Below are 1,153,433 nucleotides of genomic sequence, written 5' to 3'. Positions count from 1 at the left end.
ATCATTTTTTAAAATCTCATAAACACAAGTAGAACAGCTTTCACATCTTTTTATCACTAAATGTCCTTTTTCCTTCTGCTTATCTAGAGTCTTACACAAAAATGCATAAACAAATACTTGAAAGTTCCCAATGGAAACACATTAAATGGTTTTACACTGAGAACTTTAACGATCTGGAATTTATACCCATATTTTCACGTCCAAAAGTTCAGTTGTTCTGAACAAATTCCAACAATCGTAAGCTCTGGAATGAAAGCAGTCGAAACTGAAACCTTGGATTTCTGTTGTCTGTACTGTATTCAATATGGACTCCCTTAGGCTTAAAAAAATCTTCCCACTCCACTGCGTGATGACCCCATGCTTTATATCTGATGCTGGTCAGAGGGGACATGCCCTGTTTGTCCACGGGCATGACCCTTACATCTCAAAGATAGGCCCAGTGATTTCCAGACCTTCTCTATGAGGTTGTCACAGACATTCCTTTTTCCCTTCTAGATCTGTTATATTTTAATTTTTATTAAGGCTAAATATAGATGCTAGTGAATCTTAAAATTAACAAAATAATGACTGGTATGGTAATAATAAGCAATAACCAAACCAATAAACTTACTAGTTTATTCTCACTCACAGGTGTTTAGAACATGACATTGTTGTTTGCATTTCATGTTTGAGTTTTAAGTGTTATATTTCATACCAGAAGCCAAGATGAATGAATGAATGCTTTTTTGATGGAACCCACTCTGCATTCTCCCTTCCGATCCTGAAATCCCTTCTATAGAACTTCTAAGAGGTGGCCTCCTCTTCAAGTGGGCTTGAATTCTTCCAGCGACAGAGAATTGACTACCTCATTATTTGCCACAGTTTAGTGAGTTAGTATTTACCTTCTTGTACCCCCTACCTAGGGCTAAAAAATATGCATAATATTTTTCCCACATAAGAGCCTGCATGACTAGTACCAAAAGGAATAGCAGTATTTACACCTAATGTTGAAAAAAATTCAACAGACTTGTTTAAAGTTATTTTGTGGTAATATCAGAACAACAGAAAATGAGGCCATTAATCCACAAAGATCACCAAAAGTCCACAAAGGTCCATGAAGGTCCACAAAGATCCACAAAAGCTTTATTTGTCTCAGAATGTGGCTTCTCTGGTTTGTTTTGCTCTCTGATGGATACAGATGCAGCTTCTAATGTTTTCTCTGTGTCTCGGGCTTTCCCTTTTCGCGTCTCTCTTTAGTTTTCCTGAGACATTCTCTTTCTCCAGTCCATTTTCTTCCTTTTTCTTCTGCCCCTCAATCTTGAACTTTTTAGGAAAACTAAAATGTAAAATAAAATTTTAATTTTAATGTATTGTACTTAGTGACTAAAGTTTACATAGTCTGATCTTAATGTATGAGTGATTTTCTTCTTTAAGTTAAAAAGTTAAATTTTTAAAGGGTGAAAAATAAAATCATAGATTTATATTTGTATTTGCTTATAATTGCATGAAGCAACTCTACAAATATACCTAAAAAACTAATTTGGAAAGCCAACTATAGTGGGTAGGATGGAAAACTAAGCAGATGTGGGGAGAGAAGTAGGTGTGAGAGTTTCCACTAAACGCTTTATAATATTTAATTATCAAACTATATAAATGTGTTATGTGTTCAAAAAATTAAATAAAAATGTCAAACTAAGTAACCACACTGAATTTTTCCTCTTGTCATGTGGAACACCCAAAATAAAATAATTCCCTACTTCTTGCATAAATTCTGATTTTATGTAACATGGCTTTTTTAGAATTAGAGTTGAAACAGAGAGGAATCTATTATTTCCCTCGTATCAAAATTTTCCAGTCATGTTATTTTTGCTAGAATATTTCCATAGGTAAAATATATTACAGCTAGATAAATATTTCCTCAATGGAAACAATATTTTCAAAATTGCCTAGAAAGTAATCAGTCACTGCCTATTAAACTATAGTTAAATCAAGTATGATGATTAATTTTATGTGTCAATTTGTCTGGGCCACAGTGCTCAGACAGTTGGTCAAACATTATTCTGGATATTTCTATAAGGGTGTTTTTGAATGAGATTTACTTTGAGTAAAGCAGATTGCCCTCTGTAATGAGGGTGGGCATCCAATCAGTTGAAGGCCTGAATAGGACAAAGACTAGCCTCCCCCCAAGCAAGAGAGAATTCTGCCAGCCGACTGCCTTTGGACATGAACTGCAACTCTTTACTGAGTCTCTGGCCTGCCAGCCTCTCCCATCAGATTTTGGACTTGCCAACCCTCACAATCCCATGAGCCAATCCCAAATCTCTCTCTCTCTCTACTGTTGACTGTTTCTCTGGGGAAACCTGACTAACACTTCATGCAACTGAATGTATTTATTCAACAAACTATGATTTGTGTGCCAGGTACTGTGCTAGTGCTGGCACAGAAAGATGACTAAGAGAGAACCCCTGCCATCAGGGAGCCCATGAGTCAAGTGAGGCAACAGGTAAGAAGTTGGTAGAGGGACTTCCCTGGCGGTCCAGTAGTTAAAAGTCCGCACTTCCACTGCAGGGGGCACGGGTTCACTCCCTGGTTGGGGAACTAAGATCCCACATGCCACGTGGCCAAAAAAAAAAAAAAGAAGTTGGTAGAATGAAGTGTTGCAGTTGCTACCCCCTGGTTAGTATTAGGGACCCCAAGAAGGAGCAGTCAACCTGAGGGGTGGGATCAAAGGAGTTGCCTAGAGAAAAGGATAGCTGAATTGATCTTCTTTTGCACCTTTTTGGTGCAAGGTGTTAGCAGCAATGGTCTGCAAGGCCCAGAACCCCTGCCTGCTGACCTGGATTTACCTGACCTGCTTTATGTCTGTGGCCTAACAGTCACACAGGAGCACTGTAACGAAGAAAAGAGATGCACCTGCCAAGCTTTGAGTTTATCAGATAGGAGCGCTCCTATAAATACCAAGTAGAAGTAGAATGAATAAATCACACTCCTTCCCTGTTATTCTGGGTTTTTTTCAAAGTCAGTGCAAGCTTTTTGATAACTACCATGCCCTTATATTTATGGAAATCCAGCTCATGGTATATCGATGCAATATTTATAAAGTTCATTTATCAGATATATACATTTAGAAATGGTCAATAAACAATTTATTAATTTTTAAACAGAGACAAATGGCATACTTATTCATTATTCATTCACTTATTTACTTTATTAAAGTTATAAAATGAAAAAAACTACTTTTCCTTTGCCATAATACTCATAAATCTACATGCCATAGAGGATGCAAAATATAAACATGGTATGTACTTTCATAGATTATTAGTTGAGACATCTTATATCTTTATAAGAAAATCACAAGAATGTACACAGCTTTCTACCACTCATGAAAAAGACAATTTTGCCTAAAAATCTGTTTTCAGTATCCAAAAGTAAAATATTTCCACAAATCAAGATCTGATTTCTGAAGGCTGCAATTTGAAGCAGAGTAAGAAAATGGAAATATCTAAAATGAATTGAGGCTAAAATCATTAAAATGGAGGGTTTTTAGACAATAACAACAAAAATAAGATTTGGAAAACAGAAAACATAAGCTGTTTGATAGCAGGGTTTGATGCTGAATTTATAGGATGTAACTCTGCCTAGCACATAAAGTTAATGAGAATAAAATACTTCCTAAGCCGCCCTCTGAGAGTCATAGGTGAAACAGGACTGAGGGAAAGCATAGCAACCCCAGCCAAGCCTTCCAGGAAGTATGGAATAAATCACAGATGAAATAAAATACCTGTTTTCCAGCTGTCTGTTTCCTGGGTCCAGCAAGAGAGACAACTCTATATACCCCCAAAAGGCCCAGCCAGCATCAGGATGAGCAGTGCCCGGGCTCTTTCAAGCTGGAGCGCCTTCATGAGGCCTCGGCCCTCTCCATCCAGCTAGAACAGGAAATGCACTGGGCATATGTTTTGCCGATACATACAACTTGGTGAGGTGTTCGAACTCTGAAAAAGAAGCAGGCAGGCACTGGATAAGCTATCGCCGACTACAGGTAGGCACATTTTGTCATTATCACGGTGATTTTTATTTCTCCTGCTAGTAAGAAGCGTGCAGTTGGGGTGTGTGTGTGTGTGTGTGTGTGTGTGTGTGTTTAATGGTTTAACTTCACTAAAACTAAGTATTTTCCACAAATCTCCAGAATGAAATCACTCATTAAAATACTAAAAACAGCGATATAAGAACATTCTATAAACTTTCAGTCAGCCCAAAAAGGATAATAACACTGAATATATATACCAAGTTCAGATTTACAACTTTTTGACAATGTAGATACTTTGAGGAAATCTTATCTGTTGTCATTTTACAGAGTTTATTGTTGGTTTAACTTTATTTATTTTTTATTATTATTATTTTTTTTTGCGGTACGCAGGCCTCTCACTGTTGTGGCCTCTCCCGTTGTGGAGCACAGGCTCCGGACGCGCAGGCCCAGCGGCCATGGCTCACGGGCCCAGCTGCTCCGCGGCATGCGGGATCCTCCCAGACCGGGGCACGAACCCGCGTCCCCTGCACTGGCAGGCGAACTCCCAACCACTGCGCCACCAGGGAAGTCCTATTGTTGGTTTAACTTTAAAACAGTAATATCTAATATTAGAAGCACATGTGAAACATCTGCCTTAGACCAGGTATGTGCTAGGTCATATCCTCTCCGGACTGCATGTTTCGTGAAGCCAGGGGCTGGGCTAAGTTTGCAGATCCAGCCTCGCAGGGTGCTTAGAGAACCAGTCACTCCACTAGGAGGTCAGTCTTTAAGTAGGTGTTTTCATGTCCGTTTTGTAGATAAACGTTTAACTTCAAAGCAGTTAACTATAACTAGTCACACAGCTAGTCAGTAACTAGTGACACATGTGATGATCTTTATTCAAAATGCCAGGACTTCCCTGGCGGCGCAGTGGTTAATAATCCGCCTGCCAATGCAGGGGACACGGGTTCGAGCCCTGGTCCGGGAAGATCCCACATGCCTCAGAGCAACTGAGCCCAAGAGCCACAACTACTGAGCCCACATGATGCAACTACTGAAGCCCGCGCCTAGAGCCCGTGCTCCACAACAAGAGAAGCCACCGCAATGAGAAGCCCACGCACTGCAATAAAGAGTAGCCCCCCCTCGCCGCAACAAGAGAAAGCCCGTGCTTAGCAACGAAGACCCAACACAGCCAAAGAAAAAGCCAAACCCCGAGTGAGATCACAATCCTCACATCCTCACATGGATAGTCCTCACTATAATGCGATACTTGCCTTGGTGAGAATATCAGATCTTCACCTCGGGTAACGGTCACGGTTTGGGGGCCTGTTGCACGTTCTGTGAATATCCTTAGAAGGATAGATGCTGATGGCCCCAACAGCATTCTTGCTGCCCTGGAACCAGCGTGGTTTCAGTGTATTTACCTTCATGACCCAGTGAGGCCCTGTTAGTATCATGTTCACGCCCAGAAATGAGCAAGATCCCTGCTGGGGATATTTCTGACCACTTCCAAACTTCTAAGTTTATTAGAGAGGAAATTAGCAGGCAGTAAGGAAAAGGACCTAGAAAAAAATACAGATGGGAAAGGGCCAGCTCACACATGGCAGCCAAATATCTAAGACTATCGTCTGCCAGAAGATTTACATGAATCAGCAGAGCTTTCCTGATGTTGATTAGAGTGGTGAAAACTGGACCTCAGAGGAAAGATTAAGTGGATTATTGTATCCAGGGAAGAAATGGTGGGGAAATGGCATAATAATAGTCTTCAGGTGCACAAGGAGATACGTCTCCATTTCCACTGACCACAGGAAAAATAGAACATAAAAAAGAGAAATAAATTTACGCTGAAGCAGGAGGCATTAAGATTGCCAATAAGAAAACCTAATTTCATCAGTACCCCAGTGACTCTCAAACTGTTTGGGCTTGTCCTTCCTTGTTTTTGTATGTTTTTATAACAGTTTTGAAAATCACCCAAGGGGAAAAAAGACTGGGTGACATATGTACACACACATTAAAATTAATGGGAATTGAAATTAATTTTGTTGCTAGTGACCCAGCCAGAGTTTTACTGCCACAATCTGGCCGATGGGGCAGGCAAGCTTGGTGGGGAGGGTCATTTGAGATAAGGATGTCCCAACACGTTCTTGTGCCTAGGCTAAAACGTTCACACTGGGGCTTTAGAGACAGAAATTTCCAGACTTCCCACTGATTGAGAGTGACTGGAGGTAGCAAGGTGTTCAGGAAAGAGCCCAGACCAGGGCTGGGCAGACCTGTCTTCAGATCCTTACTCTTCCTCTTTGCTGTAAGACCTCGAGCAAGTTATATAGCTTCTCTGAGCCTCAGTCTTTCCAACTGTAAACTGGGAAGATAACACCAGCCTTGTTGAGATACAAGAATTGCATGAGACCCAGCGCAGAAAAAGCCAGGTATGCAGAGGACATTCAAATATTAGCTACCTTCCTTGCCTCTCCCCAACCTCTGTTAAATTACCCCTGGGGTGACCATGCTAAGGGGACTGCCTGAGCAGACAGTGGTGTCCTCATGACCCTAGGATCTTCATTTGTCTCTTGAAAATAGGAATACAATACCTGGCTTCTGCTTTACCAAACAAGGAAAGTAAAAAATAAATAAATAAGTCTTTCTTACAAAAGACAGTGGTTTAATGTAAAATATACATGGTTAGAGGGATGGTAATAAAAACTACTTTTCCGTTGAGGTTGGGTTCCCACTGGTACCAGAGGCTACTCACCATCCCCACCCCAAGGAGGAGGAAGACAACGCAGATCTTAAGCTTCCCACCTGGGTTATTGGAGGTGTTTGGCAAAAAGTGAATCTAGAATTTGACATCAACCTACCTCTGGTCACACTTGTGAGGTTGCCCAATTTCAGCCTCACAGCCAACTCTGCACACATGTGGATATGCATTTGCAAACAAAGATGGGAGATTAATCATGGATGTAGGCACTTTCATCATACAGCTTCCATAGATAAATCTTAGCAATGATTGAGTTGCATAAGCATTTCCCTTAACAGATCTCTACCAATGATTCTTTTGCATCTACCACTACCCATCATGGCTATACCCAAAATCAGTTTGCTGGTCCCTCAGACCAGCATCCCAGAGCTCTTGTGAGGATAAGTAATCTAGTTGCTCACTAAATATTTGTCAAATATGGATATACCAATTTCTTAAACAGGCAAGGCTTCACATACTTTCTGAGCATGAGGACCCCTTCTAAATGTCAGCAATTTGCAAGGACCACCTGCAGGTGGTCCAGCAGAGTAGTTACACTTTTACTCTCTGTTGATTAAGATTAAATAGGACAAAACGATATAATAAATTTACATAATCGCAAAAGCATCCACCCTCAAGGGACCAAGCCTTTAACGACAGCACGCTGGGTCCACTGGGGATGGTAATGCTGCCTTCCTCACTGTGTAATGGTAGTAATGCAAGCCTTCTTGATTAATGGACATGGCGAGCATTTTTTTAAATTAAATATGATAAATTATCAGTAGATTCGCAGTGATGTTAACCTGACATGAACTCAGAATCTCAATTTGATTTCAATTTGGCTCATATTTTCAGTGTTTCTAGGCAGCCTAATTTGGTTTAGATGTTGATTTTTAATTTGGTTCTGTAGAGCACTGTGGGATGAACATGTTTCCCAAAAGGAAACAAATAATGTTAATTCCAAGGGACTTCACACTTCATAGCAAAGAATTCTCTAAAATATGAGACAGTAAAGGAAGCTGAAAACTGTTCCTTTTTCCTTGTCACTCTTTTCTGGACTCACAAAGCCCTGGGTGGTCTGGTCCCTATCAGTCTTTACTTTGCCATTTCCCAGTGTGCCCTGCCTTGCTGTCTTCACTCTAGCCACACTGTTCTTCTCATCCCCTCACGTGTACAGTGTGTCCCTCCTACCCCAGGGCCTTTGTACATGCTCTTCACTTTATCTGGAATGCCTTTCCTTCTCCCATTTCACCCTGCTAACTCCCACTCATCCTTAAGAACTCAACCCAAAAGCATTTGTTCTCCAGGAAGATTTCTCTGAAATCCCTGGTGTGAAAGAAAGTGTATGTGTGTGTGTGTGTGCGCGCGCATGCATGTGCACACTTCAGCAAAGTTTGTGGATGGAAAGGGTAGGGAAAGAATATAGTTTCTCCTAGTACCTGTATCTCTCATCTTCTTTACACTTTTCAGTTTCTACTTTACGTTTGTTTTATAGTTGTTCTATTTTTACGTCTCTGCCACTAAACTCTAAGACCAACAAAGATGGAAACCATGTCTGTATTTGTTCACTGTTGTTTCCCTAACACCTGGACTGCTGCCCAGAACATAGGAGAACCTCAGTAACGTGAGGTACCTCATTTGTTGAATAAATGAATATATATATAATTATTCTCTACATTAAAAAAATCATAATTGATAAAGGGAAAGGGAGAAAGTGACACGGAGATACCCTGGTTTCGCTAAAGGCATATAGATTAAAAAGCAGGAAAATGACTCAGGCATTTTCCAGCTACGTGATCTGAGCCAATTATTTAATCTCTCTGAGCCTCAGTTTCCTCAAACATAAAATTGTAACAATAATGTCTACTTCAAAATATTGCTGTAAATATTAAATAAGATACCTATGACACAAAAACGGATTGGTTCCCATTCCTTTTATGATCTTCTCATATTTGGCTTTGCAAAGACCAAGGGTTAAATTCCACAGTACAGTATACTCAGGGGGACCAGTTCAGCTGGTCGGTGTTTAGAGACCCCCAAACACATTCTACTTCTGCTTACAGCTGAGTGGGCAGATTTTCAATAGAGCAGGACACAGAGGAGGTTTCTAAAGCCAAAACGTGCTTCAGGAGTTAGAGACCCATTTTGGACTCCTGTTTCCATTTAAGGACACTTTGGAACCAGGAGCCCTTTGTATAGATTAACTATTGTGGATTTCAACAACATGTCTTCATTTACCCCTGGTTTCCCTCTTTCCACATTAGTGTGTCATTCGGGGAAAAGCTTCAAAATAGCTTTGGAAACAACTTTAAAATAGCATCCAGCCAGTCCATTTATTTTAAGTACACAAACAGGCAAAACCAATCTAGGCTGTCGGAAGTGAGGGCAGTGGTGACCTTTCGGGGGAGGGGCCGTGGCTAAAAGGGAGCATGAAGGGGACTGGGAAGGTTCTGCGTGTTGATCTGAGTACTGGTTACCCAGGTGTGTTTACCTTGCGAAAACGCATTGAACTGCACTCATAAGATGTACACACTTTTCTGTCTGTACGTTGTATTTTGTTCGGGCTCTGGGGAAACTGTGCTGAGACTTGAAATTGCCCTATTCCTCTCCTGTGATGGCTGTAATTAAAATACCAGGGTCTGGAAGTCAGTTTGTGCTTTTCTCTCTCCCTCTTTCTCTCGTTTCTCCTTCCTTTCTGACCCCACCCCTACAGAAGCACGCACACACACACACACACACACACACACAGAGTCTTGCAGCCACTCACTGTAATGACTTGTCTGAATACTGTATCCACAACTGATCTCACTTGTTTCCAGCTCTCGTTTGCCAAAACTCATACTATGGAAGATTTTCCTGCCCTTAGCAAAAGGAATTTATTGCAAAAACTAAGTGACTCTGTATGTCAGACATTTAGCGTCTCTTGTCACCCTACCTAGCTCAAACATACACACACACACACACTCACACACACTCCATTCACACACAGCAGCCAAATGGACAGCTCCAAATGTCGTCACTCCATTATGGACCAAAAGTCTGTGTCCCCCCAAATTCATATGTCCCCCAATGTGATGATATTTGGAGGTGGGGCTCTTGGGAAGTAATTAGATTTAGATGGACTCCTGAGGGTAGGGTTCCCATGATGGGATCAGTGTCCTTATAAGAAGAGCAAAAGAGACCAGAGCTCTCTGTCCACAATGTGAGGACCCAGTAAGAAAGCGGGCGTCTACACGCCAGGCAGAGGGTCATCACCAGAACCCAGCCATGTCTCCATCCTGATCTCGGACTTCCAGCCTTCAGAACTGTGAGAAATAAATTTCTATTCCTCTAGAATCACCCTTGGTACCAAAAGACACCTCCCTTTCTAAAATCTTCAATGGTGTTCCAATTTTCTTAGACTAAAATTCAAATCCCTTGTCATTCCGCACAGGCTCTGTGAGACCTCCCTCATCTTCCTGTCCTGGCACAGATACCCCACTCGTCTCCTTTCTATTCCTCACTGGCCTCTGGGTCTTGGCCCTTGTAGTTTCCTCTGCCTGGACCTCAGAACTCCATACAGATGGCCACGTCCCATCCTTCCAGGGACAACACCAAGGGTACTTCTGCTAGGCCTTCCTTAGCCACCCCTGATGGCCAAGTTCATCATCCAGTTAATTTTTTTTTTTTTTTTGCGGTACGTGGGCCTCTCACTGCTGTGGCCTCTCCCATTGCGGAGCACAGGCTCTGGACGCACAGGCTCAGTGGCCATGGCTCACGGGCCCAGCCGCTCCACGGCATGTGGGGTCTTCCCGGACTGGGGCATGAACCCGTGTCCCCTGCATCGGCAGGCGGACTCTCAACCACTGCGCCACCAGGGAAGCCCCCAGTTAATTTTTTAACAGTGCTCACCGCTATCTGATGTTTTTCTTTTCTTCTCTTTTCAGCTTTATTGAGGTATAATTAACAAGTAGAAATTGTATGTATTTTAGGTGTACAATGTGATGTTTTGATACAGCTGAAATTTTCTTAGTCATTGATTTGTCATATGCCACCTCCTGTTAGAATGTGGGGAGTCTGTGAAGTTGGGGATTTGCTTGTCTTATCGCCTCTCCCTACCATCTCCCTGCTGGCCTAGCAGTGTGCCTGGCACATACCAGGTACACAGCTCAGATTTATGGAATGAGGGAATGACCGAATAAATATCACACTGTGTTTTATTCTTGCCCCTGCTTTTTCTCCATAATCAAGTCCCCACCCTGTACCCGGTTCATTATCTGACACCTCCACGCCTGGGTCTCTGCTCTCAAGATCTACCTCATATCCTGTTCTCTCAAGCCTGGTCCTCGCCTCACTCCTGCCAGGCCCACCCAGGTGGCCCTCCCATCTGCTGCCAGTCCCCCAGGGGGCTGACTCCTGCCCTCCCCTCGCTTCCTGTGTTTCACCCCGCCCACCCCAGCCCTGCCCCTTGCCAACGCCCACCACCTGCCTGTGCTTCCACATGCCACGTGCCTCTGGAGTCCAGCACGGCCGGCCCCGCCCACAAGCCCGCACGCTCCCTGCGACCTGGCACTGGTGGGTGCGGCCAGCAGTTTGGCCGCCGGCGTCCTGATCCTGCAACTCAAAGGACTTGGAGCTCCAAGTCGGGCCAGTTCCATCTGCTGAATGTCACTCCGCCAGCTTCCTGTCCTCCCACAGCCACCCCCTTTGTTGAAACCCCAACATTCCTCCAGGACTATGGCGATAACCTCCTACCGGCCTGACTTTTTCCGTATCAACTCTTTCTCAACTGCTCATTGGATTACTATCACAGTTAGAAAAGCCAGCCATGAAAACACGTATTGAGCATATGTTTTCTGTAGTGTATACTGTCAGACACTAGAAAGGGTACAAAGATGGTACAAGGGATGACTTCTCACCACCGTGAGCCTCACAGCGGTCTAGCGGGGGTGAGGAATCAAGTGTACAAGGAGCTGGTTTGCAAGGGAAATGTGGTGAGTGCCATGAAGAGGGAAGATACCTGCGAACATGATAAAATACAAAGATGAGTAAACCAGAGACCGGGGAGGGGTCTCGTAGACCAGAGAGGATGAACTTAGACTGTGAGCCCAGCGTGATGAGCCCCGGGTCCTCCAGCCGCTCCCCAGTGGCTCTGAGACCCAAGCAGATTTCCTGGCCCAAAGTCGATGCTCAGTTAATCCATGTGGAATGCATAAATGACTCTAGTACAACCCTTCTTATTTTATATAAGAGGAAACTGAGGCCTCCAAGAGTTAAATGAGTTGTTAAAAAGTCATAAAACTGATTAGTGTTTGACCAAAGCCCAAATCTGCCCCCAGCCAGGGCTCTTTCATCTGCATGGCTAACCTCGGCCTTTTCTTCTCTGAGCTAATGGGGCCAATTTATTTTATCTTTCCTTTCAGTGTCATTTTTGTTGTTGTTGTTGGGGGTAGGAGTTTATTAATTTATTTATGTATTTTTTGCTGTGTTGGGTCTTCGTTTCTGTGCGAGGACTTTCTCTAGTTGTTGCAAGCGGGGGCCACTCTTCATCGCGGTGCACAGACCTCTCACTGTCGCGGCCTCTCTTGTTGCGGAGGACAGGCTCCAGACGCGCAGGCTCAGTAGTTGTGGCTCACGGGCGTAGCTGCTCCGCGGCATGTGGGATCCTCCCAGACCAGGGCTCGAACCCGTGTCTCCTGCATTAGCAGGCAGATTCTCAACCACTGTGCCACCAGGGAAGCCCTGGTATTTATTTTTATTGTGGTAAAATATACATAAAATATACCATTTTAACCATTTTTAAATATATAATTCAGAGTTATTTAAATACATTGACAGTGTTGTACAACCATCACCGCCATCTATCTCCAGAGCTTTTTCATTTTCCCGAACAGAAACTCTGTGCCCATTAAACAGTAACTCCCCATTCCCTCCTCCCCTCTTCCCTGGCTACCACCAGTCTACCTTCTTGTCTCTATCAGTCTAACTACTCTAGGGACCTCATACAATATTTGTCCCTCATGTATGGCTTATTTGACTTAGCATAATGTCCTTAAAGTTCAACCATGTTGTTGCATGTGTCAGAATTTCCTACCTTTTTAAACCTTGAATAATATTCCATTGTATGTATGGACCCCATTTTGTCTCTTCATCTGTGGATGGACACTTGGGTTGCTTCCATTTTTTGGCTATTGTGAATAGTGCTGCTATGAATATTGAAGTACAAGTATCTGTTTGAGTCCGTGCTTTCAATTCATTTGGGTGTACACCCAGAAGTGGAACTGCTGGGCATATGGTAATTCCATGCTTAACTTCTTGAGGAACCTCCACACTTCCTTCCATAGCAGCTGCACCATTTTATATTCCCACCAAGGTTCAAGGGTTCTACTCTCTCCACATCTTCACCAACACTTGTCATACTCCATTTTGCTTTGGATTTTTGTTTGTTTGTTTTTGTTTTTAATAATTATCATCCTAATGGGTGTGAAGTGGTATCTCATTACAAGGTTTTGGTTGCCTCTGTGTGTGTATATGTATGCATGTGTGTGTGTGTTTCTTGCTAAAGAGAGAGAGTAGCTTCCTCTCTTGGGGCTACAAAAGACCTCTGTCATTAGATCCAGAGCCCTGTGCTCTCGGTAAGGCCAGGACAACAGTCCCCAGAGAAAGGACATAACCCTTGATCTGAGCCCAGAGGCTGTGAGCAAGTTCACGAGAGTTTATAGAAGCATGTTAGGCTGAGAAGCTGGCATCTTTCCATATCTTTTCAAACTCACTTCTTAAAGGTTCTCCGTCTTGGAGAGAGAGGGAGTGGGGTGCAGGGGAGAGGAGACAGAGGATCAGGGTCGTACATCAGAGCCCAGTATGGCCAAGCAGGGGACACACAGGCCCACAAGGGTCTTTATTAGGACAAGGGATTGGCGTCGTCTCGCTGAGTTGCCAAAGCTAATTATAGGACAGTCAGGGTCCAGCTCAAACTCAAAGATAGAATCAAATGCCAGCAGGGGAGAAATCAAGAATCCAGTAGGGTTACTGGGGAGGTCAAAACCTCAGAGATTAGGATCTGGATTAAAGTAGAGGCAAAAATAACAGGAAACAAGGTCAAAAAACCAGAAGGTCCAATTTGAGCTTCTAAATTGGGATCCGTTACACAGGAAATTAGAGACAGAAAGAACTGAGGAGGCAGTAGGGTTCAAGGTCACTGACTCAGACCTGTTAAGTGCAGAGAAGCAGATTTCCAACATGGCTTTGAGGTCACCCAACATCCCTGGCTGTGCCCGGTGGCATGTCTTCTTCCACCCAACTGATGGCCATTCCCGCAGGCTCACCTGCTGTCACTGGAGGGCGATAATACCCTCGAGGTCTTTCCAAGGAGCTGTTAAGCACAACGTAACACGTATTTCCATTTCTTCAGTGGAGTGAGCAGAGCAAACAGAAAAGAGTTCTGCCCCTCCCCAAATGGGTCTGCCCCACCGCCAAACACCCAGGAGAAAAATGTTAAAACTAGTTATGGGGGGTGATGGATCCTACAGAAAAGGCACTAGAGAATTTGGAGACTTGGGTGGTATGTGGGATTCTAAGATGGCCCCCAAGGTGACGTACATGTATAGTCCCCTCCCCTTGAGCAGGGGTGGGACCAGGGAGCATGATGGGTTATCACCCTAGTGCAAAGGGGGGTTATCCTGGGAGGGCCTGACCTAATCATAGGAGTCTTTAAAAGAAGATGAAGCAGGGCTTCCCTGGTGGTGCAGTGTTTGAGAGTCCGCCTGCCGATGCAGGGGACACGGGTTCGTGCCCCGGTCCGGGAAGATCCCACATGCCGCGGAGCGGCTGGGCCCGTGAGCCATGGCCGCTGAGCCTGCACGTCCAGAGCCTGTGCTCCGCAATGGGAGAGGCCACAACAGTGAGAGGCCCGCGTACCGCAAAAAAAAAAAAAAAAAGAGGAAGCATCAGAGAGATCTTCTCACAGTGGCCTGGAAGAAGATGAGCACCATGCTGTGACCTGCCTCAGGGGGCCACATGGCCAGGCACTACAGGCAGCCTCTGGGCGCTGAGAGCCAGCAAGAAAACAGGAACCTCAGTCTTAAACTGCAAGGGAGTGAATGCTGCCAACAACTTGGATGTGCTTGGAAGATGACCCAAGGCTCAGATGAGATCACAGCCCTGGCCGACACCCTGCTTTCAGCCTGCGAGACCCTGAGCAGAGGACCCAGCTAACCCATGCCCGGACTTCTAATCCAGAGAAACCGTGGTCAGAATTTGTGGAACTCTCTTATGCAGCAATAAAAAGTGAATGCACCTCGCCTACTGGATGGAGGACATAAGCGGTAGGTATAAGCTGAACCTTGAATGTCTTTGATTTGCTCCCCGTCATGTAGAACAGTTGATCAAGAGTCAATTCATAGACGCACAGATGCATGTGAGACCATAGGGAGCATTATCTCCAGCCCTCAGAGAGGCTTAAGTGCCTTGCTCAAGGCCACGCTGCTAATTAGTGGCAAATACAGTGGTCAAACTTCAATGTGCCCTTACCTGGAAGTAGTTCTGCTGTAAAATGGGTCAAGAATGCAGAGTATTAGAAACTGCAAGAGTCTTCAACACCATCTTGTTGAAGCCCCTGCATTTTATTTTATTTTATTTTATTTTTTAAATACTGTTCTGTAATGTGATTATTTATTTATTTATTTATTTATTTATTTATTTATGGCTGTGTTGGGTCTTCGTTTCAGTGCGAGGGCTTTCTCTAGTTGCGGCAAGTGGGGGCCACTCTTCATCGCGGTGCACGGGCCTCTCACTATCGCGGCCTCTCTTGTTGCGGAGCACAGGCTTCAGACGCGCAGGCTCAGTAGTTGTGGCTCACGGGCCTAGTTGCTCCGTGGCATGTGGGATCTTCCCAGACCAGGGCTCAAACCCCTGTCCCCTGCATTAGCAGGCAGATTCTCAACCACTGTGCCACCAGGGAAGCCCACCCCTGCATTTTAGACAGGAGGAAACTGAGGTACGGAGAGATTAGGGGATTTGCAACATTCTTTCCAATTCCTGAAGCCGTGACAAAGCACAGGTTCAGCCACCTAACAAATAATGGCATGCATGCAACTGCCCCTCCAAACAGAAATCAGCAGTGTGTGCCAAAAATTGATCCTCAAATTAGTAAACAGCTAATAAGATGCATAAGAGATACTTGAGTTCCCGTGACAGCCAACCAAGTTGCTCCCAGCTCACACTGGACATGTTAAATGGTCACTAAAATGCCCAGGGCTTTATCCTTTCCAGGAAGCCTGGGCTGCACTGAAGGAGAAAGTGGGGAGGGCCGGCAGTGGAGGCGGGGATGGGCTCGTTAGGCTTTTTTTCTTAGAAGCTTAGAAACAAAAGAAAATATCGCTGCTTCGCCAGTCAAGGACCTTTTGTGGAGGTTGATGTACGTCAGTCAGATTTGGGTGTGTGTGTCTGTGTGTGTGTAACCGAACAGCCTGTCACAGCCTCATTTTCCGCGATGCAAGTCTCCCCTAACTGATAACACTCTAAATAACAGGTGAGTGACTCCTGGCAGGAAGGAGATTGTCTGACCTCATTGTTTGCCTTTCCCCCCCCTCTTTGTTCTTCACAAATAAAGGTTTTTTAATAAACTGAAAGGTCCTCCGCTCTTGCCTGATGATAAAATGAAAGGAACCAGTGAGGTATGGTACAACGTGGCAGCAAAAAAGGAGAAGCTCATCAGAAAATAACAAAGGTGCAAGTTAAAGATAAGGCAGCTGTCAGAGATTAATCCTGCCCGCCTGATTGTTTTCTTTAATACCAAAGCCTGCAATAGCAAGCGATAAGTTTGCTGAGTAATTTGGTTTTTGGTGAGGAAATAAAATTCAGGTAGGCCCCATAATTGATTTCCCTTTCTTTAGTTTTCTAAACATTAAACAACAACAACAACAACAAAAAGCCTGACTTGGCTACACTTTCTTTCTTCCAGCTCCACTGCCCATGCCATCCTCTTGACCGAGTCTACCTTCTTCATCCCAGAAGCCTCCAAAAAGAGGGTAGGACTGAGCAAGAAAAGTTCCCCACTCCCAGCGACATGAGGTGCAATTTACATGGAATCCTTACATTCATGTCCGTCGGGGAATGAACTGTGCCACCCCTTCCATAAAAGATGTTGGAGTCCTTACCATCGGTACCCCAGAATGTAACCTTATTTAAAAGGAGCATCTTTGCAGAGGTACTCAAGGTAAAATGAGGTCATTAGGATGCACCCTAATCCAATCTGACTGATATCCTTATAAAAAGGGAACTTTAGACACAGACACAGGCCCACAGGGAGAATGCCACGTGAAGATGAAGGCAGAGATTGGTGTGCTGCATCTACAAGCCAGGAAACGCCAAAGATGGCCAGCAAACTGCAGCAGCTAGGAACGAGGCGGGGAGCAGATTTCCCCTCCATTTCCAGAAAGAACCAACCCTGCCCACACCTTGATCTCAGACTTCTGGCCTCCAGAACTGCGAGAGAGTAAGTTTCTGTGGTTTAAGCCACCCAGTTGGTGGTACTTTGTTAGGACAGCTCTAGCAAACCAACACAGCAGCTATACCTCCAATACACCCAGGCAGCAAGGAGCCCTCACGTCTAACCTGAACATCATCCATCCAATTCTGACCATTGCCTTCACATCCCTAGCACCCACTCACCCAGAGGTTTCCTCAAAGCTTTAGGCACAACTGTAAAGAAGCCAGTCAACAGGCTTCCCTGGTGGCGCAGTGGTTGAGAGTCCGCCTGCCGATGCAGGGGACACGGGTTCGTGCCCCTGTCCGGGAAGATCCCACATGCCGTGGAGCGGCTGGGCCCGTGAGCCATGGCTGCTGAGCCTGCGCATCCGGAGCCTGTGCTCCGCAACGGGAGAGGCCGCAACAGTGAGAGGCCCGCGTACCGCAAAAAAAAAAAAAAAAAAAAAAAAGGCAGTCAAGGGAGAGAAAAACCTGAAGGCACATGCCTACCCCCTCCTCGTGCGTGTGAGAGGATCAGAGCCCCTTCCCTCCTAGGACTCCAGGGCATTTGGGGCAAGGGTGCTTAGACCAGGGCCCTTGCCACGTGCGCACACACGCGCTGCCTCTCCCACTCTGTTGTCTCTGGTGGGTGAAAACGCAGAGCAGCAACCTAGCATCCCAGAGAGTAAGTGGGAGGGGGTGCTGCTCGGAAGCCCTGAACGTCAGGCGGGAGGCTGTATCTCCAGCTCCTCGCCGCCTGGATTTACAAAATCCATTTCCGCTTTTTTAGATCGGTGATCTTCGAACTTGAACGTGCACAGGAGTGAAACACCTGGGAATCGTGGTGAAATGCCGGCTCTGGCTCGGGAAGCGTGCGGTGGGGCTGTAGGCGCTGCTTTTCTAAGGAGCAGCCGGGTGATGCCCATGCTGCTGGCGCGAGCACCACGCCTGAGGTGCAGGGTTTGGACCCTCAGGAGGTGGAGGCGTGGGAAGGGGTCTCGGCAGAGGGGGTCCCTATGGTGGCCCAGAGGCAACGCTTTAAGTGGCCACAAAACTCCGCAGATCCCCATGTCTCTGGGCTGGGAAAACCTTCAGGAGAGTCGGAGGGGAAAACACAAAGGAAACGTCTGAGGGGGTGAAGCTGCGATGGGTGGGCTCCCAAAGGAGAAAGCGTGACGCGTGCACACGCTCCCGGAGGCACACTCAGAGGCGGCACGGCCGCAGCAGAGTCTTCTTTATTGTGATAAAATGAACAGCCCCCAGGTTGCTCATCCAGCAGCTAATTTCTCATCTTATCTATTATGTGAATGAGATGGGAAAACAGTTTCCTGTTTCTCGCAGATACCACTGACATGGAAGATTCGGAACGAATTCCCTGGAAAAGCATGCAGTCCCGTCCTTCCGTCCTTCCGCAGGTGCACCGGCTTCAGGGGGAGGAGTGATGCGGCCGTGGCTGCCCTCAGTTGCAGAAGCAGTGAAGCGGCGTCTTTGCGGACGTACCCGTGTTACTATCACCTTGGAAAATAGCTGAGGGGCCGGCAGTTCTTTTTGGGTGGTCATATTTCATGGCAGACATTCCTTGAGGCCCAAATGATTGGCCTGGGAGTGGTTTTGAGGCCCAGGCCTTCCGTGACCCGTCCCAGGCCGGCTGTGTGATGCGGTGAAGGATCCCCTTCCAGAAGCAGGCCCAGCTCGCAGCCACCACCACCTCCTCCAACCTGCCTTCCCAGCCCCGCAGGAGCCCCAGCAGCCCACATGTCCTCCTCCCGAGGCCCCTCAATCACAGACCTTCCCCCTGAGAAGGATGACAGCCCTGTTCTAGTATAGCAAAGAGGGTCTTGGGGAATCACAGATTTTCACGTGCATTTGGCGCAGTTCTCTCTCACTAGCAACAAAGAAACTGAAGCCCAGAGTGGTAGACAGATTTTGCCAAGGTCACCCAGCAGGGAAATAGCTGAGCCTTTTGGGTCCATGCTGTGGGCAAGGTCTGGCAGAAGGGTAATCTTAGAAAGCAGTGTTAGTGAGGTAAGAGGGTTGTCTAAAGACAACGAGGTACCCAGAAAAACCCTCCCGACTCAGGCTGTTCCAGGTTTTGACCCGGAAACATAACACACCTGAGAACAAGTTCTGATGTGGAGAGACAGAGCCAGCAGCCGGCACGGGAGGGTCCCAACCTGGGGCGTTTTTTTTTTTTTTTTTTTGCGGTACGCGGGCCTCTCACTGCTGCGGCCCCTCCCATTGCGGAGCACAGGCTCCGGACGCGCAGGCTCAGCGGCCATGGCTCACGGGCCCAGCTGCTCCGCGGCATGTGGGATCTTCCCGGACCGGGGCACGAACCCGCGTCCCCTGCATCGGCAGGCGGACTCCCAACCACTGCGCCACCAGGGAAGCCCTGGGGTGTTTTTTAAAATGCTGATGACTGGGCCACGGCTCTAACTTGAATCCGAATCTCTCAGGCCTCACAGTCCCTGTGAGCTTGTTAGAAATGCCGACTCTCAGGCCCCACCCAGTCCAACGGCATCAGAATCTGGATGATTCCCTTGCATGTAAAGGTTTGAGAAGCGTGCTTGGGCTACACATTGGAACCACCTCCAAAGGGCAAGGCCTGCTGTGAGTGGTCTTTTTTTTTTAGAGAGGTGAGGACCATGGAGAGGACAGCAGGGCACAAAATGTAAGCTCAAAGGCCTCGAAGACATGTTCCTCTGTATTTCAGTCCTGCAAAGGCTCAGGCATCTTCAGGAAAAGGAAATGTGGGTGAGGAAGTGGAGCCCAGCGAGGTGGTCCAGCTCAGCTCAACTTCATGACCTGGAACCAATCACAGCTGACTCCAGTGATCTAGAGAGAAAGGCTGGTGATTCTGTGTTCACTTCGAAAAAGGGCAAGAGCAGTGAGAGGACTCTGAAGTCTCAGCGCAGCACAACTGGGTAAGTAATGGAGGGGAAGGAGGTAGGCAGGATGGAATAGCTGCTGGAATCAAAACTAGCTCAGCTGCAGCTCTATGGCCTTGGGCGAATTGTTTAACCTCTAAGCCTCAGTTTGATCATCTGTAAAATGGAGAAAATAACAACTCATTCATGGAGCCATTGTGACCTGTCAGGAGCTAAATAAATAAAGCTGTTGACAGTTTTGGGTTACCCATGTGCAAAAACAGTAGCTGTAATTAGTGGTAATTTAATTTCAACTCCATGGTCATTTTAAGGAGGATTATAAGTTAGTCAAAGACAGATGAAATGTGAACAATAATCTTCTCTTTACCGAGTGAAAAGCTAATGTTGTGGTTATAAATAACTCCCCTGGCTATAGAAGACTGTCATCTCTGTCTCCTCCAGGCAAGCCTAGTTTAATTCACCGCCGTGTTTTCCTACAAATGTAAAAAGAAGAACAATGACGAAGAATATACAGGAAAACATGGGGAGGCATGAAAATCAAAAAGGCATTAACTGAGAGGGAAAAGGGAGCAAAGAACTAGGTTAAAATTATGCAGAAGACCCTCTAGATAAATACCAGAGTGAAAAGACAGCTAATTGAAGAATGAGGGAGTTTTCTTAACCAGTGCTAGCTGAGTAAAAATATAATTAGCTTTGATTCATGAAGATTGCTACAATATGACTCATTTACCAAAACAGTTACTAGCAGAATTACATTTGTTACTGTGAGAAGACCACGTGGGAGCGAGGACTGTAGTAAATACCAAGTAATGTTTCTACTTTCGCAGTGGCACCTTGAAAAAGAGTTCTGTTTCCTCATCAGCAGTTTTCTGTGACCCTGCTGTTCTCAGAAGCGCCTTTGGCTATTATCAGGAACACAGAGACCGTTTGGAGAGACGGGAGGTGCTAATGTCACTGCTCCCAACCAGGGCCTTGGGAATGTCTCAACTTTCCCCGCCTGGGCACAGCACAGTCTGGGTCTCAAACTTCTTTTCTCCAAGTGAGGTCAAAGCTCCTCGGCAGCCATGCCCTTCCTTGGCTTTCACGCCTTTGGTGCTGATGTCTCTCTCCTTAGAGATTCCACACAAACCTAGAAATTGGAAGACCTTCCTTATGGTTTATTGGTTGTCTGATTGCTCTAAGAAGGGAAAGCCAGTGTTTTTCCATTCAGGTGTTTTGGCTTTAACTCTGCTGTAGGAGGCTGTGTGCTCATCCCTGTAGCAGAGAGCCGTTTAAAGATTCAAACCTTCAAGGATCTGTGTGCACAATTCAGGGAAGATGATGGCTAGGTCAGTGCACTAGCACAGGTGGGAAAGCGCTGGGTAGAGGTAATCTCAAGGGTCAAAGGGACCTTAGGGAAGTTCTGGCCCAACCTCTTTAAGGATGGACATGGATGCAGGGAGTATGTGTGTAAGTGACATGAAGAGCCATGTGTTTTATGAAAGCAGAATGAATGGCACAGGAAGAAATAAGAAGATGCATTTCTCACATAGAGAATGAGCTCTGCAGGGAGTAATGTCCAGAAAAAGGCAGTGGCAAACAGTTCTGCAAGTACAAGAGTAATGAAAATAAATACAGCTTACAAGCCTAATGAAGAACATTTCAGAGCAGGTTGAGACCCTAACTGATAAAAATGAGGATCATTATCTTCCCTGGCTCTCCTGTTCAGTGTAGGACAAGAATCGTGCAAATAGAAGGAGATGACCAGGGCTGTAATGGTAGAATTATAACCCCACACCAGACCAGGGCCTCTTAAGAAGAAGAGCCATTTTCATTCCAGACCCCAATCCACTTGAAGGCCTGAAGACCGTCAGTGTAAATGATGCTTAGCTGTCCTCATTGTAGAGTACTTAATATTTTAAGAGCCACCCACATCTCTTTCCTCCAAAAATACATAAGTGCATCAGTATTTCCCTAAAGCCTAGAAGCTAAAGATGATTCCAGAGAACATTCTCAGGCTGAGACCGACCACACTCTTTATTAAGTGCCTACTATGTTCTAGGTATCGGGCTAAATACATGCATTAGTTTATTAATCTCATCCACAGGCCTAGGAGGTAGGTATTATCAATACCCCCCACTTTTAAAATGGAAGTAGAGTTGATTTACAATGTTGTGTTAGTTTCTGGTGTACAGCAAAATGATTCAGATATATATGTGTGTATATATATGTATTCTTTTCCATTATGGTTTATTACAGGATGTTGAATATAGTTCCCTGTGCTCTGCAGTAGGACCTTGTTGTTTATCTACTTTACATATAGAAGTTTCTATCTGTTAATCCCAAACTCCGAATTTATCCCTCCCACACCCTCTTTCCCCTTTGGTAACCATGTTTGTTTGCTATGTCTGTGAGTCTGTGTCTATTTCGTAAATAAGTTCATTTGTGTCATATTTTAGATTCCACATATAAGTGATATCACGTGATATTTGTCTTTCTCTTTCTGACTTCACTTAGTATAATAATCTCTAGTTGCATCCGTGTTGCTGCAAATGGCATTATTTCACTCTTTTTATGGCTAAGTAGTATTCCATTGTATATATATACACCACATCTTCTTTATCCATTTATCTGTCAGTGGGCATTTAGGTTGCTTCCATGACATGACTGTTGTAAATAGTGCTGCTATGAACGTTGGGGTGCATGTAGCTTTTCTAATTAGAGTTTTCTCAGGATATATGCCCAGGAGTAGGATTGCTGGGTCATATGGTAGCTCTATTTTTAGTTTTCTGAGGACCCTCCATACTGTTCTCCATAGTGGCTGTATCAATTTACATTCCCACCAACAGTACATGAGGGTTCCCTTTTCTCCACACCCTCTCCAGCATTTGTTATTTGTAGACTTTTAGCTGATGGCCATTCTGACCAATGTGAAGGGATACCTCATTGTAGTTTTGATTTGCATTTCTCTAATACTTAGCGATGTTGAGCATCTTTTCACGTGCCTATTGGCCATCTGTATTTCTCCTTTGGAGAAATGTCTATTTAGGTCTTCTGCTTATTTTTTGATTGGGTTGTTATTGAGTTGTATGAGCTGTTTGTATATGTTGGAAATTAAGCCCCTGTTGGTTGTGTCATTTGCAAACATTTTCTCCCAGTCCATAGGTTGTCTTTTTGTTTTGTTTACGGTTTCCTTTGCTGTGCAAAAGCTTATGAGTTTTCCCATTTGTTTATTTTTGCTTTTATTTCTATTGCCTTGGGAGACTGACCTAAGAAAACATTGGTATAATGTATGTCAGAGAATGCTTTGCCAGCATTCTCTTCTAGGAGTTTTATGGTGTCATGTCTTATATTTAAGTCTTTAAGCCATTTGAGTATCAATACCCCCATTTTAAAGAAAAGGATAACTGAATCTCAGAGAGGTTGAGTAATCTGCCCGCAGTCGAACAATAAGTGACAAGTCAGAGACTAAAACAGAAAACCAGGTTTGACAGGTTATTTTTAGGGTCAGCCTCTATGAGGAGGTGACAGAGATGAAACAGGCAGCTGTGTCAGAGCAGACAGGAAGGGATGAATCATTCTATGCAGAGAAAGGACCAGTACAAGGGCCCAGAGGCAGAAAAGAGCTTAGGAGGTGTAAGGACCTTTCAGGTATCTATTGCTGAATGACAACCTGCCCCCAAACCGTGGCTTGAGACAACTCGACTCATTCATTGGCTCATGGTTGTGCAACCTGGAGAGGACTCCTAGGGACGTTTCATTACTACTCCGTGTGCTGCCAGCTGTGGAAACACAACTGTAGCTAGAGAGTCCCTTCCAAGGCAGCTCACTCATGTGGCGGGAAAACTGGTGCCGGCTGTCCTCTGGGAGCTCAGCCAGGGCCTTGATTCTCCTTCACACAGCCTCTCCACATGGCTGCTTGGGCTTCCTTCAGCATGGCGGTTGAAGCCCCAGAGGGAAGACACGGAAGGCAGCCGCCCTTTTAAAGGCAAAACTCAGAAATGGCATAGCGTTACTTCCACCATTTCCTATTGATCTACGCAGTCACAAGCCCAGCCTGAATTTAGTGGGAGGAATAACAGAGAGTGAACAAAAAGCCAGTGTGATGGGCTTATAATTAACTAGAGATGGAGGAGCTAGGAAGGGAAGGGTCCTGGAACAAGGTGATGAGAAGGAGCATTTACAACACTTTACTGGCCCTGTGAAAGAGTCTGGATTTCACTCTGTATATAATAAGAAACGCTTCTTTTTTGAACCCTTGCTCTTACCTCAACTTTAGTAGAAGACTAAGAAAAGTAAACACTCCAGGGATTTCATTTTAAGTCCACAGGTCAAATCTGCATGCACATAAGATGCTTTAATTCAGATATTTAATGAATATGAGAAATTAGTACACTGTCATCCTTCGATATAAGCTTCCCCCAGATGCTATCTGAGTGACCCACATAACACACCAGGTTTCTAAGACATAGGAGTAATGCCAACATACCTCACCAGGTACCATCCCGGGTAGGGCCACACCACCTTCACCTGGGGAAACAACCACAGCACCTGGAGAAACAACCACAGCTTGTTTTCTTTTCTACCCACCACCTCTAAACATGTTATACTCCTGAAAACTGAAATCCAACAACGCTTCAATCTGTCTGTGTATAAATACCCCTTTGAGGTCAGGAAGCTTGGCTGTGCCCGTACCTCTGAGCCACCAGCTCCAACACGACTCCCCAGCGTTTCACTGTCTTCTGGGTTACAGAACTGGGTCCCTCTGTGCCAGTTAGAGTCCTTAGACAACGGAGAATGGAGGAATAGCTGTCCTTTGTCGATAGGGCCCTGAACTTCTCTGTATATCAACGGGTGTAAATGTTACACCACCATGGAGATTGGAACGATGCTGATAAGCACATATTAAATACTTTCTCTTCTGAGGCACTGAGGGTACCAAAGTAAGTGAGACACACTCCAAGTTCTTGAGATGCTAAGTATAGTGAGAGGAATTACCCATAAATAGATCTTTTCAATACCACGTAGTACTTCTAGTGATAGAGGCATTCAAAGGATGCAGTGAGATCACAGAAGTGGGGAACCTAGCTCAACTTTTGGTGGCAGTGCAACAGGAGAAACTTCCTGGAGGAGGTGATTGGGGGCCTGAACTGAGAAGGAGGAGGAGGGGTGAAGTAAGGTGTTTCAGTAGAGAGAACACTGGGAAAGAGGCTCCCTGGTGTGAGGCGTCAGGTATGTGTGTGTTTTGAGGCGGCAGGTGCGTGACAAGGCAACATTTCTGGAATAGAACTTTAATGCAGATTGTGGCCAGGGATGAGAAGGCAGATCACAGAGGGCTATGTACACTATATTAAGGAACTTATCATTTATTCTGTAACTATCAATGATTTTTTTTGTTTGTTTGTTTGTTTGTTTTTTGGCGGTACGCGGGCCTCTCACTGCTGTGGCCTCTCCTGTGTGGAGCACAGGCTCCGGATGCGCAGGCTCAGTGGCCATGGCTCACGGGCCCAGCCGCTCCGCGGCATGTGGGATCCTCCTGGACCGGGGCACAAACCCACGTCCCCTGCATCGGCAGGCGGACCCTCAACCACTGCGCCACCAGGGAAGCCCTATCAATGATTTTTAAAGAGGATAATGACTTTATCAGATTTATATTTTGAATAAACTGTTGTGGTAGAAATATAAACAAAGACAGTATTGAGACAATATTGAAGGCAGGGAAGCCGGTAGCAAGTACCAACCCAATTTAAGGGAAATAATGACAGATCTATGGTAATGGCAGTGGGAATGGAAAAGATGCTACAGATCTGAGAAACATTTACGAGGTTGAATTATCAGGATTTAGCAATAGATTTGATGTAAGAAGAGGAGAAACTTGGGAGACTCCTGGACTTGGGAAAATGAACAAAGAACGAGAACAATGCACAGAAAAGATGATGAGTCTAGACCAATGTTGAATTTGAGGTGTCTAGTGGCTTTTCAAATTAGAGATGGCCAGCGTTCATTTGAATATGTGAGTTCAAGGTTGAAAGTAGACGTTAAAGCTTGAAAAATATTTGTATTCTTATCACACAGGAGGCAAACAATATACATGTTTGAGATTCTGTAGATTCTGAAGATTACTGAACATAGAATAGAATCCTAGCACTCCTCACTTTTTAAGGCCGGGCAAGAGGAGAAATAGTCATAGAAGAAGCATAAGAACCTGCACAATCTGGTTAAACCAGACCTGATTCTCCTCTCTTCCTACCACTGGCACCACCGTACCCAACAAAAGACCTGACAGGTACACATGTGGACACCCAAGCCTGCGTGCCCAGGCTCTGCCTACATCCCTCTGCAAATAGCCATTCCTTCCTTGGCCACCCCTTCGGCCTAGAGACGCACACACAGTGGGTTCATCCATCTTTGGGAGAAAGGATTTGGGGAAGAGGCCCATGCAAGCCATGGAGGCAGATTCATGGCAATCTGTACGAGGAATTCTGGGGTCGGTCCTGCAGACTTACAGCACGTGGGATGAGTACACAGGAAAGTAAGGTGTAGGCTCTGGATGGACGTGTCCCCTTAGCTCCACATACCCCTTGCCCTGTAGGGAGGAGCCCAGGGGGCAGAGGCCAGAATGGTGCTCTTTAAAGCACAGGTGCAGAGCAGGGCCCCGCTTGCCCAGGTCTATGGGTAGAACAGTCCGACAGCCTCCGTTTTCTTGATGAAACACGAAAAAGCTAAGGTTATTTGCTGAGACAGGTTGGGTGGAGATCCACCTAAAGGGATCGATGCTACCTTGATTGTTTGGTTCTTTTAACTCTTGGGAAACATAGTATCTAAGCAGTTTGCCATGAGAATTTGTTTCTTGAAGCAGAGCCATGCACCAGGCAATCAGATAGTGACGGGAATCCCTAAGATGCTACAACTTACAGGCGTTCACTTGGTAGATTGTGTTCCTCCTCCCTGTCAACCTCGATCAGCCCATAAAGTTTGCTTTGTGACAAAAGCATAAACTAGAAGGGGAAAAAAAGGTGCATCACCCATCCTACTTCAGAGCCAGAGGGCTATTAAACCTGATTTTGGCTCAGGAGTCATCAGCAGTGTTGAAAGCAGGTCACCTTCAGAACGATCTGTTCACCACAAACACTACTGGGCTTTATTGTGGGTGGGTCTTCTCTCCTGCCTTAAAGGCAAGTCTGAGTTCAGGTGACATCAATGGCCAACAGGGACAGGGCCAACCAAAGGTGGGATGTCCAGAGAGTAGTTTTTAAAATTTTTAAAGTAATATGAACTTTCTTTCAAAGAAAGGAAGAAGATAGCATGAATTAAATAGCAGAGCAATGACTAAACACCAGTTATATACTTTTAAAAATATTTTTATACATTTGTAAAATGTTCATAATGTTACTTTAAAGGAACTTGAAGTTCTCTCCCTGTATATTATACCCAAACATTGACCAAATGGTGGTTTTTTAAATACTAGGATTTTAAAGACCCTTTGTACCATTAATTTCCTATAATGGCTGCTGAAATCTTATTATCTGTATTTTATTGCTAGGAAAACTAAAATATAGAGCAGTTAAGTGACTACCCAGTGAAAAAGGGGCAGAATTGGAGTTAGTACCAATAATTCCTCCAACCTATGAAATCATGCTTCCTGCTAACCTAGAGGTGCCTGTTTGCACGCTAATCTACTTTTTCGACTCCTGGCTGGTGAAGTCCTATATGCTGACCTGTTAGGACTCTATAGTTGGTCAACACCTAGCTACGTTTTAGGTTCTGTTAAATAATTTCATTACAAAAGTAAGGGGCATCCAACTTGAAACTTTGTCTTTGAGGACAAAGTAACTTAAGACCTGTTGTCCAATGTGCCACATGCCAACAAAAGGAAGTCCTGGTTTAGAAGAGGGGTTTGGAAAGGAAAATGTTCAAGGATTTCAATTAAATTCACGTACAGTGTATTCATAACTTATGGCCTTATATTAAAAATCTCTGTTGGCTGAACATCCCTCCCCCACTTTAATGTATCTTTCCCATAGCAATTATAACTGACCACCTTACATTTAGGTCTATGTATGCCCATTTTATTTTCCCTACTAAATTCTACGGCAGTGATTATGTGTCGTAGGTCATGTGTCCTCCACAGTGCATCACAATGCCTTGCTCGTGGTAGCTGCTCATAAGATGTTGCTAAATGGAAAAAAAAAAAACTTTGGATTACATCACTAGCCTAAGATTCATGTCCGGCAGAACCAGGCGTACCCATTAGCTAAATCCTAGGACAGAGCCCTGGGTGGGATGAATTGCAGGTCGAAACTAAGGAACAATTCTCATGCTCTAAAATCACAAACCAAATAAAGGATTGTGCCTGAGAGAAAAGCTGCTGTTGGAGTTAACAAAGAAAAGAAAATAGATACAAACTCTTCAATTAGTTTCTGTTCCGACAGCAAGGATCCATATATTTCTCATCAAGCCCAAAAGACTACCTAGATAAGAAATACAAATCTGAAGTGAAAGATGTTTATTTCAGTGCCCTGGGGAACTCCTTGATGGTGAACTTGCACTCAGGGAAAATCTGTTTATTGTGAAGTAAATAGAAAGTCCCAAATAATTATGAAGCATCCTGCACAGGGGAAGAAAGGAAGTCAATAACAGTATTGCAATGTGTGTTGTATCTAAACTAAACTACAAAAGTAGCTTTTTACCATTGCATGCAAATGACGTCTGGAAACTAGCCTAGTTCACATAATTGCACAGCTGTGGGCAGTCTGGCTTCCAAAATTCAGGATGCATCTTGATAACATGTGTCAGACCCATAAAAGGGTTAATTTTGAAAACAGCCACTTTCCTATACAGATGGAGACAGAGTGCCATCATCAATGTTTAATCAATCAATAGGCATTTATTCCTATGATATAAAGTTTACATTATCGTCCATCTGGAACAAGTGGAGGAATAAGGAAGGGAATCTGTCAAAAGCAAAATTACTTCTTGTTAGCTTTGCCCCTGTAATTTCAGTTCAGCTTAGTACATGTTAATCTTTTTTATGACTTAAATAAAGCAATGAAACTGATTATACTTTAACCCTCTTGTGAATTTCTCAAACACTTTAGTCTAAACCCAACAATTTAGGCCAGGCTGGGGATGAGCTGCCAGATCTCTGTCTCAAAACATGATCAGATAATTGGCCAGTTCCTTTGTAGTTTCCATTTATTTCCCAATTCTGTTAAAGCCTGTAGCTCCAGGTTTCTCAGCCCCTTTCTTTCTGTGCAACTCTGATCGCTGTTGTAATTTACAAGTCCAGGAAGCAGTATTGTAGAATATATGAGTATGGACTTTAGGTTCAAATAGACTGACATTTGAATTCCAGTTCCATGGAATTGCCTGTATGAGTCTCTAAGCAATATGTTAACCCCTTTAAGACTCAGTTTCTTTATCTGTAAAATGGTTACACTAATGCTTGTCTCGTAAAATTGTTGTGAAAATTAAATGAAATAGCATGTATGAAATGCCTGGTACAGGCAGACCACTTAATTCATGACTGTGTTGTTTCCCTGCCCTCAAATGGAATCACTTGTTTTCTCTGCATTTAGAATACTGTTTTGTTAGTGTTGTTTGTTTGTTTCACTTACTAGACTGTGGCTCATTAATTCACATGGTCAAAGCACAGTGTAGAAGCAGCAAATTTGTGTCTTTCATTTCTGAAAAGGCTGATTAGTAAAAGGGGGGAAGAGATCAACCATGCAAATGTGCTTAGTTGATCACCAGAGAGTAAGATTATTTATTATTAATTTGATATATTATTTATATATTATTTATTGTTATATAAGTGTGATGATAATTACCATTACTGGGATGGGAGGGGGAAGGGTGGTCAGTGCATGTCCGTACACGTCTAACAGGATAAATAATACAGAGGAAGGCATATTGCCCAAATGCATGTACTATAGAACATGTATGCTATTCTACCTCATATCTTATCACCTGAATTTTCTTAGTAAAGAAGGAAATGGATGGGAATTAAATTCCCACTGTGCCACTAGGATTTCCTCATTCATGCCTAGGGTATTAAAGACTCCCAAAGGAAGGGTCTCCAGGCCTCCTATACTTTCAGTGACAATCATCTATTATGTACAGAAAACCTCCAGGTAGAAAATAGAGACCTGCCACCATTGTGTTTAAGTTCCCAGATCAACATTGGCATTTTAAGGTAATACAAAGACAGAGTTCTCATTGTGGCAGTTTCTATTTAGTTCAGGGTGATGTGGGCAGCCTTTAGAATGAAGCATAAAGTCAGTAGGTACTAATGAATAATGAATAAAGTTTTACTCACAAACCAGGCCATCAAATGGAAAGTCTAACTTGATTTCACAATCCAAACCATTGTTCACCCACTTGTTCTGCGTCTTGCTCTCTGTCTGTGCTACTTTTCTGTTCACAAGCTGCTAAACTACTAAGCAAACCTATCACACATAACAAGTTCAACCTGCTTCTTTATTCTAACCTAGTCTTGGCATCACAATGAAAAATTCTTCTATAGTAAGAATCTAGAGCACAGATCCTGAATATTTGGTAATTCTTGTATCTTGAGGGTCCCACAGAATTGTCTGTTGGGTATGCTCACAACATGAAATCACACCTGTCAAGGTGGAACGGCAGTGGTTTTATTTCTGATAGGCCTTCCTGAGAGGTGCAAAGACTGGAGAGAGTGTAGCCAATAACCAGGAAAGAATGCATTTTCTCCTGTTTATTTAAATCAACCTAAGTCAAATTCTAAGTTCCAGCCCTCTGATGAATAGAAACGTCCAATTCAGTCATTATGGGAGCTCCCCACCCTCGAGCCACACAGAGGTCTGTGGATCTTAAGTAGGAGTAAACCTCAGAAAGGCCCTACTGGTTATGAGACATTGGGGGACACAGAATACCACTGGAGACTCCATGGTCCTAGCCCTTTGGGATATGGCAGCTCACTTGCTTCTCCTCCACTTGTGGGGCTCATAAAATCTTTGATGACCTGGAAGCCCCCTCCTCCTGCCGTGTGCGTCAGCAGACAGCCTTCTGATCGTGTCCCTCCCTTGGGCAGCTGCTACTGGGGCCCATGCTCCCCGTGAAAGTCACCAACATCCAACCTCCACCCAGTCCAGGGTGAACCATCTCTCGCCTCCCCTGCCAGTGCTCTCAGAAGCACTCCCACATCACCCCTCCTTCTCTGGGGATACCTAATTTCACCTGAGATGAGGCCTTTACAGAAATCAGGAAGAGCTTCTACCGCTGAGGCAAGGGAAGGACAAACTTCAGGTTTCTGTTCAGAATGGGAAGGGTGGAAGTGACTTGGAAAAGGGAGTAAAACTGAAACCTCAGAAAATCATCCTGTCCTGTTGGTCTCATAAACAAGCAGCAGATAAGAATCACCCTTAACTCCTTGGCCTGGGAACTGGGTAGGACCGGATGTTCCTGATAGAAAAGTAGTAGGAGCCACAATTAGATGCACCAGCTCCAGGGACACTGGCTAAGCGTGAGAACTGAGAAATAATCACGGGTATTTCAGGGCAGTGCCCCTGTGTGCCCTCCCACCCATCCCTCAAGTGATTCTGGGCAGAGGTTTTCATGAGCTGGAAGTAGGAGTGAATTAAACGGAATAGGGAAGATGGAATGAAAGGGTCCTAATACCAAAAGTGTGGCAGGAATCTGCAAACACAAGACCCTCCTACCTCTGAGCCTAAAATCCAACTGGTTATTTGGAAAGTGGTCACCCCATCAGTGGCCAAAGGAATGACCAGATCCATGCCAGCAGGGGCGCTGAGGAGGAGAGAAGTTGGGCTCAGAACTGTGTCACTGCCCAGAGCCAGCTGGAAGGGGCCCTGAGAACCAGACAGGACAGAAGAAATCATGTTTCCCCTGGGGCTACCTACAGCCCTGCAGTTGACACACTGAGGGCAAATGGCAAGGGGTGACTGCAGGGCAGTGGAACAAGAGAACAGGTGAGGTAATCACCCCCAACACTTGGAAACTCTGCCAGGGAACTGGGGCCTCCATATCCAGGGACCCCACTGCTGGAGATTCTGGAAAAGTCCACATCTACTGCCTTGGCCACCATAGACAGAGACCTCTCTGACTGTGCCCTGTCAGTCTGGCGTTGCCAAGAAAACTACGGTTACACTTTCAAACACAAAAAACTCTTAATACTGTAAGAAAACAGTTAATCTTAAATGAGAAGGTATCTCGATCTAGTGCCTGTGTGATTTGCTGAGATCGAACTTAAGCAAATATTTATGGTTACAGGAGGCTATGATGAACAAATTCATTAATTCAATTACAGCACAGGGTAGCCCCTCAATAAATGTTTGTTGTCGCTGCTGCTGATGATAATTAAAATCCTGTTTATAGATGGGTTATGATGTATAATCATTTCATAACTATCTAAGTCCTTATGCCTTGATGAGAACTATCGTTATGTGTAAATATTGAGTAAGGCTGAGCCTCGTGCATGCCATTGAAATTCAAGTTTATAATCTCCCACTAACCAACAGTAATGAACTAAACTGGGACCTCTCAGTCCAAACAAACAACTGTTTGCATTGATGGTGGAAGTGTAGATGTGATCCTAAGTCAATACATCTTGTAGTCATTTTCCTACATTCTACAGACAGTCTGAGCTTTTTGCATGAGACTTCTGATATTTTGTCATCGTTCAGTGACTTTTAGGATTTCTAGTGGGGAAAGTCCTCTCCCCGATTCAGCCTCACAAAGTACCAGGAGGAGATTGGGAGGCCAAGAGCTCCTGGAAGGTTCCATGGGCCTGTGGTACTCCTAATGCCACCCATTGGAATTTCCCTAGAAGTAAAGAGGAGTAGTAGCTTTTTCTTTAGGAGACCCTCTTGTCCCTAGAATGAGCCAAAAAATTATTTTTCTAAATGTCAGCTAAAACTGGTAAGAACTGAAGTGCTGAGCTGAGTTTGGTTCCAATCCAAATGCCTTACTAATGTTCAGTAGTAAGTCAAAGGCTGAATGGAAATACAAATGAGACTCCTTGCAACACTTTGCCACACCCAGCACCCACCCGCCCCCCTACACACACACATAAACTATTTCATAATTTACCAGATGAAAATGATTTATAGGACACTCTTTGTAAGGGAATTAGAGTAAGTCAGGCAACAACTTTAAAAATCAGTAAACCCAAACCCAAACTCACATTTTGCTACAAGTCACTCTTCATCACCATCGACCCAAACAAATCAGCTAAGGTGCTTTTGCACAGACAGGACTGCCAGAAAGGAGTAGCATTTCCTCTGCATAGAGCTTGGGCAGGGGGTGAGGAGGAAATGGTCTCTTTTGTAGGCATGAGTGAGATTACTATGAAGGAGATTGTAAATATTAATGTGCTTTTCTCTTCTGCATTTCTGTGTACATACTTTCATTTGGAAGTATCTATTGAAGGGTGGGGGTAGAGTAGAAAACATTAAGATTATTCAGACAGAAACTCAAAGAGAAAGTGTACTTACCTTTCAGCATTCAAAATTGAGAACCACAATAGAGTGAAAAACAGACTTTGTAGAGAAGGGAGAGAGAAAGCACATTTTCCAAATTGTTTTAGTATATCAGGAACCAAGCCCAAGGGCTCAGATCTCAAATTTCTTCTCAGAGTGTAGATAAGATTCCCCTTCTGCTTATGACCATTAGGCCACTATACTTGTTACCCTAAAGTAGAAAGGAGGTATGCCATAGAGGAAAGCATACAGATGGGAGATTCTGCGCTTTTAAGAAAAATTTGGAGGTTGGATTTTCTAGGTGGGAATCACGGGAATTGTTGAGAGACCCCAGGAAAGCAAGTTCCAACATCAAGATTCTCATGGCCCACCCCTTATCCTTAGGATGGGGTAAATCTTTTGAAATATCCAGATAAAGTGTGGGAGACAAACTCTGAGCTAGTGGCCTGTTCCCAGGGTGTAGCAGGGAGTGGCTGCAAGCGATCCCCCAGCCCAGAGGCCTGGGACAGCATCCTCAGTGGAAAGGGCAGGATAGGGCTTCCCCCTTACCGGTGGTGTATATGGGGATTCTAGATGAACTCTGTGCCTTGTGTGAGGATGCAGAGGGGACCAGCACAGGCTCTCCTAAAGAAAAGGAGCAAATGGCCCAAACCAGTGGTAGGTACTAGCACATCAGCCCCTCAAATGCTGGATGCAACCAGCCATGCCTCAGTGGTCATCAAGCCAGAAGCAGGAAAGCCCAGCCACTCCATCTTGGAAGACAGTAGGGCTACAGATGACCTCACCTCCAGGGGTCACATGCCATCTGGAGGAGGAGCAGTGTCAGGGCCGGGAAATCTGAGAGACCCGAAGAGGCAGAGACCAACGTAAACATCAAACAGTTCACGGAATTCTACTGAAAGGAGGAGTCCCCTGCCCTCCCTGCCCGCACCACCCAGCAGACAGGGCCTGTGACAAGATAAGGACAATAAAGAAGTCATTTTCCCCTTGGGCAGAGGAGTGCAGCATGAGCTACACAATTTGTGACTTGGGTCCAGTAGCTTCAAGAAAAGTCAGAATCAGCTACATGTATAAATGGACGTTTCTGAGCTTTGGGAAGAGTTGACATTACTGGTTTCAAGAGCATAGCATTCCATTCTTCAACAATGTCATGTTGTCTTGTGCTATTGGTTTTACACGGTATTATATGTTAGTGTGTAATCTACACATTTTTACCTTTAAAAATGTTTCAAGTTGATGAGCACACGTGGCAGCGCATTTTGTCTCCTTCTTCCTGCCATGTCTAGCTCATCCAGACATGCACCCCCTCTGGGGCAGGTCAGAAGAGCTCTCCCCGCCCACCCAGGAAGAAACAGGAACGGAATCACTGGCCATCAGGTAAGGCAGGGGCAGGGAGAAGAGAAGGGACTCGGGCCAGTGGGCGGGGGGATGAAGGGAGGGAGCGTCCGCAGGGGAAGAGAGGACTTTTCTCCCAGGGTCCGAGAGGGAGGCAGCCGTGCAGGTGGCTTCAGGAAGAAAGAGCGAAGGCACCTGTGTGTGGCTTGGGAGGCAGATGGAGCCACCTGAATAGTCGAGAAGCCACTTCCTATTCTCTGGCCAAGGGGAATTATGGAGTGTTTGTGCCAGAGATAAGGAGCTGTAGTGCACATACTACTGGAAACTGTGTGTGTGTGTGTGTGTGTGTGTGTGTGTGTGTGAGAGAGAGAGAGAGAACAGTAAGACTGGCTAGTAAGGTATTTCCTGGGAAAGGGCATACCGTCCCTCCTCCCCAGGTGAAAGGCAAGGTCACAAGTTTACACAATACAAAGCATCGCTCCAAATACATTTTAAAATGTTAATCTTTGGGTTTCCCTGGTGGCACAGTGGTTGAGAGTCCGCCTGCCGATGCAGGGGACACGGGTTCGTGCCCCGGTCCGGGAAGATCCCACATGCCGCGGAGCGGCTGGGCCCGTGAGCCATGGCCGCTGAGCCTGCGCGTCCGGAGCCTGTGCTCCACAACGGGAGAGGCCACAACAGTGAGAGGCCCGCGTAACAAAAACAAACAAAAATGTTAATCTTTTATTATAATTTGGAGCAATTCCCATAGCTAACTAGTATTTAACTCCAAGTTTCTTTTCTAATCAGGAAACGAAGTATATCACACAAAGATATTGCTGGTCAGAAACAGAAGTAATAACAGTTCTCAAAGTTACTTTAAACCAGACCCATTTGTGTGTATGGACGTGTGCGTTACAACCACCATACTCTCCCCAAATGAAAATACATTCGAAAATGGGGGAAGATGGAGTGGCGTGGAGTGAAGAAGAACACGGCAACATTTCCAATTCCTGGAACAACAGTCAGCGACTTGCCAGTGAGACACTGGGCTGCACGCAGGAGCCTGAATGTTCGGGTCTGGACACCCGACTCCAGTGTTTGATTTTACTACCTCAGCCCGTGCAAGTTCTCCACTCTCGTTCCTCTTGCTTCTGAATCTCCCCGTGAACATGTATTATTAGGAGACCAGCAAGCAGCCAGATGCAGCAAGGAGTGATCGTTGCAGAGACTTATTGTGGGCTTCACTGGGGTTCTCAGAACGTATGGGATGCTCACGGTTGTGAGTGGGCATCTGATTTAACTGCCATAAACGAAGGTGGATCTTCACACAGACCTCCTCCCCCCGCTCCAGAAAAACACCCCCTCTCTGGGACATCAGGTGGGGTAGGAGGGCTAACCATCTAAAATTGTCAGCTACGTAAAGTCATTTCAGCATAAACTCAGGTCAGCCTGAAAACCTTGACCATTTAAATTTGTTCTCCAGAGGGGGAGAGAGAGAGAGAGAGAAACAATATTCTTCCCTTTAATCTGGTGAGAATAAACAGGGAGGATGGGTGTGAGGGACCTTGCATTTTGTGCTGTGCCTTTGAAAAGAGAACAAAACACAACGTCCAGAGATAAATCGTCATTTTCTGAAGCTACAGTTTTCTTACAAATTCTTAAGGAAATGTTGCCCCCTTCTGGAGAAAAGTACAATAAGCCATCACCACAGCCTTGCCACCTGGCCTATTTACAAAGTCATCTATGTGGGTTAGTCAAGAAGGGTTTCACTTCGGGGCTTCCTTTCTTTCCTGTCCCTAGGCCTGCACAACATTGATATACTAAAAAAAGTCACTATAAAAGTACTAATATGCATAATAGAACAGAAAGCCCATTTTACCAATTAAGCAGAATCTTCAAAGAAGGAATAATCAATCACACTGACAAAGTCTACCAGATTTTTTCAATGTCATTCACAGACTCCTTAACTCCTATAGGACTTGAAGAGAGGTGGATAGATTCTCAATGTTTTTTAGTTAGTTTTTATTATTTATTTTATTCTTATTTTATTTATTTAGGTTTTCTATTTAGTTTTTTTTTTTTATTAATACTCTTTCAAAAACGTGCTCAAATTAGGAGTTTGGGACTAAAATATACACACTACCATATATAAAACATAACCAACAAGGGCCTACTGTATAGCACAGAGAACTATACTCAATATCTTGTAATAACCTATAATGGAAGAGAATGTTAAAAGAGAATATATATATAACTGAATCACTTTGCTATACACCTGAAACTAATATGACATTGTAAATCAACTATACTTCAATTAAAAAAAAAGATGGAAAAAAATTGGTTAGTTTGCCTAGCTAAATAATTTTGAATTTGATTTTTTCAATAGATTTTAGTATTTTAAAGTCATATGTTTTCAGCATAAAAAATGAAATGCTGCTACTGATATCCTGATGGGTTATAAGATGTTTACGTCCCTTTCCCTTATAGTGCACCCCGCCCATTAATCACGGCTCACCCGCAAGTGTTGTCAATTAACAAGGCAATTGCATGGACATGTTTATTTGAACACCTCTGTGTTTGTCCCTCTGAAGAAAAAGAAAAATCAGAGAAGGAACCGGCACACTGACCAGGACACGCCACCACTCGGAAAGCAGGAAGTCATCTTTCTACCGTTGCAGTCTCTAACGTGTGAAGAAGTCTGCAAGCCTAGAAATCTTATTTCTCAGCTGAGTGCCCACAACAGAGGACCCACACTCTTGCTCGTCTCAGCCCTATAACTGCAGGCTTCTACAGTAAGCCCCATATCCCGCTTTGTGCAGAACCTGCCAGAGGGGTTAGGGAAACAGGATGCCATTTCTCTGAGAAACTCTGAGTTACTCATTTCTGTGAGGACGCGATTGAAGGTGATTGACAACCCTGCCCACCTGCGTAAACGATGCCCCTATTTATACCAGAGGAAACAGCTGTGGGGAGGCCCATTCTCACTCCCTGAGCGTGTTTCAAACGCTGCTGGTGGAGCGTCCTCTGGTCTTTTCTTCCCTAACGCTCGGGGCAGGTGGCCAGGAGCCCTGTCACCTCACCCAAAAGCGGCAATCCTGTGCTACGACGTCGCCTGTTTCTTCTACGCTCATCCTCTGGCTGGAGGCAGCAGCAAGTTCCTCCTTGTGAACGAGGTAAGTGCAAGGGAAGGAGAAAAGGCGAATTTCTTCCGCCCACAGACAGGCGTTTTTTTGTCGCCCACCAGACCCTGGCTGAGATAACTAGAGCAAATATCACCTGCGAGGCCAGTGGTCAGATTGTGTATCACGACAGGTCCCCTGGGATGGTAAGATGTGCACAGAGAGAGGGACGCAGCCGCCGCCTGCCTCCATGAAGATCTCAAATTACTAGCTGCGCTGCTGACTTTAAAAGCACTACCTCAAAGGCTGACTTGCAGCCTTTCAGTGGCTGCAGCATCTCACGGGGGCCTTGAGTGACTGCACGGAAAAGCACAAAGAGAATGAAAGGGGGAAATGGGGAAAAAGTGTTGTTAGAAATTTTCTTGTTTTGAATTGGGAAATTCCTGGTGCAGAAATGTCTTTGGTGCTGGTGATAATCTGGGCCTGCTAGTGCTAAATTGATTCACCGTCCTGCAGACACCTGCGGGCTGAGTATCAAGGAAAAAAATGCATTAATCATGGCAGGGCCTGTATGTGAAGGCACATAAAGACCATGCTCCCAGCAGCAGTGAGCTTGGGGACCTCGCCCCAGACCACACGCGCCGAAGTCGCTGTCTTAAGTCTCACTACTGAGTGTGTGTGGGTGTGTGTCGCGGGGGAGGGTGGTTGTATCTGACTTTCTCTGAAACATACATTTAGAAATAAATGTACTGGGCCTCCCTGGTGGCGCAGTGGTTGAGAGTCCGCCTGCCGATGCAGGGGATACGGGTTCGTGCCCCGGTCTGGGAGGATCCCATATGCCGCGGAGCGGCTGGGCCCGTGAGCCATGGCCGCTGAGCCTGCGCATCCGGAGCCTGTGCTCCGCAACGGGAGAGGCCACAACAGTGAGAGGCCCGCGTACCGCAAAAAAAAAAAAAAAAAAAAAAAGAAATAAATGTACTTACACTTAGCTTTATGTTTTTAAAAAACAAGGGGGCTGGAAGCTTTATGTTTTAAAAAACGAGGGGGCTGGAATCTTTGGACCAGAGTCGTTACAGATGAAACAAACACGCGGACATAGACACATGCACGCACAAAAGCTTTCAGGGAGAAACAGAAAATAATGTTTAGCAATTACGGTCCACAGCTGCTGCGGTTCCAATACCCGTGTGCTACACAGGTGCAGCCATTATAACAATGAATAGCGTGCATTAAAGGTGCCATCCATAGGGGTAATAATACTAGGGTTGAAAAGGTATTTTCATTTGCAGTCTGATGTTAGGCATTTCACAGCCAGCCTGATGGCTCAACTGCTACACGGGAGGCCCGAGCCTGAGATTAATCTAGGACTCTTATGTGAGCATCTGACAGTAGGAATCTGGCAATGGTTACCTGGGGAGATCACCAGATCTCTCCCGATTCTTCAAAAAGGCTGCTGATTGGGGAAACTGAGGCACCCCGCAGCATCAGCCAGTGTGAGATCCATCCCTGTCTACCACCTACTAGTCTCTGGATGCTAGAAATATTGCTGGGGGAAAAAATACAGAGGGAGCGTCCCAGTGGGTGGAAGAGGAGTGGTTCCCGCAGGGGAAGAAGCCGGGGCGGCGTCTCCTCCTCAGGCCTTGTCTCTGGCTGCTGCCTCCACATCCCAGGGCCTGGCTTCCAAGGCTTCGTGCTGAGCCAAACAGGACCAGCCTGCTTTGCTCACTTCTCCCTTTAAAAGCCCAGCAGCAAATGGGCACTGTACCCCATCGCGGTCACTTGCCAAAGCTTCTCAAATCACTAAACTGTTCAGCCTCGGTGCAAAAAATGAGTCTTCAGGCAACCATGACATTCCTGCAGATTGAGAGTTGGAAGCAGTGGAGGAAGGGAGAGGCTGGGGAGGGGACGGGAGTGAGCTTTAGAGTCGGAAGACAAAAGACCAGATCTCAGCGCCGCCCCATGCTAGCTCCGTGACCTTGAGCAAACTGTAAACCCCTGAACCTCTGCAAAATGGGGAAAATCAGTACCTGCCGCAGAGGGTTGTAATGAGGTTCCAGTGAGGCCAAGAATATGAAAACCCTTAACACCAAGCCTGGAGCACAGTAGGTGCTAAATAAATGGAAGAGATTATTTGAGTAGCTTCCATTTTTCCATATTTATTTTCCTGAGTGGGTCTGTGAATAACAGTGATTTTAGGCAAGAAATGGAAATCTGCATCAAGAAAGGAGAAAAAAAAAAATACCGGTATACATATTGCTCAGTACCATAGTCAACTTCAGATCAAACATGCCTGGCTGACTTAAAAAAAAAAAAATTTAAAACTCAGACAAATAATTGTTTTCATCTTATCTACTTTTAACAGGGGGCGAAAGCAAACAATAAAACGAATAGTGCATGTTGTGGGGTGAATTTTAAAAGCTCAGGCTCTGTTAGATCCAGGTGGGTGTAGGCCTGGCTGCTGTGAACTGGGGCTGGCTTTCCCAGGGACCAGGTGAAGAGGTGCCCGCAGCCTGGAAGCTCCCCGGCCGGGCATGGGGAGGCCCAGGGACATGGGGGCACACAGCCCCCCGCCAGGACGAGCACGGTTCTAGGGAATAGGATAGGCCCCGGTTCACCAAGGAACGTGGGAACACGGCCCTGTTTAGAGGCCTTAAAAGTGAGGAGAAGATTAAAATTAATTTGAAACTTCCCAGGAAGCCGGCATCCTGAAAACACAACTTGAGGGCTTCCCTGGTGGCACAGTGGTTGAGAGTCCGCCTGCCGATGCAGGGGACACGGGTTCGTGCCCCGGTCCGGGAAGATCCCACATGCCGCGGAGCGGCTGGGCCCGTGAGCCATGGCCGCTGAGCCTGCGCGTCTGGAGCCTGTGCTCCGCAACGGGAGAGGCCACAACACTGAGAGGCCTGAGTACAGCAAAAAAAAAAAAAACAACAAAAAACCCACAACTTGACTGCCGTGCTGGTTGGCGCACTCTGGATCTGGAAGAGCTCACACAGCAGAGCTCTAGACAGTTCGCTGAAGCTGGCTGGGGAGCAGCAGCAACAAAGCTACAGTGGTGATGGTGGAGAAGGAAGTCTTAGTCCAGCTCTCAGGGACCACAGTTCCCTGGTGCACATTCGCAGCGTGTTCATTTATTCATTCAACAAAAGGTGAGGACCAAATAGTACGAACTGACACTATCCTAAATCCATAGTAAGACATCAGGCCCCATATTGAACAATCTGCCAGTCTGAAAGCAGAGACAGGAATAGCAACACACAATTATTGGACTGTATGTGAAAGTATTTGGCAGAGGAAGAAAGGGGTGCTGGGAGAACACTTAAGAGGGATGCCTAATTCAGACGGGTTCAGGAGAGGCTTTTAAGAGGAGCTGCTACCTGGATGAAAACTAGACAGGGAAAGAGGGAGGTGTAGATGCAGGATGCACAGAGGCCTGAGGGTGAGAGTACAAGCCATTCTGCAAACTCATAACTGAAAGTTGGATGGTGAAGGGGGAGGGAGAGAAGAGGCTGTGATGGCAGGAGCTGGTGCAGCCCTCTGCGCTGTGTGGACTAAGGAAGCCTGGGGGTGCGGGGCAGATCTATGAATCAAAGTTATTATAGATGAAATACACACACACTCAGTGGTAGCCAGACTTCAGGATAGCTGCCAATGGTTGCCACCTCCCAGGATTCATACTCTGGGTTAATCCCTTCACACACTGCCAGAATGGGTCTGTGTGATCAATGAAATATGCCAGAAGTAATGGTTTGTCACTTCTGAGATGAGGTTATAAAAGACATTGCAGCTTTGCTTTCTCACATCACTCCCCCTGGGGGAAGCCAGCTGCCATGCCTTAAAGCAGTCCTGTGAAGATACCCACATGCAAACAATCTGAGGCCTTGTGAGTGAGCTTGGAAGCAAATGCTTCGGTCCCCGTCAATCAAATGATTGTAGCCCTGGTTGATGTCTTGACTGCAACCTTACGAAAAACCATGAGCCAGAACCCCCAGCAAACTGTGTGTTTCTGAGAGATAGCACTGAGAGATAGCAAATGCTTGTTGTTTGAAACAGCTAAATTTGGGGCTAATTTATTACATGGCAACTGATGGCTATTGTATCTGATAACATGGAAAAAATATATACATTACTATGAAAGAGCAAGTTATAAAGAAAATACATGTTTAATATGATGCTACTTTTTATACACTACAGGCTGGTATGTTGTATTTATAATGATGTTTCTTTTTTAAATTTTTTTTGAAGTATAGTTGATTTATAATGTTTCTGGTATACAGCAAAGTGATTCAGTTCTACATATATATTCTTTTTCAGATTCTTTTTCATTATAGTTTAAGATATTGAATATAGTTCCCTGTGCAATACAGTAGGACCTTGTTTATCTATTTTATATATAGTAGGCTGTATCTGCTAATCCCAAACTCCCAGTTCATCCCTCCCCACCTCCTTTCCCCCATTGGTAACCATAAATTTGTTTTCTATGTCTATGAGTCTGTTCCTGTTTTGTAAATAAGTTCATTTGTATCATTTTTTTAGATTCCCCATGTAAGTGATATCATATGATATTTGTCTTTGTCTGACTTAGTTTCTTTTATTAATCGTTACATCAAATGAACCACAAAAGTAATTTTTAAGTCTAAAGCTCCATGACAGTGTCAGCTAAGGCTCATAAACAGCGTAAAAAGCAGATCACCAGAGGCATTTTAAAATCACAGGCTAACTCTTTGGAGTGCAGTTGTGCCACAGAGGAGCCCTGCCGCCTCCTTTCACAGCACCTCAGCTGCAGGTGGATGGTGGGCCCTATAGTGGGGAACAGGAGGGAAGCCACCTTCTCAGCAAGGGGGATGTTAACCAGAAGAGCAGAGGCTGGCCAGATGATTTCTAAGGCAGTTTTTGGGAGTTGAGGGGCAGGACAGACACCAGGGGCAGGAAAGCCTCCAGGTTTTCCAAAGAAGGTGAGAAGGGGCCAAGTTGGCAAAGGAGGAAAATGTACCAGCTGAAGGATTCCCGAGGGTGGGAGAAAGGCAGCTCTCACCAGCTGGCTTCAGCAAGACCAACCAGAAGTCCCAGCAAGTGGAAGAACATTTCCTCATGTAAAATATAGTGGGGACACACCTCAAGGGCGGGTCTGGAGGTGGTCCAGCATGCCAGCCTCTTGGATGTCACTCAGAAGCTATGTCAGACTGCTTGCCTTCTCTACTACGTTGGGCTTGACAGTTATCAGTGAATTAATTTAAATGACATTAATTTTCCTCTAATATTAACACCTTTTCTCCAAAACACTTTTTTTTACATCTTTATTGGAGTATAATTGCTTTACAATGGTGTGTTAGTTTCTGCTTTATAACAAAGTGAATCAGTTATACATATACAACACTTTTGTCATATATTGAAGAGTTACAAAAGTAGTTTTAAGGTCATACCAGTTTTTGTTTTTGTTTTTTGGATGGGGGTGGAAACAAGAGGTTCTTAAAGTGTATCAGCTACAGATGTTTGAGAAACTCCTCCCAGCAATGCCTCTGAATGAAGATGTATTGGTCTTGGGGCATCAGGGTAACAGATTATCATCAAGTTCCCAGTCCACGGAGAGTGGCACCACCTGTTCTCGGTGGAGATGAGGCTGCCCCAGTGTGGGACACTGCCGTCCCATGACCTGCCCAAGCAAAGACGTAGAGAAGTGAGGCCCCATCCTGGTCTCTTCATTGAAAAAACCCACTCACCAGTGGACACCCAAAGTCTTTGGGCATTTGAGTGTGGTTATCAGTGATGATGTCCACAAGAGAGGAAAAGTAAAGAAGGTATTAGTTACACAAGTATTGAAGAAATCATGGGAACACACACCTGGAGAAGATTTTAACTTTCTTTCTAGTTACTCTCCTTAGAACAAAGCCACATTTATCAAATTAACGTTGAACCAGCCCTCGACTTCAGTAGGCATTTGCCCTAAAGAACAGGCACCCAATTCAGTGTGTTTAGATTCAGAAACACATGCCTAATCCTTTCCCACTAAATAGAATCCTACTTTTTAGATGTAAACATGATGCTTATTTTTACACGTGGTAGAGCTATTACTGCTTTCAGACCATGCTATACTGCCGTCTCCAGGGTACTGGGAAAGCCCTTGATCCCCGTAGTCTGAAGTATTGATATTTACCACCAAATTACTGTCCTCCTTGTTAAATGAAGGAGTTCCTTTTAGGTTTTTTGCTACATGGAAGAGCTTCTTTTGGTCTGATACCCTCCATAAAAGCACAAATATGGTAAAACAAACCACATAAAACTTCAGTGACTAAGCAACTACTGTCAACACAAGATAAATCACTAAGAGAAAGGCGATGCTTAGCAATGATGGTTTATTTTCATTATGAATTTAATAACCACTTAAATGAAAATTTGTTTTTCCTCATTATATATATATATATATATACAATTGTTATCTTTCTCCAAGATATACACCATCACTCACATATTTAACTTTTATCATGTCACTCAAAATTGACAGGAGATCAAGAGAAACTTGTGTTCCTTTTTCTTCCATGTGTGGATAGACTTCCAAATGTTTTTACTTTTCAGAAATGCCTAAAAGATACTGATATATCTTGGAGTGATTCTGTTAAATAATTTAGAGAGGGAGACATTTTGCCTCATTCCATAAACAGGTTAATGGTAGAAGCTGACGACTGTCAAATGGCCTTGCCGTCATTTAGTGGTGATCATGATTGTAGCAGGGAGACAGGTTTTTCACCAGACTTCTTGACTTTCAAACCTGGCTGACACTGAACATTTAGCATGCTGGTGGTACCTCCCAGTGTCTCTCTCTTGCCTATGCCTTTATTTTCTTTGTATAACTATGCAGTTCTCTCTACTGTTGGCAGGGGTGTTTGAGATAAGCCACAAAACCTGCAGACTGTTAATTCGATGTTACATTGGAGCTACTAGAATTCCTTTAAAAAAACAAAACAAAACCCTGCCAGTAGCATACTTCAAAATAGATTTAACTCAGATGGTAGTGAAAAATGTCAGAGTCTGAAGGACATGGCTGGAATGAACAAAGTCTTTGCTTCTCGAATGCTGGCTGTTTCTGGGAGGAGGTGTGCAAACTGACCTCGGGGCTGTTGTAAAGTGAGCCTTCTGACGCTGTCTGGTTGCAGACGCTTCCTGAGACTTCTTGCTTGTGCTGTAGTCTTTGCCAAAGACCTGGTTAACCAAGTTCTCAGGGCATCTAGGACTTACTGCCTCCTTGTTATAAGGACCATTGTAGGTTATTAAATTTTTGGTGTAAACAGTTTATCAAAATCCTTTCTATAAAGCAGATTTAGTAACAGGCTGACCTTTCTCACCCAGCGGAGCTCACTCGGAAGGTGTCACTTCTTGGTCATTGGGAAGAGCTCTGTGGGAAGCTGCTTAGCCACTTTGCATTGGTTTGTCTTATGCCTTGATATGATAAGCTTGTGTTTTTTTTTCATTTAAAGATATTAAGACTTAATTCACTAACATTTATTCTAAGGGGTTGGGATACTTACACTTCCATATTTTTTTTAGATATCCTGTGTTTTAGTAGCTTAAAGTTTAATGCCTAAGCTTCTCCTGAATATGGCAAATAAAACTGTATATTTATGAATAAGCATAAAAACTTTTGATGACAAAATAAATCACTGGTATATTGGAAAGAGCACGGGCTTTAGAGTCAGATAGATCTAAGTCTAAACCCCAGACCTCCCATCTATTACCTAACCTCTCTGGGCCTCAGTTTGCGCATCTGTAAAATGAGGATGCATGCCTTCTCTACACCTCCCAGGTTATCACTGTGAGGCTCCTTATAATGAATGAAATTTGACTGCAGTTGAGTTCTTGAGACCAGAGACTGTCTTGGTTTTCCTAGTGCAGGCCAGGCCTACCTAGAGTAAGAGTTCAAAATGTTTGCCGACTTTTATTAATTGATGTTGAGCCACTAGGAGTTGTGAGTTCATTTTCTCTCACTTAAGTGATGGTGACAGATTTTCCTGCCAAGTGGACTTAGAACAAACTGGACTCCAGGCTCCCACCAGTAAAAGAGAAGAAAAATATTTCCAGAGAGGATCCTCAGGTTGCTCCAGAAGCAATTCCAAATTCCTAGTGACAGCATGAAATAGTAGGTTTGTTTGTTACATAAACCTTTGCCAGCTGGGAATTTAACACCCAGAAATGCATATTCAGAATGGCTACGTGTCTCTGGACAAAAGTTCCACTCAGCTGCTAAGGGTTTTGGCACCACAACCAGGAGTGAGTACGGAGTTACAGGGCCTTTTGCCCTGACAGCATTTGAGGACCTGAGATCTCAGTTCTGCTGTTTGCTCCTCAGCCACCGTGAGGCCACGGGAAGGTCATGTAATCTCCTTGTCGCTTAGCTTTCCCGTGAGGGGCATCTCTGGATCAATGGCGTAAGGATTATCGCGCTCATTTTCAAAATGAGGAAAGCCAGGTTATTGTGAAGTGATTTACCACACCCAGAATCCCTTCCTGAAATGGGAAATAGGGCTTTGGGGCCTTGGGGATAAGGCAGCCATTTTTTAAATTTAATTTTCAAATAAGTAATACATTCACATTATACAAAATCTATATCTCACACACACACACACACACACACACACAGACACACACACACACACAATATAAACAGACACTTTACCAAAGAGGATATAAGAATGGCAAATAAGCAAACACATCATAGGCCATTGGGGAAATTCAAATTAAAACCATGATAAACTTCTACAACCTATTAAAATGGCTAAAATTTAAAATATAATACCAAGTGCTGTTGAGGATGTGAAGCAACTGGAACTCTCAGACGTTGGAGGGAATGGAAAAAGGTATAGTCACTTTGGAAGACAGTTTGGCAGTTTCTAATAAAGATACACATACACTTGCCATGCAACCCAGCCATCCAACTTCTGAGTGTTTACAGAACTGAAAATATGTTCATACCAAAACATGTACATAAATGTTTATAGCAGCTCTATCACAACTGCCAAAAAATGAAAACAATCCAAATGTTCTTCAACAGATAAGTGGGTAAGCAAACTATGGACCATCCACCCATGAAATACTACTCAGTAATAGAAAGGGGACAAAGTATTGATACAACAACTTAAATGGCTCTCTAAGGCATCAATCAAAAGATGACATACAGTATACCATTTATAAGACGTCATTGTAAGGGGGGACGGATAACAGAGGAGTGGTTGCCAGGTATTGAGGGCAGGAGAGTATGACTACAAAGGGAGTTTTGGGGGATGGTGAAACTATTCTGCATCCCGATTGCGGTAATGGCAACATAATGGTCACACATGAAAATTCATAGAATCCTATACCCAAAAAGAATCAACTTTGCTGTCTAATTTTTAAATAAAAATTTTAAATACAAAAAAGATAGAATGAAAAATACATTTATCATCCTTAACCTCTGCCTAACTCCACATACTTGACCAGAGGAAACTACTATGACTAGTTTATCTTTCAAAAGAGTTTCTTTATACAACCAGCAAATTTATTTTTCTTCCTCTTTTAACACAAAGGTACCCTATAAATACATCCTGTTCTGAACCTTGCATTTTTCACTGGACGATTTATCTCAAAGATTTTCCATATCAGTGCATAGAGAACATTCTCATTCATTTTTTAAAACTTAAATATTTTATTATATGTATGGACCACAATCCCTTAATGATAGACATCTGGTTTGTTTCTCATCTTTTACGCTACAAACATTCATGCAATGAATAATTTTGTATACATACAATTTCATTTATGTGCAAACTTATCTATAAGTCCCCAAAATGCAGTTGCTGGGGCAAAAGGATAGATGCTTCTGTAAGTCGCTAAATTGTCCTCCACAGAAGTTTACAATCAGAGCAGCCTTTTTTTTTTTTTTTTTTTTTTTTTTTCCCGGTACGCGGGCCTCTCACTGTTGTGGCCTCTCCCGTTGCGGAGCACAGGCTCCGGATGCGCAGGCTCCGGATGCGCAGGCTCAGCGGCCATGGCTCACGGGCCCAGCCGCTCCGCGGCATATGGGATCCTCCCGGACCGGGGCACGAACCCGTATCCCCTGCATTGGCAGGCGGACTCTCAACCACTGCGCCACCAGGGAGGCCCAGAGCAGCCATTTTTGAGAGCTAAGAACAAAGAGAGAAAATGGAAAACCATCGAATAAACTGCATTACCTTTGGCAAAGTACTTACTACAGAAACTAAATATTGGGTAACCTTTTGTTCAAATTTTTAGTGTCGACTATGTTCTTAGCAGAGTGCTTACTGTCGATGCGATGCAATCTACAATGTAAGAAACAGTCTTGTCCCTCAAACAATTATAATGTAGGGGCAACAAGCACACATAGAAACCCATTAATAATAGATGCAATCTCTAGTGGCAGAATGAGTGACAAAGACAATGAGTGGTGGACAGTTTCAATATAGGGCCGCATTAGTGAAGGAAGGCATCCTAAAAAGGACGGGACTTGACAAGGATGGAAGGTAGGGAAGAAAGAGGGGGAAACATGTCATAACTCAGAACAGCCTAAGCCAATGCAGGAACATGTCTCCATCACTTACCTCCTCCAGGAAGTTCTCCCTGACTTCCGGGTCTCCCTACTTTGCTCCTGTAGCAAAGTCTTTCAGCCTATCATATTTTAAATGATCTGTCTTCATATCTAGAAGCTTCTCAAAGTCAGGAGCCAAGTCTTTTTCACCATTGCATCCTTCGGGGAATATTTCAGGTGATAAATACATATGTAAGTAATACCTAGCAGTGTAACGCCTGGCATGCAGTAGGGAATCGGTCAGTGTTTGTCTCACTGTGGTGTTGGATTTGGCAAGGGTGGAGGAATTTGAGAGCCTTTGTCACTGGTTTCTAGAATCATTATGTCACTGGTTTCTAGAGCCATTATGTCGCTATTCTTTCACTATGTCATTTAGTTATAACTAAAGTCTGGAATTGGAGATCTCCAAATACTGCATCAAAATTTTATAATTTCAATCAATTGGCAAAGCTTCACATCATTGCTCACCATTCTTGCAACATACTTTTCCCCTGCCCCGTGAACGCAAAAATTTCAAGTGCCTCCGTAGGCCGCTGGACAAATGAAATGCCCTGTGGTATGAAAATTTGTTAATGATGGCAACCATCCCTATCTTTCCAAATGCAAGGAAGAGCCTTTGCCTTTTTGTTCTTCTCATTCCTGTGAAATCCTAGACCGTTATTGCTGACTTTTTTTACAGGGCGCGCAGATTAAGAATTCGTAAAACCACAGCATTCTAGAAGTACATGGAGCCTGGGAGCTTCTGATTTAGCCTTTATTCTTAATACTGCGTCTGCCTTAAAGAGGTTCATTTAGAGCTGCTTAACACGGTGCAAAGCATATCTTTTCACTTCGTTACAATCCTACAAATGCTTTGGCGGCTTCATCACCTGGTTTTCTGGGTTTGGTGGTGATGGTGGTAGTGGTATGAGCTTAGGCAGTGTTGGCACTGGCAGCTGAGAACCCGTGGTTCACAGTCCTATGCTTTATTTGCCAAGTGTAGACACAACCCAAAAGCTAGAAGACCCAAAGGAAGGGGGAGCTTGTCCCCCCCACCGGCATTGTGTGCTTTGCAGAGAGGAAATGAGTGCCCACGAGGCCAGCTTCTTTCCCTCACTCTATCTCCTCAATGCAGTTTTTCCAATAATTTAATAACATTCACAGGGATATTAGATTAATTGGATTTTAATTCCAAATGACTGTGAAAGCAGAGAAATGAGTCACCAGCTCATACTAATGAGAAGATCTATTAAAGGGCTCTTCTCTGATAGATACAACAGGGTTATAAATATTTCATATCCAATTAATTGAATTTTGCCCCCTATATATGACATTGCCCTGAAACATCAATCAAACAGGACCAGAGAAAGAACAGAGGGACGGAAGAAACACGAAGAACTTTGGAATAGCAACTACCTCAACGGGCCCCTCCCTCCCAGCCGGTGAAGCGCAAACCCGTTCATCTGTACCATTTTTCTAGGTTCCCCCGCCCCAGAGAACCCCTGCCATTCTCCCAGGGCCTGCAGAGAGGAGCTGGAAGCATTTACCCCAACTGCAGCTGCTTCCATGCAGCAGGGAAATTAATGTTAATTAATCAGACAGCAGTTTTATATAGGGCTGTGTGCAGAAAGTTATTCGAGTCCTGCTGCAAATAGATTTATAGGTGTAATTGCCATGTTGAATGACCCTCTGTAAATAGGCTCATTAAACTGGCCATCAGTCAAAAAGTCTAATTGAAGCCATGCAGTAGCCTGCCATCGGGAGCACGTGGCTCCGGATAAACAGAGCTGGCCCACGGCAACCCCACTCTGGACCGTGTAGATAGGGCTGCTGGCCGTCCTTCAGGTGGCCCCCGCTTCTCCTGCCTTCTCCACTTTATTATCTCAGCAGGAAGGCAGAAGCATGCTTCCTGCCCAGCTTTACCCTCTTCCCCTCTGTTGGTCCCGGGAGAGCCCATGGGAGTCTGCTATGGAAAGCACAGGGTGGAGAGCGTGTGCATGGCAGGCAAGTAGAAGTCTCTGAGAGGCACGAACCAGCACCACCTTGTGCTCCCTTATCCCACCCGTGTGGTCACATTCGGGCAAGGACAACTGGCCAGGTGTGCACAGGCCCCATCGCTGGGCGACCCCCAGCCATTTACGAGCTCCTTGTTGAATTCCTATTCTCCCTTTTTTTCTTCCCATACTCCCACGTAAAAAGGATAAATATAAATTACTTTTCTCCTCAATATGGCAAAACAATTGGGAGTCTGAAAGCTTTGGGAGGGTGAACTGTGTACATTTAAATCCTCTTTGATGTTTATCACAGCATTTACTATAAGAGTAAAAAATTAGAAACAACCTAAATGTCCATCAACAGGAGTCTGAGTATTTCAGTCATGATCTTTTTAGACAATGAAACACTAAGCAACTATTAAATATGACTTTTAGGGAGATCCATATTTATTAATCCAGAAAGCTGTCTAGTATGTATGTTTGTATGGGAAAAACAGATTACAGAATAGATAGGGTGATCCCACATAGTATATCTTTTTTTTAAATTTTTTAATTTTATTTTTTTATACAGCAGGTTCTTATTAGTCATCAATTTTATACACATCAGTGTATACATGTCAATCCCAATCACCCAGTTCAACACACCACCATCCCCACCCCCACCCCCAATGGCTTTCCCCCCTTGGTGTCCATACGTTTGTTCTCTACATCTGTGTCTCAACTTCTACCCTGCAAACTGGTTCATCTGTACCATTTTTCTAGGTTCCACATACATGCATTAATATATGATATCTGTTTTTCTCTTTCTGACTTCACTCTATATGACAGTCTTTAGATCCATCCACGTCTCAGCAAATGACTCAATTTTGGCTGAGTAATATTTTTTATGGCTGAGTAATATTCCATTGTATATATGTGCCACATCTTCTTTATCCATTCATCCATTGATGGGCATTTAGGTTGCTTCCATGACCTGGCTATTGTAAATAGTGCTGCAATGAACATTGGGGTGCATGTGCTTTTTGAATTATGGTTTTCTCTGGGTATATGCCCAGTAGTGCGATTGCTGGATCATATGGTAATTCTATTTTTAGTTTTTTAAGGAACCTCCATACTGTTCTCCATAGTGGCTGTATCAATTTACATTCGCACCAACAGTGCAAGAGGGTTCCCTTTTCTCCACACCCTCTCCAGCATTTATTGTTTGTAGATTTTCTGATGATGCCCATTCTATCTGGTGTGAGGTGTACCTTATTGTAATTTTGATTTGCATTTCTCTAATAATAGTGATGTTGAGCAGCTTTTCATGTGCTTCTTGGCCATCTGTATGTCTTCTTTGGAGAAATGTCTATTTAGGTCTTCTACCCATTTTTGGACTGGGTTGTTTGTTTTTTTAATATTGAGCTGCATGACCTGTTTATATATTTTGGAGATGAATCCTTTGTCTGTTGATTCATTTGCAAATATTTTCTCCCATTCTGCGGGTTGTCTTTTCGTCTTATTTGTGGTTTCCTTTGCTGTGCAAAAGCTTTGAAGTTTCATTAGGTCCTATTTGTTTATTTTTGTTTTTATTTCCATTACTCTAGGAGGTGGATCAAAAAAGCTCTTGCTGTGATTTATGTCAAAGAGTGTTCTTCCTATGTTTTCCTCTAAGAGTTTTGTAGTGTCCGGTCTTACATTTAGGTCTCTAATCCATTGAGTTTATTTTTGTGTATGGTGTTAGGGAGTGTTCTAATTTCATTCTTTTACATGTAGCTGTCCAGTTTTCCCAGCACCACTTATTGAAGAGACTGTCTTTTCTCCGTTGTATATCCTTGCCTCCTTTGTCATAGATTAGTTGACCATAGGTACGTGGGTTTATCTCTGGGCTTTCTATCTTGTTCCATTGATCCTTGTTTCTGTTTTTGATTACTGTAGTTTTGTAGTATAGTCTGAAGTCAGGGAGTCTGATTCCTCCAGCTGTTTTTTTCCCTCAAGACTGCTTTGGCTATTCGGGGTCTTTTATGTCTCCATACAAATTTTAAGATTTTTTGTTCTATTTCTGTAAAAACTGCCATTGGTAATTTGATAGGGATTGAATTGAATCTGTAGATTGCTTTGGGTAGTATAGTCATTTTCACAATATTGCTTCTTCCAGTCCAAGAACATGGTATATCTCTTCATCTGTTGGTATCATCTTTAATTTCTTTCATCAATGTCTTATAGTTTTCTGCATACAGGTCTTTTGTCTCCCTAGGTAGGTTTATTCCTAGGTATTTTATTCTTTTTGTTACAGTGGTAAATGGGAGTGTTTCCTTAATTTCTCTTTCAGATTTATCATCATTAGTGTATAGGAATGCAAGAGATTTCTGTGCATTAATTTTGTATCCTGCAACTTTACCAAATTCATTGATTAGCTCTAGTAGTTTTCTGGTGGTATCTTTAAGATTCTCTATGTATAGTATCATGTCATCTGCAAACAGTGACAGTTTTACTTCTTCTTTTCCAATTTGTATTCCTTTTATTTCTTTTTCTTCTTTGATTGCCGTGGCTAGGACTTCCAAAACTATGTTGAATAATAGTGGTGAGAGTGGACATCCTTGTCTTGTTCCTGATCATAGAGGAAATGCTTTCAGTTTTTCACCATTGAGAGTGATGTTTGCTGTGGGTTTGTCATATATGGCCTTTATTATGTTGAGGTAGTTTCCCTCAATGCCCACTTTCTGGAGAGTTTTTATCATAAATGGGTGTTGAATATTGTCAGAAGCTTTTTCTGCATCTATTGAGATGATCATATGGATTTTATTCTTCAGTTTGTTAATACGGTGTACCACATTGACTGTTTTGTGTATATTGAAGAATCCTTGCATCCCTGGGATAAATCCCACTTGATCATGGTGTATGATCCTTTTAATTTGTTGTTGGATTCTGTTTGTTAATATTTTGTTGAGGATTTTTGCCTCTATATTCATCAGTGATATTGTTCTGTAATTTTCTTTTTTTGTGGTATCTTTGTCTGGTTTTGGTATCAGGGTGATGGTGGCCTCAAAGAATGTGTGTGTGAGTATTCCTTCCTCTGCAATTTTTTGGAAGAGTTTGAGAAGGATGGGTGTTAGCTTTTCTCTAAATGTTTGATAGAATTTACCTGTGAAGCCATCTGGTCCTGGACTTTTGTTGGAAGATTTTTAATCACAGTTTCAATTTCATTACTTGTGATTGGTCTGTTCATGTTTTCTATTTCTTCCTGGTTCAGTCTTGGAAGGTTATACCTTTCTAAGAATTTGTCCATTTCTTCCAGGTTGTCCATTTTATTGGCATAGTGTTGCTTGTAGTAGTCTCTTAGGATGCTTTGTATTTCTGCGGTGTCTGCTGCAGCTTCTTTTTCATTTCTAATTTTACTGATTTGAGTCCTCTTTTTCTTGATGAGTCTGGCTAATGGTTTATCAATTTTGTTTATCTTCTCAAAGAACCAGCTTTTAGTTTTATTGATCTTTGGTATTGTTTTCTTTGTTTCTATTTCATTTATTTCTGCTCTGATCTTTATGATTTCTTCTGCTAACTTTGGGTTTTGTTTGTTCTTCTTTCTCTAGTTCCTTTAGATGTAAGGTTAGATTGTTTGAGATTTTTCTTGTTTCTTGAGGTAGGCTTGTATAGCTATAAACTTCCTTCTTAGAACTGCTTTTGCTGCATCCCATAGGTTTTGGATCATCGTGTTTTTATTGTCATTTGTCTCTAGGTATTTTTTGATTTCCTCTTTGATTTCTTCAGTGATCTCTTGGTTATTTAGTAACGTATTGTTTAGCCTCCATGTGTTTGTGTTTTTTACGTTTTTTTCCCTGTAATTCATTTCTAATCTCATAACATGTGGTCAGAAAAGATGCTTGATATGATGCCAATTTTCTTAAATTTACTGTGGCTTGATTTGTGACCCAAGATGTGATCTCTCCTGGAGAATGTTCCATGAGCACTTGAGAAGAAAATGTAATCTGCTGTTTTTGGATGGAATGTCCTATAAATATCAATTAAATCTATCTGGTCTATTGTGTCATTTAAAGCTTCTGTTTCCTTATTTATTTTCATTTTGGATGATCTGTCCATTGGCGTAAGTGAGGTGTTAGAGTCCCCTACTATGATTGTGTTACTGTTGATTTCCTCTTGTATAGGTGTTAGCAGTTGCCTTATGTATTGAGGTGCTCCTATGTTGGGTGCATATATATTTATAATTGTTATATCTTCTTGGATTGATCCCTTGATCATTATGTAGTGTCCTTCCTTGTCTGTTGTAGCATTCTTTATTTTAATGTCTGTTTTATCTGATATCAGTATTGCTACTCCAGCTTTCTTTTTTTTTTAATGTTTTAAAATTTTATTTATTTGTTTATTTGTTTATTTATTTATTTATTTATTTATGGCTGTGTTGGGTCTTCGTTTCTGTGCGTGGGCTTTCTCTAGTTGCGGCGAGCGGGGCCACTCTTCATCATGGTGCGCAGGCCTCTCACTGTCACGGCCTCTCTTGTGGTGGAGCACAAGCTCCAGACACGCAGGCTCAGTAGTTGTGGCTCACGGGCCTAGTTGCTCCGCAGCATGTGGGATCTTCCCAGACCAGGGCTCGAACCCGTGTCCCCTGCATTGGCAGGCAGATTCACAACCACTGCGCTACCAGGGAAGCCCTCCTGCTTTCTTTTGATTTCCATTTGCATGGAATATCTTTTTCCATCCCCTCACTTTGAGTCTGTATGTGTCCCTAGGTCTGAAGTGGGTCTCTTGTAGACAGCATATATATGGGTCTTGTTTTTGTATCCATTCAGCAAGCCTGTGTTTTTTGGTTGTAGCATTTAATCCTTTCACGTTTAAGGTAATTATTGATATGTATGGTCCTATGACCATTTTCTTAATTGTTTTGGGTTTGTTTTTGTAGGTCCTTTTCTTGTGTTTCCCACTTAGAGAAGTTTCTTTAGCATTTGTTGTAGAGCTGGTTTGGTGGTGCTGAATTCTCTTAGCTTTTGCTTGTCTGTAAAGCTTTTGATTTCTCCATTGAATCTGAATGAGATCCTTGCTGGTAGAGTAATCAGAGTAATCTTGGTTGTATGTTCTTCCCTTTCATCACTTTAAGTATAACATGCCACTCCCTTCTGGCTTGTAAAGTTTCTGCTGAGAAATCAGCTGTTAACCTTATGGGAGTTCCCTTGTATGTTATTTGTCATTTTTCCCTTGCTGCTTTCAATAATTTTTCTTTCTCTTTAATTTTTGCCAATTTGATTACTATGTGTCTCGGCATGTTTCTCCTCGGGTTTATCCTGTATGGGACTCTCTGCATTTCCTGGACTTGGGTGGCTATTTCCTTTCCCATGTGAGGGAAGTTTTCAACTATAATCTCTTCAAATATTTTCTCTGGTCCTTTCTCTCTCTCTTCTCCTTCTGGGACCCCTATAATGCGAATGTTGTTGTGTTTAATGTTGTCCCAGAGGTCTCTTAGGTCTCATTTCTTTTCATTCTTTTTTCTTTATTCTGTTTCGCCGCCGTGAATTCCACCATTCTGTCTTCCAGGTCACTCATCCATTCTTCTGCCTCAGTTGTTCTGCTATTGATTCCTTCTAGTGTAGTTTTCATTTCAGTTATTGTATTGTTCATCTCTGTTTGTTTGTTCTTTAATTCTTCTACATCTTTGTTAAACATTTCTTGCATCTTCTCGATCTTTGCCTCCATTCTATTTCCAAGGTCCTGGATCATCTTCACTATCATTATTCTGACTTCTTTTTCTGGAAGGTTGCCTATCTCCACTTCATTTAGTTGTTTCTCTGGGGTTTTATCTTGTTCCCTCATCTGGTACATAGCCCTCTGCCTTTTCATCTTGTCTATCTTTCTGTGGATGTGGTTTTTGTTCCACAGGCTGCAGGATTGTAGTTCTTGTTTCTGCTGTCTCCACATAGTATATCTTTATCTGTGGCTGAATATGTAGAAGAAATGTGATTTTTATTTTCCCTTGGAGCTCGTCTATTCTCTTTCATAATCTCCCATTTAGCAGTTAGGGGGATGAAAAAAAATCACTAAATCTCTAATCTTAGTTAAATTTAGCCCAATCTATAATGTAAACTGTCCTTTCAGCTAATACTCTTTTAGGAAAACTCTGTTTCTATATGTCTTCCTGTGATAGTTAATTTTATATGTCAGTGTGATGGGGCCACAGGGGCCCAGATATTTGGTCAACTGTTATTGTGGGTGTGTCTGTGAGGGTGTTTCTAGATGAGATTAACATCTTAATCAGTAGACTGAGCAAAGCAGGTTGCCCTCCCCAATGTGGGTGGGCTTCATCCAGTCTGATGAAGGCCTGACTAGAACAAAAGAAGGCTGAAAAAGGGAAAATTCACTCTCTTTCTGCTGTTTTCGAGCAGAGCATCAGTCTATTTCTGCCTTCAGACTAGAACTGTACCATTGTCTCTCCTGGGTCTTCAGTTTGCCAACTGTAGACCTTGGGACATCTCAGCCTCCATAATCATGTGAGCAAATTCCTTGGATGGATGGATGGATTAGTAGATGATATAGAGGTACCTCTTATTGGTTTTGCTTCTCTGGGCAATCCTTACTAACAAACTCCCTTGGCCCACTTTTGTTCCCCAGGTGGTACCTAGGTGTGTGATCTGAGGGCTGTATGTTATGGTACAGGGAAGAGCCAGGTCTTTGCAGGTCTTTTGAGAATGCGACACTATCCCCTTTTCCTGCCAGATCCTAAGCTAACTTCAGTGGCTGCTGGTCTTTCTCAGCTTTCCCAGAACCAGAGCTTCTTCCTGGCCGAATTGGGTTCACCTGAATTTCACAGGCCTCAGACCCCAGATCTCTGCCAAGGTCTCCATCCATTCTGCAGGCCTGAGGGCCCACCCTAGTCCCTGCAGCCGAGTCATTTGACCCTTCCTGGGAAAACTTGCAAAGCAGGCCCACTGGAGCTCCATCTAGTATCCACCCCACATGGAAACTCAGAGATCAGGAAACAAACCTCAAGCCTCCTTGGCCTGACTGTACCCACCTTTGCAATGGTGCAGTTGTATCCAGGCTGGGTCAGGACTTACTGAGAGGGGGCCTCTTCCCAGGGCACTAAATCAGGAGCCAGGACAAGGGTTTCCTTCTGCCTTCCATGTTACCCTCGCTTAGGAAACATATCTCTCCATCCCAGGGCCCCAATCCAGGGACATCAGAACAAAGTGGTCAGTCTTAATTGCCTCCTTTAATCTCCCTTAAGTTTCCTTCCCACCATCACCCAGGGCTGGAAAAAAGGAAGCCTTCCTTCTACTTTCCCTACATCATATCCTCCTTTTGCTTACAAGTTCAAGTGTTGTGATGAACGGGGTCCTCTTGGCTAGGCCCCTTGATATATTGGAGAGAAGGAATCAAATTACCTGGAAAACTCTCTCTCAGAACAATAACCTGTTTACTCTCCTGCTCTGTAATCTATTTTTTTATGTCAGAAGCTGGAAATTCCCTTGCTTTTTCCTTTGTGTACCTCCTTTTATTTTTTAATTGAGATATAATTGACACATAACATTATATTAGTTTTAGGTGTACAACATTATGATTCGATATATGTTGCAAAATGATCCCCACAGTAAGTTAACATCCATCATCACACGCAGTTAGACATTTTTTTCTTGCAACAAGAACTTTTAAAATCTACACTCTTAGTAGCTTTCAAATATGCAATACAGTACTTTTAACTATAGTCACCATGCTGTATATTACATCTCCATGACTTATTTTGTAACTGGAAGTTTGTACCTATTGACACCCTTTACCCATTTCCCCAAGCCCCCATACTCCACTTCTGGGCAACAACCAATCTGTTCTGTATATTTGGGCTCATGGTTTTTGTTTGTTTTTCTGTTTTTTTCTCTTTTAGATTCCATATATTTTTCTTTTTTAGGTTCCATATATAAGTGAGATCATATGGTATTTGTCTTTCTCTGTCTGATTTATTTCACTTAGCATAATACCCTCACGGTCCATCCATGTTGTTACAAATGACAGGATTACCTTCATTTTTGTGGCCGAATAACACCTCACTGTACATATACACCACGTTTTCTTTATCCATTCCTCTGTTGATGGACACTTAGATTATTTCCATGTTGTGGTTATTGTGAGTAATGCTGCTATGAACATGGGAATGCAATATAGTGATTTTGTTTCCTTCGAATAAATACCAGAAGTGGAATTGCTAGATCATATGCTAGTTCTATTTTTAATTTTTTTGAGGAAACTTCATATTGTTTTCCATAGTGGCTGCACCAATTTACATTCCCACCAAGCATGCACAGGGTTCCCTTTTCTCCACCTCTTAGCCAACACTTGTTATTTCTTATCTTTTTGTTAAGAGCCTTTCTAACAGGGGTGAAGTGATATCTCCTTGTTGTTTTGATTTGCATTTCCCTGATTATTAGTGATGTTGAGCACCTTTTCTTATACCTGTTGGCCATTTTTATGTCTTTGGAAAAATGTTCAGATCCTCTGCCCATTTTTTAACTGGATTTTTTTCTGTTGTATAATTTCTTTATATTTTGATATTAACCTCTTATCAGATATGATTTGTAAATTTTTTTCCCATTTCATAGGTTGCCTCTTCATTTTGTTGATAGTTCTCTTTGCTGTACAGAAGCTTTTTAGTTTGATGTAGTTCCACTTGTTTATTTTGCTTGTGTTACCTTTGCTTTTGGTGTCAAATTCAAAATATCATACAAGACAGTACAATGTCAAAGACCCTACAATGCCCCCCCCCATGTTTTCTTTTGGGAGTTTTATGGTTTCAGGTCTTACATTCAAGTCTTTAATCCATTTTGAGCTGATTTTTTTGTATGGTGTAAGATAGTGGTCCAGATTCAGGTGTACAACATAGTTATTCAACAGTTATGTATATTACAAGATGATCACCATAAGTCTAGTTACCACGTGTGGTAATTTCAAGTTATTATGATATCACTAGATATCATATTTCCTATTCTATATATTACTCTCCATGATTTATTTATTTTGTAACTGGAAGTTTGTGCCTCTTAGTCCTCTTCATCTATTTTGCCTATTCCCCCAATTCCCTCCTCTCCAGCAACCACCAATTTGTTCTGTGTATCTATGATTCTGTTTCTGGTTTGTTGTTTGTTTTGTTTTTTAGATTCCACATATAAGTGAAATCATACAGTATTTGTCTTTCTCTGTCTGACTTATTTCACTTAGCACAATACACTCTAGGTCCTTCCATGTTGTTGCAAATCACAAGATTTCATTCTTTTTTATGACTAATATTGTATTGTGTGTGTGTGTATATATATATATCCATTTGTCTGTATGTATACTTTGTTTCCAAGTCATGGCTATTGTAAATAATACTGCAATGAACATAGGAGTGCATATGATTTTCAGATTAGTATTTTCATTTTTTCAGGTAAATACCCAGAAGTGAAATTGCTGTATCATATGGTAGTTCTATTTTTAACTTTTTTGAGGAATCTTCATATTCTTTTCCATAATGGCTGCACCAGTTTACATTCTCACCAACAGTGAATGAGGGTTCCTTTTCTCCACATCCTTTCCAACACTTGTTATTTTTTGTCTTTCTTATAATAGCCATTTTGACAGATGTGAGGTGATATCTCATTATGGTTTTGATTTGCATTTGCCTGATGATTAATGATCAACATTTTTTATGTGTTGGCCATCTGTATGTGTTCCTTGGGAAAATGTCTATTGAAGTCCTCAGCCATTTTTTTTTTTTTTTTTTTTTTTTTTTTTGTGGTACGCGGGCCTCTCACCGTTGTGGCCTCTCCCATTGCGGAGCACAGGCTCCGGACGCGCAAGGCTCAGCGGCCATGGCTCACGGACCCAGCCACTCCGCGGCATGTGGGATCTTCCCAGACCGGGACACGAACCCGCGTCCCCTGCATCGGCAGGCGGACTCTCAACCACTGCGCCACCAGGGAAGCCCCTCAGCCATTTTTTTAATCAAATTGTTTGGTTTTTTTTTTTTTTTTTTTTTTTTTTTTTTACTATTAAGTTGTTTGAATTCTTTATATATTCTGGATATTAACTCCTTATCAGATATATATTTGCAAATGTCTTCTCCCATTCAGTAGGTTGCCTTTTTGTTTTGTTGTTGGTTTCTTTCACAAAAGCTTTTTACTTTGATGTAGTCCCACACATTTATCTTTGCTTTGTTGACCTTGTCTGAGGAGACATATCCAAAAGATACCACTGAGACTGATGTGAAAGAGCTGAGTGCCTATGCTTTCTTCTAGGATTTTTATGGTTTCATGCCTTACCTTCAAGTCTTTAATCCATTTTGTGTTTATTTTTGTATATAGTATAAGTTAATGGTCCAGATTCATTCTTTTGCATGTAGCTGTCCAGTTTCCCCAACACCATTTATTGCTGAGACTATCTTTTCTCCATTGTATATTCTTACCTCCTTTGTCATAGATTAATTGAACATACATGCATGAGTTTATTTCTGTGTGCTCTATTCAGTTCCATTGATCTATGTCTGTTTTTGTGCCAGTACTGTACTGTTTAGATTACTATATCTTTGTGTTATAGTTTGAAGTCAAGGAGCATGACATCTCCAGTATTGTTCTTTCTCGGGATTGTTTTGGCTATTCAGGATCTTTTGTGGTGCCATACAAATTTTAAGATTATTTGTTCCAGTTCTGTGAAAAATGCTGTTGGTATTTTGATAAGAATTGCATTGAATTTATATATTGCTTTGGGTAGTATGGATTTTAACAATATTAATTCTTCCAATCCCTGAACATGGTATATCTTTCCAACAGTTATGTCATCTTTATTTTCTCTCATCAATGTCTTATTGTTTTCAGGGTACATGTCTATCACCTCCTTGGTAAATTTATTCCTAGGTATTTTCTTCTTTTTAATGCAATTGTAAGTACAATTGTTTTCTTAATTTTTCTTCTGGTAGTTTGTTATTAGTATATAGAAATGTACCAGATTTCTGTTTATTAATTTTGTACCTTGCAACTCTACTGAATTCATTTATTCTAATAGTGTTTTGGTGGAGTCATTAGGGTTTCCTATATATAGCATCATATCATCTGCAAATAGTGACAGTTTTATTTCTTCCTTTCCAATTTGGATGCCTTTTACTTTTCTTGTGTAATTGCTATGGCTAGGACTTGCAATACTCTGTTTAATAAAAGCAGCAAAAGTGGGCACACTTATTTTGTTCCTGATCTTAGAGGAAAAGCTTTCAGCTTTTCACTATTGAGTATGATGTTAGCTGTGGATTTGTCATATATGGCCTTTATTATGTTGAGATACGTTCCCTCTAAACCCACTTTGTTAAGAGATTTTATAATAAATGGGTGTTCATTTTTTTCAGATGATTTTTCTGCATATACTGAGATGATCATATTTTATTTTGTTAATGTGGTGTATCACATTGATTGATTTACAGATGTTGAACCATCATTACATCCTTGGAATCCCGATCATGGTATTTGATTCTTTTAATGTATTGTTGAATTCACTTTGCTAATACTTGGTTGAGGATTTTTCATCTATGTTCATCAAGAATATTTTCTTTTTTGTAGTGTCTTTGTCTGCTTTTTGTATCAAGGTACTGTTGTTTTCATAGAATGAATTTGAATGTGTTCCCTCCTCTTCAATTTTTTGAATAGTTTGGGAGTTTTTTAAGAATAGTTTGAGGTAATTACTCTTCTTTAAATATTTGGTAGAATTCACCTGTGGAGCTGTCTTGTCCTGGACTTATGTTTTAGGGAATTATTTTGATTACTGATTCAATTTCATTATTAGTAATTGGTTTATTCTGATTTTCTGTTTCTTTCTGATTCAGTTTTAGAAGATTGTATGTTTCTAAAAATTTATTCATTTCTTCTAGGTTTTCCAATTCGTTGGCATATAATTGTTCACAGCAGTATCTTATCCTTAGTATTCCTGTGGTATTGGTTGTAACTTTCTATCTTTTGTTTCTGATTTTATTTATTTGGGTCCTTTCTCTTCTTTTCTTGATGAGTCTGGCTAAAGTTTTGTCAATTTTGTTTATCTTTTCAAAGATGAGCTGTTAGTTTCATTGATCTTTTCTATTTTTTTTTAGTCTCTATTTCATTTATTTCCATTCTGATCTTTATTATTTCCTTCCTTCTACCACATTTGGGTTTCATTTGTTCTTCTTTTTCTAGTTCCTTACATGTAAGGTTAGAGTGTTTTATTTGAGATTTTTCTTGCTTCTTGAGGTAGAACTATGTGGCAATAAACTCCCCTCTTAGAATTGCTCTTGCTGCATACCATAGATTTTGGAAGGTTGTGTTTCCATTTTCATTTGTCTCAAGGTATTTTTTGATTTCCTCTTTGATTTATTTACTGACCCATTGATTGCTTAGTAGCATGTGGTGTGGTCTCCACATGTTTTTGTTTTTTTCCAGTTTTCTTCTTGTAGTTGACTTCTGGTGTCATACCATTGTGATTGGAAAAGATGCTTGATATGATATCAGTATTCTTAAATTTACTGAGATTTGTTTGTAGCCTAACATGCAATCTATTCTGAAGAATGTTCCATGTTTACTTTGTAGGGGAGAGAACATTTTTCTCTACCCTTCGAGTTGTTTTGGCTGGTCTAATAGACAAATTGACATAAAGACATATTAACAGGAGAAAAACAAAAAAAATTTAATTTCACACATGTGGAGGCCCCATAGATATGGGACCAAAGAAGTGACTGAAGCAAGATGTTTATATACCTTTTTAGACAAAGAATCAATTATTTGTGAAGTTTTGACAAAACAGAGGGGTTATTGCTTGGAATAGCAAATTAATGAAAAAGTAACAAAGTTTGTTTTTACAGCTTTCTTGGTCTCAAATTCCCTATCTCTGGGGTAAAGGATACCCTCTATCCTCCTGGCATAGGGAGAAAACCTTCCCATGGGAGTTTGTTTCCTGTTTTCAGGGGAATAAAAGGAGGGTCAGTGTTATTTTCGTACTGGCTGTTTCTCAAGTAACTTTTGTTCAAAATAATCAATATGCTACCTTGGCATATTTGGGGCAGCCCAGCCTTGAACCCTATCAGCTCCCTCCTCTGATACTTCCCTGGAAGTTTCACATGTTAAAAACTGAGGTGGTAGATTGCTCTATTATTTCATTGAATTAATCTCTTAGTCTTAAAAATAGGTCAGTTCAGTTAAACAGGTTTGTCTCATTTTTGGATGTAGCCATAAAGGTGGGCTCCCAAAGTTAGGCCTGTATTGTGCAAGTAAATCAAGTATTTAATAAGGCATTTCTGTGGAAACAAAAGAAAAACAATGGTTAATGATCATAGCAAATTATAAACCAGTTTCTGAGTTCTGAATGGTGGATGGTAGAGATTTCTAGATATCAAACTCAAAGCATTCCTCAGAGTAAGGACAGAAAGTGAGGATTTGATAGATTTTCCTGGTTTGCAGTTTGAATGCCTCTCAGGTGGTCTTCTGAATAGCCCACACAGCAACAGGCATGAAGATTGTCTATACATGAGTTGTGGTGTCAATTTTTCTGAAGTTTCTTTCAAGTTGTCCAACTTTAGTTTGCCTGGCTTTAGAAAAAGGGCAGTTTTAGCTCTTCATGATTTCAAGACAAGAGTGGGAGAAAAATTGGAAATATTAGTTTGGAGTGTTGTAGCCAAATTTTGAGGAAACTAGAAGAATTCAGGTTATAGTCCAGTTTACAGGTAGAAAACAAAACCACAAAGATAACTAACAGAACTATCAATAGAATCCAATATCCATAAAGGTGTATTACTGAAACATAATTTCTCTCTCTGCAATCACCCCCATGTCTATCAATGATAACCATAGTCAAACTAATTTGTTTGCAAATTAAGTCTAGTTTTATTAAACTTGGCTTGATTATTGACATAAGTGCAACAAGAATAGCAATTGACCATACAGAATATTTTAATTTGCTTTGGCTGGGACTTTTCATGGGAATTGCAGATTGAATTTTAGCCTCTTAAGACCAAAATATCAAGCCAAATACTTGCTATCAGACTTTCCCTGCAATATCTATAGATGTTATATATATTTATATTTATAGATATGAATGAGTTCCTCTCTTCTCAAGGTCCCCCAAATATTCTGAGGTTCTTGTACCTACCAAGAAGTTACCTTCCTTACTCACATGACAAGGCTGTTGAAACCCTATAAGCAAGACACCAGGCTGTTTTTCCAAGGGGCTTTATTGGCTTCATAAAGTCAATCTCAGTTCTTTGACATTTCAGTCAAAGCCTTGGTAACATGACCAATGTTTCCCATTGTGTCCTATTACAAGGAGAACAGGTTCTTATTGAACTCATAGCAAACAACTGTATTGCCATGAAAATAAAAATATTTACTGAGAGTTAATGAATTCTGGAGGGATCAGGCAGAGAGAAAAAGTAAATGCTTCATCTTTATTTACAAAGTTACATTTTATTCAATTGCTATAAGCTATAGATAGCTTAAGAGAAAAAGTTTCCTTAAGTCTGAAAAATCAAAACATTAAAAAGTTCAGCAATATTTCAAATTTAAGAGTCACAAAAAAATGTAATCATCTTTCTTAGTTCATTGAGTCCCAGGTAATTAATACTTGTTAATCTTGATCTTTCGTTACAAGTTTTATGAAGCCATCAGTTTCTCCATTAGAGTTCTGTAAATTCTTACTTAGTTCAGTGGTATGATCTTGTCAGTGTCCTCCACGAATCTCTCTGAAGAGATTTTACCTTTGTAAAATCATTAGAGTAAAACAATAACTGTAAATGACAAAAGACTTCAAAATGGCCATAGTTAAAAATCTAATGAGAGTTGCAGTTGACAAAGAAATTTGCTTATTTCTGTGACACACTTCAAGATAATAACTGTAATTACAAGTGATAACATATCAGGACATATCCGATTTCTAGGAATTTCTAGAAATTTCACAATTTCTGGAATACTTATATTAATAACATAATCCTTACAAATGTAATCTAAAAAAAGTTTGGCACTACTTATTTGGCAATGCTTCCCACATGATTTAACATATCAAATGTGCCTAATCAGTGCAACATCTCTCTTTTTATAAGGAGAGAGAACAAATCATTTGAAATGTTCCAAAGACCCTCTGAAAAAAAAAAATCCCAAAGTTAGTTTGAGGTCAAAAAGACTTCATTTGCAATTGGATTTGGGGGTGGGGAGGGTAGTTTGTCAAAAACATCAAAAGATTTTTTAAATTTGTTCAAATAGGATCATAAGGCACTGTGAAACACTGACTAGCAAAATAGTTATCTAGTTAACGAAAGTGACAATTACAGACTTCACAAGGGTGGGCAAAGAGCAGTGGCAGCTCTGGTGTCATCTATGGGGAGATGCTGTGTGTAGCAACCAATCCCTGAGAACAGGGCTCAGCAGAAACCAGGGCCCCAAAGGGCAACTCTCATCTCAGCAGCAGCTCCAGCCTCTGGGAGTTGATGCAGAAGGGGGCTCTCCAGGCTGCTCAGCTGGGATCAGTGTTGGTGACGATCATGGGAGACCTCTGTAGCACAGGCTGCAAACGTCCACATTGGTGGGGCTTGCTGGGTTCTCCTGCTCTCCTCCCTGTGTGGTGAGCTTCCTCCAAGGGCATCCCTCCTGGTGCTGATCTGCTCTTGATTGGGGTATGGGATGACACAGGCAAAATATTTTCTGTACTTTTCTATGCTGCCATCCTTGGTTTCTGAGCTCCATGGGGATTTTGCTGGTTCTTTGTAGTCCCAAGATTTCCCTGAACTGTTTACTTCAGTATGTAGTTGCTTATGTACTGTTTTTGTTTTTTGTGTATGTTAGGCGTGGAGACAAGTATTGGGAACCTCTTAGCCTTCTATCTTGTGGATGTCACTCTCATTCCCCTCCCCCTTAAAAAAAAAATCTTTTGTGAATCTACTCTAGGTTTTGTTTTGTGGTTGCCATGAGGCTTACACAGAACGTCTCACAAATAATACAGTCTAGGGACTTCCCTGGTGGCGCAGTGGTTAAGAATCCGCCTGCCAATGCAGAGGACACGGGTTCGAGCCCTGTTCCAGGAAGATCCCACATGCCACAGAGCAACTAAGCCCATGCACCACAACTACTGAGCCTGCGCTCTAGAGCCTGTGAGCCACAACTACTGAGCCCACGTGCCTAGAGCCCGAGCTCTGCAACAAGAGAAGCCACCGCAGTAAGAAGCTCGCACACCGCAACGAAGAGTAGCCCCCACTCACTGCAGCTAGAGAAAGCCTATGTGCAGCAAAGAAGACCCAGTGCAGCCAAAAATAAATAAATAAATTTATTTTAAAAAAATACAGTCTATTTTAAGCTGATAGCAACCTAACTTTTGCCTACAAAACTTTACCTTTGGGCTTCCCTGGTGGCGCAGTGGTTGAGAGTCCGCCTGCCGATGCAGGGGACACGGGTTCATGCCCTGGTCCGGGAAGATCCCACATGCCGTGGAGCGGCTGGGCCCGTGAGCCATGGCCGCTGAGCCTGCGCGTCCGGAGCCTGTGCTCCACAACGGGAGAGGCCACAACAGTGAGAGGCCCGTGTCACTTCACCTTTTTACTCCTCTTCTTTTATCCTTTTGATGTTATTATTTACTGCTCTTTATACTGTCTATTCATTAACAAATTTAGTAGTTATAATTATTTTTAATACTCTTCTCCTTTAATCTTTATACTACGGGTAAGTGGTTAACACACCATCCTGTTACAGAATTAGAGTTTTCTAAGTCTGACTATATATTTACCTTTACTGGTGTGCTGTCTACTTTCATCTTTTCTTGACACTAATTAGCATCTTTTCATTTCAGCTTGAAGAACTCCTTTCAACATTTCCTGCAGGGCAGGTCTAGTGGTGACAAACTCACTCAGCTTTTCTTTGTCTGAGAGAGATTCTGTTTCCCCTTCATATCTTGAGGGTAACTTAGCCAGACAGAGTATTCTTGGCTGGAAATATTTTTTTCCTTCAACACTTTGAATATGTCATTTCACTCTTTGCTGGCCTAGAGGGTTTCTGCTGAAAAGTCTGCTGTTAGCCTAATGGGGCTCCTTTGTAGGTTATAACCTTTTTTTCCCTGACTGCTTTTAGGATTCTCTCTTTATCTTTGATTTTTGACAGTTTCACTATAATGTGTCTTGGAGAAAGTCTTTTTGCATTGAGATGCTGGGATGAGCTGTTAGCTTTGTGAACTTGGATATCTAAGTCTTTGCCCACGTTTGGGAAGTTCTGAGCTTTTATTTCTTTAAATAAAGTTTCTGCTTCTTTCTCCTGCTCTTGTCCTTTTGGAAACCCTATTATTCTAATATTTGTTATTCTGATGGAATTTATTAGATCATGTAAGCTTTCTTTACTCTTTTTCATTCTTTTCTTCTTTGTTCTGCTCTAACCGGGTTATTTCAAAATTCCTGTTCTCCAGTTCACTTATTCTGTCTTCCATTTTCTCCGCTCTACTGCAGATTTTCTCTATTGTATTTTTCATGTAATTCATTGAATTCCTCAGCTTCAGAACCTCTATTTTTTTATGATTCCCATCTCTTTGGTACGTATCTCATTTTGTTCATGTATATTTTTCCTGGTTTCATTGCACTATCTTTCTGAGTTTTCTTGTAGTTCATTGAGTTTCTTACAAACTATCATGTTGAATTCTTTATCAGTTAGATTAGAAAATTCCATGCCTCTGAGCTCAGTTATTGGTTAATTATTTTTATCTTTTGGTGATAACATGTTTTATTAATTTTTCTTTGAATTATTTTTAATTGTTTTAAATTTTCATACCAATTTTAAAGGTTACTTTCCATTTACAATTATTTCAAAATATTGGCTATATTCCCTGTGTTGTACAATACAGCCTTGAGCCTGTCTTACACCCCTATCTTACATATTACTCCCCCCCACCCCTATATTGCCCCTCCCCCTCCACTGGTAACCACTAGTTCTCTATATCTGTGTCTGCTTCTTTCTTATTATATTCACTAGTTTGTTGTATTTTTTAGATTCCACATGTGATATCATACAGTATTTATCTTTCTCTGTCTGACTTAGTTCACTTAGCATAATGACCTCCAAGTCCATCCATGTTGCTGCAAATGGCAAAGTTTTGTTCTTTTTATGGCTGAGTAGTATTCCATTGTATATATATACACATTGGTGTGGTGTATAGTTTTATAGTAGCCTCATATGATCCTTTATATTTCTGTGATATCTGTTGTCATATCTCCTTTTTCATTTATAATTTTGTTTATTTGGATCCTCACTTCTTTTTCTTTGGGAAGTCTAGCTAAAAGTGTGTCAAATTTTTGTTAGATTTCAAAGAGCCAACTCTTGGTTTGGTTAATCTTTTTTGTTTGTTTTTCTATTCTCTATATCATTTATTTCTGCTCTAATATTTATTATTTCCTTCTAACTTTGGGCTGCGTTTGTTCCTTTTCTCTTTCTAAGGCATAGAATTAAGTTGTTTATTTGGGATCTTTTTTCTTAATATAGGCATTTATTTTTATAAACTTCCCTCTTAGAAATGCATTTGCTGCATCCAAAACGTTTTGGTATATTGTGTTTCCATTTTTGTTTGTCTCGATATACTATTTTACTTCCCCTTTAATTTCTTTGACCTATTTGTTGTTCAAGAGAGTGTTGATTAATTTCTATGTATTCATGAATCCTCCAGTTTTGCTCAGTTATTGATTTCTAGTTTCATACCATTGAAGTCAGAGAAGAGAGTGGGTATGATTTCAGTCTTCTTGAATTTGCTAAGATTTATTTTGTGCCATAACATATGGTCTATCTAGAAAATGTTCCATGTGTACCTGAGAAGAATATGTATTCTTCTGTTGTCTGATAGAATGTTCTGTATTGTCTGTTAGGTCCATTTGGTCTATATCGTTGTTCAAATGCACTTTTTTCATACTGATTTTCTGTCCGGATGATCTGTACATTGTTGAGAGTGGGATATTAAAGTCCCCAACTATTGTATTACTGTTTATTTCTCCTTTTAGCTCTGTTAGTTTTTATGTGCTTTATGTGTTTAGGTGCTCTGAAATTGGGTACATAAATATTTACAGTGACTATATCTTCTTGATGTATTGACCCCTTTATCATTATATAATGATGTTCTTTGTCTTTTCTCACTGTTTTTGGTTTAAAGTCTATTTTGTCTTATAACTACACCTGCCTTTTTTTTTTCTTGCTATTTGCTTGAAATATCTTTTTCCATCCCTTTACTCTCAGTCTATGTGTGTCTTTAAGGCTAAAGTGAGTCTCTTATAGACAACACATTGTTAGATTTTGTTTTTTTAATCCATTTAGCTACTCTGTGTCTTTTGATTGGAGAATTTTGTCCATTTACATTTAAAGTAACTATTGATAGGTAAGGACTGTAGATCCATTGTTCCTTTTTTCTTGTCCTGCTGCTTTTTGTGTGTGTGTGTGTATTGATATCTTTTGGTATCAGTATGTTTTGACTTTTTTGTGTAGTTACTACAAGTTTTCCCTTATGGTTATCATGAGGCCACATTAGTGGTCTCTTCTTTCAGACTTTTCAGGTTTGCTTTGGCAGAGAGTTCTTAAAATTATAACACCCTATTTTAAATTGATAACAACTTCATTAACATTCCTATGCTTTACACTTTTCCTCACACTTTATGTTATTGATGTTATAATTTGCATATTTTTATATTTTGTAAATAATACCGATTATTGTGTTTATGGTAATTTTTACTGTGTTTATTTTTTAACTTTTAAAAGAGTTGTAAGTGAATTACACACCACCATTACTGTATTACAGAATCCAACTTTGACTATATATTTACTATAACTAGTGACTTTTACACTATGTACTTATGTTTTTGTGATGTTAATTATTATGCTTTTACTTCCACTCTAAGAACTCCCTTTAGCATTTCTTGTAAGGCACGTCTAGTGGTGATGAACTTCCTCGTTTTTGTTTGTTCAGGAGAGCCTTTATCTCTCCATTTCTGAAGGACAGCTTTGCTGGTATAGAATTCTTGGTTGACAAGGTTTTTTTCTTTCAATGTTTTGATATATCATCCCATTCTCTCTGGGCCTGAAATGTTTCTGTTAAGAAATCCTCTAATAGTTGTACGGTAGTTCCCTTGTATGTAACTTCTCTTTTTTCTCTTCTTTCAAAATTCTTTGTCTTTGACTTTTGACAGTTTATTTATAATGTGTCTCAATATAGCCCTATTCTTGTTCAACCTATGTGGGGCCCTTTGGGCCTCTTGGATCTAGATTTCTATTTCTCTTCTCATGTTTGTGAAGTTTTCAGCCATTACTGCTTTAAATATCCTTTCTGTCCCTACCTCTATCTCTTCTCCTTCTGGAATTTCCATAATGCAAATATCATTCCTTTTCATTCTGTCCCATAAGCCTGCAGGCTTTCTCCACTCTTTTTCTTTCTGTTTACTTTTTGCTCCTCTGACTGAATAATTTCAAGTGCTATATATTGCTGATTCTTTCTTCTACATGGTCAAGTCGCTTTTGAAGCTCTCTATTGAATTCTTAAGTCCCATTATTGTACTTTTCAACTCCAGGATTTCTGTGTGTCTGTTCTTATAGTTTCTGTTTCTTTGTTGAACTTCTTGTTTTGTTCATGCATTGTTTTCCTAATTTCTTTCAGTTGTCTCTGTGTTATTTTACACTAAATTTCTTTAAGAGGATTATTAATTCTTTTTCTGACAGTTCATAGATCTGCACATATTTAGAGTCAGTTATTAGACATTTATGAGTTACATTGGTGGTGTCATATTTACCTGATTTTCATGATCTTTTATTCCTTACATGGTATATGCATGTTTGAGTAAGTGGTCTCTTCTTTTGGGCTTTGCAGGTTTGCTTTGGCAGAGATAGTTCTTCAACAGTCAGCTCAGTTTGGGTTTCTGGATGTGTCTGCTGCTAATGTTCTTGGGCACATGGGGCTTGCTATTAGGGTCTATTTTAGTGAGGCAACTGTTCAAGCTCTGAGATCAGGGGTGGGAGGTGCCACTTGCTGTCAACAACTGTATAGAACTGCTGGCTTGGTTCCCTGCCAAAGTGAGGCTGTAGGATGGACTTTGCAGTTGCCTGAATTCTCTCATCAGGCTTACTGGATGGCCAGAACTGGATACTATACTCAGCAGTATGTGGGGCTATGAATTAGCTTCCCTGTCCTGGTAGGGCAAGAGGATGGGCTCCAGAGCTTTCACAACTTATTGTTTGGGGGCCCAAATCATGCAAGAGCATACATTGAATATCCTGGTCAGGTGAGGTCATTGGTTTTACTCTGCAGACAGGGAAAACCACAAGCTGTGCTGTCTGCTGAGTCCACTGTAAGCACAGATGTTGAATGGGCTTCAGCTACCCATGTGCTCTGGGCAAGGTTCCCTGGTCAGGTAAGCTGAAGTTTGTATTCAGCAATATATGGAGCTATGAATCACTTTCCCTGTCTGGGTGCAGCAAGAGAAGCAGCTCCAAAGCCACTAAGGCGCTTGGTCTGTGATCTTGACTCAAACTGATCCATGCCCCAAGTTTCTTGTCTGAACAGGGCCACTGGCTTGCCTCTGGGGGCAATCACCACTGCTCACCTGTTTCTCAGCTCAAGCATTGCTGGGTTATACAGCGCTTCCAGGTATTTTCATGGAGCCCTTCCTGTCAGATGGAGCTGGGAACCATACTCCACAATAGGTGGGGCTGTGAATTAACTCCCCTGCCTTGGTGTAGCAGGTGACAACTCCATGCCCGGTACTGGCTTTGCTTTGAGGGTGATCAGCTCTGCCTGCCTTCCTCTCAGCTTAAGCATTGCTGGGTTATGCATCTTCCAGGTCTTCTGCAGCCCTTCATGTCAGATGGGGCTGAGTCAAGTTTTGTAGCGGATGAGGTTTGGACTTAGCTCTCCTGCCTGGGAAGGATTGGAGGGCCCACTTCAGGCAATTGCCAAATTTTTCCAAATACTCTTTCTGGTCAAGAGGGGCCAGGAGCCATGCTTATTCCACAGTGGGTTTGGCTATGACAGCAATTCTGCCTGGACAGGGGCAGACCAGGCTCTAAGCCCGGCAAAACTCCTCATTTGAAGACCTGAATCAGGCAGTCCTGAAACCCGCTGAGTTCCCTGGTCAGATTATGCCCCTGATTTGGTTCTGCAGATGAGCAAATCCACTGGTTGGGACTACCACTGGGCTCTTCAGGTAGGAACTTTGTCTGCCAAGATCTGAATGCTGTTTGGTGGAAAACCCCTCCCAGTAGTTGAGCCCAGCAGATTCCCTTACAATCTCTATAGGGCAAAGCTGGACTAGGGGCTCCCACAGAGCAACCCACAATGCTATATGTCACCCTGGTCTGTCTTTTCCCAGTGGAGGAACCATAGGCTCAGGGAAGACTTCTCAGCATGGTGCTGCAATGGCCTGGAAGAGGGGCAATATGTTCAGCTTGTAGCCATTCCTCTTGCCCTTCTAATGAAGTCTGTTCTGGTCTCTGTTGCAGAGGTTGCTTCAAACTCACACTGATATTCTAGAATTCTCAGTGGTATCTTGTCTGTGAATAGTTGTTAGTTATTGCTGTTGTGATAGGGAACAAGGTCAGAAATGACCTACGTCAACACCTTGGTGATGTCGCTCCTGGCACTGTCTACTTCTGTGTCCACATTAGGTTTATACATTCTTGCATTATTGTGTTGTACTTCTGACACAATGTGATGGTGGAGTTCTGTGGTTATAAATTAATCCTGGTTGGTTTTCTTCTAGTTGCATTCAAATTATTTATTATTTCTGAAACCAAAATTATATTACATATATTTATAGATACCATTGCTTATTAAACTGACTAATCTGGCTTTTTATGTTAAATTTTAACATCATTCTGATAAATGAACAGAATGTAAAGGTACAGCTCAATTATCACAAAGTGAACATCTGTGTAACCACCATGTAGATCAAGAAATAGAGTGTTGCCTACTCTAGAAGGACCCCTAGTGCCCCCTCCATCTTTCTCAAAAATAATTACCATGACTTCTAATAATATACTTTGGGTTTTTCTATTTTTTGAACTTTTTATAAAATGGGATTATATAATATGTATTTTGTGTCTAGCTATTTTTTAATTAAAAATTTTTATTGAAATATAGTTGATTTACAACGTTGTGCTGATTTCAGGTGTACAGCAAAGTGGTTCAGTTATACATACATATATGTGGAATCTTAGTTCCCTGACCAGGGATCGAACCCGCATGCCCTGTATTGGAAGCAGAGAATCTTAACCACTGGACCGCTGGGAAAGTCCCTGTGTCTAGCTATTTTCATTTTCTTTTGCTTTTCTGTTTATTATCACAGAAATACTTTTGTATATAGATCTTGTATTACCTGACTTTGCTAACCATCTTTATTGATCCTAAAATTTATCTGTATGTATTTTCTAAAGGTTTTCTGTTTATAAAGTTATAGCATCTGCATTTAATAAAAGATTTACTTCTTCTTTTCAACGCTTACATCTTTCATTTCTTTATATTGCCTTATTGCATAGACTAAGAACTCCTGTACACATTTTCCTATCTCCAATTTCAAGAGGAAAGCCTTCAACATTTCACTACTAAATATGACAATTGCTATAGGCTTTTATATGTTTGTTAGTTCCTTTCTATTTCTAATTTCTCAAGACTTTTGAGAGGGTTGAGCACTGGAATGATATACTGTTTTAATTTTTTCTGGTTTTAATGAGAATTAATTAATTCCATGGCAACCCATGGAATGGGAGAAAATATTTGCAAGTCATATATCTGATAAGGAGTTTTTATGCTATTGAGTTGTATGAGTCCTTTATATATTTGGATATTAACCCCTTCTCCAATTTCTTTCATTAATGTCTTAGAGTTTTCAGTGTACAGGTCTTTCACCTCCTTGGTTAAATTTATTCCTAGTATTTTATTTTCTGATACAATTGTAAATGGGACTGTTCTCTTAAACAGTCCCATTTACAACTGATAGCTCATTATTAGTGTATAGAAACACCACTTTTTTATACATTGATTTTGAATCCTTCAACGTTATTGAATTTATTAGTTCTAAGAGCTTTTTTGGTGGAGTCTTTAGGGTTTTCTATATATAATATTATGTTATCTGCAAATAGTGATAGTTTCACCTCTGCCTTTATGATTTGGATGATTTTATTTATTTTCCTTACTTAACTGCTCTGGCTAGAACTTCCAATACTAAGTTTAATAAAAGTGGTGAGAGTGGGCATCTTTGTCTTGTTCCAGATGTTAGAGGAAAGCTTTCAGCTTTTCACCATTGAGTATGATGTTAGCTGTGGGCTTGTCATATATGGCCTTTATGACATGGAGGTACGTTCCCTCTATACGCTGTTTGTTGGGAGTTTATCATAAATGGATATTAAATTTTGTCAAATTTATTTTTGCACTTACTGAGATGATCACGACTTTTATCCTTCATTTTGTTAACATGTTTCACATTGACCAATTTGCAGATGTTAAACCTTCCTTGCAGCCCTGGGATAAATCCCATCTGATCATGATGTCTGATTCTTTAATGAACAATATTATTGAATTAAGTTTGCTAATATTTTGTTAAGGATTTTTGCATCCATGTTCATCAGGGATATTGGCCTGTAATTTTCTTGTGGTGTCCCCTTCTGGTTTTGGTAGCAGGATAATGATGGTCTTGTAAAATGCATTTGGAAGTGTTCCCTCCTCTTTTTCTGGAAGAGTTTGAGAAGGGCTGGTATTAATTCTTCTTCTTCTTCTTAAATTAATTCTTCTTAAAGAATTTAATTCTTCTTAAATTCTTCTAAATGTTGGTAGAATTCACCAGTGAAGCCTTCTGGACCTGGACTTCTGTTTGTTGGGAGGTTTTTCATTATGGATTTGAACTCCTTACTACTAATCAGTCTGTTCAGATTTTGTTTCTCCCTGACTGAGTCTTGGCTGGTTGTATGTTTCTAGCAATTTATCCATTTCTTCTAGATTGTCCAGTTTGTTGGTGTATAATTTTCATAGCAGTCTCTTATGATCCTTTGTATTTGTGTGGCATTGCCAAGGCTTTTCAAAATCATGAGCAGATAATGGAATGTTTCCAATTGTTTTTTATGCATCTGTTAAAATAATCACTATTGTTTTTCTCCTTCATTCTGTAAGAATGTTAATCACACTGCTTATTTATTGAATACTGGACCAAGCCAGCATTCCCAAATATAACAATATGAGCAAGACTTATTACCTTTTTATATACTGTTCAATGTACTTGGTTAGTATTTTGTTTAGGATTTTTTGAGTGGATTCAACTATAGTTTTTCCTATAATGTTTATCATGTTTTGGTATCAAGATTATTTAAGCATTGGGAATTATCTTTTTTTTTTCCTTTCCTAATCTCTGAAAGAGTTCTTAAAGTTTACTATTAACTCTTTTTTTAAAGTTTGGCAGAATTCACCAGTGGGACTTCTGAGCCTACCTAAAGTCTTCTTTATGGGAAGCTTGTTAATTACAGACACAATTTATTTAATAGTTATAACATTGTTCTGATATTTCTATTTCTTCTTGGGTTCATTTTAGTCAGTCACCACTAATATGTTGAGGAGTGTATCAATTTTATCTAACTTACCTAACTTTAATAGATAAGTTTGAAGCTGTTCATAATATACATAAAATCTTGCAGCAGTGTTGCTTCCTTTTTGATTCCTGATATTGGTTGTGTTTTCTGCCTGTGTTCTTTTAATTAGCTCCTACTAGAGTCTATGAATTATATTAGTCCTTTCCAAGAACCAACTTTCAGCTTTATTTATTTATTTATTTATTTATTTATGGCTCTGTTGGGTCTTCATTTCTGTGCAAGGGCTTTCTCTAGTTGTGGCAAGCGGGGGCCACTCCTCATCGCAGTGCGTGGGCCTCTCACTATCGCGGCCTCTCTTGTTGCGGAGCACAGGCTCCAGACGCGCAGGCTCAGTAGTTGTGGCTCACAGGCCCAGTTGCTCCGTGGCATGTGGGATCTTCCCAGACCAGGGCTCGAACCCCTGTCCCCTGCATTGGCAGGCAGATTCTCAACCACTGTGCCACCAGGGAAGCCCTGATCTTTTTTTGATTGTTTTCTATTTCATTAATTTTTTTTCTCTTATTATTTCCTTCTTTCTACTTTTGGGGGGAGTTTATTCAAGCTTTTCTTATTCTAACTTCTTGAAATTAATGCTTAGCTCATTTATTTTCAGATCTTGTTCTTTACAAATACACACATTTAAAGCTATCAACTTTTTTTTTTTTTTTTGGCGGTACGCGGGCCTCTCACCATTGCGGCCTCTCCCATTGCAGAGCACAGGCTCCGGACGCGCAGGCCCAGCGGCCATGGCTTATGGGCCCAGCTGCTCTGTGGCATGTGGGATCCTCCCAGACCGGGGCACGAACCCGTGTCCCCTGCATTGGCAGGTGGACTCTCAACCACTGTGCCACCAGGGAAGCCCTAAAGCTATCAACTTTAAGCATGGCTTTCACTGCAACCCACCCATCTGTTTTATCAGCAGTAGTACCTTTGTAGCTTTGTATGCATAAGCCTGTATTTTATCACTTACTTAAAAAATATTGGATCTACTTTTATTTACATCACATCATAATTCTCTAAACTCTTTTCTTTTAAGCTATATGCATATAGTAATTTAATAAAATGGAGTGGGGGGCTTTCAACTTCCCATTGTCTAGAGGACAGAGGAGAAATATGTGCACACCTGCCTGTGCTTTTCATTCGATCCCACCTTCAATCTGCACTCTCCTACCCAAATTTCACCAGCTCTTGGAGTTCTTTCTCAGCAAGATTTTCTGATCTCTCCTTTCTCCGAACTCTTATAGTATTTGATATCCATCTTACTCATTGTGACACTTGCTAATAAGTGTCTTACAGTGTTACTTGTTTCAAGTGTGTATGTATTGTAAATTAGCCTGTTGTGATAGGTAGAGATTCTAGATCTTTAAATGTATTCTGTGTCTCCCTTACCACATTGCATCGTGCTAGGCATGGGACTCACAGTCCTAATAACACCAGATACAGGAAGAGCAGGTGTAACTGATGAGGGTGTAGCCAGTGCCCATCCACATGCTCTCAGCACGCACCTTTCCTGGGAGTGCAGCAGCTGCTTGTTGCAATCCCCCTGCAACTCTGCTGGGGACCGTCTTTCCCTGCTGAGCGTGCTTGGCCTGCTTGCAGGACCTGCCATGCCACTAAGGAGTTGTCCCAGTGACAAATGAGAGTTGGTCCATGAATACTTCAGTTTCCTGTTCTTGGGTGGGACAACTCTGGGGTGTGCTCTCCACTGTCTCCCGGGGTCCCCAGCAGTCTGAGCCCCAGTTGCCCACAGTGGTAATCTACGAATTAGTGCACCCTGTATTAGCTTCTGTCTCTATCCTGTCTCACTTCCCCATTCCAAATCCTTCCTGGTATCACTTCCCAAACAAACGACTGCTACTCAACATGAAATCTTCATCTCAGGGAAGGTCTGCTTCTGGGAAGACACACTGCAAGACCATCTGTGGCCTTTCTGCCTTTCTAAAGGGATCATTCTCAGAGATGAAAAAGGCTTCAAAAACAAATTCTAACTACAGTTTATTCAAGCTAATACCACAGGAGGAGTTTTTGACACAGTTCGTGAAAAGAGCTTACACAGTTTGGTGACACCAGACCTAAGCCCAAGAGGGCAGCCCAGGGTTCCAATGCCGACCCTATCACTCACTGCATGTGTGACCACAGGAAAGTTACTCAGTTTTTTCAGGTCTCAGGTTCCTAACGTAAAAATGGATAGTAACAACTGGTTCCACTAACCTCACATTCTTGGTTTGGGAAACAAAGGAGAGAATGTATGGGAATGGGTTTTATGAACTGCCAATTACAAATAAAACATGGGGTGAAATGGAATATTATTTCTTTTCACGAGGGACTGAAACTACTCCAATAATGTTTAGGAAACTAATCACAAGAAAGAAAGAGAGGGAAGGAGGGAGGGAGAGAGGAAAAAACAAACTTGTCCCGAAGATATGTTGGTTTCTAATATCAATATTTTTCCCTATGACAGTGAGGCATAAACTTGATATGTGAATTTTTTTTTGAATTTTTATTTTTTGGCCATGCAGCATGTGGGATCTTAGTTCCCCAGCCAGGGATCAAACCTGCATCCCCTGCAGTGGAAGCGTGGAGTCTTAACCACTGGACTGCCAGGGAAGTCCCAATTTGTGAATTTTATCCAAGTGCCTTGTCTTGTTGAGAAACAAATGATCTGGGAAGGGAGACCTAGAAAGAAAGATCCACTTACTGCATTGCTCATCCTAGTAATCTTGGGCCAAAAGAGGAAGATGCCCATGACTTACTCACCTGGGTGAACAGACCTGTTGGACACACAGGGGAGCTTTAAATATTTGCTAAAATATTTACCTGTTTCTTTCTAAATTAAGAAACTTGCCTAACTGCCCCCACTATAATATGGGAATATCAAGGATGAAAGATCATACATAAAATGCTTTTATTTTCCTTTTGAAATTGACCACCTAGAACGTATTACTCAGGCAACAAAATACTCCAAAGTTATAGGTCAAAAAATAAGTTAGGGGCTTCCCTGGTAGCGCAGTGGTTGAGAGTCCACCTGCCGATGCAGGGGACACAGGTTCGTGCCCTCGTCCAGGAAGATCCCACATGCCACGGAGCGGCTGGGCCCGTGAGCCATGGCTGCTGAGCCTGCGTGTCCGGAGCCTGTGCTCCGCAACGGGAGAGGCCGCAGCGGTGAGAGGCCCGCGTATCGGGGGGGAAAAAAAAAAGTTAGCTCAGCCCAGCACTCCCACCAGCTGGGGAGCTTTACTCCTAGAAATAGAGAGACCCACAAGAGTGTCAAGAAAAATATCAAATCGTAGGTTGTTAGAAACCAAAGCAACCTTGCTGGTCACCTTTTACAGATACCTTTTACAGATGAGGAAGTTGACATCCAAAGAGCTTATATAGCCCCATATCACAGTGACTTGATTGACTCTACTATACCAGCTTAATAGTTGGAAATCTACCAGCTTAATCATTCACATTTTGGCTTAACTCGCGTTTAACCTCCACAATTCTGACTAGTACTCTACATAAGAGAAAAAATACTCGGAGTTGGTCCACTCTCTCCATGGCCACACAGCGAGTAAGAAGCAGAAACATGGCTTAAAGCTATTTTGCCTCCAACATCTGTGCTTCTTTGAGTCCACATACCCTCCTGTTTTTGTTTGTTTTCAGATAAGGAGAGGACAGGGCAGTATTTGACCCTACCGGAACAGTCATTAAAATCTGACCTTTATGACAGTCATAAAGTCATAAATGACTGTCATTCACGGTTTAAAAGGAACATCAGAGGTTAAAGTGGCAATTGCTACATATTAAGAGAGTGAGTGAATGAATGGATGAAGGACTGAAGGAAGATCTGAAGAACAAATGAATGGACGCTTGGATTTGTAAAGCAATATGAGTTGCCGGCAATTACCATAAATGTCCACAAGATGTCACTACTTCACACCACTTCAGAAAAGCCATCCATATTCAAGTCAAGAATGTTTTTGATCTTTGGACAGAGAGAGAGGTGATTTATCTCATAATTGAAAGCAGCTCTGTCATTTCTAATGTCTTTTGACTGCTTTCTTGTTTTCTCTTACATCTACCTCGAGAGAGACTGCAAAAATGTAGACTTTAACTAAGGCCTGAGACTTACCCTGCTTATGCTGGGAAACATTAACTAAGAAGTCACCCACACAAGGGGTTCCCAGGCTGCTCCAGGGCCGGAGACCTTGCACGCAGCCCTTCGTCTGCTCAGTTGCAAAGCTCCTGTCGGCACTTTCTTTTAATTCTACCATGCTCAGTGCTTCAGACTCACGGAAACAGTGATTCAGCAGCATCCAAAAGACAGCACTTTGGGGTTTTACATTGTGCTTTTTTCTTGAAATATTACACTTTTCCCTTACCAGGAGTGAAGTTCCAATGACTGTAGTGAGTTTATGTGTGTCATATATGTGTTTAATACATATGCACACACCACACTCATAATTCAGGTCTGGGATGTCTTGTGCTCGTTGGAGTTTTTTCCCCAAGTATAATTAGAATCCAGTTTGCAAATCATTGTTTCAAATTTTTACAAGTTTTTAAAAGACCACAGTTATGTTAACCACACTCACAATTTCCACTTCAGCTATACTGAGCATTGACAAACCTGAAGTTTAATTTAAATACTTTATTCATATGAGATCTATTGATACAAAATGTGCTTGTGGATTTTTTAAAGGTCCCAGCACCTTTTTTTTTTCCCAGCAACTTTTGAAGTTATGTACTTTAATAGTGTTCTCTACTGATCTTTTTTTTTTCTTTGTTTTTTTCTTTTTGGCCACCCTGAGAAGGCAGTGAACTCATTCTGTTAGAACGCTTTCTGCTTGGTAGCTTTCAGAAGAGGGTTCCACGTTATAAACAAAAGCACTGCTTTGCCTTAAATGCTCATATTTCCTTCACATACACATCCGACTTACTGAGAGGCTCAATGGAGTCACTTAGCAGGCAGTGGGTTGCCGGGCTCAGAGACGCAGGCTTCAGCCTCCATGGGTTGTGGGGATAAGTCAAAGTAATTTCTTACTAATAATAATTTAAAGAGCTAAAGTTAGCAATTAATTTACCTTTTAAAAAATTGACTAAGTTATGAGCCCATGTTCAAGCCCACCCCCAGTATGGCCTCCCTGATTTTCATTCCTCGACGGGCTCCCTGGAGCAGAAGAGGAAGGGATGGAGGATTTTATGACTCAAGGACATGCTCACACTGTAAAGTTAAATAAAAAATAGAATTCCAAACTCCATAGGAAGTCTTAGGCTTTTGTACAAATAAGTACCTATAAGGAGAATATGAAAAACATTTTTAACTACAAAAAAACTAGAAATATAATAACATGTCAACAGGTACTGGGATTATAGATGCTTTATTCTTGAATTTTAAAAGTTTCTGGAAGGAATATTTTTAACAAAGCAACAACCAGTGTCCAACCATTAGGGGGGTGTTTTTCAAAACGATGACACATTCATCTACAGAATACTACGCAGCCATTAAAAACAACTTTTAGGAAGTTTCTGCAATAACATGGAGAAATGTTCATGATATTTCTGAAAAGCTGGATCTGGGGGACAGAATTTCTCTGAAAGGCTGTATACAAAGAAGATAACAGTGGCTGCCTCTAGGGGAGAAACAGGAGCGCTGAGGACAGACCTAGGAAGGAGAATTATTTTTCTCTGCATATTTTTTCACAATGATCAGATTGGCACAAAACGACGGTCTGGTAATACCAAGTCTGCTGTGACTGTGGACCAAGAACTGTTATACCCTGCAGGGCTATGGGAAAATTCCTAGAACTGGTTGGAGAACAATAACACATAGACAGGCTATAATCCATTTCCTAGGATTCCTGCAATTCCATTTCCCTGTATCTACCTTATCAGCCATGTGTGCACAGAGGAATACAAAAGGGCGTTCACTCCAGCTTGGTTTATTACCATGGAAACACTGAGAACGGCCTGAAGGTCTGGATGAGCTCAACTGTGTCCTTCCTAAATTCTTATATAAAGTTCTAACTCCAGTACCTCAGAATGTGACTGACTGTATTTGGAGACAGGGACTTGAAAGAGGTAATTAAGTTAAAATGTAGTTATTGTGGGTAGGCTCTAATCCAATATGATTGTCGTCCTTGTAAGAGGAGATTAGAACACAGATACGCACCAGAGAAGCCCATATGAAGATCGAGGGAGAAGACGGCCATCTGCCGGGGAGGGAGAGAGGCTTCAGAAGACACCAACCCTGCCAACACCTTGATCTCGAACTTCTGGCCTCCAGACTGTGAGACAATAACTTTCTGTTGTTTAAGCCACCTAGCCTGTGGGACTTTGCGATGGCAGCCCAAGCAGCTGAAGACAAAGTCCATTAGCAGGGGATGGATAAATGAAGCCTTGGTTATGCAGACAACAGAACCTTCCAATTACTCAAAGTTGTAAAAGATGAAGATCTCAGCAATGTGGAGTCCAGTGAGTGGACACCCCCCAGGGACTTGGTTCCAGCAACACTGATCTTACCGCACCTGAACCCCAGTGGTCGGAAGAGCTTCGTCCAGCACCCCATGCAAGGGGAAACTTGGATGTGCAAGGACGAGGGACCCTGGAGCCTTTGGTCATGATTAGGGCCATTTGTAGGGCTGGTCTCTAAACACAGGGGCCAGGGCTGCAACTCCAACCCACCTCCGCAAGCTGCCCCCTCACCCCAGGGAAACAATCCTGCCAGAGGGAGTCAAATCTATTCCTTCCCTCATTTGTTCAACTAACAGTTGGCTCCAGTCCCCATGTGAGTCAGTGCCTTGATAAGTATGAAGGTATAAAGATAAACACAACTCGTAGTTGTCAGGCAGCTGGCAGTCTGGTTGGGGAGAGACAGAAATCACATCACTTGGGACACAAGGTGGTGGTGGGCATCTCTGAGCAGAATCCAGAGGCCAGTGGAGGAAGCACAGTGAAAGCAGCATCTTATACGCTCTATTTTCTCTGCTAGAAAGTCGTGTCTCTCTTGCTTTGGGAAGTGCCCGCTCAGAAAAGGCAGGTCTTCGGGCAGTGACAATAAAAGGTACAAAGGCACAGAGTCACCAACGCCCCAGGCTGCCAGGACGGGGCTCTAAGTGGGGCAGCTGCATCGCGGGGCAGAAACCAGGCTGGTTCGGGTCAGAAGGGAAGGGGTGGGTTTTCTGCTGTTGACAGGAGGAGGCGACAGAGGCCTTTATGAAGAGGACACAGGCCTGATGGGCCATCCAGGAAGGTTCTCTGGCAGCAGCTTGGAGAAGGACGGGAGGGAGAAAGGGGCTGGTGACCAGGCAAGAAACTTGTCCCAGCTTCTGAGGCTTTTCTGTGCCAGTGAACACAGAGAGTTGCACCCCGGGACTGCAGCTGGAAATGCTGAAACGTTGTTTTGCCTGCGAAACACAAGACAATGGACAGAAAGAAGGCCCGGAATGAATGGACAATTGTTGCTGGCAACTGCTTAGACCGTGTATATTTGTATGTCAAAAGTGCTTATTCTGGATGAATTTGTTTTGAGAACAAAAGAGGCCATTTGGTCCTCAGGGCTATGTGGATCCAGAAAGGCAGAGAAAAAGGCGCCGTACAGTCCAGAAAAGTGCTCCCCACCTGCCTTCACTGGCTGGATCACCCGTTCTGGAAAAACCACGAGGCGGCCTAGCAGCTGACATTATGCCACGACATGTGGGGGCCAACTGGTACCCAGGGCATGCAGATGTCCAGGTCCAAGGAAGCACACCCAGGGCTCACCTGTACTACCTCAGGCCTTTCAGGTCGTGCTCGTCTGAAGGATCCTCGTAGGAAACTTTAAAGGGCTCCTCTTAGCCTCATTTGTCCCATGAAGTTCAGGCCGCTGGGTGTCTGCCAGAAGCATACGTACCTGTGGGACGTACAGACTGCTGGAACAAGAGAATTAGCTTCTACCCTCAACTCTGCTACAGAAGAGCAGTGTGGTGCCTTGGCAAGTCATGAAACTCCCTGGGAGTTACCTCAGATGTAATAATCATAATACTAAGCCAGTAGCTCCCAACCCAGAAGTGAGATAAGAGTACTGCTTCCTGGCCATAACTAACTAAACCAAAATATCTGGGGAGTGGGACCCTGGACTCTGTAACCAAGTATCTGTCTAGTCCCTGCGTATCCCCCAAGTCTCTCGCTTTCTAAGACACTTGAATGTCTAAGTACAGGGATGAGAGGAAGCATAGCACCCTCCACCCTATGGCCAATATTTTGGTCAGTCATTTGGGGGATTCTCATAGGAGGCTTCGATCGCTCCTGGGCTTATCTCGCTCCAATCTCTAGTGGCGACTGCATTTCCTCTCTTAGTCTTTCGTCTTCTCTCCCCCCAATGCCAGCCCAAACTGGAGCCAAGGTCCACCCCCCCTTATTTAAGATGGAAGGTATCCCTAGCTATGGTAATAAGAGGAAACTTCCAGAACAGCCCAGCAATTCTACCCATTCCTATTCTTAAAAGTCACCCTGACCTCTGGGGATTCCCTTCTCAGGTCCCCAAATTCTGCAGCCTCATTCTTCTCCCAAGTAGGTACGGCAAATTCCCCCAAAGTTCTGTTCATTTTTTCAGCAAAGCAGTTTGCTCCCACAAAATACATCAGGTCCCAAAAGTCTAAGCCAACCTGTGCATATTTCAAATCGGGCTGAGCATCAAGTTAAACAAAAGGTCTTGTAGCAGCACAAGCACTGACTGAAGCTTCAACATGCCTTCTCTTGACCAGAGTCACATGATTTGGCGTGGTTACACCCCACCAGTTTGCTCCTTCCCTCCAACCCACAGAAGGTAAGAGCAGAGGAAGGTTTCCATTACCTTCCATGGATAGGATTTCTGCTCCTCCCCTTAGATGGCAGTCGGCGTTTTGTCCACAGCAAATCTATCCCTCCTGCCCCTACCCCCTGCCTATTTAACAAGCTCTCCAAGGGACAGGGTCAGCCCACCTGCATTTGGAAACCACTGGACCAGGTGACTTATAGCATTACTTTCAGCTTTAAAATGCTTTGTTAAAGGGCTTCTGCACCAAGAGGCAAGATGGACTTCAGAGTTAGCCGGACCAGGATCCAAGCCACAGCTCTAACAAGCTGGGTGACCTTGGGCAACTTACTTAGTCTCTGAGCCCAGGCTTCCATATTTGCAGAAAGAGGATATTAATACCAAGTTCCCAGGCTGTATTAAGTAATGTATGTGAAAGGAATTGCCAGTAACTGCTAGTTTCCTTCCTCTCAGCATATGGGAGGTAGCCTTACATAAATTTATCTATGTTTTTGCTCTTTTATTTATTTATTTTTATTTTTTTATTTTTCGGTACGCGGGCCTCTCACTGTTGTGGCCTCTCCCGTTGCGGAGCACAGGCTCCGGACGCGCAGGCTCAGCGGCCATGGCCCACGGGCCCAGCCGCTCCGCGGCATATGGGATCCTCCCGGACCGGGGCACGAACCCGTATCCCCTGCATTGGCAGGCGGACTCTCAACCACTGCGCCACCAGGGAGGCCCTTTTTTGCTCTTTTAAATTGAACTATACTTGATTTATAATGTGTTAATTTCTGCTGTACAGCAAAGTGATTCATATATATATGTATATATGCACACATATACATTCTTTTTTAATATTCTTTTCCATTATGGTTTATCATGGGATACTGAATATAGTCCTCTGTGACATACAGTAGGCCCTTGTTGTTTATCCATTCTATATATAAAAGTTTACATCTGCTCACCCCAACCTCCCACTCCATCCCTCCCCCAACCCCCTCCCCTTGGCAACCACAAGTCTGTTCTCTATGTCTGTGAGTCTGTTTCTGTTTCATAGATAGGTTCATTTGTGTCATATTTTAGATTCCACATATAAGTGATGTCATATGGTATTTGTCTCTTTCTGACTTCACTTAGTATGGTAATCTCTAGTTGCATCCATGTTACTGCAAATGGCATTATTTTTTTCTTTTTTATGGCTGAGTAGTATTCCACTGTATATATGTACCACATCTTCCTTATCCATTCATCTGTCAATGGACATTTAGGTTGTTTCCATGTCTTGGCTATTGTGCATAGTGCTGCTATGAATATAGGATGCATGTATCTTTTTGAATTAGAGTTTTGTCTGGATATATGCCCATAAGTAGGATTGCTGGATCATATAGTAATTCTATTTTTAGTTTTCTTAGGAACCTCCATACTGTTTTCCATAGTGACTCTACTAACTTACATTCCCACCAACAGTATAGGAGGGTTCCCTTTTCTCCACATCCTCTCCAGCATTTGCTATTTGTAGAGTTCTTAATCACGGCCATTCTGACCGGTGTGAGGTGGTACCTCATTGTAGTTTTGATTTGCATTTCTCTAATAATTAGAGATGTTGAGCATCTTTTCAGATGCCTACTAGCCATTTGTATTTCTTCTTTGGATAAATGTCTATTTAGGTCTTCTGCCCATTTTTTGATTGGGTCATTTGTTTTTTTGTTGTTGTTGAGTTGTATGAGCTGTTTGTATATTTTGGAAATTAAGCCCTTGTCAGTTACATCATCTGCAAATATTTTCTCCCATTCTATAGGTTGTCTTTTCATTTTGTTTATGGTTTTCTTTGCTATGAAAAAGCTTGTAAGCTTGATTAGGTCCCAGTTGTTTATTTTTGTTTCTATTGCCTTTGGAGACTGACCTACGAAAACATTGGTATGATTTATGTCAGAGAATATTTTGCCTATGATCTCTTCTAGGAGTTTTATGGAATCACGTCTTATGTTTAAGTCTTTAAGCCATTTTGTGTTTATTTTTGTGTCTGGTGAAACGGTGTGTTCTAACTTCACTGATTTACATGTGGCTGTCCAACTTTTCCAGCATTGCTTGCTGAAGAGACTTTTTCCCATCGTATAGGATTACCTCATTTGTCAAAGAGTAACTGACCATAAGGTTATGGGTTTATTTCTGGACTCTCTATTCTGTTCCATTGATCCATATATCTGTTTTTGTGCCAATACCGTACTGTTTTGATTACTGTAACTTTGTAGTATTGTCTAAAGTCTGGGAGGGTTATGCCTCCTGCTTTATTCTTTCTCTTCAGGATTGCTTTGGTAATTGTGTGTCTTTTATGGTTCCACATAAATTTTAGGATTATTTGTTCTAGTTCTGTGAAAAATGTCATGGGTGATTTGATAGGGATTGCATTAAATCTGTAGATTGCTTTGGGTAGTATGGCCATTTTAACAATACTAATTCTTCCAATCCAAGAGCATGGGATTTCTTTCCATTTCTTTGAATCATCTTCAGTTTCCTTTATTGTTTTACAGTTTTCAGCATATAAGTCACCTCCTTTGTCAGGTTTATTTCTAAGTATTTTATTTTTGGGGGTGCGATTTTAAAAGGTATTGGGTTTTTTTTTTACATTTCCTTTCTGATATTTTATTGCTAGTGTAAAGAAATGCAACCGATTTCTGTATGTTAATCTTGTATCCTGCTTCCTTGCTGAATTTGTTTCAGTTCTAGTAGTTTTTGTGTGGACTCTTTAGGGTTTTCTATATATAGTATCATGTCATCTGCATATAATGACAATTTTACCTCTTCCCTTCCAATTTGGATACCTTTTCTTTCTTTTTCTGATTGCTGTGGCTAGGACTTCCAATACTATGTTGAATAGGTTAGAGTGGGCATCTTTGTTCCAGATTTTAGCGGGAAGACTTTCAGCTTTTCACCATGAGTATTATATTGGCTGTGGGTTTGTCATAAATAGCTCATGTTATGTTGAGATATGTTCCCTCTATACCCAGTTTGGTAAGAGTTTCTATCATGAGTGGATGCTGAATTTTGTCAAATGCTTTTTCTGCAACTATTGAGATGATCATGTGGTTTTTGTCTTTTCTTTTGTCTATGGTGTATCACGTTGATTGATTTGCATATGTTGAACCATCCTTGTGAACATGGGATGAATTCCACTTGGTTGTGACATATGACCTTTTTTATGTGTTATTGGATTCAGTTTGCTAATATTTTGTTGAGAATTTTTGCATCTATATTCATCAAAGATATTGGCCTGTAATTTTCGTTTCTGGTGGTGTCTTTGTCTGGTTGTGGTATTAGGTTGATGGTGGTTTCATAGAATGTCTTTGGGAGTGTTCCCTCCTCTTCAGTTTTTTGGAAGAGTTTGAGAAGGATCAGTATAAGTTCTTCTTTGTGTGTTTGGTATAATTCTTCTGTGAAGCCATCTGGTCCTGGACTTTGGTCTGTAGAGAGTTTTTGAATTACAGATTCTATTTCACTCCTAGTGATTGGTCTGTTCAAATTATCTATTTCTTCTTGATTCAATTTTGGTGAACTCTATGTTTCTAGAAACTTGTCCATTTCTTCTAGGTTGTTGAATATGTTGGCATATAATTGTTCATAGTATTCCCTTATGATTTTTTGTATTTTTGCAGTATGAGTTGTTATGTCTCCTTTTTCATTTCTTATTTTGTTTATTTGGGTTCTCTCCATTTCTTGGTGAGCCTGACTAGAGGTTTGTCATTCTTGTTTACCCTTTCAAAGAACTAGCTCTTGGTTTTATTGATTTCTCTCTATTGCTTTTTTAATCTCTGTTTTATTTACTTCCTCTCTAATCTTTATTATTTCCTTCCTTCTGCTGACTTTAGGTTTTGTTTGTTCTTCTTTTTCTAATTCTCTTAGGTGGTAAGTTAGGTTGTTTATTTGAGATTTTTGTTTTTTGAGGAAGGCCTGTATTGCTATGAACTTCCCTCTAAGAACCGCTTTTGCTGCATCCCATAGATTTTGTATGGTTGTGTTTTCATCGTCATTTGTCTCAAGGTATTTTTAAATTTCCTCTTTGATTTCATTGTTGACCATTGGTTTTTAGTAGCATGTTGTTTAGTCTCCATGTAATCGTTTTTTTCTCCTTTCATTTTCTGTGGTTGATTTCTAGTTTCATGCTGTTGTGGTCTGAAAAGATGCTTGAGATTTCTGTACTCTTAAATTTGTTGAGGCTTGTTTTGTGCCCTAGTATGTGCTCAATCCTAGAGAATGTTCTATGTGCATTTGAAAAGAATGTGTATTCTGGTTTGGGGTTTTTTTCTTTTTTGGATGTAGTGTCCTGAAAATATCAAGTCTAACTGTTCTATTGTATCACTTAGGATCTCTGTTGCTTTACTGAATTTCTGTCTAGAAGATCTGTCCATTGATGTGAGTGGGGTGTTAAAGTCTCCTACTATTATGGTATTCCTATCAATTTCTCCCTTTATGTCTGTTAGTATTTGTTTTATATATTTGGGTGCTTCTATATTAGGTGTATATGTGTTGTATATATATGAGAGTAAAATTCTTGTATTGATCCTTTTATCATTATGTACAGTAAGTCCCCTACATACAAATGAGTTCCATTCCAACAGCATGTTCATAAGTCCAATTTGTTCATAAGTCCAACGAAGTTAGCCTAGGTAACCAACTAACACAGTTGGGTATATGGTACTGTACTGTAAGAGGTGTATAATACCTCTCACACAAATAATACATAAAAAACACAAAAAATAAAGAGAACATTTTTAATATTACAGTACAGTACCTTGAAAAGTACAGTAGTACCAGCTACATCACCACTGCTTTTACACTTGCTTCTGGACATCCTGGGGTTGAAATAAAGATACTGTACTACTGTACTCTATACAGTACTGTACAATAAAGTACACAAAGGCACAACCACTTGTAGAGGATGCACACATGTGACAGTGTACACCAGACACGTGAACTAACTTATGTGATTGGACATGTGAACGCATGTTCGCATCTTTGAAATTTCATAACTTGGAGGTTTGTATGTAGGGGACTTACTATAGTGTCCTTCTTTATCTTTCTTTATAACCTTTGTTTTATTTTATTTTTTATTTTTTATTTTTTTGCGGTACGCGAGCCCCTCACTGCCATGGCCTCTCCCGTTGCGGAGCACAGACTCTGGACGCACAGGCTCAGCGGCCATGGCTCACGGGTCCAGCCACTCCGTGGCATGTGGGATCTTCCCAGACCGGGGCATGAACCCGTGTCCCCTGCATTGGCAGGCGGACTCTCAACCACTGCGCCACCAGGCAAGCCCTATAACCTTTGTTTTAAAGTCTATTTTGTCTGATATGAGTATTGTGGCCCCCGCTTTCTTGTCATTTCTGTTTGCGTGAAATGTGTTTTTCCATCCCCTCACTTTCAATCTACGTGTGTCATTTACCCTAAAGTGAGACTTCTATAGGCAGCATATTTTAGGCTCTTTTTTTTTTAATCTAATCTGCCACACTGTGTCTTTAGATTGGAACATTTAGTCTATTGACATTTAAGGTAATTATTGATAGATATGTATTTATTGCCATTTTAAACCTTATTTTCCCATTGATGTTATATTTCTTCTGTGTCCCTTTCTGTTCTTCCTTTTGTGGTTCGATAATTTCCTTTTGTATTATACTTATGTTCTCTTCTTTTTGTTTTTTTGTGAATCTATTGTATGTTTTTGACTTGTGTTTACCCTGTTTTTCAAGTATTATTAACTGCTTCCTATATCTAGTTGCCTTAGACCAGTAGTCATATAGGCTCAAACACCTTCTAGGAAATGAAAAAAAACCTACATTTTCTCATTTTCTTACTCTCCTCCCCCACATTTTATGATTCTGATGTCCTCTTTTACATCTTCACGTTCATCCTTTGCCTGTTCACTGTGGTTATCTTCACTTTCACAGAAAGTTTTTTATTTTTTTTTTGATTTGTCTGCTGGCTTATTTAGGTGATTTGCTTCCCAATTGTGATTTTCTCTTTCCTATAGATTCTTACTACTTTTCTATTTAGAGAATAGAAATATTTCTTTTAGGATAGGTTTAGTCTGGCTGTATTCTTTTTTTTTTTTTTTTTTTTTTTTTTTTTTGCGGTATGTGGGCCTCACGCTGTTGTGGCCTCTCCCGTTGCGGAGCACAGGCTCTGGACGCGCAGGCTCAACGGCCATGGCTCACGGGCCCAGCCGCTCCACAGCATGTGGGATCTTCCCGGACCAGGGCACGAACCCGTGTCCCCTGCATCAGCAGGCGGACTCTCAACCACTGTGCCACCAGGGAAGCCCTGGCTGTATTCTTTTAGTTTTTGCTTGTCTGAGAAATTCTTTCTCTCCTTCTATTCTAAATGATAGTCTTGCTGGGTAGAGTATCCTAGGTTGCAGATTTTTCCCTTTCAGGACTTTGAATATGTCTTGCCACTCCATTTCTGGCTTGCAGTGTTTCTGTAGAAAAATCAGCTGATAGCCTTATGGGGGTTCCCTTGTAATTAACCCTTTGTTTTTCTCTTGCTGCCTTTAGAATCCTCTCTTTAACTTTTGTCATTTTTATTATAATATGCCTTGGTGTAGGTCTGTTTTGGGTTTATCTTGTTTGGGACCCTCTGTGCTTCCTGTACCTGGATATGTTTCCTTGTCTAGGTTTGGGAAGTTTTCAGCTATAATTTCTTCAAATACATTTTCATTCCCCTTTCCTCCGTCTTCCCCTTCTGGAATCCCTATTACGCATAGATTGGCACATTCTATACTATCCCATAGGTCTCATATTGCTTTCACTTAAAAAAATTTTTAATTTTATATTGGAGTATCATTGATTAACAATGGTGTGTTAGTTTCAGATGTACAGCAAAGTGATTCAGTTATACATATACAAGTATCTATTCTTTTTCAAATTCTTTTCTCATATAGGTTATTACAGAATATTGAATAGAGTTCCCTGTGCTATATGGTAGGTCCTTGTTGGTTATCTATTTTAAATATAACAGTGTGTCTGTGTCAATCCCAAACTCCCAATCTATCCCTCCACTTCCCCTCCCCCTCCCCCCAGTAATAATAAGTTTGTTCTCTAAATCTGTGAGTCTGTTTCTGTCTTGTAAAGAAGTTCATTTGTATCATTTTCTTTCATTTGGCTTTCTGTCTGCTGTCCTGATTGGGTACTTTCCATCATTCTATCTTCCAGGTCACTTATTCGTTCTGCTGCATTATTCATTCTGCTATTCATTGCCTTTAGCTCAGCTTTTGTCTCAGCAAATGAGTTTCCTAATTTTTCTTGGTTCTTCTTTATAGTCTATAGTTCCTTTTTACAGTACTCTGCATTTCTGTCAATAGCCTTTCTTAATTGCTTCAGTATCTTCATTATCTCCTTTATGAAACCAGTGTCTATTAGACTGAAGAGGTCTGTTGCATTGTTCTTTCAAGGGAATTTTCTTGGTCTTTTAACTGGAAGTGGTTCCTCTGCTTCTTCATTTTACTTATATTTCTCTTATTTTGGGGGTTTAGGAGAAACAATTATCTACTGTGGTCTTAGAGGGTTATATATATGTGGGCGTGTCCCTGTGTAGCTTTAATATTTTTGGTGTGAAGGCTGTTTTTAGTGTGGATGTCTGTCGTCCCTTTCCTTGGTGTGTGCTGACCATTAATGCCCTTGATAGAGACTGTGCAGATCAGGTGATTGGTGCTCTGTCCTGGGGTTTTTGGTGGCAGCAGCAGCTCACATGTACCCCCAGAGCACACGATGGAAATGGTGGCAGTCCAAGACCTCTCCTGGAGTCGAGTCCAGCAGCAGTGGCTTGCAACCACTCCTGTAGCCCAGGGGTGGGGGTGGGATGGTGGCTTGCAATTGTTCCTGAAGCTTGTAGCCTTATGTAAGTTTCGGGAGTTAGACAAAGCTCAGGTGGGCTGGGCCTTCTCTCAGCAAATGCCCTTCCTCTTGGGCCTCATCACATCATTCACTGAGCCTGGAACCTTCATTAAAGATCCTTCCAGGAGGGGACTAGCCACCCCACTATCTCTATGGGCAACTGTGAAAGCACAGCCTGCTCCTGTGGGTGGCCACTGCATTAACTGGTACTGATTTGATGCAAAGGCAGCATCCAATTTCAGGATAAGGGCAGGCTTAACTTCACCCGGACTAGAGGCCGGTGAGTGGTGATGTTGCTGTGCTGGGTAACCTTCAGGCACTGTGAGATGAGGTAGCTCCAAACTTACAGGGAAACAAGGATACAGTGACCAATCACTCTGTCATTCTGCATGCTGGGATTCCCCCAGGTATTCCTGCATCACATGCTCTGGATCTTGTCTTTCTGGTCACATTGTGAGCTCTTCAAGGGCAGAGAATGGGTCTTCAGCATCTTTACCTGCAGTGCCTAACAGAATGCCAGACCCATTCCAGACCCAACAAAATTTGATAAATAAGAAAATGCATTAATTAATGGATGGGCAGATCAGGGGGGTTTCAGACTATGTAAACTGCCTGCCTGAGTGGCTATTTCACATAATGTGCTTTCAGAATTCCCTGAAAACACATGCCTTTATTTCAAAAACGAATTCTGAAAAGCAGAAAAGATGTTTGCAGCACAAAACTGACTCCATCAAAACTGTCAAACCCAACAATGCATTAAACATGCTTTCAATTCCTCATTCATTCAATGAACACTTACTGAATCTTCATTACATGCCAAGCACTATGCCAAGTGCTGGAGACAAGAAGAGATAAGATGTGGTCTCTCACGAGGCTGGGTATTGATCACTTCTTTTTAAACTTCCTGTTGTGGTTGTGATGTGCAGCCAGGGTGGAGAAGGGCTGGCCAGAAGGACCCCTCTGCTCACAGCCCTCAGCCTGCACAGTACAGAGGGCACACCCACCCCATTCTGGGACCACCCACCAACTCCTCTTTTGTCCTCCTGATTTCTGCCTTTTTCTCTCTTAGCCTGCCAAAATCTCAGATTAAAGCGCTTACTGATTTTTTGCAACTACTGAATAATGTTCCTCTTCTTTATGGTAACCTTAAAACTAAAATAGAAATGTTTTTAATTGAATGAAATATTCTTTAAAGTCTATAGTGCTTTACAATTTTCAAAAGTTTCATATACATGATTTCATATAATCCTATAATAACCCCTTTTTTCTCCTACCCCTGTGTTGCCCCTCCCTTCCCTCTCTCTACTGGTAACCACTAGTTCTCTATATCTGTGAGTTTACTATTTTTCTGTTTTACTCACTAGTTTGTTGTATTTTTTAGGTTCCACATATAAATGATATCATACAGTATTTGTCTTTCTCTGTCTTATTTCACTGAGTATACATAATGCCCTCTAAGTCACTCCATGTTGCTGCAAATGGAAAAATTTCATTCTTTTTTATGGCTGAGTAGTATTCCAGTATGTGTGTGTGTGTACATACATGTGTGTGTGTGTGTGTGTATCTTCTTTACCCCTTCATCTGTTGATGGACATTTAGGTTGTTTCCATACATTAGCAATTGTAAATAATGCTGCTGTGAACACTGAGGTGCTTGTTTCTTTTTGAATTAGTGTTTGGGGTTTTTTTGGATATATATCCAGGAGTGGAACTGTTGGGTCATATGATAGTTCTACTTTTAGTTTTTTGAGAAACTGCTATACTGTTTTCCACAGTAACTGCACCAAATCTCACTCCTACCAACAGTGTACAAGGGCCCCCTTTTCTTCACCTTTTTTTTTTTTTTTCTGGTACGCGGGTCTCTCACTGTTGTGGCCTCTCCCGTTGCAGAGCACAGGCTCCGGATGCACAGGCTCAGGGGCCATGGCTCACGGGCCCAGCCGCTCTGCGGCATGTGGGATCTTCCCGGACCAGGGCACGAACCCGTGTCCCCTGCATCGGCAGGCGGACTCTCAGCCACTGCGCCACCAGGGAAGCCCTCTTCACCTTGCCAACATTTGTTACTTGTGTTCCTTTTTTTAAAATTAATTTTTATTGGAGTATAGTCGCTTTACAATGTTGTTAGTTTCTGCTGTGCAGCAAAGTGAATCAGTTATATGTATCCATACATCCACTCTTTTTTAGATTTCCTTCCCATTTAGGTCACCACAGAGCACTGAGTAGAGTTCCCTATGCTATACAGTAGGTTCTCATTAGTTATCTCTTTTATATATAGTAGTGTATATATGTCAATCCCAATCTCCTAACTCATCCAACCCTCTCCTTCCCCCTTGATAACTGTAAGTTTTTTCTCTCCATCTGTGACTCTATTTCTGCTTTACAAATAAGTTCATCTGTACCATTTTTCTAGATTCCACATATTTGTTTTTCTCTTTCTGACTCACTTCACTCTCTATGACAATCTCTAGGTCCATCCACGTCTCTGCAAACGGCATTATTTTGTTCCTTTTTGTGGCTGAGTAATATTCCATTGTACATATGTACATCTTCTTTATCTATTCCTCTGTCAATGGACATTTAGGTTGCTTCCATGTCCTGACTATTGTAAACAGTGCTGCAGTGAACATCAGGGTGCCTGCATCCTTTAGAATTCTGGTTTTCTCCAGATATACACCTAGGAGTGGAATTGCTGGGTCATATGATAGCTCTAGTTTTAGTTTTTTAAGAACTTCCATACCGTTCTCCATAATAGCTGTACCAATTTACATTCCCACCAACAGTGTAGGAGGGTTCCCTTTTCTCCATACCCTCTCCAGCATTTACTGTTTGTAGACTTTTTGATGATGGCCAATCTGACCAGTATGAGGTGATACCACATTGTAGTTTTAATTTGCATTTCTCTAATAATTAGTGATGTTGAGGAGCTTTTCATGTGTTTGTTGGCCATCTGTATGTCTTCTTTGGAGAAATGTCTATTTAGGTCTTCTGCCCATTTTTTGATTGGGTTGTTTGTTTTTTTTTTGATATTGAGCTGCATGAGCTGTTTGTATATTTTGGAAATTACTCCCTTGTCAGTTGCTTCGTTTACAAATATTTTCTCCCATTCTGAGGGTTGTCTTTTTGTTTTGTTTATGGTTTCCTTTGTTGTGCAAAAGCTTTTAATTAGGTCCTGTTTATTTTTTTTTATTTTCATTACTGTAGGCAGTGGATTGAAAAAGATCTTGCTGTGATTTATGTCAAAGAGTGTTCTTCCTATATTTTCCTCTAAGTGTTTTACAGTATCCAGCCTTACATTTAGGTCTTTAATCCATTTTGAGTTTATTTTCGTGTATGGTGGTAGGGAGTGTTCTAATTTCATTCTTTTACATGTAGTTGTCCAGTTTTCCCAGCACCACTTATTGAAGAGACGATCCTTTCTCCATTGTATATTCTCGCCGACTTTGTCATAGATTAGGTGACCATAGGTGCATGGGTTTATCTCTGGGCTTTCTATCCTTTTTGATGATAGCCATTCTGACTGGTGTGAGGTGAGATCTCATTGTGGTTTTGACTCACATTTCCATGATGATTAGCGATGTTGAGCTAAAATAGAATATTTTAAATCTGGCCTTTTCAAAAACAAACCCTAAAACGTATTTCTTTTAAACTGCAAGCTCATCAACCCAAAACATATTTATTAAATGCATATTATGTTTAGGACAACTAGGAACTCTAAGGCAATAGGAACAGTCCCAATCTTCTGTTTAAACTTTTGTCCTAAATTGACATTTTTTCTATGGTTAAATGTTCTCAGGGGAAAAAAGGTACTAATTGCTCTTGGAGGTGTTGTCCTTTTAGTACTGAATAAGGCCTCATAATATGAAAAGGGTGTCCCAGGACCTAGCACTGTCTGAAATAGAGAATCTATAAGCCCAGATTCCACAGGCTTGACTTCCACTCCATAACGAGTAATTGATTCTGAGTGGTCTCTCAAGGGACCAGTGGTCCTTGTTTGCCCAGGACTGAGAGGTTGGCAGAGTCTCTGCAAAGCAGGACTGCTGGTCTCCCTAATGATCACCTCTCCTCTCGCCACCAAAGTTCTTCTCTCAGAAATGAAGATACTAAGTACAGAGAACCCCAGACATGAATCATATTGCAAGTTCAAAGATTTCATTGTAAGATGGATTATTCCACACACTCCATGCCAATGGTGATGTATACCATTTTTGCTGGTGTGCAAGATGGGTATTTTTCTTGGTCTTGCACCTCAAAATATTCCTGTTGGAGACAGACCCTGACAGATTTTAGGCACCTACATTCTCTTCCCTCTATCCACTATCTAATATTCCTCCTGGGACAGCAAAATAGGGTTGCCACAAGGTTCCCTGGTTAAACTGAGGTAAGCCTCCTATGCTGGCACAAAAGTGCTACTTCTTAACTTCCATTGTCTCACATAAGGACTAGAGCTCAGGTTCTGAGCAGCATCAGGACCACACAAACTATTTAAGGGACAAGCATATCACTTCACATTTCATTGTCCAAAGAGATGCACCAGCAGGATACCTCATAGAAATATCCACGGCCAGTGGCTTTCTTGGGACTGTCTTGGATTCAAATCTCAGCTCAAGCACTATGTCTGTGACTCTGGGGCAGTTAGCAGCCATCTTCCTGATTCTGTTTCCTCATCTGTAAAAGGAGGTTAATCCTACCTGCACTGTTAGGAACGAAGATCAGAAATCAAACCGAAAACATCCAAGCGCCTGACAGACATGTAGTACAAATTGAATGTGTGATGCTCAAATTTTAAGCAAGTAAAACCTGTACACATTTGTTAAAACACATATGCACAAAATACACACACATGCTTCAGAACAGCAAGTCTGACACAAACAAAAAGCAATTCTTTTTAGAAATATTTCCTTTATGTAGAAATGCAGTATTGATTTAGTAAGAAACTCATTTTTTAACCCTCTGATTTGAACAAATTCTCTCCTCCCAAGGTATTTGATTGACAATACAACATTGTAGCATATATTTTATTATTATCATTATTATTTTCCACAACATTTAATACCATGTTTCCTTCTCCCACATAGAATATCACCCAATAGAAGTTTCCCAAAGGAGCCACAGCACGTTCATTACAAAGATAGAAAGGAAAACCATTTTTCAATCTCTGCTTTCTAATAGGATGATTCAATTAAAACAATGTCAGATTTAATCAGCTATGAAACTGAAAAAAATGGAAACCAGCCCGAGTGAACATCATGGGCTGTGATCCTGAACACCTCTGAGAAGTGAGGGGAAAAGAGAGAAATATCTGCCTTTTCTCTCCAAACTTCAATATAACTTTAAATTACTTTAAAAAATATTTATAAAAAGACATCCCTCTGCCTTAATGGTGTGAAATCTGGGTGTTTTCTCAGGGCCATGCCTGGGCAAGCAGAAGGCACATATGCAATGGAAAACAGTAGCCCCTCTGAGACTTCTGGTATGTGGGCAGGAGACTTTCTGATTTCCAATCTTGGCTCATTTCAGAAGAAAGAAGGGTTACATCCCTGGGGGGGTGGGGGGGAAACGCAGCCACCTTCAGGGCACGTGCCTGACTTCCAGTCCATTCAAGTGTCCATTCACAGTTAGTCCTCCAGGCTCATTGAATTTTCAGTATTCTGCAAACCTCCCTCCACACGGTCCCTCCCGGCAGTCTTCTGAGTGTAGTTAATGTGTTTGAGAACAGTAATGTCACAAGTGAAAGGACTGGGGGCTTCCCAAGGAACAACCGTCTTGCATATGTTCTGGAAGACAAGTCATCTCAGCTTTACCTTCTAACTTCTGGAGTAGACGCCCGGGTTCCCAACATCCAGATTTCAGTGGTTGGAGATCATGCCAGAAAAGTGAAGACCCAGCTAGCCCAGAATGGACTGTCTCTGCAGTTCTAGCACATTCTCCACACACCTCCATACTACTCAAATGTCCTAGAAAGTATTAAATCAACTGGACATGGCTGATTCAATGGTACAAAAAAAGCTTTATAAAAATACTCCCTGCACTTAAAAAATCAAAACAAAATAGATGCATGTAAACATCACCTCTAAGTCACTGGAGAACTCTGGAGTCTTTTTATCTCCTCTGTCCAGTGATTTGCAGTCTTATGTGTTCAGCTTTTGTTTGTTTCTTTTTTTGGAGGTATCAATCTATTTTTTTCTTATTAACAGAGTTCAGAGTCTGAGGCCGCCTTTGGTTATGAGCTTGTGGTTTGATTGGCAGGAATAGTATGATCAGGAGACTGATAATGTGTAAGTAAAAGTACATGGACCTAGGAATAAACACACAAATTATATTTCAAACAAGAGTGTATGTGGGAAATGTCACATGAAGCAATTACATCACCTTTTGGCACTGGCGGACCTGACTTCCCTCAGGCTTGCCTTGATCCACTCCACAGATAACTTCCTTTGGTTGGGTGAGTGGGCCAGGGATGGACCAAAACCACAAAGCTGGGCAGAGCAAACCAACCAGCCCATCTGCAGACAGGCGTATGGCAATGTCCCACTGATGTAATAAGCAGATCGAGAGAATTAACCCTGACAGCTAGAAACCCACCATGTTAAAAGTCTAAGGATGCATGGAATGAAATTGAAGCCCTACCCTATGCTCCCCAAACACAAATGCAACTGACACTTTAGCCAATGTGCTCCACTAAGTGTCAGGGGTTCTTGTATATATTATGAGCCTGAGGAATCCAGATTTCAAAAGCCTACTCCATAACTCGATTTTCATCCAAACTAAAACAAGTTTTGTTTTTGAGGTTTGTGGACTTATTGCATAAGTGTGGTACTGGACACAGGGTAGATGCTCAATAAATACTGTACACACCAATGAATGCAAGTAATTAGAAACAGCTTTTATAAAATTGTTCTATATCCATTTGGGAAAACTGAACTTACACTTTCTCCAATGCTTTTTCAAGAGCAAAGGAAAATAATGTTAAGGGGCAAGGGACTCACAATTGATTTACATATAATTCCCCAGCTTTTGTGATCACAATGTCAGGTCTATAGAATAGTTAAAAGCTCCAGCAGAAGCAATCATATCTTCATTTCTTCTTTCAATAAGCATTTATTGCCTAGGATGTACAAAGCACTGAACTGGGATCTACAAAAAGGCAAAGACCCCACCCCTCCTTTTGGGAATGGAAAAGAAGAGACGTATAGACACATGGTAGTAATTAGCAGAGGGGTGAATAGCCACAGGTAAGTGACCATCTGATTTACTATTTAAACCAGGACAGTAATGAGAGTGAATAACAGCTCTACAGATAAACACACTGGCTCAGCAAGTGTAAGCTGGGATTCTCACAGGCACACCCCAGGCAGAGGGAACTCCAGCTTTCAAAGTCTGCTCTCGTAAAATGTACTTTATTCTTGCGTTTTGCCTTAATCTTTTACATGTGGCCAAATCTACACTGGAGCAATTTTGTTAGATTAAAGTCAAATATTCTGGCAGTCAAGGGAAAAAAAACTTCAACTTCCCAGGGAGGTTTAGTAACCTATTCTGACATTCCATACTTCTCTCAAATTTTAAGCAATACTTCCATCTTTTTGTTATGGAAAAACTCAGCTAACATTTATAGAGCATGCTAGGACTAAACTAGGTACTCCAGATATACAGATGAATAAAGCATAGTTCTACTCTCAAGGAGTTTGCTATCTACAAAAATTCCTACACAAATTCTAACATTCTTATACATTGAATTTAATAAAGTGCTATCTAGTTAAAGACAACAACGTATGAGATTTTGCTTTTGAAAATGATTTCATAGAAAGGTTCTGCTCTGGCTAAATGTTTGTGTCCTCCCCCAAATTCATACATCGAAGCCCTGACTTCCAATCTGATGGTAGTTGGAGAAGTAGACTTTGGGTGGTAATTTGGTTTAGATGAAGCAATGATGGTGGGCCCCCCCATGACAGCATTAGTACCCTTATTAGAAAATAAAGGCAAATCAGAGCGTGAGCCATCTTTCTCTGTGTCCCTCTCACTGTCCCTCACCCCATCTCCTTTGCTGTCCTTGTCTCCCTCAGTCTCTCTCTCTGCTATGTGAGGACACAGTGAGAAGGTAGCCTTCTGCAAGCCAGAAAGAGAGCTTTCATTGGAAACCAAATCTGCTGGCATCTTGATCTTGGACTTCCCAGCCTCCAAGATTGTGAGACATAAATGTCTGCTGTTTAAGTCACCCAGTCTATACTATTTAGGCATAGCAGCTTGAGCTAAGACAACTTCGTTCTTTTTTAAAAATTTTTATTGGATTATAGTTGATTTATAATGTTGTGTTAGTTTCAGGTGTACAGCAAAGGGATTCAGTTTTATATATATATATATATGTATATATATATATATTTCATTTTTATTATTTTCTCATATAGGTTATCACAGAATATTGAGTAGAGTTCCCTGTGCTATACAGGAGGTCCTTGTTGGTTATCAATTGATATCTTATAATATAGTAGCGTTTGTATGTTAACCCCAAGCTCCTGATTTATCCCCCCAACCTACATTTCCCCTTTGGTAAACATAAGTTTGTTTCTGATACCTTTCTGTTTTGTAAATAAGTTCATTTGTATCATTTTTTAAAATGAGATTCTAGATTTGGGTGATATATGATATTTGTCTTTCTCTGTCTGACTTCACTTAGTATGACAATCTCTAGGTCCATCCATGTTGCTGCAAATAGCATTATTTCATTCTTTTTTTTATGGCTGAGTAGTATTCACTGCATATATGTACTACATCTTCTTTATCCATTCCTCTGTAAATGGACATTTTACGTTGCTTCCATGTCTTGGCTATTGTAAATAGTGCTGCAATGAACATTGGGGTGCATGTTCCTTTTCAAATTATGGTTTTCTCTGGATATATGCCCAGGAGTGGGATTGCTATTTTTCTCCAGATATATGCCCAGGAGTGGGATTGCTATTTTTCTCCAGATATATGCCCAGGAGTGGGATTGCTATTTTTAGTTTTTTAAGGAAGCTCCAGACTGTTCTCCATAGTGGTTGTACCAATTTACATTCCTACCAACAGTGTAGGAGGGTTCCTTTTTCTCCACACCCTCTCCAGCATTTACTGTTTACAGACTTTTTGATGGACATTCTGACTGGTGTGAGGTGATACCACATTGTAGTTTTGATTTGAAGTTCTCTAAGTGATGTTGAGCATCTTTTCATATACTTTTTGGTCATCTGTATTGCTTCTTTGGAGAAATGTCTATTTAAGTCTTCTGCCCATTTTTTGATTGGGTTGTTCGTTTTATGTTTTTTGGGGTTTTTTTTTGACATAGAGCTGCATGAGCTGTTTGCATATCCTGGAGATTAATCCCTTGTCAGCTGCTTCGTTTGCAAATATTATCTTCTATTCTATGGGTTGTCTTTTTGTTTTATGGTTCCTTTTGCTGTACAGAAGCTTTTAAATTTAATTAGGTCTCATTTGTTTGTTTTTATTTTTATTAGGTGGGTCCAAAAAGATATTGCTGCAATTTATGTCAGAGTGTTGTGCCTATGTTTTCTTCTAAGAGTTTTATAGGTCTTTGATGCATTTTGAGTTTCTCTTTGCATATGGTATTAGAGAATGTTCTGATTTCATTCTTTTACATGTAGCTGTCCCCTTTTCCCAGCACCACTTACTGAAAAGACTGTCTTTTCTCCATTGTATATTCTTGCTTCCTTTGTCGTAGATTAATTGACCATAGGTCCGTGGGTTTATTTCTGGGCTTTCTATCCTGTTCCATTGATCTATATGTCTGTTTTTGTGCCAGTACCATACTGTTTTGATTACTGTATCTTTGTAAGTATAGTCTGAAGTCAGGGAATCTGATTTCTCCTGCTCCGTTTTTCTTTCTCAGGATTGCTTTGGCTATTTGGGGTCTTTTGTGTCTCCATACGAATTTTAAGATTTTTGTTCTAGCTCTGTGAAAAATGTCATTGGTAATTTGGTAGGGATTGCATTGAATCTGTAGATTGCCTTGGGTAGTATAGTCATTTTGACAATATTCTTCCAATTCCAAGAACATGGTATATATCTTTCCATCTGTTTGTGTCATCTTTGAGTTCTTTCATCAGTGTCTTATAGTTTTCTGAGTACAGGTCTTTTTTCTCCTTAGGTAGATTTATTCCTATGTGTTTTGTTCTTTTTGATGTGATGATAAATGGGATTGTCTCAATTTCTTTTTCTGATCTTTCGTTGTTAGTGTATAGGAATGCAAGAGATTTCTGTGTATTAATTTTGTATCCTGCAACTTTACTGAATTCATTGATGAGCTCTAGTAGTTTTCTGGTAGCATCTTTATGACTTTCTATGTATAATATCATGCTATCTGCAAACAGTGACAGTTTTACTTCTTCTTTTCCAATTTGGGCTCCTTTTATTCTTTTCTCTGATTGACATGACTAGGACTTCCAAAACTATGTTGAATAAAGGTGGCAACAATGGACATCCTAGCCTTGTTGCTGCTCTTAGTGGGAATGCTTTCAGCTTTTAACCATTGAGAATGGTGTTAGCTGTAGGTTTGTCATATATGGCCTTTATTATGTTGAGGTAAGTTCCCTCTATTCCCACTTTCTGGAGAGTTTATATCATAAATGGGTGTTGAATTTTGTCCAAAGCTTTTTCTGCATCTATTGAGATGATAATATGGTTTTTATTCTTCAGTTTGTTAATGTGGTATATCACACTGATTGATTTGTGGATATTGAAAAATCCTTCCATCCCTGGGATAAATCCCACTTGATCATGGTGTATGATCCTTTGAATGTGTTGTTGGATTCAGTTTGCTAGTATTTTGTTGAGGATCAGTGATATTTGCCTGTAATTTTTTGTGTGTGTGATGACTTTGTCTGGTTTTGTTATCAGAATGATGGTGACCTCATAGCATTCTATGAGGTCACCATCATTCTGATAGCTTGGGAGTGTTCTTTCCTCTGCAATTTTTTGGAAGGGTTTCAGAAGCACATGTGTTTAACTCTTCTCTAAATGTTTGATAGCATTTACCTGTGAAGCCATCTGGTCCTGGAATTTTGTTTGTTGGAAGTTTTTAATTGCTGTTTTAGTTACTGTACTTGTGATTAGTCTGTTCATATTTTCTATTTCTTCCTGGTTCAGTCTTGGAAGGTTGTACCTTTGTAAGAATTTGTCCATTTCTTCTAGGTTGTCCATTTTATTGGCATAGAGTTATCTGTAGTAGTCTCTTATGATCTTTTGTATTTCTGTGCTGTCAGTTGTAACTTCTCCTTTTTCATTTCTAACTTTATTGATTTGAGTCCTCTCCCTTTTTTTCTTGATGAGTCTGGATTAAGGTTTATCAATTTTGTTTATCTTCTTAAAGAACCAGCTTTTAGTTTCACTGATCTTTGCTAATGTTTTCATCTCTATTTCATTTATTTCTGCTCTGATCTTTATGATTTCTTTCCTTCTGCTAACTTTGGGTTTTCTTTGTTCTTCTTTCTCTAGTTGCTTTAGGTGTAAGGTTAGGTTGTTTGAGATTTTTCTTGTTTCCTGAGGTAAGGCTGTATTGCTATAAACTTCCCTCCTATAACTGCTTTTGCTGTGTCCCATAGGTTTTGGGTCGTTGTGTTTTCATTGTCATTTGTCTCTAGGTATTTTTTGATTTCCTCTTTGATTTCTTCAGTGATCCATTGGTTGTTTAGTAATATATTGTTTAGCCTCCACATGTCTGGTTTTTACAGTTTTTTTTCCTGTAATTGATTTCTAATTTCAAGTGTTGTGGTTGGAAAAGATGCTTGATATGATTTCAATTTTATTAAAATTACCAAGGCATGATTTGTGGCCCAAGATGTGATCCTGGAGAATGTTCCATGTGCACTTCAGAAGAAAGTGTATTCAGCTGCTTTTGGATGTTATGGTCTATAAATATCAATTAAGTCCATCTGGTCTAATGTGTCATTTAAGGCCTGTGTTTCCTTATTGATTTTCTCTCTGGATGATCTGTCCATTGATGAAGTGGAGTGTTAAAGTCCCCCCCCCATTATTGTGTTACTGTCGATTTCTCCTTTTATGGCTGTTAACATTTGCCTTATATATTGAGGTGCTCCTATGTTGGGTACATACATATTTATAATTGTCATATCTTCTTCTTGGATTGATCCCTTGATCATTTTGTAGTGTCCTTCTTTGTCTCTTGTAATAGTCTTTATTTTAAAGTTTATTTTGTCTGACATGAGTATTGCTACTCCAGCTTTCTTTTGTTTTGCATTTGCGTGGAATACCTTTTTCCATCCCCTCACTTTCAGTCTGTATGTGTCCCTAGACCTGAAGTGGGTCTCTTGTAGACAGCATATATACCGATCTTTTTTTGTATCCATTCAGCCAGTCTGTCTTTTGGTGGGAGCATTTAATCCATTTACATTTAAGGTAATTATCAATATTAATGTTCTTATGGCCATTTTGTTAATTGTTTTAGATTTGTTTTTGAAGGTCTTTTTTTCTCCCCTTCCTCTTTTGTTCTCTTGTGATTTGATGTCTATCTTTATTGTTGTGTTTGGATTGCTTTTTCTTTTTTTCTGTGTGTATCTGTTGTAGATTTTTTTTTTTTTTTTTGCTGTACACGGGCCTCTCACTGCTGTGGCCTCTCCCGCTGCGGAGCACAGGCTCTGGATGCACAGGCTCAGTGGCCATGGCTCACGGGCCCAGCCGCTCCGCAGCACGTGGGATCCTCCCGGACCGGGGCACGAACCTGCGTCTCCTGCATCGGCAGGCGGACTCCCAACCACTGCACCACCAGGGAAGCCCTCTGTTGTAGATTTTTGGTTTATGGTTCCCATGAGGTTTTGATATAGCAGTCTATATATGTACAAGATTGTTTTAAGTTGCTGGTCACTTAATTTCCAATGCATTTCCAATATCCTGCATTTGTGCTCTCCTCTTCTCACAAGTGCTGGTTTTGATATCATATTTGTGTGCAGATGATTTCCTACCTTTACTTTGTGTTTGCCTTTACTGATGAGCTTTCCCATTCTTAATTTTCTTGATTCTAGTTGTGGCCTTTTCTTTTCTGCCTAGAGAAGTTCCTGTAGGATTTGTTATAAAGCTGGTTTGGTGGTGCTGAATTCTCTTAGCTTTTGCTTGTCTGTAAAACTTTTTCTCTGTTGAATCTGAATGAGAGCCTTGTTGGGTAGGGTATTCTTGGGTGTAGGTTTTTCCCTTTCATCACTTTACATAATATCATGCCACTCCCTTCTAGCCTGCAGTTTCTGCTGAAGAAAATCAGCTGATAACCCTATGGGGATTCCCCTGTATGTTATTTGTTACTTGTCCCTTGGTGCTTTTAATATTTTTTGTCTTCAATTTTTGTCAGTTTGATTAATATGTGTCTCAGTGTGTTCCTCCTTGGGTTTATCTTGTATGGGACTCTCTGCATTTCCTGGACTTGATTGTTTCCTCTCTCATGTTAGGGGAGTTTTCAGCTATAATCTCTCCAAATATTTTCTCAGGCCCTTTATCTTTCTCTCCTCCTTCTGGGACCCCTATGATGTGAATGTTGGTGCATTTAATGTTGTCCCAGAGGTCTCTGAGACTGTCCTCATTTCTTTTCATTCCTTATTCTGTTCCATGGCAGTGATTTCTACCATTCTGTATTTCAGCTCACTTATTCATTCTTCTGCTTCAGTTATTCTGCTATCGATCCCTTCTACTTTATTTTTCATTCCAGTTATTGTATTGTTCATTTCTGTTTGTTTGTTCTTTAAATCTTCTAGCTCTTTGTTAAACATCTCTTGTAACTTCTTCATCTGTGCCTCCATTCTTTTTCTGAGATCTTGATCATCTCTACTTTTTCAGGTAGGTTGCCTATGTCCGCTTCATTTAGTTGTTCTTGTCGGTTTTTATTTTGTTCCTTCATCTGGAACATATTTCTCTGCTGTCCCATTTTGTCTAACTTTCTGTGTTTGTGATCTTCTTTCTGCTGGTTGGAGGATCATAGCTCCTCTTGCTTCTGGTGTCTGCCCTCTGGTGGGTATGGCTGGTCTTGAGGTTTGTGCAGGCTTCCTGGTGGGAGGGACTGGTGCCTGCCCACTTGTAGATGGAGCTGGGCCTTATCCCTCTGGTGGTCAGGGCCATGTCAAGGGGTGTGTTTAGAGGTGGCTGTGAACCCAGTATGTCTTTATGCACTCTGTCTGCTGATGGGTGGGGCTATGTTCCTACCCTACTGGTTGTTTGGCCTGAGGCGTCCAAGCACTGGAGCCTGTAGGCTGGTGGGAAGGGCCATGTCTTGATGCCAAAATGGCAACCTCTGTGAGAGTTCACGCTGATCAATATCCTCTGGGGCCTCTGCTACCAGTGTCCTTGCCCCCCCCACCCCCAATGAGCCACAGCTGACCCCTGCCTCCCCAGGAGACCCTCCAAGACTCATAGGTAGGTCCAGCCCTAGCTCCTATGGAGGTACTGCTTTGTGCTGGGTCCCAGGGTACATGAAAACTTGTGCACACCCTCCAAGAGTGCAGTCTCTGTTTCCCCCAGTCCTGTGGAGCTCCTGTACTCCAGCCCCATGGGCCTTCAAAGCCAAATGCTCTGGGGGTTCCTCCTCCTGATGCCAGCCCCTCATGCTGGGGAGCCTGATGTGGGGCTCAGGACTCTCATTCCTGTGGGAGAACCTCTGTGATATAATTATTTTCCAGTTTGTGGGTCACCCACCTGACGGGTATAGGATTTATGTCGCAAAAGCACCCCTCCTACTGTCTTGTGGCTTCTTCTTTGTCTTTGAATATAAAATATCTCTTTTGGTAGATTCCAGTCTTTTTTGTTGATGGTTGGTCAGCAGTTAGTTGTGATTTGGTGTTTTCACAAGAGGAGGTAAGCTCAAGTCCTGCTACTCCATCCTCTTTTCAGAATCACATTTAGATGTTCACTTGGGGCTCATTTACAACTTAAAGGAAAAAAATTAGACTAAGAAATTTAAAGCTGGGAGTTGTAGTCACTGTACATTGAAATGTGACTAGGCAGAAAAAAGAAGCCCATCTGACATTTAAATGTCAGTCAGGGAAGGGTATCCTGAGAAATGGATTTGTATACAACTGCCATGCATTGCCAGTTATTTAAATTAGCCCCTAGTGAGGAACAGATCTGGAATGCATCTAGACCCACCTCGACTAAAAAGATGATTCAATTTTAATTTACTTTGCCAGATTCAGTGATTCTCTTAAGAGTTTCTGAAAAATATTGTTTTTAAAAGATTCTGAAAACTTTTGTTGAGAGGCAATCTATAATAGCCCTTGGCAACATGTGGCTGTTAAAATTCAAATTAGATAAATTGAAAACTCTGTTCTAGCCACATTTCAAAAGCTCAACAGCCACAGGCACTGGTGGCTGACGTATTGGATGGTATTTTGGTCATTGTAGAAACTTCTATTGGACAGAGCTGATCTAGATAGGGAAGTTAAATTATATACATAAGCAACTATGAAAACAAGATAACATATTAGGTTGAATTGCTTGTAATTGACAGAAGTGACAGAAATGTCAATTTCATGCTAAACAAAGGTGTTTTCTAAAAAAAAAAATAGATTGTTTTTAAAAAGAAATGGAAATCTACATGAGTGATCTGGATTGATAATGATTGAATTCTTCCCTAGAACTCCTGCCTAAATATAGAAATTAGCATGCTTAGTTGGTTAAATGCATGTGATCACAAACAAATCACCACTTTGTGCTAATACCCTAGCAGTAACATTCTTCCAAAATAGCTTCTCCTAGAGAAATTTTTAGTAACTGCACTACTGCTCTTGCTGTTAAAAAAAAAAAAAAAAAAATTTGCATCTGAAACTCAGGCCTTGCTGTGTGAGTTTTAACTGCTCACCCTCTCTGAGCCTCCACTTCCATATATGATAAACAGGGACACTGATACCTACCCTTGTCTCTTCTCAGCTCACTACTCTCTACCTTGGATTGATTCTATATTCTGCCCATACTCATGTTTCTCGGGGCTTCCTCCTATCACAACAGGGCTTATCTATGCTGCTCCCTGGGTCTGGAACACAACCCACAGTGTTCCATCCACCACTCTCAGCACCCTCAGACTCCAGGACTCAAACGCTGCTTCCTCCCAAGAGCAGATTCCTGTTACATGCTCTCATAAATCTTTGTACCATTCACTCAGAGTATGATCTTAGTGGGTATTTATAAATTTGTCAATTATTTCCTGTCACTTCCACCAAGCTATCTCCTCCATGGAAGTAAGAATGATTTCTATCTTTTGCTCACCATCCCATCCCCCAGCTTCTAGAAAAGTGCTCAGCACACTGTAGGTATTAAATGGTACTGAGTTAAATACAGGCATTTCTGCTACAACATGATACATATATTCCCGAAAAAAATCTTGCATCTGGCAACATGATATGCTTAAAACACCAGGCCTAGGGTGGTTTTTCTGTCTCTCTCTAGTTCCTGTTTATTAGTCCTCATAGGCACTTAGATTTTCCAAACACTGGGGGAAACCCTCAGCCCCATCCATCTTACTCAGGAATGCAAGTCAATGTGTTTCAATGCCTGTTATAAAAAAACAAATACCTCTCTTTTAAAAATCTGATTTAACGGAACATTTTTTATTTCACTGTTCCATTTCTTTTATAAAAGTCATCTCCTCACTAGCAGCTCTCTCCCCTAGAGTAAGGGAGTGTGGAGCAGGTTGGGCACCTCCAAAGAAAAGGGAGAGAAGGGCCCAGGGTTACAAGTTAACCTCTGAAGACGGAAGCAGACAACTCAAAACCTATGAGACTTTGTAACCAGAGCGCTAACACAGACAATGAGCACCCAAGCCAGAAACTTGGACAGCCCAGGCAGATAGCTCAATGGGGCTAAGGCTGCTTCAGGGGGCAATAGAAGTTCCAGATAATGAAGGGCAAATGCTGGCTAGAGGGCACTGAGACAAGAGAAAGGACAATAGAGCTGTGAGCAAGTGGGGCTGCCCGGAGGGAGGGTGCAGAGAGGAGGTAAACCAAGATGGTGCAGCTTGGGCAGGGCGGGCACTCATGGCTGTAGCAGCGGAACTGAGGGCTTTGTTTGGCTGAAGATTTCATTGTTTTTCCACTCTTCTGGCATCCCTTGTCTAGAAAAATTTGTGTATAAAGCAGCTCAACTTCCATATTATATGGACATAAGTCCTGTGACCTAACCAGCATTATAGAAACAGACTTCTTTGAGGAGCATGGTGTACTTCCCTCTACCTTCTTTCCCTATAACCTAAAAAAAAAATCATCCTAGACATTGACACCTGTACCAAGTAGTAAAATTTCTTTGATCATTCCTGACCAGCGAGTCCAATCCCTGATGTACAATAAGGCACGTTTGCATGTTTATTTCTAAGCCACTTTTCTGACTGTAGCTATGGTCCAAACTCAATCTGCAAAAGTCTCTGCAAATCAGTAAATAACACAAGTTGGTATTTATCGAGTATAGACTACATGCCAGACACTGGGCTGAGCCCCTTGCACGTTTGCCTCATTCAATCCTAACACCTAAAGGTGCTTGGAGGTGAATTCTATTCTTACCTTCATTTTACAGTTGAGAAAACACTGGTAAAAGAGGTTAATAACTTGCCAGAGGTCATGCAACCATCTCTCCAAGAGTAGAGAAACACGACTAATTCAACAAAAGAGGGAAACAATAAAAGCACAAAGAGGTCTGCAGTTCGTCTGGAGGGCTGGTGTTTGAATATAAGGGCCTGACACCCTTTCCCTAAGACACCCTTTCCCTAAGGGCCTCTTGTCTGTAGGGTGAACCCAGCCCCAGCTGCGGCCTGCTTCTGTCCCTCTCTGAGTGCCCCACGGCCTCCAGCATAGCCTAACCCCAGGAAAAAGAGGCAAGGGCAGTGACCTCACCCTCTGAGTTTGTAATCTGGATACATCCCTTCAGAATTCACTGCCATAAGCATCCCTTACTTACATTAGTCATGGCTGAGGGGCTACCTGTCAACTCTGCTCTCTGTATTACTATTTGTCTGTTGGCATCTCCAGGACAGACACTTCCTCCTAAAGCTTTCTCTAGACATTTTCCCCTCAAAACCATACATAGAGATCGTCAGTACTGATGGATTCAGTTTGCCAACTCCTAAGTCAAACACAGAGAGAACAGACAAGTTTACTATAGAGCAATCGAGAACAGTGGAAACTTACTTGTATAAACTGATGGTGGGTTCAACGGCCAACATGATGAAGGGGGCGACTGTGTAAGAGACGGCCAGCTGAGTGACAGCCCAGGTGACTATGTCATAAACAACCTTGAGGGCTTTTGAAGAAAGGAAGTAATGTCTGTAGTTGTTCCTCACCTGCTCACCAAGGAAGTCATGGTGGATGGGGGGATGCAAAAAAATGGAAACTTTTACTCCATGCATGCAGGTAATACCCCTCAGGAACATAGGAGATAAAAACTACCAACAATCTGAGTTCTATTTTCAACTAAAAATACCACTATGGTTTTTCTTATTATTAAAAAAATATAAGTTCATTCACTGTAGAAAAATGTTTAAAGAACAACTAAGCAGAATCAGATTTTTTTTTCTTTAATATCTCCCAGAGAAAAGCACTGTTGAAAAACTTGGCACATACCTTCCAAGTCCTTTTATATTCATATATATCCATATTTATGTTTCCAGTGGCGTCAATATATGTTTAGCCTGTTTTTTCATTTAGTAACATAGCATGAATGTTTTTCCATGTCATTAAGTATTAATCTGATACAATTTTAATTATGGGAAAGTTAGTCTCCTATCCCCTGCTATTGTAAACAATTCTGTGATGTATACTCTTGTAGAAAAGTCTCTGCACTGTTTCCTAATTATTTCCTTTGAATAACAGTAATAATATAATAGTATAATAACATGAGCTACGATTTATTGAGTGCTTACTGTGTGCCAAGCCTGTGTAAATTCTTTATGGGTATCATTTCTTTTTTTTTTTTTTAGACCATACTTCATTCAGATTTCTTTTGCTTTTTTATTTATTTATTTATTTATTTATTTATGGCTGTGTTGGGTCTTCGTTTCTGTGCGAGGGCTTTCTCTAGTTGCGGCAAGTGGGGGCCACTCCTCATCGCGGTGCGCGGGCCTCTCATTATCGCGGCCTCTCTTGTTGCGGAGCACAGGCTCCAGACGCGCAGGCTCAGTAATTGTGGCTCACGGGGCTAGCTGCTCCGCGGCATGTGGGATCTTCCCAGACCAGGGCTCGAACCCATGTCCCCTGCATTGGCAGGCAGATTCTCAACCACTGCACCACCAGGGAAGCCCTATGGGTATCATTTCTGTTGACTCTCTCCATAGGCCTATCATGTAAGCATCAGTATGCCTATTTTCCAGACAAGGAAACCACATTCTTTGAGATGGAAAGTGCTGGGTCAAAGGATACTCATTTGTAGGTCTTTTGACACAGATTTGGCTCCAGAAAGACACCTAATTTCCAGAGGCCAGAACCAAAGACAGAGCTGAAACAATGGCTGGCTTATAGGTAGGTCAACCTCAAAGCAGGAAAGGCTTCCTAGGGCTGCCTGAGAAGCTGAGGGCACCTCCTCGGCTCTGAGCTCCTCAGGACAGAGGCTAGAGGTCCATCTGTGGGCAGTATTGAAAAGCATGTAAGAGATTTTACTAGGTAACTTCCTGGGCCTGAGACACTTCATGACTGTTTGAGTTCATTCTCCTTTTGAAAAAAAAAAATGGAAATACTGTTCTATCAACCCTCTCCCCTCCATCCCTTACCTAACTTATTTCTGAAAAACATTTCCAGGTCACCCAAGAGGCTTCACATAAATTAATCCTTTTATACCCATTGAAATCAACTAAAGACAGCTTAAGAAATGATACTCTGAAAGTATTAACAAAATTCTGGCCTTTGTTCAAGTTTGTCCTCCCATCTGTTTTTTAGTTTTGTGATCCAAGTTAGTATATGTACAGGAGAAAAGAAAATGTCTTCTGTTTCCAATGCACAGATATGTAAAATATGTACTTTAAAGTGTGCTAATCAGAATAATCAATTATCCGTCTTGTTCACACATGTATCCTCACAAACCTTCTTCTAACTAAAATAAAAATTCCATGGGCGAGGAACTTTTGTTCACTGCAATAGCCCAGCACCTACTAGCATATAGTAGGGCTCCTGAAATATTAATAGAACAGATAAATTCAAGAATGAGTGAATAGCTAAAAGAAATGGAAAAGAATTCCCACTCTACCTGTCTCTCCATTTAACAAATATGAAGAAGTTATCCATTTCTATTCCCAGCACTAGACCGGGAGCAGGGGCCATATCTGTTCTGCTCTCCATTTTTTCTCCAGTACCCATCACAGTACTTGGCACATACTAGGCACTCAATAAATATATTTTTAAAATAAAAAAAAAGAATGAGTGAATAGCTGTGCTGGGGATCCTAAATCCACATCTAAAAATACAGCTCAACAAATCTCATTAAAAGCTCTTGGCACCTGAATAAGGAATGCCACAATCATTATCAAGTATTGAAATGAAATAAAATTCAAAGCGCTCTGTATTTGACAGAATACAGTGAATCGTAATTACTTATATACATGTTGCATCTCATTCTTTGAGGGCAGGCATATTTTTTAATTCTGTTATTATTCTTGTTCTACAGCCAGCAAATGGCAGGAACAGTCTAGGACAAACTGAAGGCTACCCCCAAAACCTAGAGAACCAAATTTATCAAATTCACAAAGGACTTTACACAAACTAATTTAATCGGATCCAACATGAGGGCTGAGAGCAATCTTTAAGAGAACAGTTCCTATGGCTGCAATTTTACCGGTTGCTCAGAAACCAAATTATTTTTATGTGTAGGATAATGAAAAGAGAAAATTAAGTAGAGTATAAGCAAAATGAAGTTTTACAGAGCCTAAATTAATAATCATTGTCATCTGTAATTAGTAGACTGTATGTTTACAGCCTTTAATGATTAAAAATGTTTTCATCTCTTTTTTTTTTTTGCGGTACGCGGGCCTCTCACCACTGTGGCCTCTCCCATTGCAGAGCACAGGCTCCAGAAGTGCAGGCTCAGCGGCCATGGCTCACGGGCCCAGCCGCTCCGCGGCATGTGGGATCTTCCCAGACCAGGGCACGAACCCGTGTCCCCTGCATCGGCAGGCGGACTCTCAACCACTGTGCCACCAGGGAAGCCCCAGAAATGTTTTCATCTCTTAAGGCACTAAACATTGTTCCTAAAAGTCCTTTTGTTTTGCAAACACCCCCTGCAAGTAATATGAAAATAAAATGCTTAACCATTTTATGACCATAAGTTCCAATATATTTAAGTATTTCTCTAATGGGAAGACTTTTGCTGATTTTTCAAAACATCACTCCTACCATCACCCCCAACAGCACTTCTGCTGGGACCTAAAAGACAACAAACACACAGGCATCCAATTACTAAGGAAAAGACCCCACAGCCAAAGGGAGCTTACCGTTCTGGCTGCTAGCGTGACAAGGATTCCAGTTAAGAAGGTAAAGTAGTATCCAGGGTAGACACCATGCCACAAGGCAGACAGGATGAAGGTTAGCACTGTAGGGTGCCAGGGAACCCGCTCATAGCACACTCTGTGAAGACAGGAAGGTACAACGGGCCACAGGTCAAACATACCAGAAACTTCCGCCTACACCTGCATCATTTTGGAACCAATCATGCAGAAATCATTTGATCCAATATTGATGGCGTGCCTGCCTCACCCTATTCAGGCACTTGCAGCGCAACCCAAGCAGCTCTGAGCTCTAGTTTTCTTATACACTCCCAGACGGGCCATTCACACAGTCCAGTCTCTTTGTCAGATGCATGAATGTTTAACCTCCATAGGACTAAATGATCTGGACCCCATCACACAATAGCTAATAAAAGTCAGAGTGGTCACTTTTTCCCAACGAGAGCTCCTGCCTTATAGAAGCTTATTCCACCAATGGCCTAATCTACCAGGGATGCTTATGGATAAATAAGTGCCATTGACACTAAAACTTTTAGAATCAGGGTAAGGGTCTTTAGAAGTGAGATCCTTATTTCATCTAAATTAATTTACTTTTCCACACTGGCCCCAATGTCATCTAACCCATCAACACTGCAGCCTTCTCATCTCTCTTAGCCATGACTCCAGCACAAAATCAACGTGTCAGTTATATGGCGTCTTCAGTCCTCAGTGTCTATTGGATTCCAATCCATGAATTTGCCTTAAAGAGTGAGGACATTGTAAGAATCTAGAAACTGTCAGCAAATACCCTGGAGATCTTTGGCTTCTTGGTTGTTTATTAAAACAACGTGACGGGACTTCCTGCCAAATTCAGTCTACGGATTGCCAGGGGCACCATAGGAGCAAGTACATGGCTTCCTGAGTGAGAGGGCCCAGATGAAAAGTAAAACAGAAATCCAAACAGTTAACAGCAATCCAGCCTGGATGGGCTGTCAAAAGTAACCAAGTTAAACCCAAACTAAGGACTATGGCTCTCTCTTCACAGGAAGAAAGGGAATGCATTTGAGGAAAGAAACACAGGATGGGACTCCATTTGTAATGTTTCTTTTTGAAATGAGAGGTAGTTTGCATGGGTATTTGTTTCTTACCCTCTGTATCTTTTTGTATGAATGAAATACTCCATTTTCTAAAACGATTTTTAAATAGTATTTTTTCATTTTTTATGTGCCCACATGTATGTTCAGTCACATAAAAAATGTTTATGTAGAACAAACTCCTAGTGGAGACTGTAGGACTCTCCATACATTGGGATTATTCAATATACAGAAAGAGGTTTAGGCTAAAATGACTTGCAAAATGAATAGCAATAACATTAAGGGCAAATTTTCAAAAACTGCACATTCAGAGTAGTTGCATGAGTTTACTTTGTTGGAATTATTATACATTGTCTCTTCTTTTACCCCGATGTTTTAACTGATGAAAAATGCTACTTATCAAAAACAGCAGAGTCAACAGCTTAATATTTCTATACTCTCCCTGCACTCATGCGATAGGAATATTCACGAGCTCAAGTCTGCCACTTCAAGGATAGCATATCATTAGTTCCACAATAACGAATGTTTCTAATTTTGGAATGTATAGAAAAACAAAAGGACAGAGAAACAACAAAAATACAAAGTTGAAAAGCATAAGCATTTGGGGCACCATAAAGCTTTCGATACAGGGGATAAAATAAACACAACAATCTTCAGTGATCTGATGCTGACATTGACCCTCCATGACATCTGAGCAATAGGCTCTCCTCTAGATAAGAGGCAGCACATCATAGAGCTTAAGGGCCTGGCTCTGGAGAGACACTCATATCTATTATCTATGAGATATGGGCTCATAGCTATTGCTCATTAGCTGTGTGACTTTGGGCAAGTTACATAACCCCTCTGCGCCTCACTTTCCTCATCTGTAAAATGGGGATAATAATTACCAACACCTCATGGGATCATTATGAGGATTAAATGAGTACCTGGTACCCAGTAATGGCAGCATGAAGTATCTGGTACAGTAAAATTAATATGCTACATTGTGACCTTCTCAAATTACTGTATTTCTTATATTTCATTTACACAGCATAGATGTTAATACCAAACACAAGTGTCAGATGAGGTTACCACTGGCAGACTATCGCTGTTCATCTAATAACACCCATCTAAACATAACCCAGTGCCATGAGTAATGAGGTCGTTTTTGGTTTCCTTACCGCTTTAGCCAAGTAGCTGTCTGAATATTCCAGTTTTCTAAGTACATTTTGAAACTTGTGGCAGTCTAGAAAGGAGAAAATAACACCTATCATTAGCTTTAAAAATACCCCAAGAAATGGAAAGTCCTCCCCAGAATTTCCCTGGCGGCAGATTAGATGTGCTATTTCAACCGTGAGTCCTGACTCAGGAGCAGATCCGCTGTTCCATCGCACACAGTCAAATTTTCGGGGGTTTATAAGATTTACTTTGCAACTAAAACTTGGCTCACAAAGTCTCAATTTTTCTCAATCTATTTTCAAATTATAGGATGACTAAAGGAATGTTTTGTAGGTTTTCCTTCCATTCTGGTGAAACACAAAATTTAAGTCATCTGAATTTTAAAACTAAATACTCTAAAATGGGATTTGCCACCGGAAAAGTTTCATCATGTGAATTTAGCGCCTTTATGGAGACAGCTTGAATTTAATTGTCATCTTTTCATTCTGTGGCCATCTGTAAACCAGGTCAGTCTGGTGAAGTTATTCTACAAATAGCACAGGTTCAAATGCTTCCAATTGTATCTAGAATAGTAAGGAGATTTTATACAGGAAGGAGTCACAATACAGAAAAGAAAACAAACATCACCTAACTGGCAATGATGCAGGTAAATCAACCATTGAGAGAGAGAAATTCCAAAATAAGTCATCAACTGGGTTTTCTCATTCAAAAGAAAAAAGAAGAAAAAAAGACTTAATAAAGGCTGGTGGTAGAAGGCATGAAGCAAACATTTAAGAACCAGAATTCCTAACGAAGTTGAAAAGTGTAAATGTCACTGTTTTCTGTTTCAACCGTAAGAAAATCTTAGGCCACACACTGGCCTAATGTAATATGTTTGAAAGGAAGGAAGGGAGAGAGATATCAGACCAATGATGGATGGACAGGTAGAGTTTTGTACTATGAGTTTTTAATGTCAAAACCCTACAGAGTTTTATTTATCCATTTAGACACCTTCTATGGCTAATAAAATGCTATACACACAGCTTCAAGGTGGTGCCTTAAATAAGTCAGACTTCCTTGGTGTGCTTTAGCTCCTTGCTCTATATCAACTTTATTGGAAATACAAATTTTCTCCTTCTGGTTTTCTTTTATAATAAATACATAACTCAGCCCTTTACCCAGAACACAGGTCCCCTGATGGCCTAGTTTCCACCAAATGTGGGTGGCAGGTGGTCAGTCTCCACATCCCAGGTTTCCTGACCTATATGGACATCCCCTTTCTGCCCAAACTCTCCAGTGGCACTCTGCCTGCCCTGTGGCAGGTGGAAAATGAACCACCAGCAACCATGAGTCACCTGGTTGGAGAACCAACACTTTGGGATGTTGAGAATCATGCCCTTCCTCCCAACCAGCTGCCAGGAGGAAAAGGGCCCAAGACTTGGCATTCCTTTCAGCTCTGAGGGATGACAATGCCAAGGAAACCAAGAAGGATGGGGCCCCAGAGAGACCACCTCTAGAGATGGAAACATATCCAGAACTGTGGTCCAAAAACAAAGCCAGTGAAAAAGAAAAACCACACTAATTCTAGTGGCCTAAAAGCTGTGCACCAATTACAATTCTTAAAAGCGAATGCATTATAAGTGTTTCCAAAGGAACCACCGAGAACACTGGCAATATTGAAATCTAAATACAGCTGCTAGTCTGTACCCTTGACTGAGGAAAGGAGAATGTGAACAAGAGAAAATGCTATCTGTACTTTCTAGTTGATAGAACAGGAATGTAAGCAACAAAAAGATTTTCCTGGCTCTTTTTCAGATTTTTCGTGTGTTGTTATTACTTGAACCATTAATACTGCCAAGAAAGTAGGCACCTTAAAAGAAAAAAAAAAAAGGAAAAAAGTTCCAAGATACGAAATGTCCCCGAGCCTGCTGGAGCCAGCATTTCCTGATAGCAGCTTTTCCTTGCACACTGATGATAAACTTCTATGGATACCACACTCACAGCAAACCATCTGCTTTATTCACAATGGCAGCTTGATTCAAAAGCATGATAAACTCACCTCAATTTTCCAGATGTTTAGGTTAGAAAGCAGATCCCAACAGAAATTTCCATTCTTATCCACTCCGCTGAACCCAAAGCCAGCTGCGTTATTCACTGCATCAGCTATGGTTTTTAAAACAACACATTAGGATGTGGAATAAAAGATACTAAGTGTCTGTCTAGCTTTAAGATGAAGAGAGAGAGTTTCCTTGGAAAAGAAACCAAAATAAATTTAAAGGACCTGGTACCATTATGAATCAGTTTTGGCCCTTGGGTGACCTCAACTTTTATTCATTTTTATTCATTCACTAGCATTTAGTGAGCACCTGCTCAGTAAGAAGGAAGGTGCTAGATGCTCACAGAATGCAAAATGAAAAAAAGAGAAATGAAGAAGCAAAACAAAGAAACAGGAAGATTTAGTGACCAACTGGACATAAGGTGAGAAAGGGAAAAAGGTGAAAATACATATAAGCTCAGAGACCAGAAGATATAGGGGACTCCGTCCAAGAGCTGTCATTAAAGATGGCGGGACACAGGCTGATATCATTATATCAGGAGGAGAACCAGCTCTGAAATAGAAATTGGAGCTCGTTCTGGACATGTTAAGCATGACATGCCAGTAGGATATCAGTTGGGGCAGCCAAGATACAGTTAGAAAAATTTAGAACCTAAGAAAAGGAACGGTTCTAGAGATGTGAATTTGGGACCAGCTGCCATAGAGGCCACATGTGGACACAATGACCAAAGCCACCCTACCCACAAAGTCAGTCCAAAGGCTCCTGTGTCCATCGTTATGTCACTTCACTGAACTCTATGAAAATGTCCCCCTGCTGTATTTCAGTTCTACTCAATTCCTTAATGAAATTTTTTACACTCAAAAAGAGATCTGATGAAATCAACACAGTTGTATGATAATAGCCAAGAGGCTTATTTTTTCTCTTCACTTATCTTCTTTCAAGTTCAGTCTGTTAGAATATTTTCCTAAGAAAAATAAACTAATGAAATTTTAAAGTCTGAGATCCGGGGGAGAGCTCAGAGAAACCTTTCCTTCGCTAGTTCTGTTCATTCCATTTCTACGGGAGTTCAGGTCCAACCCAAGCTGGACTTCTGAAGAAAAATCACCCACTCTAAGTATGCCTCCTTTCTTTTTGGCATCGTTGATGATTTAATATCACTTATCTATGCTTAGCTTCACTGTAAAATGATCTAGTTTCTTTTAGAAGAAAGGAGGAAAAGTACCGAGTCCTAATATGTCTTTCTCCCAAGCCGACCGGAGGGAAACTCAGTGGAAAAGAAAAAGAACAAAGGCAGAGTGTACCAGTTAAGAAACCAAGAGTTTTAACATGTGTGGGCACAAACTGTGAATGACAGAAACAAACTAAACCAGCAGAGGACAAGCCCTTGAGGGTTGTGTTGACAACTAAAAACAGGGCTGGGCTGACCATGCTGGGACCAGCACAGCAACCCGGGAATTCCCTCTCCCATCTCCAGCCTCAGATCTAAAAAAAAAAAAAGAAGAAGAATGACTTTGTTTTTTTTTGGTCCTTACTATTTTCCCAGGATTCTGTAAAGCATTCCACAGACATTTCTCATTTAATCACACCACTGTGAGCAAGATGGTGGTTCAGGGTGGGAATGACAGCTCTCCTGGGTTCCCTTCTCTACTTGGAAACAGGGTCAATTCACAGCCTTGGGAGAGTTGTCTAACTTCTAGAAACCTCTTCCCCTGAGCAGAAAATGGATGTAATAACAGTACCCATTTTAAAGGGATGTTGAAAGGATTAAACCAAATTGAATATATGTAGAGTGCGTAACACAAGGCCTGGCCCAAGTCAGCACTCAAGAATAGTTAGCTGCCACCATTATTATCATTAGTATCACCACCCCCATCTTGCTAGTAAGAAGACTTAAGCTTAGTAATGTTACCACCTGAGTGGTCTTAATGTTAAACAGTGTCAGAATCTGAACACTAGAACTCTGGTTCCACACCCTGAGTGGCTAGGAGTCAACTGAAAGATAAATGTAAGAACCAGAAGTGGTGACTCTCCGAACTGCTGCATTTAGAGGAGGTCAGAATTCCCTGCTCCCCTGAGCACATTCTGCTACCCTGTATCCAAGACTGGTTTTTGCTTTAGAGCAGTTAAGGTTCTAATTTCACCAGTCTAAAACTGGCTTCGCTTGCATTGTACACAGCTCTAACATATGACTGAAGATAAATTCATTTGGACACCCATATTTTGGAATCTGTGATCTTTAGAACACAGCCTGGGCTAAAATTGAGTCTCACTAATTAGTACTAATTAGTAGAAGAAAAACAACCAACCAGCCTCGTATGCTAAGTCCAAAGAAAATAGCTGTACTCTTTCAACAGAAACAGTAACTAGAATGAGGCTTACACAGTGCAACTCAGCTGAGATTCATCGAGAGGCCAGCTTTAAGGATTAAATTTATAATCATGTATTATTAGTACATCAGTTATATGTAAATGGTGTCTGAAGGAGCTGGATAAAACAGTTGTTCAGTTAAGCAGTTTAAACATTCCCTGTTACACTGTTCGTTGCTTCTTTACTCATAAATAATACAAAGCTTAATTTCAGACCAGCCCATGCAATCTAAACTACAACAAACTTCCAATTGAGGCCATACAAAGTAATGAAGTGTTTCTACTGAAGCCACAAGAAACAATAAAGAAAGGGCAGTGGGAGAGAATAGACAAAGAGGTAAGTCCACAGAGAAAGCTGTCCATGGAAAGGGTCACTCCTCTATTCCAAATATCTGGGGTCACCCCGCAACGAGCAGACTGACAGCAGACACCCCTGTGCCCTGTAAGCCCCTCCCCACCCAGGTCCCTGCCAGCACAACCCACCTCGTGTTAGACTTTCCCTACGAGACTACGGCATGGCCTTTCCTTCCTCCTTAAATCAGGAGCTGCTTTAGTCCAGAAGCCAGCCCATAAGCCCTGGGATACAGAATATGGGAGCGGGAAGGGGGAGGGGAGAGGAGAAAAGAAAAGGAGGAAAAGTGAAGAAGTAGAAGTTAGGAAAGGAGTGAGATTCTATTACACACACACACACACACACACACACACACACACACACACACACACACACACACACACACACACACACACACACACACACACACACACACACACACACACACACACACACACACACACACTCTGAAGGTTGGAGCAAAGCGAAAACTCTACTTCACATAGAAAAACATGCCCAGTATTCCAGCCATAGTAGGCCTAATGCCTACCTACGAAGCAAATTATTTTTCAATAATAAAGCATCTGCAGAAAAAGGAATCAGACACAAGGAGACTCTGGAAGCCCTCCCCAAGGACCAGTCCGTATACATCATCCCCTCTGTAATTCTACTACTGGGGCAGCTCTTGACGTGTATTGCCTGGTTGGTGTACGCGTCTGTGTCCTCACAGACTGTAACGGTCTTGAGGGCTGAGATAGCTTACTCACCTTTGAGTTCCTCATAGCACACAGACTGGTACTCCACAAAAAAACTCCTTGAATTAAACTGAATGGGACCAGAAACAAAATTTCCCCCGCGGCAAATTTTGGAAAAGCTCTGAAGTCTCTCTCTGGTCAAGCGTAACATAAATACTGCACTAGACTGAACTTGTCTCTGAACATTGTGACCTTTAAAAATAATTTGGGGGCTTCCCTGGTGGCGCAGTGGTTGAGAATCTGCCTGCCAATGCAGGGCACACGGGTTCAAGCCCTGGTCTGGGAAGATCCGACATGCTGCGGAGCAACTGGGCCTGTGAGCCACAACTACTGAGCCTGTGCGTCTGGAGCTTGTGCTCTGCAACAAGAGAGGCTGCGATAGTGAGAAGCCCGCGCACCGCGATGAAGAGTGGCCCCCACTCGCTGCAACTAGAGAAAGCCCTCGCACAGAAACGAAGACCCAACACAGCAAAAATAAATAAATAAATAAATTAATTAAAAAAAATAATTTGGACCAGGAGCAGGGAAGAAAGAGGAATGGGGGGTTATTGCTTTGTTTAATGGACAGAGTTTCTGTTTCAGGAAAAGTTCTGGAGATGGATGATGGTGACAATGGTTGCACAACACTGTGAATGAACTTAATGCCATTAAATCGTACACTAAAGATGGTTAAAATGGCAACTTTTACATTATGTATATTTTACCTTAATAAAAATAATAAATAAAAAAAAACAGTAGCTATGAACTTGATTTGGGGGCTATAAACTTGGAGCATGAAATGAGAGAAGAGAACTCAGTTAAGTGCTGTGCCCTTAGGAAATATAGACTAAGCACTAGGAAGTGAGTTTAATAATCTATTTGGCTTCATAAACCAAGTCACTGTTCCCTGACATCAAGCCCCAGGTCACTGGCAGCTAAGGTGTTAAACTTCCGAAAGGGTTCCAAATGTGAAATAGATAAGGTTACCATGCCTTATCAAAATACTTTACCATTCTTGGTAAGTAAACAGAAGCTTTATTGCTCACTTTAGCAAAGGTTTCAACTTTTCCGGTCTAAAATTATTTAAAAGGAAAGAGATGAAAGCTTAATATTGACTAAAGTTATCTCACAGGAAAAAAAAAGTGTGATAATACCAAATTAAGTCGAACTTTCCACCTTTAAAAAAAAAAAAAGTCACTTGAAATCAGTTTCTTTCTAAGGCATAAAGCTTAACCAACAATTTCTTAAAGAAGTGTAACCTAAATGAGCACATGTGTTGATAAAATTAAGTCAGTGTATATCCTGTATTACAGACAAGCCAGAAAAATTACCAGAAAGCCAGATCATTCTGGAATATTCCCCTAACTTTCCAAGTTTGATTGGTAGAAGAAGCAGCTTCCAGGTTTTGACGTCTGTTAATAACAACAGCCAGGCTTTCTTTCCTCCTTATCACAGATAATTGAGTTTCTGGGCGGCGGGAAAGAAGAGGTTTACTCTGGAAGGTAGAAAGTGACCCTGGCTCAATTGCCCTCCATCACGCAATGGACTTTTTTTAGATTAGCTGATCCAAATGCTGCTCTGGCCAAGCCATCCAAGGAGTATCATTTTTCCCTCTTTCATTTAGCACCCTCCAACAAACTCACCTAACGTCCAGGCAAAGTAATACTTGGGCTTCGAGGCTTGCATGACAACATATAAGTAGCAGAGTCGGGTCAGAAAGTTTGCTTTATGAACAAACCAGTCGTCAACCAGGCAGGTGACAGGGAAGGTCTTCGTAAGCGTCAAAAACAAAAGGAGAGACACCAAGGTCATGCACAATTTGTGTATCACGGCTCTCTGAAAATGGGGGGGAAAATGAGGTAACTATTCAGAAGACACTGGTATGAGGAAAACAATTTCAGCAAAGGCACATTGAGAATAAAGCCATTTCAAAGCTGCTTTGGCAATATTCTCTAGAAGGAGTGGCAAAAGGCATTCTTCCTCAGGGCGTGTATTGAATGATGGGCATTATGTGCTATATTTAGATGCAGAATACACCCCTGACACCTGAGGTGGATGGATCTAAAACAAAAGAAAACTTTTACCAGCACATTGTACCAACAAAGGGCAGGTGGTTTTATTACCCAAAACATAAGAGAAATCAGTAACATGACAGGGTGGCAATCTTCCATCAGAAAGAAAGAACCATTGGCCTTGCGGTCCTGCCGCCAGCAGAGCCAAGGAAATGGGTTTGAATCGCCAGCAAGGAGCACAGAGGCTTAGTTGGGAAGGATTATGTGCACATGATTACATGTCTGAGCCAGGACGTGGGCAGGTAGTAGAAAGCTTTAGAAAACCTTTCTGGATGGTTTACATGTAGTCTGCTCTGGGGTTAAGCTATACAGAGGTTTTAAATTCCTCTGGATGGAATCGTTTTGCCCGGTTCCCCTGACATTCCAAACACCAACAGATTTATAGTTCCCAACTTTATAAAAACAGACTTCTTTTACTTGTAACATAGGGATAGCAGTAGCACCTCCCCCAGAGGGTGGCTTGGGGTTTCAGCACGTGAATTTTACAAGGGACTGAAAGCAGTGCTGGGCTCCCCGTTAAGTGCGTACCATGCTTAACTATGATGACACCACTGAGGGGCCAGCAGCTTGTGTGCGCCAGCCCCTCCCATCCATGTGTCCTTAGCCAAAATGCAACCTTACTGCTTCATGTTCTCTGTGCACAAAAAAATGCGAGAGTATCCTTGGAGAGTGATGTGAAGACTCTCTAATAATGTTATTTTCCAAATACAAGTATGTGAAATGCAGCACTCCTGTGACAGATACTCCCCAGAAACACCTGTGGTTACTTTGATGTCTCCCAGCCACGGTGACCTCACTCCTAGATGATGTCGATAAAGCCGCTGGGGCTGAGACATTTAAGTAATCATGAAGTGCAGAGGACCCAAGTGTGTCAAAACTCTCCAAAAATGCATGCTTTATTAATCAATCACTTAAATTTTCAAATACTTAATGTTGCCTGATGGTAGCACTTTAAAAATATTTAAATTATCCTGAATTTCTCCCTTTCCAATGTTCCCCATCCCTTCAATTAATTACAAATTTCCCTTAAATATAGGATATTTGATCTGGATAAATTCAGCATATTTGTAAAGTTCAATGAATTAAGCGCATGTTGACTAATTTGAGGTTAATACACTTCAGCTTAAAATTTAAATATTGTATTAAAAAACCACCTAAACTCTCTCAAAGTCAATATGACCAAACTACAGGCATGCCAGTGTAAAACTGGTTTCCCTTGCCATAAAAGCAGGATCTGCAGGGCTTCCCTGGTGGCGCAGTGGTTGAGAGTCCGCCTGCCGATGCAGGGGACACGGGTTCGTGCCCCGGTCCGGGAGGATCCCACATGGCGCAGAGCGGCTGGGCCCATGAGCCATGGCCGCTAAGCCTGCACGTCCGGACCCTTTGCTCCGCAACGGGAGAGGCCACAGCAGTGAGAAGCCAACGTACCTCAACAAAAAAAAAAAAAAAAAAAAAGCAGAATCTGCAATAAAAAGCACATTTATTCTGGTCCCACTCTTTCCTCCTCCACCATTTATGACATAGTATCTTTTGGCTGTCTATGAATTTCTATTCATAAAGAGAAAACACTCATAAATTTGAATGTGTTAACAAGCACAGTCATAGGCACATTGTAGGCATTAATATTGGCTGGTTGGCAAATGGGTTAATTGCTTCAATATTCCCAGCCAATGAGCTTCTCTGTGAAATAAACATCTGTTGCTCCAACACAGAGAACTACTGCAAATAAATACCAATACTGATATCTTAAACAAACAGGGGGAAAAGTTACCAGCCAAGATTTCTGGTAAACTGTTTGGCTTTTTAATTAGAACAATTAAAAGTGACAGTCAGCCCTGGCAGCAAAGCTCTATTTTCTGGACCTCTGGGTAAATACCTGGCACTAAAAACTTACAGTGGGAGAAGGTTCTGGCAGGCTGTGGAAGCCTTTTTCCTTCCAGTTCACTTCCAGCAACTTCATGTGTGTACGTCTCCCCTCAATGAAGGCTATATACTCCTTGAAATTGTTACAAGGGCCCGCTATGACACTCATGAAGTTGAGAAGGTAGCTTACGTATTCCAAAAAGGAGGGTTTTGCTCTGCGAAAATAAAGTAAAAAGTTGAAGAGTCTTCAGTCTTTGATTTTTTGTTCATATTTGCAAATATGTCGATCGTAAACACAGGTGTTGTCTCTGTGGGTTGTTAAACGCAGCATGATCTTTCCTTGTTCTGGTTCTTTAAAAATCCGTCTAAGGAGAAACCTAGTTGAAAGGAAGTTATTGAGGTGGGCGGCGCAGAGAAGGCACAGCACTCCGTGGCGCCCTCTGCTGGCCACCCACAGCTATAAACGCGGAGGGCCAGGAGTGGGCCAAAGGCAACCCTGAGGCTGGGAAATGTTCTTTCTCAACAACCTTGGCTGTCTGTCTACCAGAGAAAATGAAGGTACTAAACATAAGGCAGGGTGGGTACCCGACCTAACGTGAGTTGGTTGAGATGCTTTGAAATGGGAAAACTCCCTCCCAACTGCCAAAATAAATACAAAACAAATGATGGGTAGAACCGGTTTCCACTTGAGGCCACACAAACTACCGCTGTAACAGCCTCTTGTCTGCTTTGGCATCCAGGCACAAGGTCCTGGACAACAGACCAGGGTAGTGGCAGGAAAAAATTTTCTAGAGACCAGTTCTGTCTAGTGTTTTAAGGGCCTTTTAAAGGGCATGGTCTTCAAGTAGGACAGAATTGTGGGGAAAGGCTTCCTCAAATGCCATTGCTAACCAGTCACTGGAATTATGCCCTATAGCATTTACACCCCCATGATGCTTAGCAAAGAACTTGGTTCATTAGACTCTTCCAATGATACTTTCTACGTTGCTTCCAAGTCCCAACTTCTTAATGAAGGAATGAAGCTGGACCCTCTCTTACATATCCCAGTTATTTCCCGCTACTTTCTGGTAGGAACCCTTCACCATGGCTGCACCACTCTCCCCCATGTGCTACCCCATAAGCCATTTCTGCTCCTCTGCCAGTGTTATTCTCCTACTTTAGACGGCCTCCCTTCGTCTCCGATACCCATCCCCTTTCTACTACACATCAACACTGGCCGAAGTCCACCTTCAGCCTTCAGCTTCCTCCTTCATCCTATTCGCCAGCCCATATTTATCTCTCCAACCCCACTTCCTATCTTTTTTCATGCCAAAATAATCATACTGATAGGCACTGATAATTAACTGTTTCTTGACAACCCTCAGACACATGCCCAATAAAAATAATTTTGGAATAAAGAGAACAACCCCACTGAAGGAGAATCCTGTAAAACTAACAAAATACAGAGCCATTTACCCTTTGATCTAGCGCTCTCAGTTCTGGGAATCTATCCCACAGCTATACCCAAACCCATTTAAAATGACCTATGGACAAGGTTATCATGGCTTACCATTTATAAGAGCCAAAGACTGGTAGACAACCCAAGTGTCCATCAATAGCAGATTCATTCAATAAACAACATTAAGGAAGATCTCTGGATACTGATACCCAAAGGGCTCAAGAATATATTGTCAAACTTACTTTACAGCAAGCCGATGTTGCTCAGTGGAAAGATCTTCAGCCTTCCGACCTAATCCTATGAAAAGAAATATTGAGAAATAAGATGTTTTAAGTGAAGTAGATAACTAAATCCTTAAAGAGGCTTATAAAAACTCATTTGAAAGAAGTGATTCGTTTTTGTTTCATCAATCATAAACAGTCCCCGTTCTCCGTTTTTTTCAATGGATCAAAGGACTGCCTATAAGGACACGTGTGAGGAAGAAAGTCTCTATAGGTTCTTATGAAGAGGGGAGAATTCAGGGGTTACCCCGATTTAATTCACACAGTATGAACATGGATCCCAGAGAACCCTTCACACCTCATACACTCCTTACCACACTGTATACGTTTTCATTGCTCCATGAGAGACATAAGCCTGCCTTTGCAGCCTGCACCTGCCTAACTTTCTTCCTGATTATGCTGGGTGCAGATACCTGATATAAGCTGGGAATGCAATGGAATGGATGGGGAAAGGAATAGGGGACTTTCCTCTTCCAAAGAAACAGGAAACGTAACCCTGAATGCATGGAAAACACAAAAGAATTATCAAGAGGTTTTTCTTCTTTTAAAACTCATCCATGCCAGAAAAACTCCCAACCAAATCACATTTGTGCTTCCTATAAAATCTGTATGTTAACTAATAGTCAAGGAAACCGAACTGTCATCTTAAGAGCAGAAGAAGTTGACTTTAAAACTGTATATTCAGCTAAGACTGATTAGGGTTACCGACCGTCAAGGCAACTCAAAAACATGCCTAAGAGAAGACAGACTGTTTCTGGAACTTACTTGTCCCTCCCACACACAAGGAAAAAAAAAAAAGGAAAAGGCAAATAAACATTTTGCTGCATGTAAGGGATGTTCCAAAAAACAGGGTAAACTGAGAATGCTTTGAAAAGTAAATTTAGGCAAAAAGCCTGTGTATTAAAAGCAAATCAAAACCAAGAAGCAGTGTTAATAAAAAAAAATCACACTTTTTTCTAAGATCTCATCAAATAGTATAGCTCTGGCAATCCCAGGAATTAAATTGATTTTAGCTATTGACTTACAGTGCTAATGTGAGTCTATAACGACTACCAAATGGTTTTCAGGTACAAAAATATTGACCAACTCACCCCATTTTGCCCAGGACTTTGCCAATGTGGGCACTAAAAATCTCATATCCTGGGAAACCTCTGGGTTCTGGGCAAACCAGGACATTTGCTCACCCTAGAAAGACTCCAACCTCAGAATAAAATTACTCAGTTCTCTACAGAATGACTAAATCGCCAAGTATGAACTAGGAATAAACAGGGTCAAAATGAAATTAAATCAGCTCCCCAGCTGTAAGGAAAAACAGGAAGACTCACTAGCAGAGACTAAATCTTCCCAACCCGTCAACACGTAAAGAAGTTTCAACAGTCGGAAAGCATTTGCCAGAGCCGTACAAATCCGCAGAGGATACCTTTACTAATTGCACCTGGCATCTCTTAAGCCCATATTGAAACCTTCCACATGGATGGAAGGGCCATCCTCCTTTCCTGGAACCCAGTATTAACAGTGGAAATAATCACACTTTCTGGCCATTACCAGGAAGGGCCTGAGCAAAGAAAATGTTCAGTTTTATATAAAGAAAAGATTCTTTTTCTTCCCAGCTTTTTATAGGGTTGGGCTAATCTCATTAGATAATTTTACAAGCCCCCGCACCCCCAAAAATGGTTAACTAGCCAATGCTGTTTAACATTTTATTACCTCATGAGCTTCTCAGAGATTAAACCAAAGAAAAAGGATTCCATTTCTTCTGAATGGATTTGGAAATGGAGGGCAGAGAGCACCATACATTAACTTAAATTTAAAACACTGTAAAACTAAACAGAAAACCCACCATTCTCAGTACAAACATTTTAGCCAAGACTACGGATTCAGCAGGGAAATGGTAAATAATAGCTGGGAAAGTAAAAAGCTATGATTAAAGTGGGCTGCAAATTTTTTTGCAAGATCTGCCAGCCCTTGTCTAACCTTTGGACTGTGTATACAGTAGAAAAGAAGAGCTCTGAAGGTCAGGCTCACTCTTAGAACCAAAAGGAGGGCTGTTTTTCTCACCGTCATGAACTTGGAATGCCAAGGTTGTGATCTTCTGAGTGACAATCATCAAAGGCCTAAAAGGAAGATAGAAAACAATCAAGATTGGCAGGACTGCCACTGGAGAAAACATTTATTCCATTTCTGGGCATGGTAGTGTTTCTTGAAGATTATGAAATAAAATACAAAAACACAGAATTCAAACAATTTTTTTCCCCTTCCAAATCACTTTAAATAAGTAGATAGGCAACAGTGAACAAGAAGATCACCGTAGAAACTCCCTCTTGTGTTCTTACTCAAAGCTAAGTTCTAGGACCAACACTGCCAGCATCGCCTGGAGCTTATGAGAAACATAGACTCTCACACTCCATTCCCAACCCAGAAAATAAGAACCTGCATATTCACAAGATCTCCATGGAATTCAAATGCACATTTAAGTGTAAGCAGCACTGGTTTTGGAGATAACCTAATCCAGAGCCCTGGTTCCACCTGGATGGATATATATTTTGGCTTCTTCATGCTAATATGCTTTAAAATGCTTTGTTCTATTTAAAAGCAATTCTTTCATGCACACATAGTAAAAGATACATTTGTAAAATATAGCTGCCTGTAAATAAACCATTTAGTGACCAAAAAGAGCACCAATCTTATTGTGAAAAAAGCCATCAAATACAAGCCTAAGAAGTGACACCATGTCAACAAGCATGTCAAGATAATTCAGTGTATACCTATATCCCCATATATATGTATACATATAGCTGATTCACTGTTATACAGCAGAAACTGACACAACATTGTAAAGCAATTATACTGCAATAAAGATGTTAAAAAAATCACACACAAAAAGATAATTCAATGGAAGCAATAGTCTTTTCAACAAATAGTGATGGGACAACTAGATATCCACATAAAAAGCATACAAAAAGTAACTAAAAATGGTTCAAAGACCTAAATGTAAGAGCTAAACTATAAAACTCTTAGAAGAAAACATAGGCATAGATCTTCATGACCTTAGATTTGGCGATGACTTCTTAGATGTAACACCAAAATCACAAGTAACAAAAGGAAAAGATAGATTAAATGGATATCATTAAAGCTTAAAATTTTGTGCTTCAAAGGACACACACAATCAAGAAAGTGAAATTCACAGAATGCATGAAAATATGTGCAAATCAGCTGAGGAACTCGTACTAGACTAAAGAACACTTCCAACTCAATAATAAAAAGACAAAAGTAACAATTTAAAAATGGCCAAAGGATCTGAATGGACATTTGTATTAAAAAAAGATATACAAATGGTGAATAAGCACATGAAAAGATGCTCAGTAGTAATCAACCATCAGAGAAATGCAAATCAGAACCACAATGAGATAGACTTCACAAGCACTAGGATGACCAGAATCAAAAAGACAGATTGTTTTGGCCACAAGGTGGAGAATTGGAACCCTCACACATTACTGGTGGGAATATTAAATGGTGCAGCTACCTGAGAAACAGTCTGGCAGTTCCTCAAAACGTTAAACATAGAATTACCACATGACCAAGCAATTCCACTCCTAGGTATATACCCATGAGAAATAAAAACATGTCTACACAAAAACTTGTACATACATGTTCAGAGCAACATTATTCATAACAGCCCCAAAAGAAATAACCCAAATGTCCATCAGCTGATGAATGGATAAATAAAAGGTGATATGTCCCTCTAATAGAATATTATTCAGCAATAAAAACAATAAAGTACTGATACATGCTACAACATGGATAGACCTTGAAAACACTATGCTAAGAGAAAAAAGCCAGACATAAATGGCCACATATTGTATGATTCCATTTATATGAAATATCTAGACTGGGCAAATCCACAGAGAAATGGATTGCTGGTTGCCTAAGTCTCGGGGAATTGGGAGGAAATGAGGAGCGATAGCTAATGCATACAGGTTTCTTTGGGTTGGGTGGGTGATGAAAATGTTGTAAAATTAACTGTGGTAAAATGGTTACACTCTGTAAATTCACTCTGCATATGTGTTAAAACCTGCTGAATTGTATACTTTAAGTGGGTGAATTGCATTGTATGTGAATTATATCTCAATAAAGCTGCAATTAAAATGACACCTGAAAACTGAACAGCTACACGTAAAAGAATGGAACGAGAACATTCTTTAACACCATACACAAAAATAAACTCAAAATGGATTAAAGATCTAAATGTAAGGCCAGACACTATAAAACTCTTGGAAACATAGGCAGGACACTCTCTGACGTAAATTGCAGCAAGATCTTTTTTGATCCACCTCTGAGAGTAATGAAAATAAAAATAAACAAATGGGACCTAATTAAACTTAAAAGCTTTTACACTGTGAAGGAAACCATTAATAAAACAAACAGAAAACCCACAGAATGGGAGAAAATATTTGCAAGTGAAGCAGCTGACAAGGGATTAATCTCCCAAATATACAAATAGCACATGCAGTTCAATATCAAAAAAACAACCCAATCAAAAAATGGGCAGAAGATCTAAATACACATTTCTCCAAAGAAGACATACAGATGGCCAAGAGGCACATGAAAAGATGCTCAACATCACTAATTATTAGAGAAATGCAAATCAAAACTACAATGAGGTATCACCTCCTACCGGTTAGACTGGCCATCATCAAAAAACTCTACAAACAATAAATGCTGGCAAGGGTATGGAGAAAAGGGAACCCTCTTACACTGTTGGTGGGAATGTAAATTGGTACAGCCACTATGGAGAACAGTATGGAGGTTCCTTAAAAAACTAAAAATAGAATTACCATATGATCCAGCAATCCCACTCCTGGGGATATATCCAGAGAAAACCATAATTCGAAATGATACATCCACCTCAATGTTCATTGCAGCACTATTTACAATAACCAGAACATGGAAGCAACCTAAATGTCCATCAATGGAGGAATGGATAAAGAAGATGTAGTGTGTACATATATATATACACACACAACACACACACACACACACACACACAATGGAATATTACCCAGCCATAAAAAAGAATGAAAAATGCCGTTTGCAGCAACGTGGTTGGACCTAGAGATTATCATACTGAGTGAAGTAAGTCAGACAAAGACAGACAAATATCATATCGCTTATATGTGGAATCTAAAAAATGGTACAAAGGAACCTATTTACAAAACAGAATAGAGTCACAGATGTAGAAAACAAACTTGTGGTTACGAGGGGAGAAAAGGGAGGGAGGGATAAATTGAGAGGTTGGGTTTGATATATACACACGACTATATGTAGAACACATAACTAATAAGAACCTACTGAATAGCACAGGGAACTCTATTCAATACTCTGTAATGACCTATATGGGAATAAAATCTAAAAACGAGTGGATATATGTGTATGTATAACCAACTCCCTTTGCTGTACAGCAGAAACGAACACAACATTGTAAATCAACTATACTCCAATAAAAAATTAATTTAAAAAAAGACATCTGTTTTTCCAATCACCTAGCCTAGCTTAGTATCTTTAATAGCTCTATCCTTGCCCAGTGAGACGAGATAAAATCCCACTGCCCAACTACCCTACTTTCCTTCAAACCTTCTAAGTTTAGCCTGGTATCTGATCTCCATTCTCATAGCTTCTTATTGAATTTGCTATCTCTGACCCGTATGGACTGATGACTCATTTACATAGAAAGCTGAGGTTTGGTCAACGTCCTATGACAGCATCCCTGGGATGAACCTAGGATGCCGCACAGCCTCTGTGCCGTGAGCTCAGGCCACGCCCAGGTGTGGCAGGATGGGATCAGACGCAAACCATCTTTAGGCCAAGGCTGATGTGTCCACTGCACTCGGCCATCTCTTTGTGAGTCCATTTTCTTTAATTCCTCTCATTCTCATTTCCATTTTCCATCTCTTTAAAATAATAAGCATGTAATATTTTAAACTGTCAATATAAACTAATAAGATAAACTATTTTAAAGAAAGTGTCAACAAATGCCCTTTGAAATCTTAACACCTACACCCAACTTTATATCTTATTTGTAAAAGTCCAGTGGCCAACGTTTGAAACAAGATTCCTAATGTTGTGTAAGGCAAAGAGAAGGAGAAGTGATTTGTCTGACTGCGGAAGGAGGGGTGACTTGCGCTCCAGGACTGGGAAGAAGTGGGGGGTAGCAGACAAGGGAGCCCCCAAAGTGGTCATTCTAGGGCAGCAAGACATGCTCACAGCTGACACTAATTTTGACCACTCTCTTGTATAGTGGAAAAAAATAACTGCTTCCAGAACACCGAGGTTTGGGTCCTAGAAATAAGGATTACATCAAAACTTTCTATAAGAGCAATTTCGTCTTACAAATATATAACTTCACAGCTCATCTTCTTGATATTCAACCTCTGACCCAGAATGTATAACAGATGCCGAGAGCTGTTCTTCGTGAAAGGGACTTACACTAAGCATCCCATTCAATGTAGTTGCCAAATATGACTGTTTTTGTTTTCAAAGCCTCTTTGTGCTTTTTTTTCCTGTAAGATTGTAAGCCTGAGGAATCAGTAATAGGACTTAAACTCCCAGCCTTCTTTACACAAAGCCCAGCACAAATTTTTTGTGTTTTGAGACACACATTCTGGTGACCATGCAATTTGCAAACCAAGTTCCTACATTTGATTTAATTCACAACTTCATTTTAAAAGGGTCTAAAACATTGGTATATCCATAAAGGAAATGTGTCATGGAATTAGCCTGACCTTCAGCCTCTAGAGAAATGTAACATTTGTCTTCCTCTTTCTGGGGTTAGATTGAATGTATTCCATAATTAGGCACATGTTCAGCAAAGCATTTAGAGTCTATTCACAGAAGTGGTGGGCATGAGAAAGCACCTCTCAGATTGGCTGCTGGGGGTGCGTAACTGACTGGCTGCAGCCTCTGATTCCACCACCTTGCTGGTGCTCAGCCCACACCTCCCTGAGGCTGCGTCCAGCCAATGACTGAGCACAGCAGGGTAGCCACGCCCTCCAGACCAGGCGTGGTGCTCCTCAGTCAGGGAATTCCATCTCGAGGACTCATCCTTGAACTCGCTGAAACAGGCTCAGAACTGCACTGCAGTCCAAGACCTCCCTTCTTTCCTTCCCTCTCCCATCTCAGGGGTGAGACGTGCATTTTAATCTGATGGCTCTCCCAGCCTCATCCAGTTGCCTCCCTGTTTTCCCTCACAGGTATTTCACCCAACAAATCTCATACATCTGTTCCCACCTTGGCGTCTGCTTCTCAGAGAACCCAGACTAATGCAAGACACACTACTGAATATCTAGATCAATGTAAATAAATAATAATTAGTCCATGTTCAATCTGTACCTTTGGGCCTATGTAAGAACCACATTGTTATCATTCTTTAAGGGAAAAAACTCTCCCTTTTGGGGGGAAAAAATAAGAAGCTATGGATCAAATTTTGTTACCCATCATCTAGACTATACTTTTAATAATATATTGTTTCTGTTTTAAACATCTGAAGAAGTTTCTAGCAACTTAAATAAGAAGCGACTCACACATGTGACCATGGGCTTATAAAACACAACATACTGACAACTTGCAGAAAAGGAAATGGAGTTAGACTCCTCCTACATTCTTACTTTTCTGTGGGTGTAAGGAAGAGCGTCATACGCTCCTGCACAGAGGAAGTCCATTCTGAACGCTTTTCACTGAATAATTTATTTAAACCGATGGGTAGATCAGATGCCAAACTCAGACTGCACAGCTTACTGAGATTTCAGAGTCAAATCCATAGAGTTACCGACTTAGGATAAAACTCAAATACCCGGACTTCCCTGGTGGCACGGTGGTTAAGAATCCACCTGCCAATGCAGGGGACACGGGTTCAAGCCCTGATCCGGGAAGATCCCACATGCCGCGGAGCAACTAAGCCCGTGCGCCACAATTACTGAGCCTGCACTCTAGAGCCCATGAGCCACAACCACTGAGCCCGTGTACCACAACAACTGAAGCCCACGTGCCTAAAGCCTGTGCTCTGCAACAAGAGAAGCCACCACAATGAGAAGCCCGCGCACCACAACGAAGAGTAGCCCCCGCTCGCCGCAACTAGAGAAAGCCTGCACACAGCAACAAAGACCCAACGCGGCCAAAATAAATAAATAAATAAATATATTTTTAAAAACACTCAAATACCATCGATGTTGCATTTCAATCAAAATATAATATAATCTAAGACGTGTTTGTTGGTCTGTGATCGGAATTCATGCTTTTTCCGGCAAAAATACAAAACCCAGGAGATAGAAGCACATACTACAAGCACATGAAGGACACAGAAAGGCTCCTTGATGCAGCCAAAGGACTTCCTCAGGACAATGAGGCCTTAGAAGCTTAGCTGTACTCAGATTATCCACCCCCTGAGAAGTAGCCCCTGTCCTTGGATTTTTACACACTCACCAGTCAGAGGCTCTGCCCTTGAATCTATGGGAACCATCTGACCAATCGGAAACCAAGGTTTGAATCTAGCAGGGTTGAGATGGGGCCACTTCTCTTTTGTCCTGTGAATTTTTTTCATGATTAAAAAAAAAAAAAAAAAGGCTGAAGAAAATTTTTTCTTCCTGAACCTAAAATTATTAGTCTAATTTGGATAAAGAAATATAGGGGGAAATAAAGTATGGGGAAAACAGGCAGATGGAGATATGTTTAGAGTAAAAAGAAAGAACTATGCCACTCTGCTCTCCCCACCACATACACACACACACACACACACACACACACACACACACACACACAAAATCAATGCCTTCTGATACAGATTTCAGGCAATTTACCAGTAGTGGTACCCATTCATCCATTTCCATTTCCCATATCAACTCCCAACAAAAAATAACCTGTTTTTAAAACACTAAGCAAAACTCTGTTCTGAGCAGTATTCCAGTATTACCTACCTATTTCACCTTAATCTTTGAACCTTAAGTGGTTAAGTTCTCTGTCCTGGTAAAGCTAGGATGGAACAATGAGATGATGCAGTCATCAGTTAGAGGTGTCAAAAGAGCCAACCAATCACAGCTGGCTGGACAGCATCAAGCCAAATCTGACATTCACGGATTTTCCCTAACAGGTAATTTTAGGCGCAAAAAGTTATACTTTATATTTTCATCAATTCTTTGTTTATAATACAAATCCACTTAACAATGCATACATACTAGGAAAGCAAGGAGTCAGGCCAGCAAGAAGTCTGACAGGATGGGAGAATCCAAGTACAACAAACTGCCAATCAACTGCAATCTAGGACAGGGCTGGATCTTGCACAACAACTAGGGGCACCAAGATACAATGCAAACTGCAGCCCGTGGCCCAGACCCAAGAGCTGAGGGACAGACAGGAGGCTGTTGCTTTTGCCCCTCCAGTATCCCTCTGCTCCCTGGATTACTGAAGAGGGGGGTGATGATATTATACCTTCAGTACAATGCTCCCAAACTCCTATCAACGATGCCAGCCTGGGGGAAGAAAACAAGGGACTCCTGGAGTCACAGCAAAGAAAGTACATGGTTCCACCAGGCTTCCTAGGGCTGCAGATGAAGGCAATGGAAACTCCTCTGGACTCACTTCAGAGTTCACTGGTATCTGTTCAGACCCATCTAATCTCTATACTTTGGCACTCAACAACGACAAAATCACCAGCTCTCCATTTTAACAGGAATCCATCAGATATACTTGGTATAACTTATACTCATGTCCTCAGAATTAAATTCCAAGTGATGGTGCTAATTACTGAAAAGCTGGCAGCAGACTGAAGGAGAAACATGAAATACGCTAATCTGGACATCTCTTTGCAAATCTCTTCTTTTGTTCATATTATAGAACCCAGTTATTTGCACATACTGGGCTGGTTAGGTAGGGTGATCAGGATATCATAAACCAACAGAGGAAAACATCTTGCCTGGAACAATAGGGCAATGATCTCCACTACTCCAAGGGATGTGAGCAAGTGATACTTCTAGAATGCCCAACAGGATAACCAGGAACACAAACGACTATTGTTCCACTGGTGTAGGCTGCAGTTCACCATGATATGCATGCATAGTATGCTTTCAAATATATTTAAATAACATTTAGAATTTATTATTATAATCATATAAAATAATAAAACAATGATTAAAATCACCAATAAAGACCACCCCCCAACCCCAGACAGAATCACTGTCTTAGCATTTATTATTTCCTTCCACTTTTTTCTACACATGTCCACATTCATAAAAATGAATCTTAATACATGTATTTGTTTTGTGGTTTTGATTTTCCATTATATTGTAAGCATTTTCCAGTGTCATTAAATATTCTTTGAAGACGTCATTTTTAATGGATGTATATTAGTACCATAATTTAATCATTCACCTCTTTTGGATGAATTAGGAGCTTCCAATTTTGCACTATTATCAACAACAGTTGAACACGTTTATGAATACATTTGATTTCCTTAAGGTAATTCAGTTCCTAGGAATTTATCCTATTATAGGATATAAACTTTAAAAAAATTCTTGCTTAAAATTTATGGCTAACTTGCCTTCCAGAACGGTTGTCCCAGTTTATACTCCCACTAGCAGCGTATGAGTTCTCACTTCATAATGTTTTCAAAAACACATGGGTAACTCAAATTGCCAACATGATGGGAGAGCAATTATCTGCCTGAATCTGGCCTCGCCTGCAAAAGGAATTAAGGTTCCTTCTTGCTGCTTCCCTCAGAAGAAAACTCGATTTGCACCCTTCTGTGAGCAAAAAGGAATCAGTTCACTATCACCAACTTAAAAGGAATCAAGTATCAGCTTTATTAAAAGCAGTTGTTGAGCTTCCCCGGGGAGAACAGTAAATGTTCCAGTATTGTTAATAACCCATATTCACAGAGAAAACACGGAGGACACTGGCTTCTACATGTATTGATACAAACTACATTAGCAGCACTAATAAAAGTGTATCTTGGGCTTCCCTGGTGGTGCAGTGGTTGAGAGTCCACCTGCCGATGCAGGGGACATGGGTTCGTGCCCCAGTCCGGGAAGATCCCACATGCCGCGGAGCGGCTGGGCCCGTGAGCCATGGCCGCTGAGCCTGCGCGTCCGGAGCCTGTGCTCCGCAACGGGAGAGGCCATAACAGTGAGAGGCCCGCGTACCACACACACAAAAAAAGTGTATCTTGTGTGTCATCCTCACCATTTAACATGTCTTGATTACTTTCAGAATGGTAACAAAATTGCGAGGCCCAGAATCATCTGAAGTACAAGTTTATGTGCTCCCCCCAAATTAAAAACATATATATGTCGTTGGACACAACACTAACATAATCCAATCCTGTTCAATTCCTGTCTGTGCTCTTACTCTAAATAAGTATGTTAAGCACATAGGTTCACATGCATGCTCAAAAGAGAATAGCTATCACATCAGGCTGCTTTAAAACGCCAAGTTCAACTTCAAATCACTGCTTGATTCCTCAACAAAATCCTAAATAAGATTTTTAGGCTGAAAGAAATAGTAGTGTTAAACAAATTCCATTCTGAGGGAGAACTGGTGGTTGCTTGCATGTCTTAATGAGACTAGACACTGGAAAAGAATCTCCCTTATTGACCATTTGTGATTTAAAACATCTTGTCAATTTCAGTACGTACCCCCTCCATTTATGTTTCTGACATTATCCAAGAAGATGGATTTATATCAGTGAGGCATTGTGCATTTATGGTGACAAGAAAAAAAAATAATTCTGCTGCTTAATAATGCCCTATAATTTTTTTTAAAAAGACATTCCCTCCAAGAACTGGATAAAGTATGGTCAGTCCACAATCAGGGATCTAAATCACATTCTACTTACAGGAGCAGACACATTTTTGTTGTATCCTTTCCCAAACAAAAGTGTCCTTTCTCATTCAAACAGTCTACACTTCTGTGTGTAAAGTCAGAGGTTTCTTAATACAAGAAGATCCAAAAAATGCCAGAGAACAAACATCACCTAAGGAAATTTATCATGACTATGCACATGCCACTGAAAGTGGAATGGACAGGAACTGATTTCCAACCTCCCCTGCTGTCAAACCCCAAATCCACCCCATTTCACAAGCACATGACTGTTTTCCCTTTATTTGCTCTTTCTTTTTTCCTTTCGGTAACTTTCCACAATCCTGATTATATTAGAAATGACATAACAATCATTCACGAGTTTACAGTTTTTTTTGTTTTTTTTGGGGGGGGTACGCGGGCCTCTCACTGTTGTGGCCTCTCCCGTTGCAGAGCACAGGCTCCGGACGCGCAGGCTCAGCGGCCATGGCTCACGGGCCCAGCCCCTCTGCGGCATGTGGGACCTTCCCGGACCGGGGCATGAACCCGTGTCTCCTGCACCGGCAGGCAGACTCTCAACCACCACGCCACCAGGGAAGCCCCACAAGTTTACAGTTTTATGGACAAAACCACTGGAGGAGGAGATGTGACGAGAGCAGAGTGAAACGTGGAGAGTGGAGGCATGACCAGGACCAGGGAACAGCTGTCAGCTCATCAAAGGGTATGGAATCACGTAAAAATGGGTATTCATTTCCTAGAGCTGCCATAACAGATGACCACAAATTGGGGGGCTTAAAACCAGGAACGTAATGTCTCACAGTTCCGGAGATCAGAAAGTCCCAATCAAGGTGTTGGCAGAGTTGTTTTTTTCTGGAAGCTCTGAAGGAGAATCTGTTCCATGCTTCTTCCTAGCTTCTGTGGCTGATGGCAATCCCTGGAGTTCCTTGGCTTGTAGCTGTATCACTCTTATCTCCACCTCCACCTTCACGTGGCCATCTTCCCTCTCTGTGTCTCTGTGTCTGTCTCTCTCATGGCCTTCTTAGAAGGACACCAGTCATAATGAATTTAGGGCCCACCCGAATCTAGTATGCCCTCACTTTAGCTAGTTACATCTGCAAAGGTCCTATTTCCATATAAGGACATATTCTGAGGCTCCAGGTGGACACGAATTTGGAGGAACATGCGTCAAGCCAGTACACAATGACATGCTCACATCTGGCCTTCCTATACAAACCTGAAATAGGTAACTACATTCATTCCACAGTCTTTGGTCACCTCTGTCTCCTATAATTGTGCCTTCCATATATAGGTTCTCAGTCAGGTCTGTTGAATGATGAATGAATGAACCTTTCAATGCAGGACCAAAGCTCTTCCTTGGAGTATGGATCTGATCAATGGTGGCTACTCTCTTATATAAACCCCATCCACTATCTCCAGAGTTGTTTCCTCTAACAAGGATTGAGAAGGTAAAAGGAAGTAGAGATGCTTGCAGAGCAATTTGAGTGCAGCATTTTTACTTTGTATAATCCTCCCTGAGATCCTTTCGGCTTTCTCAGCCACATTACATTTAATTCAACCACTATTACTGTTAATATACTAAACTTGCTTTGGTGGCTTTCCAAAGGACCCTATCTAGATTTAGAGAAACCACTCTCTCTCCTTTCACATCCATATATAATCAGCTTATTTATAATAAGTACAAACTGGAATAAACAAATTTGGGGATAAACACATGACACTACCTAAGCGTACACATCAATGGATGAGGGCAGAAGTGCCCATGCTCACCACCTACAAACACTCCGTGCACTGGGGTCTCTGTGAGTATGGTTCACGGGTAATGGGCAGCACCAGCCAGTGAAAGCAGATGAGAGGCCTCCTGCTACACAGGTCCAACTGCAGGGACTCACGAGATGGAAGGAAGCGGGCGGGGGAGGGAGGAGGCGGCCAGCAGGGAAAGCTCTGTGAAGCAGTAATCTTTGAGCTGGGTTATAAAAAGTGAAGTGAGAGATTTCCACGCGGTTAAGGATGGAAAAGGGGCTTCTAATCAGGGGAACGAGGAAGGCAGAGGCGCAGAGACATGAACTAACCAAGCGCACACACAGACCCTAAGCTTTTCTGCGTCGCTGCCACCTGCAGTGCACACAGGGAGGCGATGCAGCAGAGGAAGCAGGTCCAAATCACCATTGGCTTGGATGCTCCAGAGAGCATAGAGTGGAGGAGAGGTGCAGGACAGAAGGAAAGACGGCCAGTTAGGACAGGTGCAGCCATGTGATCAGGGTGGTGGCAGCGGGCATGAGTGGCAGTGGACGGATTTGAGGGACTGCCAGGCTGCTGACATGAGAATGTGGGTGGCAGGGAAAGGAAGGTGGCTTTCTGGGACCTCCACAAGCACCTCACATCTCTGTGCTCCTGCAGAGCTATTCCCTTTGCCAGGAATACCCCTCCTCCTGCTAAAAGGCACGGTGTCTCTGACACCTGGCACTGTGCATAGCATATTGCAGACTAAAAAACTGTTGTAGAAATGAATGAATGAATATACACCTGTGTCCTAAAAAGAAAGATGATATAGATGAGAAACAAGTAATAATCTACTTTAGGCTAAAGTCAGAGTTTTTTGTTCAATATCCCAACCAAATATGGCTGGAGGGGCTGTTTAATTGAGGCTCCTGGAAGCATTAAAAAAAAAAAAGGACTGACAAATACTAGAGTATTTAACTCATTCCTTTAGTGAACATCTATGAAGAGCCAGGAACTCTTCTAAGTATGGCGGATGGGGTGGGGGGGCCCAGTCCTGAAGTTGAACCAAAAAAAATAAAGTTTCTTGATTAAACACTAGGGGAAGTTATGACCACCATTTAAGACTACTTTTGAGACTTCCCTAGTGGTCCAGTGGTTAAGATTCCACCTTCCAATGCAGGGGACACGGGTTCGATCCCTGTTTGGGGAACTAAGATCCCACCTGCTGCAGGGCAATTAAGCTGGCACGCAAATATTGACCCCACACACCACAACCAGAGAGCCCACAAGCTGCCACTACAGAGGCTGCGCGCTCTGGAGCCCACACGCCACAACTAGAGAGAAGCCCACGCACTGCAGAGGAGGATGCGTGCCACAACTGAGACCCAATGCAGCCATAAATAAATAAATAAATAAATAAATAGTTTTAAAAAGGGGGCCTTCAAGATAGCGGAGGAGTAAAACATGGAGATCACCTTCCTCCCCACAAATACATCAAAACTACATCTACATGTGGAACAACTCCTACAGAACACCTACTGAATGCTGGCAGAAGACCTCAGACCTCCCAAAAGGCAAGAAACACCCCACGTACCTGGGTAGGGCAAAAGAAAAAAGAAAAAACAGAGACAAAGAATAGGGACAGGACCTGCACCTTGGGGAGGGAGCTGTGAAGGAGGAAAGGTTTCCACACACTAGGAAGCCCCTTCGCGGGCGGAGACTGCGGGTGGCAGAGGGGGGAAGCTTCGGAGCCGCGGAGGAGAGCGCAGCAACAGGGGTGCGGAGGGCAAAGCGGAGAGATTCCCACACAGAGGATCGGTGCCAACCAGCGCTCACCAGCCCAAGGGGCTTGTCTGCTTACCCACCGGGGTGGGCGGGGCCTGGGAGCTGAGGCTCGGGCTTCAGAGGTCAGATCCCAGGGAGAGGACTGGGGTTGGCTGCGTGAACACAGCCTGAAGGGGGCTAGTGCACCACAGCTAGCTGGGAGGGAGTCCGGGAAAAACTCTGGATCTGCCTAAGAGGCAGGAGACCATTGTTTCAGGGTGCACGAGGAGAGGGGATTCAGAGCACCACCTAAACGAGCTCCAGAGACGGGCACGAGCCGTGGCTATCAGCGCGGACCCCAGAGACAGGCATGAGACGCTAAGGCTGCTGCTGCCGCCACCAAGAAGCCTGTGTGCGAGCACAGGTCACTATCCACACATCCCCTCCCGTGAGCCTGTGCCGCCCACCACTGCCAGGGTCCCGTGATCCAGGGACAACTTCCACGGGACAGCACACGGCGCGCCTCAGGATGGTGCAACATCCCACTGACCTCTGCCGCCGCAGGCTCGCCCCGCATTCCGTACCCCTCCCCCCCTCCCCGAGTGAGCCAGAGCCCCCGAATCAGCTGCTCCTTTAACCCCGTCCTGTCTGAGCAAAGAACAGACGCCCTCAGGTGACCTACACACAGAGGCGGGTCCAAATCCAAAGCTGAACCCCGCGAGCTGTGCGAACAAAGAAGAGAAAGGGAAATCTCTCCATGCAGCCTCAGGAGCAGCGGATTAAATCTCCACAATCAACTTGATGAACCCTGCATCTGTGGAATACATGAATAGACAATGAATCATCTCAAAATTGAGGTGGGGGACTTTGGGAGCAACTGTAGACTTGGGGTTTGCTTTCTGCATCTAATTTGTTTCTGGTTTTATGTTTATCTTAGTTTAGTATTTAGAGCTTATTATCATTGGTAGATTTGTTTATTGATTTGGTTGCTCTCTTCCTTTTTAAATTTTTTTATATATATTTTTTTTCTTTTTTCTCTTTTTGTGAGTGTGTATGTGTATGCCTCTCTGTGTGATTTTGTCTGTATAGCTTTGCTTTTGCCATTTCTCCTATGGTTCTGACTGTCCGTTTTGGGGTTTTTTTTTTAGTATAGTTTTTAGCATTTGTTATCATTGGTGGATTTGTTTTTTGGTTTGGCTGCTCTCTTCTTTCTTTCTCTTTCCTTTTTTTTAATTACTTTTTTATTTGATTTTGATTTTATATTTTTATTTTTTTGCGGTGTGTGGGCCTCTCACTGTTGTGGCCTCTCCCGTTGCGGAGCACAGGCTCCGGACGCGCAGGCCCAGCAGCCATGGCTCATGGGCCCAGCCGCTCCGCGGCATGTGGGATCTTCCCAGAACGGGGCACGAACCCATATCCCCTGCATCGGCAGGCAGATTCTCAACCACTGCGCCAGCAGGGAAGCCCTATTACTATTTTATTTTTAATAATTCTTTTCTATTTTAACAACTTTATTTTATTCTTTCTTTCTCTTTATTTTTCTTTTCCTTCCTTCTTTCTTTCTTTTCCTTCCTTCTTTCTTTCCCTCCCTCCCTCCCTTCCTTCCTTCCTTCCTCTTTTCTCCCTTTTCTTCTGAGCCATGTGGCTGACAGGGTCTTGGTGTTCTGGCCAGGTGTCAGGCCTGAGCCTCTGAAGTGGGAGAGCTGAGTTTAGGACATTGGTCCACCAGAGACCTCCCGGCCCCAAGTAATATCAAACAGCGAAAGATCTCCCAGAGATCTCCATCTCACGCTAAGACCCAGCTCCACTCAACGACCACCAAGTCACAATGCTGGACACCCTATGCCACACAACTAGCAAGACAGAAACACAAACCCACCCATTAGCAGAGAGGTTGCCTAAAATCATAATAAGTTCATAGACACCCCAAAAAACACCACCAGACATGGTCCTGCCCACCATAAAGACAAGATCCACCTCATCCACCAGAACACAGGCACCAGTCCCCTCCACCAGGAAGACTACACAACCCACTTAACCAACCTTTGGTGTCTGCCTGGGAGCAGACACCAAAAACAACAGGACCTACGAACCTGCCACCTGCTAAACAGAGACCCCAAACAGAGTAAGTTAAGCAAAATGAGAAGATAGAGAAATACACAGCAGGTGAAGGAGCAACGTAAAAACCCACCAGACCAAACAAATGGAAAGGAAATAGGCAGTCTACCTGAAAAAGAATTCAGAGTAATGATAGTAAAGATGATCAAAAATCTTGGAAATAGAATGGACAAAATACAAGAAACGTTTAACAAGGACCTAGAAGAACTAAAGAGCAAACAAACCATGATGAACAACAAAATAAATGAAATTTAAAATTCTCTAGAAGGAATCAATAGCAGAATAACTGAGGCAGAAGAAGGGAAAAGTGACTTGGAATATAAAATAGTGGAATTAACTACTGCAGAGCAGAATAAAGAAAAAAGAAAAAAAAGAATGAAAAGAATTGAGGACAGTCTTAGAGACCTCTGGGACAGCATTACATGTACCAACATTTGAATTAAAGGGGTCCTAGAAGAAGAAGAGGAAAAGAAAGGGACTGAGAAAATATTTGAAGAGATTATAGTAGAAAACTTCCCTAATATGGGAAAGGAAATAGTCAATCAAGTCCAGGAAGCACAGAAAGTCCCATACAGGAAAAATCCAAGGAGAAACACACCAAGACACATATTAATCAAACAATCAAAAATTAAATACAAAGAAAAAATATTAAAAGCAGCAAGGGAAAAACAACAATTAACATACAAGGGACTCCCGATAAGGTCAACAGCTGGTCATTCAGCAGAAACTCTGCAAGCCAGAAGGGAGTGACAAGACATACTTAAAGTGATGAAAGGAAAAAACCTACAACCAAGATTGCTCTACCCAGCAAGGATGTCATTCAGATTCGATGGACAAATTAAAACCTTTACAGACAACAAAAGTTAAGAGAATTCAGCACCACCAAACCAGCTCTACAACAAATGCTAAAGGAACTTCTCTAAGTGGGAAACACAAGAGAAGAAAAGGACCTACAAAAACAAGCTCAAAATAATTTAAAAAATGGTAATAGGAACATACATATCGATAACTACCTTAAAGGTAAATGGATTAAATGCTCCAACCAAAAGACATAGACTGGCTGAATGGATACAAAAACAAGACCCATACATATGCTGTCTACAAGAGACCCACTTTAGACCTAGAGACACATACAGACTGAAAGTGAGGGGATGGAAAAAGATATTCCAGCAAATGGAAATCAAAAGAAATCTGGAGCAGCAATTCTCATATCAGACAAAATAGACTTTAAAATAAAGACTATTACAAGAGACAAAGAAGGACATTACATACTAATCAAGGGATCAATCCAAGACACAATTGTAAATATTTATGCACCCAGCAAAGGAGCACCTCAATGCATAAGGCAAATGCTAACAGCCATAAAAGGGGAAATCAACAGTAACACAATCACAGTAGGGGACTTTTAACACCCCACTTTCACCAATGGACATATCATCCAAAATGAAAATAAATAAGGAAACACAAGCTTTAAATGATACATTAAACAAGATGGACTTAATTGATATTTATAGGACATTCCATCCAAAAACAGCAGAATACACTTTCTTCTTAAGTGCTCATGGAACATTCTCCAGGATAGATCATATCTTCGGTCACAAATCAAGCCTTGGTAAATTTAAGAAAACTGAAATCGTATCAAATATCTTTTCCGACCACAATGCTATGAGATTGGATATCAATTACAGGAAAAAGTCTGTACAAAATACAAACACGTGGAGGCTAAACAATACACTACTAAATAACCAAGAGCTCACTGAAGAAATCAAAGGGGAAATCAAAAAATACCTAGAAACAAATGACAATGAAAACATGACGACCCAAAACCTATGGGATGCAGCAAAAGCAGTTCTAAGAGTGAAGTTTATAGCAATACAATCCTACCTCAAGAAACAAGAAAAACCTCAAATAAACAACCTAACCTTACACCTAAAGGAATTAGAGAAATAAGAACAAAAAACCCCCATAGTTAGCAGAAGGAAAGAAATCATAAAGATCAGATCACAAATAAATGAAAAAGAAATGAAGGAAATGATAGCAAAGATCAATAAAACTAAAAGCTGGTTCTGTGAGAAGATAAACAAAATTGATTAACCATTAGCCAAACTCATCAAGAACAAAGGGAGAATACTCAAATCAATAGATTAAAAATGAAAAAGGAGAAGTAACAACTGACACTGCAGAAATACAAAGAACCATGAGAGATTACTACAAGCAACTCTATGCCAATAAAATGGACAACCTCAAAGAAAAAGACAAATTCTTAGAAAATCACAACCTTCCGGGACTGAACCAGTAAGAAATAGAAAATATAAACAGACCAATCACAAACATTAAAATGAAACTGTGATTAAAAATCTTCCAACAGGGGCTTCCCTGGTGGCACAGTGGTTGAGAGTCCGCCTGCCGATACAGGGGACACGGGTTGGTGCCCCGGTCCGGGAAGATCCCACATGCTGTGGGGCGGCTAGGCCCGTGAGCCATGGCCGCTGAGCCTGCACATCCAGAGCCTGTACTCTGCAACGGGAGAGGCCACAACAGTGAGAGGCCCACATACCGCAAAAAAAAAAAAAAAAGAAGAAGAAAAATCTTCCCACAAACGAAAGCCCAGGACCACATGGCTTCACAGGCGAATTCTAACAAACATTTAGAGAAGAGCTAACACCTATCCTTCTCAAACTCTTCCAAAATATAGCAGAGGGAGGAGCACTCCCAAACTCATTCTACGAGGGCATCATCACCCTGATACCAAAACCAGACAAAGATGTCACAAAAAAAGAAAACTACGGGCCAATATCACTGATGAACATAGATGCAAAAATCCTCAACAAAATACCAGCAAACAGAATCCAACAGCGCATTAAAAGGATCATACACCATGAGCAATTGGGGTTTATCCCAGGAATGCAAGGATTCTTCAATATACAGAAATCAATCAATGTGATAAACCATATTAACAAATTGAAGGAGAAAAACCATATGATCAACTCAATAGATGCAGGAAAAGCTTTCGACAAAATTCCATACCCATTTATGATAAAACCCCTCCAGAAAGTAGGCATAGAGGGAACTTACCTCAACATAATAAAGGCCATATATGAGAAACCCCCAGCCAACATCGTTCTCAATGGTGAAAAACTGAAACCGTTTCCTCTAAGATCAGGAACAAGACAAGGTTGCCAATTTTCACCGCTACTATTCAACATAGTTTTGGAAGTTCTAGCCACAGCAATCAGAGAAGAAAAAGAAATAAAAGGAACCCAGGGGCTTCCCTGGTGGCGCAGTGGTTGAGAATCTGCCTGCTAATGCAGGGGACACGGGTTCGAGCCCTGGTCTGGGAGGATCCCACATGCCACGGAGCAACTAGGCCCGTGAGCCACAGCTACTGAGCCTGCGCGTCTGGAGCCTGTGCTCCGCGACAAGAGAGGCCGTGATAGTGAAAGGCCCACGCACCGCGATGAAGAGTGGCCCCCGCTTGCCACAACTAGAGAAAGCCCTCGCACAGAAATGAAGACCCAACACAGCAAAAATAAATAAATAAATTACTAAACTCCTACCCCCAACATCTTAAAAAAAAAAAAAAAGGAACCCAAATCAGAAAAGAAGAAGTAAAGCTGTCACTGTTTGCAGATGGCATGATACTATACATAGAGAATCCTAAAGGTGCTACCAGAAAACTACTAGAGCTAATCAATGAATTTGGTAAAGTAGCAGGATACAAAATTGATGCACAGAAGTCTCTTGCATTCCTATACACTAATGATGAAAAGTCTGAAAGAGAAATTAAGGAAACACTCCCATTTACCACTGCAACAAAAAGAATAAAATATCTAGGAATAAACCTACCTAGGGAGACAAAAGACCTGTATGCAGAAAATTATAAGACACTGATGAAAGAAATTAAAGATGATATAAGGAGATGGAGAGATATACCATGTTCTTGGATTGGAAGAATCAACATTGTGAAAATGACTATACTACCCAAAGCAATCTACAGATTAATTGCAATCCCTATCAAACTACCAGTGACATTTTTCACAGAACTAGAACAAAAAATTTCACAATTTGTATGGAAACACAAAAGACCCCGAATAGCCAAAGCAATCTTGAGAATGAAAAATGGAGCTGGAGGAATCAGACTCCGTGACTTCAGACTACAGTACAAAGCTACAGTAATCAAGACAGTATGGTACTGGCACAAAAACAGAAATACAGATCAATGGAACAGGATAGAAAACCCAGAGATAAACCCACGCACATATGGTCACCTTATCTTTGATAAAGGAGGTAAGAATATACAATGGAGAAAAGACAGCCTCTTCAATAAGTGGTGCTGGGAAAACTGGACAGCTACGTGTAAAAGAATGAAATTAGAATACTCCCTAACAGCATACACAAAAATAAACTCAAAATGGATTAAAGACCTAAACGTAAGGCCAGACACTATGAAACTCTTAGAGGAAAGCACAAGCAGAACACTCCATGACATAAATCACAGCAAGATCCTTTTTGACCCACCTCCTAGAGAAATGGAAATAAAAACAAAAATAAACAAATGCGACCTAATGAAACTTAAAAGCTTTTGCACAGCAAAGGAAACCATAAACAAGATGAAAAGACAGCCCTCAGAATGGGAGAAAATCTTTACAAATGAAGCAGCTGACAAAGGATTAATCTCCAAAATATACAAGCAGCTCATGCAGCTCAATATCAAAAAAACAAACAGCCCAATCAAAAAATGGGCAGAAGACCTAAATAGACATTTCTCCAAAGATATACAGATTGCCAACGATCACATGAAAGGATGCTCAACATCACTAATCATTAGAGAAATGCAAATCAAAACTACAATGAGGTGTCACTCCACACCAGTCAGAATGGTCATCATATAAAAATCTACAAACAATAAATGCCAGAGAGGGTGTGGAAAAAAGGGAACCCTCTTGCACTGTTGGTGGGAATGTAATTTGATACAGCCACTATGGAGAACAGTATATAGGCTCCTCAAAAAATTAAAAATAGAACTACCATACAACACAGCAATCCCACTACTGGGCATATACCCTGAGAAAACCATAATTCAAAAAGTGTCATGTACCACAATGTTCACTGCAGTGCTATTTACAATAGTCAGGACATGGAAGCAACCTAAGTGTCCATCGACAGATGAATGGATAAAGAAGATGTGGCACATATATACAATGGAATATCACTCAGCCATAAAAAGAAACGAAATTGAGTTATTTGCAGTGAGGTGGATGGACCTAGAGACTGTCATACAGAGTGAAGTAAGTCAGAAAGAGAAAATCAAATACCATATGCTAAGATATATATATATGGAATCTAAAAAAAAAGGTTCTGAAGAACCTAGGGGCAGGACAGGAATAAATACGCAGACTTAGAGAATGGACTTGAGGACATGGGGAATGGGAAAGGTAAGCTGGAATGAAGTGAGAGAGTGGCATGGACATATATACACTACCACATGTAAAATAGATAGCTAGTGGGAAGCAGCTGCATAGCACAGGGAGATCAGCTCGGTGCTTTGTGTCCACTTAGAGGGGTGGGAGAGGGAGGGTTGGAGCGAGATGCAAGAGGGAGGAGATATGGGGATATATGTATATGTATAGCTGATTCACTTTGTTATACAGCAGAAACTAACACACCATTGTAAAGCAATTATACTCCAATAAAGATGTTAAAAAATATATTAAAAAAAAACAAGGGATTACAATTAATCCTCTAAAGGACACATGTATGTTATTGTTAAAAATAAAATAAAATTACTTTTAATGCTATAACTTCATGACTATATTGTTATCTTTGTTGCTGCCATATTTTCCATATTTTGTTAGCAGTAAACACTGTTAAAAAGTAAAGAAGTTTGTGAACATGTTTCAGAGAAATTGAAAAATTATGCTCTACAATCTGAGAGGAAAGGAATAAAGAAAGGAGGCAATTCAAAGAGAAAAAGGTAAAATCGAAAGGGCCGAGGGTAAGAGGAACCGATGTCCAAAAAGCTAGTCTGAGACCAAACTACGGTCATGGAAATCCCAATGCAACAGTTTTTGTGTCCCAAACAACACTTTGCCTTCCGAAGCCTCTTCACAGTGGGACAGTTTAGTTGCACAACTTGCAAGGTTCACACCAATGGGCAGTAATTTGTAGCTCTTTATTTCATTGACTGTTCTCTACCAACTCATCCAATGAAAGGCAATTCAACCTGAGAGGAGAACCCGGCTCTCCCTGACTCCAGGCTGCCTGTGGAGACCAGGACCAAACTCCTAAGGAAGTAACATGGATAATATACAATGTGTCATGAGGAGTAGCTCTGCTTTAGTACCCATTACTCAAGATTCATAAAAAGTTGCTCCTAAATGAATACCAACAGAGCAATAGAATTTTCACTGATCTACCACCGCCTTCACCCAGTGACCAGTCAGGAGAGGGGTGGTCCCCAGGTTAAGGCTATGGTAACAGACAAAATTTTTAGAAGAAGTATGGAGACCCCTGCTGTGCCAGGCATTGCCCTTCTCATCGCTAGAAGTCTGGGGGATCTGGGGAGGAGGCCAGGGCAGCCAGGGGCCACTCAACGGGCTCAGGGTAGCAGCTATTCATCAGCTAGTATGGAACAATTTTGTATTATTAACCAGTAGGAGATAAACACCAACTCTGTGTTAAGGGCCTTAGAATAGGGGTTGGCAGACTTTTCCTGTAAAGAGCAAGATTGTAAATATTTTGGCTTTTGTGGGTCATATAATTTCTGTCATAACTACTCAACTCTACCACTGTAGTGCAAAAGCAGCCAGAGACAACACATAAATGAGTAAGTGCCTGGGTATGTTCCAGTGTAACTACAAAAACAGGTGGCCGGACAGATATAGCCCATGGGCCATAGCAGAGCTCACCGTCCCACAGAGCAATCAAATCTTCAACCGCAACCTCATTAGCACAGTCTTACCAACTGATTTAATGAGCTGCCAATGACTCTTACGTGCATACTTGATCTTTACAGACCCCAAGGGACCGAGTCAAGGGACTCAGCAGTCAAGGGGCTGCTGGACTGAGTCAGCAGTCCAACTGTCCCCACACAAATTAAGATACTCACCCAGAAAAATCTGTAGTGAGAATGCCATAGTGGAAGATGTATATTCGGCTGATGTGGCATATCGTAAGGTAGCCCATTGCTACAAAAAAGGAGTATCTGGAACCAAAAACACAGAGGATCAGATTGTTGCGCACCCACTCAATCAACTTTCTCTTCTTTCTCTCCCTCACCCTCCACATGCAATTAGTCACAAAGTCCTACGTGGTCCATCTCCATCCCAGCCCAGCCCCTCTCCTCACTTTCACACCCACTGCTCTGAGCCCTTCATCTTTTCTCACCTGGACCACTGCAGTAGTTCTCAACTATGGCAGTGTAATGGAATCACCTGGGGAGCACCGGGCCCCACCCCCAGATACCCTGATTTCATTGGGATGGGGTGCACCTAGCAGGTATAATTCCAACGTGCAGCCAGAGCTGGGAACCGCTGGCCTGTAAGGTCCTTCACTCAGATTCTCCTCTTCACAAACCATCCTGTTTACACAACGATCTTCCTAAAATACAAACCATCATCATACGGCCAACCACTCCCTTCCCAAAACAATTTGTTCTCTTGGCTTTCATTCTCCCTGTTTCCTTCCCAGCTCTCTGGTCAATTCTTCCAAGGCTCTTGCTCAGCTCGTCTTCCTCAATCTACTCCTTAGGTGTTAGCATTCCCAGTGCTCTGCCTAGGACCCTCCCTACTGATGCCTGAGGCTTCAATTACCACCTACTCATGTTCACTCCCTGGCCTCCTTCAGAGACTGGTCCTGACCATCCTATAGTATAAACCCCAATGCGCGCGCGCACACACACACACACACACACACACACACACACGCCATTCAGAACATTCATCAACTTGTACATATAAAGATAGGTGATCATCTGATGAACTACAGTCTCCCTTACAAGCCTGAAAGCTCCATGAAAGCAAGGATGGCCATGTGTGTTTCATTCTCCACTGTGTGCTGAGTGAACCTACTGTGTGTTGAGTGAACAAACAATAAATGAATGTTACTGGTCTTAAAAGTCTCCAGTGGATCCCACTATCTAATCACTTTAAAACTCCTGAACACAGCATCCAAGGTGATTCGCATGCTAAGCTCTACCTTTCCTTCTGGACTCATCTCCAGCCATGTTCCATGTCCACCCTGTGTTAAACCACAGGGGACTGCTCCCTTTCCACAACTACATCCTGCATTTTCAGGCCAGGAATCTTTCTCCTTCCTCTGCCTGCAACTCCTTGCTCCCTCCCCTATGGTCTATCTGGAAACTAACTATCAGATAAGGCTCAGCTCCAATGTCACCTGGCATAGTCTTGCTCTACCCATCCCACCCCCACTCCCAACACAATTCGCTGCTCCACTGCCTGTATTTCTCTAGTGCTACATGCTAACATATATAATTATAATGTTAAAATCATATGTATGGATCTGTTTCCCCATCTCTGAGCTTTCATTTTTCTCCATCTCAGGAAAAAAATCTGTATCTTATAGAGTTGTCCTAGAAAGAATATATTAGCAATAATGATAGGAAATATTAAATGTAATAGTATATTAAGTGATATACTAAATAAGAGTCTATAGATCAAAATAATGAAATATAATATATTTACAAGTGCTCAGCCTAGCACCTGGCACCAAGCAAGTGCTCCAAAATTGGTAACTGCATCACCAAGTTCCCACATGAGGCCTTCCATCCCAGGAGATATTATATTCTGTTCCAGTTGGTTCATATGAGGTAAGTGACTACCTGTGAGCTCTGCCCAACAGAGTGGCTTGGGAAGGAAACAGAAATGGTACCCCAAGAACTCTCTAGATAAATCCTGAATAACAACAATCAGTCCTGAAATGGGTTAGTTCCACATAGCTGCAAATATTAACTGTCCCCTCCTATTCCCAGCTATGCATAGGACAGGGCTCATAACTTGGTGAAAGGAAGAGGAAAACAATTCACAAAGAACCCAGAAATCCTGGTCTTGAAGAGACCTTAAGCTCAAACCACCACAAACCCTACATTTCATAGGCAGGAAACCTGACATGCAAAGAAGCTGCCTGGTTTTTCCAAACCCACACTGCTGGAAAGAGCCAGGTTTCCTGACTCCAGCTTCGTGTTCTTTCCCAGCGGCAATAGGAAACAACTTCCATCCATGGGGAAATGTGAACCACTCCCTATTTCTGCAGTATTGGCAACCACACAAGCAAAGAAAGAGGGGAAGAACTTGTTCTGGCATTTTTTCTTTTCGGTCTTATGACATGGCTCTCTGCTACCACAACATGATTTTGGGGAAACTGTCAGAGCCTGTCTGTAAAGTCTCTGCCAAAGCTGGAAGATTCCACTCCTGGCCGGAGACTAACACAGAGGACCTGGAAATGCAGCCTGACCCTCTGCAAAACAGACTGCACCTCACCAACATCACACAAGTGTGGGGAAAGCTGACAAATTACAACTGGTAAGGTAGCTGGAAATGTGCTCTAGAGATGCAACAACACTTTTATAAATCATTTAATTGCTTCCAACATCAAGTGCAGGAAAAGCCAGGCATCTTTACCTCCCAGTGAAAAAAGCATTTTGTCATAATATGAAGCATTTCCAAAACCCATTCGTACCAAATTATAGAAATACGGATTTCCTATTTCCCTTCTGAAGGAATGACTCTATCCCCTTCAAGGAGGGCACTTAGAAGAGAGATGATTAGAATTCAAATTTCCAGAGCTCCTTTAAATACAAAGTTGAATGACTATCCAAGTTAAAAGCAGGCAAAAATATTGTCCCTTACAAATCAGAAATTTATTGGAAGTAATTACAAGATTATACACTCAAAAATTAAATTACAGTGCTTTTAAGAAGGAAAACGATTGTGCTAATAGCCTTATTAATCAAAGAACTTTCTGAGGCTGAAATAAGGCATCTGCTTTTTAAGAGAAGCCATCAGAAAGGAAGCCATAGAAGGGTGAAGCTCTTTTCAAGTATATTCAGTCATTCCATAAATATTTATTGAGACTTTATTTGTGCCAGGTATTGTTCTAGGCTCTGAGGCTATAACAGTGAACAGGAGAGAAAAGTCTTTGTTCCCACAGAGCTTCCATTCCAGTGTTACTGAGGCTGAATTAATTCTGAGGTTTCAGAAAGACCATGGGAAACAGAGACAGTGCAAAACAGCTCTTCCAGGTATCTCCCTGGATTGTTCAAGCGTGTAGCCTTCAAGGGAGAATTAAATTACTTCTGCACTTTGAAGTCAAAATAGCATAGTAAGAATATTTCTTCCTTTTTTTTTTAACACTTATTGGACATATGTAAAGTATACAAAATTTTGACCTATTTCATACTCAGAAAACCTCAGCCAAGTTCAAGATAACAGACATATCCACCACCCCCCAGGTTGCTTCATGCCTCTTGTGGTTCCTTTCACATCTCCCTGAGCCATCTCACCCCTGGTTACCTCTGATCTGATTTCTGTCACTACAGATTAGCTTGCATTTTTGAGAACAGAATTTGTGGGTCCTTCTTCATTCAGCATGTGGATTTTGAGATTCATCCATGGCACTGTGTGTAGCAATCATTCATTCTTTTCTATTGCTGAGTAGTATTCCATAGTCCGACCATCTGGGTTGCTTCCAGGTTGGTGCTATCACACATGAGGCTGCCTAATTCTGACAAACTCTCTTTCACCTGAGTCCCAATTCACATCACACTTTTTTTTCTGTAAAGCTTTCTCTGAAGACTCCCAGCATTTAAGGTTTCCCATCCCTCCTTTCTGATATCCCAGAGCACTTAGGATACGCCACATGTGGCAGATCGGGAGGGCATCCCTTCATCCTAGAAATATATTCCAAAGATCATGAAAAGCCTCACCTTGCATTGCTCATTCCCAGGGTCTTACCTGTGAATATTGGATGCGCCTGCAGTGACCATGATTCCATAGCACATTAACACCAGCACAAAAAGATGCACAGAGTACCTGTAGGCCATCATGGGGAGGAAAGAGAAACACTGAATTTATTTCATATGAACATACCTCTTGGCCACCCATACTGCACCTCCACCTCCACTCCCACAAAAAAGCAAGTGATCAGTTACCCCATGTTTATGTAGGAGGAAATAAATCAAGTACTTTCGTTCTATGTAATTAAGATACTGTAGGACACTAGGAAGACACGACATAGTCTGCCAACTGCAGTGAAGAGAGTTCTTTCTTTCAACTGTAAAGTATCAAGACCACAACTGAGCTGCCCCAGATACCAAAATACTCATCATCCTTTCTCAAATTTTCATTGAAGGAGGAAGAGCCATAACCTACTACCCTGAACAAAGTCACAAATTCCCTTAAGTTGTACTTCTAGAAATGTTCATTCCTAAAACTTCTTCCCCAAGAAGTACCCCTCCCAGGGGATTTGCCCAGCTTTCCTAGTAGAGAAAGTCTTAGACCACAGGCTTTCTCTGTTAAAGAATGACACATGCCCTAACACCAGCACGAAAACTATTGTTCTACTGTAAATGCAGGATTAACACCAGTCTCTCTAGCAGTGATGCAAGAAAAACACCAATATCTACAACAGTTAGGAAAGGTCCCTCGTTGGGAAAATTAAACCTTAGAACATTCCATTTACATAACCCAGGGTGAGATCAGCAGAAGTCTAATTTTAAGAAAAATTCACTGAATTGATTTCTAATAGAGTCCGTTTATTCCTTCCAGTTTCTTACAGTAAATGGAGATTTCTCAACATCCCCAACATTTTACGATACGAGTAAACATCTTTTTTTTTTTCCCCTTAGTGCCTGGGAAATGCCAAGAATATCGCTACAAAACCACATGATAAATATTAGAATTCAGGAGGCTCATACTCACCAGCCAAAACAAAAGATGACAAAATAGATGCCAAAAATGGTGGCAAATGCATGCCGGACATCAGGACTGGTTTTACCAGGACTCAAGTAGCTGCGGAACCAGAAAGCAGCAAACAAAGCAAAGAGCTGGCATGCCACAAAATTCACCTGTATGGGAAAAAGAAGAGAGAATCGAGACTTTTACTGTTAGGCCTGTGTGTGACTTTTCCCTACTTCTTTCAGATTCTACGTCAAGGTGCATCTCAGACTTGGATGTTTTCCTCAGTAGAGCATTCGTTTGGAGGAGGTGCGAGAGATTGAAAAGATAACCATACCCTCATCTGGTATAAGAAGTGACAAACCCAAAACTTTCTTCTCCAATCTCTGAGACTAGCCAAAGCTGCTTTCCCACCAACAAACCGGAGACTTTCTGTTGGAAGGGGCCTTATCAGACTGTGAGATCACTTTGCTGGGTGTCTTCCCCTCACGCCCCACCCAGCATTATGTTCTTCTCGAGATGCAGATGAATCAAATCCATGAGGCTTGCCTCATTGGTACCTCAGAAAACAAATGCTTCTCCAAAACAATCATCAGCTGTTTTCTGAGTCTAATTTTTCTCATTTTAAATGAACACGAAATAAGCAAGAACATTGCTCAAATCCAAGGTGCACCACTAAAGACCCACAAAGTAAGAACCAGCCCTGCATTGAACTTTCAACACCAAAACTATCCAGTTATGCAAAACAGTCACCACATCTCCTTAGAAAAATCTCAGTGATCTCTCTCAAAAATATTTTACCTAAAAGGAACTATAAAATAATTCCCCAATACCCTTAGAAAAGATCAGCTGATTTAACACAAAACCAAAATACATTAAGTGGTTTAACCATTAATTAACATTGGAAAAGCAGTTTAAGCTTTTCAGAGTATTCAGAATGAAAACTTCGGTATCAATTTGCTTTTAGAACGGATGGAGGATATGAGTATCTGAATAAATCCTCAACTTCAGGCTCGACAGTTTTTCATGCTACAAAAAACTGTGGCTGTTAGTGAAATTCATCAGGGTTATGCTCCAAGGTAGGGCTGGAAGTAGCCAACGTCAGCTCCACCCAAGCTCATTTGTTTTCCCAATAACAAGAATACTTTAAACTCCTTATAATTCATGGAAAATAACACTTTCAGAGAATTTCTTGTTTTTAAAATTGACTGTGCTGAGTTTCCCCTGTATTTGGAGATCACCCTTCACCAGTCTTTCCAAAAACTTATTCCTACTACTGTTCATGCTCAATTTCTACCTTAAAAGACAGGAGGTGAACTGGGATCCTATCCTGCACGATGTGGCCATATCTCTTTTTTTTTTTTTTTTTTTTGCTGTACGCGGGCCTCTCACTGTTGTGGCCTCTCCCATTGCGGAGCACAGGCTCCAGATGTGCAGGCTTAGCAGCCATGGCTCACGGGCCCAGCAGCTCTGCGGCATGTGGGATCCTCCCGGACCGGGGCGCGAACGTGTGTCCCCTGCATCGGCAGGCGGACTCCCAACCACTGCGCCACCAGGGAAGCCTGGCCATATCTCTTTATAGCCTAAATGCACAACCAACAACACACACACACACACACACATACACGTATACACAAATAGAAAAATAACTGTCTTAGCAAGGTTCAGAATGTAAAGGAATTGGCAACTAGAAAGTCAAAGTTATGATTATTTGTAGACGATCAGTCACACATTCTTTCATTCTCTCAGCCTGCAGACCAGCCCACAGTGAGAGCAGAACATAATTACTCAGAAGAGCAAGCAAGGGGAAATTTGCTCCATTCTTTTTGGCTGTCCAGTAATTACTGAGCATCCTTGTGCATGAAGAATGGTTCAGGGGCTAGAGCAGCAGTTCTCAAAAGTATGGTCCCCAGACCAGCAGGAGTAGCACATCACCTGGAAACTTGTTAGAAGTGCACACTCTCCGGCCCCACCCAGATCTACTATATGAGACATTCCCAGAGTGGGCCCAGCGATCTGTGTTTTATCAGGCCCCCCAAGTGATTGTGATGCACACTCAAGTTTGAGAGACAATAGGACAGAGGAGAAAAAAGGCATGATCCCTGCCTTCAGGAGTTTATAATCTAACTGGCAAGAGAACACAAATAACCTACAAGTAATTGTAAAGTAACACTAACATTGTGTGCCTTTAGATCTAAAGTAAATGACAAGAAGTTCATGGTTAAGGAGGGATGAGATTCAGGCAGACAATCAGGAAAACGGTTGAAACAGGTGAAAATTGAGGGATGTTACGAACATTAAAAAATTAAAAAATAATGCCTGGGTCCTATCCTCAACCATTCTGATTTATCTGGCCTGTCGTCAGGCCTTTTCAAAGTGTTCAGGTGATTCTAATCATGCAGGCAGGATGGCGACCTCCTAGATTAGAAGTATAAAGAGAGAGACCTACAGAGGCACCCATTAGGAGCTGCGCTTTCCCAGAATGAAAAACACAAATACAGGACAGGGAGGTTGGACCGTGCAAGCTTGAGGCAAGGATGAAGTGGAAGAGATTTAAGAGTGATCAAAGCCTAACTGCCACCACTCAGCCAACCCAGGGCTCCTCAGGGCTCCTGAGCTGGGCTGGTCGTCTTCAAGACCCCTTCAGACCTATCTCCAAGGAAGAGAGGGCCTCACTGTGGGAAAACTACATCTAATCTTGTCACCCCAGCAACTGAAAAGGAGAAAGAGAAGACTCACTTGGCCATTGAAGCAAACTGCCATTATTTAGTCACCATAATGTCATATGTAACCAACTGAATGCCCTAGTCCTGACACTGAAAAGCCAACTGGTCAGGCTTACGTAATTCATGGATTAATTCCACAAACATTTAGTGGTTGACTCTATATGTTAGATACTGGGGACAGTGAGCAAGACATTGTCACTACCCTCAAGTCAAGAAGAGGAGCTTTACATGCTCTGGGTTTCAATTTCCTTTTATGAACTGGTCTCTAATGCCTCTTCCAGCTCTAATGGTCTCTGATTCCATACATGTCTAACCAGAATCTTTTCCCTTAACTGTTCACGGTAAATGCGCAAATGCAACACTTCAATATGGATTAAAAGCTTTCCCCTATATACAAACACAACCCACTCCCCCCGCCTCTTCCCAGGAGTAAGTCACAGATGGCTAGGTGAGGGTTCAGGGCAAACTGTTTCAAGGTAAAAGTAGAAATACACAATAGCAACACTTAGTTCTAGCAGGAAGGTTCTAGCAGAATTGCTTTTCAATTACCAGAGGTACATCTTAAAAGGTACGGGCTGAACCACAAGTAGACACCACTTCACACCATTAGGATGGTAATTATTTTAAAGACAAAATAATGAGCATTGGCAAGGATGTGGAGAAATTAGAACCCTTGTGCACTGCTGGTGGGAATGCAAAATGGTGCAGCTGCCATGGAAAACAGTGGTTCTTCAAAAAATTAAAAATATAATTACATACAATCCAGCAATTCCACTCATGAGTATATACCCAAAAGAACTGAAAGCAGGGTCTTGAAGAGAGATTTGCCCACCATGTTTACAGCAGTATTAACCACAATAGCCAAAATGTGGAAACAACCCAAATGTCTATAAACAGTTGAAGGGATAAACAAAATGTAGTATATATACATACAGTGGAATATTATTCAGCCTTAAAATGGGGAAAATTATGGGCTTCCCTGGTGGCGCAGTGGTTAAGAATCCGCCTGCCAATGCAGGGGACACAGGTTCGAGCCCTGGAAGATCCCACATGCTGCGGAGCAAGTAAGCCCGTGAGCCACAACTACTGAGCCTGCGCGTCTGGAGCCTGTGCTCCGCAACAAGAGAGGCCGCGAGAGTGAGAGGCCCGCGCACCGCGATGAAGAGTGGCCCCCGCTTGCCGCAACTAGAGAAAGCCCTTGCACAGAAATGAAGACCCAACACAGCCAAAAATAAAAATAAATGTCAAGGCATTATTTACAAGACAAAATAAAGCAAAATCTACCTACATATAGGATAATAGAGGGATAGTAATTAATGGTAAACCCATTCAGTATAATAGTATTAAAATGGGCATTACAAAGCCCCTATAATGAAATGAAAAACATTTGCTGTAACTAATAAAAAGCAGAATATAAAACTGTATGGGGGCTTCCCTGGTGGCGCAGTGGTTAAGAGTCTGCCTGCCGATGCAGGGGACACAGGTTCGTGCCCCGGTCCGGGAAGATCCCACATGCCGCGGAGCGGCTGGGCCCGTGAGCCATGGCCGCTGAGCCTGCGCGTCCGGAGCCTGTGCTCCGCGACGGGAGAGGCCACAACGGTGAGAGGCCCGCGTAAAGCAAAAAAAAAAACCAAAAAAACGTGTATGGACATGTACAGCCATGTTTTAAAAAAAAAACAATAATGGCATATGGAAAAAGGCAAAGATAACATGTAAAATTGAATATGGTGGTTTTATCAAGATGACAGGAATCCAGGCAAATTCTTTGTAAATTTTTTTTCAACTCATAATGTAATTTCCATAACGAATTTCTCATACACACACACACACACACACACACACCCCCCACACACACACAATCAGGGCACTCTAAGAAACACACAACAATTCTTATTTAATTCTACTCTATCCTCAGGGTTGCATTTATTAGCACCTACTATACATAAAGTTTAGGGAGGAGTTATGCATAAATAGAAGTCAACTTGCAAAAAGTTTCACCTTAAAGAAAAACGCCCTTTTTACAGGCAGCAAAATGTCAGGAGTAACCGTGATGTGCATGGCCAGAGAAGATGAAAATAGGCACCTTTACACTTAATAATCTCTTCACATTTAAAAGGAAAGTGTTAATTCTCGATATCACTCTACACAGTAGTCAAAGGTAAGAGCCAAGTTTTTACTTTTAGTATTAGAAACTACATGAATAAATGTATTTATAAACATATTTGTTCTAGTAATGCTATATTGGATGCACTATTTGATTTTAAAAAATCGCTTTTAAAACCTTCTCCATTTCTTAAATTTTACTATTTTGAAACAAACATGCCAAGCGGCAAGTTAATTTCAAGTTCCATTCTACTATTTAAACTCATATATGAATATTACATTCTGTCAATAGCACAGACCACTGTATTTTCATATAAAACATGTAAATTGTATTTGCATATTTCAATTGTGTATTTGTAAATTTTTACGGGACAATTTTGTTACTAACTAGACCTCTAAAATTACAAAATTATTTTGTTTTTGCCTTAGTAAAAAAAATTAAAATTAAAAAAAAGGAAGGTGTGCCAAGTTTTAATTTTTCTACTGATGCCCTCCCTCTAGAGCAGGAAAGAAAGCTGCACTTTCATTCGTGATCTCCAACAATACGCCCTCCACAATTAAACAATTATGTGGGCCCTTCTGCAGAAGGAAGCAGTAGCGCACAGCTGTTTTGACCCAACATAACTTGGATTCAGCAGGAGCTCAATTTTCACTGCTCTCGCAAGGTTTCAAAGTCACGTACCCAAGGGTCTGACTTCTTATTTCACCAAAGCCCAATCACACTGAGCTGCAATTTTCCAGTGTAAGTTTTCAATCTTTCTGCTCTCATGTGCTGCTAGAAAGGCATTTCTTGGGGATTTCTGTTCCGTGGCCTTCATATGCTTCCCAAAAAAACCAAACTTTGCCAGGAGCACAAAACATTGCCTTCTTCCTAATGAAGAGATGCAAGCAGGCTATTTTTTTTTTTTTAATTTATTTATGGCTGTGTCGGGTCTTCGTTGCTGCGCGCGGGCTTTCTCTAGTTGCGGCGAGCGGGGGCCACGCTTCATTGCGGTGCGCAGGCCTCTCACTATCGCGGCCTCTCTTGTTGCCGAGCACAGGCTGCAGACGCGCAGGCTCAGTAGTTGTGGCTCACAGGCCCAGTTGCTCCGCGGCCTGTGGGATCCTCCCAGACCAGGGCTCGAACCCGTGTCCCCTGCATTGGCAGGCAGATTCTCAACCACTGCGCCACCAGGGAAGCCCCCAAGCAGGCTATTTTTAACAAACAGCAAAGATTAACAGTCCAAAATGATTTCCCTGCTACAGTGATTTACCAGAGGTTCACCAATGAGACCGAGGCAACTGTCCAGGCCTGGAATGCTCTTCTCAGCAACGCTGCCTTATATGTTCCCAGACAAAACCAATCTAATTAAGCAATTCCTTATTTAAAGGCGGGCTGTCTCTCCTCCACAAACAGTGCTTTTTGTGCACCGCCTCCTACAAATGCGTGTGGCCCAGGAAAGTCTGAAAAATGCTATTCCCTTCTGTACCACAGAACAGAAAGCGGCTGTCCCATAGTCTTTAGCTACTTTGCACTTTCAAAGACATCCTTGTTATAGTTTAAATCTAAACTCCTCGGAATGTCAGCAAGAAATGCTTTTAAATCTGTAATAAGCCAGTGTTTTCCAAGCTTGTAGATGAACAAATATGATTTAAGACTGATAATCAATGTGTGTAATGTATAACCACACAGACTTCTAGTTGATATTCTGTCTCATCATAACAATAAACTCTTTTTTTTTTGAGTGCTTACCAAGTGTCGGGCACAGTGATAAACTTTACATACATGATGTAATTTCAGCTTCACAACTTTATGAAGTCGCTTACTCCCACTTTACACAGTAGGAGAAGGAAAAACAAAGGCTGAACTCACAAAGCTAGTGAGTGACACAGCCAGGGTTTAAAACCTGGCCTGAGTCCTCACTCACTACATTGTACTGCTTCCCCTCAACTTCAAACATTCTCCCCAGAAATACTTCACTCAGGGAGAATTTAGTAGCTGCCTGGATTAATTTCCTCAGGCTGCCATATCAAGGTACCACCGACGGGGGGCCTTAAACAACAGAACTTTATTATCTCACAATCCTGGAGGCTCTGAATTCAACATGTCGGCAGGGTTGTTTTCTTCTGAGGCCTCTCTCCTTGCTTTGTAGACAGCTGTCTTCTCCCTCCCAGAGGGTCTTCCCTCTGTCCGTGTCTGTGACCAAATTTCCTCTTTTTTATAAGGACATCCGTCATTGGATTAGGACCTACCCAAATGACCTCATTTAACTTAGTTACCTCTTTAAAGACACTATCTCCAAATACTGTCATGTTCTGAGATACTGGGGGTTAGGACTTCAATATTTGGATTTTGCAGGAACACAGTTCAACCTCTAACACTTCCCAATAAAAATCCTCTACTCAAAGACATGGAATGAAACAGACCTCATTTTCCTTGCTCCTGCAGGTGGGAAGTTAGCAAGACCCAAACCAAACGGTGAGGGATGCTGTGTCTCGGCATAAGCTGGAGCCCCCTCCTCGCCTGGAGATACCTCTGTACAGGGAAGACTTGATAGAATTCAGGACTATTTGAGGAATCCTGAAAAACCTTGTCCACAAGCATGCTGTCATCCACGTCCTCTGGAGATATCATTTCGCCATTAGAATTAATTCCATTGTTAGCCAGTTAAAATAATAATAATAATAATAATAGCTAGTATTTAGGGTGCTTACTATATCCCAGCACTGCTCTAAGTCCTTCTGCCTGTAAGTCACAGAGAGGTTAAGAAGTTTTCCCAAAAATCACACACCTGGTAAGTGGCAACACTGGAATTTAAGCTTGGGGATACTGGGTCCAGAGTCCATCTGCTCAGCCACCCCAGAATGATTCAATTAGTTCAATCTTCTCATGTAATTCCAACATCTCATTTTCCGGGTAAGGAAAGTGGAGCCCGGAGATGCCCACTCACTCAGCCTGGGTCACACAGTCACTGAGAATCAGACTGGGACAAGAACTAAAGAGGCCAGCACAACTTGCCGAAATTCCCCACCAGCCTTGGGTGCGGGATGGAAATAAAACAGGGTGCAGGGGGTCAGACAGGCCCATCTAGAAATAAGTTCTGAGTAAGGATCCTTGGACCGCCAAAGAGGGGAGGGGAAACAGGCTGCTGTAGAAAACACCACTGAACAAGCACGTGCAACGTCTGCAGATGACTTTATAACCTTTTCTTTTTTTATTGAGATACAACTGACATATAACATTATATTAGTTTCAGGTGTACAACATAATGATTTGATATTTGCATGTATTGTAAATGATCAATACAGTAATTCTAGTTAACAGCCATGACCACACACAGTTACAACTTTTTTTTCTTGTGATGAGAAATTTTAAGATCTATCTCATAGTTACTGTACAACACAGGGAACAATATTCAATATCCTGTAACGACCTATAATGGAACAGTAATCTAAAAAATATATATATATGGTAGCAACTTTCAAATATACATTTCATTTTCTTATAAAATTAATAATTGCTCATTTGAACAACTAAACAAATACAGAGATGTGCAGGGTAAAAGCTCAGTTTCCCCATTGCCAACCTTCCACACACACTCTCCACCATTCTTCTTAGCAAACTACAGTATGTTTTTAGATACTTTTTTCTATTTGCAAAACTATACCCATAAACACGGTTTCTCCTTTGAATATAATCACGGGATAAAAATTACCTGCAACTCAATTTTTCACTAACAAAATATCATAGATATCTTCCCAAGTCTGCTCACATTGAGCTAGTTTATACTTTAAACAGTACAAAGCTGCATGATATTCCAAAATACGTGTTGGGGGAAGAGGGGAGCACTCCCCACTTCGTAGACGTCCATAAGGACAGAATAACTTCCACTCCATTCCCTAGGAGGGAAAATACAAAAGGAGAATTTCCACCTTCTGTCCATCCTGACCCCTTGCTTCCTCCTCCCCAGGGAAGGAAGAATGACTTAGTCAACTGGTGAATCGCAGAGGAGACACTGGGCACGCCTGGTTCAGCCCCCTGGGACTTCTGTCATTGGAGGCCAGTCTGCATTTAAACAAGGACATTCTCTGCTCTGTGCTCCCTGCCCTGATGCCCTTCTCCCATCAGTACCAGTAGCTGGGGGCATAAGTCTTTCTCATTCAAGGGTAAAGAAACAGGAAACTTTGGGTCCATCAGCTTTATGACTACTAAAGATAATATTTTGATCTCCCTCTGGCTGTCTCTTGGGCCTTATTTCCTAACTGGTTCCACATCTAGGAGAGGAAGAAAAGGGTTTTGCTGATTAGTTTCCCCAAACGCCAATATTATGTATGTGATATAATTTATGCAAGCATCCTCCAACTGCCAAGTGGTTTCCAGTTTGGGACCATTACAAATAGCACCATTAAAAGAAAAAAATCCTTGTACATACATCCTTATGTACTGGTGATTTTACGTCTCTAAGATAAATTCCTAGGAGTTCGATCAAACAGAATATTTATTTAAAATTTCAATAAATATGACCAGGTTACTTTCTCTAAAACTTAAGCAGTTTTGTAATAACGCGGGCCCTCCCGCCAGCTACATGGGAGTATGTGTCCTTTCCCGATACCCTTGCCTGCAGCAGATGCTGTGAATCTGTTTAATCTTTCCGATCAGGTAGAGAACTGGTAGTATATTAATTTCAATTTGCATTTTCCTGACTACTGGTTGAGCATCTTTTCATTATTGGCCTTTGGCCAATGAATTTATTAGCCACTGGATTAACATTTTCATTATAGTAAAAAGGGAGTGATGCAGATCAATTAAGCACTCAGATTTAATCAATAGTCCAGGGTCCCTCAGTATCTGTGGGGATTGGTTCTAAGACCCTAGCAGATACCAAAATCTGTGGACTGTTGGCCCTCCTTATCCTCAGGTTCTATCCACGGGGTCAACCAACTTCAGATCCACAGGCAAAGGAGGGCACACTGTAATGAGAGCTAGCAGAGTATAGAGGTAAGAGTACAGGCTCTGGAGCCAGACTACCGAGGATTGAATCCCACCCTAACTTACCTCCTAGCTGTACAACTTTAGCTAGTTATCTAACCTGTACTCCAATTCTTCTGTAAAATGAGGATAATAATATAGCTACCCTCATAGAATTAAATGAGTTAATACATGTAAAGTGATGAGCACGGTGCCTGTCCAGCATGAAATGCTCAAAGTGTGCTAAATATTATCTTTTTTTCCCCATCAAGCTGTTTACCCAAGACAGTAACAAGAAGAAAAGCTCAAATGTACTCATTACAGTTGATCAATTTCTCTGCACATCCTTTAGTAAAAAGCATATAAATGATGAACGTCCCCCCATCACTTATGGCCTACCAAATGCATAAGAAGCTCCTATATAGTCAGCAGCTGTCCTAAATGTAAAAATGCAATTAGTCCATCTTCTCTCCCAAGTGAGCTTCAACTGAATACTTTGAAGAGGCCACATTCATTACTCTAACATTTTTTAAAAATCTCCTTATTATTTAAAAGTTCTTAGACATTACCGATCTGAAATAGTAGAATTAATCAATAAACATAAGCCCAACCGGAATGGAGCATGAATCAATTACACTATGATACTATAGTGTCATCTTATAAAAAAAGTAACTAGATACACACACACACACGCACACGCACACACACACACTGTATTTGGTTATTTCATGTCCCTAGGGAGGCAGTACGTACAAATATCATCAGTGTTTCCCCAGTGGGTAAAATGGAGGGTTAAATAAGGTTTATTTAACGAAAGAGAGGAAAACAGACTCCCAAGTCACCTCTTTCCCCAACAACCTATCACTGCCTCGTAAACAAAAAACCTGACCTGAACAATTTCTTTCCTGGTGGACTTAAGTAAAAACTTCACCACTCCAGGGCTTCCCTGGTGGCACAGTGGTTGAGCGTCCGCCTGCTGATGCAGGGGACACGGGTTCGTGCCCCGCTCCGGGAAGATCCCACATGCCGCGGAGCGGCTGGGCCCGTCAGCCATGGCTGCTGAGCCTGCGCGTCTGGAGCCTGTGCTCCGCAACGGGAGAGGCCACAGCAGTGAGAGGCCCACGTACAGAAAAAAAAAAAAAAAAAAAAAAACCTTTACCACTCCAAAGAAAGTGCCTTCCACAGATGGATCTGCTTTCCCATCACCCATAATACTACTTACTATTTAAGATGTTACTGTGAGTGAGATCTCTGGGGACAAGGGAAAATGCAGAACCAGGATTATATTTTCTTATGCAACACCCTAGGGTGTGACCAATTATCTCAGACTGTTATGAAATTCTCAAAAGTCTCAACACAGAATTAATTTTAATTCAGTTTTAAGTTGAAAATAAAACATACCATCTTTTAGCTTTTATAAAACAGAGCTCTTGTGGAGCCAGACGGGATGCAACACAAACGCCACAATTCCAAGAGTACACAGACCCAAGGCCTAGTGGCCATTGTACAACCAGGGAACATCAAAATAGGAATATCTGTGATTCTGCCTGTCCCTAAGTACTAAGCTATTTCCAGTTTCTATTATGTAATCACCTTCTCTAAAATATGTTTATAATAAAAGGGAAACTCCAATTTGGACCACGAGTCAAAGGAACTGTGCATCCCTTTTTAAAACAAACAAACGAACAAACAAAAAACCACCTTAGCCTACTCAACAGGAAACAAGACAACCGTTTTCAAAGGCAGGAAACAAATGACCAACTACAGGTTAAAAAAAAAAATTTCAAGTAGTAGGCAAACGTTTCTTTGGTGCTTATTAATTCTCCCACCTATAGAGTCATAGGGAGGGACTGGGGGAAGGATTTGTACTTTTAAAATTTAATTACAAAGAACCCCTAAAATCAGACTCTATTTCTTCCCCTCCCGTTCAGGCCCTAAATCACGACATCTCCCTAACACTCCAAAACAACTGCTCTGAGCAAGTCGCCAACCATCTCCTTGTTTGCCAGAGTCAGTGAACCTTACCCAGTCTTTGCCTGCCATGAGCTCTCAGCAACATCTGACACAGTGCATTATCCTCTGCTCTTTCTTCTTGACTCCCTGACATTCCCTTGGTTGTCTTTACCTTCTGATCACTCCTTACCCCTCTCCTTTGGGAGCTGCTCCGCTGCCGCCCACCCCTGCTAAGATGGTGCCCTCTGGGGGCCATCCCAGGCCAGCTTCGCTTCCCATGCCGAGTGATTGCCAATATATGCCAAAGGATCTCTCTTACACCTGTGCCTCCAATTACCAGCCGATGACTTCCAGATCTTTTTCTGCAACCCAGATGTCTCTCCTAAATTCCCAGGCATACACCCCCGTGCCTACTGGAATCCTCACTTGGATAAACCACAGATGCCTAAATTTCATGAGGTCCATAACAGCTCATCATCTTCCACCTCACCTAGTCCTTTTTGCCAGGCCTCTTATCTAAGCGTGGGCCCTTCAACCATCCAATTATTCAGGCCAGAAACCAGAGAACCGTACCTCTCTCTTAAATCCCACAAATGGAATCAATCTCCTCACTATATTAATTCTACCTCCTAAGTCTCTCAAATCCCTTTGCTTCCCTCGCTACATCTACCTTAATTCAGGCCATCATTCATTTCACCTGGACAACTTCAACAGCCATTTAACTAATCTCCCAGCCTCTGACCATGCCCACCCTTCCCTCCCCTCCCCCTCCATCCTCCTAATTGCAGCTTAGAAGTCACCTCCTACAGGAAGTCTTCCCTTCTGCTGCTCCCCAGCACCCAAGCTTCTGCGGTCACAGCACTTCTCGCACTGTGTTGTAATGATCTCATTGCCTGGGCAGTAGCTTCAAGAAGGCAGAGGTCAGGTCTATCCTTTTGATCAGTGTATCCATAGAGCCTGCTATATATTGGGTTCTCAATATTGGAATGAATGAATGAATGAATGAATGAAAGGCTCAGGAGCAAGGGAGGTTAGTCAGCACATTAGGGGGATAAGAAAAGGTAGGTAAAGGAAAGGCAGAGCAGAGAATAAGTAATAAAGGGCTCTGAAGGCCATGCTTACTCTTTATTCTGTAAGGAATACAGTTCCAGGCCTCTACTGGGCATTCAGAAAACATGTGCTAAAAAGCTGATGTGCAAAGATGGACTGTTTTGGAGCCACGGGTGACTTCATCAGAAGTGTTCTTCTTTGAGATACAGGTGTCACTTTTTAAAATGATCAATGTTATTTCATGTGCATACATTTAGAGGAAATTAATACAAACCAAACCCAACGATCTCTTTCCAATTTAATTCTTCCTCCCAACTTCAACAGTAAACATTACAGTTAACCCCATCAATCCAACCCCAGCAGCACTGCTAACAGCAGGGGATCCTTATACATTCTTGAACAGAAGGAAAACAAAAGATAATAAATATGCTGTGGTACCAACTGCTATGAGAAACTGATTCCTAGGAATGCCTCAATTTTCCAACACTCTACCTACAAATCGGAGGATCTGCTGCCTTGCTTTCTCAACTTTTGCTCTTAAAACCAAACAGAACGTGAAATCAGCTTTCTTGCCTTTCCAAATCTGTAGTTAGCAAATACCATTTTCTTGTTCCAAGAAAAGTAAATTCTCAGAACTACAGTGAAAAGTCCTGCAAACACATAAATGTAAAATATGTGTGTGTATGTATACACACATATACATATATATGTATATAACACCTTGGTGTAGATCTACAGATCATCAATCGTATATTTAATAAACATTTCAGTATGATAGGATGCACTAAAACATATGGGAAAAAAGGCCAAAAGTGTAGAAATGTATGAACATGCTTTAGCTTCCTGGATGGACTCTATGAAGAAAAGGCCAGTTCTCCTCCATGTCACACAAAACTGGAATTTTGTGGTCTCTGAGTAATAGAAACTGGTATTTTCTAGACCTCTATTCCCATACAAGAAAAAAACTTCTGAAAGTTAATCCAGGATTTAAATCTTAAAATTCCATAAAATAATCATAGAGATTCAAACCGGTTTTTAAAAGACACCACAATTGAATGGAAACATTTCATCAGAAATGATTGACTCATTTTGGAAAATACCTGAAATAAAGTCAGAATACATTTGGCTGTTCATAAGTAGGAGGACACAAAAGAGATTAAAAATTTTGTTTGACTTAGAAGAGACAGAACAGAAATCGGACAAATCTTTAAATCTGAGTATTACATGAAGAACTAGGCGGTGCCAGTAAACATTTAGGAATACTGGGTTTAAAGTACAGAGAAAGGAGAAAGTCAAAAATGTTGGGGAAGGGAAATAAACAAGAAGGGAAAAGACAAAAAGGATATGGCTTAACTGTTGCTTCTTACAAGACTGTTCTAAAACTCAGATGAGGTCCTAGAATTGGCAGAATAGTGTAAACAATTAAAACTCTAGATAAAGTCTATTTTTCGAATAGAATGTGAGGGTCTCATGGACAGAAACCTAGTGGCTTATTACTCTTTGGATCCCTGGCACCTAGCATAGTACCTGGCACATGATAAGCATTTAATCTCTGTAGAATAAATGAATGAATGAGAAAAGGCATAAAAAAGAAAGCTAAAGAAAACCTAGGAAAGAAAGGAGAAATACTAAGACAGCTACAACAGGTATCACTCAGTGGTGCCCACAACTGGTGGCTCCAAAGAATGACTCTAACTAGTTCCTCTCCCTTCTTGGCTTTACAGTAGATCACAGCTATGTGAGTAAAGGCAAAATGATACCCAGGCTTTGCTGACTGGAAGACTGCTGACTTCTTTTCTCTCTAGAGTTGAAAAGCAAAGGTCAATCTACCCTGATGTTCTCACACTCCACCCACCCCTTCTCAATGCCCAAGGGACCAACCAGTCTAACACATCACAGTATGCACCAGGCCGGGGGCGGGGGGGCGGGGAGCAGCTCTCTCTCCATCCTGTGGACCAAGCTCCACAGGCTACCTGTCCCAGTAACCTGGGGCCAGCCACTTACTGGGGCCTCTGCAGACTCAAATGAAAAACGGGACTAATAATAACCATCAGGACTTCTGCAGAGATTTGCATGTTTTACAAAAAACAAAGGGTTTGAAGGAACCTTGGAAATGATAGCACAGTAACTCAACAAATCTGCGATGGCACTAATTGCAATGCTTGTGGTGCCCTCCAGATCCATCGCGGTCCAAGAAAGACGTGTGTGTGTGTGTGTGTGTGTGTGTGTGTGTGTGTGTACACATATACACAATGTACGTGGATGTCAGTGGGCCACCTCTTCCAGGTGGTAAGGACTTGTTCTTAGATAAAAACTGAGCCTCATAATACAGTTCATGCTGTTTAGTATGCTCAAAAGAGGAAAATTACAACATCTGAGGGAGAAATGGGGAAAAAAAAGTATCACGTGTCCAGGTGCCCAGGCCACCAATCTATAGAAGGGTGTGTCGCACGGCCACACCAGTCACCTCCAGGCGGCCCCTCCTGGTGTCACGCACAGCACCAGGTGCCCTGCTGTGTACAACACTGGGAGGTCAAGTGTACTTGAAAACAGTTCCACTCATGGGATCCACGTTGAATAAAAATAATACCAAGTAGCCAATTATGGAGAGGAATTTTCAAAGCAAAAATTTAGTTACTATTTTTAAATTCCTTCAATTTCTATTTTCATGTCTGACATGATGGGGACACACCAGAAGAGGGGCAGTGACATCCACGAGAGGCAAATTAATCAACCCTGGATATATCATTTACTAAGACAGTCAAGAAAGAGAGTTCACAGCAGAGCCGCTGCTTGGTAAGTTCAGAATGCGGAATGAAGATGTCTGCGGGCAAGGAGGGGAAAGAGAGAAGTAACCAAAAACCATTCCCTCCCCTAAAATCTGGTCCCCTTTAAAAGCCCACAAAAATATGTTTTTTAACTAATAAAAATAATATAGCCAGAAAGGCCCTAGGAGAGAAATTATCTGTAGCACTGACACTGCTTTCTCTTAAATGGAGAATTTTAAGCTTAGGTTCTTAAGAGAAATTTGTATTTTTCTCTTCAAGAGAAATTCAAGAAAAAAATATTACATATTGAAAAAGATATATATAATTGCAGCACATATCAAGTAGCCCAAGAGCATCACAAATGTTGTTGGCAAAGAGCTATTTGGAGCTTGATTACGAAGGCGTGCGCGTTTTTGGTTTTGTTTGTTTTAGGATTAATACAGTGCAGCGTTGTGGTTAAAAGCTAATTTTTTTTAAAGCTGAAGCTTTGGGCTTCCCTGGTGGCGCAGTGGTTGAGAGTCCGCCTGCCGAGGCAGGGGACACGGGTTCGTACCCTGGTCCGGGAAGATCCCACATGCCGCGGAGCGGCTGGGCCCGTGAGCCGTGGCCACTGAGCCTGCGCGTCCAGAGCCTGTGCTCCGCAACGGGAGAGGCCACAACAGTGAGAGGCCCGCGTACCGCAAAAAAAAAAAAAAAGAAAAGTAAAGCTGAAGCTTTAAGCAGTCCCAAAGTAAGATGCAGAAGGGATACTGGCATTTACCATCAGTTTTTACTCCATTTCAAAGATGATAAAGATGTCTAGCCTCATAATTATTAACCATAAAAATGGATAGAATTGGACAGTTTACAAAGCTATCTCATACATAGTAGAAACCCTGAAATTTTTTTTAACAGTCTAGTCTACCACCAAGAATTACCTGCCCATAGTCACTATCCGGATGAAAACACTAATAAAGACCCTAATTGTTGGTGTTTCGGCAATTAAAAATGGGCTGGTGCTTAGTCACCTTTCGCCCGTGAGTTGGCCTTTGATCTTCAGGAAGTTACGTTCTCTCCTGCCCCATGAACTTATGCAGCAAACAGAGGGGTTCAGACCTGCCTTGGGGACGTTATAATAACAAGTATGCCTATAAAAAAACCCACCAAGGTATGTCGATATGGACAATACAGTGAAGCACGACACTGGATCTCTTATGAAACTTGGCAAATGTTTCTGACGCATCATCCTAAAACGTCTGCTTTCTCTAAAACTTTATTTTCTCACTTTTGTTTTTTCCCCCAAAGCTCAGCCTGTCTGCCGCCACCTCTACCACCTTGCTTCCCTCCTTCCCTTTACTCTGATGCCAGCTTCTCTAAGTTCCTGGTAGCAGGATGAATGCCGATGGGGCAGATTAACTGGCATCAGGTGTCACAAGACTCACATCCCACAGTTGTCTAAAAGGTTCTACAGATGCAGGTGAGCATTAAAGCTACTCCCTGTCAGTGTGGAGGGAAAAGACCTTTGGGTTTTATATGCAACCCATTCATCCTCTAAAGTATGTAATTTATTTTTTTTCGGTAGTGTAAACATAAAAAAAATAAATTACTCACCTCAGAAGCCTACTAAGCCAAGATGCAACTTCCTGTCTCCTACTGTGGTTTTTCTATTTGTCTTACATTTAAATCTGACCATTCCACAGTATAAGGCAGAAGTTACTGCCTCCTGCTACTGGCTTCTAATGATGTAAATTCTATGGGGAAAGAGGCAGAGGAAGAGGGGCACCTGCACATGATGACCAGGAAAGTCCCTACAATGTGTACGTACTGTACACACAGCCATGACTTGTTTATTCAATGAATGGACTCCTAACACCATCCCACATGACACCATTTTTCTTTAGAGCAAAAGCTGAGCTTGCCACGGCTACCTACTTCTATGAAGATTCCACTGTTGCAATACTTAGCAAGTAGCTAATGCTACAGAAAGAGGACAGTGTTAGAGAAGGATCATAGGACTCTGGGAAATATTTAGTTGTTGTTCTAAATGCGATGGCCCTTCCAAGGACACCTGGAATCAGAGTAAGGATCTCCATTCCCTGATCTTGGACCAGACACAGACTGGCTCTGAGATAGGCTCATCGTGGGCTGCAGTCAATGACTATTATATACTGAACATCAGACAACTCATCTAACCCCCGAGGTCCTAAGCGTTCCAAGTGGAAAAATCAGGAGGTCATACTAATGATCCATAAGATCCTTTCTAACTCAAAAAATTCTTATAAATGTTTTCAATGCTTTGGCTGGGATGAAGTGACTTAGCCTAGGGAAGCAGGCTGGCTGCCATCTGTCAGGCAATGATGAACTGATCCACTTCATGTAAAGTCACTGGTGTCTACACCGACAGCATGGGAAATAAATCCATTATACTGAAACCAATAGAATGGTTAGAGCACAGTCATCCCACCGAACGGCCATCTCAGAAAACCAAACCTACAGTGGGTGCCTCGTTGGTATCAGGGACTTGATAAGAGTTGGATTTTCAAAAAGAAAAAGCCAGTAGCTTCTCTCAAAGAATCAGAGAGAGGCAAGCATTGAATCTCTCCCTCCCTTCGGCGGCCACTGCAATTGCCTTATGCCAGCCTGTTGCACCCATCACATCCTATCTAGTCCCCTAAGTATCTGTGTACATGCCATCTCCACTACTAGGCTGTTTCTTCCTTGAAGAGTGGATCCTTACCCGGATGATCTTTGCACTGCCCAGAAAGTAGACACTTCTCGGCTCTTTTTGACAAACCTCTGATGTAGTTTAATACCCTCCAACCTGTTTTAATTTCCCCCTCATTCCTTTTTCCAACCACTTCCAATCCCCCTTGCTCTTACTACTGGCCATTTTCATATGTTCCCGATTCTCCTGCCCATCTTTCCCCACGCTGGCCCTGCCATTTTCCATCCTTTGCCCACCCCTGCCATCTCCCCAGGGCCTCCCAGTGTGGATTCTCAGGCCTCATGGGCAACTCACTAACCCCTTTCTTGTTCCAATAACCACCAGTGGCCCTGGATTGCCTGCACCCCACATTCTGCCCCTCAAAGAATCAGCTGCTCTGATATTTTGCTCACTAAACTCAAGAGTCATCTGCGGGCTTCCCTGGTGGCGCAGTGGTTGAGAGTCCGCCTGCCGATGCAGGGGACACGGGTTCGTGCCCCGGTCCGGGAGGATCCCACATGCTGCGGAGCGGCTGGGCCCGTGAGCCATGGCCGCTGAGCCTGCGCGTCCGGAGCCTGTGCTCCACAACGGGAGAGGCCACAACAGTGAGAGGCCCGCGTACCACAAAAAAAAAAAAAAAAGAGTCATCTGCATTTGGTGAATCTGCCCACAAAATTCCACTTTGAGTTATACCCTAACATTATTTAAATTTCCGGCCTTTAAATATGACACCAACTCTCCCTTCTACCACACAACAAATACCAATTATATTTTAATACCAATTATTTGTTAATTTTCATTTTTTAACTTCAAAACATACAGTATCCATGGACAAGTGAATTTAATGAAAACTTCTATTTAATAAATGGCATCTCTTATGCAAACTTGTAAAATGTTTTCCAATTGGAGGTATAGAATTTTAAGTTCATTAGAACTTAAAATCTAAGAATGGAAGAAAGTGGAATGACCAGAAACCAGTTTGATGTCGCCCAAACTGAGTTTAAGGAGACTATAATTAAAATAGAAATAGTAGCAAATGATTACCTTGAACTGATCAGTTTTAGGCAGTGCTAACAGCAGGCTAAAAATAGAAACCAGATAATTTAATCGTGTCTACTTCACAGCTGCCAGAGGACTTGCCCGTTGAGGGCATTTTCCATCCTGGTGGCTGCAACAGAGAGGGATGAATTAGGAATGACCTCTGGCCACTGCTGTAGTGATTCCCCTCCCTAAGCACCCACCCACCCCACTAAGACAAGAGTGAACAGAGCCACTCAAAAGGGTAGGACCATCTCAGGTGGAGGAGGAAGCACAACATCCCGGACCTGTGTCACTTCTTTCTTCTTTTTAAAATTTCTTTTCTTTCTCCTCCTCATTATCAGTTTCCCTCTGTCCTCTTCCTGTTCCCACTTCATTCTGTTTTCAACTGCTGGCCTTTCCTCTCCATTATATTTTCTTCTCTCTTAAACTCTAAAGTAGATGAAAAGTAGTCACTTAAATTTATTCAACTAAAAAACTAATCCCAGAGAGCCCGTCTGAGTTCAGGCATTGTGCTACATGGTACCATATGTACAAAAACGACAGGCACTTTGGTGCCCACCTTCTAGAGGAAGGGGTAAAGCAAGTGCAACAGACCACAAAGCACAGGCATCATCGGTCCTCACATACAGGAGACAGGAAGCCCAAGGGCGTCCAGAGGAGAGAGCACACGTCTGCATGGGGACCAGGTGATACAGGAGGGACCATCTGAAGTGGAGACTGTGCTTCCAACACAGAACACGATTCAAGGGCACAGGTGTATATATTTATGATCTATTACCTCAGATCCCTGAGAGGCTATTTTACACCTATAGAGTTTAAGAAAGGGATAACAGCATACACGCTTTCTCATAGGTGACCTGGCGGCCTGAGTTTTGGAGTCTGGGGGACTTAGGTTTTGAGTCCCTGCTCTCCTACATAGATCTGGATGACCCTGGACAAATGACTCAAATTCCTCAGTTATAAAGTGGGAGTGAATATTGGCCTACTTCTAGAGTTGTCGGGGGAATCTGAGTAATGCTCGGTTACTAAAACTTTTACAAGCTGTTAACCTTTCCTCCTGGGCCCATACATAATCAAAGACTTCTCATCTCTAGAACTTTGGGAAGAAACCATCCTCCATGGTCTCCTCCCCCACACTCAGTCTGCACGAGGAACGGTAGGATGGACACTAGGGAGAACCTCTTCCCTCTAGAGGAGGGGAGTGATGCATTGAGGGTCCATCCTCTCCTGAGACGCCTGGTGAAAGGCTGCCCAGTCTCCCCTTCTCCTCCCTTCAGGGGGCAAGCCTCCAAGGCAGCACCGTGCAGCTCTCCACCCGCCACTGGGATAAATCAACTCAATTCAGGTTGCAGGAGCTCTCCATTTGAGCTTTCTCACTAGCAAAGGTGTTATCTAGAACGCTAGCTGACACCTGTGCACATTTCTCAATCGATTCACAACCCATAGGAAGGGATGAAAATGGAACTCTCAAACCCCAATGTTTATTATGAAAAATGATGGGGAATTTTTCACTGATGAAGAAAAATTTGGTAATCAGAATGGAACAAAATTGGTATTACATTTATAAAAAGAACAAGTTGACATACAGAGCTCTCCAGACACTGAAAATCCCCCCACCTTATCTCCCACTCCTCTTCAGAGAGCTGAGCTATAGCTACAGCCAAAGAGAACTCCCCGTCGTCTTCTCCCCTCTGTTACTCTCTCACTCAAGGTGACTGGCAGGCCACCTTGTCCTCCAGGCTGGAATGTAACTAAAATAAACTGTAATCTAATCCATGGTACTATGATCTAGATAATGTGTTTACAGAAAGGGGAGGTCTGCAAGGATTTCATTAAAAAACAAATAAAAAAAGACAAAAGAGTTGACTACGTGAGCACCCACTAGGTAAACAGGTACAACAACCAGCTGACTCAGGTACAGCCATACTAGGTCCATCTGGCCAGCCTGGCTCAATCACCCGTGACCATGATGCCCACACCCAGCTGACTCCATTTATTTCTGATCCGGCTTTGAATTTGCAGAGAAAGTCTCCTATATGGGAGATAAATAGAATGACTACCCAACATCAGTATTTCCATCCGGCTTACCAGTTGTATTAGTCGCAGTGAATGGATAAGATGGCATTCTGTTTGGTTGGAGTCTATCACTGAGTCCCATCAAGTGTAAGTTCACCAACAAAAATCAAGATGCTAGACTACTTAGCAAAGCTAACAACAGGACCTGGACAGTTGTTACTACTGTTGACAAGGCCCTGCGCCAAAGGCTTGCCACTCAGCTCCAAAATCTTTGACATCGCTTCTCCTTAAATTGAACAGTATCTTAGGAATCCATAGCCAATAATTCACAGCAAGACAGAAGGGAAGAGGCAGGGACCTAGCATCAGGGTTACCCAGGAGGGGAGCATGCTGGGGACCATCTAGGGGTTGGTGTTAACAGGGAAGTCCAGCCTGGCTGCCAAAGCCAGCTCTGTTGATCACAGCATCCCTGGTCACTGTGCAGATGGGGTAGGTGGTGGCACAGGGGGAGGATGGGACTCTGTCTACAGTGATGCCATTCATAACAGGTAGGCAGAGAATAGTTGGGACAATGCAGGTAGACTAGACTAGACTGGAAGCCCACACCAGCAGACAGGCACACAAGGGATGAGCAGTTACCCTGGAGAGCAGGACTCTAGTCACTAAGCCAAGGCTGAGGGTTGGGCCTCAATCACTGGTTGGATAACTAGCCCCTGTGTGACTATAAGATTCACCAAAGTTTGTGGTGAGCAATTCGTCTATACTTACCCAAACCATCCTCCACCAAATGAACTGCTTAGAACAACCCAGCCACGTCTCTCCCAGGCTTAAAGCCCTTCAGATACAGCCCAGCGTCTGACATCGTCTGACCCCTAACTCCCTACCTAACTCCATTCTCTTGGAAACCATCTCCTCATTCCCATCCTCCAACCCCATCTCTGGACACACACATGCACACAGAGCTAGGTATCTGCCTCTACATTACCTCTGTACTACCGTATGTATCTAATATTTTAATTGGCACACATAATTGCAATGTTTTTGTGTGTGTGTCTATATTCTAGCTATGTCTGAATTCTCTGTACGCAAGGAACAAGTTTTACTCATCTCTGTAAGCCTACCACCTAGGAGAGTGCCCACAATGGGATAAACAAAATTAATTTTATTCTCTATAGTCTTAGCACTTTCCATATTTTTTCATTCCATCCTCTTAAGAAAGCTGTGAGGCAGGTATGCTCATCTCCATTCAACAAATGAAAAGACTTAAAACTCAGGGAGGACAGATGGCCAGGAGGCACATGAAAAGATGCTCAACAAGGCTAATTATCAGAGAAATGCAAATCAAAACTACAGTGACGTATCACCACATGCCAGTCAGAATGGCCATCATCAAAAAATCTACAAACAAGGGGCTTCCCTGGTGGCGCAGTAGTTGAGAGTCTGCCTGCCGATGCAGGGGACATGGGTTCATGCCCCGGTCTGGGAAGATCCCACATGCTGCGGAGCGGCTGGGCCCGTGAGCCATGGCCGCTGAGCCTGCGCATCCGGAGCCTGTGCTCCGCAACGGGAGAGGCCACAACAGTGAGAGGCCCACATACAGCAAAAAAAAAAAAAAAATCTACAAACAATAAATGCTGGAGAGGGTGTGGAAAAAGAGAACCTTCAGGCACTGTTGGTGGGAATGTTGGTACAACCACTATGGAGAACAGTATGGAGGTTCCTTAAAAAAGTAAAAATAGTTTCAGTTGCATTTCTCAAATATATGCATTGGGCATATATCTGGAGAAAAACATGGTTAGAAAGGATACATGAAGCCCAATGTTCATTGCAGTGCTGTTTACAATAGCCAAGACATGGAAGCAACCTAAATGTCCAATGACAGATGAATGGATAAAGAAGATGTGGTACGGGGGAGACCTTCAAGATGGAGGAGGAGTAAAACATGGAGATCACCTTCCTTCCCACAAATACATCAGAAATACATCTACATGAAGAACACCTCCTACAGAACACCTACTGAACGCTGGCAGAAGACCTCAGACTTCCCCAAAAGCAAGAAACTCCCCACATACCTGGGTAGGGCAAAAGAAAAAAGACAAAACAGAGACAAAAGAATAGGGACGGGACCTGCACCAGTGGGAGGGAGCTGTGAAGGAGGAAAGGTTTCCACACACTAGGAAGCCCCTTCGCGCGTGGAGACGGGGGGTGGCGGAAGGGGGAAGCTTCGGAGCCGCGGAGGAGAGCGCAGCAACAAGGGTGCGGAGGTCAAAGCGGAGAGATTCCCGCACAGAGGATCGGTGCCGGCCGGCACTCACCAGCCTGAGAGGCTTGTCTGCTCACCCGTCGAGGTGGGCAGGGCTGGGAGCTGAGGCTCGGGCTTTGGTTGGAGCGCAGGGAGAGGACTGGGGTTGGCGGCGTGAACACAGCCTGAAGGGGTTAGTGCGCCACGGCTGGCCGGGAGGGAGTCTGGGAAAAGGTCTGGAGCTGCCAAAGAGGCAAGAGACCACTGTTTATGGTTGCACGAGGAGAGGGGATTCAGAGCACTGCCTAAATGAGCTCCAGAAACAGGCGCAAGCCGCGGCTCTCAGAGACGGGAATGAAACGCTAAGGCTGCCACTGCCACCACCAAGAAGCCTGTGTGCAAGCACAGGTCACTATCCACACCTCCCCTCCCGGAAGCCTGTGCAGCCCGCCACTGCCAGGGTCCCGTGACTCAGGGAAAACTTCACCGGGAGAACACATGGCACTCCCCAGGCTGGTGCAACGTCATGCTGGCCTCTGCTGCCGCAGACTCCCCCTGCATTCCGTATCCTCCCTCCCCCCGGCCTGAGTGAGCCAGAGCCCCTGAATCAGCTGCTCCTTTAACCCCGCCTGTCTGAGCGGAGAACAGATGCCCTCTGGCGACCTACATGCAGAGGCGGGTCCAAATCCAAAGCTGAACCCCGGGAGCTGTGCGAACAAAGAAGAGAAAGGGAAATCTCTCCCAGCAGCCTCAGGAGCAGCAGATTAAATCTCCACAGTCAACTTGATGTACCCTGCATCTGTGGAATACCTGAATAGACAACGAATCAACCCAAAATTGAGGCAGTGGACTTTGGGAGCAACTGTAGACTTGGGGTTTGCTGTATGCAACTGACTGGTTTCTGCTTTTATGTTTATCTTACTTTAGTATTTAGAGTTTATTATCATTGGTAGATTTGTTTATTGACTTGGTTGCTCTCTCTCTTTTTTTTTTAATATAGATATATATACTTTTTTCCTTTTTCTCTTTTTGTGAGTTGCTATGTGTATGCTTCTTTGGGTGATGTTGTCTGTATAGCTTTGCTTTTACCATTTGTCCTAGGGTTCTGCCTGTCCGTTTTTCTTTTTTCTTTTTTTTAGTATACTTTTTAGCACTTGTTATTACTGGTGGATTTGTTTTTGGGTTTGGTTGCTCACTTCTTTCATTCCTTCTATTTTTTAATTACTTTTTAATTTTCTTAATATTTAAAAAAAATTTTTACCTTAATAACTTTATTTCTTTTTATTTCCTTTCTTTTCTCTCTCTCTCTCTCTCTCTTTCTTTCTCCCTTTTCTTCTGAGCCATGTGGCTGACAGGTCTTGGTGCTCCAGCCAGGTGTCAGGCGTGTGCCACTTAAGTGGCAGAGCCGAGCTCAATACATTGGTCCACCAGAGACCTCCCGGCCCCATGTAATATCAAACGGCAAAAGCTCTCCCAGAGATCTCCATCTCAACGCTAAGACCCAGCTCTACTCAACAACCAGCAAGCTACAGTGCTGAACACCCAATGCCAAACAACTAGCAAGACAAGAACACAACCCCACCAATTAGCAGAGAGGCTGCCTAAAATCATAACAAGTTCACAGACACCCCAAAACACACCACCGGACGTGGTCATGCCCACCAGAAAGACAGGATTCAGGCTCATCCACCAGAACACAGGCACCAGTGCCTCCACCAGGAAGCCTACACAACCCACTGGACCAACCTTAGCCACTGGGGGCAGACACCAACAACAATGGGAACTATGAACCTGCAGCCTGTGAAAAGGAGACCCCAAATGCAGTAAGTTAAGCAAAATGAGAAGACAGAGAAACACACAGCACATGAAGGAGCAAGGCAAAAACCCATCAGGCCAAACAAATGAAGAGGAAATAGGCAGCCTACCTGAAAAGAATTTAGAGTAAAGATGATCCAAATTTAGAGTAAAGATGATCCAAAATCTTGGAAATAGAATGGAGAAAATACAAGACACGTTTAACAAGGACCTAGAAGAAATAGAGAGCAAACAAACAATGATGAACAGCACAATAAATGAAATTAAAAATTCTTTAGAAGGAATCAATAGCAAAATAACTGAGGCAGAAGAACGGATAAGTGACCTGGAAGATAAAATAGTGGAAATAACTACTGCAAAGCAGAATAAAGAAAAAAAGAATGAAAAGAATTGAAGACAGTCTCAGAGACCTCAGGGACAACATTAAACACACCAACATTCGAATTATAGGGGTCCCAGAAGAAGATGAGAAAAAGAAAGGGACTGAGAAAATATATGAAGAGATTATACTTGAAAACATCCCTAATATGGGAACGGACATAGTCAACCAAGTCCAGGAAGTGCAGAGAGTCCCATACAGAATAAATCCAAGGAGAAACACGCCAAGACACATATTAATCAAACTATCAAAAATTAAATACGAAGAAAAAATATTAAAAGCAGCAAGGGAAAAACAACAGATAACATACAAGGGAATCCCCATTAGGTTAACAGCTGATCACTGACCAGAAACTCTGCAAGCCAGAAGGGAGTGGCAAGACATATTTAAAGTGATGAAAGGGAAAAACCTATAACCAAGATTACTCTACCCAGCAAGGATCTCATTCAGATTCAATGGAGTAATTAAAACCTTTACAGACAAGCAAAAGCTAAGAGAATTCAGCACCACCAAACCAGCTTTACAACAATTGCTAAAGGAACTTCTCTAGGCAGGAAACACAAGAGAAGGAAAAGACCTACAATAACAAACCCAAAACAATTAAGAAAATGGTAATAGGAACATACATATCGATAACACCCTTAAATGTAAATGGATTAATGCTACAACCAAAAGACATAGACTGGATGAATGGATACAAAAACAAGACCCGTATATATGCTGTCTACGAGAGACCCACTTCAGACCTAGAGACACATACAGACTGAAAGTGAGGGGATGGAAAAAGATATTCCATTCAAATGGAAATCAAAAGAAAGCTGGAGTAGCAATTCTCATATCAGATAAAATAGACTTTAAAATAAAGACTATTACAAGAGACAAAGAAGGACACTACATAATGATCAAGAGATCAATCCAAGAAGAAGATATAACAATTGTAAATATTTATGCACCTAACACAGGAGCACCTCAAGACATAAGGCAAATACTAACAGCCATAAAAGGGGAAATCGACAGTAACACATTCATAGTAGGGGACTTCAACGCCCCACTTTCACCAATGGACAGATCATCCAAAATGAAAATAAATAAGGAAACACAAGCTTTAAATGATACATTAAACAAGATGGACTTAATTGATATTTATAGGACATTCCATCCAAAAACATCAGAACACACTTTTTTCTCAAGTGCTCCTGGAACATTTTCCAGGATAGATCATATCTTGGGTCACGAATCAAGCCTTGGTAAATTTAAGAAAATTGAAATTGTATCAAGTATCTTTTCCGACCACAATGCTATGAGACTAGATATCAATTACAGGAAAAAATCTGTAAAAAATAAAAACACATGGAGGCTAAACAGTACACTACTTAATAACCAAGAGCTCACTGAAGAAATCAAAGAGGAAACCAAAAAATACTTAGAAACAAATGACAATGAAAACACGACGAACCAAAACCTATGGGATGCAGCAAAAGCAGCTCTAGGAAGGAAGTTTATAGCAATACAATCCTACCTCAAGAAACAAGAAACAGGGCTTCCGTGGTGGCACAGTGGTTGAGAGTCCGCCTGCCAATGCAGGGGACGCAGGTTCGTGCCCCGGTCCGGGAAGATCCCACATGCCGTGGAGCGGCTGGGCCCGTGAGCCATGGCCACTGAGCCTGTGTGTCCGGAGCCTGTGCTCCGCAACGGGAGAGGCCACAACACTGAGAGGCCTGCGTACCGCAAAAAAAAAAAAGAAACAAGAAACATCTCAAACAACATACCCTTACACCTAAAGCAATTAGTGAAAGAAGAACAAAAAACCCCAGAGTTAGCAGAAGGAAAGAAATCATAAAGATCAGATCAGAAATAAATGAAAAAGAAATGAAGGAAACAATAGCAAAGATGAATAAAACTAAAAGCTGGTTCTTTCAGAATATAAACAAAATTGGTAAACCATTAGCCAGACTCATCAAGAAAAAAAGGGAGAAGACTCAAATCAATAGAATTAGAAATGAAAAAGGAGAAGTAACAACTGACACTGCAGAAATACAAAAGATCATGAGAGATTACTACAAGCAACTCTATGCCAATAAAATGGACAACCTGGAAGAAATGGACAAATTCTTAGAAATGCACAACCTGCCAAGACTGAATCAGGAAGAAATAGAAAATATGAATAGACCAATCACAAGCACTGAAATTGAAACTGTGATTAAAAATCTTCCAACAAACAAAAGCCCAGGACCACATGGCTTCACAGGCGAATTCTATCAAACATTTAGAGAAGAGCTAACACCTATCCTTCTCAAACTCTTCCAAAATATAGCAGAGGGAGGAGCACTCCCAAACTCATTCTACGAGGCCACCATCACCTTGATACCAAAACCAGGCAAGGATGTCACAAAGAAAGAAAACTATAGGCCAATATCACTGATGAACATAGATGCAAAAATCCTCAACAAAATCCTAGCAAACAGAATCCAACAGCACATTAAAAGCATCATACACCATGATCAAGTGGAGTTTATTCCAGGAATGCAAGAATTCTTCAATATATGCAAATCAATCAATGTGATACACCATATTAACAAATTGAAGAAGAAAAACCATATGATCATCTCAATAGATGCAGAGAAAGCTTTCAACAAAATTCAACACCCATTTATGATAAAAACCCTCCAGAAAGTAGGCATAGAGGGAACTTTCCTCAACACAATAAAGGCCATATATGACAAACCCACAGCCAACATCGTCCTCAATGGTGAAAAACTGAAACCATTTCCACTAAGATCAGGAACAAGACAAGGCTGCCCACTCTCACCACTCTTATTCAACTTAGTTTTGGAAGTTTTAGCCACAGCAATCAGAGGAGAAAAGGAAATAAAAGGAATCCAAATTGGAAAAGAAGAAGTAAAGCTATCACTGTTTGCAGATGACATGATGCTATATATATTGAATCCTAAAGATGCTACCAGAAAACTACTAGAGCTAATCAATGAATTTGGTAAAGTAGCAGGATACAAAAGTAATGCACAGAAATCTCTGGCATTCCTGTACACTAATGATGAAAAATCTGAAAGTGAAATCAAGAAAACACTCCCATTTACCATTGCAACAAAAAGAATAAAATATCTAGGAATAAACCTACCTAAGGAGACAAAAGACCTGTATGCAGAAAATTATAAGACACTGATGAAAGAAATTAAAGATGATACAAATAGATAGAGAGATATACCATGCTCCTGGATTGGAAGAATCAATATTGTGAAAATGACTCTACTACCCAAAGCAATCTACAGATTCAATGCAATCCCTATCAAACTACCACTGGCATTTTTCACAGAACTAGAACAAAAAATTTCAAAATTTGTTTGGAAAAACAAAAGACCTCGAATAGCCAAAGCAATCTTGAGAACGAAAAACGGAGCTGGAGGAATCAGGCTCTCAGACTTCAGACTATACTACAAAGCTACAGTAATCAAGACAGTGTGGTACTGGAACAAAAACAAAAAGATAGATCAATGGAACAGGATAGAAAGCCCAGAGATAAACCCATGCACACATGGTCACCTTATCTTTGATAAAGGAGGCAGGAATGTACAGTGGAGAAAGGACAGCCTCTTCAATAAGTGGTGCTGGGAAAACTGGACAGGTACATGTAAAAGTATGAGATTAGAACACTCCTTAACACCATACACAAAAATAAGCTCAAAATGGATTAAAGACCTAAATGTAAGGCCAGACACTATCAAACTCTTAGAGGAAAACATAGGCAGAACACTCTATGACATAAATCACAGCAAGATCCTTTTGGACCCACCTCCTAGAGCAATGGAAATAAAAACAAAGATAAACAAATGGGACCTAATGAAGCTCCAAAGCTTTTGCACAGCAAAGGAAACCATAAACAAGACCAAAAGACAACCCTCAGAATGGGAGAAAATATTTGCAAATGAAGCAACTGACAAAGGATTTATCTCCAAAATTTATAAGCAGCTCATGCAGCTCAATAGCAAAAAAACAAACAACCCAATCCAAAAATGGGCAGAAGACTTAAATAGGCATTTCTCCAAAGAAAATATACAGACTGCCAACAAACACATGAAAGAATGCTCAACATCATTAATCATTAGAGAAATTCAAATCAAAACTACAATGAGATATCATCTCACACCAGTCAGAATGGCCATCATCAAGAAATCTAGAAACAATAAATGCTGGAGAGGGTGTGGAGAAAAGGGAACACTCTTGCACTGTTGGTGGGAATATAAATTGATACAGCCACTATGGAGAACAGTATGGAGGTTCCTTAAAAAACTAAAAATAGAACTACCATATGACCCAGCAATCCCACTACTAGGCATATACCCTGAGAAAACCATAATTCAAAAAGAGACATGTACCAAAATGTTCATTGCAGCTCTATTCACAATAGCCCAGAGATGGAAACAACCTAAGTGTCCATCATCGGATGAATGGATAAAGAAGATGTGGCATATATATACAATTGAATATTAATCAGCCATAAAAAGAAACGAAACTGAGCTATTTGTAATGAGGTGGATAGACCTAGAGTCGGTCATACAGAGTGAAGTAAGTCAGAAAGAGAAAGACAAATACCGTATGCTAACACATATATATGGAATTTAAAAAAAAAAATGTTATGAAGAACCTAGGGGTAAAACAGGAATAAAGACACAGACCTACTGAGAATGGACTTGAGGATATGGGGAGGGGGAAGGGTAAGCTGTGACAAAGCGAAAGAGAGGCATGGACATATATACACTACCAAACGTAAGGCAGATAGATAGTGGGAAGCAGCCGCATAGCACAGGGAGATCAGCTCGGTGCTTTGTGACCGCCTGGAGGAGTGGGATAGGGAGGGTGGGAGGGAGGGAGACGCAAGAGGGAAGGGATGTGGGAACAGATGTATATGTATGACTGATTCACTTTGTTATAAAGCCGAAGCTAAAAAAAAAAAAAAAAATCATTAGCCAGACTCATCAAGAAAAAAAGGGATAAGACTCTTATCAATAGAATTAGAAATGAAAAAGGAGAAGTAACAATGGACACTGTAGAAATACAAAGGATCATGAGAGATTACTACGAGCAACTATATGCCAATACACTGTAGAAATACAAAGGATCATGAGAGATTACTACGAGCAACTATATGCCAATAAAATGGACAGCCTGGGGATTCCCTGATGGCACAGTGGTTGAGAGTGCGCCTGCCGATGCAGGGGACACGGGTTCGTGCCCCAGTCCGGGAGGATCCCATATGCCACGGAGCGGCTGGGCCCGTGAGCCATGGCCGCTGAGCCTGCGCGTCCAGAACCTGTGCTCTGCAACGGGAGAGGCCACAACAGTGAGAGGCCCATGTACCGAAAAAAAAAAAATGGACAGCCTGGAAGAAATGGAAAAATTCTGAGAAAAGCACAACCTTCCAGGAAGACGTAGAAAATATAAACAGACCAATAACAAGCCTGAAATTGAAACTGTGATTAAAAATCTTCCAACAAACAAAAGCCCAGGACCACATGGCTTCACAGGCAAATTCTATCAAACATTTAGAGAAGAGCTAACACCTATCCTTCTCAAACTCTTCCAAAATATAGCAGAGGGAGGAACACTCCCAAACTCATTCTATGAGGCCACCATCACCCTGATACCAAAACCAGACAAAAATGTCACAAAAAAGAAAACTAAAGGCCAATATCACTGATGAACATAGATGCAAAAATCCTCAACAAAATACTAGCAAACAGAATCCAACAGCACATTAAAGGATCATCACCATGATCAAGTGGGGTTTATCCCAGGAATGCAAGGATTCTTCAGTATACAGAAATCAATCAATGTGATAAACCATATTAACAAATTGAAGGAGAAAAACCATATGATCATCTCAATAGATGCAGGAAAAGCTTTCAACAAAATTCAACACCGATTTATGATAAAAACCCTCCAGAAAGTAGGCATAGAGGGAACTTACCTCAACATAATAAAGGTCATATATGAGAAACCCCCAGCCAACATCGTTCTCAATGGTGAAAAACTGAAAACATTTCCTCTTATATCAGGAACAAGACAAGGTTGCCCATTCTCACCACTACTATTCAACATAGTTTTGGAAGTTCTAGCCACAGCAATCAGAGAAGAAAAAGAAACAAAAGGAATCCAAATTGGAAAACAAGAAGTAAAGCTGTCACTGTTTGCAGATGACATGATACTATACATAGAGAATCCTAAAGATGCTACCAGAAAACTGCTAGAGCTAATCAATGAATCTGGTAAAGTAGCAGGATACAAAATTGATGCATAGAAATCTCTTGCACTCCTATACACTAATGATGAAAAATCTGAAAGAGAAATTAAGGAAACACTCCCCTTTACCATTGGAACAAGAAGAATAAAATACCTAGTAATAAACCTATCTAAGGAGACAAAGGACCTGTAAGCAGAAAACGGTAAGACACTGATGAAAGAAATTAAAGATGATACAAATAGATGGCGAGATATAGCATGTTCTTGGATTGGAAGAATCAACATTTGAAAATGACTATACTACCCAAAGCAATCTACAGATTCAATGCAATCCCTATCAAAGTACAAATGGCATTTTTCACAGAACTAGAACAAAAAATTTCACAATTTGTATGGAAACACAAAAGACCCCGAATAGCCAAAGCAATCTTGAGAAAGAAAAATGGAGCTGGAGGAATCAGGCTCTCAGACTTCAGACTACACTACAAAGCTTCAGTAATCAAGACAGCATGGTACTAGCACAAAAACAGAAATACAGGTCAATGGAACAGGATAGAAAACCCAGAGATAAACCCACACACATATAGTCACTTTATTTTTGATAAAGCAGGCAAGAATATACAGTGGAGAAAAGACAGCCTCTTCAATAAGTGATGCTGGGAAAACTGGACAGCTACATGTAAAAGAATGAAATTAGAACACTCCGTAACACCATACACAAAAATAAACTCAAAATGGATTAAAGACCTAAATGTAAGGTCAGACACTATAAGACTCTTAGAGGAAAACATAGGCAGAACAGTCTATGACATAAATCACAGCAAGATCCTTTTTGACCCACCTCCTAGAGCAATGGAAATAAAAACAAAAATAAACAAATGGGACCTAATGAAACTTCAAAGTTTTTACACAGCAGAAGAAACTATAAACAAGAGAAAAAGACAACCCTCAGAATGGGAGAAAATATTTGCAGCTGAAGCAACTGACAAAGGATTAATGTCCAAAATTTACAAGCAGCTCATGCAGCTCAATATCAAAAAACACAAACAACCCAATCCAAAAATGGGCAGAAAACCTAAACAGACATTTCTCCAAAGAAGATATACAGATTGCTAACAATCACATGAAAGGACGCTCAACATCACTAATCATTAGAGAAATGCAAATCAAAACTACAGTGAGGTATCACCTCACACTGGTCAGAATGGCCATCATCAAAAAATCTACAAACAATAAATGCTGGAGAGGGTGTGGAGAAAAGGAAACACTCTTGCACTGTTGGTGGGAATGTAAATTGATACAGCCACTATGGAGAATAGTGGAGGACCTTAAAAAACTAAAAATAGAATTACCATATGACCCAGCAATCCTACTACTGGCCATATACCCAGAGAAAACCATAATTGAAAAGAGTCATGTACCACAATGTTCATTGCAGCTCTATTTACAATAGCCAGGACATGGAAGCAACCTAAGTGTCCATCGATAGATGAACGGATAAAGAAGATGTGGCACATATATACAATGGAATATTATACATATATACGTATATACAATGGAATATTACTCAGCCATAAAAAGAAATGAAATTGAGTTATTTGTAGGGAGGTGGATAGGCCTAGAGACTGTCATACAGAGTGAAGTAAGTCAGAAAGAGAAAAATAAGTACCCTATGCTAACACATATATGTGGAATCTTAAAAAAAAACAAAAAGGTTCTGAAGAACCTAGGAGCAGGACAGGAATAAAGACACAGACGTAGAGAATGGGCTTGAGGACACGGGGAGGGGGAAGGGTAAGCTGGGACGAAGTGAGAAAGTGGCATGGACATATATACACTACCAAATGTAAAACAGATAGCTAGTGGGAAGCAGCCGCATAGCACAGGGAGATCAGCTCGGTGCTTTGTGACCACCTAGAGGGGTAGGATAGGGAGGGTAGGAGGTAGGTGCGAGAGGGAGGAGATACGGGGATATATGTATATGTATAGCTGATTCACTTTGTTATAAAGCAGAAACTAACACACCATTGTAAAGCAATTATACTCTAATAAAGGTGTTTAAAAAAAAGATGTGGTACATGTATACAGTGGAATATTACTCAGCCATTAAAAGAATGAAATAATGCCATTTGTAGCAATATGGATGGACCTGGAGATTGTCATACTAAGTGAAGTAAGTCAGACAGAGAAAGACAAATATCATATCACTTATATGCATTATCTAAAAAAAGATACAAATGAATTGAGTTATAAAACAGAAACAGACTTAGAGAAGGAACTTATGGTTACTGGGGGGAAGGGGGGATAGACTGGGAGTTTGGGATTGACATGTACACAATGCTATATTTAAAATAGGTAACCAACAAGGACCTACTATATAACACTGGAAACTCTGCTCAATATTCTGTAATAACCTAAATGGGAAAAGAATTTGAAAAAGAATAGATACATGTATAACTGAATCACTTTGCTGTATACCTGAAACTAACACAACATTGTTAATCAACTATACTCCAACATAAACTAAAACATTTTTTAAAAATGCAGGGAGGGTTAGCCAATTGCCCTCACAGGAAGTTAATACCAGCTCTGACTCCCTGCCTTTAACTACTATTGTACATCAATAAATGATTGGGAGGAAGGAAATGTGGGTAAGAGGGCTGGAGTTTGCCGGAAGCTTCCATACAGTGCTTATCTGTATCTGACTCATCTCACTTAGCATAATGCCCTCAAGGTTCATCGACATTGTCACAAATGGTAAGACTTCCTTTTTTTGGGGGGGTGGGGTGGGGAGGGCTGGATAATATTCTATTGTACATATACAAACCACACTTTCTTTATCCATTCATCTGTCTTTGGACACTTAGGTTGTTTCCATGTCTTGGCTATTGTGAATAATGCTGCAGTGAAAATGGGGATGCAGATATCTCTTTGAGATAGTGGTCTCATTTCTTCTGTAAGTATACCCAGAAGTGGGATTGCTCAATCATACAGTGATTCTATTTTTAGTTTTGTGAGGAACCTCCGCATTGTTTTTCATAGTGGCTGTACCAACAAGTGTTCCATCTTCAGTGATGCTTCTAGCACAGCTATTCCTACTGTCCTCATTCTCCAGGTCCAACCACTTACAAAGAGTTTGCAGAGTTTCAGCACCGTTCCTCAGCCTAGGGCAAGGGAATGAGAAACAGAAGGAGAGGCAATAGTGTGACCCTGTGTAGAATAGATAAGCACTTGCTCTTTGAAGCAAGTTTGCCGGGCAAGTTCTTCCCTGGCTGGCTGCCGGGCCTGGATCTGGAGGGTCAATGAGGCCAGACTGAAATGCCATCACTCTGAAGCAGAGCCCTGGCGGAACCTTTGAAGAAGTAGCACAGATCAGAATATTCCATCAAAGGTACACCTCGGACAATGTAAAGGCTTTTTAACTCTATCTGAGTCTGGGACTTAAGAAAACCACATGAGAAAGAGAACATCTACTTCTGAAAGTAAATCAACTAACCAGAAATTTAGAAGAAAAAACATAGAACCTTGAGTTATTCCCAATGACTAATTTCTAGTTAATTAAACAAGTTCTACACTCTGACATGTGGAAAGCAAAGCATAAGCCACTCAGTTTTAAGCAAAACCTGCAGCCTGTAAATATGGTTATAAAACTATTTACCAAGTTGGTTGGAAACATTTATTTCAAACCTAAACATCTTTGGGATAAAAACACCTTCCTATGTTTTTCCGCTAAAACATCTTGGACCGTCACAACTTGTTCATTCAGATACGAATATAACGTCCTTCTGAGACACGAGAGGATTCCCAAGCTTCCTGGAATGTTTAAACACCGATCAACAGCAACTCTGTGTGCAATGACCATGTAATACAGAGGTCTAGCCTTCTCACCATGGCCACATTTTATTAATTCTGAAGATATAAGCAAAATAGTAAGCATGCCATATAGGAAAGAGCATCAATTTCGGTGTCAGACGACCAGTTCTGTCACTAGCTAGCTAGGGTGTCCTTGGACAAGTGATCTAATCTTAATGAGCCTAGATCTTCTTGTCTTTAAAATGAGGAAGGGAAAAAAATAATTGTTAGGATAATTCTGAAAATTCCATAACAAAATATAGGGATCACATCTAGTACAAGCACCTAAATGGCTCTTCCACAGTTTATGGGGAGTGTTCTCCAGGGCAAATGTCTACTATGGTTCCATAGAGCTCACTTTCTTCTTCCCACTTCCCCTATAAAAATAGTTCCAAATTCTTATTTTACAAATTTAAAACAATTCACAACACCAGAAGAGGTTCAGCAATCTCTACCTTCGGCAAGAAGAGAAGGAAGAAAAGAGAGTCTCGTCACTAAGAGTTAGACTCCTGGATTAATGACTGTGAAAGAATAAGCAGAAAAAGAAGAATTTCCATAAGTCAGGTCAAGAAAGGAAGAAACTTAACAGCGCACTGGTTTTCTACCGAAGTTTAAAAGTGAAATGGGAACACTATACAGGCATACCTCGTCTGATTGCACTTCACTTTTCTGTGCTTTGCAGATAATGTTTTTTACGAATTGAAGGTCTGTGGCAACCTTGTGTAATCAGATGATGGTTAGCATTTTTTAGCAATAAGGTATTCTTTAATTAAGGTGGGCACATTGGTTTTTTTAGACATAATGCTATTGCACATTTAACAGACTATAGCGTAGTGTAAATATAACTTTTACATGCACCGGGAAACCAAAAAAATTGCTATATTGAGATATTCGCTTTATTGCAGTGGTCTGGAACTGAACCCCCAATGTATCTGAGGTCTGCCTGTGTGAGGCCTAAGAGGCAACCCTGTGAACCTGGAAGAGCAGCTAGAGAAAAGGACTCCAGGGTGCTCAGAAATGCCTTGGAGTCTTTGTGGGAACAAGACACGGCAGGCTAAGAACAGTAAACAACCAAACACATATCCACACCTACAAACGCCAGCTCAGCCTTAGAAATAGCAAGGTGCCTGATCACCATGGGAGACTTGACATCCCTAAGTGAGCAAAAATTCAGAACAAGCCCCCAGAGAAGTAAAGGCTCAGACAAACCTTCAGACTATATGCAAAGTATTTATGCTCCAGAGAGGCATGCTTCCTCTTAAATGACTCCTAGCATCCCAGACAGCTCCTGAAGTGTAGATTGAGTCTGGTTTTTTTCCTTCCAGTTTTATTGAGATATTATTGACATACAGCACTGAAGAAGTTTCAGGTGTACCACATAATGATATGACTTACATCATGAAACAACTATCACAATAAGTTTAGTGAATATCCATCATCTCTTATAGATACAAAATGAAAGAAACAAAGTTTTTCCTTGTGATGAGAAATCTTAGGATTTACTCACTTAACAGCTTTCATATATAACGTACAGCAGTGTTCATTCTATTTATCATGTGGTACACTGATACTTATTTGTCTTACAGCTAGAAGTTTGCACCCTTTGACCACCTTCATCCAGTTCCGCCTCTTTCCACCCCCTGCTTCTGGTAACAACAAATCTGATCTCTTTCTCTACGAGATCCTTTGTTTGCTTTTGAAGTGTAATTGACCTATCACACTATGTTAGCTCCATTTACACCATAATAATTCGATGTTTCTATACATTTCAAAATGATCACCACAATAGTCTAGTTACATCACCATACAATATTACATAGCTATTGACTATATTCCCCATTCTGTACATTTTATACCTGTAACTCATTTTTGGTTTTTTTTTTGGTTACTGTAACTTTTTTTTTAAACATCTTTATTGGAGTATAATTGCTTTACAATGGTGTGTTAGTTTCTGCTGTATAACAAATTGAATCAGCTATACATATACATATATCCCCATATCTCTTCCCTCTTGCATCTCCCTCTCACCCTCCCTATCCCACCCCTCTAAGTGGTCACAAAGCACCGAGCTGATCTCCCTGTGCTATGCGGCTGCTTCCCACTAGCTATCTATTTTACATTTGGTAGTGTATGTATGTCCATGCCACTCTCTCACTTCATCCCAGCTTACCCTTCCCACTCCCCATGTCCTCAAGTCCATTCTCTACGTCTGCATCTTTATTCCTGTCCTGCCCCTAGGTTCTTCAGAACTTTTTTTTTTTTTTTAGATTCCACATATATGTGTTAGAACTGGAAGTTTGTATTTCTTAATCTCCCTCACCTATTTCTTTCCTCCCTCCGCTACCCTCCCCTCTGGCAACCACTTGTTTGTTCTCTGTATCTATAACTCGTTCTGTTTTGTTATGTTTGTTCATTTGTTTTGTTTTTTAGATTCCACATATAAGTGAAATCATACGGTATTTATCTTTCTCTGTCTGACTTATTTCACTTAGCATAATACCCTCTAGGTACACCCATGTTGTCACAAATGGCAAGATTTCATTATTCTCATGGTTGAGTAATGTTCCATTGTGTATATATATCTTCTTTATCTATTCATCTATTGATAGACACTTAGGTCACTTCCATATCTTGCTATTGTAAATAATGTTGCAGTGAACATAAGGGTGCATATATCTTTTCTAATTAGTGTTTTTGCTTTCTTTGAGTAAATATCCAGGAGAGGAATTGCTGGATTATATAATTCTATTTTTAATTTTTTGAGGAATCTCCATAGTGTTTTCCATGATGACTGCACCAGTTTATATTCAGAAGGGCTCTCTTTTCTCTACATCCTTGTCAATACTTGTTATTTGTTGTCTTTCTGAAATAGCCATTCTGACAGGGGTGAGGTAGTATCTCGCTGTGGTTCTGATGTGCATTTCCCTGGTGATTAGTGATGTTGAACATCCTTTCGTGTACCTGTTGGCCATCTGTATGTCTTCTTTGGGAAAATGTCTATGCAGATTGTCTGCCCCCCCCATTTTTGGGACCCAAACAGGGACGTGAACATCTGCTTATTTTTTAATCAGGTTGTTTGGTTTTTTGACATTGACTTTTCTGAGTTCTTTGTATATTTTGGTTACTAACCCCTTATCAGATATACTGCATGTAAATATCATCCCCAATTCATTAGGTGACCTTTTTGTGTGGTTGATAGTCTTCTTCAATGTGAAAAAGCTTTTTAGTTTGATGTAGTCCCATATGTTCATTTTCATTTTTGTTTCCCTTGCCTGAGGAGACATATCCAAAACAATATTGCCTAAGACCGATGTCAAAGAGCTTACTGCTTATGTTTTCTTCTAGAAGTTTTATGGTTTCAGATCTTACATTTAAGTCTTTGATCCGTTTTGAATTTTTTTGTGTGCATGGTGAGAGAGTAGTCTAGTTTGATTCTTGTGCATGAAGCTGTCCAAAATTCCCAACACCATTTATTGAAGAGGCTGTCTTTTCCCCATTGTAAATTCTTACCTCCTTTGTCATAATTTCCCATTTAAATGTGGGCTCATTTCTGGTCTCTCTATTCTGTTCCATTAATCTGTGTGTCTGGTTTTGTGCCAATATCATACTGTTTTAATTACTGTAGCTTTGTAGTATAGTTTGAAATCAGGGAACATGATACCTCCAGTTTTGTTCTTCTTTCTCAAGATTGTTTTGGCTATTCAGGACCTTTTGTTTTTCCATACAAATTTTAGAATTATTTGTTCTAGTTCTATGAAAAATGTCATTGGTTTTTTGACAGAGATGGCATTAAATCTGTAGACTGCGTTGAGTAGTATGGTCATGTTAACAATATGAATTCTTCCAATCCATGAGCTTGTGTCATCTGCTTGTGTCATATTCAATTTCTTTCAGCAGTGTATTACAGTTTTTCAAGTACAGGTCTTTTTCCTCCTTAGTTAGATTTATTTCTAGGTATTTTATTCTTTTTGATGCAATTATAAATGGGATTAATTTTGTAATTTTTCTTTCTGATAGTTCATTGTTAGTATATAGAAATGCAACAGATTTCTGTATATTAATTGTATCCTGCAATTTTACTAAATTCATTAATGAGCTCTAGTAGTTTTTGGTGGTGTCTTTAGGATTTTCTATGTAGAGTATCATGTCATCTGTAGTGTCAGTTTTACTTCTTCCTTTTCAATTTGGATTCCTTTTATTTCTTTTTCTTATCTAATTGCTGTGGCTAAGACTTCTAATAGTAGTTGAATAAAAGTGGCAAGCATGGGCATCCTTGTCTTGATCTTAGAGGAAATGCTTTCAGCTTTTCACCATTGAGTATGATGTTAGCTGTGGGCTTGTCATATATGGACTTTATTATTTTGAGGTATGTTCCCTCTATACCCACTTTGTTGAGAGTTTTTATCATAAATGAATGTTGACTTTGTCAAAAGCTTTTTCTGCATCTATTAGGATGATCATATGATTTTTATTTTTTTTATTTTTTTGGCAGCACTGCACAGCATGCAGGGTCCCAGTTCCCCAACCAGGGATCAAACCATTGCCCACTGTAGTGGAAGCATGGAGTCCCAACCACTGGACCACCAAGGAGTCCCAATCATATGATTTTTATTCTTCAGTTAATGTGGTGTATCATACGATTGATTTGTGAATATTGAACTATATTGTACCCCTTGGATAAATCCAATTTGATCATGCCACTCCCTTCTTGCCTGTAACTTGTGTTTCCCTTGATGCTTTTAAGATTCTCTCTTTATCTTTAATTTTTTGCCATTTTAATTACAATGTGTCTTGATGTAGTCCTCTTTGGGCTGATCCTGTTTGGGACTCTGTGTGCTTCCTGGATCTGAATATATGTTTCCTTTCCCAGGTTAGGGAAGTTTTCAGTTATTATGTCTTCAAATGTGTTCTCTGCCCCTTTCTCTTTCTCTTCTCTTTCTGGGACCAGTATAATGTGAATGTTAGTACTCTTGATGCTGTCCCAGAAGTCTCTTAAACTGTCCTCATTTCTTTTCATTCTTTTTTTCTGTTCTCCTTCACTGATTTCCACTACTCTGTCTCCCTGCTCGCTGATGTAGGTTGATTCTTTAGACTCCCTCAGTCTTAGACTGAGACTTCTTAGGAAATTCTGACTCAGAAAGATCAGGGGTAGGGCCTAGGAATCCCCGTGTTTGAAGTGTTGCCCAAGTGATTCTGATGGTGACCACTGTAAACAAGGACAACTTGAGCCACCTCATGACACCTTATGTCCTTAGGATGCCTTAAGTCCTTATGATACTTTCAGCCCCATCCCACCCTTTTGATGGTTCCCATCTACTCGGCTCTTTCTGAAGAACAAATGCTGATAAATCTGTTTTCACATGTTCATCCAGGTATTCTTCAGTCAAATGAAAAACCAAAGCCAAAGCTATTCAGCAGGAGCACCCCATGCTTCTTCCTGTCTCCATCTTGAAGTGATTCAGGCCCACACCCACCCTTCTGGGTGCAGAGGGGACCTTGTCTCCGTGTCCTCAGCTGACCATGTGCTGGATCCTGTCCTTTCTCACATTTAACCCACTCTGCATCAAGTCTCTGTCAACTTCTTCTCCACAGGTTTTGTGATTTCTTCGCTTCTGTCTTCAGATATGGATAACTCCCTCTTTTTTTTTTTTTTTTTTTTTTTTTGCGGTACACGGGCCTCTCACTGTTGTGGCCTCTCCCAACAGTGAGAGGAGCACAGGCTCCGGACGCACAGGCTCAGCGGCCATGGCTCACAGGCCCAGCCGCTCCACGGCATGTGGGATCTTCCCGGACCGGGGCACGAACCCATGTCCCCTGCATCAGCAGGTGGACTCTCAACCACTGCGCCACCAGGGAAGCCCTCCCCTCTATCTTTAAAACCGAAAACAAACCTCCCCTTGGCCCTTCCTGCCATTGTCTCATCTCTCTTCTTCAAAGCCATCAGATTTCTCTTATGAATGGTCTACACATATGTCCATTTCTTCCCTAAACGCTGTATCATTTTCCCTCTTCACCACTTCTCTAAAACTGCCTTCTCCACTATCCCAAACAATATTTTTCTCAAAAAATTCAACGTTCCTCCTCCCTTGAGGGCCCTGCAACACCCCTCCCACCCTCACCCATTTCTGTGCTACTAAATTACCTTTCTAATGCTGCGTTCTCTCTGGGCTCCTCCACGGGCACTCAATGGGGAGTGTTCACCAGGACAAGTCTCTGCTGTGGTCTCATCTCATTTCCGCCCTCAGTGAGTTTGTTCCTTTTCCTGGTTTCATCCACCCCACCCCAACCCATGCCAATGACTTCCAAATCTCCATCTCCCCAGCTCTGATCTCTCATGTCTCACACTGCCTTCAGGGCATTTCTTTTTTGAAATCCTGCTCTCATCTTAATATGGCTCAAGCAGAAGTCATTAGTTCACCTCTTAGTCAACTTCTGTTTCCAGTTTCTCCATTTATGTCAAAAGGAGTTCCGTTCGCCAAGACACTCTTATAACCCCCTCTGCAACCCCATTGGCTTTATGACTGGGAGAGCCCCAAAATAACCACCAGACAACCTGATATTTTGCACAATTATTTCATTCCGTTGGGTCTTGAAGATCTTTCCTTTTAATGTTTTTAAATACCCAAATACTATGTTTGCTTAATAAAACACAGATGTAAAAAATTTTAAGTTTCTTTTATCCTCTGCAGCAATCGGGGTGACTGTTAAGAGGGTCAAGGTCACTGTGACCACTAGCTACACGGTGGTGACTATCATTCCAAAACCAGATAAATAGATGAAAGAGAGAGCATTTTTATTTTTTTAAATTTAAACAGGACACGGGATCATAATATACATACTGTTCTTCAACTTGCTCTTTTCACTCAATATGATGAATATCTTTCTATCTGACTTTATTTTCTCTAATACTTGTATATAATTCCACAGCTTGAGTATACCATAATTCAATCTAACTATTCCTCTACTGCTTAACATTTAGGGATCTTTCTATCTTTAAATGCCCATTGAGAAAGGTCAGTCCTTAAACCACTGACTTATTGTCAATTAATACTAAAACTAGGATCACTGTGGACTGGCAGCTAGATAAAGAAAGAACTCAGGGCAAGCAGGGGCGGACACCAGGAAGGAAGGGAGTAGACCCTGACAATAGGAGTCATCACCACACAGCTTCTGCTTGAATACTGCCTGGGATGGGGGACTCATGAACTCCAATGATGATCAATTCTTTTATCTACACAACTCTCATTAATAAGAAATTTTCTGACAATTGAAACTTACTTCGCTAAAGTTTCCATCCCTTGAGTTTAATTCTGCAGAGGACACAACATAATTATATTCTTCAAATATCTGAAAACTACTATTATATCCTATCTAAGGCTTTCTTTTTTTTTTTTTTTTTTTTTTTTTTTTTGCGGTACGCGGGCCTCTCACTGTTGTGGCCTCTCCCATTGCGGAGCACAGGCTCCGGACGCGCAGGCTCAGCGGCCATGGCTCATGGGGCTCAGCCGCTCCACGACATGTGGGATCCTCCCGTACCAGGGCACGAACCCGTGTCCCATGCATCGGCAGGCGGACTCTCCACCACTGCGCCACCAGGGAAGCCCTGTCACCCCTTTCTTTACTCACTGCCTTCTTCTGCCCCATCTTTTCTGCCTTGAAGTACGAAATTCCTTCATCCCATTGAATCCCCAAAGTCGAGTCTTTTCTTACTCTTCACCAGATGCTAACTGAAAACCCAACTTCCCCTCCAAACGCCACCTACACCCACCTCACTTAAGCTCAGTGCTATGCCATAAGCATTTTTCCCTATGAGCTTCAAAAATGTGATGAAGGTGGTGATGGAGAAATGATAGCAAACAACATCCACATAATTACTGAGCAGTTTATTAAAATCTTCCCTATGGATCACCTGCCTCATTTGAAATACACAGACACCCCTAATGTATATATATTAGCTCATTTTACAAATAAGGAATCAGGCTCTGAAAGGTTAAATAGCTTGTCCAAGGTCACACATCTACAAAGACTGGCTCTAAGCCTAGAACCCAGCTCTTCAAAGTCTATTCCAGCATTGTTCCTACTATGTTAGAGCAAGGTAAGTTCATAGGACAGAACTCAGAAGGAAACACAAACATTCATTACACAGCCTGGGTCTAAAATTTAGTCACTTTTTACAGCTTGCACTCCATAATTCCTTGAGAAGATTTTCACGTGAATTCTTGTGGCTTAAGCAATATACACTCAGAATGGTCCTGTTGAATGGACAATTGAGATGCAGAATAGCATTTCTATGGTCAAAATAATGAGGAAATATCTCATTAAGCAATGGTAAATGCCTGGAGAGTTTTGTCCGGGGGTGGTTCTGCTGTCTGATGTTACAGGGAGAGAAATATTTATCTTACTAAACAACTATTCATTCATGAAGATTACCTGATGAGGAGCCTGAGGATTCAGGATAAACCAAAAGTCCTTTATATCTTTACTGAAAGTGACTTAGATGCATGCAATGATTTTAATAAATCTGACTTTAAAGCAAAAGTGAATCTAAAGCACAAACACATACCAGTGTAATTGTGTGCTTTCTTTCCATTCTTCTGACTCGAAAATTCTCTAAAAGCACGCTGGTCCCAATGTTCACAGACATAGCACAACTAATAATCCTTGATTTAAAATAAAAAGCATCATGTTTTAAATAAAATTTATTTTTCAGAACAGTTTTAGATTTACAGAAAAATTGCAAAGATAATACAGAGAGTTCTCATATATCCTACAACCTATTTCCTTTATTATTAGCATCTTACATATAAAGGTTTCATCTGTCATAGTTAGTGGACCAATATCGATACACTAGTATTAACTAAAGCCCATACTTTATTCAGATTTCCTTGTTACCCAATGCCCTTTTTCTGCTCTAGGATCCCATCCAGGACACCACATTGCATTCACTTGTCATGTCTCCTGAGACTTCTCTTGGTTATGCCAATGGTTACACAACCTGGTGAATATACTAAAAAAACACTGAATTGTACACTTGAAATGGGTGAATTGTAAGGTACAGAATCCTAGATTAGAAAGAGGACATTAGTGGAAAAATTGGCGAAATTCAAAAAGTCTGGAATTTATTTAATGGTTTTCTATCAGTGTTGACGTTTTACTTTTGACAAGTGTACCTAACATTGAGGAAAACCGGGGGAGGCACATATAAAAACTGTTTGTACTATCAGTACAGTTTTTCTGTGAATTTTAAATTATTCCAAAATAAGTTTTGTTTTGTTTTTTAATTACCATAGAATGTGATCTATTATTATGAAGCAAAGGGCAAACCTTAGATGAGGTGCAAGTCGCTTCTTGAAATATTGGTGAGACCCTTAGTACTTTCACTCGAGCTAAAGAAGGATAATTACAAAATGACACAACAAAGGACTTCTCTGAGGCCATCAAGTTCAAGGCCTTCTTCAGGAAATGAGGCGCATCAGTGGCACACCCCATCTATGGTTACCTAACCGGCACTTTATGGTCCTCATTGACGGCTGCTCCACAGTCTGTGGCTCTTGCCATCTTTTGTCAACTCTTTTACTCAAGTTCATTTCCTTTTTTGTTTAGGAACCTTCAGTCCAGTTGTTCTTAGAACCATTTTTCCTGCTCGTTTCTAACTTCTCCATATCATCTAGAAACTTTGCAACAGAGAACCAAATCTCGACACATATAACTCTAATAAATATTTGAGGGTTGCCAAGCACACGAGATGGTTTTCCAGCTCTCCTAAAAACTTGTAAGTGTTCAATTTCTAAATCATTTTACAGCCCACTACCGTCTTTCTAATTCTCTCTGCAGTTTCCACTAGCTAAGATGCACAGGCATAATTCATTATTGGTTATGACAGTGAAATTGGGTCCCATCTGGTATCTTGATGAAATGATTACTTTTAGTTTATAGCCTCCTTTCTCGCCCTTCTTTCAAACTAAGATAACAAAACTGGCCATCAGATAAAGATATCTATGAAGGCTCTCAGTACCTCAGTAGAAAGATAAACACATGAGTCAACTTAAGTTTTGCAACTTAGGCTCACTATAAAACTGAGGTAAATGTTAACTCGATAAGGCTGAGATTACAAAATGGTCCTTTATTATACTCTTTTTGTAAACTCCACCCCCAGACCCTACACATTAAGAAAATGAAAAATCTTTTTGTTCTTCCCTCCACAATGTATAGAAAACAGCTCTCTGAGTAGAATTTCATATACAAATTGATTTGCTTCCCTTTTGTTCAGTAACCTGCAGGCAGGTTAACACTTACTGTCTGGAGATGAATGGCGATTCTCTTTTGGAATTGAGAAGGGAGGAAAGCCAGCTCAACATCTCTAGTAAACAAGAAACAGAGGCTCTTTTTCACACGGTCTTATTTCCAGAGGAAAGCACACAAATTCCTAAGGCGTTCTGACCTTACTCTAATGAGGAGGTGGAAGAAGAGAGATTCCAGAGCCCTGAAGGTCAATTCGCTTCAGCCAACACGCATGGAAATGCACACATTTCACTGGGAGAAACAAGAAAGGAAAATATATAGATACAATCCTTTTAGCTACATCCACTGAAAAGTAAAAAGAAAAAGAAAAGGCCTTGGAGGGGGGCCTTTACCCTCAAGAAGGGTTTCTTTACAATCTAAAACCAAGCCTTCCTTGCTACTGTTGAAGATCTTGGAATCACAGAATTTTAGAGCTGCATCATTTGCTTAATGATGCTTAAAGAGCATCACTTCCAGCAGACGGAGAGACCAAAAATTCCGCTGACACCGGGTCAGTGGGAGGCACAGCCATTTTCATTCCTGGGGCACAAGGGAAAGGGAATCTTCAATGTCCTCATGCCTAAGTCCAGAGTGTACGCTCTCCCTCCCAGGGAAATTGGAGGCAAAGCCCATCTTCTGCTCGCCCTGGGCTCAGTGCTCATCCCGCCGCCCCACCCGCCCCACTGTACGTGGTCCCCATGTTCTCCATGTTCCTGGGGACCATGCCAATGAGGGAGACCCCTCCCCAAACCCATCACCCACCCCCACCAGCGTCTTTCAGCGTCTGCTGAAGGACAAGGCCGTTCCTGTAAGCAGAGAAGCAGAACTCTCAGAAAAGGCAGAAAGGAAGTCAACGTCACAAGAACTCTGTAGATGCAGATATGAATCAATCCCTAAGAGACACTGTTACGTTTTTTTAAAAAGGCGAAGAGTGGAAGAGCCGTACACTCTCGTTTGTGTCAGAAAAGACAAAAAGATTCTGTGTACATGGCTGCCTCGCCTACCTCTGAAAGGATGCCACTGGCCGCCAGCGGGGAGCGGATCTGAGCAGCTGCAAACTGGGGTTGGGGCTGGGGGCGTGTGGGGGCGTACACCACAGGGACTGACCTGTCATTACATCCCCTTTTCTACCTTGTGGTTTGATACTAAGTACATAAGCTACCTAGTCAGAAAACTCATTTTTTTAAACTGTATTTATACAAAATAAAAACCAAAAAAATTAATCAAACACAAAACATTACAGATAAATAAATATTTAAAATAAATGGAATTAAATTTTTAAAAAGACAGAGCAAAAAATGATGCCAGGGATAAAAAAAAAAAAGTCTTTGGAGGAAAGAAGTCTCAACGCAGTGACACTCACAGTTAAACCACTTCATGAAATTTCACAAAATGACTTTTGAATTTAGCAACTTCCTCTAGGCCTTAGCAACCTTGTGTTGTATACCTCTGCTGACTGTTTCAAATGAGAAGTACGGAATGATGAATGAGACAAAAATGGGGGTGGGGGGGACACAACCACTCATTTTTTTTTTAATTTAATTTTTATTTTTTTTGCTTTATAACAAATTTAATCAGTTATACATATGTTTGAAATAAGAAGTTAGAACTCCCTGAACAAAACTTTTCCAATGTACCCTTGCTCCTTTTTCAAATGAGGCTTTCAAACCCGAGCTTTGTGTTGTTGTTTTGGTAAATAGGCTGGAGAATGGAATATCTGTAATAATACGATGGTTGCGAAATCCCCAGCACCATCCCCCCAGCCAGAAATCCTAACTCAACACTTAGAGCCCCTTTTATGCTGTGTGCACTTTCAAAATAATACTTCAAAAAAGATTAACCACTGATAACAAAGTTATAGGCAGAGCCCCACTATTAGAAGGAAGTTGGTAAATGATTAACCAAGTGCCTATTTTTTGCGTGCGGGGTGGGGGTGGGGGCGATCGCCCCCCCACCCCCACCCCCGTACTGAAAAATCGGTTAATGAGTTCATCTTGTGGCAGATGACCACGTTTCTAAGCCCTATGGGATAGTGGGCTTTTAATAAAGCACATTTTTAACCCGAATAAACTACTTCAAGTTACTTTTCCCGCTGATTAGTCTCTATCCTTCTGCTATCCTGGCAAAACTACTAGAAATTGTCATTAACAAGACTGCAGCAAGTTCTCTCTTTGTCTTGTTTACTGAAAGGGTTGACTTACTTAAAATAGAAAGCCTCTGAAAAGCATACAACCAAATACTGTTATTAAATTACACAGACTGAATTCTTTTTACAAGTTGCTGCTACAAAAAGATATTTCCAGATTGTATCTCCTTAGATATAATCTTTCCATGAAATTTTTCCTTATAAATGTAATTCAGAGGCTGTGCTTCAAAAACACTTGGGACTACTTGGGTATACAGCACTTTTTATATATATAAGTGACTTGACTTCAAACTGCAAAAGGAAAATTGTACACGTTGTTCACACACAACTTGAGACAACTGGTCCAAAAAAATGATATTAATATCTGCCTTTATAATGGTAAGTAATGCATCTATCTATCAACTCCACATAATGAAAATGGGAATGGAGAATTTTATATTTAAACAACCCAAGATTCACATTTAACTATCAGTAATTGGGCCATTAATTAACTCTCAAATCAGAAATTAGGCCTATTCAATCTGAAAGGTAGGGTCCAAATAATAAACAGGCCTAACCAGTTGGTAAAAAGAACTGGCTCCTAATTTTATCATCACTTAGTCATCCATTCCAATGCAAATTATGTGAATAAAATTCCACTTCAATGGAACCAAGTTTATCTAGTTCTTACTTCATACTAATAAGCATACCAAGATGACTAAGATTCAGCCTCACTCACTGCCCAAGAAGAAAGGTCGTCTTTTCTCAGCCTCAGTACCTTTGCTCAAACAGCTTCCTCTTCCTGGCATATTCTGCCTGTCCCACCTGGCCTCACCCCTGCACTTTCCCCTTCTCCTTCTAAAGCAGCAGCTCCCAGGAAGCTCCCCTCACCTTCCCCAGGACAGGCCCAGGAGTGCTGAGGCCCATGCGTACACATTTTCTGGAGCATTGAGCACATTGCTTTACAAGAGTTTACACGTAATAAAGTAATTTACCAAGTGCGTATTGGTTTGTCTCCTAGAAGGCAGAGATCCTAATTAATCTCTGTATCCCGCTTCTAGCCCAATATTTGGCATCCGGTACTCCATAAGCAACTGCAGAGAGAAGCCTCTCAGAATCAGGCAGGGCAGAAAGACGATAAATATCTGAGACATAAAGTAAGAGGCACCATGTGGGAAAAAAGAATGAACTATTGCCATTTGCAGCAACATGGATGGACCTAGCGTATATCCTACTAAGTGAAGTAAGTCAGACAAAGACAAATATTACATCATATCACTTATATATGGAACCTAAAAAATAATACCAATGCCTTTATATACAAAACAGAAAGAGACTCACAGACATAGAAAACAAATTCATGGTTACCAATGGGGAAAGGGATGGGGGAGGGATAAATTACAAGTATGGGATTAACAGATACAGACTACTATACATAAAGTAGGTAAGCAACAAGGAGGTACTGTATAGCACAGGGCATATAGGTACTGTATATTCAATATATTGTAATAACCTACAATGGAATACACTCTGAAAAATATACATATAACTGAATCACTTTGCTATACCGCTGAAACTAGCATTGTAAATCAACTATATATTTCAATTTTTTTAAAAAGACAGAAACACACACATAACCAATAGGCAGACAGGTAGATATGCATATACAAAGTCAATAAACATAATCCCCCACCACCAAAAAAAGAAGCACATACAGTATGGAGAGAGTGCTATGGAGAAACAAAGAAAATAAAATCGGATCCATGTGGCCCTGGGGGAGGGTGGGGGGATGATCTATAAGGGGAGAGGAGAGAGCAAGGCCAGGGTTACAGAGAGCAGACGGGAGGGGATGAAAAAGGAGATGAGGATGAGGACGCATGTCAGGGAGAGGGAAAAGTGTGAGCAGAGGCTGGAAGGCGTGAACAACGCAGTGGATCTGAGGCGCAGGGAAGAACGCATCCAGTGCGCTGACGGTACAGCGCCCAGGGAAGCAGTGGCTGGGATGCGGGGCAGTGACTACGAGCCAAGTCTGCAGAGGCAGTCCTGGGTTCGAGCCCTGCCCCTGCCCAGCTCCCAGGCTGCCCACCCTCTTTGTGTGCAGCTCCAGGAAAGACCACAGGGCTCAGGGTCAGTCGCTGGCCGCAGCCTTTACCAGGACTCTGGGCCCCCAGGGGACACCTCTACCTGCCCAGCACCCCGAGGCTCATCCCTGAGCCTCCTGCCCGGCATGCAGGCTTGCAGTCATGGGCTCCTGACTTCCTCCTCCGCCTCCGCGATTTATCTTCCCCCCACCCACCTCCCTCCCACTGCCGAGGTCCTCCTCAAAGCCCTCGGTGTCTTTCCGGGTTCTCTCCCTCCCTCTCTTAGCCTTGCGGGAGAACTGTCCTCCCCCAGGCGTTTGCTTTCCCATTTTACCACCACAAACGGCAAGGAGAGAGAAGAAAGGCACTGCTTTTCCAGATTCCCCCATTGCTGCTTTGGACCATTTTTCTTCCACCATCCTTCTGTCTTTTAAGAATATACTTGTGGACTAAAAGATATAAGTGCTGTATAAAATCAGCCAATTATGTGAAAGTAGCGTATCTGCCTTTACTGTGTTTGTCATTAATCTGAATGGAAAGACCTTTAAAATTGACTTCTTTAGAAAGCATCTGAATGCATTTTGTTTGGTACTGTATTTATTCAATAAAGTGTTTAAGTGGTGCCAAGTGTGAACTGGGCCCTAGGATGGTGTCCGTTGGAGGGAACAGGGGGTGGTGGGACTGAAAGAACAGAGCAGGCTGACCCCCCGCTCATCAGGCTCAGCTGCTGCCTCCTTTGATAAAGGGGCTAAGAGAGCTCTTCCAACGCCCTTTGAGAGGCACCGTCCTTCCAGCCAGGAAGTACCTCCCTCCAGACCCCACTCTGGGTCCTAACATTAAATGAGATGCGCCCTGGAGAGTGGCTGGCTGAGTGCCTGATAGCAGAGCCTGTCATATCCTCTCTGGTCCTTCTTCATTGTCAGGATCTACCAATCTACCTCCACATTCCTGGAGAGTTTCGGTACCACAGAGTCTTTCTCCCCACCTCACATCCCCAGTCGCCTGGGCAGCTTCAATGTTCAGGAGGGCGATCAGTCAACTCCCCCAGTTCCTTGACTTGCTAAACTGAATCGACTTTCACCCCCTTCTCCCATGGCCACACCTTGACTTTCATCCTTGCCCAGGGAAGCTTCACTAGGAATCTTCAGCTTAAATATCCTGGCCCCCGGCTCTCTCACTTCCCCCGCACCCGCCCCTCAAAGTCCCTCCAATCTCCAAATGTTCCCTTTTCACTGCCATCACCTCCAACTACTTGTCAGCATCTTTCAACACCCTTACTTCTTAACGTTCCAACAACCTTCCCTGCAAACGTCCAGCTATTTATTTCACTTTTGCTCCTACAAGGAGCTGCTGAAAGACAACAACCACATATTGGCACAAATCCTGAAATTTTTGATTTTCAGTGCGTTGATTACACTCAGCAACCCATTCAGTTGACCCCAGGCCGCTCCCTCTCTGCTCCCCCATTAGGACTACTCCAAACATCCACTCGTTGTCAAAAACCCCTGCTCCAGCCCTGCATCCTTCAGCCACGACCTCCTGCCCCACTTCACAAAATGAAAATCCTTTCACATCTTAAACCCTTCAATGCCTTCCCTTTGATGGTAGTAATGCCTCTAAACTTCAGGTAGCACAAGAATCACCTGGGCAGCCCTGTCACTCGGATATGTATTTGGATTCACTAGGTCTGAGTCAAATCCCAGAAGCATAGTTGGCAATAGATACTGATGATGGTCCATCCACCAAATGTGAGGAAAATTAGTCTAGAACAGGGGTCTCAAACTCCAGTCCCCAGGCCAAATCCAGTCCCTGCCTGTTTTGTGTGGCCTGCATGTTAACTATGTGTTTTTACATCTCTAAAGGGTTGGGGGAAAAAATCAAAAGAAGAAAATTTCACAACGTGTGCAAATTACATAAAATTCAAATTCAGTCCATAAATAAAGTTTCATGAGAACACAGCCAGGCCCAACGATTTGCATATTGTCTATGGCAGGTCTCACGGCACAATGGCACAGCTGAGTCGTCGCAACAAAGACTGTACTGCCTGCAAAGCCGAAAATATTTACTGTCTGGCCCTTTATAGAAACAGTTTGCTTTCCCCTGGTCTGCAGGACGAAGTACAAACACCTCACCAGAGCCTCCCAGCTTCCTCATGATGTGACCCCTGCCTCCCTCCCCAACCTAGAGTCCCAAAATCTTCACAAGGGCAGCCTCACCAGCCACTTCAGTGGACTCAGTTCCTTGAACAAAGTGCACAGTTTCACACCTCCCCATCTCTGTATGTGCTGTTCTTTCTACCCACTTTGCCTGACAAATACCGCTTCGGCCTTCAAGACCCAATTCGTGGTCCTCCCCACCTGTGAGATGTTCTCTGACAACCACACCTCACCCCCTCCACTGCGCTTAATTAATTTGTATCCCAATTATCTGTATACAGCAGTGGTTCTCAAACTTTTGGGCATCCCAGCACCACCTAGAGGGCTCATTAAATCCCCCGCTGGCTGGGTCTGCCCCCAGAGCAGCAGACAGGGTGCCAGGCAGAGAATAACATTTCTAACAAGTTTCAAGGCTGATGCTGCTGGTCCAGGCACCACACAGGAGCAACACTGGTTGGCTTCTGTGTCCCCACCCCACCCAACAATGAGTTTTTCGAGGATGGACCCTATTTTATTCATGTTTGAATGATAACAGCCTCACCCAGTCCCAGGAATTCCTGGAACACGGCAGAAACTCAGTATTTGCTGTTTGTAGTCTAACCACATGATGCTCCTCCCATAAGCCAATGATTTCACTATCAGACAGTGAAAGGGAAATTAAGTGGGGAGAGGAGACCTAGCCCTGTAGGAACTACTGAGGCCAAAAAAATTAATGAAGTGGCTCTCTGCAGGATGGACATTCTGTGACCTGCCATATGCATCCTGAGCCAGCGGGGTCAGCTGGAAAGCCCCAGGGTGGAGAGTAGATTGTTCAAGTCAGAAACCCAAGAGTACAGCCTGGAGGCAGCACCAACAGGGGGAATGTTCGGTAGAGGACCCTCCCCACCCCTCCCACAAAGATCCATCTCTCTCCACTTTAAAAACAAGATTCTGTATCAAAGTCTGATAATGCATATCATTAGCATTGGCATATATTGCTACTAATGGTAAGCATTTGTTGAGCACGCTACTACTTGCTTGGAATACCAGGATAGATAAAACCTAGACTTCAAGGAGACTTTAAATTAGTTTGGAACTCAGTATTATAAACCAGGCAGGATACCTAACAAAATAAGGTAACATTTTGTGTCAAGTGTCAAATATAAACCGTGTCAAAGGTAAACAGTAAATTCCACAAGAGTCCAAGGTGTCCTGTGGCTTTCCCTTCTCCGTTCCACTAAAGTACCACCTACAAACCTCTATTAGTACCTACATAGGTCTGTGAGGACATAGCACTTCTATAGGTCTTTTGTCTCCTCCATGGGCGTATAAACTCTTCAAGGATAGAAACCTTGATTTTTTTTTAATCCCTATATTTCTAAGACCTGACCAAGTCCCTGGCACTACTAGTGTTAAATAAATATTTAATAGATTTAATAATGACTGTGGAATGTGAGCTGAGCTTTTAACCAAGGGCAAGATTTAGATAAGAAGAGAAAATTGAGGGTTGGGCTTTCCAAGAACAGGCAAAAGAACCAACCAGGTGACTGAAAGCTCCAGGCAGGTACAGAAACTGTGGTCAGAGGCCCCGGTGGAATTATCGAAACCCACTGCTGATATCACCGTGAGTCGAGAGGGTCAGGCCTTCAGAGCTGGTCTTCACTGATCCTGCCTTTTAAACTGTAACACAAGCTTACATAAATAGGCCTAAACCTGGACTGCTTTAATCTCAAAAATCATTTCCTGGCACTCAGAGTTCCCCACCACCAAACTGCAAATTCCTTAAAGCCAGGAATTTCTCCTCTTGCACAGCTCCTAGGATATGACCGTGTACCACACAAATTAGGAATGTCAGTATTACCGTGTCTATCCTGGTAGCCGAGTCAATTTTGCAAACTTCGAAGGCTAGGATAGTTTAAAGACAGGTCATTCCATACCCCACGACCAAAACAGAGTGGAGAGGGCATGAGCAGATGATTTAAACAAAAAATTCAAACAAAATAGTCATCCTCAGTTCTTTGCCCGAGCTCCACATCTGCTCGAAAGAAACTCATTCTAGAAACGCAGTTTTCATCAAACTCATCTGTGAGGCACCTGTGAAGGCCCCTAAGTCATCCATTTCCTATACTCTGGATCTGAACTGCTGTGCTCTAGTCTCTAATTAAATAAGATGATTTTGCATTTAACATCTTTAGGAGGAGGCCAGGCTAGTAAAAGTCCCTGGAAGCTAAAACCATAGACTTTTCCTGAGTATAGTCACAATTGCACAAAGGCTCCCCCCATAAGCTACCAGAACAGATAAATGAAAAGAATCAGATGAAAAATAATTAAAGACAGCCACTATGGAGAACAGTATGGAGGTTCCTTAAAAAACTAAAAATAGAGCTACCAAATATATGATCCAGCAATCCCACTCCTGAGTATATATCCAGAGAAAACCATAATTTGAAAAGATACATGCAACCCCAATGTTCACTGCAGCACTATTTACAATAGCCAGGACATGGAAGCAACTTCAATGTCCATCGACAGATGAATGGATAAAGAAGAGGTGGTACATGTATACAATTGAATGTTACTCAGCCATAAAAAAAAAATGAAATGATGCCATCTGCAGCAACATGAATAGACCTAGAGATTGTCATACTGAGTGAAGTAAGTCAGACAAAGACAAATATCGTATGATATCGCTTATATATGGAATCTAAAAAAAATGGTACAAATGAACTTATTTACAAGACAGAGTCACAGATATAGAAAACAAACATGGTTACCAGGGGGAAAGGGTTGGGGGAGGGATAAATTGGGAGACTGGGACTGACATATACACACTACTATATATAAAATAGATAACTAATAAGGACCTACTGTATAGCACAGGGAACTCTACTCAATACTCTGTAATGACCTATATGGGAAAATAATCTAAGAAAGAGTAGATATATGTATATGTATAACTGATTCACTTTGCTGTACACCTGAAACTAACATAACATTTCAATCAACTGTACTCCAGTAAAAATATTTTAAAAAAGAGTTCTTCACTCACATAGTAGAATGTTCAACAGATATTTCAGGTTTTGCAAATAATAAACAACTTGACACAGGGAGACCCAGAAGCCAAAGACATTCTCACAAGTGCAATCAATACAGAAATTACAAATATACGTGTGAAATGTTAAGACATTAAGAAAAGGATTCACTATCTTTAAGTGGCATATGAAGAACCACTCGGGCAACTTGAGGTATATGTTTTATCATTGTTAGCAAATCGAAGGCCAATAAAAAGTCACTCTTTAATGGGCCAGGAGCAAACATGTATCAAGGACTGGGCTCTTATCCTAGGACTGTCCTCCAGATCTGGCTCCACTTTTCTCTTCCCAAGTTTGTGCCCCAGGGGGAGCCCCTGCAGACCACATCGCCCAGGTGGCCCAGGCCAGCCACGCACTGGGGGCCACTGCAAGAGATGGAAGGGCCAGGGGACGGGGAGCAGAAGGGCTGAGGTTCTCTCTCTACTTCCCCCCTGTATCCTGGCAAGAGGACTTTCTGCCCTTTCCCTTGACCAGGTCTTGGTACCTGAACATCCTCTATTGGTTCCCTTAATGCCACCCACACCTCTCTAAGTAGTTCATCAAAGTTTCTTCATTGCTATCCATTGAGTTGAATTGTTTCCTCTCAGGACCCTGTCTGATACAAGGACTGTAGGGCATTTAATATCTATATAAAATGTCTCAACTCCAAAAGGCAGGTCTTTGTGTCGTCTCCCATTTTACACGTGAAGACACTGAGGCTCCAGGAGGGTAGAATACCAGCCAGCAGTCATAAAGGAAGTTTCCTGGCAGAGCACAAATTACCCCCAAGTCAGTCTAACAACTAAAAAGCCCCTGAAAGTGCGAGGGAGAAAAACACATCAAGCTTCCAAACTCTCAAGCCACAGTTTAGCCTCAAACCACATTATTTATGGTTTGGGATTCTCCCTCGGCCTGAAATGAGCCAGCTGGGGCATTGCCCTTTAAGTGCTTCTTCCACAGAGAATCACTTAGATTTGACCCTGCTGGAGGGCAGTGGGGTTTCCTAAGATCTAAGAGATCACAGGTGCTCCTTCCTTGCCTATCGCCCACATTTTTCCTTCAGTTCATCCCAGAAATCCCTCCCTTCCAGGCTTAAACATCCCACAGGCTCTCTTGTTCTTTTTTATAAATTAAAACCAGAATTCCTTTGCCAGAAATCCAGGAGATGGAGGATGAGGGTGGATGCGGTTACAAAGCACTTAATAACATATCCTAGGCACCTCTCAGTCGTCAATCTCTGGGATTCCTTAACAATCTAACTCTTTCCATACAAAAAACCTCCCTGGATTCCTCTTCTCTCTAGCTGTGCTGAACTGCTGAAAATGGAAAATGCAATTAAAATAAATTGTGATGGAGAGTGGAGGGGTACGTACCAACAAAGTCCCCTGAAGGAAATTCAGCTCTGAGTTATATTTCATTTCAGGGCTAAAGAATTTGCTATTACTTCTGCCTTTGCAGGTCCCTGGCAGTCACTACACTCTCACTACAAGAACAGGCGTTAGCAGCTGATACCTCTCCCAATTTCCTGACCATCTGGATTTTACAATTGATGGCCAACAGTCAGATCAGGTGGAGTTCTGAATCAGATCCTCAGAGGGAGCCAGGTGGAAGGGTGGCTCAGTAAACAGCATCTGAATAAGGGAAACATCTAGGTCTCACTTCCTCGTTGCTGAGGGAATGTGAGTGGAAAGAGCCACAGGTATACTCTTGTTTGAAGGAAAAAAGAATTTTTTAAAAGATCACTAGTGGGCCCTCCCCCAGCATGCCTTACCGAATTCCATTTAAATAACATACAGCTGACCCTTGAACTACATAAGGGTTAATCTGTCTATAATTTACTGTCGGCCCCTTGTATCTGTGGTTCCTCGGAATCTGCGGATTCAAGCAACCTCGGATGATACAGTACTGTAGTATTTTCTATTGAAAAATACACACATATAAGTGGGCCCATGCAGTTCAAACCCGTGTTGTTCGCGGGTCAACTATATTTATTGACTCACTGCTAAATACAGGGCCTATCTAGCCTGCATGCAGCACCTAAAGAGACAAGAAAAGGGGTTAAGATAGCCTCAACCCTCGGGAAAATTTCTTACCTGGAATTACTGTTGTTTGCTGCCATTTTCAGTTTTAATGGTAGCAGACAGTTGCTGGACAGTCCAAATACCTGCAACAGTGCCTCTCTTCTCCCACTAACCTGTCCTACTAGGGAGCCTGGACCCCCGAGGGTAGACTGACTGGATAACCTAAGGCCCTCGGAAAACCACAGCATCCTGTGTCCCTCCTCCCTTGCCGATGTTGATCACAGGTGGTACAAAATAACTGTCACCCCGATTTCACAAGCCTCACTGCAGAAAACCCAGGTCTCTCATTCAAAAGCTACAGGCTTTTGCTTATAGATCACTCAGGTTCAGTTTCTAAGTAGTTTCATCTAACTTAAAAATAATAAAGACTTGACTACACTGATGAAAGAAACACTTGAGTCATTTATCAGAATGTTTTAGCCCTGGGTTACAGGAAACGAGGAAACCCAAAACTTCAAACAAAACAAAAAAGTTTATTCGAACCTTCTGTGCAAGGTATACCAATTTTTTTTCACACTACAGGAGAAAAACATCAATTGAAAACCAACAAACAAAACTCCACCTGTCTAGTTTGTAGCAGTGAAATCTGCTATGGGGGCGGGGACGGAGGTAGATAACATCCCCACCAACCCCCCCCCCACCCCCGCAGGCTTCACGGCCGCTCCGGCTCGGGGAGGGTTCCCGCGCTCTCGCCCCAGCCGCGGGCCGCCCGCCCGCCGTTACCTGGTCCAGAGGGATGCCCAGGAGCTCGCTGAGCGGGTGCAGACAGGTGGAGCCCGTGGTGCGGTAGGAGAGGCTGGGAGGAGGCTCTGCTGCCATCCTGCATCTTCGGGAGGCGGCAGCCCCGGCCCCAGGCCGCGCCACCCAGCTCGTCGTCCTCCCGCCCGAGTGCGCGCGGGTGGCTGTCCCGAGGGCCGCGCGGCCGCCTGGCTCGCGGGGACCGAGCGGCGAGCCGGAGGACGCGACCCAGCGCAAACTCTCGGCGCGCAAACTTGGCGTTGGCGCAGTGGCCGCGGGCGCGGCAAGAGGGCTGCGGCCGAGAGCGCTTGCTTCCCGCTCCCCTCCTCTCGCCGCTCATTGGCCCGGCCGCCCGGGACTGCCCGGGAGGAGGGAGGAAGGGAGGGAGGAAAAGTAGGGACTCGGAGCCCGGCCCTCGAGCGCCACCCGGCCCGCCCTGCCCGGGCCGACCCGAGAGGGAAAGCGACGACAAGGGCGCCGCCGCCTAGCCCGGCGCCTGGTGGCGCGCGGCCCCGGGGGCGGGAGGAGTCTCTGCTCTTCCTTCGCCCGAGCTCCCCATCCTCCCTCCCCGCCACAAGAAACGACCTCCATCCCGGTCACCCCGGCGGGCTCCTTGCGCTAGGGAGCCACCCTGACCCCACTCCGTTCTGGTTCCGTCTCAGCGTCGGCACCCCGGCCCTCCCGGTCCCCGCGCCGGCTAAGATTTCCTGCGCTTTCCTTGCAAGGCTTCCCCCTCACAGTCCTTGCGGCAAAGGGTTAATCTGCCAGGGGCTCGAAGCCCAAGGACACCCCAGGGCTCCCAGCCAGCACCCCAGCACCCAGCCTCCTTTCTCTGCTTACATGCCTGTGGGCAAGACATAGTTTCCTACACCCTGATCTGACATAGTCTGTGTCACACAGGCGCAGACACTAGGACTGCTAACTTCTGACCATTAATGTCCAGCCCTTTGGATTATGAATTTTTACCCCTGTAAGAAACGGCGCTACTGTTATGTGCATCCTGATCAGCTTTTGCCAGAACTGGTTCTAAAAAGAGGTACCTGGCCCCTTCGCTTCTGTGTCCTCAGACACCCAAGTGTATCACTGGCACTTGGAAAACTTTCAGTTGATTAATAGGTTCTGAGAATCATAAAAGTCTTGATCCTTTCCAAGAACTGTTGTATGCTCGCTGATGAAGAAGGCTTTCAGGAAAGCAGGAAATCAGATGGGCAGGAAAACACAAAAAACAAAGAAAACTGAGTTGGTGTCAATCTCTAGGCTTCACCAGGTAACCAAGCCCAAAGCTTTGCATCAGCAGTTTCCTGGGAGCTGGTAGTAGTCACAGAGCCACAGATTAGTTGGTGAAGAATCGGACCAAACAGGGGGCCAGTAACTTTCGGGCAGAACTAACATTGTCATCAACATGGCCTCCAGCTTCAAATGCAACTGCAGGCCTGTCAGACAGTCACAACAACTTCCCCTCCAAGGCTGGGCCTCACCCTGGCCTTCTAGAAGAGTTTCATCACCAAAAAGCTGCACAGAACTTTAAATGGCCAGTCCAGAGTTTCTCAACTCATGTCCCCACCACTCCCTGTCCCCATGGATATTTTATAGGAGGCCACCACCACCAGATGACAATCTGCTTTTCACACCACACACACATATACACACACTCACACACACACACACAGGCATATGCTTGAGGATCAATTAGGCTAGACAGGCTCATTAAATATCACACAGTTCTAGAAACTGACCAGAATTGAAGCAATGTTCCTCTTATCTTGAGCAAAATGACAGCTTACATGAGGTTTTTGAGGGCAGAAGGAGCTTGAAAGCATTGTTAAAAGAAAAAAAAAAAAATCAACACTTAAATGTGAACTGCCAGAAAAGAAAAGTAGGCCAGTTTGGGTAGTATTTACGAAGCAAATGCTCAGACCACTCATAATTTTCCACAAAGCTATGCTCTTCAGACTTCAAAAACCAGTCTTCACATTGGTGTAGGTTTAAAAACAGAAGATTAGTCCTACACGGATTTTCTTCCGCTCAACAAGACACAGATTATCATCTAGTCTAAGATATTCCCTTAAAAATGGAGGAACTACGCTTAGATCTTGAAAACAAAACATCGCAGAACTTAAATCTTAATAGTTCTGTTTTACTGATACTGTAGTACAATTAGTGTTCAAAGAACTATTAGGTGAGGCAGCATCAAGAGAATGGACCAGTTACACTATAGGTTAATTCAGCTGGCTTCTGGAGGATGGGATATGATTCTAAGATGTATAAGAGCTGTACCATGGGCTCATCACTCTCTTTTCCTTCCCCTTTATCTCTGTTTCCATCAGAGATCAATTCATAATAATAATTATTACATGTTAGATATACCTTTTAAAAAGCTCTCTCATTTACCAGTGACAATAACCCACGTGGTTGTTATTATAATCTCTATTTTATAGATGAGAAGCCTGGAGTTTGGGGAGTTTAAGTATCTTGGCTGTGTTTAGGAAGGTTGAATCAAACATGCCTGTCTGATTCCAGAACCTGGGCACTCAGTCATTATGCCACGTTGCCTCCTCTAAAACAAAACATTTCTCTCTTTATCAAGAGGCCCACTCATACACCCACAGGCCTGTCATTCCTGTGGACAAAGCACTGCATTTACTGTTCAAAAATGAGGTGGCTTGGGGTGATGCTACAGGCACTCCATCTCACCTGTTTTCTGTCTGCCGTAGAATGAGGCTTGATATCAAGGTCAAGTTTCTAATCTCCTTTCTGAAGCTATACTCAGAATGTGAAGTCATCCAGAAGATCCAGTGCTTATCCTGATGACTGGTCTAAAATTAAAGGCCAGACAAAAAGACCTGAAAAAGGATCTGGCATATTTCAGGGAGGCAGCATGATACTGTCGACTGATAAAAATTCAACACCAGTCTCATGCCAATCCAGACCCAGCCAAAGATGCTCAAACAACAAAATTGAATTAAAATCAGCCTCAAAGTTTACAAAGGTGTAACCCTTCAAGAAGATAAATTCTCATGATTCAATCAAAAATAATCACCAACAAAAACGAATTAAAACCATCTACAATGACACAACCCATGTAAAAATAAAATACCATGCTAATAATACCACATATTTGTGTAATGATATTGTGTATTCACAGAGCACACTCATTTATATCATCCCCTTTGATCCTCCCAACGATTCTATGAGGTTGAAAGGGCAGGTGTTATCACTTTTATTATTATGTCATCACCCTCTCCATTTTTATTCACAAGAATACAAAGTTTCTGGTAACTTGCAGCTAGCTTACCCAGCTGGTAAACAGCAAAAGTAGGATTCAAACGTGGCTATTCCATTGTTCTTTTTATTACACAGAGATCTTTTTATTATACTAGGAGTCCACCTTCAGGAAAACAGCAGAAACTGTTGCCTGCATAGAACATTTAACTCCACGCCTAACATTTGAGATCTGATCCGGAGAATGGTCTGAACTGACCCACGATGGGTATCACTCTTGCTTTTTAAGCAGTTTCTTTAAGCATCATCCACACAAAACCACAGGGAATTTAGATTTTGCAATCAGTGCCCTATTCCGTCACATTTTAGCTCAACCATTCTGCGTTTGTTTGGAGCATCTGTTACCTCCTACCTGCCTAATGTATTTCCTGAGTTGAGGTCACAGTTAAACATCGTTTTTATATTTGTTCATGTTCAGAAAATTAAGAAATTAATATAACTGAACACCTACCAGATTTAGCTCTTATTGCTCCATAATACAGCATTTTCCCCTGAGAATACTATCATTTAGTCATTCAGGATAAATCAACACAGGGCTTCCCTGGTGGCGCAGTGGTTGAGAGTCTGCCTGCCGATGCAGGGGACACAAGTTCGTGCCCCGGTCCGGGAGGATCCCACATGCCGCGGAGAGGCTGGGCCCGTGAGCCATGGCCGCTGGGCCTGCGCGTCTGGAGCCTGTGCTCCACAACGGGAGAGGTCACAGCAGTGAGAGGCCCGCGTACCGCAAAAAAAAAAAAAAAAAAAAAAGATAAATCAACACAAATCCTCTCAGCCTGCTAACCTCTGTACTTAGGTCAGGGAGATGCTGATATGTCTAAAGACAAAAGAATCCAAAATAATATGACAACCTCTGAAAGAAACCAGTTATGAGAAATACAAAGCAGAAATTAGTCACGGATAAGCAAATGCAGAAATAAATCCCGCTAACAAAACACCATTAACTAAAAATACACAGAACAATATTTATAAATACGATTTTGCACAACCTCTGAGTGGGCAGGATTGGAGGCTAAAATGTAGAAAAGAAACAGGTAATGAAAATCTAAAGAACCCAGCCTTTAGAGCAAAGCAAAACTGGACCCGAAAACCAGTACTGCTTTTTACTAGTTTTGTGACTTTGAGCAAATCAATTATCTTCTTCAAGTCTCCGCTTCCTCCTCTATAATGTGGAAATAAGAATTACGGTCTCTTGTGGCTGGTGTAAGGACTGAAGGAAAGATTATATATGAAATAACCTGTCATCAAGTAATTGTTCAAAAAATATTAATTAACTCTGCTCAGCGGAGCTTACCCTCTACAAGCTAACATTTTATTTTTAACTTTAGTCTTTGGGGAAGGAGAGGTTTCTAAAATGGATCGCGGGCTTCCCTGGTGGCGCAGTGGTTGAGAGTCCACCTGCCGATGCAGGGGACACGGGTTCGTGCCCCGGTCCGGAGGGTCCCACATGTCGTGGAGCGGTTAAGCCCGTGAGCCATGGCCGCTGAGCCTGCACGTCCAGAGCCTGTGCTCCGCAATGGGAGAGGCCACAACAGTGAGAGGCCCGCGTACCGCAAAAAAAAAAAAAAAACAAAACAAATAAAATGGATCGCACATGTTCCTGCATACTTAAATGGAGTTCGTGACCATTACTGAGTTTTTGCTGATGAGTCAAGAACCCATCCTGCAATAGAGTGAGGTCTTGGAGTCCATTGACTTGTCAAGAATTTGTCCGTACACTAAACTACGCCCAAAGAGGTCAGCTTTTTCAATTACTGTGTCTACTTTCTAGAGTTTTTCAATCTCCTCTCATATTTCGGTTGTTGCTGCCTTGACCGCTATTTTGGTTCTCCTATGAGTTAGGGAACTCTGTAAAATCCCTAGGCTTTGGCTGAATGCCTAAGGAGTTCTTGTAGAAGTCAAGTACAGTTGTCCTTCAGTATCCAGAGAGGGTTGGTTCCAGGACATGCGGCAGACATCAAAATCCGTGGAAGCACAAGTCTTACAGTAGACTCTCCTATCTGTGAGCTCCACATCCGCGGACTCAACCTACTGCTGATGGAAAACGTAGTGCTGTATGCAAACTATATGTACGGAGGGCCGACTGTACTTCGTTTTTAAGTAAGCTCTATGCTATCCATCTCGGATATTCAGAGGGTTTTTTTTTTTTCTTACTTCTTTTGGGTGTCCTGACATGCTTGGTGTCCTGATATGCTTTGGGTGTCCTGACATTCTCCATCCCGTGCCCCAGCCCCACTGTGGGTGTCCTTGCTGAGACTACTGCCATCTTAGGCTTCAGGGAGCTGCCCAGCCTTAATCCTTTAATCCTAGACCTCGTGTTCAGATCAGAGGCCACTTGGACGCTCCCTCAACTCATATTTTTACCTTACTCTTCACTCTTTGTTCTGCTGCCTGGTTCCTAGGCCCAATGATAGTGTCAAGCACAACAATGCTTTAGAATGAAGGGATGGATGGTTTCCTGGCAATCAGTGCAGCCAGTGGTACTCATGACTTCTCACTTAAATCCTCATGACCCGGCCTGTTGTTCAGAGCCTGTGTGGCTCTCCGTGTCAGCACATTAGGCTGGCCAGCCCTAAATGCTGAGTGTACACTGTAGTCTGTTATTTATAGGACTAAAGTAGGTATTTGTCCCTATTCCCTAAGCCTTTCCTATACTCCTATTGTGCCATTTCTGCAACTTTCATTTACTTTGAAACAATTTCCATCATTATTGGTTAGTTATTTCAGAGTATCTCAAAAACATACTAGCAGGCGCTCCTGTTGGCAGTCTCTAAGAAAGGAACATGAGGCTCCGTCGACCACAGGACTTTTTTGTGTGTTCATGGTGCATCCTTCAGAATTAACATTCCCCAGATTCACTTGGGGAAACAGGGCTGTTGCTTGTGAAGATTGAGTTGACATTCAGCAAATGTTTATTGAGGAACTGTTATTTATAAAGTACTATTCTAAACTACAAACAGACAAAAATACCTCCCCCAATGGAGCTTATACTCTAGCAGGGGAAGGCAACAAAAACATTAAATATATATATATATGTATATATGTATATGATATGTATATGCAGGGTACATATCTTGTAGTGTTTTATAGGGTGGCCAGAGTAGACCTCATTAAGATCACATTTAAACAAAGACTTGAAAGCAGCTAAGGAGTTAGCCAGGCAGATTTCTGGGCAAAGACTATTCCAGAAAGAGGAACTGTCTAGCACAAAGGCCCAAAGACAGGAGTAGGCCTGGCAGAGTGGAGAAACAACAGGCTGCCAGGAAGCCTGGCGCAGAGTGATTGAGGGGAGAGAGGGAGGAGATGGGCCAGAGAGGTGTGGAGAACCAGCCTATGGGGACCTTGGGGGCCATTACAACAACTTTGTCTGTTCCTCTGATCTCGATTGGGAGCCACTGCAAGGATTTGAGCAGAGAAGTGCCTATACTCTTTAAACAGCTCCCCTTTTCCCTCCCCCTAGCCCCTGGTAACCACCATTCTACTTTCTGTTTCTATGAATTTGACTACTTTAGATACCTCCTATAAGTGGAATCATACAATATTTTTCTTTTGGTTACCGGCTTATTTCTTGTCCTCAAGGTTGATCCATGTTGTAGCCTGTGACAGGATTTTCTTTCTTTTGAAGGCTGAACAATATTTCATTATATGTAAAGGCCACATTTTGTTTATCCATTCATCTGTTGATGGACACTTGGATTGTTTCCACCTCTTTGCTATGGTGATAGTGCTGCTATCAAAATGGGTGTGTAAATATCTCTTTGAGACGCTACTTTCAACCCTTTGGATATATATGCATAAGTGGGATTGCTGGATGATATGGTAGTTCTCTCTTGAATTTTTTGAGGAACCATCGTACTGTTTTCCATAGCCGTTGTGCCATTTTACAATCCCATCAACAGTGCACAAGGCTTCCAATTTCTCAACATTGTTACCAACGCTTGTTATTTTCTGTTTGTTTTTATTTAGTAGTAGCCATCTGAATGGGTGTGAGGTAATCTCATATCTCATTGCGGGTTTTTTTTTTTTTTTGGCGGTACGCGGGCCTCTCACTGCTGCGGCCTCTCCCGTTGCGGAGCACAGGCTCCGGACACGCAGGCTCAGCAGCCATGGCTCACGGGCCCAGCCGCTCCGCGGAATGTGGGATCTTCCCAGATTGGGGCACGAACCCGCGTCCCCTGCATCGGCAGGTGGACTCTCAACCACTGCGCCACCAGGGAAGCCCTCTCATTGCGGTTTTGATTTACATTTCACTGCTGGTTAGTGATGTTGAGCACATTTTCATATGCTTGTTAACCATTTTACATCATCTTTAGAGAAATGTCTGTTTAAGCCCGTTACCTATTTTTTGGTCATGTTATTTGATTTTTTGTTGAGAGGTAGGAGTTCTCTGTATATTCTGGCTATTAACCCTTTATGAGATATATGATTTTCAAATATTTTCCCCCATTCCGTATGTTGCCTTTTCACTCTGTTGATTGTATCCTTTGATGCACAAAAGTTTTTAAGTTTGATGTCCCATTTCTCCCTTTTTACTTTTGTTACTGGTGCTTTTTTGTCATATATAAAAAATCATTGCCACATCCAATGTCATAACGTTTTCCCCCTATGTTTTCTTCTAGTTTTCCAGTTTTAGGTCTTACATTTATGTCTTTAATCCATTTTGAGTTAATTTTTGGATATGGTGTAAGATAAGAGTCCAACTTCAGTTTTTTGCAGATGGATTTCCAGCTTCTCAACACAATCTTAGACTGTCCTTTTCCCATTGAGTAGTCTTGACACCCATGTTGAAGATCATTTGACCATATGTGTGAGGGTTTAACTGAATTCCCTCATTTTTTAATGTAAAACAATTAAACTGTCTCTTTCCTTCCAAGCTCTTTAAAATCCAGCCTATAAAAGGACTTATTATTTTCCTACATAATTTTCTCCCTGAAAGAGATTCTCCTGCCAGCTGTAAAAATTTTAGATTTTCCGGCAACTGTCACAGCTATGAATTCAGTCTCCCTGGGCTGCAGTTTCCATGTATGTGGATGAGAAATAAAACTGCCCCGCAACCATTGTAGATTTTTAAAACTATATTTATTGAGAGATACATTATATATGTAAATGTAATAATATATATACACACACATATATATAATTTAAATTAAAGTAACCAAATTAAAAATATATGCATGTTCCCACAACTCTTTTAAGAAATAGAACATCAGGAATACCATCAACAGTGCTCTCCAAACCAAGGCTTGTACCGCCCTCACCCCCCTACCTCAACTCAGGTACATAAGGACTTTCTGGGGGTACCTAAGCATCCACCAGTTTAAGTAAATTATTTCTAGATAAGCAAATTCCATATATACTCTTCCTAAACCCAGTTTGCCTGAGAACTCTTGAGTTCCCAATAGTCCTTCTCCCACTTGACCAAAGCAGCCATTGCAAATCTTACAGTGCACTAGGGTCCTGGGTGTGAACCCCTCTCATCTCCAAATGGGCCAGGTCTCCTGAGGATTAAGCAAGGTACCATAAACCCACAGGCCTTTCTGTGTTTCCCATTTTATGCATATTTCTGTCAATGGTAAAGCATGAATTTTATTTTTTATTTTTTTATTTATTTATTTTTTTTTTGTGGTATGCGGGCCTCTCACTGTTGTGGCCTCTCCCGTTGCGGAGCACAGGCTCCGGATGCGCAGGCTCAGCAGCCATGGCTCACGGGCCCAGCCGCTCCGCGGCATATGGGATCCTCCCAGACCGGGGCACGAACCCGTATCCCCTGCATCGGCAGGCGGACTCTCAACCACTGCGCCACCAGGGAGGCCCAAGCATGAATTTTAGAATCAAGTATTGTGGCTCCTGTCCAGATGTTCTGAAATCAGATCTATGGTAGTGATAAGGATGGGGGTGGCAATGATAATTTTCTACCTCTTTCTTCCCCAGTTTATTTTCAAAGAATGAGGAAGAGTCCTGGGAGAGAAAAACAAAGAAAGCATGGATAAGAAATATTCAACACTGAAAACTTGGGCTTTCTTTTTTCATATATTTAAAAGCATTTCTTTTCAGCTATTTTCAATACTCTTTCCTAGGGTGTGTCATTTGCTGGAAATAAAAACATCTTGATCAGCTGAAGAAGCAGAATGATTCTGCTTCTTTTCAGTGTTACTGGAATGTTTTCTGGGACTGCCAAAAATATCAGGATAACTTTGGGTAAAATCCAAAGATAAAATTTTTATGTAACTTCTTTCCATTTTGGTATGTGGTACTCAATGTACTAATTAAAACCCATTTTATCAATTATTTTATGAATTTTTTGTAATTACTGTGAATCATATTATTTCATCCTATGAAATGTTTATTATTTTATATCTCCTATTAATAAAAAAAGTATATGAAATAACTGCTAGTCCCACCAGTTATTACCAGTATAAACCATTCTCTTTATTAAAAGCATAGAAGAAGTAAGGTCATGATTCTTCTTATAAAAGGATTTATTTCCAAAGCCAACTATACTTCAGTGAAGTGTAAAATTGATAAATAAATAAATAAGCAAAAAATAGGATTTATTTCCAATAAATTTTACTTCTTGTGTTTAATGATTATTTATCAACATTTATAACATATTTAAGAATTTAAAGTGGGTACTAATAATAATTACAAAGGTAAGTTTTTTTAATCCTGGAGGCTTATGACTTCAGAAAATGAGATAAATGTTAAGATTACACGTATACACATATTTTGTTTTAGATAAGTATGATAGGATAATCAAGAGAAGAGTTTCAATCATAAAGATATATTAGGACAAAAGCTTGTGGAGGAAGTAGAATAGAAATATTATTCAAAGACAAAAAGGGAAGATTTACATATTTTAATGTTTTGTTTTACTGAAGATTAGTTGATTTACAATGTTGTGTTAGTTTCAGGTGTACAGCAATGTGATTCAGTTATACCTACATATATACCTATTTTTTTCAGATTCTTTTCCCTTATAGGTTATTACAAAATATTGAATAGTTCCCTGTGCTATACAGTAGGCCCTTGTTGGTTATCTATTTTATATATAATCATGTGTATATGTTAATCCCAAACTCCTAATTTATCCCTCCTCCACTTCCTCATATTCTTTCACAAGTTAAAAATCTTGTTTACGTATGTTTTAAATGGTTGTTGGTAATAGTATAAAATTATTATGGTTTTATATCTTATTGAATACTTTTAAAAGCAAGATATGACAGTTTTATTTTTAAATGTCAAATTTTACAACACACTGGAAATTACATTCTTTGCAACTCTTTCAACTTGTAATGAACATTTTTAGATGGTAATTTTTAAATGTAGGAACAAATACATAGTTTCTCAAAATTCTTTATGGGAATAAGTGAACAAAAGATTTGAACTAAAAAGCCCTATGTGTCCCTTCTCAATGAATTACCATCTCACAAAGGTGACAATTATTTGAATTTTATATTAAGTATGTACTTGCTTCTTTTTGTAACTTTGCCATGTATGTATATATCTCTAAGCATAATTGCTAGGTTTAGCTGGTTTTGATCTCTGTACAAGAATTCCCCATTCCTTGTGGGTTTTTTTTAACACTCAAAAGGCAATTCATCCATATAGGGATGTGGTTAAAATACCTTAATCATTTTCACTGCTGTGTGGTATTCCTTTATATAAACTATATCCCAATTTAACAATTATTTAACAATTAATTATCACAAGTTAACCATTAGCAGTGGTTAAGAATCCACCTGCCAATGCAGGGGACATGGGTTCAAGCCCTGGTCCAGGAAGATCCCACATGCCACGGAGCTACTAAGCCTGTGCACCACAACTACTGAGCCTGCACCCTAGGGCCCATGAGCCACAACTGCTGAAGCCCGCATGCCACAACTACTGAGCCCAGGTGCCTAGAGCCCGTGCTCCGCAACACAAGAAGCCACTGCAATGAGAAGCCCGCACGCCACAACTAGAGAAAGCCCGCATGCAGCAACGAAGACCCAAAGCAGCCAAAAATAAATAAATTAATAAATTAATTAACAATTATCTGGTTCATTTGATATCTGGAAACAATGGATTCCAGATTTTTGCTTTTAAAAACACTAACATAAAACCATAACAATGCTGATGTAAATATTCTCAACCCGTGGTAAACATAGATAAGAATGTAGTAAAGATTTAGGAGTGAATATTGCTGGATCATAAGGTAAATGCACATTCAACGTTTCAAGATGAAACCAAATTGTTTCCCAAAGTGGTTGTACCAAGCTGCCCTCCCCCTGCAGCATATGAAACTCCCAGTGTTCCACATCCTCACTCACACTTGGTATTTTTTTATCTTTATTGGAGTAAAATTGCTTTACAATGGTGTGTTAGTTTCTGCTGTATAACAAAGTGAATCAGCTATACATATACATACATCCCCATATCCCCCACCTTGTGCCTCCCTCCCACCCTCCCTATCCCACCCCCTAGCCCTCACAAAGCACCGAGCTGATCACCCTGTGCTATGCGGCTGCTTCCCACTAGCTATTTATTTTACATTTGGTGGTGTATATGTGTCCATGCCACTCTCTCACTTCATCTCAGCTTCCCCTTCCCCCACCGTGTCCTCAAGTCCGTTCTCTATGTCTGCATCTTTATTCCTGCCCTGCCACTAAGTTCATCAGTACCATTTTTTTGGATTCCATATGTATGTGTTAGCATATGGTATTTGTTTTTGTCCTTCTTACTTACTTCACTCTGTATGACAGACTCTAGATCCATCCACCTCATTACAAATAACTCAGTTTTTTTCCTTTTTATGGCTGAGTAATATTCCATTGTATATATGTGCCGCATCTTCGCTCAACATCACTAATCGTTAGAGAAATACAAATCAAAACCACAATGAGGTATCTATCACCTCACACCATTCAGAATGGCCATCATCAAAAAATCTACAAACAGGGCTTCCCTGGTGGCACAGTGGTTGGGGGTCTGCCTGCCGATGCAGGGGACACGGGTTCATGCCCCGGTCTGGGAAGATCCCACATGCCGCGGAGCGGCTGGGCCTGTGAGCCATGGCCGCTGAGCCTGCGCGTCTGAAGCCTGTGCTCCACAGCGGGAGGGGCCACAGCGGTGAGAGGCCTGCGTACCGCAAAAAAAAAAAAATTCATAGATCAAGTAAAGTTAGAATTGATCATCTCTATAGGAAAGAGAGTTAACATTTATTAAGCATTGACTATGTGTTGGGTATTGTGCGGGAGTTAACATACTGTTAATTCATGATAAGAGTTAATCCTGATAAGAGTCCTTCAGAGTTTGTAACATTATCCCTGTTTTGAAGACGAAGAAGTCAAGTAACTTGCAAAGATTCATACGAAGCTAATAAGTGGCAGAGAGAGATTGTCAGAGTCTGTATTCATTTGTTACTGCTGTAACAAATTACCACAAACCTTGTAGCTTCAAAGAACAGAAATTTTTTATCTTATAGTTCTGGAGGTCAGACATCCAAAATGGGTTTCACTGGGCTAAAATCAGGGTGTCAGCAGGGCCGCATTCCTTTCAGGAGACTCCAGAGGAAAATCTATTTTCTTGCCTTGTCCATCTTCTAAAGTCTGCCCACATTCACGGGCCCGTAGACCCCCTCCATCTTCAAGTCAGCAATGGGCTGGTCAAGTCTTTCTCACGTCACATCACTTTGATACTGACCGACTCTTCTTCCTCCAGCTTTCATCTTTGAGGACCCTTGTGATTATATTCAGCCCACCTGGGTAATATACCTACTTTCAGGTCAGCTGATTAGCAAACCTAGTTCCAACTGCAACCTTAATTCCACCACCACCACCCCCGACAACCCCACCAAGTAACCTAACATATTCGCAGGTCCAGGAATCAGTTCGTGGACGTCTTTGGGGGACCATGATTCTACCCACACAGACTCCAAAGCCCATCCTCTTTTCTTTATATCATACTCCCTTCTCACTGCCTCTCCAACAATCTTTCCAATTCTCAGTGAAGCTTATGGAAAACGTGAAAAGAAAAAAAAAAGAGAGAGAGAGAGAGAGAGAGAGAAGACATGATCCCTGCCGTTAAGGAGCTTCCAGTGAAGTTGAGGTGGCGAGAAGAACTCGTATAAAGTGTAACACCCAATTTGGGTTTGCAAGTGACACAGCCCATAATAGACATCACAGTTATACCTCAGCTTACACACTCTCTGGCTGTGGAAACCTAGTGCTAATGTTTAGTCCTCTCACTGCTGTGCTCGTGAAAACAATTTTCTAATTTCCTGCACGCAAAAGGGGAGGGTCCAGAACCGTTTGGGGCATTGGACAACACAGAGAAAGTGATGTCCCAGAAGCAGGGGAAGCAGTGGCATGTGCTGGGGTGAAGTCACAGAGGCAGGGAAGGCCCGGGCAGGGTGACGGAAGGACAGGTACTGTGGAGGTTGCAGGAGACGCAGCAAAAGGCTCTGGTCAGGGAAGAACCGTTTCTGAGCACAGATGCCTCCTGAGCAGGCCAGAGCCTGGACCCCTCCTCATGAAACTTTGGACAAGAAGCGCACCCTCAGAATGCTTCTGCTTCGTTCGTTGTGATGGTAGCAAGTCTAGAGAAGGGAGAGAGCCATGGGGACCGAAATAGTCAAATTCTCAATGAAGTCATGAGAACTGAAACAGAGGCTCGTTACTGTGGTCGCTGAGAGACAACAGAGGGCAGTCCATGGCAGAAGCGACTGCAGAGAAAAGGATCTGAAGAGAGAATGGACAACCAGGAGAGCCTCTCATGGAAGGCTCTTCCAGCCGTGGTTGCCAACTTCATCCCCAAGCCAGGTGTACTTTAAAAGCATCTTTATCACGGCCAGCGCTGTGCTGCCGCAAGCCCCAAAGCAGGCTCAGACCCCACCAGTACCAGAACCCTCTGAGGTACTTGTCAAAAATGCAGATTTGAGGGCTTCGGGGCAGACCTTCCAGAGCAGAATGGCTAGCGCTGGGGACCAGGAATCTTCATTTTAACCAAAATTCCCCAAGGAGATGAAATTGAAAGCCAGGGAGGCAGGTGGTCCAAATCCTTCCCTGTAAGAAAGATCACTGAAAATAGATGAACACTTCACCATCAGGTGAAGGTCAGTGAACTGGGCCAGTAGGAAGAAGATGTAAAGGAAAGAAGCTTTCTGTCTCCCAGTACTGTGGCCACTGCAGAAAGCAGCCTTGAGAAACATAAATGGGATCGCTAACATTTAGACTCCTTAGATACCTGTTTTCAGACACAAACTTTTGTGGTGCCAACTACTTGGTAATTTTAAAAATAGAAAAAGGACTGTATTTTGCTCTGAAATAGTATTACTTCAATCATTCTGCCTTTTCTATAACTATGGGGGAAATATGTATTAATTGCAGTTAGGGGAAGACTATCAACAGCATTTAAAGGGAGAGATACCCCCTCAAGATCATAGTCATCTATTCACCAGTGGCAGCTATGAACTATAGGCAAATTGTAAGAAAAGTAATAACATTGATGCTCACTGAATACAGTTAAAAAGGCTTTCAGGGCTTCCCTGGTGGTGCAGTGGTTGAGAATCTGCCTGACAATGCAGGGGACACGGGTTCGAGCCCTGGTTTGGGAAGATCCCACATGCCGTGGAGCAACTAGGCCCGTGAGCCACAACTACCGAGCCTGCACGTCTGGAGCCTGTACTCCGCAACAAGAGAGGCCACGATAGTGAGAGGCCCGCGCACCGCGATGAAGAGTGGCCCCCGCTTGCTGCAACTGGAGAAAGCCCTCGCACAGAAACGAAGACCCAACACAGCCAAAAATAAAAAAAATAAAAAATAAAGGCTTTCAGTTTAAAAAAGAAGAAGAATAGAAAGAAAATAACAATAAATATATTACTACGTATGCCATTTTTAATTTTAGTCCAGAGGGACTTCTGAATGTGGCTCAAGATTCAAAATACCTTTTAAAATCTGTTTTCTTCAGGCAAATATATTGTTGGTGAGGCAACAGAATTCTTAATAAAAATGGATTAAGGGAAAAAAAAATAAAAAAATAAAAAATAAAATCCTTTAAAGTTTCAGCACTTCTTTTTAGCACCATCTGCATAGAGGAAAAATGCTTTCACATTACTAGATTGTACCGCACTTATTTAGAGTATTTTGTCTCAAACAGGTGTGGCCTTGGCCACACCTAAGTCTTTTTTGTGTTCAAGCCAAGCGAGAATTCTGTGGCTGGAGACCAATTCTTTCCATTTTTGGAGCTTCATCAAGATTCGTTGAGCTACTTTTTCAAACCTAGGCTTCCTCCTACACAGATGGGCATTTAATAGAGACTACTTTACAGGCCCGTAAAGAAATTTCTATGTCTCTCTCTTCCTTTCACTTCTTTATATTTCATTTCATGGTCCATTGTCTTAGAAGGTCCCACCTGTTCTTCAAACTCTCAAGCCAAGGCTAGAGTCATCTATTCTCTACTGGCAATTTTTGTTTATGTGTTTTTTATGTTTATGTTTAAGCTTTATGTTTAAGCTTTAAACCAAAGTTCACAACCTTGGCTATACATCAGAATCACCTGGGGGGGGTGATAAATTACTGATGCCAGGGCTGTATTCCAAGCCAATTAAAGTGAGGTGATCCCCAGCAAGACAAAGGCAAGCTTACTCTAAAATTGATATGGAAAAGCAAAGGACTTAGAATAACTAAGACAATTTTGAAAAAGAGGAATAAAGTGGAAGGAATCACTCCACTTGATATTAAGGCTTATATAGCTACAGTGATCCAGGTAGTGTGGTAATTAAAAAAAAAAGATAATATGGTACTGATGGAAGGATAGATACACAGCTCAATGCAACAGAAAAAAACCTGTGAATAGACCCACATAAATATGCCCAACTTATTTTTGACAAAGATGGAAGAGTAATTCTAGTGAGAAAGAATAGCCTTTTCAAGAGATGGTGTTGGAACAACTGGACATGCAAAGGCAAAAAATGAATCTCAGACTAAACCTCATGTCTTATACAAAAAATTAACTTAAAATGGATCACAGACTTAAATATAAAATATAAAACTACAAACCTTTTAGAAAAAACATAAGAGAAAATCTTCAGGACCGAGGGTTAGGTAAAGAGATCTTAGACTTGAGGCCAAAAGCATGATCCACTAATAAAAGTATTGAAAAATTGGATCTCATTGAAATTAAATTTTTTTACTCTGTGAAAGAACCTTATAAGAGAATAAAAAGACAAGCTACAGAGTGAGGGAAGATATTTATGAACCATATATCCTACAAAAGAGTTGTTTCTAGAAAATATAAAGAACTCAAAACTCATGGTAAAAAGCCAACAATCCAATTTCTAAATGAGCAAAAGTCATGAAGGGACATTTCACCTGAGAGGATATACAGACGGTGAACAAGCACGTGAAAAGATGTTCAACATTGTTAGCAATTTGGGAACTGCAAATGAAAATCATGGAATATCACTACACACTTACTGGAATGGCTAATTAAAAAAAAAAGTGTCACCATCTAAAGCTGGCAAGGATGAGGAGAAACTGGACCACTCATATGTTGCTGGTGGGTATGTAAAATTGTACAGCAACTCTGGAAAATAGTTTGACAGCTTCTTATAAAACTAAGCATGTACTTACCATATGACCCAGGAATTCCAAAGTTGGTCATTTATTCCAGAGAAATGAAAACTTAGGTTCAACGAAAACCTCTACATGATTGTTTATAGCAGCTTTCTTCATAACAGCCCCAAACTGGAAACAACCCAAATATCCCTCAGTGGGTGAATAGTAAAACAGACTGTGAAACACCCATCCCATGGATACTACACAACAATAAAAGGCAGCCAACTGTTGATACATCAACAACTTAGATGGGTCTCAAGGGAATTATGCTGAGTGAAAAAAGCCAACTTCAAAACATCACATACTGTGTGATTCCATCCACATAACATTCTTGAAATACCAGATTATAGGGATGGAGAACAGATCAGTGGTTGCCAGGGGCTAGAGGTGGAAGAATAATATGAGGTAGCCTTGTGGTGACGGCACAGCTCTGTATGTCGATTGTGATGGTGGTTACACAATTCTACAGGTGCTAAAATTGCATAGAAACACACACACATGCACACACAGAAGCATACTAACACTGATGAAATATGAATAAGCTCTTGTAGACTGTACCAATGTTGTTTTTCTGGAGTTGATATTGTACTATACTTAATGCAAGATTATCACTGGGGGAAACTGGGTGAAGAGTACACAGAATCTCCCTGTACGTTTTTTCCAATTTCCTGTGAATTTATAACTATTTCTAAGTAAAACTTTTAAGCAAAAAAAAAAAGGTACATTAATAAAGTGTTGATGCTTGACCCCTATTCCAGACAAATTAGATGAAAATTTCCTGAGGTAAGACAGGACACTAATATTTTTTAAACTCTTTCCAGATTATTCTATGGTGCATTCAAGGTTGAACCACTGTTTTAAGCAAGCATGGATTTCCAAAAATATGTAAATTACAAAGATGATAACTTGTTTTATTAAAAGAATCTTTGCGGGCTTCCCTGGTGGCGCAGTGGTTGAGAGTCCGCCTGCCGATGCAGGGGACACTGGTTCGTGTCCCGGTCCGGGAGGATCCCACATGCCGTGGAGCGGCTGGGCCCGTGAGCCGTGGCCGCTGGGCCTGTGCGTCCGGAGCCTGTGCTCCGCAACGGGAGAGGCCACAACAGTGAGAGGCCCGCATACCGCAAAAAAAAAAAAAAAAAAAAAAAAAAAAAAAAAAAAAAAAAAAAAGAATCTTTGCTCTACAATGCTAAATTGATCACAAGCAGTCTTTCAAGAACTGAGCCCTCTAAATCACTTAAGAAATCTAATTTACACATTACCTTTTAGGAACACATATATCTAGTGTTCATGCTGAAACACATGAGCAGTCATAAGTAGCTATTGTTATAAAGAAAAAAAACAAAATTCAAAAGGATATATGCACCCCTATGTTCATAACAGCACTATTTACAATAGCCAAGACATGGAAGCAACCTAAATGTCCATCGACAGATGAATGAATAAAGAAGAAGTGGTATATACACAATGGAATATTACTCAGCCATGAAAAAGAATGAAAAATGTCATTTGCAGCAACATGGTTGGACCTAGAGATTAACATACTAAGTGAAGTAAGTCAGACAGAGAAAGACAAATATCATATGATATCACTTACACATGAAATCTAAAAAAATGATACAAATCAACTTATATACAAAATGGAAATAGACCCACAGACATAGAAAACAAACTTACAGTTACCAAAGGAGATAGTTGGGGTGGAGGGTAAATTAGGAGCTTGGGATTAATGTACACACTACTATATATAAAATAGATAACCAACAAGGACCTACTGTATATCACAGGGAGCTATACTCAATATCTTGTAATAACCTATAATGGAAAAGAATCTGAAAAAGAATATATATGTATATGAATCACTGTGCTGTACACCTGAAACTAACACAACATTGTAAATCAGCTTACTTCAATTTTTTAAAAAATCTATTGTATTCAGCTTTCTGAGAAAATGTATTTGACTAGATTATTAATTTCTCTTTATGTCTACTGCTTGAAACTACCTGTCTCTCCAAATCAGTGTCAGCAGAGGATCACCTGACAACATTTAAACATTTGCCTTTTGTTTCAAGAATCTCAGGGGAGGGCTTCCCTGGTGGCGCAGTGGTTGAGAGTCCGCCTACCGATTCAGGGGACACGGGTTCGTGCCCGGTCTGGGAAGATCTCACATGCCGCAGAGCGGCTGGGCCCGTGAGCCATGGCCGCTGAGCCTGTGCGTCTGGAGCCTGTGCTCCGCAACAGGAGAGGCCACAACAGTTAGAGGCCCGCATACCGCAAAAAAAAAAAAAAAAAAGAATCTCAAGGGAGATTGAGAAGTAGCCCCCTGGGGCTTCAACAGTGTTAATCACGAGGGCAGATATTCTAAGGATATGAGTTGTACTGGACCAGCACTAGACCCTGAGGGATAGAGCCTCCATGGATTTTTACTTTTTAGTGCATTCATGATATATGCAGGGCCCTCTAAATTATGGGCCAAGTATCCAGGCTCCTCTTACCCCAGACTAAGGTCAGTCTGGCACACATCCCATAAAATAAGTCTCATTTTATTGTTTGTATCTCAGTTGTGCATGTGACATGTTTGATAACCAACTTTATTTGCCATCCTGGGATCAAGGTAACTTTTGTTCTAAAAATTATGTCTGTCCACAAATGATGATATTTTGTCATTGAAAGATCTCCAAAGAATATGCCAGAGACTCAAAAGAGGAATCCAAAACAATTTGAACAGTGGCAGCATCCCTGGGATATCAGTGTAGATTCTCAAGGTAAACTGTTACCAAATAAAAATACTGATTTGTTTGTTACATGTCTTGTCATTTTTAAATCCTAGCTTGAAAACTCAGGGGTGCCTGGCTACTACCCTGCAAAAACTAGGTGAGGCTCAGAAAGCTCCTGTGTTCTCCATCTGCTTTTATGTGGGGATTCGGAAAGACACACACACTTTGCCACAGCTGCCATCTTCCCCCTCTTGCATTCTTTCCATTATTTTTCTGTAAACATTATTTCACATAATTATGGTCATAAATATATACATAAAAATTGTATATTCTAACCATCAACAAACAATGTGAGAAGATAATCTACAAAATGGGAAAAAATATTTGCAAATCATGTATCTAATAAGGGGTTAATATCCGAAACATATAAATAACTCATACAACTCAATAGCAAAAAACAAATAACCCAATTGAAAAATAGGCAAAGGGGCTTCCCTGGTGGCGCAGTGGTTGAGAGTCCGCCTGCCGATGCAGGGGACACGGGTTTGTGCCCCGGTCTGGGAGGATCCCACATGCCGCGGAGCGGCTGGGCCCGTGAGCCACGGCCGCTGAGCCTGCGCGTCCGGAGCCTGTGCTCCGCAACGGGAGAGGCCACAGCAGTGAGAGGACCTCGTACAGCAAAAAAAAAAACAAAAAACAAAAAAACACCTCTTTGGGCTATTTCCTTAGATAAATTCCAGTGGGTCAAAATATGTGATCCCTTCTGTGATTAATGTTACCTGTTGATAGGTTACCCTCCAGAATGACTGTCACTTCCAAGGGACACTGCCAAAAGCAATTCCCATATTCTCAACTTCCTGGAGTCTTAATTATTTAGTTTGAATTATATTTATTCTTCTGTGTACATCGCATCAAAGGCCAGAGAATTCTGCCTGCATGATTTAGAAGGGGGCCAGCCCAGTTTCTGCCAGCCCACTAGCTGAGCTATCCCTGCCCACAGCTTTACCGGCTGTGTGAGAACAAGACTCACTCAACTTTCCAGCAGTAGTAGTGTCATTCTCTAATAAGTGATCTGAATAGATACACTAAAATAGCTTTGGGGGCTTCCCTGGTGGCGCAGTGGTTGAGAGTCTGCCTGCCGATGCAGGGGACACGGGTTCGTGCCCCGGTCCGGGAGGATCCCACATGCCGCGGAGCGGCTGGGCCCTTGAGCCATGGCCGCTGAGCCTGCGCGTCCAGAGCCTGTGCTCTGCAACGGGAGAGGCCACAGCAGTGAGAGGCCCGTGTACCATTAAAAAAAAAAAAAAAAAAAGCTTTGGGGAACACTGGGTTAAATCAAGTTTTAAAAATTTCTTTTTTACCAGATGTTGCAACGCTTTTAATATGCTAAGTTATTGATATATTGTGAATCTCCAATAAAGGACTAAAATAATCACCACTTCCCAAAATTATTTGACCACAAACACTTTTTGTTTTCTTTTGTGTACATCTCTCCTGATTAATGTTCTGTGGAACTCACTTTAGGAAACACTACTCAATAGTTATATGACGGAAACAACACATGTGCATTTTTTTTCACTTAACAGCTTCTTCATTTTGCTCTGCTGAAGCAAACTGCAATTACCATTTATTGTGAAATTTGTGATATCTCTCTTTCCAGTCTTTTTTTCATCACTGTTCCATTTGTAGTACTAGCCTCTACATCTCTACTCTGCATCAGTAATGGGCCTTCATTTTAAATTAAAAATTTTCCCCACTTAGAGATCTACCTCTTAAGATTTTTGATATTTAATAGAGGATATAAGACTTACTCACAAATAACTATAAGATGGACAACTAGAAAAATGATTTAGAGATATAATTAAAATAATAATAACATTTAAATGTATTTACCACTTATGATTCAATAGGTACCAGCGTAACTTATCATCTCTGCATAAGATATTCAAATACATTACCATATTACATTGGTGCATGTAAAAAAATAGTTCAAACTGAGTCAATCCATTGACCAATTAGATAGATAGGTGAATACTAAATGACACACATGCATTACACATGCACTACATTACGATGTGATGCAATGGTTAAATTGGAATACAGTTCTACCAAAATAGTTGAGTTGTGTTTAATGGGAAAATATTTCACACTGCTTCAGTTTTTTAAGTTAAAATGAAAATTAATTAAAATGAAATAAAATGTAAAACACAGTTCCTCAGTTACTCTGGCCATATTTCTAGTACTCCCCAGCCACATGTGGCTAGTAGCTACCATACCACTGGTAGTGAAAGGGAAATGCAGAGTCATAGGGGAGCTTCTCAAAAGATAAGAGAGACTTGCACACATTGTACATGGAAGGGATGCTGCTGATGGAGAGGGAGAGTGGGTACCACACAAAGGTGATATGAGGATGTGGGATCTGGAGGGACCAGACTTGAAGAGAAGGAGGGACATCTTCCTCCAGCCCTAAAACTGCCACTATACCCTTCTACTCCATCTTCATGTACCCCATCCCCTTCTCTCTAAAAACAGTACATAAAGTAAGCTTAAAGCCTCCAAAGATGATTATAAAGGGAGGGGTTTTTAAAAGAACATAACCTATGGCATCAAACAGACCTGGGTTCAGATACTGCCTCTACCATTTACTAAGTGAGTTTTGTCAAGTTATTTAAACTTCTGAGATAGTTTTCTTTCTTTTCTAAAAAATTGAAGTATAGTTGATTTACAATATTGTGTTAGTTTCACATGTACAGCAAAGTGATTCAGTTATATATATATATATATTTTTCAGACTATATTCCATTATAGGTTATTACAAGATGTTGAATATTGTTTCCTGTGTTATACATAAATTCTTGTTGCTTATTGATTTTATGTATGATAGTTTGTATCTGTTAATCCCATACTCCTAATTTATCGCTTCCCCCAAACTTCCCCCTTTGATAACCATAAGTTTGTTTTCTATGTCTGTGAGTCTGTTTCTGCTTTGTATATAGATTCATTTGCATTATTTTTTAGATTCCACATATAAGTAATATCATATAATATTTGTCTTTTCTCTGTCTGACTTAGTATGATAATCTCTAGATCCATCCACGGTGATGCAAATGGCAATATTTCATTCTTTTTATGGCTCAGTAATATTCCACTGTATATAAGCCAATCATCTGTTGATGTGCATTTGGGTTATTTCTATGTCTTGGCTATTGTAAACAGTGCTGCTATGAACATAGGGGTGCATGTATCTTTTCAAATTAGAGTTTTCATCTTTTCCAGATATATGCCCAGGAGTGGGATTGCTAGATCATATGATAGCTCTATTTTTAGCTTTTTAAGAAACATCCGTACTCTTTTCCATAGCGCTGAGCCTATGATTAAAATAGGGAAACTCCTTATATTAAAGAATGGTGTGAGAATCAAATAAGGTAATGCACACAAAGAAATGCTTAGCACAGTCACCATCTCATTGGAAGCACTCAATCTTCCACATCAGGTGGTAAGAACACCCCTCACGCATTTCACAAATTTGCCTGAAACTGTATCTGATAGCTACGAGGAACCCCAAGGCTAGCATGTACTAAACTGTACTTGGCAGAGCTGTCAAATCAAAGAATACTAGTGAGAAATCTGAACATTTTCTAAAGCGTTTTCCCTTACCCACCATCTTTTTCCGTAAGGCCTTCTGCAGCTAAATCTCCTGCCCTCTCATCCAAAGCATACTATGAGACAGGAGGAAAAGCTAGTAGTAAAAGATGGTCAGGTATCCTAGTTGGGTATCATATACTTGGCCTTTCTTCCCTGTATCTTTGAAAATCTAAACTCGATGTGATATTTCACAAAATATTTGAGAGGTTCCCCCCAGTTTTGTGGGTAGGACACCTTTCCTAGACTCTTGGAAAAGACATTCTTTAGTCCTCCAATAGCCAAACCACCTCAGAAGGGGCCTAGCCAAAGCCTACTGGTAAGGGAAACTGCTCTGAGGGAAGCTGACTCAGACCCCTCCCCGCCTGGCACCTACCATGCACAATGACATCAACAGCGCATCAAGAAGCTTTGGCGATGCTAAAGAATAGACAAGTTCTTGCCCCCCCAAATTCCCCACTCCTCTTCCGGTCACTTTCCCTACCTCCACTAATGGGTTGGAAGTTCTCATCACTCTATACTGTCATTTTTGTGGTGTAATTTCCCCAGTGGTAAGTCAAAACGCTGATAGAAGAGTGGGTGTGCGGAATGATTTGATGACTTATAAAAATGATCAAGGCTTCATGAAGCCTGTGTGCAGGTGTTTTATTATGAGGTATTTCAAACAGACAATAAACAAGGAGAACAAAATAATAGACTCTTAGTCACCACCATCCAGATTGTTCTCATTTGCCCCATGTTTACTTCAGATGTTTTTGAGGGGATAAAATATCACAGACGTACTTGAAGTCCTCTTTATACCTCTTTTGGAAGTTGCAGTTATTATTATTCTTTAAACTTTATAAACACTAGGTTGGGAGCATGGTGGTAATAAATCTGAAAACAGCATTCAAAGGTAAAGTGAAATTTTTCTTCTGTTGCTATGGGCTTTAACCTTAGGGCATGTTTTCCTTCTCATTTATAGGGCCTTTTTCTTCTTCATTTTTTTCAAAGAATCTCAAACCCAGAATTAGGATTCATTGTGCTATTAGGTTGTAAACAAAAAACAGATCTAAATGTGCTTTGAAATTTTTACCTGCCTTCAATCTAAGTTATTAAAGTTTAAGATGCCCAAAGACATGCTGAAAATCTTGTGTAATTTCACAAGTTAAGATATTTGATTTTTTATTTTATTTCCCCATAGTGTAGCCATTTAGAATTGTGAATTTCTGCAAAAATAACTGATTGCTGCTCTTGCCCAATTGAATCTCTTCCTATTCAACATTTTGTTCATTTTCATCAAAATCTGAATGTTTACTTATCCACAAATTTCATAACTCAGGGTGAGAGCCCTGCAAATGTAATAAATATGTATTTTTAGTTACTAACTAAATTTTAGTTAGCATCTAAATTTTCACATTCTAGAAGACTAGACTATCTAGAATTTTAGAAGCTTTCTTGTTACTTTTCCAAGGACCCATTTGGAAAATCCAAACTTCCTCATCTTCCCCTTAAGTTCATTAATCAAATTATTTTTCAATAAAATTTTATGCCCGTTCTTCCAGAAGGAAATCTCCATACACATGCACTCCCTCTCTTTCGCCACCTAGAGGTCAAAGAGTAAAACAACTCATAATCCTTCCAAGATAGTTCCTTCCCAACTGTACAAAATTATCTTTTTTTCCTCCAACACAGAAATTTCTGTAATATTTTCTACCACTTTTAATTTGTTCATACATTCTACCTTATACAATAGTTATTTGTGAACAAGTCTTACGTCCCCTTACAGACACTGGATATCTTAAGGGGCAGGTCTATATGTTACCCATTTCTTTTCATATTCCATAACACCTAACTCAATGCTTTACAAGGAGAATAATGAATGAAAGAATGAATGGAAGGACTTCCGGGTAAGATGGCGGAAGAGTAAGACGCGGAGATCACCTTCCTCCTCACGGATACACCAGAAATACAGCTACACGTGGAACAACTCCTACAGAACACCTACTGAACGCTGGCAGAAGACCCCAGACCTCCCAAAAGGCAAGAAACTCCCCACATACCTGGGTAGGGCAAAGCGGAGAGATTCCCGCACAGAGGATCGGTGCCGAGCGGCACTCACCAGCCCGAGAGGCTTGTCTGCTCGCCCGCCGGGGCGGGCGGCGCTGGAAGCTGAGGCTCGGGCTTCGGTCAGAGCGCAGGGAGAGGACTGGGGCTGGCGGCGAGAACTCAGCCTGAAGGGGGCTAATGTGCCACAGCTAGCCGGGAGGGAGTCCGGGAAAACTCTGGAGCTGCCGAAGAGGCAAGAGACTTGTTCTTCCCTCTTGGTTTCCTGCTGCGCGAGGAGAGGGGATTAAGAGCGCTGCTTAAAGGGGCTCCACAGACGGGCGCGAGTCGCGACTGAAAGCGCGGAGCCCAGTGACGGGCGTGGGACGCTGGGGCTGCTGCTGCCGCCGCCAAGAAGCCCGTGTGCGAGCGCAGGTCACTGTCCACACCGCCCTTCCGGGAGCCTGAGCAGCCCGCCACTGCCGGGGTCCCGGGATCCAGGGGCGGCTTCCCTGGGAGAACGCACGGCGCGCCTCGGGCTGGTGCAACGTCACGCCGACCTCTGCCGCTGCAGGCTCGCCCCGCACTCCGTGCCCCTCCCTCCCGCCCGGCCTGAGTGAGCCAGAGTTCCCGAAGAGGCTGCTCCTTTAACCCTTTCCTGTCTGAGCGAAGAACAGACGCCCTCCGGCGACCTACACGCAGAGGCGGGGCCAAATCCAAAGCTGAGACCCGGGAGCTGTGAGAACAAAGAAGAGAAAGGGAAACCTCTCCCAGCAGCCTCAGAAGCAGCGGATTAAAGCTCCACAATCAACTTGATGTACCCTGCATCTGTGGAATACATGAATAGACAACAAATCATCCCAAATTGAGGAGCCAGGAGTCAGTACTGTGCCTCTGAGGTGGGAGAGCCAACTTCAGGACACTGGTCCACAAGAGACCTCCCAGCTCCACATAATATCAAACGGCGAAAATCTTCCAGAGATCTCCATCTCAACACCAGCACCCAGCTTCACTCAACGACCAGCAAGCTACAGTGCTGGACACCCTATGCCAAACAACTAGCAAGACAGGAACACAACGCCACCCATTAGCAGAGAGGTGGCCTAAAATCATAAAAAGTCTGCAGACACCCCAAAACACACCACCAGACGTGGACCTGCCCACCAGAAAGACAAGATCCAGCCTCATCCACCAGAACACAGGCACTAGTCCCCTCGACCAGGAAACCTACACAACCCACTAAACCAACCTTAGCCACTGGGGACAGACACCAAAAACAACAGGAACTACGAACCTGCAGCCGGCAAAAAGGAGACCCCAAACACAGTAACATAAGCAAAATGAGAAGACAGAAAAACACACAGCAGGAGAAGGAGCAAGATAAAAACCCACCAGACCTAACAAATGAAGAGGTAATAGGCAGTCTATCTGAAAAAGAATTCAGAATAATGATAGTAAAGATGATCCAAAATCTTGGAAATAGAATAGACAAAATGCAAGAAACAGTTAACAAGGACCTAGTAGAACTAAAGATGAATCAAGCATCGATTAAAAACACAATAAATGAAATGAAAAATACTCTAGATGGGATCAATAGCAGAATAACTGAGGCAGAAGAACGGATAAGTGAGGTGGAAGATAAAATAGTGGAAATAACTAATGCAGAGCAAAATAAAGAGAAAAGAATGAAAAGAACAGAGGACAATATCAGAGACCTCTGGGACAACATTAAACGCACCAACATTCGAATTATAGGGGTTCCAGAAGAAGAAGAGAAAAAGAAAGGGACTGAGAAAATATTTGAAGAGATTATAGTTGAAAACTTCCCTAATATGGGAAAGGAAATAGTTAATCAAGTCCAAGAAGCACAGAGAGTCCCATACAGAATAAATCCAAGGAGAAATACGCCAAGACACATATTAATCAAACTGTCAAAAATTAAACACAAAGAAATCATATTAAAAGCAGCAAGGCAAAAACAACAAATAACACACAAGGGAATCCCCATCAGGATAACAGCTGATCTCTCAGCAGAAACTCTACAAGCCAGAAGGGAGTGGCAGGACATAATTAAAGTGATGAAGGAGAGAAACCTGCAACCAAGATTACTCTACCCAGCAAGGATCTCATTCAGATTTGATGGAGAAATTAAAACGTTTACAGACAAGCAAAAGCTGAGAGAGTTCAGCACCACCAAACCAGCTTTACAACAAATGCTAAAGGAACTTCTCTAGGCAAGAAACACAACAGAAGGAAAAGACCTACAATAACGAACCCAAAACAATTAAGAAAATGGGAATAGGAACATACATATCGATAATTACCTTAAATGTAAATGGACTAAACGCTCCCACCAAAAGACACAGATTGGCTGAATGGATACAAAAACAAGACCCATATATATGCTGTCTACAAGAGACCCACTTCAGACCTAGAGACACATACAGACTGAAAGTAAGGGGATGGAAAAAGATATTCCATGCAAATGGAAACCAAAAGAAAGCTGGAGTAGCAATTCTCATATCAGACAAAATAGACTTTAAAATAAAGACTACTAGAAGAGACAAAGAAGGACACTACATAATGATCAAGGGATCGATCCAAGAAGAAGATATAACAATTGTAAATATTTATGCACCCAACATAGGAGCACCTCAATACATAAGGCAAACACTAACAGCCATAAAAGGAGAAATCGACAGTAACACAATCATAGTAGGGGACTTTAACACCCCACTTTCACCAATGGACAGATCATCCAAAATGAAAATAAATAAGGAAACACAAGCTTTAAATGATACATTAAACAAGATGGACTTAATTGATATTTATAGGACATTCCATCCAAAAACAACAGAATACACATTTTTCTCAAGTGCTCATGGAACATTCTCCAGGATAGATCATATCTTGGGTCACAAATCAAGCCTTGGTAAATTTAAGAAAATTGAAATTGTATCAAGTATCTTTTCCGACCACAATGCTATGAGACTAGATATCAATTACAGGAAAAGAGCTATAAAAAATACAAACACATGGAGGCTAAACAATACATTACTTAATAACGAAGTGATCACTGAAGAAATCAAAGAGGAAATAAAAAAATACCTAGAAACAAATGACAATGGAGACACGACGACCCAAAACCTATGGGATGCAGCAAAAGCAGTTCTAAGAGGGAAGTTTATAGCAATACAATCCCACCTTAAGAAACAGGAAATATCTCGACTAAACAACCTAACCTTGCACCTAAAGCAATTAGAGAAAGAAGAACAAAAACATCCCAAAGTTAGCAGAAGGAAAGAAATCATAAAAATCAGATCAGAAATAAATGAAAAAGAAATGAAGGAAACAATAGCAAAGATCAATAAAACTAAAAGCTGGTTCTTTGAGAAGATAAACAAAATTGATAAACCATTAGCCAGACTCATCAAGAAAAAAAGGGAGAAGACTCAAATCAATAGAATTAGAAATGAAAAAGGAGAAGTAACAACTGACACTGCAGAAATACAAAAGATCGTGAGAGATTACTATAAGCAACTCTATGCCAATAAAATGGACAACCTGGAAGAAATGGACAAATTCTTAGAAATGCACAACCTGCCAAGACTGAATCAGGAAGAAATAGAACATATGAACAGACCAATCACAAGCACTGAAATTGAAACTGTGATAAAAAATCTTCCAACAAACAAAAGCCCAGGACCAGATGGCTTCACAGGCGAATTCTATCAAGCATTTAGAGAAGAGCTAACGCCTATCCTTCTCAAACTCTTCCAAAATATAGCAGAGGGAGGAACACTCCCAAACTCATTCTACGAGGCCACCATCACCTTGATACCAAAACCAGACAAGGATGTCACAAAGAAAGAAAACTACAGGCCAATATCACTGATGAACATAGATGCAAAAATCCTCAACAAAATACTAGCAAACAGAATCCAACAGCACATTAAAAGGATCATACACCATGATCAAGTGGGGTTTATCCCAGGAATGCAAGGATTCTTCAATATACGCAAATCAATCAACGTGATACACCATATTAACAAATTGAAGGAGAAAAACCATATGATCATCTCAATAGATGCAGAGAAAGCTTTCGACAAAATTCAACACCCATTCATGATAAAAACCCTGCAGAAAGTAGGCATAGAAGGAACTTTCCTCAACATAATAAAGGCCATATATGACAAACCCACAGCCAGCATCGTCCTCAATGGTGAAAAACTGAAACCATTTCCACTAAGATCAGGAACAAGACAAGGTTGCCCACTCTCACCACTCTTATTCAACATAGTTTTGGAAGTTTTAGCCACAGCAATCAGAGAAGAAAAGCAAATAAAAGGAATCCAAATTGGAAAAGAAGAAGTAAAGCTGTCACTGTTTGCAGATGACATGATACTATACATAGAGAATCCTAAAGATGCTACCAGAAAACTACGAGAGCTAATCAATGAATTTGGTAAAGTTGCAGGATACAAAATTAATGCACAGAAATCTCTGGCATTCCTATATACTAATGATGAAAAATCTGAAAGTGAAATCAAGGAAACACTCCCATTTACCATTGCAACAAAAAGAATAAAATATCTAGGAATAAACCTACCTAAGGAGACAAAAGACCTGTATGCAGAAAATTATAAGACACTTATGAAAGAAATTAAAGATGATACAAATAGATGGAGAGATGTACCATGTTCTTGGATTGGAAGAATCAACATTGTGAAAATGACTCTACTACCCAAAGCAATCTACAGATTCAATGCAATCCCTATCAAAATACCACTGGCATTTTTCACAGAACTAGAACAAAAAATTTCACAATTTGTATGGAAACACAAAAGACCCCGAATAGCCAAAGCAATCTTGAGAACGAAAAATGGAGCTGGAGGAATCAGGCTCCCTGACTTCAGACTATACTACAAAGCTGCAGTAATCAAGACAGTATGGTACTGGCACAGAAACAGAAAGATAGATCAATGGAACAGGATAGAAAGCCCAGAGATAAACCCACGGACATATGGTCACCTTATCTTTGATAAAGGAGGCAGGAATGTACAGTGGAGAAAGGACAGTCTCTTCAATAAGTGGTGTTGGGAAAACTGGACAGGGACATGTAAAAGTATGAGATTCGATCACTCCCTAACACCATACACAAAAATAAGCTCAAAATGGATTAAAGACCTAAATGTAAGGCCAGACACTATCAAACTCTTAGAGGACAACATAGGCAGAACACTCTATGACATAAATCACAGCAAGATCCTTTTTGACCCACCTCCTAGAGAAATGGAAATAAAGACAAAAATAAACACATGGGACCTAATGAAACTTAAAAGCTTTTGCACAGCAAAGGAAACCATAAACAAGACCAAAAGACAACCCTCAGAATGGGAGAAAATATTTGCAAATGAAGCAACTGACAAAGGATTAATCTCCAAAATTTATAAGCAGCTCATGCAGCTCAATAACAAAAAAACAAACAACCCAATCCAAAAATGGGCAGAAGACCTAAATAGACATTTCTCCACAGAAGATATACAGACTGCCAACAAACACATGAAAGGATGCTCAACATCTTTACTAATTAGAGAAATGCAAATCAAAACTACAATGAGATATCATCTCACACCAGTCAGAATGGCCATCATCAAAAAATCTAGAAACAATAAATGCTGGAGAGGGTGTGGAAAAAAGGGAACACTCTTGCACTGCTGGTGGGAATGTGAATTGGTACAGCCACTATGGAGAACGGTATGGAGGTTCCTTAAAAAACTACAAATAGAACTACCATATGACCCTGCAATCCCACTACTGGGCATATACCCTGAGAAAACCATAATTCAAAAAGAGACATGTACCAAAATGTTCATAGCAGCCCTATTTACAATAGCCCGGAGATGGAAACAACCTAAGTGTCCATCATCGGATGAATGGGTAAAGAAGATGTGGCACATACATACAATGGAATATTACTCAGCCATAAAAAGAAATGAAATTGAACTATTTGTAATGAGGTGGATGGACCTAGAGTCTGTCATACAGAGTGAAGTAAGTCAGAAAGAGAAAGACAAATACTGTATGCTGACACATATATATGGAATTTAAGAAAAAAAAAAGGTCATGAAGAACATAGGGGTAAGACAGGAATAAAGACACAGACCTACTAGAGAATGGACTTGAGGATATGGGGAGGGGGAAGGGTAAGCTGTGACAAAGTGAAAGAGCGGCATGGACATATATACACTACCAAACGTAAGGTAGATAGCTAGTGGGAAGCAGCCGCATAGCACAGGGAGATCAGCTCGGTGCTTTGTGACCGCCTGGAGGGGTGGGATAGGGAGGGTGGGAGGGAGACGCAAAAGGGAGGGGATATGGGAACATATGTATACATATAACTGATTAAATTTGTGATAAAGCAAAAAATAAAAATAAAAATAAAAATTAAAAAAAAAAAAAAAAAAAAAAAAAGAAAATGGGAAAAAAAAAAAAAAAAAAAAAAAAAAAAAAAAAAAGAATGAATGAACAAATAAACAAACATATCAGTTTGGGGGCAGAATCTCATTCATCTCCATTCAGTCTTGGGTATATAAGAAAAGACGACAACCATAAGAAGACGCTCCCTGGCAGCATGATGTAGGGTAGATGGTGCTGAAATATGAAAAGAAAATGACCTTGGGAATTAGATTCTTGCCTTCTCCAATCCTAGCTCTGTCACCAGCCAATCAGGAAATTGTTGGTTAAATAACATTTTTCTCTTAGACTTGCTTTCCCTTTCTCTAAAGTAAAGAGAGTAATACCTATTTTGCAACGATGTATGAATATTAAGCAATACAGCATAAGAGAAAGTGCCTTGCTCTCATAATAAATAAACAATAAAGTATACATGATTGCTCCTGGAGAGGGCGCTTGCTCACAGAAAGATGCAAAATCTTTCTGGGCCCAGCTCTGCCACAGGCTGACCAGCTGTGCCACCTTGAGGAAGTCATTCACCCTCTTTGGGACTCCCTCTTCTCAGTGCAATTGAAAAGTTGTGTGCATAATCCTTGAGGTCTCTCCCAGCTCTGTGATTAGAAAATAAATGTTTAATGTATCAACTCATTATCACAGTTATGTCTGGGTTGAGGAACTCCATAATTCCTCTTTTTTTTTTTTTTTGCGGTACGCGGGCCTCTCACTGTTGTGACCTCTCCCATTGCGGAGCACAGGCTCCGGACACGCAGGCTCAGCGGCCATAGCTCACGGGCCCAGCCGCTCCGCGGCATGTGGGATCTTCCTGGACTGGGGCACGAACCCGTGTCCCCTGCATTGGCAGGCGGACTCTCAACCACTGCGCCAACCAGGGAAGCCCAATTTCTCTCTTTTTTTAAAACAACAACACAGTTGACAAATTTATAGTAAGCACTACTTCTAAATTTTGTTTCCCTCATGAGAAGAATAAGAATCCAACTTTAAAAACCTATGCATCTTTCAGAAAAGAATATTTAATTGCCTTTATATATGACACCATCCATTGAGCATATTTTTGCTTCAACATATTTTTGCTGAATGAAGGAATGAATAATACTTTAGTGGGTGTTTGCCAAAAGTTCCAAGAATGATAATTCATATTCTCTACTAGGCTTGATTCTTTATAAACAGCCAGCTTAGCTTTTTTTTCTCCCCAAATTGGCTTTGAGTCACTGATATGATTCACAACTTTAAAAATATAGGATGAACCTGAAATTGCCCTGGCAGGAAATGAGCTAAGGAACACAGTACAGGTGAAAGGGAGATGCCCTCCCCCCAGAAAAAAAGATCGTTCTTCTTTTCATTTTCTAGTTCCCAATATGAAATGAGGAAATGTCAACACGTAGCTTTATTCCCATCTGTCTGATCACATTGGTTGAAATGGTAAAATCAAAGGTGAAGTACGAAGCAATTAAATCTCTAGGATCCAACAGGCACATTTTTTTTCAGGTGTGGCTGGCCTTCCCACTGCACCCCAGATGAGTCACTTAACAGGAGCTAAGCAGAGGAAGATGAATTGACATTCTGTCAGAGAAAAGGTACATACCAGGTCAGGTCTTGACCCACAAAGAAATCGTTGATGTCACACAGAAAGATACAGATGGCAAGAGCTAAGAGATGACTACCAGAGAGAGGTGAGGATGCTCTAGCACAGCTAGCCCTGCTGACATCCTTTAAAAGGGAAGAGATGGCAGAGAGCAAGTAGCACAGGTGCCGTTGGGAAGGAGGTCTGACTGACAGAAAGAATCGATGCACTTGCTTGCTTTAGAAAGTTTGCCTTGTTTAAAGAAGGATCCTAAAAGGTAAGAGGATGGTTTCAGTTCCCTGTTTTCAATATCCTCTCTGCAACTCAAACTTCCAGTATTATCCAGAAGCTACTTTGCCTTCTCCTGTCCTGTCTTCCCATGGATAATGGCATATCGTCATGTTTGTCCAGAAGCTTATAAAAGCAATTATCTTAGGGAAATAAATGAGACACACTGGAAGAATAGAACACTGCTAAATAGGAGTAGGGTGGTTTCAGCCCTTAGGCAAGTGCCAGGAAGTTACCTAGGACCCACTCTATGATGTGGGCAAGAAAGGCTCCTTCCCTGGACTGCATGCCGACTCCTGCTCTTCTCGGCCCATGCCCTCCCTTCATGGCCAAAAGGACACACCAATCTGGAGCTCGTAACCTCTCTCTAGATGACACTACAGGCACCAAAGACCTTGGAATTCCCTTCCCAAATGACCCTGAGCCCTCTTTCATGTCCTGCACTGGTCTCTTCCCTGGGTCTGTCCCAAAGGCAGACAGAACAGCTAGAATACCCACTCCTAGCCCTGCGGGACAGCTGTTCGGGGAGATGGTAGAAGGTAGACAGAGCTTGTATGCAAGACTAGGGTGTCCACATGTGCCTCGTGTCACAAGGCCCTACAGTACAGGATGGAGCTAGTGATGAGAAGAGAAGAGGGGTGGCCGGGGGACGGCAGACATTCAACACTAAGTGGTCTAGGAATTCTAAATTTGACCTTGACTTACAATCATGAAAGCACATTAGTCAATATACTTGGATAGAACATATTTTGTTCAGCAAGTTGTTAGCTTGGTTTAAACCTATGACTTGTGGGCTTCCGTTTGTGCTCTTGCCTGGGCCCTGTGAATGTTGGGGGTTTCAATCAAAGGTTGGCTATTTATTGCTTTTATTATGACAAGTGATTTGCAGTTTGGTCAGTAGTGAGGGATTGTTTCTTTGATACATGTCAATTTTTCATTCTGTTAAAGGGACTGTTATGCTCTACATCCTAGAGCAATTTGTAACCTCATGTCAATAATTCATAACAACACCAGAAGAGGGGCTATAGTTTTTAATGTAAAAGCAAATGAAGTTGTAAGTTTGGATTATGGTTTCAAGAAGTAATTCTAGTGACAGTTGCCCTTTTTCTTTAAATTTCTAGACACTTTTTTTCCTAAGTGTCTTTATGAAAGGACTTTGTGAGGTCTGAGTATTTAGTAAATTAATGAATTTTCTGTATTTTAGTTTATTTTAGAGAGAGCACTATCAAAATATTTAAACATCTTTAATACCAAAAAATGTTTAGTAGATCTCAAAATTTGCACTTATTATTACTATAGTAACTATCTTGGGTGCCATGCTCACTTGCCTTGCTGTTCTACAAGTCATAAAAATACCAAATAGACACCAAAGTCTTGTTAAATGCATCCTGACAGAGTACAGAATTCTGTTTTATAGTCTGTCTCTAACACTGTTTAAGGGACTTGGTTGCCAAGGAACCTCATTATCACAGAATCTTGCTTGTGCTCTAGTCCTAACAGCAGTCTTGGGGAACAGCATCATTGTAAACTGCCAATTACCATGAATCCAGATGTTTTGAAAGTCTTTGTGAAAAGGGGATAGGATATTTTTTACTTTTCTTAAGCTTCATCACCATATTATTTAGGCTTTGTGTATTTAATTAATTATTTGAAATAGATATTAAATTCCATCATCTTATTGGTTTGGTCACACAATGTATAGTGGTAAAAGAATGTCCTGAAGAGGATATAAGTTCACTCACCACCCAGATGAAACCCAACGTTATAAGGCTAATTCCCTTTCCAGTAACAAACGTCCATAGCCCAATCCAAAGACTTCAGGAAAAGGGGACAGATTCTCCCTCATTTCTCCCCTTCCAAAGGAGCACACATACCCCAGGTAAATCCTTTTACAAACCCCAGGTATTGTTCAGGCTGCTCTTCCTTGCCCTCAGGTGCCATGTTGCTTTCAGTCTCTCGGCAGCATCTCTTGGCTGCTACTTGCCTTGCCTTGTCAGTATAACGCCAAACTGGCATTTACTTCCTGACTGCTGGAACACAGTCATGACTGTCACAGCTAGCATCACAGACATTCCCCTGCCAATGACATTCCTCACTCTGACCCCTGCCAGCCATCACTGACTCTACCACCACTGGCTCTATTGACCCATACTAGTTCCTTGGAGAAGCTGAGAAAAGAAGGGACATCTGGGCTATAGACTTTCTGTTGCCCAACGCAGATCCTTGACATTGCTCTTTCACTGGAGAGGTATGAGTCAAGCCAGCTACCTACCCTTTTATACAGAAAGGTCAGACAGTTCCATTCATTTTCTTTGATTAGCAGGCTGTGTAATATCCTCTCCTCCAGGATGGTCTTTTACCATCTTATAAGTCCCTTATCATAACACCTGTCTGTATCTCCTTGTATTTACTTATCCACAAGTGCTATGAGGGCAGGGATTGTATCTACCTTGCAAACTGTTATATCTCTAGCACCTGGTCCTACCACACCCTACAAATCTTCCCTAAACTGAACCAAACCTCAAAAACTTAGGGCAAAAACGGTACAGGCATCTATCAACACTATAGTGTGTGCCTCCAGAACTTCTTCCCCAGACATCACCTACCTTCCCAGTCCAACAACCACAAATTATGATCAAAGAGAAACCCCCTCAGTCTTCAGGCCCAGCCTCCCAGGGTATATGCAGGTTATGTTAGATGGCTGGGTTGAATTTTTGTCTTGAGGTTTCAAAACAACTACTCAAAATTAGGGGTGTGACTAGGAGACGAGGCAAAAGCATGTTTCTGTTTGGATCTGCAAGAGACAAAGCATAACATCCCTGCTGTGGAAACCATTCTCGTCATTGAAAGGGCTTCAGCCTTCAAACCATGGCCCCACCATGGCTACCCACCTGTCTTGGCTGGGTGGTGAAAATGGGATCAGGAGAAATGAATATACAGAAATGGAATAGAAGAACAAGACGTAGAAAAGGTATGCTTACATGTTCATTCTTAACCCTTAGTCCAATAAAGTCAAAATTAACTAAATTATAATTTCATTATCCTCTAACAGGAGATAATTCTGACCTCTCTTCTGGCATTTGGCATTTGTAAGTGACACTACTCAGAACAATTCTTATCTGAGTGTGGGATGTGACCATACCCATCAAGACAAGCCCAACCATATTACCACTCTGAGGAGATGTAAAGATTGTTCCTTGGTTTGGGACCACAGCTGCCATTTACAGAATCATAGGGACTGCATATAAATCAGCCTCTTTGACAAAGAACCTTTGTGGGTCAAGCTGTCCCCTCCTAACTACCTCGGGCATGGCTTTGGTGACAGTTCTTAGTAATCAAAAAGTAGCACTATTTAAAATTCTTCTTCAGAGGGTACTTAGCAGTTTTTCTTTTTCGTCTTTCAACTTAGTGTGCTATAGTTCACAAGATGGAAAATAATGATATTTTCTTACTGATAATTCATTTCAGAATAATTCAGTATCGTGATGATAGCAGGAGAGAATGGAGGAGAGTCTATTGATATAAGACCGACAGGTATTGACCCCCAATGTATCATTCAACAAGCACGAATATCTAACAGGGGTGGTGCTAAGTGGTAAGACTGTAGGAAGACACAGTCCTTGGTCTCAGGTAGCTAATAGTTTAATGTGGAGGAAAGACTCAGGTAAACCAGCAATTGCAGCAAGTTTATTCGGTGAATGTTATGGTAGAGTTATATTTGGGTCGGGAAGAATATTTGGAGTACAAAAAAAAAGGGCATCCAATCAGACCGGGGGAGGTGTTATCAGGAAATACTTCCAAGATTCATGTTTAAACTGAATCTTTTTTTTTTTTTAGGCCGTGCCACGCAGCATGCAGGACCTTAGTTTCCCGACCAGGGATCAAACCCGTGCCCCCTGCATTGGGAGCTCAGAGTTTTAACCACTGGACCACCAGGGAAGTCCCTAAACAGAATATTAAAGGCCAAGTATGACGTGGAGAAGATGAAGAGGGAGGAAGAGAGTAAGGGCATTCTGGGGAGAGGCCTTACTACATGCAAAATCATGGAGGTACAAAATCTTGGTGTGTCCTGGGAACTACAAACATGGCTAGAGAAAAAGGCAAGTTGCAGAATGTTGCATGATCTGGAGCCAGACCATGCAGAAGCTACTATGCTAAGCTCAGTTTAGAGGACCACAGATTGGCTTAGGCTGTTCACTGTACTGTAAATGCTGCAAAGGACAGAGAACATACCTTCCTTGTACATTTCTGTATCCTCCATGTCTAGTACATGGCAGCCTCTCAACAGATGTGTGTTGGATAATTATATTAATTTATTAGTTAAACCCTATCACTGGAAGGAGAATACTTTTTAAATCAATTACAGGAAGGACAACTTTTATTTATAGTAGCATACAGGTACTACAAAATGAAAAAAATGTAAAATACAAAAGATACTTTAAGTTAAAGATAAGCAATGTTTTGGTTTTTTGTTTTGAAAAGATAAACAAAATTGCCAAGAAGCTAGACTCACCAAGAAAAAGAGAGAATTCAAATAAATAAAATCAGAAATGAAAGAGGGGACATTACAACTGATACCACAAAAGTACAAAGGATGATAAGAGACTACCATGAATAACTACATGCCAACAAATTGGACAACCTAGAAGAAATGAATAAACTCCTAGAAATATACAACCTACCAAGACTGAATCATGAGGAAATAGAAAATCTGAACAGACAATTACTAGTAAGGAGATTGAATCAGTAATCAAAAATCTTCCCACCAAAAAAAAAGTCCAGAAGCAGATAGCTTCACTGGAGAATTCTACCTAATATTTAAAGAAAAATTAATACCAATCTTTCTCAAGAAATTGAACTTATTTTACAAGGCCAGTATTACTCTGTTATCAAAACCAGACAAGCACACCACAAGAAAAGAAAATTACAGGCCAATATTCCTAATGACCATAGATGTAAAAATTCTCAACAAAATCTTGGTAAGCCAAAATTAATAATACATTAAAAAGGATTATACACCATGATGAAGTGGGATTTATCCCAGGGATGCAAGGATGGTTTGACATCTACAAATCAATCAGTGTGATATAACACATTAACAAAATGAAGGATAAACATCATATGATCATCTCAACAGATGCAGAAAAAACATTTGACAAAATTCAACATGTGTTTATGGTAAAAACTTTCAACAAAATGGGTTCTTAAGTGAATAGACATTTTTCCAAAGCAGACATGTAGATGACCAACAGGTGCATGAAAAGATGCTCAAAATCACCAGTCATCAGAGCAATGCAAATCAAAACCACACTGAGATATCACCTTACACTTGTTAGAAGGCTGTAATCAAAAAGAAATAACAAGTGTTGCTAAGGATGTGGAGAAAAGGGAAATTTTGTGCACGGTTGGTGGGAATTAAATTGGTGCAGCCACCTGGGAAAGCAGTATGGAAGTTCCTCACAAAATTAAAAATAGAACTACCATATGATCCAGCAATCCCATTTATGGGTATTTAGCCAAAGAAAACAAAAACATTAACTTGAAAAGATTATGTATCCCCATGTTCACTGCAGCATTACAGTTGACCCTTGAGCTACCTGAGGGTTAGGGGCACTGACCCCTACTCAGTCAAAAATTTACATTATAACTTTATAGCTAACCCTTCACATCCAAGGTTCTGCAATGGCAGATTCAACCATCTGCTGATCATGCAGTACTATAGTACATATCTGTTGAAAAAAATCCAGTACAAGTGGATCTGTGCAGTTCAAACACATGTTGTTCAAGGGTCAACTGTATTTACAACAGCCAAGACATGGAAGCAATTTAAGTGTCCACTGATGGATGAATGGATGAAGAAAACATGGCATATATATACAATGGAGCATTATTCAGCCACAAAAAGAAGGAAATCTTGCCATCTGCAACAACATGGATGGACCTTGAGGGCATTATGCTAAGTGAAATAAGTCAGGCAGAGAAAAGTAAATACCATATGATCCTGCTTATATGTGGAATCAAAAAACCAAGCTCATAGATACAGAGAACAAATTGGGGAGGGGAGCAGAAGTGGGTGAAGGTGGCCAAAAGGTACAGACTTTCAGTTATAAAATACATGTCATGAGGATGTAATGTGTAACATGGTGCATGGTGACTGTAGTGAATAATACTGTATTGTATATTTGAAAGTTACTAAAAGAGGAGACTTTAAAGTTCTTATCACACACAAAAAAGATAACAAGAATCAGTAGCTACCACAATTATTATAAAGAGTTTTAAATTCCATCAAACAGATCTCTTAAGGATGCATGGAGTTCTGGTGAGTGGCATCCTTTTCTTGTCTCATTAGCAACACAGAAAATATCTTTGCTGTGTTGTCTCATTAGCAACACAGAAAATATCTTTGAAGTTTAAAGTGCTGTCCAAGTGTTCCTCAGAATTCTATTATTAATTTCACAGGGTATGTTCCATGCACTATCCCTTAATTCGTTGTTTATCTAAAAATTCAACTTTAAACTGGATGTCCAGAATTTCATCTGTCAAATCTATGTTATGGCCACATAAAAATACCGACTTAAGTGAAGTTAAACAAATATTTTTTATGCTGGTCTTCACAGAGCCACTAATAAATTCTGGTAAATAATGTTTCTCTGAGAGGGAACTGAATGTGCAGTTTTTCTCAACCTTATCTGAACAAAAATTCCTTTTTTAAATGAACATTCCCAAAAAACTACTCTGAAGGGCAATTACTCAATTATCTCTGTAGTTTCAGTGTCCTATTCACTACATATTTCTACAGTTTCTTATTGGATTCTGAGCAAATCATTTCTCCATTTAATATCAGTAAATCTTTCTTTCCAAGGGAAAGTGTGAAATCCTTAGCATGAAACACAGGGTCTTCTGCAATCTGTTATTTAGCTTTCCAGCTTCACTCCCAGGTTGTCCTCATACACAGTCCTACCCACGGGTCTCACTGAGCTCCCATCCACTCTCTGAACATTCCACACTCCTTCAGACCTCAGTAGTCTTTGCATGTGTTTCGTCTCCCGGAAGTGCCCTTCTCTAGGTCCCTACCTTCTCCATGAACCATTAATCCCTTAAATGAATAAAGATGTTGCTGACCCCCCACCGAGCAGTTAGTCATTCACTCTTCCTCTTCTCACAACACTGGGTGCATTTGTCTGTTAGGACTTACCTTCCTGTGCTATAATTATTCATTTACAGGTCTGCTCCCTTCCCCCAGTAGACAGGCAACTTTTCAAGGGCAATTGCTTTATGTTATTCATCTTTGAGTCCTCAGCTCAAAGCATGGGGTCTGACACATATATGCTCGATAAATGATTGGTGAATTAATGAATGAATGTAAATGTGATTTTTAAAGAGAAGATTCAGGGTGTGGACCCTTCCCCTTTTTCCTCAATCCTCTCTGTTCTACTTCTTCAGAAGACCTAGAATGTCTTCCAAGAAAATAACTATTTAACAAATAGGTACCATTTTATAGAAATTGACTCAGACGTCTAATACTTTCTCTGAAAAGAATGAAAGACAATGAAATTAGGTAAATGTCTTAAAACATAGTATTTATCTATGGATCCTTGCCTTCCCATGGGTTATGATTATATGATAAATTATTGAAAACATGTTTTTCTCTAGTTACATAGTAACATATTCAAAGAGGCTTACTGGCATTCAATTAACCCTTTATCTTCCATACATGAGGTATTATTATTTTCACTTTAAGAGGCATGAAAGTATAAGAAGCCACGCCCACATGAGAGTAAACCCTCTTTGGGCATTAGTCTAAAGTTCTTGACTGATTTAACCACCTTCAGCAACCAATTAGAGACCATAAATGTTGATAGATCTATCTGATTCAGGTACCTCTCTTAGAAGTATAGTGGAAAAAGAAGATGTGGTACATATATACAATGGAATATTACTCATCCATTAAAAAGAATGAAATAATGCCATTTGCAGCAACATGGATGGACCTAGAGATCGTCATACTGAGTGGAGTAAGTCAGACAGAGAAGGACAAATATTGTATGATATCACTTATATGTGGAATCTGAAAAATGGTCCAAATGAACTTATTTACAAAACAGAAATAGAGTTACAGATGTAGAAAACAATCTTATGGCTCCCAGGGAGGAAGTGGGGGAGGGACAAATGGGAGACTGGGATCAACACTACTATATATAAAATAGATAACTAATAAGGACCTACTGTATAGCACAGGGAACTCTTCTCGATACTCTGTAATGACCTATCTGGGAAAAGAATCTGAAAAAGAGGGGAGTTATGGGTATGTATAACTGATTCACTTTGCTGTATGGCAGAAAGTAACACAACATTGTAAATCAACTATACACCAGTGGAGATATTTTAAAAATAAAAAATAAATTTAAAAAAATATATGAAGAATGACTTCAAAACTCAGGACTTTATAAATTCAACAAAAAGATTAACTGAGACTAATGAACCCATTATATGGAATAAACTATATACAATTTACCAACTACAGACATATAGATAGAAGAAACAGGTGTATGTAACCTCTTCCCGATTGGAATTTGCTCTCACACCAAGTTCTAATATATGAAGATTTATTTTCCAATATATCTTCAACCACTAGGAGAATTTTACTTCAAGTATTAAAAAGTTGTGTATTAAAAGTTGGGATTCCCTCCATGAAGGAAACTGAAAGAGAGAGAATTAAAGGCAGAGAAAAGAAAAAGGAAGTAAATCGAGTAATACAAGCACCGTTATTGGTAAATAATATTTGCTAACTTGAGTTGGATCAAGATAAGGACATAGAGGTTTGAGTAATAAAGTGAAGAGAAAGATGTATTAAAAAAAAAAAAAAGCTGAGGGAAAGTAAATCCAGGCCTTAGAAACACACTATTAGGAATGAGAAGACTGTGATGGGTAAAAGAGTGTCTGATAGTGAATTGATTGACATGAAGCCACCAAAGACAGTAGGAAGCAGAGTGAGCAGAGTCGGGGAGGCTGCTCAGAAATATGGGCCTGACCGGGGGAAGCAAGCTAAGCAAGGGTGATATAGCTCTGCTCACTGGCAGCTTTCAGTGATGCTTTATCTCTGAGGCCTCATAGGGACCCTATAATAAAAGTTTATTTAGTTGAGAAATAAACTGTCTGGGATCATAAAATGAGAAAGACACCCTGGGATGGAGGCCCAGAAAGACACTGGACGGGCTCAGAGCCCCACTGAGCATCTGGCAGGCACAGGCTGCACAGCTGCTGGTGAGCAAACAATGATAAATGGAAAGCAACTCCACGGACCTCACAGTCTGTAATGGGCATGGACGAGATCATGAAAAGTGTCCTTCTTTAGTGTGTTGTCTTTATGGTTTTATTCTTAGTCATAGTGACAACTAAGCTTTCATATTCCAGATTGTTCAAGGAGCTTTATGTATAAGTCATTTAATCCTATTAACGGCCCCATGCAGTTGGTACGATTATTATTTTCATTTTATAAACAAGGAAACTGATACATAGAAAGATCACTTGGCAAGTAAGTGGTAGAGGGAGTAGCCATTGGAATCTAGTTGGTCTGACTACACACATGCACACACGTACCCCCAGGGTGAAGTTCGCATAGTAACTGTCCAGCCATCCTCCTTGGAAGGGTGCTAGGTATGACCAGGGTGGTAACTGTCAGGGCCACCTTGTAGGGGCTGTGCCACACAGACAAGGGTCTCATGGTCATGTCTGTGCTAAGCCATCACCCGGTATAGAAGTTACGCACTCTGGCCCAAAGAAGGAACATGACCCCAGCCAGGTCAACAGAGAGCCCACGCCCTGGCCACAGTATAGCCCAATAATCCAAGTGGTGGGCATAAGAATCCCATCTGGGGGCTTCCCTGGTGGCGTAGTGGTTGAGAGTCCACCTGCCAATGCAGGGGACGCAGGTTCGTGTCCCGGTCCGGGAAGATCCCACATGCCGCGGAGCGGCTGGGCCCGTGAGCCATGGCCGCTGAGCCTGTGCGTCCGGAGCCTGTGCTCCACAACGGGAGAGGCCACAACGGTGAGAGACCCGCGTACGGCAAAAAAAAAAAAAAAAAAAAATCCTATCTGAACAGTCTGAGTCCTTCCCTAGGATCTTTCCAACTGAAATTCAGAGATAAATAGACATCTCTGGCTGCAAATCTTTCAGGATGTGACTTTGACAGTTGCTGAAGGCCACTCTTCCTACTGGGCAGAGAATGTCCATCTCTATTAACAGAGAAGGAAGCTTAAGTGGAACAGATGAGAGAGAGAGAGAGAGACAGACAGAGAGAGAGAGCTAACAATGTTTAGGTTCCTGGTTCCAGTCCGTGGGACCCCAGAAAGACTCTAGGTCCTGTGATGGTCCTTTGAGCTACTTCCATGCTCTTCAGACAAACCACTCGTTTTGTTTAACCTAGTTTGGATTGGTTTTCTGTCACTTGCTGTTCAAAGTGTCCTGTCTGAAGACTCTTCTCTCATTTTGCATCTCCATCATCCCGTCCTGGTTTCTAATCAGCTGCTGAGGTGCTTCTGAATCCCACGTGGACCACATGCCGTGGCGGTCCACCTCCTGTGCAGATTCACGTCTGTCCACACCACACACTCTGCGATCTGATGCGTGGATTGCAGAGGAGATTTTGGTCATTTACACCTACAATTTTCAAAGTTTAGCTTTCGGGAACCTATGGATGATACTCATATTTCCATTTCTCTAGATATCCCCATTTTAATTGTTATTGCACAGATCTATAAAAAATGCGGAAATGCCCCCAAATTTGGGTACTTTTTCTTTCTGATGATGAAAAGCTTTAATCCTTGTCTTTAAGCAGAAAATGAGTAACTTACAGGTAAGGTGTAGGCTGGAAAATTTTTTTCTAGAAGTCTGTCCCACTCTGATGATAGTCTCTGGTTGTGACAGCTGGGGTTAAAAACTGGCCACCTCCTTCCTCTTTGGAGTTCTGTTATTTAACTATTTCATCCCTACCATATGAGCCACAGTATGACTAAATATTTTGCTTACAGTACAGCTGATTAATAGATAAGCAGCTCTTCTCTCCCTCAGTTTATATTTGAGTAGACCACACTGTCTCTACATATACACACAAAAATTGACGTACTTGAAAGTATAAATAAGTGAGTCGAAGATGACAACCAAGAAAAGTTGAGATTTAATTCACCTGTATTATTTCTTCCCATAGTTTTGAATTAAGAGCTAAATCTTGGATTCCAGCCATCTCATTTGGTTCTGAGTTTCTTAGATGGCTTTGTACATGATAAACCAATACAAGTCTTTTTTTAAAATTTTATTTTATTAAAGTATAGTTGATTTACAATGTTGTATTAATTTCAGGTGTACAACAAAGTGATTCAGTTATATATATATATTCTTTTTCATAGTCTTCTCTGTTATGGTTTATCACAGGATATTGACTACAATTCCCTGTGCTATATAGTAGGACTTTGTTGTTTATCCATTCTATATATAATAGTGTGCATCTGCTAATCCCAAACTCCCAGTCTATCCCTCCCCCTACAACCCCTCCCTCTTGGCAACCACAAGTCTGTTCTCTATGTCTGTGAGTCTGTTTCTGTTTTGTAGGTAAGTTCATTTTGTCATATTTTAGATTCCACATATAAGTGATATTATATGATATTTGTCTTTGTCTGGCTTACTTCACTTAGTGATAATCTCTACATCCATCCATGATGCTTTAAATGGCATTATTTTACTCATTTTTATGGCTGAGTAGTATTCCATTGTATATATGTACCACATCTTCTTTATCCATTCATCTGTCAATGAACATTTAGGTTGTTTCTATGTCTTGGCTATTGTGAATAGTGCTGCAATGAACATTGGGGTACATGTATCTTTTTGAATTAGAATTTTCTCTGAATGTATGCCAAGGAGTAGGATTGCATAGCGGTTTCACCAATTTACATTCCCACCAACAGTGTAGGGGGATTCCCTCTTCTCCACACCCTCTCCAGCATTTGTTATTTGTAGACTTTTAAATGGTGGCCATTCTGACCAGTGTGAAGGGGTACCTCATTGTAGATTTGATTTGCATTTCTCTAATAATTAGCAATGCTGAACATCTTTTCATGTGCCTATTGCCCATCTGTATGTCTTCTTTGGAGAAACGTCTGTTTAAGCCTCCTGCCCATTTTTCCATTGGGTTATTTGTTAGGAGAAGTCTTCTCCTAACACAGGCCATGTGTCCTTGAGGTCAACTTTCAGCATTCTCAACGTGAGCACAGGAAGCTCCTGGTCCATCCCTCTCCTGGTAGATCTGAGGGCAAGCCTGCCCACCAAAGCAATCTGAAAGCTGATTCCATTTTCTGGGTGATGCAGGGGAGAAACTCTTATAATAACTTAATTAAGCTGTCAATCAAGAAGTGTTTATCGAGAGCCACCTTCAGGACATTCAGGAAGGAAACTAATGTCCAAGGCAATAACAGAGGCCAGTGATAAGGGGGTCAGCTATCCCAAAGGCTCTAAGTAAAATCGCAAAGTGGGAGAAATTTATCTGCCCTCTTCCTTTCTTTATGATCTCTTTGCCCCTCTGTACCTATTCTTTTTCTAATATAACCAGTATTTTATGCTGTCCCACACACACCTAGACCTGCCATTCATTCATTCCTACGTGCATGCATTTATTTATTCAATAAATATATATTGAGCAGTATGTACTCGGCAATGTTCTGGGCAGTAGTGAAATAGCAGTGAATAAACACCATTCCTGAGATTCAGGGAGCTTATCCTAGTGGTGGTAAACAGTGAGAAAGAAATATACAGCAGATCAGATGTTAAGTGCAGTGGAGAAAAATTAATTAGGTTAAGAGAGACAGAGAGTAGGACTGTGTGTGCTGTTTCTTATTTTATTTTTCTTATTTTAATTTTAATGTTTAACTTCATTTTTGGTCAACTTTAATGTTTAACTTAATTTTTGGTCAAAGAAAAATTAATTAGGTTAAGAGAGACAGAGAGTAGGACTGTGTATGCTGTTTCTTATTTTATTTTTCTTATTTTAATTTTAATGTTTAACTTCAATTTTGGTCAAAGCAGGACCTACTGCAACTGTGCTATTTGGGCAGAGACACAACAGAAGTGAGGGGGTCAAGCCGTGGGGATATGGGACCCTGGGCTGGGAAACCACAAATGCAAAGACCCTGAGGCCAGTGATTGCTTAGAATGTTGTAGAAACTGTTGGGAATCGGTGTGGCTGGGGTCCCAGGAGTGCAGGAGTGAAAGGAGAGCAGCCAGAGCCCAAGGGCACGGATGGGGGGTGGGGTGTTCAGCTTCTGCCCCGTGTGAGATGGGAGCCAAGGAAGGGTTCTGAGCAGAAGAGTGTTCAGAAGCTGGTTTACACTTTAGCAGAATCACTTTGGCAGTTGTGTTGAGAAGAGATTGGTGGGTGTGACAAAGGCAGGGGCAGGCAGATTAACTGGAGGCTATTACATAATCCAGCAGAAGATTACGCCTTTGAGGCTGTTTTAAAAATCTTGAGAAGTCATCAGACTTTGGTTATATTTTGAAGGCAGAGCCAATGGGATTGGCTGATGGAGGAGAAAACCATGCATAAATTATTCTATTAAGATAATAATTACTGTGGTGGAGGTTTATAGCATATAGTGGAACCACAGGGGAATTTGTGCCTCGATCTGGCTAAAATCTATGTTCTCTAATGAAATATAAATGCTATTCAACACTGTGTCCTAAGTTTCTAGGAAAGGGCCAGGTATATAAAAGGTGCTCAATAAATGTATGTTGAATTGAATTCCATTGGGGAGGTTAGTAAAGGCCTCACAGAGGAGAGAGTTTTAGGCTGAGATTCTAAGGGTAAAAGGATTTTTACAGGTGACAAATGGCCCATAGGCTAAAGTTATCAGCCATCCTGACACCCCTTCCTCCTCCAAATAAAATGATCTTTCCTTACTTAGTACAAACTTGGGGAAGGGGAGGAGAATTTAAATCAAAGATTTCTAAGATCTAAGATCTTTACAGCAGGAAGTATTCGAGATAGGTGTTAAGAGAAATGGGAGAATATATTTTTGATTTCAGAGTTAGAAAGAAGTCCATAAACAAAACCCAAAAGCACAAACCAAAAAGGAAAAGACTGGTTAATCTCTTGGGTATGTTGAACAAAGTGGCATGACACAGAAGGGGAAAAGATAGTTAGAATATAACTGAAAAGAGATATATAAAGATATCTAATAAATCAATGAGAAAAAGACAACTATATCTAAAATGAACAAGGGATATAAACTGTCAGTACCCAAAAAGGAATTCCAAAGGACAAATAAATGTGGAAAAGGCTTGATTATTGCTAATCAGGTAGGTACAAATTTAAACAATAGGCAGATGAGAAGCCTATCAGTTTCATTTACTTTTTCTTAGAACACATCCTTGTGGAGCCCTTACATCACTGGTTCCAGTCTGCAAAGGTTGCTTTCTGGCAGCACATATACTGTCTTAGAGTTCTCTTCCCCATGGTTCTGGGAAACCCCTTTACTTCTGTTTAGATCTTATTTCCAGGGTCTCCTGCCTACCAACTTGCTGACTGACTTTGCCTTGACGAACACAGGTTCCGTCATTAGGTTTTGAGACTCAGTGAAAGAAAAAACTCTCTGTGTTTCTCTACTCAACACACTACTCTTCATTCTCCCCAGCACACTTCTGACACCAGATGTGTGGGTTCTTTCCCCACACCAAGCAGTTCTCTAATTTTGTCGACAGCTGAGTGTCCTACAAGTTAATTCAACTCTGCCACTGTCTACCTGGGGTTAGCGAAGACCCCATAGGTCAAGGGCTCAGTCTTACAAGACTCCCCCCTCCCACTTCAGATGCCAATCTCAAGTCCAGGTGGTTTCCCGTTCTTGTAACTGACCAGCTACAGATTGGAGGTTCCCATGACCCCCCTCCTTGGGTTCAACAATTTGCCGGAGCAGCTCACTTAGGAACACAGTTTACCTACCATATTACTGGTTTATTATAAAGGATACAACTCAGGAACACTATCAAAAAACTGTAAAAACAACACACAAATGGTAGAAAATATTTGCAAATCATATATCTAACAAGGAACATGTTATCTAGAACATATAAAGAACACTTACAACTCAACAATAAAAAGGCAAGTAAGCCAATTAAAATATTGGACAATGGATCTGAATAGACATTTCTCCAAGAAAGATATATAAATGGCCAATAAGCACATGAAAAGTTGTCTGACATCATTTGTCAAAAGGGAAATGCAAATCAAAACCACAATGAGGGACTTCCTTGGTGGTGCAGTGGTTAAGAATCCCCCTGCCAGTGCAGGGGACACAGGTTTGAGCCCTGGTCCAGGAAGACCCTACATGCTGTGGAGCAACTAAGCCCGTGCGCCACAACTACTGAAGCCCGCGCACCTAGAGACCATGCTCTGCTACAAGAGAAGCCACTTCAATGAGAAGCCCACGCACTGCAGTGAAGAGTAGCCCATGTTCACCATAACCAGAGAAAGCCTGTGCGCAGCAACGAAGACCCAACACAGCCAAAAATTAATTAATTAATTAATTAGAAAAAAACACACACACAATGAGATACCACTTTACAACCATTAATATGGCCAGAATCAAAAATTCAGATAGTGACACATATTGGTGAGAATATGTAGAAACTGGAATCCTTATACACTGCTGGTGGGAATGTAAAGTGGTGCAGCCACTTTGGAAAACAGTCTGGCAGTTCACCAAATGATTGAACACAGAGTTACCATATGCCCCAGCAATTCCACTCCTACCTATATACCCAAGAGTAATGAAAGCACATGTCCGCACAAAAACCTGTACACAAATGTTTATAGCAGCATTATTCATAATAGCCAAAAGGTGAAAACAACCCAAATGTTAATCAACTGATGAATGGGTAAACAAAATTGGTATAACCTTACAATGGAATATTATTTGGCCACTAAACACAATGAAGTATTGATACATGTTACAACATAGATGGCCCTTGAAAACGCTAAGTTAAAGAAGGCAGATACAAAATACCACATTTTTATGATTCCATTTCTATGAAATGTTCAGAATAGGCAAATCCATACAGACAGAAACTAGATTAGTGGTGGCCAAGGGCTGCAGAAAGGGGGAACGGGAACTGTATTAGTTTCCTAGGGCTGCCATAACAAAGTACCACAAACTGCGTAGCTTAAAACCACAGAAATTTATTCTCTCACAGTACGAGAGGCTAGAAGTCAGAAATCTTAAGCGTTAGCTGGGCCATACTCCCTCTGAAGGCTCTAGGGAAGAGCGCTTCCTTGCCTCTTTCTGGATGCTGATGGCTCCCAGCAACCCTCGGCATTCCTTGGCTTGTAGCTGCATCACTCTATCTCCGTCTCCCCCTTCACACAGCTTTCTTCTCTGTAGCTCTGTGTGCCCTTGCCTCTTCTGTAAGAACACTGGTCACTGAATTTAGGGCCCATGCTAATTCAGTATGATGTCATCTTACCTAATTACATACGCAAAACCTTATTTCCAAATATAGTCACATTCCAAGGTTCCAGGTAGACATGAAGTTTAAGGAGACACTATTCAACCCACTATAGGAAGTGACTGCTAACAGGTACACTGTTTCTTTTTGAGGTTATGAAAATGTCCTAAAATTGACTATGGTGATGACTGCACATATCTACAAATATACTAAAACCCATTTAACTATATACTTTAAATGAGAGAATTGTATGGTTGTGAATTATATCTCAAAAATAAAAACTATCTTTGTGGGCTTCCCTGGTGGCGCAGCGGTTGAGAGTCCGCCTGCTGATGCAGGGGACACGGGTTCGTGCCCCGGTCTGGGAGGATCCCACATGCCGCAGAGCGGCTGGGCCCGTGAGCCATGGCCGCTGAACCTGCGCGTCCGGAGCCTGTGCTCCGCAATGGGAGGGGCAAAAAGATATGAGGTGTAGGACAGAACAGTTACTGTGAGCTGGAAATTAAGTCCCTGAAGGTCAGAGAGTTTGTTTTGCTTACTGGCTGAGTCCCTAGTTTGGAATAGATGTTCAAAAATTACACATTGGATAAATGGCTGAATTAGTAAATAGGGGCATAAATCTAAATAAACATTTTCATTAAACAATAAATTCTAATTTTTATGATTAAAAGCAAAAAAATAAGATAAACCAAAAATAGTTGACAATAGCATGTAAGCTGGGAGAGTGTGATCAGAATTAGAGCAATGAAATGCCTTGGAATTTTTGAGGCACGGGCTAAAGATATTGATGGATTACAGACTTTGTAAATTAAATATGCATGAAAATATTTCAAAAGGAACCATTAAGAGAATAAAGAGGTTATAACTTCCTAGCTAATTGAGCAAAAACTTAAGAAAAAGAGAAAGGAAGCTCAATTAATCCAGTAGAATGTTGGAAAGAAGGAAAGTACAGATAACGTGGGACAATTAGAAAGCAAAAAAGCGAGAGGACAGAAAAAAATCCAAATACAGCACAAATAGATGTACGTAGACTAAACCTTCCCTTTAAAAGACAGGTTGTTAGATTAAAAATAAATCCAGCTAAATGCTGCTTAAAGATATATATCTAAAACATGGGAACATGGGGAAAAATATACATATATAATATATATTTTATGTATTATATATGTAATTATATAGAATATATAGTACATATATTTTATAATTTATAAATATATTATACATATTTTATATATTTTAGTATGTTACATATGTAACACATATAATGTGTATTATATATTTTATATTATGTATGTTATATAGTTTTTATATATTTTATATATCATAAATATTTTGTCATATAAAAAATGTATATACACACACACACACACACACACACACATGTCCTTAACCCAAATCCTAGAACAAAATGTGTTTCAAATTCACATTAATTTTAATTTATTTTAAGAAATTAATACAGGTATATGTTACATCTGCATAACGTCCCCAGTGGGGTTTGATGCAGTACTTCATAACCAAGCAGAGTAATATTTCTGAAAGAAACATTAATATTCACACTAAGTAGAATAAATAAAGACTAAACAGCCTCACATCAGCACAGATCAGGTTTTCCTGCCAAATGAATTATGAAAAAAAAAACACCTTTTTTTTCAGAGCTTTTTGGTCTTCAGAACTGCAGATAGGGAATTACAGACTTGAAGCAGGCAAATATTAGCCAAAAGAACTGGTATACCTGCAGTAATATCAAACCAAATAGGTTCTGAGGCAAACATCATTATTAGGGTTTACCAAATAATATTTCTAAAATCTTCAGTTCACCAGGAAGGTACAACAATTCTAAATTTATCTGTTCTTATTAAGGTAGCCTCCAAACACAAAGAAAAATTGATAGTACAATAAGGAAACTTTCGTGTACATGCAAAATAATTTCAATGTATTATATACTCTGTTCAGTATTTCAATGTGTCTTGTCATCCCAACTAGATTACAATAAATCAGTGATGAGTGGGTGTTTTCCTTCCAAGTGAAAGGCCCTTTACACTCATGACCTCCTTTGAGCTTCATGTCCCTATGAAGTAGGAATGGGTGTGCCCTTACTGCAACAAGGGAGATTAAGTAATTTGCCCAAAGCCTCCCTGCTAAGCATCAGAGTTTGGATTTAAATTTAGTTCTGTTTGACTCCAAAGATCCAAGACCTTTTCAGTGGATCCTGAAATAAGCATAAGACATCATCCCCTGAGTTAGTGAAATTAAAATGGCAGCCATTATATAGCAGAATTTAAATCGAGGTTGGTGATCTATACATAATATCTATCATTTTCCAGGAGGCATATTATCAAGTGTCCATGCACAGGAGACATGTTCTAAAGGCTGATACAGTCATCATCCTCCTTCTTCTCCCGGAATATTGCCATTTTCTCCCTGACCTTCAGACAGATTTGAAACGAGATGAACTCACAATCCCAAGACATTCTGAGATTTCTCAGCCTCTAACTCACATTATTCTTGTAACATAAAAATGCAGAGTTGTTTGGGTAACGAATGAGTTTATAGTTTAAAATGTAAAGCCTTTTAAAACCTGTTTATAATGGGTTTTCTACTTTCATTCACCAATTATCCTCCATGAAATAGAAAGAGAAAATAGTAACTAAAACCGGTGACGAGAACAGCAGTAGGCAGAAAAAGATACAGAGAAAAATAAAGTCTAGAAATAAAAACAACATATTTGTCCTTATGTTTCAAGAACACCAGAGACTACTCAAGACCGGGCGTGCTTCTCTTCACCGGGGATATCGGAGGAAGCTCAAGACAAACCACTGCTCGTCCTGTGTTACAAAGAACGCTGGAGCAAGATGGAGACATGCATACTCACAATCCACCACAAGAGGGCGCCCATCAAAAGGGAGTGAAAGGTCATCCTGCCCTAAATAAGCACCGGAAGAGTAAATCCCTGTCTGAAAAGCTTGAGAATATTTTTATCATCAGGCGGTGCTGCTAGAATTGGTAAAACAACGATCCAAATTAAGATTTTTTGCCTCCAATACTATTTTTGTGTTGTCAATCCCATTTCTGTAAAGAATTCTTAGAGATACTCTATAAAGAATAAAAACACATTTTCCTGTCTGTAGGGTAAAACAGAAACCAAATGAATTGCTCACATAAAACAATTCCAGTAAGCATCAGTGAAAAAAATAAGTGAATTTTATTTTAGGTAGGCTTTACTAAAAACTGGAGACTAAAGGGATTCAGCCTGCATTTCCCTTTTAGAAAGGAAGGAAGATGTGAATTTCAATTTCAATTTCTTATGAACTATTGAAGAGCGAAAAACTCGAGTTCAAATTCCAGTTTTATCTTCCAAAAGTGTTGTTAGCAGCTGTCTCAGCCTCCCTGTCTCCATATCGTTGGTACAGGGTTTGTCTTGGATAACGCTTTCCTTCTAATGGCTTCCACTAACAAATCCATCCTATAGATCTAATCGGTCAACCAGGAATCTGTTAGGCGACCAGGTGCCCAGGAGCCAAGAGGTGGTGTGTGTCCTAGAGGCCAGAAGAGTCTCTGGGATCAGGCATTTCTGTATTTGAACGCTGGCTCCACTTCTTGCTAGGTATATGTAACTTTGGGTTAGTCTTTCAATATGCCTCAGCCTCTTGTTTCCTTATCTGTAAAATGCGAATAATAATAGAGCATAGATAGGGATAGGGGATTAAGAGGTACAAACTACTATGTGTAAAATAAATAAGCTACAAGGATATATTGTACAACACAGAAATACAGCCAATAGTTTATAATAACTATAAATGAAGTATACCTTTAAAAATTGTGAATCACTGGGTTGTATACCTGAAACTTATATAATATTACACATCAACTATACCTCAATAAAATAAAAAAGAGGAACAATTGTAAGGACTCAATGAGATTAAATAATATAAAGCACATAGTAAAGTGCTTAGTCTAAGAATGTGCTCAATAAATGTCAGTTAAAATAATTCATTAATATTTATTGATCACCTATGCTGTGCCAGGTACCAATCTGGGTGCTCAAGATGCATCCATGAACAAAATTGCGAATGATCCCTGCCATTGGGAGTTTGCATTCTAGAGAGGAAAGGCAGATGGTAAACAACAGGCATAATGAATAAATAAAGTATGCTAGGAGGCAAGAAGGTAATCAGTGCCGTGAAAAAGAGAAGTAGAACAAAGTACAGAGACTGGAGAGGGCGGTACAGTTTTAAACAGGGAGCTGGGTAGGCCTCATTTAGAAGGTGGGGCTTGAGAAAAGAACTGGAGGTGTGGGAGACACCATGTAGCTATGGTGGGAGGAGGGGCATTTCAGGTGAAGGTAACAAGACAAAACATGGCATCTTCCCCCTTCAAACCTTCTGTCATCTTTTCCCTCTTTATCAATGTTAAATTCTTCCAAGATCATAACTTTGAAATCATTTTTTAAATTCCTTTTTTGATTCATTCTTTGTGTTCTAGCTTTTTTTTTCTTTTCTTTTTTTCTTTTTGGAGTCTTCAGATTTACTCTTTTCTGTCTCTGCTGTCATGATACGAACACAGATTAAGACCTGGCCCTAAGACCAAAAAAATGCCTGGTGCCCTTTTTTATAAGTTGCAAAGGTCTGTAAAACTTCATGACAACTGAAGATTTCTCATTTTTAGGGGCCCCTCTTTTGTCCCTGGGTATGTGCTCAATCTGCCTCTCAGATATCCAAAACGACCATCCCCCTGTGTGCATTCTTATCACCCACCTCACTTGTAGGTTAGTTCCATTGTTTTTATTTATTTCTTAGATTTGACTGAAGTATAGTTGATTTACAGTGCTGTATTAATTTCTTCTGTACAGCAAAGTGACTCAATTATACATATATACATTCTTTTTCATATTCTTTTCCATTATGGTTTGTCACAGGATGGATAAACAAGAAGGTCCTACTGTATAGCACAGGGAACTGTATTCAATATCCTGTGACAAACCATTGTTTCTTAACTGGTCTCCCCCTGCAGTTCCTCCCAGTATAATCTAGACCACACAAAGCTTTCTGATTGACCTTTCTAAGATGTTGCATTCATTTGTCATCTCTGTACTTAAGAACTTGTAAAGTCTAAATTGCAACACCTGGGACTTCCCTGGTGGTCCAATGGTTAAGACTCCGTGCTTCCAAGGCACGGGACCCAGGTTCGTCCTTGGTCAGGGAACTAGACCCTGCATGCCACAACTAAAAAAAAAAGATCCCGCATGCCGCAACTAAAGACCCAACATGTGGCAACAAAGATCCCGCGTGCCGCAACTAAGACCAAGCGCAACCAAATTAAAAAAAAATATATATATATATATATATATATATATATATATATATATATATATATATATATATAAACTGCAATGCTTGTCCTCGTAATTATGAATAACTTGAGGTTGGAATCCTAGTTTGAAATTTCTGTTGTAGTCCCAGAAATGCTTAGCCTGGTGGATGCTACATGGAAACACTCAACACTTGTTCAATCAATTTGAAAAGAAAATTGAAAGAAAAGAAAGAGCGAAACTCACATAGCTCCAAGTCTTCCAGCTCTGAGGACCATATTGACTTTTTTAAAGTCTGGTTTACTGAAGCATAATTTACGTACAGTAAGATTTACTCTGCATAGTGTACAATTCTCTGCGTTTTGACAAATGCATAAGGTTACTGTCATCCTCAAGATACAGAACAGTTAGGACACTCTACTAAAACACTCCCTGTGTCCCTTTGTAGTCAACCCTCTCTCTGCCCCTGGCAATCATTGATCTGTGTCCTGTTCCTATAGTATTTTTTCTTTTCTACATGTCATATAAATGAAATCATGCAGTATATGACCTTTTGAGCATGGCTTCTTTCACTAGCATAATGTATTTGAGATTCATCCATTTTGCTTCATATACCAGTAGTTTGTTCCTTTTTCTATTGTATGGGTGGACTACAGTTTGAAGAACATTTAAACTGTTTCCAGTTTGGGGCAATTATGAATAAAGTCACTGAAATCAGTCATGTATAGGTTTTTGTGTGAACATATGTTTTCATTTTTCTTGGATAAACATTTAGAAGTGGAATTGTTGGAGCATGTAGTATGCTTTTAAAGGAAATGCCAAACGGTTTTCCAAAGTGGCTGTAACCATTTTCCATCCCCACCAACAATACAGGACAGTTCCAGTTGCTCCAGATCCTTAACAGCACCTGGTATTATCCGCTTTTTCTTTATTATTTTACCCATTCTAATAGGTATATTTCATTGTGTTTTAATATGCATTAATGAAATTTTTGAGCATCTTTTCCCATGCTTACTTACCATCCATATATATTCCTTGGTGAAATGTCTATTCAAATCTTTTGCTATTTTTAATCGCTTTGTTTGTTTTATTATTAAGTTTTGAGACTTCTTTATAATACTGAATACAAGTCCATTAACAAATATGCTTTGCAGATATTTTCTCCTAGTCTCTGGTCTGTCTTTTTGAAAAATGTTCAGACAGTAGAGCTCACATGGGTGTACAATTCTATGTGTTTAACACATGCATGGATTCTTCTAACAATCACAAATAGGATATGGAACATTCCAGCACCCTAAAGAATTCACTCATGTCCCACTTTTGGTCAGACTCTCTCTCCACCCCAACCTCTGGCAACTTGTTCTCTGTTCCTATAGTTTTATCTTTTCCAGTCTCTCAAGGAAATGAAATCATATAGTATGTAATCTTTTGGGACTGGCTTCTTTCACATAGCATAATGCTGAGCAATGGTCTATGGTATGGATACACCACAGTTTATTTGCCCACTAAAGGACATTTAAGTTGTTTCCAGTTCTTGGCAATGAGGATTTCTGGAAAATCAGTGCATTATTCTCATGATGAATAAACACAAAATATTAGACATCGTCGAAGAAAACAGATTCAAGCAACACTGTTGGAAAAGTCAGTGAAGAAGGGATATCAGGAAAGTGGAAAGAAAGGCCACCGTGGGACCAGCTCAACTAGGATAATATACCCACGGGGAATAAGAGAAACTAAAATCAGTGTGAGAAGCAGTGTGGCTCAGAAAGGCAGCCCAGGGCAACACAACTCTGCCTTGCACTTGAATGCAGGAAATGCATTTGAATGCAGAACAACTACTGGTAACATTATGAAGCTATAACCATATTCAATATATTACCTACACTTTTATAATTTTTCATCCCTACTTCTTAGAAAATATTATAATAATTTAAAAGCCATTTGCACCAGAACAGCTAAAACCTAAATCAGAGAGAATGTTTAGAAGCCATATTGAGGAAGAAGCAAGGAAAACATTCAGCTGAGAGCCTGCAATGAGATGCTTACTTGTTCTCTGAGCTTCCTATATATCTTCCAGGGCAAAAAGAGAAAATTCTTTTAGTTGTTAATTGGAGGAAAATCAGTTTTTCAGGAGAGGAAAACATTTTCCTGTTACTAAATTCTCAGATAAATCTGTCACATAATTCCTTATACAGAAGACCCATAAGCAATATTTAATAGCATCATGAAAACAACAGTTTTGCCAGAGATGCAAAAATTTCTTCATAGGAAATTGCATTGTATTCCGTCTTCCACATAATCTATCAGAACATAGTAGGTAGGAAAATTTGATGTATTCACATCTAGTTTCTCAAATATAGTCAGTGGTACCCCCGGGTCAAAATCACGTGCTACTTGATACACATTCAAATTCCTAAGCTTTATCCCAGTCCAACTAAATCAAAATTTGGATAGACAAGGCCCAGGAATCTGGTACATTAAAGTTTGAAAACCACCGCTATAGAAAAATATGGCTGCTTTTCGGTCATGTAGGATGCAGAAACAGAAATGGGAGAATTAGGGGAAATGAATAATTAACATGTCCTTTAAACCATCTCTCTTGATATTAATGGCTTTCGCTGTGCTTTTGGCAGCCAATTAAGTGCTGCGTTCTTTGGTAAGTGCCTGGGGTGCAAACCTTCAATATTATTGACTGAACCTTGGTAATTTAAATACTTTGAAGCGTGTAAGTCTACAAAAGAAGCCATACTATTGCTCATCTCTTGAAAAAAAAAGTCTTGATAAGCACTTTAATTTTTAAAAAAAGAGGTTGATCATATTTTAATTTCTATTTGCCCAAACTATCTGCTGGAAGCATGTTAGCACACTGCGTGTTAGTGTCTGCACTGTCTCTCCACAAATGAGACAGAAACAAAGACCAGGAGGCCCTTAACTTGAAAACACCTTGCCTGAAGTGTTAGTTCATGTATGTGCCAGATAGTCATAAACTACAGTTCTTTGAAAATATTCTAGAGTTTAGATTGTGCTCCCACATTTAGTTGAGGTTACTGAAGTGTTACAGTCTATGTTTCATGAATCTCCTTATTCTTACTTCAGTAAACCACTAGAGGATTTCTCAATTTTCTCTTTAAAAGCAGGATAAACAGAAGAGGTGAACCAGTGAGAATTAAGTGGAAATTTCAAGTCAAGAAAACATACTGCATTTATTTTATAACCCCATTTATACTTAGATTTAGCGCATGCCCAGAAGACCTTGATATACATTTATTGGGAGAAGATGCCAGCCTGTATAACAATATCCACAGTCATTATCTGTGTCTGGCAGCAAATCACATTTGTTAAGCCCTTGTGGGCATGTGTGAATGCTTGGTGAGTTACAACACCTCTATAAGTGTTTACATTTTAGGGGTAAAAAACCCACCACGTTCAGATTGAAAGACATATTGGAATGCCTTGGATTTCTAAAACCCAAGTAAAAAACTAGGAAGATGACTCCCATTGAAAATAACACAATATTGAACTTTAAATCCATACAATTAAAAACATCATTTTGCCTATCAGAGTATACAAAGAAAACCAATTACCACAACCATTGTTTGCTTTGGAACGATTAGAAAAACAAAATATGTGAACATTATACTTGACTTATGATTAGATTTAACTTTCATTTCTATTTAACCCAATCCTTTTTGTCTCATGGGCTGAAAAATTCTGTTTCTCATTCAGTACAGACCAGCCTTTCTTCTCCCCACCCCCAACCTTCAACTCACAAGGAATGCATTTCCTAGAGGAATGTTATGGTCCGTGTTCTCATTTCTGCCCTGTGCACTGTATTATGTATACACACAAATATATACTTTGTGCTGTTTACCCTTACAGAACTTTGATTTGGCCAGTTACCCTAACACTTGATTCCTTTTCAATCATGTAGTTGATAATAGCTGGAAGTTCCCTTAGAGTTCCCCAATTTTTAAACATTAAATCTTTCAGAGTCATTCCAGGCCATTTCCTTTTCTAGTCCTTGACTCTTTCTTGAAATGACCCCTTTTAGTTCAGCCAAATATAAACAGAACTAAATTTTAGCTCTGCTCTTACAAGACCTGTGTTTAGACTATGATTTGCTCCAGGCCAATGCTTTTCAAAGGGGGAGATTTTGATCTCTAGGAATCCTTGAAGGTGAATGATGACAAAGATCGGGAAGGCAAGATTAAAATTATATATGTACATGTATTTGTTCATCATACTTATGTTAAAGGGAAAAAAAGATTTAGATGCAAGTAAAAGGCATCTAAGCATGAAGGGCCACTTATGTAATTCAAAAATGCAGAATTATCCTATAACTCATTAAATAACTTTTGAAATATTATTTCAAAATGGATTTTATTATATGGTTCTATTTATACGAAATGCCCAAAATAAGCAAATTCATAGAGACAGAAAGGAGATTGGCGGTTGCCTGGGGCTGGAGGGTGGAGACCGGGAGAAGTGGGGAGAGGCTGCTCAGGGTACAGGGCTTCTTTTGGGGATGATAAAAATGTTCTACAACGAGGTGGTGGTGATGGTTGCACAAGTCTGTGCATATACTAAAAACCACTGAATTGTACACTCTAAAAGGGTGAATTCTATGGCTATGTGCACTGTATCCCAATAAAGCTGTTATTTTAAAACTGGATTTACATGGTTCCCATCTGACAATAAGAAGATAATAAATAATCCAATAGAAAATGGGCAAAGGATATGCATTGGAAACTCTCAGAAGAGGAACCACGATTTGGCAAATAAGAGGTTTCCCCACAAGGGGTTGGGGAAAATGCAGAACAAAACGACAATGAGATATTTAAACCCCTTATACTGGAAAAAATTATAACCATTCCAAATGATAGCAGGATGTGAAAGTGAGATTCTCATACATAGCTGGTGGGAATGTAAATTGGTACAAGAGCTTTGGAGGGCAATTTGGCAACATCTCAAAGTTAAAAATAAGCATACCCTCCCACCTGGCAGTTTGGTTTCTCAGCACACTCTCACACAACAGGGTGAAGATATATGTACAGGGATATCCATTAGCATTGTTTGTAATTGGGAAAAATGGAAACAACTCAAAGACCTACCAATAAAGGGATGGGGAATTAAACTATAGTACATATATACAATGGAATACCATATAGCACTAAAATAAATAAATTAGATTCACTAGGGGAAATAATGCATTTACAAAACTTGCCACAGGGCTTCCCTGGTGGTGCAGTGGTTGAGAGTCCGCCTGCCGATGCAGGGGACACGGGTTTGTGCCCCGGTCCGGGAAGGTCCCACATGCCGCAGAGCGGCTGGGCCCGTGAGCCATGGCCGCTGAGCCTGCGCGTCCGGAGCCTGTGCTCCACAATGGGAGAGGCCACAACAGTGAGAGGCCCGTGTACCGCAAAAAAAAAAAAAAAACAAAAAACTTGCCACAGAATTTTTTAAAGAGAGATAAAATAGGAAAAATAAGATTAAGCTAAGGGTTTAATGCACAAAATGAGGTTTGGTTTACCTGTTAGTGCTGGATCACATTTGGCTCTAAAATTTTAGCAGCCAGCGTGAAAGGAAAATCTGATCAATTACAGAATCAGACTGTGATGGAAAAACACACAACTCTTCCTGACACTAAGATCAGAGGGAAATTTCCCCCAGGGTTTTCAGAAAGAGGCCACCATGTAAGGTGGGTAATTAACATCCTCAATGTCATTCACCCATCCATAGAATGACCCTTATTTCCACAAAGACACATCTCCGTGTTTCAGTGTCCAAGTGTCTGGCTTTTTCAGAAGATTCATTTTTGAGATCACGGGTTAGAAACCGAGGTGCCAAAGTACTTTCCTGGGCCAGCACCGTATTTAAGCTTTTTTCATTTGAATGCCTTCAGGTGGCACGTACACTCCTTAGAATAGCCCTGTCAAATAGAACTTCCTGCAATAATGAACATGTTCTGTATCTGCACTGTCCAGTGTGGTAGCTGACAACCCTATGCAGCTACTTACTGAGTATGTGAACTGTGGCTGGTTTGATTGAGGAACAGAATTTAAATTTTATTTAATTTTAAGTAACTTTAATGTAAATAGTCACATGTGGCTAGTGGGGACCCTATTGGGCAGTACAGCTCTAGAAAACCACGGGTCCCACCATTCTCTACTTGATTAAACCCCACCCTCAAAATCACACATTTAGGTTATCTGGCCCCTAGAGGTGTTTCTGTTTGTAACTTATGTTTTAAAGTACCATGTCTTTACTGCTATATTTAAAATAGATAACCAACAAGGATCTACTGTATAGCACAGTGAACTCTGTTCAATATTCTGTAATAACCTAAATGGGAAAAGAATTTGAAAGAAAAGAAAAGAAAAAAAAGGAAGGAAGGAAGAAAGAAAGGAAGAAAAGAAAGAAGGAAGGAAGGAAGGGAGGGAGGACTGTGTCTCGAGGAAGGACAGATTGTCATTTTATGATATATCCTCTTTTGTTCATTTATTCAATAAATACTCTTTCTACATGTATCAGGTCTCTTACAGACAGAGCACTTATCATCTCAAGGCAGCAGAGACCAATCAATCTATGACAGCCCTGCAAGGATGGGTGATGCATATGGTGGGGGAAAAGAAAGGTCCAGGGAGCGCACAGGATAGTGGCACTTAACACCCAACCTGAATTTGGTGGGACAGAGAGGTGCCCTGTAAGGGAGAACTAAGAATAAGTACAAATCAGCTGGAGTGAGGGGAAGTTCTCAGAAGAGGAAAGAGCACGACCTATTCTATGGCTTCAAAAAATTCACTAGAATTTAGAATGTGGGGACGGATGACAGTGAAAGATTGGCAAAGGGTGAGATCATGCAGGATGTTAGAACTGACTTTGGACTTTGTCCTGAAGGCAATAGGAAAACCACTGAAAAATTTTAAGCAGAGGAGTAGATTCCTACCTTCTCTACATTCAGAATAAACCCGCAAGAATTACCACATGATCCAAAAATTCTACTTCTGTAGATACCCAGAAGAAACGAAAGCAGGGGTTTGAACAGATATTTGTACACCCATGTTCATAGCACCATATTTAAAATAGCCAAAAGGTGGAAACAACCCAAGTCTCCATCAACAGATGAATGGATAAACAAAGTGTGGTCTATACATAAATGGAATACTATTCATCCTTAAAAAGGAAGGAAATTCTGACTCATGCTACTACATGGATGAATCTTGAAGACATTATGCTAAGTGAACAAGTCAGAGATAAAAAGACAAATATTATATGATTCCACTTATACGAAGTAACTAGAATAGTCAAATTCATAGAGACAGAAAGTAAAATGGTGGTTGCCAGGGCCTTGGGGGAGGAGGGAATGGGGAGTTATTGTTTAATGGGTACAGAGATTCAGTTTGGGAAGATGCAAACGTTCTAGAGATAGATGGTGGTGATGGTTGCACAGCAATGTGAATGGATTTAATGCCACTGACCTGTATACTTAAAAGTGGTTAAAATGGTAAATTGTATGTTATGTATATTTTATCACAATAAAGAATAAATGAATAAAATTAAATAAAATAAACCCTTCATTATTTCTTGCCAAAACTATGTAAAAGCCTCCTAACTGTTCTCCCTGTGACTATTCTTGATCCCTTATATATAGTCTATTTTCTATTCAACAGAGAGAGTGATGGATGAAACATGAGTCAGGTCACCTGACTCCCCTGCTGACTCCCAGCTTTCAGTGGCTGGACTGGCCTCAGTGATCTGGTCCCTCGTCACCTCCCTGGCCTCTTCTCCTCCAACCTCTGATGGCTGACTCTCCTCCAGCCTCACTGGTCTCTTTGAACTCACTAAGAAATCTTCCACTTTTGGGCTTTCTCATTCTGGAACATTCTTTCCTCTGATATTCACCTAGTTTGCTTCCTCACTTCCTTATGAAGGTAATATCACCCCTCAAACACCTTTCTTGACCACCCTATCTAAAAACATCCCTACCCTGCTTTCCTTGATAGAACTTACCCCCGCCCATCATTTTAGTATATATCCAACTGTTAACTTGTTTATTGTCAGTCTCTCTTGCAATGTAAGTTCCGTGAAGGCCAGGACTTAGTTTTCTGTGCTACTGAATCCCAGTCACTGGAAAAGTGCTGGTCATGGAGGAAACATTCAATAAATATCTGGTGAATAAAAGAATAATTATATTTGTGTTTTAGAAAGATTGTGGGGATAGACTGCAGTGTGGACTAGAATGGGAGATACCAGCTTGGGTGGCTGTTTCTTAATCACACAAGCAGTTAAGATGGCCCAGATAGTGGTAGGGGGTCACCGGGAGATTTGGGGAGACAGAGATATTTAGAAGAGTGAATCAAGAGGCAGGATGGAAGGTTCATTCAAAGAAGGAGAAGACACAGAAAGAGGAGCAGGTGTGAGGGAGGAGTGAGTTCCATTTTAAACTCAGTGAGTGGACTTTCTTCATAGAAATGTTCAATGGGCAGTTGTATTTCTTCAACATAGGGATCTGGGCTAGAAATGCAGATTTGGCAGTTCATAAACGTAATCTCAGTGGAAATTTTGATAACCATTGAGCGGCAGTTAGTTGGAGGTTATACTTTTTGAATAAGTACTTAAATGTACATATTCATTGGTGCCCATTAACTTCAGACTCATGTGTTCTCATAGTCAGCCGAGTTGGTCATATTTTTTAAACTGTAAGGAAGGAATGAAGGAAATGAAATTTCTATTTTTTTAAAAAAAGTGGAGTAACACTACTCTTTTTTTTTTTTAATGTAACAGGGTCAATTTTAATGGATTATATCCAAACCTCAAGCCATATATTCTGCAATCCACCTAATTAAATATACAGATTAATGTTTGGCCTTCACGGGAACATCATTATCCTTTATATTTAAAAGTGATCTCCTAATCCAACTCCACCATTTCACGTATGTGGAAATAATATCCCTTGGACGTTAATGACGCACCCACCTAAGGTCACACAGTTGGACGTAACAGAATCAGAACTAGAATCCAGAGCTCTTACTCTGTGTCTAAGTAGTTCATAATTGTGGGCACATTGTTTAGATTTCTGTTTTGGTTTATCTTTGGAAGGATTCCTTCAAAATTGTTCTTCATGACTGCATGAAGTTTACCAAGGCCAAAGCTACCTGGATATCCTTCAGTGACTCACTTGTCCCACCCAGGGAACCTGTTGTCAGACACTGAGTCTTCACTCTTTATTACCTTTCTGCAAAGTTGAATACATAGCAGAACTGCTTGAGAATAAAGATATGGGCTCCAAGGCACACTTGGATTTCACATAACTAAAAAGTACAAGCCATTTCTGCCTTTTAGATTTAAAGTCTGGACTTTGCTACCACTCCAAGGCTTTTCTTGAATGAGTTTCCTGCTTCATGGAGAAGCATTATTAGATGATATCCCTAGGAACCAAAATTTAGTGACCACTTGCAGCAATGAAATCTTACATTAACTGGCACAAAAACAGAAATATAAATCAATGGAACAGGATAGAAAGCCCAGAGATAAACCCACGCACATACGGTCACCTTATCTTTGATAAAGGAGGCAAGAATATACAGTGGAGAAAAGACAGCCTCTTCAATAAGTGGTGCTGGGACAACTGGACAGCTACATGTAAAAGAATGAAATTAGAACACTCCCTAACACCATACACAAAAATAAACTCAAAATGGATTAAAGACCTAAATGTAAGGCCAGGCACTATCAAGCTCTTAGGAGAAAACATAGGCAGAACACTCTATGACATAAATCACAGCAAGATCCTTTTTGACCCACCTCCTAGAGAAATGGAAACAAAAACAAAAATAAACAAATGGGACCTAATAAAAGTTGAAAGCTTTTGCACAGCAAAGGAAACCATAAACAAGACCAAAAGACAACCCTCAGAATCGGAGAAAATATTTGCAAATGAAGCAACTGACAAAGGATTAATCTCCAAAATTTACAAGCTGCTCATGCAGCTCAATATCAAAAAAACAAACAACCCAATCCAAAAATGGGCAGAAGACCTAAATAGACATTTCTCCAAAGAAGATATACAGATTGCCAACAAACGTATGAAAGAATGTTCAACATCATTAATCATTAGAGAAATGCAAATCAAAACTACAATGAGGGTTTCCCTGGTGGTGCAGTGGTTGAGAGTCCACCTGCCGATGCAGGGGACACGGGTTCGTGCTCCAGTCCGGGAAGATCCCACATGCCGTGGAGCAGCTCGCCCCGTGAGCCATGGCCGCTGAGCTGCGCGTCCGGAGCCTGTGCTCCGCAACAGGAGAGGCCACTACAGTGAGAGGCCCGCGTACCACAAAAAAAACAAAAAAAACCCAAAACTACAATGAGATATCATCTCACACCGGTCAGAATGGCCATCATCAAAAAATCTACAAACAATAAATGTTGGAGAGGGTGTGGGGAAAAAGGAACGCTCTTGCACTGTTGGTGGGAATGTAAATTGATACAGCCACTATGGAGAACAGTATGGAGGTTCCTTAAAAAACTACAAATAAAAAAACAAACAAACAAACAAACAAAAAAAAAAACGTGCAAAAAGAAAAGGAAAAAAAAAAAAAACTACAAATAGAACTACCATACGATCCAGCAATCCCACTACTGGGCGTATACCCTGAGAAAACCATAATTCAAAAAGAGTCATGTACCACAATGTTCATTGCAGCTCTATTTACAATAGGCAGGACATGGAAGCAATCTAAGTGTCCATCGACAGATGAACGGATAAAGAAGATGTGGCACATATATAGAATGGAATATTACTCAGCCATAAAAAGAAACAAAATTGAGTTATTTGTAGTGAGGTGGATGGACCTAGAGTCTGTCATACAGAGTGAAGTAAGTCAGAAAGAGAAGAACAAATACCATATGCTAACACATATATATGGAATCTAAGGGAAAAAAAAAACAGGTCAGAAGAACCTAGGGGTAAGATGTGAATAAAGACACAGACCTACTAGAGAATGGACTTGAGGATATGGGGAGGGGGAAGGGTAAGCTGGGACAAAGTGAGAGAGTGACATGGACATATATACACTACCAAACGTAATATAGATAGCCAGTGGGAAGCAGCCGCATAGCACAGGGAGATCAGCTCGGTGCTTTGTGACCACCTAGAGGGGTGGGATAGGGAGGGTGGGAGGGAGAGAGACACAAGAGGGAAGAGATATGGGGATATATGTATACGTATAACTGATTCACTCTGTTATAAAGCAGAAACTAACACACCACTGTAAAGCAATTGTACTCCAATAAAGATGTTTAAAAAAAAAAAAAAAAAAAGAAAATCTTACCTTAGAGGCAGAATTAAGAACTATCTCAACTGTGATGGCCACTCAGTCAGAGGTGGTAATTTTTCTGACCATAACTACTGTGGAAACTACTTGTGGCAGATTCTTTAAATGGCTACCCCAAAGCCTCTCCAACCTCTTCTCCTTGCCCCGTCCTACTATAAATTCCTCATTGAAGTGCAGATGGCCAAGTGAGCCAATTCAGACCCATGAGACATAAGCAGAAGTCTTCCCAGGCCGCTGCTGGAAAGTCAGCATGACCCTTTTCCCATTTCCCTTCCCTCCTTATGGACAGGATGGCTTGAGCTACAGCAGCTTTCTCGTATTTATGAAGGAAAAGGCCAAGGGAATCACACAATGGAGGCCCTGCCATTGTCTAACTGCTGAACCAAAACCCAGCAATGCCAGATTTCTCATGTGAGAAAAAGTATTCTCCTGTTGTTTAAGCCACTGTAGATGTATGTTCTGTTTCCCACATCTAAAGACAGTTGTATTAGATTATCCAGTCTAATTATGGAGGGGGTAAGGGGGTGAGAGGAATGGGAGAATTGGGTTGTTTTAGGTTAATTAAATTGTTTTATTATTTTAATTTTAAAGAATAAATAAATACAGGGCTTCCCTGGTGGCTCAGTGGTTGAGAGTCCGCCTGCCGATGCAGGGGACATGGGTTCGTGCCCTGGTCCGGGAAGATCCCACATGCCGCGGAGCGGCTGGGCCCGTGAGCCATGGCCGCTGAGCCTGCGCGTCCGGAGCCTGTGCTCCGCAACGGGAGAGGCCACAACAGTGAGAGGCCCGCGTACCGCAAAATAAATAAATAAATAAATAAATAAATAAAATAAAATAAAAAATAAATACAATTGTAGCCAAAACACTAATGAAATAACTCAAATGGAAAGCATTGGGGATGGGATGGGGACTATCAGAATATTTGTGGGCGGAACCTAGTGTGTATATATGGATACACACTATATATATATATATGGTCCCCAACACCTCCTCTCCCAATTGGGAATTATCTGTATATCATGTTTTCCTTACTAGGTGCAGTTTTATCTCTTTATACCACGATAATCAAGCATGAAAAAGAAATGACCTAGAAAGTTGGTATCCGAACACTACTTTCGTACACACATGATCTTTTCTAATTTGCTAAACTCTGAATATTGCCAACAAATTTCAGAAAATATCCTAGGAGCATGAAATTATATAAACCGTTACAGACACTCTTAGACCATTTGTGAAGCTCTATAGGGCTGCACCCCCATGACCACGTGCTGAGGAGATTAGGGAAAATCTGCTTTGCCCAGTCCGGGATTCAGGCTCCACTCTTGTCCTGACACGACCCTGTGACAGCCCACTCCCTCGTCTGTGCGGTATGCAGAGCCTCAGCTGACTAAGCAACTGCAAGCTCTGGACTCTGTTGCTATTAGTGCCTTGGCCGCATCACTGCAAACCATCTGCTGGCTTTCCCCGAATCCATCACTATGCAAAGATCATGGTTCAATCTATTCTACCACAGCGGGGCCAAAGCTCCCTGACTGACAATGCTCGTCAATTCAAAAATCAAGATATTGCCAACAGTGGGTTGTTTCTTAGATCCTTTGTGGGTTTCCCCCCAGTCCTACAAATAACAATGATAGTAGGCCTTTGAAATCCAGAGGCATTTTCTGACTTTGCAGGAAACAGCTGGGCAGATGTCTCAACAATATTTTGTCATCCTTGATTTGACCACCAGCCTGGGAAACACTGAAACGGCTGAAGTCGGCCTGTCCTGGATCTTTTAGAACACCCCTTAGTACCCTCAGAGCTGCTGCTTCTCCCAGTTGCCACCTGGTGACTCTCTGCCCCCCCAGAACCATCCCCTGGAAAGTCTATACACGTGTCCCCAGCCAATCACCTGCCACACTGGGGAGAGAGGCCCTTCATGAATAACTTAGCCTAGATTTAAGGTGTTATGTCATCTGGGCACTGGCTCCTTAATAAGCACCTCACATCCAAAGGAACGAATCTGGTGGTACTGTTTCGGGCACCAGTGACAGGCTTCTGGGAAACATTCTGCAGCAACACCGACCCCAAGCATGTCTAGATCCCGCCTGCCTGCCTTAGGAAGCCTCTGCATTCTCACTCTTGTGAGACACTTTGAGTACTCTAGCACTTAAGAATAACAAAATAGGGCCTCCCTGGTGGCGCAGTGGTTGAGAGTCCGCCTGCCGATGCAGGGGATACGGGTTCGTGCCCCGGTCTGGGAGGATCCCATATGCCGCGGAGCGGCTGGGCCCGTGAGCCATGGCTGCTGAGCCTGCGCGTCCGGAGCCTGTGCTCCGCAACGGGAGAGGCCACAACAGTGAGAGGCCCGCATACCACAAAAAAAAAAAAAAAAAGAATAACAAAATAAAAATAAATACAATCTGTACATGTTTTATGTGTCCTCTTCCTCTATCAGCTATTTCTTAAATCAAGTCATCTTTTTTCTAATGATAGGAGTTGGAAAACAGTGTCAATATTTCTGTAGTGGAAATCCTAGAAGCTCACCAAACCAGCCGACCTGTACGTACCACGCCGCCGTAACCACACACAGGAAAAATTTGTCAAAGCAAGCCAGAAAAGCAGCCCATTGGGTCACTTTCCTTCACATCAGTGGCACTTTCCAGTGGCCACTAAGGGCGTCTGGTTGGTCTCTGAGCATGAATGTTCCCTACTGTGACACAGTCTATATTTTTGTTTCATGAATTAATTTCTTTGTTTATTCTATTTAATACAAATGAAACATCACCTGATTGTTCTTTCATTAAATGCAGCATTAGACTTCCCCACTAACTCTGCAAATTATTTTTTTCAGTGGTATGTGGAAGCTGGCAGATTAAGCGATCTGTTATTTGTCCTGTTGTAGTGGCTTATGAAGAAAAAAGCATGACAATTATAAGAGCAATGTTTTGGGCACTTAAGGTTGATGTAATTAATTTCAAAAGTCCTTCTGATCACAATCTCCTCTCCTACCTTCTGCCAGACCTTTTGGGTCCTGTTAAAAGAGCCTCTAAAATCATGGGAAGAGTGTTCAAAGTAATTTAAGAAAACAAACTTTACACCTTGCAAAAATAGTTCACTGGGAATTATTGGTGTCAATTCCCAACCCCAGCAGACTGCCTGGTGTGAATTTCACCTGCCACTTGTCAGTATCCCAAGGCTTGATTCAGGACAGCCCGGGGAGTCAACAGGAGACTTGCAGTAATATAATTAGAAAGGGACCCTTTGTCCCACTAGTATTTTTCTATTTCTTCCTTGCCCTCTGTAGAATGGGCTCCAAGCCTAAAAATGTTACTTCTTGGAAGAAGCCTAACAAGCAACAGGCAAATGCATTCTTGTCTGTGATGCAAAGCAAGCCCAAGCTGCTCATTCTTACTGGGATAAAAACAAACCAACATGTAAACAAAATACATTACGAGGCGTATGAGGTCATGGGTGGAAGATTTCATCTTAGAGGCTGCTTCTGTCACGTGATTGGCAGGTGCTTGAACACATCAGTTCTGTTAACCAGTCCTGCTGTGTGCCCTGCTCTCCCCCTATTTCCCTGGGTAAGAGGCTCCTCCAGGTGTGAAACAAGCACGATGATAATCTCACACATTCGGTACATCAGTGGGGGTTGGCCTCACAGTCATGCTACTGTCTACATCTGTGTCACTTTCCCTGCCTGCACCCGCAAAACCCACATGGAAATCTGCAAGGGGAATTTATGTTTCTTTCTCTGTCTTGATCACAGCCTCTTTTCCTATTCCCACTGCTGACACTGTCTCTCTAGTTCTACTCACTTCCATCTGGCTGCCAATTCCTTCCCACAGAGCCAGATGGAATTACAACCCAACACTGCACAGTTTGAATGTGGATTCCCTATTTGTCCTATACATTGTTTCTGTACTTTGATAAAATGGGAATCTTTGAACATCATAAAATGATGATTATTTGGAGTGTTACAGGTTCAAAGGTCAAAAAGAAATACAGGAGAGAGAATCTTATCCTGTTTCTTTTTTAAACTGTATGCTTCCAGTCAATCTGATAGGATTACATAGTGAACTTGTACAAGAAGTAATTTTGCGTCTATTGCCTGCTAATCTGGAAAAAAATAGGGGGAATGATAGTGCTACGATGCAATGAATTAGCTCAGTCTTAACAATTTCCTGCTACAACTGCTTTGTTAGGTAAATGATATCCTTAAATGATTTAAGGATTAGAAAGCCCCAGTGCTGGAGGGACAAAACAGATCCGTCAAACAAGTCAACCCTGTCAGCCATTTTCCTTACCTTTGCATCTGAAGGGAATTGAATTAAGTATTAATCTCGTGACGACTTTTCTTAAAGCTAGGATCAAATCATTGCTCTTCAAAAAACTTTGAGAAGTAATACATTTAACAACATAATATTTAGAGGCAGGTTTACCTGGTAGTATTTATAGGCTGATCAATGAAGCTTTAGACTGATATAGGTTCAAATCCCAGCTCTTCTACTTACCAGCTGTATGAACTTGGACAGATTAGAAAACCTTGGTTTCCTCGTCTGAAAAAGAGGAATGAGAGCATTTTTGTGAGATTTGTGGCATATAAAAGAGACTTAGCATAAACAGTGGAGTTTCTGACTCGGGATCACACCCTGGCATTGTTGCTTACGAGTTATGTGACCTTGACCTTGCTATGTAAATACTATAGCATCATTATAGCTTAAGTGGTGCTATGATACATGTCTTAACAAGGCTACTGTAGAATTAAATGAGACTGTATTAAAGGGGTCAGCAAACTTTTTATAGAAGCGTAAGATAGTAAATATTTTAGGCTTTGCAGGCCATGTGGTCTTTGTCACAACTACTCAGCTCCATCCTGGTCACACAAAAGCAGCCACAGGTATTGCTGAAATGAATGGGTATGGCTGTGTTCCCATAAAATTTTACTCACAAGAACAGGTCATGAGCCAGATTTTGTCCATAGGCCATAATTTGCCAATTCCTGCTCTAGGAGATAATCAATACATGATAAAACTCTAGTAAGAAACACAATCTTTTTAATTCATGTAATTGATCATAGATGAGACAAAGACAAAGAACTGAAGATGCAATCTTTCCCTAGACATCTATATGTTTTTACATAATTACTCCATGTTAGATATCCATATGAATTCTATGAACAATAATAGTGCAATAAACAATAGAGATACATGCATTCCAATGTTCATTGCAGCACTATTTTTAAAATAAATTTATTTATGTATTTATTTATTTATTTATGGCTGCACTGGGTCTTCGTTGCTGCACACAGGCTTTCTCTAGTTGTGGAGAGTGGGGGCTACTCTTCATTGAGGTGTGCAGACTTCTCATTGCGGTGGCTTGTCTTTGTTTCAGAGCACGGGTTCTAGGCATGCTGGCTTCAGTAACTGTGGCACACGGGCTCAGTAGTTGTGACACACGGGCTTAGTTGCTCCGAGGCAAGTGGGATCTTCCCAGACCAGGGCTCAAATCCATGTCCCCTGCATTGGCAGGCAGACTCTTAACCACTGCGCCACCAGGGAAGTTCCTGCAGCACTATTTACAATAGCCGAGGCATGGAAGCAAACTAAATGTCCACTGACAGATGAATGGATAAAGAAGATGTGATATATATATATAACAATGGAATATTACTCAGCCATAAAAAAGAATGAAATAATGCCTTTTGCAGAAACATGGATGGACCTAGAGATTATCATACTAAGTGAAGTAAGTCAGACAGAGAAAGACAAATATCATATGGTATCACTTATATGTGGAATCTTAAAAAATGATACAAATGAACTTATTTACAAAACAAAAACAGACTCACAGATATAGAAAATAAACTTATGGTTACCAAAGGGGAAAGGTGGGGAGAGGGATAAATTAGGAGTTTGGGATTAATAGATACATACCACTATATATAAAGTAAACAATAAGGCTTCACTGTATATAGCATGGGGAACTATATTCAATATCTTGTAATAACCTATAATGGAAATAATCTGAAAAAGAATATATCTATACCTATACCTATATCTATATACCACTGAATCACTTTTCTGTATACCAGAAACTAGCACAACATTATAAATCACTAAACTTCAATTAAAAAATGATTTAAAAATATGTTAATAGGCTGAGGCCAAATAAAGGGAGGTCATGTGGGTCGTTATAATGTATTTTTAACCTTCATCCTGAGAGAAATGGAGACCTGCCATAGGGCTTTAAGCAGGACAGTGGCAGGATCAGATTTGTGTTCCAGAAGACACAATGGCTACAGCTTGGAGAACAGACCTGTTAGGAATCTATTGCATAGTCCAGGCATGACATAATGGTGGTGGAGACAGGACTGGTAGTAGGAAGGGTGGAGAAGAGTGAATGGATTGGAGAAATATTTAGAAGGTGCAATTGACATTAATGTTAGATTGGTTTCTGAGAATTGGAAGGCATGGGAAAGACTGGAGTGAAAAAAGGATAACAGTCTGGGAGAAGATAAGGAGTGGATAGATGGTCACATCATCTACTGAACTAGGGAAGAAGAACAGGTATGATTTAGGGACAAGATGCTTCCGTTTTGCACATGTGTTGGGTGAACCCAAGACATATCCAGCTGGAGAGAGCTCTTTCCATGCCTCCTCAGCGGCCCACCTCCTGCCATCCTCCTCTGACCTGCTTCCCTCCTCTTCCTTGTCCTCTTTCTCTCCTGAGTTTAAGGCCTCCCAACCTCAGGTCTTCACTTCCCATCAGAGGAAAAAAATAAAAATAAAAACATACTTATGAGAAGGATTAATAATGTAATTCTCCCTAGAGAAGATCTTTAACAATTTCATAACAGAGTCTGAAGCATCTGCTTCTATTTGATGGTATTCACTGGTCTCAAATGTCTCCACAATGATAATTAGTTATTATGGTTCATCTTATATCTGCTGATTAAAAGTGGTCTCCAGTGGGCTCTTTCTCAGAAGACAGCAAGAAAATCACTGAAAGATGAATTCTAACTTCTTTCCTTAGAACCACCCAGGATTCTACTGACCCTGGTAGATGTATCACACCATATTTCCATTAGATCGATGATTTTTACACAGTGTTTAGTTATGGAGCCCTTTTGTCTAAGGACAGGTTCACTAGAAATAGAAGCTGAGATGGAGATTCTTGCACAAGTGATTTGTGGAGGAAGTGCTCCTGGAGAAGAGGAGAGGGGAAAGCAGGACAGGGCGGGATGGAAACGCTGAACAAGGATGTGGTCTCAGCTGGAGCCCAGCTTCAGCCTGATCCCCAGGGAGCCAGGGAGCCAATCTACACTACAGACTCAATTACCTGCTAGGCAAGGGGTCAGCCTTTTGTATCCCATCAGTTGGTCTTTGGCTGAGGGCGGCTGAGTGGGGTTGTAAGCTCCAGGCAGCCCCATGCTGAGGGCAATTCTTTGGACAAGAGGGCAGTGGTGGGTCACAAGCAGCCAATGTTCACAGCAGCTGGGGGATGGGTGCACCAGGCCTGGGAAAGGTAAATCTAGACAGGGAACTAATGGCTTTCTTCAAACAAAATCTTACCTGGGCGTCTAATAGATGTAAAGGAACACACACACACACACACACACACACACACACACACACACACAAGATGTAAAGGAACACACACACACACACACACACACACACACACACTGGTGGTGCATGGCACCTTCACAGAAAAACTTTTGAATCCTCATCGCCCCCAGAAGGAGAGAAAGCTCCCCAGTTTCTATGAGAAATTTACAGGAGTAAATAGTAAATATTATGTTTAAATATTTAATGTTTAAAAATGTTAGAAAAGTAACCAAATTAGATAAGATCATCATCATCATCTCAAAAAGGTATAAAGAGTTTAAAGCACACTTTAAAAGCCCTATGAATGTAAGAAGAAAGAATAGAAAAAATAAATATACATTTAACAAGGAGATACAAAAAAAGAAAAAGAAAAAATAAAGAGTATGACTAGCTCAATTACTAGATCCAATCCACATTGGGTACTCGATAAAGATTTGCTGAATTGAATGGGATTGAATTGATTATCCCTCCAAAACATCATATACTGAATTTTTTTGTAGTTGTTTTTGTTTTTGCGATACGCGGGCCTCTCACTGTTGTGGCCTCTCCCGTTGCGGAGCACAGGCTCCAGACGCGCAGGCTCAGCGGCCATGGCTCACGGGCCCAGCCGCTCCGCGGCATGTGGGATCTTCCCGGACCGGGGCACGAACCCGTGTCCCCTGCATCGGCAGGCAGACTCTCAACCACTGAGCCACCAGGGAAGCCCATATACTGAATGTTTTAACTTTTCCAATTCATATGTTGAAGTCTTAACCTCCAGTACCTCAGAATGTGACCTTATTTGGAGACAGGCCTCTACAGAGATAATCAAGTTAAAATGAGGTCATTAGCGGGAACACTAATCCAGTATTACTGGTATCCTTATAAAGGGGAAATTTGGACATAGACACATAAAAGGAAGACAATATGAAGACACTGGAAGAAGATAGTTATCTACAAGCCAAGGAGAGAGGCCTGGAATAGCTCCTTCCCTCACAGCCCTCAGAAGGAACAGAGCCTGCCAACACCTTAATCTTGGACTCAGCCCCAAGAACTGTGAGATAATAAATTTCTGTTGTTTAAGCCACCCAGTCTGTGGTACTTTGTTAAGGCAGTCCCAGGAGACCAATATATATATATATATGCCAAGGAATATGTTTGGGGCAAACACTGAGGAAGCGGTTCCCAAGGCTTGCCTGTTTGATTATAAGGAAAATAAGAGTTGCTACCTTACTGTTTGATTTCAAAGTGAAATAAAGTCATCATAGAATAGTAAACGTTATAGTAAACAACAAAAGCCTAAGAACACTGGAATACCATGCAAGGGAAAAATAGGCAGAAACGGAACTGTACTTTGAAATGTCAGTGTTCCACATGACAAATCAGGAGGATCAAGATTTAATGAAGAAAGTGTGGGGTTGATTAGTATAATAAATTAGGTAAATTAACAGATATGTAGAATCACAGAAGTTAATACATTTTTTTTCTAGTGTAATGGGTCATAAAAAATATCAATTAAATAAGGCACAAAAAAAATTCTTCATTCAAACAACAGCAACAAAAAAGAGATTCTACATACCACATTCCCAAAGTAAAAAATAGTGCAACTTGAAATAATGAACAATAGCAGAATTCATTAAAATTTTAAACTAACGTCTTAACTAATAACCTACATCAGAGAAGAAATCTGCTATACAATTCCAATATAATTTAAACTACATATTTATATTGTGTAATACCCACATACGATCACGATATATAAAGTTTATATATGGCTGTCACAAAATTATGTAAATGCATCAGAATAAACATAGCTGTCTTTGGGTTGTGGGGCTCAGCCCTAAATTTCCTTATTTAATGAATTTTCTAAATGACCTGTTTTTTAAAAAGAAAGAAAATCATCAAGAAAAACTAGAAAAAGGAGACCTAATAAACTAAGCACAAATAAAGAAGGCAAAAGCTATAGAATCAATAACAGGAGGTTCTTGGACAATTTTTTTAAAGTGTTAATCATTGAAATAAAAGGAAAACCTGGATTAGTAACATTCTGTGCAAGACAAAAGCTATCACAATTCAAACCCAAACTTTTTATTTCACTAAAATGGAGGACTATTATTTTCAACTGTATGTTAAACTTGATAACCAAAACAAAATGGATGACTTTTCAAAAATATAAAATATAAAAGCTAACAGAACTCGCAGAAATACAAGTTCTCATTTTGATTGGTGTAGCGTCCTGAAGAATATCTCATCAGGCTTTCTGAGAACATCTTTAAAGTACCTGTTATTCTACCCTTGAGTGAAAAATTAACAACAGGTGATTTATTATAACAGACTTATTATAGTAGAGGGAAAAAACACAACAGAATTAAGCAGAAAAAAATAGGAAAAGCTGTTACAATATAATGAAAAGAAAGGAGGTGAAAAGGCACCTGGCCCTGGCCCTGCTAAATTGGCAGAGTTTTCAAATAACAAATAATTTTGTCACGTATTGTTTCAAAAACTGAGAAAAACAGTATGTTTCAGAACTGACTTTATAAGTTAAACATGGATTTGTGTCCCAAACCTGAAGCCAATATCAAAGAAGAAAATTGTAATTATCAGCATAGATGCAAAGGAAGAAAGGGGAAAGGGGAGAGAAAGAGGAGGGGAAAAGGTGGGAGGAAGTGAGGAAGCAGGAGGGAAAAAAATGAGATCGTTCCAAACATCTAAATACAAAGGATCGCTGATGACCAAGTTAGGTTTATTCTAGGAATGCAAGGTTAATATAACACATAAAACATGATCGACGGCTTCCCTGCTGGCGCAGTGGTTGAGGGTCCGCCTGCCGATGCAGGGGACACGGGTTCGTGCCCCGGTCCGGGAAGATCCCACATGCCGCGGAGCGGCTGGGCCCGTGAGCCATGGCCGCTGAGCCTGCGCGTCCGGAGCCTGTGCTCCGCAACGGGAGAGGCCACAACAGTGAGAGGCCTGAGTACCGCAAAAACAAAAAAAAACAAACAAAAAAACATGATCAAGACAATCATTATATTAACAGAAAAGAGTAAAGATCATATAATTATATGAATAGGTACAAAGAAAGTATTTGATTAAGTACAAACTATTTTCTTGATTAAAACTCTAGGAATTTTTCTGTCTTAATTTGATAAAGAGTGCATACTTGGGACTTCCCCAGCGGTCCAGTGGTTAAGACCCCGACTTCCAATGCAGGGGGCACGGGTTCAATCCCTGGTCAGGGAACTAAGATCCCCCACGCCTGCGAGGTGCGACCAAAAAAAAAAAAGAGTGCATACTTAAAACTGATAGTAGCTATCACACTTAGCACAGAACTTAGCATTAGAAATGTTCAGCTTCAAAATAGGAGTAAATCAGATTTCCCTTTGTCATTAGTCCTACTAAATATTGTACTAGAAAAGTCATCCATTGTTATTCTAAATAAAAGAGATGCAAATATAGACAAAGGAAAAAATAATATATGACTTTTTACAAAATATTATAAATGAGTTTCACGAAGAAGCAGGTTATAAGAATTATGCATCTTAATTGAATGGCCGTAAGTTAGTGACATACCTTAAAAAACAACCAGTGAAGTAGATGTATTAGATGTTTGTTCTAGAAATCAGAAAACAATGATAATTAAAGAGAACAGAAATCAGGAAAAGAGTCACTATTAATGAATATTATTGGGATAGCTAGATATTGGTATCAAGAATTATACCAATTACTACCTTATGTCATACAATGAAATAAATCTTACTTTAAAAACTAGAAGTTATTAAGAGTATTACAGCTTATGGATGGTGTGTCATCACTTATGGATGGTGTTGTCAATCAAAGATAAGATGTCAAAAGAGATCAACAAGTATATGAGAAAATACAGCAAAACAATGTGTACAAAAGTCACAGGCTTACCATTCATTATGGAAATCAAAATTTAATAACTCTAGGATCCACCTTTTAAATTAGCTAAAATTGATTTAGATCGTAAAAATCCAATACATTGGGACTGCATACAGATAGCTGTACTAACAGCTATCAAGTGGCATGTCTTTCCAGAAAGCAATTTGACAACATTTAAAAGCATTATTAAACTGTTTTGCATGTTGACAAAATAGTCATAGCTTGGAGATCTACTCTCATTCCCCTCAAAACTCCAAATTTCAGGAATAATAATTTATATAAGAATGCTCATGGCAGCAGTTTAATAGCAAGATATTACGAACAGCGCAAATGCTCAACTACGGGTAGATGCTTAAGGAGATGCCAGTAAATACTGTGTGGAGTGCTTGCTTTCTCTCTCATACCCTCCCTCAGCGAATGACAGCAACACCCACACACGAACCCCACAGAGAAGCCCAAGACTCCTTTCTTTACCGTATTCCAGCCCTTCCCCCATCTATTAGCTTCCTAACTGGTCTCAGCCTCCAATATCATACTCCTTCAGCTCATTTTCCGCAACGGTGCCAGAGTGCTAATTCTGAAACTCGAATCTACTTAAAAATCCTTTAGTGCCCATCCCTGTCTCCCCAACTGCCCATCAAAATAAAATCCAAACAGCATGGCATCCAAAGTTCTCCAAGCCCTGACTCTACCTTCCAGTTTATTTCTTCACCCTGCCCCCCCAGCCCCTACACACACACACACACACACCCTGTTCTCTAACCCTTTGGACCATTTTCAGTTCAACAAGTGCACCACGCTGTTGACAACCTACAATGCCTTTGCCTTTGCCTGGAATGCTCTCCCCTCCCCCTCTTGTCCTCCTGACACACACACACCTCATCTTTCGACCTTAACTCAAGCTTCACTTCCTTATAAGTCCTTCCTCATGTAGCAGGGGTGAAATGCATGCACTTCATCTCAGATATGCAAAAATGTACTCCTACATTTATTTTCTCTCACTTATATTATTCCTGCCCATGATAGGGGCAGTGCCAAAATGTAATTCGGTCTCTTTAGGTTGAAAACTGTTGCTTTCAGGAAGACAGGGAAGGTTCCAGCACCTCACGAGACAGTTTCTTCTCTTTCAAAGGAACTCATGCACCACCACCCCCAACAGTTCCCAAGATGACACCTGGATGAAGGGATGTTAAGTATCTTCACTAGTGTCTCAGTCTCTTCCCTGACCTTGCTGAGATATCACCTGCTTTGTCAGGTCTCTGAATGTACTGAACTGGTAGCTGCTGAGATACGGTTTGTTGACCTGGTTTTTGGACATTGTGATAATAACAGGTGCAGAAATCCACGACCTCTGGCATCATCCCCATCTTCTGAAGCCTCCTCCGTCTGAGCCCAGGAGCCTTTCCAGTCTCCTGGCTGAACAGCCCTGCTCTGACATGTGTGGAGCTTCTGGAATCCTCATGCCATGTGCAGGCTTTGGGCACCTGGTACCCTGCATCAGACTCATACATTTAGATCCACCCTCTGCCAATGCTATCCTATTGTTTTTGTGTCATACAGGATGTGATGATGTGATAAGCTGCCCTCAAATAATACCCAAAGAAACAAGGGATCTGCCCCAATATTCTTGGTTGCCACAAAACTACCTGGCTGCTTCTGCACCCTATCCCAACCCTGAAGAGTGAATCCAACAGTTATAACTCAAGCCTTGCCCTTCACCTCCTCTCTCCTGAGCACCTTCTCTTAGTGCTGGAATGGGTTTCTGATGTCTCTTCCTGACTTACAGGAGTTACTTACATCAATGCTTTTCAAACGTTGATGTGAACATAAATCACCTGGGGAATGCTATTGGAAAGCAGATTCTAATTCAATAGTTCTAGAATGGGGCCTGAGAGTCTGTATTTCTTACAAACTCCCAGGTGATGCCAGCCAAGCTGGTCAACCACCACTCTTTCAGGAGCCAGGCTGATCAATCCTCTTTCACTGGACTGTATTCGCTTCCCCCACTCCACTTCCCTGGGACAATAATAGCAGAGGTGGTGCATGGAAAGAAAATAGATGAGCAATGGGAAAATGTATCAGGGCGTGTTCCACAAATATCATCTCAATCACACCAACCACCACCACCTTTCCCTCTCCCACTGGAACCCTCCTGCATCTCTGAGTGTCCTTATATGCTGTACAAATTTCAGACACTGCTCCTGTATCTGATTCTACGTGTTTCTTCCTAACTATACTATACGTTTCTTGAAAGTATAGAACAGAATTCCCAAGCTGGTGGCAAAAGGCTGCATATGGCCACACAGACATTTTGTTTTACCGCCGCAGTGCTTTTAAAATATATGAATTGCTTGCCAAAGGCAAAGCACTGATTCTCAACCCCAAGTGCACATTAAAATCACCCAGAAAACTTTCAAAATACGTCAGTGCCTGAGTCCTACCCTCTGAGCGATTCTGCCTTAGTTTAGTACAAATACATCAGTGTTTGTTTTTCAATAAACATTTTTTTTTTTTTGGCCGCACCGTGGGGGCATGCGGGATCTTAGTTCCCTGACCAGGGATCAAACCCATGCCTCCTGCAGTGGAAGTGTGGAGTCTTAACCACTGGACCACCAGGGAAGTCCCTTTAATAAACTTTTTATTCTAGAACAGTGTGAGACTTAGAGAATTATTGGAGTCGTTTCCTACGCCCCACACTCAGTTTTACCTCTTATTAACAACATCTTATATTACCATGGGGCATTTGTTACAATTGATGAACCATATTGATACATTATTATCAACTAAAGTCAGACTTTATTCAGACTTCCTTGGCTTCTTTCCCTAATGATTCTCTTCTGTTCCAGGATCCCATCCAGGACGCCACATAGACGCCACATTACATTTAGTTGTTATGTCTCTTTAGGCGCCTCTTGGTCATCAGTTTCTCAGACTTACCTTGGTTTTGGAAACTTGACAGACCTGAAGAGCAGGGTCAGAGATTTGTAGAATGATCCTCACTTGAGATTTGTTTGATGTTTTCCTCGTGGTTAGACTACAGTAGGCATTGATATGTTTTTAGTTGATTAATTATTTATTTTTATCGAAGTATAGTTGATTTACAGTGTTGTGTTAGTTTTAGGTGTGCAGAAAAAGTGATTCAGTTATACATATACATATATATGTGTGTGTGTATATATATATATATATATATATACATTCTTTTTCAGACTCTTTTCAATTATAAGTTATTACAAGATATTGAATAGAGTTCCCTGTGCTATACAGTAGGTCCTTATTGTTTATCTATTTTATAAATAGTAGTGTGTGTCTGTTAATCCCAAACTTCTAATTTATCCCCCGCTCCCTTTCCCCCTTGGTAACCATAAGTTTGTTTTCTATGTCTGTGAGTCTTATTTCCGTTTTGTAAATAAGTTCATTTGTATCACTTTTTTAGATTCCACATGTAAGTGATATCATATTTGTCTTTCTTTGTCCGACTCACTTCACTTAGTATGATGACCTCTAGGTCCACCCATGTTGCCACAAATGGCCTTATTTCATTTTTTATGGCTGAGTAATATTCCATTGTATATATACACCACATCTTCTTTATCTATTCATCTGTTGATGGACATTTAGGTTGCTTCCGTGTCTTGGTTGTTGTAAACAGTGTTGCTATGAACACTGAGGTGCATGTATTGTTTTGAGTTAGAGTTTTCATCTTTTCCAGATATATAGACATTGGTATTTTTTAAAGGTCCCTCAGTTATTCTAAGTCCAGCTAGTGCTAAAAAAAAAAATCATTGATTTTAAGAATGTGAAGAGTTCACATGAAAGTTCAGATCTGGCTTCTCTTGACACGTGGGGAGATCTGACAACACTGAGTCTGCTATCCTTCAAGGAAAGCCGTTTGGCATTGAGAGGTGGTTACTGCACCCTCCAGGTCTCTGCAAATCACTTCATTATGGGCCTCCTCTCCTCAACCCCGGGGTGGACCTTCACTTCTTATTCTTTTATGCACAGCACCTAGCACGGTACCTGACACAAAGCACATACTCGATAAACGTTTATTAAGTAAATGAGTGACAATGAATTTATAAAGGAAAGAACATATAGTTACTGAAAATGGCAAAGCTGTGTGTTATATGATCAGATTAAAATATTGGGGCAAGATGGCCAATTGACTTACTCAACATTCATTCTAACCTACTTTCTATATTATAGAGCCTATAGTTTTTATTACGGTTACAACTACATTTCCTAGACTCCCTCGAAGCTGGGTTTCCTCAGGGGAGGGTTGTCCTGAGAAACTTAGTTTGGCCAACTTGGAAGGAGGAATGGAGCCACAGAAGGAGGAAACCATGCATAGGGAGAGGGGTTTTTCTGGCAAGCACAGCAGTGGAGACACTTGGTTATTCCAAGGCCAGCAGACCTGACTGGGGCCTGGAAGCAGCAGCCAACGGAGCAGGCCAGTCCTCAGCGTGGTTCCAGAAGTTGTCCCCCAAGCACAGCGTCCTCAATCTGCTCTTGCATTTTCCCAACAATTTCTCCATAAATTTACAGTCTGGATTCTGTCATCTTCATCTATTCATCTTAAGTGATAGAATAATTGGTCAGAAACTGCAAATTGCCTACCCTGTATCCATTCTCTTCTTCACTAACTTCTATATTTGGGAGGTGTAAATATGTCATGTTTTACAAACATGTGCTCCATTTCCATATCCCTTTGAAGAATGAATGGCCAAGGAAATGAAATGGAAGAGTTTGGACAGAGCTTCTGGGAAAGATCTACAGGCAGACCTCCGAGATATTGCAGGTTTGGTGCCAGACCACTGCAGTAAAACAAATAGCACGATAAAGCAAGTCACACGAATTTTTTGATTTCCCAGGGCATATAAAAGTTATGTTTACACTATACTGTAGCCTATTAAGTGTGCAATAGCATTATGTCTTTAAAAATGTATGTACCTTGGGCTTCCCTGGTGGCGCAGTGGTTGAGAGTCTGCCTGCCGATGCAGGGGACTTGGGTTCGTGCCCCGGTCCGGGAAGAGCCCACATGCTGCGGAGCGGCTGGGCCCGTGAGCCATGGCTGCTGAGCCTGCGTGTCCGGAGCCTGTGCTCCACAACGGGAGAGGCCACACCAGTGAGAGGCCCGCATACCGCAAAAAAAAAAAAAAAAAGTATGTACCTTAATTTTAATATACTTGATTGCTAAAAAATGCTAACCATCATCTGAACCTTCAGCAAGTTGTAATCTTTTCGCAATAGTCTCATTAGGTCACTGATCACAGATTACCATAACCAATATAATCGTAATGAACAAGTTTGAAATCTTGCAAGAATTACCAAAATGTGACACAGAGACACGAAGTGAGCAAACGCTGTTGGAAAAATGGCGATGATAGAATTGCCACAAACTTTCAATTTGGGGACAGCGGGGGGCGGGGGAGAAGCCAATATCCGTGAAGGACAATGAAGAGAATTGCAATAAAACGAGGTGTGCCTGTACTCGCTGGCAAGCACTCATTTGTCCTCAGACCATCCTCCAACCTGGATGAGATGTTTTTAGCACCACCTCTTGTGAAGATGGAAGCCATGTGTTAAGGATGGCAGAGAAGAAAGCCAGGAGGAGGCTGGAGGAGGCTGGATATTGATGCCACTGTAGTGCCATCACACCAGCCTTTGACTGCCTGCCTCTAGCCTTCTTGTTATGTGAGAGAGAAACAATAGTAGTAGTTTATAATAATAATAGTAGCTTATCGTGTTTAAGCTACTATTATTGGGGGCAGAGTGTGTGTGGGGGGTCTCAGTTCCTAAGCATTTAAAGCAGTTCCTTCATAATAAAAATATAATGTAACAAAATATCCAGCTGAAAATGAAACTTTATGAGTGTTTTTAGCTCTAGAGAAAGGGGAACTAGAAAATCAACTTGGCCTTTTCACCAGCCCAGTCTAATCCCCTTCGGGCCATCAGAAGGCTCTCCCTCCATCTTGAGAGCCAATTTAAGGTCTGGATGTTTATCTGGGGGGTCAAGGCTGAGAAGGTGAGGGTCAAGGCTATTACCTGGCAAGGGGATTCTAATCAGCCCTTTATCCAGAGGAAGCCCTGGGGAGAAATTGACGAAGGGAAGGCAGTCAGGGCTCTGGATTCATTTGTTTATACAGAGCTTCCTAAATATTCATTGTGTATCAACTGTATGCCAGACACGGTCTGGGAATTTAGTCCCAGCAATGAAAGAAAGATCAGGCTCTGCCCTCAGGGAGCGGGCACTCTGGTGGAGCGTCTGCCAGCAAGCCAAGCTGTGTTACAGAATCAGCTAAGTGGAGGTGTCTGTGCAGGTGAAAATGGAGAAGAGATCTGCCACCTGACCTCCGCCCAAGACAGCTCTGCAGCCTGGAATAGAGCCCCTAGCCCTTTTAGGGAGGGCTTCTCTCTCAGACCAGCTGTCACTCTCTAATCTGCTCTCCACACTGTGATCCCAGCTGGACACACAGCTCACCAGTTTCCCTGTTACTTTGTAAATTATGGATAGGAACTCTAGCCTTCATGCTCTGGGAATGGAAGAGAGTAAGCTGGGGTACAGTGAGCTTGGAGAAGGGGAAGTAGAGGTCTGGTTAGATAGTTATTAAATCTTGGTTTTTAGAAGCAGAATTCGAATAGAATATACACACTGATTATAACCACTTATTTTATAATGAATACAGAATGTGACCTGCAATGTGCAAGGCACTTGATCTTACTCAGACTTCACAGAAACCCAGAGAGGGATGCACTATTATCTTCATTTTACAAATGAGATCAATGCTCAGAGAAGTTAATTATCTTGATTGGGTGCAGTAAGAAATCAAAATCGATCCATCAGACTCTAAGGTCACGGTCTTCCCACTTCACTATTCTGGTTCCTCCATACCAGCCTACCACTAAAGACCTTGGGTCCTAGAGAATATTGCCAGTCTAAGTTTTGCCAAGCAAATCTTACAAATTCTAAACACAGCCACAGCAATCACCCCGTAAGAACTGATGCTGAAGTAGGCTGTCCAGCTTGGAGGGGGGCACAGGAGCCATATGAATCCAGGAATTTAGTGTTTCTCAGTAATCATCTTTCTCAAGAGTACATCCAACCAGAAGAAATATTTGACAGTACAATAAGTTGCTTTTTTTTTTTTTTGGTAATTTACATGACCTATTCTTGCTGTGGATAGGGGTTTAAGGCCAAAGACTGCTGCCCTAAAGAGAGAAAAATAGTTTCTCCTGCCATTTTCACCTTCTCAGTCTTTGATTAAGACTGTAGGGTCGGGCCTCCCTGGTGGCGCAGTGGTTGAGAGTCTGCCTGCCGATGCAGGGGACGCAGGTTCGTGCCCCGGTCCGGGAAGATCCCACATGCCGCGGAGCGGCTGGGCCCGTGAGCCATGGCCGCTGAGCCTGCGCGTCCGGAGCCTGTGCTCCGCAATGGGAGAGGCCACAGCAGTGTGAGGCCCGCGTACCACACACACAAAAAAAAAAGACTGTAGGGTCTTCAGCAATATACACCGGTTAACAGAAATGCACATACAAGGGGAAATTGGAGAAGAAAAGGAGTTGCCAGAAATTTTTTTCCAGACCACTGGATCCTCCTCAAACTAATTAGCTTGAGGTATGTAGGAAGAGAGATTGTATGTCTTATGGTCAGTAGGAGTGCAGGTTAGTCACCAACTGTTATGCTCTCCAGGCTGGGGAAACTTGCCCCCCCAGACAGAATCCGTGGCTCTCCGCCACTCACACTAGGAAGGTATCTCTAAATTTGTACTAACCACACGTCTGCCACCTCAGTATCAGGAATGACGTCTTTTCATCTATGTCTCTGTATCAAAACTCTGAAGTGTTGGTGGCAAAGGACAAAAAATTAATTCAAACTGGCATAAGCTAAGGGGAAGGTGTCTTAAAAAACGAAAAAGGAAATCTATAGGAACTTTTCTATAAAATTGAAGAGTTCAAGGCTAGTACCAGACTGATAAAGCCTGGATCCAGGGGCTCAAGTGCTATCTTCAGAATTCCATTTTTATCCATCTTAGATCTGCCTCCCACGGAGTGGGTTAGGTGCTGTGTGCTGGCTCCTGGCAACTCCAGGCTCGCTTCATTCTTACTGTTATGAATCCCAGGAGAAAGATATCTTCCCGGCGCTTCCCTCTTAAATTCTGGGTTCATTCTGATTGGAGGAATCGGGGTGACTCAGCCACTTCTGAACCAATCACTAGGTAGGGGAATGCAGTGCTGTGATTGGCCAGCCCTGAAGCACATGCTTCTTCTCTGAAGCTGGGGCTGGAGGCCGGAGTCTAAACCACGTGGACTGAGCAAGGATGGGTGGGAATAGTTCCCTAAAAGAAATCCATAGAGTTGTTACTTGACGAAAAGGTGGAATGGATAGTAACCAAAAGAACGCATATTCCTGCAGTATTCCCACTCCCTAACACAGTGCTTGGCACGTAGTAGGAGCTCAGAAGTCTTTATTCAATTTATTGTTGACGGAGAAGCTTCTGCCTAGTGTAGACCTGTGCTCGGAGCAGTGCCTTGACTCTGGTACCCTGTGGTGTTGGGAAGTGATGCCCACCTTGGCTTTCTTTACCCGCGGCTCCTCTCCTCTGAGTTCTGACTTGATCCACACTTGATCCTGGATAATTCCCTCTGCTTCACAGCATGCCTTCTATTTCCAATCATGACCAGTCTACCCTCTTGCCACCGAGGTTGAGCTCTTTAGAAGGCAAGGTCCAAGTTGCCTCCCTCTCTGGTCTTCAGAACTCAACTGGACCTGAGCTGTTCTGGGTGAGGCACTAACTGGGATGAGTGCACTGCTGCACAAGGATGAAGGACAGAAAGTAAAAGAATGCCAGGGGCTTCCCTGGTGGTGCAGTGGTTGAGAGTCCACCTGCTGATGCAGGGGACGTGGGTTCGTGCCCCGGTCCGGGAAGATCCCACATGCCGCGGAGCCTCCGCAACAGGAGAGGCCACAAGAGTGAGAGGCCCGCGCAAAAAAAAAAAAAAAAAAAAGAATGCCAGAACGGAAGTTCTGTTCTCGAGCTGCCCCATTGCATCCTCTTTCCAAGCAACCCAGGGCTTCTTTTCCACAGTTTATCTGGCTGATATCCTGAGAATAAGTCCAGGGGCCTTTCAAGATGCCAGCAGTTAGTGTCTAAGTAGTTATAACTGCACTGGTAAAGTTCCATCTCAGAGTATTTTACTAATTGGCCGGGAAATATTGTGCCCTTGAAACAGTCAATAGTTAAACCCTATATAGCATCTGTAAGAAGATACACTCATTTCCTGGCTGCTGTGATATTAGAGGCTACCTTCTACTCCCAAAAGAACTTGGAGTTGACTGAATCTTCTTGTATTATGAAACTCACATGCTAAGTTAGCATAACAGGATGCTAGCATCCTCTTTGTTTTCCTACAATAATTAATTTTTCTTAAATTTCTTCCTAATTGATGCACTCATTTTAAAAATTTACAATGTATATAACAATGACCTTTATCTTAAAAATTGTGCACCAGAAGGTAAAATATCCAATTTCCTATTTTCACCACCCATATTCTTTTAAATAAACCTGACATTTAAGACACTAACTGTAGATATGTATTCCAGTTCGGGCATCATAGATGAACCTGGAGTAACTAATAAACTTTTGATTTCTCATGCGTTCCAAATAAGAACTTGAAAAAAGAGAATCATCCAGGACAGGGGATTTTAACAGGTGCCTGAGGATTTGTCTTCAAGTATGTCTTTACAGTAAGAGGAAACTGAAAGTGAAATACAGCGTAGCTTACGATAAGGGACATATTCTATATCTGTACAGTGCACTTCTCCATAGAATGTTGTAATCCTTATCTCAGTGATCTTTGTGGCCACACGGGGAGTTGAGTAGGCAGTTAATGACTCCATTTTACAGATAAAGAAATTGAGGCACAGAATAATTGAGTTTCTCAAAGTTGCATACATTAGGGATAATGCTGGGAATAAAATCCACTCTTAATTATCAGTCTAGAATCTACTCATATTTTTAAAAGCCAAGACCCACCCAGCTTGGTTATTGACATTTATTCCACATGCTGCTGTTCTTTCTGTCTCCCTTGACATTCTTGTTTTCTTCTCAGATGTCAATTCTCTTCCTGGCACCAGAATCTTTTTATTTTCCTAATCCTTGGTTGTCTCTCAGTATGAATAGATTTGCTGTTTGTGTTCCTGAGGCTCATGAGTGCATTTATTTTACCAGCTGAGAGACATGAGCCAACATCCTTGTGACATACATTGAAATGCAGTTAAGCTGTTAAGTGGAGCACAAAATGTTGTAAAATCAAAACACAAAGGTTTATGGGTGCAGAGTGTACAGGTTTTATGCTATTCAGCCCTGATTTCCAGGAGGCATGTGGCTGCTCTTCCCTGATGTAGGGCTAAATTTGACAAATTGATTTTTTTCAACCAGGGTTAAATAACGATTAATTTCCCAGGAGCATAATTTTCCTTAGGGGTTGTAATAAAATGTCCTTGTCATGCCCTTTCATGGTTAGGTGACAGAAACGTTGAATCTTTGGTTTTGAAATATGCTTTGGGCAGCAAATGTTCAGAAAGCTTCCTAGGGCTTGCACTAAAAACCAAACTCTTCCTTTGTCACATCACTTGTTCTTAAACATATCGCAGATTCTAAGAGGGGAAGCGTTTATTTAGCATTAATCACCTTCTAGGTGTCAGGGTCTTCTAGACACTGTTTCCCTAATCAAAAATGTATTGTTGAAAACTAAGTACAGAGAATAAAGAATCAATATTTGACTAGGCTTTTGATAGGAGGATAGAAAATTTTGATGAACAGCAATGGGTTTCAGAGAAATATGGACCCAGAGCTTAACTCTCTGCTGCCTTGGGAAAGTCAATTGATTTCCTGTGCCTGTCTCCTCACCTCTGTACCGTTGCTAATGGTACCCAATTCCTAGCATCCAAGTGGAGCTGAAATGAGCATGTAAAGCATGCTTGTTGTACTCCATGAATAGCAACTATTTGAGGGTATGCTTAAAAATAAAAAAAGGCTGTTAATTGCACTTGTGTGTACGAGAATATTCAAGGCGATTTGTCACTGATGATTGGTGATAACTTGAACTCAGCATCCCGTTCTGTTCATTTTGTATATATTGTATAGATGAGGCACAAGGTAGCAAGTCACCACGTGTCCACTTATAATTTGAATGAGTGCAGACCGTCCGGTTCTCTGATCCGTGAGTGGTAAAGCTTTATGTTTCTATAAGAAATGAGAGAATTGATTTCCTGTCTTTACAAAGACGGGGGGAGACAAGAGTTCCTTCCATTCTCTCCAGCTCACAGAAAGGTAGTGGTCTATTCTCAAAGATTAGACAACTGAGCTGGTTACCTTTCTATAAGTAGAAAATCTTTGTAGATGTGATAGAATTGAATTTTATTTTTGCAAATGATCTAATGTGAAGCTCCGGAGTTAAGGCAAAAAAAAAAAAAAAGTCTCTTACTTACTAAAAACTGAACTAGAACTGGAACTTTCAATGCGTCTTGACACTGCTGTGGCCATAAGGTGGCTGAGCCAGGAGGGCATGGATGAAACCCAAACTCAGTTTCTCTTCCATCTCTAGTTCTGTCTGGTGTATTCTGCAAATGTGCAGGAAAACCCTTTGGCCCACCTGCACCTTTTTACAACCAGTGAGGCAGCTGGAATCACCAGCAGCTGCCACTAGCAAAGCTTTATTCAGGAGTTTCCAAGTCTTTGCTTCAGGCTCACGCTGCTACAGGTGTATAAAGCCCTGCAGATTCCCTGCGGATCAGATCGCTGGTGCTCATGGCATGGACGGAGCTCATTAGCACTTTTCTGTGTGAATGGGGCCACGACCACGGTGTTCTATTGGTGGAAGTCGTTACCGCAGTCAGACCCATAACCACCTATGAGCCACACACACACACCTGCCACCAGCTGGCCTGCCTGTGGACAAGCAGCAGCATCACACCCCCATCACAAGGTCAACACCACCAGTAGGAAGCAAAACAACAGGACTCCTTCACGTTGGGGCAAGTGGGTGGTCCTACCAGAGGACGATCCTCAAACCATCATTACTGGGAACAGCAATGCTAAGTGTGTTTTAGGACTAAGGTAGGAAGAGTGAGGATGTTGAATGATTCAGGAAGCAGGAATCAGAGAGATAAGCATGAGGTCATGTTGGTTAGCTATTATTATGGTACTTTAAAAAAAAAAAAAAAACACAGAATGTACTTGTGTGTACATGACAGCCAAAAAAGTCAACTAGTATCCATTAAGCCACAGCAACAAAGTTGATCACAATATTGAGTTGGATGAGGTTGGAAGTACATTAGAAGTATATAAATTCCGCCCATCTTTTAAGGCTTAACTTAAGTACCACGGCTTCTAAAAACCTACCAAGAGGAATCTCTCTCCTCTGACCTTCCATTCTATCTCTTGTCTACCAAAAGGTTTCATACTCTTTAAAGCTGTAAATACCTTTATTGAGAAAAAAAAATTCTTTACAAGCCAATAGGAAAACCAGATATAAGCAGAGGCTCTGAAAGAAGTGGGGATGTGCTAGACTGAGCGTCTCTCCACTGATAGCCTGAGGAACCCTGGGGTACCCTGGAACACTGTTTGAAAAATACTCGCCTATATCATTTACTTGGCAGTTAACTGGCATACACTGTCTTATGTTTCCACCTGATTCTTGTAGATTTGTCAACTAGATTACATATTTCTAAAGGGTGAAGATTCAAATGAAAACAACAAAACCAGCAAGAGCTAGGAGCCAGGAGGTGGAGGTTCTGGGCCTGGTGCTGTCACTCGGCAGGCCTTGCATATGAGCCCACTCAGTGTGCTGGGCCTGTAAGGGCCAAACTAGATAGTATATAAGAAGTGTGACCCTGATTCCCAGTTTCCCATGATAGTCCTGGTTTCCATGTGCTGTAGACCAATTAACTTAATTATTTTTAGGGCCGCTTTCACTCTCAGAAGTCTCCCAATTTGTGATGATAATCCTATGACTTCCCTCTATACAAGGCCTCTTTTTTTTTTTTTTTTTTTTTTTTTGCGGTACACGGGCCTCTCACCATTGTGGCCTCTCCCGTTGCGGAGCACAGGCTCCTGACGCGCACGCTCAGCGGCCATGGCTCACGGGCCCAGCCGCTCCGCGGCATGTGGGATCTTCCAGGACCAGGGCACGAACCCGTGTCCCCTGCATCGGCAGGCGGACTCTCAACCACTGCACCACCAGGGAAGCCCTAAGGCCTCTTTTTGATTCATGATGCTATGCTGGTGCTTCACCTACACATTCACACCCCATCCCCACGTCCACCAGCATAGGGCTTAGGACATAATAAGGACTCAATGTATATTAAATTAATTCAGAATAAGACATAGTTATTAACCTAAAGGGGCTTGAGACCTAACTGAGGTGATGACTTACATGTATGAAGTCTCTAGAAATCAATACAGACCAGTGTGCAGTGAAGGCTGGTAAATTGTGAGACAAATGAGAAGGCCCACAGCCAGATCCCTTGTTCTCAGTACTGCAGGTGGTCATTCCCATCCTAGCACGTAAGGTTTTGAACAGCAGAGCCAGGGAGAGAAGCCAGATGAGCAATGGCCAGGACCCAGATACGGGCAGACCGCCAAGTGGGAAACATGATTGGGACGACAGGGCTTACAAGGTAGTGAGTTTCAGGGAAGCAGAGTGTGGGCCTGCTTAGCTGTCTGGCTGGCTGGCAGAGCTCCATAGAGTGAGGCAATCGGCAGCAATCCAGGCGGGCAGTGGGGTCAGCGAGGTCCATGTGTGGATGGACCAACAGCAGTGGGCTTAACCGTGGTAGGGGAAAGCCAGGCATTGGGTCTGGACAACCCCATGCAACTGCCAGCCCTGGAGAAGGGGAGTCCTGAGGCAGGAACTGGGCATGGTGGTTTAGGCAGGAATTTTCTGAAAGTTGGGGGAAAGTGGATGCTAAAATTTGGGCTGATTTGGCTAGGGGGCATGCTGGGATCTCAATGGTCGGTGAGAACTGAAAGAATGAGTTGAAAGTTGGCAGAGACCAAGCAAGAGGGATTAATTTGGTTTGGAGCATGACCCTGAAGAGAGGAGCCAGCTGTCCAAACCACAAACTAGGGTCTAACTTGCGTTGGTACCAGTGCTCGGATCTGGCAGCAGGAGCCCAATCCCTGCCTCTCCTGATAGGCAGAACCAGGCAAAATGACTGGGGCAAATCCCATGAGTTATGATAGGTCGCTGGGCAGAGCACGACTTCCCCAGGGCGATGGTTACAGTGGGTGAGGCTGAAGGTAGAGGCTTTGAATTATGTTAAATCTTAGTAATGTTCACAGCAGCATTACTTACAATAGGCAAGATATGGAAGTAACCTAAGTGTCCATCAACAAGTGAATGGATAGAGAAGATGTGGTGTATATGTATATATACACAATGGAATACAACTCAGCCATTAAAAAGAATGAAATTTTTCCATTTGCAACAACATGGATGGACCGGAGGGTATTACACTAAGTGAAATAAGTCAGACAGAGAAAGAAAAATACTCTATATGATATCACTTACACGTGGAATCTAAAAAATAAAATGAATGAATATAACAAAACAGAAACAGACTCGCAGATATAGAGATCAAGCTAGTGGTTACCAGTGGGGAGAGGGAAGGGAAGAGGGGCACCATAGGGGTAGCAGGTTAAGAGATACAAAACTACTATGTATAAAATAAAAAAGCTGCAAGGGTATATTGTATAGCACAGGGAATAGAGCCAATATGTTATAATAACTTTAAATGGATTATAATCTATAACAATTTTGAATCATTATGTTGTACACCTGAAACTAATATAATATTGTAAATTAACTATACCTCAATTAAAAAGTAAAAAAAAAAATAACAAATTTCCACACACAAAAAATTTTAGACAGCAGATACAAAACTAGGTCATAAAACAAGAGCTTGATTGAGAACAGGTTTTGAGTTAAAGATCCCAATGGGAGATCAGGAAACTAGAGGAAAAGGTTGAAGAGTGGAGGGTCAGGGCACCCAGGACAGCTTCCAGGGCAATTTCATGACAAAATGTGAGCCCTGATGGTGGCCTTATATGTAGCAGTCCCAACATGGGCTGACGCAGATGCACGTGAGCCACTGAAAGAGGAGCTGACGATACACGGCAACCCCACCTTCAGGTAGAGGTCACGCAGGAGGAGGGTTCATGGTTCTGGGAGAGCCTGGCCAGCTGAGCACAAGACTCCACCTAGCGGCTGGAGGGAACAGGTGCAGCCCCCCAGGAGAGGAGGTAGGCGAGGCCCCAGGCAGGATGTGAGGGCCTCAGCAAAGCAGACTGGGAGTCATGCTGGGGCTTCAGGCCCGGAGTAGAAGTCAGGACCCAGGACAGCACAGGCACACACATTCAAGGTTAGATGTGTAGCTGGAGTGTGTTGGGCCCGCCCACGTCCACCAGATATTGGCCAGGGGCAGCAAGACGGCAGGGTGGTGGAATCTGGCCTCTGTCTCGACTCAGACAAATTGGGGTTTTAATCTTGATTCTACCATGAGCTGGCTGTGAGACTGTCAGCTAATTAACATCTCTGAATTGTGGTTGCCTCATCTTTTGGATGGGGATAACAACATGTACTTGGCACATGGTTGTTGTGAAGATTATGTGATGTAATGTGCATGGAGCCCCAAGCTTGGTGCCTGGCACCATTATAGATGCTCCGTAAACAGAACTATTACTATCATTAAGACTAAATCCAAACCACACCTTTTGGGAGGGAGGCAGATGGAGCTTTTAATACACTGCCAGGTTGGTCCAGATCACCAAAGGAAATGGATGATGCCCAGCGTGGAGGTTTAAAGCTGGATGGTGCTGAGATAGAGGGACCAGGAGTGGGCTTGGTCCTATGGAAAAAGCAAGGGCTAAGTTTCTTAAAACAGGAGCTCAGGTTCAGAGAAGAATCAGCTATTGGGTACTGACTTACTGGCCTCTGTTTCCAACTCAAGGAGCACTGAGTCTACAGGCAGGGTCCAAACAACCCTTGCAGAAAGAGGGAAGGGATGTGGGATTAGGCAACCAAACAGTTCATCACTCTGGGAGCCAGTGGGCCCTGTCATCCAAAAACTATCCCCTCTCCTTAATTCAGGACCAATGGTACCTAAAATTCCACAATTCTGTATTCATTTATTTGAATTAAATATTCTTCTCCCTAGGCATAATTGTGCAAAATGTAGGCATTGCAAGATGTGGAACACACCGAGTCACTCATAGTTCATGCATCCAGACCTCAATCTGCTGGGATGCCTGCAACTCCCCCAGAGGATTCATGTGGGCACTGACCTTCTCCAGACCTGGGGCAACCAGCTCCAGAGGAGGAGACGAAGCATCTTTAGGACTGTGAGAACTTGGGAAGAAACTGGGAAAAGATGGAAGTTCACACAGCATTTGTTCTCTTCTTCCTGCTCACACTGGGGTTTTATGAGATCTAGTTTCTAGATTCAGTTCTCAACATGAGGACTACAGGCATCTGGTCATGGGCAAGATGGTCTGGAAAGGTAAGGGGAGGAACATTGTCTCCACCATTTCCTTTTTCTGGGGCCCAAACCTCTGACGGGACCTTCTTCCTTTGGTCTCCAGACTTCCCCTGAGGACGCTAATACCTTTAAGCTTTGGGCATAATCTGGCTGAGGAGGCTTTCAATTTAGGCCCCAAAGCTACATAAGAAATGTATGAGTGTGGGAAAGGTGGGGGAGGGAGAGGGATAAATTAGGAGTTTGGGATTAACATATACACACTACTGTATATAAAGTAGATGATCAACAAGGACCTACTGTATAGCACAGGGAACTCCACTCAATATTCTGTAATAACCTAAATGGGAAAAGAATCTGAAAAAGAATAGGTATATGTATAACTGAATCACTTTGCTATACACCTAAAACTAACACAACATTGTGAATCAACTATACTCCAGTACAAAATAAAATAAACTAAAATAAAAATACGTGTATTGTTGGCTTGCAAAGGTAAGTTTTTGACCTGTGCTGAGCAACATACAATAACCCAAGCCACGCATGGCTCCTGAGCCCTTGAAATGTGGCTGGTCCAAACTGAGATGTGCTACAGGTATAAAATATGCACCAGGGCTTCCCTGGTGGCGCAGTGGTGGAGAGTCTGCCTGCCGATGCAGGGGACACGGGTTCGTGCCCCGGTCCAGGAAGATCCCACATGCCGCGGAGCGGCTAGGCCGGTGAGCCATGGCCGCTGAGCCTGCGCGTCCGGAGCCTGTGCTCCGCAATGGGAGAGGCCACGACAGTGAGAGGCCCGTGTACCGCAAGAAAAAAAAAATACGCACCAGACTTCAAAGGCTCATTACAAAAAGAAAAAAGAATGTAAAATGCCTCTTTAATAATTTTGTACATTGATTACATGTTGAAATCATATCAATAATACTCAGGATATGTTGGATTAAATAAAATGTTTTACTGAAATTGATTTTTTTAAGCTTTTTTAATGTGACTACTAATTTTTTTTAATTCCATATGTGGCTTGCATTATGTCCTATTGGACAGCACTGTTTTAGACAAATTGATGACTTAGTTTTGTCCAAAGAGTCCCAGCCTGTGAAGGTCCAGCCACCCCCACTGTGATTAATCAGCCTGGTGAGTACCTGACCTCTGGCTGATCACAGAGGGGCAGCTGATCTGGTGAGAGGGAGGGTGGTGGCTCCAGGCAAGCAAAGATAACTGAACGTTCCCTACAGCAAAGGAAACCATCAACAAAACAAAAAGACAACCTGAATGCGAGAATATATTTGCAAGTGATATAACCAATAAGGAGTTAATATCCAAATATATAAACAACTCATACAGCTCAATATCAAAAAAACAAACAACCCCACTTAAAAATGGGCAGAAGACCTGAATAGACAGTTTTCCAAAGAAGACATACAGATGGCCAAGACACATGGAAAGATGCTCAACATCATCAACCATCAGAGAAATGCAAATCAGAACCACAATGAGATATCCCCTCACACCAGTCAGAATGGCTATCATCAAAAAGATCACAAATAACAAATGTTGGCGAGGATGTGGAGAAAAGGGAACCCTTGTAGGCTGTTGGTGGGAGTGTAACTTAGTGCAGCTACTAAAACAGTATGGAGGTTCCTCAAAAATCTAAAAATAGAACTACCATATAATCTAGCAATTCCACTCCAGGGTGTATATCTGAAGAAAATGAAAACATTATTTCAAAAAAATATATTCATCCCAATGTTCATTGCAGCATTATTTACAATAGCCAAGATATGGAAGCAACCTAAGTATCCATCAACAGAGGAATGGATAAAGAAGATGTGGTACATAGAAAATGGAATATTACTCAGCCATAAAAAAGAATGAAATCTTGCCATTTGAGACAACATGGATGGACCTAGGGGGTATTATGCTAAGTGAAATAAATCGGACAGAGAAAGGCAAACACCAAATGATTTCACATATATGTGGAATGTAAAAAGCAAAACAGATGAAGGAACATACCAAACAGAAACAGACTCATAGATACAGAGAACAAACAGGTGGTTACCTGTGGGGAGAAGGAAGGGGGAGGGGCGAGTTAAGGGTAGGGGATTAAGAGGTACAAACTACTAGGTATAAAATAAATAAGCTACAAGGATATATTGTACAGCACAGGGAACATAGCCAATATTTTATAGTAACTATAAATGGAGTATAATCTTTAAAAATTGTGAATCACTATGTTGTACACCTGAACTTATATAATATTGTAAATCAACTATACCTTAAGGAAAAAGATTTTTAAAAATAACTGAACATTCCCTTTATCCCTACTGTTGGGATCCATTAAGGAAGTGCTGTCTTGCTTCTTGTCAGACACAGTGACACTTAGGCAGCGGGAGAATCTCTTTTTCCACCATCACCACCTTACTGTTCCTGCTTATGTGTTGAGAAACAGAAACTCTTAACTCTCTTATTTTTTCACCAGCTGGTGCCTTGGAGGACAGGATCTCCAGTAAAACATCTTGTGCTTTTCTCTCTCAGGGAGCTCACGACTCTGTGTTAACACCCATCTACATCAAAAAACCTGCTCTAGCGCCTCCTCTGAAGCTAGAAAATTAGACTTTTATTAAGACTGCTAAGGACACAGACCTCACCTCATTTCTTTATTCGTTCAACAAATATTTGTGAAATGTCTACTCCATGCCCAGCATTGAAGAGAAGAGCTAACAAAGCAGACCTCTGGCTCTGTCTACCAGCAACATTTGATGTGTCCATCTTGAAATTTCCTTCTTGAAAAACTCGCTTCTTGTTGCCCACAGACATCCCTTTTTCTTAGTTCTTCCTATTTCACTGTCCAGTCCATCTCCTTAACTAGTTCCTAACTGCCCAGATCTTTGAATCTTGGAGTTCCCTCAGTCTTCAGACCTCATCTTTTTTATCATCACAAACTCCCCAAATTATCGCTCTCTTCCAATGGTTGTGAATCCAATCTGTGCCCCAACAACACCTCGTCTTCTCCATGACCAAATGCCTGGTCCCAACCTCTCTCTTGGACTCATATATCCAGCTCCCCCTTCAACATTTCCACTCAGATGTGTAGTAGGATCTCAAATGTAAAACATCTAAAGCTAAATTCTGGTTTCTTCTCTAAAATCTGCTCCAACTTGGTATATTGAAAACCCATTCTTCCAGTTGTTTAGGTTAAAAAAAAAAATCCTGACATCGTCCTGACTCCTATTTCTCTCACATCCCATTTCTAATGTGTCAGCAAATCCTATCAGTTCTATTTCAAAATACATCCACTTTCTGACCATTCTCTCCATCCCAACATCTACTCCCTTGGGTCAAGCCACAGTCATCTCATATGGGGGATTATTACAATAGTTTCCTAATAGGTCTCTGTGCTATTATCCTTGCCTTCCTATATACTCTATTCTTAAGTCAAAAGCCAGAGTGGTCCTTGAAAAATGTAAGCAATAGCATATCATTCTCAGAACCCTCCAACACCTTCCATCTCTCTCTAAGTGAAATCCACAGTGTCTACTGCATCAACCAGGCCTACCATACTCTCCCCTGCACTCTCCAATCTGGCCACCCTGGTCCCTGGCCTCCTTGCTTTCCTAAAACATACCAGCCAAGCTGCTCACACTTCAGAGGCTTTATTTGTTTAATTAATTAATTAATTTCTTATTTATTTTTGGCTGCGTTGGGTCTTCATTGCTGCACACAGGCTTTCTCTAGTTGCAGCAAGCGGGGGCTACTCTTCGTTGCGGTGCGCGGGCTTCTCATTGTGGTGGCTTCTCTTGTTGAGGAGCACAGGCTCTAGGCACATGAGTTTTATTAGTTGTCAGTAGTTGTGGCGCATGGGCTTAGTTGCTCCACAGCATGTGGGATCTTCCCAGACCACGGCTCGAACCCGTGTCCCCTGCATTGGCAGGTGGATTCTTAACCACTGCACCATGAGGGAAGTCCCTATAGAGGCTTTAAATTTGCTGCTGCCTCTACCTAGAAAACTCTTCTCGTAGACATGTTCATGGCTTGCTTTCTTACTTCCTTCAAGTCTCTGCTCAGATGTCACCTTCTCCAGGAGGCCTTCCCTGACCACCTCTTATAAAGTAGCACTCTGTACCTTGCTATCCCCTTCTTCTGCTTGATTTTTCTTCCTGATGCTCATCACCATCTGCTGTATGTTCACTTAAGTGTTAATTGCCTGCCTCCTATTAGAATGTGAGCTCTCTGACAATAGGGTGTGCATCAATTTGTTCACTGCTGTCTCCCACCATCTGTTACAGCACCCAGCACGCTGTAAATGTTCATTCAATATTTGTTGAATACACGAAGGCAAAGAAGTGGTTTCCTTCATGAAGATAATCATTAAAAGAGGCAGACAATAAACAAGTAAAAGAATAAACACATATAATTACAAGTGGTGATGAGTGCAGTGAGGAAACTAACAGGTACGGTGATGGAGAAACCACTTTAAATAGGGTGGTTAAAAGGGATCTTCAAAAAGAATTGGGATTAGAAGAATGAGATAGGGCCAGCCCTGGAAATGGTGGTAGAGGACCATTCTGGAAGGAAAGAATAACACATTCAAAGACCTTGAAGCAGGAATGAGTTTGACGTCTTCAAAGTTTTGAAAGTGGTTGGGGTAAAAGGAAAAATGACAAGAGATGATGTTAAAGAGGGATCCAGAGGCCAAATCATAAAGGACCTAATAGACTACAGTAACGTTTAGATTTTTTTTTTAATTTTACTTTTTAATTGAAGTAGAGTTGATTGATTATATTAGTTTTGGTATGCGGCATACAGATTCAGTGTTTTTGCAGATCACACTCCATTATACATTATTACAAGATAATGACCATAATGCCCTATGATATACAAAATATCCTTGGTGCTTATCTATTCTAGACATAATAGTTTCTATCTCTTAATCCCATACCTCTAATTTGTCCCTTCTCCTTTCCCTCTTCCCTTTGGCAACCACTAGTTTGTTTTGTATAACAGTGAGTCTGTTTCTCCCTTGCACATACATTCACCAGCATTACCTTTTAGACTCCACATACAAGTAACATCACCCACTATTTCTCTTTGCCTGACCCATTTCACCAAGCATAGTATTCTTGAGTCCATCTACATTGCTGCAAATGGCAGAACTTCGTTCTTATTTATGGCTGAATAATATTCCATTATACATACATGTACCACATCTTCTTTATCCATTTGTCTGTTGATGGGCACTTGGGTTGCCTCCAAGTACTGTTTATTGTAAATAGTGTTGGTGTGAACATTGGGTGCATGTATCCCTTCAAATAAGTTCATTTTCTGAAGATATATATCCAGGTGTGGAATTGCTGGATCATATGGTAGTTCTACTTTTGATTCTGGAGGAACCTCCATACTGCTCTCCATAGGGGCTGCACCAATCTACATCCCCACCAGCAGTGTCCGAGGGCTCCCTGTTTTCCACACCCTTGCCAACATTTTTCTCTCTGTTCTTTTTATTTGCTTTTTTTAAAAAGTAATTTTATTTTATTTATCTTTTTTTTTTTCGGCTGCGTTGGGTCTTTATTGCTGTGTGTGGGCTCTCTCTTTAGCTGCAGTGAATGGGAGCCACTCCTCGCTGCGGTGCACGGGCCTCTCACCGTGGTGGCCTCTCTTGCTGCAGAGCACGGGCTCCAGGCACGTGGGCCTCAGCAGTTGCCACATGCAGGCTCAGTAGTTGTGGTTCTCGGGCTCTAGAGCGCAGGCTCAGCCGTTGTGGCACAGGGGCTTAGTTGCTCCGCGGCATGTGGGATCCTCCCCGACCAGGGCTCGAACCCGTGTCCCCTGCACTGGGGGACCACTTAACCACTGCACCACCAGGGAAGCCCCAATCTGTGCTCTTATGATTATAGCCATTTTGACAGTTGTGAGGTGATATCTCATTGTGGTTTTGATTTGCTTTTCTCTAACAATTAGTGACGTTGGGCATATTTTCATGTGCCTGTTAGTCATCTATATGTCTTCATTGGAAAAATGTCTATTCAGTCCTTTGATCAGTTTTTAATCGAGTTCTTTGATTTGTTGACTTGTATGTGTTCTTTGTATACATTGGATATTAATCTCTTATCAGATATATCATTTGAAACTATCTTCTGTCATTTAGTATGTAGCCTTTTCATTTTGTTGATAGGTTTCTTTGCTGTGCAAAACTTTAAAGTTTGATGTAGTCCCTTTTGTTTATTTTTTCCCCTCTCCTGAGGAGATATATGCGAGAAAATATTGCTAAGGTCCTGTGGTGCAGAGTGAGCTGGACCAGGGCTTTAGCTCAGACAGGGCAGGGAAGCACAGCGAGGCGATCAAGGGTAACCTGCAGAGTGGAAGTGAAACAGCAGCTCTTCTGAGAACTCAGCCCACTGGTTTCCTAAAGTTTAGATTTTATTCACCGTTTTGTCTAAGGCAACACCTGTCAGCAGCAAGTTGAGAGGAATATCTGAGATGGTGTCCAGAGATGGAATTTAGATTTCTGGCCCATTACCTGAAGCTTCTTAGTTAGGAATGGAGTGGCCTTCACAAGGAGAGTGCAGACTGATCCTCCTACAACAAAACTTCCAAGATGCCATTCCCTGTGCAGGAAGCAACAGCATCCTCTCTGTCTAAGATCCAGTCCCCAGCTGCTCCAGCTCTTCTGTTATTTGGTCCCTCTTTAATTAAGTAGCCAGTTTCATCTCCCACTACAACAATATATCATGTATGACGTTTCCAGTCCAGTTGGCCTAGTCCCTGTTATCTTCTCTATATTCTCACAGCTGCCGCTAGGCCTTTGCTTATGCTGTTTCCCTGGAAAGAAATACCCTGTGCCTCACCCGCATCTCCAAATCCCAGCTCTAGTTCTGAGACAACCAGGAGATCAGATGTATAGGCCTGGATCATGATTCCAAATTTACTTTATTAGTGTAGAAACCTGAATAATGTTCCCTTCTGCCTCGCCCCCCAAAAAAGAGATCACATCCTAATCTCTGGAACCTGTGAATGTTATTTCCTGTGGCTAAAACAGGACTTTGCAGATGTGTCTAAATTAAAGATCTTGACATGGGGAAATTATCCTCCACTGTCTGGGCAGGTCCTAAATGCAATCACAGGTATTTTTACAAGAGAGAAGCAGAGAGAGAAAACCTAGACTAAAAAAGGGGGAAGGCAATGTAACCATGGAGGCAGAGATTGGAGTGATGCGGCTACAAGCCACGGGATGCCAGCAGCCACCAGAAGACGGAAGAGGCAAGAAACGGAGCCTCCCCTAGAGCCTCTGGAGAGTACGTCCCTTTGACACCTGATTTCAGCCAAGTGATGCTGATTTCAGATCTCTGGGCCTCCAGAACTGTGAGAGAATAAATTTCTGTTGCTCTAAGCTACCAAGTTTGTGGTAATAGCTTACAATAGCCACAGGAAATGAATACAATTATGCTGCTCTCTACCTTGGCCTGTTGTCACTTTGGAAGGTCACATTGCTTCCCTGTCGGCTTTCCTGGTGAACTGCTAGGTAATTCCTGCTCTTTTGCCTTCCTTGATGCTATGCCCACTCGTACTCATAGCATCCTAATTTCACAGGTTTATGTAGGTATGTTCTCCCTCCTGCTTTCTTCGTCATAAAGCCACATGTTCTAGCCAGCCAGACTCCAGGCAAATACCTTTATGGTCTGGTGGCAGATCCAGGATGGATCGTGCTCAGCAGGCCTGGAGGCTAGTTCAGTAGTCCATAAGTGAGGTGATGGAGTATGGACGAGGAGGTGGTTTGAGCTAGTTAGGCTGTCTTGTTTTTTTTACTTTTGATAATGCTGGGTGCCTGGAATTGTGATGACTAGAGACAGAAAACAAAGGCTCCAGGCATTATTGTACCCAGGGACTTGTGACCTGAAGTGAAAGGGAAGAACTAACCAAATGTAATGGCTGAATGGCTCCAGGGGATGAAGAAAATAGAAACCCAAGGTTTTAAACCTCAATCACTGGGAAGATAAATAGTAGCACTATTGACAGAAATGGAAACATTAGGACACAATGAGAGTTGGGGAGAGAAAATTATGAATTTTTTATTTGAAATGTTGAGTTTTAGGTAAGTGCAACTGGCCACTTGAAAGGTCATCTCCTCCTGGGAAGTCTCCTCCTCAACTCTGGTGCTTCCAGAATCCTCTGGTTATACCTTTATTGTACCCTGATGACCTATATCATGATTACTGGTTTTTCTATCTTCCTAACAGTCTAGCAGTCTGTGAACTCCTTAGGGGAAGAATAGTGTCTTCTTCTCTCTCCAGCACCAAAGAGATGCTCAATAAATAAATTTTAAATGAATTAACGAATGAGGTGGAACTCAGACAAGAGGTTCTTGATGGAGCTGAAATCCTTGGAGTTTATAGCCCACTTTCATGGGTGAGAGTGGAAGCCATGAAAAATAGTACAGCTAGATCTGTCATCAGTTGGGTTCTACAATTACAGGAAGTAGTTCTAGCTAAGCAGTATTTAAACTTTAACCCAATATTCAGGTGTCAGGGAGCATAATAATCAAATAAGGAAGAAGACAGGAGTCTGAGACATTATCATCCATCCAGGGCTTTCTCGAAACTAGAAGTAATTTTTCACTAGCCAGGCAGTTCAAAGTTCACTCACCCTTATCCCAGTTGTCATGCAACCTTCTAATAAGCAGCCCTCAGAGGCATAAAGATATTCTTTATGTGACGTGTCTGACTTCTGGGAACTGGTAATTATATTTTATGCCATATCAAAGATCTAGTCAGGCAGGAAGCTCTACAGGCAATATATTTTTTTGCTGGATATTTCTGCCCCTAAAAAGCTGCCAAAGGTATGGAGTATTCTTTAAAATGCATTTTAAGCACTACTGTAAAATGCTTTTCCTTATATTCCCAGCCAGATCCTTTTTGTACCCCTGTAGGCATCAATACATGGGGTCAACTTCTTCTGAATGCCAGAAGAGATAGATAATAATCCCAGCTGTTTTAGATACTGCTGTTAACCTTCATAGCCTGGACCTATCATTGAATTTCCCTGGGCATTTTATGATATATTGATTAAACCTAATTAAGTCAAGAACTCGCTCTCTGTATCTGCCTTAGCAGCCTCTACACAGAGCTATTCGATTCAAACAACATTTACTAAGCTACTAATAAGTACAAAGCTCTGGGCTAGACACAAAGATAAATAAGACATAGTCCTTGTCGTCTGGCAGACCATGGTCTTGGAACAGTTAGGGTTTATATGCACATACTCTAACCCAGGAAAACTAAGGTAAATACTGTAAAAGCTATGTAAACAGGGATCAACCTTTTCACAAAGTTTACCTTCAGTTACTGGGTTGAAATGGTAAAGATCTGAATTACTTGTTAGAAATAGTAACAACTCTGCTTGCAGATTTGTATGCACTTGTTTTTGAAACAGAGTATAAGGAATACTGACTCACTTGGTATTATGTACCTCAGTCACTTTCTTCACAATTAACCCAGACACATTCTTCTGGTAACCACCTTTGCTGCTCCTCCATTTCTGGAGGACATGTTTAGACAGACACAAAAATATGTGGGATTGTCTCCTAGGAAAATGCAGGAACATTTTTAGGATGACCTTGGGGAGCTTTTGTTTCTTTAGCTGGAGAATCCCTTTTTCATGCTCTCATTACTTGATTTCCAGTTCCAATAGTTCCATGCCATATTACCTGGAAACTTCTGAGAACTAAGTTTCAACAACTGTGTGTGGACTCTCCTCTCCGTAGGACTCTCCCTGGTACCTTAGCAAAGACTATGTGATGCTGAGTTAACATCCTTCACAATTCTTTCCCACTCCTTTCTCCTGAGACAGGCTAATGTTCTGACATGTCTCCACCACTGCCAAGACTCCAAGACAGGCACTCAAGAATTGGATGAGTCCAAATCTTCAGGCAGACATAGCTGCACCCTAAATTTTGATAGAAAATTATGTTCATGGAAAATAATAGCTATTTCTCTAGAATATTATTTTACATAATATTCAAGGTAAGTGGTACTTGATTATGTGTGTGTGTGTGTCCAGACAGAGTAGATAAATAGATAGATGGCGTGTGTGTGTAAACTTGTAATTTCAAACTTCATGGTTATTTTCAGAAATTTGTACCTGCAATTAGAGCAGACTACAACTAGGCAGTAAGTGCTTTGATTGCATCCCACAGATTTCCAGACTTCAAACGTACATGTGGTTAATTTAGAAAGAAATTACCATGCTTTTCCTACACGTATTAGCTTGAGCAAGTCACTTAACCTAAATTTTAGTCACTTTTTTACAAAATGGGAACGATGATATCTGCCCTTCTGAACTTTCAAAGTGGTTATGAGGAGCAAATAGGATATTGGTAAAGCTACTTTATATAAAACAAAGGGCTCGTGATTATTATTATTCAAAAGTGTCTTCTAGACTCTTGGGTTCTTTGCTATCTGTAGACCACTAGGCAATCTAGCTATTGTGGGTATTGAAGTTGGACTTCTTTGTCTTTCCATTAAAATTATTTACAATCTTGGACCCCAAATATCTAAGACTAGAAGTTATTCTACTCAGAAAATTCTAGAACCTTACCTGTCATTTATTCAATACATGCATTATTAATGTTCCTCTGTGTCAGGAACAGAAATAGACCTTGGAGATGCTAAGACAAATAATTCAGAGTCCCTGCCTATAAAGGACTTAGAATATAACTGAAAGAAACAAATAAATGCAATAAAACTTTATAGGTACTATATAGAAGCATGTATTCTTCTCCCACACAGTAGGGAGAGGTTGAGTCTTGCCGTGGGCAGGGGTGTGTGACAAACCTTGCTTACTGCCTAGCTAACAGTCATCCTTCCCCCTTCCCCCAAACCACCACGCACTAGACAGACTTGAAGGTCAAATACTCCCTTTCTCACCCTCCCTAGCAACTAAGCGTGTATGTGACACAGATGCGTCAGTGAGATACAAGAGTAAATTTGCCGGTGGTTTCTGGGGAAATGTTGCTTTCTTAATAAAAGGGCTCACGGAAGATCGTGTTTTTCACAGACGGCCACAACAATGGCTTTCACCCATGTGCTCTTCTTACAATGTGATCCTAAATCTTCTCCCATTAAGAGATGGGGGTCAGTGTCCTCTTCCCTTGATCCTGGAGTGAGCTTTGTGATTGTCTTAGCCAACAGAGCGCAGAAGTGGCACTGTGACACCTGAGGCTAGATCATAAAATTGCCACCCATTTCCACCTTGCTCTGTTGAGAGATTTGCTTCTGGAAGCAAGGAAGCCCAAACTGTGCCAAGAGACCACAGGGAGAGACCATGTGTAGATGCTCTGGACAATACAGTGGAGGTCCCAGCCCACAGTCAGCACCAACTATGAGACCTGTGAGTGAGGACATCTCTCAATGACTGTAGCCCCCACCAGGAAATCATGCCCAGCTTTGAGGTCTTCCTAGCTGAGACCCAAGACATGGTGGAACAGAGGCAACCTCTCCCCACTGTGCTCTGTACAAGTTCCTATGCCACAGAATCTAAAAGCAAAATGAAATGGGTTTTTTTATGCTGCTTAGCTTTGGGGTGGTTTGCTTTACATCTGGATTGTGGATATAGCCAGCATGACCTTTTCTTTCTTCTTTCAGCCTTGATTCTAGGAGCTGAGCAGAGTGGGAGTGGCAGAAATCTTACAACCACATAGTGAAAGCATGATCTTGGCCTTGACATTGTTGAACTGCTGAACCAACACCCACAACTATCTATCTCCAGACCTCTTGGAATGGGAGAAAAATCAATACACTCTTGTTTGTTTATGCTGCTATAAGCCAGATTATCTGTTACTTATCGTTAGAAGCACCCCTGACTCACACAAGTGACCCCTACTGGTAAGATTCAGTGGATTTATGGGGGATAAAATTTGATTTTAAAATATCAATGACTGTCTAATCAGAATAAAAGTGGAGATAGCAATTGTTATCTAGTCTTCTGAGAAATTTGGCTGTGAAGAAAAGGAGAGAAATGAAGTGGTAGCTACGGGGATCCTATGGGCAAATTTTATAATCCATGAGGCAATATCTAGTAGAGCCAGAGAGATTAAAAACCGGAAAGTGAATAACCTCAGCAATTATTGGTACAGTTCAACCCTACTTTGGCCCTTGCTGTCTTTAACCAGTCTCAAAGACTCTTGGAAACGTTAAAAACAGGGCCAGTTTCCTGGGCGTGCATCCCATACAGTGGCAGAGGGCTTCATGCTTAGAAGGACTGCACATGTGATTTAATGCTCTACTGTCTCTGTCTTGAACTTCTTAATAATTTCTGGACACGGGGCGCCACATTTTCATTTTGCAGAGTCCTGCAAATAATGTAGACAGTCCTGCCTTAAAGTTTCCTGCTCCTACTACCCACTCATGTGCAGTGCTAAGAAACAACTTGGGCGTTTATTACCAATGGATTTTTGTCCTAAGGGCACTATGTTCCTCAGGTTTTAAATAACATGGCACAGGGTGTCATATAGACATGTCTTCAGATGGCCATCAAGAAAGTGGCCTTTTCCAGCTGGGAAATTTTCCAGCCCTGTGGAGTCCTGAGCCAAGTGATCACAAGCCCAGTGAGACTCTTGTAGCTCCTAATTAAGACCCTGCCATTCAAGCCCATGGATCTCCTGCCCAGCACTTGCATCACAATGTCAAATGCGCTAGCAGATCTGTGAATTAATTCCTCAAGAACTACACCCCGTAATATCCAGATAATTGGGCAGCTGAGTGGCCTACTGCTGACTAATACCTTCCATATGACCAGCTGAAATATTCCTCCCACAGTAATTATGAATTCTCTCGTCTATCCTTCCCATCCACCCTAGAACCACAATTGTGCCTACAGGATGAGCTCCAGGTCAATCTCTGGGACACGCTTCATGTCCCAGAGTCTTGGTACGTGAAGCTCTTGTATGAAGAGCTTGGTATGAAGTCTCTGAAAAAATGCAGCTACTTAAAGGGGATCCTGTGTAGAAGGAATGACCTTGGTTGCCATACTCTTTATATTTTATCTCTCTAGATTTTCAGAAGACTTCAGGATGTCTCTCAGAGGACATGGATAGCTAAAAATAGTTAAGCAAGTGATTTGATCCACTGTCACTGATGTGGATGAACAAAACACCATTCTCTCCTGCTTTTCTATGTGGAGATTCCCAGAACCTGGGACTTCACCCATTGCTCCCCATAGACACCCCCTAAGGTGGGGCAAAGGGGACAGCAGAATATTCTGTGAAGCTGTCATTTTCAAGCCATCAGGCATGTGCCATAACTATGGATCAGGAATTCCAGCTGCAGGGTTCATTCCCTACCTAGATAAAGGCACGGTGATCAAGTCTCCAGCCAGCTGGGCTGAGCTTTAGTCCTACCAAGAATGAAAACCAGGCATGGGGGTAGGAGGTCTGTCGGGTGGATGGGCCACATACGGTAAGGGTTTGATTAGAAAGAGGGCCTGCACCTCCACGAGGGTGTCTATGGCCCCATTTCCCAGAAATAAAGCAGCAGATTCTTACAAAGCTCCCTCATCCTCCCCATCAGCGGGCAAAGAGCCACTGACATACACCACCTGACCTGACTCTAACTGGCTCAGGGCCTGGGGGGAACCAGATGGTCATTTCTTGCAGATGGGGGTGAGTGTGGCTGTGAGTTGAGGGCAGTGAAAGCAGGAGCTTACCTCCTTTCCTCTCCCCTCTCCCTGTGCTAACGGAAAAGACTACGATGAATTTATCCCTCCTTTTTTATTAGCAGGGCTCAGCAACCTTTTTTTTTTTTTAATTTATTTTTGGCTGCGTTGGGTTTTCGTTGCTGCACGTGGGCCTTCTCTAGTTGCAGCGAATGGGGACTACTCTTCACTGCGCCATGCGGGCTTCTCATTGTGGTGGCTTCTCTTGTTGCGGAGCACGGGCTCTAGGCACGTGGGCTACAGTAGTTGTGGCACACGGGTTCAATAGTTGTGGCTTGCAGGCTCTATACCGCAGGCTCAGTAGTTGTGGTGCATGGGCTTAGCCGCTCCATGGCATGTGGGATCTTCCCGGACCAGGGATTGAACCCGTGTCCCCTGCATTGGCAGGCAGATTCTTAACCACTGTGCCACCAGGGAAGCCCTCAGCAATCATTTTTTAAAAATAAAATTTAATGCTTGTTTTTTAATAAATGGCTAAGTACTAGCAGAAAACCAAAAAGCAGAAAACGGAATTCTACTCACTTAGAGGAAAAGCTGGTAAAAATCCTGGGTGTTTGATAAATATCTTCAAGACCCATTTCTATGCCCACAATAGAGAACCCCATGGTCCAATGCCCACATATCATAGCAGCCTGAAATCATTTCAGCCCAAATATCTTAGAGAGGTATATGGTCCACAGGCATACTTTAAAAAAAATCCTCTTTTTCTTCTCCCACCCAAGGTCCCACACACAACAGCTCACCTCTTGATTCTCAAAACCCTTCAGAAAATATCCTCCTAGCCCTAGCTAATGTGCCTTTCCTGTCAGTTCTCATCACAAAAGCCCAAAGGACTTCATCTGGCAAGACAGACCCTTCCATAGAGAATGAGAGAGAGAAAGAAACATATCAGGCAGATTTAGAATTCTCCTTTGCAGGTGGAGAAAGGGGAAAGCCGAGCTCATACACACTGGTAATCATTTTCTTGTCATATATGTGCATTTTAAAAAATGAATGTTTTTCTACATCAATCAACATTCTTCTGTGTCATGATTCTGACTAGCTTCATTGTATTCCATTGTACAGATAAACTATAATTTCTTTAACCAAAGCACTATTTAATTGATTTCCAACTTTCACATAAGGTCTGTGATAAATTTCATTGTTATTTAAATCTTTGCACATAACCTCAATTATTGACTTAGGATAAATATCCACAGTAGGGATTCAGATGCATTTTTGGGGCCACGTGTGTGACATGCATTGACTTAAATAACATAAGAGTGTATTTAGGGCTTCCCTGGTGGCGCAGTGGTTGAAAATCTGCCTGCCAGTGCAGGGGACACGGGTTCGAGCCCTGGTCTGGGAAGATCCCACATGCCGTGGAGCAACTAGGCCCGTGAGCCACAACTACTGAGCCTGTGTGTCTGGAGCTTGTGCTCCGCAACAAGAGAGGCCGCAACAGTGAGAGGCCCGTGCACCGTGATGAAGAGTGGCCCCCGCTCGCCGCAACTAGAGAAAGCCCTCGCACAGAAACGAAGACCCAACACAGCCAAAATAAATAAATAAAAATTAGCATTCCCTTTAAAAAAAAAAAGAGTTTATTTATATCTGGGATAAAGTCAGAGCTGGGATGGTGATTCTATGCCATGATGTCAAAGATCCAGGTTCTTTCCACCTTGTGGCTCTGCCATCACTAGATATTGCTCTTGCCCATGTGAGCTAAAAGCACATCTGTATTCCAGACAGCAAGACACGGAAAAGGGGGAACAAGATACCACACTCCTGCCCTTTTAGGGCTCAACCCTGAGGTTATACACATCACTTCTGCTCTCATTAAGCATTGGCCAGATCTTATTCATGTACCCATTCCTAGCTGCAGGGGAAACTGGGAATATGATGTTTATTCTGTGTAGCCTGGCTGAAAATTCCACTACCATGGAAGAAGGGGTTAACAAGCATACATTTTTAAGGTTTTTTTTATATATACTACCTTATTGGTCTGCAAAGACTGGAGCAATTTATATTTCCCTCACTTGTGCCAACACAGGACATTTAAACTACCCTGCCAAATCAATAACTCAAGAAGATGATCATTGTGCTATTTTATTTTGCGTTTTCCTAATTTCTGGTGATGTTTGTACCATTTTTTTTTCTGTTGAAATACATCTTGGAGGCGGCTTCTGAGATTCGAACTGCAGAGTTAAGTGGGAAACCCAGAGTTCAAGATTATAGACTCTCAGTAGGGCATGCCAGCTTGCCCAGCATCTTCCAGGGCTGTTTTGTTACAGACAGTTCTAATTCTGGTTCTCAGGAGTGGTCCCTTTTCTTTTACGAAGTATGAATCTACTGTTGCCAAGTAGGTACCTTTGGGTTTTACTGTTTCAAAGACTTTCATGACATGGTGAGGCAACCCCCTTTGAGGCAACGGGGGGAATTCCTCAGAACTTGAAAGGACTGTTCCTTCTGGGAATTCCAGCTAAACTAAGTTCAGTGTTATCTTTGTTCATTTAGTGTTGCCAGTCATCCAGGACCCCCAATCTTAAATGAGATAGCCTGATTCAGGACCACAAAAACTCCTGCCAGGTCTGGGAGAGGTCCACTGTATCTGTCAGGAAAGGCTAGGTTATGCTGAGGTAACAAACACTTCCAAATTTCAGTGGCTTAAAACAGCAAAGTTTTTCCATGCTTACAGCATTATCTATCTTGGGTCTATCTTGGAGTAGGGGGCTTTACTCCAAGTCACTCTTATCATGGGACCAAGTCTACTAGAGCCTCACCATCTGGAACATAGCCAGGCACTAACACAGCAAATCATGCACTGGCTCGCAAAGGCTTTTTCTCATAAGTGGCATATGTTACTTCCACTCACATCATATTGGCCAAAGCAAGTCATATGGCTACACTTAATTTCAAGGGGGAGAGAAGTGAAATTCTACCATGATCCTTGAAGGAGGAGAACCAGAAATATTGGGGAATAGCACTAATGATGATCAGACTCTTATTTCCATGAAGTGGGGGCTGGCGAATTCAGGTTTTAGGAATCTTTGGAGTCATCTTGGTTGGTTTTGTAAGGGTTTTAGGTAAGTTTTCCATGGTCCTTATGAACCTGCAGGCTCCTTAAAGATAAAATCTTGTCTTACTTGCTTTGGATCCCTAGTACCTGGCACATCTCTTGGCACATGGCAATTACTCAGCAAATATTAATTGAATGGGGGATGAGAGAGAGGGAACAGCTTTCATATAGAAAGTACTGGAGGCTGGAGAGCATATGAACAGAATGCTAGGAGGGGTGGCTCCTTGCTTGGGGTACTTCAATTCACCACATAAAAGGAGCCAGAAATAACAAGTTTATATAATATAACCAGGTGGTGTGGGTGAGATGGTGGGTGGCTAGCTAGGAAGGAAGGATACTGACCCACTGTTCTCATCATCACACACCCACACCTGTACAACCTCGACTCATACACACACACACACACACACACACACACACACACACACACACTCCCAGTGTGTCTGAGTTCACACAGCTATCAGCTTAAGTTCCAATGATCCCATAATGCTACGTGGTATACACATAAACATGCACATACATACATCCAGCACTAGCTGATTATAAATGTCTTGTTCATTCTTTAAAAAAGATTGGTAATAATTACCGCCACATTGAAAAGAGCAAAAATAAAAAGCCTAAAAATTTTCCATGATTTAATTTTTTATAGGCAGGAGGACAGGATTCATTTATTCTTTATGTTTTATCTTGTTAATCTTTTAAACTAAACAAGCAATACATGTTGTGTCAGTAAAGATAATTTTGTTGCAAACCCCCAAATCAATTTAGGGTAACTTAAACCAAAGACAAAACAAATACAAGAAACTGGGTAACCCTAAAATCAAAGTAACTCCTAAATCCTCAAGAAAGATAGCACCAAGGAAGTTCTGGGTATCTCTTTTGACACGGCCAACAGAAAATTCGACTCTAAAAACCATCTATTCCTATATTATCAAGATTTAGATTCCAGGAAAGCATCTGACTGGCCAACTTCAGATGATGTATATCTGCTTTTCTGTTGGGTGGGATGGGAAGGTGGGAAACAGAATCACATGGACGGAAAGCAGGGCAGTTACTCAATAGAATGAACACTGATTAGGACAAAAGTAATAGATGTTTATGACATGTGCTTATATTTTTAAAATAAAAATAAATGTACGGGGCTTCCCTGGTGGCGCAGTGGTTGAGAATCTGCCTGCCAATGCAGGGGACATGGGTTCGAGCCCATGTCTGGGAGGATCCCACATGCCACGGAGCAACTAGGCCCGTGAGCCACAACTACTGAGCCTGTGCGTCTGGAACTTGTGCTCCGCAACAAGAGAGGCCGCGACAGTGAGAGGCCCGCGCACTGCGATGAAGAGTGGCCCCCGCTTGCCGCAACTAGAGAAAGCCCTCGCACAGAAACGAAGACCCAACACAGCCAAAAATAAATAAATAAATAAAATCTTAAAAATAAATAAATAAATGTACGAAAGAAAATTTAAATCACCTATATTCCCACCACAGTTTATATTCTGGTATATAGCCTTTCAGACATTTCTTTAATCATGTATATTTTTTTCCTTTCAGAAATTGAGTCATACTGTATATCCTGCAGTATAATTTGCCTTTTTTTCACTTAAAATACCTTGAGAAAACTCTATGTAAATAGCATCAAGATCGAAATATAGTTTTTAATTCAGAGTAAGGAGACTCAAATGAATTACAATTAAAGATAGTGACCAGGGCTTCCCTGGTGGCGCAGTGGTTGAGAGTCCGCCTGCCGACGCAGGGGATGCGGGTTCGTGCCCCGGTTTGGGAAGATCCCACGTGCCGCGGAGCGGCTAGGCCCGTGAGCCGTGGCCGCTGAGCCTGCGCGTCCGGAGCCTGTGCTCCTCAATGGGAGAGGCCACAACAGTGAGAGGCCCGCATACTGAAAAAAAAAAAAAAAAAAAAAAAAAAAAAAGATAGTGACCAGTAGAGTAATTAATCAATGTTAGAGCAAAAATTGAGTCACTGTTTCCAGACCTATAGTCCTAGCCATGAATAACTTCTACCAGTATATCTGAATTTCCATCTCTTTGTCTATATACCTGTCTACCTATATACATACCTATCCAGAGCTAGCTACCTACTTTACCAGTCATGATGGACTAAGTGATGCTTCAGTAACAAACAACCCTGAAATCTCAGTGGCTTAATGAATGTATTTCTTCATCCTACCCCATGTCCAATGCAGGTTGGGGAGACTCTGTTTATCTAGGCTCCTGGGAACCAGGGTAATAAAATCTCCATTCAACACAGCAGGGGCACAGAATATGGCAAAGCACACCCTGGTTCTCAAAGCCTCACCCAGAAGTGATACATCTTACTTCCAAGCATAATTCATTCACCAAAGCAAATCTCATGTTAATCTAACTCCAAAAAAGTCATCCTGGGGCTTCCCTGGTGGCGCAGTGGTTGGGAGTCCGCCTGCCGATGCAGGGGACGCGGGTTCATGCCCTGGTCCGGGAGGATCCCACATGCCACGGAGCGGCTGCGCCCGTGAGCCATGGCCGCTGAGCCTGCGCGTCCGGAGCCTGTGCTCCGCAGCGGGAGAGGCCACAACAGTAAGAGGCCCACATACCACACACACACACACACACACACACACACACACACAAAGTCATCCTGCTATGCAACCCTACCATGTCCCCAGAAGAACTAAAATATTTGTGAGTGGCAAGTGGCAAAGACGACACTTTGTTTTCTGGAGTTTATAAACAACTTAGTAGTAGAAATTGGGTTGGAATGGAGAATAAAATCTTTCCCGATTTGCAAATCCTTTAAGAGGATCAAATGATTTAACCATATTAGTCAGAGTTTGCATCATAATCATTTCCATTTCTATCTCAAACTATATTTTGTCCCTCCCCCTAATCCTCTGTTCATCTAATACCAAACGAACCAGAAAGTAAGGACATGGACAGCTGGCACTGGTAACTTGCACAGAAGACAATTTTGGGATATGCTAAAAAGCCCAGTGTTATTCATTCTAGGTGATCTAAAACAAATAGATATGATTATTTAAACTGCTTTAAAAATTATCCTGCGGAATTGAATATCAATATTAGAGCCCTATCATCAGTGATTCAGACCAGGAAACTATTATGAAAATGCTACCAATAATAATATGCAGCTCTGCAACCAGTTTATTTCAAGGGTTGCCTACTGAATATATTAACTGATTAAATTTAATTAAAATTAAAATCACTTTTAAAAAAAGTGATATATAGATTATGGGAGAACTACATCTTTAGCCATTGTATGGTGCAACTAAGGTATATCAACTTGTTACATTTATTGAGGGATCCCAAGGGACCATGGCCTTGGGGAAGAGAAAGATGGACAGGGTCATCATCAGAGGGCACCTGAGCCTAGGACGAGTTGGGTACCACTGGAACCAAAGGATACAGCCCTCTGACTTAGGTGGAAGCTGAGATGGAAGCAAAGGTAGCCAGTTGAGTCATAGTGGAAGCTACGGATTTGAGGCAGACAGGTTCCAGGGATGACCTCTGATGAGACTAGACACAAAGGCTCATTTATAACCAATCTTGTCAGCTCACTGGTAAATATGCATGGGAAAGAGCAGAAAAAGGAGAGACGATGGGACTCCAGGGACAACAGTTTGCAGTCCTTGGAAAGTGGGGCCGAGCCAGCTGTGGGCACAGCAGAGGACTCCCTGAGGCCCAGGGCAAGTCTTATTGGGATGTGGGCAGGAAAGGACTTCTGCACCTGGGGTAGCACGGGAGGATGTGTCCTAGAAAAAAGCCATAAAGACACTGAAGAACCAAAACTTATTGCAGAGGAAATCTCTTAGCTGCGGGCTAAGGGCTGGGCTTTCACTTCCTGGTCCTGCCTTCTGTTCACTGAGCAGCTAGGGAGGGTGAAACTGGCCTCTGTCAAATGCACACTCTCTTGCCAGACCTCGGCTACTCTGAGCAGAGAAGAGAGGGTCTCCCAGTCCTAAAAATGCAGGGGACAGCCTGAGGAAAGAGGTATAGATGGGGAGAAATTGGATTCAGAAAAATGCTTCCCATCCTGCTATTGTCCAATTAGTCACATCCCCCTTTTAGAGTCCAGAGGCTGTATGTTTGGTGATATACATGCAAGTTTTACTCAAGTCAATATGGATGCAAGTTTTAATCAAGTCAGCAAGTATTCTTTTCTATTCAATATAAGAAGCAAAATGGTTGAGCTCACTATTTTTTAATGTATCAAATACATTGGAATTAAAAAAAATTTTTTGTAATTACAAAAGTAATACATGCAAATGTAGAAATTTTTGGAAAAGCAGAAAACTATAAAGAAAAAAATGTAAAGTAACCATAAGTTCACTGCCTGGAGATGGCTACAGTTTAATGTTTAATATGTTAATATAATGTTTAATATATTTCCTTCTCATCTTTCTCTCTGCAATTTTTAATAATTTAGATTTGTAAAAACATTTTAAATTATGTTATATATAATATGAACCCCATGCTTATCAATTTTAAATAAAATATGAATGTTTTTCTATGTATTAGAAAACTCCAACACTAGCAGGCCTCTCACTGTTGCAGCCTCTCCCGTTGCGGAGCACAGGCTCCGGACGCGCAGGCTCAGCGGCCATGGCTCACGGGTCCAGCTGCTCCGCAGCACGTGGGATCTTCCCGGACCAGGGCACGAACCCGTGTCCCCTGCATCGGCAGGCGGACTCTCAACCACTGCGCCACCAGGGAAGCCCTCCAATACTATTTTAATTGCTTTACATAATCTTAGTGGTTCACCAGCACTTAATCATTTTCCTATTGTTAGTCATTAAGTTCATTTCCAATATTTCATTATTATAAATTATACTGAAATGCATTCATAAATATATTTCAGTATAATTTATATATATACTTATTAAACATAAATATATATTAAATATAAATATATTATATTATATATAAATATGTATATATGAGCATACAACATTGTCCACATTTTGAATTATTTCATTAAGATAAATTCTGAAAAGTGAAATCACTGAGTTAGAAGACAACCACTGAGGTAGTTTTGGAACACGACCCTGAAATTCTTTGACACTCTTCCTAGGGAGAGCTGGGGTCTATTATCCCCTCTCCTTGAGTCTCAGCAGGTTTGGGACAACTTCAATCAATAGAGTAAACAGAACTGATGCTGTGTGGTCTCTGAAATTTGATGGCTGGAGCATCCACACTTGGATCTCTGAGCCACCATATAAACAACCTTGACTACCTCACGGTTGCCATGCTGTGAAGAAGCCAACCCACGTGGAGGCCAAGTAAGGCACTCCAGGGGACATTCCTAGCCTGTGCATCACTCCAGTCCAGGCACCAAACTTGTGAAAGATCAAACCTTCTGAAGGGCAAAGGCCAGTCACTGAGTCACCCCCAGCCTTCAAATCTTACCAGCTGAAGCCCCACCTGTCTTAGCACAGACAAACCATCCCCACTGCTCAAATTCCTGATTCCCAGAATCTGTGAACTTAATAAAATGATGTTTTAAGCCAAGTTTCTGGTTAATTTTTCATGCAGCAATGGTAACTGGAACAAACATTTTCAGGGTTCTTGATATATCCTGTCAATTTGTTTTCCAGGCAGCTTATAGCAATTTGGATTCCCACCTAGAGTACATGAGAACTCCCATAGCACTGCACTTGATCCACACTGACATATTTCAGAATTCATCTCTTGTTTTATCTTTAAATTTTTACTATGGAAAATGAACATTCACAAAAATGAGGAAGTAATATGTGAATGAGGATGTACCCATCACCTAGCTCCAATAATTCCCACTCTTATTTCATCCATCTCTGCCCCTTTCTACTCACATCTCTTATTTCTACCAGCAGAGCAGTTATATATCTACATCACTCTTCTTAAATAAAAATATATTTGCTCCTGTTGGTCACTGAAGACCAGGATTTGCCAGAAATAGCTAGATTAAACAATAAACAGTGGAGTAAGAAAAGAAGATTGCTAAATACATATTAAATAGTTACAACAAGTTAGGCGCTATTTTAAATGGATCACACGTAATCACTCATTTAAGCCTCTTAGGAACTCTAAGAGGTAGGTAAAATTAATTACCATCATCCCATTTTACAGATGAGGAAATAGAGGCACAGGAAACTAAGTAACGTGTTCAAGTTTGCATAGCTAGCTAGTAAGTGGTAGAGACAGAAATGGAAGCTAAGCATTCTGGCTCCAAAGCCCATGCTGATAATCACTCCACTACCTCACTGCTCTTGAGGGAGCCTAATTTCTGTGGCCAGTTATAGCAAATTAGTTTGTATGACACACTGAACTGATTCTCTAATCCACCATTATCCCAGTTACTGGGGAGATATTTGAAGGTTGAAGATATATATATGGTGCCATTTGACCAGATGGCTCAAGTAGAAGTATTGCTGGTTTACGTGTGGAGCCTTGTAAAGAAAAAGCCAGTTTGTGACCACCTAGAGGGGTGGGATAGGGAAGGTGGGAGGGAGATGCAAGAGGGAGGAGATATGGGGATATAGGTATATGTATAGCTGATTCACTTTGTTATAAAGCAGAAACTAACACACCATTGTAAAGCAATTATACTCCAATAAAGATGTTAAAAAAAAAGAAAAAGAAAAAGCCAGGCTAGGAAAAAAGGCAACTGTGTTATAGCCTAGTAAAGTCAGGGTTTCTACTGCATATGGAATAGGTCTTTTTATACTGAAAAGGAAAAAAACACAACTTCTGGATTCATACAGTGGAATAAAGCTGCATCTTACCTAATTCCTAAGGAAATAATGGAAAAACGTAGAAGCAAGTCCTCCAGAAATCCACCAGCAGCAACCAAATGAGGAAAGGCGCACATTCCAATGCTATAAACCTGAAAAGGTGCTCCCGAAAGGACATAGATTTGGGAGTAAAGCAGGGCAGCATCTTGGTAGAGCTGCCAACCCCAATTCCTTGTGTCATAAGCTATAAAATCCTAAGCATTCTCATCAATACTCCAAATCTGCAAATCTGTGTGGTCCATTGGAATAACATGGATGGGAAAGCTCTAGGGCTACCCTCTTAACTGGAGAAGGGAACCCAAGCCTGTGGAAATGCAGGACACCAGGTGGGATGAACTCAGAAGCACAAAGCTCGGGTTTTCCAAGAGGGCGCCAGCCTCAGCGGAGCCCCCCTACCATGCCCAGAAGGTACAGAAAAACAGGAAACAACTGAGCCCGCCAATTTTCCAGCACCACGATGGAAACAAACTGGTCTCAGATAAGGTGGGAAGGCAGTCACAGAGTCACACACACTCCATCAGGGCAAACAGGGGATTTGACAGAGCTGCCCGAACTTGAGCAAAATGAAAAGACTCAGCCCTAGAAAGGAGGCACCGGCGCCTGTGGGGCTGGGGGTGGAGTAGGGGTGGAAGGAACCAAGTGGAACAAAAGACAAACGTGCCCCGCAGCCTGCACGAAAATGTGACTCAAGGACAAGAAAGACGACCTTACCAGAGTGTCCGGGCAAGGCAGAGCCACGGCGTGATCAGGGCCTTCCAGAGACTGCCAGAGAGAGGAGGGGTCGAGGAGAAGAGAACCAACCAGAGCGCGTCCACGTGAGACAGCCTCTGAAGGCCCAGCTGGAGAGGGTTGAGACCTTATTCCTTTGTGAGATTCAAGGCAGTGAGCCAGCTCCAGCCTTAGGACCAATACTGAACCCTTCAGAAAGAAGACAGCTATTTGAGTACCACAGTGTTTTAGGTACTAAGCTCCTTTCATGTATTAAATCATTGAATTCTTACAGCAACCCTATGAGATATACTGTTATCATCCCATTTTACAGATAAAGAGATTTTACCCAAGGGCGCACAGCTGGTGAGGTGGTCTGGATCCAGAATCTATTCTCTTATCCATTAAAATCCCCTGGCTCTCCTTTACTCAAAAAAAAAAAAAAAAAAAAAAAAGTTGAATCCTCCTGCAGAGCTGGAGAAGCCCATGTGGTTTAATGGGTAGACCCAAGAACAAACTGCAGGCTGCCTAATCTAGGAGAAGTTGAGAGTTTTTTTTATTTTTCCTCCCCACTCCTATCCCTGGAAAGTAGCTCAAGGAGGAAGGCATCAGCCATCCAGTTGGTTGCAATTTCTTTTGCTAACAAGCCTTATTTTCCAGGTAAATAACCAGGTGAAATTAATCTGATCTCTACTAAGTGTTAAGATCTTTCTCTTAGGTAAATGAAAATCCCTTCACCAACAGGTTTAGCCTCCCAGGCTGTGGACTACACTCATACATAAAACACCCACACAGGCACACACAGCTTGCAGCAGTGTTTTCACACAGACATAATTATGACTCACAAATAACCATGGCTGGAGCATAAAGCACTCAAGCAGAAGTTACATAAGCATGGATGACATCCATTTTCTACTAGAGCAGTACCAACATGAGGCATAGTGGGTTGGAGAGTCAATTAACAGAAGGCAGAAAGAGGCCATTTATTGTAATGAATTCTTGAAGGGGGGTATCTGTCTTGTAATCACTAGTCCACTGCGGGGAGTGTAGTATTTCACCAATTAACAATAAACTCAGCGATAAGCCCAAATGTTGCTTCCAGAGAGGCATTTGGTCTGCAAACCAGTGACTCTAGAAACTTTCTCTGACTCAGTATCTCATGTTCTAGAGTTGATTACCCTTAAATAATTCCCACATGTGAATGATGATGGATTCTTTTTTGGTATCTCCCAGAAAGTACATAAATTGTGGGTTTTTTTTTTTTTTTTTTTTTTTTTTTTTTGCGGTACGCGGGCCTCTCACTTCTGTGGCCTCTCCCGCTGCAAAGCACAGGCTCCGGACGCGCAGGCTCAGCGGCCATGGCTCACGGGCCCAGCTGCTCCGTGGCATGTGGGATCTTCCTGGACCGGGGCACGAACCCACGTCCCCTGCATCGGCAGGCGGACTCTCAACCACTGCGCCACCAGGGAAGCCCATAAATTGTGTTTTAACCACCTCTTGTCTACATGCTCAGGACTCCCAAATCTATTCCTCCTGTCTCAACCTCTCCCTGAAGTTTAAGCTCATTTTTTTCGACTACTTGCTAAACAATTTCACCTGGACATCCCACAGACCCAGCTGAACCCTTTATTGACATCCCTGGTCTACAGCTTTCAGCTGGACCCACCACTATCTAACAACTACCCACTCTGGAAGCCTGTGAGGCATCTTGGATAATGCCTCTCCTCCAACCCTCATTTTCAATCCCTGAGACTTGCCTCTTTTGGCTCCTAAGCATTTCTCAGCTTCATCCTCCCTTCTCCACACTGAGTTCCTGTCACGTCATCTCTCTCCTCGACCACCACTGTGATCATCTGTTACTGGTCTCCATTTCTCTGGTCCTGCCTCCCTCAAATCCATCCTTCCCACATTCTCAGAGTCAGCTGATTGCAAAGCTCACTCTCCTGGTTAAAACTTTTCATTTTCTGCCATTATCCATGGACACTATGGGAACAACTTAAGTGTCCATCCACGGATGAATGGATAAAGAAAATGTGTTACCAACGTACAGTGGAATATTACGCAGCCATGAAAAAGAAGGAAAATTTGCCATTTGCAATAAAATGGATGAACCTTGAGGGCATTAGGCTAAGTGAAATAAGTCAGAGAAAGACAGATGTATGATCTCTCTTATTTGTGGAATCTTAAAAAAAAAAAGCTCATAAATACAGAGAACAGATTGGTGGTTTCCAGAGGCAGGAGGTGGGTATGAGTGAAATGGGTGAAGGTGGTTAAAAGGTACAAACTTCCAGTTATAAAATAAATAAGTCCTGGGGATGTAATATACAGCATGGCAACCATAGCTAATAATACTGTGTTGCATATTTGAAAGCTGCTAAGAGAGATCTTAAAAGTTATCATCACAAGAAAATGTAACTGTGTGATAAGAGATATTAACTAGACTTATTGTGGTGATCATTTTGTCATATATGCAAATATCAAATCATTAAACTGTACACCTGAAACTAACATAATGTTATATGTCTATTGTATCTCAATTTTTAAAGACTGTTCACTTGCTGCCCATCATCCATTGGATAAAATTGCCATGGGCTCTCCATCATCCAGCCCCTGCCACCCTCTTCCATCTCCTCCCAATGTCCCCCTCCCCAAACTCCAACAATAATGAACTTTATGATGTTCTAATTACACATGATGCTATTTATTCCTTCATTTCTCTGCTCATGCCCCTTCCCTGAACCCAGCTCAGCCTGACCATCTCACATGCATACTCTAAGATTCATCTCCACTTTGCTTTCTCCAAAAACCTTACCTGGTCCTTCCAGGCTAGTTTCCCTCCCAATACCTTGTACATTTTTTTAGTTCATGCAGTGAAACCCTCAGAATTTTGCCTAATAGTAGCTTAGAGTAATAACTCCAGTGTACGCTACACAGCTACTCCATCACATCCCACATCGTATTATAAGTGCCTGTTCTTATTTCTGTTAGATACTGAGCTCCTTGAGGACTTGCAGGATACCTTTCATCTGGCTGTCCAGATCCACTCTACCCTTCTCCCTCCTACTCTGCTCAAGGAGACTAATGTATAGACACATCAATTGGCTTCCTGGTCCACTGGCTTCTAATTGGTTTGGAAGGGGCACAGCAGGGTGAGGAGAAGGTCGGGGTATTTATTCCTCAGCTCAGTCCTTGCTAGGTTGTCATTGGCTGACTGCTCCCTTGACTGAAAGCCACACTGGACAGGAAGCATCTCTACATAGTTTCCTGGCACTTCTTCTCCTTCACCTCCCATGTTCCAGTAGCTTTGCTCCCCATCTCCCCCAGTTTCAGGCCTAAGGATGGTAAAGCGTTCCCACTGTTATTAGCTTTAGAAGACTACCCTATCCCGTGTGGTTTCCCTACACTCTGTCTACATTCTCTTCAAGTTCACCAATTTTAAATACCATCTGTTTTTTCTACTGGGATGCTAACTGATACAAGGATAAAGATGGATTCTTTTTGGTCTCTGAAGCCTCATATCTAGCATAGTGGCATACAGTAGCTGCTCAGTAATGACTGGGTAAATAAATGTGTCATCCTGCTGCAGTTCATCAAGTCACACCCAACTAAGTCTGAGATAAGAGAAAACAGTGGTAATTAATGAACTAACTAAACTTTGGTTTAAGAGAAAATAGAAATGTTTTCAAAAGCCGAGGTAGGGGAGTAGTCTCAACAGAGGGACTTGTAATCAGTTAGGATTAGAGAAAGCAGGGATGGTCTTGATCTTCCTGGTAAATTTAGGAGAAAGGAAGTTCACCTCTGGAATTTGTAAAAGGTTGGGACAATTGATGAGAGGGATGAGATACGGAAGATATAGAAAAAAGAACTGACAATTAGCAGAGAAAGCACAGTTGACGCTAGTGTTTGTGCATATGTATAGTATGCCTGGATACAAGAAAAGAATTCAAATAAACACTATGTTGAGCATTCCCATGGGCCAGGCATTGGAGTAGGATCTGGAAACATGGTAATGAATGAGACATAATTTCTATCTTTGAGAAGTTTGCAGTAGAGAGAGGAAGACAAACACAAAAATAGATCATTTAAGGGCCACCGGGTAAGGACTATGGTCTGTGGAAAGCTCCCTCAGACACAGGAAGGTTTATCAACCCAGCGTGGAGCAGAGAATGGGAAAGAAGTCCAGAAAGACTCCCTGAGGAGGTGAGCTCTGAGAGGTGTCCTCAGAGAGGCAGCCAGGTGAAAAAGGGCCCCCAGGCTTGGAGTCAGTACGGTGAGCAGAGAAGGTCACAGGGGTAGAAGCCCAGGACTCGTACACCCAACCCCAGACCCAAGACCCAAACACTATGACCTGCTGGAAAACTACTGGTTTTTTGTAATTAGTTTTAATTACAAAAGATATCATCAAAACATGTCTACAAATAATGTAAAGAAACTAAAAGAGGTTTTCAGAGTAAAAACAGAAAGTCTGCTTTCTCTTCACTATCAATTCCCCTCTGTTCCTCAGTGACAAACCTCGCTAACAACTAGGCAGGTTTCCCAAATTTTCTTCTGGGTGTGGTAGAATAATATGTTGGTGCATTAATCAATGTGATTTTGTCTTTGATATTTGTTTTTGTTTCTGATTTCTTTTCATAATTCTTTTTTATCTGATGACCCTTTTAGTTATACTCCCTACACACCCTACACACACACACACACACACACACACACACACACACACACCATGAAAGCAGGACCATGAGGCAGGGGCATTGTAAGAATCAAGGCAACTCACGGCCAAAGCTTTAGATTCCAACGACCTGACATAAAAGTACTCTCAGTTCCCGAATCTTGATGTTATGTATCAAAATCAAAGCCCTAAGATATTTGGGGCTAAAAACTCATGGCATAAACAGTCATTTGCAAATAGAAAGGTTTCAGAGGCCAACTTCCCTGCCACCAGAGACTAGACAGGAAGTGGAGTGATGGAAGGGACAGGACATGACAGAGGGGTGGGGGCCTCAGGATGAGGGGCAGGACCTGAAGCAGCACATCAGTAGAAGAGGAGACTCCGCCTTCCTTCCCTGTGAGCCGTGGAGAGCCACCAGGGGGCCAAGGCAATGTCTGCAGAGGGTCCAGCAGCCGCTTGAACGAGCAGAACCAAGGAACCCTTCAGCTGTTCTTCTGGTTGCCCTCTGGCGAGGGCTTCCTATAAACAGCAGCCAGCTGGACAGCCATCAGTTGTTCAGCAGATATGATGCCTGTTTACGCCCCAGAACTTTGCCCTTTTCAAAGGCCCAGGCCATTTATAGGCCTCCAAGATGGAGGGTGGAGCCAGGATACATAAGAAGTGATGTGTGGTCAAGCAAGCTCCAGCATCCACTTTGGGTGGCCTAACGAGAAACAGCTGGCCTCCCTGCTGCCTGGAGAGAGGGGACCACAGCCCAACGTACGTCTGTACATAGATGCAGATTATTGTTTAACACTCACCTTACATTCATAATTTCATGCTTTTAACTTTCAACACCCAGAACAGTAAGGTCAAAGTAAATCCTCAATAAATATTTGTTGAATAAATGAACGATATATGGGTGATCTTTCCATGTAGAATGTATGGATTTCCATTATTCTTTCTATTGGCTGCTCAGTATTCTATCATATGATATAATCTATTTAACTATTTCCCTACTAACAGACATTTCAGCAAGCATATTCCTGTAGGCTAGATAACAGAGTGCAACTGTTGAACCAAAGTATATAGACATTTTGATAGATACTGCCAAATTGTCCTCCAAAAAGGATATGCCAATTTATGCTTGTAGCAAAGGCATATGATATGATAGCCAATGTTGACTGAGAGTTTATTGTACCCAAGGCACAAATATTCTGCATGGATTGATTTTCTGATTCCTTCAAATAGCCCTTTAAGATAGGTATTATCGGGCTTCCCTGGTGGTGCAGTGGTTGAGAGTCTGCCTGCCGATGCAGGGGACACGGGTTCGTGCCCCGATCCGGGAAGATCCCACATGCCGCGGAGCGGCTGGGCCCGTGAGCCATGGCCGCTGAGCCTGCGCGTCTGGAGCCTGTGCTCCGCAACGGGAGAGGCCACAGCAGTGGGAGGCCCGTGTACAGCAAAAAAAAAAAAAAAAAAGATAGGTATTATCTTCATTTTACATATTTAGAAACTGAAGCATAGACAAGTCAAATAATTTGACCAAAGTCATGGGTTAGTAAATTGGACTCCAGAGCATATGTCCTTATCCATGTGCCTCTCTAAGGGAGGGTATCTATTTCCCCATACCTTATTAATAACAGGGATTTATGCATTTTTGTCAATTTCATGAGATAACGTAGGTGAGCATACTATATGACCTCTGAAGTAGATGTAAAGGGTAAAACCTTAGAAAGTTGACTCCACATGGCTACCTCTCCAGTAGACCCAGTTTTTAATATTTTTGTGACTGAAAAAAAAGTCCTGCTGTTCTTGCTGACAGTGTAAGAGTATTGGTGAGGGATCTGATTCGGAGACAGCAGAATCACTCTACCTAGTCGCAAGAGAAATGGATTTATTATTGCTTTCTAAGCTTAAGGAATTTCCAAGAGGGACAGGACCAAGTTTGGCAGCCACATGGCCAGAACCTATGCCGCCAGGAGAAACACCCAACCACACCAGAAGGCTGTCTAACACCAGGAAGCCTCTCAGCTGCTGCTGGCACCACTGTTGTGCCACCACCCAGCTGCCCCGGAAGAATCAGAGTCTCCACCACAAGATCCTGTCTCCCCGTGGGCTGCCAGCTCATATCATTGGCTCCACCTTCTAAGTTTCTGGTGGAAGCTACTGGAGTCTGCAAAGTGGATTTTTAGCTTTCTAGCCTCTGAAGTACCATCCAGAAGGGACTGAAGTGAGTTCTACACAACCGACAGATTCCACTACAAGGAAACATATACTTTTTCTCCCTAAGGGTTCAATAAAGTTTTGTCCTCTGTGAATGAGAGGGGAAAATATTTATTTATTTATAAATAAATATGATTTATAAATAACTATGATTTATAAATATCTTTATTTTTCCTGATTTAGTACTCTTGCAAATTTGTCCTAAACTTGAGGGCAGCGTTATAAGTGAGAATTAGTGGCTCCAGCTATGAGAACAAAGTGAGAACTGGAAACCGGTGAAGATTTAACATTCCCAAACCAAGACAATCGATCACCTATTAATATAGATATAATGGGAGGAATTCCCTGGCGGTCCCGTGGTTAAGACTCTGTGCTTCCACTGCAGGGGGCCCGGGTTTGATCCCTGGTCGGGGAAATAGGATCCCACATGCCACACGGCGAGATAGATAGATAGATAGAGGTAGATAGAAAGGTAGACAGATAAATGATATAGATATAACAGTAATGGATATCTGTGGCATTGTCCCCCCAGCACTGACTTCTCTGCTTCTGAGAAGGGCTCTCCCCAGCACCACTCCTATCTACATGGCTACTATAGACCTTCCTTGTTCATCTATGCTCTTGATAATTCTTGCATGACTACATCTCCCAGCCAAATGTGACAAAGCTAAGGGTGAGCAACTGACCCAAACCAAAATAATGAGTGCCTTGGGCTTCCCTGGTGGCGCAGTGGTTGGGAGTCCGCCTGCCGATGCAGGGGACACGGTTCGTGCCCCGGTCCGGGAGGATCCCACCTTCCCCAGAGCGGCTGGGCCCGTGAGCCGTGGCCGCTGAGCCTGCGCGTCCAGAGCCTGTGCTCCGCAACGGGAGAGGCCACAGCAGTGAGAGGCCCGCATACCGCAAAAAAAAAAAAAAAAAAAAAAAGAGTGCCTTTACTGGTGGTTTTGAATTTGTGACTCGGTTGTGGAACCCATAAGATATGACCCTAAAGAGCTGTTGGTAGCCCTGTCTCTTACTAGTCTGCAGTGAAAGAAATAAAGCCAATCCAATTGAGCGAAGCCACGGCCATAGACAGGATTCCAGTAGCGTCTGAACTTCTGGTTCAAGTCGTCCCCAAGACGTACCTGCATTACAGCCCTCTTTGACTTACCATACCTGATCAAGTTTAAGACACCATCAGGGGCTTTCCAGGTGGCGCAGTGGTTGAGAGTCCGCCTGCCGATGCAGGGGACACGGGTTCGTGCCCCGGTCCGGGAAGATCCCACATGCCGCGGAGCGGCTGGGCCCGTGAGCCATGGCCGCTGAGCCTGCGCGTCTGGAGCCTGCGCTCCGCAACGGGGGAGGCCACAACAGTGAGAGGCCCGCGTAACGCAAAAAAAAAAAAAAAAAAAGACACCATCAGTTAAAAGATGCACTACGGGCTTCCCTGGTGGCGCAGTGGTTGGGAGTCTGCCTGCCGATGCAGGGGACATGGGTTTGTGCCCCGGTCCGGGAGGATCCCACATGCCGCGGAGCGGCTGGGCCCGTGAGCCATGGTCTCTGAGCCGGCGCGTCCAGAGCCTGTGCTCCGCAACGGGAGAGGCCACAACAGTGAGAGGCCCACGTACTGCAAAAAAAAAAAAAAAAAAAAGATGCACCACTACGTTATGTATGTATTTGACGTAAATACACTTGTAATGAAATAGTAACGTGGTATCAACTGTTAGACTCATTTCAGAGCTGTTTTTTAAAAGTGTAATGCAAATTTTAGAATCAATGAGCTAGAGTAGTTATTCAACTCTTCCTTGGCATCTAAGCAAATTCAAGTTGGCTTGCCATGACTTACAATCACAAGACTAATATATTATGGTCTTACATATGTGAATATGATGCAGAGAGAAGTTCTGACCTGGGAATAAGATAATGTGAAAAACACACAGCAGTAAGTATTTCTTAAGGGAAAAATTATGTCATGTAAGAATTATAAAGAGCATAAATTACCCTGAAAGTAAGCATGATTGCCAGTGTCCTCATTTGCTCCAGTATTACTTGGAAGCATCCAGTGACCCATCTTGAGGTGAAGCACTAAAGACTGTAACAATACTTTCAAGCAAGTCAGTTAAGCCGTTTTCCTATAATTATCAAACATAAACACAATTTCGGATATTGGTTAATATACATGAGCATCTTCTCAAGAGTGAAAGAGTCCCCAAATTCCATCCTCTTAATGTAATTAAATCATATGCTAACAACTAGTGAAGAAAGAATGATTCAAACTAAAGAAAGCTTTAAAACTCCACAAATCAGCAAACTTTTCTTTGGGAGCAAAACAGTTTAGAAACTCAGATTTACCTTTGCCAGCACGGGTAACGGGTCCTATCCGAAAGGCTACAGAGATTTGCCAACGGTTCAAGGTGGTAGTTTGAATTTATGGAACAAAACAAGGATTCATTCTTACAGGTTCAAGTGTCCTGTATCTCACTGTTATTTTAAATTTGGCTTGTGGTCTCCTGTCTGCTGTAGCGTGAGCGGCGAACTCACACAGCCTGCCAGATGGCAGAGGGAAGCCCATTACTTATGCATCGCACATCCTGATCAAAACTGAAAGAAATTATGCTCAGATTGAGGAGGGATGCTCGAGAGTAAGGCAATGATTAGAATATTCTGTATTTCTACAGAAGATTTCACATCATCATTGTCCATAAATAAACTCATTCTTATGATCTGCAGACCCAAATCTGGGATTACTTCCAAAGGAACTTCTCTCATGGTTTGGGTCAAAACGCACACGTTCCTGTGATATTCATTAGAGAATGCCACAGAGCCGATGCCCTTTCAAGGTTATCTCGAGAAGTCTGAGCATTAGACTATGAGATAATACATTAAATGTTGTGCCTTTCAGAGGAGGTCTGTTCTTTAATAGGTACTGGGGAGGAAGAAGAGGAATTCAGTTACAAAGGAAGCTTATTAGAAACTTCGAGAGAACAGGCTTGATGAAAATTAATGGGAAACGCAATGTATAAATACTGCTGATGAGAAAGGTTCTAAGAAGTACTCTGAAAGGAGCTGAGGGACCCAAAAGTGTATAGGATAATATTAACTGATTGCTTTAAGGAAAACCAATCACTGTACATACGTCCATGGAAGCCAATCCCAGCTCCACTTGGAATTGTTCTTTTGACAGGGAGCGAATGAATAACTACTTCTAGTCCTCGGTTGCCCCATCTATAAAATAAGAATAAAAATACCTGTCTTTCTCCACCCACTAGGATGCTGTGAAGAAAAATGACAGACATTTCAAAGGGGGGAAAGCTCTGTCTCAGTTGAAGAAAGGAAAAAAATCTTCCTATACTGAACTTTCTGAAAAAGCTAGACAAATCAACAGACATTCACTGAGCATCTATGATAACTCCAAATCAACTCTGAGGGAAGCTTAGAAGACCACAAACATGCAACTGCAGTAATAGAAGTAGAGAAAATAGCACAGTGGTCCAGGGTAAAGATGGCCCTCCAGTTGTGAAGGATGCAACACGTACATTTCCTGCTCTCATGGAGTTTCTGGTCTAGTGCCCAGGGGAGCCTTGGGGCTGCAGTGTCCAAGCCTGGATCTCCATTAGAATTGCGTGGGAAGCTTCCTAAAATCACAATCCCTGGGTGCCTCACCCAAGATCCGGTGAATTGGAGCATCTGAAATGAAGAGGGATGTGACAGGTAGAGAGGTGATTGGATGACATCCCTGGGCGTCTCACACAAACTCGCATCAGTGTGGTTCTGCCCTTATTTACATTCAGCAAGATTTTGGTTGAATAGAGAATTCAACATCAAAAATAAAATAAGCCTTTGGTTTTGCAAAATCATAGGTCTAATGGGTTTCCTCATAGACAGGAAATTATTTCAAGAAATTCTTTCATTCATTCATTCATCATTCGTTCACTCAACAGACACTTCGTGTATGCCTCTTGTGGCCCCAGGGTCTCAGCAGTGGAAAGGACAAAGTCCCAGCCCTTAGGAAGCTATCACCAACATACACTGAGCATCCAAACCCCCAGCTTTTGTTTTTTCAGGTTTGCTTCTTTAACTGAACCAGATGTTCTTCCCATAATTCCACACATTCCTTCTCACCCTACCCCCTTTCTGCCACCCTTTCTTCCCTCCAGAAATTCATTTCTATTTATTTGCAAACACAGATTTTAACATTTGCTCATCTGAAGTCTATTAGTCTCTGCATATTTCTGCCCTTGATTCTGAACCAGGCAGTGCAGTAAAACAAGTACGTCTGTATAACACGTGCTTGGTCCTTGCTTCATTTTCTTCTGTTTTATATTCAGGATGACAGGAACTATATCTTGGAGCAGGATGTTTACATGTACATACCTTGGGTAGATAGGATCTGATGGGCGATGTAGACATGATCAATCGACAGATATTTATGAGACATTCCTGAACATATAAAACAATATCCTCCTTCTCAAGAAGCGTATCAAGCTTCCTGTGATGGACAACTCAGTAAAGGTAACAGAGGCCTACTCTCTCCCTTCAGTAATGTGAGGAGAGGAGAGGAAGGATTTTCAAGGTGGCAGGCAAACTATCTCCTCTTGTAGTGCAAGGCCAAAATAATGCCTGCCTTGTATTGAACAGTTTCACATTAGGTACTGTGTGTGTGTGTGTGTGTGATGCAAAAACAGGACTAGTGGTACCTAGAGGGATAAACTTTTCACTCTTCCTGGTGCATATCTCACCAGCTTTGGGCAGGATGAAAATAAGGGCAATTCTTTTTTTTATGTGTGTGTGTGTGTGTGGTACACGGGCCTCTCACTGTTGTGGCCTCTCCCATTGCGGAGCACAGGCTCCAGACGCGCAGGCTCAGCGGCCATGGCTCACGGGCCCAGCCGCTCCGCGGCATGTGGGATCCTCCCGGACCCAGGCACGAACCCATGTCCCCTGCGTCGGCAGACGGACTCTCAACCACTGCACCACCAGGGAAGCCCAAGGGCAAGTCTTGATAAAACCAACAAAAGGGAAGATGGGAAGGTGACCCTCTGAGCATCCTTTCCTCCTTTGTTCCTTCTGCTCCCCTCAAGTGGGCTTTCTCATCACCATCGCCTCATCAGCACCGCTCCCATCTTTCTGTTCCCAGAACATTGCTACCCAAGGCCCCACTGTTTGTCCCACCTCCTTGCTAGGGTATGAGGGCACAGCATTCTACCGAGGCCCCTCCTTCATTTGTCAACAGAGTGAGTCCAACCGCTCCTTGGCAGGTCCTCCCTGCTCGAGAACGTCCCTCCTAAAGCTGGCTGGCCAAAGGGAGAGGAAGACCTTCCCAGATAGAGAAGGACTGCTGTCCACGTAAAGAGTCTACTGATCTCTCCAACAACCCTCCAAGCTCACATTATTGTGCTTTCTCCAGCACCAAATTTAGCCTCTCTGATCCAGATTCTTTGACATTGCTGGTAAACTTTAACGGATCAAGTAAATTATTCCAGGCTAATCAGCTCATGGGAAGAGAGCCATGGAGAATCTAAACACTCATCTGTTACCTGTCTCAGTGTCATCTGTGAATTATTACAACCTCTCAAGACAACGTCCCGACCTTTGTTCTCTTAACCCAAGGAAATGCCTCTAAGAGAAGGAATTTCAGGCTACGGTAAAAATGGCAGGAGATATATTAGCACTGGAGGGTCCTTCACCTCATACTATTACCTGTACGTCATCCTCCAACACAAAACTAGTTCAACAAAGAAAATTCAGTGACCTTATTGCAAGCCCTCTTCTGCAAGGAGAGGAAAAAATTAATATATACTTCAAGTATTAGCCATGTTTTATACATTTTCTGCCATAGCTTTATGCATTTTCTGCCATAGTTTAAGTTGAAAATGTTTTCATAGAACCATAATGTGTAAGTAGTTCTCTGTACATTTCCCCCAAAATAACTCAGTTAAAAAATATCCATTTTTGTAATAAAATGTTGGGAAAATAACCTTAGAGATTAAATATCAACTACGTGCTCTTAAACCAAGGACATGCCATTTACCTTTAAACCCTTAAACCATCACTGAGTAACTGAAAGATACAAATCATATTGTTTCTGGTTTTTTATAAGAGCTTTGTTTTGTTTTGAGCAACTTAACATATAAACAGAAAATATTACCCTGAAGAAAAGAATGTGATCACTTTTTTTGGCAAGTAAGATGTTAGCAAAGACATTTACCTTTGTAGAATTTATTAGAAAGAAACTTACCTGCTGTATTAGTGTCCTAGGGCTGCTGTAATGTGGGATCTTAAAACAAATGAAATTTATTGTCTCGCAGTTCTGGAGGCTAGAAGTCTGAAATCATAGTGTTGGCCAGACCATGCTCCCTCTGAAAACTGTAGGGGAATCCTTCCTTGTCTTTTCCAGCTCCTGGCAGTTTGCTGGCAATCTTTGGCATTCCTCAGCTTGTAGCTACACTCTCCAAACTCTGCCTTCATCATCACATGACATTTTCCTTGTGTCTGTGTCTTCACATAGCCATCTTCTTATGTGGGCACCAGTCTTGTTGGATTAAGGGGCCACCCTATTCCAGTATGACCTTGTTTAACTCAACTAATTATGTCACCAGTGACTCTATTTCCAAATAAGAACACATTCTACAGTACTGGGGGTTAGGACTTCAACATATCTTTTGAGGGGGACACAATTCAAGCCATCATATCTGGAATCTGTAATTTTATTTGAGAATGACTTGGAAAGCAGGTCTTGCCCTCTGGAGAACTTGGGTACTCGGTCTAAACCAGTGTTCCATTTTCAGAGCTATGTTATTGATATATATAGGCCACTGGGCTCCCATTTAGGGTGGTATGAATTGTAGAAGGATCATTGAATCAAGAGTAGGAATATCTGAGTTAGAAATTCAGCTCTGCCATCTAGCAGGTGTGTGACTTTGGGCTAGGCATTTGATATCTGTAACCCTTTGTGTTAGAGAGGGTAAAAATACCTAGGTTTTTCAGAAGGTTAGAAACACCTATATACCAATATTGCATAGGCAAAAGCACCTAGCCTTATGGATTATTGTGAATATTTTTAATTATTCAAAACAAGACTGTATTCATGTATTACTTGTAAAATTAAAATACCTTCATTAAAATGCCTAAGGCTTTATAATCTGTAAAGCACTCACAAATTAATATATTATTACCTTTAATAAATCATACCCAATGTCTTAAAAAATATTAATATTCCTCCCCAAATATCTACCATTCATCTTAGATTTCACTCGAGCAAGTAAATGGCATTTGAGGCAATTGTCCAAAGCACTCCCACAATTCCATATTCCATCTCTTTCTTTTTCTTCCTCTCACCTTTCACCTTTCCCATTTGTTCTTCTTCTGCTTTTCCTCTATTTTTTGTTTTAGGTCTTCTTCTCCACTCAGGGGCATTCCTAAGAGCACAAAGGATTAACAGAGGTTGCTGACCATTAACACAGAATAGGTCACATGTGTGGCCTGTCCACTCAGTGTCCTGTGTTATACTCACTTCCCACTCATCTGTGATTTCAGAGTCGCTGTGGGGAGTTCCATGCACCCCAATGCTGCTGCACCTCAGGTGTAAGCCCAGCATCTCCCTACAGTTCTGCTTGAAGTTCTCTCCAAAGCTAAGGCAGCCTACTCAACTGGTGCACCAGCAGCTCCAAATTACAGATAAATGAGGGACAAGAGATGCTGGGTGGATGCCTCAGTTTCCCTTCCTTTGGAGGGACAATTCTGAGACATTCTACCCAGAGGGTCCCCAGGTCATTAACAAACCCCCTTTATTGGCTTTTGCTCTTTCACTCTCACTGCTCCTTCACCCCTGCTTTCTGATATCATCTCCCAAATAAGCTACCAGCACCCCAATACTTATCTCAGGCTCTGGAGCTCAAACTAACACAGCACCTGATAGGCTTCAGCTCCATAAGCCTTTAGACAGGAATTATTCCATTTGAAGTAACAGAAACTCAACTCAGACTAGCTTAAGAAATGAGGGTCCTTATTAACACACATAACTGAAAAGCACAGGAGTCCAGTTTAAAGTACACCTAGACCGAGGGGCTCTAATTATATTACTAACACTTGGATTCTCTTCTTTTTTTACTTCCATTGTCCTCTGCATTGACTTCATTCTCAGGCAGCCTCTTTCTAAATCATGATCTCTAGATAATTTAGACTTATATCTTCCCAGTTTAGAATATAGTAGAAAGAAAGAGTTCCTTTTTTCCAACAGATATAGAAAAACAAAATCCTGAGTTGAGTTTCACTGGTTTGGTTTAATCCATATGCCCACCCATGACATTTGATTCTACCTCATCTTATCTTATTATTTTTGGTGCCACATGAGAACAGGACAAGTGAGTACCTAGAGGGATAAATCTTTCAGTTTTACTCATGGATCTCTCACCAGCTTTGGGTAGAAGGAAAGTAAGGTCAACTCTAGGCAAAATCAACTAAAGGGAAAGTGGCCCTCTGAGCTCCCAAGTAGGAAAACCTAAGGCTTAGAAAAGACTTACTGGCCAGGCCCAGGCCACATTCCAGTGGGGGTAAAAGTTTCCAGCTTCAAATAAATCACATGGTTCCTGGCAGTGAGAAGTAGGGACCAGCAAGCAAAAGTAGCTGATGCTTTGTGTATAACTATATGTCTCACAGCCCTACAAACCCACATACATCTATTTATCCAACAAACACTTAACAAGCATGTACTATGTGCTAAGCATCAAAAAGACAAAACTGACTAAAGAAAAAAATCTACTCTCAAGATGTTCACAGTCCAGTGGAAGAGAGAAAAATAGAAAGCAATAAAAAATCAAGAGAGTATCATTTTAATTCATATGCTATGGAAAAGGAGAGGAGACATCAAAGTCTGCCTGGGTTGTCTGGTCTAATTCACTATGATGTCTTACCTAAATAGGTCAGAGGTTGGAAAACTTTTTCTGGAAAGGGCCACATAGTAAATATTTTCAGCTGTGTGGTTTAAACTCTCTCCGTTGCAACTACTCAACTCTGCTCTTGTAGCCATAGACAATATGGAAACAAATGTGTTTGGCTATGCTCTGCTAAAACTTTATTAATGGAAACCATACTCTGGATTTCTTTTAAGTTTTCACATGTCATAGGATATATTCTTCTTTTAATTTTTTTCGATCATTCAAAAATGTAAAAAGTATGAAAATCACTCTTAGATTTCAGGCTGTACAAAAACAGAGTGGGCCAAATTTGGTCCAGAAGTTAGATTGCCCATCCCTGACCTAGATTATTGCCACAGTCCTGGCCACTCCAATACATTTCCCATCCTGCAGCCAGAAGAATCCTTCTAAGACCAAATGTTATCTTGTCACACATCTGTCTCAATGAATTTTCATTGCCTTCAGGATAAATTCCAAATATCTTGATCATTGTAAGTTTCTTCACAACTCCTTGCTGAACCGCTTTTATTTCCTCCAACAAACCATGCATCCCATATTCCCTGCTCTCATTCCATATTACCTAAATAATCCCTACTCTTTCTTCTACCTATTTTTTTTTCCTCCAAGAAACCTTCCTTAAACTCTTCCCCAAGCCTGGGTTAGGTGTCCTTAGTGTTTTGATAGCACTGTATATTGCCTCACTTCACAGCACTTATTATATATTATAATTATTATCATAGTATATAATTACAATGATAACATTATTATAATTCCCTGTTTGCTAGCCTGCATCTTCAAGCTGGATGAGGACACCCTTAAGTCTATCTCTTTCTCACTTATATCTGCCATTTCTAATTTAGGGTCTGGCACAAAGTAGATGCTCAACAAACATTTATTGGATAAATGAATAATATGAAGAGGGGTATCTTAGGAGGCTTTGCAGAGGAGATGTTCCACAAGCAGATTCTTAAAAGATGAGTAACAGTTTTTAATTTTGACAGGGAGTGGTAGGTATTTTTAAGCAGAGTGACAGTTATATCAGACATGAAAGTGGGAAAGACCATTTGCGATACTCCAGGCAGTGTCGTATGGCTGGAGTTCATGCTAATTGGAAAATGATGTGAAATGAGTCTAGAGAGAGAACCTGAGAACTTGTAGGCTAAGATAAGGAATTTAGTCTTAACTCTTCAGGTAATGAGGAGCCTTAGAAGGACAGCTGGTTGAATTTGCATTTTAGAATGCTCTTTTACATCTCATTGCCCATGTAGATAGTCTAGATACAATTAAAGTGCCTGGGATAAAGGAGACAAGATCATTCTGGCAGTAGAGTTGACTGGAGTTTGATGCCAACCTCCCATTAGGAAATAATATTGGAGTCTGCAGCGACAATGCATGTAAGAAATAAGGACCACATGAGTCAAGGAAATGATAGTGGAAATTTAGTGGAGGTGTGTATTTAAAAGAGGAAAAATTGCCAGATTGAATATACAGAATTAGAAGAAGTCACAGCCTATAGATATATGCTGTCCGATTCACTAGCCCACACGTGGCTATTTACATTTGAATTTAAATTAATTAAAATTATATAAAACTTTAATACTCAGTTCATTCGTCACACTAGCTACATTTCATGTGATTATCAGCCATGCGTGGCTAATGGCTACTGTACTGGACAGTGCAGAATTACAGAACATTTCCATCATTATAGAAAGTTCTCTTGGACAACACTACATAGACTTAGTTGAAGTTATAGCTAAAGTCAAGATCATCCCAGGAGTTCCTCAAAAAGCTAAATATAGAACTACCATATGACCCAGCAGTTCTACTGCTAGGTGGAATACAGGCATACCTCATTTTATTGTGCTTTGCTTTATTGTGTTTCACAGATATTGCATTTTTACAAATTGAAGTTTTGTGGCAACACTGCATCAAACAAGTCTATTGGCACAATTCTTCAAGCAGCATTTGCTCATTTTGTGACTCTGTGTCACATTTTGGTAATTCTTGCAGTATTTCAAGCCTTCCACCAACAAAAATATTATGCCTCACTAAAGGCTCAGATGATGGTTAGCATTTTGTACCAATGAAGCATTTTCAAATTAAGATATGTACGTAGTTGCTTTAGATATAATGCTATTGCACATTGAATAAACTACAGGATAGTGTAAAGATAACTTTTAAATGTGCTGGGAAAACAAAAAATGTGTGTGGCTTGCTTTATTGTGATATTCATGTTATTATGGTGGTCTGGAACCAAACCCACAATATCTCTGAGGTATACCTGTATATTCAAAATAATTGAAAGCAGGAACTTGAACAGATATTTGTATACTAATATTCATAGGGACATTATTCACAATAACCAAAAGGTGGAAGCAACCTAAGAGTCCACCAACAGGCGAATGGATAAACACAATAAGTGTATACATACAATAGAATATTATTCAGCCTTAAAAAAGGACATCCTGACATGCTACAACATGGATGAACCTCAAAGATACTAGGCTAAGTGAAATAATCCAGACACAAAAGGACAAATGTTATGTGATTCCACTTACATGAGCTACCTAGAGTACTCACAGTCATAAAGACAAAAAGTAGAATAGTGATTACCAAGGGCTGCGGGAAGAGGAGGTTGGGGAGTTATTGTTAATGGGTGCAGAGTATTTGTTGCGAATAATAAAAAAGTTTTGGGTATAAATAATGGCAATGGTTATACAACATGTATTTAATACCACTGAATTTTACACTCACAAATGGTTAAAATGATAAATATTATGTTATGTAGATTTTACCATAATAATAATATAAAAGATTATCCAGAGAGAATGACTAGAACAGGAAAAGGGGAAAGAGATTTTTAAGGAAATAAAGAAGAAAATGAAGCCATCAAGGAGATCCAGAAAGTCAGAGGGGTAGAATGGGAAACCAGAGGGAGTGCTGTCAAGGAAACCAAGGTGAGAAAGAAAACAGTGACTTTCTACCCACAGGCCCATTTGTGACATGCTGCCAACCATGTTCCCTGTTTAAAACCCACAAGAAAGAGGTACACCCAGACCACCAAGTCTGAAAAGGTAGGTTGTGAACCTCTGCTTACTCCTGTCCCAGATCTCATTCTAACCATTGTCTAAGTGAGTGAAGGATCTTGACTCCACTTTCCTTCTTTGGTTTTTCAAGTTCTCTCTGAGAAACTGCGAAAAAAACAGCTCATAACTTTCCTTTCCCTTAATGCTTGTTGGAGATGTTTGCCTGCGTGGCATCATTTCAATGACACTTCAATGTGGTAGGTTCAAAACAAACGTTTAAAAGGGAAGGAAAGGTAAATCTGAACGGGCGATGAAGCAACATCGTTCCTCAGTCTCTCCTTACTCCCACGTGAAAACAGAAAGGACGTCTAGATAGGAAAACCAAACACCACGGGCTACATTTACAACAAGACTTAGTGGCAGAGGTGCCTCCCCGAATCCCAGAATATAAATGAACGTGAACTAACCACCAGCTGCCATAAGAGTTGTGTGGTATCAGCCCCTGTACATGAGGAAGAAGGAAAGACTTGGGCGGTGTTGGGTGCCTGTTGGACCTAAGAACAGGAGGAGCCCCCAGAGAGCCAGTAGATCTTCACTGGGATGTGAGTGGGCTAATGGGGCCATGGCAGCTGAAACTGAGAGGGGTTTTGCTCCCCAGAGGTAGATGAGAGTAAGGGAGGGCAATAGGAAGGTCTAAAGGGACCACAGCAGTCTCATCCAACTCCCCTCAAAACTGACCCTCAGGGCTCCCTTTTCAGACAGGGAGGAAGACCAAGGAGGAACTGCTGGGGGTGGGAATCAAAATTGATCAGGACAACATGGAATCAACCTAAATGTCCATCAACAGATGAATGGATAAAGGAGATTTGGTGCATATATACAATGGAATACTACTCAGCCATGAAAAAGAATGAAATAATGCCATTTGCAGCAACATGGATGGATCTAGAGATTATCATCCTAAGTGAAGTAACTCAGACAGAGGAAGACAAATATCATATCATATCACTTGTATATGGAATCTAAAATCTAAAAATTATACAAATGAACTTATTTACAAGACAGAAACAGACTCACAGACATACAAAACAAACTTATGGTTACCAAAGTTACCAAATCCCAAACTCATAATTTACCCCCTTCCCCTTCCCCTTTGGTAACCATTCTACCCCTCTGGTTACCACAGGGGAAGGGGGACGCGGTAAATTATGATTTTGGGATTAACAGATACACACTACTCTATATAAAATAGATAACCAACAAGGACTTACTATATAGCACTGGGAACTACATTTAATATCTTGTAATAGCCTATAATGGAAGAGAATGTAAAAAAAGAATATAGGGCCTCCCTGGTGGCACAGTGGTTGAGAGTCCGCCTGCCAGTCCAGGGGACATGGGTTTGTGCCCCAGTCTGGGAGGATCCCACATGCCGCGGAGTGGCTGGGCCCATGAGCCATGGCCGCTGAGCCTGTGCGTCCGGAGCCTGTGCTCCTCAACGAGAGAGGCCACAACAGTGAGAGGCCCGTGTACCACATATATATATATATATATCTGAATCACTTTGCTGTACACCTGAAACTAACATAACATTGTAAATCAACTATATTTCAATATAAAATTTTTTAAAAAGAGACTTAAAAGACATATCAACATTTTTTAATGGGCAAGACTAAACTATATTTCCTGGAGGTGCATATTTGGGTGACAAACTTTTTTAAAAACAAGGAAGTAAAGACTAAAAGATATTAGGCTAATGGTACTTTTAGTAGGAGGGAAGGTGTTGTGATCAGAATTAGGGTGAATGAAAGGGACTTCAGGGGTGCAGGTCAAGTTCTACTTCTTGACCCGGGTCGGGGTTACAAGAGTGTTCACCTTATAATAATTCATTAATCCATGATTTGTTTTGTTTAGGTTTCTGTATCTGTATTTTTTGTTTCGATAAAAATCTGTTTCAAAACGGCAAGGAAACACACACATTTGAGATAATACCTTTTCCATCCAGTATATTTTGTCTGAATCACATTACCTGTTAACTGAGCAGAAAGAGCTTTAGTAGAAGAGGCAATTTGCAATCACAGTACAGTCTAAATAAAGAGTTACTAACAGTGGTAACATTAGTTGCCCTAAGATTCTATTAACAAGGGAGTTTCCCATGTCATCATTGCCTAGAACCCAATTTGTAGAGCAGAGACTGCTAGGTCATGGGTGCCTGTGTGGCACTGTTTCCCAAGTGTACCACCTGCATCACAATTATCCTGTTTATAATGCTTGTTCCTGGACTCCAACCAGAAATTCAGATTCAGTAGATGAGATGGGCGACAATGCTCTATGCTGTAAGTTCATCCTAGATTTATTTAAAAACACAAAAGCTCTATCTAAACAGTACCTTCCTGGTCTGGTCAAAGAACTGAGGACAAGAAACTCTACACTGGTGCCCAAACCACTATCTATAACAAAATTGGTCAGTTTTCTAGGATGAGCACCTAGAAATTTTGTTATTAGTGTTTGATGTGGTAATGGCTTAAGGACATACTCCTCTTTCTTCCTAACCAGGAAGATAAAACAGAGAATGTTATTTCTATGTGGGCAGCTAACTGAATGGCAATAGAAAAGACTTAGACTCAGACTAGTTTTGTCCAGACCCTAAAACTTAAAACTTTACACTCTCAATCCAATGTGACAACCAGATTTGGCTAAACTAAATTAGAGGCACAATTTAAACTTTGGATGTTCCAAAGATTTTCTGGGCTTGTGAACAGTTTCCTTAATCTCAGAAACCTATAATATTTCCATCTGAAGATTTAATATTGAATTCCCCAGAAAACTGTTTAATAGTATTTTTTTCTTGGGAGTTATTTATATAGATCTTATGGATGTTGGCAAAACTGTATCCAAAATGGACAATGAAGGCTTTTAGAGAAAATTATAATGTCAAATTTTATATCTATAGTATGTATAATGTATATATATATGTGTATATATGTGTATATGTATATGTGTGGGTGTGAATAAAAATTCAGAGCTTGTTATGGTACCCAGCAGGGTGAGAAGGTGTAGTAGGGGATTGGAAACAACCATCAAATTATTAGACAGAGGGGTGGCAACGCTAGCTGTAACAATGGGATATAATGGGCAGAAGTCCAAAGTCATACAGCTGACTGTGGCCCTCGATCTCTAGAGCATAAAGGAATTACCTGGAGGGACTTGTTAAATGAGATTCTTGGGTCCTGCCACAGGGCTTCTGATTGGTTGCGAATCTGCACTTTTATAAGCTCCTTGGGTGAGTCTGCACCGGGTGGTCAAGAAGTGATGCTTTGATGAATCTTCAACAAGCTGGCAATAAGTTTCATCGATGTCCAGTAAGGAATCATATCTTGGCAGCAATCCAAAACAAGTGAGTAGCAGCTAAGAGGTCTGAGGTGCAGGTAGGCAGGCTAACACACTGCATTTGTTTCTCAGGGCTGCCATAATAAATGACCACACACTGGGGAGCTGAAAACAACAGAAATTTATTCTATCACAGGTCTAGTGGACAGAAGCCTGAAAGGAAAGTGTTGGCAGGGTTCCGCTCCCTCCAGAGGCTCTAGGGGAGATTCTGTTGCTTGTTTCCTCCAGCTTCCGGTGGCTGTTGGCATTCCTTGTCTTCTTCTGCTCATCGTAACCTCCGCCTCTGTCTTCATGTCTCCACATGGCCATCTCCTCCTCTCTGTATGTCTCTCTTCTGGGTGTCTCTCTTTTTCTTTTTTTAATTCAGAGAGCAGCACAAGGCTTTGTGTTTCTTTCTTTCTTTTTTATAAATTTTATTTATTTATTTATTTATTTTTGGCTGCATTGGATCTTCGTTGCTGCGCACGGGCTTTCTCTAGTTGTGGCGAGCTGGGGCCACTCTTCATTGTGGTGCGTGGGCTCCTCATTGCGGTGGCTTCTCTTGTTGTGGAGCACGGGGTCTAGGAGCGCAGGGCTTCAGTAGTTGTGGCTCGCAGGCTCTAGAGCACAGGCTCAGTAGTTGTGGCGCACGGGCTTAGTTGCTCTGCAGCATGTGGGATCTTCCCGGACCAGGGCTTGAACCCATGTCCCCTGCATTGGCAGGCAGATTCTCAACCACTGTGCCACCAGGGAAGCCCCTAGGTGTCTCTTATGAGAACACTTGTCATTAGATTTAGGGTCCATCCGGATAATCCAGAATGATCTCATTTCAAGATTCTTAACTTAATTACACCTGCAAATATGCTTTGTCCAAATAAGGTCACAACCACAGGTTCTAGAGATTAGGACAAAGACATGTTTTGGAGGGACGGGCACCATTCAAACAACAACACAGGCCAATTCTGGGACAATTAGCTGCCTTGGGTCACTGTCAGAGCAAGGGAAAGGGTGGTGGTGATTGGGAAGAATAGTCTGGCTCTAGTGCTAGAGCACTGACCTTCGCGGGAAGGTCTTGGGGACTCAGACTTAGTAACCAACCAGAAGCTGCCTAGGAACAGATGAGCAGGTTAGAGTAGGATGAGCAGCAGAGCTGACTTTATTACCTTGAACTTCTGAGTCAGGATTCTATAATCCCTACTAACCAAGACATGACTGTGCTCCTACCCTGTGACAAAGCTAAGCTGCCACAGTGGACATCTGGGGCAGTATGAAGATTAGAGGCTGGGAGTCAGCTTGGACTACAAAGAGCTGCAAAGCACAATCACACAAACAAGTAGAATCATAAATAACCACCACTTATTGAGCACTTGCTGTATACCTGTTAAAGTACCATTATTATTGCCTCTTTTCATCATAATCTTGCAATACTGGTACTACAATACGGGTTCCCATTGAACATACAAGAACCCAGGATTTTAAAGATTAAAGTTATATAGCCAATAAGTGGCAGAGCTAGAATTTAAACCAGATCACTCTGGCTCCAAAGCCCATTTTCTTTCTTCTAAAACATGCTACCTCTCCACAAATTAATAGCCTGCCCCAAATTTTAGCATCTTAACTTCTAACACCTCCTCTTCTCTCTTTGAACCCTTCCCACCCCATCCCGTGGTTCACTAGGCATAAAATGTCAAAACATCTGTTTCTCTATCGAATACCCTACATTAAAAATTATAACTTGGCTAAGGTAGAATGGTAAATATTTCAAAGCTTTCTAAACCAGAACCACAGGTGTGAATCTAGATGGTGAACACTTGCTCCCTTGTGACTGTGTTATATCCATCTTACTGTGACCAGTGAAGAGGAGTCTGAGTTCAAGCAGAGATTCTGTGCACAGTCCCAGGTCCTAGGCTTGCCTCTAATCTTAAAATGCAGGTCTTATAATGACTGTGCATGTTGCACCATTCCCTCCTCCCACAATCCCCACAAGAGCCACCAAATGCATGCTGCCAGTGACGTTCTACAGCTGGTGATATCCAAGTAGTTACAGTACAAGTTTCCTCCATAGTGACCCACAGTGGAAAGTAACTTTGATGGAACAAGGTCAAGGAAGTTGCTAATACCTTATGCCTCTAGCCCAACCAGCAATTGATGCCCCTTGAATACCACCTAATCTGCCCTAAAGATAGTGTCAGTTTGATGACACATATCATTTATGTCAGTAAATGTTTGGCTACTGGGCCTTGGATCCTCAATTAGCTTGAGTGCAAGACCAAAATATTCCTGAGCCTGGTGCAAGGTGTAACAGTACTTTGAGTTCACCCTATTTCAGGTAACAGGACTGAAGTAGTAAGGACTCCTAGCCTGAAATGACATATCTTGTCAGGCCTTTCAGAAGACTGAGCATATGCGTTTTGAAAATTAATAATAATAATAATAATAATAAAAGTCTTACAAAAGGGCTTGAGGTATTGCAATGCTCATCACCCAGTGAGCACCAGATCAGCAGCTATTTTGTGCAGTTCTCAGTGACTGGAACTGTAAATGATGACCTGACCTAGGTACACCTTTTCCCACAACCTGCCGGGGTCCCTTGTCCTGCTCAGTCTCACAGGCGCAATCTTCAATTTTAAGACTCATGAACACTTGCACCAACACAGAAGTCAATTTGACAATAATTTAATATTTTTCTGGTGGCAATTTCTAGTTTACTTTAAAAAATTCTTTTAAAATATTTTGGAATAGGTTTGGGTCATCGTGTCAGAGAAGTTGGGAGGATACCGAAATTGTAAAGTGCTCGTGCCCAGCGTGCAGCGTTTGTTGGGAGGAAGACGTCATCGTGGGAAGCACGTACTTCTTCGGATTACTGTTTGGCGGATTAGAAACACGCAAATCAGTCCTATGTTAGTCCAGATTAACTGCCCTGGGTGCTTCTGGGCCAGTGGGTAGGGTTTTGGGGGTGTCTGCTGGACTCAAACCAGTACTTGTGGTAAGATTTCACTCGGCAAAACATTCGGAGTTAATTTTTACTTAAACCCCATCCAGGCTAATAATGAAGCTACCGGTAATGATCTGGAATGGTAACTAAATGGTGCCCGCAATCACGTCAGTCGAACCTTCTGCCCCCACGATTCTGTCGGCCCACATGCTTCTGTCCATCAGCCTCGGCCTCGGGATCAGCTCTCGCCGCGGCATTGGTCGGATTTCAGGAAGAGAGAAACCCACGATTTAAAGGGCTCGGTTTCCACCTGCCAGGCGTCGTTCGTAAGGTCCAACTTGCCTTTGGCACATACTTGGGAGAATCTCTCTCTGTTGTTCATCTATTACACTGACGGGTCAAGCGGAAGAGAGTTCCCGAAAGTGTCCCCTTTAGTCACCTTGACAATTTACAAAAGCGAAACTTGCGCTCTAGGTTAGATCCACACTGAGTCTGCGGGGCGCGGAGTCCCTGCCCAGGTCAGCAGTGCCCGCCCGGCTGGCGGGCGGGGACGGGGGCGGAGCCTGAACCAGGCGTGGTCTTCCGTGGGAGAGAAGGCGGACTTTACCCCCACCTCCTAAAACCCCTACTCCCTCCCAGCCAATCAAGGAAGCATATGCAAATAGAGCCCCTGTCGCCCCGGCAACCATGATGCACGGCATCCAATGGAAACCGGCAACTTGCGACCCTGCTCCGTGATTGGGACGGAAGGAAGGAGACAGAGACCCAATGGGCTGTGGGAACGGTCCTCGGCGGGTTGAGGGGCGGGGATATGCAAATATGGTTTGAAAAGCCGGCGGGAAATCTGAGTTTCGCGGGAGGACCTTGGCGCGTAAACCGTATCCCTTCATTCATTGTCAGCAGCAGCTTCCTGGAGCCATTTTTCAGCTGCCGGCCGCAGCACCCGTGCTGCCGCCGCCGCCTCGCAATCCATTGCATCGGCCGCCCCCGACGCCTCCATCCCCCCTCGGGGCCCGATATCCGTGCGCCCGGGACCCTCCTCTCTCCAGAGCCCCGATTATTTTTGGCCCCCGGGGCCCGGGCGGTGCGGAAAAATAAAAAGAAAAGGGAGAGAAGGGGCTCGGAAGCGCCGGGCGGGGAGGAGAGAAGGAAAGACTTGGAAACTCCGACTGCAAATAATAAAGAAATTGAAAACAGTACGTTAATATACCATAGCAATAAAAAGAGCAGGAGCGAGAGATGAGAAAGGGGATCCAGCCCGCCCTGGAGCAGTACCTGGTGACCGCCGGGGGTGGGGAGGGGGCGGCTGTCGTCGCCGCCGCCGCTGCAGCCTCCATGGACAAAAGGGCACAGCTAGCCAGCCCCGGCTTCCCCGCCGCCGCCACCGCCGCTGCTGCCGCCGCCCCGAGCGCGTACATCCAGATCCTCACCACGAACACTTCCACCACCTCCTGTTCCTCCTCCCTCCAAAGCGGCGCCGTCGCCGCCGGCCCCCTCCTCCCCAGTGCCCCCGGCGTGGAGCAGACCGCCGGCAGCCTCCTCTACACCACGCCGCACGGACCCTCCAGCAGAGCCGGGCTGCTGCAGCAGCCACCAGCGCTGGGACGCGGCGGCGGCGGCGGCGGCGGCGGCCCTCCGGTAATGCCCTCCCGTTCCCACCGTCCCCAGCCCGGGCGGGAGGTGGGCTCGCACCGCGCGGGGTGGTGGGCGCGCTGCGGGCCGCCCTGGGAGAGCGCGGGGCCGAGCGTCGTGGGCCTCGGCGGCTGCCCCTCCAACGAGAGTTTATTGTTAGACTTGTGTGTTCCCCCCGAACCCCCGAAGGGTCTGGGGGGCTCCGCCAGGCAAGCGGGGCAGCGGGGTTCGCCACGGCGCGAACCACATCAAACACTCCGAAACTTTTCGCGGCCCCCCCCTTCCTTTCCTGCACTTTTCCCTACCCCCACTCTCCCCTCCCCTCCAACTCGAAGCTTCCTCTTTCTCGGGCGTAGGAAGGGGTCACGCCCCGGATGGAGAAGGGGGTGGGGGAGGGAGTAGTGAACTGGGGAGTGGGAGACTCCAGGGGGGTGGAAACCGGGGGGCCCTGGGGGTGATGGCCGCCCGCCGGCCTCGGAGGCCCGTTGGCAGCCGGGGGTCCCTAAGGCGTGCTCGGAGTGCAGGGGCTCTGCCAGGCTGCGCTTGACACATTTTGGGATCTGTAACTCCAGGCAACAAAGGGGCTGGGGGAAGCCGAGGGGGGAGGTGGAGCTGGAAGCCGGCTGCAGGCCGAGGCGTGGGCCGTCTGGGGGTGAGGGGCTAGCGGGCGGGCACTCCGGCCTGGGTGCATCCCGTTGGTGGCAGCGGCGGCGCCCGCGTGGCCCGAGCGCCCGGGCCTGCCTCGCCGGGCCCCGGGCCTGCCCTTGACCCGCCTCTCCCCTTGCCCCTTCCTTCCCCGCCCTGTCCCCCTCTCCGCCCTCCGGCGACGGAGGGCGGGGGCAGCCGTGTTCCCGTCCCGCCGCCTGGGTCTGTCCCTCTCCCCGGGACCCGCCGGTGACGTTTCGCACACGTGCGCGGAGGACGCGCCTGTGACTGGGGAGGAGGCGGCGGCGGGAGGGGGCGCTGGAGGGGGAGAGGGGGCACCCACTTCCTCCTGCTCGCCGGCTCCCTGGCCTGGGACGGTCCCGGCGCCCTCGCACCCGCCCCCGGAGCGGCCACCCTCCCTCTCCTCTCCCCAACCCCCTCCACGGGCGCCCGCCCTCGCCCGGCGCCGCCGGTCCGTTCGGCCCTCCGGGCCCCCTCTCCAGCCGGCCCCCCCACCTCCCCCCGGAGCCAGGCTGGTTTCGGAAATGCCCTTACAGCAGCAGGTTAGTGACCGGGACGGCTCGGGGGCCGCCGCCGCCGCGGGGGCACCGGATTCTGTTGGGGGTTGGAGCCGTGAGGGTAGGCGGTTGAGCGGGGTTTTGGAGTGGGAACGGGGGGTTGGGTGCTCGAGGGAAATGAGTAAGCAAGAAAAATCTAACTAAGTAAATGCCCGGCCTCCGGTTCTAGGAACCTCCGGGCAGGAGTGTCCGCCCCAGGGGGTGGGTATGGTGTTTACGTGTGTGTTTTTCTAGGGGGCCGAGGGATGGGCGATCGAAAACCGGAGGGGGGGCTTCTCGCCAATGGCCGAGTTGAGCTCTGCTTTCTGTCTTCCTTCCCTTGTGCTGGAGGGGGAGGGGGCGGGTCAGAGGGTAGGGTGTCTGTAGGATTCCCAGGCCACCCGCCACCCCCTCCCTTTGTCCCTGTAATTTATAAAGCGCCTTTGAGAGATGATTTAGGTCAGTATGCGGCTTCTCTTTTTGTTGATACTAGAAAGAAGTGTGGCCCGGAGGTCTTCCTCCTTTCTCCTTTTCTCTCCTTCATTCCCTTCCTCCATGCCTCCTGTCTTCACCCTCGTGGTGAGGCTCGGCCCCCACGAGGCTAGAAACGAACCAAACCCAGTTAGATAAATGGTTGGCTGATAATATCAGTCGTTGACCTCACCTTGTCTCTGTTCCGAGTGCGCTGAATTTTTGAAGAATCAAGATTTTGCAGAGGTCTTTAAGAGGGTCGGCACCCAGGCAACACTTTGGGGGATGAGATGGGTTTTGGAATAATGAAAAATTTTAATTCATGACTCTCCCCAATTTCTATTCGAGTTGGATCTTAACTGCTTTGCAGCCCCAGAGATACTTGCTAGGGATGTGTGATACCGTCTCAGTCAAAGAAGCTCATGGTGTTTTAGTGACTAGGGTCTGCCAGCAGGGGGGAAAGAGTACAGTACCTGCTTACACATAACAGTATCCAGTGTGCCGGATTCTCAGACACGAGAATATGCCACGCTTTTATTAGCATTAAATACTATTACTGACTTGACCTAAACGTGCTTGGATATATTTTAAGCATATTTGCCCCCTACAGGGTTCTGTCACTATATCATAAACCTAATCTGAAACAACCAGCTATTGACATACTTCTGGGACTTGATTCAGATTTATGGGAGGGTAGTTTTGACAATGGGAAATTGTGAGACGACCAGTTTGCTTTTTTTTTTTTCCTTTTGAATTTTAGTCCACCTGGGCCAGGTCTCTGAAACTGTCTGGCCAAACTTCTATGTAATTCATTGTATTTAAGTATTTAAAGTACAAAAAATTACCCTCACCACCTTCCAAGCTACTTCAAAACTTTATGCTCCTTGCCATGAGATTATTATTCCAAAATCATGAGCACTGTATATAAAGTTTGGTTTCTTTTTTTTCATATCAAAATTATATTAGACTTCTACTGAAGTCTTGAACTTTTATTGATATTCTTTCCCTAAGCAGGAGGGACAGCATGGGGATAGCTAAGTGATTGGCTGAGCAAAGAGATCATTTAAACACTTGCCGTCTAAGAAGAGGTTGAGAACTCCTGTTCAAGTGGCCACAGTTACAGACCCACCTGGTTCTGATTCCATGTTCTGTCTCTAGAACAACCAGGAGCATATTCTTCACCTTTTTTTTAACGTGGAAAAAAATATATATATATATACATATGTATCTCAGTACTACCTTACTAGCTGTAATTGCCTCTGTCATTTACAAGTCGTTGGATCTTAGGCAAATAACTTAAACTCTCACAACACAGTTTCCTCTTCTGTAAAATAGGGACAATAACAGTACGAACTTGAAAGTTCTATTTAAGGGTTAAATATGATAATGCATGTAAAACACTTAGCACAGTGCCAGGTAAATAGTAGATGCCCAATAAAATGAATATTCAGAAATTTATATTTTTTTGGAACTTAGAGAAATAATGTAAGACCATGTGCACACTGCCCCTTTGTTGACATATATGAGTAAAATGGTTAAAAGTTTTTAAAAATGTTATGTAATTAACTATTTATACCGAGTTAACTTGAGTTTTTAAGTCCATAAATCATGGCTCTCCTAAGAATGGATAAAATAGGGACACGTCAGTACCACAGGCCTATGTTAGAGATGGTGGTGATGAACTGCCCCAGCATGAGCTTGTGCCTTGAGTTGTGACAAATTTAGATCAACTCATCCTCACTTTTTTGCCTCGCTCCTCCCTTGACTGCATGGACCGGCCATCTTTTGCGTGCAGCCCATGCTTATTGGCTTTTGTAGAACTGAACTCTTAATCATCACCATGTCAGAGACATGCACTAGATAAATTCAGTTCTAGATGGTGAGCTGTTGGACATGGAAGGAGTCTAGAGAAACCAGAGTCACAAGTGCTATATATTTTCTGGAACTGAAAGGGGCTTCATCATTTTCTGCCTCTGCTAAAAAGAAGCTGAAATGATTTCATTCCGCTTCTAGAAAGTTTGGGATCTATTAATGCAAGAGACAATGGCCTGTCACATCTGATTTAATTTAATCCAGTCATAGCATCCCACTGATTAGACTTTGGGAAGGCACCCACAATGCTTGAAATTTCCCTGTAAGAATGGAGAAACCATAGGTGCTACAGCTGAGTCTCTTTCTTTCCTGTATAAATATAAAAGAAGAAAAATGCTGGGTTCCTGTGGTTCTGTAGTCAATAATCTTGCTTCTGCTGAGATAGATGGTTGGTGCCAAGTTTAAGCTAGGAGAGAATTTTTAGTCACTTCATACCCCAAAATGGAAGTTTTAATATAATGCAGTGCCCAGACTCAGGCAGTACAAATAGCTCCACTATAATCAGTAGCCAGGGCACCACTCTAATCATCCTCTGAAACAAAGCACCCTTAAACGTGGCTCTGTGAGCTAAGGAACCCAAGCTTGTGAACAGGAAAGGATTTTTTTTGTTGTCGTTTTTCTGTAAATCGTCACCTTATGTAATACTTGGAAGAGTAGATTCTGAGATTAATGTTGTGCTGTGTAAAGCTAACATGAAAACAGAAAATAATACTCTAAGCTTAGACATGAATAGATAATAACACCTGGAGATTGAAAGGTTGTAGGGAAAAGTGGCTTTTATTCTCATTTCTCATAGGTATAATCCATAGTGGTCTTTTATTGCCATCCCCAAAGACACACCATCCATACCTTTAGCCTTTTTCCAAAGGACCTGGACCCACTTGGCAAGGCTTCAGATATTCATAGTTGATTTTTCTGGCTGGTTTTCTAATTTAACATGACTTAACATATATTCCATTTGTATGTCTAGTTTACATCCACTTTCCCAGGCTGACTGACTCCAATTCCTTTTTAATCACCTACTTTCTACTAACATTTTAAACTAGGAAGAGTGAAAAATCAGCCACCGCCTGTGCTCATTAAATCACATCCCTCCTAGATGCCCATGAAACCACCCCAAATAGTGCAAGGCAAAGAAGGTAGATTGCAATTCTTATCAGATGCTCTGTTTCATTTTGGTTTTTAAAGAGGAACTTCCCTGAATTCTTTGAGGTACTAAGCATGTGGTTTAATGCATATTTTTCATGCTTGTTAGCAGCTTAAAAGTGTTTCGGGGACTGTATTTACAATTGCTAAGAAGCGTATCTTCTACTAATCATTTTTCATGGGACTAAGAAGGGAAGCTAACTGGGAAAGCAGTAAGTATAGGAAACCACTAATGGTATCTCCTTCCTCCTACCCTGACCTTCTCTTTGGCTTCCAAGAGTGGCTTGGAAAATGTATCTTACACAAGGAAAAGTTATACAACAGAAGGGACAAAAAAGACAACAACTGGGACGGGGATAAGGAATCCTGGAGGGCAGGAGTAGGGTTAATATAGAGGGATAATACATAGAGCTTTGGGGCCAGTAAGAAGGAAATCGGTTTATTTTCTGTTGTCGCTTTTGCTTCAAACGCTCTCCTCCCAAAGCAATGCGTTTTTAGAACTCAAAGAATGTGTAAGTGACAAGGACGCATTCTCAGTCCGCCTCCAACCTTAACTGGGGGTCAGTCTTGTTGCTGTGGCGGCCACGATCGTCTACAATATAACTTTGGAGGGGAAGAGGTGAAGCCCACTGGTTGCCAGGTTGCAATCACAAAGCCTGGGCCCCTTGCTTTGCTGGAGAACCTGGGTGAAACAGACCCCTGCTTAGCGTTGTAAACTAAGGCCGGGGTTTCTGTCAGCGGAGGTTGATAGCAGTGAGAATGGACAGCTGATGGAATAGAGAGCAGATAAGAGGAAGTAAGAAAAATAAAAGTAATTGACTTTAGTCTGCTTTCTATTACTGTAGCCCAACCGTCTGGGGCTATTTCTAGTGTCCAGACCACATTCTTATAACTAATTCTTCTAATTAGCATAGGCAATAATTGATATTCCCAACGGTCTTTGAATCCTAACATGTGAGAGCTGTAAAGCAAGAGTCATCATCTGACCCAATCCCTTTCATTTTGCAGGGGAGGAAATTAAGACCCAGTGCAGTTGTTACTTACCCAAGGTCACAAGCTAACTAGTGGCAAAGCCAGAACTGAAACTGGAGACTGGAATTCTTAGAAGCAGCCCCATTTGCCAAGAGAAAGTTAACAACTAAGTCTCATGTGCCCTATATGGGAAAATTGGGATGTGTAGAATACATTTAAGATTGCCTTCAGGAATGGTTACATTTTAAAAATAGACACATACAGAAGTGTCCTTTGAACAGTTGGCTTTAGAGTAACACCTCATTCTCAAAGGTACAAAATAAGCCACGCTCCTTTAGATGTTCAATGAAAGGGAATTTTAAAAAATGGAAGGAATGACTGACTCTTACAGAAACATGATAGTAGCCTTTTTAAAGCTTTATTTGTTATTTGCAAATTTTTGTGGATATGACACTTCCGGTGCTCAAACGGTGAAACATACTTCACTGAGACTAGAACCTGAAAGGACTTTCGAAAGGATTTTTGCCGCTCTCTTCCGAAGGGCACAGTATAGCTCTGGTGTTGGAGGTTTGTCCTGGGCTGCCCACATCCTGGGTGACTGTTGTGGTTTTCAGAGGTCCTGGAGCCCTTGCCCAGTGACATTAGACCAGGTGCCCTTCCTTAGGAAGATTGCTGGTTTAACAAAGTTTAACTCTTTCAGGGGAAGAAGTCCTCATCCCCTAAAAACCGGAACTAATTTCCTTAAAACGTCTTCTTTTACTTGTGGAATTGAGAAAGCTTAAAAATAGAATCACTTCAAGCCCTGAAGCCTAAAAGTGAAACATAATCCAATGTCGCTGTAGTTCACCAACGCGTTAGGGGCGGGGATATATGGCTTGTCTATAAACCACAAACCAGAAAGGTGCCGTGTGTAGGTGCGGCCTTAGATCAGGGAGCAACTGCTGGTGAGACCTGTAGTTATCAGTGAAGCTGATCCCCCTGGAGGACTTTGTGGCAGATGGAGTCCATCTCCGGGAGCAGACGAACCGGACGCCCTTGGTCCTCCCAGACAGCTCGTGCCTGGCTCCCCAGGAGACCCTGCTGGCTCCTCCGGCACGCGCCTGACTGCCGAGAAGGGCTCCTCCAAGCTCTGGTCTTCAGGATCCTGAAAGTTGCAGCTCTGGACACTGGGGGTCACAGGAGGTCAGCTCAGAGCCTATAGATTTCACCCCTTCCTTGCCCTTTTTCCACGTCTGATGCTCTGAGGCTCCAGAAGTATATAACCAGCGCAGCAGCCCTGTGACCCCATCCCTTCTGAGCCTTTCTGGGCCTGGCAGCCCTTTGGAGAGGTGAAGGCTTATATGGACCTAACCCACACCCTCCACCTAAAAGGCAAACTGAAGGACAGCCAAGTATAAGAGTCAGACGATGGAGCCTGAAGCCAGAGTGTCTGGGTTCTTATTCTGTGTGACTTTGGGCAACTCTGCTTAACCTATGCGCCTTAATTTCCTCACCTGTAAAATGGGGAAATCATAGTAGCTACCTCATGGGGATCGGGACGGTTAAATGATTTCATATCTGTAAGGTGCCTAGGCCGGGGCCTGACCCACGGGAAGGATTCAGTAGATAACGTGGTGGAATTGCCCCTTTCTTCCATGGCTGTCTCTTGGGCCCACCCTTTGGTGGTTTAGTTTCTGAACCAGCCCTTGTGTTCATCCAGACCCAGGTTACACCTCTTAAAACGGCAGTGATGAGGAGGAGGGCTGAACCACAGGGTGGTTTTCTCCCAACATATTCTTTAGGATCTTTGTATCTCTTCATAAGCTGTGCATGGACTTGGGAGAAAGAGCAGAAAGATAAGCGTCTTATTATAATAGTCCTTTTGGTAGTGATCGTGTCATGATGAAAATCTTTATTTCTGTGATGATCTGTGTTAATAAAGCAGCACTCTTAACATGATTTCACTTCTGTACAGTCAACTAGGGCTTAAGACTGAATGGTGAGGATCAGGGTGTCTGAGGTGTGGGGGGCCCTGCAGGATTGGAGGCGCCAGCCACTCCGTGTGCAGAGGGGAGCTGCCTCCCTGGCCTCCCTGGCCCCTTCTCTTCTCCCTCTTGCAGTGCCTAGCTGTTCGGTGTATTATGCCTGTCCCTCCCCCTGAGCCCTCACCTCTCCCTCTGCCTGGCTTTTAGAAGGAGGCCAGAATCCCAGCCTTCACGGGCTGCTTCCGTGACTTATCCAATTAATTACAACCCTTTCCCTAGCGTTTGAGGTCCAGTGAAATCTCGCCCTTCCCGTTCTGCTTCCCATTCCTCCCCACTGGGATCCTGGCACACGGCACGGTGCTCACGGCACAGTGCTCACGGTGGCTGCTGCTTTCCCTCCGGGGCATTTATTTGCTTGTTCCTCTCGCTGCGGTCTTTCCCACCGGCCTATCAAGGACAACTCCCTGCACAGAGCCTTCCCTGATTCCCCAGGCCTTGGGTCCCTCCCTTCCCTCAAGTCACTGCTTCCTTCCCGTAGCACATCTTAGTCCACCTTATTTCCTCATCAGTGGTGCCCTTGACTTACTCTTCATCCAAACCCACAAGCTTCGGGAAACCAGTCTGTGGTTTTCTCATCGTGTCGTCCTTGCAATGCCTTCTCCGTTGTGGACGCTCAAATATTTGACAAGAGGCATTGTCATTAGGCACCCACAGTGTGCTTGGCACCCCAGTCTTCCTGTTGAGGATGCAAAAGAAGTATGAAGTGTGAGCCACCCACTCTTGAGTTTTATAGTCTGTTTGGGGAGACAGGCTTTAAACACAAGTTGAGTCGCAAGCAAGACTAAACAGGAGTCAAACAAGACTCATCTTGTCCTCAATTGTACAGTATCGACAGGATGTGCCAGCTGGACCATGGGAATGGGCAGGCCATGGCTCCCATGGTCACCGACCTTAGAGCGCGTTTGGGTGTATATTTGAATCATCTTGGCACTTTCGAGAAATACCCCCATCTAGACCTGAGTATGTTTTGAAAGTGCCCCAGGTCATTTTAACGTGCACTCAATTGGAACTGCTGGACTAGGTGGACGGGGAAGGTTTGGGAGGCTGTTCATGGCTGGGGGAACATCACGAGGCCAAGGTAGGAAGGCAGGAATTAGGCTAGCATAAGGAGACCAGTTGGACTGGTGTCAATATGGGGGAATAATGGGACCTAACACTGGATACATTGGTAAAGTTGGTCTGGAATAGAGATTGCCTTCCTACAAGGGCCGGGCAGGGAAATAACTGGGGGGTATGGAAAGGTGGGGATAAGTGGTATGGGGGTTGGGCTTGAACAAGGAAGAAATGCCCTGTCAGAAGGCAGCCGAGGAGGGACCCCGCCCCAGGTGATGGCTTCCAGAGAGGAAAGCAGGTCCCATTTGTTGCCAGGTCTTCAATTTTCTTAAAATGCCAGAAATCTACCATCTTTAAAATGCAGGCTCAATTAAAAAGGAAAATGTGCAAGCCAAACAAAATAGGTCTCTGGGCCAGATTTGGCTTCAGGGCTGCCACTCAGCAGTCTCTGGTCTGTGGGATAATAATAGCTAATGTTTATCAAGTGCCCATGCGCATGAAGGGCACTAAAGTAAGTGTTTTATGCGCATTAACACATTATCCACATAACCTATGAGGTGGGTATTATTACCATGCTTGTCCTGCACAGGAAGAAGCAGACAATGGGCGCTTCAGAGGCTGGTTCAGGGCTCCACTGATGAGAGAGGCAAGTGAAGGTGAACCCAAGGAGCCTGGCTCCAAAGTCTGCAGACCCGAGAAACCTGGGCCAGGTGCACTGGTACCCCCTGCCAACCCTTGTACCAGCCTCTGGACTTCCAGGTCATTGCCAAGGCAAACCATCCAAAGACGAGTGACCCAAAACCCAAAGGAGGTGAAACAAAAAGCACTCCCAAGGGGCTGAGAACTTAGGGGGTCCAAGCAAGCACTGTTGCCTGGCACCAACATCACTGGGAACCAAGGTGATAGGCTGGACACCGGGCCCTCAAGGGGTTTACTTTACCCTATAGCAGGAAGACTTTCCATTCTGTCGGGTCTGGGCCTGCCTGGAACAGGTTACCAACTGGACAGAAAGGCAGAAATTGCCCTGGGAAGAAAAGTAGGGCATACCATTTAGAGCATGGGTGCTACAGAGTTGATGAGTCTGGAAGCAGGACAGCAACAGTGATGGTGTGAAAGGCAAGATGGAAGTGAGAGGCAGGCTAAGGGAGAAAAGAAATACAAGACCTTGACTCCCAAGATGGTTAGCTCCTGGGGCTGAAAGAATGGACATGGCTGAGCTTTTCCTCCATCGGGGTTTGCATCCTGTGGAGGGAATGGCGAATTTGGAATGAGCTGGCTGTGAGGGATGCCGTGGGCCACCCAGCTTTCTAAGAGTCTGGGACCCAGCCCTGGGAATGTGGTTTTGGCACAGAGGTTAAAGTAGAGGGCTTGATGAACAGCAGCCAGCCAAGACTGGCCTCCTTAGCTTAAAACAACAAAGAACTAACGTGGTGCTACTGAAACCTTTCATCATTTTCACTTCTCCTTCTATAATATGAAAACGAGACAGATTCATCAGGTTGATTTGGGGGATCAATACTGTCAGGGCTCCCAGAGACGAGCCATCAGATGTTATTTATGACGTACTTTCCCAGGTCTGGGCCTGGCTCCTAGCTGCTCTGAGAAAGCAAAGAGCCAGCTGGAGAGTGCTGTGCATAAAGAAAGGTCACATAATTATGTCTCGAACTAAGATGGCTTTTTTGACCGTTATTTCCTGTGCTCTCTGATTTTGCAGATTAAAAAAATATATATCTCGGATATATTTTCTTAAGCCCTAGCATATTAAAGTTTAAAAATGAAAGAGCCATGTAAATTCTAAGTATCTTTACATTGATTTTTAAATATGTAACTTGTATTTAAGCCTATTTGCAGTAACCCTTCAATTGACCAATTTTGTTGCTCTGTTTGGTAGCAAAAGACTTGTGATGATCACACTAAGAATGTGGTAAAGTTTTCAACCTTTTCTGTTACTGTTTTCCTTGCTAGCATCTCAGACACTAATCCTGGGACTAGTCTTTAGGAGGGAGGTTTTCAGCTCTGGGGACCCATGGCACGGTCGTGGGGTACGGAAGGCGCCTAGGGCTTGACATCTGGCTCCAGAAACGTGCTCTGTCGCTTAGCAGCGTGTGACCTTTCACAAATTCTATGAGCTGTAGTTACCTAAAATAGTGCTCCTGTCCCCTTCAGTGGTTGGAAGGATTAAATGAGATAAGTTTATAGGAAGTGTACTGTGTGTTCCTAACTTAGTGTGTTCACCCCGCTGCCCCTCCTCCATGGTTAGTGAATTCTCAGCAGTTTTGCCCATCTGAGGGAAAACAAAGTGCAGGACACTTACTGAACACCCACTCTGAGCTGAATCGGTTCCCAGTATTCTGGGTGTTTCAGTGACTAAGATGTTCTTCTGGCCCTCAAGGAGTTCATCAGGAGATAGGGCAGATGAAGCAAGTTCTCCAGTGTCTCCAGTTCTCCAGATGTCTTCATCTCCAGATGAAGACAAGATAAAAGACAGTGAAGGCTGTAAGAGAATATCGATGAAGTTTCTTAGGCATCCAACCTGGGGCGTGGGTGGGAGGGGTGGGACAGAGAAGGCTTTGAAATTGGAGCAGGGCGTCAGCACCATTGATCTTTTGGCCAGATCCCTCTTTGTGGGGGGAGGCTGTCCTGTGCCCTGTTGGCTACTCACTAGTGAGTAGTGAGGACTCCTCAGCAGATGCCAGTAGCACCCTCCAGTTATGACAATCAGAATTGTCTCTGGACACAGAGACATGGGACACATCTGTCCAATGTCCCCCGAGTGCAAAATCGGCCCACGTGTCTTCCCCGCCCCCTTCCCTGCCCTGTTGATGAACCACTGAACTAGCCCTTTACTGGGCATGCCTAACCCCGGCATGGAACCCCAGCGCTGTGATTCACCGTCCCACTCTTGAGAGATGATACAGAGAAAACGTGCTCTGTGTAGCCAGCCGAAGCCCTGCCTGTTTTACGATCAGGCGTACTAGGAATGGGCCACTTGAAGCCTCTCCGTAACTTGGAGAAGAAAGGATCAAAGTCTGCAGTTCAGAGAAGGCCAAAGAAGTCTTGCATTTATCATTTACTCAAGTGGGTAATTAAGAGAGACCTCCTGCTTGGGACCAGCTTCTCCATAGATAGTTAGATGGTTTGGGAGGGTCACTTCCTTTCTAACCTGTTTCCTCACCTGTTAAATGAGGAGAGTCAAGGTTCTCATCTCATAGGTTGTTGTGAAAACTGAACGCCCTGATGCATGTAAAGTGCTGGCTCTAGCTCCAGCCACATACTAAACACTCCAAGGTGTTTGTTAGCATCATGTATATTATTACTGCTGTTGTTGTTGTTGCCATTGTTAGCAAGTTGAGCTTCCCTTTCAGGGCAATTCAGCTGTTAAAAGCCATTCCCTTTGTTGCTGGTGTTTCCACAGCCACTTCCCTTGCTCCTCTATCCCCACACTGGCCCCAGTTTCCAGCACGGGGCATTACTGATTCATTTGACTTACTTAGCAGTTATGTGTATAGGGCACCTAGTGTATGCCAGCCCCTGTCCTAAGTGCTGGGGATGCAGCAGGGTCGACACAGAAAAAATCGCCTGCCTCGTGTGGCTTGGATCGTGAGTGATGCAGATATGGCCGTGTAACAAACAACCCCCTCCCACTACCCCCCTTCCTGTCTTTGATGGATCCTCTTCTGTTTTTTTCACAATAGTGGTTCTTAAATGTGCAGTCCGGGACCAGCAACAGCACCTGGGAGCTTTTTAGAAATGCAAATTTGGGGTTCACACTCGAAACCTACTGAGTCAGAAATTCTGGGTGTGACCAGCAGCTTGGGGTTTGACAGGCCCCCCCGAGGTCTTTCCGATGCCCAAGTTTGAGAGGCACAGTTTGCGAAAAGATACCTCTCAACAAGAAAGGACTAGGGGAAACCAAGGCCTGGATTGGGCTGTCGTGTTACGCGACAAAGAGGGTGTTTCCCGTACGGTGCATTTCCAAAAACAGCAGCGCTTCAAAAGATCTTAGGTGTATCAAGACAGTTCAAAACTGTCAGTGCCCTTTGGTCTCTTCTGGGCCTGGCATCCCTTTTTGAAATGGGAGGACTCTGGGAGGATCCTGTGAGCCACAGCACAGAACTCAGTAACAGACATTCTTAGCCTTCTTTGGGCTTTTCAGCATCATCCCGTGAACAGGAAAACTGCTTCCCTCCCTTTTCTCCAGAGGCTTTTGATGTGTTTGTTTGACAATTATGTTCCTCCTTTTAATTCCTTCTCGTTTAATCGTCCTCTTAGCTAGCACCAGTAAAAATCCTTATATCTATAACCGAATTGCCAGACAGATGTACCAGGCTTCTCTGGAAATGAAATGGTTGCTCTCCTTACATGTCTGGTAATTTGGGTATTTAAAGATATCGTGAAGAGTAAATGAAATGAGAGACCCTGGGCCAGTGTCCAGCCTGGAGCTGGGCACAAAGTGTCCGGCCACTTGATAAATTCCCGCCCCTGTTCCCAACTCATTATGAAAACCAGTAAAGGCAATAAGTAGATACCACAGTTCTTTATGTGAAAAGCTTTCAACTACCCACAGTTTGAATGGGTATGAATAATCGTCATATAAATTATAACCAAAATCATGGAATCAGAAGTTCTGATCAGTTAAAACTTAAATATATATGTAATTAAATAAACTTAGAAACTTAAAAGAAATAGATGTTACCTGATTTTTTTTTTCATGAAGATGGATTTTTTTTTTAAAGCCCTAATCAGATTGACAGAAATTCTTTACTTCTGCACTTGCCCAAGATTCTGCTCATACATCTAAATTGATAGATTTTTTTTTAACTCTACAAAATATTTTATTGCTTGGATGTGCGAGATAAATTTAGGAGGCAGAAGAATAAATACTGGCTTTCAAATTTCTTTGCTAGTGATACACAGAATACAAAAGGAATAGTTTCACAAGTTACAATCAGTTCAGTTTGGGATACATTGTTTCAGTATGAGTCTGAAACATCAAGAAGAGTCCTAGATATAGAATTAAGTTGATTTTTTTCATACAAAAATATCTAGCACAATATATTGATTAATCAAGATAATGCCAATTTATGATAACACCAACTTCTCCTTATATGTGGGTCATTTCCTGAGCACTCTGAACTGTTCCACTGACGTACAGTACTTGCCCCCTCCCATGCCAGCATTACACTAGTTTTATTTTAAAAGTCTTATTATTGCATAAATAAGTCTCCACACCTTATCACTACCACATCTTCTTCCTCTTCAAAATTGTCTTGGCTGTTTGGGTTCTTTTTTTTTCTTTTTATATAGCAGGTTCTTATTAGTCATCAGTTTTATACACATCAGTGTATACGTGTCAATCCCAATCGCACAATTCATCACATCCCCACCCCCACCCCCCCGCGGCTTTCCCCCCTTTGGTGTCCATATATTCGTTCTCTACATCCGTGTCTCTATTTCTGCCCTGCAAACCAGTTCATCTGTACCATTTTTCTGGGTTCCACATATATGCGTTAATATACGATATTTGTTTTTCTCTTTCTGACTTACTTCACTCTGTATGACAGTCTCTAGATGCATCCACGTCGCAACAAATGACCCAATTTCATTCCTTTTTATGGCTGAGTAATGTTCCATTGTGTATATGTACCACATCTTCTTTATCCATTCATCTGTCGATGGGCATTTACATTGCTTCCATGACCTGGCTATTGTAAATAGTGCTGCAGTGAGTATTGGGGTGCATGTGTCTTTTTGAATTATGGTTTTCTCTGGGTATATGCCCAGTAGTGGGATTGCTGGATCATATGGTAATTCCATTTTTAGTTTTTTAAGGAACCTCCATACTATTCTCCATAGTGGCTGTATCAATTTACATTCCCACCAACAGTGCAAGAGGGTTCCCTTTTCTCCACACCCTGTCCACCATTTGTTGTTTGTAGATTTTCTGATGATGCCCATTCTAACTGGTGTGTGGTGTTACCTCACTGTAGTTTTGATTTGCATTTCTCTAATAGTGATGTTGAGCAGCTTTTCATGTGCTTCTTGGCCATCTGTATGTCTTCTTGGGAGAAATATCTATTTAGGTCTTCTGCCCATTTTTGGATTGGGTTTCTTGTTTTTTCAATATTGAGCTGCATGAGCTGTTTATATATTTTGGAGATTAATTCTTTCTCCATTGATTTGTTTGCAAATATTTTCTTCCATTCTGAGGGTTGTCTTTTCATCTTGTTTATGGTTTCATTTGCTGTACAAAAGCTTTGAAGTTTCATTAGGTCCCATTTGTTTATTTTTGTTTTTATTTCCATTACTCTAGGAGGTGGATCATAAAAGGTCTTGCTGTGATTTATGTCAAAGAGTGTTCTTCCTATGTTTTCCTCTAACAGTGTTATAGTGTCCGGTCTTACATTTAGGTCTCGAATCCATTTTGAGTTTATTTTTGTGTATGGTGTTAGGGAGTGTTCTAATTTCATTCTTTTACATGTAGTTGTCCAGTTTTCCCAGCGCCACTTATTGAAGAGACTGTCTTTTCTCCATTGTATATCCTTGCCTCCTTTGTCATAGATTAGTTGACCATAGGTGCGTGGGTTTATCTCTGTGCTTTCTATCTTGTTCCATTGATCTATGTTTCTGTTTTTGTGCCAGTACCGTATTGCCTTGATTACTGTAGCTTTGTAGTTTAGTCTGAAGTCAGAGAGTCTGATTCCTCCAGCTCCGTTTTTTTCCCTCAAGCCTGCTTTGGCTATTTGGAGTCTTTTGTGTCTCCATACAAATTTTAAGATTTTTTGTTCTAGTTCCGTAAAAAATGCCAATGGTAATTTGATAGGGATTGCATTGATTCTGTAGGTTACTTTGGGTAGTACAGTCATTTTCACAATATTGATTCTTCCAACCCAAGAACATGGTATATCTCTCCATCTGTTGGTATCATCTTTAATTTCTTTCATCAGTGTCTTATAGTTTTCTGCATACAGGTCTTTTGTCTCCCTAGGTAGGTTTATTCCTAGGTATTTTATTCTTTTTGTTGCAGTGGTAAATGGGAGTGTTTCCTTAATTTCTCTTTCAGCTTTTTCATCATTAGTGTATAGGAATGCAAGAGATTTCTGTGCACTAATTTTGTATCCTGCAACTTTACCAAATTCATTGATTAGCTGTAGTAGTTTTCCGGTGGCATCTTTAGAATTCTCTATGTATAGTATCATGTCATCTGCAAACAGTGACAGTTTTACTTCTTCTTTTCCAATTCATATTCCTTTTATTTCTTTTTCTTCTCTGAGTGCCGTGGCTAGGACTTCCAAAACTCTGTTGAATAATAGTGGTGAGAGTGGACATCCTTGTCTTGTTCCTGATCTTAGAGGAAATGCTTTCAGTTTTTCTCCATTCAGAATGATGTTTGCTGCAGGTTTGTCATATATGGCCTTTATTATGTTGAGGTAGGTTCCCCCTATGCTCACTTTCTGGAGAGTTTTTATCATAAATGGATGTTGAATTTTGTCAAAAGCTTTTTCTGCATCTATTGAGATGATCATATGGTTTTTATTCTTCAGTTTGTTAATATGGTGTATCACATTGATTGATTTGCGTATATTGAAGAATCCTTGCATCCCTAGGATAAATCCCACTTGATCATGGTGTATGATTCTTTTAATGTGTTGTTGGATTCTGTCTGCTAGTATTTTGTTGAGGATTTTTGCGTCTATATTCATCAGTGATATTGGTCTGTAATTTTCTTTTTTTGTAGTATCTTTGTCTGGTTTTGGTATCAGGGAGATGGTGGCCTCATAGAATGAGTTTGGGAGCATTCCTTCCTCTGCAATTTTTTGGAAGAGTTTGAAAAGGATGGATGTTAGCTCTTCTCTAAATGTTTGATAGAATTGACCTGTGAGGCCATCTGGTCCTGGACTTTTGTTTGTTGGAAGATTTTTAATCACAGTTTCAATTTCAATACTTGCGATTGGTCTGTTCATATTTTCTGTTTCTTCCTGGTTCAGTCCTGGAAGGTTATATCTTTCTAAGAATTTGTCCATTCCTTCCAGGTTGTCCATTTTATTGGCATAGAGTTGCTTATAGTAGTCTCTTATGATGCTTTGTATTTCTGCGGTGTCTGTTGTAACTTCTGTTTCATTTGTAATTGTATCGATTTGAGTCCTTTCCCTCTTTTACTTGATGAGTCTGGCTAATGGTTTATCAATTTTGTTTATCTTCTCAAAGAACCAGCTTTTAGTTTTATTGATCTTTGCTATTGTTTTCTTTGTTTCTATTTCATTTATTTTTGCTCTGATCTTTATTATTTCTTTCCTTCTGCTAACTTTGGGTTTTGTTTGTTCTTCTTTCTGTAGTTCCTTTAAGTGTAAGGTTAGATTGTTTATTTGAGATTTTTCTTGTTTCTTGAGGTAGGCTTGTATAGCTATAAACTTCCCTCTTAGAACTGCTTTTGCTGCATCCCATAGGTTTTGGAACGTCGTGTTTTCATTGTCATTTGTCTTTAGGTATTTTTTGATTTCCTCTTTGATTTCTTCAGTGATCTCTTGGTCATTTAGTAACGTATTGTTTAGCCTCCATGTGTTTGTGTTTTTTTCCCTGTAATTGATTTCTAATCTCATTGCGTTGTGGCCAGAAGAGATGCTTGATATGATTTCAATTTTCTTAAATTTACTGAGGCTTGATTTGTGACCCAAGATGTGATCTATCCTGGAGAATGTTCCATGCGCACTTGAGAAGAAAGTAATCTGCTGTTTTTGGATGGAATGTCCTAAAAATATCAATTAAATCTATTTGGTCTATTGTGTCATTTAAAGCTTGTGTTTCTTTATTAATTTTCTCTTTGGATGATCTGTCCATTGTTGTAAGTGAGGTGTTAAAGTCCCCCACTATTATTGTGTTATTGTCGATTTCCTCTTTTATAGCTGTTAGCAGTTGCCTTATGTATTGAGGTGCTCCTATGTTGGGTGCATATATATTTTTAATTGTTATATCTTCTTCCTGGATTGATCCCTTGATCATTATGTAGTGTCCTTCCTTGTCTCTTGTAACATTCTTTATTTTAAAGTCTATTTTATCTGATATGAGTATTGCTACTCCCGCTTTCTTTTGATTTCCATTTGCATGGAATATCTTTTTCCATCCCCTCATTTTCAGTCTGAATGTGTCCCTATGGTCTGAAGTGGGTCTCTTGTAGACAGCATATATATGGGTCTTGTTTTTGTATCCATTCAGCAAGCCTGTGTCTTTTGGTTGGAGCATTTAATCCATTCAAGTTTAAGGTAATTATCCATATGTATGTTCTTATGACCATTTTCTTAATTGTTTTGGGTTTGTTTTTGTAGGTCATTTTCCTCTTTTGTGTTTCCCACTTAGAGAAGTTCCTTTAGCATTTGTTGTAGAGCTGCTTTGGTTGTGCTGAATTCTCTTAGCTTTTGCTTGTCTGTAAAACTTTTGATTTCTCCATCGAATCTGAATGAGATCCTTGCTGGGTAGAGTAATCTTGGTTGTAGGTTCTTCCCTTTCATCACTTTAAGTATATCATGCCACTCCCTTCTGGTTTGTAGAGTTTCTGCTGAGAAATCAGCTGTTAACCTTACGGGAGTTCCCTTGTATGTTATTTATTGTTTTTCCCTTGTTGCTTTTAATAATTTTTCTTTGTCTTTAACTTTTGTCAGTTTGATTACTATGTGTCTTGGCATGTTTCTCCTTGGGTTTATCCTGCCTGGGACTCCCTGTACTTCCTGGACTTGGGTGGCTATTTCCTTTCCCATGTTAGGGAAGTTTTCAACTATCACCTCTTCAAATATTTTCTTGGGTCCTTTCTCTTTCTCTTCTCCTTCTGGGACCCCTATAATGCGAATGTTGTTGTGTTTAATGTTGTCCCAGAGGTCTCTTAGGCTGTCTTCATTTCTTTTCATTCTTTTTTTTTCTTTATTCTGTTCCACGGCAGTGAATTCCACCATTCTGTCTTCCAGGTGACTTACCTGTTCTTCTGCCTCAGTTTTTCTGCTACTGATTCCTTCTAGTGTATTTTTCGTTTCAGTTATTGTATTGTTCATATCTGTTTGTTTGTTCTTTAATTCTTCTAGGTCTTTGTTAAACATTTCTTGGATGTTCTTGATCTTTGCCTCCATTCTTTTTCCGAGGTCCTGGATCATCTTCACTATCATTCTGACTTCTTTTTCTGGAAGGTTGCCTATCTCCACTTCATTTAGTTGTTTTTCTGGGGTTTTATCTTGTTCCTTCATCTGGTACATAGCCCTCTGCCTTTTCATCTTGTCTACTAAATTGGTAGATTCTTAATTGAATCTATCAATTGAAGAGTCATCTTCAGTTTACAAATGGTCATGAATTACTATTATGTTGATTATGTTAAAAGGAGTGATTTTGGTGGATTGATAGTTCCTTTTTTTTTTTTTTTTTTTGCGGTACGCGGGCCTCTCACTGCTGTGGCCCCTCCCGTTGTGGAGCACAGGCTCCGGACACGCAGGCTCCGCGGCCATGGCTCACGGGCCCAGCCGCTCCACGGCATGCGGGATCCTCCCGGACCGGGGCACGAACCCGTGTCCCCTGGATAGTTCCTTTTGATAAAAGGCTGTGTCTTGAAAATGCATGTGGAAACTTATAAGGCTTTACCATGGCCCAGCTTTGTCCTGTTGTTCTCGTCTAAAAATGTCTCTCGGGCCAGCAGTGGGCATTGCGACCCCCTTTCCCTCCACCTTCAGCCAAAACAACTTCTGGCTACAGTGACGGTTTTCAGTTTGCCATTTGTGGTCGATTATATTATAGAAGTTGGGAAAGTAAGGCGAGCAGTACTCATTTCTTGCTTCCTGCCTTGCTCGAGAGTGAGGATCCGCTTTTCTAAGTCCTTGACTTTCAAAGTTCGCTGCTCTATATGGTACAGGTGGCCAAGGTGTGGCCCTTACATACCACCACCTCTGAAGGTCTAACATGACTCAGCGCCTGCCATCCTTTCCAAAACCAGGTCTGGGGACCAGGGTGTGGGCCTCCCCTCCGCCTTGCAGGGAGAGTAAAAGAAATTAGACTAGACTGGAGCCATGCCATATACATAGTTGAGTTCTATAAATATTTTTTAGATAGATTGTTACATTTGACAGTAACAAGTTGCCGAGTGTTGGGCTCTTTTGAGCCTTGCTTTCCCTTTGCTGTAATGTAAGAATAATGGTACAGTAGTCAGCTTATTGGCTGCCCGTTTCAGGTAAGGTAGGTCTCCGGCTCTTTTAGCACCTTGGAGAAGTGCTCTCAAAAGGACTAGATATAGACCCCAACTTTGCATGATTAGGGACTCAGATTTATTGCTCTGGGGACAATTTTGTGTAAATCGGAGTTCTGAAAGCTGATAAACTAGAATGCAAACTTATTAATTTACCATGAGAAACATAACTGCCAAGTGGACAGTTGCAGACATTGGTATTGCCTTGGGTTTTCGATCAGAAGGTTATTAGCTGACTCAGAATAAAGGGGTTGAATTATCCTTTTAGTGCCCTCCCACTGTGCTCGCTCCTGTCTGGAGCTCACCTGCAGGGTTGGGAGTCCTGCTGGCTGTTTAAGGAGCATAATGGACACTGTCATTTACTCAGGTGTCCAATGATGACTGTTATGAAACACTGACTTTGTTGCCCCTTCCTTTTTTGTTTTAAGAAAAATACTTGCTTTTAGTACAACTTTGTTATTTAATGCAATCAAAGATGGTATAAGTCAATGGAGTAAAATCTGAAATACACTCTTCACTCCCTCCTGCTTCACTTTCCAGAGGTAATCGCAACAGCTTGGTTTGTCCCTTTTATATCCATTTGAAAATATATATTTTATATAAAGGTGCGAATTGTGGCTTGCAGTTTGTACTTAGCAAGGTGTTAGACACATTTCCATTTTGGTATTCATTACACCTTGTATTGCCACCCGTTATATGGATGCCAGAATGTAGTTAACTCTTCCCATTTGATTGTTATTCCTAATTTTATAAACAGAGCTACATTGAATATCCTTGTACATATGTTTTTGTGCATGTGTGTATTTCTGAAGGCTAGATTTTTTTAAATTGAAGTATAGTTGATTTACAATATTATGTTAGTTTAAAGTGTACAGTACAGTGATTCAAAATTTTTATAGATTATACTCCATTTAAAGTTACTATGGCATCATGAGAAAATCTACAAACAACAAATGCTGGAGAGGGTGTGGAGAAAAGGGAACCCTCTTGCACTGTTGATGGGAATGTAAATTGGTACAGTCACTATGGAGAACAGTATGGAGGTTCCTTAGAAAACTAAAAATAGAATTACCACATGACCCAGCAGTCCCCCTACTGGACATATACCCAGAGAAAACCGTAATTCAAAAAGACACATGCACCCCAATGTTCACTGCAGCACTATTTACAATAGCCAGGTCATGGAAGCAACCTAAATGCCCATCGACGGACGAATGGATAAAGAAGATGTGGTACATGTATACAATGGACTATTACTCAGCCATAAAAAGGAACAAAATTGAGTCATTTGTAGAGACATGGATGGACCCAGAGACTGTCATACAGAGTGAAGTAAGTCAGAAAGAAAAAAACAAATATATATTACCGCATATATGTGGAATCTAGAAAAATGATACAGATGAACTGGTTTGCAAGGCAGAAATAGAGACACAGATGTAGAGAACAAACGTATGAACACCAAGGGGGGAAAGCCGGATGGGGATGAATTGGGAGATTGGGATTGACATATATACACCAATATGTGTAAAATTGATAACTAATAAGAACCTGCTGTATAAAAAAATAAAATAAAATTCAAATACAAAAAAAAGTTATTAAGTAGGCTAAATTTCTGTATGTATATTGAATTTCTATCACAGGGCACATAGAGTAAAATGCTGGACAGATAAAGCCAAATTATCCCCCCAAAAAGGCCGAACCTATTCATCTTCCTCTATTTTCTCATACTCTTACCAATACTGGATTACATTAGTCTTTTGCAGTTTTGCTCATGATGGTTTTGCTAGTGAAGCTAGATACTATCTCCTGATTTTTATTTGTGTTTCCTTAATTATACTACTGTTATCACCACCACTGCTGCTATTATTACTGCTGCTGGTTAATATTTATTGAATGTTTTATGTGACAGGATTGTTTTAAGCACTTGACATGAAATTTACCAATTTAAAGTTTAACATCCCTGTGAATTTGGTATGATTATTGTTGTCATTTTACAGACGATAAAGGAGAGATGAATTAGTGAATTTAAGCGTCTCTGCTCAGTTGGTATTTCTGTGAATTGCTTCTTTGAATCCTTTATCATTTTTGTTTTTAAGGCTGTTTATAGTTTTCTTACTGATTTATTGGGACTTTTCATGACTCATTGGAACTTTCCAGATATTGGACTTTCTCTGGTGTGTGTGTGTGCGCACACGTGTGTGGTAAATATTTCTTACCGGTTTGTTACTTTTCTTTAAATTTTATCTATGAGATGTATTTCTCTGTACAGAAGTTTTGCTCATTTTTTAACATATAAAACTACAGTCTTTAGTTGATGACTTTGGTGGCTTGTTTTGGGAAAGCCTTTCCTAATCCCCAAATTATAACAATATTCTTTATTTCCTTCTTCTGACCTTATAATTTTATTATTTTGATATTTAACCTCTTTGGAAGGGGTTATGTGTATGTGTTAAAGATCTGACTTTATATTTTTCCCAGATGGATAGCCAGTTATACTAGTGCCATTCATTGAATGGTTCAGCATTTACCCATGAATTTGAAATGCCACTTTTGGGGGTGTGTGTGTGTGTGTGTGTACATGTGCAGGCTCATGCATGGATCTGTGTTGATCTGTACCTGGACCTTCTACTGTGCTCTGTTGATATCTTTGTCTCTTTCTAAGGAAATAGCATCCTTCTTTAGATACAGTAGCTTTATGGTATGTTTTGCTACAAATAGGGAAAATCCCACCCCCTTTCATCTTATACTTGTTTTTTTTCATTAAAATTATAGTTTTCATTATTACATTTTTTTACACATGCTTGCAATTGTACAGATTGCGGTTCTGTCTCCCCCATTCACTGTCAATTTGAGGTCATAAGAAAGATAATACTTGCCTACCTTATTGAATAGTTTTGTACACTGGGAATGGCAGTGAGCATTTTACACTTGTTATTTCATCTGATAAAGCAACCCTCCCTCATCTGTAGAGGAAGAAAGTGAGGCTCAGTGGTTAAGCAATGTGTCCCTGGCTACACTTCCAGACGGTGGTAGAGCCAGGATTCCAGACCAAGGGATTTCGAACCTCTCTTTTAATTCTGATGCTCTCCCCCGCCCCCAGACACGTGGAGTCTCCTCATGGGATATTTACTGGCCTTTGGGGTGGGTTATTAGGTCTCTGCATGTCTGCAAGTTCTCTCCTAAGGACTCACCTATTGGGGCAGCAAGACTTGAAAGATCCAACTTGGCCAAGGGTGTCTGTTCCAATTTAGGGGGAGTCAGGGTGGAGCCACAGTGTAAAATACAAGTGAGAAGGGAGAGATCATTTAGCAGATGCTTCTTCTTAGGCTGGACACTTGTTTAACCTCTGAGAGCAGTGGGTCAGGGCGTGGTTTGTACAAAGGTGAGGAGGACACAGCCCTTGACATTAAAGTAAGGGGCATTCTAGTGGGAGAGGCCACAGACACAACCCTGGGAATTTCTACCTTTTCAAAGAAAAGGCAACACGTGTTGACTCCCTAGTGGAGAAACAAAGGTCTTCGGTGATCCTGAGAGGGGCTTTTAAACGGGGGCACTTTTCCTCTGTGTCTAATCCATCTACCTACCAGTCTAAGCCTTCTCTTCCCTCTGGTGGTTGCCTCTTGATTCAATTTCTCTCAGGTGCCTTCTGTGGATTCTTACGGGTGAACATCAGGAAAGTAATTTTCTTTGGAGAACTTTGCCTCCCAAACAGAAGTCCAGCTGAGCTCCCACCGGGAGCCTTGGGAAAGTAATCCCATTTAGTAGTAGTAGTATATTGATTTTGTGTGTAAAATGGACCCAGAGGCCTGTGACAATGAGTCCATTTGAAATTATAATTTAAAATATCTAACAGAATAGCTGGGCAGAACTACTAGCCCAGAATGTAAATGATTAGATGCTTAGTGAATTTCTCGTGTGCAATAATTAAATTGGCAATTGGTAGGTCAAGTTTTGTTTTCGTGTCCTAAATCCTTTAATTTACCTTTTCTTCAACAATCACTGGCGTAAGGATAGAGGCATAGCTATTAAATCTTTGAGACCTTTATAAAAATACATAGTTTTGCTTCCTTGTTTAATTAGCCCACTTTACCCAATCTTGTACAATAAAATAGAAGGCATTTCATCAAAGAATTCTTCTTTTTACTGTATGACTACACTCTTAATTTTTTTGAAAGCTTGCAAGGTTTCCTTCCAGATTGAAAGGTAAACGTATAATTATTTTTTTACGTATTTAGCACTCGCTGCCCGACCTTGTTTCTTAGGTCTGCAGTTATGGCTGGTACGTCCATTCCCCGCCTCCCCGTTGCTAGTGTCTCTGCGGTCACCACCTAGTGTCGCTCCGGGATTATGACCACAGGTGGGGCTCCTGGGGCAGCACTGGTGGTGACCACGCCGGTGCCGGTAATGCTGCCGTCCTGGCTTCGCCTCTGCTGACCCCGGCTTTCTCTCACTCTGAGGGCTGAAGCTTTAACTCTGCCGACTCTGTTAGCTGTCGTTCTCCACCTTTCCTTTAAAATATACTTTCAAGTCTTCCTTCCCTTCCTCCCCCCCCATACGACTCACTACCCTGGCCTCCTGGCTTTTTCCATTCTTGACAAATGATCTGTCCACTGTAACTGTAGCTCCGCTGTGCTGATATCTGTTGAAATTAGACCTAGAATCTAAATGTGGCTTCATGAAACGATAGGTGAGACATTTTTCTCTTTGAGTAGTCTGTGATCTACTGGCACCCCAAACCACGTACCTGCACCTTCTCCACTGTGATATTGGGGGGAAAATAGGGAAAGTGATTTAGAATTGAAAGTTCTGTATAAGGCACCGTGTTAGCTGTTTTCTGCATCTACAGTAAAGCCGAGGGCTGTTGGCTGCCATTGCTGTCTGCTTGCCCACCCCCGCAAGCATACCGAATGGACTTCAACCTAACTGCGTTTCCTATCTTGTAATAGGAATCAAGAACCTTCCCTTTGTTTGTTCCTACAGCTGCTTCTCGCCCTGATGAGACTTTGTAACCCAAAGCTTAAACGTTTCAGTGTGCTTTAGGGAATGAGCTACCCAAACACTTTGTATTTGGGCCTTTTTCTTTTAGAAGTTCAAAACAATAATTGGGTCCTGAAACTACTTCTGCAAAATAGGTGCGTGACAAATATGACTGTTTATGTTGGAGGCGGGCCCGACTACACGGTGATTTGTTACATGGAACGGGAGGCTGCTTAGGAAAGAAGGATTCGCTGGGGGCTGGGCAGCACAGGGGCTTGCCATGTGGTCAGACTTCTCAGGGGGACCTGGGGTCTGGCAGAGCTCACAGCCTGAAGGGGCTGCATCAGCTCTCGCGTCTAGGCTCATTTGTTCTCTGTCAAATGTGAGTGATCTTTATGGACCCTTCTGCTCAGATCTCCTGTGACTTTGTCCACTAAGCTACAGGGGTCCTTGGGGGGCCTCGGGGAGGTTTGGGAGCTCAGCGGAGCCACTCAGCTGCAACTATGCGTTGGGAGTTCCACTGGAGGTGACTGAGACCTTAGCAAGAAGGGAAAGCCACAGAGGGCGGGATCTTCCCACCACTCGCCACACCCCTTCCCAGCCAGACTTGATGTCTCTCACTTCTCTTTTAAAGTCTTAAGGGTTGGGGCTTCCCTGGTGGCGCAGTGGTTGAGAGTCCGCTTGCGATGCAGGGGACACGGGTCCGTGCCCCGGGCCTCGAGGATCCCACATGCCGCGGAGCGGCTGGGCCCGTGAGCCATGGCCGCTGAGCCTGCGTGTCCGGAGCCTGTGCTCCGCAACGGGACAACGTGAGAGGCCCGCGTACCGCAAAAAAAAAAAAAAAGTCCTAAGGGTTAATTATGATGTTTACTAATTACATTTGCATTCCTGATAGTGCTCTTTCACAGTGAGTTGGCTCCAGTTCATTTTCTAGTCTAAGTAGATCTCAGAATCAGGGTGTGCTTCTTCTGGCCTATGAGATGGGCAGAGTTCAAGTACAGCCGGCCTAGGGGAATATTACAGTCATTCAGAAATCGCTAAATATCGCTGCCCGCCCGTGGCCAGGACTTTGGGCCCTGCCCTCCAACAGCTCACTGAACTGCCTTTAAGTTCTTGCCGCGATTCTGAGAAATACTGAGAAATGTTATTTCCGGGTTACAGGTGAGGAAACGGACTGAAGGTCAGAGACATTTAGTGACTTGTTTTTCCCCTAAGGTGAGAGAGGTGGTTAAGGGGTTAGACTTTGCAATTACTTGGGTTTAAAATCTCACGAGCTGTGGGAACTCGGGCAAGTTATTTCACTGTTCTAGACCTCAGTTTACTCATCCATAACGTAGGACAATTAATGGCCTGCCTCTCCGGGTGGATGGAGAGACTGAATGAAAAGGCATGTCATAGTAAGTGACCAGAGCACAGAAAGTGACCAGAAGTTTAGCTCTTCCTAGATATGGTGAGCAAGTGGGAGAGATGGGACTGAAAACAGGTCTCCGGTCTAAACCTTGTGTTAGCACACAACTGCCTGTGCATAAAGAGAATTAGAGGCATCTTTAGATAGATAGACCTATTTCATTTAATTATACTGTAAGTATATTTAGAACAATTTTGATCAGCATGGATTTGGTGCAAGTTTTGTTATAGTTGTTTTTTGTTTTTGTTTCTCTCTCTCTCCCCTCCCCCCCGACCCCCCGTCTGTTATTCTAAGCTGCCCTCATGATATTTTAAAAAAATTGCTGGGAGCTCAGGACTAGAGAGAGCCAAGACACTAAATGTTCTCTTAGGCCAGTGGTTCTCAACTGGAGACAATTCTGCCCTCCTGGGAATGGACACTTGGCAATGTCTGGAGACATTTTGGGTTGTCACAACTGGGGATGGGGGCTGCTACTGGCATCTAGTGGGTAGAGGCCAGGGATGTTGTTAAGCATCGCACAACACACAGGAGGCAGCCCTCCCCGCAGCAAAGGATTATCAGGCCCCAAATGTCAGTAGTGCTGAGGTTTAGAGGCCATGCTCTCAGGTAATCCCATTCCTATTGCAGTCAAACTTTCTTCCCTTATTGCAGAGTCATATAAGTCTTTTCAAACAAGGCATACACATTTTCTAAGGTATATTGGTTTTCCATGTAAAAAATCTTCCAAGTCCTGAAAATCTAGGACCATTTCTCAAACTGTAAGGGGAGGAGGAGGTTGGAGAGGAAATTGTTCATATCTTTCTCAAGGTGTGTAAAGCTTTCAAATCCAATCAGAAATTTTCTCAACAACTTTCTTTTTTGTGTTCCCCCTTGCACCCCCAGGATCACATAACCTACGTTAATGCTTTAGTTTTTGTAAGCACTAGGTAAACAGTGGCAAGCTATACAAATAAAATGTGTTCTTACTACATTTTTTTTTTTTTTTTTTTGCTTACTACATTTTAATTGCTCTTTTTTATACAAATAATTTATGGCTTTTGGTTCCTACATGTTGATTTCAGGGCAATTTTAGTATTTATTTTTAAACTATTTTATTTCTCTTAAGTTAAACTACCCTAATTGTTAGAATGAGCCATCAGTTCTAAAATGCATCTTGTTTGTTAGAAGAGCAGCTTGTTCTAACTAGTTATGCTTTGAGCATGTGGTTTATTGAGGTTAAAACAGGAGCTTTAAATTTTAAGAAGAAATTTTACTTCTAAATTCTAATTTTGATAATTTCCCATTCTGGAATATTAAGGTAGGTAGGATTGCCATATAGAATATAAGATGCCACATTCAATTTGAATGCCAGATAAACAAGTACTTCTGGTATAAGTATGTGCCGTGCAGTATTTAGGATATACTTATAATAATAAAAAATTATTTTCTGTTTGTTTGAAATTGTAATTCAACTGAGTGTTCTGCATTTTTATTTCCTAAATCTGGCAGCTCTAATGATAGAACTCAGAGTATTGGAAAATACCAGGAAATACCACTCATGTCTGGCATCTCCCTGCATAACTTCATCTTGGATGTTGTACTTTACAAAACTGTTATTTAAGTCTCAGACAATCATTTGCCAAAAAGATGGAAATAATTTTCTGAAGGCAATTTGGAAAATTTGTTCTGCAATCACATTCATTGGTCTTTAAGGGTAGCTTGAATAAACTAGAAGAAATCTCTCACCTGATGTTCAGAAGTGCCATATATCGGACCTTAAAACTCAATTTCAGAGATGAAAGCTGGATGGGAGAGAATCCTTTCTATGGTTTGGCTTCCAGGGATTACCTAGGACTTAAATGAGATGATTATACAAAATCTGAACTCTTGCTGCTCTTCATAAGTGGTAGAATTAATTCCTTTTAGAGCTGAAGAGCCAATTACATCAAATGAAACAGGTGTATTGTAAAAGACTTAGATTGGCTTTGGAAAACAGCAAAAAAGCCCAACCAAAATTCTCATCTGAAAGACAGAATTGGCAAGGGTCTGCTGAAAGTGGGCATGCCCAAGGGAGTCTTCTTTAACGTTCTCTCCATTATCTACTGATACCCATATTTACCTCTTGGGAGGAAAGCAACTGTCATGGAAGCCAGCATCTTTACATCTTTGTGGCCTCGAAATGGGTCCATCGCAGGATCTTGCTGCCTTCAGCTGTTTTAAGGACGTTTTTGCCTCTGGAGGAAGAACCAGCTGTGTCAACTGTCGTCAACTAACTTCATGTTTCCTCTGGGCCCACATCACATCCCCGTGGCCCACCCTGTTTTTGGCCACCTCTGGTGCATGCAGTACTGCTTTTTGCTTTCTCCCAAGTAGCTTCTCTAGTGCCCCGGCCACATGCACTGCAGCTTACAAGTCAAGGGCGCTAACATCCCTGAGACAACCCTCCACCCCTTGGGAAAGGAAGGGGGCCAGGGGGTAAATGTCCCTGCCTCTGAGAACAGCTCTGGGGGCATTCTATTGACAGATGCTTCCTGGGAGACCCCAGCAGAATTAAGCCCCTGTCACCCATGGCCATCAGCTGGTTCACACACTCTTTTTTATTATTATTATTATTATTATTATTATTATTATTATTATTTTTTGCGGTACGCAGGCCTCTAGCTGTTGTGGCCTCTCCCGTTGCGGAGCACAGGCTCTGGACGTGCAGGCTCAGCGGCCATGGCTCACGGGCCCAGCCGCTGTGCGGCATGTGGGATCTTCCCAGACCGGGGCACGAACCCGTGTCCCCTGCATCGGCAGGCGGACCCTCAACCACTGTGCCACCAGGGAAGCCCTCACACACTCTTAAATCATACACCTGCCTCATGCCCCCTGCTGTCTACTGCTTCCTGGGATCACTTCCAAATAAACCACCTGCACCCAGGTCCTTGTCTCGGTTTTCGTTTTTGGAAATGTCTAACTGTAGACATCTGTTGTATTAGTTTGCTAGGGCTACCATAACAAAATACCACCGACTGGGGGGCTTTAACAACAGAAGTTTATTTTTCAGAGTTTGGAGCGTGGGAAGTCCAAGATCAAGTTTGGGTTCAATTAAGATCAGCAGGATTGGTTTCTTCTAAGGCCTCTCTCCTTGGCTTGCAGGTGGCTGCCCTTTTGCTGCCTCTTCTCATGGACACTGTGTGTGTGGATCCTGGTGTCTGTGTGCAAATCTCCTTTTTTTTTTGTGGTACGCGGGCCTCTCACTGTTGTGGCCTCTCCCGTTGCGGAGCACAGCCTCCGGACGTGCAGGCTCAGCGGCCATGGCTCACGGGCCCAGCCGCTCTGCGGCATGTGGGATCCTCCCGGACCGGGACATGAACCCATGTCCCCTGCATCGGCAGGCGGACTCTCAACCACTGCGCCACCAGGGAAGCCCAAATCTCCTCTTCTTATAGGGACACCAGTTGTTGGATTAGGGCTCACACTAATGGCCTCATTTTAATTTAACTTAGTCACCTCTGTAAAGACGCCGTCTCTAAATTCAGGCACATTCTGAGATACTGGGGACTAGGGCTTCAACATGTGTATTTTGAGGTGGACACAATTCAGCCAATAACACCTGTGAAGAAGAAAAACTCGATCAAGAATATAGGCTACCCCACCGTAATTATTTGGTCTCAAGTTTGTGGTTGTTTTCACAAACTTTTCTGTCTTGTCTACCCTAGGACCTTAGAGAGGTGGGTCTGTGAATTTGGAGTGGAAAAAACTACATTTAGTTGGCTATCTTGCTTTAAGTTTACCGAGCAGCCTGTATGTGTCCACTTCTGCCCCGTACATTCTGGAGAAGACATGCGAGGCAAGGCTGCTGCCTCAGCCTGAAGGAGCTTAAAGTCTAAAGAAGGGGGCTTCCCTGGTGGCGCAGTGGTTGAGAGTCCGCCTGCCGATGCAGGGGACACGGGTTCGTGCCCCAGTCCGGGAAGATCCCACATGCCGCAGAGCGGCTGAGCCCGTGAGCCATGGCCGCTGAGCCTGCGCATCCGGAGCCTGTGCTCCGCAACGGGAGAGGCCACAGCAGTGAGAGGCCCGCGTACCACAAAAAAAAAAAAAAAAAAAAAAGTCTAAAGAAGAAAAAGAGACCATTAGACACACATCAGCAGAGTACAGTTTGTTTGTTTGAGACAAGCTATATGATACAGACCATAAACTTAGAAGTTGAGGGGAGATATGCTGCTTCAGTGGGGTTGAGTTTCTTGTCCCTGAAGGAATGATCAGATTATGATAGGTAATGTTTGACTTAGGTGATTTTTGGAACTTCTGCCCTGAAATTCTCTGATCGAGAGATCAGTGTGGCCTGGAGCGTGTGAACATGTGATAGCTGAAAGGAAGAAGGGAGGTTACAGTAGAAATGAACAGAGCCTCTTCTGCTTCCGCCGGGGTCTTGAAAGAGACCAGAGGGTCTGTGTGAGAGAGTGGGAGGAAACGTTGACAGGTCACGGTGAGGTCAGGTGTGTTGAAGAAGAGGGAAATTTTTTAGATGTTTGAGCAAGGGCCCCACAGCACGAACGATGAGGTACTGGGCAGCGCTGTGTGGGAGGGAAGATGGGTCCAGGGAGGAGAGCAGCATTTTAGGGTAAGATATGTTAGGAAGTGAGAAAGGCCTGAGCCAAGCTTCCTCCTGCCTCAGAGCCTTTGCACTTGCCGTTCCCTCTGCCTGGAACGGCCTCGGCCCACATCTTCCCATGTGACCTTGGCTGCTGGGCACCACTGACACTTCAGAAAGGCCCCTGCCCTCATCCAGGCTAAAATGCCCCTCCCAGCCGCTCTTTATCCTCTTTTCGTGTTTTATTTTCTTCACACTAATCTCTGTCTGAAGTTAGGATCTTCACCCAGTACCTAGAATGTGGCCGGACAGTTACCAGGGCTCCATGAATACTTGCTAATGAAGGAAGAACTTCATTGGGCTCCGGGACCCTGGCCGTCGGGGTCGACTAGCTGTCCCACAGGCTTGGCTTTCGGTTCCTGTGCACCGAGTTGTGCGGTCTGTTGCAGTGTATTAAAAGCCAATATGTTAACAAGTATACGTTTATTTTCAATGGCTGGCAGTAGGTGGACTTGCTGAGATTTGGGAGGTGGGAAGGTCACTCAAAGTTTCCTTGGCTCCTTCCTAATTTTTTTTTTTTTAAGGTCACATTTACTCAGTTCAATTCAGACATTTACTGAGTGCCTGTCTCGTGCCGTGCACGATGCTTATTAGGTATCAGGAATCACGGAATGAATAAGACCTTAAGGACGTCACAAGCCAGGGTATGGTTCTTAACCTGGGCCCCCGAATAGAATTCTAGAGTTTCCTTCTTTCTTTTTACTACCCTGTAACTGAAAGTTAGCATTTCCTTTCATTACGAATGTAGGCGATAAACCACAGTAGTACCGGCAGTACCTTTGACTTCGTCACCTACAGAAATCACAGATATTTTCATATCACATTACACTCGTTGGCAGGTATCTTGAAATACTGTGTATGCTCATCACAACTTCAAAATTACAGTGATTTTTGGAACTGCAACTGGATATTTTTATTGAATGCATTAGTAAAACACATAGATTACTATATCATAAGTTTCTTTTTAATATTTTGTATAGCTGTATTTCAGTACAAGTGTTTCCTTTGTGATCCTATGTATTTTATTTTAGGTATATAAAAACATTGGTCTGAGAAGGGGTTCATAGGCTTCCCCAGAAGGCCAAGGGAGCTCATGGCACAAAAGAAGTCAAGAGCTTTAGTGGAATTATGTTTAAATAAATAAATAAATAAATAAATAAATAAATAAATAAATAAAAAGAGGTCCTATCGCTTTATCTTAAATTATGATAGTAATTCCTATCAAAAATGATCCCACTCCTTGCTCTGGGCTTACTGATTCTTTCTGAGTCTTCTTCCCTCCCCCAGGAGCTTGTATAATTTTGAAATGGACCTTTTTGTGAAAGATTCTTTTTCTCATAGTTTGATTGGAAGATGTACTCACCTTGACAGGACTGTAAGAGGATATTGCAAGCTTTGATGATTGAGCAGAAAAATCTTAGGACAGCTGGTCAAAACAAGCTTGTCCTGCCTTGTGGGAGGGACAGAGCTTTCCAAATGATCTTTTGGTTTAAGACCTTAATTAAAAACAGCCTAAATTCACTTGTGGCAAGAATTTATTAAAGGAAAATAACCATGAGTAAATCCCTGTTGTGGTCTAAAGAAAGGAGCGATCCAGTGGGGGTCAGGAGGCTTGAATTCTGGTGAACTCGGTGCAGGGTAGCCAAGAAACCACGGACTGGTCACTTAACAGTTTGTGATCCATATAATTAGGGGGTGGGATGGTCACTAAGATCTAAGAGTCTCTGAACCTGAAGACACTATGATTTGTGGTATATTTAGGTATAGTTTAACTGTGATATCAAGATGTCAGAAGAAGAAATTACAAGTAATACATCTCAGTTTTGCTTCTCATCGAAGAAGCCACTTAGATCTTAGACCCACTAAAAGCATCTCAATGTATCCGTGGATTTTTCAGTATTACCAAAAGTGTTCTGTGCTTGTTCTTTCTCCAGAAAGGACATAGAGAAATGCAGGTTTCTTCCAAAATGCCTTTATTAAATTTAACTGTTGTACCTGGCAGCTTCACTTCTTTGTCTCATTTAGGATCAGAAGCGGGCCAGGTAGCTGAATATCCTTTCCCTGCCCGGACACCCCATTCACTGCTGCAAACTTTATAATGCTTGTGGGCATCCTTGGAATGAGAGAGCACTGGGGACCAGCCACGGATAATACTGAGCAGAGCCAGTGACTTCTACTCTTCAAAATTAGCAAAGGCACACGCACATAATCAGAGCATGGCAGATGGAGAGGGGGTGGGGAATCTAGAGTGACCAGTTCCAGGCATAAGCAATGGAGGAGGGCCCTGGAATATGGCTCCAGAGCCAGAACAGTTGGCACCGGCCCCGAGGGCTCTGTACAGCACTGATGGGCCGCTGGGTGTGGCCATGGATGAGTGAGGTCCTGCTGGATTATTTCAGAATATTTCATGATGGTTTTTATGTGTTCTTCCCAGCAACAGCTCTTTGAAGTAGGTGGATCCATTTTACAGAGGAAGAACTTGAGACCTAGGTTGGTTGTAACTTGCCCAAAGTCATGTAAAAAATTAAGTCAACCCTGAATGTGTGGCGACTTGAATATTGCTTGGCCTTTTGATTTGATAGCGAGACCAGACCACTTTAGCATAATAAAAGCTGTAGAAGTTTACAAAGTCAACTTGTTAACTTAAATAAAAAGAGAGAGGGAACAATGAACGTTACTAAAATTCATTGAACTGCTGAATACCGTAATTAAAGGAATACCAGAGGTAAGAAGAATGGGCTTTTGTTATTATAGAACAATAATAATAATAGTAATAGCAATTGTTATTACAGCTCTTTCTTTGCTTGCTTTCTTGTTCCTCTCAACCTCCCGTGGGGAAAAAGAGAACTTTACCAAAACTAAGATTGTACACTAAAGAATTGTCTTCGTGGGCTTCCCTGGTGGCGCAGTGTTTGAGAGTCCGCCTGCCGATGCAGGGTACGCGGGTTCGTGCCCCGGTCCGGGAAGATCCCACATGCCACGGAGCGGCTGGGCCCGTGAGCCATGGCCGCTGAGCCTGCGCGTCCGGAGCCTGTGCTCCGCAACGGGAGAGGCCACAGCAGTGAGAGGCCCGCGTACCACAAAAAAAAAAAAAAAAAAAAAAAAAAAAAGAATTGTCTTTGTAAAAGAAGAATGTTTGGGTTTTCTCTTAGAACATTTACGGTAGAATGGAGATCCTAGATTTTCTTCCTCTCTCTGTACATTAGAAGCTTTCTCTCATTAGCAGCCCTTTCCCCCCCTCCTCCCTCAAACAAAAGTACCAGGCAGGAGTAGGAAAGCATGAAGGCAAAGGGAACACAGTGACTGTAATTCAATCCCTTGAATTCCAGTAAAGTTCTAATACAGACTTATATAAAAGTGTAACAAATAAGTCGAATTAGGGAGCAGGAAAATCTTTCATACCTTTTAAACCATCAAAAATCAACGTTCCCAAGTGGGATGTGCTACCGAGAAAACGAAGTCTCTTGGCTGGACCTAGCTGATATGGAAAGTAAACATCATTCATTGTGAACTACAGGTGACTGGTAATCTTGAACAGAATTTATCAGCTTTTGAAATGGCGTCAATTTAAAAGGAACAGTCTTTGTCTCTAGGGCAAGACTGTTCTTATTCTGGCTTTCTGATACCCTTGATCTATCAGAAGAGTATAAAAATTGGCTGATGCAAATCCAATTTGGAAATGGAACTAAGCGGCACTCTAATCTACAGAAACCATTGAAGAATTCTCGAAACGATTGTTCTGTAGTGTTCATATATTGCTTTACTTAGGTTGGGCAAAAGTTGGTAAAATGCATTTTAGAACTCTGTTTTTGTTTAGCTGGGGAGAGTGGAGAGCAATTGACTTGGAGAAGCATCTAGTATCCAGAAGGGAAAGAAAATCGACACTGAATTCTGAGTAGGCGTGAACAGAAAAAACTGAAGCCACTTAGTTTCACAGCTGTTGAAGGGCCTTTTAGAGATTCTTTACTCAGTCCTTTCACTTTACTGGTTAGGAAACTGAGTCAGAGAAATCCCTGGCCCAGGGTCAGAGAGAGCCAGTGGGAAAGCTGCCTTCCTCATTACCACCTTCCCGTACAAACTGTGTTCTCCAGCCGTGCTGGGTTATAAGATTTATTTAATGACATGTGTTGACTCTAAGACTGTGATGGTGAATACCTCAGATTTGACTGGGTAATGTGATCTTTTTTATTTGCTTTAAGTTAACTTTAGCCTGTAGCATGGTGTGTTGGAAAGGGCACTAAACTTGGATCTAGAAGACTTGGGTTCAAGTTTCAGCTCTGACCTTAGCTTTTTGCTTCAGCAATTCTGAGGGCCCTGTTTTCTTAATCCGTAAAATGGGAATAATAATACTCACCCAATCTACCCTCCACAGTTGTGAGGATTAATTAATGTGAAGGGCTTTGTAAAGTATAAAGTACTATATAGGCATAAGGGTATTAATCTCACGTTTTGGGTGTTAGGCTAAAAAGACATATTTTCAAATTTTGCTTACTCTAATTGCATAATCATACACATTCTTTCTCTATTTTTACTCTGAGTATCTTTTTCCTTTAGAATTTCTAGATGTGAAGAATGATAGCATCTCTCTCGCTCGATCTGGCCTTTGTCTTAAGGTATATACATTCAAAGCAGGGCCTCCAGTGCAATTTGTCAGTTCTTTGGCCTATTTGAAATTTTTGATTCTTTGTTCAGTATATGAACTGCATCTTACAAGGCCATAGGACACTTTAGCAAATGTTCAGGCTTATATAGTGAAAATCCTAGCATACTCTTCACTGGGGAAATGGAGAATTGAGTATGGTTTGTGATAAGAGCATCGCCTTAAACAACCCACCTAGGCAACACAGATTGGAAGGAGATTTGGTAATTACACTCTTTCGTTCGTCTATGAATATAGCCGGTCTGGGCAATTTGGGCACCAGAGTGAATTTTTAGGCATGAATTATCTGGTTAAGTTAGCCAGATAATTGCCAGCTGTCTCCTTTGCTCTCTGCTCTGTCGACCCCAGCCTGAATAATTGTCTTCTGTTTACTCAGGCAGGCAAGTTGCTGGTTTCCATTTTCAAACAAAAAGGAACTACATATTAGAATGGTATTTTAATTGAGCTATTTTTCCGGCTGATTCAAAGGTCCCTCACCCCTTGCCAAAGGAGTTGCCCAGATGAGAACCCACTAATCTAGTTGATTTGGGGGCTTCCCTGGTTGAGTCTGGGAAAGACTTAAATATAGTGAAAGAGATTTGGAAGTTGATGGTATGAGATTTTGTGAAATATTCAAAACTTATCTCAAATTCTGACCAAACATTTTTCTACTAATTTTCCTAACTAAATGAAAACTGCAGCTGTATAAATAATGATTCTTGTTTGAAAATATTTCTTCCCTTGTTTTTAGAACCATCAGGGGAATTATAAATAAGTAGCAGCAAAGAACGACTTTGTCAATGGGAAACAAAATGTAAAATCGCTCAAATTTTGAACTGAGTTCTAGAATGTAGACACCACCCTTCCACATGGGTTGACAAAGCAAGCTGCCCTTTCAAGAGGGAGGAAGAGGCTTACTCAGATGTTTCTTTTTGTTTGTGTGTATGTTCCTTCTTATTTGCCCATTTCTCTGTTGGATCTGATTTTAATCCTGCAGTTCTTTCCTCAGACTTTTAACTGATTACAAGTGCAGTGATGTGTCCCTCTGCAGCCATCTTTTTTTCCTCGCATTTTTCCTTAAAAAAAAAAAAAGGAAAGGGAAAAACTCACATTTCACTGACCTCACAAACCTCATCCTACTTAAGCATATGTAAAGAAAATACCCAAATTTATGATCAGTACTGATACTTTCCTTTCTGTGTGTCTGTGTTTTGTTTATAAACTCCAGTGGAGAAAGCAGTGACCCATCAGCCCAGGCACGGTGCTCTACCCGGTACTTCATCTCTTGCCATGAAATCTCCTTATCAAAACGTTATGCGCTGTCTGGACCCTTTGTCGTACTTTCTCGAAAACTCCCATCACTGTACGTCAAGGACATACTCACATTATTGAACTACGGGCTTCACGTATCTTGAACTCATCTTTTGTTCTGGAGAGTCATTTTTCTTATGTTCTTCATTCCACAACTTACCCAATGCATATTTTGTGACAGGGCTATTACTGCCAAAGAAATGGTAACAATTATTTAATTCAGTTATCCAGGAAAATTATAATAACCTAGGTTAATATTGTCACCATTATCTTACATTGAACCTTCTTTCAGAATTACTCAATGGAAACAAATGGTTGCTGTGAATTTTTATCTTAGCCCCAGCTTACTTCCTATTAAGACAGTTATAAAGAGAAATATATCCATCGGTCCAAAGAAGAGAGGAGAAAATTCAGCCTTCATGTCAGGGAGAGTGAATGATTCACCCATCCACACATGGAAGGCTCAGCCCCTTTTCTGTGTCTCGGGCTTTTTAGCTGGAAGTCAGTGATACCAGTACAAAAGCCCATTTTTCTTAGGATTTGGTCTGCTCTCTGGAACCCACTGGAGACACTGAAGTTTTCTTTCCATAATGATCTTAAATGTTGGTAGTTACCGTCTCTCTGAAAACTCATTAAGAATGAGTTCTTTTCCTTTAGAAGGGGAGGTCACATGCTGGAGCTCACAGTGGAACATCAGAAACGAGGATCACAGCCTCCTGCTTTAACTCTGGTTCCCAGATTTATTTGAGCCTACTTCTGCCAGGAGTAATTTCAACGGACATCTCACAGTGTACGGATGGTCAAGGAAAGGGAAAGTGGTCAGAGGTAGGGGTGGGGAGATCCTGCAATCCAGTGAGGACACACCAGGGAAGGACCTGCAGGGGTGAAGGTATCCTTTGGGAATCCTTGTTTTGTTTGTTTTAGTGTGGTAAAATATATATATAACATAACATTTCTCATTTTTAGGTGTATAATTCAGTGACATTAAGTACATTTATAATGTTGTACAACCATCACCACTATTTCCAAAATTTTTTTCACTGTCCCTAATAGAAATTCTGTACCCACCAAACAGTAACTCCCCATAGGCCCCTCCACCCGCCAGCCCCACATAACCACTGTTGTACTTACTGTCTCTGAACTTGCCTGCTCTAAGTGCCTCATATAAGTGGAATTGTAGAATATTTGTCCTTTCGTGTCTGCCTTATTTCACTTTGCATAATGTCTTTGAGGTTCATCCATGTTTTAACATATATCATAATTTTACTCCTTTTTACGGCTGTATAATATTCCTGTGTGTGTGTGTGTGTGTGTGTGTGTGTGTGTGTACCCCAGTTTGTTTATCTGTTCATCTGTTGCTGGACTCTTGGGTTGTTTCCACCTTTGGGCTATTGTGAATAATACTGTGTAGAAGCAACCGAGTTCCTGCTTTCGATTCCTTTGTGTGTATACCCAGAAGTAGGATTGCTGGATCATATGGTATTTCCATGTTTAACTTTTAGAGGAACCTCCAAACTGTTTTCCACAGTGGCCACACCATTTCACATTCCCACCAGCCTTGCACAAGGTGGGGAATCCTTGTTTTGACCCCTCTGAATGTCACGTAACTCGAATATGCTCACCAGGCCTCACTCCTCACTGGGTTTCCCATGAGGAACTGTTTTTGCTGCCTGGTGAGTTAGCTTTGGCTGGGGGAAAGAGCATTTTTGTTTTGTTATTACCTGGTTGGGTGTGGCAACAACCATGTCTTTATGCCTTGTAGGAAGGTTCCCTGAGCCTTGGCTCTGGATGCTCTGCTGCTCTGGGCTGTCTCCTGTAAAGGGAGCCAGTTTGGTGAGGGCTCACTGTGCCTCCAGAAACAGCCTGCCCTGGAGTCTTTTCATACGCCCACTAACCATCCTCCTAATAGCTGCCGGTTCATCTAAATGAAAAATTTATCTTGTGCTGCTTCCCAAAGGCAAGGCTCCTCACCTGCCAGATATTATTTTACCACTTATCTCGGTAACTTCTGTACTTTTTATTTCTTCAAGCAAAGGTGAGAATTATTTGAGTCCCCGTAACCTTCAACTTTTTACACCTTTTTATTATCATCAGGTAGTAACAGTAAATTAAGCAACCTTTAGAATGATTTGAAATGCTGTTACACCTTCAATTGTGTGTGTGTGTGTGTGTGTGTGTGTGTGTACTTATATCTGGACATGATTCTTTTCCTTGATCAATGCAGGTAAAGCCTTTAGTGAACATTTAGGTTTCTCAGATAATCACTTTTATGGAAATCTCAGATCTGTTTTTTTTATTTAATTTAACCTGTGAAACATTTGCGTGAAGTAGGTGGCTCTTGAGCACGATTCTTTTGGCAGATGAGGAAGGGAGCATGTCTGTCAACAAGGAAAGCTGGACCTGCCCCAAAATTCCCATGGGGGTGCAATGGGGGAGAGGCCGGGGTAGGCTGGGTACCAGTGCCTGCAATGGGGGGTGGGTAGGCACGAGTGGGGGCAGAGATGTCTGCTTTCATTTCTGTGACTCTTTTCTCTGTAGCTGTGTCCTTCTCGGGTCCTCATTCTTGTTCTCTTCATGGAATTATTATGTTGGATATGGACATAATTATCCCACCTCCCAACTCCTCATTTCCCCATACCCTCACACTTTACAAAATACACACTTTCTTAATCTGGAATCCCCAGTGTGGTGTTATTAATAACGTTGTTTTTTTTTTTTGAAAACTGTAGTGCTTCAGATGCTGGGTCGGCCTGTGTGAATTCCCATGGCTTTATTGCCTATGGAACTTATTTGACAGTTTAATTGTGTGTACTGATATTGCATGTCTTCCATAAGTTAAAAGTTGGTTATTTTATTTTATTTATTTTACTTTAATTTCCTATCAACTGTTTGATCATTGTTTAGCCTGTAAGCTCTTTCGATAAAAGTTCCATATTAGTGTCCCCATGGTGTCTGTACCACATACTTATGATTTGATATGGTGCTTTCAAAAAAGAGAGATTTTGAGGTGGGGGGGCTGCATCGTGCAGCACACGGGATCTTAGTTCCCCGATCAGGGATTGGACCCATGCCCCCTGCCTTGGGAGTGTGGAGTCCAAACCACTGGATGGCCAGGGAAGTCCCACAAAGAGATTTTTAATATTAGCTACTCACGATTCATCACAGGTTCAGCCTCTGTGAAATAAGCTTCGTCAGATCCTTGAGATGTCCCGTGCGTTTTGCAGTAGAGCTACGTAGTCGACACCTTGAATAGATTAAAGGTTTATCCATTTCTTAGTTCATCCTTTCACAAAACAAGAACACCTGGTATCTAGTATGATCCCTAGTGGACCCTCAAAAAATATTAGTTTCCACCTCCACCTTAACTCAACTTGTAGGTCTATTTCTCTTTATCCCATTGCATGTGAGTTCCTTACTGTAGCTGGTCCCAGAAGAAGAGGCAGGAAAGCAGTGTGAGTGCTGTCCTGGCACTTCTGCCCAACTTGTTTACATCCTCACCCAGAAGCAAGATCCCTGGAAATGAAATGTTATGTCAAAAGAAAAAACAAATCAAAAACAGAGAAGACACATTTTCTTTCTTAACCATTCAATTCAAGACTTTATATTAAGTCTTAGGCAATGTTGCGGAGTCAATCCAAAGGCCTTGGAAAGTCTCCCTGAGTCATGAATGGGTGTAGCTAAGGGCTGGGATATGGCATCAGGACCTCTGGGCTTTCATTCTGATGCTAAGTTCCCCCGAGGGCAGGCATCACAAGGGGACCCAGGCCCAGCACAGTTTGCCACATACTAGGTGCATGTTTTTGGAACTGAACTGCATGGGCCCTGCCACTCCTTGGGCCCTTGGACAGATCACAGCCTTCTGAGCCTCAGGCTCCTCCTCAGTCGGGGCGGGGAGTGGGGAGCGGGTCATAGTGAGTTGTTTCTTTTGTATGAGAATGAGTGTATTTTCTCCATTTTCTTAGACATAACAGTTTTTGGCAGATGTCATCTGCCATCGACCTCTCCATTTGTTTATGAAACAGTGGTACATCTTGCAATCGGGGGCTTCTTAGAGCCGAGGACTTTGTTTTCTCATCCACTCTTGGAGGGAAATTGGGTATTAGAAAGACGGGTTCAAGTGGCTCCTTTGCCACTCTCTAGCTGACATTGCTTCCTTATCTGTGACGTAGGAGTTCAAGGAAGATGAAATGATCATCTTGAGCAACGAAATCCAACTTTCAACAGAGGCTCAGTGCATGTTAACTCTAATTATTTCACCAAAAGGCTAGGAACTTACCCTTTAAAGCATGAGGACTGCCTACTTGACACATACAGGGGTTGGGTAACACCATGGGCCGCGCTTCAGGTTGGAAACTTTGCTGACCCCTGATGTAAAATATCTGTTTCTGAATTAGGAAATGAAAAGTGAGATTTGAAATCTACCCTCTGTCTTATTTTTGACAGGATAGGCAACATATACACTTAGAGGGAACCTAGAAAGTTAAAAGTAAGAGCAAATAAATCTCAATGCCAAAAAAGCAGCTTCATCAAATGTCACTGTTTTACTGCATCTTTATGAAGAAATGCAGCCACCTTGGACCCAGAAGATGTTAGTTTTTTTAAATGTCTTCCTTGGATAATATTGGGATGCAATGTAGTAAGTTAGATTAACGTAATGTATTAGCTGTGGCTTCTTGTCAGGGAAAATAGGTAGGTCCTCAGAGCACAGCGGAGAGAGGAACTGCCACGTTATCTTGTTGAATGTCGTTTGGAAGGGCAATAGGACCAGCCACTGCCTTGTGTTCTACAGCTTTTGACAGACTTAGGCAAAGGGCCCGGCCTCTCTTGTGAGTTTTTTTTTTTTTTCTTTTGCCCAAGGGACAAATGAGTTAAGCAGTACTGCATTGTGTGTGCGTGTGTGTGTGTGTGTGAGAGAGAGAGAGAGAGAGAGAGAGAGAGAGAGAGAGAGAACCGCACACTGGCAGAGCTGATAAGTCTTGGCCATTTTGCTTTACATCTGACAAGCCAAGCCACTGCCTTCTCTGCTTGGGCCTCTCAACAAGGCAGTTCCCCACTGCCCCAGACGGAGACCCACAGTGATCTTCCGGGATTCTTTTTCTTCTGAATGTCAGTGATTTGCACTGATCCAGACTCCAAGGGGAAGGACAGAATGAAATAGAGAATTTATTTTTATATTATGTCATCTCATGCAGAGACTGCTACATAATCAGGAGTCAGAGATCGAAAGGATTAGACTGTGAAGTCATTTTGCCCACGAGTTGGGTTACAACACATTCATTCATCGTAAGCAGTCACCAACAGAAGAAGCCACTGTCGTCCCCATAATTTATTCTTGCCAGTAAATTGGGTGTTCTAGTGACAGAGTAAGCTAGCGGCATTAAGCAACCTGGAGTTCCAGTCTCTGTTCATGAGTGCTGGGAAAGACCTCTGTGAGACCTCAGGTATCACCACTGCATTCAGATGAGTAAATGGAGGCCCAGAGAGGGACAGTGACGTGCCCAGGGTCACACAGTGAGTTAAGGCCCTATCAAGGACTAGAAAACAGGCGATTCTTGATACTCTGTCCTTGGGTCTTTCTTCTCCTCTTCCTGGTGACACAGTGGATAGGATTTTACTCAGATTTCATTCTTGGGGGGTTGATGTGAAAGGATTTTCACTTGTCTAAACTCATTCTCTTTTTCCAGGTAGATTACAGGTGGTAATTTTAGAAACTGAGCAAGGGATGCTGGAAAGCTAGTTTGTGGGGTGGGCTTTTTTTTCGTTGGTTTGGTTGTCATGAGTGCTCTCCATGCATAGCCTAGAAACATCTCCAGAGAAATGATAACCGGCTCTCCAGCAAGTTCTAGTGCGATGGCAGGTTCGTGCCTGCTGGCATATACCGTCCAGTAAGTTCCTGCTGCTGAGAGCCGGTACAGGAAAGGTCAGCTGACTTGCTTTCTTTCATTGAATCATGACAGAAAGTCATAGAACCATAACTCTGGTGTCTTGACATGTGCCCAGAATAAGTTAAATGTGTTTGTCTTTATTTAAAAAAAAATTTTATATAATATTTATATAAGGTTTACATTAACTTTATAAATTTTATGTAGCAGCAGTCTGAACATAGAGGATGATTTTAAAATATGATATTTTAGGGACTATGTAAAAACTGGCATCTCTCAGGGAGACATGGAGGTACTAAAAATTTGGTTACTTTGCCTCATTTGAATACTCTATGTAGTGTACTTTGTACAGCATCTAAAGGTGCTTCCTGGTTTTGCGTTAGAGAAAGGACAGGTTTGAGGGCTGGGGGGGAGGGTAGAGTGTAGTTCTTGTCTGATCTGGGGAATTTCATGTTCCTGAAGTCTATAATTAAGTGCTTCTGTTGGTTGTTTATTTATTAAAACAAAAGTGGGGAGAGTGCCATGGAGTGAAAAACATTCTATGGCAAACATCTGAGCGTGGCTTAAAAGTATGGGCTGCAAAGAAACTGTAAATTCATTGGCTTAATTGGAGGAGAGTATTTATAGAAATTGAATGATACAGTAAAACTAAAAGCCTGGCTTCTTTCGTCTTCAGAGACCTGTTGTAGTAAATGCTCTTCCGAAAAGCACTTTGCCTGCAAAGTGGACTTTGCCATCTAACATCTGGCCTTCTAGAGGTCAGTAATTTTGGCCTAGCCCTATCACTTGACTTGTATTTACTAAGTACTTTTTTTGAGGGAGGTGCAGGGGCGGGGCTTTGAAGGGTGCTGAAAACATGTAAAGAAAAAATATTCAGACACCAAAGTTTTCTCATGTTTTAAATAATACTACAATTTGATTTCAATCACTCTTATAAAGGAGCTTTTATAAGAAGGCTTACTTGAAAATCTTACTCTCAGGCCTGTTCCCACCCACCCTACCCTCCTATTTCCATTAGTTTCTTGTGAATTCTTCCATTGTTTGTGCAAACTCAAAAGATTAAATATTTTTATTTTCCTCCTTTTCTTAGAATAGAGGACAACTGTTATGTTATTCTGCACCTTGTTTTCACATTTAATGATATACTTCAACGAGCCTTCCGTGTCAGAACATACAGAGGCACGTCATGATTTTTAGAGCTAAATAATATTCCGTTGTATGGACGTGTCAGTTATTAAACCAGTCTCCTGTGAATAGTCTCATAGGTTCTGTCAATCTTCTGCTGTTACAAACAAAGTTGCACGGGTATCAACTTTATGCACGTGCAACTGTAACTGCAGAGGATAAGTTCCTACTTACTGGCGATGGTGTTGATTGCCCTTCCACCGGATTGTTTCATTTTGCTCTCTTACCAAGAACTTACGAGAGCTTCACCAACAGAGTAAGTTTCCACACTTGGGAATTTTTGCCAATCGGATATGCAAACGATATCTCAATATGGTTTATATTTGCATGCCTTTTTTAAAGAGTGTGAGGTCAGACATCTTATCTGTTGAAGGCCATTGGTATTTCTTTTTTTGCACACTGTATCTTCCTGTACTTGGCTTATTCTTCTACTGGGTTGTTGGTCTTTGTCTTATTGATTTACAGAGTACTTTATGTAATAGGGAGATTAATTAGCTCTGAGACCATGATATGATCTCCAAATATTTTTCTCAGTTTATCATTTTCTTTAGTCTTTGAGGTTTTGGTTTGCCACATACAGAAGTTAATTTTTATCAAGCATATTGTTTTCCATTCTTTCCTTTGTGGCTTCCAGATTTTGAGTCACAGAAAGCATCCTCCTCTGTCTACCTTCCACACACATGTACGAAATTGACCCATATTTTTTTGCAGAATTATGTAGATATTTTGTGTTTGTTTGTTTGTTTTACATTTCAATATTTGCTCCATTTGAGGTTTATCCTGCTCTTCTACAAAGTACAGAGTCAATTTTTTTTTCCAGGTATTACTCTATGGCCCTGACCGCTTAGTTAAAAAGCCCACCTTTACACCCACTTAAATGCCACATTATGAAATAAACATTTTGTAAATGAAAAATAGCCAATATTCCTTTCTGAAACAAGAAACCATGGGTCAACATTTTTTGGGGGGGAAAATGTTAAGGTCTTTCTCTTTTAACTTAAGACAGCTTTTTCATCTTCTCCTCCAAGGGTATCATTTGCTCACAAGTGAATGAATGAAGTTAACTGAACCCGTCTGTTCCTCTCTAAGGGAATGATAAAATTTTACCTCTTGGCATAAATCTCAAGATTTATCTTAAGACAATGTCTCGTTTCACTCAAAGTGAGTTTTCTCTTTATCACAAAGCCTGAAGGAAGACAGGAACATTTGTTACTCCAGGAGTACCATTTGTGAGCACTTGGAACAGGGGTCCTCAACGTGTGGTCCTCACACCAGCAGCATCAGCATCACCTGGGAACTTGTCAGAAATGCAAATTCCCACCCTCGACCTACAGAATCACAGACCTGTGCCGTGGGGCCCAACCATCTGTCTGCATTTAAAAAGCCCCCTGGATGATTCTGAGCATGGTCAACTTTGGGACCCATGGCTTTAGAAGTTATATTTAATCTCTTAATGGAAAATTGCAACCTTATGGCACTGCCTTTTAGGTGGACAGGTTTGGTCCTTATCTTCTTGCCATAGAAAAATGTAAAGACTGGTAGGAAATGACAACATCTGTTCTTTGACAGTGATATTCTTAGAGTAGAAAGCTTCTCTGGATTTTTTCCGGAAGTCATAGAGATATGTCACTAGTGCTTTGCACTAGTACATCTTACATCCAAAATTCAGACAAAGTGCTTCCCTTTGTCATATAATAAAAAACCAGCAAAACTGGTTTCCATAATACGCTAGGAAGTTTTGTAGCCCTGAAGACTTGTCTTACTGCTACAAAAGCATCATTGTTCCTTCTTGTCTCTTGCCCTTCTGCCTTTAAAAATAATTTGGGGGCTTCCCTGGTGGCACAGTAGTTGAGAGTCCGCCTGCCGATGCAGGGGACACGGGTTCGTGCCCCAGTCTGGGAGGATCCCACATGCCGTGGAGCGGCTGGGCCCGTGAGCCATGGCTGCTGAGCCTGCGTGTCTGGAGCCTGTGCTCCGCAACGGGAGAGGCCACAGCAGTGAGAGGTCCGCGTAACGCAAAAAAAAAAAAAATAATAATAATAATAATTTGGTGTCAGAACAGAATACATATTTCCCCCTGATGAGTGTTCACCACACCATAATTGTGCTTGTATTTGTCAAGGTAAGGCAGACATCCTATAAACGGCAGTAACTTCTGAGCCTAATTGCCAACCAGGGTTTACCGTAGAGCCATAGTTCTAAAACTTTGCTAGACGTTAGACTCAGTTGCGTGGCTTTAAAAAATCTTGCCACCCCTGCAGCAACATGGATGGACCTAGAGATGATCATATTAAGTGAAGTAAGTCAGACAGAGAAAGGCAGATATCATATGATATCACTTATATGTGGGATCTAAAAAATGATGCAAATGAGCTTATTTACAAAACAGAAATAGACTCAGACATAGAAAACAAACTTATAGTTACCAAAGGGGATGGCAGGGGTTGAGGGGGTGGGGCTAAATTAGGAGCTTGTGATTAACATACACACACTAATATATATAAAATAGATAAACAACAAGGACCTACTGTATAGCACAGGGAACTGTAATCAATATCTTATAATAACTCACCATGGAAAAGAATCTGAAAAGGAATATATATACACACAAATATATACACACACACACATATATGTATATCTGAATCACTTTGCTGTACACCTGAGACTAACACAGCATTGTAAATTAACTATACTTCAGTTTTTTAAAACAGGTTTAAATAAACAAATATTAAAATTAAAAAAAATCTTGCCACCCAGACCACACCCATATACCTAATCAGTATATCAGGGACGACCCAGGCATCAGAAATTTTTGAATGTTCCAGTTGATTCCAATGTATATCCAAGTTTGGGAACCAGGATTTGTGCATTTATTTTATAGTGATTTCGGTACCACAAGGACTGTAACGGTGACCAGATATCACATGCAAGAATATGATCCTGAAAATACCAAATACAATCTGAACAAGAAAGAGCAACTTGCTTGAAACTTAAATCACCTGCTTTTTCTTTGGGGTTTTTTTGGGTTTTTTTTTTTTGTTTTGGCTGCATTGGGTCTTTGTTGCTTCACCCGGTCTTTCTCTAGTTGTGGCGAGCAGGGGCTACTCTTCATTGCAGTGCACGGACTTCTCATTGTGGTGGCTTCTCTTGTTGTGGAGCACAGGCTCTAGGTGTGCAGGATTCAGTAGTTGTGGCTCGTAGGCTTCAGTAGTTGTGGCTCACAGGCTCTAGAGCACAGGCTCAAGTAGTTGTGCCTCATGTGCTTAGTTGCTCCGCTTCATGTGGGATCTTCCTGGACCAGGGCTCAAACCCATGTCCCCTGCATTGGCAGGCGGATTCTTAACCACTGCGCCACCAGGGAAGTCCAAATCACCTGCTTTTTGGATGACTTTCTCATCTTTCGAAGATTTCAGGTTGTAGCATGTGTTTCTCTCCAAATCCCCTGTATTTTGTTGTAAATAGTCTTGCTGATTTTGTTGGCAGTGACAAAGTGCCAGGTGGGTCACTTTGGACTTTCCCATTAGCTCTGATGTCTGAGAGACGTCCCTCAGCCTCTCTGTGTGTGTCTCTCTCTCTCTCTCTCTCTCTCTCTCACACACACACACACACACACACACACAAACTAAGTCACAATCAAGAGATTTTTGGTATTCTTAAATTTCTGCTTAGGTTCTAGGATGGTTTTTGAATTATATTTTCTTTACCTTATGTTCGTAACTAATCTGGTAAAAATTTCTGGTGAATTTAGCCCTTACCAGGTTCTGGTTAGAACACTCACACACAAGGGCTCTTGCTCAGAAATGTAAATGCAAGTGAAGAAAAGAGGTGAACTTTGTAAGTAGAGAGGTTTTCGAGATGCTCACAGGCCTTGAGGCTCTGGAAAGTACTCCAGGGATTTTTCCAGTCCTCTCTTCACTGTGTACAAACAAAGAAACGGAGGCTCTGCAACTTGGCGAGCGTTCTTGTTGTCCCTCCACAGTCTCACAGTTTAAAAAAATTCTTTTTAAGTTATATTTTGCAAACTGACAAAAAGAATGATATAGTAACATGGGGGAAACAACACTCACTGTAATGTATCGGTTCTTGTAGTTTCTTATTTTATTCACCTTTATAAACCGCTCCGAGAATATCATCATAAAGAGCATTCTCCTAAATTGGAATGTGATTCAAATAGCCCTGTCTCTTTTCCTCCCTACTTTTTATGAAGCAACTGCCTACGCCCACACGTCTTTTAGTGAGCAAATGCAATGTGTGCGTGCGAATAGAAAAAGATTTTGTGAAAATTAATGCCATCAGTCCAGGAATTGAAAAAAGTATCAAAGTAATTACAAGATTCATGAATCATACGTTTAATAACACTATCAGGGTTTTTTGGATTGGTTCGTTTTATTCTATAAGACTCTTTAACATCCTCAGATCGGTAAACTTTAACCGATGTGTAGAGATCAGGAAGTTTTATTTACCACACAGATAAGTTGTTTGTTATTACTTTTAATAATCAGGTACTTATTTTGCATTTGTAATGACCAATTGTAAAAAAGTTAACACAGGTGATAGGCCTCTGGATGAATTCCCAGGGTGAGACCTCAGGCGGTTCTTTGACGTTCCGCTTGGGGTCGCCCATCAAGAAAAGCAATGCATTTCAGGTTTGTGAACTCACTTTGCCACCGCGAGATTTCCAGGCTGAGAAGCAGCGGGAGGAGGGGCAGTGGGAGGACGTGATGCAGGTACAGCTTCAGAGATGAAGAGCGTGTTTGTGCTTCGTGCACCCACCTTGCCTACATCTGGAAGTAAGTTCAGTCGTTCCTCGATTTCCCGGGGGGATTGGGTCCAGGACCCACGCGGATACGAAAATCAGTGGACGCGGAATGAGACGGAGGGCTGGAGGGCGTACTGTATATAGGCTAGGGGAGAAATTGTTCTCCAAATTGTCAGGTTCAACTTGAGTAATTTTTGTAATCTCTCTTTAGTCCCCCAATTAACATAACGTCTATTGAGGTAACATCCAGTGCCTAGAATTGTTGTAAGGTATATAGGCTAGAGGGAGTGAAAAGATAAATGGGTTAGAAAAAACCTCACTTGTAAAAAAAAGGAGACAAGCTATATTGCCTCCTAAAGAAAGCCTGATTTGTTCCACCTGAGCTTAAGCCCTGTTCAGATAAATCGCTGCTTTGTAATTACCAAGCTGCTGAAGAGAGCTAGGTCCTTGCTAAACTTTATAGTTTGTTATTGATTTTCATCATTAATAAAGGTTAGCATTTATCGTCATCTCCTATACAACACACTAGCATTCTTTTTTTCAAAACTCATTTAGATGAAAAACATTTTTCTTTGCGTGTTCTTTGAATTCAGTATTATCAAGTTGGTACAGTTCTAGAGCTATTGTATCACCCCTATTCCATCCCACATTTTTCTTTTTTTAAAAATTAATTTAGGGCTTCCCTGGTGGCGCAGTGGTTGAGAGTCCGCCTGCCGATGCAGGGGACACGGGTTCGTGCCCCGGTCTGGGAAGATCCCACATGCCGCGGAGCGGCTAGGCCCGTGAGCCATGGCTACTGGGCCTGCGCGTCCAGAGCCTGTGCTCCGCAACGGGAGAGACCACAGCAGTGAGAAGCCCACGTAATGCAAAAAAAAATTAATTTATTTATTTGGCTGTGTCGGGTCTTAGTTGTGGCACGCGGGATCTTTGTTGCTGCACGCGGGCTACAGAGTGCTCGAGCTCAGTAGTTGTGGCACACGGGCTTAGTTGCCCCGGGGCGTGTGGGATCTTAGTTCTCTGACCAGGGATTGAACCTGTGTCCCCTGCACTGGAAGGTGAATTCTCAACCACTGGACCACCAGGGAAGTCCCCATCCCACATTTTTCATAGTATTTTTTCCTAGTATGTTTTCAAGATCTTTTTATGTGCATTTGGGAAATGAACATGATTTTATATGTATTTATTAGCGATCACTGCCGTAGGCCTTTCTTTTTATTTTTCTTCTGTACCTCAAAGGTAGTGGCTCATTATGAGGCAGAAAAAAGCTAAGACCTTGTTCTGAACCTTTATTGGGTAAGTGAGAGGCTTCTGAATCATGATCTCTATCAAAATGTTTGCCCACATTAGTATAACAGGGAGTTACAGTCCATTTCGTGTGTTAGAACCTGGGGAGTCAAAACTGCGCAAATGAGTGGAAGAATTTGACTCCTTTCAAAGAGTTGTATTTTTTTCTATTTTGATGGCTGTATTGTTTTGCCCTGTAGATCTAAAAAGAGAGGATCCATACTTTGTGTTCTCCAGATCGAGGGGTCTTTAAATCCTAGGTCAGACGGTACCTAATAGCAGGAATCGCTCTGCTGCTAAAGCTATATTTAGGGGTGAGTAGGGGTCCCATTAGCGGGACCCCTACTCACCCAGTGGGGCTCCTCTGGAACCCCCCTCCCAGACCATTTCTCCATTTCCTCAGCCTTAGAAAGCTCACTAGTGGTCCTATTTGGTGAGAAATTTCTGTTCTTTATTGTTTCTTTTAAGAATGTTGAATTCTCACCTGCTGTATAAAAAAATAAATAAAATTTGGGCTTCCCTGGTGGCGCAGTGGTTGAGAGTCCGCCTGCCGATGCAGGGGACACAGGTTCGTGCCCCGGTCCGGGAAGATCCCACATGCCGCGGAGCGGCTGGGCCCGTGAGCCATGGCCGATAGGCCTGTGCGTCCGGAGCCTGTGCTCCGCAACGGGAGAGGCCACAACAGTGAGAGGCCCGCGTACCACAAAAAAAAATAAATAAATAAATAAATAAATAAATAAAATTTAAAAATTAAATTAAAAAAAGAGAAGAGCATTGGCACAAGAAGAGAAAATAAAAGAATATTCTTCTTCAAAAGTAAAAGAAAAGAAAAAGGAGGAAGCCCCCAATTTCTAACATTATCATTTTTTTTAATTTGCCAAAAATGTTGGATACATGTATATCTATAATTGATTCACTTTGCTGTACACCTGAAACTAACACAACATTGTGAATCAACTATACTCCAATGAATAAATAAATAAATAAAATAATAAAATAGATAGCTAGTACAAAGCAGCCACATAGCACAGGGAGATCAGCTCGGTGCTTTGTGACCACCTAGAGGGGTGGGAGAGAGACGCAAGAGGGAGGAGATATGGGGATATATGTGTATGTATAGCTGATTCACTTTGTTATAAAGCAGAAACTAACACACCATTGTGTAAAGCAATTATACTCCAATAAAGATGTTAAAATAAATAAATAAATAAAGCTTCTGTGATAGGAAAAAAAAAATGAATTCTCATCTCAGAGCCAATACATGTCTTATCAGTATTACTTTATTCACTTTCCAAAGGAGATTTCTCAAAAATAGGTAGGCCTGTTGGTAAAACTGTCATTACAAAGGGGGTAAACTTGCCTTTTTTGTGTGTGGGTAGTGCATTTTAAATAATCCATTCCACAGAAACAAGAAGCTTCTGTGGAAGTTACTGGGGAAAAATAATTAGAATAATGGCGGCTCTTCCATCATCTGCCCCCCATCTGGGTGTTTTAGGGTGATTCTCCCATCTCAAAAGTTGTTTAATACCATGTCTACTTTGTTGGGGATCATATGAATGGGATCTATGTTCTATTTCCCACAGTTGTTTGCTCTTTAGTGATCTAGCCAGGAAGAGCACCAGTGGGAGGAATGAACTTTACAGGGATTACCTGAAGAGATTTATTAATCCCAGGATAACCTATAAAAACCAAGGCTCCCTTATACCATTAGATGAGGAGACCACAGTCTGCCCTTTTCTATCTGCAGCTTCCACGTTCGCAGATTCAACCAACCTCAGATTGAAAATATTCAGGGAAAAAAATTCCAGAAAGTTCCCAAAAGCAAAGCTGGAATTTGCCATGTGCACCAGCAACTACTTACATAGCATTAACATTGTATTTACAACTATTTACATAGCATATTAGATATTATAAGTAATCTGAGATTATTTGAAGTATACCAGAGGATGTGCATAGATTATATGCAAATACTACGCCATTTTATATAAGGGACTTGAGCATCCTCTGATTTGGGTACCCTAGTTGGGGGTGGGGGTGGTCCTGGAACCAATCCCCTGTGGATGCCAAGAGACAATGGTGTTCTGAAGTTCTCCTGTTGCAATATATTATGTTTAATATTGTGCTTCTGAATAGTCAGTGTATCTGAGAATTGATATCACTGTGTTTACATTGATTTTCTTTAAATACAAAGAAATTTTCATCTTAATGAATTAAGTGTGTTAGAGGACCCACCTTTCCTTAATTAAAATAATCTGTTTGAAAGTACATGGTAGGCATTGGATAAATGTTAGTTTCCTTTCTGGAAATTTCGGAGTTACCTAACTATAGGGAAGTGGAAAGGTGATATTGTAGAAATGGTCAGTAATCCTAAAACCTAAAGTCTCCCATCCCCCCTTCCTTCCTTCTTTCCTTCCGGCCTTCCTCCCTCTCATCGGTCCATTCTTTCATTACACTTTGTTCTTTGTCATTCTTCACGGAGGCTTCTGTGCACCCCATCTCCCAGAAGCCCAGCCATCTCTGAACTCCTCATGTTTGCTGGCCCCCACTCTTCTCACCTTTAACTTCTGCTTCCTCAGATTTGTCATTTGGCCAATCCCTGGTCCCTAGGCATTTTTGTTTACAACATGTTTCCTCTGTTAATACCCTATTTTCACCAGTTTTTGAGATGAGTCACAGCGCTAGTGTATTCTCACACACCTTCTAGCAGAAGTCTATAGAGTGTATCACCTCCTGAACCCTTCACCTTCCTCCTCATTGATGGGCTTCCTTTGAGGCCTTTTCTGTGTGTTTTCGACAGTGGTTATTTTTGCCTTTACATAGGAGATCATAGGGCAAATACTGTTCTGAGTTGGGTTTTTTTCTAACTAGGTAAAGCCAAAGGTGGACCTCACCGTAAAATAATGCAGCTACGTGATGTTCTATAATGTGGGTGTATAATATTGAGTGGTTTACTTAACCATTCCCCAATTAATGGACAACGGACATTTAGATTTTTGGGTTTTTTTAACTTCCCCCTGTTAAATATAATGCTGTAACAAAATGATTGTACTTGCCTCTCTGTGTACATGTTTTTAGTATTTCTCTAGGATAAATTGGTCCCCAGAAGTACAATTGTAGGATCAAAAGGATGTGTATGTTTAAAATGTTGATCATACTGCCAGATTACCCTCCAAATTGCTGGTCACGTACCTACTCTTCTCTCACTAGCTGACTCCTATTCATTGTTTTAATTTTTCAAAATCTATTATAAAATGTTTCAGATAAAAAGGGCAGAAAGAATAGCCCCATATATTGACATTAACAATGCAGTTGAATACTCTTTTGTTTCCCTCTCCAACAGTCTTTTTTTTATTCTTGGCTCTTTGCACTTACCCCTACTCATTCTTTAGTTCTACTTAAAATTATACCATGTACCTTATGATAATATACTTCCATTTCTTCCCTCCTGGCCTTTATGCTAGTGTTGTCATGTATTTTACTTATACATATACATGATACAATTTACTATTTTTGTTTAGACAGTCAATTGTCTTTTAAAGGGATCTAAATATAATATAATGGAGGGAAAACCTCCTATGTTTACCCATGTAGTTACCATTTCTGATACTCTTAATCGCTTTGTATAGATCCATATTTCCATCTGGCATAATTTCCTTCTGCTCAAGGGACTTTTAATATTTCTTTTAGTGCAAGCCTACTGGTGAAAATTTTTTTTGGCTTTTGTGTCTCTGAAAAAGTCTCTGTTTTGCCTTTGGATTTTGAAACATATTTTTGCTGGGTATGGAATTCTGGTTTGACAGTTTCTTTCAATGCTTTTGAAGATATTGCTCCACTATCTTCTGACTACATTGTTACAAATGAGAAACCTCCCTTCCATTTATTTCTGTTTGTAACATGTCTTTTTTTTTTTTACCCCTCTGGCTGCTTTTAAGAATTTCTCTCTTTGTCACTGATTTTGAGCAATTCGATTGTGGTGTGCCTTGGTATAGTTTTCTTTATATTTCTTGTGTTTGAGATTTATTGAGCTTGAATCTGTAGGTTTATGTCATTCATGTTTGTACATAACTTTTTGAACATATGGAATATAGTTACGTTAACTTTTATCTATCTAATTCTAATGTTTGTGTAAGTTCTAGGTCAGTTTCTGTTGATGGATTTTTTTTTTTTCTCCTGAATATGGGTGGGATTTTCATGCTTCCTTGGAACTCTGGTAATCTCTGGTTAGATGATAATCATTGTTGGGTGCTAGACATTTTTGTAGTTCTGTAAATATTCTTGAATTTTATTCTGAGATGCAGTTAAGTTTCTTAGAAACAGTTTGATCTTTCAGGTCTTGCTTTGTTGGGTGGGACCAGAGAAGTGTTTATTCAAGGGCTAATTTTGCCTCACCAATGAGACAACACCCTTCTGAGTATTCTACCCTATGCCTCACGAATTATGGGGATTTTTGTGTTTTTTTCAGTCTGAGAACAATCGTAGGAACAATGTGCCTGCAGTTTCAGGCCCTGTGGGACCTCTAGGCACTGTTTTCTATTCCTTTCAGGAGTTTGTTTTTCCTAGCCTTGGGTAGTTTCTTCACATGCATGCACAGATCAGGGGTCTACTGAATCCAAGGTGCCTTCTGCGGATTTCCAAGTTTCTGTCTCTGAATATTCTTTCCTTTTTGGTCCTCTGTCCAAATTTTAGCTATTTTGATCTCCCCAGACTCTCAGCAAAATCTTCTCAACTCAGGGAGCATATCAGCCTCTACCTGGGTTCCTCCTTACTGTACTGCAGCCTGGAAACTCCCAGACCTCAAATACAGGATTAGAGTTTGCCACTAAATGAAAGTTGAGTGAGCAGGAAAGCAGCACTTTTTGGCCATCAGATCAATTGTACAAGTATTGGATATTCCTGACGTGATATGACACTAGCAGATGTCAGCTTTCAGTTCTTTGTATTTCTTAAAGCAACATTTTACTACTTTAAGAGGGAGTTCTTCAATTGGTTCTTAGGGTCATAAGTCTTCCAAAACCACTCTTACTTCTTGAAGTCCATTGATCATGCTCCTGCACCAGGAGATAGTTTGTGAAACTATGTCCTCCAGAGCCAAGTGCCCTTTCCTTTGGAGCCTGAGTGATAAACACATGCGCTTTTTCTGAGATTTAAGGTACCAGCTGCTGTGCTGCAAGCCATTTTATCAACTACGTTCTGAAGTAAGCTTCTGTGAACTCAACCAGTTTAGATTCAGAACAGTTACCCTCATGTGTTAACAGTGACTCAGTGGGAGAGAGTTTACGGACAGAGTTTTTGGGTGCTAGTTATGAAGCAGTTGAATTAATACTCTCTAAAATTGATCTGTCAAACCCATAGTAAGAATTTCTTTATAGCCCTTTATTACACCTATAAACTATCTTTTTAGCGATGAATGGTTGAGGACATAAAAAGGAGTATCTTCGTGTGTTTAATTATCATTGTTTTCCATGGATGGTATTAGGTCCAACTATTCAAATGGATAGTTCAAATTTGCTTTTATTTTTAGTACTTGTCCTCACATATAGCACAAAGCATGAGAGAGATGTAATTTCGTTAACCCAAAAGATGATTGGCTTTCTCACTTCATAAAATTTTAGTGTTTGGTATGAGCAACATAGATGTTCTTTGATAAAACATAATGAAAATTTTTAAGAGGATAATGATTTATCCCATGAGTCCACAAACTGTAGCCTATGGGCCATATCTTGTCTACTGCCTGTTTTTAAATAAAGTTTTATTGGAATACAGCCAAACCCGTTCATGTGTGGGTTCTGGCTGCTTTCTTGTCACAATAGCAGAGTTGAGAGGCTACAGCAGAGCTGTGTCCCACAAGGTCTAAAATATTTACTACCTGGTCCTTTACAGAAAACGTTTGCCAACTTCCTGGTTTATTGCACTGCTGTTGAAGTGAGGTAAAATCTTAAGACCAAAACTAGGAATTGGAGAGGGAAGTAGAGATTAAATAGTACTCGAGTGGGAGATTCAAGTACACTATTGCAGGGAGACATCTGAGCAGCAGAATGAGAGCCTAAGCTTCCTAACTGCCCATCACTGAATATATTTTAAATACTTTTGCCAACCTCCAAATTGGAAATTCAGATGTCTGAAGAGAAGAATTCTTAAATTCCATTTTATGGACAATAACTACATATTTAAGGCTAGCAATCATTTAAATTACAGAAGAACACATTATGAACATATGAATAAATGTAAAACTGTCTTTTAAGTTAGCGATTTAATTGCACAATTTTCCCTGCCGTTTATTTTTCTGTAAAAGCATAGAAAATTCAGACTTCGAAGGGAATAATAAAGCTTAAGCATTGTGTGGGGGATAAAAACCTTTTGCCCACTCTGATTTAGAGACCTGTATGACTCACAGATAAAAAGGGTCATCATAGTGTTTCTTATTATTAAAAGTATTACTCATTTTTTCTTATTTCATCTGAGTAACGTTAGGTCTATGTAACTTATTAATCAGGCCTTTCTCTTAAGCTTCTTACCCATTTACTTTTAGTTTGGTATAGATAGATAGATAGATAGATAGATAGATAGATAGATAGAGAATCTGTAAAAGGTTTTCAGAGGTCTTGGCTTTTTAAGATCAACATGTAATTATTGGTGTAGAGACTTAGGTAGGAAAGATATTAGGGCTTAAGCATTTGGAAAAGAAACAATTGCCTCTATTATTTGAGTTCATTTACTGATATAAAGTGCCAGGCACAGTGCCTTATACTTAGAGACCCATCAATACCACTTGCTGATGAATGAGAATTAAATACATAGAGGGACACTTATGGTTCAGAAAGGCAGATTGTCACACGTATTTATCTTCTTTCTCTTGAAACCCTATGAAAACCATAGTAAACAATTTTTTTAGTCATTGAAAATAAGAGGGGGGCAACTAATGAGAACCTACTGTATAGCACAGAGAACTCTACTCAATGATCTGTGGTGACCTAAATGGGAAGGAAATCCAAAAAAGAGGGGATATATGTATATGTATAGCTGATTCACTTTGCTGTACAGTAGAAACTAACACAACATTGTAAAGCAACTATACTCCAATAAAAATTAATTTAAGAAATAAAAGAAAATGAGAGGGGGGCTTTTCGTGGCCAAGATAATCCAACAGATCTCTGGGACACAGAGAACTGGTAGAGGAGCGGTGATCATTAAGTAGAACAGAGGAAGCCATGACCAAAGAGGGTATCGGTCGGCTCTGGAGAGTCACAGAAGCTCGTGTGACAAAACCAGAGGTAAAAAGGGATTCTCATCAAGGTCTTCATGCAGAATTAACGTCCAGAAACCAGGAGAGTTTTCCCCAGACAAATAATTTTTTGAGAAATCTCAAAATAAATGGATTGGCTCCATTCTGGCACTTAAGGGCATCACCTCAACTTGAATCATACAGCTCCCAGTTGTCAATGTACTGTTTTATTCTCAAATATGTGTCTTAAAGACACAAAGCTTGGTAAGACATTTGAGAAAAGACTACACTATAAAGTGAGACCAAGATTTTTTTTGGGGGGGTTAGGTAATTATGACTATGGAGAAAACAAATGAAACAGGAAACAAAAGCAGACTTTAAAAGAAATAATTAGTGACGTTTGAGAGGCTATGCTATTCGTAAAACAAGAACAAGATGCTATAAAAATAGGTTGATCAGGGAGCAAAACACATGTTCTTGGAAACTAAAAATCTAGTTGCCCATTTTTTTTTAAGTCAAGTAAAAGCTAAATTTGATGTAAGCAAGTAAGTAAATTTGATGTCAGTAAGTAGAACAACAACAGAAAAAGACATGGAAATAGAAAATAAAAGCTTTAGAGGGTCAATCCAAGAGGAATAGGAATTCCAGAAAGATTAGACCAAGACAATGAGAGGGAATGGTTTACAACATAAATGTTTCTCACAGCTGAAGGCCAAGCACGTAGTTTCTAGAAGCCCATGATTTCCTCACGCAGTGAGTGAGAAAAAGATGCACACCTGAATAGGTGTTATGAAATTTTACAGTAAATGTTAAGACAGGCCTGGAAGCTTTCAGGGAGGTTAAAAATCGAATAGCTTCAAAGGAATGAGAATCTGTGGCTGCAGGTTTCTCGTCATCAACACTGGATATCAAAACCCCAGGAGCAGTGCCTTCAGAGTTCTGAGGGCAATAGATATTCAGCCTTAAATTCTTAGACTATCAAATGTGAGGGTGAAATACGCATTTCAGATATATAAGGGCTCAAATTTTCTCTTCCATACTACTGTTCGGATATGTTCCAGGAAAACAATGGATTAACCGTGGGATCAGGAAACTGACTCTCTTGCAAGCAACTGAACACAACTCTGGCCAATTGAAGCAGAAAAGATGTTTATTGAAAGGATATTGGATAACTCGATGAATTGTCGGGAAGATTAGAGAACTAGGCTTAGCAAACAGGCAGGAGCAAGGAAGTATCCCTAGCCAGAACCACAGCTAAGACGTCAAACAACAGCCATCACCTCCGGTCTGCTGTTTTGCAGGAGCAACTCCAGACTCCAAATCTAGGGTGGGTGTGACTGCCTGTCCCAGCCTAGGTAGCCCTAGCCCAGGTTCCAGGGAAGCTGGGAGAGAGGATTGGGAGTCTTCAATTTCTATGGTTGATTCAAGAGGGGGGAATTCTTCCCCCACCCCTCTTGAGTTCTTTTGGCTAGTTTGATGATTAAATTGACACAAGACAGATTAACAGAGGAGGAAAAAAACCAATTTAATTCATATGCACAGACGTCTCAGAGAAATGGGACCCCCCAAAGTGACCAAAGCAGACTGTTTATATATCATTTTTAGACGAAGAAACAATTATTTGTGAAGATTTAACAAAATAAAGGGGCTTGTACTTGGGGTAGCAGACTAATGAAGAAGTAACAGTTTGTTTATACGGCTCGCTTTGCCTTGAATTCCCTAATTCCGATGATAAGGATGCTTTTTATACCTTCACATGGGAGATTTATTTCCCACTTTCATGGGGGACGGGGAGTCAAAGTATTTTGTTTTTTTTAATATCATTTTTTTTTCCAGCTGTTTCTCAAGCTTAATTCAAAATAATCATTGTGGGGCTTCCCTGGTGGCACAGTGGTTGGGAGTCCGCCTGCCGATGCAGGGGACACGGGTTCGTGCCCCGGTCTGGGAAGATCCCACATGCCGCAGAGCGGCGGGGCCCGTGAGCCATGGCCGCTGGGCCTGCGCATCCGGAGCCTGTGCTCCGCAACGGGAGAGGCCACGGCAGTGAGAGGCCCGCGTACCGCAAAAAAAAAAAAAAAAAAATCATTGTGTTATTGAGGCATATTTTGGGGTTGCCTGCCCTAGGCCCAACAGTAAGAAGGTGGCTATGCCTCCCACCAAGACTGACAAAGTGGGGAATTTCCTAACCCACAGGAGGGAAGGGAAGGTTCAGAGGCTGGGCAGTCAAATAAAATGACAAATGTCCACCTCAGGCTTCAACACTGTATATGGTGAGGGAAAACTGCAGAATGACAGCCATGCAATGACCTGGAGAACCGTGTAGGGTCTAGACAGCAGGAGGTCCAAGAGCTTCAGGGAGAAAAAGTGGGGACTTGACAGAATATCTGATATGATGGAGAGTTGGAAAAAGTGGAAGATGTGGTGAAGGCAGATGGTGCCAACAAGCGGGAAAGACAATCGGCAACTCCAAAGAAAACAAACGAACTTTACAAAAAGGAAACGCATTCTCAGTATACTGTTTGACTCTGAGGGGACAATATTTATATAGTCAAAATGCACAGCACTGGCTTTTAATTTAAACAAAAATAATGATGTCACTATTGGGAGAAAGGATGGAAGAAAGGTGGCTGTCTTACCGTTGAAGGAAGTCTTCATAAGAACTAGAAACGTCTGTGTAAGCTTACTTTACCTAGAAATAAGGAGGTGACCCCCAGGAAAAATAGTAAAAGTTGTTCCCTTGGCGAGGGAGATCCCTGAACTTGTGGAGTTTTTAAAAAATCATGTGCATCTCTTTATTTTTAAATTGTTTTAAATTATTTTTGTAAGTGATATAAAAAGGAAGGCAGTCACCAGTTCATAAGTAAATGGCTTCTATTCCAAAGTTACACATCAGTTTGAGATTCCTTTTCCTTTAGAAACATTCATATGTATGTGGTTAGATTCCCAAACCAGTCCACAAATACAAGTTAGAGTGAAGTTAAAACGCCTAGATCTGTAGTTTAAAAATCAAAAGGAGAAAAAGGGTCAAGTTTGGGATCCATTCTAGTAATCCAGTGAGAAATGGTGGGGGAATCTGGCTGGGACAGTGGGGCAGGCGTGGAGAGGGACACCTCTGAGAAAGGAGAATATTCAGCCCACCAACTGCTGGTGGCTGGGATGTGGAATAGAAGGGGAAATCTCCACCAAGATAAAAAGCATACTAGCTTTTCCTGGTGCCAGGTACCTCCGTATGAGCTTCCGGCGTGCTCTTCAGTTCATCAGTTCTCTGAGGTATATTGGTTTCTGATTAAGCTCCCCACCTAACAGCTCATAGAGATGCTGCTCTTGATAGGTTCTGAACTTACCTATTGCTGGGGCGGGGGTGGGGGGGTGGGGGGTGGGGAACAACAGCAACTCCAGAGGAGACCTCAGAGCTCTTCATCTTAGGTAACCTTATATCAATGAAAGGTTGATGCGGGGAGTGTGGTTATTCGCCTGGCATGTAAGCGACCATGATTTGGCCCCTTCTTTATCCTCTGCATCAGAGCCCCCCCTCCCTGCCACCAGCACCTCCAAACCGGGGCCCTTCCAAGTCTCTGTGTTTCTGGTTGCGCTTGGACAGCCTGCTTAAGGCCCCCAACTCCCACTCCCTTTTTAAATGGTTAACCAGATTGAGTTAATATATAGTCACAGCCGGAAACTAAGTATTCTTTTCTTAAAATCCTCGTGCCCTAACCCACTGACCTAATGGCCAGAATCCAAGTGGGTTTCAACTGTGGTCTAGTCTCAAGCTGGAGGTCCCCTCCTTTGGGTTATTTCAGTATTGTTTTTAATCTGGTCCTCATTCTACTGATTTAATCTCCATTTCCCTCTATTTCCCTTCTTCCTCTGTTCAAAATACCCTGTCTCACCCTTGGCTTTGAGACAAAATGTATCGTATATCTAGTTCTTTCCCTTGCCCAGATCTATTAACTGGGGTAAAGGGAGTTTATTTTAGTGTTCACAGTTTGTTAACCTACAGCCAGCATGCCTTTTTCTTGATTTAATTTGTTCCTGTGACTCAGTTGAATGGCAGATAAGAACACCACTTCCCTTCCCACTGTGAAAATAGGATGCTCATTCTGGTAGCGTACCCCATTTATGTTTTGAACCCATACCTGTACACATTGGATGGGTATAAACCACCAGACCTCTTTTGTTGAACTCCAAATGGAGAAGATTTTTGTTTTTCTTGTTATGCAAGAAACCCACACTCACTTTAAAGTGACTTAGTAATATTAAAAGTTAAGAAGAAGAAATAAAATCACCATAATCCTACCACCCAAAGATTAATACTCTTAAACTGTTTGTTATATATCCTGACTTACTTCCTTTCTATGCATATCGTTTCCCCACAGAAATAAAATTTTACTATTCACACTTTAAAAAAAAAGACTTACATATATAGAAATACTTCATTATTAATTGCATAACATTCCATTATATAAATGTACAATAACTTACTGAATTTTTCTTCTGAGATTGGGCATTTATGTTGGACATAAGTAGAAAAGTATAAATATTCAAGAAACTGGCTGTGCTGTTTTTAATAGACAAACCCTAGAAGCAACATAAATGTTCTCAGAATGTATTCCAAAAAGTGGAAGTGTTAGTTTGAAAGATGTAAATTTAATATGTATGTAGACATATCACTTTGTAAAACCCAACCAAATATTATACAGCTATTAACATGAAATCATTACCTCATATTTAATTTTACTTCTCAGAGATAATCTCCATTAACATTTGATGTGGATCTTTCCAGAACTTTTTCCTCATGGATACATGGAAAATTTCATATTGAGATCTATATAGTTTTATAGTTTTTTTACCCCTATGAGATCATATTATACATAGCCTTCTGCAACCTTAATTTTTCCCCCTTTATATTTCTTGAAAATCTTTCCAAACATGTAGATTAATCTCCAGCACATGCTGGAGATTATATGTATATGTGTGTGTGTGTGTGTGTGTGTGTGTGTATATATATATATATATATATATATATATATATATTTAAAATATATATATATTTAAGTGTCCCCTTTACAGGTTGGTAATGTTGGAGCTTTGTGATTTACCTGCCAAGAGACTTCGGGAATTTATTCCTTGGTTCATTGAAAATAAATAAGTCAATTTGACTGAGTGCATGCCATATGCAAGGCTCTGGGAAAACTAAGTTACTTAAGACCTGAGACTGCACTCAGGTCCAGTGCAGAAACCTGGATTGTATATGTGTTATGATGGTGAAATCATGCCCCAGCAGCCCAGAAATTGCTATGGCAGCAAAGGAGGGACATCTCAATCAGTCCAGGGAAGTCGTGGTCACTGACAAATTATTTGAACAGACCTGGGTTCAATCCTGGTATCTGTGACTTATTAACCGAGACTTTAGGTAAATCCTTAACTTCTCTGCCTCAGTGCAAGATGGGTATAGGAACGCCTACCCCACAGTGCCGTCATGAATATTTATTGGGAAAGTGGTTATAGCAGAGGAGTGTTGAATGGCCATTAGTAGGTGTCTGGCTAAGTAAACAAATCATGGTATACTAATGAATACAATATTATGAAGCTCTAAAAAATAAGGTCATTCTATGTGTACGGATAGGGACCAAACTCCGAGACATGTTATTAATAGTGTGCGGTTTGCTACCATTGTGTAAAAAAAATTTTATAAGGTGTGGTGGTATAAAACTATATATATATATATATACTTGTATTTACCTAGACTATCTAAAAGGATATCTAAGTAACTTAGTACTGCTTGCCTTTGAGGAAAGAAACTGGGAATCAAGAGTGGGAGAAAGACACATTGTAAATCACCTATACTCCAATAAAACTTTTTAAAAGACTAAAAAGAGTGGGAGAAAGGTTTTTTTTTTTAATGGTTATGAAACACACAGTCTGGTTTTTTATTTTTATGTTATTTATTTATGGCTGCGCTGGGTCTTCGTTGCTGCTTACGGGCTTTCTCTAGTTGCAGAGATGGGGGGCTACTCTTCGCTGTGGTGCGCGAGCTTCTCATTGCGGTGGCTTCTCTAGTTGCAGAGCACGGGCTCTAGGTGTGTGGGCTTCAGCAGTTGTGGCACGGGGACTCAGTAGTTGTGGCTCGCGGGCTCTAGAGCACAGGCTCAGTAGTTGTGGCGCACGGGCTTAGTTGCTCTGCGGCATGTGGGATCTTCCCGGACCAGGGATCGAACCCGTGTCCCCAGCATTGGCAGGTGGATTCTTAACCATTGCGCCACCAGGGAAGTCCCTGGGAGAAAAGTTTGCAATCCATGTATATCCATTTGTGCTGTTTGAATTACCATGTGCACTTTATGTAAAGGAAAGTTTTTTTTTAATTATGAATAAAATAAAACTTAAGTTTATCATAAAGTAAGATGGTATCAATTTAATATAACTTTTCGGATATTTTTATATGGCAGTCTTTCACAATCATTTTATGGAGTGGTTATAAGCACGGACTTTGGAGTAGGCTTATTTACTGCTATGGGGATCTTGGAAAAGTTATTTAAGAGCTCTAAACCTCCATTTTCTCCTGTAAAATAGGAAATAATAATAACAACTATCTTATGGGGTTGCTGTAAAAATAAGATAACACAGTCAAGTGGAAAGCAATTAACCTGGCGTATGACCTATTGTAAGCACTCAAATGTTGAGTGCATTATGGTTAATACTAAAAGGCTATATCTAGGACTCTTGGTCGCAAGGGGTAGTAATCTAACAGTTTTCTCCTACCAAAAAAGGGAATTCTTCCCCTCACACAAATGAAAGTCTAGTAGATCTGTCTTTGGGACTGGTAAGATCTCGTACGTCCCTTGAAGGCACTGGGACTCAGTCTCTCTCTAGCTCTTAACTCTGCTTTCTTCTCTGTGGGCTCAGTTCCCAGGTAGCTCCAGGCTTACATCCTACCAGCCTGATAACTCCCAGTGAAAAGAACCCTGTACTTTCCAACAAAAATCCCATCATTGAGTGATTCATCCTGCTTTGGTCATGGGTAAACCACCCATAAACCAGTCACATTCGCCAGCTGACTGGACTGCACTGATTGGTGGGCCCAGATTAAGGTGCTCACCTCTGTAACCTAGATAGTAAGAGCCAGCCTAAGATGTTGAACAGTGTCAGGCCTTTTGTTTTCAAGCCTGGAGACAGAGAAACCACCTGAACTAAGAACTGTGGAGAAGTTCCCCAAATGAAAAATTAGGGGCAACAAATGCCAGGTAGACAGAAACCATGGATGTTCCCCTCGGCCCACTGCTTGGCTGCCTGACAGTTACTCCTATTATTTTCATACGTACATTTTCTGAAATGCGTAATAGTGCAACTGTTCCTTGCAGAGGCACGTTGTCATAGTTGGGGCTGAGGTCCTATAGTGAGCACATACTTCCTTTCTAGTAAAAGCCACCCTTGATAATAGCTCAGGCAGATGCCCTGTGGGTGATCTATATAGCATCACTCATGTTCGGCCTTTACTCCTGCTTAGGACCAAATGGCTGGGCCTCATGTTAAGCACCAGATATATTAGTTGCTTTACTGGTAGGGGCCATGTATTATGAAGATCTGTTTATAAACAGGACAGCTGTCCGTTCAGCAAGATGTTCACACTAAGAGCAAACAAAACTTGAGATGGGGCTTCCCTGGTGGCACGGCGGTTGAGAGTCCGCCTGCCGATGCAGGGGACATGGGTTCGTGCCCCGGTCCGGGAAGATCCCAGATGCTGCGGAGCGGCTAGGCCCGTGAGCCATGGCCGCTGAGCCTGTGCGTCCGGAGCCTGTGCTCCGCAACGGGAGAGGCCACAGCAGTGAGAGGCCCACGTACCGCAAAAAAAAAAACACAAAAAACTTGAGATGACCAAGAGGAGATTTTTTTTTTGATTTGATTTTTTTATTGTGTTTGATTTACAATATTATTTTTAGTTTTAAGTGTACATGGAACATTCTCTTGAAAGTGCTGACAGGAGAAAAAAAAAATCAACCCAGAATTCTGTATCCATTGAAAATATCCTTCGCAGATGAAGATGAAATGTTTTCAGAAAAAATAAAACTAAGATTATTTGTCACCAGCAGACATATACTAAAATAAATGCTGTAGGACATTCTTCAGGCGGAGGACGAATGACACCAGGGAATTACACATATCTTCAGGAGCCAACAAAGAACAGCAGAAAATTTGAATTCCAAGAGGAGATTTTTATCTGCGCTGGTGCTCTGTCCAGGGCAAGGAGGTGTAGGCAGGGACTACCTGCCCTGTTTAAATCCTCCCTTCTGGCTTCTTGTTTGTGTTAACAAGCATGTGTGCGCAAACTCACTAAGGTAAGCATCAAGGTAATGCTGCTCCATCATAGCCCTTCCCAAAAAGGAAGCCCAGTTACCGTGCCCATTGTCAGATCCAGGACCTACAAGTACTATGTGTTCCAGTTTAGTCCCCACTCACTCAGCAGTGGAGGAAAGGTAACAGGATAACCCAACAGAAACATCCATTTGGAAAAGAGGAAATCACACATGGTGGTCACCTCCCGGAGCATGTCATGTCCCCCCCCTAACAGGAATAGCAGGCACTTGGAGACTTGCTGGAGATGTGGCTTGCTTGTGGCTCCAAGATGGTCACCCCGATTTCTACCCTTTGGGAGGATTTTCTGGGGCTGCCTTTCTTTCACAGCTCATTTCTTTTTGGTGTGAGTTTTATAGGTTTAGGGATTGACTCACTTAAAGACTGAGGTCTCATAGGCCTTTGCTTCCTCTGGTGCCTTTCAAGTATAGTAGATTTTCTATCTAGTACTGAGATTTGTCAACTCTATGGTTTGGTGCTTGGTTACCAAAGTCACACAACCTGACTAGTCCTGGTCCTTGAAGTTAGAGCGCAGTTTCTTAGCAACAGATCTTGGAATTTCCCCAGCCTACAGCTCACTGCTAACACAGGCCTTAGCCTCAAAGCAATTTGAAACAGTAGCTGAGGATGGGGAGGCACAAACGGCCATGCCCCCAGGCTGCTGGCCAGTGGGTGGCTCTTTATTGAGGGTTCTGGGAGAGTGCGGCCTTCAGGGCCCAGGAGCTCAGGGGCCCAAGCCCTTTTCCCATTTTGCCTTCCTTCTGTGGACTTTAGCAGGGGCAGAGAATACAGCTGTATATCTTCTCGGATTGCTTTCTACTGAGAAAAAGCCTCCAAAGCAAAGCTGTTTTCTCCTTCTCTACTTTTAGGTGAGCCTCTACAAAGCTTGTCTCTATCAGTAGTAATGTCCTGCAGGCCACAGGAAAGAAGTGACCAACACACCTGGCCCCTTGTTAGCAAGGCATGCCAGCTCCCCATTTCACTGGAGCCCGTCTTGACTCAGCCATTTTTCCACAGGTTGTCACATCCTCCCCACACTTTCAGGAGCCCAACTCAAAGTGCTTTGACCTAAAAGGAGACTTTATTGGCTGATGTAACTGATGTAACTGAAAAGTCTGGGGACGGCCAACTGCATGACCTGACATGATGGCCTCAGACCCCTTTCTCTCTGTTTCTCCACTCTGCGTTCCCCTGGGGAGGCCTCATTTCTAGGTAGCTTCCGGCTACCAGCTTATCAACCTTACTAAGAAGGCACACCCCTTCCTACCAGTAGCTCCAGAAAAATTCCTGGGGTTGCCTTCGTTCACCCAGCTTTGGTCCTGTGCCAGAAGGACTGCAGTCACTGTGGGCGAGGAGGAGGATGGAGCATAAAGACCAGCCCGGCCTGGGTCACCTGTGTGCACCAGGGCACTCTTCGTCTGTGAGAGGGAAGGGATGCTCCCCAAAGAACAAGCAGGGAGTTTTGCCTGATGAAGCGGGAATGTTCACTGGGCCAACCAAAGCAACAGGCCCACACGAGGATTTGACAAAAGAGTGTTTGGGAGCAGACAATGAAATTAAGAAAGTTAATTTGCTAATTGTCATTCCTAGGCCTTTGGGGTGGTGATGCACTGCTCGGCAGAAAGGTAACGTGTGCCACAAATGCAAGCCACATAGTAAAAAGATACATATATTTTCCGCATATATATACGGAAAAAGGTGAAATGATAATTTTAATAGCATCTTATTTAGTAATATTTTTATAAAGCTGAAACAGCATCATTTTAACATGTAATCAACGTAAAAATTATTCATGCGCTCTTTCAGCCTTTTTCGTGCTACGTTTTGAAATCCAGTGTGTGTTTTACACAGACAGCACGTGTCAGATCGGATGAGCTGCCTGTGGCTCATGGCTTCTTAGTGAACAGAACGAGTTCGGCTGATAAGTTGTTACTTCAGTTTCTATGTCATGGGGAGTTATTTTGAAATTGTGAATCTCCTCATTAGAAGCATCTGCCCTGAAATGAGCCTAAATGCACACTGTCATGTGGGTGTCTAGTTGGTACCACCCCTGTCTGAACACCCTTCACACCCATGCAGTCAGTACTCAACAGTTACTTATTTAATAATTACCTGGCTTCTCTCCTGGACTCTACGCACTAGAAACCAAGGGACTCTTATCTGTCTTGCTTACCTCTGTTCCCTTTGCCCAGAGCCCAGTACATAAAAGACATGAAGTGCATATTTTTATATGAAAAATCAGATTAAAAACTTCAGTGAGAGCTTCTCGTTTGCCCAGTTTGATGACCAAATGGGGAAAGTAATCCTAGTTGAAACCCAGGATTGAGTGTTTGCGGTGTTTGTTATTCTGATGAATGAGCATTTGTAGTCTGTGACCAGTTGTGTTACTATTCAATCACCCTTTCATTCATTGAATATATATATATATAGAGAGAGAGAGAGAGAGACAGAGTGTGTGTGTGTGTGACTGAATACCTACAGAAACCCAGGCTCTGTACCAAGCCCTGGGTATACAAAGATAAATGGGAAGCAGTCCCTGCCTTAAAGGAAATGAGAAACAGATAAGTAAAATAACTCTTACATCCAGCAAGTGTTATGATACCAATAAACACAGAGTGTTTGGGGAGCACAAGGAAGGGGGTTCAACCCAGGTCAGAGATGGAGACAGAAGCAGAGGTTTGCTGGGGAAAAGTGAATTTAAGTCCCATGATGCCTGCGGTATTCTTAGTCTCCAGCCCCATGCCTGGCATGTATGTTGAATCAATGAGTAAATGAACAAAGTGGCTCCAGAGCCTAACCCTGAAGGATGGTTGGATTTGTCCCTCTGAGCCCAGGTGGCGAGAGCTCCGCCGCCAGAGCCGGAGCCCCGGCTGGAGGGAACCGAGACCCTGAGGGACATGGAGGGGGCCAGCGGGGGCTGGCGCGAGCCTGTGGCGTTTGGCTTCACTTGCGATTGTCCACATGACCAGTGACCAACGACTGTACTCTCTTATTCCAGGCAAAGCGCAGGCTGGAGCTAGGAGAAAGCGGTCAGCAGTACCTCTCAGATGGTTTAAAAACCCCCAAGGGCAAAGGAAGAGCTGCGCTCCGAAGTCCAGATAGTCCAAAAAGTAAGGATTCCATCATCTCTTCCTGTCTTGGGTGTGAGCTTCCCAACTTTCAGAGCTTGTGGCTGAAGGGATGCCAAGGTGTGGATAATTCTGGCATGTTTGGTTCTTTTTCATTTCTGCCTGTGCCTATCCAAAGAATAAATGTGATGTCTGCAGACACCCAGTGAGAGGTTTACAGAGTCACTCCGATACCTGAATACTGACTTCAGGGGAGGCCTCTTTTGATGTGTGCAGTTTCATTTTTCAACTCAGAATACAAGCTCTTTGGCACTGTCCCATAGTCAAATCTAACTTTAACTTTCCTTCATGGACCTTACTTCAGGGACCAGGGCTAGCTGGGTGAAGGTGATGTCTATGCCAGCCTAAATCTCTAGTTCAGCATATGGCAGCGTAAGAATTGATGGAGACCAGTGAATTGCAGCTAGTTTCTATTTCCATCAAACACAATCGTTGTTTCTTTTGGGAGAGAGAGAAAAGTAGGTTGGAAATAGCTACACAGTCCTTTACATCTTCGGCATTTAATGCAAAGGCTAAATTAATTCAGACTTTGTCCTCTCCTATCCTGTAGTGTATGAATTAGGCAATCCACAAATTGTGTGTCGTACTCAGTTAAACCCTTGAAGACCTGTGCACCTATAAGAGAATAAATGCAATATTAAATGAGGACAGTTCCAGAGGGATTCTGGAGGGAATCCTGGGTATACAAAGGGTATACAAATGGGGAGGGATCTCCCCATTCCAGAGGGATGGGGAGACTGCACTGAACGACTTTTCCAGGTATTCTTCATCTACATTATTTGAACAAGTTATATACACACAGAGACACTGGAGTCTGAAAGGGCAGTTAGGATGGGTCTATCTGGGCCCCATCATCAAATGCTGGAGAGATTCATAAGCCGGACCCCGTCAAATTAGGCTCCACATGTGCTGATCCCATGAGGCTACAGCACTTTTTCATTCATTCAACAGATATTTTTGAGCACCTACTATGTGTGAGATACTTCACTAGACCCAGGGAGTAGGGTAAGCCAAAGTAGAAACTACTGAGAAATTCGCAGTAAAACGCTTTAATCAAACAGGAGTTTTCACTGTCCCTTCCTTTTCTAATAAAGCGATTTCATAGCTTTCCATAACTCACCAAAAACATCAGCGACAACAGCTTTGCTTCCAACACTAATACCTGGGCTGCTGGGGGAATGGGGGCTTGCTTGACTGCAAAGAAACCCTTCATTTCTTTACCTTTCCCCCTATCCCCCCACCCGCTCGGCTTTTGTTTTTCTTTAAGCTCCAAAATCTCCCTCAGAAAAAACACGGTATGATACATCCCTTGGTCTGCTCACCAAGAAGTTCATTCAGCTACTGAGCCAATCACCTGATGGGGTCTTGGATTTGAACAAGGCAGCAGAGGTGCTGAAGGTGCAAAAGAGAAGGATTTATGACATCACCAATGTACTGGAAGGCATCCACCTCATTAAGAAGAAGTCTAAAAACAACGTGCAGTGGATGTGAGTATGAGTCACGGCGCCTGCATTCACTGGCTCTGGGGTCCTTGCAAACGGCAGAGGGGTTTCTCCCAGGCCCAACTTTCACGCCCATGCCCACACTTGATTCCTTCTCTCTCCTACTTCTCTCTCCTTCTCTCTTCCCTCCTCAACTCCTTAGCCAGAAGTTCAAAGTCTCTACAAAGAGACCTTCTGTTTAGATGCTGTCAGAGATAAAAGGGTTTATATTCAATTAGCCTCAAGCAAGGGGATCCTGGGATTACATGGAGCCCTGCATCTGTAAAGTAAAACGCTGTTCATCTGTCACCGTGATATTTATGTGTGTGCTCACATGTGTAATCTAATAGATGCTTACACAGGTCTGTGGCTTGTCTCTAATAGGAGTTTAGAAACTATCTGTGGCTGTGTATCAACACATCTGTGTGTACGCACAGTTGTCAGGTATCTTTATTGATGTTTCCCATTGCCGATTAACTCACTTTCTGTGTAAATTAAGTCAAGGTTCCTTCTGGAAAACCGGGATGGTAATACTTGTCATCTACACACCCACATGTATGATTAAATGTATGATAATGTCGTTTGTGAATTATGGACAGAGCATCTGAACACCCAGTATATCAGAAGGAACTATGAAAGCATTATTGGAAGGAATAAATCTGTTATGGGTTGGCTTTGAAAAAAATATCACTTCAAACGTGATAAAATGAACATGTACTTTTTTGGAATTTTATGACAATTCAGTGACCCATTTTAGCCTGTGGTTGAGACAAACCTGTTGGGAACTGGTTTTTGTTCCTTTTTTTTTTTTTGCGGTACGCGGGCCTCTCACTGTTGTGGCCTCTCCCGTTGCGGAGCACAGGCTCCGGACGCGCAGGCCCAGCGGCCATGGCTCACGGGCCCAGCCGCTCCGCGGCATGTGGGGTCCTCCCGGACTGGGGCACAAACTCGTGTCCCCTGCATCGGCAGGCGGACTCTCAACAACTGCGCCACCAGGGAAGCCCCCTGGTTTTTGTTCTTGCATCCAGCACATATACCTGTTTTCTTCACCTCCTTTTCCTTTTTAGTTGGTGGTATAAGACCCTCAGAAATTACCTAGGTCTTTCATGCTTTTTTTTTTTTTGGATGACGTTTGGTTGAATTTTGAACCATTCCATCTTTTTCTTCAAATTTTTCTATCTTGCTATGTCTTTCTATCCTTTTTCCCCTGTTTCTTTTCCCCCCGCTGGGAGGCATGTGGCAGGAAGGAGCCGCCTCCTTTTGCCCTTTGAATTTGATTCTTCTGAAGAAACAGGCTCCTCTGGAGGAAAGAAACCTGAAAATAGCAGTGTTTTTTCACTTAATTTCTATGGTGTGAAAAGTGAGGGACTTTATGTATGGAAAAATGAATTTTAATTCTAATTTTAACACTTGGCTAACAAACAGTGTGACCTCCTGCATCAAGAGGGGACATTTACCCAAAGGACCGTTTCTCCCAGCCCTCGCTTTCGCCCTCTCCCCTTTGGCCTGTCGAGCAGCCATGCAGAGTCTGTGTTTGGGTTTCCAGGGGCTGCAGTCTGTCTGAGGACGGGGGCATGCTGGCCCAGTGTCAAGGCCTGTCTAAAGAAGTGACCGAGCTCAGTCAGGAAGAGAAGAAATTAGATGAACTGATCCAAAGCTGCACCCTGGACCTCAAACTGTTAACCGAGGATTCAGAGAATCAAAGATATCCTTTGTGCCGCCTGCTTGGCGGGGGTTAGTGCCTTCTAGACTGTTTCCAGAGTTGATGATCTGACTTTTACGCACAAGGTAGAATTTTACTCGTTTCATACAAGTAAGCATGTGTGTGTGTGTGTGTGTGTGTGTGTGTGTGTGTGTTCAGTATTTATGGAATGGTAGTCATTAGACTGCATCCTATCGTATCTCTTTTGATAGCCAGGTGGGAACTGTTTTTTAAAGTATTGTATTCATGTGTGGTTGGGACACACGGATACACTCAGAGCGTAAGGCAACACTATTAATGAGATATGTAAGGTGTCAGTATTCATACTAATGATGACAATCGGCAGATTCATCTTGGGCTTCCCAGGTTTTAGGTGGGTGTTGGCTGTCACTGTTGGGGTTCTCACATTCTATATTCTTTTCATCAGATATTGGGGGCAACTGGAATTTGTTGAACCTGTAATTGAACTATAGTTGAAGGACTTGAAAGAGTACAGAAGAATCGTTCTGTAGTTTTTAAAGCACGTTATGCTGAATCACACCACCAAAAACTGATTTCAGAAACACCTCAAGGCCTAAGAAATCTCAACTTATCCATTCATCCATAAACGATAGTCCTTGGAAGTAAAAATATAAAAAGCCAACTCTTGTTCCTAACTGGCTGACAATCTGTTGACCACCTGAGGAAAACTTACTGTTCACCACCTCACTTCAGACCATAGAGGAGAGAGATTACTTCATCGTGTTGACGAGAAGATTTTGCAATTTTCTTAGTTATTAGTAGAAAACAAAACCAGTATTTTAAATAATCCCATCTCTGATTTTAGTTCCCCATTTATCTTCATTAGACAGAAAATAAAATGTGACCTGCCTGGTTTCTTCTAGTGTCTCATCTCTAGTAGGCTTTCCCTTGGAGTTATGGGGACATTTATTTTCCAATTTAAGCAGTTTTTTGAAACTCTGATTGTTCATTTCCTGTTGGCCAAAGGATTAACCTTGTCAGCTGATGATTAGTGAGCTGGAGGTGTCATGACTGGACACCGCCCCCTCCCCCCTCCCAGAGTGGCCAGAGTGGGCTTACACTGGAAGAAATAAGAGTAGCTGTAGTTGGGCTGCTTCATACATTGTTTACTCGGGAGCCCCTTCGGGGAGGAGATGTGGCTCTTACATGTGATTGGCACCTTATAGCCTTGTCACCTACATTAGCTTTCTCTGGTGCCTTTGTTGCAGGAAATGAAAGCTTCCTTGCAGGGGGCTGCTAACCCAAGCAGCAAATTCAGGAGGGAGCCACAATGGAAGCACTTTTAAGTTTGTGAGATTAGAGAATATGTTTGCACAATTTATTTCAATTTGCCATCCAGTTCCGAATTTGGTACAGCTTGTTCACAAATGTGTTGAAATTTTCCTTCCTGCAGCATGTTGGGTAATTGTAGATGAGGTTTTATTTTAATAAGTGGTTGTCAAATAGCTTGTTGACAGTGGGCTGTGGAGTAAGTACCTAGTTATCAGTTTCCCCACTGTTCTCAGTAAAAATTCGTAACTGTCAAGTCTTCTATAAAGACAGCAATTGGCTTCCTGGATGAAGCAGATGATGACCTAAAACCCAGAATCCTGCGTGAGCTGTCCTGTCAAGCTCAACACTGAAATAGCTGTTGTCTGAACTACTGAGACTTAAAGATGATAGTCTGTGATAGATGCCCCTAAATGTACATGCAGATTTTAGGTGAATGTGCTTTTTTCTGGACAGCAGGTTCATAGCTTCCTTCAATTTCTAATAAAAAGCTACTAATCTAAGGGACATCATTTCCTCTAGGCTTTCTAAGTCCTATTTCTGTATTTAACATGTTAGATCACAGACTCTATTCACTACATTATATTACCTCTGGAAATGCCTTTGTTGGGTTGCGATTTGCTGTTTTATCCTAGGCATTTTTTGTAAGTTAATATGAAAAGCAACTGGCTAAAGACATTGTATGTTAATTATGGTACTCCATGTCCCTTATAAAAGAAAGCTATGCGACCTATTCTCTTGTAGTACCAAGTCAAAGCCTGTCTCTCTAAGCAAGCTAGCATGAATACTTAATCATATAATAAGTACCATGTTCTTTTGTAATATCCTCTTAGGTTTAACTGTCAGGGCACTTTAAAGAATTGTTCAGTGCTCGGAAGTAACTACCAAGAGTACTGAAATATTATTTTACTCTCTTTTCCTAAATCATTTAGGTTGCAGATCATCTGGAAGCTGCTTTCCTCCTTGTGAACACTGAAATATTGTAGTTAATAATATCATACAAAGGGTAATTTTTCTAACAGAGAAGTAATGACACTCTTATCAGTAGGCAATATATAATCACAACCAGCCCAGGTACACTTAAGAAAACAAGCTCTCTGCCTGAGCAGTACTCGGAGTTCTTCCACTGATACATAGATTTCATTCATTCATCTGGGTGGCTGCTGACACTTTTTTTTTTTTTTTTTTGCGGTACACGGGCCTCTCACTGTTGTGGCCTCTCCCGTTGCGGAGCACAGGCTCCAGACGCGCAGGCTCAGCGGCCATGGCTCACGGGCCCCGCTGCTCCGCGGCATGTGGGATCTTCCCGGACCGGGGCACGAACCCGTGTCCCCTGCATCGGCAGGCGGACTCCCAAGCACTGCGCCACCAGGGAAGCCCTGCTGACACTTTAATAATCAAGTAGCAGACAGAAGTTACCGGTGTTTCAACAAAATTATGGTTAATAGGGCTTAATTTTCTCCTGTGAATTGGGATCTGCCATCATTCGAGTGACAGAGTACTTCATTGGAGTTCATGCAACACCTGTGCTCCAGAGGAACCTGGTTTGAAAATCCCTGACCAAATTGGGTTTCAGTTTTCTTTTGAGAGTTTATTTTAACTATTCTGTGTTTATGTTAATATTTTAAGTAGCCATGAACTTAAAATGGAAAGAAAAAAGCTAGACACTTCTTTTGTTGTTTAGAATAACAACCAGAAAAGAAGATTCATGGAAGATCCCATATATTTAAAGATCTAGAAGGAGAGACAGATATATTCTTCTAAGAAATAAAATACTTAAAAATTTTTCCATGCATCTGTTTTGTTACCTTCATAACGGTTACATCCGAGACAATTAGTTGGAAGATTTCCTTAACACTAATTACGTTAGCTTATGTTACATATCAAGATATTCGAAAAATTAGTGGCCTTAAAGACCAAACTGTTATAGTTGTGAAAGCCCCTCCAGAAACAAGACTTGAAGTGCCTGACCCAATAGAGGTAAGGAGATAATGTCTTTGTTCATCTGTAGAGATCTTTTTGGAATGCCTGGTGTTAAAGAATCATTGACTCCTGGTTAAAGTCTGTATTCTCCTAAAAGCTTGATAGTTCTTCCCCATCTGTTTTACTTAATCCTAACTTTAAAAACATTTCAACAGTTTGATATGTATTGAGTGTCCAAAAAGTCTAATTTTAACATAGCAAGGCATTCAACTCAAAGTGGTATATGGGGCCCTGTCCCTCTTGTATTTTCTCTTTTTCATAATTTGTTACATGGTAGTTCTGATCCATTTGAACCTGTGGGGAATTTTATGTTGATTACCCTGGATGTGGTCCCCACCATGAACAGAGATATAAATGTTTTAAAGTAGCTCCCTAACTTATCTTAGGACATTTTAAGAATTTATCATTTATAACACATTTACTTTTAAGAAATCAAATGGGACTTCGGGTTAATTGATAGACTAGAATATTGTAAGAAAATAAGGAGCATAGTTTTGTGATTGCTTTCAGATATACTTTGATAACATAGGCCTAGACTATATAAGATACAGAAATGTAGTAAAAGAATGCATAGAAAATAAAAAGAATGAAATTTGCAAGCTCCCATCTAGGGTAGAGTTCTCACCTTAAATGATAATAATAGCTCTATGACCTAGATAAAGAAGAATTTTAAATATTAGTGTGCTGCATTCTCTTATTAAACTCAGTTCCTAGCACTTAAGAGTACTATTCCTCCAGTGGCTATTAAAGTTCAACATAAAAAAACCCCTACTGTTAAGGAATAATAACATGGGAATACTGTATTTGGAACACTTAAAAGACCTTCTAAGAGTTTGCATAAAAGGAATATATATATATTTTTAAAATTCACCTCCTCTTGGCAAGGGTCAGCAAACTTTTTCTTTAAAGAGCCAGACAGTAAATGTTTTTGGCTGTGTGAGCCCTACAGTCTGTTGGGACTATTCAACTGCCCAGCTCTGCCATCATAGCATGAAAACAAACAAACATCAGCCAGAGGCTACACACAAACAATGGGAATGGGCGTGACTCTGCCAATAAAACTTTATTTACAAAGCCAGTTAGTGGACAGGATTGACCCTCGGGCTGCAGTTTGTGGACCCCTGCTCTAGAGGATGACAGTCATTGATTGAGGTGGACTACCAGTAGGGAAACAAAAGGAACAGTGAAAATTACCCTTACTTTCCATGTTTTGATGAAAATTACTATAGCTGTCATTTCCAAAAGAACTTTCAGTTTGAACTTCTCTCACTTCTTCTGTTCATAGAGCCTACAAATACATTTGGCAAGTACCCAAGGACCCATTGAGGTTTATCTGTGTCCAGAAGAGACTGAAACACACAGTCCAATGAAAACAAACAACCAAGACCACAATGGGAATATCTCTAAACCCACTTCCAAAGGTAAAAATTCCACTTTTTTCATTTGGAAACTATGTTAAAAATGAATGTGGCTAGAAGGATCCTGTATCAGAATCACAAGTCTAGGCAAGAAACAAAAATTTCTGTTATTAATGTTATTAAGGTAACATTTTTTTAAAAAGGCATTCTGAATAGTTTGCAGAAGAAAATAATGATCTTCTTCAGGGAAAATGGCTCCTCCACCCACTTAATGGAGCCCCTACAGGCTTTTGCCATCAGCAGAAACCATTTCTTTACAGTGTTTTGGAAAACCAGCGGAAGTGAGGAGTGAAGCTGTAAGCTGTCTGGGTGAATCACCAGCTACACTTGGCCGCACACCTCTGAGGGATACCGCAGAGATCATTAGAGAGGGAACTGAAAAAAGTTAGGAGAGAAAAGCCTTTTGCCAAAGAAGTTTTATCCTAATTTCCCCTGCAATGTGATGGGGAGAGAATAAGGGAGGGAAACCCCAGGAAAATAAATCTAATGCATCCTTCCACTGTCCACACAGCAAGGGAAGCTTTTTTTTTCAGATTGAGATATGCATTTAATTTTCTTCTACTACCTCCCAATATAGGAGCAAGAATAGGAATGATTTAAGTGATCAGGTCTGACTTAATATTGAGGGGGAGGAAAAAATGCTACCTCAAATGGTAAAACAAAAGACCACTTTTTTTTTCCACCCTAGAACTTCAAAGTGGATGCGTCTTTTTATTTGTATTTTTAGAAGTATCTTGAATAAGCTAGTTGTTCAAAAAAAGACTAAGTTAAAATCAGTGATCTCTACTAGGGAGCCAACTTTTCAGTCTGTAGGTTTTGTTTTCTTTTGTTTTTCTTTACAGAATAACTGATAGCAGGACATTTTTTAGCTTGTTAGCCTCTAATCTTTGAAGCTACGTGTATTCTTGTCTGCTAACCGTTGGTATTTTAAAAGATGAGTGAGTAGACAAGAACACAGAAAGGCTTACCAGAGTCACTGCTCACAGAGCCTGTTAGCGTGAGGTGATCTATACTGTAATGTCATCTATTTGTCCTTAGCAAAGAGTGCATGCTTTTATAACAGCAACACGTACATGCTTCCCCAAAATTAATTTGATTTTTGCCTAACTTATTTTTTCTTGTTTCCACCAACTTTTTCCTTTCAGACTTGGCTTCAACCAACTCAGGACATAACGATTGCTCGATTTCTATGGCAAACCTTTCTCCTTTGGCCTCCCCAGCCAACCTTTTACAGCAGACTGAGGACCAAATTCCTTCCAACCTAGAAGGACCATTTGTGAACTTACTGCCCCCCCTGCTCCAAGAAGACTATCTCCTAAGCCTTGGGGAGGAGGAAGGCATCAGCGATCTCTTTGATGCTTACGATTTGGAAAAGCTCCCACTGGTGGAAGACTTTATGTGTAGCTGATTATGCTTTGTGTGGACTTCCCTTATAAACCAATATTTTTTTATTATGAAGCCGAACATCTGTCATGCAGTGTTGTCCCTTCCTACCTTCTTCCTCCAAGATAGTATCATGAAGTAAACTACAAACTTCAGAACAAAGCTGACATTTTAATGAATTAAAAAAAAAAAACTGTCTAAACGCACAGTTGCAGGCTCCCTTGGGAAAGCCCTGCCTTGCCCCAGGCTCCAAAATCTCCTGGGTGAGTCAGCAAGTGAGAAAATGTGCAATCAGGTGTCTCTCACCCGTCCTTTTCCTCCCTCCTCCCTGGATTGGCTTGCTGTGCCTGACGGATGGGCTGTAGACTGGGGTCTGGCCACCTGGCCCACTCGAAAACAGCAATCTTCCTTAATAGCATTTCAAGCCGTGCCTTCTTCGCAGAATGCATGTCTTTGGGGTCTGCTAATTTGGAATGGAACTGCAGGAACTGTAAACTTGAAGTCATGCAAAAGTATGAAATGGATTTCTTCAGCTCTTCTTAGGAATATTTAAATTACTGTCATAATTCAGTTTAAGCTATGGACCGCATGTCCCACTAGGAGGTCAAGAGATCCTCCACAGCCTTTCAGATGAAGAAACTGTTTTGAAGTATTTGTCGCAGATACAGAAGAATAGTTGAGTTCTGCCCCTCTGAGCTGTTGTGGATTTTTCCTGTCTCCATAAACCACTTCCACTCCCCTGCCCCCAATGTATTTGTAAGTTTGAAGTTGATTTGTAGCAAATGCCTACTTTGGAGTTCTTTGTGGATTATTTTAGATTTTTTTTTAAGCTGCCATTTAAGCATTCCTGTGGCACCCATCACCATTTCAATTTAATTGTTTACTTTGAAGCAGTTTTTGCTAATTCAAATTATTTAAGCAGAGGTAGAGAACCTCTATTGATCAGAGCATCTGAACGTGTGTGATCTAAGGTTTAACAGCCTCTGCAAGAAGCTTTGCCCCATCTTGCTTCCTTTCCCAGGAGGGGGCGCTTGGAGCCAGGGGAGCTCGCTGACAGGGGCGGCCCATCTGGAAGGAGAACCAGGTCAGATGACATAGCAGCCCCAAGGAGCAGCAGGTGTGTATCCCTCCGTCCTTGGGCTTCCCGGGCCCCCGTGACCGGGGAAAGGGCTCTCTTATACTGCACTCAGGGAGACCACTTCTCAGGATGGGGTCAGATGGAGAGGCCTCTGGGGAGAAAGACATCCCCCGTTGTGAGTAGCGTTCTATCAGTGGCATTTACTTCCACTGGTGAGAACAGGGAGCTCCCATTCCCCTTCCACTATGAGTGAGCTGGACCAAGGGAAGTCAGGGATGTAGAAAAAGCAGGACAGGATGCCAGGGCATCTTCCCCTTAACTCTTCAGGAATGGTGTCCCAAGTTGGAGGCTTCGTGACAGCTGCAAATCCTACCAGTTCTGTCCAAGAATGGCTTTCCCATTGGCCAGGGGGAGATGGCCCTCTCCTGCTGGGAATGTGACAGAGTACCTCACATCCATTCCTTGGATGCTAAAGACTGTGGGAATGAGGGAGTCATCTAAAAAACAAACCTCAACACAAAGAACAGTTAAATTGAAATGCTATGTGCCCAGCACAGCGGCAGGCACATAGTAGGCACTCGATTCACGTGTTAATTGAATGGCAAATATATCCCTCTAGGAAAAACACAAAACAAAACCGTGAAAGCCCTAGCCGGGTTAGTCTAGGTAGATTTCCACAATATGCAAAGTGGTGGTCGGGTCAAAACAATGACACCAGCACTTTAAACTATTTGTGTAGGTATGCGTGGGTGTATGTTTGAGAAGAAAAACAAAGGTGCAGATCATCCTCCCTTTTCTTCGGCCTCCAGCCCCACCCCCGTTCCCCTCATACACACACTGGACTTGGTCCGAGATGAAGCATTGCGGGGGGGAAGGGGGAGCTTTGTGTCAAGTGCCTACTGGAAATGCACTGTGGGGTGTTTTCCTGTATGGGAAACCATTTATGCCAAGCTTTTCCCCATTTCCCATATTTATCTCATCTGGTTAGCTGCCTCTGCTTCCAGCTTTGTGTAAGTAATTCTCTTTGCCAGCTGCACAAAAGCTGATTTTTTCCCAAAGTCTAAAGACTGAGCTCACCTGACTAGGTGTTTGTGCGTTTGGTTGAATTTCTCGTTAAACCTTTTCGTAACGTGATGCCGTATTTATTGTTTTAAAAATGAAAGGAATCCTAATAAGTCTTACAAGTTCCTTCATGCATAATGTTTTCCCAGTTAATGGGCTTAACTGGTGTACATTAATTAGACGTCCATACTGTATTCTGTTTGCATTATTAGTCATTTTATTTTTTGCATAGTATCTGGCACACAAAGTGGGTTAGTACTACAGTATTTGTGTTACTTTAAGTACTGAGTATGCAGGTTTCCTGGTACCATTGAGTTGCTGCTATTAAAGCTCACACATGAAATGGCTAAAAGTTACAAGTGTGCGTATTATGACTGCGTGAGCCTTAGAAAGTAAACTGTATAAAGAGCAACACATGAGCTGTCAAACAGTGTTAGGTGTGTGTTTATATGTACAGATTTGTGCGTAGCAATCGTTTTATTTAAGTTGATACGCAGCCTACTCATATTTTCATTATCTAGCAATTTTGTACAAAAATAGAAATTAATTTGTAAACACTGCCAGAATATTTTCTAGCTGGTTTGTAATTTTTTAAGAGTGTTATTTTGTTTTTGTTTTTGTTGTTGTTGTGTTCTTGTGTTCATTTTTGTTGTAAGTGTAGATCTGTAAATACAATTGCAGTATTTAAAGCTTTAGCTTTCAGGAAAAAGAAAGTAAGAACTCAGCGTGTGCATGACAACTCGTGTGTACAAGAGGAGGGATTTGAAGGAAGATGCCTTGCAGAGTGAGTCGGGTGGCAATTGTCAGATTGTGGGAATTTCTTTTCCTATGGGGTACGTGATTTTGTCAAAAGGAAGTATTTCTCCCAAAATTGGGAGCAGGCAAACTACTAATCAGTTTAGCTTTGTGTTGTATGCTAGTTAAAAAAAGAAAATATGTAATATAATGTAAAAAAAAAAAAAAAAAAAAAAGCTTTTATGATGGATTTTGTAAATAGATTTGTTACAGGGTAACCTGTTCTCTAGCTGTGATCTTACCACTTCAAATGGGTGTAATTTGAATAAATTTTGTATGGTAAAGGATCAATAAAATGATTTTTTTTTAAGAGTTTAGACAGGTGGATGGATTTTCTTACTACTGTCTTATGCTCCTACATTAATTTTATTTTTAAAGACATGCTTAGCAAGTTAAGGGGAACGTTGTTTGAACAAAAACTCCAAGCTTCGTATGTCTTACCATTTAGTTGGGATTTGGGGAACATGAAGCAAAAATTGTTTGAGCACCTGTGGTATGCTTGCCGCTCTGGGAAGCAGAAGAACTTGCCATGTCTCTGATCACTTGGCAGAAACCACTACCAGGTATGGAGAAGGATTTTTACACTGAGAAAGTGACAAGGCAAGTTTTATTCCACATAAGGAGTATTCTATTTCTCAAGATTGGTAATTACCTTCCTCGTTCTAGATTCTGTATTTCTTATAATGCCACCTATGAACAACTTCGGATTTTTTTGACTGCCACGTCACTCCTAACTCAGAGCTCGTCGTGTAAAAACTTCAAAATGTGTATCATATACACACAGACACACAATCAATACACAGGAGTTAATGTACAAAAAAGAAACATTCCCTGCCGCACCCCCCCGCCCCCGTCTATTCACCCCAGAGGTAACCACTATTTTCATTTTTCCTGTGTGTATCCTTCTGGTCTAGGTGTTTTCTAGGCATATATAAACACATGTGTGTAAGCATACAATTTTTAACATAAATCGTACTTAATACATATATGTTGATGTTTAGCTTTTATTTTTTTCCACTAAATAGCACCTTGGACATCTTTCCATGTTTGTACTTAGAGATCATGTTCACTTCCTTCAAAGGCCGCATAGCATTCCAGTGATTAAAATTTTATTCAATCATTTATTTACCTAGCTAATTTCCTGTTTGAAGATATTTTTGAAATAGAAAATATGTTTTATTGAATGCTTATACTATGCCAGGTACTATTTTTTTTTAATATGGTAAAATACACATAGCATAAAATTTACCATTAGTGACATTTAATACATGCACCGTGCTGTGCAATGATCACCACTCTGGTTCCAGAACATTTTCATCATCCAAAAAGGAAACCGCACACCCATTATGCAGTCACCCTCCATCCTCTTCTCGTCCCAGCCCCTGACAACCACTAATCCGTTTTCTGTCCCTATGGATTTGCCTATTTTGGTTATTTCCTATAAATGGAATCATACAATATGTGACCTTTCGTGTCTGCTTTTTTTCACTTAGCATTATGTCCTTAAGGTTCATTCATGTGGAGGCACGTATCAGTACCTCCTTCCTTTTTATGCCTGAATAATATCCCATTGCATGGATATACCACATTTCCCTTGTCTGTCCATCAGCTGATAGACATTTGGGTTGTTTCCACTTTTTGGCTATTGGAATGCCAGGTACTATTTTAAGTGCTTCATACGAGTGCTCTGTGGTTTTTCACAGCACACATCACTAGCTGATCCTATATATGTTATCGCTCCTACAATGTGAGCTCAATGAGGAGAGGTACTTTGTATTACTCACTATTGTGTCCCCAGTTCCCAAAATAGTGCCTGGCACATAATAAGCACCTAATACATATCTAAATGAATTATTTGTATTTAGCAGATGAGTCTGAGGTTTAAGAATGTTAATTAAAAGGCAACACAGTGATATAATGAGCTCAAAGGCTTTCTCACCTCATTTTGTACCTTAGACTGGACTTTTTTTTTTTTTTTCGCATTTTTGCATTTTATTTTTAGTTCTGCCTGGAGTCCTGTTTTCCCAGAGTTGGGGCACCTGATTTCTGTCATCGAGCATAGCCGCTGTCAAATCCAGGGGTGTGCACCTTTGGGCAGCAGGTATTCTATAGTCAAGCCAGTGATGAAAGTTGAACAAAGTGATACAAAAATGGATCCCTTCTTCCAGGTAGACTACTGAAGGTGGGGGGTGGTGGGGGTGGTAGGAGCTAGCAAATAAAACAAGAATTGTCCACACACAGTTGAAAAATGTAGACAAGATGAATTTGAATCAATTGTGTAAAGCTGCATCTTTTCAAAAGGTGAATATATGACTAGGATGTGTAAACAGTTTATAATTCAGAACCTTACCTGAGTATTGTTTTAAAATGGGCTCACTCTACTCTGGAGAGAATTTAGGAATCAGTCTGTAAATTGAGATAGAAAATAAAACCATTATTAAAAAGTTAATTGTATTCACTCATTTAATGTCCATTAAGAGAAATATCAATAGTTATTCATTTATTCATTCGGTCACTCTTTGAATGAGCATAAAGTGATTACTATATGCCAGACACTGTTGTAGGTGCTGGAGTCCAAATGGAAAAAGACATAGATCCTATTAGCAAGAGGAAGCTTATAGTCTAGTGGGGAGAGGAACGAGTTTTAGCTAGGAGAAGTAAGTTCTGAGGGCCAGGTCTTAAGTGATTTTTCCTTCCAAAGCCATATTTGGAAGACTTGGAAGGATAGATGGTTAGAGGCAGAAATGGAAATGAAGATGTAGACTTTCTGCTGGAGAGCTTTACAAAGCAGGAAAGCTTCTGATCCAGGGTGATTAGAGACCTGTGCATCTGGATGCAGGAGGGCTTTTGCAGAAGACTGCCCAGGTAGGCACAACTCAAACGTGAATAAGCCAATGGATTCATTTTCTAGGATCTAGGGAGCTGGGGAGCCTCAATCCAATCTCGAGTACAACCCGGATACCATGAAGGAAAATGACGAGATTAAATGGTATGTCATGCCTTGGGATATGAAGGAGAATCCCTGCCCTGGCTACTTAGAATTAATCAGCTAGGAGTCAATCAGAAGTTAAGAGAAATACCATTGCGGTGCGCCGGCTTCTCATTGCGATGGTATTTCTGTTAACTTCTGATTGACTCCTAGCTGATTAATTCTAAGTAGCCAGGGCAGGAATTCTCATTCTTATCCCAAGGCATGACCTACCATTTAATCTCGTCATTTTCCTTCATGGTATCCGGGTTGTAGTAGGCCCTGCTCGCCACAACTAGAGAAAGCCTGCGCAGCAACGAAGACCCAACGCAGCCAAAAATTAATTAATTAATTTAAAAAAATAAATATTTTTTTAAAAAGAAATACCATTAATAGCAGGAAGTTGCTGTTATCCACAGAATGCAAAGAGCAAGGTTTTCATTGTGCCCTTAAATCTGGGACTTGAAGACTGAAAGACAAACAGGACAATTTCTTAAAATACTCTGGAATGTTTATAACACTAGAAATTGCTACGATGCTTTGTTGTGTGAAGAGTACTGTCAAAAAGTTCTGGAGTTCCTTATGCTGGGGGATCTGGGAAGTGCTGTGGCAAACAGAAGGGACAAAGTCCTATGTCATCATGTGCTTTAGAAACAACACTGGAAACTCCTGCATGTAGGGCTTCTGTTGGGCTGTTTTAGGACTTGAGTATATACCATATAATAGAAAAGACAGAGTTAGTACCTAGGGGAAAGGGAGGATGCATGTAGTTTCTCTTTCCTACATCAATTTCAGTGGCTGACTGCACCCAAGTCAGGAATACAGAAACATGGGCATTAGAACCATTTTTAAATTTAATTTAACCAGGGAATTCAGATAAACAAAGCAAAAACATTAATCAAGGCCTAGTTTTTTTCAACTCAGACAAAGCCATGTCAACTAGTAATGACCACAGAATCACAGAATTTGAGTTGGAAGGCAACTTCCAAATAAAGTATTTTATTTTTCTTACGCATAATTGAGCTAACAGATAATAGTTTGTTCAAACTAACAATGGCAACAATATGTTAGATAATCATAGCTTATGGATAAGTGAAATGAATGACAGAAATGTTATAAGGCATGGAAGAGAGGAACTGAGATACTGGAGATACCTATACTACATGTAAAGCAGAACAGTGCTATTTGAAAATGGACTTAGATCACTGCAAATTCTATGGCAACAACTAAAAATTTTTTATAAAGAAGTATAATTGATATGATGAGAGGAGAAACATAGAATCTTACAGAATACTCACTTAAAACCAGAGAAGAGAGAAAAAAAGTGGAAGACAAAAAGGGGGGGGCAACAAACAGACAACAGTAACAAATACGGTAGATATTGATCCAACTATTTTCAATATCACTTTAAATATCAGTGGTGTAAATACACCAGTTGAGGGACTTCCCTGGTGGCGCCATGGTTAAGAGTCTGCCTGCCAGTGCAGGGGACACAGGTTCGAGCCCTGGTCCGGGAAGATCCCACATGCTGCGGAGCAACTAAGCCCGTGCACCACAACTACTGAGCCTGCACTCTAGAGCCCACAAGCCACAACTACTGAGCCTGAGTGCCACAACTACTGAAGCCCACGCACCTAGAGCCCGTGCTCCACAACAAGAGAAGCCACAATGAGAAGCCTGTGCACTGCAAGGAAGAGTAGCCCCCGCTCGCCACAACTAGAGAAAGCCCGCATGCAGCAACAAAGACCCAATGTAGCCAAAAATAAATAACTAAATAAATAAAATTTATTTAAAAAAATAATACACCAGTTGAAAGCAGAAACTGTCAGAGTGAAATAAAAAACAGGAGCCAACTGTGTTATTTATAAGAAATTCACTTTAAATATAAAGACAGCTAGATTAAAAGTAAAGGAATGGAGAAAGATATACCATGCAAATACTAACCAAAACAAAATGGAGTCGCTATATTAATTTCAGACAGAGCAACACCATTTGCATTAGTGCCAAAAAAAGCAAACCCCTTTGGTTTGGTGATGACTTTGAGATACAACACCAAAAGCATGATCTGTGAAAACAATATTGATAACTTGGACACAGTTTGATATAATGGTACTGATGCCTTATTCTTAAAATTATGTAGTGACTTCACAGGTACTCATTTTATTATTAAGCATCAAAACTTACATTCATGCTGCACATAATTTTTTTTAATGAATTTATTTATTTATTGGCTGCATCGGGTCCTCATTGCTGCACATGGGCTTTCTCTAGTTGCGGTGAGTGGGGGCTACTCTTTATTGTGGTGCGTGGGCTTCTCAGAGCAGTGGCTTCTCTTGTTGCAGAGCACAGGCTCTAGGCACGTGAGCTTCAGTAGTTGTGGCACACGGGCTCAATAGTTGTGGCTCACAGGCTCCAGAGCGAAGGCTCAGTAGTTGTGGTGCACAAGCTTAGTTGCTCCGTGGCATGTGGGATCTTCCCGGACCAGGGCTTGAACCCGTGTCCCCTGCATTGGCTGGCGGACTCTTAACCACTGCGCCACCAGGGAAGTCCATGCACATATTTTTGTACGTAAAATTATTACACAATTGTTTTTTTAATTTTGAGGCTGGACCTCAAAATGTCAGAAGGATAAAGGTAAGGGATTGGCAACCGTGACAACCAACTGGTCTTTAGAGTACCAAATGTGATAGATCATTACCTGATATATAGCTGACACACCACAGATTGAGTTCATCTTTTTTTTTCTGTGCTGTGCACTGCAATAAAGCCTTCTGACAGATAGATAAAAATAGGGAATTGGGCAGAATTAAGAGAAAGGCAAAGCTTTAAAATTCATGATTTTTTTAAAAAGCCAAGGGCTTCCCTGGTGGCGCAGTGGTTGAGAGTCCGCCTGCCGATGCAGGGAACACGGATTCGTGCCCCAGTCCGGGAGGATCCCACATGCCACGGAGCGGCTGGGCCCGTGAGCCATGGCCGCTGAGCCTGCGCGTCCGGAGCCTGTGCTCCGCAATGGGAGAGGCCACAGCGGTGAGAGGCCCGCGTACCGCAAAAAAAAAAAAAAGAAAAAAAAAAAAACCAAAGAGTTAAATCAGAAACAGAATATTTAGAAGAGAAGCAAGGAGACAGAAAAAACTAGAGTTTTACCTCAGCAGGAGTATGGCGTGCTTTGCTTAGCCCTTCTTTGAAGTGCTGATGTGTGCAGAGTGCCGGGAACTGCCCTTGATAAAAACTGCTTTTCCTCCAGGCCACTTGTCCAGCTGAGTTCAGTTACCTTTTCAAAGGCCCCAGGCACAACTTGCTTGCGGATAGGTGCCAACAGGGTAGAGGCCGGTGAGAGCAGGCAGAGCTGAGCGGCAGGAAGCACCACTGATACCGTGTTGTATGCCCTGCCCCATTCATAGTAATTTCATGAAAATAGTAGGCAAAAAACCAGAGTAAGAAAGGCCTTCTGAGCCATTCTTGCTGATTTATTCTTTCTTGCCTTTCTCACCTCCAAATTCCACAGCTTATATCGTATAATCTTGGCTTTCTCTTACTTCTTTCCTCCCTCGGGCCCGCTGTTTGTCAGGCCATCACAACCAGTGTGAACCTGACTTCGATGCACCTGCCCAGCACTGACCTCCTACCCCTAAGCCCAAATCCCATCCTGCCACCTAGGGCTTGTATTTGGCATCTTAGACCTTACTATTCCAATTCTGGCTATCACAGCATGCATAAATGCAAGAGCAGAGACAATCAAACAATATTGTATTCATTATTTTCTGGAAATAACCATTCAACTCAGTTTACAATCTTCTTTGGGCCTCTCCTCTTTTTTTTTCCCATTTATTGTACTTTGGGGGAAATGCTACATAATCTATACATACTCTTTTCATCCTTTGTTTAGTTTAGTTTTGTTTTTTTTGCTTTCAAAACATTTTTATTTATTATCAACATTTGGCTTGATACATGAAGGTCTGGAAGAAACCAAAAGTTATTTTTGACTTTTTCATCTCAGTGGTTATGTTTCAAAAATCAGAAACCCTACTAAAATTGAGTAAAGCCTTAAAGCAGGTTAAGGTACAGGTGTGTGGATTTCTTCACTAAGGTCTCACGTTTCCTCCCAAGCAGTCAACCAATATTCATCATTAAGCCCCAATTCCCTAGCCATCTCTCACATGTTCAATGTGGCCTCTTACACACACGAGTCCAGTGCAACCAATCCACACGTAACACACACACCAAGTCTCCAAGTCAGCCACAATGCACAACACCCTCTCAACATTCATCTGGTTGCTAATCAAGGGCCATTCTTCTTGACACTGCCTACTATCTCTTTTTCCATTTCTCCCACAATACTCACTGCTCAAAACAACAAAAGAAACAATTCCTTTTCCCTAACCGCAGACAAAACAGCTTCTTTAACTCTATTCCACCCCAACCCTCGCCCCCGCTTATTCCTGCCTTTATTATTCAGAAAGCACAGGGCCTGGTACAATCTCACTCACCTCATGCTATACGTACCAGCACCCAGCTACTGATGGACCCAGGACAGAAGAGCATCAAAGCCCTGCACTGGCCGTATTCAGTCACCTCATCCACCAGAGGCAGCTGCAGAGCCCAGGCCATCCTGGCTCCTTCCATACCCCGGAGACACCGTTTCCTTTTTTTTTTTTTTTTTTTTTTGCGGTACGCGGGCCTCTCACTGTTGTGGCCTCTCCCGTTGCGGAGAACAGGCTCCGGACGCGCAGGCTCAGCGGCCATGGCTCACGGGCCCAGCTGCTCCGCGGCATGTGGGATCTTCCCGGACCGGGGCACGAACCCGCGTCCCCTGCATCGGCAGGCGGACTCTCAACCACTGCGCCACCAGGGAAGCCCCGAGACACCGTTTCTTGTACAAAGGCAAGTACTGTGATTCTACCCAATGGGGTCAAGATTAGAAAACTATAAACCAAGATCTCCCACGCAGTACCCACCAGGCAGCCACCCCCAAGGCCGACCCTCACTGCCTGCACCCTTGGCTCCTTGCTCTTGGCTGCCCTAACTTCAAAAAGCCGTCTCCCCAGTTCTCCGCAGCCGCGCGAGGTCCCTTTGGCTTACGTCTTCCCGACCGCCCGGAGGCCCTCCGGGCTCCCTGCATTTCCCACTCGCTGGGCTCCCCCGCTTGAGCTCGTGGTGGTCACTCGCTGCTTTCCAAACAGACCAGAGCAGTGACCCGCCGCCTACCCGGCGCTCCCAGGCCGCTTTCGCACCTTTCCCTGCCCCCTTCTGCTGGAAGCCCCTCCCTCCCAGGTCCGTTCTCCTGCTCCCCTCCAGGCCTCGCTTCCGGTTATCAGAAGATCATTTCCGGTCGCCCTTTCTCAACCCCGCGGCTCTTAAGTGAAATCCAGGTTTCCGCTGAGCTGACTCCCCGCCCTTTGCAGCGCCCCACGGTCTGGGAACAAGGATGGGGAAAGCCCAGCTCTGGCTTGAAACCCAGACTCGCCAGGCTCCTCCACTGCCCCAGCTGCTTAGCTTCAAAAAATTACAAAAGGTATTCTCTTCCTAGTGAAATCACCAGTTTTGTCTTCTTATATTTCTTTTGGCGATTATTTGACATAACTGAAATAGATAGTACTAACGCTATGTCATTTATGAAAGCTTTTGTTTTGGGGTTCCCTGGTGGCGCAGTGGTTGGGAGTCCGCCTGCCGATGCAGGGGACACGGGTTCGTGCCCCGGTCCGGGAAGATCCCACATGCCGCGGAGCGGCTGGGCCCGTGAGCCATGGCCGCTGAGCCTGCGCGTCCGGAGCCTGTGCTCCGCAACGGGAGAGGCCACAATAGGGAGAGGCCCGCGTACCGCAAAAAAAAAAAAAAAGGTTTTGTCTTAGGATGACTGTTGTCTTACCAGGGCAAGAAGGCGACATGACAATAGAAAAGGAAATGGAGACCACTCTGGCCTCTTCCCTCTTCGAAGTGGTCTGTACCACTGAGAGCTGCCATGCTCAGGACTGCTTGAGGGATACTGAATGAACATCACATAGAAAGCCTCAACTCTTGGTACTTCCCTGGCGGTCCAGTGGTTAAGACTTCAACTTCCAGTGCAGGGGGGTGAAGGTTCGATCCCTGGTTGGGGAGCTAAGGTCCCACATGCTTTGCAGCCAAAAAAAAAAAAAAAAAAAACCATAAAACAGAAGCAATATTGTAACAGATTCAATAAAGACTTAAAAAAAATGGTCCACCTCAAAAAATTTTAAAAAGAAAGAAAGCCTCAACTCTTAGCATTAAGGACATAATAAAGTTCCTGTTGCTTCAGTTATCAAAAATATAGTACTTTCAGTGTAACCTCCCAAACTTAATTATATAGTGGTGTAATTAAGGAGACTTTCCAGATGGTTCAGGAAAATTATAACACCAGCCATGGTTATTGAACAGATTCAGCTATAATTCCCTTCTCTTGGTTCTCGATCTCAGCAGCTCTCTTACTTTACCTCACTTTTTAGCTTTAGCACCACTAAACAAAGGGCTTCTTCTAGAAATCAACATATTTGTAGATCTGAGACAGTCTACATTTTAAAATGATTGGAGGAGAGTAGTTTAAGCTGGTTAAAAAAAAATGCCTGGAGGTGTTTTCACAACACATTTGCAGTGTTGAGCACTTGGCTTTCATTATGCTGTGAGTGGTAAGAGGTTGATGATAAGTGCTGAGTTTCTTTTGAAACTGTAAACAGGAAGGCCGGAATGGACGGGATGTGGGAATCAGATCCTACGATGACTTTTATAAAAGAGTGGTCTGTGCATATATATACATATACACATCCTATGGGTTCTGTTTTCTGGAGAACTCGACTAACGTAGCATCTGTGTAGTAGAAATCGTGTCTGTGCTTCCTCCAGTATCAAACCATAGAGTCACAGGTGGGTCCTGTGACTATTAGTACGTGACCCCTCATTTCCTAGACTCAGCTGGCTGAATGCAGTCTCTTCTCCAGGAATTGGAATTGGGGTTAAGAGGAATTCATGTCTGTTTCTTGAATGGAAGAGATGTAACCACTCAGAAGTGTTGTAGCCATCTTCTACATGAATTGAGTAGCAGAGGAAGCCATGGCAATTAAAGAAAAAGGAACTCCAAGCATTAAGAGAAACGAAGATAAGAGACAGAGAGCAGTGAGTTCCATATGCTTCCTGAAGCCAGCAGCACTCTGGCCCTGAAATTCTCCTTGTAATAAATTCTTCATTGCTTAATTGGGCTTCAGTTTGTTTGTACTACTTGCAACCAGAAGATCTTAACTAATATAATAACCTAGTATGTCAGACAGTTTGTCAGCCACTAGGGATATAGAGATTAAAAAAAAAAAAAAAAGGTATGGTTCTCATCCCACCACTGCACAACTCCCCACCAAAAAAAAAGTCCCTTCCTGCATGGAACCTCCAGTACCCAGGGGAGAGAGGTACACACGTAAGCAGATAAAGTCTACAGGGTATAGTAAGTGAGGAGATACTTTGTGTTACCAGATTTAGAAAACAAAAACAAAAGCAGGAATGCCTGGTGAAATTTGAATTTCAGATAAACAATGAACACATTTTAGTGTAAGTGTTTCCCAGATATTTTATCCGGCAACCTCAGAGATAGACTGTAGACAGATGTTAGAGAAGGGGGGCGCTTAACCCAAGCTAGGGTGTCTCAGAAATCTTATTTTATTTATTTATTTATCTACCTGGTTAGTTCTTTTCTGGAGAAAGAATGCTTGGGTTGAGTTTGGAAGGATATGTAGGAGTTCACCAGGGGAAGAAAGGCAGGAAGAGTATTTGAGTGAGAAAGAAAAACAAGAGGACTAAAGGCACAGAAGCATGACACAGCAGTGTACGAGAAGGGACTCAGGCATTTTGGCATCACCAAAGCTCACCAGTACAGGCAATGAGATTTAAAATGTCAGGACATGTTTAGGGATTCAGATGATACGCTAACACGATGATTTTCCATCCCGTGCATACACCTATTGGAATGTCAGGAAAGATATTTTAAAAACAGTAATTCATAATGACACTAGAAATGTAGAAGGGCTGTAGGCAGCAGATAAAAGAGTTGAGGAATTCCTGGAAAACAGAACATTTATAGCATCACATTAGCAAAGCAACAAAATGGAGAAGCTGTAGCCAAAACACAAAGAGAAGAAAGTCACTTCAGTGACATTTCAAGGGTGAGAATGGATTTGCCTAGGGAAACCCCAAGTTTGTTGTCCATAAGTAGAAAAAAAGAAAAGAGCCTGGGCACATCATAATGACAGTTACTGAAAGATCTGACTTGGGACAGCAGGATCTGTTGGATCTCCCTCCCCTCCCTATGTGCTAGCAAAGTTTGTTCCCAGAATAAAGGCCTGAGAATGTTTTTCTCGAAGCATGGCAAGGAAGGGTTAGGGTTAGAGTTAGAATTATCATGGCTATTTGGGTCAGAGAGCAAAGCAAGAAGGCACCAGAGGTAACTCTAGACTTTGGCCAAGACTATAGAGGGTGAAAGATTCCAAATTAAGGTCATGAGCAGGGCTCTCTAAAGAGAGAATTGTATTTCAAAAGATAGGTAGAAGGCACCAGGTAAGAGGAAGGTGTCTCCAAAACCACAAGTCACCCTCAGTCTCTCTCTCTCTCTTTGTATATAAACAAATACATACATACATGCATATATATTATGTATGTATTATCTTTCTAAACGACAAATACTCCTTCATAACAAAACTTTTTAAAGTATGCAAAGCCATGGTTTTGCAAAATATCAAAGGTGTCTGACTTTAATAGTATTGCATCTGTCTGGATACTCAGTTGATGGACCAATCATGCTTAAATGTGTAAAAAAAATCTGTAATTCATAAATGATTATGTATTTATCCCATAACATTTCTTTCTCTTGATCATTTTAGATTATAATCAATATTTTCACATAATTTGTGTTCTATTGACAGTTATTATCTGAGGGGTTAAAAATAAAATATAATTATATTTGAAATGTACAAAATTTCAATTATCTTAATCAAAATGTGTAAATTAAAGTAAATATGAAAATTAATTTTTATATAAGGTTTCAAATGTTATTTTTTCTTTTTTTTCTTCTTTTTAAATTATTTTTTAAATTTATTTTTGGCTGTGTTGGGTCCTCATTGCTGTGCGCGGGCTTTCTCCTAGTCGTGGTGAGCCGGGGGCTGCTCTTTGTTGTTCCACGCGGGCTTCTCATTGCGGTGGCTTCTCTTGCTGCGGAACACGGGCTCTAGGCGCACGGGCTGCAGTAGCTATGACACGTGGGCTCAGTAGTTGTGCCTAATGGGTTCTAGAGCACAGGCTCACTAGTTGTGGCGCACGGGGTTAGTTGCCCCGCGGCATGTGGGATCTTCCCAGACCAGGGCTCGAACCCTTGTCCCCTACATTGGCAGACAGATTCTTAACCACTGTGCCACCAGGGAAGCCCAAATGTTACTTTTTTCTAAAGTGTTTTAAATTATTAAAATTAAATGACAAACTACAAATTAAAGTTAATGAATATTGAATTTTTAAATCAAATTATTTTTAAAGCTGAAATTTAAATATAATTTTTTAGATTTATTTAATGTTATTAGTTTTAAAATAAAATACACTAAAAGCTAGTCACATATTTAGTTTTCATGGTCCATCTGGTTGCCAATAGAAAGAATCAGCATCATGCGACATGCCTATTATGTCTAAACATGCATGTATATGCAAATTTAAGAGTAATATGAATTATTTAATATTGGGAAATTTTATTCACCTGTCGTGTACAATTGTTTCAAATGTTGAGCTAATTTAAGAGAACATTCAGATTCACAAAGGCAAGCAAGAAAATGGATGCTGAGGCCTCTTAGAGAATAATCCTTCATTATGCAAGAATCTACTGCATTCATCTTGAGAGGAAGGATTTGTCACAATTACTAATTTGTATCTTCTCTTTCTTCAGTGTTTCTGCCTCTCAAATTCTCCCTGCTGAAACAATACCCATTTCTAAAATCGATAGGGCACAACTCAAAAACATTCAGGACATTTGGACAGGATTGCCCTTTTTTTGTTTCAAGGTCACGGACATGAGGAAAGGTGTTTCTCTGGGGCTTGAACAGTGTTAGCATGACAGCAGATGTTTAAGGATGCAGATGTTGCTGGGCCAGGACTGAGTGCCTAGCCTGAGTGGGAAAGGCACCTGTATTTTCTTTAATAATTTATTTTTGTGCAGAGTCTTTTATGCCGAAGTGTCAGAGTGTGAATGCTCCTTTTGCCACATGACCCAGCTCTCACCTGCCATCATCAAAAATAGTTTTCTGTGATCAAAACTTGAACCCACTGATAGGTAACCAGAGAGTCTTATTTGGGCGTGGAAATAAGATGTTTAACCTAGATCCACACAGCAAATATTAACAGGAAAGAAAAAAGTAAAACAAAGCAAGAACCACCAAACATCTGAGGAAAATCAGCACTTTGAAAGACAGGCACCAAAGGCAACAAATGAGGGAATTAACACTAGGTTACACTGTGTTCATTAGAAGAGAGACAGGCAACAGCCAGATCCTGATGGGCCGTGCTGGTCATGCTAGGGTGACTGGACTCTATGTAGCTGTCGGGGCCAGTGGAAGTTTCACCAGGGAAGGGCTTCTCATGCTTGTGTTGTAGACAGGTCACGGGCTGCCGTGTGAAAAACAGGTTAGGGGGAATAAGATTAGAGGCAGGAAACTAGTGAATAGTCCAGATAGGAGTTGATGGAGGCCTGAACTAAGGCAGTGGGAGTAAAAATAAAAGAAAATCGTCCGAAAGTACTTAATATATATAATCATTAGAATATAATGACTGACTGGATAAAGAGTAAGAATAAAATCAGTCAAGGATAATGTCCATTTTTCTGGTATTTTGACTGTCTGGATCATTATGTTACTAAGTGATTTGGAAAAAACAGGAGGAGAAACAGATTTGGTTAAAATTAAAATTAAAAAAATAATAGTCATAACAATAACAGCAAATAATAATAAAGATGGATGACATTTAATGAGTTTCTACTCTGTCTCTATGATTCCATTTTATTCTTTAAAATATCTACATCTATTATTAGAGTTAATGCTACAGACAGTCTGAAAGATGGACACTATTAATTAGTCCCCTTTGACTATGATGAGGAAACTGAGGGGTGGGAAGGTTAAGTAACTTGCCAAAACTCACAGACAATACCCTTAATAAACAGTGTTACTCTTATTGTAGCAACTAGTTTATTAGGGTTGTTTCTTTTAACGTCTGCTTTAATCTATTGCCACATAACCAAATACCAAAACCTATTGGCTCAAAACAACAATAAACATTTATTATCTCATACAGTTTCTGTGGATCAGGAAGTGGGGAGCAACTTTGTTAGGTGGATCTGGCTTCAGGGATCTCCTGAGGCTGCAGTAAAGATGTCAGCCAGGGCGGCAGTCATCTGAAGGCTGGACTGAGACCAGAGGATTCCCCTCAAGTTAGCTCACTCATGGTCAGTATGTTGGTGCTGGCTTTTAGCAGGTGGCCTCAGTCCTTCCCATGTGAACCTCTGCATAGGTTTGCTTGAGTGTCCTTATCACATGGCCACTGACCTCCCCAGGGTGAATGATCCAAGAAAGAAAAAGATGGAAGCTACATTGTTTTTTATGTCCAAGCCTTAGAAATCACACACGGTCATTTCCTTAATATCCCAGTGGTTATACAGATCAGCCGGATTCAGTGTGAGGGGGAAATATATAAAGTTGAGCCTCATGGGGGTCATCTTGGACACTGGCTGCCATATGTTCTTAACCTGGCCTTGTGGCATTATGTCATAGTACCTTTCAGCAATGCAATTCAGCTCTCAGCTCATCTGACTTAACCCACAGATAGATTTTTAGAGACAAGCATGCACTCCATACCCTTAAGGCAATCCTTTATTAATATTGAATCTGTCAACCAAGCTTTAGTCAATGTTGAGCATCAGGAAATTTGACACTGTAATCGCTGACAGATTCCTTGAGGCCAATGAACCTCTCTTGGTGGCTAACGGTATAGAAGGGCTAGCATAGCTCATCTCTGCCCACCTCCTCTCAGGCCACTCTCTTCCCATTCATACATTCCAGTTTCACTGGCCCTTTTCCCCACCTTGGAGCCTTTGAATTTGCAGCTCTCTCTGCCTAGAATTTTTTCCCTTGCTTCCTCACACTCTCCCTCTCCTCTGGCTTCTTATTCTAGGCTTCAGTTTACACGTCACTACCACAGAGAGAACTTTCTTGCTCATGTGGGATTCAGATGGAGAAATGGCCTCTCATAACTGGCGGCCCTGAACCATATTCTGCCATGAAGCAGGTGAAAAGAAATCTACTCTGCGTGAGGAAGGCAGCTCCATTAGCATCCACATGGGGAAGAAAAGGCACTATTTTTCTTATTATGAAGGATGATAAAGACAATTATTGCTACCATTTGTCAGTACTTAGAGAGCAGTTGTACCCTTGTCCTCATCTCCTTCAAGAATTCATAAAAAAAAGAGAATAAAAGGGACTTTATTGAAGATGTCAAGGGAAGAATGAGAAGAAAGCAATCTGCAAATAAATCTCTCTTAGATATCTCTGTTCCCAAGCAACTGATATATTTTATCCAATGTTGTGTTTTTACCAGCCAGCTCTTTCGGGGGTGGGAAGGACTTATTTGTAGAGTTGCCAACTGCTGTGGTGTAAATATTCCCACCATGGTTGATTTTACACTATGAACATGATGTCACTGAACACGCAGTTAGGAATAAATGCCAACAATCAGCCCTTGGGAGCCAATAGGAGCCAGCTCCAGCACCCTAATACCCCATCAGTACCAACCACATTGATGTTTTTCTTCTTCCTCACAGATTTACCCCGTCTCTCAGCTCCTAACCATCAAACATTGTGTATCCAAACCCTCTTCAACATTCAGAAAGACAAAGGGCCTTCCGTCAGTAGGATTCACCCTCCCTAGAAGGCAGTATATTTTGTTGGCAGAGCTTGACGCTTGGGATCTTAGTCATCAAAGTGTTTCTTACAAACTCATGTACTAGATCATAAGAGAAATTCAAGGGAATGTTATCTCCTCTCTCTCCTTATATGTAGGTCATCTCATTTACAATCCCCATGGCTGTCATTTGGGATATTATTATCTCAATTTTCCAATTACGATATTGAAGTTCAGGGAGTTTAGGCGACTTTCCCAAATTCACTGAGTTAAGAAGTGGAATAACCAGGATTTGAAGTTAGAGCTGTCTGTTCCCTTGTCTGGGCTCTTGATCTCTGCCTTACATTTTGTGCACCTGTGAACCACGCTGTGTTGTCAGGCCCTAGCTGGGAAGCACTGAGAGAGTTGTTTCTCAATCAGTCACACAGCCTTCCCAGGAAGTTGCTGGAGAATTACAGAATTAACACTACAACTCAAATAAAGCGTTTTAAATAAGGAAATTCAGAAAACTTTTCTTTTGTGTCAGTTTTGTGCAAAACACAGAGCCAGATGGGGCTGTGAATATAAACCAGGACTAAGGCCTTTTCAACATTTGTAGAAAAGCAATGATTGAGTTGTTTTAGGGCAGGTCTCACAGAGTGTTTCATCTTGGGAACAACTCAGAGGATAATTGTTAACTGGACAAAGTGTCAGTATATCAGGTGAGAGCCTTAGAAAATCAGTTCATGCTCCCTAAGCTCAGCTTTTGATGGACAGCATCCATTTACCCTTCTTTTTGGAGTGCTCATTTTATTCTTGCCTCCCCAGCCTTCAGTCCAGTTGCTGCAGGTGGCATTCATTCCATGTCCTACTTCCAGAGAGTTCATGTAGGATGAACTTTATGGCATGTGAATTTTTCTCAATAAAGCCGTAATTTAAAAAATAGAATTCATGTGACTTAGTCTGGCTAATTAGAATATTACATTCTCCTGGCTACCATGAATTTGTTCAGGGACAGTTACATAACCTAATCAAGCTAATAAAAAGAAATGAGACTTTTGCTGGGATTGTTGAAAGGCACACCTTTAAATTTTTTTTTTTTATTTGAATTGAATATGGGAAGATGTTTCTACAGGCAGCCATCTTGTTACCCCCATGGAGCCAGAGAATAAGCCCAACCTTTTTGAGACAAGAAATTGAAATGGCGATATCTTTTTTTTTTTTTTTTTGCGGTACGCGGGCCTCTCACTGTTGTGGCCTCTCCTGTTGCGGAGCACGGGCTCCGGATGCGCAGGCTCAGTGACCATGGCTCACGGGCCCAGCCGTTCCACGGCATGTGGGATCTTCCCGGACCGGGGCACGAACCCATGTCCCCTGCATCGGCAGGCGGACTCTCAACCACTGCGCCACCAGGGAAGCCCTGAAGCAATATCTTAATCAAGACTTCAATCACATAAGCCAATAACTTATCTTTCTTTATTTAAGCCAATCTAGATTATGCTTTCTATTATTTGCAATTAAAAAGAAGTTCTAAATGATGAAGAAATTTATACCAGAATTGGGGTGTAAAGGACACTAAACTGTAGAAACGTCTAGGTTAAGGTTAGTTTCAAGAAGAGTGAAGGATCCTCTCTCTTGGGCTGGAAAGTTGGTAACTCTTAACATTTCATATGAAGTAGGAAACAGCTCGTCGAATGACTGTCGTGTATTTTATCTTGGGACTCAGACTGTTCATTGACAAAGGATGGAACATTAGAGAACAAAGTAGAACAATGTCAGAATTTTAGAGTGTACTGGCTATTTCTTGTGGCCTATGTTCTTATGCTCCACAAAGGAGGGCTTAGGTTGAAAATGGTTCATCTGAAATCTAAGAGCCAGGATCAATGTTTTTAAAATACTCCTGACCCCACAGATTCTATCCAACCACCTCCCTTAATGTACTTCTTCTGCCTGAGAAAGTAGGCAATTACCATTTACAAAAAAAGTGGCTGGGGGGCTTCCCTGGTGGCGCAGTGGTTGAGAGTCCGCCTGCCGATGCAGGGGACATGGGTTCGTGCCCCGGTCCGGGAAGATCCCACGTGCCGCGGAGCAGCTGGGCCCGTGAGCCATGGCCGCTGAGCCTGCGCGTCCGGAGCCTGTGCTCCGCAACGGGAGAGGCCACAGCAGTGAGAGGCCCGCGTACCGCAAAAAAAAAAAAAAGTGGCTGGAATGTGGGCCTGGAGCAGAATAGCCTCACCTACCTACCCCAGAACATCGTTTTGAACTCTTCAAGACAGATTTGGAGAGGAAGACCCCTAAGCTAAGGCTTGTAGAAGAACAACAGAGCACTGGAATCTGCTGCTAAGGAACAGAAGTCCATAGATCCAGTTCTAGACTCAACTAGCTGTCTGGCTTCTTATTAGCCCAGAGAATTGCATGGAAGCAAAAGCTAACTAAACTCCAAGTCTGGCAAACAAAGACTAGTGACTATTTCACGTCTAAATCTCTTGCCACACTATTAGTTGCTAAAGAGATGTGACCTCAGGAAGGGAAATCCTCCCCAATATCCACCTCAAATGTGACCATGGAGGAAAAGGGACCATTTGGGCCTATTAAGAAACTCACTTCATTGCCAGGATTGGAGACCTTGCTGTTCCTGTCCAGTAGTGTATGATGTATATGGACTGGAGACCACTGTATGTTTTCTTTCCTACTATTCCCTTTTCCAAAGAAAGGTTGATGGAAGCTTGGTAACCAAGACAGAAGATGACTGACAGATCATGACTTCACTTTTATTTCTGATTCTCTTCTCCAGGTACTTTGGTCCTGGGTATAGAGTGTTGTGTTGGTTCTAGTTTATCAGACTAGAGTAATGTCTGTAAAAGATGAAGGGGGAGCAAGCTGGGTAGTGAAAGCCTTCAGTTGACAACACCGATCATACAAAATCTGGGTCGGTGCCATGGACAGCTCTGTCGCAAAAACTGCAGTTAGAGTAGTCTGCATTGGACTGAAATGGCTACATATGAATAAGCCTGTCATGCTTAATTATTGCCTGGGGGGGTTACTAAGAAAGAGCCTCGCCTTAGCTGAGAAGCTGGGGTGGGTCCTGAAGGTGCTGCTGAGGAAGCTGGTGGCTAATTGCACTCTTCCCTGCTGAGCAGCATGTACTTTCTTGAGAGCAGACCTGCTGGTTGCTCTTCCATGGCCGCCACAGGGTGATGACCAGTTGATTTGACTATCCTGGCAGTTTGGTTCTCTCATTACCGTTAATACTATTATATATTGGGTATGTTGGTGTGTGTGTGTCTGTGTGTGTGTGTGTGTGCTTGTGTTATTTTTATCATTTTAGTTGGGCTTTGCTAGATCATATGGAGTCACCCAGAGAACTTAGACATGTATTTCAATGGAGCAACTAGACAGGACTTTGAGTTGTCTTATTTTAAGGATGGAGTGGCTGTGTTTTGACTGCATATGATATTCCTGTATAGAAGTGTGGTCACGTTTTAAGGTATATGTATGGAAAGAAGGGTGTGTGGGAATGTTGAGCTGCTGAAAGGAGTGAACTGAGTAGTGAAAATCTGTTTTTCTACCCAGCACCCATTCATCATTCCAGTTTTCCTCTATGGGACCACCCTGTCCCACACCAGTCCAGGTGCTTTAGAGAGAACTTATTCCACCCTTGCCTCCAGGGGTGGGTGTGGCTCAACCAATGCACTGCATTCCCCCTGCCAGAGGGATTCTAAGGAGAGGCACAGGACCCAGTCAGAGCCAATGATATGCAATGAGACTTTTTTTTTTTTTGAGATTGTTGAGTGAAAAGTAATTTTTCTTTTCTTCTGGATTTGAATCTGGAAGTTGGCCTGGAAACTAATGATAGAGTCTGAGAATGAAAATGAGGTCAAGATGAATGACAGAGTCAAGATGTGGAGGGAGAAATTGGTCCTGGGTGAAATTATTTGAGGCTCTAAATCCATTTTTGCCTGAAGCATGAACCATCCTAAGATTTAAACATCCTGTTTTACTTAAGAAAATCTAGTTAGTGTGTATACACACACACATCACACCCACACATGTATTATGTATATACACATGTATATACACATGCTGTTCCATTTCTATTTTCTTCTATATCTACTGCTATATATTAAAAATGAGTTCACACTGACATCTCTAATTCAAATCCAGTACCACAGGGTTCTTCCTTATTTTCTCTGTTTTCCTATTTCTAATTCTCTTGTTAGTGAGAAACTTGGCTCTCACTGTCCTCAATATATTATTTGCTTGATGCTCTTATATGTCACCAATCTCCCACTGTGGCCACCATGCCTCTTCCCCTGTCATAGACACCCTCCTCACCCCACTTGGAATCTGACACCCTACCCCCAGCCTTGGCAGACACTACTCTTATGCTGCCAGGGCTCTGATACTTTGTGCCAGGCTGGTACTGGTGCTGTCCTATATGGATATCCTCTTCACCCAACTCCGACTCTGACATCCTAAGCTGGGTCCCCCCTGCTGGGTAGTATCCACAGTATGGATGTACCATTGTTTGTTTAACCATTTACCTATTGAAGGACACGTTAGTTATTTCCACTGTGGGGTATTACAAATAAAGCTACTGTGAACAGTTGTGGACATGTTTTTGCGTTAACATAGGTCTTCATTCCTCTGGAATAAATGCCCAAGAATGCAATCGTTGGGTCATTTGATAAGAGCATGTTTAGTTTTTTAAGAAACCACCAAACTCTTTTCCAGAGTGGCTCTTCCACTTTACATTCTCATAGTCTAATGGCTTTTTCACCAAATTGTTCAAGAAGGGCAGGGCAAGGGAGGAAGACAAGGGAAGGGAAGGAAAAGAGGAAAAGGAAGAGATAGTTGTAAACTACCACCTATATTTAAGTCTATGTCTGGTTTCTTTAATTTTTTTCTTTTGATCTAGATTTCTGTTTTCATACTATTAACATATCATTTTAATTTTAGTCTATGGAATATTCTTTTATAAGAACACTTTTCACCTGTTCTTTTTAGCATTATTCTTTAATATTTTGTCCATTAAAAAATTTTAAATCCAGGTTTATTGAGGTATAATATGCGTACAATAAAATTCACCATTTTTAGTGTATACAATTCTAAGAATTTTGACAAATGCACAAAATCATATAACAACCACCAGTATTAAGATATTGAACATTTTTAACACCTTAAAATGTTCCCTCATGCCCGTTTATAGTCAGCCTTTCCTTTACCCCCAGTTCCTGTCGGTTGATGATCTGTTTTCTGTTTTTATATTTTAACCTTTTCCAGAATGTCATACAAATAGAATCATGTAGTATGTAGCCATTTATGTCTTTTTTCATGCAGCATATTTGTGTGTATGTTGAGGAGTTCATTCATTTTTCTTGCTGAATAATATTCCATTAAATGTATGTACCAAAGTTCAACTGTTTACTACTTGAAAGACATTGGGTTGTTTTCAGGTTTTTCTGGTATTTAAAAAAATGTATTTTATACACATTTCCTGATTTCTACAAAAATTCTTTTATGATACTAATTTCTTTCCTTTATAATTTTATATTCCTTTTTATTTGCTTGCCATGTCTGTGTTCTTGTTTCTAATTACTATTTTTTCTCTTTATTGTGTTATATCTGTCATTTGTTATAGTAGTCTCTTTTTAAAAAATCAGCTATTGATTTTACTTGTTGTGTGTTTTTGTTTTAATACGATTTTAAAATTTTTATTTATTTATTTAATTTATTTTATTTTTGGCTGCATTGGGTCTTTGTTGTTGCACGTGGGCTTTCTCTAGTTGCGGCAGTCGGGGTCAACTCTTCGTTGCGGTGCATGGGCTTCTCATTGCGGTGGCTTTTCTTGTTAAGGAGCGTGGGCTCTAGGCACACGGGCTTCCGTAGTTATGGCTCGTGGGCTCTAGAGCACAGACTCAGTAGTTGTGGTGCATGGGCTTCATTGCTCCGCCTGCGGCATGTGGGAACTTCCCGGCCCCGGGCTAGAACCCTTGTCCCCTGAATTGGCAGGTGGATTCTCAACCACTGCACCATCAGGGAAGCCCCTGTCATGTGTTTTTAATTTCTAATTTACTTTAGTATGCTTTTAATATTTTTTCACCCCGTGCTTAAAAATCTTCGAAGATCTTAAATTTAATGTTTATTTAATTAACTATTAGTAATAAAATAATTTTAAAGCAGCTATTTTCTTTTTTTTAACTTTTTTTTTTGGCCACACTGCACAGCTTGCAGGATCTTAGTTCCCCAACCAGGGATTAAACCTGGACACCCCCCCGACCCCCTCTCCCTGTAGTGGAAGCGTGGAGTCCTAACCACTGGACTGCCAGGGAATTCCAAACATATATTTTCTTCTAAGAAGAGTTTACCTGCATTTCACAGTTTTTGAGAAGTACTTTATTATTTTTTTAAATAGATTTTTATTGCGTTCTTACTTTTCTCCTTGATAAGTCTATTGTTTAGGGAAATTAAATTTTTTCATGTAATTAGGGTTTTTTGGTTTTATATTTTGTTATTAATTTCTGTTCTTATCACAACTGATGGCCTGGAGAACATTATGTATGCACTATAAATAGAATTCCTGCACCTCATTTAATTTATTACAACCATCAATTAATTCTGTATTTGAAGATGTCAGGACCTTTTATACAATTCTTCATCCACTCAATCTCTCATATTGACAATGGAGAATTAAAATCTCCAGTATAATTTTGATTCTGTCAATTGCCTGTATTTCTAACAAATGCATATACACCAGGGCTTTGACACTTGGTTCACATTCTCTACCTAATTTCTGCCACTCTTCCAGGTAATTATACATTCTATTTCTTGGTGTCAGAGTTCTTTAATCTTTACTCCAACTCTTACTTCCTTTCAACAGCCCACTCTCCTGGCCACATCCTGGACCTTGTTACAGTTTGGGGCTCCTCTACCTTTGACTTCTCACTCTCAGACCACATCCTTCCCCTTGATTCCAGGCTCTCATGAAGCAACAAACTCATCTAACCATGCCTTGTAGTCTCTCAGCAATTTTCCTTCTTCCAGTTGGATTTATCCCATTTTGGATTCTCGTTCCTCTCAATCCAATTTGACCCTCATTTTCAGCCACTTCAACTTTGTTCTCACTGGTACCTTCAATTTCTTTCCCTTCCTGTCCTTCTATTATATCTGTCCTACAGATTCCCAACCCTGGGTCAATACATTTATCTGCCTTCTCTGTCAAGACATTCATTCAACTACTTTCAGGGGCTGCAGAATCAGTAAAGATTCTTTTTTTTTTTTTTTTTTTTTTTTGCGGTACGTGGGCCTCTCACTGTTGTGGCCTCTGTCGTTGCGGAGCACAGGCTCAGGATGCGCAGGCTCAGCGGCCATGGCTCACGGGCCCAGCCGCTCCGCGGCATGTGAGATCTTCCCGGACCGGGGCACGAACCCGTGTCCCCTGCATCGGCAGGCGGACTCTCAACCACTGCGCCACCAGGGAAGCCCAGTAAAGATTCTTGATTGACAATGAGAAATCAACTGGAGCTAGCTTCAAGGAAAGAAATTAACATGAATGAACATAATTAACAAATTAACATTTGTACCCACTCCAGGACTTCTCTCTTCATTTTCATCTCTGTTTCTCTCTGCCCAACAGTTCTTTCTTCTCTCATTCTCTCTCTTTGGAACAACTTTCTCTTCTCCACAGTTACATGGAATCTCCCTTATAAACAATTCTTCTGTTAGATGTCAAAACTGATATTGGACTCTCTTAGTCTCAATTTTGAATTCATAGGGAAAGACCTCTGATTGGACCAATTTTGGTCAGAGGTCAACTCTAGACTGATCAATTAGAGACAGAAGGGCATGGTCACGTTTTATAAAAATGGCAGCTGGGGACTGTTGTTACCATGTGCTCATCCATGAACTTATGGCCAGAATTAGGATATGGTGACGGAGCTCGCCCAAGTTATATGTACTCATAAAATCCAGTATGTATTGTGGTCAGAGGAATACTAGGTTCTAATTGAACTGGTCTTGGTCACTTTCCCATTACTAGAGGCTGAAGTAGTCCATGGCCACCTGAACCACATAGAATTAGAGTAGGTTCTTCTGGATAGAGAAAAACAATGACTATCTGATGTAGTTGCTAAATGATAGATAAGGAAGCTGAGAACTTCCTGGTGCATCTATTTATTGAAAGTTTAACATATGCAGGGCTAGGCTATGATCTGAGTAAGTTTTTACTCAGTATGTTTTCATTGCTTTATTTGAAGTTTAAAAAAAATCTTACCGGGCTTCCCTGGTGGCACAGTGGTTAAGAATCCTCTTGCCAATGCAGGGGACACCGGTTTGAGCCCTGGTCCGCGAAGATCCCACATGCCGTGGAGCAACTAAGCCCGTGTGCCACAACTACTGAGCCTGCGCTCTAGAGCCCGCGTGCTGCAACTACTGAAGCCCGCGCGCCTAGAGCCCGTGCTCCACAGCAAGAGAAGCCACCGCAATGAGAAGACTGCGCACCGCAACGAAGAGTAGCCCTCACTGGCCGCAAGTAGAGAAAGCCCACGCGCAGCAACAGAGACCCAAAGCAGCCATAAATAAATCTATTTAAAAAAACCTCTTAGAATGTTAAAAATATCCACATTCATTGCCAAATATCAATTTTTTTCAAAGTCAAATATAAATGACTTTAGATTATTTTGGATTAACCACACCATTGTTTCCCTCCATTAGCCAAGATAATCAGCAATCAACTAAATAAACTTATATGTATCATTTGTCTAATAATACATCACAATTTTGTCAAAACAAGTCAACTTCAGGGAATACAGTTTTGCTCTGAGCAAATTCATTTAGGATATGAATTCTGCCCATGTTTATGTATAACATAATTAAATATATGCTTTGAAAATAAATGCTGTAATTATTCAGTGATTGCCTTTTTTCTAAACATTTTTTTCTGCCTCCTTACAAATCATTTATTGAGAAATTAAAGAAGGTAAATATAAGAACACAATAAGGAAGACAAAGTCTTGTTTCCCTTATTTTTTTCCCGGCTTGCTTTTCCTTTTGATCTCTGCTATTACTCTCCAACTGAATGGACAACAACCCCAAGGGGGTCTTTGAGAAATTTAGAATAACCAAATAAACCAAATAATCCAAAACTGGACACTCCATCTTCTTCCTCCCCTCCTAGCTGTTGCAGTTTAAACCTGGTTTCTCTGTAGCTTCAGGGAGTATATTCTCATGAAATCAGCTACCGCAAGAGTTGTTCTGTTCTCTGGCAGAGAGTTTCTGACTAGTAAAGCCCTCTGTGGCCTTTACTATTCCCATCGCTCACTCTCAAAGAGATTTTCTCTCCGTGGAATTGCAAATCTCTGAATTTCCCCTACAGATTTATCACTTGTAAGAACGTATTTGGAAAGAAGCCAGTGAGAGGTATGACTGATAGAGAGCATTTAATGAATAGATTTTTAAAAACAAAAGCCATGAGTATCTATGGTTAAAAAGAAAAAAAAGAAAAAGAAAAAAAGGATTTTCTGTTTCCACATTTTCCTGGCAGTGACAACATTGTGATGCTTGCCAGTGAAATATATCTCCAGTATAATATTTTAGTTGACTCTTGGTCACTGCTAATGTCTTATTAGAAAGCTCTAGTTTTTAAAAAGTCACATTTCTTTAAATGTGTTTTTTAAAATAACATCAGCCAAATGTATTTGATTTTTTTAAACTAGGTGACCAGCCTTTATGTATTTTCCAAATATTTATATCTCAGTTACTATGATATAATGCTTAGAAAATAGTCACTGTCCTTTCTCAGGAATATGACTTCAGCAGTTTCCCCCTCTCTGTACAATACCGTGAATTTCCCTATCTCCAAGGGATTGTTCTCATTTAGCATATCATCATGCTCTTGTTTTTCCTATCTTAAACATTTTTTCCCTTCCTTTTGAACCCATTTTCTCCACTGCTACAGTCCTATATTTTCACTCCTCTTTGCAGTAAATCTTCAAAGTTGTCTTAAGTCCTATCTCCAGTTCTCTTCCCTTCCTCCCCCTTGAATCCACTTCATTCAACTTTTCCTCACTCCGCTCCACCAAAACTACCCTTCCAGGTTGCTCAATTCAGTGATTTATTCTCAGTCTTCATCTTACTTGACCTATCAGCATAATTTGACAGTTGATCATTCCTCTATGATATACTTTTATCATTTGGCTTCTGGGATACAACATTCTTAGTTTTCTTCCTACCTCACTAGTTGTTCCTTCTCAGTTTTCTTTGCTGATTCTTCTTCACCCTCATCTTAGTATTGGAGTGCCCCCAGGTCTCAGTCTTTGATCCTCTTCACTTTTTATATCAATTCTAATCTCATTTAGTATTTTGGCTTTATATATCATCTATATGCCAGTAACTCCCAAATTTATATCTTCAGCCTAAACTTCTCACCTAAACTTCAGAATCATAATTATAACTGCCAAGTTAACAGTCCAGTTGGAGGTCTCATAGATATCTCAAGTTTAATAGGTTTAAAACTGAGCTCCTGAAGTAATGCCACCCAACAGCAATGAGCTCATGTCCAGTTTCTAAATACCATTTCCCACTAAAAGGAACCACTACTCCTTGGAGAACTGGCTGATTCCAGGGAAAGGGCAGAGAAATGCAAGATGAGCATAGGGCATCTTGTGGAGCCAGAAAATAAGGAAGTGCAAAAAAGAAAAAAAAAATGCAGGAATTCCCTGGCAGTCCGGTGGTTAGGACTCCGCACTATCACTGCCAAGGGCCCAGGTTCAATCCCTGGCCAGGGAACTAAAATCCCACAAGCCGCACGGCGCAGCCAAAAAAAAAAAATAATAATAAAGCAGACATGTCAAAAGAACACAGACGCTAGGGCCTCCCTGGTGGCGCAGTGGTTGGGAGTCCGCCTGCCGATGCAGGGGATACGGGTTCGTGCCCCGGTCTGCGAGGATCCCATATGCCGCGGAGCGGCTGGGCCCGTGAGCCATGGCTGCTGAGCCTGCGCATCCGGAGCCTGTGCTCCGCAACGGGAGAGGCCACAGCAGTGAGAGGCCCGCATACCACAAAAAAAAAAAAAAAAAAAAAAAAAGAACACAGACGCTAACCTGAAGGCCAATGGTTTGGCCACGCTCATTTAATAATAAAAGTAGAAGGAGTAATGGAAATGGAAAATTACCATTTGTCAAATAGCACAGTAATAATTCTTGTCTACCAGAATCATTAAGGGATGCTAAAATGGTGGGCAAATACACTCTGGGAAACAGGATACTTATATACACTCAAAGTCTCTTCCCACAAGACACTTACTAATAATAATGGGAAAAATAGTAACTTTACATTGCAGAGGCCATGTTCAAAGTACATCACTGGTAAATGAGACCTATAAATGTCAGGTACCTCCCTGATATGATGGGCTGAGAGGGGCACAGCATCACTTCTGTAGTAGTATTGCCAAAAATTCGTAAGCTGAATTTAGTCATCAGCAAACATCAGACCAACTCAAATTGAGGGACATTTTACAAAATAACTGATCTGTATTCTTCAAAAGTGTGAAAGTCAGGAAAGACAAAGGAAGAATGAAGAACTGTCCTAGATTGGGTATCAAATCAATGTTAATAGTATCGTATCAATGTTAATTTCCTGGTGTTGATAATTATTCTTTGGTTATGTAAAATGTTATCATCTGGGGAAGCTGGGTGAAGGTTATACATGAATTAATTGTAATAATTTTGCAACTTAAAAAAATCTAAAGTTATTTCAAAAGAAAACAATAAAAGGCAAACAAATTAAGAATATACTGAAACCTGATTTCCCCCTTCTGCAATCTATTCCATCTCCATTGATAGCAATTTCATTCTTCTTATAGTCCAGGCCCAAAACTTGGAAGTCAGCATCCTTTATTTCTCTTTTTGTCTCTCATACCCTAAATCCAGTCTACAGGAAATTCTACGGGTTGTGTCCTCAAATATGTCCAGAATCTAACCACTTCTTATCACCTCCTCCTCTTGCCTCTTTAGTCCAGGATGCTGTCAGTACCTGCCTGGATTATTGCAACAGCTTTCTAACTGACATCCTCGATCCACCCCTCCTCTCAAAACCTTCTGAAGCCTCCCATTTCTTCCAGAGTAAAAGCCAAAGTTCTGACTATGGCCCATGAGGCCACACATAATCTGGTTTTGTTCACTCTGCGACATCTTTTCCTATTACTTACTCCATTCCAACCACTCTGATCTTCCTGCTGTCTCTCTCTCTTTTTTAAAAAATTATTTATTTATTTATTTTTCTTGTGGTGTAGTTGATTTACAATACTATGTAAGTTTCAGGTGTACAACATACAAGAATTTTGATTCACAATTTTTAAAGGTTATACTCCACTTATAGTTATAAAATATGGGCTATATTCCCCGTATTGTACAATATATCCTCCTAGCTTATTTATTTTATACAGAGTAGTTTGTTCCTCTTAATCCCCTGCCCTTGTCTCGCCCCTCCCCCACTTCCCTCTCCCCACTGGTAACCACTAGTTTGTTCTCTAATACCTGAGTCTGTTTCTTTTTTGTTATATTCACTAGTTTTATTTTTTAGAGTCCACGTATAAGTGATATCATCTAGAGTATTTGTCTTTCTCTGTCTGACTTATTTCACTAAGCATAATACTCTCCAGGTCCATCCATGTTGTTGCAAATGGCAAAATTTCATTCATTTTTATGGCTGAGTTGTATTCCATCATATATATATATCACATCTTTATCCATTCATCTGTTGATGGACCCTGCTATCTCTTGAACATGGCAGCTGTGCTCTTCCCTTAGAGGCTTTCCACTGGCTGGTCCCTTTTACTTGAATGCTCTTTCCCCACACATTCCTTTGCTAACCTTCTCATCTTTTTCAAGCTTTTGCCTAAAGGTCTTTTTCTCAATGAGCCTACCAATGTGGGCTTAAAAATTGCAAGTCCATCTTTAAAAATTGCAATCCTCACTCTTGGTTCTCCTTAATCTGCAGCAAAATTTTGGCCATGTTATCACCTCTGAACACAATATATAATTTTTATTTATATCATATTTATTATGTATTATCTGTCTCTACCTGCTGTCATATAAACTGTTAAGAGGGCTGAGATCTTGGTCTGTTTGTTTGTTTTTTTTTCCCCCGAGTGTTAAAACCGTCCTTGGTGCACTGTATGTACTCAATAAATATATTATTATATAACTCAGTAAGTTTGTTATTTGAGTCATATATTACTGAAGGACAGAGAAAACATCATACGTCTCTTTCCCAATCAGGGAGTTAGACAACTGTTATAAATTGTTTAAAAGTTAAGAGAATATGTAAACATAAGATGAGCCAGGACTCTTGGTTGCAAGTGAAAGAAATCCACGCAAATTAGCTTCAGGGGGGATTTACTTGTTCACAGAACTGAAGAGCTCAGGAGTAAATCTAGCTCCAGGCATGTGGATGTAGGGGGCTTACAGCTGTCCTCAGAAGTTATTGATTTCTCCCTACATCTCTCAGCTCTACTTTCCTCCGAAATAGCCTGGGTCTCAGGCAGGTGTTCTCCACGTGGTGGTCCTGGAAGCTCCAACCACAGATTCTCCCACTTGACTGAGAGCCCAGAATTCACTCTGGCCTGGCATGGGTTACCTGCCCTGAGGCAAGGGAATGTGGTGATCTCGTGGCTTTGGCCTGGGCAACAGAAACAGCCCCCAAACCACCCATAGTGAGAGTGGGAGAAGGAAAAGATACAATTAATTACAGAAATGAGCCAAACCAATTTGTGTAAATTGATAGAATAGTTGACATTAGAAGTATAGCACTCTGACCTCTAGTGGTTAGATTACATGGAGAAAATTCAGCATTAGCCCAAAGACAACAAACAGCAGGTTAATTTATTTCACATCATGTTTTATATAACCTTTTCTCAGTTTATTTAAGAATATCAATGTCCTTCCCTTTTATCCTCTACATTGAAGCATTCACCCGTTTGGGGCAAATTTTCTTTTGACTGTTCTTGTATCCTTTCTTTTTTCTCTATTTCTACAATCACCATCTTTCTTCTTGGTTTCATATTTAGACCACTGTGATAATCTCCTAACTTATTTCCTTATTTTTAATCCTTTATGAAAACAAACACCTGAAAAGCCTTGCTTAAAAACTGCTTTAGTTGTATGGTGTCCAGCTGGGGAATTTACTCTGACAATTTATCAGATCCAATCAAAATCCCTGGGTCTAGCATTAATTTTCATGTGCCCCCTCATCCTTTTGTAATTAAGAAATTCCAGTTAGCTTTCCACCACATGTGGTGGGAAGCTAACATAAATAATAATATATTTGCATAATACATGTTGACCTGCTGAACTTTAAAAATTGAGAACATATATCTCATTATCTCATATATAATAGATTAATCCATTTTAAATTTCATTCTACTAAACTTATCTAATATTCTACACAGAAAATTTCATATACACTTACTATCATTTTTCAAGAGTGAATTAAATGCATGATTTATTTATCATAAAAAGATACTGATTGGAACAAATTTATAAGTACACTAGCTAATTACTCAAATCATAAGCTAAATCTAAAATATGTGCTCCTAAAAACAAAAAAAAAAACCAAAAATAAGATATGTACTCCTAAATTTTTTTAATTAATTAATTTATTTTTTGTTTTTTATTTTTGTTTTGGGTCTTCATTGCTGTGTGCAGGCTTTCTCTAGTTGCGGCAAGCAGGGGCTGTTCTTTGTTGCGGTGCGCAGGCTTCTCATTGTGGTGGCTTCTCTTGTTGCAGAGCACAGGCTCTAGGGCACACGGGCTTCAGTAGTTGTGGCACAAAGGCTCAGTAGTTGTGGAGCACAGGTTTAGTTGCTCTGTGGCATGTGGGATCTTCCCAGACCAGGGCTCGAACCTGTGTCTCCTGCACTGGCAGGCAGATTCTTAACCACTGCGCCACCAGGGAAGTCCCTGTGCTCCTAAATTTTTATAACTTTATTCTTTCTTGGTTAGTGGCTGAGATGGTAAGAATTCTCTAACTTCATTATTGCCCACATTTTCTCTTCCATTTTCACTGTAAAGAATATTAAAAGATTGAGTTAATTACTCTGAAGGTTTATAGATTTTATTGCACATTTCCCTTATCATTCTTTTCTTTTTTCTCTCCAATGTTTTTCTTTATTTGAAATTTTGCATTTTTAATGAAAGTATACCGTTTCTTTCTTCTGAAGTATAGAGTAAAAAAAAAAAAAAGTCCCTGAAGTCAGACTGCTTAAGCTTCAGTTTTCTCCTCTGTAAAAAGGGGATAATGAGGATAATAATAGTACTCCTGGGCTTCCCTGGTGGCGCAGTGGTTGAGCGTCCGCCTGCCGATGCAGGGGACGCGGGTTCGTGCCCCGGTCCGCGAGGATCCCACATGCCGCGGAGCAGCTAGGCGCGTGAGCCATGGCCGCCGAGCGTGCGTGTCCGGAGCCTGTGCTCCACAATGGGAGAGACCACAACAGTGAGAGGCCCGCGTACCGCAAAAAAAAAAAAAAAAAAAAAAAAAAAAAAAAAAAAAAAAAAAATAGTACTCCTAATTTATAGGATTACTTATAGAGTCATTGTGATGAAAACATTTGATAATTCACATAGAGGGCTTAGGATGGTTACTGGCACACACATATACGTTCTCAAAAAATGTTAGGTTTTACTATTATTTTATAGATTCACTTGCATTTTTAGTATGTCTTTGTATACACGAATTGGTTTGTCTACCACAAACATTTATAAAGCATTTAATATTGTTGGCTGAAAAAACGATAACAATATGGAGCGTCTATTCTTATGAAGTTTACAATCTAATGTGAGAAACAAGGCATAAATATTTAAAATTTGTAAACAAAATGTGGTATATACATACCATGGAATATCATTTAGCCTTAAAAAGAAAGGATACTTGACATGCTACAACACGGATGAACCTCAAAGACATTATACTAAGTGAAATAAGCCAGTAACAAAAGGACAAATACCGTATGATTCCCCTTATATGAGGAACCTATAGTAGTCAGATTCATACAGACAGAAAGTAGAATGGTGGTCATCAGGGGCTGGGGAAAAGCGGGATTAGGGACTTACTGTTTAACAGGTTGAGAGTTTAAGTTTGGGGAGATGAAAATGTTCTGGAGATGGATGGCTGCACAAAAATGTGAATGTACTCAATGCTACTGAACTGTACACTTAAAAACGGTTAAAATGGTAAATTTTACATTATGTATATCTTAGCATAATAAAAAGATTTAAAATGTAAATATTCATATGAAAGAAAATACTACAGTGTAACAGATAAACCAGTAAATTATAAATTATCAAATGTCATTTTATTTATAAAATGCATCCATTTATTTTTTGAATAAATAATACATCTGCATGGTCCAAAAATAAAAGGTACAAAATGATATACAGGGAAAAGCAAATCTTCCTTTAGCCACTCAGTTCCTTTTCCCAGAGACATGCCTCCGTTACCAATTATTTATATATTCTGCCACAGATTTTATACATGTCTAAAACTGTAGTTATAACTATAGTCATACACTATGTTGCAAATTTCTTTTTCCACTTAAGAATAGATAGTGCATTAAATGCAACCTTTTTCTTTTTCAGGAGCTGTAGACACCATAAAGATATTTAATCAATTCCCTATTGAGAAGCCAGAGAGAGTTTTCAGTCTTTTGCTATTGCAAGCACTCTTTCAAAGAATAATCTGGCACATATGTCATTTTGTGTAACCGTGAGCATTTCCATAAGTTAAATTCCTAGAGGTAGTGTCACTGGCTTTTCAAATGATTCAGATTAAAAGTGCCTAAAGAGACAGATTTCACCAAAGAAGTACTGGTGTCAGTTGCTTTATCCCCAAACTTGGAAACGTCCTTGTATCCTCGTCTACACCTATCAGTCTCTAAGTCTTGCTGATTTTACCTCCTCAGTCTCTTCTGTCCTCCCTTTTCATTTTCCCATTGCTCATGGCCAACAACTTGATTTAGGCTTTTCACTATTTCTTCATGTGTGAAATGTTGTCCTCAAACCCATCCTCCTGAGAGTCTATTCTGCTCAGACATTTTCATGCTACCCAATACATCCAGGATTAGGTCTAATGTCTTTATTTTAGCAAACAAGGCTCACCTTAATCTGATCCCTGCACTTTCCTTTCCAGCCTTCTCTGCTATCATCCAACTTTACTCTTTTTTGCTTTTATAATGTACAATAGTTTATAGTTTCAGGCCCCCATGCATTGGCCCTCACTGTCTCCCCAGTGTGGAATACCTTTGTCCATTTCCCTCACTTCACCCCTGGGGGAAGTCCTGATCTCTCTGTTGTGCTCCACAGGCCTCTTGCGTTCATCTTCCATAGGGATTGCTATTCTCTACTGAAGCTGTATCCTTGCAGTAGCCTGAAAGAGTGGTAGGGAGTGTCTTTCTTCTTTTCTAGCTCCAGCATCCAGCAAGTGCATATCATATGGTATGCACTCAATAAAATTTGTTTGAACTTAACCAGATCTTGGGGAGAAGGGGTGCACTCATTCATTGATTCAACATGTTTATTGAGAGGCTATTAAGTGCAAGATTATGAGCTAGGCAGTGGGATGACCACCAAGAAGAAGGTGACCCAGGGCCTACTTTTGGTCTAGTGAAAGAGATGGGGCAACATAAACACACAATTCTAATTCAGCTGCGTGAAGACTGCTGTGGACCTTAGGTCACAGTTCAGATTTTTTTTTTTTGGATGAGCAAAGTGTGCCATTTTAGCTAGAGGGAAATGTACTAGGAAAGTCATTTACAAAGTAAGTCAATTGCCCCAAATCACTGTGAAACCCAGAGTCACGCAAAATTTCGACTTCCTGTTCATGGCTATAGTCTTCACTTTCTAGTGGAAATGCTTTTCTGGTAAACAAGGTCAGTGTCTGGGGTAAAGAATAATAAGGTGAGATAACTCATGTAAGGTAACCAGGTCAGAATCTGTATATACTCCATGAAAGTTGTCTTTCTCTGCTAAACTGCTGCTCCTAGACTGTCTGCTAAGCATTAAAACAAACAAACAAACAAACAAAAAACAACAAAAAACCTTGCTTGGTGTTAAATGATCTATATTAAGTTTAATCCAACTGTTATCTTTTTACTCTTCTCCATTTTCTTTAATACGACCCCTTTTCACAAAAGGTCGAGGAAGCTGGTAAAATGTAATGAAAAGAGCAGATTCTCTGGGAGTCTGGCAGAGTTGGGTTTAGCACAGAGGACAGTCACTACTACCAGAATCACTTTGGGCACGTAATTAAACTCCCAGTTTCCTCTTCTGTAAAATACGTATAATAATAAATAAGTGGGGAGATAATGTTTATGGAAAGCTCTGAACACCGTACCCGACACGTAGTAAGAGCTCAGGAGAAGTTAGCTATTAAACGATTCTAAGAACTCGAGGTCTTGAAGGTCTTATTTTCGTTCTGGCAACCAAAGGAATCGTTAAATGAAATCATTACTAAACCAAGTTGAACCTGAACGCGCATTTCCAGCGATCATGTAATTTGATCTCTCCGGGCCACCGTCTGCGAGCATGCGTAAAAACCCGTGGCGGGACGTAGGTGTCATGGCGAGCTCCATCTAAAGTCGCTGCAGTTTCCGGAGAGTGGCGTGTAGGTTCTCTTACTTTTGGCTGGTTTGTTATTTCCCGACTGCTGGATAAGGGTGGCGGGTGGATCAGTGTGGGGCAGAGTTTGGCCAGAGTTCCTTTTACGGCGGAGCCTTGTTTCCCCAGTTTTAGTCTTTCTCGGGAGGTTTGCTGGTTTGTTTTGCAGTTAAAAGAGAACTTACCAACTGGGCTGGGGGAATTGGGAGGCAGGTAGCGCTGCCAGAAGTGAGGACGGGTCTTTGGCCTTAGGTGCTGCAGGGCTGTAAGGAGTATTTAAGGGAACTTGTTGCTTATTGTCAAATCTAACTTCATTCGTTTTCCCACTTTCTGCGTTAGTGAGTTTGTGGGACGGGACAAGGCTTTCACAGTTACCTAGCTTTCAGAGAGCTGTATCTCAGAAATTTAAACAAGTTGGTCTGAAGATTAGGTGTCTTGATTTTTCACTTTTCCTTCTTGTTTACTGGTAAAACCTCTTTCTGAATCTCGGGACGACACGTGTCTTTCGTGTGTCAGGTGATGTGGATACTTACTTTATTGCCATATTTCTGTTTTGTAGTTCTCGGTATTACTTGAATCACGCAGACGTGTTGTAGTGCTGGATAGTGTTTATTAACTACGGCCAGACGCTGGATCTCAGTCATAGCAAATGTGGCAGATGTTAACACACCTGGCCTAATCAGAAAGAAATTGGGAGTAGTATGGAACATCATTAACCCTGAGGTATAAAGTAGCCTTTTATGGAGTTTAATCCCTTTTAGGTAGTTTTAAAGAGTCCTTACTGTTGTTTTGTGAAGTTGTTGCGAGCTTGCTTTTTCTAATCAGTTTTTATTTTCCAGACTCATCTCTCAAGAAGATTTGAGACTAATTATGAATAATCGAGGTACTCATTTATTTTAAGCCTTTTATGTTGGAGTGACGTGTTGCATATTATAACCTGCAGGAAGGTAGCCTAATTTTAATTTCTTAGTGATTTTGCCACCTTCATGATCTGGAAACGCCAAGATCTTCCTATCACTAAATCCAAGAAACGTTTTCATTCATTTTACTTAACTTTGCATTACCTGCATTAAGCAGCACTGACCATGTCCACCTCTTTCACATGCTCACTTCCTTTTCCTTTTGTGACCCACTGATTTTCTTCTCTAGTGGCTTCTTCATGATCTCCACTATAGGCTGGTTCTCTTCTGTATGGCAGGTAAATATGGAGTTCCTTAAGGCTTGGTCCTGTCTTCTTTCCAATTAGAAGAAATTCTGTTCTCTTTCTCTGGGTGAGCTAATGCACAACCTCATCAACATTGTTGTTCTCTGTCTTTTTTATTCTAGCCATCCTAGTGTGTGTGACGTGGTGTCTCATTGTGGTTTTGATTTGCATTTTCTTGACAGCTGATGATGTTGACATCTCATCATGTTATTGGTCGTTTGTATATCTTCTTTGGAGAAATGTCTGTTCAAATCCTTTGCTCATATTTTTCGTTGGGTTATTTTTCTGTTGTTGAGTTGTAAGTGTTCTATATGTATTCTGATACCAGGCCTTTATCAGACATTTGATTTGCAAACATTTTCTCCAATTGTATGAGCTCTCTTTACACTTTCTTGATGGTGTCCTTTGAAGCATGAAAGTCTTAAATATGAAAGTCTTAAATGTAAGTCCAGTCTGTTTTTTCTTTTGTTGCTTATTCTTTTGGTGGCATAACTAAGAAACCAGTGCTTAAACTAATGTCATGAACAGTTACACCTATCTTATCTTCTAAGAGTTTTATAGCATTAGTTCTTAAATTTAGGTCTGCAATCAATTGGAGTTAATTTCTGTATGTGATGTGAAGCAGGAATCCAACTTCATTCTTTGCATGTGGCTATCCAGTTGTCCCAGCACCATTTGTTGAAAACACTACTCTTTTCCTCATTGAATTTTCTTGGCACCCTTGTTGAAAATCAGCTGACCAGGTAATATATTTTTGACAAGCATTCTAGATGATTTTTGTTAAAGAATAACTCTAGGACAGTGATTCTCAAACTTTAGTGCACATCAAAATCACCTGGAGGGCTTGTTAAAGATTGCTGAGCTTTACTCAGAGTATCTGATTCAGTAGATTTTGAGTGGGACCCCAAACTTTTCATTTCTAACAAGTTTCCCCAGTGACCCTAATTGTGCTGGTGTGGGAACCACACTGTGAAAACTACTGGTGTAGGACTTTGGTTCACAACTGTGGCAACACACATGAGAATTACTGGAAAGTTGTAAAAAATATTGATGTCCAGGCTCCGTTCCAGCGATTGATTCAACTAGCGCAGGGCTCAGTTGTCGGTAATTTTCCATAGCTCCTCAGGTGACTATAATGAACACTCAAGACTGAGAACCTTTGCTGTAGGAGAACAGTGGTTCTCAATCAGAGGTGTATAGTGGAATCACCTGGGCAGGTTTTACCTTCCCAGCCTTAAATTCCACTCTGGAGAATGGGGCCTGGGTATTTGCTGTTCTAAAGGTCTCCTAATAAATCACCTCTGTAAGTAACCAGTACTCTATAGTATTCTCTCTTCATCATTTTCAATATCTCCTTTTTTCACTTACTGTTTTTATTTCCTTCATTAAACTTGATTTCCTCTACCTTTGAGAAAAAACTTTATACGATCCTGTTGTTCCATTTAACTACTATCTTGTTTTCCTTTTATTCTCAAAGTTTCATTATTAGTCACTTATTTAATAATTTCTGAAGGCTAACAATTCCATTTACCAGTTTGTTGGCAGTAAGAACTTGAGCTAATTAATAGTGATGAGTGAGTTTGTTCAGGTGCTTATTATATGCAGCCAGGTTTAGGAACCTCTGCATTATATATTTGTCTCTTTTGTCTCCCTAGAGTGAATTTCTGGAAATGGAATTGCCGGGCAAAAGGATATATGTTTTAAAGTTTGATATGTATTGCCAGATTGCCCTTCAGAAAGGGTATGTCAGTTTTACCATGCTTTCTGCTAACAGTTGGGTGTTTGTCAGTCTTTGTTATCTGTGGGGTAGATGGAAAATAACTCCTTGTTTAAACACATGCCCTTAGTGTGTTTGAGCATTCTTTCCTATGCGTAACGGCTATTTGCATTTCTTAAGTGTGTTGCCGGTTTTGCCTTTGCCCATTTTTTTCTGGAATGTTTTTCTTTCTTAGGGTTGCCTTAGACTCTTGCATTATTTGTGCTTTGCCAATGAGGCCGAGCCATGTGGGGAGAGCTTGGTGTTGAGAGAGGACCTAGGTTCTAATTTTAGCTCTATCAGTGGACAAATCTTTTAGCTCCTCTGGACTTCAGTTCTATAAAATAAGAGACTTAGCAGTGTTCCTTGCTTCCCTAACTCTGATACTATATGTCTACTGCAGTGGACCCCTCTCATCTCTCTTCTTCCATACTGTTTCCCTTCAGTGGATCCATAAGCAATTGTGTATGGGATGTAAATATTGTGTAATTAAAAAAAAATTAATATATGTCATTCAATTTATAATCCTTCAGTAGTTCTTTAGTAACATTGAAAGGCACTACCTGGTCTTAGCCTTTCTCACTTGACTTTGTTATTTCATAGAGTCATAGTTCATAGAAGAAACCGTAGGGGTTAGGTATTTATTTCACCTTCCCACCTACTGTAAGAATTTCCTCCTATGTTATAGAAAGACTAGCTAAATTCAGCTTAAGCAAGTGTTTATTTATCCATTCATTCAACAGATATTCTGCGCCTGCTGTGTGCTAGGCATTGTTACAGGTGTTGTGGATATAGTGGTGAGAAGGCGATGACACCCTTGTTCTTTTGGAGCTTACACTGTAGTGAGAAAGACAGATGCAGTTATATACCTACCTGGAGTCAGGTAGGTAAGTGTTATGAAGAAAAATGAAGCATAGAGCGGGCTAGAGGCCGGTGAGAATGTGTGGGATGCCTAATCAGTGTGTGCTTATCTTAGACAGGGTGATTAGGAAAAGGCCTCTCCAAGGTGTCATTTGCGTAGAGAAGTAGGCAGCAAGGCATACGAATATCTGGGGATGATATTCAAGGCAGAGGAAGAGCAAGTGTGAAGGCCCTGAGTCAGAAGCTAGCTTGGCGTGCTCAGAGGATGTCTGAAAGATTATTACAGCTGGGGCAGAGTGGGAGGTAGCAGAGGGGGCATATTTTGTTAGACTGGGTAGTGTACAGTAAAAAGTATTTATTGAGAAGCTGCAGTGTGCTAGACAGTTCTAGGCACCACCTGGGATAGAGCAGTGAACAAAGCACCAAGCCTTTACCTCCCCCTGACCCCCATCCCCCTGAGAGTATATATCCTAGTAGAAAGAGATAGTAACAAAATAATGAAGATATTTTTATGGAGGAAGAAATTCTCCTCTACCCTTCTAGGTTCTTCTGGCTGGTCTAAGAATTAAACTGACAGATTAGCAGGAGGCAAATCAGACGAAAGTGTAATAACATGTATACGTGGGAGAGACCCAGGCAAACAGTAACTCTCCCAAGTGGTTGAAACCCTTGCCTTAAACCCTTTTGTCTTCAGCTAAAGACAGAAGAGGATCTTGGGGGTAGTGGTTTGGGACCTCAGAGGGGAGGAAGGCAATTGCCATGCCATGGAAAAGCAAATGTTTGGTTACAGAGGAATTTTAACAAACAGACTTTGCTAGGTTCCTCCCCGTCTGCACACGTAGTTCATACTCTAGTTATCTGTGGTGATTACTCCCTTCCTGGAACAGGCGCTCTGTTTACGTTCTTTTAGGCATTTACGGGGAAGGTCAGAGTTTCTTCCCGAATCTTTTGGTCCTTGATTGTTTTCAGCTCAAAATAATCTGCGTGGCAAGCAGACATTTTGGGGTGGCAAGTTTGCTCCCCTGTAATATCTAAGCAGGTGGTGAAGTGCTGTGGTAAGGAAACAAGGGGGGAAGGCGGATAGGAGGTGTGTGTACGTGGTGAGGTGGGAGTTGCTCAGGAAGGCCTCACTGGTGACATTTGAACAAAGTCCCAAAGGGCTTGAAGGCATCCCAGGCAAGACGAAGACCTTGAGATGAGTGTGTGCCTGGTGGGTGTGAACTAGCTAGGATGCCCGTGTGGCCGAGTGGAGGGAGAGGGAAGAGCGGTGGGAAGTGGGGTCACAGAGGTAACAGGAAGCTGATTATGTCCTAGTAGAACTCTGTGGCAGCTTTTACTCTGGGGCTTTTTACTCTGAGATGGAATACCAAGGGAAGGTTTTGATCAGAAGCCTGAGAAGAATTTAGGTTTTAAAGGGATCCCTGGCTTACGTGCTGCAAGTGTCCTTCGGGAGTTAAGGGTAGAAGCAGGGTGACTATTACAGTAATCCAGGCAAGAGTTAATGTTGGTTTGGACCAAGAATGTAGCAGTGGGTATGGTCAGAAATAGATTCTGAATATAGTTGGAAGGTCAAGCCAGCAGGCTTTTGTTGGTGGATTGGATTTAGGGTGAAGGAAAGAGAGGAGTCAGGGATGGTTCCAGGACTTTTGGCCTGAGTGGGTGGAAGGTTGGGATTGCCTTTAAGTGAGATGGGGAAAGTTGTGGGAGGATCTGGTGTGATGTTGTTGGTTGCAGGTGGGGTAAGGTGGGGAGAGGATCAGGAGTTTTGTTTTTGACCTTTTAATTCTGAAGTAACTATTAGACATTCAAGCAGGGGTGTTGAATAGGCAGTTGGACATCTGAGCCTGAAGTTCAGGGGAGGACTGGGGCTGGTTATATAAGCATACAGTTGGTCTTGCAAGGCCTCGGGACTGGATGAGATCACCTAGGATGTGTCTGTAACTAGAGAAGAGAAGTCCTGTAACGGAGCTCTGGGGGCATTCCGAGGTTGAGAAGTTGGAGAGATGAGGAGGAACCAGCAAAGGAGACTTGGGGAGTGGTTGACATGGTAGGAGGAGAACTCAGAGTGTGCGATTCCAGAAGCCAGTGAAGAAGATCGCTTTAGGGGGGGATGCACGGAGTGGTTGACATGGTAGGAGGAGAACTCAGAGTGTGGGATTCCAGAAGCCCATGAAGAAGATCGCTTTAGGAGGGGATGCACGGACCGTAGTGTCAGATGCTGCAGACCGGGTCAGGCGAGATGGCTGAGAATTGACCGCCATGTACACTGTTGTGAGTCACTGAAATCAGGACAGCAGTTTTGGTGGAGTGGTCGGGGTGAAAGCCCGGTTTAGTAGAGAATGGGAGGGGGAAACTGGAGACAGTTCTTGCAAGGAGTTTTCTTTTAAAGGAGAGAAATGTGGTGGAGACAGTAGGTAGAGGAAGTGGGGTCCAGATAAGGTTTTTGTTTTTCAAATGGGAGAAATAACAGTATGTTTATACCCAGATAGTAATGATTCAGTAAAGAGACAATTAGTGATGATGCAAGAAGAGGAAGCATGGCTGGAATTCTGTGCTCGAGCAGGTCAGAGTAGAGGGATTGTTCTAAGGGGGGTGGGCAGTTCATTCACTGTAACAGATTGATATGTGGGCAAAAACCCATTTCCCGGTAAGAAAATGAAGTCATCTATGTGTACAGAATGTGGGAGGGGATCTGAGGGTCAGCTTTATTCAGGCCTTCTGTTTTCAGTACCGTCTGCAACCGCATGAAGAGGAGATCTGGGAGAAATTAATTTTCAGAAAACTCCTAAGAACAGCAAGTTTAAGTTTCTTCACCACAGCGCTTCCCAGTCTTTGCTCTACTAATGCATACTGGGAGCCTGTAAGACGCAGACTGTCCCAAATTTATTTGACCACAGAACTGTTTCTTCACTGATAGTCAATAAATAGAACGAATTTGGGAAAGACTAACCTAGTTCATTTCACCCTACCTATAGTTTGCTGAGTCGGCCAGGGCTCTCGTTTGCAAGAACAGAAGCCCCAACTCAAATGAATTTGAGCCCCAGAGGGAATTTATTAGCTCACGTGACTGGGCAGGGCAGGGCTGCATCTGGCTGCAGGCATTGGTTGGACTCAGTTGCTCAAATAATGTCAGTATTGCTCGTTATCTCTCCAGCTCTTAGAAGTCTTTCCTGCCTTGGTTAGGTTCTGCTTTGTGGCAGGCAAGATGACCCCCAGTATCCTCAAGTTGCCAGCCTCCTAACTTAGTCACTTCAGTGAAAGAGAAGCCAGCTCTCCTGTTAGCCCTGGCATAGAAGTTCTCGTGATGATTCTGATTGGCTCGGCTTGTCATGTCCAAACCTGAACCAGTCATTGTGGCCCAGAGGATGAATTACTCTGGCACATGGGTCTCATGTGCCATGGCTGCATCTGGGGAAGGAGGAGGCCTGTGACTGACAGTCCTACCCTGACCATGTGGTATGGGTGTTCACTATGATTTAAACAGTTCTTGATTGATTGCCATCTGGGTTATTTCTGATCTTTTGTTCTTCTGAGCAATGTAAAGCTAGCTGAGATTTGAACACAGATTTGTCTGATTTACACGGCCTAGTTTGTCATACATGTAAAGAGTGCATTACAGCCAAGGGCACAAAATGAGCCTGGCTGGAAATACTCTGTTAATGGAAAGATGGGAATCTGACAAATGAAGAGAAGGAAAATTCATCAGAAAGGCTTGAGACCAGAGGAGAGTGTAGGACCCTTAACACTGGTTTAGGCGACCCGGATGAAAAGTGGTCATTCTGGGTAATTAAGTAGGCCGTAGAGTCTCTCACAGCACGTGGGCTCAGGCTCATCTGCCGTGGAGTCTTTGAGCTGCTTTGGGTAAGTTAGCTTCTCTGTGTTTTAGATTACTCTTCATTTTTTTTTTTTATTTGGCTGTGCCATGCGGCTTATGGGATTTTAGTTCCCCGATCAGGGATGGAACCCAGGTCCTCGGCAGTGAGAGTGCGGAGTCCTAACCATTGGACAGCCAGGGAATTCCCTAGATTATTCTTTAAAGTGAGTATAACACCACCACCTACCTCCTGGAGTTGTTGTGAATGGTTAATGAGATGATGCTGTGAAGCCCTTGCTTCCTGTCTGGACACAGTATTAGTGGAGGTCTGCCAGTAAGTGTCTTCAAGTATCGGCAGACCTCATTTTCTTTTGCTTCGCTTTATTGTGCGTCACAGATGTTGCCTGTTTTTGTTTTTACACATTGCAGCTTTGTGGCAGCCTGGCATCCAGCATGTCTGTTGGTGCCATTTTTCCAACGGCATTTACTCTGTGTCTCTGTGCCACATTTTGGTAATTCTCGCAGTATTTCAAACTCTTTCATTATTGTTATATTTGTTATGGTGATCTGTAATCATTTATCTTTGTTACTGTTGTAATTGTTTTGGGGCGCCTTGAACTACGCCTGTATGAGATAGCGAACTTAATTGGTAAATGTGTGCTCCTACTTAAACCAACTGGCCCTTCCCCCATCTCTCCCCCTTTCCTCGTGCCTCCCTATTCCCTGAGACACACCAGTACTGAAATTAGGCCAGTTAATAACCTGGCAGTGGCCTCTAAGTGTCCAAGTGAAAGGAAGAATTGCATGTCGCTCAGTTTAAATAAACTAGAAGTGATTAAGCTTTAATGCGGAAGCCGAGATAGACTGAAAGCTAGGCTTCTTGTGCCCTTTAGCCAGATTGTGAATGTAAAGGAAGAGTTCTTGAAGGATATTAAAACAGATCCTCCAGTGAACACATGGATGATAAAAAAGCAAAACAGCCTTATTGCTGATATGGAGAAAGTTTGAGTGGTGTGGATAGAAGATCAAACCAGCCGCAATGTTCCCTTAAGCCAAAGCCTAATCCTGAGCAAGGCCCTAACTCTGTTCAATTCGGTGCAGGCTGATAGAGGTGAGGAAGCTACAGAAGAAAAGTTTGAAGCTAGCAGAGGTTGGTTCATGAGATTTAAGGAAAGAAGCCATCTCCATATGTAAAAGTGCAAGGTGAAGAAGCAAGTGCTGATGTAGAAGCTGCAGCAAGTTACCCAGAAGGACCAGAAGATCTAGCTAAGATAATTACAGTGGCTCAGTGCCTGGTTTCAAAACTTCAAAGGACAGACTGACTCTCTTGTCAGGGGCTAATATAGCTGATAATGATAAGTTGAAGCCAGTGCTCATTTACCGTTCCGGAAATCCTAGGGCCCTTAAGAATTATACTAAATCTTCCCTGCCTGTGCTCTGTAAATGGAACAACAAAGCCTGGATGACAGCACATCTGTTTATGACATGGTTTACTGAATATTTTAAGCCCACTATTGAGACCTACTGCCTAGAAAAAACATTCCTTTGAAAATATCACTGCTCATTGACAGTACACCTGGTCACCCAAGAGCTCTGATGGAGATATACAAGGAGATTAATGTTTTTCATGCTGCTAACACGGCATCCGTGCCGCAGCTCATGGGTCAAGTAGTAATTTTGACTTTCAAGTGTTATTATTAAAGAAATATATTGTATAAGGGTAAGCTGCTATAGATAGTGATTCCTCCAATGGATCCGGGCAAAGTAAATTGAAAACCTTTTGGAAAGGATTCACCATTCTAGGTGCCATTGAGGACATTTGTGATTCATAGGAGGAGGTCAAAATTTCAGCATTAACAGGAGTTTGGAACAAGTCGGTTCCAACTTTCTTGGATGACTTTGAGGGGTTCAAGGTTTCATGGAGGAGATAACTGCGGATGTGGTGGAATTAGCAAGAGAACTAGAATTAGAAGTGGAGTCTGAAAATGTGACTGAATTTCTGCAATCTCATGGTAAAACGTGGATGGATGAGGAGTTGCTTCTTATGGATGAGCAAGGAAAGTGATCTCTTGAGATGGAATCTACTCCTGGTGAAGATGCTGTGAAGATTGTTGAAATGACAACAAAGGATTTAGAATATGGCGTAAACTTAGTTAATAAAGCAGAGGCGGGCTTCCCTGGTGGCGCAGTGGTTGGGAGTCCGCCTGCCAATGCAGGGGACGCGAGTTCGTGCCCCGGTCCGGGAAGATCCCACATGCCGTGGAGCGGCTGGGCCCGTGAGCCATGGCCGCTGGGCCTGCGCGTCCGGAGCCTGTGCTCCGCAACGGGAGAGGCCACAGCGGTGAGAGGCCCGTGTACCGCAAAAAAAAAAAAAAAAAAAAAAAAGCAGAGGCAAGGTTTGAGAGAATTGACTTTAATTTCAAAAGAAGCTCTACCGTGGGTAAAATGCTGTCAAACAGCATTGCATGCTAATAGAGAAACTGTTCATGAAAGGAAGAGTCAATTGATGAGGCAAACGTCACTGTTCTCTTATTTTAAGAAATTCCCACAGCCACCCCCCTTCAGCAGCCACCACCCTGACCAGTCAGTAGCCATCAACATGGAGGCAAGACCCACCACCAGCAAAAAGATTATAATTCTCTGAAGGCTCAGATGGTGGTTAACTTTTTTTTAGCAACAAAGTATTTTAAAATTAAGGCATATACATAGTTTTTTAAGATATAATGCTATTTCACACTTAATAGACTACAGTATAGTGTAAACATAACTTTTATGTGCACTGGAAAATCAGAAAATTCATGTGACTCCCTTTATTATGACATTCGCTTTATTGTGGTGGTCTGGAGCTGAACCTGCAGTTATCTTTGAGTTATGCCTGCACGTTTCATTTTTCAGGTAGCTTTTTATCTTAAGTATTTTATTTTAACATAATTGTAGATTAACTTAGTTATAAAAATTATGTGGAGATGCTGTACACTGTACCCAAGTCTCCCCCAAAGGTAACATCTTGCAAAACTAATATGTATAGTATCACAACCTGGATATCGACATGATGTGGTCAGGATGCAGAACACTTCCCGTCACCACAAGGATCGCGCACACTGACCTTTATAGTCACATTCACGTTCCTCCCACTCTATCCTCTCCTTAATCACTGGCAACCAGTGTTTTGTCCTCCATTTCCATTATTTTGTTATTTCAATCTCAAGTATGTTATATAAATGTAATTATACAGTAGGTAACCTTTTGCAATTGGCTCTGTTCACTGACATAATTCTCTGGAGATTCATCCAGGTTGTTACATGTGTCAGTAGTTCATTCCTTTCTGTTGCTGAGTAGTATTCCATGGTATTGGATGTGTCTCAGTTTACTTAACCATTCAACCATTGAAGGGCATCTGGGTTGTTTTCAGGTTTTAGCTCTTACAAAGAAAGCTGCTGTAAATATTTATTTTAGGTTTTTGTGTGACTCTCTTAATATTTCTCCTGGATAAACACCTAGAAGTACAGTTGCTGGGTTGCATTGTAGTTGCATGATTAGTTTAAGAAAATGCCAAACTGTTTTCCAGAGCAGCTGTACCATTTTATATTCCCACGAGGACTGTATGAGTGATCCAGTTTCTCTACATCCTTGCCAGCATTTAGTGTTGTCACTGTTTTTTATTTTAGTGATAGCTATGTAGTGGTATCTCATTGTGGTTTTAGTTTATATTTCTCTGATGGCTAGTAATGTTGAATCTCTTTTCATGTGCTTATTTTTCCCTCTGGATCTTACGAATTTTTTCTAAAAGTTCATAGTTTTGTTTTACATTTTAGTCCAGGATCTGTTTGAATTAAGTTTTGTATAAGGTGTGAGACTTAGGTGGTTGTTCATTTATTTGTCTATAAATGTCCAGTTGCTCGAGCAGAAATTATTGAAAAGGCTATCTTTCCTTCACTGAATTGTGTTTTGCAGTTTTGTGTTTTTTTGGTGTTTGTGTGGAGTGGAATGGTTATTGCCTAAAAGCTTTCTGTCTTGTAAGGCTGCCACTTTTCTGGTTCTTTGGCAACAGAACAGGCTTTTGTTTTGTTGAGGGCTTTTATTGTCTGCACCTGTTGGCATTTCTGGGTTGCTGGCTTCTTCAGCTCCAAGTCTGGGATATAGGAGGCAAAACGAAACCCAAGGAGCTCACCATGGTGGTGTAACTTGGGTTGCAAGGTCCCTAGCCGGTCTGCCTTCTCTCCATCTTTCAAAGTGTTCTTATGTTTATTTTACATATATGTCTGGAGTTCTAGTTGTACTTAGTGGGAGGGATAGGGAAAATATGTTTATTTCATCTTCCTGGAAGCAGTGTCCACATTTTCTTTTCTTAATTATAAAAATTTTGAACATTCAGGACAGTAGAATTGGATAATAAACACCAACATGTCTATTTCCTAGATTTAAGAGTTGTAAATGTTTCCCCATGTCTTAATATATTTTTTATTGTTTTAAAATAAATTATAGATGTAATATTTACCTCCACATATTCAGTGTGCATCTCTAAAAAATAAGATTTTAATCGTAAAGACAATACTTTATATCTAATGATTTTTAGCAATATCCAAATACTATCTAATACCCAGTTCATATTCTAATTTCCCTAATTGTTCCCAAAATGTCTTACGGTTGTTTGGACAAAGTAAGACCTGATCAAGAGCATGAAGTGTGTTCATATTATCTTCTAAGTATCCTTTAATCTTGAACAGTTCCTTTCCTGCTTTTTTCTCCATGACCCTGATTTGTTGAAGAAATAGTTCCAGTTGAACCGTGGAATGTCCCACTGTCAATAAGATTTATCTGGTGTTTCTTTTACTGTATCTCCTGTATTTTCTGTAAACTTGAAGTTAAAATCTAAAGGCTTTATTAGATTCAAGTTTGGCGAGAATATTTCACGGGTGATGTTATGTTAAACAGATTTTCTGAGGGACTCATGTGCTTGAATCATTTATAACTTTTTTATGTGATAGAGAAGATGCCTTCTGCATCCTGTGATACATTCCTGGATGACATAGAAGATATTGTGTCACAAGAAGATTCAAAGCCCCAAGATAGGCATTTTGCGAGAAAGCACGTTGTTCCAAAGGTGCGAAGGCGAAATACCCAAAGATATTTGCAAGACGAAAACAGTCCACCAAGTGATAGGTAAGCTTTTCTTTTCTTTTGAAATTATATTCAGTATCATACCAGGGGAGAGGCTGGCACTACTGTATATGATATACATAATGTCTCTTTTAAAAAAAACCTTTGAAAATTTGAGAGGAAATGTGTAGTGTTTTTTTGTTTTGTTTTTAATTTGAATGGTTTTAAATTTAGCAAAGTCATTGACTAAAGAAGAAAAAGATGTCAAATTGCATGTTTCTTAAAGGCAGGGCCTAGGGCAGTATTTGGCACAAGGATAGCTACCCCCCTGCACCCTCCCCTGGCTGGATCTCTTTGCTGTTACAGTAGTTGGTGTGTGATTGTTACTCCCCCATTAAAAATTTTATTGGAATTTGTGATTCTTATGAAATAGTGGTGGTTTGGGCATTTGGTTTTTCTTAGCAAACTTACAAATACTTGTGGATCATCTAAAGGCATTGGGCACAAATTATTGTGCTGTTTACACTGTTATATTAGGTCTCTAGTGAAATTCGAATACAACGTAGCCAGAAAGGAATATGCAGTTATATAGTTTTAATATGCTTAGATTTGTTTACCTAGTAAATTGTTGAGAGTTTTAATACACTTGATTATTTTGTTTGGAACAGATTCATAAGATGTATGAATTTAAAATTTGCTTATATTTTAATGAATGAAGTTTAGTAAGTTTGTCCTAAACATGTCGTTAAGGTAATGTCTATTTAATTATTAATTATTAGGGCAATCCAAGTTGAAAGTCCTTTTATTTCCTTTGTAAAAATATTACATTTTTCAGAACTCTATTTTTATATATGGAATGCTTTGAATAGTGCTGTAGAGTGACAGATTTTCATTTTGATTCAGTTATTTATATCTGTAAGTTATAAAATAAAGACTGTAACTAGTATATAGTAGTCTTTAGATGTATTTAACTTTATTTGCCATTGCTGCTAGAACCATTTTCTGTGCTATTGTTATTTGTTTGTACCTTTCCAGGAGTTGAACTTAGTGTTAATATTTAGTAGTATTGAATTTAAAATACAACTCAGAGAAAAGATATTTTTTATATAGAGTCTTAACTTAGAATTCTGTGCTGTTATTTTATCTTGTATTTAGATTTTTGGTGTAACAGCAGATTATGTATTAAGTTGGTGCATTTAATCTATTGATTAAATGCTATTGCCTGTGAATGGACTGCAGTGAGTGAGTATTTTTGCATAATGGGCCCAGAAATTACCTAGTGCTTTTTATTTAAAAAATCCCTTAATGAGACTTTTTTTTTTAATTCATTAACAGCACTATTCCAGGCATACAGAAAATTTGGATACGAACTTGGGGTTGTTCTCATAATAATTCAGATGGAGAATATATGGCTGGACAACTAGCTGCTTATGGATATAAAATTACAGGTAATGAGATCTGTAATGTATTTTATTGATTAAAATTTTCAGAGCTAAGTTTTTAAGAGATATCTATTCTAACTTCAGCAACTAAAGGACATTTTAGCATAATTTGATGATTTTAAGGGAAAACAAAATGATACCTAATGTATGTTGTCTAGATAACTACAGGTGACCCTTGAACAACACAGCTTTCAGCTGTGTGGGTCCACTTACTGGGGACCTTTTTCAATACATACACTGTTATGTTTACAATCCGTGGTTGGTTGAATCCTAGGATGTGGAACCCTCGGATATGGAGGGCTGGCTACCGCACTTAAGGATATGCGGATTTTGGTCTCTGCCGCAGGTCCTGGAACCAATCCCCTGCACATACTTAGGGATGACTCTGTGTGTGTGTGTGTGTGTGTATAATATTAAAAAAAATTTTTATTTTGAAATAAGTTTGGACTTACAGGAAAGTAGTAAAATTGAGAGTTTGTATATGTCCTTTATCCAGGTTCCCCTCATCTTAATATCTAACATAATTGTAGTATAATTAATAAATTGGGAAATTAGCGTTAGCGCAATACTATTATCTAAACTACAGATCTTGTTTGAATTTTGTCAGGTTTCCTATTTACATCCTTTTTATGTTCCAGGATCCAATCTAGGATCTCACCTTATGTTTATTTGTAATGTCTCCTTAGTCTCCTCCAATCTGTGACAGTTGCTCAGTTTTTTCTCATCTTTTATGACTTTGACACTTCTGAAAGAAAATCGATTATTTTGTAGAATGTCCCTCACCTTGGGTTTGTCTGATAGAGTAAGGTAATTCTGATTACCTTAGATTGGAGTAAGGTAGTTACGCACGTTTGGCAAGAAGAGCACAGGAGTGATACTATATCCTTCTCAGTGCATCACATCGGGCAGGGGGCTTCGTGATGTTAGTACACTACCCTGTCTGTCAGATTTCTCCACCGTAAAGTTACTATTTTTCTCATTGTAACTAATAAATATCCTGTGTCTCCTCAACCTTTTGCCTAGTAATTTTAGTATTTGATAATTTTAGTATCTATCAGTGGATCTTGTCTGCAACAGTTATTACTGTGATATTTGCCTAGTGGTGATTTTCTATTTTCTTCTTTTCTTCCACATTTATTAATCAGAGTCTTCTGTGAGGAAGGGCTGTCCTTCCCTCCCCATTTTATTTGTTGATATCAGTATGAACTCATGGATATTTATTTTATTCTATAGGTTATAGTTCAGAGCTATATTAATTAATTAATTAATTAATTAATTAATTAATGATACGCAGGCCTCTCACTGTTGTGGCCTCTCCTGTTGTGGAGCACAGGCTCTGGACGCGCGGGCTCAGCGACCATGGCTCACAGGCCCAGCTGCTCTGCGGCATGTGGGATCTTCCCGGACCGGGGCACGAACCCGTGTCCCCTGCATCGGCAAGCGGACTCTTACCCACTGCGCCAGCAGGGAAGCCCTATTTATTTTCTTTCTTGTATTGTTCCAACTTTGGCCATAGGACCTTGTTTAGGCTGGCTCCTGTGTCCTTCAAACATGCCCCCATTCCTTTTTGAGCACTTCCTTATTTTCTGGCACCACAAGATATTCTAGTGTTGTATTTTCCCTTCTCCAGCCTCGGAAGCAACCACTTTTCCAAGGAATCCTGACCCCTTTCGTTAGGAGAATAGTGTTTAGAACCAGACCAGAGATCTGGGCACTAGTTGTGCTTATTGCTACTGTGAAGTATCAGTGCTTCGAGGTCCTCTCAGTGGACAGAGTTAGGAAATATATATGTATATGAACTGGCACATACACACATCTGTGTCTGTTTCTGTTGTATGTACATTAAATGGGAACATAATTTGAATGCTTTGTGAGAGGCAGTGAATGGCTCAGTGCTTTATATGTGTTATCATGCTTAGTCCTTGTGATAAAAGGACATATTAGCATCCATTCATATAGGTGAGAATGGAGAGGTTGTTTCTTACTTTAAATTACATGGGCGGTAAAGTCTGTTGCTCCAAAACTTTGCTCTTGACCACTAGTCTGTATCACATAGCACATTGCCTTTGCATGTGTAGTTGGCCCGTCCTAGCTTCAAGATGGATGTGAGGAGAAGGGCAGATTGGAAAGTTATTCCTTTCATAGCATTGTTTCCTTCAATAAGTAAATAATTGTATGTCATTAACTCTGTTTTTGATAACTCATTCTTTTTTTTAAAATTTATTTTTATTTATTTATTTTTGGTTGCATTGGGGTGTCGTTGCTGCGCGCAGGCTTTCTCTAGTTGAGGTGAGCGGGGGCTACTCTTCCTTGTGGTGTGCAGGCTTCTCATTTTAGTGGCTTCTTTTGTTGTGGAGCATGGGCTCTAGGTGTGCGGGCTTCAGTAGTTGTGGCACGCAGGCTCAGTAGTTGTGGCACGTGGGCTCAGTAGTTCTGGTTTGTGGGCTCTAGAGCACAGGCTCAGTAGTTGTGGCGCACGGGCTTAGTTGCTCCACCGCATGTGGGATCTTCCTGGACCAGGGCTCGAACCCGTGTCCCATGCATTGGCAGGCGGATTCTTAACCATTGTGCCACCAGGGAAGTCCTGATAACTCATGCTTTAGACAGCAAAATCAGTCTTATAAAGGTAAAAACACTCAATCTGCTTTTAGAATTACTTCTCTGTGTTCATTAGTAATTTTTGTATAATTTAGCCTGTACTTACCTTAATACATTCTGATGCTGCAGTTTGAAAATTAAGAAAATAGCCTTTAAGATAACTTCCTAAATATTAAAAAAATTCAGAGCTTGACTTATCCTAGGTGATATTTAATATCTAACACACGTTAATTCATTTTAACCTATTAGTCTTATAACAGTACTCTTCTATGTAAAATAAGTCTTGATGTGTTTATATAAGAATATTAAACTTTGTTATGCAAACCTAATTTTCATTTTTTATTTGGGAATAGTAAAAAGGGAAATTGGTTCCTTAATCACTTGAATGTGAAATTTATTTTTCTTGTTAATGTAGTTTATTTCTTTTATATGCCTGTATTACTTATATGTATTCATATTAATTTTACATACTGTTGATTTTACCCACTTCAGAAATTTATCAGTTTTAATTCTAGTCTGGCTTGCATGCAGTAGACTATAGGACCACTTTCTTACTTGTCTAGATGCCATAGGCCCAGAAAATATAAACATTAGCTTCCTTAAAATATTTAATAAGGAAATCTCTACAGGTCTTTCATTTAGGTTAGATATATGAATGATTTCTGGGTACATATGCCAGTGGTCTCTTTTGTTATTGTGGAATAATGGGAATTTATAAAAATTATTATTGCTTAATAGTTTATAATAATATTTCATTAATCACATGTAGACCAAAAATATTTTCATTTAACTCTGTAATTGATAAGAATGAGATATATAATAGATTATAGTATAATGTACACAGAGGTTACTGAAAACAGTATACAGAGAAATTCAGAAATCTCAGTTACCAATGGTAGATATTTTTACTATTTGGGGAAGAAAGAGAGATTAGGTATATACTTGAAATTGCTACTTCTAACTGTGTGAATCTAGGAGTATAATTACTCCATAGTAAGACCTCACAGAGGCTTACTCAGAGAAGTAAATGCTTGTTCGTTGCCTCTTTCAAATCCTTTTTATTTTGAGGAAAAGGGTGGTTTATAACTTATAAGATAATGCCTGCTTGCTTCTCATTTCAAAGAATGAAACCTGCTGAGGAAAAATGATGTCATTCTCTAAAACTCAGTTACCTGTTTGCATGATAGAATTAAATTAGTATTATGGAAAGCAGTTAAACTGTCCTTGTAGGTACAGTGGCTTTTTACAGAAGTATGATTTGAACACAAACATTTCATGAGTGTGTTCTTCAAGTGAGCAATTTTTATAGACTAACCCCCTCCCCCCCAAATAATGCTGCCTTGGTTATTGTTTTTGGATTATTTCTTTTGGAATGTTGGTAAATTATTTTCATTGTCCTCATTGGTGGCAGATCTTTATATCTTGAGAATATATTTAGTGTTTGAATGGTCACAGGTCGTTTGAGGCCAAATCTGATGAACAAGTATCGTGGTATGATACTTATATGTAGGGACTCTTCATTACTGTGACATAAAATAGGATACATGCTGATTTTTCTGATCTCTACGTTCTAGTTTTCTTTTTCTTCTTTAAATAGAGCATGGAAACATTAAGTTTTTTTTTTTTTTAATCTCGTCTTTTCATCTCAACGGGAATCTCCTCTTGTGATAGGAAGCACAAAACTGTGTTTCAACCATCAGCCGACTAAGTGGCACTAGTTTTGATTCTGTACTAAATTGTGTGTTATCCTTACAAATTAAGTAGTGTTAACTTTGTTCTTGTTGTTTAAATCCTAATTAACGTTTTCCTTATGTTTGAGAGTGAACTTGCATGGTTGCTTAGATTCTTCACCTTTTACAGAGATAAAGAGAAAATCTAGTTCGCTCTTGTGAATTCTAAAATACTTTGGCTCAGGGCTTCCCTGGTGGCGCAGCGGTTGAGAGTCCGCCTGCCGATGCAGGGGACACGGGTTCGTGCCCCGGTCCAGGAAGATCCCACATGCCGCAGAGCGGCTAGGCCCGTGAGCCATGGCCACTGAGCCTGCACGTCCGGAGCCTGTGCTCCGCAACGGGAGAGGCCACAACAGTGAGAGGCCCGCCTACCGCAAAAAAATAAATAAATAAATAAAATAAAATAAAATAAAATACTTTGGCTCCAGGTCCTGACTTTTTTAGCCTGGTGTTATGTCAAAGTGAATGCCCAGTCATAGTTAATAACTTGCATGATAATCAAATTATTTTGATAAAAGTTTTAAGCTCAATTTTCTCACTGGTAGATGCGGGAAAACTTCATCTTTTTTTATCGTCTTTCTCTGGGAACTTTCGATCGTTTTTCATCCTGTTCCACTTTTGGCCTGACCTTTTCAGGTCACTTAAACTTCTTGTTTGCATTTCTTGTAGCATGTAAGTGGTAGTACTTCAACTCACATTAGTTGCAGTAATTTTTGTGAGTAAATGCTCTGGAGTGCTCAGTTGTATTAAGATGACCAGTCTTTTCAAAATTGCTGGCATTCTGATACTGAACAACTTAAAAATATTTTTTAATTTTAATATTTTAGAATATTTTTTTCTAGGCCTTACTAATATTTTATACGGTCAATGTTTAATTGAACACATCCACATATTTGTCACTGTCTTTACTCTTCATTCCATCTTGCACCTCAGACCTTTATCTGGAATCTTTCTGCCTAAAGTACACCCTTCAAAATATTTTAGAATTTTTATGAGTGACAAATTTACAGAGACTAACAGATTTTCATAAACTTCACTTTTGCTTAATTGCTTAATGATTCATATTGCCCTTTGAGATTTTGTAAAACTTATTTTTGATAATTCATTTAGAAATATCCTGTGTTTAAACTTTATTTTTTAAGAAAATGGACAGATGAGTAATTACCATGAAAGCTTCACTTAAAAATCTATTTTTTTGCATTGTTGTCTCTCATTTTGAGGAAAAAACCTTTTTTTTCAGATGTTGACACTGGAACATGTAAAATAATGTTGGCTCTTTTTTTGGCTGTTAAAATTCTAGTTGGTTTGGATTAAAGACATGATGTATTTTTAGCTCTTGGACAGTAGATGGCAGTATTACATTACATGATCACTGCATCTATGCCATTAATATGAAAAGTGAATTGTGTTACAAATAGTCTTCTAATAAAATTATTAGAAGTCATTAAATTAGTTAACACTTTATTTTATTCTGATTTATTGCTCTTTAAACTTTTTAGTAGTACTTATACAAGAGTCATGCAAATTGACCTTTTCAGAGGCAGCATGACCCGGCTCAGATACCCGCCCACCACATGTATGCTGGAGACCGCGTGTGAAATGATTCGCTCATTGCTTGCTGCTTGACATCGTCGTTGCTCTGTTGCCCTGACTGTGCTTGTTCTAGAATGTGGTCATTGTCCTTTTGCCCAGAAGAGCATGCTAAAGTGGGAGTTTTTGAATCTGAGGACAAACATTTGATACCTTTATCATTACATTGCTTTCACACTTAACTAAAAACTAACCTTCACATAAGGTGCATCTTGAGTAATCTCCAAATCTGTGAACCTATATTAAGGTTAAAGAGGTTTCATATTAAAGGAGAATGGAGTAAATTACAGCACTTTAAAATTTCCCACTTATTCCCATTTTACCAGCATCAAACACATGTGTGATGGTTAATTCAAGATGATTTGAATGTCCAGGCATTTGCAGACTTTCTTTTTGGTTATTCCTTCATTGTAGCTTGGTGATTCTCAAATTTAACAGTTTCTAAGAATTCTTGTACTGTGTTATATACACAAATTCGTGTATGTCATATATAATGGGTGATTTAAGGGCTTTTTTTTTTTTTTTTTTTTTTTTTTGCGGTACGCGGGCCCTCTCACTTCTGTGGCCTCTCCCGTTGCGGAGCAGAGACTCTGGATGCGCAGGCTCAGCAGCCATGGCTCACGGGCCCAGCCGCTCCGCGGCACGTGGGATCTTCCCGGACTGGGGCACGAACCCGCGTCCCCTGCGTCGGCAGGCGGACTCTCAACCACTGTGCCACCAGGGAAGCCCTAAGGGCTTTTTGTGTATGCGTGTGTGTTGTGACTATACCTCTGATCACCTAATCTGATTATTAGCTGTAACTGCTTGTACAGCTGTATCTCCACTTGCACTGCCGCCATTCGGAGAGGGTGGTACCTCAGCTACTTCCTGTCTTGGGGTAATTTATCTTCTTTTTACATGTTCTCTCCCATGGTGTGTGAGTTCCTTCTGTCTTAATCATCTTTACCTTTGGCATCTCAGAGACACTGTTGCTTAGTGATTAAGAGCAGACTGTAGCCAGCTGTCAATATTGAGCCAGACTGTAAAGCCAGCTACTGCCATGTATTAGCTTTATGACTTTGGGCAAGTGACAATACCTCTGTGCTTCAGTATCCTTATTTATTTAATGAAGATGACTACAGCAGTCCTTTCTAAAGATTAAATTTTACTATGTACAAACGTGTTCCATGTGTGTCTGGTATTATCACCTTCATCATCCAACTCAGTACCTGTCACACAATAGGAATTCAGGTGTTTTTGTGTGTGTGCATTAGTGAACAAGTAAAAACAGTGTTTTGACTATAATGTATTGAAGTAGTTTTATTCTTTCTTTATAGCAGAATACAAATTATACTCTAAAGTTTAAATAAATGTGGTATGTGGTATGTGTGTGAGTCCCTTGAGTTTTTCAGTAGAATCCTATTTAGTGGCTGTCAAGTCCAGTCTTCATGGTCCTTACATGTCTCAGATAAGATCCTCGTACTATCACTTTACCTGACATGGACACTACAAATTATATTGAATCAGAAATCTAATTTAATCCATTCTTATTATATTGGAAGCAGTAATTGCTTTCAATTTAATGGGATTGAATTCAGTATTAGAAATTTTGATGTTCCTTCAAACGTAATAAAATTCGGTTATATATATATTTCCATGTATTTGTGTGTATGCCTGTGCATTTGCAGAGAAAGTGGTCTTGGAGCATTGCTTGTATTCAGATGAGTTATTTGCAGCGATTGGTAAGGGGGCATAGTACAGGGTGGCAATGAGAGTGGCACTTCCTCCTTCATTTTTCCCTTTCTGCCCAGGGAGAAAAGCAGAGAGAATTAAAACTAAGGGCTTTCAAAGTGGGATTTTCATCCATTCAGAAATAGGGGAGGGAAATCAAGAGTCTCTAGAGAAGATCCAGAATGTTGTTTACTCTTGAGGGGGGGCGCATCCAGCGCTCCCAGTGATGAAAAAAGAGCTGTGGGGTGAAAGGGAATCCTTTAAAAATGTATGCTTAGCATGTTTATATTCAGTCTTTCCCACTGAATCATTTTTAGAAATGGCTAGGTTTACCAATTTTTATGTCTTATACTGTGCTTTTTCTTGAATATGTTATGAACAAGAGGTGACGCTAATTAATGAACATTTCTGAGTTAATGTCTAATTATTGCATTTGATCGTGGAGTTCTGTTTCACAGAAGATGTAGTACTTCTGGCCCATCCCTCTGGCTTGCTCTTTGCTTTTACTCTTTCAGTGTTTTCAGTAAGCATTTTAGCTACCATCTTATCAGCTGTTGTCTTCTTTCTTTCTTTTTAATTGAGTGGCAGTGTGCAGTAATTTAGGATGGGTTCATTACATATTAACTGATTTTGAAGTCTGCTCCATGAAAAACTACTCGATGACTGCACTTTGAGTAAAATTCATAGTAACAAATGAATCAAAGATAAAAGATCATTGAGAATACTTTCTTTTTTCCATGTGAGAGATGAGTTACTAGCTAGCTTACAAAAATAAGGGAGCTGTGAGGGTGTTCTAGAATAACTATGTTATGGTCTCATAAAAACTATTCAGGAAATCAGTGAAAGAGGTAAAAGTAGAAGACATTGAAAATGCTATACAGGCATCTAAATAGGAGATCAAATTAAGGCAAAGAAGCTTTAGGGAGAATATTTGAAGCTCATCATTTCCATCTCATTTGTAGCAGCTTTTTATCTGTGTCTTAGGTAAGTTGCAAATTGCGTGCAAACCATAAACAAGGGCTGTTTTTTTCCTGAGGAAAAAAATGAGAGAAGGCTTTGCAGTTTTCAGTGAAGGCTTTTTCTTTTAGCATAGAGGTAGGAAGAATACTGTATTAGATGAAGAGTTTTTGTGTTCGTGAAATGTAAACAGCTGTGAGAGTGTAGTCAGCGTCTGTATGTTCTTCATGTAGTAATTTAAACATAAATATCTTTTCCTTGCAAGTATATACAGAAAACATGGTACAAATAAAATTTTGTAAAATCTTATTGAAGAATTAATGTTGAAATTTAAAAACTAGCAATTTCAAGATACTGATGACTCAGCCATTCTTAACTGAGGGATATTTGAGTCAGGCGTTAACATTTTCTGAGCCTCAGTTTTCTTTGAAATGAGATGGTGCTCTGCCAACCTCATGACATTGAAATGAAAACATATAAACATGAGGTAACATTTTAGTTTTTGAAAATATTTATGTTTTAAAATGAATAACTCATTTATTACACTTTAATGTTATTAAATTGTAAACTGATGTTTTTTTAATTTCTTGCTTTGCTCTCTGATCGCACTTAAAGATATTTTTGTACAATTTAGAAGCTCAATTCCTAAATGTACCAAAAGGTGGCACTGTTTACGTATATATAATATTTTGCTTTTTGATGAAAAAATGTGTTACATGTTTTATCTGCAAATGTATTAAATTGAGGTTATATTTTTTAATGTTTAATTTTCTGTTTTGTAAATGGATTTTTAATTCATGTAAGGTTTACTAGGACCAGGTTACATTTTTTTGGAAATGGTTTGGAAATTCAGATATTTAACAGTCATCGTGTAGACATAGACTCCTGTATAATCCAATATAATTAATGGTAAAACCATGTATTAATGTGACAGCTAATGTTTCATGGAAAACATAGTTGCTTTTGTATAGCAAAAACCATTAATTTTTTTAAGCCTCTAAAAACTATCCAGTGATTAAAACATAACAGCCATAAATAAATGATTTGTGTGGCTTTTAGGTCATACCACATAGGTTTATCCATTCTGGAATGTTACTTTATGGTAAAAGTACCTTTGAAAATTTAGGAAAATCTTTCATTGCTTGAATTTCCTACTGGCAGTAGTGAGATGAAAGGAGAATCTAGGTTCTATGAATAGCTTCTCTAGGTGAAGAATGCAAAAATTAGATAATATGAATTTGACTTGAGGTGAGGATTATTTATATAAAGGATGTGGTGCATACATTTCCCATACAGTTAGGTGAAAACCTCCCTGATGGTTTATTCATGGAGCATATTACATCCAACGTAGTTTATGACCCCAGAAGATAATACAATTAGTATATTTTTATGTCCAATAAAAGCTATCTGTAGTTGTTTTCTAATATAAACAGAATTTGTCAGTGATTTTTACTGGAGGTAGAACAGCACAAAATGCTTCTGTTACTAATATAAAATGCTTGACTCTTGTTTTGGGTGTAAGATTAAAAAAATCTGAGATAATTTCAGGTGTGCTTCCACTGTTTCCTTTATTTAAAAGTAGAAAATGTTTGAAGTCAACATAACTTGTACATTTCAGTTCTTGTTATTTTTTTCTGAAGTACCTCTTTTTAAGGTACTAATCCTTAGAAATAAAGAGTTAATGTCTTCCTCCATTAAAAACTCATCCTTATAACTCTGAAGTGAAGTGAAGACACAGTTGGCAGTTAGAGGGGTTCTTTTATGTTCATGAGAGTGTATGTGCTTATATTTAAATGTTCACTCTTATTGCTGCTTTTGTTGATGTTAGTAATAATAATACATATGTGATTTGTCTGAATTGTTTAAAAATGCATAATTAAAGGAGGATTTGATTATTCAGCACCTGTTTCAGTAGCTAAAGACTATCACTTAGACATTTTCTTCCAATATTTGACAATTGTTCTGTGAGCTATGAATAGTATGAAAAATTGAAGGAAAGCATTGTGACACTACAGTACTTCAGAGCCCATACTCTTAGGATATTCTTATTGTAGAGATTAATGGAGTGTTTTAATTATTTAGCAAGAAACAGATCTGTTTTTTAGCCTAGTCTTTTTCTAAATGTAAAATTCTAGGGATTTGGTAAATAACAAAGATTATTTTCCTAAATAACAAAGATTATTTTCCTAAATGACTTTGTGTTTAGGGATTTTTGTAAGGAAATTAGAAAGTGCAAAAATGCACTCAATAACTTTTTTAAAAAGCATGAAACTGAGAAAGACAGCTAAATGTCCCCAAAATGCTTTCAACAGGTCCGCACCCCCTGCTCCTCCCCTGGCTCCCCATAATGGCCAATGTGCTTCTCAGGGAAGGACCTGAAGTAGTAAAATGTGATATTATACAAGCAATATTTTTTTCCTAAAATACTTGTGATTAAAAAAAAATCCAATCAATCAGCATTATATATTCGTATAAAAAAAGATCTATCATGCAGATTGTCTGGCTCCTTTAGATGCCTTATAATAATATGCTAATTTATGCTGATGATCTTACCTTATGACCCTTCTGTGTGGCCTAGATATGTTAATATGTTATAGCTTTTAAATTTTAGTCATCTGTGTTGGTTGAATACGCTTGTTAGTCCACAGTACCACTCACCAGTCTATGTCAAGGACTGGAAAAGAACAAGAAAAATTTATCTTAGAATCAGTTGCTTTAAGCATGCATTAGTAATGGAGGAAATTACAAAATAGACCTAATTTATTTTTATTCTTTCTATCAAAAGTATACTTGGAGGGATTTTTTTTCCTTCTAATATTTAGCCCTTTATCTGAAAGTGTAATGTCCCTTTCGCCTTGAAATAGTTGTCCCCCATTTTTGGTTCTCATCTTGATCTAAAAGACACTGATGCTTGAAAAACGTGGGGTAATTTTTAAATTAGCATACTTGGCATAACTGAGTAAGTATTTCTCAAACCTCTCTGAGCCTGTGATTCCTTGTCTCTAAAATGGGTTACCGGGTTGTTGTGAAAATTAATAACTGGTTGATAAATGTTAGCTATTATTAAGTATTAATAAAGAAAAGTCACCATTATGTATGTTTTAAATTTGAGTCTCTGAAATGAACGGTAACTTAATGAAATTTAATTTAAATATGTGTTTTAATCTATTTACATGTCTTTCAGTTTTATGTATTTCTCTCTTGCACCTCTTTTTCTGATGGTGACTGTTAATTAGGAAATAAGGATGGGATATTGAAGTAATGGATAATAGATGGCTTCCAGGCCGGGGCGGGGGGAACCAGTGAGGCAGAATGGAGTGATTTCATAGAAGGAATAAGGGATTAGAAGTTGGAAGACTGGAGGTCTTGCTTTAAAGGTGACATGGATTGTTAGTGAACTTATCTCTTTTTTGGCTTCTTTTCTCCTTTTTTAAAAAAATGTATTTTATATTGGACTAGAGTTGATTTACAATGTTGTGTTAGTTTCAGATGTACAGCAAAGTGATTCCGTTATACATAAAGCTTTTTTTTTTGACTTTTTAATTCTTGCCTGTGAAATAACCCATTTGACTTTGCAGAAATATGGGGTTGGGTGGGCAGGTCATGTTTTTTCACCTTTCTCTCACTCTGAAAGAGGTACAGCACTAGATTAAGAAATATCAGGTGTGAAATCCTTCTCCAACATTTCTCATTCCATTCCTCCTTATCCCATCTCCCCAAGCACACCTCCAAAGCAGGCTTTTCCTTAACACACTATTACGACCAAGATTATCTTCATCTCTGCTTGTAGCACTCATTAGACTCTACTGGAATTATTTGTTTACATAACTTTCTCTCCTGTAAGACTGAACTTGAGTGCAGAGAGAGCCCTTTTTTCTTGTATTCTTAGTACCTATTACCATATTTGGCCTGTAATAAGCACTTGGTTCGTGTTCATTGAATGAATGTATATCAATGTTCAAGTCATTCATGAGAAACAGGTAAAATTTACTGAGTGATTCCATGGAGTACAGAGGTGGTTTCTCATTTGCGTTGCCTTTACTATTAGGTGTAAACCACCGCTGATTTCTTACCGCCTGAAAGAATTAAATTTAGCATTTTTCTAGGTCAAGTAGTCTTTTATAAATTTTTGAGACCCTTTTATGAGCCTGACCATAGTAAGTGGCCTTGTCGGTGCTTTACAAATGTTGTGATTCGTGGGCACCTTAAGTATAGATTTCCTGCTTAAAGTGACTGAACAGAATAGGCACATTGTTCTTTGTTAGTTTCCTCAATTGGTTCTTGTAATTTTCCTGTTTCTACTGGTGATACCTTAAGGCATCTGGCCTGTGTTGAGTATTTCTTCCTGACTCATCATTCCTTCGGCCACCTGCCAAAGAAATGCTTTTACTTTGGTCAAGAACATTTGGAGTGAGTTAGATTTCATTATGGGGTAGGTCATGGACCACCTGATAAGTCTAAGCGTGTCATACTAATTAGCATTGACTGGCTGCCACTAGAATGCTTAATTCTGGTGTTCTGCCTTTTAAACCTACAGGTGTTATGGAGGATGGAAAAATCCTTTATCTGAATATGAAACTAGGCACCAAATCTGAAGACTTTTCCCCCACTCCCAGTATGATTTTACTTTGTGTGAAGTTCCAGTAGACTGTATTATATTTACTTTTACATAATCTTTCAGGATTGTTAGAATTTTTTCCTTAGGTATATTTAAGTCACCGCTTTTTAAGATAATTTAGAAAAGAGGAATTGAGGGTTGGCAATTAAAAAGGAAGAAAAATGGCTCATAGATCATATGTAGAGGTTTTAACCTTTCATCCTGGAAGAGAGGGATACTTTGGGGCACTAGTGCTTATCATCTTGTATCTGAGAGCTGGGAGGCAGCTGAGATCTGTGCTGGAAGGTCCCTGGGACCCCCCAAAATAGGAATCCTTTGCAGTAAGAAAGGAATCTATTGGACTTACAAATGTTTGGACACATTCTTAGAATGCATTTTATCTGCTGCAAGCCAAAAGAAGTTTACTCACATTTGAATGAAACTGTAGAAGGGAAATGCTGAATTTTCTTGAAAGCAGGGGAGGTTAGAGAACCTTAAAAACGCAGTATCCATCCTTAAGAACTGAAAGAGTAAAATGTCACTTATTGTCTTTTCTTTTAGTGCAGTGTCTTTATTAGACTGTAGTAAATTTTACAGATATTGGTAGGGGCTTCCATGGGTTCTTTTTCTACCTTTGGTCTCCCTGTCCTATCTTCCAAGTAGATCTTAGATTCCCTCAGATATATTCTCCTGCTATGGAAATCTTTAGAAATATTAGCCCCTTAACTGGGGAGGGACTACTTTCCCTCGAAAGGGAAACGTACATAATTATTTCTCGAAAGGGAAACGTACATAAATGTCTAGAAAGAGTTGTGTTGAGCTTAAAGAATAAGTACTAAAGGTGGGAGAAAGAATAAGAAAAACTCAACGTTAAAGCAGCACCTATTGAGTTAGACTCTGTGCAAAGCTGACCAGCTTGCCTTGTGATCTTAGCCAAGCCATTTAATCCTTCAGTTTACTTATATCTCAAGTAAGTGAGTTGAACTCCAGTGCTCTCTGGTTCTTTATAAATTTGTTCATTCATTAGATACTCATCGTGTGCCTGTGGTGCTGTGTATTCATCAGTGAACAAGGCAGATAGGCGCCCATCCTTTAAGAAGACTTCTGTTTCCCCTGTCTCTGCTGACCTGTCTTTTTCCCGTTCTTCCCATATCTAGTAATTGGGTGGATAATAAGGAAATGAAGCAGTTTGAAATGATTAATTACAAATTTGGGGACCCTGTCTGCTTATTTATGTACAAAATGGATCAGTATTGTTTTGGGAAAAAAGAACAACTTGTAAAGACGATAGTTTATATACGTTAAAAAGGTTATTAAAATGAAGAAGTGAGTTATCTGTTAGTGGAATAATTGGGTGACTTAGGAGTGAGAGAAGTGAAAGAGAATGATCTTGTTTAAGTTTAGGTGTGCCAGGTATAAATGGAAAAGATTTATCCCTGACGTTGGAAGGTAATTTAAAAAAACGTATTTGAGCTTTTTGGGTGTAGTTATGCTGTTATATATGTTGAAGGTCAGATGTAATTTTTTTGGGCGGCGGGGGTGGGGGGAATCTCTTTGGTTTGAGTCAGCTCTAGTGTCTTGAGCTTTATGCCTTTAGTCTGGAGAACTGAAATTTATTATCTCACAGAAGGGGAAAATAATTTGAATAGAGTTAATTGAAATGAAAGGAGTAAATGTTTTTTAAGATTTAATCTTATATATTTCTGGCTGCATTGGGTCTTTGTTGCTGCACATGGGCTTTCTCTAGTTGTGGCGAGCAGGGGCTACTCTTCATTGTGGTGCGTGGGCTTCTCATTGCAGTGGCTTCTCTTGTTGCGGAGCACGGGCTCCAGGTGTGTGGGCTTCAGTAGTTGTGGCAGTCAGACTCAGTAGTTGTGGCTTGTGGGCTCTAGAGTGCAGGCTCAGTAGTTGTGGCCACAGGCTTAGTTGGTCCGCGTCATATGGGATCTTCCTGGACCAGGGCTCGAACCCATGTCCATTGCATTGGCAGGCGGATTCTTAACCACTGCACCACCAGGGAAGTCTCGAAAGGAGTGAATTTCTACTTAATTAAGAAATACACTGAGACATCCAAAATGAAGGAAACTCCCATATTTGGCTTCTGGATCTAAAATGATACTCTAGTCTGTGTAGGTTGGTTCAAGAGCATTTAACTCTGTTGGAGGCAGCCAGGTTAGCTTTGTGGAATTTAAAACTCTGACTTTTCCCTAGATACTGACGAAAGCAACTAAATTTATTGGTTATTAGGGAGCGAGAGTAAGTTCAATTTTCTCCGGACTTATGACAATTAGAGGTTGGTTCTAGCATATCTAATGCTTCAGTTTCAAGGCTACCTCTATTTGAGAGCTGTTTTGTGGAGATAACCTCGTAACACATACATTTTAATGAGTACATTACTTTTACCACCTGCTGAAGTCGACTTGGAGTGACTACTGACCTGAAGTGAATGCCTGTGTTCAATATTAATACGCCATGTCTGGATCCAGACAGCAATCTTTCATTTTGACATGCACATAGTCAAAGTAAATTAATGTTTAAAACCCGAGCACTTTAAGTTCAGTCAATGTGTGCATTCCATAATAATCCTTCAGAAGCAGTTTACATAGAAATGCTGCGTGCTTTCTTATACTTTATTTATCATACATACAGGTCCACATTATAGTATTCGTAACAAGATTTATCCATTGCTATTTTTGTGACTCACTTGTCTTGCAGTGGCTAAAGAAATTAATTATTTTAGGATTTAGTCTTTGCATGTTTTAAATAAAATTACACTGTTTTATATATTCATGCCTGGCAAGACAGTAGCCTAATTTCAGTTATCTTATTTTTAGATTTTTTTTTATTAACCTAGTTCCTTCCTTTATTTCTGCTCAAATCGCACATTTTTGAAAGTATAGTAATTTTTAATAAACTAGGCCTGGAAATAATGCATATTTATGACTTTACGTATCAAGGATATTGCTGGAGGATTTTTCTTTTCTTCCTTACGTGCCGTTTTCTAACCTTGCTTTTATTGGTTAACAAAACATTCATGGCAGATGTAGTAATGGGAAAATTATATTAACATTTAAGTATTAAATTAGCCTGTAGCCAGAGTCTCCTACTAATATGATGACATTTAGTGAGTTCAGGATTTTAAGGACCACACTGCACAACTCACTGTTGCACATTTCCTGTTTGCGTTTTTTGAAAAGTATGTTAGACCTGCCTTTTCAGATTGAAAATTTCCATTGTGGAATCCAATGTTGTTATTATTTTACCTTGCTTGTCAGTGCTTGTTATTTATGTATTAAGAATATGTGTATAGTGACCATAATGAGAATAGTATGTGATGGCGCCGTCTGCAAACAAGACAGTTTTCATAACACTTTTACAGCTTAATTTCAAAGAAAAATCTCAAGTTGTATTTATTAGCAAACATATTTCAGCTAGGGAGTTTTTCATCCTCCAAAAAGATGGCAGATGGAAGTGAACCTAATATGTGTTAAAAGAAAATACACTGCATTTATTTTAAATTTTATCTCTTACATCAGCATGATGTTTTTTATTTAGTCTTAGAGTTATAATAAATGCCATACTTTTGCTGTAAAAGTCAAAATTAGATTTCTGTGTCCGACAGAATTAATTTTCTGTTCAGAAATAAATAAAATATTTGGTTTAGGGCACAGACCATCAAATAACAACTGTTAGATTACACTTCATACAGTTTTAGTGTCCTGGATCTTGGATATTCCTACATCAGAAAACTATGTGCTTTACCCATGGTACAGTGGGTTTAGATTGGATTTGGAAGCATTGTACAGAGAACACCTATTGTTTCCCTTGAATGATGTATGCCCTACAGACGTGACCTTTGTGACCCACCGCTCTTGCAGCGGTCATGGATTTGCACTGATTTGAGCACAGTCTTTCACTGGGTCCTGTTTTCAGTTCTCACGTGTGATGACTGGCTGGCAGAATTAAACATCTGCCTTGTGGCTGCCGAAGGCAGTGTGACTGGCTGGTTCAAATTTACAACACTGGCTTGTTGAGTATTATGCTGTCACTACCTGAATTAACTAGCTGTGGATAAAGGGTCTGTACCATGTCAACATGCTCATTTTTTGTTCTGCTGCGTGGGGAATTTTTGTCCTGTAAGTTTTCTTAAGAGGTTATATGAGTTTGGATTAACTGGAAAGTCAGCATTTTAGCACCACCTCTCTCCCAGAGACTTTGTTAGTGATTTCTACAAAAGGAGACTGTGTAAGAGATTATATGATCAGGCCTATTATTCCTGATCTGATTTTAATTTGCTTACTTTTATCATTTTTCTACAAAAAAGAAAAAACAGCCATATTCTGCCTCTAGAAGGTTAAGGAGTTTAGCTAGAACGTATGCATGTGTAGGTTTTTATGGAGTCTTAGACATCTGTACAAACACACTATAGAGTAAGTGCATTTTGTTGAAGCAATAAGATCTCTCAGAAAGTAAGATGTATGGAGGCCCCAGAGGTCTTGGACTATTTTGTTTGAAGCTACCCCTATACCTCCATAGATAGATGACGAGACAGACATTTTCTTTGGTGAAAAGTAGTTCCCAGCCAACTCTGATATCCACTTCTTGCAGCTTTATGGACTTACTTCAGAGAGCTGGTTACTGAGAGCAAAATATGTGCATGATTACATATAATCAAGGTTAATTTTTATCAAGGGTCACCATGTTTTTGCTATGGTCTGACAGTCATGACCTACATTACAAGAGCCCTGTGGGTCTGTCTGGTGTTTTTTTGCTTGATGTCTGGGTAGTTTATTTCAGATGCTTGTCAGTTTCATTATATATTATCATTTGGGGCTTTTGCTGGATTTTCAGGTATACCGTAAAAACAGTGCTCTTTGCAATTAGATTGTCATGAGGGAGCTTCTGTTTTATGGTGTGTAAACACTCTCTAATCTTGAAGGATGAGTAATTTGGGGGACACTTTCCATTTGGTTTTTGTGTTACATTCACTTGGTACATTATTTTGAAATAGAATAGACTTTAGTTCTACAACCAAGATTCCAGATTTGGTTCAGTTAATTCATTCTTTAGCTCTTCTTGGGGAAAATATTTTGGAGTTTTCAATTCAAATGGATTTTCTTTGCTTATGAAAAATCCAGATGAGTAGTTTATTTCACAGCCAGCAACTAAGTGAGATTTATAAGTCAGAAATTTACAAATTTCTTCCCCTTTTGCCAGTACAAAGGGAATGATAGACACTGTTTTTAAAAAATGTGATTTTAGGACATTTTGGTAACTCAAAGACAAAACTTAATGGCTGTTAAAGCTGGGTATTTGGTTTTGTAGTTTGAAATCATATTTAATTTTGGCCATATCTATCTTAGTAGTTTAAAGGATAAACAGTTCAAACAGTAAGAAAAAAGCAGTTTGTGTTTTGTCAGTTTTCAACTTTAGATATCAGTAAATCATTGCTGTAGCCTTCTTTATCTTTTGTTTGCACAAAAAACCTGTTAGAATTATGTCTGGGGGGACCATCTGGTGTGGTTCCCAGTCTTGTCAGTGTGATAAGGGATAAGCTGTATAAACAGGGGCACCAAAAAAAAAAAAAAAAAGAAAAGAAAAAGAAATGAAAAAGAAAAAAGCAGGCTGCTTCTAGGAAGGGAAAAGTATGGCGTGTGTTTAATTTTATAATGTACCCCCAGAAAGTCATAGGATTTTGCTCATAGTCTATCAAGATTGAGGGTGTAATGTATTTATTTAGAAACCACTGGTCCATGTTATTTGAATGGTTTATCTTCACATTAATATTATACCTTCCTTTTTGATTACAGGGTTCCTATTTTGTAGGTCAGGCTTTTATAAGTTCTTTGAAAATATTTCAGTATAACTCTTGACATTGCAATGTTTTCCAGACTGTCTGTTCAGTTTTTGGATTTTTTTTTTCCTAGCTATTAATTTTTCTCTGAGTTGAATCCTCAGAAATCATCCTATTCCTTTTTCATTTGCAATGAGGTCATGGTGCTTCATAAGGAACAAGCCAGTCATTTCCATGGCAACACATTATATCAAAACATTGCAAACCTGTCTTGCCCCTTACTTTTAAACTCTCAAGTGTAGGAAGAAGGAGGTGTGTAAGCAGTGGCATTATTCTTATAGCATATTGGATTACAGGAGGGTTGGCAGAAGGAGAGGAAAGTCAATTAAAAAAAATTAATCTCAAAAGTACCTTAAATTCACTTAGTTATACATATGTGGGGTATGTGTGTGTGTGTTATGATTGACTTTATTTTGAATTAAACAGTTTTTTTACGATGGAAAAATGAAGATTCCAAATAACTGATTTGAAGACTGATCAAATTTAATGTTTATGAGAACAGTAAAAGAAGAAAAAGTAACTGAGTTATATTATCCATGTAAACATATTACACAGTCACTCCAGTCAAGAAAAGTCTACCTTTGCTTAAAGGCTCTAGCACATTCCCATCAGTCATTTTGGCTTAAGGCAGTATTATTTCAGCATGAGAGTGGTACCTTGAACTTCAAAGTGAGTTCTAGAATTTTGTCAGTTTTTTTTCCTGTGGGGAGGATCTAGTGAGATGATGTGATTACCTCTCGTTTATGGAATGGGAGGACAATGGGTGTTGCATCATTACTGAAAATTTCATACCCTTTAATATCAGGTATTCTGGAGCACAGGAACATTAATTTTTTTTTTTTTTTTTTTTTTTTTGCGGTACGCGGGCCTCTCACCGCTGTGGCCTCTCCCGTTGCGGAGCACAGGCTCCGGACGCGCAGGCTCAGCAGCCATGGCTCACGGGCCCGGCGGCTCTGCGGCATGTGGGATCCTCCCGGACCGGGGCACGAACCCGTGTCCCCTGCATCGGCAGGCGGACTCTCAACCACTGCGCCACCAGGGAAGCCCTGGAACATTAATTTTTAATAATTAAAAGAATTAAAAATAGTTTTTATTTCCTTGTCGTATGTTTTTGCAAGATTCCCAGGGTTAGTTGGTGTGACCTTTGAAGACGGTCAGTATTGTAAGGCTTAGTGCCTGCTGTTTGCCCGTGTCCCCTGTCTCAGGCCTGCGCCGTATCTTTGCCAGTCCTTACTGTAGAGTCTACCTGTTGTACTCCCGGAGCTTGCACACCTGACTCACCCCTGCTGTTGGATGGCAGGTGCTTGGGAGGCAGGAGCTTGCTTTCGGATGGGTGGATGTCGCGTGGAGCAAGTGTGCGGTAAACGTTTGCTGAGAGAGGAGGGATCAGAATGAGTGGAGTTAGTTGTTTGTGATGAACCATTTTTTTTCGGTGGCAAAGGTATATACTCCCATTTTTTTCCCGTGGCTGTGTAAAGTGAAATTGGAATATGTCCTACACACCCCTTGTGCCTTTCCAGGCCTGACACACAGCTATCACTAGAGAACTCCTCGGCCTGTCTCTTTTCCCCATTTACTTCCACTTCAGAGTAGTTAACCCTGGCAACTCTAAGCTGTCTGTTGTGGAAGAAGGAGCTGCTGGTGGGGAAGGTTTTCAAAGTCTACAGGCACTACCTGGTGGATTGCACTAAATTTTTTCATTACAAAATACTCGACAGAGAAAAAGACTAAAAGAATAAGATACAGAACAGCCACGTACTTCCAGCCCAGATTTAGAAATAAAACATTATGGGTACAGCTAAAGCTCCCTATGTATGGAGTGGGGGTTAGGTGGGAGTATATTTTTCATTCTCTCATTCCTGTTTACTCCAGAAAAGCTGCAGCCTTTAAAGGAAGTCTTCCCCTCCTCTGTGCTCTCAGAGTGCTACCCCAGGCCCATGAGCCCGCCAGTGTATTATGACCATCTGTTCAGATGTCTGTCACCTCTGCCAGGCTGGGCTTCCACCTTTGTGTTCCCAGCACCACACACAATGATGGGGATGGAATAGGTGCTCAGGAAGTGCTTGTTGCATGAATGAGTGGATGAATGAATAGGTGCAGTTCTTTTCTAACAAATGCCAATTTAATGTAGGACTCTGTTTTTGCAAAACTATTTCCTTGTCTAGCCCATAGTTATAGTGCCTTGCTGCTCTGATTTGAACAAATTGAATTAAACATAAAATCCTGTGGAACAGATGCATTTACAAGTCTCTGCTCACACAGCTGCTGGTCTATTTAATAAAAACATAGCTATTTTGATTGAGTATTCATAGTCTTTCTTTTTGTTAACTCTGTTAGTATCGTAGTGCAGGCAGAGACTGCAAACTTTCTGAGATGAGTGGAAGAATGAGCCAGCGCTCAGGGCTGGGAGAGACACTAGGAGATGCCTGAGGTGCATGTAAATAGGAGGTGCGCTCTCAACACGAAGAATAAATAAATACACGTATTTGTGCTCCCTGGGCCGTAACTCCTAAGTTTTTGACTGCAAACCTCTCAATTATTCTGATCTTTCCTCCTCGAAATCACCTATGTTTATAACATCCCTACTCTCAATTACAAAGAGGTCTTTGCTTTTTAAATTAAAAATTCAGGTATAGTTTATATCCAATAAAATGTACAGGTCTTAAGCGTTGAGTTAAAAAATGTTTCCCATTTTGTACATCCATGTTCCACCACCCAGAGAAGATGGAGAACATTTCCATCACCCCAGGAGATTTTGTTGTGCCTCTTTGCAATCAGTCCTCCCTTTTTCTTCCCCTCTGTAGCAGGCAGTTTCTGATACTATCTGCTTGTTCTTGGGAGACATACAAACAAAATCATATGGTATGTACCCTTTTGTGTCTGGCTTCTTTTACTCAAAATAATGTTTCTGAAATTCATATTGTTGCATATATAAATTCCACTTGCTTCTGACAACAAAATGTGTACACTAGAAACCAAATAAAAATTTATTTTTACCTTAAAGCTGAGAGATTGAGTAATGCTTTTTAACGAGTATTGTTAATAGAATTAATGACAGTAACTCACATTTATGGAGTGCCAGCCCTCATGCTAAGTGCTTTGCATGCATTATCTTATTCAGTTGCATTCTGTGGTTATGTGTTTGTTTAGTTCTCTGTGGCAGACCTATTTGGTGAAGGACTGTCTTGTGTTGTAAAATTCGAATTGTTTTCCACAGGACCAAGCACTGTTAATGGCAGGTATTGATGAGCTAAAATATGAACCAAGAGGAAAAGCATAAAAGGGCGATGGGAAAGGGGCATGGGGTAGGAAAGAAAGCAGTGCAGGAGCGCAGTGTAGATTCCCCTTTCATGACTGCAACGACATAGCCTTTGTATATATGAAAAGTGGTCACGTTAAGACTTTTCAAAGAACCTCATAATAATATGATGCCGTTCTTTCTGTTCAGAGTTTTATCAGTCCAGCTTTGAGTTTTCATGTGTAGGTTTTGTTTTGCTTGCACTTACATAATACCTGCTATGTGCCAGACACTGTCCTAACTGCTTTACATGTATTCTCACAAATGGGCAAAGTGTGAATTTTTTCTTTTTAATTCCTGCTTTGCACATGAGGCCGCTGAGGCACTGAGAGGTTAAAAGACTGGACCAAAGTCACATAAGTCCTAAGGGTGGAGCTAGGATTCTTTTTTTTTCTTTCTTTCTTTTTTTTTTTTATTAGTTTCTGCTTTATAACAAAGTGAATCAGTCATACATATACATCTGTTCCCACATCCCTTCCCTCCTGCGTCTGGAGCTAGGATTCTTACCCTGGGTTAGAGTATGGGTAAAAATTTGAAGAAAAATTCTATACACGATATTAAATTCTTCATTTATCACAAGTTTCATTAATCCTCATTTTTAATGCTGTTCCTCACAAAATGTAGGTATTAAAGTGACCCATGTAGTGTGACAGTCAGTAATGGCAGCTGCTGTAGCACCTTCAGATTTGAGCAGATTTACAGCCAGTACGAAGTGCCTGCAGCAGTCATTGAAGTACAATCTCCAGTTTGGGTTTTATTTTACTTACGTATGATTTATACTAAATATCATGAAATTGCAGGTTTTGCCTTTTGCAGTAAAGTACAAGTCAGTAAACAATCTTTAACACCCCAGTTTTGGTTTAGCAATTCATGGTAATATCTAAAATGTACTTAGCTTTTACTGTGTGCTAGGCATTATTCTGAACGCTTTACATATATATTAACTTCATGTTAATCATGGTTTTCAAAAAAGTAGTACTAAATCTTTTTGGGAAAATACAACAAAGCTGTCTTGCACACCCTGGGTTTGGAAAGCCAAGCACCACACCCCCAGTCCTTTTTAAAAAACTTGTGCATACAGATGTATAAATGTATTTTCAAAAATAGACATACTGCAAATTTATAATTGTTTCGGGGGAAGGAAGTACTTCATGTATCTAATCGATAAAATACTCTGTTTCTTTCACAAGACATTTTATATAGACCTTTTCATATATGTGAAGTAAATTTTAGCATGTTGCTTAACTGTTCAACATATCTATGAGATACAGTGCTATGTGCTGAGGGAAATGATTTTAAAAATGAAAAGATTTGGTCCTTGTCTTTATTTTTTCAGTTATCGCAGGTGGCAGATATGTATGATTCCAATATAAGGCGATGCCCCAGTTTTCCCAGTGACTAGATTAAATAAAGTGTTTTGACTAACTGGAATATATAAACTGTAAGAATGAAGATGAAATTGTCATCCTAATATTAAGTTATACATACATATTTAAAATTGCATTATATGAAGTAGTTTTTAAATGTTGCTTTTCTCCTCTGGCTTTTCATGAAGCAATTTTATTTAAACACTTCGAGGGCATCTTGAACATAAGGGTTTTTTTAACCCCTCCCTAAATCACTTTTTGAGTTGTCTGACAGTTTTCAAAACTTCACTTCCATTCGACTTGTTTGAAATCCAACATATTTTGAATCTATGATGAGGACCCTGGAAATTTTCTCCCTGGTGTCTGTTCTCTTAATTAAAGAACAGTTGGTTTTTTCTTTCCTCCTGGAGAAGCATATATGTTGATCTCTAAAGTGTAACCACTTATTATAATGCTTTGTAAAAATTTGTCTTTGAAAGACTTGTTTACAGTGAAATCTAATACTTGCCAGCGTCAGGTTATATCCCTAGGAGTTAAGTAAGGCTTAAATCCATTGCAGCTCTTTTGACCGATTCATGTGACTTCCCTAGGCTTCCAGGGATCCTGTTGCTCAGGGTAATGTCTTCTCCAAGTGATACTGTAACTCGGAATAAGGGGGTGGAGAGAATAAGAGCTTCTGGTAGAAAGAAATACTTGATAGGGACTTTATTAGAAGTATAAAACAGTTTTCTCTTTTCTGAGGGATAATTGTTTTGGGAAAAATAAACTGTGCCTTACATTTGGGCATTTTTTAGAAGATAGCTAACACCTGTTGGAGAGAGTAGATAGGTTGTATTTTAGCCCACTTTTTTCTTACTGAACTGTCACCATTGCATACTTGCTTTTCCTTGCCATGAATTTGGTTCTTTTTACCTGATATTTTATTTGTACGTTTTTCTGTTTCATATTACCTTGTTAGATTTTCCCAGCATTTTGTCAGATGAAGAACATTTATCACTGTTGATGTCTTCAGGACCATAAATATCTGTAACTCTTGTTTCGGGTGTTAGAGTAATGTTCTATTGCCTAAGATTCTACCAACTTGACCTCCAGTACATATTGATGTATTTCTGGAATGAATGTTCCTGTGATCCTTGCTTGCACATTACAGCTTTGATATTTGAAATCAGAACTGTGCAGTGTGCAAAGACAAAATGCACTCTTAAAATATTTGCATGATAATCTAAAGGACAAAAACATTTAGTAGGAGTGGTGGTAGAATGTTTCCAGGATCAACACTTGAATGCTGTGGGAGAAAAAAAAATTTTTTTAATGGATGGCAGGTGGCAGAATTGAAAAACAGGTTTTTATAATGGAAATGCTAAGAGTCTTAGCTATAGTGAATGGTATTGTTGCACTAGATATAGTAGATGTATTGCATTATCTTATCTAATCAGGCACTTTTGTTAGTCAAAGCTTCCCCTCCCCCCCCCCCCAATTAGTTTCAGCAGGCTTGCTGCAGAGAATGATTCCTCTCAACAATTTGAGCTACTTACAGAATTTTTGAGAGACTGAGGATATTATTTTATCTTTGTCAAGTTTTAACAGGTTTAATAAGCCTAAATTTATTTTATTAAAAATACTACTTTAAGCTAGGAAAGCAATTATAGGAAACAAGTCAGATGTATTCCAGATAAGAAGGGATATGACTTTGCCCCTCTAATGAACATCAGTAATGTTGGCTGCTTTCCTTTTTAAAATTTATTTATTTTTAATGTTCCTATTTATATTTCACATTTAAGATTTGTTTTCAATACCCTTACTCTTAGAAAGGGGCTCAGGAAATTTTATTACATTTTATATAGTTGGTTTCCAATATCATTCTTATTTTAAAATTTTGTATAATTTCTAAAGGCTTTTTGTAAATAGGGGTCTGTAGTGTCTATAAGTCGGGGAGGCTAGGAGGGGGAAGACCACACAGGAGCTGGGTTTAGTCACAGTGAGGAAGGCACTCTATAGTATGCTTAAAGGCAAAAGGACTCAATTATATTCTAAGAAAGTAGAACCTGTTGGTCTGTTCTGAGTAAAGAGAACACTGTCTGGGCAGGGTGGGGGTCAGTCGAAATAAAAGTGGGTAGTCGCCATTTGGGGATTTTAATCCAACAGGCAGGAGGCACTTTCTTTCTGCACATGCAGGCTGGAAATGCGTATAATCCTCCTCCGCCATCCTGGAGCATCAGCATCGTGTGGGGAGCGGGGGAGGGGGGTAAGCTGTGGTTTGGTGATAGCTGTGACCCCTTTTCGTCTGTGTGATGTTGAGTGTTCTCGGTACAGAACGGACTGGTAAGTCCTGCGCAAGTCAAGGTTTAAGCTGAGGTCCCTGGGTAGTTAAGTAGTTCCAAGAATGTATTTGTTCAGTAGAACTCTTGAATAATTTAATGTGTGCCAGCTTGCTAGTGCTAGGAATACAACGATGACTAAAACACAGCCCATTCCTTTGAATAGCTATCAGTCTAATGAGGCACATAACTATTTAGAACCATCAGAAGAGAATATTCACACATTCCCAATACCAAATCCACCTACCTGCATGAATTTGCTTCACCTCCCTACTCTGGTCCCTTCACTGCCCTTGATGAATGTCCATGAGCCCATCTGAGGCCAACTCTAATCACTGCGCACTCACCCCCTCTCACCTGCTTGAGGGCATTGCTCCTGCAGTTTTCTCCTTCCTCCATTGAATTATTTTCCCTTTTTACTGGATCATTCCTATCATCAAACATGCTATCTTAAAATAGTCTCCTTCCTTGACACCATATTTCTCTCCAACTATTCCATGTTCCTCTTCCTTCTTTGTAGGTGGCAAAAACTCCTTGTAAGCAGTTGTTTATACCTGCTGCTTCCCCTACTTTCCCCAACTTACTCCAGTCATGCCCCTTTACTACAAGTGCTTTTGTCCAGTTCATCAGTGACCTCTGTATGGCCAAATGCAACTGTCACGTCTCTGTCCTTGTAGTCTTTATCTGTTAGCATTTGACATAGCTGATCACCCTTTCCTTCTCGAAATACACTGGCTGGGCTTCCCGGACACCACTCCGTCTTGGTTACTGGTTCTCTTCCCATTTCACTGGCTGTTCCTTCAGTCAGTCATCTTTGTTGATTCATCCTCATTATTATGATATCTAAATGTTGGAGTGTCTCCAAGGTACTTTGTTTTACTTTCCCACCTATACTCATTTGGAATTTTATAGAGCGCCCCAGCTTTTAAGTACTCTCTATATGCTGACACTTCCCTAATATATATTTCTGAATCTAATCTTGCCTTTGAACCCTGGACTCTCTGCTTTATATCATTTGACCTTGGATTTTTAATAGACGTGTCTATTTAACATGTTTAAAACTCCTAATCTCCCCCACAAATCTGCTCCTCCACAGTCTTCCTATTTCAGTACAAGGAATCTACCTATGTCCTTTCAGTTACTTGGGCCCAAAATTTTGGAATCAAGCCTAACTACTCCTGTTTTCACCCCCCACATTGAATCTATCAGCAAATCCTGATGGCTCTACCTTGAAGACGTCCAGAGTCCTACCATTTTTATCACCCCCACCTAGACTACCATCTTGCTGTAAATCAGTGTCATTTTTTTTTTTACCTAGATTATAGTAGTTGCCTGATTCATCTCCTTGCCTTCACCTGCACAATCTGTTTTCCACACAGCAGTCAGAGGTTCTTTGAATACCATCTTATTTTACTCTTCGGCTCAAATTTCACAATGCTGTCCAATAAAACTTTCTGCAATAATGGAAATATTCTGTTGTACATTGTCTGATATGGTTAAAACATTGTCTAATACGGTAGCCATTGGCCAGATGTGGCTATTCAGCACTTGAAATCTAGTTAGTGCAACCAAAGAACTGAACTTTAAATTTTATTTAATTTTAATGAATTTAAATATAAATAACTACATGAGTAAAAGCCAAAGTTTTTATCATGACTTTTGAGGTGTTAGGTGAACTGAACCCTTTTTATTTCTCTGATTTCATCTCCTACTACCACTGTCATCCTAATTTTTTCTTTGAACATACCAAGTATGTGCTCACACTTGTTGTTCCCTCTGTGAGGAATGTTCTTCCTCCAGGTATCTACTTGTTCTGATCTTACATTTCAGGCTTTGTTCAAATAAATATTACCTTGTCAGAGAGTCTTTCCATGACTCCCCTATATAAAATAACATCCTTCCCTTCTCTCTACCTCTAATCTTCTATATTTCCTTTGAGTAATGATCACCACCCGTTAGACTTATTTGGTTGTGATCTGTGTCTTCCTCACTAGAATATAAGTTCTGTGAGAGCAGGGGCCCTCATGTCCCGATACAGTTGTCGCCCCAGAGCCTAGAACAGTTGTTGGCACTCAGCCAACTTCATTAACTTACTTAGTTAATGAATACGTAATTGGAGTCAAGGTGATAAACTCTTGTTGACTTATGAATGAAGGCTTCTTACAGATACAGAGGAATGAGTAATGACTTCAGCCTCAGGACTAGGACTACCTTCATAGAACAGTGAAATTTGAATTAGGCCTTAAGGAATGAATAGAAAATTGTCTTATTTTAGAAGAGATATTAAAATTTTGTGACTTAATCAATATTTTAGTTTTACCTTGTTTTCAACAATGCTGACATTTAGGCAACTCAGATGAGTACACAGGCTCTGTTGTGTGGTGGGCACTGTGCTGAGCCCTGCTGGTACAAAGAAGATTAATAAGATGTTCCTGCTTCCTGCAGGGAACTCACTGTATGTGCTATAGTGGTGTCCACTGATTAGAAATAGAGCAAAATAATGAAAAGTTCAAGTTCAGCTTTTTCTATTAGCATTTTAAATGGTATATTGATTATTGAATAATTAAGAGATTGACATATAAAAATATATTAAGAGAAGTGTCTATTTGATTCCGTCAGCACCTATAGTGATCATTCCTCCTAGTAGCTGATCTGCTCCAAGCTGTTGTTGATAGGGATTATTAATTTTTTTTTCCCCACCTCTCTCCTCTTTTTCTCATTATGGGATTGGGTTCTATAGAAAGCTCACCGGGACAGTAAAATTCATCAGTTGTCTGTGAACTTTCAAAAATTACAAATCTGAACTGTTAAGATTTTCATTGCAAAAGAGAAGTGCTAACTAGGTTTACAAGATAATCTTGGGTTGCTGCAGAATAGAGACTACGTGAATACTTGATGAATTTAATGCTTTTTAAAATCGAGTGTAAATAAACTGAGGCAGTCTTAGTACCCTTTTCCAAGCATGTTGTGGTTCATTTAGGTGTTCTGGGTGATGGATGAGTGTTTCAAAAATACTCTTTTCTCCAACCCAAAGAGTATATTCCTCAAAGTCACCTTCAGCATCCCTCCCTCACCCAAGAAAACTCATCTTTCCTCCTAGCTGCCTGTGTTACTCTTATTTCTTTGAGCCCACCTTTGAATTTAGGACTTGTAAAATTATAAACATTTATAAATGTTTGATCTCTGTGTCCATGGAACAGCTTTAAAAATCTTCTTTAATCTCTGAGATGAGGCAGTCAAGAGTCAGGCATCTTCCATTATGGAATCTCTTTGAAGTTTTCTTTCTATTTCAGTTTTTCCCTCTAGCACTCCTACCTTCGGTGGCTCAGTGGTGGATTTTTTTCACTAAAACATTTTTTTCCCCTTTTGCTTAGGTCTCTTTGGCAGTCTTTCAGAAGTTCAGAGGCAAAATTAGTAAAATTAGGCTTTGAACTTTGTTTATTGTTTTCAAACTCCACTTCTCTACGAAGATAGTCTCTTGAGATAGAAAGAGATCTCCTTTTAAAATATTTTTGTCTATTTTACATGCAATTGCTGCTTCTGTTGTAGGTATAATAGCCCTAAAAACAAGCTGTTGTTTTCCTTGTCTAGACTAGAAAGCTCAATTAATCAAGATGTCTTGAGTCTAGCTACTATCCATTTTTGTTTTATAGGATTATACACTTTTTTGAAATCTGAACTCTTACGACACGGGATTTTCTTTTGTGGTTTTATATGAATCAAAAACCTTGGTCCAGGGAACAATATGAAAACTCTCACTACAAAGAAGGTATCTTGTTATTTTTTCATTCAGGTAGCCCTACGTGAAATTTTTGGTGGTCTTTTTGTCTCACGAATATCTACTCTCCTGCACTGAGAAATTTGCTTTGCCTTTTGTTTTTGGATTCATATGTTTTGAATGTTCAGGGTAAATAGCATTAATCAGAGCTGTTAAATTACATGTATCATAATATCTTATATATATTTATGTTGGGGTTTTACTTCATTGATGGGTTTGCTTCTGCTTACTCCTTTATACTTAGTATTACACACACACATGCACACACACACACATTCTAGTTTCATATTGCTTCCTATTTGATTTTAGATGTAATTGCTACTCTTACTGAAAGCCAGTGAAATTGAAAGCCAGTCGAAACTCTCTTTGTAAGAGAGTTTTTGTTTCTTTAATTCTGTAATTAATAATTATTGTTTCTCAAGTTTCCTTTGGCAGGTATTCTCATGGAACATTCCAGGATCCTATAATACTCCTTGTTTGATTAGAAAATTATTCATTACTTGCCTCTCCATTCTTTAGGAAAATAGAGAGCCTCCCAGTTCACATCGGTGAGACTGAATTTCAGAAAAAGAATATACCACAAAAAATACTTATAAAATTATTTTATTAGGTGATTTTCTCTTATTTCAGTGAAATTTTAAGAATGAAGCCCAAATTTATGTTTTACAGTTTTTTTTGTTTGTTTTTGCGGTACGCGGGCCTCTCACTGTCGTGGCCTCTCCCGTTGCGGAGCACAGGGTCCGGACGCGCAGGCTCAGCGGCCACGGCTCACGGGCCCAGCCGCTCCGCGGCATGTGGGATCCTCCCGGACCAGGGCACGAACCCGCGTCCCCTGCACCGGCAGGTGGACTCTCAACCACTGCGCCACCAGGGAAGCCCTGTTTTAGAGTTTTACAGAGTTAGTCGTTGACTGTAGAATCGCATTGTGTTATTTTAGACGTTCTGAGGGGTGGTCTAGGAAAGCAGGTAAGAGTGTGTCATGGCAACAGGCTGCCTAAGTCCAAGAGCCACTTCATTATGTATTTAACGTGTCACCTTGAATAAGTTGTTTAACCTCTCTGTACCCAGTTTTCTCATCTTTAAATAGGGTGATAGTACCTATTCTATATGGTTGTTATGAATAATACATGAATTCAGATTAAAATACTTAGGACACTGAGAAGTGCATAAAAGTGTATTGAGAGGAAACAGTACTATAGTAATAGGCAGCTGCTGCTACTATTATTGTTGTTGTCTTTATTATTAGTCTTAATAGACCTGTGCCTGAATTCTTGCTTTGTCCTTGAAGAGTTATGTGACTCTCCCAGCTTACTTTACTTCACGTCTAAGTTTTCATCTCTAAAATGAAGATTATATTATGTTGTACCTAATAAAAGTCATCATGAGGCATAGAGATGCATATCTAAATCATCTACAGTGATCTACAGGCAGAGGAGGGCGCCATAACTTTATTACTGGTAGTTGTAGTATTAATATTTTTTTCTCTTGAAAACCCTGCTTGATATCTGTTTTCCTTTTTCCTGAATCTGTTGTAATGTTTCACTGCTAAATGGTTATCTAGAGAGTTTCCAGAAAGAGTAATGCTTTTGGGATTCAGGGGTTTAGACAGAATTGAAATAAATGTTGCTTAATTGCGGGCTGTGAGAGAAACATGGTGGGGATCATTATACTTTCACCAGGGAGTGTGAGGATGTGAGTGCTGGGCCAACATTTCCCCCCTCCTTTATCTCCCATCTACTGTTCCTCCTCTCTGTCCAGTAATATCTGTTGTGAGGTGGTTATGACCGCTGGAGTTACGGTGCAGACACTGTGGTGCCTGCAGTATGAATCACAGTCCTTTTATTTTAGTGCCGGCATGGGGGCCACATAAAACTATAAAGGCATTAAAGGATTAAATGAGTTTCAGAGGTACTGTTAGAAAAATGAAGTTGCATTTCCTTAAATTCTTATATTTGTAATGGTTACAGCTACAAAAAGCATTGGAATAATCTGGAACCTAGGGAAGGCTGTGGTGTGGGCTAGTTTTGTAGCAGAATTTGCTTTTGCTAATGTCACATACTGATTTTCTTTTCCCCAGAAGGCAAAATTGTTTCTAAACTGAAACCTCAGCTTACTGAGCTTAATATTGATTTTGAGGGCTGTACAGTGATGACTAAAAAATAGGTTACAGCCATTTTTGAAGAGAGATTACGTTTGAACTTCTACATTAAGGATGGCACGTGCTGTGTGTCTGACACATCTTGCTGAAGCAAGTCATTAATGACTTGACCTCCTGTCACAAGCATAGACACATGTTTTAAATTCATAAATGGTGGCCCACTGAGAAATGTCTGCTGTGTTCATTAAAATATACATATGAAACTAGAATCAAATTAAACATTTCAAACAGCTCATTTTATTAACTCTTAATAATTAATTAGTTTTTAGCACTGAGAATAAAGGTAATTAAAACAGATTTACCACATGCTATAAGATTTCTGCCTCAGGAAGATGAAAGGGGACATTTATTTTTCATACACTTAAACATTGGCATTTCTGCTTTTATTCTCTGGGGCTTTTGTATATAACAAAAGAACTTACTGACTTTTTTAAATGATAAAACTATAATTGTAAAATATCTTTAATGCTTTTAAGTCTACCTAAATCAATTGCAGTCTGTTGGAATGTTAAAATTCCACCTTTGACTTCTGCAGTTAATAAAAAGGTATTTTCTGCTACTGCGGGGTATTGTCACATCATTTTATTTACATTTTTCTTAATTTAATCTCTAGTATGATTTATATCTTTACATGGTTTAAAATACCTAAGACATAAAAAGATTCACAGGCAAAGGTATGTTCCTATCTGAATTCCTTATTTGCTCTGGTCGCATATCCTCTCCAGGTGAAAACATTGATTAGTTTCTGTGTATCCTTCCATAGTTTCAAAAACGCAAACAAATACATGTCTTTGTCACATTAAAAAAGGTAGAAATCCAGACATATAAGGTAATAGATAATAAATGTTAGATGATAACTTGGAAAGAACAAAGTCACAGTATTGTTATACTTGGAAATCAGTTCATTCAGTTGTGTGTATCACCCCGCTCCCCTGTTATTTCAGGTTGAGTGTACGTGTTTGCTTCGTCTTCAGAATAGAAAGTTCCTGGAGAGGACCTACCCTTTCTGGAACTGTTTCTGTTTTACCCATCCTATGCAAACTTACTCAGTCATGCAAACACTGTGTGCTTTATACAAATATTACCACCTGTATTTTTTATTTGTGTTTCTCAAAGGAGTTTTTGGTAAAATTTGCATAGTGATTCTGCTCATTCAGCTTTGTATATTGTTAAGAGTTCAAATGCTGTGGATATGAAAGACTATAGTGTGTATGTACCAAATGAAAAGGTACTGTGACAGGCAGTGTTCTCAGGATAACTCCGTCTCAGGTATTCAAATCTAATTTGAATATTGAATCTAGACCTATGATTATTAACCCAACTCCATTTACAGTTGATGGAAATTTGCATAAAATTGGTCTTCTAGATAGCTTAAGGTATAGTGAGCAAAATGTTAACTCCTTATTTATGTAGCATGTGCAGCTCTGACTGTCATGATGAAAAACTAATCTAAGCACATTTGGTTTACTGACAATCTTTTCTGGAAATTAGCTGTGGTATCATGTCACAATGTCAGAAACATGTCTGACGGTTTTTGTCTTTTCATGCTGGAAATGGTGGATAGCGTGTCTCAAATCCTAGAATCTGTGCTGTGTCAAATCCTCTCTGTGTGGATCTTGGTAGGCAGATCGTTCAGGAGAGGGGTACTGTGGCTTGATGTGCTTTATAATTTTGAAAGAAATTACACTAATTTTGTTCACTTTATATTGGCTCTTCCTTTATTTCTGGTGTTAACTGACAACTTCGCAAGCATTTGGTCTTTTTGTTGTTGTTGTGTAGAGAAGGTGATTCTTTTTATTAAATATTGAATGAGTGTATGCATGTGTAATGATTTGCTGGAGGCAGCGAGCTTTTATAAATCTTTTCAGAGGAAGTTCCTGGCTATTTACAAAGGTTGATTACTTCTTAGAACAGTGATTGCCTGAGATTTGCAAAGGCAGAGGAAAATCACACCTCTTATTTTACCTTTCTCCATCTGTTAAACCTACTGTAAATATATTGGTAAGGGTGTCAGGCCATGGAATAGGCCTCTGTATTTGAACAGTTTGATCCTATCAATTTCATTGAAGTCATTATCCTCTGTAGGACCTCAGGATGATATCACTTTCGAGGTAGTGCCTAAACAAACCTCAGTCCTTAAGTAATGCAATTTTATTAAAAATTTTCTCCTTTTATTATGAATAGTCTCTGTGCCTTTTAAAATAAGTTTTTAATAAGATGGTAATTGCATAATAGTCAAGATATTTACTTTTAATTATAAAGTTTTGGCTGCCTTGAACAAATCTAATGATGTCCAAAAAAGCCTGAATGGATGGGTATATAAATGTAAAATATTTTGTAGCATTATTTGTACATTATTTCTGGCTAGTGTGCACCCCTTAGTGTATTTAAAATACTAGATTTGTAAAAATTCACTTTATGTACAATATTAGATTAGGATGTGTGTTACGTAAAGTGAGGCATGCCTCTATGAAACCTGGTATGTTTTTTTGTTCCCAAATTCTGTGGTGGGTGTGCTGAATGATAAACAGTCATGCTCTTAGTCAGATTGATCCTGGATCCCTTGAGGGAACTGGCAGTTTCCCTTGGATGGCATTGCTAAATCTCCAGTTTTCTTCCTGACTTGCTCCTCCTGTGGCCCACACTTAGGTCAGATTTCTGAGAAAACCTGTGCTATTGATGAATGCTTTGTACATGATTATAGAAGGCTCAGTACCTCTGAGAAAGAGCAGAAACATGTAATTAAATGCAAATGGTGGCAACTTGTTTAATTTTGAGTTAATGTGGGTTAATCCAATGCCATTGATCACTTGGGGGTAGCACTACTTGGGGTCCATCTAATAAATATCATAATGATGGTTAGTTTTTCTTTTAGATAATAAATACTTGCTCTTCTCAAACATTAATTTGTTAAGTTTGAGCAAACATTTTTTTGGAGAGAGAATGGTAAATGGTGATTAAAGTTTTGGGTTTAATAAATGGAAGGAAAAGAAAAACCCTGAGAATTGATTTAAATTTGTCCTTGGAGAAGTGGGAGTGCTCAGAGCTTCTCTGGTAGTGAGCCGGTAGTTGATGGGGATGAAGATGATGACATAAGCAAAAATCTGGGAGCATCAAGCACAGGTAGACTAATAACACAGAGCTTATAAGTTTGCTTTGTGCTTATTGCACTGTAGAATCGTAATGGAGGAAAGGACTCTTGACAGCACTCAGCTGTCACATGTAATAATATAGCTAAGAAAACCGAGGCGCATAGAGAAATGGAGGACGTGTGCCAAGTTATGGAACTAGTTAGTGGCAGGTTGGAATCCAGGTCTTATTTGTTTAGCTCAGCACCAACTCTCCTTACTTGTTTATTGGTTATACAGAATTATTATTGGGCTACCAGATGGTTAGATGTGATCGAGAGAGGAGGTAGGAAGACCTAATGCAAAAGTTTATTTGGCAGTTCTGCTGCAGACCAGGGCTGCTGACAGTCAGTTAGTAACAGCAGCCAATGTAACACTGAGGGCTTGCCATATGAGAGGCACGGGGCAAAGAGCTTTACATATACTTGCATGTAATCCTCAAAAGAGATCTGTGAGGTAGATAGCATTGTTATACTATTTTGTAGATGCAGAACGTAAGTCTTAAAGAGATGAAGTAATTTGCTAAAGATAAGTATCTACTGAGGGTAGGAGCGCAGATTTTTTTTTTTGGCTGCATTGGGTCTTCTTCATTGCTGCACATGGGCTTTCTCTAGTTGAGGCAAGCGGGGGCTACTCGTCCTTGCGGTGCGTGGGCTTCTAACTGTGGTGACTTCTCTTGTTGCGGAGCACGGACTCTAGGCGCGTGGGCTTCAGTAGTTGCAGCACGTGGGCTCTAGAGCACAGGCTCTAGAACGCAGGCTCAGTAGTTGTGGCACACGGGCTTAGTTGCTCCACGGCATGTGGGATCTTCCCGGACCAGGGATCGAACCTGAGTCCCCTGCATTGGCAGGCGGATTCTTAACCACTGCACCGCCAGGGAAGTCCCAGGAGCGCAGATTTGAACTCCTCTCATATCCCATTCTGCTTCCCATTGTATGTCAGTCGTATAAGGGAAGACCTTTGCAAAAATCCAAAGCCCTTTCCATCTCTAACATCCAATGACCACTGAGTTTTAATTTCTTTTCTTTTCAATTATAATGTGAAAGTTAGCTTATTGGATCTCACTTTAGCTTCTAAGAGGCGAGACTCCTTCATGTGGTACAGAGTTCATTCAGGAAGGTCTGCCAACGCTTAGAAAGGGAGCAGTGAGGTTAGCTTGACATTATTTGGTCCTCAGGATTTCAGACTTCCCCTCACTGGTTAGTGATTTCTTTCGGAAGTGGTTTTAAACCATCTTTAAAATGGCTTATTTACAGTCTTTTGAGGATTGATGGCAAAGGGACATGTTACCCAATTTACTTTAGCTTTGAAAATTGGAATACTTACCTACCTTTTGTCTTTCTATATTTCCTTATTTCTCAGAGATTAGAGATGGATTCAGCAGCCTAATCTGTTTGTTCTGTCATTACCCTGGGATATCAGTCACCTGGGCTGGATTTGGAGCAGTGAGGCACTTGATGCTTCTTTCTCATCTTGACCTCAAATTCCTTTTAGCCATGTTTATTGTGTTCTTTTCTAACCTGAAGAAAATGGTCACACCCAGTTTCTCAAGGCAAGGAAGAAAAACTCAGTGACCATCTTTTCTCTGGGTCTCCTTTATTGCTTGGGACTATAGTCCTGTCATAGTGATGAAGTCTCAGCGGGGGATAGATTTAGGGAGTGGCATCCATTTGTTCCCACTGTGTTTGGAAACAGGGAGGGTACTGTGAGCAAAGGTTGTATTCTATGATTTTTTTCCCTCCTACTTTTCCCTTTTTCTCCTGATTATTTGCCTCTGGCAGACACTGGTAAGAATCACAGTGCAGACATCAAGGATTTGAAGGCAAATCTATGCCCTCTTCTGCAGATAATGATTCTTTGGAGAAATAGCTCCTGGCTTGTATTGGGCCTTGCTTGAGACTGAATACGTAATCATGAGGTATCACGTGACCATGTGGCCTGAGCTTCCTACCATGAATTGGGTTTTGCCTAACCCATTTGGCCAGAGATTGGGAATGAACCAAAGCAATCTGTTATCAAATGGAAGTGGGATATAACAGACCAAATTTGGGCAGGTATGGAAGGTATAAGTATGTTGTATGAGTAGGTGGCTCCGATGCCTTCAGTGCCAACTTTTGTTCGTTGCTGCTGCTTTTTCAGTCTATTCCTGTGGCCTCCTTATGATCAGTTGAGCAAAGAAGAAAAAAACTTCAACCTGGTTTACAGATGAGTCCGCATGATACGCTGGCTTTCACTCAAAAGTAGACACTGCAGGGCTTCCCTGGTGGCGCAGTGGTTGAGAGTCTGCCTGCCGATGCAGGGGACACGGGTTCGTGCCCCAGTCCGGGAAGATCCCACATGCCGTGGAGCGGCTGGGCCCGTGAGCCATGGCCGCTGAGCCTGCGCATCCGGAGCCTGTGCTCCGCAACGGGAGAGGCCACAACAGCGAGAGGCCCGCGTACCGCAAAAAAAAAAAAAAAAAAAGTAGACACTGCAGCACTAAAGCCCCACTCAAGACTAACCATGAATGACAGTGATGAAGGGAAGTCCCTACAGTGGGCAAACTTTGAGCAGTATATTTTGTTGCCTGCTCTGTTTGGAGTGGGAGATGACCAGAGATAAAGACCTACATTGATTAATGGGCAGTTGCTAATGTTTTGTCTAGAAGGAACAGAATCTGAAGATTGGTGACAAGGAAGCCTAGGGAAGAGGTGTGTGGATGGACCACTCTGAATATTCAGACTGTGAAGATTGTTAACCTTACGAATGCCCACTGAAGTGCATCTACTGCAAAGAAGACTCTTACTAATGAGGTGGACAAAGCGATGTATTCTGTGGATGTCAGTTAGCCTCTTTCTCTGGCCACCCTGGGTCTTGCTCAGTTGGCCTATGAAAAAGTGGCTGTTTTGGCAGGGCTGGAGCGTTCATGGTTCAACAGTTCGGACTTTCTCATAACAAGGCTGACCTGGCTAATGTGATTGCTGAGTGCCTAATCTGCCAACAGCAGATTTACCATTGAGTCTCTGACATGGCACCATTCTCCAAGGGAACCAGCCAGCCATCTGCTGGTGGTTGATTATACTGGACCTCCTGTATCATGGAGAGGACAAAGATTTATCTTCACTGGAATAGTCACATATTCTACATATGAATTTGCCTTTTCATCTATAATGGTTCTGCCAACACCACCATCTGGGTTCACAGAATACTTCATCCACTGTCATGGCATTCTGTGTTGCATTGCTTCTGATCAGAGCATTCATTCCACGGCAACATAGGTGTAGAATAGGCTCCTGTCCTTGGAATTAACTGGTTTTGCCACATACCCTATTACCTGAAAGTGGCTTACCTAATTGAAAGGTGGAATGGCTTACTGAATACTCCATTGCAGCACCAGTTGAGACAGTACTATGAAAGGATGGGGTTCTGCATTTCAGGATGCAATATATACTTTGAATTATATGGTTCTGTCTCTCTCATAGTTAGAATTCATGGCTCTGGGAATCAAGGATTGAAGTGAGAGTGGCATTTCTATTATATTTCTATTATACCTACCTGTTTTGGGAATACTGAGCTCTGCTATTTTGGAGATCTTAGTCTCCAAGGGGAGAATGTTTCCACTAGGGGAAACAGCAGTGACTCCACTGAATTGGAAGATGAAGTTACTACTTGGCCATTTTGGGGTCCTTGTGCCACTGAACCAACAGGCGGAGAAAAAAGAGGCTAACTTACTCGCCGGAGTGATCGATCTTGATTACCAAGGGGAAATTGGGTTACTGTTACATTATGGCATCAAGGAGACAAAATCTGGAATCCAGGGGATTTTGGGGGCGTTCCTCTTAGTATTTTTATTCACAGTAGTAAAGGTTAATGGAAAACTCTGTCAGCCAAAAAAGGGCAGAATGATTAATGACTCAGATCTTTTAAGAATGAAGGTTTGGGGACTTCCCTGTCGGTCCAGTGGTTAAGACTTGGTGCTTTCACTGCAGGGGGCGTGAGTTCGGTCCCTGGTCAGTGAACTTGATCCTGCATGCCATGTGTTGCAGCCAAAAATAAAAAAATAAAAAGAATGAATGTTTGAGTTACTCTGCCAGATAAAGAACCCAGAGCTGCTGAGATAGTTTAATCTCTAGAGCTTCAATTTTTTTTTTTTTTTGGTTTGGTTTTGGTTTTGGTTTTTCAGGTCTATGTTTAATTTCTTGAACATATGTAATATAGTTATAATAACTTTTTAATGTTTCTGTCTGCCAATTGTGATGTCTGTGTTAATTCTGGGTCAGTTTTGATTTGTGGATTTTTCTCCTCATTATGGGTTTATTTTTCTTAGTTTTTGCATGCCTGGTAATTTTTAATTAGATGCTAGACATTGTAAATTTTACCTTGTTGGATGTGGGTATTTTCGTATTCCTGTAAATATTCTTGAGCTTTGTTATGGGATCCAGTTAAGATACTTGGAAGCAGTTTGATCCTCTTGAGCATGACCAGAGCCATGCTTGGTCAAAGGCTGTGCTGAGGCAAGACCCTTCTGTGTACTCTACCCAGTGTCCCATGAATCATAAAGTTTTTCCATCTGGCTGGAGAGGACAGGCATTATTCCCAACCCTGAGTGAGCTTTGGGCACTGTTACCTCCATTCTTTTGAGATTGTTCTTTCCCTAAATTTGGCTTGTTTCCTCACATGTTTGCACCTATCAATACTCAGCTGCGTATTTGAAGAGCACCTTCTGCAGACCTCTGGAATTCTCTTGCTTTGTAGCTTTCTTCTTTCCAGTTCTCTGTACTGCAAATCATAGCAAACCTTGGTTTCCCCAGACCCTTAACTCTTTTTTTTTTTTTTTTTTTTTTTTTTTTTTTTTTGTGGTATGCGGGCCTCTCACTGTTGTGGCCTCTCCCGTTGCGGAGCACAGGCTCCGGATGCGCAGGCTCAGCAGCCATGGCTCACGGGCCCAGCCGCTCCGCGGCATATGGGATCCTCCCAGACCGGGGCACGAACCCGTATCCCCTGCATCGGCAGGCGGACTCTCAACCACTGCGCCACCAGGGAGGCCCAAGACCCTTAACTCTTAATTTGGATTCCTCTGGACTGTCTTGGTCAAATACAACTCAGACTGGAAACTCTGTGAGGGCAATAAGCTTGGGGCAATTGAGAACCCATCTCATTTGTATCCCCTCTCTCAGGGGTCTTTCATTGTCCTTCACAGTGTGATGTTCAGTATCTTAAAAACTATTGTTTTATATATTTTGCATGTTTTTGTGGTTGTTTCAGGTGGGAGCTTTTAGTATAGTGTTTGAGACCACATATTCATGTAACATTTAATAGGCTAAGATTAAACAGAACAAAACATAGTGATTATTTAGAAAGTAAAAGTAAACCTTTCTGCATACTGGGAGCCTGTTTTTTTTGCGATACACGGGCCTCTCACTGTTGTGGCCTCTCCCGTTGCGGAGCACAGGCTCCAGACGCGCAGGCTCAGCGGCCATGGCTCATGGGCCCAGCCGCTCCGCGGCATGTGGGATCCTCCCGGACCGGGGCACGAACCCGTGTCCCCTGCATCGGCAGGTGGACTCTCAACCACTGCGCCACCAGGGAAGCCCGGGAGCCTGTTTTTAGCCATTTATAACCACTTCTTAATCATGGCAAGATACATTGTTATTGAAGATTTGTGTGTGTCCAGAGTTTTTCTTTATAAATTGTAGAACATAGAGAAGAGAGAAAGCAGATAAGATTGACCTGATTTTCTCTGTAGGTTTGTGTTCGAAGGGAGGCTGAATGTATAGAATTTCACGGTGATAGAGAAGTAGAGTTTATCTGAGCACAAAGAATCATTTGTAAATAAATGCAGGATGAAAAAAGCAAAGCATCAAAAGAGCAGCTTTTAAAGCCCAGTATTCCTAAGGTCTTGTCTTCACGATATGTTTCTGTTTGTTACTTATTGATTTGAGATCTGTTTCATGTATGTTGAATTTATCAGGCTGCAGGAGTTGATCCACACATGCTGCAGAAAAGTTGAGTAAGAAATGGGAGAGCAAAAAGCTAACTTTCATGAAACTTTTCATAGAATCGATTTCAATTCAGGGTGAAAATGGCAAAACCCTGTGGCTCCCACTACGGTTTTGAAGGGTACTCTGGCTGTTGGTGTGATTTTTATGAAATGAGGTTTTTATTTCTTTGGCTTCTTTTTGCCTTACTCTATGCCAGGTGCTTTACATATATTATCTCATCTTTTTCTCTTGACAAATCCTGCAAGGTACTTGGTATTAATCTTGTTTTAAAGGTGGAGATTTTTGAGGCATATAAGGACTTAGGTAGTTTGTTTAAGGTCACTGCTAGTAAGTGAGCAGGGATTGTGCCTGGAACTTTGACTCATAGGCAAGTATTCTTTATACTTCATCACATGGGTTGTGTGTTCATAGTTGCTTTTTCTGAAGTTAATACATGAAGACTTTTTTCCTTAGGTAGAGAGCAAAAACTGAAGAACTGAAAGTAGTTCGTAGGTTATCTCAGTTTCTTCTGGTCACCAAATTAACATAAAAAGGGAAGTATAGACTGAGTAGCCTGTCTAACCCAGGTTTTGTGTTTTCCCTGTTCTGACTAATGTACTTTTTGTTGAAATGCCCACACTTCTTTTGTTGAAATGGCCATATTTATAAATAAAATAGTTACATAATTTTAAATACATATTTTAAACAGTTAATTATACATTCTTGTAAATGATCTGTGATAGATTTTTGTATCACATAACACTTGGAGTCATAATGTTGGTATTACAGAAGAAAGATTCAGAGAGTCCCTTTCCCAAATAAAATCATCTGATCCCGAAGCACAGTTAAATAACACTATAAAAACAGAGTTATTATGACAGGGGGTGGTGGCTACCCTTTTTTCTTGAGAAGGCAGTGGTTCTAAGAATAGAGCTGAATACATTCAATGCCAGCATGTATTCTTTTGTTTAAGCCTATTGCATTATGAAGAACGTTAAATAATGGTATACTGAAATAGCTCTTAATAGATAGCTCATAGTACTTGAAGTCTGAGTGTGTTCTGTTGTTCTTGAAATAAATTAACGTATGTGTAGTAGATATCACCATGTGGACAGACAGAAGGTTACTGAAGAACGGAGAAGTTTAGTGCTCGTCATATAAATGATATTATTGCTTCTGGTAATGTCTAAAGCCTGTGGCCAAAGTTGAAAAGTTCTTGAACTAATAAAAATAATTCTCATTGTTTGATTGTGAGAGTGATATTGGCAATTGTATACTTTTGTTTTCTTTGGTATATTCTGTGTACTTTAGGAAATTAAAAAATTTAAGAAATTGGAGATCTTCTTTTTTTAGTACTTTTTAGGTTTGTTCCTGGTTCCAAGTAGGTATCAGTTTATATAACTGCACTGTACTGTTTTACTCCATCTAAAAACAAACAAGTAAATAAAATCCATTGTGTTATATCCCTGACAAAAACACTATTTTGTTGCTGGCATATGGTTAGTCATTAGTTGTATTCAGTACCATACCTTCCTCATTTAATGGCACTATCTGTTAAAACTATGACTGATACCAGTAGAGAGAAAGCCAATTATTTTTTAGTTTGTGAACGTGGAGTAAATGAGAGTATGTCTGAAGTTGCCTGCAGTCAAGTACTTAACAAGTGGCTTAGTCAAACAATTGGAGCTAGTGCTACTTTGGGAAACCAGATCAGGAAAGAACATGATTTAGCGTCTTTACGTACTCTTAGCAAGGGGTCATGCGTTATAAAAAAATAAATAACACTTGATTAAGTTATTCAAAAAGATTTGCATGATATGCTTTTTTTTTAATGCTGTTAAACCACTGGTGTTTGTGGTTTGCAATTGCAGCTAGCGTGCTGAGGGTTGGAAAAGGTGTTCTCATAATGAGGCAAAAACCTTTATAAGAATGATTTTTCACAGACTAGGATTTAGGACAATTTTGTACAGTAAAATAACTCTTAAAATTGTTAGACATTTATAAGTTGTTCCTTTTCATGTCTATGACTCTGTTCTGAAATAAAGTTTTGCACTGCATGTGTGAGGCTATAGCATACATTACAGGCCTTGCTGGGGTTGGGGAGACACTTATTTGTTCCTCACGGCCCTGTGTGTGGGCGGGGGCGGTAAGTGTATGTGCTGTGACTCTTTTGCTCCCTCCACCTGGGCTCTTGGAACGGTTTTATTATTATTATTTTTTAATAGTTTTGACTTTGAAATTACTTACGGTTGTGTTTTTGTCTGGTGTCCTCTTTACCCACTCTTCCTGCCCAGGCTCATTAAAGGACCAATAAGCAATAATCAGGTTAGGGTTTTCCATCCCTCTCTCTCCCCCTCCTTTTCCCCCTTCTCCCTTCTGTGAGTAAATCTTATCCAGATGATGAAAACAAAAATTAAGAAAATATAAAAGGTAGGGAAATATGGCAACAAAATGCAACTTTGACTTAGAATCAGTCTTAAATAATTGTGTCAGAAGAGGTCTGTGGGGCTTCCCTGGTGGCGCAGTGGTTGAGGGTCCGCCTGCCGATGCAGGGGACACGGGTTTGTGCCCCGGTCCGGGAAGATCCCACATGCCGCAGAGCGGCTGGGCCCGTGAGCCATGGCCGCTGAGCCTGCGTGTCCGGAGCCTGTGCTCCGCGACGGGAGAGGCCACAACGGTGAGAGGCCCACGTACCGCAAAAAAAAAAAAAAAAAAAAAAAAAGAAGAGGTCTGTGGTAGCATGACTGAACATGTTTCATACTTTTTGGAATGGGCATAATTTTTTAGACTGAAAATGATTTTCCCTCAGATCTTTGAGGCATTCTTTCCTTTTAGAATTCAGTCTATTTTTTTTTAACATTTTTATTGGAGTATAATTGCTTTACAATGGTGTGTTAGTTTCTGCTTTATAACAAAGTGAATCAGCTATACATGTACATATATCCCCATATCTCCTCCCTCTTGTGTCTCCCTCCTTCCCACCCTCCCTATCCCACCCCTCTAGGTGGTCACAAAGCACTGAGCTGATCTCCCTGTGCTACGCGGCTGCTTCCCACTAGCTACCTATTTTACATTTGGTAGTGTATATATGTCCATGCCACTCTCACTTCGTCCCAGCTTACCCTTCCCCCTCCCTGTGTCCACAAGTCCATTCTCTACGTTTGCGTCTTTATTCCTGTCCTGCCCCTATGTTCTTCAGAACCTTTTTTTTTTTTTAGATTCCATATATATGTGTTAGCATACGGTATTTGTTTTTCTCTTTCTGACTAACTTCACTCTGTATGACAGACTCTAGGTCCATCCATTTCACTACACATAACTCAATTTCGTTTCTTTTTATGGCTGAGTAATATTCCATTGTATATATGTGCCACATCTTCTTTATCCATTCATCTGTCGATGGACACTGAGGTTGCTTCCATGTCCTGGCTATTGTAAATAGAGCTGCAGTGAACATTGTGATACATGACTTTTTTTGAATTATGGTTTTCTCAGGGTATATGCCCAGTAGTGGAATTGCTGGGTTGTATGATAGTTCTATTTTTAGTTTTTTAAGGAACCTCCATACTGTTCTCCATAGTGGCTGTATCAATTTGCATTCCCACCAACAGTGCAAGAAGGTTCCTTTTTCTCCACACCCTCTCCAGCATTTATTGTTTGATGATGGCCATTCTGACCCATGTGAGGTGATACCTCAGTGTAGCTTTGATTTGCATTTCTCTAATGGTTAGTGATGTTGAGCATCCTTTCATGTGTTTGTTGGCAATCTGTATATATTCTTTGGAGAAATGTCTATTTAGGTCTTCTGCCCATTTTTGGATTGGGTTGTTTCTTTTTTTGATATGGAGCTGCATGAGCTGCTTGTATATTTTGGAGATTAATCCTTTGTCAGTTGCTTCATTTGCAAATATTTTCTCCCATTCTGAGGGTTGTCTTTTTGTCTTGTTTATGGTTTCCTTTGCTGTGCAAAAGCTTTTAAGTTTCATTAGGTCTCATTTGTTTATTTTTGTTTTTACTTCATTTCTCTAAGAGGTGGGTCAAAAAGGATCTTGCTGTGATTTCTGTCATAGACTTGTCTGCTTATGTTTTCCTCTAAGAGTTTTATAGTGTCTGGCCTTATATTTAGGTCTTTAATCCATCTTGAGTTTATTTTTGTGTATGGTGTTAGGGCGTGTTCTAATTTCATTCTAGAATTCAGTCTAATAGTTAAGAAGTCTGATGACAATCTGGTTTTTTCTCTCTCTAGGTATCTTTTCTTTCTTTTATTTTATTATTTATTTTAATAATATTATAATTTACTTATTATAATATTTATAATATTGCGTTGGGTCTTTGTTGCTGCACACGGGCTTTCTCTAGTTGTGGTGAGCAGGGGCTACTCTTGGTTGCGGTGCGTGGGCTTCTCATTGCAGTGGCTTCTCTTGTTGTGGAGCATGGGCTCTAGGCGCATGGGCTCAGTAGTTGTGGCGCATGGGCTTAGTTGCTCTGTGGCGTGTGGGATCTTCCCAGACCAGGGCTGAAACCCGTGTCCCCTGCATTGGCAGGTGGATTCTTAACCACTGCGCCACCAGGGAAGTCCCTGTAGTTATCTTTTTTTTTTTTTTTTAGAAAACATTTAGGGCCTTATCTTTAGCCTCAGTGTGAAATAGTAGAAGGGTATTTCCAGGTGTGGGTGATTTTTTAGTTACCATACTTAGCACTCTATCAGACAGAAGGTTCCTGTCTTAGCTCTAAAAAGTTTTAAATTTTATTCTTTATTTCCATACCTTTATTTTCTTTGTCTTTTTCTGGCAATCCTATTATATATGTTAGTCTTTGTGGACTGAACTTCTTTGCCTTTTAACTTTTCTTTCTTATTTTCTGTTTGTCTTTTTGCTGTACTTTCTGGAATTTCCTTGACAATGATACACTAAAAAATACATGGTAACAGTTAATTTTAGTGCATATTTAAAAATCCCCCCAAAAATAAATAAAAATAAATATCCATATGTGCATTAATTATACCTAAAGAAATCTGTATTCAGCATTCCACCTTTTCATGCAGATTGTTAATATACTGTTGAATTTATATATACATATACAATGTTAGTTTTGTATGCTACCGATGACCACCTCTTTGTTTTATCAGCAGTAATTCTGGACTCATCTTTCATGTCTCTCTGGAATTTTCCCTCATTTCTTTGCTGTAGATTGCTTTCTTTTAACCACTTAACTGCCTTTGCTTTTGTTGCCTCCTTTCTAACCTGAGAAAGTATGTTAGTGCACATCTACCCACCCCAGAATAATTTTCTTCCAGTTGTGACCATTTCATCATCTTACTTTAGTGTAGACAAAGACTACAGGCAAACCATGCATTGTTCCTTGATAATATAGACTAGTAAATATAATGAGCAGTTGATTGTGCCTGCTACCTCTTTGGATGTAGGAGGAATTCTAATAGTCTGCATGAGAGCAAATTAGAGATTATTTTAAAGTGATAGTATCATTTTCAGGAGGCTAACTTCTTCTTAGTATATTTTGGATAGGTGAGGCTTTCTTTGTGGCCCAGGACCAAGACATTTGTTTTGTATTTCAGTTTTAAACTAACAGTGTATGTAACCAAGACTCTGGTGTTTACTATTACTGTCATGTTTTTGGATCAGAGCTAGAATATTAAAAAAAATGTTTTTGAATGGATAATTTATTCACATGGCACAAAATTCAAAAGGAACAAAAGGGTATAAAGTACTGTCTCCATCCGTTTCAACTAATAAGTCTTTCTGAAGAAATCCAGTGTTAAAATTTCTCTTTCTCTCTGTAAAGAAGGAGATGGAATTGTAAGGATAAATGTACATACATAATCACACATACACACATATAAACATACATATGTTTTTTGCCTCCTCCTTTTACCTGAAAGCTAGCATATAATACACATGGTTTTGCACCTTTTTCATTTAACAATATGATTTGGTGATCATTTTCTACCAGTTCATTACAAATTTCCTTATTTTTTAAAAAAATTTATTTATTTATTTATTTATTTTTGGCTGTGTTGGATCTTCGTTTCTGTGCGAGGGCTTTCTCTAGTTGTGCTGAGCTGGGGCCACTCTTCATCGCGGTGCGCGGGCCTCTCACTGTGACAGCCTTTCTTGTTGTGGAGCACAGGCTCCAGACACGCAGGCTCGGTAGTTGTGGCGTATGGGCCTAGTTGCTCTGCGGCATGTCGGATCTTCCCAGACCAGGGCTTGAACCCGTGTCCCCCTGCATTGGCAGGCAGATCCTCAACCACTGCGCCACCAGGGAAGCCTGAAATTTCCTTATTTTTTGAAGTAGTATTGTATTCTGTTTTAGAGACATAGGATAATTTTTTTAACCAGACCTTTCATTCTAGACATTCGGTAGATACTGCCAAATTGCTTCCTTTGCTAATCTGATGAATGAAAAGTGATATTTTAGTGTCGTTGCATTTCTCAGAAGAGCTATTTATATCTTCTTTTCTGTGACCTATCCATGTCCCTTTATCATTTTTCCATTGGGTGATGCTTATTAATTTGTAGGCCGTCTCTGTTTGGGAAAGTAATCCTTTGTGATATTATTTCCAGATTGTCCCCTCTTTGTTGTATTTGTTGTTTATGGTTGCTTTTGCCATGAAGAAAGTAATTATTTTTTATACAGTTGACGTTACCAGTTTTCTTTTATTCCAAGATGATGACCGTAATTCTCTCATCATTTCTGCTGTGAATTTTTTTTAAAGGCTCATGTCTTTTTTAAAAAAAAATTTATTTATTTATTTTTGTCTGCGTTGGGTCTTTGTTGCTGTACGCAAGCTTTCTTTAGTTGCGGCGAGTGGCGTCTACTCTTCGTCATAGTGCACAGGCTTCTAATTGCGGTGGCTTCTCTTGTTGCGGAGCATGGGCTCTAGGTGCGCGGGCTTCAGTAGTTGTGGCATGTGGGCTCAGTAGTTGTGGCTCGCGGGCTCTAGAGCACAGGCTCAGTAGTTGTGGCGCACGGGCTTAGTTGCTCCGTGGCATGTGAGATCTTCCTGGACCAGGGCTCGAACCCGTGTCCTATGCATTGACAGACGGATTCTTTTTTTTTTTTTTTTTTGCGGTGCGCGGGCCTCTCACTGTTGTGGCCTCTCCCGTTGCGGAGCACAGGCTCCGGACACGCAGGCTCAGCGGCCATGGCTCACGGGCCCACCTGCTCCGCGGCATGTGGGATCTTCCCGGACCGGGGCACGAACCCGCGTCCCCTGCATCATCAGGCGGACTCTCAACCACTGCGCCACCAGGCAAGCCCTCGACAGACGGATTCTTAACCATTGCGCCACCAGGGAAGTCCTCTGCTGTGACTTTAATGGTTTCATTTTCCTACATTTAAATCTTTGAGCTACATGAAGTATATTTTGATTTCTGTGTGACATGTGGATCCAACATTCCCCTGTCTCCCCAGATGACTAACCAGTTCTCCTGACACTATTAACTGAGTTGTTTATCTTTTCTCCTCTAATTTGAAATGCTACCTTTACCATACACTAAATTTGTAGATGCATTTGTATTTTATTTTCATATTTAAAAGTTATATTTGTTTATTGTGAAAGTTCAAACATACACACAAGTAGAAGGAATAGTTCATTGAACCCCCCATACCTATCAACAGATTCAATAATTAAGATTTACCTATCAACAGATTCAATAATTAAGATTTACCTTTCTTTCACTATTTCTGTTTCTGTTGAAGAATTTTAAAGCAATCCCAGATAATGTGTTATTTGACCCATATATAACTTCTGCATGCAGCTCCAAAAATATGCACATTTTAAAAGATAAGTTAAATATTTGACTTTTTATTCCAAATTCAAGAGAAAAAACATTTGGGGCTAACATTTGTTGTCTCTGTGCTTTTATTAGTAATCAGTTACTTCAGAGGGTGACATCATATTAGCCCTTGAGTTGTTTAGTATTGAGTCATCATGAAACTTTCCTCCTGCACTGTTTTTTTTTTTTTTTTTGGAGGGGCCTGGCTCTGTGTACCATGGGTATTGAAATGTTTTATTAGTGTAAAGGTGTCCAGATGATTTCACTAGTGGGCCACATAACGAGCAGTCTGTGTGTAGGCTACATGAATAATGAAATTGTAAGCAGTGGTTAAGTATAGCCAAATGTATGGGTGGGAGCCGGGGAGTGATACACAAGCAGTTAAGATACATCTTAAGCTATTTCTGACTTGTATAGAAGGCTAGTGCTAGAAATTGTTCTTGAGAGTAAGGGTGTCAGGGCATATGTCCTATTTGATTCTAGAATTGTATCACTAAAGTTAGTGCTCGGTTTCAGATGTGTCAGTTTCATGTGAGAAAATATACTTCCATGATGCCAGATGGGTACAAAATGTTTTACATAACTATATATTTCAGTTTAAGTTATATTTGTCGATTAGATTCCATGGCTAGTATGTTTCCTTTCACTTTAATCTTCTTAAAACTGAGCTAACCTAATAGGGCTTGTTCTTGATAATTCAGTTATATCCTCAGATTTATTTCCAAAGGCAGCTTCAGAAACTTAAAACATGGCTCACATTCTTGTACATCTATAAAACTCTTTTGAAAATGATAAACCATTTTCATCAAATAGCCCTGGTATTCACCAGGGTTCACCAAATACCTTACAGTGATATAAAATGAATATAGAATTTAGTTATTATTTGCACAATTCACATATCCAGTTTGACTAGGAATTCTTCCTTTTTTTTTTTTTTTGAAGAATTCTACAGTTCCTTGATTTTCTTCAGTTTTATTGTGTTTTATATGCCTTGTTATAATCTGTTACTATCTAGTGAGTCCCATAGATATTTGACTGGTTAGGTCTTCCAGAGCCCTACAATTCCCGAAAATGATCTGATAAGGCACTTTTTCATTTTTCTCATTGGTTTTTACTATCTAGTCATTTGATTGAATTAAAGTCTCCATAGTCTCCTTAAGCTTTTAAATATCCCCTTAATTTCTACGTGTATTCAGCCAACTTGGGAAGGTTATAGCACAATCCCATAATGAATAATTTAGTGGAAAGCTACTCACACCTCTTATTTGACTTGAATAAACTGGTTGAATCTTTTCTCCCTTGTGTAAAATATAAGCAAATTATCTATGGCAGGTGTACTCAGTTTTTCCACGTTAGACAGAATTTCTCAGTTTCCTTCTGGTAGGTGTTTATCTCTATTATTAATTCATATGTGCTGGCTAAATAGATAAGACAAAGTGTGGGTTGAAAATTTTATTTCCCACATATATAAAAACATAGTTTATATTTGAGGGAAAACAAAAAACAAAACCTCCTCAATCTATTTGAGGGAAATGGTAAAATCTGGAAAAGTATTATCTAGACACCATATATTTAACAAGATTGCTAAATTTTCTGTTTTTAATAAATATAACCTTTTAGAACTACTAAATTTAGAATTATTGAAAATAATTATTAGTCCAGATTCTTAAAGAATTTAAATATTTGTGCCATTTGTTAAGCTTCTACAGTGTGCTGGATCTATCCTAGTAGCAACTTTGTATATCATCTTTAACTTTGACAACAAATCCACAAAGTAAATATTATCTCATATCATAGATGAAGAAACCGAAGCTCTAGAGGTTAAGTATCCTTGCTGTTGTCACACTGCGATGTATGATGCAGTGTGTGTGATTCAGTGAAGATTTAAAGCTACATTTCTGAATACAGAGCTCTTTCTTTTCAACATCTGATGGTTTCTACTGAATTCATGAAGATGAGAAAACTAGCACAGTTAGATTTACTGTACCTATATTCCCTGCTTTTCTAACACCTATTTTAGATAGGTGTTAGGGGTGGGTTGAAGGACTTCAGATTTCAAAATAGATGAATATCTTTTCTTAACAGACTTAATTTTTTTGGACAGTTTTAAACTTAAAGAAAAATTGAGCATATGGTACAGAGTTCATATATAGGCCCCTGTTTTCCCATGGTTTCCACTATTATTAACATTTGTATTAGTATGGTATATTTATTACAATTGGGGAGCCAGTATTGATGCATTATTATTGACAAAGTCCATAGTTTATTCATATCTCCTTTGTTTTACCTGTTGTTTCATTCTGTTCCGGGATGCCACCTAGGTTATCATATTACATTTACTTGTCATGTCTTCTTAGGCTCCACTTGCTGTGACAGTTTCTCAGATTCTCTTTGTTATTGAAGACCTTTACAGTTTTAAGGACTCCTCGTCCTTAAATACATCCTACAATAGTAGGATGTCCCTCTACTGGAATTTGTCTGGTGTTTTTCTCATGATTAGACTGGGAGGATGGGTTTTGCAGAGGAAGACCACAGAAGTGCCATTTTCATCACATCATATAATCATATCATATCATATCAACATGATTTATGACCATTGATGTTGACATTGATCAGCTGCCTGAAGTAGTGTTTGTCAGGTTTCTCCACTGTAAAATTACTCCCCTGTACTCCACCCTTTCCGTACTGTGCTCTTTGGAAGGAAGTCACTTACGTGCAGCCTGTACTTGAGGGGTGGGAAGTTATGTTCCCCTTCCTTTACTTTATTAGTTAATTAATTTTTTAAAGAATTTTTTTTGGGGAGTACTTCCCTGGTGGCACAGTGGTTAAGAATCTGCCTGCCAATGCATGGGACACGGGTTCGAGCCCTGGTCCAGGAAGATCCCACATGCCGTGGAGCAACTAAGCCCGTGCGCCACAACTACTGAGCCTGTGCTCTAGAGCCCGTGAGCCACAACTACTGAGCCCGTGTGCCACAACTACTGAAGCCCATGTGCCTAGAGCCCATGCTCCTTAACGAGAAGCCACCGAAATGAGAAGCCTGCGCACCGCAGTGAAGAGTAGCCTCCGCTTGCCACAACTAGAGAAAGCCCCGCGCGCAGCAACGAAGACCCGACGCAGCCAAAAATAAATAAATAAATAAACAAACAAATAAATAAAATACACAACATTAAAAAAAAAGATTTTTTTTTGGATGTGGACCATTTTTAAAGTCTTTATTGAATTTGTTACAGTATTGCTTCTGTTTTTTTATGTTTTTTGGCTGCGAGGCATGTGGCCAGGGGATCAAACCCTCACCCCCTGCATTAGAAGGTGAAGTCTTAACCACTGGACTTCCAGGGAAGTCCCGTGTTCCCTTTCCTTTAGACTGTAATGCCTATATAATTCATTTGGAATTTTTCTGCCTGGGAGATTTGTCTCTTCTCATTTATTAATTTATTCAGTCATTTATATCACTGTGAATGCATGGATATCATTTTATACTTTAGGTTATAATCCAATACAACTTAATTTTGTTACTTAAGTTGTTCTAACTTTGGTCATTGGGAGATCTTTCAGTTGTTCCTTTGTCCCTTTGACACATCCCCATCAGTTTCTTTTTTAATTAAAAAAATTTTTATTTAGTACTTTCTGGCACCTCAGGGTGCTGCTCCAGGCTTATTTGTATATTTTCTGCCTCATTTCTGTGTTGACTTAAAGAACAATGCAAACATAAGAGTTGTGAGTGTAAGTTTTATTCAGGGTCTTGCTGAGGACTTTAGCCTGGGAGACAGCCATTCAGCTCTGAGGAAACTGCTCTGAAGAGGTTGGGGAGAAGCCAGTTTATATATGATTTTTGGCTAGGAAATATATGCAGTGAAGCATCTATCTTGGTAAGAGATTACTGCGGACCACAAAAAAGAGTATCTCAAGTTAATAATTTTAGTGTTTCTATGTATGGGAAGATGCAGGAATCTGGGGTCATTGAAATTCTTCCTGAGGTATACTTCTAATTATCTATGGGGCTAATTTATCCAAAACACAGAGTGCCTTTCCCTGATTTTTTCATCCTGAATTCCTCCAGGGTGCACTGTCAGTTGGCAGCTGCAGTGGGTTATCAACTCACCCTTGTAGAACTGGGTGGTGAGGAACATTCTTTGTTCACCCCCAGAAGCAGCCATTTCTCCAGGGAGCCCTGGTTCCTTTTACTAGAGAGAGGTATTAGAAACCAAGATTGGGGTGCTAGGTGTACTGGTTGCCAGTGCTTGTCATTTCTCGTAGACCATCTCAGATGGCAAATCAAGGAAATACATATGTGTATACTAACCCATGTATATACACATATGTATAAATATTTCCATATGGATCTATATTAGGTTAAACATGAGTTCTTACCTGTGTCTCCAGCTCTAGTTAGTATAACTCCTATTTTTAAAGTAATTTAAAAAAACATTTAACGAGTTTATGGCAGTTTTATCCTGTCCCACAACAGATACCCTTTTCTGTTGTTTAGCTTTGTTGTTTAGGTATATTTAGGTGGATTCAGTGTTCACTCCCAGTTGTTTCCTGTAAGGACTTCTCCATTCCTGTATCACTTTCATTCTTCCATGGATTATATAGCTTTTTTATACTCAAGTTGCCCCCCTGCCCCCAGTGTTTATTGATACTGTATTTCCTAAGTTCTTACTCACATGTTTGAAATTTTTTAAAAATAAAAATTGATTTCTATCATTGTGATATTCAAAAATTTTATCCATTGACCTTTCATCCTCATAGTACTTCTTTTATTTATTTATTTATTTTTTGGCTGTGTGGCATGTGGGATCTTAGTTCCCTGACCAGGGATCAAACCCATGCCCCCTGCACTGGAAGTGTGGAGTCTTAACCACTGGACCCTTGGGGAATTCCCTTATAGTACTTCTTTTTGATTTTGGATGGATAATGTGGGCAAAGGAGTGAGGGATAACACTGAGTTGATGATTGAAATATTTTGTTTTCAGTTTTATATGTTTACTCTGCTTCCAGATGACATTTTTTAAAAATTTATAAAGTTTGGCCCCTTTTCAGGTTAGAACACTCGTGGTAATTTTCTTTGCTAATTTTATTTCTACTATTTAATTCATTGAGATTTGAAAAAGATAGGTTCAATGAATCTGTGTTAATCTGCTATCTTTTCCCTTGACCAACACATTTTTTCTTGGAAGCCCTTTCCACTCTGCTTTACTACTTCCTCAAATTTACTATTTACATTTCAGTACTATTGCAATATCTAATTGTTATCTTAGCTGTTATCTAGTACAACTCTCAATTTTTCAAGAACTTAATTAGCTATCATTTTCATTAGAAACTGACACGTTGATTTTTTTTTTTTAATACTAATCTGAAACAGAAAGGAGACCACTTGCATTTGCCAGGCTTTTTTCAATAAAATGTTTGGTGCCTAAACATCTTTGGGGAGACTAATTATATCGTTTTTATATGGCTTTTTTGGTGAAGAAAAATGTATGTTAAAGGTGTTTTGTTGATTAGTGAGCAATGAAATATAAATCTGTATATTTCCAGGGCAAAGCATAACTTCTCTTCAGATAGTTGTAGACAAGTTTTGTTGTTGAAGAAAGTCCATTCGTTTTTTAGTAACAGAAAAAGAGTTTAACATTGTAGTGAATTATATACCCTTATTTTAGAAGAATGATAATTTTTGAAAAATCTTAAGATAATCAGTATATAAGCTAACTTTGTAAGCCAAGAAAGCAAACTAATAAGTTTATGCAGTGATCCATTTGGACCATGGACAGGGGAGTATGATATAATAATATAACAGCCTGCCAACTTACACTTATTTTGTAACACTTAGGTTATTCAGTGTGTTAAAGGTTTTAAAATGGGATCCTTTACAGTGTACTTTCCCAAACTCAGTGGGAAAGGAAAATTGCTATGTTGTGTTCAAATCTTGTTAAAATAAAATCTTATTGCTATAATTTACAGAAAGAGTAGTATACTGATTCAAAAATTTTTTTATGAAGTGCAAGATGCTTGCTGTATGTGTTTTACAAAGTAAATCAAGGTGGAGGTTAGTAATTAATAGGGAGGTTTTATTGATTTCTAAGCCAGGGTGCTTGACAAAAAGATAGTGCTATGTAATAGACCCTTATTTTATTTCTGATATATTTTGAAGTGCTTTTAAATACATTTGACAGCAGGAGTGTATAGGTGGTGATTAGGTTGCAGAGTCTGGAGCCAGATTGCTCAATTCAAATCCTTCTTTTATCATTTGACAATGTGTGACCTTGGCCAAGTTACTTAAGCCCAGGTTCCTCATCTGTAAAGTGGAGACAACCATGTACCTGTCTCGTGGAATTGTTGTAGGGATTGAATGAATTTATGCATATGAAACTCTGAGAGCCTAGCACAAGAATATGCTGAATAAGTGATAGTTATGATTTATATCTATTTATATCTCATTTTTTAAAAAGGCACATTGGTTTATTAATGTGCTTTCTTTGGGAGATTGGAGAACCGTTTCTATGCAGCTTATTATGGAATTCTTTTCTTGAAACTAGATCCTGTGCAATTGGGGAGAGTTTACCACCTAATTCAAGGGGCTTGTTTTCAAAGTTTATGAGAAGGCATTTGGTGGTTTGGGGTGAACGCTAGGATGAGGGGCTGGTCAGCTCTTGGTAGAGACCATTTTTTAGGAGTGGAGTAGTAGTATTTGGATCTGAGACCCATGGGGACAGCCTCTTCTCCCTATCAGTCAACTAAGAGGACAAACTCATAGTATTTTGTCTGTTTTTGTAAGACTTTTCCTCTCTCTTGAAGTTGCTTCTTTTTATCTTCTTACTCAGGAATAGGCTAGGCAGATAATAGGGTGTCTAGCTGCTGCTCTGTCCTGTTTACAAAATATGAAAGTCCTGCCTTTGATGTACTTGGATCCCTACTTCTTTTCACCTTAATGCTCTCTTAAGAACTCACCACCACCCTAAGCCCCCCAAACCATATGAAACTGGGCTATCATCTCAGATGAGAACCGAGGGCTACACTTAATTTAAAAACATCCATTTCCACATATGAAGGGGGTAGTGCGGGAAAAAAAAGGGGAGACATGAAATTTTTTTTTTAATTTTTAAATTTTTAGTTTTTATACAGCAGGTTCTTATTAGTTATCTATTTTATACATATTAGTGTATATATGTCAATCCCAATCTCCCAATTCATCCCACCACCACCCCTATCCGCCACTTCCCCCCTTGGTGTACATACGTTTGTTTGAGACCTGAAAATTTGAAAAGTATTTCAAATTACGAGATTACTTAGTACTAAAATTTTGTACATAAGCCTCTGTGTTTAAAATTTTGTATAGTACAGTATTTCTGCAGAGTTTATGGAAGCCAGTTTTTGTTTGTTTAATTGAGTTTATTATATTCACATCAACAACTGGTATTAGAGTAAGCTATATCATAGAAATAGTTTCTTTGTAATAATGATTTTATTAAATTATTTTTTAAAATAAATTTATTTATTTTTATTTTTGGCTGCATTGGGTCTTTGTTGCTGCGCGTGGGCTAAGCCATGAGCGGGGGCTACTCTTCGTTGCGGTGCCCAGGCTTCTCATTGGGTGGCTTCTCTTGTTGCAGAGCACGGGCTCTAGGTGCGTGGGCTTCAGTAGTTGTGGCAGTCAGACTCAGTAGTTGTGCCTCGCGGGCTCTAGAGTGCAGGCTCGGTAGTTGTGGCGCACGGGCTTAGTTGCTCCGCGGCATGTGGGATCTTCCTGGACCAGGGCTCGAACCTGTGTCCCCTGCATTGGCAGGCGGATTCTTAACCACTGTGCCACCAGGGAAGCCCAAAACAAAATTTTGTCTCTAACGTTTCTATGCTTCTTGGCATAGATCCTATGATTATGGTTTGTAAAATATTCCCACCTTCTTCTTCATCTGTTTTCCGAGTAGTAGCATGATTTCCTAGAATACTCAGCACACTTAATTCAAAAAGACAATATTTGTCTTTGCTATGGTTACAATGAGATAAAACACTGACGCATTCTGGTTAAAGATATTATGGACAGTTAATTCCTAGGAAAATTATTTTATTTCTGTTAAAGCATTTTGTAAGAATAAAACCATAGATATGACTGGTATCTGTCTTTGTAACTGTAATCTAGAAATAGTTCTATATTCTACTCCACTTCGGCAAACTTCTTTTAAATATGTTGTAAAACTTTTATTTACCTGGGTTCTCTTATCTATCAAATATAAAAATGGCTGTTAGAGAAAATTTATTGGTTAACTAAGTTAAAGTGTTGAGTCGATATGCATCCATTTTACCTTTTCTGCATTGGTTAGTTAAACAAGAATTCCAGTGATGTGTATGTTAGTCTAGAATGTTTCTCACAGTTCTCACCAGGGACATGTGTGAATTTCACTAAATTAATTGAAAAGTTTTGAATGTCTTTGTGACTTATGATAAATTCCTAAAATTGGGGCTTTCTAATGAGTCAAGTTATATGTAGGTAGTGTGTAAAAAGTCTATATATTGCTCTAAGGTACAGTTTAATAAGTGTTTAGACATATTTGGCTTAGATGTGCTCTGTATTTTAACTCTCTTAAGTGATTTGTAATACTTGATCTATCTTCCCCGTGAGGTTAAGTAGAAGTAAGGCATTTACAATCAATACATTGCTTCTGGGTAGAGCATAACATAAACAGATTTGGTTGTAGTGAAGATTATAAAATATCATTGTAGAAGAAAACATAGACTGTTAAGTGAAAAAAATTAAGCAAGATTTTATAAAATTGGAATTGGAAGACTCTACATCTGTTTGACAAATATCGACCTTTTTTTTGGCTTAGCCTTAACACCATAGCACTGTCTCCAAGACCTGCCTTTATTGTGTTCCCTGTTACCCAACCATTAAAGTCTGTTTTGAGATCTATGTTTTCTTTGCTGCAGTTACTTTGGGCAGAGTGGGGCTTGAGAATGTGGATTGAGTATACTTTTTTCCTGCTTCTTTTATTTTGTAAATATTTAACTTCTAACTTCACTGTTACTACTTTTTTTTCCCCTCCTAGACTCACTGAGTTGGAGTAGTCTTATTCAGAAGCCTCCTTCCTTTATTGTTTTTCCTGATCCTTGTGTTGTATGCTGAAACTAGCTTCATTGCTTTACAAATGTTGGTGTTAGGAGAGATCATTTTCCATCTGTCTCATTTTGCAAATAAGCTTCCTGCTAGAAAGTAAGCTGGGTGGAAACAGAGGCCTTGACTAAATCACTCTGTTTTCCCAGCAGCTGGTAGAGTGCTTAACACATAGTAGGCTCTTCAAAATACATGTTGAATGGAAGAAAGGAAATGAGATCCTGAGAGGCTAAGTGAATATATGCGGGGAATGTATAACACATACTATCAAATTAATATTCATTATAAAAGTACTCCAGAAGGCTTTAGAAAGGTTAGTTATTAGTAGTAGTATTCATGCAATAGTAAATCATTATTCATATTTTTAAAGAATTTATTATTAGATAACATAACGTATTTAGATATGGATGCTTTTCATTGTATGTAACAAAACACCTAGTCAACAGTGGCTTAAACTAATGAGGATTTATTTTTCTTACATGAGAAGACGTTTGGAGGTAGCGATCTTGCTTACATTGACTTAGCTGCTGAGCAGTGTCAGGGCTGTTCTGTAATTTTCTTGCCCTTTCCTTCATGGTTGCAAGATGGTTGCTCCTGCTCTAGGCATCACCTTTCTGTCTGAGGTGCCACGAAGGGGTATGGATTGACAGCAGCATCTCTCTTTTTACCAGGAAACCAAAAGCCTTTCTGGGACATCTCTATTCATTTTATCAGGAAACCAGAAGACCTCCTTGGAAACCTTGTAGCACAGCAGACTTCCCCTTAAGTGTCATGGCCAAAATTGATTCATATGGCCACCGTTAAGTGGAAGGAAGGCTGAGAAAGTGTGATTTAGCTTTTCCAGCCTCTGGTAGAGATGGGGGAAGGGAGAAAGAGTTTGGAAATAGGTATTGGGTTTGTTAACCAATAGTATCTGCAAAATATATCACTTTGGCTAGCCAAAATCAAAATATAGCCTTCTTCTTATGAATGCATTTTCCATGGAATACAGTTACCACGTTTCTGAGGTAGATGATACCTGTTCTCATCCATGATTGCATCTACCTCTTAGTCCAGAATGTCTGCTTGATGTGTACTTTTCTCCATCAGGTCTGGTTGTGGCTCGTCTTCTGGTGACCTAAAGCTAAAAGGGAAAATCTGTGTTCCTTGTACACCCAGAAAACTTCAGTGGGTAAAGGAACAAGATAACTTTAATAGATCCTCCCACTTAGAAAGAAGGGGGAGAATTAAAAACTCCAAGTAGTCACTGGTCCACAAAAACACCACACTGTGGAAGATGTTGAAGACTTCCTGTTCTGGCAGTGGATTAAACTCCTAAGTTAATCCATCTGCTGCCCCTGTTTTATGTTCCCTGGGAGGGTCTACCTCAGTCACAAAAGTCTTGTTTACTGTGGCTATACAAGAAGTCTTAAAATCGGATAGACTGATTCCTCCTACTTTCTTATTCCTTTGCAAAATTATTTTGGCTATTTTAGGGACTTTCCTTTTCCATATACATTTTGGAATAAGTTTGTCTGTGTCTACCAGAAACCTTGCTGGGATTTTGATAGGACTTGTGTTAAACTTACAGATCAATTCGGGGAGAATTGACATCTTTACTATGCTGTGTCTTTTAATCTGTGAATGTGGTAAGTCTCTCCAGGGATTCGGTCTACTTTAATTTATTTCAACAAAATTTTGTAATTTTCAGCATACGTATGTGGTACATATTTTTTTAGATTTACACCAAAGTATTTCATTTTCGTGGAGCACTGGTATAAGTGGTATTCCTTTTGTTGATTTTTTTCACTTGTTAGTTGCTAGTGTATACAAATGCAATTGATTTTTGTTTGTTGATTTTATATTCTGTGATCTTGCAGAACTCAATTATTAGTCCTCCGAGTTTCTTTTGTAAATTTCTTGGGATTTTCTACATAGGTAATTGTGTTATCTGCAAGAAGAGACAGCTTTCTTTACGATTTGTTTGTATTTTACTTCTTTTTTTTGCTTCATTGTGCTGTCTAGACCCTCTAATACTGTGTTGCATTTGAGAGGTGAGATGGGACATCCTTGCCTGGTTTTTGATCTTTCACCTTTAAGTGATATTAGCTATAGAAGTTTTGGTAGATATTCTGTATGTGATTGAGGAAAATACTTTCTGTTCCTAGTTTCCTGAGTGTTTTTATCATGAATGAGTGTTAGATGAATTATAGATACTTAAAAATACTATGAGGGGGACTAAATTACTCTTTTTTAGTTGGAAATATGTTAGTGCATGAATAGCAGAATGATAAAGTCTTTTACCTAATACATGTAGTGCTTAAGGCACCAAAGACATTTTTACCTGGCTCTGAATCAATTTCACTTATTTCTCCATATTTAAGGAAAGATTTATGAATAATTACATGTGAATTTTTCTTCTTTTTGGCTTTTATTTATTTAACATCTTAATTGGAGTATAATTGCTTTACAATGTTGTGTTAGTTTCTGCTGTATAAGAAAGTGATCAGCTATATGTATACGTATATCCCCATATTCCCGCCCTCTTGCGTCTCCCTCCCACCCTCCCTATCCCACCCCTCTAGGTGGTCACAAAGTGCCGAGCTGATCTCCCTGTGCTGTGCGGCTGCTTCCCACTAGCTGTCTATTTTACATTTGGTAGTGTATGTATGTCCATGCCACTCTCTCACTTTGTCCCAGCTTACCCTTCCCCCTCCCCCTCCCCATGTCCTCAAGTCCATTCTCCACGTCTGCGTCTTTATTCCTGTCCTACCCCTAGGCTCTTCAGAACGATTTTTTTTTTTAGATTCCATTTATGTGTGTTAGCATACGGCATTTGTTTTTCTCTTTCTGACTTACTTCATTCTGTATGACAGACTCTAGGTCCATCCATTTCACTACAAATAACTCAATTTCGTTTCTTTTTATGGCTGAATAATATTCCATTGTATATATGTGCCACATCTTCTTTATCCATTCATCTGTCAATGGACATTTAGTTTGCTTCCATGTCCTGACTATTGTAAATAGTGCTGCAATGAACATTTTGGTACTTTTTTTTTTTTTTTTTTTTTTTTGCGGTACACGGGCCTCTCACTGTTGTGGCCTCTCCCGTTGTGGGGCACAGGCTCTGGACGCGCAGGCCCAGCGGCCATGGCTCACGGGCCCAGCCGCTCCGCGGCATGTGGGATCTTCCCGGACCGGGGCACGAAGCCGTGTCCCCTGCATTGGCAGGTGGACTCTCAACCACTGCCCCACCAGAGAAGCCCCTACATGACTCTTCTTGAATTATGGTTTTCTCAGAGTATATGCCTAGTAGTGGGATTGTTGGGTCGTACAGTAGTTCTATTTTTAGGTTTTTAAGGAACCTCCATATTGTTCTCCATAGTGGCTGTATTAATTTACATTCCCACCAACAGTGCAAGAGGGTTCCCTTTTCTCCACACCCTCTCCAGCATTTGTTGTTTGTAGATTTTTGTTGATGGCCATTCTGACCAGTGTGAGGTGATACCTCATTATAGTTTTGATTTGCATTTCTCTAATGATTAGTGATGTTGAGCATCCTTTCATGTGTTTGTTGGCAATCTGTATATCTTCTTTGGAGAAATGTCTATGTAGATCTTCTGCCCATTTTTGGATTGGATTGTTTGTTTTTTTGATATGGAGCTACATGAGCTGCTTGTAGATTTTGGAGATTAATCCTTTGTCAGTTGCTTCATTTGCAAATATTTTCTCCTATTCTGAGAGTTATGTTTTCGTCTTGTTTATGGTCTCCTTTGCTGTGCAAAAGCTTTTAAGTTTCCTTAGGTCTCATTTGTTTATTTTTGTTTTTACTTCCATTTCTCTAGGAGGTGGGTCAGAAAGGACCTTGCTGTGATTTCTGTCATAGAGTTTTCTGCTTGTGTTTTCCTCTAAGAGTTTTATAGTGTCTGGCCTTACATTTAGGTCTCTAATCCATTTTGAGTTTATTTTTGTGTATGCTGTTAGGGAGTGTTATAATTTCATTCTTTCACATGTAGCTGTCCAGTTTTCCCAGCACCACTTACTGAAGAGGCTGTCTTTTCTCCATTGTATATTCTTGCCTCCTTTATCAAAGATAAGGTGACCATATGTGCATGGGTTTATCTCTGAGCTTTCTATCCTGTTCCATTGATCTGTATTTCTGTTTTTATGCCAGTACCATACTCTCTTGATTACAGTAGCTTTCTAGAATAGTCTGAAGTCAGGGAGCCTGATTCTTCCAGCTCTGTTTTCTCTTTCTCAAGATTACTTTGGCTGTGCCAGCACTTATGTGTTTCCATACAAATTGTGAAATTTTTTGTTCTAGTTCTGTGAAAAATGCCATTGGTAGTTTGATAGGGATTGCATTGAATCTGTAGATTGCTTTGTGTAGTATAGTCATTTTCACAATGTTGATTCTTCCAATCCAAGAACATGGTATATCTCTCCATCTGTGGGTATCATCTTTAATTTCTTTCATCAGTGCCTTATAGTTTTCTGCATACAGGTCTTTTGTCTCCTTAGGTAGGTTTATTCCTAGGTATTTTATTCTTTTTGTTGCAGTGGTAAATGGGAGTGTTTCCTTAATTTCTCTTTCAGATTTTTCATCATTAGTGTATAAGAATGCCAGAGATTTCTGTGCATTAATTTTGTATCCTGCTCCTTTACCCAATTCATTGATTAGCTCTGGTAGTTTTCTGGGAGCATCTTTAGGATTCTCTATGTATAGTATCAAGTCATCTGCAAACAGTGACAGCTTTACTTCTTCTTTTCTAATTTGGATTCCTTTTATGTCTTTTTCTTCTCTGATTGCCGTGGCTAGGACTTCTAAGACTATGTTGAATAATAGTGTTGAGAGTAGACATCCTTGTCTTGTTCCTCATCTTAGAGGAAATGCTTTCAGTTTTTCACCATTGAGAATGATGTTTGCTGTGGGTTTGTCATATATGGCCTTTATTATGTTGAGGTAGGTTCCCTCTATGCCCACTTTCTGGAGAGTTTTTATCATAAATGGGTGTTGAATTTTGTCAAAAGCTTTTTCTGCATCTATTGAGATGATCATATGGTTTTTATTCTTCAATTTGTCAATATGGTGTATCACATTGATTGATTTGCATATATTGAAGGATCCTTGCATCCCTGGGATAAATCCCACTTGATCATGGTATATGATCCTTTTAATGTGTTGTTGGATTCTATTTGCTAGTATTTTGTTGAGGATTTTTGCATCAATATTCATCAGTGATATTGGTCTGTAATTTTCTTTTTTTGTAGAATCTTTGTCTGATTTTGGTATCAGGGTGATGGTTGCCTCATAGAATGAGTTTGGGAGTGTTCCTTCCTCTGCAATTTTTTGGAAGAGTTTGAGAAGGATGGGTGTTAACTCTTCTCTAAATGTTTGATAGAATTCACCTGTGAGGCCATCTGGTCCTGGACTTCTGTTTGTCAGAAGATTTTTAATCACAGTCTCAATTTCATTACTTGTGATTGGTCTGTTCATATTTTCTATTGCTTCCTGGTTCAGTCTTAGAAGGTTATACCTTTCTAAGAATTTGTCCATTTCTTCCAGGTTGTCCATTTTTTTGGCATAGAGTTGCTTGTAGTAGTCTCTTAGGATGCTTTGTATTTCTACGGTGTCTATTGTAACTTCTCCTTTTTCATTTCTAATTTTATTGACTTGAGTCCTCTCCCTCTTTTTCTTGATGAGTCTGGCTATTGCTTTATCAGTTTTGTTTATCTTCTCAAAGAGCCAGCTTTTAGTTTTATTGATTTTGGTATTGTTTTCTTTGTTTCTATTTCATTTATTTCTGCTCTGATCTGTATGATTTCTTTCCTTCTGCTAACTTTGGGTTTTGTTTGTTCTTCTTTCTCTAGTTCCTTTAGGTGTAAGGTTAGATTGTTTATTTGAGATTTTTCTTGTTTCTTGAGGTAGGCTTGTATAGCTATAAACTTCCCTCTTAGAACTGCTTTTGCTGCATCCCATAGGTTTTGGATCATCATGTTTTCATTGTCATTTGTCTCTAGGTATTTTTTTATTTCCTCTTTGATTTCTTCAGTGATCTCTTGGTTATTTAGTAACATATTGTTTAGCCCCCATGTGTTTGTATTTTTTACGTTTTTTTCCCCTGTAATTGATTTCTAATCTCATAGTATTTTGGTCAGAAAAGATGCTTGATATGTTGTCAGTTTTTTTAAATTTACTGTGGCTTGATTTGTGACCCAAGATGTGATCTACCCTGGAGAATGTTCCTTGCGCACTTGAGAAGAAAGTGTAATCTGCTGTTTTTGGATGGAATGTACTATAAATATCAATTAAATCTATCTGGTCTGTTGTGTCATTTAAAGCTTTGTATCCTTATTTATTTTCATTCTCGATGATCTGTCCATTGGTGAAAGTGGGGTGTTAACGTCCCCTACTATGATTGTGTTACTGTTGATTTCCCCTTTTATGGCTGTTAACATTTGCCTTATGTATTGAGGTGCTCCTATGTTGGGTGCATAAATATTTACGATTGTTATATCTTCTTCTTGGATTGATCCCTTGATCATTATGTAGTATCCTTCTTTGTCTCTTGTAATAGTCTTTATTTAAAGTCTATTTTGTCTGATATGAGAATTGCTACTCCAGCTTTCTTCTGATTTCCATTTGCATGGAATATCTTTTTCCATCCCCTCACTTTCAGTCTGTATGTGTCCCTAGGTCTGAAGTGGGTCTCTTGTAGATAGCATATGTATGGTGTTGTTTTTGTATCCATTCAGGCAGTCCATGTCTTTTGGTTGGAGCATTTAATCCATTTACGTTTAAGGTAATTATTGATATGTATGTTCCTATTACCATTTTCTTAATTATTTTGTGTTTGTTTTTGTAGGTCTTTTCCTTCTGTTGTGTTTCTTGCCTAGAGAAGTTCCTTTAGCATTTGTTGTAAAGCTGCTTTGGTGGTGCTGAATTCTCTTAACTTTTGCTTGTCTGTAAAGGTTTTAATTTCTCCCTCGAAGCTGAATGAGATTCTTGCTGGGTAGAGTAATCTTGGTTGTAGGTTCTTCCCTTTCATCACTTTAATTGTGTCCTGCCACTCCCTTCTGGCTTGCAGGGTTCCTGCTGAAAGATCAGCTGTTAACCTTATGGGGATTCCCTTGTATGTTATTTGTTGCTTTTCCCTTGCTGCTTTTAATATTTTTTCTTTGTATTTAATTTTTGATAGTTTGATTAATATGTGTCTTGGTGTTTCTCTTTGGGTTTATCCTGTATGGGACTCTGCGCTTTCTGGACTTGATTGACTATTTCCTTTCCCATGTTAGGGATGTTTTTGACTATAATCTTTTCAGATATTTTCCCAGACCCTTTCTTTTTCTCTTCTTCTTCTTCTGGGACCCCTATAATTCAAATGTTGGTGTGTTTAATGTTGTCCCAGAGGTCTCTGAGACTGTCCTCAATTCTTTTCATTCTTTTTATTCTGCTCCCTGGCAGTTATTTTCACCATTTTATCATCCAGCTCATTTATCCATTCTTCTTCCGCAGTTATTCTGCTAGTTGTGTTGTTCATCACTGTTTGTTTGCTGTTTAGTTTTTCTAGATTCTTTTTAAATGTTTCTTGCATTTTTCCTGTTCTGTTTTTGAGGTTTTGGATCATCTTTTCTATCATTACTCTGAATTCTTTTTCAGGTAGGTTGCCTATTTCATCTTCATTTATTTAGTCTTGTTCCTTTGTCTGTAACATATTTTTTTGTCGTTTCTTTTTTTTTTTTTTTTTGATGGGTGGGGCTGTATTCCCGTCTTACTCTGTGTTTGGCCTGAGGCGTCCAGCACTGCAGTTTGCAGGAGTTGGATAGAGCCAGGTCTTGGTGCTGAGATTAAGACCTCTGGGTGGCCTCACTCTTTTTAATATTCCCTGGGGTCTGAGGTTCTTTGTTAGTCCAGTGGTTTATACTTGGAGCTCACAGCACAGCAGCTTGGACCTGACCTCCGGCCTGGGAGCCAAGATCTCGCCAGCTGGTTGCTCGGGTTCCTCCCATTCCCATAGGTGTCCGTGGTCCCCTACCAGTGCCTGGCAGGTGCCCTAGTTGTGTGGAGACACAAATTTCACGTCCTCTTAGTCCACCATCTTGACTCCACCTGTCTCTCTTTGGCTTTTAAAGTAGATATTCCTTTAATATAGACATTTACAAAAAACCCAGTTTGCTGATATCTGTATTGGTCCCGCCACTGACATTGTTCCCATAAAACTGATGCTTCTTTTCCTATCAGAGAAAAAATACTTCCATGTGGATAGTCATATTCCGTGTTTTTTTTTTTTTTTTTCCGGTACGTGGGCTTCTCACTGCTGCGGCCTCTCCCGTTGCGGAGCACAGGCTCCGGACGTGCAGGCCCAGCAGCCATGGCTCACGGGCCCAGCCGCTCTGTGGCATGTGTGATCCTCCCGGACCGGGGCATGAACCCGCGTCCCCTGCATCGGCAGGCGGACTCCCACTGCGCCACCAGGGAAGCCCATATTCCATGTTTTTTAATGCCTTTCATTCTCTTGCAGTTTTCTGGTGGCAGCCTTACATTCTTTTTTTTTTTTTTTTTTGGTACATGGGCCTCTCACTGTTGTGGCCTCTCCCATTGCGGAGCACAGGCTCCGGACGCGCAGGCTCAGCAGCCATGGCTCACGGGCCCAGCCGCTCCGCGGCACGTGGGATCCTCCCAGACCAGGGCACGAACCCACGTCCCCTGCATCGGCAGGCGGACTCCCAACCACTGCGCCACCAGGGAAGCCCAGCCTTACATTCTTATGTTGCCGAGCAGCCCGTCCCTCTAATTGCCTCTTGGTTTCAAAAAAAAAAAAAAAAAAAAATGATGTTTACAGAAAATCTTTTCCTTTTCCTTTTCCTTTTCCCTTTCTAAGCCATTTGAGAGTAAGCTGTTCACTTTTGCTTCATCACCCCCAAATACTTTAGTGTCTGTTTTCTTCAAAGTTATTGTCCAACAAGAACCACAACACTGCCATCAAAAATGGGAATTGGCCCTCAGACCTCCCTACCATCTCTTTTTCACTCCTCACACAGGTTATCCCTATAATGTCATTTATAGCAAGAGGATTTTGCATTGAGGTGTCATGTCTCCTTAAGACTTTAAAAATCTGGCCCAGTTTCTCTCTCTCTCCTTGCCTTTTTATCATTGTCATTTTTGAGGAGTACAGGCCAGTTACTGAATGATCCTCCCATGATTTGTGTTTGTCTAATGTTTCTTCTGAGTAGGTTCAAGTTGGGCATCTTTGGTGGGAATATCTTCAAAATCGATCCTCTGAGTGCATCCTGTCAAGTGACACCTGATTTGGATTTGTCCCATTACTGGTGATCTTAACTTTGATCAGTTGATTAAGGTGATGTCTGCCAAGTGTCTGTTCTGTAAGGTTATTTTTTTCCTGTTGTTAATAATGTATCTTGTGAGAGGGTTCCTTGAGCTATGTAAATTTCCTCATCAAACTTTCACCTCTCTCGAACTCCTGTACTCTGCACCTTGGAGCGTCCCTACAGAGATGGCCTCCTCACCCCTCCCGGATTCCAGTGCCCTGTGAGCACACCCTCCTAACACCTCGCAGGGCCATCCTCCTGCGTGCATACTTTCCTCACCCTGTTTATGGTCTGACAGCAGACACCGGGCAGCTGCCACCACCTGCTCCATGCGGCGGCCCTCGTCACCTCCATTGGGCTTGGGCTTCACCGGCCAGGCTGTCCTTACGTGCATATGCCCATCTCACTGTGCTCCAGCTCTGACACCCACTCTGGGCTGCCCCCTGCAGGGATGCCATTCTTGCATTTCCTCGGCGCTGGGACCCTGGGCTGGGCTGCGTGCCTTGGTGGATGCTCCTGCTCTGCTCAGGCTGTGCCACCTGGTGTCAGGCCACTCTCCTTTGTGACCGTCCCTCCCTTCTTCATTTCTCGTCCACTGATCCCCCATGCAGAGTCACCCTCCTGTACAGATGCCTTTCTCCTCCTGCTTGTGCTCTGACAACCTCCTCCCCTTGGATGGGCTCTGATACCACCCTCCTCCCCCAGCGTGACTGCTGACCTTTCTCAGCCCCACCCCATTGCCTTGTGCACACTCAGTATGGAAGGCGGGGAGGGTGAGGGGTGCTCCGGTCTCCTCTTAGCTGTTACATTCTTATCCAGCCCCCCGATGTTTGCTTTCTCATCTCTGCTTTCTACTTCACAGCTCTTTATATGAGGAGTATAGATAATTTATAGCATTCTAAATGTAAACTTTATTTTCTTTCTTTTTTTAAAAAAATTAATTAATTAATTTTTATTTTTGGCTGTGTTGGATCTTCGTTGCTGTGCGTGGGCTTTCTCCAGCTGTGGTGTGTGGGCTTCTCACTGCGGTGGCCTCTCCCGTTGTAGAGCACGGGCTCTAGGCATGCAGGATTCAGTAGTTGTGGCACTCAGGCTCAGTAGTTGTGGCTCACGGGCTCTAGAGCGCAGGCTCAGTAGTTGTGGCGCACGGGCCTAGTTGCTCCGTGGCATGTGGAATCTTCACAGGCCAGGGATTGAACCCATGTACCCTGCATTGGCAGGAGGATTCTCAACCACTGCGCCACCAGGGAAGCCCTAAACTTTATTTTCTATAGAGGAAAGTAGATGACTATAATCTGTGACTAAATGTGCAAAGCTTAGTTGTTGTAGGCATGACAAAAGAGGTAATCCCTATATATGGGACTTAAAGGCAACATGGCCATTTCCATCAAAAGGGAAATTGATAACGCAGATTTCAAAGTGCTTCAGTTCACCTGTTAGAGACACAGGTCGTCCTGACCCTGCCTCCTGGTTTCCAGTTTAGGATACCTCTCTGCAAGTCACAACATCTTTCTATCCCTGTTTCCTCATCCATAAGATGGGGATCATAAATACTTACTTCATGGGGCTGCTGGGGAGATTAGATGAGATAAAGTATTTGAAAATGCTATGCAAAGGGTAAAACGCTATGCACATGTGGTTATTTAGTTCTAATTTATTGCATAGTCAAATGGAAATCTACAGGAAGTTAAGTCAAGCATTTTAATTGCACTTGTGATGTCTAGGCGAGTTCCCTCTGATTCATAAGGCAGAGGAGAGGTCAGCATAGATTTTGCTTTTCGCTGCCACCTTAAGTCCATTGTTCTGTCACCATTACTCAGTCAGGCAAACACTCCTCTTTTGAAGTCCTGCCCACCCATTCTGCCTCTGTGACATATTTCCACCTCCTTGATGATTTTTACCCCTGGTGTACAGTAGTCCTCCTCACTGCGGTTCCTGGTGTCTGTCATCTTTGGTGACATCAACATCATTGACCTTATATGAGTTCTGTCATGCGTTTACAATTGTTTGTGGCGCAGTTCTGCTCACATAGATCACTGGATAGTACCTTAAAGTGAACGTGTCTAATGCCGAAGTTACACTCTTTTCCTCTGACCTGCTCCTCCCTACGGCTTCCACTTACGTTACTGGTGTCACTCTTTGCATTAGCCTTGTAGGTTAGAAACCTTAAATCTTCGCTCTGTCATTTCCCATATCTAGTCAGTCACTGAGTTCTTTTGTTTTTGCAGAAACCTCTTTCCCACTGGAGGCTTCCTTTTCCCATAATTAACAGCCTACCTCTGTCCCTTGTTATCTAATCTCTGAACTATCGATATAGCCTTCTTCAAGGCCAGTGTTAGAACCTTGGCTTGGCAGGTTCCAGCATGAATTATTCCATCCAGAATAATTGGATGAAGAGAGGGCCCTTGGGGTCAAAGTCAACTCTCTGAGGGGCCAGCCCTTCCAGATGAGCCATTTGGATGCTATAGAACATGTCTCCAGAGACCTTACGAACCTCCAGATGGTTGGGATCAGGCTTGGGGAAGAAGCTCTGCCTTGTTAGGCCCAGACTCGTGTCTGAAAGCCTCTAGAATCTAGGAAGACCTGATGTTTAGAATATGAGTGCCATTATCAAAATACAGCTACTGGGCTTCCCTGGTGGCACAGTGGTTGAGAGTCTTCCTGCCGATGCAGGGGACATGGGTTCGTGCCCCGGTCTGGGAGGATCCCACATGCCGCGGAGCGGCTGGGCCTGTGAGCCATGACCACTGAGCCTGCGTGTCTGGAGCCTGTGCTCTGCAACGGGAGAGGCCACAACAGTGAGAGGCCCGAGTACCGCAAAAAACAAAGCAAAACAAAAAACAAACAAACAAAATACAGCTACTGTTAATATTTTGGTATATTTCCTTCTAATCTATTTTTTTTTTAAATTTGTTTTATTTATTTATTTTTGGCCGCATTGTGTCTTTGTTGCTGCATGTGGGCTTTCTCTAGTTGTGGCCAGCGGGGGCTGCTCTTTAGTGTGGTGCACGGACTTCTCATTGCAGTGGCCTCTCTTCTTGCGGAGCACGGGCTCTAGGCACGCAGGCTTCAGTAGTTGTGGCTCACGGGCTCTAGAGCACAGGCTCAGTAGTTGTGGCGCATGGGCTTAGTTGCTCCCCGGCATGTGGGATCTTCCCGGACCAGGGCTCGAACCCATGTCCCCTGCATTGGCAGGTGGATTCTTAACCACTGCGCCACCAGGGAAGCCCTCTAATCTATTTTTTTTTTTTTCTTTTTTTGGTGCTACACGGGCCTCTCACTGTTGTGGCCTCACCCGTTGCGGAGCACAGGCTCCGGACGCGCAGGCTCAGCAGCCATGGCTCACGGGCCCAGCTGCTCCACGGCATGTGGGATCTTCCCGGACCGGGGCACAAACCCGTGTCCCCTGCATCGGCAGGCGGACTCTCAACCACTGCGCCACCAGGGAAGCCCTCTAATCTATTTTTAATGCATAGGGTTTTTATTTTACTTTTCCTATAATTATATGTATAAATTTCATAATGTATTAAATGAAAAAATTATTTCTGTGATAATTTTGTAAGTGTAATTAAAAAAAAATTATCAGTACACAGTGTTCCATAGAATGAAAAGTTGCTGCTGTTATTTGTTCTTGTTAGAGCAAGAAGGTCCCCTGGAAGAAATATCAGATTCTCTATCAGAGCTTGACCCCAGCTTCTGCTGAAAGTAGTATTTCTCTAGAGTTAACTTTTTGATTACTGACAAGAACTGGTCTATTTGCCCTGGAAGTTTGGTCTTGATGAGTACTCAATAATGCACCTTTCTGCTGCCCTGATCTTTGCTACTTTGCTCATTTGTTTGTTCATTCATGCATTTCCCCTCCCCGCTCCCTTTCTTTCATACTCTCTCTCCCTGCCCTGCCTTCCCCTCTTTGCTTCTCTCACTCCCTCCTTCCCTCTCTCACTCCCTTCCCTTCCTCCCTTCTTTCCCTCCATCCACAATAAGAGCATATTTTCTTCTGAGTCCTCAGCTTGGCTCTGGGGATTTAAAGATGAACAGACAATTGAGGGACTCATACTAAGGGGGGGACACATTTATGAATCTTTGCCAGGATGTGCCACTAGCTCATCTGTGCACACACGGGGAACAGTGCCTTACTCTTTCTGAAGAGGGTAGAGAAGGCTTCCTGGGTGATGATGTGTACCTGAGTCGTGAAAGGTGAGTAGGAGTTTGCTAGAGCTGGTGGGTGGAAGAGACATTTAGGCAGAGGGCACAGAAGTGAGAACAGTGTTGATGGTGTGGCTCAAGCTTATCTGTAGTATTTTGTTATTGTTGTTGTGTTTTTTAAGCAGTTTTATTGAGATAATGATTCTCCTACCATACACCATTTGAAGTGTACAATTAAGTAGTTTTTAGTGTATTCACAGCATTGTGCATTCATCACCACAGTCAATTTAAAACATTTTCATTGCCCCAAACAAACTGCTTTAGCTGTCACCCCTCAGTCCTCCTTGCTTGCTTTCCCAGACCTGGGTAATCAACAGTCTGCTTTCTGTCTCTTTTGACATTTCATTTAAGTGGAATCATATGACGTGTGTTCCCTTGTGACTGACCTCTTTCACTTATCAGGTTTTCAAGGTCCATCCGTGTTACAACATGTATCACTACTTCATTTCTTTTTATTGCCTAATAATATTCCATTGTATGGATATACCACATTTTATTTCTCTGTTCATCACCTGATGGATGTTTGGGTTTTTCCTACTTCTTGGCTATTAGGGATAATGCTGCTATGGACATTGATGTACAATTTTTTGTGTGGACATATAGTTTTATTTCTCTAGGCTATACACCCAGAAAAGGAATTTCTAGATCATACGTTAACTCTATGCTTAACAATTTGAGGAACTACCAGACTGTTAGCTCTACTAATAGTCAAATTAGCCATACTATTTTACATTCTGATCAGCAGTGCATGACGGTTCCAATTTCTCTATGTTCTCGTCAACACTTGTTATTATTTTATTTTATTTATTTTTATTATAGTCATCCTAGTAGATGTGAAGTGGTAACTCCTGGTAGTTTTTTTTTTTTTTTTTTTAAAGTGCTTGAAATTTTATTCACTGCATGATTTAATTCATTTTCTGACGTGTATTAGCCACTTGCCTTTTTTTTTTTTTTTTTTGCGGTAGGCGGGCCTCTCACTGTTGTGGCCTCTCCCGTTGCGGAGCACAGGCTCCGGACACGCAGGCTCTTGATGCACAGGCTCAGCAGCCATGGCTCACGGGCGCAGCCGCTCCGCGGCATGTGGGATCTTCCCGGACTGGGGCACGAACCCGTGTCCCCTGCATCGGCAGGCGGACTCTCAACCACTGCGCCACCAGGGAAGCCCTCTCCTGGTAGTTCTGATTTGCATTTTCCTGATGGGTTTTGATGTTGAGCATCTTTTCATGTGATGATGATTTATTTGTATATCTTTGGAGAAATGTCTATTCAGAGCTCTTGACCATTTTTAATCAGATTATTTGCCTTTTTTAAATCATTGAATTGTAATAATTTTTTTTATAAATAATATTCTTTTTTCTTTTTTTTAAACCCCACATTTGTTTATTTATTTATTTTTGGCTGTGTTGGGTCTTCGTTTCTGTGCGAGGGCTTTCTCTAGTTGTGGCAAGCGGGGGCCACTCTTCATCGTGGTGCGCGGGCCTCTCACTATTGCAGCCTCTCTTGTTGCAGAGCACAGGCTCCAGATGCGCAGGCTCAGTAGTTGTGGCTCACGGGCCTAGTTGCTCTGCAGCATGTGGGATCTTCCCAGACCAGGGCTCCAACCCGCGTCCCCTGCATTAGCAGGCAGATTCTCAACCACTGCGCCACCAGGGAAGCTCAAAGTGTAATAATTTTTATATTGTCTCTAGTGTTTTGAAGCAAAGTTAAGACTAGAATACTTTACTTTTGACTTTAAGTAGAAAATGACTCAATCAAAATTTTGAATCACCTAAAAGAAAGAAAATTTAAATCTGAAAAGTAGATTTGGAGATAGGGGATATCAATATTAATTTTCAAAAGTGGTAACATTAATATATTCCACAAGTCAAATTCTAGTTCAGTGATCTTACTCGTTTTATTAAGCTAATTCTCCCTATTTCTGTGCACTGGTGTCAGATAATCAAGTACTCGCTTCTCTCAGGAAGTCCCCAGCTGCTGTGACAAATGGGCAAGGTTTTCTAATCTTTTTCTAATCGATTTCTTTCCCAAATTATCCTTTAAGGCAATGGTTTTTCTTCTCTTTGTCTCTTATTCTTTGTCTCAAATTGGTAAAACATATTTGTAATTTTAGAAAGTTTGATACTGTCATTTGGGGATATTATTTATGAATATCTGTCAATCAGTTGAACAGCAATTATTGGTTGCCCGCTTAGGTGTACAGTTGGCTCATTTTGTTTCTCTACGGGAGTCATAGTCAAAATATATAACTTTGGTGTGGTGTGGGCATTAACAAGTCCGAATGGGCACTGGCTTTAAAGTACTTCACTCGCAGTCAGTTTCATTATTCCAGTCATAGATCTTTGTTATTCTTCGTTGTACTTTGAAGTCCAGTGAACCTATGCCTAGTCCATAGCTTTATTTTTGATCTGGATCTTTCCTCCCTTGGCAGTATCCTATGGATATTTCTCTTTTGATTACCAAACTGGTAATTGTTTTGACCCAGTAAGTTTGCTGGGTCAAAATCCTAGAGATAGCTCTGGTATTAGTGAAAATAATATTCAGCAGATAACCTAAACTTCCCTTCAAGGAGATACTTCTGTATTCTAGAATTGGTCATGGAAGTGTGCCATTCCAAGCAGATGAATCAAGTTATCGATTTGTGCTAAACAGTTGAGTATTGTATATAATCTGAATGGAAACCAGATGTTTTGCAAATATGCTAGTGAGTGGTTTCTCTAGGTTGTTATGATTTGCTCTTTGGCTAAATGAACTCTTTTCAATATACCACTTTTAAAATGTCTGAATCAGGAAAGAAATTTTCCATGGAATACATGAATGTAAAGATACAATTGGACTAGTCGGCTGCTCTGAAAAGCCATCTTTTCATTGTCCCTGAGACTGGCTCCCTGTTCACTGCAGCCACAGGTCTGTATGCCTCCTCCGCAGACATGGACTCAGGCTGCTTCATTGCCAGAGTCCCCGAACTGGGACTTTCTTTTTTGTCTGTTGCATTGGATCTGTGGTGTGCCCCACCGTGTCAGACCCGGCCATGGACACCAGCTCTGAGGTCATCACCAAGGACTTAAAGGAGAAGAAGGAAGTTGTGGAGGAGGTAGAGAGTGGAAGAGATGCTGCTGATGGAAAGGCTAATGAGGTAGATGGGGAGCAGGGGGCTGCCAGTGAAATGGAAGAAGGTGGGGAGCAGTGGAGGAGGGGGAAGGGGGCTGTGGGGAGGAAGAGGGTGGAGTGAAGACAAGGAGGCTGAGGCAGCTCTGGGCAAATGGGCAGCTGAAGGTGACAAGGATGACAGTGTTCACACCAAGAAGCGGAAAACTGATGAGGATGACTAGACAGCACAAAAGAAAAAGTTAAACTAAGAAGAAAGGGTTGGGGGGGGAAGGCCACCCTGAGCCATTCACTCCCCACTTCCTCTCTCAGAATCTAAACATGATTACTTTGGAGGAGAGAGGCCCCCAGGCTGCCCACTGCGGGCAGAGTCACCTGCAGGTGACGTGTGCTCCCCACCACCCAACCCAACCCACAACGTGAATTTACAACAGGAGAAGGAAAAAACCCAGATCTTTCAAGGTCCTGCTGCTTTTCTTAAAGGTGACATGGAAGACAAACTTATGGTTACCAAAGAGGAAAACGGGGGTGGTGGGGGATGAATTAGGTGTTTGCTATTAATATATACACACTACTATATGTAAAATAGATAACCAACAAGGGCCTACTGTAGCACAGGGAACTATATTCAATATCTTGTAATTACCTATAATGGAAAAGAATCTGAAAAAGAATAGATTTATATATATATCAATATGTATATGTTTGTATAAGTGAATCACTTTGCTGTATGTTTGAAACTAACGCAACATTGTAAATCAGCTAAACTTCAATTTAAAAAAAAGTGCTTTCAAAAGGAAGATTTGTTTGTATTTTAATTTGCATTTTTATTTTTGAACATACTGTTAGGGGTCAGCCATTTTTAATGATCTTGGATGACCAGACCAGCCTTCGGAGTGTTCTCAGTCCTACTTCAGACTTTACTTGTTGTGTGACCATGTTCATTATAATCTCAAAGGAGAAAAAACAACTGGTTAAAAAAAAAACAAAGCAAAAGCAACAACAAAAACAGTCTTATTCCCAGAATGCCAGTAACTTTTTTGGGGTATGTACTTAGCTGTATTATAAGTAGTTTTATGAGATGGTTATAAAGGCCAAAGATAAAAGATTAATTTTTTCCCCTTTTTTTCTCTATGAAGTGACTGTTTATTTTTTTTTGGTCTGTTGATGTATGTGTGAAACACTGTTGTCCAACAATAAACTGGAATTTTATTTTACTGAGTTCTTTAAAAAAAAAAAGATACAATTATATATTTTTAAACAATTCTATTTTTTGGTTTGTAGCAAATTCTCAATAATGAATTATTTTCTCCTTACCAAAATATAGTTGCAGTTGGCTGCCAATAGTGTGTATTTTATTCACCCAGTTTTCATTGTCCACATGTATAAATTATCCATGATAATCTAGTTAAAACAAAACAACTCTTGCTTCCCTTTGGTTCATTGATAGTTTTCATAATTGCTGTAATGGCAGCCGTAGGGAGGGAGGAGACTTATACAAGGGTGGCAGCCGTGGAGATAAATAGCAGACATATTCACATTCTTTGGAGGTAAAATCCTTTGGGAGTTGTTGGATTTGCTGCGGGAGATGGCGAGGTGAAAGGAATGATTAATGATGACTCCGAGGTTTCTGGATTCAGCATGAGTACACCTAGATGTACTCTTAGATCTGAGATGCCATTTATGGAGATGGGGAATTCTGGAAGATGGAAGGTTTAGTCATTTGCCTGCTGGCTCTCAGTTTCAGTTCCCTGATTTCCTCTGTCCTCTGTATTGCATGGAACTGCATTTCAGTCTCCTTGCCTTTTGGCTCTTGTGGTTAGATTTGGCCAACAGGAGGCGCTAATGGAAGCCTGGCGGATGGGAGTAGGGAGAAAGTAGGGTGGTTTCCTCCCACGCTTTTTGCTCTGGGCCCGGTTCCAGGAAGTGGCAGTTTCATTCCGGTGGCTTCCGTCCCTGTCAGACAGCTCCTCCCTTCGCTGCGGTGCTGCTTTCCGATGGGCAGCTCCCGTTGTTGCCCTTGCCCCGGCCAGTGATCACAGCTTCTGGGCTCTTCCAGTCAGTCCCTCCAGCCCTGATAATGGCTTCCTGCTGTTACTCATCTCCTGGTTGTTTCACCCTTCCCCATTTGGTGAAGACATTTGGTGTCTTGGCTTTTCCATCGCCCACGTAACCACACTTCTGTATTAATTTTTCTTTATCTTAACGCCTAGAGTGGTTTCTGTTTCCCTAACTAGAACCTGAAAATTGGAGAGTTCAGTTTTGGAAATGGTCTGTGTCCAGTTTAATATTTTTTAGTATGTTCCAGTGGAGATGTTACTAGATGAGTTGTGTAGTGAGCTCAGATGGATGTCTGAACTGGGAGAATAAATTTGGGTATCACCTCTCAGTGCACTGGTAGTATTTAAAACCGTGAGAGGTATGGTTGGAATCATCCAGTGAATAGATGACAAGGGAACCAAAATCTAGTCCTAAGGAACTCTACTTCATGGAGGGCAGATGGGAATGGATAAAGTAGAGCAGCCAAGGAGGTAGGAGGAAAACAGGAGAGTGATGCTATCCGTAACGTAAAGAAAAAAGTGTTTGACTGCATGGTGCACTGTCTGTGGCATTTGGCATCAGTTCCCTCGATAAAAGTGGTTTCCGGGGAATGGAGAGTGGTTGATGGTCTTCATCAAAATGAAGTGGTCCAAGAGTGGATGGGAGGTGGCAGAGGATATCTAGTACAGAGAGACACATCTTTCCAGATGTTTGACTATGGAAGGGAGTAAAGAAATGGGAAGATAGGAGGATTAAGACAAGCTACAGTCTTTACAGTTGCTTTTTTACTTTGAAGATGCTTACATTTTGAATAGGTTCAAAAATAAAAAGTAAGTTATACAAGGAAAAAAATCTTCCTCTCGTCTCCCATCAGTCCTATTCGACTCCTTCCTCCCCATCCCAGCCATTGCTATTTGTTTCTGATGTACATCCAAAATACAAGCAAATGGGAATATGTATTCTCAGTTTCCAGTGGTAGCATAGTATATATATATTTTTTTAGTGTCTTATTATTTTCTTTGAACAATGTGTCCTGGAGATCTTTTTATATTAGGACTTCAAGGTTATTCTTTTTCTTTTGTAAGTAGCTTATAGGAGTCTTAATTCTTTTTTTTAATTTAATTTTTATTTTATATTAGAGTATAGTTGATTTACAATGTTGTGTTAGTTTCAGGTGTATGGCAAAGTGATTCAGTTACACATATACATTTATCCATTCTTTTTCAGATTCCTTTCCCATATAGGTTATTACAGATTATTGAGTAGAATTCCCTGTGCTATACAGTAGGTCCTTATTGATTATCTATTTTATTTATAGTCATGTATATATGTTAATCCCAAACTCCTAATTTATCTCTCCCCCCATAGGAGTCTCAATTCTGAATAAACTAAAATGTCTTTAGTCAGTCACCTTTTGCTGTTAGAAATAAAGCTGCAATTAATGACTTTGCACCTGTGCAAGTATGTTTGTCGTAGTTAAATTCTTGGAACTGCTTGGTCAGAGGATATGCATTTGCCATTTCGGGAGATCATGTCAAATTGCCTCCACAGGTGATGGCCTAGTTTATATTCCCACCAGCAATGCATGAGAGTGCCTGTTTCCTCACGGTTACATCAATTCAGTGTGTTATCAAACGTTTGGGATTTCGACAATATAGGAAGTGAATAAAAATGGTACAGTTTTTTTGGGGGGTGCAGTTTTAGTTTTCATTGATTAAGAATGGGGTTCAACATCTTTTTGTATGTTCAAGAGCCATATGTGTTTCTTCCTTCATAAACTGTTCATAGACTTTGCCCACTTTTTTTCAATTAGATTTTGGTCGTCTCAGCATTTGAATTTTACTTATTAGGCCTGAGGGCCTAAAGGCTCAGTGTGGCAGGAACATAGTAGCATACAAGGTGGGCTTTGGGTAGAGGGGTGGGGACCAGATCATGCAGTCCCCTCTAAAGTCCATTTGGTGTATTTATTGCTGCTTAGTTTACAAGCCTATTTAACACCTAGAAATAGATATCCTTTTAGGGATTCTTTGGACACAGTGACTTCTGAAGTAATTATGTATAGGGATCAGCCGAGCAATGTGATCTGGAAGGAGACTGGGGGAGTATTAGCAGTACTCTGTTCTACATGGTAAGCACACGGTCTGTCTGTCTAGCGCTCTGATTTTGACTATGACCAGGTGTGTTTCGCTATATAATTAATCTTCAGTAGTTACTGGTAGAGTTTTGCCAGCTATTATTTCTCATTTAGGAGAAAAAAATGTTCTTTTCCCTTCATACAGTAAGCAGAGTTCAAGCTGACCCTTGGTTTCCTCATCTTATTTCTGCGAAGCGCCCAGCATGACTGTTTTAAAAGAACAAACTCATTGTGCGTGTAATCTCCAAGTGTAAGTGCTTTCCCCAGGAGCTGCTATGTTCTACGTGACTCAGAAACATGCCGGACAGTCACCAACACTGCACAGTGGAGGGGGATCCGTTCTTGCTAAACGTATTTCAGTGTGGGAACTAGAGATACTCTGTCAGTCTGTCTCTCTCTTTCATTTCTCCTCTTCATCTTTCCTACACCTTCTTTTTCTCCCTGTCTTCTCCCCAGCCTCCCGCCCCTCCAAGCCTAGCTGGTTAAAGGGAGCATTCTTTGTCATGGATGACTTTGGTTTTATAAAATAGATTTTGGAAGCATGGTTACTCCATGCTGTGCATTTACACAGGCCCTACAAAGAAAAATAAATGAAATGTGGAAGGAAAATATGAATCTGTTGACTAGAATTTTTGTTTTGCCTTTTATTGGTTTTAAGATGTTTTTCAATATGCTCCTTAAAGGTGCTTTAAAATTTTTGTATTATAGCATGCTCTATTCTCTGAGTTTTTAGTAGGCATCCAGTGATTTGTATTACATAAATAAACTCCCAGCTGTGATTAAACATAATGGACATTTGAACTGTTTGGACTTGCCTTGCCTTCCAGAGTTCTGTGGTAAAAAATTCCCCCCAAATGCTGTTGGGTCCAAAATAATCAAGACTTTCCTCCCTCTTCGTTTTGTTCTTAGTGAATTTTTATTTGTATCAGCTTGCTTAGCTGCCTTACTTAAATCTATGGATTTAAGTAGTTGTAAGGCTCCTCTTACTGTTTGAGGCTGCTCCTCTAGTTGACTTTCAGATGGAACAGTTGTGTAAGGTAAATGGTTTATTGTGGGTACTGTTGATATGAACCATGCCCATCTCTTCTGTAATGCCACCATTATACAGAAGGCTGCAGGGGGAAGGGAAGACTGGTTGCTTTGAAAGTCAGCCTGTGCTCTGCAGTAATGCTCCTGCACTCAGTATTTTTTTTTTGTTTGAATTTTATTTTATTAATTTTTTTTATATAGCAGGTTCTTATTAGTTAAACATTTTGTATGCACTCAATATTAATTCTTTCTTTACTTGCCTGTTTCCCACTGATAACGGAAGGCCAAGAGCTGACATGTTCAAGATCTTGGAAATTTTGGAAATAGCCAAACAGCTCCTTTTGAAGCCTGGTTATTTGTCTTAGAAGTAGTATCATGAGGCAACCTCAGGGTCATGTAATACATTTTTTACTTTGTTTTTAGGTGTTGTCTATATTATTATTATTTATTTATTATTATTTTTTTTTTTGCGGTACGCGGGCCTCTCACTGTTGTGGCCTCTCCCGTTGCGGAGCACAGGCTCCAGACGCACAGGCTCCGGACGCTCAGGCTCAGCAGCCATGGCTCACTGGCCCAGCCGCTCCGCGGCATGTGGGATCTTCCCAGACCGGGGCACGAACCCGTGTCCCCTGCATCGGCAGGCGGACTCTCAACCACTGTGCCACCAGGGAAGCCCTATATTATTTTTGATCAAGAAGCAAAGAGCCCCTAATGAGGCATTCTAATTTCCTTAAATTTACAGTCTCTGAAGTCAGTTTGTCTGGATTTCTAATTCTGGCCCCCTCTCTTTCTGTGTGATTTTAAGCAAGTTACTTATCCTTTCTAAGCCTTAGATTCCCCCTCTGTAAAACTGGAGTAAAAGTTGAACCCACCTCAAATTGGGAGGATTAAATGGGGGAGAAAAAAAAAGAGTATGACGTGCTTGGCTCATTGCTGGGTACATAATATGTACTCAATAATGTTAGCTATTATCATTATTGCCAATCAGATTTTTATTACTTTGGATTTAGAAGTAATTTATCTTGTATACATAAAGAAATAGTTTGGAAAGTAAATGCGTTTCGATTAAAACAAATAATAGTTTGTTTCTCCATCCTCACACTCAAAGTGGGTGGTGTGTCAATGACCATCATTTTCTTGGTTCAGTGAGTGCAAAAGCTTTTAGCAGTGGGGAGAAAAGTCCCAGAAAATGTATATCAGGTCACTGTTTTCATGATGGATCACAGCAGGAAAATAGTTTATGTTCTTACCTTAAAATGAAAGAACACTATTGATTCTGAGCCCTATGAAAAAGGAAATTAAAAAAAATTTTTTAAAGGCTTGATTAGTTTTTTTTAGTTTAGTTTAAATGCTGTTAGAAATTCAAACAATGAAGATGGAGGTAAATTAAATATTAATGTGTCCCTTCTCAGGGTTAAACTTTATAAAATTATAAAAGTAATATCCATGCAAGTTTAAACAAAAAAAGAGACTATAAAAGTGCATATTAAGACCGTATTGGAGACCAACTGAACCTTCATCTTATTTCCAAGGGCAAACACCTCAAACAGTTTCATATTTATGCTTCGAGAATTTTTTTTTTTTAACTTAGAACAGGATTTCCTCTTTTTCCATTTTAAGACACGAGTGAAATACAAGACCTACTCTTCACCTTGCTTTCATCTGATGATATAACAAAGATTATTATAAATTAGTACTTACAGATTTATCTTGCTTTTTTAACAGCTGAATGGCATTTTAGATGCAGTCTCATAATTTATTCAACCAGTCTCCTTATAATGGATATGTAGGCTTTCCAAGTTTTTTGCTTTGTCAGTAATCTTCCATGTGAATTTTAAAATTTATATGTATGTACATATATATGTATATGTATATCTGTGTGTTTGTATATAAATATGTGTGTGTGGTGCAAGTATCCTACAAGCATGTGTAGGAGAAATTCTCATGCACATTTAAATTTTTGACAGCTATTCCCATGTTGCATTCCAAAGAGTTTCGTCAGAATAGACTCCATCAGCAGAGTAGAGCTTGCCAGCTTCCCCATTCCTTTGCTAGCACTAAGTAGTACCATACTTTCTAATATTTTCCAATTTGGTATGAGCACAAAGGATCTTATTTCATTTCACATTAAAAAAATTCAGTGAGATCAGTGTACGTCGGGGTAAAGTTCTAATAGAGCAAACATCTAAATGTAAAACCCTATGTGTATTAAAATAAAAACATGGGTGAATTCCTTAATAATCTGGGAGTAGAGGAAACTTTCTAATTATGACTGAAAATCTGGAAGCAGTAAGAGAAAAGTTTGATAGATTAGCAGATACAAACTATTATATATAGGATGGATAAACAACAGGGTCCTACTGTATAGCACAGGGAATTATATTAAATATCCTGTGATAAACCATAATGGAAAAGAATATGAAAAAGAATATATATATATGTATAACTGAGTCACTTTGCTATACATCGGAAATTAACAGAATGTTGTAAATCAGCTATACTTCAGTAAAATTTAAAAAAGAAAAGTGTGATAAATTTGATATCCTGAATATAAAAAAGCATGAAGAAACTAAAAAAAAATAAAATAACAAGCCAGGAGAAAATATTGTAACTTCTATCATAGACAAAAGATTAACATCCTCTTTGTGTGTGTGTGTATATTTGTGTGTATTTGTAATTTAAAACTAGAGATTAAAATGACTATCCTGATAGAAAAATGGGCAAAAGATCTGAACAGATGGAAAACAGGGGGAGGAACCCCCCCAACTCTGCAAAGGCCCTTAAACATGCGATAAAATGCTCAACTCATTCTTAATAAGAGAAATGCACAGTTCAAATCCCACTGGCTTCCTGTTTCTCACCGCATTGCCAGAAGTACAAAGGTTTGATAGCACACTCCATGGGTGTTGCTGTGGATAGATGGGCAGTCTCATGCATTGCTCATGGGAATGTGAAGCCATGCACCCCTTATGGAGGGGAATTTATCCTTTGACTCAACAGTCACACCTTTTTGGACTTGATTCCACAGGTAATCTGGGAAAAATACAAAATGATATATGTACAGTGCTATTCATTGCAGCGCCATTTGAAATAATGAAAGACTGTAAGTAGTCAAATCTTGAGGTCTAGATTCCATGTGGCTAGCCTGAAGTGTGTAGCTTTTTACCCCAGTACTGATATCCCAGCTCTGGCATTGGCAATATTTGGCTTATGTACAGATGATTTTCAGCTGCATGTCACGGGTTAACAAGGACAAGTGTTGGAGGACAGGTCTGACGGTATGTAGAATTGTTCCCTGGGTCTTCTCGAAGTCTGTGCCTCCAGTCTTGGTGCCTTCTTACTGCCTTTCCCTTCCGTGGTCCGTTCTTGCCCATTTCCCTAGTCCTGTCCCCTGTGTTCTCCTCTCTAATTCTGTTTCCCTGTCCCAGACACTGGAGAACCTGACATGGATGCTCTGATTAAGGCAAGAACATAAGCTGTTAACTTTCTTTTAGTAGATAGTTAACCCAGAAACCTAATTACCTACTAGCAGTAGGATGTTTGAACAGTTATTTTATTTGGGGTGATGAGGTTCTAGAAACTGCACATCTTCTGGTATTTCCTGATTGTTCTAGATGCTGCTGCTCTAAGGTAGACATGCCAAATACTAGCTTATTTCTTCTGTTTCAGGTGTATCTCACCCCCACCCTGCCTCCTATATTAATGTTTGAAGTTGGGATGTATCTTAAAACTTAAAAGAACAGAGAATAATGTTCCACCTCTCTTGAAGAGCTATTACAAAGTTGGTTGTGTTTCTTTTTTTAATTAAAAAAAATATTTATTTATTTATTTTTGCGGTACGCGGGCTTCTTACTGCTATGGCCCCTCCCCGTGTGGAGCACAGGCTCCGGACACGCAGGCTCAGCGGCCATGGCTCATGGGCCCAGCCGCTCTGCGGCATGTGGGATCCTCCTGGACCGGGGCACGAACCCGTGTCCCCTGCATTGGCAGGCGGACTCCCAACCACTGCGCCACCAGGGAAGCCCTGGTTGTGTTTCTTATAGTTGATGGCACTTAAAACCCAGGAAATGTGTTCATAGGGGGCAGAACATGTGGGATCACGTTACTTACTGGCAAATCGCCATGTACGATTTTCCTCCTCACTCCCCTTTGGTAGTGAGCTTGTTTTCTGTGTTATTTAAAAACCTTAAAAAGGGCCTTTGCTGGGTGATTGTAAGTTGGCACAGAGCAAGCAAATACTCAAAATTGAGAAAGGAAAATGAAAAAGGGTGGAGGACCATCTTATTTTTTTTGGTAACAATACTAGTATTTATACAGATATCTTTCTTGAACTCTTAGCATTTAACACAATTGAGTATTTCTTTTTAAAGTACTTGCTTCTCTGGATTTCTATGACACCATGCTCCCTAGTTTTTATTCCCTTACCTTATTGGCTGTTCCTTTTCCACGTCCTTTTCTCATCTCAACTCCATCAGACCTTTGAACAACCCGATGTTCTGTCTTCTGCTTTTTCTCTCTCCTTTTTCCACCCACCCTATATTCTCTCCTTAGGTGAGCACATCCATTCCTATAAATTCAGATATCTTTTTAGGGTTTAGATTCTCCCATTTGTGTCTCCAGCCTGGAAGACTCCTGTGAGCTTTGGTTTCATATATACAAATGGCTGATCAGTATTTCTAGTTGGACATTTAATAGGGATCTCAAACAAAACATGGCCACAACAGAACTATCGATTCTCTGTCCCCCAAGTCCGTGCCTTTCCAAACCTCCCTCATCTCAATAAATGGCACTTCAGTAACGGATGCTCAGGCCAGCATCTTTTCCACGTGTTTAGGGATCCTACATGATGCCTTCTTGCACGACTTATACCTCATCTAACAGTGAATTCTTTAATTCTGCCTCCAAAACATGCCTCCATTCACTTCTCATTCTCGCCATTGCTCTAATCCCAGTCCAGGTTTCCACGGTCTTTCGCTTGCCCTTAGACCAGTGTATCAGCTTCCAGCTGATTTTCTTGCCTTTACTTTTTTCCCCACTTCTTTTGCTTTTACCCCATCTACAGACTTTTATTCACAGTGTTTCCAGAATGGGATTTCTGAAGTAGGAATTAGTTCATGTTTGAAACCCAGTGGTGACTTCTCATTACTCTTAGAATAAATGTAATTTTCTTAACTTGCCAATATTATCTGGTTCCTGCCTACCTCTCAGACCTTTCTCTCCCTGGGTCCAACCACACTGGTCTTCTCTCTGTTACTGGAACATGGCAAGCTTGGGCCTGTTTCACGGCCTCTGCACTTGTGCTATTTTCTCCTTGGAATGCTCTTTCTTCTGATCTTTGTGTGGCAGATTCCTTCCCATTGTTTAAGTCTCAACTCAGTTTTAAGCTTCCAAGGGAGACTTTTTTTTGACACCATTGTACTTGAACATTTGTTACTTTTTTTTTTTTTTTTTTTTTGGCTGTGTTGGGTCTTCGTTTCTGTGCGAGGGCTTTCTCTAGTTGTGGCAAGCAGGGGCCTCTCACTATCACGGCCTCTCTTGTTGCGGAGCACAGGCTCCAGATGCACAGGCTCAGTAGTTGTGGCTCACGGGTCTAGTTGCTCCGTGGCATGTGGGATCTTCCCAGACCAGGGCTCAAACCCGCGTCCCCTGCATTAGCAGGCAGATTCTCAACCACTGCGCCACCAGGGAAGCCCCCAAGGGAGACTTATTTTGACCAGCAACCCCACAATTATTCTCTGTTCATTATTCTCTTTAATCATCTTAATATCATTGATTGGTACCTGAAATTATCTTGCTTATTTCTCTGTCTTTTGTTTTGGTCAGACTTCCTCTTTAAGGCTGTAAACTCCTTGAGGGTGGAAACTGGTTTCACTCTCACATCCCTAGTACTTAGAACAGAGCCTGACACATAGTAAATCCTCGTTGTGTTTTGGTAGTTGACTGATTTATGCTCATAAGTAGAACAATCTTTTGACAATATTAAGTAAGATATATTAGCACAAAACTGAGTTCAGAAATAATTGGATAAGAAACTCCTGTGTTCATCAGAGAAGGGACATTGTCTTTTTGGGGGTGGTTACCAAAAAGTTAGGTAATTTTGTGGGCATTTTGGTATATTCACAGGATTCCTGTTGATTGCAATTACTGGATCACCAAGCAGTATTCACTTTATTTTGTAAGTCAGTACATTTCAACATTGGCAAAATTCCAGACAGCTTAGAACAATATGCCTTATTTATTGCTGGAGTTCTCCTTGAGAGGGCTTTTGTTGAAGTATGGGGAGAGTTGTCTGATGATTTTACGGTGACTGAAGGGAAGAATGTGCCAGGATACAAAGTTGGCATCTGGCACAGATAGTTCTGTCTTTTTTTTTTTTTTTTTTTCTTTTTGCGGTACGCGGGCATCTCTCTGTTGTGGCCTCTCCCGCTGCGGAGCACAGGCTCCGGACGCGCAGGCTCAGCGGCCATGGCTCACGGGCCCAGCCGCACCGCCACATGTGGGATCTTCCCAAACTGGGGCACGAACCCGTGTCCCCTGCATCGGCAGGCGGACTCTCAACCAGTGCGCCACCAGGGAAGCCGAGATAGTTCTCTTTTGATTTTTGTTTGTTTGTTTGAAGTAAGTCTGTATCTCTGTATTTTTATCATTAGCTAACAGACATCCATGACTTTTTCTTATGTGCATAATACATTGCGCATAGTATTGCTTTGTCTTTCAAAATTCAACTTCCATTCAGTAAATACTTATTTAATGAATATCTACCATGTACGAGGCACTGTAATAAGTGCTGGGGATATGGCTGTGAATAAGATAAAGTCTCAGCCCTAAATATTTGTTAAATAAATTGATGGCTTTCTTGGAGTTTATTTCAGAGGATTGGTATGGCCTTCAGAGCTTTAGGAAATTGGTAGATGGCATCTAACAAACCATATGCACGTGGTCCCACACATTATCCCTCTGTCATCTTTTTTCTTGTACCTACTTGTACATTGTCTAGTGTTCTATGGTTATTTGAATGTCTGTTCTGTGCCCATCACCGTGTTAGGCCCTGGACATTCAGAGAGCAGCAGAAAAAAATGTTGTCTTCAGTATCTCTTAAATAGTAATAAAGACAGGCTGAAAAAATGAATTATTTTAATACAGAATTGTAAAGTGCAAGAATAGTCTAGACACAGTCTACCGTGGGAGTGCAGAGAGGGGGCATCTCACAAACATCAAGCTGAAACTGAAGGATGAAAAGGAGTTAGCCAGGTGGATAGGCAGGTGAAAGGGGTATGAGCTGTCATTCTGTGAAGAAAATAAAGGTATTCTAGGCAGATGGAATAGTGCAAGCTTGAGGAATTTGGTTTGGTGTGGCTGGAAGGATAGATGAATATAGGGAGAAATGAATATTGCAGTTGAGGAGGTGGAGATCTGGATAGGTCTTGACTACCAATTGTAAATCACTGTAAGATTGAAAAGGTACTATGATCAGATTGCTGCTAGAGGATTATCTCTTAGGTGGCATCGTGGGGACTGATTTGGAGGGAACTAGAAGAGGTAGGTGAATACTCGTCATTACCAAGTTTGAGCAGGCAAGTGGCGTAATCAGATCGCTGTTTTACGAAAGGCCACTCTGGCTGCTGGGTGGGAAAATAGACGACTGGGTTGGGGTGGGGAGTATGAATGGAAGGAGGGAGACAAGTTAGGAGGGATCCTAGTATTCAGCTGATGTATAGTAATGAGGAGCTTTCCTTTTCAAGAATTTGTGGATCTTACCTCTTTGTAAAAAATTTACCATTTTTATAGTAAAATGTTGGGGGGAAACGTTTTGCCAAGTTACTAGAAGCTTGGATGTGCTCACCATCCGTCTCATGTAATGCTCTCACTGGAAGCTCCATTCCCAGGTAGAGGATGTACACACAGACATCCATATGTCCTTAGTTCTTCATGTCTTTTGACCTCTGCTTCTGTTCTTGTTGAAATACCATTGAAGGTGCTGCAGTTTTCAACTTTGGTTTTCCTTTCATTGTGGTAATCCTGTTTTAATGTGTGAGTCCTTTTAGGCAGCAAGGTTGTTGGAATAGCATCAAGCACTTCAGGCATTTATAAATTCATTTCCAGGGACTTCCCTGGTGGTGCAGTGGTTAAGAATCTGCCTACTAATGCGGGGTGGGGGGGACATGGGTTCGAGCCTTGGTCCGGGAAGATCCCACATGCCGCGGAGCACCTAAGCCCGTGTACCACAACTACTGAGCCTGCGCTCTAGAGCCCACGAGCCACAACTACTGCAGCCTGCATACCACAACTACTGAAGCCCTCGTGCCTAGAACCTGTGCTCTGCAACAAGAGAAGCCACCGCAATGAGAAGCCCATGCACCGCAACGAAGAGTAGCCCCCGCTCACCACAACTGGAGAAAGGCTGTGCATAGCGATGAAGACCCAGTGCAACCATACATACATACATACATACATACCTACCTACCTACATACATACATATTCATTTCGATAAATGTGATGGGTTTGGTTTGGGTAATTTGTTGTGTTGCTAGTGAGTTTGTTATAGTGTATAACAGTATCTAATCAAATTAGTGAGGAGTAAAAGACTCACTTTGATGTAAGTCATTAACTTTTTCAAAGAAGACAAACAATATTTTTAGTAACATCTCAAGCTGAAGAATATTCAGTGTATAATACATGTGCTTGAAAAATATTAACACACAGCCTAAAAAGGGGCAATTAATTTCATATTCAGAGGTAAGATTAGGCCAGTTTCACTTTAGTTTTTGGAAGTATTAAATACTCGCAAGTATTCAAAATGTTTGAAGAAAATGCTTATCCTCTTTATATTTTAAATGAGAAGATAATAGCACAGGTTATATATTTTAATATTTATTTCTCACCAATGTTTCCATATTGAAGCAGTTATCTACTATATTGTAGTTGCCTGTTTACTTGACTCTGCCCACCAGCTCGCTCTCCTCTCCCCCTGCAGTCCCAGTGCCATCTGAGTAAGCACTTGGATATTTTTGGCTGATTAAATGTGATACTTACTTTTCTTTTTCATATTTATCTTTTTAATAGAAAATGCATCAGAGGCAGACTTATGGCTCCTGAATAGTTGTACTGTAAAAAATCCGGCTGAAGACCACTTTAGAAACTCAATTAAGTAAGTGGAAGTTGATTTTTTTCTTATCTTTTATAAGTGATGTAAGAATTAATTTTCAGGAAGTTAGCTTTTAAAAGATTCCTAACATTACAGATACTCAGTATGTTATCAACAAAAGTATGAGTTGGACTTTGGGCATTCTACTGTTTTGAATTTATCTGATAAGGAATGAAACTTTAAGGTAGACTTTTCTAATAGGTATTTGAGTATTTGTGAAGTTAGCTAATAGGTGATCTGAATATCTGTCAAGTATTAACAACAAAGTTTTCTCAGGGAATCCAGTCTCTACTTTTTGAAACTATCCAAAGCAGTCCTGACCTCTTTCTCTTCCCTGTCCATTAGCACTGTTCTAATAATGCCTGGCCATCAAGGGAAGTACAGTTTATTGGGGGAGCAGGCATGTAATCCGTGGTTCTTGAATTGTTCCTCAAGTTACAGTGAAAGAAGTATCTTTTTTTTTTCACATCTCTGAATCTTACTCCACCCACTCCATCCACTTCTTACAACCTTCATTCTATAAATTATTTCCTCATTCACCTCTGTTTTCATCTCTCCAACCCCATTGGTGCCTTTTCACTGGTATTTAAACAAACTCAGTTCTACTCAGCCCCATACACCCCTTTTAGCTCCAGTCCTATTTTTCTTCTTGCCTTCCCCGAGAGACTTTTAAAATTTTTGGCCGTGCTGCACGGCACGTGAGATCTTAGTTCCTGGACCAGGGATCAAACCCCCTGCAGTGGAAGCACGGAATCTTAACCGTTGGACCTCCAGGGAAGTCCCTCGAGAGACTTCTTAAGATTTTTCATTTCCTGACTTCACTCTCAAACTCAACCCCCACCACATTGGTTTTATTGTGAAATATATCATACATAAATGAGTTTATGAAACATGTACAGTTTAAATAAGGTTAACAAACTTAACGCCTAGTATCTACCACCCAACATAAGAAATAAAGCATTGCTGAGACCTTAGAAACTACCCCCTTGTCCCTCTTTCAGTCAGTCATATCCCTGAGATGTAACCTTTATCCTGACTTTTGTGGGTCATTCCTTTCTTTTTATTAGTAAATTTATCATCTATTAAATATCTCTCTAAACAATGTGTTGTTTAGTTTTGCCCTCTTTTAAACTTTATATATTGGACTTATACTGTTTGTGTTCTGAGATTTGCTTCTTTTCCTTAACATTTTGCTTTTAGATTTATCCATATTGATGGATGTAAAATAACTGGCCATTCATAGTATTTTACTGAATGACATTTGTCACAATTTATCCATTTTATTATTGAAAGAGTTTTGAGTTTTTCCTGTGTTTTGCTTTCACGAGCACTGCTGCTCTGAATATTTTGAACATGTTTTCTGGTGTGGATGTGCAAGAGTTATTTTAGGATATGTACCTAGGAATTATTGGGTCACAGGTATGTGCATATTCAAACTTTTACATAATGATGAACTTTTCCCCCAACGGATGTACTGGCGTTCACTGCCACCAGTCATGGATGGGTGTGGTTGTTCTCCACTCTTGCCAGTACTTGATATGGTCAGGGTTGTAAATTTTTACCAATCTGGTGGTGGAGGTGGTATCTCAATGCGGTCTTAATTTGTGTTTCTATGATTACTAGTGATGTTGAGCATCTTTTTATATGTTTATTTGCCATTTAGATTTTCCTTTTCTGTGAAATGGCTCTTTAAATATGTTTTCAGTAGCATTTATTTTTTGAAAACCTGTCCTTTCTCCTTTTATCTGTATATTATCCACTCTGTCATAGGCTGAGTGTCCATAGATGGTTGGGTCTGTCCGTGGGCTGTCTGTTTGGTTCCACTGATCTGTTTCTTTATTTTGGTGCTTATTCTACTACTGCTTACCTGACATAGTCATAATTAGCATAGATTTATAATAAGTCTAGATGTTTGATAGTGCTAGTGCCTTTTTGTTCTCCAGTTTGAAGGAAGACATGTTTTTGTTTTTGAACATGCTGTATTTGAAGTTACAGCTAAATATTATAACAAAGTAATGGATAATATTTGATTTTTATCAAGTGTCTTCTATGTGGCAGGCACTGTTCAAAGTGCTTTACATCAATTAGATATTATCTAGTTTAATTCTTGCAGTCTACCAGTGAGTTGTAGGTTCCAATTTTATTTCTGTTTTACAGATGAAGAAGCATCTGTTTTGCAGATGAAGTTCTCTAAAACTGTTGAGTTTATAAGTGGTGGAGGTGGGATGTTAACCTAGGTAGTCTCACTAGAACCTGTGCGATGTTAAATTTAATACCAGGTAAAGAAGTCAGGTAAGCAGTTACAGAGTTGAGGCAGGTATCAAAGAGGCAACACTAGAGGTACAGATTTTGTATTGTTTCCATAGAAGCGATAGTTGAATATGATGGTTTCCTCAACTCAGAAATCATGGAAGGAGCAGAGAAGAGTTGTTACCTGAACGATGGTGGGAGGCTTAGGAGGGTGGTAGTGATGTGAGGTGGAACAGGGGAGTTAGGGTCATGGTTAGGACCAGAAGAAGGGAGAATTAAACCAAGAGCAGAGCATGATGTTTACCAGGTGCTGCTTATTTTCAAAGAATGCCTTTTATGGGAAGTCTATCATGTTCCCTGATTATCTACTTTTTCTCCTATAGGAGAGGCATAAGATACAAAGATATTTTAGTGCTACTGATAGCCTCTAAGTACAAACCCCAGAGAATTTAGTTTGTGTGATTATCAATTTTAAAATGTGATTAACGGATACACTTCTAGACTGTTTCTAAAAGTTTACTTAAAAACTCAAATATAACTTGTGTCAATGGGTTTTCTTATATAAACTGTTGTGAATGCGGTTCAAGGTAATGATACAGTGTTTGAAAGATTAAGTGAGGTAATCACTTAAGATATGTTTGTCATTTTAACACTACGACGCTAGTGGTAGAGAGCGCAGGTTCCTTTAATGCACTATTCTGCTTGCTTGAAAGAAAATTTAAAAACAGTATTATAGGTGATTAAGTATTTTTTTAAATGGCTTTGAAAGCTTTTGATAATCACAACTAGTTCTTGTTAACATACCACCTAAGCTAACGTTGGATTTGTTTCCAGAATAAATATAATCCTGTAGAAGGCACAGTAACAATTAACATTGAGAAAATGTCAAATTCAAGTGACATTTATACATTTAAAGACTTTCAGTGAAAGATTACCTACTCTTGTCAAGCATTTTGCTTTATTTAAATGTTCCCCTCCTTTCACCACTCTCTCCTAACAAAGCAAAACAAAGAAAAATAGTTCATAAACTTTATTACACATTCAGTCATGCGACACGTTTGTCTTCTCTCAACCTCTAGCTCCATCCTTTCCCTTCAGCCTCCTCACGAGCATGCATTTTTTCCCCCATGACAGTGAGGCAACATTTAAACTCAAGGAGACCCTGATAGGGTGTTTCATCTCTCCTTGTTCAGCTGCACCTAATGCATTATGCTCATATTCACCCATTTTCAGGATGGGCTGGGGGCTATTTTTTTCTAACCTGAACCCCCTACAAATAATGATTGCTTCACTTTGCCACTTATTTCTGAGTGTTTGCCATCATTTCTAATCATCTGCTTTTGTCTCTCTCCCAGTGTATTCTTTTTTGTTTCGACTGTGGAAATTTTTTTATTGAAGTATAGTTGATTTACAGTGTTGTGTTAATTAATGCTGTACAGCAAAGTGATTCAGTTATACATATATATACATTCTTTCTTTATATAATTTCCATTATGGTTTATCATAGGATATTGAACGTAGTTCTCCGTGCCATGTGTATTTTTGATATTTAATAGTTGTTTGTCTATTATCAATTCATTTTATTTCTCTTGAGCTACAAGGCAGTAGGACCCTCTTGTTTTAACAGGTGAAAAGAAAGAAAACTGAGGGATTTACTATCTTTCATGTCAATGCATAAGATTTGTGACAAGACAGCCAGGGCCTTTTTTTTTTTTTTTTTTCTTCTCTTGGTGGTGGTGGTCAAAAGTATTAGTTTTGCAACTTCACAGTATAAAAAATATTGGGAGTATTATTTAACCTTGGTCACAGAGAATATTGGCTTAAAATTATTTGGAAATTTTCATTTTATACACTAATGCTGATAGTAAATCATTCTATTTTAAATAATTCCTTAATCTAGTCCAAGTTACATACCTGGCATGAAAATGCATACGTGTTGATCCGTAGGCTGTACTGCTCAGTACTTTCTACTAGTTGATCTGATTACTAAGGCTTTATAGTGTTTGTATTACTCATGTTCAGATTGATAAAACAGTAGGAGTTTTAAGTAGTAAAAAGGGAGTTAAGAATGATTTTTTGGGCTGCCTTTTGAACTTTGAAATGTTAAATGCTATTGCCTTTACTAACTTTGAAAAAAATCTCTAATGAGCCCCATGTTTTGTGATGGCAGCCTGTTGTGTGCATACTCTTTCCTCTTGAGCATTTGCCAGTTGCCCTGTCCTTGTTTTATCCATTAAACCAATTTGATTTAGACAATATGGCCTTAAACTTGAGGGGTTCTTGAGTAAACGAAAAAGATCAAAAGTTTCAAAAAAAATAAAATTTGCTCTTAATGAGAGTATCAAATAAGAAAACTCCTTTGGTTAGTGCTTTATAGAAATGTGGGATCTTTTCCATGCCACCTAAAGGAGGTCATTCAGAGGCTGGTGAAGATAAACACGTCTTGTGTGTTCTATATAAATGACAGAAAGAATAGCCAGCTTGCTTTGATCATGGACTGTCAACCTCTGTTTGACCTTGTGCGTTACTAACCCGAATGGGCACTGTGGTTTAGCCACACTGATAGTAGATAGACGAGTCACTCATTCTTTGAACCACCTTTGCCTGTCGAAATAAATGGTAATGTTGAAGGGATGGTTTAGATATCTCAATGAAATTACTTGAAAGAACAATGGAAATATAAGGAGAAATGGACAAAGAAGAAAAGTGTATGTTGAGACAGAGGATAACCTGCTTTGTATGATATCTTCTGTTTAAAGGAGAGCTCTTTTTAGAAATAGCATTCTGTTGATCAAGTAAATTATTGGATGTTCACTCTTAGTATGAAAAGATTTTTTGCTTTATGTGGATTTAACTTTGAGTTCTTCATTGTAAATTGAAGTTGGGGGAGGCATCAGAATATTATTTCAACTTGAATTTGTGAAATAAATTGCCTTCAAAAAAGCTGACTTATTACAAACAGAGAAGTGCTTTCCTTTTCAGTTAGTAATTATACAGTTTAAAAAAAGAAAAAGACTCGGCTGGTTCTGTCTTTAACTAGATTTGTTAGTAATCAGGTTATCTTTATTTTTTTAATTAAAAAAATTGGCATTGGGAGATAAAAAATAATACTAGGTTTTAGTTTGGCCTTTTTCAAGAAACAGGTTAGATAACGCAAGTTCTTTTGTTAAACTTATTTTTTAATGTTGTAGGTTGTGGATTTTTTCTTAAAACTTAGACATTTTAATTTTGGCTTTTCTAGTATGAAATGGCTTTAGTTCAGTAGCACTTTTATGTTATTGTTTCAAGTGTCATTTACAAGTCACAGTTTCATGGTTCCAGCTATCCTTTCCCACCTTAAAGGTTTCCCTCTATATGGAAAGTTAGTTCAAAATATTGTACTGTTTGACTTAATAGGTATTGTCAATTAAGTTTTGTCTAAGGCGATTGTTTTTCTCCAAACAGTGCTATTTTTAACATGAGTTTACTTTCCTCCTACCATTTCTCATCTACTTTCACTGTTTAGATACTATCTGTGTGTTGATCACTCCCAAATTTCTGTTTCTGACCCTGTTCTCTCCTTCCAAGAACCGAACTTGTATGTCCATTGTATGTCCAACTGCTTTCTGGACTTTTCCATTTAGATGCCCCTTAAAGTTGACACTTTAAATCATCGTGTCAGAGCTTCTTCATTACCTACCTCACCTTTTCCCCAGCTAATGTTCCTGTTCGCATTGCCTATCTTGTTTGGTTACAAGGTCACCTATCAGAGAGTCTGGGAGTTTTCTTTGACTCCCTCTTTCCCTCCCCTATTTTCCATCCTTCAGAACTGATTCTACTTCTAAAATATCTTTTCCTTCCTCCCTTTGATTCCTTCCTTCTCATTACTTTTGCCCAGTGTTGTTAGTGTTTTGTTGCTTCTTGGAACTTGCAGTGAACCACTGTGTTCTCATGTTTCATCAGATTGCCACGAAGTAGACACATCTTTTGAATTTAATCCTTTCTCTCCATCCCTATTGCTAATGTCTTAGTTATGGTCCTCAATATCTCTTGCTCTTATATTACAGTAGAAGTTAAGCTTGTTCTCAGCTCCTTTTCTGTTCCAGTTCATGCGTTCCTCTCCTTCACACCCTGTAATGGTTCCTTCTCAGCTACAGGATAAAGATATAATTTCCTAGTGTAACAAGGTTTTTAAAATAATCTGTTCCTTGCCTACCTCTATGGCCTCTTTTCTCACCACTCCTCCATAGAATTTTACTTCTTGCCTAAATTGTATGATTTTCCAGACATATAATGTGTTTGCATATGTTTTTCCTGTTCCTTGGAACATGCTCTCCCTTTCCCCCAAAGGCATGCATGTGTGCACGTCCATGCGTGCACGCATGCGCGCGCGCGCACACACACACACACACACACACACTCTCATGCACCCCATGTAATTCTACTTGGCAACCTAGTCATCTTGTGGGACTCATATCAAAGGTAATACTGTGTGCAAGGTTATCTCCCTTCTAACTCCCACCCTTTACCTCCAGGGTCCCCAGAGTTAATCACCCTCTGTTCTGTGCTACTTCTTTATCCCGTACAAACATCTATTGTTGCATATTACATTTTATTATTTGTTTACATACTTGGCTCTCTACTAGATTGTGGTCTTGAGGTCAGGTTATTGACCTCAGGAAAATCCTTTTTTATGAAGTCTTTGACCCTCTGACTCTTCCATGTAATGATTTTCCTTTTCTTGGGAAACAGATACCGTTCATGGAGTAAGACTTGCTTGTCAGCTGTTCTGAGAAGAGACTCCCAAGGCACCTGTGAATCCCTTGTAGAGACAGGCTGTATATTTGCTAAAAAGGGAAAGAACATTCTAATTTGCAAAGATTGTACTAAAGGGCTCTCTTTTTAAGAAATCGTGCTGTTTTGCTTTTTATGTTTTGCTTATAAACTAGGAAGAAACCTGCCCCTTCTTGTCCTAAATGAGATAAGAAACTTGTGCTAGGGCTTCCCTGGTGGCGCAGTGGTTGGGAGTCCGCCTGCCAATGCAGGGGACACGGGTTTGTGCCCCGGTCCGGGAAGACCCCACATGCCGCAGAGCGGCTGGGCCCGTGAGCCATGGCCGCTGAGCCTGCGTGTCTGGAGCCTGTGCTCCGCAATGAGAGAGGCCACAACAGTGAGAGGCCTGAGTACCGAAAAAAAAAAAAAAAAGAAACTTGTGCTTGCCACTGTTGGTCCACAGTTTCTTTCCAGAGTCAGGTAGTAACAGGAGTGAGAACTCTTCTCCCTCCTTGGAGTATTGCTTGGTCGTGCTGCCAGAAGCTCAGCCGTGAGTGGCAGGACCCTGTTCTTCCTGCCAAACTAAGTGAGCTGGCTCTGCTTCAGGACCTTGGCCATTGGATTAATTGAAGCATCTCATCTTGAGTCAGAGGGTAACAAAGGTGTAGATAAAAACCGGGTAGTGTTAGACCTTGTTTTACACACACAGTTGTACTCAACATGTGTTTGTACACTTAGGTTAAATTGATTGATTCTTCCTTTTTTGGGAAGAGTGCTTGGCATCATTCTGCTGTCAGGGCATCAGCAAGTCATTGCTAATGTATTATTTTGTGTTAAGTATATTATTAATTATATAACTATATTAATATCACAACACTTGTCTTACATTTGAGTATCAGATTGTCCAGTTTCAATGAATGAGCAAAAAACATTAAAAACACCAAAGTGGGAGAAAGAAATCAACATGGCTGTGGTGGGGTAAGAAGTAGATGTTTTGGAGAGGTTGGCTTGATATAGGATCTTTGAGAGAGGAGTGGAACAGTAAGATCTATGCAGACAGTGGTGTTGTCTCACTTGTTTACTGAGGGATCCTTGGTCTCTGGTACAGTGCCTGGGAAATATTTGGCACTGAGTTTTGCATTGAATTGAAAGCTGATTTGATGAAGACCAAATTTCTCTGGATAAGTTGCTGTTTATGTGTTAGGTCTTCTTACTGTCTACCATATGTGAATTCATATTATTCAAGTCTTAAGTCGTGGGTCTGTTTAGTCTACTTTCTGTTGATGCTAGGACTTTGTATTGTTTTTTCCCTGTCAGCTAGTCTGGGGTTAATGATGGTATTAGAGGAACATGGTTTCTGGAAACATAAATGAAGAGTTCTCTGTTGATTCCTAAAGTGAGGGGTGAGAGTTACATAATTCAGAGCAGATTTTGACCCATTTCCTGCTACAGACTTCAGTTGTTTGTCCCCTATCCCTGGAAAACATGGAGATGAATGGGAGTGCAGGGAGATTATTACATGACAAATCCCAGTGAGAAATTTGATGGGGAGTAAAGGAGAAAGTATATTTTAGGATTGAATTCCTGGTTGACTTAAAAAAAATGAAGGAATAGTTAAATTTACAGTTGTAAGATAAGTTACTTAATTTGCAAATCAGGAACAGAAAAAGCAGTTTAGATGTAATAAATCATTATAAAATGCAAAACTGAGTTTCATAGCTATCAAAAATCTTTTTGGAGAATAGTATTTTGCATATTTCATGATTACTGTTACATCAACAGTTGCTTTGTTTTTGGCATTTTAAGCAAGAGAGTAAGTGAAAGAGGTCAGAGTATTTATTATATACTGGCAACAGCTGGCTGATAGCATTGAATACTTACGTAATTAAATATATGTGTTGGCTGTTGTCCTAACAGCTCTGTAGGTGGAGGCCCCAGAAAGCATGCAGAAACTTGCTTCAGCAGGATTAAAGAAGAAATCAACATGATCTAAGCCTGTGCTTTCAGCCAGGAGTGATTTCCTATTGCTTTGGTTTGAAAGACATTCTACTTATTCTTGGTGTGTGTGTTAGTACAACAGCAGAGAAAAAAAGACACTTGTGTTTTTTTACTCCCCTTCTTGTATGCTCTAAGTGTGAAAAACATAATCTTTCTTAATTTTTGGTCACTCAGTAGTGTTGTTTATTAACTGATAATAAATGAAATAAAAAAGTATGACCTTTAAACCCATAGCACACCATATTAAAATATTAAATGTTTACTATTTCTGTTCCTTATTTATGGCTACAATTAGGTTTAGGTGTCCTCTGGGCCATATTAAAATAGTTACGTTGATCTTAGACTGCATTAAGGAATGGTTGTCTGTGATCATCAAAAACTGGATAAGGGGTGGCAGTGAAGGATAAACAAAATCCTCAGGTAAAATGCAACTCTGCCTTTAGTTAATAGTCTTATGTGTGGGTGCAGATTCTACTCAAAGTACCTTATGTTTACCTCTATTACTGTTTTTATAGCTCAAGGGCTGAGGGCAGTCCTTGAGGCACCTTTGGGTACAGGCTTTGATGAGTGGATGTTACCTTTGTGGGATTAGGAAAAGATGTCAGTTCTTGTAGACACAATCCGGCACAGCTGTGTGTAGCTGCCCCTATAAATAACCCTGTATTTTAATCATATCTTCATCGGTCTGTAACCCATTTCAGAGTTCCTTAGGGACAGCCACTGTGTCTTTTATCTGTATCCCAGCACCTAACACAGTGGTTGACAATAAGAGTTGAACAAATGAATGAACCAACTCATGTGTTTGCTTTCTCTGTATGTTTTTTCTCCTCACCCCCCCTCCACTCCCTGCCTCTGTCAGAACAAGTGTCTTCCTCTGTAGCTTTTCACAGAACTTCTTCTGTATCTCTTTCCTATTAGATTGCATTACTTAGAAATTAAGTTCAGCCGCATGTCATAGAGGACCCTAAAAGTAGAAGCTTAAATAAGATAGGGGGTTTATTTTCCTTTATATAATGCAAAGTCCGTAGTTAGAAAGTTGCTGGCTTTGGTTTACCAACTCAAGGATGTGAGGGCTAAGTCTCTAAAGTTTTATTGATCTTTGCATTATGATGTAAAATGGCTGCTACTCTTCAGCCATCATATGCACTTTACAAAAAGGAGGAACTACCAAATGGGACAGTGCCAGCTGAGTTGGTCCCTCCTTTAAAGGCACTTCATTGGAAGTCCCACACAGAACCCTGTGTCTGCATCTCATTGGCCGGAGCCATATTACATGACTACCTCTATTTGTAAGGGAGGCTAGGAAATGTGGTTTATTTTCATTTGTTTTAGACTAGTCATGTTGTTGTTCCCAACAGAATTGGGGTTCTGTCAGTACTGAAGAAAGGGAGAATGCTCACTGGGTCTTAACTTGATGCCTCTGCTACAGGTTGTAGTCTTTGAGGCAAGATATGTATTTTATTTACCTTCTTCATTTATCAGGACTAGAGTATTGGATGAGATTCTCAACATATTTGTGAACCAATGGCCCTTCTTTCTCCTGTTTACTTTATTCAGAATGTTTAAGAAACAACACAGTTGACATTTGAGAACTTTTCTTCTTTTTGGTTACCCTAGCTGTCTCTGATGAAGTATTGATAATAACAATAACAAAATACACTGGAGAAGCTCATGGCTTAGATGTTGCATATACAGATAATAATAACAAAAAAGGATAATTGGGATTTTCACATATTTTCCACTCTTAAGATCGGCAGTGACCATATTTGAAATGGGATCTATGAGGAAAGTATGTATCTCATTGTTTCTGATACTCCATTTTGTGATAACAATGATTATAAACCTGGTTTAGAAACTAGAAATTTTACAAGAATTTAGACAGAAAGCAAAAGCAGAGTTTAAAATTATCACAGAAGGTCTTAAGTAATTGGAAGAAAGGTTGAGACTTCAGTTCATTCTATAATTTAACTGCTAGAAAACAGTATTTTATATAATTCTAAAAAGTTTGTTTCAGCTGAGAGCAATGCTTCTTTTCACTCAGACAGAAACTTAGTGTTTTACATTTAACTTGAAAAAAAAAAAGTGGAGAATTCAATATACCCGGTGAAAAGCTAACCAAAGGGAAGAGTCCTATACAACTTGCTGTAGGGTTTCTGTAGGTTGGCACCATTGGATATTTTTAGAGGAAAGTTAAGAGTATCCAATCCTCATCCTAGATTGTGAACAATCTGAACATTCTGCAACAGTGTCTTTTTGTGTCCTTGCAGAGATACTCTGCTGAACCATTTTTTGTGTCCTTGCAGAGATACTCTGCTGAACCATTGTTACAAACTGCCCAGACTTATTTATGTTGTAACGGTCCATTCTTTGGTGTTTTTCTTCTTGTGGTGAGTGAGTGAGAGACAGAGAGAGTGTGTGAGAGAAGGAGGCGGAGAGAGAGAGAGGAAGAGAGTGTGTGTGAGAGAAGGAGAGGGGGAGAGAGAGAGGGAGGGAGAGAGAGAGAGAGGAAGGAAGAGAGTGTGTGTGAGAGAAGGAGAGGGGGAGAGAGTGGGGGGCAGAGAGAGAGAGAAGGAGAGGGGGAGAGAGAGAGTGAGTGAGTGAGTGAAGGAGAGCGGGAGAGAGAGAGGGAGAGAGAGAGGGAGGAAGAGAGGGAGGGAGAGAGAGAGAAGGAGAGGGGGAGAGAGAGAGGGAGGGAGAGAGAGAGAGAGGAAGGAAGAGAGTGTGTGTGAGAGAAGGAGAGGGGGAGAGAGAGAGGGAGAGAGAGAGAGAGAAGGAGGGGGGGGAGAGAGAGGGAGAAGGAGAGAGTGAGTGTGTGTGTGGGAGTCGGAGAGGCAGAGAGGGAGGGAGGGAATGTAGATGCATTAAGAAAGAAATGACAGAATCACATGATACAAACTATTTTGGGAAAAATACAAATTAAGGTGTATGTCAAGGCTCTCTTGTACAATATGTTTTAGAAATCAACAGCTCATCCTTTGTACCAGCCAGTGATGTGCTTTCTAGATCATAAATTTCTTTTCTAAGAGGGATCAGATAAGCAAGTTTATGGCAAAACTAAAACGTTTAACTTGATGCTTTCCTTAAATGCCTGTCAGTAGCTCATGATAGTTACTGAAGGGAAAGACTTGTTTTGCTTTAAATGAGAAAATGTTTTGAGTCAACTTTTTAAATAATTTTTGTGTCATCTGCAGTTGAAATATTGATTAATTTGTTCTTTTGATGTTTTTACTCCTTTAATAAATAACAAAGGTTTTGGTGTCATTGATCATTTACATTTAAAAATGATAATTTTTAAAGAAACACGAAAATAGAACTGATGGATAGTCTATTGAGCAAATCCTGGGCACATGGTACCTTGAGTATATATGTTTCTTATCCCCTCATTGTCCCACTGGCTAAATAACTTAGGGCATCTTTTAGAGCCTTAGAACTCTGTGTTAGAGGAGAACACAGATGGAGTTGAGACCCTGGGTCCTGGGAAGAAGGTGTACCTGTGTAGGTGGGATTAGAGGAGGGGGTCTTATCTCTAGTCCTCGTGGGGGTGGAGAGGAGGGTAAAAGATCTAGAATCTGAGGAGTCTTTTCTTCTCCTCTAGGCCTACGGCAGTGTTTCTGAACCTTATCAGGCCCAGTGATCCTTTTGTATAACAAATGTTTAGCAAAGTACCCTTTAGTAAAATTCATGAATAACATAACTTACCTATACACATTATTACAAATAACACAATGCTCTGGATATAGTTAATGTAGGGGGAAATAAACAGAAACATTGGTAATGTAATATATATTTCAAAATATAAATACTCAGGTACTAATACACCAGAAGACCTGATGAAATCACCTATATGTAGAATTACACTGAATTGTGAGAGTAATGAATTCCATCTGATATATGTATAGCCTTAACAGCTTAAATACCGACAATGACATTGCCCTAGGGATGCGCCTTAGATTCTAGGACTAGATAATGTAAATATGTTTTTTACCTACTTGAATGTTTAATGGGAGATTCAGAACTCTTGCAGGACATGTGGAGTTCTTTGTACAGGACAGACATGTGCCTTAGTAGACACCTAGCACCTCTGACTTATGCCCACTAAATGGCAGTTACATTCTCCAAACCAGTATCACAACCAAAAAGATTTGATAGATTTAACCCCTAGTGATTATAATTTCCGTATGGACTGAAGCACCCAAAACAAGATTTAAAAAATCTATAGAGATTTTAAAAAATATATAATATATGTGTGTATATATATACATACATATGAAAATATAAATAAATGTATATATGAATAATATCAAAGAGCTCCATAAATGAGACAGCTTAATTAAAAAGTCTTCAAAGGGTATGAACAGGCAACTTATGGAAGAGGAAATAAATATGAAAAGTTCATTCATCCTTACCGGTGGTCAGAAAAATACAAATTAAAATGAGATACTGTTTTTTTGCTGAGTAGATTGGATTTTTCAGTAGAACTGGTGGTCCTAAGATTTGGGGGAAATGTTTGCTCTGATATTATTGCTGGTGAGAGTCTGAATTACCACAGTCTTCTAGGAAAGTAATTTTTTGATAAGTATAAAAATTAAAAATATGTATGCGCCTTGATTTAGCAATTCTGTGTTTTATGACCATCTCCTGTAGATATAAAAACACGTGTCTGCAAGGACAGGGATATAAAGTCATTTATTGCATCACTGTTTATAACGGCAAAAAGTGTTACAGCAAATTTGCCTCTTCTATTCCTCTCTCCCTTCCTCTCTCCTTCCCTTTATCGCTCCTCCCTCTTTCTTCTTCCCTTCTTCCCTCCTTTCTTCAACTGTGTACCCTGGAATAATTCCCTACAGGTGTATATAAAGCTTCCTTATTCTTATAGATTCATAGACTACTTTGTGCTCTTATTTATTTATGGATTCATAAATGTTCTATTTTATATACATGAAATATTATTTACTCATCTGTTGATGAACATTGAGTTTTTTCCTAATAATTGGCTATTATAAATATTGTTTATAAACATGCCTTGACTGGAATTTTATAGAGTATTAAACTTCTTTGTTTTAATTTACATCTTGAAATGATGTCATACTGAAAAGTTTCAAGAACAGTGCAAACACTTCCCATAGACCTTTCACCCAGCTTCCTCTAACGTTTAAATATCTTACATTACCATAATGCAATGATCAAACCAGGAAATTAATATTGATACAGTACTATGAACTGTTATACAGACCTTATTCAAAATTTGTCTTTTTTTTTTGGTTCAGGATTCAATTTAGTATCCTACATTGCTTTTAGTTGTCATGTCACAGTCTCTTCCAATCTAGGACAGTTCTTCAGTCTGTCTTTTATGACATTGGCACTTTTGAAGAGTGCTGGTGAGTTTTGTTATGGAATATTGCATAATTTGAGCTTTCCTGATATTTCCTCATGATTAGATTCAGATGTTATGCATTTTATCAAGAATACAGGGAGTGATAGGTATGTGTCTTTCTCAGTGTGTCATACCAAGGAGATTCAGGATATTGTTAAATCTTTTTGTTGTTGTTGTTAACTTTGACATACAGTAACTAGGTGTTAAATTCATCTACTTAAGGTGGTAGCTTTCAGCTTTATGCTCTATAGTTACTATCTTCCCCTTTGGAGTTAATATGTATTTTGTGGTACTTTGGTTTTATGCATATATCCTGTTTCTCATCATATTTTCACCATTACTTTTAGCATCCGTTGATTACTTTTGCATATAACATTTAATACTGTGGTATTTATCAAGTGATGATTTTTCCGTTGCCATCATGCCATCTGCATTAGTTAATTGGAATCTTACTGTAAGAAGAGCCCACTCTTCACCCTCCCATCTGTCTGTCTGTCTTTGTAATATTGTCTTCATAGGGTCAAGGTTATTTATTCTAACCTTGGGCATAATCCCTTGCTATCATTATTTTTACTGCTCAAATTGTTCTGGATTTGGCCAATGGAAACTCCTCTAAGTTGGCTTATTTCTGGTACCATAAGAGTCCAGGCTCATCTTGTACCTTCGTTGCTTTGGTTATCTATCTGTATATGTATTAAAAAGCATGAGGTCATACTGTGCCCTTTGATTCTATTTCAACTGCGTAGGATTTATTTCTAGCCTAGCCTCCCTCCCTCCCTCCCTCCCTCCCTCCCTCCCTCCCTTCCTCCCTTCCTCCCTTCCTCCCTTCCTCCCTTCCTCCCTCCCTTCCTCCCTTCATCTTAGTTCCCCGACTAGGGATCAAACCTGAGTCTCCTGCATTGGAAGCGCAGTCTTAACCACTGGACCACCAGGCAAGTCCCCTTCCTTTTCTTATATGTAACTTCATTCTGTAACAGTGAGAAACGCAGCTCTCATTATTTACAATGCATTTATGTTATTTGTTCAATCCTATTAAACATCTTAAGTCCTTTTTGTCTTGAATCTTACAGTATGTGGTCAAACTGCTGCTTTCCAAAGATACTGGAATTCCCTGTTTATTATCCCCATTACTCTCTTTTCTTCCTAATCCCACCTGTCTCCATTAGCTTCTAGTTTATTCTTCCTTTTTTATACATATAAGCACAAGTCAAGTTGTGATTCTTCTATTTCTACTATGTCTTCTACATTTATTAATTGGACTTTTACTATGAGGAAGAGTTGTTTTCTTCCCTGTCAATTTGTTTAATCATTTATATCAGTATAGACTCATAGTTATTTATTCTGCGGGTCATAATCCCACAGAATACATATGCAGAATTCTGTATGCAGAATCCATGTAAATTTTTAAAGTCTCCCTTTGTTTTTTACTTAAATGGTAGCATATTCTAGATATTCTTTTATTCTTTACTTTTTGTAATATAGCCTGGAAACTCTGCATCGGTTGATAGAGATCATCCTCATTCTTTCTTATGACTGAATAGTAACTTCATTGAATGGCTGTATCATGGTTCATTCAGCTTGTGTGGACATTTAGGTTATTTCCAATATCTTGTAGTTCCAAATAGTGCTGTAGTAAGTAAACTTGTGCACATATATTTTTATATTATTGGAAGTGTGTCTTTAGGATGAATTTCTAGAGTGACATGGCTAGGTTGAAAGGTAAGTGAATACATAGATATTATGAAAATACTCCCCCCCCCCAAAAAAAAAATCAGTCTCTTGGATTTTAAGTTTCCTTCTTCTGAGGGCGCATTCCTGAGATTCTCCATTTCATATTCTCTGGTTCCATTTTAGATTCAAATCCCTTCACACTCACCTTCTTTATTTTAAAAGGGTGGTTCCAGCATTATTTGGTCTATGAATATTTCTGTCTTACAATGCTGTTGTCAGTTGTGGCTTTAGAATTAAAGTGCTCTTTTCACATTTAATCCTTGTAGCTTGAATTCTACTTTGTTTTCTTTTGTACTCTCTTTTTATACCTTTGCCTGTCCCTTTAATTTAGCCATTCTGAACTATAATACTTTGTTTAAGACATGTCTCTTGTGTATAGAACAGAGTTGGATCTTGCTTTGTGAGCTTAAAATTTTTTTCTTCTAATAAAGCCAAGCTTCTTTACATTTGTTGATATGACTGATATATTTTGTCGCTGTGGTGATAGTTTGTGATCCTCTCTCTCTGTATATATTATTTTATATTTGCTGTGTTTCTCTATGAGATGTATTTTTTTCCCTTAAATTAACTAAATGGTATTTAGGAATGTTTGTGTTTTTATTCTAGTAGTTACATTTGTCTTTATACCTTTTAAATGACTGTATTCCTCTTTTACCTATTTAATCATTTACCGTCTCTTCAGTGTTAAGAGTTTAACTTCTGACTTTTGCCAACCAGTGAACTTATTTTACTTTCTCACTGCCTCTCCTTTTTCTTCACATTTTTTTGCACTGTTTGTACTTTGTTACAACTTGTAACATTTGTACATTGATCTTCAGCTTTCAAAGATTAATGTCCCCACTTTTATTTTAGTCTCATATCTACAGTTTCATGTATAAATGGATGTATCACTCTATTTTGCTGAAATTTCCCTAGTCTTCCATTGGTGCATTAAGCTCATTCCGTAGTAGATTCTTCAAGAAGGGATTATGAATTCCTGTATGTTTAAAACTGTTTTAATGTAGCATTGATACTTGAAGGACAGTTTGATTGGATATAAAATCCATTATTCATTCTTTCTTTCATTGAATTTCTTTAAAAAAGCTGTTCTATTGTTGCCTTGCATTGTGTTTTATTTTAGACAACTCTGATCCCAGATCAGATCCCAGATTTGCTTGCCTTTGTTCATTATTTTATCTTTTTTGCCTGGAGGCCTTGAGTATCTTTTCTTTATCTTTGAAGCCTAAGAGTTTACTAAGGTCTGTCTGGGAGTTGATTCTTCCCGGTTAATCCTCCCAGGTATTGGGAGAATTTCAATATGTAGATTCAGATCTTGTTTTATTTCTGGAAAGTTTTCTTGGCTTCTAGTTTTAAACATTGGTTCTATTCCTTTTTTAAAAAAAATCTTCTGTTAGACTCCAGTTTTATGAATGTTATTCCTATTTCCTGTTTCTCTCTGACTTTGTTTTTTTAGCTTCTTTATCTCATTCTTATTATGTTGATTGTTTTACTGCATTTCTTCAATATTCCCTACTGCATTTTTATTAGATTTTAGAATGGTTCTTTATAGTTAGGTGGGATCATTTTTGGGTGGGCTCATTGGGAAGGCTTTTGAAAGAATAAGTCTGAATCTAGATCTCAGACGAGTTCTAGAATATTTATTCATAGTAAGAGAAGAACATTCCAGACATATCTGAAAAACACTAAATAAAAATCATTGTATATTATATTCCTTGCCATTCCTATTGCTGCCATTCTAGTTCCAGTCCTCTTCAGGTGAGACCTAGATTATTACTTGGAATGGAAATTATATGTGGGTAGTATTTTGTTCTGCTTGGAACTAGCTGACAAAGGGTTTGTTAACATCAGTGGTGGTGAATAGAATAAATTAATGACTGTTTTTAAATTAGTAATTGTGAATATGAGGTAAAATGAGTGGCACTGTTATCCATGGCCTGAGCCACCTTGTAGATTAGACTGCCATGTAGAGAGACCCTTTTAGCCATTTTTTCAGCAAGTATCATCATCCCTTATCTCTTATATGTTGGACAGTATACTGGGCACTGGGACATGCCCCCTGTCCTCAGCTATAAATAAACCTCTTTAGAGCAGAGCTTTGTTCTGTGTTGAATGGCTTTAGAGGGAGGTTCTGGTGTAATTAAACTGTATATTTTCTGAAAGATGAATGAATGTTGCTTTTGAAATTTATTGGAAGAACATCTTAGAGTGCAAGGACATTATCAATTATGTCAATTTAAAAAAAAAACTTTATTTTATGATGATTGTACACTCCCATGTGTTAGTAGTTTTTAAAGATATGACATATTTGAAGTTAGTTTTCTTATAAATATGTGCCAAATTAAGGAAAATTGAGGGTGAATTTCCTGACAGTGCTGTTAGCAGTGTTTGATTTTTTACGTTCATTGCTCAAAGCGCTACTATTCGAGGACTAGTCTTTTAATTATTTATTTATTTATTTATTTATTTTAAAGATGGTTAAAACTAGACAGGTTGTCCCTTACCTGGAATTTTTCTTTCACTAGGCAAGACTTGATTAAGACTGAATGTTGTCCGTCACTGTCTACATCTGTGATTCTCTTTATTCTGATTGAAAGAAAATCTTTACTTTCTACATGTAGCTTTATATAGAAATCTGGCTGGACAGGGCACTTTTGGATCAAGTATTGAGCCTTAAACCTTGAAAAAGATAATTTAACAAACATCCTTCTGTTTAGCAAGGTGAGGCTGTTTATAATAGGGCAAAATTTAAACCCGTGTTTCTTGTTTGCTAGCTTGCAAAGGGGTATTTTGTTTGATCATCTAAGTTTCCTGATATCAGGATGTGATTTTAAGGGGAGAAAGTAACAATTTTTGATACCAGTGATGCTAAAGTTTTTAATGCCTGAAACGAACAATCAGTATTTTGTGAGAAATGAGAAACAGGTTGGGAAGGATCCATGGTCTCAGTTTTGTTTGTTGCATCACGTTAGTTGGGGATCTTTAGCTTAAGCCTCTTTCCTGTTGGCCCGCTTTACCTCAACTGTTCAGTGTTGTCATGAATGCATTTACAGTTCTTCTGAACGATGGCCTCTCTTTGTAGATGAATCCCTATATAAAGAACGTAGGAAGTTGTTATAGCAACTCCTAAGCATGCTCTGGAGTCCAAAATGTTTCCAGGCAGCAACAGTCCTGTGCATGCTGATCTCCGGGAAATCCAGTTCTTTCCTGCTGCTTAGTTGTGTGGCATCCCTGGCCCATGACTGGACAGGCTTGAGCCAGTATTTGCCTGGGTCTAAATTCTGTGTTCTTTCCATTTTACTGTGCTTTACAAATTTATTAAATTCCTACTTTATGCCAGGCATTGTATTAGGGGCCAAGGACCAAAAAATGAATAAGGCAGAGTACTGTCTTTATTTGATAGGAGAGACAGTGTGCCAGTTATCTGTTTATCATCTCTCAGCCCCCAGTTCAGCCTTCTTTGCCTTGCTTTGTGGGACTGGAACTGGACCTGAACCCAGTAATAGTTCTCCTCTGTTAGCAGCTGCAGTCAGTAGAGGGTGCTGGTGGGAAATTGCAAGGCTATAGTAGCAGGAAAGCACTTCTCCTCTGGGTTCCAGGCCTCCTTTCTTTCTTATTCACTGCAGAGCCAGGTGTGGGTGTGTGGAAGGCCTGGTGACGTTCTGGTGACAGTACAGATTCTGCCTCCTTTCCAGGGGCATTGCAGGCCTTATCCCTCAGGAAACTTTGGTTCTGGCTTTACCATACCGTCTGTACCTCCCCTGATCTTACATTCCTTCTCTGACTGGATAACATTTCTCTTTTATTATCCAGATCTAGCAGTGCAAGCACTTCCCCCTTGAAGGCTTCCCTGAACTTCCAGCCCAAGTTACACTTTCTACCTTGCACTCCTTTGAAGCATCCTGTGTTTACCATAGTTATATCATCCTATTAGAGGGGATTGTAATTTTCAATTGGTTTGTATTTCCCTCCTTGAAAACTGTGAGCTTTTATCTATTTCAGTATACCCAGCACCTAGCATAGCCTCCCAGATGCTGACTGAATTGATGTAAATCTTTTATTTCACTCTTTACCTCTTCCTTCTACCTAGTAAAACATTGTTTCTGAGGGAAAATGATAGCTATCTTTCATTGAGCAGTATGTGAGGCACTTCTGTGGACTTTGTCTTATTTAATTTTTTTTAAACTTGAGGAAACAAGTATGATTAGACGGGTCAAGTATCTTGCCCCCAGGTTTACGTGGCTAGGAAGTGATGGAGTTCGTTTTAAACGTGGGTCTGCATGTTCAGAAGATGTTAAAAGTTAAACAAGTTTTTGTATGTTTCTAATTTTTATTTTCATTATAGTTAGTATAGATCTATTAGAGTACCATAGTAAACTAGCATTTGGTTAATGATTCCTAGTTTTATTTATACTTAGAGATTTATTTGTTAGCAGGAAATTCTAATGGATAGTGTCTTCTGCTCTTCAAAATTGGAATTAATACATGGCTCTTTCGTCTCTCACATAGTGATTTTTAGGGGATGAAAATTGTGGGGTCAAAACCATAATGTCCATTTTATGACTCTTGTATAATTCTGCCTGCAAATAAATGGTGTTTTCTTTGTCATTGATTGTTGTTTTTTAAAGGTTTATATGTTGTGACATTGATTTTCAAAGTTATAGATGCTTTATCTCAGAATCATTCAGAACTGAATGATAAGGAATTCTGTTTTTATTGTATAAGGCTTATGTTTCATAAAGCTAGTCTTAGTGTTAGAAAAACAGCTGATTTTTCAGGAATATCGTTGGTTGGTGATCCATAGACTTCTAAAACAATTTTTCTTCTCAATTATTTAAAAAAAAAAAAAGGTAGCTTGTAAAATGTTTGGAAAATGCAATTTGAAAGTCACCTGTATCCCTTTAGGCAGTTAACATGCTGCCGTATGACTTTCCAGTCTATCTATATTGGTTTCTCTTTTGAAATTGCTTTGTGCTATTTTTGTATCCCACTTAAAAAAACACTTAAGTTTATTACTTGATTAATATTAATTTTAAATGGCTGTGTAATATTTCATTTTATGGATAGTTTATGTACATTCTTTGGCTGTTGCTTAGATTTTATCCAATTTGTCATTCACTACAATAAATGTATTGTATCCATCAAATAAATGAACATCGCTGGGTGTAAATCTTTGAGTTCATTTCTGGCTATTGTATATTTTTATAATGTAGCTTAGATTTGCAAAGGTGGAATTTTAGGTCAAAAAATGAGCATTTCAAAAACTCTAGCTAGGGCTTCCCTAGTGGCGCAGTGGTTGAGAGTCCGCCTGCTGATGCAGGGGACATGGGTTCGTGCCCCGGTCCGGGAGGATCCCACATGCCGCGGAGCGGCTGGGCCCGTGAGCCATGGCCGCTGAGCCTGCGCGTCCGGAGCCTGTGCTCCGCAACGGGAGAGGCCACAACAGTGAGAGGCCCGCGTACCGCAAAAAAAAAAACTCTAGCTATATTTTGTCACATTATTCTCTAGAAAAAGTGTATGAGTTAGCCTCCTGTACAGCAGTGACGGAGACACACTTCTCCCTCATGTGCTTTTGGAATTACGAATTTTGACTTTGCTAATTTAATGGGGATTGGGATGACAGTTCATTGTTTTAATATGTATTTCATTGATTATGAATAGAATTGAACATTTTTACATGTATTTGGGTTAGTAACCGTTTACCTTGTCTTCATTATAGACAATGTTTTTCAAGTATGCTCATATGAGCTTCTTTGTATATTGAGAATCAGCTATAAGAGAACTTTTAAAGTCAGGACTGCTTTACTATGCTAGTAAAAACAGTAATCAAGAATAAATTTAACATTGAAATCTTGGGAGAAGGTTTTGCAGATCTAACGTGAGTTCATTTACTAATAATTCCTGTGTATCCACCATGGTCTGCTTGAGTACTTTCATCAGTGTACAAATAAAAGGAAATTGAAACGTAAAATAGATAGCTAGTGGGAAGCAGCCGCATAGCACAGGGAGATCAGCTCTGTGCTTTGTGACCACCTAGAGGGGTGGGATGGGGGTCGGGTGGGGGAGGAGGGAGACGCAAGAGGGAAGAGATATGGGGACATATGTATATGTATAACTGATTCACTTTGTTATAAAGCAGAAACGAACACACCATTGTAAAGCAATTATACTCCAATAAAGATGTTAAAAAAATAAATAAAAGGAAATTGAGATTATGATATGTTATGATAATTATTTTGCCCATACATAATGATGAATATATTTTTCAAATAAGATGAAATATATATTTCATGCAACAAATGCTATATTACTAGACTTTTTTAAAAGTAGGAAATATCCAAGGGAATAGGCAACAATGACTTTGAATTCTTTAGGGACTGTGGTGGGTAAGATGCTTTATGACCTAGCTCCCAAGAGGTTTTGTGGCTCTCATTTGTAAGCTGCCATTCATTGTCCCGCCTCTTGTCTTTGGCTCTCTCCAGCTTTCTTCCTGAATCTTTGGACTAGTTCCTGTGGAAAATATGAGTTCACAGTGGTGCCCTGTGGGCCAGGGCATCTCTGGGCCAGCAGACCCTGAGCAGCCAGTGCTGCTGAGAGCAGGTGCGTGTGCAGATGGCGTGGTGGGGCCAGCCTGCCTTCTGCTTGGTGGAACTGGAGAAGGTGATTGGTCATGCAGCTTGCTCTGCATAATGGTCTGAAGCAAGGGAGCAAGTGTACCAGGCGAAGTGAAAGTCAGAGCTGGCAGAGCAAACATCCACACTTAATTTAATCTGAGTTGTATTAAACGTCCTTATTAGTACTCTTAAGCAGTGGCCTCCGCACATGCTGTTTTGCCTCCTTGCCTCCTCTCTTGCCCTGCATCTTCTGAGGGAGGTGATGGTAGCAGATACAGAAAGGGCAGAAAGCAGCTATCCAGAGTTGGAGAAGGTATTCACTTGTCAGTGCTCTCATAATGTAGAGTGGACTCCAAGGCAGTGTAAAGGCAGCTCATTACGTGCCTCAGTCTGGTTTCTGTCTTTTCTTGTAGTTATCTCTAAAATGGAGTACACATACCCCTAAGGTAGATAAAACAGTGCATTGGGAGTTGGGTGGGAAGAAAATAGTAAAAACTTCATTTTTATCTCATACTTTTAAAATTTCTACTTCTATATATCTTTTATAAAATACACAATCAACTTGTACAGTAAGACAAGTATATAATTTATAAATAAATATGTATAAATTGGGGTGGTATGCTCAGACGTTTTTTATTTTTAACTTTAAGTTTTCACAGCATGAAGCTTTTAAATTTTGTAGGACTTTGTCTTATGGGATTTGTTGTATAGGTATGGTAACTTTTGCTTATTAATACTAGGACATTGGTGAAACCGCAGTCTTTCTTGGATGGGACTTGAACCCCATAATCCCTGATTTAGGGGGGGACTCGAACCCACTGTCTTTTAATTGTCTTTAATTTAATCATCTTTAACTCACCTGGTGTCAGGACTTAACTGAAGCTCAGATTCTTTTGTCTTACAGAAAGAATTCAGCTTGAGGCAAGGCCGTAGGCAGAGAATGAGTTTAATAACATATAGGATGCTTGTGAGAGATGCAAGCAGGCACACAAGGAAGTGCAGCCCTGAGAACAAAGAGGGCTACATTTTTGTAATGAAAGGAAAAGTGGGGAGAGGAGAAGACCACCTTCTTCCTCATTTGGGGGTAGCTGTCATTAGTTCCTCCTTTAACCCTGTGTGGTCTAACTGGTACTGTCATGGTGCTATTTAAATCATATGTATATTAGCAAAAGGGTGGTAACATATACTAAAATATGGCAGTTCATCTCAGGTTTCGGTATAATGTCCCCTTTCACCTATATTCCTGTCTTGGGCACAAGCAGGAATGCAACTCTTCAAGGACCATTCACTCCCTGACTTCATATAACAAGATCCAGACCCCATGTCTATTGTCTTGTGTTTTAACTCTCAGGACTTGGTGGCTTGAGTGTGCCTGGAACTTGAATGCGCCTGGTCTTCCTTCAAGGTAGTGTAGACTGTTGCTGGGTTACTGGGTTTTTTCTTGAGTGGTCATTAGCTTAGGACAGTCTCCCAAACTCCCTTAAAATTCCCTTTCTGTCTTTAATCCCCTAGTGGGACTTTTAAACTAACTAATTATCCTCCTCTATCCCTATCATTGGGACATTTATATAAGATTACTGCCTACCTATTCAGAATTTTTTGGTTTTGGTTTGTTTTTCCCTCAGAATAAATCAGGCTTAATAAAGAACATATGAAGGGCATGAGCTCGAGGACAGTTCTATTTCTTTGCCAGGATTTTTCTCTGAATTTAAAAATGTCAAAAAGAGTAAAGGCTTCAGTGCTGGCTAGTGTGGATGCATTCTCGGTTTGTCACTCAACCTCAGAGCTCACCTGGAGTTCTGTAGCTGTTTTAGGCAGCTTTCTGTTTGGAGCCCCGAGCATCAGGAGCTCTTGTGAATTCTGTCTACAGCTAATAGGTAGGTGTAATGATAGTAATTTGTCTCTGGTTTTCTTCATCTTTCCTTCTTTTAAATGTTTGTTTATGATGTTTGAAACCACTCTGGCCTTTTAATTTGGTATTCCACAGAATTTCTGTATGGGTCACAGAGGGGTTAGTTATTTTGGGGAACTCTGAAATTTTATTATTCTTGAGGTTTGAAAATCGTGAAGCCTGAAGTGAGACCATTTTAGAAAGGTTAGTGATGGGGAGTATCAGCTGTGAGAATTTATAGTAATTCTCATTTTTGTGTTTTTTTCCTTAGGATAAATTATTTTTTTGAGTCTTCCCTTTTAGTTTTAGTTGTTGCTGTTTTTCAGCAGCCCTGAACAATAAGAAAGGATAATCAAACCATTTGGATAAATTTGGAAAAATCAGTATTTTGAGGGGTCACAATTAAGAGAAGATGGGAGCTGCCAACAGTGGTAAGAAATTAAGAAAGAGCCAGAACTTGGAAGGGGTCAGATATCAGCTGATCTTTGTGGAGGGTGGCCCTTCCGGTTCTAAGACACACTCTCACTTTTCTTCCTTCATTTTCATTTCCTCGACAAATAGTTTAAGTCTGTAAATATTTATTGGTTTTTCCTGTTAGTCAGAAATACTAACCATTTGTGATAATTTACTGAATTGAGATAAGGTAATTCTTGTTTATGCAGTTCCAGATTACTGAAATCCCTTTGAGACTAAACTTTTAGAACTACCACCTATTAGAACTTTTTGTGTGTTTTTTATCAAGAGGAAGAACAGTCACTTTCTTGTTTCCCAGAAACAAATAGTGAGGAACAGGACAAATGTCCAAATTATCTTTCCAGATAGATGTGTTTCTTCCAGGGACAAATGTTCTGTACTTAGTTTTTTTAGTTGATATACTTCATATTAATGTACCCTTAGTACTACACACAGCAGCAGTCTTACTTTCTTGCCTTTGGCTTCCCAAAAGGTCAAGACCACAGAAATACTTTTGCCTTCTCTTGTCATGTCTCACCCATTTAATGTGGATGATTGAAGTCTAATACTGAAAGCTTTTCATAAGACCTAGTTATACTTGAACTTGGGGTTACTTAACTCAGAAAAATTCCAGTTTAATTAACTTGTAGTTCAGAACCTGCCAGCTACATTCATAGGAGTCACAGTTTTCACTTTGGATGCAGGAGGAACCCCTTCAATTCCATAGAAGGAGAAGAAAGGACATCTCTACCTGTGCATCTGGATGTCCTTCTTTGAGTTGTGCAGAGTGTTCTCGGCCCCCATTTTTTTTTTTTTTTTTTTTTTTGCAGTACGTGGGCCTCTCACTGTTGTGGCCTCTCCCGTTGCGGAGCACAGGCTCCGGACGCGCAGGCTCAGCAGCCATGGCTCACGGGCCCAGCCGCTCCGCGGCATGTGAGATCTTCCCGTCCCGGGGCACGAACCCATGTCCCCTGCCTCGGCAGGTGCACTCTCAACCACTGCGCCACCAGGGAAGCCCCCACCCCCATCTTTTGCATAGTCTCCATGCTTATATTAATTTGTTATGAAGCATCAACTCAGCAGAGGTAACAGGAACAAGAGCTACATTGATGCCAGGGCTAAAGAAGTCCTTTCTGTCTTTTTCATACAGCCCAAGAAAGTAATGAAGTATGTCATCATCCATGTACTGAAATACATAAAAACCATATTGAAGACCTTTGTCACTGCCTTTCACCTCTAGTGAAAAAGTAGAAAATGTTTTAAGTCCCTGTATAATGCAGAGCTGCCTCTTTTCCAGCCTTTAAGTTTGGAAGAAATAGATATAATACATGTTTTTGTGTCTTCCTGGGGAAAAAATCAAGTTGTTTAGCACCTTCAGAACTGGATGTTCTCATGCTTCTAGATGAAATTTGATATTGATAGGTATGTCCAGAATTGTTTCTAAAAAGGTATCTAGGACATTTAGCCCACCTGCCAATAACTCTTTATCTCTCAGATGAAGGGCTTGTTGTAAAACTCATCTTCTAGGACTGTTCAGGTTATAGTTCCATCCAGATGTTCATAAATACACACAGTCTTCTGTTTTAGAGCTGAGCCCAGATGTCAGGTTATACTTGGAGGAAGTGGTATTTCTGTACTACTAAGGTGCTTTGGTTCTTCATATCTGCTAGTTCAGTTGCCACCTGGTTTCCTGATATCTGTTCCTGCTACTTCCATCATTCTTCTGTTGTTCACTTTTTCTCTGGCCATGCAGGTATACCCCAGACTGCCACCCATTCTTCAGGATGCTGTGTGCAGCCATCCTGGTTTTCACTGATTTTATGTTTTTATTATGGTAAAATATACATAACATAAAATTTACTGTTTTAAACACATTTAAGTATACAGTTCAGTGGCACTAAGTACATTCAGATTGCTATGCAGCCATCACCACTGTCCATACCCAGAGCTTTTCATCTTCCCAAATTGAAACTCTGTGCCGGTTAAACACTAACTCCGTTCTCCCCTCCCCTTAGTCCCTGGTAAACACTACTTACTCTACGTCCTGTCTTCATGAATTTGACTGCTCCAGGTACCTCATATAAGTGGACTCACTGAAATTTAAAAAATAGGTCTTAAAAGGCCACTGCCACATTTCTTGAATGTGTGGTTTAAATCACCAGTTAAGTTTGCTTTTCGTCTTCTCTTAGCTGTGGCCCCAAAGGCATTCCACAATGACTGGCCAGCTAGGAGCAAGAGAGCAAAACATGGAGGAGACCCGAGAAATCTTGGGCCTTCCTCCTTTTAATAAAAACTGATCCTGAGAAGTTATGAGAAGTTATGAGAACGCCTAAAAATGAAGGCGTTCTTCCCCTTTTTTTTTTTACAGCTCTCAGTGGCAGCAGCGTTGTACTTCTGCAAAACAGGAAGGATTTCAAGTTCAGGCTTTACTTCGTCTCCAAGTCTCTAAAGATTTTTAAAGTTAGACTGTGAATTCTTTAAGAAATCAGGTAGCTAAAGGCATGTGAAATTAGTGAATAAAGTCCATTCTTAGAAAACAAAAATTAGAAGTTAGCCTCACATTTAGCAAGGACATTTTCTTTTGGTTTTCTCTCTAAAGTTAGTATATGGACATTTTAATTTGGAACTCCTTTTTAATCTCTAGCCATCATTTCATGCTTGGATTAGAGAAAAATTTGTTTTTACTTTAATAATTTTTTAAAGTAAATATTTTAACAAAATTATTTATAATTTTGTTATTTGAAGTTATTTTTTTATTTTTATTTATTTTTATTTATAAATTTGTTATTTGAAGTTATTTTTATTTTTTTGAATTTTATTTATTTTTTATACAGCAGGTTCTTATTAGCTATCTGTTTTATACATATTAGTGTATATATGTCAATCCCAATCTCCCAATTCATCCCACCACCACCCCCCTGCTAAACTTATTTTTAATATAGGATATGTTAAATTGAAAGATACTGTCATGCAAGAAGAACCACAACTGATGGTTGCATAGCATTTGAGTCAATGCTGTGTAACCCTTTCATTAACTTTAAGAAAGTAGTCCATGGGCTTCCCTGGTGGCGCAGTGGTTGAGAGTCCGCCTGCCGATGCAGGGGATACGGGTTCGTGCCCCGGTCTGGGAAGATCCCACATGCCGCGGAGCAGCTGGGCCCGTGAGCCATGGCCGCTGGGCCTGCGCGTCCGGAGCCTGTGCTCTGCAGCGGGAGTGGCCACAACAGTGAGAGGCCCGCGTACTGCAAAAAAAAAAAAAAAAAAAAAAAAAAGAAAGTAGTCCATGGCCCCATCTCCTGCTCATTTTCCTTCCAGCTTTCCCCAATTAGGACTTGATCCAAAACGGAACATGCTGAAGGATATTTTGTATGATATGGGTACTCGGCACTTGCTTTTCATAGCGTTCATTTGTGATAAATTTTAACATTTTCCCATGTTTGCTCATGAGGATTAAAAAAAAATCCTGTGTATTGCTTTATCAGACACTTGACTGCTAAGATGATCATATGACCTTTAGCAGCATTTCTGGTGACTAGAAAGTTATTTTTCTGTACCAGTTCATTCAGGATGAAAAAATTCATGAGAGAGGTGCAAGAGAAAGAAAATTGTCCATTCTTCTCCCAGGTTGGATGAACTAGACACTAAAAGATATAGTTCAAGAACTAGTGTAAAACATAGCTGAAGTAAACTGATTTTGTTCATAAAAACCAAACCAACTCCTCTGAGATGTGCAGATCATTCACGCCCTTGGATAAAATGGTTTGAAATCTAAAAATGCATTGTTCATCATTGTTTGAAAATAACGGCTTCTTGAAGAAAGTTTTGATTTCTGCTTTGGGTAAGGTGTTTGAAAGGTCAAGTGAATTGTATAATAGTTAAATTTTTCTCTGTTTTTAGAAGGTATGTGGTATTCATTTAGATCAAACGAGAAGGCCACTTGTTTTGGGGAAAATAGAACTTGTGTAATTTAAGGGAAGACTTATTTTAATGGAAAAAACAGTAATTGTTGGTTGACTTGATTACTCAGGGCTTTATGGTCCTTAATGATTTCTGAGTCACAGATCATTTTAATAATCTGGTAAAAGCTAAGGACATTCTCTCCCTACCAAAAAGAAGCACATTCACAAACACATGGAAACTTTTCGTACAATTTCAGTTGGATTTCTGGAAAGCCATACATGGATGTCAAGTTAGAACATACACGGATGCCAAGTCTTTCTCTAAGGGCTGTAGTGAATTGACGTTAAGTCAGATTTGTTATTCACAACACTTGGTTTTTGCCAAACAAGTTTGAGGCAGGGGAGCTACTTCTCTACAAGTCTCACACCACATTCTGCCACACAGAGATACGTATTAATCATTCATTAGTGAAGCAGGCTCAAAACAGTTAATGCAGTTTGTTACATAAATTGATTGAAGGTTCAGATCTCTGTGGTCTTAGGTGCCTTGATCGGCACTTTGTCTGGAAGGTTCATCCAGGCAAATGCAGTGACATTTTAGAAGTAGGATTCAGTAACCTTTATATTCAACATCAGACAACAGAGAATCCTCCTAAACCCATGACTGGACTAAGGACCTTCTAGAGATTAAATTTGGGGAGCTATCTCTAAGGGTAAGAGCAATGGGCCTCACTAACTCGTATGCCCTGTTGATTCAGAAGTGTGTCCTGTCTCTAAATTGTTTAGTCAGTCTATATGTGTCAAATACTCTTACTTTCAATAAGTGAAAACCCGTTTGTGGCAAGAATCCTGCAAGTCAACAAGCTACTGTTTTTACCAGTAAAAACTCATTTCTGACGTTTAATGTACCAATTAGCAAACCCTGAGTTGTTACTTGAGATATTGATAATAGAAGTATTTATAGTAGCTGTCTCTGGAATTGGGATTCTGATTAGAGTACACTGGGATTTGTGTTCTTGACTAGGGCAACTGAATGTCCCTAGACTCCAGGTTTGAGCTACAGAAACTACATTCTTAATGCTCAAGTATTTTAAACTAACCGACAGACATTGTAACAGCAGGTAATAATCTGTATGCTTCTATCAATGAGACCCTTGTTTCATACTGACCTGCTTTTAATCATTGTCCTATCGGGTTGATTTTAGTTCCAGTTTTGTGGTGTTCCGGTGTGTGTTCACATGGTCCCTGTCTCATGGTGGGGTCTCCAATGCATTGCATTGTATGTGGCTATAATATTTTCGCTGCTGAATGAATTTTGGTTGAATGAATAGTGAACATTCAAAATCCCCGCTGAGCAAAACTTTAGACAGTCTTTTAACTTTAGAAGAATTTTAGATTTACACAAAAATTGTGAAGATAATGTAGAGAATTCCTGTATACCCTTCACCCCGTTTCCCATATTGTTAACATCTTACATCACTATAGTGTTTTTGTTACAACTGAGAAATTAACATTGTTTCATGTTGCTATTAACTAAACACCGTGCTTTATTCAGATTTCACTAGTTTCCCCCCAGTGTCCTTTTTTCTGTTCCAGGATTTCATCCAGGATTGCATTTAATGATCATGTCTTCTTAGACTCTAGTCAGTGACAGTTTCTCAGACTCTCCTTGTTTTTGACAGTTTTGAGGAATACTGTCTTGTAGAATGTCCTTCAATTTGGGTTTGTCTGATATTTTTCTCATATTTAGAGTGGGGTTATGGGTTTTGGGGAGGAAGATCACAGAGGTGACGTGCCACTCTCGTTATGTCATGTCAGGGGTACATGCTAAACAATTTTATTTTTAATATTTCAATCTCAGAATGGAGAGATGGAGAGAGCAAGAAGGTGACATTTAAATAAGTTAGTTTTGCCATGGTAAAAATTGTGGTAAAGGTAAGGCGAGGGCACTGAATCTACAGGAAAAATTTCAACTTATCTTGGGGAATTCAGCCCTTGGTATTCCTGTCATGCATTGTGTTGTATGTTGGAGAGTTGGTAGTATTTACTTTATTTAAATGCTTGACTGATGTAAATCAGAGAAATGAAAAGGCCAGTGGTATATAGATAGATATACATCAAGGCAAACTGCAATAATCTTTAAAAAGTCTCTCAAATAACCAATTTTTTGAAGTCAGAAAAATTCTTAATTGGATTTTTTTCCTTTGTGGCTATGTTTTTTCTTTCCCTGTGTTCTTCTGCATTAGGGTTTATATTTTTCAAGCTGAGTTAATGAGATTGAGAAACATTTCAAAGCATTTGTCACCAGAGTAGTTCATCCCTTAATTAATGACGAGGTGGTTTTGCAGACAGATGACACACTTTAATGTATCGCAGAGACTAGTCTTGTTAGTTATTGATTAGTGGCGAATAAATTACTGCCATTTTTAATCAGAGGAAAATTTCCTTTGAGGATAATTAATCAGATTCGTGTATTTCCCAACCAGTGTAGGATTATCATCTTTTTTAGCTACAAGAATGAACCTGCCTGCCTCTGCCCTGAATAAATTCAGGACAGAGCAGACAGGTTTCCAGGTTTGTATTTTGATCATTACTTTTATTTAGGCAGATGAGAAGTGTACTTGCTTAAAAATTACTTCAAACTGCCTTTCCTGTTGAGTAGGTTTTGAACTACCTGCCTGACAGATGGTGTTGGAAGTAATTACTAAAGTCATGTGTTTACCTGTACATGGACATGTGTTCACCAGATGCACCCTGTTTACCCAGTGCTGCTGATTTCTTAAAGAAATATACACCTTCTGGATAGAGTTGCATAACTTAGGAGAAGGAATAAAAGCTCAGCCAGCCTGAGCTCTGCATCTCTCTCAGTTGCAAGATCAGCTGTACTGAGGACCATCTACATCTGTCTCTGCATGAGTAGTCAGATTAGTTGAAAGAACCACTTTCAGATATTATTTAGCTTTCCTTCTTTTGACTGACTTAGTATTTTTATTTTACCTGTGTACTGATTTAACAAATAGCCCCCTCAACTGTATACTCAACAGTAGTAAAAGTGATCAGTCAGGCTTTAATATGATGGTATGGTTTATTATATTATTGTATTATTTGTATTCAGCATTTTAAAAATCATGTTTTCCAGATCATATGGTAAAGATATATCTATCCTCTCTATTTCTAGATTCTGATTTTGGAGGTCTGGCCTTTGAATTAAGCTTTTTTTTTTTTTTTTTTTTTTTAACAACTCATGGGCAGTTTCTTTATTCATGAAGATTGAGAACATCTATTTTAATGTTTTATTTATTAACCATCAAACCCTAATTTATGTTTTCCACCTCATTTCTGTTTTACTTCTGTTTAAAAAAAAGTTTCAAAAACTTAATTATAGTGACCCCCTTTTAACATGTGTGCCTTAAGTGTTCAGTTTTGAAACTTGGTACATTTCACTGTCTATAAACCTTGAGAAACAAGGAAAGTCATTGTTTCAAGATTTTGACAGGTGCAAAACTGTAAATAATTACAGGCCTGGGCAGAAACTAGAACAGAAGTTGTACAGCAGCTGGCAGGCCTGACCTGTGACAGGTCTGACCTGAGTTAAGTAGCCTAAATTTTATGGCAAGCTCGGATTTGTTTTATAGCATGAAATTCACCTTCTGCTACAAGATTCCAATGTTTGAGACTAGATATCAGCTGCAAAGGGAGAAATGTATACAGAATATTGAGAAAGAAAACTGTCCATTGAGCCACCGTTTGTGTGACGTTAGGACCAGATGGAATTTTTATAGATGAATTTTGAAACTGATTTACATGTTGACTGAAATAAATCACTCAACACCCAAGGAGGGGGTGGTCTGGCTTTTTTTTTTTTTTTTAATACTTTTTATGTTATCTGTTTCTAAAACATCTTGATTTTTAGTCTTAGGAACATACTTGACTTTTGTAAAGAAGAAAGCAATTTTAATTATTTATATCTTGGGAATACCTGAATTGTACTTTTCTCAGTCTTCATAGAGAATAATGCAGATTTTTAATGGGATTTTATCACCTTCAGGTTCCATTAGGCAGTTCCCCACCTTACAATTAATTGCCAGGTTTGTTGCTGATCCATGAACTGCCTCCCACTGCACGCAGCTTCCACCTCCACGCACTATGTTGTTACTGCTGGGGAAGATTATAATAATAGCTAACAGGAAAACATGAAGTAATATAGTTAGTAAAAACATGGTATTAGTAAAAATTAGTAAAATAAAAGTTTTATGTTTTGGGCTACAACTTTTTTGGAGGGAAGAATATAATGGCATTAAGTACAAAAGCATGATGTTATTTAATTAGTTTTACACATAATATTTTCAGGAATATATTTAATGCTTATGGTTGAACATATGGTTCATTGTGGTGTTAATTTAAACTTTGAAAACTGCTAAAAGTTTCAGTTAGTAGAGAAATAGTGAACTTTCATTTAATGATCAACTTATACATGAATTAACTTATGATCTTTATTGTTTTGAATTTTGGGAACATTTGAAAATAGCAGGCCTGTATTGTGGGATTCATTCGGCATGATGATTGTCTCAAGAATTAAGCACTGTTCTAGGCACTGGGATTTCAGCAGTGAATAAAAAACACTTAGTGAGCATACATGGGCAAGGAGAGAAGTAAACATTCATTGACATTTATTGAGCTGTACCAAATGCCCTTCTTTTTTTTTTTTTTTTTTTTTTTGCGGTTCGCGGGCCTCTCACTGTTGAGGCCTCTCCCATTGCGGAGCACAGGCTCTGGACATGCAGGCTCAGCAGCCATGGCTCACGGGCCCAGCCGCTTCGCGGCATGTGGGATCTTCCCGGCCCGGGGCACGAACCCGTGTCCCCTGCATCGGCAGGTGGACTCTCAACCACTGCGCCACCAGGGAAGCCCCCAAATGCTCTTTTAATTCCTTGGGATATAGTAGTGAAAAAAGCAAATTTTTTGTCTTTTTTGTGTTGACATTGTAGTTGGCAAAGAGAGGTAATGTATAATTCTGTGAAGAAAATGAAAGCAAGGTCTTGGGGGAGAGATTGGGGATTCTAATTTGGATAAGATGGTCAAGAAAGATTTCTCTGATAAGATGACATTTGAGCAGAGACTTAAATGAAATAAGGTAATAGCAGTAGGGATATTTGAGGAAAGAATATTCCAAGCAGGGGGAATAGCAGTGGGATAGGAATGTGCTTGGTTGTTCAAGGAACAGCAGGGAAAGGCCAGTGTGGCTGGTGGAGAAGGAGCCAGAGGAAGAAGGGTAGGAGAGGAGTTTATTTTCTACTTAATGAATGGCTCTGAATATATATATATCGGGGTAAAGTCACATGGGACCAAGCTAAATTGTATATGAAATGACAGTGGTATAAAACAAGAAAATAAGGATCTGTGGAATATGTCCCTAGACGAGATCAGGAAATAATAGAGTCAGTTTGCTCATTGTTTCTGAAATTAAATCTCACTTGTGTGACTCTCCTTGTGATTTACTCTTTCAAAATGGAATTCTACATGGTGTGGTCCATGCCCTGAGGTTTGTATAAATTGTTGAATTTATGGCGTGGCAATACCCATTACAGGGTGGCGATCCGGTTAATTTGCAGCAAAGAATATGAGGTTTGGGATAAATGGGTCAGAAAGCCTGACTAAAATGAGAATAACAATTCACATTCAATTAAAATGTGCATAGCCTGTAATAATTTTTCATTGTAGTAGGGCTAAGGGGAGAACAGAAGTAGAATGATAATTAATAGTTGTAAATTTAAAAGTCAGCTTTATTCCAAGTGTTAATTGGTCAAGTTCTTGAAATTGTAGAAACACAGATCATTGTGTTTATAATTGAGAGGCATGCTAGGTAGCTGACCCCAAGTGTGAACTAATTAACTTATGGCTTGTGTAATCTGCTTTAGCAAAAGTAGATATTTAAAGATAATTGTTTTTTTTTCATTTTACGAATGACAATATTTATGTTTATGGGGTTTTAATTTATCGTAATATCACTGAGAACATTTTTATGGTGATTCTTTCAATTTTAACATAGGTATCAATAAATGAAATTTTGTTTCAGGCATAATATTATTACTTCAGCTTATTCACAAAATATTTATAAAGAACATCATCAATCAACTGTTAAAACTCTACCATATTTAAAACAGTGCAGGTTTTTGAAATGCAGTAGTAATGATTATTGAAATGCCATACAAAGATAAGACTAATTAAATCTGTACTGTTCAGAGAAGTATTTCACCAAGAAGGCCCCTACGTGTAAACAGATTGTGTTAAAAAAAAGTTCTTTTGAAAATACTTGCTGGAATTCAGGATTCATTTTTACCCAGGAGTAGTAATATATATGGTATTTGATTTTCAGCCAAGCCCAAAATATATTAGGAATCTATACATATGTCATGGATTTTAGAGGCAACTCTCGTGCAGTTTTGAGCAGATCTGATTTCTAGTAAGAACCTGTAGCTTTTCTTTTCCTTGGTGTACGTGTTTCAGCAGCACATTCCTCCTTGAGTCTGTTTAGGTTTACTTGTCTATTTGTTGCGTGTGCCGCTTTGTCCCCTGTGGTGGGTAAGGGAGTCTGTGTTCATAGGGTTGCTTCATGAATTGGGTCTACAGGTGAGGCAGTTATTGATGTCACCAAACATTTAATCCTGTCACTAGCTCTTCCCAGGGCAGCAGTTCTTACCCATGGGTCCCCATCCCCTTGATTCTCAGCCACAAGAAAGCTGAGGTGTTGCGTAGGGCCATGCACCTGACTACCCATTTGCTCCCCAAGTTGTAGGACAGTAGGAGGTGGGGAATGCCAGGTGCGGAGCTGGGACCAATACCCTCTCTCTACTTAACGGTCTAAGGTGCTTCCTCTGAAGATTTCTTTGCCTTAATTCTGCTGCTAATGAGGGGATACCCACCCCCCTCCCTAGCTTTGCCTGATACGGGGAGGCAAAGTTGTTTGGGGCTGGGTGTTGGCTGGAGGGTGAATTGTGTGGTGGGGGAAAATAGGGAGGAAAGAAGAAGAATCACTCAGCCTAACTTCTCTTACTTTCCATTAGGCTTTCTTAGTCCTTTTTGGTAAATTTGAGGTAGTGATCAGATGCCCATAGGCTGACCCAGCCAGCTTTCGCCTACTTTCCACCCTTAAATTTCTGTTAAAAATATCCTGTAAGTCAAATTCCAGTGAAACTGGCCACACCCTTCTCCTTACTTCTGATTTTATTTCAGATTTGTAACATCTTACCTTTATTTACTGACACCAGAATGTTCGTTGAATTGAGCCCCCTAATTTTACAACCGAGCAAAACAGTACCATCAAATATATAACCATATTTAACTAAATATGTGTGTATCTGTGTTTCTGTATATCATTTATGTATGTTATCCAAAGTAATAAATAATCTAGGAGTACAGCATCTGTCTCACCTGCTGTTCTCTTTATGATGTGAAGGGATGAGTCACATGAGTAATTGTATTACTTGTGTAAAGTACTTGGAAGAGAGTTTCACTTGCCTAAGTCCTTTGCTGCATGTCATAAAGATGAAAAGTTTGAGCCATCTGTTACTTAAAAAAAAAATTACCCTAGTATACCACCTGGTGTTTAACTAGGCCTCGGGATTTGTTCCAGATACAGCACTGCTTCATTGAACAAATATTGGGGTGAGTGGTGGGTAGGGTTTGGTGGTTACTTCTGCAACTTGGGAGGGGCCCTTTTCACTGAGTCTTGAACAATGTTATTTGGATCATTGTTATTTCCTATTGTGGTTTGCCGGCCGTTAAAAACAATTTTGTCTTAATTTTGAAAATTGGATATGAGGAGTAACATTACACAAAAACAACATTATACAATGATGGAGACAATGTTCTGTGCAGCATGATTTAATTTGGAGCAGTGGATGACCACCTGCTAGGCCTTTGTTCTTGTGGCAGTCTGACAAGTGGCCCCAGTGTTTTGGTTCTTTCGTTGGTCACGTGGCTGTTGAGATCTGCCTGGTTTAGTTGCAAACCATTAATCTGGTAGCACAGAATGATGGAATATTTGACTACTGGGTATTTGAAGTAAGAAAACAAATCCCTTTTAAAGTTGTTATTCAGCAATCACAGAATGCTTTTATCTTGTTGATATAACATCTGAGTCTTTACATTTTATCTAGGGGTAGCTTATTCTTATCTACAACATAGAAACAGAAATCTAGGAGTATTTGGCATTATGGTAACTAGCTACCATATAGCACCTGTCTGCTTACCCACTGTGGTAGGGTAAGCCTGTAATTCAGTGACCAACCTGGGATCCTTTGAGAGTGACAGAGAGCCACTATAGATTATAATGGGATAAGAGGCATAGACTAGGACATATGGGTACTCTATTTATAAGACATGGCCATTTTTATCATCCTCTGTGATCAGGAATAACCAAATATTCCATATGTTTTTAAGGATGATTTCTATATTTAAATTTCCTTAATTCAGGCTGGTACCGTGTCTCATACAGAGTAGGCACTAAATCAATATTTGCAAACTGAATAAATATTTATGTTTTTAAAAAACTTGGGCTTCCCTGGTGGCGCAGTGGTTAAGAATCTGCCTGCCAGTGCAGGGGATGCAGGTTCGAGCCCTGGTCCGGGAAGATCTCACGTGCCACGGAGCAGCTAAGCCTGTGCGCCACAACTACTGAGCCTGTTCTCTAGAGCCCACAAGCCACAACTATTGAAGCCCGCGTGCTTCAACTATGCGCCTAGAGCCCGTGCTCCGCCGCAAGAGAAGCCACTGCAACGAGAAGCCTGTGCACCACAACGAAGAGTAGCCCCTGCTCGCCACAACTAGAGAAAGCCCGTGTGCAGCAACAAAGACCTAACTCAGCCATAAACAAACAAACAAACAAACAAACATACTTAAAGCTTCCTGCTATTTAAAGATATTTATATTTAAAAATGTACACTTTAAAACAGCTTTGGGTTAAAAATCCTCTATATTTTCCCGATATTCAGGCCCAGTCTCAGGCTTCCCCATAGTGATAGTACCCATTGGCCTATGATTTGAACTCTGAAACCATTTTAATATGTAGTTTATTTATTATAAAGGTAGGGAAAGCACTTAAAAATTGCAATTGCCTATTGTTCTGTCTAAAATAATTTAAAATACATACTAAAAGAGTGAGCCATTTAGTCAAGTGCTTATGACTTACCCCAGTAACTTATTACTTTACTTTGTTACTTGAAGTTGTAAAACAGTTCATTGGTTACTTAACAGTTTCTTGAATTTCTTCTGACAAAATAAGGATGCCAACTTATTCAATTTAGTTATCTGATAGTACCTAGTCAGAGACTTTCATAGTAGGATTGAAATTTTGGATAATTTTTTATGCTGAGCTTTAAGTTTGTGTTTATCACTTTAGAAATTTTCTTTGTCTTAAAAATTTTTCTCTCTCTTTATAAGCCTTAATTTATTTCATATAAGAAATAGAAAAGGGTGCAGGAATTTCTCTCCTTTCCTACATGAGATAATCAAATGGTGTTTCTTGCCCATCTGGCCATCTCATGAGATGGATTTTCAACCCTGGAGTGTGGGTTACAGTGTGGTGGGTTTTGGAAAGTCAGTTGTGGTTTAGAGACAATCTGTGATGTGAGCTGGGAACTTTAGTGTTTTCCTCTGGTCTGAGATAGGTTTTTTTTCTTTTCTGATTTCAAAAGAGGTGTTAGAAGATCCTGGGTGCTAAACCTTGTTAGTTGGTTTGACATGCTGTTTGTCCTAGTCTCCTTGTTTCTAATATGAAAGAGTTGAGATAGATGTTAAATTCCCATTTCTTTATTCTTTGTGTGTGTGTGTGTCCTGATGATTTCATAGTCTTGTTCTTTCTCCATCTTCCCCTTTTTCTTTTCTACAATTCAGACCTGATTTTTTTTTCTCTCTCTTGATTTTTCAGTTTTTTCTTCTTGTTCTCAGGTCTTGTTTCTCTGATTTTTTTTCATGTTGGTAAGAGTTCATGCAGTCTTCTTGTTTATTTCTACCCTAATTGTTCATAATATTCAGGTACTGGTCATGATAGAACTTTCTCAGGTGCTTCCTGATTTTCGTACAGCAGAACTAAATCCACTAGGGAGATATTTATTTACTTGTTAATTATCTTACCCTTTTGCAGTGGAAGCTCCCAGGGCAGGCATTCTGCTTTGTTTACAGCTACATCCCCAGAGCCTGGAAGTATGCTCGGTGCCTAATAACTATTTACAGAAATGAATAGAAATGCTTTATTTTCCTAATAGTTTATTAAGTCAGATATTAATTAGGGAGAGTCTTGGAGTTCCTTTGCTTTACAGAAAACCTGAGTCTTAGCTGGTATTTGAACCATCTACTGAAGGGGAAAGTACTTTGGAGTGATTATTCTCCTAATAATGTGGGCTTATAGTCTCTTTCCTTTCTAGTGCTTGTTGTCCCCAGACTTGATTTTACTATTTTAGTTAAGGTCCTTTTTGCTGCAAGGAATAGAAATCTCAACTGAAACTCACTTAAACAATAAGGAAGTGGATTATTCTCAAAACAAGAAGTCCTGGAAAGCTTCAGAGTGAGTTGATTGCACTTTACTGTTGTCATAAGAGACCCAGGTTCATTTGTTCTTTTTCCTCTTCCTTTTACATTCTTAGCTTCATCCTTAAAGCTGGTTGTTTCTGTGGTTATTAGGACAGGAGAACGGTTGAGTCCCTATTTTACCAGTGGGAAAGAGACTGGCTTTTCCTTCTTTGAAGGCCTGAGCAAGACTTTCTGCATGTATCATTGGTCCAAATTGGCTTCAGACTACTCTTTCCTGAGCATTGGCAAAGAAGATGGAAGTATAGCAATTGACTTGGACTAATCATCTCTAGTGAAATAGATATTGGAATCCGCTACAACACTCACTAAGATCTCATGTGAATTAACCTTTTAAAATAAATTTCTAAAGATTATTGATTTCCTGAGTTCCAGGTTAGTACTTCCCAGAGTAATTATGTTCATAACCAAGAGGATGCTGAGTGAGTGAAGTCAACATCATCATGATAATTGCTTCATTAGGGAAATTAGTGTTTAAATTTAAAAAATGTGGCAATTTTGTTCTGTCTTCCCAAAGTCTAATAAATATGACGTGCTACAATGTTTCTATAAAGTAGAAAGTAGATATGTAAAATCAGAACCATGATTCCCCCTTAAGTCTATTTGCACTGATAACAATTGGTATGTTTAAATTATTTAAATAAAATGAAATCTTGTTGACTAGAAAAGTGGAAAAGATAACTAGGACATAGTGAAGCTTACTTAAAAAAATAAAAAGTCAATATAAAGGCAATGTGCATCTGTCACCTTAACTTACTAAAAGGTTTTTGATTTACTTGAACATAACAGTAATGGATTATTTTTGTTTGGCCAAGAATTATCAGTAAATATTTAATGCGCAACTTGGAAGCATTATGATATTGTGGAGAAAGCACTGAATTAGGAGTTGGAACCCAAATTTCTAGTTCTGATTCTGACCCTGACTACCTATATGACTTCTAGTAAAACATTCAACCTCTATGAGCCCTCCTTTCTTTAACTGTAAAAGAGTTCCCCTTTAGTTTTCTAAAAATGTCTTGCGCTTCACTGGTTGAAACCATTCCTTTCCTGGGAATTTAGTGATATATCTCTTTCCTTTAGAGGTGTGACTTTTTAGTGCAATTAAGATCGTATGTGATTTAAGTTGATTTGAACAAGGAGGGACAGGTAAAAACTGAATCCAAGTTGTGAGATAGATAGATGTTCTGTCTTCAGTGCATATAGCTTATAGAAAAGAGTCTTTCTGTTCTGAAACATACATTAGAAAGGCAAGTATTTTGTAGATATATGTGCATTACATTTTCCCAACACCTCTGGTACCTCATCAGCCAAACATGAGCTTCTAATGATGTCTGGCATCTGGAATGATGTCACACTAATAAGTTTGTCAACAAAATGCAGATTCATGGATTCCCCAGATCAACTGTAATTCAGTAAAAAGAGGTTTGGATTTGGAGTCTTAAGAGTAGGTTGAAATCCTGGCTCAGCTGGTTGAGAAGAAAGCCTGGTAGTATAGTAGAATGAGAATATGGACACTGGAAGGTGTTTGCTTTTACCACTTATATTAATCCATTGTGATGAACCAGGACATTTCAGCTTGGATACCTTTGGCTTTAAGTAGCAAAAGGCTCAACCAAAAGCAGCTTGAACCGTAAGGGTTTTATGATCTCACATAACAAGAAGTCTGGAGGTTGTCAGTTCTAGTTAGATTCATTTCATGGCAGCAACGTCTTCTATGAAACACGGTCCTTTTGATGCTGCTCTTCTTTCTTTGTGGCAATATTGCTATAGTAGCCATAGTTTCAGGTATGATATGCACTTATGACGACAGCCAATGAAGAGAGGTATTACTCTCATAATTCTCTTCTTAATAGTGAGGAGAATCATTCCCCATAGTGCCAACTGCATACCACTGGCTAGAACTGGATCCCAAAATCAGACCTAAAAGTTACTTACTAGCAAGGAGAATGAAGACATCATGACTGACTTAGACTATTTTTTAACCTGCCCTGGGACTTTGGGAGACTCTTTCCTGAGCACAGTGCCTCAAAGGATTGACAACAAACAAAATCAGGTCTTTGCTAGCAAGAAAAAAAGGCGTGGGTTGGGAGAAGGGATCTGAGTTGGAAAGCAACAGTGAGCGTACCTTGTTTCTTAGAATCTAATAGGAGACGCACATAAACCAAGAGATTGTGATAACAGAATATGATACAGTCTATGACAGGGAAGTGTATAGGGCACTACAGCAGAATACAAGAGAAAAACTTAAGTCCTAAAGTTGCAGTGGTTAGAAAAGACTTTTCTGGAGGAAATGGCATCGAAGTTGTTACCTGAAGAATGAGTGGAAATCAGGCAATGATTAGTCATTGAGCCGTGCTCCCTTTTCCCACATTTATAAGAGGTCAAAACCTAGCCATCATGGTGTATCCAGGACTATTTTAAGAAGAATTTTAGGGCAAAAGTTGTGGATTCAATACCCAATCAGACTTAAGCCCCATTACCTATAGCTATAACAACTAATGTTCAAAATGATCCTTATTCTTCAAGTGAAAGTTATATAATAATTTTCAAAGTGCCATATATTTTTGGTATGAAACACTCTTTTATCTTTGTAGGAGTCTAAGAATCAGAGGACTTGTAATTGTGCTGCTCTACCCTCTTCTGTAAAAAACAACCATTACTTACCTGATGCCCTGTAGTGAAAAGTGTTTAGTAGACCAAAACCTAGGATGGCTTTCATTATTCAGGAAGCACTGGTGAGAGACCTTTCCCCTTTGATTATAATGCAAAGCATATACAGTTGGCCCTTTGTATGGAAGGATTCCACATCTTTGGGTTTGCATCCGTGGGTTTCAATCAACTCTGGATTGAAAATATGCTGGGGGGTTGGGGGGGATTCCAGAAAGCTCTAAAAAGCAAAACTTAAATTAGCCTCACAGACAACTGTTTACATAGTATTTACAACTATTTACACAGCATTTACATTGTATTAGGTATCATAAGTAATCTAGAGTTGATTTAAAATATATGGGAGGATGTGTGAAGGTTATATGCAAATACTACGCTATTTCATATAAGGGACTTGAACATCCTTGGATTTTGGTATCTGTGGCGTCCTGGAACTAATCCCCGCTTCGTACCGAGGAATGACTGTACCTGGGATTAACCATTCTGCTATGTTATTTTACCTTTACTTGCATTCTTTAAACTCTTTCTTCTTGAGTTTCAATTGAATTGATTAATTTAGAGAGAAGACCGTCAAGGGTTTTTCCTTCTTCTGATGATTAGGAAGTGAGAGTCCATTTTCTCTCCTCTACTAGTATTTTTGCATGTTTTTCTTCTCTTTAAATAATACCAGTATCTTACATTCTTTAAAACTGATACTGCTTCCTGCACAGAGTACATGAAGTGACTCATTTTTGGCTTCTAGTCCTTATTCTCCACAGGCATAGACATTGTATTAGGAGATTGATACTCTGTTTTTTTTCTTGTTACTGGGAGAAGGTTTACAAGATTAACCAGGTGTTTCAAGTAGGAAAAGGGTGTGGTAGAGTTTACAAATAAATTCTTTTTTTTTAACATCTTTATTGGAGTATAATTGCTTTACAATGGTGTGTTAGTTTCTGCTGTATAACAAAGTGAATCAGTTATACATATACATATGTTCCCATATCTCCTCCCTCTTGCGTCTCCCTCCCACCCTCCCTACCCCACCCCTCTAGGTGGTCACAAAGCACCGAGCTGATCTCCTTGTGCTATGCGGCTGCTTCCCACTAGCTATCTATTTTACATTTGGTAGTGTATATATGTCAATGCCACTCTCTCACTTCGTCCCAGCTTACCCTTCCCCCTCCCCGTGTCCTCAAGTCCGTTCTCTATGTCTGCGTCTTTATTCCTGCCCTGCCCCTAGGTTCATCGGTACCATTTCCTTTAGATTCCATATATATGCATTAGCATACAGTATTTGTTTTCCTCTTTCTGACTTGATACAAATAAATTCTTGATGAACTAGGACTCATACAATGGTAATTCTTAATTAAGAATTTATAATTGATATTGCCTTATGTTTTAATTTTCTCTTTCCTCATCTTGCTGAAAACAAAACAAAATATAAGTTCAAAAATGTAATAATTACAATTGTAATAAAAATTTCAGGCACATTCTTTATTGAGCCTTTAAAATACCGTATCACAAAATATTACAAGGTGAGTACATGGGAGAAATCAGAGTCACCTTTGTGGGTTGGTTACTGTAAAACCCAAATGTGAGAAATATATTATATATATATAGATATTAGCAGGCTGTTTTAAAAATCCATCTGTGTGGGCTTCCCTGGTGGCGCAGTGGTTGAGAGTCCGCCTGCCGATGCAGGGGACCCGGGTTCGTGCCCCGGTCCGGGAGGATCCCACATGCCGCGGAGCGGCTGGGCCCGTGAGCCATGGCCGCTGAGCCTGCGCATCCGGAGCCTGTGCCCCGCAACGGGAGAGGCCACAGCAGTGAGAGGCCCGCATACCACAAAAAAAAAAAAAAAAAAAAAAAAAATCCATCTGTGATACTAATTTTGATCATATATGAACTTTTAATAAAATTTACCCTCACTTCTTGAAAAAAAAAAGAAAACCTAAGTGTAAGGAAAATGATTTATAGGATATTTATAAAGCATTTACTAGAAAAGACAGATTTTTTCCACTTGTTTTGCAGGGGGTAGATCAGGAATTCTGATTGGATCATGCTTAATTTGAGATGCTTACAAAATACCTGAGTTGATATGTTTGTGTATATGAGGTTGAGGTTTGAGAGAGGTATCTGGGAATCCTTATCCTGGTATATAAAGCCATGAGACCAAAGAAGGTCGCCTAGGAAATTAGGGTAGATAGAGAAGGACTAGGATCCAGCAGAGGAGGCTCAGTCGAGGTGGAAGAAACCAGGAGAGTGTTTTGTCTCAGCAGGCAAGTGAAGGATATGTTTCAAGAGGAGGGATTGATCAGCTGTGTAAGTACTGCTGAGAGACTGAGTCAGATGAAGACTGAGAATTGATGGGCTGGATTTGTCAAGAGGGAGTGAGCTGGTGGTGGTTCTTGATGAGCAGTTGCAGTGGAGAGGTGGGGATATAGGACTGATTTGAGTGGACTTAAAATGGAATGAGAGAGTGAGACAGAGTACAGATTGCGTCTTAAAGGAGGTTTGCTATAAAGGGAAGCAGAAATGGAGCTAGAGCTGTGTGGGGAAAGGTTTAGAAGCAAAGGAGAGTTTTTTTGTGTTTCTAAGATTGGATGTTACTGCGTATTTGTATGCTGTTGGATATGATCCATTATAGAGGTAAAAATTGCTTAGTAGAAGGAAAGAGGGTAATTATGGGAGCAGAGTATACAAGAGGGACTGGGATGTAGCACACAAGTGGAAGCATTGGGCTTACATGGCAGTAAGGACAGTGGATTTATTTTAACAGATGTTGATACAGAGCAGGTAGTTTGCCAGATGCAGTGGTGGAAAGAAAGAGCAGTTCTCTTCTGATTGCTTCTGTTTTTCAGTGAAATAAGAAGCAAGGTCATCTGCTGAGAACCTTAACGGAGAGAGGCCATGTTAGAGCAATATAAAATGTTTGCTTTATTTTCTAAATAATATTTAGGAAATATATTCTTCCCTTAGCTGTTGAGTTGTTGTTATGGTGGTTAGCAATCTATGCCCATACATTTTATTTCAACAGGGAGAACCGAATTTCACTAGGACTTACTTGTATGGTATAAATCAGATTCTGCCTTCTCCCCTCCCACCGCCTTTTGAGTGTGGGGATTTGAAATTTAGTAACCTTATGTTTTGGTTCTTCTCCTTGTTCTAGGTCTTTAATTTTTCAGTGGTAGAGAGGGAAGATGGTTTTGTTGAGTTCAGTTATGTTTTGCAGCATCTGCTTGCTTCCAGGACTTGGGAGTAGCTGAAAGTGCATTCCTAATACAGTGAAGTGTTCCAACTTCTGAAGCTCTAGTGGCCTACCTACCCCTCTAGTGAAAGTGACCCGAGTGGAGACATGCTTTTGTTCAGGTTTTAAGTGAAGTCTTGTCCTTCTCCTTCAGTAGGTGTACAGATCTCCTGCATTTCTTCTGTTTTCTTTGAGTACTTCAGAGTATCCCTTTTTTGCTTTAAGTAGTAGAGACCAGTGTTAACTCCTCTTTTATTCTTGTATTCCATTTTTCAGCTTGCTTCTCTGAACTTCATTTTCCTCATTTGTAAAGTAAGAATCCCTCACAGGTTCTTGGAGATTTCATGAGGCAGCATGTGATGTATGTGAAAATTGCTCTGGAAAAGAGTAAAGCAGTATAAAAAGCAAAATCCTGTTGTCACGATGATAATTTTTGTTATTCTCTAGAAGACATGGACCATCCTTTAGACTCTTGGGTTTCACCTTTCAGGGGCATTCATTTCTTGTTTTATTATTTCTTATTTCTTTTCTGTTAGGGGCTTAATGTAGTGACTTGAGTATTATTCGAGATTTTGATGTGTGGGGTTGAAATGTGAACACTGCAAAACTGGAGGTGGGAGGAAGGAAACTGAATTTATTGCCTGCTTTCTTTTATTTTATTCTAACTTTTTAAAGCCACAAACTTTCCCTTTTACCAGAGTTTTACAAATGGATACGTGAAAGCATAAACCAGAATTTAAAATATTAAAAATGAACTTTCTTCTTATATTTTCATTTGCTAATTTTCAAGTCTAGTACAGATCAGCTGGGAGTAAAAAGATTGAACATACATTGCAGCTTTTTGGGGGGAATTTTCAAAGAAAATTTTCTTTTTATTCTAATTAAATAAAATTTACTAATTGAGAAAGAAAAAAATTTCTAACAATGTTATTTGCCACTGTGGTATTTTTTCTTAATCTTGGTGGCAAATGCTACCTTTTGGGGGCAGATATTTCTTACGTCAACCAAGATTTTTAGTGCTGGAATACATATCAGGGTTCATCTTGTTTAACCATTTTCATGTATATGTGAGAAAATTAAGGCTCAGAGACAAAGACGATTTGTCTTGCTGTCAATTCATGGTACAGCTGGGACCTGAATTTAGGTCTCTGGACAGCGTCAGATTTTCCTTCTTGAACCACCCTGCCACTTAAAGCTCACAGTTGTGTTTGCAGAAAGAACGAGAGAAGTTGCCCATACACAGTACAGGAGAGCAGACAGAGGTGCATTCTGTACACTCTTCATGCTTTTTAATTTTCCTGTCCTTTCAGTGGTATAAATGGTAATTAATTGCCACAAAATATAGTAAATAAATAAGTTTTTGTGATGTTCTCTTGGAATGTCTTCAGTAATAATTCTGACTTACTTGGTCTTTTCAGTGTCATTCCATTTACCTCCAACAAAGATGGTCAGAGGACAACATACAGTTTTGTTTCTACAAGCGTGCATTGGGGTTCTTCCAGCTAACTGTGACATCCTGTTTACATACCATGGGTTAAAACCGCTTTCATGTGGGTCCTGAGATATAGGGAGTTTGAAAAGGCTTTAGAGATGGCTCCCACAGTTTTACTTCTCTTCCCCTTTTTGTTTACTGGGAAATCTCTGGTTATTTAGTTCTAGAGTATTTTTTTATTAGAGATTTATTTTAACTTTGTTGTAAAATACAATGATAAGTTTTAAAATTGCAGAACAACGTATAGGTTAGGGAACTATTTTAGAGCAGAGACCCCTGTCACTATCCCCCCAGTTCAAAAAATGAAACATTGCTAGCCACTCTGGAAACCCCTTTACATTCCCCATCACAGTCACAGCTCTCTCCCTACCTCCACAGATGAGCACTGTCTTGACTTTTATAATAATCACTTCTGTATGGCGTTATCCCTTATGGCTTTATCACCCACGTTTTGTTTTTAGACAATGCAGTTAAATCTTGCCCATTTAAGAAAAAAACCTGAAGTGTATTTTAAAATCTCTCTTAATCAATAGGTTCCCCTTCTAGCTCTTTCTTTTCCTTATAACTTACCTGTTGAAGAACTTGGGCCTTTTGACCTGTGAGCTCTCCATAGTCCAGATTTTGCTGATTGCATATTCAGGTGCAGTTCAGTACCTTCCTCTGTCCTCTGTTTTAGCTGCAAATTGGCAGCTTGTTATAGAGCCTTGGCAGGATTTTAGGTTGAATTGTATTCTTTCATTGGGAGGCTCGTAACGTGTGGTGGTTTCTCTGTTTTCGATGCTACCAGCTGTTGACGTATAACGCCGTGCGTCATTCTTTGGGGTTTGGAACATGATGACATTCTATTATATCATCTTGTCAGAGATTAGCTGTAATAATTTGATAAGGAGATGTCGCCCCTCATCAGCTATTGACTCATTGGTAGAGTTTATAGAGAAAGGCAGGATAAATTCTAGATTCCCTTATTTACCCGATTTCTAAGATAATAAATTGGATCCTATCATTCTCAGAAGGTGACTGATAGCCCCCCCCCTTTTTTAAAGTATGATTAGAAACTCATGATTTTAAACATATTTGGGCTTCAGTCAACTGTGCTTCTTACCCAAGTTCAAATTGTCCTGTCTTTGGCCACTGTGATCCCCTTCAGGTTGATTTCTGTGTCCTTTTGACATGACCCTGGTATTCTTTGATAGCTTCCTTGCTCTCCGGTGGTTTGATAAGGTGTTCCAAGCTCATCGTGTACGTTTCTCGTCCCAGACATGGAATCAACCATTTCTCTAAGAAGCCCTGGTTCCTTCAGTGGGAGATGGAATTTCATCACCACACCTGGGTGCTTTGCTTCTGTTGTTGGTTATTGTTCCTAGGCTTTTCCAGTCTTTTCAGTGGACACATCCACACTCAAACACAACTTTTAAGATAAAATACTTCGTGAGTTCATATTGACATTTCCAATTTACATTTAAGATTATAGAGTTTTACCTTAATCTTATATATTACATATATATTTCCTTCCTTCTTCACCAAGAATCCTAGGTCTCAAGAACATAGGGAGAGGATGATAGAATTAGAATTATCCCGTAGTCCTCATTAGCTTTATTCTGCTTTATTTATTTATTATTATTTTTCCTCCAACCAGTTTTATTAAAGATAACAAAGTTCTGTATACAAAGTGAGCTAAACCTGTTGCTTCAAACATGACACTTCCCTTAACTAGTGTTTTGATAAGTCAATCCATAGAGTGTCAAAAAGCAGCTTACTATAAAATTAATAGAAAAGTGCCCAACGCACATTACATGAATGGCCTAATTACTGGAACTCTAATAGTTCTGTAAGATAATTAACATAAGGTACAATTGAGTCTCTATGACAAGCTGCTGGAGAACTGATACGGGATGTCTTATACATACAATAGTTTCAGAATAATAATCATACTTGTACATACATCACCAGTCATGATTACTGAAAAAATTAAAAGGATTGTTTTGCAAATGCTATATCCCCATTCTCCTCCCAAATATTTTTAATGGGAATTCTGTATCTACATTGTCAAATCATATAGTCATTACATATTCAGTTTCTCACTTTCAACCCTTATTTGATATTCATTCCATAAATAACTATGTACTTAATGCCTGCCACAGAGACCCCACGTAAATACCCATCTAGTTATTTTTGGTGGTTTGAAGAACGTTTTAGTAGGTTCCTTAGGAAGGGCCCCTAGCAACAACAGTCTCTTAGTCATGATATGTTGATACTACTTAGTGATCCTTATACTGTATATCCAGTCAGTTTTGCTGGATATAAAATTCTTGGGTCACATGTTCTTTCTGGCATAGAGCACTGGTTTCAAAGTCTGGTGGCAGTGTAATTTTTTTCCCTCCTTATAAGTAATGCGTTCTTTTTGCCTAGAAGCTCAAAGGAGTTTTTTCTTTTTCTTAAAGTCCAGTAATTTTATTAGAATGTGTCTTGGTGTTGGTTGTTCTTATTGTTCTGGGGTAATGTTCTCAGGTATATAGTATAATCTTCCAATATATGGACAAAACTTTTAAATTTTTTAATGTAAATTTTCTTGAATTATAATTTTTAGTATTCCCTTCCCTTGCCTTCGGGTTTCTTTTTCTTCTTCAGGAACTCCTCTTATTCATATGATAGGTTGTCTTTGCCTATCTTCAGTAATTGTTACTTTCTCTTGAATCCTGTGGTCTTGCTGAACTACCTTGTTAGTTCTAGTAGCTTTTTATTCCTTTAGGATTTTATCCATATTCAATCATTTCATTTGTGAAGAAACCCTTTTGATTCCTTTTCTCTGTGATTGTATGCCTTTTCTTTCCTTATGCCTTAGCAAGGGCCTCCATTACAATATTGAATAAAAGTGGTATGAATGGGCATCCTTGCCTTGTTTCTCATCTTAGGGAGAAAACATGATGTTAGCTTTAGGTTTATTATAGATATCCTTATCAATTTGAGGAAGTTATCCTCTAATTTTAGTTTGCCGAGGCTTTTTTCATGAATGGATTTTGAAATTTGTCAAATGCTTTTTCTGCTTTTGTTGAGATGATCGTTTGGTTTTTCTTTTTCAGTGTGTTAATACAGTAAATGTGGTTCTATTTTTAGGAGCTCTGATTCTAGTCGTTTGCTTAGGGGGTGATAGAAAGGATGATAAGATCATGATTGGCTGAGGAATGGCTTCCTCTTGAGAATATGGGAGTTCTTTCAGGTGTGGTGATTGTGGCCCTGTGGTGGCTTTAAGTCATGCGGTGGCACTGCTCTGCTTACCTGGTTGCAGTGCTAATGCTCACAGGTGCACATATAAGACCTTCTACTTTTATGTTGAGAGCTGTACTTGAGGTCATAACTTGTAGGTAACTCTGGAAGCCAATTGCTGTGAGGACAGAGGTCTCTCAAATCATTGTTTGTCCATCTTTAATTATGGAGATCAGCTTTTTCTAGGCTCCTTTCACCTTTGATTTATAGGTTTTCTTTGGAAAAGTCACTTTTTTTTTTTTTTTTTTTTTTTTTAAGTTTTACACAAATGCTCCATGACTGCGGTTGCTCATGTTCCCTTTCCCATGTATAAATTATGTCTTCTCTGGAATTTTGGGAAGGTGCGGAGGTGTTTCTGTTCATTTGGTCATCTCAGCTCTCTGCTGGGATCAAAGTACATAATTTGGCTTTACCTTTTAGAAGGAGTAAGAATATAGCAAATTTCCACACCTATTTTTTGTATTTTAAGTAAGGCACTGGTGACAGCAGCTGCTGTGGTTCCAGTTGTAACGTGTTCCTCCACAGCAACTTTTCTGTAGTAACTCTGAATGTAATTCTCTTATTTCTTTCAAGTCCCATTTCTTTTTTTGCTAGCTTCAAATTAAGGATTTTTTATATTATTTATGTGACCTTAACAGTCTAATTTTTTTTTCATGTGTAAAAATACAGGTAATATGTAGTACTTTATTAGTTGTGAGATAAAAATGAAGGAATATCAGTCTAATAGAGTGTTGGTTTTCTCTCTTTTTCTTATATATATATAGGTATGTATGTGTATACTCCTGTGCATTAGTAAAATATAGTTACTTAAAGGGCCAAATTAATTGATTAATTTCAGTAGAATTCAGAGAAGAATCTCCAGAGGGAAATGGAACCTTTAAATTAACCACGGATGTCAGCTAGCCTTAATAATTAAAAAGCATCCCAAGAATGACATGCTTTGTTTCTACATATAAAGGGAAATGGATAATTAATAGGATTATACAGTTAAAGCAAACCAAATCTTTCTTTTCATCCTTAACGTATATAATTTTTCACCCCACATATTTCATACTTGCTACATAGTGATTGTTCCATAAGTATTAGTTGATTAAATAAAAATTTTTAAATTGCTGCTTCTGTGTTGTTTTTCGTGTATACATACAGCCTTTTCATTGATTTTTCTGTTCCCCGTGGTGACAACATTGAACATGGAAGAGACACTCTGAACATGTTTTGTTTGGCTCAGAGGGAGCCTGTAGTCTCCTTCTGTATGACTCTGCTGATAATAATGAAGTAATAATGAAGAAATCCTCTCTTTAGTTTATAATGGTATACTTTGGTTTAAGTCATGTTGCTAAATGGTAAATGTCATTTGCTTGGTTATTTCAGTTGATAATTTGAATTGATGTCAGTCTGACGTTGGTATCAGGGTGATGAAGTTTGTCCTTTGCTGGCATTGCAAACAGGAAAAACTTGACAGTTTTTTTCCCCATCAAAATGGATTTTGTTTTGTACATTGATGTTGGTAAATGGGGCATTTTCACATAGAAGGCAGTGTTTGTTTCACTGAAATTGCTTTGCTTTCTGGGACTAGAGTTGAGTAGTGGCTCCAAGGTTTGTCTGTGACCAGCTATGTTGGTTGCTGCTATAAAAAAATCTTTTTTTTTTTTTTCTTGTGAAGTTAAGAAAAAAAAAAAGTTGTATTTGTGATCAGTACCTTTCTGAACTGAGGTCAGAGTAATTATAAGTAATAGCTGTATTACTTTTCTGAAGATAAAATGAAAATTAAAAAAAAATTTTTAAAGAAAGAGTGATGGAGGGGACAAAGGAGAGAGTTGAAAGGAAAACTGTGCTGTTTAAACACTAAGAAAATTGTTCTTAAGAATATGATAGTAATTCTTATGAACTGTTTATTTGATTTGTGAAAGAGTCTGAGGACTTACCATAAAATTAAAATGTACATAAATGGTGTTGACACTAATCAAAGGTAGTTCCCCTTTTTGGATTATCTGTGTTTCTGATGATGAAAAAGATGGATTCCTGCTTAGTGTTGGCCTTATTAAATTTTAAGAGACATAAGCATGGCTCTTAATCACAACTTTAATGATTGATTCTAGTGTTATTTCCTGTTAATTGGTTTTTCATTCATTTATTAAATTGCAAGAGGTTTCTTGAAAATGTACTGCGAGGTGTGTAAAATGAATCATATCTAGGCATTGCCCTTAGGGAGCTTATAGTCTTGTAGGGGAGAGAAATCTATTGGAAGAGCTATTGATATATATCTATTGATATAGTATCAATACTATAGGTCAGTGCTGAAGATTGTAAATCATTTGCCATAAGAACAGTACTGAGGGCTTCCCTGGTGGCACAGTGGTTGAGAGTCCGCCTGCCGATGCAGGGGACGCGGGTTCGTGCCCCAGTCTGGGAAGATTCCACATGCCGCGGAGCAGCTGGGCCCGTGAGCCATGGCCGTTGAGCCTGCGCGTCCGGAGCCTGTGCTCCGCAACGGGAGAGGCCACAACAGTGAGAGGCCCACATACCACAAAAAAAAAAAAAAAAAAAGAACAGTACTGATAATTCCTTCTGAATTAGCTAGTTCAACTAGAATATGTTAAAAATAAGTTTTTTAATAGTGCCCTGAAACACTGATATTCTCTGCCTCTTGCGCCTCCAATGAAACCTCTTGATCATGCAGGAGTTAGAGCTGGCTGAAACGCAGTTAAGCAGCTTGACTTAGTCTCTTCTGTTGCCTCAGTCCTGTAGGTGTAAATTAGCCAAAGACACAACTCCTGCAGATTCTTATCTTTTCGAGGGCACAAGTGTCTCTTGCTTGGCCACTTTTTAATTGTATTATTTTAAATAAAAAAGCACTTTTCTGTTACCTCCTCCAGGGGATCAGTTTTTCCATTAACTAATGCCTCTTTGGAAAAGTGACTTTGAAAAAGATGTAAAAACTTGAAAATTTTGTTTAGGAACCTTTTATAAGCGTTTACAACAGCTTTTTATTCAGACTGTATAAGTCAGTTCTAAATTCTAATTTTTTCTGGGTCTCCCACCAGAAACCAGGTTGGGATCTAATAGTACTGTAGCTCAAATTGTATTCAGGTTGGAACTCTAAATAAGACCAAGTATGCATTTTCCTTCAGAACTTTTATCCCTGTAATCCCATTCTTTAAAAAGAAATTTATTTATTTATTTATATTTATTTTTGGCTGCATTGGGTCTTCGTTGCTGCACACGAGCTTTCTCTAGTTGCAGCGAGCAGGGGCTACTCTTCGTTGCCGTGCGCGGGCTTCTCATTGCGGTGGCTTCTCTTGCTGCAGAGCACAGGCTCTAGGTGTGCGGGCTTAGCAGTTGTGGCTCATGGGCTCTAGAGCGCAGGCTCAGTAGTTGTGGCGCATGGGCTTAGTTGCTCCGCAGCATGTGAGATCTTCCCAGACCAGGACTCGAACCCGTGTCCCCTGCATTGGCAGGCGGATTCTTAACCACTGCTCCACCAGGGAAGTCCTGTAATCCCATTTTTAATTGGAACCAGAACTGTAAATTTCCCTCATTCCTTGCTCAAAATATAGATTCCTGTCATAATTTAATTTTGGTCTTTCTTGGTGAATGTGATAATTAAAGTAAACTATAATGAAATGTGAAAATTGGATGGTGAATTGAATAAATGTAACAGCTGATCAGGGCATCTCTTTTCAGTGTCACTTTATTAAGGTCTTCCTATATACTGATACACCTCGGAATTTTATTTTAAAAAAAACTTCTTTTCTTTTTCCTTTCTCTCCTTTCCTCTGTTGAAGGGTATTACCATCTAAAGTGTTTGCTATGAGTAGAGTATCGGTGTATTGATCTTAGGGAGGTGAAGTAATTACAGATTTGCTTTTCATTTTATGGGATAATCTCCATAATAGGAATATACATGTCATATACTTTAGGTTATTTTTTTATGTTAATCCTTTTAAGGAAGGAATGTTTTACTTACATTAACTAGCTTATCAAGAAGAAAATAATTGATTCAAATACTAAGTGCTGTGCAAGTCCTAAATGCAGTTTTTTGGGTTTTTTGTTTGTGTTTGTTTGTTTTTACATCTTTATTGGGGTATAATTGCTTTACAGTGTTGTCTTAGTTTCTGCTGTACAGCAAAGTGAATCAGCTATTTGTATACATATATCCCCATATCCCCTCCTTCTTGAGCCTCCCTCCCACCCCCCTATCCCACCCCTCTAGGTGGTGACAGAGCACCGAGCTGATCTCCCTGTGCTATGCAGCTGCTTCCCACTAGCTATCTATTTTACATTTGGTAGTGTATATATGTCAATGCTATTCTGTCACTTCTTCCCAGCCTCCCATCCCCACCGTGTCCTCAAGTCCATTCTCTACGTCTGCATCTTTATTCCTGCCCTGCCACTAGGTTCATCGGTACCATTTTTCTAGAGTCCATATATATCTAAGTGCAGTTTTAAATGTAGTGAGGTATCATATCTACAGTGGTCTGATTTTCACTAGCCTCACTCATCTTACTTTGCCTTGGATCTTGAAGTTACATAAAAAAATCCACTGAACCTTACACTTCATGATGTAGGGTAGGGAAAACAATACATACATCTCTTTGTATGTACGCTCTTAGGTTCAGCAACTGGGGCATGTGAGTCAAAGTGATAAAAGACAGACTAATGGGAAAAACAAAACAAAACAGTTGTAATTATGCAAGTATGTAGGAGTTAGAATTTGGAGATTATATACCATCTTAACAAAGGGGGTAAAGAGTGGAGAAGAGTTTAGACAAAGGAAAAAGGGGCTTATTGGGGAGGTGTAAATTAAGAGAAGGTGATTAGGAAATATATGATAAATGAGGCTTTTTAGTAAGGTTTGTTATACAGGTAAGAGTCTGGTGATAAGAGCTGTCTCTGGAGTGGTTCTCTTCCTGGTACTAGAGAGGGAGACACCTTTACAAATGGAAATTTATGTCCTGCTTTTATCCAGATGGGAGAGGGGAGAGAGCTTTTTTCCTGAGTCTGCTGTTTCTTAACTGCCTTCATCTCAAAAGAATTCTTATTCCAAAGTGGCATATTTTGGGGTGGCATATTCTGGTCCCCTTAAATGAGAAAAGAAAGTTCTAGGTGATGGATAACATTACACCAGATATTGAGGCCTACTAATCCTTTATTTGAGCCTGCAATAACTCCTCCCATTTGAACTCAGAGCACTGAAGTTATTTTGCAGCATTTCACTTAAAAAAATATAACATTAAGGTATATTTTATAATGTACATAATACAGTAATATAATACTCCATGTGTATAATTTATATACAGTTGTATGTATTTATGTATTTGAGGTCCATTTCTTTTTTTTTTTAACTAGTGGGTACCTTGATAAAAAGTTTGGTGGGGCTTCCCTGGTGGCACTGTGGTTAAGAATCCACCTGCCAATGCTGGGGACACAGGTTTGAGCCCTGGTCCGGGAAGATCCCACATGTTGCAGAGCAACTAAGCCTGTGAGCCACAACTACTGAAACCCACGTGCCTAGAGCCTGTGCTCTGCAACAAGAGAAGCCACTGCTCTGAGAAGTCTGTGCACCGCACGAAGAGTAGCCCCCGCTCGCCGCAGCTAGAGAAAGCCTGCGTGCAGCAACGAAGACCCAACACAGCCAAAAATAAAATAAATAAAATAAATAAAAAAAAAAAGTTTGGTAACCACTGCTCTGTAAATTTATTTGTTCTTTTTGATGTTCTAACCTTGTACTTAAAATATTGATTTGTATGTCTGTTCAGTTTGCATATTTCAAACTTTCTTTTTTGGTCTTTTTAACTTCCTGTGTATTCCTTGAGGCACAAATTCCTCTTGGTATCTGACAGACCTCTAAGCATATATTGTACACATAATAGACACAAAATATTTCATTAATGAATTTGTGAAAATCATATATAAAATGAAGTTTTTGATTGTTGTCATTTATTCCAGAAATTTTTGTAGATTCATTGCATGGCAGTTAGAAATGGTAGTAGTAGATTGAATAGACAAGTTAGAAATATATTGAGAGGTAATAGCTGACACAACAGAAAGAGAAGAATCAATATATATGGCTTACTGAGATTATTTATTATGGGGCCATACAACCTTATGGATCTTGGTAACCCCTGGCTTAGGACATCATTATATCAAGGCAAAGGGCAGTGATGGATGACTGTAGTACTGTCTTTACTTTGACCTTGGGCAATCTGTTTAATCTTCTAATCCTCAGTTTCTTCTTTTATACGTGAAATGATAGGGCTAGAAATTTTTGGATGTCTCTTACAGATGTGAAATTCTATATCTACTGTGATTATTTAAGGCAATCAAATATAGGTTCAGTTAGTTTCACTGTAACTTGTGTAATAAATATAAGCATGCCATGTATTTTAGAAACATTTCCTTGAGAATGGTTACATATGTTTTGCCTGGCATGTAGGCCAGTGTGTAGGGAATAAAGCTTTGGGAGGTGAAAGAAGGCAAATTAGAATGAATAAGTGGAAGCTATCTAGAGGTAGAATTTAATAATAAGAACATATGGACAAAAACATGTGTACAGTGATTAAACAGGAAATTTTGAAGTAATGAACTTCCTGCCATTGAGGAAGTAAAGCAGAAGCCATATGACCATTTATAAGGAATATTGTAGAAAATATTAAACATGTGGGTAAAATTTATTTAACTGGGCAACCTTCCTTTCCAAGAGAATGTCTGAGAATGTTGGGGAGCACTGTGAGGTTACCTAAAGTAAGTTAGGGAGGTAGATAGGGAGGAATATGGCACATAATCCTCTGAAATTGGTCTTTATCCCAACATGATGGCTCCCGAGAAGCTGGTCCTGATGCCTTACCACGGATGCTGGGGAATCTTTCCCTTGCCCTGTTTTGGTGTCAGGCTTTTGAAAACAGTGTTATGAGTGTCTTCTTTATTTTCTTAACTCCTTATCCAACAGAGATGACTATTATTTACAATTTGGAATATTTCCTTTCAGAATCCCTGGCAGGATTCAGAGAGAAGCATCTTCCTGTAAGCCTAAGGAATCTTTCCCATTCTCTGAACTTGCTTCCCTTTGGAGCATGAGGCTACCCAGGCCCACCTGGTGCTTTCTTACTGTGTTTCTTATCCTCTCGTGAGCGTGCAAGCACAGGTCACCCATTTTCTGATTTCTGCAGGAGGTTCTTCTTCCTACTTCTTGCCATCTCGCCTGTCCTTGGTCTCGCCCCCTTCCCCCATCACTTTTCTCCTATAGCTTTTAAAAAAAAATTTTTATACTTCTCATTGAAATTCCCTTTTCTATAATGAACGAACCTTCCTTACGCTGTTAACCTCTTCACGGAAGTCTATGTCCTTGTCAATTATACCTCAATGAAGCTGGGAAGAAAAAAAGTCCATGCCCTATTCTCACCATCTTTCTTAAAGTCACAGAATCCTTTCTTCAAACGAAATATTTCACAGACTCTTGATAGGTAGAGCAGATGAAAGCACAGTAACAGGATGTAGGAGGAAGAGGAAGTCTCTGGTCCTGCTTGCTCAGCCCGCTCTGTGTCCCTGACCTGGTCCCTCAGGGACCTCACTGGGAGTCAGCGTTCCACAGCGCTGCATTCAGAGAAGCTACCTCTCCTTCATAACTGGGTACCCTTGGGTCTCTTTACATGGGCATATGCTTCTTCTCCCACAGGGCTGCTCGCAGCTGTCCTCGCTACCTCGGCATCTCTGTTCTTCCGCTGCACGCAGAAACCTGGGTCGTAAGGCCTATTTCTTGAACACCTTGCAAGAACACCTTGAGGGTAGAGACTATCCTTTTACTTTTTTCTTCCCTTGTGTTTAGATTGCAAGAACACCTTGAGGGTAGAGACTATCCTTTTACTTTTTTCTTCCCTTGTGTTTAGCATGTGGTGAGTGACTGAATGGTAGAATGGAAAAATAAAATGCTGAATTAATGACTTTTAAATAAATAATTGTTCTTATCGGTGAACCCAGGAACTTGTATTGCAGTAATAAGCACAATAAAAGAAACCTATTGAACCTGAAATCAAGTGGGAATTTCTTCACTGGTTTTATATGGCCAGTTCATCAGGGAATGGCAACTTGTTATATCCAGATACACTTTAAAGAAATGACTGCTGTGTCTAAAAGGATTAACTATTGTACTATGATAATCTGCCTCAGGTGCCTACTTTGTTTGCCACTGTTATTAAGTGTTGAGAAACTTTAACCCTTTGGACTCCTCTTTCCTAGTGCAATGAAGACCACTCCCCGTGTGGTAACATTCTTTCTTCTCATGGGGCATAAAATGTGCAATTACGTTTTTAGCTTTGTTGGTTAAAATAATATTCAGTATTGTGACCCTGAGATTAAATCCCAGTTACTTTGGATTTGAATGTCTCCAGACAGCCCCAGTTACCTATTTGAATCTATCTGTTTGCATTATTTTTTAGACTGATAAATCCTATCAAGGCTTAGAGTAACTTTATTTTCAACTTTTGGTGGCTCCTAGCCTAACTCTGCAGGTCTTGATAAGAGTCATGTATGGAGACAGTTGCACTGTTGCTGCCAACTCTTCCCTCCTTGACTGGTTGTTCCAAAATTTAAAAGAAGGGCATCGTGGTTATGGAAATAGATCACAAACATAGATCCTTAGTTGTTTTATCTTAGATTATCTGCTGAGGTGTTTTTATGAGTTTCACATGGCTACATGCCTGCACATAAATACTTAAAATAGTGTCCTCTCACTTGAATATCTGAATGCAGACAGTACTCCCTTGCAGAGTAGTTAAGAGTGCTTGCTTTGCATAGAAACAGATTGGTTTTGACCCTTCTTCCAGTACTGCTGTTTTTAGAGGGGTATCAATATACATTTAGAAATTAAAAACTCAGCTGTATATTTAAGAATACTTTTTCGTAAAAGAAAATTTTGATTGAAGACTTAGATATTACTTTGAGTATTTTTATATAGGTTAAATATCAATTTGCAGGAAGGATATAAGGAATAAGAGAAATGAACATGGAGAAGAAGCAGCATTTCCTCTGTATCTGCTACTTATAGAGAACTGAGTTTTTCTCGATAGATCCATGGATTTACTACTCTGCTATTAGACTGTGATTTTGTTCACAAGACTCAGGAAAACAAGAGCTGTGAAATAGTAAATTGTGTTTCTACTTTGAAGACATTCAATATATTATAATCTGTGTCAATTTCTGTGTTGTTTTAATCAAGAAATGTTTGCTCCAATGTTTATTACACAATCAAAACTCAAGTTTGATTTATGTTCTGAAATGTAGGATTCAAGGACTAGGAGATCCTGGGTCCTCATCCTAGCTCCAGCACTAAATCCACAAAGTGTGGAATCGACCATTGCGTCTCCTTGAATATCAATTTTCTCATCTGTGAGATAATGATATTATATCATCTTTATGTGTTTTCTATGATGCTGTGAATTTTAAGGTTCTGTACAAATTATTTCTTTCATTTGGTGCTTGGCAGAAAAGAGGAAAAGGTTTCTTTATGTTTTCTTTATTACTCAAGTTAATGCTCTAGACAAGGATACATCTCTGTTTTAATTTAGAAATGCGTTTCAAGAAAATATGAATGATTGTATTGAATTAACTTTACATTCAGCTTTCATTTTACTATATGTGCTGCCAAAGCGAGCACTGAATTTTCATTTTAATTGACATTTCAAGGCTATCTAAACTGAAAACATGGAAATTTATAGTATTTTTAAATTTCTTAAGGTATTATTCTTATCAGCATTCATACGTTGAAGGATAAGGCTTTAAAAAATATGTCTGTGCTGGGTATATTTCTAAAGAAAAAGTTTTCAGGCCTTATTTCAGGCTTATGAACCTGAGCAAAGTTGACTAAACAAGAAGAACAGGATGTCAGAAAGGAATGTTTAGAACAAGAACACTCTTTGAGAAATTGCATTAAAACTTTTGATACTTTATTTGGTCACAGAGTGTGGCATCAATATTCCATAGCTGGGGTATGATTTTTGGCTTATAGTTCTGGTCTACCCTAGCATTTTAAAGCCAAATTCAATAGAAGCATGAAATAATATTTTAAATAAATTATTTAAACATCTCTATTTTGAAATTTCCTCTTAATTTTCTGGTGTTCTGCTTACTCCCTAAAATCAGCCTTGGACTGTTCTTTCATGACCTGGTCTAGTGTTGATAAAGTCAGCAGAACGCTTTCCCTGGGTTGTTGTATATTGGCTGTACTGTTTTCAAATAGGTTGTACAACTAACTATATAATGGTGACCTTGATGAAGTACATATAAATGCTAATCATGATTATTATTGCTGTTATAGTATTGGTGGTGGTGATATTACCTTTTTTTGTTTTTGACACTAATATTTTTTAGCCTATGGGAATGCTTCTACATTGCTAAAGAACCTTACAGTTTTGTACTCAATAAGGATTCTCTCCATACCTTTAGGGATTGTTGCATCCACTGTCATCAACCATCACTTTGGAATACATTTCAAAAATCTATCCCCAGCTCTATTGCCAACCAGCTGAATTGCATCCAGAGACTTGATGGACATTAGCAGAACCTCAGATTTGGTGTGTCCTATTGGAATTTCCTTCTATCCCAGTACTCAGCTTCTGCTGACAGCTAGTGGCACCACTTTTCTTTTATCTTCTTAGACTAGGGATCGGCAGCCTCTGGCCTTTGGGCCAAATCTGACCTGCTGCTTGTTTTTAAAAAAGTTTTATTGGAACAGAGACGTACCCATTTGTTTAAGTATTGCGTCTATCTGCTTTTGCTCTAAGGTGGCAGAGTTAAGCAGTTACAGCAGAGACCTGTGATCACCAAAGCCTGAAGTAATTTACTCTCTGGCTCTTTTTAGAAAATGTCTGTTAATCTCTGCCTCAGACTCAAAACCTTGACATCACCTTTGATTCATCCTTGGGGTTTCTCAAGTATATTCCAGCAGGAGAACTCATCTCCTTTTAACTTTTTTTTTTTTTAATCCTCCACATGTGCTCAGGTCCTCACATCCTTTTGCCTAGGGTATTAAATGAATTTCCCCAACCACTGACTTCTTTTTCCCGTGTATTTCATTTTGCACCTTGCCACCAGGGTCCTGTTCTCAAAGTTTGGCTCTATTCTGTGTCCGCTCTGCCACCAAAATTTAAAGTTTCCCTACTGCCCACTACATTGGAGCCTGTCCAGCCTTTTTTGTAAGGCTCCTTCCACAATATGAGCCCTATGAGTCTCCCTTATATAGAAATTCTTTCTATAATGAAATGCTTTCCCCTAACTTCCTCCCTTCTTGCCTTTGTCCATGGTGTAACAGCCGCCTGGAGCTTTTTCTGCCTCCATTTCACCCTCTCCAATTCCTGTCTCCCTTTAAACTCCTCTCAACTTTTTTCATAAAGCTTTTTACTGTATTTTTCTGTGTGCATATTCTTTGTCCCTCCATGATACGTTGCCTGTACATCTTTCTGTCACGTTAGGGCATTTTACTTGATGCTGTGTTGTTTATGTTCTTTTACATCTCATCTCATCCATTATAAACCAGAAGCTTGTCGAGTGTAAAGTGCCTATCTTCCTCTTACTGTGGTCCCTTAAACACTCACTATCATGTCTTAGACGTGCTTAATAATTAAGTAATTGAATCACATTACTGGAAGCCAGCTTTTTTTCTTTTTAAATAAATTTATTTTATTTTAATTTATTTTTGGCTGCGTTGGGTCTTTGTTGCTGCATGCGGGCTTTTTCTAGTTGCGGCGAGCAGGGGCTACTCTTCGTTGCGGTGCGCGGGCTTCTCACTGCGGTGGCTTCTCTTGTTGAGGAGCATGAGCTCTAGGCATTCAGGCTTCAGTTGTTGTGGCTTGCGGGCTCAGTAGTTGTGGCTTGCGGGCTCTAGAGTGCAGGCTCAGTAGTTGTGGTGCACAGGCTTAGCTGCTCCGCGGCATGTGGGATCTTTCCGGACCAGGGCTCGAACCTGTGTCCCCTGCATTGGCAGGGAGATTCTTAACCACTGCACCACCAGGGAAACCCTGGAAGCCAGCTTTTTAATTTGGATTTAATAATTGGTGACCTCACAGACCCTTGAACATTTGGCAGTGATTCTAGGTGCATAGCTAAAGTTTGTGAAGAAACCAGATGTTATTTCCTTGTACATGTTATTAATGTAAATGGAAAGATTTTTTTGTTTGATAAGGTATTTCACATTTACTGCAAGAAAACTATTTGTGTGCGATGGTGTGCTTGGTACTGATAAAAAAAAAAAAAAAAAAGTAAAACCAAGTGGCAGAGCCAGGCAGTAATTCTCTTGGATATGTTAAGCAATCTACCAATGTCAGATTTTCTTGATTCTATTAACAAGCTTTTTCAGGATTCCAAATGGAAAAGTTATACCAGAGTACTTTAAGAAGTTACGGAAGTGAAATGCTTATGGATGCTGTTAAACTAGTATTTTGTCCTCTGCCCGTTCATTCATTTAATCATTCTCTGCATACTTCCCAGGGGTTTTGGTGTGGCTGTTGATCACCCATAGCTAGTTCTGTTAACCATCCCCTGCCACCTTTTTTTAGGCTTTTAGTTCTGAATTCGTAGCCTTGAAAAAGTTGACAGAAACAAAAAAGGGTGTCAGATATAGAGACTTTTCACTTCATGGTGGTGTAGTCTAAAAGCTACAAGTCTAGAAACTGGACTGCTGATTCCCTTAGCGTTCTCAGTTGGTTTCAGAAACCTAGACATTGCCTGGGGTGGGAGGCTCAGAAACACAGTTGGTGTACAAAACACAATACCCGAGCAACCAGTGGAAAAAAGTAAACAAAGCATCACAAGTCCCAAACCCACATACTTGAAAAAGAATTGAAGACTTAAAATTTTAATATAAATGGGTAAAGAATATGAATAGTTTCTAGGAAAAGTTGTTAGCTCTGCTTGGTTTACCCTGTCTTCTAGCACAGAATCAATGTTTGCTGTATGCATGTGTGCCCAGACAAATGAGTAACACCCACATAAAATATATCCCAACTTCCTCCTAAGTAAAGAAATGCCTAATAAAATAACCAGACATGTATACCTTTGAACCAATGTTTTTACTTCTTAGAATTTATGTTAGGGAAATTTAGCATAGATTTCGCATCTAGGTTTTTATAATCCAGAAATACCGTCTCAAATATTCAAAGATTATCTATCCATCCACATGTATTTGTACGTGTATGTGTGTGCATATGTCTATATGCATGTGTATTGTGAAAAATTTTGTAATAGTGAAAAATTGGAAATAACCTAAATGCCTATCAGAACACAAATAGTTAAGCTATAGTATACCCACATTGTAATGTTTAAAAAGGATGAGGTTCCACTACTGGGTATATATCCAGGATATATAAATACTAATTCAAAGAGATATGTGCATCCCCAGTGTTCTTAGCAGCATTGTTTACAATTGCCAAGATAAGGAAGCAACCTAAGTGTCCCTCAGCAGATGAATGGATAAAGAAGATGTGGTGTATAGACACACACACACACACACACACACACACACACACACACACACAATGGAATACTACTCAGCCATAAAAAAGAATAAATTTGTGCCATTTGTAACAATAGGAATGGACATGGAAGGTATTATGCTAAGTGAAATAAGTCAGAGAAAGACAAATACTGTATGATATCACTTATATGTGGAATCTAAAAAATAAAACAAACTAGTGAATTTAACAAAAAATAACAGATGCATAAAACAAACAAGTGGTTACCAGTGGGGAGAAGGAAGGGGTTCAGGCAAGATAGGGTTAAGGGATTAAGAGGTACAAACTACTATGTATAAAGTAAATAAGCTATAAGCTATGGGGATATATTGTGTAACATGGGGAATATAGTCAATATTTTATAATAACTATAAATGGTGTATAACCTTTAAAAATTGTGAATCACTATGTTGTACACCTGTAACTTCAATAATACTGTACCTTAACTAAACTTCAATTAAAAAAAATAAAATACAAAAAAAAAGGGGTGAGGCTGATATTTAACTAAAGAAACAAAAGGAAAGATACACAAGGTGTATTGGATGAAAGTTGTAAAACAAAATATTGTTTCATCTTTGTGTATTTATAGTGAACAGAGGTCTAGTTACACATCATACCTGCATATGAGAGGGATTGTCTGGACATAAGCATAAATAATCTAAAAGTTGTAGACAGTCTCTGAGGAACAGAAGTGAGGAGATGTGTGAATTCTCAGGATAGAGGGAGTATTATACCTTCTATTTCTTACTTTTCTGTTCAATTTTTTCAATGTATATTTTACTTTTATACTAGACAAAAGACTGGGAAATCATATCGTATGTTTTAATATTAATATTTAAAATAATGATTTAAAATAATTGAATGGCTAATGTCTATCTGGAAAATGTGGTTTTTCAAGAACGATTTATATCCTTGAATATTTTTATAAGTAAAATTTTTTGTTTTATAATGAGGCTGTAATGAAAGCACTATCAGATTGGACTGCCATTGTGTTGTTCATGGTGTGATAAATAGACACATAGTTCAGAAGTCTTATTATAATGCATTTTTTTGAAGCAGTTGTAAGAAAATCCTGTTTGATGCTAGATGATCATGTTATGTTTTAGGGAACTTACGTGCACTAACATCAGTTTCCAAGGGTACGCTTGTGAGGAAAAGAATTAACACTGTTTTCTCTTCAATCTTTTAGAAAAGCTCAAGAGGAGAACAAGAAAATAGTGCTTGCTGGATGTGTTCCTCAAGCCCAGCCTCGTCAGGACTACCTTAAAGGGCTGAGCATCATAGGGGTAAGCTTGCACCTGATAGGAAAAAAGACAGTCCTACGTTGTTAAAACTTGTCATGGCTCCACATTTTATTTTCTATTTTTAGGTTATTTATAAGCTGGGTTACACTTCTGGCTGTCCTTAACATACTTTCCCTATTGCCACGGAAACTTTGTCATGTCTGTGTAACGTCTGAACCTAGTGCGGAAACATGTTCTAGGTTCTCTCATTTAAAAAGGAAAAATTACACAATAAAAAGCCATAGTACGGAATTTAAGGTCGTTAATTATAACCTTGTCTTTGTGTGTCCAGCACTATCTCTTGCCATATCATACTATATAGCTATATATACCTATATACCTATATGGAATGTCCCACTTTTCACACTAAAAGTGGAATGTCCCACTTCCATCTTACTCATCCCCCAAGACGTGGCTTCACCATTACCCCTTCTCTCAGCCTGCCCTGACTGCGCTGTGCAGGCCTCGATAATCCTGTTTCTGGGTTCCTTTCACTTACTATGCAGTTACCTTTCATTTGCTCTCTCAGCATTTCACAGAATTGTATTTTTGGGGTTAACTTATGTGTTTTTTTGAATACAGCCCACCTCTCTTTTTGAATTATTAGCTGCACACTGACAGCTTTTCAATCTTTTTTAAACGCCCACCACGTTTCTCCAGCCTTTCCCAAGGTGCCTGAAATACAGTAGGCATCCTTTCAATCAGTGTTTGGTGACTGAAAAAATGAAAGAAGCTTCCTTTTGTACTTCTGTTGTTGGTGTGCTTCTCTCCCTGTTGGGCAGTAAGTTCTGTGAAGTCAGGGGACGACTACTTACTATAGTATCTTTCTTATTCTTTGTGGACATCACTGTTCACAAATGGCCAGAGGTAGTTAGCATTCACAGTACTTGTTGACCAAATGGTGGTGTTTCATCCTCCCCACCATTCTGTTACAGCTGTACTCACTGTGCTCAGTAATGCTCTTCTTTTAAAGAGGCTCTGTTAATTTTAAAAAATATATAAAAATATGGTATGCTCATAGAAAAAATTGTATGAAAAATTGGCATCTGGATTGAGACTTATTGGATTTTTTTCCTTATTTGATGTACTATTGATAGGTTCTTATACTGTATTCTCAGTGCAGTGAACTTGTTTTCTGCTGTGAAGTCCTTGCCCCACTGGCAAATTTAATAATCTTTGAACAAACATTCTCATGTTAAACAAACAGAACCTGAATGTTTGGGAACTTTAGTTTGTTTTCACCACTTGTCTGTTTACATTTTGATTTCTCTTGGTTTAAGGAATGAACTGAATATGGACTCCTGAGTTATCTTTTCATGTCAGACTAACTTTCTCCATAAACATAATCCTGCTGTGTTAGGGAAATAGAAAACTAGTTAGAATTCTGTTTTAGAGATAAAACGTGGTAAAAGCTTAGAATTCATCTTTGAGTTCATCTCAAGGAATTAAGTTCCCAGAATAGTAGAATTTCTGTAGTATGGCAAAAGTCTCTTCTCTGTGTACATTATGGTAACATTTCCCTGAACTCCACTGTGTGTTGTGAAGAGCTTAGTGTATGTGAGTATGTTGGGGAGATTCTCAAGATGGTGGGAGAGAGGATGCCCAGTGCTGGTGATACGGAACACTATTTTCAGGGATGATGTAAACTCGTGGGTATGGCAAATAAACATTTTTTCCCCATTTAATCTAGCATGCTTTCTGTTTTGTCTCTTTGTCTCATTTTATTAACATTAAAATTCTTTATATTTATTTAGCTTCTTTATAATTGGAGAAACAATACATGTTTGAAAAAGTGAATAGAAAGAAAATTCATAATCCTCTCACCCTAACACAATAATTATCCCCTTCAGACTTTTAACCTCTGCATATTTTACTTAACTGTAATCTCAAAACTATTTTGTGTCCTTATTTTTCCATGAGATTTTATTCTATGAGCTCTTTAACCATTTTAAGTCCTGTGTTAATTTTCTGCTGAAGGGTATATACCATAAGTTACTTAACTGTCCTTAATTGTTGGATATAGGTAGTTTTCTAATTTTTAGGAAATGTACATCATACAATAATGCTCATAAAGGGCTTTTTAAATTTAAGATCAGTATACTGTGAAAAGTTTCCAAAAGTAGAATTGCACTAACAATAACAACATTTCGGGGTTGTAGTTTAATTATATCTTCAGCATTTGGTATTATTACTAAAGTATAAGATTGTTCTTTGTCAACATCATTTTATAGAGCATTTTTATCTGTGGCAGCTATATGACTGGCACTTTATATATAAAAATTGTGTACAGGAGAACTGAAAATCTTGAAGAAAATTTGGAGAAGGAAACCAATATTATTTATAATTGGCATTTGGAGAGATCTATTTCTGAACATAATTGTTGAACTGCTACAAAATCAGAAATCTTCTGAAACATAGTGAGTTACAGTCAAGTAAAGAAATGAATTAGGGACTTCCCTGGTGGCGCAGTGGTTAAGAATCCACCTGCCAATGCAGGGGACATGGGTTCGAGTCCTGGTCTGGGAAGATCCCACATGCCGCAGAGTAACTAAGCCTGTGAGCCACAACTACTGAGCCTGCACTCTAGAGCCTGTGAGCGACAACTACTGAACCCGTGTGCCACAACTACTGAAGCCCGTGCACCTAGAGCCTGTGCTCTGCAACAAGAGAAGCCACCACAATGAGAAACCTGCGCACCACAATGAAGAGTAGCCCCTGCCGCAACTAGAGAAAGCTCTTGTGCAGCAATGAACACCCAACACAGCCAAAAATAAATAAAATAAATAAATTTATTAAAAAAGAAATGAATTATATTGGTTTACACAAAGAAAAAACAATTCTGAAGTGTAAAAAAAATATGAAGGTGTTTAAATTCATTGACTTGGGAACCTATTTTTAGGAGGATGTTTAGAATTGTATTGCACAGTTGATTTACAGGCTGTGTGAAAACTGTTATTCCTTCACAGAATTTTCCTCACAGTTTCTGTGATGGGAGGGCGTTAATAGAGGCCGAAGGAAGCCCAGCTGTGACTGTATTCTGTGCTTTCACTTCCTGCTAGGATTTGTCTGTGTTGTGCCACACACAGGGAGGATGGTCTGCTCTGTTGACCAAGTGATCGAAATAAAAGGCTACCTTTAGATGGTGAGCAGGGTACTTATTGCACACTTGAGTTAAAAAGACAAGTCTGTCCCATGTTTGCAGGTGCTCCTGGAGTAAGCATTTAAGAAGATGTTTAATAAGGAAGAATGATATTTGTTACCATCGTAAGGTTAATTTCCACCCATATCAGCCTTTAGAAATGGGACAGTTAATTTGTTTCCATAATCAGAGAGAGCAGTGTGGTGAGGGCACTTAGCAATTGGTGGTTTGACTCCTGGGCTTTATATTATCATCTGTCGTAATGTCTCCTGAATCTAGTTGTGATTAATATTATCTGAGTGGTGGGATGGAGAAAGAAAATAACAGAATATCAACCAGAAGTAATACCTATCAACCTCTGGGTCCAGAAGAACTGGCTTTGGTGGCAGTAATCTTTAGGCTTCTCCCATCCGAGTTTTTTTTTATAGTGGGAGAGGAGAAAGAACAGATTTGAAAACGTATATGTGTTGGATAGAAAGACCTTTTTTTAACCAAAACTTTTTCCCTAGCATGATTAAATGAAGTTTATATCTAGAATATAAATTTATAAAAACATGAATTTATAGGTAATTAGTGCAGAATCAAGATCTTTTTCATTTTTATGGGATCTTGAAACATTTTACCTTACAGTGAAAATTTTCATTTCTCTTTTTTCAAATAAAATTTATTTATTTATTTATCTATTTATCTATTTATCTATCTATCTATTTATTTATTTATTTATGGCTGCATTGGGTCTTCATTACTGTGTGTAGGCTTTCTCTAGTTGCGGCTTGCGGGCTCTAGAGCGCATGCTCAGTAGTTGTGGCGCATGGGCTTAGGTGCTCCATGGCATGTGGGATTTTCCCAGACCAGGGCTCAAATCCGTGTCCCCTACATTGGCAGGTGGATTCTTAACCACTGCACCACCAGGGAAGTCCCTTCATTTCTCTTTTGACAAATACTTATGGTTAACTATTCACCTTGGAATTAGTTTTCATGCAATGTCACTTTTTTTTTTTTTAAATCACTGCTCTTATTTGTTTACATTGGTCACTCTGTGTCTAGCTGTAGGTAGTTCCAAGATGTTGTGACTATACCTATTGAATGCTACTTTTCTTCTCTTTAGTTTGTTTTTTGGCATGAAAGTTTCTTTTAGCTTAGTCAACCAGAAAGGATGTTCTGTTTTTAAAGTCTGGTAGCAAAAAATAATAATAGACTTCAGAGCTCAGAAAGCCAGGCTTTAAATCCCAGGGCTGCCACATTATTGTTTTTTCTATTCAGCTAGTACTTACTGAGTGCCTACTAAGTGCTAGCTACTGTTCCAGGTGCTAGGAATGCAGCGGTATATAAAATCACCAAAGATCCCTGTCCCCATAGAGCTTACCTTCTAGTTCTTGGGGAAAGAAATCTGGTTTGATCCGAGAACATCTTCAACCTCCTGGAGAATGTGGTGGGATGGGTCCCTAGATGATGGGGAGATTGATTAGTTGGGAATTTCTCTGTAAGGTTCAGATGGAAATACACTTTGTGTCCATCAGCTGGGAGTTGTGTTAGGAATAGGTGGCTGAAATTGTATTTATTTGCTTGAGTTCTACTTAAGGTAGTGTTATTTCTCAGTTCTTATAGTAGTCATTATTGATAGGCATGACATTAGGAAGGTTGGTTTTTATTCTGTTACAGGAAAGCATGTTTACAGAATTGTGCATTTTGTGTAGATTTTCTGAGCTAATAAAGACTGCATCTGAAATTGGTCTTGGCATTGATTCATTAGGCTTATCTTTGTATAATATCTCTAGAAATCCTAAATAAACTGAATTAATAAACAGGTTGTAACATTTAAAAACATTTTTAAAACATGCAATTCAAAGCAGAATACACAGTTAGATGCTGAAAATTTGTATATGACAGAACTTCCTGATGTGCCAGCTGTGAGCCCTGCAGGCAGATGCATATTTTCTTTGGAGAGCTGAACAAAAATGTGGTTTAACACAGGTGTCCACTTATCTCAGGGACTCTTACCAGGTTGATTTGCAGTGGTTTAAACATCTTTTCAGGCAGGCTGCTCTAATCCTGAAAAGTCAGACAGCATGATGGCTCTTTCATACGTGAATATTAATTTTGAAAATTATGTGTATAAATAAAGCAGCATTTGAAAGAGGATATGTTTTAGAACATTTCTATCATATTACTGTATTCCAGAGGGTAAATAAATTCATGAAATGGAATAATGTCACGGTAATGGTGACATCGACATTGAGGGCAAAATTTTAGAAACTGTCCTTCTCCTATTTGTCTCTACTTCATGTCTTCTGATATTTCTTCTTGTCATATTCCATTTTTTAACCTTTAATTATCAAAATGGCAGTATTGTAACAGAATGACATGTAGATTTAAAAGCCCATTCATTTTTCTACCTTCCTAGATCTGTTGTTTTTATTTTTTCATGGCTTCCTCTAATTTTATCTATATGTGTATACATTTTTCACCTACTGAATTATAAAAAGGTAGTCTAGCATACTAGGAAGAGCATGAATTTAGGAGCTAGGTTACACGGGTTCACATCCCTGCTCCACCACTTATTAGCTGCGTGACCTTGTACAAGTTACTTAACTTCTGTGTGCCTCAGTTTCTTCATCATAGAATGGAGATAATAATAGAACCTAACTCCGAGTTCTGTAAGGGTTAAAGTATTTAATACACATAATGTGCTTAGCATGGTCCTTGGCACATAGTTAGTGCCCTGTATGAGCATTTAAAAAAATTAATTATCTTACTAGTAGAGTTAACACTGAGCACAGCTATGTGCCTGGAATGAAACTATTTGCTAGAGATACAGAGCTGAATAAAACTTGTCTGGCCTTAAAGACAGTAAAATCTGAGGAGAGCTGCAAATAATCATGATATATATGCATAGGGATAAAGTCTGGTGGGCACACAGAGGTTGAAACCATTCTTGACCTGGGTTTCAAAGGATGAGTAGTGGTTTGATGAATGGAGAAAGGAGAGAGGGCTTTTGAGCAGAAGCAATAACGTATCTAAGGAAAAGCATGTGTGCTTAAGGATGCCTGGAAGGGAGAAGGAGTAACAAGAAGTGCACCCTATTTGAGTGTAATTTGGAGGCGCTGATTTTAAGAGGTGTAGCTTGGAGTAGTGCAGATGGGTGATAAATAGGGTGGAGAGAAGGAGTCTGCATTCAGTGAAATGCTTAAGTCAGAATCAACATGACAGGGTGAAAGACTGAGGGAGGGTAGGGGTAAGATAGTGTGAAAAGGTAAGTGTCAGAAGCCGTCTAATCTAGTGGTTATTTCTATATGCCCTTTATTCATTATCTGTTAATTATTTTCTTGTACGTTATTGATACTAATTTTTTTGTTTTAAGTATGGTTTATTGAAATATAATTAACATGTAATGAAACCACCTCTGATGAATTTCGTACAGAACATTTCCGTTGCACCGGAAATTTCCCTTGTCTCCTTCTGTGGTCAGCTCCCCCAACTCCCACCCCCAGCAAACAGTAAACACAGTCCTCGGAAACCACTGTTCTGATTTCTGTCCCTATAGTTTTGCCTTTTTCAGAATGTCAGATAAATGGAATTATAGGCATACCTCAGAAATATTTGGGGTTTGGTTCCAGACCACTGCAATAAAGCAGACATCACAGTAAAGCAAGTCACATGATCTTTTTGCTTTTCAAGTGTGTATAAAAGTTGTGTTTACACCATACTGTAGTCTCTTAAGTGTGCAATAGCATTATGTCTAAAAAATATATTCATACCTTAATTTAATTTTATTTTATTAAAAAAATATTTACTTGGCTGTGCTGGGTCTTAGCTGCAGGAGGTGGGATCTTCACTGGGGCATGTGGGATCTTTAGTTGCAGCACGCAGGATCTTTAGATGGGGGCGTGCGGGATCTAGTTCCCTGACCAGGGATCGAACCCGGGCCCCCTGCATTGGGAGCATGGAGTCTTAACCGCTGGACCACCAGGGAAGTCCCCATACCTTCATTTAAAATAATGCTTTATTATTAAAAAATGCTAAGCATCATCTGAGCCTTCAGTGAGTCACAGTCTTTTTGGGGGTGGAGGCTCTTACCTTAGTGTTGATGGCTGCTGACCGATGAGGGTGGTGGTTACTGAAGGGGGGTGGCTGTGGCCGTTTCTTAAAATAAGAGAACACTGAAGTTTGCTGCATCCACTGACTCTTCCTTTCATGAACAGTTTCTCCGCAGCCTGCAATACTATTTGATAGCATTTTGCCCACAGTAGAACTTTCAAAATTGGAGTCAGTTCTGTCAAATCCTGCTTCTTTGTCAACTAAGTTTATGTAATAGGCTAAATCCTTTTTTTGTCATTTCAGTAATCAATTAAGTTTGCTGTCTTATGTGGGCGCCATTCATGCTGCCCTAAATTAATTACAGTAGTGATATTAAAGACCATTTATCACACATCACCATAACAAATATAATAATGAAAAAGTTTGAAGTATTGTGAGGATCACCAAAATGTGACACAGAGACAGGAAGTGAGCAAATGCTATAGGAAAAATGCTTCCAATAGACTTGCTCCCTGCAGGGTTGCCACAAACCTTCAATTTATAAAAAAACTCAGTATTTGGAAAGTGCTGTAAAGTGAAGTGCAATAGAATGAGGTATGCCTGTATATGTTACTTTGTTTCTTTTTTCACTTAGCATGATTCATTCAGTATTCATACATGTTGTGATTATTAATTTTTTTAACATTTTTATTGGAGTATAATTGCTTTACAATGGTGTGTTAGTTTCTGCTTTATAACAAAGTGAATCAGTTATACATATGCATATATCCCCATATCTCTTCCCTCTTGCATCTCCCTCCCTCCCACCCTCTCTATCCCACCCTTCTAGCTGGTCACAAAGCACCGAGCTGATTTCCCTGTGCTATGCGACTGCTTCCCACTAGCTATCTATTTTACATTTTGTTGTGATTATTAATAGTTTGTTACTTTTTATTGTATGGAATTATTTTACTATATGGATGGACTGTGCACAGTTTGTCTATCCATTTAGCAAGTTGATGGAAATTTGTGTTGTTTCCATTTTGGGGCTATGAAGAATAAAGCTGCTGTAAACATTCGTGCACAGGTCTTTGTGTGAATTATGTTTGCATTCTCTTGGGTGAATACCTAGGAATGGTATTGCTTGGTCATATGGTCAGCATCTGCTCAGCCTTTTAAAAATTGCCAAAGTGTTTTCCGAAACAGCTATACTATTTTGCATTTCCACCAGCAGTTCATTTGCTTCACATCTTGACCCAAGCTTGGTACTCCCAGTTTAATTTTAGCTGTTGTACTAGGAATGAGTAGTATCTCATTGTGGTTTTAATTTGTTTTCTCTGTTGGCTAATGATGTTGAGCATATTTTCTGTGATTGTTTAATATCCATATATCTTTGATAAAGTTTTATCACCTTCCCCTCTTTTTTGGTGACCTTGAGTTAGGAAACTGTTTCTTAGGTAGCCACATACAGCTATTTCTTAGGACACAGAAGAAAAGAAATTGATAAATTGGACTTCATCAAAATTAATTCCTTTGGCTCCCCCAAAGATACTGTTAAGATGAAAAGATAAGCCAGGGACTGGGAGAAAACATTTCCAAAACACATATCTTCCTAAAGGGTTTATACCAGAATACCTAAAGGACTCCTACAACTCAACAGCAGGGAATCAACCTATTTTAACTTGGGAAAATTTGGGTGTCTTTTTATCATTATTTTTCATTGCCTTTTAAATTTTTGATATATTAGAAACTTGGAATTTGAGGGAGAGGGGAATGAGTGGGTAATTTCTCCTGTGGTTTCAAAGCTTAAAATTTACGTTTCCAGTATCTAGGAATAGGTCTGATAAAGTATATATTTTTTCTTTTTCTTTTAGACCTTTTTTTTTTTTTTTTAATTATGGAAAGGATTTGTTCAACTCTTCACTCTGTTTGCAGTTTACTGTGGTGGACACTTACAAGCTCCATAAAGCCAGGGATTTTGTTTGCTATTATTTTACAGCTTTATATATTTTACATTAGTTTCTGTACTTAGTACAGTGTCTGGCTCAGTAAATACTTATTGAGTGAATATTTGTTAAATATAAAGGATGCATTTATATTTTTCCATATTGTTCTCAGTTATTCCAGCAGCATTTATTTTTAAAATTTCCCTTCCCTCTTTGATGGTGCTAACTTTTATCATGTTTGTTGCTTAATTAATGTATGAGTTTCACATGTCCCATAACAAATTACCAGAAACGTGGTTGGTTAAAACAACACGCATTTATTATCTTACGATTCTGGAGATAAGTTGGGCATGGGTTTTACTGGGCTAAAATCAAGGTGTTGACAGGGTTGCATCCTTTTCTGGAGGCTCTACGGGAGTCTTCTTCCTTGCCCTTTCCAGTTTTTAGAGGCCACCACATTCCTTGACTTGTGGCCCCCTTCTTCCATCTTTAAGGCCAGCAACGCAATGCCATCTCTCTCTGACCCTTCTACCTTGATCTGTCTGTCTATCCAGAGATGGGAAAGATCCTCAGCTTTTAAGGACTCATGTGAATAGATTGGGCCTATCTGGATAATCCAGGTTAATCTCATCATCTCAAGGTGTTTAATCTTTTTTTTTTTTTTTTTTTTTTTGCGTTACACGGGCTTCTCACTGTTGTGGCCTCTCCCGTTGTGGAGCACAGGCTCCGGACACGCAGGCTCAGCGGCCATGGCTCACGGGCCCAGCCGCTCCACGGCATGTGGGATCCTCCCAGACCGGGGCACGAACCCGCGTCCCCTGCATCGGCAGGCGGACTCTCAACCACTGCGCCACCAGGGAGGCCCTCAAGGTGTTTAATCTTAATCACACCTGCAAAGTCCATTTGCCATGGAAGGTAATTTACTCTCTGGTTCTGGGATCATGACTTGAACATCTTTGAGAGACCATTATTCTGCCTACTACATGCAACACTGTTTATTAGTTGATGTTTTACATCCCTAATGTGTATTTCTGTTTTATTCTAGTACTACTGTTTTCAACTTTAGTATTACTTTATATATAATTTTTTACTTTATAACTTATCCTATTATTTAATATGGCTATAATATTCTAATGTCCCAAAGAATGTTTCTCTATGTAATTGAATTTAGCATGTCGATTTTAGTTTCTTCAAGATCCCCCCCCAACCCCTGTGAGAAAGTTTTATAGGTATTTTAATTGGATTTAAGGGGGAAAAGTTCCTGGTACTGATCCCCATTTTGCTGGCATCCATCTAGCCTGGCCTCATCTTTCACTTAGTAATTTTTATCTCTTACTCAGTGTTCGTCACTCACTGGTACCATTCAGGTAGAAAATATGCTTTTAGTGGTGTGTGGAATGTGCTGTCATATAACTTTTGATGAAAGGGCTATTTGTACTGCTGGGGAAGAATTTTTCTCAATGAAGAGGTGAAAGAAGATGAAACTGTACTGGCAGATGAGAAAGTTTTTTTTGAAAAAGTTACACGACATGTAGCATCAAGTGCTCTTTTGTGTAACATTAGTAAACTTGTTCATGGGCTTGTGAATTCAAGAAATCTGTCTTCCAGCAGAGTTAGCTAGTGACTGCTCTGGACTTCTCCAAATTTAAGAGATTTGGAAATTGAGCTCTCTTCCAATACCATTTATAGAGGTAGGGACTTCCCTTAACAGCTTGAAGGAAATTTTTTTAGAGAGAAATATATTTTTTTACCATGAAGTCAGTATTGAACTTTAACCTGTCAAATGCTGATTATTGGATCAAGTTCCCATTATGGTAAAAGTGAAAAATCTGCATTTAATGGAAAAGGCTTTTTATAGTATAGTTCTTAACAGAGATAGAAAGAAAGGCATTTTTTTCTTTTAAAGGTTGATAGAGTTTTTAGGTGGTTTTAAAGTGTTGGTCTGATATTTCTTAATTAGAATGAAATGACAGGTTGTCCTAGTTTATTTATATACAATCAAAATTAAGAGAGCTAATGAGAGAGTTCCTCTGTATCTATGTTGATGTGTATCTATAATTTATTAACCTTTGTTACTCCTGAAAGGATTTGAAGTGTCTTGGGATAAAATCAAGAGGTAGTAAAACCCCAGCCAGATTCATACGCGTATAAAAAGACTCACACCAAGTAATAGAGAAATGTGGATAGAGAATGCTCTTTGCACATTTTTGATAGAATTAGCCTGAGCGATGCTACTGAGATTGTTCAGTTAACCCTCCAATCACTTCCTTTCGCAGGTAGAATATAAAGTGTAACCGGCACAACATGAGCTACAAGGTCTCACATAGTCTTCCTTCCCTGATTATCTGACCTCATCTCCTACCACGGTGGCCCTCATTCGCCATCACTTCTGTCTCTCAACCCCTGTATGTGTTCTTCCCCCTGGAGGTTCACGTTGGTGCTTCTGTCTTATGGTTCACGTCCCAGCATCAATGCTGCCTGTCCAGAGGTTGACCTGGACCACTGTAGCAAAATTTCCCTCTCCTCCTCCAGCCACTCCCAGATTTTATTTTCTTCACAGCATCTATCATGATAGGAAATGAACATTTCCGTTGTTTATCTGTTTGTCTCCTCCAAATAGAATGTAAGGCCCATGAAGCAGGGACTTGGTATTTTCACCATTAGATCCCCCGTTCCTAGAACAGTCATAGTGCTTGGTTGGTGCTTAATAGGTATTTGTCAAGTGAATGCATGCACGGCAGAGGTGATTGGTGGGTGAGCGTTTGGGGGAATGGTTGTTGCCTGGTTACCTTGAAAGTCCAAGTTCAGTTGGATATCGTTTTGTGATCAGTTAGTAATAACCTTGGTGTGTAAAGGAAAAGGGAAATTCACAAAACGTGCCCCTTATGTGCCATTCCTAGATAAGATATACTAAGACCACTTGGCTAGAATTTAGCAGGATACCTTTGTGCCTTAGTTCCCTCACCCTAGGAAATAACAGTAAGTGTCTACTGCTGAGGGATGTTCTGAGGATTAAAAGTGATGGTGCATGTGGTGTGTTAGCACAGAGCCTGGGACGTGGTAATTGCTCAAGAAATGTTAACTATCAACGGGGTTATTAGTAGTCTGGTTGCAACTTATCTAGCTGCTGGTTGTTCAGAAAAAAAGATACTTCAAGTGCATACTAAAGCCGAACTTCTGACTGCAGGGCAGTATTAGCCTGTTCCCTGACTGCTCTTTTATTTTAGCCTAGTTGGCAAAATTGTGTTTGAGGTGTGTGTTAGTTTCCTAGGGCTTCCTTAACACGTCACCACAAACTGGGTGGCTGTCTTAGCCATACTCTAAACCTGCACTTTGCAGTGTGGTTGCCAAAAGCCACAGGTGAATATTTAAGTGAATTAAAATTAAAATTCAGCTCCTCAGTCACAGTTAGCTGTGTTTCCAGTATGCAGTAACTACATGTGGCTAGTGGCTACCATGTTGGACAGCCCAGTGTGTAAACATTTCCGCCCTTGTGGAAAGTTCTGTTGGAGAGCACTGCTCGAAACAATTAGGAAACTTCAGAATAGCTCTTTTATTTGCTTTAGGTGGCTTTGTATAGGTTTGTTTCTTCAATATATGTTGAGTTATAAATTTGGAGTAGTTCATAATAGCTGAATAAAATATTTTTATGGGTTTCTTTTAAAAGTTCTGCAGCAGAATGACTCATTAATGTTATTTATGAATTGTTTATTCACCAACTCGTTTCTTCATTGTCAAGATCATATGGAGTCAGTAATAGAACATACCGCATGTCTTTTTTTTTCCTGTATAGTTATAACTAAGTGCCTGAAGGACACAAGATACTGTTCTATTTATTTTATTTGAATTATATGCCAGAAACTAAGCTCTTGTGTATTCAGGGCTACAATTTATAGTGTTAATTAAGAACAGCTTTCCTTTTCTTCCCAGAATGAATTCAATATATTCCTCATTACTGTATGTGAATCTTGAGTTTGTTCTCACTCAGGACTGCTTTTTCTTCTCTCCCTGCCTCCCACCCTGTTCTTTTTGCCTCCCAGCCTCTCCCTCTTCCACCTAATTCCCCCTCCCCTGACTCTTCTCTCTCTTTCTTCAGTCTCCTCTTCTTTCTTTTTTTCTCCCACTGCTTCCTCCAGTATCCTCCTTACTAGAAATGGAAGTGACACATTTTCTTTAAAGCATTTAATGAACTTCCCCCCTGCTTTTTGTAATCAAATGCTTTTTTCTCTTTTTCTTAAAGTTTGGTAGAGCCTTCCTTTTGAAGTCCTGGATTCCCCCCACACCTCCCAGCGATTACTGATCAGGTGTAGGCATTATCTATTTTTCTGCCTTAAAAGTGAATGTGATAATCAAGTACTTTTTCAAAGTCAGAGGATATATTTTCAGCTTGATGCATTTCAGAACTGATGCATTCACGTCAATTCTGTGTGACCATTAGGGTAAAAGAAAATCTTCATCTCTTCAACACCCACACCCACGCACACACTTCAAATTTTATTTATTTATTTATTATTATTATTATTTTTTTGCAGTACGTGGGCCTCTCACTGCTGTGGCCTCTCTCGTTGCGGAGCACAGGCTCCGGACGTGCAGGCTCAGCGGCCATGGCTCACGAGCCCAGCCGCTCCACGGCATGTGGGATCCTCCTGGACCGGGGCACGAACCCGTGTCCCCTGCATCGGCAGGCGGACTCTCAACCACTGCGCCACCAGGGAAGCCCTAAAGTTTTATTTTGACATAATTTCACACTCACAGAAAAGTGGTGAAAATAAAGAATTAACATATACCATTTACCCAGATTCCCCGAATGTTAATATTTTACCAAATTTACTTATTCTTTTTATATATAGACATTTTTCCTGATCCTTTTGAGAGCAAGATGTAAACCTGATGCCTCTTTACTTCTAAATATCCTTATATTTAAAAAACAAGGCTATTCTCATATCACTATAGTCTAATTATAAAAATCAGGAATTTAACATTGCTAAAATACTATCAGTGTCCAGACCTTATTCAGATCTTGTTAATTGTTCCAATAATGTCCCTTATAGGAAAAGAAAAATCCCAGATCTAGCCCCAAAGTTACATTCAGTTGTCAGGTCTCTTAAGTCTCCTTTAACTGGAACATTTCCTCAGTTTTTTCTTGAGTTTCATGACCTTGACATTAGAACATTTGACCACCCTCAACCTTTTTTTGGGGAGATGGTGGCAGTAATAACAGCCCTTTTGAGATATAATTCAAACTCCACACTATTCTCCCATTTAAATTGTGTAATTCAGTGGTTTTTAGTATATTCACAGAGTTATGCGACCATCACCACAATCAATTTTATAATATTTTCATCACTCCAAAAAGAAACACAGTACTCCTTAGCAGTCCCTCTCATTTCTTTCACCACCCGTCCATAGGTAATCACTAATCTACTTTGCCTCTGAAAATTTCCCTATTATGGTCATTTCATATGCGTGGAATCAGACAATATGTTGATTGATTTTTTTCCTTTTTTCCTCTGGCCTCTGTCCTTTAGCATAATGTTTTAACATTATTAATACTTCATTTCCCTTTATGGTTCAGTGACACTTTGTTGTATGGATATATACCACCTTTTGTTTATCTATTCATCAGTAGATGGCACTTGGGTTGTTTCTGCCTTTTGCATATTATGAATAATGCTGTGACTATTTGTGTACAAGTTTTGTGTGGGCATATGTTTGCATTTCTCTTGGGTATCCAACTAGGATTGGAATTGCTGGATGATACAGTTTAATGGTTTGAGGATCTGCCAGACTGGTTTCCAAAGCAGCAGCCCCATTTTATTGCATTCCCACTAGCGATGTGTGATGTGGGTTCCAATTTCTCCATATCCTTGCCCACATTTGTTACTGTCTGTCCTTTTGATTATAGCCATCCTAGTGGGTATGAAGTAGTATCTCATTATGGTAAAATATACACAACATAAAGTTTGCTATCTTAATCAATTTTAAGTGTTTAGTTCAGTGGCGTTAAATACATTCACTCTGGGCTTCCCTGGTGGCGCAGTGGTTGAGAGTCCGCCTGCCGATGCAGGGGACACGGGTTCGTGCCCCGGTCCGGGAAGATCCCACATTTGCTGCGGAGCGGCTGGGCCCGTGAGCCATGGCTGCTGAGCCTGCACGTCCGGAGCCTGTGCTCTGCAACGGGAGAGGCCACAACAGTGAGAGGCCCGCGTACTGCCAAAAAAACAAAAAAAAAAACCAAATAAAAAACATTCACTCTGCTGTGGAACCATCACCAGCATCCATCTCCAGAACATTTTCATCTTTCCAAACAGAAAATCTAGGCACGTTAAACAGTAACTTCCCACTTCCTCCATTGTAGTTTTGATTTGCATTTATTGGTTGGTTAATGATGTTGAACATCTTTTCATGTGCTTATTGGCCATTTGTATATCTTTCTTGGAGAAGTGTCTAGTCAGATCTTTTGCCCATTTTTAAATGGCTTATTTGTCTTTTTATTGAGTTCAAGTAGCGCTTTATATATTCTAGATTCAGGTCTCTTATCAGGTATATGATTTGCAAAAAGTTTCTCCCATTTTCTATGTTGTCTTGTTATTTTCCTAGTAGTGTCCTTCGATGTATCAAGAGGTTTTACTTTTGATGATGTTCAGTTTGCCTTTTTTATCACTCATTCTTTTGATGTAATAGTAAGAAATAGTAAGAAACTATTGTCTAATATAAGATTCATCTAGACTTATGGCTTTGTTTTCTTCTAAGAATTTTACAGTTGTAGCTAACCCGCAACTTTTTAACCTTTTAACTCCTCCCTCCGCATGTTATTCTGACTTTTCTCCAGGGAACCCGCTTCTTATTCGGTCCATGTGCTACGAGATTGGGTGCAATACTCCCTTTAAACTGTGATGTCTCCAACTGCATAGGAAAGCATTTTTGTTCTGGTTCCATTATTGAATTACTTTATATTGTACTTCTTTTATTCTGTCTTTTCCTCAACTGATATGTTGGTCATTCACCTACATTCACTGGGAAATTGATCAACTCTTCGTTCCTTATCCTACCTGTATTTCTAATATCGTGGGCAATCTGAGTGTCCATATGGAATGTCTCACCAACACTCTAACCTTACTTCCTTACTTCTCAACTCCAGTGGTTATCACCTTTATCAAACTCTTTCAGCAAATTGTTCTCATGACTAGATCTTGGACCTTGCTGTTCTTCAAAAATACTAAGTGCCTATATCTGTACTTGGTTATAACCTCCTATTCTCTTTTCTCCTTTATCTCTCTCCATCCTCGCTCCTCTTTCCCACCCTCCCTTTCCTTTCTTCCTTCCTTCCTTCAACCCCCAGCCACTTTATTTCTCCTTTCTGGCTCTGCTTCTTTATCTATCTAACCTATACTTAAAGTTTCATGTTATCCAGTATAGTTTCCTTTTTTCCGTATCCTTCACATCTGTCCTGTAAATCTCTGTGCTATTTCCCCAGCCTTTTGAACCTTCCTGGCACTTGTTAGATGTTTAACAAATGATGAGTGAATGAATGAATGAATGATGGAATGAACAAACCTTGGGTCAATCCATTTGACTGTTTCGTTCCTACATAAGATCTGCTGGGCCCTGAGGAAAATGACAGCTATACATGGAGTCATTGTTAAAAGTTCATGGTATCTAGTTTCAACTGGTATCTCAATACCATAGCAGTTTTTATGTGTTTCTAGTCTTCTCTCTCTCTCTCTCTTTTTTTTTTTTGTTTTTTTACCAGGTATTAAACTTTTAACAGGTATTTTTAAACATCCACTCTGTTCTTATTTAACAGTATGCTTTCTCACTCATAGCAGATGAACTTGCTTCTTATTTCACTGAGAAAATTGAGGCCAACAGATGGGAATCTTGTCTAATATCCTCTTTGACGTCTACAAGAGTAATAGCATCTGTTTTCAGGCTTCCCTCCTAACCCCTTGTCTCAGAAGGTGACTTGACCCCTCTCCCATTCTGGCTTGTGTCTCTACTACCTGTGTTTTGGATCTTACCCTCTCTGCTTCCTGAAGGACCTAGCTCCATCAATTATTTCTTCTATCTTCAATTCCTTTTTATCTATGGCCTTTCTCTCCTCAGCATGTAAACTTTAAAAAAGAAAGGAAAGAAGGAAAGAAAGAATTAAATATACCAACACATGTATACTCCAGTTTTTTTTTTTTTTTAAGCTATCAGGAGTCCTCTTACTCTTTTTTCTACCCAGCTTTTTGTAAGAGTTGTCTGTATGAGCTGTCACCATTTTCTTATTTATGATTCATTACTACTGAACTGGGTTCATTGACCCCCTTATTGTTAAACCAGGTATACCCATTTTAGTCTTTATGTTACTTGTTATCTCTGAAGCATTTGACACTGCTGGCTACTTCTTCCTCTTTGAACTCTCTTGTTATCCTGGGTTTGATCACATTCTATAAGGAAGCCATGTCGATTCTCTTAATAAAACCAGAACTTAATGGTTCCAGTGGTTCTAGGTGGACACATCCATCTCCAGTTAGATAGGTTTGTTTAGGACTAAAGATCTAACTTTCTCTGAGATTTACTTTGCCTTTGACAATTTCTCAATAATTATTGTTACTACTACCATCATGCTGGGCTGAGTGGTCACAGGCAGAGCTAGATTCAAGTGTGTTCTCTCAAGTCTTCCCTTATTTCCTATAAGGCACTGGGGCCAAAAGAATATTTCAAAGAGATGTGACATTGCATTTTAAATAAAGTGTTTTTAAAAGGTTCTTCTTGTCTCAGTTGAGTTCATTGCAACATCATTGTATAATAATGAACGATTAGGAGTGACAAAAATGCTCATCAGTAGGGGAATTCATCACTACTGAACTGTATGAATGCATTATGTTATATCTATATGTGAGAGAGTAGGCAGCTAGTAAGTGAATGAAGTAGACCTAGATGTATTGATGATGTATAGAAAAAGAAATCAAGCGGAGGTCTGTTATTTTATCTGTCATCTATCTATCTCATAATTTGTTACGGAAGAAAACGCTACAGAATAGAATTATGTGTAAATGTTTAACACTTGGTATCTACTCATCAAACCGTTATGAGTGATTTCATCTGAGGAGTGGAAATGGAGGGTGAGTTACTTTATTTCCTTTTTATATTTCTATTTTGTGATAAAACAGTAATGATTTTGAGGATTTTAAATGTAGAAGAAATATCAACTTATGACCTTTTCTTACCTGTCTTGCTCTCCTTCCTCTAGCTTCTTGGGCTACAATCTTTGCTTTTTTCATTTTCTTTCCAAACTGTAGCCACTCTAACTGAATCCCCTTAGTGGGCTTCTTCTATCTGAATCCTGTTTATCCCTCAAGAGTCATCTCTGGGGTTCCCTTAGGAGCATTGCTGGATTACTCAGACGTGTTTTATTATCTTCCCTTTGTGTTCCCATGGTACCCTGGGAAATCTTCCTTAGTCACTTGTGTCTAGGGCAGGAGCTGTTACTTGATTTTGTATTCCACGGACCTGAGCGGGGTATCTAGCACATGGTAGAAATTCATTAAAAGGGGTTTCAGTGTTAAAATAATAAAGCATAAAATTTGGAGTAGATCTTCTTAATACCACCATGTATCCTTTTGTGTAGGTTGTCATATTTCCTTGGAGCTCTGTGTGAAGATACATGTTTTAATTAAACTGCAATTTATATCTCAGGATGTGTTGAGTTTATGTTGATAGGCTATCCTAATAGAACTCCAGGCAGTTTATTTAAATGTAATATGATTTCTTCAATTATAATTGGAGGACAGGAGAGTGATAATTTCATACTTCATTGTAACACAAAACAATATGGAGCATTTCTTATAATATCTCCAAATACATTAATTAAAGAAAACTTGCATTTGTGTGCTTCGAAATGTGTTATGTTGACTCAAGCAGAAGGATAAACAAAAATTGCTGTTTCTTCTGCATGTAAATTGCTTGTCTAACAGTTTGTTTTCTTTTTAGGTTCAACAGATAGATCGTGTGGTAGAAGTTGTGGAGGAAACAATTAAAGGTAATTGTTGAAAGTCAGATAAGCACATGTATATATTATTTGAACTGTATTATAAAATACTACTTAGTTAACATTGTTAAGCATTTTTATGAAAGTTATTGTTGGACAAAAATCATAAAATTTTGTCCTTGACTGCTTTGTGCATTGACCAGTCCAATATAGGAGGCATATATTTGGTTGGCTTATAAATGTCAGGCATAGTCTTTTTAAAGCATCTTATTTTTATTTTAGTGTAAAATAGATTTAATTGGAACCTCAGATCAGGAAGACAGAATTTAATTTTAAAATAAGGAAACAGCTTTATTTTCAGTTTTATTGAGATATAATTGACATTATTTGCTTGTTTTTATATCACATAATTAGTTGTAGTTATCCCTTCTGAAAGTACTTTAAAAGTAGTATTCAATTTTGATTCCTCTTCTATGTATAATTTTTGTAGTTACAGAAAATAGAATTATGCTTTGATTGTTTTATTGGCCAGTGTTCTTTGAAACAGATTCTTATTGAAGCCACTGAGAACTAAACCATTCTTAATTCTGTGGATTAATTTGTAAAGATAGTCTACTTTTCTTCTGTTAGATTAGTACAAATGAAAACTGATAATATGATATTAAAATATTAAGTGAATTGAGTTCTCACTTAAAATGTTTACCATTTTTTTTAATAAATGGGAGTTTGTGTTTTAAAAAAAGTCTACTTCCATCAAATTGAGATTTTTAACCACATACTTTTCCTGCTGGCTTGTATTTACTACCTTCCACATGCTGTTATTCATTAATTTTGAGTCTTTAATTTATTAGGTGACCACAGAATATGAGAATTTTAGACTATACCTTAGTCTTCCTTGAAATCCTGAAATAAAATGAAATGTCACGATTAAAAATTTGTAGCAGTGAATACTTTGAATATTTTTTTTCAAACTATACCTCAACCCCATCTTGTAAGGTCTAGAAGTATCACTACTAGCATTTATTGTGCACTTACAGTGTGACAGGCACTATGCTAAGCATGGAATAAGTCATTTAATTTTACAACAGTACTGTGAAGTACAGTGGGTACCTCTGTTTTCCTCATTTTTTAGAAGAGGAAGTTGCGGCATAGGGGCACACAGGTAGTAAGTGCATAGTTGGAATCTGAATCTAGGCAGTCTGATTCCGATGCCTGTTCTCTTAAATTTGACACTACGTTCATACTATACCATGATTGCTGTGCTCTCTCCCAGTTGAGAGTCACTGCCTTAACAGTTGTTCAGTTGAGCTTCTTAAAGCAGTGCTTCAGGATGCTTGAGGGTGTTGTTGCTTGAGTACCAGGCATATACTAGCCACTAAATATTTTTTAAAAACTGAATGACAATAAAGATCATACAGGAGAAAATCTAGGTGACCATAGGTATGGCGATTACTTTTTAGATATAACACCAAGGCATGATCTGTGAAAGAAATAATTGATGAGCTGGGCCTCATTAAAATGAAAAACTTCTGCTATGAAAAAGACAGTAGTATCAAGAGAATGGGAAGACAAGTCACAGGCTGGAAGAAAATATTTGCAAAAGACATACCTGATGAAGAACTGTAATCTAAAATACACAAATAACTCTCAAAACCCAACAACAGGAAAATAAGCAACCTGATTAAAAAATGGGCCAATGGCCTTATCAGAAACCTCACCAAAGAAGATACACAGATGGAAAATAAGCCTATGAAAAGATGCTCCACATCATATGTCATCAGGGATGACACCAACCAGCCTGCTTCCTCCAAGAGTTAACTCATTAATACAAATTCAGATTTGCTTGAAAGGGGCTTATTATGAATAACAAAAGATGCTCCTCTCACCCTATCACTCAGGAAATCATAAGAGTTTTAGGAGATCTGTACCAAGAACTGGGGATGGTGACCAAATACGTATTTCTTATATCACAATATCACAGAAGGCCTGTCACTGCCAGGTTGGGTTAATTGGGGATAGCATCTCACTGAAGAGTTTTGCTTAAGTGGGTTTATTGGAGAGACTGCAGTTGGGTTTAATTGTGATAGTCTACAGCAAGAGATGAGTTGAAGATGAAGGTGCTGTGGGTGTTCACTGGCAGGTTGGTTTGAGGGTGGGAAGTTTGATGAATTAAGTCTTAGTAATACAACAGGAGAATTTCAGAGATGGCAGAAATAATTTTGTTAGATGCCCTTAGTTTGCAGATGAGGAAGCTGATCCAGGAAGGGGTTAAGGGACTCATCTGAGATCTTCTTGTTAATGGAGATCTGGGCCTGTCACTGAAACTTCCATTCTTCACTTTCTTTTTCTACTGCCAAGACTTACAAGACAGCACAAGTTAGTGAAATAATGTGGTCCTTGTAACAGTTAACTACTTGTTGGTTGTTTTTCAGTAAGTTACTTTTCTGAGACTCAGTTTTCTCTGTTTAAAATGGAGAGGATTAAATGGATAAGACTTTTGAGATACCTGGGATACACTAGGGGAAAATTCATGTTAATGTTTACTTCTTACTACCCCCTGAATACTTAGGGTGCAGGAATAATCCAACTGACCTTCGATTGCAGTGATGCTCCTTTCAATCAGACTGTATATACGGCTGTCATTTTCTGGGAATATCTCACTCTCCTGTATGTGTACCTTCAGTGGTTGCCTGTTACCTACCAAATTAACTTGTGACTTCTACCTCATTCTACCATTTCCACTTTTTCTTCCATTAATTCCGTAATACACCTTTTGCTCCAGTCAGCTATACTGTTTGATATGTCTTGTATATTATTTGCAGTTTGCTTCACATTCATCTTAGGATCTTGCACAGAAGTGGATAAGTTCTGTTTCCCTCCAGATCCCTTCCCCACCTTGATGTGTGTCCATGGAGGCAGACCTGTGTGGACTGCATCAGTAGGATCCTTGCTACCTGGCATCTAGTTGGATTTCTCCAGTTAGAGGTTGGGGGTGTGGCTAGAGTGTGAAATGGGAGGATTCGTTCCCCTCTCTCACTCCCTTCTTACCTGCCCATCCTAACCTGAAGGTCACAGCTCCTGTCAGGTGGCCCTCTCTATTCATCTGTTTTTCCGGGTTCCTGTAACTCTTCCTTTCCTTTGCTTTTTCAGGCCCAGGGGTGAAAACACACCCCATTGTTGCTAGCCTGAGAGTATTGCATTGTCTCTTGCTGGTTTTCCTAACCTTGCCAAGCTTTAGTAAATAGTCCCTTTATTAAAATCTCTTCAGTTATGCAGTGTGCCATCTGCTTGCTGGGACCCTGATTGATAAATGCTCCATGGAGAAGAAGGCTCTGCCCAGGAGGGCCAGATGGAATACACCCTGACTAGAGGATTCTGCTATAACTGTCTTGTTTTCACATTTGATTCCTGTTGGGCTGTCTTCATATGTCTTCCTTGAAGGGGGTTTGAACACACAGCCTCTGCCACAGCCTGTTTGCATTCTTCTTGTGGTATACCAAGTAGTATTTTTAAAAAAGGTATTAATAAGATACATTGGTGATAAAAACATTTAAATCTATTGTAATTACAAGAAAACCAAACAAATCATATTCTTTTTATATCTGTCTTGGTTGGAGCAAACTGGAGAATTTAAGATATTCTGAATGAGTTCTCACTGTTAAACACTAGTGGCCTGAAAATTCCATCCATTTATAGCATTTGATTTAGGAGACAGCATATTATAACGACTTTAGGATTTTCTTTTGTATCATCTTGATAGTTGAACAAGATATGTAATTAAAGCTAAGGGAAAAAGTATAATATTTAAAGGATTTACTTTTTTTTAACACGTTTATTGGAGTATAATTGCTTTACAGTGGTGTGTTAGTTACTGCTTTATAACAAAGTGAATGAGTTATATATATACATATATCCCCATATCTCTTCCCTCTTGCATTCTCTAGTAGGTCTCCGTCTTTATTCCCATCTTGCCTCTAGGTTCTTCATGACCATTTTTTTGGTTTGTTTTTTAGATTCCATATATATGTGTTAGCATATGGTATTTGTTTCTCTCTTTCTGAAGAAGTGACTTACTTCACTCTGTATGACAAACTCTAGGTCTATCCACCTCACTACAAATAACTCAATTCCATTTCTTTTTTATGGCTGAGTAATATTCCATTGTATATATGTGCAACATCTTCTTTATCCATTCATCTGTCAGTGTACACTTAGGTTGCTTCCATGTCCTGGCTATTGTAAATAGAGCTGCAGTGAACATTTTGGTACATGACTCTTTTTGAATTATGGTTTTCTCAGAGTAGATGCCCAGTAGTGGGATTGCTGGGTCGTTTGGTAGTTCTATTTTTAGTTTTTTAAGGAACCTCCATACAGTTCTCCATAGTGGCTGTATTAATTTACATTTCCACCAACAGTGCAAGAGGGTTCCCTTTTCTCCACACCCTCTCCAGCATTTATTGTTTGTAGATTTTTTGATGATGGCCATTCTGACTGGTGTGACATGATATCTCATTGTAGTTTGGATTTGCATTTCTCTAATGATTAATGCTGTTGAGCATCCTTTCACGTGTTTGTTGGCAATCTGTATATCTTCTTTGGAGAAATGTCTATTTACGTTTTCTGCCCATTTTTGGATTGGTTTGTTTGTTTTTTTGATATTGAGCTGCATGAGCTGCTTGTAAATTTTGGAGATTAATCCTTTGTCAGTTGCTTCAGTTGCAAATATTTTCTCCCATTCTGAGGGTTGTCTTTTCGTCTTATTTATGGTTTCCTTTGCTGTGCAAAAGCTTTTAAGTTTCATTAGGTCCCATTTGTTTATTTTTGTTTTTATTTCCATTTCTCTAGGAGGTGGGTCCAAAAGTATCTTGCTGTGATCTATGTCACAGAATGATCTGCCTTTGTTGTCCTCTAAGAGTTTGATAGTGTCTGGCCTTACTTACACGTAGGTCTTTAATCCATTTTGAGTTTATTTTTGTGTATGATGTTAGGAAGTGTTTTAACTTCATTCTTTTACATGTAGCTGTCCAGTTTTCCCAGCACCACTTATTGAAGAGGCTGTCTTTTCTCCACTGTATATTTTTGCCTCCTTTATCAAAGATAAGGTGACCATATGTGTGTGGGTTTATCTCTGGGCTTTCTATCCTGTACCATTGATCTATATTTCTGCTTTTGTGCCAGTACCATACTGTCTTGATTACTGTAGCTTTGTAGTATAATCTGAAGCCAGGAAGCCTGATTCCTCCAGCTCCGTTTTTCTTTCTCAAGATTGCTTTGTCTATTTGGGGTCTTTTGTGTCTCCATACCAATTGTGAAGTTTTTTGTTCTAGTTCTGTGAAAAATGCCAGTGGTAGTTTGATAGGGATTGCACTGAATCTGTAGATTGCTTTAGGTGGTAGAGTCATTTTCACAATGTTGATTCTTCCAATCCAAGAACATGGTATATCTCTCCATCTGTTTGTATCATCTTTAATTGCTTTCATCAGTGTCTTATAATTTTCTGCATACAGGTCTTTTGTCTCCTTAGGTAGGTTTATTCCTAGATATTTAATTCTTTCTCTTGCAATGGTAAATGGGAGTGTTTTCTTAATTTCACTTTCAGATTTTTCATCATTAGTGTATAGGAATGCAAGAGATTTCTGTGCATGAATTTTGTATCCTGCTACTTTACCCAATTCATTGATTAGCTCTAGTAGTTTTCTGGTAGCATCTTTAGGATTCTCTATGTATAGTATCATGTCATCTGCAAACACTGACAGCTTTACTTCTTCTTTTCTGATTTGGATTCCTTTTATTTCTTTTACTTCTCTGATTGCTGTGGCTACAACTTCCAAAACTTTGTTGAATAAGAGTGGTGAGAGTGGGCAACCTTGTCTTGTTCCTGATCTTAGTGGAAATGGTTTCAGTGTTTCACCATTTAGGACCATGTTGCCTGTGGGTTTGTCAGGTATGGCCTTTATTATGTTCAGGTAAGTCCCCTCTATGCCTACTTTCTGGAGGGTTTTTATCATAAATAGGTGTTGAATTTTGTCGAAAGCTTTCTCTACATCTATTGAGATGATCATATGGTTTTTCTCCTTCAGTTTCTTAATATGGTGTATCACATTGATTGATTTGTGTATATTGAAGAATCCTTGCATTCTTGGAATAAATCCCACTTGATCATGGTGTATGATCCTTTTAATGTGCTGTTGGATTCTGTTTGCTGGTATTTTGTTGAGGATTTTTGCATCAATGTTCATCAGTGATATTGGCCTATAGTTTGCTTTCTTTGTGACATCTTTGTCTGGTTTTGGTATCAGGGTGATGGTGGCCTCGTAGAATGAGTTTGGGAGTGTTCCTCCTTCTGCTATAGTTTGAGCAGTTTGAGAAGGATAGATGTTAGCTCTTCTCTAAGTGTTTGATAGAATTCTCCTGTGAAGCCATCTGGTCCTGGGCTTTTGTTTGTTGGAAGATTTTTAATCACAGTTTCAATTTCAGTGCTTGTTTGGTCTGTTCATATTTTCTGTTTCTTCCTGGTTCAGTCTTGGAAGGTTGTGCATTTCTAAGAATTTGTCCATTTCTTCCAGGTTGTTCATTTTATTGGCATAGAGTTGCTTGTAGTCATCTCTCATGATCCTTTGTATTTCTGCAGTGTCAGTTGTTACTTCTTCTTTTTCATTTCTAATTCTATTGATTTGAGTCTTCTCCATTTTTTTTTCTTGATGAGTCTGGCTAATGCTTTATCAATCTTATTTATCTTCTCAAAGAACCAGCTTTTAGTTTTATTGATCTTTGCTATTGTTTCCTTCATTTCTTTTTCATTTATTTCTGATCTGATCTTTATGATTTCTTTCCTTCTGCTAACTTTGGGTTTTTTTTGTTCTTCTTTTTCTAATTGCTTTAGGTGTAAGGTTAGGTTGTTTATTTGAGCTGTTTCTTATTTCGTAAGGTAGTATTGTATTGCTATAAATTCCCTCCTAGAACTGCTTTTGCTGCATCCCACAGGTTTTGGGTCATCGTGTTTTCATTGTCATTTGTTCTAGGTAGTTTTTGATTTCCTCTTTGGTTTCTTCAGTGATCTCTTGGTTATTAAGTAGTGTATTGTTTAAATTCATGTGTTTGTATTTTTTACAATGTTTTTCCTGTAATTGATATCTACTCTCATATAGCATTGTGGTTGGAAAAGATACTTGTTATGATTTCAATTTTCTTAAATTTATGAAGGCTTGATTTTTCACCCAAGATATGTTCTATCCTGGAGAATGTTCCATGGGCACTTGAGGAGAAAGTGTATTCTGTTGTTTTTGGATGGAATGTCCTATAAATATCAGTTAAGTCCATCTTGTTTAATGTATCATTTAAAGCTTGTGTTTCCTTATTTATTTTCATTTTGGATGATCTGTCCATTGGTGAAAGTGGGGTGTTAAAGTCCCCTACTATGATTGTGTTACTGTTGTTTTCCCTTTTATGCCTGTTAGCATTTGCCTTAAGTATTGAGGTGCTCCTATGTTGGGTGCATAAATATTTACAATTGTTATATCTTCTTCTCGGATTGATCCCTTGATCATTATGTAGTGTCCTTCTTTGTCTCCTGTGATAGTCTTTGCTTTAAGGTCTATTTTGTCTGATATGAGAATTTCTACTCCAGTTTTCTTTTGATTTCCATTTACATGGAATATCTTTATCCATCCCCTCACTTTTAGTCTGTATGTGTCCCTAGGTTGAAGTGGGTCTCTTGTAGACAGCATATATACAGGTCTTGTTTTTGTATCCATTTAGCCAGTCTGTGTCTTTTGGTTGGAGTATTTAATCAATTTATATTTAAGATGATTATCGATAGGTATGTTCCTATGACCATTTTCTTAATTGTTTTGGGTTTGTTCTTGTAGGTCTTTTCCTTCTCTTGTGTTTCCTGCCTAGAGAAGTTCCTTTAGCATTTGTTGTAGAGCTGGTTTGGTGGTGCTGAATTCTCTTAGCTTTTGCGTGTCTGTAAAGGTTTTAATTTCTCCGTCAAATCTGAATGAGATCCTTGCTGGGTAGAGTAATCTTGGTTGTAGGTTTTTCTCTTTCATCACTTTAAATATGTCCTGCCACTCCCTTGTGGCTTGCATAGTTTCTGCTGAAAGATCAGCTGTTAACCTTATGGGGATTCCCTTGTGTGTTATTTGTTGTTTTTCCCTTGCTGGTTTTAATATTTTTTCTTTTTATTATAATTTTTGATAGTTTGATTAATATGTGTCTTGGTGTGTTTCTCCTTGGATTTATCCTGTATGGGACTCTCTGTGCTTCCTGGACTTGATTAATTATTTCCTTTCCCATATTAAGGAAGTTTTCAACTATAATCTCTTCAAGTATTTTCTCAGTCCCTTTCTTTTTCTCTTCTTCTTCTGGGACCCCTATAATTCGAATGTTGGTGTGTTTAATGTTGTCCCAGAGGTCTCTGAGCCTGTCCTCAATTCTTTTCATTCTTTTTTCTTTATTCTGCTCTGCAGTAGTTATTTCCACTATTTTATTTTCCAGGTCACTTATCTGTTCTTCTGCCTCAGTTATTCTGCTATTGATCCCTTCTAGAGAATTTATAATTTCACATATTGTGTTGTGCATCACTGTTTGTTTTCTCTTTAGTTCTTCTAGGTCCTTGTTAAATGTTTCTTTTATTTTCTCCATTCTGTTTCTAAGTTTTGGGATCATCCTTACTATCCTTATTCTGAATTCTTTTTCAGGGAGACTGCCTATTTCCTCTTCATGTGTTTGGTCTGGTGGGGTTTTATCTTGCTCCTTCATCTGCTGTGTGTTCCTCTGTCTTCTCAATTTGCTTAACTTACTGTGTTTGGGGTTTCCTTTTCACAGGCTACAGGTTCGTAGTTCCCTTGGTTTTTGGTGTCTGTGCCCAGTGGCTAAGGTTGGTTCAGTGAGTTGTGTAGGCTTTCTGGTGGAGGGGAGTAGTGCCTGTGTTGTGGTGGCTGAGGCTGGATCATGTCTTTCTGGTGGACAGGTCCACAGCTGTTGGTGTGTTTTGGGGTGTCTGTGGCCTTATGATGGTTTTAGGCAGCCTCTCTGCTAATGGGTGAGGTTGTGTTCCTATCCTGCTAGTTGTTTGGCATAGGGTGTCCAGCACTGTAGCTTGCTGGTCACTGAGTGGAGCTGGGTCTTGGCATTGAGATGGAGATCTCTGGGACATTTTCGCTGTTTGATATTACATGGAGCTGGGAGGTCTCCTGTGGACCAGTGTCCTGAACTTGGCTCTCTCACCTCAGAGGCACAGCCCTGACCCCTGCCTGGAGCACCAAGAGCCTGACATCTACACGGCTCAGAATAAAAAGGAGAAAAAAAAAGAAAGAAAGAAGACGATAAAATAAAGTAAAATAAAATAAAGTTATTAAAATAAAAAATAATTATTAAAAAATTTTTTTTAATCGCTAAAAAAAAAAGAAGAGAGCCGCCAAACCAAAAAACAAATCCACCAATCATAACAAGCGCTAAAAATTATCCTAAAAAAACAAAAAGAACAACAGGCAGACAGAACTCTAGGACAGATGGTAAAAGCAAAGCTACACAGACAGAATCACACACAGAAGCATACACATACACACTCAGAAAAAGAGAAAAAGGGAAAAATATATATATATTGTTGCCCCCAAAGTACACCTCCTCAATTTGGGATGGTTGTTGTCTATTCAGGTATTCCGCAGATGCAGGGTACATCAAGTTGATTGTGGAGATTTAATCTGCTGCTCTTGAGGCTGCTGGGAGAGATTTCCCTTTCTCTTCTTTGTTCACACAGCTCCTGGGGCTCAGCCTTGGATTTGGCCCTGCCTGTGCGTGTATGTTTCCTGAGGGCGTCTGTTCTTCGCTCAGACAGGACGGGGTTAAAGGAGCAGCTGATTCGGGGGCTCTGGCTCACTCAGGCCGGGGGGAGGGAGGGGTATGGATGCGGGGCGAGCCTGCAGCGGTAGAGGACGGCGGGATGTTGCAGCAGCCTGAGGCGCCGTGTGTTTTCCCGGGGAAGTTGTCCCTGGGTCTCAGGACTCTGGCAGTGGTGGGCTGCACAGACTCCTGGGAGGGGAGGTGTGGAGAGTGACCTGGGCTTGCACACAGGCTTCTTGGTGGTGGCAGCAGCAGCCTTAGCGCCTCAAGCCCGTCTCTGGGGTCCGCGCTGATAGCCACGGCTCGTGCCCGTCTCTGGAGCTCCTTTAAGCGGCGCTCTGAATCCCCTCTCCTCGCGCACCAGGAAACAAAGAGGCAAGAAAAAGTCTCTTGCCTCTTCGGCAGGTCCAGACTTTTCCCTGGACTCCCTCCCGGCTAGCTGTGGTGCACTAGCCCCTTCAGGCTGTGTTCACACCACCAACCCCAGTCCTCTCCCTGGGATCCGACCAAAGCCCGAGCCTCAGCTCCGAGCCCCGCCCGCCCTGGCGTGTGAGCAGACAAGCGTCTCGGGCTGGTGAGTGCTGGTCGGCACCGATTCTCCATGCGGGAATCTCTCCGCTTTGCCCTCCTGTTGCTGCACTCTCCTCCGCGGCTCCGAAGCTCCCCCCCTGTCACCCCCCGTCTCTGCCAGTGAAGCGGCTTCCTAGTGTGTGGAAAGCTTTCCTCCTTCACGGCTCCCTCCCACTGGTGTAGGTCCCGTCCCTATTCTTTTGCTCTGTTTTTCCTTCTTTTTTTTTTGCCCTACCCAGGTACATGGGAGAGTTTCTTGCCTTTTGGGAGGTCTGAGGTCTTCTGCCAGCGTTCAGTAGGTGTTCTGTAGGAGTTGTTCCACGTGTAGATGTATTTCTGATGTATTTGTGGGGAGGAAGGTGATCTCCGCATCTTACTCTTCTGCCATCTTGAAGCTACTCCTTCATTTCTTTCTTTAAAAAATACTCATATGCACCTTAGTCTTGTTTTACATGGTCATTAAAGCCCCCCCCCTATTTTTTAGTATAAAAGCTTTGAAAGGGGGCTTCCCTGGTAGCACAGTGGTTGAGAGTCCACCTGCGGATGCAGGGGACACGGGTTCGTGCCCCGGTCTGGGAGGATCCCAGATGCTGCGGAGTGGCTGGGCCCGTGAGCCATGGCCGCTGAGCCTGCGTGTCCAGAGCCTGTGCTCCGTAACCGGAGAGGCCACAACAATGAGAGGCCCGTGTACCGCCAAAAAAAAAAAAAAAAAAGCTTTGAAGGAAATATAAATCTGGGTATTTGTTTTGATATATGTATATGAAGTCCTCTAAACAAAAAACATCTTCAAAAAAGTTCTTGTCTTTGGAAAAGGTAGTCAAACCAGGTAACTTAAGATAAATGATTGCAAATAAATATTGCGCGTTGAAAATAGAAAAATGTTTTTACTGTTAAGTCATATTTCTTCTCTAGTCAGACTCTAATAAAGGAGGCCTCAATTGTTTTAACATGTTTGCTGGTATTTCATTTAGTCAGGTTTCAGTTGCCTCCAGTATTGGTAATTGAAGGCTTTCCCAGTATGGTACAATCTGCAAGTTTAATTGATTTTCCATTTCCCCTACCTTCTCAGTAATTGATGTGATCTTGGATTAGGTTGACCTAAATTCCCAGGGTGCTTCACCAAACAGCTCTTTCTTATTTAACACATTGCTATTAATCTTCACTCTGTCAGAACTGTACTTTGCACTTGATACTAATTTAGAATATAAACTTTTTGTAAATTGAGACTGTAAGGCGGAACTATCTCAAGTGTGGTTTTAATAGTGTTAATGACTTAGTAACTTCTCTTACGATGTCCGATGGAGATTTACTTGAAGATGTTTCTAAACTTAATGAGTAAGTCAACTGAGCTTGGATATGTAGCATGGTACATCTGGGATAATATTGAACCACAAAAGCACATCTCCTTTTTCAGTATTTTCTTTTCAATAATTTTCTTTTTTTTTTAACATCTTTATTGGAGTATAATTGTTTCACAATGGTGTATTAGTTTCTGCTTTATAACAAAGTGAATCAGCTATACATGTACATATATCCCCATATCTCCTTCCTCTTGAGTCTCCCTCCCACCCTCCCTATCTCAAGTGAATAAACTGGCAACATAGAGTAATTTGATGGCTCAGATGTAACTAGACAGGAAATTTAAATCTGATTTTCTCTTTTTCTTGAAAATTTTGATAATTAGAAGTATTTAATAGTTTGTTACTTTTTATTGTCCTAAAGCACAGAGCTGATCTCCCTGTGCTGTGTGGCTGCTTCTCACTAGCTATCTATTTTACATTTGGTAGTGTATATATGTCCATGCCACTCTCTCACTTTGTCCCAGCTTACCCTTCCCCCTCCCCATATCCTAAAGTCCATTCTCTACATCTGCGTCTTTATTCCTGTCCTGCCCCTAGGTTCTTCAGAACCATTTTTTTGGTTTGTTTTTTAGATTCCATATATATGTGTTAGCATACGGTATTTGTTTTTCTCTTTCCGACTTACTTCACTCTGTATGACAGACTCTAGGTCCATCCACCTCACTACAAATAACTCAAAGTCGTTTCTTTTTATGGCTGAGTAATATTCCATTGTATATATGTGCCACATCTTTATCCATTCATCTGTTGATGGACACTTAGGTTGCTTCCACGCCCTGGCTATTGTAAATAGAGCTGCAATGAACATTGTGGTACATGACTCTTTTTGAATTACGGTTTTCTCAGGGTATATGCCCAGTAGTGGGATTGCTGGGTTTTATGATAGTTCTATGTTTAGTTTTTAAAGGAACCTCCATACTGTTCTCCATAGTGGCTATATCAATTTACATTTCCACCAACAGTGCAAGAGGGTTCCCTTTTCTCCACACCCTCTCCAGCATTTATTGTTTGTAGATTTTTTGATGATGGCCATTCTGAGTGGTGTGAGGTGATACCTCACTGTAGTTTTGATTTGCATTTCTGTAATGATTAGTGATGTTGAAATAAGCTTTGAATGGATACTCTTACACATCATCACATTATGTAATCTCTTATGTAGTTACTGTAGTATGAATATAGTAGAAAAAGTTGTGCATTGGCTTTACATGTTGGGAATACTTCCCAGTCTCACTGGTATAATTAGATAGGTGATAACTTCTGCCTTCTAATAACTAAAGGAGCCAGAAATTTATTGCTGTTATCTGGTTTTGGTTTTTTTCTCATGAGCCTGTTTGTTTTAAGTTTGTGTTCTGTGTTAATATGTGGTTACAGGTTGGTAATCATTGCATTTTGCCACCTTCTTAGATGTGTCAGTTCATGTCCCTTTCAGTCTTCTTTCCCTTCTCTCTCCTTTGTTTCCCTCAAATAACCAGTCCTCTGACTTTGCTTATTTATCCTCTGTATTTCTTATATGTTCTAGAATGAACTTATTTTTATTCACTGTATCTCTTTTACGTAGCATTTTTTCAAATCATAATAGTTTTAGAAGTAAGACCAGGCAAATGTCTTTATGTCCCAAACAGCAAAGTTCTACCATAAGACTATAAGTTGATTTTTCACATCACTTTATTTTATAATAGCTAGTTTGGAATAATGGCTGGAAAGGACAGTTTATTGGAGAAACCACCATGTCTTGTCTGTATTTCTCTAACTTTATAACTTTATTAGCTAAATTATCAGTCCTGTTTCTAGCCACAGAAACACTAAGCAGTCCCAGAATTATTTATCTGCTGCAAAATAGCCAATAGATGCTCTCAAAAGAGTCTTCTTTAAACATTGGAAGTAGTCATGTTTATTTTATTTTTTAAAATAAAAGTAGTTAAGTAACTTTAATTTGTCAAATATTTTTCTGCCATTAAAACTTTTAAAACTCAAATAAATGCATAAATGTGTCCCCCAGGTGAATTCTGCTGTGCTGGCTTCAGACTTGTTTTATATATTTTGGTTTGTCTTACAGTTAATTACACTGCTTTTGTGTGTTCATCACTTATATTTCCCTTTCTGTTCAAAAATGCATTATCTTATGGTTTGCAACCATCTTTTGTTAATAATGGAATTTATTGATATGAAGTCTTGGGTATTTCATTAACTTTGACTTCTTCATTCCAGAGTGGAAGTGGGGAGGGTGCATAGTGTTGAATAGTTTGTTAGGTTGATGATCGTGTTAGAGTTTGCACATAACACTGTTATAATGGTTCACTGGATGTGATTGTTCAAAACAAGGAAAGGAAATCACTTTAAGTTTGAACTTCTCAGGCTTCCCATGACCCAGCCCTTGTGTTAGTGGTCCCACTGATCTGTCTGGTAAAGTAGCCCCATCCTTCCTTGTTTAAATATTAACAGGGACTTGCCTGCTGTGAAAATTGAGCTTACATGTTAACTCTTTGCAAAGCTTGATTCTGCCTTGGCAGATTCCATGAAGGTGAGACTGCAAGTATTGTTGAATTCTCTAAAAATGCATTACTGTAGTCTAGACTTTTGTGAGAACTGTTCATGTTAAAACAGTTTATGAAGTTTGAACATTAATCGTGTCTGTGTATTAATAATTTTCATTGCAGGTATTTGGTATTCTCAGATATAACAATTTCTGAGTCCCACAGTTCTAATTTCTATTTATTCTAATAGGATTTATTCAGTAAAAAATGACAAGTAGATCAATTAATCCTGTTTTGAGGCTCTCATAGAAAACATTAAAATTAATATAATAAAAAAAACTTTAATGTACTTAAGTTCTTCCTTTATTGTAACTGCCTTTGTAGAGAATTGGCATGTGGTACACTGCTTTTATGCTCTGCATGCATATATGTGGTTTATTGCATGTCTGGAGAAGCTTTAGTCTTCATTTAAAGAGTCTACTATTTTTGTTTAGTAAAATATAATGAGAATAGTTGGGACGATAAACTTAGAGAAAATAATCCTAGCAGCTTTATTACGTTTTTTAAATAGAGGGTGAAATTGTAGGTTGATTGTGGTATTTTCTGTTGCAGTTTGTTCTTTAACACAATAGTAAATTGTATTGTATTGGTAATTCTTCTTTGGTACTTTATAGCTGGGTTCTGTAAAAATAGAAATACAAAGCGGAAACCAGGTGATGTTAGAGGTGCAGTATCTAAAACTCCAGTAGCAAAATATACATAAAAATTATGACATTTTTGAAAATTTTATTAAAAAACAAATATTGATATTTTATTGCCAGTAAAATCATATAACACAAGCAAGTGAAAAAACTGGCAACATAGAGTAATTTGATGGCTCAGATGTAACTAGACAGGAAATTTAAATCTGATTTTCTCATTTTCTTGAAAATTTTGCGAATTAGAAGAATTTATTTAATGAGACTAGTTGTAGGGTGTCTTTTAGGTGATACCATTGACCTTTCCTTAGAAAACCTAGTATTGTTAGCACTTGGTATAGAGAAAGAATGCTCAGTTGATACAGAGTTTTGTATCTAATGTTTGGAGATGCACATCTTTCCTTTTAAAAATTCATTCCATAACACTCTACAGAGCACACAGCATATGTGTAGCAGTTACTTCTGAGACTGAGACAGTAAACACTAATTTCACTTACTTATTAGTTTGGGGGTGGGGGGACTCATTTGCAGAATCTCCAGTTAGGATATCAACTATGGATGGATTTTTAAGGAGAAATTTATCAGTACTACTGTTATAACGAGGCATACATTTTATTGAGTAATAAAGAAATAGTAACTGAAATGTCTTTGTGAAGGATGGTTTCTAACACATTAAATCTTTAGTGCAACTCTGAAAATTCAAGTGCCCCATTTCTTTAAGCTACCCTGAAGTCTGGTGCTGTGATGGGCTAGAATCATGGATTGAGGATGTGAAGGGTTATGTTGAATTACTTGGTCTGCTGCTAACAGCGTCGTGTTTAACAACCCACGCAACCTCATTGTCCTCAGTTTCCTGGGCTGTAAATTGTATGACATGGAAGGTCCCTTCAGCTCTGACTGACATTCTAGGAGTGTTGGAGTCTGTACTATAAAACTGAGTTTCAGAGCCTGTCATTAGAATGAGACATTGAGATTTTGGACAGTGATCTCTAGCAAAAGTTATTGTAATGTGACTAGCTTTTTCTTGCATCCTAATCTCCACATGCCAGAGTTTACTTTTTCTTTCCCATACCTTCTTACTTACAAAATGAATTTGAAGGCGTTTGTGGCAGACATACCATGCATTTTTCTTTTGTATGTCTCTGTATTCTCCAGTGAAGAGGGTCTTGAGTAAAGCACAGTTCCCTGACTCTTTTGCCTTTACTGTATTCTGTGGTAATGCCATCCTAGGTGGTGATAAGTGGTGTACTTCCTGGTGTTGCTATAGAATTTTGTGCTTCTCTAAAGCAACTTTCATTTCTACCCTGGGGCATATTTATTTTTGGGACTTTGAGACAGGCAGTTTTCATCTTGGTGACTGGGATTGCTGGGGGGAAAAAAGTAATTTGAGAGGATTTAATGCAAGGTGTGAACATCACCTGCAGCAGTGATTCTCAAGGGTGTTTGCTTGGAGAGGGACCCTTAGCCAGAGTGGGAAGATGGCAGGGTGGCTTACCTGAACCTGGGGAAGCTGGGGGGCTTGGAGACTGCCATGTGGCCCTTCACCTAGATTCATTTGCCATGTGAGCCACTGTCACAGTGGTATGCATCCTATCACTCAGATGTCCTGGGGTGGGAAAACAGCCATGGCTCTCTGGCACCTATGCTTAGACTTACCCAGGGTCAGGTGCAGTTCCTTGTACCCTACTTATGCCTTCTTTCTCTTCCCTCATATACAAGAAATTGTATCGGAATGCAGTGAGTGATTTGAGAGGGAATCTACTTTGATTTATATATTTAAAATATTTTAAAAATCATTCGCAAATCTGATTATCATTATCAATGCAATTATTTGTGACCTATTTCCTAGTTCTCCAGAGGTTTAAAAATAAATGGGATCTGACTTTATTTTACAGTGATTGAAAGTTTTAAAAATCTCCTTGCCTTCTTGCTTTTGAGATACGTCATTAGCATTATAGGTCTTGATAAGATTACAGTTGCATTAATTATAGTAGTAACTGTAATTACCTTTTGTCTGGCTCTTTGTAGCTTACCCTTTCGTATACATTAATTCATTTGTACTCCACAGGAACCCTGGCATTACTGATTATATAGCAAGGCAGCAGTGTACTATAATTTGAAACCTACTCCTCTAATCTCAAGTTCTTTAGGTTCTGTTAAGCTGCTTACCTTGAATGGAGGGAAGTGAGACCCATTTATTGTTATCTCCATCCCTCCTGCCTATTGACTAAGGTCACGGCTCAACCATTTCTAGTTCCCTTTCATATTCTCACTTACACGTTTTGTTCCTTCATGTTTCTTGTTTCCTCTTTGATTTCTTTTTCCCTTTCCTCCTTCTCAGTTTTACTTGCCATTTTATTTTGTGCCAACATAAAAACTTTTTTTGTTAGGAGTTAATAAAGATTTGCTATATATTTTTTTAAAATTCTGAAAAGAATATTTTAGTCTTACCTTGCTATAAGGGTGCTTAATTTAGGAAATGAGTGAGTAAACGTATTCCTTAACTGTAAGCAACCAATAAAGAAGCTAATCAAACCAGTAAAACCTAAAGAGATTCTGCAGAGAGAATTCTCTTGGGTGTGTTTTTTAAAGGTAATTTTGGAAGGTTTTAAGGTAAAACACAGTTTATACTGTTTTTACTGTCAAATGATTAAGTCAAGAAAATCCTTCCATGTTTTTTTTTTTTTTTTTTTTTTTTGCGGTACGCGGGCCTCTCACTGTTGTGGCCTCTCCCGCTGCAGAGCACAGGCTCCAGACGTGCAGGCTCAGCGGCCATGGCTCACGGGCCCAGCCACTCCGCAGCATGTGGGATCTTCCCGGACCGGGGCACGAACCCGTGTCCCCTGCATCGGCAGGCGGACTCTCAACCACTGCGCCACCAGGGAAGCCCTCCTTCCATGTTTTTTAAGGATATGGTCTATGTTCTAAATTCTAGTTTTGTATTTAGGCCAGATAAGTATTGAAGCTGTAATCAGAAGGATTTTGATGTCGATAACTTTGTCTTTAACGTTTCACAACCAACATTAATTGTAAATTCTTGAATTAAAGTTTGTTTGTTTGTTTTTCAGTGTTCAATACTGAGGTTTTGAATTAACCTTTAAAAATAATGTTTGGCCAGTCTTTTGACTAGAACTAAGAATGCGTATCTCAAACCCACATAATTTCTATCTCATAAACTATGTTTAGAGGCATTTAATTTTTGAAGGTGGGGTTTTTCACAGTGGAGCTCCTTTATGCCAAGTCTTAATAAATCTTTTCAGTGAATTCTGGTTTTAGCGATAGGCTGGTTTAAGAAGCAGAAGATGAACAGACAGGATTTGTAGCAAAGATCTGTGCTTGCTGTGTTAGCAGTGTTGTGTCCAGATGTGCTGGGGAATCTGTGTAGTTGTGTATGTAACTTGTATCTGGCCTGCTCAGCCTCCCACACTACAGTGTCACTTCTCCTTGAAGCCTTTACTGATCTTTTTTTAGGAGAGTTGACCACTCTCTCATGGTGATCTACTGTCCTTAAAAACACTGATCAGACCATGTCTGACATTTCATTCCAGTTATTTGTTTACAAGTTGTTTTCCTCAAGACCGTAAGTCCCTTTAGGGCAGAAGTCATTGTGATGACTCAGGACAGAATAGTTTTTTTTTGGGGTGGGGGGTTGGGTTTGGGGAGTCTTTATGTTGTATCTAAATATTGATAAAATAATATTTCAAACCTACTTCAGTTTTTACTCATCTGTAGCATTTCGGAACTTTTGTTTCGGTTATTCATGTGCATTAGTGTATTGTGTTGTGATATAAAATGTACATCCTCTTTGTTTTTCGTACATTTCTACACTTATTTCACTGTCCTTATTTCTCCAGAAGGGCAGTGGTAATGCCAGTCACAGGGGGTTGAGGACTAAGATTGTGAATTTAAAGCCAACAAATAAGTGCCAGATGCCCCTTCCCTGACTGCCTCCCTTTAGGTTGCCTTTATACTGTCTCCCACCGCTCCTCGGTGACACTTTATAATGATTTGAAGAGTTGCAGGAGGAGCTTGGCATTTTCATTCATGATTGGATGTGGAGATTTGAGCTGAGTGTGGCTTACAGTTTCCTTATTCTTGTATAGTGTTGTTCTCTCTCTTTTTTTTTTTAGGAGCTTGAATGCCATCTGTTATTAGGTCTGTTATCTCTGCTTTCATCACCTGGTGCAGTAATTTGGGGAATATGGGTTTGAGCATGAGCAATGATTAAGTTTTTGCATTGCTGCCATGGATGCTTTACTTACTGAAATGGAAGTACTGAGTAGCTTTATTGCCATAAACATTAAATCTGGGGAGGGGGAAGGGTAAGCTGGGACAAAGTGAGAGAGTGGCATGGACATATATACACTACCAAAGGTAAAATAGATAGCTAGTGGGAAGCAGCTGCATAGCACAGGGAGATCAGCTCGGTGCTTTGTGTCCACCTAGAGGGGTGGGATAGGGAGGGTGAGAGGGAGATGCAAGAGGGAGGGGATATATGTATACGTATAGCTGATTCACTTTGTTAGCAGAAACTAACACACTATTGGAAAGCAATTATACTCCAATAAGATGTTAAAAAACACACCCCAGGGCTTCCCTGGTGGCGCAGTGGTTGAGAGTCCGCCTGCCGATGCAGGGGACACAGGTTCGTGCCCCGGTCCGGGAAGATCCCACATGCCGTGGAGCGGCTGGGCCCGTGAGCCATGGCCGCTGAGCCTGCGCATCCGGAGCCTGTGCTCCTCATCGGAAGAAGCCACAACACTGAGAGGCCCGTGTACCGTAAAAACAAAACAAAACAAAAAAAACACCCTAAAACATTAAAGTGGAGCTACTGAAATTTAGAATTCAGGAGATGTGTGGTGACCTAAATGGGAAGGAAATCCAAAAAAGGGGATATATGTATATGTATAGCTGATTCACTTCGCTGTATGGTAAAAACTAACGCAGCATTGTAAAGCAACTATACTTTACACAGCTATACTCAACACAAATTTAAAAAATAAAAAAGTAAATAAATAGAGTGTGGGGAAAAATAGAAAAGAAATATATAGAATTCAGGGGAGCCTACTGTAGCAAGACAGCCAACCACATGAGTTCTTTTAAGGGTCAGTACTGAGGTGGACTTACTGACGTGCGACTGCTTTGACTTTTGAATATTTTGATGTACACTTGATTTAGATTGTGAAAAATAAGTTGGCACCGTATAAATCTCCTCCCACTGTCATAAAAGGTACATCTGCTTGCAAAAGATGTGATTGAATCATAAACTTAAATGCTTCTGGTAGTTTGCCTCCAGAAGGTATTTCCATTACTATAAGAAGACATCTTGCTTATGTGGATTATTTATTTTATGTATTCTTTGTCCAGTATGATGACTTGAAAATAGTTGTCATTAGTTGTACCAACAATGCTGTATGAATGGAAGAAAAAGTTGCCTTAGAATTTTCCATTCCAACATGTTTTCATCTTTACATCTTCCACAGTTCTGGATCATACATAAATTTCATGTCATTATAATTATAGTGTAGATACTTTTCTGTGCAAGAAGAGTTTTGATATTAAATAACCCTCAAACTTTTAGGGGATTTAAACTTTGTATTCTGTCCTTATCTTCCTCTCCAACTCAAAACTCTGGAAATGCACGCTGGTAACATCAGGACCTTAGTAGGCTCTCTTTGCTTATACTTTGATTCACGCTTTGAATTCTGTCTTTTTGGGCAGTTGATTCTTACCATTCTTCTCTTATTTTAATGTCTTTTTCTAGGTGTCATTGTTCTAGTTAACATTTAAATTCTTCATAATTGCTGAAATCTTAGTAGCTAAAATTGGCGCTTGAATTGTAATGATCTTGTGTTTTGAGTCAATTCTAGCATTTCGGGTAAAATTTTCCAACCCAGACTAGCTGCTTCTTTCACTTAACCCAACTACTTTGTTTCACTTTGCTTTCTTCTTTTAAAATGAAAATATTTCAAGAGAGTTACTTAAGTGTGACTATTAGAGAATGCTTGCTTTCTTGGGAGGAGCCTACATATGAGGAATGACATTGAACGGAGCAGAGGCAAACTTTGGCTAAAGTTTTGTTTTTCTGTGTAATTAAGTAGTTAAAAAGCCTTTGGGGCTTCCCTTGTGGCGCAGTGGTTGGGAGTCCACCTGCAGATGCAGGGGACGCGGGTTCGTGCCCCAGTCTGGGAGGATGCCGCATGCCGTGGAGCGGCTGGGCCCATGAGCCATGGCCGCTGGGCCTGCGCGTCCGGAGCTTGTGCCCCGCGGCAGGAGAGGCCACAGCAGTGAGAGGCCCAAAAAAAAAAAAAAGCCTTTGGAGGCTATGCCGAGTAACAGCTCCAAGCATTTTGTAGAAAAACAGTAAACTGAGCTTTCCTTTCAATATTCTTAAACAATATTCAAATTTATGGGGCTCTCTTAAGTGAGAATTGATGTCCGTAGTGCATTTACTCATTTTTAAATTTTTGTTTTTGCTTGTATATCTACCAGTCTTCTCTTACCCTCTGCCCCAGCATTGGGTTGGGTTTGCTTTTATTAGGAAGCTTTCCAGCAGGACGACCCAGAGTTTAGGGTTCAGATAGGTCTTCATAATGTCTGTTAATAGGACTGAATTTGTGTGAAGTGAGAGCAGTTAGTAAGAGATGAAACAAACTTGGCATGAGGCCTCTCTGGTGGTAGTGGAGGTGGGTGGTAACATATTAAGGAAACAGTGAATGGCCTTTAAAATTAGGTGAGAAGAATGAAGTATTGAAGGAAAGTCTGGCTGTTTATAGAGGCTTTAGAAGAAAAAGAAATTAAAGGGAAAAGAAATAAACAATTGGAGTCCAAGTTGCCAGATTACTGGTGCTTCTATAATATGTAATGATATTCTAAGGCTAACTTGTACAAATGACTTTAGCTTTGAGAACCAGAGGGGGAACGATTGGTTTGTATGTAGAAACATAACTTAATTAATAAATACGTAATTTGTAGGTAGTCCTATTTCTATCAGTGTGTGTGTATGTGCATGTGTGTTTACATATATGCTTATATTACAGGGGTTGGTACTTTTCTGCTTTTGAATGACCATTATAATTGGCTTCCTGACATGTTGACAGACTGGGCTTTCTAGTATGTATGGGTGGGATGTTTTTCCTCAGCTCTAATAATGTTCAGTGCAGTTAACACTGCGGGATTTGGGAAAGATTATTTGCTCATGAAGATCCATAAACAACACTGAATATATTGATTCAATGAGTATAGCCATTATTGTACAAAATATGCCTTTTTTCGTATAGGTTTTTCAGTGTTATGAATTCACAAGTGTGCATATAATAGTGAATTATATAAAACAAACTAGCTTTTGGTTCAATACTTTGTAATATATAATAATTTTAGCTAAAAATATAGTTTAGTAACATTCTTTACTGGATTAGATCAAATGTAAAAATGAGCACAGAATCAGGGTTTTGTAGCTGATTTATAAATAACTGCTGAAAGCCTCAGGCTTAAAATTAAATTTGGTTTAACAGGACTGAATTTTATGTGACACTTGTAAGTAACAACTTAGAGAGATGTTTATTAAAGATGGTTAATAAGCCCACTGAGACATATTTGACCATTATTTAGAGGAGATGAAATGTGAATTTACATTGAAAATGGGAAAGATAAAATCTTGGAAATAGAACATTTGAGTATGTCCCATTCTACATATAAGGCAATCTTCTTTTTTCATCCTTGGATTAAAATTGCATATTTCTATTTTAATAACTTACATCTTTATCCCTGTCTCCTCAGTGGTCTCATGTTATTATCAGTTTATCTGGTCACACTGAGCATCATTGTTCCCATCTGTTCCTATTAATATTTCCTTCTTTAGTTTCTTATTATGTGTGATTGAAATGATGAAAAAACCAACATTTTCACTCTCCTTTTCTTTCAAACTCTGTTGTCCTGATTTCTTTTCTTCCTCTCCTTCTCTTCAGTCTAGCCACAAAGGCTGATGAAATTCGCAGTAGTCACAAAACAAATTGGTACTCATTGAGCAGTGTTCTTTTTCCTTCACAGTGCTATGCATCAGTGACTAATCAGAAGGGATTGTATAGAGAAGCAGTGTGTGAGTGTCTAATGGTGGTCCTTAAGGCTTGGTCCCTTCATAAGTATAGCATGTTCATTTTCAGTATAAATTTGCTCCAGAAGTTTCCTTTTTACCTTTCACATTTTTATTCCTTCAGCGTGTTTCCCTGTTCCTGAGTCCTTGTTTCCTTTCCTTTTTGTCCCACAGATACACCTTCTTTAAGATATCTCCTTCAGTTTTATTATTTATTCTGTCAAATTTCAGTTTGTTTTAGAGGGTAATAATATTGATAACTGCACATGTAATGGGTAATGATTTGTAGTATATGTTTTTATTCTGTGGTCTGTAGATTTAAGGAGTTACTTTGAAATAGCAATTCTCTTTGCAAAAGGATTTTTTAAAAAGATGGTATAACAAGTATAAAAGCTCTGTTCTGCTAGTCTGTTTTTTAAAAAAATAATCATTATGTGGTTGAATTTCCTTTCTTTCATCTTTGACCAGGTATAAAGAGGGACTTTTATGTTATTTCCTACTTTGTTTTTAGTGTGGTATATTTTTTTCAATTAAAAAAAAAAACACAGACTGTTGCTAGGTCTGCCACTCTTTAATGAATCATTGGATTGGAAAATAACTCATTATATCATCAGGCAGGATATGTTCCTTTATTTGCATGTAGATAGTTGGAGATGAATAATTTATCAAATGTTATTAGTACAGGCTCATATTGCTGAAGTCTCAGCAGGATATAATGAAATTTGTCTCAGGCTAGTATGAAAATAGCATGCCTTTGCATAGTCATTATTGAACTTTTGGCATCTCTCAGAGAACTATTATGTTATCATGCCAATCTTGCTCACCTCTTCATTAACTGGACTTGTGATTGAAGAGTTCAACTTATCTTGAAAATCTGTGAAATCTGGTATGCCAAATGCTTGCTTGAGTCTAACTATGTTTCTCCATCAGAGCAAGAATTTTCAGAATGAATGAAGTACTTAATGTTTCTTATTAAAGCGATTAGTACAAAAAAGGCCATGACTGATGGTTTTATTACTTCTGGTCCTGAAAAGCTGTCTGTACAGGAGATGTTTAAGCAGTATATCTTTCTGAAATGAGGGGTGATGAAACATACATATAATTGCTTAGAATCTTATATCTGTACTAATTACATATTTGAAGTTATTTTAAATAATTGCTTTTAAAAAGTGGGCTTTGGTTAGCTTGTGGCACGACTGCATGAGGAGGTCAACAAATCTCCCCACGAGCAACAACAAAGCTGGACAAATGGTCAAAAACAAGCCATTCTCGCATTCTGGAAATTGACTAAAAGCAGTCAGCAAACTGAGAAGTGTTTATTTGTGCAAACAACTGAGCTGTGGGTAAGAACAGTGTGAGTCTGTGGTGTTTGTGCCTGGTGCTACTGCCGTTTTCCTTCCTCAGCTCTGTGGGCAAGGTTCTTCATCCAGGGCAGGGCAGGCTGTAAAAACCAGCAGCATCACTGCTGCTCCCAAGAAGGCTCAGTTGACTTGGAGGACTGTTTGGGAAAGTGAAGATGTTTATGGCGCATGATGGGGGGTGTGGGGGGGTAGGGGATGGGGTGTCTCTGGCTCTACACACCTGAAGTTGTAGGCCTGTTTGGCAGAAGTGGTAGACAGACAGACTAGCCACGGATTTAGCAGAGACTTCTGGGAGGTGAGACAGAGAGAGGATGCTTGATAAGTCTTCGCCAACTGTAAATTGATTGGAGGTTGTGCACATGCACAACAGGGACCAGAGTGGGCCCAAGCTGCCTACACTTATCTGTCGGCTGGAGCTTGTACGCACATCGCGAGAAGGTGGGAGAGGACCCAAGAAAGCCCAGGAGAAAGTAAAAGGTGGGGCAGACTTGAAAATGGCCCTAAGTTTGAATGCTCTCGGCTCATACACAGATCAGTCAGCACATAGTTAGGAATCTTACTGGTTTAAGGTGTTTGAGCATATGCGTGACCAGTCCTTGACTTAGCTTTGCTATGCAGATACAGAATTGACTGCTGGGAAGTTACGCTTTGGGGGGAAGAAAGCCAGAAGAGCTAAGAAAGGAGATTAATGACCATTCATTGTGGAGACATAAACTTCATAGACTACACTTTGGGTGATTAATATGAATTGAGAGTTGCTACAATATATTACCTAAAATTTCTAGTATTTAACAAAATATTATGATACATACAAAGAAACCAAGTATAACCACATTCAAGCGGGAAAAAAGCAGTCAGTATCGATTGTCGTTGAGTGGCCAGAAATGTTGGATTTAGCAGACAAAGACTAGAAAGAACGAAGTGAAACGATGTTAAAAGCATTTAAGAAAAGGATGATGACAGTGACTTGAATACAGAATCACAAAATGATAGAAATTATAAAAGAGAACCAATAGGAAATCTGGAGTTGAAAAGTACAGTAGCTGAAATGAAAACATTCATTAGAGGGGCTCAACTGCAGATTTGAGATGGCAGAAGAAAAAAATCTGTGGATAGACCAAGAGAAATGATCTGATTTGGACAGAAGAAAAGAGAAAAAATGAAAAGGGCCTCAGAGACCATTGGGACAACATCTGGCACACCAACAAATGTGTCATGGGAATCACAAAAGAAAAGGATACAGTAAAAAACAGCAACAGCAACAACAGTAGTTTTAAACCGTACTGGATGAAAACTTCCCAAATTTGATGAAAACCATTACTTTCAGATCCAAAAAGCTAAATGAATTCCATGTAGAGAAGTCCCAGGTATCCACACCTATACACATCATAGTCATTGTAGAAAGAGAGGGAAAATCTTGACAGCATAAGAGAGAAATGACATACCATGTACCCGAGAACAACAAGATTAATAGTCGACTTCTCACCAGAAGCACTAGAGGTCAGAGACAGTAGAGTGATATATTCAGTGCTCAGAGAACAAAACTGTCAACTAAGAATTCTATTGATATATCCAGCAAAAGTATCCTTCACAAATGAAACAAAATAAAGACATTTCCAAATAAAAAATTTGTTGCTAGCGGACTTGATGTACAAGAAATACTGAAGACAATTTTTCAGGCAGAAAGTGGTACCAAATGGAAATCCCCAGGAGGAAATGAAGAGTGCTAGAAGTGGTAATTATGTGGGTAAATATATAGTACTTTATAAATATATATTTTTAACATTTTCTTTAAAAAACATACAATTGTATAAAACAACAATTGTAGCACTATAGTTTAGGGTTTATACAACTATATATGTTAATATGTGTGATGGCAGTGGCACAAAGGAGGAAGAAGGAAAAGAAATGATTCTGGGACGATTGAATATCCATGTGCAAAAATAAACTTAGACCTTTATCATACACAAAAAGTAACACAGTGTGTCCTAGACCTAATTATAAGAGTGAAAACGATAAAACTTGTGGAAGAAAATGTAGGAGAAATCTTTGTGCTCTTGGGCTAGGCAAAGAGTTCTTAGATATGACACCCAAAGCATGAGCTGTAAAATAAAATATAGATAAGTTGAACTTCATTATATTAAAAAAACTTTAATTTTCAAAAGATGCCATTATGAAAGTGAAACTATAAGCCACAGACTGAGAGAAAATATTTAAAAATTATATATCTCATAAAGGTCATATAACCAGAATATGTAAAGAATTCTTATAATTCAATAATAAGACAAATGCTCTAACTAAAATATTGACAAAATACTGGAGTAGACATTTATATTAGTGAGGGTTCTCCAGAGAAAGAGAACCAATAGGGGTGTGTGTGTGTGTGTGTATAATGAGATGTATTATAAGGTATTGGCTCCCACCATTAAGGAGGCTGAAAATTCCCAATGTCTGTAGTCAGCAAGGTGAAGACTCTAGAGAGCTGATGTGTAGTTCCAGTCCAGGTCCAAAGGTCTGAGAATCAGGACAGTTGGTGGTGTAAGTTACAGCTGGCAACTGGGCAGGTGCGAGACCCAAGAAGAGCTGATATTTCAGTCTTGAGTCTGAAGGCTGGAAAAGACCAGTTACTCAGCTCAGTAGTCAGACAGGAGGAGTTAGTTCCCCCTTACTCAGCCTTTTTGTTCTATTCAGTCTTTGATTAATTGGATAATGCCCACCAGTGTTAGGGAGAGCAGTGTGCTTTACTCAGTCTACTGATTCAAATGTCAGTCTCATCCAGAAACACCCTCACAGACACACCCAAAATAATGTTTGGCTAAATGTCTGGGCACCCTGTGGCCCAGGCAAGTTGACGCGTAAATATTAACCATGACAACATTTTACCAAATGGTAATACAATTGGCGAATCACACGAAAAGGTGCTCAATATCGTTAGTCATTATGGAATGCATATTATTCATTCAAAGCACAATAATATACCATTGCATGCCCACTAGAATAGCTGTTGTCAGAAGTTACAATATGAGTGAGGTCTTGGTGATGTGGAGAAACTCAAACCCTCATACATTGCTGGTGGGATATAAAATGGTAGCACTTCTTTGGAAAAGTTATTTCTTATAAAAGTGAATATAAATTTACGACATAACCCACAATTCTTTTCCTAGGAATCTATCTAAGAGAGGTGAACACATATGTCCGCATGCAGATCTGTATTCAGATATTCGTAGAAGCATTATTATAAAAGGTGTTAATTGGGAACAGTCCAAATGTTCATCAGCTGGTTGATAGATTAGCAAAATGTAGTATATTTGGTATGGGAGCATGGATAGACTATAAATAAGCTTGAGAGAGTTTTGGGGGTGATGGAAATGTTCTAAAAATGGGTTGTGATGATTGTACAATGGTATAAGTTTATTTAAAATCATTGAATTGTGTACTGACAATGGGTTAGTTTTACAGGATGTACTTCAGTAAAATTATAAAAAATAATATGTGTGTATATAGAGAAAATGATAAATATGGAAAATAATAATTGGTGAATATCAAGGAGATGGGAATTCTTCTATTCTTTCAACTTTTCTGTAACTACAATTAATTCAACATTTTAATGGGTCTTAGAAGTGTTCTGATTCTTTTGTAATGTTAAAAAAAATAAGTTTAAAAGCTTTTGTTTGTTCTTAAAAATCCAACCCTAGAGTGTCTTTCCCATTGCGGAGCACAGGCTCTGGACGTGCAGACTCAGCGGCCATGGCTCATGGGCCCAGCCGCTCCGCGGCATGTGGGATCTTCCCGGACCGGGGCACGAACCCGTGTCCCCTGCATTGGCAGGCGGACTCTCAACCACTGCGCCACCAGGGAAGCCCCCCTAGAGTGTCATTTTATCTCAGCTTTTTAATTCTTTACTTTGATTTACAGTTTGCTTTGAGCAGATGATCTGCTTTTGCACTTGGCCTGCAGGGCCAGTGCCCAAGTGAACCCTTCCTGCTTCATATGTTTACATATCTGGTCTATGTTAGGGACCATTCATACCTGTGGAATGACACTCTGAGGATATTTCTGTTTCTCTCATCTGTGCACTATGAATGTGCAAATATTCTAAGCAAAGCACTTTTGACTGTGGGACTTGAACACCGCTGCCTTTCCCTTTGGTAGTATTTCTTAGGTTCAGTGATGATATCTTCTCCGGGTTGTTTTTATTTGTTTTCATAAAAGAAAAAGTTAAATGCAAATATTAACACATTTGTTGAAAGCAGTAAATTAAAGTGAAGTTGTATGACTCATGCTAACGTGTTTTCTGTGCTTTATTTGAAGGTCACTCTGTGAGACTGCTGGGTCAGAAAAAGGATAATGGAAAACGGTTGGGGGGAGCACGACTGGATTTGCCAAAGATTAGGAAGAATCCACTGATAGAAATCATTTCCATCAACACTGGGTAAGCTTCTCTCTAACTCATAAAATATTCAATATACTCCATGAATTTTCCTGGCTATATGACATAGAAAAGTAGTTGAATATTTCCTTGGGAAAGAAAAATCAAAAATGAATTTTAAAAAAAATCAGACATGAATATCGTTCCCTCTAAGATGTTCCCTGTATGCAGTTGCACTTATATATGCAGCAAGTGTTTTTTTTTTTTTTTTTTTTTGCGGTACGCGGGCCTCTCACTGTTGTGGCCTCTCCCGTTGCGGAGCACAGGCTCCGGACGCGCAGGCTCAGCGGCCATGGTTCACGGGCCCAGCCGCTCCGCGGCACGTGGGATCCTCCCAGACCGGGGCACGAACCCACATCCCCCACATCGGCAGGTGGACTCCCAACCACTGCGCCGCCAGGGAAGCCCAAGAAGAGTATTTCATTCTATGAAATGGTTAATACACCCATCATCTTTGACTATTTTTTTCAATAGCATTATAGTAAATATTGCCCAAGATCCTTAACCATATTTTGATTATTAACTATCTGAAATGAATATTTTCAAATGTTACTTTTATGAGCCTTAAACTGAAGATAAACATCGTGACTGAGTATCAAGAACTCTTTAATTGCCATGTTGGTCTGAAGTTCTGCCTGATTATAACTCCTGGTATAATCAGTCATACTTGGTTTTATTTGCATTTGTTGAACTTGGTTCTTTTAAATAGTGACTCCATTTGAGAAAGTTACTTATTTCCCACTTTAATCTATATTATCATAGTCTGGTAATAAATTTAAATTTAAGCCTCATGAAAGCCCCTCCGTTCATGCAGCTGCCTCACATGTCCCACAGATTGAAGCCTTCCTGCTCCTTTTAAATTTTAATCTTCCTTCTCTTTAAAAATTGTCCTCCTTCTGCCCTTTGAATTCTTCATGCTCTTTCCCACTGAGAGCAGGTGAACTTATCTTTCCTGCTCCAGCATCTTTCTACCTCTCTCCAAGCCAGTGCCGTCCTTTCCTCCTGCAACTGTTGCAGCTGTGTTGTCACTGGTTGTCTTTTCTCTTGCCTTATCATCCACCTCTGGTTCATCCTCCCCACTGCCGCCAAAGACCGGGGACTGTTGAAGAAGCCATTTGGCTTTTCCCTAAAAGCCCTTGGGGACTTTCAGTTGACTTCGTGAACTTGTCCAGGACCAATATCTGGCCTTCAGTGTGGAAGATTCATAAACCTGGACTCATCAAGCTCAAAGACTGCTAACGACTAAGTCAGAATTTAACAGTCAGAAGCGTAGCTGTCACATTGACCGGAGAATCTAGTATATTCTCTGGAGCCTGAGCCAAGTTATGGGTGTAAGGCTGTTTGCTGTTCCCTCTGTCTCAGTCACTCTTCTCCTTCTGCGTTGCTGCTGCTGTTGTTTTTGACTCCCGAATTCAAATTCCTATTAAAATTTCAGCATCCCTACATTTCCTTTCCTCCATATTTGCCTTATTTTCCTTTGTAACATTTCTCGGTATTGAAATAGACATATGTCCATTTATGTTGTATTTGTCTCCCCTCACTGGCATGTAATAAGCTCCATGAAGGTAGGGAATTGACTTTCTTTTTTATCATTGTATCCTTAGTACACAGAAGTATGTACACAGTAGGGATTTAGTAAATGTTCACTTATGAATGAATAATTGAGTTCTATAATTTGAAAGTTGAATGGGATCATGTTAATTTCTTGTTGCAGTACGAATTGCCTTGCCACTTGCACAGTAATACTTGGAGTTTGGCTAAGTGTACTTTCTCCTAAACAATGTCTTTAGAGGGGCAAAGTCTAAATGTTTCTGATAGTCTCATTTTTTTAAAAAAAATGCAGGACTGATCAACTCCTTTTTGACTGGCACATTCCTTTAAGTATGTTATTATTTTAGGGCCTGTCAAACCCTTTTGTATTAGAATCCATTATTTTAGGATCAAGGTGACTTTGTACCTACTTGTGACCTGCTGAGTGTCGATTTTAACTGTTTGTTTTCAAAGATACTTTATATTTTTAGTCTCTGTACTTCTCCATTTTGTCACTCCCCACCTCACACTCCAGTGTTCAGTCTCACTGAACTACTTGACATTCTCAGCCTCAAGGTCCTTCTCTCTCTTGACTCCAGGTCTGTCTGTGTGCTGTAAGGATCCCCTGGTGTGTCTCACCATTTCTCCACTTACTTGTGGGTAATCCTGCTGTACGCACTTGTGTGCCCCTTTCTTTGGGTGGCTTCTTGTTCCTCCCCTCCTGACCAGGCTAAATACCTCCATCTTTCTGTTGTGCATCTACAACATTCCCTATGTACCTTGATTATGGCACTTCTCAGGATGCATAATTTATATTTTCTACTTAGTAATGAGCTTCGTGAGTTCAGAAAGTATTTCAGTTATCACTATTATTATCTCTGACTTCAGGGTCCAGTACAAAGTGAGTACTCAATGTTGAATTAATGTTGTAGTTTCAAGCCACTACTAATTTATTTTGCCGTATATTTTTCAAAATTTCCCTTAGGTAGTCATTTTTAAATAGCATTAAGTTAAAATTTTTCATATATTTATAATTTGAATTTTTCTTCTCTTGGATTTAGTGTTTCTTATAATGAGGCTATAGACTTTTTTAAAGCTCACTGGATATTTCCTTTTACTTTCTCATCCTCTCACATCTCTCATATTACAGTATAGAATTGCCTCTTAGTAAATAAATTAGCAAACATTCTTTTGCTGTTAAGAGAATTAATCTGTACTGTCACTCGTTGAGATAAGAGTTTCTGAACTTCTCTGACTACTAATCATTTTCCTGAATCAGTTGGAGCCTTATCACTTGTTCTCAGATGAAAGTCTCTCCATGAGTGTTTGTCGACAGTATCACTCTTAACATCTTTACCTTGAATTTTATTTTTTTTACCTCCAGTAGAGCTCATTGCTTTTTTTCATTTACATTTAAATGTTTTAAAAGAGTTGTACGGATAATTATTTCTTTCAAGCGAAAATTATCATCTCCATCAAAATCTTACACTTTTCAAAGTTTTATGGCTTTGAAGTTAAATATGGATATATAAGTTTCATATAAATTTTCTATTCATCAGTTAGGGAAAGGACCCCATTTGCAGCAAGTTTTATTACATGTATTGGTAATTTAGCAAAGTTACTATTAAACTCTACAGAGTTTTTATGCTTTGTTACGTTTCTAACTTAAAATGTAAAAGGAGTATATTAGTCGCTTTAGCCAAGGAAGAAGTTGAAAATTTCATATCATGCTAGATTGTGGATGAACTGAGACCACTACTTATTTCATCACATTGTGTATAATAAGAGTACCTTTAGTTCTTAAATAACATTTATTTTTTCTTTCCATACTCTCAATTTTATGTTCAGTTATTCATCCTTCTTATGTTTGCTGTATTGCATATATAAATTTGGTCTACTCGGTTCCTTGTCTCAATTTACAACATTCTTTTTTTTTGAGGTGAGCCTTCTGAGGTTAGCTGCCCCTTGTCCAATATCACTCTTATTTCTAGACTGTCCCTTATGAGGTAAGGACTCCCTCTAGACATGAATAGGCACATGTTTGTCTAGTAGGATGATGAGAGCTGTATGGACATGACTGAAATGTAGGAGAGAATGAAGTTAATCATTGCTAATGTATATTGAGTGCTTAATGTGGGCCAGACAGAATTCTGTGAAATGTGTGTTTTTTCCTGTATTTCGTCCTCACAACAGCCTTGTGAGATTTTTCAGTAGATGAGGAAACTAAGTTTCAGAGCACTTAGGTGACTTCACATTGTCATGCAGCTAGTAGGTGACTGAGACTGAGGCTTATCTATTGCACCTGTCAGACACTTCTGTGGGTTCACAGGAGCAAGGGATCATATCAAGTGTGGGAACAGAATAATCTTTGCATTATAGTGACATTTGAAATGAAATTTCAGCATCTATAGGCCACCCACGTTTCTTGCTTATGGTTCCTATAGCAACCGAGCCAGGAAGGAATGAGAGCCTGGGTGGTAGTTTTGGGAAGGAAAAGCAAGGGTGGCAGTACTGTGTAATGGTTAAGAAGATGGACGTTGGCATTCTCCAATGGATTTGGAAGTTCCAAAGAGTGGTTGGAGATAGAAATACAAGACTAAAAAGAAGCCTTAGTTGGAGGGGTGAGAGTTGAGGTCAGTGAAGGTGAACGGTCAGTGCCCATATATAGGAAATAAGAGGAGAGAGAGGAATTATCTATGAAATAAAACTAGTCAGTGGCGAAGGTTTTATGAAAAGAAGTGTCTGTCAATTACTTCTGATCCCTTGAGGAGAAGTAATGCCAGGTTAGGTGAATCATTTTCAAAAGAGCCGGAAATTTGCAAACTACGTTAGAAATTCGTAGGCTTTGCTACAGGAGGACTGCTCTTTGGAGGAGTTCTGCTATAAAGTGAGACACGTGGTTTTTAGAATAGAAGGATATTTCTGTCTGAGCTTGTTTAGAGGCAGAGGGGTAAGGATTAGAAATATATTGACAGGAGAAACTGTTTAAACAGGAACAGTTGTGAACGTAGTTAGAAAGGTAAGTGTTGGAGAGAAAGACACCTTCATGCTTCCTCAGACATAACAGTAAAGGATGTAAGTTTAAGTGTAGAACTTATCAGTTCATTTTTCTTAAAGGTCTTCACTGATTTAATTTAGAGAAAGGTGCTCAGTTCCTCCATGCTGTCAGGCAAAATGGAGGGTGGAGGGTTCAGTGTCCTGTCCCTTTATGTTTTGGTTAATATACTGTGGTCTCTTTGATTCCATTGACTTGAGGTACAGCCGGTTCTCGATCAGAATCCCCCCTCCTTCCAAGATTTGTCAGTTTTCTTCTTCCCCGATTTCCTCCCTTTGGTGGTGGTGTTCTGCTGATATTCTACCCTACAGATTTTCTGCAAACTGGAAGCTATGTCTAATCTGAGATTCTAATTAAAAATTTGGCCAGAAATAATCTTGTTTCTGGGGTAAATATATGAAATTTGAAGAGTCATGCCAGAGTGTTCCATTTTTTTCCATGAAATTCATGGAGTGAGGTCATGGTCCTGATGCACAACAGAGTAGGAAATCTGTGGATGTTTACGTAGAAAAGTATCAGCCAAGTGCCATGGTCAGTATAATAGGGAGTCAGCATGTGCATAAAAGGAAGAAGTGAGCTGAGGTTGGAAAGCTCAGGTTTTGTCAGTGGACCCCATTTGTGTGATTGCCTTATTTTTTTTCTAGTAGTTAGAATGGAGTGTGGAGACAGAAGGTAATATAGGGGACAAAAAGTTAAAAATCAGAAAATGGGCCATAAAGAAAATCTCTGCTTCATTTTGCTGGCTCTGTCACTATCAAAGTCATCATTTTGACAATCCCTTGGCAATTTTCATTCTTCCAAAGCCAAGAGTTGGGTGCTGCTCAGCAGTTCTGATATAAGGTATATCATTTTTTAGATACTACTATCAGATTATCCCTAGTTTGAAGGAGTAATCCTCCCCAGGGCTAAACACATCTTAGAAAATACCATCTGACCCTGTAATACTTTACTGATACTTTCACTTTTAAAATTTATCGTCTTTCTTGTTATTTGCCATCTGCCAGACATAAAATGATGGTATATGGGAACCTTTAAGGGGAATCTAATTTTCTTTGAGATTACATACTTGAATTTATTACATTTTTTTAAAGTATCTGTTACTTTCCCCCCGTGACATCTTAGCTTTGGGTAAACAAACTAAGATATTTCAACTTTTTTTCTATAATGTCTGGAATTTATCAGTCCCTATTCCAGGGCTAGATACATAGGTGAATGAATGAATGAAAGAGAAAGAATGCAAATTTCTCTCATAGAAGTGAAGTTGTTTTTAGAGAAGTAGGATCATTACTAATAACATTTTGCTATCTTTCTGGTTCTAATGGTTAAAACATGAAATAATTATTAACTAGATATAATCACAATGCATTTGAAAATGTAATTATTATGTGCTTACCACATTACCAGGTATGGTATTAGATATTATGACATATACAAAGATAAACATTTCCCGAGTCAACAGCTAACTAACATTGACTGAAATAATCCAAAAAATCCAGCTGTAAACACAGTTAATTGCAGCTCCTGTATGGGGAGGATTTGGGTCTTGGTCTGTTCCACATTCTGGGGAATGAATGCTTTTAGGTGCCAGCATGACACTCTTCTAGGGGTGAGAGTACACAGCAGTGACTCCTGAGACCTCTGAATATAAGCGGTGTGAGATACTCAGGTATCCTCTTACTGCCGCTCTATGAGATGTGGCAGCAACATAGTAAAAAGGTCTTCTCCTTGACCTTTGTCATCAAACACGACTACTGCCATTGTCAGTACACGTGTGGAAAGTATAAGCCTCAAATGCTATCTTTTAATGTTAATCTTTAAATTACAGCTTTCAGAAAATAACATTCTATTAAATAAATTTGGTGGTAAAAAATTTATTGGGTTGGTCAAAGAGTTCGTTCGGGTTTTTCGTAACATCTTATGGAAAAACCCGAACGAATTTTTTGGCCAACCCGTAATTAGACGTGTTCTTGTAAAGCTTGAATTAAGTTTCCAAAAAGATCCTGTTAGAAGGTTGAATGTATGCAATATCACACTTGTATTAGGGTGAATCTTTTTAAACATTTTTGGAGAATAAAATTTGGGATATTTTATTTTATAATCCCTTTGAAATGACTACATGTTTAGTATATTCAATGATTCATTAACTTCTTATATCTTAGCATGGTGTCAACAAATAAGTGTTCTTTTTTTTGCCTAGTTATACTGTACTGTTCTGTTTACATGTCCTGATTGTAATAACCATGGCACTATTATGAATCTGCTCTCTTGAGAAAAGCTCCTTCAGCCTCGACCGTCCTCAGAGACATCTATTAGGTCCTGACACCTTTTTCCAAGAGGCAGTATCTCAAGATAAAACATTTTCCAGGGCCTCCCTGGTGGCGCAGTGGTTGAGAGTCCGCCTGCCGATGCAGGGGATACGGGTTCGTGCCCCGGTCTGGGAGGATCCCATATCCCGCGGAGCGGCTGGGCCCGTGAGCCATGGCTGCTGAGCCTGCGCGTCCGGAGCCTGTGCTCCGCAACGGGAGAGGCCACAACAGTGAGAGGCCCGCGTACCACAAAAAAAAAAAAAAAAAAAAAAAAAAACATTTTCCAAAAAGAATTCAGCAGACTTAATAGTCACTCATTTATTTAAAAATTATTGGTCAATATCACTTTTTTATATATTGGGTACTGATGACTGTAAATTAATGTAAGTCAGTTTTGTCATACACACTCTTAGAGGTTTTTTTGATAGACAGTAGTACCTACCAATGAGGATTAGTTGCTTCTCTACAACCCAGTTGTCAGGTTATAATGAAAGCAAGCCCCAGTCCAGAATCTGCAGTAAGAGTTCATTAAGCAAGCTGGCACCGTCCACCTGTTCTTATAAGCTTGGTGCAGTCCTAACTCTTTCTTCTTTGGGGTGATTAAATCGAACCTTGCACGAAAGTTTCACTTGAACCAGATGAGACAGTATTGTCAGCCTCAAGCAACCAGAATCCTCTACCCAATGTCTAGAGTGAGGGTAAAGGAGGGACCAAGACAGAATAATATCCTTAATGGTCCAAGCCAGTGCTAACCAAAGTGTGATCCATGGACCAGTGCCAGGTTATTAACTATTGATGACTGGTCTGTGACAAGTATAGAAATTGAGAGTAAGCACCTTAGAAACTTTTAAGATGATTTAATGTTGCTGCAATGTCTTATAATTCCTTTTCACTGTATTTTACAAAAATACTGGTTTATAAGAGGTTGGAAATAAAAATCCTGGTCTGTCTCTATAGATAGTTTGAGAAACACTCGTCTCAGCTACGGTGTTGCAAAATTCTTTACCCTCTTCTGGCAAATATTTTAGCCAGTCAACTCATCTTGAATGTCACTGATTCCACCAGTGAGATCCCATTTCTACTATCTTTTATGCTATTAGGTAACCACTTGTGTTTAGTAGTTAACCACTACTTTCACAAATGAAAACTTATTTCTGTTACTTATTATGCTAATTTGCAAAGCCTCTGCTGTTGACCAAGGATAAAACACAGCTAAAACATACCAGTAAACTCTGGAAGGTAGCCATTCTAATTAAATACTAGCAAATTGTAGCTTAAAATAACTCACACATTTTATGTTACACCCTTGACCTTTAGTTCTTTCAAAAGTAAATTATAGAAATCCTAACATGGCCCATGTGAAACTTGAATCTAGAGTTTATAACTGTTCTTTTGGCACATCCGTAAGATGCGTAAATAACTGCTGTTATTATTCTTGATCTTCTGTAAGCTTACGGAGGCCAGGAAGCTTATCTCTTAGTAATGAGCCTGGAATGTGGTACCAGCCTATTCCGGAGAAGACAGTAGAGTTTATGGTACATTGGAGAGACCGCTATGCTCTGGGTTTGGAGTCTTAGACATTGTTATTTTCTAGCTGCATGACTCAAATAAATTGGGTAACTGCTAAGAGCTGATGTCTTTTGTAACACGTGCTGCCTACTGTATATGTAGCCCGACACATTATGGGCATTTTAATAAGTGTTTTTCTTAGAATTGTGATCTTGCTATATCCTCTTCTCTACCAGCATTCTCCAAGACCCTCTCTCCCTTTCCTTTCTTTGCATCGTTTGTACTATTTAGGCTGGAAAGGTGATGGTACTAGAATTTAAAGTTAGGAGTTTATTCGATTCATCACCAGCTCCTCAATCTCCTCTTTCATTTGTTCAGTTTTGAGTGAATGTTTGACAAATAAACGAAGAAAAGTTAATCTTTGTCTCTCCTGTAGCTTTTAGAACCGTCTTGATCACAGTATTCACTTCAGTATTTTAGTATTTCAGTAACAGCAGGGTTACTTAAATGCAGAAAAAATTTTCTGGCTGAGCTGGAGTATAATTCCAATTACTTCTCTCTGGCTATAGATGATTGTTTTGTAGAGAAAAATGTTAATTTGGACCATGAATGAAATGAAACTTATCTCAAACAATTAAATGTGTGAAATTGAAGTATTTATGTCAATTTTGAACTTGTTACATTTTTACTTTTATCCCAAAGCTAGTTGTCCTGAAATTTGCAGCTGTTTTGATATCTTCAGTGAAATCCCCAAATACCTTGTTTTCACTTAAACATTGTGCAAATAAAATTTTAAAGTAATCTTATTTTTAGTACATTATAAAAACTGTATTTGGGCAAGATCATTCATAAGAACAGTGGATGGCACTATTGGCTCATACCTGTGAAGTAATTATCATTAAGTTGCAGAACTTTGAAATGCAGGTTTAATAAATGCCTTTAAGTAAGTGACCCAGTTAAAAATTTTAGACAGCATTAGCATGGGGATTTAGTCTTAAATTTTGTAAATTCTTCTTTATGTAACCATTATTTTACATAAACTTTGAAATGAATATATAACTTTTCTAGTAATTATATATAAAGAAAAGGCTGATTTTTAAAAGCCATTTCAAGTTCTAGTATGTTACAGAATATACCATTGCTGTAACTAAGAAGTGCATCTTGCTTACCATTTTTCTGATAAACATAATTATTTAGTTTGAGGAAGGTAGAATAACTTTGAGTTTGGATAAAAATCAAAATTTAAAGGTACTCAAATTTTGGCATATCATTAAAGAAGCCTTAAAGTTAATCGAGTAGAATGGTTCACACTTTTTTCAGGTTAGTTTATAGATTGTATGGTGAGGATGTACATTAGTTATAAATACTTACAGATGCTTTTATAGTTTAGAAAGTTTATTATTTTATTTCATATGTAAAAGTCTTTTATGTTTGTTATTTAAGGAAACTAAAGAGCCCTGTTTCTGGACATTCATTTATTCAACAAACATGGCTGAACATTTGTTAAGTGCAGAGGGTTGACAGGTACCTTCGTTTGGTGTCTGCCCTTGAGAATCCAGCAGGAGAGAGAGTAAAACAAGCAGAAAACAATTAAATTATATCATTGTAAGTACAGTAGTACAGGAGTGAACAAAGTTATTTATGAGCATGATGGATTGTTTGGGTGAGTTAAAGGAGCTTCCCTAGAAAGTAGATACTGAGGCTGTCTCTCAAAGTTTATCTCATAGGTGGGTTCAAAGGCAATCTAAGCAGGTGCCCCTCTTCCCGCCCCCCCACCTCCCCATCAATAGTGGTATTGAATTGTGAAAGGCAGTGTCTTACACAGAGAATGATGAGTGGATCAGGGGGGTGGTGTTTCAAATGAGGGAATGGTAGGAGAAAGTCTAGAAAGAGATAGCTTGAGATTGCCTGGGTTCAAACTTGGCCTTATCGTTTTATCATTTGCTGTGTGATATTGTATAAGTTATTCAACCCCTCTGTAGATCTCAATTTTCTCATCTATAAAATGGGGATAATTATGGTGTTGTGAGAATTTAAAGAGATCATCCATTTAAAATAATTAACACAATGTCTGGCACATAGTATCTGTTCAGTACAATTACTATCAAGTTTATTACTATCACAACTATGCAGAAGGCAGACCTCGGGCCTGATTAGATTGCAGTGTGCTTAAGACCACAGAGCAGTAAGTGGCAGAGTCGTAACTTAAACCACATCATCTAACCAGTTCTTTTTCCAGTAAACCACAGGTTCATTGGCTTCTAGCCCGGTTTTCTATCCTTGCGTTGGAACTGTGGTTGTTTAGTTAGTTGAAAGGAAAGCCAGTTAGAGCTAAAGTTTGATACTAATCTAGAGGTTAGCCAACTAAACCCGAAAAAGATGCTATGGGCCCCAGAATTTTACAAAGAGAAAGGAAAACATGGGCTGTCAAGTGTAGTGCGCTGGGAGAATTTCTCCTCTTTTCTTATATTGTACTGTGTCAAATGCCTCTTAAGATGCATTAAGTTTATCCAGTGGAATGGAATCTGAATTTCCTATTACGATGTTTAAAGGATAGGACTGCCCAGTCATATAGATTTAGAGATAGTTGATAAGTGTACCCTCCTGTCTGGTTGTCTTTTTTGTTTGTTTTGTTTTGTTTTCTTGAGTTAGGGTGCACTTGGAGTCAGTACTTGAGTTAGGGTGGACTTGGAAGGGCACAATAGGAGTGAATGAATGGATGTTTCCAAAGAACTGCCATCTGTCAATTTTCCTATTGCTTCAAGAAAACTTGTTTTCCAGTCATATCAGGAAGGGGAAAAACCGCCCCCCCAATACTTGTGTTGTCCAACTTTAAGTATAATTGGACACACATGTGACTGTGGATAAAAGCCTGTCGGTTTTTTCAATACAAAAATAATATATGTCTCATATTTATTTGTGAAACCACTTAGCTTTTATTTTGCTACATCTCAGCATGGTAGCACCAGTTGTTTTATTTTTGCCAACCCTGACAAAGCAGAATGTTTTGTTTGGCTTTTTAAAAAGGCAACAGTGCATGTAGTTAAGACCTCATTTACTTTATCTGATGAAGTAGTCCCTGAGGAATGTGTATTTTTCTGTAAATCCACTAAAGAAACTGGGTTTAAGGCAAGGTCATCTTTTAAAATCCTGGTTTTCTATTTTTAAACAATATATAGCTCTGTGATTTGTAATGTGTATTTCTGTGGTTCTTTTTAGGTTGTCCTTAAAATAAATACTAATGGTGAGAGATAATAGGGATTTAGGGAGATCTTTCTACCTTGTAAAGTACCTTTTATTTTTCCATTACTGCTCTTGAGGAAAACATAAACTGTCTGAAATGAGATTTTTAGTCTGTTCTCCTCCTCCCTCACTTCCTTTTCCCCATCTCTGTTTCTCTCTCTCCCCCACCCCACATCTATAAATTTGTGAGAGAACAAGGTATGTACAACGGATTTATTTATTTAGGACCAGTAGCCCTTCTGACTGGAAGAGATCCCCAGTCAAGATTGGTGGTCGTCTACTTTATTCATTGGTTTGTTCACATATTTGTTTGTTTATTCTTTAGTCATTCACTCATTTATTCAACAAACATTTACAGATGTCTGTATGTATCAGATACTCTACTAAGTGCAATAAAAGAAACAAGGTTTACCTGTTTTATCACTGCCCCCATAAGTCTTTTATTACTAGCATAGTTTCGTTAACTGGTAAATAACTATTTTAATCATCATGGAATATAATCATCATCAGGTTTTAAAAAAATATGTGTGAGACTTAGAGCTATGTACCTAGAAATGACCACAAATACACAGAATGAATAAAACAGGACTCATACGATATATGATGGCTGAAAATGGGCTTGTACAACAAGTAGTGTATAACTTACGTAACAAGTCAGGTTGGGGGGGCCTCTTTGGTAAATTGATTACCGTTGGGAATTCCATCACCCACCATCACATACTGTTCTCACTCTGGAATTCAGGCAACCCGTGATCTTTTGAATGTTGAGTCTCTGCCTACTCTGTTAAATTAAACACCTGATTTCACTTCCAGAGAATGGAATTGTTAAGACCCCTGTTTGCTTACTCCAACTTCTTTCTCATTCTTATTTCTCCTATTAGGTTTATTTTTTCGTTTTCCTACCTTCTCAATTTTATACAAAGTAAGAAACAAAGCAATAACAATAAAAGCAAACAAAATTTTGAAAAAAAAATTTTTTTTTAGCCACGCTTGTGGGATCTTAGTTCCCCAACCAGGGATTGTACCTGGGCCCTCAGCAGTGAAAGCACCAAGTCCTAACCACTGGCTGCCAGGGAATTCCTGAGAATTTTTAGAAAGATCTCTGTGTCCAGTGCTCATGAGGAGAGAGTGGAGGTGAGGTTCTGCTGGTGCTGAAAGCCAGTCTTAGTGATATTTAGTGATGCCCAATGGTTTCTGCATGGCAGTTGGCAAAATGCAAGTTTTCTGTGTGAGTTGACTTGCACTTACATATTTTGTTTTTCACAGTAATATATCAAATGATAAGTTTTCTTAATTTTATTGTGGCTTTGTGTCTAAAATTTCTATTTGGAATATAATTGACATAATTTAATACTCCATTAAGTTTAAATTCTGTGATAGATTTTCAAAGGTGAATGATGGAAGTAAGAATAGTACAGATATTTCAGTTTCTTCTTTTTTTGATTTTTAATTTGATTATCTTATTTTTGCATATCCTAATAAAGAATCCAAATTTGATTAGGGCTTATATGTATTTTCCTGATACACTTCACAAATGCTCATTTGAAGCAGCATCAGTGTGGCTTGCCTAATTTTTTTAGTTTCTTTTCTTTATCTTTTATGCTTATATCTTAATGGTTCCTAGACAACTTTAATTAATTGATCCTGTCATGTCTGTATTTTCTGATTTCTCTTGTCTGCAGTCTTTTTATCTTCTTTAAATTATTACTTTGTTCCCTTCCCATTCTCCCATCCTCTATGTCTCCTGTCTTTTCATGAGGTGCCATTACCATCAGGATACTTTGATTACTAGAGTAGTTTGGTCTTCAGGTATCACCGATATGCTATTTTCTTCTACATCTGATATGGAATTACGAGTGTGTTTTTCTGTGTTTTTTTGTTTTTGTTTTGTTTTTTTTGGAGAGTGGACCATGGCAGAACCTTTTTCCTGAATTGAGATATAGTGACAACAGCCAGAAAGTAGCTCTTATGATCTAGACTAGATTATCCGTTCTTTTTAGAACACAATACTTCATAATTTACCTTTGTCTTTTTATTTTCTTTCTGTTCTGATGGTCTTAACTGCAATTAACTTTGACATGTCTAATTTGTGCTCTTACATATTAAAAAGCATAGTTTTTCAAATATATTTCATTAGAATGAATTTACAGAAGTGGAATTATTATGTCAAAGTTAAGAACCTTTTTATGGGTCTTGGAATATAAACTCAAATTGCTTTCCAAAGCATTGTCATTTACAATGCTAACAAGAGGGTACATATTTTACTTCACTGTAGAGTCTTCCTTATTATTCCCGATTTATAGAAACTGAGGTTGAAGAGATAAAATAATGTGCCCAGAGCTACCATCTTAGTATAGATATAGCTAAAATTTGCAGCCTCATTTATTGAATGTGAGAGGCCATTTGGCCTAGTGTTAGGAGTATAATTCTGGAGCCAAATTTCTTGGGTCTAAATCCTGGCTCCAGTGCTTACTGTGTAACTCTGGGCAGGTTTCTATGTGTGTCAATTTTCTCATCTCTGAAGTGGGAATAATAATAAAAATAATGTGTTTCCTAGGCTTGTTGTGGGGATTAAATATATCTATATATAGCTTAGAAAAGCATCTGGTAAATATAATTACTATATAAGAGATTGTTACCATTATCACTATTATTAATTCTTTCTAAAACAACATAGGCGTTTTAGGTTATCAAATTACTGAACCATTCAGACATTTTTTTGGAGTGGATAAACGAAAGAAAGAAAGCCAGCCAGCCAGCCAGCTAGCCAGCCAGACTAGAACCCACATCTTTCGCTTTTATATAATTATGTTTTACTAAATGCCTCCTTATTTTGAAATACTAGATGAGAAAGAACTAGTCAAACTTAAATATGTCTATAGTAGACATATGGATTTGTCCTTTGTAACGTTTCCTTGCCAGATGTTTGGATGGGTTGTATAGCAACATGGTAGTTTGCACGGTGAGCAGCAGTTTGATTTAAGCTACTTAGTAATGGGTTATACTGCCTAAGATCTTTTGCCAACTAATGAGAATGGTCTGAGGCCTTTTTTTATAAGGGATGGAAAAAAAAAACCTTTTAATTAGGGATAGGCTTTGCAAACTATTTAATAAGTTTCTTTATTATTTGTAGCCCCATGGCCAAATACCAACTGCCTGCACACCTTCTTAATACGAATCTATTCTTGGATAATTAAAAATCCTTTTGGCAGATTTATATTTTCAGAGACTGTTAGAGCTAGAAAGAATTTCAGATATTTAAAATCTTTTTTTCATACATGATGAAACTGAGGCCCATGGGACCCAACAGCCTGAAGTCAGGTGGCCTGCCGATTGCACTCACTTTTGGAGAATTTGGTTCATGACAAACAGAAAGAGACCCCTCTGACAGGTGGTAGACCTTCACCTTTAGGGTTTTAGAGCTTGGTGGGAGGGTTAGAAGCATTTGTGGTCTGCAGGATGTCATAAAAATGATATTTTATTTTAACTTACGTTGAACTAAATATAGATCAAAACACCAGAAAATGGTATTGCTTTGGCCATTAATTTTTGGGAAATAAACAATGGAAAACAGTGACTCTTTCTACTAAGTGAATTGGGTTACATGGGTTAAAGAGGCTGTTGAGACTTAAGATTCTCTTTTGATGTGTGAGAACCTTCACAAGAACTCCAGACTTTACATCTTCTTGTGTTCCTCTTCTGTTCACTCATTGTTTGCCTTTCCCATCAGTGTTTCTGGTTCTAATCTTTACCTTACATTTATTCCTGTAGGTTTCTGTGTTTGTATCCCTGACACCTAATAGTCACTAGCATACGGAAGCTCTCAAAAAATATTTTATGACTCAATAATGGTATGTTTTCATTCAAAGGGTCTCTTGCTGTTTTGCTGAGTCTTGACCATGTATTCCAGCCTTTCTCATTTTGTGCTTTCTGAGAGAATTAAACCTAAACTTACAACCCGAATGTTCTAGGCATTCACTGTGGTTAATGAATTATCTTTTCTCCTGGGCATCTAGATTGGTAAACAGCCGTGTACCGTTCTTGGGAGATTGGAGAAAATGATCATTTAGGTTATTTTTTGTAGTACTTAATTATCTCGGCGCACTGGTTTAGAAAGGCTGCTTTATTCACTTCATCAGACCTCCTAATGCCCTTCCTAAAGCTTACTTCTAAGAAGTGTCATTGTTGATTGACTTCATTTTGATGCCAGTTTTTTTACCCCACATTTCCTTAGGTTGCGTAGACTTAAGTTTTTACTAAGGGTGGTTGCTAAGTTTGCTTTATGCTGAATAAGTTACAGAAAATTGTCTTAGTCTTTTAAAAGAACCAGCAATAAGTGTGTAATGGAGCGCTCATATTGCTGTATTTTTCTCATGTAAAGCATATACGGCTTGAATGTCAAACTGGTCACTGCTTGGGTGAGCTTGTACGTGAGACATGCTAGGACCATGACAACACAGGTTCTAAGGGCAAAGGAAGGAGACTAGTGGAACTAGTAGGTTGAGTATCATTAACACCAATGTGGCCACTCCACCTGACCCTTGAGAGTCAGCCCTGTTTTTAGGCATGACATCTAAGACTAGTAACTATCTGAGTTCTTCCCAAAGGGGGTCAGTATTAGATGTGTCAGGGCTCAGTTGTATTGTTACCGAGTTCAAGCTCATACTGCTCACCGCATGACAAGCCAGTAAATCAAGAGACGAGTTGTTGGGGCAAGGAATAGTGACTTTATTCGGAAAGCCAGCAGACCGAGATGGTTGGCTTGTGCCCCAAAGAACCATCTTGCCTGAGTTAGAATGCAGGCTTCTTTTATACTAAAAGGGGAGGGAGTGAAGTCAAACATTTCCTGGTTCGGGTCGGCCTCTGTAGGGGATATGTTCATTTCTTCCTCCCTGCAGTCATTCACAGGTGGGCCTGGTCAGGATGTTTCCTGTGAGGTAAACAAAGGTATTTTAGCTTAATGCTCATTACCTGGGAGGCAGGGTTCCCAGAGACGGGCTGTTATGTATAATTTAAGCTTATAGGCAACATTCCTTTAGTGATTAACTTGTAATAGAATACAAAAGCTTCTTCCCTATTACAGTATGAAAATAAAAGAAGAAATAAAACCATACCTATCCACAGATGACATGATTATTTACATAGAAAGTCCTATGGAATCTACCATAAAACTCCTAGAACTTGTGAGTTTAGCAAGGATACAGTGTAAACCCACCAAAAAGCAATCCTATTTCCATATATACTAGCAATGTACAATTGGAAACTGAAATTTTAAAAAATATTTTACACAGTAGCTCTAAGAAAAATTAATTAGGTATAATTTCTTAGGCGTAAATCTAACAAATCATGTATAGGATCTGTATTTTGAAGACTATAAAACAGAAGGAATCAGAGAGGACCTAAAAAATAGATATATGAAGTTTATGAATTGGAAGACTCAACATAGTAAAGGTATAAATTCCCCCCAAGTTCGTCTGTAGATTTAAAGTAATTTTAGTGCAAATTCCACTTGGATATTTTTTGTAGGTATGGACAAGCTAATTCTGAATTTTCATTTTATATGGAAAGACAAAGGAACTATAGTTATCTAAAACAGTTTTGAAAAAGAACAAAATTGGAAAAATCATACCACCCTATTTTAAAACTAATTATAAAGTAGCAGCAGTCAAGGTAGTGTGGTAGTGGTAAAGGGATAGACACTTAAGTCAGTGGAAACAGAATAGCAAGACATAGGCCCACACAAATTGGCCAGTTGATTTTTGACTAAGGTGCCAAGTCTTTTCGAGGGGGAAAGAAGTATTTTCATCAGAATGTGCTGGAACAAATTGAATATCCACGTGAAAAAAGAAAAAAAGCCTTGACCTAAACCATATATATATATGTATGTGTGTGTGTGTGTGTGTGTGTGTGTATGTATGTATGTATGTGTATATATATATATATATATATATATATGTATCCCCTAAAAGGATCAACTGTCTAAATGTTAAATTTTAAAAATTATAGAAGAAAACAAAGGGAGAATATTTTTGTGACCAGACCAGTGGTTAGGCAAAGAGTTCTTTGACATGATACCCAAAGGACAATCTGTAAAAGGACAAAAGATGGACTTCATCGAAGTGAACAACTTTTGCTTTGTGACTGGCACTATTAAGAGAATAAAAAGCAAGCTGCAAACTGGGAGAAAACATTACATACCCAAGCGGTACCAGGTGTTGATGGGGTTACGGAGCAACTGGAGTTCTTACACATCGTCGGTGGGGATGCGGAAAGGTACAGCCGCTCTGTAAAACAGCTTTTCAGTTTCCTTAAAAAGTTAACCATGGACTTCCCACGTGACCAGTAATCCTACTTCTGGACATGAGAAGTGAAAACTTAAATTCACAGAAGAACCTGTACACAGATATTTGTAGCAGCTCCCTTCCTAATTGTACAAAACTGAAAACAATTCATATGTCCTTCAGGAGTTGAATGAATATACTGTGTTACATTCATTCAATGGAACACATTACCAAGCACTAAGAAAAGAATGAATGGTTGATACCCTCACCATCTTGGATGAATCTCAAAAGCATTGTGCTGAGTGGAAGAAGCCAGTTGTAAAAGGCTGTAACTGTGTGATTTATTTATATGACATTCAAGAAAAGAGAAAACAAATGATGATGGAGAAGAGGTCCATGAGTTCCAGTGGGTAGAGGTGGGGAAAGTGTGCCTATTAAGGGATAGCAAGAGGGAGTGTGTTGAGTGGTGGAACTCTTCTGTACTGTTATTGCCACGGTGGTTCCACATGTCTATACATGTGCTAAAATTCATAGAACTATATACTCTACAAAAAATCAGTTTTACTATGTGACAGTTATTTTAAAAATTAAAAATTTTACAAAAAATATATTAAGAAATGTTTAGATGGGGAGTTAAGAGATTGAATTTTGTGAAAAGTTGTTTATACCTCATTTAAGTAGGAAGCAGAGTCATCTGGACAGAGTGGGAGATGGATTTGCGTCTGTATATTTGAGAAGAACTGAGCTTTGGAACAGTTGCCAAGGGTAAAGGAAGCATTAGTGAATTTATCCTCAGTACTGAATGGGATATTGTCACCTCTAGGTAACATGAGGTGAATAATGACAGTTAAATGGCAGGATTATGTCATGATTTGATCTATTAAATAAAACCTTTTAATTACCTGGTGTCATTTCCCATTAAAGAAGACTCCCTTTCATTTTGACAATTCCTGCTGGTTGCCATTTGTTGGTCAGAAGACAACTTTCAGAAGTATTCTATTGTTGCTGGAGGTGGGCATGGGCAAGGGTGGAATTTGGTTAGAACAAAAATGTCCCAGTCACAGAATAATTTTGTTATCCAGTTAGATGGCAGAGCATTGTGTTTATTATCCAGTGGCACTGTGCTAAAAGAATACAACATGCCTTGACATTACCAGACTAAGCACTTATCACAGTATTCCCAGTTCACAGGAAAGCAGCAATCAGAAAAATTAGACAACTTAAAGTGGAATATGTGTTCCCAGCAGAATTGCTTTACAAAAGGAAAAAAATGAAAATGAGGCTGCAACCAAATTAAGTTTCTGATTAGCACTTTTATTAGCTGAGCAAAAAAAGCCACTCATCAATAGTGATTTAATTAAATCATGTTTGATCGTAGCGCTGTGTCCTGTGAAAATGAACTTTTAGATGTTAGGTGAGGACAGTTGCTCAAAGATTTGAGGACATTGGGAGCTATGTCAATAGTTAATTATAAAACAAGACAAATGATTTCGTGTGGTTTTCTTTGGGCTTTGATTAGTCAGCAGATGTTTCCAGTGCTTCTCAGTTGTTCATTAGAGGAACCAGTGATGAGTTTGTAGTGATGGAAGAATGAGCCTCTCTGAATAGATTGTGTCCAACAATCTACAGGTGAGAATATTTAGGCAGAGAGTAAGAAAGCACTAATTCAGTACAAGCCGAAGTGGAATCTGCTAAGATGTGTTGAAAGTCTTAGACAAGTTTACAAAGGGGAAATATTAGGGTGTGTAAAGCTCATAGTTATTCATTGTGTTATTCAACAGCAGAAAATATTTGAGGAAAGTATTTGAATCCTGTCATGTATTATTGAACCAGTGGTGTCATTGGTGAACTTCATGTTTTTCTCACAAACTTAGCCTTTCTCAGTTCCATGAAATTTTGTCAGAAACTAAAGCTAAATATAGTGACTTGCCTTACTACACAGCGGTTAGTGACTTAGCAGTGGCAAAGTTTTACTCTGATTTTTTTTGAGGTGAGGGCTGGAATTGAAATTTTTCCGAATGGGGAGAACCACTCTTAACTACTATTACTAAACACTAAGTGGCTTTGGAAATTAGGATTTGTTAAAGATTTGATACTATATCTTAATGAAATTAAAATGAAAAGGTAAAATGGAACTTATATATAAAGCTAATACTACAGTAAATTCATTTTGTTAGCAACTAATGTTTGCATCACAAGTAACGTCCAGCTACTCTCTATGCTTCATGTGCTGTCAGGACTTAAACCAAGAAGCACACTCTCCATTCCCACCTAGATTTGTAGCAGATACATATTTTGAGCTCCAGCTACCATCCTAGCAGCATTTTTTGGACCTCAGTGCCAGAGCAAAGGAAATTTCTGTACTGCAAAATCCATTTAAGTGTGCAGTGAGGAACTCCCACCTAACCTTCATTGGAAAGGATTAATCTGCCTTGCAATGAAAAGCTAAAAGGCAAATATCGAGAATAGAATTCTGTAGATGCCTTCCAGGTGGTGAATATGCTCAGTTACAATCATGCTTGTGTGTGGCTGTTAGTATTTGCCATTACTGATCTGTGTGAAAAGACATTTTCAAAGATAAAATAAGTAAAATCTCTTCACATATCTGTCTTAACAGATGAACATTTTTAACTGATTTTGATGATAGGGGACAGTAACTTTGAACTGAAATTAAGTAAAATATTGTCCTCCATAAAGAGTTTCATTCTTCTCATTAATAGACTTGTATTAGAAAAAAAATGTATTCTGTTACTATATTTTGAATTTTGTCAATAAAAATCTTATGGAAATTTGTTTTCTCTTATTATATAAGTGCCTACATAATAATCTTGATATTGCCTTTTGGGCTGGAAAGCCTGGCCTGAAAAAAATATTTACTATCTGGCCCTTTTTAGAAAAAATGTGTTACCCCTTTGTTAGTTGATTGAAATGTGGAAAGTGGAGTGATGGAAACAGGAGACATGGTGCCTGTGGTTTCTGGCGTGACATTGCCATGATGTTCTTGCAGACAGGAGCGCAGGAGAAGAAGAGGTTCGGTGGTGAGACAAAGAAGAGGAGTTGAATTTTGGACCTGTGTTTGGTATGCCTGGGGGAGATTTTCTGGAGCCAGTTGAAAATTTGGGTCTGGGTTTCAGGAGAGAAATTAGGACTAGATGTGCTGTCATTAGTATAGGTTGGTAATAAGGGTGTGGTTTTAAATGTATTTTGTATTCCTTTAGAAAATAAGTATATTTTTCTACTATGTTTTCTGTTTTGAAACAAGGCTCAGTTTACATGGAGTTCCTGAAAAACAGACTCTGGTCACTAAGTCACTACTGTTCTTTGATTTTATAGTAAGGAGGATATTTCACATTCTCTTCTTGACTACATGATATCATTCTCTTTCATTACATATACTTTTCATTCTCATCCAGAAGATCTTGTTTGAAGGCAAAAAGCATACGTGCATTTTGGCTCCATCAATGTTGCTTGCAGAAAAACCACAGTGTTTTTATCAGGGGGAAAGCAAAAACTTGTTTATAGTGGAAACCATAACAAAATCTGTGATCTTTTTGCCTGAGGACTCTTTCCAAAACAACTTACTGTAACAGACATCTAAGGTCAGTATTTCCTAATTAAGACTGTTTAGCTAGAGCCGGGGCTCCAGTCCCAGCCATCACCCATAGGGCCATTCCTTCCTTACACAGGGGCACCCCCCCACACACACACCACACACATACACATTCCTTCCTTAATGCAGTGTGTATTTCAACTTACTAGTCAGCATCTGGGGGCCATACCGTTTTTAGCTTAAAATAATATGCTAGGAAAAAGGTGTTTTACTTCATATCACCAGTGATTTTTAAACTATTATTTTTGCCTTTTTCTGAAAACAAATTTAGAAATCCAGTGTGCCGAATAGGAATATCTCTTCAGTAGCCAACTGTGAGCAGAGAATATACTGCATTGGTATTTTTGTATACTAGGAATAATTTGTGTACCTGGAGTACGTGAGGTGAAGCTCTGCCTGAGGAGGCAGCACACTTCTTTTTGTTCTTGTATGCTCTCTGCAGAATGCCTCATTCTAGTGAATGCTCAGGAAATATTTGTTCGGTTGAACTCAATAAACTTAGCAAAATAGAGGATTAACAATTGAAGAATAAATACATTTAGAAAGGAGACACTTATAGATGAGTCGCTCTGGTTCCTGAAGAGTGACAGAAAATTGGGGATTGGTTTGGCGCATCCTTTTTATTTTTAGCTGACTTTTTTTCTCTTTTAAGAATGTAACTCCCTGGGCCTCCCTGGTGGCGCAGTGGTTGAGAGTCCGCCTGCCGATGCAGGGGATACGGGTTCGTGCCCCGGTCTGGGAGGATCCCATATGCCGCGGAGCGGCTGGGCCCGTGAGCCATGGCTGCTGAGCCTGCGCATCCGGAGCCTGTGCTCCGCAACGGGAGAGGCCACAACAGTGAGAGGCCCGCATACCACAAAAAAAAAAAAAAAAAAAAAAAAAAAAGAATGTAACTCCCTGAGGAAAGATAATATTATTTTTGTGGTCTTACAAATAGAAATTACTAAGGAATATTCACTATGTTTAGTATATGAAAAAAATTAATAAATACAAAATAGAAAGGGAAGCAGCAAGTCAGTTTAATGGTGCATCTAAACTTTTAGTTAGATGTCCCTATAGACTGATAGTCATCCTTTATTTTGTATCCTATTTTTCTACCTTTTACTCTTCCACATTTCCTTTATTTTTTTAATTATGGAAGATTTCAAGGTGTAGAAAAGAGAGGGTAATATAATGAACCCTCAAGTACTCACCAGGCTGCAGCGATTACCAACTAATGGGCAATCCTATTACTTCACCTGCCTCCGCCCCCGCCCCGCCCCCTATCCCCTTGCCTGTCCTAGCACAACTTGATTATTTTGAAGCAAGTTCCAGACAGTGTATTATTTAATTGGTAAATATATCAGTTATGTATCTCTAAAGAAAAGATCTTGTTCATTCTTTTTCCTTCCCATATTGGCGGGGGCAGGGGGAAGAGAAACCAATCTAATACCATTGTTACACCTAAAATAAAATGAATAGATTTCCTTACTATCAACAAATACCTAGTCAGTCTCAAAACTTCCAGTTGATGCCCTTGTTCATTCTTCTTCTCCGTCTCCCCCAACCATCTTTACAGTTGGTTCTTTTGAATCAGGACCCAAAGGCGATCCACACACTGCTTTTGGCTGATATATCTGCACCACCACAGCGCCTGGTTATGTGTCCAAGTTGGCCATCAGGCTCACAAGACTCAAGTGAATCTAATACTGCTTTTATGTCAGTTCATAGAAGGACCAAGGGCAGGAGACATAACAGGTGCAACATTTTCATCTCATCAGGAAGCCTGGTCTGTCTACTCTAATATACAGCTTAATTTAGCCTTCACCTATATTGAACATTACAGCTGCCATGGTCAAGAGCGAAGGTGTGTGGATGCCATCTTGACACAGTGATGACTCAGACTCAGTTTTTCACTAATTTTTTAAACCGTTCAGTTAAGTAGGCCCAGCCCTGCATACCATTTCACTGAATACAGGGATAGTTCCATGTAGCGGATGAAGCAGATATAACGTTCTGAGTTGGTCTTAACTCTGATGTTTCCAAGTAGGAGAAAAGGGACATTGAGGTTATTCCCAGGAAAGTCTGCATCAGCCCAGGCCAGTGTTAACCCTTTACTCATATGGTCTCTTATGTATTTCTTAATCTGTTGTTTGGTTTTTCTCTTTCTTGTTTAACTTAGGAAATCATTTCATTTGTCCTACAATTTCTCACATTCTGGATTTTGCTGATTATATCCTCACTGTGTTATTTAATATGTTTCTTTATTTCCCAGTTTCTGCTGTGAACTGGAAATTAGATCTAGAGGTTTGATCAGAGCTTAGAATTTTGGCAAGAATACTTCATAGGGGCTTCCCTGGTGGTGCAGTGGTTGAGAGTCCGCCTGCCGATGCAGGGGACACGGGTTCGTGCCCCGGTCTGGAAAGATCCCACATGCCGCGGAGCGGCTGGGCCCGTGAGCCATGGCCGTTGAGCCTGCGCATCCGGAGCCTGTGCTCCGCAATGGGAGAGGCCACAACAGTGAGAGGCCCACATACCGCAAAAAAAAAAATACTTCATAGCAGGTGGTGTGTACCAGTTATTGCATCATATCAGGAGGCTTATTTCTAGTTATCTTACTTTTGTTAATCTGTGCTGTCTTAGTCTGTTTGGGCTGCTATAACAAAATACCACTGGGTAGTTTATAAACAACAGAAATTTATTGCTCACAGCTCATGAGGCTAGGAAGTGTAAGATCAAGGCATCAGCATGGTCACCTTCTGGTCAGGCCCTTCCTCTTAATTCATAGCTGCTGCCTTCTTGCTGTGTCCTCACATGGTGGAAGGGTGAAGGGATCTATCTGGAGCCTCAAAATTATAAGAGTACTAATCCCATTCATGAGAACCCCACCCTCATGACCTATTCACCTCCAGAAGTTCCCACCTACTAGTACCGTCACCTTTGGAGGTTAGGATTTCAACATTCGAATTTTGGTGGAACATACATTCAGACCATAGCATGAGGATTATGTTGTTAACTGAATCCAACCTATGTGAAGTTTCATCAGCTTTTTACTTACTGGTGGGAAAAAAAAAGAAAAAAAAGGCTAACAAAAACAGAAATATAGATCAATGGAACAGGATAGAAAACTCAGAGATAAACCACGCACATAAAGTCACCTTATTTTTGATAAAGGAGGCAAGAATATACAATGGAGAAAAGACAGCCTCTTCAATAAGTGGTGCTGGGAAGACTGGACAGCTACATGTAAAAGAATGAAATTAGAACACTCCCTAACAGCATACACAAAAATAAACTCAAAATGGATTAAAGACCTAAATGTAAGGCCAGACACTATCAGACTCTTAGAGGAAAACATAAGCAGGACACTCTATGATATAGATCACAGCAAGATCCTTTTTGACCCACCTCCTAGAGAAATGGAAATAAAAACAAAAATCAACAAATGGGACCTAATGAAACTTAAAAGCTTTTGCACAGCAAAGGAAGCCATAAACAAGATGAAAAGACAACCCTCAGAATGGGAGAAAATATTTGCAAACGAAGCAACTGACGAAGGATTAATCTCCAAAATTTACAAGCTGCTTATGCAGCTCAATATCAAAAAAAACCAACCCAATCCAAAAATGGGCAGAAGACCTAAATAGACATTTCTCCAAAGAAGATATACAGATTGCCAACAAACACATGAAAGGATGCTCAACATCACTAATCATTAGAGAAATGCAAGTCTAAACTACAATGAGGTATCACCTCACACCGGTCAGAATGGCCATCATCAAAAAGTCTACAAACACTAAATGCTGGAGAGGGTGTGGAGAAAAGGGAACCCTCTTGTACTGTTGGTGGGAATGTAAATTGATACAGCCACTATGGAGAACAGTATGGAGGTTCCTTAAAAAACTAAAAATAGAACTACCATATGACCCAGCAATCCCACTACTGGGCCTATACCCTGAGAAAACCATAATTCAAAAAGAGTCATGTACCAAATGTTCATTGCATCTCTATTTACAATAGCCAGGACATGGAAGCAACCTAAGTGTCCATCCACAGATGAATGGGTAAAGAAGATGTGGCACATATATACAATGGAATATTACTCAGCCATAAAAAGAAACGAAATTGCGTTATTTGTAGTGAGGTGGATGGACCTAGAGTCTGTGAAGTAAGGCAGAAAGAGAAAAACAAATACCGTATGCTAACACATATATATGGATTCTTTTAAAAAAAAAATGGTTCTGGGCTTCCCTGGTGGCGCAGTGGTTGAGAGTCCGCCTGCCGATGCAGGGGACACAGGATCGTGCCCCGGTCCGGGAAGATCCCACATGCCGCAGAGCGGCTAGGCCTGTGAGCCATGGCCACTGAGCCTGCGCATCTGGAGCCTGTGCTCCACAACGGGAGAGGCCACAACAGTGAGAGGCCCGTGTACAGCAAAAAAAAAAAAACCAAAAAACAAAAAGGTTCTGAAGAACCTAGGGCAGGACAGGAATAAAGACGCAGACGTAGAGAATGGACTTGAGGACACGGGGAGGGGAAGGGTAAGCTGGGACAAAGTGAGAGTGTGGTGTGGACATATATACATTACCACATGTAAAAGCAATAGCTAGTGGGAAGTAGCCACATAGCACAGGGAGATCAGCTCGGTGCTTTGTGACCAGCTAGAGGGATGGGTTAAGGAGGGTGGGAGGGAGATGCAAGAGGGAGGAGATATGGGGATATATGTATATGTATAGCTGATTCACTTTGTTATAAAGCAGAAACTAACACACCATTGTAGAGCAATTATATTCCAATAAAGATGTTAAAAAAAAAAAAAGTCAAAAAAGGCTAGACAGCCGGCTACATCAGGGTTAGGCAGATATATCCCTTAGTGTGCCAGATAAATATTTTAGGCATTGTGGGTCATATAAAATCCCTACCAAATAATTTTCTTTATGTCATTTTACATCTCTTTACAAATGTAAAAGTCATTATTAGCTCCCTGGTCATATATAAACTGTGTGAGCCAGATTTGATTTACTGGCTGTAGTTTGTCACCCTTCGTCCTACATCCATTCTTTTTATTAAGCATTGCAAAATCATTAAATTTTAATTCTCCTACTATTGCTTCTTCACCTTTTAGTTGGAATGCCTATGAAAATAATTTTTTCCTAATTATGTGTTTACCCTGACGTACAGTTCCTATAGAAAAGGCAGGATGAATGCCTGATTCTTTGCCTTTTAGTTACTGGCATTGGAAAAATAAGTTGGTTCCCTAGTGTTCTCCAAAAGCAACTATTACGTTTTGTTTTGCTTTAAATTTTTAACCAAGAATCATTACACACTTATGGATTTTTTTTTTGATGACTTTCAAACCATTGCATGTTGGCTAGTGGAGTTTCCTTCAAGTTGGGTCTTGGGTGTTTTTGCCTTGGTCTCAGTGATCTTTCTAGTGTACCAAGTAAAGAGTTGGACATACACACCATCACCACAATCATAATGAACATTTCACCCCCGAAGTTTTCTTATGCTCCTTTAAAATCCAATCCTCCCTCCTTCCCTGTCTACAAACAACTGATCTACTTTCTGTTACTAAGGACTAGTTTGTATTGATATTTTGTAGAGTTTTATATAAATAAAATCATATAGTATGACTTTTTCTAACTTCTTTAATACAGCCTATTGTTAGATTCATTTATATGGTTGTGTATATGACAATTCATTTATTTTTATTGCTGAGCAGTACCCATGGTAGGGATATTGCAAAATTGGTTTGTTCATTTGTTGATGGATACCTGAGTTATTTATTTCCTGATTTCAAATAAAACTGCTTTGACCATTATTGTGTGAGTCTTTCCATAGACAATTGCTTTCATTTCCTCTTGGGAAATATCTAGGAGTGAATTGGCTGAACTGATTGTACCATTTTGTCTTTCTGCTAACAGTTGGTGACAGGTGCAGTTTTCTACGTTGTTTCCAACACTTGATATAGTCAGTCAGTGCTAGCCATTGTAGTGAGTATGTATTTATATCTCAGTGTGGTTTTAATTTGCATTTCTCTTACAACTAATAATGTTGAATATGCATATGTCTTTTTAGGTTAGTGCCTGCTCAAATCTTTTGTCTTTTTTTATTGGCTTGTTTGGCTTACTATTCAGTGCTGAGATTTCTGTGTATATGTTGGGGAAAAGTTCTTTATCTCATATATGTATTTTCTTTCCTTTTTTTTTTGTTTTTTGCAAATATTTTTCTTCCATTATGTGATTTGTCTTTTGAACAGTTTTAAATTTTTATGAAGTGTAGGTTATTATATTTTAAAATACAATTTGTACTTTTTATTTTATTTAAGACATCTTTGTCCATCCAAGACCACTAACATTTTCTCTCTTTTTTTCCTAGAAATTCTACAGTTTTAGCTGTTACATTTAGATATATTATCCATTTTTGGTTAATTTTTGCATGTGGTAAGGATTGAGGATCATTATTTTACATATGAATATACAATTGTTCCAGCACTGTTTGTTGAAAGTATCATCTTTTCCCCATGTCTTTGAACCTTCATCAATAATCAGTTGTCAGTAAATGTGTGCATCTGTTTCTGGACTATCCTGTTCTACTGATCTGTATGTCTCCCTTTGCACCAGTTATACACTATGTTGATTAGTGTTGCTTGAAATCACGTAGTTTGTCTTCCAACTTCATTGTTCTTGTGAAAAATCAATTATACTATTGTAAATCATTTGCGGTTTTAGAAATTTTAGAATCACCTTTTCAGTTTTTACCAAAAAAAAAAGCCTCTTTTATGATTTTTAATCAAATTGTATTGGATTTATAGATCATTTTGGGGAGAATTGACATCTTTACAGTGTTAAGTTTTCTAATTCCTGAGGATGATATATTTCTCCATTTACTTATATCTTCTTTAATGTCAGTGATGTTTTATAGTTTTTGTTAACAGTTATTACACATTTTTTGTTAAATTTATTCTTAAGTATTTCTTTTGGGGGGATGTTATTATAAATGGTATTTTAAAATATTTCAATTTCCAAATGTTCATTACTATTATATAGAAGTATAATTGATTTTTGTTTGTATCTTACCATCTTGCTAAACTTACTTATTAGGTCTAGTAGTTTTTTGTAGGTTTTTTTTTAGAGTTTCTTACATAGATAATAATGTTGTCTGCAAATAAATCAGTCTTCTTTCTTTATGATCTCTAAGTCTTTAGATACTTTTTCTTGCCTTATTATGCTGGCTAGGACTACTAGCCTAATGTGAAATAGAAGGATAAGAGTAGCAGCTTGTTTTTTTATATCTCAGGTGAAAAGTAGTGGTCTTTCACAATTTAGTATGATGTTAATTGTGGGCTTTATGTTGTTGAGGGAGTTTGCTTGTATTCCTAAATTTGCTAAGGATTTTAATCATGAATGGATGTTTAGTTTTGTCAAATGCTTTTTCTGCATTTATTGAGATGGTCATATGCATATCTTTTCTTTTTTAATCTTAATATGGTGAATTAAATTAATAGATTTTTGAATGTTAAACCAACTTTGCTTTACTGGTATAAATCCCCCTTGGTTATGATGTATAATTATTTTATGCATTTTTGGATTCAATTTGCTAAAATTTTGCAACAAATTTTAAAATCTATTTTCATGGAAAATGTTGGTCTGGAGTTTTCTTGAAGTCTAGCTTTTATATCATGGAAATGCTGACCTCCATCTTTTTATTGGTATGTTTAGACCACTTACATTTAAGGTGGTTATTGGTGTGTTGGATTCAATTCTCCCATTTTGCTGTTTTCTGTTCATCCCATATGTTTTGATTTCATTTGTCCTCTTCTTCTGCCTTCTTTTGCGTGAAATGTGAATTTTAATTTTATCCCTATATTTTGGTCCCATTTTCTTAGTAGTTGCTCTACACAGTTTACCGTATTTATATTTACTACAGTTTACTTCCAGGTTATACCATTTTAGATATAGGTTAAGAACCTTATAGCAGTATATGATTACATCCTCTTTTCCTTCCTTATTCAATTGTTGTCCTACATTTTGCTGTTTTATATATTGTAAACGACATAATAAATATTTCCTGTCACTTCAACTTGGCCAGAAGCAAAAGTCTTTTTGCCATTGTTTCATTTAGCATTCTTGCTTTGGTATTCTTGAGAATGGTTGCAGTTTTGGTTTTTGAATTCTTTGTCAGATTTCTGAATTATTGTCATGTTTGTTTAATAAGAAAAGTATTGGATAATTTTCTTATTTTCCTATGTTTAGGAATAGTTTATGTAGCACTTGTATCAGTGGTGGAAGGAGTTTAGATTCTCTGTTTCTGCTCTAGTAATAGGGTCTTTTGTGTTCCTTTGTTTTCGGGGATCAGTTTTGCTAAATTGTATGTTTCTAGAAGGCATTCATTTTATCTAGATTTTAAAAATCATTTACATAAGTTTGTGCAGAGTAGTTTCTTATTTCTAAAATTTTCTCTGTTTTGACGGTTATTTCTTTCTTGCCCTTTCTGATTTTTGCATGTTTTTTTCTTTATGCCTTGCTTCCTGATTAGCTTATTGTTTGTACACTTTTTTTATGGAGTCATCTTTATTGGCTTTTATTCTGATTTTAAAAGTAAGCATGTTTATTGAAAAAAGGTTTAGAAAATTTGGAAGAATCACAAATAATAGGGTAAAAATCAGCTACTCTACCACCCAGATATAGCCTTTGTTAACAGTTTGGTAACATTTCGTATGTTGGTATACATGTAATTAATTGCATGTTAATTTAACACAATTGAGATCAGTTTTCTGTGCACATACTTGTGTTAATTTCCTAGGGCAACCATAACAAAGTACCACAAACTAGGTGGCTTAAAATAACAGAAATTTATTCTCTCACCATTCCAGAGGCCAGAAATCAAGGTGTAAGCATGGCCGTGCACCTTCGAAACATGACTCTAATCTCTGTTCATCTTCACATGCCCTTCTTTCCTGTGTGTTTGTGTCCATATTTCCCTGTTCTTTTAATGAATGTAGTCATTGAGTTAGGGCTCGTCCTAATCCAGTTTTAGCTCATCTTAACTTAATTATATCTGCAAAGACTATTTCAAATTATGTCACTGTCACAGGTTTTGGGTGAACATAAATTTGAGGGGTACACCATTCACCCAAGACTGTATTCTGTTATTTTCCCTTCTATTTATTTCAAGGCCTTCTTTGTACTTTTATTTTTATAAGTGAATTTTATGGTCTACTACTGGGCACCATCAAGTGCTAGAGTATATCAGCAATGTGATGTGCTAGCAGCCAGTTATACTTCCAGTTTATCCGTAAACACAAATTGCCATCATCACCTAACAAAGTGTCATCATAGGAAAGAGAGGCAGGACTCATTAAATTTTCTTAGAGCTTATATCCCAGTTAATTTTAGAAGATGAGACTGTTCTTTCTTGTATTGTTCTTGAAAATAATTAAAAGGTATTATATTTAAGTGAATAGAATGAATGTGGTATTTTTAAAACCTGAATTAAGAATCATAAAAATGCAAATAGATTTAATCAAATTGTATCATCAGAAAACTTCAAAAAAAAAATTGGTGGCTTGAGTGGTTTTTTTTGTTGTTGTCGGTGGTGGTGGTGGTTGTTCCTGGACCTTTTTCATGATATCCATCCTGATCCTCACACATCCTATAACATTCTCTAGTTATCTTCTGCATTTCTTTAACAAATGTTGATCTATCTCTGTTGCTACTTTTGTAACTCAAAAGTCAATGGCTTTTCCTTATGATGAATTAATAAGTATTTATTGTGTGGCTGTTTAACATGTTACATTTTAATTAGTCTAGATACAGGATTCTGGAGGGCAGGGTATGGGCAAGGACGCAACATTCTTTGAGGATGTACTGCAATGTACTGTGTGATATTACATGTTATTTTTGCTCATTTCTTAAAACTGACTGAAAGGTAAGTATTACACCATTTTCAATATTAGAAACATGAAGACAAAATCATATCACTAGTTATTGGTATAATTGGAACTGTAATTTAGGCCTTAATTTTCAAAATTTTGCTTATAGCACTACAGACTCAGGATTTTTCAACTTTAGGGTGGTGTGAAGGTGATACGCATTCAGTAGAAACCTTACTTCAAACTTTGCATTTTGATCTTTGCCCAGGCTAGTGGAAGGAGTGCAGTGCTCTCTCTCAGTGCCGGGCAACAGAGGCGAGCAGCCGCCAGCCAGCCATGCCATCACGAGGGTAAACAACTGGCACACTTACAACCATTCCCGACCCAGACAACCATTCTGTTTTTCACTTTTCAGTACAGAATTCCGTAAATTACATGAGAGATTCAACACTTATAAAATAGGCTTTGTGTTAGATGATTTTGTCCAACTGTGGGCTAATGTAAGTGTTCTGAGCATGTTTAAGGTGGGGTAGGCTAAGCTATGAGGTTTGGTAGGTTAGGTGTATTAAATGCATTCTCAACTTAGGATCAACTTATCGGAACTTAACCTCATCGTAAGTTGAGGAAGGTCTGTAGTTCTTTTTATTAGTAAATGTACAAGCAGGGTCCAGCATAGAGAGAGAGGTATATATAAATGTCCTCTATAAAGTCTTCTATAAGGCAACCCTTTTTTTTTTTTTGTGGTATGCGGGCCTCTCACCGTTGTGGCCTCTCCCGTTGCGGAGCACAGGCTCCGGACGCGCAGGCTCAGCGGCCATGGCTCACGGGCCCAGCTGCTCCGCGGCGTGTGGGATCTTCCTGGACCGGGGCACGAACCCGTGTCCCCTCTATCGGCAGGTGGACTCTCAACCACTGCGCCACCAGGGAAGCCCAAGGCAACCCATTTTTAAGAGTTGAAGTGGAATTTGCTTAATTAGTTTTTTCTTTAAATTATTTAAATTCTCAGTCATATACTATCTCTTCATCATCATTATAGGTTTAAAACAATTCTCTCTTTGTCAGAAGGTTGGAGAAAGTCATGGTCAAACTGCTTTTATTTTATGCTGCTGATTTGTTTTATGTTATTGGATTAAGTAATATGGGGACTTCTAGGTGTTTTAAAAACCTGTCTTAAAAGAATTGACTATTTATTGTTTTTTGAAGGGTAATAATGACATAAAGTTGTCCTCTATCTCCAGCAAGCACACAAATGCACCATTTGTCTAATCAGCTTTGTGTGACCCAAGAAAGCACAGACTTACTACTGTTATACTGAGAGGTTTTATGGTTTATAGTAACAAGGAACTATATCATAGGATTTTTGTGAAAAAAATTGCTTGATCTTATAGAATGCTTTATGAAAATAATGGTATACTGGATGACCATGAGTATAACCTGAAGTGCCTGGCTCTCAAAGAAGCTTCCTATTCCTGAAGAAAAGGTCTTTTACTCTTTTCCAAGCCTAGTGCCCCCACTCCCCACCCCCAGCCCATCCCCATTCCCACCCCATCCGCATCCCCATCTGCATGAGGACTTACCAAGTAGTCATTACATTATGGTTCATACTGTGGTGTCAGCTTTTCCCAAAGGTACTCCCCTCAAACTACTGAGTCATTTCTATGATGATGGCTTATTTCAGAGCTTTCACAATCTCTTGTTTGGTCTTGTGGGACCAGATGTTACACTGTCACAAGCAAGAGTTAGATTATGGTCTTTGATAACATGTCTTAAACTTGGAGTTAGCACTATTTCTTCACCTGAGGAATGTTTCCGAATTGAATCTTATAAACTGTTCTATGATAGTAAGGTCATGTGTCTCAGATTTGTACCTCAGTCGTTACTCACATACTATGGAGCAATAAACTCAAATTATTGTAACATTATTGGGTTGTCAGTATTTTAAATAGCAATCCAGTATCGACTAATTATCTTTTTTGTCTGAGTGTTTTGTATTTAAGAAAAGTGGTAAGGTTCTTCTCATGAAAATTAAGCTAATGGCACTTTTCTACCTCCTATACTTGAAATCAGTTACTTAAAGGAACTGTAGATCTATATTATAACCACCGAAAATAAAGAAGAGTGACTACATAGTTTCCCATTCAGGGCTTCTACTTTATAAGGCTTCATTCAGAATCAGAGTAAGGTTTGTTAGAACAGATGCATTAAAATTACATAAACATTTAAGAATTCATAGTAAAATTCTTATCAATATATTATGCTATACCAGTATGGTGCCCCTGTTGCTGTGTAGTCACAGTGAGATGCTGTGGTACAGTAGGGAGTAGGGAGAGAGGCTCTTTGTTCATCCTCTTGTGACACATCTTGATGATTGCATATGTTTAGAATGTAGGTTTTATAGAACGTTTTAAAAATCTTATGTGTTATTAACTAATACAGGATTATGTGTTTCTCCAGTTTGTGGATGATGCAAGTGCTTGATTTATGCTTTATATTAAAAGACTCATTTGGTTGAACTAGAGTTAATAGTGTTTACAAGTGACTCACTTGGTCTGGTTGTTGAGAACGCTTTCTGACAGTGCCATTTTCAAATGGTGTTTTCTGTATTTTTGGCCTTCATGTAGCTAGCATATATTGTTGCAGAACTTGGATTTATACGTTTGCTGTTTTATTTCCCCATGTTCTGCATGCTTAAGTGTTTATCTAGAGTATATATTTTTTACCTATATTGATGGATAGTTTGTTAAAGATGACTGTCTGCTGGGCTATCCAAAAAAGTTTCAAGTAAGTTATAAGCAAACATCTCTTTTAATTTGCTAGGCAAAATAATTCGAGTATATTTTTTGAAAATCTGATAGGTGTGCCTTGTAGGTTTCTTCTGACTCCAAGTCTCTATGAGTATAAGGATTTCGAATTTTTTGAAGAAGTGGCAGACTATTCATTGTTGTTGGCAAATGTATTTCTTTTGGATTCATTTAGGGCTCTATCTCCTGTATTCCTGATGGTCAGACTGATACCTGAACTTTGCTTCACCCCTTTGGTGACAGAAAACACCAACTAACTAGATACTGTCCTATGGTGACCAGGTGATCTAAATATTCATCTTATGCTGTATTGAAAGCTTTGATCACTAAACAAATGAGATTTTTCTATACTTGAAAAAATTGCAGTGTGGAGATGTATTTAATATATACGATTTTTAAAATATATTCTGCTTTACAAATGGATTTTTATTATAGAAATAGGAAGATAGCAGTAAATCCCATGTCAAAAATTTTTACTTTTCATTTTGGTTGAATATTTAAGAGGATATCTCATGGACCTTGTCTGCCCCTATTGGTGATGCCATGAGCTGATATGGAGGCTGCTTAGTACCTGTAGTTGCCCCGGCTTCCTCTACCCCAAGAACACTACACGGCTGAAGTCTAGGGTGTAGCCTGCCATGGGGGCCAGTGGATTCCCTCCAAGAGTCTGTGCTTGCTTTCTTTTGGTGCTCCTGAGAATTCCCGAAAGTAAGCAGACGTTCTTAGGGATAAAAATGTGTAGATAGCATTGTCACTGCTCACAGCTTCTCAAGTAAGGATTGTAGTAGTGCTGGCGGAAGAGGGTGTAGGCTTCTGACTCTATAATCACACCTCCTTTTGCTGCCTGTGGTTACGCCAGTACATTCAGTCTTGTTGGAGTCAAGTTTTCATGCCTGGAAGCCATTTTCTTCTTTAACGGTGGTGGTGGTGGTGGAGGAGGAGGAGGAGGAGGAGGAACCCTTCTGCTCTGCTTGCTGGTGAGAGTGTAGATTGGCAGCCACTATGTCACTATGGAAAACAGTATGGCGCTCTAGCTGTATCTACTTAGTGCTCAAAATGTGAACTTTGTAGAGGGTGTGGTACTGGTCTAGGTGCATACAGAAATAGTGAGTGTTTAGAAACTTTGTCAGGCTTTTTGTTTTGTTTTGTTTTTGGCACTTTAGATTTAAGTAATATTACATTGTGTCACACCCTGTGCTTTTATGATAGCTCTCGTCAACTTTTAGAGTATGACTTGATTCTTCTTGGCAGTACTTATGACGTGAAAGCACATCCCTTAGTGACAGGCTGTATTTACTGTAAATACTTTAAAAACTGTTGCTGACAATACACGTCTAATTAATGAATTTTTAAATGAATTTTTAAATGATCCCAGTTTACAGATACTAACCCAAGTTGATTATTTGTTATGACTTAATCAAAGTGTTGCCTAATTCCAAATATGGGCAGGCTACGTAGGCCCCCAAACCTCCTGCAGTCTATTCTTATGGTATTTCTTTATGGATTTATATCTCCTCTCCATTCTATTTTTTAAGATAAATTTTGGGAGATTACTACATTACATTACATTATATTTGGGGCAAAATTAACTGCTTTCTTTTTATTCACAGAGAGGACCTGAATTTGGCCCTGGAAGAGGTGTTCTTGCAACATGTAATTATTTAATGTCCTCTTCAAACAGGATCCACGTTTAAGTAGGTGTAGCAACTTTCCATCTATCTGCAGCCTTTCTCTTTTGAGTTAGAAATGGAGTTCTGTGTAAGAATTGCTCTCAGTGGAAGCCAGTCCCCTGTCCTGGTGACCTCAGCCTGGTTGTCTTGAGGAGAGTGTGGCTGTCCTGAGTTCATGTAAGTGCAGGGGAACCTGCTCAATGAAGAGTCAGTGTGACAAAAGGCTGTGACTTTTTTTCTACCTAAATATAGTAGTTTCTCACTGTAAGATATTTCATCCTCTGATTTACAGTGTTTCTTTTTGTCTTTCTTTCTTGCTTCCTTTGTGGAACTTGCTATTTTCAGATGTTTTGATTTGGGGGGAAGTTATAAATGGAATTGTGTATTTCGGAGAAGGTCAGGTTTAGCAGGCATCACTCATCACATGCCTATCTCCCTTTTTTATTTTTAAATGGCACACGATGTCTGACTCGCACGTGGTGTTTCTTGCTTGGCCGGCTGGTGCCAGACTGTGTCTTTTGTTTTTAAGAGATAAACGTCGTCTGGTGGTTTTTGTTTTTCTGTGAGACACATGTGAGTCATACTTATCACAAACTATGTCCTTCTTCCAAACCTCTAATTATTTTGGACAACTTATCTTAGTGTCTAGAAGCTAATAGGTTAAAAATTTCAACGTGTATGTCTGTTTATAAAGGTTTGCTGAGTCATCTATACTTTTCATTCCTTCATAGGTTGATACAGTTATATCTTAGTTGAGTATCTACCAATGTTGTTGGCACTAACTTTGTTTTTATACTTCTGTATTGATTGCAAAGTCAGGAGAAGACTTTTTAAAAGAAAGTATTGCTCAACCTCTGTGACTTACATCCTTCTCAGTCACAGGCAGTACCAAAAATCTAGATTTCATTTGTGTGTTTAATCCTGTGAATTACCCTCTCTAGCTCAGTGGCTCGTAGTTTTAAAAAGCAAACAATACTAATGATCAAAAAGACATCTGAAATATTTCATATAACATTATTGAAAAACTTGTTCAGCATTATCAAACTCATCTTTATTTCCCCAGTATATTATGACAGGTAGTATGTGTAATGGTTAAGAGAGTGGATGTGGAAGCCGGCCTGTCTGGGCTTACATACCACCTCCACCACTTAACTGGTTCTGTGGTTTGTGATATTTGTCAAATCACTTTGTCTCTATGTGCCTCAGAAAAATAGGGAATAATAATAGTACCTACCTCATAAGGTTGTTTTCAGGATTAAGTTAATATATATAAAGTGCTTACAACAGTGCCTGGTCCTGCCAGGTAGGTGCATGTAAGTAGTCTTAGCTATCATTAATCATCTTTGTGATTGTCTAGTTTTACAAATGGTTTGTTAATAACAATAAGAATTTATTTATTATATATTAAAAGTATGTACTAGAATTTATGTTTTTTAAAGCTAAGAATTTCCAGTAGAAACCATTTTTATCTATAACTCTTAAGAAATAAATTATAGCTAACCACTTTTCATTATCAAGGACTATTGCAAAGTAGTGTTTTAAACATTAAAAAAAAAAGTCCATGGAGTTATATGCAAGACCAAGTAATGTGATTTTGCCTTTTTTAGCATTCTGTGTTCTTTTAACATTTGCTTCAGTTCCTAGTTCAAGACATAAAAACATCTGATTTTGAACAAAGTAGGCACTAAATCTTGTATGTCTTATTATCTAAAACTTAAGTTTTCATTGAGTTACTACTTAAGTTTTCTTGACTGTTGATACACTTCCACATTATTGTTTTAAATAGTCTTTTTTTATTGGGAACATTTCCTTGAACATTCACTAGAGTATCAAAAGAAGTTTTTGTTTGTGGTTGGAAAAAAATGTCTTTAACCTGCCAACAGAACTTAAAATTGCATAAGAAAATGGGTGTTGATGCTGAGAAATGGTGTGTAGGCAGCAGATCTCTTGTTCTGTCTGAAAACAGTGATGAAACACAAACAACAAATGTGGAATTGCTGCTGCTCTATTTTTGTGTGGGAAAGACAACTTCAGAGTAGGAGAAAACTTTCTGCTGTTTTAATATATTTTTATTATATTTAGGCGTGGGATTTTCTTGGCAATCATTATAGGGATCACGGAAAGCTAATTTCTATAAAAAGTACTATGGTGCCTGTTTTATTATATTTGTGTTGAAATTTAGCAGGAGTTTATAACTTGGGATTCATTGTTGATCTTTAGGTAATCTGTGAATTCTTGAAATTGTCTATAGAATTTTACTTTGTTTTTGAAGCTTTCATGGTGCATTATTATCATTAATCAATTTTTCACTCTTTTTTTAAATTGTAAGGTATATATATATAACATAAAATTAACCATTTTAGCCATTTTTAAGTGTACAGTTCAGTGGCATTAAGCACATTCATATTTTTGTGTAATCATCACTATTGTCCATCTCTAGAACTTTTTGATCATCCCAACCTGAAACTCTGTACCCATTAAACAATGACTCTCCATCCCCTCCCGTGCCCCAAGCCCCTGGCAACCACCATTCGACTTTCTGTGTTTATGAACTTGACTACTCTAGGTACCTCAAATAAGTGGAATCATACAACATTTGTCCTTCTGGTTCATCCATGTTGTAGCATGTGTCAGAGTTTTATTTTTTAAGGCTGAATAACATTCAGTTGTATGTTTATGTATTCACCCGTTGATGGACATTTGGGTTGTTCTGCCTTTTGACTGTTGTGAATAATACTGCTATAAACATTGGTGTACAAACATCTGTTTAAGTTTCTGCTTTCAGTTCTTTTGTATATATACCCAGAAGTAGAATTGCTGGATCATATAGTAATTCTGTGTTTTAATTTTTTCAGGAACCAGCATACTGTTTTCCACAGTGACTATACCATTTTATTACCACTGTCTACAGAATTTTGTATTGTGTACATTTTTCTTGAGAATTAATTATGAGATTTCATCAAAGCCTCAAAGTGAGCCATTGTCCTAGTATTTAGTCCTTATCAGGCTTAATTCCTACATACCTAATACAGTGAATATTGTATTACAAATATTAGTTTTATTAGGCCACCTACTTGTTTCCTCATTCCACCAAAACTTCCTTGGGAAGATGAAATGCACGGCATTACCTTTCAACTTTAGTCACATAAGTTAACATCAAAATAGGTAACCGTAGGACTAGGTAGACTCTTGTGTTCAAATAGTCCTGAAGAACAGAATTATTTTTCAAGCTCACCAAAAGACTGAGATGACAAAACACAAAAAGTAACATCAAGTATTTTATCTCAGGTCCTTCTATACTGAGAGTATGGAAGTGGACTGACATTAATGATTTTGATTTCTCAGATTCATGGAAGAGACTATGGGTCAACAAATACTACTGTGTACCTTTAAGTATATGGATAAACTCTTTTTAATGTGAATTTGATAATGAATTTATGTAAATATTTTAACAGTAGTTTTGTTATTCTTTACTTTAAAATGGATTATTATCAACCAATGACATTATCATAGGTGAACATTTTTTCACATAACTTTAGAATGAGGGCTAACAAAAATAAATTAATTGATTGATTGTAGAGGTATGACTCCCTTTTCACTTTTCCAAACAAATAAAAGAAATCCAATGACAAAGAAAAGTCCAACAATATCTTTTGTCTTATATCCCTGTAGCACTTGACAATGATTATATGAAGTCGAGCATGATAATTTGAGATACTATTCAATATTCTTCTGTTCATTATATTTTATTTCCTAAGGCAGAGAAATTGGGCCATAGAAGTTTTTTTTTTAATAAATGTATTTTAGAATCACATATTTTGGGACCAAATTTAAAAATCCAAAACAAACTAAAGAAAATTGCATATGACATCTAATATAATAAGGCTGCGGTACAAGAAGTTGTCTCCCCCAGCGTCAGTGGTGAGGCTACCTCAATCCACCTTTCCTCTTCTCCTGTCAGGATTTCTGTTGTTGATGGGACTGGGGCCCGTCTCAGTATTGTCTTTGGGCAGGAGAAAAGGTTGACAACAAGCAGTACAGTTAAACTGCATTTTAGGAAATATGCTTTTTTTTTTTTTTTCTTTTTCTTCAAATTAATTAGCTGAATCACTGGGTCTTCGTTTCTTATTTGTAAAATGAGAGGATTGAACTAGAAGGGTGTACTTTCTGACGTTCTTTCTAACTCTGATTTTCTTCTTTGTGTGTGTGGGGTGGTGAGGGAGTATGATCCTGGAGTCTTAGAAACACCCCAAATTCTGAAACCTAGCAAATTCCCCAAATAATCTTTATAGAGTTTTGATAATAGGTCTATGCTGTAATTCTTTCCTAGTTTGAAGGCAGGGACTATCCATCTTGTAAACCTCATATCTCCCAATATAAGGCATTTCTCAAAGTTGGCACCTAGAAAAATTGCAAATGCAAAGAAAATTGTTCAGGTTAAGGAAGGTATAAAATTATTGTGGCAGACAACATTTAATTGGTTCTTTGAAGCTCTTAATGGATTTTGGTGCATATATTGGTTATTTGCATCCATATATTTTAACTGCAGATCATAAATAACTTAATGATAATGAAGCATAATGACTTGCATAAGGCAAAGTTAAGAGATACACCTTAATCCAGTGGCTTTGTTTGCATTTTTCTGTGTTGTTTTTGGCAACCTTCCTCTGGCTTTCAGACCCTCAAACGGTCTTGAGTGTAAACCTGTATTTCATAATCTCTAAAAGAAAGGAGCTGTTTTTAAGAACAAAATCTTTTCCCCAAAGTCTCAGTGCATTTTATTGATATGAATTTTATCCTTGTACATTTCTGAACTAATTCCAGTTTCCATAAGAATGCCATGTGCTGATTGGCTTAGTTCTGAGTTCCTGAACTCATTTATTGGAAAAGGGATTTCTCTGTAATCATGTCTTACTCTAAAATTGGTGCTAGAGCTGGTTTCTCTTGGGTTTTGTGGATGACATGAGGGAGGAGTCGATTCCTGAACAAAACCAGTGTTCTTTGAGGAAGGGGAGTGGACATAAGTCCAGGGCAGAAATCTAACAACAGGCCCTATAGTTCACCCTTTTCACTCCCAGACTTCCTCTTATACATGTTCTTAACTAAAATTTGCCCTTCAACGAAACACCCTCACCACCTCCCAAAACAAGGACATTTCAAAGTCTCATCCATTTCCAAGACCAGGTCCTCTTTCTCGGGTCTGATGGAACCCCTCATGGTCTTGCAACCTAAGACTGAAGAATAACGTCCATATGTCTGTTCATAATGCTGGAGCAAGAGCAGGATGACAATGATAAAAGTTCCCATTTTTAAAGGAGGATAGTGGAAAACTACACACGTTGGCCACTCTCTCATAGTCCAGGAATGGTGAGTACTCCCTATACCGGCAGGAAGTTAATTTCTTAGTCAGTGTATTTGACAGCAAGCGATTTTTACTGCTGAGCGTGTTTCCTTTTTCCTTGTCTTCCACAGCACATCTGGGATGGCCTCTGGGAAGGACTGTCCATTTGGGAACTGCAGCTTCTAGTAGCTGTTCTACAGTGGACATGATGTTGAAAGGAGGGTTGCTTCAGAGCAGTGGTTTTCAGTGTGGTCTCAGGACCAGCAGCACTGGTATGACCTGGATAGCTAGTTCTTGGGTGTCACCCCAGACCTATTGTATCAGAATAGGGGCTCCAGCAACCTGTCCATTAACAGCACCTCCTAGAGCATTGGATCTACCGAGTTTTAGAACCATTGACATAGACATTTAGCAGGTTTTGTGGTTTCTTTGGCAAATAAGCTCCCTTAAAATCTAAGTAGACTGCTGGTCTGTTTATGGTCAGGTGCATTTGCAGTAACCAGAGTCATCCTTTCTGAGCCTCTTAGGGCATGAAGCCTCCACCCAGGCCCTGGGACCTTAATTTAAAGGCCACTGCCCCATCTTGGCCTCTGCTTGTTCCTTGCCCTTAGGCTGCATTTCAAATACGTTTTCACAATGAAGTGTATTGTCTTCTTTGTTAGGCAAGGGCAGGCCTAGTGGCCGGAGGTGCTCGGATGGACAGCTCTGGGGGTGGGATTAGGTGTCTTCTAGGCTCCAGTCTCATCCCCAGTGGAATCTAACTCCCCAGCCTCTCTTTTCACAAACCTTAGCTTGGCTTTCACAACTTGGCTTTTTGTTTGTTTGCTTGGTTTTTGTTTTAACCCTGCTGGAGTCCACATAACCAGACTTTTAGCTTATTTGGGTTATAGAGGCAGAGAGGGCCTCTTATAGCAAAGATCTTTTTTCTCCCCTCTCTGCTTTTACCCTAAGTTTATCTTTATCTAGGCTACAAGTAAGCAACACATGTCATCGTTCTTAATTTCTGTACCGTTTTAAGTTTCTTTTACCTGAAGCAGCCAAGTAATAAATGCCTGGAGTAATCATGAAGGCCTTACGTATTAGCTCATTGGTTAAGAGCGCTGATGTTCAACTCTCCCTTTTGGGGTTAGGAACATGTGCCACTAATAGGAACAGGAGGCAAATGAGAAAAAGCAAGTCCTTTCTCTCTTGTTCAGCTTTCCTGTCTCCCTCTTTTGCCCCCGGCTCTCATGGCCTCACTGGGACAAGTTTGGCAAAGCGTGGAATCTATGGACTAGTGCTCAGCAATAAAAAGCAGTGAGCTCTTGATACACTCCGCAATATGGATGAAAAAAGCCAGACAAAAAGGAGTACCTACTCTATCTTTCATTTATATAAATTTCTACAAAACTAATTTATCGTGAATACCAATTTATAGTGAAAGAAAGAACAGGTACTGGGGTGGGGAGGTGACAAAGGGACTGGAGGGAAAGATGACAGAGAGATACAAGAAACCTTTGGGGTTGTTGTATTTATATGATAATACTCAGCAAATTACACATTTTAAATATGTGCAGTATATTATATGTCAGTTTTACCTCAATAAAGCTATTAAGATTATTAATACACTTACTCATTAAAATAATACCTATTCAGCAATTAAACAGGGCTTCCTCCTACCCACTAAAAAAAAAAAAAAACACCCAACCCCTTGAGTATTCTTCAAAGTAAAGAGGTGGGTGCAAACATTACTTCTGGCTTTTAATTAGTCTGTGTCCTGTAAACCGTTTTCAACTTCAGTTTTCTTCTCTGAAAAACAGAGCTTTTACTACCGGCAAGGAGGCTGTGAGAGGGAACGCTTTGTGTGCTTTGAGTTAACACTCTTCTCTCCTTCCTTCCTTCTTCTGAGTGTTGAAAATATACCCCAGGGGATCCCACTGTGGCCTCCTTTTCCTTCTGTATAATGGAAAGGTAAGGTGAGGTTAGATTGCCCTTGGACAGGCCACACGTGCATTATTTAGCTGTGAATTTGTTGAGTAGCTGTGTCATTAGTTTGGAGATGCCCTCAAGAAATGGCAGTGGGAAAAGGAAAGCCTTGAAGTAAAGCAAAAGGCAGCAGCACCACCAAGGCAATCATATCTAGAAACTCAGCTGAAGCTGCAGCTATTCTGTGGCAAGTTAAATGGCTTTACAGTAGAAAAGAAATAGATGCTCTTGTTCCTGTAGTACGTGTTCCATTGGGGGATGCATCTGATGAGTTGTGACTTTGAAGGGTGTACAGCTGTTGTAGGTTAACATTTTTGTAGCTAACTAGCTACTTTTCCTGAAATAAGGACAAAATAATGTTTATTTTCTTGGCAGTTAAAAGATCCAAAAATGTAAATAGTTTATTTTTTTCTTTAGTCTAATTAGCATAAAAGGAACATATTTTAATGATATTTTACTTTTTTAAAATTTTATTATTATATTTTAAAAACATTTTTGTTGGAGTATAATTGCTTTACAATGGTGTGTTAGTTTCTGTTTTATAACAAAGTGATTCAGTTATACATATATGTCCCCATATCTCTTCCCCCTTGCATCTCCCTCCCTCCCACCCCTCTAGGTGGTCAAAAAGCACCAAGCTGATCTCCCTGTGCTATGCGGCTATTTCCCACTAGCTATCTATTTTACGTTTCATAGTGTATATATGTCCATGCCACTGTCTCACTTTGTCCCAGCTTACCCTTCCCCCTCCCTGTATCCTCAAGTCCATTCTCTGGTAGGTCTGCATCTTTACTCCCATCTTGCCCCTAGGTTCTTCTGACCTTCTTCTTTTCTTTTTTTTTTTTTTTTTTAGATTCCATATATATGTGTAAGCATATGGTATTTGTTTTTCTCTTTCTGACTTACTTCACTCTGTATGACAGGCTCTGGGTCCATCCACCTCACTACAAATAACTCAGTTTCGTTCATTTTTATGGCTGAGTAATATTCCATTGTATATAATTGCCACATCTTCTTTATCCATTCATCTGTTGATGGACACATAGGTTGCTTCCATGTCCTGGCTATTGTAAATAGAGCTGCAATGAACATTTTGGTACGTGACTCTTTTTGAATTATGGTTTTCTCAGGGTATAGGCCCAGTAGTGGGATTGCTGGGTCGTAAGGTAGTTATATTTTTAGTTTTTTAAGGAACCTCCATACTGTTCTCCATAGTGGCTGTATCAGTTTACATTCCCACCAAAAGTGCAAGAGGGTTCCCTTTTCTGCAAACCCTCTCCAGCATTTATTGTTCGTAGATTTTTTGATGATGGCCATTCTGACCAGTGTGAGGTGATACTGCATTGTAGTTTTCACTTGCATTTCTCTAATGATTAGTGATGTTGAGCATCCTTTCATGTGTTTGTTGGCAATCTGTATATCTTCTTTGGAGAAATGTCTATTTAGGTCTTCTGCCCATTTTTGAAGTGGGTTGTTTGTTTTTTTGATATTGAGCTACATGAGTTGCTTGTATGCTTTGGAGATTAATCCTTTGTCAGTTGCTTCATTTGCAAATATTTTCTCCCATTCTGAGGGTTGACTTTTTGTCTTGTTTATGGTTTCCTTTGTTGTGCAAAAGCTTTGAAGTTTCATTAGGTCCCATTTGTTGATTTTTGTTTTTATTTCCATTTCTCTAGGAGGTGGGTCAAAAAGGATCTTGCTGTGACTTATATCATCGAATGTTCTGCCTATGTTGTCCTCTAAGAGTTTGATACTGTCTGGCCTTACTTACACATAGGTCTTTAATCCATTTTGAGCTTATTTTTGTGTATGGTGTTAGGGAGTGTTCTAATTTCATTCTTTTACATGTAGCTGTCCAGTTTTCCCAGCACCACTTATTGAAGAGGCTGTCTTTTCTCCTTTGTATATTCTTGCCTCCTTTATCAAAGATAAGGTGACCATATGTGCTTGGGTTTATCTCTGGGTTTTCGATCCTGTTCCATAGATCTATCTTTCTGTTTTTGTGCCAGTACCATACTGTCTTGATTACTGCAGCTTTGTAGTATAGTCTGAAGTCAGGGAGCCTGATTCCTCCAGCTGCGTTTTTCTTTCTCAAGATTGCTTTGGCTATTCGGGGTCTTTTGTGTTTCCATACAAATTGTGAATTTTTTTGTTCTAGTTCTGTGAAAAATTCCAGTGGTAGTTTGATAGGGATTGCATTGAATCTGTAGATTGCTGTAGGTAATAGATTCATTTTCACAATGTTGATTCTTCCAATCCAAGAACATGGTATATCTCTCCATTTATTTGTATCATCTTTAATTTCTTTCATCAGTGTCTTATAATTTTCTGCATACAGGTCTTTTGTCTCCTTAGGTAGGTTTATTCCTAGATATTTAATTCTTTCTCTTGCAATGGTAAATGGGAGTGTTTTCTTAATTTCACTTTCAGATTTTTCATCATTAGTGTATAGGAATGCAAGAGATTTCTGTGTATTAATTTTGTATCCTGCTACTTTACCAGATTCATTGATTAGCTCTAGTAGTTTTCTGGTAGCATCTTTAGGATTCTCTATGTATAGTATCATGTCATCTGCAAACAGTGACAGCTTTACTTCTTTTCCGATATGGATTCATTTTATTTCTTTTTCTTTTCTGATTGCTGTGGCTAAAACTTCCAAAACTATGTTGAATAATAGTGGTGAGAGTGGGCAACCTTATCTTGTTCCTGATCTTAGCGGAAATGGTTTCAGTTTTTCACCATTGAGGACGATGCTGGCTGTGGGTTTGTCATATATGGCCTTTATTATGTTGAGGAAAGTTCCCTCTATGCCTACTTTCTGGAGGGTTTTGATCATAAATGGCTGTTGAATTTTGTCGAAAGCTTTCTCTGCATCTATTGAGATGATCATATGGTTTTTCTCCTTCAATTTGTTAATATGGTATATCACATTGATTGATTTGTGTATATTGAAGAATCCTTGCATTCCTGGGACAAACCCCACTTGATCATAGTGTATGATCCTTTTAATGTGCTGTTGGATTCTGTTTGCTAGTATTTTGTTGAGGATTTTTGCATCTATGTTCATCAGTGATATTGGCCTGGAGTTTTCTTTCTTTGTGACATCCTTGCCTGGTTTTGGTATCAGGGTGATGGTGGCCTCGTAGAATGAGTTTGGGAGTGTTCTTCCGTCTGCTGTATTTTGGAAGAGTTTGAGAAGGATAGATGTTAGCTCTTCTCTAAATGTTTGATAGAATTCGCCTGTGAAGCCATCTGGTCTTTGGCTTTTGTTTGTTGGAAGATTTTTAATCACAGTCTCAATTTCATTGCTTGTGATTGGTCTGTTCATATTTTCTATTCCTGGTTCAGTCTCGGAAGGTTGTGCATTTCTAAGAACTTGTCCATTTCTTCCAGGTTGTCCATTTTATTGGCATAGAGTTGCTTGTAGTAATCTCTCATGATCCTTTGTATTTCTGCAGTGTCAGTTGTTACTTCTCCTTTTTCATTGCTAATTCTGTTGAGTTGAGTCTTCTCCCTTTTTTTCTTGATGAGTCTGGCTAATGGTTTATCAATTTTGTTTATCTTCTCAAAGAACCAGCTTTTAGTTTTATTGATCTTTGCTATCGTTTCCTTCATTTCTTTTTCATTTATTTCTGATCTGATCTGTATGATTTCTTTCCTTCTGCTAACATGGGGGTTTTTTTTGTTGTTGTTGTTGTTCTTCTTTCTCTAATTGCTTTAGGTGTAAGTTTAGGTTGTGTATTTGAGATGTTTCTTGTTTCTTAAGGTAGGCTTGTATAGCTATAAACTTCCCTCTTAGAACTGATTTTGCTGCATCCCACAGGTTTTGGGTCGTTGTGTTTTCCTTGTCATTTGTTTCTAGGTATTTTTTGATTTCCTCTTTGATTTCTTCAGTGATCTCTTGGTTATTAAGTACTGTGTTGTTTAGCATCCATGTGTTTGTATTTCTTACACATTTTTTTCCATAATTGATATCTAGTCTGTTAGCGTTGTGGTCGGAAAAGATACTTGATACGATTTCAATTTTCTTAAATTTACCAAGGCTTGATCTGTATGATCTATCCTGGAGAATGTTCCATGAGCACTTGAGAAGAATGTGTATTCTGTTGTTTTTGCATGGAATGTCCTATGAATATCAATTAAGTCCATCTTGTTTAATGTATCATTTAAAGCTTTTGTTTCATTATTTATTTTCATTTTGGATGATCTGTCCATTGGTGAAAGTGCGGTGTTAACGTCCCCTACTATGATTGTGTTACTGTCGATTTCCCGTTTTATGGCTGTTAGTATTTGCCTTATATATTGAGGTACTCCTATGTTAGGTGCATAAATATTTACAATTGTTATATCTTCTTAGATAGATCTCTTGATCATTATGTAGTGTCCTTCTTTGTCTCTTGTAATAGTCTTTGTTTTACAGTCTATTTTGTCTGATATGAGAATTGCTACTCCAGCTTTCTTTTGATTTCCATTTGCATAGAATATCTTTTTCCATCCCCTCACTTTCAGTCTGTATGTGTCCCTACATCTGAAGTGAGTCTCTTGTAGACAGCATATATATGGGTCTTGTTTTTGTATCCATTCAGCCAGTCTGTGTCTTTTGGTTGGAGCATTTAATCCATTTACATTTAAGGTAATTATCGATACATATGTTCGTATTCCCATTTTCTTAATTGTTTTGGGTTTGTTATTGTAGGTCTTTTCCTTCTCTTATGTTTCCTGCCTAGAGAAGTTCCTTAGCATTTGTTGTAGAGCTGATTTGGTGGCGCTGAATTCTCTTAGCTTTTGCTTGTCTGTAAAGCTTTTAATTTCTCCATCAAATCTGAATGAGATCCTTGCTGGGTAGAGTAATCTTGGTTGTAGGTTTTTCTCTTTCATCACTTTAAATATGTCCTGCCACTCCCTTCTGGCTTGCAGAGTTTCTGCTGAAAGATCAGCTGTTTACCTTATGGGGATTCCCTTATGTGTTAATTGTTGTTTTTCCATTGCTGCTTTTAATATTTGTTCTTTGTATTTAATTTTTGATAGTTTGATTAATATGTGTCTTGGCATGTTTCTCCTTGGATTTATCCTGTATGGTACTCTCTGTGCTTCCTGGACTTGATTAACTATTTCCTTTCCCATATTAGGGAAGTTTTCAACTATAATCTCTTCAAATATTTTCTCAGTCCCTTTCTTTTTCTCTTCTTCTTCTGGGACCCCTATAATTCGAATGTTGGTGCATTTAATCTTGTCCCAGAGGTCTCTGAGACTGTCCTCAATTCTTTTTTCTTTATTCTGCTCTGCAGTAGTTATTTCCACTATTTTATCTTCCAGGTCACTTGTCTGTTCTTCTGCCTCAGTTATTCTGCTATTGATCCCTTCTAGAGAATTTTTAATTTCATTTATTGTGTTGTTCATCTCTGTTTTGTTTGCTCTTTAGTTCTTCTAGGTCCTTATTAAACGTTTGTTGTATTTTCTCCATTCTATTTCCAAGATTTTGGATCGTCTTTACTATCATTATTCTGAATTCTTTTTCAGGTTGACTGCCTGTTTCCTTTTCATTTGTTAGGTCTGGTGGGTTTTTTGTTTTGTTTTGTTTTTTTGTGGTATGCGGGCCTCTCACTGTTGTGGCCTCTCCCGTTGCGGAGCACAGGCTCCGGACGCGCAGGCTCAGCAGCCATGGCTCACAGGCCCAGCCACTCCGCGGCACGTGGGATCTTCCCAGACCGAGGCACAAACCTGGGTCCCCTGCATTGGCAGGTGGACTCTCAACCACTGCGTCACCAGGGAAGCCCCTGGTCTGGTGGGTTTTTGCCTTGCTCCTTCATCTGCTGTGTGTTTCTCTGTCTTCTCATTTTGCTTAACTTACTGTGTTTGGGGTCTCCTTTTCGCAGGCTGAAGGTTCATAGTTTCTGTTGTTTTTGGTGTCTGTCCCCAGTGGTTAAGGTTGGTTTAGTGGGTTGTGTAGGCTTCCTGGTGGAAGGACCTAGTGCCTGTGTTCTCATGGATGAGGCTGGATCTAATCTTTCCGGTAGGCAGGTCCACATCCGGTGGTGTGTTTTGGGATGTCTGTGGCCTCATTATGATTTTAGGCAGCCTCTGTGCTAATGGATGGGGTTGTATTCCTGTCTTGCTAGTTGTTTGGCATAGGGTGTCCAGCATTGTAGCTTGCTGGTCGTTGAGTGGAGCTGGGTCTTGGCGTTGAGATGGAGATGTCTGGGAGATTTTTGCCGTTTGATGGTACGTGGAGCTGGGAGGTCTCTTGTGGACCAGTGTCCTGAACTTGGCTCTCCCTCCTCAGTGGCACAGCCCTTATGCCGGGCTGGAGCACCAAGAGCCTGTCATCCACATGGCTCAGAATGAAAGGGAGAAAAGAAAGAAGCTAAAATAAAATAAAGTTATTAAAATAAAAAATAATTATTAAAAAAAATTTAAGTAAAAAAATTTTTAAAAAGGGATAGGGAGGGTGGGAGGGAGGGAGACACAAGAGGGAAGAGATATGGGAACATATGTATATGTATAACTGATTCACTTTGTTATAAAGCAGAAACCAACACACCATTGTAAAGCAATTATACTCCAATAAAGATGTAAAAAACAAAAAACAAAAAACGGCCAGACAGAACCCTAGGACAAATGGTAAAAGCAAAGCTATGCAGACAAAATCACACACAGAAGCATACACATATACACTCACAGAAAGAGAAAAAGGGAAAAAAATATATATATATTGTTGCTCCCGAAGTCCACCTCCTCAGTTTGGGATGATTCGTTGTCTATTCAGGTATTCCACAGATGCAGGGTACATCAAGTTGATTGTGGAGATTTAATCCGCTGCTCCCGAGGCTGCTGGGAGAGATTTCCCTTTCTCTTCTTTGTTCGCACAGCTCCAGGGGTTCTGCTTTGGATCTGGCCCCGCCTCTGCGTGTAGGTCGCCTGAGGGCGTCTGTTCTTCGCTCAGACAGGACAGGGTTAAAGGAGCAGCTGATTCGGGGGCTCTGGCTCACTCAGGCCCGGGGGAGGGAGGGGTACGGAGTGCGGGGCGAGCCTGAGGTGGCAGAGGCCGGCGTGACTGTTGCACCAGCCAGAGGCGTGCCGTGCGCTCTCCCGGGGAAGTTGTCCCTGGATCTCGGGACCCTGGCAGTGTTGGGCTACACAGCCTCCCCGGAAGGGTGGTGTGGATAGTGACCTGTGCTCGCACACAGGCTTCTTGGTGGCGGCAGCAGCAGCCTTAGCGTCCGTCTCATGCCCGTCTCTGGGGTGCGCGCTGTTAGCCGCAGCTCACGCCCGTCTCTGGAGCTTCTTCAAGCGGCGCTCTGAATCCCCTCTCCTCGCGCACCAGGAAACAAAGAGGGAAGAAAAAGTCTCTTGTCTCTTTGGCAGCTCCAGACTTTTTCCCGGACTCCCTCCTGCCTAGCTGTGGCGCACTAGCCCCTTCAGGCTGTGTTCACGCTGCCAACCCCAGTCCTCTCCCTGCGATCCGACCTCTGAAGCCTGAGCCTCAGCTCCCAGCCCCGCCCGCCCCGGCGGGTGACCAGACAAGCCTCTCAGGCTGGTGAGTGCTGGTTGGCACCGATCCTCTGTGCAGGAATCTCTCCGCTTTGCCCTCCGCACCCTTGTTGCTGCGCTCTCCTCCGCGGCTCCGAAGGTTCCCCCCTCCGCCACCCACAGTCTCCGCCCTCAGTAGTTTCTTTGAGAATTTACCATGTGTTATATATGTTTTAGTTGCCTTTAATATTTTTCTTTTATTATGGTGGAATTTAGATGCCTTAGGATATGATATTTGGTAATGGATATCAGAACATAGTAAAATCGTGTATATTAGTCTAGCACATTTTGACTTTGTATATCGAAGTTGGATGATCTAGGGCTTCTTGGTTTCAAATCCTAGCCTCACACCTAATTAGTAGCCTTTAATAAGTTACTTAGCCTCATTCTGCCTCAGTTTCTTCATGTGTAAAAGAAGGTCGATAAAAACATGAACCTCACAACGTTGCTCTAAGGATTAAAAGTGATTTAATACATCTAGAGTGCTTAGTGCCTTGCAGACAGTAAGCATTGTGCAACTGTTAGCTTACTATTATTATTATGTCAACAACAGTGTTGTGTTTTTAAGAATCTGTACTTGATGCTAACACATATATATGGAATCTCAAAAAAAATGGTTCTGATGAACCTAGGGGAGGGACAGGAGTAAAGATGCAGACGTAGAAGTTGGACTTTCGGACACGGAGAGGGGGAAGGGTAAGCTGGGACGAAGTGAGAGAGTGGCATGGACATATATACACTACCAAATGTAAAATAGGTAGCTAGTGGGAAGCAGCTGCATAGCACAGGGAGATCTGCTCTGTGCTTTGTGACCACCTAGAGGGGTGGGGGATAGGGAGGGTGGGAGGGAGGTGCAAGACGGAGGGGATATGGGGATTATGTATACTTATAGCTGAATCACTTTAATATACAGCAGAAACTCACACAACATTGTAAACCAATTATACTCCAATAAAGATGTTAAAAAATCTGTACTTGAAAGATTATTTCTTTGTACACTGTATACAAATTAAACAATTTAAAATAAAATGTTTATTAGGTTGGAAATCAAGTTATTGGGGAACATTGTGAGGCTTTTTAACACATATTAGCAGATTTGTCTTCAGAAAAGTTATACTAATTTGTACTCTCATCAGCAACCTCTAGAGCCCCTGGAAATGGAATTAGTAAGCCAAATTAGAATGATTTTTTCTTGTTAAATTTTAAAATGAACCAGTTTTCCCTATTTAATCTAGAAAAAAAAGTTAAATAGGACAGGAGATATTTGGAAATATAAGAAAGAATTTTCCAGTAGGATCTGTTGAAAGTCAACAAAATAAACATTTAAGGATAGGTAAGAAATCTACTCTGGGAAATACTAATAAACAGCATTTCCTATCATTTGTTTTGTACTCTTTGGGAGTTGTGGGCTCTCAGGTACCTGGTCTGATCTCCAACATTTGGATAAACTATCTTACTGTATTGCATCGGTTGATTCTTTTAAGCAAAGGTAACATTCCATACCTTTGTGCCTGCCTGTATGACTATCCCTACTGGAGAGCCAGAGGCTTCTTATGATTCACTTTTGCCTCCATCAAAGGGTGGCTTCTTTAGGATCATATACCCCCATGTGTATCCCCATCCCTTGGGAAGGAAGTTCTCCTTAACTGGTATATGGCTTTTCTGTAAAACATTCTCTTTTAGTGTTCCCATTCGAGTTTTTAAATTGAAATATTTCTTCCATTTGAGGTACATTTTTCCTTCTTTTATCCTAATGTTTCTGAAAACAGCATGATTCTTTAGAAAGGATTAAATTCTATATTTAATTGGGATAGCTTTTATCACTCCTTGTCCCAAAAAAGAAAGAAAAAGAGCTTTTATTGAATCAGTAGGGGTTCTTACAATCATTCAAGGAAATAGGTGTAATATGTATGAAGGAGAATGCTGTACACTAAACAGACCATTGTGCACCTGAGGCTTGAGTGGGAAAAGCTTTCCTCTTGGAGGTTTTGGTGGTTGGCTTGATAGCTAGTGACTTTACATTAGGGACCTGCTGGTCCCCTCATTTTTTGGGGGGGGGGGATGCTGCCCGGCGTGGCATTTAGGATCTTAGTTCTCTAACTAGGGATCGAACCCGTGCCCCCTGCAGTGGAAGCACTGAGTCCTAACCACTGGACCGCCAGAGAAGTCCCTGGTCCCCTCATTTTATCTCTGATATATGGTATTTTGTCTTGGCCCTGCTTTAGATATAATTGCCAAAGGGGAGAGAGAGGCATTGGATTTTACTTATTCGATTATTATAATGCTAATTGGAATTGTAGCTCTCACATTTAGAGGATTTGTTGAAGTGAAAATAGTGGGTAATTGGGAATTCCCTGGCAGTCAAGCAGTTGGGACTCCCTGCTTTCACTGCCAGGGTCCCCGGGTTAGATCCCTGGTCAAGGAAATAGGATCCCACAAGCCACGTGGTGCGGCCAAAAAAAAAAAAAAAAAGACAAAGTTGGGTAATTGCATAAATGCTTAGGCTTTACTTTTCCATTTCAATTTAAAACACCTCCTCTGTCTTCATTATGTAATTACACCATTATTTGACCCAATTTATTTTCCTACACAGGTTAGAAAATTATCTGAGTTTAGCTTTCTAGTTTCAACACAGTTGAAATATAAGACTTTTTTTTTCTGTTCCCAGGATGTTTTGACCCATGTTCGAACAATACCTTTTATCCTAGGCGCCAAAATATGGTACCTGTTATATGTTATAGAATTAGTTTCTGCCAGCGTTTCCTGTGAGATTTCACGCCGGCAGACGTCAGCCTCCAGAGCCACTAAGGAAGGAAAAACAATACCTCTCTGCTGATACTCCTTTACTTTTCAATATAGTTTGAGGTTCATTATTCAGATTTTGGGGTTCATTTTTTTTTTCTGGTTGGTATAATTAGTGTGTGGTTAGTCAAACTTTGTGGAGATTAACTCTTAGATAAGTCTTTGCTAGAGATCACTTCACATAAGTTATCCTTAAGAGTTCTCGAAAGTGAAGATTTAGTTTTCCTTAGTTTAATAGGAGATAATTGTTAACTATTAAGCCACAGGAAATAAATTGTTATTTCTAATATTGAAGTAAATTGTTATTTCTAATATTATCACCAAGTAAATTTGGCTTCAACTCAGGCATATAAAAATAGTACTACGTTTTACAAGTACATATGCCTTGGTTCCATTCTTGCAGATTCTGATTCAGTAAGTTTGGAAAGGGGGCCAGGTATCTGTACGTAAAAAGAAAAAAAAAAAAAAGTCAAACCCAAAACACAAACTCAGAGATGCAGTGAATATTTATGAGTGGAAGTGGCGAAACTGTGTGTGTGTGTGTGTGTCTGTACTTGTGTGTTTGTGCTTTACATACAAATACATATCTACTTGATTATGTTACTTTAAAAAGAGTATTTTTATTGCTTCTTTGACCTTATAGTATGTTAGGAATATGTCCTACATGGCAGAATTGTATTTTAAAAGGAAGAATTATATGTATATATTTATAAACCTAAATATACACATAATATATAAACATAATATATATGTAAATGTATATATGATTTACACACCCACTATATAAATAAAGTCCCCTACCATGGTAGCAGCTAAATAGTTGCCATCAGAGTCCCTATTTCTTTTTCAGCTTGGACATTCATAAGTTAATTCAGATCAGCAGCACAGAGTAACTTTGTATGTGTTCTCCAGTTCTAATGGCCAATCAGGTAGTTTTGCTTCACTAGCAAATATTATTTGGTGGCTACAGCTACCTCCACTGCTGTCGTTGAAAGGTATAGAGATAATAGCTTAGTCTTAATTGTTTGTACTGCTGTCATTGTTTTATAAAACTAAAAATAACAATGTAGGCGGAATAAAAGAAAATTTTTGGAAAAGTATGTGCTCTGTGGTTGTCAGAATTTCCTCATCTTTCACCATGCTATTTTGGTAAACACATTCAGAAAACAGTTGTTGCTGTTATGGGAGTGGGACTTTGTCCCCCAGGGAGTAAACCACTAGCTATAAATAGAACACATTGAAAATCCAACTGTGATTATTATTGTTGCTTATTAATTATATTCTATGTTTGTATCAGTTGGCATGTTGCTCGATTTAGGCTAATGTTCAGTTAAAGCCATTTTTCTGCTATTTTTGCCTGTACCTCTTCAATTCTAAAGATTATCGTAGACCAAAGAAGACCTAAAGATGGCCAAAAAGCACATGAAAAGATGCTCAACATCACTAATTATCGGAGAAATGGAAATCAAAGCTACAATGAGGTATCACCTCACACCAGGCAGAATGGCCACCATCAAAAAGTCTACAAGCAATAAATGCTGGAGAGGGTGTGGAGAAAAGATAACCCTCCTGCACTGTTGGAAATCCACTCCCAGAAATATAAAATGGTCAAGCACACAGTGAATCACGTACATACAAGTATAACCTGTTCAGCTCAATTCAGAACTACTTGAAACTGTGTGTGTCAGATATCATCCATTTAAAGTTACTTTTCCCGTGAGAATATCAAGCTTTTATTTTATGTGACTTATAGGTTATAATGTTATTATGTAAACATTCAAGGAATGGAGTGCTAAATTACTCCTATTAATAATAATAGTAGCTGCTAACATTGTTGAAGTGCATTCATTGTTGAATACTACATTTAGTAACACTGAAGACTTAAAGGGAAATCAGATATTTTATTTTATATCAGATTTTAATATTTTATATATTTTAAAATATAAATATATCTTTTATTATAATAAAAATATTAAAATTTAAAACATTTTAAAATATAAAAATATATAAACACAATAGGGTAGTTTAACTTTCTAAAAAAATGTCTTTACTTGGCAAAATAGAAAGTTTGCACCCTATTTGGTTGCCAGTTTTAAGTGTGTGCATTTTAAATTTATTGCTCTGTGACATCTTAAGGTCTGGGAACTATTGATGGAAAATGTATGGACAGTTATATTGAAAATGGATAAATGAAATCATTGGTTTTTTGATGGATACTTTGGCCCTTTGATTTCTCTTGTTGGATGGTCTATTTGGTTTGGTGTACACATTGTACTGTGTTTATATCCTGTGTAGGGTCCCTGACCTTACAGTTTTAGTCTCCAAGCTTTAGTTTCCTGTTCCCAACTGCCTGACCTTGAAGACAGGAGTGCAGATCCTTTTGCCTACCAAGATCCATGGTATCTCCCCATCCCTCTCCATTCCTGGCTTCCCTTTCCCTGCTTCATTGTACTTCTGGATTTGTTTCTAAGCAGATAGAATTAATAATTGCCAGCCCATTTTCTGTTAAGCACTGCTCCTGACTGTAACAAAGTATTGGCTTGACATCTGGTCTGGTTCATTATGAAATCACCCATAACTGAGTATTTGTTGATATTCTAATAGTATACAAGTTACTGTGTTAGATACTACATCAGATAGTAAGACGAGTAAGATACATGCCTATTTTTTTAAGTAAACTGTAATCTTCTGTGCATTAAGCCCACAAATAATCATGTATTCTTTTTAAAAATTTTTGGTAAAACACAGGTAACATAAAAGTTGCCATCGGGGGCTTCCCTGGTGGCGCAGTGGTTGAGAGTCCGCCTGCCGATGCAGGGGACACGGGTTCGTGCCCCGGTCTGGGAGGATCCCACATGCCGCGGAGCGGCTGGGCCCGTGAGCCATGGCCGCTGAGCCTTCGCGTCCGGAGCCTGTGCTCTGCAACGGGAGAGGCCACAACAGTGAGAGGCCGGCGTACTGCAAAAAAAAAAAAAAAAAAAAAAGTTGCCATCGTAACCATTTTGCCATCTTAACCATTTTTAAGTGTACAGTTCAGTGGTATTACATACATTCACATTGCTGTGCAGCCATCCCCAGCATCCATCCCCGTAAGTCTTTTTGTCTTGTAAAGCTGAAACTCTATACCCATGAAACAATAACTCCCCATTTTCCCCCTCTCCCCAGGCCCTGGCAACCACCATTTTACTTTCTGTCTCTATGAATTTGACTACACCAAGTACTTTCGTATAAGTGGAATCAAGTCTTTTTGTGACTTGCTTATTTCACTTAGCATAAAGTCCTCAAAGTTCATTCATTTTGTAGTGTATTGCAGAATGTTCTTCCTTTTAAAGGCTGAATAATATTCCATTGATTTTGCTTATCCATTCGTCCATCGATGGACCCTTGGGTTGATTCCATATTTTATTGATTGTAAATAACACTGCTGTTGCCATGAATATGATTGTACAAATATTTCTTCAAGACCCTGCTTTCAATTCTTTTGTGTATATATCTAGAAGTGGAACTGCTGGATCATATATGGTCATTCTACTTTTAATTTTCTGAGGAAGCATCATACTGTTTTCCACAGTGGCTGTACCATTTTACATTCCCACCAGCAGTGCACACGGATTCTGGTTTCTCCACATTTTCTCCAACACTTGTTCTTTTGTTTTTTTTGATAGTAGCAATCCTAATTGGTGTGAGGTGGTATCTCATTAGAGTTTTGACTCTTATTTCCCTACCGATTTAGTGATGTTGAGTATCTTTTCATGTGCTTATTAGGCATTCATAGATCTTCTTTGGAGAAATGTCTACTCAAGTCCTTTGCCCATTTTTGAATTGGGTTGTTTGGTTTTTTGATATTGTTGTTGTTGAGTTTTGGGAGTTCTCTATATATTCTGGGTATTATCCTTTATCAGGTATATAGTTGGCAAATATTATCTCCAATTCTTTGGGTTGCCTTTTTACTCTGTTGATAATGATGCAAAAAATTAAAAACTTTTCTTGAAGTCCCTTGTCTGTTTTCTTAAGTTGTCTGTGCCTTTGATGTCATGTCCAAGAAATCATTGCCAAGTCCAGTGTTGTGAAGCTTTTGTCCTTTGTTTTTTTCTAAGAGGCTTATTAGTTTAGGTCTTACATGTAGGTCCTTGATCCATTTTGAGTTAATTTTTGTATACGGTGTTAGGTAAAGGTCCAACTTTATTCTTTTGCATGTGGATATCTGGTTTTCCCAGCATCATTTGTTGAAAAGACTGTCCTCATCTCATTGAATGGTCTTTACACTGTTGTCAAAAATCATCTGACCATATACAAGAGGGTTTATTTTGGGGCTCTCTGTTTTATTCCACTAGTTTATATGTCTGTGTTTATGTCAATACCGCACTGTTTTAATGTAGCTTTATAGAAAGTTTTCGAAATCAGGAACTGTGAGTCCTCCAGTTTTTTTTTTTTTCAAGATTGTTTTGGCTGTTTGGGGTACCTTGAGATTTCATATGAATTCTGGGATAGGTTTTTCTATTGCTGCAAAAAATGTCATTGGAATTTTGAAAGAGATTGCACTGAATCTTTAGATCACTATGGGTAATATTGACATTTTAATGATATTAAGTCTTTTAATCCATGAATATGGGGTATATTCCCCTTTATTTGTGTCTTCTTCAATTTCTTTCAGCGATGTTTTGTAGTTTTCATTGCATAAGTCTTACAACGCTTTGGTTAAGTTAATTGGTAGGTATTTTATTCTTTTTGATGCTTTTGTAAATAGCACCATCTGCAAACAGATTCTACTTGGATGCCCCTTCTTTCTTTTACTTGCCTAATTGATCAAGCTAGAACTTCCAGTGTTGAAGTGGTGAAAGTAGGCATCCTTGCCTTGTTCCTCATCTTAGAGGAAAAGCTTTCAGTTGTTTATCACTGCAAATGAGGTTCTTTGTGGGTTGTTCACATATAGCTTTTATTATGTTGAGGGAGTTCCTATTTCTAGTTTGTTGATTGTTTTTATAATGAAAAGATGTTGAATTTTGTCAAATGCTTTTTTTCTACATCAATTCAGATGATCATGTTTTCTTTTTTTTCTCCTTCATTCTGTTGATATGGCATTTACATTGATCCGTTCACACTGTTGAACCATCCTTGCATTCCAGGAATAAATCCCACTTGGTCATGGGGTGTAATTCTTTTAATGTGCTGCTGAACTCTGTTTGCTAGCTTCTTTTTTGTTCAGGATTTTTGTATTGATATTCATAAGGGATATTGGTCCGTGGTTTTGTTTTCTTTCAGTGTCTTTGTATGGCTTGAGTATCAAGGTAATTTTGCCCTCAGAGAATGAGTTAGAAAATGTTCCCTTCTATTCAGTTTTTGGAAAAGTTTGAGAGGGATTGGTATTAGTTCTTCTCTAAATGTTTGATAGAATTCACCAGTGAAGTAATCAGGTTCAGAGCTTTTATTTGTTGGGAGATTTTTGATTACTGATTCAAGCTCTGTACTAGTTACAGATGTATTCAGATTTTCTATTTCTTCATGGTTTAGTCTGGGTAGTTTTTTTTTTTCCAGGAATTTGTTCTTCTCAACTAGGTAATACAATTTGTTGGTGTACAATTGTTCATGTCACTCCCTTATAATCCTTTTTATTTCTTTAGAATGAGTAGTAATGTCCCACTTTCATTTCTGATTATACTAGAGTCTCCTCTTTTTGTTCTTAGTCCATCTAGCTAAAGGTTTGTCAATTTTTTTGATCTTTTTGAAGAATCAACTTTCAGTTTTGTTGATTTTCTCTTTTGTTTTTCTATTCTCTATTTTATCTTTTCTCAAATCTTTATTTCCTTCATTCTGCTAGCTTTGATTTTAGTTTATTCTTCTTTTTCTGTATACTTACATTGTAAAGTTGGGTATTGGTATGAGATCTTTCTTTTTTAATTTAAGTGTTTATAGCTAGCTATGAAATTTCCCCATAGAACTCCTTTATCTGCCTCCCACAGTTTAGGTGTGTAGTGTTTGTTTTTGTTCATCTCTAAGTATTTTCTAATTTCTTTTGTGATTTCTTTTCTGATTCATAGGTTATTTAAAAGTGTGTTGCTTAATTTCCACAATTTTGTGAATTTTCCCTCTTTTTTTGTTACTTATTTCTGACTTCATTCTCTTGTGGTCAGAGAAGAAACTTTGTATGATATCTATCTTTTAATATATTTGGGGGACTTCCCTGGTAGTCCAGTGGTTAAGACTTTGCCTTCCAATACAAGGGGTGCATGTTTGATCCCTGGTTGGGGAGCTAAGATCCCACATGCCTTGTGGCCAAAAAACCAAAAAACATAACACAGAAGCAATATTGTAACATACTGAATAAAGACTTTAAAAAATGGTCCACATCAAAAAAAAATCTTAAAAAAAATAAAGTATTTGGAGTCTTAATTTGTGGTCTAACATATGGTCTGTCCTGGAAAATGTCCGATGTTTATTTCATTGTTGTTGGGCAATTTACCATTCAAATCTTCCCTTGGAAGTTGCTAGCCTTCAGCTGACTCCAGAGTTCCAAAATAGTTACACCAGACAGATTCTGCCAGTGCAATTGTTGTCTAGGTGGGGAGACAGATTCCTGGAGCTTCCCACATGTGCCATCTTCCCATAATCCTTCCCAACAATCACGTATTCTTACCTAGAGTAGGTTATTGTATCTTAAGAGAAGTAGAGTACAATCAGTGATAAAAAAATTTCAGATAAGATTGATTTTATCTTTCACTTGGCCAACTTTGCACAAGTTTTTTTTTTTTTCTTTTTCTTTTTTTGTGGTACGAGGGCCTCTCACTGTTGTGGCCTCTCCCATTGCGGAGCACAGGCTCCGGACGCGCAGGCCCAGCGGCCATGGCTCACGGGCCCAGCCGCTCCGTGGCATGTGGGATCCTCCCGGACCGGGGCACGAACCCATGTCCCCTGCATCGGCAGGTGGACTCTCAACCACTGCGCCACCAGGGAAGCCCTGGGCAAGTTTTTAAATCCCTTTCGGCCCCACTTTCCTGTATGAAAATTAAGGATAATGATACTTAGACCAAGATCGTTGTGAGGATAAATGAAACAATATAAATGTATGGCTGAGTGTCTGGCAAGCATTCAGCAACCATCTTTTACTCTTTTTAGCACCTCCCATACCCCAAATGATTTTAAAGCTTGTGATGATTTTTATAGAGATTGATGTGTGATGATGATAAGGATATCTCTTTCAGGTAAAGGGAATGAGAAATAGGGTACAGAGTTTAAATATGTTGGCACAAGTTTTTGAAACAAAGGATGTAGCACAGCAGCTAATGGGGGTAGGATAAGGAAACAATATAGCTGCAATTGTTTTTGAATTTTATACAAATAGAAGGGTTAGCAGCTGGGTTCCCAGACCTACCTCTGACCCCCCTTCTCCCCCCCCCCAGATGAAAAGGAACTCCACAAAGGGCACAATTACGGTTAAAGACAGAGGCGGTAATTATTAGAATGAATTGTTGGAGTAGGAGATTGAGATTGGAGATCGAGGCAGTGACTCAGGTGGAGAGATTTGTTACATTGGAGGAGTCCTGACCGCAGGAAGCTTAAAGAATTTAGGATATATTCTGCTCGTTTTTCAGGTGTGTTACTTTTCCATTGCTTGTTCAGGATTTTGATCTTGGCAAATAGGAATTATCATTTGAAGATCCAATCAGATTTTGCTAAGAGTATCTCTTGTATTTATTTAAAAGATCAAAAAGTTTGTAATTTTCCTGGAAATACTTTAAAATACTTTAAAAACCATGATGAGGGCTCACGATAGGCTATATTTAACAATCAAGTCTGGCACAGCCTACAGTGTGTGAACCTTCTATTTCTTGAGTTTTTGTTTTTTCTTTGCTTCATGAGGCTTCCATATGGAAGGCCACAATATGATTTTTCCAAGGTTTTGCTCTATGAAGGGCTTATTTTGTAAAGTTTGACGCTTTGAGAAAGATAATGCTCTGTCAACGGATGAAAAATAAATAAGGATTAAATTATGTGAGTGGTACAGAATGTTAGTTTGAAGTGTTAATGTTATTGTTAAAACAATAGTTTCTGCATATTTAAAATTATCTTTGACCCTAAGCAGAGAGAAGCAGAATCCTGAGTCACATAAGCTTTTTTCCGCCTTAAAAAAAAGTGATATTAGTGGGGGTGAAATTTTAAAAGTATAACTCTGATTTTTAAATTATTCCCGAACTTCTGATATCTAAAGATGCTCTTTAGAAGAAAAAGCCTAATGTATTAAAACTTTTAATTTTTCTTTGCTTTATGTGGTTTTGGTAGCAAATTGGCATGTTGTTGTGCATTTGAACCTTCTGAAATATTTTAATTTTTAATTTTAATCGTGAACATTTATTGTTATTTCACATATTTAGTTTCTGTAGTTTAAAAATATTCTACCACAGATGCTTTTTAAGACTTGAGTTATCCTGCTAAATTAAATGCCCAGTCTGTCTCTGCTTTTGAGGTCTTTAGTTATTTCTTGGCCTGTGGCCATATAACAACCTGTACAAAGTTGAGTAGGCAGAGCGTGTGCTACCTTTATCCTTCTATCACAACAGGCTGTGTCTGTTCAGGATTTTGCCTCTTCCTTGCAGTTCAACGGCCATCTCTTTTTGGTTTTGGCTTTCAACAGTCAACCCTCAAAGATCTTTTGTTTTGTGACGGTTAAGGAAACTGGCTCTGTGTTCTTACTCTTAGACAATTATTTAATTGTTTACAGATAACTGAAACTACTAAACGTTTCTATGATGAATCCTTTTCTTTTGTTGGAGGCTTGTCATGTCGAAACGATTGGTCATCATAATTCCTGGTGTTTGAGAAGATTGTTTTTAAACCAAATAGCATCAAAAAGCTCATTCTTTCTTTTCTGATTTTGTATTGGGTATTTTTCCTGTGTATTATAACAAATGTCTCTCCTTTTTAAATGTAAGACATAGCAGATTTAATGCTTGATTAGTGCTGTTATAACATGCTCATAGAAATACTCTCTATAGAAATTTTCACTTTATTGAAATAATATGAAGTATTACTTTGGTAATTGCAGATAAGGATGAACCCATCTTATACAATAAAGAGTTTAGAACTTCAAAAGTATATCACATCAACAACTCTAATTAACCCCAAGGGAGCAATTAATGAAGAATATTTTGAATTCTTAATGTACTATTTATACTTACTGGCTTATTTTGATTATTATAAATGTTTCCAAATATCACCTTGTTTTATTTAAACGTTTTAGTACATTTTCGTGAGTGATTTTCCATGGGGGGTAATACATTTCCACCTTTATTAAGTGAGCCAGTAGGAAAACATGATTTGGTTTCCATAGTTGATTTAAGTCAACCTGTCAGCAACACATCTGTTCCATAAAGTTAGGTACCCCTGGAACATGATAGTGCATAATTAATTCCTTACAGAATTGTTTAGAACAGTTGCATTAAAGTTACTGATCACTTACTAGGTGCCGGCAGTATTCTAAGTGTTTTATGTGTGTTAACTGATTTATGTTATAAATATTTAAAATACATGTTTCCCTTCTCTTTTCCTTCCCCTTCTCTAGGCTAGTGTCTCTTAAGAAAGTTATTTTTAAGAAATAGCCCAAGTTAGAAATAGTATTAGCTTTTGTCGAGACTTTTATCAAGTCCACTTGATTTATGGAGCTCTCCACTGGGAATAAGTAGTATTGAGGGTAGAGAGAGCAGATTCCTCAGAAGGGTGCTGATTCAACTTGAGTGAATGGCAGTCATGAGGGGGGATCCCAAGTGAATGAATAAGGGGTCTTTTGCATCGAGCCCATCATGAAGCCACTGAGGAGAAGGACAGAGAGAGGAATCAGCTTGGAGGACCTGAGCAGTAGAATTTGAAAACCATGGCAAGACAAACAAGGTGACATATTTTGCCACAGAATAGCAGTTGGATGAAAAATAGAACTTGTAAACAACAACGGTGAAATAACTAGTTTGGGCCAGTGGATGGACAAGAAGCCTAGCCTTAGATTTCCAAAGAATAAAGGAGAGCAACAGGTTTTAAACAAACAGTTCCATACACGGGATGATGAGTACCAGCCATATCTTTGAATATATGTGTTGTATTTCTTTATATCTCATGTCAGATGATTGCCTGTCTTACTAGTATTTCTTATCTGCATTTGTCTATAGCTAGGATGTTTGATACATATTTATTCTGGGGAGGCAGCTTGGTATGGAAACAGGAGGGAATTTTAAATTTGGCAGGCTTATATTTGAATTTTAGCTGTTACATGTCTCAAACAAGCTACTTATCTGATTTCCCCCCCCCACGGTTTTACTGATGTAATTGCCATTATAACATTGTGTAAGTCTAAGATGCACAACACAATTATTTGGTATATGTATATATTGTGAAATGTTTACAACAGTTTTAGTTAACATCCCTCGTTTTACATAATTACAGATTTTTTCTTGTAATGAGAACTTTTAAGTTCTATTTTCTTAACGCTGTTGAGATATACAATACAGAATTGATAACTACAGTCACCATGCTGTACATTACACCCCCAGAATTTATTTATTTTATAACCAGAAGTTTATAACTTTAGACCACCTTCACCCTTTTCCCCCACCTCCCACAAATCCCACCCTCTGGTGATCAACAATATTTTCTTAGTTTCTATGAAGTTGGGTTTTTTTCTGTTTTTGTTTGTTTATTTTAGATTCCACATATAAGTGAGATCAAACAGTATTTTTCTTTCTCTGACTCACTTATTTCACTTAGCATAATGCCCTCAAGATCCATCCATGTTGTTGCTAATGGCAGGTTTTCCTTCTTTTTAATAGCTGAATAACATCCCATTGTTTAAACGTATCACATTTTCTTCATCCATTCATTTGTTGAAGAACAGTTGGGTTGTTTCCATGTTTGGCTATTGTAGATAATGCTGCAATGAAAATGAGGTTGCAGATACCTCTTTGAGGTAGTGATTTCATCTCCTTTGGAGATAAACCAGAAATGGAATTGCTGGATCATATAATGGTTCTATTTTTAATTTTTTGAGGAACCTCTATACTGTTTTTCATGGTGGCAGTACCAATTTACATTCCCACCAATAGTGCACAAGGATTCCTATTTGTCTACATCCTTGCCAGCTGTTGTTAACTCTTATCTTTTTGATAATAGCCTTTCTATCAAGTGTGAGGTGATACTGTGGTATTGATTTGCATTTCCTTGATGATGAGTGATGTTGAGTATTTTTCTTGTACCTGTTGGCCATTTGAATATTTTCTTTGGAGAAATGTCCATCCATATTATTTGGATGTCTTAAAATTGGATTATTATTATTTATTATTGAGGAGTATGAGTTTTTAAAAATATATTTTGGATATTAACCCCTTACCAGATATTATGAATCCCTTATTGTAGAGTAATAAAAATATATTATTATGAATTTATTATGAATCAGATATATGGTTAGAAAATATTTTCTCCCATTCTGTTGGTTGCCTTTTCATTTTGTTGATTGTTTCCTTTGCTGTGCAGAAGCTTTTTAGTTTGATGCAGTCCAACTTGCTTGTTTTTTGCTTCTGTTACTTGTGCTTTAGGTGTCATATCCAAAAAAATCATTGCCAAGAACAATGTCAAGGAGCTGTTTCCCTGTGTTTTCTTCTAGGAGTTTTATGGTTTCTGGACTTACATTTGTCTTTAATCCATTTTGAATTAATTCTTGTCAATTGTATAAGTTAGTGATAGTTTCATTCTTTTGCATATGAATATCCAATTTTCCCAGCACTATTTGTTGAATAGACTATCTTTTCTCCATTGAGTATTCTTGGCTCCTTTGTCAAATGTTAGTTGACTGTATATGCGTGAGTTTATTCCTGGGTTCTCAATTCTTTTATGTTGGTCTATTTGCCTGTTTTTACACCAGCACCTACTGTTTTGATTACTATAGCTCTGTAATATAGTTTGAAATCAGGAACTGTGATGCCCCCAGCTTTGGTGATTTTTCTTTTTTTCTTTCATCAATGTCTTAAACTTCTTATTGTACAGCTCTTTCACCTTCTTGGTTGCATTAATTCCTGGGTATTTTATTGTTTTTGCCGTTGTAAATGGGATCATGATTTAGTCTTGGTGGGTTGTATGTTTCTAGTTTATTTATTTACTCTAGGTTGTTCAGTTAGTTGGTGTGTAGTTGTTCATAGTATACAGTATCTTATGCTCCTTTGTTTTTCTGTGGAATGAGCTGCATTATCTGACTTTTTGGTAGCAGATTCTTCATCTGTAAGATGGAGATAGTAACATCAACTCTAGAAGAGTTAAATGAGATAATGTATGTAAAACATCTAGCAAAATGCCTGGTGCTTAATCAGGGCTAAACAAAAGTGAGTTACTCTCCCAAGGAGAAGCCAAAAAAAACCAGTTTTCTTTTTGCCCTTGTTATGGAACAAGGCTAAACAAAAATGAGTTACTCTCCCAAGGAGAAGCCAAAAAAAAAAAAAAAAAAAAACAGTTTTCTTTTTGCCCTTGTTATGGAACAGTTGGGAATTGAAAAGAGAAGACATATAACAATTGGGAGACCAGAACCTCTATTCATAAGAGAGAGGCCACAATTTGTGCGTGTGTGTGTGTGTGTGTGTGTGTGTAAAATGGCTCAGGAAGAAAGGAATGTTAGCTGTTTAAGAACATGTGGTCAGTTAAAAATCAAAATGTGTGTGTTGTTTTACTTAAGAGCTCCATGCAAAAATAATTAGAAATTAAGCATTACATTGTTGCCTCCTGAGTTCAATGATTTATATGTATTTTAAAGTCATATATTAACAAAATTACACATTGGCCAGTTATAATTATTAAAAGTTCAATTTTCCTCTGTTTGAAATTTTAAAGCATTTGTATAATGATGGTCTTTTAAAACCTTGCTATTTATTATAGCAGTTGAATCATTGAAGAAATGTTATTCTTTGTTTTGTTCAATGTTGCTGAGCCTTATCTTTCTGGCATAGGAATATTTTATGTGTAATTGTTTCTCTTTAATTTTATAATAAGAAAATTTATTTAAACTATATTTTTAAATTATAAGAGTAGAACAAACATTTTAGTTTTTTTTTTAAATTAATTAATTAATTAATTTCTGGCTGCATTGGGTCTTTATTGCTGCACGTGGGCTTTCTCTAGTTGCGGTGAGCAGGAGCTACTCTTTGTTGTGGTGTGCAGGCTTCTCATTGCGGTGGCTTCTCTTGTTGCAGAGCACAGGCTCTAGGCGTGTGGGCTTCAGTAGTTGTGGCACACGGGCTCAGTAGTTGTGGCTCGTGGGCTCTAGAGCACAGGCTCAGTAGTTCTGGTGCATGGGCTTAGTTGCTCTGCAGCATGTGGGATCTTCCCAGACCAGGGCTCAAACCTGTGTCCCCTGCATTGGCAGGTGGATTCTTAACCACTGTGCCACCAGGGAAGTCCAACACTTTAGTTTTTAAAAAACAATTCTGATCATGTCTTGAAGTATTTTGTGAATTAATCCTATTTTTTGATTTTTTAAAATTAATGTTGTCATTATTATTCTTTACTTTGACTAATATAATCCCAAAGAGCATTCATTGGACATGTTTTAATATTTTTTTCTGATTTCAAAGAGTTAAAAATATTATCTGAAGATTTCTTAGGGTGTACTTTCTTATGAGAATTCTGTACTGCCTATTTATTCTTTTTTAAAATTTTATTTATTTATTTGGCTACATTGGGTCTTTGTTGCTGTGTGTGGGCTTTCTCTAGTTGCAGCAAGTGGGGGCTACTCTTCATTGCAGAGCACAGGCTCTAGGTGCACGGGCTTCAGTAGTTGCAGAACGTGGGCTCAGTAGTTGCAGCGTGCGGGCTCTAGGGTGTGCGGTCTTCAGTATTTATGGTGTGCGTGCTCAGTAGTTGTGGCTCGCGGGCTCCAGAGCGCAGGCTCAGTAGTTCTGGCACATGGGCTTAGTTGCTCCGTGGCATGTGGGATCTTTCCGGACCAGGGATCAAACCCATGTCCCCTGCGTTGGCAGGAGGATTCTTAACCACTGTGCCACCAGGGAAGTCCCTGCCTGTTTATTCTTAAATCATTAGTTAAAAGTTAAATGAAAAACTTTTTCATTTATGAATAATGCGGTAGATATAAGTGATACTAAAATTTTAGTTTTATGATAGCCAAATAAATGTCATTTGTTTTAAAAAATGTGAATCTTTAATTTCTTTTGATTTTGATTAACCATTGTAAGCATTTATCCTTTTTGTTTCCACATTAATGTGCGCATTTGAAGATAATATGGGATTTGTACAGTCTTTCTTGAATAGTTGAAACTTAACAGAATTGCAAATTGCAGATTTCTGTGCCTGGTGGAAATAAAATAAATATGAAGCATGGTAGATATTCATTTTTTATATCTCTTACATAACCTGGCAGATGATACTAAAACAGCACTTTGGTGTATGTTTTGGATATTTTTTCCCATGTTAAGTGTGCACTGTCTTTAAAAATTTAACTTTATTTATTGCTGTCATTTGAACAGGTGTCTCAATGCTTGTACCTACTGCAAAACTAAGCACGCCAGAGGAAATTTGGCCAGTTATCCAGTTGATGAGTTAGTAGATAGAGCCAAACAGTCTTTTCAAGGTAAGAGTTTCTAGAATTCTGTGTGATTATAGTCTTTTTAATAAATTATAATAGTCTTCTAAGTAACACTTCACTTTAGATACATGCTTCTTTAGCTTTCTGAAGAGTTTACAAATATTTCAGCTTATCTAATAGAAGATGTTACCAGATTCAGGTTATAATATTCACATAACTCCCCTTTCACCACTCTTCTGTTTTCTTATGACTCTAAGGTAAGTGACGTATTTTGAAATTTATCACCTATCTTTATATTCCATGGAAGAGACAAAAAAATAAAAATGAAAGCCATGACCTTCTGTTGTGTGTTAATAAGACTTCTGTGGACTGAGTGAAATACTCAAGATTTCTCCCTCTTTCTTTGGTAATTTTTGGACCATTCAGAAAATAGAGCTAATAAGGGTTGCCAGGAGTTTTAGAAAGAGAAGGTAGGTTTTACTATGAGCCAGCAGAGATAACCCTCCTTATCCACAGGATTGCTGTGGGCCAGTAAATATTGGTACTGGTAGAGAGTCCTAATGAGAACAATTTTTGTGGGGGTGGCCAGCTACTTTTGAATCATCACTTGCTGGAAAATGTGATTGCCTAGGTATCTCTCAGCATACAGTAAGACTTATCTGTAACATGAGTCTCAGTTGTGCTGAGTCACAGTTGTGTTGACACATAACCATAAATTGCCCCTTTTGTCTTGGCTTATAATATGTGTATATAACATTGATGTGTTTTTATAACCAACATGAGATAATCTATTGTCTCATAATCCTGTGGGTTAATAGTTATTGGTAATGTACTTTTCCTTTTAGCAAGTAACTTGGAGTGCTACTTTCAGTACTTCACATCCTGAATCTCAAAATGTATGAGTTCCAAGCAAACTTATTCAGTCTAAACCTTTTATCAACATGAATTTGAAATGCTCTTTATAGCAGAGAGAAAAACACCCTTGATTAATCTAACACATCTCAACAATTTTTTTTGTACCTCCATATTCTTAGCACAGTTCCCTCCTCTGTTCACATTCAGCTTGTATTGAAAGAAATAAAGGAAACTCACTGACTCTTGCAGTTGTTCACTTTCAGAGCCAGGTAGTTGTCTAATCTAAGGAAAAGTCTGGGTGGTTGTCTTTTCTGCAACATGGCTACTTTAAGGATTTTTCAGAAAGGGCATGAATTTGCACAGAAACCTACTTTATTTGAAAAATGATCCCTTTGCTGGCATTCTTACTTAGTGTTTGTTTTTCCATATATCTGTTAGATAATGGAGATATTAAAACTATATGATCTATCCACCTAACTCTGCAAATTGGAAGGTATTCAAATTACAAATACAAGTGACTTTGCTTGTTAAGGTGAGTGATTCAAAGAATATATCAGAGATTAGCAGTGACTTAGTGGCTATTTATAGAGAAAGTATTAGAAGAGGTTTATTTAATATTACTTTCATCATTATCAGTAGATATGTATGTGCTTGGTTATTCCCAACCAAGGAATGTTTGCAATGTAAAGTTTTTCTTTTTCTTTTTCTTTCTTTTTTTTTTTTTTTTTTGCGGTACATGGGCCTCCCACTGCTGTGGCCTCTCCCGTTGTGGAGCACAGGCTCCAGACACGCAGGCCCAGCGACCACGGCCCATGGGCCCAGCCGCTCCGCGGCACGCGAGATCCCCCCGGACCGGGGCACGAACCCGCATCCCCTGCATCGGCAGGCGGACCCCCAACCACTGCGCCACCAGGGAAGCCCTCTTTTTTTTTTTTAATTTAATTTTATTTATTTTTTATACAGCAGGTTCTTATTAGTTATCTATTTTAGTTATCTATTTTATACATATTAGTGTGTATATGTCAATCCCAATCTCCCAATTCATCCCACCTCCCCCCAGCCACTTTCCCCCCTTGATGTCCGTATGTTTGTTCTCTACATCTGTGTCTCTATTTCTGCCCTGCAAACTGGTTCATCTGTACCATTTTTCTAGATTCCACATATCTGCGTTAATATATGATATTTGTTTTTCTCTTTCTAACTTATTTCACTCTGTATGACAGTGTCTAGGTCCACCCACATCTCTACAAATGACCCAGTTTCATTCCTTTTTATGGCTGAGTAATATTCCATTGTATATATGTACTGCCACATCTTCTTTATCCATTCGTCTGTCGATGGGCATTTAGGTTGCTTCCATGGCCTGGCTATTGTGAATAGTGCTGTAATGAACATTGGGGTGCATGTGTCTTTTTGAATTATGGTTTTCTCTGGGTGTATGACCAGTAGTAGATGTAAAATTTTTCCATTGTCTTGTTATCTGAATATTAGGGTTGAAATGGAAGGCTAGTTTTCGGACTGGCAGGCTTATTTTATTGCTATGTGGAACTGTTACTAAAATATCGAGGTCATAACTTTCTAGGTAAGCCAGTGTGTTTAGGCAATTTTAAGTCCTAAGATGCTCTTTGCCATAGGAGAGTTGAATTCAAAACAGCTCTGCTGCTTACCAGCCACATGATCTGACCAAGGTACTTGACCTATATACAAGCCATGGTTTTCTCATTACTGTGACATTAAGTGTTGCTTGAATTTGAGATAACTTACATGAAGTAATTGGTTGTGTCCTTATTATGAAGAAGTCATGTTACTTAAACTGAAGGAATTTAAAATAAATCCAACAAGAGAAGTCTAATTTTTTTTTTTTTTTTTTGTGGTACGCGGGCCTCTCACTGCCGTGGCCTCTCCTGTTGCAGAGCACAGGCTCCGAACGCGCAGGCTCAGCGGCTATGGCTCACGGGCCTAGCCGCTCCACAGCATGTGGGATCTTCCCGGACCGGGGCACGAACCCGTGTCCCCTGCATCGGCAGGCAGACTCTCAACCACTGCGCCACCAGGGAAGCCCGAGAAGTCTAATTTTGAGTGAGAAAATTGGAACATCTAATATTGGAACACTTAATGATTAGAATCAAAAGACAAATTTTCTTTTGCTTCTAAAATATGTCTTATGAAAAATGTCTCTATAGATGGAAACTAGTATGACAATTACCTTTTATTTTCTTAATTTGAGAATTGCAAATTCATACTAAGGATGGTCTTATATTTTCACAATAGGAAATAGCAGTCTATAAGCTCACATTTTAAAGACATTGAGTTAGCAGCATTGTCTTTTTTTCTGCAGAAGACATTGGGATCATAATGGTCTTATAGGATTCCTATGTTTGAGTTTTAAAATTACTAAGAAGGGACTTCCTTGGTGGTCTAGTGGTTAAGACTCTGTGCTTCCACTGCAGAAGGTGCAGGTTTGATTCCTGATCGGGGAACTAAGGTCCCTCATGCTGCGCGGCACGGCCAAAATTTTTTTAAAATAAATAAATAAAATTGCAAAGAATAATTATGAAGTTAAATGTAATAGAAGAAATAACCTGTTTTTCTCATTTCTGTGACTTCTGCATAATTCGTTCTTTTGTAATTCAGATATTAGGAACGTTTGGGGGGGTCAGAGCCCCTTAAATTCTGCATTATACCATTATTAAATTGCCCTATAATCAATTCTTTGAAAATTTACTCTAAGATGAAAAGTCTAAATATGCTGTCAGTAAATTTTAGTGCTATGTTTAAAGCCGTCCTGTCAGTGCAAGTTAAATTTTCCAACTGAAAATTGCATTTCCTTTCTTTCTTTTTCCTTGAAGTTTTAAATGACTATGTGTCACAAATACAAAGTGATTTTAAAAAACCTCTACACCAGTTGTAGAATAGGGATTACAATCCCGGTTGCCAGTCACGTGACAGACTATTACAATAAGATCACAATTTCTTTCTGAGTAGCATATTTATGAAACATTTTATATTCATAAACATTTATTTCTTAGAAGTGTAATGAGTGAAGAGACTAGGGCTAACCCATAGGCAAGGGAGCATTCAGAAGAGATTCTGAAATTATCATGAAATCATTCTGAATATAAAATGGTTTCCTAAAGTACTAAAAATATACTGACTATACATTCAGCTGCCAGGAATGAGAAAGGGAGCTCATTAACGTTTGAATGGATATCATTAAATAAAATTGTTTATATTTTTGAATGGAAACTTTAATTTACCTTTTATGAAAAAAATATAGTTTATATTTCATAGGTTTCCTAGCTTTTTTTTTTTTCTTTTTCTTTGACTTATCCTAGCCCCTTGACATTTTCATTGACTATTTTTACCTTCTCAGTGTGTGTATCATTTTTGTGGGCAGTTCTGCATATGAGTGTAATATTTCCCAGGTTAATTTCTGGGTATCATCACATTGTTCTAACAGACCATTGGGAAACCTCTCCCTTCACTTCCTCACCGATGCCAAACTTTAGGTTTTAAAAATTCCTAGTCTTTGGGGGTTGGGGTTTGACATGGTTGCATTTTAGACATCTAGAAAAACATGTCAAGCAATGACCTGTACTTTGTTGGCGCCAGAATGAATTTACAAGCTAGTATTTTCTAGGATATTTGTATTGATTTTTCTCTAGCAACTAATCAGTCAGTTTCAGTTGTATAAGTGATGGAGCAAACCTTTTTAAGTGTGCTGGGTGAGTGGTGTGGAAACAACACCTTTCACTGCTGTCTCTGGAATCAAAATGTAGAGATGATGGATGAGCTGTTTTTATAGCTCTCATGTACTTTTCTAGATCTCATTTCTGTGTTGCTACTTTTTTTCTCCCTCATAAATCTGAACGTCCCCCACAAGATAAGTGGCATAAACCAGTTATGGAAAGGTAAATAAATTAAGATGAAATATTCAGGGCAAGGAGAAAATTTCTTGATGCTTAGTGATTTCAAGATTAATGTTGGAATTTTATGAAATGAATTCTGTTTTATTTCAAGACTTGCAAAGATACTGTCTATTGTATATGAGATTAATTATGCAGTGCAGCTGGAAAACATTGCTTCCTGCCCTTTTAGATAGGAAAGGATATGAGCAATATTTGATTTTCTGGTGTATAAACTTCAGATTGTTGAGCTGTTGCATTTGACTTACCACCTTTAGCAATGAGTACTGTATATTGATTTTCATCTAAGCTTAAAAAGAGACTAATAATTGCATCCTATTAATTTATATGGCAGTTATTTAAATGTCTTTTATTCCTTTATCTTTTCATTTGTGCTGTGTTCAAATTGAGAAATCTATTTCTTCTATAGGATTAATAATGTTACTGTACATATTTGTTATACATTGTCAACTTCCAAAAAGGGATTTTAGGCAGCTTACATTAAATGATTATATGTAAATAGACAATGAAAATAAATGGTGTATGAAATGCTGTGTTTCAAGAGGGAAGATAATTATACCAACTGGTGAAGCTTGGCTGTCCCAAAGAATAAGGCGATAGGGTGATTTATATAATTTGTATGAATGTATAAAAGGAAGGATATATTTTTTAAATTAGTTAATTTATTTTTGGCTCTGTTGGTTCTTTGTTGCTGCACACGGGTTTCTCATTGCGGTGGCTCCTCTTGTTGTGGCGGGCGGGCTTCTAGGGCACGTGGGCTTCAGTAGCTGTGGTGCGTGGACTCTGTAGTTGTGACTCGCGGGCTCTAGAGCGCAGGCTCAGTAGTTGTGGCGCACAGGCTTAGTTGCTCCACAGCAAGTGGGTTCTTCCTGGATCAGGGATCGAACCCGTGTCCCCTACCTACATTGGCAGGCAGATTCTTAACCACTGTGCCACCATTGAAGCCCCAAGGATATAGTTTATAATGAGAAATCTACATGTTTCTAGGCTGTAAACACTAAGAATTATTTTCTTATATCCTTTTCTAAGAGACATTGACAAATATAATAGAAATGCCTTTAGCTGGCAGTGTGTAGAATTTTAAGATATAGTTTCTACATTGTCTTTTCTTCTGTTGATTCTTACAAATCCCCCAATATAATATTAAACTATAACTTTTCAAGACATTTTAATGGGGGGAGCTAAATAAATGTAATGTACATAATATATATGACTTGATAGGGAGATCTGATGCCTAAAGAGCTGTTTATTAGATATTTAGTTTAAATAAGCTGAGATTAATCACTCTGATTTCAGAGAATGTTAGTTAAGGCTATCTGTGATAGACCAGAGTATGATTTACTTGGTTCTTGTCTCTTCAGACCTTTGAGTTTCTAAGTCAGTGGTGTTCAAAGTTTTCTTAGCAATAAAGGAACTCTTTCTTCAAATGAATTTTGAAAAGTGAAAGCAGAACTTCCAGGATTGAAGTAGAGGTGGGGCCTTGTTTAATGGGTCCTTGCTTTTGAGGCCTTTCCTCAGAACCTTTAGGATTTGGCCTGAATTGGCTGGTGTAGTTTAGTATTTCTCTGGTGTATCCTTAAGTACACCAGTCCAGGGCTGGAAGATGTTTTCTTAAAGGGCCAGATCGTAAACATTTTAGGCTTTGTGTGCTACAAGGTGTCTGCTGCAACTGTTCATTTTTGTCCTTGTAGCATAAAAGCAGCTACAGACAGTACATGAATGAATGGGAGTGGCCATGTTCGAATAAGGGTTTAATGGTCAACTTTGGAGAAAGCTAGCTTAAAGTAAATGAGACGTTATCGGGAACTTCCTATTGTCTCTAATATGCTAACACACATCATAAATTCATAAGAGATGGATGTAGTCTTTAGAAACTAATGTTGATCTAGAATAGATTAGTATTATCAGTCTAGCTGTTCATTTTAGTCATGTGGAAATTTTATAAAACCAAAACCACACTGATGTCTGTGTCCCACTGCTGACTACTGCATCATCATTTCTGTGGGTTGGGAGGCCCTGCATTTTCTAAAATATAGTTGATTCTAACGTATAAGCCAGAGTTGAGAACTTGAATTGAGAACCACTAGTTTAGATAATTTTTTGGTTGAAGTTATTAAATGAACTGACCCTCTTGACCTCTACTGAGAGGGATTGTGGGGAGGAAACCCTGGTTGATTTAGTAAAGAACGAGCCATGTAGCACAGGGAACTCTACTTATTGCTCTGTGGTGACCTAAATGGGAAGGAAATCCAAAAAAGAGGGGATATATGTATACCTATAGCTGACTCACTTTGTTGTACAGTAGAAACTAACACAACAATAAAGCAACTATACTCCAATAAAAATTAATTTAAAAAAAAAAAAAAGAAGAATGAGCCAGGTTAGGGAGGTTGGCAGGTCAGAACAGTGTGTTGTTAGTTTGCAGACACCACCCTGCTAGTAAATGGCTGGTTTCAAAATCCAGTGGTGCTTATTTAGTGAAAAGGCTCAGTGATTTTTGTTATCTCCAGGTATCACAAAAGGGTCAGCTGGCATTTTATGAGTGTTTATTTACTGTGCTGTATGGGAATTAAAAAGGTGGAAAAGATGGGGTCCTTGTCTCCAAGGAGCTCCTCCTAGTTTAGGAGGACAGAGTAGCCAGTTGGACTAATGAAAATTAAAAGTACACAGAACCAGGAAGCAAGTCTTCAGATGGCAAAAACCATTGAGCCTTTTGACTTAAATATCTCAACATTTTGAAAACATCCATTATCTGTCAGGGTGGTGTCAGCAAATTGGCAGCCCTTGTGCTGCTCCGCTGCCTTCCCAACTCCAGGCCTCCTTTACTGATCAACCAGGCTTTCCCCGCAGAATCCCTCTTAATGCAGAGTTCTTATTAGCCACTGCTTCGTATTCCAGATGAAATCTACTTGCCATCCTTAATCTTAAGGTTTATGTAATGCTAGAGGTCTATGAAAGAAAGAAACCAAACAGTGACTCTTTAACTGAAGTAACTATTGGAACGATATAGTTGTTATTTTGCCATTCATTCAACAAATATTTATTGAACATTTATTCGAAACAGTTCATATTTCTCCTGATAGGCACATGCTTTAGAAAAGCGGTGATAACAATACATTATTATAATCAGCCTTTCATTACTTCTGCCAATGAGATAGGGAGGCCAGTGGTGCGGTTTGCTTATCTCTGCTGTGGGAAACAAGGATGCAGTCCCAAGGCTGCTTTACGAAATGACATCTGTTCATAATTCTCTAAGCTTTCGTAGTTCAGAGTACATGTAATCCAAAGTACGGAAAATTTGGAGCTTCTGGGAATACGTTTTTATATCCATCCCCCACTGTTACTGGTGAGTTTTATCTTTTTTACTCTATTTTGTTCCACAAAACAACCTGCAAGAATGCAAGTAAGTATGAAAACCATATAAAATAATGAGACCTTGGGAAAGGAGATGAGGAAAGTCAAGACTTGGTGCAGCATTGGAACCCGGGAAAGTAAGCCGTAGTCAGATAGGCAGTTTCAACTCTGAACTCTTCTTAAAAGCTTATAGTCTATAAGGAATAAAAACAACCCAACTTGGCATTAGATTTGAAAGGAAATTTTCACATGTGACCTCTTATAGGGAGTACTGAGAGATGCATTAGTTCTCAACAGCATCCCTTTAACACTCAAACTCACTTACTGAGTTTCTTAAAGTTGTATGTTTTGGCATTCCTTGTTAAAACTTGCAGCCGTGCCCTGTAAAGCATAACACTCTGAAAGGATTTCTTGGGAGGCTAAGACAATACATTCTAAGTATTTGGTACTCTAGTGATCTGACCCCACTTCCATAGCCCTTGGGCACCACAAAGGAATCCTGCCGTGGAGGCTGCCAGCTTAGGGTCTGCATGCCCGAGATCGTTTTGTGAGATGATATGTCAGAGTGCAGGAAGAAGATACTAGAATTTATATTGATCTGTATTTTCTCTTCCTTAAAAAGTTTTTTGGTGTATGTTTCATATTGTATATATTAGCACAGTAGTGCTTGAGTGTCATTAATAAATACATCTCCCTGGAGATGCATTAAAAAAAAATTTAAGTGATTCCGGAGAGTGACTTTCTAAAATATAGAGACCACTGATTTAGAGGAACAAGCAGCCTGCCCATTTTCCACTGGAAACCCAGTTCTTTCTGCCAGGCATTTGGTTTCAGCAGGGCAGCAGAGTTCTTTGCTCTCTGTCAAGGTCCTAAGGTGCCTGTATTCTGTTTTGACTGAGTGCACATCCATCTGCTTTTGAGATCAAATAAGCAAATAATGAAGTTTGTGCCCTTTGGAGGAAACCTGAAGTACTTAACAAAGACCTTGCCGAGCATCTGCTCAGAGGCAGCCTCTTCGTCCTCGGCAACACATGTTCCCGCTCTCCTTCCATCTGGGTTTCAGGTCACTGGGGGACTGAGCCAGGAGGGCATTGGGCCAGGCGTGGGTGACAGTGTGTATTTGGGTTTAGTAGGTGCTCAATAAATGTTGAATGAGTGGCTAATCCTGAATTGATTATACTCGATGAAATTCCATATGCGACTTGGAACCTACAATGAAAATAAAGCCTGGAAAAGCTATATTTCTAAAGTGGGCAAGAGATATTGCTTAGTTTCAGCTGCTCTTCCTTCACAATTGAGTACTGTGTCTTATAACACAGGCTTGATTTTATGATACCAGATTATCTGTGGTGGTGGCAGCTTTCCAAGATTTGCAACAGAGGAATAATTTACTTTTGGAAAGTAGTTCCTGATAGTTAACGGGTATCTGTCATTTTACCAAATGAGTATATCTGTGTAGGTCCGTGTTTCTAGTTATAAATAAATATTTGCTTTGATATTTTTCTTCTATGAAACAGAACTCTGCAAACGATTTTTGGTGACAAGGGGACAGAAGTTAACCAGGGGTTTGCTTTCAGAGTTTGAACTGAGGCTGATCTGTCTCTGGGATCATTTTGGTGAACTTTAAAGGCTGCAAGTTAGTTTTGGAAGGTTGTTTAATGGAATTTTAATAGCCCTGGAAAGATGTGAAAGTGATACTGCTACCTGGTGGTTTGTAAACCTGACCTTTGTGAGATGTTTTCTGGGCAAAAGTACTACTTTGTGATGCCAGCAGCTTTTATTGATTCTGCAGAGTATTGCAGTTTTCTTACACTGGCTGTCAATTCATTCCAGCTGAAAAATTATTAAGTTTCTTCTCCTGCTTGTGTGGATATTAAATTGCAGTAAACATACTTGCACACTGTCAGGTGCGGCAAGCACAATTTTCTGCGTGAAAAAAAATGTTAGTGGGACCTTGGCTGTTCAGCAGAGGTTATAAATTTCTGTATTTCTTTTTATTTGTTGCTCTCAGTTATGCTTTTTATTTCTCTTCGTGAGTTCCAACACATTTCTTGTTATTTGTCATATAAGAAAGAAAAGTTTGATTTAGACTGCTGACTTTAAATACTACGCTCTTTAGTTCATTTCTGGTATGAGTGAGAACCTTTGGGTAAGAGGATTTAACCAGTGCACATATAATTGGGGCAGAATGAGAAGGATCTAATGAAAGAATGTATTGAATGAGAAAGGGAAGGAGTGAAGGCTTAGACGATTATACACTCCACATAGATCTTTTTGACTTGTTGAATTTTAGTTAAGGAAAGTGAATGATGGTGAGGTAGTAATCATCTATGGAAGCGGTTCCTAAACTTTACTGTCTCTGAGAATAACCACTGGACCTTTGGGATGTGTATTTAAAATGCAGGTATCTGGCCATATTTGCTATTCAGTAGGTCTGCCATAGACCCGGGAATTTACATTTTCAAATGACCCGCTCCAAATGACCCAGGTATAGGCGTTGTGAGGACCACTTCTAGAAACTTGTCTAGAGAACCTTCTTGATTCTCAAATACCGAGTCATTTGATCAAAATATTGAATGGAAGTGAGAAGAAACATACCATTTACGGTCAACAATATCAGCATAAACAATGTAAGCTACGTAAATGGTCTTCTACATGTTCATCTTATTAGGAAATACATATTTGATTTCTCTAAATACCTTCCTCAGTGGGTGTGAAGTGACAGACTTCAGTGGTGTGTGTGGGGACAGTAGCAGTGTTTCATGAGTCAGACCTGATACAGAATGTGTGTGTGTGCATGTGCATTTGATGTGGCACGATTAGAGCCCGGAAATATGGTGGAACTCAAAAAAGTAGCCCAGGAAGTCATCAAAACAAAGAGATCTGAGTCAGAAATCAAAACCAGAGTCTGAAACCAGAAAAATAGAGAGAAAATAAACCCAAGCACATGGGGAATAAATAGGAGAAAATCCTAGCTAATTAATTAGAATGGGCCATATTGCTTGCCACTTGCAGAGTGCTGGACTTGATTCAGGGATAAAAGGCTATGTGTGCAATGGACAAAACTCACTTTTGTCATAAATAGTATTTGAAATATTTAAGCTTAGTTGATTTTACGTTTCATAATTACTTACAGATTTTATAAATACATTTTAGAATCTAAGATTTAACAAACCCAGGGAATCAACAATTCCTGTTTTCTTCTCTCTAAATACCATGTGGATAAACTATTGAAAAATCCTGGTAGACTACTACTCTGTGGCCCTCACGGAATCACTCCTCCTAGTATTCATGCTTCCTGTAGATAGACCCCTTCCACGTTGACTATCTGCCTGTCATGTGTCTTGCTTTGGCCAATGGGGCATTAGAAAGCATTATGCAAGCAGAGTTTCATAAGCACTTGTATACTCGGGCTTGTTCTTATGGAATGTTGGAGCCCTAAGCCACCTTGAGGGAGGTCCAGCTACCCTACTGGCAGTATCATCTGGACAGAGAGATGCATAGTCAGTCCACAGATATTCTAACCGAGACTCCAGATGTGAATGAAAAGCCATATTGAATGTTCCCACTATCACATTGATCCAAAAAAACCCTGCCCAGCTGGACCTAATCCACATTGCAGAATTAGGAGCAATAATAAATTATTGTTTTAAGCCACTAACTTTCTGTGTAGTGTGTTTTGCAGCAATAAGTATATTTCGTTAGATATTTTAAAAATATATTTTATATTAAAATGTCATAATGCCATTATTATATTTACAGTACCTTTTATTCCATATAATATTATTGTATATATATATTCAACAAATATATTCAAGATTGCTTTCCATTAAACTAAATATGGTGGTAATAATAGGATATGGTTTAAACAATTACTGGCATATCACCAGGAACTGTAAGCATAGAGGGAGTTAAAAATCACAGGGCCATGTAGCTTATAGTTTGCAATTTAGTAAGTAAGCCATAATATCACTGAGTGATAAGAGCAGTGATTCAGATAAGCCTTAGATACTATGGCATTTTGGTTAAGAACAGAAAGGGTTAAATTCTGTTTCCATAGTGTGTTAGCTCTGTGCCCTTAAGAAAACTGTTTATTCTCTCTCAGGCTTAGTTTTTCGTCTGAGAAATAGGAGTAAAGCATACTCATTAGATAATCAGCATGAATATTAAACAAGATAATGTAATGCTAAATCTGATACTTTGAGAATAATAAATGGTTGCTTATTATCATTGTTGTTGTTCTTAACAATATAGTAAGAAGGCAAGAAGGAGGAAGGGGAACAGAAAAGAGAAAATGCTGTTGCCATTTTATTTTTCTTTATTTTTCTGTTCTGTGTGTATTCACATGCTTTCACATGCCCATGCCTGGCTGTTTTTAAGAAGAAACACTGGCCTGTAGATGTGCTGCTCGCACTTTAAAGGGCGGACAGATTACCTGGAGATTTTGTTAGCATGCAAATTTTGTTTCTAGTGGGTCTTGAGTGGGGCCTGAGAATTTGCGTTTTAAGTTCTCTGTTGATAGTGATACTGCTGGTCCTCATGACCTTTCATATTTTAGTCTTAAATCTCCTCTTCAGCTATCATCTTTCACCATTCATAATTTGTTCTTCAGTCACACAGAAATTTTTCTTCATACATCTGGGCTAGTGCTTACCAGGTGTAGTTAAAGTGACTTGTTTCGATATTTATATTCTCTACCTCCTCTGTGATCTCTGTGATAAGGACTGCTTGGGTCTTACTTATCTTGATATCACAATTAATGTTCAGTAAATGTTTTTTGACACATGCCCTTATGATTCTCATAACTGTAGACTGGAAACTTCGTCTTTCATCTTACCTACTAGAAGTAGTAAATGTTCTCAGAGCCTTTGAACCTATGAACCTTCTCAATGTCTGGCTGTGGATCCTGGAGTTTGAAGGCGTAGTCAGCCAGGATCCTTGATTGGTAATGAGGGAAACATGGATTGTTCACAGATGGAAGGTAATTTAGGGAGGATAATGTGGATTGGGCACAGTTCAGACTGTTTCTTTCTGTGAATATTAATGTACACCCATACTATGTCATATAAGAAACTAATGGCCAACTAGATAATATTTGAAACATAGTGAATGTTCTGCATAGGAAATGTTGAAGAAAACTGGATTTAAAAAGATAATAGCTGTTTTCTTTGAAAAATTGGGTTGCTACGTATTATATACAAGTGAATTCATTTCTGTTTTTGTATCTATATTTTTTCACTCTGGCTACATCTGTGCTTTATTTTTTAGATTAGAAATAATTTATATGCAATGGTCTGACCTTCATTTACAGTTGTACTGACTTGGAGATATAATTCACTGTGTAATTAGCTTTAGTAAAAAGGGAGGTAGGTAGGAGAAGCTTGGCACTATGTTAAGTGGAGAATAATTGAATAAAGGTTTTAAAAATAATGTCTCTAACTGTATTAGCCCAGCATTTGAATCTTTCCAGCAGTATTATTTCTGCAACTAAATTTTCAAATAGTATGTGCTTTGTATAAATTCATAAATATTTCAGTGGCATGAAAATATACCTCTCCCTATGAATTTCAAAAATCTGTAAATTTTTTTGCTCTGATTGACTAACATTTTGCTTTTTGATGACTAGTTCTTGATTTTAAATGATGATGTTTAAAATAACTTACTTTTGAGTAAATACAGGAGAATGAGGTTTTCTGTAGCACATTAGCCAAGGTTAGTGTTGGATTTAATCTTAATTGTTATTACTATTATTTGTTTATTTAAAAAACATTTGTCAAGTACCTATTAAGTGGAAGATTTGTGATAGTGAAGTGCTGTTTACAGTTTACATTTTTTGTAGTGAATCCTGGAACATTTACAAGAAGCAATTTGTGATTTGTAAGTATGACTTGATAGCAGGTTATGAAGCAAAAACATATTTTTATTCACTAAAATATAGAATTTCATAAAATATAAGTTGCTGCTTAAAAGAGGCTGGCTTGTTCAGAATAATTTATATAAAAGGAAAAATAAATGGACCCTTGGACCAGTGTATTTGAGGTAGGGCAAGATATTTCTCAGATTGGGTGTCAGCTCACTCTTGACATCTAATCACATATTTAGCCACTGTATTGCTAATTATTCTTAAATATGGATTTCAGGAAGCCAAATTGCCATCCCTAAGCAAAGAAAATTTTATTTTATATGCTGCCTAGTATTTATTATATTCTTCTACCAAAAAACACAAAATAGAACGTTTGCACATCACCGATTTTATTCCTTGTTTTATTTTCACTCTTATTTGTCATACTGATTTTTTGTGATGAATACAGGTGTGATTATAAATATAATTCAGACATTATGCTCTCTTGTGGGCCCTTATATTAATAAAATTGTCTAAGAAGTGGATGTCAAATGATGTTCTTTGTACTTTTACATGTAGCTTTTCAGTTCATCCTTACATTTGCTTAGTGAATTATAGCTGCTGGTGCTTGTTGTCCCTGTTTTACTGAAGCACAGAGAGGTTACACTGCATGTCTGAAGAAGAGTGATAAAATAGAGATTTCCTGATGGATGGGCCATTGTACTTTGCACTATAGCATGCTGCCCCTCCGGGAAGATGTTGTACTCAAATACTTGATATTGCAAATGCATTGGTTGCTATAGTGCCGTTTAGTTTATTATGGTAACTGGGGTCATTTCATCAGTTGGGATCATTTTGAGAGAGGCCCTTAGTGGAATTGCAATCATAATGTTCTTGAATGGTGGCACTGACACATTTCACAGGTTTTCAGTTTCACTGGCGTCGCTGTTTCAAACCAAAAGATTAGATACCTTATAAAAATAACAGAATGCTGAAAATCAGACCCAAGCAGTAATTTTAGGTTCTAGGTACCTTAATATACTAGGAGGAAGTATTTTAATATGTGTGTCAGTAAATAGACTACATTTAAGTACATTCATTAAGTAGTTCATTAAGGTACATTTAAAACTAACTCTGCCTAATTTGTAAAAATACCTGTTCTTTTCAAGTTTGGAGATTAAAAATGTTTAAAAGAAAATAAAACTGTATTTCATAGTTTAGAAATGTACGTAAAGTGAATATAGTAATGATGTTAATGATGCAGAAAGATTAGTTCTACTATATGTAACTATTACCTTGAGGCTTTGCATCCACGAAGATACTTAAAGTTTCCAGTGTACCCATCAGAGTAGCTTGATTGCCTAAAATCTGTGTTCTCCTCATGCTGCGGATTTGCATTAAATGAACTGTGAATTTTAATTTGAAATGTATTTGGAAACCAATTCCTATTAAAAAGTGGATTTATAGCTTCAAAACTGGGTACTTCAGAAATGCCAAGTAAATCCAGTTCATCTTCAGTTGCCAGTTGTGTCTGTTTTTAATTTTAGGCAATTGCATTTGTGACCCACTCTTGTTTGGCTTTACTTTTTGAGAACCAGTGCTCCAAAGAAAGAAAAAATAAACCCACTTTTGTTCCTAGTTTATTTGCAAACCAGGTCAGACGCCCTTGATTAGCTCTCAGTTGGAGGATAATTTGAACCTTGACAGATTGAACCCAAACAGCAGGGTTTCTCTAGTCTGGCCAACAGATAGAAAAAATAAAATAAAAGCTAATTCCAGTTCACAAGCCATACAACAGGACTGAATAAACGTGCAACTGTTAATGAATAGCTATTTCAAATATTTACAAAAGGCCCAAGAAAAAAGAAAAGATTAGCATCTTAGGCAGCTGTTCTAAGGGAGCCCTATTAAAAATAAACATGATAAATGATGCTCAAGAGCTAATATATCTATCAAATATCAAATACATTCAAAGAAAAAAAACACTGTTTCAGAAAAAAAAGAACTATTAAGACTCTTTGGAGCATGACTATCTTGCTTTGTGGTTTACACCAGAATTTTATTTTTATTCTGGTTTAAATGTATCTTTTCTAACCCCTCAAATATTCTTAAGGATTCTATTTTATAGATCGTCAGGTTATGGGTAAGTGAATGGAATCATCTGAGTGGTATCCATTGTGATTAAATTGGTTAGAAACTTTAAAATTCAGCTATATATCGTTTGAACGAAGACATACTGTTAATTGTTATTTTATGGGATTGCAGATGATATAATGGTTTGAATATGACCGTAATAACATTTTAGCATCATGGCAATTGTGCTAGGAAATGCTACATAAAGATGGAAATTATTACTGAAGCAGTAAGGTGTTGGTTCCCAGCACTGATTACAAGTACAGTTATTATTGTCTCTGTGTGCTTTTAACAGTGTTTCTGCAAATCCACCCTAGTCTCCTCATGTAAAGTACCCTTTTTGCGCTTAGCTAAAATTAAACTGTACTTGCAATGCATTAATGACTTTTATAGTAGACTTTTGGCATTCAAGACTTACCATTTGTGTTTTTAACTATTTTTTGATACTTTGAAAGTGTGGAAAGAAGCAGTTTGAATTTTCTGATCCTTGTATTTGTATTTGAGTAGCTGTGTTTCGAGGCTAAAGTGGAAGATCAAGTCATTTATCTGATGAATGAGTTTAGCCAGCAGCTCAGCATTTATTTCAGTGTGATGCAGAGTAAGTCTCTTGTAATTTTTTAGTTGTAAATGACTAAATCTTTGTTTCTGTGTCCAAGATGTCACCTAAAAGAAAGACAATTACTAGTGGTAGGACCTTTGTGGATTTGGAGATGATAATGATCTACTGTCTTAATAAATGAATATTTGAAAAGTTTGAAAAACTTAATTATTTTGATTAGGGGTCATCTCTAATTTGTAGAAGTGTGATTCTTTACCAGGAGTGTGGGTCACTTTGTGGAAGTTCACAAACCATGCTCCTGAATGAAGCGCAGCCTGTGTGGGAGTGACGTCTGCAATGCAAATGTAGAGCAGCTTGGTCACCATCTCAACTACAAGTCAGTTCAGACACGGTGATGTATTATTAGGCCCGCTGTTTGTTTTCAGGTTGGTTTCTGAAGCAGTGCAGGAGTATGGCCATCCTTAGTCCCTTCTAGAGAGGGTATGTATTATTTGGGGAGACCATAGTGAAGGCTGACAAAGAATCATGGGATGTCATTATCCGGCCGTAGTGTTTCTCTCACGTCATAGTCCATTCCTCTCCAGCAGGACCTTTATGGACCCATTTCTCCTGTCCCCACCCAAATTGGCACAATTGAATGCTCCATAATAACCTTTCACCTGGAATAGCCTTTAATCACCATTAATTCATTTTTGCTCTCTAATGGAAGGGTTAGAAAATGGAAGGGATATGACTAAAGAACATAAAACGCATGTATAAAGGGGGCATGAATAAGTAGTAAGGGGATGAGGAGGAAAGCTAGACAAATCAGTCCTTTCTTTTGAGCCACATGTTGCTTCTGTGTAATAAACAATGTTATTATTATATTGCTGTTTAATTCTTTGAAATATACACACTGCCTATACACACACATACAGGAGGGGAGTTATATTATGATTTATACATAGAAGGAGAGCAATTTGATATTTGAAATTTGAAATTTGAAATTTGATATTTTGATGGTAACTTTTTTATTTGTACTTTGTACTAAATATCACCCCCATTCTAAAAGTGGTTTTGGTGAAATCTGAAAGTGTCTGTTCCTTACTTCAGAAATACTTGCATTCAGACTCCATTGATAACACTAAATTTTCATGCTGTTCTGAAGTTATATTAGGCCCTTAAACTTAGGCTCTCTTTGTACTTCATCATTGTAATTTACACACTGGGTTGGTACATTCTCTTCAAGACAGTTTGTCTTGTGCCTCCAGCTGCTCCCCAATAGCCATTGTGCTGAATAAGCACTTATTTCAGTATGTCCTTGATACAATTAATGCAGGCATCTGCAGAAGCGGCGGCGGCGGCAGCAGCTGCAGTGCCTTATGGAAGCCAACTTCTGCTTAGCATTGTGATAAAAGAAATAGTTTTGAGCTGGAAGCTAATGTTGGCTTATTTTTAGCATAAAAAGAGTTGCACCTGCCAGGGCTAGCGGAGGACTGAGGTTTGTTGATTACACGTTCTTGTTAGTACCATTGTTATTGGTAAAATGGGGATGATGTCATCCTTATCAAACTGAATTGGCACCCCGTAGAGTGACAAATAATTTACCCTCTGCGGTTTTATCAGCATGGGCCGCATGTTAGAAGCAACCAGAGTGCTGAGTTTTCACAGCTGAATGCTATGGAACTGCAGAGGTGTATGAAAATGAAAGGGATTGATACTTGTAATCAGTGCACATAGTAATGGCCAAGGTGTAATGAAACATAAGTGCACATTTAGGGTAATTATGCTGCTACCAGGTGGGGCCCTGGGGCTTTGCATGTATAGAAGCTGCTTGAGGTGGTGGATGTGCAGCGAGGAATCCTGCAGCACCATCTGTTAGATTCTCATTTTCTCATTAATTCTTCTGTCCTCTAAGTCTGGGCTACATTGACTTTGAACAGCACTTCATCTGTTCAGTATCTCATCTCATTTTAGTTGGAAGTTGCTTTCAACAGTGGTATTGATATGATGTAATTCACAGTCTCAGCTATGTGAAATATATTAAAACCAATCATCGAGTTGATTTTTTTTTGAGTAAAGCTGTCTTTAGTAACATCCACATGACTATCTAATTCTAAACGATTCACCACTTTTGTAGTTATTTTTTAATAAAATAATTAAAATAGCTGTTCACATTGACTAAATACACATTGCTCTCCAAAATGTTTTATAAATAAGATTATTTTATAAATAAGATTATTTTATAAAAAATTACAAAAGTGCATCTTCCATAATTTTTTAAAAATTACATGTCTTATTTCTACAGGCTGATGTAATTTTTGTCTCAAATATAACAAAGATTTATTTTTCAGTCAAGCTGAGGAATAAGTTATTTGTACAACAATATGAATACACTTAATACCCCTGAGCTGTACACTTAAGAATGGTTAAAATGGTTTTTAAAAAAAGAATAAGAAAATGATACTTGAAGTTGTATATATAGGAAAGTAAAATGCTTTAAATGTGCTAAATTAGTTTTATAAATTTTTTCACTAATATTAAGAAAAATATTTTTAAGGCACCTAGCATAATGTTGTAGGTAGTTCACATATGACTGCTTTCTTTATTAATATGAATTTTAATATCATGAAAAATTTTAGTGGAATCTATAGTATACATTCATGTAACATGAAAAGTAACAATAAAGTAGCATCCAATGGCCAACTTTTTTATACCATATATTATTTTATATCAGGGTTCAGTGTATCAGAATAATTTGGGCAGTCTTCTGGAGTCTCTGCTTGCATCTGACTGACATTAGATTAGCGATTTCACAATCTCTTTAATAAATACAAGTGTAATATTTGTGTGGTCTGAGTGGTTCTCTAAGAGCTTTCTATAAATAACAGACATACCCCTATTTAAATTTTCCACCAGGAGAATCCCCATGCATTTTGTCATTCCATTTCCATGAATTTTCCTAAAATGGAAAACAAGAGAAAGACATATTAGCTTCTTCCAAAAACTACATGAACACCCCCAGCTATGCCCCTGCGGTCATTGTTTGTCAGTGGGCTTGCACAGAGGCTTGGAGAGCTTTTCTCTGTGACAGTGCTGCCATCTTAACGTCCTTTTGATGGATCTTAGCCTGTAACCAGCTACCTCCAGCTCCATGGAAGGAGAGAGTTAAAAGCAATTTACTACCCAGCTAATTTTTTTTTCACATTTATCTTGAATAAGGCTCCTAAAACATTAATAAAATGTATCTCATTTCCCCCTCCTTTCTATTATAAATTCATCTAAGGCAGCAAATGAGAAGAGGTTGAAAACTCCTTGTAAGTTATCTCTTGGGAAATTACTTGATTATTACTTAATATGTAGTGTGGTGGTGGACAGAAGGTATGTCAGCAATACTTTATTTCTCTCCTAAAGTTTACTCATTTGTATTCAGAGCATTTAAATATCAGGATTTTTTTTTTCTCATACGTTCAACAGACATTAGCTAGATCACCTATTTACTAGGCTGTGAGCTTAGCAAAGGCAAGGCAAGAGGTCACATTATTTGAATCCTGGCTTGGGCACTAGCCAGATATGTGATTTTGAACTAGTAATTTAACCTTTCCAAGCCCCAGTCTTCTCATCTATAACCTGGAAATAAGAATTCTTTACTGTGCACAAATTGTGAGAATTCATGATAATGTATTCCTAACAGAGTGCCTGTGAATGGGCACTCACTGGATGGTTGCTGCTGTTACAGTTCTTTTTACTAACAAGTATGGTTAAGGACCTATACTGCAGTGTTTAGATTATCTTCCCAGAAACCATTGCACAGGAAAACACAAGAATAAGTCATCCTCCTTTATTTACTAGCACCGCATATTCCTCCAAGGCAAGGGTGGACATATACCTACACAGTTCCAAGATACTTAATAGATTAGAAATGCCAGCTGAAGGGTATTAATCAGTTAGGAGAAATACTTACACGTATATCTCTTCTCATGATGGTATTTTTAAATACATAAAATACATAAGATTTTAAAAGAAAACAAATTATGTTGAAATATCATCATAAGTGTCCAGAAAGGACATTTCTGTGATATGTGTTTCTTTATCAATACATGAAATAGCAAGATGCAGCTGTGTGTCTAATAATTTTAATAATTTCAATAATTTCCTAATAGATATTTCACAATACCTGGAGTAACTGTAATGTGATAGGAAACTATAATTTTTATGGACAAAATCACAGATACTGCAAATACCTGTAACTTGTTGGCATAATGGTAAAAATGCAAAAATTAGGCAAAAGATTAATGAAAACAAAATTGTGACTTTTTTCTTCTCATTCAAGTTCGCGCATTCATTCCTTCACCCCTCAAGTGTGTCACACCTTCAGGGTTTTTGTACCCAAAATAAGAACCCCTGGTGGAGTATAGGTAACTTTCAACTAGCTTTCCTAATAAAGGAAAAGATGTAAACAACAACGACAGAAGCTAATACACACACTTATCAACATCAACAAAATCCAAAAATGACTCAGACCAGCTGATTTGTGTTGTATTAGTCCTTGACCAAGACCCCGATCAGTGGGCTCTTCAGTGCTACCTCTGTCCATCCCCTCCTATACCATTAGCTGTGTCTTACAGTCTTATACTCAGTAGTTCCTTGTTACTTATGTTTCCAAACGTACTTACTGTTTTATTTGAACTAGAATACAAATTTTCCATGAAATCAATATAATTTCCTGTCAAATCTATCTGTGTCACAGGTCTATAACATTCACTTACTTTACAGACAAAATATCTGTCTCTTTACCTGTGAGGAAAGAATGCTTAGGAACACGGTAGGCTTGGAGTTCTCAAACAATGTGGCCTGAGCTTTAGGGGATGCCTAAATTGAAATCTTGAAATTATTTTGCCCAAACATAGAGCAACAGGAAAGCTCCAACCATATTCCTCAGAGATTGTAGTTACACAGTTTTATATATCTTTAATTATAGAAGATTGTAGCCACAAAAGTATACCACATTTTAAAAATATATTCAGGGGCCTCCCTGGTGGCGCAGTGGTTGAGAGTCTGCCTGCCGATGCAGGGGATACGGGTTCGTGCCCCGGTCCGGGAGGATCCCATATGCCACGGAGCAGCTGGGCCCGTGAGCCATGGCCGCTGAGCCTGTGTGTCCGGAGCCTGTGCTCCGCAACGGGAGAGGCCACAACAGTGAGAGGCCCGCATACTGCAAAAAAAAAAAAAAAAATATATATATATATATATATATATTCAGCAACTTGTATTATTAAAAATAATTTAAAATGTATACTTTAGAGCAGCAGTACTTGGTTTTCTTAACTCTGAAAAGCTTACTTTTCCTAATCTGCACTTTTCTGATTATAGTTTTGATTATCAAAATTGTACTCAGAACTAAGTAAAAGTAATTTAGTGAGAGTCATCAGAGTGCAGAGAAAGATTAATTTTGGCTTTTAAGATGGTGTGGAATTTTCTAGGAGGTACCTTTAATCTAGGCTTCAAAGGACATGTAGGATTTGGTAGATGGTAATGTGGGAAAGGACATTTCTATTCTAGGCTGCAGAAATAATACAAGCAAATACTGAAGGAGATGGACATGCATGTTTTCATTAGGAACACAGCACAGTCTGGATAGCTGGGTGCATGGCAGTGACGAGTCTATAGAGGCCCAATTATTGAAGCTTTATGTCCACAGCTAAGAAGTGTAACGATTATTTTGTAATTATTGGAAGGAAATAAAATTTTTCTTTTTTAATCAGAAAGAACGTAGGAACAAATCTACATTTTAGGGGAATAATTCAGGTTGTATAATAATATGAGGGATGATTAGAAAAGGGAAAACGTTGGAGAAGAATGAGATTATTAAAGGCTGTTCTGTTCAGATGATCCAGGTGAGAGACTTGAACTTGGCACTGGGAATTTTGAAAAGGATGAGTTAGAACCGAGGGATACTTTAGAATACAGATTTTTCAAAATTGGAGGGTGGAAAAAATAAACACACAGTCATAAATGACTGAAATTTGTAGTTTGGATGATTGTAAAAGGAAATGGAAATTGAAATAGGAGCATCTTGTCTTAGAGGAAAAGGCAGTTTTAGGCTTAGGCTCAGTGTAGTGTTGGAAGTCTTTCTTTGTAGAAAAACATAGCTGTCCATTCCAAATTCTCATCTGGTGCTCTCTTTAAAAGTTCGAGTTTACATGAGGATTGGGGACTCAAACTTTGAAGCAGAAAACTGAAGAGGTGCCATCTGTTTTGCAGAGGTTGAGTAGGATGAGATTTAAGAAGATACTGTTGATATGACAATTAGGAACTCATTGATTACCTGAAGAGAACAATTTCACTGTAGCAGCCGTCCCCAGACTTTAGTGTGCCTGAGAATAGCCTTAGAAAGCTTGTCCAAAATGTACATTTGTTAACTCTTTATCACAGGTCTCTAGGACGAGGGCAGTGCCTGGAAATCTGCTTTGAAAAAGCACTCAGATGATGATGATGATGATGATGATGATGATGATGATGACAGTAGCTGATATATATATGTATATATGTGTGTATATATGTATATGTGTGTATATGTATGACTTTTTATATGCCAGTTTTAAGTTGATGATATTTATAATCATGGTCTCATAAGAACCCTATGAGGTATGTACTGTAATCTCCCTATTTTACAAATGAGAAAAGTGGATCACAAAGAGTTAAATAACTTGCTGTAATGTACACAGCCAAGAAATGGTGATTCCACAGCCTGTGATCTTGACCGCCATGTTACTCCCAGTGAGTGCTGAGAATCAGTAACTTAGAGCTCGGCCCATCAAAGGCAAGTGAAGGAAGACCACTGCCCAGCCTTTCATCTACCAGGGCCCTTAGTCATTGTATTTATTTCTATGGGTGTTTTAAAAGGCATTGCTGTTTCCTGTTACAATTCTCGTAACACTGTTTTGACCTTGCTTAATTTTTAATATTCTTTCAGCCTTAAAAAATGTGAGTGACCAGGTTTCTCTTAACTTTCAAGAGGCCCTGGGCAAGTTGATTGCAGAGGAAGTTGGATTGCAGTGAAATTAGTAGCTAAGGGGAGGCAAGGAAATCAAAGTAGCTAAGGTTTGGAGGTTAAGGAGTAGCACCTGGCCCAGAAGTCTGTGTAGAAGGATCTTAAGGGTGGCAGTCCCAGGTGAGGAAGCTGTGGTTTTAAAACAAGCATACTGATTCCACTTAGAGTTATGCTTATTTGTACTGCCTTGAAGGACATTGGGCCAGGGATACAGAAGGAAATAATTGGGGTTGGGAGTTGGGACAGGGCGAGATTGCTAAAGCCCCATAAAAACTACCCTTTGGTGCCCCCAACTATGGAAAAAAGAATGGAAATGGTGTGGTAGATGATGAAGTTGTATGGAGGGAACACTGCTTTTACATTAGGGGCTATTTACGCATGTTTCTGTATGACAAGGAAAAAGGAGGTAGAAATAAAGATTTTGGTCTTACGTGAGAGATGGATCTTACGTTACGGGAGAGCCATTTCGAAGGAGATGGGAAAGGATAGTAAGGTTAGATAAGCAAAAGGGCAGGGACACTTGTTACTGTGACACGAAAAGGGAAAAGGAGAGTTCATGTCAAAAAAAAAAAAAAAAGAAAAGAAAGAAATTTTGAAGTGATGGAAGGAAGGTTAAAGACTTTCCAATGTTCTCCAGCTCTTTTAATACGTAAGTAGCAAGGCCATCTGCTCCCAGGAATCACTGGGGATTTGAGGAGAATGGTTGTATATCACCTGGTAATTATATGTCTCTGTAGATCTTTGAAACTGGTAAGAGAAAAAATAATAGAAGCTCTTAGAAGATGTTTCAGGGTTTAGATTTAAAATATTTCATCTTCACTGTTGTTTCTGAGATATGTTAGGGGGGTTGGAAGACTGATACCAGGAGGGGGCAGCAGCGCTATAAGCATTTAATTTGGGTACATATTTCCTTTCTCTGTTCACTTGGCTTTAAAAAATTAAGTAATAATGTGTTTTCTGTCCCCATTACCTTAACTAATGAAAAAAAATAAGAGCCAAAGAAACTATTTAATAGTCTTACAATTTATTAATTTACTAGTCTCACATTGCTAAACACAGCAATTGTGGAAAGTACTGAAAATTATCCTTATATGTAATAGTTCGGTTTGAAAAATTTTGGTATGAAGTAGGCCTAATTTTGTCCCATCTCTGTGTGTGGCTTGTATAATAAGAAATTCACAAAAAAACTCACCAGCTTAAATAGCTTTTAAGATATAAACTGTGGGAATATAGGACTAATTGGGCTTGTTGAAAGAATTTTTAACATATAAACATTAATTTTTATTGAGCACAGACTGAATTGGAAAAGGCTAAACTTACATGTTAAAATAATTTGGCGATCTAACTGCAGATTCAAAATTTCTGAAAATGTAAATAAATTAAAATGTTAGGCAGTGTTTTGCCATCTGTAATGAATTAGCATTCCATTTTACCAGCTGCTGCTGGGGTTTTGAAGCTGACTCAGGATCTGAACACACTGGTGGGTTGGTTGCTGCTGATAAATATAAGAACCTGTAGTTTAGACCGACAGGGCTGGACTGGTGACTAGAGAAGTCACTGCACTTTTAAGCAGCAGAGATCCTTACACTTGGGGCAGGAGGTAAGGGTATACTTTGTGTATAGATGTTACAGTACGAATGAGGAAGATGGTACCACCACTTGCTGCTAAGGGGTCAGAACATGCAGGATGTCACTACTGTGGAGCATGGAGTCACCCTTGGAGGAAAAAACTTGTACCCATCTTTTATCTGGTAGACATATTTTAGGCTAAATGGCAGTATTTGTACATTGCTGGGAAATCTTATACTCTAGATTAAATTCTCTAATATTTTTTTCTTCTGGTATTTCATTTCCAAAGCTTTTATTCTGAGCCTAGAGGATTTCTTGGAAAGAATTTGAACTTTGAAGTCAAACATACCTAGATGCGAATTCAGAGTCTGTCATTTCTTAGGTGTGTGATCTTGTCAAACAAGTTGCTTAAACCTTCCGAACCTCAGTTTCCTCATCTGTAAAAAAAGGGATGATATCTACCTGGTGGAATTGTCGGGATGATTCTTACACCTTGGAAAGCCACTTCAGTCTGATACTGTTTCTGTAGCCCTCAAAACATGGAAATAAATGAAGAAAAACAACAGTGGCTCATGTTTGGTCACTATGCCTTTCTGAGGGAATAAGCCCTAGCCAGGTATCTGTTGATTTCCTACACCATGTTAAGATCTGTGATACTATGAGTAGTAACCAAGAAACATATGTGAAAGTTTAGCATTTACTCTATAATAATGTGCCTAAATGGCACTATATTCATTTCACAGATAGGAGATTACTTATATGCTTAGTTGGCCTTTTATTTTGATAAAAGGGAAAACCTTGGTGATAAAAACCTTTGATAAAAGGGAAAACCTTGGTGTAGACTTATCAAAAGGACAAATGTTTACTAAACGTTTGTTTGCTTCAGGGCTTCCCTGGTGGCTCAGTGGTTGAGAGTCCGCCTGCCGATGCAGGGCACACGGGTTCGTGCCCCGGTCCGGGAAGATCCCACGTGCCGCAGAGCGGCTGGGCCCGTGAGCCATGGCCGCCGAGCCTGCGTGTCCGGAGCCTGTGCTCCGCAACGGGAGAGAGGCCACAACGGTGAGAGGCCCGTGTACCAAAATAAATAAATAAATAAAAAGAGTTTACCTCTCCCGGAAAAAAAAAAGAAAGTTTGTTTGCTTCAGAATTGAAACATTTTGGTGTCCTAAATCCTTACATTGTTAGTGTCATACAAATTCAATACATTCGGGTTCTATAAGTAGTAACACAGATTTAGAATTCAGTGTATAATCATTTTGTTTTCTTTCCTCATTGAAGAGGATACTCCATTTTAAGTGTTTTGCTTTAGCACCTTTAAGTAATGAAAACAATTAGTTAAAAGATTGACCAGTTCCCAGTATAACACACACACACGCACATATATGTGTGTGTATTCCTCTTACCTCTTTACTATCAATCTTTTTACAGTTCAATCTTCTAGATATTATAAATGTATGTGCTAGCCAGAACAAGCTAAAAGTCAATACACTTATTCATTCAACACATTTATTTAGTGTAGTGTATGTGCTGGGTATGGGAAAACATAGCTGTGACTGTTATAACTCTGGCCTCATATAGCTGACATTCTAATGGGAGTGGAGGGGAGGTGGTGTGGACTGCTGTAAATATAGAAGAGTAGACAAGCATTTATATTGTGATCTGATCACTGATGTGATAGGGAAGACTAGTGTGGTTAGGGAAGCCTTCCTGCAGCCAGTGGTACAAAATATGCAACAATTCACCAAAAAATATATTTGTAACAGCAGTTAGGACTCAGGGATGTGAAAATGCCTCCCTTGTTTGATAGCCGTAGTGATTCTGACCCTGACAGATTTGTGCATGCCGTATAGACACCTGTGCAGTCTAAGACCTGACCAGTTTAGGGAATTTTTAGTTAAATATAGTGAAAGTATCCTGGGAGTTTTCAGATCTTTCTTTGTCTAAAACTTCTGTCCTGTTCCCACCATCACAGAATCTTCAGGTGTCCTCCCAGGCTGACCAGGACTGAGATGTACCGACCTGGCCATTATACAGGCCTGCCTGAGCTCACTGCCCTGGAGCAAAGACCTGTGTCATAGATTTACTAGTGACTCACTGTGTACCACTCTGGCTGGACCTGACTCTGCTTCCTTAGTGGGCGTTCAGTGTGAATTCAAAGAACCTGTTGCGACCCTAAATTGGTTCTGTGTACATTTCTCACCGTTACTCATCCACACATGACTCATGGCTCGGCTCTCATTTTAAACGTGTGCATTGGGGTCACTCTTAATTGAGCTTTCCTTCTCTTAGAAGCAGAATGTCATGCTTATCCGGTGTTGACTCAGCCCTTGAATGTTTGAAGTGTCTGTATTTGGCTTTGTGTGGTTATAATCCTAGCTCCTTAGCCTGGAAACCTAGGCCACTTGTGGTCTCTATTTCCAGCCATAGGCCTGACCACCTCACTCCCTGCTGCTCCCATCAAGCTCACCTACTTATACTTTTCCACATGCGTTTCAAGCTTTCCCACCAAGATGATGGATCTTTGCTTACCTGGTTTTCTTCCTTCCTTCAGGCCGAGTTCAAAATGGCCACGTTGATTTTGGAATTTGAGGTGATTTCTCCAAACAGAAATAATTTCTCTCTACTCAAGACTGTCATATATTTAATAATATTTTATGTTTTTGTCCATATCCCATGTACTGTCTCATACATATAGGTTCTAAGTAAAATTTTGCTGGTGGAAAGGAGTGGGGAACTAGACTTTAGTAACTGAGAAGAGCAAGATGGAATGCCCTTCTTATCTGTTATCTAATAAGCTTCTCCCTGTTCCCCTGCAGACTTTGATCTCCAGCAGCCATTTCTATGCTAACCTACTCTGCCCTCATCCCTACATATATAGCAAGCAGCTTTGCACTGTTATCCTGCACTCCTTCAATTGTTGAATAAGTCAATAGATCTTTAAAGCCAACCATAACAGCCCTATGTTTTTAAATACATCTCTCCCATCAGAGATTGTTTCAATACTAAGAGGACAGAGAAGTATCTACACAGTCGTAAGATTGATGTTCAGGTGGGCTCTGCTCCCACTCTTGTAGACCCAGAAAGCCACTAGTACCCCTGACAAAGCCAGGCTCCCTAAAAGGGCCAGATAACACTTTGGAAGTGGGAGGAAGGTGCAGTAAGAATCTCCGTGTGGTTTTAAAGTATTGGTACTCCCTGGTTAAGGTGAACAGAATATACCTCTTGGGTTTAAAATGGCTCATATATGCTTAAAAAAGCTCTCAATAAATAATATTTCCTGTCTGTTACACACAAGGTGCTTGAACAGTTTTTATGCCATTTAATCTTCAAAACAGCTTTTTTTGGTAATTATGATTCCTGCTTTTATAGATGAAGAGCCTGCGATTCAAAGATTTATGCAGGAAGCAAAAATGTATGTCCTGGGGTCAGGCTTACTGCTGTCTCTGCTTGGTGTTTTGAAATTAATTTAAACTTCATTCTCCTTTTTATCAGCAAATTCCTTCATATCCTTGCTGGATTTCGAGACTTTTTCCCCTTGACCTCTTCTGACTTTTCTTACCTCTCTGGTTTTAGAAGTCATCCCTGATTCCCTGGACTTCCGGTTCTTATTCTTTGCCATAATCCCTGCTATTTGCTGCCTGTATCCTGGAGTGATATTTAGTGAGAGAATCCAACCTATCAAGACCAGGAAGTTGACCAAGTTTTTTAAACAGAACCTTTTCCTCGCAGTCAGTTAAAAGGTTTACCCTGACTGTCCATTTCTCAATTACAGCACAGAATTGAGATACTGATTATCCTCTCTCTGTTCCCACCCTTCCCTCGTTTTCTGTCTTACCGTGGTTGACCCCTGTGTGCCTCTTGTCTTCCTCGGTTTCAGGCCTCGCTGACTGTTACGAGCAGGGTTGTCTGCCGTGTTCTTGCCATTGCTTTCCAGTGTTTAGTTCACCAAGACAGTTGTTTTATTTTTCTCAGAGGTTGTGACTTTCGTAGTTATTATTATTAAATATCTTATTATTAAAATGTTAAATATTTTATTATTAAATAAGATTTTTATTTATTTTTATTTATTTATTTTTTTTTTTGCGGTATGCGGGCCTCTCACTGTTGTGGCCTCTCCCGTTGCGGAGCACAGGCTCCGGACGCCCAGGCCCAGCGGCCATGGCTCACGGACCCAGCCGCTCCGCGGCATGTGGGATCTTCCCGGACCGGGGCACGAACCTGCGTCCCCCACATTGGCAGGCGGACTCTCAACCACTGCACCACCAGGGAAGCCCAAGATTTTTATTTTTTATTTTTATAAATAAATTCCACGTCTTCCACATCACACACAGAGAAGCACTCTGGGATATTTTATTATATTGGAATTTTTGTAAGTAATTTCCTTACTCATCAACATGAAGAAGTTTGCCGAAGGCTCCAGAATACTTAGAATGGGAATGTGAGGTAAGAGTGTAAGCAGTTCTATGTATTTTATGTTATGGGTTTGTTTGGTTTTTTAACCCCATCAAAGAAACTAAATTCTTTCAGCTTTTATAGTATTTTAATGTAAAACCAAGATGCTATATCATAATACTGGTCTTTCTGTTATTTATACATTTCTCTGCGACCTATATATCTTATATGGGCTATATAAAGCCCCCTGAATTCATATATAATGTAGGTCTGAAAACATATTTGAAGCTCGACTATCTAAAAGTCAAATGATTGATTTTTATGTTATAAAGGGGGGAGGGTTGCTAAATAAGTTCCCATAAGGCTTAAAGAAACAGATTATAAAATTACTTATTGTTGGTTCCTGCAACACCTGAGCAACTCATTAGGTGGGAGAACATCCATAGGTGACTTGGCTGGATGGATTTGGGGGCTTCCTTGGCAAGGGATCACCAGCTCTCTGAGGATTGAGGAAGTTATCCAGGCATCTTCCTTAACTACTCTTTCTCCATCTGGAACTTATGTCAGGATAATATATATATATATATATATATATATGTGTATACATACATATATATCCTTAAGTATAAATTATATGTATATAAAAAATGAGGATTTAGGGCTTCCCTGGTGGCGCAGTGGTTGAGAGTCCGCCTGCTGATGCAGGGGACACGGGTTCGTGCCCCGGTCCGGGAAGATCCCACATGCCGCGGAGTGGCTGGGCCCGTGAGCCATGGCCGCTGAGCCTGCGCGCCCGGAGCCTGTGCTCTGCAACGGGAGAGGCCACAATGGTGAGAGGCCCGCGTACCGCAAAAAAACAAAAAGAAAAACAAAAAAGAGGATTTAATATGGTGTCCTTCCAGATAGTTGCTAAGTCTTTGTCCCATCACTATTCATTAAATAGACGAGTAATTCTCCAAGTGTGATCCCAGACCAAACAATATCAGCATCTTGGTTCTCAAACTTAAAGGAATATCACAGTCACCTGGAGGGCTTATTTAACACAGATTGCTGGGCCCCGTCCCCAGAGTTTATGATTCAGTGGGTCTAGAGTAGAGCTCAAGTACTTGAATTTCTTTCAAGTTCGAAGATGCTGCTCTTGCTGCTGCTGGTCTGGGACTATACTTCAGGGATGACTGGAAAAGAGACCGTCCTTTCTCCATTGGTGTATTAGTCCTTCTTTACCATATATGTTTATAAACATATATTCTCTGTATATGGTACATAACTATATAAACCTTCATTTTTTATTCTTTATTCTGTACATTTCTTATTAGGATTTTATTTTTAGCTTGCTTTTCTTGTGAATGCATTCTCTTTTTTGGTTATGTTTTCTATCACTTACAGATGGGCAGGCTATTGATTTTGCTATATTTATCCAGACATTTGATTGAACTTTCTTATTAATTATTAATGCTGTAGCTTTTTAGTTAGTTCTTTTGGGCTTTCTAGGTAAATAGACAAACTATCTCTAGTTTTCTCTTTGAATTCTGCTTATTCTAGAAATGGCTGTCTGTGAAATGCTTTTCCTTTCTGCTAGCATGTTGCTGTTATTTGTTATGGTTTTATTTCTTAAGTCTGTCCTTATTAATTTATTTTTAATGCAATCTTAAATCTATTTCTGCCTCCAAATTAAACATTTTTTTAAAATTTACATACTTTAAAATTCATTCTGTTTGGAAACTGTAACTGACTACAATCAAGGTACTAAACAGTTGTACTACCCACAAAAATGCCCTGCTTGGGGGCTTCCCTGGTGGCGCAGTGGTTGAGAGTCCGCCTGCCAATGCAGGGGACACGGGTTCATGCCCCGGTCCGGGAAGATCCCCCACATGCCACGGAGCGGCTGGACCCGTGAGCCATGGCTGCTGAGCCTGCGCATCCGGAGCCTGTGCTCCACAATGGGAGAGGCCACAACAGTGAGAGGCCCACGTACCGCAAAAAAAAAAAAAATGCCCTGCTTGTCCCTTTGCAGTCCAGCCCTCTTCTCACTGCAGGCCCTGGCAACCACAAATTTGTTTTCTGTCCTGATAGTTTTGCCTTTTCCAGAATGTCATATAAATAGAATCATATAGTATGTAGCCCTTTCAGTTTAGCTTCTTTCACTTAGCATAACATATTTAAGATTCATCCATATTGTTGCATGCTTATTCCGTTTTATTGCTGAATAGTATTCCATTGTATGAGTGTACCATAATTTGTTTATGGATTCATCAGTTGGAGTACCTTTGGGTTGTTTCCAAATTTTGGCAATTATCAATAAAGCCACTATAAAAATTCACATACAGATTTTTGTGAGATAATATCCTAGGTAGTTTCTGACTTTCCTCACCAGTTTTTCCTTTTCATGTTGTCTTTACTGCTATCATGTCTTCTCATAATGGAGTCAGTGTCCTTTTGTGTGTTGTTAAGAACAAGTTTCTAAAACTGGAAAAAAAAAAAGTGTTCTTTTATTTACATTTTATGTTGATGAGAATTTGTCTCTCTTTAGCACTTTGATTTTTTCTTTTTCTGTTTTGCTGCTGAAATTTTTGTTCTGTGTTTTCTTTGCTCATCCTTTGTAAGAGAGAAGTCTACAGTCATTTGTGAGGTATAGATGAAATTAGATACTTTAAGTATTACCATGAGTTCTGGCATAGATTGGTATAGGGCCCCACCTATAATTCTTCCAACAGGATCTTCTCAATTCCATATTGAAGGATAACAAAACCCAATTCTCAGTAGGTGGCTGAATGGGAAATGGAGCAGCGAGGAACTGGATTTGAGCTACAGGCATGAGCCTCTTCTCACCTTCTCTGCATGCATTGTTTTCCCAGTTGTTGCATTTTAGTCAAGACAAGGATGACTAATTCCAGGCAGCTGCCCCTTTCCCACATGTGGTAGGCAGACTTGAAATATGGTCCGCAAGATTCTCACCCTCTGCTGTGCATGCCTTACATAATTCCCTCCCCTTGAATGTAGGTGGAATCTGTGAGTATGATAGGATATTCCTCCAGTGATTTTGTAGTCACTAGCCAAAGTGGCAATTCAACATTGAAATGTGGCTGATACAACTGAGCAACTGAATGTTTTTATTTATTTAATTTTAATTAATTTAAGAATAAATAGCCATATGTGCTTGCTGAAGTATTCAGAATGAAGCGTACTGATGTCTGCATCTTACTTTGAAATGCATGAAATATTAAGATGGATAGTTATGTGGGAAAGCAAGTATGGTAAAATGTTTCTATCATAGAATTTAGATGCTGGTTATATGGAGTTCATTATACAATTATTTCAACTTTTTCTGTATATTTGAAGTTTTATAACGTGATGGGAGGAAATCTTTCGAAGTACTTTACTGAAAAATTAATTATAACCAATAAAGAAAAGTCCAGGACCAGATGGCTTCACTGGAGAATTGTACCAAACATTTCAAGAAAAATTAACACTAATCCTTCTCAGACTCTTTCAAAAATAGCAGAGAAGAGAACTTTTCCTAACTCATTCTCTGAAGCCAGCATTGTTACCCTGACACCAGAAAAAGACATTAGGAGAAAAGAAATTACAGACCAGTATCACTAATGAATATAGATGCAGAAATCCTCAGCAAAAGTACTAGTAGATCAAATCCCACAGCATATTGGAAGGATTGGACACCACCACCAAGTGGAATTCATCCCAGGAATGCAAGGGGGTGTTTAAACAGAATCGATCAATGAAATACACCATATTAGTAATGAAGGGGAAAAAAATATCATAATCTCATTTGACACAGAAAAAGCATTTGACAAAAATCCAACACCTCATTTTAATTAAAAACACTAAAAGAAAAAATTCTAAAAATAGAAGGGAACTTCCTCAACACAATAAAGGGTGTTTATGAAAAACCCTCAACTAACATCATGCTAAATGCTGAAAGACTGAAAGCTTTCCCCCTAAGATCAGGAACTTGCTTCCACTACTGCTGTTTAACATTGTACTGGAAGATCTAGCAAGAACAATTAGAAAGGAAAAAGAAGTGAAACACATCAAAATTGGAATAGAAGAAATAAATCTTTCTTTACAGGTGATAGGATCCTATACACAGCATATACCAATGAATGTAGAAGAAAGCAACTAAAGCTAATAAATGAGTTTAGCAAAGATGTAGGCTACAAGATCAACACACAAAAAAGTCACTTGTTTTTCTGTGCACTAGCAATGAACAATCCAAAAATGAATAAGAAAGCAGTTCATTTACAATAGCATTTAAAAGAATAAACACTTAGGAATATATTTAACCAAGGAAGTGAAAAAATTGTACAGTGCAAACTGTGAAACATAACTGAAAAAAATGAAATAAGATATAAATAAATGGGAAAACATTCATGTTCATGGATAGAAAGACTTAATATTGCAAAGATGTCAGTATTATCCAAAGCAATCTACAGATTCAACACAATACCTGTCAGTATTCCTAAAGCCATTTTTGCAGATATGGAAAAGCTGATACTCAAATTCATGTGGAATTCCAAGGGGCCCTGAGTAGCAAAAGCATTTTTTAAAAAAGAACAAAGTTGGAATACTCATACTTCCCAACTGCAAAACTTACTATGTGGCTACTGTGATCAAAACAGTGTGGAACTTGCACAGAGACAGACATTCAGATCAATGGAATAGAATTGGGAGTACAGAAATAAACCCATACCTCTATGGCTAACTGATTTTTGACAAGAGTACCAAGTACATTCAATGAGGTAAAAATTAGTATCTTCACAAAATGGTACTGGGACAACTGGATTTCCACATTCAGAAGAATGAAATTAGACTCCTTGCCTTATGCAAAAGAGTTAAAACAGTAAGACTCTTACTGTTATATAAGACTGGGAGAAGATATTCATAATACATTTATTTGACAAATGATTGCTATCTGAGATTAAGAATTCTTAAAACTCAATAATAGGAAGACAACTGAATTTTAGTTTTTTAATTAAAAAAATTTTTTTTAAATTATATAATTTTTAAAGGCTGCTTGCCATTTACAGTTATTACAAAATATTGGCTATATTCCCCACATTGTGCAATTTGTCCTTGAGCCCATCTTATACCCAGTAGTTTGTACCTCCCACTCCCCATCCCTATGTTGCCCCTCCCCCATCTTCCCACTGGTAACCACTAGTTTGTTCTCTATATCTCTGAGTCTGCTGCTTTTTTGTTACATTCACCAGTTTGTTGTATTTTTTTGGATTCCACATCTAAGTGATATTATGCAGTATTTGTCTTTCTCCATCTGACTTATTTTGCTGAGCATACATAATGCCCTCCGTGTCCATCCATGTTGCTGCAAATGGCAAAATTTCATTCTTTTTTATGGCTGAGTAGTATAGACACACACATCTTCTTTATCCATTCATCTGTTGAAGGACACTTCGGTTGCTTCCATGTCTTGGCTATTGTAAATAATGCTGCTTTGAACATTGGGGTAGCACATGTATCTTTTCGAATTAGTGGGCTTTTTTTTTTGGATATATACCCAGGAATGGAATTGCTGGGTCATATGGTAACTCTATTTTTAGTCTGTTTATTGATTGATTGATTGATTGCTGCATTTGGTCTTCATTTTGGCGAGTGGGGGCTACTCTTCGCCGCGGTGCGCAGGCTTCTCATTGTGGTGGCTTCTCTTGTTGCTGAGCATGGGCTCTAGGCACGTGGGCTTCAGTAGTTGCAGCACTCAGGCTCAGTAGTTGTGGCGCATGGGCTTAGTTGCTCCGTGGCATGTGGGATCTTCCCATACCAGGGCTTGAACCCGTGTCACCTGTATTGGCAGGTGGATTCTAAACCACTGCACCACCAGGGAAGTCCCTATTTTGAGTTTTTTTGAGGAACCTCAGTACTGCCTTCCACAGTGGCTGTACCAATTTACATTCCTACCAACAGTGTAGGAGAGTTCCCTTGTCTCCACAGCCTCGCCAAACAGTTGTTATTTGTGTTCTATTTGATGATAACCATTCTGACAGGTGTGAGGTGATAGAACATTGTGATTTTGATTAAACAGCTATATTTTTAAATGAGCAAATGATTTGAACAGATACTTCACAAAAGAAGACACAAATGACCTATAAGCCAATATAAAAGTGTTCAGTATCATGAGTCATCAGGGAAATGCATTCAAATTACAGTAAGGTACTGCTGTACATTCAGTATAATCACTAAAATATAAAAGATGGACAACACTAAATGTTGGCAAGGATGTTGAGTGACTGAAACTTTCATACATTGTTGCTGGGAATTGGGGTTTCTAACCACTTAGGAAAAGGTCTTACAGTTTTGGGGTTTTTAAAATATTTTTTATTTTATTTTGATTCTTTTCTCTTTTTTAAAAAAAATTATTTGTTTACTTTTGGCTGCATTAGGTCTTCGTTGTTGCGTGTGGGCTTTCTTTAGTTGCAGGGAGCGGGGGCAACTCTTCGTTGTGGTGTGTGGGCTTCTCATTGTGGTGGCTTTTCTTGTTGTGGCGCACAGGCTTCAGTAGTTGTGGCTCGCGGGCTCTAGAGCACAGGCTCAGTAGTTGTGTCATGCGGGCTCAGTAGTTGTGGCACGCGGGCTCAGTAGTTGTGGCTCGCGGGCTCTAGAGCACAGGATCAGTAGTTGTGGCGTGTGGGCTTAGTTGCTCCACGGCATGTGGGATCTTCCCAGACCAGGGTTCAAACCCGTGTCTCCTGCATTGGCAGGCGGATTTTTAACCACTGCACCACCAGGGAAGCCCAAGGTCTTACAGTTTCTTTAAAAAGTAAGTGTACACTTACCTCATGATCTGGGTATTATACTCATTTACTGAAGAGAGAGGAAAACAAATGGTCAGAAAAGATTTGTACGGAATGTTTATAGCCATTTTGTTCACCATAGCTAAAAAATTGGAAACATCCCTTGTGTCCATCAATAGAAAAATGGATAAACAACGTGTAGTTTATTTACACAAGGGAATATCATTTTGCAATTAAAAGGAACCACTGATAGAAGCAAAAATGGATTTATCTCAAAAAGTGCTAAGTCAAAGAATCATTACACAAAAAATACTCAGGGTGTGTTTTCCATTTACATGAACCTCTAGAACAGCCAAAACTAATCTATGGTGGGAAAATGTTCAGTGTATTTGTTGCCTCTGGAATGTGGCCGGGGAGGAGGTGATAGAGATTGATTGATTAGGTGCATGGGGATCACTTTCCAGAGGAGCGCTGATGGTGTCTTGAGAGTAGTTTGAGTTCCACAGGTGGTATATATTTGTCAAAACTCACTTAAGATCTGTGCATTTCCTTTTATGTAAATTTTGCATTAAATAAAAAAACTCTAGTTGGTGCTAAGAAAGGAAAATAATTCTAAGCTTCTAAGAATTCAGTGGCATAAAACAAAACAACTGCAAGTCTTATGGGGCTGTTACTGCTGGCCTTGGGCAGTGAGAGCCTGGTGTTTTACAGCCTATTCACCATGTGTCTTAAAAGCAAGTGCTTTAAGCTACATCTTGATGTTTCTGACTGCTTAATTATCAATTTGTAGACTCTAAGCAAGATGCACAAACGCCATTTATGGAAGCTTTCCTTTCTCTAGAACTTCCTTTCTAGTGATAAAATTGTCAGGACCCAGATTTGAACACTGTAAGCAATTGTGAAGAAAAAACTGCTTGGCAATTTAAGTGGAAGAAAGTGTGCAGTAGATAATTTGATAAATTTTCAGGGATGACAGAGTATTTATAAAACCGTGTTTTTCTCTTTGTGTCCCTTGTAATTTCAAACAGTCTGATGGAAAAGAACCTTTTGGTGACAGCCAAATTTTTCTCTCCTAAACTTTCCAGTGTTTCTTTTTCCTTTTTTTTTTTTTTTACATCTTTATTGGAGTATAATTGCTTTACAATGGAGTGTTAGTTTCTGCTTTATAACAAAGTGAATTAATTATACATATACATATGTTCCCATATCTCTTCCCCCTTGCGTCTCCCTCCCTCCCACCCTCCCTATCCCACCCTCCCTATCCCACCCCTCCAAGGGGTCACAAAGCACTGAGCTGATCTCCCTGTGCTATGCGGCTGCTTCCCACTAGCTATCTATTTTACGTTTGGTAGTGTATATATGTCAATGGCTCTCTCTCGCTTTGTCACAGCTTACCCTTCCCCCTCCCCATATCCTCAAGTCCATTCTCTAGTAGGTCTATGTCTTTATTCCTGTCTTACCCCTAGGCTCTTCATGACATTTTTTTTCTTAAATTCCATATATATGTGTTAGCATACGGTATTTGTCTTTGTCTTTCTGACTTACTTCACTCTGTATGACAGACTCTAGGTCTATCCACCTCATTACAAATAGCTCAATTTCGTTTCTTTTTATGGCTGAGTAATATTCCATTGTATATATGTGCCACATCTTCTTTACCCATTCATCTGTTGATGGACACTTAGGTTGCTTCCATGTTTTGGCTATTGTAAATAGAGCTGCAGTGAACACTGTGGTACATGACTCTTTTTGAATTATGGTTTTCTCAGGGTATATGCCCAGTAGTGGGATTGCTGGGTCATATGGTAGTTCTAGTTGTAGTTTTTTTAAGGAACCTCCATACTGTTCTCCATAGTGGCTGTATAAATTCACATTCCCACCAGCAGTGCAAGCAAGAGTGTTCCCTTTTCTCCACACCCTCTCCAGCATTTATTATTTGTAGATTTTTTGATGATGGCCATTCTGACCAGTGTGAGATGATATGTCATTGTAGTTTTGATTTGCATTTCTCTAATGAATAATGATGTTGAGCATTCTTTCATGTGTTTGTTGGCACTCTGTATATCTTCTTTGGAGAAATGTCTACTTAGGTCTTCTGCCCATTTTTGGATTGGGTTGTTTGTTTTTTTGTTATTGAGCTGAATGAGTTCCAGTGTTTTTTTAACATTGCTTAAAATAAGAATCACCTGGGGTGTGGGTTCAAAACATATTTCCTACACTCCTCTCCTGGACTTTTTGCCTCAGTGTGTCTGGATGAGAATCATGATATTTGTCTTTTTAACAAGTACATCAGACAATTCATGTCAAATTGTTTGGGAAACACTGCTTTCAGATTGTCGGTAAAGTCATCAGGCCTGAAGTACTCTTGTAATTCTTAGTGGTGACCAATAATAGCTTAATTATTCAATAGAACAATAATAAAAATGATAAGATAATATTATTGAATGTTACACAGTTACTGTATTCCAGTCACTCTTGTGAATGCTTCGTTTGTATTACCTTGTTTAATCCTCAGAAAAGTAGAAGGTGCTATTATTATCTCATATTACAGATGAGAAAATAGGTCCAGAGAGGACAAATAATTTGCCCTTGGTCACAAAGCTAGAAGGTGACAGGGTCAGGCTTTAAACCCAGAGATTCTGGCTGCAGAGCCCATGCCTTACCCAGCACTTTGGCCACAAAATGGGTTGTTGAAAAAATATTTTCTTCTTTTTGAAAGTTGGAAGGAGTTTTTCTCCAGTAGTGTGTTGAGGTATAATGGTAGTCCAGTGCCTCTGTCCTGCCTCTCTTATCTCCTTACTGAGTCACTAGTGCTCCTGACCTTGAGCCGCATAGGGGTTGGAAGGCTTTGGCTTGAAGTGTGACTTGATCACTGATTAACAGCAGAACCTTGAGCATGCTTCAGCCTGTCCCTACCTCAACTTCCTCATACTTCCTGTGTTGGTCAGAGCACGGGAGGTGATGCCAAGTGGTGTATCAGTCATCCTCCACTCGCATGCCGTTTCACCCTTCGCTGCCCATCCTGCTCATTTCTTATATGCATATGGGGCTCAGCTGCTTTTTTTGATGGTTGTCTATTTTTTTTTTTTTTTTTTTCTGTACGCGGGCCTCTCACTGTTGTAGCCTCTCCCGTTGCGGAGCACAGGCTCCGGACGCGCAGGCTCAGCGGCCATGGCTCACGGGCCCAGCCGCTCCGTGGCATGTGGGATCTTCCCAGACCAGAGCATGAACCCGTGTCCCCTGCATTGGCAGGCGGACTCTCAACCACTGCGCCACCAGGGAAGCCCTATTTTTCTTTTTTAAATTTAGTCTAATCTCCAAACTTTTTTTCTCAACTCTTTCAGTTGCTGTAGCTTCCTTTGAGTTGCTCTGGTTTTGTGTCTCTCATCTTCTTTAGCATTTTGTGAGTTTTGCTTATTGTGTATCTGCGTTCAAATAAATGTTTCCACACCACAACCCATGAGGAAACCTTACCCAAAAGTTGAACTCAGATTTGATTAAGGCAATGCAGAAGACGTGGGGACACAGGAAACTGCATTTCAGGGATGCAGTCAGTAAAATCCAGCCTGAGGAACTTTACAGGATCAAAGACACAGTTTCTTTAACAAAGAAGGGGGAGTGATAGGAAGAGAGTTGGAAGGGGAACCATACAGATTAAAGGATTTTAAAAGAAAATTGCAATGTGTGGAGTGCATGTGGATCCTTATTCGTACAAACAGTTTTGGTTTGACAGTTATAAAATTGGATACTGATGATTTAGAAAAATATTTAAAAACTTTTTAGGTGTGGTAATAATGAAATATTTATAGGTGAAGGGACATATCTGCAATTTGCCTCAAAAATCCCTGGGAGGGGTTAGAGAAGGGCATGTGTGGATGGGTGGCCATGGGTCTGTATGGGTTGTATTTATTGAAGCTGATTGATAAGTACATGAGGGTTTTATTATACTATACTGTCTACTTGTATATGTATTTGAAATTTTTTATAATAAAAAGTTAAAATGAAATATGTGCTTATAATCCTTCTTGTCTGCACCAACCTCCAGAATTAATGAAGCAGTTCTTACTTTAAAATTGATTCTTTATAAGGAGTTTTCGTTGACCTCATACTAACTACCCACTTCTACCTTGAACCGCTAAGATTTTGTTCCAGTATTTACTGACAGGATCTTTCTAGATAAACCAAACCTTCAGAAAGCAGTTGCCCTAAGCATCTGTCAGTAGAGTCTGATCAGATTGATTAAATTAAATGAATTCAACTGAGGCAAAGTCAAGCAGATGAGAACCTCCTGGTCTCCACTAAACATCTGCTCCTGGTGACAGGCTCACAAAGGTCAGTCTTCCTTCTTTACCTGAGTTGGATTTGAGGGAGCAGGTGCTTCTCTTGTCCTGCACCTGCCTCAGCTCGGGTGAGGGGGAACAGCTGTGGAAAGCAGAATAGCGTTACTCTGTAGGTGGTGGGTCTGGACTGATCCCAAATAGGCAGTTCTCTGTGCAGCCTCATTTTTAATAGCTGATAGTTTTGACTTGGCATCACACAAGAAGCACATTAGGACATCTGAATAAGGGACTAAATTCTTTGGGGTTTTGACTGGAATCAGATAATCATGATTCATTCCACTACCTGCACCGAGTGCAGTTTAGAGCCTACTTCCACGAGGCATTTGCTGGCCTTTTCCTTGCCTCAGAGCAAAAGGACAGTAGGGTTCGGTGCACCTGCCTCCCTGCCGTATAACTAAACATTCTTGGCATATTCAGTTGAAGTCTCATGCCTGTAGCAACTGTTTCTTTATAATTAGAGTAAAGAGTAAGGGATATTACAGGATAGGTTAAGGCTGAATTGTTTGAGTGGGGAGGGCCTGACTCGGGGGAAGATAATGTAAATTTTTTAAGGTGTGTTTGTCTCATTGCATAATTTTTATTTGTGTACAGAGTTGCACTTATGTATATTCTTTTTAAGGTTTTCTGTCTGGTAGCATGTAGAATGTATAATGGTTAAGTAATTGACTTCCTCAGTCAGATGAATCACTGTTCTCCTGTTTGCTGAGTCTACATGACTTTGAATGACTTATTTAATGTCTTTTTCCTCAGTTGCCTGTCTGTAAAGTGAGGAGAGTGACAGAACTAACTTCATTGAGTTGTGGTGGGAATGAAATGAAGAAATGTACGCAGAGGGCTTTGCAAGGTGTTGGGCTTGAAATAAGTGCTCAAATGATGATGGTGGTGGTGGTGGTGGTGGTGGTGATGGTGATGACGGTGGTGGTGGTGGTGGTGGTGATGACGGTGGTGGTGGTGATGATGATAATGACGTTGGTGGTGGTGGTGGTGATGGTGATGACGTTGGTGGTGGTGGTGGTGATAGTGATGACGGTGGTGGTGATGGCGATGGTGGTGGTGGTGGTGATGGCGATGGTGGTGGTGGTGATGATGATGTTGATGAGTAGGAGTAGTAGTATAGTATTATATGAGCAAAAGATTGAATGTATAACTTTGAACATTTCTTACTAGATTGGAAATTAACATTATTTCATGCTAGCAAAACAAACCTTGCTAAAGCATTCAAGTGATGTGATTATAAATGAAATATAAGTACATAGAAAAGAAACACGTTGCAACTATTTGGTATGTAATTGTGTACTGAGCCCATTTTAATCAAGGTGAAAATGGAATTATTGCCAAGGATACTGGTGGTTCATTTGCTTATTGGCTGCATTCTTAGTATCTAAAATGTCATTTTGGAGGCAGTCTAATATACTAGTTTCTGGTTCAGCAAATTATTGACCTCAACTATTTGATTCTTTAAAAATTCAGCTTAAGTGTATTTTTAGTCAAGTATTATTTAGTAAATTAATATACACATTCAAGAAAAATTCTTTTATTCTTACCATACCATGCAGATGGTCTTCATAAATCAACAGTGATAAATTTACCAGTGTTAGAACTTGGGAGAATTAACCTCTGGTCTTGCATTCTGCACTCTCCTTGCTGTGCTTTCGATCATATAGTAAATAATTCTTCCAGTGGTATCAGAGGAAAGCACATTAACACCTTAAGTTTTTAAAAAGTCTTAAATTTAAACAGTTTTTAAAAGAATTTTGAATGATAATCTTCTTTGTAAAGGCTGCTCTTCTAAATCAGAGAGTCTCCATTTGGGGAAGTTGGAAGAAGGTCTTTTATTTCATGTTTGAGTGTTATAGGTGTAATAACTGACTCCACATTTATAGAGGTGAACCACTCATTTATAGAGGTAACTTATTTTTCACTAAGTTATGTACTTTCTAACTTGAGTTTTGACAAATAAAAATAACACATAAAATACATAATTAATATATCAAAAACTGGTGAATCTTTCACAGAGAATGAACAAGTGTTAGTATTGTCACATGCTCTTTAGTTTTTTTTTTAAGAAATAAAATATTACAGATAAAGTTGAAATACCCTATCGTCTCCTACCAGGTTTTATTCTTCTGCTTCTCTACCAGAAGTAACTGCTGTCATGAATTTGGTGTTTATTGTGTGTGTGTGTGTGTATGCATGTGTATGTTTTGTATGTTTATAATATTAAAAAATGGTTTCATAGTCAAATATTTTTCAACTTTTCTGTTTTCACTCAACATTTTGTTTTATAGAGCTATGCATGTTAGTCCATTTATCTGTTTCACTCATTTTAATAGCTCTATAGTATTTCATTTTATGAATTTATAATTTATCTGGTGATACACATTTGTATTATTTTCAGTTACAGTGAAATCACAATGAACATCCTTATGCTTATTTCCTTGCGTACATGTGTGGTAGATATTACCTCTAAGTGAAATCTTGGGTTAATGGATATGTTTATTTTCAGTTTTACTGGATATTACCTCAGTGATCTCATACAGTCCTTCCAGAAGTGTATAAGTTATTTCCATTTCTCCACATCCTTACTATTCATTTTTAGAATTCAGAATCTAAAATATCTATCAGAAGAATATTGTGTGTAAGCTGATAGATACATAGATAGGTAAACAGAGATGCATTTGTTCAGTAGGTATTTATCATCATTGTGTGGATAATTTCCATTAGGAGATTTCAGAATTTGCAAGTGACATCTAGCATTCGCTGTTGTGAGAGGTCAGATAAGTCTCTGTCTCTTTAGCTTTGTTTAACTGCCACTATTTATAATCATTCCTGGAAAGAATGGAAATGGCTTCCCATAATAATCTACCCTAGTGCAAGCACCTGTGTGTCCAAACCACACTCAGGTGCATGATTAGCCAGTGGAAATATGCATGTTTTGATAGTCACTCCTTCAAATTGTGTTCCTCCGCTTTCTTCACCCCTTGTGAGGAAGCTACAAGTCTCATTTCCCTTCCTTGCTCCACTGCAGATCGTGACTCGCTGCCACTCACAGCAGGGTCTCCAACATCAGTGAGCTAAGTATGTCAAAGAAAACTTAGCATTCTGGGCGTTGGCTGAAAGGGAACACTTCCAGATAAAAACAGGGAACACTGCCAGATAAAAATTAAGAGATTGGGATTTGGGATTTGGAAATGGCTTTTTTTCTTTTGAAATCACTTTATGAAATTTAAAAATGGGATTCAGCAGAATCGATAGCAAAGTCTTGGAAAAAACAAATTAGTAAGTAAGACACTTACATTATGTCTGGTAAATGTAAAATGCATATTTTCACAATTGCTTAGATGAGTGTTTTCCACTCATCGAAGAGTGGAAATAAAGAGTAAAGAATATTTTAAATCAGTAATGAAAGCCAGGGATTGGGTTTTGTGGTTTAGAAATAAGTATATAGTGTTGGGTTTGATTTATGAACTCATCAAATTAATGTGGTGCTTTGATTTTTCAGTTAACATTTCAATGTAGGTTAGGTTTCTGTGCCCCGTTTTTGGAGACTGACACTGCTAGGTGCGGCAGGGACCACTAGGATGAAAACTCCATCCCTCTCCTCTCCCTACCTGTCTCAAAATAAACCACCAGGATGAAAACTCCATCCCTCTCCTCTCCCTACCTGTCTCAGAATAAACCACCAGGATGAAAACTCCATCCCTCTCCTCTCCCTACCTGTCTCAAAATAAACCACCAGGATGAAAACTCCATCCCTCTCCTCTCCCTACCTGTCTCAAAATAAACCTGTCTTCCAAAGAGAGCCGTGGCCTTGGAACTCTGTAGTACGTAGAACTCAATCAGGTTAAAATGGTCTTGAGTTCAGAGGATGGTCTCAGAAATCATTTTTTACTCAGATCTACTATCTCCAATGGAAAATAAAAAAGGCCTTTAGACTTGGAACTTCTATTGGTAAAAGTGAGTTTTTAAAAAAATTTCTGTTTGAAACTTATATTTAAATGATGGATGAATATGTGTTAGGATCTGCCAGGTAGAGTGTTGAGAAGTGTGGCAGTCTTGTCTAAATGTACTTAATAATTTGGAAACTAACCATTAAGTTTGATTGTTTCAGGATTCCTACACTACTCATATAGATTCAAAATGGTCCTAGACAATTAACGTGTTCAACAAGCAACCAGTTTTCTGCTGGAGACATGATTCTCTTTATGGAAAAGACCACCTTCTTAGACCAAAACCCACTGAGATATAAAGGGTGGATGGGGATGAAGGCTGGGATTATACTTTTAATCTCCTAATGCCGTAAACCTTGAGATAAGGGTGTGGGGACAATTTAGGTTATTTTATACTGTTGGGATGAGCCTTGCTTTCCAAGAAGACCCCAATCTATACCCTTTAATTAAAGATGATTTAACTGGAGATTTTTTTAGAAAGGAGTTAAGTTAAATGAGCACCACAAGAAAAGCAGCTCTCTTTTCTACCCTTTAGTTGAAATAAAGAGCCCATGAGTGGGGATGGGACAAGGCAGGCTCAGATGAAGAATTGATTAGCATACCATGCCTCTTAAAGGGGAGGTTGTCCACCTTGCCCCACACCAGACTGAGAGTGAAGCCATATGTCATGGCCTCTTTGACCTTAGGAATCTGGGAGCAGTCAGGTGCCTCAAGTAATGTATACCTACAATTTAGTAAAAGCAAATATATGTTAGGAAAGTCTTCCTAGAAATAACTCTAATTTTATATTTCTTTCGTACCAGATCTTCAGTTTTATAATCAGATGATAAGTCTGCTTTTCTAGTAAGGGACCACAATCTTATCCCAGTTATTTAGGGGAAAATGGTGTCTCTATGTGTGTATAGAAGAAAGACTGGATTGAAATAAAATATCTAAGTAGTTATCTGTCAGTAATAGCATTTAGTTATTTTAATTTTATATTCTATAGAATTTATTACAGTGAGTGTCCAAAATCCTTTTTCCCACAATCAGCGTGAATTAACTCCTCCCATTATAAAGTAATTAAAAATACATTGTTAAAGCACTTAATGGTTTTAATGCTGCATAGAAGGTAAGAAGATATGTGATGGCTGTGATGTTTTTGTGGTTTATTCATTTTTCAGTTAAATGGCTTCAAAACTAATAAATCAATCTGTTTAAGACTGGATTATACGAATGACTCAGTCAAGGTCTGATGAATTGATGAAATTAAGTTTCTGAGTCTGTAGAGAAGTCCATGAAAAATGTAGTTACTCTTCAGGGTACAGTCTGGTTAATCGACAGACTTTTACCCATTCACTTCTGGGCGGAGAAGGATAACCCAGCTAGTCTTGGGTGTATTTCACTTTGTGACAGTTTATGACAGCTGGGTTCTGTAATGGGAGGACACCTTGGGCTCTGTTTTACTGTTTTTACTTGGTCTGAGTTTTGTTTCACTTGCTTCTGCGTATCAGCATTTGCCGTCCTGTACTGCTTGTCTTTCTCTGTACCTCTGGATATTCTCTTGGTCCTTAGAGGTGCACTGTTTCTGCCCCGCCCCCTCCTTTTGTCTCTCTTCATGTTCCTGATGATTTTTTTTTTTTTTTTTTGCGGTACACGGGCCTCTCGCTGTTGTGGCCTCTCCCGTTACGGAGCACAGGCTCCGGACGCGCAGGCTCAGCGGCCATGGCTCACGGGACCCAGCCGCTCCGCGGCATGTGGGATCTTCCCGGACCGGGGCGTGAACCCGTGTCCCCTGCATCGGCAGGCGGACTCTCAACCACTGCGCTACCAGGGAAGCCCGTTCCTGATGATTTTGTAGCCCTCTCTAGTTGGGGTATTCCAGATGAGAGTTTTAGGCGGGCTAGACCATAATGACTGGAGCAGACTCAATAAATGTGACTGTCTTCCTGAGAGTGGCTTCCTGCTTCGTTTTCTTTAGCTTCTTCTCAGGAGTGAACTCATTTTTATAGGAATGCTATCATTATTCTAAAGTGGCCTACTCTTGACTAATGACTGTTTTTCTTGGCATCTGAAATCTAACAGATAGAAGCCCAATTCCTCTTTCTAGATACTATGGATTCGATAGGACTAGGAACACTTTTGGAGAGTACTGATAAACTCAGCATTATTTAAATGCTCCTATCATCAAAACTATTGAATAATGTTCTGTAAAGTCAGTCATATATATATTTTTAATTCTCTAACAATAAGATTCTGTATTTAAAATAATCTTATGGTGAAACTTTTAATAAAACAATTCCTTCCTAATTATGTTTGCTCAAAATAGCTTACTGCTAAGATTAATGGCTGCCAGCATTCCCCCTGTACAAAATATTAGTGCCAAGAGCACTTTGGACATCATCTTACTAAATTCCACATTTTATTTGTATGGAAATTGAGAGCAGGAGGGGCTAAGTGACTTGCCCATGTTATATAATTATGTAACTAGTTCTAGTGAACTCAGTACAGCAAGACACAGTCTCCTGGGATCCTTCCTCTTCCAATTCTTTAGCTACCACATGACACTACATCCTGTTAATGGGATGTTATTTTCAGGGCAGAGTGTGTCTTGTTCCTGCTGCAATGAATCTTGTTAGCAGAACGATTCTGCTTTTTAAAGCCATTTATTGGGCATATAATATCTCCAGGTATTGTGCTAAACAATTTATATATCATTAATTTCATTTTTATTCTTACAATAACCCTGTGAAGTTGTCATTACTAACCACATTTTATTGATGAGGAAACTGAATCAAAGGGGTCCTGAGAGATACGACCAGGGTAATGCAAGGGTTTACTTTTTATGACCATGCCGTGTAAGCTTGAAGCAGTGATGAAGTGTTCGGTGACTAGAGATGTTGCCTGGACCCTCCGCTCTTAATACCCTAGGGAACAGTTTAAGATTTACACTTGACCTGCTCAGTATTCTAGTCCTTAAATTTTACCCACAGTAACTTTTCTTCAGCGAAAGTTTGAGATTGAACAGCGCCTCCTCCCTTACCCATATGGAATTTGGCACCCGTGCTGCCTTGGGATATTGAGTGTGTGGCCCAACCCTCATAGAAAGTGGTAAGCAAGCATGTACATGGAATCACACTAAGCCGTTTTCAGAGACAAGTAGGTAAAACGGTGTTATGAAAACAATGTTTTGGGACTTCCCTGGTGGCGAAGTGGCTAAGACTCCGCGCTCCCAATGCAGGGGGCCCAGGTTCGATCCCTGGTCAGGGAACTAGATCCCACATGCATGCTGCAACTAAGAGTTCGCATGCCACGACTAAGGAACCCGCCTACTGCAACTAAGACCCTGTGCAACCAAATAAATAAAAAAAGAAAAATCAAAAAAAAAAAGAAAAAATGAATGCTATTTAAAGAGAAAAAAAAAGAAAGAAAACAATGTTTTGGTATCTTCTGTTATTTAAAAGATAGTCTCCAAACTCCTGTGGTAATGTACTTTAGTGCTGATGATTTCGCATCTTTGGTTAACTGAGATGCTCAAGGCTTATATCCTAATCAGCGCTGTCATGTGGCCACTTATGTTTTCATTTTAGATAGTGCGTGCTCTGATGCAATATGCAGATGGAAGCACCAGCACTGTAAATCGATACTGCTAGTGGCACATAATGTATAGGCTATTTGAGGGGAAAAGGTTGCTGTTAAATTTAATGATGAGTTTGAGTGTCATTAACTGTGTGCTTATCTAAAATCTAAAGCGGGTCCCTCCCATCCCAGACATCTGCTCCCTTCTCAGCAATGTCACTTTTAAACAATACCTGTAGGTTAGAGTCATTTCCAACTTTCTCTTCATGGACTCACCTTGCTTTTGCTAACGGATTTCTTGGTAAAGGAGGAAAACACAAACTCTCCTTTGCAAAATACTACTGTAGCATCTCTGCCTAAGTAATGGGTTGTAGAATGTAAGAGAATGGGCAGCATTCCTTAAGGAAACCTTTTATGAACGTGTGATAGAATATTTTATCATTTGTGTAGATCTTTTTCCCTGGAAGTTAAATATTAAAATTATATGGAAAATCATTGTCCTGTGGGTTTTGTGTAATCTATAATAGTTTCAGCTGCAATCATGTACTGAAAATCAGTGGGGCATGTCGTCTTCCATATTCATGACTAAGTATTGTCCATTGGAGCTCAGGTATTAAAATATGAGCGTTTTGGTTGCTTTTGAAATTCAGAGATGACAGCCTCACTGATGCTTGCTCTGTGTGGAGGCAGGTGCCGGGGGGAGCTAGTGTGTGAGTTCTATGGTTTACGAGTCAGATGCAATGTCAAGTAGGCCTTTTGGTGATGTACAGGTATAAAGATGGAGTCTTTATTTGTGACTCTTACCTTTTATTGCAGAGTCTGTTTTTTTCTCTTGAACTAGTGTTTAATATCACTATTCAGTTGTAACATTATACAAAAAATTGTATAAATCTTAAGTTTACAGTTTGATTTTTACAAACTGAAACCAAGAAACATAACATGTAACCAGCCCCCAGATTAAGAAACACGGCATTACCATCAACTCAGAAAGCCGTTTCTTATCCCCCAGTCATCTACCCAGAGTAACTCCTTTCCTGAATTCTAATACATTGATTAGTTTTGCCTTTATAAATGGCCAGATTAAGGGTTTTGAACTTTATTTAAGAACAAAAATGGGAAGAAGTCATATCAGAAGGTTTGAGGCAGTGGCGTGACATCATCTGATTTGCGTTTCTAAAAGGTCAGTAGCTGCAGTGTAGAGAAGGGGTCCAGAGTTTCAATGGAAGGACCAGATAAGAGGCTATTGGATGAAATCACCTGGTGGTTTGACCTAGGTTCACGGCAGTGGAGATGGAAAGAAATGGACAGATTCAAGACGTGCGCGTGCGTGTGCACACACACATGTGCTTGCCTACACAACTGGCTAGATTAAATAAGCAGAAATTAGATGTAAGACGTGAGTAAGTGGCAGGGGCAGCGGCGTTAATATTTCCCAGGTTTATGGATGAGGTCTAATGTACTGAATGAGAAAGACCGGAAGAGGCAGGTATTTGGCTGAAGAAGCTCTGGAGGTCCAGTTGGGCATGTTATTTTTAAATAGCTGTGAGCTGTCAAAGGGGGATGATCAAGGAGGTAGTTGAATACATAGCTATATCTGAAGTTTGGAAAAAAAAGAGTTTGAGCTGGAGATCTGAATTTAAGAATTGCTGATACAGATTACATTTAAAACCACGGCTATTGATGAAATAAATCTCTTAGAGATGGAGTATAGAGTGAAAAGAAATGATAATATTTAAAAGGTATGGGATACAGAAAAAGGGAGGCAGAGAAAAGAAGATGCAATCCAAAAGGCAATAATGGAAGAATGGCCATTGGCAGTGGGATGACAGCGGGTCACTTAGGCCGTCCACATGGATGACAGATGAAGAGTGTATGGAGGTAAAGCCCTCCTGGGAGTTGAGGAAAGTAACGATACACTCAGTTGTGATGTTAGGACTTTTGCCCATGAGTCATCCCTCTGTCTTATACTGTGGCTGTCACTGTATTCTATAGGCTGAATGGCACTTAGCTGTAATAGGAAGCTGCTCATTCTTGAGGGAAAATGGGCAAGTTTGAAGTTGTGGATAGAAAAGCCAAATTTTTTTTTTTTTTTTTTTTTTTTGCGGTACGCGGGCCTCTCACTGCCGTGGCCTCTCCCGTTGCGGAGCACAGGCTCCGGACGCGCAGGCTCAGCGGCCATGGCTCACGGGCCCAGCCGCTCCGCGGCATGTGGGATCCTCCCCGACCGGGGCACGAACCCGCGTCCCCTGCATCGGCAGGCGGACCCCCAACAACTGCGCCACCAGAGAAGCCCCCAAATTATTTTTAATATATCCTTTTGCCAGTCCTACTCATCAAAAGGCTCTGCCCAATTTCTATTTGAACAACCAGACTTAACCCCACCTGTTCTCTCTCTACTTAACACACACACACACACACACACACACACCCCTTTAATGCTGAATATCTTAATTTTGATATCAAAGCTTTTCTGAGGATGTTAGTCTTTGAAACACTAGCTCCTTTAATCTTCCCAAGCATCATTCTTTGGAGATGTGTTCTTGAATAAAGTGCTGCTGGAATTGGTAAATGCATGCATGTTCATTACTTTACTCAGCCTGAGTTCCTTTGAGACTTTATAATTGAGCATTCGTAATATGCATCACTTTAGAAGTCTTCAGAGATCAATCTTGATATTCCCTCTTTTAGCTTTGCTACTTTTACAGTGCCCTTATATATTTATTGGACAAGATGAGCTGATTTTCTGCTCCTGTATGCTTTAGTATGATTGCTTAGTCATGATTGTATTTTCCATGTAGTGCACATAGTAACTGAGAAGAAGAGAGAATTCTGGTAATGAAGGTGCTGCTTCTAAATAGAAAATGTTTTATTTGGAAGTGCTTATAACCACCCCTAAGGAACAAATGAAACTCTGAAGTCCCTATGCAGTCATATCGTAGGGCAGAGTTGGGCTTGCTTTATTTTGTCGTGATAAACATAAATCCTTTTAGGATTAGAAATTGTAGTCTCAAAAGTGACTACGAAGAAAAAATAGTACTTAGGGAAGCAAAAAACAGCCCTAGGCAAGTCCTGTCACCACTGTGGTCTAGAAGGTATGTGTATCAGTGAAGGACCTATCAGGGGAAGCAGGACCACTGAGAGTTACGGGATAAAGGCTTTACCACAGGAGCTGGAGCCTCCACAGTGTGGCGGGAACTGAGGGACGCAGGTCCGGGCGGGACACTGGCAGTGGGCTGCAGGCTACTCCTGGTCAGCAGGGTCAGCTTGGACACAGTTGCTGGAAACAGAATGGAGGAGAGTCAGACGAAGCTGGAACCTGCTAGCGTTTCTGCGTCTTTTGTCAGCACTTCTAATCACAATGACCTTCATTCAGAGAGAAGTGGCTGCTGCCTCACTTCTGCTTCCAAATCTCATGTGAGCTCCTCCTTGGGCCAGCTTTAACTCAAGGACCGAACTGGGAAGGAACAGACTATCACAGGATGGAATCTGAGTAATGGGGCTCCTGAAAGTTGATATATTTTCTCTACCACTTCAAATACCAGAATTATCAAATGGTGATAAAAGAAATGTTAATGTATTCTTCACTAGAAGACAAATGACATCTTGACTATGCAAGGTCAGCTTAGTAAGAATTGAGTACTGTCTGTTTATCAGATTTAGATGGGCCTAAGTATAATTACTTGAAAATATTTACCATTGATTAAAAATATCATATTTAATATAAGAATTATAAATACAAAGTTAATTGAATGATTACAATGAATTCCTTCCTCAGTCTTCATTGGTAGGCACATGAAGAGACACACTGGACCAGACATGACTCTCTCTAGATTTTAATCCTAGCTGTATTATAAACCAGCTATGTGACTTGGCATAAATATTTAATTTTTTTATCTTTACATTCTTTATTTATGGGGATTAAAAGAAATAATGTATGTGGAAACTAAGAAGCATTATACAATCTTCAGATATTACCATGTCTTTGGGGGAAAATTTTCCTCCAGTCGACGAGAGGTTAACTTATATAGTAAACATTTTTATCCTAAGTAATGACCTTCTAATGAATAGACTCTCTGCATTACATATTAAGTCTGATTCCATTGAAGTCTGTCTCCAAGCAATTGTAATGTGACAGAATATTTTTATTAAAGTTTAAATACTCTTATTTCTTGGTTATTTTTCTAAGAGGAATCTTCACTTATGTTTTCAGTGAAAGTACTGGTTTAGCTTCATTAATAAGAAAATTATTCATTTTTGTGAATATATCCTGGGTGTCTTGTTGCTACAATATATGTATCTGAAGGAGTACTAGGCATTGGATCTGTTCTAATGAATTGTCAAATTTTCTGGTTGTTTCTTCTGTGTTGTTGCTGTCTCCTTTCCTAGTAAACAAAACTATATTAAATAAAAGGTAAAACACTGTAAATTAAAATCCAAAAGCTAAAAAAAGCTATAATGTGATAAAAACATGTGTGCATTTATCTGTGTGATTTGTGTGTATGACGTGATATGTATAATGTGTTTGTTGAATTTAAGCCTCCCTAGGACAGAGTTCAAATTGCCCAGAGCTCAGAAATCTTTCCAAACATCTAGTACAAGAAGAAAATTGGAGTTAGGTAATCAGAATTGATGAAGGGACCAAAATAGGTCAGATTTTCCAAAGAATATATCATAGTTCAGCATCTCTTAGAATTAATCCAACAAGTCTTGACTCATTCACTATAATTTAGTCTTGTAAACCAATGATACTTTGCTTAAAATGGCCACTAGTCATATCTAGACTATTATTGCATATGCAGTCAATGAGATTTATCTAAATGCTTTAGGTGCTTCATTGAAGAGCAACTTAAAACACAGATTTTATTTTAATATGGTCCTTGCCCTGGTGGTTTTGTTCTGTTTTTTCCAGTGTTTGAAACATACATCAGTACTTTGAGCTGCACCCAGACCACCCACCACCTATGTGCAGTTCTGCCCTTAGATTCTCCATGTACAGGGAGAAAGATGATGTCCCCGCGCGAGGGAGGTTGAGATTCCGGAGGCAGTGAGAACATGCCCCGGGGCAGGCCTCAGGCAGAGCAGAGCTGCAGTGCCAGGAGGGGCGGAATGGACTTGGTGGTGGGGCAGTCTGACTTTAGCAACCTCAACCTGGTGGAGTCAGCCCAGTGGGGAACAGTGTGACTCACGCAATCATCACACCTACTCCCACCTCCAGAAGGTAAGCGTTAACTATTTGTGGTTATCAAGTCCTATTTCCTCCATTCTCGTGTTCTAAATTAGAAAAAGGGTTGTTATTCCCAGCTGTTTATTTCTAGATGCTGTTTTCACTTCATCCTTCTTCCTCGTTGTTCTCACACTAACAGCGCTTCAGCTGTCCTTTGTCCTTATCCAGCCCATTGTTTCCCAGATGTCTTTGATAAGAATCATCTTGGCTACTGGTTAAGCCTCTGGTTTTCCATACTCTTGCCATGGAGGGTCCGATTCTGTGAGTTTGGGTGGAACCTGGGAATTTGTGTGTATAACAAGTACCTCAGGTGATTCCTACGGTTTAGGTAGTGCTGCCTGACCCTGAGAGATGAGCTCAGTGTGGCAGTGCATTAGCAAGTGCATCCATGGGTAGGTTGCCAGCTTTAGCAAATAAAAATACAGGAGGCTCATGGGACATACTTATACTAAAAATTATTCATTGTTTATCTCAAATTCAAATTTAACTGGGTGTTTTATCTGGCAGTCCTACCTTTGGAGAAAATAGATCTGTGCTGTAGAAGCAGCTGTTTGAACTTGTAGCCTGGGGACCAGATGAATTCTAGCCAGGAGTTAGAAATCTCTTGGACGTAAAATGTAGGTGCCACTTCAGATGCTCTGTGTGTCCCCTGATTTGCTGGAGCATGGTGTTATGGGTGAAACTGCATCCCCTCCCCCAGATTCATATGTTGAAGTCCTAACCCCCAGTACCTCACCTTATTTGGTGGTAGTGTTGTTACAGAGTTAATCAACTTAAAGTCATTAAGATGGGCCTTAATCCAGTATGACTGGTGTCCTTATCAAAAGGGGAAATTTTCTTGACAGGCACTCACATAGGGAGGATGCAATGTGAAGATAAAGGCAGCTATCAGGGCGTTGCCAGGGAACCCCAAAGTTGCCAGTAACCACGAGAGGCCAGGAGACAGGCATCAGATTCTTTTTTTTTTTTTGCGGTACGTGGGCCTCTCACTGCTGTGGCCTCTCCCGTTGCAGAGCACAGGCTCCGGATGCGCAGGCTCAGCGGCCATGGCTCACGGGCCCAGCCGCTCCGCGGCATGTGGGATCTTCCCGGACTGGGGCACGAGCCCGTGTCCCCTGCATCGGCAGGCGGACTCTCAACCACTGCGCCACCAGGGAAGCCCCCATCAGATTCTTTTATACAGCTGTTGTAAGGAACCAACTGTGCCAACACTGTGGTCTTAATCCTCTAGCCTCCAGAATAGGATTTTCTGTTGTTTAAGTCACTCAGTTTGTGGTACTTTATTAGGGCAACCCTAGCAAACTAATAAACATGCAGTACAGAAATTGTGCTGATGAACTTTCTCTTGCCTTGGTGTGGAAAATCTGTGGAATGTAGGCCTGACAACTAGCGTGACCTCCATTTTACAAATGTGAAAGCTGAAGCTCAGAGTAGTTAAATGACTTACCCAGGCTGACACAGGAAGCCATTGGTTAAGGTATTCATATTTACCAACATTTATTAACATATAAATATGGAATAATGTTTATTACCAATAAAGTAAAAGGTAATAATAACCTTTGTAGAGTGATTGTCATGTGCCAGGCACTTCATGTACATTATCTAATTTCATCTTCAAGATAACCAGTGATTAGGCACTGTTCATTAGCTCCATTTTATGGATGAAAACTGAAGCTGAGTAAGAGAAAGTGTTTGGGCACAAGCAAATAGTAGCTACCAAGAATAGGAACCAAGAATCAAGTCCAAGTTCTCTGGTTCCAAGCTCTATTCTATATTACTTCTGATAAAGAAAGATGCCAACCAGTTGTATAACTCTGCAGAGGACTAGATGAGAGTAAAGAGGCTATTTATTTAGTTGCGTTTTTTTGGCTCTAGAATTATGTATTTTGGTTCACATTCTCATTTTGATGTGTGCATGTGAATTAGTGATCTTTGATGTGGGCAAGGTCACCCAAAATGCCTTTGTTCATGACTTTTACCAAGAATTAGAAGTGATACAAGTAAGGTTTTCATCTTATTAATTATGCTCTTTTTGTTTTGTCTTTAGACCAGGATAGACATTGTCAAATTTGATTTATCAGTATTAAATTCCTATTAATGCTTAACAGTTTCCCTACAGGATTGCTGTCAATAAAATCTTCCTGACGCAGGAAATAATAAGACTTTACTTCTCTCTTCTTCTTCCTGTGTCTTCCCCGACACCTGGGATTTGTGCTGCAGACTTATTTCTTTGGGTTTTCAATGTAATGTGTCTAGTCCAGCATTTTAACAGTTAATGTGTGCCTAGCACATTGGAAAGGAGGATTTCTCACCAGAAGTGATTTCTGGCATGCAGAGTGTGTGGCTTCTGAGATTTATTATTTTTACGGGGTGGAGAAGTTTCTCCAGGCATTTCTGTGAATGAGAGATCAAAGTCAGATGGATCTGACAACTTTCCTCTGAGAAGGACCACCCAATAGTTTGGTAGTTCTTGTGTTTTTCTACCGCATGGTGACTAATGTTCTCATGACCCACTGCCATTTGGTTTTGAGTGAAAGTGTATGAAGAAGCCCCTGTTTGTGCTCTTGATTTTTACCAGGAAACTATTGGGTAATTTTATTGTTATTATTATTGTTTAATTCAAATTCATAAAAATTTCCAGGGTTCATCTCCCCCCAACCCCCGCCACACACACACACACACTCACACTTTTCTTTAGCTACTATTTGTTTGTTTTCCCTTCATCTTAAGTGGAGTTCAGTGAATCCTATTTGACTCCCTGCCTGGGTGGGGAAACAGCAGGCTTTCCTAGATTGGGTCCTGGCATCAACCTAGGAGACCAGCTTCACCTTCTCTTGAGGTGAAGTTGGTCTCCTAGTTTCTGCTGATGAATAGTTTTATCAGGGAAGTGGTGTGTTGATCTGGCCTTCAGTTCCTAACCAAGGGGAAGGCATTCAGGAGTCTAGATACATGAGGAGTAAGGGTGATGGTCTAATTTAGGAATAGCTGAATGAGGCAGGTAATCAAGAATGAAATCAGAGGTACCTTGTGAAAAACAGATAGCCCAGCAAGCAGGATGTGAGTTGGAGGCTAACATGGTCAAATAGTTGATCTAAGAATCAAGTTTACTAGAGGAAATTTCTGAGGATCTCGCTTTCTATCTTCCCTTGTGGGAGGTCACTCCTGATTCTAAAGAGTCCATGTTTCACCCAAATGTCACCTTCTCAGGGAAATCTTCCCTGACTGTCCTCTCTAAAATAGCACCTGCCACCACCCACACCCCCATGTTTTAATGTCTATATAGATTTACATTTCTGGGCTTCCCTGGTGGCACAGTGGTTGAGAGTCCACCTGCCCATGCGGGGGACATGGGTTCGTGCCCCGGTCCGGGAAGATCCCGCATGCCGCGGAGCAGCTGGGCCTGTGAGCCATGGCCGCTGAGCCTGCGCCTCCGGAGCCTGTGCTCCACAGTGGGAGAGGCCACAACAGTGAGAGGCCCACGTACCGCAAGAAAAAAATAAAATAAAAATAAAAATAAATAGATTTACATTTCTTCATAAGAATTATTATACATCTGTTCATTTTCTCCCTCTAGCCCACCCCAGCCCAGTGTAGATTCCATAAGAGTTTGGACTGGATATTTTCTTATTGCTACTAACCAGAGCCTAGAACTTAGTAAATGCTCGATAGAAATTTGTTGTTGAATTTTTGAATGACTGTCTTAATGGCAGAGATATTAACACTACCTGTCTGGTCCTGCATTATTTTCTAAAACACTACTATTTAAAACAGATTTTAAAAGCATAATAATCGTTTTCTGTAGTTTCATGTAGCCCCCTAAAAAGGTCTTTAGTAGTCATTTGAAGTAGTACTCAATTTTCCCACCTTTTTAACGTGAAGATTGTCTCACAGCTCTGGTACCACTTTGACAAAATTTACATATCATTTGTAAATCTAAAGCATTGCTCATAATGCTCACCTCCAAACTCACAGTATATGACTGAACATATTTTTTACTTAGTTTACCATGGTGGTTGTAAAATTGGAGATAGGGTGATCTGTTTTACTCCTTCTTGCATAATTTACTTGCTAAAATAATAATGGACTTTATTTTTTATAAATTTTTTTTGAATTTTTATTTATTTGCTTATTTATTTATTTGCTTATTTATTTATTTATGGCTGCGTTGGGTCTTTGTTGCTGTGCGTGGGCTTTTTCTAGTTGCGGTGAGCGGAGGCTACTCTTCATTGAGGTGCGCAGGCTTCTCATTGTGGTGGCTTCTTTTGTTGCAGAGCACAGGCTCTAGGCACGCGGGCTCAGTAGTTGTGGCTCACAGGCTCTAGAGCGCAGGCTCAGTAGTTGCGGCACACAGGCCCTACAGTGCACGGGCTTCAGTAGTTGTGGCGCGTGGGCTCAGTAGTTGCGGTGCACAGGCTCTAGAGCGTGCAGGCTTCAGTACTTGTGGTGCGCAGGCTCACCAGTTACGGCTCGCAGGCTCTAGAGTGTGGGCTCAGTACTTGTGGTGCATGGGCTTAGTTGCTCCATGGCACGTGAGATCTTCCTGGACCAGGGCTCGAACCCATGTCTGCTGCATTGACAAGTGTATTCTTAACCACTGGACCACCAGGGAAGTCCCTAATGGACTTTACAATAAGGTGTTCTCACATCATATTTGCTGAATCTTTATTAAATTCTTAATCTTTTGCTAGGCAATATGCAAATATCTGAAAGAATATTAATAAAAATTGATATGCATTTTGAAAATCACAGATTATTGAATAATGGGAAAAAATTTAAAAGCAGTAATGAGAACAGATATCTCTGCTTGTTTCCTAATCTTAGGGTTCTATATTACTCAGAGTTCTCCAGAGAAATAGAACCAGTTATACATACACACAGGCACACAAAGGTTGAGTGAGTGAGTGAGTGAGTGAGTGAATGAGTGAGTGAGTGAGTGAATGAATGAGTGAGTGAATGAGTGAGTGAGTGAATGAGTGAGTGAATGAGTGAGTGAGTGAATGAGTGAGTGAGTGAGTGAGTGAACGAATGAGTGAGTGAGTGAACGAATGAGTGATTTAAGGAATTGGCTCACATGCTTGTGGGGACGGGCAAGCCTGAAACCTGCAGGGCAGGCTGAAAATTCCAGCAGGAGGCAATGCTGCAGTCTTGAGTCCAAAGGCTATTTAAATTCTTTTCTCTTCTGGGAACCTCAGTCCTTTGTCTTAAGGGCTTCAACTGATTCAAATAGATTGACCCACATTATGGAGGGTAATGTGCTTTACTCAAAGATTTAAATGATAACCACATCTAAAAAATACCATCATGGCAACATCTAGACTGGTGTTTGGCCAGATAACTATATACTATAGCCTAGCCAAACTGACACAAAAATTAACCATCACAGGTAACGTATGACCCAGCAGTCCCACCTGTACATGAGTATACGTGAGTGTTCATAGTGGCTTTATTTGTGATAGCTCCCAAATGGAAACAACTCAAATGTCTTTCAACAGATGAATGGATAAACGAACTGTGTCCTTACAGTGGAATGCTGCCCTCCCAGCCTTGGGAGCCACTGATCTTTTTGCTGTCTCCATGCTTCTGCCTTTTCAAGAAGGTCATATAGTTGGGGGTCATATAGTATGTAGCCTTTTCACATTGGCTTCTTTCACTTATTAATATACATTTAACTTTTCTCCATGTCTTTTCATGGCTTGATAGCTCATTTCTTTTTAGTGCTGAATAATATTCCATTGTCTGGATGTAGCACACTTTATGTATCCATTTACTTACTGAAGGACATCTTAGTTGCTTCCAGGTTTGGGCAATTATGAATAAAACTGCTATAAACATCAGTGTGCAGTGTTTTTTTTTAGTTGCATTGGGTGTTAGTTGCAGCACTCGGGATCTTCCTTTGTGGCGAGCAGGCTTCTCTCTAGTTGCGGTGCAAGGGCTTCTCTCTAGTTGTGATGTGTGGGTTTTCTCTCTCAAGCTGTGGCCTGCGGAGCTCTGTAGTTGTGGCACACGGGCTCCAGAGCATGTGGGCTCTGTAGTTTGTGGCACGCAGCTCTCTTGTTGAGGTGTGCGAGCTCAGTAGTTGCGGTGCACGGGCTTAGTTGCCCCGTGGCATGTGGGATCTTAGTTTCCTGACCAGAGATTGAACCCACATCCCCTGCATTGGAAGGCAGATTCTTTACCACTGAACCACCAGGGAAGTCGCAATATACAGATTTTTATGTGGACATGTTTTCAACTCCTTTGGGTAAATATCAAGGAATGTAATTGCTGGAGTGTATGGTAAGGGTATGGTTAGTTTTGTAATAACCTGCCACACTATCTTCCTAAGTGGCTGTACCATTTTGCATTCCCACCAGCAATGTATGAGAGTTCCTGTTGCTCCATGTCCTCATCAGCATTTGGTATTGTCAGTGTTCTGCAGTTTGGCCATACTAATAGATGTGTAGTATTGTCTTATTGTTGTTTTAATTTGTATTTCCCTGATGACATATGATACGGAACATCTTATGCTTATTTTCCATCTGTATATCTTCTTTGATGAAGCATCTGATAAGGCCTTTGGCCCATTTTTTAATTGGCTTGTTTATTTTCTTATTGTTGAGTTCTAACAGTTCTTTGTATATTTTAGATAACAGTTCTTTATCAGATATGTCTTTTGCCAATATTTTCTTCCAATCTGTGGCTTGTCTTCTCATTCTCTTGATACTGTCTTTTGCAGAGCTGAAGTTTTTAATTTTAATTAAGTGCAGCTTATCAGTTATTTCTTCTATTTTGCATCTAAAAAGTAATTATTATACCCAAGGTCATCTAGGTTTTCTCCTATGTTGTCTTCTAGGAGTTTTATAGTTTTGTGTTTTACATTTAGGTCTGTGATCCCTTTTGAACTAATTTTTGTGAAGAATGTGTCTGGGTTAATTTTTTTACATATGGATGTCCAGTTGTTCCAATGTCATATGTTTGAAACACTATCTTTGCTCCATCGTATTGCCTATGCTACTTTGTCAAAGATCATTTGACTATATTAATGTGGGTCTAGGGCTCTCTGTTCTGTTCCACTGATCTATTTGTCTATTCTTTGATCAATGCCCTTCCTTGATTGCTGTAGCTTCTTAGTAAGTCTTGAAGTTGAGTAGTGTCAGTCTTCCAACTTTGTTCTTCTTCTTCAGTGTTGTGTTGGCCATTCTGGGTCTTCTGCCTCTCCATATAAACTTTGTTTGGTGATAGCTTGCTGGGATTTTAATGATGATTGCATTGAATCTGTAGATGGATTTGGGAAGCATTGACATCTTGACCATATTGAGTCTTCCTATCCATGAACATATAGACTATCTCTTCATTTATTTAGTTCGTCTTTGATTTTATTTATCACAGTTTGTAGTTTTCCTCATATAGATCTTATACGTAGCTTCTTGTATTTATACCTGCATACTTCATTTTTTGGAGGTTGCTAATGTAAATGGCATTATGTTTTAAATTTCAAGCTCTACTTTTTCATTGCTGGTATATAGGAAAGTGATTGACTTTTGTTTCTTAACCTTGTATTCTGCAACCTAGCTATGATCACTTATTATTTCCAGGAGTTTTTCTGTTAGTTCTTTCAGATTTTCTACTTAGATGACTGTGTTACCTGCAAGTAAAGACAGCTTAATTTCTTCCTTCTCAGTCTGTATATCTTTTATTTCCTTGTGTTTGTCTTTTACACTAGCTAGTACTTCCAATATGATGTTGAAAAAGAGTGGTGAAAGAGGTTGCCTTGTACCTGACTACACAAAGAGATTTAATATGCCACTAAATATCACAAGCTTTACCTGATTTAAAACTTTCTCTGATAAAAGTACTGTTAAAAATGTTATTTTAAAAAGGAAAATGACAATCAAGATAATCTTGAATTTTGCTGGAAGATATGATTGTAGGCTAGTTAGATTTGGGGGACTATACCCCAGTAAACAAGTCTGTCTGTTTCCCTCTAATGGGAGAATTGTAACACATGCTCCTTCTTGCACATCAAAGAAAAGCCACAAAGAAGAGTAAGACATGCTCATTCTATAATTCTGCCCACATATAAGTACTATGAAGTTTTACGTGTGCTTCTAATCATTCTTAAGGCTTATATAGTCATCCTGCCTATCTGCAGGGATGGGTTCCAGGACTCCTGCAGACACCAAAATCTGCAGGTGCCCAAGTCCCTTATATAAAATCGCGTAGTACAGTTGGCCTTCCGTATCCGCAGTTCCACATTCACAGATTCAACCAGCCGTAGATCGGTTTTGACCAATAGTTGGTTGCATTCCCGGATGCAGAGCCCATAGATACAGTGAAGGCCCACCATAAATGCATGTCGTTTGTTTGAGGACTTCAGCCTGGAGGTGATAATCCTCTTCCTTCCACTTCTCAGTCTCTTTCAACTCACTTATATTCCTCTCCCTAAATACAGTTTTTCACAGGGGAGGCTACATAAAATGATGCTATGTTGCGGAGCGTTAAGAGACAGGAATCAGGGGCTTCCCTGGTGGCGCAGTGGTTGAGAGTCCGCCTGCCAATGCAGGGGACACGGGTTCGTGCCCCGGTCCGGGAAGATCCCACGTGCCGCAGAGCAGCTGGGCCCGTGAGCCGTGGCCGCTGAGCCTGCGCGTCCGGAGCCTGTGCTCCGCAACCGGAGAGGCCACGACAGTGAGAGGCCCGTGTACCGCCAAAAAAAAAAAAAAAAAAAAAAAAGAGACAGGAATCAGCCCATCTTCGTTGTGTTTATCCATGCCCGATGTTGAGGTGAGCAGGAACGTAGCCAGCACTTAGTTTTCATGGACATTCCTACCCTCTAGTATTGGCCAATAGCAATATTATGCATATCTTATCCTAGAATCCTTCACTTTGTGAGTCAGAACAAAGTGTTCCTGTCACAGAGGGGGTTTCACGTGAATGCACATGTTTAATGATGAAAGTGACTTTCTGTGAGAACTCGGCAAAAACTACTGTGTCAGTAGTCATTGAGTTACTAAAGATAAAAGGAAAAAGCAAAGAGGAAAGGGAGGATTAAAGGGAACAGAATTTGCCAAGGTGTGACGTAAGTCAGTAAGGGGCCTAAAGCATCAGCTGTGCCTCTACAGTTTGAAAAAGTCAAGGGTGACCAAGAGGTATTGGAGATGTTGGCACTAGGCAGTTAGGAACACTACAGATTTTCTTCTTCGTTCTCTGTGATGGACTTAAATCATGATTGGAGATACTGCTGGAGCCAAACCATATTTGTTTGCTATATTTATGATTTAATTATTTGCTCTAAAACACATCTCTTTTCCACAATGAAGGGCTGAAGACTGTTCATTTTCTTCTTTATGTGGGTGTTTATTTGGTCTTAGCAATTTATAGCCTGTCCAGTTGGCATTAGTTTCATTTGCTGGCTGCCCGGTACCTTTTGAACGCTCTTAACTCTAATCTGGGGTGTTTCCAACCTTGTGAGACTAACTCCCCAGGATGGAACTGAGAAGACTAACCTCCTTTGCCCGAGGACACTGAAATGTGACCTAGATTCCACCTACAAATCTAAATTCTGAAATGAGCAATTTGAGGATAGAGGCTCCATCTATAATCCATTTTTGCTAGCCAGAGTGGCAGTAGTGGCAGCCTGCCCCCGGGGATGGCAATGTTTACAGGGTTGAATTCTTGGTACAGCAGAAACACTGACATTCTCATTAGGCCTGTTTTGTACTGTGTTGTACGTACATTGTTCTTGGAAGCTTAGTGTTGAGCCTCATTCTCATTATTCTCTTAATAAACCCCTTTTCTGTGTGATTACTCAGAATCAGCTGCTGTTACAACTAAGAACTTGAATGGTATCAATTCTCAGTTAACTCTGTGGAGCATCTTATTAGGGTGTCAGACTAAATTTAGCCTGGCTGTGTTTCAGTGACAGGTAAAGACAGAGGACAGGGTCTAGGCTTAGAACTTGAAAAGAATTATACCATTTTCAGGACTAGACCTAGAAAAGTAGGCCTGTAAATAAGGAGTGTTGCCTGGGTTCAAGGTAAAGGTTTGAAAATACCGTATGCTAACACATGTATATGGAATCTAAGAAAAAGAAAATGGTTCTGATGAACCTAGGGGCAGGACAGGAATAAAGACACAGACGTAGAGAATGGACTTGAGGACCTGGGGAGGGGGAAGGGGAAGCTGGGATGAAGTGAGAGAGTGGCATGGACATATATACACTACCAAATGTAAAATAGATAGCTAGTGGGAAGCAGCCGCATAGCACAGGGAGATCAGCTAGAAGGGTGGGATAGGGAGGGTGGGAGGGAGATGCAAGAGGGAGGAGACATGGGGATATATGTATACATATAGCTGATTCACTTTGTTATACAGCAGAAACTAACACAACATTGTAAAGCAATTATACTCCAAAAAAGATGTTAAAAAAAAAAAAAAAGAAAAAGGTAAAGGTTTGAGCCCACCATAAGAAAAGCTAACTCCAAGACAAGGTGACGGTAGAGATCAAAGTCAGTAAAGTGAATGGAATGTGTTAGATTCATGCTTGATTGACACATTGAAATATGGGTAATTTTTGTCTTGGTTTTAGAAAATTTTAGATTTCAATACCTTTTTTTGATTCTGACTTCTCTTTGTCACATTTCCAAGATTTTAAGTCTTAAAAAGTTTCAAAGATTCAGGTTCTTTGTCTACCATATACAGAAGTGACTAAACCAGAATTATTTTTGCTTTTAGTATTACGTAATGCCATTCACACTTTCATTTAATTGTTTTTCAAATAATGATGCTAATTTTTCAGTTATTAGTGAGTAGAATGCCCAAGAAAGCACTTACAATGAAAATACACTTCTAGAAATTGTGGACCTATGGAATTGTCATTCAGATACTCTTAGTAGATTTATTCTAATATTGAGAGTTTTACTTACCTTTTATAGAATGAACTACTAACTCTTAGTTTGGGAATATGGCAATCAGGAGGTAATGTTACTTTAATAATATGGTCCATACTGCTAAGTGCCTCTCTTTCTTGAGATTCAGATGGTTGTCTCAGTTAAAGCCCCTCTCATACATATGCAACTGAAAGCTTCCTTCTTAAAAATTTCTTATTAAAAAGTAAAATGATAATAAAAATGGCTTACATTTATTTAGTGCTGACTGGGTCCAATCACTGTGTTATATGTTTTATAATACATAAATGATGTATGAGCCATACAACACCCAGAAAGACAAGTTGTTATCCCTATCTTATCAAGAATATAAGGCTCAGAGAACCTAAGTGACTTGCTCATGGCTCTCCAGGTCTGTTTTAAGTTGGTGTTTCAGAGTAAATTTTTTTTTTTTTTTTTTTGGCTGCACGATGCGGCGTGCAGGATCTTCCCCAACCACGGATCGAACCTGTGCCCCCTGCATTGGGAGCGTGGAGTCTTAACCACTGTGCCACCAGGGAAGTCCTCAGAGTAATTTTAAATTAAACAAAAGGAGACCAAGGTGCTTTTCTTAAGAATCTCTACTTGTTATCCTAAACCTGATCTCAGAGTCTTAAGTAGAATGGCCCTGTGGCCCATCCTAGCTTATATCTTCAGAGAATAGTTTAACCTGTGGACCAACTCTGTGGCTTGATTTCACAGACTACTATCTTTTAAAATCTGGTAATGACTACTAAGAATCACTTCATTTCACTCCCTGTTGGTAAAGTAATTCCTCACAGATTTGAGCTACATTTTCAACTAGTTTCCATTCTTCACACATGGCCAAAACAGCAAAATGAGTGAGAAAGTGCTGTGTGGAGAATTTAAGCCCTCTGACTTGTTTCTCAACAATTGCAGATACCTCCACTATTTTCTTGTTTTAGGAAGGAAAAATAAGTCAAACCTCTCAACTTTTCCTCTCATACTGGGAGATGCCAGGCCTGTTTTGCACTTACTATAGAGGCCCTAATATATTTATTTGTATGCTGTTAACTGTGAATGAAGCACCTCAGATAGATTTTCCAGAGCTGTAGTACTTAAAAGCATAGGATATTTTGAATAAAGTGTAATAGGATATTTGAACAAAATTCAACCTGGTTTTGCGATAAGGGCATGCATTCTGAACCAATGCAGAGAGAAGAATGACATCAAACTTCTTTCAATCCTCCCATGCTATTTGGGGAAAAAAACTTGGTATTTGAATAGATCATCACCCCATCAACATTCAAAGGGCCTGCTTCTCCTGCCATAGTGAATCACATATTCAAAATGCAGACATAAAAGGAAGCACTGTAAAAAATTTTTTTGTATTTTAGGCTGTAAAGAAATTGTGGTTTTGAAGTTTTTCTTTCTTTACCCTCTTCAGTATTCTTGATTTTGGGAAGTTTGTGTGGGGTGACAGAGGAACTTAACAATGATCTCACCTGAGAAACATAGAAGTCAGACAGAGGAGACAGTATGGAAATGAAGATTTTAAGTCATATAATAATCTAGTAACATCTGGTAGTGTGTGTGTATGTACTGTTTTGTGAAAGATGACAGGCAAGCTGCTGTAGCGAAAGAGTGGTGAGGGTAAACGGAGGTTAAACTGAGGGTTCCTTAAGTTCCCTGTGCATTGCATTCAATATTAGGCTTTAATTGTTTGAGTCAAACAGCTCCAAGCTTTTTCATCCAGAAAAACAGTCTGCAGGTTGTAAGATCTGACTGAAGACTGGGATGAGAGTAGAGAATCGGGAGTTGACTTTTATGGCTTGACTTTATTCAAGCAATAACTCTCCCTTTGGAAGCTTTTGTTCATTACAAAAGTAGGTTGTTTCAGTCAGTCTAAATAATGCACAGAAATTTCCATCATTTATCAAACGGTTTGTAATTTCAGCTGCATCTATATACCATTTGAGCTGATATATTAAAATGAATGAATAGCATAATTTATGTTTAAGGTATATGTCTTAAGCATTAGGCAGAAGAGTATTTATTAGGTATGGGGGTATTTGCCTCAAAACTGTTTTATTAAGGCAGACTAGAACTTATAAAAAAGATAAAGTAATTTTAAAAGGTACTTAGAGGGGAAAAGCATGTACATATAAACTTAGGTATTTATTTAAGGTGTTCAAAATTCTAACAGAAAATTGGTTATTAACACACTGACTCGTTAAATAGTTAACTCTCTAGCTTACATTATAAATACTACATTAGTGATGTTCCACGTTGTACTTATTATAGAATATAGTATTATAAGAGCAAAAATCCACAATACCTTGTTTAGTAAATTTTAGGGTACATTGATTTTTACTTTGAAATGAGGATGCATTTACATATCATTTCACATCTAAATGAAGATGCATCTTATAATTGAGAGAACTTTGTAATTATTTGGAAATAATTTGTGGTGGTTTTTTCCCTTAGAAGCACACTTTATAAAGTGCGTTTTATTTTACTTTTTTCCAGTTTTACTGATATGTAATTGACATATAACAAAAAAGGTGTATTTTACATTGTTGGTGTCTTAGATTCCATTATATATAGTAATTGTCTTTTTCTTTGGGGGCGATTATAGTTGCTTTACAATGTTGTGTTAGTTTCTGCTGTACAGCGAAGTGAATCAGCTCTATGTGCACATATATCCCTCCCTCTTGGACCTCCCTCCCACCCCCATCCCCCCAGCCCACCCATCTAGGTCACCACAGAGCACTGAGCTGAGATCCCTGTGCTACATAGCACGTTCCCACTAGCTAGCTGTAGTGTATGTATGTCAGTCCCAATCTCCCAGTTCATCCCCCCTTTCCCCCAACCCATGTCCACACGTCCATTCTCTACATCTGTGTCTGCATTCCTACCCTGCAAATAGCTTCATCTGTACCATTTTTCTAGATTCCACATATATGCATTTATATATGATATTTTGTTTTTCTCTAATAGACATATCTATAAATAAGAATTGTGAAGATACTAGAACCTCAACAAATAGTCAAAATATCAAGCCAATGATATTGGTTAGTAAGTACTATGACATTTTGAAGAATACTTCCAATCAATTTTGTTTCTTTCTTTTATGAGAGTAATGGCCCATCTAAAAGTGTGGAAAGAAATTAATGTTAACTATGTAGACATCAATGAAAATTTCTGCAAGTTCCATTATATTTTTCCCATAATAATTTTAGGAAGATGAACTCAAACATATTGAAGGAACTTCTGTAGAGCTCTATTAATAGCCTGAGGATGGTTTTCTACAGATGATATCATTAGCTTGGAACAATATTGCACTTTATTTAATAAATGGAATGAAAAACATACAGAGGGTATTGATGCATGACATCAGTATGGGAGAAACTGGTGGTGTCAAAAGAATGAAAGAATCTAAATTAACCTAGAAGATTTGGTCCAAAACATCAATAGGTGTGTAGTATGATGAACTGTAAAATCGTTTCTGTAAAGAATTGAGGCTTGGCACTAACCCTGCAGGGGAGTGGGAGCTAATCTGTGCAGCCCACTTAGATTATGTCAAGGATATGTTGTTCTTGTCAGAGTTACCATTACTTTGGGGTAAACCATATAAGTATTGAGAAATAATCCTCTGTTACACTCTGGAGAAATTCAGTGAAAATGAGTTAGAAAAAGAGACCTCTGAGAAACATTAAAAGAAATTGAAATGGTTTGATTTAAACAGAAGAGTCAAGAGATTAAGAGTTATAAGAAGAGGTACCAGCTGTTCTCCATTTCTATTAACAGAGAGTAAGAATAAATGGATATTAATGAGAGTGGGAAATAAGCAGGTTGGTTGTTGTAATAGTACCAGAAAGAAAAAGGAGAGCCTATCCTTAGAAATTTTGAACACAGTACCTAATTGCGCCTGGTAATAACTATGTAGTCATTTGATAAATATGTATTGAATGTCTTCCATAGAAAGGTCTAATGTTAGGTGTTGATCCCTGTTTGAAGATAAGAAACTAAACTAGGAACTAGATATACAGTGTCCTTCCTAGTTCTGTGACTTTCTTGAAAGTAGTTAGCAGGCTAAGTGAGACTTCTTGAAAAATGGAAAAACCTGTGTGGTATTCATTCAGTGAGGTAATGTATCAATATATTATATACAGAGTCAAGAATAGAATGGTTCTATAGAGTTAGTCACCCTTTGATATCAATTAAACTGACATTAATATCTAAGTGTCTTTTGCATATTCCTTAAGACATGTCAGGAGAAGCAAGAGAAGGTTAGTAATGCAGCTTCTATTTTTTGTCATTATTTACAGTGTATTATGTACACGGTGTAATCCCTCAGCCAACTTTAATTTCATAAGCTATTCGTTGTGTTTAAACAGTGCCTTTCTTATATTAAATATTTATGGCAGTCTTTGAGAAAAATACATTAAAATGACAGATGGGGGTCGTTTGAAACATTTCCTTGATTGAAGGCAAGGGACCCCCTTGTGAATTTATAGTCTGCTTTCAAAGAAAAGTTCACAGTGTCTGATAATAACCCAAAGAAGCAAGAATTCCACCAATTCCCAGCACTGTGATTTCAAAAAGCAATGGCTGCAAACAATCTTCATGCTTCAGCACCTCCCATTTTGAAATTGTTTGCAAGGGCAGTGAAGAATGATGAATAAAAGCATTTACAGTTGTATTGCCTATTAATAATTCAATAAGAGTACACCTATTTTGCATTAATATTACTTTTTCATTGATTTTTATTCACAGTAACAAAGATAAGTGGAAAATCAAATTTTTGACCTATGTTGGACAAGAAGATATGTCCTAAACTCTAGAATTCTGGAACTTGAAGGATACTCTGGGAATCACATCCTAGGTTTCCTAAAGGAGGGATGAGCTTTTTTGCTTTACTATTTTCTATTTGCCTAGGTAACCAATAAGCCTGAATAATGGTTATTTATTGAAAATGTTAACCAGAAACAATGGGGTTTTTTTCCCCCTTAAGAATGATGTCTTCTAGTTTAAACTTAGAAGAACTTTATATCTTTAATTACATTACTTTCTTTAGTAGTCATCATAAAATCTATTCTCTTTAATAGGAGCTTTGCTGAATATAAAAATTGATTATGTGAATTTTTATTAAAATCTTAGATGGTTATTTATTAACTGTCTCATTTGACTGTTGATAATTAGGATGCTTCTTTCTTAACCACCCTTACTCTCTTTTTCTAAGCGAACAGCCTGTGTTTGATGTAAAAGGGAAATGACTGTCTCTGAAAAACTTATTTTAGCTTTATCCAGCTATTTCATTAATGTTTCATGAGAGCTTTGAAAGTCTCTGACCAAAGAGAAATTATGACTCTTGTAGTATTGTAAGTCAGTTGCCAATCAATAGTGGCTATCCTTGGTTGACAGAGTGATTATTTTACAGTTGCACAGAAAGTAAGTATGTGTGTGCGTGAGTACCATGGGCAGTCTGGTAATTTCAGACTCCCTTTAAATTTATATTTTTCAAGTTATTATCCAACAGTTATTTTGTGAGGATGTGAAGCAACTGATTTGCTAGTGGTAAAAATTGTATATCTTTATTTTTTTAATGGTTTTTTATGTGTATGGACTGTAGCATCACATTTTAATATACAGTTGAAGAATTCTTCCACACATGTGCTTTCAAGAATCTATGAATCCCCTGAAATATCAAGCAAAATGTTGAATGTGGCTAATTTCTGGAAAGTGATCCATAATTTCCATCAGTGTCAAAGGCAATCTCTAACCCAAAAGAGTTGAGCTAAGTAAATAGCCTGGTCTAATCTTATTTTCCAGATGAAGAAACTGAGATCCAGCAAAATCAAGTGACTTATTTAAAGGGAGACAATATTGGAAGAGCTGCAATTAAAATCCTTTCTCCTACCATAGACTGTCCCTGAGGTTTTCAATATTCTTTTAGAAGTTAGATGCTCAGAACCTGGAATTGAAAAAAATTATGGACCTTTTCCATACAAAAAAATCTATTCAACCTCAAATAAATATGAGCTACAGACCTGAACTTACAATATCTCAGGGATATTGTTTTGAGTTCCATCTTAGCTTGAAGTTATTATCTGTAGAAGACAGCCAGTATTGATTACATTTTGTAAGAGAAAGTAATGCCTCCTCCCCTGCCCAAGTTTAACCCTATATAATGGAAATGTAGCTTCTCCTTCTTCCAGCATTTGTTGAATAAATCTTGGTAGTTCCAGATAATAAGGAGGGTTCCCAGTAGACACTGAAAGGATCCTTACTTAAAGGCTTAGTGGGATGACCATCCTGGGAGGATGGTGACAACAAATGGTTTTAATATATGCAACTTACCCGTTGGTTGGGTTTTCTTTGGGGGTACTCCTGGTCTTCTTGGGGAGAGGGCACATAGAGATATTATCCCATTCTTTCTGGTAACAAAGGCTAGCCTTGGGGGCAAGGATAATAGTTACTAGTGCAGTGCAGTGTAGGGGAAAATGGCGGAGGGAACCCCAAAGAGCAAAGATGGTCTCCAGCAAGAACCATAGTAGGGAAAGTAAGATACAGTCAAGAAGGCAGTGGGATGAGGATATTCTAAGAAGGGCAGTTACTCACAAAGAAGAAATGATAGCAGATTGGATGTTTCCTGTTTAATCTTAATCCTATTTAATTTAAAATTTTTTTTAATTAATTAATTTATTTATTTATGGCTGTGTTGGGTCTTCGTTTCTGCGCGAGGGCTCTCTCCAGTTGTGGCAAGCGGGGGCCACTCTTCATCGCGATGCGCAGACCTCTCACTATCGCAGCCTCTTTTGTTGCGGAGCACAGGCTCCAGACGCGCAGGCTCAGTAGTTGTGGCTCACAGGCCTAGTTGCTCTGCGGCATGTGGGATCCTCCCAGACCAGGGCTCGAACCCGTGTCCCCTGCATTAGCAGGCAGATTCTCAACCACTGCGCCACCAGGGAAGCCCAATCCTATTTAATTTAAAAATAATCTTTCTAATTATTTTGATGTTTGTAGCAGTGATTTTGCTTTTTATTTGGCTTTTCATTAACATTCATAATTATTAAAATAGCTTTTTTGGGTTTCATTTGTAGCAGGCAGGGCATGGGCTAGGTTTATTATTTTTATTTTTACTTTTTTTTTTTTTTTTTTTTTTTTCTGTACGTGGGCCTCTCACTGCTGTGGCCTCTCCCGTTGCGGAGCACAGGCTCCGGACACACACAGGCTCCGCGGCCATGGCTCGCGGGCCCAGTCGCTCCGCGGCATGTGGGATCTTCCGGGATCGGGGCACGAACCCGTGTCCCCTGCATCGGCAGGCGGACTCTCAACCACTGCGCCACCAGGGAAGCCCTATTTTTACTTTTTGATGCCTCACACCAGCCCTAACTGAAAGTCTGCACCTGTTCACCTGCGCAGTCACTGGCAGGTGTGTTCTTCCTCATGGTCAGGTGGGCTGCTGATGGCCCCTTCCTGCATAGCATTCAAGGACTAACTCACGTCAGTGTCTCCCATTTGGACCCTAAAGAATACAAGGACAAAAGGCTAGAGATTGGGCACCTTGTTTTTTTAAAGGGTGTCAGCTCCTGGCTTATGATTTGAGTATTTGTTTAAATACTCTAAAACTGTATTTTCTTTTTTCCTTTAATTTTTAACTCGTCTTCATAAAGTTCGTATTCAAAAAAATTTATCAGGTTGATTTGGATTTTCCAGAACAAAACTGTAAGTAATTTCTGGACAAAAAGTGCCAAGAAAAGCTGCTTTAAAACAACAAATCTAATTTTAGAAAACATATAATGAGTTAAAAAGCAGACTCAAACCAAACTAATGAAAGCTATTTAAGAGAAGTCAGTTGAACTTTTTAAGCATTTATTTCATTGCTTTTTTAACTCCTTGACTGTTAACACTATAAAAGTGAATTTGAGAAAAATGAGCTTGTTTTTGAACTCTATAAAAAGTATTTTTTTCGGGCTTCCCTGGTGGCGCAGTGGTTGGGAGTCTGCCTGCCGATGCAGGGGACACGGGTTTGTGCCCCGGTCCGGGAGGATCCCGTGTGCGCGGAGCAGCTGGGCCCGTGGGCCATGGCCGCTGAGCCTGTGCGTCCGGAGCCTTTGCTCCACAACGGGAGAGGCCGCAGCAGTGAGAGGCCCATGTACAGCAAAAAAAAAAAAAAAAAAAAAGTATTTTTTTCTTTTAATTAACTTTATTGTTTTTAAAGCCCTGCATCAAGCTCTATTTCTGTGCTTGGGTAGTTCCCATTTGCAAATGGGGCAATTTCTGCATATAGGTCTGCACAGGCTATGCCACAATTATCCTTTTTATTGTAACTTGACTGTCAAAGAAGTAGTTTTCTTCTCCAAATGGAAATTCAGAGTAACTCAAATGACTTAGTAAACATACTGTCATTTCCAGTTTCCAAAGGCAATGGCCCCTGGTCCAGCAAACAAAACCCATGTTGAGACCTGAAATAGATCCATATCGCCTCATTGTTACTTTGGTATTTCACATGATAACAACAGTTGCTAGTATTTGTTGTTTACTGTGTGCCAGGCAGAGTGGGAATTGCTTTGTATGGATTGTTGCATTTATCTTTACATCACCCCCTGTGAGGTGTGGGTGTGATTATCTTCATCTCACAGCTGAGGAAACCTAAGCTCTGACTCATGTAGTTAACTTACTCAAGGCTACCCAGCTAGCAAATGGTAGAGTCAGAATTCTAACCCAGACTCTAAGCTTGCTGTAACATGAGCATCTGTGCTATATTGATACACAGGGATGTACATTTATGTATGTGTGTGTGTGTTTCTCATTATAATTCATCTTTGAAGCCACTTCAATTTAGAGGAGTAACTATGCATAGTAATTGGCCTCGTGGGCTTCTGCTCCTGTGCTGAGTTTTTTACCGGAAATTTTGCTGTCATTTAATTGTCACAATCCAATGTCCCTATGCCCACTTTGCAAACAAGACATAGAAGATTTTATGTGGTCACTGTCACTAACTAGGAAGAGGCCAACCCAGGGATTAGAACTTGGTCTTTCTTACAAATATTGTATGATATCGCTTATATGCGGAATCTTTAAAAAAATGATTCAGGGCTTCCCTGGTGGCGCAGTGGTTGAGAGTCCACCTGCCGATGCAGGGGACACGGGTTCGTGCCCCGGTCCGGGAAGATCCCACATGCCACGGAGCAGCTGGGCCCGTGAGCCATGGCCGCTGAGCCTGCGCGTCCGGAGCCTGTGCTCCGCAATGGGAGAAGCCACAACAGTGAGAGGCCCGCGTACCGCAAAAAAAAAAAAAAAAAAAAAAAGATTCAAATGAACTTATTTACAAAACAGAAACAGACTCATAGACTTAGAGAATGAATTTATGGTTACCAGCGGGGAAGGGTGGGGGGAAGGGACAGGTTGGGAGTTTAGGACTGACAGGTACACACTGCTATAATTAAAATTGATAACCAACAAGGACCTACTGTATAGCACAGGGAACTCTGCTCAATATTCTGTAATAACCTAAATGAGAAAAGAGTTTTAAAAAGAATAGATACATGTATATGTATAACTGAATCACTTTGTTGTACACCTGAAACTAACACAACATTGTTAATCAACTATACTCCACTATTTTAAAAAAAAGAACTTGGTCTTTCTCCAAACAAAGCTATTTTTCTATTTCTGGTTAGGAGTATCTGGACAAGCCACCCAAAAGGATTAAAGTACATTTGAGGGGTTTTTGTTTGTTTGTTTGTTTTGTTTTGTTTTAGTGTGTGATGGTATTTGTCTCTGTGGGATCTGATTATCTTTAGAACACTTTGTAAAAAAATATTTCCTAAATATTGGGGAAATTCGTTTTGAAAATATGTGCCCTTTACTAGAAGGTTAAATATTTGAATCATTTCCCTCCTTTCTGCCCCATCCCTTTCCTTCCTTTAGCAAATATTAGTTAAGTAGTTATTATGTGCAATGGTCATTGTATGCAGAGCTGGGAGCCCCTAAAGAAAAAAACACACATTCTGACCTGTAAGAACCTCCAAATGCTTTTTGAGCAACTACTGTCTACTACTTGCTTTGAAGTTTACAAATGAAGGAAGTAATTCATAAAATCTTCAGAGGCTTGATTTTACAGTATAGGTTATCTCCACGTATTTAATATGCATCTCAGACATTGAGATCTTTCTCTGTGCTTTAGTGCCCACACCTAACCATAAAATCTGGCCATTATATCACCTATTATCTCCCCCAATTCTGTGTTTCTCTCAACTGTAGTGGAAAACCTGTACATCATGGTGACACACGAACCATTTGCAAGCTCTTGTTAAGAATCCGGAGCCTATATTCCTTTTGGGGATCAGTAATTGGGAAGTATGAAATCATAGTGTGAGTGTTAACTAAATTCAAGGAGGCAATTTTAAGTCTTTAAAAGGCGTGAAAAGGTTTTTTTTTAGAATTTTGATAATATATTTAATTGTTGTTGCTGTATACATGCATGAAGCCTAACCTAGTGTTTCTCTAAGTGTGGTTATCAGTTATCAGCAGAGTACATGGTCTTAGACATCAACCCACACTTACTTCATTAGAATCTCGCCCACCCCGCTCATTTTTTTTTTTTTTTTACTGTACACGGGCCTCTCACTGTTGTGGCCTCTCCCGTTGCGGAGCACAGGCTCCGGACGCGCAGGCTCAGCGGCCATGGCTCACGGGCCCAGCCGCTCCGCGGCATGTGGGATCTTCCTGGACCGGGGCACGAACCCGTGTCCCCTGCATCGGCAGGCGGACTCTCAACCACTGCGCCACCAGGGAAGCCCCGCTCAAATTTTTAATATGCTTTGTGATTCTTGAGCACAGTAGCACTTGAAACCTATTTTCTTGTTGATTTTGTATGTATTTAAGCAGAAGCAGAAGAAACTCTGGTTTGAGTAAAAAAGAAATTACAGACGGATACTCAGTGACTTGTGAGCCCTAAAGGAAGCCTCAGTAGATCTCTGTAAATTAAGTTGAAATGCTGCCATCTGGCCCAAAGATGTGCCTTCCTTAACAGATGATAGTTTCTTCAATGGTTCTGAGTAGGGTGAGGTCAGAATTCCCTGACACCAGATTCCAGAGCTTGGAAAACTCCCACTTTTAAAAGAATCTAATTTCGTAACCAACACCAAAAATATTCCCTTAAAGAAAAATGGAGGGAGAGTATTTTTCTACTTAGTTCCAAAGAGACCTCTTTTTCTGATGAATTCACGTAATCCTCCCAGACGCCTCCTAGGGGAACCCAGCAAACAGCGTAAACTTTTTTGTTATATACTTGCTATGAGCCAGACCCTCTACTAGATATTTTTGTGTTATTGAATTGAACAGTTAGGTGAGATGATTATTATTTTTCCTGAAGTCAGTTAAATAACTTGCCCAAAGATAATGAGTTAATCAGCAAAGGATTTAGGAATGAAACCTTGGTTGGCTGAGTTGCAAAACACGTCTTCCTAAGGCAAGAAAAATGGAAGACATAGCTTCCCACTCTGAATCCCACACACAAAAAGTTGCATCCCGTGAAACCACCGTCTTTCCAAACTTAGCAGACTAGGTTGAGTGAAAGGACTTTCTTCATCTCTCCTGAAAGAAGGGTCACTCCTTTCTGAATTTCAGTGTTTACCTTACCCATGAGAATATAGTACCCTTTGCCTCAGGACAGTAAGTTAATTGTTTGGGTTTTAAAGGTCTTTCCTTCTGGCTCTTACAGAATTAGAATAAACAGAAGTGATGTTTTAGTCAACAGTGTTATACACCAAATAGGTGACAGTGTCGATGTGAAAGCTAGATGAGAGTTGACTCTAAGACAGTGATGAGACGTTTATGAACTAAAACTAGGACTCAAAATTAAGAATGTCTCTGCAACTGTAACTTTAGCACATTTGCCTGAATGTTATAATGTATTCACTGTAAAGTCTAGAAGCCTTATAAATATATGACTGGCAGTTGCCTTAGGCAGAAATCTTTTACTGATGTAATGAGATAAAAGTAACTAAGCTACATGTAGACTGATGGGTAATTAAATCCATGTGAAGCATTTTGTAACTAATTGCTATGTTCTAATCACAGATTGCTTTCTATTTGTCAAGGTAAGTGTATATAATTACACAGTGCTTATTTTCTTTAATCTGAAATCATCCCAGTTGGGGGAATATTTTTAAGCATTCTGAATCTTACAATATTCGGTACATTTCTTGCATAAAGATAACTTGCATATTTTTAAATTTGAGGGCCTTTTATAATAAAATAGCTGTTAGGGTCACTGACAGCAATTCTGTGGTCAATAGAGATTTCTACAATCTAGGTTCATTGTTCATTTTTAATTTATTTTTTAATAGTAAAGCTGGTTTGTTATTTACTGAAACCGGTAATGTTCAAAGCGTTATATGGACTGTGGTGCCGCTCACAGTAGTTTGAAAAAACCAAGAATCAGTAAGTGATGTGAAAGGATTGCAATTGAAAATGGAACGGAGGATGTGGAATGGAGAATCTCACGCACGCGCTCTCAGAGCAATGGAATTTAACTGAGAGAATGATTTCCCGTAAATGTCTGATTTACGGAAGACCCAGTCTTATCTCCCGTATAACATCTCCTAAACATCCACCAAGTGTCCCTCCCCATCCTTAAACCCCTGAACTTACTGCTTGGACTCAGGCTGGACTTCCCCCTCTTTCCACTCCTTGCCCATAGATACAGCAGACTCCCCTGTAGCTTGCTGCAGCATGCATTTTCCACAGTGTGACTCCTCAGCTCTTCCCAAATAAACTCAGTGTCTGGTAATTTGAGGTTGCCTCCATTTACCTCTTTATTTAGGTTCACCGTGGATTAAAAAATAGAATATTTTGAGTGACACAGGTAGAATAAATAAATAGCTTTGCAGGTGGGAGAGTCTCGGTATGGGGGAGCAATACAGTTCAAGGCGTGCCTATAACTTCTTGGCACATTAGAGCAGGTCGACAGCCATCTCTAGAATCAGGACTAGAGGGGGTTTGGACCCCCACTTGAAGTGTGGGTTTTTCAATACAAGTTGCCTCTGCTCCTCTGTGATGCTAGACAGTGTGCTTCTAGGATGTCGGACCTGTGTCTTGTTCATCTTTGGTCTCTAAGTATGGTGCCTGGCATATGGATCTCATTTGGTTAATATTTGTGGAATTACTATGAATAACATGACCAAAGGAATCAGATCATTTTCTGCAGATTATCTTCATTTGTGAATGCCACTTTTTCATTTTCTATTTGGATAGACTTTTCTGACCTTTAAGGCGCATTATAAAGCCATTGCATTAAAACAAAACAAAACACCTGTATATAATTTACTTTACACATACTTTTTATTAAATTAAGTGTGTAACATTTTTTATTGCTAATGATTTTTAATAGCCTTGCAATTTATAGTAAATATTCTTTAGCTTTGGTTTTCTCTAAGTGGTAACCATTATGAAAGGCATGGTTTTCAAAGCTGAACTGTAATATATTTGTTAAAAAGCCAGATACTTTCCCCTCTTATCCTTCCCACTGTTTTTCCTGCAACTGTTAAAGCAGCCCTGTGTGGGGTATGGAATTGGGCTCCTGTAGTTGCACACCAGACCTGCTTCCCTGCCATCGCTATGGAAGAGTGTGTTGGCACCTTCCAGGGATTGGATTCTCTCTTATTCAGATACGAGTGTTATGTCGATGCCTTTACACCACTGTTCCTTGTCCTGTAGCTTCTCCTTTGTATTAGTGCATATGTAATAATAAATATAGATGTAATATAGTTTATCTTCATTATATCTAAGTTTAATACCTCAGAAACGTAGAATATTCTTTCCTGTTGCATGTTGACATTATCATTTTTACATCTCCCTCGCCTACTCGTTATGGTTATTTACATGATAGGCAATATCTTGTAAATATTTAACTTAAGAATATTCTGTACATTTAATTTTTAAATTCTCTTTCACAGCTGTGTCATCAGTTTTGTTTATAAGTGCCTTAGGAAACTGGGAAGGTTCACATAGGGCTCAATAGTGACTTCCTAATAAATACTACTTTGTGATGTTAATGGCAGTACTATGACATGTTTCAAAAGGCAGTCTTTTTGCTTCTAACAGCAAATAAATATATAACATTTTTCTTCTTTACGTAGTGTGTGCAGCTTTTTATTTGAAGATGAGTTCTTCAAATCCTGTTCATTTGATGGATTTTTTTAATAAGGTGATAATTTTTAGAAGCATCCTGACATTAGCTATTTTAAATCAGAAAACTGTACTCATTGCTAAGGGAAGTGGGTTCTTGATTTGCATTAGACAAAGAGTAGGTTGGATCTGCCCTATGTAAATTTCACTTGAAGCCTCTGCATTAAAGTGGTAAGCAAAGGTTTCACAGATACACACTATTCTCCTGGTAACAAATACCCTGTCTTGATCTTATTCCTTTTAAACTTTTATTTTGAAATAAGTCCGGTCTTAGAAAACGTTGCAAAAATACTATAGAGAGGTCACAGTCTTCATCCAACTTCCTCAAGTGTTAATATTTTACATGACCACAGAACATTGATCAATAGCAGAAAATTAACATTGATGTCATACTGTTATGTAACGTATAGACCCTATTCAGATTTCACCCATTGCCCCACTGAAATCCTTTTTCTGGTCCAGGATCCAATCCAGGACCTTATATTACATTTAGTTATGTCTCCTGAGTCTCTTCTCCTCTAGTCTGGGATAGTACCTTTGCCTTTCTTTATCTTTCATAAGCTTGATATTTTTGAAGTTACTGACCAGTTATTTAAAAGAACCTCTCTCGATTTCTGTTCGCCTGATGTTTCCACGTTATTAAATTCAGATTATGTATTTTTGGCAAGAATACCACTGCAAATGATGTTGTGCACTTTTCAGGATATCCAGATTCATGATGCTGAGATGCCTGATTACAGGTGGGGTTAAATTTTTTCACTTAATGAAGGTGGTATCTGCCAAGTTTCTCCACTGTGTAGTTACTATTTTTCTCAGTTAGTAAGCATCCTATGGGGATACACGACAAGACTATGCAAATAACCTGTTTCTCCTCATACTTTTGCCCACTAACTTTAACATTCGTTGTTGATTCTTATCTCCAATGATTATTACTGCACTGTTCTCCAGTTGGTGATTTTTCTATCTTTCCTTTTGTAGTTAGTAATTGGAATTATAAGGAAGAGCTGTGCTTTGTCCCATATTTTTTTCAAATATTTATGTAAGTATGGATTCATGCATATTTATTCTATACTTGAAATTCCATTACTATCATTATTTATATTACTGCTCAAATTGTCCCAGATTGGCCATTGGGAGCTTCTTCAAATTGGCTTCTGTGTTCTTTAGATATACTATGAGTTTTTTGAGCATTTTCTTCCTTTCTGGTACCAGAAAATGTTTCAGGCTTGTCTTGTACTTTACTTACCTCAGTCCTAGAATCTACCATTTCTTCAAGCGTCTGTTGTTGTTGTTATGGGAGAATGGTGTTTAAACCCAAGATCTGGTCACTAGTTATGCTCACTGCTTCTGGGGTATCATCATCTGGCTTGATCTTTTACATTTCAAATGTGTGGAGTTCTGTTGGAACTGAAAAAAGTGCACTTCTGGACTTCCCTGGTGACGCAGTGGTTAAGAATCCACCTGCCAATGCAGGGAACATGGGTTCGAGCCCTGGTCTGGGAAGATCCCACATGCCATGGAGCAGCTAAGCCCGTGTGCCACAACTACTGAGCCTGCACACCACAACTACTGAAACGTGCATGCCTAAAGCCCGTGCTCTACAACAAGAGAAGCCACCCCAATGAGAAGCCCGTGCACCCCAACGAAGAGTAGCCCCTGCTTGCTGCAACTAGAGAAAGCCCATGCAGCAACGCAACCAAAAAAAAATGAATAAAAAAAAAGTGAATAAAGTAAACTTAAAAAAAAAGTACACTTCTGTATATACTGATGATCTTCAAATGATTCTCTAGTGGAACTCTGCTTTTCCTCCTGTTAAAATAATGCTGTTTTCTTTTTCCTTATTTTCCTCAATATTTATTAAGTCAATGGATTGAATTATCTCAATGGTCAGTATTTTTCGGAAAACTTTTTCTCATTGTTTTGATGGCTATCCTCTACTTGGCTGGATGTATAAAAGATGACAAATTAGTGCATAAATAGAAAACAAGTATTAACAGAAGCTCAAACAATTTATTATGATTATTTTTACAGTCTGTTCTGTTTTTTCCTGTTAAATACATATATTCAATATATTTTAGGCATCTTCTGATTGTGCAGTTTTCTACTATAATGGGAAAAGCATTTATATTTTGTGTTCTGTTTGAAATACTATGACTTTCTGGTGTTCCTACCACTTAAACAAACCTGAGACCTGCACTTGTAGGCTCCATGTTCAGTCCCACATGTTCTCATCCCTGAATCTTCTCCTTCTCTTCTGTTTCATGTGTTCCTTTCCTCCTATCTTTTTATTAATTGAATAATTCAATCAACAAATATTCATGGGATGCCCGTGAAGTCTCAGGCACTGGTCTACTGCAGGAGATACATCAGTGAACAAAACAGATGAAAATCTCAATCTTATTGTAGCTTTCTTTCATCCTAGTTGGAGGTCGGGTAGAGAGATAATTCACATTAAACATAAATAGAAGTAAATTATAGTATGTTAGAGATATTTTTCCCCATATTTCCTTCTGCCTGCTCCTCCCTCCTGTGCTGTTCACCAAGTCATTTCTCTCCATGGATACTGTTGGAAATCTTTAAAATAGACAATGAATGAAAGAGACCCTCTCTAGGACCTCAGCTTAATCCCCAACCAGCTGAAGGCACATGAAATGATGATGACAAGAAATTATCATTTTCCCTCATGAGGTAGTTTTTTTTTTTTTTTTTTTCGGCACGCGGGCCTCTCACTGTCGTGGCCTCTCCCGTTGCGGAGCACAGGCTAAGCAGCCATGGCTCACGGGCCCAGCTGCTCCGCGGCATGTGGGATCTTCCCAGACCGGGGCACGAACCCGTGACCCCTGCATCGGCAGGCGGACTCTCAACCACTGCGCCACCAGGGAAGCCCAGGTAGTTATTTTAAAATGGCATTGTTTTCCTCTTAGGCTAGAGAAGAGTTAACGTTCTGTTTTTAAATATTGAATATTAGCTATCTAGATTAGCCTCACATAGCAGAATTTAATAAGGGTCATTGTGCTTAATTATGCTTATAGAACCACTTATTTTAAAACACACTGATTTCATTGGTTGATTTAGCTTCCAAGTGTTTTGTAAAACAGAAAAAAAAAACCCAACTTTACCAGTACTCATTTAATGACGGAGATTGTTAGTTGTCATTGAAAATTTTAATTGTAAAATGTTTCCAAAATATAGAAAACTAACTCAGTTACACACACACACACACACACACACACCAATTACCAGCTGTATCAGATCCTAACATTTTATTATATTTAATTCAGACTTTTTTTTTAATAAAGAAAGAATTTTAATGTTGAAGCCTCTTGTGTGTATCTCTCCATGATCCCATTTCACTCCTGTCTCCTCTGGAGTTAATGATTTATTGTTATTTCCATCGTTTTCTTATTCATTCTTTCTTCTTCTCCTGCCTTCTTCTGGATTGAGTATTAGGATTCCATTTTTATCTCCACTATTGCCTTGTTAGCTATAACCCTCTGATTGATTTGCTGATTGATTGAGTGATTGTGGCTGTTCTAGGGTTTAAATACTATTCTTTAGAGTAGTGGTATGCTGGTAATGAATTCTCTCAGCTTTGTCTGAAGTCTTTATTTTGCCCTTATTGGATAGATATTTTTCTATTTTCATTGAATCCAAATTCTAGTTCAGTTTTTCAGTGTTCTGAGGATGTCTCTTCATTACATTCTGGCTTGCATAGTTTCTGACAAGAAGTTTTCTACCATTTTTATATCTCTGCCTGTGTACAATGTCATCTCCATCCTCAACTGCTTTTAAAATTCCCTCTTTATTTTTTAAAAAAGAATTTATTTATAATGTGCTTTGCTGTGGTTCTTTATGTTTATTCTACCGAAGTTGATTGAGTTTCTTAAATTTTTAGTTTAGAGTTTTCATCAAATTTGGAGAAAAATCTACCATTATTTTAGGGAATCTAAATGCATGTGTTATTCAGCTTTGTATTGTTCATTTCATGCTCATTCTCAGTGTTCTTAGCCTCTTTGCTTCATTTTGGATAGTTTCTGTTACTAGATCTTGAGCTTCATCTCTAGAAGTTCCAGTTGGGTCTTTTTCTAGTATTTTCTATTTATTTTCTCATCATGTTCATGTTTTTCGAACATGTGAAACACATTTACGATAGCTGTTTTAAAGTCCTTGTCAGCTAATTTTATCATCTCTGTCATTTGTCACTCTGTTTCATTTGGTTGATTTTTCTCCTCATCATAACTATAGTCAGTATTTTCTTTGTTGTCTGCATGTCTGGTAATTTTTGTTTTTTGGCTGCCAGGCATTTTGAATTTCATTTTGGATTTTGTTGTGTTTTTTTATAGTGTTTTGGACTTTGTTCTGTTTTAGAGTTAAAATATTTGAAAGTGCTTTTATTTATTTATTTTTGAGGCTTTCTTTCTTTCTTTTTTTTTTTTTTTTTTTTTGCGGTATGCGGGCGTCTCACCGCTGTAGCCTCTCCCGTTGCGTAGCACAGGCTCTGGACGCACAGGCTCAGCGGCCGTGGCTCACAGGCCTAGCCACTCCACGGTATGTGGGATCTTCCTGGACCGGGGCACAAACCCGTGTCCCCTGCATCGGCAGGCGGACTCTCAACCACTGCGCCACCAGGGAAGCCCCGAGGCTTTCTTTTTAATGTCTATTAGTATAGGTCCAGAGCAGCTTTTAGTTTAACACAAATTTTTCTCTACCACTAAGGTGGTTACCCTTATTGAGGACTCTATCCAATAATTTTTGTATTCTGAAGTCTTTCTTTTGGTTTGTAGGAACACAAACTGTTCCTGGTTCTGTGTGACTTCAAGGAGTTGTTTGTCCTACTGCTTTTCTATGATTATTTACCCAGCCTTGGGATTTAGTTTCCTCTCTTGCATTCTCAGCCAGAAATTTGAGGGCAGCCCTCTGCTGATCTTTGGAGCTCTGTCTCTGTACATCTCTCTCACTGATAATATTTAATCTTGTAAAGGTAGTTTTCTGAACTCCAATTTCTGTCTCCTCAACTTGGCAAGATCATCAGGCTCTACTTGGTTCCACTTTTCTGTGCTGTGGCCTAGAAAATGCCTCCAGGCAGTAAGATGGGCAGTCATAGGACTCACCTTATTTGCCTTTCTCAAAAATCATAGTCCTGCACTAACTATTATTTCTTGTCTGATGATTGTTGTTTTATATATTTTGTCAAATTTTCTAGTTGTTTATAACATTAAGGTAATTTTTATAACAATTAATCCTTCACGTGTAGAAATGGAAGTCCTCACAATATTTCTTTTTTTTTTTTTTTTTGCGGTACGCGGGCCTCTCGTTGTTGTGGCCTCTCCCATTGCAGAGCACAGGCTCCGGACACGCAGGCTCAGCGGCCATGGCTCACGGGCCCAGCCGCTCCGCGGCATGTGGGATCCTCCCGGACAGGGGCACGAACCCGTGTCCCCTGCATCAGCAGGCGGACTCTCAACCACTGCGCCACCAGGGAAGCCCACAATATTTCTTTTTAATTAAAATTATATGTTGTCATTAATATGGCCAGAGTCCACAGTTAATCCTGGATATTATATGTTCCTCTACAGAAACAGACATATTGGTGGATATAATTTTGATTAGCATAGCTTGGTCAAGTTACAGAGCTAGGTTTTGGTTATATGTTGTTCTATTGTAATATATATATTAAAATCACCTTCTGGGGCTTCCCTGGTAAAGAAATTTTTTGTTCTAGTTTTGTTTGTATTTAAATATGTGAGTCTTGTTTCATGCACTTTGGTCACTTGTAATAAATTCCCCCTCCAAAAAAACAGTGAAAGAAAGCAGTTTTTTTAAGTAAGACTAGGCAGTGGCATTTTCTGTTATTTCTTTTCCTGTCCCTTCTTATATACCAAATCTAGTGATTTGAGAATTTTGAAACTGCTTTGAATATTCATGAGCATCAGCTTGAGAGTTTCTTAAAACATGGAGTTATTGAGAGCTTTCGCTAGCAATTATAATAGGCATCTTGCATATTCATCACATACAATAGTTAATAGGTTATTGACGTGGAATTTTTGCTCTCTTAGCTCTACCCTGTGAGCTTGAGCCCCTTGCAACAACTTCTGTCACCAGTGGCTCCCATTTTACAATTCTTTTTCACCACACATCCCTCACCCACTTTGCCCCAACCACACGGACCACTTTGTGGTCCCTTGGGAACTATAAACATGCTCGTTCTGGGTCTTTGAACTTATAATGGTCCCTCTGCTGCAAGTGCTCTTCCTTCAGATTGCTGATCTGCGTGGCTTACTACTTGGTTCATTCAGGTCTCGTGTCATCCTGAGTTGTCCTTAACTATTCCCTGTCAGCAGTAGCAATGTCCTTTCCCAACCACTTTATCACTCCTTCCTTTGATCCTACTTTCAAACATTTTATTAGCACTTACTTTTACTTGACAGTATATTCTTTATCTCTCAGTTTATTGTCTCTCACTTGAATACATTTCATGAGGGCAGAAACTTGTCTCTAGATCTGGAACAGTGTCTGGTACATAATAATACTCAATAAATACTTGCTAGAAGAAGGATGAATGAAACAGTGAATGAATGAGTGATGTTATATTTGTATTAGGACACCTGCTCGATGCACCTTCAAACTGAACATTAGAATGTAGTAGAAAATAGAAAACTCTGTTTGCTCTTTAAATACTTAAAATATTAATTGATAAGTTTTATATTCAAAGTGAAAGTTCCCTAATTATAACTACAGAATTTCACGTCCTATTTGACTGTAGATTGGGTAGAGTTCACTTTTCTTTTTTTAATTTATATATTTTTTAACAGCTTTGCTGGAGTATAATTACTTTACACTGTTGTGTTAGTTGCTGCTGTATAACAAAGTGAATCAGCTATACGTATACACATATCCCCATATCTCCTCCCTCTTGTGTTTCCCTCCCACCCTCCCTATCCCACCCCTCTAGGTGGTCACAAAGCACTGAGCTGATCTCCCTGTGCTATGCGGCTGCTTCCCACTAGCTATCTATTTTACATTTGGTAGTGTATATATGTCCATGCCACTCTCTCACTTCGTCCCAGCTTACCCTTCCCCCTCCCCGTGCCCTCAAGTGCATTCTCTACGTCTGCGTCTTTATTACTGTCCTGCCCCTAGGTTCTTCAGAACCGTTTTTTTTTCTTAGATTCCATATATATGGGCTAGCATACGATATTTGTTTTTCTCTTTCTGACTTACTTCACTCTGTATGACAGACTCTAGGTCCATCCACCTCACTACAAATGAGTCAATTTCATTTCTTTTTATGGCTGAGTTATATTCCATTGTATATATGTGCCACAACTTCTTTATCCATTCATCCGATGATGGACACTTAGGTTGTTTCCATCTCCGGGCTATTGTAAATAGAGCTGCAATGAACATTTTGGTACATGACTCTTTTTGAATTATGGTTTTCTCAGGGTATATGTCTAGTAGTGGGATTGCTGGGTCATATGGTAGTTCTATTTGTCGTTTTTTAAGGAACCTCCATACTGTTCTCCATAGTGGCTGTATCAATTTACATTCCCACCAACAGTGCAAGACGGTTCCCTTTTCTCCACACGCTCTCCAGCATTTATTATTTGTAGATTTTTTGACAATGGCCATTCTGACTGGTGTGAGGTGATAGCTCATTGTAGTTTTGATTTTCATTTCTCTAATGATTAATGATGTTGAGCATTCTTTCATGTATTTGTTGGCAATCTGTGTATCTTCTTTGGAGAAATATCTGTTTAGGTCTTCTGCCCATTTTTGGATTGGGTTGTTTGTCTTTTGATATTGAGATGCAGGAGCTGCTTGTATATTTTGGAGATTAATCCTTTGTCAGTTGCTTCATTTGCAAATATTTTCTCCCATTATGAGGGTTGTCTTTTCATCTTGTGTATGGTTTCCTTTGCTGTGCAAAAGCTTTTAAGTTTCATTAGGTCCCATTTGTTTATTTTTGTTTTTATTTCCATTTCTCTAGGAGGTGGGTCAAAAAGGATCTTGCTGTGATCTATGTCATAGAGTGTTCTGCCTATGTTTTCCTCTAGGAGTTTTATAGTGTCTGGCCTTACATTTAGGTCTTTAATCCATTTTGAGTTTATTTTTGTGTATGGTGTTAAGGAGTGTTCTAATTTCCTTCATTTACATATAGCTATCCCGTTTCCCCAGCACCACTTATTGAAGAGGCTGTCTTTTCTCCATTGTATATTCTTCTCTCCTTTATCAAAGATAAGGTGACCATATGTATGTGGGTTTTTCTCTGGGCTTTCTATCCTGTTCCACTGACCTATATTTCTGTTTTTGTGCCAGTATCATACTGTCTGAATTACTGTAGTTTTGTAGTATAGTCTGAAGTCAGGAAGCCAGATTCCTCCAGCTCTATTTTTCTTGCTCAAGATTGCTTTGGCTATTCAGGGTCTTTTGTGTCCATACACATTGTGAAATTTTTTGTTCTAGTTCTGCAAAAAATGCCAGTGGTAGTTTGATGGGGATTGCCCTGAATCTGTAGATTGCTCTGGGTAGTATAGTCATTTTCACAATGTTGATTTTTCCAATCCAGGAACGTGGTGTATCTCTCCATCTTTTTGTATCATCTTTAATTTCTTTCATCAGTGTCTTACAGTTTTCTGCATACAGGTCTTTTGTCATCTTAGGTAGGTTTTCTCCTAGGTATTTTATTCTTTTTGTTGCAGTGGTAAATTGGAGTGTTTCCTTAATTTCTCTTTCAGATTTTTCATCATTAGTGTATAGGAATGCAAGAGACTTCTGTGCATTAATTTTGTATCCTGCTACTTTACCCAATTCATTGATTAGCTCTAGTAGTTTTCTGGTAGCATCTTTAGGATTCTCTATGTATAGTATCATGTCATCTGCAAACACTGACAGCTTTACTTCTTCTTTTCTGATTTGGATTCCTTTTATTTCTTTTACTTCTCTGATTGCTGTGGCTACAACTTCCAAAACTTTGTTGAATAAGAGTGGTGAGAGTGGGCAACCTTGTCTTGTTCCTGATCTTAGTGGAAATGGTTTCAGTGTTTCACCATTGAGAACGATGTTGGCTGTGGGTTTGTCATATATGGCCTTTATTATGTTGAGGTAAGTTCCCACTGTGCCTATTTTCTAGGGAGTTTTTTTCATATATGGGTGTTGAATTTTGTCTAAAGCTTTTTTTGCATCTCTTGAAATTACCATATGGTTTTTCTCCTTCAGTTTGTTAATATGGTGTATCACATTGATTGATTTGCTTATATTGAAGAATCCTTGAATTCCTGGGATAAACCCCACTAGATCATGGTGTATGATCCTTTTAATATGCTGTTGGATTCTCTTTGCTAGTATTTTGTTGAGGAGTTTTAGATCTATGTTTATCAGTGATATTGGCCTGTAGTTTTCTTTGTTTGTGACATCTTTTTCTGGTTCTGGTATGAGGGTGATCGTGGCCTCATACAATGAGTTTGGAAATGTTCCTCCCTCTGCTATATTTTGGAAGAGTTTGAGAAGGATAGGCGTTAGCTGTTCTCTATATGTTTGATAGAATTTGCCTGTGAAGTTGCCTGTGAAGCCCTCTGGTCCTGGGCTTTTGTTTGTTGGAAGATTTTTTTTTTTTTTTTTTGCGGTACATGGACCTCTCACTGTTGTGGTCTCTCCCGTTGCGGAGCACAGGCTCTGGACGAGAGGCTTAGCGGCCAAGGCTCACGGGGCCAGCCGCTCTGCGGCATGTGGGCTCCTCCCAGACCGGGGCATGAACCCGTGTCCCCTGCATTGGCAGGCAGACTCTCAACCACTGTGCCGCTAGGGAAGCCCCTGTTGGAATATTTTTAATCACAGTCTCAATTTCAGTGCTTGTGACTGGTCTGTTTATATTTCTGTTTCTTCCTGGTTCAGTCTCAGAAGGTTGTGCTTTTCTAAGAATTTGTCCATTTCTTCCATGTTGTCCATTTTATTGGCATATAGTTGCTTGTAGTAATCTCTCCTGATCCTTTGTATTTCTGCAGTGTCAGTTGTTACTTCTCCTTTTTCATTTCTAATTCTACTGATTTGAGTCTTGTCCCTTTTTTTCTTGATGAGTCTGGCTAATGCTTTATCAATTGTGTTTATCTTCTCAGAGCACCAGCTTTTAGTTTTATTGATCTTTGCTACTGTTTCCCTCATTTCTTCTTCATTTATTTCAGATCTGATCTTTATGATTTCTTTCCTTCTGCTAACTTTGGGGTTTTTTGGTTCTTCTTTCTCTAATTGCTTTAGGTGTAAGGTTAAGTTGTTTATTTGAGATGTTTCTTGAGGTAGTATTGTATTGCTCTGACCTTCCCTCTTAGAACTGCTTTTGCTGCATCCCATAGGTTTTGGGCCATCGTGTTTTCATTGTCCTTTGTTTCTAGGTATTTTTTGATTTCCTCTTTAATTTCTTCCGTGACCACTTGGTTATTTAGTAGCATATAATTTAGCCTCCATATGTTTTGTTTTTTACAGTTTTTTTTCCCTGTAATTGATATCTAGTCTCATATAGCATTGTGGTCCTAAAAGATACTTGATACGATTTCAATTTTCTTAAATTTATCGAGGCTTGATTTGTGACCCATGATATGATATATCCTGGAGAATGTTCTATGAGCACTTGAGAAGAAAGTGTATTCTTTTGTTTTTGGATGAAATGTCCTATAAATATCAATTAAATCCATATTGTTTAATGTGTCATTTAAAGCCTGTGTTTCCTTATTTATTTTCATTTTGGTAAATCTGTCCATTGTTGAAAGTGGGGTGTTAAAGTCCCCTACTATGATTGTGTTACTGTTGTTAGCATTTGCCTTATGTATTGAGGTGCTTCTATATTGGGTGCATAAATATTTACAATTGTTACATCTTCTTCCTGGATTGATAACCTTGATCATTATGTAGTGTCCTCCTTTGTCTCTTGAAATAGTGTTTATTTTAAAGTCTATTTTGTCTGATATGAGAATTGCTACTCCAGCTTTCTTTTGGTTTCCATTTGCATGGAATATCTTTTTCCATCCCCTCACTTTCAGTCTGTATGTGTCCCTAGGTCTCAATTAGGTCTCTTGTAGACAGCGTATATACAGGTCTTGTTTTTTTATCCATTCAGCCAGTCTCTGTCTTTTGGTTGGAGCATTTAATCCATTTACATTTAAGGTAATTATCAATATGTATGTTCTATTACCATTTTCTTAATTGTTTGGGGCTTGTTATTGTAGGTGTTTTCCTTCTCTTGTGTTTCCTGCCTAGGGAAGCTCCTTTAGCATTTGTTGTAAAGCTGGTTTGGTGGTGCTGACTTCTCTTAGCTTTTGCTCTCTGTAAAGGTTTTAATTTTTCCATCGAATCTGAATGAGATCCTTGCTGGGCAGAGTAATCTTGGTTGTAGGTTTTTCCCTTTCATCACTTTAAATATGTCCTGCCACTCCCTTCTGGCTTGCAGAGTTTCTGCTGAAAGATCAGCTGTTAACATTATGGGGATTCCCTTATGTGTTATTTGTTGCTTTTCCCTTGCTGCTTTCAATATTTTTTCTTTGTATTTAATTTTTGATAGTTTTATTAATATGTGCCTTGGCGTGTTTCTCCTTGGATTTAACCTGTGTTGGACTTTCTGAGCTTCCTGGACTTGATTGACTGTTTCCTTTCCCGTATTAGGGAAGTTTTCAACTATAATCTCTTCAAATATTTTCTCAGTCCCTTTCTTTTTCTCTTCTTCTTCTGGGACCCCTATAATTAGAGTGTTTATGCATTTAATGTTGTCCCAGAGGTCTCTGAGACTGTCTTCAATTCTTTTCATTCTTTTTTCTTTATTCTGCTCTGCAGTAGTTATTTCCAGTATTTTATCTTCCAGGTCACTTATCCATTCTTCTGCCTCAGTTATTCTGCTACTGCTTCCTTCTAGAGAATTTTTAATTGCATTTATTGTGTTGGTCATCATTGTGTGTTTGCTGTTTCGTTCTTCTAGGTCCTTGTTAACGTTTCTTGTATTTTCTCCATTCCATTTCCAAGATTTTGGATCATCTTTACTATCATTACTCTGAATTCTTTTTCAGGTAGACTGCCTATTTCCTCTTCATTTGTTTGGTCTGTTGGGTTTTTACCTTGCTCCTTCATCTGCTGTGTGTTTCTCTGTCTTCTCATTTTGCTTAACTTACTGTGTTTGGGGTCTCCTTTTCACAGGCTGCAAGTTCGTAGTTCTCGTTCTTTTTGGTGTCTGTCCCCAGTGGGTAAGGTTGGTTCAGTTAGTTGTATAGGCTTCCTGGTGGGGGGAACTGGTGCCTGTGTTTGGGTGGATGAGGCTGGATCTTGCCTTTCTGGCAGGCAGGACCGTGTCTGGTGGTGTGTTTTGGGGTGTTTGTGGCCTTATTATGATTTTAGGCAGCCTCTCTGCTAATGGGTGCGTTTGTGTGCCTGTCTTGCTCGTTGTTTGGCACATGGTGTCCAGCACTGTAGCTTGCTGGTTGTTGAGTGGAGCTGGATTTTAGCATTGAGTTGGAGATCTCTGGGAGAGCTCTCGCTGATTGATATTACATGTGGCCGGGGTGTCTCTGATGGTCCACTGTCCTGAACTCGGCTCTCTCACCTCAGAGGCTCAGGCCTGACCAAGGCTGTGTCCGCCACACAACTTTTGGCAAGTCTGAGATCTTCTGCCAGCGTTCAGTAGGTCTTCTGTAGTTGTTCCAATGTAGATGTATTTTTGATGTATTTTTGGGGACTAAGCTGATCTCCACGTCTTACCTCTCTACCATCTTGAAGGTCCTCTCTCTTCACACTATTCAGTTTTGAAATGTTCCATACTCACAGATCAATCAAGGAAAAGCTTCAGGGCAGATTTAGGGAAATCTTCCATTACTCTGGTTGCTAGAGGATCCACATTTCATCTGGAAAGGACATAAATCTGGCAATCTCACTGCAGGCCTAGCCTATGCACCTGTTTTTCCTTTGTGCTTAGTCTGTTTCATTTGCTCATAGCGGGCCCTCTGCAGAGGCCTTACCCCTGGCCCTTGAGAGCAGAGATCCTCGTGAAACGGCTGAGCCGACACCTGAGCTTGGTACGTGCGCTAAAGCTCCTCACAGAACCCTCAACTCAAGATGGTGGCGGGCCGTGTGCAGAGACACTGTGTATGCATGGAATTCACTTTTGAGAAAGACCTTTAGGACCAGAAAACGTTAATCATAAAAATATTCTGTTCTTGTGAAGATTTAAGTTTTATTTGTTCTTCATTCTGTAGTTGAGTTCAGTGGCCAAAATAACACAAAATCTTTTGGCTTCTTTAATTTTCTTTACCCTTTAAACTATTCTGTAGCTCTTTAAGTTTGTCATGGAATCTAGATAAATTTCTGTCCATCAGCATGATCAGCTCATATTAGTCTTTTCTGAGAACAGGTCCTGCATTACAGGTATCTGTCTATTCTTTCCTCTTCCTACTTCCTTTTATATCTGTACTATTTGGTCTGCTGGGAGTTGAGCCTCTTGTGCTTTCTTTTAATAATAAGGTAACATCTCTCCCCACATCCTACTGAAATACCAGAGAGTCCTTTCACAGACGCAGCCATCTGTATTCTCTCTAGGAGTGTTTAAAAAACCCGTATATGGAGTAGAACACACTGGTATTAAGAGGATAAACTTAATCTGTTGCATTGAGGTGTATTGCAGATTTTGGAGCCTGAGGAGTCAGATACCTTGTTTTCAGAAAGCGTGTCATCATTTTGTGGTGTTTAATTTGTTTTTAGCCTTCCATTATTTCCAAATTCTTATGGAAGTATGGAAATAAGCAATTTTTATCTGATTATGACCTTCGAAAAGAAATAAACAGGTTGTTTTTATTTAGCAGCAACGTTATCAATTTATGCCAACAACAGTTTTTCTGAGTATGACTGTCAGGATGCTCTGGAAATACTGTCTCTTTGTTAACTCTTATTATTCAAGCACTAAAAAAAATCATTTTAAAGTTTAATTGATTTATGGGTAATTGGTCCATCTGAACCTACGTGTAAGCGGAAAGTCTTACTTCTAAGTAAAAGATGGTTTTTATTCACTTGCCATGCTATCCAACAGTCACTATAGGGTAATAAGGAACTTTGAGTAAGATTGCTTAGAAGTTAAGATGCTATGCAACGAACTTTGCAACATTCAAGCTACCTTTTCATATTTTCCAAAGAAAATTCATTTTGATATTTCCTTATTGCCTAATGCAGAACCTTGTACACTGCTGTGTACACTCCATGTGTGTGTGTGTATGCATGTGCATACATGTATGTTTATATATACCTTTGTGGGGACAAGGAAGAGGTGCTTGTCAAATATTAGCTAAATTAAACTTAATTAGTCATTTTTACTGAACGCAATCATATTAAATTGATTCATGGAACCAAAGTTTATTGAATGCTTCCTATGTGCTAAGCACTATAATAGGTCCTAGGCATATGTGTATTAGGAAGATTTTTGCATCTCTGTCCAGAAGATGCTTGCATCCTATCAGGCGACACAAACAATTAAACCAATAATTATAACACACTGTATTACAGAATTTTGTGCAAGATGCTTGGAAGCACAGGAGAGGAGCATCTGAATTAGTCTGGTTCGTCAGGAAAGTTTCCTGGAAGAGGTATTCATTATGCAAGAAGAGTGAAAGGCATTTTAGGCAGAGGGAACAGCAAATGACGAAGCATAGAGTTCTGACTATGGTGTCGTCCAGTGTTGGGTTTGCCTGCAGTAGAGGTTGTGTTGTGAGAATGTAAGGGAGAACGTTCTTGATCTTAGAAGCTATATGCTGACATATTTAGAGGTAAAGTGCCCTAATGTCTGCAACTAATTCTCAGATGGTTCAGGAAAAAAAACAAACTTGTATTTGTGGATGTGGAGAGAGGGCTCACACATGTGACAAAATATTATTCCTGGGTTTAGGTGAAAGAGGTACAGGGATTTGTTGCACTATTCTTGAAACTTTTCTTGAAATTTAGCACTGTTCAAATAAAAAGGGGAGGGCTTCCCTGGTGGCACAGTGGTTATGAATCCACCTGCTAATGCAGGGGACACAGGTTCGAGCCCTGGTCCGGGAAGATCCCACATACCATGGAGCACCTAAGCCCGTGCGCCACAACTACTGAGCCTGTGCTCTGGAGCCCACGAGCCACAACTGCTGAAGCCCACGTGCCACAGCTACTGAAGCCCATGCACCTAGAGCCTGTGCTCCGCAACAAGAGAAGTCACCACAATGAGAAGCCCGCACACCGCAACGAAGAGTAGCCCCTGCTCACCGCAACTAGAGAAAGCCCGTGTGCAGCAACGAAGACCCAACGTAGCCAAAAATAAATAAATAAATAAATAAATAAATATTAAAAGGAAAGAAAACCCTTCAGGTCACTAATAAACTTTTTTCAAAAGTTTAAAAAAGTAGTATAAACATGATGTAATTGAAGAATTACCTAATTAATAACTGTCTTCTATGGTGGCCTATTAATTGGGTATTTATCAGTGATAGATCATTATTCTATAAAAGATAGCCTTGACTGGATCTGCTGTGATGCTATCTTTAATAAAATTGTTATTTAAGTCCTTTTTTACCAAAATGGGAAACATAAGACCATTGAGTATCTAATAACAGGATCAGAAGGGACCAAAGGTGTTATATTGTCTAATTCACTATTAAATGAATAAGCTAAGGGCTTCCCTGGTGGTGCAGTGGTTGAGAGTCCGCCTGCCAATACAGGGGACACGGGTTCGTACCCCGGTCCGGGAAGATCCCACATGCCGCGGAGCGGCTGGGCCCGTGAGCCATGGCCGCTGAGCCTGTGCGTCTGGAGCCTGTGCTCCGCAACGGGAGAGGCTACAGCAGTGAGAGGCCTGCGTACCGCAAAAAAAAAAAAAAAAAAAGAATAAGCTAAATAGGTAGAAGGCTGCCTGTGTATATTATTACTTAGAAACATTGCCATTGAAGAAATTTCCATGACCTTTCAAATGCTTAAACAGAGGGTCATATTCATTTGTGAATTGTCTAAGATTATTTTTTAAGAAGAAAGAGCCCATAAAAATCTAGTTAATATACACTGTGACCCTTAAAAGAGAGAATGGGGAATTAAGAGCAGAGAATGTAATGCATATTAAATAAACATTACAGATAATGTATAATTCATGTTCCTTATTGGCCATAGAAGAAAATGGATAATGAGGGCTGGGATGGATGGTGGTGAAAGACTAGGGGATGGAATTGTGGGAGGAGGGAAAGGCAAGGCTAGTAATGGAGAGCACAAGATAGAGGAAGAGAGAGAACACATCTTCTGAGGAAGAAAGATATAGCAGACTTTGAGGTGATTTTCTTTTTTTTTATTGAAGTATATTTGGTTTACAATGTTATGTTAGTTTCTGGTATATAGCAAAATAATTCGGTTATACATATATATGTGTGAGAGTGTATGTGTGTGTATATTCTTTTTTCATATTCTTTTCCATTATGGTTTATTATGGGATATTGAATATAGTTCCCTGTGCTATACAGTAAGACCTGGTTGTTTATCTATTTTATATATAGTAGTTTGATTCTGCTAATCCCAAACTCCTATTTTATCCCTCCCCACTGCCTTTCCCCTTTGGTAACCATAAGTTTGTTTTCTCTGTCTGTGAGTCTGTTTTCTGTTTTATAAATAAGTTCATTTGTGTCATATTTTAGATTTCACATATAAGTGCTATCATATGGTATTTGTCTGACTTACTTCACTTAGTATGATAATCTCTGGGTCCATCCATGCTGCTGCAAATGGTATTATTTAACTCTTTTTTCATGGCTGAGTAATATTCCATTGTGTATGTGTATGTACCACATCTTATCCATTTATCTGTCGAACATTTAGATTGCTTCCATGTCTTGGCTATTGTAAATAGTGCTGCTATGAACATAGGGGTGCATGTATCTTTGAATTATAGTTTTCTCTGGATATACATCCAGGAGTGGGATTGCTGGGACATATGGCAACTCTATTTTTAGTTTTTTGAGAAACCTCCATACTGTTTTCCTTAGTGGCTGTACCAGTTTACATTCCCACCAACAGGGTAGGAGGATTCCCTTTTCTCCACATGAGGTGATTTTTTTAATAATTATGTTTAATTGATGTAGATTTTCTTACCATCTAGTGTTTTTTAACTATTGATCCAATTAATCACTGTTTACAGTTTTTATATTTTTATAATCTCTATTTTTAGAGACTTTACTCATGGAATAATTGAAACAATTTATTATGATGGAAATTTTCCCCAGTGATAAAGCAAAAGCTACCAGAGAAATATCACTTCTCTGACCAGATAAAATCAATCTTCACCCATATTTTAATTTGTTACAATGAAGCTCATGCGCAGGAAGAGTTATAGTGAGTCATAATCTTTTGAACTTGAGTTTTGGCAAAGTTTGGTTTTTCAGAAAGGATTTTCTTTGTTGTGAGACTATTTTACTGAGAATATGATCTTTCTTTTATTATTAACCTTTTATGTCTTCTTTATGTTTTCCATCCTCTGTCATCTCAAATTACTATGAAGCAGAGATCAGAATGCAGCTGTTGTAGCTGCTCTCTATTCAGGGAAAAGTAGTGTTAGAACTGTAGGCTGATCTGTAATTACTTGGGTAAAATGATAATGGATTCCAATAACTTAACTTTTTGAAGCGTTTTCCTTTGTAAGATGTATTTCGTTTCTTCCTAGTGTTTGCTTTTTTTTTTTTAACCAAAATTAACACAACAAAAGGATGATAGATGATCTTATGAGCCTAATGTTCATTAGAAAAGTCAGATACACTGAATAATTTAAGGAACATGAACAAAAGTCAGGTAGATGAACAATTTTAGGAAATAGTAACATTCTTCCTTGGATGTTTAAAAAAAGCCTCATTCCTGTCTCCTGAATTTCTCCCCACCACTTTCTTTTTTTGCATGTATTTATTACAGGCATGGGAGTTTTTAATGGGCATTCACTTCTCTTATCTCAATTCTTCCTGCCTGCTTCTCCTTTTTATTTTCATGTGTTTGTTTTTCTGGCATGTATTAGTCAAAATCCATGTTACAGTGTAGATGGGGGTCTATCTCATTGGGGTTGACATACCCACGACAAGCCAGTTCAGTTCGCCCTTGATCTTGGTTTCTAAGGCTGTGTTCTCCAGTACCCATCCGCCTCCACATCACCACTGATAGGGATGTATATGAAGTTCCCAGGATGTCTGTCAGGTGTCCCCTCACCGGCGCCTGAGTAATAGCCAATCTTAGATCTCAGAAGTTTAATGATGAATCCATATCCGTCATAAGCTGGAAGAGCTGCAGGGCACATAGTAGGTAAGGGCTTAATAAATGTTTGATGGATGAATACAGAAATGAATGTGCAGAGGAATGTAGCTCAGAACTGAAGTCCTTAAGGAACGAAGCTGTTTAGGCAAGCACTTCTGTCCATAAGTATAGCCAGTTAAGGGTGCAGCTCAAAACATGCATGTGTGTCCCAATATCCATTAGTGATTACAGACTGCAGCCTTTGGTTTCCCTGGTGAATTCATATGCAAGCTGACCTGACAGGCACTGCTTGCGCTATGAATAATCACAGGACTTTGGGATTCCACACTGAGCTTCCCCTTTACTATGAAACGGCTTTCTGTGGCCTAACTGTGGGAGGGATCAGCTCTCATTAGAATGAATGCTTGAAATATAACCTTACAACCCTGAACTTTCTCACGTTAAGAGCAAAATCATCTTTGACACATTTTTGGATTGAATTGGCAAGGCACAGTTCTTCTCAAGTCCAAGGATTTCACATTTTGCACATGCTTTCTTATTTCATTGTGTTTTAAACCAGGTTGCTATTATAGAGAGCATTTTAGCAGCCTTGATCTTGGAGACATCAAGACCATTATTCCTGTTGTTGCTGATGTAGTGTTACAGCTGCTTCCTCTTCATGTGATTTAATTTGAAGTTTCAGCCCACCAGGGGGCTGCTGGTCCCCACCTATGCAGCTTGAAGAGCTGGATGCTGTTTTCTGCATGGCTGTTATTCCCATTCCTATTCATAGCGATTTTTCCCTTCTATATTCAGCTAGCAACAGCAAGGCACTGTTCCAGGAACTCGCTCTCTCTACATAAGGCGTAACATGGAACCATTTGGATGGAAAAATTATAAATTAAAATTATTCTGTTCATTTTAAAATATTCATATTGTGTTGCTCAGATGCCAGTAACTGGAAAATCATGGATAATGTCCTGTTTTTATAACCTCTTTCAGAGTGTTTTAAAATCCATTTATGTTGTTACTTAGCCATCTCTTTCCTGGAGTGGATTTTGTGATAAGATTTTTTTAAAAAAAGTTGTATGAGTCCAGTGTCTGATGGCATATGTAATATTAAAATACAGACAATACCACTAATTGCAACCAGTTTTTTTCAATAGAAAAATATTTACTCCATGTACAGAGAATATTTATAAAACTACAGAGCTACAAAGGTAGCCTGTGGACGTGCCAGATTATTTACTTTGAGGATAGAACTTTTTATTAAATGATTAAAACTAAGCAAAGGTTTATTAATTTCTGAAACTACATATTTAAATTAAGAAATCCCATATATTCATAACATTATTGATTTTCAAATACTAAAAACATCTCTAACTTTTAAAATGGAGCTGTTTTTTGATGTCTCCTGTTCTTTAATTTTGGGAAACTAATTTTATTTCTATCCTTGTATTTTCCATGTTGTCTGGGTGTGGGTGAGGACGTGCTTGTCTCAGAAAGATAGTAAAGTGGGGAAAAGTGAACATATTTTTATGGAGGTTGGCTAGTTTGTTGATAAAGGAAATATATCTCTTCTTCTAAAGGAAAGAATAGTGACTGGAGATGTTAGCTTCATGTATTGATATATTTTTCCACCTCTGTGGAACATGTTAAAGAGAGTGAAGATCTTTCCTTTTTGCTTCTTTGTTCTGTAAGTTTTAGGTTCACATTCACATAGAAGCTATGTGTTCTATTTGTTGTCTCTCTTGGCTCGGAATATTTAAATGTATTTTTGAAATTATTCTGTTCTGTCAACTAAAGACAATTTAAAATTTTAATTTTAAGACTCTTCCTAGAAACTTCTCCTTTTGGTTCAGGCTGTCTTCTTTGTTTGTGTGCCTTGTGTGTGTGTTGAGGTTCTTCAGAAGCAACAAATCACGTTAGCATGAACAAATTTCACAGGCCCATTTCACTGTTTATTTTAGCCTTGTGAATCATTTGGCCTTTTAAAACAGGTTAATCCTTTAATTGAATATGCCTTCAGAAAGATTCTGTGTGCCCTGAAAACTTGGGTGGCTCTTGCTAACTCTGCTTTATTTATTTTAAGTAATACTAGGTGATCCAGAAGTATTTCCTTTCAATTTCTGGAAGAATGTTATTGCAGGCCGGTAATATTGGAAGTCAGGATTCTTTATAACAACAACAACATGGAAACATAGATACATTTTTATAAAGTCTGATTGATGGAAAATAGGATTTAACCTGTTCTATTTTTAGTAAACAGCTTTTTCAACACAGATGCTTAGTTTATACAGCAGCCAACTTCTTTGAATGCAGCAATATAATGCACTCTGTTCTTAATTGAATTAAGAAAACAAATTAGCATGGTTACTACAGGAGAAATGGGTACCTCATAATTAATAATTTGTGAGTCAAACTTTAACAACACTTGACATTTTCCTTGGGTCGGTGACAGACTGATTAGTGAGTTAACTGCTGATAGTACCTATTTTGTGGAGTGACTGTTTCAGTTCCGGGGCTTTTGCTATTCAATAAACTAGGTATTGTCTGTGATGGGACTAAAGCTTTAGTCTTGATCAAAGTGCTTTGGAGGAAGCATGGTTGAACTGATTGGCTGTGAATGTTAATCACTCCATAGGACGCACTGATAATTTACAGCATTGTTGTAACTCTCTGGTGTTCATAAAATGAACTTAATGACCCAGTGCCACCATGGGATAAGCTGCTTTTTCTCTGCAATTGAATACCCAGGCTGCCTGCATATCAGTGTTGAGAAATACTGCATTAAAAAGAGTGAGCAGCTGTATGATGAAGGAAACGGCTCTGCAACAGATTTGTTAATTATCTCCTTTGATTCACAGAGGGTGTTTGTGAAATATGGTTGACCAGTGAAGACACAGGGGCTTATGGCAGAGATATTGGCACCAGTCTTCCCGCACTGCTGTGGAAACTGGTTGAAGTGATTCCTGAGGGAGCAATGCTGAGGCTTGGCATGACAAATCCGCCCTATATTTTAGAGCATCTGGAGGTAAGGAAAAGCACCCCATTTCCATGCTGACACAGAGACGAACCAATCCAGACAATGTGGCAGCCTCAGCACCATCACATGAGTTTCACTTAAAACCACTTTCACATTTTTTTTTTTGTGGTGCCACGTTACCGAGAATGAATCGGGAATTTCAAGTCCCTTCTTTGTCAGTCTGCACATCTTGTTTCTGCTTCCTCACCATTAATTAGTGTTGCCTAGATTTTCCAGTATTTGCCATCTTGTCCCAGTTCTTTGTTTCTTCCTTACAGCCCTTCAGTTTTCCAATGCATAAATTTGCCTCAGTTCCTCTGTCTATAACCCTTGTCTATTTCAGGACTGCTACCACGTTGCATTGATTTTGCAACCAACTGTGAACATTGCATTATCTGAACTACTGTTAGCCCTACCAATAAGGATACTGTGCAGTGGAGTTTAAGGATGTTTTAAATTTGATTCTTTTGTCTGGCGATAGTTAGGGGAAAGATGAAATCAAGGAGACGTAGAGCTTTGTAGTCTTCCACTTGATTCTCTTGTGGTCACTGTGAAAAAAGGAGTTATGATAATGCAAGATCCCTGGGTTTTTTGGGTTTTTTTTTTTGTGGTATGAGGGCCTCTCACTGTCGTGGCCTCTCCTGTTGCGGAGCACGGGCCCTGGACGCACAGGCTCAGCCGCCATAGCTCACGGGCCCAGCCACTCCGCAACATGTGGGATCTTCCCGGACCGGGGCACGAACCCGTGTCCCCTGCATCGGCAGGCGGACTCTCAACCACTGTGCCACCAGGGAAGCCCCCCTGGTTTTGTTTTTATACCTTCCGTGGATGAACAGAGTGCCTACCCTCAAGTAACTTACTATTAAACTAGGAAAATGGACTTGTGTACAAGTAACTGTGGTACTTGATGACAAATGATACAATAAATATGAGCAGAGAATACGGACAAGGGAACAACCATGTAAATGAAAAAGTACATGCTGGGATCCATGATTATTATTTGAGAAATAAGATTATGCTATTAGGTCCATAGTTAAGAATAAGAAATCTAATAAGTGCTGTTGGAGAGTCATGTGCAAAGTACAGAAACAACTCACTTATGTTTTTATCAGTTGTGTTCTTTGCAGTTAGTTTGTACAGAAAAATGACATTTCAGAATTCTAAAAGCAAGTATAGTGGCTGAAATTTAATGTGAATGAATATTCAAAGATTATCTCTGTTGATTTGATTTGAGGCCTATACTTGTTGAGGTTGTTGTTGAAAAGCCACCCTGCTATCAGCAACCTATTTTAGAAATTCTGAAAACAGGGTGGATCGCAATCTGATTGTTAATTATAAATATCTAATGAAGAAATTTAGCGATTTCAATTTTGTTATTCACATTTTCCCAACCAGATCTTTTTAGTAAAGGTGTGTGATTTATATGTTAACTTTGGTACTTTGGACAGTGTGTGACTATTATGATTTGCTATTTAAAAATAAGCCACAGGCATGTCAGTTTTTACTTAACCCTTTGACGTGGCACTTGAAAAAGCAAGTGATTCTCTGTAAAAATCAAATGTGCTAAGAGCCATAACAGTCTTGCTATGTTTTCAGTAAATGTGAGGCATCCATCATGAAGATCAGGAGATGTGCTGGATATATGGTGGGTAGGAAGAGAAATAAGCCCTGCCAATATACAGCTGATAACACCCCAGTTTCTTTGGATTTAAAAAATCTCATCAAATTTCAAGAGAACATTAGTAGCTAGAGTCAGAGCAGTTCAGGTGGGGCTACAGTCAGAGAAGTTCAGGTGGGGAGTAAACACAAGGGGAAAAAAATCACGTATTGGCTCTGTGATGAGAAGCCTAATATCTCTTGGAATAAACTCAACCCTTTAATTAATTGCAAGATTGCAGAAACCAGTGTCGCGTTTATAGCAAACCCTAATGCTCAGCATCTAAAGTAGTGCTAGAATTGTTGACCTCCAAATAGATGCTCCAGAAGAGCTGCTAAAAATCGACAGAGGACGGTAAATGTAGCTTTACGCTTTACCTGGAAGAACACAAGTGTTTAGTTCATAGATTGTAGTTAGAGTGATAACAAGTTACAATTGTCATAAAATTACCTTTTAAAAATTCTTGCTTTAAGATATCTATAACGTTGGCCTTCCCTCCTACATTCTCATTTTCACGAGGCGAGGACCTTGTCATATCTATGTGTTGATCTACCCCACCCACTAGTGGCTCAATAAATGAATGAATAAAAGATGAATAAAGGAAGAGCCTTTTTCATAAAATAAATTGTAGAGCCCACTCTATCATCTTGAACTTTGAAGTCATCTGGCCAGAAGAGGCAGCACAAGATGACAAAGTAAATGAGCTTCAAGGGTGAGAGTTTGTCCCAAAGAAAGCCACCCATTCCCCTCCACTTGATATGCAGGGAGTAATTCCATCCTATGGTTCCACAGCAAAGGAGAGAGCAGTCCAAAGGAAACAGAACCAAAGGAGACAAACAAACAAAGGTGTGTTAGAACGAGAAAACCCAAGTATCTGGAAGCAAGAGCTTTTCAAGTCTTCCTCTGTCGCTTTGACAAGACCTGCACACCTTGGTGGTGGTTCTCATCCTCCTCTGAGTGGCAGAGCTTCAAGCTCGCAGTGTCCTACAAACACATCCTTCTGTAACAGAAAAGGTATCTGAGCTCCACAGGCATCACTGGCTTCTAAGAGTGAAAAAGGACATTAGGGAAGGGAGCCAACCCCATGGAGCCTAACCCCGCACCCACAATGCATCGTATTTCCCCATTTTCCTCTCACTAAGCTGAGACTGCTCTGAAGAAATTACTTGACTTACCTAAAGTGCTGAAGAAAATTCATCAATAAGAAAAAAAAAAAGAAGTGGGAAAAGCTGAAAACAGGGGGAAAAAATAACACCAGTGAATGACAGGTGATGATTTTTTTTTAACTGCCGGGATAGAAGGAAGCCACTCCTGAAAAACTACTCTGATGGTTTAATACACTTACGGTGAGGGTTTCTGGCGAATTGTATTGGTAGGACCCAGCCTTCTTGTGTTTCTGGAAGATGCTTCACGCTACAGACTTTAATTGTAGAACACTTCACGGGGCTGTTTTCCTTCCTCTTGGTTATGTTCACTTCACATTCACCTGACTCTTGAGATTTTTCTCTTAAACTCTTTTACCAGTTTTTTTTTAATTGCACAGTTTAAAGGGGAAATCATTTAAAGGAAAATACCAAAGTTTCTATCATTATTTAAATGTATGGTGTGGAAAAATAGGTCTGTTCAAAATACATTTTATTAAATCTTCGAAGGGACAGAAGATATCACACTTAACGTAGGATGCATGTCTAACTTTTAATTGAGAGTCTAACATTATATGTGGCACTTTATATGGTAGATATTGAATAAATGTGTAATGAATAAAGGGAAAGGAGGGAGAATTCTTAATCCCTAACAGGCAAAGTCAAGTATCTAATTGGAATACCTACAAACCCTATTTTTAACTTGTTACTGCCCTAAAAAACCATATGGGATTCATTTTAAATGATGACATAAGTGTCAAAGATATCTCAAACATATCTATATATATGTATACCATATATATATGGTGGGAAAACACCCTGGAATTGAAGAAACATAATTATAAGCTTATGTAATACTTATTAAATTTGGATATGAGGTAGAAACAATAGATAAAACAGTAGATTAAAATATGTTTTACCTCATCTTAGATCTGTAATACCTCTTCATTACCCATAGAATAAAGATGAGCTCTTTATCATGACATACAGGGTCCTTAAGATGCTTCCCCCACTACATCCCTGTTTGCTCTTCCCTTTGCTACCCTTATGAGGCCTCCTGTGTAGCCTGTATTTTTGTTAACCATTTTATACTCCTGCTATTTTTCCTTTAACTTCTTCCCATTTCATACTCACCACATGATGACAGTTGTTAGTATTGAGTTAATCAGATACACTAATATTTGCTACTATTGGGTTGGCCAAAATGTCCATTCGGGCTTTTGCGTTAAAAAAACGGGTTCTTAGTGGAAATACATATGTTGACTAATACATACGTTGACTAATATATTGCCCCTATAGTGGCAAATAAGAGATATTTTCCCTCTATGTTTGCTTTCCTGTTGTTATTGCTAAGATAAGAACACTGGCATATTCCTGTTTAATGAACTCTGACCTTCTAGGTGGAGCAGCTTGTGAATTGGATTACTCTTGAAACTGCATTGCTTAGTTTTGCCCTCTGTGTTGTAGGTAACCCACAGCTAAGGTATTAATTCAGAGCGAACATAACACATAGGAACCCAGCCAGGTGTCATGTGGCCAGTGACAGTGATGCGATGGCTCCTGGTACCTGGGCCCCAGAAGACACTGTTGACATTATTCAACACTGCTTAAGAATAATCATAATAACATCAGTGCAATTTCTTGGGTGTTTATTATTTTCTTGAAACCATACTGCTTGCTATACACATATTATCTCTTTTCCTTCTTACAGTAAGCTAGCTATATAGATAACATCATCCTTATTTTATTTATTGAGAAGCCAAGTCTTAGAAAGCTTTAATAATTGACCAAATTACATAACTAATTAGCAGCTGAACGGGTTTCTAATCTTGTCTGACTCTAAAATGCTCTCTGCTATACTGCATCTTCCATAAAGCCTGCTCAGATATTTCCCAGATTCCTTCCATGCTTTGTCAGACTCTGTCCAGCCTATCTCTGTGGGCACTCATCATGGTGCATCATTACTTATTTACACGTAAATCCAACAAAACTGTTATCATCTTTAGGAAGAGGCTGTATTGTTTGTCTTTGCATTTCAGTGCCTGTGATGACATGCACTTAATAAATGTGTATGGAATGATGTGATGGCTCTAAGTTTAGCTGTTCTTTGACTGCATGTCTTATACATATTGAGGTGCCTTCATATCTGGGCTGAGCATCTAGTTTTGGAAGAGTTTGTGGATGGTTGTCATATGTGTTTCTCACTTATGAGTCACACTTTTGTGAAGAATTACTAGATGGTGGAGGAGAACCTATCTAAGGGATATGCTTTATTATTTGCCCTGCTAAAATATTGTAGTGACAGATAGTATCTTTAGGACTACCTAGAGCAAATGAGCTCATTATATGATTATTGAATTTGTAGGTTATCTAGGCTTTTAGCTTCTTTCTTCTCCTTCCTGCTTCTTAGCTTTCACTGCTTTTTCTAGTCTCCATCAGAGAAGTCAGCAGTGGATCGTCAAGGAGGAGAAATTAAAATCAGGCAGTTTGTCTTGTTTTTCATTTTATGGGTTGGCTGGTAGGGAAAAGATATTAAAGCTGTTGACCAGAAAGGGATATGGGAATTATCTGTGGATTTTATTTATCTAAGCTATTCTGCTTCTCCTTGTGTTATGAATAATTTAAAATAACTGTTATCTTCCTTGAAAATGCCTTGTATGTCTTAAAGTCATATCAGAATTTTAGTGCATCACTTACAGCCTGGAACAGAGAGGGCAAGTTGATTAATTTGGAGTGCAAATGCTTGTTATTAAAGACTTTTCCTACATTCAAATTATAAATAAAGCAAATTGGTTATTTTAAAATTTCTATTACTCTGTAAAATATTGCTGAGAATATTGACACTCATATTCACATTGATATGCTACATTTTATTCAGCTTGAATTAAAATGTATAAGTTCTTTAAAGATTTATATTTAGTATATTTCTGTTACTTATATTATATGTGTTACATTGTGTAAGGTTAATCATAGTGGTATTTTAAATGTTCCATCTGTTTTTGGTTGAGAAATCTTTTAGTCACTACCAGTCAGTTTCCTGCTACCCTTGATTTTTGTATATTTACTTCTATTCAAATGACCTTATGTTCCAATCTAATAGTACATTTAGCAAAATTAATTTATCCAGTAAGACAGTAGATATATGTCAAGGACTTTTGCTGCATGGTAATTTATGAACATTAATAGGATGTTTAGCTTGGCAGACTTCTGAAAAATGCCTCATAGTTTCAAAATAATAGAAAACACAATACCTGCTGTGCTTATGTTTCATCAAAGCAATACAGAATTTCCAAATTGAAGTCAACAGTTCACATGGGTCTTTAAACTTTTTTTTTTCCTTAAGGGTTATACTTTCCAGAATAATAGAAAAATATGCAAATGGATTTTGTGCTGTTGTATACAAACTCTTTCACCCTTTTGATGAATAGAAGGACATGCTCAGTGATTCGTTTTGAGCAAGGAAATGGAAAGGAAAAATCCTTTATTTCTGCCATCAACGTACTGTAGCTTTTGGAACTTGTCAGTGTGGTACGTGTGACTGTTGGTACCCCGTTTCTTACTGATTAGAATCATCAGCACTTTACTTCATTCTTAACCTGGCACTTGTGAATAGATTTCAAGAGGTCAGTGAAACCTGTAAAACCGGAGACCAAAGTTTGTGCCTATCTGAAAATTTAGGGGGAGGAAACCATCAAATATTAAACGGATTCAGGGCTTCCCTGGTGGCGCAGTGGTTGAGAGTCCGCCTGCCGATACAGGGGACACGGGTTCGTGCCCCGGTCCGGGAGGATCCCACATGCCGTGGAGCGGCTGGGCCCGTGAGCCATGGCCACTGAGCCTGCGCGTCCAGAGCCTGTGCTCCGCGACGGGAGAAGCCACAACAGTAAGAGGCCCGCGTACAGCAAAAAAAAAAAAAGAAGGATTCATATACTTAATAAAAATCTTATCAGGCCTAATTATGAGAGCTGAGAGCAGCCGCCCTGGAAAGGAACGGGGGTTAGGCTCCAGCCCTATGTGCCGAATGACTTGACTCCTTGTGATAAACCGTGATACTCCACATAAGCATGACTGTGGGCTCTACCCCACATTCCACCTCTGCTCGTCCTTGGAGGGATCTGGATCTGAGCACCAGCAAAGCTTCAGTCTGGCCCTTCGACCAAAACATTTGTATCTCTGAGCCTACTTGTATCTCACCCCGTTCCATCCTGTGATCCTCACTTGTTCCCTCTTCAGGCTTCAGCTCCTAACCCCAGCCCTGCCCAAGAAGCCTCAGCTTTTCTTTTTTCTTCTTTTTTGCGGTACGCGGGCCTCTCACTGCTGTGGCTTCTCCCGTTGCGGAGCACAGGCTCTGGACATGCAGGCTCAGCGGCCATGGCTCATGGGCCTAGCTGCTCCGCGGCATGTGGGATCCTCCCGGACCGGGGCACGAACCCGTGTCCCCTGCATCGGCAGGCGGACTCTCAACCACTGCACCACCAGGGAAGCCCGCCTCAGCTTTTCTTGAACTCAGCAGCTCCTCAGAAAAACTTCCATAGCTTCTTGCTTACGACTACTGAGCTTCAGTTTGTAATGTTCTGTCTGGGTGATTAAGCCTCAGGGTAACATGCAGTCCAGAGGACCCAGAAAAGAAATGAGCTCTTAAATAGATAGACTTGATCTCAACAAATAAGTCTTTGTTGCTGTCCTCACAGCCACAGACTCATCAGTTTCATCAGGAATTTTATTTTATGCTTATCATCTCAGGTATGTTTTCGGGGGAAAATGGACTATTTTGTGCCTGAATGTTTCTTCATGTCGAAAATATTGGGTTTCTCTGTCTTTTGGGGGAGAACAATGGAAAATGCCTTGTTTTAAGATTCTGTTTATATGGCCAGCAATAATTTATACAGAGACCCACCCTGTGGGCCTCCCTGCTGCCCTCAGTTACAATTTCTGAATTACCAGATAGCATGGATGGGAGTCTAGATACAGCAGAGGAATATAAATAGTCAAATTGGCTTTGGTTATCATAATATGATTTAATCCACTTTGTGATAAAAAGTATCTGAACTTTGCAACCACTAATATCATCATTTTATCTCTTGCCATTGGCCTAAGTTTATTGCCAGTGAAATCCAGAGACATACTGATATTCATTGCCAAAAGAGATGATCATTTTCCTGAAAGGAAAAGAATGTAGGGACATAGGGATAAGATATGGGTCAAGATGATAAGTAAAAAGGCCTCAGCAGATGCTCTATAAAGAAACTGGTGTCATAGTCAAACATCTGGAACCACGTCTGTGTGTGTGTGTGCATGCACACGCATGCGTGTATGTATATATATCTATTGGGTTGGCCAAAAGGTTCATTTAGTTTTTTTCTGTAAGAAAAAAACTTGGCTCTAGTAGCACTTAGTTTTCTTTAACTTCATCCTAAACAATTTTGTTAGATTGTATGTGACAGCTGTCATATCAGCGTGCATTTTAAAAAAGACATCAAAATTGGTGAATTTTTAAAAATTTATATTTTGGCTGCATTGGGTCTTTGTTGCTGCATGCAGGATTACTCTAGTTGCAGCGAGCGGGGTCTATTCTTCGTTGCGATGCACAGGCTTCTCATTGTGGTAGCTTCTCTTGTTGCAGAGCACGGGCTCTAGGTGCGTGGGCTTCAGTAGTTGTGGCACGCAGGCTCAGTATTTGTGGCTCGCGGGCTCTAGAGTGCAGGCTCAGTAGTTGTGGTGCACAGGCTTAGTTGCTCCACAGCATGTGGGATCTTCCCAGACCAGGGCTCAGACCCGTGTCCCCTGCATTGGCAGCCGGATTCTTAACCACTGCGCCACCAGGGAAGTCCAAAATTGGTGAATTTTTGTGTAGCCATTTTAATATTGAGGATGGAAGAAAAAAGTAACATTTTCGGCATATTATGCTTTATTATTTCAAGAAAGGTGAAAATGAAATCAAAACGCAAAAAAAGATTTGTGCAATGTATGGAGAAGGTGTTGTGACTGATTGAATGTGTCAAAAGTGGTTTGCAAAGTTTCATGCTGGAGATTTCTTGCTGGATGATGCTCCACAGTGGGTAGACCAGTTGAAGTTGATAGCGATCAAATCAAGGCATTAATTGAGAACAGTCAGTGTTATACCATGTGGGAGATAGCCGACATACTCAAAAATATCCAAATCAAGTGGTGAAAATCATTTGCACCAGCTTGGTTATGTGAATCGCTTTGATGTTTTGGTTCCACGTAAGTTAAGCGAAAAAAACCTTCTTGACCGTATTTCTGCATGCATTCTCTATTTAAATGTAATGAAAACGTTCTGTTTTTAAAACAAATTGTGATGGGCGATGAAAAGTGGATACTGTACAATAGTGTGGAACGGAAGAGATCATGGGGCAAGTGAAATGAACCACCACCAACCACACCGAAGGCCGGTCTTCATCCAACAAGGGTAATGTTGTGTATGTGGTGGGATTGGAAGGGAGTCCTCTATTTTGAGCTCCTTCTGGAAAACCAAACAATTAATTCCAACAAGTACTGCTCCCAGTTAGACCAACTGAAAGCAGCATTTGACGAAAAGCGTCCAGAATTAGTCAACAGAAAATGCATAACCTTCCATCAGGATAACGCAAGACCACATGTTTCTTTGATGACCAGGCAAAAACTGTTACAGCTTGGCTGGGAAGTTCTGATTCATCTGCCATATTCACCAGACACAGCACCTTCAGATTTCCATTTATTTAGGTCTTTACAAAATTCTCTTAATGGAAAAAAATTCAATTCCCTGGAAGACTGTAAGAGGCACCTGGAACAGTTCTTTGCTCAAAAAGATAAAAAGTTTTGGGAAGATGGAATTATGAAGGTGCCTGAAAAATGTCAGAAGGTAGTGGAACAAAAGGGTGAATACATTGTTCAATAAAGTTCTTGGTGAAAATGAAAAATGTCTTTTATTTTTACTTAAAAACTGAAGGTACTTTTTGGCCAACCCAAAAAAGCAGAACACTTTAATATTTCAGAATTGTAAATATAACTCTAGGATACTAGAAGCCTGGAAATTTACAAATTTTGATTGTGGCATACAAAATATTCCCGTTTCATCTTTTAGTATTCTAGTGTACATTTCAGTTTCTAAAGGAGGGCATTAGATACGTGATGGTTTAATATGCATCTTAAAAGGCGTTTCACATTGCTGTTTTCCCTGGATCCTTAATTTCACAGGAGTAGCTAAGAAGACTTCCATGTCACCTGTCGAAATTAGTATCGTTCAAACTCCACAATACACCATCTGTGGGCTTTATCTTTCTCATTAGTTCAGGAAGTCAGTTATGCTCAAACCACTGAGAAAAGCCACCTTCGACTTTCCTTCATAAGCACAGAGCATGGCTAACACATAAGGCGTTCAATGTAGTTTTTTCTTTACACTTTTCTTTTGGTACTAGGATCATTTCTGTATTGATTCTTTGCTCTGATAGCCTATGAAAGGCTACCCTAGGCCATTGCTAATTCAGCACTTAGTAAAATGAAATCTTCATATTTTATATCAGGTGGGTAATGGAATTTTCACGTGATTCATGGTGTAGAACAGAAAGGTTGGTAATGAAGTTAATGGTTCAGAGAATACTTGAGGGACATTCTGCATATTTTTCAGAAAGTAAAATGCAGTTCCTTACTTTGCTTCTGTTTATTTTTAATATACTAAATTGTTTGTTGTTTCTAGATCCAATATGCATCGGTTCTTTTTCCCACATCTTCCTTTGTCCACCACAAAAATAATCCACATAAAAATGTTAAGCTTTCAGGGCTTCCCTGGTGGCGCAGTGGTTGAGAGTCCGCCTGCCGATGCAGGGGACACGGGTTCGTGCCCCGGTTTGGGAAGATCCCACATGCCGCGGAGTGGCTGGGTCTGTGCGCCATGGCCGCTGAGCCTGCGCATCCGGAGCCTGTGCTCCGCAACGGGAGAGGCCACAGCAGTGAGAAGCCCGCGTACCACACACACACAAAAAAATGTTAAGCTTTCAAATTTTAAGTCCAAAATTCTTTAATGTCATTTGACAGTAAATGATGATTGTGTCCTCAATTGGAAACATAAGCATTTTTATATGATTAAGAACACCTTTATTTGTATGTGTTGAACAGAACTATCAAATACATTATAATGGGCATGAATAGTGTATGTGTAATGAATCATTTTTAGCATCAGAGGATGCTGCACGTGGGCCAGAGAAGTCAAACTATTTAGAGTAATATTGAAAGTTCTCTAGTTATTCATTAGTTTAGGTGGAAAAAAACTATTCTGTCTCTTTTTGTAGCATGCATTTTTCTGTGTTTTTAAAAACACTGTGAAAAGTTTGCTGCTTGTAAAGCATTGTTTGACCAGAGAAAGTATTGTGGATTAGAGTGTCTCTAATATATGGCAACAAAGAAGTAACTTCCATATTTACATGTTAAAATATATCTAAAAAGCAAGCTTTACATCAATTTTTTATTATACAGTCATATGGAATGTCAGCCTAAATGCCAAGCAGTTGAAATTTCAGACGTTAATCTTTTCATTAATTGGCTACTATATAGTCAAGCTTTGTCTTTCCACCGCAATAGATCCTTGTTATTTTTTCTTCTTCTATTCCTCTATTACTGTCTTTGTATTAGTTTCCTAAGGTGGTTGTAACAAAGTACCACAAACTGGGTGGCTTAAAATAACAAATTTATCCTCACAGTTTGGGAGGCCAGAGGTCCCAAATCAAAGTGTTGGCAGGGTTGGTTCCTTCGGGAGGCTCTGAGGGAGAATCTGTCGCGTTCCTCTCTCCCTGCTTCTGGTGGTTGATGGTAATTCTTGGCATTCCTTAGCTGGTAGACATATCACTGCAATCTCTGTTTCAGTTTTAACATGGTATTCTCCTCTCTCTGCGACTAAATTTCCTCTTCTTTATAAGGGCACCAGTCATTGGATTGGAGTCCACCCTAATTCAGTGTGACCTCATTTAAACTTGATTACATCTGCAAAGATGCTATATTTCCAAAGAAGCTCATTTTCACAGGTTCTGGGGATGCTGACGTCAACGTGTCTTCTTGTGACACACAGTTCAGCCCACAACAGCCTTCTTTTGTGGTAAATAGATATTCTCTATGTGCCATTTTAATTCATATATATAATCTTTAAATATTTTTTTAGTGGTTACCTTAGTATCTTAATCTATAACAGTTTAGTTTAGGTTAATATCAACTTTGTAACAGGATACACATTTTTTGCTTCTATATATAGCTCAATTCCCTCTCCCCTTCTTTATGCTGATGTTGTCAGACAAAGTATATCTTTGTAAAATGTACACCTATCAACGCATTCATAATTAGTGCTTTATGCAGTTGTCTTTTAAGTTAGATAAGATAAAAACAAGAATTACAAACAAAAACCACATTTATACTGTTACCTTTGTAGTTACCTTTACCTGTGCTCTTTATTTCTTCATGTGGATTGGAGTTAGTGTCAATTCATTTCAGCCTGAAGGACTTCATTTAGTATTTCTAACACAGGTCTCCTAGAAAAGTATTCTCTCAGTTTTTGTTTATCTGGGCATAGCTTAACTTTTTCTTCATTTTTGAAGGATGGCTTCTCTGGATACAGAATTCTTGGTTAAGTCTTTCAGCACGTTGAATATGTCATTCCACTGCCTTCTGGCCTCTGATTTCTGATGAGATATCAACTGTTAATCTTACTGAGGATCCCTTACACATGATGAGATGCTTGTCTCTTGCTGTTATCAGGATTCTGTTTTTCTCTTTCAGCAGTTTATGAGATAGCTAGGTATAGATCTCTTTAAGTTTATCCTGCTTAGAGTTTGTAGAGCTTCTAAGTTACGTAGATTGTTTTTCTTCAGATTTCTGAGTTTGGGGCCATTATTGCTTCAAATATTTTTCTGCCTTTTTCTTTCCTTCTGGAATTCATATTATATGTATGTTGGTATGCTTGATGGTGTCCCACAGATTTCTGAGGCACTGTTAATTTTTATTCATTGTTTTTTTTTCGGTTCCTCAGACCAAGTAATCTCAATTGACCTGTCTTCAAGTTTGCTGATTGTTTCTTATACCAGCTCAAGTCTCCTGCTGAGCCCCTGTAGTGAATTTTTTACTTCAATTCTTTTACTTTTCATACCAGAATTTCTATCTGGTTCTCCTTCATAATTTGTCTCATTATTGATATTCTTCATTCAGTGAGATGGCATTCTCATGCTTTAGTTCTTTAAACATGATTGTCTTTACTTCTTTGAACATATTTAAAATGATGATTTAAAGTCGTTGTCTAGTATGTTCAGAATCTGGGCTTTTGCTGGGAGAGTGTCTATTGATTGCTTTTGTGTGTGTGTGTTTTTCACATTTTATAATTTTTTGTTGAAAACTAGACATTTAAATATACTTTTAAATATAATGTGGCAGCTCTGGAAATTGGATAGTCTTCTCTTGACAGGAGTTATTGTTGTTGTTGTTTGTTTAGTGACTTTTCTTAATTAATTCAGTAAAGTCTGTACTTTGTTATGTGTGGCCAGTGAAGTCTCTATCAAATTAGCTTAGTAGTCAGCTCATGATTGGACAGAGATTTCCTTAAATACCTGGAACGAATAAGTCTGTCTTTGCAGAGGAGCCCTTTGTTCATATTGGAGCATCCTTCAATGCTCAGGTTGCCTATACCTCCATCTTTACCTGCACTTCCTGTTTGTGTAGAACCTCAGACTTAGCCAGAGGTGAGAATTAAGGGCCTTCTCATGTCTTTACTGAACAGGTGCACAGCCTGGACATGCACACGTCCTTGTGCATGCATGTGGCCTTCTAGATTCCCAGGAACGTGTCAGTGTGTTTCAAAATCCCCTCTGGACATCACATTCCCTAGCTTTTCCTTTATGCTTTTTGATTTGCTTATTATTTGCTCTGTTATTTGAAGCCCCAGGCAGCCATGATGTTAAGCAATTGCAGATGATTATTTTTGACAAATGCCCCTGGGAAAAAGGCTTTTCTACTGGGTGAGTGCCAGGTCAGGTTAAATAAGAAAGCCATGTGAGTAGAGTCTTCCATGAAACCACTGCACAGGGCAAATACTGACAGTTTTTCTGGGAATGGGGCTTTGAAGGAGCTCCAACCCTCTTCTGCCCCCTTCAGTGGCTGCCAGACTGCTGGTTTTCACCATGATTGAAGGTTGTTGGTTTTCAAGGCTACCACAGAACTGGGCAGTGGGAGGTGAGAAAAGGGCCAGTTTAAAATGCCACATAACTTGCTGTTCTTACCAAGATTGCTCCATTTTTCTGGAATAAACACTCGTCAGATTGCTGTAAGCCTTTAGTTAATTTCCAGAGTTCTGAAAAAAATTGATTCTGACCATTTTTGTCACTGTCCTCATTGCCTTTTATGTAGGAGAGGATTTTCAGAGGTCTTTACTCTGCCATTCCTGCTGATGTCATTAAATATTACTTATGCCTTCAAATGGGCTGCTTCTATATCTGTCAGGCCATAAGTGTATGGGGTTAGCTCGGTATTCTTCCTTAATTTTTGTGTTCCATGTCAAAGGTACCATCAATCAATTATGGTTCCATCTGCCCTTGTAAAGCTTTTGAGGAGGAGCTCATGTCATTAGTAGGTTACTGACAGCAAAAGATCACTATTAATTGAGTCTCTCAGTGGCCTGTAACAAACAACACCCTCCCAGAAAGCACAGAGATTTAGAGACTAAAATGCATACCTCATTAGATACTTGTAGCTGTGGGCACCACACAGAGGATACTGTGGCTTACTCAGACGGAACCTTGCATATGACATTTAGTTGCTTCCCTCTCTTTCTTTATTGATTCTTTTTCTAAAAATCATACCCAATACTACTTTGTTATTTATATTCTAAAAGATAGTTCAACTTCCACAGTCACTGTCTTTTATATTGTTGAAGCTACTGTAGATCTCCTCTCATGGAAATGCTTTGTTTTGGGGACTCGCCTGGCGGTCCAGTGGTTAAGACTCCATGCTTCCACTGCATGGGGCACGGGTTCGATCTGTGGTTGGGGAACTAAGATCCCACATGCTGTGTGGAGTGGCCAAAAAAAAGAAAGAAGATGCTTTGTTTTCTTGAGAGATGGAGTCCCTGTCACTATGCCATGTTCCATCCTCTGTGTAGTCTTCCAGAAAGCTTTGCACATCAATTGGTTAGGTATTTGTTAATCAGAAAGACATTTACTGTTGATGCTGCTTTACTAAACTAAAAAGATATCAAACTTCAAATTAATAGCTATAGACTCTAGAGTTTGTAAAAAAAAAAAAAAAAACACTGGAAAATACTGGTAATTCGAGGATATGTAACTCCAGGAATTAAAGAGTCATTTTGAAATTTGCAGTACATTGTTTTACTGTCATGAAAGTAAATGCAGATTTTAAAGTTCCTCAATTTCTTTTTTTTTTTTTTTTTTTTTTTTTTTTTTTTTTTTTTTTTTTTTTTTTTGCGGTATGCGGGCCTCTCACTGTCATGGCCTCTCCCGTTGCGGAGCACAGGCTCCGGACGCGCAGGCCCAGCGGCCATGGCTCACGGGCCCAGCCGCTCCGCAGCACGTGGTATCCTCCCGGACCGGGGCACGAACCCGCGTCCCCCGCACCGGCAGGCGGACTCTCAACCACTGCGCCACCAGGGAGGCCCTCCTCAATTTCTTTACCAACATTTTTGTTGAAGTATCTTTATGATGTTTTTGTTTATTACCCTTCTAACTTAATGGGATGTGACCGTACTGAAGTGTTCACAGAATTAGAAGACCTGAGTCTGAATCAGTTTGTCATTAATCTGGCAAATTCGTTGAATCTTGATCACTCTATTTATATTTCAGTCTTTTTAAAAACAAACACCATTTTGAAGGGGCTGAGCTGAATGAGATAGGTTTAAATTTTTTCCATTTGACCTCTAAATTCTGAGCCTTCTAAAATCTTTGCAAACTCATTTTACTTGATGTGACCTAGAACTTAAAAAAAATAGCGTTTCAAAGAATTGTTGTGCCATTCAATTATCTGGTATTTGGTATGAAATAATCATCCCAATACTTGCTTTGACAGTTGTATCATATTTATGTGTCATATGTCCAGAGAGGCCTGGAACCCAAAAGCTTTCTGTTTCTGTAGTGAGTGTGGGGAATCACTTACTGAATTTGCATCCTCTACCTAACACCTGAGAACGAAACATTTCTTTTGGATAGCATGGTCCTCCTCACTTGCAAATGCTTTTCATGTTGCAAATGATACAGTAGAAAAATGAAATCTACGGAAAACCACGTCAAGAGGATCTCTCTCTTATTCAAGGAATGATTATTGCATAGACAGAGTATTCCTGTTCCCCACCTATGACCCTGGAGAGGAATCGGGCATCATTTTGGTGGCTGGCTTTGTGAGGCCTCAGACATACCTCTAGCGCTCACTCTCAGTCTCCCTGGGCTTGGGGCATTCTCTGTTCTCTTAGAGAGCCTTTTCAAGTCTCCCAGGGCACCAGCTACTCTTCTTTTGTATATGGGCGTACCTCATTTTATTGTGCTTCACAGACATGGTGCTTTTTACACATTTAAACCCTGCATTGAGCAAGTCTATCGGTGCCATTTTCCCAACAGTGTGTGCTCACTTCGTGTCTCTGTGGCACATTTTGCTGACACAGAGACACATTTTAAATATTGCAGATTCTTGCAATATTTAAAACTTTTTCATTGTTATTATTTGTTATGGTGATCTGTGATCAGTGATCTCTGATAAAACTGTTTCAAAAAGATTACGACTTGCTGTAGGCTCAGACGATTGATGATTAGCATTTTTTTAGCAGTAAAGTATTTTTTGACTAAAGTATGTGCACTTTTTTAGACATAATGCTGTTGCCCACTTAATAGACTACAGTATAGTATAAACATAACTTTTCCCACCCTTTTTTTGTTTTTTTTCCCAACTTTGAGATATAATTGATATATAATATTGTGTAAGGTTAAGGTGTACAATGTGATGATTTGGTTCAAATATATACTGTGAAATGCTTACCACAACAAGCTTAGTTAACACATCCTTCACATTCACACAATTACCACTTTGTTGTTCTTGTTATGGTGAGAATATTAAAGCTCTATTCTCATAACAACTTTTCCACTATACAATACAGTATTGTTAACTATAGTTACCATGCTGTACATCAGATCCCTAGAACTTAGTCCCTCAAAGCCCTTACCATTTCTGTAAAGAAGTTGTCAAAAGAAAGCAGGAATAACGATAACCTACTTCCGTTTCTCCATTCTTTGATATAGTCCTGAATGTGCGGCTGATTTGTGTGGGGCACTGAGCGAATTTTTCACATTTCTGTGGCTTTTGATGTTTTCAGATATCACCCGGGGCATAATAGCAGTTACCCTGTACAAAGAATATTAAACAATGTATCAGCAGTGCCCTATAGGATGCTATATAAATGTAAGATTTTGTTTTATCTGGATTAGAGTAACAATGAATAGAACAATGAATTGGTAGAACAATGAATTAATATCTTAGAATAGTACCTGACATACAGAAAGTACTTAATAGTTTTAGCTATTAATATTACTATTATTATATCAGAATTTTGGAATTTTACCTTAAAATAATATATCAGAGCTGAAAGTATATAACTTATTCTTTATTTTTCTTTATGAAGGCATCTTTTGGATCAGGCATGTGCAACTTTTAAGGATTTGCTTATCAGAAATCTCATGATTAATAGAGCAAGATGAAGTCTAGGGTCCTCATGGGGAAGGAGAAAGAGATCTAGTGAGGGAGTGAAGCAGGACTCATTGAGGAAGTGCGAGACTTTTCCAAGGTCTCTGGGGTAGGAGTGGCTTATAGGTAACTAATCACTACGAGCAGAGATAAAGGGATGCCATGATTCACCTGGGCTCTGCTGTAGTGCTGCCATCTGTCTTTTGCCCATCAGAATGTCTGGGAGAGTCATCCATGTTGTTTTGTGTGTTGGGAATTTGTTACAGGTCCATTGCTGTGAAGCGTTCCATTGTGTGAATACATCATAGTTTGTTCAGCCATTTTCCTGGTGAACACTAGGGTGATTTCCAGGTTTCAATTATTATGAATAAAGCTTACATGACCATTATCATACATGTCCTTTGGTGAGCAGGTGCACTCATTTCTCTTAGGTATATACCTAGGAGTGGAATTGCTGGATCATAGGGTTGACATATGTTTGGCTTTAATAAAACTGCCAGCCATGTATGAGAGTTGCCACTATTCTCTTAGATAGACTTTTGAATGGGAAGACCCTTCAACAGATGGCCTAGCATAATATTCCCCCTGTAAGGCGAAGTATTGGGATTGGTTGTGCGTTGGTTTTTTCCAGTAGGTACTTGATGCAATGCCTGTTCAAGAGCATGAAAAACTTCGGAAGGTACAGGTTTTATGTATGTTAGATATGTTTGTATGATAGCAGATTGAATAATTGAGCCACATGTTCTGTTAGAATGCATTTTGGTGTAATTTAATCTACCTGTCATACCACACAATTTAGAAGATTTATATTTGAGAGGACACTGTTCTGAACATCTGAAGACCTTGGTTCCAACCCTAATTCTAGCACTATGTAACTGTGACCTTAGTCAAGTCATGTAACCCCTTTAAGTCTTTGTCTTTGTGTAGAAGTGGTAGCAGTGGAAGAGGAGTTTGATATATATATCACTTAGTTTTCTCATTCTATGATTTTTTAATAAGTCACTCAAAGTTATATGTTAAATTATTACCTTACATATCTAATTAATAAATTAACATAATACATTAATTTTCATTAACTCAGAAGAGTGATTACAGACTCAAAGACATGGAAGTGACTCACATTTTAGACTACTGAGACTATAGGATTTACTAAACCAAAAATGTTATTTTTTTAAAAAAATATTTTATTTATTTACTTATTTTTGGCTGCATTGGGTCTTCGTTGCTGCATGCGGCCTTTCTCTAGTTGTGGCGAGCGGGGGCTACTCTTCGTTGTGGTGTGCAGCTTTCTCATTGCAGTGGCTTCTCTTGTTGCGGAGCATGGGCTCTAGGTGCGAGGGCTTCAGTAGTTGTGGCATGCGGGCTCAGTAGTTGTGGCGCACGGGCTTAGTTGCTCTGCGGCACTTGGGATCTTCCCGGAACAGGGATCGAACCCACGTCCCCTGCTTTGGCAGGCGGATTCTTAACCACTGTGCCACTAGGGAAGTCCCCCAAAAATGTTAAGTTCTTAAAAAATAAAATGCTAACAACTTTTCTGGCAACTACTTTGGTTTTGTAATATATCACAGATGTGGCTACTCAGCTACTATGTAATCAGAATCCTAAAGGACATTCCACATATAATGTTGCAAACGTTCAACTTTGGACTGGGTTTTGTAAAGTCAGCTTGAAATAGATTCAACCCGTCTGTGGCTCCTCAGATCCTACCTACACTGATTCAGAGTTTCACATGTGGCTAGTGTTTTTCTTACAGTTATTAGTAAGTGTCATGGTGTAGGGAAAAGGGCAGTCAGCTGTTTCTGTTATGATTAAAGGTAGAAGTTTCCTTTCACAGTCTTGCCGTTTCAAAATTTGATTCCTTTATTACATCCAGATGGGACTAAAGGAAGCCTTATATTGTACTTTTTCTTACTGCAGAATATATAATTACATTGAGCAATGCAAAATACCTTGTGAAAATATAAACAGGAAACAGATGTTAGGTTAGACATACAAATAACTATGAAGTTGAGCTGTTTCTGAGACTACCAGGTTTTCTTATTCTCTTTGGGCTATAAGTTACTAGTTTTATGACTGAGTGATGAAATATAGTATATTCTTTTTGAAATGGACTGTGGGAATTTATCCTGTTGAACATTTTAATGTTGAATAAAAAATTAAAATGAATTTCATCATCATTTTTTTATTGGTTGTTGTTTGAGAGAGATGACTAGTAAAATGGCTAGTGAATATGGAGTTTTTGGTTTTGTAGGATTGTAGAGTCTATGTTTGTTTAGAAGATCACATATTTTGGACAGGAAAATGAAGGTAAGTTTGGATACTAGCATAGAGTTTGAGCAGTATCATCTGTTCTTCAACTGATTGGCCTTGTCATGTGACCTCCTTGTATCTTATTTATCTTAAAAATGGCTTTAATTTTAGGTTCCTATAATTTAGTAATACTTATCATTGGTCTCTCATATTTGCAAATGAAGACAAATTATTTTTGGTTAACTTCATTAAAAATTCTCCTGTATAAAAAGTAAGATGCCCATTGATGGATGAATGGATAAAGAAAACAACAGCCTGGATGGACCTTGAGGACATTATGTTAAGTGAAATAAGACAGACAAAGACAAATACTGTATGATCTCGCTTATATGTGGAATAAAAAAAAAAAAGAGAGAGCCCATAAAAACAGAGAACAGATTGGGTAGGGAAGTAAGTAGGCAGTGGGCAAAATGGGTAAAAGTGGTCAAAAGGTACAAATCTTCAGTTGTAAAATACATAAGTCCTAGGGATGTAATGTACAGCATGGTGGCTGCAGTTTATAATACCGTATTATATTGTATATTAGAAAGTTGCTGAAAGAGTTGATCTTAAAAGTCTTCTCCACAAGAAGAAAAACAATGTGTTGACGTGTTGTGAGGGATGTTAACTGGACTTATTGTGGTGATAATTTTGCAATATATACATACATCAAATCATTATTATGTTGTATATCTGAAACTAAAATGTTATATATCAATTATATCTCAATTTTTTAAAAAACAACTTTGCCAATTTTGTTTGTGGTTGTACAACCGTACAAAGTTACTCACGCTGTACACTTAAAAAAGTATGAGTATAATCTTCAAGCTTAAAATGCAGAAACTTAGGTATAAACTGTCTAAAGTTGAGGTTTCCCTGGAAGCACATAGGAAATCATTGAAAAAGCCAGAATGAGAATTGTGAATACTGAGTCTATAGTTTGTCTTGCTTAAACACATTGACTCTTGGTTTAACTGCTATCCAACTCAAACAAAGAGGTGCCAACTGTTTTTTTATATATGATGTGGCGGGGTGGTGGGGGTAATTGAAATGTAGAATGTGGTAATTGCCTAGTAGAGATACAAAGGGCTTTAAATGAAAAATGAAAAGAGATGATTAGTTCTTTGTATACATTGGGAAACACAGGAGGAATTGATACACGAGGTGTGGATAGTTTTCGGTAGGCAAGAGTAGCTTGGAAGTGGGGAGTTGCATTCTAGGCTGAGGTTGACATTTAAACAAGGGTGAAAAGTCTAGAGCATGTCCCAGGCAAAACGCTATAGGTCCCTTTTAGGTGGAGATGTGCTCCCTGGGAGTTGGTATATGTTGGAGGAAAAGAGGAAAGCTATCAGGGAAGATGGGTTTGGAAAGAGGGCAGAATGCCAGACTAAGATGTTGGGACTTGGTTTTGCAGACCTGTGAGTGGTATTGAAACTTTTGCTTGGTGTTACCCCAAAATAATTTTCTAAAATCATGTGCCACCTCATACATTTTCTGATTGACATTGAATTTTTTTCATGCTAAGTTTAAATAGCTGCAGAAGAGGTAACCTGTGGTATATTTTAAATATAGAATTGTAAAATAAAATTGTTATCACTCTTTCAAATGTATTCAAATAAATATTAAAAAATAGGAGAACTTACATCATCCTCTTTTTTCCCAGAATTCAAATTTCCATTTTCTCTACAGAATTCTATCTAACATATTTTTAAGCTTGAAAGTCATCTATTGATCCTTCTACCACCCTTTTCTGTATCAAAATGTATATATAAAGACATTGTGACCGCAAGGCTCTAAATATTTTTTAAAAAACACTTTTTATCGAATTATCATTAGATTAGTAGTAGTACACAATTCATCAAAAACAGTATCAATACTTCTTAAGCATAAATGTAGAAATTTATTATAAATTCTGCTTTTAATGAAATGAATGTTGAGGGTGGCAGCCATGGGAGCTCGTTAATGTTGTTTTGAAAAAGGCAGCTTCACAAGTCCCTACTTGGTGACCTGAAGGTGTTCAGTAAAAGTGAGAGGGAGGTGTGAAAGGAGACCCCGCATGAAGCCTTGACCACAGACAAATCAGTTTTATGAAAAAGTACAAATGGAAATTAAAGACCTGGACATGAATTCATTTTTAAATGACCCTTGCCTGCTAGTTTGTTTCCCTCCAGGAATACTCTGTGCCCATTTCAAGACCCAATTTACACTATAGTTTGTAAGAAAGAAGTTGTGTGACCTGGACAGTGCGAAGTTATGCTCAGGAGGTAGATATGACCAAATATCAGAGACTTCTGAGGGTTGAGTAGTAGAAGAAACACATAGCAACTAATGGGGTGTAATGGATGAAGGTGAGAAATTCAGAGGTTTTAAAACTGTTGAGGAAAAGGTTGTAATGCTTCGGCAAGGTTATACTGCTTTCATTTTTTTTTAATTGAGCTATAATTGACATACAACTTAGTTTCAGGTATACACCATAATGATATGATATTTGTATGTATTGTGAAATGATCACAATAAGTGATAAGAATAGGCAACCACCAATCTGTTCTCTGTATCTATGAATTCTTTTTCTAAATTTTTTTTAATTTCACATGTAAGTGAGATCATACAGCATTTGTCTTTTTCTGTCTGATTTATTTATTTCACATAGCATAACGCCTTCAAGGTCCATCCAAGTTGTCACAAATGGCAGGATTTCCTTCTTTTTTTGGTCTGAATAATACGTATACCATTGTATACATACGCCACATTTCCTTTATCCATTCATCCACAGTGAGTTCATTTTTAAATGTCATATATATAATCAGTGCTTGGGAAAGTCATTCAATAGTTTATTAAGGGGAAAATAAACACCCAGATGGGAGTATCCCATTTGTTTTTAATTTTTAATGAGTAGTTTTAATGTATCCTTAAACCACTAAGGGATTGGATTTTCCTGTCTTCATTTCACTCAGCTGAAGACATTTCATTTACTCAGGGCAGCCTCTTGGGAGAAATTTCTTCATATGGGCTGTGTTCTCCCACTTCTTGACACCATTTCTGGAGAGACACTGAGTACTATTTGTTCAGAATAAATTATTCTTCTTATTTCGCAATAATCCCAGCTCTTTCTGGATCTCCTATCTGAACTGTGCCTATTTAAGTAATTCTGTGGAGAGATTATTTAGAGTCCTTTGAGGATGGGACAAAGGAAGTGATCTAAACATTCTATGGAAAGCTGTTGATGGTGCCATCACTTTCCACCGGCATTCATTTCAGGGTATTGCACATTTTGTTAACCTCTCTTGGACATAGTTCTCTTTTTTCCTACCTGTCTTCTAGATTCTCGATCTCTAGCTAATTTTGAAATATTAAAGACAGAGTACTTGATTTGGAAATCCTTTTTCTCACCTAAGACAGAAGGAGATACTTAGTATGTAACATGGTATCTTATATCTCCTTAATCATTGTTATTTAGACCCATCTTTATCCAGTTTTGAAGCCAGGTAAACATAATATATTAACAATATATATTTATAACATTTGATCACTGGAAAGATGAAGTTCAAGCCCTGCTCTATCTTTTAAAAAAATTCTTTAATCCTATAAAAATGGCAACATTTAAGATCTGAAAATACTTATGTATCAAATGATTGCTTCCCTAAGGTACATCAGATTTCTATATTTGTAGAGGCTACAGACTTTGACAGAAAAGAAGAAAATAAAAATCTTCATTTCCCTCTCTAATCTGAAGAAATCTATTTTAATTGCATAGGATTTTAACTTCCATTTGATTAAAAAATAACGGAACATTTAAAAAAATAGCTCAAGTCTTAACAGGTAAATTTGGCTCATCACATGGAATTTTTTCCTGATCTTTCTTTATAGTCTATACAAGCTATCTGATCCTATAACTTTGGCACCACAGTGCTTAAAAGAGCAGCAGATTCAAATCTCAGAAACTGTTCTGACTAGGTGTTCTTAGACAAGCTAGCTTACCATGCAGTAACTGGAAATGCTTTCATTTCAGATCCAATTAAAGAACTGACTCGTGAAGCCAATTTTACCAAGTGAAAACAATTAAAGTAGAACAAGGAAGAAATAGGCCCCTCTTTGTTGCTTTATAAAAATTATATACCCATTTATCCGTTTGACCTCAAATTCCATATTGTTCAGTAACAAAAGAGTGCAAAGATCCTATTAATTTATTATATTTTAATTTCAACTAATGTAATGAGAAGCATTTAATTCATGCATTTTGAGACATTTGGGAAAAATGCACACATTTCTAATACATCAAACATAAGGAGAATTTTGCAAACTGAACATTTTAAACTCTTTGATTTTATTCTGGTCTTGTTTTGGAGAGACAGCTCTCCACTGCTTATTTCAAGCCCTGCTCCCAGAAATGACTTATTGTTAGTTAACACTGTCACGTGAATTAACTAGTGCTGTTCCTCAGGAATGATTTTAGGTTTAGGGGGGACACATTTGTGAGACACATTTTGATGGAATGGAGTGTAAGGAAGTAAAAAATCTTTTCCTCTGCCTTTCTTGGGTTCTCCAGGTGGGTTTCTGTAAGTTACACTAGCCAAAGATAGATAAATAGAGAAAAACAGAAGGTTATTAACATGTGCTTTCTGCTCATATGCATGGAAGCACCCAGCAGTCAGTAACCCCAAAGGGTGTTTAGAACTTGGGTTTATATACCATCTTATGCTAAAACCAAAGAAAACGGATTTGTAGTTCTGGGTGAGGAAGACTAGTTATGGGAAGGTGACCAGGAAAAGTATGGTAAACAGGGATTGTTTAGAAAGGTTTGTTATGCATATTTAAGTCTTATCTTCACCATTGATAGGAATTGTTAAAATTTTGTTCTCTTCTTCCTACTATGGAATTTCCATATTTACATCTTTTTTCCCCAAAACTTCTACCTTTAAAAATGGAAAATTCGGGACTTCCCTGGTGGCGCAGTGGTTAAGAATCTGCCTGCCAATGCAGGGAACACGGGTTCAAGCCCTGGTCTGGGAAGATCCCACATGCCGCGGAGCAGCTAAGCCCGTGTGCCACAACTACTGAGGCTGCGCTCTAGAGCCCGTGAGCCACAACTACTGAGCCCATGTGCCACAACGACTGAGGCCATGCACCTAGGGCCCATGTTCCGCAACAAGAGAAGCCACAGCAATGAGAAGCAAGTGCACCGCAAAGAAGAGTAGCCCCTGCTCACTGCAACTAGAGAAAGCCCACACGCAGCAACAAAGACCCAATGCAGCCAAAAATTAAAAAAAAAGATGGAAAATTTATAAATAGAAATTCCTTTTACAAAAGGAAAACAAAGGCCCTGTTTTTAGACCTTTTCCTGGGTCTGCTGGTTCTCAATGGCCTTTAGCTCAAAATAATCCATATGCGAAAGAGACATATTTGGGGGTTGGTAACTTTTGAGAGTCAGGGTGACTGTATTTACACTCCAGTTGTACCACTGTGCCTTGGACAAGGTTGTAACTTCCCTGAGTGTTAGATTCAGTAAAACTACTCTCTAGGTTTGTTCAGAAATGTAAATGAGATAATGAATGTTGTTACCGAACTGAACTTGGATCTGCTCGCCTGACTGGCAGCAAAGCCAGTGTCCTGGCATCAGGGATGAAGAAAAGTACAGCATCCATTGCAGGGTGCCAAGCAAGGAGAATGGGCAGCTCATGCTCAAAAGACCTGAACTCCCTGATGGCTTTCAGGGAAGGATTTTTAAAGGCAGCATTTGGAGTGAGGGTTGCAGCTCATGGACTTCTCTCTGATTGGTTGGTGGTGAGGTAACAGGGTGATGTTTTGGGAATCTTTATCATCAACCTTCTGGTTCCAGCCAGTCAGGGGCCTACTGCTTGTGATCAGCATGTAATCACCAGCCTCCACCTGGCTGTGGGTCTTAGTTTCTGCAGAACAACTCAAAGATTTGTGTCAAATTGTTATGTATATCCCTTGAGGAGGAACTACGACTCTGTTTTATCCTTAAACTATTGTTTAAGCTGTTACTAGTTTTCTTGCTTGACTGCTTTTCCTTTGTTTCTGCATTCTCTCACTTCCATAATTAGTACCTACTTGAGTTTGCTCTTTGGAATTTGGGGGAGGCCTAGGGGACTAAAGCCTTTTTTCCTACAAACAAGAAATGGGGGTCACAGAGGGGCTTTTATACCCAGGAAGGCCCCGCCAGAGCTCTGCAGGTTTCCTTGTGAATCAGCAAAATGTCTAGCACATAAGGATGCTTATCACTATTATTACTGTTACTACTGGTGCTGTACCACTTGATAGTATTGTGATTTGGAGAGTGCTGAGAGCTTGCTTCTTCCCTCTAATAATCATTCCAATTAAATGACTTCTTCTGGTCCATGTTTTTAAGAATTCCCTTACATTACAATAAATTTGGGATTGGGGAAAGAATTGCCCATCCCTCTTTTCTCCTTTTACTTTCATTCTCATTTTTGTTTTTGTTTTTGAACAAAGAAATTTCTTTCAGGTCTATTTATTTTTTTTGATCTCTCATCATAGCTCCAGGGACAGAGTTGCTCAAATGGTAATAACTTCTTCAGGAATGATTCTAAGGCATTTTTGCTGATTCTTATCTCTGATTCTCCTTTGCTTGTTGTTTTCATATCCACATTTCTCTCTCCTGTTATGCTAATGTGGAATGAGCCCCTTGAGTATAAGTGCCTAGGTGATTTGAACCCTGCTTAGAAGAAAGGTTTACTTCTTTCATTTTTGAAGAAATTGAGCTCACACTGAGTGATGTATTGTTAAGAAATATTATTAACTTAATATTTTGTTCTTTGAAAATCATTTTACTTTCTCCAAACCCACCAAATGGTATCAAATATAATTTTATAATATAATTGCTTCAAGATGATAGTGACAGTATTGCTTTAACTATGATTTATTTTTTTCTTTCTATTTTTGTTTTTCTAAAACTTTAAAAATGAATATATATTACCTTTATAATACAGAAAAACATTCATTTTTTAAAAGAGCAGTGTTTTTCATTATTTTATGTACACTAATTACCGTATGCATCTTTATTTTAGAAGTATGTAACAGGTTCAGCCTATAAGATCTGTGAGTCCAACCCTCAAACAAACAATTCTCTCTTTAAAGTGATTTCAACAAATAATGTTACAGTTGGTATATTTGATAAAAGAGTGAATAGGTAGAGAATCATTAAGTGGTCCCCAAGTGTACTCCTTATTTTTCCCAAATGTACTTTTAAAGATATAATTGATATTATTAGACTAAAAGAAGCAGAACTGATATGACAGGTTATTGGATCATTTTACAAGATATACAGCCTTATGTCTTATGTGTGTTACCTGTTGACTATTTTTGAGTGTACAGTTCAGGGACATAAAGTACATTCACAGTATTATGCACCCGTCACCACTATCCATCTCTAGAGCTTCTTCCTTGTCCCAAACTGAAATTCTGTGCCCAGTAAACAATAAACTCCCCATGCCTCTCTCCCCCACTTGTCTCCATGAAGGTGACTATTCTAGGTACTTCATGTAAGTGAGATCATGCAATATTTGTCCTTTTGTGTCTGGCTGATTTCACTTAGTATAATGTTTTCAAAGTTCATCCCTGTTGTAGCAATGTTATGTTATTTTAAATATCTCTTTTTTAGGTAGTTTTACTCTCAGTGGCAGAGCACACTGTACAGACTTCAATTAGCTCTTATTTCCCTGTCCTACAATTTTACCATACATGCTCATACCCCAAGAGTATACAGTGTTTTTCTCTCTCTCTCCATTTCCTTGCTTAATGCCTGGTGCTTAAACAGTTAAATTACAGTTGAATGAATGGATGACTGGATAACCCAGTTGATTAATCAAAATGTTTATTTTAGAGTAAATCCTACAAAGAATTCTAGGTAAAGGTCAAACATCAGTGCCTGTGTTCTAGGAAATCCTATTTCTGGAGTCACCTTCAATGCTCCAAAGGTCATATAGGTCAAGATAAAATAATATCAGAGTCATATTTCATCCATTATTTCATTAATGACACTGTAACAGCCACTAAGTCAATTACCAGCACCTACATTTACTTTCAGCCATCTAAAAATAAATTATCATTAATAACATCAGAAAGTGAACAAGGAGCACAAAAAGAGAACACTTCCAATCCTTATATCCCAAATGAAAAGGAGTGGATATTGTGAGCAGATTCTAATTTACATTTGATCTGTAACTTAATTATAACAGAAAATTCACTTCTAAACTGCAAAGAGTTAACATTTTCAATATTTGCATTAAAATAAGTTGAGACAAAATATCTGTTCTAATTAGCTTTCATAGAAATGTTAAAAGAACTTCAGTCCCCCTTTACCGTTACCACTCATCTTAGTGTCAGAGTCAATAATCAGACTTCACGTTATGAAGATAAGAATACACATTAATACTAATGTCAAAATGCTGAGTTGTAATTATACACACATTTATGTTCAACTGATATTATCAGTGTTTTGTTTTATTTTTAAATTATTATTCTGCTCTGCTAATGCCAAGAAATCAAAAGAGTCCTTGTATCTGGATTGTTGTGATGGTTACATGAATCTGCACCTATGTTAAAATTCATGAAACTGAACACATAGAAAAAAGTCAATTTTACTGTATTAATTTTAAAATAAAATAACAGAGAAGAAAGCTAACAATAAAATCTGTTGTGATTCAAACACTATATAACATGCATAGATGTATGTTAAAAATTATGTATATATAAAGTATATATGTTTATATATTTTATATATATATAATATATATATATTTAAAATATAGTTGCCCTTTTTTCCATTAAAAAAAAGACCATGTCTACCAGACACTAAAAGAACAACTGAATACCTGATCAATTTAATGGGGATAATACATGCAACCCAGTTAGACTGAGTGTTCAACTCAGACAAATTCTATTGGCTTCTCTTAAATATGACGTAAATAATTAAAGAACCCAATGGGAAGGCAGATATTAAAGATTTATTTAGAAATATTTAACTCTTACTTGTTTATGGTCTGATTATCCCAAATGATGCTAACTTTCGTTTTGCACATCACGCAGTACAGAGTCGAAACAATGTTCTGGTGATTTCACTGCTCTAGTTATGGTTGCTTCGTATGTGAAATGATGCAGCTAAACAAGTATTTATTAAACAGAAAACTGTGTTTCTGGGATGCGGATGCAAAGAACGCAGTAACCTCCTTTGCATTTTATAAATAAACATGTAAACACGACTGCCTCCTTGGATGGGGAAGCGCTCACTTGTGTCCAGCCCTCGACTGAGTATCGATACTTTATGTATCTCATCTGACTCCTCCCTCCACAGTGCAGGTATTTTTATTATTTCTATGGTAGAATGTATCACCGTTTACCAAATATCCTGCTTTCCCTCTCCGTGGGGGCGTGAGAATCTCTGCCTAGTTAAGCTCAGGAGCAGCTGTGTGACTTGCAACAACCAGTGAAATGCGGGAAGAAGGTTTAAGCCAATGATTCTCTTTTCCTCCCCCTCTTCCAAATTCAGTTTGCAAGTGGAAGCAACTTGAGCAAAGCTTTATTAGCCAGTCCATGAAAGATATGTAGCATGAAGAAGAATTACATTTTCGTTGTTATAAGCCACTGAGATTTTTTTTTTTAATTTTTAAATTTATTTTTGGCTGCATTGAGTCTTCGTTGCTGCACGCGGGCTTTCTCTAGTTGTCGCAAGCGGGGGCTACTCTTCCTTGCGGTGTGCAGGCTTTTCACTGCAGTGGCTTCTCTTTGTTGCAGAGCATGGACTTCAATAGTTGAAGCACGCGGGCTCAGTAGTTGCAGCGCGCGGGCTTCAGTAGTTGTGGCGCGCGCGCTCAGCCACTGAGATTTTTGAGATCGTATGCTATATAGCATAACCTAATGCATCCTACTGATACATTGTCATTTTATGAATGAAGAAAATGAACATTCGGAGATATTTAAATAATTTGTCCGCAATGACTAGCAGTAAATGAAATAAATAATGTAGAACCTAAGCCTCTCAGACTGCTGAGTCCTTTTTCTTAACCAGTTTTCAATAAATACTGGAATGGAATTGTATATCAATTACAAAAGTAGAACAGAGGATGAAGAAATTAAGTGTTGTATGGGCCACAGAAAGTTCCACCCCAAATGGAGTCTAATTTTGAGTGATAAACAAGAAATTTCCATTAAACTGCACCATTCTGTGAATATACTAAAAAACATTTAATTGCATACATTTTATGAGTGAATGGTATGGTGTGTGAATTGTATGTCAAATAAGCTATCTTTTCATGCCTAAGGGTAAGTGGTATAGTTTGTCTTTTTTTTTTTTTTTTTGAGGTATTTTCTTGCTTCAACATATATCTTAGATTAGCTTGAAAAAAAAACATAGCAGTGTTACATAGTTTAGCATTTTAAGTATGCAGATACAATACTTCCTAACAAAGCTATAATCTGAGAGGGCTTTCACTGTGAATGCAGAGACATCTGAATGCAAGTATTAATATACACTGAGTGACTTTGTTCAGCTGGTAGTATATATATTCAAAACCAGGTAGAATATGATGATTAATTTGATGACTGCTGGGCAATAAAAGTGAAACTTAACATTTCTTTTAAAAATGCACCATACAGGGCTTCCCTGGTGGCGCAGTGGTGGAGAGTCCGCCTGCCGATGCAGGGGACACGGGTTCGTGCCCCGGTCCGGGAGGATCCCACATGCCGCGGAGCTGCTGGGCCCGTGAGCCATGGCCACTGAGCCTGCGCGTCCGGAGCCTGTGTTCCGCAACGGGCAAGGCCACAACAGTGAGAGGCCCGCGTACCGCAAAAAAAAAAAAAAAAAAAAAAAAAATGCACCATACATAAATTGCTTTTTTAAATTAAGCCTGTTTTCATTCATTATTTTTTCTTTGCTCTTTAAGTTCATTAAAAAATCACAAACAGGGGCTTCCGTGGTGGCGCAGTGGTTGAGAGTCCACCTGCCGATGCAGGGGACACGGGTTCGTGCCCCTGTCCGGGAGGATCCCACATGCTGCGGAGCGGCTGGGCCCGTGAGCCATGGCCGCTGAGCCTGCGCTTCCGGAGCCTGTGCTCCGTAACGGGAGAGGCCACAACAGTGAGAGGCCCGCGTACCGCAAAAAAAAAAAAAAAAAATCACACACAGTGAGATGAACACCAATTTGTAATAGGAAAACCCCATGTGAAAACACCAGATAGAAATACTGTTTTGTTGATCTGTTAGACATTCTCTGGTCTTTACCTATGAAATAGTCACCATCTATTTTAAGCAGCCTTGGTACATCAACCCTTAGATAAAAAATGACCATATATTAAAATAGATACTATTTCTATGCTAGTTGCTACCAGGGCTCCTTAAAACACACCCATGTGCATGCATGCACACACAGACCTACACAGGCCTGTGTGCACACATGTCTGCACACATAGTTGCCTGTCTACTCAGACTCCCTTACCCAGCTCTGAGTGTAGGGTTGCTCATGGCTGCTGTTCTTGGGCACACCATTTATAAATTATTTCCATAAGAATGTACATTGTAATTCCAATCCAAGGCTCCAACAGACTTTTTGAATTATAACCCATGGTGGGGCTACCTATAAAGAATCTGATCTTTTCTTAGACATATATTTACTTACATATTCATATATAATTTTTCACTGTTCTAAAATTAAAACAGGCTGATTATCTGCTGTTTACCTGCCTGAATATGTGCTTATTTACCTGCTTTAACCAAATGGAACTAATTGAAAATTTGTCTTCCTATCAAATAGCAATTATATTTTAAATCTCTCTCTTTGTATCTTGATGTAGTTTTGACTCAGATCTACGTTTATATGTTTGGTGGTGTACTCAGCACAGTCCTAGCCATTGTAGAGATCCAGAGAGGAGTAAAACATAATCGCAGGCCTTGTCCACCTTCCATCTGGAGATGCATGACCCATGTTGCAAAGTAGAACCAAGGAGATATTTTGGTAACACCAGGAACAGGTTGCTGAGGAATCACAGAGGAGGAAGTCATCTCTTACAGTAGAGAATCTGTAACTCTAAGCTGAACCTTAAAAATAGAGAAGAATTTTGAAAGGGGAAGTAGCCCAAAGGTTACTCTTAACCAACAGTGCTGAGAGAGAAGAGGGATAAAAGGAAAAACAAAAGAAAAAATATGTACTTTGTCTCTTTGGGGTACATTAATCTATGTTAAGTCGTGATTCTTTTAGTAGAAGAAATACAGACTTTAAATAAGGGGCAGGTTTATATTTATTTTGTGTTCTGGTGCCTACTATTACAAAGTTGCAAAGTCTGTAGAATGAAGCTGAAGATAATTACTAGCGGGAAATCTAATTTTGAGAGCCAAAGGGGAAAAAACCCACCAAATTTATCCTACTTGTTTGCTATTAACATTTTAATTTGAAAATTGTCCTACTATAATAGGGCAATGCTTCATCCAGTGCAGTATCCTGTTTATAGGAGAAGGCCACTCTGAGTGTTTCCAACAGAAACTGCACCCTTTCTGGCCCTGGGTCATGTTTACTGGGAACCCGTTTCAAATTTAGATTTTGCAAGTCAGTACAAGTTATCTCTCCTTCACTTACTAGGTAAGGAAACTGCCTTGTTGAAAAGCTATTCTGTTTATTGATATATTCCCATTCATGTATATGAAAACGTGTTACCATGAACTTTAAATACTGTCCAGGGAAGAAGAATGTTAGATAGTTTATGTATTGAGAGCCAACACATAAGCACATACTGGATTATCTTATTTTATTTTTACAGTGGCCTGGTAGCCCAGTGAGGTAGGTATTACCACTATCTCCATTCTCCAGATGAGAAAACCAAGGCACAGAGATTGAGAGTAAAATTTCATTTCACAAATTGTGTTACTTGTTAAGGTGTCATTTTTTTTTTACAACAGTATGTATGTTGAAAGTTAGCTAAAGCTGAGTCCTGCGCCTTTAGAAAACAGATATTTTTGTATAATTTGTTTTTCTCACACTGTTCAAGAATCTTGATATTCAAGTGTGAAAAACCTGAAAGACAGAGAATCTAGCAGGAGGACAACATATTTATTGTAGAGTAGGTAGTGATAAATGTTGCCCTGCGTCCCACAGCCTTATTATACATGGAAGGTGTTGAGTAAGGAGATGAAGAGCCTTCTAACTAAATACCCAGCCAAGAAATGTAACAGTTTTGTGAGGGAACTCTTCAGATGATGTGTTCGCCAGTTAATTTGCTGCTAAATAAGAAATTCTTGAACTTCAGTCCCAATTTAGTAATCTGTATATAACAAGGTATATCCCTATTAATTCCTGGAAGAGAAGGTCAATAAAGGATATCCATGAGTAGTATCATTTGGTTATTTGAATCTCTTAGAAGGATTTTTTAAACCAACTAAGCTGCTCCTAAGAAGATGGTTAGTTTGAGTTTGTCACTCTATTCTTCCACTTTGGTAAAAATACTAATATTATAGTCAATGGAAAGAAAATGAAGGAATGAAGGGTATGGGTGATACATATGCATGACTGAGCCCTGAACAGCTAAGAGAGGTGACTGTATGGCATTAGGTGGCTCTTTGACTCCATAAGGTCTCTCAAAATACTGTTCTAATGATAGAACAAGATGACAGATGTGAAAGTATGGTACAGTATTTTGTGGAAGTATGGTACAGTACTTTGTGGAAGTATGGTACAGTACTTTGTGGAAGTATGGTACAGTACTTTGTGGAAGTATGGTTCAGTACTTTGTGGAAGTATGGTACAGTACTTTGTGGAAGTATGGTTCAGTACGTTGTAGAAGTATGGTACAGTACTTTGTGGAAGTATGGTTCAGTACTTTGTGGAAGTATGGTACAGTACTTTGTGGAAGTATGGTTCAGTACTTTGTGGAAGTATGGTACAGTACTTTGTGGAAGTATGGTTCAGTACTTTGTAGAAGTATGGTTCAGTACTTTGTGGAAGTATGGTTCAGTACTTTGTAGAAGTATGGTACAGTACTTTGTGGAAGTATGGTTCAGTACTTTGTGGAAGTATGGTTCAGTACTTTGAAAACTAAAAATCACTGGACACATGCAAGCTACTGAAGAGCAGTTCCTTTCTTGACATTTTTATCTCTATTGGACCTTTAGTGTTCTCTCTCTCCTCCCCCCTTTTCCCCTCCCCCTCTTTTTCTCCTTCCTTCTTCTCCCCCAACCCATTGATGGGCCATAAATTAGTCACATTTTTCTTTTTGCTCACATAAATCGTTTCCTTACCACCGTTCTCCTTTTACCACTCTTTTTTCTACCCACTTTGTATCCTTGGAGGAATTTAGAACCATCTCTGAATTTCCTGATTTGTTTCACTTAAAATTGCTCTCTTTAACTTTGCAAGACAGATTCTTCTTTCTGCTCTTTCCTTATTTCTCTTCTTTGGAACTCTGCAGCTTAAAGGTAGGTAGTAGTAGGTGACCATTGGTGAACTGGTTGGTTTCATTGTCTGATACTCTGCCTTTTGCATAGTAGATACTCAAAAATAAGTGTTTGCTAACTAGCTAAAAAAGAAACAGGTGAGTTACAGATTTCTTTTTCTCCTTCAGCGTTTAAAAAAAAAAAAAAATGTTGACTTGCCCTAAATTTGGGAACTTTATTCACGTACACAGGATTCTACGGCTTTGACCGTTTGCCTTAAATGTTGCTGCTTCTGCTGCTAATGTAACAGGGCAGAATATAACACTGCTTTGAGGGAAGGGAGGAGTGGTGTTTATTTTGAAGTATGCAGAAATCTTTTTTACTCTCTAGGCATTACATGAGCTTATGTCTGTTTCGTCACCTAAGAGAGGCAATGACCGTGAGGAAATAACACTTCTGTGAAATCCTCCGAAAGTCATGTTAAATTCCCAGATGTCACCCTAGAGTGATGCTGGTGGACTTTCACTCGGGGAGCCTAGAAGATTGGTCCGTTTTCAGCTGTGTGTATTTGCTTGCACTCGTGAGAATTGATCTGAGGGAAACCATTCTCTGATTTGTTACAGTGATTGTTTTCTCCTTCCATCTTTTTCAAGGAAATGGCAAAAATCCTTAATCACCCCCGAGTGTATGCCTTTCTGCACATACCAGTCCAGTCTGCCTCTGACACTGTGCTCATGGAAATGAAAAGAGAATACTGCGTGGCTGACTTCAAAAGAGTAGTGGATTTTCTGAAAGACAAGTAAGTCTGTTAGCATTTAAGAAAATAACCATCTCCTTTTTTCTTTTAAAAGCATGTGGCAAAAATGCACTTATGGTAGCCACAATTAAAGGTACCAGAGAGAGGTGAGACTTTCGAAGCTTTCAAAGCCTTTAAGTTTTCCTTAGACACCCTTGATGTGGTTTCTTCTTGCCCCTCAGTTTTATCCACCTTCCATCTGTGCATCGCACCCCATTAATTTGTGTAAGGTTGCCAGTCTTCCTAAGGTAATGTGCATTGTGATCATTTCTGTACCTGACCTAGTAGATGAAAACTGCTTTAGCCTTGCTCTGCTTAAATCTCCTTTAATGTGGCTTTTTGAAGTTGTCAACTGATTTTGACGTGGAGGTAGGTCAAATCATGTCACTACAAAAGAGATAATTTTCTATGAGATACCGTTTTTTGAAGAGTATCTGGGAATGTCTTTGCTTTTACACATTTATCCTTGTGGTTTTCTTGCAGAATGGGATTTATAAGGAGATTTTGGGATTCTGTTTTTTTAAAGTTCAAATTGCCATTGACCAAAATTAAGGCACATTTACACAATCTCAGACATGAATGATAATTTTGCTTCCACATAAAACACTTGCAGCCTATAATTATATTCTTCAAAATCCTACTTCTCATCATCACCAAACGTTGAATGCCTTCTGTGATTATAAAAGGCAGGAAATAATGCTGGCCAAGGTCATACAGAACATTCTCGTCTGGGGCACTGTTCTCCCCACTGGGGCTATGTCATTTATCTTGGCATATTTGTGGCCTGGGTCTTTCTACTTTCCATAATTTTTTCCCATAATCTTTTCCTCTGTTGTTTTTCTAAATTAAAATACAACTCTTTATATCCATCTTCCTGTTTATAATTATGTACCTTTGTACCAAGGACTACGTGGATATGATTGCTTTATACAAATTGTAAGCAATTATCTTTTCCACCTTCAATTAGTCACTTATCCTGACTACATACAGGTTTTTTAAAAATCTTTTTCTTCTTCTGTTTACTTTCTCCTTCCTTCCTCATCTTCCCTTTATGTGTCTACTTTTTTTTTCACCTCTAGGCATTTCTTGATTATCCTAACCACCAGAAATAAAGACACTTGGTGTGCATTCAAGCAAATACAGCTAATTGTTCAAATATTCAAATCAGTGAATAGAAAGTATATTTATTCTAAGATTTCATAATTATAATCGTTAAGTATATACAACTTTCAAAGTTGAAAACAGAATAATGATGGATCTCTAATACTTCCTGATCTTGAACAGAACTGAGAGCAAGGCTAAAGAATAAGGATTTTTACAATAGATGTCTGTTGTTGGCCTGTATCCGTCCTTTGCATTTATTCTAGCTTATTATAGGTAAACTTGTCTCATGTAAGAGAGTCCTTCTGGGCACGCTGGTGCTGGTGAATAGCATGTTTTCAGAATTGCAAATAATTGGTTACACCTGTGAAATTTCTTGCCTTTTGCTTACTAGAGCAGTAGCAAATAATGCACACAGTCCATACCTGTTGCACAAGATTTTGCACAAGATTTTGCAGTGTAGACATGCAGCCTGTTGTGCAGAATGGACTAGAACACTTTCCAAATAGTTGTGTTAATGTGATTCAGTGAGGTTAAGGAATCAGCAGCTCCTTTTACCTCCATTTGGGTGAGTGCTGACTCAGTTGTTTGGGAAATTAATGTGGCTACTTAACTGGGCAACAATTTCCCAACAAGTTTTAGCCTTTTATGTTACTCCAAAGATGGACCTTTTAAATCTGTTGCATTTTGAACAGTTTCAACAGCATCCATGAGCTAAATAGGGGTCAAAAGATGATCCCATCAAAGTATTAGAAAATAGTACTAAGCTCATTATTCTTTCTTTGGATTCTGAATTACACTGTGGCATCCATGTGACTTTTCTAGAACTATCCCAACTGTGTGGAAGGCTCCAGAACCTACCTAGGGATCTCCAGTATTTCCAGCACTGGAAATATCAGAGATCCCTGGGGAGGAAATTAGAGATACCTGGAGAAGACAACCTATCCCACCCATCCATCCACAATTTCAGTTTCAAGTGCTGTGACTCACTGGGATTGGAGAATATGAGTCTAGCCAGTTAGCATCTCCAGGTGATTTTTTAAAAATTAACTCTGTACTATATATAGTTTTAGACAGTTCATCAGAACCAAAAAATTGTATGTTTTGTCCCATCTATCATGTTGCTTGTAAAGAATAGTATAGCCTCAATCTTGTGAGGACTCTATAATCTAACTTTACTCTTTAGTGGAAAAGTTTTCCTGTCCTCTCAGGGAAGTTCATCTATCCAGTGAATAATTTCCAACTATGATGGACATATAGAAATAAATGAAATATGTTAAGCACTCTTCTGCTCTGACATTTACTTACTTTTCCCTATATAGCTTTATGCCAAATAGATTCATGATTCTTGGAAACACCAAAGTTTCAGGGGTTTCTATAGAACCACTAGTCTGGATAACTGATCCAGCATAAAATTGTTTTGTTCAGTGTTTATTAAAATTTAATACAGTATTGTCATTCTTAGAAAGAGGGTCTGATATTACCACATTGCCCTAGGTTATGTTTAACACTAAATTCATGCAGTGGCTCTCACTTAAAATGGTGTGTCTGGTGCTCACTTTTTCTGTTTTTTAGAAGGAGTATAAATGTGGCCCTTTTCATTTGCATCTTTTTTCCTCTGAAACCTTTGAAGTCTTTTTTGTAATGAACCTTTAACAAACAAGAGTCTCATTTATTTATTTTTTTCTCCAGCAGTGTGAGGCTTCTCAAATATTCATGTTATGAATTTAGGGATGAGGTATTTCCTGATCTGTTTCCTCAAAAAATCCAATCTTTAAAACAACCTATAGCATTTGAGACTGAAATCCACACTATGGGATTTTACATAAAGCTGCATGCTTTTAAGCTGTTAGTTCAGCCGTGTTCATGGTGCCATGTTTCTCAAACAGTGGAGTTGAAATCTTTTTAATTAATTTTCTTTACAGTTGAAATTGGCCCCTGTTTTAGCTGGGAGCAGTAGAAGTTTACATATGAGCCAACTTGAAGCTGATTCATTATTCTCTTCAATTGGTTGAAAGTTGGCAGCTACTCCCATAATGGCAGCTAGATTGAAGATAACCTGGTAGTGTTAGCACGTGTGGAGGCATATGGGAATGTACTAAATCAGGCAACCTTTGCAAAGAAAAGTGTCTAAATTACTTAATATACTAATTTAAAACCGCTGGTCATGAGCAGACAATCATATGACTGAAATTATTCTATTCAAATTTATTAATCCTGTTGGAAAATTAACTAAGTCCTTTGATGTTTTTATTTAAATGGATAAGATGATTTCTTGAAATATGTAATGGGATTTATAGGGATATGGAAGAAAACTACATAGAACAAAGCAAGAGATGCGATTCTGGTTTGAGAGAGATTTGTGTTTTTATAATTTTTAATAAACACCTCATAAATTTTACTTTTCATTACCTGTCACTTTACTGGCTTCTCTGTTGTCTTTTTAACATAATACTGGGATTTTAAAAAGTAGAAAACTTGAATCATTTATTTTTATTTTCTCGTGTAATTTTAAAGACTTACTTCCCAATGAGAGGATTTTTCACTGTGATATATGGCAAGGATGTAATTAGGGTTCCCAGGACCTTGGGGCCTTGGACATAAATTTTAATTGGGTCCTACCCCATTTGAGCAGCGTTGAATTTACACAGTCACTCCCCAACATAAACTGTATATTCACATATATTTTTTTTAAATGACAATATGCAGAGTTCTTAAGAATATGTTCTAATGCTAAGTAAAAGAATGGCTTAGTCCTCAAATTCACACATGAAAGTGTGAAAGAAATATGCAAGGATGTCCTATTGATAGATACGTTTTAAGAAATGAAATGGTTGGGGCTTCCCTGGTGGCGCAGTGGTTGAGGGTCCGCCTGCCGATGCAGGGGACACGGGTTCGTGCCCCGGTCCGGGAGGATCCCACATGCCGCAGAGCACCTGGGCCCGTGAGCCATGGCCACTGAGCCTGCGTGTCCGGAGCGTGTGCTCCGCAACGGGAGAGGCCACAGCAGTGAGAGGCCTGCGTACAGCAAAAAAAAAAAAAAAAAAGAAAGAAATGAAATGGTTTATGAATTAAAAGACCTAACCGTTTACACAAATTATTTTATTAAAAGTCCAGTGGACTTTTGATTTATGTTAACTAGACCTTAAACTTGGGAGACAAGGTTCTTCTCCCTCACTCAGTAAATAAAATTTGAATGAATTAATGACCAGTTTGTTTTCCTTGCAAGTTGCATGGATCTAAAGTAACTTGCACCGTACTGTTAGCGTCTTTGTGTTGACTTTTAATTCCATGGTATTACCTATCTCAGAATTTACCATTATCATTTGTCAGTGTACTGTGTACTTCTGGATTAATTTGTCTTGTTTCCCATACTAACCCTTTTAGCCCTGTGATATCCATTCACACACCCCTAAGTTTACTATACCCAGAGATTTCCAAGTGAAATGCCACAACCAATAACTAATGAGTACTCACGGGTAAAGGGGAATCTTTTTGTGGGGAAAACAAACTAGAGGGGAAGGGGCAGCTTTGCAGAGAAAGTCCTGTCCTCTGACCTCTCTCCTGTGTGCTCAGACAGTGAAGAGGCACAGGGGCATGAAGCTGGGGTCAATCTGGCAGGATGACTTCTCTGAGTCACAGTTATCTCATATCATCCAGCCTGTCCTATTCCCTACGTTTCCAATCTATCTGCAAAAAAGTCGTGTTCACTCGTTAGTATCCTGAGTTCTTTTTCTTCCTTTCATTAGTCCCTGTCATCCGTGTGTCCATACTGGAGCACAATCTGATAAAAGGCAAATTACATTAAGCTTGTATTTTATTCTGTTTATTTTCCCCCTCTGTCTAGTTTTATTCCTAGTGGCTTGGAAACGTAAATAGCAATATTTGTCAGAATAGAAGAAAAGAAAATTGAAAAAAAAAAGAAAAGAAAAGAAAAAAGAATGATTCAACAAGGATTCAGTAATTAAGTTTTCTTCCAGATGCATTCCCAGGTGTGCTTCTGTTTGCTGAATAACCACCTCCAAAATAATTTAGGCAGAACACTTCCCTCAAAGATGTTTTCTGGCTCTTTTTCATCATTCTTAATATCTTTAACTAGGTGGTTATTTTGGGAGTCCCTAGGGTCTTGTTCACGCTTTTATCTTTTGTCATATTTCTTTCTGAGGTAGTGAAGTTCTGTTCTTTTCCCTTCTCTCCCTTGCTACTTTTAAACTTTTTCAAGAGAATGAATACATATCATTGAAACAGTTATCTAGTAGAAAATCATTTACTTTTTTCTTTTTGAACATGGTATTATATTTATATTTGGAAGATTTTGACATCATGTGCTAAATACCGTATTATATGGGGATTACCCCAAATTTGATTAATTGGTTTGAAGGTAATTAAATTTTCTATTGATATAGCTTCCTGTTGTCCTTCTAGCCTGGTTCAGAGAGAATTCTCATCACCACTCACCTCTTTCCACCTCCTTTTGTAATATGATTGTGTTATTCCTTCTAGGAACTGAGACTCTCCCTTCCCTTAATCCTTTGTATGTTTTCTCTACCTCAACGTTTTGTTGTAAACATTAGAGTCTGTCAAGGCATATTCTGATAGTAAGCATTTTTCCTTTCAGAATGCTTCTTTTATTCCACAGGGCTCACATATTGTGAGGATGTTGTCACAAAAACCTTGGCAAGTATCTAGGTTAGATATTTTTAATCTGCACTTTATAGAGTGAAGGTCAGGGTTCACGTGGTTAAAAAGACTTGTTGAAATCCCATAGCGACTTAATGCATAATAGGACTAGATCCTCAGTTTCTACTGTGTAACAATCTTCCAACCCATTCTAATAATACCTGTTAATTAAATGATTCACTTTTTCATTTATCTGTTTTGTGCCCAGCAAATGGAACAATAACAATATCAATATCAATATTACTTAACATGCTAATAGTAATAAAACCAATAACTAATATTTTTGAGTTTTACTTTTGTGTCAAATACTGCTATGAAGGCATTGCATATATTAGCTTATTTAATTTTTAAGGCCCAAAGATGTTAAGTAATCTCCCCGTGGTCATGCAGTTAGTGACAGAACCTTGATGAAAACTCAGGCCATGTTATTGCTGAGCCAGTACTCTATTGTTGTTCTAATCTAAGGCATGTTGCTCTAGGGATGGAGACAATAAGGTGGACTCAACAGATACTGAGAAGATAAAAATTTACAGTGAGTGTTCAGAAGGGAAGATGAGGAAGGTAGGCATGAGTGTCAAGGATGGCTCCTTGGTATCTTATCGCAAGACATAGTAAAAGAAGATGTAGTTAACCAAGATAAGGAAATGAGAAGAAGGAGGAATTTGGGTGGAAAAGATAATGGCTTTGGTTTTAGACATATTGAATCTGAAAGGCCTTTGTAGGCAATCCAGAACTGCTCCTGCAGGCTATAGAAAATATGGGTCAAGAGCCCAGGAGGGAGATGAAGGTCTGGAGAGAAATACTTGGCAGTCATCAGCATTTGAGGAGTAGACAAAGCTGTGGGTGATGAGATCGTCCAAAAGAAAGAAAACAGGCCAAGAACAGAAGTCCAGGGAACATCAATACTTGAGTGGTGGAAAAGGAAAAAGGATCCTGTGACAGAGGCTGAAAAGGCACAATCAAGCCAGTGTAGGAGGAGACCCAGAAGGAAATAACACCGTGGAAGCCAAGGGACGTTGCAGTTCTAGGGAAATGAAAATGGTAAGGGTCAAATGCCAACTGGAGTTGCCTCCTATAAGCAGACGTGGGGCTAGGTGCTCTGGGTTATATGGGAAAATAAAAAGTATTGTTAGATTACTTTCTTTACCAAATACTATAAGTGTTCAAAAGCTACTGAGTTGTAGTCATGGCTAATATGAGGACAAGTCTTCCTGGTCCTTGGTTGATGGCCGCATCCTCGGTTCCTAGCACAGTGCTTGGTTTGTCCCCCTTTCACCTCCATATGGTTGCACTGCGTACATGGCAACCAGGGGCACAAGAACAAGAAGCAGGGATAATGTGTATTTGTTGAAGAATGGCACTTACTCTGGAACCAATAACATTAAGGCTTAGAGTAGTATTTCTCAGTCTGCTTTAATTAAAGTTCTCTTTTCATAGGCAAGAAAATCCCCTGATGTTTGCAGAGAAACTGATATATTCCCTTTAGTGGAACATAGTACTCTGCTTTCTTAGAGATTCAGTGTTCTGTGGACCCCTGCTGGCTAATAGCTAACAATATTTATTAGACAACATTTATTGAGCATATAATGTGTTGAAAGTAATGTGCAAATTGTAGGGGTTAACTCATGTAATTTTCACCGTGGCACACACGAGATAGGAAATATTATTACCCCCATTCTACAGGTGAGGAAATTAAGGCACATAGTTAAGAGGCTTGCCCCAAGTTACTGTGCTAGTAACTGGCAGATTGAGATTCAGCCTCCAGCCTGTGATCCTCCAAACTTCATTTGTTGCTATCATGGCATCTAGCTTTTTCAGGTAGGATAATTTTTAGAAACATTAGGGATAATGATAAACCTCCAATTAAAAATTGTACTATACTTTTAAAGAGAAATTTTAAAATTTTACATGCTTTCTGTTAAAAATTTAATACCTCTTTCTATAGTCAGTATGCCCTTTTTAGCTTTTACTCCCCATCCAGGTGGAGTCACTGGGTTAAGGGGGTGATAAGTTGTTTGAATGTGACCACATGGAGGAAACCTACAAATAGAAGTAATGAGTGGCTTACCTGTAACAACATCTTTAACTATAAGCTGTGCGTTCTTCATGAAGTGTGTATATAAGTAAATAAAATGCTGTACTAATGGTTATGTGTTGCAGAGCTATCATCCTACATGACCTGCTTGTTGTAAAAACTTTGTAAGTCTTCATTTCTACCTCCTAGTTATCCTTTTCCCTAGAGCCAAGTATATTAAATATACAGCTCAAAATCCTGCCCATAAACAGCCGCAATTCTTAGCACTGATCATTTTCTCACTTGCTGCTGCATAAGGAGAGAGAACCAGTTATTGGTCACTCTTGCCTCCCCTTTCTCATCCGTGTCATCATCTTCTGATGGACATTCACTGAGTCCTCATTATTCTATCCAGGACCTTCCATTCTTTTTTTTTTTTTTTTTTTTTTTGGTACGCGGGCCTCTCACTGCTGTGGCCTCTCCCTTTGCGGAGCACAGGCTCCGGACGCACAGGCTCAGCAGCCATGGCTCACGGGCCCAGCCGCTCCGCGGCATGCGGGATCTTCCCAGACCGGGGCACGAACCCGTGTCCCCTGCATCGGTAGGTGGACTCTCAACCACTGCGCCACCAGGGAAGCCCCAGGACCTTCCATTCTTAACAGAAACAACAACAAATCAAGGGAGCATGTATAGTGCATGCAATTTTGACTGTTCTACTAGGCTTTGCAGTACTATTCAAAAGGTACCAAAACTAAGTCAGCAGCAAACAATGGGGAAAAGACTAGATAATGTAAGCCACAATTGTTTTTAAAGTTTGAATCTCAGATTATTAAAATCTGAACAATTAAATTCTGGAAATAAGACCAAAAAACATCAATGTGAATTAATTCCAGAAGAGCCAGAGTCTTGCATTTATTCAACTGTTATTAATTGGTTATAGAATATATGTTAGGCACTTGTTAGGTGTAGAATATGAACACAGTAAAACTTGATAACTGTCTTTTAGGGACTGACATTCTTAAATCATGGATAATATTATATAAATACTTGTAACTACAGTGTTTGGTAAGTATAGTGAAACTAACGTTAATTCTGGTATAGCGGGTGGGGACGAGTATAAATGTTTCTTATAGGCTTTCCATGAATAACAAAGAAATACTGAATTACAGGTCTTACATGAAAACCAACCTCTTTTCCTTAGACAATTATACTTTGTAGGTTTGAGTTTCTTTATGATATCATAAAACCTACTGCTATTGAGAAAGGCTTTAACTAGCGTACACACACACAAATATATTTATGTATATAAAAATCGAAGTTCAGTTTGTCTGCGAGTGACAGAAAAAAAGTAATGGCATAAAGAAAGTAGAAGTTTATTTTTCAGTCATGCAAATGAAGTCCAGACTAGGCAGTAGGGCTTTATAAGGCTCCGGCACATCAGGGATGCAGGCAGGCTAAAGCTTTCATCTCATGGTCCAACGTGGCTGCTTGAACTCCAGCCATCAGATTTGCATTCTAGTCTGTAGGAAAGTGAGAGGCAAAGAAGAGTATGTGTTCCTTCCCTTTAAATGCTTTCTGAAAGTCACACGTGTTACTTTGATTATATCCAATTGGTCAGAACTTAGTCATGTGTTTGCACTTGCCAGAAAGAAAGGCTAAGCAATGTAATTTTTATTTTGAGTCGCCTTGTTCCCATTTGTAAACAAAGGGCTCCATTGGAAATAAGAGTAAGTGAGATAGCGGGGAGCAACTAGTAGTCTCTGTCTCAGTGTTTCCCATTTGATCGCTCTTCTTGCTACATACAGAACTTATCCTTTGTCTAAGAGAGATAACCCAAGCCCCATCTAGTTACCCTGTCCTACTGTACCAAGATCTATGGTTGATGCGCTACCCTTTTTAGAAAGTCCAGATGTGGCTTTCTGTGGACTGATGGCTGTAAACAAAAGGGCAACCCAATAAATTCCCCATTTAAAATGGAGTAAAAATAAGATGATTATAACTTTTAAAATTCCCATTTGAAAAATGGGAGAATGTGAAACACATATCAGCTACTATTCGATGGATATTAACAAACCCTGCTTGGTAGAAACCATGAAGGTTTTCTCCCCGAGCACTGAAGGACATTCTTCAGTTATCCCATCTGATGAGCCCTGATTTCCCTCTGTGAGAGAAACTCCCTAGTTGATTGACCTTCATGGCCATATCTGTGAAAGGCATTAGGGAGTCTGATCTTCTGCCTGGATTCTAACACTTCCATGCCTGCTTTCTTCTGGTGCTGATTAGAGACATGGAAATTGCTTTAAGAGCTGTACATGATATGCAGATCATCCTGGTGTATCTTTGGCAGCCCAGTTCCCTAAAAAATTTAGTAGGCTTTCAGTCTGTTTGTTTCTTATCCGTTCCATGAACCAGTGTAGTCGAAAGTCATGTCTGGGCATAGCTTTGAACCTGAAGACTCTCTTATTTATTGACCTCTGGCCTCTGTTTATCTCCCGCCTCTGAACTTACTGATGACTCCTTTCAGACCATCTGAAACTCTCTTAATCCCATCACTGCCAGAAAACTGGGCCAGTGTATGATGGGGCACCAATTCTATCTTCCATGGTATTGTAACCAGTGCTTGTGATTGCTTTGCTTGGCTTTTGCAAACCTGCAAACCTCAAAATCACAGAATTCTCAGTCAAATTAGACTGTAATTCATAAACAGAGATTTTCTTAGAAAAGCTCTGTTTTCTTAAATCTCAGCTTGCAGCTGGCCAGTTCTAATCTGTGTTCCTTGTTGCTAAGAACGGTAAGGGGAGCCAGCTCATATTTAAGGTTCTGAATCATTTGTTTCACTTCTACTGCTGCAGACTTAGTTAACATTTGGTCTGTCTTCCAAGGTTCAGCAGATGACAATTTGACCAAATATTTTGCAAACATATAACTTTAATTAGCTTTCCAGCCTGCAGTATGGGTTCTTTCTACCTGCTGCCCAACTAAACTAATGCCATACTTTTAGGTTCTATCACATGTAGCACTCCACTTTAGATAGGATTGGTTTTGGCTGTGAGTTACCAAAAACATAAGATAATATCTCAAAGAAGATGTGTATTGCCCTCTCGCATTTAAAGAAAAAATTTAGGAGGTAGTAATCTTGTGCTGGTGGGATGATCCACAGCAGCAAGGACTCAGGATTCTGTCTTGTTGCTCAGCTCTCCTCAGCCTGAGTTTCTGTGTCATGGTCCATGATGACTGCTTAAATCCATCCATCAAGTCTGCATTCCAGCCAACAAAAAGGAGAAAGAATTGAAGAAGGGTGTACCCCTCCTTTCCTTAAAAGTTATATTCTTGGAAGTTGTACAGGACACTTAAACTTATATCTCATTGATTAGAACATGGCCATCCCTAGCTGCAAGGGAAGATGGGAAGTAATAGTTTCTTCCAGGCGTCCATGTGTCTAGCTAATAATCTATTTCTGTGGAAGATGGCGGGAATGGATACGGAGGGGTCACCAAAAATCTCCGTCACTACATGTACTTTTTAAAAAGTTCTCATGTTAAAGTTTGATAACTGCCCCTAAAAAGAGTTGAATTTGTAATCATAATTCTAAGCATCTAGTTATTTTTTCTTGGGTATCATACCTTCTTTTTTGCACATGAACCAGTTGATATTCTTCGTTTCTTACTGTTGCTGGTGGGGTTGGTGGTTTCATTTTTTTAAATGTACATACACTGAGACCACCTCACAAACTAAACAATATTTTGGCATATTATCAGTTGTCTATTTTGAGTGATTATCAGAAAATGCCATTTAAGACTTGAAGACTTGAAGACATTTAACGTCTTCATTTTTTTTCTAATGTCAAAGATTAGTGTTATCGCAATTTTTCTTGTCCTAGATGTCCTTTTTGTATACATGAGCAATTGGCTCAGCCTCATGGTGAGTCCCTTCTTGTGGTTCTGTACCTTCTAGGGCATATCCTTCTACCCACTGCTTCTATCTGTCACACTAGATCAAAAAGTAAATGCAAAAGCCTTAAGTGTATTTCTCCTGCTACCATCTCCAATTCAAGATGACAGTATACTGGAGTTGGCATTCTACCAGAATTACTAAATACTTTCATGTTAGAACAGAAGAGACGGAGAGGAGAAAATCACATTTTTCTTTTATTTGTTGGGGCAAGCTTATCTCCACCCCAGTATTTCCTCTCCATTTGTGTGGGGTTACTTGCCTGATGTGCTTTTGCTTTATTTATTTTAGGTGTCTTAGATTCCTAAAGGAATTTCTTCCTTATAAACTAATCTGTTTTGATCAATGAAATCAGTGGTTTCTTGTTAATAGCCTTTAAAGTGAACAGATTTCTTTTCTCTTTATTATTTAGAGCAAGTTGTTTTTAGTCTAACTATGTAAATAAGACCAAGCATCAAATACCTTTTAGAAAATACCATTTTAATTCAACTGTCCAGTAATGCCTCTTTTTCATATACTTTTCCCTAATTTATTGTGATTCAATGTTTTAATTGTATCGTTGGAAAAAGTATTATTCTTTTGAGTTTTTCCTTGAAAAAAATTATTTCATTGTCTAGTTTGCTCTTAACTCTTTCAACTGTTAATTCTTTTTTCTCCCTTTTAAATACTTTGTGCTTTCACGAATCATGATATAATTAAATTCTGAAGAGTTTTTCTACTTATACAAAAGTCAGAATTCATCTTAACTTTTATAGTGTAATTCCCTGAATTTTTTCTTATAGAGATAAAAGAGACTAAATTTGATGGGAAACTCTACAACAGAATCCTGGTACATAGGAAGCTTTAAAAAAAAAACTATTAAATTTTAATACATTTTCAAGCAATATTTTCATGCATAAAAGATGTATGTTTTCCCTTTCTGTAAGCTAAAATAAATTTCCATTTTTTTCCCCAAATAAAACAGCAACAGAAACAAACAAATAGAAAAACAGCATTTGCATAAAAACATTACATCATGACTTTCTCTGGATATTACTCACTGAATAATTATATTAATTTCTAATACTTATTGAGCACTTAAAGACGTCCCAGTCACTCTTCAGATTGGTTTATATATATGAACTCATTTAATTCTTACCACAACCCTGTGAAACACGTATTTTTGACAATCACATTTTAGAGATGAAGAAAACAAACACAGAGAACTTGAAGTTACATAGCTAGTAGGTGATGGAGAAGACTTTGAACCCTGGTTGCCTGGTACCAGGGCTAGTGCTTTTGAACTCTTGTGCTGTACTATCGCACGTGCTATGCTCTGAATAAGTACTGCTCAAAAATTGGCTCATAGACCAGTGCCCGTTTGCAACCTCTTTGTCTTTGATGTACAAGATTACTGAAATTGAAAGTAAGCGCTTAGATTTTCTGGTAATTTAACATTCCCAAGACATCAAATTTATGATATATTTTTTAGTAATTCACCTTAGTTGTGTTTTTAGAAATGTATCAGTCCATAATGAATTGAAAAGAAAACTGGTTATTCTCCACAAATAGTTCAAGAAGCACTGCTCTAAGGAGAGTAGCTTTTATAGCTGTTAGGTGCTTTTAAATTCATGATTTCATTCAATTCTCACAATAACCCTGCAAGTTTATGGTGCTATTCACATGCTTTAGGTTGAAAAACTAAAGATCAGAGAAGGTACATTTGTGATGGATCTGCAATTCAAAGCCTGGTCTTTATTCTATACAGTATAGAAACTATATTCTCCCGTCCCTGGTGACATTCATATTGAAACATATAAATTTGTTGAAGCCTTTCAAGATATTTTTTCTGTCGGTTATCTTCATAAAAGAGAACTTAGCTTGAATAAGTAAGATTTTTTTTTTTAATTTAAAGATTCTTGAAACCTGGAGAATATAAAGAGAATAATACAACCTGGTCATGTATTAATCCTTTGTTAAGATATTATTTTTATTGTGAATTATTAGAGTAATTCTTACTTTAAATGTATAGCGGCAACCCTAGTTTCACTTATTAAGATATTTTTATTTTGACTTCTTGGAGGCAATTGAGATCTTCTGGCTGCTGCCTCTCATGCTAAGGGCAGAAAGTAAGGTAGTGTTCCCTCAGTTCCCACATCTATAAAATAAAAAGGATGAGTTAAATTATTTACAATTCCAGTCTAACTGGAGGTTTGTGTCAGTTTCCCCCCTTTTCTTGGCTTTCTCCTGATGAGTTCTAGTCTTTTCTGCTTTCCAGTTACTCCTGTTCTCCAGAAACCCCTTGGGGAACCTGCATTTCCCCGTGCCCCCGTTCCTCCTCACGGCCCACCTTCTCTGAAGAATGACCACCCTGCCGCCTGCCACCCCTCCCCCGCCTTCCATCCACTCCTTGATCCTCTGGGGTCTGGTTTCGGCCCACTCTCCTTCAGTAGGTCTACCCTTGTTAAATTCCTCCTTGCGGACTCCAGCAGGCAGTCGTCTTTCATCCTTAATTTTCTTCTCCCTAACGTTGGCCAGCTCCCTCCTCCGTGAGTCAGGTCCGTCAGTCCTCGCCCCGCCCTTCCCCCCACCTTCACACTTGTGCATCTGTCTATCAGAATGCTTTTCAATGAGAGGGCTCCACTTGGGTGTCCCTCAAGCTCTCAGTCCCCACCTTTCACACTTCCTCTTCCTGCCATTCTCTTTATCTTAGTAAAAGGCCCCCCTATCCATCCATCCAAGTCAGAAGCACAGTTTTTGTGGACCTTCCTCTCTCCTTTTTCCACCCAATCTAATCTGCCACCAGGTCCCATGAGTTTGATTGCCCACACGACCTGTGTCCCCTTTATCCCCACTCTCACTACCCTCATCGAGGAAGTTCTGTGAATTGTGTTGCCTCCTAAATCCCTTCCAGGCTCACTCCCTCCAGTCTACCCTGCAATTCATTGCCAGCATGTTCTTCCTAAAATACAGACCTTGTATTTTTTTAAGCAAAATTCTTCCATAGCTCCCCGTCACCTTCAGTACAGGAAACAGCAGCAGTAGTCGTTTTATCGTCTACCACTTACTGATGTGTACTGCCAGGAATGCTGCAAAGTATTTTACATGCATAATCTCCTTACAGTTTATCTCCATTCTGCGGCTTCCCCACATTATCCTGTGCTTGTGCATGTTCCCCCCACCAGACACTCCCCCACCCCGTACAACTTCATGAATGTATCTCCAGCACATACTACAGTGCCTAAAACATAAACCCATTATATCTTTGTAGAATGAAGGATTTCTGTTGTTGTTGTCATAGGACTGATTTGTGTTGTAGGATGTGGAGATTTCGAATCCTGTAGTAGAAAAGCCTACAGGAAGGACAGCAAAGGCTTTGCTGGCTAAGGCAGAATACTTGTCCCAAGTCAAGCGAGTCAGAGGCCCTGTAATGCAGCCCACCCGCCTCTTTCATCATTACCTGAATGCACCAGGACTCGAGAAAGGGTGAAAATGACTGTCTTTATGCTTTGATTCAGTGCATACAGCCTACTACTAGCAGCCTCATGCCGACATGCACCATATTTTAAGGAAAAATAATTGTATCCTATAGAAAATAGCCTTGGAAAGTCAGTTCCCTTCCTAGCTCCGCTTTGTCTCATTCTTCACTGCTGACCCCTTTCACTGAAAGACAGTGATTTCATTATTGTTATTGTAAGATAGCTGGCTCTTCCAGACTATTTTATATTTCTTAACTGATCAACCTTCACACAGCATGGTATCCTATGTTTAGCAGCAAAAACTATTCTTCTTAATTCCCTTTCTTCATTGTTTAATTTAAAATATATAAAATTTAATTCAATTCCTCCATTCTGAGGTGTTCTGAAGGGTGTAAACTGAGATTATGAACACTTTTAGTTCAGGTTACCAATAGGAATTTGACATTTATATGAATAAGAATAATATCAAGAGTTACAAAAGCTAATATAGAATTGCAAGGGCTATCAGGCTCTGTGCTTGAGGCCATAAATTGATTGCCAGCAGGGGTCAAACAGGAGTCTCTGCTTTCTCTGTACAGTCTCCCTTGGGTAAGCCATTGCAGTATTTGGTGCACCAGCAGAAAGGGCAGAGAGAATTTACGCCGTCTTCAAACAAATTGTTAGAATATTCACTGCTTAAGATAGGTGTGGATTAATAGGGCTTCTTCCTTAGATAGCTAAATATAGAGCCCAAGATTTTTTTTCTAGAAATAATATCAAGCCAAGGGAAATAAATCTAACAATGTAGGCAAGTATATGCAGACAGGCTCTGTTTGGTCCACACTGTATGTTTCAAGACAGGGTTTTATATTTCTGTTTTTTGCTATACGAGCTGCTGAGAAAAAATAAAGAAACACTGATTCCAAATGAACTAATTTGGTCCTAATTACCTAAAACAAAATGCTGAAACCAAAGTTGATCCTTAAAATATAAATATGTATATGTTGCAATTTTTGATTATGTCTGTTTATTTCGTGTCACCTTAATGGAATGTATTCTTATAAAAATGTTATTAAAATATTAGAATAAGCTTCTATCTAAGTAATAGAAGTTATACTTAGATATAAAATAGAAGGATTGTCTACCCTTTTGCAAATATTATGACATTGAGTGTTTTTGATAAGGATGAACTCTTAGGTTAAGCAAGCCTTTAATAGCCTAAAATTGAATAATACAAGTTTGTACATTATTATTACTTTTTGTTCCTTATTGTGGTAAGGGTGTCCTTTGTGAAGGTAGGAAGTGAATTCTTTTTGTTCTACATTCCCTCACAGGTTATTTAAATGAAGTTACATCCATATGTAAACTAGGTGTGTTTTCTTAGTGGCAAAAGGGAGGTTATACCTGGACTACCTTATTTTATCTCTGTTGCTTTGTCATCTGTCATGTGTCTCATTCGTTCAGTGTTTATTTTGTTTTGGTTTTGGTTTTTAACTACTTGGTTTCTATTGTCCACATCACTGAGTTATTCCTTTTCTTTTCTCTCTCTCTCAGTTTTAGGAGAAACTATTTCTTCAGGTACCCATTTGTTGCAATACTGTGGATGTATTATTATTTTTTTCCTAATTAAGATCCCATGTGCTATTCTTTCTACTGCTTTGTCAGGTGCTGTGGACAGAATTAGAGTTTCTAAAGGAGTTTTGTTTTGCATTAAAAAACAAACTGGAGGCTAGATGGCATAAATATTAGTGGCTTAGGCTATCATTAGATATAGGAAATTTAAATAATACCTTTGCCAGAAGCCTCAGAAGTCACTCAGTTGTAGCAGTAAATAGCCCATGCTTCAGCTGTTGTACATGGTCAACTGCTGTCTTGTGCAGCGTGCATTATGGTGATTTTTTTTTTTTTGCGGTACGCGGGCCTCTCACTGTTGTGGCCTCTCCCATTGCGGAGCACAGGCTCCGGACGTGCAGGCTCGGCGGCCATGGCTCACAGGCCCAGCCGCTCCGCGGCATGTGGGATCTTCCCGGACCGGGGCACGAACCCGTGTCCCCTGCATCGGCAGGCGGACTCTCAACCACTGCGCCACCAGGGAAGCCCCCATTATGGTGATCTTTTAAAAAATTTTTCTTAATTAATTGGCTGTACATAGGAATCACCATCCATACAGCAATAGGCAAAATATAACCTATTTAAGCCTGTCTCTCAAAATGTTTCATATGCCGGCAGGCCACTAGGAGATGCTAAATAACAATACGGCTATTTAATTTACTTATTTCAACTAGCGTTGAGGAAAGAATCTTAAAAGTTGCTTCTAGCTTAATTTTTTTTTTTTTTTACCATTTTACCTTTTTTCAAAGCATTTTATTTATACAGTGGCCATTTTCTCTTTCCTTCTTTACCCCCCCAAATATTTTATCTCTAAAATAAAAATGCTTCTTTAACACCAGTATCCTAAATGATATTGTTTAGAAGTTTTAGACGCTATGGTGCTAACCTCATTAGAAACAAATGTTTCTTTCTCTTTTTTTTTTCTTTTTCTCTTTTTCTTTTATTCTTTACTCCCCCCCAAAAAAAAATTAAAGGAAAAGATATGTGTTTTTTGCCAGTTTAATTAATATCATGAACGTGAAATTAGAAGGCAGCTTAGAAATCAGTCTGTCTTTCCTTGTTTTCAACCAAAGCCCAGAGAAGTTTTTGGGTTTTGTTTGTCTGTTTGTTTGTTTTTCCGTTTTACATATATTTAATGGCCAAGTCAGTCTCTGGTTTTCTGTGGCACCACCTGACTGCCATGAAAAGCTCATTCTCTGAAACTGTCAGAAGTCTATATGTTGGCTGTATTGGAGATAGCCCCATATCTTCAACTAATTTTTGCTGTTTTTGACAGAACAGAAATCGAGCAAATTCACGGGTATTATGATGTTTAAAGAAATAAAAGAACCAAAGAAAAAGAATGCTAAACTTAAGTATCTTAGGAACCTCGCTACTTTGGTAGAGATATTCAAGTGAGGTGCTGTCATACTTTTATTCTGAGCAAGAATGTTTTGTGGGAGTGGTCAAAATCAGAATATTGGAGCACAGGCCTTAGGTATAAATCCTGCCTTTGTCATATTGACCCAGTTACTTAACCTGTTGTACCTTGGTTTTCTTATCTGTAAAATGAGGATAACAATACCCTTTCTTGAAGGTTGTGAGACTTAGATGAGATGATACGCATTGAGATAGACTTAGGACAGTGCTTGGTATGTACTTACTAAATGATCGCTGCTACTTTTCTTCTAGTAAGAAAAACAGCAGCACAACCACAACACAGAACAGTAGTTAAGTGATACCTAAAAAATATAAATAATTGATACATGCTATGTAGAAGCCAGTGTACATGGCTTATGCAATCTAAGATACACACAAAGTCAGTATGGAAGAAGAAGAACTCACTGAAAATACTTTTCTGTTTTATTTTCTTCTGCAAGTTCTTAGAAAATATCCCCTTAGGTTAAAAATGTAGTTTATTTGGCAGAACTCATCCAAGAGATTGAGAAAACAGGGTGAAGATGCAACAGCTACATATTAATTAAGGTCTACTAATGTCTCTAAGAATGGTGCTGTGAATTGGGGTCACATTTTTTTTTCCCCAGGACCAGAGTTCCCATCACCATTTCGAGACCTTTCTCCCTTTATTCACTCCAACCCTCATTCAGGCCCCAGTTGTGCCAGTCCTCCAAGCCTTTCAGTCTTTCCTCTTCATTGTAAACCTTTGCTTTCCTGGAACACCTCACAGTCCTTTTCACTGGTAGTTAATTTTGTAGGAAGTCATTCCTGTTGAAATGTTGTTGGTTTGATAATGCCTGGAAACTTCTTTTCTAAATAAAATTTGCATTTGCCTGGGGTCTTTACTGACTTAAAAGAAAAGAAGAAATAACAGAGAATAGGTTAGGAATGCTGAAGAGTCAATATGCAGATATTTTTGTTCAGAAAGTTGTATGTTTTTCTAATGGACCCACCAACACATTTTAGAAAAGATACCAGTATATGGAATAGTCCAGACTCCCAGCACTGCCTCCCCTTTTTGAAGCTCCCAGGTACAAAATTTAGTGGCATTTAAAAGCAGAATTAGTTCTCTTACCTCTGGATGGTGTAAAACATTATCTTGTTCCACTATTTTAAAATAAATAAAAGTATTGTCCTGAGTTCCTGCACAGGTTTGTGCCAGCCCAAGAGTTAATTTTGTGCACTACTGAGAGGGGGTAAATTATCTTCAAGACCTCTCATGGCCTGGCTGCTGCCCAGCGTCCTGGGAGATGTAATCAGTTTCAGTTAATTCCAAACAATAGATGTGGCAGGGACTCCAGTAAGTGGCGGGTTGACTGCACCCAAACTGTTGATTTAAGTTGTCAAGGGAGCTTGACTCATACTTAGACCCAACACCAGTTTGGGTCAGCTGACTTATCTGTAAACCATTGCCAGTAAAAGAGGCTTCTTTTGCGTGTGAGGAGGGAGGGGATGACCTCTGGTCCTGTTACCCCTCCTCCTCTTCACGGCCGCCTCCACAGCCTGGCCATGAGGTTCTTTCTGTGCCTTTTCATCTGCTCAGGCTTCGGCTTCTTCATACCACTCATGCCCATCACTGGTTATCCAGCCACATACATGCCTGAGGGAGATGCCAGTATATTGTGCACTTTGTGTAATTTCTGTTCATTTCTACTCATCATCACTCTTGTTGGTGATGTTTAATAAGAAGTGCATTAGTATTCACTTTATCATATGCCACATCTATATCGCACTTCTTGACTCTCGTAGGGATTCCTATCTGTCCAATATATTCCAGGCTAGGGCAGGGCGGGAATTCCATTGCGTCAGCATTAATCATCCTTGTTACCTTTTGATTAGATCACTCAGGTTAAATACTGGTTGGAAGAGTGATCTAAGGTTGAAAGCATGAGGATAAATATGGGCAAAACATTAGCAGTTTGTTTTAATATGATTTTTTTTAAGTTTGAAGATAAATGTTTCTCAATTTGTAATTCAATATTTTTCTCTCATTTGCCTTTGAAAATAAGTTGTAGCAATTTGAAGTTGAGACACAAACACAAATGGACACTTGTTACCGGTTTGATACCAGTTTAAATTTGTTTACTCTGAGGTGATTAAAGTCTATATATAGGTATGTTTGTTTCAGTAGGTCCTATTAAAGGATACTTTTGTTTAATGGGGAGGTACTGTGAGGAACTGGACCCCAGAGGGTGAACCAAGGTGGCTGTAACCTCACACACCCCTGTTAGTGCCTGACTGAGTCTCAGGAAACCTTGAGGGCCATGTTGTGATATGGATTGCCTTCGTGTTCTTTCTGGAAATTAGTTTTTGGTTTGGAAAGCCAGAAAGCTCTAGCTCTTTAAGTACATAAAGTCAAGTGATTTTCTTCTTCCATACCCTTATCAGACTTTGTACCCTATCTCTTTCCTGTTATAATTTTGAAAGTCCCCAAATCATTTAAGAGATTTGCTTCTCAATCGTGAGTCCATTTTCTAATGACTAGAATTTTGTCTTCTAGAGAATGTCTGCTACAAATTTCCTTGGTTTTTATTTTACTTTCCAGTTTAGTTTTCATTTGTCTTAGAACAGAGTGCAAATTTTCATGAGAATAGAAGCAATAGACAGAATGGCACAATATATTTTTATTTACCATAGATCATAGCCATTTTGCTTTTCCATGGCAAAATGGGGACAAATCCATCATGGCTCTTTCATCATTTTCTGTGTCATTCACTTTAATGGGATGCATTAGTTGCTCACATAGTATGACATGGGAAAGGAAAGTTACGATTGTTTTCTTTTGGTTTACATAATATCTTCAAATGAGAGGAAACTGTCCTCATTTGAAGAATGTATCATGAATTTTAGTGTGTGGCATTTCCTTTTATATTAATTTGTAAATACATATGTAATAGAGATAGTAAAATAACAAGACATGGCAGTTCTATTTTAGCCAACAAAATAATATGATATACATATTATGTTTGTATCTGCTAGGTTTTACTTTACTGTTATGAAATGAGGATTAACTTCCGAGATGAGTCGATGAAAAGTATCAACATTAGAAGTAAATTTTTTCTGAGATAAAGTATGGAACAGTTTGACAGGTGATGTGAGTCTATGTAATTTTAACATATATTAGCAGAATTTATCCATTTATACCTGTACTTGGGAATTGAGTAGTTTACAGAGAAACATGTGAAACGTAAGGTTTTTTTTTTTTTTTAAATGCAGTTGAAGAAATCAAGAGAAAGGAGAAAATTAGTGTTGGAAAGATAAGATGATGCCAGTGGTCAGGTTATTATTAAAAATTCATGTCCTCCAATCTCATACACTTTTCAGGTTGGCTCTGGTTAATTGTCATGTGTACAATTTGTCACCACATCCCTTCTCTTCCCCAAAATTCTTTCTGCTTTTTGGGTTATTAACGTGTGCTAAGATAGTATTTTTTATAGTGTAATTAATAGTCAGACTCACTTTTTCTGATTAAGCATGCTCTTATCTACATGCTTTTCTATATGTTTTCAGTTCGTTTTTCTTAAAGGTGTACTTGTCTGCTCTAGTTTTTTTGTGTTGACTTGGTTTTGCTTGTTTATTTTTATTATAAATTTAAGCAAGTTTTAAAGAAATGCAAAGGTGGATGAATGTTCTTGTTATCCCTCTTCGTCTAGAACTTTCAGGCCACCCCTCTGACTTCTTTCTCCATATGGAGACATAGAGATTTTGGTCTGTTTATTTGGGGATAGGAAAGTAATGAGCAATGAAGTGGAGACGAACAAAAAGAATTCAAACTATTATTTTCTCTGGGCCTTGGAAACGAAAGTTTTAAGGGAATTATTAGACTATTTAAGTGCTCTAATCATTCTCTTTGAAATAAATGAATAGTAAACAGATTTTGTGAACCCCTGTTCCTCTTTCTAGCTGCAGAGGAATTTATCAAGAGATAGAAAGCTTCATCCCAGACTTCCCTGACAGGTTGCTCATTCATCTGCTTGCTTTTTGTTGGTTTATATATGGACATGGAAGAACTTTGTGGAGAAAAAAGAATACAATGAAGGTTAATTTTCAACTATTTATATTGTTCTCTGAATTTACAACTGAACACCTATTAGTTTGTAGTCATTTCTCTCACATCATTCTTTTGAGTACACATTTCCATGATTCAGTGTTGTCCATGTATATATCATTTTTAGAGGTTATATAACCTGTTGGTAAGTTTACATTCCCTTCTTTACATAGTTATTGCTCATTGTTAAACATTTGGATTGTTTTCAATTTCTAACTGTCATGTAAAGAGTTGGCTAAGAATTCCTTTCCCTTTTTTGAAGTGGAGACTATAGAAGCAAGTGAAAATTCATTGTACAGTTGTGGGGTGTTTTTTTAAATTAATTTATTTATTTATTTATTTTCGGCTGCGTTGGGTCTTTGTTGCTGCGTGCGGTCTTTCTCTAGTTGCGGTGTGCGGGCTTCTCATTGCAGTGGCTTCTCTTGTTGCGGAGCACAGGCTCTAGGTGCGCGGGCTTCAGTAGTTGTGGCTCACGGGCTTCAGTAATTGTGGCTCACGGGCTTAGTTGTTCCGCAGCTTGTGGGATCTTCCCGGACCAGGGCTCAAACCCGTGTCCCCTGCATTGGCAGGAGGATTCTTAACCACTGCACCACCAGGGAAGCCCAGCTATTTCTTGGTATCCCCGGGTAAGTGGTTCCAGGACCCCTTCAGATGTCAAAATCCATGGACGCTCAAGTCCCTTATATAAAATGGCTTAGTACTGTCAGCCCCCACAGGTTCCGTATCCTTGGATACAGATGGGCAACTGTATGTATTTGCAGCTAACATATTAATGTAAGATAATCCAAAATTATGATATAATACAGTTGTATTTTTTCAGTTCTGTAAGTAAATTATATATCCTTATATATTCAAGATACACAGTATAATTTTGTTCATTTTATGGAATTCTTTTGAAATAGGCTGTGAAGGTATTTATTTGATTGGGAATCAAGAAAAATAGGTTTGTTGTTGTTGAATTGGAAAAACTGATTTAATCTTTGTAGTTTCAATTTGAGTCTCATCTTTTGAATGCAGGGAGTAGACTAAGCATGCTCTGAAGTTCACTTTTGCTCTGAAACTCTACCATTTTAAAACTTAGAACATGGTTTTACTGTTTTAAATGGTTATACATGATTATTATTATATCTTTGCTTTTATGATATATTCTTGGTCTTATCTCTGATATACTTAATGTCAAGTCACAACCAGAAGGGCAACAACCAATATCTTTATGATTCCTATGAGAAAAGGCAGACTTTTATAATGCTTTTTCCAGGAATTCATTTTGGAGAAAAGTGGAAACTACCCATGTGTGAAACCAAACATATATGCAGTCTGAACTAAGACGTTATCAGAGAAAATGGCTTCATTTCTAGACACTTCTCTATCTGTTATTGGACATGATTTTATACATTAGGTTGTCCATTTATAATAATGTCTGGCTGCCAGAGGGTGAACTTCAGCCTCCCTTGTGTTCTCTCTTTCCTGTTCTTCATCCTTGTCATGAACTCTCATCATTTGATCTCTCCTAATCCTCCAGTCTTCTGGCTTCCACCTGGCCTGGACCCCATGGTCCTCTCTTTTAGTGATATTCTTTGATGCAGCTTTGGCTTTTCTTTACTTCTAACCCTAACCCTACCACTACTAGCCTTGGCCCTGCTACTAGCACCCACTTCTCCCCCTCCAGATTGCTAAATGTGCCTGTGGAAGTCTGGCTTTAACCTTACTAAAAGGAGTCATATTTTTGGGAGGCATTGGGTGACTTTTTTTCTTTTAGGAGTCATATTTTTTAAATCTTTATTGAGCCTTCTTTGCTGTTCATCTCTGTTTTCTTTTTCAGTCTGTTTCTCCACATTCATTCAATTTTTTTCATCTCTTTCAAGTATAATACTCCAACTTTACCTAACCTATTTGGCAGTAAAATGGTACCTCCAACAAGTAGCACCTTAATTCCCCTCCCTGCTGAGCTCAGAATGTCGTTGTATGCTGATTGGTTTCCACATCCTTCCTGCCTAAGGATTTGTCGTTCCTCACTCCCCTCTTCAGCTGGACTGATGCAAATCCTAATGGGCAGGGAGGTGAGAGGCGTGGCAGTGCCAGGTCCCCATGTCGACCGTGTTTTGGAAAACAGAATCTGTGGGGGAAGAGCCTAGCAGAGTTAGCCGAAGGCTTTGATCCAGGTGTCTGAGGTGGAGATCCCTAGGCCTGGGGTGCTCAGTAGGGCCAGAGACATGAAATACAGGTGGACTAAACACAGGAACTGAGGAGGAGTCGGGGAATCCAAGAAAAGAGCAGGTGGGCCCAGGTGCTAGGGAATCTGAAGGAAGCTGGTGTGTGAGGGTCATCTGGGCAGAATGGAGTCACTGTGGTGAAGTAAGCCCAGGGGCTGAGTCAATGAAATATCTTGTTTAGACTATTGAAAGAACTTTCTAATAGGTCTTTTCTTCCTGACTCTGACTCACCTCTCCCATTTCCAACAATTATAATAGTTAGCATTTAAGGATTGCCTCTGTGCCTGGCAGTGTCTTAGAACTGTGTGGATGTTAATTTCATTTGATCTTCCCAGCATTCAGCTCCTTAGGTTTTATCCTCAGTTTGTAGACTAAAACATCCAGCCTTAAAGAGGCTCAAGATTTCTCAATAAAACTGGGGTGGGGCAGAGATGCTCAGGAGCACACAGCTGTTTACCAAGTACCTGCTAGACCTTTTAACCTGGATGTCCCATTGACGATTCAAATTCAGCTTCCAACAGAAATCATATCCCCTTCCCCAAGCCAGCTTTACTGATTTAAGGCTTTATTATTTCTCTTCACTGCACTTAGGCTTTCCAAGTTGCTACAACTTAACATTTGGAGACAGTGAGCTTGATGTTCTTCTCCTCCTGCTCCCGACATCTGGCAATTAACTGCTTGGCACCAACTCTCTGTCTCTGTCTCGCTTTCTTTTTCTTTTTTTTTTTTTTTTTTTTTGTAATGTCGATCACTCTCTGAATGAACAAGAGAGAGAAAGGATATAAGATGGAAGTCAGAGTAGAGAGTGTTGGAAGTCAGAGTGATGGAGGTGGTGGTGGAGAAGCACTGTTTCCTGGGAGACTGCCTATGAAACTGTGTTTAGGGTTTCCCTGTAGGATAAGTACGTTACGCTATGTGGGTTAAGTGCTCTAACTTCAAGGTTGTATGAAGGTATAAGCATCAGTTTCCACTAAAGCCCCTCTTTTGATGCTTTCCTGAAATCATCTGTGGAGATGTCATGATGAATTTCGCTCTTATTTATTTTGTAATAGGGAATGCATGGCCATGGGAAAAAAATTCAAAAAGCATAAAGGGGGGCTACATTGAAAAATAGGTCTCTCACTCCAGCCACTCAGTTTCTCCTTTTCTGGGGTATTTTTAACTGGGGGGAGTTGATTTAATTACTCCCTTGGTCCATTCTCTTTTCATTAACGCTGACAGGGGTGTTAGTGGATGTCTAGGACTTCCCTTAGTTCATTCTTTGTGTCTTCATTTTCTGTTACTGAGTAACAGATTACCACATATCAAGGCCCAGTCTCTTTCAGTGTATTATTTGCATGACTTTTGAGTACTATTTGGAAAATGCTTCAGTGTCCCAAGGTTTCCCGAAAGTGTGGAGTCACCTAAGCCTTTATTCCTCCCTTACCTGTGGTGACTTTTTTTTCTTTGTTTGCCTAGGACCATCCTGGTCTATGCCTGTTGTCCTAGCATGTTTATTAATAGCACCACACTTTCACTCCACGTCTGTGTTTGGAGGATAAATAACATAGACACACTACCCATACCATCTAGGTCCCACAAGGCTCATCTTTTTCAGCTCCTTCTTTCTGTAATGCTAATGCTGTTTATACACTGACAACCCATCGACCTTAAAGCTCACACCATCACATCGTTTGTCAAATGATCAGCTAAGGAAAGGATGATTAACAGTGTCAAACACAGTAAGTAGGTCAAGTGGAATTAGGACAGAAAATAACATTCATGGATTTGCCAGAGATGAGATAATTTCATCACTGTGTTGAGGCAGGAGCCAGGTTATAGTAGGTTTTCCAGGAAGTTAACCGTGAGGAAGTACAAGTGGCAATGATAGACTGTTCTGCCAGAAGTCTGGAAAGGAAAGGAAGAAGGGAAAATATTTGGAACCAGTTAGGGAAAAGGGATGGAGCAGTCAGGCAAGACAAGCTGGGTGGATTTGTTCCTTAGTGTAGACGAGCCACTATATAGAGAAGAGTATGATGGTGCTAGAGCAAGGAGCAAGCATGACAGGAAAGCCCATCAGGGGTTCTAGAAAAATGGAATCCAGAGCACAGTTATAAAGGAAATACTAAATGTGTTCCTCGGAACCTGGAAGGAAGATACAGAAAATTATACCAAACTACATTGAGATATGTGGATGAAGACGAGATTCTGGTCCTGCCAGATGGTCTCCATCTTCTCTCTTAAGGAGCCAGTGTGATTTTCTGTCACCATGGTTGGTTTTGCAACTGGTACTCTTACGAGTTTCCCAGCTTTACCTTTGAGCCACCACTGTCTTATCTCTGGAGATTCTAATATCCTCTAAGTATTTTTAATTAAAAAAAAATTGTAAAATAAAAAAGTGTTTGGAATTACACCTGTTTAATTTCAAGTAAGTGGCCAAGTAAAGCAGCTCATAGATGAGCTAGTCTGATAGACTTTATTTTACAGATGAATACAGTTTTTTTAAAGCACATGTGTAGTTTGATCCCAAGGCTGGTCTGTACCTAACATAGCTAGCCAAATCTCTAAGGAAAACATCTGTTTTGTTATCAGGCCAACACAAACTGCCTACAAGTTCAACACATAAAAGGCTTGTTCACGTGAACATAGGGTTACTTTAATACAGCTGTTCGTTCATCCAAGGCAAAAAATGGATAATCTAATCTCAGCAAATTATTTTTGTTATTTTTTAAATAACCAGTTTTGGTTTGACTTAATAAATAAAACATGAGCAATTCATGTATGACATTTTCCCTATGTAAACAAAAGGCTCAAGGGTACAGAATTTCATTTTAGGAATTTTATTTGTGAATTGTAAAGTCAATTACTTTTAAAATCTTTTAATCTATAAATTTTACAATATGGTGGGTTTGTCTACATGGCATGTATAAAGACATAATGTCTTTTACTGGTGCTCATTTTAATGAAATAGACCAAATTGATAGCATGTTAAGTACTTTTCATATTGAAATATTTATTCTGTTAATGTATGTGCATGTTGATGTTTGTGCTTGAGATTCAATACAGATTTTATTTCAGCATCTTTCTCTCTTTATCAACAGCAATCTTAGGCAATCATAGGAACATATAATATGTAATCAACATTAAATATTGAGTTAAGTTCTCAATAAGCACGATTCTGAGACCCATGATTGGAGACTGGGCTTGTTTAAAATCTATTGAAATTCTCTTTATAGAATTATTCAGACCAAAGTGCAAGCAATCCCTGAGACAAAGCACAGCTTGCCTAGTACCCTCCTGGGAATCTCCTCTACTCTGGTACTTTTCTTTACTATTAAAAAAAATTATATAGCTGCCATAGATTTTGCTTTGAACATAACTCATATTTGAGAGGAAAACTTTACTTTCATATATATTTTATACACTTCAGGGTCATGAGAGAAGCATGTAGTGTAGGGGTTAGCAAGCTTTTTTGGTAAAGGGCTAGAGAGTATTTTAGACTTCGTAGGTCAAGAAACAAAATCAAGGATAATCTATCTACCCCCCATTTCTAAGGGAAACCAACTTTCACAGATTTTTATTGATGAAAGTAAAAGTATAACAACAATGTACTACAATACTTAAAATATTGACCTATTACTAGTAAGAATAGAATTACTTTAGTTGGATAACATTTCACTTATTGGGGTGCAAAGATTAATGTTCCCTATCATCAAACTCAATCACTAATATTCATTTGTCAATGTTGATGTCTAATGAGATTTTATGTATTTCTTTTTTGAAAATATCTTTTCACACAGATATATAATGCCAAATATTGGTATCAATTCATGACATCAGTATATCATGGTTTTAATTGAACCTATTTATCACTTGGCATTCATTTATAGAATTCTGTTAGATCCTTTTCTTGATATTTTCCTTTTATCAAATCTATCACTTCCAACTGAAGGTTGGGTGGAAACTCCTCTCAATTGTACGACTAAATGGACTTTCAAGTGTGGATATTTCCCTTGCACTTGTATTGAGATCAGAAAAATGCTGCTCAAACTGTAGTTTGAGTTCAGGAAATGCATCTGCTGCAAATTTGTGTGGGGATGGAGAGCACGCTTTCGCTTTTGACAGCATGGTAAGTGTATAAAGCACCTGAACATTACTTATGATTTAAACAAGTTAGTTGTCATTATAAATGACTTCACTGCAGTATAAGTTTTGCATAAAAGCAAAATTTGCCATGTAATAGGTTGAATTCATTACGAAACATTATCAAATCTATAACAAAATCTAATTTTCAAGACCATTTGATAATAGTAGTTAAAGTTGTTTCTTCTTGTCAAGAAAAATTTCAGTTATCAACCTTGATCTCAAAAAATATCATGGTATAACTTTACCACTGCAAAGCCTTTGAAGTGGTATGTGGTAGGATGAGGCAAAGTATTCAGCTTCTGTTTATGACAAAAGGTCATGGAATTGATGAAAGTTAAGTTCACAAGACTGAATGAAATTGACTATTGACACTACTGGCTCAATAACGTATAAGATTCAAATATTTCCACAGAGTACCTGCTCATCAATACCATAGGCTTTTATTCTCACAGGCTTGTAAATTTGTTTACCTAAGGCCTTTTTTGTGTTTCATACATTATTTTTACCCAGCATCAGTTACAACACATCATAGCAGATTCCACTTCAGGTTGTAATGAATTACTGTTTTCTCAACTCCTTTGAAAATATTCTTGCCTATAGGTGTTCCATGCAGACTATTCACAGAGGTTAATTTTCAGTCACTTCCATTTTGGCATGGACTTCACTCATAAACAAAAATAACTCTGCAGGACTTGTAGCATCTCTTAATTCATCAAAGCCAAGGATCCCTTGTCAAAATCATTTACTTTGTTTTCTAGTTGACTGTTGCCGTTGGTCGCAATATCCTCAACTCCGTGTGGGTAGAACATTGAGAAGAAGGAGGTTGTGGGAGGAGGTGACCCCAAAGGAGTTAGGTTGGGTTGGACCTTATTTGCTTGCCATTCATAAAGTCTGGAGACATATCTTCCAGGACATTGAGGTTTTGGGGATTTTTTGTTTATTGGGAAGGGAAGGGAAAAAAAAAAAAAAATCTCAAGGAGAAACCCAATCTGTAACAGTTAAATCTGAAGTTCCTTTGGTTGAAAAGTCAGGAGGTGGGAGACCTAGAGCCCCGTAGTCCTGAAGTGCCACTCAAGCCCTGTCCCCTTAGCCTTTCTTGCAGAAAAATTTTGAAAACACAGTTGTTAGCACAACTGGGGAACATGTGATAAGATGTACTTTGAGCAAAGTGCCTTTGCATTACAAGAGGAAGAGGGAGGAAACTTGTTTGATCACCTGTTATGTATTAGACACTGTTATGTATTAGCTAATAAGTCTTTTAAAGTATCTCACTTAATCCTCGTAGCAACATAACTAGTAGATATCATCACCAATTTGTAAAATGAGGAAAAGAAGGTTCAAATCTATAGTTAGGTTTTGTTTGTTTGTTTGTTTTTGCGGTACGCGGGCCTCTCACTGCTGTGGCCTCTCCCGTTGCGGAGCACAGGCTCCGGACACGCAGGCTCAGCGGCCATGGCTCACGGGCCCAGCCGCTCCACAGCATGTGGGATCTTCCCGGACCAGGGCACGAACCCGCATCCCCTGCATCGGCAGGCAGACTCTCAACCACTGCGCCACCAGGGAAGCCCTTTTTTTTTTTTAAGTATTGTTATTTATAGGATCTCAGCTCTTAGGAACAGTGCTATTCAATAGAGCTTTTAGCAACGATGGTAACGTTCTGTATCTGTGCTGTCGAATATGGTAGAAAGTAGCCATATGTGGCTATAGAACACCAGAAAGGTGGCTGGTGTAACTGAGGAACTGAATCTTAAATTTATTTGCTTTTAATTCACTTTGATTTAAGTAGGTAGATAGCATCTACTATATATTCAGAAGTTCAGCTCTAGATAAGTCAACTGGTTTGTTCTCCAATGATTCTCTCTTACTTTCACTTCCTTTGAAAAATTATTATGTGGCTTATATTTATCTTAGACTCTTTTGTTAAATGTATCACATAAGTATTTGATTTCACTTATTTCAGCTAAAAAAGCTGATAATCAGGCCTCGATAAAAATTATTTATGGGATTTGATTTTTCCTCCTTAAAAGGGGGACTAATGAATCTTTCACTAATTCATTAATATTTAGTCGGCACCTACTTTGTGCCAAGCACTGAGCTGGATCCTGGGAATGTAGTGACGTGTTAAGACAGTCAGTGTCCTCAAGGAACTTACCAGTCCCAGTGGAGAAAACTTAGAAATAACAAGCAATTATAATGGAATATTAGAAAATACAGAGAGTCTGGCAGCTTGGAAAAGGCACTGAATACCGTCCAAGTGCAGGGACGTTTTCCTAGAGGAAATGCCCTTTATTTAGAGGCCTGAATAATAAGGCAGAGTTAGCTCTGCCAGACAGTCTTGGAGGAGCAGTAAGGAGACTGTCGTGTGTGTAAGGTCTATGGCTTGAGAGCATGGGGCTTCGAAGAAGGGAATGGAAGTCAGTGGGGAGGACTGTAATGTGTGATGTGGAGCCCGTGTGATGTCGTCTACAGGGCTTAGCTTTAGGGCACACAGCAGGGCAAAGAGGGCAGGAATGGCTGGCTGGGGGCAGGGGACAGGATAATTAGCGCAAACTATAAACCTAGATGACATTTCGAATTTTAATAAAAAGCAATTTTTTTCATAGTGGTTATTACTACACTTACTAGTTGTGCTTACTTTCATTACTATCCCTTCATTAATTCAAGCTTCAGAGAATTTTTGGAACCTGTCACTAAGAACTGTAAATCTACACTTTAAGAGACTAGATATACTCTGAAAAAGCTGATTTTCCTCCTGTACCTCAGAAATCTCCTTTTTGTACAAATCTGAAATTCCTCTTAAAACGGTCATTTTTCTTCTTCTTCTTTTTTTTTTTTTTTTTTTTTTTGCGGTATGCGGGCCTCTCACTGTTGTGGCCTCTCCCGTTGCGGAGCACAGGCTCCGGACACGCAGACTCAGCGGCCATGGCTCACGGGCCCAGCCGCTCCACAGCATGTGGGATCTTCCCGGACCAGGGCACGAACCCGCATCCCCTGCATCGGCAGGCAGACTCTCAACCACTGCGCCACCAAGGAAGCCCAAACGGTCATTTTTCTTAAACTGCCCTAACATATTATGTAGTACCTTAAAGGCTTATTTGAAAGATGACCAGTATATAAAACTTTTCCCCTATCAGTTTTTTAAAATTAATTTTTATTGGAGCATAGTTGATTTACAACATTGTGTTTGTTTCTGCCGTTCAGCAAATTGAATCAGTTATACATATACATATATCCACTGTTTTTTAGATTCTGTTCCCATATAGGTCATTACAGAATATTGAGTAGAGTTTCCTGTACTATACAGTAGGTCCTTATTAGTTATCTATTTTATTTTGTTTAAAAAAATTATTTATTTTATTTATTTATTTTTGGCTGCGTTGGGTCTTTGTTGCTGCACCTGGGCTTTCTCTAGTTGCAGCGAGCGGGGGCTACTCTTGGTTGTGGTGCGCAAGCTTCTCATTGCAGCGGCTTCTCTTGTTGCAGAGCACGGGCTTTAGACGTGGGGGCTTCAGTAGTTGTGGCGCACGGGCTCAGTAGTTGTGGCTCACAGGCTCTAGAACGCAGACTCGGTAGTTGTGGCGCACAGGCTTAGTTGCTCCACGGCATGTGGGATCATCCCGGACCAGGGCTCAAACCCGTGTTCCCTGCATTAGCAGGTGGATTCTTAACCACTGCACCACCAAGCAAGTCCAGTTATCTATTTCATATATAGCAGTGTGTATATGTCAATCCCAGTCTCCCAATTTATCCTTCCCCCCCTCCCCATCAGTTTTATACTTAATCTTTACTTTCCTCATCTGTGAATAAAGAAAATATTAATTGTCCAGTATATCTAGCACAGGTTTAGGTAGTAGCACTACTTAAGAATGAATACTCATGAATGAGTAGATTTAGTGTCACATTCAGCTTCTTCCTTGAGAGCTGAGTCTACAGGAGCTGCTTGTACATGTATATCATGTAAAATAGTATAAATTAATTAGATATTTTTGATAATATTGATAACTAGGAATTTCACTCAGCAGTTGGTTTTCTTCTTCTCATACTGTTAACCTAGTGAGTAATGGGCAGGATATTCAGCAGCTCAGCATTAAGCTTTATGTTGATGGTGAAAAGCCAGCTTAGAAATTAGCACCTTGTAAACTATAGGGAACATTTAATTAAGGTCTCTACCTCCATACTTGTATTTTAGTATGTTTAATTTCTTGCTAAATATTGATGAACTTCACAATTCCAAGAGGATTTAATTAATTTTAACTTTTGGAAGCATGTCTGTAAAAAGTATAATCAGAGCAGTATTATGCCTTCAGAAATCACTCAGATATTTTTTCCAGGACAAATGCAAATTATGGTTGAAACGTGGGGGACCAAGCCATATGAACTAATGTCAGTCAATAAACATGCCATATAATTTTCTCTATTTTGATGTCTTCTATTCCATTTTTTCTGTTCATGCATGATGGTTTTAATGTTTTACATGGAGGAGTTGTAAAAAATTAGTGTAGTTTCAGTGGCTGATTTTGTGCAACAAACATTAAATCAGTTCCCATGAACAGACCCCTGGTGCAACCCTTAATAAATGCAAACTTTATTTTTAGTAATGACCTTTCGTAATGTGAGCCTTGATCCGTTGAGATGCTCTTCGCTTTTGATGCATCTCCAAATCCCTTTTTTTATGCATTTTAAATCAACACACGCTTGCTCTGAATTTATGCATGTGGATAGACGGAGATGTAATTTAAACACATCTGTTCAAATATGCATTTCAGATCAACTTGGTGCCGGTTCTCATAATACGATGAAGTTTTTGACGGGTATTATATCCCTAAAGTACACAACAGATGGTATTTATTAGAGAATGAATAGAAATGAAGTTTAAAGTTGTTGAGCTTTTTGTCTTAAGTCATTCGTTTTTTAGTTATAAAACAATAATGTTCTGAAGTCCTGTGCCCTTATGATAAAGCTTTGTGTGAGACTGTTCTCTTTTAGATGAATGTCTCTTTGTCAAGTTGAGATTTAAAATATTTTTTTGTTGAGGAGTCACCAGTACTGAGAAAGTTAGGTAAAAAAGGGATAGAGTAAATAATAGCTAGTATCTAATTATTAATAGCCTATAATTTATAAGTCATATAAATAATGGATTTAAATAGATTGAATAGCTTCATTAAAAATCTTCATCACTTTAGGCATATGTCAATGAATAGTTTCAGATTTATTAAATAATATTGTTATACTTTAGGGTCCTTATTTCAATGCTAAAAGTGAGATTTCTTTATTAATCTTCAAAGCTAACCTTTTCCCCGCCAAATACTTGTACTAAAAAATAAATGACATATCCATAAAATGGTGGTCTAAAATTAATATAAAGAAATTCATTGCCTGTCAGATTTACCATTTTCAGTTGTGAGTTATATCTAAGTGACTGTCATTTCTAGAAATGCAGAAAAATATGACATAAACACACATTGTTTTTTCCTTAATTCCTTGCACCCCTCACTCTTTGAAGCATCATGCCCCTCTGTGTACCTCTGTGCCCGCTCCTGCAGATGAGAAGCTGACAAGACTGCAGTGGCTTCATGAGATGTTGAGCCCTTGATAGGAGAATAGTGCGTATCTCAAGGTTTTCAGAGATATAATAACTAGCGTTTAGCACTTATTTCTTTTACCAGAATTTATAACATTGGGAATCAGTTCCAAAGAGCTGAATCAAAGATAAGAAACAAAATCTATATATGCATGCCTTTTTTCTGCATTTGATAGGAAGCTATATTCTCATGTCTATGATCAGATGCAAGTAAACCAGACTGAGCTTACTTGTGAGCTATTATTGACTTCTACAAACAACAGCACAAATAAGTCTTTTTTTTTCCCCAGAGATTTAGACAGAGGGAGTGCAAAAGGAAGGTAATGTCTGTAAGGTAACCTGTAGTTATGTTAGGTGGTAATAGAAAACGTTTTAAAATATTTGAAATAATATAATTGCTTTGTGCTGGGAACACGTACATGAATAAAAGATGTTAGCAGGTGTCCTGCTAGTATGGAATTTCATGCTGTTGTATTTATTGGAAATATGCTCACCATCATCAGATTTAAATTTGTAAAAAGTAATCAAAACAGAAGGTTTGAATAAAAAACTCAGGCTTAAAATCATGTAACTCCTTTAAACTGAATTTCCAATTTAATAAAATAGAGTTTCTGTATCCAGTTACCTTTCTATCTTAGATTTTTTGCCATTATTCTGAAAATCATATTTTTCTGGGTATTTCAGATTTTTCCCTCTAAAATACTTTAACACATAACATAAAATAATTGCCTATAATATATGATGTGTCCTTGTGTAATTTGGTAACGGTTTTTATAGCGTTTCTAATATTTGATGATTAGGGACTTAATGTTTAATGTCTCTCTTGGTTATAATTTTTATGGCGAGTAGCATACAGACTTGTAAACATCTTTTTATTACTGTCGATGTACAAAGACACATTTTCTTGTTATTTCATGTTCATCAGTAAAATTTATTTTAATACAATAAATTACATGGATAACAGTTTTAGCTTTAAATAAAGGAATAGTCATCTACTAGAGTGCAATTTGCTTTCTGGTAAAAGTGCTTTTCTTCTTTTTTATTTTTTCCTTTTGCTCTATTTTTATTCCCTTAATGTTTTGAACTGCACGGGGAATGTAGAGTCAAGGTGCTCAAGTCTTAATCCATTTTGAGACACTGCGCCTCCCTTCCAGCATTTCTTACAGTGTGGTCCTTGTGCTTATCTTTCAACTTTATCTTTTAACTTTCCTGCGCACTGTACCCCACCACCACTACCACTGTTCACCCCATCCCTGCTCCTCTGTTAACAAACACTTTTTTAAATTGACATATAACATTATATTAGTTTCAGGTGTACAACATAATGATTCGGTATTTGTATATATTGTGACATGATCGCCACAATAAGTCTAGTTAACATCTGTCCCCACACAGTTACAAATTTTGTGTGTGTGTATGATGAGGACTTTTTAAAAGACCTACTCTCTTAGCAACTTTCAAATACTTTAGTCACCAGGCTGTACATTATATCCCCATGAACAAACATGGTATTAGAACTGCACCATGGACTGGGAAGATAAAACCTAGATGTGACATGCTCCCGGCCCTCACTGCGCTTAGAGTTCATCAGTTATACAACAAACACTTCTGTAGTGACGCTGGATACTCTGATTGGGTAATCTGGTCTGGATTCATGGTCTTACTTTCCTTCCATTCACTTCCAGGTTTAACACCCTGGAGTCATGTTGACTCTTGGTTTTTACTGTCTCCACTCCCTTCCTCCACCACCTGCTTCCTCCAAGTCAGTCACCTGACAATCACAGGTGGTCATGCCATGACTCACACTCCTTTCCCCTTTCCATCTCCACTCTCACCATCCTCGTCGGGGCCATCATTTTCTTGTGCTCTATCATCTCTCTCATCTAAGGCATTCTTAAGGCATTGCCAGAACCATCTCACTGATGCACAGTTTTAAAGGCATTGCTCCCCATTGAAGCCTTTGGTAGCTCCTTTTTGCCAAACTTCAACATGCTGGTCCTAACCCCCTTTTTTAACTGGAAGTTCCACTACACCCTTTCATGCATACTGCGTCCTATGGTGTTTGTTGTTTCCTTTTTATCTGAATCCTTTGCTCTTGGTTTTCCTCCTGTTGAAAGTCTTACCTTCTCTCTATGTCTGTCCAGTGTCTAATACAGAAGCCACTTGTGTCTTTTGAGCAGGTGGAATGTAGCAAGTCCAAATTGAGATCTGCTGTGAGTGTAAAATACATACCGGCTTTCAAAGACTTAACAAGAAAAAAAGAATAACATATCTCATTAATTTTTATATTGATTGCATGTTGAAATGTTATTTTGTATATATTGTGTTAAATTAAATACTATTAATTTCACCTGTTTCTTTTTTAAATGTGACTACTAGAAAACTCAAAATTACATGTGTCGCTCGTGTTATATTTTTATTGGTTAGTGCCACCCTATACCATCTGCCTCTGTCCTCTGAGCTCATCTGCCACTTTCATTAAAGCTACTTTCGTCTCTCTCCCCTCTGCATTTGCAGCACTGTAGGATTTATTTTCAGTTGTCACATTCATTGTGCAAGGGAATTATGGTTATTTATCAAGAGGTAGTATGTACATTGAGTGAAGAGCTCAGAATTTGGAACCAAGATACCTGGGTTCCCATCACATTCTGACATTTACTAATTTGGTAATCTGTGGGGAGTCATTTAACCTTTCGGAGCTTCAATTTTTCTCATCTGTAAATTAGAGATATTAGTAGTACCTATCTTACGGGAGTCCTGGGAGGATTAAATGAGTTAATGTATAGAAAATAGTCAGAACACTGCCTGTCATAAGGTGTAATGTAAATGTTTTCCATAACCGCTAAAATGACTACTACTACTTCTACTACTGCTACTGTTATATACCTGACTTATCTCTGACTGGGGTCTCTGAAGACAGATATAGTATCTTGCTGTCTTTATATTGCATGGTTCTAGGACATAGAAGGACCTCCTTATATGATATTGATTAAGTTGATTATCAATTCAGTTGATAATATGGATTGAATTGAATTTTCCCTGGGAAATTATCGAAGCCCAAAGTGACTCTTCTGCCTACATTTTTTTCAAAAAGAGGAATTTCAATAGAAGGGTGACCTACATGAACATTTAAGGTTCTTTCAGTCCCCCACAATATGTGTTATAATGGTTCTTTATTCTGTTTCCTCTGTTTCTTCTCTCCTTGGGGATACTCCCTAGGCAATATTCCTAGAGACACTTCCAAGACAGCCCTTCCCTCCTTCCGTAAAGCATTTATACACACTTAAGAATATGTCATGTCTGCGTGTTTTCACCATTTGTCTCTGCACTCTCATACCTCTGAAGATTATTCTGTTCATTGTCCCTCTTTTAGTGGTGATATGTGCTTTTGCATTTTGCTCTCTCAGTGTCATTTTCTCATGATTTTCTGTTACATTCAGTTTGTTTATGTTCACATTTTATAAAAGTATCATCATACAATTAAAAATTATTATTCAAGGCTGCCTGGGAAATGTGACTTGTGTTCAGAAGGAAATAGCTTTGTGTAGGAAGCCTGTTGTCAGACTACACAGACCCTGTCTTGGATCTTTAGGTATGATGAGATAGCCATTGGTTGTGTTTTACCACCTGGGGTTTCTTCATTTACTTTTTTGATCAGAAATTGATTTGTTAAAGCTGTTTGCTAAAGTAATTGCTTGCTGTAATTGGAGCTACATGCATAGACTGAAGTGGACTGTAGCTTCTAGTGCTGTCACACTTTGTTTCTGTTGATTTCAGCAGATTCTACATTAGGAGGTGGCAGTCTGGGGCTCTGTGTACCTTGTCATGCCCACAGGCCTCTGCAGTTTTTCCCTGTGTCCTCCCCCACCACCCCTAGTCCCTGTTATTCCTGATTTCATGTTCTCTAAGGCCCATAATCCCATTTATTCCACCACCCCTCCCTTTCCCACCCTTCTCCCTTGTATTAAGCCTGGCACTGTCGGCCACATCACTGTTCACCTCCACCGGTGACTGGAAATGCTGCACAGCCCTCTGGTGTATTCTGATTCTATTTGTTTGGCCCCTTGGTTGTAGGTATTCAGTTATCGTAGGTTGGATTGAATCAAATTGTCTTCAAATCAGGCTTTCATCTGGTAGATCTTACCACACCAATGCCTATCTGATAGACACTTACACCCTCTGTTTATGTTGGTGCTCACAGACAAAAATTTTTGGTGGTCTAAGATCACAGCACAAAAACCTTTTGCACAGGCTGTGGTTCCTGGGAATTGTTCCGTTTAGCAGGTTTGAGAGGCAGCAGTTAGTGTTCAAATCCTGATTCCTCTCTGCAGCTACTTTGCCTCCCGGAACCTCTGTAAAGTAAGTATATCACCCCTTCTTTCTCAGAGGGGTGTTTTGATGTCTGTGAAGTAACACAGACAAAGGAGTATTAGCATGTGACCCATTGTGGGTCTTTAGAGCCGTTAGTTGGATCTGAATTATATGAAAGACAGAGATACTTTGGGTTCTGTGCCAGGCTATGAACTGTCCAGGACTTGAAATCAAGCACCACCACAGTTATCTAAATATTCCTCAGATTCTTTTGCCAAAAATTTTGCAATCAGTGCTACTTTCTAGACCTTGCATGGTTTGGGACATGATGTGAAGTGTTAAAAATTAACAACATTGTTTGTTTTCTCACTGCTTCTCTGAGCCAAGGGCTAGTTCTGTCTGCTAATGTTTCTGGTCTCATGGGGGGCTATCTCTCCTCATTTTGGCACCGCTGCAAATGTGTGTGATAAAATCTGAGCTTTCATGAATACCTTTTTGCTGGCTACTGGCATAGATATGCTATCTTGTGAGGATTTTTTCCCCTACATTTCTTTTCCTTGGCTAAAAGGATAAGTACCTGAGTAAAGCACTAGGAGTCAGAAAACATAATCCCAGACATGCTCTCCTGTTAACTCGCTCCATGACCATGGACAAGTAACCTCATCCTCAGTGTCCTTGTTTTTTAATGTGAAAGTAATAGTTGAATAACTGAGGAATGACTGAGTAGATAACGTTAAGTGGGTATTTTTGTTATGTAGTAGTTGTAGGCTCATCAGATGGCACTCGTGCTTCTAGATGAGAGTCTCCATCAAGCCACTCCATGATGACACCTCACAGTTACTGTTTCTGAGGAAGGAGGCCTTTGGGAATAATTGTACCTGGCACTATATGATACTCACTGCCCACCGTCACTGGGTGGCAGTTTGTCATTTAAAATCACAGACTCTGAAATCAGACAGATCCAGACTCTACTGCTTATTGCTGGATGGCGTTAGGCAAGAGACTTAATATCTCTGTGCTTCTGCTGCCACATCTATGAAGTGGAGAAAATATTACCTTTCTCATTAACTGCTTTGAGGATTAAATGAGTCACTGTATGAAAAGCACTTAAAAGAATGCCTGGCACACAGTAAGTGTTCAGTAAGGTTCCGAGAGGCTGGTGTCAGAAAATGCCACAAGATCAACCTGGTATTGAGCTAGTTCATTTGTGACTAGTTATGTCTGCTGCCCTAATGATGACCTTGGAGATCTTTGTAGTATCCTGGTGTTCCCTCATGTAGTGGCTTTGTTCTTGGTTTTTGGAACGTCTCTTGGTTTAGGATCAGCTGCCATCAGCATCAAAGCAACACCCAGCAGCCCAGCACTGCTGAACCATGGGTGTGAGCAGGCTGCCTCCAGACAGCTGCTGTAGCTGGAGCTGAACTGGGTTACTCACTGTCGGGAAGGGCCCCAGGCTGTCTTAAGGATCGGAGAAGCGTGTCTTAGGTGGTGCTGCGTGCCTGTGGAAGGCTGGGGAACAACCACGGCTGACAGACCAGCCAGGCCGGCGTGAGACGGGATGGAATTGCCTGTTTGGAGGCAGAGATTGGGGCCAAACGGGGGATCCAAAAGGCAGCGCCATAAAAAGTAACAGGCCCTTCCCATAAAAGCTGCAGTGTTTAAGGAACAGGCACATCTCATGTGATTTCTGTATGGAAAGAGCCCTTGGCCACTTGCTGCCTCTCTGCCATCGCAGCCCTCATAGACGTTGACTATCAAGAACCCCGCTGAGAACATACCATCCAGTTGATAAACGACTTTTGAGTGATGGAACTTACCAACTTCAAAAATACACGAGAGCAACTGTAACGTAGAATTAGAATGAAAACTCCTCTTCTCATAAATCTTGCTTCAACATCACAGATTCCAGCTTGAACCCCGTTTCCCCAGATTTTAAACTGAAAGTTGCAAATGAACTCAGGTCATTTAAAATAAGCTTTGACCCCTTGTAAGCGTTTTAATTTTTTCTAGAAATAAGAATTTAAGGTGAAACAACTGTTAGTGAACTAATACATTTTTTTTAAAGTGCTCATTGGAGAATCGATGCCCTCACTGTAAGCAGGACAGATCAGCTCCAGTGGCCAGTGTCTGGGCAACATCTGTATAGCTTTTATACCAAAGAGAAGCATGTCACTTAAAAGCCCTGTGATAGGGCTTCCCTGGTGGCGCAGTGGTTGAAAGTCCGCCTGCCAATGCAGGGGACACGTTCGTGCCCCAGTCTGGGAGGATCCCACATGCCGCAGAGCGGCTGGGCCCGTAAGCCATGGCGCTGAGCCTGCGCGTCCAGAGCCTGTGCTCCGCAACGGGAGAGGCCACAACAGTGAGAGGCCCGCATACCGCAAAAAAAAAAAAAAAAAAAAAAGCCCTGTGATAGCCCCTTCTCTTCCCCTGCCAGAGAGGTAAGGTCAGAAGTTCACTTCTCAGACTTTGAAGTAGAATGCTGAGATTGATATTAGTCAGTACAGGGGTTAATTATGAATAAAGCCTGTTGCTTTGTTGAGTTTATTTATCCATCACCCATGTCCTTCTTCCCAGTTCTCCCTTGCCCACCACCTTTAATTCACTGGACACCTTTATTGAGCCTCAGCTATCTGTGAGCTGCTGCCTCCTTGCTGCAAGTATAAGAAAATGAATATGACCCCATCCTAGTTCCACCAGGTGCTTATGGTTTATTACTAGGAGGCATAAGACAAGAAAACAAATGTGAAAGGTGCCAGGTGCCATCGTCATCCAGCTTTCACAGAGGTATGAAGGAGGAACCATGAAGTTGAGATGCTGAGAGAAAATTGGAAAAATTTTATCAGAGAGATGGATCATGAGGGAGGGATCGTATAGTTAGGTGCTAATAGATTGTGCACCAAGATTCCTCAGGGAGAAAATATTCTGATTTGAATTGTATCAAGAAGACTTTGATGATAATGAAAAGATTGATTAGGGCTGCGTTTTGGAGTGCATCATATGCCCGCTGATGGCTCCCATACTCACCCTGGAGTGTCCCTGGGAGTACTTACCAAAATCAGAGTCCTGATTTTGTTAGGTTGTTTAAAATAGCTTCAGGTAGTAAATATTTTTGGCTTTGTGATTGCAACTGTCACAATTACTCTGTTCTTGTAGCCAAAGCAGCCATAGTCAGTATGTAAATGAATGGGTGTGGCTGAGTTCCAGTAAAGCTTTATTTATAAAAATAGGCAATGGCCAATTTTGGCCCATGAGCCATAGTTTGCCAACCTTTGATCTGATTTTGAGAGTAAACTGGATTTAAACAAAACAGAACATGAGTTCCACTAATAAAAGATAAAGAAAGTAATTGTGAATAATCTAACACTACTGTGTTTTGATTGGATGGCATTTGGCATGCTCTCTCTCTGTATTTTTCCAGTATTATTTACGATGCTACTATACAACTTGCATTTTAGGATGGTATAGACTTGAAATGTGATATCGATGAGTACCATTTCTTGATGATAATGACACTTCCATTAAAAGTAAAAATTTGCCTAATTTCTTATTTACAGTGGACTGGATTTTAGAGGCAACCACCTTACGACTATACCATTTTATAAATTATTCTTCCTGAGACCTGATGTCTAGTCACCTTCCAATTATGTTTTCCTATTAAAGAATGCTATGGTCTGGGTTTGAGTCACTAAAATTTCAAGGGATTTTTTTTTCAAAGTTTAGTTTTAAAGGATTTAAGCAACTTGCCCAACTTTGTAGTTTTTGCCCTGTCCTGATATTCGTTTAATTGGTTCTGCTAATGTGAATGCCCTTTCAAATATGAAAAAAATAAAGCAAGAGGGAAACGTTGATTATTTCAGTAATTGGATTTTCTCTTGAATAAAATTATTTCACCCACTTTATCTTTCTGACTGAAGGGATGGGGGTGGTTGACCGATTTTCTTTCATATTATAGTCAGAAGCAGACAGAGGTATAGTCTGTTCCAAGGTATCAGAATAGCATATTGGGTTTGGTTGTAATTAATTACCGATGCTGAATATACTCTGGCCCCTGCTTTCATTCCTAAATCTAAATTTCCACTGTGTGCAAAATAATTCCATCCAGGAAGAATTCTAATTACTTTAGTAATTATCATCTTATCTCTAAATGGAATTCAGACATTTGCTGCAGTTTATGAATGTTAGAAATGTTTCATTTCCTTTTCACCTTGAGTAACAGAAAAATACACATTACGGAATCTGGCTTCATTGAACCTTTTAATTCATGTCACCATAGAAACGGAAAAACTCATATAAGAATTGTGTTAACAGTACCATAGATAGTCAGTACCTTCACTTTAACTGGCAATATCATAAAATGATTTTAATAACAGATGTGTAACACTTCTGTGAAATTTAATATGGTTCCTTTTAAATATTATAACAATATTATCCAGTTTGCTTACTTTTAATTTTTAAAGCAGTATCTTTGGTCTTATGGAAGGCTTTGTGCCTATTTTAACATGTTTGCTGTGGAAAGCAAGCATGGTGTTACAGGATAAAAAACTTACTTAACATAGTACTTATTTAGTTTTTAGTTAACAGTGATGATTCATTTGATTTTTGCTTGAAGCCAAACTGTATATTCTGGATTTAAACCAGGTTTGGAAATGTAATGGATGACACCAAATTCTTTGGCGTCATCTCCATCTGCTTGGCCCCCTGTCTTTTTTTTTTTTTTTTTTTCTGCCCTGTTTGACAGCCACGTTTCTTTCTGAGTTTCAGAAACACTTTTTCCCATGTACTTGATCAGTTTTATCACAGATATTTAATAGTCATTTTTTTACCATTTTATTTTGTTTGTTTTCAGTTTTAATATTTTTTAATTGAAATATAGTTGACCTACAAGGTTGTATTAATTTCTGCTATACAGCAAAGTGATTCAGTTATACATACATATACATTCTTTTTTAATATTCTTTTCCATTATGATTTATCATAGGGTACTGAATATAGTTCCCTGTGCTCTACAGTAGGGCCTTGTTGTTATCCATTCTCTAGGTAATAGCTTACATCTGCTCACCCCAACCTCGCACTCCATCCCTCCCCCAACCCATTTCTTTTTACCATTTTAAATCCCGATTTCTTAGAATTTCCAGAAATTTGCAGAGCTTTAGCAAATCATTTGTCATTTTATCCATGCTCCTTTCCTTGTCTGAAACATATTACTTTTTTACTTCAAAAAAGTAAAATTGTGCCAAATTTAAACAATAAACCATCTGAATTTTTTAAGCTTATTAAAAGATTTTATTACTTTCAAAGAGAAGGAATAATTTAAAAAGCTAATTGCTACTAAATTTTTCTCAGAGTGAGACCTTGAAAGGCTATCTTTGTTTATAAATGTCACTTAAACTACTATGTGAATTATATATTAACATGTAGATTTTGGCTACTATTGAAAGCAGTTTCTTCAAACAAGTAGGTTAAACTGCTCTCTAAAGGTCAGAAATGTTATACGTACTGCTTTGAAAAAGACCACAGCTATTTATTTGTAGGAATATATTTATATTCTTATTGTATTCACATTCCAAAAAATAGAGTTGACGTTTTTCTAAACCATTTTACCATTTATTTCTAATTTTATTCCCAGAGAATGTGGTCTGTGTAAATGTGATCTCATTAAGGTAGTAGAATACTGATTATTTTGATTAAGGTCCTATTAGGAAGAAAAACTTTGCAAGCCTTTGCTACCAGAGGATATTTAGAATTCAAACCCAAACCTTTCAAGCAGATCAGTGCTATTTCCACTACTCTACCCTGGTGATTATGGAGGCATTTAAAACCTAAATGGCAGAGGAGCTTCAAGATGGCAGAAGAGTAAGACGTGGAGATCACTTTCCTCCCCACAAATACATCAGAAATACATCTACATGTGGAATAACTCCTACAGAACACCTACTGAATGCTAGCAGAAAACCTCAGACCTCCCAAAAGGCAAGAAACTCCCCAGTACCTGGGTAGGGCAGAAGAAAAAACAGAGACAAAAGAATAGGGATGGGACCTGCACCAGCGGGAGGGTGCCGTGAAGGAGGAAAGGTTTCCACACACTAGGAAGCCCCTTCGCGGGCAGAGACTGCGGGTGGCGGAGGGGTGGAGCTTCGGAGCCATGGAGAAGAGCGCAGCCACAGGGGTGCACAGGGCAAAGCGGAGAGATTCCCGCATGGAGGATCGGAGCCAACCGGCACTCACCAGCCCGAGAGGCTCGTCTGCTCACCTGCCGGGGTGGGCGGGGCTGGGTGCTGAGGCTCAGGCTTCAGTCAGATTCCAGGGAGAGGACTAGGGTTGGCAGTGTGAACACAGCCTGAAGGGGGGTAGTGCACCACAGCTAGTGGGGAGGGAGTCCGGGAAAAGGTCTGGACCTGCCGAGAGGCAGGAGACGTTTTCTTGACTCTTTGTTTAGCGGTGCACGAGGAGAGGGGATTCAGAGCACCGCCTAAACGAGCTGCAGAGACAGGCGCGACCTGTGGCTATCAGTGCAGACCCCTGAGACTGGCAAGAAACACTAAGGCTGCTGCTGCAGCCACCACATAGGTCACTATCCACACCTCCCCTTCCGGGAGCCTGTGCAGCCCGCCACTGCCAGGGTCCTGTGATCCAGGGACAACTTCCCCAGGAGAACGCACGGCGCGCCTCAGGCTGGTGCACCATCACGCCGGCCTCTGCCACTGCAGGTTCGCCCCGCATACGTACCCCTCCCTCCCCCCGGCCTGACTGAGCCAGAGCCCCCGAATCAGCTGCTCCTTTAACCCTGTCCTGTCTGAGCGAAGAACCGACAGCCTCAGGCGACCTACACGCAGAGGCGGGTCCAAACCCAAAGCTGAACCCCGGGAGCTGTGCAAACAAAGAAGAGAAAGGGAAGTTTCTCCCAGCTGCCTCAGGAGCAGCGGATTAAATCTCCACAATCAACTTGATGTACCTTCATCTGTGGAATACCTGAATAGACAACAAATCATCCCAAATTGAGGCGGTGGACTTTGGGAGCAACGATATATATATATATATATATATATGTTTCCTTTTTTCTCTTTTCCCGTGTGGATGACAGGGTGTTGGTGCTCCGAACAGGTGTCAGGCCTGTGCCTCTGAAGTGGGAGAGCTGAGTTCAGGACACTGGACGACCAGAGACCTCCTGGCCCCATGTAATAGCAATCGGCGAGCGCTCTCCCAAAGATCTCCATCTCAACACCAAGACCCAGCTCCACTCAATGACCAGCAAGCTCCAGTGCTGGACACCCTATGCCAAGCAATTAGCAAGACAGGAACACAGCCCCACCCATCAGCAGAGAGGCTGCCTAAAATCATTCGAAGTTCACAGACACCCAAAACACACTACCAGACATGGTCCTGCCCACCAGAAAGACTAGAACCAGCCTCATCCACCAAAACACAGGCACCAGTCCCCTCCACCAGGAACCCTACACAACCCACTGAACCAACCTTACCCACTGGGGACAGACACTAAAAACAACGGAAACTACAAACCTACAGCCTGCAAAAAGGAGACCCCAAACACAGTAAGTTAAGCAAAATAAGAAGACAGAGAAACACACAGCAGATGAAGGAGCAAGGCAAAAACCCACCAGACCTAACACAGGAAGAGGAAATAGGCAGTCTACCTGAAAAAGAATTCAGAATAATGATAGTAAAGATGATCCAAAATCTTGGAAATAGAATGGACAAAATACAAGAAATGTTTAACAAGGACCTAAAAGAACTAAAGAGCACAGAAAGAGAGATGAACAACACAATAAATGAACTTTAAAATTCTCTAGAAGGGATCAGTAGCAGAATAACTGAGGCAGAAGAACGAATAAGTGACCTGAAAGATAAAATAGTGGAAATAACTACTGCAGAGCAAAATAAAGAAAAAAGAATGAAAACAATTGAGGACAGTGTCAAAGACTTCTAGGACAACATTAAACACATCAGCATTTGAATTATAGGAGTCCCAGAAAAAAACGAGAAGAAGAAAGGGACTGAGAAAATACTTGAAGACGTTATAGTTGCAAACTTCCCTAATATGGGAAAGGAAACAGTTAATCAAGTCCAGGAAGGGCAGAGAGTCCCATACAGGGTAAATCCAAGGAGAAACACGCCAAGACACATATTAATCAAACTATCAAAAATTAAATACAAAGAAAAATATTAAAATCAGCAAGGGAAAAATAACATACAATGAAATCCCCATAAGGTTAACAGCTGATCTTTCAGCAGAAAATCTGCAAGCCAGAATGGAGTGGCAGGACATATTTAAAGTGATGAAAGGGAAAAACCTACAACCAAGATTACTCTACCCAGAAAGGATCTCATTCAGATTTGATGGAGAAATTAAAACCTTTCCAGACAAGCAAAAGCTAAGAGAATTCAGCACCACCAAATCAGCATTACAACAAATGCTAAAGGAACTTCTCTAGGCAGGAAACACAAGAGAAGGAAAAGACCTACAATAACAAACCCAAAACAATTAAGAAAATGGTAATAGGAACATACATATCAATAATTACCTTAAATGTAAATGGATTAAATGCTCCAACCAAAAGACATGGACTGCCTGAATGGGTAGAAAAACAAGACCTGTATATATGCTGTCTACAAGAGACCTACTTAAGACCTAAGGACACATACAGACTGAAAGTGAGGGGATGGAAAAAGTTATTCCATGCAAATGGAAATCAAAAGAAAGCAGGAGTAGCAATTCTCATATCAGACAAAATAGACTTTAAAACAAAGACTATTACAAGAGACAAAGAAGGACACTATATAATGATCAAGGGATCAATCCGAGAAGAAGATATAACAATTGTAAATATCTATGCACCCAACATAGGAGCACTTCAATACCTAAGGCAAATACTAACAGCCATAAAAGGGGAAATCAACAGTAACACAATCATAGTAGGGGACATTCACTCCCCACTTTCACCAATAGACAGATCATCTAAAATGAAAATCAGTAAGGAAACACAAGCTTTAAATGATACATTAAACAAGATGCACTTAATTGATATTTATAGGACATTCCATCCAAAAACAATAGAATACACTTTCTTCTCAAGTGCTCATGGAACATTCTCCAGGGTAGATCATATCTTGGGTCACAAATCAAGCCTTGGTAAATTGAAGAAAATTGAAATCATATCAAGTATGTTTTCCAACCACAACAATATGAGACTAGATATAGGGAAAAATCTGTAAAAAATACAAGCACATGGAGGCTAAACAATACACTACTTAATAACAAAGAGATCACTGAAGGAATCAAAGAGGAAATCGAAAGCTACCTAGAAACAAATGACAATGAAAACATGACGACCCAAAACCTGTGGTATGCAGCAAAAGCAGTTCTAAGAGGGAAGTTTATAGCAATACAATCCTACCTCAAGAAACAAGAAACATCTCAAATAAACAACCTAACCTTACAACTAAAGCAATTAGAGAAGGAAGTACAAAAAAAAACCCCAAAGTTAGCAGACGGAGAGAAACCATAAAGATCAGATTAGAAATAAATGAAAAATAAATGAAGGAAACAATAGCAGAGATCAATAAAACTAAAATCTGATTCTTTGAGAAGATAAACAAAATTGATAAACCATTAGCCAGACTCATCAAGAAAAAGAGGGAGAAGACTCAAATCAATAGAATTAGAAATGAAAAAGGAGAAGTAACAACGGACACTGCAGAAATACAAAAGATCATGAGAGATTACCACAAGCAACTGTATGCCAATAAAATGGACAACTTGGAAGAAATGAACCAACTCTTAGAAAAGCACAACCTCCGAGACTGAACCAGGAAGAAATAGAAAATATAAACAGACCAATCACAAGCATTGAAATTGAAACTCTGATGAAAAATCTTCCAGGAAGGCTTCCCTGGTGGCGCAGTAGTTGAGAGTCTGCCTGCCGATGTAGGGGACATGGGTTTGTTCCCTGGTCCGGGAAGATCCCACATGCCGTGGAGCAGCTGGGCCCATGAGCCATGGCCGCTGAGCCTGCGCGTCCAGAGCCTGTGCTCTGCAACGGGAGAGGCTACAACAGTGAGAGGCCCGCGTACCAAAATAAATAAATAAATAAATAAATAGATAGATAGATAGATAGATAGATAGATAGATAGATAAAAAAAAAAAAAAAAAAAAAATTTTAAATGTTCCAGGAAACAAAAGCCCCAGACCAGATGGCTTCACAGGCGAATTTATTCAAACATTTAGAGAAGAGCTAACACCTATCCTTCTCAAACTCTTCCAAAATATAGCAGGATGGAGGAAGGCTCCCAAACTCATTCTATGAGGCCACCATCACCCTGATACCGAAACCAGACAAAGATGTCACAAAGAAAGAAAGTTACAGGCCCAATATCACTGATGAACATAGATGCGAAAATCCTCACCAAAATACTAGGAAACAGAATCCAACAGCGCATTAAAAGGATCATACACCACGATCAAGTGGGGTTTATCCCAAGAATGCAAGGATTCTTCAATATACTTAAATCAATCAATGTGATACACCATATTAACAAATTGAATGAGAAAAACCATAAGATCATCTCAATAAATGCAGAGAAAGCTTTTGACAAAATTCAACACCCATTTATGATAAAAACCTTCCAGAAAGTAGGCATGGGGGAACTTACCTCAACATAATAAAGGCCATATATGACAAACCCACACCCAACATCATCCTCAATGGGGAAACACTAAAACCATTTCCACTAAGATCAGGAACAAGACAAGGTTGCCCACTCTCACCACTGTTATTCAACATAGTTTTGGAAGTTTTAGCCACAACAGTCAGAGAAGAACAAGAAATAAAAGGAATCCATATCAGAAAAGAAGAAGTAAAGCTATCACTGTTTGCAGATGACATGATACTATACATAGAGAATCCTAAAGATGCTACCAGAAAACTACTAGAGCTAATCAATGAATTTGGTAAATTACCAGGATACAAAATTAATGCACAGAAATCTCTTGCATTTCTATACACTTAGGATGAAAAATCTGAAAGTGAAATTAAGGAAACACTCCCATTTACCATTGCAACAAAAAGAATGAAATACCTAGGAATAAAGCTACCTAAGGAGACAAAAGACCTGTATGCAGAAAACTATAAGACACTGATGAAAGAAATTAAAGATGATATAAGGAGATGGAGAGATAAACCATGTTCTTCGATTGGAAGAATCAACATTGTGAAAATGACTATATTACCCAAAGCAATGTACAGATTCAGTGCAATCCCTATCAAACTGCCACTGGCATTCTTCAGAGAACTAGAACAAAAAATTTCACAATTTGTATGGAAACACAAAAGACCCCGAATAGCCTAAGCAATCTTGAGAAAGAAAAACGGAGCTGGAGGAGTCAGGCTCCCGGACTTCAGACTATTCTACAAAGCTACAGTAATCAAGACAGTATGGTACTGGCCCAAAAACAGAAATATAGATCAATGGAACAGGATCGAAAACCCAGAGATAAACCCACGCACATATTGTCACCTTATTATTGATAAAGGAGGCAAGAATATACAATGGAGAAAATACAGCCTCTTCAATAAGTTGTGCTGGGAAAACTGGATAGCTACATGTAAAAGAAGGAAATCAGAACACTCCGTAACACCATACACAAAAATAAACTCAAAATCGATTAAAGACCTAAATGTAAGGCCAGACACTATCAAACTCTTAGAGGAAAACATAGGCAGAACACTCTATGACATAAATCACAGCAAGATCCTTTTGGACCCACCTCCTAGAGAAAAGGAAATAAAAACAAAAATAAACAAATGGGAACTAATGAAACTTGAAAGCTTTTGCACAGCAAAGGAAACCATAAACAAGACCAAAAGACAACCCTCAGAATGGGAGAAAATATTTGCAAATGAAACAACTGACAAAGGATTAATCTCCAAAATTTACAAGCAGCTCATGCAGTTCAATATCAAAAAAGCAAACAACCCAATCTAAAAATGGGCAGAAGACCTAAATAGACATTTGTCCAAAGAAGATATACAGATTGCCAACAAACACATGAAAGGATGCTCAACATCATTAATCATTAGAGAAATGCAAATCAAAACTACAATGACATATCATCTCACACCAGTCAGAATGGCCATCATCAAAAAATATACAAACAATAAATGCTGGAGAGGGTGTGGAGAAAAGGGAACCCTGTTGCACTGTTGGTGGGAATGTAAATTGATACAGTCACTATGGAGAACAGTATGGAGGCTCCTTAAAAAACTATAAATAGGACTACCATATGACCCAGGAATCCCACTACTGGGCATATAACTTGGGAAAACCATAATTCGAAAAGAGTCATGTACCACAATGTTCATTGCAGAACTTATTACAATAGCCAGGACATGGAAGCAACCTAAGTGTCCATCAACAGATGAATGGATAAAGAAGATGTGGCACATATATATACAATGGAATATTACTCAGCCATAAAAAGATACAAAATTGAGTTATTTGTAGTGAGGTGGATGGACCTAGAGTCTGTCATACAGAGTGAAGTAAGTCAGAAAGAGAATAACAAGTACCCTATGCTAACACATATATATGGAATCTAAAAATAAATGGTCATGAGGAACCTAGGGATAGGACAGGAATAAAGACACAGACCTACTAGAGAATGGACTTGAGGACACGGGGAGGGGGAAGTGTAATCTGGGACAAAGTGAGAGAGTGGCATGGACATATATACACTACCAAATGTAAAACTGATAGCTAGTGGGAAGCAGGTGCATAACACAGGGAGATCAGCTCAGTGCTTTGTGACCATCTAAAGGGGTGGGATAGGGAGGGTGGGAGGGAGGGAGATCCAAGAGGGAAGAGATATGGGTATGTACATATATGTATAGCTGATTAACTTTGTTATAAAGCAGAAACTAACAGGCCATTGTAAAGCAATTATACTCCAATAAAGATGTTATAAATAAAGAAAGAAAACCTAAATGGTTACCTGCTAACATCTTTTTTGATCATTATCATCACTCATCAACAAATAGGTAGATGTTATTATTCCTATTTACAGGTGGCTCAGAGAGAGGAAGCAGTCATAGTACCACTAGAAAGAAATCAGATTTAAATCCAGACAGATTTGGGTCCCCATTTTGTAGCCACATTTTCACAGATTATCTTACTTTTCTGAGCTCAGGTCCCTCTTTCACAGAATAGGGATGACAACACATTCCTTCCTGGTCTGCTGTGAAGACCAAGTAAAGTAATGAATGTAAAGCATTTACAATCGCAGCTGCCTATTATAGTACGTGCTTAATAGATGCCAGCTTGCTTTTGTGTTCCTTAAGAGACTAACAGAAATGGGGAACAAGACCACACCAACTACCTTGAACCTGGACTCTTCTCCTTCTATTACACATATGGCCCCTATTTCTGCTCACATTTCTTTTGTATCTGGTAGCGTCGATAAGTGTTAGTAGAAAATTTTAGCAGGAGTGCATGATCAGAGTATAAAAGACACTAAAACAAAGTTGACATGACATGACCAGTTTGATATTCTTTATCACAAAAAAATTAGAAGACACTGACATGGTGAAGTGATTTATGTATAAAGTATAAGAAATTCCAAAATGCTCTAGATATGAAAAATATTCCAGCTTCAGCACCTCCTGACAAAAGTCCAAAAGTATCTAATGAAGGAATTACACCAGAACTGAGTTTGTTTCTGGAAGTCTAATTATGTTAAAAACAACTGCACAAAGGAAAACTGTTCAATATAAGTTGACAACTAAAAATAAAGTAAAACTAAATAAAACTAAAAGAATAAAGTTAAAATAGCTCAGACAAGTTTTTACTTAGAAGGTAACTTAAAAGAGCAGTTCTATACACAGTTTTCTGTTCGTTAAAGTTTGCTCAAGTGTGTACACCAATGAGATGAGTACCTAAGTGACACAGATAAGAGGTAAGACTGATCCTTTGTTTACCATTTAGTGATTCTGTGATGATTGGCAGTTTCTTCCACCTTTTTGAATCTTATTTCCCTAATGGTGCTTTCCCTATTTCCCACAGGGACAAAATAGAATCTATCTTAATGTGGAGGTTGTATTAAATAAGGTGTAAGTTGTTCACATATTGCCTGGCACTTAGTATTATATAATAAATGATAGTTGTTGTTATCATCTCTCTGACAAGGTTACAATAATAATAGCTAAAACATGTCAGGCAGTATGTAGCAGGCACTGTCCTGAGCAACTAGTTGATATACTAACTCATTAATCCTCTTCTCTGTGAATACTTTTACTATTCTTATTTTATAGAAAAGGAAACTGAAGCATACTAGTGCTAAATAAGTAATTTGCCCAAGAGCATGCAGCTAGTTAGTGTCAGAACCCCTCAGTTACACATGGGAAGAGTTTTTTCCTAGATATCCATGTTAAAAAATTAGGGATGAACTCCCAAGCCACACCAGTCTTTCTTTGTCCTAGTGACTCATTATGGCTTTTCAACCCTTATCTAAATGTTTCAGGGCTTTTTCTGTTTTCAGCTCAGGTCCTTTAAGAATTTCTTCATAAAATTATGAAAATAAATTTAAAGCTGCTGAAAGGTGTCTTAACTTTATTTGAAGATGTCGTATTGTTTCTCCCTAAATTTCCTCTTCGGTGTGAACAGAATGATTGCTCGTTGTCATAAATCAGTAGTTGGGAAATAAGTCCAAGTTTTCCTCCTCCTAGGCCTTCCTGATGGCAGGCTCTGAACATAATTCCCTTTCAACCTTAACCTTACCTTTTATTATCTTTGCCTTTTGCCCCTATTTGGCCATATTTAATTCTTGGACTATGCTTTGTCAAAAGCTTAGGTAATAGGACTTCTTAGAATAAAGTATGTTCTGGAGCACGGGTCCCCAACCCCTGGGGGTCCTCGGTCTGTTGGGAATCGGGCCGCACAGCAGGAGGTGAGCGACCAGCAAGCAGGGAAGCTTCATCTGCCTCTCCCCATCGCTCGCATTACTGCCTGAACCATCCCCCGCCTCCCTCCCCCTGCCCCCCACCCCCATCCGTGGAAAAATTGTCTTCCATGAAACTGGTCTCTGGGGCCAGAAAGGTTGGGGACCGCTGTTATGGAGGATTGCATAACTATCTCTCTGTCTTTAGAAAGATGTTTTTTCTAGTTTTGTTTCTTTCACTTTTAAGAGGGTTGCTGTGGGTATAATTCAGATACCATCCAATAAGCACCCAGTGTAAGAGTATGTTTGAAGATTTTTACTGAATGTATACATTTGTGCAACCATCATCACAAGTCAGTTTTACAGTGCTTTGGTTAGGACACAGAGTTTCCTAATGCCTGTTTGGAGTGAATCCCTGCTCCTGGGCCCAGGCAACCACTGATCAGTTTTCTGTCTCTCTAGTTTTGCTTCTTGTAGAAATTTCATGTAAATGGAAATAATAAGTAATCCTTTGTGTCTTCCTTCTTAGGATGTTTTCAGGGTTCACCCATGTTGGTGCATGTATCATTAGTTGGTTCTCTTTTATTTGTAAGTAAATTTCCATTGTATGGGTATGTCACATTTTGTTTATCCATTCACCAGTTGATAGACACTTGGACTGTTTCCAGGTTGAAGCTATTATGAAGAATGCTGCTGTAAAAATCCACATACAAGTCCTTGTGTGGACATATGTTTTATTTTCTCTTGTGTAGATAGCTAGGAGTAGACTTTCTTAGTCACAGTAAGTGTGTATTTAACTTTTCAAACAATTGCCAAACCGTTTCCCAAAGTAACTGCACCATTTTAAAGTCCCACCTACAGTGGATAAGGGTTTCAGTTTCTCAGTATGCACATCGATGTCAGTTGTTTTCTAGTGTTTTTTCAATATAGCCATTCTCCTGGGTATGTGGCATCTTACAAGGTTTTAACTTGCATTGCCCTGATTATTAACGACTTTGGGCATTTTTTTATGCACTTATTAACTATTCATATATCTTCTTTAGTTAAGTGTTAAAATCCTTTGCCCATTGTACAGTTGTGTTGTCTTCCTGTTGGTGAGACATAAGAGTTCTTAAAATATTTTGTATACAAAATATACAAATCTTTTTATCAGATATATGATATGTAAATACTTTTTCCCAGTCTATGGCTTCTCTTTTTGTTTTCTTAATGGTGTATTTTCAATAAGTCCAATTTACCAGTTTATCCAATTTTTTCTCATAGATTGTGCTTTTGGTGTTGGTGTTATAGCTAAGAAATCTTTTCCTTACTCAAGTCACAAAGATTTTCTTCTGGAAGTTTAGTAATTCTAGCTCTTACATTTATATCTATGATTCATATAGAAGTACTTTTTTGTGTATAATGTAAGGTAAAGTAAGGGTCTAATAAGTTTTTTTGGCGGGGGGCATATGGTATCCAATTGCTCCAGCACCATTTATTGAAAACACTGTCACCTGCCCTCATTGAATTGCCTTGGCAGTTTTGTTGAAAATGAACCATAAATGTATGGGTGTATTTTTGGACTCTATGCTGTTCCACTGATCTGTCATGATACTGCTACCACACTGTCTTGATAGTGTAGCTTTGTAGTAAGTCTTTTAAGTCAGGTTCATCCATTCCACTAACTTTGTTCTTGTTCAAAATTGTTTTGGCTATTTTAGGTCCTTTACATTTCCATATAAATTTAGACTCACTTGTCGATGTTTTCTACAGAAAAACATCCTGAAATATTTTGATTGTAGTTGCACTGAATCTTTTTTCTTAATTATGTATTTTATTTTTAACATCTTTATTGGAGTATAATTGCTTTACAGTGTTGTGTTAGTTTCTGCTATATAACAAAGTGAATCAGCTATACATATACATATATCCCCATATCCCCTCACTCTTGCATCTCCCTCCCACCTCCCCTATCCCACCCCTCTAGGCAGTCACAGAGCACAGAGCTGATCTCCCTGTGCTATGCGGCTGCTTCCCACTAGCTATCTGTTTTACATTCGGTAGTGTATATATGTCCATGCCACTCTTCACTTCATCCCAGCTTCCCCTTCCCCCTCCCCGTGTCCTCAAGTCCATTCTCTACATCTGCGTCTTTATTCCTGTCCTGCCTCTAGGTTTTTCAGAACCATTTTTCTTTTTTAGATTCCATATATATGTGTTAGCATTGGGTACTTGTTTTTCTCTTTCTGACTTACTTCACTCTGTATGACAGACTCTAGGTCCATCCACCTCACTACAAATAACTCAATTTCGTTTCTTTTTATGCCTGAGTAATATTCCATTGTATATATGTGCCACATCTTCTTTATCCATTCATCTGTCTGTGGACACTTAGGTTGCTTCCATGTCCTGGCTATTGTATATAGTTCTGCAGTGAACATTGTGGTACATGACTCTTTTTGAATTATGGTTTTCTTTGGCTATATGCCCAGTAGTGGGATTGCTGGGTCATATGGTAGTTCTTTTTTTGCACTGAATCTTAGTATTGATTTGAAGAGACTAACCATCTTAACAACAGTATAATCTTCCAATCCATGAAAATGATATATTTTTCAATTTATTTAGCTATTTTTTTATTTCTCTCGGCAAATTTTAAGAAATTCTTTAAATTATCTGTTTCTATGCTCAAATTTATTCTTAAGTATTTTTATGCTATTGTGAATGGAACTGCTTTCTTGATTTCATTTTCTCAATACTCATTACTAATATATAAAAATACAATTGATTTTTTTAAACTTTTTACTTTATATTGGAGTATAGCTGATTAACAGTGTTTTGATAGTTTCAGGTGTACAGCAAAGTGATTCAATTATACATATACCTGTATCTATTCTTTTTCAAATTCTTTTCCCATTTAGGTTGTTACATAATATTGAGCATAGTTGCCTGTGCTATACAGTATAAAATACAGTTGATTTTTATATGTTGATCCTTAGCTTTAGTGAACTCATTTATTCTAGTAGATTCATTAGATTTCTTAGATTTTCTATGTATGAGATTATGTCACTTGCACAAAAAAAAGACTTTTTCCTTTTCAATCTATATGCTTTTCATTTCTTTCTCTTGCTTTTCTGCACTGATTATAATGTTCTACTCCACTAATATTTTGAAGAAGTGAGAACAGAATTCTCTGCCTTGTTACTATTCTTAATGGAAAAGCATTTAGTCTTTCACCAATAAATATGATTAATAGCTATAGATCCTTTATCAGATTGCAGTAGTTTCCTTCTGTTCTTTCTTTGCTGAGAGTTTTTATCATGAATGGGTGCTGGACTTGTAAACTGAGTTTTCTGCATGTACTGATATCACCATGGGGTTTTTATCCTTTATTCTTTTCATATGGCTTATTGCATTAATTGATATTTGCACGTCATACCAACCCTTGCATTTCTGAGATTAAAAACATGGTCATGATATACAATACTTTTTTGTGTTTTCAGGCTCACTTTGCTTATCTTCTGTTAAGAATTTTTGTCTCTGAGTTCATGGGGGTTATTGGTCTAGAATTATTTCCATCTCTTTCTCTGGTTTTCATACAGGCTACTATTGCTGGACTTGTAAAATGAGTTTCTCATCTATTTTTGGAACAGTCTCTGGGAATTCCCTGGCAGTCCAGTGGTTAGGACTCAGGTCTCTCACTGCCAGGTCCCCAGGTTCAATCCATGGTTGGGGAACTAAGATCCCGAAGCAAGCTGCATGGCCAAAAAAAAAAAAAAAAAAAAGAAAGAAATAGTCTCTGTAGAATTAGTTTTTTTTTTTTTTTTTTTGCGGTACGCGGGCCTCTCACTGTTGTGGCCTCTCCCATTGCAGAGTACAGGCTCTGGACTCGCAGGCTCAGCGGCCATGGCTCACGGGCCCAGCCGCTCCGCAGCATGTGGGATCTTCCCGGACCGGGGCACGAACCCGTGTCCCCTGCATCGGCAGGCGGACTCTCAACCACTGCGCCACCAGGGAAGCCCTAGAATTAGTTTTATTCTCTCTTAAATGTGAAGTCATCTGGGCCTGCATGCCTCCATTGTTTTTTGTTGTTTTCTTTGGTGAGAGTATTTTAAATTACAAATTCAATTTTTGTAATAGATAAAAGGCTATGCACACATATATATGGAATTTAAGGAAAAAAATGTCATGAAGAACCTAGGGGTAAGACAGGAATACAGACAGACCTACTTGAGAATGGACTTGAGGATATGGGGAGGGGGAAGGGTAAGCTGTGACAAAGCGAGAGAACAGCATGGACATATATACACTACCAAACGTAAGGTAGATAGCTAGTGGGAAGCAGCCGCATAGCACAGGGAGATCAGCTCAGTGCTTTGTGACCGCCTGGAGGGGTGGGATAGGGAGGGTGGGAGGGAGGGAGATGCAAGAGGGAAGAGATATGGGAACATATGTATATGTATAACTGATTCACTTTGTTATAAAGCAGAAACTAACACACCATTGTAAAGCAATTATACTCCAATAAAGATGTTAAAAAAAAAGGCTATGCAGATTTTCTGCTTCTTCAGTTTTTATAATTTATACCTTTCAAAGAATTTTCCTGTTTCATCTAAGTTTTTAATTTATTGGCTTAAAATTGCTTACAATATACCCTTAGTGTCCTTTCAATGTTGATAACAACTGTAGTGCTGTCCCCTCCTTCATGCCTGAAGTCGGTCATTTGTGTCTTTTCTTCTCAGTCTACTAGTAGTTTAGTAATTTTATTAATTATTTTTAAAGGTGCACCTTACTTTTATTGTTTTTTTTCTATTTTCTATTTTATTGACTTCTTCTTTTACCTTTATTATTTCTTTTATTTTACTTTGAGTTTGATTTGCTCCTGTTTTAAAACTTCTTAAGGTGGAAGCTTAGATTATTGTTTACCTCTTTCTAAAACAGACATTTAAATCTATAAATTTCTTTCTAAGCACTGCTTTAGCTGCATCCCATATATTTAGATATGGTATATTTTTATTTTCATTCCATTCAAGATACTTTTTATTCCCTTTCTACTTCCAATTTAGCTTCCATGAAATTGTAGAGTAATTGTCCTGGAATTAATCCCTATAGGACTAAAAAATGTTTCTTTTAATCATGTGTTTTGTTTATGCCTAATAATTTTAATAGGTCTGATCCTTTTTCTGATCATTTTTACCACTTTCTTTTGAGGTAGATAGTGTGTGTGTTAGTCTCACTTTTTTCACATGTGGAATTTGAAGCTCATAATTTATTGATCTAAAGAATGAAATAGAATCAGCCTTTTTATATTTTTGCCAGTGAAACACCAAATTGCAAGTGAAAGTCTTGAGGTGTATTAAAGTACAACATTTTTTGTAGTATTTCAAATACAGTATGGCGTGTATATATGTATGTATTTTTAGTCAAGGTGAATAATTAAGTATTTAAAAATATTTGGGGCTTTCTTAAATGCTGGCCTAGTGCCAGCAGATAGGTATCAGTCTACTTACATGTCCCTGATCAATTTTCATAACTAATCATACAGCTCAATTCATATGCATAATTGGAAACTTTCTCATTAATTCCATTCCCAAGTTATTTAATGAACTCTTTTTGCAAGTAAATAGCAAGTATAAGTCAGAAAAAAATGGGTCAAAACTTCTCTTATTTAAGCTAATTGAACATTTTCATTTTCATCATTCCGTCAGAATTAATGCTACTATGAAAATGTAAATATAGAAGGTCTTTTAAATTTTAAAAAGGCATAATACCTAGTAATTATATTTATTAGACTCACAGCTTCAATAAATTTGTGGAAATGATCATTTTTAAAAATTTTAGTAATTTGAAAATTCATACCGTCTCAAAAAACAGCATTTACTCACAATTAGCATATTAAATATTTGGATTAATATTCTATTTTATACCCCTTAAAATTTCCTTATAGCCACTTAAATCATATGCATGCAATTAGTTTAGAATTTGGTCCACTTCAAACATTTTTGATTTTTCTTATGAACTGAAGAGAATATTTACTAATAAGCTAATTAGCAGTGTAAATATGAGATATTTTATTTGGTTCACCTAAGGAGCCCAATTATTTTGAAGAACCTAAGTAGCATGATTTGCATATACAAAATCAATGTATAGATAAGCTTCAATATTAAAGTGTAGTCTCTACTTTGAAAACATTTTTTGGGTAATCAGTTTATATTCTTATATACTTTGAAACTTAAACTGCTTTTACTTTTAAATACTAACTTAGGTCTTTCATGAATTCATAGTGTCCTATCCCCACCTCTGTTATTGGTCACCTTTTTGTGTGGATTATCAAATATATTTATACATTGGACATCGCCTTCCTTAACATTTATGATGACTACTGTAAAGGTTTGTCTTTTCTTTTTCACTATGGACTTTAAGGCCAAAGTAAGCAGGTGTTATATAATACTGAACTCAACTACATTGGATCAAGAGGATGTGGGGTGAAGCGGGGAAGGATCAGTAAGGTACTTTCCTTTGGGAATACCCCATAATCTAGTGCCAAGTTCATTCCAATTCATAGCCTGGAACAATAACCAATTGTCTTTGTCACTGCAGTGTTTCACAGGCAATTTCTCAGATTTTTTTTTTTTTCCCTAATTTCTTAGGGGAGATGGACTCTTCTCTGTCACTTCTGCTGTGATCCATTACTTTTATTTTTAGGTGTGGACTTCTTTTGTTCAGAAATAGTTGTAAGTCAACTGTAAAAAATTGCTAATTGAAGTTATTAACATAATTCTATTTCACATGCTTTAGCTAGTCTAGAAAATAGTCTTTTTATTTACCATTTACTGTAAAAGTATATTTTTTACGGTTTTCAACAGTAATTTTGATAATTATCCTTAAAAGAAAAAAATTTTATAACACGATAAAATTTTTTTAAATAATTTTTTTCCAAATATACTGTTAGATTTTTCTGTATGTATATTGTCTCATTTTCTATTTAGCATCAGATAGAAAAGTTCCAGACCTTGGAACTTCCCTTACTAATTAAAGTTCAGTCAAGTTAATAGCTGGGTGAGACTAAGCAGAAATCAAGAAAGAAATATTTTTTAAAATAAATTTGTCATTCTTTCACACAGAATATTGTAGCATACTTATGGAGAAATTCAATGGCCAAAGAGAAATGACTTCCAAGATGCTAACATATGGACCTATTGAAAAACAAATGGAGCTTATTACCCAGTCACTCTGATGAAAAGCTTTTAGTGCTTTATTCTTAAGTATTAAAGGGCAGCAAGAGTCACTATTTATTACGGCAGGTCTTAGTCATGAATGAAAGGGACCAAATCCAAGAACGCAGAGGAAATAGATACAGTTAAAGTGAGCAAAGGAAAGATTGCGGCTAAACTGTAATTGGTATCCTCAAAGAGTTAAGAAAAGATATTGCATCTCTAAAAAACAGTAAGCTGTGAAAAGGAAAACTGGAAAATGAGAAAGAGCTCTTAGAAATTTAAAATATGGTAAACAATTAATTTTTTCAATAGAAGCATTGGAAGATAAACTCAAGTAAATCTTTCAGAAAATGTAACAAAAGCACAAGGTGGAAAATAATAGTGGAGCAGCTTAGAGGGTCCATCCTGTAGTTTCAACATTGCAAGGAGAGGAGTTACAGAGAGAGAAAAATTATTTTTAAAATAGCATAAAATTAGACCTATAGACCATGAGTCTCCAGATTGTACCCTGTACAAATATTTCAATACTTAATCCAAGACCTATTATCATGAAATTTAAAAACATTGAAAAAAATTAGTAACCTAAAAGCTTTCAAAAAGATAGTGGGGCACATGTAAAGAAGTTTGCATCAGAGTGGATCTGGACATCTCATCTCAACCTTGCCAACTTAAAAAAAAAAAAAAAAGGAACAATACAAAATTCTGATGGGTAATACTTTTCATTTTGGAGGGCTATGCACCCCACACTATCAGTCAGTTGTGTGTGGATTAAGACATGTTCAGAGATGCTAAAACAATAACAAAAAAATTTCCCTGCCACTCTTTTTGATGAAGCTTCTGAAAGAATGCTCCAGCAGAATTAAGGAGAATAGAATAGTCAAGAATTAGGAAGACATAGGATCCAGAAAAAAAAAGGGGGGGGATTGAAAAGAAAACCAAGGAACCACATTCAGGGATGACAGCTGGTTCATTATGAAAGCAACACATACTTAAAGAAAGTTAGGAGTGACATTTCCAGAGAGAAAAATGGAACTGGTAAATTATATAGTACATCGAGAGTTTAGAAAGTAGTATTGGTTTTTGATAGAACTGATGGATCTTCTGGAAAACATTTACATAGGTACATAGAATATTAAGCAATTTTTTTAAAAAGGAGGCAATTATTAACTCTAAGAAAAATATGGCAAAAGATAACTTATTGACAGTATACCAGTTGGCTGTGAAAGTGAACAATATCTCAGCATTTATACCAATGGAAATACTATTAACACTATTAATTTAACTAAAAATTGAGCAGTGATTATGTTGGAAGCGGAGGGATAGAGTAGTTTAAAGAGCTAAATCCTCATTGAAGTCTGCAAATATTGCCTAATAGTCAATAAGTCTAGAAATAGAATAAGCATCAATATTAAAATGTAGAAGGATGAAGAAACATCTGAAATTTTTTTAAATGGGTATTTCCTGAGGATGATAGGGGGCCGTGTTTTCCATAAACTTTTAATATTTAGGGCATTTTAAAACTGTTTGCAAATGTCCCTTTCCTAAAAATTTAATTTTAAAGGAATAGTGGTATTTAAAATGTCAAGGAAATAGAATAATTATGGACTGTAGTCAACTTTGTACATTTTTGTTTTATTATTTTCTAGAGTTCCTGGAATAACTATTGCTACAGACATTATCTGTGGTTTTCCTGGAGAAACAGACCAAGATTTTCAAGAAACAGTGAAACTTGTTGAAGAGTACAAGTTTCCAAGTCTCTTTATTAACCAGTTTTACCCAAGACCAGGAACTCCTGCTGCAAAAATGGAACAAGTTCCAGCGCAAGTGGTAAGATACTTTTCTTGTAAGGTATTATATTTAGCCAACAGCTATAAAAATGCAGCTGTGTTTCCTGCCTTAACACAATTAGCACATGGTATAACCAACCCTTAAGTTACAAAATACGGAATGTTTGTTCCCAGTTGGGGTCAGGGGCAGGGAGACCTTGGTACATTAAATGACCTTAGGCAACCATAATATTACCTTTTTTTCTTTCTCTTGAAGAGTGAGGTTCAGATGACACGGGGAAAATTTTTTAAACTAATATCTAGTACTAACTGTTTATAGGATAAAGCCTTGGATCTTTCACAATAAGGCAAAACTTAAATATTTGTGAGCAAAGGAGGCTTCCCTGCTTCTTAAGAGATGCTTTTCATAATTTGTTACTTTCTGAGGATCCCCTGGTTTTCCTGTTTTTCCATGGGATAGATATGATGCTGTCTGTCTATTTCAGATGTGTGTGGCTTTCACAGTGAGCCTCAATTTAATTTCCTCCTTACATGTTCATGGATGTATTAGAATAAGATGACCTAAAATAAATGTGAAAAAGTTTGAGAGCCAGTAAAGGCAAACTGTTTCCCAGAATGCACCAGAAATTAATGACCTCAAACAAACATTTAGTTTCTAGATTCATTGGCCCAAGATGAAAAAATGTTAGTAAGCCTTAAGAGGAAGTAGAATTTTTTTCACTGAAAATTTTCTGCTTTGTTTCTGATTACCAAAACAGATTGTGTGCTACCATTAATTTTTCATAAACATAAAAAGAAATCAAATGAACTAATTACTTTTTATATCTAAATTACAATTTTTATTGACGTATAATTTGCATTCAGCAAAATTACCTCTTTCCAGCATATAGTTCTTTGAATTTTGATGAATGCATTCACTAGTGTAACTGGTCCCACAATCAAGATACAGAATGGTTCCATCAGGCCCCCCCACCAAACTCCCTTTTACTTTTTTTTGTAGTAATCTACTCTCTCCATCCCCATCTCCTTAACAACTACTGTTCTATTGTCCTTATAGTCTAATTCATTCTTTTTTAAACTTCTTTAATAAAAAAGTTTTTAAACTTCAAAATACCTGCAGAAAAGTGTACAGCTGTATGTTTTCATAAAGTGAATACTTCCATGTAACCCTCAGTCTGATCAAGAAATAGGACATTAGGGGCTTCCCTGGTGGCGCAGTGGTTGAGAGTCCACCTGCCGATGCAGGGGACACGGGTTCGTGCCCCAGTTCGGGAAGATCCCACATGCCGCGGAGCGGCTGCACCCGTGAGCCATGGCCGCTGAGCCTGCACGTGCGGAGCCTGTGCTCCACAACGGGAGAGGCCACAACAGTGAGAGGCCCGCCTACTGCAAAAAAAAAAAAAAAAAAAAGAAAAGAAATAGGACATTAGCAGTACCCCAGAGGTCCCCATCATGCCTTTCTCTTTACTATCCTCTCCTATTTCCCAACAGAAACCACTATCCCTCATTCTGACATATTAGTTTGACCTGTTTTTAAACTTGATATAAATGAAAGAATTCATCAGTGTTTGAATGTTGGGTTTTTTAATTTAACATTGTGTTGGTGAGAGTAGTCTGTTTTTGCTAGTAGCTGTATCTCATTCATTTTCTTTGCTGTATAGTATTCCATTTATGCAAATCACAATTTGTCCATCCTAATGTGAAAGAAGAATTGGGTCTTTTAAACATTCCATTGTTAGTATTGCAACTAATACAGCTGTCAGCTTTCCTGCTTGTATCTTTTATTTGCCTCGTGTATGTAAACGCTTCTGCTGGGTGTTTAGCTAGGAGTGTAATTGCTGGATCATAGGAAATACAATTACTCTGCTCTACTAGATGCTCCCCAATAGTTTTCCCAACTAGTTGAATTTAGAGTTCCAGCAGCAGTATATCTAAAAATGCTAGTGACTCTGTATCCTTGCAAACAGTTGGCAGTATGTTTTTATTAGTAACCATTCTGATGGGAATGTAATGTAATCTTTTTTTGGGGGGGTGGGCAATGTCGGGTCTTTGTTGCCGCACATGGGCTTTCTCTAGTTGGGGCGAGCGGGAGCTACTCTTCGTTGTGGTGCGTGTGCTTCTCATTGCGGTGGTTTCTCTTGTTGCGGAGCATGGGCTCTAGGCACGTGGGCTTCAGTAGTTGTGGCACAAGGGCTCAGTAGTTGTGGTGCACAGGCTTAGTTGCTCCGCGGCATGTGGGATCTTCCCAGACGAGGGATTGAACCCGTGTCCCCTGTGTAGGCAGGCGGATTCTTAACCACTGTGCCACCAGGGAAGTCCTGTAATGTAATCTAATTGTGGTTTTTATATCTCCCTGCCAACTATTGATACTGAATACCTTTTATATGTTTATTGGAGATTTGGATACACTTTTTCATGAAGTGCCTGTTCACACCTTTGCCCCTTTATCTCTTGGCTTACCTGTTTTGTTTGTTTCCTCCCCCGTTCCTCCCTCTGATTTACAGGAATTATTTGTGTTTTCTGAATAGAAGTCCATTGTTGGTCATGGTAATCTAAGTACCTTCCATTCTGTAACCAGTCTTTGCACTCTTTTAATGGTGCCTTTTGAAGAGCATTCTTAATTTTATGTAGAATTTATCAATATTTTTCTTCTTGTTTTAGTGTTTTTTGGGTCCTGTTTAAGATTACCTTCCCCATATTGTCATGAAGATACCCTCCCCCACAAAAGGTACTCTTAGATTTTATGATTTTGCCTTTTACTTTTAGATCTTTAATCCAACTGGAATTTATTTTTGTTTAGATTATGAGGTACGGAGGTCAAGACTTTTTAAAAAATATAAGGATATCCATTTGAGTCATCACCACTTATGGAATCTCATCCTTTACCCACTGCTCTGCTTGGTCACCTTTATCATAAATCAAGTGTCTCTACACGTGGGTCTCTTCTGGAACTTTATTCTATTCCTTTGGTCTGTTGATTTCTCCACAAACTCACAAAGTTAATTACTGTAGCTTTGTAATAAGTCTTGATATTGGCAGTGTAAGTATTCCAAATGTTTTTTCCTTGAAAATTGTCCTGACTATTCTTGATCCTTTGACTTTCTAAATTTGTCAACTTCCACCAAAAAATCCTGCTGGAATTTTAATTGATATTGTATTGATTCTGTAGATCATTTGGGGGAAAATTGACATTGTAATAATATCAAGTTTTTCATCTTTGAATAAAATATAGCTCTTAGTTATTTTAATCTTCTTTAATTTCTCTCAATAATGATAGTTTTCTGTATATAAGCCTTGCATATCATTTATTATTTTTATCCATATGTATGTATTCCCTTGATATTATTAATCATTTTTAATTGTTACTACTATTTAGAAATAGAATTGATTTTAACATATTTACCTTTCACCCATTAACTTTGCTGAATTTATTTATTCTAATAGTTTTTCTGTAGGATTTTTTTTTCTTCCAATTTTTCTGTATATACAATTGTATTATCTGAGGATAGTTGCAGTTTTACTTGTTCCTTTTCAATCCTCATAACTTTTATTTCTTATTGTATTGCCTGGAACTTCCAGTACACTACTGAATAAAATTGGGTAGTTTTCTCTTCTTTCCTAACTCAGGAGTGGAGTTTACAGAATTTCATCATTCAGTATAAAAGTTAACTGTAGTTTGGGGATTAGGGAAGTCCCTTTCTAAGTCCTAATTTACCGTGTGTGTGTGTAAATTAGGTAAATTATGTGTGTGCACACGCACACTTTAATCATGAATAGAATTAAACTTCTATCACTTTCTTTTTCATCTATTGAAATAATCATATGGTTTGTTTGTGGTGTTAAGTCTGTTAATATTGTGAATTCTACTGAATGGCTTTTGAATATTTAAATCAACCTTGCATTCCTGGGATAAACTTCTCTTGGTCATGATGTATTATTTTTGATATATCATTTCAGTCAGTTTGCTCAAATTTTGTGAAGAATTTTTACATCTTTGTTCACGGAAAATTTTGATCTGTAGTTTTCTTGTAATGTCTTCTTAATTTTGGTTTCAGAGTAATGTTGGTCTCATAAAATGAGTTGGGAAGTATTCCTTCCTCTACATTTTTCTGGAAGAGTTTTTATAGTATTTCTATTATTTTCCCTTAAATATACCTAGAATTACCTAATGTATTAAGTGGAATTGTAAGATGGCCCCAGAAACTCCCTCATCCCTTCCCCCCTCATTAGGGTACATACTCTGTGTAATCCCTGGGACTGTTAATTTGATATTTGCTCTACCCTTTGGTTTCTTGGTTCTGCCCTCTGAGTCATTTTTCTTTGTTCATGAAAGCAGTTTCTCAGAAACGTTGTGGCTCTTCCCTGTATTTCGCTGGAGTTTATTCCATTAGACAAAAATCACATCAACAGATCTTTATGATATGATGCCTTCTCTACCTTAGCCCCCTGCTGAGTACTTTTCTTTGTATTTTTCCTCCTTGGAATTCCTGGAGCTTCTTTACTCTGCCCTGACCTCTTTCATCAGCTTTGGAAAATGTCAGCCATTCTCTCTCCAGGTATTTCTTTTGCTCCATTCTCTCTTTCTCTTCTCTTCTAGAATTTCAGTTATACATGTTATGATATCCAATGTCTAATTTATCCTTTTTTATATATATATATATATATTTTTTTTTTTTTTTTTTGCGGTACGCGGGCCTCTCACTGTTGTGGCCTCTCCCGTTGCCGAGCACAGGCTCCGGACGTGCAGCTCAGCGGCCATGGCTCACGGGCCCAGCCACTCCGCGGCATGTGGGATCTTCCCAGACCGGGGCACGAACCCGCGTCCCCTGCATCGGCAGGCGGGCTCTCAACCACTGCGCCACCAGGGAAGCCCCTTTTTTATATTTTTGCTTCTTTGTTCTCTTTCTGTTTCTGGATGTTCTCTCCTCACCTCTTTTCTAGTTTCTTGCTATTCACAGTAGTGAATAGCAAGATGAACAGCAACAGTAGCATGTGTGGTCCCTAGAGAAGCAGCACTGCTGTCCACCCATGGGGCTGCTGGAAATGCAGGCTCTCAGGCCCCACCCCATCCCAGACCTTCTCAGTCATTCTTTGTCTCCACATGATTTGTCTGTACATTAAAATTTATGAAGTGCTATTCTAGTTTACTAATCCTTTATTCATCTGTTTTTAATCTGCCATCAAACCCATATATGGAATTTCTCATTTTAATTTTTTTACTTCTAGAATTACAATTTGATTCTTTTTTTTTATAGATTCCAGTGTTCTAGTGAAGTTCCCCATACTTTCCTCTATATTTTTTGAACATATTTAATCAGTTACCTTAAAGCCCATACTGAATTCTCCAGTATCTGGATCTAATGTTGGTTTGTTTGTATTGTCTTTTTTTTCTTGATTTTGATCATTTGTCTTCTCTTTCCATATACCTGATCATTTTTATTATATGACTACCATTGTTTATTTAAAAAAAAAAACTATAGGGTCTAGACTGTAATGTATCTTCCTCTGGGAGTATTTAATTTTGCTTCTGCTAGACTCTAAGATAAGGACTGATTATTTGAATTGATCTGAGATTGATTTTTCAAACTATTTTTCAGTCTTTCTGAGGATTGGGTTATTTCTGGCTTGCCCTTACTTCTTGAAGGCAGGCAGGGGTGTGTTGGTTTTTAACAACTGATGTTCAGCAGGAAGGGTTCTGTTTATAGCTTTTGCTGATTTCCATAGTGTAAATACTTCCACTCTTGCCAGTTTCAAATCACCAATGTGATATCACTGAACAGCACATGAAATTGGGAAGAGATGCACATAATCAACTCTGGTGAGCTGGTCAAAAGCCTCAGCCAACATACCACCTTAGTGGAGCTCTTCAGGATCTCAGCTGAAATTCTGTGGTGGTTAGCAGGGCCTTTTTTTATGGCCAGGTCTTCAACTCTAATTTTTGTCTCTGCAGGATCATGAGAATGCTTCAGGCTCTGCATAGTTTCTCAGCCTCTTGGCTTTTACCTGGCTGCTCAGTCTCCCAATCACTGCTTACAAATTAATAAATACCCAGAAGGGAAAAGTAGATCCAAATATTGAGCTTCTCTCCAGGATCTTAGTTCCTCAGGATCTCACTGCCTTGGTAGCTTTTTGTTGTTCAAACAGTATATATTATAAATTTTATTCACCTTTTCTAATTGTTCTTGGCAAGATCATTGATCTGATACAGGCTGGTTTGCCTTAGCCAGAAGCAGAGCTCATTGCATAAAATCAGCTTTCAGATGCTTTTTATTTTGCTCTTTTATCTTTTAAACATAGCCCCTTAGCATCTTCCTTACATTTTTAGACTTCTGTCACCCAATCCTGGCATAGCAGAACCATTTTTTTTTTTTTAGACTTCATATTTTAGAGCAGTTTTAGGTTCATAGCAAAATTGAGTAGAAAGTACATAGAGTTCCCATATACTCTGCCACACACACACATACAGCTTCCCTGATATCAACCTCCCACCCCAGAGTGTGGTACGTTGGTTACATCGATGAACCTACATCGGCACATCATTATCACCCAAAGTCAGTAGTTTACATTTCAGTCTACATTCTTTGCATTTGTGGAAATGTGTGAAAACATGTATCTACCATTATAGTATCATGCAGAATAGTTTCCCTTCTCTAAAAATTCTCTGTGCTCTACCTGTTCATCCCTCCCCTACCCCCCAACACCTGGGAACCACTGATTATTTTTACTGTATTCATAATTTTGCCTTTTCCAGAATGTCAGATAGTTGGAATCCTAGAGTGTTGTATCCTTTTCAGATTGGCTTATTTCACTTAGTAGTGTGCATTTAAGGTTTCTCTATGTCTTTCTATGGTTTGATAGCTCATTTCATTTTAAAACAACAGAAATTTATTGTCTGACAGTTCTGAATACTGAAGTCCAGAGGCAGGCTTCCTCTGGACCACGTAGGAAAATCCTTCCTTGCTTCTTCCTAGCTTTGGGTGGTTTGCTGCTAATCTTTTTCCTTTGCTTGTAGCTGATTTTCTGCCTTCATTGTCACATGGTATCCCTGTGTGTCTCTGTCTTCACATGGCTATTTCTTGTAAGGGCCCCAGCCATATTAGATTAGGGACCCGCCCTATTCCTCATCTCAGCTCATTACATCTGCAGTAATCCTCTTTCCAAATAAGGCTGCATTTTGAGATTATGGGGGTTAGGACTTCAACATATCTTTTTTGGCGGGAGATACAACTCAATCCACACACTTCTCTAAATTTCTGTAATTATGCTCTAGGTAAAAACTAGCCTGGAAGAGTTTCATCTTTATAAAATTCAGAATCTTAAATAAAAGGAATTAAGTATTAATGATGAAACCCTTTGATGACCTGCCATCAAAGAGAGGATATATCATGTGCATTGAATCTCCCTGGTTTTCCTAAATTTATCAAAAATTAACAATTGTCTACCCTAAGGTAGGTACTTTATGAAACTGCTTAGTAACTGGACGTCACTAAAACACTGCTACAAAATAGATATCCATTGTTTCTTATCTAATTTGTTTCCCATTTCCTTGCCTAAAAAATGAACAATGAAGATGGGCTCTAACCCCTTATTGGAAGAAGACCACAATATCAGTTACTTTCAAACAACACTTTTTATTCTGTCTTTCGAGTGCCTCTTAGTGAAAATATATTGTTTTCTTAGGTATATTTTATTTCCACTAAAATCACCCCCCCAAATGTTCTTCTCCAATAAATGACATGAATAATTTCAGTATACTTTTCCCTTTCCCATAACTATGTTTACATGAATCCTAGTATTAATATAAGTAAATCCCAGTGCTTTTCATGCTTTATAGTAGAGCTCTGATAAATGAACTAAATTTTGTGTATTTTTTAATCATTTAAATCATTAAATGGATAAAAGCACCATACAGTTGAGTTTTGCATTTGCATAGGTGGGAGGGGCAGATTTTTTGCCAATCCTTATTGCCTGCTGAAAAAAAAGTATAACCCTCTTAAATTGATAATGAAAATAACTTAGGCAATGTATTTTCATGATCAGGATAGACTAAAAATTTTTTCTTAGCTTTTGCAAGCTTATTAATGTATGAGATTTAATAGTGGAATCACTTAAGCTAATTGGGAGTGACCTTAGACTTTTAGATGAAAGGTCAAATTTGCATGTTTACATTTTCTATTTCATTGAGTCTTCCTTGAGTAGTCTTCATTAATCTTAAGTAATTCTATTAGTATTTTAAAATTATGGCTGAGGTTCTTAGTCTGCCTAGAAAAGGTAACTTAAGTTTAAAAAGTCATTTGATCCTTAGCTATCAATTCCAGACTTTGTTTTTAGAAAATTTTGATGAAAAATAATGAAGTTGTAATGAAGTCTTTATTTTAAGAGGCTTATGACTTGAAAAAATAATTTTTAGGTGATGAGAGTAGCTTTGGAATTTTCATATTGGTTTAAAATGTTAAATTGTGATATTAAATCCACCTGCTTGCTTGTCTTACATCTTGGAACTAAGATAATGTCTTTAGATATATGTTAGCACAAAAGAGTCATAACTCACTTACCTGCAGTTTCGAGAACATTTACCCTAGGGATAATGAGGCCACAGTAGATGCTTCCTGCCTCAGCTCTGAGGAGTGTGGGTGCATGTTTCTGAGGCACTTGGAGGGCCATCCTTGAGATTGATCCAGGCAGCTTTGCTGAAACTGTCCCCAGTAGATTTCCCTGTGAGGGAGTGAATTTTTGCTGCAGGTATTCAAACCAAGGCCAGGTGACCGCTTGGAGTAGATGTTGAATAAGAAATGTTCTTAAATCATATGCAGGTTTAAGAACAATGACATATAATGGCTCTCCCAAATGTAGCTGCCTGTAAGTTCTTTAAAAAAGCAAAACAGAGAAATAAAGCAGATAGAAAGAGCTTTGTTACTTTCTCTAAATGTTTTTAAAAGCTTGTTGTTTCTGAGTATGATCTAAAGTTTAACAACTCAGTATTTTAGAGACTATCAAGTTGCCTTAATGGAAGGAATTCTGATATTTTTCCTTACTTGATAGTATAATTACATTATTTACACAGTCTCTGATTTTCAAATTAAAGTTTTTCCTTGGGGGAGAGGTAAAAATATTTTCAAGAGTTTTTATACTCTAGATTGTCCATTATACTTTATTCTAAATTGATTTCCAAACATATGTCGAGGGAAGCCCCTTTTCTCAGGATTATTTTCGTTTTGACTTCTCTTTTCAGAAGGAATATTTTGGGGTTCTTACACAATTGTATTCGATTCTTCCAGTGAGTCTTTTTTTTTTAATTTATTTTATTTTTGTTTTTGGCTGCATTGGGTCTTTGTTGCTGCATGTGGACTTTCTCTAGTTGCGGTGAGCGGGGGCTACTCTTCGTTGGGGTGCGTGGGTTTCTCATTGCGGTGGCTTCTCTTGTTCCGGAGCACAGGCTCTAGGCATGCAGGCTTCAGTAGCTGTGGTGCACGGGCTCAGTAGTGTGGCTCGCGGACTCTAAAGCACAGGCTCAGTAGTCGTGGCTTGCGGGCTGTAGAGTGCAGGCTCAGTAGTTGTGGCTCATGGGCTTAGTTGCTCCGTGGCACATGGGATCTTCCCGGACCAGGGCTTGAACCCATGTCCCCTGCATTGGCAGTTGGATTCTTAACCACTGTGCCACCAGGGAAGCCCTCCAGTGGGTCTTTTAAGTTTCTTTTTTCTGGACATATCATTTCTCTTTTAATTTCCTCTTTTGGTAGAGTGTTTAGCCTGTCCATAGTTTTGTTTTTAATAGATTTCAGCAGATCACTTAACAGAGTCTTTTATGATGACTGTAGTAACATTAAGGAAGTATGAGCTAGATTATAATCCAGAGAGGTGGTTGGGAACAGCCTACTTCGAGTGAGTTTTTATACAGATGGTATTCGTTTAACAAATGGAGAATTGAATTGAATGATCTCTAAGGCCCCTTGAAACTCTTAATAATCTTGGATTCTCTATCATTTGGTTTCAAGGCCACCTTTCAAACCATGTTTAGAAAATTTAGGTGCTTTATTTTTCTAGATCATGGGCCTAGATATGTTTTCGGCATTTCCCTATTCTTTCACCTTTTACTTTACTGTGAATCCAATGACTTTTTGTTTGTGTAATCAATAAATTGAATGACTTCTTCTTGAATGTGAACTAGGAATGTTAAACATAATAATTAAATTAGTTGATTGTATGGCTCAAAATGGCGGCAATGAGACCAGCTGTGGTAGAGAGAATAATTGGCCCCCAAAGATGTCCACACCCTAATCCCCAAACCTGTGAATATGTTACCTTACAGAGTAAAAAGGACTTTGAAGATGTGATTAAGTTAAAGCATTTGAAATGGAGAAATTATTGTGGATTATCTGGGTGGGATCAGTGTAATCACAAGGGTTCTTGTAAGAGGAAGGCAGAAATGTTAAAGTTAGAGGGGGGGAGATGTAAGGCCAGAAGCAGAGATCGGAATAATATGCTTTGAAGTTCAAGGACAGGACCATGAGCTAAAAAATGCACATGGCCTCTAGAAACTGGAAAAGGTCAGGAACAGATTCTCACTTAGACACTCCAGAAGGAACACAGCGCTGCCAGCACCTTGATTTTAGCCCATGAGACCCATTTTAGGCTTCTCACTCCCAAAACTAGGAAAGAGGTAGCACTAGTGAGACCACTATTTATTTTTACTGCCACAGGTGGATTTTCTTTTTTTCTTTTTTGTTTCGTTTTGTTTTGTTTTTGAAAAGCTTGCTCCTGATTCCTCTCAGCCTAAATTATTCTTCAGAAAATCCCAACCTTCTTTCAGTGTATGGTCACTGCTCCCCCTAATTTTCTGCCCTCTGACCTCTTGCCTGCCTGCCTGCCTGCCTGCCACAGAGAACTGCCTAACTTTTTATTAAGTCCTGATGTGACATTAACAAACTGAATTCCATTATCACATAAATCAGCTTTCATGTAGTCAGACCCACAGGACTAGACACATGTAGACTGTAACTCCAGGATGGAGCCATGCTATGTTCAGGATGGTAAAGATAGGAAAAGCACAGATTTTTGTTGATACCTGAAACCCTTTCTTATGACTCTTCTGTTAAATACAAGCCATTGTAAGAAAAAATCAGGGATGGCTATACTTTGGAACCATGGGTTTGTCTTGGGAATCCTAGTATTTCAAATTTTCTAAAATAACCCAACTTTAGAACAATGAAGAGTCAGATATGATTTGAGAGCCTTGAGTTCAGTGATAGCAGTCTGAATTTGTACTTCATCGTGACCTTACAGAAAATCTTTTTTTTTTTTTTTTTTTTTTTGCTGTACGCGGGCCTCTCACTGTTGTGGCCTCTCCCGTTGCGGAGCACAGGCTCCGGACGCGCAGGCTCAGCGGCCATGGCTCACGGGCCTAGCCATGGCATGTGGGATCTTCCCGGACCAGGGCACGAACCCGTGTCCCCTGCATCGGCAGGTGGACTCTCAACCACTGTGCCACCAGGGAAGCCCAGAAAATCTTTTTTTTTTTTTTTTTTAACTTCTGTAGAAAAAAAAAATGCACTTAACTTGTTTCTTATGATATTTTAATTTCTTGCTTTCATTTTGGCATTTATTTTTATCCTGCTTCTTTTATGAATTTATAATCACCAAAACAGTGGGAAGATATGTGGATATAAGTTTTTCTCTCAGATGCTGAATGGTGGTGGGTATTAGGGTTGAGAAGGACTGAGTGAATTTATATTAAATAAAGGAATATAAATTCTGTCCTTTGCAAAGTCATCTTTATTGTATTTTAGTCTGACTTTTTCAGTGATGATTACATGCTTTGCTTTATATAAGTTTCAGAAAAGTTAGAAGGATCTACATAATTCTTTTACACCTTTTATATGAACTTGATTTATTAAAATTGTAATATTCAATTTGAACTCACTTTTTATTATCTTAATAAGAAGTTTAGAACTGAGTAGACTTTGGAGTAACTTCTAAAGATAAAGAACCTTATGATCTATCTTATTTCTTGACCTTATTTTTTTCTGTGATAACTGTGGTTCATTAATAACTCCATATTTATAACCTTCCAAGGGATTTATAAGTGTAGTTCCAAGTATTAGAGCTAATGTTAAATGTGTATTTAGGTCAACAGAATATATTTGGTAATTTAATATGACACTCTTTTCTAACTCCTGCCTCTTAGAAACATGTTTATTTCATAATTGAGGACTAACAAATCAAATATAACCAGATAAGCATTCAAATGGATAAAACTGTACTCTACTAATTACGTTCTGAGATCATATAATCTATGATGAATGTCCTGATTCTTTATTTTTGCTACTCATAATAAAGCATCTGTATAGAAGTGATATATAAGATTCAAAGGGCAGGGAAAAGAAACTTCCATTGTTTGAATGTAACACATGCCAGAATCGTATAGTCTGTGCTTTTTGTGTACTTTGTCCTGTGTTATTCTTCCAACAATACTTTCAGGTATCTGGTATTATTTTTTACTTTACAGATGAGTTAGCTGAGGCTCAGAGAAGTTAAGTAAACTCCCCCAAGGTTACATAACTACTAAGTGAAACACTGGAGACTTAGACTCCATTCTTTACTCTTTGCTCCATGCTCTTTTTTTTTTAATAATTAATTTTTATTGGACTATAGTTGCTTTACAATGTTGTATTAGTTTCTACAGTACAGCAAAGTGAATCAGCTATACTTATACATATACCTCCTCTTTTTTCGCATTTCCTTCCCATTTAGGTCACTACAGAAACTGAGTAGAGTTCCCTGAGCTATACAGTAGGTTCTCATTAGTTATCTATTTTATACATAGTAAACAGTAAAATGAGTACTTATCACAGAAATTCAAAATAATTTTAGAACATTTTGACCAAAAAAGTGTTGGTTTCCAAAGTTGTTTTCTGTCATAGCAGTGATTTTTTTTTATTTATAGACCCTAGAAATTTATTTCCTAAAAATGATTTTAAACTTTACAGAAAAGTTGTAAGATTATATCTCCAGTATACCCTTTACCAAGATTTATCAGTGTTTTTAGCATTTTGCTGAATTTGCTTTCTTTCAAGAAACAGAGACTTAGACATAGATTTTTCCCCTGAACAATTTCAGAGTAGATTACAGACAGACATCATGCCCCTTTACCCCTTAATATTTAGTGTGTGTTTCCCAAAAACAAGGATCTTATATATAATCACAATATTGTTATCATATTCAGGAAATTTAACACTGGTACTGTACTTTCCCTAATCTACAGTTCAGATTCCAATTTTGTCAAGAATCCCAACAGTGTCCTTCATAGCTGTCGTTTTTCTGTTATGGGATTCAGTTCAGAATCTTATATTTAATCTCTTTAGTCCTCTTTAATCAAGACAGTTCCTTGGATTTTCTTTCCTTTTTTTTTCTTATTTATTTAGTATTTGACCATATTGTCTATACTTGAAAAGCCTCTGGAAAAGAAAAGAGTTAAATATCAATTGGAATTAATCCTGAAATTTTAAAAAAAAACTCACCACAAGTCCCCATAATAAGCAGAATAATGGCCCCTCAAAGATGTTCACTTCCTTTTTTTTTTAATTTCATTTATTTTTTATATACCAGTTTCTTATTAGATTTTCTTTATATTTCATGACATAGTGACAGTTTTTGAGAGTACTGGCCAGTTATTTTATGGAATGTCCCTCAATTGGGGTTTGAATTTTCCTCATGATTAAATTCATGTTATATATTTGGCCCTGTTAAACTAAATAAATGATGTTATGTTCTTCTCAGAATGTCACATCTGGAGGCATATGATGTCTTTTTGCCCCTTATTGGTGATGTTAATTTCTATCAAGTGGTTAAGGTGGTGTCTGGTTTCTTCACTGTGTACTTATCTATTTTTAGCATAAGAATGTTTACTCTCAAGTATTTAATAGGATCAAAGGTAGGAAGAAAAAACAGGCCTTGAAAGCTCAAAAATCTTAGTGGTTTAATTCCCACTTTCAATTTTATGATAGCTTGGACTGCTACAGTTATGTAGTCTAAAAGATTTTTCATTTCGGGGTCTTCTCTGGTGGCACAGTGGTTAAGAATCCACCTGCCAATTCAGGGGACACGGGTTCAAGCTCTGGTCCGGGAAGATCCCACATGCCGCAGAGCAGCTAAGCCCGTGCACCACAACTACTGAGCCTGTGCTCTAGAGCCCGCAAATCACAGCTACTGAGCCTGGGTGCCTAGAGCCCATACTCCGCAGCAAGAGAAACCATCGCAGTAAGTCTGCACACCACAACGAAGAGTAGCCCCCGCTCACCGCAACTAGAGAAAACGCCCACAGGCAGCAACGAAGACCCAATGCAGCCAAAAATTAATTAATTAATTAATTAATTAATTAATGTAAAATTGGGAAATATTTCTAAAAAAAAAGATTTTTCATTTCTTAGTTTAAATCTATTCTAAATCTTTCGACTTTTTTCTATCAGTTTTTAATCCTTAGGCTACAATATTTTTAAACAAGATACTTTATTTTTCCCTTTTTTTATTGACGTATAGTTGATTTATAACGTTTTAGGTGTACAATGAAATGATTCAATTTTATGTGTATGTGTATGTATTCTTTCTCAGATTATTTTCCATTATAGGTTATCACAAGATATTAAATACAGTTCCCTGTGCTATACAGTAAATTTTTGTTGTTCATGTATTTTATATATAGTAGTATGTGTTTGTTAATCCCAAATTACTAATTTATCCCTCCCCCCAACAAGACACTTTATTTTTTTTTTTAACTTTTTATTTTATATTGGAGTATCGTTGGTTAACAATGTGTTAGTTTCAGGAGTACTGAAAAGTGATTCAGTTATATGTGTATCTATTCTTTTTCAAATTCTTTTCCCATTTAGGTTGTTACTTAATATTGAGTATAGAGTTCCCTGTGCTATGCAGTAGGTCCTTAAACAAGATACTTTAAATTGAGTGTGCAGTGACAGAGAGGGGAAACTAAAATTGGAAAGGCAGAAAATTTGTTTCATTGAAGTGCCTGTATATTTACACAGCAATTAAGTACATGTAGAACTTTCATTCTCAAAAACTGTGCAGATCAAAAACTTGTGTGGATCAAGAGGAGATAGGGAAATTCATGGATGAAATGTCTTTAACACTTAGGGGGAATTCATAGGTCATGAGTGACATATTTCTCCTGAAATGCTATGAGATTCACCACTGTATCAGGATGTTACTCAGTGTCAAAGTCATACTGTGGGAGTCAGAAATACTTTCCATGTACCTTGTATTCCTTTACTGTCTTTCCTCTGGACCTTCGTTATCTGTGAAGTCAAAAAGTGTCCTCTCAAACTACTTTCTGGGTGATTTGAACTTGTTATTTTAGGACAAACAAATGTGGAGGAAGAATCCTATATGTAAATTCCAGTTGGTGGGATTAAGTTATGCTTGATTCTACTTGGAGTCAAGCCCAGAAACATATGATTGAAATCACTGGGGACATTACAGAGTTAATGCCAAGATCCAGTAATTGATGGATCTCTTCCCACCTAATTTGATATTAAATCTTAGAGAGCCCAGGAGCCCCAAGACCCCCAGGGAGCAGCCCTTTTTGTTCATTTTATGCTATTAAAATGAAAATCAGTGAGTTCTTCAAAGGTCTAGAAAGGTTATCCAAATGGATAATTTGTCAGGTACCTGAAATCCTATTCCATTAGAGAACCTAAAGACCACTGTGAAGTAGTTTAATTTGATTTATCTTCTGTTAGAAGCCAGAGTTAACAGGGACAGATTGGAAGTTGAAAGAAGGCTCTCTGCCGGCGCCTCTCATCAGTGTGATGTAACCACAGCAGGCATAGTGCCCATGATGACCAAAAACATGGCTCTGGGGAGTAATTTAAGTCTCTCGATCACTTTGGCAATCAGATCTGCTATTTTAAAAATTATAGTTGAAGCTACAGTTAGGATAACATTAATTAATCTATCTGGTATCAGATAAGCTTCTATATGCCAGGAGCTGGGCTGGGTGCTACACCAGGTATCAAGATGATTCCTAGGCATTCCTTATTCTGAAATAGCATAATCCAGAAAGGAGAGAAAGATGGTGTAAATGGCAGTACTACAGGGCAGTGTGTCTTCACTGCTGTAAGAGTGATACAAAAGGCTGTTAACACTTAGAGGCTTGTGAGTGTGATGACCAAGGTCACTGTCAGAAACTTTTAAGCTGAGGTTTTCACTATATGAAACATATTAGAAGTAAGGGACAAGATGTTTCTAGAAAATGATGGGTTTAGATGAGTTTAGTTCTTCTAAAATGCAGGGTTTATAGTAAATCATGAGAAAGACCTTTTAGAAGATGGATTGGGGCCAGTCAAGGGAATTCTGACTCTGTAATTACACCCAGACTCACAGCCTTAGCCCCTGGGAACCTAGATAACAATCACAAGCTGAGCCGTCAGAAGTACATCATCTGGGACTTCCCTGGCGGTCCAGTGGGTGGGACTTGGCACTTTCACTGCCGTGGCCCAGGTTCAATCCCTGGTTGGGAAACTTAGATCCTGCAAGCTGCACAGAGTGGCCAGGAAAAAAAAAAAAGTACATCATCTGTACTTAGTAGGCAACATCTGCTGTTCGGATGTTTTTAAGCAGAGGAGTGACGCAGTTTCAGCAATATTGTGGGAAGGTGAAATTAGGAAGAATATGCAGGATGCATCCAAGTGGAGAAAGGCTGCAGGCAGGAATTGAGAGTGTAAGGAAATAGTACTGCCATGAGAGGTCTAAGTGTTGGTGGTGAATTTAGGAGTAGACAGAAAAGAGTGAACAAGAGAGACTTTACAGGAAGAATCTCTATGGCTTGTAAGCTAGAGGATGCTAGCAGCTTACACCTTGTATAATGTTCACCATGTACCAAGCACATTTTTGATGCTTTATGTGTATCGATGCATTTAATCTTCACAACAACCCTAGGTAGCGACTGTTCTTATCCCCATTTTACATTTGAGGAAACTGAGGCACAAAGAGTATAAGTAACTCACTCAAAGTCACACAGATAGTGGTGGAGTTAGGATTTAACACCAGGCATTCTGGCTCTGTACTCTGCTTCCTAGCCATGCTATCAATAATAAATTATAGTGGCAAGGGAGAAAGAAAAGCAGTGCCTAAAATAAAGCTCTGACTTAATTAAAATACAGAATTCTCAATTTCTATTTTAAATGTATAGAATTTTAGAGCCAAATTTTTACTCATTTAAAGGCAAAATGCTTTAACCAGCGTGACAACCTTGAAGATGTAGGAATCTGGGCTCTGAGGCTTCACATGGTAAAATTATTTACCCAGTGTTTCATCCATGGAATAGATAATAGGGCCCAAATGGGTCAATGGACAGCAGCCATAGGCAGACGCAGTGCTGCTCCAGCTGTCGTAAGGCGTGTCTGTAAGTGTTCAGGGTCAGAATCTGGCATTGAATCCCAGGCACCTCCCTTTGCCTTCCCAACAGGTGCCATGTTTTCTTTAACCCCCAGACCAGCTTCAGGTAAGACCCAGGGTTTAAACCCTTCATCGCTATGCCCGAACTCTGGACACGCAGGCTCAGCGGCCATGGCTCATGGGCCCAGCCGCTCCGCGGCGTGTGGGATCCTCCCGGACCGGGGCACGAACCCGTGTCCCCTGCATCGGCAGGCGGACTCCCAACCACTGCGCCACCAGGGAAGCCCCCTTCACTTTGACTTTTTTGCTGATGTCTGTTGAAAACAGAAAAACAGAATGCAAACTTTGAGGAAGTTTACAAAGGTTAAAAAATACCATAGTCTCTCATTTTTAATTCTTAACTATCTTACTAGATCTAGATGTCATTGTCTTAAACAAATATTTTACAGGAAAGATTTATGTGTCTGTCACTGATTAGGATGGTGTCCTGAATCTCTGTGACCTACTGACTCTCTTGCTTATGAATTAGTAAGTTGTTACTTAACTTGACCATATCTGTCCACTTATCCTTCCATAGGTCTTGTGGATTCTTTCTCTTCAGCACTTAAGCCTAACCAAACAATGAGTAGCGTAAACAGCATGAAACCGTGGGCAAATTATGTGCTCAGTCTATCAAAGACTGAGTAAGTGATGCCAGACATCATTGGAAATAGGATGAGATGGAGAAAACTGTTCTTTATTAGAACTCTTCCACGGGAGAGGGACTGTATGTGGGTTATAACTAAAGCTGTGAGAAGCCACCTGGAATGAGCCTTCAGACTCCCAAATGATCTGCTTTGAACTGCCTCTTAAAGAGGGAGCGCCTACTTCACTTCCTGTCTTTTGATTTGCCCAGTGGTGTGAGCAGGCTAGGACACCACTCCCCATGTTACTCTCTTCCACCCCCTCCCATCTGGTGCTCAGCCGGTTCTCTCAGAACATCAGACATGTCAAGAATATTGGCTTCCATGGACACCAAATGAGTAGTTTATAGGAGATTTTATCTATCTCTAATTCTAGGTCAGTGGTTTTTAACATTTTTTGAGAATCTGATGATACACACACACACACACACACATATATATACGTATATATAATATTTACTACACATACATACATGCATATATGTATATACATATGCATTCTTCCCAGAAAAAAGCCAGTTTTCCCAAAAAGGTCAGTGTTTTTGGAGTATATAGATATCCTAAAACCATCCATAATAAGGACCAATGTGCACAGTGATTTGTGTCACCTGACTGGCTTACTCCTGTCTCAGTTTACTTCCTGTCCACAGTAGGACATTTCCTCATAGATGGCAGGCACCAACAGTGAATGATTGTTGAATGGAATGAAAGAGTAAATGTAGACTGACCACATAATTGCTGAAGAAGCTGCATAAAGACACTAACTTTGATAAACAGGTTCGTTCATGAGAAAAACATACTTGAACATCTGGTTAGTGAACATGCTTCATATAAAACCTAGCAGAGAAAAACAGGTCAAGAACAAAGATAGTACAGCACTTCTAGAATCTGGGCTTACAGAGATCTGAGACACAACAAAAAAGAGACCATTATAAGATTTGTACAATATGACCTGAAACTGGAAAAGAATTCATAGAAGCAGTTTATGAATAACATTTAAATGTAATTGAAACAACACACATGATCTACAGGTTAAATAGTTGGTTAGATGTTTTTTGTTGTTATTGTTTTGCGTTTGGGGAGGTATGGGAGTTCTATCAGAATGTAATCATCATTTATAATGAAAAAAGTACCGCCCGATTCCAAACAAACAACTTAAAAACAAAGTTATAGAATATAACTTGTTTAAAAGTTCGGAACTATATACCTTCATCATTTACTAATTTCTGTCATTAATGTTAGGCTCTCCAATACTGTTTTTTTGGGGGGCAACTGAAGCTGTGTTACTAAGAGTCTTGAAAATTAATCTTTTAAAAACAGGTATACTGATTTCTCTTTAAAAAAATAAAATCTCTGGTCTTTTTTTAAGGTCACTTCAGCTGCTTTTTAAAGTGGCTTTTTTTCTGGAATGATGGAAGTTGTCGCCGTGTTAAATAATACCTTCTACATTGTGGATCCTGAATCACACACTATGCAGTCTTACAATATATTGTGCTTCTGGAAATTAAAATTATAGCGTTAACTTTCCTTGATTCTTTAAAATAATGATACAAGAAAAGGATAAATTGGCCTTCTTTATGAGGTCAGTAGGTGGTGAGATGAATGTTCTAAAATTCCCATACCTTGAGGAGAGTCTAGAGGAATTTGAAATTGTGCTGGCGTTTCTTGGCCTGGGTTATTCCATCCATAGGCTTCAGAGGGTCTGGAAACCAGCTGAAGTTGTGTGGAGCAGTGGAAGAGTCTATAAGTATTTTTTTTTTCCTGGAGGAGGAATTCATTGGTTTTTGCTAGATTCTTTTTTTTTTAGTAAATTTATTTATTTTATTTATTTATTTTTGGCTGCGTTGGGTCTTCGTTGCTGAGCGTGGGCTTTCTCTAGTTGTGGAGAGCGGGGGCTACTCTTCATCGTGGTGCGCAGGCTTCTCACTGCGGTGGCTTCTCTTGTAGCGGAGCACGGGCTCTAGGCGCGCGGGCTTCAGTATTTGTGGCTCGTGGACTCAGAATTGTGGCTCGTGAGCTGTAGAGCACAGGCTCAGTAGTTGTGGCACGTGGGCTTAGTTGCTCCGCGGCACGTGGGATCATCCCAGACCAGGGATTGAACCTGTGTCCCCTGCATTGGCAGGCAGATTCTTAACCACTGTGCCACCAGGGAAGTCCCCATTAGATTCTTAAAGGGATCCTATTCCACAAAAGGTGAAGAACCAATCATCTGTTAATATCTCAGTTTAAGAAAACATTTTAATATAGGTATTTTTTTAATAACCTGTGTTTAAAAAAATTCAACTGAGTAAAATTTAAGTATCTTGTTGGCTTTATTCAGTAATTCATGGATTGGGCAGCATCCAGTCTAGCAAATTGAGAGGCGGCCTGAGGAGCTTACAGTATGAAGGACCTTAATAGGCAGAAGAGAGCAGGACAAGGAAGTTTTACTGGTCAAAAAAGCAGATTGGTTATTGCAAGGTTACTTTCCTTACAATGGATGGCAGGGGCCTATCAGGCAGATGACCTCACTAATTCTGATCAGGTGATTTCTGATTCACTGGTTCAATATTCCATTTCTGGAAGAGCTGAAACTATAAATAAGTCTTGGTTTGCTGACATGAGGCTTAGCACAGACTACTCCATTTTGGGCCTGTTGCCTTGTTTTTAACACCTGTTTAATTGTTAAAATTATCAGTGCTTAGTAATCTTTTAATCTTGAAGGCCTGGAAAATGAACAGTTTAAAAGATTAAACAAAAATATTATTTAAAAATAAACTTCTGTTTTCTGGTTTTTAGAAAAGATCAAATTCCCATGCCTTAAAAACTGTGCTTTCAGGCCCAGTCTTCCGTGGTAGACCCCATGTCAAGCACTCAGGTCTGATATATAAGGGACCCAAGTAACCAGACATAAGGACTTGAAACTTAATACTCTCCCATATATATATTTTTTAACATCTTTATTGGAGTATAATTGCTTTACCATGGTGTGTTAGTTTCTGCTTTATAACAAAGTGAATCAGCTATACATATACATATATCCCCATATCTCTTCCCTCTTGCGTTTCCCTCCCTTATCCCACCCCTCTAGGTGGTCACAAAGTCTCCAGTATTTTCTAAGTGTGGGATTGAAGGTTTTTGCCAGCCCTAACTTGTAATCACGAGGACTGCCTTTATGATCTTTTTCTCTCAATTCATTCAGCACTGTATGTATTAGGTTCCTATGTGCCTGACACTGCAGTGATGCACAGTGTGGCCAGGATGCTCCTCTCACAGTGCACAGGGAGGAGAAGAGCGAACAAAAGTTGGCAAAATACCAGAGAGTATGTAGCAAATTAAAATAAATTAATAGAATCAGTAGTGGCTGGATGGATCCTTTGTGACCCAAAGGCCACAAAGTTATCGCCTCTGTGGAGGTGATAAATGAATTCAGATCAGAATAGGCAGATTCTAGGAAAGACGATTCTAGGCAGAGGGAATATCTCACCCAACAGCCTTTGAAAGGGATGGCGTGGGAAACAAAGAGGAGAGTGATGTGGCTGAAGTATCGCGGGTGAGGCGGAAACTTGTAGGAAATGAAGTAGGTGAGGTGGACGAGGGTCAGATCATGTCAAACTTGATAAGCCAGGGTAAGGGATGTGAAGCAGGAGAAGCCGTAAATGTAATACTAATTCTGTAAAGTAAGATTTGAGGATACTGGAATTCTTTGCTTTTGAACATAGATACAGCCAGCTGAAATTGAAATTTCTACGTGAATTGAAGTAATGGTTAGAAAACAGTAGCTAACGTTGTTTTCCGATGTCGCTGTACACCGTGCCAGTGTGAAAGTCATCATCATTCTTTGACTTTATGGAGATATATATCTAGTCATTTATGAAGAAAATTTATGAGGGTCTCATATATTTGTAACTATAGCTACACAGACATTTGTTACACTTTAGCTTGTGATAAGATAATAAATACAAGTGATATTATTGAACTGTCACAGTTACGTTAATTGGAAGACTAATTAAGAAGTTTGCAAGCTGATAATAGGAGCTATCATTTATTGAGTGATTACTATATGCAGACACCGTACCAAGCATTTTATTGACATTTCATCTTACCTTTATGGCTGTCCTACAAGGAATGGTATGTATGTTAAGAGTATAGGTTAAGACTGTCTGTAAGTGCCAGCTAGACCAAAAGGGTAATAAGCACAACTATAACACCTTTGATTGTTTTTTTATAACCAGAACACACAGTTTCTTCTCTCTTTGAGCACAGTCTTCAGAGAACACACAATCTGTTGTGTTTGGAACAACAAAGAGTTGTAGCATGCAATTTTCAAGTGCCCTTTGCCAGTAGAGACTGATCTTATGCATTATGGCATTTATTTACTCATGCACAGCCTCTAGAACAAAAGAACGCTACTAGTGTATATATTAAAGAAACATAAACAGGGACTTCCCTGGTGGTGCAGTGGTTAAGAATCCGCCTCCCAATGCAGGGGACACGGGTTTGAGCCCTGGTCCGGGAAGATCCCACATGCCGTGGAGCAACTAAGCCTGTGCGCCACAACTACTAAGCCTGTGCTCTAGAGCCCGTGAGCCACGACTACTGAGCCTGAGCGCCACAACTACTGAGCCCACGTGCTGCAATTACTGAAGCCTGTGCGCCTAGAGGCCGTGCTCCACAACGAGAGAAGCCACTGCAATGATAAGCTCACGCACCACAACAAAGAGTAGCCCCCGCTCCCCGCAACTAGAGAAAGCCCGTGTGCAGCAACAAAGACCCAACACAGCCAAAAATTAATAAATTAATTAAAAAAAAAAAAAAGAAGCAGTTAGATTTCTCTATTTCCTCCCCAACTAAGGCTTCCAGGTAACATCCCTTCACCTACCCTGACAGAAGACAGGAGGCTTGTTCTCTGAAGGAGATACGTGTTAGAGTTCTTTAGAGAAAGAAAACCAGCGGGATGTGTATGTAGACACACACACACACACATATATATATGGAGGCTGAGAAGTCCCAAGATTGGCAGCCAGCATGCTGGAGACCCAGGGGGCCGATAAGTAGTTCCAGTTCAAGTCCAAAGGCTTGAGAACCAAGAGGGCCAATGGTATAAATTCTAATCCTAAAGCTGACGGATTCAAGACCCAGAAAGAACCGATGTTAAAGTTCAAGTCCAGAGGCTAGGAAAGACCAATGTCTTTCAAGTCCAGAGACTAGGAAAGACAGGAGGAGTTGCCCCTTACTTAGGCTTTTTGTTCTATTTGGTCTTCAAGTGATTGGATAAAGCTCACCCACATTAAAGGGAGCAAATCTGCCGTACTCAGTCTACCAATTCAAATGTCAGTCTCATCCAGAAAACCCTACAGACACACCCAGAATAATGTTAGCCAAATGTCAGGGCACCCCATGGTCTAGTCAAGTTGACACATAAAATTAACCATCACAGGAAGATGCAAGGTCTCTGGACTGGTGGCCACGGGGCACAGTTGAAGGCAAAGAAGATTCTGTCAGTATATGGACATCACATGTCTCTTTGTTCATTTAGCAGATAGAATGCTGGCAGTCATACATGCCTCTACCTTGCCAGCAAGAGTTTGGAAGAGTTTCTTTGGGAAACCTGACCAGTCCAAGACTTAAAAGATGTTGACATCAGAAGTTCCAGAATTAAAGTCTAGCCAGATCATCCTATAGTAAGACATTGACAAGCCCGGGCATAGGCTCAGAAATTTAAGTCAGCTTTTTAGTCCCTGTATTAGTCTCCTAGGACTGTTGTACTAAATTCCACAAACAGCGTGGCTTTAAACAACAGAAATTTATTTTTCACAGTTCTGGAGTCTGGAAATCCAAGATCAAGGTGCTGGCAGGGTTGGTTTCTGGTAAGACCTCTCTCCCTGGCTTGTAGACGGCCACCTTCTCACTGGGTCCCAACATGTTCTTTTCCCTCTGAGTGTGCAGAGAGAGGGTTTTCTATCTCTTCTTCTTATAGTCCTATTGGATTAAGGTCCTGTCCTTATGACCTTATTACCCTTAATTACTTCCTTAAAGGTCCTAGCTCCAAATGCTGTCACATTGAGACTTAGGGCTTCATCATATGAATTTGGGGAGAGACACAGTTCAGTTCATTATAGTACTTTACCCTTAAACTTGAATAGGCAATCAAAGATTACCAGACAGCTGAGGAAAGCCATTAACTGACATGAAGAATAGGGCCAAAGCAAACAAACAGAAGTGGGAGGAGAGAAAGAAAAAAAAAAAGACACAGGACTATGCAGGGAGAATAAAACTTTTTAAAAAAATCCTTGCTATTCTCAGAGAAATGAGAGAAGGTATTATATTCCTGAAACAAGATCAGGATGCCAAAAATGAAGATTTAGAGAGCAAGAAATATTCTTAGAAATTAAAAGCATGGTAGCAGGGCTTCCCTGGTGGTGCAGTGGTTGGCGGTCCGCCTGCCGATGCAGGGGACACGGGTTCGTGCCCCAGTCCGGGAAGATCCCACATGCCGCGGAGTGGCTGGGCCCGTGAGCCATGGCCGCTGAGCCTGCACGTCCGGAGCCTGTGCTCTGCGGCAGGAGAGGCCACAGCGGTGAGAGGCCCACGTACCGAAAAAAAAAAAAGCATGGTAGCAAAATGAAAAATTCAGTAGAATTGGAAGATAAAGTAGAAGAAACCTCCAGAAAGTAGAACAAAAGGAAAGAAGATAGAAAATAGTAGGGGAATAAAAGGAAAATTAGAGGACCAATCCAGAAGGGTCCAACATTCAAGTAATAGGAATTCCAAAATAAGTGGACAGAGAAGGAAGGAATTGTCAATGAAATAAGTCAAGGATATTTCCTATGACTGTAGGACATGAATTGCCAGATGGAAAGCCATCACCCTGAGCCCAACAGTATGTATGAAAAATAGACTACACTAAGACGAGAGAGAAAATCCAAGTCAAATTCAAAGGATCCGGAATCAGAATGGCTGCAGACTTCTTAGTGGCACCCAGAAAACAAATGAATGATGCCTTCTCAATTCTGAAGAAAAATGCTTCCCATCCTAGCATTTAATATCTCACCAAAGCATCAATCAGGTTCCAAGATAGCTCTTTTTCAGGAGGCTTTTAGAGAATTTTGGGGCATCATCAAAACAAGAGAGTATGCTGAGAAAAGATATAAGATAAAGGAACAGACAACTCAAACACAGATGAGAGGCAAGCAAAATCTCCAGGACGATGGTAAAAGAGAGAGCCATGAATCAGAGTTGGAGAGAAACTGGACTAAATATTTAGTCTGAGGAAAAGACTTGGAAGAAGACGAAAAGGATAGAGTATGAAAAGGATAGTGTGAGTGAACTTCTCAAAGAGTGACTTAGATAATTGGAAGAGAATTGGGGATTGAATTAGCAATAAATGCATAGAAAATTAAGCAAATGAGAAAAATGACCTTTTCTTTAAAACTCCAGAGAAAACAAAATATACATGAAAGGAAATATAATCATAGTTGTTACATAGCTGAATTCTGAATGGCATGTGTGTGATGTCATCATATCGGGAAGTGGGGGTGGGAAATATACAAGTAAATGGGGTGGGCAGGGGAAGGTATGAAAGCTCATCTTCCATAGTGAGAAATCAATGCATAGTATTTAATACTAAAAAATTAACAATAGCAATAAAGATATGTTATTTAGCAATATGATAAAAGAAAGGCTAAACTTAAAAGAGTTGAAAAGTAGTTACGTCTAAGGAAGCAAAAATAGGAAAGGGCAGCTGGGAAACTGTTGAGGTTGACTCTTTTAGATTGTATGTGTGTGTAAGTGATTTTGGAAAACAACTGAAAAGATAAGCAAATGTCTTGGGGAGGTTAGGATTAAGAGAGTTGCTAGAACCAAACAACATACACAAAAAAGAGGTTACATCAAGGCGAACTCTCCAACCTAGAAACTTGTTGAGGTGCACATGAGTATAAAGAGCTAGGAAAATGCTGGCATTGGAAGAGAAAAAGGACTACAAAGAACATACAGCATCCCTCTACAACTAATACGTTCATAAAGAACTTCCGACGTTGCTCTGGAATTTTTTTAAAAAATAATGAAGTTTATGGTCATTTGTTCTTGGTGATAGAGGAAGCCAGTATATCCAGTCACAGGGTGAAGGGAAGGCGGCTAATTGCTGTTAAAATGCATGGAGTGTTCAGTAAATCTTTGAGTGAATGGATGAATGCTTATCATTGAACTATAGTTATGAACACTCTGAAGATATAAAGCACTATATAAATGTCAAAAAAAGAGTTTGGACTTTGACATTGATTAAAGTTACTTTAAGCATAACTCCTTTAAAATCATCATAGTTAGGTAGTTCATTGAGCTTTTTCTAAGATACTCTTGTCCTTTTGCATTGTAAACATTGATGTATGTTTACACCTACAGGCTTTTTTTTTTTTTCACCTTAGGATCATCTCCCAGTGAAAAAGCAGAAAGCACACAATAGTCACAATAAGTGAATGTCAGGGTCTTCTCACTTCTTAGCTCTTCCTCTTTGGAGAGAGAAAGAAAGAGAGGCAAGAGATGAGAAATTGACAGGGACACGAGAGCCTTATCCCAAGGCTGAGGAGGAAGGCCTACTCTAAGCCCTGAGAATATGCCTCAGGTGGTGGGCAGAGGCCTCCTAAGAATAGAGAGCCTGGCTGATGGGATAACAGTCCTACAGCCTCCAAGGAGGTCTGGGATCCTGGACTTCGTAGAAGCATCGTGTTCTGCCCATTTTCTCATTACTTAAAATGATCAGGCCTGTCATTTGGTACAGAAACCTACCCTCTCTGGGTATTTTTTCCTGCTTGTGTGAACATGGATTAATTTCTCTGAACGCTATTATGTAACATGAATTATGTTTAGCCGGAGCTGTCTGAAGTGTTGGAACGGGCACAGGGCAAACCTCAGCCACTTTCTGTTCCTCCTGTCTTGCCCTTTTTCTGATTTCCTAGGCCTCCACCGCCCACCCACCCACCCTGCACCGTCCTTGCCAGCGGCTGAAAATATTGCTTGGCTTAGAGCCAGCCTCAGAAACTTTCATCTACTGGCTGTTTGCCTAGTAACCTTGCTCTGAAACATAAAAAAAAAAATCGACTGATTTCTGAAGTGACATGAGGATGAGAGAATGGAGAAGATTGAGCTGTATATTAAATTGTCTTCTGGTTATCAAATAAAGACTCTCTGTCATAAAGGCCAAAGATAAAAAAGAAAATGTGTATGTTTAATACATGGAACAAAAATAAGTCTATTTTTGACGTAGTACTAGAGGAGAAAATAGGTCAAAAAGCCCAGCCACCCCTGAAATGAATTTTAGACTCTTATTATTGATGTGATGGGGCAGAGAGAGATATCGGTGATGGTTGAGTTGCTGATAGAAGTGATTTTTTTTACAGTAGGTGCTAAATTAGATGTAGAAAGTAGGAGCGTTATCAAACCTACATTGTCATGTCTGACCTTCCAGGTCCCAGTTGTGGAATCATAATAAAAACGAGTTGTGGGCTTATCTAGCGATTCAGCAATAACTGGCACAGAACAATTTTCAAGCTTCTCTTCAAATGGGGTGATACCAGAGGTTATTTGGGGTCATGAAAGAGATGCATTGGTTTTGATCAGTTTTTAGAACTGTAGAGCAGCTTATCTGTGGGTCAGAGAAATTCAGTTTCCATTCTTTTTTCATCATTTTTCCCCTTGGGTGTGATGTGGATTAGCCTCTGGAAGCCAGGATGAGGCTCTGAGCGTTAATAGAGTTTGTGCAGATCCAGACTGTACAACCCTATGTATTTCACAGTGTTGGGCTCCAAGCTCATTGAATGTTAGATTTAGTAAAAGCGTGTTACCATCTCTCTGTAAATGAAAGGAAGAAAAGTATTTAATGACAATACAGAAAAACATAGGACTCCAGGGCACCCCGCATTTATTTTATCCACTCGCAAAATATTATTCTCTCATAGTTACCTCTCTAATATGACTTCCTATTTTTACTTTTTTTCAATTATATAATTTGTCCTTACTAAAACAATTTACAGGCATCAGACATTGTAACAATAATAAGTAGAAAAATGTTAAATAAAACCATTTGTCCCTGCCCTCTCCCTAATTTCAAGTGGTTTATAGCATAGTAAACCTTTGAAGATAAAAATAAAGATGGTGTAGCGCATAGATGGCAGCAGATTTGTTCCCTCCACTGTTTGCTGGGTTGAGGTGATGAGCCAGACTTCGAGAGGGTTTTAACGCTGTAACTGGTAAGAGAATAGTTGTCACATGTTAAAGGAATTTTTTAAATTTTAGAAATAACAGTGAAACCTCTCATGCATTGGTAATGTTTATATGTATGATTGCTCTAGAAATTCTAAAAGTGTGTGAAAACAAATTTTACAGGAATTAGATTAAACCCAGTTTTCTTTCCTTTGTCAAACTGCTTAGCTTCAGATTAACCACAGGGACAGGGTGGGGGAGATGGAGGGCCTCGGTGGGGAGGTAATATTTATTCTTGCACCATCAGGTGTTTGGGGGTATGTTATAAAAGCTAGTATCAAATATATGGATAGCAGATCAGTTATCTGACTATATTCTGAGCTGTTACTGGTTGTTTTATTTACCTGTTTATTTTAAGGTAAGAGTAACCCATGACTTCACAGCTGTTGATTTTGTCCTTTCCTGATATTTTCCACCTGGCAAAAGATACTGGTGTTTTCGTTCCCCTATCCTGTATATAACTTGTCAGAGAAAGGAGCAAGCGTTTATGAGAATGCAGACATGCTAACAAAAAAAAGTTGTGCATATATATAAGTTGACTCAAAAGCGGAATCCCGTGGAAATAAGTTTCGAATTCTGGAGTTTTTACGATTATCATCTTAAAGTACCATTTATAGTTATAAAAATAATTCTATCCAACATAAAATAAATTTGCATTTGACTTAGTAATCTGTCCACAAACCATAAACAGGTCATTCATTAGCACAGCCACTTAATAAGCAGCGTTACACCCAATGTTAATACCCAGAATTTTTGCAATTCATTTAGCAAACATTTGTTTACTGTGTTCCTGGTTGTGGTTAAGGGTGGTCATTATTTCTCCCGCTAGTTTATAAGTTCTGTGGAGTCCAGTGGCCTCATCTGACTTGCTGTCTGTCTCACCAGTGCTTAGTATGGCCCCTGCAGCAGGATGGGCACACAGTCAGTGCATCAAATGAATGAATAAGTGATACTATTAAACCTGGAGGGTTTTTTTAATTTTATTTTATTGGAGTGTAGTTGATTTGCAATTTTTGTTAATTTCTGCTGTGCAGCGAAGTGATTCAGTTATACATATATATACATTCTTTTTCATTTTTTTCCATTATGATTTATCACAGGATACTGAATATAGTTCCCTGTGCTACACAGTAGGACCTTGTTGTCCATCCATTCTACGTGTAATAGTTTGCGTCTGCTCATCCCAAACTCCCAATCCATCCCTTCCCACCACCTTGGCAAACACAAATCTGTTCTCTGTCTGTGAGTCTGTTTCATAGATAAGTTCATTTGTGTCATATTTAATTAATTTATTTATTTATTTATTAGTAGTAGTAGTATTTTTTGGCCACATGGCATGTGGGAATCTTAGTTCCCCAGCCAGGGATCGAACCTGCACCCCCTGCACTGGAAGCATGGACTCTTAACCCCTGGACTGCCAGGGAAGTCCCTGTGTCATATTTTGGATTCCACATATAAGTGATATCATATGGTATTTGTCTTTCTCTTTCTGACTCACTTTGCTTAGTATGATAAACTCTAGGTCCATGCATGTTGCTGCAAATGGCATTATTTCAATTTTTATGGCTGAGTAGTATTCCATTGTATAAATGTACCACCTCTTCTTTATCCATTCCTCTATGGATGGACATTTAGGTTGCTTCCATGTCTTGGCTATTATAAATAGTGCTGCTGTGAACATAGGGATTTAACAGCTAATTTTTAAAGCTCAGAGAATGTATTTTAGATATAGAGGGTGAGAATGAAGACAGAAAAACTGGTGGGAGGCTCTTATGAGGAATCAGAATAGCAGCTATCTCCTCACAGAGGAATAACCAAGGAATGCTGAGGTGGCCTCAGTCCACAGAGGTACCCAAATTACTCAGGGGGCAAGTGATTAGAGTCATATAAGGTGGGGGCAGCAGGAGTCTGTAGGGAGAAGGAGGACAAAAGAAGATGGGGAAGCTGAGGTTATGCAAGTTGAGTGTCGTATTCACAAATAGAGAGCCTGGAGGGAAAAGGTGACTTGGGTGGCTCATCTGAGGGTTTAGGAGGCTCAGTGAAGATTAAACCAAAATGTTGTGGGATGAAGGGGGTGGCAGCATTTATTGAACAGCTCCCACATGCAAGGCACTTTAATAAAGCCTTGTGGAGGGAAGAGATGCTACCCAGACAACCAGGACATGGCTTCTGCCCCAAGGAGGCAGTGACACACAGGGAGAGTGGTGAAGCGAACTGTGGAAGCACGTAATTTAAAAGGTTCTTTCTGTTTGTGGGGGAGGATCCAGCAAGAAGGATAGGATGTTTGAACTGGGCTTTTCAGAATGAATTTAATACATGGAGATGGTAGGGAAGGTGTTCCAGGCCAAGGAGATAGCATTAGCAAGATGTGAACTCAAGAAAATGTGGGGTCAGCCAGGAACAAGACATTGTCTTCGGTGTTAGTGGGGAAAATGGGCCAAAGCCCTAATGCAGTACTTGAAACTTGATTCTCTGAGCACGGGAGCCCTTGCAGGTTTTTAAAGAGGAGAGTGACAGCAGACAGCCATGCGTTAGAAAACTCACTCTGGCCTTAGGACAGAGTTGTGTTCAGCATTGGTTCTAAACCCTGGCTTCACGTCAGCCTCACCTGCAAAGATTTTTAAAATTCCAAATCCCAAGCTGCACCGCAGATCAATTAAATCAGAATCTCTGGTGATGGCACCCAGACATCAGTATTCTTTAAATCCCCCAGTGATTCCAGTGTGCAGTCAGGATTGCATGCCAATGATTTAAAGCAGGGCTTGGCAGACTCTTTCTCTCAAGGGCCAGATAGTAAGTATTTTTGGCTTTATGGGCCCTAGGGTTTCTGTTGGAGCCATCCCAGGCTGCCATTGTCCACAAAAGCAGCCACGCGCAATATGTGAATGAATGAGCGTGGCCATGTGCTAATAAAACTTTACGGAAATTCAAATTTCATATAATTTTCACAAGTAACCAGTATTCTCGTTCTGTGGATTTTTTTTCCCCGCCATTTGAAAATGTAAAAACAAACTGCAGACTGCACAAAACTAAGCAGCAAGTCATATTTGGCCCACAGACCCTATTTTGCCAGTTCTTGACTTAGAGGGTGAAAATTGGGCTCAGGTAGTCCAGGAAAGAAAATATGACTACAGTAATCCAGATAAGAGGTCAAGTTAAGTCTCTTTTGCGGTTCGTTGGAAGGGCAGAGTGAAGATAAGTGATACTGAATTGATATTTATAGCAACTCATGTTCTCATGTGCTACTTTTGAGCACCTAGAAGTTACTGTACAGAGGATCTTGGAAGGAACCATTGTGTGTGGTGTGTAGTGCTTAGCTCCCTTTGACTTTGTCTTTTTGCAGGGTTTTGTTTTACATTGAAAGGCTGTTTCTTTTCCAACTGCTTATAATGGCTTTTCGTTTCGGCAACACGTAGCACCACAAACTGGTTAAGTCTCCTTCTTTAGGTGCCAGCCATGCCTTTGTTTTCAAAGAATGACCTTTCCTTGCAAACAAATGTTCTCTTTAGAAAGTAAAGTGAGCTTGATATAAGGAGATATGGCTACTTACCTTTTATTTTATTGGGTACCACTGCATTAATGCAGAATTCCCTCTTTGCATTTTCTTCCAGCATTTGTTGCTTAGTTGAGGATCTGCCAGGATAAATGGTGCCACTTCTCCTCCACCTCCCGTGCTACCAAAACGAGAGGCTGATTATTGCACCTTCATTCCACTGAGGTTACTTTAGAAACCTTAAGGCCAGGGAAAAGTTTCCCACCGACACTGCTGTGCTTTAAAATCAGTGCTACATTTCCACGTTGGCCTGGTTATTTTATTTGAACACCATTACAGTCGGGTGAACAAATTCACTTACCCGTTTTCTAACTTCCCCTCTCAGAAGTCTGCTGTTTCAGTGTCTTGCAAGAATGGAGGTTATACTGGGCCCCCCACCGTGAAGATTGGAGAGACTAAAGAACATGGTAACTCTCCTTGAATTTGCTGTAACAGGAGGGAGAGAAGGAAATTTAGGAATACAGCCAGCAGCGTTCATTGTCACGTCTGTTATCTTGCAGATCTTACTGGAAAGTGAGAGGTGAAAAAATAAATAAAGCTTTATTTTTATTTTTCCTACCATCCTCACAATAGAGTTGTTTCTCATAGAACACAGAAGTATTATATATATGTACCATATAAAGGAAAAGAAGATGATATTTTGAAGTTTGTGTGTCTCCCTGAGTATTTTGGGGTATTTTTTTTTTTTTTTTTTTTTTTTTTTTTGTGGTACGCGGGCCTCTCACTGTCGTGGCCTCTCCCGTTGCGGAGCACAGGCTCCGGACGCGCAGGCTCAGCAGCCATGGCTCACGGGCCCAGCCGCTCCGCGGCATATGGGATCCTCCCAGACCGGGGCACGAACCCGTATCCCCTGCATCGGCAGGCGGACTCTCAACCACTGCGCCACCAGGGAGGCCCCTGGGGTATTTTTGATCACCAAACATATTTCACATCACTGACTTTTTTAATTGATTTCTAAATTTGGGGGTCGACTGTTTAAATTTCAGGGACTTGTTTTTCCTTCTTCTCAATGATCTTGAGTGATTCTCATCATCTTAGGGACACCAGCCAAAAACCTACAATATAAAAGTGAGGTTGTGATTGAGCGCTGATAATGTCAAGTGCTTTTAATTAAGCCTCTGATGTTTTATACATTGATAACAAAATAAAGGTTCAGATTTATTAAATTAGCTTTCCACTTTTTTTAAAAAAGCTCCCACCACATAGGGAACTAAATATGTAAGAGCAGCCTGTTCTCTGCAGCCAAAGCCTCAGTGTGCCCCAGAGGAATTCCTGCATAGAGTCCTTTTTTTTTTTTTAATGCAGTACGTGGGCCTCTCACTGTTGTGGCCTCTCCCGTTGCGGAGCACAGGCTCCGGACGCGCAGGCTCAGCAGCCATGGCCCACGGGCCAGCCGCTCCACGGCATGTGGGATCTTCCTGGACCGGGGCACGAACCTGCGTCCCCTGCATCGGCAGGCGGACTCTCAACCACTGCGCCACCAGGGAAGCCCCATAGAGTCCATTTTTAAGTAAAGGAAGAGGTCAGGAAATAAGGCTAAGCTATAGGCATAAGAATGGGAATGCCTGATAGAATTCACAACCCAGGATGGCAACAGCTGAAAGACAGTGTGGAACTGATAGAGAAGAACAGACGTTAACAGTTGGAAGAGACCTTACGGATCATCTTGGCTAGTGGTTCTCAACTTTGGCTGCTCATTGGAAAACTCAAGAACTTTTAAGTAATACACTTGTGTAGGTCCCACCATGCCAGTGAAATCAGCATCACTAGGGATTAGGACTAGAGCGTGCGTATACTTTAGAGGCTCCCCAGTGATTCTAACCTGCAACCAGGGTTGAAAACCACTGGCCTAATCCAACTCCTTCATTTTACATATGAAATCCAAAGCAGATGCCCGGCCCAGTAGTCAGAGAGGTATCATTTGCTGGGATTTTAACCTTAATCCTCTTGTGTCCTTATATTCCCTGTGCGATCATATCCCCTCTCCTACTTTAAATTACACCAGTAGGCTCATGACCCCCAAATCTCTCTTCTTCTTTTTAAATTGAAATATAATTGATTTATAATTTTGTGTTAATTTCTGCTGTACAGCAAAGTGATTCAGTTATACAGTACATATGTATATACATATTCTTTTTTTATATTCTTTTCCATTATGGTTTATCACAGGATGTTGAATATAGTTCCCTGTGCTATACAGTAGGACCTTGTTGTTTATCCATCCTACATATAATCGTTTGCATCTGCTAATCCCAAACTTCAAGTCTATCCCTCCCCCTTGGCAACCACAAGTCTGTTCTCTAGGTCTGCGAGTCTGTTTCTGTTTTGTAGATAAGTTCCGTTTTGTCATATTTTAGATTCCACATATAAGTGATATTATGTGGTATTTGTCTTTCTCTTTCTGACTTTCTTCACTTAGTATGATAAACTCTAGGTCCATCCGTATTGCTGCAAATGGCATTATTTTGGGGTTTTTTTTATGGCTGAGTAGCATACCATTGTATATATGTACCACATCTTCCTTATTCATTTATCTGTTGATGGACATTTAGATTGTTTCCATGTCCTGGTTATTGTAAATAGTGCTGCTATCAACATAGAGGTGCATGTATCTTTTTGAATTATAGTTTTGTCTGGATATATGCCCAGGAGTGGGATTGCTGGATCATATAGCAACTCTATTTTTAGTTTTTAAGGACCTCCATACTGTTCTCCATAGTGGCTGTACCAACAGCTACTTACATTCCCACCAACAGTGTAGGAGGGTTCCCTTTTCTCCACACCCTCTCCAGCATTTGTTATGTGTAGACTTTTTAATGATGGCCATCCTGACCAGTGTGAGGTGGCACCTCATTTTAGTTTTGATTTGCATTTTTCTAATAATTAGCACCACATCTCTCTTCTTAGCACCATACACTTATGTCTAACTTCCTTCAGATGAACTCTCCAAATGTCACTGTATTCAAAACTGGACTCCCTCCCCGCTCCCCTCACCACGCACGCCTGCCTGTCAGTCTAGATTCCTTATCTCAGCACAGGGCACCTCTCTCCCCTTCGCTGTCTGCGTCAGAAATCGTGGAGTCCTCCGATGTTCTCCCCTGTCGTGTACTGCTGTCTGGCCAAGTGCCGCCTGTCCTGCCTCCCAGCTCTTTCTCATGCCCATCCCACCTCCCCCCCTTACGCCTCACTGCCTTTGGGATGGTGTCATTTCTTCAGAACCACTGGACCCTCTTCTCACAGTCTTCAGCCTCTAGCCTTGCTCCCATGCTCCATCTCTAACAGCATAACAGAGCTCTTTCTGCAGCTCAAATGTGATCATTTGTCACATTTCTTGCACTGTGTGCTCTAATCATTTAGCCATTCCTTTGATTCAACAAAGCTACGTCTTTTTTCTCTGCCTCAGCATTCCTATACTCGACCTACTTTCTTACAGTATAAATGGCATAATCTATCTATAGACTCAGTTCTTTTCTTTCTGCTTTTATCAAAAGCTGACCTCCCCAGTACACCGTACTATTTTCCCTCTTCAACCAAACGCTGTCCCATTTCAGACTGAGTTTAATGGGCCCCACATTGCCCACACGCTGACGAGGGGAACCTGCCCCTGCAGGAAGTATAATAGAAGATCCCAAGGTAAACATCAGACCTGCCTCAGCCTCAGACCACATCCTTGGGAGTCAAGGCCTTCACTTACCTCTGAAGGTTTCCTGGCTACTTCATTTCTTATCCCTGACTTCAGTGTCTCTTACTGCTTTTTGCTTAGCCCTTAGTCCTCACTGTGATTCTCCCAGTTCCTAGGTCTTCACCAACAACGCTTTTGATTCTCAGTCTTTGTTATTATCTTGCAACTCTTGGCTGTTTCCACCCTTTTGCCTCAGGATACGGTTCCTGAGGTGGAATGCCTGTCCTTTCCCTGTCATGTAGTAACTGACCAGTCCTTGATCTCTAGCCGTTTATTACCTGGAATTTTGACTCCAGCCTCTTGGAATGTATTTAGAGCCACAGTCTCCTAGTCCCCACGGCACCATCATTGCCTCTTGTCTTCACTGCCCCTGCGTGACACAAAGGTCAGCTATTCAGAACCTGATCATCCAGTTGGTGAGTTTCCTTGGCTCCTTATCCTCCTCTCACGCTGACTTCACTGCTGCGACTTGCCACTTAATCGGTTAACCGCTTCTTAGGCTCTCTGCCCGAAAGGGAGCAGGAAAAAAGAAGTGTGTTGAAACTCTCCTTTCTTAGCATATCATTTATACTTAAAAAAACAAAAAGAACAACTTATTTTAGTGGTTGCCCTAGAATTTGCAATATACATTTACAACTAGTCGAAGTAAAAGAAATCCACTTTTACATAGGATGATAAAACTTCACAGGTAGTATGAATACCTTGTAATAACAAAATAATCCTAATTCCTTCCTCCCATCCCTTGTATCATTGCTGTAATGTATTTCACATATACTTAAGCATACATAATCAAATACATTGTTGCTATTATTATTTTATCTGTTATCTATTAGATCAATTAAGAATAAGAAAAATAAAAATTATTTCACTTTCACTTATTCCTTCCTCAGTGCTCTTGCTTTCTTTACGTAGATTCAGATGTCTGATATATATTATTTTCCTTTTCTCTAAAGAACTCCTTTTAACGTTTCTTGCAAGGCAGGTCTACTGGCAGCAAATTTCCTCAGTTTTTCTTCGTCTGAAAAAGTCTTCATTGTTCCTTCATTTTTGAGAGATAATTTTGCAGGGAACAGAATTCTAGGTTGGTGGATTTTTTTTTCTCTCTCAACACTTCAAATATTTCACTCCACTCTCTCCTTGCCTTCATGGTTTCTACGGAGAAGTTAAATGTAACTCTTACCTTTGTTCCTCTATAGGTAATGTGTTTTTCCCCCTCTGGCTTCTTTCAGGATTCTTTTCTTTATCTTTGATTTACTATAATTTGAAAATTATATGCCAAGGTGTAGTTTTCTTGGCATGTGTCCTGCTTGGTGTTCACTGAGCTTCCTGGATCTGTGGTTTGGTGTCTGACCTTAGTTTGGGGAAATTCTCAGTCATTCTTGTTTCAAATATTTCTTCTTTTCTTTTCTCTCTTTCTTCTCCTCCTGGTAGTCCCATAACCACATATGTCATACCTTTTTTAGTTATCCCACAGTCTTTGGATATTCTGTTCTCTTTTCTTTCAGTCTTTGTTCTCTGCTTTGTAGTTTTCGAGGATTCTAGCGATGTATTATCCTCTAGCTCAGAGATTCCTTCCTCAGCTATGTTCAGTCTATTAATAAACCCATAAAGGCATTCTTCATTTCTGTTATATTATTTTTGATCTCTAACATTTCTTTTGGTTCTTTCTTAGGATTTCCATCTCTCTGCTTACATTGTCCATTTGTTCTTGCTGTCTGCTTTATCCATTAGAGCCCTTAGTGTATTAATCAGAATTGTTTTTGATAATTCTAACATTTTTGTCATGTCTGGTTGTGATTTTTGCTCTATCTCTTCAAATTGTGGGTGTTTTTTGCCTTTGGCATACCTTGTGATTTTTATTGATAGTCGGATGTGATGTACTGCTTAAAAGGAACTGCCTTTAGTAATGTGGCAAGATGTGAGAGGTGGGGAAATATTCTACATTCCTATGATTACATCTCAGTCTTTTAGTTAGCCTAGGCCTCTGGACTGTGCACTTCTCGGTGTTTTTCTCTCCTCTTAGGTGGGATAGGATGGCTAGGTGGGCTGGAGTTGGGTATTCCATTCCCCAGGTCAGTTAGGCTTCGGTAATAATACCCTAGCAGGTTCAGCTTTGATTAGCTAGTTTCTCCTGAGGGCAGACCGTGTTAAAAACAGAGTGCACGGGTGTATTTCAAAATGGTTCCTTTTCCCTCTCCTTCTGCTGGAAGCCCAAGGGGATTTTCTCTGATATTTACTGTGGGAGCCTCATTGAGCTTCTGCTAGTAAATCTCACAACACTGTGAGGGCCCCTACTACTGAATCCCACTGGAGTCCTTAGCTCTTAGAGTTGTTAGCACCGGGCCTCCAACAATCCAGCAATTACAGTTCCGGTTTTCCTGCCCCAGCACTGGTTCCCACAGGGATTCGCTCTGCCCTGGGAAGCTGCATTCCCGGTGATTGCCTGTTGGTCTCTCCAGTTGCAGGGAGGTGGAGGGGGGCAGGCGGGGGAGGGCAGTAGTGTTCCCTGAGTTTCTGGTTTTTCAGTCTTTTCAGCTTATTACTTGTGAGGACAGAGTGGTAATTTCCAAGTTCCTTACACGTGGAACCAGAAGTCGGAAGTCAGTACATTGAAACTCAGACTTGCTCTTTTGTCTCCTTACCACAAAGTAGGATGAGGATTTGTTGAAACATTTATATTTTATTATAATATACCTTAAGCACATCGAACTCTCTGAAAGCTTGTAGGTTTTATCATTTTTGAGAATCCATATGTAGAAATGACATTCATAGCGTTATTACAGTTTTACCTTATAATCACACTATTTTATTTGAGAAAACTTTAATCTACAAGTAGCGAATGGGCACAGTAAACACTGAATTCGTTTGAGGAACCAGGAGAAGTTAAATTGGTGGATACTGTTAAAACTCAGTTGATTATGTAACTTCACGTTCAAAATACAGGTTCTCATCACATGTGGAATGTCTTTCAGATCCGAGCTCTTTTGTTACCTTTGATAAAAATTGAAATAATTACTTCATCTGGAAATCTGAACTGTTAAAAATACTCCTTTGGGGCTTTTAATTTTGTTTGGTTTTGTCTGAAAGGGAGTTTAAACATGGATATAAAAGGGGTTCATCAGTGTTTTCTGTCCTTGCAGAGTGAAATTCAAATTCCTATAGGCAGGAAGTGCCTATAGGATAGAGACCTTCAGATGTTCAGCTTGTCAGAAATGTAGAAACTTTACCACATTTGTGTACTGCCTCATCTTTTTTTTTTTTTTTTTTTTTTTTTTTTTTTTGCGTTACATGGGCCTCTCACTGTTGTGGCCTCTCCCGTTGCGGAGCACAGGCTCCGGACGCGCAGGCTCAATGGCCATGGCTCACGGGCCCAGCCGCTCCGCGGCATGTGGGATCTTCCCAGACCGGGGCATGAACCCGTGTCCCCTGCATCGGCAGGCGGACTCTCAACCACTGCGCCACCAGGGAAGCCCACTGCCTCATCTTTTAAACCCAGCTGCAACCCACAGAGACTGCAGGACTCGGCATGTAGTTACTTTTTACCATCCTCTCATCTCTGTGGCCAGGACCTTGAGATTAATGACGAGGTGGACCTGAAGACACCTCGTACTGTTCTCAGGGAGGTGTTTGCCATACTCGTTGTCCTTTGGCCACCCTCATTCCAAGTTCATCACACAACTTGTTTGGCACGTTTACTTTTTGAACACTTGGAGAATTAACAGGTGGTTGCATGACTGAGATGTTTATTTTAACAGGCGAAAAAGTGGGAGGTAATTTAGACACACACTATGATGCAATAGGAAACTGCCTAACTATTCCATTTTTGGCTCAGCTTTTCGTTTCAGTTAAAAGTGCTGACAGCACGGCTCACCAGGTCTTGTAGCTTCGTATTGTTAACATTGTCTGCACGTGAGGGACTGGCTCACTAGCAATAATGACTGCGCTTTAGTTACTCATACACAAGACCTTCTCCTTGGCTTTAGTGCCTGAACTTAGTAAAGGGTCTCTTCTCAGAGGTTCTGCCATCCGCAGTTACATTGTGAATACAGAAGGCTCTAAAAGCCCTACATCTATCTCAACATGCTCTAGAAAACAACTTGTAACATTCTCTGTCTGAATATAGAATGCTCAGAAGGCAAAATCCTACACACAAGACAGCAAGATAGCTAATTGTTATTTTCCTTGATATGTTCATCCTGATGTGTCAGGATATCCATTAGGGTTGATTCTTGAGCTGTCTTCATTCAGTGAGCAGAAGAAACAAGGAATTTTACTGGACAGTTAGTTGTTCATTTGGTCAGAGATAGAGATTCTAGGTGAGAGATGGCTGACTTTTTCCGTAAAAGGCCGGATAGTAAATACTTTAGGATTTATGGACTCTAGGGTCTCTGTTGCAACCACTCAACTTCTGCTCTGGTAGCATGAAAGCAGCCATAGATAATACATAAGAAAATGAGAGTGGCTGTGTTTCAGTACAATTTTATTTACAAAAACAGGCAATAGGCTGGATTGGCCCAGGGGCTATCATTTGTCAGCCCCTATTCTGGATCCCAGAAGATACAGTTCTGGGCTATATGACTCTGACCTCACAGGAAAAATAGCAATGGTGTTCAGTTAACTGGACTAGTAACATATAACCTTCAATATTCATAGCCAAGACTTTACTGTAGTTGTATATAATAAATTTGTTGTCAGAAAAAAAGGGCATTCTTTCCTCACTGTCTTCTTTTGGGGCTTAGTCTGAATAGTGTTATTTGCTTTTTATTTATACCCTACTTTCTTCCCAAAATAATAGAAGGTATATTTAGATTTTAGCTATCAAAATAAAGATATAGGGCTTCCCTGGTGGCGCAGTGGTTGAGAGTCCGCCTGCCGATGCAGGGGACACGGGTTTGTTCCCCGGTCCGGGAAGATTCCACATGCCGTGGAGCGGCTGGGCCCTTGAGCCATGGCCGCTGAGCCTGCGTGTCCGGAGCCTGTGCTCCGCAACGGGAGAGGCCACAGCAGTGAGAGGCCCGTGTACTGCAAATAAATAAATAAATAAATAAAAATAAAGATATAAAATCCAAACCCACATAAAAAGGTCACATAAAAGAACCTCTGAATATTCCTTATACACCTGCCAACTCAAGCTGGTAGCTCAACCATTTTAGGGACTGATTGGTCCTTGGGACACCTCCTAAGTTGAATACTGATATGCTGCCTATTTTATCTTCTCAAGCATAATTTCCTTTCTGAAAAAAAATTTCCCCAGTGTTTTATATTGTCTCTTACCAAAGGAAGTGTTAATATCCGTCATTTTTCTTCTGATTGAAGTATAAGCCAAGAACTGTTAAACCAACTAAGTGGGTGTGTGGAAAGGAAAGAGAAAAATATAAGCTAATGAAAACTTTGGCGGGCAAGTGACCTGTTCAGAACAGATTCCAGGGCTCATAGAGCCAGGGGACTGTTTCCAAACTATTAGAGATACATCTCTGCTCTCTAGAGGAAAGGAGTGTTAGATTACATTTGAGCCCAGTGGTCAGAAGCACAGCTCAGAGCTGGACAGAGGAGGTAGGAATTTTAGCTGAGCTGCAGGGAGAGATGACTGTTAGTGGGTGTCAGAAGGTGGAAACAGGCCAAGTGAGTTGAAGGGCTGCTAACTGGAATTGTGGCTCCAAAGACAGTTCTGAAGTAGGGAACTAATCTTCGGGAAAACTGTGAGTGTATACAAATGACTCTAACACAATGTCCTAATTCGTATCAGCTCTGACTGCTGAGCCAAGTAGCTGCCCAAGGTCATGTAGAACCTATGCCGGGGATCTGCCTAGACCTGTGGCGTAGGGGAGGTGTGACAGATGTGCTCATGAGGAGGCTGGAGTTTAAAGAAGGAAACACTTCCCTAGGAAACACGGGTACCAGGCAAGCATTAACAACATCAGAGTAGAACCTGGAACAAGATGGGGGCAGCATTAAGGACAAACAGGCCACTCTCATGACAGAATTTTAAGATGTGGTAGTGGGCTAACTCTATGATGTATAAAAAATAAATACAAGAAATAAATTCTATAATCAGCAGCTGGGATGATGTTCAGTATCTGTTTTTAAAATGTCTTATCTATTTTCTAAATTTAAAAATGTTCTCACCTTTAAACAAAAAAGAGAAATTTAGAATTTCCAACCTAAGCCACAATCCCTTCTTCTCTTTCACTCTTGATGAGAGGGACACACTGGTCTAGTGTTTGGGGGAGGGGGCAGCTTGACAGTTTCTGTCAAGGTAATAAACATGCATTCCACTTGATCCTGCAACCTGACTTCCATAATTTATCTTCTTTAAAAAAAATACACACACTCAAGCTGGCAAAGACATTTGTGCAAAGATTATCATTATATTTATAAACTGAAATGCATTTCAGGAAAGAAGTTCAGATTTCAGAAGTTTTTGGATTTCATAACTCCATCTAAGGGATTGCAGAGCTGGATATATAAGCATTTAAGTTTGGCAAGGATAAATCGTGAAGAGGAAAAAAGCAAATTTCAGAACAGTGTATACGGAATGATTCCTTTTCTTTGGAAGTAATAGTAATCAATTGTGTGTGAAGATATGTGCACAGAAGGTCTGGAGCCATCCACAGAATTGCTCATGGTGGCTATGGGGGGGGCGTGGACAGATCCCAGTGGATTAGTAAACAAGCTGGTTCTTAGAGTCGACTCTCATAGGAGAACCGCACACTTCTCCATTGTCACAGACACTGAGGAACAGGAGGTGGAGAAGCCCGGCTTCTTCTAATGACGACAGCATCATTGGAAGTGAAGACAGGCTTCTCTGTTCATAACTGTGGAATAGACTTACATGTCATCATTACCGATACAATAGTTTTATGCCTAACTCAGGTATATTCATTTATTCATTAGTTTAGCAAATATTTATTGAGGGCCTACTGTGTGTGAGACACCATATATATAACAATGCCATATATGCATATCTATGTCACTATATAGCAGTGACAGAGCAAAGATAGCCTCACAGCTGCAGGCTCCCGCAGACAGACCCAGGCTGTGACCAGGAAGCCTAAAGTAGTCATATTGTTTAAATGGATGCGTGCTAGTGCCTAACTCAGAGTAACTGAAGTTGGTATTGCAACAAAATTGAAAGTGTCCTAAATATGCTTTTCTTTCTTTTCATAGTTTCTTCTTCATTTTAGTCTCTGAATTTTGCATTTATTATAAATAGAGTTTTAATTATGGAACCTTCTAGAAGGAGGTTGCCTGACTGGTCTGTGACAGTGACCCGCATAGCCATCAAGTGGCCTTGGTTTCTGGTTATATCCATTTGTCCCAGGTTGACAGTGTAGCCCCTCAGCTTGCACAAAAGAGGAATCTCTAAATAAACAATGTTGTAAAGCAGATACATACATACCTAAATACATACAGATAGACAGATACAAATGTGTATATTTTTGCCACGGGCGTACTCACATGTTTGTGTTTTCTTCCACAGAAAAAGCAAAGAACAAAAGATCTTTCTCAAGTATTTCATTCCTACAATCCATATGATCACAAGGTAAGAGAAGAATGTTATTCGTGTTCCTGGGTAGTAGAAGTCCTTCTGAATGTATAGCACACTTTTCACCAGTATATAGTGATTTTGAACTACAGTTACCAATTACGTTTATATTTCAGTTTTAATTTTTTAACTCTTTATCTCTTGTAAAGAAAAGAGAAGATCCGTATTTCTGAACTAAATTAATTCTATTTTATGCATATTAAAATCTAGTTACGTATCATCACTGAAATCTCAAAGACTGTGAAAAGACAGATTTGGGGATGTTTTTTGATTGGTGGGTTTTTTTCTTTCCAAACAGTGTAGTAGACGAACCTGGCTTTGGAATTGGTAGAGACAGTTGAAATATTATCTGCCAACTGTTGGTTCTCCATTGCTTCTGACAGAAACTTACGTTTCTAAATAAAAATCCTAACAAAAAGCAGTGCTGAGAATCATAACTGAAATATTCACTCCCGAGAGTTTTGCTACACAGAAGACCGAGTAGTGTAATGACCCCTGCATCCCCATCCTATAGCTTCATAGACCCATGTCCAGTCTTGTTTCATTTATACCCACACTCTCCACTTGCTGTATTTGAAGAATTCTCAAACATCTCTTCACTTATAAGTATTTCACCATATATTTGTAAAAGGTAAGTTCTCTTTAAAAAAAAATAACTTTTTAAAGAAAACGCTCAACACCACATCTTCATGGGGGGGAAAATACATTAAAGTATTCTGAGACTTGTACAAAACTTCTATATCGTATAAGGTTCCAGTAAATCTGTTAATTCGAGGTGATTTCAGAAGCAAGCAAAACATTCGCACAGTTGAAATGCTAATATAAACTTAAATCTTTATCTATGAATCTACAAGGAGACATGTGGTAGGGATTTTTTAACTAGCCAAAATAAGTAGTGTGAAAACTACTCTCCTCATTTGAGAATACAGAAATGTCTGGATTCAGGAGGAAAAAATTGTGCCAGTTGTTCATAGAAGTTGAAAGAATTTGAATAGCTTCTAGTGTTTCTATAGTGAACAGTTGACTTAAGCATCAGAAATTTGTCAGAAGAGGTGTTTATATTCCACGTGACCGCGGCGATATACAAGACTAAAAATTTTATCATTTCAAGTTACATTTTTCAAGTTAAATCAGTCACTTTGCAGAATATGGCAATTTGTTTGAAAGCGATTGAGCGAGCCAGGCGTGTCTGACAGCGCAGGCGGAAGGTGCGGGCTGATAAGTAGTACAAGAGCGAAAGGAATGAGATTGGCCAGATTTCTGATGGGGAAGTTGCATTTTTTTTTTAGACGATGCCACTCAATAAACATAAATGCAACAGTGGCTGAAGTTAACATTTAACAACAGCAACAATAAGAGGCTATGACAAATCAAAGGTTTTGCCTGACTTGTCTAAATTTTGCCCACTTCGAACATTTTTTTAATTCACGGTTAAGGGAAATTCCATTATTCTTTTATTAGAACTCTTAATGGAACTTCGCCATTCACAGCTTCTCCCAGCTTCCTCTTCATATCCTTTGTGGCACTGTATCAAAGTCACCTCAGATGATTTTGGCTTCCCTTGTGAAGACTTCATTCCTCTACAAATTAGTCATCAGGCAGTGAGGAATTGAATATAAAATGCTAGATGGAGTTCCTTTTGATCTTTGCTTTAAGATTGGTAATAAATTACTGTGAAGTAGCTGGACTGCTTGATGAGTGGGTTTTGAAGCCCCCAAGGTTCAGCCTGGGGGCGTTCTGTCTTACTCTATACGTGTAGTAAAGGGAAAGGGGAGAGTTTTCCTTCTGGCTCCTGTCCCTTACTGCCTCCTCCGGATTTTCTAAGCTCCAACCAGGCAAATCTAATCGTGTTACTTTTAACTGTGTCTCTTGTTGGTCAGTGTCCACAAAGACTAGAATCGCAGGGTTTGAGTCACGTGCACTGCTTTCTCAATATTAGAATGTTCCTTGTTTCCCCATAAATAAAATAATAGAAGGTTGTGATTTGAGTTAACTTTGTCATTTTTAATTACCCAATTATATTCGAACAAATTCATTTTCTAGGCAGAAAAAACGTTAGTGTAAAACGTTTTGTAAGATGTGGTTAAAGTTGGTTTAAACATCTCATGCTCAATGAGATTTCTGGAGTGATCTTCAGGTTAAATATATACATATGTCATAAATAAAAGCTTATATAAAGCTTATATAAAATAAAATATAGGCTGTCTGGGATTTGCTTTAAAAAAGGATCAAAGGAGGAACGTGGGTAGGGCACAGTAAAATAAGGTTGGCCATGTGTTGATGATTATTGAAACTGAATTATTGGTTTGTAGGGGTTCATCATTCTACTCTGTGTATTTTTTTATATGATTGAAATTTTCCATAGTAAAAATGATGCAAGAAGTAAAATAAACTATGGTCTGCTCCTGGGAGCGAATGTTGTGGTATTCTTTTCCTCTCTAGCTAAATCTTTTAAATTGTTCATTTTTCCCTTGATGTAAATTTGTGCCAAAGAAGGAATACTCAGCATTTCAGCGGGTTCATTATACTGAGTAAACTCAGAAATGCAGCTCCTGTTCTAGAGTTGGCATAATTTCCTGGGACTTCATCCCAAATTATAGTGGGTCACTTCAATGATAGCCTTGCCTACAAGAAACTGTTAAAACAGTTGTAATTACAAAGGGGCGTTAGTACCACCGTTTTGTTCTCAGTGAGTCAGTTGTATTTGCTCTCCTTTCCTTCCCCCCAACCAACACTGCTCCTGCCTGACCCCAGACACAGGAAAGTCACCAGGTTAAACAAATTTGTTGTTTGAGTGAAGCCAGGTGCATTTCTTAATCATACTGTAAAGCCATTGTTTAGGTTGTAAATGGTCAGTTTGTTTTCTCTTAGGTGCTGTTGCAAAAAGCAAATAAAGCTTAGGGCAAAATGAGCATTCAAAATTAGTCTTAAGAAAAATACCTGATTTGTTTTTTTAGACTCTAAGACAAATTTTGCTGGAGACTGGACGAATTTCGTTTTGGATTGTTATCTCTGGTCCCATGTCCATTTTTTAAAAAATTGTTTTTGGGAGTTCTCGTAACACAAACTTACACAGAAAGGCTTGACCAAACCTAACTCCCACTGATCTATCCTAATAAAAGGGAACATTGGTAAAGGGATTCCAAAGCAGCAGGTAATCTGATTGTATTTTGAACATTATATTCTTTGCTCTGTTATTTTAATAAACACATAATAAACATAGCTTGGGATTTCTGAAAACACGTCATACTAGCTACCAGGAAGATTATAGGGATAGAGGTCTTCCACTTCACAGACAGTCAACCTGGAGTTGAATTTTTCCTTTGGAGAAGTCACAGGTAAGTAGAATAGGCTATAATTAGAACACTTTTATTAAAGGTATGCAAATTAGCATATGCTTTTTTTTTTTTTTTTGCGGTACGCGGGCCTCTCACTGTTGTGGCCTTTCCCGTTGCGGAGCGCAGGCTCAGCGGCCATGGCTCATGGGCCCAACCGCTCCGCGGCGTGTGGGATCTTCCCGGATCGGGGCACGAACCCGCATCCCCTGCATCAGCAGGCGGACCCTCAACCACTGTGCCACCAGGGAAGCCCAGCATATGCTTTTTATCTTTGGCCTGACGAAAATATTGCCATGCATATAAAAGATGTCTCTCTCTTTCTTATTTCCTTCCTTCCTTCCTTCCTTCCTTCCTTCTTTCTTGTTAGATTTTATCAGAATTATGTGTTTGGAGAAATCTAGGTTTATTAGCTAAACACAGATGTTTTTTATAATCTGCTATTGTAAAAAGCTACTATAAAATATGAAAATACTTGGAAAGAAAAAAGTACACAGTTCTGTTTAGATCTATAGTGGTTTTTAACATCTGCAAAATTGAATAAGTTCCGATTCCATTATTCTTTTATTAGAACTCTTAATGGAACTTAAGGGGCAGAGATTATTTAAACAGATAATCTATATGAATTAATATATACTTGACCATTAAAAGTGAGTTTTTAACAGGTTGTCACTGTTACAGTTTCTGTATTTTGTGAAGTGGGCTTCTCATTTTCTTTTAGTGACTATTGTTGTTTTAATAATTTTCTACATTTGTAAAATGTTCTACATTTCGTACATAAATCAGTGGACAAGTAGAAACATTATTATATGGCTCCTGCGTTGGTGCAATAAACTTTTCTTTGTCTTTTTGGTGACCAATTTTTCTTAATGATTTTTCTATACACATAGACATGTATCACTTGAACTGTAAATAAACTCACCTGTCCAAAAAAACAGCTGTGTTTGAATACACTTGATAAGTTAGCATGTGAATAGATAGAAAATCACTCACTCCGAGGGATTTTATGTAGCAATCTTAGCCATCAAAAACACAGCCCGGAACCTGAAAGTAAGCCAGCCTAGGCCCAGACTGTCAAAATCATCTAATTCTCTCTCCCCGCCTCACTACTTCTTCAGTTCTCCATCCACAAACAGTCCTTTTTTTTTTTTAATAGTTCTAACAAACATAGATGCCTGGCTTCTCAAACCACAGTCAACCCTAGCAGCAGTTAAAAAGAGGGTAGTTATTGCTTCAAGAAGTCAGAGCTCCATTAAGAAGTGGCCGCATACAAAGTGAAGGCAAGGACAAGGCTGTAAAAGCTCTAAGTCACTAACAGAGGGACTCTAAAAGTGCAGCTGCCCAAGTCCACTTCATTTGGACCCAAACATCCCTGTAATTCATTTTTGTAGTCCCAGAATAAAATAATTGGACCAAAATTGTATCAAGAAACAGATGTTTTGTTTAAAAATAGTAGAGATGTGTATAACTATGAATAAATTTCATTTATCTTGAAAACTCTCTTAGGAACAGCTGGTTCTTAATAAGGTTGGATAAATGAAGTATGTATTACTATAGAGAGTGGTTTAATAAAAGAGAAATAGTGAAAGAGTGGTTGAACATGTATTGGTAATTGGGTTAAGGACAGAAAATATGTGTGAGCATAAAAGATGAGAAGGGTAGAATCAGTCTTCCCCCAAATTATTCATTCATATAATTAGATACTGTAAAAATATTAAAGCCTTTGAGAATTATAAGATATTTTTATCCTGAAGATTACTCTAGGCATAACTTGAGTGAATACTTGTAAGTAGTGAATCAGTACAATGCTTTTTTTTTTTTTTTTTTTTTTTTTCGGTACGCGGGCTTCTCACTGCTGTGGCCTCTCCCATTGCGGAGCACCCGCTCCGGACACGCAGGCTCAGCGGCCATGGCTCATGGGCTCAGCCGCTCCGCGGCATGTGGGATCTTCCCGGACCGGGGCACGAATCCGTGTCCCCTGCATCGGCAGGCGGACTCTCAACCACTGCGCCACCAGGGAAGCCCAGTACAATGCATTTTACCTGAAGTATTAAGTATACAAAAAAAGTTGATGTGTATTTCCCTTATCCACCCTTCTAAGACTACCTTAAGAACAGTCGTGAATACAGCCACTTGCAGGAATTCCTATCTCCTAGTGCACAATGAACTATATAATAAAAAATGTAAAATTATATTTTCTGCGGCTTCATTTGGGCAGAAGCCCAATCTATTTCAGAAGTCTTGGGACAGAAAAAGTCTTCAGTTATACATCCACCTTTCTTCCCTTAAGAGATTAGTAGTCTCTATGACATCAAGTTTCATAAATACATATATCATACCTAAGCAAAAGGGATGGTTTCGTTTCAGAAAATCATGTATTGATTTACATTTCTCCATTAATCAAATATGTCTAGTGATTTAAGATAAAAGTTACTTTATCCAGCTCTTTATGTTTGAAGAATAATGGCCATTTGACTCCATCCTCAGGCAGCTGCAATACTGTCAAAGCTTCCTCATCCCCTGTGCTTTGAATAACATCATGCAGCAGCAGAGTGCTGTGGGTTGTGCTTTAGGGAGGGAGATGCAGACTTGGATTATCGCCTGCTGGCCCTGTTGAGCTTTGAGCTATCTGCTGTCTGGAAACAGCAAATTCAGTTTTTAATGGATCCGGCACTCTACGATAGCCAGATTTTCATGGCACATGCAGAGAACGAAACAAGTTATTGATTTGGCATGTTTATGCCATGCTTAAAACAGTTCTCCACAGCAGGTTGGCCAAAGCCATTTGTGCACTTACCTCCATTCCTCATCTCTGGCAAAGACTAAAAAATGTTTAAAAAGTAATTTTCGGGATGTCACTAAATACCAGGAACAATTGGATTAGCTTCTAACTGTCTGAGTTCCCTTATTGTCATGTTAACATGTGTCATACTAAAAACATGCTCGGTTATGGCCTTGAAACACAAGGACGTGAGCGCTTCAGTAAATATTAAACCCATTTCATTGGCTCCATGAACTCCATTCTAAAGTCGGTTGAATAACTCAGCCTCAAAATAATGGACATACTAAAAAGCTCTTCTGTTGTAAAATCTGTGCTTCCCTCTCGAGGTGACCATATAATTGTTACCAAAGAGGCAGATATAGTTCAGCTGCTTCCAGCTTCACCAGTAGGTATCTCTAGCCACGCTTTTGCTTCCTGATGAATGCCAACCTGATCCAAAAGCATTTTCCTTATTTTTAACTTTCCTCAGCTTGTGATTCAAGTTGAGTAACAGGTCGTGTTTCCTTGAGCCTAACTTTGATATTGTACCTATGTATTTTTTTCTTTTCCTTCTAACATGGCATTGTTCTAAAAATCAAACATTACTTTTTTACATGTTGATTTAATTTACCTTGTTACTGTAAATGCAGGGATAGGTGGTATGGAAGTATGTGTAAATGGCAGAGATTTTAGTGATGTTAAAATGATATATCCAGGGACCCATAGATGTCAGAATTCTGCTCTGGCAGTTACCCTGAGAATTGACAAGGAGACTGGAATCTGATTGGACCATTATTATTATTGTTATATTATCATTATTATTATTATTAAACTACTTACAGCACACCCTGTAACTGGTAATATTCTCAAAGCTTTACATATACACATAACTCATTTAATCTTTATACCAACCCTGTAAGTACTGTTATTATCCCGTTTTATAGATGAGGAAACTGAGACACAGATTAAGTAACTGCTCAAGGTCACACAGCTAGTAAGTCACAGAGCATTCTAGCTCCAGAGTCCATGCTCATCACCCCTATGCCATGAGTAGCTGCAAATCTGCTGAGTAAGAGGCTCTGATAAAGGTGGACTGACAAACACAGCTTAAGTTCAAGGTCAAGATGGGCCTTCTTACCCCGCCTCTTTCCCTCCAACCCCTAAATCTAAATAGGCAAACTCTATGTAGAAACAGAGGTAGGAGAAGGAATAAGGAGAGAGAAAGGACAGCAACAGTCCAGGGGAAGAGTGTCATGGATTCCATTGACTGGCCTCCCTGTAAAGCAGACAGTAAAGCAACCAAGCTTGTGCTGACCACTGCCACCCTCACCTCCACTCTTCCCCTGTCTGATTAATTCACCATCAGCCCGGGGCAAAGGAAACTTGATTTAAGCTGTACATCAGGGCTGATACCATCAGAGACTAACAGATGACTGTGAAGCACTGTTCACCTTGCTCTCCTTTCAGCTCCCCTCTGTGAGGGTGGGAATGGGGCAAGTTCCAGCCAAAGGATGGGAGTTCTTTAGGGCCAAAACAGCAGGGAATGTCCAAGCCAAGGAAACAGGGCACGCCAGCCTAAAACCCTAGAGCCCAGAGAAAGGTTGAGGAGAGAATCAACTGAAGTCCAATGGAGATGGGAAAATGGCAACAGGGCAGGTTAGAAACTGGTAGACTGCTGTCCTGTTCCATCTATCAGGACACCAGCTGGCATTTGCAACTTATTTTATGGGCAGGTGGCGTCATGAGGCCAAAGTCAGAAAGTTCCCCAGGTCCTGACTTAATGTCCTGTTTAGTAGCATATTCTCTTCCCTCCACCTTCCCGCCCAGCTACTCCCAGGAAATATCAGCAATAGGGGAAAAACAAAGCTCATGATCAAATATTTTGCTAACATTCAGTATAAAAGTACTGATAAAAAATTAATCAAAAAATCTAAAAGGCAACAGAAACAAAAACAAGTGGGACTACATCAAACTAAAAAGCTTCTGTACCGCAAAGGAAACTATCAACTAAATGAAAAGGCAACCTAGCAAATGGAAGAAAATATTTGCAAATCATACATCTGGTAAGAGCTTAATATCCAAAATATGTAAAGAACTCATACAACTCAATAGCAAAAAAACCCACAAACAATCCAATTAAAAAGTGGGCAGAGGATCAGAATAGACATTTTACCAAAGAAGGTATACAGATGACCAACAGGTGCCTGAAAAGATGCTCAGCATTGCTAATCATCAGGGAACTGCAAGTCAAAACCACAGTGAGATATCACCTCACACCTGTTAGAATGGCTGTTATCAAAAAGTCAAGCAATAAGTGTTGGCGAGGATCTGGAGAAAAGGGAACCCTTGTGCACTATTGCTGGGCATGCCTCTGTGGAAAACAGTATGGCAGTTCCTCAAAAAATTAAAAACAGAACTACCAAATGATCCAACAGTTCCACTTCTGGGTATTTATCTAAAGAAAATAAAAACACCAACTCAACAAGATGTATACACCCCATTGTTCATTGCAGCATTATTTACAATAGTCAAGACATGGAAACAACCTAAGTGTTCATCAATAGATGAATGGATAAGGAAAATTAGGTGTGTGTATATATACACACACACACAATGGAATATTATTTAGCCATAAAAGGGAGTCTTGCTATTTGCAGCAACACGAATGGACCTTGAGGGTATTATGCTAAGTGAAATAAGTCAGGCACAGAAAGACAAATACTGTATGATCTCACTTAAATGTGGACTCTAAAACAAAACAAAACAAACTTACAGATTAAAAAAAAAAATCAGATTGATGGTTTCCAGAGGCAGGCTGTGGCAGGTGGGAGAAATGGGTGAAGGGAGTCAAAAGGTGCAAACTTCCAGTTATAAAATAAATAAGTCATGGAGATGCAATGTACAGCATGGCAACTATAGTTAATAATATTGTATTGTGTATTTGAAAGTCGCCAAGAGAGTAAATCTTAAAAGTTCTCATTAAAAGAAGAAAATCTTGTATGTATGGTGACATGTTAAGTGGACCCAATGTGATCATTTTGTAGTATATACAAATATTGAATCATGTTGTACACCTGAAACTAACATAATGTATTTCAATTATACCTCAATTTAAAAATAAATAAAAAAGAAAATCTAGGGCTTCCCTGGTGGTGCAGTGGTTGGGAGTCCACCTGCCGACGCGGGGGATGCGGGTTCGTGCCCCAGTCTGGGAGGATCCCACATGCCACGGAGCGGCTGGGCCCGTGAGCCATGGCTGCTGAGCCTGCATGTCCGGAGCCTGTGCTCCACAACGGGAGAGGCCACAGCAGTGAGAGGCCCGTGTACCACAAAAAAAAAAAAAAAAAAAATCTACATAGAAATGGCAGTTACTATATTTTAAATTATTTATCAGGCCTAAAAGTATCTCAGTTTCTACTGTCATTGATTGTATACTGCCTCTACAAAATTCACTAGCATAAGGAAGAAATCAGCAGAGGCAGGAAAAGGAACTGCATTGCACCAAGAGCCAGAGTGTGTGCATGTACCACGCATCCCCGGGCTGCTTGCCTCTGACTGCTGCAGCAGTCACCCCCATGCTGGTCCTCTAACATCAGTCTTTGTATGCAGTTAAAACATATCACCAGTCTCTTTCCTTCTTGATACATACCTGCCCCAAACTTTTTTCTGTGTCTCACCACCAGTGGGCACTACCACTTACCAACCTTCCCAACAACAGACTCAGCTAGCACACCCTCCACTTGATATGTTAGGCCTGTTGCATGTTGGGTTGCCAGTTAGCAAATGAAAATACAGGACAACACCCAGTTACATTTGAACTTCAGATAAACAGTGAGGGGATTTTTTTGTTTGTTTGTTTTTGTTTTCGTTTTTTAGTATAAGTATGTCCCATGCAATATGTGGGACTTATTTATACTAAAAATTTATTCATTTATCAAAAAAAATTTATTTATCTGAAATTCATATGTAAGTGGGTGTTTTGTTTTTATCTGGCAACCCCAGCTGCATGTACATTATACTTTTCACTTCAGGAAATTGAGATAGATGAAAGGGAAAAGAATATCCAAAATGGAATGAAATAAAAAATGATTTTAAAACCTCCGCTGTATATAATGTGAAGGATATGAGCAAATTTCTTCCTACTCCTAACCCCATCGTTGTATAATGTGCGTGGCCTCCCTGTCAAAGGCTGACACCAATGTCAGACATAGTTTTTCAAACATTCACAATTTTAATTAAGAAGATAAAACAAGGGCTTCCCTGGTGGCGCAGTGGTTGAGAGTCCGCCTGCCGCTGCAAGGGACACGGGTTCGTGCCCCGGTCCGGGAAGATTCCACATGCCACGGAGCGGCTGGGCCCGTGAGCCATGGCCACTGAGCCTGCGCGTCCAGAGCCTGTGCTCCGCAACGGGAGAGGCCCCAACAGTGAGAGGCCCGCGTACCAAAGAAAAAAAAAAGTGCCCGTACCTTATTTTCAAGGAAGAATTTCCAACCCCCCCTGAAAAAGCACACTTTGTTTTTCAGCAATACATTTTATCGTAAAATATATTAATGACTTCTTTGTAGCTGAAGTTATTTTTATTGAGATGCACTAAAAAGCATTAATGCCAGTGATGCTTAAAGCAAGTAATGCAGGCATCCACTAGAGAAATGAGGAAGCTATAACTGATTTTTTTCGTCTCTAGCTCTGCTGCTCAAGTTTTCAGATGGTTGAAAATCCTTTGATTGGTGCAGTGTGGGTTGATGCTGTTTGCGTAGTTGGCTCCCCAGGCCTGGCCTCTGTCTTCCTCAGCACATTATTAACAGCGGCTAAAGGCCCCAGTCTGTGTACCACTCTCCTATGCTCACCAGCCTTCGATACAGATTCTGACTTGCACAATTCTCTTGACAAAGAATAGTGAAATGAAAATATTTCCATGAGCCAATAATTCATTCTCTTTAGGGTTTCTGTGCAAGGTTAAGAAGACATAATTACAGTTAGCATCTATGGTGCTTTTTTAGTGTATACATTAACACTCTTCTCTTGAAATTAGAAAGCTAGAGATTTTTGGTACCTGGAAGAAAATAAGGTAAACAGCTTTTTTTAATGATTGTTAATATTTTCCATTATTCAACACTGTACCTTTGGGTGCTTTTCAGATGTCCAGAGGTATTTTAAATGCACATGTCAAATAAAAATAAAGGAGTTATAAAAGCTCAAGTTCTTTATAATTCAGCTCTGTCGTTATATGGCACACACATGGGTAAGAAAGGAGAATATTCCCTTTTTAATTACTGTAAGGTATAATAATCCAGCATATAATCATACAACAGAAATCTCTAATTCAATTTAGGCCTTTTTCTTGGAAGGGGGTAATTTTAAAGCTGCTTTTTTGTCTGTATTCCTCACTCTTTATTTCTTATCAGCACTTTCTTTTTCTAATTTAATTTTAAACGATGTAGTTAACGTTTTACGTTTGCCTCCCTCCCTGTACCTCTGGGCCTGTGTTTTTTACTTTGCCTTTCTCCCTGCAAGCTGATTACCTTCCCCTATCCATTCTTTGTACTCATATTTCCTTACTATGCCACATACTTTTACATCTCTCCACCCAATTTCTCAGTTGGTTTTGCTTTTTACCCTCTAATATGTTCCTGCTTGGAGTGTATGGGGTGTAATTCTTGGGATCTTCAACCTGGTGGCATATTCTGGAACTTACTTCCTTTTCTCTGGAGACAGTAACACAGAAAATCAACACTGGGTCCGTCCATTCTCCCTTCTTAAACCAGGGAGCTCATGTAATCCCACTGCCCACCTCTTGTACATGTAAAGAAAAGTTTCTCTTGTCCTGTTGAATTCTTACTCATCTTTCATGACCCAGTTTAATTTTACCTCCTTTGCATCCTTTCTGATGCTCACAGAAAATTGTTGTCATGCTATCGCTATGACATGCATATGTCTGTATTATTTTGAGTTGTCATGCTGTTAGAATTCAGTGCCATTCAACAATCATGAGTTTTTTCCTAAGGGACAGGCATAAATGCTTATAACCCAATAGGGCAATAGAGGAGTTGGCAACAAACATTGTATTGTAATTATTTTGCTCTGTTACATATGTATTGTTGATATAACTGTTTCCTCCTGTTACACTGAGGATGTCTACAGGACAAAGATCATATCTCACTTGGCTTTTTTTCCCCTCTCCAGGGGAAGACCCGGAATGGTGGACTAGAATTTAATGTGTTGTATATATGAAGTGTGTTTCGTTCTTCTTTTGCTCTACGTACCATAACTGTACAAAGCACTTACCCATTATTATCCCACAGCAAATACAAGGTGAAAACTCAGCCTTTAATTCCCAGTTTGGTGCCCTGTCCATGTCACTACACAGTCGGAATGTTCCAGTAGTAATGACCACAGCTGTGGGAGGATGCGCTAAGTTTGTTCTTGGTTTTTAATTGTAAAATAGGCAATACACGCACTTAAAACCACGCTCAAAGAAAGTCTCGCTCCTAACACTATCCTGCAGATCCCTGTTGCCCTCCAGAGGCAATCACTGTTTTTGGTTTTGTGTATATGCTTCTAGAGTTGTTTTCTGCATATAGAAACACATACCTTCCTATGTGTCTTTATGTAGATATGTGCCCTTTTTAACTCAGATGCTAACATACTACAAATTCTTCTCTTTTTCACTTTACAGTGTATCTTGGAGATAATTTCGATCAGTACATAAAGAGTTCCTTGTCCCTTTTTTTTTAATGGATCTTTATTGGAGTATAATTGCTTCACAATACTGTTAGCTTCTGTTGTACAACAAAGTGGATCAGCCATATGCATTCACATGTCCCCATATCGCCTCCCTCTTGAACCTCCCTCCCACCCTCCCTATCCCATCGCTCTAGGTCATCACCAAGCACTGAGCCAATCTCCCTGTGCTATGCTGCTGCTTCCCACCAGCCAACTATTTTACATTTGTTAGTATATATACATCAGTGCTACTCTCACTTCGCCCCAGCTTCGCCCTCCCACCCCATGTCCTCAAGTCCATTTTCTATGTCTACCTCTTTATTCCTGCCCTGCAACTAGGTTCGTCAGCACCATTATTTTTTTCTTAGGCTCCATATATATGCGTTAGCATACGATATTTGTGTTTCTCTTTCTGACTTACTTCACTCGGTATGACAGACTCTAGGTCCATCCACCTCACTACAAATAACTCAATTTTGTTTCTTTTCATGGCTGAGTAATATTCCATTGTATATATGTGCCACATCTTCATTATCCATTCATCTGTCAATGGACATTTAGGTTGGTTCCATGTCCTGGCTATTGTAAATAGAGCTGCAGTGAACATTGTGGTACATGAATCTTTTTGATTATGGTTTTCTCCAGGTATATGCCCAGTAGTTGGATTGCTGGGTCATATGGTAGTTCTATTTTTAGTTTTTTAAGGAACCTCCATATTGTTTTCCATAGTGGTTGTATCAATTTACATTCCCACCAACAGTGCAGGAGGGTTCCCTTTTTACCACACCCTTTCCAGCATTTATTGTTTCTAGACTTTTTGATAATGACCATTCTGACCGGTGTGAGGTGATACCTCATTGTAGTTTTGATTTTCATCTCTCTAATAATTAGTGATATTGAGCATCTTTTCATGTGCCTCTTGGCCATCTGTGTGTCTTCCTTGGTGAAATGTCTATTTAGGTCTTCTGATCATTTTTTTAACTGGATTGTTTGTTTTTTTGATATTTAGCTCCATGAGCTGTTTGTATATTTTGGAGATTAATCCTTTGTCTGTTGTTTCATTTGCAAATATTTTCTGCCATTCTGAGGGTTGTCTTTTTGTCTTGTTTATGGTTCCTTTGCTGTGCAAAAGCTTTTAAGTTTAATTAAGTACCGTTTGTTTATTTTTGTTTTTATTTCTGTTACTCTAGGAGGTGGGTCAAAAAAGATCTTGCTGTGGTTTATGTCAGTGTTTTTCCTGTATTTTCCTCTAAGAGTTTTATAGTGTTTGGTCTTACATTTAATTAAGTCTTTAATCCATTTGGAGTTTATTTTTGTGTATGGTGTTAGGCATTGTTCTAATTTCATTGTTTTACATGTAGCTGTCCAGTTTTCCCAGCACCACTTATTAAAGAGGCTGTCTTTTCTCCATTGCATGTTCTGCCTCCTTTGTCATAAATTAGGTGCCCATATGTGCGGCTTTATCTCTGGGCATTCTATCCTGTACCATTGATCTATATTTCTCTTCTTGTGCCAGTACCATACTGTCTTGATTACTGTAGGTTTATGGTATAGTTTGAGGTCAGGGAGCCTGATCCTTCCAGCTCCGTTTTTCTTTCTAAAGATTGATTTGGCTATTCAGGGTCTTTTCTCTTTCCATACGAATTGTAAAATTTTTTGTTCTAATTCTGTGAAGAATGCCATTGGTAGTTTGATACGGATTTCATTGAATTTACAGATTGCTTGGGGTAGTAATAGTCATTTTCACAATATTGATTCTACCAGTCCAAGAACATGGTATATTTCTCCATCTGTTTATGTCATCTTTGATTTCTTTCATCAGTGTTTTATAGTTTTCTGAGTACAAGTCTTTCGCCTCCTTAGGCAAGATTATTCCTAAGTATTTTATTCTTTTTGTTGCAATGGTAAATGGGAGTGTTTCCTTAATTTCTCTTTCAGATTTTTTATCATTAGTTTATAGGAATGCAAGAGATTTCTGTGTGTTAGTTTTGTATCCTGCAACCTTACCAAATTCATTGGTTAGTTCTAGTAGTTTTCTTGTGGCATCTTTAGGATTTTCTATGTATAGTATTATGTCATTGGCAAACAGTGACAGTTTTACTTCTTCTTTTCCAATTTGTATTCCTTTTATTTCTTTTTCTTCTCTGATTGCTGTGGCTAGGACTTCCAAAACTGTGTTGAATAAGAGTGGTGAGAGTGGACATCCTTGTCTTGTTCCTGATCTTAGTGGAAATGCTTTCAGTTTTTCACCAGAGTATGATGCTTGCTGTGGGTTTGTCGTATATGACCTTTATTATGTTGAGGTAGGTTCCCTCTATGCCCATTTTCTGCAGTTTTTATCATAAATAGTGTTGAATTTTGTCAGAAGCCTTTTCTGCATCTATTGAGATGATCATATGGTTTTTATTCCTTAATTTGTTAATATGGTGTATCACATTGATTGATTTGCATATATTGAAGAATCCTTGCATTCCTGTGATTAACCCCACTTGATCATGGTGTATGATCCTTTTAATGTGCCGCTGTATTCTGTTTGCTAGTATTTTGTTGAGGCTCTTCACATCTATGTTCATCAGTGATATTGACCTGTAGTTTTCTTTGTTTGTGTCATCTTTGTCTGCTTTTGGTATCAGGGTGATGGTGGCCTCGTAGAATGAGTTTGGGAGTGTTCCTCCCTCTGCTATATTTTAGAAGAGTTTCACAAAGATAGGGGTTAGCCTTTTTCTAATTGTTTGATAGAATTTGCCTGTGAAGCCATCTGGTTCTGGGCCTTTTGTTTGCTGGAAGATTTTTAATCACAGTTTTAATTTCGGTGCTTGTGATAGGTCTGTTTATATTTTCTCTTTCTTCCTGGTTCCGTCTTGGAAGGTTCTGCTTTTCTAAGAATTTGTTCATTTCTTCCAGATTGTCCATTTTATTGGCATATAGTTGCTTGTAGTAATCTCTTATGATCCTTTGTATTTCTGCAGTGTCCGTTGTTACTTCTCCTTTTTCATTTCTAATTCTATTAATTTGAGTCTTCTCCCTTTTTTTCTTGATGAGTTTGGCTAATGGTTTATCAATTTTGTTTATCTTCTCAAAGAACCAGCTTTTAGTTTATTGATCTTTGCTATCGTTTCCTTCATTTCTTTTTCATTTATTTCTGCTATGATCGTTATGATTTCTTTCCTTCTGCTAACTTTGGGGTTTTTTTGTACTTCTTTCTCTGATTGCTTTAGGTGTAAAGTTAGGTTGTTTAGTTGAGATTTTTCTTGTTTCTTGAGGTAGGATTGTATTGCTATAAACTTCCCTCTTAGAACTGCTTTTGCTGCGTCCCATAGGTTTTGGGCCATCATGTTTTCCTTGTCATTTGTTTCTAGATATTTTTTGATATCCTCTTTGATTTCTTCAGTGATCTCCTGGTTATTTAGTAGCGCATTATTTAGCATCCATGTTTTTGTATTTTTTACAGTGTTTTTCCGTTAATTGATATCTAGTGTCATAGCATTGTGGTCAGAAAAGATACTTGATAATACGATATTAATTTTCTTAAATTTACCAAGGCTTGCTTTGTGACCCAAGATATGATTTATCCTGGAGAATGTTCCATGAGCACTTGAGAAGAAAGTGTATTCTGTTGTTTTTGGATGGAATGTCCTATAAATATCAATTAAGTCCATCTTGTTTAATGTATCATTTAAAGCTTGTGTTTCCTTATTTATTTTCATTTTGGATGCTCTGTCCATTGGTGAAAGTGGGGTGTTAACGTCCCCTACTATGATTGTGTTACTGTTGATATCCCCTTTTATGGCTGTTAGCATTTGCCTATGTATTGAGGTACTCCTATGTTGGGTGCATAAACATTTACAATTGTAATATCTTCTTCTTGGATCGATCCCTTGATCATTATGTATTGGCATTCTTTGTCTCTTGTAATAGTCTTTATTTTAAAGTCTATTTTGTCTGATATGAGAATTGTTACTCCAGCTTTCTTTTGATTTCCATTTGCATGGAATATCTTTTTCCATCCCCTCACTTTCAGTCTCTATGTGTCTCTAGGTCTGAAGTGCTTCTCTTGTAGAAAGCATATATACAGGTCTTGTTTTTGTATCCATTCATCCAGTCTATGCCTTTTGGTTGAAGCATTTAATCCATTTACATTTAAGGTAATTATTGATATGTATGTTCCTATTACCATTTTCTTAATTGTTTGGGGTTTGTTTTTTGTAGGTCTTTCCTTCTCTTGTGTTTCCTGCCTAGAGAAGTTCCTTTAGCATTTGTTGTAAAGCTGGTTTGATGGTGCTGAATCCTCTTAGCTTTTGCTTGTCTGTAAAGGCTTTAATTTCTCCGTCGAATCCAAATGAGACCCTTGCTGGGTAGAGTAATCTTGGTTGCAGGTTTTTCCCTTTCATGACTTTAAATATGTCCTGCCACTCCCTTCTAGCTGGCAGAGTTTCTGCCGAAGGTCAGCTGTTAACCTTATGGGGATTCCCTTGTATGTTATTTGTTGCTTTTCCCTTGCTGCTTTTAATATTTTTTCTTTGTGTTTAATTTTTAATAGTTTGAATAATATGTGTCTTTGCGTGTTTGTCCTTAGATTTATCCTGTATGAGACTCTCTGTGCTCTCTGGACTTGATTGACTATTTCCTTTCCTGTATTAGGGAAGTTTTCAACTATAATCTCTTCAATTATTTTCTCAATCCGTTTCTTTTTCTCTTCTTCTGGGACCCCTATAATTCGAATGTTGGTGCATTTAATGTTGTCCCCGAGGTCTCTGAGACTGTCCTCAATTCTTTTCATTCTTTTTTCTTTATTCTGCTCTGCAGTAGTTTCCACTGTTTTATCTTCCAGGTCATTTATCCATTCTTGTGCCTCAGTTATTCTGCTATTGATTCCTTCTAGAGAACTTTTAATTCCATTTATTGTGTTGCTCATCATTGTTTGTTTGCTCTTTCGTTCTTCTAAGTCCTTGTTAAACATTTCTTGTATTTTCTCCATTCTATTTCAAAGATTTTGGATCATCTTACTATCATTACTCTGAACTCTTTTTCAGGTAGACTGCTCATTTCCTCTTCCTTTGTTTGGTCTGGTGGGTTTTTACCTTGCTTCTTCATCTGCTGCCTATTTCCCCTTCTTCTCATTTTGCTTAACTTAGTGTGTTTGGGGTCTTCTTTTCGCAGGCTGCAAGTTTGTAGTTCCTGTTGTATTTTGTGTCTGCCCCCAGTGGGTAAGGTTGGTTCAGTGGGTTGTATAGGCTTCCTGTGGAGGGGCCTAGTGCCTGTGTTTTGGTGGATGAGGCTGGTTCTAGTCTCTCTGGTGCGCAGGACCGTGTCCAGTTGTGTGTTTTGGCATGTCTGTGACCTTATTATGATTTGAGGCAGCCTCTCAGCTAATGGTTGGGGTTGTGTTCCTGTCTTGCTAGTTGTTTGGCATGGGGTGTCCAGCACTGGCGCTTGCTGGTTGTTGAGTGGAGCTGGGTCTTAGCGTGAGATGGAGATCTCTGGGAGAGCTCTCGCCGATCGATATTACATGGGGCCAGGAGGTCTCTGGTGGTCCAGTGTCCTGAACTCGGCTCTCCCACCTCAGAGGCTCAGGCCTGACACCCAGCCAGGGCACCAAGACACTGTCAGCTGCATGGCATCTTGACCCCCAGGAAAGCTGCTCATTGGGTGCACCACCACAGTGGGTATCCGAGTGGCTCGCTAGGAACAGGAGACGACGCCACTGCTTGGCCTCGGGCCCCTGAGGGACGACCTGGATGATCCAGGGGCACCATCCAGGGCAGGTCGAGATGCTCCGTAAATGTTAATTTAAGGGCCGAACGTAATTTTTTCAAGGTCTGATTGTCTCTTATACTCTTGACTATGTATCTCTTGAAACATCTTCTGTATTCTGTGCACACCCGGAAAATTTATAAGTTTGTATGGACAAGCAGTGGTCCCACTGGATTTCCATATTTCATATTTAAAATGTATCTTTTCTATTCCCAGTTGTGTTACATTTATAGAAAATTAAGGAGAATGATTTGAAAGCAGGGTGTGCTTTCTTCTGTGCCTGAGTGAAGAGTGTGCAAGCTCCTCTTAAGGGTGTGATCCCTTTTCCACACCAAAGGTTCACAAACTTAATGGCACATTAGAATCAACAGGGGTGCTTTAAAACATACTGATGCTTGGGTCCCATGTCTGCACAACTTGTTTGTGTCTCTGTGTGTGTGTGTGTGTGTGTGTGTGTGTGTGTGTGTGTGTGTGTGTTGCAGTGCTTCCAGATGTTCTAAATGAGCAAATTATGCTAATTGGCTTCATTATAAAGTTATGGGTTCCCATCTCAGCTGAGCGCTCAACCTTAATCCTTTTCTTTATCTGCACTCAGCTCCCTTTCCCATTTCTCCTGGCACTCATCCTAAACCTTTATCACTTTTCTTAGTTCTCCTATCTCACCCCTACCTGTAGCCTGCACGTGCACAGGCGCGCACACACACACACACACACAGAGCCCCCTCATGAATTGGTCTTCTGTTTATATTGCTCAAACAGAAGACCGAAGTCTACCATTTTGAATTTCAAGTTTTACCCACATTGTACTTAATCTGATAATGTGACATATCCCTAAGGATCCTAATTGACTTATAGGATATTTTATTTAAAGTAATGTTGTGAATAACTCAACTCATGCTGACTTAAACAAAGAGACAATTTATATGTATAATTTATTGGCTTTCTTAATTGAACTGTCAAGGTAGATTTTTGCATTAAGCAAGGCTTAATTCAGGACTCAAATGGAGTCACCAGTAGCAATCTTTGCTGTGTCACTTGGCAGGGTTTGATATATCAGCCATTCTCAGACTCATCTCCGTGGAGTTAGCAGAGTCGCTGTGGCAGCCCCACTCCTCACACCCCCAAATACAAAGGAGAGAGAAGGCCACTGTCCTGGAAAATCCAGCCAGAGTTCCATCAACCTGATTGATTTGGGTTGTGTGCACTTCCTTGAGTTGGGGGTCAGTGTGTTTATTCAATTAAGCCAGTCAGGGTTCTCACCCCAGGAGCTGTGGGTGCTGTTAACACCCTCAGACTGCGTTGGCTACAGCATGAGGGGTGAAGGGGCAGTGAATTCCCCAAGGAGTGAAAGATGAATGCAGCAAGGGCAAACCACACATGTTCACAGTCATGAACATTATCGTAATATGGTCTGTCTGTAAGGATTTCATCAACATCTGAGCAACGTATATTTAATTTGAAGTGTCATGTGTAGATATAGTAAAATTGCTGGGTCATATTGGACCACTTTGACTTTCTGGTGAAGTGAATGCAAAAACAGAGTTATAATATGTTCTGTTTTTATAAGCAACATAAGAAATCACTCTCTGTCATTGAATTTGTTAGTTTCATATTTTTTTACAAATAGTAAAATTACTCCACTAAATATTAGAAGTATGGTATAACAGAGTCTGAAGAACTGACTTCAAACCAATGTTTGTCACTTGACTTTGGATAAGTTATTTTCTTACCTGCTAGATGCAGATATAAGTAATACCTGTCTTATTTATCTCACAGAGTTATTGTGTCAAATGAAATGTTGTATATGTTAAAGCATATAATAAAAAGGCAGAGTTAATTGTTATTTATTTCACTGTCTCATCAGGTTGAGTTTACCTGACCAAAGAAAATATCATTATAATTAAAAAGTAATCCTCTTTTACTAACACATTGTCTTCATTACTTAAAACCTGTTTTGTTTTTATTTTTGGCTTTGTATAAAGCCTCAGGGTGGCTTATATAAAAAGTACATAATATATTTTAGGACAGAATAAGAAGAACTATGTTGTTGACCCATAAAATCTGAGTCATTGCTACAGTTGAGACTAAAAGCCTGGGCTTCTGGGAAGCAAAGGCAAATAGATAAACAGCTAAATGCACAGCTTTCATTTTGTAATAACAGAAAGTATATCACTCAAAAGGAGTGACAACCTTTTCTTAGGGCAAATCTCTAAATAGAATATATCCCATCAATCTTTCTGTTAAGGGGCATTGAACAGCATAATGGACTATTGTACCATAAAATTTACAAAATCCAATAAGCTTTTAAACTATTTTGTATAGTTTTGAAAAGAGAAACACTGAAGTCTGGGTTTTAACAAGCCATTTATTAGCTGTGTGACATAGGCAGTTTGCTAAACTTCTCTGAGCCTCAGCTTTCTCATCTCTGAAACGGAGATAAAAAAAATAATACCTACCCCATGGAGTTATTATAAGGAATAAAAAAGAGAATGTATGTTGAAGAGATTGGTACAGTGCTCTCAATGTTGTACTTAATAAATGTTAGATGTTACAGTAATAATTACAAATCCCATCAGTAAACTTGTATTGCTGTAATTAGATATAAGTAAAAGAATATCAGCAGTGAGGTAATTTTATTGCCATTAAAGCATGCATGTGATTGGATACTAGAAAATATCACCAGGGCCCTTCAACTAGATAAAAGTCTAACCACCTGGAGATCTAAAGGAGAAAAGTGAAAATAATTGTTTTGGTTCTCTCTGTGAACTGATTAAAATTTTCTGTTATATACATATTTTTTAAACGAGTCATTTTAGAATAGCACTGAAGTACTCCAAGATAGCATAACAGTGAAAAGCCTGCGGTGTGAAGGGTCAAAAAGCTAACTAACATGTGTGAACCCAAAGTAGACCTCATAATTCACACTTTTGCTGACAGTACCTGCCTTAGAATGCTACTTAGATGTGTGTTGGCTTATTAGCATATAGTGGCCTAGTCGATGTGGTCCAGCCATTCCTTTGTATAAGCAGTATTGTCTTGCAGGATGCTATCTTTAAATTGTAACTCTAGTTTACCATTCCCTCCCACCACCCCCCAAAAAAGTACAGGGAGAAAAAATAGAAAAAGTGTACTGATAACTCTAGATATAACCCAAAATAAGATTACTTAGATTATTTTACATGCTAATACATTGGTGATAGGTGGTTTTTATCTTTATCCCTTAAATTGTCAAAGTAATAGGGTGTATATTTAGAATCACTAATGTTAGCACTGAGAGGAATTGTAAGGTCAAATTAGTACAGTTTTTTCTTTCTTTTTAACTTAGATGTGGAAACCAAGGCCCACAGGGGTTAAGTTCCACAGGCAGTTAGCTAATTAATAATAAAACTATACCTTAAAGTCAGATTTGCCAACTGCTAGTCTGAGAGGCCTTTCATTTCACCACAAGGTGTTTTGGGGGTTTTTGGACATTGTTGTTTATTTTTGTTTGTAGCTGTTATTGATTTTCAGTATTTGCATTCTGCAGAGCTCCCTTATTTCTAATTACTATGGGATTCAAAACTCCAGTGAACTCCACATTTTAGCAAACTGGACTTAACATTTTAAGCTCTTGAGGTTGACGTGAAGTTGATTTGCTCAAATAAATGTGAATTTCCAGGTTACTTGGCCAAGCATACAGATCAAAAGAGAAATTATAGTGGTACAGTATAATAACACAACTACTATTCTTGGGTTATGTAGACCTCTTTGAGGTTTGTATGAAAGAAAGCAACTGGAGTTGCCCTCTTCACTTCTCTACTGGTAGAAAGCCACAGAATTGGCCAGGCTGGTGGTAGGTCCTCTGTTCCCTGGAGACCTCTCCATGGCCAGCACCCAGGGAATACAGTGGTTAGGGTTGGGAAAGCAAAGCTGTGAGAGGATGGTATGACAGAAATCGCCAGTGCAAAGATGGAGAGGACCTGCCACTTAGAAGTAAATTTGATTTCTCTTTTGTAATCAATAAGTCCTCTTCTGCCTGGTTTTTCCTCTGCACTAGCTGCCACAGTGGAATTAAAAGGAGTGTGTTCCCAAAGACCAATTCACCATACAGGGTAGTGCTTATGATTGTACCAAAGTTCAAAAAGCAGTTATGAAATAGTGTATTCAGTATAATGCCAATATTAGGTATCTGTGCTTCTGAATTGTCTACCTTTTATATAATATGATTTCTATAAGAGGAATGAAAGGAGTAAATATTACTTTCCTGTAAAAAGGCTTTGACTGAGCTAGAGAACATTTGAATGCCTCTGGATTTTTCAAAATCTGATTTTTTTATCTGTATCGTCTGCTTTAAATATAAACATCACTGAATTTTGGGACTGCTGATGGAGGACAGATAACTGCATTTTGGGGTATTTATCTCAATAATATCTAGTAATAGAAGGATGTAGTTTCTGTATCAGTTTAATTTCCACCTCTTGTTGGACGATTTTGATGATATGGTCTTCTATGTTTTGATCATAACTATTTTCTTTCACACCATGCATCCTCATTACTTTGGTCTGGCCCGTGTGTCATGTATAGTAGAAAGTCACCAGAAACAAGTCAAAAGGAACTTGACTAACCACCCGATATTCAAGTTTCGGTAGAAGTAAAACAGAGAAACATTTCGTGGGAGGGAGTTACTGAGAAAGATAAATGTTGTTCATGTCTAACACTGGAAAAATGAAATAAAATGAAAACTAGATGGCTGCTCTAAAATGCTTTTGATCAGTTCAGAACATTTAGTTATTTATGTTAAATTTTCACTAATTTGAAGTAGTTTCAAGGGAGACCTGAAACTGTATTAATCATATCCTGAACTAAGAAAGTACAGACATGTCTGTTTTAATGTGTACCCATATATAATGTGACATTAGTTACTAATTCAGCCTGAAAAACAGTCATAGTGTATGCAAGGTCCAAATTAGTGAAAAATATTTCTTTTTAAATATTTTAAGGGAATATTTAGTTTATTCTAAAATAATAATAATAGATAATAAGTAAATAAACTTGAAAGCTTATTACTTTCAAGTAATTTTGACTAATTTCAAGTAATTAGATAAATTCAGTATTCCAAGGAGGAGTACCTTGTGATTCTTTTTATGAGTAGATAAGAGTGATACATTTTCTAAGACATCAATAAGCTTTTAAAAAGGAAACGTAGTTATTTAACCACAGAAAAGTTCTTAACCTAGCTGGTAATTAAAGTAATACAAATTTAAATTATAATAAAGTATTATTTTCACCTATAAAATTACTAAGGCTTTTTAATAGAGACTACCAAGTGCTGGATGAGAATATAAATTTTAGAGCCTTAAAATTCATATCACTTAGCTCAGCAATTCCACTTCTGAAAATCTATTCTAAGGAAGTACTTCTTAAGACAGAAATACCACTTTTCACAAAAATGTTCACTGTATTATTAATGATAATAGGAGGGAGAGAGAAAAAACTCAAATGTTTGCCATTAAGAAAACTGATTATGTAAGTAAATCGTAATATGTGCAGTAGAATAATACCTGACCAATAACTATTACTTAGAATTTATAACAATGTGAGAAATGGTCATATTGTTAGGGGAAAGATGCTAACAGAATTTTACATAAGTGTGGATGTTTTAGAACAACAAAATATTGAAGATAGAAATACCAAAAATTTCTACTTAAGGTCTTATTTATATAAATATGCATAGTCACTCCTTTTTCCATTATTGCTACAAAAGTAAAAAGTAGGCTGTTCTCTTTCCAAATTATCTCACGTGTCAAGTTCTGAGGGTCATAATATAATTTTTATCTTAAAGCAGAAATGTCTTTAGATAACAGATTTAAGTTTTCCAAATATTTTTATTTCCATTAGCCTTTTAGATGTGTAGTTTTCAATATATTTAAATATCTCATTTTGCCACATAACTCTTCTGGAAGAAGCATACATTTCCTGGAATTTTCTCTTGGCCTGCACATCTGTCTACCTCCCCCAGCTCCACAAAATTAGAATTCCGAGATGGTATTTCAGTGGCTCTGAGGAATTGGAACCTATATATTTGTTTTAATTTTTTTTTTTTTTTTTTTTTTGGTCCTACCGTGCCTGGGGATTATTTAACATTTTCTAAGCACACATGATCCATTTACAAAGACAAAGCACCTTGTGTTTCTGTAGTTATTTTTATGTAAAGCTATTAAAGGAACAGGAAACATCTTTCGACCACCTTTCTCCCTACAACTGCCCCCAAAATAGTCATTAGTATTAAACATAACAGAGACTAAAATTGTTTCCCATAGGTCCATGGAGAAAGGCTGCAAAGTAACACTAAAGCATTTGGGGTTATTTATAATAAAGCCTGTGTGAGAGAAACAAGATGCCAGCCCAGGCAGACAGTGGCAGCTGCTTTGTTACTATGTGGCACCGTCCCATCCTAAATCAAATGGGAAATGGATACTGTTTGACAGATACTGTCATCAGTGCAAGCATTATTAAAATAATTAAAAAGCTTCTAAATTTCTTTTTGTTAGTCCTAAGGACAGACTGTTTGCTTGTTGGGGCTTTCCCAGCTCTGATGCTCAGGGCTCCAGCGATGAATTCCTGCGCCAGATTTTTTATCCAGCCAAGCCTGAGCTGTGACTTTTTAATCCCAGTGGGACAGTGCAGCTATGTTCTTGGCATTTTCTGCCTATTACCAGTTAGGGTCTGTGAACAGAATCTCCATTTGTGAGAACCTCATTGTGGAGAGCACGCAGTGGTCTTTTCATTTTGATTGATGGTTCTGGTTCTGCACCATCTGGCTTCTGATAGGCTGCATTAATCATATCCTGAACTAAGAAAGTGTAGACACGTCTGTTTAATATGTACCCATACATAATGTAACATTAGTTATTCATTCAGCTTGCAAAACAGAGTCATAATGTATGCAAGGTCTTTGTATAGTAAAACATAAATATTAATATGTGACCCATTAATGCTGTTTTTACTTGTACTCACCTCCCACTAGTACATTTGTTTATGAAGATTGAGGAATTAAGAGAAAGAAGACCATGTGCACATTTACATGAACATGTAGAGTTTTGCTGATGTCTCATATGAATTTAGAGTGATGTATGCCTATAATAGTTATCTTGCCCATATTTACTTTATATATCTTTCTAACTGCCTCTTAAAATGCAGGTTAAATGCAAGCTGCAACACAGATTCACTTTTTCTCATGTGACTGCTTGCATCAAATGTAGGTCACCCGTTTGCTGGGGTCGCCGGGGTTGTATGTGGCCCTGCTCTTTTGTGCTGCCTCCGGCTGGGCCCACTTTTGACAAACTGTCTCCTGCTGTGTAATAACGTCCAGAAAAAAAAGAGAGAGAGAGGATAGGAATTCTCAAGTCAAAGAAAGTTTGCTCCAGATTTAGGACTATCATACTTCTCAGTAGCTTAAATTTGGTTTTAGAAATTTGCTAGGACCTTTTCCAGTTAAGGGAGATTTAGTGTGCATTAATCATAATCCTTTCAGTACCTTGAGAAGGGAGGGTAAAAGAGGATTTAAATTCTCCCGGGAAGTTACCTTGTACAAAATTGCGAGCTAGAGCATATTTCTTAAGGTAGCAAATTAAAACCATAACTTCATACAACACATTTTACGTTTTATTAATTATGTTTTGTCTGAACGGCCCCATATTCCTTTGTGGCTACATCTTCTTATATGTGCCTTAAATTCAAAGTACGTGTTTTAACGAATTATACTCCTGAAGAATGAGTGAAGGTTAAAGCTTGTGTGCAGCAGAATGCAAAATACAGTCCACACTGTAACAGGCCTCAGTCCTGGAAGCATGTATGGGGCACAAGGCCGATGATCATGGTTTTTGCTGAGAAAGAAGTAAACTACAGTTTCTGTTTGAATCTCATTGAGATTTAACTTGTCACATAAGTGCTATGAACAATACCAATAGAAACTATATAAAATGTCATCCATGGGTCCAAACGGACCTCCGAAGGGTTTATGCTATTACGGTAGCATGATCTATAAAGCTGGGGAAAAAATCATTTTTAGGAGTAAAAACAGTAACATAAAATATTCATCTCATCCATTTCTTACCATAAAGCGATTTTTAGCTGTTTCTTCTGGTAATTTAGATCCCATTATTGCTTAATTCATTCTATTAATTGATTTTTAAAAAATACACTCAACTGCCAAGAACACTGCATTGAAAAACTAGAGGGTAGAAGGTCTATGATAAACAGGACTATGACCATGAGAACACCAATGTAGTTCTAGGGATTTGTGAAAAACTCTGATTTTGCTAAGGGAAGGCAGGGGTCATGTTTTGGCTGTGCGACTTGACTAGCTGGACAGTATTGAAAATGGGTTCAAACTGGCTGGCCTATTTCCAGATTAATCCTCCTTCTAAGATGTGATAGTCTTAGTGAGCTTGTTATCTAAAAAAGAAATATCTTCAATAACCTCAAACCTGATTTCTTATCTTGAAAATGAAGATCATCCCTGCTCTATCTACCTTTAGTGTTTGTGAGGGTTGAATGGTATAACGTACATGTGTTAACTTTTAAATACTTTAAAAATATATGCACTGTCTTTTTGTGCTGATTAAACTTTCCTGGATTTCATCTGTTATATTCATGAGAGTTTGCACAGTGATATATTCATGAGAGTTTGCACAGTGATATATTCTCGTTCTATGTCACAGTAAATTTAAGAACCAGTGAAATGATGAACACATTGCATTTCCTGGTGCCTGGGTTCCTCTTCTTGTATAAATTCCCTCTAGAGTTTACAGCAGAGGTTGAAAACTATTTTTTCCTGTAAAGGACCATGTGCTAGTGAAATACAGCATAATTTCATTTCCTTCTTCAAGCAGCATCTAAACTATTGGACTGTGCTTCTTTAAAATTAAGGACATTCATCCTGAAGCTCTGACAGGAATGGAAGGGTAGGACTTTAGAGCAAAATATTTCATTAGTACAGGAAGGCGATGCCAGAAAGACAGCTTTCAAAGGCCAGTGCTTCAGTTCTCTGCCGGAGAACTGGGGCCTTGCAGAGGGAGGGCACGAACAGATGGACAAGTTACAAACTAGACAGCTTTCCCCTTCCTCCATGATTCGTCCTTAGATTTTGATTCAAAAGGCAATAAAGTCCCAGAATGCCAAATAAACCTCCTTCAAATAGTAAATACAAGAACACAAGTGGTTTTTAAATTTGTAACATTTTAATGAATCTATTATGTTTTGGCATTATCATGAATATAAAAACATTTATATTGTTATTGAATTTTAAGCACTTTTTCATGTTGTCAGCTTGTCGGAGGGACAGCCAGATGTGTGTGGTTCTGCAAATCGGGGAAAATAAATTACATTCAAGGCTGCATTTTGTGTTTGCTTTGACTTTAGGTGAAATCAGGTGCCTCTCTGTATACCGAGCCAGTGTCACAGGGCAGGTTTTAATGTCTGTAAACAGTAAGTCTTGCCCTGATGCCAGCATTGTCCCCATTTAGGGACTCAGAAGTCATTATATGAAATTTTGTAAAACTCGAATTTGTTTACTCAGTCACTGTAGGCAAGGCACTGGAACACAAAGAACAGGGTATTGTGCGGCCCCAGGTCTCGACACATGGTGCGTTGTGGGGGATAGAGTTGAGCAGTTAATTTTAATTCTAACAGCCACACATAATGGCACTCACACCACTGTTATCAATTACTCTATTATAGTAATCATGCTAATAGCACACCATAGATACAGCTTAAAGGAACCACATTTTATGAAACTTTGAAAGCACGAGGAATTCTGTACTAGCTTCATGCCTGAAGACAATTGTGGGAACCAAGACTCATTCATTATTTGATTCAGATCAGTTTATTCCTCATTCTCCTAAGACTTAAAATGCCCACATTTTTTCCCCTAAAACTCATATTTAGAGGTTTGTCTAAATTGTCATGGCCCTTGTGCCAGTTCACCAAGAGCGTAATGGTCCCAACGTACCTCTTTGGGTTTCACATCTGGCTTAAATTGAAACTGAAAACCTAGCACATACCTGTGCAAATAACTTTCCAGGGTTTTTTCCTTAATGGCACTATACTGTCATGTATTATTTCTTTTGATGCTATTTCAGACCATAAGGTAATACTGAGGAATTACTTCCTAGCTCTCTCTCCTCTACCACAAGAATTATTTGCCCTGTTCTCTTCCCCCAAGGCCTCCAAGGTTATTGATAGTCCAGACTGATGTCTACCATTTCCATCCCCTCACCGCCACCAATTACTAATGTGTCCTGCACCATATCCATAGACGTGGAGTAAGTACACTGATTGGAATAAAAAGTGGAAAATTCTATTGGGAGGAGCTGGAGGGTTGGACCGTCATGCATTATGCACAGTTTGTCAGCATTAATGTGAACAAAAGGTCACCAAGACTCATCTCACTTACAATAGGGAAAGAGCGTTTGCTCTGTAGAATTCTACATTTCATAGCTAACCTAGTATGCTGCAATTATTTAGTTTCAAGTTGAAGATACCATTCTTGCTAAAAAAAAAAAAAAGCTAGTTATTTTCAATAATAGTTGATCAACCTGTGTATTACTAGTTATGAGTTATTTCAGTAATTTACAACCTGTACCTGACCTTCACCGCCAAAGGTGGATTTATCATATTAAGGAAAGAAACTACTCTTATTTTCTTTTTCACAGCCTGTTACCTGTTTTCAAACTACCTCTTTTCAAAAGGGAAAGCATGAAAAAGCCTTGAAATGAAGAGCACGACGTCAGCCTTGACTAAAGTCTTCTTCTAAATATATGAGATATTTATCTTTTGAAAGAGTCTTTTTTTTATGATTTAGGATTTTTTTAATAAAATGCATATAAAAATGTAAATTGGTTTTCTTTTCCAAAACGGTAATTTCATTAGAGTTCTTCATTAAAAGAACCTATTCATGGGGTAAAGTGACAGCATGATTGCTGTTTAAGCTCATTATTTTCAGATGGCAGAAAAACGAAATAATAAAAGGAAAACCTCTTGCACAGTTAATATAAAGGTTAGACAAGATAGGAAGATGCTTGTCAGAATCAAATAATATATAGGCCAGGGTGTCCCTATTTTTCCCAAGAGTAGAAAGTCTTACTATCACAGCTATTTAGCTTTCCATTCCACACCTATTGTTTATAAACATTTCTAGAACGGCTCTGTGTGGCACACACATATGCCCTGTACTCCTCCCAGTTTCCTCCTTTCTCCTTTCAGTCTCATTTCAGTTTCATTCTTACTGTTTTATTCCTTTTCCCCTTTCATCAAAGCAGTTCACTTTCATATATGTTACCGGGACCATATTTTGGTTCAAATGATGCCTGTTGCCCTTAACCCCGAAAGGTCTGGGTAAGTAGTTTATTGCCATCTATATTTTGTCACGCAAAAGAAAATGATTCCTTCAAGCAAATTAAGTGGCTCAGTCATAATAACCCACATTATCAGGGTGTGTGTGAGTTTGGGGGAAACCATTCTTTTATCATTTCAACCACAGGCAACCACAACCCACAGTTTTTTAAATGCCCATCCTTTAAGGAACATAATTTTACTTCTAATATTTCTGTAATCCAAATTTGCCAAAACATCTGGGCAGCATGGTGAATATGAGAAAGAGCAAGTGATCTGAAGTTCAAGAGGACCTGGCGTGGAATGTGCCTTTTTAAAACCCTTTACTAGCTGTGAAATTTGGGGCGCATTTTCTAATCTATCTGACCCTCTCATTGGCCATCTGTAGACTAGGCGAACACGCTGTCTAGTTTTTGTGAGAAATAAACCTCTCCAAACAACTGATTCATTGTACGTAAGTACTCGTAAAGTCTCTTACCCATTTCCTTTCCCTTCCTGCTCAACAATTACTGTTGAATATGCCCAGTAGTCCGGACACTTGGAAATACTGAATTATTGAATATTTTCATGTTTTATTTCTCATGCCTTTCCATGGCAGTTGAGAAAAATACATTGTAATGAAAATATATACACCTCACGGCTCGTCTCAGTCAAGGCCATCTTTATACATAAATTCAAAGTCCATCCCAGCCTCTTCTGGCAGTTACCTTCCCCCTGCCCCGCTGCCTGACCTTCTCATTGCTCCCAGGCTACTCCCCCTCTCACTCACTGTCTCCTGTCATCCACACAGTCCAGCCGCTTGCAATAAAGAAGGTATAAACACAGCCATTACCAGGTAGAAATGATTGAAAGGCGTCAGTATGAGAATCTCTCCCGCTATTTTCATTTTAACAAAAGAGACAAGGACTCAAGCCCAAGTATTCACTACTAATTGTTGATTCTCCTGTGTTAATGAACCTTCTTATTTTCTAACAGACTTTCTGGAACTGGTCAGTTATAATGTCCCTGAAAATTATAACTTGAAATTGGCCTTTTACCCTTTGAGAGGTTACTTTTGATGACGTGTGACCCCAGCAAAGAGATCCACAAATCACTGGAAACTGCCCCTTTCAGGCAGAAGCCCATTACACTTTGTGACCACACAGTTCAGTAAAATGCAGTGTCATCAAGGAAGAGATTTGGGAGGGAGAGGGAATGGCAGCCACAGCACGACTAGAAGTAGTTATTTCTGGTCATCAACATGTCCTAAGAAAGACTTAATAGCGCTGGAGATGGTAGCGAAAAATAACATCCACCTTCAGTGCGAAATCAGTAGTGTTGTGCCTTTTTTCAAAATCTTCACTTAGGGAAAATGTATGAAAATCTTGTTCATTATTAGGATATACGTTGCAGGCAAGAATATCTTGGTTTCTCTCAGGTAGATTAAAATTGTATCTTGGGCTTCCCTGGTGGCACAGTGGTTGAGAGTCCGCCTGCCGATGCAGGGGACACAGGTTTGTGCCCCGGTCCAGGAAGATCCCACATGCCGTGGAGCGGCTGGGCCCATGAGCCATGGCTGCTGAGCCTGTGCGTCCAGAGCCTGTGCTCCGCAACGGGAGAGGCCACAACAGTGAGAGGCCCATGTACCACAAAAAAAAAAAAAAAAAAAATTTGTATCGTATTCAAAAACCCTAATGAGGGAGAGACTGGGAAGACTCATAGGTAATTGTTGGTAATCTCAGCTTTCTGCTGACTTTCCGTTTCTTACTTTGTTGTGCTCTTCTGATAGAGGATGTGGTCAAGTACGAAAGATGAAGGAGAAGGAGTAAAGAGGAATCCACTGAATGGCTAAATGTTCCCATGAAACATATGAATAATACTCTGTCAAGCACTGGATTATATACTGCCTTGTGTGTTTGCTTAATTATGTCTTGGCAACTAGATTATAAATTTCTCATGGGTAGAGACTATGTCTTATATTTTCAAATGCCTTAAAGGAAACTAGGCTAGTAGTTGACATTTAATAGGTTCTAAGTAGATACTTGCTGAGTGGAATTGAATTTATGGTAAAGTTACTTATAGATTCCCTATGGAGAGGCCAGATGTAAACACTAGAGGAGTCTGATTTTTCTTTGGAAAAACTTGGACCCGGCTGATGTGGTTTTCCTTGGACACACCTTTTAGGACAGCACTTTGATTCAGGCCACTTGGTTCCACTGCATCTTCCTAAGAGACTTGTCTACTTTTGACCAAATCATGCATCTACCCAAGGTTCTCAACCAGGGTTGATGTCACTCTGTGATTGTGTCCTGGCCTGTGGTGCCGAGGCGCCAGGGATGCTCAGCATCCTGCGTGTTGCACAGCACAGTCCTTCACGCTAGGAACTCGTTGTGCTCATTATGCACTAGTCCCTGTCGCTAGGAAGCACTAGATTCCTTAGTTTTTCCCTTCCTACTACTCACGCCTCACGCCTCATGTTCACCCCTCCTGCCTTGTGCACTGTGTCTAGGCTTTACTCAGCTACTCGATTCTTGATCATGCCAAGCTCTGTCTACTTCGTTATCTTTGCAGGTTTTGTTTCTTCTGCTCTTGTCCTGCTTTCTCCTCTAGGGAATGTCTTCTAACCTGTCAGGCACCAGCTCCTCCAAGAAGCCTTTGTGTGTTTCAAACCCAGACTGGGATAAGTGGCACTTCCACACGCTTTTCAAAGCACCCTGTGCCTCCTTCTGCAGTGACATTTTCCCCAGTGAATTGTGGTTATGGGTTTGCTTTCTGTCTCTCTCACTAGACTGAAATCTACTTAAGAACAAGTTGGATATCCCAGGATCTCACCAAGTGCCTGACACATACTGAGCACTTCGTAAAGAATTTTTTGAATGAGTGAATCAATCAGTGCAATTTTCAGACAGGAATTAGTTCATTCAGCAAATATGTATTGTGTGCTTTTCATAACTAAGAAGAGCCTTGGCAGGAGGCACACGAGGATGTCAGCACCACTGGCATCCTTGATGGGGAGGAAACCTTGTGCAAGGAAAGGGAAGCGATCAGGAGAAAGGATGGAAAATTACCTTTACCATGGGGCCAGCCCAGGCTTGATTCGCTCAGTAGCTCTAAGACCGTGTGTGGGACATGAGAGAACAAGGAGCTCAGCCTGTGCTGTTCTAGGCAAGGGCCTCAGACCCAGCCAGTCCACAAACGTATTGATCTCAAATGAGCTAACTACAGAGGTGAGAGTAAGCATTTAAGAATTAGACAAAATAGGGCTTCCCTGGTGGCGCAGTGGTTGAGAGTCCGCCTGCCGATGCAGGGGACACAGGTTCGTGCCCTGGTCCGGGAAGATCCCATATGCCGCGGAGCGGCTAGGCCTGTGAGCCATGGCCGCTGAGGCTGCGCGTCCAGAGCCTGTGCTCCGCAACGGGAGACGCCACAACAATGAGAGGCCCACGTACCGCAAAAAAAAAAAAAAAAAAAAAGAATTAGACAAAATAATGTATAAGTAAATTGGTATAAGTAAATTGGTTCCTGATGCATCTGAAATGTTTTTCAGTAAGGAAGAAAGGAAGGAGGGAAAAAAATTTTAAGCTGCTCTTCAGCACAGATATTTGAGCATCACTGGTCCAGGCAATCCCAGTATAGTGATGAGTCTGTTGCACACCAGACTCCAGGTTGGGTGCTGACAAAGCAGGTACTTACTGCTGATCCCTCCCTTCCTTTCTTCCCCTCCTGGCAGGGGGACTGGTTAACTTGAGATAGAGGCAAGTGGTTAGAACTAGGGTCCTCTCTGAGTACCTAGAGTTCTAGGTAAGACACTAGCACCTGACCAGAGCTGCAGTACCAAGCAGAAAACCAAAAAAAAAAAAAAGAAAGAAAAAATCTGTTTATGTGGATCAAGTCAGCCTGTCAGCAGTTTCAGGAGAGCTGAGACTCCACAGAAATCGGGGTGCCCAGTTTTCACTTCAAGCAGCAGGGTTTGTGGTAGCACATTCTAACCCCTACCTCCTGGTGAGTTGGTGGCCACCAATGCACTCTGCACCCTGACAATGATTTAGCTCAAGAACTAAAGGAGGCTGGCTGGATTCATAGGCTGGGAACCCTCATTGGCAGCAACCGAGCAGGTTATGGGAGGGGGTAGCTGACATGCCTAGGATGTGAGAAGCATTATGCCAGGTATTACGAAGATTCAGAGATGAACAGTTGTGTTGATAATTTGAACCAAAGCATAGGCAAGAATACAAATAGAATGCTTTAAGAGAAACAAGCACAAATTGTAGTAAGGCATTCTTAAAGAATAAATATGAACTAGTTTGTGTGCAAATTAAAGCAAGAAAACATTACTTTTACAAAATTACTGCAAGAAGTTAGAGATGGTATTGGCAGTAGTACATTTATAGACTGTTAAATAACAAGCAGTATGACCCTCATAAAGATTGTTTATGCGTGGCAGGGTTGAAGTGCCACAGGATAAAACTCATCAGCTTTACTTACAAGAGTTCTAACTCGTGTAGAAAAAAAAATCCTGCCAGACAGCATGTCTGCCTTGTTTGGAATAGAAACATAACTATCTAATTTGCCTCATTACAGAGAAGAATGCATGATCTGGGCAGCCTGAAGCCAAATAATCATTCCGTCAGTCTCAAAATGTAGGGAACGTAATTAATTTGCTGATTCGGCCTAATCCTTATTCTCAAATGGTGAAACAGAAATCTGTAAGTTCATATATCATTGAGTTATATTTTACTTCTTAAAAGCTAAAAACACAATTTTGCCAGAAGATCAAGAATAAAAGCAACTAGGATTAGGTCAGTATACCCTGAATTGGGAAAGTCAAAAACACACACAGTAATTAATTTCTAAAAGTTTGTTTTTCTGTCAGCATTTCTCTATTTTGTAAGGGTTGTTTTGGTTTTTTTTTTTTCTATTTTTGTGTGTGTCATCAAAGCAAGTGTGTCTGTAAGGATGACTGTGTCTCATGAGTGCAAGGTAGGACCATGCAAACCTTTCATAGTAGCATTTCATCCCAAAAGCTCTTCTGTTCATTTTTCTGTTGCAAAAAAACGAGGGTGGCTAACAGCCCACACGAAAGCTTTGTGTGTGTTTTTAAACAAAATTGGCTTGCTGTTATTTAAATGAGAAATTGATATTTTGTTTTTTACATTTGTCAGGCTTTTATTTTTTAGCTGGTGTCTTGCTAGAAGTTTCAGTTTCTTGGTGGAGTTGTAATAAATGAAAGCAAGTACATTTTTATTAAACCATAAAAATGATCAACTATGCACTCTTCTAGAGAACGCTCATGTGCAGCATAATTGTTTAATACTGTTTTCTTTCCACATTAAGTCAACCTGAAAGACTATTGATTTTACCAAACCCCGTTTCTTAACGCCATAATTCTCCAGGCCTGTGTCTCTGGGGACCCTCGTCAGGAGGGTAATTGCGTGTCTTGCTGCTCTCTGTTGAACAGCCAGTGACAGGCCGTCTGGAACAACTCAGGTCATAGAACAGTGCATTTCCCCATGCTGAACCCTCGGCAGTTCCAACACAAAGAAGGAGCCCCCCTCATTTATGGCTAAATGAAGAGGGAGTTTGAAGGTGGAAAACACCAAAACTTTCATAGGCATATTGTATTCAGAAAAGACTGGAATACCATTCTATGTGAAGCTTTAATTTTGCCTTAATTTATAGAGATGTGCCCAAATCGTCCTAGTAATTACTTTCATTTGTATAGTACTTTACACAAAGCACTTTACATATGAATCTTCTCACCACGAAGCCCTGTTCACTTGAACAAGTTATTTCACTTCCTCAGGCCTCAGTTTTCTGATCTTTGAGAAATGGGCATAAAATTGCAAATTGTCCTCTTACCCCGACAGAACTGTGAAGGTCAAATGATGTAGCACTCAGTCAAGCAAGCGTTAGGTATTTTCCCTCGGCTCGAGTGAAGTTACACACATCCGTTAACAACTGTTTTTAAAGCAACCATTGCGCGGTAAGTCCTGTGCCATGAGCAGGGAGCCCAGTGTGATGCAGGCATTGGGAGTGGATCCTGCGATGAGGCAGGTCACACTGAATCACCTGTCATTTCTTCAAAACGAAGGAAACAAGTGCAGGCGAGCTGGGACTCCGGGGAGGAGCAGCCAGGAGAAGGCCACCACTTCCCATATTTTCTAACGTTTCCTGTTTCGAGTATTCACATTTGCTCTCCACCAGAGGTGGCTTCAGCCACTCACGCAGAGTGGCTTCTACCTCATCAGATGCACAGAATTAGTTCTCCAGTTTCACTCGGCTTGAGCAGTGGGTGGTCATGTCCCGTTGGGTTACTTGGAGCCGTATGTATCTGTGAGGTCTGCAGAGGTGGGTGGCGTGGGGCTCCTGCACACACCAGACTCACAGCCTCTTTCCAGTCTCCTTCTCAGGACAATGTCCTAACTGTTGGAAGTGTGCAGATTTTCGTTTGTTCTTAATGATATAAAGAGCAGAAAGTCTATACAATTTTTAAATTAAAGTAATAATGTAAATGTCTTCATTTACTGAACTGATCTTTTCACATTCAGAATATCTCCTTTGTAGTAACTCCTTTAAAAAAAAAAAAAAGATTCCCAGAGCTTGTAACGTTATTCGGAGAAGAGATTTTTTTTTCCCTCCTGTTGGTGACATCCCAGAGAACTGGAATTCTCTGTTAACCCGTAGGTCAAGCATCCATCCTGACACACATCTCTTTTATTCTACCTCATTTGTAAAGGAGCAGTTTATTCTTAACTTGATTCCTAGCCTCTTTTTAGGGAGCATTCGAAGTTAATCTCAACAAAGAATAGTAATTCAGATTGACCATCTGTGGTATTAGGGAATAGAGTGAAATCGAGTAATCTTAGCATGAGAAGGAACCATAGAGATCATCTTATCTAACCGCTGCATTTTGCAGTGAGGCAGCCATGGCCCAGAGAAGCTAAGTGTCTGTCTAAAATCACATGGCTGGGTTATGGCTGATCCTATGATTTGATACACTAGGCAACATAAAGAGTGGTATTTCCTAAAAGTGATGGTGGACTAGAATGTAACGTTTTTTATAAAAATAAATACATGTGAAAACTGGCTTGGAGACTTCGCACTTCTAAACTGGTGCCCAATATTATATCTTTCTACTGTCCTTAAATGGGTCTGGACTGTATGTAACACAATTGCCTAGTAAAAGAAAACGTATCCTCAAGTATGGCTTTGGGAGTCAGAGACCAGGCAGTTGTCTGAGCTCCAACATGTACTTTCTGGGTCTTGGGGGCTTTCCCTGCTCAGAAATGAGGATGGCTGACATGACCAAGTATCAGCTCCATGGGGTACCATTCTTCCCTAAAAATTCCCTAAAAACATTGCAGTTGATGTCCCATAGCCCAGAGGAAAAAATGGTTTTGGTTTCGGACCCCAACCTCTCGAATCTATCCTACAAATTCCAAAGTAGGTTCAGCTCAAAATCAATATGGAAAGACCAGACTAGTCTTGGTTGCCTTCACTCTTAACCTTCTGAGTTTTGAAGTGAGGAGGAAAATATGTAGAATTATTTCTAGAGCCTCTAGTGTTATTCCTGGGTTAGACTAGTCCTACTAAGATATTCTTGAACTCACCTTCCTACCCAGGGTGCCTTCAAAACTCTGCTCTTGTCCTATGATCGAAATAAGTGTCATTTCTCCTACACTTTCCTGTCCGATCCAGGTCCTGATCCACATTTTCGGGAGCCTGCATGGCCCATCAGCAATAATGGCTGTGGGTGCCATGACCAAAGGCTCTTCAGCAAACACAGGCAGGGAGTTGATTGGGGGAAATGTCAACGCCCTAGAACCTGCCATCCAACAAATGGTTTTTTTTTTTTTTGCTATGACTGTCTCACAAGATCCAGGTGAGGACCAACTTGGGTTCTTTTTCATACATGAAGTTATTTTTATTGAGATGCTTCTTGACATATGACAAAGAGTGACATCATTTCATACAGAGAATGCTCAACAAGGTGAAAGTCTGGAAAGTTTAGGTCTTCAACTTTATGGTATATTGTTTTTTACTTTTAAATATGATTTTCACCTTTAATCGTCTGAAAAGTAGCACCATGTGAGTACCTGGCTTTCTCGCCAGCCTGGCAAGTAGAGAGAGCATGGTGGAGATTAATGGGACCTGTGGAGTTTGGAGGCCTTAGTGGACTCCCTGAGAGATCAGACCATCACACAAAGGCTTAGAGCTTAAACGAATAACAATAACAAAGCCTAACCCGCAGCTCTGTCCCCCTTGTCCATTCACAGGAGCCTTGCAGGTTGTATGCGCCCAGCTCCCTAATTAGTGCCCTGCAACGAAGACCAGCCTCTTTCCTTAGTCATGTGGATTCTGACTCTCCTTTGACTTGAGAAGAAGCTAATTATGGCTTGATTTTTTTTTTGGAAAGAATGATTAATAATCACTTCCATTTGGTGGAATGTAATCTGTGGAGGCAGCATTAATGTTTTTACTACCTTATGAAGCAACATAAGGAAGAAAGGAAAAGCAAAAAACCCTGTATACTCTTTTGCAACAAGCTATAAAATGATGTATTTAATCTCGAATAATTAAACAAAAATATTTTTATTCACATAATGTTATAATCATATTGCTAATACCAGCTTAATGCTTACTTTTTAACTAATTCATTTTCTCATTTGTGGCAATTGAGAAAGGTTTATTAAATCTAATGACTGTTTTAGGATTAAGTAGGGGAAAAGCATGTTCTAATTACAGGGATGGATAAAAGCAAACTAATTAACCAAAAACGTGTATTTCCTTCCTGAGGGATGTCTGGTCAGGCATATCCGAGATGAACTCGGGTTACCTAGCTCCTGGGTTTTTTAATCATGTTTTTAGATTGCATTTTTTACACCATCTGTACCATTAACACGACTGTAATTTCTGTCACAGTTGGAAGCTTCAGTTAATAAATGTTTTGTTTTGGAGGGGGAGGGGAGGCAGAGAAGAAGTTGGGAATGTTTATGAATGAACCAAAGGAAGAGACTGTGTCTTAACGGAGGGGCCTGAAATGAAATGCTGGACATTGGTGACTGGGGCTTTGGTGTTGCTTACATTTACTTGAGAAAATAATCTTAATTCATCCTTTAAAAAAAAAAATCTTATCTAATAGAAAGTATAATCACCAGCTAATAATAATAATACCTAAATAACCTCATTCATATATAACACTGTATACAGAAGAATAGGTAATTATTTTATGAAACTCAGAAGCATTGATTTTTCAGTGTTTTGTATATCCTGAGCAAAGCACAGGATCACAGTACTACAGTTTGAGCTCCAAATAAATTATTTTATCCTTTTTTGAAAAAATTACAGGTTTTCTGGATATGCATTCCTTTTTTAGCTAGCAACTACCACCGCAGGCTTCTTTAAAGCACACTGATTATGTTTTCACAACTGGAGAGAACAATCAGAGGTTTTAAAGCATCTGATTGTAATTTCAAAGAGTGGTGGTATACTGATAAAATGTCCACAGGAATAGATAATAAAACTGGGGGGCAAGGATCGGGGGAGACAGGACACAATGCGAGCTGCAGATTGTTGCCCAAAACCAAGTACACATACTTTTCAGATGGAAAAGATTACCATTCATGACGAAAAAATGATAAACTCTATGAAGACCCTATTTTTAGTTAAGTCCTAGAATACTAGGATGAAATTTTACATCTGGAAGCAGAAGCGACATTAGATTTCATACTGTGAAGGAAACATCAGTATATATTGTGTGCCTGGTATCTGCTGTGTGCTTAGGGATACAGATGATAAAGATAAGAGTCTCCCTGAAGGAGCTTACAGTGTAAGTCAACATTTGGGGGACTAGGAGTGGCAGCAAAATAGAAGTTGTAGTAATTTACTTACAAAAAAATTTTTTTTTCCGGAGAATTTTGGTCGTAGTGGAAATAGCACTTATCTGGTTGTAATAATTTGTATATACAGTGGCCTTTTGACATTTGCTGGCCATATCCTAGAGCCTTTGTGAATCCTCAAATTCCCAAACAACCTTATAGCTTATAATTGCAACCCTAAATTATGCTAATAAAAGTATTTGAAAATTTAGAGTGGCACCTTCAGGCCTGTCTGAAAGAGACTGTGTACATTGGCAGTAAGAAAGCCAAGTAAAGATGTAAAACACTGGGAAGTTGGCTGTCTTCACTCTTAAGTGAGTCCATCCCATCTACCAATCTTGAAGTAATTTGGGAATTCCAAATCGTGTGGCACCAAAAAAAACAAATAGATGAATGTCCTGAACATCCCAGTTCAAGCGAGTAGTAAGGATCTCACACTCATTTGAAAGAATTCTCACATTAATTGTGCTTTTACCAAACAGCACACACTTCCAGGAGCAAGAAAAAAAAAAAAAAAAGGCCTGTTGGATATTCATAAACAAGGTACACAGGTATTCCTTACTCACTGTGCTAAAAGTCAGAACTTGCAATGATTTCTTTGAGAGCATCTGCTGGAAGCTTGCTTTCATGGCCTTCAGTCCAGGACCATGTTCCCTAGCAATATGTTCTTTTTAACAGAATTCCACCACTGAAGGGACCGGTGCAGATATGACTTTTGTTGTAATGGAAGTTTCCCTATATAACCAAATCTTCACCCTTAAAACAAAACCTAGTTAAGATAATGAGGGCAAGTGTAGTCAAAGCCTCCATAAGGGGCTTCCCTGGTGGCGCAGTGGTTGAGAGTCCGCCTGCCGATGCAGGGGACGCGGGTTCGTGACCCAGTCCGGGAGGATCCCACATGCCGCGGAGCGGCTGGGCCCGTGAGCCATGGCCGCTGAGCCTGCGTGTCCAGAGCCTGTGCTCCGCAACGGGAGAGGCCACAACAGTGAGAGGCCTGCATACCGCAAAAAAAAAAAAAAGCCTCCATAAAGTTTGCTTGAAACTTGGCTCTTAATGTCAGTTAACCAAACACTCTTATCAATAAAACCAGTAACCTTGGAATTGATCAGATTAGGCATTCAAGTCAACTCAATATTTAAAACGCTTTCAGATAATTGCCACAAAGCCTTATTAAATACATCAGCCCAATTTCAAGGTTGTCCTGTCAACTTCATCCTGACAGGCTTTTCCGTATTCCATTGCTGGCTTTCTAACTTACTTTTCACCAGACCCAAATCAGAGTAATGAAAACAGTCAAACTGCTCATAAAATGTCACATTACTATGAGAGCACACATTATTTCTACAGATATTTTCTGTCAGTCACTAGATCACTACTCAAATGACAGCAGTGCCTGCCTGGAACCTGCTTTAAAAATGACAATCCCATACTGTAAAGACTACTTCAGCAGTAAAATTTACTGATTTGTCCCTTTGATCTCAGCCTACAAAAGATACCAAATGTTACTCAGGAATAAATAAAACATTTACAGAAAAGAGGAGAAAAGGTTATATGCTTCATTTTGCTTATCAATGTCATTTCCAAGCCAACAATTTTATTAGGGGTAGGGGTATGGTGACATGCTATTTTTAGTTTGTAGGGGAGAAATGTGACATTTAGAACAAATGTCATAGCATTTCTTCAATAAAAATCCATGCTGTCAGCTGCCTAGCTCTAGAGAATTATAGAAAAGCTGTACTGAACCAAAAGAGAAGCAACAATAATTTGATTTTTAGCTTAACCCTCTCAGACCCAGGCTCAGTGTGGACCGACATTAATAACAGTTTTTTTTGTGTAGCTTGGGGACGCAGGCCTGTATTTGCACAGAGTGTTTCTTGAAAGAATCTGTTCTGTCTACTTAAGAAATGACCCTGTGTTCAACCAAAGCTTTGTGACCTGTTGTATTCAGTGAACCTTGAGGAGAAGCAATTTCTTCACAAACAAAAGAAGAACTCAAATACCTACTAAAATAACTATTCTAAGATGAAAGCCAGAAAATGACTTTTTATTGATTGTAAACAACAAAATGAGCAGCAAAAAACAGTAGAGGAGATAATTACTAGAATTTAGTATAAAAAGAAATAGCATGGAATGAATGTAGTTCTTGTTATGGAACTTTTTGCCCTTATCTCTCCCACTTTTTTTTGGCATCTGTTCACATTCTACCATGAAATATCTCTGGGTTGTTCTTTAACTTCTCAGGACAAGAGCCATATCTTACATTTCTCTCAATTCCCCACAGTGCCTAGCACAGTCCGTGATAAAATTATTGAACAGTTAAACCACTGGTTTGGGAAATGTGGTCCATATCTAATTTTTTAAAACTTTCTGGCTCTCCCTAGCATGCCACCCCCGCCCCCAAACACACACAGTGATGACTTTCAGGTTTTGCCATTTTTAAGGTTCAGATCCTACTCAGTCCACCCTGACTCCTTTGGGTAATAATAATAGTCAACTTTGCTGACAGTGACCTATGCACTTTTTAAATAAGGATCGTTATTTCATTAAGTGAGAAGATGGAGACATCGGTGACTTTCTTAATGTTCTTTCCCCTTGCAGATCATCCTGTGCTTTGTTCATGATCTTTCCTTTCCTTCCTGTCTCAAAGAGGTTCCTCTCTTCCTTGACAAAGCTCTTCCTTCCCTTTGACTCTCAATCAGGTCTCTCCAGGCTTTCTTGGAATTCTGTCATTTGTCCCCAGGAGTCTCAAGGTCTCCTCTATTCTGGGTCTCCTTCCTTTTTGCTTTCTGATGGGCCTAATAATAATCTCCACTTTAACCTACCTTCTTCTCTAATGCTAAACATGAATGAACACTCAGTAGGTCCCAGGCATTGAGCCAGGTAATACACATGGGTATATACACTTTCGAATAAAGTAGAATCCCTTCTCTTAAATAGCTGACAACTGCCAAACCGATTCAACAGGTAATCTGTTCTATATATCACCTCCACAAACAATCATTCGGCAAACATTTCCTGAGTCAAATTCAAGTGACACAGTGATGGCTAATGACGGTCCTTGCTCTCAAGGATCTCATAATGTATGCAATTCCTAGAGCCCATACCAGCTATATGTCTCATTTTGAACTTGTACTTGTTTCCTGTCCCAAATTCTGAAGTGTATTTTATATGTATCCAGAATGCTTAATATGGTTTTTCTTCGGTTTTGGTGGAAACATTTTGAAGGCAAAGACTGTTTTTCCAAAACTGAATTTTTTTTTAAACATCTTTATTGGAATATAATTGCTTTACAGTGGTGTGTTAGTTTCTGCTTTAAAACTGAATTGCTTTTTATCTTTCATGGTCATTGCCTGACAGGGGACCCTAACCACAGGGCCACCTCCTGCAGCCACTCAGGCTGTAGACTCTTCAGCTCCAGGGGGACCAAACACATCTCAATCGAAGTGGCTCTTGATGCTCAAGAAATATTTTTGTTTGACTCTTGGGATGCCAGCCATTTATGAAACATTGTTTTGTTTTCTAAAAGGCATCACTGAATCCTTTCTTTCTCCTACTCTTTTCATTATTTATTTATTTATTTATTTTGCGGTACACGAGCCTCTCACTGCTGTGGCCTCTCCCGTTGCGGAGCACAGGCTCCGGACGCGCAGGCTCAGCGGCCATGGCTCACGGGCCTAGCCGCTCCGCGGCATGTGGGATCTTCCCAGACCGGGGCACGAACCCGTGTCCCCTGCATCGGCAGGCGGACTCTCAACCACTGCACCACCAGGGAAGTCCCTCTCCTACTCTTTTTAAACCCACCCACCCACTCAAAGCCATGGGAATAATTCATACTCAGTGGCTCAGAAGTAGGTGATGTTTTGAAAATTCATTTTTATATGAATTAGATACATATGATTTAGTAATCTGTACATGACCCCAATTGTATTCCTAACCTGTTTTTTCTAATAATGTTTGTTTTGGGTTTTTTTAAACATCTTTATTGGAGTATAATTGTTTTACAATGGTGTGTTAGTTGCTGCTGTATAACAAAGTGAATCAGCTATATGTATACATATATCCCCATATCCCCTCCCTCTTGCATCTCCCTCCCACCCTCCCTCTCCCACCCCTATAGGTGGACACACAGCACGGAGCTGATCTCCCTGTGCTATGCGGCTGCTTCCCACTAGCTATCTATTTTACATTTGCTGGTGTATATATGTCCATGCCACTCTCTCACTTCGTTCCAGCTTACCCTTCCCCCTCCCTGTGTCCTCAAGTCCATTCTCTATGTCTGCGTCTTTATTCCTGTCCTGCCCCTAGGTACTTCAGAACCTTTTTTTTTTTTTTAAGATTCCATACATATATGTGTTAGCATACAGTATTTGTTTTTCTCTTTCTGACTTACTTCACTCTGTATGACAGTCTCTAGGTCCATCCACCTCACTACAAATAACTCAATTTCATTTCTTTTTAAGGCTGAGTAATATTCCATTGTATATATGTGCCACATCTTCTTTATCCATTCATCTGTCGATGAACACTTAGGTGGTTTCCATGTCTTGGCTATTGTAAATAGAGCTGCAGTGAACACTGTGGTACATGACTCTTTTTGAATTATGGTTTTCTCAGGGCATATGCCCAGTAGTGGGATTGCTGGATCGTATGGTAGTTCTATTTTTAGTTTTTTAAGGGACCTCCATACTGTTCTCCATAGTGGCTGTATCAATTTACATTCCTACCAACAGTGCGAGACGGTTCCCTTTTCTCCACACCCTCTCCAGCTTTTATTGTTTGTCGATTTTTTTTTTTTTTTTTTTTTTTTGGCGGTAAGCGGGCCTCTCATTGTTTTGGCCTGTCCCGTTGCAGAGCACAGGCTCCGGACGCGCAGGCTCAGCAGCCATGGCTCACGGGCCCAGCCGCTCCGCGGCATGTGGGATCTTCCCGGACCGGGGCACAAACCCGTGTCCCCTGCATCGGCAGGCGGACTCTCAACCACTGCGCCACCAGGGAAGCCCTGTAGATTTTTTTGATGATGGCCATTCTGACCGGTGTGAGGTGATACCTCATTGTAGTTTTGATTTGCATTTCTCTAATGATTAGTGATGTTGAGCATCCTTTCATGTGTTTGTTGGCAATCTGTATATCTTCTTTGGAGAAATGTCTATTTAGGTCTTCTGCCCATTTTTGGATTGGGTTGTTTGTTTTTTTGATACTGAGCTGCATGAGCTGCTTGTATATTTTGGAGATTAATCCTTTGTCGGTTGCTTCGTTTGCAAATATTTTCTCCCATTCTGAGGGTTGTCTTTTCGTCTTGTTTATGGTTTCCTTTGCTGTGCAAAAGCTTTTAAGTTTCATTTGGTCTCATTTGTTTATTTTTGTTTTTATTTCCATTACTCTAGGAGGTGGGTCAAAAAGGATCTTGCTGTGATTTATGTCATAGAGTGTTCTGCCTATGTTTTCACCTTAAGAGTTTGATAGTGTCTGGGCTTACATTTAGGTCTTTAATCCATTTTGAGTTTATTTTTGTGTATGGTGTTAGGGAGTGTTCTAATTTCAGTCTTTTACACGTAGCTGTCCAGTTTCCCCAGCACCACTTATTGAAGAGGCTGTCTTTTCTCCACTGGATATTCTTGCCTCCTTTATCAAAGATAAGGTGACCATATGTGTGTGGGTTTATCTCTGAGCTTTCTATCCTGTTCCATTGATCTATATTTCCGTTTTTTGTGCCATTACCATATGGTCTTGATTACTATAGCTTTGTAATACAGTCTGAAGTCAGGAAGCCTGATTCCTCCAGCTCCATTTTTCTTTCTCATGATTGCTTTGGCTATTCGGGGTCTTTTGTGTTTCCATACAAATTGTGAAATTTTTTGCTCTAGTTCTGTGAAAAATGACATCTAATGGTGTTTTGACATGACTTTTTAACACTTGTTATATATATTGACAACCTCAATGGCAGGGTAGAGGTATGTGGTTTCTTTTTATCATTAAGCGTTGTCATTTCTAACCATGGATTCTCAAATACAGAGGAAAATAATTGCTCTTGTATGGATTTATTTAAGACTGTAATGAATTAACCTAATGTCATTTGAACTTGGGTTGCTTCTGCATCTATTCTGATGTCAGTGAACTTATGTCACATTTCTTCTGTTATGGCAGCTGTATAATCATCAATAGCAGTCTTTTATATTAATCAAAATATAGAATGTCTCACCTTTATCTTTGTGTGCACATAGAGGGTTGGAGGGGGTGTCACTGTCTTAGCTAGGAACAGAATTCCTCTTAGGAAAGAAAATAGCTTTGTCTAGGAAACTGTTTCGATAAGCAGTTTAATGGACAAAGAAAGAACCTGAGACCATGAATGAGAAGGAAAAATGTTATGAAAGATAGAACTGAATGCTTGGCAGTAGAAAAATAGAGGGAATTTTTCTCTCACCATCAGCAGAAGAAAGAGTGATTAAAGAGGGGGAAGAAGTGGGGAAATAATTAATATTCAATTAAATTGAATAATTAATAATTAATAGGTGATTTGCATTTTCTCCCTGTGTGCCTTTAATCATAAAACTAAGTCAGAAGACCAAAAACTGGGAACTAGATGTGACCTTGAGAATGCAAGACCCCCAGAGGTTGAAAGTCATATGGAGAAGGTCACTGTACTTTTTTTCACAAGACAAGGTGTGGAAGTTTGGAGCCTAGATCTGAAGGGGTAGGGAGACCCCAGATGACATCTTAGTTTCATATATATTCATTCCTGCTTTCCTCATCCACAAAATGGAAATAATAAAAGTGTATATATATATATGGGTTGTCTTAATGATGAAATAAATTAATACAAGTGAAGAGATTAGAAAAATACTATACATAATATGCACTGGATGTTGCCATATACATCACCCATCCTCATTGCAAGCATGCATGTAATAGAACATTTGGGTGTGCTTTTCATGTACATGCTTAAAACTCAAAGAAGTACATACATATAAAACCCATTCTAAGGAATCAAAATTGATTCAGTACCCCTTCTTTCTAACACCTTCATTTCTCCTTTAAATGTAAAGTATGTTATACTTCAAACAAATAAATGATGAGTAATTTATTATCTATATATCAATATTATTTGGTTCCATATGTCATCATGTATTTTAAAAGACCAGAATCTTATCAAAATGTTGATATATTTTCCAATCCATATACATTTGTTCTTCAAGAGAAAAAGTTGTGCTTTGTTTCTAAAGCAGTGGTATAACTAGGACTCATTAGACATAACTTTTAAAGTTTTAGTCATTGGGCTCTTGTCTGCATGAAATGGAAAAGGCAGCTTACTTTGAAGAAGTTAGCTTCAGCGGTTGCTAAATGCTGTACTGGGTAAAATATTAAAATACAGGGATGGTGATGTTATTTTGAGAATGTAATTACTGTGTGTTCTGATTGCTTCCTTTTAAACCTTTAGGCCATTTACTGCTGACCAATTTTGGTAGCCATTTATGTTCATGAGACTTGGTTTACCATATTGATTATAATATATCTAGAAACTTAGCTATAAAAAGACTATAATTCAAATCTAAATAATCCTCTAGAAAAACATTTCCCCCTAAGTAATTGCTTACTTTACTTAATTTTTCTCCAGAATTATTGTTTTTAATCAGTGTGTTTGGGAGGAGGTAGTGAGTGGGTAACTTTAAAAAGCTGTAATATTTAATAGTGATCTCTTTTATAGTTGGGAGGGGACTTTGGAAATAAAATATTCCGGTTTAGCTCAGCTCAAGTTGGAAATGCAAACAGGAAACATGGGAGGACAAGGGGAATCGTTGTGGCAGCAGGAAGGGCGAGGAACCTGACTTGAGGAGCTCGTGGAGAAGCCTGACCTCGCCCAGGACATCCCGTCCATCCCCTGACTTTCTGCTCTACCTCTGGACACCTTTCCAATCTAGTCTTTTTTCTCCATTCTCATAACCTCCCATTTTTGCACTTTTTACATTTTATTGCTTCCTTCACTTTCTGTCTTGATACAATGAAAGCTCTTTAAGAACAAGGACTGTATCTGCTTCCTGTATCCATAGAGTCTAGGACATTTAGAAGGTTAATGAGTATTTGTTGAATGAGTTAGTGAACTCACTTATAAGTCACTTTGCAAGTTTGTGATTATTCACTATGTTCAAAAGACCCCTTTCCCATGCCTTAGTATTTAGTCTTGCTGGGAATTAAATTCATAAAATCTGTGAGAAGGACAACCTGCCAGTATGTATCAAAGCTTTCCAAGTGTATAGAGGAATATATTAAAAGAAACAGTCATGAATTTGGGTAAACATAAATCTATGAGGAGGTTCATTACAGAACTGTTTGTAATAATAAAATGTTAAAAAAGAAAAAAAAACCCTAAATATCCAGTAATAGGTGATGGATTAATAGATATGCTACACTCACAGGATATAAGGCCATGCAGTCACTGAAAATCATGTTGTAAAGGAATATTTAATGATGGGGGAATGTTTATTGATGTGTCAAAAATGGAAACAGTATGATGAGGTAACATGTATCTTTGATATCAATTTTATTAATAATCACAATATATTTGCTTAGAAAAAAATAAGACTGGTAACATACACCACAACACTAACAGTAGTTATCTCTAAGTGACAGAATCCTGGGTGATTTTCATTTTCTTTTTTGGTGGCCTTTCTGAGTTTTTTGAAGATTTCTAAAACAAACATGTAATGCTTTTGTAAAGAAGGGTGGAAGAAAGGAAAGTTCTCCAGTGCCATTTTGTGGGGTGATGGGACAAGCCCATGAGGAAGGAGTTGAAAGGTAAGTGGAAGGTGAGGAAGGGTGACAGTGTGTACAAGGAAGAGAGAGATGGCTCAACATTTAAGAGTTGCAGCCACCAAAGAATTTGTCTGGTGGGGTTAATAGAACTCAGAAACTAGAAAGGTGCGGAGAGATCCCTGGAACCAGAGGAGCAAGATTGGTATGCATACCTTTGTCATTGCTTTGGCATGGAATCCTCCTAAGAGTATCAAGCCATGTGAAGTAGGTAGGAAACAGAACCCTGGTAAGCTTTGTCTAGGGGAAAGTCTGCAGTCTGCCTGGGTGGGTTTTATTCAGCATAGGATTTAAGCACGTTTTAGCCATATATTCCTTTGACTCTTAATATGTGTTTATTGATTTCTTTTTTCTGCACCTTGTTCTTTGTTTCTGCAATGATATTTTGAGAGACAGTGGGTAGAGTGGAAAGAGATGGGCTTCTGAGCTTGGCAGAATTCAGCAGACAGGAGTTTGATCCTTACTCTTTCACCTCTGAGCTCTATGACCTTGGACAACTTTGCTTCGATGCTCTGAGCAAGTAGTGTTAAAATGAGGCTAATAACAAGTACCTTGCAAGGTTTTAAACAAGATACACGTATGTAAAGTCACTAGCGCAACACCCTTCACAGTAATAGACAGCCAATAAATGTTAGCTGTTGTTCTTAAGATTGTATTTTCTTATTGTTCTTGCTTACACAAGCACAGTATATCTTATAATTACAAAACCACATGCTTGTGTTGATGTCTTGTTTTTTTTTTTTTTTTGCTGTACGCGGGCCTCTCACTGTTGTGGCCTCTCCCGTTGCGGAGCACAGGCTCCGGACACGCAGGCTCAGTGGCCATGGCTCACGGGCCCAGCCGCTCCGCGGCATGTGGGACCTTCCCGGACCGGGGCACGAACCCGTGTCCCCTGCATCGGCAGGCGGACTCTCAACCACTGCGCCACCAGGGAAGCCCCGTGATGTCTTGTTTTGTTTGTAGTTTTAAAAAAAATTTTTACTTAAGTAGTGTAAAGAAAAACTAGTCAAAATCTTTTAAAAGTTCAAATCTTCACCAGTAAAAGCAAGATGCCTTGTTGGTTCTGAGTGATCCTAACCAAAATCAATAGTGTGGTGATACTTCTAGTTCATTATGACATCTACCAGTCACCTAAACTGGCCTTCTTGAAACAAAACAGTCTTTGAGAAATGCAAGCACATCACTCAGCCTTGTTATGGAAAACTGGCAGACACCTGGATGTGCCCAGAGGGACTGTGATTTCACTTCTCACTCCATAAGCAACATCCTTCTGTTGTGAATTAAATCTTCACAGTCAAAATCTGTGTCTGCATGTGCTTGTTTATTTGGAAAAGAAATGTTATTCAGAGGCATTTTATTTGTAATAGTTATGGAGCAGTATGAAAGTGAGCGAGCTGAGTATTGGTATAGTGCTCTTTCCATGTTAAGATTCCTCGCCAGCATTTGTTTTTCTTTCTGGCTTAACTATCGTTTCCTATTACGACAAGGGACAAGTTATATTTTATACATACGTGTGAGTATGATTTACATGTGCCGGTAACATGTATGGATATTGTATGTATTCTGTATGTGAATTAATGTATATAATATCTGAGGCTCTGCGTGTTAGTGAACTGGTTTCTATTTACACAAGAAAATTTTTCTGGTTTCGCCCACCCTTACTTTATCCGAGAGGGTAAATGCTGTTCTCTTATCTCACATCCCAAGCTGAGTTCAGCATCTGGAGAAGCTTAAGGTCCCAGTGCATCAAATTATCGTGCTCAAACTGTTGTTTATTACAGTCCATTTTGTCCTGTCATTCCAGTGACAGAATGTCAAAGCTTTTTTTTCCGTTACCTTCAGCTCTCAGCATCTGCAGGGATCTGATGTGCTATTCCTGCTTTACTCAGGGAGAAAAACTCAAATGCTCAAGATGAAGGCTACAAGCCACAGGACTGCAGGCACCGGTTAACCCCTTTGCTAAAGCTCAGGGTGGGTTTATGCCCTGCCGTTTCCCTCCCTGGACCACAAAAGCACACTCCATTTTATGGATATCTGGTAGTTTCTTACATATTTCCGTCACTCTTCTTTTGAGTAGCGAATAACCACAAGCAAATCATGGGTGATAGCATTCATGATAGTATTGACAGGGTAAGTCTAGAAATTCAGTGTGCATTTCATCACTAAATGTTTCTACAACTATGTGGCCTGTAATCGGAGTGATTTAATTTGGATAATTAATTCTGCTTAAAACTGTACAATGACTTTCCATTCTTACGGAAAGCCCTTCTGAGTGTGCGGCTGGATCTCTCCCCATGCTCCCCCAGCTCTCTCTGCTCCGAGCACACCTTGCCTTCTTCTGCTCCCTCAAGCAAACACCATTCCTTCTCCTGTGCTGTTTCTCTGCCTGAAATGCTCTTCCTGCCCTTCTTCACCACGTTAGCTCCTGGTCACCTTGCAGATCTCACCCCCAGAGCTTCCTCAGAGAACCTTCCTCAGACCTCTCTGACTAGGCCAGATCACCATCATGGTTAATAACAGGTGACACTCCTCTTAAACACACATCAGAGTTACCATTTTACATTTGTGTCGTTATTTGATCATGGTTCATCTCCCTCACTAGATTGTTAAGCTCCATAAGAACAGGGACCATACCTGGTTTTGCTCACCGTGGTATCACTAGAGCCCAGCACAAAGCCTGGCATAGCGGTACCTGCTCAGTGGAGACTTGTAGAATTGAACGAAGACAACCATACCTGTAGTATATTCTATTTTATGAAAGTATATCCTCAGTCACCCTGATGTACAGTTTTCACAGATATCCACTAGTTTTTTTTTATTGAAGTATAGTTGATTTACAAGGTTGTGTTAATTTCTGCTGTACAGCAAAGTGATTCAGTTATACATATATATACATTCTTTTTTATATTCTTTTCCATTATGGTTTATCACAGCATATTGAATGTAGTTCCCTGTGCTACACAGTAGGACCTTGTTGTTTATCCATTCTATATATAATAGTTTGCATTTGCTAACCCCAAACTCCCAACCCATCCCTCCCTCCCAGCCTCAGCAACCACAAGTCTGTTCTTTACAGATATCTACTCTTAACAGTGACACCTAATTCACATAATTATCACTCTGTTGAGATCTTGCTTCCTTTGTATATTTGTTTTGTAGTCTGCAGTGTAGACTAGCCTTTTTTTTTTTTTTTTTTTTTTTTTTTTGTGGTACGCGGGCCTCTCACTGTTGTGGCCTCTCCCGTTGCGGAGCACAGGCTCTGGACACGCAGGCTCAGCGGCCATGGCTCACACGCCCAGCCGCTCCACGGCATGTGGGACCTTCCCGGACCGGGGCACGACCCGTGTCCCCTGCATCGGCGGACATGAGGCGGACTCTCAACCACTGCACCACCAGGGAAGCCCCTAGACTAGCCTTTAAAATTTTTTAAATCCCTGCTCCAGGCAGGGTTTGAAATGTGAAAAGTTCCCTCTGGTTTCACCCAGCATGGATTGGGTTTGAGGATATGCTTCCATAAGAGACAAGAGGGGGAGATTATTGACTTCCTAGCAACTCTTGAAAAAGATCTTTGCAATGAGGCCTGATTATTTTCATATCCTGTATTTCCAGAACAAGAGATGTTTAAAAAAAAAAAAAAAAAACCACTGTGACACCAAATGTATAGGATTTGTTGTGATTTTGGATTACCTTTTGCTTTTGTCCATTTGTGACAGTTCTCTAAGGGAACACTTTGCTTATCTGGGCAGTATGTAGCATATTTGTGGTCCGTAAATATTTTTGTAGATCCACTTTAAACCACATAGACCTAGGCTTGAGAGTTGCAGTGAGAGATCAGTAAGAACCTTTGGCTTTGAAATGACATCTGAGCATCCTACCTTTTCATTTTCCTTCCATCTTTTGGTTTCAAGGGAAAAATAGATTTTTTTACTCACTCTACTTTTTGGATACATATGTGTTTTTACTTAAACAGTGGCTAATTCAGTCAAGAAAATAGCTGTTAATTAGAAAATGCAAGTTTAGGAAAAATAGGAGTCGATTATAATACAGGAAGCCTAGGGGTTATGGTGAAGGTAGGGTCAAAGGTGGACAGAGGACATGACCTTCTGGTGTTACCAGCTTGATTTGCGTGTCACAAGTGCAGAGTAATTACCTTTCTCCTCTGAGTTAAGAGATTGTGGAAACCTTATATAAATGGGCCCATCCTCCTCCTGTACTTGATGAGGCTACATTTCTTTCTCCCCTCCAAAGATAATGTATAAGATTGACATTATCAGAAGAAAAATAATGTTGGTTGCTGTTTTTTCCTAAACAGTAGCAGATAAGCAAAGACCATTTTCTAAGTAACAGTGACTTCCTGCTTCATTAAAAGATTATTTATGTTCTGTGGAAAAACACTATTTAAATGGTAGTTTCAACAAGCAAGTTGTATCTCTCTTTCCAATCAGTGTAGGAGATAAACTGTTAGCAATAATGAAGAGATGCCCACTGAACTGAGAATATTCTATTTGGAGATAAAGAACTTTGGGCTGGTTTTAATCACTTCCTGCATTTCAAGAGAATTTGTCCACTTAATATATTTATAAGAGTGATCTTAATTTCAGATTTATAATGTTTCCGAATATATGTTTTTGAATGTACACATAAAAATTAAATTTAGAGGAAAGAGTCTCAGAAATCACTCTTCTGTAAAGCTGACTATAAACGCTGCTTCTCTGTTGCTTCCATTATGGGATTGGAGTAATTAAGCAGACATAATATAACACATAAAGGAATTTATTAGGCTTTTATTAGGGCTTGATAATTTGAGTTTCAGATTTTAAATCTCAAAGGGCTCATAATTGTTGTCATTTTCTACTAAAAGCCTCATTTAGAAAGAAGTTAAACTGCAGTGGAAAAGAAAAGATGTGTTTGAATGAAAAGTACAAAGTGCCATTTTCATTAATTCAGCCGTTGAATGTGAGCGCCTATTGTGCCTAGCATGAGGCTTTTAATCAGTAATAAGACACTGCTTCCCTGAGTTAATTTATGCTGATATTTTCTTGAAACCGTGTTACTTGCAGGAAGTAGACATTGGAGATGGAGATGTGCCTTGGTAGGAAGGGAGAGATTGGTTTCAGACTCCAAAAATGTGAGCGACTAATTTGCCAGACCAATTTAAAATCTTAGAAAGGTTTTCAATTTGATTATTGACTCAAGAAACACACTGGGACAGTTCCAGGACTCGGCAGGGTGAATTCAGGTTTGTAACACTGAACAGCCATCTTCTGGTTAAACAGTGTGTCCTTGCAGTTTTAACCTTTGTTTCTAAAAATTCTGTCTAAAAAACATTAGTATGGTATCTTTGAGTCTTTAGGATCTTTTTTCTGCATATTAATTTGGTACTAAAATTCTCTCTGTGGATATTGTAAGGAACTGAACTTCACTGACCCCACAAAATTCATTGAAATTTTTGCCTCTCTGATTATGAGCCTTAATTTACTGCTTTCTCCCAAAAGTCTAGAGACCATCCGAAAGCCTTTCCTAGTGGCATGGTTGTCAGGACAACAGATAGGATATATCTATCTCATCGTGTCTCCTTATGGATTCCTAATTCCCCATAAAGCTGCATCTCTCTGGGGTCATGAAAATAAATATCTCCCCAAGAGAGGCAACGTTTTAAAATGTAAGAGACCCTAGAACTGAAAACTTTGATGGAAAAGGGATAAACGGGGCTCAGAACTGTGAGATTGATTCCACTGTTTTGCCTAGAACCAGCCCTGGCCCAAGATTTGAGTTGGATGAATTCCAGTTAATGGAGGTTTTGCTCTAATGTCGAAAATAAAAACAAAACTGCCGGACTCAGACAGCATCACATTTGTAGTTTCCCTACCCCTTGTTTGCTTTCAAGGACCGAGAATAAGACTGTTGATGTCTCATTGACTGGTGTCACACCTATCTATTAAAATCCATCAGGGTGGACTCACTGCACACACCCCGTGATATCAGGGTGTCTGTCTCACAACACACAGAATTTGGCCTTAGATTCATGCCTGATGTAGGGAGCTAGCAACTGGCCCTTTTCACCTCTGCCCCGCTCCTCATTCAGTCCTGCCTTATGAAAAAGTTACTCCTCTGGAGATGCCCGAAGCTGAGGTGGTGGTTTCTTGGCTCTGGTTCTCTCCACCTAATTCCTGGGGTTTGCGTAGTAATCCGTGCCACCTCTCAACATTGCAGAGGCCTCGCATACATCCCTCGGTGCTTTCGGTTTTTTTCTTTAAACATCTTTATTGGAGTATAATTGCTTTACAATGGTGTGTTAGTTTCTACTTTATAACAAAGTGAATCAGCTGTACAAATACATACATCCCCACATCCCCTTCCTCTTATGTCTCCCTCCCACCCTCCCTATCCCACCCCTCTACGTGGTCACACAACACCAACCTGATATCCCAGTGCTATGCAGCTGCTTCCCACTAGCTATCTATTTTACATTTGGTAGTATATTTAAGTCCATGCCACTCTCTCACTTTGTCCCAGCTTCGCCTTCCCCCTTCCCAGGTCCTCAAGTCCATTCTCTACGTCTGCGTCTTTATTCCTTTCTTCTTGTCCTGCCCCTAGGTTCTTCAGGACCGTTTTTTGTTTGTTTGTTTGTTTTTAGATTCCATGTATATGTGTTATCATACGGTATTTGTTTTTCTCAGTAAGTTTTTCTAACTTACTTCACTCTGTATGACAGACTCTAGGTCCACCCACCTCACTGCAAATAACTCAATTTTGTTCCTTTTCATGGCTGAGTAATATTCCATTGTATATATGTGCCTCATCTTCTTTATCCATTCATCTGTCGATGGACACTTAGCTTGCTTCCATGTCCTGGCTATTGTAAATAGAGCTGCAGTGAACATTGTGGTACATGACTCTTTTTGAATTATGGTTTTCTCAGGGTATATGCCCAGGAGTGGGATTGCTGGGTCATATGGTAGTTCTATTTTTACCTTTCTAAGGAACCTCCATACTGTTCTCCATAGTGGCTGTATCAATTTACATTCCCACCAGCAGTGCAAGACAGTTCCCTTTTCTCCACATCCTCTCCAGCATTGTTTATAGATTTTTTGATGACAGCCATTCTGACCTGTGTAAGGTGATACCTCATTGTAGTTTTGATTTGCATTTCTCTAATGATTAGTGATGTTGAGCATCCTTTCATGTGTTTGTTGGCAGTCTGTATATCTTCTTTGGAAAAATGTCTATTTAGGTCTTCTGCCCATTTTTGGATTGGGTTGTTTGTTTTTTTTTGATATGGAGTTGCATGAGCTGCTTGTATATTTTGGAGATTAATCCTTTGTCAGTTGCTTCATTTGCAAATATTTTCTCCCATTCTGAGGGTTGTCTTTTCGTCTTGTTTATGGTTTCCTTCGCTGTGCAAAAGCTTTTAAGTTTCATTAGGTCCCATGTGTATATTTTTGTTTCTATTTCCATTACTCTAGGAGGTGGGTCAAAAAGGATCTTGCTGTGTTTTATGTCATAGAGTGTTCTGCCTATGTTTTCATCTTAAGAGTTTGATAGTGTCTGGCCTGACATTTAGGTCTTTAATCCATTTTGAGTTTGTTTTTGTGTATGGTGTTAGGGAGTGTTCTAATTTCAGTCTTTTACACGTAGCTGTCCAGTTTCCCCAGCACCACTTATTGAAGAGGCTGTCTTTTCTCCATTGTATATTCTTGCCTCCTTCATCAAAGATAAGGTGACCATATGTGCGTGTTTTATCTCTGAGCTTTCTATCCTGTTCCATTGAGCTATATTTCTGTTTTTGTGCCAGTACAATACGGTCTTGATTACTGTAGCTTTGTAGTATAGTCTGAAGTCAGGGAGTCTGATTCCTTCAGCTCCGTTTTTCTTTCTCAAGATTGCTTTGGCTATTCAGGGTCTTTTGTGTTTCCATACAGAAATTTTTGTTCTAGTTCTTTGAAAAATGCCACTGGGAGTTTGATAGGGATTGCATCAAATCTGTAGATTGCTTTGGGTAGTATAGTCATTTTCACAATATTGTTTCTTCCAATCCAAGAACATGGTATATCTCTCCATCGGTTTGTATCATCTTTAATTTCTTTCATCAGTGTCTTATAGTTTTCTGCATACAGGTATTTTGTCTCCTTACGTAGGTTTACTTCTAGGTATTTTATTCTTTTTGTTGCAATGGTAAATGGAAGTGTTTCCTTAATTTCTCTTTCAGATTATTCATCATTAGTGTATAGGAATGCCAGAGATTTCTGTGCATTAATTTTGTATCCTGCTACTTTACCAAATTCATTGATTAGCTCTAGTAGTTTTCTGGTAGCGTCTTTATGATTCTCTACGTATAGTATCATGTCATCTGCAAACAGTGACAACTTTACTTCTTCTTTTATGATTTCGATTCCTTTTCTTTTTCTTCTCTGATTGCTTCCAAAACTGTGTTAAATAATAGTAGTGAGACTGTGCAACATTGTCTTGTTAATGATCTTAGTGGAAATGGTTTCAGTTTTTCACCATTGAGAATGACGTTGGCTGTGGGTTTGTCATATATGGCCTTTATTATGTTGAGATAAGTTCCCTCTATGCCTACTTTCTGGAGGGTTTTTTTCATAAATGGGTGTTGAATTTTGTCAAAAGCTATTTCTGCACCTATTGAGATGATAATATGATTTTTATCCTTCAGTTTGTTAATATGGTTTATCACATTGATTGATTTGCATCAATCCTTGCATTCCTGGGGTAAACCCAACTTGATCATATTGTGTGATTCTTTTAACGTTGCTGTTGGATTCTCTTTGCTAGTATTTTATTGAGGATTTTTGCATCTATGTTCATCAGTGATATTGGCCTGTAGTTTCCTTTCTTTGTGACATCTTTGTCTGGTTTTGGTATCAGGGTGATGGTGGCCTCGTAGAATGAGTTTGGGAATGTTCCTCCCTCTGCTATATTTTGGAAGAGTTTGAGAAGGATGGGGGTTAGCTCTTCTCTAAATGTTTGATAGAATTCGCCTGTGAGGCCATCTGGTCCTGGGCTTTTGTTTATTGGAAGATTTTTAATCACAGTCTCAATTTCAGTGCTTGTGATTGGTCTGTTTATATTTTCTATTTCTTCCTGGTTCAGTCTCAGAAGGTTGTGCTTTTCTAAGAATTTGTCCATTTCTTCCAGGTTGTCCATTTTATTGGCGTATAGTTGCTTGTAGTAATCTCTCCTGATGCTTTGTATTTCTGCAGTATCAGTTGTTACTTCTCCTTTTTCATTTCAAATTCTATCGATTTGAGTCTTATCCCTTTTTTTCTTCATGAGTCTGGCTAATGGTTTATCAATTTTGTTTATTTTCTCAAAGAACCAGCTTTTAGTTTTAATGATCTTTCTCCTGTTTCCTTCATTTCTTTTTCATTTATTTCTGATCTGATATTTATGATTTCTTTACCTCTGCTAACTCTGGGGGTTTTTTGTTCTTCTTTCTCTAATTGCTTTAGGTGTAAGGTTAGGTTGTTTATTTGTGATATTTCTTGTTTCTTGAGGTATGATTGTATTGCTGTAAACTTCCCTCTTGAACTGCTTTTGCTGCATCCCGTAGGTTTTGAGTCGTCGTGTTTTCATAGTCATTTGTTTCTAGGTAATTTTTGATTTCCTCTTTGATTTCTTCAGTGATCCCTTGATTATTTAGTAGCATCTTGTTTAGCCTCCATGTGTTTGTATTTTTTACAGTGTTTTTCCTGTAGTTGATATCTAGTCTCATAGCGTTGGGGTCAGAAAAGATACTTGATACAATTTCAGTTTTCTTAAATTTACCAAAGCTTGATTTGTGACCCAAGATATGATCTATCCTGGAGAATGTTCCATGAACACTTGATAAGAAAGTTTATTCTTTTGTATTTTGATGGAATGTCCTATTAATATCAGTTAAGTCCATCTTGTTTAATGTATCATTTAAAGCTTGTGTTTTCTTATTTATTTTCATTTTGGATGATCTGTCCATTGGTGAAAATGTAGTGTTAAAGTCCCCTACTATGAATGTATTACTGTCGATTTCCCCTTTTATGGCTGTTAGCATTTGCCTTATGTATTGAGATACTCCTATGTTGGGTGCATAAATATTTACAATTGTTATATCTTCTTCTTGGATTGATCCCTTGATCAGTATGTAGTGTCCTTCTTTATTGCTTGTAATAGTCTTTATTTTAAAGTCTGTTTTGTCTGATATGAGAATTGTTACGCCAGCTTTCTTTTGATTTCCATTTGCCTGGAATATCTTTTTCCATCCCCTCACTTTCAGTCTATATGTGTCCCTATGTCTGAAGTGGGTCTCTTATAGACAGCATATATACAGGTCTTGTTTTTGTATCCAGTCAGGCAGTCTATGTCTTTTGTTTGGAGCATTTAATCTATTTACATTTAAGGTAATTATTGATATGTATGTTCCTATTACCTTTTTCTTAACTGTTATGGGTTTGTTTTTTGTAGGTGTTTCCTGCCTAGAGAAGTTCCTTTAGCATTTGTTGTAAACCTGGTTTGGTGGTGTTAATTTCCCTTAACTTTTGCTTCTCTGTAAAGGCTTTATGTTCTCCAACAAATCCGAATGAGATCCTTGCTGGGTAGAGTAATCTTGGTTTCAGGATTTTTCCTTTCATCACTTTAAATATGTCCTGCCACTCCCTTCTAGCTGGCAGAGTTTCTGCTGAAGGTCAGCTGTTAACCTTATGGGGATTCCCTTGTATGTTATTTGTTGCTTTTCCTTTGCTGCTTTTAATGTTTTTTCTTTGTTTTTAATTTTTGATAGTTTGATTAATGTGTGTCTTGGCATGTTTCTCCTTGGATTTATCCTATATGGGACTTCTGTGCTTTTGGACTTGATTGACTCTTTCCTTTCCCATATTAGGGAAGTTTTCAACTATAATCTCTTCAAATATTTTCTCAGACCCTTTCTTTTTCTTTTCTTCTGGGACCTCTGTAATTCAAATATTGCTGTGTTCAGTGTTGTCCCAGAGGTCTCTGAGACTGTCCTCAATTCTTTTCATTCTTCTTTATTCTGCTCTGTGGTACTTATTTGCACTATTTTATCTTCCAGGTCAGTTATCCATTCTTCTGTCTTAGTTATTCTGCTCTTGATTCCTTCTAGAGAATTTTTAATTTCATTTATTTTGTTGTTCATCATTGTTTGTTTGCTCTTTCGTTCTTCTAGTTCCTTGTTAAATGTTTCTTGTAATTTCCAGGATTTTGGATCATCTTTACTATCATTACTCTGAATTCTTTTTCAGGTAGATTGCCTATTTCCTCTTCATTTGTTTGGTCTGGTGGGTTTTTACCTTACTCCTTCATCTGCTGTGTGTTTCTCCGTCTTCTCATTTTGCTTAACTTACTGTGTTTGGAGTCTCCTTTTCTCAGACTGCAGGTTTGTAGTTCCCATTGTTTTGGTGTGTGCCCCAGTCGCTAAGGTTGGTTCAGTGGGTTGTGTAGCCTTCCTGGTGGATGGGACTGGTGCCTCTGTTCTTTTGAATGAGGCTGGTTCTAGTCTTTCTGGTGGGCAGGACTGCGTCTGGTCGTGTGTTTTGGGGTGTCTGTGAAGTTATTATGATTTTAGGCAGCCTCTCTGCTAATGGGTGGTGTTGTGTTCCTGTCTTGCTAGTTGTTTGGCATAGGGTGTCCAGCACTGTAGCTTGCTGGTCGTTGAGTGGAGCTGGGTCTTAGCATGAGATGGAGATCTCTGGGAGAGCTTTTGCCATTTGATATTACGTGGAGCCAGGAGGTCTCTGGTGGATCAATGTCCTGAACTCGGCTCTCCCACCTCAGAGGCACAGGGCTGACACCCAGCTGGAGTGCCAAGACCCTGTCAGCCACGTGGCTCAGAAGTAAAGGGAGAAAAAAAAGAAAGAAAAAAATAAAATTAAATTTTAAAAAGTTATTAAAATAAAATTTTTTAAAGTTATTGAAATAAAATTTTAAAAAGTTATTAAAATAAAAAATAATTATTAAAAAAATTTAAAAAGTAATTTAAAAAGAAAGAAGAGAGCAACCAAACTAAAAAACAAATCCACCCATGATAACAAGCACTAAAAACTATACTAAAAGGAAAAAAAAACAACAACCCAACAGAACCCTAGGCAAATGGTAAAAGCAAAGCTATACAGACAAAATCACACAAAGAAGCATACACATACACACTCACAAAAAGAGAAGAAGGAAAATATATATATATATATCGTTGCCCCCAAAGTCCACCACCTCAATTTTGGGATGATTCGTTGTCTGTTCAGGTTTTTCACAGATGCAGGGTACATCAAGTTGATTGTGGAGATTTAATCCGCTGCTCCCGAAGCTGCATGGAGACATTTCCCTTTCTCTTCTTTGTTCACACGGCTCCTGGGGTTCAGCTGTGGATTTGGCCCCGCCTGTGCGTGTAGGTCGCCTGAGGACATCTGTTCTTTGCTCAGACAGGACGGGGTTAAAGGGGCAGCTGATTCGGGGCCTCTGGCTCACTCAGGCCGGGGAGCAGGTGGGGAGGGAGGGTACAGAGTGTGGGGCGAGCCTGCGGCGGCAGAGGCCAGCGTGACGTTACAACAGCCTGAGGCACCGTGTGTTCTCCTGGGGAAGTTGTCCCTGGATCACAGGACCCTGGCAGTGGTGGGCTGCACAGGCTTCCAGGAGGGGGGTGTGGAGAGTGACCTGTGTTTGCACACAGGCTTCTTGGTGGCGGCAGCAGCGGCCTTAGCGTCTCATGCCCGTCTCTGGGGTCCGCACTGATAGCCGCGGCTCGCCCCCGTCTCTGGAGCTCGTTTAAGCAGTGCTCGTAATCCCCTCTCCTCGCGTACCAGGAAACAAAGAGGCAAGAAAAAGTCTCTTTTCTCTTCGGCAGCTCCACATCTTTTCCCGGACTGCCTCCCGGCTAGCTGTGGCACACTAGCCCCTTCAGTCTGTGTTCACACCGCCATCCCCAGTCCTCTCGCTGCGCTCCAACCGAAGCCTGAGCCTCAGCTCCCAGCCCCGCCTGCCCCGACGGGTGAGCAGACAAGCCTCTCGGGCTGGTGAGTGCTGGTCGGCACCGGTCCTCTGTGCGGGAATCTCTCCGCTTTGCCCTCCGCACCCCTGTTGCTGCGCTCTCCTCCGTGGCTCCGGAGCTTCCCCCCTCTGCCAACCGGAGTCTCCGCCCGCGAAGGGGCTTCTAGTGTGTGGAAACCTTTCCTCCTCACGGCTCCCTCCCACTGGTGCAGGTCCCGTCCCTATCCTTTTGTCTCTGTTTTTTCTTTTTTCTTTTGCCCTACCCAGGTACGTGGGGAGTTTCTTGCCTTTTGGTGGGTCTGAGGTCTTCTGCCAGCATTCAGTGGGTGTTCTGTAGGAGTTGTTCCACATGTAGATGTATTTCTGATGTATTTGTGGGGAGGAAGGTGATCTCCACGTCTTACTCTTCCACCCTGTTGAAGGTTTCCTCCCTCGCTGCTTTAAGCTGTATCCTGGCCTCTTAGTCTTCACAGTAACGCAAAACAAACACCAGTTTGTCCGGAGCCTCAAAGAGAACCGTCTGTAGTTTGGGGATATATTCTTGATTTCAAGTTGCCACCTTTTCTTCTTTCCTTGCTTGTTTCTTTTCCACCCTAGCCCCTTCCATTCTCCCTTAATGGTTCTCTAACCAAATGGCCAAAATCCTTATTCCGTGGAGGCTCCTAAACCATAGACATTTGTTAGATGAATATCAGGAAAAGGTATATGGAGTTGAGTTCTCTAGCAAATCTTTTTTTTTTTTTTTTTTTTTGCGGTACGCGGGCCTCTCACTGTTGTGGCCTCTCCCGTTGCGGAGCACAGGCTCCGGACCCGCAGGCACAGCAGCCATGGCTCACGGGCCCAGCCGCTCCGCGGCATATGGGATCTTCCCGGAGCGGGGCACACACCCATGTCCCCTGCATCGGCAGGCGGACTCTCAACCACTGCGCCACGAGGGAAGCCCCCTTTTAACTTTTATATTTATAAACCCCTTTTCTTTATTTTGCTTTATGGAGAAGGAAATATTGACAAACACTGGTTTCATAACCATTAGAAGAGACTAGATTAGTAAATTGTTGTGCTGACATATTGTTCTCATTGTAAGACTATTTTTCGTTTTATTCCATCGAAATTTATTTCTTCAGAATTGACCACGTCCCCAGTATGTGGCACATACTGAGGGGAGAGGATGAAGAGAACACGGATCATTGCCCCAGAGAGGGAGGCTAGTAGGGGTCAGCACTGTGCATTATATTAATAGAACAATTACAGAAAAGTGGGTGGGATGCTGTCAGGGTGATAATTGCGAAGAGTGAGGGCCTTAGCTACCTGAGGACGGGGTGACTGAAGAGAAGTTTCGCAGAGGAAGGGACGCCTGGGCTGAACTTAAAGGCTATTTCAGTGTTTAGGGGGGCATTCTGGAAGCAGACTGCCCGGATTCATATCCTAGCTCTTCCATTTACTACCTGTGCGACCTTCAGAAAGTAAGTTAACCTGCCTGTGCTGGTAGTTTTCTCATAAGTAAATGGAGGGTAATTGTAGTGCTTACTTCACAGAATTTTTGTAAGTATTACACACATTAAATGACACGTTACATGCACTAAGCACTTAGAACAGTGCCTAGTGCAGGATTAGCTTTTACTACTATTAGGAGTTGACCTGATAATTGAATTAGGGAAAAGGAGTAAATGTGGGGGTACAGATGTGTGAGAGAGCATAGCAAGTTCAGGGAACCTCATGAAGTTTTTCAATATTGCCCCAAAAGGAGGTAGTACACGTAAGAGTAAAGGGAGGTGAGAACTGTACAAGCAGATGCGATTTGGACTTTATCCTGTAAATGACAGGAGACCCATCAAAAGGCTTTAGGTGATTGGGTTTGGACTTTGTAAAGAATATCCTCCTGCCAGTTTTAAGGCTGGAAAAGGGAAAGACATGGAGAGATTGAGGATAACATGTGTAACATGCCAGGCAAGAAATGGTATAGACTTACAGGAGTGCAGAGGAGAGGATGCTACGCTCCTCACCCAGCAGTTTTGTTAAAGGCTAATTGCTTTCATACCTTTTGATGGGCCAGGTCCTTTGATACACAGTCGTCAGCCAAATCAAACATTAGTACAAGCATATTGTCCTCATCTCAAATTTAGCTATTGAAAAACCTTTAGATGGACAGAGGCTTAGCTTTTAATAGACTAATCAAAGAGAGCATAGTGGAAAATTATTATTGGAAGAGAAAATTTTAGACTACTATGAACTATTTGGGACATGGATTTTTTAAAATAGAGGAATAATCAAATAACTCCAGTGAAGGAGAAGGTACTAAATATATGGTACTGGGGCTTCCCTGGTGGTGCAGTGGTTGAGGGTCCGCCTGCCGATGCAGGGGACACGGGTTCGTGCCCTGGTCCGGGAAGATCCCACATGCCGCGGAGTGGCTGGGCCCGTGAGCCATGGCCGCTGAGCCTGCGCGTCCGGAGCCTGTGCTCCACAACGGGAGAGGCCACAACAGTGAGAGGCCCGCGTACTGCAAAAAATAATAATAAATAAATAAATATATGGTACCACACTTGGTCTCATACGTTGCTCCTAAACATCTGTTTATTATCTGCATCAGTACTGGTCTAATATGAAGGTGGATATGAAAGTGGAAGATGGAAAACCCAGACTACTCGGTAACTAGGAGTATATTCCTTAACCTCTGGGAGCCTTGCTTTACTTTTCGGTGTCCTGGAGATAATATAGTCATCCCCTGGTATCCTCGGGGGATTCCAGGACACACACACACACACACACACACACACACACACACACACACACCCTATACCAAAGGGTGCTCAAATTCTTTATGTAAAAGGGCATAGTATTTGCATATAATATACGCACATCCTCCTGTATACTTTAAATCATCTCTAGATTACTTATAATACCTAATACAGTGTAAATGCTATGCAAATAATTGTAAATACAGTGAAAATGCTATGTAAATAGTTGCCAGGCACGCAACAAATTCAAGTTTTGTTTTTTGGAACTTTCTGGAATTCTTTTTCCAAATATTTTTGGTCTGCGGTTGGTTGAATCCATAAATGTAGAACCCGCAGATACAGAAGGCCAACTGGATTTCAGATAGCTGTCATGAGAAACAAATGTGATAATGTAGGTGAGAGCCATGTGAAATAGAAAAGCGGCATTTGCCAAGCTGTGCATCTAATACGGGCTATTTTAAGCTTTTTGTTTATCCTCTGGTTCTTGTAAATTTGGGTTTGGTTTCAGTGGAGTTTTTGAGCCAGGTGAGAAAGAATTTGAGTAGTGATGCTGTTAAATTTTAATTTTTGAGTTGCTTTTCCAAAGTATTTCTGCCACATGCACTGTCAAAGCTGACAGTTGACTGAATCACTTGTAATGAAAGTGCCACTAAAAGTAACCATGACTAATTCATATGAACCATGGAAGGGCTATTTAATAAATACCAGAAAATATTTAATTAGCTTAGAAACAAAGACAGCAGCTAGTTTATAATAGATATGAGGACCTTACCTAACAATGGCTACTCAACTTTATCATTCTGCCTAGGTCACTAGAATTATTTAACAATCTTAGGCCTCATTGTGATCAAGAATATGTACTCTGCTCACAACAATTTTATGGTCTCTGTATTCTATTTTGTGAACTTTCTTTGACACAGTGAGAATGCTTCCTCTCAGAAATCTTGTCAACTGATTAAGGGACCAAAATCCTGAGTATGTTTACATGGATGGCCAGTTAATGGCACCTTGTCTACATATTCTTCTGTGACATTGAAGTAAATCAGGATTGTTACAGATTCCATTTGATTTAATTTAATAAACTATTTACCGTGAGGCTTTATGAGCCTTACTCAGGGAGACACAAGGACCTGCAAGCTGATGTCAGAATATATTGGGTTGGCCAAAAAGTTATTCTGGATTTTTGTAGTAGCTTATGGAAAAGCCCAAAAGAACTTTTTGGCCAACCCAATATGTCTGAGTCTCTGAGGACTTCTTTCATTGCCTTCTGTAGATGTCTTCAGAAGCCCTTAAAACTGTTGTGTGTGACAGACACTAGACATAGCCTAGAAGGTGTACTAGATTATAAATGGCTATGCAGAGCTGGCAGTGCATTATTGCTTGACAATAAATCTGAGTCATGGTGAGGTTCTAGCCAGGAAGTGTTTGAGATGTATCCATCTGTAGCCACAGATTGCAGGTAGGAAGCATGCTGACTAGTGACTTGAGTACAAAAGCAGAAGATGAAATGAAGTCAGCCAGTGTATCCTTTGAGAAGATAATAGACAACTGGGGCTTCCCTCGTGGCACAGTGGTTAAGGATCCACCTGCCAATGCAGGTGACACGGGTTCGAGCCCTGGTCCAGGAAGATCCTACATGCCACAGAGCAACTGAGCCCGTGTGCCACAACTATTGAGCCTGAGCTCTAGAGCCTGTGAGCCACAGCTGCTGAGCTCTCATGCCACAATTACTGAAGCCTGCGTGCCTAGAGCCAATGCTCCGCAACAAGAGAAGCCACCACAATGAGAAGCCCGTGCACCGCAACGAAGAGTAGCCCCTGATCGTTGCAACTAGACAAAGCCCACGCACAGCAACAAAGACCCAACTCAGCCAAAAATAAAATAAGTAAATAAATAAAATTTAAAAAAGAAAAATATAATAGACAACTTTTCACACCAGTGAACTCAGCCTTCTACTCCTAGTGAAGAACCGAATTCCATGCAGGTAACATCCAGGCGCTCGAGCTGTTTCATCAGTGATGCTTATGAAGGGCATTTGAGATTAAAGCAATATGGGATCATGATCAGGGTGCTAAAGTGTCAGTCAGCCTGGAAGACAACTCATTTGAGCAGATGCTCTACAAGCAACACATGGAAGCTACAGAGAGATTAGTTTTGAGTCACTTTGGGGAAGAATCTTTAATGCTGACATAGCTACACATGAGGACATTTTTGTGTGTAATTGTATATTTCCTTGGACTCAAAGCTATTGTCTTACAAATCAGAAAATAATACACCACAGTTGGGAAAAGTTGATAGGAGTAATTTCAAAATAAAATGCATACCATCTGTTTCTAAGGGCTAAAGGGAATATTCTGAAAATCAGTGTGATTTCAAAGAGCTATAAAAACAATTTCTAATGTACCCATAGCCCAGGCAAATAGCAGGCTTTTAGCAGTTTTCTTTTAGGTAATATATTTACCCCCAAACCAAGAGCACTTCAGTATTTTTCATTATCTCTCCATTTTGGTTTATACTCCTCTCTCTCTCTCTCTCTCTCTCTCTCTCTCTCTTCCTTTTCTCAGAGGTTCCTTTCTCCCCTCTTCCTCTTTATAAATATCCTCCTTCTCCAAAACATAAATATGTAAGTGTATTCTTTCCTGCCTGAGACAGAAGCTGATTTAATGTGGATGGACCTCTTGGGCTACAAGACAAAGTTCCAAGTCCGTGAAGACTTGTGAGAAATTCATGTGAGAGGCAAGGAAGAAATTATTTACTTAGAGAAAGGAGACACCTACACAGGATAGTTTTTATCCCAATGAAAGTAATACGGGAAGAAACAAAATAAGATGGTCTACAAGTTGGACATTAAGAATATATAAGAGATTGGAATATTTTACAAAGTGCACCCCATGACAGTAACATTGATGAGCAGATATTGCAAATGTTGTGCACCTGTGTCCCCACTGAGACCCTGTATTGTTTTAAAAGTGTTATTTACCAGCTAGCCTAATCCTTGGTGGATTTGTCAGTCTCCTGACAGGAGGAAGAAGAAAAAGAAAACCCATCAAATTCTTGCTGAATGTAGATGAATTCATACCTACCAGTGAGAGAAGCAAAGTAATAATGAAGACAGCTAATGATCTGTGGAACATACAAGTAAAGTTTAGTTTGTCCGATAAGATGCCTAAAGCATCCCCCCTGAGATCATCACCAGGGCCATATTGTATAGTTACAGAAGATGGACTGGTTGACCAGGAAAACATTTAATATTGTGTAAGACTGGAGTTATAAGGGAAGATAACAGAAGTAGTTTCATTAGTCATCTTATTTCATACATATTATCTACTTAAGGACTTTTTTAGGTTTCCTTTCTTCATGAAGTTTGGAGCAAAAAATCATGACACTATTTCTAAAATGTTTCTGATGTATTGAATGTGTTTCACTGTTTTCACATGGAAGGTAGGGAAAACTTCCTGCCTTTTACAGAGGCTGAGAAAGTACCATAACCTACCAAAACAGATTACATTGCTTTTAGCCAACATAATTCAGCTGTTTAGAGACTTGTAAAGTAATGGTCGGTTTGCAACTCTGTCGTTCACTGTCAATATTCTTTAAAATGACCATTTTCATTAGATGTATTTCTGGAAGCACAATTATTAGGTTTAAGAGTACAAATGTTACTTGGTTAAGGGGTTCTTGATAAATACTGCCAAATTGCTTTCTTGAAAAGCTGACCAATGTACATTCTCACCCCAGCCTAGTCTTCAGTTTCAAAGATTAATTTGGGGGTTGGGGACTGATGAATGATTCTTTTAATGTGCTGTTGTATTTATCTTACATTGCATCCAGATTTTCTACCTCTATACTCAAAAGTAAGATTAGTGTATAACAGTGGGTCTTAATCTGGGGGAAGCCGTGATTCATTTGAAAATCTCAGGAAAATCATGAGCCTTCCTCTCAGAAAAATCAACATACCAACAAAATGCAGATTTTTCATATTTAAGGGGACTGTGGAGAGTCTTCCCCTTAAAATATTGTTGCTCCCATTATACTCAGTGCTTTGCATGGATTATTTTATTTAATCTTCACAATCTGGGGCATCACAAAGGAAAGCAACTCACTCAAAGTGCCATAACTATCACAGTTAACACTTGAACAACATGGGTTCAGGCTGCCCAGTTCCACTTATGTGTGGATTTTTTTCCAATAAATACATCCTACGGTACTACACGATCCACAATTGGCTGAATCGGCAGACACGGAACCGCAGATACAGAGGAAACACTGTAAAGTTATTCAAGGATTTTCAGCTGGTGGATCGGTGCCCCTAACCCCTGTGTTGCTCAAGGGTCAACTGTAAATGGTAAAGCTGGGATTCAAACTCCAGAACCTGTCCTCTTATCCAGGATATTATACTATATTGAGGTTAAGACACCTTGTCTTTCTTCTTTTTTCGCGTTATTTTGTCAGGTTTTTTCTAATAATAGTAATGCTGCCTTCCTAAAAATCTAATGGGGTGGGCTTCCCTGGTGGCGCGGTGGTTGAGAGTCCGCCTGCCGATGCAGGGGACGCGGGTTCGTGCCCCGGTCCGGGAGGATCCCGCATGTTGCGGAGCGGCTGGGTCCGTGAGCCATGGCCGCTGGGCCTGCGCGTCCGGAGCCTGTGCCCCGCGACAGGGGAGGCCACGGCAGTGGGAGGCCTGCGTACCGCAAAAAAAAAAAAAAAAAAAAAAATCTAATGGGTAATTTGCCATATTTTTTGTGTACTCTGGGTCTATTTCTGTAGCATGAGGTTATCTGTTTCTTAAAAGTTTAAGAGTTGACTGCTAAGAAGCTTTCTTGCCTGGAGTCTTTTAAGAGGAAATTGTTCAATAACCTTTTTAATTGCTTGTATGTATATCAGTTTTTTTTAAATGTTCAGTCAATTTTTATAATACATTCCTACAATAACTACCTATGTCACTGATTTTTTTTCACCTTTTTCAGCACAGAGTTGTATGTGATTCTCTTAATTATTACCGTGCCCTTTTCATTCCTCATTGTTTTCTTTCTTTCCCTTGATTGCTTTGGCTAACGTGTTGTCTGTTTCAGTATTGATTTGTTGCTGTGTTTCATTTTGTTTTTGTGAGCTCCTCCCCCCACGCACAAACAAAACTATGCTTGAATGATTAATTGTTCCTATTTTTATATTTTCTGTTTCTGCTTTTAATTGTATTCCTTTATTCTGCATTTCTTAGGGTGTGGCTGTTGTTGGACTTGTTGTTCTTGTTTTTCAAATTGCTAAACTTCATGTTTGTTCCTTGTTCTGTTCTTCCATGTCTACGGTGTAGTGTTCTGATCTTTCTTATTTTTAAGTTGATTTATTTGGAGTTTCTCTTTTCTCCTTGATCTAGTGACTATTGAGCAGAGTGTTTTTAATTTTCATATGTATTTTCATAGGTTAATTATTATTACATTTTTTTAATTTTATTTATTTATTTTTGGCCGCATTGGGTCTTCGTTGCTGCGCGTGGGCGTCTCATTGCAGTGGCTTCTCGTTGCAGAGCATGGGCTCTAGGTGCGTGGGCTTCAGTAGTTGTGGCTCACGGGCTTAGTTGCTCCATGGCATGTGGGATCTTCCTGGACCAGGGCTCAAACCTGTGTCCCCTGCATTGGCAGGTGGATTCTTAACCACTGCACCACCTGGGAAGCCCTAATTATTATTAAGTTTTAGGTAATAGAATCCTAAGTTCATTCCTTCAAGAAGTTTGACCATTGTAGAGAGAAATGAACATGTTGACACTCATATGAGAAGAGAAACTTGAATTTACATGTTGAAGTCTATTCAGTTCAACAGATATTTATTGATTGCCCACTGTGTGCCAAGAGCTATGCTAGGTAGTGGGAACATGCCAGTGAAAAGATAGAAATAGTCTCCTTTCTCATGAAAGTTTTATTCTGGTAGAGAATGAAGACAAGTGCACAATTACAGGAAATACCAGAGAATTAACTGAAAAACTAAGAAGACAATTGGGTATGAGCCCAGCTACAAGATCCCATCAAAACTAAAATTAACAGAAAAGGACAGTTCAAATAAAAATAATGGAAAAAGATCCCATTCACAATAGAAACCAAGCAAATACATGTACCAACAAATAAATCTAATAAGAAATGTACAAAATCTTTATGATAAAAACTGATATTTTTTGAAGAATATGGAAGACATATTTAAATTATAAAACATAACACATTCCTGCATAGGCAATTCAATATAATGCTAATGTCAGATGTCCCCATATTATTTTATAAAGTCAATATAATCTTAATCAAAAGCCCAACAGGGTTTTTTGATAAATTTTGCTACAAAAGAGTAAATACTTCTATATAATAAGTGAGAAAATTAAAAGATAAGCAACAAACCAGGGGAAAATATTTTTAATAATTATAATTCAGTAATTGTAATTCAACAGAAAAATGGGCAAATGCATTCAATAAAGGTATGGGAGATGTCCTATCTCATTGGCAAGTAGGGAAATGAAAATTACACCAAAAATATTTGTTCACCTTTTATTCTGCAAAGTTTTTTGTGTTTAGTTGATAATACACCATGTTGTTGAGTATAGGAAAGAAAGCCCCGTATGCTAAATGGGAAAGTATACATTGATAAAGCCATTTTGGAGGGCAATTTCGTTTTATATATGAAAATCATAGGGATTTCCCTGGTGGTGCAGTGGTTAAGAATCCACCTGCCAATGCAGGGGACACGGGTTCCAGCCCTGGTCCAGGAAGATCCCACATGCCATGGAGCAACTAAACCCGTGTGCCACAGCTACTGAGCCTGTGCTCTAGAGCCCGTGAGCCACAACTACTGAGCCCGCGTGCCTAGAGCCTGTGCTCTGCAACAAGAGAAGCCACCGCAGTGAGAAGCCCATGCACCGCAGCGAAGAGTAGCCCCGCTTGCCTCAACTAGAGAAAGCCCACGTGCAGCAACGAAGACCCAATGCAGCCATAATTTAATTAATTAATTAATTTAAAAAAGAAAATCATAACTGTAAATATTCTTCCTTTGACCTAGTGATTCCACTTTTAGAGAAGTGTTCACGCATGTGTCCAGAGAGGCATGTATTGCTGTTGGTCATAGCCAAAAATTGAAAATAAGCCAAATGTCTCTTAATAGGGAAGTAGTTAAATAAATTATGACATCTTCATTACATGGCCTCCTGTGTACTAATTTGAAAGATAAAGTAGAGCTTTATGTGGTAACTTTCTCCTGAGCGCAGTGGGGAACAATCATAGGGTTTTAAATGGAGGCATGAGATGACCAGACTTAAGTTTTTAAAATATCTGTCTAGGTGGATTATGGGAAATGGATCAGAGAGACAGAAAATAGAGGCAAGAATACCATTACCAGGCTGTTAATCCAGTCGAGTATTGATGGTGGCCCCATAGTATGGCAGAGCTGAAACTGTCGTTACACGGCCAAAAAGATACTCAGGTGGAAATTCATTTTGTATTCTATTTTAACGTATGTTTGTTGGGCAGCTCCTATGTACAAAGCAGTTTCCTAGCAAGGATGATAAAGTAGGTTTCCTGACTGTAGTATCTATTTCCTAATAGGTTAAAATTATAAATCTATTAGTTTTATTGTTTGCTTTCCAAATGAGGCCTTTCACCCCCTTTTTTGAAACAGTGGAGCTCATCTAGGTGACCACGCTAGCCTTTTTGTCTTGACTGTCAGGAAGCTCAGAGATGAATTCAGCGCTCAACTACACGGGACCATATAGCTTAAGTTTAGGGTATAATTAGCTTCCACTTTTTCCTCCATAGTTTCATCTTGTATTTTCATTTTCAAAAGCTGCATGGTTAAGTGTTGTTTTTATTGTACGCTGATTATCCATTGTTTAGAAACTAGACAGGTTTAAAATTACTGTTAAAAAGCAAAATTCAACTGAGTAAATTTTAAAGATGTTATTGGCTTTAGTGGATGATTCATGAACCGAGCAGCATCTAATCTAGCAGATAGAAAGGAGCTTCAAGGAGCCGTACAAAATGAAAGACTTCCGTAGGCAGATGCGAGTGGAAACAAGGGAGTTATATTAGCAAAAAGCAGACTGGCTGTGGTAAGGTCACTTTCCTTCAGGGAGTGGGAGGGGTCTCCTGGGCAGGTTACCTTGCTAGTGCTGACCAGATAATTCCTGATGGACTGGTTTAAGATTCCATTTCTGGAAGAGGCCAAAACTGTAATTAAGTCTTGGTTTGGTGATGTGGGACTTAGCATAAGTGACTCCATTTGGGGCCTATTATCTTGTTCTTAACAAAATAAATGCATTAAACTCACCATTTTAGCTGCATATTCTCCTTGATTCCCTTGGTGACTTTAAAGGTGTCATTTGATTTTTATCTCCTAAAGTTGTGAATATTTCATATTGGTTTAGCAAAGGTCTTCTAAAAAGAAACAGGCCATTTTAAATCCACAGCAAGCTACACGGAAATTATCGGCTCCCCAAGATTAATTAAGCATTTATAACATTACTTTAACACTGTAACTTGACTCTAAAATTGAAGAGGTAGCATATAGCATGTTATTTAAAAGCTCAGGCTTTACAACCAGACCACCAGGTTTGAACACAGGCTGTGCCTGTCACTTACCAACAGTGGGACCGCAGGCAGGGACTTTGTCCGTCTGGGTCTCAGACTCCTCATGAGGAAGTCCCTACTGCATAAAGTTGTTTTGAGCATTCACCTAGCTAATATTTGTAAAGCACTAGCTATAGGTATTTGTTAAATTAAAAAAAAAAATGCAGGGGCTTCCCTGGTGGTGCAGTGGTTGAGAGTCCGCCTGCTGATGCAGGGGACACGGGTTCATGCCCCGGTCTGGGAAGATCCCACATGCCGCAGAGCGGCTGGGCCCGTGAGCCATGGCCACTGAGCCTGGGCATCCGGGGCCTGTGCTCCGCAGCGGGAGAGGCCACAGCAGTGAGTGACCCACGTACCGCAGGGGGGAAAAAGAAAAATGCGATGAAGATTCTTTTTCAGCATACATCTTTAGATGGAAGAGAAGTTTATCTCATTTAAGGCTGTATGGTAAGAGGAGCACTGAAGGTTTAAAGCTTTGATTTTGGTTTTTCACGCATATGCAAATATACTTCTAAAAGAAGAGAGCATTTTTCTATACATTAATCAATTTAAAACCATAGATTGTTTTATGAATGTTCATTCTGATTAATTTGCTGTTAATGTTGCGAGGCCAAACAGTGGAACACGAAGAAGTGAAAAGGCTGGTGTTTAAAAAGATGTGCAAATAAGACAAACAAGGGGTATACTCAGTATGCAGCTGTCTCCCCAGTGGTGAAATTTTTAATCTGCTTGGGAGTTTTTGTAAATTACAGTCTAAATAAAGGAGTAAAAACTATTGCTTTGAATTCATGTGTATAGATAGCTCTATATGAAGGATGACACATGCACTAGAACATGAACTCTTAAGAAGCCCAAGACAGCTGAGGCAAAGGGTCTTCCTGCCCCCGTGGTCTGAAAATGTCTTCACAGGATGGGATTTCATTTCTGAAAAGCAATCCTCACAATCCCCTCACTGTTAGAGAAGAATTATAATTTTGAAATCCACAATTGTGCTGTTCATTTGAATTATTTACATAGGCAAGACTTCTTCTTAAATCAGAATCATAGTGAAACATGATTTTTTTTTTGGACTTTTGGATATTCGCAGTTAATTTAGGTAGACTTGAACAGATTGGAAATCTATAAAATACTGCCTTTTTTTCCTTAATCTTTATTTTATATTGGAGTATAGCTGACTAACAACGTTGTATTAGTTTCAGGTGTACAGCAAAGTGATTCAGCTATACAAATACATGTATCTGTTCTTTTTCAAATTCTTTTCCCATTTAGGTTATTCCAGAATATTGAGCAGAGTTCCTTGTGCCTTGCTTTTAAAGTTAGGTCTCGGGACTTCCCTGGTGGTCCAGTGGTTAAGACTTCACTTTCCAATGCAGGGAGTGTGGGTTCTATTCCTGGTTGGGGAGCTAAGTTCCCACATGCCTCATGGCCAAGAAAACCCCCAAAACATAAAAAAACAGAAGCAATATTGTAACAAATTCAATAAAGACTTTAAAAATGGTCCACATCAAAAAAATCTTTTTAAAAAATAAATAAATGAAGTTAGGTCTCTTCCCTTCTACTGTGGAGAAGGTCTTTTTTTTCCTCCACTTTAATACACTGGCTTGTTTCCATTTTGGGGATATTAATTATTATATATAATGATAATCACTGTTTTGATAAATTGAACAAACACACCCCCACACGCATTTTATTTTGTAGAGGGTATATTTGTTATCAAATACGAGGAAGAACTAGTTCCAGTTTGTAATGATTATGAATTTTTCATAGATTTGATTTAATTACCTAATTCTATTTGGAAATTTCAATTCGTATTATTATTTTTCTACCCTCTTTTCATTAACTTCTAAAAGTGAATGCATAAAAAAGTAGGTGTTTTGAACAAAACCAGAAGACTTGATTTATAAAACCAAAGCCTTGATTTAAAGAGTATGGTATGATTTTCAACCTGGCTAGGTATTATTTAAGGTTTTTATCTGATCTACTTTTTCTCTTTTAGTAGCACGGCGATACATCACCTCAAAAATGCCTGCTGGATCGCCTCAAACATGTGTTCTATAAGGAAATTGAAGAATCATCATTTACTGATATATTTGATGATTTTCCAAAAAGATAATGCAAGCAAACACACAGAGTAATTGTTTATTTTTGATAAAAATTTTCTCAAAGCCTAGCAACCTAACCAGAAATGTCGCATAAACCAATATGCAAAGTGACATTTTTAAGTGTATTTTGTAGTATTTTAGCTGATATTTTTATATATGTTTCTTTAATTCTAAGATAGTTGGATTTTAAAGCTTTTCTCATTTCATAGAACGCAAGAGTGAGTAGCTTGTCCAAACCAAAGTCAGAATCTCACTTGAACTCAACCTGTTTTGTTGTCACCCCTTGATACTCTGTCTAGTCTGTCAACTAAATAACGAAATGTCACTTAGAAGATAGGAGCAGCCAGTGTTGCAAGCACAGGACAGCGGAACAAAATGAGAGATGAAGATTCAAGGGGCAAGCACACAGTATGCAAGGCGAGGGCAGTGTACTGGGGAAGGAGTCAGATGAGAGAGAAAAGGAAACCGTCATGAAATTACATTTCTTATCATCATTCTAAACTATATGACAGCGGTTACGTATATATTTAAGGATTTTTAATAATATACAATTCTTCCACAAAGCCCCATGCCTATTTTTCTTTATAAATCCTTCACCATTTATGTTGTGATTGCACTGATAGTGGAAAAGACATCATTGTGCTGTTAACATGGATGTGCCCTGTGTAGATTTTGAACTCAAATAATGAAGAGGAGACCACACTTTTTAGCTTTTTAAAAAAAACTTGGTTTTAGTGTTAATTTTAAGTTGTATATAAGGGTTTTTAATTGAAGGAAAGGGGGGGTCACATTGTCAAAGATGATCTTGTTAAAAGTCATTGCAGAAGGAATTAATCTGATTGAAAATGGTACCCAAAAAAGTTTCCAACCCAGGACAGCTTCCAGACAATAACTTACTCACGTGTACACCATCTGGGCCTCTGTAGTTATAACGGTGGTATCAGTATCACCAACAATGCATTTTCATATAGCAGTTGTCACTTTCTTAAGGAATGGCACCTGCTCTCATTTAAGTGAACTGGCTGTGTTTGCATCTGACCCAGGACCCCAGAGGACCTACCCAAGCACATGAGAGCTCAGCTCTGGTCTCCAACCAGTTTCCCTATTCTTTCTGTAATGCCGGGGTCACTAGCAGAGCACACAGCTTAGGGAGTGATTCCAGCCTGTCACATTTTTCTGAATTTTTACCCAAACAACATTTCAACTCAAAAAGTGTGAGAAGAGTGCTGTCACGATTAGTTTTAAAAGTTTATAAACTTATTTGCCAGTATCCGTATTATCTTTTAACCTAGGACACAGCAAGTGATAGACTCATTAGGAGGGAAGTAACTTACCTGCTGTTGGCACGGCGCTGCTTGCCTTTCCTCACCTCGTTTCAGGGTGAGCAAAAGCCCTCAATATCTTTGCAAAGAGCGTCTGGGATTTTCAAAGACAGAGAAGGAAGTAAGGTGGTTGGGTGGGGGGCATGATGGGAAGGGGAAGAAAGAGAGAGAGAGAATGAGACCATAATAGAAATATTACCCAAAACAGGCTTATAAAAGAAATTGCCCTGATTCAACAATTCATTATCATGGGTTTGCTTGTTAATAGTCAGATGTTTCCTTCGTTTATCAGTCTGAGGCCTTATTTAACCTCAAGACTAATGCTAACCAAAGTCACACGCTGAACATGAAGATGCCTAGTTAGGAGCAAGTAGTTTCGGGAAGGGAGGGCATTCCCACCCACCCCCCGTGTTTGCTAGGAAATGCTGGGCACGGGTATATTTTAATAATTAGCCTTAAATTTATTTTATATTTCTTGCCTACTGGCTTTCTGGCAAGCTGAAGAATTTGGAAGTAATTGTTTATTCATAATAATACATCTTTGTATTTTTAAAAAATCGTAAAATTTGGGGCTTCCCTGGTGGCGCAGTGGTTGAGAATCTGCCTGCCAATGCAGGGGACACGGGTTCAAGCCCTGGTCTGGGAAGATCCCACATGCCACAGAGCAACTAGGCCCGTGAGCCACAACTACTGAGCCTGCGTGTCTGGAGCCGGTGCTCGGCAACAAGAGAGGCCGCGATAGTGAGAGGCCCACGCACCGCGATGAAGAGTGGCCCCCGCTTGCCACAACTAGAGAAAGCCCTCACACAGAAACGAAGACCCAACACAGCCAAAAATAAATAAATAAATTTAAAAAATTTAAAAAAAAAAAATCGTAAAATTTTTCTGAATGAATATTGTAAGCTATTAACTATCACCTCCGTAAAAAGGAAATCACTCAGCTTCACCATTATACACTATGTGACTTTGGCCAAGAGCACCGCAGTGGGCCGTAGTTTCCTTGTCTGTAGAGAAAAGATAATGTCAATACCTACCCTCGAGGGTATGTGGTGGAGAAATACGGTACGCCATTGCATCGCTGGAACAGAAGGAGTGGGGGGGGCAGTGCTTGTGCTCTCGGTCGTGGTAGGTGCTAGAAGTAAGTGGAGAAATAATACAAAGCAGAGAACTCAAGGTGACTATTTTGAGAAAAGATCTCAGTAATTTTCCATCTTTCTCTACTGGTTAGTGAATGACAATACTGAAAATTTCTCTAACATTTCCCATCTTTTTCTGCTTTACTCTGTTGTGTGCTAATTACAGCACCTCTTCTTTTCTTATACCTCTTCTTAAGGGCCTTGTTTTGTGCTGTCTTCCAGACCCGCAAAATAACTAGCAGAGAGATGGTGCGGCATTGTAGACTACAGAGAACACTTGGGCTAGGAAGCTTGGCGTCTGGGAGCTGTATCTAACTCACTATTAACCTTGAGCAAGTTACTTAAATTCTTTGTGTTTCTTGGTCTCTGAGTTAGAAACAACAAATGTATACCTGAAAATGAAAACTAGGGAGCTGTTATCAACATCCCTCACCAGAGTGGTACATTTGTTACAAGTTATAAGGGAGATACATGGGAAGTCTCTGGACCTGCCCCTCAATTTTGCTATGAACATAAAACTGCTCTAAAAAAATAGTCTCTAATAAAAATAATTAACTAAGGAACTATGTGAAGTAAGATTATTACAGCTGCTATTTGTTACGAAGGTGTAACAGAAAAATGCGTTTCTTCTATGTCCCATGGAATAAATCTGAGAAGTAAATCCTTTGAGAATAACCTCACTGATGATTTAATTCCAATTTACAAAAATATAAAAAACAGATAAAAAAAGATATAAAAAACAGTGTGGAACAAAATAATTTAAATTATGGTTACAATCTACTGAAGGAAATATCCATGTCTTATTATAAACACATTTATAGTCTAGGGTCATAATTTAAATATTTGGGTCTTTTTTTTTTTTTTTACATACACAGTTATTGAAACATAAAAGCAAAATTTTTTTTAATTTTTAAATTTAAAAAATTTTTAATTTTTAAAAAAATATCAGTGCATGACAATCTGACTGCAAAAATGTAACTATGTACTTGTTAAAAGAGCTGGTTCTTTCATTCATTCATTCATTCAACATTTATTGAGCATCTGCAGTGAACCAAGCATGGTGTTGGCACTAGAGGTATAGCTGCAAATAAAAGAAACAAAATCTCTGATCTCACAAAATGTAGAATCTTGTGAACTTGCATCTAGGTTATTTATTTCCCTTAAAAAAATTTTAAGGTATCAGCTTGCTCAAGGTAAGTAGGATATTTTGTCCTGCTGTAGTGCTATATGTATGTACTGTTCTGAAACTTCCCACTGTCCTATGTACTGTTTTGTAACAGAGAATTGTTTATTATTATGATTCTGATATGTTAATGAAGAGGTACTCATTTGCAAATAACTGTTTAATATGTAATTAAGATCTGGCAGTTCTCTTAAAAATACAGTTAAAATGCATAGTCACTGGCCTGCTGTATTAAATATGCAATTGCAAGACATTAAGTAAGGCATATCCTATTTATCACTTTTAATGAATCTTTCACCCTAGTCCCACTGTAAGCCCTTGATGGTATTCCTGTTATCCCACCCATATGCTTCTAATGGCATTAACTGTTCATGGGTCTGTGCATGCCCCAGTATAAAATCAAAATCTCTAGGGTGCTTTTGATCACATATAAGCAAGCTTAAAAAAAAATTATCATTACCATATCCTCATTAAGATGATGGGCCCCTGACCATATCCTGATGTTTGCTTAGCAATCTGAAATTCATGTATGCAAAAGGAATTTTTCTTATCCTTTTGAAAGAAGAATGATAAATATTTATATAGGCTTAACTCTTTCAGGCAGGCACAGGATCATGTTTTAGAAGTGACAAGAAGTTGCTCAGGTTGGGGTTTTTTTTTTTTTTTTTTTTTTTAAGCATAATTCATCTTTCCAATAGCTACTGAAAAAATGAATTGTGGGTTTATCAATATTGGACAATTATCTTCCTTTCTTCCCATTAAATATGCTTTGTCTTACCTCTCTGAAATCCTTTTGAGTCATGGCTTTGAAAAGGGAGCACAAAAGTTATCTCTGCTTTTTGGGCAGGATTCCTCAAGAGAGATGACAGCAGGCCTAGCAAGACAGCTGACCTGGGCTCCTTAAGGTCCAGGCCCTGCAGCCTTCTGCTTTGTTAGCCTGTTTAGCAACAGTCTATATATATTAAATAATCCTGCATCCATATGGTGTTGCTTTCTAAAACCTATGCCTATTCTGAAGCAGTAATTGGATAGAGCCCCAAGATAGTTTTCTACTTAGATTTTTCTCTTGACTCCTTCAATCAAGATATCCAGCAGTAATGCTGAACTCATGAATGTGTTTCAGCTCACAGAGCTACCTTCTATAGTAAATGAAAGATGCATGAAATTTGGGAATATACTCCTGGCGGTAACAGGAGTACTGTCAGCTGTAATGCCAACAGTAATCCACTTTTCCAGCACATATACTGACTTCCAAAAGCTCGGTCATTAATCTGAAGACAACTCAAGATTCAAGCCAGGTAATTATTTTAATTGTTTCTTCCAGACAGGAAACCGAATCCCCAAAATGTTACTCCCACTCATTCTTCCACTCAGCCTTGCCTTTGGCAAATGTTGTTAATCCCAGGCTATGTGTCAGCTCTGGAAGTGAAAAGAAGGAATGCTGGTGATGAGACTAGTGCCAAGCTGTGTGGCAAGGGCCAGCCCCTGGCTGTGTCCATGGGACACTACTGCTGCTGCCCCCACAACCACTGCCGGCAGAAGCTCCCTTCCCATTGTGCGCCCTCAGCCTTCACTGCAGGACAGACACCTTGCTGGCCCTGCCTCCTCCCTGGATATGTGGGCCGGAGGTGGCCTTTCAGGTTACTGGTTTCAATCCCCTTCCCCCTTTTTTAAGATGAGGAAACTGAGGCCCCAAAGTGAAATGATTTGTTTGGAGTCAAACAGCTAGTTAGTGGCTGTTGTCAGTTTGATGATTGTGTGTCTCGGCGTGTTCCTCCTTGGGTTAATCCTGTATGGGACTCTCTGCGCTTCCTGGACTTGGGTGACTGTTTCCTTTCCCATGTTAAGGAAGTTTTCAGCTATTATGTCAGGCCCTTTCTCTCTCCCTTCTCCTTCTGGGACTCCTATAATGTGAATGTTGGTACGTTTGATGTTGTCCCAGAGGTCTCTTAAACTGTCCTCATTTCTTTTCATTCTTTTTTCTTTATTCTGTTCCACAGCAGTGATTTCCACCGTTCTGCCTTCCAGCTCACTGATCTATTCTTCTGCCTCATTTATTCTGCTGTTGATTCCTTCCTAGTGTATTTTTCATTTCAGTTATTGTATTCTTCCACTCTGTTTGATTGTTCTTTGTATTTTCTAACTCTTTGTTAAAAACTTCTTATAATTTCTCACTCTGTGCATCCATTCTTTTCCTGAGTTCTTGGATCATCTTTACGATCATTACTCTGAACTCTTTCTTGGGTAGATTGCCTATCTCCACTTCACTAAGTTGTTTTCTGGGGTTTTATCTTGTTCCTTCGTCTGGAGAATGAAAGGCTTCTTGACTCCCTGGTTAGTACTTTTCAAGCTCTTCTCTTCTTGGCCAGGGTTCTGTCTTAAAAAAGAAGGAAATTGTACCAATGTACCCAGATACCTTTGTAAGATGTCAGACCAGTAGACTCAGACTGTGGTGATTACCAGAGATCTAGTTACTGACTGGGAATTAAAATACCAAATTGTTGTACTTTAAAAGAGAAATCAGGATAGACTTCATAATAACGTGTTGTGTTTGAATACTACTTTTTGACAAAACTTTAAGGTGGAAATAGGCAAGAAGTTAAAAAACAAAAGCAGTGTGATCTATTAAACAGGAGAAGTGGGAGAGAGGATTTTTAAAAATTCACTCTTCCTAAAGGGTGGAAGGTGGAAACCAGCTCTTGAATGCTGAGTAGTTCACCAGAGAGAGGAGGGCCTTTTAAGATTTAAGTGACTTCTCAAGTTTTATTTTTATTTATTTATTTTTTTGCGGTATGTGGGCCTCTCACTGTTGTGGCCTCTCCCGTTGCGGAGCACAGGCTCTGGATGCGCAGGCCCAACGGCCATGGCTCACGGGCCCAGCCGCTCCGCGGCATGTGGGATTTTCCCAGACCGGGGCACGAACCCGTGTCCCCTGCATCGGCAGGCGGACTCTCAACCACTGCGCCACCAGGGAAGCCCTCAAGTTTTATTTTAACTGTGTGCTGCCATGTGCAGATTGTGTATAGCATCAAAATGTCTCGCCCCACGTCTGCTGCCTATGATGTGAATGACCTGAATATTCTCAAGGTCTCTCAGTTCCTGCGAGGCAGCGACTTTGCAGCAGTGTGGACCATCCAGGCACACTACATAGGTTCAGTAGGCTTTCCCAGCTACTCAGCGCGTTGGCTCAGTTTTTCTCTTGAGTCTCTCTAACGATTGCAGAGGTTCCTGTCCACCCCTGTGATCAACAGCTTTTCCTAGGGCAGCTCACAGACATGGCAGTCTTTGGGTTTAAGTAGACTCTGTAATATTGTGTTTGGCAGGAGAGACCATTAAAAAACAAAAATCAAAGCAGCCCTCATAACTAGATTCCTTTTTGAAAGGTTACTGATCAAAAAATATAGCTCAGAACTGGAAATTGTTTGGTTTAAATAAATGCATCCTTTTCTCTCTCCTCCCCACTCAATCCTTCCCCCAAAGTGGATTGATATGAAACAGTACATAGGATTACTTGAAGCTTTCATCTTTCTTAGTGATCACCCTGGAAGAATATTTTTTTATCCTTGGTTTAAGTAGAATCGTTTATTCTTGGTTTAAATTTATACAACAACTACCCACGTGTTCACCTGCAACCTCAATTTCCTTGTGTTGAATTTCATATATTTTCTCAGTTGTCTATCATCAAGAGGAGATGGGGAGAGAGGATAGGTCTGAAGCAGACTGCTCTCATTTAAATTCCATGATGTATGTATGTATGTGTGTGTGTGTGTGTGTGTGTGTGTGTGCACGTTCATGCAGACGCGCACATGTGCATGCGCACATACTCAGGGCTAATTACTGGTTGCGATAAATTTGGTCGCATTTCAGTTTAGCTTCATTAACTCTGAGACAGGGTAGTAATATCAAAGGGAAAAACAGAATAAGTGAAGAGAAACAAATAGATCATTTTCTTTAAATAAAGATATTTTAGGGGGAACTGGTATTCATTTTTTAGGTCACCATTGCTATTTCTCAATATTATATACCTATAAACCGCATAGTAGGACTTGGTGTGCTTGAAGAAGCTACATTTTCACAGCAGGAGAGGAAAGCAGAATAAAGCATTGAGATGCAGGTGCACAGTAATACAAGTGGGCTCTTTCCCTGCAGCCCAGATGCCTGGCCAAGAAAGCAGAAGCTCTCAAGCCCAGCTCTCAGGGTCTCCCAGAGCTAAGCCAAGAAGCGTAGGGGTTGGGGGGTGGGGAGCAGGAGAGAATAATTGTTATTCAGTCTTCTTTAATGAGATGTATTGCCCACTGCTGAAAGATTGTGGCAATGTCTTTTGTTATGCTAATTAGGCACCATTAGAGCTTGGCTGTCTTTGATTTCTGCTTAATCCATTCTGCTTCCTCTGCCTCCATCCCGACTGGCAAATGGTTGAAAGATGGTGGGTGTACTGCATGTGTAATTTATTGCTCACATCCATGCTGAGTTCTCTGGTAATAGGATTGGTAACAAAAGATTTATCTGACCGAAGGCGGTACATATTTTGGACGTTCATTTTGGCTTTTTAAAAAATGAAGTTGAGAATGGTCTGTTTCTGCCTTTTAAGTTCAAACACCATTTGCTTTTGCAGCCACACAAAATGGGAAATGACAGATTGGGAAATTTAGATGGCCTCTCTTTGGTTGCTTGGATTACCCAAAAAACAATAAGCAAGTTGATCATGCCTTAAACTTTTGGAGAGGCTAGGGTCGACCAGAAAAATGGAAACAAGATTAATTTAAAGGTCAAAAAGAGAACTTTAGCAGTTTAAAATTCCTGCCTTTAACAATTTATAGATATGTATGCATTCTTTCCTAAAATTAAAGCATTGCATTTACATGATTAGTGCAAATTTAAGGGTATTTGTGGTGAGTTTAAAAAAAATTTTTAAATGATCAATCTGGTCCTTAAAATAGTGAAAGGGGGGATTTCTGTTAAATTTTTTTTAACTACCTAATAATATTTTAGGGCAGCACTGTCCAGTGGAAATGAACCACAGATGTTATTTTAAATTTTCTGGTAGCTATGCTAAAAAACAGTTGAAATTAATTTTAATATATATTTTATTTATATATCAAAAATATCATCATTTTGTTGACCTACAAGAAATAGGCTGCCGTTTGTTTCTCTGATAAAAATGGCTTTATGATGGATCAACAGAGAATTGCAGTTTGGGGTCTACAACCACAGTGAGCCACATGCAAGTCCCCACACAGCAAGGAGAGGAGAACTCTTTTAAAGAGGGGAAAAGGAACTTAGGATGGGTATAGTAAGCAAAGAGTTCACTGGAGGAGTTGAGAGGTCAAAGCACTATTGTGACTTTTCATTGGCTGAGCTGTTTTGGTCCCTCATTAGCAGAGCTCTTGCCAGGAAAGAAGAGAAAGTCTTTCTTCCTCTTGGGCTCTGCAATCCTCATAAAGCACAGGACTTCCCCTTCTGGCCTCCTGACTCTAATTTCATTGAGGTTTCTGTTGATTAATTTTTACAATTTCAACATGCGTGTAATCAATATAAAAGTAATGAGCTAGTTTATACTCTTATTTATGTTAAGTTTTTGAAATCTGGTAAGTTTTTTACACTGGTGTGTGTTTCACAGCACATCTCAATTTGGATTTGCCATGTTTCAGGTGCTCCACAACCAGTTGTGGGTGGTGACCACTGTACTGGATGGTGCAGCTTTAGATTAATTCATTAATTTACCACATGCCTAAAAGCAACTGTCAGGATAAAATCCATTTTTAAAGTTATGGGTCTTCGTTGCTGCGCACGGCTTTCTCTAGTTGTGGCGAGCAGGGGCTACTCTTAGTTGCAGTGCACGGGCTTCTCATTGCGGTGGCTTCTCTTGTTGCAGAGCTCGGGCTCTAGGCGCGGGCTCAGAAGTTGTGGCTCACGGGCTCTAGAGCGCAGGCTCAGTAGTTGTGGCACACGGGCTTAGTTGCTCCGTGGCATGTGGGATCTTCCCGGGCCAGGGCACGAACCTGTGTCCCGTGTATTGGCAGGTGGATTCTTAACCACTGTGCTATCAGGGAAGCCCTTGAACTAAATGATCTTTTAATTCCACCACCCACACAGCTCTGAATTCATAATTCAAAAAATTCACATTTAGAGCCTGAGTACGCTAGAACCTGTCCATCGTCTCCTATAAATTAGTATTTAAAAAGAAGCCTTCTTTCCCCCCAAAGAAAATTAGGTGTCCTATATACCACACCCATACCTTTTCTCTCCAAATGTCTGAATCTTTCTTTGAATTCTTCCAAGTCTTGTATTGTTTTGATAAAGTATTTGGTAGTATAGGAAACTGAAGGTGCCTGGTGCTCAGTGCTTTTGGAATGAGGGCTTTGGGCAACTGTGAGGTGAGTTGGCAAGTAATTACTGCACATTACTAGATTACATGAACACTAAATCTCTCTCTGAAGCTCAGCTGCCTGTCTGAGTTTGTAACTTGGATTATTTATTGTGTTATCAGTGAAAATTCTAAAGACACTTTCCAAGAAGGTAGTCTGTTCAATAGTTCTAAGATAAAAGGATAGTCACCTTTGCGCCTATGTGAAAAGCTCATCAAAGAAAATTGGCCCAGACTTGCTGAGTAATGATTGATAGAGACCAATTGGAAATGATCAGGAAGGTAGAAGCAAATGGAGATAAATGTTCGATCTTGAAATTGAAATTTTAATTTAAAAAAGGGTTCCACATACATATCCCATATTGACCCCACTTGGTCATCCCATTAACAAGATCTCGTGAATAGATATTACTGGCAACATCTGGTTTTAGGGCTTTTGGTAGTTTTAAATGTTGAGCAGTTTCCTATACTGCCTGGGCATTGTAGAGCTTGCCTAGTGTGGGAAAAAATAGAGGTAACATACTTGCGCCGAGTCTGTGATAAGGAAAGGCAACTTGTTTGAGTTTGTTAAGAGAATGTTCTAGAATACCAAAAATGTACAGGCAGGTAATTAAAACTTGGCTGGTTTTCAAATTGGAAGTTCAGTCAGCGCTCAGGTACAGATCTCTAATGCTGCACAGGGATCAGGTCAGCATTTGTCATGTAAGTATTTGCTGTCTAGAATGACTTTTACCAGATCAGTAAAGCACTGTTACTGTACTGTTATTGTTGGCTGTCAACCAGCAGAAGAAAATGGCTTTGTTATTAAGAATGGCATTTGCCTCCAACTGAGAAGAGACTCCCTTGGGTTGCCTTTCTCTTACTGGGGTGGGCACATGGCTAGAAGAAAACCAGCCAACAATTGAAGACAAAAGCACAAGGGCCATTGTTAGAAGAAATTTCAGAGTCTGATTTGATTCAACAGAACCACCTTGGGTCTGGTCTTTGTAACTTTCATCATTGCTTTGGGAGGAAGGACTTTCAAAAAGCCAAATTGTTTTTCAGTTTTTCTTTGGTGTTTAGGTTATTTCTGAAACGTGAAGAAGGAATAATAAAGCCACTAAGATACTCATGGCAATTACTAGATAATCATAAATTAAACACTTTAGAGGTATGGATATTCTACCTCAAAGGAACATTCTTTCCCTTTTGAACACGTTTAATTCTAATAATAATTATAGCTAAAGAATATGTGTTTCTTCACACAGAGGATAGTGTTTTTTTAAAAATCTAGTAGAATGTATTTCCTGTCATTGTTTAAGAGTCGGATACAAGTCCAGCCCCTTTCACAATGAACTGTCCCACATCTTCTCTCAGGAATCCATAAGTAGACCAGTAAACAGATGGCAAGCATTTTGAATACGATGGACTTAGAGGCTCATTACTTGTTTTCTATGCTGTCATCATTTTTGACACACATTCCCGTGTCATGGCCCTATTTCATTATAGAATGGCGTTGTGGAGTAAGGATGGTATTAAATTTTAATGTTATTGCTATTATTACTGTTGACTATTTTTAGCGTAAGTATGCCTGCTTCTTTAATTCCAGCTTCTGCAGGGCCAGAAAACAGAAGTGTGCATAAACAGTCAGGAAAATTACTGTATACCGTGGAGACCCAGCCTCGCATGTTCTGCCTGTTGTGAATGATGAATCAAAATGGAAAGGTTATCATTTTCATTAGCTAGGAAAGAACAAGACCATACTTTTCTCCAAGTGTAATTACAGTGGTTCACTGGCAACATTACACTGCAGTAATTAGTCTAAAGGTGTATGTGAGGGCAGGCTTTTGCACAGACACTAGAAATATTATTTCAGAGTTTAAGGTCACAGCCTTGTGTTTAACATGTTCCAGGCAGCTTAGGAAAAAAAAGAAAAACTAATTTGACTGGAGGTAAAGAAAGACATTTGACATTTCCCAGAGTCATGCATTCAGAAACCAGTCAGGTAGAAAAATTGTATTTTATTATCTACAAAAAAAAAAAAAAAAAAACAGCTGCAGAAGTAGCATGTCAGAATATTGTATAGGATAAACATAGATAAAATTTAAGTTTATTAGGAATGTGCTGTAAATAATTATGAGAGCTTTTGATATGTGTGTTTTAATCTGCATTTTTCCACCTAAGGCAATTGGACAGAAAAATTAATTGCTAGAAACTTTTCAGGGGAAGCAAAATAATTCCTCTGCCTTCTTATAACTGTTTTCAAGAAATAAATATTTCTCTTACACAGGTCTTCTAATATATATCTGTCCTTTGTGAATGTTTTTTGGATACTCTGAGTGGTTATATTGAATTAATTAAAATCTCTCTAACCTAACCCTTCAGAGTAAAGTGAATTGCAGTTATTTTCTAAAGCCACACCTCAGGCTTTCTGTTTAAGTAAAACAAAAGTGAGAAGAAGGGGGAAAAAAAAAAACTAGTTAAAAGTAAGATTTACATAAAGTTTATACTTTAAAGCCATATATGGGTTTAAAAGAAGCTCTTTGCTTCTTCTAGTTCAAGGAATACTTATACAAGTAACATTTCTTACTGGGTTAAAGGTAAAAGCCCAAGTACTCTTAATGTCTTTGTTAAATTTCAGTATTTTCTGCCTGTCTTGAAGCAATTCTTTTTAGTTTCTCTCTTTAAATCCTTAAATAGCCATACAGAATATTGTTTGTTTTAGGACAAATGGAGAAATAGAATGTGCTTGAATGAACATTCATTCAGCAACCAAATCCTGTTGTAAACCACTGCTTTTTTAATGCAAGTGTGTGTTTTCTGTGTGTTATCTGGCCATATGGTTAGAACTGATGTTTCTCACCACTTCAGGCACTCGGGAAATTTGAAGCATAGATGTGACACAAATAACACAGCCAGCTGATTATGTAATGTACTGTAAAATCTACCCCCAAATTGAATTTTAAAAAAACATTGCTTTTTGTTTGTCACAGATGTTTCTCTGCTCAAGCAAAAGCCATGCACTGCAGAATCAGAGCCATGATGTATGTTTTCTGCAGCTAGCAATTAAATAGGAGACATCAAGTAGCAGGAACGCTTCCAAGACTTCTTTCTGCCACTGAGCAAATCACCGCATCTTGCTGGACCTCAGTTTCCTCTCTGTGAAATCAGAGATTGCTAAGCCCCTTTCATGTTCTTACCTTCTTTGTCTATTTAGGGGAATAGGGTCTTTCTTTTCTCCCTTTGTGGTTTAAAAAAAAAAAAAAAGCATAAGAGCTTTTCTCATATCTTTTCAACAAAGCCTAGAAAGTTCTACTACACTCCTTTCATAGTGGGGGCCGTAGTTCCCATCACCTCTGTGAGATCAGTGGTAATGCAGGAACCTGTGGACTTTTTCTGTACCTTCCCTTCCTTCAGTGCCCCAATCTGTGAAATGGAGGGAAGGTTTTTACAAGACTATTTCTATAGTTCATTTTTCATAAAATGTGTTTATGAAGTCAGGTTAAAATGTACTAAGTGAAGTTCTGCACGTCCTTGGAAAAGCCACTGTCTTCACTGACATCTGATGAATAAATTACAAAGTACATCTAGGTTGTTACAGTAGGTGCCAGGACTGACAGCCACTTTGAAAAGTCCTGACAAATGTCCTGAAAGTCAAACTTTGTAAATGGAAACTGAGTGTCCCATAAAAGCGCAGGGGGTTGTATTCCCAGCCCTAGTTCTTTTTTTTTTTTTAAATAAATTTATTTATTTATTTTTGGCTGCGTTGGGTCTTCGTTGCTGCTCACGGCTTTCTCTAGTTGTGGCGAGCAGGGGCTACTTTCGTTGTGGTGTGTGAGCTCCTCATTGCGGTGGCTTCTCTTGCTGCGGAGCATGGGCTGTAGGCACGCGGGCTCAGTAGTTGCAGTGCACGGGCTTAGTTGCTCCGCGGCGTATGGGATCTTCCTGGATCAGGGATTGAACCTGTGTCCCCTGCATTGGCAGGTGGATTCTTAACCACTGCACCACCAGGGAAGTCTCCTAGCCCTAGTTCTTAAACTCTAAAATGCTCTAGAAATCAAAGAAGCATTTTATTTAATCAGCTATAAATTACATACCTGTAAAGAAAATCAGAAGGAAAAGAGGTTATTTTAAAAAGGGCTTTGTTGGGAAGATTTTGACAGGATTCTTCGGGTTCAGGTCACTGAATAGCTTTATGAAAAACTTTGTAAATGTTTCTTTGGTGGGTATTAAGATCACATTGTTACTTTAAGTGCAGCAAGAAAGTACCTGTAATTTGCAGAGGGCTCTAAGCATACTTTTACTGTGAAAAAAGAGACAGCCTGGATTTAGAGTACCTGTTTCCTTCATCTGAAACCTTGTGAGCAGACCAAATCTACCCTGAATGACGACTGAGAATTTTGGAACTGAAAGGTCCTCTAAAAATCAGAATCTACTTCCTCTTCAGCCCTGCTCACCTCTCCCCAGCTCCACGTCGCTTCTTCCAAACTCTCGTTTTTTTCTCTGAGGAAAGCAAAGTCCCCAAATGTAGCCAAATCTCTTTTACCTTAAAAATAATCTACCCAGACCCATGTCCTCTCACCCTACTGTCCAGTTCGAATATGTGGCATTTGATGGTGTTGAATAAACCTTCTTCCTACTCCTCTCCCCTGGGCTCTGCTAGAGCTGTGCATTCCTGCTTCTGACCATTCCCTCTCCCTCCAAATAACTTCCCCCTTTCTCCCTGTCCTTGAAAGTTCCAGTTATCTTAAAATCACCCTCCAGACTGACCGACCGTTCTTTGGGTTTACAATTCCACTTGCATCTTAATCATCCCTGCTGAACAGCCATATTGTGCTACCAGTCACAAAGCTTATGGAAACCATTATTTTCAACCTCCTCTACATTCTCAAAATATATATGTGTGTGTGTGTGTGTGTATGTATACAAATATATATATATTCTATAAACTCAGGAGTTGGTTCATTTTTTAAATTACTCAAGCAATCTTGTTGTTAACTTCCTCTTCAAAGGGCTTGTCTTAAGCCAGTGACGTAACCTTGCGTTCCTGCCGGAGGTTCCAGCTGTTAGGGAAGGTTCTGACAGGGATGGTGAGTAGCCCAGGAAGCCGCCTTCTCAGCAGAATATCAGAATGTCAGCAGAGAGTAGATGTTGCAGAATCTCAGAGAAGAGACACTGTACACCCGTCATTCTCTAAGACAAACTGGTCCCTCTAGGGCAGTGATCCCCAGCCTTTTTGGCACCAGGGACCAGTTTTGTGGAAGACAGTTTTTCACGGATTGGGGGGCTGTAATGCGAGCGACGGGGAGCAGCAGATGAAGCTTCACTCACTCGCCCACCGCTCACCTCCTGCTCTGCGACCCTGTCCGTGGCCCAGGGGTTGGGGACCCCTGCTTTAGTGGGTTAGCTCTGCCCTTAGCATAATAGAAAGCTGGGTGGTTGTAGTCCTAGTGGCCTAAGGGTAACTGTTGCCCTTTTTCTTCTGAAGCCCTGCTTATTCCTCTGAGAACAGGACTTCCTTGCTGGATAGGAGAGGCATTCTTAGGTAAATCAGGATGATTATCCTAAATCTTGTTACGTGGTCTTTAACCATACTGGGTTATCATGTGGGGCTGGGGAGAAAACACTTGGAGAGTAAGGAGGTGGCTCATTTAAAAAAACATTTGAGGCTAATAATACGCTTGGCCCATAAGTTTCCTTATTGTCACCAAGGCAAAGTTGCCTCTTCCAGAGTTCCAACTGAAACCCATCCCCGCTTCCTTAATTTCCTTGTTGTTTTTAATTTTATTTATTTAATTTTTTTGCGGTACGCGGGCCTTCTCACTGTTGTGGCCTCTCCCGTTGTGGAGCACAGGCTCTGGACACACAGGCTCAGCGGCCATGGCTCACGGGCCCAGCCGCTCCGCGGCATGTGGGATCTTCCCGGACCAGGGCACGAATCCGTGTCCCCTGCATCGGCAGGTGGACTCTCAACCACTGCTCCACCAGGGAAGGCCCCCTTGTTGTTTTTAAGGTTATTTGAAACAGTTGATTCTCTTAAAGGTCATATTTGATAATTCACTTCATTGCAACTTCATTCTTAAAAAAGAGTACTGTGGGGCCTCCCTGGTGGCGCAGTGGTTGAGAGTCCGCCTGCCGATGCAGGGGATACGGGTTCGTGCCCCGGTCCGGGAGAATCCCATATGCCGCGGAGCGGCTGGGCCCGTGAGCCATGGCCGCTGAGCCTGCGCATCCGGAGCCTGTGCTCCGCAACGGGAGAGGCCACAACAGTGAGGGGCCCGCATACCGCAAAAAAAAAAAAAAAAAGAGTACTGCGTAGAGCATTTATTATTTGTTTTTGTTGGATTTTTTAGGGATTGGGGATAAACTGCATCAGTTTTTCATCAAAGTCCTATCTTGCTTATGCTCATTTTTGCTCAGTAGCCTCTGGGGAACTTTAAGAGCCTCAGCAATGAGACAAAATCCATAGTTGAGGGGACCAAAAGGGTGATTGGAGAGGTGTTTGCCGCTATAAATTACTGCCCATAGCAATTTTCCTGAATCCCTTTGGCAAATAATAGTTAAATACTCACATACAAATAGTTCTCTGATGGTTGATCGAAAGCCCTGCCCTCTACTGTATAAACATAGCAAGTCTTTCTAACTCAATATGTATATATTACTGTCATCGTTATTCTCTCCAGATAAAATGGAATAGCCCAAAAATGATTACTACAACTGTCCACATGAATTCCAACAAGAGGGAAAAAGCGGCGTACGTTTTCAGTGGCTCTCCTCTCTCGTATTGTTGTTAATTTCCTGAAAACTTAATGTTAGATGAAGTGTAATTGCAGATTTCCTTAAGAACCATTGACAGATACTTATCTTAAGTTATAAGCAACTCGCACTGTGAAATGTGTGCAAACATTCTAAGTTTCCTTCCAGAAGCATATACTTCAGTGAAACCCAATATTCATCAGTCTTTTTTAATAAACGGGGCCATTAAAGCTCAAAGTAGAAGCTGGGAGTAGTTCTTTTGTTTCTCCTTGATCTTTAAAAGAGACAATAGTGCGGGAACTTTTCACTGGTTTTCAAGGAGTGAACTATGTTAAGTGTTTGATAAGTATCCTAGAGACCTTACAACCTTCAGCTAAGGGGGCTACATTTGATTGAGAGAGTGAAAAAGAGCAAATTATGGTGTATTTAGGTATTGTCATTGTATAATGCACGGAAGAGTTTGGTGGGTTTTTTTGTTTTTTTCTTTTTGTTAGGTGGTCTATTTAGTGCAGCTGTGTTTATGTTTCCCAAGTGGTAACTGCCTGAACATGGTGACAAGTCCCTACATATGAGAACAGGGATTTCGTTTAAAAAATCTTGCCAATGTGCTTTAACATAGAGGGTTGTATTTATCTAGTAGCAATGGCAAAAGTGATTCCAGGCACAATCATCCAATACAGCTGGTTTGCTAAATCAGACATTTTGACAATGTTGTAAAAAAAAAAAAAAAGTAATGATACTTTAAATGTTGCATTTCACAGTTGAATAAAGTTGGAAATAGTAGACTATTTTAAAATGGTCACATTGCTTTAACCAACGTTTTGGCTGATTTAACTTCTTGGTTATTAAAAATGCATGCTTAGATCGTAAATATAGATCCTGTAGAGCATTAACAGTCCCCTATTTTTGCTGTCTTTCTCTTAAAAAAATAAAATGAATATGGGGTCATTCCTGCAACAAAAAAGAGACAGTTGCCCATGCCAGAGAAAATGTATATAACAAGTAAATAACTGAATTAATCAGTAATTTCAGAATTGCATGTAACGTGTGAAATGTTTAGGTACAGGGACTTAATGACTAGTTTTTAAGGCATTTTCTTTAGTGTTACATCCCTCATAACTCAAATTAATGTTTATTACCACTTTCATATTGCCAAAATATTTTCATGAATTTGGATTAGAAGCAGCTTGTTCTGGCTTGTTTTGCAACTTTGTTTCAAGAAAAACAAAGTGATATTTAGAAGATTTTGTATGTCTTAGAAGCCTTTAATTATCTAACTTATGTTGAAGAAGGAAATAAGATCAAGTTTTGTTTCATAGTTCTGTAAGAAAATAAGATTTCGTTCTACACTAATTTTATATTACTACATAGATAATAATGTCTTTCTGAAAATTTGAATCAGTGATTCTTGTATTGGCTGTTAAGTAGCTAGCAATCTGGAGTCTACTTTAAATTCAAGAAGCCACGACTTACTGGTCCATAACTATTTGGGTTGGCATTTAATTTGGATGCTCAGGTGTTTGCCCTGATCTCTCCTGGTTTTCTCCCCTTCTCTCCACAGATTGGTGAGAGACAAAAAGTATTAGTCACAGAAGAATCTTTTGATTCCCAGTTTTATGTTGCACACAATCGATTCTATGAGCAGGTAAGAGATACTCCCATGTTCTTAGGGTTTCTCCAAAATGAGAAAAACTTCTAAAAGTAAATCAATGTAAGCGAAAGAGACTTAAAGCGGGGGAGAGGTGTAGAATCTTGTCGCAGGAAGGCTATTCTATAGCATCAAGCCAACCAGGCTAACATGGGGCTTATCTTTGTGGCTTAATCTCCAAAACATTCTATACAAAGGCATAAGTGTGTTTTAGTCCCCATTCATCTTTGACAGGACCAGCCTCTGGCTTTGCGGAGTTTGGAACAGGCACTTCTCACTGCCAAAATCCCCACAGCCTGGCAACGTGGAGGGGAAAGTTCTGTCCAGAGGACAGGAAGGACGTCTGTACCGGCGACATCAGCCTAGAAGGGCAGGGATTTCCTGTCCCTGTCACAGCACTCACACAGGCTTTTGATTGGTTGGTCTGTTGGTTGGCTTTTTTAGTTTTGTTTAGTTTCAGGTGTTTTTTTTTGTTTTTTTGTTTTTTTTTAACTTCCACATTGATAAAAAACACTGGGGGCAAAGGGAAAATAGTCTGTTCGTTGGACTCAACTCAAGTTGGGTGAACAACTCTGGAGACCAGCGTAAGGATCAAACCAGCTTCACTCTGAGAGTTTTCTTCGAGGCCAACCTGAAGGGCTCTCCACTCCCTGCCCGTTAAAGTAGCGTGCTTTGCCCCACCAGCAGCCAGACTTCTATTTTAGCATTTGGGATTCCACTACCCCAGGTGGTAAAGCAATTCAAAAGCGATTGAAGAAAACAGTGCCTCCTTCAGGAGCCATGGACCCTGGGAAGGGCCAAGGAGGAGGTGTAATATGCCCCTCCAGGTTAGAGATTCTCATAAGAGCCTAGGGATTTCATGGGTCATCCCTGGATCGTATCTGCTTTTCTTAATATCAAGTGAGTTTTCCTACTTTTCTTTTTTTTTTTCCTACCCTCATCAAATGACAAGTGAAATGTTTCTCTGTGGGTCATGGCTTGGGAAGGCTCTTCAGGCCAGCCTGGGCAAGTCACGTAAGGGATGGGCAAGGGAAGCCGACTGCCCATGTTAGACAGCAGGGAAGCCAGAGCCGGAGGGGCCTCCAGCATGGATGTTCCATGTGGAATCATCTCAGACTGGGCACTTGGTCCTCAGGGAAAGTGGGGGAGCTTTTCATGGCCCAGACTGAATGTGCCCTGTTCGGTCCCCAGTAGAGACTACAGCTGAGGCTGGATTCCGAACCCTCCACGTCTGAGCTGAGTCCGTCTCTTCCCCATTTTCCACCTCAGTAATTGACCCCAGAGAGCCATTTTCCTATTCAGGCCAAACTTCTGCTCAGCCCTCAGGAGGAGCCTGATTGTATTTTGTTGCCTCTTTCCTCTCCTTTCTCTTGCCATCTGGGTTTTCGCCCCAGCAGGGAACTTTTTTCCCCTTCATTTTAAAGGCGATGGCATGCCTCATTAGCTGTTTCCTCCAATTTAAAGCAGTCGAGCTTTTTCCAATTATTAAAACCGGAGGGAAAAAAACACTGAGCCCTTCATTCAGATCAAGACAGCAGATCAAGGAGAGTTATTTTCCCCGAGAATAGTACCAGATCTCCCAGGGATAGTTTGCTCTAGAGATTTTCTTGTTTTATAAAAACTGATTTAAAAGGGCTTTCATATCCTGATACTAAAGCTTTTTTAGTCCATTTGCTTGCCATGAATAATCCACCACCCAGGTGACCTTTCTTCCTATACTTTGATGAAGCAGTGTACTCAGTGGTCATAAAAAATCAAACTCAGAAAGACCAACATCCATTTTTGCCTCTCGGAGAAATTGGCTGTGGAACTTCTGGCTCTCATCTGATTTTTCTTTCTTTCTTTTTCTTTTTTTTTTTTTTTCGGTCTCTAAAACCAAGCATATCAAAGATTTCATAGGAATTATTTTTCTAAAAAAAGATGACTTCCAGAAGATTGTATCTAGATATCAAAGTATTGCCGGATTAGAATTAGTCTATTTATTTTGGATTATGACTTGAAAAGATTGGCAAGTATCTCCAGTACTGAAATAGAAGCGTGAGGGAGACATAATACATACACACTACCTGTAAGTCCAAGAGGAGGGGAAACATTTGCTCGAGGTAAACAAGTACCTCCGTCAGTAATCTCTGGTGGAAAGGGGACATCTGACAGTTTCCTGTGAGCCAGCCAAAGTACCCTTCAGGGGAGCTGGTTCTACGTGGAGGTAGAACTAACAAATACATGCTTTTCATAACAGAGCGAAAGCAATGAACGGCAGCCATCATTTAGCTCCGAACACCAAGGTTTGGAGTATCGAAAAGGCGGCTTTGAAATTTTCTTCCTCTTCCCCCAAAACACACACACACACACATGTGCACTTGCACACACACGTATGCACCCAAACATGCGGGCCTTTATTTGAAGTGGCTGCTCAAATCCTGACTCTGACAGCGAACTTGGAAGGTATTAAAAGTATAAAGCTTTCATCGGTGTTGTCCCAGCCTTCTTCATTGCCTGGGACAGCCAAGAGTAGGATATCAAAGGCCTGTCCAAGAGTGACTGGCTGATGATGCCTCGGGCGGTTCCAGGCCTGCCTTCCACGTGCCCTAGGACCACAGGCATCCCACAAGGAGAGAGCGCTGTCTATAGCCCCTTACCCCTCCCAGAAATGCCTTCCCTTCCCGCTAGACCCCCAGGTCCTTGAGCATCTGGAAGATAGAGCCCACTTAGGATGGGATCCCCAAAGAGAAAAAGGACATTAAGGGACAAGTGAGGGACTCTGAATAAAGTATGGACTTCAGCTAATAGTAATACACCAATATTGGCTCATTAATTGTGACACAGGTATCAGACCAACGTAAGACGTTGATAAGAGGGACACTGCGTCTGGGGTTACCAGCTCTCTGTGCTATCTTACTAATTCTGTAAGTCTAAAACTGTTCTAAGATAAAATTTTGTTTTTAAAAATTAAGGCTTCTCTAATTTTTTTTAAGGTTTTAGTGCCAAAGAACCCCACATTCATGGGGAAAATGGTCGAAGTGAACGTTTATGAATCAGGAAAACATTTTATGAAAGGGCAGCCAGTTTCAGATGCCAAAGTATACACGCCGTCCATCAGCAAACCATTAGCAAAAGGAGAAATCTCAGGTTTAACAGAGGTGAGTAGAAGATGCTTTTCCTCTCTACCCTGCTAGTAAAACAGCAGCTCTGGAGGCACAGTGATTTCCCACCATGTTTCTGTTATCATTTATAGTTCCCTTTTTATGTATGCATGAGGCTTTAATCCTTTCCGGCAGATTGAAATCTGAATTAGAAAGATGCATTTCTGCTGATGCCTATAGCTTTGCTTCTCTGCCTGTGAAGGGAATAAGCTCTTTCTGCTTCTAGGCTAGAAACAGAGGGCAAAAGCCATTATTTTCAGGTGAAAGATTTAACACGGAAGATGATCTGATCCAGTGTGTTTCTGTGTCAGTAGATCCTCAGTGGAAGGGGGTAAGGAAAGGATAATTTTTGTGCTTTGCAAAGCTGTTTGTAATATAGTAAAAACCCACATACAGTTAAACAGGCATTAAACCATGTCAGTATATGTGGTTATGGTGCCTTTCTCTAGGGTGTTAGCTGAATATCTGCTTGAGTAATGTGGAGTGAAAATTAAACATTTTTTTCTTTCTATAAAAAAGTAACCTGACCCCTATTTTATACCTTGGTAAATATGGCTGTTTGCCAAGCTCTCTCTTACATTTCATTGAGCTACAGCTGTAAAAGCTGATGGAGTGTGAAATGAAAATGTGTATCACATTTCTAAGCATCATTTGATGTCCTTTCTTCAACACAATTGTGAAGTGCTCCCCAAAAAAGTATATAGCGATGACTTAACATTCAGAGCAATGAGTGATATTTATCTGGCTATATAATTCCAAAATTGTTTTAATATATGTATTATCTTTTCCCTCAAAAGAAATGTCAAGGGCATGTTAATTAAGCTTTAGGAATAATGACAAAGACGTTCATATTATCTATATTCTCGCTTATTGTGGTGGTGGACTCCGGAATCCAAACGTGAGTGACACCTCTCATGAGCTTGACGAGGACACGTGAAGAATCCGTGTGTATAGCCATCTGACTGATTACGGAATGACGTAGGCCAGCCTTTGTCAAAACCCTGCCAAGTGTGTCACCCTGCTCAGCCAGGAGTGAACTCTCATACTTGATAAGCATAACCGTTAATGTTTGCTGTTGTTTAGAAAAAAATCATACATCATACGTGGGGCTTTGGATGGATGGCCAGGAAGGAACAGTGTAATCCAGCATTTAAATTATATTGCTAGAGATGTGGCTTTTGACATGTTAACTACTACTTCAGAAATTTTTAAAGGAAGTGGCTTTAAAATTTTTTTTTTCTGTTTTTCCTCACGGTGTGTTTTACAAGTTTGATTTTAAATCGCCACAGTGACAAGGATTTTATGACAAATGGCAGTGGTGGGCAAATTATTATTTCAAGACCCTGCCTGCTTTAATTCCTTCATGTAAGCCTATTGAAAAGGGTGGTATTTTTTTTAACATCTTTATTGGAGTATAATTGCTTTACATTGGTGTGTTAGTTGCTGCTGTATAACAAAGTGAATCAGCTATATGTATACATATATCCCCATATCCCCTCCCTCTTGCGTCTCTCTCCCACCCTCCCTATCCCACCCCTCTAGGTGGTCACAAAGCACCAAGCTGATCTCCCTGTGCTATGCAGCCGCTTCCCACTAGCTAGCTGTTTTACATTTGGTGGTGTATATATGTCCATGCCACTCTCACTTCGTCGCAGCTTACCCTTCCCCCTCCCCATGTCCTCAAGTCCATTCTCTACATCTGCGTCTTTATTCCTGTCCTGCCCCGAGGTTCATCAGAACCATTTTTTTTAAGAGTCCATATATATGTGTTAGCATACGGTATTTGTTTTTCTCTTTCTGACTCTGTATGACAGACTCTAGGTTCATCCAGAAAACGGTGGTATTTTAAAACATCACATTAATAATACACAAATAAGGAAAAGCAGTACCTTTCACTGGTTAAGTGTAGTGTTGCTTCCTAAAGGGGCAGAACCCCATTTAAATCCCATGGGCAGCTTTTTCCATTCTCCTCTGCCTCCCTCCAGCCTGGGAAATGGTGTCACCAGTTCTCTCAACAGCCCTCCTCTGAGCCGGCGTGACCCAAAAGCCCTCGGTGAGACGAGGATAAAGGTCATTTGACTGCTGGCCCTTCTGGGCCTCTAGGAATTATAGTTTGATTGCATGCATGAGGCCAAAGGGTTAGGAATATTGATTTGGGCATTTACATTAAGGGAAGCGTCAGGCAAGTCCTTTATCACCATTTGAGACTTCATGTAAATTAATGAACATAGCTTTACGCTTCATTATTTGTCCGCTTTTAAAGATATGCCAAACTCGGGGTCAAAAATCCTTCCTTAATGAATGTGTCCTGGTGTTACAAATGTTTTTGCTAATGATATGAGCCAAAATAAGTTAAGCAGCAGGAGAACGGCTTCCATTTTTATAGGATTTAGAAGTAGATGATAGAGGTTATAATCCTGTCTCAGGCATTTTGAGTCTTTGAGTACTGATAAAGGTGCCGGAACTCTAGTGAAAATAATGAGCCTCACTCTGTGGATGAAGTGTGGCCCTGGAAGCAGTTACACCTGAGTTTGCACCTGGACTTGCCAGTTTACCCTCGGCCTGTGACTCCTCTGAGCTTTAGTTTAGTCTGTTAAATGTGACAATAATGTCTGTTTCATAGGGTTGTTGAAAGGAATGTATTCAATAGTGTATGTAAACCACCTAAAACTATTTTGGGGACATAGTAAATAGTTACTAAGTGGTTATTTTCCCTTTCCCCCAAATCTAGCTTCTCTAGAAAAAGCAGACTCTGCAGATGACCGTGGTACTATCAGCTTTGGTCTTGTGATCACGCAGTGCACATTGCATTGGAGTGGGGGTGATCTATTAGGGTAATTTATTCAGTGCCAGAGACACCAATCCCGTCAGAATTTCTATCTTCTTAAATTTTCTAGGCTTTTTCTGAGTTTTTCTAGAGTAATAATCTCCTCATACACACTTTGTAAAGAAACCTAGAAAGGCCAAAGCATCTAAAGCAAAATATTGTGTAAAAAAAAAATTATTTTCCATAGTAAATGTATTTCCTTAATTGAGAATTTTAAGATTATTCTTTAAGTATTTATCCCTATGCTACTTTGGACTTACTTTGTCTCACTTTAGGCACTGTTGACCTCTTTTGATAAAACTGATGAGAGGTACAACAGACTAGGGGGAGAAACACAGGCTGGGTAGGAGTTATGAGACCTGGATTATAGGATTCTGGCATTTGCAGTAACAGACTCTTTGACCTTTTGTATATCACTTAGGTTTCCTGGACCTCGGTTGTCTCTAAGACTCTGTGATTGAAATATTTCATTTGACAAAAATGGATTGAATGCATACCCTGTGGCAGGACTTTGAATTCTAATTCTGTTCTGTAAATATTAATAGAAATCAGGCCTTGTTATTTTCAAGTAATAATAGTTACACAAATGCCCATAACATGGTGGGAAAGGAAAGCTATAGTAAAGTCAAAAGGTTACTGTCCTCTCAGAAATTAGATTCTAATTAAAAAAAAGCATATAGTAATATCTTTTTATGGTTATTAACTATTCCTCTTTTCAGTTCAGTTAGAGGAATGGAGGAAGAGAGGAAGGGGAGAGTAGCATAGAGAGACAAAATTAGTCTGATTATTTTTAGGGAAGGTGGGAGCCAAAATGCCACCTCTAATAACCTAATAGGGAACATTTTAAAATAAATATCATTTAAGGGTAATTAATTTCAGAAAAAGGTTATGTAATAATTATCCAATGGAAAGCATTGTAGAGTTTAAAGGGATAAATATAAATCAAAGAAAGGATAGATCATGCCCTTTTCTGTGGAAACTGTCAGGCAACTTTGTTCTTAGGAGGAAGAAGAGATGGGAGGAAGCAGGGGACACATAAATTGTCATAGACGTTCCAGGACAGTGATTCTCAAGTGTGGTCCCCAGACTTGCAGCATCAGCAATAAATGGGAACTTGTTAAAATGCAAATTCTTGGGCCCCAACCCAGACCTGAGCCAGAAATTCTGGGAAAGGGACCCAGTAATCTGTTTTTTAATGAGTTGTCCAGGTAATACTGATGCAGGCTGAGGTTTGAGAGCCCCTCTTCCAGGAAAATGATTCTCAAGTGGGAAGGAGCGTTTGATATTTGTGAAAACAGTATGTTTAGTGAAAAGGGCCAAAAGAGTAGGAACTTGGGGGAGAAACAGTTTTACGATGTTAAGAGCATGATATTTTTACCATGTTCTCTCGTGGAACCTAAATCTGTGTTAACATATCCAATTTAATGTGATGATCTTTTTATACATTTCATGTTTCTTGGAAAATTACTGTGCTGTTCAGGCATTCCATCTGAAGAAAATCTTTGGGTAAACAGGACCTGGTGCCACCTGTACCAAAATCCATGACTATTTGATAATATGAAAAACCATCTGAGAGCCATCATCAAAAGAGTAGGATCAAAAAGCGGTTTTGCTTTAACTCTATTCTGGAAAATTTCTATTACAGAAAATTTCAAGCATATACGAAAGTAGAGAGACTAGTATAATTATCATGTCATCTCTGCTCTTATTCACCCCGATCCCCCTCTGATTCTCTTGAAGAAAATCCCATTTACCATTTTATTTCATCGAGGTATATATCAGAAAATATCTCTGAAAGATGAAGACTCCTTTTAAATACAGTATCAAATCTAAAATAATTAGCATCAATTCTTTATCCAGTTAATGTCAACACAGTGTTCAAATTTTGCAGTTTTTTAAGCAGTTTGTCTGAATCAGAAGGCAAATCAGGTCCACTCATTGCAATTAGTTAGTATGTCTTGTAAGTCACTTTTAATCTATAGGTGTTCCCTTTTCTCTCTCTTTTTTTGTCTTTTTGTATTGCAGTTTTTTGGTTGTTTTTTTTTTTTTTGCAGTACGCGGACCTCTCACTGTTGTGGCCTCTCCGTTGCGGAGCACAGGCTCCGGACACGCAGGCTCAGCGGCCATGGCTCACGGGCCCAGCCGCTCCGCTGCATGTGGGATCTTCCCGGACCGGGGCACGAACCTGTGTCCCCTGCATCGGCAGGTGGACTCCCAACCGCTGCACCACCAGGGAAGCCCTGTATTGCAGTTTATTTGTAGAAGAAACCAGGTTGTTTGTCCTGCAGCATTTCCCACAGTTTGGAATTTGCTAATTGTATCCTCTGATACAGGCTTCTCTGTTCCCCACTTGTTTTATAAATTGGTAGTTAGATTTAGAGGCTTAATCAGATTCAGGTTTGAGTTTTTGACAAGATTACTTTGTGTGATGCTGTGTATTTCCATTATGAGGCATAGAATGTCTGGTTGTCTCTCTTTATGTGTCAGTGGTTGATGAGCATTGCCTAGATTCATTGAGTCATTAGGGGTTTCAAAATGGTGGCGTTCTAATTCTGTCTTCCCTTCCTCATTTATTAGCTAAAAGCACTTCCATGAAGAGAAACTTTGCCTTACTCATTTTTGTTTACCCTGAGGTACATTTCTGACAGGAAAGGTGAGATAAAGGCTTGATGTCTTTCTCTCTGTTTACCAGTTTTAAAACTTTGAGTTGATTCTGTAACATCCTCCAAAAGTAGCCAATGAGGGGTTTTTTAGTATTATTATAAACTCATGGATTTTGCATGTTTGATATGGTTTTATCCGTTGCAGTTATTATATTTAATTGGTGCTCAAGTAGCTGCATTTTTAGAGAGTGGAAGCTCTTCAAATTACCTCCTCAATCCTTTGACACAGCTCCTGAAGTCTTTGATAGTTTCTTTGCTTTTTGATGTGACAAGATGTTCTAGGCTCATTCTTTGCTCCAGACCTGGAATCAGCCATGTCTCTAAGGAGCCTTGGTTTCTTTTAGTTAAACAAATGATATTTAGAGCCTACAGTGTGGGCTATTTAATTGGTCATTATTTTTTTACCTTTCAGCAGGTGGAGCTACAAAATCCACCCTCCCCCGCTTTTTTTCAATTCATACTAATGCTCCCATCCAGGTCAAATTCTGAAATTTTCTGTCCTGCACCTGTAACTTCTTTCTTCCATCCCAGTTCACAGTAACACAGCGTAATTATTCATTTGCTTTATCCTATAATATTCACGTAACTGCCTAATAATAACTATACCAACACTATCACCAACAATATGATTACTGAAAGCAGTTTAGGTGGTGGTGGTGGTTTTTCCACTGGTTTTGTTCATAGAGTGCATCCCACTAGGGATGTACAGGCAAAAAACAGTTCTAAAGGCACGTGAAATAATTCTTCTTCATATAGTTATACCAACAAATCAGTACATAAGTAGGAGTATTCATTTTCCATTTCTCTGAATTTTTAACACTTAATTTTGTTTCATAATTATGTAAAATACTTTGCAAAATCAAACCTACAAAAGTGTGTTCTGAGAAGTCCACCTTCTACTACTCCTGTCGCTTCCACCATTTCCTTTCTTACCTATTTAAGGAACTGTTTTTGTTTGTTTTAGTTTTCAGTTTATTCTTCCAGTGGTTTGTCTTAACAATGTAAACATTTATATATATTACATACTTTTTATTACCTTCCTCTTAGATAAATGGTGGATACTTTTGCTATTTTCACTTAGCAATATATCTTGATGGTTACTGCCTAACTGTATATAGAAATTCAGTGAATGTTTCTAATGATTTTTCCTAGGCTGTTAAACAAAATACCTGAACATCTCTATTGCTCTAGCACCTGAGTTGAATAATATTACCCTGTATGAAACCCAATACCCTTCTGGTCAAAGAAAAGACAGGCAGAATTACCTTATAGAGAGCACTGGCTCCTAGACCTACAGGAGTGGACCGCAGCCTGATGGAAGGCATTAAAATGGTCAGAGAAACAATAGGCCAGAGGATAGAAGTGGTCAGACATGCAGGTAAAATAAGGAAGGTCCAGAACCAACACTGGCAGAAAGCACCCGTGTCCCAGAAGAGGGGCTGCTTTGGCTGGTGGACTTCAACACGTCAGAAAACTGTCCCTGTTTAGAAATGAATGCATCTGGTTACCTTAGCCTGGTACCATTATACACGTGATTCATTTACTTCCCTCCATTGAGTTCATGATTACCAGGCCACCCTCTGAATATTGTTTGCCTTTCCTATGCAAATCTGCCTTCCTGCAGGAAGAAAATAGATTTGTTCAGACCTCTGTAAATGTGCTGGTCATAAATTGGCATTCCAGTTTTATACACTGGTCTCCTGAGTCCCATCCACGTTTTCCCTTCTGTAGATGCTGAGCGGTTCAGTTTCTGAGCTTTCAAGGCTGTGAGCCAGACCCTGGGCCATGTTAAATCCCCTAAGGGAACAAATGCCACCCCACGTGGCCTCTGGAGAGATTGCAAGGGATTTTTCCCCTCTCTTGAACCTACTCTGCATTGCCGTTGACTAAATACTCCACACCTACTGCTATGATGCAAAGCCAGTATTTATGGAGTGTTTATTATGGGTTAAATACTGTATCTTACACACGTTCACTCACAGTATCCCCATAACGCTGTGAGGCAGGTACTATTCTTATCCCTATTTCAGAGATGAGGAATCTGAGCATCAGTAACTCAATAAATAATAACAACTTATCCAAAGTCACAAAATTAGAAGGTGGGAGAGGCAAGCCAGGATTTATTTCCCAGTCTTACCAATTTCCAAGCCTGTGTTCTTATATTTGAATTGTGGTAAAATACATATATAACATAAAATTTACCATCTTAACCACTTTTTTTTTGCAGTACGCGGGCCTCTCACTGTTGTGGCCTCTCCTGTTGCGGAGCACAGGCTCCGGACGCGCAGGCTCAGTGGCCATGGCTCACGGGCCCAGCCGCTCCGCGGCATGTGGGATCTTCCCAGACCGGGGCACAAACCCGTGTCCCCTGCATCGGCAGGCGGACTCTCAACCACTGCGCCACCAGGGAAGCCCTTAACCACTTTTAAACGCACAGTTCAGTAGTGTTCAGTCCATTCACAAGTTGTTCAGCCCATCTGCAGAACCCATTTGTTTCATCTTATAAAACTGAAAGCCTGTACCTAGTGAACAACTCCTCATTCAGCCCTGCCCCTGGCAACCACCCTTCTGTCTCTGAGCTCACATATGAGGAATCATAGCAGTATTTGTCTTTTTGTGCCTCGTTTCTTTCACTTAACGTAATGTCCTCAAGGTTCATTCCTGTTGCTGCATGTGTCAGAATTTCCTTCCTTTTGAAAGCTGAATAATATTCCATTGTGTATTTATACAACATTTTGTTTATCCATTCATCTATCAGTGGACACTTGGGTTGTTTCCACCTTGTGGCTGTTGTGACTCATGCTCCTGTGAATGTGGTTGGACAGATATCTCTTTGAGATTTTGCTTTTAATTCTTTTGAGTATATACCCAAAAGTGGAACTGCTGGATCACATGGTAATTTTAACTTTTTTAGGAACTACCATACAGTTTTCCACAGTGGCTATACCATTTTACATTCCCCCCAGCAGTGCACACGGGTTCCAGTTTCTTTCATATCCTTACCAGCCCTGATTATTTTCTGGTTTTTTGGTAGTAGCCATCCTGATGGGTGGGGGATCAAGCCTGGGTTTTTAATCCCAGGCCTATACTACCTTTCCTTTTTGAGTTGCAGGAGTCTTATTTGACAACTTCTGGACAGCAGTTTCCTTTTATATAACAGAGAAGCTTACACTAGGTACAAAAAAGGAGAGAAAAAAAATGCTGAGAAAATGGACAGTATTAATCATCTTCTCTGTGTTCTGTTAAAAGTGGTTCGAATTGTGTTTGCCTTAGGAATACATGGGAATGTGAGCACTACTGCTGCTTGATAAAGACTAACCAGATTTACTGCTGATATTCTTTCTCCTTTTATGGCCCATGTTATAACAAATCACGTGAATCCTCCCATTTCTAGGATCGATACTTAAGAAGTCAGAGCTATTTTGTGCCTGACAGAAGAGAGAGAAGAAGAAAATTCTCTCCTAATTCTAAACTTAAAAGTAGTTAGTTTTATTCCAAAGTTTTCCAAAGTTTTCCTCTTATTAGTTTTATTGCTTTAAAAAAAGAAGAGGTAGGGTGGCTTTGTGAAAAGAGCTCGAGATTTGGAACCTGTCAGGTGTGGGTTCAGATTACAAGTACAATTCCTGTGATGTTGTACAGCACACTTTCTTCAGTCAGTCTCTTCATCTGTAAAACGGGCATAACTAATTCGCAGAAGATTAAATTAGATAATATGGACAGTGTGCCCAGTGCATAGTACATATGTTAATATTTGATAAAGGGATTCAGTAAGTATGCCTTTAAAAATCAGTGATTTACTGGCTTCTATTTTAATATTTTTACTTTAACTTTCTAAGTGGTACTTTGCTTCCATTGGTCGTCACTATACAACACAGTATAGCAAATAAGAACATGGATTCTGGGTTCTGATCACCTGCGTTTGAATCCTTGTTTCACCACAAGAATTAGACCTTGGGCAAGCTACTCAACCTCTCTCTACCTCAATTCTTGTCTCTGGAAATGGGGGACATAATAGTACCCACTTCGTAGGATTTACATGGAAATGGCTTAGCAATCAAGAAATGTCAGCTACTGTTACAGTAAATGTTGGCTACTGATAATTAATAATAATTATTATTAATTTGTGATACATGCGAGGGCATCATTTTACTTTAAGCAATGAAGGTAAAAATTGCATAATCTTCTATCATTTCAAATGTTGTGCTCGTCACCCATTGGTTTCCTACAAAATGGCAAATGAAACCAGATTCATTTAGGGGTTCTTCCACACAGTGAGAATGACAAATTCACAGAAAGAGGCTCAGTAACAATCTTATAGCACTGGCTGTTCTTACTGACAGGCATTTCTTCCTCTTATTCCTTATGCCCCCTTTTAAAGGAGAATATTCTAGAATGGAGACCTGGACCTACCCTGTTTCTCACAAGGGAAGGGAAGACTGCCCCAGGGTGCCTGGCTGCCACCTGTTTCTCATCTGCTGGGACTTTGATCCTAATAATGGATTCACTTGAGCAGTTAGATAGCTCAGCACCAACATAGCCAGCTGCCCTCAGAAAGGAAGCAGAAGTTTTAAAGGGCGGCATGGTTTTTGCCTCATTACCAGACAAAGGGCCAGCAGGATATTCAGGTGTACTGAGTTTTATGTACAAACTATACTATATTTTCAGAGCTTTGACCCTTAGAAAAGCATTGTTAAAATGCTTTCCTCTCCATCTAACATTCATTTCCAAAACTACTGAAGTGAAAGGGTCTATTAGTTCAGGGCCAGATTTGAAAGCGCATGAAAACTGCATTCATGAGGTTAAGAAATGGCTTAACAATTAAGTTAAAACAGTTGAAAGTGGATCTAATTTCAAACAGATCAGCTAACCGTGTTAGAAGTAAATGAGGGTGTGTTCCTTCCGGATTTTTCCTTCCACCCCCAAGATACTGGCTCCAATCCCGAGCAATTTTTCCTAGTTTTTTTTTCTTTTTAACTTTATATAATATTGAATTATTCATTGCCCATATGTTAAATTGTTGTCACAATTAAAACTGTAGCACATTTAATATTTAGTCCATTTCTTCCTTTCATATGGCTTCTAATTAGTTCCATTTGCAGATCCATTAGGACGTATTTGGGTTTCACAGTCTAGATACACAGCTTTTTTTTTTTTTTTTTTTTTTTTTTTTTTTTTTTGCTGTATGCGGGCCTCTCACTGTTGTGGGCTCTCCCGTTGCGGAGCACAGGCTCTGGACACGCAGGCTCAGCGGCCATGGCTCACGGGCCCAGCTGCTCCGCAGCATGTGGGATCCTCCCGGACCGGGGCACGAACCCGTGTCCCCTGCATCGGCAGGCAGACTCTCAACCACTGCGCCACCAGGGAAGCCCTAGATACACAGCTTTTATTCTATGCCCCTGAGCTATATTTTACTGGGCATTACAGCTGAACTTGTATGATTATGTCAGTTCAAAAGGTCTTCAGTATGTTTGCAATACCTTCCGTGCACCAATTTGAGTACCATTCAAAGTATCATCAGAGCGAGCTGATGCTAAACAATTAGCTTTCATTTCACTTGCATCACTAACTGTGTGATCACTGACGATCATTTTCCCCCTCCAGAGGCTTGTCGCTGGGGCACAGTGAGGGGAATTGCCTGCATCAAGGGACTAATTGTGTCTGGATGATAATAATAATAGCTACTGTTCAGTGAGCCTCTAGTGTGTGCCTTGGTGTTGAGGCTTTTTACCTGTATTACCTCCTTTTATTATTCTGGCCTGGGTTAGAGCAGCTAGAACACATGAAGTGTCTTTTTTTTTTTTCCTTTTTCTTTTTTGATGTGGACCATTTTTAAAGTCTTTATTGAATTTGTTACAGTATTGCTTCTGTTTTATGTTTTTGGTTTTTTGGCCACAAAGCATGTGGGATCTTAGCTCCCCGACCAGAGATCTAACCCACACCCTCTGTACTGGAAGGTGAAGTCTGAACTACTGGACTGCCAGGGAAGTCCCATGAAATGTTCTTTACATGGCTGTGCACGCTCACAAAGAGACATCATAGGGTTGGATTGGGCAGGCACTTTCCCTTCCTCTGCATCCTTTGCCCACAGTCGGAGAAGCGGGTAGAAGGAGCTTGAGGCAAGGCCACGGGCAGACTCCCGGAGCTAGGAACGGCTGAGGGCGAGAGAAAAGAATGAGGCCCCCCCAGCCTGAATTACTCACAGATTGAACATGCAGGGAATGCCTGGCTTCTAGGATATGTTTTAGTACTTTTTTTTTTTTTTAATTTATTTCTGGCTTCGTTGGCTCTTCGTCGCTGTGCACAGGCTTTCTCTAGTTGTGGCGCGCGGGGCTACTCCTTGTTGCAGTGCGCGGGCTTCTCATTGCTGTGACTTCTCTTGTTGGGAGCACGGGCTCTAGGCACGCAGGCTTCAGTAGTTGTGGCTCGAGGGCCCTAGAGCTCAGGCTCAGTAGTTGTGGCTTGAGGGCCCTAGAGCTCAGGCTCAGTAGTTGTGGCACACGGGCTTAGTTGCTCTGCGGCATGTGGGATCTTCCCGGACCAGGGCTCGAACCTGTGTCCCCTGCATTGGCAGGCGGATTCTTAACCACTGTACCACCAGGGAAGTCCCTGTTTTAGTACTTATTGAACATGGTATTATCTAAGCACTGGACTAAATATTGGAGATAGAAATAATGAATAAGGTCTCGGCCTTTGAGGAGATTTTAGTCTGAATGTTCTTCTGGTAGTACTGCTATTCTGTTGTGACCCTTTTGGGGAGGGATTGGGGTGAGAGAGAGGGTCCTATGTGGGTGCACTAGCTACCCGATGTGACATCATTGCTCTGGTGATTAAAGTTTTATGGATGATTCTTACCACATCTAAGGTGTCCAGAATGGCTCTTTTGTTCTCTCATTTTGACTACGTTACTTCTCAGACTTTTTACTCAGGCATCAATTACCAGTGCCAAAGTATGACCCTATGTCTTGGTTTGTCTGGGACGGTCCTGGTTTATACCTGTTATCCTGGTATAATTAATAATAGTGCCCATTTTTCATTCTCCAAGGTATCCTGGTTTGGATGATAAATTATATGGTCATCCGATCAATTCATAAAGTAGACCCAGCACTATGCCAAGCACTGCTTGGGACCAGCAGTCTTAAGGTGTGATCCTGGCCCTCAAGGAGATGGAACTGTAGTTGGGAAGAGAAGACAGGTGCTTATAAAACAAAATCTGTAATATGTAAAGTGCTAAATTGAATGACATCAGATCATAAGAGATAGGAAGATAGGAGACCTCTGTAGACTTGGGGTATCAGGGAATGTATAGGTCAGGGTTCTTTGACGACAATAGAAAACAGCTCAGTTAGTTTAAACACAAAGGGGTTTAAAAAGGGATACTGGATAGTCCACAGAATAATTAGAAGGGCTGTGGAGCAGACTCTTCGCTGAGTTTTCTGACAATAACACCCAAACCACGTAGAAGCTGCTGGTAAGATATGTTACCTGTGCCCCTCCTGCCCCAGCAAGTTAGAAGCCCCAAGCCCTGACTGCTTCCTCGTGAAGCTTACTTCACAATCCAGGTCTCAGACCTGTTGCATCTGAGTGTGGAGAACCGGGGTCTCAGGTTTTGTACCCTAGGGACAAAGGAGGATGGGAAGTGTTTCTTGGAATCTGTATTATTGAGGTGGAATTTACAGTGTGGAGACTGTCAGTGTGAAGGGAGTATTCACACAGTTCCCACTACAGAGGGTATCGTGGATGTGATGGGATTAGAACTGGACTTGGAAGGTGAGAAGGACTTAATCAGGGAAGTGAAGAAGGAGATTTTTCTCAGTACAAAAGGAACATGAGTCAAGTGACAGAATGCACAGGAATAAATCTGGCTTTCCTTGGGCATCTGTAAGCAGATGTGGGCAATTGGGAGCAAGCGTAAAATAATGTTCATTGTGAAGAGTGGGCCCTCTGGGCTTTGAACTAAAGTAGCACGTTATACAATAAAGCACATGTATTAGTCCATGATAACTTAGGCTGTGCTGCCGTAACACATTAACCCTGAAATCCCATGCTTAACACGAGAAAGGTTTATTTCCTACTCGTACTACAGCACATCTGGCATCAGGGATTGTCTGCTCCACCCAGGCACTCAGGGACCCAGGTTGCCTATCTGGAGAACCAGGCTCTTCACTGCCTCAGCACAGGAGTGGCACAGGATATTTCTATTTATGTCTGTTGCCCAGAACTATTCACATGGCCCCACCCAATTTCAAGAGTTTGGGAAATACATACTTCTGTATAGATAAGATAGAGAAGATATGGGTGAATACTAGAAGTTTCTACCATGCACGTTGGCACGTTTTTGAGCAAAACAGTGAAAGCAGCCTGTGTGAGCAAAAGTTCACAAGAGCAGGGCCACCCTGTCTGTTCTGTTCACCACCAGCTTCGGGCCATAGCACAGTGCCTGGCTCAGAGTTGGTGCTCCGTACATACTTGTTGAATGAACTTGGCTGTCACTGATACGCCGGGTGGAATAGAGGGTTTCTTGACCAGAGGCAGGGAGGTTGACAGAACGTGATGGGTTGATATCGTCTATTTTTTCAACTTAGGACATTAGTATATTCTTTAAAGGCTAAAAAAAACACAGTCAAGCCACCCAACCTGCTCTTTGAAGTCATTTGACATCTTGATAAGCAGATTGCAAAAACCCCTTTTTAAACTGATGTTAATCTTGCAAATTTAAATTCTTTTCGTGGGAACTGTAAGGATGAGTACTTTTAGAGCCAGGCATGCTTCTAACCATAAATTTTCAGCCTATTTCTCCTGTCATATTCAGAGTACTAACTTTGAGTTGTGCCTAAAACAATAGAACCATGAATATCTTTGTTTTCTAACATAGTTTGCCATGTTTGAAATTTAAAGGGCTTTGGAGAAATACATTTTCTCCTGTCCCTCAATCTCTCCAGTGTAATTCTATAAAATTACTGAGGAACATAAATGTACAAGCCATGTGTCAAGTCAACAGTTATCTGGTAGGAAGTCAACCTATAAAAATAGGATCCAGTAACTTTCAAATTTGCCACCACTTGAGAAAGAAGTCCAAAGGACAAAAAAAGCCAAAAACGGTTGCAGATTTACCTTATCAAGGTCAGTATTTTCCTTCTAGAGGCCCCTGGCTCCCAGAGATTCTTTCCTGCAAACATCCACTTTGAAAGAATAGAGTATCCCTCAAGCACATAAACTTTGTGGTCTTACTGTGTAGATTTTGGAATTTTGGTTTTATCCCTTACAACTGTGTGCATTGGCTGTTCACTTACCATCTCAAGGTATGTTTTCTCTTCTATAAATTGGGGATAATAGAATCTATTCTATAGGGTAGTTTTGACACTGAAGTGAGATAATGCCTGGGAAGCACTCAGTAGTACTGGCACGGAGGAAGTGATCAATGACTATGTGGTACGAAGTTGGTGGCATGGTGATGATCACTGAGGATTTATTTGGGCCTAGTTAACCGAGATGCTAATATCACATCCATGACATATATACCGTGAGAAGAGGAGTTGGTCATTGGTCTTATCGGTCATATTTATAACCAACAACAGCATTTTTTAAAGTATAGTTACCTAAAATAAATACTTTGTGATTGTGTTTCTAAGTTTCCCCTTTTCATTGACTTTGAGTGCTATTTGTTTTCTGCTGTCCTTCAGATGAGGTCAGTTCCTCTGAACAGTCACAAAGCATCCATAGTGTAAGATAGTGTTATTTGCTACAGGCTTTTTCTTTTAAATATTCTTGTAGGAGGTGGTTTTTCCATGCTCTGTACTATGTAATCTGAAAATAAACACAAACAATCTGCCTAATTGGTCTCCCTGTTTCTACCCTCCATAAAAATCAGATCATGTCTTTCTTTTGCTCAAAATCTAGGGTTCCATATGACCTAGGATATATACCCAGCAGAATTAAAAGCAGGCACTCAAATAGATACTTGCTCTGTTTGTTGCCAATTGTATTGTATGGCAATGTTCACAGCAGCATTATTCACAATAACCAAATGCTGGAAACAACCCAAGTGTCCATCAACAAATATCTGGATAAACAAAACGTCTTTGATATGCCGATATATACATACAATGGAATTTTGTTCATCCATAAGAAGAAATGAAGTTCTAGTACATGCTACCACATAATGAAAACATTATGCTAAGTGAAATAAGTCGGGCACAAAAGAACAAATATTATATGATTATATGATTCCACTTGTATGCAAGATCTAGAATAGGCAAATCTGTAGAGCCAGAAAGTAGATTAGAGGTTATCAGAGGTTGGGGGTAGGAGAGTTGTTTCTTAATAGTTACTGAGTTTTCTGTTTGGAGTGATGAAAAAGTTTTAGAAATAGACAGTGGTGATGTTTGTACAACATAGCAAATGTAATTGCCACTGAACTGTACACTTAAAAATGATTAAATTGGTAATTTTTCTGTTATATATATCTCACCACAGTAAAAAATATTTTTAAAAAGTCTCGGGTTTCCCATCACACTCAGAGTGGAAGCCAAAGGCCCTGCAATGGCCAACAAGGCCTAGTGCCTTGCATACTCCTCCATTGCCTCTCTGACATCATCATTTACCCTTTTCCCCCTTGAACGCACTGGGCCAGCCATACTGGCCTCCATGCTGCACCTGAGATATGAACACACCAGGTTTGCTCCCTCAGGAGGGCCTTCCCACTTGCTAGACCCTCTGCGTGGAACGTGCTTCTGTTAGATGCCCACATGTCATGTCTGTCCTGTCCTCTCCTCCATTCAGGTCTCTGCTGAAGCCCACCTTATCAATGAGGCCTTCCTGAGGAGCCCTCTGTTAAATAGCAGCCCCCACCGTCTGTCACACCTAGTACCCCCTGTCCTTACGCTGTTTCTCTCCACGGTATATCTCACCGTCAGACATACCAAATATCTATGTTTCTTTGTCTCCAGCTAATACAATGGAAGCCCCATCCATGAGGGCTGAGCTATTTTTCTTTGTTCACTCCTTTGTCCTTAATGTCTGGAATAGTGCCTGGCATAGAGCAAATGCTCACTCAGTGTCTCTTGAGTGAATGAATATATTTGTGCTGGAGATATACATGTATCCCTTACTTAAAAAGGATTGCAGAACCAAATATCAGGTCATCCTATATATTAGTTAGCTGTTGTCACTATAAATGCCTCATATATAACAACCACAAAACCTTAGTGGGGTTCAGCTAATCTCGACTGGGCACACTCACACATCTGCAGTCAGCTGTGGGGTCTCTGAGTGGATCTTCTGATCTAGATGTGGCTGCCGACATGCCTGGTGATTCAGCTGGCAGATGTCAGGTAGCCACGACTGGGACTACTTGGATGAGTCAGCTCTGCTCCATGTGTCTCATTCTACAACAGGCTAACCTGGAAACGTCCTCACGGCAAAGGGAGAGGAACAGGAACAGCAAACAGAAATGCACAAGAGCTTTTCAAGCCTTGGCATACGACATGTTTGATAACACGCCATTGGCCAAAGTAAGTCACGTGGCCAAGATCAGGGAAAGCACTAGGCAGTTATGTGACCGAAGGCACAGCTAGGGGAGCGCGAAGAGTTGGGACCACTGCTGTATTCAGTCTGTCCCAACCTATGAAATCCTGGACTTTTTCGCTTGTGAGCTGCACATCTTTCCACCCTCTTTCTGTAGCCCCACATAAATTACATGCTGCTTTAGCCTTTGAGCCAGTCATCCCAGCTCTACAACTCAATGTCTTGTTTTCAGTTACTGAGTTGTGGAATGGGAAAGGTTAGATCTAGTTTTAAAAATAAAACAAAAGAAACCCCTCATTTTTCACATAAAGAATCCAAAATCTAAAAGTTAGAAGTTAAAGCTCTTTCTCATGGTCTTCGATTAGGAAACTTCAAGTTCTCTGGAGTATGGCAGTTATTCTCTGAAGTGTATGTACCCAGCAACTCAACATGATCACCCGTAGGGCCTGTGGTAGGCAGAATAACAGCCTCCCAAAGATGCCTATGGCCTGATCCTTGGAACCTGGGAATATGTCAGGTTACATGGGAGGCAGGGGATTTAAAGGTGCAGGTGGAATTAAATTTGCTAATGAACTGACTATAATCCTGCAGCCTGTGGAAGAAAAACCACATTCACAGAAAGACAGACAAAATGAAAAGGCAGAGGACTATGTACCAGATGAAGCAACAAGATAAAATCCCAGAAAAACAACTAAATGAGGTGGAGATAGGCAACCTTCCAGAAAAAGAATTCAGAATAATGATAGTGAAGATGATCCAGGACCTTGGAAAAAGAATGGAGGCAAAGATCGAGAAGATGTAAGAAATATGCAAGAAATGTTTAACAAAGACCTAGAAGAATTAAAGAACAAACAAACAGATGAACAATACAATAACTGAAATGAAAAATACACTAGAAGGAATTAATAGCAGAATAACTGAGGCAGAAGAACAGATAAGTGACCTGGAAGACAGAATGGTGGAATTCACTGCCACAGAACACAAAAAAAGAAAAAAGAATGAAAAGAAATGAAGACAGCCTAAGAGACCTCTTGGACAACATTAAACACACCAACATTCGCATTATAGGGGTCCCAAAAGGAGAAGGGAGAGAGAAAGGACCCGAGAAAATATTTGAAGAGATTATAGTTGAAAACTTCCCTAACATGGGAAAGGAAATAGCCACCCAGGTCCAGGAAGCGCAGAGAGTCCCAGGAAGAATAAACCCAAGGAGAAACATGCTGAGACACATAGTAACCAAACTGACAAACATTAAAGACAAAAATTATTAAAAGCAACAGGGAAAAACAACAAATAACATACAAGGGAACTCCCATAAGGTTAACAGCTGATTTCTCAGCAGAAACTCTACAAGCCAGAAGGGAGTGGCATGATATATTTAAAGTGATAAAAGGGAAGAACCTACAACCAAGATTACCCTACCTGGCAAGGATCTCATTCAGATTCAACGGAGAAATCAAAAGCTTTACAGACAAGTAAAAACTAAGAGAATTCAGCACCACCAAATCAGCTCTACAACAAATGCTAAAGGAATTTCTCTAAGTGGGAAACACAAGAGAAGAAAAGGACCTACAAAAACAAACCAAAAACAATTAAGAAAATGGTAATGGGAACATACGTATCGATAATTACCTTACACGTGAATGGATTAAATGCTCCATCCAAAAGACACAGCCTCGCTGAATGGATACAAAAACAAGACCCATATATATGCTGTCTACAAGAGACCCACTTCAGACCTAGGGACACATACAGACTGAAAGTGAAGGGATGGAAAAAGATATTCCATGCAAATGGAAATCAAAAGAAAGCTGGAATAGCAATACTCATGTCAGATAAAATAAACTTTAAAATAAAGAACGTTACAAGAGACAAGGAATGACACTACATAATGATCAAGGGATCAATCCAAGAAGAAGATCTAATAATTATAAATATATATGCACCCAACCTAGGAGCACCTCAATACATAAGGCAGATGCTAACAACTATAAAAGAGGAAATTGACAGTAACACAATAATAGTGGGGAACTTTAACTCCTCACTTACACCAATGGACAGATCATCCAGACAGAAAATTAATAAGGAAACACAAGCTTTAAATGACACAATAGACCAGATAGATTTAATTGTTATTTATAGGACATTCCATCCGAAAACAGTAGATTACACTTTCTTCTCAAGTGCACACAGAACATTCTCCAGGATACATCACATCTTGGGTCACAAATCAAGCCTCGGTAATTTAAGAAAATTGAAATCATATCAAGCATCTTTTCTGACCACAATGCTATGAGATTAGAAATCAATTACAGGGAAAATAATGTAAAAAACACAAACACGTGGAGGCTAAACAATATGTTACTAAATAACCAAGAGATCACTGAAGAAATCAAAGAGGAAATCAAAAAATACCCAGAGACAAATGACAACAAAAACATGACAATCCAAAACCTATGGGATGCAGCAAAAGCAGTTCTAAAAGGGAAGTTTATAGCAATACAATCCTACCTCAAGAAAAAAGAAAAATCTCAAACAATCTAACCTTACACCTAAAGGAACTAGAGAAAGAAGAACAAACAAAACCCAAAGTTAGCAGAAGGAAAGAAATCATAAACATGAGAGCAGAAATAAATGAAATAGAAACAAAGGAAACAATAGCAAAGATCAATAAAACTAAAAGCTGGTTCTTTGAGAAGATAAACAAAATTGATAAACCTCTAGCCAGACTCATCAAGAAAAAGAGGGAGAGGACTCAAATCAGTAAAATTAGAAATGAAAAAGGAGAAGTTACAATGGACACTGCAGAAATACAAAGCATCATAAGAGACTACTACAAGTAACTCTATGCCAGCAAAATGGATAACCTGGATGAAATGGACAAATTCTTGGAAAGGTATAACCTTCCAAGACTGAACCAGGAAGAAATAAAAAACATGAACAGACCAATCACAAGCAATGAAATTGAAACTGTGATTAAAAATCTTCCAGGGCTTCCCTGGTGGCGCAGTGGTTGAGAGTCCGCCTGCCGATGCAGGGGACACGGGTTCGTGCCCCGGTCTGGGAAGATCCCACATGCCGTGGAGCGGCTAGGCCCGTGAGCCATGGCCGCTGAGCCTGCGCATCCGGAGCCTGTGCTCCGCAACGGGAGAGGCCACAGCAGTGAGAGGCCCGCCTACCGCAAAAAAAAAAAAAAAAAAAAAATCTTCCAACAAACAAAAGTGCAGGACCAGATGGCTTCACAGGTGAACTCTGTCAAGGATTTAGAGAACAGCTAACACCGTCCTTCTCAAACTCTTCCAAAAAATTGCAGATGAAGGAACACTCCCAAACTCATTCTGTGAGGCCACCATCACCCTGACACCAAAACCAGACAAAGATACTACCAAAAAAAATTACAGACCAATATCACTGATGAACACAGATGCAAAAATCCTCAACAAAATACTAGCAAACAGAATCCAACAACACATTCAAAGGATCATACACCATGATCAAGTGGGATTTACACCAAGGATGCAAGGATTCTTCAATATACACAAATCAATCAATGTGATACAACATATTAGCAAATTGAAAAATAAAAACCATATGATCATCTCAATAGATGCAGAAAAAGCTTTTGACAAAATGCAACACCCATTTATGATAAAAACTCTCCAGAAAATGGGCATAGAGGGAACCTGCCTCAACATAATAAAGGCCATATACAACAAACCCACAGCAAACATCATTCTCAATGGTGAAAAACTGAAAGCATTTCCTCTAAGATCAGGAACAAGACAAGGTGGTCCACTCTTGCCACTATTATTCAGCATAGTTTTGGAAGTCCTAGCCATGGCAATCAGAGAAGAAAAAGAAATAAAAGGAATAGACATTGGAAAAGAAAAAGTAAAGCTGTCACTGTTTGCAGATGATGTTACTATACATATATAATCCTAAAGATACCACCAGAAAACTACTAAAGCTAATCAAGGAATTTGGTAAAGTTGCAGGATACAAAATTAATGCATGGAAATCTCTTGCATTCCTATACACTAACAACAAAAGATCAGAAAGAGAAACTAAGGAAGCAGTCCCATTCACCACTGCAACAAAAAGAATAAAATACCTAGGAATAAACCTACCTAAGGAGACAAAAGACCTGTATGCAGAAAACTATAAGACACTGATGAAAGAAATCAAAGATGCTACAAACAGATGGAGAGATATACCATGTTCTTGGATTGGAAGAATCAATATGGTAAAAATGACTATACTACCCAAGGCAATCTACAGATTCAGTGCAATCCCTATCAAATTACCAGTGGCATTTTTTACAGAACTATAACAAAAAAATCTTAAAATGTGTATGGAGACACAAAAGGCCCCGAATAGCCAAAGCAATCTTGAGGGAAAAAATTGAAGCTGGAGGAATCAGGCTCCCTGACATCAGACCATACTGCAAAGCTACAGTAATCAAGAAAATATGGTACTGGCACGAAAACAGAAATATAGATCAGTGGAACAGGATAGAAAGCCCAGAGATAAACCCATGCATCTATGGTCAACTAATCTATGACAAAGGAGGCAAGGATATACAGTGAAGAAAAGACAGTCTCTTCAATAAGTGGTTCTGGGAGAACTGGACAGCTACATGTAAAAGAATGAAATTAGAACACTCTAACACCATACACAAAAATCAACTCAAAATGGATTAAAGACCTAAATGTAAGACTGGACACTATAAAACTCTAGAGGAAAACATAGGAAAAACACTCTTTGACATAAATCACAGCAAGATCTTTTTTGACCCACCTCCTAGAGTAATGGAAATAAAAACAAAAGTAAACAAATGGGACCTAATGAAACTTAAAAGCTTTTGCAAAGCAAAGGAAACCATAAACAAGACGAAAAGACAACCCTCAGAATGGGAGAAAATATTTGTAAACGAATCAGTGGACAAAGGATTAATCTCCAAAATATATAAACAGCTCATGCAGCTCAGTATTAAAAAAAGAAATAAACAACCCAATCAAAAAATGGGCAGGAGCTTCCCTGGTGGCGCAGTGGTTGAGAGTCCGCCTGCCGATGCAGGGGACACGGGTTCGTGCCCTGGTCCGGGAGGATCCCACATGCCACGGAGTGGCTGGGCCTGTGAGCCATGGCTGCTGAGCCTGCACGTCCAGAGCCTGTGCTCCGCAAAGGGAGAGGCCACAACAGTGAGAGGCCTGCGTACCGCAAAAAAAAAAAAAAAAAAATGGGCAGAAGACATAAATAGACATTTCTCCAAAGAAGACATACAGATGGCCCAGAGGCACATGAAAAGGTGCTCAACATCAATAATTATTAGAGAAATGCAAATCAAAACTGCAATGAGGTATCACCTCACAATGGTTAGAATGGGCACCATCAGAAAATCTACAAACAACAAATGCTAAAGAGGGTGTGGAGGAAAGGGAACCCTCTTGCACTGTTGGTGGGAATGTAAATTGATACAGCCACTATGGAGAACAGTATGGAGGTTCCTTAAAAAACTAAAAATAGAACTACCATATGACCCAGCAATTCCACTACTGGGCATATACCAAGAGAAAACCATAATTCAAAAAGACACATGCACCCCAATGTTCATTGCAGCACTATTTTCAATAGCCAGGTCATGGGAGCATCCTAAATGCCCATCGACAGACGAATGGATAAAGAAGAAGTGGTACATATATACAATGGAATATTACTCAGCCACAAAAAGGGATGAAATTGGGTCATTTGTAGAGACATGGATGGACCTAGAGACTGTCATGCAGAGTGAAGTGGTGGTGGGATGAATTGGGAGATTGGGATTGACATGTGTACTCTAATATGTATAAAATAAATAACTAACAAAAAAAAAGAAGTTAAACTTCAAAAAAAATTTGCTAATGTACTGACTTCAAAATAAAGAGATTTCCTGGATTATCCAGGTGGGTCCAGTGACATCACAAGAGACCTTAAAAGTGAAAAGGCTCCAAGAGAATCAGCATCAGAGGGATGAGAATGCTGACTTTGCAGATGGAAGGGGGTCACAAGCCACGTAACGTAAGCTGGAAAAGGCAACAAGATGGATTTGTCCCTAGAGCCTCCAGAAGGAGGACGACACCTCACTTGATTTCAGTCCAGTGAGACCCAGTTTCTTACGGGTTGTTTGAGGTCTCAGTTCTTTGTTGGCTGTTGGTAGCAAGTCTCCCTCAGTTCCTTCTCATGAGGGCTTCTGCATAGGGCAGCTTGTTTCCCCCAGAACAAGCAAACAGAGAGAGTGAGAAAGGTAGAAGCCACAGTTTTTAGTATCCTAATTTCAGAAGGGACATCCCATCAGTTATGTGGAGTGTAATTAATTAGAAGCAAGTCAGTAAGTTCAGTCCATCGTCCCGAGGAAGGTGTTACACAAGAATGTGGCTACTAGGAGGTGAGGATCGTTTGGGGCCATCTGAAAGGCTGCCTGCCATGCTTTTATAGTGATATAAATAACTAGATCTCTTAATATTAGTCTTCTCTCAGTTATTTTAGTGACTTTTGGTAGAATCATCATTTTTATTTTTAAAAAACTATCCATATTCAAAGAAGAAAGGGAGAATGGGCATACCTTGGAATGGATATTTGGAAGAACACATAATAGAACTTTGGAAGTGATAGGAAAATAGTAGATATGTGAACTTTTTCAGATGGCTGAGTTTAGTGTAATTACAGTGAGGATGTACCATGTAATTTTTCTTAACTAGTTTATCTGAACTTTGCAAGATGAATAAACATCACGGTGATCTGAAGGAAACATTTTACATGTTAGCTCATCATTTGTGAGATTCGTTGAGACAGAACAAAGCACCTGCCATCTCCTTTATTCATTTTATGCAGTTCATGGAGCTCAGTGATGCTAAAACCATATTTCCAGTGTCAGTGAAAATGATACTTAGGATGAGAGGTTTGCATTGTGATAGCAGTTAACATCACCCATGGTTTTTTGTTGTTATTTAAAACACAAACATCTGCCAACACACCCTCATGGTTACCTATTTGGAGAAAATCCTTAGGAGTAATTATTTTGAGTTGAATTGATTAAAGATTAACTTTAACGCCCCCAATTGTTATGTTCATCTGCATCCCAGTTCACAGCTTCCAGTGAACACTCCATGGAACGAGGATGGTTTCGGTTCTGGTTTAAGAGATTATCAAAAGGACTTCATTGTCAGTGAAGCATTTGGACCCAATTCACTTTTTCTTTAACTCTGCCGCACCTGTGAAGCAGCTTTAGTTTGTACTAATGCTTATTTCCAACCAGTAATTCGGAACAGATGAGTTCTGACTTCTGCCACTATCACGAACGTTGTGATCACAGACTTCGTAGTTCTAAGTGAGCCTCTTGGTCTGTGCGCACACGCGTGTGTGTGTGTGTACATCTGTGGCTGATATTTAATTAGCAGAAGAGAGAACTATACTATTAATTTTGGATCTGATTCTCTACCCTACCTGCCCCACCCCTCTTATTTTGGTAAGTGTTAACAAGTCGAAAATCAGGAAAGTGTAAGCTTATTTGAATGGACATGTTGTGCTAAGTTCAAGAAAGATAAAGAAGGTCAAAGAAGGGGATTTCCCTGGCTGTCCAGTGGTTAAGACTTCGCCTTCCAATACAGGGCGTGCGGTTCGATCCCTAGTCGGGGAGCTAAGATCCCACATGCCTCGTGGCCAAAAAAAGAACAAAACAGAAGCAATATTGTAACAAATTCAATAAAGACTTTAAAAATGGTCCACATCAAAAAAAATCTTTAAAAAAAAAAAAAAAGTCAAAGAAGATGACGGCATTCAGATAGAAGCCCACAATGGAGGGTTGAGAAGGCATTACAGAGACTGAGCAGTCACCTTTGTTCATCTCTTCTTACCAGGGACTCATGCAGCAGTGCGCGTTAGGGCTGCTGATGTGAAGAGTGCCTCCTTAAGTTTATATTTTAGGGATAAAATGCAATAGTGATAGAGATACCTTTCTGCTATGAAGATAATTTTGTATTCAAAGCAAACTCTTCCAAATTAGGAGATTTAGAGGTTCTTTTCGAATAGTGTACCGTGCTGCATAATGTATATTTTAAGACAATTTCCTTGTATTGATCACATATTTGGTTTCCATAGGATTTCTGCAAGTGATTTCTGCATAGGCCTATGTTCAGGCTTGGTTGAAAGCAAGATGATTCTAAACTCTAATTTATCTAGAGTTACAAGATATCAAACCATTTTTTCTTCCTCCCTGTTAGCTTCCACTTCAAGCTGTAACAGTGCCTCTGAGCCATGAGAAAAATTTACACATAAGAAATATTTTGAATTTATTAAAAGAAGTTCAGAGCTTAAGAGTTATTTTCAGATCTCTTGAGTAGGGCAAAATACGATCTTACAGGAAATAATTAGGATGGGCAAGTGCCGAGCTTTGGTTTTTGGTAGGATTATTATCTCTTTCTTTCATTTAGTGCTGTTCAGGTCAGAGGGCTGGGCATCCAGCAAGGGATGGATCACCGAGACCACGCAGGGACATGTCAGATCTGTTCCTTTGGTGGACGTCAAGCCAAAATTATTCAGAATATAATCTGAAATGCATTTGATCGTATGGCAGACAGTTTAATAATTTATGTTTGGCCTTATTAGCAAAGCCTTGAGTTTACTCTGCTATCACCAAAATAAGATTCCAAAAACTAAGATAATAGTGATTTTTTTAGAGTGTGTGTGTGTTCTGGTTTAAAACTTTTCGTTTGCGATTTTAATGATCTTATAAACAAGTACACATTTGAGGTGAGAGGGAAGAGGAAAAATTACATATGAATAATTGCTGATTTAGAATTGCTCATGCCCAAAAGTGATACAGAAAGGCTGACAGTACTGTGCTGTCATCATGTGAGTCTGTGACAGAGATTTTCAAATGTCAGTTTTCTCCCCAAATAAATGATAAGGTGTAATTGATTCCAAGTTTAATGTGTTGATCCTGTTACATGACGATATACCAGTAATGCTAATGGACTCTACGTATATAACATTCTTTCCAGAGACTGCAAGAGCTAGAAAATACTACCATCTTTGGCTCAGAGATAATGGGCACTCCTAATTATGTGATATTAAGATGCTCCCGGTTTGAGAAATGTCTAGAAGTATATTAGAGAAAGGTACCTTGGCCCCTGTAATCCCCTGTCCGTCCTGGTATCTGGTAATGACACGAAGCACAGGGACAAAGTTGTCTGTCAGTCCAGGAAGGGAAGCTGGCATGTGGAATGTGATTGCTGGCCCATGGCAACACCTGCAGGTGGCAGGGACCAAAGAATTCATTTAGAGGCTGCACTGCAAGCTGGGGAGACAGGTGGCAACTCTCTTACAGGGATGTCTTTTATTTGAGCAGAACCAGACCAACTGTTCCTCATTAAAACACATTTTGCAACATGTTCTAATGTGAGCAGGTCAAGTATGTGTGCATGTGGGCATGTGCGTGCGTGTGCAGAGAAAACCCGGGATGTGCCATCCACAGGTCACGTTTACAGAGTCTCAACATGGCCCAGAGCTGCAAGACAGGTCGCGTGCAATGTCTCTGCCTGACCTGAGGCTGGCTTTCCTGGAAGGACCTTCTCTAGGGAAACACAGAATAACACCATCACCTCCATGTAAAGTGGAGAAAGTCTGTTTGATAGGAATCTTGATATTGGTAGTTATTTTAATAATTATTCAGTGCCTTGATTTTTCTCATTTCTTTGCATTGCACTATAAATGCATCTCTGATATGTAACTACCAGGCTAGACTTAATACGTCTAAAGCCAGTCCTCTCCTCTGCTTCCACATTTACACCTACTGTCTGTAAATTGGGTGAATACTTAAAGTTGGGAGAAACTCGTGTAAACTACTTCACTGGGCAGTTGGGAGGATTAAAGGAGAGAAGGCATGGAGAATAGAGCCCTTCTGGGCACATGGGGAATATTCCAGAAACACTGCTTCTTCTACTTAGTATTTTTACACAGAGCTTGTCGTCCACCTTTCTTGCTGGATCGTTTTGCCTCTTGTTCTGCAACCACGTCACAATTTATAAACATTTTTGATGAGGAGGAACTGCAGGAGAGGCCGCTGAACAGGGTGACTTTTTTCCGTTGGAAGGGCACGTTCATCAGCTCCCAAGAAAAGGATCCTTGCAACTATATGAAAATATGAACACAGAATGCAAAGGAACAAGTAGAAACCCAAATATCCCTTCAGAAAACGTTGATTTGACCACCTTCTAGGTACCCTTTCCTTCAGGTCTGTTTCTTTTGGCTGAAGGAGCTGTGAGGAGGACAAATAAGGGTGGCCCCGGAGGCCTGTTTTCTTAGCGAGCAGTTTTCTCAGCGGGTCTGCGTGAGCCCCACAGAAGGAAAGGGCCTTGGAGGAGGCCCAGCCCTGGTGGCCCCTGTCTTCCTCCACCAGGGAGCTTCGGGATCAGCCGGCCATACAGTTGCCGGGAGGCGCCCTGCACCCCCCTCCTGGTAACTGTGTAGAGCCCGAGGCTTCCGCTGGAGCGGGTTCTCTTGTGCAGCTCGCTCAGCTCTGCCTGAACTGAGCGCACTTTCTGGTGGGATGGTGAGAGCTTGGGGCATCACGTACGCCGTGAGTGCCGTGACGAGGGCCAGCAGGACACACAGCCCACAGAGAGGGAGCTCCCAGTGCATCTGGGCTGTGTGCTGGTTGAGAGAGTCGAGATCTGTCCGGTCGAGATCTGACACGTCAATAAGAAGAGGGGCAGGGGCGCGTGGTGGCTGGAGGCGAGACGGCAGGGTCAGGCAGAGAGCAGAACAAGGTCCGAGTCGTGGCGGTGACTGTGACTTGTCTTCTTCCTCCTTAGTTTCCTTGAAAGCAGCGTTACAGCAATATTAGGTATTGGAAGAAAAGGCAGACATAAAAAGGGCCCGTGGCACATCTGACAGGTGAATTCCTCCTTATAAATGGTGGTGTCCAGGTCTCCCTTCTTATATAGGATGGTTTTAGTTCAGAGCCTTTCCAGAAGGCTCACCCCACAGACTGAGAGCCCGGGGAGGAGGAGGTGCCATCCTCACGGCGGGCGTAGCTTCTCCCTCGTGGGTTAGAGCTGTGAGGACAGCATCTGGGACAGGACGTCACCCTCCCGGCCCTGCTGGCAAGTGCTGTGGGAGGCTCTGCCCTTCTCCGTCTTCCACGCCACACTCCTCGAGTGGAGTGTAATGGTGGCCCTTCATCGAAACCTTCTGTATTCCCGGCACTCTGCCCAGGCTCTGGGCCTGCGAGTTCTAACCCTTTCAACAACATCTTAAAGTAGATATTGGTATCCCTACCTCACAGAAGAGGTAACTAGGCCTGGAGAGCTTAAACCACTTGCCCGGGGTCACACAGCTGATAAATATCTGAACTTGGATTCGGTTTCTGGTCTGCCATGCTGTTCATTATACTGTGCACCTCCTGATGATATGTATAAGAAACAAAAGTAGTTTAAATTGATAAACCTTATTTGAAAAGCAAATAAAATAGTGACTTTGTAATTTTACAAAACTAATATCTGAGGCAGTTTGCATATTTCGTTAGGACCATAAAATACCATGGAGTGGGGCTTCCCTGGTGGCACAGTGGTTGAGAGTCTGCCTGCCGATGCAGGGGATGCAGGTTTGTGCCCCGGTCCGGGAGGATCCCACATGCCGCGGAGTGGCTGGGCCCGTGAGCCATGGCCGCTGAGCCTGCGCGTCTGGAGCGTGTGCTCCGCAACGGGAGAGGCCACAACAGTGAGAGGCCTGCGTACCACACACACAAAAAAAAAACATGGAGTGTGTTCATCTTTACTGAGTCTTAAATGTTCAAGACACAATATATATACCTAGTTTAATCCTCATAACATCCCTATGATGTGCAGATACTTACTCTATCTCAGGTGATTCTGCATGGAGGCAAAAGAGAAGATAAATTATTTGCCCAAGAATTCTCAGATGGAGCTGAGATTAGAGCCCAGAGCCCATGCACTTACTGCTTCTAGAACAGGTCCCATTTGTTTCTCTGGTGATAAAAGTGCCCAGGTTAAAGGCCTCTCCTTCCTTTCCCTAGCAATACATGTATAACTGCTAGAGAAGAAGGAAATAATTAGAGGTTGACTATTGTTACCGTCCCAACTGTCTTTATCTTTAACTAATGGAAATCTGATCCCTGAAGGTTCTGAACATCAAAGTTGTTTTTGATTTGGTATGGTATGGTTTGGTTTGGTTTGGTTTGGCTTGGTTTGGTTTGTTTTTTTTTGGCATATATATGTGATGCTACTCTAATAGATGTATTACTTTAGTAGGATTTGATAAGCTCTACTTTTGAAAATTAGAATATGTTTAAGAATTAGGAAGTAAGTATGTTTAGAAATTAATCAAAGGAACAGTGAGATTTACAAGGGGGGACAAAACATGTTAATCAAAGTTAACACTTTCTTAATGTGTCCTTAGTCTACTATGACTGGATAAATACATGGATCTTTTTGATTGAACGAAGGTCATATCCTGCTTTGTTTCTATCTGTTTTGTAAAAAGCATTTCTAAATGGGATTTGATTTCTTAAGAATTATAAATCTGAGAGTTGATGTTTGATTAGTTTTAGTAAATAATAAAATTTCTTATATTTGTTGCATTATAGCTTGAGAGATACAAGTGTGTCTTAAATTTCAAAAATTAATAACTTGGTAATGTTTAAGAGGTTTATGGAAGGTTCGAGCCTTCTGTTTACTTTCCAGAACTATTGACTGTGCCAAGTTTTTCTCTAAAGTCAATTTTATACATTATTCTGTGTGTGTGTGTGTGTGTGTGTGTGTGTCTAAACTTTATCTTGCTATTGGTTATGTATCATCACTTCACCTGTAAACCCTTTTTATTTTCATTACAGTCTAGAAATACTACATTATCTTCTATTCATGAATGGTGCTTCTGACTGTGTAGAAATCGTAATAGTTCTGCATTTATATGTTTGAGGATCTTGGACTTTATGAGAAAGTCCTTGTATTTCCTGTATTTCTAAATTACTTTTCCTTCAATATCACAGTGGTAGTGACAATTGAAATGTACAAAGCTAGCTGGCAACAGATTACTCTGTCATCTGAGAAACTTTTTTTCAATCTTATATTTAAAAACATATCATCAAACTCCCTTAATCAAGATGGTGAACTGGTACAGGGTGAAGATAATAAAAGAAGCACAGCATGGTAGAGACAGGCTGCATTTTCTCTCTCCTACTGTGTCATCAAGCTCTCACCTTGATCTTAGGGAGAATGGCAGGGTAGGCTTCTTGTGGGGCTGTGTATGGATGCCACCGTATGGGTCAGTTATGTTCAGATGTGTTAAATGTTTGAGTGAGGGAGGGAAAAATCAGTGCCCAAGGAAGAATGACTATGTTGAACCCAGCCACAGATAATCCACAATGCTGGTTTAATAGGTACCTTTTATATTTTGAGCAAAATTTTATGGCAAGTGAGTTGGAAGGAACAGAGGAAGAAATTCTGTGAAACTCTTGTTAAAAGTTGAAGGGTGGTGGGGCTTCCCTGGCGGCACAGTGGTTGAGAGTCCGCCTGCCGGTGCAGGGGACACGGGTTCGTGCCCCGGTCCGGGAGGATCCCACATGCCGCGGAGCGGCTGGGCCCGTGAGCCATGGCCACTGAGCCTGCGCGTCCGGAGCCTATGCTCCATAATGGGAGAGGCCACAACAGTGAGAGGCCCGCATACCGCAAAAAAAAAAAAAAAAAGTTGAAGGGTATTTTCAGGCTGAGAGCACAGGTACCTTACCTGTACTGCACCTTTGTGAAGCAGAATGTGTTAAAAACCCAACCAAATGTTTGATGCTTTGAGACTCACCTAGTCCTGCCCGGGACAGCCTGACCCCTGGCCCCCTACACCAGTGATCACCAAATGGCAGCTTCTGGGATTGCAGGCACAGAACCAAGTTTCATTATTCAGAACTGGGGGTGGGACAGGGGCAGATATTCCCTGAAGCTAGTAGAGCTTAAGATTCAGGGCCTGACACTTTGAGGGGCCCCTTCCAAGGCCCTGTTCTTAATTTTGTATTGAATTTTTTTTTTAAGAGAAAGCATCAGGCCCCACAGTGTCTGGATCTGTGAACCTCCTGAAGTTATTTGCAGGGTGTGAGCGAGGCTGTGTGTATATGTGCACGGATGCCTCCACAGTTTTCTGGGGGAACAGTCTGTAGTCCTCACTGCCTTCTCAAAGCCATCTGTGACTTAAAAAGGTTAAAGAACTCAGGCCTAGGGTCTTCCCTGGTGGTGCAGGGGTTGAGAGTCCGCCTGCCGATGCAGGGGACATGGGTTCATGCCCCGGTCTGGGAAGATCCCACATGCCGTGGAGCAGCTGGGCCCGTGAACCATGGCCACGGAGCCTGCACGTCCGGAGCCTGTGCTCCGCAACGGGAGAGGCCACAACAGTGAGAGGCCCACGTACCGCAACCAAAAAAAAAACAAGAACTCAGGCCTAGGAGAACTTAATCAGCCTCTTAGTTCTTGTCTTGTAAACCCAAGCTTAGGAAGTGATGGTTTAATTGCTAGAGGCAACAGCTCAAGCCTCTTCTACAGTTGTGCTCATCAGTCACCAGAGACATAGCTAAGCATGTTTTTGATCAGTTGTATCTCATCTGGAATACACATCCTCATATCCGTTCATCCACTCCTTCATTCGTTCATTCATTTCTGAACACTTGCTGAGTACCTGCTGTGTGTTTGCCGCTGTGCAGGTTCCAAGAACTCAGAGATGAATTAGCAACCTCTCTGCTTTTGAGGAACTCACAGAGCTTCCGTTATTTTAGCTGTAGAAGGCTGCCTTCTTTCCCAAGGTTGAGTGCTGTCCTTGAGATCTTGGGGCTATTTTTAACCAATCAAAATGAAAGCTTGTCAACATATTCCCAGCTCCAAAATATCATGCAGAAAGCCAACCGTACAAGAGAGCGGCTTCCCGGGGCAGGTCTGGGTGCAGCCGTCGCTGCTGCGGGGACCACAGCTCCGTCTGTCCAGCTGTGACCTTCTTGTCAAGGGCCCCCAGTGCAGGGACAGCAGCAGGGTGTCAGCCCAGATCCCTGAGGAGCCCAGAAGTAAATGATGGCTCGACTGCCACTGGGGTTGAGAGATTTATCCTTGTGGACAAAAGCTATATTAATTTTGCAATCAGTCTCCTATAGTCAAAGCAAGAGTTCTTCCATATCTATCACAGGCAAATATATCAGCCGGTGGAAATTGGGTTGTGGAAGTTCTTCTCATTTCCCCATTCCTCTTCTTTGCCCCTCCATTACCCACTCACCTGAACTCAAGTACTGTTGATTCTACATTAAGTGTCTGTTGTGCCCTCCTTTCTGTGCCATCCTCCCCACACGGGTCCTCAGCACTCTCCACCTCATCTGTCGCCACAACTTGCCCCCGGCTTCTCTACCCCCATGCTCCCCCGTCCCCTCAATCCACCTTACACTTTGTGCCAGAGTTACCTTCTGTAAAGCACACTTCCAGTGCTTCTCCTGTGCATGGCGGGGCTGCCATTCCACACAGAGGCTGAAGCTGTCCCCAGAAGATTGTTCAAGAGTGTGGAAGGAAAGAATAAGCCACGTGAAATGGTTGTTCGGAGGCATCTTGTGCTTCTGTGGCTTTCTCGCACTTCCACGGCCGCGCCTCTGGCTCGCCGCCTCCTCCCAGCCCCGCAATGTTTCTTCCATCCCGGATCCTCCTTCCCCACCCCGCCTCCATCTCTCAAAGTGTTATTCAGGTTTCAACAGGGGAGACGCCGATTCTAAGGCCTGTGCATAAGGTGGAAATCTTATATCGTGGAATCAAAATTACACGTCGAAACACTAGAACCGCCCTGAGAGTGGCCAGGTGCCCCCCGTCCCCTCCTCCCCGCACCTGCTGAGACGCATCAGGGGACAGAGACCCCCTACAGAGTCTCACCGTCATGTCTCCTAGCTCCTGGTGTTCCCTGCAAGCAGGGTTTCCCAGCCTTTCCATGTCAGGCACATGGCACACCAGAGTGGGTGCAGAGGCTGCACATGGGGGTGGAACCCTGTGGCCACTCAGACCCCTTCAGGTGCCCCCCTGGGGGTCAGGGCAGCCCTCCTGCAGCGGTGCACCAGCTGGGAGTCCCTGTCCTAAGGGACGTGTTTGATGAATAAAATGGCTTCCGTGGTTTTTTCCTGTGTCATTCTTCTTTTCCTGAGTAGATGTGGTTGCATCCCTAAAAGTTAGATACGTTTGTGATATGACTCCACTCTACATAAACTCTACCCTTCGTGAAGTCTGCCTTGATTCTCCGTAAACACTGTTTGTCTCTTTCACATAGTTTGTGTATAATCTGGAAATTTATGAACTTGGTCTGACCCTTCAAGGAAAGGAACTATAACTTGTACTTAACTTGGCCTACCTGGCCTATGGTAGGTGTTTGAATGTGCCTGTGTTGAAGGAGTGAGTGATAGCTTCTTCTTACATCAAACTAAAAAGCTCGTGCACAGCAAAGGAGACCATCAACAAAATGAAAAGGCAACCAGCTGAATGGGAGAAAATATTTGCAAATCATATATCTGATATCTGGTAAGGGGTTGATATCCAAAATATATATAAAAACTCATACAGCTCAATAGAAAAAAAAATCTGATTTTAAAAATGGGCAGAGGGGCTTCCCTGGTGGCGCAGTGGTTGAGAGTCCGCCTGCCGGTGCAGGGGACACGGGTTCGTGCCCCAGTCCGGGAAGATCCCACATGCCGCGGAGCAGCTGGGTCTGTGAGCCATGGCCACTGAGCCTGCGCGTCCAGAGCCCGTGCTCCACAACGGGAGAGGCCACAACAGTGAGAGGCCTGCGTACCGCAAAAAAAAAAAAAAAAAAAAAGGGCAGAGGATCTGAATAGACAGTTTACCAAAGAAGACATACAGGTGGCCAACAGATGCGTGAAAAGATACTCATCGGCACTGATCATCAGGGAAATGCAAATTAAAACCACAATGAGATGAAACCTCATACCTGTTACAATGGCCATCATCAAAAGAGATAAGAACTAACAAATGTTGGTGAACATACGGAGAAAAGGGAACCCTCGTGCACTGTTGGTGGGAGTGTAAATTGGTGCAGCCACTGTGGAGAACAGTATGGAGTTTCCTTAAAAAACTAAAAATAGAACTGCCATATGATCCAGCAATTCTACTTCTGAGTGTTTACGCAAAGGAAACAAAAACACTAACTCAGAAAGATACATGCATCCCATGTTCACTGCAGCATTATTTACAATAGCCAAGACATGGAAGCAACCTAAGTATCCATCAATGGGTGAATGGACAAGGAAGATGGGGCATATGTATACAATGAAGTATTACTCAGGTGTAAAAAAAAGGAAGTCTTGCCATTCACAACAACATGGATGGACCTTGAGGGCATTATGCTAAGTGAAATAAGTCAGAGAAAGACATAGAATCTGAAAAAAACAAAACAAAACTGAATATATAGACGCAGAGAGCAGATTACTGGTTGTCAGACACAGGGAGGGTGGCAGGTGGGTGACAGGGGTGAAGGGAGTCAAAAGATACAAACTTCCAGTTATAATGTAAATATGTCCTGGGAATGTAACATACAGCATGCTGACTATAGTTAACAATACTGCATTGTATATTTGGAAGTTGGTTAGAGAGTAGACCTTAAAAGTTTTCATTACAAGGGAAAAAAATTGTAGCTGTGTTGTAACTAGACTTACTGTGGTGCTCATTTCACAATGTATACAAATATTGAATCCTTATGTTGTGTACCTGAAACTAATACAATATTATATGTCAATCATATCTCAATAAAAAACTAGCTCCTTCTAGGGATCCTTTGCTTGACTGGTGTCACATTAGCGCTTTTTTTCTTATTTTTCATCCTTAATGTCTTTCGTTTTCCTCTATGTTTCTCTCTCTATAGGAATTCAGAAATAGGCTTGGGAACCACCTGAATTCAGTATCCCACACCTTGGATGCAACTCAGCAAGACTCGGCGGGTTCCAGAATGGTGCTACAATTGCAAAGGCTACACCAGGACTGTGCACTGAGGCTGTCTGTGGTCCTGGCTCTGTTTGCTTTTCTTTTTGCTTTTTTGATCAAGGTCTATAATTAAAACACAACTAACTGAAGCATCTGTGAAGAAGAATAATGGGTTCGATCCCTGGTTGGGGAATTAAGGTCCCACGTGCTGCATGGTGTGGCCTTTAAAAAGCCAAATCTGTGAAGAGGAATGAATTTCTAATTAAAATCTTCAAAGAAAAGGAGAGCGACCACATCAGTTCTCAAAGGGCAGTAATTTATACTGTCTCCCGGCCCTTCAGCCACACTCTTTCATGGGGCTTACCCAGTCTCACCTTGAGTTGGACTCATTGGTTATTTGACCTAAAACCCAACAACAGCTGCCATAGCATGTCTTTTCAGTTAAGCTCCCCTTGGTTTATTTTTAGCAAGAAATGCAAGTGGTCGCATTTTCTTTAAATCACCAATCTTCAAGTCAGAACCTATTTGTACCATGGGCCTGGTCACCTCTTCCTTATGCGGGAAGAATTTTCCATTTTCAATAAACATTTTTACATGTATCTTTCTCTTTATGCTTTTTTTGGGGGTCCCGATGCTACTACAGACATCTTATTTTCCACAGCAGATGTGTTCCTGAAAAGTTTACATGGAAACCTGTTTCTGGAACTTGAATCCTTTCAGAATGTACAGGGAGAGCCTACCAGTTAAAGGACTCCTGGCAACATTTTGAGAAGTCTGAGGAATCACCCACTTCTTTCGCTCCCGCAGACTTTCAAAGACTGGACTTGTCGAAAACAAGCGCTGCCTCTTTTCTGACATTTTCGATTGATTCCATCCACTGTCTATTTCTACCTGACCTCACTGGCCATTTACTAAATGAAGTGATTTCTTCCACTATAAAAAGAATTGGTGTAATGAGCAAGGCTCCTGACTGTCAGCATTTGAATAAGTTATTGGGATTGTAGAGCGCAGGGAAATCAGGCGCCCAGTCGTTACCACAGGACAGTTTTCATTTTTAAACCCCCATCCCTGTTCAGCTCTTCATTTTATCTCAAAATGTTTCAGCCTCTTTTGTATCTTTTGAATCCAGATTAAAATTAAATTATAAGTCGGTGAGTTAAAAAACCAAAACAAAAAACTCTAGTATTAGTACACTTCTCCTGACCCTGGTATGTGCTTCTAAGAGGAGATGACATTTAAAATGCAAGGGTTTACTCCTGCTTCCTCTGAGTCCTGCAGTGAGATGTCCACTTGAGATCCCCTTGTTCTGGCAGCGAGAGGAGAGAGATGTGTTGGCAGAAAATAGGAGCCTGCTGGGTACTTCCTTTCTTGAGATATGTGCAGTCATTTCTTTATTAATAAACAGAGTGGGTTCCAGCATGGTACATTTTTTTTTTTTTGCGGTACGCGGGCCTCTCACTGCTGTGGCCTCCCCCGTTGCAGAGCACAGGCTCCGGACGCGCAGGCTCAGCGGCCGTGGCTCACGGGCCCAGCCGCTCCACAGCATTTGGGATCTTCCAGGACCGGGGCACGAACCCATGTCCCCTGCATCGGCAGGCGGACTCTCAACCACTGCGCCACCAGGGAAGTCCCCAGCGTGGTACTTATTTAATAAAAACCTAGCAGAAGTGGAAATGCTACTGAAAGCCTAGAGTCACACTATATAAGAGGTAAGAAAAGCTTCCCATCTGGGACGGATTGGAGACAGAACGCTTTTTTTCTGTTTCCGCTGTCGCACTCTTTTCCTCTCACCCCCTCATCTGCTTCTTTCCTCCCCTCTAGCTCTGTACCTGTCTCCTCCGCTCTCGTCCCTTCATTTTTTCTTCTGTGAGTGAGAGTGATACACCCAGCAGTCCAATAACCCCACGGCCCCGCACCAACCGTGGTGGGGGTTATCAGGGATTGTTCAGCCATACGAGATTGTCCCTGTGCCGCCCTGGCTGTTACATGACCCCAAGTAGGCTGCGACTCCACTCTGCTCTTCAGTCCAGAAAGTTTAGAAGCCCTGCAGCAGGGACCAGATCATACATGATAGCAGTCACCGTATTGAGGACCAGTTGGCAAGGGGGTGGCAGTGGTCTGGAGATCCAGCTTGCTTCTTCCATGACCTCCTGCTAGAGGGATAAGAGAGGGAAGCGTGGGTGGGTGTCAACCACTCAGTTATCTTCTAGACAGAATTCTGAATGCACCTGAGCCTGGGAGCCATAGGGGTAAGTGTGGCATCAGTAAAGCTGCCCGTAGTGTGATGGCACGTCTACCCTTTTGGGGTTAGGCCTGATGGTGTGACCTGTTCTGGCCAGTGCAAAGGGAGTGGAAAGGTCATGTCTTTCTTTGGGGCAGACATGTTCAAATCCAGTCTGCCCTGTGTTCTTTGCACCATAGACGTCATTGTGGACACACATGTCAGGATGAAGCTTCCTCCAGCCTGGGTCCCTGAGGGAGTGCAAGGAGAGCGCCTTCTGCCAGCGTGTGCTAGACCTTGTGTAGAACAAGAAAGGAGCCTGTGTTGAGCCACTGAGATTTGGGAGCTGTTACCATAGCAGAAGCCAGCCTATCCTGATCCACACAGAGTCAGGCATGGTAGGATAAATTTATCAAATGTGCTATCAGTTGACCTGCAGTTTGTAAACATAACTGTCATTATGCTTTATATTTTCTTTTCATGTTTTTCCTTAGTACCAAGTACCATGTTTTTCCTTTTTCTTTAATGTGGCCCTCTCTACTAAAAAGGAAGAGATCTGTCTTGGTTCATTCAGGCTGCTATAACAGAATGCCATAGACTGGGTGGCTTCTAAACAACAGAAACATATTTCTCACAGTTCTGGAGGCTGGAAAGTCCAAGATCAAGGTGCCAGCAATTCGGTAGCTTGTGAGGGCCCACTTTCTGGTTCATAGATGGCCATCTTCTTGCTGCGTCCTCGTATGGTGGAAGGGGCAAGGGAGCTCTCAGTCCTCTCTCTCTCTCTCTCTCTCTCTCTCTCTCTCTCTCTCTCTCTCTCTCTTTTGTAAGGGCGCTAATCCCATTCATGAGGGCTCTATCCTCATGACCTAATCACCTTTCAGAGGCCTCACCTCCCACCATCACATTGGCGATTGGGTTTTAACATATGAATTGTCAGGGGGTGGGGAGGACAATATTCAATCTATAGCAATATCTTTTGAATACTTTGGCCAATTTTTTCCTTAAATTCTTTTTTTTTACATCTTTATTGGAGTATAATTGCTTTACAATGGTGTGTTAGTTTCTGCTTTATAACAAAGTGAATCAGTTATACATATACATATGTTCCCATATCCCTTCCCTCTTGTGTCTCCCTCCCTCCCACCCTCCCTATCCCATCCCTCTGGGTGGTCACAAAGCACCGAGCTGATCTCCCTGTGCTATGCGGCTGCTTCCCACTCCTTAAATTCTTTATTAGAGTAAAACAAACATATGACAGTGCACATACATATATAAAAATACGTGCATAAATCGTAGGGTGGCAGCTTGATGGATTTTCAAAAAGTGAACACATTGTAACCAGCACCAAGTGGGCTCCCCATGCACCTTCGCAGTCACTAACTCTGTCCCCCAAAAGGTAACTACTATCCTTGTTTCTAATCATGGATTGGTCTGCCTGTTCATGAACTTTATATAAATGCAGTCATACAGCAGGCACTGTTTTCTGTCTGCCTTCTTTTGCTCAACGTTGCATGTGAGATGCATCCAGGTGGTTGTGTGTGGCAGTAGTTCATTCACTTTCATTGCTGAATAGGATTCCGCTGTATGAATATACCACATTGTAATTATCCATCCTACTTTTGAGTTGTTTCTAATTTTTTGGCTATTAGAATAATAATGCCATAAACATGTTCTTGGGTCCACAGAGATGTGCATTTGTGTGAACTTATATCGAGAAATGGAATTGCTAAGTCAGGGCGTTTGCACATGCTGCCCAGTGGTGTTTGGAAAGGGTTGTACCCATTTACGTTCCTGTCAGCAGTATCTAACAGTTCTGGGTGCCGTCCACTTGTTGACGTGAACTCTGCCACTCTCCCCACTGTTTCTTCTCTCTCTACCTTTGACTTTGTTCAGCAGACCTTGTCTCTGTTGTCTCTCATCCGTGAGGCAGCCCTGTTTTGATAATAATGATAATACTGATAACCATCAACTCTCTAGCCTTTAAGCGTGTCAGACAAAATGATGTGGACTTTACAAGTGTTCATCGGTCCTGAAAACACAACCCTGAGATAGGTACTATCATTCCCATTTTGCTGAGAAAAAAAAAAATCTAAAACACACAAGACTAAGTAACTTGCCAGGGGCACAGAGCTACGAAGTTCTAGAGGCAGAACTTGAACTCAGCCTGACTCCAAAGCCTGTGCTTCTAGGCTGTATACTCTTCCCGCTCCCGTGACCCCATCTTCCACCTAAACTTGACCTGAACCAATAGACGGGTATCTAGGATTAACTCTGTGGATGCCTAGGTTCTGTGGGAGCCCAGCCTTTCTCTCCATGTCGTCCTGCTCCAAGAATGTGCATGGTACTTGATGCACTCTTCAAGATTTAACAGTCAAGTTTCTTTTCCTTCCTTCCTCCCTCCCTCTCCCTCTCTCTCTTTCTTTCTATCTTCCCTGGTTCATCAAGTGCAAGACTGTCAATAGGATAATGTAAAAATTCTTTGGTGAAAACTTTGCTTTGTTGCTAGGAAAATGTGTCTAAACATCAGATTTCCATGTGTTGTTCAGTCAAAACATAGGCTTTTCCATTGACTCCACTCCAGGTTGAAAATTTCAATGTATTAAATTATAAGATGTCTTGGAGGGAGAATTAGAGTTACAAATGAAGCTTCAAGAGGTTTTATCATTATAAAATAAGCGTAGGGGAAAAACGTAAAAAGGGAGAGAGGTAGAGAAGGGAAGAAAAGAGGGAGAGAAAGAAGAAAAGGTAAATGATAGGAGGGTAAATGATATTCTTAAGGCTTGCCTGACCCCTAAGCCCCCCAAGGTGCTGCACTGAACTCACAGGAGCACCATGGGATATTTTAAATTTTTGAGGGAAACACAGAAACATCTGTCAGATACCATGTAAAACTATTAGCTCAAAATAGTTCACAGTTTCAACATTAAAATGCACAACATTTTCTGATGTTACCGTATCTTTGTAAGACTAGGTTGTAGGTGGTTACTGTGATAAAAAAGCAAGTATCAAGTGAAAAATCAGTGTTTAACAAGGAATGAAGGTGATTTTATTTCAAGGTTCAAGAAGTTGTGCAGTGCCCAAAAGATACACACCTCCCATTAATAGATAATTATGGCAATTTTAGAATGAAATAGTTATATTTATTTTAATTTACATGTATTATTTTTTTCAAATAGTTCTTGTAAGATATTAAGACACAAATATTTCTTAAGTTGTTAGGACCTACCTACTTAATAACCAGAGTGGTTAGCTGTTTCTTTTGGCCTAGGGGTGCCATGAATCAAGAAAGCTTGGACATCTCTGCTCTATGATACCACCTAACCTAGAGCATCCATGCCAAATTTATATTTAATCTGCGGTCCTAACCACTTCTCAAAGTATTTTTAGTTTTTAAAAGTTAATTCATTGATAGCACATTTGATAAATTTATACTTGCTTTTCCACTGAGCTTGATTTTTTTTTTTTTTTTTTTTTTGCGGTACGTGGGCCTCTCACTGTTGTGGCCTCTCCCGCTGCGGATCACAGGCTCCGGACGCGCAGGCTCAGCGGCCATGGCTCACGGGCCCAGATCCTCCGCGACATGTGGGATCTTCCTGGACCAGGGCACGAACCCGTGTCCCCTGCATCGGCAGGCGGACTTTCAACCACTGCACCAGCAGGAAAGCCCTGAGCTTGATTTTTATGCTGTTGAAACCATAGAAGTTGAGTTAAGGAACCATGAAGGAGTTAAGGACCTGAATCAACTGGGTTCAGATCTCAGTTGTTTCCATTACAAATCTTAGGAAAATAGTATAGGGGAAGAGCATGAGATTTTTTGACATCAACAAAAGTTTGGTTTAAATCTGCAGCCAGACCACTTCTTTCTGAGCCTCATCTGTAAAATAGGAACACAACTGCATTGCAGTGTCATTAAAGATGAAATGAGATCACATGTATCAAGTAGTGTGTCCTAGGCACACATCCTTTCTTCCCCTTTCATGATTCCTTTAGCCATTTAAACATGAAAACCAACTTTATAAATAAGGTTAGGTGTTTTAAATTTCGTTATTAACACATGACCACCCAAAAGAATTATATGTGGGATAAAAAGATTCTTGCCTCAAGGGACTTAAAGTCTAATTTTAACAAATGCAGCAAAGGAAGAAAAATTCAAAGAAAATGGATTGCAGCTGTATTTGAGGAGATCAAATTAATGAATGCTGTGTAGTACAGATTTGGGTGGCCAATCTAAGATCAAGAAGGGCATTTTTCCATGGCCAAAGATTAAAAGAGCAAAGAGATTAATAGGGAGGCCTAGAAGTCATGCCCTTCCCCACCCTACCTTGGGGTAAAAGGAAGTGCAGACACTATTCTTCATTAGTTTTTGGTCAACTATTTCCTACCAGTACTGTTTCCTAGAGCTCTATAGCCAAAATATCCCAACTGTGTAACAGTTGAAGCAAAGAGTTTCATTTGGTCTCTTATGGTCTTCCTAATTTATGGGCATCTGAATACACTTACAAGTACTGGTGAGGCAAGTGTCCAGAAAAAAAAAAATGTAGGGGGGAAAAAACCCAGAAACCTTGGATCAAGGTAAGGGAAAACTTGGAGTTCAGAAAAGCCTGAAGAACTAGGAATTTTAACTCTCGGGTTTATCTAATCTGCTTTTAATATGTGTAATTAATCATAATAACTATAGATGTTATCCCAGACTGTCCAATTCCAAGGTCCAAGCTTTTAACTTCTGTTTTTAACCCCCAGTTTCCATAAAGAGGAATAAAACACAAGTGCTTTTTAAACAGACCTAAAGATTTTCAAATAGATGTAAAGGAAGTTGTTTACTTATGACTCAATGTACTTGGGTCCAGCCTTTGTGACCTGAAGCATACCATCCACATAATGTATACATAAGTAATGAAGTAATGAGTCTAAGTACAAATTCCAGCTCATTTTAAATTCAGTGTTATCTCCCTCAAAAGGTCACTTTAGAATGACTCTGTTGACACTCAATCCTGAAAGAAATTCCTCATGCTATCTTGTGAATCTTTGCCCTTGCAGGAGGAATTTATGTGACATTTTACTCTTGCAAGTGTAATTTGTTTTGAAATAACCAGAAATAATTTAAACAGTGAGTGAAGCATAAGAGTAAACTAGGTATATTGGTAGGAGTCCCTGGGAAAATTCTTTTGTGGGCCTTGGCTCTCTAAAGAAAAGACCTTGCAGCAAGAATTTTTTTCTTTAAACCCTAGACTTTCCCCCCTGACCAGCATGAACAAAGAAAAGTCCAGGAGCAGGTAGCTTCACAGGTGAATTCTACTAAACATCTAAAGAATAATAAACACCAATCTTTCTTAAACTCTTAGCAAAAAATGGAAGAGGAAGGAACACTTCCTATCTTATTCTATGAGGCCAGCATTATCCTGATATCAGAGCCAGATAAAGACACTACAAGAAAATTGCAAACTAAAATCCCCTATGAATATAAATGCAAAAATACTCAAAATATTAACAAATTAACTTCAACAGCATGTTAAAAGGATTGTTTACCATGACCAAGTGACATTTATACCAGGAATACAGAGTGGTTCAATATAAACTCAATCAATTTAACATCACATTAATTTAAAAAGGGGGGGGCATGTGATCATCTCAGCTGAAACAGCAGAGACATTTGACAAAATCCAACACCCTTTCATGACAAAACTTAGAAAACTAGGAATAGAGGGGAAATTCCTCAACATGATATTTATGAAAAACCCACAGCTAATACTATACTCAGTGGTGAAAGACTGAAAGCTTCCCCCTAAGATCAGGAACAAGACAAGGAGGCCCACTTTCACAGCTGCTATTCAACATTGTACTTAGTAGTTCTAGTTAGAACTGTTAGCCAAGGGGCTTCCCTGGTGGCGCAGTGGTTGAGAATCTGCCTGCCAATGCAGGGGACACGGGTTCAAGCCCTGGTCTGGGAGGATCCCACATGCCGTGGAGCAACTAGTCCCGTGAGCCACAACTACTGAGCCTGCACGTCTGGAGTCTGTGCAGTCTGTGCTCCGCAACTAGAGAGGCCGCGATAGTGAGAGGCCCACACACCGCGATGAAGAGTGGCCCCCGCTTGCCACAGCTAGAGAAAGCCCTCGCACAGAAACTAAGACCCAACACAGCAAAAATAAATTAATTAATTAATAAACCCCTACCCCCAACATCTTCAAAAAAAAAAAAAAATAGAACTGTTAGCCAAGAAAAAGGAAGAAAAGGCATCCAAATTGGAAAGGAAGAGGTATTTGTAGATGACGTGATGATCCTGTGTATGGAGAAGTCCAAAGAATCCACAAGGAATCTACTGGAGCTAATAAACAAATTCAGCAAAGTTGTATATTATAAGATCAACATGCAAAAATCACTTGTTTCTTTTTGGATTGTTTCACAATCCAAAAAGAAATTCAGAAAGCAATTCCATTTACGATAGCATCTAAAAGAATTAAATACTGAGGAATAAATCTCACAAAAGAGGTAAAGGATTTGTATGCTGAAAACTACAAAACATTGCTGAAAGAAATTTTTACGCATCTAAATAAATGAAAAGATATCAGTGTTCATGGATAGGAAGACAACATTATTAAAATGTCAATACTACCTAAAGTGAGCTACAGATTCAATACATTCCCTATTGAAACAGACTTTTTTGCAGAAATGGAAAAGCCAAACTTTATATTCATATGGAATTTCAAGGGATCCCAACTAGCCAAAAGAATCTTGAAAAAGAATAGATTTGAAAGAACACTTTCACTGTTCACAAACACTTTCCAACTTCAAAACTTACAACATGGCTACAGCACTTGAAACAATATGGTACTGGCATAAGAACAGACATATAGATCAATAGTATAGAATAGAGATCGCAGAGAAAATTATTCCCATAATTGGCCAATTGATTTTTGATAAGAGTGCCAAGATCATTCAATACAGGAAGGACAGTTTTTTCAGCAAATGGTGTTGGGGGAACTGGATATCCCCATACAAAGCAATAAAGTTGGACCTTTCCTTACCTTTCACCATATATGAAAATTAACTCAAAATGGATGAAAGACCTAAATAAAATTAAGAGTTAAAATTATAAAATTCTTAGAAGAAAATAAAACATTGGGAGAAATCCTCATGGCATTGAATTTGGCAACAATTTCATAGATGTGGCACCAAAAGTATAGTCAACAAAAGAAAATTTTTAGATTTCATCACAATTAAGAACTTATGTGCATCAAAGGGCACTATCAAGAAAGCAAAAAGACAGAATGGGAGAAAATATTTACAAATCATTTCTCTGACAAGAGATTCATATCTAGAATATATAAAGAACTTCTATAACTCAACAATCCAAAAGCAAACAACCCAATTTAAAGATATGCAAAGGAATTGAATAGACATTTCTCCAAATAAGTTACATACACAGCCAATAAGCACATTTGTTCAACATCTTTAGTTATTGGGGAAATGCAAATCAAAATCATAATAAAATATTACTTCACACCCATTAGGATGGCTACCATAAAAAAAACACAAATAAGTAAATAAATAAAACCAAACCAAACAAAAAATGTTGACAACGATGTGGAGAAGTTGGAACCCTCATACAGTATTGATGGAAATGTAAAATGGTTCAGCCACTGTGGAAAATAGTTTGGCAGTTCTTCAAAATTGAAACCTAGAACTACTGTATGACCCAGCAATTCCACTCTTAGTTATATATCCAAAAGAATTGAGGGGCTTCCCTGGTGGCGCAGTGGTTGAGAATCCGCCTGCTGATGCAGGGGACACGGGTCCGTGCCCCGGTCCGGGAAGATCCCACATGCCGCGGAGCGGCTGGGCCCGTGAGCCATGGCTGCTGAGCCTGCACGTCCGGAGCCTGTGCTCCGCAGCGGGAGGGGCCACAACAGTGAGAGGCCCGCGTACCGCAAAAAAAAAAAAAAAAAAAAAAAGAATTGAAAGCAGGGACTCTAATACATATCTGTACACCAATGTTCATAGCAGCATTATTTACAGTAACCAGAAGGGAGAACCAACACAAATGCCCACTGATGGATGAATGCATAAACAAAATGTAGTATATACATACAATGGACTATTACTCAGCCAAGGAGTGAAATTCTGACTCATGCAACAACACGGATGAACCTTGAAAACATTATGCTTAGAGAAATAAGCCAGACACAGAAAGACAAGTATTGTATGATACCATTATATGAGGTACTTAGAGTAGATAAATTCATAGAGACAGAAAGTAGAATAGAGGTTACCAGGAGCTGAGGAAAGGAGGAGAGGGAAGTTACTGTGTGATGGGTACAGAGTTTATGTTGGGTGTGATGAACGGTTTTACATATAGATAATGGTGATGGGTACAAAACGTTGTAAATGTATTTAATGCCACTGAATCATACACTTACAAATGGTTAAAATGATCAATATTATGTTACACACATTTTACCAAAATAAAAATGGCATTGTCATCTAAAAATGTATGGTGAATTTGAGAAACAACGTGGCTAGAATGAAGGCTATATAAGAGAAGTGCCTAGAAATTAGACTACAAATAAGCTCAGGTTGTGAAAAGTTTTGATCCCATTCTAAGAAATTTAGACTTTATTTGATAGTTAAGGAAGAGCCACTGTAGGCTTCTAAACGGGCTTCTGAACATTGCAGACTCTGAAGACATTGCTGTCTGAAAAGATAAGAAGTGACCGTCTGGAGGCTGGCCTGTTCTGTTGATGACCCAGGCCAGTGGGCGCCCGTTTCCTGACCCTATACCACCACTTTCGGAAATGTACAATGTAGTCATCACTTTTCAGGGGCTATGAAACAAGGCTTAAGGAGAGTTAAATCTCTGTCCTTGATTTTGAGTTTTTTATCTGCTGCCAAGCTTCAAATCTGTCCATTTCCAAGAGAACCATTAGCGAGCCTCACTTAGCCATTTGGTGATGGTTCCTATCCTTGCTGTTACTGACACTAGTGTTGCTAACATGGGGATTTGCTTGTTTTACAGTTGTTGCTGTGACACGGAACTGGATGTGTGGGTCCCACCATTATCTCAATTAAGAAAGCTCCTCAGTAAGGGTCAAGCTCCTGTCTTTGTAGTTCAGTGCATTTGCTCTTTAATCTTTGCTTTGTGCTGCCGCACTGAGGTGCTTCTGGGGACCTAGCAACCCTCTATCCCTCCAGCACCTGCTACTTTCTCTGCTTAGCTACCGTGATTCAAATCGGCGACTCCAGCTTTCTGGTTTTGATCTTCTGTATCTCAAATTCTGTTAATACACCTGTTCAGTTAAGAATTCACATGCTCTCTTCTCAACAAATGGATGAGAATACTTAACCAAAAAGCCACCTGGGATAACCATCTCGGGCCGTGATCTTAGAGAACAGATGCTCCTGGGATTTCGGTTCTCTGGTTTTTGGTTTTTCAGGCAGTATGATTTCTGCAACCTTACTTGGTGTCGTCTGAGATATAAGGGAAGGGCTTCTGCCACCATAGAACCCTCATGGTCCACTACCCTCAATTCCAACCTTCACAGGAAAACTCTAAATTCTATTATTGGCCCATTGAAGTGTTAAAACTTGTCATGTCTACAGGACCGGGAAAACTAGGCTATAATTTGGTATCAACTCTATGTTTTGGGCCTGAGTAAATAAACCTGATTCTAGCACAGTCTCTCACCCAGGAAACAATGGTGAATAGTCAATATCATGTCTCATTTGGTTCCATATCCGAGAGTAAAATCGGAAGTCAAACAGAAGATGAGATGGAGCTCATAGAGTCTGGGTCCCATCTAGAGAAAGTAAAGGAGCTGTTGAAATTTACTTTTAAGTGTATTACATGGAGAGGCATTCAGGATGGCTTGGGTTTTGTGTCATTGAAAAGAGTGACCTGAAAGCCTCTGAAAGGTCTGCTCTAGTTGTTGCCCTTGACCTCTTCTCACCTTTCCTGTTTTTATATCTTTTTTGTCTCCAATTTTCCAACAACTTTTCTTCTCCTACATCCCTTCCATGTGTAAGGTCTCTAACCCTATGCACGCAGAATAAGATTCTCAAGCCTCCAATTTAGACCCCTCTTCTCTTTTCCCCTCTTAAATCCTCCAAGATTTTTGAGGTTAGGGAGGTTGAAAGTTCCAAAGCAGTCTGACAAAAAGCACAAGTTGGTTGGATCCCAGTCTAAAAAATTTAATCTTATCAAACCAGCTTGCCTTGGGCAATCAGAATTATACCAGCTGCAAGAACATTCACTAGCTAGAAATGTCGTATTTCAGGTTGAAGAATATTTTTAATGCCTTTAGACACACAAATCAAAAGGAACGTGGGGGAGGGGAGAAGCAATTTAACACCAGCTTTCCCTCACGCTATGGGGCAGAGTCAAGCTGTCTATCTGAGGAGCTGCAGTAACTCCAATTAATATTAAAAGCAAAACTTGTGGCAATCCAACATTGAAGTCACAAGTGTAAACCCCCAGAAAGTCACCACCGGCTGCCTTCTGGTAATCAGTCCTAAACAACATGTGTTTCTCTGCAGCGTGTCAGGGAATTTAAACTTTCCTCCAGTGCTGCTGGAAATTTGAATTGAGATTTGAATAAGTTACACAGAAAGACTGTTCTTTCTCAACACTTGGTAAAAGATCGGGATCGCTCTGTGTCTCTCTGCTTCACCCAAGACTTGGTCTTGCTTGAAAAGCAGGAGTGGTGAACCCTGCAGGTCAGCCTAGAATAAGACAAGAGGGGCTCATAGGAACCATAGAGTTGGACCCCCGTACCTTATAGATGGCAAAACTGAGGCTAGAGGAGTTCAGTGACTTGTGTAAGATCCGTCCCTCTAGTCTGGAGCATTTCTGAACAGGAATCCCAAGTATTCTCTTTGTTATTGAGAAGCTTTGGGACTTACCTGTGTCCAGAGGTGTATCGTAACTGAATGTATCTCTTGAGGCTCCCCTCAGGGCTAAGAGAATGCCTATACAGCCCGATGCCAGTTTGGGCCAACTGCAACTGTTTCTGACTGAGTTCTTAGTCCCAACCCCAGAGAAGGCAGTGGCGGTGGTGGTGACTGGGGCCACTGTGCTGAATTGACCCAGATTCACTTTTGTCTCTCCACTGGAATGGGCTTATAAAAAGTTGAGTTATAAAAAGAAATTTGAGGGCTTCCCTGGTGGTGCAGTGGTTGGGAGTCTGCCTGCCAATGCAGGGGACACGGGTTCGTGCCCCAGTCCGGGAAGATCCCACATGCCGTGGAGCGGCTGGGCCTATGAGCCATGGCCGCTGGGCCTGCGCGTTCGGAGCCTGTGCTCCACAACGGGAGAGGCCACAACAGTGAGAGGCCCACATAACGCAAAAAAAAAAAAAGAAAGAAAGAAAGAAAGAAACTTGAGCAGAATTATAAAATTCATATTCCTCACACTCCTGAGTTTATACACTCTTTGCTACAACTATGTTGTATTTAGGAATATAGTGATCACTCTTCTTGATTTTAAGCACCAGATCTAGAATCTCTGCCTTCCCCACACCCAGAGCAGTGTGGACCTTCGCATTTTCCTCCTAAGATTGACCCAATGGCCCCATTTACTCTCGGCCGGATTTGGTATCTTGGATTGGGCCAGATTCCCTGCAGCAGCTTCTGACTGTTCAGTGCACACAGGTTATGGACCACCCACCAGAGTCACTTAAAGCCCCATGGGCCCAGGACTGCCCAGTGCTTCAGGGGCCGATTTTCTCATTCCATAATTCTGTTACCATAAACATTGCTTTCATTATATACAACTTGAAAAGATGAAACACCCTAATTCATCTTCTGTCATAGGGAAAATTTCTCAGCACTTAGTGGTTGGGTTAAGATTTGAGGCCTTTGTGACGGGAGCGAGGAAACGCTCTCCAAGGCCATGATAGAATGAGACTGAGCTACAGTAGTTGGGGTCCCTGTTAAATTGCTGGGTCTGGAACAGGAAGTTCATGCTAAAATCCAGGAATGGAGATGGCAGAAGGATCTGGAATGTCACAGAAATGAGGAGAAGGGTCCTGGATAACTACTTCTGAGGAAGCTGAAGTCACTGTAATTTGCCATTATTGGTTTTTGGTTTGTTTTCTGGTTTTGTTTTGTTTTGTTTTTTAATTTTGGCTGTGCCGTGGGCTTATGGGATCCCAGTTCCCCGACCAGGGATTGAACCCAGGCCACAGCAGTGAAAGCGCCAAATCCTAACCACTAGACCACCAGGGAACTCCCTGACATTGGTTTTAGAAATCGTGCTCAAGCGTTGGTTGGATTGGCACAAGAGTCAAGGCAGATGGAAGCAGTAGCCAAAATACCTTTGGTGCATGTAGCAGTAATAGTAAAAGTAAATAACATTAACATCATCATCTCCATAGCTACCATCTACATACAGCCAGGCATTTTCCCCAGCACTTTAATACATTAGCTTATTTAATCCTCATAGCCACTCTGAACAATTATTCTAGATGAGGAGACTGAGGCACAAAGATGTGATTTGTCCGAGGTCATTAGCTGGTAAATGGCAGAGCCAAGCTTATAACCCAGGCAATCTGGTGCTACAGTCCTAGTCTCAACCAGTTTGCTTTCCTCTCTCAAGCTAGAGAGGGTGGGCAGAGCACACACAGATGCCCTCAGACCATGAACACAGGAGGTGCTCCAGGTAACGTGAGGGCACTGGGAGAAACAGAATCCCTTCTGGCTGTGGGATGAAGACTTCCTGAAGGGGAAAGACAACTTGGCAGATGTTTGGTGCTATGTACCAAGCACTGTGCTTGTCACTGGGATAAAAGAAGTGAACAGGACAGACGCTGTCTCTGCCTTTGTGAAGCTTTGGGGCAACTGTAACCCAGCTACTCGAGGTAGAAAAATACAGGGAATCATCAGAGCACGGGAGGGACATCTAACCCAGACTGGAGAGGTCCATGAAGGCCTTCTAAAGAACGCTAAGTACATTGAAAGGGGCAGGCACAGGTGTCATGAGATCGTGGGGCAAGCAAGGAGTATAAACCAGATTGCTGAACGGTGAGGGGATTTAGCCAGGCAGAGAGGTGAGATAGAACTTGGGGGAGACTGGAGTAGAATATTGGCAGACAGGAGTACCTTTAACAGAAGTTATCCTACATGGAAGGACCTTCTGAGGGCAAGTTTTCTTTCATCCGAAGAGTGAAATATAATTCCTAAAATTTGCCCTAAAAATCATCAAACAAGGAAAAGTAAAGCCCACATCTGAATTTTTTCTAATGTCTAAAACAAAAAAGCCACAGACTGTATCTATTTAAGCAATTTTGTTTAGCCGCTCCTCTTTCCTTTCTCACCCTCTGTAGCCAAAAAAATTAAGTTCAGAACCTCTTAATATTCATCAGACCTCCCCTATCTTCAGAAGGTGGCAGGTAACAAGTTTTTCCCTTTGCAGATAATTTTCTCTGTCTCTTAATGTTTTGTAATCAGATGTGGTAGCTCCAACTTCTCTGTATTCCAAACATAGCCAGGAAGGAATTTCTCAGACAATTTAACTTTTGGTAGCAGGTAATTTTAATCCATTGCAAACATCAACCTGACATGGACTTGCTATCTTCATTATTTTAATTACTCTTTGGGGCCACTTACCTCCCCACTCCACGCCCACCACTCCTTCCAGGAAGGAGTGAATAGAAATTGGCAGCTTTAATCTTATCATCCATGGACCAGGTAATTTTTGGCTTAATAATGATATCATTTAGCTTCATACCTTAAGTAATGAAATTTGTTTGTGAAACTCTTTATCTTAACCAAAAAAAGAGAAAAAGTTACCTTTTTTGATGGGAGGTCAGTCACCTCTGTCACACTGCTGTCTGTGCTGTTCTGTCTGAACAGCTGACAGTTTCTGTTAATTTACTTTCACTCCCCAGTTCAACCTCCCATATGGAAAGCTGGAGTGATTTTTGAATAACAGCAAGTAATATCTGATGTGGCAGCAACTGGCAACTCTGACATTGAGCTTGGCTGTGGCCATTGCCCAGGATTCCTCACTTCTCCTTGAGAAGCAATTACAATTTCACAGGCTGGAATTAAAATTCCCTGTGGTCTGCAATAGAGCAACTGACACTGTCAAAGTGATTTCAGGCTGCTAATGTCTTGCTGGGGTATAAGTAGAAAAAAGAGTTCCTCCTCTTGGAAACGGAGGTCTGTCAACTTTAAAACGCGGACTCTTTGATATGTTTTAATTCACACTGAGGTCAGTGGGCACTGCCTCCTTCCAACAAAACTTGTTAGGGCGCTAGATTGCGGAACGGGTGTTTTCATAATGATGGAGCAGAAGTAGGGTTTGGGGCAGGAAGAAGTGTTCAGACTAGCAAGGAAAATAATAAAAATGGGCCCCAGCTATGGTATAAACCAAATGAGGATGTGGAAATAGGGACAGCTTCTGAGCTCTCACCTGCGGAAGGACACAGGGGGCACATGCCCTTTATGGCGGTTCTCTGACAAGTCTTCATGGAGCTCCTCTTCTGGCCCAGCCCTGTAAGGGAGAGCCAGAGGTAGTGTGTTTTAACAGAAAGCTCAGAGCTTTGGGCATTAGACCTGAGTTCCAATCCTGGCTTCTCCTCTTATTGTGTGTTCTTTCACAACAAAATTTAACTTCAAGACTCAACTTCCTTTTCTATCCAACGGGACCCATAATACCGACCTTGCAGGGTTGTGATGGATCAGATGTGAAAAGTGTTCTGCACAGTGGCCTATCCATAGTAGATGCTGATTAAATATTACCTGTCATTAACAAACAGAAAGGCTTTGTTCGATCGTGAAGTTTCTCAAACCTCAGGACTTTTGTCACAGCCAAGTTCCATCAGCAGAATTGCTTACTTCATAGTTTTCATCCAATCACTCACTTTGGAGACTTCAATTTATCTATTTTAAAAGAAAATGTTTATTACAAATAGCAACCCTATGTCACTTGCCATCCATAGAAGGTTACCGTTTTTAAAAAATGAAAAATAAAAAGTGTTAATATATCCTACTTAGCATTGCTTGAAGAAGGCTCAGGACTTGAAGCTTACAGCAGTTGGTTTAAAAAAAAAAAACCAAACAAACAAAACCGAAAAGAGGAGACAAGAGAAATAATAGAGAGGCATCCAAGGCATTCTTGCCCCAGCCTGAGCCTCTTCCCTTCCCTGAGGTCTCAGCCCTCCTTCCTTACCAGCTACTCACTTCCCCCTGCATTTACGGGACCTGATCAATATCCATGAGATTGCTTGTTTCATTTCCTGTAGTCTCATTCTTTCATTTGAAAAGAGAGAAAGAAGCACCTAGTGGAGAAGTGTGTCAACCCCTCTGAGTTTTTCTTTCACTCTACGCCCCAGACCCTGATGTGAGTTTACAAGTGAAAACACATGGGTAAAACTCATTTTCTTTCTGATGAAGAAACGTGCAGCACCTGTGAATGAGAGTTGGCAGTAATCCAGTGACGCCCGTTCCACTCCTGAACTTCTCAGTGGTCAAGGGCCTTGAGGCAGAGCCAGTAGATGTTTCTCCCACACCCTGGTTTCATTCCCTCCTTCCTGAGTGCCAAGTTCTGCAACACAGGCCTGAGCAGGGATGCTTCTCGTTCATTTTCATGTTGTCCAGTTACACCCTGGGTTAGTTTTGATCTGATCAATTTTTCAAAGGAAAATTATGAAGCAGGTCTTCTCTCTACAGCTACCAAATCACACTGTGTGGTTTTATCATCTTATTTTCCAAGTTAATCTTTATCTTTTGAAAGAGTTTTTCTAAAATTTCCCCACCAAGCCCATGTCCCTTCTGGGAATAACAAGACTTGTCTCAGCTACATTTTTAAAACTGTACTTAATGAAAAGGTCATCTACAGATGAAAGTCCAAGGCTAGCCTTAGGGTGGCTACATCAGTATTCCTGGGACAAAGGAGAAATAAGATGATGAGAAATTTAAATTTCTTTTCTTTTTTTTTTTTTTTTTTTGCGGTACGCGGGCCTCTCACTGTTGTGGCCTCTCCCGTTGCGGAGCACAGGCTCCGGACGCGCAGGCTCAGCGGCCATGGCTCACGGGCCCAGCCACTCCGTGGCAAGTGGGATCTTCCCGGACCGGGGCACGAACCCGTGTCCCCTGCATCAGCAGGCGGACTCTCAACCACTGCACCACCAGGGAAGCCCAGAAATTTAAATTTCTACTGCAATCTTTCTACTTAGCTCCTGTGGTCACCTCTTGGGGTGCTCCAACAGCTCACATACCCCAGGTAACCAACAAAGGCCAACCCCTTGGAAAGTCTCATCTGACCATTCTCAGTTGTATTGTCCACAATTTGATCCCAAAGTGAATCTAGGGGAAAATAATTACGCAAAGGAATGGAAGTATTTATGACATTGAATAAAAATTACATTTACGAGGGAAAAAAAGATAATAAAATTGTCCTGAAAGAAGGCATGCAAAAACAAGGAAATTACTTAGATTAAGTAATAGATAGAAAGTAACCCTTGGATTCATCTTTTATGTAGAATGATCAGTTAACATCAGGCGGTGTCTTGGGCCAGTGGTTTCCATGAGTACAGAGGTAGGACACCTATTTTTCAACTTTTCTGGGGATGACTTGCACCTTTTATTTTTAAATTGAAGTGAAATTCAGATAATATAAAATTAACCATTTTAAAATGAGCATTTCAGTGACATGTAGTACATCTGCATGCTGTGCAGCCACCACTTCTGTATACAGTTGACTCTTGACCAACTTGGGATTAGGGGCATCAACCCTCAGTGCAGTCAAAAATCCCCATAAAACTTATAGTCAGTCCCCAATGTCCAAGGTTGCTCTGTATCTGTAGTTCCTCCATATTCACAGTTCAACTAACTGTGAATCGTGTAGTACTATAGTATTTACTATTGAAAAAAATCTGTATATAAGTGGACCCGCACAATACAAACCCTTGTTGTTTGAGGGTCAACTGTATTTCCAAAACTTTTTCATCACCAGAGACAGAAGCTCTGCACCCTAAGCAGTAACTCTTCATTTTCCCTTCCCTCAGCTCTTGGTAGCCTCTGTTTTACTTTTTGTCTCTGTGAATTTTGCACATTCTACATACCTCATATAAGTGGCATCATATAATAATTGTCCTTCTGTATGTGGCTTATTTCACTTCACATAATGTTTTCAATCCATGTTGTAACATGTATCAGGACTTCATAATTTTTATGGTTGAATAATATTCAATTCTATATATATACCATGTTTTTTTTTTGCCCATTCACCTGTTGGTGGATGTTTGGGCTGTTTCCATCTTTTGTCTATTTTGACTAGTGTTGTTATGAATATGTGTGTACATGTATTTGTTTGAGTTCCCGTTTTCAATTCTGTTGGGTACATATGTAGGCGTGGAGTTGCTGAGTCATATGGTGATTCTATGTTTGACTTTTTGAGGAACCGTCAAACTGTTTTCTTACAAGTCCACCTTGGCAACTCATTCTGTTGGATTATGCATTTCTGTTTCCTTAGATCCTCTTAACAATCTGCTTTAAAAATTTCCTAACATATCTAGAAATTGAAAATACAACAAGCCCCACGTAGCAACTACTTACCTTCAATAGCCATCAACATTCTGCCACACCTGTTTCATTATTTCTCTCCACACACTACCTCACTTTGGTTTCCTGGAGCATTTTAAAACAAATACCGTACGTCATGTAATTCCCCCCACCCCCAACCTCCACCAAAACCTAAGTATACAACTAAAAATAAAGAGCAGCATCTTCTTACATTACCACCATAACCACACTAACACTAATTCTTCAATATCAACCAGTAAATGGTCTATATTTACATTTCCCCAGTAGTCTTAAAATACTGTCTTGCCTTTGATTTGTTTGAATCAGGATCCAAACAAGATCCAATGTATTTGATTAGTTTATATCTGAAGTGGCCTTCAAGTGGTTTTAATCCCCAGGTCAGTTGTCTTATAGAATGTTCCCACTCTGGAATGAACCGATTTCTTCCTTGTGGTGTCAAGTTCTCTCTTAAGGTTAACATGTTATTTCTGCAATGGTGATATAGTCAATTCCTATAGTATTCACTCTCAAGCTTTAAAACCAACCGTAGTGGTCACCTGAGGTGCTTTTTAAAAAATGCAGATTCTTGGCCCTTGTGCCCCTTCCCTCACACACCCCTCTGCTTCCCAGACTCTGACTGAGGAGCTCTGGGTTGCATACCAGAAATCTGCATCTTATGCGCGCTCCTCAGGCGATTTGGGTGCAGGTGGTCCCTAACTACATGGTAGAAGCTCACCTTTATGGTGAAGTGTGAATGGACATTTACATATTTTAAAGTCACTTTTTATTCCACACTTTAACTGTATGTTTCAACTACCCAACTAACTAACCGAGTATAAGTAAGAATGTTGCTACTCTAATGCTACCCAAGATGAACCAGAAATAACCACCCAACTTTCACTGTTCTGATTCAGTCACACCTTATTTACCCACAACTTCATTATCCAATGAAAGGACTAAACTCAGGTCCCCATCTGGGCCTGACAAGGTACTGATTTCCTTCGCCTTGAGGTGTATAGGGGAGGCCTGGGATAGCTGATGGGGTATCTCAGTATATCCCCAGTATGCTGTACGATATTATCATTTTATCTGTATTTGTCATTCTTGCATATATTGGTGTGAAATAGGTCAGAAAGCACTGGAAAGAGTGCTAAATCAACGTCTGGCCGATCTTGTAAACTAATTTTCTCTCTCATTCCACTTTAAAATAAATAGCAGGCAATAGATAGATAATGTCAATCAGTGTGAACAACGAATGCCTTATTCTGGACATTGACATATGCTCAATGTTCTTTTCTGAGTGTTTCTCACTAGCAGCTATAAGCGCTCAATGGTTTTCAAGAGTTTTATAT

General features: G+C 39.9%; 3 protein-coding genes across 3 annotated transcripts; 2 read left to right on the top strand and 1 right to left on the bottom strand.

Annotated features, from left to right (window-relative positions):
• Positions 1-98,868: 98,868 nt before the first annotated feature.
• MBOAT1 (membrane bound glycerophospholipid O-acyltransferase 1) lies at positions 98,869-215,305 on the bottom strand (the record flags this gene model as incomplete). The annotated part of the gene is made up of 13 exons (XM_079713375.1): positions 98,869-98,995; positions 110,856-111,007; positions 114,143-114,275; positions 116,388-116,452; positions 118,424-118,527; positions 123,496-123,688; positions 125,819-126,002; positions 127,468-127,522; positions 129,565-129,620; positions 152,078-152,173; positions 155,940-156,017; positions 156,906-157,051; positions 215,210-215,305. 13 exons carry the CDS (start codon positions 215,303-215,305, stop codon positions 98,869-98,871), a joined length of 1,485 nt encoding a protein of 494 aa, XP_079569501.1.
• Positions 215,306-360,519: 145,214 nt separating this feature from the next.
• Positions 360,520-438,914, top strand: E2F3 (E2F transcription factor 3; the record flags this gene model as incomplete). Its single annotated transcript, XM_079712774.1, has 7 exons — positions 360,520-360,918; positions 429,503-429,614; positions 430,900-431,119; positions 432,660-432,847; positions 435,976-436,085; positions 437,374-437,509; positions 438,652-438,914. The coding sequence occupies 7 exons, from the start codon at positions 360,520-360,522 to the stop codon at positions 438,912-438,914; spliced, it is 1,428 nt and encodes a 475-aa protein (XP_079568900.1).
• A 37,368-nt stretch (positions 438,915-476,282) lies between these two features.
• CDKAL1 (CDKAL1 threonylcarbamoyladenosine tRNA methylthiotransferase) lies at positions 476,283-1,132,473 on the top strand (the record flags this gene model as incomplete). The annotated part of the gene is made up of 16 exons (XM_079712248.1): positions 476,283-476,342; positions 477,175-477,218; positions 488,959-489,133; positions 490,406-490,518; positions 579,354-579,438; positions 644,325-644,421; positions 663,502-663,550; positions 692,213-692,333; positions 760,334-760,437; positions 860,069-860,235; positions 895,078-895,223; positions 957,516-957,696; positions 1,000,703-1,000,765; positions 1,094,108-1,094,191; positions 1,097,170-1,097,334; positions 1,132,282-1,132,473. Exons 2-16 carry the CDS (start codon positions 477,206-477,208, stop codon positions 1,132,471-1,132,473), a joined length of 1,755 nt encoding a protein of 584 aa, XP_079568374.1. The 5' UTR covers positions 476,283-476,342; positions 477,175-477,205.
• Positions 1,132,474-1,153,433: the final 20,960 nt, after the last annotated feature.

This window comes from Hyperoodon ampullatus, assembly GCF_949752795.1.
Source record: "Hyperoodon ampullatus genome assembly, chromosome: 10".
NCBI classification, from domain to species: Eukaryota; Metazoa; Chordata; class Mammalia; order Artiodactyla; family Ziphiidae; genus Hyperoodon; species Hyperoodon ampullatus.
Note: the sequence above shows the minus strand (reverse complement) of the source record. Positions and strands in the feature narration are given on the sequence as shown.